Genomic DNA, 1003170 nt, shown 5'->3' with positions numbered 1-1003170 from the left:
AAGACACTCTGGAAAAGGCAAAACTGTGGCGACACTAAAAAGATGAGTGGTTGCCCAGGACTAGAGGGAAGGGAGAGGACAGGTGGAGTACAGGGGATTTTAGGGTAGTGAAGCTATTCTATATAACAATGGATACGTGTCACTATATATTTCTCTAAATCTGTATAGAACGTACAACAGCCAAGAGTGAACCTGAACGTCAACCATCGTCTTGGGGTGATAAGGACGTATTAACGTCAATGAACCTTCATTGACTGTAACAAGCATACCACTGTGGTGCCGGTTGTGGGGGAAGCTGTGCACGTGTGGGCTCAAAGGGGACATGCAACTCTGTGTACTTTCTGTTTAGTTTTGCTGTGAAACTAAAACTGCTCTAAAAAAGGAAGTCTATTTAAAAAAACAACAACAACAAAAGGCAAAAAATGTGGTGTAGATGAGCTGGTCCAAAGGAGAAATCCATGAACTGTTGCACTGAGAATTGTTACTACAAAGAGGAAGAGCTAAGGAATCAGGCCTCTTGACAACATCTGACCTTGTTAGAAAACGGGCAATGGAAAGGTTCTATTTACCCTTGCCCTGCCACCTCCTTCCTCTCCCCACATACATCTCGGTCACTTTTGAGTGACTAGCACCTCCTCTGTCCCCACAGTAGTCAGAGTCCACTTTTACAGCCTGCCTATCTTGAAAGCAAATTCAATTAGAGATTACTTATCGGCAAGGTGGTGGAGGAATACAGAGGAGCCTACGATCTCACGTGTGACCCCACCATTTCGATATCAAAGCCAAAGAGGGACAAGTTCAGCCCTGCTGAATTTTCCAGAAAGACTCCCAAGAGCTCAAATCTTGCATCTTTCCCCTATCCAAAAGCCTGAGCAGAATCAAACAGAAAAGACAAATACAAGGAAATCCCACACCCCACCATATGAGATTTCCCTGGCCAGATCTTCTCTCTCCTTTCGGGATCTTAGTTTCCTCATTCGTACGATGGTTTTAAGCTGTTCTACGGAACCTGCAGATCAATTCACACATTTTTTAGCTTATGTACATTTTGGTTCTTCTCCATTCACATGAAAAATTAAGTAGTGACTCCCTGACCCACTCCTCACTGCTCCCCACCCACAAGCACTAAAAATACAAAATAATCTTTGGGGCACGTCGGTGGCTCAGTTAAGTGCCCAGCTTCGGCTCAGGTCATGATCTCATTTTATTATTATTATTATTATTTTAAATGTTTATTTATTTTTGAGACAGAGAGAGACAGAGTATGAATGGGGGAGGGTCAGCGAGAGGGAGACACAGAATCTGAAGCAGGCTCCGGGCTCCGGGCTCCGAGCTGTCAGCACAGAGCCCGACATGGGGCTTGAACTCGCGGAGTGTGAGATCATGACCTGAGCCGAAGTCGGATGCTTAACCGACTGAGCCACCCAGGCGCCCCTCAGGTCATGATCTTATGGTTGGTAAGTTCGAGCCTTGCGTCGGGCTCTGTGCTGACAGCTCAAGAGCCTAGAGCCTGCTTCAGATTCTGTGTCTCCTTCTCTCTCTCTCTCTCTGCTCCTGCCCCTGCTTGCACTCTGTTTCTCTCTCAAAAATAAACGTTAAAAAAAATTTTTTTAAAGAATCTTTACACCACCACAGACAATTTACTCTTTATTGATTAAAAATGAAGGAAACATGCAGCAAAATACAAAGTCAAAAAAAGGGAGGGGGAAGGTCAAATATTTTACATCTTCCATAATCTAGCATACGTCATAAGGAGGAACCTCCATTTATTGATACACCATTATTCTATCCTCAGATTATTAAATAGCATCAGCTGGCTCTAGGATTTGGTTCAAAACTTAAGCGAAAAACCCAAACAAATCCATTAGTCATTTGGAATAAGACCATACATTTCACAAACAGCATTGGCACACGTTACCTTGTGCTGAATTAGTCCCTACCCCCAGGGACCAGGGGATCCTGGGGACTCAAAGACAGAGGTGCACCCCGAACCACCACTCCTGGAAAGGAGCAAGGTCTCTCAATGTGTCACGTGCTGTCCCACCTGGGAAGTTTCTGTTCACGTATTTTCTCAGCATCACTGTGTAAGTCAGCAAAGGGAGTCCACCATACATCATGCAGAAGAAGAGAGAACACTGTCCTAAGGCTTGGTGTCTGGCTCCTAGTTCCCAGCAGGGCAAAAAAATGAACCGAAAAGAAAAAGAAAGCCCCAGCCCACTGCTATTGGCATGCCGTCATTCAAACATGTGCCACTGTCATTCAAAGGTAATGGCTGGCTGGAGAAACTGAACAGGGGAGTGGGATGCTGCTGACCCCCAGCCTGGGCTCCAGACCACCTCCAAAGAAAATGCTAGAAAAGAGTGATGCCACCACCCCTTGGATTTATCAGTAAGTAGATGACGATGGCTTGCTTGAAACCAAAATATGGACTCTAAGGCAAGCCACTAGTCTTGTGCCAAAGAGGACACTGTCACCTTATTCCCACCTCCTGGCCCTTATTCTTCCCACCCGCCTAAAGAAAAAAGAGAGAGAGAGAGAGAGAGAGAGAGAGAGAGAGAGAGAGAGAGAAAGAAAAGCTAAATATTTTTCCAGCAAGCTGATCAATCTTCTCTTCCTTCACTAGGCTCAGCACGCTCCCTTTTCTTACCAATCCTGCTGGGACCCTGAACTTTGGTGTGTGATCCTCTCATGTACTTTCCTCCCAACTTGCCCATCCCAAACCCGCCCCCCCCCCTCCTTCTCCCCAACATCCACTCCTTTCCCAGTAGGTCTTTGTACCCAGGGCAGGGGAAGAAAACCCATGACTGAAACTACAAGCTCAGAATGAGAAACAAAAGCTGTGACGACTCAGTTGTGGGGGAGGTTTCCAGAGACTCTCCAAGAGAAAACGAGGCGAAGCGATCTCGTTGTTCACAGACCAACAGTGCTGGAAAGGGCCTGAGCGATTCTGTAAGAGGCAACTCTCCCCTTTCCATGGGGCCACAGCCCATCTTTGTGTGTCATTTTAAGGCCAGATCGAGTGTCCCTTTCGAATACAAAAATTGTTAGGGCTACTTGCAGTTAGACAAAGGCTGACTGTGAAGCAGTAGGAAAGAAAATCGGCCCCACCGACTACTCACATATTGCATTATGAGTGCTCGTTTCGAAACCTAAAGAATAATTTATATTACTTCTATAGAAAATCAGATGAACACTGTCTACTCATAAATCCTAAAAGTCACGGCACATGTGGTTTCACTTTCCGTCCTGGGTCGGGTTCAGCGCACAGAAGTGTGGACCCCCTCCAAAGGGTCAGTGCAGGAGAGGGGCGGAAGGCAGGCCTCGCTGGCCTGGTGAGGCTCCTTTATTGCTGTAGAGAGCTCAGCCTTTCATTTCCTCATGACGTGGAGGCCAGGCAAATTTTCACGGGAGGACTGAGGAGCAGTTTTTTCCTCAACTGAATTTTTTTAAGATTCGAAAATAAATACTTCCACAATGATACGACTTTTGCTTTTTCCTGTTCAAAACCACTGCTGGGAAAGTTCACTTTCATAGGCCATTACTCGGTGTTTTCACTACAATAGGTCCAAACTTCCACTTTGAAGGATCTGATGGCTTGAAGTTCGACTACAGATGTTTTGCACCAGCTGAAGTTAAGGCTAGCAACCCTTTCTGGAGGGAGGGATGAAGAGGGGTGCCTGAGAGCAGCTTCAGCAAAACGCTTAGAAACATGAACAAAACAAAAACACAGTTTAGGCTGCCTCCTCTGAGGCTGTGCTTTTTCCTAACAAAGGTTGCTAGAATTCACAACACATTAAAAAAAAAAAAAAAAAATCACTAAATTAAATTCTCTGGGCTCCAGCTAAACAATCGCCTTTTAGTTGCTACTTCAGTGGTAAAGAGATATCCCAAGATGCCCACATCCTGTCAGGTGTGGGGGAACAGGCAGGAGGAGGAAGCCCGACATAGCTGCGACTTTCCACCCAGCGCCATCATTGGAGTAAGGCAAGATGAGCTGACCGATCTCCCTCCTGGGCCTTGAGGCACGTGGTCCCCTTCTCAGACGGAGGAAGACAGGGGACACGTGCGGTAAGTTTACCAACGGAACTCTTTAAAGGGATGCTGGCCACTGGTGATCCGACTTTTCTCTCCCTGTGGGAAAAAGGGGGACTGATGGCAGGAAGAACATAAAGAAAGACCTCTAAAGCTCCTAGCCGGGAGGTTTGTTGCTGGGTTCTTTGGCAGTAGTGGGTTTAGGCCAACAGAAGCAACAGAGATACGCATGTGTGGAATCTCCTGAGGCCGCCTCGTCCAGGGCTGTGGTTTAGCTGATGCTGAGCTGGGCAAATCCTATTAGTTTCCCATCATCAGGAATATCCGAGCCTTCGACACCAGATGCCTAGGAATCAAACAAAATAAGAAGCTGTGGCTACTTGTAAACAAAACCGCACGTAGCAATTAAAACTGACTGACACAGGGACTGTGGGAAGGAAGACAGTGGGGGACAGGTCCCTGGGACACAAACGGGAGGCAGATCGAGTGTCTTTTCCAGAAAAGGTGGGGGCTGGGTAACAAGCTGGAGTCAGACTAGCTAATACTCTGTTGAGAGGAGTCAAGGGCGGGGGGTAGGAGGCTTCCTGGGAGGGAGAGGGGAAGAGAGGACACTCGAAAGGAGACATCAGGGGGCGCCTGGGTGCCTCAGGTTAAGCGTCCAAACTACTGGTTTCGGCTCATGTTTCATGAGTTTGAGCCCCGCATCAGGATCTGCGCCGACAGCCCAGAGCTTGCTTGGGATCTCTCTCTCCTTCTCTCTCTGCCCCTGCCCCGCTTGAGCTCTCTCTCTCTCTCTCTCTCTCAGAAAATAAACAAACATAAAAAAAAAAAAAAAAAAGAGAGACATCAGCCTAGGGCCTCAGGAAGGCTAAATGAGTACAATCCACCATATTTTAATATTCTCATCACTCAGGGAATATAGAGACTGGTTCTGCAGAGGCTGCTGCTGTGTAAAGATAGTTTAAAGAAGAAGGGATGAATACCAGTTTGAAAGTGACAGATCGATTTGACTGAGGTTCTTCCACAATTTTCTGCAAATTCGCTGCCACTGTAATCACACAAACAGAAAGTAATGAGAAGCTAAGTAATCTCTACTTTCCACCATACTTTAAAAACTTAAAACGGTAGCTCAGAATCTTCTATGTTCAACCGAGATGGAAGCAGAAAGATAAGTCACTCCCTAAACAAAAGTTATCTTTTAAATTTAACCCTAAGTAGCACAAATAAATCTTGAATCGTGGTCAGATTAACTTTCTTTAGGATACTGTATTAACTGGGACAAAACACACAGGTGAAAGAGGTAGGATTTGCCTACTCGTGGGCCAGAAAGCTCTAGACTGGGAGCTGGCCAACTCTGGCCAGCAGCCTGTTTCTAGTCTGGCTGTGGGCTGGGAATGGTTTCAAGAGGACGAAGACAGTGCATGGGCCACAAAGCCTAAACCACTTACTATCTGGTCCTTTACAGAAACACTTGCTGCTTGGCCGTCGACAACGGTCTTTTCCTTCAGTAACATGTACACTTGGGCCGACTGTGCCTTTTCTTACTTCCTCCTTCTTCGAGGAATAAACCTCTAATGACTTGCGCTTACCTCTTAGCTCTAGAAGGGTCGAGTTTCACCCTCCGAAATGGACTAGATATGGCTAAGCTTACTTTAACTCGTGACTTATGTCATCAGTCCTACTAGTGTCTCCCAGAGACCTAAAGTGCGCTTCGACTCACTGCCACCGGAAGTCACAAACGTAGACAGGAGACTTTCTGTTTTGTGAGGAACTGTCCCCCCTAGCTGTTATTTCAGCAACACCAGGACCGTCCCAAGACCCGTGCGACCTGCTCAATGAGACAGACCTGGTTTTCTAGGTCCTAGATACACAGACAGAGACACAGGGGCACAGGGCAGAGCACAAAGTAGTTACCTATTACTAAATCCCTTCCATCGACCAGGCCAGCAGAAATAAGTTCCTGAGAGACGCCCTCGGCGGTATCTGCGGGGACAAAGCAGAAGGTGCTCTTTGTCATGTCACTACTACCTCTCAGAGGAGGTGCTGGCACTGCCAGGCCCAGGCTAGCTGCTAGATCCACAGAACCAAGGAGGCGGGTGGAGTCCTCTCCCCACACGAAGGTTCCTCCCACCACTGGGGCTGACTAGAGGGCCGAATCTATAGCAGCCAGACGGCCAATATCAGCTCGATGTGAAGGTAACCTTCTACAGAATGGCGTAATTTAGATGACTACAGGTTCTGCTCAAAAGAGCCCCCGCAATGATGCCGCAGGGGAAACTCCTACTCTGAGGGTCACCGTGGCCCCGAGCCCCATCAGCGCTGAGAGGCGACCGCGAGCGTGCAACACCTCCAGGGCTAATACGACAAAATGCTTTATTTTCAAGTACACCTTGAAAGAGCAAATTGTAATCTCTTCCCTTCGGAGATCACACCCCAAGGTTCTTACTGAAGTCGCTTTCTTTTTTATTCCGGTGGGCTTTTCTTCGTATCTAGTTGTTATTTTAGGTGGCACAATCGGATTGATGGGTGTAACAGAAATGAAAAGACAAGGACCGAGCGTCCCTAAGCCGATCTCATCTCCAACTGTGACTCAGTGCTGCTGAACACTGAGCCCCCCAGAGGAACAGGAGGACCTCGGGGCGGGCACACATTTGAGCTGATGACCAGTGTGTGTGTGTTTGTTTTTTTTTAATTCTCAAGTTAGTTACCATGCCATGTAGTCTTGGCTTCAGGAGTAGAACCCAGTGATTATCAGTGATTTGAATTAGTTCCTTAGTATGTGACTCTTCCTGGTTTTAAACAGTGAAACAGATACACCTCTGCACATCTGTATCTGTTCTCTTTCGTACTTAGTTACTGATGACACCAAGATAGCGGGGAGAACAAGCACGGCACAAAGGACAAATGTGCCAGAGTCAGGCCACCTCCCCAATCTGAACCCTGAGTAACAAAGGCAAGAAAGAAACAAGCCTCATCCCAGGGAGAAGTTCAAGGCCAGAAACTATGCATGTCAGGGCTCAGCTTCAGCCTGGGGAGAGAGGAGCCTGGAAGCCTTGTTTCTTCTTCACTGTCATGGAGGAGGACAACCATGTTCAGTGACAAGAGTAAGAAATCTGCACCCTGACAAGTGTGGATATGAATTCTGGCTGCTCCTCTTTCCAGCTGTGTGAATAGCAACAAGTAACCTCCCCACTCTCTAACTTCATCATCTATGCAATGGGGACCATAATCCTTCCTTAGGGGGCTGCTCTGAGAATTTAATGAGATATAATGTTTAGCACAATGCCTGGCCTACTATAGTAGGCCGCAGATTAGAGCTACACTCGTTACTGTTGGTATTACGGTAGGTTTTATAAATGAGGTTAGTAGCGAATAAATTGTATTTGAATTGTACTCATATGCTACCCCAAACCTTTAAACCAAGAACGTTTTCATCATCTTTTAAAAGCAAAATATATCCAAAGGACAAAAACTTCATGATATATTTCATTAAATAATAAATCAGCAGTTATTTTGTTTTCAATGTTTTTGATGTCTCACCTCTCCCAGGAGTAAACTCGAATCGAATATCATTTAGTTCTTTTTTTGAATTCCTATGAAAGAAAACAGAATGTGTAAAGTCAACTGAATTCATGCATACAGATGCTGCCAACATGTACTAGGAAAGCTGTGCCTCAAGAAAGAACGTTCTTTCTATTCCCATAGATCATATGATTTGTTCTAACATGCTCACAGTGTAGGGCTCCGACCAAACAACTGAAGAGTGAGCATCTAACAGTCTTACAACCCTTTTAACTTATATTCTCCACTGCGGAATATAAAAACCTCATGCTAAGAGGAGAAGGGGATTAAGGGCACACTTATTGTGATGAGCACCGAGTAATGTATGGAATTGCTCAATCACTACAGTATACACCTGAAACTAACATGGCAATGTATGTTAATTATACTGGAAATAAATAAATGGAAGGGAAAATCCCAAGCACGAAGTAAACAAAACCAAACCAAAAAAGCCCTCATGCTTTTGAGGTGAATCTGACATGTGTACTCCCATGTTTATTCCCACTAAGATGATCATATAAAACTAAGAGGAAAATGTAAGAGCCCCAGAAGGTATAATTAAAACGATAAATGATACAGGACGGAAGGGTTAGTATCTAAAATTATATAAAGAACTTACACAACTTAACACCAAACCCCCCAAATGATCCAATTAAAAAATGAGCAGAAGATGGGGCGCCTTGGTGGCTCTGTCGCTTAAGCGTCCAACTTCGGCTCAGGTCATGATCTTGCCGTTCATGAGTTCGAGCCCTGCGTCGGGCTCTGTGCCGACAGTTCGGAGCCTGGAGCCTGCTTCGGATTCTGTCTCCCTCTCTCTCTGCCCCTCCCTCACTCGCACTCCGTCTCTCTCTCTCTCTCTCTCTCAAAAACAAACAAACATTAAAAAAAAATTTTTTTTTCTAATGCCCAAATTTGTCATCATTGTGAGAAACAGTTAAGAGAGTGTGTATGTCAGTCGCAGGACCTGTTACTAATGTCCAGTCTTCACACTGTTGCTACCACATCTGAGGGAAACCGTACACCTGCAACACACATGCCGGGGGGCACACACGACCCCATCTACTCTCAGGCACAAAATGCCAGAAAAAAGAGTTACTTGCAAAGAGGAAGAAAAGCATCTTTAGAGTATCGAGGAAACAAACAGAAGCTGTTTACTTGCCTTAATCTGAGTACTAGGCTGACTGGGATCTTGGCTTCTTGTGAGCCTGCTCCTGAAGGTGGAGCCTAAAAATTGTTGAAAGTATAAAGTCAGTGTCTGGTCTACCAAGCATGGAGGTTACTCACTCACGGTCATCAGCAGAGGAAATGTCCACGTGGCGGCAACTTCCTTCATCTCCAGGGGAGGCCAGACAGTCCCTGGGACATGTTCCCTGCTCTGGGAGGACATGCACTCCAAGGCAACAAAAAGAACTAAGTGCCAGCACGAGTCAAGCACAGTTAGAAAGATAATTGTCAACCCCACGTGAAATTCCATACATAGCCGTTTATAGTTTGCATTTTTCAGATCCTTGCTTCCTTCTACAAGGGTGAAAAACACGAAGGCTGCGTTTTTCCCTTTAAAAATTCTGCCAGTGTAGGGGCGCCTGGGTGGCATCAGTCAGTTAAGCGTCTGACTCTTGGTTTAGGCTCGGGACGTGATCTCACGGTCACGGGTCCAGGCCCCGCATGGGGCTCTGCAATGACAGTATGGAGCCTGCTTGGGATTCTCTCTCTCCCTCTCTGCCCCTCCTCTACTCATGCATGCTCTCTCTCTCAAAATAAATAAACAAACTTTAAAAAATCTGCCAGTGTATTACACAGCGATGTACAAGGTAGGATCTAAACTGGCTGTGCCTCAGGAATCCACCTAGCCTGGAGGTTCCAGATCTTCTGATGGCTAAACGAATCCTCTCTGAAAACTGTCAAGTTATTCCTTGCTTACTAGAGAAGACACATTCTATTTAAGTCGTTTATAAAGTAAATCCAATCTTTCCATCAGTTTTCATAAGATAACTGTATCTTTTCCAATATGATGGAAAGAAATGAAAAGAAAGCTTGGGTTCGATGGAAAGGTTACATAGAGTCAGCACCATGACTAACCGGAAGCTCTCACAGCAGTGGTCTCTAAAGGCAGACCATCACGGGGACACAAAAGAAAAAAAAAAAAATCAGAACTTGCATTTTTACCTCTTTCTATTGAAAATGTTAGGGGAAAAAAAAAATGAAGCCTCCAATGTCTAATAAATGAATAGACTCTGGAAAGCTTACTCTAACCATGGGGCATAAGGTCACGTGTTCTGCACGGTATTTGGAATTTCCTGAGGGAAGCGAGGGAGGGATTCACACACAGCGGGGCCCTCACTCCCTTGACTGCTTTCAGTGTATGAGTATTCATGATTTTTGTGTGTGACTGACCATGTGCATTTATGGATTACATCACTTCACTTTAATGAAATCAACCCTCACAAAGTTGACAAATATCTTAAAAAAGAGGAAAACAAGAAAATCATGGAAGGGAGACAGTATCGATAACGCAAGCATAAGCGAAAGAAAAGGAAACAGAATTGCTGACAATCCTAGTGTGAGACGAACTCCAGCGGCCGCAGAATAATAATGAGCTCATAAAAAGCTGACCGGAAACTACCTCCCAAATTTCTGATGTTTGGAATGTGGTTCATGTTATCCGTCATTAACTTATTATGCTGCTTAAAAACCTGTGGGATCCTTGAAAAACTCACTTATTTGTATAGTTAAAACTGTGAGAACAGAATCTCTAACTTGTTTCAAAATCTCCCACCACAGCAACCTTACTACATAAGGTTGTGTTCCACGTCAATCTCTGCTTTCTTCATCTACCCAGAAGGCAGACCGCTCAAGTGCACTCCTGCTTACCTGGGCTGTTTTTGCCGGCTCTGCGGGGGCTGGGGGACAGACTTGGGTTGGCTGTGCAGGCATGTGCCCGGCTGGCTGAGGTAGATGAGCAGAAATCTGTTCTGGAACTTGGAGTAAAGTACCCACGGGATCAGCTGTTGGAAATAGCTGTAACAAGAACATACACACAGTGCTGCTTCAGTTGAGTGGAAAGGGAGGGAGGTGTATTGACGGGCAGGCGGGGCCTCCCAGGGTGACACTTTCAAAGCAGTGTTTGTGTGGCGTCCTGGCACATCTCTTCATCTCTTGAATACATCTACTTCAAATGGAAGTCAAATATCTCTACCAGGCTTTTTTGTTGTAACAACTTTTGTGAGATGTGATTCATATCCCACTAAATTCACCCACTGTAAGTATACAATTCAATGATTTCTAGGAAATTTATACTTGTGCAAACATCACTACGATCTAGTTTTAGAACGTTCCCGTCAACTCAGAAAGTTCTCTTGTGCCCACTGACATTTAATTCCTCCAGCTCCCACACCCAGCCCTAGGCAACCACTGATTACTCTCTGTCCCTATGAGTTTGCCTTTTCTGGACCTTTCATGTAAGTGAAGTGCATGCTCTCCGTTGTGCCTGGCTTATTTCACTTAGCACAGTTTTCTGAGGTTCAGCCATATTACAGCCTATATATCAGTAGTTCATTTCTTTCCTTCAGAATAGCATTTCATGACATCATATTTACTTCCAGCTACATCTGTTCTACCCTCTTTGCCCAATCAAATAGCACCTCGAAGATGCAGATTTAAGTAGTGAAGGGAAATTACAGAAGCTACGTTTTTCTATGTCTTGGAACTTTCTATTATAACGAAAAACAATTAGCCAACGATTCATTAAAATATCTGAAATGCTTTTCAAGACCGAAAGCCAACACAGACATTATATATCTATTTTGCATGTTTGAAAGATTTCATAAGTTTTAGTTAGGTAACTTGGGGGGAAAAGACCGATGTTGAGTATAAAATCAAGGTAAACATATTCCAAATGATAAGTTGATGAAAAAAGTACAATGGCTAAAACTTAACAGTTGAAAGAGAAAATAACTGAAAGGTCAACAAGAGAGGTCTAAGGGCTGACAGTAGGTAAACAAAATTGAGAGGCAAAGAAGTAAGGTTTTGTATTCATTTGGCTTCATACAGAGGAATTAAAGTAACTCTGGTGCCGGGGCACCTGGGTGGTTCCGTGGGTTAGGCAACCAACCTTGGCTCAGGTCATGATCTTGCAGTTCATGAGTTTGGGCTCAGATTCTGTGTCTCCTTCTCTCTTGCCCCTCCCCTATTCACACTCTGTCTTTCTCTTTCTCTCTCAAAAAGAAAGAAACATCAAAAAAATTAAAAAAAAAAAAAAGTAATTCTGTGGTTCTGAATTTTGATAGAAAAAGAGAATGTAAGATTAGTTTGAAATTGATGGGGCACCTGGCGGGCCCAGTCGGCAGAGTTGTGTGGCTCTTGATCTTGGGATCGTGAGTTTGAGCCTCATGTTGGGTACAGAGATTACTTAAAAAAATCTTAAAAAAAAAAACACAGATTTGAAAATATTAAATAGGAGTATTAGCACTATTTTAAAAGGGCAGTTTCCAAATTGCATGCACATATATATGCTAACTTATATTAACTGAAAGGTTATACAAAACAAAGCAATGAGAGGATATAGAGACATTGGAACCTTGAGCACTGCAGATGACAATGTAAAATAGTGCAGCCACTATGGAAAACAGTAAGGTGATTCCTCAGAAAGTTAAAAAAAGAATTGTCATATGATCCAGCAATTCCCTTCTGGGTAAGCCCCAAAGAATTAAAAGTAAGAACTCGAACAGATATTTGCGTAGCCATGTTCACACTGGAATCATTCACAACAGCCTAAAGGTGAAAACAACCCAACTGTCTGTCCAGTGGAAAGGAAAAACAAATATGATCTATACCTACAATGGAATATTATTCAGCCTTAAAAAGGGAGGGAGGAAGGAAGTTCTGACACGCACTACATGGATGAACCCAGAGGGCACTATGCTAAGTGAAAAAGGCAGTCTCGAAGGACTTATGGCTTATGATCCCATTTACATGAGGTATATATAGAACGGTGGCTGCCAGGGGCTGGGGGGGAGGAAAAAATGGGGTGACTGCTAATCTGGAGTTGCACGGTTGGTGATGGTTGCACAACAGTGTGAATGTACTGAAAGCCACTGAACTGTACCCACAAAAATGGTTAAGATGGTAACTTTTATGTTATGTCGATTTCACCACAATTTCAAACATAACAACAAAGTAATGAGCCCTGAAGTATGAGTATGAGCTTGTGAGAGTCCATGTGGGAATGCCACTGAGGCAAAGGGACAAGAAGATCACACGAACAACTCTGGGTAAACTGTAAAATACCCTCTCCACTCAACTTTGGAGAAACTAAGAATTAATTAGTCTAGATTAGGTTAGAGTAAGAAATAATCTTAAATGCTCAGAAAATCATAAGAAGAAAAGTTATTTCTTTTCTTAGCAGAGGCTAAGTTTGGGATCATCCTCATTCAGGGACGCAGGCTGTGGTGGCAGGGGCAAGGGGACCCAGGGAACAACAGAATGGCTCTTCCTTCTGCTAACATTTCATTGCCCAAAAGCAACTGCCATGGCCACGAGTAACTTCAAGGGGTAAGGAGATGCAATTCTACCAGGTAGCACAAGGAGGAACCAGAAATCTTAATGAATTGCAGTGCTGATGTAAGTTCTGCCGTAACTGGCCTGTTAATATGCTGAAGTGCAGTATTCATTTTCAGTCTTAAAATATATGATACCATGTAGACAAATCCTGCACATAATTGTGTACAAAATTGTATACTATACACACAAATCAAGTGGGAAAAAAGCAACTTCTAAGAATAGGGGCAAAACCAAACTGATTTAAGGGGTCAAGACGTGTAACTGTTAAATCACTACTGAGCCTGGAATGCAGATGCTGCCCGAAGGAAAAAAGCATCCCCCAAAATGATTGTTATCTTCACGTAATGAGCGTAAGGCAGGCCAGCCCAACAGGATTCTGTTTAGTGGGATTGCCTATCATAATGAGGCAACAGCTAAAGACAACATAATGTATATGACAAGAGAAGATGATAGAGGGGTAAAACCCAAAAACGATAGGTAGCATACGACAAATTCCTGGACAGATTAATGCAAAAAGACGACTTTCCACTTTAGGCGGCCCAAGCCAAAAAAGTAATTCATAAAGTCAGGCTGGAAAGGAAGGAAGAACTTCCTGGGCCTCCAAGCCAACCTTTTTTTTTTTTTTTTTTAAATATTTATTTTTGAGAGACAGAGAGAGACAGAGCACGAGTGGGGGGAGGGGCGGAGAGAGAATGAGACACAGAATCAGAAGCAGGCTCCAGGCTCTGCACTGGCAGCACAGAGCCTGATGCGGGGCTCGAACTCACAAACTGTGAGATCGCTTAACTGACTCAGCCCCCCAGGTGCCCCCAGGCCAACTTTTAAAATGAGTGCAATGGCGCCGACTTACTGCAGAAGTCCATTCAAACTCAGAATCGGTACTTCTGATGAAATTTGGCTGCTACAAATTCTCATTCCCATTTAGGCACATATAAAAAAAAAATGTGCTTACCATTAAAAACAAAACAAAAGCACACACACTTTAATGACTCAAAACCCACAACTACTTACCTCAGAATTTGATAATGATTCTTTCACTCGGGGAGACTAAAAGAAATACAAAAAAGGCTTATTAACTCAAAACTTAGGTTACTTGTAGTTCCAAACTGCACTGAATGTTGAAATGCAAGTAAACTCCATTTCATTCTGATCCATTAAGTCACTGGTAACTCTAGTGAAAGTTTTCTGGAAAAAGAAAATATCATGATGCTATTGTATTCTTCGTCCAGGTAGCCTTTAATACATCAATGTTCTATGGTATTTTAAGAGTTCCCAACTTGAGCTTTATAACAAACATGGGACTGAGTCCTCAGGCAGCAGGGAGGTCACACTCTTCAAAGTACAATTCTTTCTACTAATCATGAACATGTTATGTACATAATATCCTAGACCAACTGCAAGCCTTCAAGCTCATTATCCAACACACCCTCAAAGCAGAGTAATTTGTATTATGGGCTTCAGCTGGAGAAAACTCTTGAGCCAAAACTGAAAATTTTGGCAAATTTATAATCTGCCACTTGAAAAATCTACGCTAAATTTATTTAGTAAACCATAACAGTTAGTAGTGATTCTGGATACAGGTAATGGAGAATACAAAAAAACAAAAAACGAAACCCTGAACATATCTTTAAACAAATGTCAGTTTCTGGTAAATTCTACCAAGCATAAATTTAGACTACTTAGAAGGTCAGCTGAGGATTTTTAAAGTTTTCATCACTATTTCATTGAAGAGAATCAAGGTTCAGGTGATAGCTAATATATCACAGCAAGTATATGGCCAACCCAACACCTTTTTTAAATTTATGTTTGGAAATAATTTCAAACTTACAGAAATTTATTAGAGTAAGAACAGTACAAAGAACACAAGTATACCTCTGACCCAGATTCACCCATCATTAACTTTTTTTCCTTATCTCTCTTTTTAAACACACACACACACACACCCCCAATCATATTGCTCTTGTACTATCTGAGAATTCGTTGCATAGACTGTAGCTGTTTACCACTGAACCATTACTGTGTATTTCTTAAGAACAGGGCTATTCTCTTCTATAACTTCATACTACTATAGTAGTAAATTTCAGTAAATTTCACAATAATGCTAATTTTCATCAGCTAGTCCGGGCATTTGCCAAGTTGTCCAGTATGCGGTAACTATTTTTCCCCTTGTAACTAATAGGCAAGCTGTGGAGAAGACACTTCAAGACCCTGAAAATATTCTGCTCATCAAAAATTTCCCCTATACTTAGCACCCACTGATGATCCTTGTCTGACCTAATTTTTATGACTGCTATCATGGCTATAAAGTGATGATTTTGCCCTCCAATACTCCTCTACATTTCCCAGTCAGCACCGGCAATTTACTGTAATGAAAAACCATCCCTCTCCCCCACTTATAATCTACCTATTCATTATTGGCACAGACTCATAGAGTCCTAGTTTTTAAATGGTTTACAAATTATTACTGCATTTAAGGATTTTGATAGTTAAATTCTAATTTGGTCAGTGGGAGCTCATTCAATCTGGGCCTTGTATTATTATGATTTTTTTTTTTTTAAATAAAACACTTTTTTTTTGACAACAGAAGATATTCCAGATTCATCTTGCATTTTCCCTGTGTAAGCCCTGGAATCAGCCATTTCTCCAAGAGGCCCTTGTTCTTTTAGTACAGAATGGCATTAAAGACCAAGATCTGGGCATAAATTGTGCTCACTGTTCTTGTTTTCCTGACTCTCTGCATACCTGGTAACCTCTGATTGGATGCCAGATACTGTGACTTTTATCTTGCTGCATGCTGACAATTTTGTATTTCTATAAATCTTCTTGAGCTTTGTTCTGGAGTACAGTCAAATTACTTGGAAACAGTTTCATCCTTTCAGATTTTGCTTTATGAGTTGTTGACTGGATCTGGAGCAGTGCTCAATCTAGGGCTATACGCTCCCCACTACGTAGACAAGCTTTCTGAGAACTCTACCCAATGTCTTGTGAATGACAGGTTTCCACACTCTGGCTGGTAGAAATGGGCACTGCTGCTGGCTCTCTGTGAGGGCTGGGTGCTGCTATCCCGTCTCAGGCGGTTTTCTCACATGTATTCCTTGAAGAGTATTCCACTGAACCCTCAAAAGGGAACCTCTGCAGACTTCTGAGCTTCTCTCTGTGTGTAGATCTCTCCTCCCTGGTACTCTACTGATTTTATCTGCTTCCGTCTCCCTGGACTCTTAGCCCTATTTCCTCAACTCAGGAAAACACTTTTCAAGCCATAATGAAGGGAACAGTCAATCAAATAAAACTGCTCCATAAATGGAAGAATGGGCAGAGGACATTAAAACGGTTATTATAACTATACTATAGTTATAATACACATTAGCTTCAAAAAGTTAAGTAGAGACATGAAAGTGTAAAAAATGAACAAGCATGAAATCAAACTTGTAAAATATTACCATGTCCGTGATATAAAATAGACTGAATGGGATTAGCAGCAATCAGGTATTGCAGAAGAAAAGATGAATGAATTTGAAGGCCCACAATAGAAACTGTGCAAAATAAGACTGAATAAAAAGAGAATTTTTAAAAAGGAAAATCAGTGAACTTGCAGACAATTTTAAGCAGACTAATATACATGTTATTGGAGCCTCCGAGGTGCATGAAGGGCAGAAAAAAATATTTGAAAATATAATGGCTGAAAATTTCCAAACTTGATAAAAATCTATACACCCACAGATACATGAAAATAAATAAACCCAGGCATATCAAAATCAAATTGCTCAAAAAAACATTCAAAAAGAAAAAAAATATTAAAGCAGCAAGAGTAAAAAGACATGTAACTTATAAAAGAACAAGACAAGGGATACCAGATTTCTCAATAGAAACAATGCAAACAAGAATATGGTGAAACAACATCTTCAAAATACTGAAAGAAAAAGCCTATCATTCTAAAATTCTGTACCTAGCAAAAGCATCTTTCAAAACAAAGATACAAACAATAGAGACATTTTTGGACAAAAAAACCTTAAGCAAATCATCACCAACAGATCCACACTACAAAAACTGTTTAGGGAAGTTCTTAGGAACGTCCAAAAAAGGAAATGATATAAAGATGGAAATTTGGATCTCCATAAGAGTCTATTTTGAATATGTGCTGAATTTTGTCAAAGCTTTTTTGGAACATATCAAAATAAGAATATGACTTGACCTCTCTTTAGGCCTATTAATATTACAAGATTTCCTAATACTGAACCATCCTTGCACCCTACTCCATGTGATCATGGCATTTACTTTCAACATAGTTCAGTTTAGTTTTAAAAGACCCTCCTTTCACAAAAGAATTCACAGCATCAAAAATGGCTAATGTGAAAACTACAAAAGTGTATAATTTTCTATGCTGTTTACATATCAGTGTATTAGGTTACAAAATACTATAAAATCCTATATGTATTTCAGAACTACAAAATTTTAAATAAATTTCTCTTACAGTTAGCTAGGGGGTAATAGTCAGACATTGAAACACTATAATTTTTCTTCCCAAATATTGTGTGTTGGTCAGAGAAAACACTGTATCATCTCTTTCATAGGAAGCTAGAACTACAAGATTCATGTACCTCTACCTTCCTCTGATCACTTTAATAGAACATTACAAAAGAATACTGATTTAAGGAGGAATCATATGAAAAAGTAAGGAGAAAGTCTCTTTTCACAGTCTCACATTTTAATAAACTCACAATTGTATGTAATCAAATGTTTATATCTGTTATCTCCTGAAGAGCTTTCCAAGGTTAGAATGTAATAAATTTTTACCAATTTTCCTTGGCAAAGTCTTTACAAACTTAGCTCTGCAAAAAGACTAGACTCAAAGACTTCAGCTAACAAGATCAACAAGTCTTCAATGTTGACCAGCAAGTCATAAGTGCTATGACGGAGCAGGTCTTATAAGCAGGCAGACATGTACCACCTACCCACCATTCATACCACAAAAAGGTTCTAGGCAGTAAAAGCCACGATGAACCTCAAACATTAGTATTTCTCATGTACATTTCTATTCTTAGGAATGAGTCCTAACAATCAACTTGAGGCATTAACTTTAGGCAAGAGTGATGGAATAAAACCAAAACAAGACCTCTGTCTATACACACACACACACACACACACACACACACACACACACACACACACGCATGCACCCACGTACATAAACACCAAAACATACACCCTCCAGGATATACCAACTGAAGAAAGGTATATTGTTCTTCTTCAGGCAGAAGGTTAGCAGACTTCAGGGAAAAAGTTTTGATTGTTAGGCTTTCAAGTTCAATAATCTCTTCTTCTGCAATGTCTCATCAGCCATTAATCCTATCAAGTGTATTCTCATCTCAGACACAGTAGTCCCCTTCTCTAGATTTTGGTCATTTCATATGCCCTAAATATCGTATCCAAACAGATGTGTCAGTCCACTTTTTCACGTAGAATTAAATGGGTTCCTATTGTTAATAACTTGCTCAAGGAAATTCTATCGCTAACACTTGTATTTTTCACACTTCAGCTGTCAAACTGAACAGAACCAAAGAATATAGCGTATCTCAGAGGCTTCAGACAAAAGATAGAGCTCTAGCTAAAGCACACAGTTTAACAAAACTTACCCTGAGTTGTGAAATTGCTGCTTTCCCTTCCTCACTTTCTTCATCAAATTCATCATCACTCCACTCCCAGCCGCCATCTTCTGTCTTATGAAGGCGGCCACTAGAACCCGGTACTCTCCGAACCTGCACATTAGGAAAAGAGATGTGGATTATGGTAGTGCTTGGTATTTACTATGTATACTATACATATCTTCTACTCCTCACTTGCTCTTTGTGCTCCACTATCGGTCTTTACTCCCACCACTGACTTTCCCTACGCTTCTATACTCTTGAGCCCAAACACCATCCAAATCCTCCTTATGTGAAGTCATAGACCAAATCTTATTAATGGTTTCATGTTCCGAGAAATTTATAAGTTTTTTCAGCCCCCCAAATAAATAAATCCAAGATAAAGAAGATTCTGCTTTTTTCATTTTAAAAACCACAATAATACCTACAGTTTCAAGAGTACTATAGCTGCACAAGTTTTGTTAAGAAAAACAGCAATTTCCTAACTTTTATCCTCTTACTCACAGGGAGCCACTTTTAACTCATTTTGGCTTATTCTTTTTAAATTAACATTCATCTCTCCAAGACTGTGTTCTTATTATTACCCCTTGAATTTTTGGTTTTAGGAATTATCTACTGGACTTCAAACTATAAAAGATAAGAATTTAATCCTATTATCAACCCCCCTCTTTTCTCAAGATACATTGTAATTTTGGTTAAATCAAAATTCAGTGTTTCCATGACATGATTGTATAAATGATACAGTTAAGTCTTATTGTGTACTACAATTACTTTTCTCTACTGTATAACTTTTTTGTTTCCCCTATAGTTAATATTTGCTTATTTTTATGTACTTGTCATATTTATCCCCAAATTCTCTGTATAAATCTCCTCTCACCATATTCATATACATTATTAGGTATTCATCACCTTCCTGAGGAAGACCCTCACCAGAGCCTCCCACCTAGACTGGTTTCACACCAGCTCTGGACTTCAGATCTCACTCTATCATCAGCTCTGTTTCCTGGACCACACGACTTCCTTGTTCTCAGTTTAAGCACTTCCTCCATTATTAGCATAGCACATTAACTGAAGCCATGCATTTCTCAACTTTTTGAGTCCGTCCCTACCCTTCACTTATAGTTTGCCTGGTAAAAAAGTCTGGGTTAGTAGAAAAACTTTCTTTCATCATGTTGCACACAACTGCTTCGTTGTGACCTGGCTTCCAGAGGAGCAGTCCGTGATCTTTCCTTTTTCTCTGGAAGCTACGGGATCTTTTTTTTTGCCTCCAGTATTCTGAGCTAGCATGGCAATGTGTCTTAGTGCTGGTCTATTTCCATTCATTGCACTAGGGCTCTTTCAATCTGGAAATTCAGGACTATCTGTTTTGGAAATTTTTCTTGAATTATTTCTTCAGTGATTTCCCTTGTTTTTCTCGGTTCTGCTTTTCTAGAACTCTTTACTCAAAGACTGAACCTTCTCAAATGATCCTCTAATGTTGTTGTCTTTTTCTCCTGTAATCTATCTCTTGGCCATCTGGGGTCTATTTTCTGGGAAATTTCCTCAGCTGTACCATACAACCTGTGTATTGAATATTTTCATTTCTTCTCTGACGTTTTCAATTTCCAAGAGCTTTTTGTTCATGGAGGTGTCACTGTCTATATGCTCCTCTTCTAAAGTAACAGCTTTAGGGGCGTCTGGGTGGTTCAGTTGGTTAGGCATCTGACTTCGGCTCAGGTCATGATCTCATGGTTGTGAGTTCGAGCCCCACGTCGGGCTGTGTGCTGACAAGTCAGACCCTGGAGCCTGCTTTGGATTCTGTGTTTCCTTCTCTCTCTCTCCCTGTACCCCACTCGTGCTCTGTCTCTTTCTCTCTCAAAAATAAATTAAACATGTAAAAAACATTTAAAGTAACAGCTTTATTGAGATATAATTCATATACCATATAATAATACCATTTAAGGCATACAATTCCATTTTTTTTTTTTAGTATATTCAGAGTTGTGAAACCATCTCTACAATTAAATCCAGATCACTTTCCTCACTTCCCCACACCGCAAAAAACACCGCAAAAAAAAATAACCATCAGCAGTCACTGCCCATTTCCGTACAATCCTCCCAGTCCTGGGCAACCTTGCATCCACTTTGTCTCCGTACGTTTGCCTATTCCGGACATTTCACATAAATAGAATCAGATAATATGTGGTCTTTTATAACCAGCTTATGATGAGCACAAGGTTTTAAAGGTTTTACTCACATTATGACATGTATCAGCACTTCATTTCTTTTTACTGATGAATAAATATTTCATCATACGGACACATGACATTTTACATATCCATTCACCAAGAGATGAAGAATCGGGTTGTTGCCACTTTTTGGTTATTATGAATAATGCTGCTGGGAACATTCCTGTACGCATCTTTGTGTGTACATGTTTTCCATTCTCCCAGGTATGCCTAGGAGCGGAACTCCTCATATGCTCATATGGCAGCTTTGTTGAGTCTTTTGAGAAACTGCCAGACTACTTTCTAACGTGGCTGCACCACCTCACATTTTCATCAGTAGCGCGAGGGTTCCAATTTCCCTACATCTTTATCAACACTTGCTACTGTCTGTCTTTTTTATTATAATCAACCTAGTGGGTCGTCACTGTTTTTGTGTAGCGTGAGGAAACGGCTCAACTCCACGCTTCACTCTGGTGGCTGCAAACAGTGATTTAACAGAGTCCAGAATTAATTCATCAATTGTGTAACATCCCTTTTCATTCTAGTAGACAGCTCACATAGGCATACTGTGGACTAATGATATTTGATGAATAAAAATATACCAAAGGATGCTAAAGAATTGAAAAAAATGAGTACTATACTATTAACAACGAATTACCTAACATATACTTTCAAAATGCAGAAGTACATTTACTCTAATCAATTTCCTAGAAAACTGGAGTTAAATCCCCATTTACCTTTTTAGCTCTTTCAGAAATAGTTGGTGCTCTCTGCAGTATTTTTTCTTGAAGAAATTCTTTATTCTGCAGAGGAAAAATACGTTTTCTTCTTAAAAGAAGCTTTTATTGAACCACAGAAATTGACACCGAATATTCAAGCACAATTAAAATACCATATAGTAACTTTTATAAAGAAGTCTGAGGAACGCTTCCATTCTTTTATTCTGAAATTGAAGCTCCTTTAGTACATTACTACCATGGTTTCACAAACTGAGACGGAGCCTTAGTGTGCTGTATGAATATTATCCATGAAAAGTTCGCTTTACCCTAGGTCCTTTAGGATCATGGTCCCACACTTCCAACTACAGTAACATCGCACTTACCCGTTAGCTTTGGGAAAGGAGAGTTTTACCAAATTCAGTAGTAAAACCTTTGAACTGAGAGTTCAGTATTTTTCACAGATTGTATTTAATAATGGCAATATTCACTGTTCTTGTTCTAAGTTTAACCTGATGTTTAAATTAATTTATATGAAAAACACATTTACCAATTCTAAAGCATGTGTCTTAATTACCAAAGGTTGTACAGATAATGCCCCCAGCAATTATTTGATCTACTTTTCCAAACATCACTTTTGGATCACTTTTCCAAACATTATCATCTAAAGATAAAACAACTTCTGAGCAGTGAATCTAATTTAGGTAACTGAGGTAGGTCACATGAACACGTAAAATCAAAAGTTAGAATTTCTTACCTTTGCTTTTTGGAAAAATTTGTGCCTTAACAGTTCTGCTGCTGTTGGTCTAAAACCAGAAAAGAACGTTTTAATAGTTAATTCAAGTGTAACTGTGGGTTTCCATCTTCAAAAATGAGAAAATGATTTCTTGAGCAGCAAGATAAAATCTCAGTGTTCTCCACTTTCCTTAACGGGCTAAAAAGCAAAAAGCAGGATAAACTCGGTACAAGACATTGAGTAGAGAAGAAAACCCAAATAGAAATGTTCTGATAATAATTATTGTAGGTTCTTTGCAAAATTCATTAGTGAAATGTTTCTTTTGGAATCATGATTTCTTAGTGGCTTCCAATATACTTGCTATTATTTTCTCAAGAATATTATTTCCCAATTATATAGACAAATATCTACTTTAACAAGTCGTAAAAATAAATTTAATCTCACACAGAGGAAATGGACCAAATCAAGCTGCTTCTTGCCATGTGGCTGCTTGCCAGCCCTTCAACTTATGTAAATACATAGTCTTAAAAATAGATCTGATGGGGCCTGGGTGGCTCGGTTGGTTAAGCATCTTGATTTCAGCTCAGTTTGTGATCTCATGATTGTGAGACTGAGCCCTGCATCAGCCTCAGCACTGGACATGGAGCCTACTTAAGATTCTCTCTCCCTCTCTCTCTGCCCCTCCCCTGCTTGCACTCTATCTCAACACACACACACACACGCACGCACGCACGCACGCAAATAGATCTCACAATTTCCTTTAAAAAACTGAAGATTCTAAAAGTAATGTATATATTCCCCAAATTGACTCTAAATTCAGTTTTTAACTGTACAGATAAAGGCATCATCACTGTCAGTTGTATAAACTTTTAAATAGTATGATTGAGAATAAAGAATAAACAATACTACACTTAAGAGACTGGACCTGATTACACCACATATCCCACTATGTAACTCTGAGCAAATCTCTTCTCTAAGGTTCTGTATTACCTACCTGGTCAAGCCCCTGAAGGCAGTGGTTCTTAAAGACGACTGTGTACTATTCTATCTGGGAGTTTCAAAAAAAATCCCAATGCCCAGGCTGTACCCCATATCAATTAAAGCAGAATCAGTGTGTGTGTGTGTGGGGGGGGGGGGGGGGGGCATCAGTAGTTTTTAAAATTTCCCAGGTGGTTTTAATGTGCATTCACACTTGAGAACCAGGGCTTCAAAGAAGATTGAGAAAACAGATTTGAATGTGCTATGCAAACTGAAAGTGGACTTTACCCTTCCTATGTTCTCGTTCATTATTGTACCAAAAAAAAATGTTTTTTAATGTTTATTTTTGAGAGGGAGAGACACAGAGTGTGAGCAGGAGAGGATCAGAGAGAGAGAGGGAGACACAGAATGCAAAGCAGGCTCCAGGCTCTGACCTATCAGCACAGAGCCCGACGCGGGGCTTGAACTCACGAACAATGAGATCAGACCTGAGCCGAGGTCAGATGCTCAACCGACTGAGCCACCCAGGCACCCCCTCTATGTTCTCATTCAATCAAGATTTCAGTATGGTCAACAGATTGCACACCACTGCTTCTTATGATTCATCCCTTTCTTCTAGGTTCATTTCCTTCTTTCTAAAGTTCTCTCTCTCTCTGTATATACATACACACACACACACACACACACACACACACGCACACACACACACACACATACACATATATATTTAATCCAAGTTAGTTACCATATAGTGCAATATTAATTTCAGGAAAAGAATTCAGTGATTCATCACTTACATAGAAGTGCTCATCCCAACAAGTGCCCTCCTTAATGTCCATCACACATTTATCCCTTCCCCCCACCCACCTCCCCTCCAGCAACCTCAGTTTGTTCTCTGTATTTAAGTCCTACGGTTTGTCTCCCTGTTTTTGTCTTAATTTTGCTTCTCTTACCCTATGTTCATCTGTTTTGTTTCTTAAATTCCACGAATGAAATTATATAATATCTGTTTTTCTCTAACTTATTTCGCACAGCATAATACAGTCTAGTTCCATCCACATTGTTGCAAATGGCAAGATTTCACTTTTTGATTGATGAATATATATGTATATATATACACATATATGTGTGTGTGTGTATATACATACATATATGTGTGTATGTACATACACACACGCACATATATATATACACACATACATACACACACACCCCACATCTACTTTATTCATTCATTAGTCGATGGACATTAAGGCTCTTTCCATACTATGGCTATTGTCGATAGTGCTGCCATAAACACTGGGGTACATGTGCCCCACAGAATCAGCATTTTTGTATCCTTTAGATAAATACATAGTAGTGCAATTGCTGAGTTGTAGGGTAGTTCTATTTTTAAATTTTTGAGGAACTTCCACACTGTTTTCCAGAGCGGCTGCACCAGTGTGCATCCCCATCAACAGTGCAAGAGGTTCCTCTCTCTCCTCATCCTCGTCAACATCTGTTGTTGCCTCAGTTGTTAATTTTAGCCATTCTTAGAGGTTTGAGGTGGTATCTCATTGTGGTTTTGATTTATATTTCCCTGATTATGAATGATAATGATAAAGTAAAATTTACAGGAGTTCTTTGATAAAATGTGATTGGAAATTTTTGTCTGAAAAAATCTCAATTTCATGCTTATTCTTGAATAAGAGTTTGACTGGATGGAGAATTCTGGGTTAACAGTAATTTTCTTTCAGCATTATTCCGATATATTCTGGCCTCAACTGATTATTATTGGGAAAGTGGCTATCAGTCTACCTGCTATTCCTCAGTAGGTAATCTGCCCCCTCAGTTTGCATTTAATAGATTCTCTTTGCCTTTGTAGTTTCATGACTCATGTACAAATGGGAAAAGGGAAATACCGCTTGGAATTTGGGGGGATGGTTCTTTAATCTGAGGATATAGGTATTTCATCAATTGTACAAAATTCTCAGCCATTATTTCTTTGAATATTGCTTCTCCCATTCTCTCTAATCTCTCCTGGAAAGTCTCTATATGTGCATGTGTATGTATGTACACGTGGATGTACATATGCATGCATACATGCACATACACACACACACACACACACACACACACACACTGAACCATCTCATTCTGTCTCCCAAATGTTCAGTCTTTTCTATTTCCGTTTAAAAAATTTTTTTTTAACATTTATATATTTTTGAGAGAGTGACACAGCATGAACGGGGGAGGGTCAGAGAGAGAGGGAGACACAGAATCTGAAGCAGGCTCCAGGCTCTGAGCTGTCGGCACAGACCCCGACGCGGGGCTCGAACTCACAGACCGCGAAATCGTGACCTGAGCTGAAGTCGGGAGCTTAACCGACTGAGCCACCAGGCGCCCCTCTATTTCCCTTTTTAAAAATCTTTCCGTGTTGCATTCTGAGCCATTTCCTCAATATAGTGTAGTGTGATTGAGTAAGAGCAGGAACTCTACAGTCAAATTGTATGGGTGGCAATTCTAGCTCCAACATTTTCTGGCTGTGTGACTTTGGGCAATGGTACTTAACCCTCTCTATGTTTCAGTTTCATTCGTAAAACAGCGAAGATAATAGTGTCATCCTCAAGGGATGATATATGTTAAGATGATGTATGCCCAGTGTTTACAACACTACCTGGTAACTTGATTAGGAGTCAATAAATAATTCTCTTTTTTGTGTGCTTTACTGGCTGTTCTATTTAACCAACCCATCTAAGTTTTTTTCTGAACTTGGAAATGTTCTCAACAAGGTATAATTTTGGCTTACAAACTGGAAATAGATGTTCTACAGCTTCTAGATATTTTTCTTTTTTAAAAAACTTTTTTATTTTGAAATGATTTTAAGCTTATAGGAAGATGCAAAGATACTACAGTGTTTCTCCATGCCTGTCACCAGCTTCCCCTACTGCTAACATTTTATATAACCATGGTATAATTATCAAGATATTAACTAAACTAAAAATATTAACATTGCTATACTATTATAGAATTTATTTTTTAAAATATTTATATTTATTTATTAAAAAAATTTTTTTTTCAACGTTTATTTTTATTTTTGGGACAGAGAGAGACAGAGCATGAACGGGGGAGGGGCAGAGAGAGAGGGAGACACAGAATCGGAAACGGGCTCCAGGCTCGGAGCCGTCAGCCCAGAGCCCGACGCGGGGCTCGAACTCCCGGACCGCGAGATCGTGACCTGAGCTGAAGTCGGACGCTTAACCGACTGCGCCACCCAGGCGCCCCTATATGTATTTATTTTTGAGAGAGAGCCCGTGCCCATAAGCAGGGAGGGGCAGAGAGAGAGAGTGGGAGATACAGAATCCTAAGCAGGCTCCAGGCTCCTGTCAGCATAGAGCCCAACGTGGTGCTCAAAGCCACAAAATGTGAGATCATGACCTGAGCTGGAGTCCGACAATTAACTAACCCAGGCGCCCCAATTACAGTCTTTAATATATTAATATTGGTATAACACTATAAACTATAGACTTTATTCAGATTTCCCCAGTTTTTGCTCTAACATCGTGTGTCTGTTCCGCGATCTAATTAAGGACACCACGTTTCATTTAGTCTTCATGTTTTTTTATCTCCTCCAATCTGGGATACTTCCTCAGTCATCCCTTTCCTTACTTGTGAAGAGTGCTGGTCAGGGAGTCTGTAGCTTATTCCTCAATTTGGATGTGTCTGATGTTTTCTCACTACAGACTGAAGTTAAAGATTTTGGGAAGGAACACTTCAGAGGTGATACGCCCTGCACCTTGTATCAGGGAGTATATAATAATCAATATGCCTTCTTACTGGTGATGTTAACCTGGATCACTTGTGACAGAGCTGTCCACCAGGTTTCTCCACTCTAAAGCTACTATATGTCCTTTTTCATACTCGATTCATCGGAAGCAAAACACTAAGTCTAGCCTACGCTCAAGGGAATCCATTAAATTTTACAGTTTTGTTACTTTATTTTTCATTTCTAAGCAGCTTTGTTTGTTTTCTTGGTCACAGTCATATTCTTTTTTATGGTTTTGATTTCTTCCATTAGGATTTTAATTATTATTATTTCTTAAATTTTTAACGTTTTTATTTATTTTTGAGACAGAGAGAGAGAGAGCACAAGCAGGGGAGGGGCAGGGAGAGAGGGAGACACAGAATGCGAAGCAGGCTCCAGGCTCTGAGTTGTCAGCACAGAGCCCGATGTGGGGCTCGAACTCATGGACTGTGAGATCATGACCTGAGCTGAAGTCGGACGCTTAACCGACTGAGCCACCCAGGCGCCCCAATTATTTTAAATATACTTATTTTATAGATTCTTCAGGTATCTCTGCATTATCCAAAGCTTCTGGAGCACTGATTCTCCTGTTCGCTGTGTCTGCAGACTCGTTTGCTGTGTACTATCTTACTGTGTGTTTTATAATTTCGGATTGTGATCTCTTCAATGGGGCATTATTTGGAGGAATCTCATGGACCTCGAGTTTGGAACAGTTCGAACAGTACAGTTTTCTAGTTGCTTCTGTCAGAAATAAAACTGGCTTGGCAATAATTCTTTTTTACTCTTTAATCTTGTGGGTTCCTGGATAATATGGGTAGTATAAATTCAGACTGTCGACCTACACAATGTCCAGGTCAGAGGATTTGATTATTCAAGACAAGTTTTCGTTGTGTCTTTGTGATGATGGACACATATTTTGTTTTCTGGTCCATCCTTTTACTCAGAAGGCTGACTTGTGGAGGTCTTAGTCTTAAGCAGCGATCTCAGTTCAGATCCCCAGTGGCTGGACCCAAGATCTCATTTCCAGTCCCACGTGGGAGTTTGAAATCTAACCGAGTAGGTTATTAAAAGGAACAGTGTCCCACTGAGGGCAGCCACAGGATTGGTTCATGATATTTCTTCCCTGATTTGTTCTTTTTTTTTAATTTGATAAATTTGTTCAGCATTTATAGGTGTTTGTGACAAATTCTGTTAATTAACTAAAGCAGAAGCAGAAGTCTCCTATCTTTTATACCAATTTGTTCAGAAACAAAGTTCTAATGGTACAAGTTTGACCTTTGCTACCTATTTTTCTTACCTTTTCTAATATTTCCAACAATAAATTCTGAAGCCCCATTAAGTATACTGATGACATGACTTCAATTGAAATCTTTTATTTTTGTTGATCTTCACAGAAATCAAAATTTAAAAATTCTTAGTGCTAAAAAACTGAGTGGAATATGTATGTGAAACAGAAAAATGAGATACAGAACAAACTGAACCCTGGTTCAGGATCAGAAGTTTTGGATTCAAGTCCCACCTCAATGACTAGGTAGCTGGTTGACCTCACAGATAAAAGGTTGTACTCAGTGACTTCCAACATATTTGATTCTGTTTAATTCATAAAGATACACACATTAGATGATCATGTTTATTCACTTACTTGGCATCCAATCTGTCTAGCGTTAACAAGTAAGGGCTATGAATTTTTGGTATGATTAGTAAAATCTTTCCAATAAGGAAATACATATATGATTACGTGGCCTTAGATATAACACTGGCTATGTGTATTTCTTTTGTTATTAAAATTGTAAACAGCATTAAGATACTTGTTTGCTCATAACTTTTAAGTACAAGCTGAAAACAAGTCCTCCCACTAACTTGGCATTTTATTAACACAGAGAGTTCACAATGTACAGATTTATAAAAACGTAACCAGGAAATAGCTGAACTATTTAGAGTATGCACCGTATACTAAAAAGAAGGGAGAAAGTAATTCATTTCCAATCTAGTGTAATAGTCTCTGTATATTTTTTCTAAAGTTTATATTTAAATAAATATATGTGAATACGCAGAAATAATTTTCTGCACATGAATGTAGGTACGTGATACTTAGACTTCCCACAATGGTTCACATATTTGATGAAGACAAACGTAACCTTTATCTCATATTTTACCTTTTTTCTGGATCCTTTTGAAGGCACAATGAAATCATTTTCCTAAATGATTTTCCATATTTTTTCAGCATTTCTTTATCTTGAACGCCAGTTTCCAGAGAAGGAGGATCATTTTGTAGTGTCAGCATTAAAACCTGGAAGAATTTTTGATACAATATAAACTTGTGAAGATTCAGTAAAGTACTGTGGCCAAGATTCTTCAATATAGACAACCTCACAATACGTGAGGCTGTATTTTCTGAAAGTTCACATCTAGACCAGTTGTTTGGAATACTGTTATTTAGACCTTTTCCACACAAACAATATCCTACAGACAGTTGGCTTCCCAGGTAACAGTAACTGTTGCAAGGGCTCAACAGTATTAGCAATGAATGTCCTTTAGTTAGAAACCTTTCTTCACAGGGCGCCTGTGTGGCTCAGTCTGTTCAGTATCTGACTCTGGCGTAGATCGTGATCTCATGGTTCCCTCTCTGTCCCTCCCCTGCTCACCCTCTCTCACTCTCAAAATAAAGAAACATTAAAAAACAAAACACAACATAACACCCCTTTCTTCAGGTCCTCTGTCCCCTTCCTTCCTTCCTTCCTTCCTTCCTTCCTTCCTTCCTCCTTTCTTTTCTTTCTTTTCTTTTCTTTCTTTCTTTCTTTCTTTCTTTCTTTCTTTCTTTCTTTCTCTCTTTCTTTCTTTCTTTCTTTCTTTCTTTCTTTCTTTCTTCCTTTCTTTCTTTGTTTCAAGAGCAAGAAGGGGAGGGGCAGAGAGAGACAGAGAGACAGAGACAGACAGAGAATCCCAAGCAGGCTCTCCACTGTCAGCACATAGCCTGATGTGGGGTTTGAACTCATGAACCACGATATAATGACCTTAGCTGAAATCAAGAGTCAGACACTTCACCAACTGAGCCACTCAGGCTCCTCCTCTGAACCCATTCTCACACTGCCAAACTACTTTAAAAAAAAATGTAAAGTCAGGGTGCCTGGGTGGCTCAGTCTGTTGAGCACCCAACCTCAGCTCAGGTCATGATCTTGCAGTTCGTGGGTTCAAGCCCGGAGTCAGGCTCGCTGCTGTCAGCCTGTCAGTGTGGAGCCCGCTTGGGATCCTCTGTCGCTCTCTCTCTGCCCCCCCTCGCTTGCACTCTCTCAAAAACGAACATTTATAAATAAATAAATAGATAAATAAATAAATAAATAAATAAAGTAGAATCCTAGCAAAATAATAAAATAAAATAAAATAACAAGTAAAACCATGGCTGATTTTACCTATTCCTGGCTCTGTTTTAACATGACCCCTTGTAATCTGGCCTTCTCTTCCCAGAATTCCTCCGGCACTTGGATCCCAGAAATCGCTGATGCTGCCTACTTAATAGAGCTACGGCCTTTTTCACTTCTCAGTCTTCCACCTTCTCTGCGGTAACTGACTATTTTGATTATTCTGTCCATCCTAAATCTCTTCCTTCTCTGACTTCCATGGCAACATACTAGCTTGACGCACTGAGGTGTAAGTAATGAAGGTCATATTTATGTGGTGGGATTGGGGGTGATTTGTGTTTTTCTAGACTGTGTGACTTTTTTTATAAAAGCATAAGCCATTTTTCTTTTGTTTTTTTTTTAAGTTTATTCATCTGTTTTTGAGACAGAGAACACAGTGGGGGAAGGGCAGAGAGAGAAAGGGAGGGAGGGAGATAGAGAATCCGAAGCAGGGTCCAGACTCCTAGCTGTCAGTGCAGAGCCTGACATGGAGCCCAAACCCCTGAACTACAAGATCATGAGCTGAGTGAAGTCGGATGCTTAGTCGACTGAGCCACCCTGGCACCCCATAAGCATAGGCCATTTTTCTAAACACAAAGTCAACACTACTTTAAAATAAAATAGGGAATAAAAAGGGGTTGTAGTTAGAATTAACACTTGCTTTTCAGATTCACTTTATATTTTACTGAAATGGAATTACTAAAAGCTGGAGGTATTTCTCATTCCGAGCAAACAGGCTAACATGTATGTGTTTGGCTACAATTCTGGAGTCACTGCCGGCAATGGATGAAAAGTAAACCTCATCTCCTCCCCCACCTCCTTTTGAGAAATAAACCATTCCTCTGTCCTCAAAATAGCTTCCCACTTCACAGTTATAAAAACTTATCCTTTTCAAATGCATTCACTCCTAGGATTAGTCTCTGAAAAGAAACTGGGACATGGGCTGGGGTAGGATGTTGACTGTGAACCTCACCTTCATTGGTGGATATTTATGATAAGGAGCTGCCCCGGTGGCAAGTTCAATTGCTGTGATCCCGAAACTCCAGATGTCCGCTTTGAAATCATAGCCTCGGACCTGTAAAGAACATAAAGATGTACATGATTACTTTTGCCACCCTAAAAGCACTTTTATTTTATTTCTCTTTTTAGTAATCTCTACACCCAGCCTGGGGCTTGAACCCACAACCCCGAGATCAAGTGTTACATGCTCTTATGACTGAGCCAGCCAGGTGCCCCTAAAAGTACTTTTAAAAGGAAGCTTCTAGGGGCACCTGGGTGGCTCAGTCGGTTAAGCGGCCAACTTCGGCTCAGGTCTTGATTTTGCAGTCCGTGAGTTCAAGCCCCGCGTCGGGCTCTGTGCTGACAGCTCAGAGCCTGGAGCCTGTTTCAGATTCTGTGTCTCCCTCTCTCTGACCCTCCCCTGTTCACGCTCTATCTCTCTCTGTCTCAAAAATAAACGTTAAAAAAAAAAAATTAAAAAAAAAATAAAAGAAGCTTCTAATATGTATCAAGAACCACAAAAGTGTTCATAAGCTTTTTTTAATTAAAAAAATTTTTTATACTTATTTATTTTTGAGAGAGAGAAACAGAGCACGAGCAGGAGAGGGGCAGAAAGAGAGGGAGACAAGAATCTGAAGCAGGTTCCAGGCTCTAAACTGTCAGCACAGAGCCCGACGTGGGACTCGAACCCACAAACCGTGAGATCAAGACCCAAGCTGAAGTTGGACGCCCAACCAACTGAGCCACCCAGGGGCCGAGTTTTAAACCATTAAAGTAATCTAGAGTAAGCAAAAGCTAACTATACTTGGTAACAGAAGAAGAAAAAGCAATCCCAATAAATGTTCCCCAGAAATGGTGAAATTGTTAAGTATGGGATACTCAGTTAAAAGAAATGTTACATAGTCAACTAAAAGCAATGTAAATGAATTCTATGTGAAAATATGGAAAACCACTTGTGATAAAGCATTTACGAAGAAAAAAGAATACACAATTCTTCACAAGTTTTCATACTATTATAAAAGTAAATCAACTATGTTTTTAAAAATGTTTTTCTTAAAAAAACATTTTTTAATGTTTATTTTTGAGAGAGACAAAGTGTGAGCGGGGGAGGGGCAGAGAGAGAGGGAGACACAGAATCTGAAGCGGGCTCTAGGTTCTGAGCCGTCAGCACAGAGCCTGATGCGGGGCTTGAACCCATGAACCGCAAGATCATAACCTGAGCCGAATCAGACACTTATCCGACTGAGCCACCAAGGGGCCCCTCTGTTTGGTTTTTTTAGAAAAAGAACTAGAACAAAATTGTTAGGCAGTAGTGGTAAGTCCTGTTTTCCAAATTTTCTATGTTACGGTATTGTTTTATCCTGTTATGGTACTATTTTAACCTGTTCCATAACTTAAAATGAAAAAAGATACAAGGGGTGTGAATATTTTCAAAGTTCTTAATGTGACCATGTTGCCAAATTTCTTTCCTTTTATACTGGCATGAGCACATTATAAAATTAAATATTTTCATTTTCCATCCTAAGCAACACAGGAGAAGAAATAGGTTGGTGGGGGTGGGGTAGGGTGGGGTGTGGTTGAGACCTGGAATTAAAGCTCCATATGATGTGCTGCCTTGGTGGGCCTCTAATGAGCCAAGTGCAAGTTCCCCTCTCCAGTCTGTTCCCAAGGGTAAAGTCCCCTAGCCCAACAACCCTGCTTATTGACTGGCCAAGCAAAGTTCCTGCTTAGCCTCGAGTAGCAGGCTTCAGCTCCCCACCAGCCCTCAGAGTGAACCATATGAGCCGATCACGCCCTCGCAAGGAAACCGAGGAGCACCTCACTCTCTCGATACTACAAAAGCCTGTTTCCCACAGCAACTGTTTATTCACTCTCTTCCTGAATACAGCCCCATGTGACATGCAGTGTCCTCCTCCCTGCAGCTATGTGTATATGCGACTAATAAACTGCTGTCGGTCTCACAGGCCCAGAACCAGGTGTTGTGTGTTCAGCATCAGCATTACCCTAGGGTGGGAATGCTTCCCTCACCAACAGGGCGAATACAGGCATCATAACGGAGTGAAAGTGAATTCGGTTCTACAATACCAACTTTGATGTATTTCTAGGACATTTAGGTAAAACATCTATAGGGAGCTGGAAACCTCCACCTAGAGGCTTAGGAAATAAGACTGGCATGATATACTTTAGAAAATATAATAGGTGAGGGCGCCTGGCTGGCTCAGTCGGTTAAGCGTCCGACTTCAGCTCAGGTCATGGTCTCACGGTCGGTGAGTTTGAGCCCCGTGTCGGGCTCTCTGCTGTCAGTGCAGAGCCTGGAGCCTGTTTCAGGTTGTGTCTCCCTCACTCTCTGCCCCTCCCCCGGTCACGCTCTGTCTCTATCAAAAACTGAATAAACGTTAAAGAAAGAAAGAAAGAAAGAAAGAAAGAAAGAAAGAAAGAAAGAAAGAAGGAAAGAAAGAAGATATAATAGGTGGGAAGTGGAGATGAGACACATTAGTGAGAGAAGAATTTGAGAACAAGGTCCTGGGACACAGAAGGAGAGACAGAAAAGAAGTCCGAGAAACGGCCTGACAGGGAGGGGAAGAATGAGGAAACTACACTAGGGAAGCTGAAGACGTAAATCAAGGGGGAAAGGTCCAAGTGCTTCAAATGACAGGACAACAAACAAGTAAAACAAGGAATAAGGAATGAGCATAATTTGAGAATAGCAGAGTATCCGTAAGGTGGCTAGATGAGTGACATCTGACTGTAGTTGTTTCAGAGCAATCGGAAATGGAGTTGTGGGCAAAACCAGTCCTTCAAAAACCGGAGCAGTGAAACTACATGTACAAAGATTAGGTCATTTAATTTGTAAAGCGGAAACTACTATTGAACCAGTCTTCATTATATTATTGCTTAGGTTGTGTGTGGTAGAAATCCTGAGTTTTATGTATCAGTTACAAAGATCTACAGGCTTTTTGCTGTTGTTGTTAACGGTGGACGGATCCTTAACCAAGGAACAGAGACACGGATCTCCCAAAGTTAGTGTAGCACATGTATCCCCTACTTTTTTTTTTTTTTTTTTAATGTTTATTTAGTTTTGAGAGAGACAGAGACGGAGTGTGAGCAGGGGAGGGGTGTGAGTAGGGGAGGGGCAGAGAGAGAGAGGGAGACACAGAATCCGAATCAGGCTCCAGGCTCTGACTGTCAGCACAGAGTCCGATGCGGGGCTTGAACTCACGGACCGCGAGATCATGACCCGAGCCCAAGTCGGACGTCCAACCGACTGAGCCACCCAAGCGCCCCTGTATCCTGTACTTTTTAAAGGTTCCCGTTAAGCCACCTGGCTTCTATGGAAGACCTACAGTAGTAATCGCTTCTCGGCCTTTTGGCCAAGATCAAGTGTGGAAGACCTACAGTAGTGCCTGTTTACTGAAAGAAATCCGGAGGATTTCTACTTGTGTGAAAAAGGCAAAAAGCGAAAACGGCATCGCGCGTTTGCTCCTATAGCCAGCCGTCACGGAGGCAGTGCGCAGAGCCGCGAGACTGGTGCCGCCCAGCTCCTTCCCCAGTGTGTGCACATCTGCTCTTTATCTCCATTTATTTTGTGCATCCAATAGCAAGATGTGTTCTCTGCTTTCAGAAAAGCCTAAAAGAGGTCATTTCTTAGGCCTGGGAACGCTAAACAATTTTTCCAGATAAATTAATGGTAATTGCTTCTTCGCTTTGCACCATTTCAGCTTATCAAAGGTTTCACAGGAACAAACTGCTTTGCCTTAGTGGGGGAACCTGTATACCAAACAGAAGCAAACATTACTCCGTTTTTTCCATTCTGTAACAAAACCCTAAGCCATTTTTAAAAGACAAAACACAAAGAGTACCTGTTCCATAACTTCAGGTGCCATCCAGCAAGGAGTTCCAACAAAGGTCTTTCTCACTTTATTTCGGGTAATATCACCCCCAGTTGCTAAAAAAGCGCTAACCCCAAAGTCTGAAATAGATATAACAGCAAGGTATTAGAAATACGGCAACTAACACAAGTAAGTAGGAAAATAATATAGCTGTAGTCCTATCCACAAACAACACATTTTCTCTTCTTTCCACTGAGGTTCTTGACTAAATTAAGACACAGTTTAACACAGACCCATCCCAACGGATTTTCGTCCTCGCTCCAATCCATTCTATTAGCGTAGTCCTTCCAGACTAAAAAAGTCTATACCCATTAACAGTAACCCCTCCTTCTCCTCCCCAGCCACGGGCAACCATCATTCTAACATTCGGCTTCTATGATTTTGAATACTCTTAAGGACCTCAAATAAATAAAAGCATACGCTATGTGTCTTTTGTAGCTGGGTTATTTTACTTAGTATGATGTCCTCAATGCCCATCCGTTTTGTAGCATATGACAAAATTTCCTTACTTTATAGGCTGAATAATATCCCACTGTGTGTATATGCCATATTTTGTGTATTCTTTCAATCGCTGAGGGACATTTGGGCTGCTTCCACATTTTGGCCATGGTGAATAATTGCTATCTGTCGATACTACAAAAGCCTGTTTCCCACAGCAACTGTTTATTCACTCTCTTCCTGAATACAGCCCCATGTGACATGCAGTGTCCTCCTCCCTGCAGCTATGTGTATATGCGACTAATAAACTGCTGTTGGTCTCACAGGCCCAGAACCAGGTGTTGTGTGTTCAGCATCAGCATTACTCACAGCATTTTAGGTGTCCTAAAATTATGTGAGTCCCTGCTCTCAGTTCTTTGGGATTCTAAACACAGAAGTGGAACTGCTGGATTACACAGTACAGTAATTTTAGGTATGTATGTATAAATGTATGTACGCAGAACAAGGAGGGGGGAAGGGCAGAGAGAGAGGGAGAGAAAGAGACAGAATCCTAATCCCAAGCAGGCTCCACGCTGAGTGTGGAGCCCGACATGCTCAATCTAAGGACTGTGAGATTATGACCTGAGCCAGAATCAAGAGCCAGACACCGAACAGACTGAGCCACCCAGGCACGCCGGTAATTTTGTTTTTCATTCTTTGAGGAACTGCCATATTATTTTCCACAGCAGCTGTACCATTTTCCATTGCCACCAACAGTGGCCAAAGGTTCCAATGTCTCCACATCATCTGCATTTTCTAGTCTTGGGTTGGGTTTTTTTTGTTTCTTTTTTTTTTTTTTTAATTATTTTGAGAGAGAGAGAGATTAAGAGAGGTAGTGCACACGAGCAGGGGAGGGGTGGAGAGAGAAGCCCAAGTAGGCTCTGTGTTGTCAGCACAGAGCCCAATGTGGGGCTCCATCTCACGACCACGAGATCATGACCTCTGGAGCCAAATTCCAGAGTTGGATGAAATCAGGAGTCCACACTTAACCAACTGAACCACCCAGGCACCCTGGGGGTTTTTTGATAGCAGCCATCCTGATGGCTGCAAGACGGGATCTCACTGTAGCTCAAATTTATATTTCCCTAATGATTAGTGATGTTGAACATCCTTATGTGCTTATCAGCAATCTGCGTATCTTCTTTGGAGAAATGTCTACTTAAGCCCATATTCTTAAAGACTCAATTTATTTAAACTAAAAACAAAAATAGTTCACCATTTTTCCTATCCTGTATTCCTGCCTCTGGCAACCACCAATCTGTTCTATCTATCTATGAGTTTGTGTCTAATATAAAAAAAAATTTTTAATGTTTATTCATTTTTGAGAGACAGAGCACGAGCAGGGGAGAGGCAAACAGAGAAGGAGACACAGAATATGAAGGAGGCTCCAGGCTCTGAGCTGTCAGCATGGAGCTGGATGCAGGGCTTGAATTCACGAACCCTGAGATCATGACCTGTGGCGAAGTCAGACCCTTAACCGACTGAGCCACCCAGGTGCCCCATTGTGTCTAATACATATATTAGGTTTCATTTCATTATTTGTCTGACTTATTACACATACGACAAAACCCTCAAGGTCTATCCATATTATCATAAATGGCAAAATTTCATTATTTTCTATGACTGAATAGTATTCCATTGTATGTATACACCACAATTTATCCATTCCAAGACCTTTATCAATGAGATTATCATCTATGTTTTCTTCTAGGAGCTTTACCATTTCAGGTCTTACATTCAAGTCTTTTTTTTTTTTTTTAACACTTATTTTTTGAGAGACGGAGACAGCGTGAGCGGGGGAGGGGTAGAGAGAGGAAGGCATAGAATCCAAAGCAGGCTCCAGGCTCTGAGCTGTCAGCACAGAGCCCGATGTGGGGCTGGAACTCACGACCCCGCGCTGGAATTCACGAATGTGAGATCGTGACCCAAGCTGAAGTCAGACGCTTAACCAACTGAGTCACCTAGGCGCCCCACATTCAAGTCTTCGATACACTTTGAGTTAATTTTTATCTACGGTGTGAGACAGTGATCCAATCCAGCTTCATTTTTTTGCATGTGGCTGTCCAATTTTCTCAATACCACTTAATTAAGATACTGTCTTTTCCCCACTGTATATTATTCGCTATTGTAAATAATGCTGTAATAAACGTATATTTTTTTTGAGTTAGTGTTTTATTTTCCTCAGATAAATACCCAGAGGTGGAATTACTAGATCATACAAGAGTTCTACCATAAATTTTCTGAGGAACCTCAATACTGTTTTCCATTGGCTGCACCAATTCACAGTCCCACCAATAGTGCATAAGGGTTCTGGTTTTTCCACATCCTTGCCAGTGCTTGTTATTTCCAGTCTTTTAGATAATAACCACTCTAACAGGTGTGAGACATCTCGATGTGTGTGAGGTTCTGATTTGCATTTCCCTAATAACTCATTTATCTGTTGGCAATTATATGTCTTCTTCGGGGAAAATGTGTGTTCAGATCTTCTACCCATTTCTTAATCAGATTGTTCATTTCCGATATTGAATTGTAGGAGTTCTTTATATATTTTGGATATTAGTCCCTTACAAGATATGACTTGTCAATATTTTCTCCCATTCAGTAGGATGCCTTTTCATTTTGATATCCTTTGCTGTATAGATTTTTTTTTTATTTAAAAAGAATCGTTTTTAACGTTTGCTTGTTTTTGAAGGAGAGAGAATGTGAGCGGGGAAAGGGCAGAGAGAGGGAGACACAGAATCTGAAGCAGGTTCCAGGCTCTGAGCTGTCAGCACAGAGCCTGACGCAGAGCTCGAACTCACAATCTGTGAGATCATGACCTGAGTGAAGTTGGTCGCCCAGTCGACTGAGCCACCCAGGCATTCCTGTACAGATTATTTAAAAAGATTTTTTTTTTAATGTTTATTTATTTTAGAGAGAGAGGGAGGGAAGGAGGGAGGGAGGGACAAAGAGGGGGAGTACAGGGGAACTGAAGCAGGGTGTGCTGACTGCAGACAGCCCGATGCAGGACTTGAACCCACGAACCATGAGATCATGACCTGAGCTGAAAGTTGGGATGCTTAACTGACTGAGCCACCCATGCGCCCTGCTGTGCACGTTTTTTGTTTGATATTCCTATCTGTTCATGTTTTGCCTTAGCTGCTTTTGCTTTTGGCATCAGACCTGTATCAAGGGGCTTGCCATCCATGCGTTCTCTTAGGTATTTTATGGTTTCATGCCTTACATTCATTCTTTAGTTCAACTGGAGTTAAGTTTTGCATATGATGTAAGATGGTGTTCTAGCTTCATTCTTTTACTGGTGGCTGTTTAATTTTCTCAAGACCATTTATTGAAGAGACTATGCTTTCCCCCTTGTACACTCTTAACTCCTTTATGATAAAATTAATTGCCTATGTCTGTATGGGTTTATTTCTGGGCTTTCTTTTCTGTACCATTAATCTATATGTCTGTTTTTATGCAAATATCATACTGTTTTAATTAATGTAGCTTCATACTATACTTTGAAATCGGGGAGCATGATGCCTCCAGCTCTGTTCTTTCTTAAGACTGCTTTGGCTATTCGAAGTCTTTTATGATTCCATACAAATTTTAGGATTGTTTGCTCTATTTCTCTGAAAAATGACATTATAATTTCGGTAGGGGTTACAGTGAATCTGTATATTATTTTGGGTAGTACATTTTAACAATATGATTTCTTCCAATTCATAGGCAGAGAATATCTATGTCTTCAGCTTCTTTCTTTAATGTCTTGTAATTCTCCATATACTGACTGGTCTTTCACCTCTTTGATTAAATTTATTACTAGATATTTTACTTATTGTGATGCAACTGTAAATAGGATTGTTTTAATTTCTCTGATAGTTCATTACTAACATACAGAAATGCAACATATTTGCATGCACTGATTTTGTATTTTGCAACTTTACTAAATTAGAATATTGTAACAGTTTTCTGATGGGAGTCTTTAGGGTTTTCTATGTTCAATATCAAGCCATCTGCAAATGGTGACATTTACTTCTTGCTTTCTAATTTGGATGATTTTAATTTCTTTATCTTGCCTAACGGCTCTGGCTAGTACTTCCAACTACATTGAATAAAAATGGTGAGAGTAGGCATCTTTTCCTTGTTTGTGATCTTATAGGAAATGCTTTCAGCTTTTTGCTACTGAGTATAACATTAGCTGTGGGCTTGTCATATATGGCCTTTATTATGTTGAGGTATGCTCCCCCCTATACTGGCTTCATTGAGAATTATAAATGGATGTTGAATTTTGCCAAATGTTTTTTCCACATGTTGACCTGATACAATTTTTATCCTACATTTGGTTAAGGTGGTATATCACATTGACTAATTTGCAGATGTTGAACGAACCTTGCACTTCTGGAATAAGACCCACTTCATCAAGGTGTATGGTCCTTTTAATAATGTGTTGCTGAACTGAGTATACTGATATTTGTTGAAGATTTTTGCATCTATGCCCACTAGAATATTAGCCTATAATTTTCTTGTGGCATTCTTGTCTGGTTTTGGTATCAGGGTAATGCTGCCTTCATAAAGTATGTTTTATGTTTCCCACCTCTTCTATGTTTTTTGAAAGAGTCTGAGAAGGATTGGTATTAGTTCTTCTTTCAAAGTCTGGTAGAATTCACTAGTGAAGCTGTCTGGTACTGGAGGGTTCGGAGGTTGTTGATTACTGATTCAACCATTTTAATAGCAATTGTTCTGTTTAGGTTTTCTACTTCATGATTCAGTCTTGGTAGGTTGTATGTTTCCCGAAACATATCCATTTCTTCTCAATTGCCCAATTTGCTAGCATATAATTGTTCATAGTAGTTTCTCATGATCCCTTCTATTTCTAACTTTTTTGTGTTCATTTCCTTGAATCCTCTTTTTCTAGGTGAATCTAGCTAAAGGTTTGTCAATGTTATCTTTTCAAAGAACTGACTCTTAGTTTCAATGATCTTTTCTATTGTTATTGTAGTCTCTATTTCATTTATTTCTGTACTAGTCTGTTATTTCCTTCCTTCTGCTAAATAGGTTTCGTTTGTTCTTCTTTTTTCTAGTTCCTTGAGGTATAAAGTTGTCTGAGACTTTTATTTCTTGGGGTAGGCATTTATCCATGATGTACTTCCCTTGTAGAGCTGCTTTTGTTTTCAGAACCAAGAGATTGGTGATTTGGGCAGGGGATGGGAATTGGGAAAAGAACTGCTTTTGTTGTATCCAATAAATTTCATATGTTACACTTCTATTTCCATTTGCCACAAGGTATTTTTTTTTTCTTCTTTGACCCAGTGGTTGTTCAGTAGCATGTTGCTGAATCTTCATATAGCCCTACATTTTCCCATTTTCTTCACATAGTTAATTTCTAGTTTCATACCACTGTGGATAGGAAAAATGCTTGATTTCATTTCAGGCCTCTTAAATTTATTAAGACTTATTCTGTGGCCTAATATATGATCTGTCTTGGAAAATGTCCCATGTGTACTTGAGGACAGCGAATATTCTGTTGCTTTGGGATGTTAAGTCTAACGTATCGTTTAAGGTTGATGTCTCCTTATTGATTTTTCTGTCTAGATGATCTACCACACTCTTATTATGTTGCTGTCTACTTCTCCCTTTAGGTTTGTTAATATGTACTTTACATAATTAGATGCTTCTATATTGGGGGCATGATTTTTACAGATGTTTTATCCTTTTTTTTCTGTTTCTGGACTGACCCCTTTGTCATCATGTAATGCCCTTCTTTACCTCTTATTACAGTCTTTATTCTGAAGTCTACTTTGTCTGATTTATCTACTTCACTTGTGACTTTTGTAATCTGAATCTTCTCTCATTGCTTCTTAGTCCACTGAGCTAAAGGTTTGTCAATTTTGGTGACCTTTTCTAAGCATCACCTCTCTACTGCTTTTCTATCCTCTATTTCCTTTATCTCTTCTCTAAATTTTATTCTTTCCTTCCTTCTACAGCTTTGGGTTTAGTTTCTTTTTCTAGTTAATTTGCTATCTTATTTTTTAAATAAAGTATCTACAGCTATAAACCTGGCCCTTAGCCAACAGTTTTGCTATGTCCCATAAGTAGTGATTTTGTTCTCATTCATCTGTATTTTTAGACTTCCCTTGAGAAGCTTTCCTTTATCCATTGGTTGTCTGAGTGTGTGTTATTTAATTGCTACAAATTTGTGACACTTTTAGTGTTCTGCTACTGATTTCTAACTTTATCCACAAGGGTCAGAGAGGGTATTTTGTATGTTATCTTTTAAAATCTACTGGGACTTAATATGTGGCCTAACATGGTCTAACCCAGAAAATAACTCGTGTGCACTTACGACGAACGTGTATGCTGATCCTGTTGTATTGTGTGTGTGTCCGTTAGCTCTAGGCGGTGTACTGTATTAAATCTTTCATTTCCTTATCTCCTGTCTCCTGTGTCCATTATTGTGGAGTACTGAAGTCTCCCACTACTAACGTGGAGCCACTTCTCCCTTCAGTTCTCTATTTCCTTCCTATATTTTGCTAGCTATGTTATTATGTATATAAATATTTATAATTGTTACATCTTTTTGCTGTATTGAACCTTTTGTTAATGGGTAATGTCCTTATTTGTTGTTGTTTTTTTTTAATTTTTTAAAATGTTTGTTTGTTTTTGAAGGAGAGACAGAGCGTGAGCGGGGGATGGGTAGATAAAGAGGGAGACACAGAATCCAAAACTGGCTCCATCAGCAAAAAGCCCGACACAGGGCTTGAACTCACAAACTGAGCTCATGACCTGACCTGAAGTCAGCTGCTTAACCAACGGAGCCACCCCGGTGCCCCTGTTTGGTAAACTTTTTTCATTTAAAGTTTATTTTCTCTGATATTAGAATAGCCACCTCTGCTCCCTTTTGGTTACTATTTGCATGGAGTATCTTTCTTCCATCCTTTCACTTTCTTTTTTTTTTTTTAATGTTATTATTATTATTATTTTTTTTTTTGAGAAAGAGGGGGAGAGAGAGAGAGAGAGAGAGAGAGACTGTGGGCAGGCAGGTGCAGAGAGAGAGGGAGATACAGTATCCGATGTAGGCTCCAGGCTCTGAGCTGTCAGCACAGAGTCTGACGTGGGGCTTAAACTTACAAACTGTGAGATCATGACTTGAGCCAAAGTTGGATGCTCAACCTGAGCCACGCAAGCACTCCATCCATCCTTTCACTTTCGACGTATTTGTGTCTGAGATCTAAAATTAGTCCCTTACAGAGAGCATATAACTGGATTAAGTATTTTGTTTAATCTGTTCTGCCAATCTGTCCTTTGATTGGAGAGTAATCAACTTACATTTGAAGCAATTACTGATAAGGAAGTACTAACTTCTGTCATTGTGTTGTTTTCCATGTCTTCTAGTTTTGTCCCTCATTTCCCACATTACTTTAGTTACTTTTTGTTGTGAAAGGCTTAATTTTTTTCTCATTTCCTTGTGTTTATATTCTATAACTGTTTTTTTTTTCTTACTACAGAGATTACATTTACCATTCTAAAGTTATAACACTTGAATTTGAATTTATACCAGTGTAGAGGTGCATGGATGGCTCAGTCAGTAGAGCATGCAACTCTTGATCAAAATCAAGTGGTAGTGAGTTCAAGGCTCATGTTGGGCATCGAGATTACTTAATTAAAAAAAAAAAAAGTGTTTTTTAAATCTTGAATTTATACCAGGCTAACTACAATAATACAAAATCTCTTCTCCTTTATAGCACTATGCCCTGTTGGTTGTTATCACAAAATTATAACTTAATACACAGTGTTCAAATATGAAATGATAATTCTTCTAAATATATTGGTCTCTTAAGCAGAAAATATGTTTTGGAATTACAAACCAGTTAACAGTAATGACTTTTAGACCACTGTTTTTAGTAATGTATTCATGTACAAAACAAAAAGTGAAGTCACCATCCACCGTTACAATAATACTAGCTCTTATAGTTGCCCGTGTATTTACCTTTATGAGATCTTTATTTCTTCATACTGCATCAAGTTACTGTCTAGTGTCCTTTCATTCCACCTTGTGGGACTCCTGTGATCATTTCTTGCCAGCAGATCTATCAGAAACAAAGTTCCTCAGCTTCTGTTTATCTGGAAATGTCTCGATTTATTCCTCACTTTTAAGGAGGATTTTACCAGATATAGAATTCTTGATTGACAATTTTTTTTTTTTTTTTTTTTTTTTTTTTTACCACTTTGAATTCACTGGCCCACTGCCTTCTGGCTTCCAAGGTTTCTGATGAGAAATCTGCTAACTGCCTTATTGAGGATCCCTTGATTATGAGGAGTCATTTCTATCTTCCTGCTTTCAAGATTCTTTGTCTTTGGCTTTTGTAAGTTTGATTATCCGGAGTCTCTGTGTAGGCCTCTTAGAGTTCATCCGACTTGGAGATCACCGAGCTTCTGGGATGTTTATATCCATGTTTTCCATCAAGTTTGGAAAGTTTTCAGCACTTATTAATTCAAATATTCTCTCTGCTCATTTCTCTCTCCTCCTTCTAGGACTTCCCACATGTGTATTGGTCTGCTTGATGATGTCCAACAGATCCTTTGAGCTCTGTTCACTTTTCTCCAATCTTTGTCCCTTCTGTTTCTCAGACTATAATTTCCATTTTCCTACCTTCAAATTCATCAATTCTTTTTTCAGCCAGCTCCAATCTGCATTTGCATTTGAATCCTTCTAGTGAGTTTTCCATTTTGTAATACAAGTTATTGTACTTTTCAGCTCCAGAATTTCCTTTTTGTTTTTAGGTTCTCTCTCCTTATTCCTAATTCCATTTTTGTTCACACGTTGTAGTCCCGAGTTTGTCCACATCTTCCTTTAGTTTTCTTTGTCTGGCAGATCTGCTGTCAGGTCTTTTTCAGAGACAGTTACTGTTATTTTATTTCCTTTGAATGAGCTACACTTTCCTGTTTTGCTGAATGCCCTGTGATTTTTTTTGTTAAAAACTGGACATTTGAATCTAATGATATGGCAATTCTGGAAATCAGATCCTCTCCCTTTCCCAAAGTTTGAGGCTTTTTTCGTCATTGTTTTTTTTTGTTTTTTTTTTTTTTTTAAAAAAAAATTTTTTTTTTTCAACGTTTATTTATTTTTGGGACAGAGAGAGACAGAGCACGAACGGGGGAGGGGCAGAGAGAGAGGGAGACACAGAATCGGAAACAGGCTCCAGGCTCTGAGCCATCAGCCCAGGGCCTGACGCGGGGCTCGAACTCCCGGACCGCGAGATGGTGACCTGGCTGAAGTCGGACGCTTAACCGACTGCGCCACCCAGGCGCCCCTTCGTCATTGTTTTTATTTTGGCTGTGATAGGCTGTCTCTGGTCAAGCATCAGCCTGAAGTATAAACAAGCTCTTCTCAGGACTTTTCTGTACCTTTTCCTGGAATGTGCAGTCATTTTCCAATTTTCCTCATAAATGTAACTGTTTTTTAATGTCTGGCTCCAAAAATGGGAAGACGAGAAAACAGAAGGCAAGGAAAAAAGATGCTGGCCCTTAAAGTCCCCTGGAAGTCACTTAGAGGGGAGAGGGTGCCACAACAATGGCTGTCTGCCTCTTTATCTGCAGCACTGTGAGCAGAAGCAGCGATCCGTGATCAGAACACAGATCCACGGTATTTAGAAGACAGGGCCCATTGTGCCCACTGTGGGTCACACAAGCTGTCTGCCAGTTGCTCCAAAAACATGTGTGCAGTTGCCTGCCAGGAGGCCGATGGGTAGGGGATAGGAATGGACTGAAATTAACCGCAAGCTACCTTCCAAGCCTTCCCCTAGAGCTTGCAAGCCTTGCAAGGAACTGCAGAATTGTAAAATACAGTAGTTACATCAGACAGATTCTGCTGGTTCAGTTTTTGCCTAGGTGTGGAGAGATTCCTGGTGTTTCCTATTCCACCACCTTCCCAGAATCCACTCTTCTTTAGTTTTTGACCACTTGGTTTTGCCTCTCTGAACAACACAGCATAACTGTGCCTGGTTTTGAACCTATATAAATGAAATCACATGCCATATATTCTATTTCAACTGTTTTCTTTCACCTTATCTTTTTATCATTAATGCTTTCAAATGCAGTTGTAATTCTATCCATATTCATCACTATACAGTATTCCAATGTACAAGTTAACCATAATTTATTTCTCCGTTCTACTAACAAAGAACTGTTATTGGGACTGTTTCAAACTTTCAATGCTCTTGAACACTGTGCCACATGTAAGCATAATCTTCTCCACGCCATACATCCAGAAGTCAAAGTTTTAGGGGCGCCTGGGTGGCTCGGTCGGCTAAACGTCTGACTTCGGCTCAGGTCATGATCTCACGGTCCGTGAGTTCGAGCCCCGCGTCGGGCTCTGTGCTGACAGCTCAGAGCCTGGAGCCTGTTTCAGATTCTGTGTCTCCCTCTCTCTCTGCCCCTCCCCTGTTCATGCTCTGTCTCTCTCTGTCTCAAAAATAAATAAACATTAAAAAAAAAAAAATTTTAGAAGCCAAAGTTTTAGGGTATGCGTATTTGAACTAATTTATTCTCCCACTATTGGAATATGAGATTTTTTTTCCTTGCTTTACACTGATACTAACCACTGTGCTGTCAGATGTTTTTGCCAGGTCATCTAGTATAACTTGGTATCCCAATACCATCTGACAGGCATACCTTATTATTTAATGCTTCTCTGTACTATGTTTCACAGATACTGTGTTTGTTAGAAATTGAAGGTCCATGGCAACCCTGCATGCAGCAAGTCTACGGGCACCATTTTTCTAACACTTGCTAACTTCTGGTCTCTGTGTCACATTTTGATAATTCTTGCAATATTTCAAAGTTTTTCATTCATCACTGCATTTGCTCTGGTGATCTGTGATTAGTGATTTTTTGATGTTACGATTACAATTGTTGGGGTGCCACAAACCAGGCCCTTAAAAGGTGGTGAGCTTAATCAATACATGTTGGGTATGTTCTGACTGCTCCATTGACCAGCCATTCCCCCATCTCTCTCCCTCTCCTCTCAGGCCTCCCTATTCCCTGAGGCACAACAATATTTCAATCAGGCCAATTAATAACCCTACAAGGGCCTCTAAGTGTTCACGTGAAAGGAAGAGTCACACAGTCTCTCACTTTAAATCACTCAAAAACTAGAAATGATGAAGCTTAGTAAGGAAGGCATGTTGAAAGCCCAAATGGGCAAAAAGCTAGGCCTCTTTGCATCAGTTAGCCAAGATGTGAGTGAAAAGGAAAAATTATGAAGGAAATTATTGCTGACATGGAGAAAGTTTTAGTGCTCTGGCTAGAAAATCAAACCAGCCACAACTTCCCTGACACCAAAGCCTTATCCGGAGCAAGGCCTTAACTCTCTTCAACTCTAGGGAGGCGATAGGGGTGAGGAAGCTGCAGAGAGAAGTCTGAAGCCAGCCGAGGTTGGCTTAAGGGAGGAAGCCGTCTCTAGGACGTACCAGTGCAAGGTGGAGCAGCAAGAGCTGATGCAGCAGCTGTAACGAGTTACCAGAAGACCTAGGCAGGCTAATTCACAAAGGCGGCTACCCTGAACAACAGATCTTCAATGCGGACCAGACAGCCTTCCTGTGGAAGAAGACGCCACCTAGGACTTTTTAGCTAGAACCAACTCAATGCCTGGCTTCAAAGTCTCAAAGGACAGGCTAACTCTCGTTAGGGGCCAATGCAGCTGGTGACTTTAAGTTGAAACCAATGTTTATTTACCAGTCCCAAATTGCTAGGGCCCTTAAGAATGATGCTAAATCTACCCTTCCTGTGCTGGAACAGTAGAATAACAAAGCGTGGATGACAGCACATCTGCTTACAACATGGCTTACTAAATATTTGAAGCCCACTGTTGAGACCTACTGCTCAGAAAACAAGATGCCATTCAAAACAGTACTGCTTACCGACAACGTACCTGGTCACCCAAGAGCTGCAATGGAGTCGTACAGCGAGATTAATACTGTTTTCGTGCCTGCTAACACAACACCCATTCTGCAGCCCGTGGATCAAGGAGTTAATTCTGACTTTAAGTCTTATTATTTAACAAACACATTGTATAAGGCTAGGGATTCCTCTACTGGGATCTGGGCAAAGTAAACTGAAAATCTTCTGGAAAGAATTCACCATTCTAGATGCCATTAAGAACATCTGTGATTCATGGGAAGGTGTGAAAATATCAACATGAACAGGAATTTGGAAGAAGTTGATTCCAACACTCATGGATGACTTCGAGGGGTTCAAGACTTCAGTGGAAGATGTACCTACAGATATGATGGAAACAGCCTGAGAACTAGACTTAAAAGTGGAGTCTGAAGATGTGATGAATTACTGCAATCTCACGATAAAACCTGAACAGTGAGGGACTGCTTCTTACAGATGAGCAAAGAAAACGGTTTCTTGAGATGGAATCTATTCCTGGTAAACGTGCCGTGAAGACTGTTGAAATGACAACAAAGGATTTAGAATATCACGTTAACTTAGTTGATGAGGCAGCAGCAAGGTCTGAGAGGACTGACTCCAACTCTGAAAGAAGTTCTTCTGTGGGTAAAGCAGCATCGCATACTACAGAGAAATCGTTTGTGAAAAGAAGAGTCAATTGTAGCAAATGTTACTGTTGCCTTATTTTTAAGACCCTGCTACAGCCACCCCCTTGATCAGTCAGCAACCATCGACATGGAGGCCAGACGCTCCGCCAGCAAAAACTTTATGACTCACTGAAAGCTCAAAGGATGGTTAGCATGTTTTAGCAATAAAGTATTTCTAATTAAGGTACGCACATTGTTTTTTCAGAAATACTGTATTGCCCACTTAATAGACTATAATACCGTGTAAACATAACTTTTATACACTCTGGGAAACCAACAAATTCATTTGACTTGCAATATTTGCTTTATTGTGGTGGTCTGGAAGTAAACCCACAGTATCTCCAAGTACGCCTGTGCTAGGCATTTACCTGATTACTAGTGAGCCTGAAACCTTTCATTACGCTTATGTTTTGATGTCTTCATTTGGGAATCTTCTGCCCATTTTCTATCCAATTTTTTTTCTTAATGAGTTCTTTCTGTATTCTAAATCTAAGCCCTCTGTCAGTTATTCATGCTGCGAATATCTTTTCTACTCTGTGGTTTGCCTTTTTGTTTATTAATGATGATAAACCATTTGTTCTTCTTTCAATAAAGAGAAGCTGGGAATTTTTAAAGGAGTCAAATTTATCAATCTTTTATGTTATGTGGCTTGGTTAAAATATTTCCTTAGGTTGGGACATGAAGGAAGATGTGCACTTAAATTATCTTTTTTTAATTTTTTTTAATGTTTTTATTTATTTTTGAGACAGAGAAAGACAGAGCATGAGCAGGGCAGGGGCAGAGAGAGGGGGAGACACGGAATCCGAAGTGGGCTCCAGGCTCTGAGCTGTCAGCACAGAGCCCGACGCGGGGCTTGAACTCACGGACGGACTGTGAGATCATGACCTGAGCTGAAGTCGGACGCTCAACCGACTGAGCCCCCCAGGTGCCCCTTAAATTATCTTCTAAGGGTGAAGAAATGATCTATGGTCTGGGTGATTATCTTTCTCCTGCCAAACACCTGACTGTCCCAGCAGTGTGGGACACCCCGATGAGCGGCTTGCTTGACGATCCCGCGGTACAGCCACTCTGGAGGGGTATTTTACCAGGATGGCAGGTCCTAGACTCCAACTCTTATCTCTTCAGCCCTGAATTTGCCCAAAGTGCACTTTCACCTCTCAGATTCCTCTTCTTTTTTTTTTTTTTTCTATGCTATTTGTCTCTGTCTATAATCAGATTCCTCTTCTTAACTGGCAAACACCCCAATCACCCCGGGACAGAAGCAGCGCTCTATCACTTCTCTATAGCACATCAGTTCACAAACAGTGAGGTCTCTTGACTACCTCTCCCTCAAAGGAAAGCACAGGATGCTGGGAGAACCCATCAAAGATGACTCTCTGCGGGTAAGGAGTGATAACTGGAAGGTAATGAATAATGGACAAAAAATGTCTAAGATCAAAACTGCAGGATGAGTGGTAGAGGGTATCTTGAGAGTAAGCAGGGATCGACAACATAGGCTGCTTGACTAGGGACAGTCCAGGAAACAGAAGAGAAAACTGGCTCTGAAAACATCCAAGATAAGTAAGGTGGTTCTACTGACCATTAAATCAAAATTAAAAGAAAAACTAATCATTACCTGCAATCTGTACTGAGCCATCTTCTCCAAGAAGAATATTTCCAGCTTTCACATCTCTTTAAGGAAAAAAAAAATTAAAAAGTTACATATTAAAAAACACCTATTCTTTGGAGTCACATAATTTAAGCAACTGTTTACTGTATTCACACAACACTGGCAGTAAATTCTCTATTTTACATTAAAGGGTGTTAAGGCCAATAGTAAACGATTTTTAAAATTTTAGTCACTTGTACCAGAATCTAAATATTATAAAGAAAGCTACAATAACAAATAACTTTTTAGGATAAAATCTAGAAGACCCAACACGATTAAATACTTGTTTGGAATAACGGTGGCCAAAGAATGCAACCCTCACCTACTGTCACCTAATTCTACTTTTTGAAATATATTGATTAAAAGAAAATTTTTTTCAGTTCATTCATTTTGAGAGAGAGCGAACACGAGCAGGGTAGGGGCAGACAGAGAGGGGGGAGAGAGAATTCCAAGCCAGCGGAAGTCACTGTCAGTGCAGAGCCCGATGCAGGGCTCAAACTCACAAAACCTGAGATAATGACCTGAGCCGAAACCAAGAGTTGGACACTTAACCACTGAGCCACCCAGGTACCCTAAAATATAATGATTTTTTTTCCACAACATAATACATGGTCAAAATTTTTATTTTTTTATGTTTTATTTTTTGAGAGAGCGAGTGCACAAGCAGGGTAGAGGGACAGAGAGAGAATCTCAAACAGGCTCCATGCTCAGCACAAGAGCTCGGTAAGGGGCTCGATCCCTAGGATCATGACCTGAGCTGAAATCAAGAGTCAAACATTTAACCGACTGAGCCATCTGAGGCACCTCTCAAAAACTGTAAATGGTATGTGGTTAAAAACAGGGACTATCCTACGCCTGAGACATAAAGATAGATATTAATCATTCAAACATCTTTATATTTTTAATCGGTAACTATTTGTAACTCAAATAGTACACATGCACACATTCTTATTATAAAAACCTAAATATCACCGAAGAGCCCAAAGTCCCTCTACCCACCATTCTCAAGTCTAGAACTTTCTTCACAGTTTTCAACTATTACCAGTCTAGTCAATACAATATGTCCCTGTGACCTACCTCGGCTTTTCTTCCAACATAAATGATACTACACTATCCATTCAAAGCTACAACTTGTTTTTCTCATACAACAATGTGTTAGCGATGTCTGGCAAAATTTAAAATCCTCAAATCCTGAGTAGTAGCAAATCCACTTCTTGATAACCCAGAGAAACCCCCACCCGTGTACAAACAAGGACGTCACTGCAGCATTGTTCGTAATAATAAACCAAAAATGATAACAACCTGGAAGGCCAACAATAGCAGAAAGGTTGAACTAATTTTGTTACGGCCATAAAATGGAATAAGGTCAATCAACATGGTTTGACTTGAAATACCCTCTAACACATACTACTAAACGAACAAATCAAATGAGAGGACAGCGCATTTTGTAGGGCATCATTAATGTTATACACACACACACACACACACACACACACACACACACTTTACATCTATTCCAAATGGAGAGTAATGAATGTTTCCTTCTGTGGAGAGGAATGGGTTTGGAATCAAGGCAAACAGTGTTGAATATCTTGTGGAAATGTGATCAGGTATTTATTTTGTAATTAAAAATAAATATACAGAGAGCCAGTCTTTGAGGCTAGACAAGAAAGAGCAAGGCTAGCTCATGGAGGAAGGCTTTGTCATGAAGAGGAGCCAGCGAAAAGCACAACACTTCATCCTTTTCCTATTCCTGTCTTATCTCTTATCTTTAGATCATAACCATTCCTCAAAAAAAAAAAAAAAAAAAAAAAATTCAAGGGGCGCCTGGGTGGCTGAGTTGGCTAAGCATCCGACTTCGGTTCAGTTCATGATCTCATGGTTCGTGGCTTCGAGCCCCGTGTCGGGCTCTGTGTGACAGCTCAGAGCCTGGAGCCTGCTTCGGATTCTGTGTCCCCCTTTCTCTCTACGCCTCCTCCACTCGTGCTGTCCCTCTCTCTCTCAAAAATAAACATTAAAAAAATTGTTTTTAATCAACAATAATTTCACAACTGTGTGTATCAGCTTCACCATACCACAACATGCAACACTTTTCCTGAATGCGTACTGACGCATGAGGCAATCACGCTGCTGAGTACTCTGCACTATTCATACATCCACGCAATTCACACGGCATTCTCCCAGAGCTGACTTAGACTCCAGCTCAGTCTACTCTATAAGCAATTTACACAGCCTTCTCCCAGAGCTGACCCAGAGTAGAGCCCAGCTAAGTCTACTCTACAAACATAAAGTCTCTGACTCCAGATACTATGAATAGGAGAAAACTGAAGACCTTCCCTTCCCTTGGTGACAAAAACCATCCAAGTCAACCACCAATTTTTAACTCCCTTTTCTGAGTTCATCTGGAATGACATCTAAAACTCAAAAAATGTATACTTTAGTCACTTCCTCCTCTGTATTTTTGCAGCAGGCTGTAACACAGCATTAGCCCAGACTACAGAAATGTGATCATAATCTTCGGGCTGCCTCTTTCAGCACGAGCTAAGATCTGGACCTGTACCTTAATAGATTTCTACATCACCTGCACTTACTTACTTACTAGCATTATGATTAGTAAACAGGAGACACCTCCCAGATATTTACCGAATATATTTAAATAACTAAGGAGACAATTTCCTTAAATACTCCTCTGGAGATAAGTGGAAGTATTAAATGAATGAATGAATAAATGAGTAAATAAATAAATCCAACTAAATACCAAAATAAAACTTGACTGTTTCCTTTTCACCGTCTCAAACCCCAATTTCCACCTCCTAACTCTGTTCCAAATGTTAGGGTTACAAAGTAATACACTGCAGTCAAACAAGACAACCTAACTATCCAACAACGGGAGACCAAATTGTGGTATATCTATGCAATGAAATACTATGAATAGCAATGAACATACGAATATGGAAACATCACCAAATATATCCTTAAGTGAAATAATACTATGTATGTATGTTTCCATTGTCTTCTTTTTTAAGAAAAAAAAAAAAGAGGGATATACATATGTTTATATTGGCATAAAATCTCTCTCAAAGGAGTCACAAGAAAATGGCAAGAAATGGTTCCATTTAGACCAGGATACCAGAGGTTCAGGGAAGGAGGAAGACTTTTGAAAAAAATACTTTATTTAAAAAAAAAAACAACTTTATTTTTTAGAACCATTTTAGATTTACAAAGAAATTGAGAAGACAGTGCAGAGGCATTCCCACATGCCTTACACTTAGTTTCCCCCATTGCTAACGTCTTACATCAGTCTGGTACTTTCAGCACATTTAACGAGACCAGTACTGATGCATGATTATTAAAGTCCACAACTTACTCAGATTTTTTAAAGTTTTTACCTAATGTCCCTTTTCGGTCCCGGGATCCCATTCAGGATTCCACATTAAATCAGTTATGTCTCCTTAGGTTCTGCTTGTCTATGACAGTTTCTTTGACTTTCCTTGTTTTTGATGACCTTGACAGCTTTGAGGAATAATGGTCAAGTATTTTGTAGGGTGCCCCTCTAATGGAATCTGCCTCATGATCAGACTGGCGTTACGAATTTTTGGAAGGAAAACCACAGAAGTGAAGTGCCATTTTTATCATATGACATCAAGGTACATAGTATCAATATGATTCAGTACAGGACTTTTTTTTTTTTTTTTTTAATCATATACCATTTTGTGCTTTTTTGAATATTTAAGACACATACATGTGTTACCTATTCAAATAATGTTTTATACAAGTTTTTGTTTTTTGGGAAGTGAAGAGACAATAATCTATTTTCAGTAGAGCCTGCACTTAGGGTGACTCCTTTTCCCGATCAGCTCCTCAGATAATCAGTTTCATGCTTCCCATTTGAAACCAAAGTGCAGTGTGCAGAACAGCTTCCAGGAGTAAAAGCAGGAGAAAATCATGAGGCTAAATGGCTCACTGGACAATCAAACATACCAGTCTGTCCTCATGGGCAACAGGGCAACTGACCTTCCAAGAAAAAGATTTGTAACTAAATACCTGGAAATCCATAAAGGCCTTAAGAAAACAACCTTTCTTACTCTGCCACAAAATCCAAGCAACCCAGCAGCCCCAGCAGTTAAATCCACCATCCATTCTTAAATAAAAAACAACAGTGAGTTTTGTTTTTCACAGCTTAAGGCCATTTCTCACATGTCACTATTGCACCAAAGTGACAAATTCCTTGTAAAATTAGAAGGAATATCATATTTTTCATAAGGAGCCCCTTTTAAAAAAAATGTTAAAAAAAATAAAGGGAATATCATAGAGAGAAATAAGAAAGAACAGTGAGTATTTTCACAGGTTAATGCCATTTCTCACATGTCACTACTGCACCAAAGTGACAAATTCCTTGTAAAATTAGAAGGAATAGCATATTTTTCATAAGGAGCCCCTTTTAAAAAAAATGTTAAAAAAAATAAAGGGAATATCATAGAGAGAAATAAGAAAGAGCAGTGAGTATTTTCACAGGTTAATGCCATTTCTCACATGTCACTACTGTACCAAAGTGACAAATTCCTTGTAAAATTAAAAGGAATATCATAGACATGCTTGACTCTTTCATTAGCAGACAGCAAAAGTTACTGCCCGAAACATGTTTATGACTCATCAACAGGCATAGTTTGTGGAAAACTCAAAAAAGGTCAAGAGAAGCAAAGAATCAAAATGAAAGCTGGAAAATACACTACATTTTAAGCATCTTTTTTTTTTAATGTTTATTTTTCAGAGAGAGAGAGACAGACAGACAGACAGACAGAGTGTGAGTGGGGGAGGGGCAAAGAGAGAGAGGGAGACACAGAATCCGAAGCAGGCTCCAGGCTCCAAGCTGTCAGCAGGGAGCCCGACGAGGGGCTCTCGAACTCAGGAACCATGAGATCATGACCTGAGGCGAAGTCAGACACTTAACCGACTAAGCCACCCAGGCGCCCTAAGCATCTTAAACTGACTAGCCAACATTTCTGCTGGGGCAAACCTCTTTAACGGGGAAAATATTGGAGCAGGTAGATACAGAGAGAAAAGTTTAAGTCTAATTTATTGACCTGTTCACCCTAGTTAAAACCTCTAAACACAGTGAAGATGGAGGAAAATTATTTGACCCGATCCACCAGTCTAAACCACAAATGTACCCAAAATAAAGATGAGAAGCGGCAAAAACTACTACATAGGTTCAGCTGTCCCCCAGGAAGGCCGCCTTCTCCCAAGCCTGCTGAAATCTCACAGTAGCTCACAGCTCAGAGTGGTTGCTGCTCAAGTTTAAGCAGTGGTTCTCAGTCTTCGCTGCACATCACAATCACCTGGGGAGCTTTTAAAGGTCCCAATGCTGGGGCACCTGTGTGGCTCAGTCGGTTAAGTGTGGACTTCGGCTCAGGTCATGATCTTGTGGTTCATGAGTCTGAGCCCCGAGTCAGGATGTCAGGATCTGCACTGACAGCTCAGAGCCGGGAGCCGGCCTTGCGGATTCTGTGTCTCCCTCTCTCTCTGCCTCTCCCCTACTCGTTCTCTCTCTCTCTGTCTCAAAAATAAATAAAACATTAAAAAATATTTTTTTTAACTCCCAATGCCAATGCCTCATCTCAGACCAACCGAATGGAATGGACTTCTTGCAATGGATCCAGGAATCAGTACTTATTAAAGTTTCCCAGGCGATTCCAGTATGTAGCCAAGGTCGAGAATCTCTGTTTCAAAGTGTGAAGATAAAGAATCCGTTCCAGCAACATGGCAAAATATGTATGGCAAACAGTCTTTCGTCACTACTGCCCGGGGGCCTTTGCTGCAAAACCCACCATTCCCCTGCTGCACAAACAAAGAAATGCTGGATACGTTAGGAAGGGAAATTGTCACACTGCTGAACATGAACTAAAATGAAATCCTCAAGTTTCAGAAATGAAAGGAACACTTGAGAGCCAGAGCAGTAAGCCTTGAGAGAGAGAAGGCAAGCTGCCCCAAATGGCTGGGAATCTCGGATTTTAAAATGGTCCTGGACCGGTTTCAGGTTGAGAGTACAACTGAGACCCTTGCATAAAACCAGGAGCCTGGAAAGAATGAGCCACAGTGAAAGAGTCCCTTAACAAAAGTAAACTAGCATAGCCATATTAAAATAAGATGTAATTGTCTTTAATACAAAAGCATTTCTAGGAATAAAGAGGGTCATTATATTATTTTTTTAAAAAGGAATAATTCACCAGAAAGATAACAATCCTGAAAGGGTCACTGGATTCCAGGGCTCCTTCTCACGAACCTCTGGCTTCCATTGTTCTGACAGGAAGTCAGCTCTCAGTCATACTGAAGCTCTCTGTCTTAGCTTGTTCTGTTCAAGCTGCTATAACAAAAATACCACAGCCTGGGTAACTTAACCAACGTTTATTTCTCACAGTTCTGGGGGCTGGGAAGTCCAAGATCAAGGCAGTGTCTGGTGAGGGTCCTCTTCCTCCTGGTTCATAGGTGTAGGAGTGCTGACAACACTGACTCCATCTTTGGCCCTCCATTTTGTCCACGCCCGCACAATGGCCTCCCTCGGGGCCACGTGTTCCAGTCCCCATGGAGGTTAATGCATGCCCTGACCAGATGCAGGAAGGCTCGTGCTGACCTTCCCTAAAGTGACACACACAGAGGTGCCACTTTAGATATCTACCCCTTGACATCACCCCCATGCCCCTCACGGTATAAAAACTGGGGTTGAAGATGTGGACTGGGAGGTGAATGGAGGCAGACAATAGCGGCCACAGCTGCTTGGATCGTCAAGTTCATGCAATCCCCCTGTCAGGAAGTTACCCCCCAGTAAAACTCTGTAAATGGTACGGAGTGACTTTCGACATTTTTCATTCTCAAAGTGACTTCTCGGTGTGGAGGTGACATTACTGACCCGCCTCCACCTTTTAACCACAGGTGATCATCTTTTCACTTTGTCTTCACGTGGCAAAAGGAGCCAGGGAGTTCTCTGGGGTCTCTTTTGTAAGGACAATAATCCCTTTCATGAGGGCACCACCCTTATGACTTAATCACATTCCCAAGGCCCCACCTCCAAACACCACCACAATGGTGATCAGTTTCAACACATGGATCCTTGAAGAATCGGAAACGTTCATCCTACAGCACTACGCCCCCTACGTGATGGGCTGTTTTCCTCTTGCTGCTGCCAAGATACTCTGTGCTTGCGTTTCAACGGTGTAATTATAACGTGTCTGCTTATAGATTTCTTTGTATTTGTCTTCACCATGGTTCACGGTTTGGAAGTTGGGGGCCATTATTTCTCCCAGTATTTTTTTCTGTCTCTTTTACTCATTTAGCTAAATGAGAGCTGATATATATGTATATACTCAGAGTAGATGTTACGGTCATACAAAACGAGCAGAGACTGAATTGGTGCCTGAACTTGATGTGAATCTATTCGTTGCTTTCTAAAAGAGACAGTGACCTTAGTGTGTATGTCAGTGTGTATTTTGGGTTAATTTCCTATTAATTAGATAAAGTCTGTATACGTAAAGTTTTAGGAAAAAGGATATACTGTGCTCTGAAGTGAAGACTTTGACTTTTCAAATAGGCACTGGATATATTAAATAAAAAGAGATAGCACATAGTATATATTTAAAGCAAATAACCTCAGTGGCAGAACTAAATTCTACGGAGTTAGTAACTAAAAAATACTAACTGACATTGAACCACTGTGTACCCAGCTTCATAGAATAGTGCGATCTTTCTTTCCCAGCAGGTTGTGGGAGCCCACTGGCCTAAATTCAAGTCCCAGCTATGTCACTAGGTGGGGGACTTTTAGCTAACTACTCACCTCTCTGCCTCGGTTTCCTCCTCAGTAAAATGGGGATGGAATTAACTACCTCGTAAAGCAACCGTGACTGTAAAGATTCAATGAGGTAATTAATGCAGATGACGCACTTAGGATACCATACAGCACACGAGCTTCCGTGAATGCACAGTATTGCTATCTACGCCCGAGGTCAACAAACATTTTCTTAAAGGCCCAGGGAGTACACGTTTTAGGCTCTGTGGGCCAGATGTTCTCTGTCACCACTACTTTGTTTTCATAGTGCTAAAGCAGCCACGGACAACCAATAAATGAATGGGCGTGGCTGTCCTGCTGTTGCTTTTACAAAAAACAGGCGTCAGGCTGTGTTTGTCAATCCCTGATGGTCTACATGGCGATAGAAGATGGGCTTTTTCCTCTCAGAGAACAGTCTATCCATAAGTGACATCAGTCCAGTAAGGTGACTCCGTAGAATCAGGGAGTCAGGCTCCTTCTATGTTATTGCTTTATCTTCCCCCTAAGTTCTTGCTACATAGCTCAGGATGGCTTACCACCACATCCACATTTCAGGGGGAGGAAGGAAAGGGGAAACAGAGGTTATGCCACTTTCTGTTAGCAGTGGTTCTCAGGACATTTGGCAATGTCTGGAGACATCCTGGGTTGTCACACTGGGTGTGGGGGATGAGGGGGGTGCTGCTGGCATGTAATGGGTAGGAGTCAGGGATGTTGCTTAATATGTCCTACAACACAGAGTTCAGCCCCTGCAACAATGCACTATCCAACCCACATGCCAATAGGGCCGGGGCGGTGGCGGGGTGGGGGTGGGGGGTGGGGGGGTGGCGGTGAGAAAACCTGCTAAGGGAACAACTTTGAAGTAGTATACATTTTTGTTCTCACCACAGTGGCTAGAAATTCATTCACAGGTGTATCTGACCTGCATGATAGCCTATGAAGTGTTGCCTTTCTTCTGGATGGTCATACGCCCAGTAAAAAATGTTACCTTTTATGCTTTTTTTCTTTGAAAAGAAGAGGAGACCCACTGGGGGCCAAGTAGCAGTTTCTGGCATTTTTTTCCCCCCTAGAAGACTGATGAACATGAAATCGGAACTGAGGTATTAACTGAATTCTGTTCATCGAGAGCATTAAGGTATATATTCATAGGGTTATCGCTATCCAGCGGTTAGGAATCCTGTTTTTCAGGCCACCTTTTCCTCTTGCCAGTGCAGGAAATACAGTCCCAAAGCTTTACTCTTTGGTCATGCCCTTTTCAGTCATCTGTTAACCCATTATTGTAACTAGGAACAAAATGACAGGATACAATTTTAAACGAAAAACCCTACTGTCTTAAGAATATACCTTCAATGCTTCCAAGATGTCTGGTTTATATATTATTCCTTTCAGTCAACTGTTCTTCATAACCATAAAAAGAGTTCATTTTTCTTTATAAGACTTAAGCTGGTTGGAAAATTTAGACAGCTAGAAAGCATTATTCATTTTTATGTAGAGTAGGATACTTTTATAAATGGCTGATTGCATTGGTAGATGTTTAAAAAAAAATTTTTTTTTTACATGTATTTATTTTTGAGAGACAGAGCGTGAGCAGGGGAGGTGCAGAGAGAGGGGGAGACCCAGAATCCGAAGCAGGCTCCAGGCTCCAAGCGGTCAGCACAGAGCCTGACGAGGGACTCTAACTCACAAACTGTGAGATCATGACCTCAGCCTAAGTCGGATGCTTAACCGACTGACCCACCCAGGCGCCCCTATATATGTTAATTTTTTTTAAATGGTGCTATTATCAGAATAACCTAATTAAAGGTCTGTATGTGTGTCCATGTGGGGGTGAGGAGATTACTTGCTTTTTTCCCTCCCTATTCTGATTCATTCCTTAAAGCCTCAGTTTTAGAACTTGATAGTTGTCTGACCTTTGATCAGTTACTTTTCTGGGCCTTTGTTTATCTATTTGCTGAGAGATTAGGGTTAAGTAGGCGAGCTTTAAAAAATTGAGGTATGGGGCACTTGGATGGCTCAGTAGGCTGAGCGTCCAACTTCACTTCAGGTCATGATCTCGCAGGTCGTGGGTTCGAGCCCCGCATCGGGCTCACTGTCAGTCTGTCAGTGCAGGTACCACTTCGGATCCTCTGTCCCCCTCTCTGTCCCCCTCCCCCGCTAGTGCTCTCCCAAAAGCAAATAAATATATTTAAAAAAATTTTAATAAAAGTTGAGATATCACTGATGAATAAAATTGTAAGATATTTAAAGTGTACAATGTGCTCGTTTGATGTATGGACACACACTGGGAAAGGCTTCTTCCCACCAAGATAATTAACATACCTGTTACCTTATATGTTTACTTTTTGGGGTGTTTTTTTTGTTTTGTTTTGTTTTTTTTTTTTGGTGAGAACACTTAAATTCTACTCTCTTAGCAAAACTTACTCATAACTGAGTTTGTATTCTTTTACCAATCTCTCCCTATTTCCCCTATCCCACCCGCACTCCCCACCCCAGCAGCCACTTTTCCACTCTCCGTTTCTAGTTCAACTTTTCTTTTCTTTAGCTTCTACATACAAGTGATACCAGGCAGTTATTTGTCTTTCTCTTTCTGGCCTAATTCACTTAGCATAGTGCCTTCCAGGTTCATCCATATTGTTGCAAACCACAGCGTTTCCTGCTTTCTTTTTTTTAATGGCTAAATAATAATCCACTGTACATATACCACATCTTTATCCATTCATCCACTGATGGACACTTAGGTTATTTCCACAGCTTGGCTCTGAGATGATGACTTCACTTTCTTTGACTATATACCCAGCACTGGAATTACAGGATCATATGGTAATTCTATTTTTAATTTTTTTGAGGAACCTCCATACTGTTTCCCATGGTGGCTGTATCAGTTTATGTTGCCACCATCAGTGTACAAAAAGGTTCCCTTTTCTCTACATCCTCATCCAGGATCTATTATCTCCTGTCTTTTTGAAAACAGATATCCTAACAGATATGCGATGATACCTTACTGTGGTTTTGACTGTATTTCCCTGAGGATTAGGGAAATAGATCGTTTTTGGGAAAATGTCTATTTGGAGCCTTTGCCCATTTGAAATTAGGTTATTTGGGAGTTTCTGTCTCTGAGTTGTACAAATTCCTTGTATATTTTGGATATTAACCCCTTATCAGAACACGTGGATTGCACATATTTTCTCCTGTTCCATGGGTTGCCTTTTTATTTTGTTGATGGTTTCCTTTGCTGTGAAGAAGCTTTTGAGTTTGGTATAGTCCCACTTGTTTAATTTTTCTTTTCCTGCCTTTGCTATTGGTGTCACATCCAAAAAAAAAATCTGTATTTCATGTATTCCCATTCTGATCTTTTAAAATTTACTTCCTTCTGCTAACTTTGGGTTTAGTTTGTTCTTAACTTTCTTTTCTAGTTCCTTAAAGGGAGGTGATTTTTAAGATTACAATCTGTGTCTCCCGCCTTTTTTCTGCCTTTATTTTAATTGAGCATTTTACATGATCCCATTTTTCTCTCCTCTCTTAGCATATCAATTCTTTTTTCATTTTTTAGTGGCTGCCCTAGAGTTTGCTATAAACATTTACAACGAACCCAAGTCCATTTTTTAAAGAGCACTATACGACTTCTCTGAGTTTTCTTTTAGTCTCACATATCCTGGACCGGGCACTAGAAAGTCTCTCAACCCAGAACTATGAACAGGCATACACGACAAACAAACGAACAAAACAAAAATTTTAAAAATCCTCCACGCCTGCTCTCTGGGGCCAAAGGAGCAGACAAGGGGCAGCCTAGCACAGACCTAGCAAAGGACCCACAGCTGGAGTCACAGGCTGGCCCACTGTGCCGGAACCAGAGGTTTTAAGCGAAGACCAAATGGGAAACCCCATCCTCTGCCCCACACCCACGGCAGCAGGTAGGCCCATACTGCCCACCCCAGTAGCACCAACAGCCCAGCCAGCATCTCTTGGCCCAGTAGCCGGCTGTAGAGAGCAACCTGGGCCCAGCACTTCCTGGCACTTCACACAGCGGCAAAGGACAACCCAGACCCAGTGTCTTCCAACTCTCTACCCAGCAGCAAAAGGTGGCCCAGGGAAATGCCTTCATCCCCACAGGCAATACTAACAGAGAACGAATGGGAGCCCCACTGGCACCACGTGGCGTGGGCCACAGGATGGGCCCCCAAAAGTGCTCACAGACCCACAGGGACAGCATCCATCTTCCACCTTCCACCTAGCAGCATCAGGCCTGGGGCATTCTACTCTGCTCTCAATGGTGGCATCAGCAGGATTGAGCAGAGAGCCCCAGCAGTGCCGGGTGAACAAAGCAAACCAGAACAGCACTGTAATGGCTCTAAAAATCAAACTGTCATTGGAACTACAGCCCACAAAAGTAGACTAGGTCTTATGTTCTAAACCTCAACAGGGCAAACACCTGCTAAGATATATATTTAAATGGGATCAAGAGTCTCCTAACATGATATGCAAGATATCCAGGGTACAATTTAAAAATCACTCATCATACCAAGGACCAGGAAGAACTTCAATAAGAGAAGACAACTGACATCAACACCGAGACGAATCAGATCTTGGAATTAATTATATGCCAAGAATTGTAAAGCAGCCATTATAAAAATGCTTCCACATGCAATTTGGGACTATCAAAACAAAGGAAAAACAGAAAATCTCAGCAAAGAAACAAAAGTGATAAAAAGAAAAAGAATCAGATTATCTAAAAGACTATAATAACTGAAATACTCAATGGGTTCTATAGTAGAATGCAGAGGACAGAATCAGAACTTGAGAACACATCAATAGAATCCACTCAGTCTTAACAGAGGAAACAAATACGATGACCAAACCTGAACTGAGCCTCAGGGCTTCTAGTACAATAACAAAACAGCTACCTTTTGTATTATCAGAGTCCCAGAAAAAGAGGCGGAAAAAAAAAATGGATTAAAACACTACCCAAAGGTATGACTGCTGAAAACTTCCCAGACTTGGTGAAAGACAACATCCTACAGATTCAAGGAGTTTGGGAACCCCAAACAGAATATACCTAAAGAAGTTCACACCAAGACGTCATAATTAAACTTCAGAAAACCAAAGAAAAAAATCTTGAAAGCAGCCAGACAAAAACAACGTCATAGAACACTAATTCAAATGACAGACTTCTGATCTGAAACCACGGAGGCCAGAATTAAGTGGTAGAGCACCTTTTTCAATTGCTGGAGGAAAAGCACAGTCAACAGCAAATTCTTTTTTTTTTTTTTTCCAACATTTATTTATTTTTGGGACAGAGAGAGAGAGACAGAGCATGAACGGGGGAGGGGCAGAGAGAGGGAGACACAGAATCGGAAACAGGCTCCAGGCTCTGAGCCATCAGCCCAGAGCCCGACGCGAACAGCAAATTCTTATATCCAGTGAAATTATCCTTGAGAATGACCACCCCCGCCCCACCGTGCCAAAAAAAAGTCTGATATGAAGGAAAACCAAATCCAGGGATTAAACAGATTTGAGTAACACAGTAAACCATCATCATTTGGATTCTTCTTATCTGTACCCAGGGAATGAATAGAGATGGCCAGGAATACTTGGACCATAAAATGATACATAGCTTTTTACATTAAAACAAAAAAAAAAGCTTTAATAAGTTATTTTACAAAGAGCTTTTAATAATTTGAGAAAACACTCATGACAAAATATTAAAAAAACACAGTAAGAAGCAACAGACAAAACTAGAAATATAATTTTAAGTATCTTGTGAGCACATAAAAGAAACTAGAAAGAAATATTACAAAACATGATCAGTGATCACAATGATTGCCTCCCGACAGGAAATTATGAATTTTTCCTGTTTTTGTATTTCCCGATTTAACTAAAATCTTTACGTTTTCAATCCTTGCTAGCTGTGTAATTAAAACCCGAACCACAATGTGCTGGCTGAAACTCGCGATTCCAAGAGCCATGACAACATTCAGAGGTTATGAATTCTGCAGAAGAATGGGGAATGGCCTCAACAAAATGAGACGGCACGACTGTCACTGCACCTTCCCCAAAAGAAGAGTGTTGTCGTTTACATACCTGTGAATCTGTCCGTTTTTATGCAGGTATTCCAACCCTTCCAGCACTTCTCTAAGTATTGTAGCAATGGTAGCTTCGTCTAGGACTCCACTTTTGTGCTCCCCCTTTGCCACAATGTGCTTAATAATATCGAGAACAGAACCTAAAAACCGAAGACAAAATTTGCCATAAACTTTTGACTCATGTCATATAATTCAAAGCCATTTTGAAATCAAACCAATGTAAACCTTTTCACAAACTTAATTGTATAGGAAAGGAAAAAAAAAAGCAAACACAAGGAAATACAGAAGTTTAAAATTAATAACTTCTTCTCCATTTTAATCTAAAACAGAAAGCAGCCTACTATCCAAATAGCAGTGTTACACCAGCATTTCCTTTAGACTTTTTAATAAGAATTTGGAAAAGGTGGTAGAGGATTTTTAACCACGTCTGAAGAATCCCTAGCTAAACCTTACCCATCTATAACACATTAGTATAAAATACCACGAACGAATTTAAGTTTCCGACACTGGATCAGACTATGCAACACTATACGATTAAACATATAAAAATACGATTGCAACACAGGTCAGATTACAGAAGAAATACTTGGAAAGTCAGGGTCACATGTGGGTTAAAATTAATTTTCAGTTTAATAAATAATAAGGCAAGGAAAAAAATGAAAGGATAAAAAACGGCAGTTCTCTCTAAATAATAGCTACGATGTATTAGCAATCCCACTCTTCCCAGGATCAGAAATAATGCCCCGACTAAAAACTGGGGGGAGGGAGGGAAAAGATACCTACATAGTAATTAAAATCATAGAATCTTGACTGCCATACATAATTATAATAAAAAGTCTGCTGAAGATTACTAAGATTTCTGGTAGTGCAATGGCCCATAAAGATCCCAGAACCAAAACGAAACAATCTTTAATATTAGAAATTGTGCCAAGAAGTAGAATATAACATAAACTGCACAGAAAAGATTAGATTTCCATTTCTTGGCACAAGACCTGAATGATCAAGGCTAAAATTGAAACACAAACTTATGTTGAAAACTTGCTCTGGTGGGTGCTTTTATTTCACACACTTAACAAGTAAAAAATGTACTTCCAAATAGACGGAAAGCAGGGTCTAGATGGGATCCTCCAAAACATGGGAGGATAGAACACACATTTACTTCAGCTCCCACTTGAAATCCATGAACTCCATACACTTGATAAAACAGGCATAAGCCCCGGATGAAAAAGAAAACAGAGAAGATAAAGAAGAGAGACAACAATCATGTTTTGGAGGAAGGAAAACAAAAAGCTAAGCAGAAGAGAGAAATCTGAAACTCCAATGCCTGTGGAGGACTATGCCAATTAGGAAACGGCGTATCCCAATAGAGCACATACACCAAGGACTACCTAAGGGGAAGTGAGAGGAGATTGAAGAAAAGGGCTGGAAACGGGAAAACTGGTTGAAAATTCGTACAATGGGGAAGAAGATGCCCAGATTCCTCCTCCTCTCTGGAAACCAGACCACTGCCACTCCCCATGTCCAGCAGGAAGACAGGCAGTTTACTTTCTGGAGACAGTGAACCAGGGAGGCTCCAGATCCCAGGTGGTGCTTTCTAATACACTATTCAGACTTTCCCCTCTTTATTGCTGGGATTCACAAGACTGTGACTCACACAGGGGGAGGCCTAAAGGAGACATTTTAAAAGTTCTGCTTAATCAATCACATATTAATCTCCAAAGCAAAGTCACTATACCACCAGGCCATATGTCTCATTTTTTTGAGAAATCCAGGCCACATAAGAACTGCTTAGTAAGAAGACATTTGTATAAACGCCAATTGAGATACACGTTTGTAATGCAAAGAATAACGAAAATAGGGAATGCAGAGGGGAAAATTCCTACTAGGAATTAAAAACTAACACAATGTATTCATTCAACAATTTGGCCATATTATATGCAAGATCTAGAACTGGGTGCCACAAAATATGTCAAGATACACATGGCACAACAGTTGACTCTGGGAATTTCCAGTCTGGTAGATCAAGAAAATGGAGCAATAAAGACCTAGGGTACATAAAAGGTTATTAGATCTGTATTTTTAAAGAGTTTGAGGGGTGCCTGGGTGGCTCAGTCGGTTAAGCATCCGACTTCGGTTCAGGTCATGATCTCGCAGTGCGTGAGTTCGAGCCCCGTGTCGGGCTCTGTGCTGACAGCTCAGAGCCTGGAGCCTGTTTCAGATTCTGTGTCTCCCTCTCTCTCTGCCCCTCCCCCATTCATGCTGTCTCTCCCCGTCTCAAAAATAAACGTTAAAAAAAAAAAAAAAAAAAAAAGAGTTTGAACCAGGAACTCCTTTTTAAAATCTTAAAAGATCGGGGCTGCTGGGTGGTTCAGTCGGTTAAGGGTCCGACTTTGGCTCAGGTCATGATCTTGCGGTTCGTGGGTTCGAGCCCCACGATGGGCTCTGTGCTGACAGCTCAGAGCCTGGAGCCTGCTTCACATTCTGTCTCTCTCTCTCTCTCTACCCCTCCCCTGCTCATGCTCTGCGTGTCTGTCTCTCTAAAATAATAAACATTAAAAAAAAAATCTTAAAAGATTTTTAATGATTTCACAACACCAATGATCAATGGGGAAATTAAAGCAGTGCACATCCCCAGTCTACGTTCATAACAGACATTTTTAACAAGCTACATAAAAAGCCCCCTCTTTCGTGGTATAAAATTTCTTCTCCAATTCAATCTCCCAACAATATAATTTTTATTGGTGGAGGGATAATCATGCCACCAAGACCTTTACCTTTAATTGATAAATTTAGTCCTAGAAAGTACCCATTTGTTCCCATATGATTTCTTCAGCATCTTGTAGCATCCAACATGATGATGGTGCTTATAATCCTCCCTCCTCAAATATCAAAATTACACAGAAGTCTTCATATCAACTAAGAAAGGTGAAGGTAAGATACGCTAAGCAAAAGAAGACTGCAGATTATCACTGGATGAATCAATTAACACCTAAAGAAAATTAAGAATAAAAAGGGAAGGTTGTAACAGCATGCACCGTCTTATATCCTTGGGCACGATCTGGAAGAAATATTTTACACAGATAATCAGATCTCAAACTTTAACACATGAAAGAATTAGTTGGCAAAGCAGTTAACAGTGCAGATTTCCAGATCTCACACACTGTCTGTCATTCAAGAGATCTAAAGTGGGCCCAGAAAGGTGTATTTTAACAACCTAGGCTCCTAGATGAACACTGTCCATTGAAACCTAAGCATTTCTCAGAGTAATAGCAAGGAGAATGGAAAACAAGAGGGAATAAGTAGAAATTTGGTAACAAAGTGAAAAGTTAAAATGTAAACACCTATTCCAAAAATCCATCTCATGTCTGCTTTCCTAGCCTATGGCACAGAACATTTAAAAAGCAATGCATGGGGCGCCTGGGTGGCGCAGTCGGTTAAGTGTCTGACTTCAGCCAGGTCACGATCTCGCGGTCCGTGAGTTCGAGCCCCGCGTCGGGCTCTGGGCTGATGGCTCAGAGCCTGGAGCCTGTTTCTGATTCTGTGTCTCCCTCCCTCTCTGCCCCTCCCCCGTTCATGCTCTGTCTCTCTCTGTCCCAAAAATAAATAAACGTTGAAAAAAAAAATTTTTTTTAAATAATAAAAAAAAAAAAAAAAGCAATGCAAAACTTTTACTGTCCAAGAATATCATTATTACATATTAAAATACTTTTGAAAAAGTAGCAAAGGAGCTTCCGGGTTAAGGCCCTTGTGAAATCTCCTAATTATATTGCTCAATCAAATTATTCAGTCAACATGTTTATTGCCTCAGTTTACTTTTATGAAACAACACTCTTTGAATCTGAAATTAGCTCATTTTAGTTATCAGAATTTCTGCCAAGAAGCTTTAACCAATATTCAGCCACTGGGTTTTGTTCGTTTTCTTCCTGAGCCATGGAAGGTTTCAAAGGGGTCAAATTTGCTTGGGCTGAATATTCCACTTCAGACAAACAGACATACCCCTCCGTTGTTGCCTGAACAACCAAAGATGGTCCCTATTATTAACACCAGATATTTCACTCGGGTCCTGCTTAGATCAAAGAAGTTCCCATACTTGGGGCACCTGGGTGGCTCAGTCGGTTAAGGTTCCAACTTCAAGCTCAGGTCATGATCTCACGGTTCACGAACTCAAGCCCCATGTCGGGCTCTCTGCTGTCAGTACAGAGTCCGCTTCGTATCTTCTATCCTCCTTTCTCTCTGTCCCTCCCCAGCTCGCTCTCTCTCAAAAATAAAAATAAAATAAACTTGAAAATGAAAAACTTCCCATACTTTTCTTTATGTCTTAGAAGATGACAAAGTTGAGAGCATCTCTAAACAACAAAATAATTCACTAAGACAGTGAATTTAAATTAGATTTCTGCATTGCTACAAGTCATCACTCTAAGCCGAACAGGTAATTCTCTCTTCTCCTTTCAGAAACTTTCTTAATTACTTTGATTTCTAAAACTCTTACATTGCAGTTTGGTGCTAATAAGCTGCAGAAATAGCTCTTTAGATCAGAACTGCTTCCAATTTCTGAAGATTAACTTCCTATACTAAAATCTCAACACTCAACATCAGAGATTAATTCACAGAAGAATATTACAGTTATAAGGAGGCATTAAGAAATGACTATAATACTGACACACGAAATTCAACTTATTTTAACCATGACGTCCACCGGGTTGATGGGTGTGAGAGTGACAGCTGCAACTCAGATTATGATTTAATTAGCTTATTAAATTCTACGTCAGTACATGTTGCTAGATGAAAAATATGCTTCTGGTTTTTTTTAGAAGTTTATCTGAGAGACAGAGAGAGAGAGAGTGCAAGCAGGGGAGGGGCAAGGAGAGAGAAGGGACAGAGGATTCAAAGTGGGCTCTGTGCTGACAGCATAGAGCCTGATGCTGGGCTTGAACTGACAAACCGTGAGATCGTGGCCTGAGCTGAAGTCAGACACCTAACCGAGCCACCCAGGCACCCCAATATGCTTTTCTTTTTATGGGGCACCTGCATGGCTCGTCAGTTGAGTGTCCGACTCTTGGCTTCAGCTCCAGTCATGATCTCAGGGTCATAGGATTGAAACTCACGTCAGGCTCAGTGCTGAGGGTAGAGCCTGCTTAAGATTGTCTTTCTTCCTCTGCCCCTCTCCCCACTCACACTTTCTCTCTAAAATAATTTTTTTTTTAAAAAGAAAGAAATTTGGGGGCACCTGGATGGCTCAGTCGGTTAAGCACCCAACTCTTGATTTCGGCTCAGGTCACGATCTCGCGGTCCGTGAGTCCGAGCCCCGCGTCAGGCTCTGTGCTCACAGTGCCACGCCTGCTGGAGATTCTCTCTCTGCCCCATCCCTCTGCACGCGTGTAGACGTGTGCTCTCTCTAAATAAATGGACTTTTTTTTTTTTAATATGCTTTTGTTTTATATATTTTGGCTAAAAAAAGTTGATGTGAAAGAAGATGGCCTAAACATATTTCTGTTAACTCTGGTTATTCACATGACTTAATTACTCAAAGGGAGCCTCTGCTTATCAATGGTCTTCTCCTCTCACTCTCTCTGCTCCTTCTGTAGGCCCCCATCAGTTTCGCAAGACATACCATACTCCTCCATCCTGCCTCCAGAACCTTCTCTGCATGGTGTTCCCTCTATCTGGATCACTTCTCCCATCCTTCCCTTGAAATCACGCCCACTTACCACATTACCTGGCTAATTATTACCTATTCCTCTGGTCTCAGCTGAACGTCACCTCCTGAGGGAAGTCTTTGTTAACCCCACCACACCCATTCTCCCTCAATAAAATACAGTCTCCTGGTACCTGATACTTCTTCCTGATACTCTACATACTTATACTTATTTAATTGTAACTTTTCCTTATTAGCTATGAGGCCCATAAGAGCAAGGAACATGATTCACCAATGCAGTGGTGATCAGTAAGTAATCTGATGAATGGAATTTTAAATGAGCAATAAATCTTGGCACAGTTTCTCTGTATTTTAAAGACAATTTTAGGGGCACCTGGGTGGCTCAGTCGGTTGAGTGTCCGGCTTTGGTTCAGGTCATGATCCCACAGTTGGTGGGTTCGAGCCCCACGTCGTGCTCTGTGCTGACAGCTCAGAGCCTGGAGCCTGCTTCAGATTCTGTGTCTCCCTCTCTTTCTGCCCCTCACCTGCTCATGCTCTGTCTCTCTCTCTCTCTCTGTCTCAGAAATAAACATTAAAATAAATAAATAAATAAATAATAAAAAAAAACATTTTGAAGCTGTGCTCAGGTCTAGCTTTTGTTTTCTAAAAGTATTTAATGTATCTCTTCAGTTTAAATGTTTATTCACTTTCTGACTAAAACAAGCAAGATTTCATTTTCCTAAAAAAAGATGCAATTCTTTAATATTTTTAAAGGCTTAGATGTAAGATTACGTTGACTCAAAAAAAAAAAAAAAAAAGGTAAGTAATTATAAAAAGAGTTAACAGCTGGAACACGTTTGAAAATTATCCCCCAGGAAACGTGCTGAGTCCTAGGCTGGAAAAATTGGGCACTGTTCCAGTAAACCTAAGACGAGGAGAGGCAGAAAGGTACATTTAATAGATGTCCCACACAGCTACATGTCCTGCCCCTTCTGAGATCAGGATATATACTCCCTGCAGAAGAAACGGGGATTTCTTAAAAAATATACATTCATTCTGCTCAGGAGTAGCAGAAAGGATGGGCTGGCATACAGGTATGGATGAAAGAATTAAGCAGACAAAGTATTGCTATTCATCAGAGGACTTTTCAGCAAAACATTAAAAACTCTGTATTACACATTTTTGTAAGTTACAAATAAAGAAAATTATGCTATAGGTGATCAATAATGAAAGATACAGTATTACCTAATATTCCCATATCTGTCCATACTGAAAGAACCATGCTTGACCACCATCTTGAAAGGTGGTTGGTGTTAGCAAGGATTCCAACCATCATATGAACAAGGCCTTTAACAAAGCAATCCAGTTTCTCCAGTGTGTCACTAATGGGATTGAAACAAAAAGATGATTCTGGCTACACTGAAAAGCATCAAATAACATGGGATTATTATTAATGACTCAATTTCTTGTGCATCTACATGTCAGCACAATTATAGATGCTTGACGTACGTCATCTCAATTACTACTCCCCAATACCTAAAATACAGAAAGGTATCCCCATTTGACAGAAAAGTTAACAGGTTCAAAGGGTTTAAATAATTTGCCCAATGACATAAACCGGCTAAGTAGGAAAGTTGGAATTTAATTCTAAAGCCTATGCTCTTTCCTTTATGGCCTCGCTAGGGAAGTCAAGTGTTCAATTCTAAAATGGAAAATCATGCTCCCACACAAAATACACATGCAAACAAAAACCAAGCAGCACAGTGATGGGAAGGTCGGGTGGCTCCATCACTCACTAGTCCTCCCAATCTCGCCACGATTCAAATCCGTGCTTTGGCAAAATGTCTAATTTACTACGTGACTTGGGCCTTCAGATAACCATAACAACAAAATGTCCAATCTAGTGACAATGGTCTGCTTCTGGCCATCAGTAATACTTACATTTTATTCTAAGGACTTAAGCAGAAATAACTGTATACATATGGCAGGATAAAGCACCATAATTAATCATAATACTGGGGACCAAAATTTTCTGTATAAGAGAAAAGAGATTCACGTATAATTTCAAAGAAGCTTCAAAAGTCTATAATGTTAAACGCGAAATGGAAATATTAATTCCAAATCATAATTTTTAATATATTTCTAAGCTCTTTCAACTAGAAGTGATGATAATGATGTAGCAATGACCAAACATCCTACTTATGCTTTCTAAATACCTTTCCCCTAACAAAAATCAGAACTCCTTGGAGTATTGGCTGATTGTGGATCTAAGAAAAGTAATATAAACGTGACCCTAGGAAATCCTGAACCAAAAAACAAGGAAGTAACCAAAGACTAACGCATTCATGTCAAAAGGACACAGGAATAAGCTTAAAGGGAGTCCTAATGACAAAATTTTGGATGACCTGAGCATCCAAAGAAGAGAGTAAAACTACATTGAAAGACACTAAATATATAAAATTCCTTGTGTCTATGATGACACTCAAAAAAAAAATGAAAGCCTTACCCAACAGGAAAAAGGAAAAAAACAAACAAACCCTATTTGCTACCACTGGAGGTGAGTATTAAATCAACTCTTTACTCTGAAAATTAGTACTGAAAAAAAAAATCAATTATTTATCTTGCATTTTTAGTAGGAACCACAATACAGATTACCCAAAGAGCTCCAGTTAACGAGGTAAAGTTCCTTTACACAGAACAATGCCAAGTTTACAGATGTAAAAGAAAGGATGCAATGAGAAAAGTCACCATTCTGCAATCCTTGACAGAATAATTAATTCAAACAAGGACTGTGAATGGATGCTAAAATCATTAAAGGAAAGAGTAAGGGGGGAGGGGCGCCTGAGTGGCTCAGTTAGTTAAGCGACTGACTCTGGGTTTCGGCTCAGGTCATGATCTCACGGTTGGTGGGACTGAGTCCCACGTAGGGCTCTGCGCTGACAGTGCAGAACCTGCTTGGGATTCTCTCTCTCTGCCCCTCCCCTGTTCATGCCCTCTCTGTCTCTCTCTCTGTCTCTCTCTCTCTCGCTGTCTCCAAAATAAACACATAAACTTTAAAAAATGGGAAAAAAAAAAAAAGGTGGGGAACTGGATACTCTCAGTGCCCAAGTATCACCTCACAGATTACTCGCTAGCTGCAAAGGGGAACAAGTTAACTTTTCCATGGTGAGGTCTGGCTATCAAAATCTCAAGCAATCGAAAGTCACATCACCATTAAAGATATAACCAGAAAGCAACGCTTCCTGGTGTGATGCACTATGAACACAGCATCACCCACAAAATACTGTCCAAAAATTTCGAACTTACATCGAATCAAGCCTTTGGGTCCAATTTTTAATTTGTAAGAAAGCAAGGGAAACAAATCGAGTTAAATATCACCAGGAAGAAATAACCAGATAAATCCAAAATGCGGGTCATTCTAAAAGAAGTTATTGCCAGACCCTTGACCAGAACCTTCAACAAGTTGCTGTCATGGCACAAAGGAAGCTGTGGGGAACCATCAGAGATGGAGTGAGGCTTCAGAGGCATGGCGACCAAATGCAACGTGTGAAACCTGTCTCGGCCCATACCCTCCCATCTTTAGCAGATACTAAGTCCTCAGCATCTCCTCAAATGCCAATGTGCCCGAAAACCAAACCAGGAAAAAACCAACCGGATATTTTCATTACCTTTCCAACCAACGGAAGTTAGCGTTTCACCATACTCTACTCACCTCCACTTAGCAGCTTCATGACTAGCCACAGCTCATCTTTTACCACAAAAGACGTGTAGTAAGACACAATATTAGGATGATGGCACTGACTCATGGCTTGGATTTCTTTCTACAAGGAAGAGAAAATATGATTAATTTATTATACGCAAGCCTGAAACAACACTACGAGTGAATTCAGATTTGTAAATCCAAGACTGGCTTAAACCTCTGTGAGATCTCCATGGCTCTGACCTCCTTGAGAAGAGTTAAACGAAAAAAAACCCTGTTTCCCTCAGTCCATTCTGACTAGTCATTCCACTCATAATCTTTGAAACTAGAAACATGCACTACTTATCACAGCCTCACACAACACCGCAAAGGCCTCCGTGGGGACACACATTGTTACTTCAAGGTGCTCTTGAAAAAGCATCTTGGGAAATCTGGCTTTACAGCCACAGAGCATAATGACTAATAAACAGAGGGTGGTTTTTGTTTTGTTTTGCTTGTTTTAAAGTGTCTTTATTCTGTTTTTAAAATGTATTTTTATTATTGAAAGATAGTTGAAATACAATATTGTATTAGTTCTAGGTATACAACACAGTGACTTGACAATTCTGTACATTACTCACTGCTCACCACGGTAAGTGTGGTCACCATACAATATTATTGTAATATTATTGACTATATTCTCCATGCTGGACTTTCCATCTCCGTGACTTAGTTATTTATAACTGGAAGTTTATATCTCTCAATCTCCTTTATCTAGCTCACCCATCACCCTGCGCCCCCACAGTGAGATTGTTCTCTGTATTTAGCAGTCTGTTTTTTGTTTGTTCTCGTTTTGGTTGTTAGATTCCACATGCAAGTGAAATCACACGGCATTTGTTTTTCTTTGTCTGACCTACTTCACTTAATATAGTACCCTCTAGGCCCATCCACGTTGCCACAAATGGCAGGACTCCATTATTTTTTATGGCTGAGTAGTATTCCACCATGTGTGTGTCTGTGTAAAAATCACGTCTTTTTTATCCATTCATCTATAGATGGACACTTGGGTTGCTTCCAAATCTTGGCTATGGTAAGTAATGCTGCAATAAACACAGGGGTGCAAGTATCTTCTCAAATTAGTATTTTCATTTTTAGGCGGTAAATACCCAGTAGTGGAATAATTACTAGCTCATATGGTAGTTCTATTTTTAATTTTTTGAGAAGCCTCCATACTGTTTTCCACAGTGGCTATATCAGTTTGAATCCCTAGTAGTAACGAGGGTTCCTTCCCTTTTCTCCACATCCTCACCAACACTTGTTATTTCTTGTCTTTTTGATTTTAAGCCATTCTGACAGGTGTGAGGTGGTTTTGATTTGCATTTCCCTGATGATGAGCGATGTTGAGCATTTTTCACGTGCCTGTTGGTCATCTGTAGGTCTTCTTTGGGAAAATGTCTATTCAGGTAGAGGTTCCTTTTTGGTTTGTGGGTTTTGTTTTATTTTGAAAATATCGTTTCATCCCATTTTTGTGAATTAATTAACAATTCTCACTCTGAAAAGAAATCTCCTGAAGCAGGACAAGGTCATAAACTAAATCCAAAGTAGAAACCTGAGCACCCTCTAAGTTTATCTACAACCTTGGGGTTATGCATTTAAATTAGGCTGGGTGAGACACAATGCCTCATATAGCCCTGAGTGATCTGGGCCCTGCCTACCTCTCCAGTCTCAATCCTACTCCCTTCACTGACCCTACCCCAAAATACCCTCTACAATCCAGCCACAGTAAACTTCAGGTGAGCACGCTTCTTCAACCATGGATATTTAACCCTATTGTTCCCTATGCCTCAAGTAGACTTCAATCATTATTTTACCCTAGCTAAAAATGCCAATTCTTCCTTCTGATCTAGCCAAAATATCATTTCCACCAGTTCCCCAAGGTTGCTTCCAAACTCCCTGTGTATCTCTTTACATCACAGCCCATATGTACTGGATAGTGCATTGGGTGCTTACTTATCTGTTCCTCCCTGGTGGACTGAGAGCTCCTGAAAGCAAGTACTTCCAAAAGTGGATCCCTAAATGCAAGCTGGTGCATATTACACACACACACACACACACACACACACACACACACACACACACACACACTGGGCTATTAGCCTAAAAAAGAATGACATCTTGTCATTTGCAATAACATGGATGGCCCTAGAGGGTATAATGGCCAAGTGAAATATGTCAGAGGAAGACAACATATGATTTCACTCATATACAGAATTTAAGAAACAAAACCAAGAAAATAAAGAGACAGACAAAAAAAACCAGACTCTTAAACACAGAGAACAAATTGGTGGTTGCCAAAGGGGAAGTGTGTGTGTGTGTGGGGGGGGTGAAATACATAAAGGGAATTAAGAGTATACTTATCGTGAGCACTGAGTATTGTACAAAATGGTTGAATCGTTATACTGTACTCCTGAAACTAATATATAACAGTGTTTGTTAATTATACTTGAATGTTTAAAAATCCACACAAAAAAGTAGATTCCCTAAACACTGCAGAACTTATCATATTATATGGTAACTGCTTATTTATTTTTCTGTATCCTTCACAAAACTTTAAGCTCAATGAAAGCTAAGACTCTGTATTCGTGGCACTTAACACTGTGCCTGGCACACAGTACACCTTCAACAAATATTTATCGAATGAATTAAATATTATTTTATACAACTTTTTACTTATTCAATTACTGTACTTGCCCTATGCCCTTGGTCTTTGTACAGTAGAACCAATTGTGTAAAAGTTGCCCATAGGCTCTGATTCAAAAGCAGTGCTCTGTGAACCTTAGTTTTTCTTATCATTTCTACTTGAAGGTAAATTCCTTTATAGCAAGGACCTTGCCGTACGCATTTTTCCAACCTCCAAAGTCACCAGCACAGTCTTCTGTACTAAAACCTAAGTAAAACTAAAGTCAGCACCTGCCTGTTGACATAGTGCTATGAAGATTAAAGGAGATGAGAAGTACATAGGAGAGGGAATATATAGGACAACATATATTGCCAGCAAGTTGTAAAGATAGCACGTTACAAGAATCCTCTGGAAAGAACAATGAAGGTAGGCAAGAAGTCCTTGCAAAGGAGGTAAGAACGAGGTTTAGTGCGGTAGGATATAGGGAAATGGCAGCAGAAGGTGAGAGGCACACACCACACAAAAGATGAAATACGCAAGACATATTTTAGGATGCAATGAGTAAACCTGTCTAAGGCAAGCAGTTCATGCTTTCAACAGACATTTACCAATGTGCCAGGCGCCAGTGCTAGGTGCTTGACTACGAGGGTGAGCCCTCAAGAAACTTATAGTCGAGTGAAGAAGTCAGACCAATACTAATTTAACAACACACAATGATAAATAGTTTGACAGGAGAAGTACTAGATGCTACGTGATTTCACTGGAGAGGCCAATTACCAAAAAATAGGAGTGATAATCAGGGATGGCTTCCTGTAAGTTTTAACAGGTTTGACTGTTGAGTTACTTGGGACCGTATCATAAAGGACAGCGTAAGTGTGTTCAAGAATTCAGGCTTCATCTTAACAGCAAAGGGAAGGCATCAGAGGTTTAACTATATATGCCATTTCATAAAAACACTCTAGCTACAATTAGAAAATAAGTGTGGGAAGGCGAGCCTAGAGGCAATGATACTGCCTAAGGCTGTTGCTATGACCTGGGTGAGGGACAATGGTGGCCTGAAAAATTATAAATAACTAGTTACTCGGTTTGGGTATTTACACTGTGGTTATGTTACTGTCAGGAGAACCTGGGTGAACAGCATACAGGAACTTTCTGTACTTCTTTTGCAACTCTTCTAGAAGTTTAAAACGATCTCAAAATATAGTTTTAGGGGCGCCTGGGTGGCTTAGTCTGTTGAGCATCCAGCTCTTGATTTTGGCTCAGATCACGATCTCCGGGTTCATGAGACTGAGGCCAGGATCAGGCTCTGGGCTGACAATGTGGAGCCTACTTGGGATTCTCTCTCTCCGCCCTCCCCCGACTTGTGCACATGTTCTCTCTCTCTCAAAATAAACATCTAAAAATAATTTTAAAAAACAGAATGCTAAAAAAAAAAAATAAGTGGCAATATGAATGGAAAGACAGGGAGGAGTCAAGAGCTATGCTGCATAAGTATAAACCATAGGACTTGGTGACTCACTGGATGAGGGAGGTAAGACAGTGTGAAAATTCATGCACAGAGTTGGGGTCAAACTGTCCAATGTCTTAAATTGAAACTAAGGGTTTTCAACTTTACTCTGGGGCGTGGCGGGGGGCGGGGTGGTAGGTGGGCAGGGACAGCTCACAAAGGGTCTTCTAACAGGAGACTATCAGAGAACCATCAAATTCAAAAACCGAAAGGGCCTTAAAGATTTCTTTCCTTCTCGTCTATTCCTTTAAGGGGTGGGAGGGAGGGTTCCTTTATCTTAACTCCCACTGAAATTATCCTTTTCCTTTTCAGTTCAAAAGGAAAAACACGTATGTAAGTGTTTTGCAAGAGTGCTATATTCCTGACTCAATTTTCCCAGTGGCTCCCTTCCACATCAAAACGAATTCCACCCCCCTACTAAAAGTGCTTTCTTGACAGTCCCGTTACCTGCTGCTGCCACAGCTTTTGTGTGGACTTCGTTCTCCACCGGAAGCTCTCAAGTATTGCTTAATGATCACTTTTCATTCCTGGAACGCATCTCCATTTGTAACATTTACTCCTGATTTTCTGATTACCCCAATGCAAGCAGTTTTCATATGTTTCACACCATTCAGTCAGGCCCCCAAGTGATGTTAAGTTATTCACTCATACAGAGTGAACACAATAAAGTCCCTGCCCTCATGGAATGCTCAATATGAAACAAACAATTCTTCCATCTATCGAATGTCTGAGCAGGGGGCACCTGGGTGACTCAGTTGGTTAAGCGTCCAGCTCTTGGTTTTGGCTCCGGTCATGATCTCGTGGTTCTTGAGTTTGAGTCCCGCATCAGGCTCTGCGCTGACAGTGTGGAGTCTGCTTGGAATTAGTTCAGATCTCTCTGACCCTCTGCTGTTCTCGCTCTCTCTCTCTCAAAATGAATAAATAAACTTTAAAAAATAAATAAAATAAAATAATAAAATGTCTAGGGAATGTGCCTTCCTTTCCATTATTACTGTCACTGCCTGAATTTAGAATCTTAATACCTCTTTGTATGGCCCAGTGTACCTCAAATTATGGGCTGCAACCCACATGGGCCAGGAAACAAACTTAAGTAGGTAATGTTAGAAACAAAAAAAGAAATAGAAAATCAGTGTGTGCCCCACATAATTAAAATTATTTTATGAAAACGTTTCAGGGATATTAATATTTATGAATATATACATAAAAAGAATTCTTTCCCAACTCTACACCCCTGCCTAGTAAGGTTTCTATCTCTGTTCAAAGTATCCCCCAGCTCTGGTGGGCCAGAACACAAACATCTCCACGGAGGTCTCCATTTTTGTAACCAGGAGGATGCCTCCTCTCTTACTTCAAAGTACTTAATACCTCTTCCAGGTGTTTGTCATGCTTGGCCTTGTATAGGACACAAGAGTCTTACATTTTTTTTTCCCCCCCAAATAGGCTTCATGCCCAGGGTGGAGCCCATCGCAGGACTTGAACTCACGACCAAGACCTGTGCTGAGATCAAGAGTCAGACACTTAACCGACTGAGCCAGCCAGGCATCCCGAGAGTTTTAACTCTTCAACCGGATTGTGAGCCTCCTAGTAGATAGAAAGACATTTTAAGTCTCTTCATGTTCCCCTCAAGTGTTTGTCCAATGAATCTAGTCCTAGTATCTACCAGAGAAGAGAAAAAGCTCAAAATACTGCATAGTGTGCCTGTGAATAATAACTCTGGAGAAAATAAATGTAGGAAAATTTGACAGCTGATTTCCCAATCACACTTAGCAAAGGCTGTCAGACAAGAAAACATTTTGACAAAAGAAAGGAGCGCTATTCTGCCTCCTCACTGATAACTGTCACACGGGATACGCACCTATAATCTGGTTCGCGTCAGCACCCTTTCTACGTTATTGTAAAGATAATTTTGAAAAAAAAAATTAAAAATCACAACACCAAAAGTTTGGTATGTTGATCTAAAAGATTTTTAAGATAAACTTAAAGGGCTTCTCGACTCTCAGAAACAGAGCCCTTCTCACTCAGATCTCAGCTCCTGACCCTACAAATACCACACATAAATCCAACATTCTTTATATTCCTGATGTTTCTTCAGGCTTTGGTGGGACCTTACTTGTTTGCGCCCCAAAAAAGCCAATTATCTTAAATGTGCTTTACTACAAGTCACTCTCCTCCTCCCTTCACTTATTTGTCAAATATATAAATACTATATTTGCAATCTAGAGCTTATTGGACTAGGTGGGCAAAATGATGGAGATCTAGCCTATTTCTTTTTTTTTTTCTTTCTCATTAAACTTTCGTTTTAGTGGGTCTCAAAATTCTGTGACAGGTTTTTGGCCAAATTGTTTCCATTAAAAAGTACTGATTTTAAAAACTAGTAACTTAAAACTGCCACACACAAAAAAAACAAATGGTCCACAAAACATTCTCCTTTCCTTCTGAAGGTTTTACGATGCATTGGTGTCATTAACCAGTCGTTTACTATTCAACTTAAATGGCCAACCGACACAAACAGTTTTGAGACCATTCTTCCACCACTGATTAAGACTGGGGTGGCAGGTATTGGGGATAATATTCATTTAGCCTTCTGAGCTTTATGGAAGAGTTGGTGACTCTGCCAGCTCCAGCTGCCTTCTTGTCCACCGCTTTGATGACACCCTCAGCAACCGTCTGTCTCATGTCACCAACAGCGAACAGCCCAGAGGAGGACAATCAGAGAAGCTCTCGACACCCATGGGCGTGCCAGGAACCATATCAACGATGGCAGCGTCACCAGATTTCAAGAACTCAGGACCATCTCCCAGCTTTTTTCCAGAACGACGGTCCATCTTCTCCTTCAGCTCAGCGAACTTGCGGGCGATGTGAGCTGTGTGACAGTCCAGCACAGGTGCATATCCGGCACTGACCTGGCCTGGATGGTTCAGGATAATCACCAGAGCTGGGAGGCCGGCTGCTTCCATTGGTGGGTCACTTTTGCTGTCACCAGCCACACTGCCACGACGAACATCTTTGACACATACGTTCTTGACACTGAGGCCCACGTTGTCCCCAGGAAGAGCCTCACTCAAAGCTTCATGGTGCATTTCAACAGACTTTAACTTCAGTTGTAACACTGACTGGAGAAAAAGTGACCATCAGGCCTGCCTTAAGGACACCGGTCTCCACTCGACCCACAGGGACAGTACCAATACCACCAACTTTGTAGACATCCTGGAGGGACAGATGCAAGGGCTTGTCAGTTGGACGAGCAGGTGGCAGAACGCAATCCAGAGCTCCAAGCAGCGTGGTTCCACTGGCATTGCCACTCGACACTTAACTTTCCATCCCTTGAACCAATGGCACGTTAGCACTTGGTTCCAGCATGCTGTCACCATTCCGACCAGAAATTGGCACCAATGCTACGGTGTCGGGGTTGTAGCCAATTTCCTCCATGCAGCCGCTGACTTCCTTAACGATTTCCTCGTATCTCTTCTGGCTGTAGGGGGGCTCAGTGGAATCCATTTTGTTACACCGACAATAAGTTGTTTTACACCCAGTGTGTAAGCCAGAAGGGCATGCTCACGGGTCTGCCCCTTCTTGGAGATACCTGCTTCAAATTCGCCTGAGAGGTGCCTGTAATCATATTTTTGATAAAGTCTCTGAGTCCCGGGGCATCAATGATGGTCATGTAGAACTTGCTGCTCTCAAACTTCCCCAGGGAGATACCAATGGTGACACCACGTTCACGTTGGGCTTTGTTTCTCCAAGACCCAGGTATACCTGAAGGAGCCCTTTCCCATCTCAGCAGCCTCCTTCTCAAATTTTTTGATAGTTCTTTTGTCAATCCCACCACATTTGTAGATCGGATGACCAGTAGCGGTTGACTTGTCCGAACCTACGTGTCCAATGACGACGATGTTGATATGAGTCTTTTCCCATTTTGGTCTAGGTTCAGTGGTGGTTTTCACGACACGTGTGTTCTGGAGGCAAACCCATGGCAAAAAAGCTAACCTATTTCTTTTACCGAGCTATGCCAAACACACATGCCTCTACAAGTAAGGCCCTAGTGTTAATAGACAAATATTTCTTTCAAGATGTCAAACATCTGAGAACAGATGTTCTACTTTTGAAGCAAGATTATAATTAGTTAGCATTATGTGAAGTAGAAAACGATAGACCTGACTCAGAAAGACCTGATTTTTAATCCGGACCCTGTCACTTATCGTAGGATTTACTTCCTTCATCTAAAATGCAGCTACTACCTGTCTCATGGGAGGCACTTAGGAGGGTAAAGTACACTTAAGTGCCTATCACTGAAAAGATGTTTGCTATTATGGTCATATGAACACAGTCAAGTTATTTAAACTTTGAACTTTCATTTCTTTAATCATAAAGTAATAAATAACAAGACTTTCATTCACCTCTAAGCTCTCCTTAAGGGTTATGTAAAGTAACTGACAAATGATACAAATTCATACTGGGCTTCTCAAATTCCGGTCTTAATTATATAGGGTAAAAATTTTGTTTCTCCTCAAGGGGCACCTGCGTGGTTCAGTCAGCTAACTGTCTGACGTTAGCTCGGGTCATGATGTCACAGTTTGTAAGTTCGAGTCCCGCATCAGGCTTTCCACTGTCAGAGCCCATTTCAGATCCTTTGTCCCTCTCTCTCTGCCCCTCACAGGTGCTATCTCTCTCTCTCTCTCTCTCTCTCTCAAAAATTAACATTAAAAAAAAAACTGTGTTTCCTCAAAAGAATTAGTTTACGATTTATAGCCTTTTTGTATGATCACTGCAGTTCAATATCCAAATGATGCCCTAAGGGGTTGCGGACATCCGTAAATCCAAGATCACTGTGTAGGATTTCCAGCAGCATCTCCCTTCAAGTGTATGTTCTCTCACCAGAGAGGCTCAAGATCATACCAGAAACTTTCCTTTTCAGCTTCTGCTCATACATTACCAACTCCTAAAGAAATGCATCTGTTTCCTCTGCTGAAAGTTCAATGTGTAATTCTATTATCCCTTTTCCTTTTATTCCAGTCTTCCCTGATACTCAGTGCAGGTTACACCAGAAATTAAATCCAGTCTGGGAGCGGAAAGACTTCTGGACTGGCAGATCACCCCAGGCCTAACTCCTGTCTTTCTATCACTAACTGCACATGATCTTAGACAAATACTTAAGAAAATAACAATATTAGTTCACATTTGCATGGCAGTTTATAGTTTTCAGGTACTGGGTCATTTGATCCTCAAGAAAGACCTCATGAAGTACACAAAACAGATACTATTATTTCCATTTTAAGCCAAAGAAACTGAGGATTTACAAAGTGAAATGATTTGAAAATCTACCTCATGTCTTATTGCTGAAACTGACTACACACCCACAGCTCTGGGTGTCAGGGCTCATAAAAGAAGTACAAAACAATCTCTGTGTGACTAGCTTTTAATGCCACCGAACATCTCTTGTAGCTACTAATCCTTGAGTCTCCCTTTCCTCTCTTTTTCCCCAGCCTTTGGAGAAGGCAATGCTGCTTGGGGGTCATTCTGCCTCTCACCTTGCATCAATGGTCAGAATGCAGACTGGTACCATGTTCCTGGGAGGCCAAAGCCTTTTCAAGCACATTCCACTCAACCCAGGTATCGTAACTGCATGATACCAGCATGATACTAGTTTAAGGAAAGAGACGAGTGAGGAAGCGAGGTTTATAACAATAAAAAAGAGAAAAAGATTGTCCAATACCAGAAATAGGTTAAATAAAATGTGGTCTACCTACGTAATGGAAAAGCACACACATACTGAAAAGCATTTTAATTCATACATATAGACACAGAAAAATTTGATTAAATTTTCAATGAAAAGAACAAGTAGATGGCTACATTATCATAAAAATACAAAGATATTTAAATGTACACAGTCTAAAAAACTATATAGCAAGTATTAATCTCAGAATGAGAGGATTACAACTAATTTTTTTGTTTCCCTGGATTTTTATAAATTTTACAATAAACAGTACTTAATTTATAATATCTTACTTATTTTACAAATTTACAAAAAACATTACTTAACCTTTTTTTCAGAAAAGCAATAAAAAAATTTCTGGTTATTTTTCACTCCAACACGAATATACATAGAAGTGTATTTCTCCAAGTAATAAATAGGAGATGTGCATACCAGGAGTTCATCCATGCTAGTCTGACATTTCTCAAGGTTTATCCGTTTGATTGCCACTTTCTCCTTTTTAGGGGCACAGTACGCTGCCTGGACCACAGCCGTTGCTCCGCTCCCTAAAGATAAATGCATAAATGAGTAAATGAATAGATGAATAGATAAGAACATGACATTTCTAATTCCCACACAATTTAACAAGAGAATAATCCTTATCTTGTTCCTACACTCAACAACAGATGACACCCTAAAAAGCAGGGTGTCAATAAAAGCAAAGGCCTTTGACCATTTCATAGAATTGCTAATAAATATTGGCAGGGAGGAAGAATCAAAAGGCTACAGGTCCAGTTCCTGAGTATGATGGCACAGGCTCACATTTCCCTGCTCCTCTCTTCTGAATACAACTGAATACCCTAGAAAGAATTCATCAGACAATCATAAGATGACCCTAAAAGTAGAAGGTGGATGAGCCAGGGGCCTTGGGATGTGAGGAAAAGCACCACTGTGAGTTCAATGGGTTTTCCTTTTATCTCCCATATATCCATGGCTGGGCACAAGAACAGCCTGAAACCCGGAACCACCAACACAGACAGACAAACAAGAAAATCTTGCTTTTTGGCCAAAGACTGTGAAGGGGGAAGCTTAGCAGAGACCTAGAGGGAAGACAGACTCCCCAGTCCTTATCCCGGACAGTGGAGGATCCCCAGTCATCACAGCATCAACATCAGCAGGGTCTCCACCCCAGCCCCAGACGGAAGCAGACCAGATTTGCCCACCTGGGGCAATGTCCAGGCAATCTGCCCCTAGCAGTAGCAGAGATGGGGACCCACACCCACCAGTCAGCGCAAGCAGCACCTGTAGAGATCAAGCAGGACTTCCTGTGATGCCAGAATAATAAAGAAGAGAACAGCAATGCAGAGCTCTGAAAACTAAATTATCATAGGAATTACCCAGCTCACAAAAGCAGGCCAGAGTGGGTATAGCTCAGTGGTAGAGCATCTGATCGCACAAAAGCAGGCCAGGACCTACACACTAAACCTAAATGGAGTTATTGCCTACTAAAACAGAAGACTTAAACAGGATCAAGAGTTGCCTCATATTAATATCTTAAATGCCCAGGATAACATTTTTTTTTTAAATCGCACACCAAGAATCAGGAAAAACACACTTGAATGAGAGAGAGCACGACACTGATGTCAACAGCAAAGTGAATCACAATTTGGAGTTATCCGACAAAAATGTTAAAGCAGTCATCATAAAAATGCTTTGATAAACAATTAAGAATTCCCCTAAATAAAAAAATAGAAAATTTTAGCAAAGAAACAGAAGTTATTTTTTTAAAACCACCAAATGGAAATTACGTGTACAACTGAAATATGCAATTTCCAAAATAAAAAAGTGCTGGATAGGCTTAATAGTACCTACTAGATACTAATTAGATACTAACAGATGATGGAGGATAAATTTGGTGAACTTGAGGACAAGATCAATAGTATACTCAATCTAAACAACAGAGAGAAAATGGACTGAAAAAAAAACAAAAAGAAAGAAAAAGAGAAAGAATAGAAGCTCAGGGAGCAGTGGACAATAACAAAAAACCCAATGTCCGTGTGGCAGGTAGAATAATGGTCCCCCACAAAGTGTCCATGTCCTAATCTTTGAAACCTGTGAATGTTACCTTATATGGCAAGAAGACTGCATGTGTTATTATGTTAAATCAAGGATGAGAAGATTACCCTGGATGATCTGGGTGGGCCCAATGTAATTATAAGGGTCTTTCTTTATAAGAGGGAGGAAGGAGAGCCAGAGTCAGAGAAGAAGAGATAACGGAAGCAGAGGTCAGAATGATGGGACCACGAGCCAAGGAGCAGGTACTGATATATGCAACATGGCTAACCTTGAAACCATTATGCTGTGTGAAATAAACCAACCACAAATTGTATGACTCCATTTATATGAAATGTCCAAATCAGGCAAATCCATACAGAAAATATATTACTAGTTGCCAGGGGCTAGGAAAAGAAGACAACGAAAGTTACTGCTTAAGAGGAACAGGATTCTTTCTGGGATAATGAAAATGTTCTGGATTTAGACAGAGGTTGCAAAATCCTGTGACTATACTAAAAAAAAAAAAACACTGAAATGCACACTTTTAAAATGGTGGGTTTTGGGGCACCTGGGTGGTTCAGTGGGTTAAGCGTCCCACTCTTGATTTCGGCTCAGGTCGTGATCTCAAGATTCATGATATCGAGCCCGAATCAGGCTCCATGTTGATAGCATGGAGCCTGCTTGAGATTCTCCCTCCCTCTCCCTCTCTCTCTCCCCACACCCTCTTTCTGCCCCTCCCCACTGGCACGAGTGTGTTCTCTCTCTCTCTCAAAATAAATAAACATTAAAAAATAAATAAAAAATAAATAAAATGGTGGATATGGTTATGTGACTTTTACCTCAAATTTTCAAAAAAGAGAATACCACAAACAACTTCAGTTCCTAATTCCACAATTTAGAAAAAAAATGGGCCAATTCTTTGAAAACAACTATCAAAACTCAGCCAAGATGAACTAGATAACCTGAATAATACTAACCCTACTAAAGAAATCAAATTTGTAATTGAACAGTTCTTAAAAAAAAATCCCCAGAACTTTACCAAACACTGACAAAAGAATTAAGTCATTTTACATGTTTTCCAGAAATGGAAGAAGTGGGAACACCTCCCAACCCATTTTATGAAATCAGTCGTTACCAATACCAAAACCAGACAAGGACATCAAAGAATTAAGAAAACTACGGACCAATGTCTCTCATGAAATTAACTGTAAAATCCTTAACAAAATATTAACACATTGAATCCAAAATAGCTAATGCACCACAACCAAGCACCATGCATTCCAGGTATGTGAGGCTGATGACACATTATGAAAGAAAAAGAAATCAATCACTGCAACACATTATATTGACAAGCCAAAGGGGGGAAAAAATCATGTATCAACTGACACAGAAAAACATCCTTAAAAAATTCAACACCATTCATAATAAAAGGCTCTCAGCAAACTAGGAAGAGGGGAGCTTCTTCAACCTCATAAAGAACACCTACAAAAAACCTTACAGCAAACAACATACTTAATGGTGAATGACTGAATACTTCTGAACTGGGAAAAAGGCAAGGCTGTCCATTCTCATCACTCTTAGGCAACACAGTACTAGTCACCCATAATTATAAAGCAAGAAAAAGAAATAAAAAGCACCCAAGTTGGAAAAGAAGAAATAAAACTGCCCTTATTTTAGATGATATGATTGTCTATAAAGAAAACCCCAAGAAATCTAGAAGCTCCTAGAAATTGTAAGACAGTTTAGCAAGGTTGCCAAAAAAAAAAAAAAAAAAAAAAAATCAATACAAGAAACCAACCCCATTTCCATATATGAACAACAAATAAGTGGAAACCTGTTCCCCCAAAATGAAATACTGTATGAATGAAATGGTATGAATCCAATAAAATATGAAGAGGATCTGTATGCTGAAAATACAACAGAACAAAGAACCATGAAATAGATTCACACAAATAAGTCCTGCTGATTTTTTTTTTTTTTTAATTCACCTCCAAATTAGTTAGCATATAGTGCAACAGTGATTTCAGGAGTAGATTCCTTAATGCCCCTTACTCACTTAGCCCATCCCCCCTCCCACAACCCCTCCAGCAGCTCTCAGTTTGTTCTCCATATTTATGAGTCTCTTTTGTTTTGTCCCCTCCCTGTTTTTATATTATTTTTGTTTCCCTTCCCTTATGTTCATCTGTTTTGTCTCTTAAAGTCCTCATATGAGTGAAGTCACATGAAGTTTGTCTTTTTTTTATTTTTTATTTTTTTAACGTTTATTTATTTTTGAGACAGAGAGAGACAGAGCATGAACGGGAGGGGCAGAGAGAGAGGGAGACACAGAATCGGAAGCAGGCTTCAGGCTCCGAGCCATCAGCCCAGAGCCCGACGCGGGGCTTGAACTCACGGATGGTGAGATCGTGACCTGAGCCGAAGTCGGACGCTTAACCGACTGAGCCACCCAGGCACCCCATGAAGTTTGTCTTTAACTGACTAATTTCACTTAGCATAATACCCTCCAGTTCCATCCACGTAGTTGCAAATGGCAAGATTTCATTCTTTCTCATTGCCAAATAGTATTCCATCGTGTATATATACCACATCTTCATTCATCCACATTTGAAGCCCCACTGATTTCTGACAAAGGTGCAAAAGCAATTCATTGGAGATGGATAACCTATCAGAATGGCTTAACAAAAATGTTTTTTAAAGTGACTAATCACTTTATTATTATTGATATTATTATCAACCATTCACTATTATTATTAATAATATTAGTAGTAGTACCAGGGTGCCTAGGTGGCTCAGTCGATTAAGTGTTTGACTCTTGATTTTGGCTCAGGTCGTGATCTCAGTTTGTGAGATCAAGCCCCACATCAGGCTCTGTGCTGACAGCATGGAGCCTGCTTGGGATTTCTTTCTCTCCATCTCTCTCTGCCCCTCCCCTGTTCGCACTCGCTCTCTCAAAATAAATAAACATTAAAAAAAAAATAAAACAAATAAAGTGATAACAGTAAATGCTGGTGAGGACGTGATGAAACTGGATCATTCCTACATTGCTAATGATTAATACAAAAAAAAAACCAAAAAACAAAACCATGGTACAGTCACTCTGGAGAATAGTTTGGCCGTTTCTTTTAAAACTGAAAGTGGACTTGTACAACTCAGCATTTTCACGCTTGGGTATTTATCTCACAGAAATAAAAACAGATGTTCACACAGAAACCTACATATAAATGTTCATAGCAGCTTTACTCATAATAGCCTCAAACTGGAAACTACCCCAATATCCTTCAACAGGTGAATGGTTAAACAAACTATGGTACACCCATAGAGAGAAATACTACTCAGCAATAAATATGAACAAGATACTAATATGCACATTACGTGGATGAACCTCAAGGGCATTACACTGAGTAAAAAAAGCCACTTTCAAAAAGTTACATATTTTATGACCCCACTTATAACAAATAAGTACAGTACACATATAACTAGGAAACTGAGTAAGTTTATTGGATTGTTAAAATATATATATATATGCCTAGGCTTATTAATAAGATAATCTTCAAACACCATTCACACAATGTCATTCATCAAATCACTAAACCACAGCAGCTACTTAATACTGTACCACTTGATAACTGAACAGGCTGTTTTTCTGTGCCCCAGATGAAATTTAATTATCCCCATCTCCATGCCTCTATAAAAGTCCTTCACTTTGCTTTCTACATATTAACACATACTTGTGCCTCCTTTCAAAGTCCAACTCACAGCCCAGCTAACTGGAAAAATTCTTAGATTCAAACTTCAGCCCCACTGCTGTCAGGAGAGTAAGTCTTCATTTCCTGACTATGTGCCTGGGACATATAGATGCCCAATAAATGTCTCTATTGTTCATTTCCTTGCCCTTTATCTTCTTGTAGGATGTTGAAACTGTTACATTACCGTGTCTCCTCAAGTATTTGGCATAGGGCAGGTTTACTATGTCTGTAAGGTACTTAAGTCTTAACCAAAACACATGAGGAAGAATGATCCCCACCAACTCCCCATCTATACCCATTCCATTAAAATAGGTTTTGGATTTACCATTTTAATCGCTGATATGACCACAGACTAAACATTCTCCTGCACAAACACTCATCCCTGAATAGAGATGAACTGTAAATACTTAAAAAAGGAAAAATGAGCAATCATTAAATTCTTCCCCCTTTCCTCTCCTTTGTCTCATCCTCTTCCCAAGTGGTGATTTTATCAAAATGTTGGCAGGAGAGACCATGGGGAAAGAAAAAGTGCTCCATGTACTACACGGTAATTATATTAAGAAAAAGCAACTCTGGGCAGAATGCTTCATGTAAAACGCAACATGCTTTCAATATCCTAGACATTCTCATGAAGAGCATGCACTTTAGAGAATGAGATATTTACTTTAATAAGATCCTATAACAGCCTGTAAAAAAAGCTAATTATCTGATCATTTAAGAGAAGTAGAAGGCAATTTAACATCTGGGGCTTTAAAACTTAAATTTCTAAGTGAAAAAAAGCAAAGAGCAAAACACCCCACAAAAGGATATATATGTATTAAAGTTTTCTGAAAGGATCCATAGAAGCTATTAAGAGTAACTAACAGAGGGGCGCCTGGGTGGTGCAGTCGGTTAAGCGTCTGACTTCAGCCCGGGTCACGATCTCGCGGTCCGTGAGTTCGAGCCCCGCGTCGGGCTCTGGGCTGATGGCTCAGAGCCTGGAGCCTGCTTCCGATTCTGTGTCTCCCTCTCTCTCTGCCCCTCTCCCGTTCATGCTCTGGGGGCGCCTGGGTGGCGCAGTCGGTTGAGCGTCCGACTTCAGCCAGGTCACGATCTCGCGGTCCGTGAGTTCGAGCCCCGCGTCGGGCTCTGGGCTGATGGCTCGGAGCCTGGAGCCTGCTTCCGATTCTGTGTCTCCCTCTCTCTCTGCCCCTCCCCCGTTCATGCTCTGTCTCTCTCTGTCTCAAAAATAAATAAACGTTAAAAAAAAAATTAAAAAAAAAAAAAAAAGAGTAGCTAACAGAGACAGAGTGAAAAGGAGAAGCTTATCATCAGCAAAAGACAAAATAATACACAGTATTCTGTTCTTGAATGTCCATTTTCCCCAATTTACGAGTCATATTATTATGTATATTACCAGAAGAAATCATGTCCATTTTTATTATCTTAAAATATTCAGATATTCCAGAAGATTTCTGGATTTCTAGGAAAGAAATTTCAGAAATTTCTTTCTAGTAAAGAAAAAAAAGCTTGGTAATTTTGCAATCACTTTCAAATTACAAGTCAACTTACATGAACATCAGAACATGGCAAAGAAAGACCATCTTAAACACGAACTGAGAGCTGCCTTTGTTTATGTGGTCGAATGCCTTTGCTTATATGGTAAAATATACAAAAAAAGTCAGGATCGGGCACCACAGTAATTTAAATTTGCTTCTTATAATTATCATTTATTTCAGTGTTAAAGTGATTTCAATTGCATTATTTATTATTCTTACATATTCCCTCCAATATTGACTTTAATAAAGACATACAATGCACAATAGATAACCCTTTCTAATACACAAAGTTTTCAATTTGAAAAATCTCTTCACAAAACCATAGTAAGATGACACTTCACACCCACTAGGATGGCTGCAATAAAAAAGACAGACTGTAAGAAGTGCTGCAAAGGATGTGGAGAACCTGGAACCCTCCGACACTGTGGGTGGGACTATACAATGACGTACCCACTTTAGAAGAGAGTCTGGTGGGGTTCCTGGGTGGCCCAGTCAGTTAAGCATCTTGATTTTGGCTCAGGTCATGATCTGGCAGTTTGTGAGTTCGAGCCCCCCATCAGGCTCTGTGCTAACAGTGCAGAGCCTGCCTGGGATTCTCTCTCTCCCTCTCTCTCTGCCCCTCCCTCAAAATAAATAAATAAACTTTAAAAAAAGTGGGGGGGGGGGGTGGGGGGGGGACGGGTGGTGCCTGAGTGGCTTGGTCGGTTAAGCATCCGACTTCGGCTCAGGTCATGATCTCATGGTCCTTGAGTTCGAGCCCCGCGTCGGGCTCTGTGCTGACAGCTGGGAGCCTGGAGCCTGCTTCAGATTCTATGTCTCCCTCTCTCTCTCTGCCCCTCCTCCGCTTGTGCTCTGTCTCTCTCTCAAAAATGAATAAATGTAATGGGGCGCCTGGGTGGCTCAGTGGATTAAGCGTCCGACTTTGGCTCAGGTCATGATCTCACTGTCCGGGAGTTCGAGCCCCGCGTCGGGCTCTGTACTGACAGCTCAGGGCCTGGAGCCCGCTTCGGGTTCTGTATCCCTCTTTCTCTGCCCCTCCCCTGCTCACACTCTGTCTGTCTCTCTCTCTCTCAAAAATAAACAAACATCAGGGGTGCCTGGGTGGCTCAGTCGGTTTGAGCGTCCGACTTCGGTTCAGGTCACGATCTCACGGTCCGTGACTTCGAGCCCCGCGTCGGGCTCTGTGCTGACCGCTCAGAGCCTGGAACCTGCTTCGGATTCTGTGTCTCCCTCTCTCTGCTCCTCCCCGGCTCACACTCTGTCTCTCTCTCAAAAATAAATAAACATTAAAAAAATAAAGTCGGGCAGTTGCTCAAAATGTTAACCATAGAGTTACTATACAATCCAGCACTTCAGCTCCGGCGTGTATACGCAAGAAAACATGTACACGTACAAACTCTCACACAGACGTTCACTGCACTATTACTCATAAGAGCCCCAAAGTGGAAATAATCCAAATGTCCATCAGAACAGAATAGGAAAATGTGGTATATCCATACAATGGAATACTGGTCAACAATAAAAAGAAACGGGAGTACTGATACCTGCTACGACATGGATGAACCTTGAAAACTTGCCAAGTAAATATGCCAGACACAAAAGGCCATATATGGTATGATCCCACTTATGCAGACTGTCCAGAATGGGCAAATCCATAGGTGCAGAGGTAGATTAGAGGATGCCAGAGACTAGAGGAAGGGGAAAATGGGGAATGCCGCTAATGGACAGGGTATTTCCGAAGCTATGAAAATGTTCTGGAATTAGACAGTGGTGATGGCTGCACAATTTTGTGAATGCACTGAATTGTTCACTTTAAATTGGCAAATTTCATAGTATATGAATTATATCTCAATAAAGCTGTTACTAAAAATATCTCTTCAAGTATGACATCAAATTTCAAATAGTATAAACGTGCTAGAGACATTAAAATTTAAAGACAATTTACATGTAATTATGTAACTCAACAAAATCTGTTACATTTAAATCCATTTGAAAGTTCCAGACCGGGGCGCCTGGGTGGCGCAGTCGGTTAAGCGTCCGACTTCAGCCAGATCACGATCTCGCGGTCTGTGAGTTTGAGCCCCGCGTCGGGCTCTGGGCTGATGGCTCGGAGCCTGGAGCCTGTTTCCGATTCTGTGTCTCCCTCTCTCTCTGCCCCTCCCTCGTTCATGCTCTGTCTCTCTCTGTCCCAAAAATAAATAAACATTAAAAAAAAAAAAAAAAATTAAAAAAAAAAAAAAAAAAAAAAGAAAGTTCCAGACCAAAGCCAGGCACATATAACCATAGTCAATATGGTCATGGATAAACCCAAATCATGATGATTAAAAAAAATTTTTTCCAAAATTTATTTTGAGAGGGGGGAGGGGCAGGGAGGGGGAGAGAGAGAGAGATAGAGAGAGGGAGGGAGGGAGACAGAAAGAGAAAGAATGAATCCTAGGCAAGCTCTGTGCTGAGAGCAGAGGCCCAAGTGGGGCTCAGTCTCAAGATCCATGAGATCATGACCTGAGCGGAAATCAGGAGGAGGGCGCTTAACCAGCTGAGTCGCCCAGGCACCCCACAACTCAGAATTATAATGAAGCAACAACTCGACACAAAGCTCACGTCATACAAAATTCAAAATAAAATCTAGTCTTTAAGAACACATTTCCCATTCAATGGCATCCAATAGTGTACCTGAATTATTTCGACAATAGTTTAAGAACACTAACTTACTGCTTGATAAAAATGATCCAATAGGCTACCATTGAAATAGCTTGCAGTGTGCAGTTCGCCCTCCGCTCTGCACAGGAGTATGGGGCAGAATGAGGCATGACGGAGGGTGGGGCAAGGTGAGGGCAAAGTACAGGCTAACAGCACCCCCCCCCCCACCGCCCTCTGCTCCAGGTGGGACATGTATATGATATTCCTTGGACACTGCAGGCTACCCCAAAAGGAGAAAGGACAAAAAACAAATGGTTAAACTGGTAAGAGTCTCCCCCGGTTTACCAGAAAAAGGCAATCCCATCATAGCCTGAAGTCCAGGAATGCCCTACTGTCTTTCGGTTTATGCTCCGCTAGAGGGAAAAACAACCTTGGCTTTGACGACACAGCTAGGCCTGCAATTAAGTCTTTAGCACGTGAAAGTCTCTCTGGAAACTCTGTCGACTTTGTCTCTGACTCCATAAAACGGTCGCCCCTCACACGTGCAGTGCAGCTCTTCCTGCCCATGGGTCCTGTCCCCATGCTTTCATAAAAATCACCTTTTTGCACCGAAGATAGCTTCAAGAATTCTTTCTCGGCCGTCGGCTCCACCCCCCACAAACCCATCACCCCAAAACTTCATGAGGCAGAACAGCAGTGTCTGCCATTAACTTTTCTCTCCCTCCCATCCTTTTCCTTTCCAAACTCATTCTTCGTGGGATCCCTAAAGAAAACTTAACTCTCTTGCCTTCAGTGAAAGGCCCCTGCCCCACTCTGGGAAGCCCCAGAGGAAGGAAGCTAATCACACAGGTCCCGTTATCCATCAGGCTAAGATGAGAGGCATTCTTAAGTCACAGAAGACACAATGCGGTCTCTACAGGGTACTTTTGGTCCTAGATAACAGATGTCTTCTAATATGTAAATGTATTCCCTAATGCTTTATCATTTTAATTTTTGCAAATGGACCACTGAATGGTATTTTTTTTAACTCTCAAACCAGTTCCTCCACCCCTGTATAATCAAACATTGATCATTTATCTTATATATACAAAATCTAAAACACTAGCTTTTTAGAAAAAAAATTTTTTTAATGTTTTTATTTATTTTTGAGACAGAGAGAGACGGAGCATGAGCAGGGGAGCGTTAGAGAGAGGGGGAGACACAGAATCCGAAGCAGGCTCCGGACTCTGAGCTGTCAGCACAGAGCCTGACACGGGGCTCGAACTCGCAGACAGTGAGATCATGTCCTGAGCCGAAGTCGGACACTTAACCGACTGAGCCACCCAGGTGCCCCTAAAACACTAGCTTTAAACATACTAATGGCATGTCCTACATAAACAAAAAACATGCTGGGGTTAAAAATACAGACACAGGAATTTGGGGAATTTAGTTGTTATTAATCCCTAGTCATTATTAACTATAGAATTTCACTAACAATAAAACACTAAACCTAGGTATTATCAATCACAATTGTCTATATACTAACGCACCTTTCTTTTACACAAAGGATCACTCATTTAATAAATCTCGCTAGAAGCAAGATATTAAATTCTGGTGTGATTTAACAAATGGCCTTAAAAGACAAGTGGCACTTGCCACATCTGATGATACAAAGAGATTCGCAGGCTCCGGTTCTTCCGTGTTAACGATCGCTTTCATTGACCTTCATATTCCCCCCCACCCCCCAAAATACCAAAACATTAATGAGCAACCAAAAAATATTTTAAAGTTCTAACATTAAGGATTATGGCTAATACAGTAAAAACTCAATACTAACACCACTATTTTAGAATAGCCAATGATGTTCTATCTTCCTTTAGGAAAACCTTTACTTCACAGAAAATAACTATTAATAATGTAAATAAGAGGGCGCCTGGGTGGCTGCGTTGGTTGAGCATCCGACTTCAGCTCAAGTCACGATTTCACAGTTTGCGGGTTCGAGCACCGCATTCGGCTCACTGCTGTCAGCACAGTCTTCTTCAAATCCTCTGTCCCCCTCTCTCTGGCCCCTCCCCTGCTCACCCTCTCTCAAGAATAAATAAAATATTTTTAAAAAATTAAAAAATAATAACGTAAATAAGAAGATAAGGAAGACTATCTTTAAAATGTCTTTATAATCATTTTAAGTATTCACCAATTCTTTGCAGGACTTTAAAAACACAGGATTAGAGATACAAATTTTAAAAATACTCGTCTCTTTAAAGCATGTCCCTTTATGAGGAATTTTTCAAAGTACACGTCAATTTACAGACTTTCAACCATCACTTTTCTTACAGTTAATCGAGTCAAATGGAAAACATCAGTATGCATTGCACATAGCAAAAGAAAATGTTATTTTGCAAAACTTTTACTTCAGTATAAACACACATGCAAATTGTAAAATGTATCTCTTAGGAGTGGTTTGGTGAAAAATGTCAAAGCTACTGCTCTAATGCCCTCTACTAAGCCCTGGACTACTACGGAGAATAATAGGATGGAAAATGTAAAACAGTTTCCAATAAAACATCCTCATTCAGACTTTCACGAGTTTACACTGCTGATCCATGCACCCTTCTCTGTGTCTCCAGCTCTTCCATCCTTCTGTCCTCTCCTAGTGAGCTCTTAAACCCCAGTGTTAATATGCAGTACATATCAGAACGGATTAATACACAAAAATATCAATGAGCTTTCTCCTGAAATTCTTCAAACTGCGTAACTTCGTCTCTTGAGACAGAAAAGGAGATGCCCAAAGGCATGGGGTTACTAAGAATTTTTTTAGTCTCTGGCCACTTTATAAGACCCAGAAGTTCAGGATAGAAAGTAAAAAATGGGTACTATTCCGGTGAGGAAAACAATAAATGAACCACATCAGCTGAAGATAACTTCCTCCAAATTTTGGGCACCCGTCATTGTAACAGGTACATATTCTAAAGATCTTAAGTGTTCTTTAGCAAGGTTTTGCCTTCACTGAAGAGCCAGCCCAGACCCTTCACTGTGAAAGATGATTAAGGCACCATCACCTAAACCAAGGAAAATATGGGAAATTACAATTTTGTAAACCCTCTTCTCTTGTCAGTGTCAGGTTGAAAATTAAAGCTCCTAAAACCGGGGGAACAGCTGTATGAATAGTCCTCATCATAAAAATCACGCTCTCCTCCCCATACGAAGATGAAAATAAAGACACACTGCCATATGCTTTGAGTAATTATTCACACAGCCTGATGGTTCTGAAATGAATCATCACTCTGTCCCCCGTTCGCTCTGGTAATCTCTCATCTCAACGGATGGTAACTCCATCCTTCCGGATGCTCCAGCCAAAAATCTTCAAATCTTTTCACGTCTAATCCAACGGCAGCTCCCTAACTCCAAAGCATGTTATTATCCAGCATCTGACGACTTCTCACCACCTCCGTCACTACCTCTCTCCACTGGATAAACTCTCTCCACCCTGTGCCCTTGCAAAACTACCCTCCACATACCAGCCTGAGTTATCCTCTGAAAAGACAGTCCCAGTGCTCCTCTGGCTCAAAACCCTGCAACAGTTTTCAACCTCCCTCAACGCAAAAGTGGGGCGCCCAGAGGACTTACGAGGCGTCACCCCATCTTACGGTCAGGACCACACAGCCCTACCACCTTACTCTCCTCATCTCTTCCCATCGGCCTCCACACCCTGTCCCTCTGCTCCAGCCGCTCCTGCCTCCTAGCCCTTAGCGCCATCAGCAGGCTTCCATTCCACTTCAGGGCCTTCACTGCCTCTGCTCCCTCTGCTTCAAACACGCTTCCCGCAGAAGATACTCACTTCTTCACCTCCTTCAGGTCTTTTCTCAAATGGCATCGTCTCGGTGAGGCTTTCCCTGACCTATTTAAAACTCACCTCTATCCCCAGGAATCTCCAACCCCTTTCTCAGCTTTACTTTTATCCTTTGTCACACTGGATTATTAACTCCATAAAAGCAGGGATTTTCTGTCTGCTTCACTGCTGTATCCCTAGCATCCGGAGCAGTACCCGGCACATAAGAGAAGTTCGAAAAACATTTGCCGAATACATTAATCAACCAGGTGGTGACACATATTTGCAAGAAAAAAAATTTACTCATTTAAGGCCGAGGAAACACTAAAATGGCCCAGTCTTCATGGACATTACCTCATTATTACCATCACGAGCGCTAACATCTACTGAATGTTTATTCTGTGTGCCAAGTACTATGTTTGCATCTCGGTTTTTCATCTAATATGTTAGGTATTATTGATCTGACAAAGCAATGTAAGAAGAGCAATGCAGGCAAAAATAAGACTGAGGTCATGCACCAGCAAGAGGCAAAGTAGGGTCTAGAAACCAGAACTACGTGATGATTCAACACCATACTCCTAACTGGTAAGCAACTGCCTCTTTAGATTAAAGCTAACATTTATTAACTGATTACTGTATGTCAGGTTAAATTATTTACTTGTAATGTCTTAATTATTTTAATTAAAAAAAAACAAAACAAAGCCAATACTTTTAGTTGCCTATCCAACAATTTTCCCTTGTTTAATAAGAGAACCTTGACCTGTTTCGTTTGAAGTAATAACGTGCCCAGCTAAAAAGCTTTATTTCACAGCCTCCCTTGCAAATGGCCAAATTACACGGTTCTGGCCAATAAACTAGGAATGGAAGTCACTGAGTAAGGCTTCCAGGAAAGAAAGCTCTTTGAAAGGGAGCCAACTCAGTTGTCATGTGCCTTTGTCCTTTTGCCATATTCCTCCAGCCTGGAACACAAGCACGAGTCTAGGAGTGGAACAACTCTCTTGCAACTATGAGAATGAGAGTCACGTGCCAAGCTCAGTGGAGTAAAACCTAATGGCACCCAGGCTGCCACTCCAGTTCCATAAGGGGCAAAAGGTACTTTATTAAGCCACTACGGTTTCCATTACATGCAGCCAGATGCAATACCTATTTGACACAGCCCTATGAGGTTGTTGGCCCAATGTTCGCCTTACTGATCATGCCACCACAGCTAAGTGTCCCCAGTCAGGGGGAGAAAATACGCCAACCATTAAGAATCACTCTACTCATAGTGCACGATGTCTTCCACATTTATGGAGGGGCTGGAGGTGGGATCCTGGAGTGTGTACTTGAAAACCACTACGTCAGACCTCAAAATGTGTGGCTAGTGAACAATTAGTGAAAATTAAAAAGGGAAAGCAGAGGGGCGCCTGGGTGGCGCAGTCGGTTAAGCGTCCGACTTCAGCCAGGTCATGATCTCGCGGTCCGTGAGTTCGAGCCCCGCGTCGGGCTCTGGGCTGATGGCTCAGAGCCTGGAGCCTGTTTCCGATTCTGTGTCTCCCTCTCTCTCTGCCCCTCCCCCGTTCATGCTCTGTCTCTCTCTGTCCCAAAAATAAATAAACGTTAAAAAAAAAAAAAATTTTTAAAAAGGGAAAGTAGAGAATAAAGCTAACGAGTTGCCTTCACCAAAGCGTCAAAGGTAGGTAAATTATACCATATTAAAAACAGATCTAAACCTAACCCAAGGTAAACAGCAAATATTTATGGAGCCTTTTCGAGCTGTATGACAATAAGAGGCACATATCACGGCCTTTGCCAGACTGTTTCCCTATGCGGTATCGTACCGTATTACTGGGAGGGCCTTATGCAGCTATACTCCTGTGTCCGCCACAAATCCTGAAATCCATCTAAACTTTAATGAAAGGCGTCTGCGTGACTGAGTGGGTTGAGGGACCGACTCTTGATTTCAGCTCAGGTCATGATCTCAGGGTCGTGGGATAGAGTCCTCCGTCAGGCTCCACGCTGAGCATGAAACCTGTTTAAGATATTCTCTCTCTCTCTCTCTCTCTCCCCAGTTCGTGCTCATGCTCGCTCTCTAAAATAAAAATAAACAAACTTTAAGGAGATCTGGAAGTAAGGGGGAAAAAGATGCAGTGATAAGCATTACAACAGATTCAAAATATTTAAGTGTCGCAAGATTTCAAGTCACATAGTATTTCACATTTCATGGTAATACCAAAAATTAGGGGACGTAGGAGAGGGAGGAACAAAGAAAGGCAGAGATAACAAAAACCATTATCTTAAGGAACACTCAATAAAAACTAAACTTTTAACAGTCTTCTCTTTCTTTTTTAACCGAGAGAAAGCACAAGAGGGGGAGGGACAGAGAGAGAGGGGAACAGAAGATCCAAAGCAGGCTCTACACTGACAGCAACCAGTCCAATGCAGGGCTTCAACTCACAAACCGTGAGATCATGACCTGAGCCGAAGTCAGCCGCTCAAGCGACTGAGCCACCCAGGCACCGCCAAACTAAACATTTTCTGCAATTACACTTAATCTACATAACAGCCCCAATGATAATATGTGCCATTATCTCCATTTTTCCCCAAAGTCTATTCATTTATTTTGAGACACACACACACACACACACACACACAACACACATGAGTGGGGGAGGGACAGAGACAGCAGGAGAGAAAGAATCCCAAGAGAATCGACTCAGGGCTTGAAATCACAAACTATGAGATAATGACCTCAGCCAAAACCAAGAGTTGGACGCTTAACCGACTGAGCCACACTGGCGTCCCCCACTATCTCCATTTTATAGACAAAAAGCCAACACTAAAACCAGTTATATAAATTGCCCAAGGTCGCATAGGTAATAACAGATAAGGCAGGATTTGATTCCAGGTCAGTACAGCCCCAAGACCATACTCTTCCAGCTATTTCAACACATGTCAACTACAGTGCAACATCTGTTCAGAAATTCAAATACAATAATAATGGCTAGTAAGGAGCTAAAAAAAAAAAAAAAAAAGATGAAAGAGTGATAGTGAAAATAATACTAACATCTTTTACAAGTAATCATACTTAAAGAACTTCAAATCTTTCCAAAGCATGCTTAAGATGATACAGTTCTTTAAAAGGAAGTCCTCTGAATTCCCAATCTGTATGCTTTTAATATGCTCCAGGAAGGGAGTTTTTCTTTTCTCTTTTTTTTTGAGAAATCTGGATTTTGCCAGAGAGAGAAAAAAAACAGAATGTGAGAAACAACCCCATAAATATTAGAGGCCAAGCAGCATAGGTAAAAAAAATTACATTTCAAATAAATGCAGGTGCTTTGATCAGAAAGGAGGCATCATTTAACCACTGCCTTAAAATACAATTCTTTGAAAACAAAACAAAAATTGAAAACAAAAAACAACGAAAAAATTCAAAGGATCCTCCAAGCTTTTTTTTTTCTGAACTCCATTTGTTTCCTGCAAATTTTAAGTGTAATCTGCAGAAATCACAAAGATTCATTTTGAAGATTATAGCTTATTACAAAATACTGTATTCCAAATATTTCAGCATTGAAGCAAGTCAGAATAAGAATCAACTGCTTTATTGAGGCTTGCTACTTGTAATAAGCTATAGTTCAAGGAAAAACATTACTTTCCCTCCCTGTTGGGAGGATGGGGTGAGAGAGGAGTAGAATGGAAGGATGTTAGCAACTTTCAGGAACTTACGAATGAGAGGGAGACATTTATTTATTTATTTATTTATTTATTTGAGAGAGAGCACGCACACGCGCGCGCACACACACGTGCGCGCGCGCGCACACACACACACACACACACACACACACACGAGGGAGGGGCAGAGGGAAAGAGAGAGAATCCCAAGCAGGCTGCACACTTGCCACAGCCTGATACGGGGCTCAACCCCATCACCCCAGGACCATGACCTGAGCCAAAATCAAGAGTCGGACACTGAACCCACTGAACCACCCAGGGGCCCTGAGAGGGAGTTATTTAAAACTTACAGAATAGGATACACAAAAGAAAAATTCTACTACATCCAGAAGGGTCACCTTCAAAATAGCTGCTATCAAATTTTTTTATTTAAAAGATATTTCCCTTAATCCTTCACTGTAAGGATATTTTCCCCAATTCATTTCGCTTAATCCCTTAGTATTTCCCTTAGTCAGACTATGACTACTATCTTATAGTTTATATCTTCCATTTTATATTCAAAAACCAATCAAATTCCCACATAGAAACAAGGATGCTGAATTAAGCAATAGGAGAACTGAACACCAGTATTGGCTATGCCACTAATTAGCTCTATGGCTTTAGACAGTCATTTCACCCTGTTAGGTTTCAATGTCTTCATCTGTAAAACAAGATAAATTGAATCAGGGGCACCTGGGTGGCTCAGTTGGTTAAGTGTCTGGCTCTTGATTTCGGCTCGGGTCATGAACTCACGGTTCGTGAGTTCGAGTCCCACGTTAGGCTCTGTGCCGAGAGTGTGGAGTCTGCATGGAGTTCTCTCTCTGGCCCTCCCCCACTTGCTCTCTTTCGCTTTTTCTCAAAATAAAGAAATAAACGTTCTTAAAAAATTAACCCAAAATGTCCTGGAGGTCTAAAAGTAAGAGCTAAAACTATAGCTAAAACGCTTAGAAGAAAACATAGGAAAAAAATCCTTGTGATGTTGGGTTTTAGTAAAGATTTCCTACAGACACCATCAAAAGCACACACGATCAATAAAAGAAAAAAAAATAATAAACTTTATCGAAATTCAAAACTTTTTGAAAGTTTTCAAAAACTCACCCCAGAACTCAATAAGAAAACAAACCATGGGCAACCCAATTGGGCAAAACATTCGGATGGACATTTCACCAGAGACAGATGAAAAGCTAATGAATAAGTACATCGTTAGTCATGAAAGAAATGCAAAACCACCTCCAAATACTACTTCATACCCACCCGGACGGCTATAATCTAAGACACCAAATGCTGACAAAAATAAAGAGAAACAGGAACTCTCACCCAGGGTTGGTGGGAATGAAAAATGATGCAGTCACTTCGAAAAGGTTTAATCAGGTTCTTAAAAAACTTAAATATAAATTTACCACATGACCCAGAAACTCCACCCAAGGAAAATGAAACATGTTCATATGAAGATCTGATAAGTGAAAGCTCATAACAGCATTATTCCAAAAGAGCCAAAAAGCAGAAATAACCCAATGGCCATCAAGAGGTGTCCAATGAGAAGGAATCGTGTAATGATACAGGCTACAACATGGAGGAACTTCAGGAAACGCCATGCCAAGTAAAAGAAACCAACACAAAGGACCACAGATTATAGGGTTATATTTACATTAAATATCCAGAAAAGGCAAATCTATAGAGACAGAGAGAGTAGATCTGTGGTTGCCCGAGGCAGGGGGTGGGAACAGGGAGTGACTGCAAACGACATGAGGCATCTTTGTGGAATGATGGAAATGTTCTAAAATTGGATTGTGGGGATGACTGAACAACTCTGAAAATTTACTTAAAAAATTACACGATTGTACACTTAATACAGGTGCATTTTATGGTATATAAATTCTAACCCAATCAAGTTGTTCTTAAAAATGAAAAAATATCACGGTGAGTGGGAGAAGCCAAACGCAAAAGACAGTATGTTATTATGATCTCATTTACACAAAATGTCCAGAAAAGGCAACCCTATAGAGACAGAAAGGTTTGTGGTTGCCTGGGGTTAGGGGTGGGAACAGAGATTAACTGTAAGCAGGCACAAGGATCCTACTGGGTAAGGAAAATATTCTAAAACTGGATTATGCTTCCTGGCATACGGCACAAGTTTCTAAAAACCACTGAATTTTGTACTTAAAAATGGGTGAATTTTATAGCATTAGATTATTTTTTAAGGTTATTTTTAAAAATAAAATGGTAAAGTTATTTTTTTAGCCGTTTATTATTTTTGAAAGAGAGAGAGAGAGTGGGAGCGAGTGAGGGGGAGTGGCAGAGCGAGGGGGTCAGAGGATCTGAAGTAGGCTCTGTACTGAGAGCAGAGAGCTGGGTGCAGGCTGAAACTCAAGAACCGTGAGATCATGACCCGACCTGGGCTGCAGCTGGATGCTTAACCAACTGAGCTACCCAGGTGGCCCAGGAAAGTTATTTTTTTTTAATTTTTTTTTTTTAATGTTTATTTATTTTTGAGACAGAGAGAGACAGAGCATGAACACGGGAGGGGCAGAGAGAGAGGGAGACACAGAATCGGAAACAGGCTGCAGGCTCTGAGCTGTCAGCACAGAGCCCGACACAGGGCTCGAACTCACGAGCTATGAGATCATGACCTGAGCCGAAGTCGGACGCTCAACCGACCGAGCCACCCAGGCGCCCCCAGTAAAGTTATTTTTAAAAATAAAATGGCCAAGGGGCACCTGGGTAGCTCTGTCGGTTGAGCGTCCGTCTGACTCTTGATTTCGGCTCAGGTCACGATCAATCAAGCCTGTGTTGGGCTCTGCACTGTGCGTGGAACTTTGCTGACAATTCTCACTTTATCTCTCTCTCTCTCTCCCTCAGCCCCTCTCCCTGCTCCCTCTCTCAAAAGAAAAAAAAAAAAAAAAAAGAAAAGAAACATAAGATGGTCAAATCACGTTGGAGCTCTTAACCTTTTACCCATGGAGTGCTTTAGAAAGGAGATGAAAACTAACCCTAACCCGGAGGACTGAGATTCCCTTTTGCCCACTCACAGACACCCTATCGGTCTGAGGACAATTCCAAATTAATAAATCTCTAAATCTCTAGAGCCCTAGGCCACCACAACAGCAAAGCCTCTGCATCCCAGAAACACGTCCGTCTTACCAGAAAGGAAAGCAAAAGTTTCCTTCTAAAACAATGACAGGGATACCCTTTCTTTACTTTTCAGGTACCGTTGTCCAATCGTCCACTTAGTCTCTTTCTTTAATAGGAAACTGGTTGAGGGGGCGCCTGGGTGGCTCAGTCCGTTACGCATCAGACCTTGGCTCAGGTTGTGATCTCACAGTTTGTGAGTTTGCGCCCCACATCGGGCTCTCTGCTGTCAGCATAGAGCCGGCTTCGGATCCTCAGTCTCCCTCCCTCTCTCTCTCTGCCCCTCTGTTCTCTCTCTCAAAAAGAAATAAAATTTAGGGGCACCTGGGTGGCGCAGTCGGTTAAGCCTCCGACTTCAGCCAGGTCACGATCTCGCGGTCCATGAGTTTGAGCCCTACGTCGGGCTCTGGGCTGATGGCTCAGAGCCTGGAGCCTGTTTCCGATTCTGTGTCTCCCTCTCTCTCTGCCCCTCCCCCGTTCATGCTCTGTCTCTCTCTGTCCCAAAAATAAATAAACGTTGAAAAAAAAAAAAAAAAAAAGGAAACTGATTCAGGAACCCAGAACCAATCAATCAAGACAGAGACCTAGCCTGCTGTCTTCAGAACCAACCAGTACATGTCAAAGACCCGGCAAGGGCACGGGGCACAGCGTGGCTTAAGGAAAAAAATGCGATTTCTTTGAGCTAAAACTCAGCCCAGATTTGTTTTGAAACAAGGCAAAAAAAAAAAAAAAAAAAAAGAAAGAAAAAAGAAAAAAAAATGACAAAGTTTCTCTAAAATACAAATTGCAATAAACACTCACACCCCCAAGGCAGCTAAGGAGTTTTCAGCCAGTCTTTGTTATAAAACTAATTTTAGGACAGGATGCTGATCTAGGCAAAGTAGACAATCTCCTTCCTCCAATACATAGGGGTCTGCTCATGTCAGTTACATTGAGCTTCTGTTTAGCTAAACCCACCCTCTTTTGATTTCTAAAGTCACTGGATTATTGTTGTCCAACAAACACTTCCCTCATCCCAAGTCCCCACCCTCCCCCAATCACTGTGCCTGAGAATTACAATCCATGTTTGTGCCAGTTTTGGTCTCTGCTAACTGGTATTCCTGGACCTCAAATCTACTGCACACACAGAAGCCAGATCCGTGGAATCGTGTCATGTCTCTGTTTGAATCCCTCCAATACACTTAAAATAAATTCCAAAATCCTTACCATGCCTGAGAAGGTCCACTTTCTATCCCTGCCAGTTTGCCTCCGGGTCCTGAAACACATCAAGCTCTTTCCCTCCTCAGGACCTTTGCACTTCCTCGTCCCTCAGCTGGGAAAAATCTGCCCTGGCATCGTAAGACTCCTTCTCCTCCTTCAGCGGCTCAACTTAAATGTCAACGCCTCAGAAAAAGACTTTTCCTTGAAATCACCCTAACTAGGTCTCCAGGTCACGCTCTATCAGAACATCTTGTTTATTTCCTTCCTAGCACTTGCCAAGCCTTGTAAATCTTTTTATTTGCCGAGTTATTCAATGTCTACCAGAAAGTCAGTCCCAAACAGTGGGAAGTTGTGTCTACGCTGCTCGGTGCGGTACCTTCAGCTTCACCTGGAGAGGATCCCCAGCTCCACCTAAGCAATGTTTGGCGCTTGGTGGGCACTCAAGGGTGCTCACCCGGCGCGGGAGTGGACTAAAACCCCTATCCCACCATCGCCAAAGTAGGTGGCTGTGCCCACAACTCGCCCATCATTTCTCGCACAGCCTCCCTAGGGCCTGTCCGTGCCTGCACTTTTCTTCCTCTCCCAGACCCATGCATCGCTCAGCTTCAAACATCTGTCACTACCCAAATCTCTCCTGAGCCCCTCAAACCCCAGCCCAGCCAACCTCCCCGCCTCGCACGCGCTGCACAAACCCAGAGCCTCACCCACACGCCCTACAAACCCCGAGCCCCATGAGCGCTCACGAGTATCTGTGAGTCCTGCGCTCCCCGAGCTCCCGCGGGTCCCCACGTTCCCGCGTGTCACCCGCCTCCCAGCGCGGCGCCTCCCCCCTCAGCGGCGCGCCAGCTCTCACCGATCACCTCCTGCAGCTCGTAATCGTCCCTGTTGATGGACCAGGGCAGGGCGCTCGAGTCCTCGGACATGACGGCGGCGCGGCTCGCGATCCTCGCTCAAACTCGCTGACCTCTCTCGTCTCCTCGCCGCGCCTCTCCCCACCCCCAACCGCCGCCGCCGCCGCGCCCCCACCAACCGCCTCTGGAACAGCCACGGGTCGGACGGCGCCTGGGCGCGGGGTCACCGCTCGACAGAGCGGCGGAGGCTCGAAGCTCCGGCGGACCTCGCCTCTTGCTCCTCCGCGTCCGGCACTCCCCACCCGCCCCAGGTCCCGGTCCCGGCCTCGGCCTCGGCTGCAGCAGCGACAGGGTTTTCGCCTGGGCCCAACCCCTCTGTCCCGCCCTCCACCCTAGCCCCACGCACGGGCCAAACTTTCCCTTCTCCCTCCACCTGCCGACACGCAGCGCGCTGACGTCACCGCGCCGGGAAGGCCCCGCCTCGGCCCCGCCTCCGGCCACCATCTCAAGCGTGGCTGCGTATACACGGAGCTAGCAAGAATCCCGAGAAGGTGGAAGTTGACAGTGGGAGGCAAGAAATGCTTAGGGGGGAGTTTAGGGAGGAGTTTAGGGAGGGTATCGGACAGTCAGAGGAGAGCCTAAAGTAGCACAAAGGCGGTAGCCACACTCATCATGGCGGCCAAAGGGCGACCGAGCGGAGGGGGCGGAGCCACTCCTGGCGGTTGGGGCACGTTGCCGTCTCCGTCGTCGCATTTATTGGTTGGTTTGAGAAGGAATAAGAAAGGTAATGGGTGGGAGTGGACGTCGGTCAAAGTTAGTCCCGCCTCTAGACTCTCAACGCGCTTCTCAGCGCCGGGACTCCTTCAAGATCGCCAGTGCCTTCCTTGCTCGGTTTGCCCTTTTCTCTGGGGTGACGTCACGGCGTAGCCGTCACACCCTCGAGACGTGCGAACGGCTCCGCAGGGTGTGGAGAAGGTGGAGGGTGCAGTTGGGTGAGGTAGCTTTGGGGTGTGGACTCCTGCCTGCTGGGCTGAAAGGCCTTGAGCTACGGGACGCAATGGAACTGGGAAGCTTACCGTTTGACGACGCTTGTTCCAAGGCGGAAGTGCTCGCTGCAGCCTCTGTCGCCGCCCTCTCTGTAACCTTGTTGGGCTGGGTGGGGAGTTCCTGCCCATTCTCAACTTTGGGTCCGGAGCTCAAATGACCACCCATCTTGGGGGCCTCGAAGAGTTGGGCCTTTTTCCCCCTGCCGCGGCTTGGGCCATTAGGCAAGTGAGATTCGGCCCATGCGGTTTGGCGTCGTTTCAAGGGCCTTGACTTTTGTGTCACCTCTCTGAATTTGAGTTTTCTCTGGTTGACCACGTAGGTCCACTGGGGAAGTTATTGAGGTGAAAACTGATCGCGTTCAGCAAAATGAAAAAAAGAGGTTCAGCATGTTTGGGGCTGGGTGCGAAACCGTTCCCTCTTGGACATATTTCAGACCCAATAGTAGTCGTTAAGGAAGAGACCTTCACCCAGGCCCTGCCAGGCCCTGGAAGCCCGTGCTGAGCTCTGCGGGAGGAGGGCCACCGACCCCGAAAGTAGTCAACTAGGGGTTGCGGAAATGGAGCTGTTAGGTTTCCGCCTGGTTGGTGGGACTGGAGGACGTTTCATGAAGGAGGTAGCTTTCTTACCGGACCTTGTAAAGGTAACGTGATTCCAACAGGTGGGAGTTGAGAACCTAGACTATTCTGGTTACAGCCGAGGGGCCATTTCCCAAGTTTGAAAGAATCCAGGCCTTGCTGTAGAAACTGGTTTCTGCCGTTACTACTGACACCTTTACTGCCGTGTGTTGCCTTTTTTTTTTTTTTTGCAGGGAGAAGAGGGATGATGATTAAATACATCAGATAAGAGCTAAACCTGATGGTAAAGATTAGAGAGATCAAGGTTTGTGTCAATAGAATGATGCATAACCATAGATTCTTAACCTAGGATTGTTGACCTGTGTGGACCATGGACGGGCTTCAGAAGTTTCTAGTTTTTTTTTGTTTTGTTTTGTTTTTTTCTGTTTTACTCTCTTGAAATTACATGCAGAATAGTATATACTCCTGGGAGAGATTTTGGCCACCTTTCTCATTCCCCGTTCCCCGATGGAAAGGAGCTACTAACCTAATAATGAAAATTCAGTATACACATTGCCCCACATTCTTGCATTCATTAATGGGTTCTCTTCTACCTTCCCCACACACACGGTTTAGTTGAGCCGGGATCTGCTGTGTAGATGTGGTCATTTTGCCTGTCTCCTGGGCTTTCCCATGTGGCCTCGTAGAGGTTAAGATTCCACGCTTTTAATGAGCAAAGAATTGGTGGCTGTTTGAGGCCAGGAGCCCAAACCTCGACCTCTTTCTCCGCTTATAGAGTACGTTCCATGTGAGAGTGCTGTCATAAACACTGGTAGACAGAGGTAAACAAAGTGACTTCCTGTTTTCGTGGAGGTATAGTCCAAAAGAAATAGTAAACAACCAAGCAAATACATAGACAATTATGTTATAAAGGACAATGCAGAAAAGGCCAGTGCAAACATCATAGCTTAGCCTGGCCTACCTTTAACGTGCTCAGCACATTTACATTCACCTACAGTTGGGCAAAATCATCTAACATAAAGCCTGTTTTGTAACGAATTATTGACTATATCATGTAATTGATTGAATACTGTACTAAAAGTAAAAAACAGAATGGCTAGGGACGACTGGGTGGCTCAGTTAAGCATTCGGCTTCAGCTCAAGTCCTGATATCACAGTTCACAAGTTCGAGCCCCGCATGGGGCTCTGTGCTAACAGCTCAGAGCCTGGAGCCTGCTTCTGATTCTGTGTGTCCCTCTCTGCCCCTCCCCTAGCTCGTGCACACGTGCGCGCGCTCTCTCTCTCTCTCTCTCTCTCTCTCTTTTAATGTTTAAAATGTTAAAAAAAAAACCCAATAGCTGTATGGGAACAGTATGGTTTAAGTATGGTTGACCCTGGTGATCACGTGGTTGACCAGGAGCTGTAGCACCTGCCACTGCCCAGCCTCATGGAAAAGGATTGTCCCGCATAGCACTAACCTGGGAAAAGAGCCAAATTCAAAATTTTAGGTACAGTTTCTACTGAATTCGTATCACTTTTGTACTATCATGAAGTCTAAAAAGTATAAATTGATCCATTATAAGTTGGGGACCATCTATATACCATGCTACAGCACCCTTAAGGAGTTTGGAGAACACCCTCTATGAGAAAACTGAGAGGAAACCAGTTATTTATTTTTAATGTTCATTTGAGAGAGAGAGAATGTGAGCAGGGGACGGGCAGAGCCAAAGGGGACAGATAATTCCAAGTGAGCTCTGCACCGACAGCACTGAGCCTGATGTGGGGCTTGAACCTACCAACCACGAGATCATGACCTGAGCTGACGTCAGACACTCAACCTATTGAGCCACCCAGGTGCCCCTCCTTTCTCTCTTTAGGATTAGTTAATGGTCCTGAACTTCTACCTAACTCAGTGCTGGGAAAAGCACGTTCCTAAAGTCAGAGAATGCACTTGAGCAACATTCACAGGCAATCTTCCTCATGTACTAGAATGCTCTGAAAGCAAACTCTGGGGTAGGCCTGAAGGATATGAGCCAGATATAGACAGCATCTACTACAGTGTGTAAACGCAAAAGTTGAGAATCACTGCCTGGACTAGAAACCTAAGGGAAAGTATATTCACACTTCCCTTTCATTCTTTGTTGCCGTTAAGCAGCTCACCAGCATTGTGCTCTGCTTTTAGCACCTGCAGGGTGGAGGAAAAAAAAGACTGATTTCAAGACTTAGTGATGCCTTGAAGTGGTAATTGCAGCTGTAATCAAGTTTTGTAGGCTCCTTTAATGAAAGAAAAATTTTGAAGTCTTGAAATTAATGTGTGCCCTACATAAGTAACCTAAATATAAAGAAAAGCACAATTTTATGTCTTTGTTATAAACCGATTTTCTAAGCAGTTCCATGTCCGTGGAATCTGCCCCCCACTTCATCTGTCCCTTATCACATGTCACAGGTAGAATAATCTCATCTCTTGTTATGAGAGGGGACAATACCCATACCTTATTTAGGTGTGCTTCCTCTCTTGTACCTGGAACAGTGCCCCCCCCTCCCCCGCACACACACACACAGGCACATATTAGGGTGTCGTGTTGAATAAATAGACGGAGCATGAGAGTACAGGAGACATGCACAAGCTAGGAGTGTGTAGCCTGGTGAGAAGCTGCTATCTTGGCAAACCAAGGAAATAAATGTCCAAAGGGACAGGCACTCAGAGCCTGTAAGAAATAAGTAGGTGCAAACGTTACTGTAGGAAAAAAAAAAAAATCGGTCTGTGCAGAAAGAATTAGCATCAAGCGGGATTCTGAGCCAGAGAGTAGCTTGAGGGTCACCCCGGCTGGCACCAAGCCAACTTGATGAGCTCAAGCTGAATTAAGCAAAAGTTGGGAAATACTTGACTGAGGTCGAGCCAGTTGCGAGGTGCCTGCTCCATTTCCAACACTACTCTTAAGGGTTTAATATGTCTAAAAGGCTACCTCATTAGGATGTTTATTGTAGCATCACTGTAGTAGGGGGAAACTGGAAACAATTTACATGTCCATTGATAGAGGATTGGCAATTGCTCGTATATATTATGTGAACATCTCAGGATACATAAGCGTGTGTTGGTGTAATTAATGCTAGCTGGAATTACAACCCCAAAAGTTGGCTGGCTGAACCCAAAAGCTTATTTCTCACGTAAAGTCCAATGCAGATGTCCCTGGTCTCTCTCCTCCAAGCAGAGAGCCAGAGATTTTAGTTTCTAATGTCTGTGGCACCGTCTTCTAGGGCCTCCTTGGACTCCTCCCCTGGACCCTCTGCATCCAGCCGGCTGGTTAGCTAAGAGAGAGAAAACCACGAAGGGTAGTGAACGCTGGAAATGGTGTCAGTTATTTCTTCCCACGTCGTGTTGGTCTGACCCAGTTGTCCGGCCCCAACCTGAGTCAAGCAAACTGGGACATGGCTTCCTATGTGCTCAGGAGGAAGAAATGGGAATGATGAGCATCTGGCCAATCTCTGCTGCAACTGCTAATTTTGGTGGCCTCCAGGCCAGAGCTACTGACTTGCTGAGGAAGAGATGTAGGAGGATTATACTCTTGTACACATTGGATTTTATAAATCCAAATATTACCTCTTCAAATAAATTAAAAAAGAGGAGACTGGTGGAATTATGGGTCATCCATACCACGAAAGAGTGAAGTACATCTGTACATACTGGAATGGAACGATCTTCAGTGAAGGTAAACAAGCAAGTTGTAGATAAATTACTGCTATTTTTTAAAAATTTTTGATGTTCATTTTTGAGAGAGAGACAGAGAGGGAGCAGGAGAGGGATACGGAATCTGAAGCAGGCTCCAGGCTCTGAGCTGTCACCACGGTGCTCCACACAGGACTCGAACCCACGAACCATGAGCTCATGGCCTGAGCTGAAGTCGGATGCTTAACCGACTGAGCCACCCAGGCACCCTGTAGATAAATTAGATTTCAACATTGACTTAGCTGGGGCTACTCTAACAAATTACCATAGGCTGCTTGTTTGAACAACAAACATCTTTTTCTCACAGTTCTGGAGTCTGGGAAGTCCAAGACCCAGGTGCTGGTGGATCTGATGCCTGGTGAGAGCCTGCTTCCTGGCTTGTAGGTGGCTGTCTTTTCATTATATGCTAGTATGGCAGAGAGCAGGAGCAGGCTCTGATCCCATTCATGAGGGCTCCACCCTTATGACCTAATTACCTTTCAAAGGTAATCCTAATAGCACATTTAGGAGTAGGATTTCAACATATGAACTTGGGGAGACACAAACGTTCAATCTGTAACATACATGTATGTGAATGTATAGCGTAAGATCTGGGAGATGTTTGGAGGTGCAAGAGACACTTGTTCTACGTGTGTTGTTAGAACTATAAGAACGGGACATTCCAATAATTGCTAGCTCTAACAATATAAATTCTTGGAAGTAATTCATTAAGGTTGGTTCCACAACAGTATTTTGGGGGCCCATAAATATAAGCCCCAGCCACGTTAGTAATCAAGAAAATGCACGTAAAAACTAAAATGAGATACCATTTCACCCTCACCAGATGGGCAACATTTAAAAGCCAGAGAATACCAAGTGCTGGCCGAAATAAAGAGCCGCCGAAACTCTCAGACCTTGCTAGGTGGAATGTCACCGGATGCAACCTCTTCGGAAAGCAGGTGGGTATTCCCTAGTAAAGCAGAAGCCGTGCTTCCCCTGTAGCCCGGCAGTGCTACTCCTTGGTACATATCGTAAATAAACTCTTGAACATACATTCCAAGTAGCACACCGAATAATACTTACGCCACCATGCTTTATAATGACGAAATAAAGGAAGTCACGCAAATGGAACGTAAAAACATCCGTAGAATGGACACTGTCCCTGGTCTCTCTCCTCCAAGCAGAGAGCCAGAGATTAGTTTCTAATGTGGCACGGTGGAAATGTACTTATTCCAGCTATATAAAAAACTCGGATGAATCTCCAAAACGACAGAAACAAAGTAACAATACATACACGGTGATTGCACTCGCAAAAAGGTCAAAAGTAGGCATAATTGAATAAGCTTTTCTGTATTTGATACTTACGAAGAGCAAGGAGGCGAACAAAAAAAATCCAGTACGGTGACTGGCTCGAGGGCTAGGGAGAGGGACACAACCAGGATGTGTGAACAAAAGGAAGACTTTCCAGGTTCAGGTCACAAGTGCTCCACAATTCGTATATGTTCATGTGCTCTTCCGAAGTGTAAAAGTTTGGTTTCTCCTGCCTCGGGCTGTTCTGATGTTTAGGGTACCCCACAATCTGCCCTTCTCTTCTCTCAAACTGAGGGGACTTCCAACACTCCCTTCAACCTGGTTTCACTCTGCCTTCCTTCACCGCTTTGCTCAGACCGGTCCTCTTTTCTCCTCTTTTCGGGAAGGCCAGTTCTCTCCTCCACCTGTCCGAAGTCCTGCTGGCTCTGCCAGCTTCAGCTGATGGGCCCCCCTCCCCGCCCTCCCCTGCTTTGAATGCTTGGAGATTATTCCAGGCCTGAGGGAAGTCATGTACGCTTTCCAGCTCCCCCAAACCATTTCTGGGCACTTAGCCTGTGCTGCTATGGACCCATAGTCTTCTCTTTCTGTGAATATTCTGCATTTCAGATTAGGTCACAGGTCACCCATTAGGAGTGAAGGCCACCCTATCACTAGAAAGGAAGTCAAGGACTTTTGCGGAGTTTTGGGTTTGGTGGGGTTTTTTTTTGCTTTTTTGCCCACTGTAAGCCCTGCCAGCATGATGACAATTTAGAAATTTGTGAAGAGCCACATTTCTCTCCTAATTGGGAAAACTTGCAATAAGACATTTGCCATTTAATTCTCAACCCCAGGTGGGGGGCGGGGGTGGGGTCGGATTCTCTGAGGGCTGGTGTAGTTTATAAAAACATTTGAAAAGACAGGTATCTCTCACTAAGCTCAGGAACCTGATACTCCTATTTATCTTCTGATAACTTGGTATCCCTCACTCTCTGAACTCAGGAACTGAAGAGATTTCAGACAGCCTGGAATTTGACTAGTTTTCTAACATAAATTCAGATAAAAAGCCCAATAACATCTTTAGAGCAACAATTAGATTTAAGTGCCAGGCAGTGTGCTAAGGGATATAAATACCTCATGGAGCCTTGTGAGGTTTTTTGTTTTCTTTTTGTTTTCTGGTTTTCTTTGAGCAGCAGGCCAAAGTTTATTAGAAAATAAGACCAGAAAGGAAGAAAATAGGAAAGATCTCTTTGCAGAAAGGGGACATTCGAAAGCGAATGCCCCTGGCCTGTGAGGTTTTCATGCCAGTTTCACCGATGAGGAAACCAACTCAGTCTGAGGAACTTGGCTCCAGAAATTCCTGGAAATGCTCAGCCCGGTGCCCGCCCTGTTGTAAGCGCCCAACAAGTGGTAGCTGTTCTTTATTAGTCGGTGGGAATTAGAGTAAGAAAGCCTTGTGTGGGTGTGGAGAGTGACCAGTGCCTGCTGCGTGGCTGACCCAGCTCTGCGTCCTCAGGACAAACAGGTCTCCACCACCGTGTGCGTGACGTCATGCGGCACCACTGCCTCCGCCTTGCTGCCCGTGGCATTTCTGCTTCATTTCTAATTGCAAACTCTGATGAAGGAAACGAAAGCTCTCTCTTTGATTCTCCGGGGATTGCGAAGGCTTGTTTGCCTCAGCACCCAAGCTGAAAAAGTGAATTCGGGCTTCAGGTCTTCCAGAATTAGAGAGGGCCCTGCCTGACTGCCTGGGCATTGAGTTGGAAAATTCAGGACACTAAGATATGGGGACAAAAGTGCCCTATCAAATGCAGTGCCCAGACGTTTATGAACGATTCTCCATATGCACAGCTGTGAGCAGTCTGCCTAAAGAGGAAGTTGTCTTTCATTATCCAAAAGGACCTGGATCCCCGAACTGGTGTTGCTTCCCTGGTGAATGGCAACAGACCATGACAGAGGGAGGGCTCCGCATGACCTTGGAGCAGAATCTAAGCTCTGAGCATCCCGTCTAGCAGACAGAGAAGGTGTTATCCTACTATTAACAGATTCTTCTGGTTCAGTCGTTGGGGGGTAACTTGATCTCTCTTAGGTAAGTGCTAATCCAGTTAGCTCCCCACCCAGTTCCCCATGCCATCCTCCCATAGAGTATCTAGTGGGACATGAAGATAATAAAACCCACCTTGACCCCTTACATATAATTACATAAACCTGTCCTTCAGTGTGCCCTGCCCAAGAATGTAATCCACCCAACTAGTAAAAGTAGCATTGTGGTAGCTGTCATAGACTAGTTGGTGCCCTCGTGAGTCCTCCCGTGCACCCGATAAGCCTTGGGGAACAGCCTGAAAGTAGGGAAACAAAGAGGAACTCCACACGTCGAAAGAACACCCATCGGTGTTGAGAAAGTAGAGCTCTATAGACTCTGTTGCAGCTAGAAAAAGACATTTCTCAGGAAGGAGTTGGGCAGTTTCACCTGTTAATGTGCATCTGGTGTTCATGTTGTGTTACTCAAATTTCAACCAGCAAGGGAGACCTTGGAAGCAAGCAAATCTGGAGTGCCAAGAGCCCCTTGGATGGTCCTGGTGAAGCAAGTGCGTGTGCTCGGTCACACACAAATGTGGTATTCTTCTAGATTAAGTAAATCAGGCTGTAGGAGACGTTCTGCCAGATGAGTGTGCCCACAGACTGCCTGGGGTAAGAGAGCAGATCTTCGTGCCATAACCCCTGGAGGTAGAAAGGATAGAAAGGACTATTTGAAAAAGAGAAGCGGGCGGACCTGAGGTCAGTAGAGTAGAACCAGCAACTAGGATGTTTGTACAAAGCACCCCAGCAGAGTGTCTTAACTTTTTTATGGTAAAATTTGAGGGATGGACCATCAATATAATTCTTTTGAGGGCCCTAGTTGTCCTGCAGCCCTTCTATCAAAAGCCATGCCTGACTCACCCAGAGCTTGGTGTTCCTTCCATCCTGTAGAGATGAAAACTCACCTACCTGTCATATCCAGGCCATGAGGGCCACTGCCCTGGAAAGAAGGAAGAGGAAATAAAAGTAGCATTTGTGTTTTCCCACCTGCAGGCATGTGGACAGAAGAAGCAGACGAGGGAAAGGAAGCAGGGCAGGCAGGCTCCAGGGTTCTCATTTCCCTGTCTATCTCCCCAATCCATCTAGATCTTGACCAGGGGAAGCTACAGAAGACAGATACAGAGAATACAAAGAACCCAAGAGCATCAGAGGCTTGTGGACCACTTCCCCAGGTATGGCATGAGGGAGGCTGCAGGCTGCTAGAAGAAACCTTGCATTTGGCTCTGTATCATGTCCGAAATACTGTAAGAACAATAAAGTAGCAATTCTGAAGGGCAGAATCTAGGCCAGAGAATACCAGGATACCTTACCCAGTCCCTCACAGCCTATACTTGTTCTGCGGGAGATCAAAAGCTTCCGTGTGCCCTATGAAGGCATGAGGAAGTGTCGTAGAGGCTTGCACAGAGAGTTGGAATGAAAAGGCTGCACAGGTAGGACTTTGTGGCAGAAGGCGAATGGTTGGGACCGTGGACTTTAGCTCTGTGCGCTGGCATCACACTCCCAAGACCAGACTAGGCCTACTGCATCTCAGCAGGTAATTCTAGGAACTCAGGAATCAGACCCAGTGTTCGTGGCAGAACCAGAGGACAGTGCAAGGACCTGCTCACAGGCATCCAAGGCAACCCTTTCCTTCTGCCACAAAGTCATGTTTGTGCTTTTCCTTTCCCACACTCCCAGATGCCACCTGAAAAAGTGGGGGGAAGGGGGGAGAGAAACAGCATTTACTTAAGAGAGACCAGGTTAAGGGTGCCTGGGTGGCTCAGTCGATTAAGTGACTGGCTTTAGCTTAGGTCATGATCTCACGGCTCAGGTCATGATCTCACAGTTCGTGGGTTCGAGCCCTGCATCCGGTTCTCTTTTGACCACCTGGAACCTGCTTCGGTTTCTGTGTCTCCGTCTCTCTCTCCCTCTCTGCCCCTCCCCCACTCGCGCTCTGTCTCTGTCTCGCTCTCTCAAAAATAAACATTAAAAAAAAAGACCAGGTTACCTCCAAAGACACTGTTTGAACCAAACTAAACTCATCTATTATCTACTGGCAAATCTAAATCTCCCCTTCCCACCTGGCAGAGCAGGGGCTTATGGGAAAGATTATAGAAAACAAAGAAGTTCCATTGTCTTTGCACCCCCAAATCAAAGGGTGAATAAACATGCATCCCTGCTTTAACTTTTCTTGTGCTTTAAACTATAGGGCAGGCATTTATTGTGTCCAGTTATAGTCAGCCCTTCAGTCAAGCCAGATACACCGTCACAGCTAGCAGTGAAGCGGGAGAAGGGGGCCTTTGTGACAGGAGCAGTAGTGATCCAAGGCAGACCGTGGGCCAAGTGTTCAACAGCAGAGTGGGCAGGGCCCACAATAGAGCAAGGGGGGGCCCATCAGCAGACATCATGGGACTGTGGTTGGATGAACACTGCAGGGGGCTTGCAACAAATCCATTTTCTCAGTTAGGAGCTCTTGGTTGCTAGTGACAGAAAGCTCAAACTACATCGGGCTATAATTACATTAGGCTATAATAATAGCCTACTGTTTTTGCTATGACAATAACCAAAATAAAAATTTGTTTCTTTCTGACATAAAAGCCTTAAGCAGTCCTACAGCGATAGGTCAACGCCATAGTGTTAAGGTCCCAGGCCCCGGCCCGTCTTGTGTCTATACCATCCTTAACATGCAGCTCTTAGCCCCCGCCGCCACACCCGCATCCCTGCAGCATGAAGTCGAGGCAAAGTAGAGGGCACACACCTTTCTATTAAGGTCATGAACCAAAAGTTGCATCAATAGCTTGCTCTTCCATCCTGATGCCCAAAACATAGTCACATGGCCACACCTAGGGTCTCAGTTAGCCGTGGCCACAAAAATGCTTTGTAACAAACAACCACAAAATATCAGTGTGAGCAGTTACTCCTTGTTCACATGTCTACAGTGGAGCTGGTGTTTGGCTGGTCTGTGTTGGATTCAGCTGGACGTGGCTCTGGGCTGCGGCTTGCCTTCTGATCTGTTCCATGTTTCTCTCGTCCTCTTGCCACCAGCAAGCTACCCAGGGCATGTGCTCCTTATGCTAATGACTTTCATGATAATGGCAGCATCCCTAGGCCTTGGTAGGTCATGTACATAGGTTAGAAGCTCCGTGGCAAAGGTTGCCGTAGAGCAAGATTGGTGACCTGGCACAGGTCTGAACCCTTTTACTTCTGTACTTGCCTGTCCAGAATCGGAATGGCAAGACGAAAGTCGAGCCCGACAACTTCACAAGCACATTTCGCACCTTTGCTTGGATCCTGTCTGCTGACATCCCAACGGCCAGCATAAGTCACATACCCGAGCTCAGCGTCAGTAGGGCAGAAAGTAGACTCTCATGAAGATAGGAGAGAAAGGAAGGAATAAATGTCTTCTGAATTATAACCTAATCTGTGATCTTCGGCACGGTGGCCGTAGTAACTCCAGTTAAAACTCTGGAGTTCTATTCCTAAGGAAAGGAAGGGAAGCTAGATTCGGAGGACAATTTCTGCTACAATGTGTAGTGTATCAGTCAGGAGGCAGTTTCTTCTGGTTTAATGGAAACATGAATGTGTTCCTCGGTGGAAGCATCCTTCTCTTTGGCACTAGGACCTCCAAACCCACTGAGCCCAAGTTTGCAGAGATGAGAAACACGAAAATTCCTTTATACAAAGTTCATTTGATGTAACAGTGAGGAGGGTCACCCCACTCCATTCAATTGACTGAACCACCCAGGTGCCCCTCTCTTAAAAAAAAAAAGAAAACATAAATCAAAGAAAGAAAAGAGTAAACTTGAACTCAAGGTGAACAGAAGAAAAGAAATGACAACCAGAGTGAAATTCAGTGAAATACTAAACAAAAAACGAGAGAGAAAAAGCCATGAAACCAAAAACTGATTCTTTGAGAAAAAAATCTATACAGTTGTTAAACTAGTAGTCAGACTAATCAGGAAAAAGTAGAGAAAACACAAATTACCAATATCAGGAATGAAAGAGATGACATCACAGTTTTTAGATATTGAAAGGGTAATTTAGGAATATTATGAACAACTTAATGCCAATATATTTAACAACTTAAATGGATGCATTTCTTGAAAGACACAAACTATCAAAACTCATTTCTGAAGGAATAGATAAGGCACATAGAGTTATATCAACATTTTTGAATTTTTAGTTAAAATACGCACCCGCCGCCCCCAAAGACAGTGTTGGCAATGGCCAGAACAGCTTGGTGAGAGCAAGTCTGTCTCCTTTCGTCACCGTGGGCCACTTTGCAAATGGATCTATTAACCAAGCACTAGAGAGTATCTGAGGAAGAGGCCATCTGATGTTCGCAGATTCTGTCATCTTGTCCTGATTATTGAGAGTCTCATCTACAACAGATGCCCTTGGGTGAGCATTTATATGGAACATGAATATACTTTGTGGATCGCAAGAAGTCCGTCTTTCTTTCGACGTCCTTGTCCCCAGCCTTCTAATCTTGTTCTTTCCAAATTCCTGACCAGTGGGCCAGGCTAACCCCCAAGTCGGGTTAGATCTGTGCATTCACTAGATGTGCAGTAGAGTTCTGCTCACTGGAGAACGTCCCTTCTCTACAGGCTTTTGGAACCACTCCGGAGCGGGCTGTGCTGCCACGCTTCTGGCTGCTCCTGTAAGAAGCCTGCACTTTCCTTTCCTCCACTAACTGACCTTTTTTGTTTCCCCTGAGGATATAGGTGGAATGTTGAAGAAGATACAGTCAAGCAGTGGCATTGGATACCAGGGAAATCAGGCAGTACACTATGCCTTTGCATCTACCCAGTATATACCATTTCCACTTTATAGTGGGAGGCCGATGTGCCTCTCCAATTGTATGGCTCACTGGACTAGATAATACACAGTTCATGATAGCTACTTCAAGGTGGTTGAATCTCCTCAGGTCTTTTTTTTTTTTTTTTTGAGAGAGAGAGAGAAAGCGAGAGCACGCAAGCTGGGGAAAGGGGCAGAGAGAGAGAGAGAGAGAGAGAGAGAGAGAGAGAGAGAGAGAATCTTAAGCAGGCCCCATGCTCAGCTTGGAGCTCGACATGGGGCTCAATCCCATGACTCTGGGATCATGACCTGAGCTGAAATCAAGAGTCGGACGCTCAACCGACTGAGCCACCCAGGCACCCCTCCTCATGTCCTTATCCTTTTCCACCTGCGCTTTATCCCAGGCCACTGCCATGATAATGTGCTTATTTGTGAGGACACTGCCTGTTATGGACTGCCAGGGTCCCATTTCGCCACAACAAGGAGGTTATCCATGCCTTCCTCATATACATGAGCAGCTCGATTCTGGAATCCTATTTTTTTTTCAACAATTCTATACATTACACACTGCTCACCACAGTAAGTAGGGTTACCATCTGTCACCATACAGTATTATTACGGTATTATTGACTGTACTCCCATGCTGTACTTTTCGTCTCCATGACTTATTTGTTTTATAACTGGAAATTTGTGCCTCTTAATACCTTTAATACCTTAATACCTTTCATCTATTTCATCCGTCCTCCCCACCCACCTCCCCTCTGGCAACCATCAGTTTGTTCTCTGCATTTATGAGCTTGTTTCTGTTTTTTGTTTTATTATTTGCTTGTTTGTATGTTTTGCTTTTTAAATTCCACACGTAAGTGAAATCTTACCATATTTGTCTTTGTCTGTCTGGCTTATCTCACTTAGCATAGTACCCTCTAGGTCCATCCATGTTGTCACAAATAGTAAGATCTCATCTCATTCTTTTTTGTAAGTCTGAGTAATAGTCCATTGTTATATACCACATGTTCTTCTTTTTTTAATGTTTATTTATTTTTTATTTTTTTAAACATTTATTTATTATTGAGAGACAGAGAGAGACAGATCGTGAGCAGGGGAGGGGCAGAGAGAGAGGGAGACACAGAATCCCAAGCAGGCTCCGGGCTCTGAGCTCGGCACAGAGCCCGACGCGGGGCTCAAACTCACACAGTGTGAGATTATGACCTGAGCCAAAGTCCGACGCTCAACCGACTGAGCCACCCAGGTGCCCTTATACCAAATGTTCTTTATCCACGGACTCATTTTTCCCCCCCATGGAATCTTATTTTAAAACCACTTCTAATACCAATGATTGTACTAGTCAGGTCCCAAAAGGAAGTAAGTGGCACACTCAAAATGGATAACTTGAGGAGAGTTTGATAAAGGAGGTTTTTGCAGAGTCATGGTCAGGGAATAGGGAATCCAAAAAGAATGTGCAGTAGTCCAGGATTGGCAACCGTGGGGAGCAAAACAGCTCTAGGCCATGAAGGAGCAAGGAGACAGGGGACTACTGGGACCAGAGAAGGTAAGTGAAGGAGAAAGCTACCTGAAAGTAGCTATAGCCTTTGATAAAAAGGAAGTTAGCCCTCAGCAAGCTCTCAAGAAGGGAGGCAAGTGAATAAATACCCCGACTTCCATCTCTTCCTACTCTCTGATCTCCTGCTGGTGCCTCCCATTGGCCAACAGAAAACCAGTGGACAAAGGGAGGCTACTGATATCATCCTTGAAGGTCAATACTCTGAGGCACAGAGCCTGGTGGAGAACAAGGGGAGGAGAAGGGGAGGAGGAGACCTATCTATCTAGCACACAACCCAAACAAGCTAAACAGGGAATTTACTGGTTCTTGCAAAGTCAAGCTGTAAGGCTTGAAGCAAGAGCTCAAATGAAGTCATCAGTGTCTGGTTTTTCCTCCATCCACAGGTTTCATATACAGGCAGGCTCTCCCATCATGCTCCAAAATGGCTCCAGAATGCACAGCCTTTTTCATTCAAACGTAGTGGAATCTATCAAAGGATTCATTGGGTCTCATTGACTCTCATTGGGTCACATGAAATGCCTGAACCAACCGCAGTGCTTAGCATCAAAGAAAAGTGCTGCTTGGCTTAGATCTCTGTCTGGAGCTAGGACTGGGTGAAATCATGGCATGGAACCTGGATGACTAGGGAAAAGTTGATATTGAATAGCCAAAATGCTACATACCCTGTATCTTCTTTTAATGGTTGAAGCAGAACTTTTCCTTTTTTTTGTATTTGTGGATCATCTGGAGATCCTGTTAAAAGTACGGAATCTGATGAAGTAGGTCTGGGGTGGGGCAAATTAATTTCATCTGTTTCTTTTTACTTTTTTAACATGGTTACCAGAGAATTAAAAAATACATGGTTTCTGTCGGATAGTGCTATCCTAGAAGGAGGTAATGAAGTGGATGAAGGTGTTGATCTTGAAACACATTCATTTTCACTTATGAATACTCAATCAGAAGAACCAAATATAGCAGAGACCACATGAGACTTACCTCATGGGTCCTTGGACTTGGTCCACCCTCAGGACCTCAGGGTTATGTGGTTGCAGGTTGAATTAATGCATGAGTGCTTAGGATAGAGGACACTGGAACGAGCCTGGTACGGTTTGATCTGAGGAAAGAGGAAATGCTGGGGATCCCAGAGTTGCTCCCCCCAACCAGCAGTCACTTCATTTCCATTTTTGTTTACGCAGTTGTCTGAATTACAGGAATTACAACTGTGCTTATCAACTTCCCTGATCTGTCCTGCACACATCCACTCAACTGATCTCTGCACTCCCTTTTAGCCCTTTCCTGCCCAGACATATGCACCCAGCTGCAGTCTGCTTTCTAGGAACTCCCTACTGAACCCAGAATGTCTTGTCCTACCAGTCCACAGGCCCCCAAATGTGTCTCTCACTTTCCCCATCTGTCTAAGTTATTCCCTTACTGCTTGAATCTCTGTCTCCACCAGCTCCACCTTTCAAAGCCCACGTCGAGGTTATCTGCCTCCAGAGAGGCCTTTTCAAGACCTGGCCCACAGAAGCCTGCCTTCAGAACTTGTAGGACATGCTGTCTTTGGCCAGCGTATCTGCTATAGAGGGCTGTGTTGTCTAACTCTTAAGTTATTAGGGTTTTCCTGCATTTGTGCCTTGATTCTTTGGGCTGTAAGTTCCTTGAGGACAGAGCCCTGTTTAGTTTATATTTGAATTCTCCTTTTGACCAGGGCCTGTATAATAAATAGATCCTCAAAAAATATAATTTGGCTCATTTTCCCAATACAAAACAAAATGCTAGTTGAAAATACATAGACTTTTATATGAAATATATGCATAAACATATATTTTCAGTGATCATTTTTGTAATGAAGAGTATTCTTTTTTAAAAACAAGATAGTAGATAAAGGCTGCGGGGATGTGGAGAAAAGGGACCCCTTGTGCACTGTTGGTGAGAGTGCAGAGTGCAAATTTCCAATAAGCCGGTTGGAAAGCAATTCTACTTCTGGGTATACATCCAAAGGAAATGAAAACACTGTGTCAAAGAGATATCCGCACCTTCATGTTCATAGCATTATTTATAATGACCAAGGCATAGAAACAACCTAGGTGCCCACTGATGTGTGAATGGATAAAGAAGTTGTGGTATCTATATACACAATGAAACATTTAGCAATACATCCTGCCATTTGAGACAACGTGGATGATCCTAGAGGGGATTATGCTAAATGAAAATAAGTAAGGCAGAGAAAGACAAATACTGCATGATCTCACTTACATATGGAATCAAAACAAAGAACCAAGCTCATAGAGATCAGATTGGTGGCAACCACAGGTGGGAGGTGGGGAGGGGGAGGGTTGAATTGGATGAAGGTGGTCAAAAGGTAGAGACTTCCAGTTATAAATAAGCACGGGGGATATAATGTATAACACAATGACTGTGGTTAACACTGCTGTATAGTATATTGAAACTTGTTAAAAAGAGTGGATTTTAAGAGCTCTCTTCATAAGTAAAAAGGTCTTTTTTTAAATCTATATGGGATGATGAATGTTAACTTACTGTGGTAATCATTTGCATTGTATGTAAGGAAAGTCATTATGCTGTATACCTTAAACTTACATAGTGTTATATGTGAATTACATTTCAGTGAGACTGGGGGAATAAGCAAGATGGAAAATTAACTTTAATCATTGCATAAACTTTTTTTTACTTCATTTTTATGTTAATTTTTTTCAATGCTTAATTTATTTTGAGAGCGAGAGAGCACACGTGCACACACGTGCACAGGGAGCAGCAGAAAGAGGGGGAGAGGGAGAATCCCAAGCAGGCTCTGTGCTGTCAGCATGGAGCCCAACTTGGGGCTCCATCTCATGAACTGTGAGATCATGACCTGAGCCAAAATCAAGAGTCAGATGCTTAACTGACTTGAGCCACCCAGGTGCCCCAATTTTTTATGTTAAATTTTTAAAAAACTGTTTTATCTTGGGATAATTATAGATTCACAGGAAGTTGTAAGAGTAGTACAGAGTGTTTTTTGGGCCTTCTCTACAATTTCCCCCAATGGATATCTCTTAGGGAATTGAGATACAATATCAAACCAAGAACTTGACATTGGTACAGCTCGTGTGTATAGTTCTTTGCCACTTTATCACATGTATAGATCTGTGTAAACACCACTGCAATCAGGATACAAAACTCTTACCTTTAAGATCTCCCTTGGCTCCCTCTTTATAGACTACCCATTCCCCTTCCGCCAGCAGCCCTAACACCGGACTAATCTAATCTATTCTCCACTGGTCATTGTAAGTAGACGTTCGTTTTGACTTATTTTTGATGTATAGAGAGTGTTTCTTTGTATAGATATTTTAGTAGGTACTCGGTATCATATTGTATGTACATAATTTATCTCAGTTCTCCTTGTGTTCACATTACCGGTTTCAGTGAGGTGTCAAAACTTTCTTCCCTTCAGGTCCCTTTACCTGCCCCTGTTTGTAATCGTCTTAAATCTTTCGTCTGCATTAACTGAGAACCATATCAGACAATGCATGAGTGTGTGGGAGAGGGAACCCTAGACTGGGCCAGGTGAGGTTTGTTCTTCTGAGGAAAGAGGAAATTGTAGGAGCCACAGAATCCCTCCTCCTGGCCAGCAGTCACTCCATTTCTCCTGTTCATTATGCAGTTGCTTGAAGGAGAAATTATCACCGTACTTATCAACTCCCCTAATTTATCTAGCACACAACCACTAAACATCAGATGCCACTCAAGAGAAGGAAAACATTTTTATTGACTTGTTTTTGCATTTTAGTTCTTTCTTCCTGATGTCCCAAGATTCTTTTCTTAATCATTTATTTTCTCTTTCAAAAACTTCCCGTAGCTATTTTTTGAGGTTAGGTCTGCTGTTGACAAATTCTCATCATTTTTCTTTGTCTGAGAACGTCTTCATTTCTACTTCCTTCCTGATTTTCACTGGACATAGGATTTTTGCGTTGACACTTCTTTTCTTTCAGCACTTGAAAATGTGGTGCCACTTTCTTCTGACCTCTGAGGCTTCCAGTGAGAAAGCTGGTGTCATTCAGATTGTTTTTCTCCTTATAGGGAAGGTGTCATTTCTCTCTGGCCACCTTCAAGATTTTGTCTTTGTCTTTAGTTTTCGGCAGTTTGAGTATGATGTATCTTGGCAAGGATATCTTTGGGTTATCCTGTTTGGGATTTGATCAGCTTCTTGAATCTATAGGTTCAGGTTTTTGCCATATTTGGAAAATATCCAGCCATATTTATTTGAATACTTTTAAAGTTCCATCTTCTTGGGCCACCTGGGTGGCTCAGTCGGTTAAACATCCAACTTTGGCTCAGGTCATGATCTCACGATTTGTGGGTTTGAGCCCTGCATCAGGCTCTGTGCTGACAGCTCAGACCCTGGAGCCTGCTTCCGATTCTGTCTCCCTCTCTCTCTGCCCCTCCCCCACTCGCACTCTGTTTCTCTCTCTCTGTCTCTCAAAAATAAATAAACATTAAAGCTCTACCTTCTTTCTCCTCTGCTTTTGGGATCCCAGTGACACAAATATTAGATGTTTTCTTAAAGTCCCACAAATTCCTGAGGTTCTATTAATTTTTTTCAATCCATTCTCTGTCGTTCATATTGGGTGATTTCTATTATTCTGTCTTCAAGTTCATTGATTCTTTCCTTCATCCTCTCCATTTTACTATAGAACTAATCCAGTGAGCTTTTTACTTCAGTTACTTTTTTTCAGTTCTAAAATTCCAGTTGGGTTCTTGTTCATTTCTTTTATTTCTTTGACAAAACTTTTTGTTTTTTGTTTGTTTGTTTGTTTGTTTGTTTGTTTGTTTATTTGAAGTGTGTTTGTAATTGATCACTGAAACATTTTTATACTGACTGCTTTAAAATCCTTGTCACGTAAGGGCCCCTGGGTGGCTCAGTTGGTTAAGCATCCGACTTTAGCTCAGGTTAGGATCTCATGGTTCGTGAGCTTGAATCCCTCATCGGGCTCTGTGCTGACAGGTCAGAGCCTGGAGACTGCTTTGGCTTCTGTGTCTCCCTCTCTCTGCCCCTCCCCTGCTTGTATGTATTCTCTCTCTCTCTCTCAAATAATAAATGAGTAAACATTATTATTAAATCCTTATTATTAAAATCCTTGTCAGGTAATTTCAACATCTGTATCATGTTGGTGTTAGTATCAGTTGGACTGTCTTTTCTTGCTCAAGTTGAGATTTTCCCGGTTCTTGTATGAGGAATGCTTTTCAGTCCCAGACATTTTGAGTATTATGAGACTCTGGACCTTATTTAAACCTCCTGCTGTAGAAGGCCTTCTCTGGGGCACCTGGCTGGCTCAGTTAGTAGAGCATGTGACTCTTGATCTCAAGGTTTGAGCTCAAGCCCCACACTGAACATGGAGCCTACTATTAAAAAAAAAAAAAAAAAAAAAAAAAAAAAGGTCTTCTCCATGCTGTCAGATGGAGGTTGAAGTTCAGGTTTCCTACTCAGCCTCTGTTGACATCCTGAGAAGTGGGAATTGGTGAGGGGTACCCAGTTACTGCTGGGCCAGGATGGGAATTCAGACTGCCCACGGAGCCTCTGCTAATACCACCCTGGCTGGAGGGGGAAGGATGCCTCCGTACTGCTCCCCTTGTGGCCTCCACACACGTGGAGGAGGTGCACATTGCTGCCGGCCGTGGTGAAAATCTGACTCTCCGCTGGCCTCTTCTGACACTGCCCTGCGTGGAAGTCTAGGGTCCCCATTTGGCTTGGCGGGGAGGGTATAGATGGTAGGGTAGCTTTTTGTGCAGTTTTTGTGGCTGGAGTAGAGTGATTATTATCTAAAAGTTTTCTTTCCTGCTACGCTGCCCCTTGCTAGTCCTTTGGCTAGAAAGAGCAAGTCCTTTTTTCTTTCCCTTTCTTTTTCTTTCTTTCTTTCTTTTCTTTCTTTCTTTCTTTCTTTCTTTCTTCCTTTTTTTTTTTTTTTTTTGTCAGTACCAATTAGTTTCTGGGTTGCTGGCTTCTCCAATACTCACTCTGAAATACATAATGCAAAGAGAAAACCCTGGGAATCACCGCCATGTCATTCTGTGGGTCCCAAGGTGCCTTAGCCCATCTGCCTTCTTTACACCTTACAAAGTCTCCTTATGTTTGTTTTATATGTTAAGTCCAAGGGTTTTTTTTTTTTAAACTGTACTTAACAGAGGGAATAGGGAGATGTGTGTTTACTCCATATTTTCCCAGAACCAGAAGTCCCCAGGGCCTTTTAGACCATTTATTCTGCATGATCTGGCATACAGCAGCCAGTGGGGACAGAGTGCCCCTGAATTGATGGTGAGTTCACCCACCCACCTACCAGCACAATGGCCCAATGTGTTTTGCTCTGTGAGTCTGAGTTCACCTTCTAGAATGTGAAATTATCCCAGCCTGGTTTGAACAGGCATTCTCCAGTTTTCCACCCCTTGCCACTTCCCAGCCCCATGACTCAGAATTTTCTGTCAACCAGAGGCCCCAAAGAGGCTGTTCCTTCATTGTTGAAGGAAAGAAGTGTGTTCATGTCTTCCTGGCTTGGCTGAAGAGCCAGGGGCCCCCCTTGCCATGAAGCAGGCTTTTGGCATGGCTACTAAGGAGCCCTGACTCTTCTCTCCTTGTTCAGGGTCAGTGGGACTGGCCCTTCTGACTCAAATGCCATGCTGTTCATGAAAGTCCTTTTTAGGGGCACCTGGGTGGCTCCGTCGGTTGAGCATCCGACTTCGGCTCAGCTCATGATCTCACGGTTCGTGGGTTTGAGCCCCGCATCGGGCTCTGTGCTGACAGCTCAGAGTGTGGAGCCTGCTTCAGATTCTGTGTCTCCTTCTTTCTCTGCCCCTCCTCTGCTTGCTTTCTCTCTGTCTCTAAAAATAATAAACATTAAAAAATAAAAATTTAAAAAAAGAAAGTCCCTTTTAAAATAAAGTTAAAGTATTTTGAGTTTAAATATTCTTGGTATACTTTTTTTTAAGCCTCAGAATGAGTAATTTAAAAAAAATTAATTGTCAGAGATGAGATTTTCGGATGTCTAAAAATAAATGATCAAACTTCCTTTCTACTTCCCCAACCAGATGAAAAAAGATTATTTTTTTGTTTCAGTCATTCCTAATTAATGATTTTAAAATACCTTCCTTAGGGAGATGCAGAGAGATCTGTCCAAGTGGAGTAGTAATACTGCTTGTACTTTTAAGCTCAACACAGTTTCTAATTATCAAAAATTTTAAACACACAAGAATAAGGAGAAAAAAATGAACTAATGTAATAACTATTGTGTGGTCACATTTATTTTATATATACTTTGCTACTTTTTTCAATTTACTTATTATTAAATAATAATTTAAATAATTATCTGAGAGAGAGAGAGAGAGAGAGAGAGAGAGAGAGAGAGAGCATGCTCATGAGTGTTTGGAAGTACAGAGAGAGAGGAACAGAGGATCCAAAGCCGGCTCTGTGCTGACAATAGAGAGCTCGGTGCGGGGCTTGAATTCATGAACCGCAAGATCATGACCTGAGCCAAAGTTGGACACTTGACCAACTGAGCCACCCAGGTGCCCCTACTTAACTAATATTTAAAAACAAATCCCAAACATCATTTATTTCATGCCAATATACTTCCGATTTGGACTCTAACAAATTTGGACATTTTCTTATGTAACCGTAATGCTATTATCACATCTTAAAAAAATAGTGATCATTTTTTGACATCATCTAATATCTAGATTTCCCCAGTTGTCCCAAGACAATGTCTTTGTTTTTAGTGGTAAAACACACATGACATAAGATGTACCACCTTAACCATTTTTATTTATTTTTTAAATGTTTATTTTGAGAGAGAGTGAGCAGGGGAGGGGCAGAGAGCAAGGGAGAGAATCCCAAGCGGGATCCTCACTGTCAGCACAGAGCCCGACGCGGGGCTAGATCTCAGGAACCGTGACATCATGACCTGAGCTGAAATCAAGAGTCATAAGCTTAAACGAACTGAGCCATCCACTTAACCATTTTTATACAGTTCAATACTGTTAAGTACATTCGCATTGTCAAACAGTCGAGCTCCAGAACATTTTTCCTTGTGCAACACTGAAACCTTGTACTCATTAAGCAACTCTCCGTTCTCTCCTCCCCTCAGCCCTGGAAACCACCATTCTATTTTCTATCTCTATAAATTTGGCCATTTACATACCTTGTATAAATGGATTATACACTATTTGTCTTTTTGCAACTGGCTTATTTCACTTAGCATAATTGCAGCATGTTAGAATTTCATTCCTTTTGAAGGATGAGTAGTATCTCCATTTTATATGTATTCTACATCCTGCTTATCCATTCATCTGTCAAGGGATATTTGAGTTGCTTACCTGTTTTGGCTATTGGGAATAACACTGCTATGACTATGGGGTCTTTTCAAGACCCTGCTTTCAATTATTTTGGCTATATACTCAGAAGTGGAGTTGCTGGATCACAGGGCATATTGGTGTTTAAGTTCTTGAGAAATTGCCATACCATTTCCCACAGCAACTGCGCCATGTTACATTCCCACCAACAGAGCACAGGGTTCCAAGTCTGCCACATCTTCGCTAACACTTGTTATTTTCTGGAATTGTCTTATTGATGGTGGCATCATAATGGGTGTGATATGGTATCTTGGTTTTGAGTTGTATTTCCCTAATGATTAGTGATGTTGAACATTTCTTCATGTATTTTATTAGTCATTTGTATATTTCCTTTGGAAAAATGTTCAAGTCCCTTGCCCATTTTTTAAATTGTGTTATATTTCTTTTTTGTTGAGTTATAGAAGTTCTGGATATTATTATTTTTTTATATTAAATATAATTTATTGTCAAATTGGTTTCCATACAACACCCAGTGCTCATCCCGACAGGTGCCCTCCTCAATGCCCATCACCCATCCTCCCCTCCCTCCCACCCCCCATCAACCCTCAGTTTGTTCTCAGTATTTAAGAGTCTCTTATGGTTTGCCTTCCTCCCTCTCTGTAACTTTTTTTCCTCCCCTTCCCCTCCCCCATGGTCTTGTGTTAAGTTTCTCAGGATCCACATATGAGTGAAAACATATGGTATCTGTCTTTCTCTGCCTGACTTATTTCATATTTCACTTAGCATAATACCCTCCAGTTCCATCCACGTTGCTGCAATTGGCAGATTTCATTCTTTCTCATTGTCAAGGAGTATTCCATTGTATATATAAACCACATCTTCTTAATCCATTCGTCAGTTGATGAACATTTAGGCTCTTTCCATCATTTGGCTATTGTTGAAAGTGCTGCCATAAACATTGGGATACAAGTGCCCCCATGCCTCAGCACTCCTGTATCCCTTGGGTAAATTCCTAGCAGTGCTATTGCTGGGTCATAGGGTAGATCTATTTTTAATTTTTGGAGGAACCTCCACACTGTTTTCCAGAGTGGCTGCACCAGTTTGCGTTCCCACCAACAGTGCAAGAGGGTTCCCATTTCTCCGACCCTCTCTAGCATCTATAGTTTCCTGACTTGTTCCTTTTAGCCACTCTGACTGGCATGAGGTGGTATCTGAGTGTGGTTTTGATTTGTATTTCCCTGATGAGGAGTGACGTTGAGCATCTTTTCATGTGTCTGTTGGCCATCTGGATGTCTTCTTTAAAAAAGTGTCTACTCATGTCTTCTGCCCATTTCTCCCCTGGATTATTTGTTTTTCAGGTGTGGAGTTTGGTGAGTTCTTTATAGATTTTGGATACTAGCCCTTTATCTGATAATGCCATTTGCAAGTATCTTTTCCCGTTCCATCGGTTGCCCTTCAGTTTTGATTGTTTCCTTTGCAGTGCAGAAGCTTTTTATCTTGATGAGGTCCCAATAGTTCACTTTTACTTTTAATTCCCTTGCCTTTGGAGATGTGTGGAGTAAGAAATTGCTGCGGCTGAGGTCAAAGAGGTTTTTTCCTGCTGGATATTAACCTCTATCAGTTTATGACCCAAGAATGTCTTGTTACACATGACCTGTTTGAACCAGGATCCAGAATAGTCACATAGTATTATATATATTTTATTGTCTAATCTGGCAGAAACCCCTCTCCCTGTTGTTTTTCCCCTGTCATTGCTTGTGGCAGAATTCAGGTTCATAGTCATGTAAACTTAGAGTTTTGTATTTTAACTTTGCTGCTGCCCTCCAGAATTTTCTGTTTTTGCCTTTCATAACATTTCAGCCGTGAATTTTCCCTGTTGAAAAATGAGCGGTGGGATGCCTGGGTGGCTCAGTCAGTTAAGTGTCTGTCTTTAGTTCAGATCATGATCTCATGGTTTGTGAGTTCAAGCCCCGTGTCGGGCTCTTTGCTGTTCAGCACAGAGCCCACTTCAGATCCTCTGTCTCCCTCTCTCTCTCTGTCTCTTCCTTGCTCTCTCTCTCAAAAATAAACATATTTATAAATAAATGTTATAAATATTTATTTTTGAGAGACAGAGCATGAGTCTGGATGAGGCAGAGAGAGAGAGAGAGAGAGAGAGGAAGACACAGAATCCGAAGCAGACTCCAGGCTCTGAGCCTGACACAGGGCTCCAACTCATGAATCTCGAGATCATGACCTAAGCCGAAGTTGGACCCTTAACTGACTGAGCCACCCAGGAGCCCCTACAAAAAATTTTTTTAAAGAAAAATGAGGAGTTCTCTATCAAAGGTTCCTAGAGGACTAAGCCCAAAATGAGAAGAGGAAGCCTTCCTGGTGTCTGGGAACCCACCGGTGGGGAACTGGGCATTGGTGGAGAGAATGTGTGAGAGGTGTGAGGATCAGGTGGGAGTGAAGTGAGCACATTCAGGTCACCAGCCTGCCTGAGAGAATGCAGACTTTTCCCATGACGTGACTGGTGTTACCCCGAGACCCCTGCAACCTCATGACCAGGAGCCGATCCAAAGGCTATTCCCCAGCCATAGGTAGCACGGGGCAGATCCTAGGGGCTCTTCCAGGACCACCCTGTGGGTCTGCCCCCTGGGGGACCCTGGAGAGGAAGGTCCCGTCTCAGGGCTGCCTTGAGTACATGGGGCCTTTCTAGGAGTCCCTGAAGGCACAGGGGCAAGGCCAGGGAGCCTCCAGTATCCGGGAGGCTCAGGAACCGGGACACGGCAACAGGGAGACCATTGAGAGAAAAGCTATGGTCACTGATAATGTCGGGGCACTCTAAAAGATCACTAGAGTTATCTCTCGGATTAGAATTATCAGTGATTTTTAAAAATAATATATTTTCCAGGGGCGCCTGGTTGGCTCAATCGGTTAAGTGTCTGACTTTGGCTCAGGTCGTGATCTCATGGTTTGTGGGTTCGAGCCTGCGTCGGACTCTGTGCTGACAGCTCAAGCCTGGAGCCTGCTTCGGATTCTGTGTCTCCCTCTCTCTCTGGCCCTCCCCTGCTTGTGCTCTTTGTCTCTAAAATAAATAAACATTAAAAAAAATTTTTTTTAAATATATTTTCCAAACTTTCTTGAGTGAACAGTAGAAAAGTGACATTCTATTTAAAAATAGATCAGAAACAGGGCATCTGGCCAGCTTAGTTGGTAGAGCATGCAACTCTCGATCGTGGTCAGGGTTGTAAGTTCAAGCCCCACATTGGGTAGAGAGGTTACTTAAAAATAAAATCTTTAAAAAAAAAATAATAAAAGTAAAAATAGATCAAAACCTTCAGGATTAACACAAATATGCTTAAGGACCATTATTGATAACTGAGTTCTCCAGAGATCTGTGGGCTGGAGTGGAAGTTCTCCAGACCCTCTTGGAGCCTAGAAGAGCCAGGCCAGGACCTAAAAGTGTGGCACAATCCAGGGAGAACGACGCTTGGTGAAGGCGAGCAGTGTCCCTGGTGTCTGGAACTGAGGCCACAGCCCCAGTGAGGCCCGGGACGTGTGAGCAGGGGCCCAGCCTTCGAGAAGCCCCTGCCAAACAAACCCACTGGAACCTACCCAGTGGGCCCATTTCTCTTGCCCAGGAGAGCTTTATCCCCGGTAAACTGCTTCCAATCTCCCAGACACAAGTGAAACCTGCTATTTTTCCAAAAGTAGAGAACTCTTTATTATAAACCCAGGATACAGAAGGGAAATGAAACACAGGCATATCTCAGCTCTCTCTGAAGTTCTCACAATGCAGACAAAACAGGTACGAAAGATACTTTTTTGAAATTGTTTAAAAAATATTCCCCAACGTCCCCAAGTGGGGATAAGTGCATGGTCAGCTAGGTGCTTCATCAAGATCATGCAGGGAGGGGCCTCCAGTCCCCTCACCAAGACCCTGAGGAAAGGTACCTTGCCCCAGCCTGGCTGGGTGCCGAGCAGAAAAGACACATTTTCTATCCGATTTAGGGTCCTGGGCTTTGCCCTGGGACAGAGACCTGAGACCAAGACATTTTCTCCCCTGAGGAGAGCTCGAAGGTAACTAGCATACAGATGCCGTAGAGAGGGAAGAACACCTATGTCTGCAGCTTACTTGCTATGCGAGTTCAAGCAGCTCGCCCTCTCTCTCTCTCTCTCTCTCTCTCTCTCTCTCGTTCTGTGCTGCCCTGCAGGCACAGATGCTGGCATATTGGGTTCTTTCCAGAGTCTGGTTTCAATGAAGGGGGTAAAAAGAGAAAAGGAACACACGTGGGCCGCACCTTTGTCCAGGGCTGGGCTCCCTCGACAGTGATTCAAACACAGCTACTACCAGTTCTCCCTACCCTACTTAGTTCTCAGGTGGAGAGACCGAGGCCTAAGACGTGTGGACAGGTCACAGCTGGCTCTGCTGGAGCTCTTCTCAGTCCCAGCTGGCCCTGGATTCCGCTGTCCTGGCTCGATAACCCAGCACGTGGACACGTTACTGGTCCCGTGCAGGACGTACAGCGTGTCTGTGGAGTTGGCATCTCCCGGAACTGAGAAGCAAGTGGGGCACAGGTCACCCCTACGGCAGGAGGAAGCAGGGGCAGAAGCACACACGCCCAGGGGCCCGGGGCAATCTTCAGGGCAGGGACAGGGCCTTGGCAAGGCGGGTCCAGAACCAGGACTTGGTGCAAGGGTTGGTGTAGTCGCAGACAGTGATGAACCGCAGGATGCTGGGGAACTCTTTCTTCATTGCCTTGTACTTGATGGGGATCAGTCGCTTCTGATGGGCACCTGCAAGCCAAGAGGTTCAGAGCTGACACCAGGCCCTCCCTCCACAGCTAGTGGGATCCGTCCCCAGCCCAGGCGTTAACAACAGGCCTCCCTGCAGTCAAGCACCCGTGGCACCCATTCACCCACACAGAGGGCACTCGTGCACACACGCTCAAGTGTGCGGAAACCTACAGGAGCTCCTTGGTGCTGCATCCGTGGCCCTTGATGAGGGACTGATGGCATTCCGAGGCCCCGTCTACCCCCTCCTCTGTGGCAAAGGCAGTGCTGAGCTTACCGGGAGAGAGGCTGAGTGCAAACTTGGTCTGGAAGTCACATTCCTTGCTTTGCAGGTAATCATCAGAGACCACCACCACCATCCGGCGGCACCTAGGGGACAGCAGGCAGGCTGCAGGCACTGTGCCAACCTGGTTCATCAGGGGATGGCCTCAGGAGGAGTCCACTATGGTCAGACTAGACAGGGTCCAACTGGGAGAATCTCAGCATCTGGATCCCTTGGGCAGGCCTTTGTGTACCCACCCACTTGACCCCACTGGCCTCTTAGCCAACCTCTTCTCAATGAGCTCACTGGCGATGGACCAGACACAGGTGCCAGGGAGGACATCGCGATCAGACACACACAACTTCAGCCGATAGTCTGTCTGTTCCAGCTGCCGGATCATCTCCTGAACAAACTGGATATCGCTGGGGCAGTAGCAGATGAAGGCATCAAAACGCTCCGGCATTTGCCCTGGGTGCAGAGCACAAGGGTGACGTTAAACCTCTGCAAAAGAGGAGCCCGCCAGGAACCCCCAGCCTAGGTGACTCGGTCCTGAGCCCTACACCAATCCCAAAATGACACTAAGAGAAAGTGCTCTTCCCAGGGGAGGAAAGGTGAGTGCCTCTCCCCTCCACCTCCCACCCTGGGCCAAGCCCTGGGTTGACCATAAGACAGACACATCACTTCATGAGAGTCTCACACCAACTCAGAGGTAAGATCATTATTCCCATTTCCTAGGTGAGGATGATCTTAACACAATGTCCTATGGTCCACCTGTCACGCCTGGCCCGGCGGAGCAGTACTGGATCCTTACCCAAGGGGTCATCAAGCGTGGTGATGCCTGCCAGCTCTGACGTCCGTGGGTCACTGCTGTCTACAGCAGCCACCTGTAAGGGCTTCTCAGACTCCTCCTGCTGCTGTTTCAGAATATACTTCTGGCAATCCTCCTCTGTGGGGAAGAGACAGGGTGTGGCAGGCTCCCTGGGTTTGTCCCATGCCTCTATCCACAGTCAGGACCCATCCCTGGCCCTACTTCCTTAGCCATGTTGTGCTCCAGGGCTTTCCCAGCCCACTGGTGCCATGCACAGTTCAACAGCTCTGAAAAATTGAGCTCCCACCTGGCTCTGACCATCCCAAAGGGATGGTGTTCTGGTCATCTGGGAAGTCATCATGGCCAGGCTTGTGTCCTTCTGTCCCTTTGTCCTGGCCCTCCTTCCTAGGACTCCTGAACCCAAGGTCTGCTTCTTCTAGGATCCACGGCTGATGTGAGCAAGGGACGGGATATGCAAGAACGGCTCAGGAGACGCAGTGGTGGGTATATAAACGAAGCCCCAGCCAGGCAAGATGCAGCCGTCTATATTATGTGGCAGCTAGTGGCAGGAAGGGATGCATTTCCCTGGGACCTGAGGTTTCCGTGACTGTCAGCTTTCAGTCCCTCACCTGTTCTGTTGCTGTACTTGAAGTAGTCCTGACTCCCCCACAGAGGACCCCGATTCTGAGTCCTGGCCCTACAGGAAAACATTTGCCTAAGATGTTTCCCTCTGTTGTCTGCCTCTCCCACCCTTCACGTCCTTTCTCCAGTTCCTGTCATCCCAGTGTTGAAGGAGGGAACTGGTCCCACACGGTGGTACCCCCTCTGCAGGCTGCTTCCAGCCCCCCTCCCCTGCCCCCCGGGCAGAAAAAGGGGGCCTCTCCAGGGGAGAATGGATGCTGAGGCTGGTGAAGATCAGCTCCCTCGTCCCCCCAGGTATGAGGCCGGGAAGCGCGTGTCCTCACCGATGCTGGGCCCCAGTTCCACCAGCACGTCATCGCGGCCCAGCTTGGTGAGCAGCTCCAGCAGACGGCCCACCGAGGCTCCCGGGCGTCCCTGCCAGTCGTCCAGGAGCTTGCCCATGGGGTCGGCATGCGCCTCCAGCTGCCGGATCTCCAAGTACTCGAAGCCCATCTCCTCAGCCAGCGCCGTCCAGTCGGCCGCCACCTGCGTCCGCACGTTCAGGAACAGCGACAGGCGGCGCCGCACTCGCACGTTGAGGGCAGCTAGAGGCAGGGAGGACGCCGAGGGGATGGGGGACGCGGACCCCGCGCGGGAGCCTCCGGCGGCCATGGCGGGCTACCCCGGAGCCTCAGCGCTGTCGAGTCGCGCAGCCGGTCCGCTCTTCCTCCTTCCTTTACCGCCACCCCCGCCCCCGGCCCCGCCCCGCGGGTTTCTGTTTCCGAGAAGCGCCGCCCTGCCCTTCAATCTGGAGCCCTAGCACTTGTGTGGAGGTGGGGGTGCCCCATCTCTGCTCGCGGGGTCTCGGGCGACAGGGGACATGGGAACCGGGGGACCTGCCTTTTGAGGTGTGGAGGCCCACAGACCTGTCCTCCAGGGTCTAGGGCGGTGGCGGGAGGGCGGGGCGCCCGGGGGCGGGAGGGGGGACACGACCTTCCTTTGGGGGTTGTAGGAAATAGGGGCCTTGCCCTTTGGGATCTGATGGAATCACATCCTTTCCTTTGGGGATCTGCGGGGTTCGTATGTTACTGCCCTCGAGGATGGCGGGGAGGGGACAGAGGAGGAGCCCTTCCCCCCAACCCTGTCCCTGGATCTCCCGGGAATGCACAATCTAGGCCTTGGGATTGTGGGGGAACCTCCAGCTGTACACCCAGAGGTGAGGTGGGAAAGGGTATGCTACCTTCTGGAGCCTGAGGCATGCCACGGTCCTGCCTTTGAAAGGTGGGAAACCGTCCGGGGTTGAGGATAACACCCTGGCCTTTGGTGTCTGGGACAAACGCAGGGCTGTTCTCTGGGGTCTAGAGAAACACATTTACCAACGGAGTCAAGGGGGCACCAGCCTTGCTCTCTAGGGTTATGGGGGGAGGGAAGTTGTAAAACACAGTCCTGACCTAAGGAACTTTGGTCTTTAATTCAATAGGTATTTATTGATCACCTGCTAAGTGTCAAGCATGTTGCAGGCATCCCGGATACAGGGTGCCTCCCTGCCTTGGTGCAGACCTCAGCCTAGTGCAGGAGGTGGGCATTAATTAAATAAACCCAAATTACTGCAAAATTGGTAAGATAGGTACTCTCTCTAGATTAAGAGCTTGTCACATCTCGGCCACTTTACACAATCTGTTCTCCTGCCGCACCAGACTCCCCAGTTCCCTCAGTGTTCTCGAAAGACTTCCCAGGAGAGCCCAAGCATATCGGGGTAGGGCTCTGGGGCGTCTCGGAATTAAGTCCCCCAGCTTCGGTACTGGGACTCAGGAGACAGTCGAGAAGACCAGGAAGGGGAAAGAATTGAGTCCCCGCCTCCTCCTTCCCAAACCGGAAGCCGTAGGCGGGGCCTTTTGGTGGTCCAGTCCTCGGTTTGGTGGCAGGCAGTGGGCAGAGTTTTAGGGGAAGCGAGCCCCGGCAGTGGCGGAGTTTGTTTCAAGGTACCGAACGGGCTCTGGGAGTCTCTCCTCGGGTTTGGCAGTAGGCGGTGCTGCGAGTAGAAAGGTTTCCGGCCCGCAATTCTGGGCGGGGTTCGGAAGTGTCCACCTCCTGGTTGGCCGCCTTAGGCCACCGCAGGCGGGGCTTTGAGTAGAAAGACTCACGGCGTAAACCGAGAGCTCCGCTTTAGCGGCTCTGGTTGGAAGCGGGGGCGGGACCTCAGGCACACAGCCCTCTGGTTGGCTGAGACAAGCGATAGGCGGGGCCTTGGGGGGCGGGGCTGTGGGCCGTGTTAAGGGGCCGGGGTAGAGTGCGGCTCTGCGCTTGCGCCGCGGGCGGGCTGTTAGCTCCTGCGCTGTACCCGCAGGTTGGAGGTCTACCCCACAGAGTTGCGCGATGCATAGGTTGCAGGTAGTGCTCGGGCACCTGATGGGCAGGCCCGGTTCGGGTTGGGAGCCGGCGCCGCAGGCCGCGCCGTGCTGGAGCGGCGCTCAGCCGGTGTCGGCCGACGACGTGGTGGTAGTGCACGGGCGGCGCACCGCCATTGGCCGAGGGGGCCGCGGCGGCTTCAAGGTGAGGCCCCTGCGCCGGGCGCCGGGTGGGAGACCGCGGGCAAGAGCGGTCTGGGGTCTGGCGCGGAGGTGGCTCTGCGCCCGAGCTGTGACCGCTGTGTCTCTCGGGTGGGATGGGGGGAGCGGGGGTCCCGGGAACCCCGGGCATCGCCGGCGGGAGACCACGGTGGCCGCGCTTCCCGCTGCAGGACACCACCCCCGACGAGCTTCTCTCTGCCGTCATGACCGCGGTTCTCCGAGACGTCAAGCTGAGCCCTGCCCAGCTGGGGGACATCTGCGTGGGTGAGCACACTGCCCAGGCCCTGGGCTCGGTCCTCCTCGCGCTCCCATCTGGCCAAAGCCCTTCTCAAACACCTCCTCACCCTCCAGGCACTTACCAGGTGCTTTCACTGAGAGAAATGACCAGGGGCTCCTTGCATTCGAATTTAATTGTTCCTTTAGGGCTACCGCCTCCAGGCACGTTCCGCCCCACCCCTACCCCAAGCAAGTTCTGCCTGTGGAGTTTGTTGGAAAGCAGCGATCTCAATGACATTCTAACACCCAAGCACTTGTCACAGGGATTTGCGGACACCGGACACCATGGGAGACCAAAGGCTAGGGTTCACTACCCATCCTGTCTGTGCCACCACAGAACACAGGGACCATCAAATACCACGTAGTTCAGCCCCTCACAGATGGAGAAACTAAGTCCTGGGAAGTTTTCAGCAGAGATTGCACCCGAATCCAGGGTCTCTTGACTTTCCCTCCACCCCTACTCCTCTAGCCTGGAAACAACAGAACACGGCCAGGCTCCCATCAAGTAGGTGCCACCCCTAAGTGGGGAATCACTGTTCCACCTCTGAAATGCCTGCAGGGCTTGGCTGAGGACACTCAGGGAGGTGGGCATTTTCAGAAATTCATTTTCCTAACTGACAAGACCAGTTCGTTTGCCCGCAAGTTTTGCCTTGCAATCTTCGCCTTGCAATCTTCTTTCCATGCCTTTCTTTAAAGGCAGGCAACCAGCCCGCCGTGCATTGATTTGGAAAAGCAGGGTGCCTGGGCAAGGGACCTTGCGACTCTCGGAGATGGGGTTTAATTGTATGGTCAGAGCAAGCTGCTATATGACTGGCTCCTTGAAATTCTAGGGCCTCAAGGGAACTGCTGAGGGCTTGTGTTGCTGAAGAAAGATCTGGAATGTCCCCTTTCTAGTAGTCACAACTGTACCTTCCTGTCTAGAACACTATCTGAATAAAGGCTTGTTGTCCACAGGAAATGTGCTTCAGCCGGGGGCCGGAGCAATCATGGCCCGAATTGCCCAGTTTCTGAGGTAAACTTTTCTAGTTCTAGCTGTGGGTTATTTTGACTCTTGAGTCGGCTCGGGCCCCAGGGAACTCAGCCTATGAGTGGAAGAGGGTCAGATTGGACACCAGGCCTGGATGCAATCTGAGTCCTTGGCACCCTGTTCTTGTGGACACTACCTTTCCCCTACTTTGGCACTTTTTTTTTTTTTTTAAGTGATGTCTACACTCAACGTGGGGCTCAAACTTACTACCCCAAGACCAAGAGTTGCATGCTCTACCTACTGAGCCAGCTAGGTGCCCCTCCCTTACTTTGAGTGAAGGGTACATTACTGGCTCTGAGCCAGGACAAACAGGGCCTTGGGGAATAGAGAAAAAGTTATCTGTGCCGTGATGATCTAGACAAAGTCAGCTTGTTGCTCTGCCTTTTTTAAGTGTGGGTTCTGTCCTGTTTTGCCAGGTAGCTAACCAGGAAGGTTACCCTTCAGCACACTGAAAAGTGACTTTGAGCTTTTTAAAGCTAGTTGAGCAGGCTGGGACCTCCCAGGGCACACAGCACATCAGAGACTTGGGGACATGGCAGAACCCTGGGGCAAGGGGTCTTCCAGGAGGGGCCCTGGTTAAATTTGCCCTTCACCACTCGCTGTCCTAAGACGGGAGAGGAGTGCTTAAATTATTTTAATGTGTGGATTTAAGAACCACTTAATTTGGGGGCACCTGGTGGCTGAGTTAGTTAAGTGTCCAACTCTTGATTTCAGCTCAGGTCATGATCTCAGTTCATGTCCCGAATTGGGCTCCGTGCTGAGAGTCTGGAGCCTACTTGGGATGCTTTCTCTCACCCTATCTCTCTCTGCCCCTCCCCCGCTCGCCCCTCCCCCCATCTCAAAATAAATATTAAAAAAAAAAAAGAACCACTTAACTTTGCACACCCAGCTACCTGGAGAAGAAATAACCCTCCCTCACATGGTGCCTTGTATGGAGTAGGTATTTAGTGAACACTTGGTGGCTGGGGGGAAGAGGTGGTGACTAGGTAGTAAGGAGTCAGGAGACCTGGGAAGGCCTAAACAGGCTGCATGGGCTTGGAGGCTACCTCTCTGAGTCAGCAGAGCCTGGCCTGGCTCAGGGGTTACCAACACTGGCTGCACACCAGCATCACCGAGCACTTTCACCCATGAGGTTCAGGGTTCATGGGTCTAAAGAGGGCCTGAGGATTTCCATAGGGCTTTGTACCCTTGGTGAGGGCAGGATACTTCAGGAGGGGCAGCCCCACCAGCTTCTAGGACTGGGACCAGTGTAGGAGCCTAGGGGAACACACCCCAATAGGGCTTATTACAACACTTGGTACCCGTCAAGCGTTCTTTGTCCAGCTGGGAACAGGCCTTCCAGAGAGAATCGGAACATAAAGGGTTAGCCATATGACTACTAGTGAGGCTGATGGTTTCTGACTTCATACTTGAGACTTTTTTTTTTTTTTTTGCTTTGGTTCTTTGTCCCAGCAATAGATCCCCTTCTCTGTTGTTTTGGAGGAAACAGATGTATAATTTTCCTTTTTTAATTTTCAAAGGGAAAGAAAGAAGGCTCCCAGTGGCCCAGCCAGCTTTCCTTGACCTTGGGCTGTTTTTCTTTTTTTTTTCTTTCTTTTTTTTTTTTTTTTGAACGTTTATTTATTTTTGGGACAGAGAGAGACAGAGCATGAACGGGGGAGGGGCAGAGAGAGAGAGGGAGACACAGAATCGGAAACAGGCTCCAGGCTCTGAGCCATCAGCCCAGAGCCTGACGCGGGGCTCGAACTCACAGACCGCGAGATCGTGACCTGGCTGAAGTCGGATGCTTAACCGACTGCGCCACCCAGGCGCCCCGACCTTGGGCTGTTTTTGACCTTGGTTGAGGAGAATCACGGGGAAAGGGCATGTACTATGGAGCCCTGGAGAGCAAGTGCCTGCAGAGATGGGGTCTGCTCAGTATGGATCTGGCCTGCAGTGGGGATAGGGCTGCTGGTTTGTTCCCCTGGTTTTTGCACCCCTTGATGGGGCAGTGCTATTGACCAGGAGCATAGACCTGCTTTCCATGAGAGCCTGGCAGAGGAGAGGGTGCTGATTGTGGTCTCACTTTCTGTTTCAGTGACATCCCAGAGACTGTGCCTTTGTCCACTGTCAATAGACAGTGTTCGTCTGGGCTCCAGGCAGTGGCCAACATAGCTGGTAAGTTGTGACAGGGTGGGTGCCCACTGCTATAGCCTGGCCTTGGTCCTGGCTCCATGGGTTTGGGTCAGCAAGGTCACTGTCTACTGGGCAAGCAATAAGGATTTCTGAGAGGGCTCTCTGTGACCACACAGTGAAGGATAACCCTTTGCCACTGCACCCAGCCTTTTCTGGATGCTTGAGTCTTCCAAATCTGAGGCTGGGGCTGAGTCCCACTTAGAGACCAGGTGGGGAAGAGGCTCCTCTGTTCCCAGAACAGATGGACTCTGATAAAGGATGTTTATGAAATGCTTTTGTTGCAGGTGGCATCAGAAATGGGTCTTATGACATTGGCATGGCTTGTGGGTAAGAATTTCTTTCTGCCAGAGCTTACTGACCAATTTCTAACAGTAAAACTAATTTGCATCTCTTGAGTTCTCAGAGGCTAGGATTACAGGATTCCCCCTACCCCTTTAAGGCAGCTGGCTGAGAGGAGGTTCCCACAAATTCAGCTTAGAAGTAGCCCCAAGCTCTGGGTGCTCGGGAATCATGCATACCTCTTAGCACTAGTGGGGAAAGGGCATTAATTGGCTTTTAAGAGCTTGCTTTCTTGGAAATCTGTCAGGCTGGAAAATGCAAGTATTTTGAAAAAACCTAGAACTTGGGTTTCCTTCTCTGGCCCCTTTCTCATTTATGATGCTGTTGAGAGAAGCATTGCAGTTTTGGTTTCCTAAAGCCAGGGACAATTGCCTGTTGTATAACTAGTCTGTTCATTTCTTTAGGCTGTCAGGCCCCTGGTCTCCCTCTTTGGTACCAAGGTGGAAACTTGCAGCTGCCTCCTGGGCTCTGAGGGCACGGTCAGGCCTGTGGCGGTTCGGTCACGGTCAGCTGTGGCTGTCTTCTTCAGCCGTGGCACATGGAGCCGCTGGAGGTGCAATAGGCAGTGCCTCCTGGAGGGGAAGGGCCCTCGGGCCCAGAGCGGGACGAGTGTCTTGTGTTGGGAGGGCAGGCTCTGGGACGCGAGCAGCCCCAGGGTTTTGACACACTCTCTGCCTTTCATTTCTTCTTTGTAGCATTTTTTTTATTTTTATTTTTTTTAATGTTTATTTATTTTTGAGAGAGAAAGAGAGAGAGAGAGAGAGAGAGAGACAGAGCGTGAGCGGGGGAGGGGCAGAGAGAGAGGGAGACACAGAATCGGAAGCAGGCTCCAGGCTCTGAGCTGTTGGCACAGAGCCCGACGCGGGGCTTGAACTCACAAGACTGTGAGATCATGACCCGAGCCAAAGTCGGATGCTCAACTGACGGAGCCACCCAGGCACCCCCTTTGTAGCGTTTCTTGATTGGAGCACTGTCAGGCCTCCTTGAGGCTGTACTGCGTGGTGCTGGGTTGCTCTGTCCTATCCACTTGTAAATAAAGCCAGAGGCCACACTGTGGGGCCTTTGGCCAGGCAAGGGCCACCGCCACTCTGCCCTTTGATTTCTCTCATGTTCCTCTATCTTACTGCAGGACGGAAAGGTGTGGGTAACTTGGCAGGAGCCCTCATGAGTTTTTTAGAGGGTGTCTGAGTCCCCAGGTGGGTTAAAGACTGTGTTTCCAGACTATTGAGAGTCTGGGTCAAGACTGTCCCCCATAGGCTGATCATGAACAGTAGCTCCTGGCATCCTGGTTGGGAGTGAGCTCTGGGGCCAGACACCTACATTTCTAAATCTGGATCTCTGCTGAGTGACTACGGACAGGTTACTCACCTCTCTGGGCCTCATCTCTAAAATGGGGATAACTACTGCAGTCCTGTTGAAGTTGATAAAATCAAGTAGAGTAATAACAGCAGCTAACACTCTGGGACGTATGTCATGGGACTGATGCTGTCAAAGTGCTCTAATATCTGAAAAGATTTTAAAGTAGCACAGGGCACATGGAAAGCATCCGGTTGTGTGCCATCCCTTGAGGCCCTGTGTTCCTGCATCTCATTGATGGGCTTTTTGACCTCTCTGAGATCTTGCCTTCCTGTGAGCAATTACCACCTCCTGGTCTATGCAGGTCAGATGCTCTTTGGTCTCTGGCTTTTTAAATATTTGTCTCTTCTGCCCTCTGAACCTTTGGTGCCTGAGGGCAGGGCCTGGACTTCTGGCCCTGGGCTCTCCCCCTACTGTGGCTAGCACTAGGCCGTTCTCCTAGGAACTGCTGATTCGGCTGGCTACAGGAGAGTCGTGTTAGGGAAGCATAGCGCTGCCTGGCAGCGTGGACTGTGCAGACTGTCCTGGGGTGGGAATGACTCAGCAGCCCTGCACCCCCAGCTCTGCCTTGCTGGCCAGTGCCCTGCCCAGGGTTCCCACACAGCCCGCTGGATTTCCCAGGGCTCCCTGGCTATTTCCCATCACTCGCCAGATGCACAGCTAACCCTGGGCGAGTCCTGAGAGTGACCACCTCCTCCGTTCCCTCCTCAGGGTAGAGTCCATGTCCCTGGCTGACAGAGGGAACCCCGGAAATATCACTTCACGCTTGGTGGAGAAGGAGAAGGCCAGAGATTGCCTGATTCCCATGGGGTGAGTGGATCCCCGCGGCTCCCTTCCTGACCTGGAGCGGGGGCACAGGGGCTTGGATCATCTTGTGGCCTCCTGCCTCTGGGCCTGTTCTGCTCCTCTGGGACATGGGGATGGGACTTGCCCCCGACTTCCCTTTCCTGGGGCCTCCAGGTCCTCCGTGCTTCTGGGTCTCCAGTCACGGCCCAGCCTGTCCTTCCCACCCTGAGGGGCCAGTCGCACGAGGGACGATGGCAGCTGTATGACAAAGCCTTGGAGGCTTAGACGCTCGTAGTGGGAAGCTTTGAGTTGGAGCACGCTGTGAGGGAGCCTGGGCCCTGTCAGATGGAGTGTTACAAGCGCCTTGCATTGGCGTGGCACCTTAGCTCTACCGCTAATGCCACCGAGCCTCTGGGCCGTCCCCTGGGTCCATAAGGGAGTCCTGGCTCCCCTGGATTTGAGGCTCGGGGAGGGCAGTACCCTGGCTTCCTCCACGTCCGGTGACCCTATTTCACGGGGAGGCCTGGAAAGCCAGAAGCCCAGGTTGGAAGGCCTAGCTGTGGCTCTGGGCTCCCAGGATGAGGGCGGGCTCTGACCACTGTGAGCAGAAAGCCTGGGCGTGGCCTTCCCGGAGGATCCCGGGAGCCTTCATCTTCCCAGATTGGAGCAGCTTTCCTCGAGGCATAGCAGATGTGCCTCCACACTCCACCCTGAGTGTTGTTCGGTGTCCGTGGCAGGACGGGCCCTCCTGCTCTCCGCTGCCTACCGCTGCAGGGGCCCAGGCCTGCAGCCACAGCCCTGCAGCCCAGCCTGGGCCCCCAGCTGCTGGGCACGACCGCATGGTGTGTTGGTTCCATTCTAGGATAACTTCAGAGAATGTAGCCGAGCGGTTTGGCATTTCACGGGAGAAGCAGGATACCTTTGCCCTGGCTTCCCAGCAAAAGTGAGTGCTCTTTGGGATGGGGCGTTTACGGGGCTGCAGAGCGAAGTTTTGAGGCCGGATTAAGTGGCCTCAGGTGGAGCTGTCCTTAGGCTACAGCTGGGCAGTGAGTGGTATCCAAGCCCAGCGCCTGCCAGGAAAGAGAGGCGGGCAGGGACCGGGGCCACTGTGCGTTGGTAGCACTTCCACGTCCTATTACTGTCTGCTCAGCCTGAGTCTCGTTTCCCTGGCTGGGCTTCAGTTGCCCCATCTAATCATCAGGAGTGTAACAAGGGCCGGGACTCTTCTCTGTCTGTGGCTTGGCGATTAGACACGGCAGCCCTGGGCTACCCTGGATAGCCTGGATTGTGGGGCCTGCACTGCTGGAGCCCCTGGCATGCCAGCTTCTGGACTACTGGAGCTCAGGTAGCATCAGAAGAACCCCAGGGGCTCGGGCCTCAGGGCAGGGGCAGGCTGAGGTTGGCAAGCCCCAGATGCCCAGAGAGAATGGCAAGAGAAGGGAGTGGGCTTCTCTGAGGCAGTGGTTCCTAGCCACTTGGGGTCAGGTAACCATTTGAAAACTTGGTGGGAAGTGTGGAACGTTCCCCAGGGGAGACCCCCAGGCACTGACATTTTGCATATGATTGCAAGGATGACCCTAAAACACCTCGTACTTTTGTACTGTTCAAATCCTAAGATTCGCTAAGTAGCTAGTAGTATGTGTCATTTTCAGCAGGTGGAAACTGGGGAGCAGATGAAATTGAGCTCCCAGGACGGGCAGACAAGGTGGCAGGGCCTGGGACAGATACTCCTGGGGCTCTGTCTCTAGTTTGGTAGAGGCAAACGGCAGGCTCAGTCCCACTTGGGTGCCGGGCTCAAAGGGGAGCCACCACATCTAAACCTCCCCTTCCCCATCAAGACTGGGATTGGCCGGGATCTGAAGGTATGAGGCTGGCAGCGAAGAAGGCCTCCCGCTCCCAGGCTGGGGTGGAGGGGCCCAAGGCAACCCCTTAGAGCTCCCCGCAACCCGAGGCCAGCACGGCCTCGCATTTAGCAGCCTGAGCTTGTGTGCCTGCCCCGATGGGCAGGGGCGGTGGAGGCAATGGGAGGGACCCTTGGAGGGAAGGGAACCCCAAGGGAGCCTGAGCCTGGCTGTCCATGGTGCTGGCAGGGCCGCCAGAGCCCAGAGCAAGGGCTGTTTCCAAGCTGAGATCGTGCCTGTGACCACCACGGTCCATGATGACAAGGGGACCGAGAGGAGCATCACCGTGGCCCAGGATGAGGGTATCCGCCCCAACACCACCATGGAGGGCCTGGCCAAACTGAAGCCTGCCTTCAAGAAGGGCGGCTCTACCACGGCTGGTGAGATCGGGCTGGGGGCGGGGACAGGAGGGGCAGCGGCCTTGCAGGGTGTTCTCTGGGTGCCTGGAGCCTCCAGGCGAGGTGTGCAGGTGGAACTCTTCCTCCCTGCCCTGAGGCGTCCTAACGCCTGTGATTTGCCTTTAGGAAACTCTAGTCAGGTGAGTGATGGGGCAGCTGCCCTCCTGCTGGCCCGGAGATCCAAGGCAGAAGAGTTGGGCCTTCCCATCCTTGGGGTCCTGAGGTCCTATGCAGTGGTTGGGGTCCCACCTGACATCATGGGCATTGGACCTGCCTGTGCCATTCCTGTAGCTTTGCAAAAAGCAGGTAAGGTGCTTCCTTCACACTCTGGATCTGGATCTGACCCCTGCCTCTCTTGCTGTTGTTGGGGGTGGGTAGGCCACGTGATTGGTGCAGAGGGAAGGTGGGGCAGGCCAGCATCCCCACCCAAGCCCCTTCCCGACCTCACAGCCGGGACCCACCTGCCCGTGTGGGGCAGACACACCAAGCTGCCTTTAGGTCTTGTATGGGATGGGGGCCTGGGGAGACGAGTCCTCCCAGGGGGACACTGGGTCAGTTCAGGTCTTTCCCCTTGCCCGCAGGGCTGACGGTGAATGACGTGGACATCTTTGAGATCAATGAGGCCTTTGCAAGCCAGGTGAGCTTTTCTTTCCCACGGCTGTCCCGGCCCTGGCTAGTGGAGCTGGGGCGAGTGGGCGCATGGTGGGGGGAGGGGAGGGAACTACAGCTGATGCTCTGCCTCCCTCCAGGCTGTCTACTGTGTGGAGAAGCTAGGACTCCCCCCCGAGAAGGTGAACCCTCTGGGGGGTGCGGTGGCCTTGGGTCACCCACTGGGCTGCACTGGAGCTCGACAGGTCATCACGCTCCTCAACGAACTAAAGCGTCGCGGGAAGAGGTGAGGCTGATCCCCATGGGGGTGTCACGTGGATGTGTAGGGTGGGGTAGCTGAGGGGGAAGCGTACAGGCCCCCACACGCTGAGGCTAGAGGGCCGTGACCCCAGTCTGCCCTGAGGGCCAGGGGGAAGGGCGCCGGGGCCTGCAGCGAGGGTCTGCCACCCTGTGTGCGGGCCTAGGTGGGCAGTCTGGGAACCCGGGAGGGCTTGGTGATGAGGCCTCTGCCCTGGTGCCTTCACCCAGCAAACACAATCCATCTTGCGTCCACAGGGCATACGGGGTGGTGTCCATGTGCATCGGGACCGGGATGGGAGCCGCTGCTGTCTTTGAATACCCTGGAAACTGAGTGAGGCCCCAGGCCAGAGGCACCGTTTAGTTCTGCTCTGGGGGTGGCCGCAGCACTGGGCAGAGCAAGACACGGGGACTAACGTGAGCGCTGGTGACGCAGCGTAGGTGTGGCCGAGGTAGAGGGCTGCTCTCTGCCAGGTTACCCAGGCCACTGTGTAAGTCCTGGGGGGTGAGCTATGCATCAGACAGTAAATATGTGTTCTCATCTTAGTGGTTGTGGTTTTTCCCGAGGGCCGGTTCTGGCCGTTGGTGGTGTTGCCTCTTGCCTAGCTGAGTACTCATTCTTCCTGCCTTTTGCGTTAGTGCTGAGGGCACGCGAGGCCTGCCCTGCAAGGGAGTCCCTTCCATCCCAGGAGCTGCTTGGAGGTCCATCAGCGTGCACGTCTGATCAGCAAATCTGTTCCCCAGCTCTGGGTCATGTTTTATTTCCGAAGCTGGGGGCTGAGGGCAGAGCCTCAGAGCTGGTGGGGTGACATGTATCTCTCATCATAAGAGCCTTGGCCCCGGAGCCGCAGGGTGCAAGCCGCCTCACCAAGCACACCTTCCACCACCAGTGTGGACTCGTACAGCTCACTGCTCCTATGGGGAGTGGGGGTGCTGAGGTTAGGAAGGGAGCCCCGACCAGGGGCTCTAGCCTGTGGGCAGGGCTGGGAGAGGCTGGTACCTGGCAGTGAAGAAAACTTGGAGGATGATGGTATTTGGGGGTGCATTGACCAGTCGCGCTTCCAGCAGCCCACTGCTTGGAGATACCCTGAAGGCCCCAGGGTCGTTGTCTGGCTCCTGCCGGCCTGCACCAAGGGAAGCATAGGCAGCTCCATGTGCCGCCCCGGGAAGGCCCCCATCAGTGCCACAGGGCAGGGCAACCCTGGGGTCACTTGGGATTTGGGAATCGGCATAGTTTCCGATGCAGGAACTCCCAGGTGGTGCCAGCCTGCAGGGGAAACTGTGGGCACGTACAACCTACCCATCAGCACGGCCCAGTAGCTCCGACAGCCACTCAGGTTCATGAGGTAGACCTCCCGGACCCGTGCCTGGTTCACAAAGCAGGTCCCGAAGTCCACCCAGCTGGTGGAGAGCTGCAGCTCGGGCACGACCACGGTGGCCTTCAGGGGCACCACCTAGGGGGACAGAGCAGAGCCTGTAACGCGGGGGCCCTCGTCCACTCCTGCCGGGCTCAGAGCCAGGGGTACAGGTGCGGAAGCTTCTGAGGAGCTCCCAGGCAGCACCGCAGCTATGCAGGGGGCGGGCCTGGCATCGAAAACCCAGGCCGGCGGGCGTGTGTGCAGGTCAAGGGCCCGGAAGGCGCCATCTGCTCTCCCCACCACCCCACTCCCCCTGCCCCCATCAAGCTCGGTGCGTCCTGCTCCCCGGTCAGGCCGCCCTCCCCGTCTTCCTCCATCCCCTGGGGGCCCCGAGGCCCAGCCCTTTGCCCCTCCTGGGCTCTGGGCCATCTCCCCTCTTCCTGGCCAGTCCCCCCACGTCACCCTCAGGCGAGGCGCTGCCGCGCTCACCTTCCCCACCCCTGGGCTCTGGCTGGAGGGCCCGCCTGGCTAGACTGATTCTTCCTCCTGGCCTTTCTCGAACCCGCCCCTCAGGCTATCCCTTCTCGGTCCTCACCTGCGTCTTGCAGCCGGGAGCCCCGTGTCCCACCCCACGGCACGGCCCCTGGTTCTGAGCTGAGATGGGGAAGGAAGGAAGACCTGTATTTCTCGGGGTGTGTCCTCGGGGAAAGGCGTCCTCCAGGGCACGCCGGGCCCTCAGGGCAAGGGCCGGGGCCGCTCCCGTTTCTGAGGGCCGCGTGGGGGTCCCACCTCCTCCGACCCACCAGGACAGTCTGGCCCGCTGCCCCCCTCGGCGCGCGCGGGGCAGGCCCGGGACTCACCTGAGCGGGCTGGTCGGCGTACTCCAGGAGCAGGTTCTGAGCGAACACCATCTCCTTCTCTCCGTTGGCATGCCGCCGAACGTCCACCCCGGGCAGCATCTGGTCCGCCGGGAGCTTCTGATAGGAGAGCAGCTCCAGGGACAGCGAGAAGGACACGTTCACCTGAGCAGACGTGAGCAAGGCCGTCGCCTCGCGCTGCCGAAGGCGGGCGGCAGCTTCCCCACCTGGCGATCGGTCCTCCTTCCTCCCACGGCCCCCGCGGCCCGGTAGGCCCCAGCTCAGCCCCTGACCACATGCGGCCTGTAGGCCGGCCCGGACGGGGCCGGCAGGGTGCCTCCCTCCACCCGGCGCCCGTGTCTGGGGTGTTTGGCCCACGGACGCTGCACCCTGCCCTGCGCCCCACACCCGTTAGTACGAGGAGCTGAGGCCCCCGAGGGGACACGGCCAGCAAACCTCCCTTTACCCCTTGGCGTGAGCAGGGCTGTGGGCGGGCCTGTTGGCCCAGCACTGCCTGTGTCCTTATCCCGAGGACACAGAGGAGCCTCTGATGGCTTGTAAGCAGGGGATGTCGGAATCAGGAGGTGGGCTGAGGGGAACGTGAGTCAAGGCCAAGGTGAATCTTAGCCCAAGGCAGGTGGATGCGTGGTTCCCCCGGTTCTTTGGGACTAGCTCCATACAGTCAACTGAGGCACTTGTTAAAAAAGTAGCTTCCTGGGCCTCAGCCTGGACCTTCTGGTCTCTGGAGGTGGGGCCTGTGAACTTCTATCTCCAGCAAGTTTTCTAAAGGCCACGGCTCTATTGCCAGACTTGGAAATCATTGTCCTAGAGCAACACATGGGTGTGGGATGACCTGGAGACTGAGGCTGGGGGTCAGAGAGGGGCTAGGAAGGAGGATGCCAGGCTCTGGGCACAGGGTGGAGGGCGGTGCTGTCTGCTGAGGTCAAATGTTTATTTTGAGAGGGAGGGAGGGAGAATCGCAGCCAGAGCCTCGCCGTCTGTGCCGATCCCTCCCCGGGGCTCCAGCTCATGAACCTTGAGACGAGGACCTGAGCCCAAACCGAGAGTTGGACGCTTAACCAACTGAGCCACCCAGGCGCCCTTCCCTGAGGCGTCTTAAAGGGACCTTTAACCACTTGGTGACAGCCGGCTCTGGTGGAACCGGACTCGGGCTGTGTTTGGGGGCTGCCCCTCAGTTTTCCTCTGGAGAAGGAAGCAAATGCTGAGTGAGGGTGCCCTTCTTCTGTAGATCTGCTCCCCTGCTCCCCTCCGTGATGAGGTCCTTGGGGTAGTCTGTCACCTAGCACAGCGTATGGCCCGCCCTCAACACACCTATGCCCAAGCGCACACCGGAGGAGAACGTGGCTGCTCCCTCCAGCTCTGGAAGCGGATGACACGAGAGCGTGCCGTGTCTGGATGCCAGTGTCTGCGCACACGTGTGTGAGGGCGTTGTGTACGCGTGCGTGCGTGAGGGGAAGGTGCCCACTGACCAGCATGTTCTCCTTCGGGCGGAGCACCAGTGGCTGGCCGGCCGTGGCTGGCTCCTCGTCACACCCCTGCACCCGGCCAGGAGCTCTGCGGCTGCGGCTGGCCCCATCTTGAGCAACAGAGAAGGGCCTGGAGACCAGGAGCCGGAAGGACTGTGGGATTTCTGTGGTGTTGGTCAGCTTCAGACGGTGGGTGGTCACCAGCTCGCTCAGCACCTGGGTGGCCACAGAGGTGGGGGACGCGAGGGAGGTCTCTCTCCCCTTCGGGAGCCCATGGCTCTGGGCTGGAGGCATTTCCAGGGGTGGGGGAGGCCTTCCAGGGATATCTGAGGTCCAGGTAGATTTGTGGGGGGCGGGGGTGGGGGGGACAGCACACTCACCCCAGAACAGGGCTGCTTGGGGATGAGGTCGCTGGCCTGGTGCCAGAACTCCGTGCCACCGCCGTAGTCCGGCTCCACGCTCAGCCTGCCGGCAGCGGGCATGGCTGGGCCCCAGGGGCCTCCGGGCTGTCCCCTCGCGGCTCCCCCGGCCAGCCTCTGCCTGGGCTCACCTGCTGGCTTCTCCCTCCCCCTCCCCATCTCCTTGCTCCCCGGAAGGGAGGCCCAGCCAACTCACTGTGCGGGCCTCACAGAGCTGCACAGGTCCAGTCTCAGGGCTCCCACGGCGAAGTCCTGCAGGCGCCGCCGCCTCCCGGGAAGCTCTCTTGCCACCTACCGAGCCCCAGACCCGTCACGGGCGGCGTGCCCCCCGCGACGGGCAGCGGCCGCGGCCCCACCCGGCCAGGAGGGCTCACCTCATCGTCCAGGCTCATGAAGCCCAGGGCATAGCCGACACACTCCACTTTGTGCCGGGTACCAGGGCCGAGCAGCACGGGCGTGAAAGACACAGAGATGCTGCTGCTGCCGCCGGCGGGGACCACCTGCACGGACCTCGGTCTCAGTGCCCCAGCCCTCCTACCAGCCCGGCCCGGGGGGCCTCTGCTGGCCGCGCCCGCCCCGCCCGCCCCGCCTGCCTCACCATCTGCTTGGGGCTGACGCGGTACAGGTGGCCACAGGGCACCCCGTCGTGCTCCCGCAGGACGACTGAGAGGATCTTCCGTGAGGCCCTGTCGCTGACCCTGGAGCAGCCCTCGGCCTGTCGTCAGAGAGTCACTGGGGCTCGCGCGGGCTCAAGGCCCGCAGGCCCCGGCTCGGCAGCCGGCCCATCCCGCCCCTCCACCTCCGCCCCTCCACCTCCGCCCCTGCTCACAGACTGGGCAGCTTCACGGCTGGAGTCTGACTCATCGGAGGAGCTTGGGGACCAGAAGGAGCTGCTGCTTGCAGGGGTCTCTGGGCACAAGAGGTCGTTTCCAGCTTGGTCCCGCAGCGGGAAGGGTGGCCCATAAAACACCAGCAGCTCCACCAGCCGGTCCTCCCTGTCTTCCGGAGTGTAGGTCTCCCAGTCCAGGCGGATATCTGGGACGGGGGGTGAGGGCTGAGGTAGGGGCGGACGCCTCTTCCCTGGACCCCCTCCCCGCAACCCCTGATGCTACCTCTTCTGCACTTAGGGGTGGGGGGGGCGGGGAGGGGAGGGCGGGCTTGCCTCCTTCCTGGTGCCACTTCACAAGAAAAGTCCACAGGCTATCCGGCTGGCTCTGCCAGCCCGACCCCCTGCGGGAGCCTGACCCGCAGGCCTTCACATCCAAATGCGCCACTCCAGGCATTTGGGGCTCTCCCCACAGCTTCCCCAGGCCCTCCAGCCCCTCTCCCCACCTTCTCCCCTCCGGCCATCGCCTCCTGCCGCACTCACTTCCATCCCCAGCCAGGCTAGCCTGGGTGCCACCATCTTGCCAGGATCCTCACCCCCTTTACCCCCATCCTTCTGCCCACCTGGCAAAGCCTGACCCTAGAGAACCGAACTGACCCTCTGGTCCCCACTATCACGCCCTCCCTGCTCCCTGACACCTGCACTGCCTCCTGGGTACCAGGCTGCCAGCCCCCGCTCACCTCCCGGAGCCCCCAAGTCCACACAGCCCCGGCACCCCATCCCAACACGCCCGTGTGCCGGCGGGCATCTGTGCTATCCTCCCTCCCCCCACCGCCACCTCGGCCCACCCCCTCTCCGGGGCCAGCCCTGCCCAGTCTCCCCTCTCCCACCTGCTTCAACCGCACGTAGGCAAGGCCGGTTCTCCCCGTCTTGGACAAGCTTCCCTCTGCCAGCCAGCCTTCCCAGTACCACCTCTGCCTGCACAGCGCGCCTGCAGGACCCCATCCACCGTCGCCCACCGTCCTCTGCCCTCAGCCACTCCCCAGCTCACGTCTGACTCGGCCCGCCCTGCAGGAGACCCGGTGAGCACGCCCAGGTGCCCGAGCTTGTGTTTCTTCAAGTTACTACCTTGGCATCTGCCTCTCACACCCACCAAGTCCCTCTCACCAAGGCCACCCAGTGACCTCCGTTCTCTGAGGTTCAGTAAAGACAGAAATGTGTGCACGATGACGAACCCCGAGGCCGGGAAGGGAGGTAGAAGAGAGATTCCAGACTAACCCAAAGGAAACAGAGCAAAGTCGCAGCGAGCACAAGAAAGAAAAAGCAAAGCGAATCTCCAAATAAGGGAGAAATGTACACATTTTTCCTGTTGAAAGAGAACGCCACGTTGGGCTTTTAAAAAGCTCAGCTCTCTGTTGTTTACAAAGAAACATCTCAAAGCGATAAAGGGCGAAAACAGGGAAGGACACAGGGGACGTTTAGTTCTCAATGCATCTGACGACGCAGCAGCGGCGAAGAAGTGAAACTGCTGGAAACGCCAGGAGGTTTTCCTTCTTTTTTTTTTTTTAAGATTTTAGTTTTAAGTAATCTCTCCACCCAACGTGGGGCTCGAGCTTCCAACCCTGTGATCGAGTCGGAGATGCCAGGAGACCTTAATAAAATAAAGCCAATTAAAGCGCAAATTCAATGTCCCTCCCCTAACTGCCCGGACCTAGTGGACACACGGAGCAGGGTCACAGGCTGCCAGCGCCCCCGCCTGCTGCACATTCCTTACAATTGCCAAGGAGCTTAACGACAGACCTGCCCTGGCCCCGCCCCTCGAGACACTGGCTCAGCCTGTGGGGTGGCCTAGCCTCACGATGCCTTAATCCCTCCACCTCCAGATTGCCACAGCTCCTCCTGTGGCCCAGACGCTCCCCGTTCTCACACGTTTCCTCAGGCCCAGCTGGCTCGTCCTCCCTCCTCGTAGCCTGGACGCCCCTCCACGGGGGAGCCTGCCCCGCACCCTATGCGATTCTCCAGCAGTCCCCTCGATGCCCTCAACCTGGGGGCAGCCCACAGTCCCGTCTGCGCCCCCATCGGCACGGGAGCCTCTCGGCGGACTCTGCCGTCTGTTCCCTCTGGATCCCCAGCAACTTGTACAGCACCCGGCTGTGGCTCAGTACTGCTGGCTAAAGGGATGAGAAAAGGTGACCCCTGCCAGTGTCTGTCCTTTTGCAAAGTGAACCTGATGAGAACAGCATCTAAGGCCCCACGCACTGAGGGACCCACGGCTGGGCAAGGGCAAGTCCTGCGCTCAAGCATGGAAGCAGCTGTCTCTGACATCCTCCGGGCTGGCTGGTCGCTCCCCTGCTGGGCCCTCCGGGGGTCTTCCTCAGTCACCACAGGCCACCCGGATTCCTGGGCCTGGTCACGGGCCATCAGCTTCCCTCGGCCCCATCATCCCTCCCAGCCTTGCCCACTGCATGGCACAGCCAGTAGATAGAGCCCCAGTTTATCTCGTGAGCCTCTTACCACAGGGGCTGGAGTTATTCAAGCGAAGGACCCGGGTGACTGTGTCTCCTCCGGAGACCTGGGTGCCGAACCTGGAGGCAGGAGAGGGGGTTCAGCGCAGCCATAACCAGCATGCACCTTGCAGGCAGGGCTGCTTCAGAGAGGAGGCTGGAACTGGGGCTCAGGCCGGGAGGAGGCCCGCAGTGGTTTATCCTGAAGTCACGAAGACCCAGGGCTGAAGTCCTTCCCCCTGCGGTGCCTGGTGAGCTGGGACCTGGGCTGTCGGATGCCCTGGTAGCACCCGCTCCACACCCCCACCCCCCATCTACCGACAGCACAGGTCCCAACTCGTGGGGTGGGGCCCCAGGCCTGGCACTGACCTCAGGCCACACGGACTACTTGCTACTTCTATCCTCCAAAGCCCTCTGCGATGTGCAGACCGCAGCCATGTCCCCGGAGGGGACATGCCTCTCTCCTCCAGGGCAGCCCTGTCCTGGGGCTTTCTTGCTGGGTGGCACCAAGTGGCCTTGGGCCAGCTGGAGAGCCACGAGTCAGCACGGGGAGCCACGTTTGGAGGCCAGGGGGTTTCAAGGGTCAGAGGATGAGGCCAGGGGCGGGGCGGAGGGTCACCTGATGACAGGCTCCTTCTGCAACTGGTCAGTGGTATAGTAAGTGGTCCTCAGGGAGCTGATGGGGCAGCCCACGACCGCCATATGCACCGGGATGACTGTTGGTGGCAGGTCGCCCACCTGCAAACACACACCAATCCTTTGTCTCTTGTCCCTTACTGCCATGGCATTCCCTGGCTCCGCATTCCCTCTGTTCACGGCCTTCCCTCCCCAAATAAGACAATGTACGTAGCTCACCCCTCCGTACTAAACTAAGAAATGCTTGTTGGGTCATCCGTTCGCAATTATCCCTGTATCCTCCAGTCCAGAGGACCACACAAGAACCATGCACAGCAGGTACCCGCGGCACCCTGAACGAGTGAGTGGAGGGCCAGTGGGAGAGTGAGTGAATGCACCAAGGGCTAGGTGACAATATGGCTTTGGGAGGCCGTTACGGCTTCTCCACACTCACTGCCCCTCCAGGCCTCATGTCCTGGCCCAAGCAGGCGGCCCATCAGATTCCTCTGCCCTCCTCAGTGGCGGCCCAGCCTCGTGGGACCCCACAGGAAAAGGTATGGAAGGTTTTGCTCACGAGGACCCCTCCTGCCCGAATCCCTGTGGTTGCCGCGGAGGTGAATGCCTATCCCAAGCTCAGTGGGCACGGTCTTACAACGTGGAGAGATTTGAGAGGCTGAGGGCCAGGGGTTGAAGGAGACAGCACTCGGGAGGTGAGGCCGGGCCCAGGCCATCTGTCCTTACCGTGCAGATGAGGTCGTCCCAGTACTCGCCCCACATGTTTGCATAGCCCGTGATGTCGATGCGCAGCTGCTGGTGGGCCCCCAGCATGCCCTGGGAAATGTGGGGAAAGAAGGCAGCTCCTTTCCCGTGAGACAACAGGCTTTCCATAAAATCTGGGCGAGAACCAGGAATGGGGATTCAGGACTCCAGGGTAGGAATGAGGTCCAAACCCTCAGGAGTTAGCGAAACACTGTACCAGAGAAGCCGCTCCACAGGCTCTCCTTGGTCTGGCTAAGCAGACCCTCCTGGGAGCCCAGAATCCAGCAGACGGCCTTCTTTACCTCTTGGGGGTCAGGCCCCAGTGGGAAACCTCCCTTCGGAGCCACCACCCGTCCCAGTCAAAACCAGGCCCTGTGCACAGGCCATCTGCCCTAGCCAGAAGATGGCCTCATTCGAAAGGGGGGCACGGAGGGCTACGGCCATCTCAGAGGTCTTGCTAGAAAAGACACTGGAATGGGGTCTGTGGCCAGGGTCCCCTCCCTGTGGCAGGCAGCCCACCCCTGAGAAGGCCCCAGGAAACGCTGCTCTGGCCCGCCCCGGGGTTCTTACTCAGCTGCTCTCGCTTGGCCAAGCGTTCTCGAATCCGCGACGTCTTCAGCAGGGCAGGGGGCACGTCGGGGCTTTTACCAGACGGGACACAGAAACAGCATCAGGCCATCAGGCCTGTTCCCCAGAGCCGAGCCACCTCTCTGGGCGACGAGCATCCCACCAGGGGCACGGGGGGAGGAAGGCGGCTCTGCCCGCTCCTCGCAGGGAAGAAGTCAGGTCTGTTCACCTCCCTCTCTGGTCTCGGGGCCTGCCACACCCCTGTCGCCCCAAGCACCCCAGCTACCGGCCACCTTCCAGCCCAGGCACTGCCTTCTAAGAAACTCAGGAGGGACCTGTTATCCCTAGGCTCTGTGCCCTGGTGATCCCAGAGACAGTCCCAGCCCAGGGTCCTCCTCTCTTGCCCGGCCTTCTGCAAAAGGCCCTCTTTCCAGTCTTTCCTGCCGACATTGGTCCAGCATCGAGTGTGCACTAACTTTCCTGGAGTGGGTGAGTTAATGGCCCATAAACCCCTAGTGGCTCCCACCACCCACGGCAGGGGTTTTTATGTTGGGCTCCCCTGACTTAGGAGGTTAAGCGGTGAGGGGTTCGCTGGGGGGGTGCAGGACCTGCCAATTTCTGTGGCCTCATTATTCCCCCCGGGGGCTGATTTCTAGTTACATCTTTGCAGAAGGCCTCACTGCCACGTCTCTGCCCTCACAGCTCCCTCCACCGCCAGTGACCTTCTCCCTTATGCACTGGCCTGCATGCTGCCTGACCTACCGGAAGCCCTCTACCTCGCCACAGCCCCCGGCCTCTCCCGGAGGCCCCCCCAGAGTCCAGGAGGTGGGCTGGTGGGAACCCCTCCTCTACGTGTCTCCGTGTCTAAACACAGGGAGAGATGCACCTTCTCTCTCCTCATACCAGCCCGCCTCTGGCCACTTAGGCCACACGTGTGCCCAACGGGGCCAACCCACCCGGCCACATCCTCCCTGGGACGTGAATCCCCACACTTACAGGCTGGGTTTCTGATTCGGGCCGTTTGGGGGGCCCCCGAAGTACTCAAACTTGAGGGTGAAGGGCGTCTGTATCGGGGAGCGGTTGGTCAGGATGAGCTGGCGGTTCACGCGGGTCCTCAGAGGCACCGCGGAGCCAAAGTCGAGGCGGAGCTCCTGCAGGTGGTCCGGCCACAGCTCTGTGCTGAGAACGCTGCCCCGTGCCCAGGGGCACCAAGTTACACGCCACCCTTGGCCCTGCCCAGTGAGCCCGCTTGGGTGGGAGCGCGAGAGCCACCTACGCGCTAGGCTTCATCCTTGGGCTGCCTCCCCGGTGAGCTGCCACCCCAAGACACGTGCCAACAGGGGCCTCGGCTCCATAAACTCTCCCTGCCCTGGGGCGACGGGCCCGTCTCCCAGTTGCTGGGCCTCGTAGCTGCCGACAGCCCCGTCCCCTGCGTCTCCTACCCGCCTGGACGTCGCGCCTCCAAGTGTGTGGGCAAAGGCCGCACAGAGGGCGGGGTTTGGGTAGGGAGACCTGTTCCCACAGAGGTCATGAGGGGCCTCAGTGACACCGTGGCCCTTTCTCGGCTGCAGGAATCAGCCGGGAGTAGGCCGGTGCCACCGTGGCACCACTGCTAGGCTAGTCCTTCGTACGGTCGCTCAGCCCTCGGGCCCCGGCCCCAGCCCTGGGCTCACCTGCCATCAGAGCCCTCCGCAGAGATGGCAATAGCCACTTGCAGTCCCTGGGGTTTCCCAGAAATGCCCAGGACCACTGGCTCCTTCATGCCCGACACGGTACAAGGGAGGGCCAGATGGCTCAGCTCGTCCTGTAAGAAAGCCCACCGGGGGGCACATCACTACAGGGAAGTCCCAGGGCGGCCTGAGACGGTCTTCCCTCGCACAGGTGGTTGTTGTGGGGCGCTCAGCACAAAGTCTTGACCTCTGTCCCGTCCCATCTCTCTGGCAGGGCTCCCCAGTCCCTCCCTCCGGTGAGCCACCGTCACCGGCCTAGCCCGCTATCCCACGCCCTGGGCCCTTCCTCAGGGCTCCTGGCTCAGTCTGCTCCAAATATCTGGCCGTGCCCACGCGGACGGGGACCCCCTCAAAGTGGGCCTCTGGAGAAGCCACACGCTCATTCCGATGAAGCTGCTACGACAGAAATCAAGCCCAGCCCGCGTCGGGTCTGCTCTGTGCCTGAGCCCATCTGCCCGTCACCCTGGAGCTCAGATGCAGCTGAGGAAGAAAGTCTACTCTGTCCACATTTGCCAGGGAGGAAATGAGACGGAGTCTCTTTCCCCACCAGAACTGCAAACAGCCGGCAGCCAGCCCCGATGGCCTTCCTGTGGGCCGAGCTGGGGAGCAGCCGTGCCCTTCCTGGGACAAGGTGGCCACCAGCGAGCCTCGGGATCATCCGGGCAAATTGGAAAGCTGGGCCCACCCGCGGCTGCAGAGGAGGGGAGGGGTAAGCTGGAGCCAAAGGCCAGACGTGGCCAGTGGGTTTTGGCACACTCAGGCCTGCTCCGGGCTTCCTGACCTCGTATCCCTAGACGGCAGGCCTAACGGGAATGGGGACCCCAGACTCTTGGGAGACAGGAGTGGGACTTGAGGCAGACCGCCCCACCAGTACGGATACGGTTGCGGGGTGCCTTCCCAGTGCCTCGGGCCCTCTCACCACCGTACTCACCTGGGTGTGAGCAGTGAACTCCAGGCTGAGCTGGCGCTCCTCACTGGGACCCAGCGTGCCACGTCTCGGGGAGACCTTGGCCGTGCAGAAGTCTGCTTGGTGCCCCAGCAGCTGGCAGACACGAGGACAGGCCTGTTGTCACCCGCGGGGTTCCCGGCACGGACCCAGGATCCACGCGGCGCTGGAGGCTGGCAGGCTGGAGGCCCGCAGCGGGACCAGGGGGGCTGCGTGCTCGCTGGTGGGAGTAATCCGCTGGTCCTTCCCCCTCCCCTGCCCGACCCTGGATGAACCTCACACCTGTCAGGAGTTGCTGGGCTGAACAAGCTGCCCCGGGAGACCTAGGGTGATGGTGACCAGAGGGCTGCTGCCTCTGATGGCAGCAACAGACTCTGGGCAACGGACAGGGCCACGGGGGAGAGGAGAGCCTCTCTTCCGGGGAGCACCTGGGGGGCAACGTCCCTCTCCGCACGGGCCTCTCGTGCTGACCGTGCAGGCTCACTCACCTTGCCCCAGTGGAAGCGGGTGGGCAGGAGGGTGCCATTGATGAGTCTAATGGTTGCCTTGGTGGGCACGCCCAGGTAGAGGTTGCTGACTTCCACGTGGCTGTTTTGCAGGTACACGTAGGGCTCCTGTACGTCGGCGTATACAGGAAGGTGGCTGGAACGCAAGGAAGAAAGAAGAAACAAAACCATCTTTATTTTCAGATGATACAATGGTCTCTGTAGAAAATCCCAAGGAATCCAGATTAAAAAATTTTTTTTTAAGTTTCTTTATTTCTGAGAGAGAGAGAATGTGCATGAGTGGGGGAGGAGCAGAGAGAGGGAGACACAGAATCCAAAGCAGGGTCCAGGCTCTGAGCTGTCAGCACAGAGCCCGATGTGGGGCTCGAACTCGCGAACTGCGAGATCATGACCTGAGCCGAGGTCGGACGCTCAACCGACTGAGCCATCCAGGCGCCCCAAGATTTTAAAAATTCCTTAAAAAACAACGACAAGAAAACAATCCCCTGCAATCGATGAGTCAGCCAAGTTACAGGGTACAAACTACAAAAACTAATCACACTTTTATATGCTAACAACAAACATGTAGATACAGAAATTAAAAATACAATACTACTGACAACTGCTCAGAAAAATTGAAATACTTAGAGGTAAATCTGATAAAACGTATACAGGATTTGTATGCTGAAAACTACAAAACCAGCTGAGAGAAATCGAAGATTTAATAAACAGAGAGACTCTATTCATGGATTCAAAGACTCAACCAGAGTAAAGATGTCAATTCTCTACAAATTGATCTATAGGTTTAACACAATTCTTACGAAACTCTCAGAAAAGATTTTTGTAAATATAGACAAGCTCATTATAAGATCTAGATGGAAAGACAAAGGACACGGAATAACTAAAACAATTTTTAGAAGAATAAATAATAAAGAAAGAAATCACTGTGCTGGCTGTTAAGACTTACTATATGGCTACAGTAATCAAGGTAGTGAACTATTGCCAGACGCATATACACACAGACCAGTGGACCGATATAGAAAAATCTAGAAATACACTCACACAAATATGTCTGGCTGACTTTTGTTTTTGCTTTTGCCTGAGGAATAGAGATAATATGTATTATGCTTTTCCCCTTTTATTTTGCGATAACTATAGATTCACATTGCAGCTAAAACAAAAATTCCACAAGAATCCCGTATGCCCTTCACCCAATTTCCCCAATGGTAACCTCTTGCATAAATACAGTACAGAATGGCCACCAGGAGATCAATATTGATGCAGTCCATGATTTCGGCTCAGGTCACGATCTCAACAGTTTGTGAGATCGAGCCCCAGGGCCAACTTGGGATTTTCTCTCTCTCCCTTTCTCTCTCTGCCCCTCCCCAATGCACACACACACTCTCTCTTTAAATAAATGAACCTAAAAAACAAAACAAAACAAAACAAAACTATTCACCCGTTGAGGAACTTCTGAGTTGTCCCAACTGATTCTTGACAAGAGGTGTGAAAACAATATAGTGTGGGAAGAACAATCTTTCGACAAACGACACTGGGAGAATTAGATATCCACAGGCAAAAATAAAATAAAGCTCTACCGAAACCTCACAACTTATACAAAAATTAACCCAAAACGTATCACAAGCCTAAATGTAAAACGTAAACCTATTAAGCTTTTAGAAAACAACAGGAGAAAATCTTTAGGACCCACAATCACAATTCATAAAAGACAAATTTGGCAAACTGGACCTCACCAGAATTTTTAAAAATGTTTGCTCCGCAAAAGGCCTTCTTTCCTTCAAAAGACAAAATTGCAGACTGGGAGAAAATATTTGTAACCCAGGTATTGGACAAGAGACTTGTATCTCGAAAAGGCAAAGAACTCTTAAAACTCAACAATAACACAACGCAATTAGAAAATGACATAAAGGGGTGCGTGGGGAGCTCAGTCAGTTAAGTGTCTGACTCTTGATTTCAGCTCAGGTCATGGTCTCGGGATCGTGGGATGGAGCCCTGTGGCTCTGCACTGAGTGTGGTGCCTGCTTGAAATTCTGTCTGTCCCTCTCCCTCTGCCCCTCTCCCCCACTCATGTGCACTCTCTAATATAAAATGAAATGAAATAAAACAAATGACATAAAAATTTCACCAAAGACCTTGGATAAGCAGATAGCAAATAAGTACATGTAATATGTTCAAAATCATTAGCCAGTTGGAAACCATAAATGAAAATCACTCCGAGAATGGGGTAATATCCCTATACACCTATCAGAATGACTCAAATAAAAAACAGTGATGACACCAAGGGCCGGGAGGGATATGGTGAAGCTAGATCACTCACAAGTCGCTGTGACAACGTAGAATGACAAAGCCACTCTGCAAAATTTTTTGGCAATTTCCCGCAAAGCTAAATGCCCACTTACCATACACCTGGCAATGTTATTCTTGAACATTTATCCTAGAGAAATGCAAACACATGTCCATACAATGACCTGTACACAAATATTCACAGCAGCTTTATTCACAATAGCTCAAACCTGGAGACAGCCCCGGTGTCCTTTCAAGGGTGCTGCTTAAACCGCACGTTCACGCCATGGAACTCTACTCCGCAGCAAAAAGGAATCGGCTGTTCACGCACGCAACCTGGAGAGCTCTCAAGGGAATTATGCTGAGTGGCGGGGGGAAAAAGTCCACGTCAAAGGTTACATAGGGTATGATTCAACATTCTTGAAAGAAACGAATTGCAGATACGGAATACAGAATTGGTTTCATAATTCCAAAACCTCTAACAGACTGAGTCTGGTTCTGATGTTTGCTTTGTCTCTTCAGACTCTGGGTTTCTGGGGCTTTTTTCTTGCCTCTTTTCATGCCTTGTAATTTTTTGCTGGAAGCTGGACATTATGTATTGGGAAATCGGAATTGATGTAAATAGAGCTTTAACACAAAGCTTTATGTTCATCCGTCTAAGAGCTGGGCCACGTTTACTATTCTCTGTAGCAGTGGGTGGCAGAGGCTTCAGTCCCCTCCAGTGTCCCTGTTTTTTCTCTCCCCTGTTGTCCTTGGGTTTACCTACAAACTCTTTTTTTCTTAAGCTCTTTTTAAAAAATGGTTTATTTATTTTTGAGAGAGAGAGAGAGAGCAAGCGTACCAGCGGGGGAGATGCAGACAGAGAGGGAGACATAGAATCCAAAGCAGGCTCCGGGCTCTGAGCTGTCTGCATAGAGCCCGATGCGGGGCTGGAACTCATGAGCCGTGAGATCATGACCTGAGCCGAAGTTGGACGGTCCACGGACTGAGCCACCCAGGCGCCCCCTCTACAAATTCTTTCTTAAATAGAGTCTGAAGTCCTGCAGTTCTTTTGGCCACAATCTTCTGTTATTAAAATTTTTTTTTTAACGTTTATTTATTTTTGAGACAGAGAGAGACACAGCATGAATGGGGGAGGGGCAGAGAGAGAGGGAGACACAGAATCGGAAGCAGGCTCCAGGCTCTGAGCCATCAGCCCAGAGCCCGACGCGGGGCTCGAACTCGCGGACCGCGAGATCGTGACCTGAGCTGAAGTTGGATGCTCAACCGACTGAGCCACCCAGGCGCCCCAATCTTCTGTTATTATACCGAGGCTTGTTGATGCCTTGGGAAGGTGTAGGGGAAAAGGAAGTGCTCTATAATCCAATGATTGTTCTCTGTCTTGTGCTAGTGAGGCTGTGTCCCTGGACCTGACCTTCACAAGTCCTTCTGTTTTTTTCCCCCTTTAGGTGAGATACGAAGACCAGAGAGGGCGGGGGTGGGTAATTTCCCTTCCCCCACGTCAGATGAAGCTCCTGTGAAGTCTTTCCCTTGCTGGGCAGGACTCGTGGAGAACACTCTGGACTTATTTCAAAGCGGTTCTCTGCCCCCCGAACCAGGCATATTTCAGAAGAGTTATTTTCCCCTCCCCCTGACCAAACTGGAGAATTTTCCTCCAATGTTCCCCACAAGAACCTGGTGAGTCTCCAGAGTTTTTACCTCTCATGTTACACCACACAACCTCCGGGAATGTTCCTACCCTGACTGGCTCCAGCAGCTTTTGCTTCAGCAAAGTGACCTGCATTCACCCATCTCTTTGGTTCTTGGGGTGGCTGCTCCATGGCCTCAATTCTCTAATGAGTCTGAGAAAAGTTACTGTTTCAGGGGCTCAGTCGGTTGAGCGTCCGACATCGGCTCAGATTGTGATCTTGCGGCTTGTGGGTTCGAGCCCCACGTCGGGCTCTGTGCCGACAGCTCAGAGCCTGGAGCCTGCTTCCGATTCCGTGTCTCCCTCTGTCTCTGCCCCACTCCGTGTCTGTCTTTCTCTCTCTCTCTCTCTCTCTCTCTCTCTCTCTCAAAAATATATAAACATTGGGGCACCTGGGTGGCTCAGTTGGTTGGGCATCCAACTTCAGCTCAAGTCATGATCTCACTGCTCATGGGTTCGAGCCCCGTGTCGGGCTCTGTGCTGACAGCTCAGAGCCTGGAGCCTGCTTCAGATTCTGTGTCTCCCTCTCCCTCTCTGCTCCTCCCCTACTTACACTCTCTCTCTCTCTCTCAAATATAAAAAATAAAACATAAAAAAATTAAAAATATGTATATATGTGAACATTTAAAAAAATTAGAAAAGTTACTGTTTCCATTTGTTCAGCTTTTTCCTTGTTACGAAAGCAGGAATGATGACTCCTGAGCTCTTTACATGTCTGGACGTCTGAAGGTATTATGTAGACGTGACCAATGTTCATCATCGGTTGAGTTTAAGTAAAGGAAATTTTCCTAGATGATTTGGACGGGCCTGATTCAATCAGTTGAAAGGCCTCAAAGCAGAACTGAGGTTACTCAGAAAAAGAAGACATTTAATGTGTGCACAGCATCTTCAGTTGGTGCCAGAGAGTTCTAGTCTGCCCTTCCTGACGGCCTGTCCTATTGATTTGGGGAGCGCGAAGCCAGCCCATATAGTCGTGTAAGCCAATTCCTTGTAATAAATACAACTACTCATTCTGTTTCTCTGGTGGAACCCTAACTGGTACAAATACATCAAGGTGAATACATAGGTAATGTAAATGACAATATAAATATATTTTTGCCTGTAACTGTTCTATCTGGTGTATTTATTTTTTATCTTTTTTTAAATGTTTGTTTATTTTTGAGAGAGAGAGACAGAGCGTGAGCAGGGGAGAGGCAGAGAAAAAGGGAGACACAGAATCCGAAGCAGGCTCCGGGCTCTGAGCTGTCACACAGATTATGACCTGAGCCAAAGTCAGACGCTTAACTGACTGAGCTACCCAGGCGGCCCCCATTCTATCTGATTTAAAAGACAACCTCCTAAGCCAATAACTATAAAACTGTGTTGATGGATCTATATTGTATAAAGATATAAGGAAGGAGAGGGAACAGAGCTATATTGCAGCAAAGCTGATTACTATTGAAATAAATTGGTATTAATCCAAACTAGATTGTTTTAAAATTAAGATATTACCTAAAATACCCAGGGCAGCCAATTGATAAAATGCTTTTTTTTTTTAAAGTTTATTTATTTATTTTGAGAGAGAGAGAGAGACAGTGCTAGCATGCATAAGCAGGAAAGGGACAGAGAGAGGGAGAGAGAGAATCTCAAGCAGGCTCTGTACTATCAGCACAGAGCCCGACGTGGGAATCGAACTCACAAACCACGAAACCATGCCCTGAGCCGAAATCCGGAGTCAGATGCTTAACCGACTGAGCCACCCAGGAAAGAAAATACTTTTTTACAAAGGTACAAGAAACACAGGAATTAAAATACAGTGCTAGAGAACATCTATCTAACACAGAAAAAGGTAGTAATGAAGAAACAACAGGTGAAAAAAAGAAGGCCTACAGGAAACAAATGGCAAAATGGGAGACAGAAGTCCTAATCGGTAATTACATTAAATGCAAATGGATTCAACAGTCCAATCAGAAGGTAGAAATTGGCAAGATGTTCCCACTATATCCTGCCTACAGGAAACATCTCAGATTCGAAGACACAAGTAGGTTGAAAGTGAAAGGATAAGAACGGTATATCGTGCAAACAGTATTCCAAAGACGGCTGTAACAACTAACTCATGAGAGACGAAGTGAACTTTAAGATAAAAAGGGGGGCGCCTGGGTGCCTCAGCGGGTTAAGCGTCCGACTTCGGCTCAGGTCACGAGCTCACGGTCCGTGGGTTCGAGCCTTACACTGGGCTCTGCGCTGACAGCTTGGAGCCTGAAGCCTGCTTTGGACTCTGCGTCCCCCTCTCTCTCTGCTCCTCCCCTGCTCACTCTCTTTCTCTCTCTCTCTCAAAAATAAACAGTAAAAAAAATTATAAGATAAAAACTGTTACTAGAGACAAAGATATTTTATAATTATAAAAAGGCCAATCCATCAAAAAGACATTACTGTTACAAACACACATGTATCTAGCAACAGAGCCCCAAAATACACGAAGTAAAAAATGACAAAATTGAAGAGACAGCCTGACAATTAAACAATAGCTGGAGAGTTCAAAACCGCATTTTAAGTAATAGAACTAAGCAGAAGATAAACATGGGAACAGAAGACTTAACACTATAAGCCAACCAGACCTAATAGCCATATATACAACACTACTCAACAGAATACACATTTTTCTAAAGTGCACACGGAACATTCTACAGACTAGACCATACGGTAGCTCAAAATAAAAGCTTCAATGAATTTAAAAGTACTGGATGGGGCGCCTGGGTGGCTCAGTCGGTTGGGCATCCGACTTCGGTTCAGGTCATGATCTCACAGTTCGTGAGTTCAAACCCCACGTTGGGCTCTGTGCTGACAGCTCAGAGCCTGGAGCCTGCTTCGGATTCTGTGTCCTCCTCTCTCTCCACCCCACCCCTGCTTGTGCTCTGTCTCTCTCTCTCTTTCAAAAATGAATAAACATTTAAAAAAATTTAAATTTAAAAGTACTGGAGTCAAAGTGTTTTCTCCAAAAACAAGAGAATCAAATGAAAAATCAACAATAGAAAGAAATCTGAGAAACAAAAATTTGTGTAAATTAAACAACACATTCCTAAATAAGCAATGGATCAAGTAAAAATCATAAGAGAAATTAGAAAATACTTTGTATCAATGAAAATGAGAACATAACCTATCAAAGTTTATGTGATGTAGCTAAAGCTGTGCTTAGAGAGAAATTTATATCTGTAAATGCCAATATTAAAAAAATAAATAAAAGATCTCAAATCAAAAACCCAAGCTTTTACCTTAAGGAACTAGAAACTAGATAAAAGGACAACAAACTAAACACAAAGCAAGCATAAGGAGAGAAATAAAGATTAGAAAGCAGATATGTTAAACAGAAAATAGAAAAAGAGAGGAAATCAACTAAACCAAAAGCTGGTTCTTTGAAAACATCAACATTAACAAAGCTCTAGCTAGACTGACCAAGAGAAAAAGAGAGAAGACTCGAATGACAGAAATTGGGAATGAAAAAGAGGACATTACTACTGACGATGCATAAATAAAAAAGGATTACAGGGAAACACAATTAACAACTGTATGTGAACAAATTATGTAATTTAGATGAAATGGACAAATTCCTAGAACACCACAAACTGGAGTCAAGAAGAAATACAAAACTCGAACAAACCCATCACAAAAGATTAAGTTATTTTTAAAGTTCTCACAGAGAAAAGCCCACCTCCACACGTCTTCGCTGGTTAATTCTACCAAACATTTAAAAAACTCACACCAATCTGTCACAAACTCTTCAATAACATAGAAGAGGAGTGAACACTTCCAAACTCATTTCTAAGATGTATTACTCTAGTAGCAAAACCAGAAAAAGACATCACAAAAAAAACCTACAGACGAGTATCTCTTATGGCTACAGATACAAATATCCTCAAGAAAATATCAGCAACCCATATCCAACAACGGATCAAAAGAATCATACACTGCGACCAAATGGGATTTTTACAAGAATGCAAGGATGGTTTTAACATCCAAAGGTCAACATAAAACACCCTGTTAACACACACAATGAAAGGACAAAAAATGACATGATCATTTCAACAGATACAGAAAAAACATTCAATGAAACTAACATTCTTTCATGATAAAAAAACAATCAGCAAACTAGGAATAGAAAGGAACTTCCTTAACCCGATAAAAGACATCTACAAAAAGCCAACAGCTAACATCATACTTAATGGTGAAAGACTGAACGCTTTCTTTTTAAGATAGGTAACAAGACAAGGATGTCTACTTTTGCCACTTTTATTCAATATTGTACTGGTGTATTAGGTGCATTGGGCAGGAAAAAGAAATAAAAAGCATCCAGATTGGACAAGACGAAGTATAATTATCTCTATATATTGATGACACACTATCTTCTATTTAGAGAACTATTAGAAGTAATAATGAATTCAGCAAGGTTGTAGGGTACAAGATCAGTATGCAAAAATATTTGTATTTCTGTATACTAGCAATGAATACTCATAAAATGAAATTAGGAAAGCCAGTTCATTTCCAAAAGCATCAAAAAAGATACCTAGGAATAACTTTAACAGAAGAAGTACAAGATTTATACAGATGACAAACACTACCAAAATGATAAACATTACCAAATGTTTGGTAATGACAAACTTACCAAATGTAATGACAAACATCACCAAAAGAAATGCCAGAAGGACCTAGATAAATGAAAAGACATTTCACGTTCACAGATAGGAAGACTTAATGTGGTTAAGGTGAATATACTCTCCAAAGCGATCTACAGATCCCATACAGTCCCAATTAAAATCCCAGCTGGCTATTTGCAGTCATTGATAAACCGACCCTAGAACTCATATGGAAATGCTAAGGACCCAGAATAGCCAAAGTGACCTTGACACAGAAAAACACAGTTGGAGAATTCATACTTCCTGATTCCGAAACTTACTACAAAGTTACAGTAATTAAGCAACTGTGGTGCTGGAACAAGAATAATTCTATAGATCAACAGAACAGAATAGACAGCCCATAAATAAACTTTCACGTGTGCAGTTGGTTTATTTTGATAAGGGTGCCAAGACAAGTCAATGGGTAAAGAACAGTGTTCTTAATAAACGGTGCTGAAACAAGTGATTATCTAAGAACTAACACGGATCCCTTTCTCACACCATACACAACAATTAACTCAAAATGGATCGGACATCTAACCCCATGAGCTGAAAAACTACAAAGCTCTTGGAAGAAGGCTGCTGTGCACATTAGATGAGGCCATGGTTATTTTTAGATGGAACCTCAAAAGCACAAGCCACAAAAAAGAAAAATAAAATGGACTTCATCAAAATTAAAAAATTTTATGCTTTGCAGTAAACCATCAAGAAAGTGAAGACAATCCTCAGAATGGGAGAAGATATTTGAAAATCATATACCTAGTAAGAGACTTGTATCTAGAAGATATAAAGAATGCTTACAACTCCATGGTAAAAAGACAACCCTATTTTTCAAAGTGGGCAAAGATCTCAATCGACAGGTCTCCAAAGAAGACCTACAAATGGCCAATAAGCACACGAAAGATGCAAAACATCATCTGCCACCACGAAAATATAAACCAAATCCTCAATGAAATATCGCTTCGCACACACCAGGATGACTACCATTAAGAGAGATCCTGAGGATGTGGATAAATAGGACAGCAGGGTAGAGAAGGAGGATGGAGAGTGGGTCAGGATCAGCCACCGTTACACCTGTATCATTACATTTTATCAAGCACCATAAAGAATAAAGAAGGGGGGCGCCCGGGGGGCTCAGTCAGTTAAGCATCTGGCTCTTGATTTTGGGTCAGGTCCTGATGTCACTGTTCATGAGTTGGAGCCCCGTGTCGGGTTCTGCACTGGCAATTTGGAGCCTCTCATTCTCTCTCTCTCTCTTCCCCTTCCCTGCTTGTAATCTCTCTCTCGAACAAATCCCGGAGGCAAAGGCCCTGCAGAGCTTCCCTAACAGAACGAGGGGCCTCATGGGGCAGGAGTGGGCCGCGGGGAAAGGGCAGAGGAGTTAACCAAAGGCTGCCCCGAGATGAACGTGGCCAGTTCAGGGCCCCAACACCTGAGCTCCCGCACACCACCCGGCGACACGGCAACGCCCGGAGGGCCAAGCGGTGACTCCCCTGCTCCGTGAAGAATGTGGGCGTGGGCTCAAAGACACAGATCCTGGGGTACCGCTGGGCTCTCGACTGCCACCGTGGGAAAACACCCCTCCAGACCCAAGTCCCTCGTTCCTATTTACAAATGATGGCGTGCGGCGATCTGCCGAGCTGGCCCTGGCCCGTGGGCTTCCTGGCCCGTTGGTCTTGGCTGCTTTCCCCATAGGTCCTTCCTCCCGGATTCGGGTAGCTGGGGGCTGAAGGTGCTCCCGTCCCCTCGGCTCCCTGGAAGAGGGGTGCTCTCCGCACCCACACCCGCTTCCTCGGGAACTTCCACCGCCGGCTCCTCGTGCAAATCTGCTTCTCCTCCCGCTCAAACCCGGGAATGGGCAGCCAAGGATTGCGTGATGCACAAGGAACCCCGAACAATGAACCAAAATGTGAGGAAATAAACACTCGTTTCCGGGGGGGGGGGGGGGGGGAATCTGAGATGCGGTTGCATCCCTACGACTATAACGGATTACTCTACAAAAGGAACAACCCAAGAACAAAAAGCTTGACATTTAAAAATCCGACGGCCAAAAGAAGGGCATCCGCCAAAGGCCAAATGAGTGGCGTACAAGGCCCGGGTCATGTCCCTGAACAAGGAGCACAAACGCTGCGCGACGGCGGATAGGAGGGAAATGGTTCGACTGGTCCCGCCGTACAGCCCCTGCGGCCTTCGTCGTCTGGCCGACTTTCCCAGCAGCTTCTTCGGGAGGCAGCCCCTCCCCCCTCCGGCAGGCATGGGGGGGGAGGGGGGAGGCACGTGACCCAGAGAGGACCAATCCGAGTCTACCTCCGGAGCGCGGTGCCGGCTCTACACGGCTCCCCTCCCTGCGGCCGATCCCAATCGATGGCGAGAGCAAGGCCAACCCAGAGGGCCGCGGATCTGAAGGCAGGGGTGAGGGGAGGGGGGCGAGAGACTGAGAGAGAAGCAGGAAGGGCAGACGGAGGAAAAGGCTGGAGCCCGTGGACGCAGCAGGGCAGGAGGGAGCCAACAGTTTCCCGAGCCGGTTACATCGGTGTTTCCACCGCCTGCCAGTGTAAACGTTCTCATTCACACGTCCTTTAAGAACGACAGAGATAGGAAAGGAAGCAGGGAGACGTAAATAAAGGCATTCTCCCAGAGGAGAAAGACTTGTCCTTCGCGTTTAAGGCCCACGAGATGCCACACAGGACCAGTGAGGAACACTGCCACTGAAACCCGGGCTAGTAATCGTGTAAAAACACATTCAAACGAGACACGGGTGGTACTCCCCTCCCCCCCGACGCCCCCCATCAGATGGTCACAGTATAAAATCTCAGATAATATCTGCCACTGTGAGAGGGCAGGGTAGTGGGCGGTCTCGTACACAGTAGGCGCAAAAACAAAACCAAACAAACCCCCAACGATTTAAAACGAGCACGTAAGTGTTTCCATAACGAAGTACTAAATACATGCAGAAATGACTATTACACACATCTACAGTTTAAATATATGTGCAGTTTAAAGAATAATAAAAAAGAACACCTGTACATCCCCCTCAACCAGCTTAAAAAGCAAAATATCGCCAGCCAGCTTAAGAAAATGAATATTATGCTTCAAAATCACTTGGGAAGGGATGGGGACAAGTGGAGGAAGGATACGAATGAAACGATATTAGTGGTGATTTGATCGTTACTGAAGGTGATGGGTACTTGGGGGCTCATAATACGGTCCTATTTTTATGTATCTAAGAAAGTTTCCACAAGAAAGAGAAAAAGGCAGGCAGGAAGGAAGAAGGGAGGGAGGAAGAAAGAAAGGCAATAGCACCAACGACCTCTGAAATCTCCAGCGCGTGCTTCCCAGAATACAGCGGTAGTTGCTCATTTAAATATGTCATGACTTCTGGTGCCCATTCTCCTGTTGACACACGTTCATGGTTTCCAGGTTTTCGCTACTGTGAACAGGCTGGCTTGAGCATCCCACGTGAGCACTCGACTCCCAGTGTGTAGGTGTGTGTCCCTCGAGGAGCACATCTCCAGGGGCTGATGCTGGGTCACGGGGAATGCACATAGTTCCCTTAACTGGGCAACGCAAAGTGCTGCTGAAAGCGATTGCACTAACTGACGCTCCTTTAGCATCCAAACTGGAAGGATACACCCGATAATATCACCAGTGAATTATCTCCGGGCAATGGATTTTCTTTCCTGTAATTTCCAAATTTTATAGAACAAACACATTTCGGTACCTTTCAATTCAGAAATGCCTGTAAATACTTAGTGCCGCGCAACATAAATGTACTGTGAGTAGACGCAGGGTGTGTGGTAACAGCCCCCCCCCCCCCCCCCACACCCTCTTACCTCCAGGCTCCGTTTACCACCTCCAGCTCCAGGACGGTCTGCAGGCGCTGGCACTGCTTGGCCTCCAAGGTGATGGTCACCCTGCACTCCCCCAGAGCAGGGATCTGGCCGCTCGAGGGCTCAATGTCGAAGGGAGACACCTGATGCGGAGGTCAGTCGAGAAGGACGAGGGGTGAGGACACTTGGAATTGCAGAACTGGTGGCTTTCCTGTCCCCACCGAGATAAGGAGCACCGGTCTGACTGAGGCCTGGCCTCCCCCCCCCCCACCACCATAGCCGCACTGCCTCGTGAGGGCGGCACTGAACCTGCAAAGTCACACCCAGGAGGGTGTTTCCCCCTTTGGTCTCTTCATTCCAGGAGACGGAGACAGTGAGTGCCAAGCACTTGCCTGCAGGGCAGCCTGCCCACCCGGTGGGGGCCTGCCTTCGCCTGCCCCCACCTCCCACCCAGCTGCCGTGCTGGCCAGGTCGGGTCCAGGGCGCTTGTCGTGGGCTCTGTGCTCTCTAGCTTCTGACGGCTCACCTCCCCGGCCCTGGTGGGAGGGAAGGGCTGGCCTAACTCTCAGTAAAAGTAGTTTGTGTGCTCAAGTATGGGGCCCAAGCTCTGCCAGTAAAGAAGAGACCTTTTGCTCAGGCATCTCCCCGGGAGTCCTGGGGGCATGCTGTAGGCCAGGACTGGGTTTCTGTGCCCCTGACCTGAGCACATCCAACAAACCCCAAATCCAACATTATTTTTGGGAGCTCAAAAGAATAGAGTACAGAGAACTGTTGAGACAGGATTCGTGCCAGCCTCCATTGGGACATAAATCCTGATATATGACGAAATTGATGGCTACTTCAATTACAAAATGTTGTCATTCTTCACGGTGGGAGAAAAACCCAGATTGGGAAGTAGAGAACTGGGATCCGATGATTCCACCACCCGCTAGCTGTGCGACCCTGGAGAAGCTGCTGTCCCTCTCTGTCTCTATCCAGTAAGGAGGTTGGCTGTGGTCTGTAAGTTTCTAAGTGTGCTCTGGGATGTCCCAGAGTGCCTAGGGCAGGGGACTAGGATGTGGGGAGAGGCAGGATGGGGCAGGGGGTGCCTAACAAGGTGGCCAGAGCGGTTACCCTTTGTGAGTGTGAGCCTGGAGGGAAAGCACTAAACTCCAAGCCTATGTAACAGGGCGCTTGCCTGCAGTGGTTCTTGGCAATGGTGTTGGTGATTTGATGCAAAGTTTCCTAACTGCTAAGGGTCGGTGCCCCGCTGGAGAAATGAGGCTGTTGCCTCAAAGGACAAGGCCAGTCAAGTGGAAAGGAAAAGTCCCCGAGAAAGGGAATACCTGCTGGCAGGTTAAGATGGATGTGTGGCCGCACCCGTCTTTCCTCAGCTTCTGAATATGGAGGACGGGGTGGGGGGCAATGTTCTGACCCGGAAGGGGGCAAGCAGGAGGGGATCTCGGCAGGAAGCGCTCAGAGGGAGGGTGCTTTCACCACACAGACCTAGTCAGAGCCTCACACTCGGACCACAAGGAGCTACGGCGGCTTCTAAGGAGCCACGGCTGCCACCTGTGTGAAGAGTGGGGGCGACCCGCCGTGATTTACGGCGAATCCCTGGCAGCTAGGGAGGGACTGGAGTTTTGTGCCACTTGCTCTGGATCTCACATTGATTTAAAGGTCCGACGGTAGGGGCGCCTGGGTGGCTCAGCCGGTTAAGCATCCGACTCTTGGTTTCGGCTCAGGTCCTGATCTCAGGGTTTGTGAGTTTGAGTCCCACGTGGGGCTCTTTGCTTGGGACTTTCAAATTAAAGGCGATGATGATAATACTTAATCACTTTTAGTACTTTCCGTTTTTGTAAGAAAAAGGAAAGGGCTTGGAGTGGAAACGAATCCTGTGTTCTTTCCCGGAGCCCTTGTTTGGGCCCCAAGTCCATGCCCAAGTGCCCCCTGGTGGCGGTACTTGAACTACAAGCACAGTCCCCGGGAGGTTTTGAACTTTTGAGGTGAGCCCCTCCCACCTGCCCCTTCCTAGAGGCCCGGGAGCTTCCTGCCCAACTCAGCTGCCCATTTTCTTCCTAACTCGGGCTGCTTTTTAAAAACGTTTATTTATTTTGAGAGAGAGAGAGAGAGCGAGCCAGCAGGGGAGGGGCAGAGAGAGAGGAAGAGAGAGAATCCCAAGCAGTCTCCGTTCTGTCAGTGCACAGCCCGATGCAGGGCTCGAACCCATGAACAGTTAGATCATGACCTGAGCTGAAACCAAGAGTCTGATGCTTAACTGATGGAGCCACCCAGAGGCCCCCAGCTTGTTTCGACAGAAGGAAAAACCCCTGTCTTATTTCCACATCGGATGGTGGAGAAAGGAACAGGAAAATCCAGTTCCGGATTAAGTTCTGCTGTAGAGGGGACCCCAAGTGCCTCACAGACGGGGAGAACTGGGGACACTGCCAGGAGGGAGTCACCAGGCAGGCTCTTCCTTGCCAGCCTCAACACTCCAAATGCACCAGGACAGGTTTCACTGTCCCTACCCCACGGGTCAATAGGCTTGTGTGTGTGTGTGTTTGGGGGGGGGGTCCATTTAGCCAGAGGTGCCTGACTTACACTCTCCTGCCTTTCTTGGAGGCACACCAGGCTCTCCTTCATGCACCACGTGGCTGGGAGCTGGCTGACATTCTGGATCTGAATGGAGTCGGTGGCTTTCTGCCCCAGGCGTAGCAAACCAAACTGAAGGGCTGAGGCTTTGATGACAAGGGCCGGCCCCTGAGACATCCAGAGGGGCCTGTCACCGGGCCGCCTGGGAGTGGGGGCTCTGTGCCCTACCCCTGCCACCCTTCTGGCCCACCCAGCTGCCCAGCCCCCCAAACAGCACCTTAAAGGCCGCCTCAATGTGTAACACCACCGGTGAGGGTGAGTTTTGGATTTCACACGGCAGGTCCTGGCTTGTTGGGCCGGGGACACCCCCGGTAAAGCTCAACTCAAAATCCTCCACCTCGTTGGGCTCTGGGAGAGAGGGCAAAGTGAGCTGGAGAAAGGGGGCGGGGCAGTTTCCGGCTGCGGCTGGGCCCAGATGTCTGGCCTTTGCTGACTTCTCGTCCACCACATGTGCCAGGCTGCGGCCGGAGCTGATCCCGGGACCCCCCGAATGCCTGCACAGGCCCCTCTTCCTCTCGGGTCTCCTTCCCCAGCCAGCCCCAGGAGGTGCCCCCGGTACCTATGGTCCCTGCGCAGGGTTCCACTTCAATGATGTGGCAGTCACTGACCTTCCCCCACAGGTATCTGATGGGGGACTTGCTGTTGTTCCACATCTGCAAGACATGCCCCAATCCAGGCTCCCCGGGCACTGCCCCTGCGCACATCTGTACCCACCGAAGGACTGCGGGGCTCCGGGCTCACAACGGGTCCTCCTGACACCCTCCCTCCCCGCTAATTCTTGGCCATCAACGCCACGCGGCAGGGTCCGTGGGCATCGTGTCCTGCCAGAGACCCAGGAGCACAGGAAGGCTTCCGCAGCCCTATCATTCAGAGGATGCTGGAGAGCTGGTAAGATGACAGACATGCCCAGTCCGGCATCGGGTTACAACCAGCAAGCTGCCATCTGCCCCTCCAGCCGTACCCCGCCCCCCCCCCCTTCCCATAGTCATGCCAAGTTCAGCCCAGGCTCGGGAGAGACCACAGCCTACCTTAAAACCTTTCTTCACGTTTATACCAATGTAGTTCTCCCCGGGGATGATGAGGGCATACGGTTCCAAGAGGACCTGGAAAGGTTCTACCGAGCCTTTCACCTCGATTTCCAGGACAATGACGTCATCCGCAGAGCATGAGCAATCCCTCAGGGTTTCCAATTCCAAGCTGAACACAAACCCGCCGGGAGCTAAGAGCCGACGCAGCCCAGGAGCATGGCCCTCCGTGCCCCTCACCTCTGTCCCTTGCCTGGGGTCTTGTGAAGAGGAAGCACTCCCCCCCCGCCCCCCCCCCCCCCAGCTCCTAAGCGCCCTCAAATCAGAGGCCCAGCCAACCAGTGATGAACTCCCATCACAGTACTGGGACGGGGCCCCTTGCCGCTGCCTCCAGGGACCACCCCGCAGAGGCATGGGCACCCAGCCCGGGGTCTCTCCAGAGGCTGACTGGAGGCCCACCCTGACAGTCAGCCCGGGGCAGAGCTGGTAGAGATGCCCCCATGGGGCACAGCCTCACCTCATTAGTCGCCACCGCCCAGGGCCCACTGTGTGGAGTCCAGCGAGCTGTCCCCCGCGGCTGAGCCCCTCCAGGCCTAGGTGCCAGGACGAGGCAAAGTGCTCCCCCGCGTCAAAGCCTGCCGGGGAGCCGGGGGCTCCTTCACCCCTTCGCGTTGCCTTCCCCAGGACCCCCAAGGAGAGGGCAGGCCCTTCCTGCTGCCCAGCCCTCGTGCAGGGCCCAGCCCCCGCTCACCTCGTGGGCTCTGGGACTTCTTCTAGCACCATCTGGAGCACACTGTGAAAATCCCTCAGCTGCAAGACAAACACAGCACCCTGAAAACAAACTGCCCTCCGTTCAGGTGGCCCCGGAGAAGCCGGGAGCCATGGCAGGAATTCCTTCTCCCCCTGGCCTAGCTGCCACAAAGGCCTTCTGGAAAACACAGTGCCGCTGCCTCCCCCCTACCCTAGGGGAAGAGGTGTGGGCCTGCCAGGACGGGAGCCGGGACTCAGGGGGGCCACCGCAGACTCCAGACTGGTGTTCCTCCCTCAGCTGCGCCCGAGCGGACAGGAAGGAAAGGCCCTCCAGACCCTGACGTTGCCCACCGGCAGAGCCCTCAACCGTGGGCGGCACCCTCCCAGAAACACCCTCCCAGAAGAGTGAGGCCGGGGTGCGGAGCTGAGAGGCAGAGGGTCCCAGGGCACCCCCTGCACACCCAGCTCTCACTCCCCTCCCGAGTCACACGCAGGGCCTCGCACTGGAGCCCCCCGTGTGAACCTTGTGCTCTGCACCTGCACCTCACACGCCGGGGGGGTGCCGGGGGCTGCCCAGGGGTGGCACTGTTGTCGACTTAGCGGACACACGGAAGACACCAGAGCTGAGGAAACGAGCCCAGGGTCTCGCGGCAGACCGGGCGTGTGCACGGTCAGGACCCGGCCAGAGAGGCTGCTTCGTCCTCCAGCCCCACTCTTAGCTACGGGCCGGCCTCAGAGGGTGCCGGGATCTCGTCAGGCTCGGCTGTGGCCTCAGTGTCACTAAAGAACATGGGCAGGGGGTGGTGGCAGTACCCTGACCCAGGCATGCGTGGCTACCACGATGGCATCATTTTAACCTCACGAGGAGAGAAGCTCAGGATGAACTCGTGGTCCGTGTGGGGGCTGAGAACCCCTCTCTCGGGCAGGACGGAGAAGGCCGTCTCCCTGTCAGGGTGGTACTTGAGGCTGTCCATGCTGTAGGTCTCTCCAGGCATTAGGGGCTGCAGGTTCGGCTTCATGATCTGCCAATGGAAGGCCAGCTCCGCGTGCCTGTGGGGGCAGGGGATCCAAGGCCGCATCCCACCTCTGCCGGGACCGGTCTTCCCACCCCCTGCCTGGCCCGGCTCTGCTCTAGGAGCAGGAAGTGGCCAGGTCAGCCCTGAGGCTCGTCCCGTGGAGGAGCCTGGGGAGCGTGTGGGTCAGAGAGTCTGCCAGAGACCTCGTAAGAGAGCTGCCCCCTCCCCACCATAGCAGTTGGGGGTTAGAGCCACGGTGACTCAGGAAAATGGTGAACACAGGGAACCAGGCTCTAACTATTAGGCTACGGACCCTAGGACATTTTTCTGCGGTGTCTCCTACCATGTGAGAGTTCCAAAGGTTTGCCCCATGAACTCCCCCCTCCACTGCCCTCCACCTCTCCAGCTGTGGCCTCCCAGGGCGGCTCTGTCCGGCACTGGCTGCCAACAGAGCAGGGACAACTGCATGGGGGTGGGGAGGCGAGACTCTGGCACACTGCTGATGGGGAGGGACAGCAGATGGTAAGGCCCGGGGTCACCCGGGAAGCCTGGCTGGCAGTGAGAACTGAACCCACTGGCCACAATCTGATCCTGGGACGTGGATGGCTTCCCCTCATGGGCATGGCAAGACCTCTCTGTAAAACCATTCTGGGGCTAAGGGTAGTCCAGGATAATCTAGAACACTGCCCACTATAACTTCCTGCAGTGAGGGAAAACGTACGTATCTGCTCTGTCCAGTGTGGCTAGCGACATGTGGCTAGTACTCAACATGTGACTGGGGCCACCGAAAAAGTGAGTTTTAGTTTAATTTTAGTTGATTTCAACTTAAATGGTCACCCGTGGCTACCATGATGGACAGGGAAAATCTGGACCCTCCTGGCCCACTGGGAGCTCCGGGCCAGGCGGGGAAGGAGAAAGGGTGCGTGTTGAAGGGTACTGCCCAGCGGTCACTCACGTCGCGTTTCTAATAATGAGCTGTTTTCTAGCTGTGGACTGAACGTTCTCCGGCTCAAAGCGTATGAAGTGCTGGGCTGTTACGTCTGTGAGCTCTCCAGGCTCCGGCTGACTTTCTTCACCAGAAATATAGATCAGATCCAAAGCAACCAGCTGCCCAATTCCTGACACAGTAAGGTGATAAAAAGGGCTGAAATCAGGACTCTGTGGCCAAAGGCTGTCACGGGATCTACGCTACCATCCACGTGCAACCGGCCTTGATCGTGACCCCAGGAGGTGGACACAAGAGGGTAACAGGGGCCTTCAGCATGCAGATCCTGTCCCCACATCTTGCCAGACCAAAAGGAGGTGATTTTGATAACCTGGTACATAGCGGGTACTCAGTTAAATGCTTGCTGGGTCAAACTGGAAGGAAGGAAGGGAGGAAGGGAGAGAGGAAGGAAGGGAGGGAGGGGGGAAGGAAGGAAGGAAGGAAGGAAGGAAGGAAGGAAGGAAGGAAGATAAGTAGGTAGGTAGGTAGGTAGGCGGGTGGGCATCTTGGGGAAATTTCAGCAGGATGCCCCAGAACCTGGGGTGGCCTGGGCACACACACAAGCCCACCTACGGTCACCAGCTCCTTTATCTGGCAGTTGTCGCACACAATGATGAAGGTCTGCTCCGCCTTTTCCAGGCTTGTCGGGAGGAACGAGACCTGGGGAGAGAAGGGTTGTCGTTCAGGAGCTTCCCCCTCTCAGACACGCACCCCTCCCCTTATTCTCCACCCTTCGTTTCTCTCTCTGCTGCTCCCCCTTCTCCCGAAAGCCAGGGCGTTCTGCCAAGGCTCCACCCCAGACTAAGGCAGGAAGCGAGTTGAAAGGCATGAAGAAAAGGTTCACAGAGACTGAGATGCAAACGGCTCTTAAACAAATGACAACACGTTTAACCTCATTCATGATAAAAGAAATGGAAAGGAAAACCACGCAGAAAACATTTTCACTCTTCATACTGGTAAAGAGCAGAAAGTTAGGAATCGTAAATGCAACAAGAAGATACCTTCATTTTCTCCAAAATCATCTGGAGGGAAAGGGGGGGTTGGCGGGAAGAGATGGAAGGGTGTAGATGCCATATGGTTGGCCAAGAGTTGATAAACGTTGACGTTGGGTACTGAGGACACAGTGATCATTAAACTATCCTCTCCGTTTTTGTATATGCTTTAACAGTCTATGATAATAGTTTTTCCTTTTTTTTTTTTAAACAGTTTTTAAGTTTGACAACACATTGTTGGCAAGAGTGTGAGAAAACAGGCACCCTCATATCTCCGCATGGTGGCGATTTTGGCAATGTGTATCGCAATTCGGACCAGCAGAGACCCCCGAGACAGCAAAACCACTTCAAGGACTGTAACCTGCTGGGAGACTTATAGTTGGACAGAGTGATGTATGCAGTCACCAAAATGGCCAGAGAACAGAAAAAACCTTCATGTCCATCAGTGGGGGACGGCTGACCTGAATCATGGTTCGTTCACACAGTGGAATACTATGCAGCTGTGAAAAATACGAGACTGCTCCTTAAGATCTAGCAGAACTGGGGCACCTGGGTGCCTCAGTCGGTTAAGCGTCCGACTTTGGCTCAGGTCACGATCTCACGGTTCATGAGTTTGAGCCCCATGTCGGGCTCTGTGCTGACAGCTCGGAGCCTGGAGCCTGCTTCGGATTCTGTGTCTACTTCTATCTCTGCCCCTCCCCCACTTGTGCTCTGTCTCTCTCTCTCTCTCAAAAATAAATAATTGTTTAAAAAATATTAAAAAAAAAAGATCTAGCAGAACTGGGACACCTGGGTGGCTCAGTGGGTTAAGCGTCTGATTTTTGGTTTTGGCTCAGCTTGCGATCTCATGGTTCGTGAGCTCGAGCCCCATGTCAAGCTCTGTGCTGATGGCACGGAGCCTGCTTGGGATTCTCTCTCTCCCTCTCTCTCTGCCCCTCCCCTCCTTGTGTGCACGTTCTCTCTCTCAAAATAAATACACATTTAGAAAACAAAGGTATAGCAGAACGGTGAGTGGGCAGCGATGTGTGGGAAGGAAAAGTGGAAACAAAGGAAAACACACATGGGGTATCTCTGAAAGGGCGTTCAGAGGACCCGGTGAGGTTGTGGATATCTGGGTGGCTGAAAAGCTGCAGTGGAAAAGGACATTTGACCGTTTATTCCCATCTCTGGATTAGAGTCATGTGAATTTGTTTCTTACTTGGAAATATGAGTACGTTTTAAAACAAAACCCCAAACAATCAAGAAAGAAAATACACAAGGAACGCCAAGGGGAGAAACCTCCTCTTGACTCCTCACTGCTCCCCACAGGGTCCTGCTGCTCCCCTCTGCCTTTCCCTGGGGATCAGAGGACGGTGGCGTGAGGGAGGTGTCCTGGCCTCGGCCAGGGGTGACTGACCCCAGTTTCTTAAAGCCACACCGCAAGGTACTGACACGGTCTGGACCAGGCAAGAGGACCCAAGCCATCCCCCAGCAGCAGGTGAGGACTGATAAAGCCCTATGATGCCCTGAATTGGCCTCATCCCAACCCCAAGAGCCAGGTTCTTACTGGGGATCAGATCTGCACAGACATGGGCATGACCGCATCACTCCGGGGCTCCAAAAGATCCCATCAGGCACTTGAAACTGGAAAGCAGCTGATACAGGGAAGCCCTCCCTTTCACCATGAAAAAGCAACTTACAGCAGTGGTCCTCAGACTTTCTGCGCACCGCAGAGCTTTAAAAATCCTATGCCTTGGGGTGCCGGGGTGGCTCAGGTGGTTAAGATTCCAACTCTTGGTTTCAGCTCTGGTCACGCTCTCACAGTTCATGGGATCAAGCTCCACGTCGGGCTCTGCGCTGACAGCATGGAGCCTGCTTAGGATCCTCTCTCTCCCTTTCTCTCTCTCTGCTCCTCCCAGGTGTGCTCTCTTTCTCTCTTTCAAATAAATAAACTTAAAAAAAAAAATCCTATGCCTCAGGCAAACCCCAGACCCATTAACTCGAAACCTCAGGACGGGGCCAAGAGAGCAATGTGTCTGCAAGGTTCTCAGGAGGCTGCGATAGGCAGCTACATTTGAAAACCCCGTGGCTCTTGGCTCTCACTGTCTGATGCCATGGCGTGGTCCAAATCCTCCTCGCCAGAAACCAGACAGCCTTCCCTCTTGAGTGTCGGTGCCTCCTCCAGCAGACTAGCGAGGAAGGCCACGTACGCTGGTGGCACAGTCGGATTCCTGGGCCAGGGAGTCAGGGAGGGCGAAGGTGTGGAACCAGAGGGGCAGGGAGACGTCACCGTTTCCCTCAGACCGTGCTGGGGACCAGTGAGAAGGTGTGATGAGCCCAAGGGACCTCTGAAAGAAGCTGGTTGGGAAAGGATAAGCCCACAGCCCGCAGATCCGACTCCGGGAGCTTTAAGCGGACGTTCAGAATAAGGCCTAAGGAAGCCAAGTCTTGCAGACTGTATAACCAAGAATTAAAGAAAAAAGAGGGCAAAGCCACTGTCAGTGCCCAGGCACCAGATCTGGCAGGGGTGGGGGCTGGTATCCAAGAGAGATCGAAGAACCAAAGGGCCATCCTGGAGGCAGCTGAGGTGGAAGGGACCGCCCTGCTAACGGTGTGGACAGGCAGCATCTGGGATCATGATGGAAATGCTGGGGCTGTCTGCCCTTGCTTTGTCAGAGGGATCATAAGGCAGGCAAATCGCCTCACCCCCACAGAATGTGAGACCATGCTCCCACACAGAAACCACCCCGGAATGGGGGTGGATATTCAGGTCATGAAAACACAGAGGCAAAATGAAATCATGCAAGCAGTTGAGGAAACAGTCACGACCAATCGTAACAAGGAGAAAATACACGTCATGTCAATTACCTACCTCCACATACACGGCCTGCCCCGGAGCCAGCTCAAACATGGAAGGCAGGATTCCAAAGGGAGGTTGCTCAACGAAGCCCAAGGTTGCGACAGCCTTAAAGAAAAGTGGAAAATTACGCAAGAGTGCGGAAGAGATTGTAAAACCCGGCAGTTAAGATTACACACTTCTCGAAACATCCATTTTGCAATCTGAAGGATATTAAGGACCATCCGGTACACAGTCGGTGAAGAAACTGAGGCCCGTCCGTGCAGCAAGCACTTGCTCCACCTTCCCTGGGCACCAGGCGCGCTTCCCAAGGCTCCCAGGACCCCTGTGAAGGGCTGACCACTGGTAGGAGGAGGAAGGAACACCACTGACAAGTGCTTCACACGGGCAGCAACAGTGTGAGAGGAGGCCTCATCCAGGAGACGGGCTCCCCCAGCGCAGTCCCTTCCCCACCACAGTGCCCGGCGGCGTGGCTGGCGCCAGCTTGCGTGTCTGCCTCCATCCCCAATCCGCCCCCAGGGCTCGAAGCTGCAGCCAGAGCCGAGGGGAGCCCCCACCTCGCTGGCAAGGCTGCAGCTCGATTGCCGACAAAGGGAGCCGCCTCAGCAGGCCGGGGACACGACCCCACACCTACGGGACCCCGGCAGGTAGCAGAAGTGAGCGAAACGTGTGTCCTCCGGATCTATCGCTTGTTTTCCAGAGACACAGTTACCAAGAAATATCCCGCCCACAAGAAAAACAACCGTGTGCACACGCGGTCGACGGTGCAGTGCCGGGCTCCAGCCAGTGGGGCCGCGGTGAGGCCTGGCCCAGCGCTGCCCGGCTGCCAGTTTTTCAGAGACTGGAAATGCAGACTTTTACATGAACTCTCCCGGCTTCTCAAGGTCGTCTCAAAAAATGTTTTTAAGCACAGTGCCAAAGAAATATGCACACAGAATTCAGTCCAACAGCTGCCACCTTGTGACCCTGTATCTCTTAAAACATTGGCAGGGCACCTGGGTGGCTCAGTCGGTTAGGCGACCGACTTCGGCTCAGGTCACGATCTCGCGGTCCGTGAGTTCGAGCCCCGCGTCGGGCTCTGTGCTATCAGCTCAGAGCCTGGAGCCTGTTTCAGATTCTGTGTCCCCCTCTCTCTCTGCTCCTCCCCTGCTTGTGCTCTGTCTCTGTCTCAAAAATAAATAAATGTTAACAACAAAAAAAAAATTTAAAAAAAAACAACAACATTGGCTACAGTGGTGACCGCCTGAAGGAATAAATGCAGCGACACGTGAGCCAGGCCTGGGAGGGCGAGGGAGGTGAGACCACCCGCCCAGGTGACACGGGTGTCAGCACCGGACTCCGTACTTCTGGATCCGCGTGTGGATCACGGCAGCCGGGGGAGAGAGGGTACGCCGTTCTTTTTCCCGTGTGTTTCCCATCACAGGTGCACTCCGGCAAGTCCCCACGGGGTGGCGGTGGGGGGTTTCCTTTGCCGGATTCGTTCCCGCTCCGGGTAGCAGTCTGCGGTCACTTACCCTGAAGCTCAGTGGCGGCCAGCTCTTTTTAGGCATGATGCAGAACTTGCCGACGCTGAAGCCCACGTTTTTGCACAGGAACCTGGTTATCTTCATTCTCCCGATGAGGCAGTAGCCACAGTCCAATACCGGTGACACTGCAGCCATAGGAAAAGACGCACATGAGAAATAACCTGTCCTCCGGAGAGGCCCAGCCAGAGCTCAGAGCAGCCGTGGCCCGGCACCCAGAGCAGGGGATGAATGGGGACACTCCCTGACCCCCACTCCCACGTGGCAGCCTCCACGCACTGAGGGCTAGGAGTCTGTGCCCACTGTGGACTCAGGGCTCGGCCAGGACCACCCAGCATGGGCCTGGGGGTTGTGGTGAGAGTCCTAGCTTCTAGTCTGTGCCCAGGCTTGTAAATGAGGGGGCCCAGCCAAAGCCGGCCTTCCGAGGAAGCTCCCCCCACCCGCCCCCCGCCAGAGCCACAGAGGCGACATCTGCCGAGGGCCCTAGGCACCTCTTCCTTGCCTCTGTGTGGCACAGGCCCTCGGGGGTGTCCACGAGCCAGAGGAGCCCATGCTGGAGCTAGCTGTCTGCTAAACTCCTCTCCTCGTGTGTGCGATTCGGAGTCAGCCTCCACTGGAAAGTAGGACAGTTGGGGTCTGACACCGTGGAAGTCTGCATGGTGTCCCTCCTTAGGACCCAGAAGCCCCTCCCCAGGAGGACCAAGTCGGGCGCTGCCACAAAGGTGCCCTGAGAGCAGACAGCCTGACTGAACCCCGGGGAGGGCAGCGCGCACACTCACATGTCAGCACTGGGGGTGGCCTCCGGGCTTGCAGGGGGATCACGAGCGTGTGGGCTGACTGGGTCTCAACTAAAATGAAATCATCAAAATCCCCGAGGCAGTCGGGAGAAAACTGGACGATATACTGGCAGGTCATCCCAGGGGCCACCATTCCGCCTTTTCCTGGGAACATCCCTGTGCATGAGAAAAGCAACCGATGAGGATCTGGGGACCAGCCGGCCACCAGGGCTTTGACTCAAGGGCTACAGACGGCAGCCAGAGGGTACAGCGAGTCCCCACCACAGCTGGGCTGCTCCATGAGTAGATGCTGTCTGGGCCAAGGCCACGGCAACGGCAGAACAAGGGCACGCGAGGGGAACAGGCTGTGAGGGCAGGGAATCCAGGTGAAGACACCAGGGCTCGGGGCAGGGAGCAGGCAGGTGGGGGTTGGGGGCGTGGGGGACATGGTCCACCTGGAATAGTTAGGTGAGGCCACGCCTGGCCTGATGGGACAGCAGAGAGCCACTCGAGCTTCTGAGCATGGTGGGGGAGGGGAATGACTCGATCAGGCTGTTCTTGGGATTTAAACCACCGTGTTCACGGAAGCTGGAAGGCCAGCTGGGAAGCCACCGCAGTGTTAAGTTTAAGTGACGAACGAGGACGGCCTGACCGGACGCAGCGGCAGAACGGAGGGTGAGCAGAGAGAGGGCAGGCCCGGGCCTGGAGGGGTGACTGGAGAAAGGGCCCGGCAGGTCTCAGAGACACGGTCAGGAGGATGGGCTGGCGGGTGGGCAGGCTACTGTCAGAGCACGAGAGCCCCAGGGACTCAGGGAAACGCAGGCCCAGGCCCATCAGAGGGCCACGCGGGCCGGTGCCAGGAGCGAGCCCAGCACACAATTCGAGGCGGTCCAGACCACGGTTGGGCTGACTCACCCAATCCCAGCGCGAAGTACGGCGTCGACGGCGGGATGACTCTTAGGCAGCGGCTGGCCGCGGTGGTGTTCTGTAGCGAGATCGCCATCTGCCCAAAGGTAAAGGGGAGCTCTTTTAGACAGCAACACACACGGACGAGCGACCCGAGGCCCGGACGGACTGCCTAGCGCGGAAAGCGGGCAGAGGTAGAGATGAAATGAGTCTAGGCTGGCCAATGGGCACGTGGGGATTCCTTTTGCCCATCGATCTACCCTCGATTGCATCTGGAAAAAATACAATACGAGGTGAACCGGAAGACGGGAATAGATCTGACCTCGGCTTTGCCCGCTTTAAAACAACAGCTGCTGTGTACTGAGTGTCCGCCGTGTGCCCTATCAACCTCACAATAACCAGGAAAAGGCGGGAGTTCTCGCTCTCTCGCACCGCAGAAGCTGAAGTTCCCAGACGTTCCTTAACCCGTAGAGTTTTGAGATGTGAGCCCAGGATATCGGGCTCCAACGTCCTGCCCACCTGGCCTCTTACTTGCCGACTTTTCCCCTACGTGTATCCCTCTGGGCCACTTCTTCCCATGGGCAGAGCGAAGAGGGCTATAGGCACCTGTATGATAAGGTTGTAATCGGGCCACCCTCCAGCACTCAACCCATCCAACCCTATCAAATCCTGCCTTCTCTTCTTCCTCTCTCAGACTAGGAGACCCCCGGGGGCAAGGCCTAGGATTCACGCACTGCTAACCCCCACCAGAAGAGGAGCTCGTACGCAAACACACCTTTTGCTTCGATTTTGTGAAATATTACACCGGGGAAAAATGGATAAAGTATAACATGACAAAAGCCAAGTTTCCATCACCCAGTTTGATAATAAATCATAAAAACACATGGGGCGCCTGGGTGGCTCAGTCAGTGAAGCATCCGACTTTGGCTCGGGTCATGATCTCACAGTTCATGGGTTCGAGCCCCGCGATGGGCTCTGTGCTGACCGCTCAGAGCCTAGAGCCTGCTTCAGATTCTGTATCTCCCTTTCTCGCTGTCCCTCCCCCACTCACTCTCTCTCTCTCTCTCAAAAATGAATAAGCATTAAAAAGTACAGAGGAGGGGCGCCTGGGTGGCGCAGTTGGTTAAGCGTCCGACTTCAGCCAGGTCATGATCTCGCGGCCCGTGAGTTCGAGCCCCGCGTCAGGCTCCGGAGCCTGGAGCCTGTTTCCCATTCTGTGTCTCCCTCTCTCTGCCCCTCCCCCGTTCATGCTCTGTCTCTCTCTGTCCCAAAAATAAATAAACGTTGAAAAATAAAAAAAGTACAGAGGAAACCTACCCTAGCCCCTTTTCCCTCCACCAGATAACACCTACATAAATTTGAAGTGTGGGTCTTCATACTTTTATTCATAGGTATGTGTTCCTAAATCAACACTTATCCATTGTTGGCCAATACATTTGCACCAGTGTATCTGTGAACCACACCCAAGTGTGCAGAGAACCATATTATGGTTTTAATCCTCATTTCTCTGTTTTTAATGATAACTAGCACTGTTTCATATGTTTATCTGCTATTTGGGGTTCCTCTTGTGTGAGTTGTCTATCCATATCCCTTTACGATTTTGCCATTGTGTACTTCGTCTTTTCCTTATTTTTAAAAAATGTTTATATCTTTATTTTTGAGAGAGAGAGAGACAGACAGACAGAGAATCCCAAGCAGGCTCTGCGCTGTCAGCACAGAGCCCAACACGGGGCTCAATCCCACGAACTGTGAGATCATGACCTGAGCCAAAATCAAGAGTCAGACGCTTTACAGGCTGAGCCACCCAGACGTCCCTGTCTTTTTCTTATAGATTTGTAGGAGTTCTTGATATATTCTGGGTACTCATTCTTTTTAAGGTACATGTTATAAACAATCTCCAAGTTCATAACTCATATTTTTTGAGGTACAGTCTCCAAACTGTTAATGTAAAATTCATCAGCCTTTTGTGGTTTGTGCTTCTATTTCATGAAATCTTTCTATATCTCCTATATTTTCTTCTTTAAAATTTATTTGAGATCTTTGCTGGAAAGTACTTCGCTTAGGGTATGGAGTGAGGTAGGGATTATATTATCTTCCGTGCAGCATGGATGCTATCTCAGTCTTGTCTCTGCAGGGGTGCACACGTGCATGGAATAGCCTGAGCAACAGCATGTGCAGTTCCCCCCATCAGGCTGCTGTTCCCTCAGAAACATGGAGCCAGCTGCCCACTGCTGAGATTACCAGTCAAGGTGTCCATGGCAGCAGCCGGTCCTCGCATCCACTGAGGCATTAAGACAGCCTTGCTCCAGGGGCGCCCGGGGTGGCTCAGTCGGTTAAGCATCTGACTTCAGCTCAGGTCACGATCTCACGGTTCATGAGTTCGAGCCCCGCCTCGGGCTCTGCGCTGACAGCTGGGAGCCTGGAGCCTGCTTCAGATTCTGTGTGCCCTCTCTCTCTCTGCCCCTCCCCCACTCGCACTCTGTCTCTCCCAAAAATAAACAAAGTTAAAAAAAAACAAAAGAAACTTTACGACAGCCTTGTTCCAGCCACACAGGGCAATCCCCTGGCCAGTGAAAGGCAGGGGCCAGCGGTTTACAAGGCTGAGGGGATGGCTTCTGAGGGGATGTGTGACAAGCACAATGAAAGCGTCAATTGCATTTAATGGCAGTCAGCTCAATGACACATTCTCAGATTGGGTCTTCCTCCTTCCCCGCACTCCCTTTCCTCACTCCTCTCTAGAGATGCAAATGACAGCACCTACTCTCCCCGCTGCAGGCTCTGCAGGCTCTGCAGGCTCTGCTGCAGGCTCTGCTGCAGGCTCTGCAGGCTCTGCAGGCTCTGCAGGCTCTGCTGCAGGCTCTGCAGGCTCTGCAGGCTCTGCTTTGTGGGGCACCCCTGCTGTCCTAAAGCAGCAGACCCTTAGGATGTAAGTCGAGAGTCGGCTCTCCCAGCAGTCAGGTGGCAATCTAGGACTCTAGCTGCCGGGCAGGAGGGTGTGGTGAGCCCCGGTACGCAGTGCACCACAATTGGCACGGTTGTCACCCACGGCCAGCTGAAATGAGGTGCAGGTGGAGGCCAGGCGCTGAAACATGGGGTAGCTACGGTGCCCGCAAGGTCTGGGGCCGCGATAATTATAAGGGCTGCAGAGTGGGCTGGCTTTCCTTGATGGCACTGGAAGGCCCAGAGGAAAAGATGACAGGCTCAGAGCGGCGAACTGCCAACTCGAGGCCCACCGTGAGGACATTCCTCGCATTCCTGGTTACACACAATTTGCTCCGGTGTCTGTGTGGGTGTGCACCGCGCACTCCTTGCTTGATTTGGTTTGCCATTTTTCACCTGGTATTTCTGCACCTATGTTCTTTTTTTTTTTTTCTTTCAGACGCCTTTTTTAAGTTAGCAAAATACTGAATGGAAACAAAAGAGCAAGTATATGAAAGCTATAACCCCCTGGCTTACAAGCTACGGCCTCTATTCCCACCACAACCCTTCAGCCTTCCGCTCACAGCCTGGGTCCCATGTGCCCTCACGTCAGGACGGAGAAGCTCTCTCGAAACTTCCGGGGGCTGGGGACTGGGAGTGTACCTATATTCCAAAGCAAATCTGGCCCATGATTTTCATTGTCATAGGTCGTCGTCTGGCTTTGGGGTCAGTGTAACATTAGGCTTAGTCTGTTCAGGCTCGTCTACAAAATGCTGTAAACCGGTTGGCTTACAAACAACAGAAATTTATTTCTCACAGTTCTGGAGGCTGACAAGTCCAAGATCAAAGTGCCAGCATGGTCACGTTTTGGTGACGGCCCTCTTCCCGCTTCATAGCTGGTGCTTTCTCACTGTGTCCTCAAAGTAGTGGAAGGGGCAAGGGATCTCTAGAACCTTTTTTACAGAAGCATTAACCCCCGGGGCACCTGGGTGGCTCAGTCGGTGGTTGAGGTCTGACTCTTGATTTCACCTCAGGTCATGATCTCATGGGTTGTGAGGTGGAACCCCACATCAGGCGCTGAGCTGACAGTGCAGAGCCTGCTTGGGATTCTCTCTCTCCCTTGCCCTTCGCCCCTCCCCCACTTGCACCCACGCACACTTAGGGTCTAGCGCACGCTCTCTCTCAACATAAAATAAACTTAAGGGAAAAAAAAGCATGAATGAGTCCCCACCCTCAGGACCTAAGCACCTCCCAAAGGTCCTACCTTCTAATACCATCCTCTTTGAGGGCTAGGGTTTCAACATATAAATTCTAGGAGCACATGAACATTCAGATCATAGCAGGCTCATCACCCAATAATGAGGGTATTCTTGTTCTGGTCTCTGAAACAGTTTATACATAATAGGGGTTAGTTTCAATGGCTGGTGATGGACACCTGTCAAGTGATCTGGGCCTAGCGTTACTTTTGCTAGAAAATGGTTTTGTGTTGTTTTAGTTATTTTCACACAAGTTGGACGGTCACATAGGTAAAGAGTCAGAGGTTTTGGAAGCAGAAATCCTGCCTTCTTCCCCTGAATCCCTCTCCAGCCATTTTCTGCAATACTTTTTCCTCCTTTGGCTGATCATTTCAGAATATGTCTCCAAAGGGCGTGCCACTTTTTCCTCATTTGTATGCACGTATTACGGATCGAGGATATGGATATTCTCTCTCTCCTCTCCCATATCCAACTCACCATACGATACGCCCTTCCCATCCCCCATCTTTCCAATGTAAGTTTTATAATATTACTCGGTTAGAACAGTCATTGATGTTTACATTATTGTCACTGTGTAAATGATATTCACAACTGAGCATGAAATTGTCCCTTATATAATTATTGTCTTTCCAGAGTTAATAATCAACTGATTATTTTAATAGGTACTTGTTAATAATTCTCTCTGCACTACTCTAAAAATCTCTAAGATGTCCAGATATATCAGGGACCCTTAATGATCCCCCCATAAGTCACCCCCATAAGTCAATCTATGCTAGAGCCTTCTAGCCTCTTCCATTCTGGGCTGCTCTCCTGCTATACCTACTGCTAACTATCACCCAGGACAACCCCTGGGTTGGCAGATTTAAGATACATCCACAAGTTCTTTGACACTCCTCCCATTGAGAGGTGAGGTCTATGCAGCTTCCCCTGGAATCTGGACTAACCTTAGTGAGTCACTTGTAACCTACAGCATGCAGAGGAAATAGGGACTTTCTCTACTTGTCTAAGGTAACCTCCAAGGTTAGGTCATACAACCTCCATCTTGCTTGCTGTGACAATCACTTAGAAGCTCGGATACTCACTCTGAGTTGCAATGTGCGGTCTGATTACACTGAGGTGGCCACTCAGTGAGGAAACCCAGGCCGTGGGGAGAACCCACGTATCGGTACTCTGGTAGACCCCTCAGCTGCCTACTGACAACCAACCACTTGCTATGCAAGTAAAAATGCCTCAGACAATTCCAGCTTCCGGCTTCCAGGTCACCCCTAGGCCCTCTTTATAGCTGAGGCCTCAAACACTGTGGAACAAGTCATCCCCACTGTGCCTTATCTAAATTTCTGATCCAAAGAATCCGTGAGCATGATAAAATGGTTGTTTTAAGTTGCCAAGCTTTGGGGAAATCTGCTTTGCAGCAACAGCAACTGGAAAATCACTTAACCATTAGGAATCCGGGGATTTCCCTCCCCTCTCTCCTATGCTGGATCTTTTGTTTTTCACACACCAGCCCTCCTCTTCCTTGGTTTACTCCCTTGTAGGACAGCATGCTCCCTAACGGTTTCCTCATGAAGGGTGCGTGGAACATACACTTGTAAAAAAAACTTTACAATTTTGAAAATGTTTTTATCTTTAAACTTTGTCGTTTAGTTGGGTAAACGACATATGGACATAGTCATATACCTAACAAATGCAAGGCTCATTTCTGAGAGATATCACTGTGGTCCCTGGGTGGTGGCTCAGCTGGTTAAGCGTCTGACTCCTGATTTCGGCTCAGGTCATGATCCCACGGTTCGTGAGTTCGAGCCCCCCTCTGGGTTATATGCTGGCAGTGCAGACCCTGCTTGGGATTCTTTCTCTTTCCCGCTCTCTCTGCCCCTCCCCAACTCTTGCTATCTCTCAATATAAATAAATAAAACTTAAAAGGTCTAAGAGATATCACTAGATATAATTCAATTTATGTAACAGACTGTGGCAAACTGTATTTCTCTTTTGGGGAGGCTTGCTCTGGGGAAACCAGCCACTGTGCTAGGAGGAAAGGGGAGGGGAGGAGATGGAAGGAACTAGCTGATGTGGAGAAGCCACAAGGGGAGGAAGTGAGATCTAAGCTGAAGGCCAGCATCAACCAGCAGACACGTGGGTGAACGGCCCTTCAGAAACTTCTAGCCTCCAGTCTTCTGGTTAGGACTCCAGACATCACAGTAGAAATAAACTGTCCTTACGATATCCTATCTGATAAGCAAGCAAATGTCTGTTTACACCACTAAGTCTTGGGGCGATTTGTTACATGGTTATACTAACTGGAATATTGAATATATTAAGATAAAATGAAAGTTGCCCTTAAAACCATGCCAGAAAGGACCATCTCAAGTACTTTTTTTTTCTATGAAGTACCCTGAACCACTTTTATTCTTAAGCTCCAGAACATAATACATCTGAGATATATGCCTTCCCCTGTATAAATGCTTAGAATCCTGCAACTGTACAGACATCCACTTACTGTGGAGAATTGACCCTGAGCCTCACTAAAAAGCCACTAGATGCAGAGGCTTCCAAGAGTAGAATTTGATTCCAAGATTCATCAGATGACTGTGGGGGAAGGGAGCCATAAGCACAGAATGGGAAGAGGCAATGTGGAATCAGACGGTAACTAGAAGCATCGGTACAAAGTCACGATTTTATTATTTTTATCTTTTAAATATTTTTTAAAATTTACATCAAAGTTAGTTAACGTATAGTGTAATAATGATTTCAGGAATAGAATTTAGTGATTCATCACCTACATATAACACCCAGTGCTCATCCCAACAAGTGTCCTCCTTAATGCCCATCCCCCATTTAACCCATCCCCCTCCCACAACCCCTCCAGCACACTGTTTTTCTCTATATTTGAGAGTCTCTTATGTTTCGTCTGCCTCCCTGTTTTTATATTATTTTTGCTTCCCTTCCTTTATGTTCATCTGTTTTGTATCTTAAATTCCATATATGAGTGAAGTTATACGATATTTTTCTTTCTCTGATGGACTTATTTCACTTAGCATAATACACACTAGTTTCATTCACGTTGTGGCAAGTGGCAAGATTTCATTCTTTTCAAGTGCCGAGTAATACTCCATTGTGTGTGCGTGTGTGTGCGTGTATGTGTGTATATAAATATATATATATATATGTGTGTGTGTGTGTATATATATATATATATATATATATATATATATGTATATACATACCACATCTTCTTTAGCCATTCATCCATCGATGGACATTTGGGCTCTTTCCATACTTTGTTTATAGTGCTGCTATAAACATTGGGGTGCATCTGTCCCTTCAAAACAGCACTCCTGTATCCTTTAAATAAATAGCTAGTAGTGCAATTGCTGGGTTGTAGGGTAGTTCCATTTTTAATTTTTTGAGGAACCTACATACTATTTTCCAGAGTGGCTGCACCAGTTTGCATTCCCACCAGCAGTGCAAAAGAGTTCCTCTTTCTCTGCATTCTCACCAACATCTCTCACTGCCTGAGTTGTTAATTTTAACCATTCTGACTGGTGTGAGGTGGTATCTCATTGTGGTTTTGATTTGTACTTCCCTGATCATGAGTGATGTTGAGCATTTTTTCATGCATCAGTTGGTCATCTAAATTTCTTCTCTGGAGAAGTGTCTGTTCATGTCTTTTGCCCATTTCTTCACTGGATTATTTGTGTTTTGGATGTTGAGTTTGATAAATTCTTTATAGATTTTGGATACTAACCCTTTATCTGATAAGTCATTTGCAAATAACTTCTCCCATTCTGTAGGTTGCTTTTTAGTTTTGCTGACTGTATCCTTTGCTGTGCAGCTTTTCATCTTGATGATGTCCCAATAGTTCACTTTTGCTTTTGTTTCCCTTGCCTCCCGAGATGTTGAGTAAGAAGTTGCTGCAGTCGAGGCCAAAGAGGTTTTTGTCTGCTTTCTTCTGGAGGATTTTGATGGCTTCCTGTCTTACGTTTAGGTCTTTCATCCATGTTGAGTTTATTTTGTGTATGGTGTAAGAAAGGGGTCCAGGTTCATTCTTCCACATGTTGCTGTCTGGTTTTCCCAACACCATTTGCTGAAGAGACTGTCTTTATTCCATTGAATGTTCTTCCCCGCTTTGTCAAAGATTAGTTGGCCATACGTTTGTGGGTCCATTTCCGGGTTCTCTATTCTGTTCCATTGATCTGAGTGTCTGTTTTTGTGCCAGTACCATACTGGTTTTTTTTTGTTTTTTTTTTTAACGTTTATTTATTTTTGAGACAGAGAGAGACCAAGCATGAACAGAGGAGGGGCAGAGAGAGAGGGAAACACAGAATCGGAAGCAGGCTCCAGGCTCTGAGCCATCAGCCCAGAGCCCGATGCGGGGCTTGAACTCACGGACTGTGAGATTGTGACCTGAGCCGAAGTCAGACGCTTAACCGACTGAGCCACCCAGGCGCCCCAGTACCATACTGTCTTGATGAGTACAGCTTTGTAATACAGCTTGAAGTGCGGGATTGTGATGCCTCCAGCTTTGGTTTTCTTTTTCAGTCTTTGTTGCTTTTGGTCTTTATTTACTTGTTTTGTTTTTTCATCTTCTCTCCCTTCAGAGAGTCCCCCTTAAAATTTTTTGCAGGGCTGGTTTAGTGGTCACAAACTCCTTTAATTTTTGTTTGTCTGGAAAATTTTTATCTCTCCTTCTATTTTGAATGACAACCTTGCTGGATAAAGAATTCTTGGCTGCATATTTTTCTGATTCAGCACATTGAATATATCCTGCCACTCCTTTCTGGCCTGCCAAGTTCCTGTGGAAAGGTCTGCTGCAAACCTGATCTGTCTTTCCTTGTAGACTAAGGACTTATTTTCCCTTTCTGTTTTCATGATTCTCTCCTTGCCTGAATATTTTGTGAATTTATGTTGACAGTCAGTTTTTGTTGAATCTAATGGGAGTTCTCTGTGCTTGGTTTCCTTTTTCAGAATTGCTTTGGGATTGAAGCAATCAATTGAGTTTGTTCCAGCTCTGTGAAGAATGCTGGTGTTTTTTTGATAGGGATTGCATTGAATATGTAGATTGCTTTGGGTAGTAATGACATTTTAACAATATTTGTTCTTCCAATCCATGAGCATGAAATGTTTTTCCATTTTTTGTGTGTGCCTTATTCAATTTATTTCATAAGTTTTCTATATTTTTCAGTGTATAGATTTTTCACCTCTTTGGTTAGGTTTATTCCTAGGTATTTTATGGTTTTTGGTGCAATTGTAAATGGGATCGGTTCCTTGATTTCTCTTTTTGCTGCTTCATTATTGGTGTATACAAATGTAACCAACTTCTGTACATTGATTTTATACCCTACGATTTTGCTGAATTCATGAATCAGTTCTAGCGGTTTTTTTATGGAATCTTTTGGGTTTTCCATATAGAGTATCATGTTATCTGTGAAGAGTGAAAGTTTGACTTCCTCCTTGCCCATTTGGATGCCTTTGTGTTGTCTGATTGCTGAGGTTAGGACTTCCAGTACTATGTTGAATAACAGTGGCAAGAATGGACATCCCTGTCATGTTCCTGACCTCAGGGTGAAGTTCTCAGTTTTTCCCCATTGAGGATGATATTAGCGGTGGGTCTTTCATATATGGCTTTTAAGATCTTGAAGTATGATCCTTCTATCCTTACTGTCTTGAGGGTTTTTATCAAGAAAGGATGCTGTATTTTGTCAAATGCTTTCTCTGCATCTATTGAGAGGATCATATGGTTCTCGTCCTTTATTTTATTGATGTGATGAATCACATTGATTGCCTTGTGGATATTGAACCAGCCCTGCATCCCAGGAATAAATCCCACTTGATCGTGATGAATAATTCTTTTAATGTATTTTTAGATCTGGTTGGCTAGTATCTTGTTGAGGATTTTTGCAGCCACGGTCATTAGAGAAATTGGTCTGTAGTCATCCTTTTTAGTGGGGTCTTTGTCTGGTTTTGGGATCAAGATCATGCTGGCATGATTTTAAATATGTATACAGCTGTATATGGACAAATGCATAGACATGTGTATACATACATATGCATATATATGGTTGAATCCACGCAATTACTCTTTTTCTCCAGCTCTGTCCATTGAAAGGACCCAGAACCAATGACACCCCAGCAGGAAACAGCAGATCTAATGCTTGGACCCTGATTCCTAAATACCAAGTTTCTGTGTTCTCCACATAAAAGAACAGGGCTTCTTAGAAACTGATTCAAGAACTGGGACAAAGTGAGTTTAAGATGAGCCTGGAGCATCTTGTAATGCCAGAATGTAAGGAAGTGCTAAAAAAGAAAGCGAAAGAACACAGAAGACCACTTGTAAGGCTCCCACTGGACAAACCTAGTATAATTACATAAACTTTAAACAAACTCATTCTAGGCTAACACAACTTTGTTATCCAGAATGATTCTAAATAGATGCGCCCTTGAATACTGGCCAAGGAAATGAACTCTATGCAATAGCTACATTTTATGGTACTACTAGGATACATGTTTTGAAAAAGATAGAATCATCAATTGGTCAAGTGGGGAAAACCCAACTACTTCACTAAAACTGACCAAACAGACCTTTAAGGTGTATTCTCTTGATCAGACCTATGCTGGCCAAAACACTGGGTACAAAATAGGTTCCAAGTGGTTCTTATAATATTTATAATTGCCCCGATGTATTTTACTCTCCTCCACTGTGGGATATTCAGGTGTTTAAATGTTGCTATTCTGCCAATATCAAACTGACATCCCAAAATGATTCTGCATCAGAGACTAAAACCCTTCTGGTTAACTCCTGTCCTTTAGGAACTTTTGACCAAAATGGGAGGAGTTGAGAAGTTTTGGAAGAGTTGAGGGCAATGGTGCAGACCTGGCCTAAGACAGAGATACTAACAGCAAATACTGGAAGATTCACTGTTCCCAGACTGCAAGTTTTTTTCCCTCTCCTCTCAGTTACAAATTTGTTTTTGCCTTTGTTCACTGACAACAGCATACCGACTACTATTCCTCAAATGGGCATGCAGATAACAAATTCCTCTGAATTATCCTTTGAAAACGTCTATCTACTAATGAGTCTTCCAATCCATGAATATAGTATATTCAGTAGTGTGCTGGTAAGTGTTTAATGACAGGTTCTTGGAGGTGGAGAGCCATGATTTGATAGTATTTGCTGGCTTTCATGGTGTATATACTTCCTCTGTGGTCGATTTCAAGATACCAGCACTGAACATGGAGTTGGGGAGAGATGTGCATGGTACATTCTTCTGAGCTACTATGACCTGGCTCCAACATACTACTGGCTATATATCTATTCATCTATTTGAGTCTCCTTTAATTTCTCTCAATTATATTGTTTAGTTTTCTGTCAAAGTCTTGTACATATTTATTTAAATTTGACTTTTTTAAATGTACTACAAACTATCATATTTTAAATTCACTTTATAATAGCTTGCTCTGGTACATAGGAATAAAATTAGTTTTATACATTGACTTTATATCTAGAGACTTTTAATAAATTCACTGATTAAATACAATAGGTTATCTGTGGATTTGGATTTTCTAGGTACACACTCATGTCATCTGTGAATAATAACAGTTTTACTTTTGTAAATACCTTTTGTCAAATTATGAAAGTTTTATTTGATTTTTAGTTTGCTTAGAGTTTTTTAAATTATGACTAGATATTAAATTTTGTCTGCGTCTATTGAAAGATAGCTATGTGAGTTCTCTCCCTTACTGTTAAATGGGGAATTCTACTTATTGCTTTTCAGATGTTAAACTAACTTTGCACTGCTAGATCGAACCACGCTGGTTATAATTTTTTTTTTAAGTTTATTTATTTTGAGAGAGCGCGCATGCACCCCTGCCTGTGCACCCAAGCAGGGGAGGGGCAGAGAGAGAGGCAGAGAGAGAATCCCAAGCAGGCCCTGCACTGCCAGCGCAGAGCCCGATGCAGGGCTTGAACTCACCAACTGTGAGATCAAGACCTGAGCTGAAACCAAGAGTCAGATGCCTAACCAACTGAGCCACCCAGGCACCCCTGTAATGCTTATCATTTTCATATAAAGCTGAATTCCGTTTGCTAATGTTTTCTTGGGAAACTCTGCAGTTCTGTTCATGACAAAGTTTAGCCTTTCTTATAATAATCCTTTTCAGATTTTGGTATCCAAGATTATGCTTTTCTCATAACACAAGTTAGGCTGTCTTCCTTTTTTTTCTATTCTCTGTATTGTTTATAAAAGGTTGTTGCATTTCTTCCTCATAGGTTAGAGAGAATTCACAGGTGAAGCCATCAGGGCCTGCACTTTTATTCGTAGGTTTGTTGTTGTTTTAGACAACTTTACTGAGATATAATCTCCATGCCACAACTCACCAACTGAAAGGGTATAATACAGTGGTGTTTAGTATTTTCATAGAGTTGTGCGACCACCACAATTTTAGAGCTTGTTAGAAATTGTGAGGTTTTAAATTACAGATTCAGTGTCATAAGATTTTTTGGGTGGCTTATTTTCTCTTGATCTGTTTTGTATATTGTATTTTCCTGCAAATGTCTCTATTTCATCTACATTTTCAAATGTCTAGATATAAAGTTGTTCATAAACCTCTTATTTTTCTAACGTCTGTAGGATCTATAATATCTTCTTTTCCTTGATATTGGTGACTTTGTACTTTCTTTTCTTTTTGATCAGCTCTGCTGGGAATTTATTAATTTTATTAATCTTTTCAAAGAACTATGGAAAGAGCCCAAGTGTCCATCAACTGATGAATGGATAAACAAGATGTGGTTGATACATATATACAATGGAATATTACTCGGTGATCAAAAAGAATGAAATCTTGCCATTGGCAACAAAGTGGATGGAACCAGAATGTATTATGCTAAGCAAAATAAGTCAGTCAGAGAAAGAAAAATATCATACGACTTCACTCATATGTGGAATTTAAGAAACAAAACAGATGAACATAGGGGAAGGGAAAGAAAAATAAGAACAGAGAGGGAGGCAAGGCCTAAGAGACTCCTAAATAGAGAAAACAAATGGAGGATTGCTGGAGGGGTGTTGGGTTGGGGATGGGCATTAAGGAGGGCACTAGTTGGGATGAGCACTGGGTGTTATATGTAAGTGATGAATCACTAAATTCTACTCCTGAAACCATTATATGCTACGTGTTAACTAACTTGGACTTAAATAAAATTTTTTAAAAAATCGTTTCAAAGAACTAACTTTTGGCTTTGTTGATCCTACTGCATATTTGCTTTATATTTCACTTAAATTTGTTCTTGTTTAGGTGGGTGGCTCAGTTGGTTAAGTATTGGACTCTTGGTTTCAGTCGAGTAATGATCTCATGGTTTTGTGAATTTGAGCCCCACACTGGGCTCTGTGCTGGCAGTGCAGAGCCTGCTTGGGATTCTCTGTCTTTATCTCTCTTTACCCCTTCCCCACTTGTGCTTTTTCTGTCTCTGTCTCTCAAAAAAACCCCCAAAAAACCCATAATATAAATTTGTTCTTTTTTTTTAATTATTTCTTTCTCATTTCTTTGGGTTTAATTTGCTATCCTAATTTTGGGAGACACCCACATAGTGGATTTTCAGACTATTTCTCTTCTAACATGTAAATATAAGTCTGTACATTTTCTTCTAAGCTTGGCTTTAGCTGCATCCTACAAGCTTTGATGTACCATTTAAAAATGATCATTCATGGGGTGCCTGGGTACTCAGTCAGTTGAGTGTCCAACTTTGGCTCAGGTCATGACCTTGAGGTTCATGAGTTTGAGTCCAGCAACAGGCTCTGTGTTGACAGCTCAGAGTCTGGAGCCTCGGATTCTGTGCGTGTCTCTCTCTCTGCCCCTACCTCCCCCCTCAAAAATAATAAATAAACATTAAAAAAATTTTTAGATATTCATTCACGGGGCACCTGGTGGCTAAGTTGGTTGAGTGTCCAGCTCTTGATTTCAGCTCAGATCATGATCCCAGAGTCATGGAATTGAGCCCCACACTGGGACTCATTGTGGAGCCTTCTTAAGGCGCTCTCTCTCTCTCTCTCTCTCTCTCTCTCCCTCTGCCCATCTCCCCTGCTTGCACCCTCTCTAAAAAAAAAAGATAATGATAAAAGATTATCATCCATATAGAGTAAATAAGGCATGGAGATGAAAACTATAGCATAGGGAATATAATCAGTAATACTGATATTGTGATAACATTGTATGGTGACAGATGGTGGTGACTTATGATGAGCACTGAGTAACATGCAAAATTGTTGAATCACTATGCTATACACCTAAAACTAATATAGCCCTGTGTATCAATTATACTTCAATTACTTTTTTAAATGATCATTATTTTCTATTTTCTCATTTCCATTATGATTTCTTTGGTTCATGAGTTTAGTAATGAACTGCTGAATTTCCAAATATTTGGGTAGTTGCTAGTTATATTTTTGTTGTTGGTTTCTATATTAAGCCCACTAGGTTCAAACTCTATATGCGTTTAGTCTTTTGAAAAAAAATTAAAGATGTATTTTTGTTTATTCATGGAGGCTGCATGCTCGAGTGGGGGAGGGGCAGGGAGAGAGGGAGAGAGAAAGAATCCCAAGCAGGCTCGGTGCTTTGCGTGGAGCCCAATATGGGACTTGACCTCACAGACCACAAGACACCACCTGAGCCAAAATCGAGACTTGGATGCTTAACCGACGGAGCCACTCAATCACCCCAGTCCTTTGAAATGTTTTGATACTTGCTTCATGATTCAGCACATGGACAATTTTGGTGTTTCATGTGCACTTTTAAAAGAAAATACATTTTGCAAGTGCTGGCTGTAGTGTTATATATAACTCAATTAGACACAGTTTGTTAATTGCTCGATTCTTCTATATCTTTACTGTTTGGGTCTAGCTGCTTTTTAAATTTTTGAGAGAAAAAAATGTTAAAATCTCCTACATGTTTGTTATTGTATCTGTTTTTCTTCTAGTCGTATAAAATTTTGTTTATGTATTTTGAGGCTAAACCATTCGTGTGTACAGATTTTAAATAGTATCTCTTGGATGGACTTTTATTTTTTATTTAAAAAAAATTTTTTTTTCAACGTTTATTTATTTTTGGGACAGAGAGAGACAGAGCATGAACGGGGGAGGGGCAGAGAGAGAGGGAGACACAGAAACGGAAACAGGCTCCAGGCTCCGAGCCATCAGCCCAGAGCCTGACGCGGGGCTCGAACTCACGGACCGCGAGATCATGACCTGGCTGAAGTCGGACTCTTAACTGACTGCGCCACCCAGGCGCCCCTTGGATGAACTTTTAAATGTTCACTATGAAATGTCCTTTTTTCCTTTCTTTCTATTAATGCTTCTCGCCTTCTCTGATACTAGTAAATCCACACCACCTTTCTTGTGCATAAAATTTAATGTATCTTTACCCATCCTTATATTGTCAATCTTTTTGTACCCTCACTTTTAAGGTTATCTCATATAAGCAGCATTTAGTTGGTTTTTGTTCTTATTCACAGTCTGAAGTTCCTTCTCTTTTAATTGGGGTACCTGGTCCATTTACATATCATGTAATTGTTGCTTTTCATTCCTTCTTGCATTTCTCTGCTTCCATATGAGTGTCATTTTCTTCTGATTAAAAATTCCTTTGGTGTAGATCTTCTGGTGATGGAATTATCATTATCTGATAGTGAATTACCAGCTTTCATCTGAGAATTTCATTTTATCTTCATTTTTTTTAAGTTTATTTATTTATTTTTAAGAGAGAGAGAGGGAGGGAGGGAGGGAGGAGAGGGCATGAGTGGGGGGTTGCAGAGAGAATCCCAAGCAGGCTCAATGTTCAGCGTACAGCCTGACACAGGGATTGATCTCACGACCGCGAGATCATGACCTGAGCCCATACCAACAGCTGAATGCTTAACGGACCGAGCCACCCAAGCATCCCAACTTATCATTGAAATTTTTGAAGAATATTTTCACTGGGTTTAGAATTCTAGATTGAAAGTTACTATCTTTCATCACTTTGAAGCTTCCAAGTATTTGCTAGCTTCAAACATTTCCATTAGAAGGTGGTGGGTCTTTTTTCTCCAGATGCTTTAAGTTTGGGTTTCCCCTACCTTTTCTTTGGTTTAGAACAGAATTTTACTATAATACGCCTGGCTATGATTTTCTTTTATTTTACTCTGCTTAGGGTTGTTAGTGTTTTACTCTATGGCTTGATGTCTTCATTACTTTTTGGTCACTGTCATCCACTGAGTTTTCCAACCCTGCTGCTGCCCCCATGCTCTCTCTCCTCCCAATTACACAATAGACCTGCTTACTAGGTCCCATATTTTTAAATGCCACTTTCTGTATTTTTTCTTCTTTTTTCCCTTTGTGTTTTAGTTTGGATCATTTCTACTGACCTCCTTGTAAGTATTATCTTCATCTGTGTCTAATTTGCTGGTAAGCCCTTCCATTGAGTAATTTCAGTTCTAGAATTTTTCATTTCTTGTAGATTCTTATTCTTCAGGTTATCTAGTTATAATACGGCCATAACTGGAAATCTGCCTAATACATGTATGTTTCTAACACTTGGTTTTGAGATACTAGACTTATAAGAGCTGTAAAAAATAATCCAGAGAATTCCCATATGGTCTTCACTCAGCTTCTCCTTATGTTAACATTTTCATAACAAGAGAACTATGATCAGATCTAAGAAATTAAGCTTGCTACAATATATTAACTAAAGAATCTATGTAAACTTTTCCAATTTGTCCACTAACTTCCTTTTTCCATTGCTGGATCAAATCCAAAACCTGAAATTCCATTAGGTTCCCATGTCTTTTTAATCTCCTAGGATCTGTGACAGTTCCTTAGTCTTTCCTTGTTGTCCATGACCTTAAGCATTTTAGAGAGCACTGGTCAGTTATTCTGTGCAATGTCCTTCTAGAATGGTCTTCAGTTGGGTTGGTCTGATGTTTACTCATGATTACATTGAGGTTATGCATTATTTACAAGAATATCATACAAGTGATGTGCCCTTCTCAGTATGTCATATTGGAAGTATATGATACGTACTAGCAGTGATGTTAAAATTAATCATTTGGTCAAAGTCCTATCTGCCATGATTTGCCATGGCACAGTTACTATTTTTCCTTTGTAATTACAAAGTATTTGGGGAGAGACTATGCAATCATCTGTTTCTGCTAAAACTTTTACCCCCAATTTTATCATCTATTGGTATATCCTGCCTGCAGATTTTATCCGTGTGATATTTAATGGTAACTTTTTTATTTCTTTCATTCTTTCTATGTATTAATTAGAATTATTCTGAGCCACTTGGCTGGCTCAGTTGGTGGAGCCTGCGACTCTCGACCTCGGGGCTGTGAGTTTAAATCTCACACTGGGTATGGAGATTACTTTAAAATTACAAAAATGTTTTAAACTAACTTAGAATCCTTCCGTAACAAAGAGTCATCCCTTCTCCTCCATTTATTTATTAAGATGTTTACTTATTCAGTATGATTCATGGACTTTATTTTATTCTTTGGGTTACAATCTGAATACCATTATCATTTACTTTGTTGTTTGAAATGTTTCAACTTTGGCCATTGAGAGCTCTGTGTCCTTTTGATATGCCCCCCCTTCCTGTCCCTCTTTTTCTTTCTCTCATCACTTCCTTACACTTTATGGCACCACAAGATGTTCTAGGGTCACATATTTCCCCTGTCTCAGCCCTGGAATTAACTAATGTACCAAGGAGCCCTAGTGCCCTTTATTGGAGAATGGTACTTAGAAACCAAGATGTGGACACTAGGTATGCTAAGTGCTGCTAGGATGCCACGATTTCTGTTCCTCTCAGTAGCTGCAACTAGGAAATACATGCAAGTGTACTAACTTATGCATTCACACACATCTATATTCATTCTTGTATGTATCCACCTGTATGTGTAATACATAAACACATTTCGAAACCACAAATCCATTATTTGTATCTCTGACTACAACTCAGCACCCAAGAGCTGATTCTAGCACTCCCTTTCCTTATTTGTAACTTCTTTCTGCAACAGTGAAAAACCTAATTCTCATCCATATATTTTCAAAATTTAAGATGTTTCATCAATATAAAGTTTATGAAAAACTTATAACCATAAATTCTTCTCTGAAATGTACTAATTATGTATGATTCTTTGTGTACCATGGGTGGCTCCTTCCAGCCACATGTACTCAATTTTACACAGTCATATTATGTTGTACTTTACTTTTTAACATTATTATACATATACATCCCCATATATTTAAACATTTTTTCATCCTTAGCAACCTTCTTTTTTAAATTCATTAATTGTGAGAAAGAGGGAGAGAGAGAGAGAAAGAAAGAGGCAGCATGAGTGGGGGATGGGCAGAGAGAAGGGGAGACAGAGAATCCCAAGCAGGCTCTGCTCTGTCAGCACAGAGCCTGACGCAGGGCTCGAACCCATGAGATCATGACCTGAGCCGAAATCAAGGGTCGGATGCTTAACCAACTAAGCCACCCAGGCACCCTGCAATGTTCTAAAGGAATAAATACCTTACTAATCCACTTGTGGGCTGTTATTCACTAACTTATCAAAACCCCTTATAAGTTATTTTCTCTCTCCCCTGCACACACACACACACACACACACACACACACACACACACTTGGCTTTTTTTTTTTTTTTTTTTTTTTTAGTAAAATATGACACCTTTCATTTGTTCTTGATTTATCAGGGGTAGGCAAGGCCAAGAGGTAGACCCATATTTGAGTATTTATGTAATTTAGTCCATACATATTTACTGAGGAACTACTATATGCTGAGCACTGAAAATAAAATAACGCAAGCCTAGAAATAATTCCTGCCCTTGTTGGGCTTACAGTCTAGTGGGAAAGATAAACATAAAATTGTGCCACCAAAGAGCAAATGGTGGGAAAAGGGCCTGCAATCAGGACATTTAATCTAGTCGGGAAAAGTCAGGGTGACTTTCCAGAGAAGTGACAACTCAGCAATAGGAAAGGGATGAGCCCTAGAGGACCAGGCAAAGGCAGGAGGGAGGACTGGTCCATGGCAGTCTGTGACCACCTCATCTACAGGCTTCCACAGATGGCACCTTCCAGTCCTGCATAAGGGTCTGTCACACGGCCCTGAGCAGCTCTTTCTCTGCCCTATTCCACCCCCCCAACTGAAATTATTTTTACCCCCTTTCTTGGAGTCTTTGCCAACTTCTGCAACTGTCCTTGAAATCTGATGACCAGACACAGAGGTCCATAGAGAATATATCACTGTTACATTTAAGGAATTAGAAAAAAATTGCTTTAACATTTAACACATAAGACTGACATGTTTGCCCGCTTTTGCCCTGGGTGCTTGAGAGCTCATAAAGAATAATGGACTGCTCTTTAAACTCTAAAGTACAATACATGTGTGTGAAAGAACTTGCCACGATTAGGCCTGGCAGTCTTTGCATCTGGTGAGCAGAGTTGGCGGCTACTAAGCTGAGTCTCCGTCTGATTCCCTAGGATGGTGGAGGTGAGAATGAAAATGAAGGAGGCTAGGGAAAAGGAATCAGGAGAGTCCCTATAACTACTCTCAGAGGGATCACTGTATACGCTGTTAAGTGAAACAAGCAAGGTGCAGAGGACAGTAAGAAGGAGAGGGGGTTCAAGTACATCCATATATTTGCTTATGATTCCAAAAAGCAACAATGGAAGAACCCAAACTAATGAAAATAGTTACTTGTCGGGTAAGGAGAGCATAAGGAAGAGGGGAAAGGAGCATGAAGTGAAAGAAAGTTTCTTTTTATTTTATTATTTTTTTAATTTTTTAATGTTTTTATTTTTGAGACAAAGAGAGGCAGAGCATGAGCAGGGGAGGGGCAGAGAGAGGGGGAGACACAGAATCTGAAGCAGGCTCCGGGCTCCGAGCTGTCAGCACAGAGCCCGACGCGGGGCTCGAACTCACGGAGTGTGAGATCATGACCTGAGCTGAAGTCGGACGCTCAACCGACTGAGCCACCCAGGTGCCCCAGAAGGTTTCTTTTTAAATAGAGAATCACAGCCAATAAATGCAGAAGGAGTAACAGAATTAGAAATCACCATTTTATAACCCTTAATTTTGTTAAAAAACAATGGATCTAGGTAATAATCATCTAAGGCTTCTAAGGCCACTACAAGAAAGGTTGATAAAAACTTCATAAATGACGGTTCAGGCTCGCAGCACCCAAAACCATTCTTTCCTGGTAATAGGAAAAGCAGATGCACGCCTCCGGATGGGATATAGTAGGAAATACATAGCGCCACCAAAGTATTATTCTTGCCAGGAAAAGAAAAAAAACTGAACGCGTATTTAATCAAATGTCTACATTGAACTCTAAGTTTATAGAAATAGGAACAAAGGAACGTGTTTCGTGTCACCACAATGATACAATCAGCCAAATCCAGGATTCACGAAACTACAGCTTCGACAAATAAAGGGCCTTCTTAAAAAGTAGGTTGAGGGGCTTCTGGTCCAAGACCACAACGTGGGAAGACCCAGAACTCACCTCTTCCACAGACGCTCTAACCCTCCACCTATTTACAGTGAAATTCCTCCTGAAGAAGGGCCAACTGAACAGCTGCTCCACGACAGGAGACAGAGAGACCACACAGAGAACGGCAAGAGAGATGGGGAACAGTCACAGCGGGAACCCCTACCCCCAATGCCGCAAACTGCAGCAGGGAGGGAGGAGATTGAAGGCACAGTTAAAAAAAAAAAAAAAAAGCAGTAGTTGAACAGGGCAACTAGAATATAAAGGATCCAGCCTTAGGACTCTGCCGGACAGCGGGAGCTGCTGAAACTCTCCGGCTGGCGAGCCCTGCGGTTAGCACTCCTCCTCCAGCCGAATTACACAGCCAAGAGCAGGGTCTGGGCACCAGAGCTGGCCTGCCACCTCCCCTAGCACATATGAGCCCCGGCTATCCCACCACCGCGGCCCCAACACAGTGCATATTGAGACACCCCTGGTCAGCGCCCACTGCAACTCCAGCCATCACAAATGCAAAGCATCCCGGAACACCCCAGGCTGCCACCACCACTGTGCCAGAGTTGCCGGGTCACCCCCGGCACAAAGCACCCTGGCACCCCCTGGCCCGTGCCCACCTCAGCTCCAGCCGCCCCACCAGGGTGTTCCTGTGCAGAGTATCCTAGGAAACTCGAGCCCATGCCATGCCTCAGCTCCAGCCACCTCGCAGGGGTGCCCCTTCCTGGACCATCCAGGGTCTCCTGGTCCGTGCCTGCTTCAGCTCCAGATGCCCCTAAGGGCACTCCCGTGCAGACGCCCTGGGACATCTCAGCCTGTACCCACTTCACCTTTAGCCGTCCTGCCAGGGTGCCCTCTGCACAGAGAGTTCCAGGACCACCCCCAGACGGCACCGACTTCAGCTCCAGCCATCTCCCCAGGACAGTTCCAGCATGGAGTACCCCGGAACCCCCTGCCCATGACAGCCACAGCTCTGACCAGCCAGCCTGTGAGAAGGTGGGGAAGGGACAGTAAAATATCTTCCAAACTGCGAAGGTGCTTTGTGACCAGAAAACAAAGCAGGTGAACCCACACAATTTATAGAGTTTTATCCAGGGTAACTTACTGACAGGGGGAATCCGGGGGCCAATGATTCAGGCAGCTGCCACATGGCTACTTTCCACAATGTCTGGACCTTAGTCCCCAGATTTTATAAAGCGAAGGGGTGTGCAAAAGGGCACTGTAGTGAGATCAAAGGGTTCACATGCACTTCAAAGGGTCTGCATATACCTAATTGATAGCTGGCCTTTAATTAGATCTCATGGTGCCACCTGTGCATCAGGACTGGGGCGCCTGGGTGGCTCGGTGGGTTGAGCACCCAACTCTTGATTTTGGCTCAGGTCAAAATCCTGAGGGTGGTGGGATTGAGCCCCACGTCGGGGTCTGCACTGAGCATAGAGCCTGCTGAAGATTCTCTCTCTCTCTCTCTCTCTCTCTCTCTCTCTTTCCCTCTGCCCCTCTCCTCCACTTGCTCTCTCTGTCTTTAAAATTAAAGGAAAGCAGAGGTGGGGGGAAGGAAGGAAAAAGACTATGTTATCTCTAACAGATCTCTAACAGAAGCAAGCTTCCCTCCATCCCAGCCTTGGTGGGCATTTCTAACGTGTATATATTAGTCTCTAGGGGGCTTGGAACACGTAGCCCCGAGAGCGGTCACCTGACGAACGTGAACACGATGGAGGGCCAAAGATGAAGCCAGCATTGCCAGCCTTCCTGCACTCGACAGTCGCCAGGCACACACCGTCTACACAGAGGACAACCATATACAAGATTATCCCTTCAAGTTTAGAAGCAGCTGTTCCACCTAAGTCACACAAACACAGAAAGTCAAGCAAAATGAGACGGGACTACGTGCCAAAGAAAGAAAAAGACAAAACCTCAGAAAAAGAACTAAATGAAACATCGATAAACAATGTATCTGATAAAAAGCTCAAAGTAATGGTCATAAAGATGCTCACCAGGCTGGAGAGGAGGGTGGAGAAACTCAGTGAAAACTTCAACCCAGAGAAAGAAAATATAAAAAGAAACCAGAATTGAAGAATACAATAACCGAAGTGAAAAATGCACTGGAGAGAACCAACAGCAGATTGGCAGATACAGAGGAATGATTAGCAATCTGGAAGACAGGGTAATGGAGAGCAACCACGCTGAACAGCAAAAAGGAAAGAAAAAGATACAGGAGAGCAGGTTAAGGGATCCCTCAGACAACATCTAGTGAACAAATACTCACATTACAGGGGTCCCAGAAAGAGAAGAGAAAAAGGGGCAGAAAATTTACTTGAAGATATAATAGCTGAAAATATCCCAGACTGGGGAAAGAAAGAGACATCCAGGTTCAGGAAGCACAGAGAGCTCCAAACAAGACGAACCCAAGGAGGTCCACACCATGACATGTAATGACTAAAATGTCTAAGATTAAAAATAAAGACTGGATTTGAAAAGCAACAAGAGAGAAGCAACCAGGCACTACAAAGGAAACCCCATAAGCCTATCAGCTGATTTTTCAGCAGAAACTTTTCAGGCCAGAAGGGAGTGGCATGACACATTCAAAATGTTGAACGTTAAAAACGTACAACAAAGACTATCCTACCCAGCAAGGTTATCACTCGGAATTGAAGGAGAGATAAAAAGCTTCCCAGAAAAACAAAAGTGAAAGGAGTCCATCACCACCAAATAGTCCTCAGAAGGAATATGAAAGGGACTTCTTTGAGCGGAGAAAAAGTCATAATTAGAAATAAAATGATGAGAGGAAAAAAATTTAGGAGTAAGAGTAAGCAAACAGTAAAAGTAGTGGAGTCATCACTTATAAAGCTTGTATGAAGTTGAAAAGACAAAAGAAGTAAAATCAATTATATCTAAAAAATTAGCTAAGGACTCACAAAATAAAAAGATGTTAAATATGGTAACATATATAAAATGTGGAGGGGAGAGCAAAAATGAAGTTCTTTTACAATGTATTCAAACTTAAGTGACCATGAACTTAATATAGACTGCTATATACTTAGGATGTTATATATGAGCCTCAGGTTAACCGCAAATCAAAAATCTTTTATGATACACAGAAAAACGAAGAGAAAGAAAGCCAAGCATAACATGAAAGAAAACAATCACAAGGAAAGATAGCAAGAGAAGAAAAGAACAGAAAAGAGCTACAAAATAACCAGAAAACAATTAACAAAATGACAGTAAGTTCAGACTTATCAATAATTACTTTAAATGTAAATGGTCTAAATGCTCCAATCAAAAGACACAGGGTGACAAATAGATTTTAAAAAAAAAAACAACACCCCTCTCTATGCTGCCTACAAGAGACTCACTTCAGATCTGAAGACACATACACACTGAAAGTTAAGGAAGGGAAAAATATATTCTGTGCAAATGGAAGCCAGAAAAAAAAAAAGCCAGGGTAGCAATACTTATATCAAGAAAAACAGACCTTAAAACAAAGACTGTAACAAGAGACAAAGAAGGGCATTACATAACGATAAAGGGATCAATATAATAAGAAGATATAACTATTGTAAATATCTATATACCCAATATTGGGGCATCTAAATATACAAAGCAAATATTAACAGAAATAAAGGGAGAAATTGACAGTAATATGATAATAGTAGAGGACGTTTTAAAAATGTTTATTTATTTTGAGAGAGAGAACACAAGCAGGGGAGCGGCAGAGAGAGAGAGGGGGACACAGAATCCGAAGCAGACTCCAGGCTCTGAGCTGTCAGCACAGAGCCCCACGCAGGGCTCGAACTCACAAGCTGTGAGATCATGACCTGAGTCAAAGTCAGATGCTTAACTTACTGAGTCACCCAGGAGCCCCAGAATACACATTCTTTTCAAATGCACATGGAACATACTCCAGGATAGAGCCCATGTTAAGCCACAAAACAACTCTCAATAAATTTGAGAAGAGTAAAGTCATATTAAGGCATCTTTTCCAACCATGACAGTACGGAACTAGAAATCAATTACAAGAAAAAAGCTAGAAAAAACGCAAACACGTGGAGGCTAAATAACATGCTAGTAAACAACCAGTGGGACGATGAAGAAATCAAAGAGGAAATAAAAGAAATAGACTGAGACAAATGAAAATGAAAACACAATGGTCCAAAATCTTTGGGATGCAGTGAAAGTGGTTCTAAGAGGGAAACATACAGCAATACAGGCTTACCTCAAGAAATAAGGAAAAGCTTACCCCAGTCTTCTCCCTAATTTTGTATATAGTTTTAAAATTCCATGAGCCACTTTAAAAAAATAAGGAAGCTGATGAAGTGGGAGCTGTAAGGGAATAAGATTTTTGTTTTAAGTAAGCTCTATGGCCAGCATGGAACCCAACACAGGGCTTTGAACTCACAACCCTGAGATCAAGACATGAGCTGAGATCAAGAGTCAGAAGCTTAACGTGCTGAGCCACCCAGGTGCCCCAAGAAATAAGATTTTTACCTCATAAACTGGCCCAACTTCATAATCTGTGAAAAATGCGATTGATGGTTTAGCAAGAAACACTGGAGTATCAGCACAACTGTGGGAGGGCAAAAGAGGGGAGAAAAGCTGTTAATTTCATCCATGTGCTTCATGTAAAATAAATACACCCAAACCGGGGCGCCTGGGTGCCTCAGTCGGTAGAGCACCCGACTTTGGCTCAGGTCATGATCTCACGGTTCTTGGGTTCAAGCCCCGCATCGGGCTCTGTGCTGACAGATCAGAGCTGGAGCCTGCTTCAGATTCTGTCTCCCTCTCTCTCTGCCCCTCCCCTGCCCATGCTCTGCCTCTCTCTCTGTCTCTCAAAACCAAATAAACGTTAAAAAAAATTGTTTTTTAAATAAATATACCCAAACCATCAGAGATATTCACAAGATGTCATTTACTGGATTTTGTTCCTGTTGTTGAAGCAGGTTACAAAATAATTTTACCCCACGATAGAATCTTTGTGAAGATACGTACAGCTGCGTGTTTCATTTTCAATATGCATAGAAGGCTTCAGCTTTGGAACTCACATAGCAACATCCTAAACTGGGTTTTTAATATGGGTGCTGGTTTTCTTTGAAAATATTAATTTTCTAATTTTTCTTAATAAAAAGATATTTGACTTATAAATCTTAAATAGTTTTAAGTCCATTAAAACTATGAACTCATAAAGCAATTCACTCCCTTCATGAGGACAATTAATGAAATAAGCCAAAGGCACTCACTGAAAGAAAATCACAATGTATGTTTGTTATTTGTCATTAATCAAATTTTAAGTATTTTTATTCTTGAGTTTCTATTCCAAGACATAGGAGTGCAACAGAAGAACATGTGGCTACGGAGATTCCTCCCATCTGACCAAGACTGTTCAGATGTGAGCAGAGGACCAACACTAACCCGATTCCTCAAACCCCCGGCAGGTCAGAAAAGCACAGTCCAGGCCTCTGGGGGATGTCCAAAGGCCAGGCCTGTGGGGAGCCCGGAAGCCCTGCTCTGCTCTGATACTGACACCCTGTCCCCCAAAAGTCTAGGATCCTCTAGGATCCAGGCCAGACCCAGGACCTTCTGGGTCCTCCAATGGGTCTGACTTTCTGATCATACAAGTCAGGGAAAGACCCACCTCTCCACTGGCTCTCCACTCTGGAGGTCTCCTGTCAGCACTGGCTTCTTCGGAGGAAAGAGGAGAGACGTGCCTCCACGTGGAGTGTTAGGAGGGAAAAACCGGGGGTTTTTAAGGAAGCGGATCCGACTGTCCATTCTGGCAAGCAGAAGTCGCTCCAGTTCTCTCTGGGGCACAGGTAGGTGGTTCATCCAATTCTTATTCTTGGGTGGACCTGTTTTCTTTGAAACACACACACACACAAAATAGAGAGTCAACAACAGGCAGGGGGACTGGGTGTGCTGGCATTTGGCCAGCCGCACGACCCACGGGTAATCAGTGCAAATCCTCCCCCCTATTTCGCTGTGGATCCACAACATCCTGTGTCACCTGGAACTCCTTCCCCAACCCCCACAACCTCCCTGTGCCCACTGCCCCCACACCCCACCGCGCCCAGGCTTCCACACCAACCTGGACAGTCTTGCGCTTGGCCTCTAAAGATGAGTCCCATGTCAGGCTGTCCACAGTGTAGTCCAGCTCCTCGTCAGACTTAGTGAGCATCTTCCTGCAGGGATCTTCAAGCTTCTTGGTCAGGTGCTTCTTTGGGACAGAACGCTTCTCACAACCGAATGTGAGTTTTGAACATCCAGGGACAGAGACGCCTGCGGCACCAAAGAACCAAACTGAAAGCTCCCACAGATGAAGTGGACATTTCTAAGATGCCTAAATAAAACCACCAAAGCCACTTTGAGACTTTTTCCTCAACTTTCACATTTATTATACTAGACATAATTGCTCTTCAGCATATAAATTATCCCTGGGACTTATTCTATGTACTCGAGACTTAGGAAGAGAATGTTACAGTATATGTTTGATTGTCAAACATGGTCAAAGAACATGAGTAGATCGCTGCCTGCCTGTCCGCCTCTAACGCAGGTACATAAACCCTGTGTGTGAACTTGCTTTTCAAACAGCTCACAGGAGAAATCAAAGTTTGTATTAGTTTTGTATACGTATAAGTTCATCCCCAAAAGGTTAAAGGAGAACGCTCATTGCTAGCAAGAATGCAATGAAACTGGCAGCGGTGCAAAACTTGGTAAATCCTCAATACATGTTAACTCTATCCTTATTCATCTGCATAACACCAAATTTCCAACTACCTTCACAATATTAAGTGGCTTGGTATCGCGTGACACTTAATTCTGCTACCTCTCTCTGGTCTGCCTTCTCTGTGCAGCTCAGGTCGTCAATGGAACTCTGTTCTCATCAGCACCCTTGATTCTCTGGATCACAACCTTCCCACCCCAAATACCCTTCTTGGCTCCAAAGCCTCAGACTGGGTGGCTGGCGAGCGCATCTTCCAAGCCTGGTACCGCTGGGCCATCCTGATATGTGGCCACGGAATCCGCAGAGCAACTTCCCCCTGTCCATACACTGACTCTCCCAAAAGTCCACCTCCCTGCTTAAACCCACAACCAAGGTCCCACCCCACTCACTCTCAAAAGATCTTGCTTCCCACATTACAGGAAACCGGCTCAACATCACATACACATTGTTCTCTGGCTCCCTACTCAGTCTTCCCACCATACTCATTAAAGGAAAAAAAAAGTTGTTATTTTCCTACATGGGGTATGGAAAAACCCCACGGTCCATGTTGTGACTCCGTCAGGAATTTGCTCCCTTACTTATCTAGGTTTTCAGACCCTCCCTCTCTTGGTTCATTCAACCACTTTTCTTTTTTGAGAGAGGGAGTGAGTGTGAGCAGGGGAAAGGTGAGGGGGGGGAGAGAGAATCCCAAGCAGGCTCCATGCTGTCAGTGCACAGTCTGACGCAGGGCTCGAACTCACAAACTACGAGACTATGACCTGAGCTGAAATCAAGAGTCAGATGTTTAACCAACTGAGCCACTCAGGTGCCTCCAGCTACTTTTCTAAACATTTTCATATCTCTCGGTGTTGAGCAGCTAAGAAGAATGTATATTCCACCCTGAGGAGTTGTGACTTTGGTCTTGCAGGTGTTAGGGAGTTAGAGAGGAAGTGGAATGCTTACAACTGACCCTCCCAATAGTCATTATCAAATTAAACGAAAGGGGAAAAAAATCCATGGGGAAATGGCAGCCAAGGTGGTCCGTGCAGTCCTGCTACAGAACACCCCTGGAATGATACCAAAGGCTCGAACAGAGTACAGAAGCATTACCTTTAGGTGCAGAGCAAAATGGTACGGTGTCACTGTAGTAATCATCCGGGCAGATCAAATGATGCTTCTGTAGCAACACACTGTCCACACACCATCTGAAGATAGACTTCACTACATAGAAGGGAATAAGGACAAGGGTGTTTCAAGCATTATATTAAAGAACCTGAACCCCAAGTTTTTCATCCTCCAAACCTAAACCAGCTCACAAAATTCTTTCTCAGAACCCCGTGCAATCTTGAGATTAAAGAAACTAATCGTCAAATGATTACCAGCCACTTAAAAGAAGGCAACCATCAGACAAGGCTGTGTTGTGGTATTATTTGAGCTAACATACTGTGTGACTCACGGAGAGGACTGTTAACAAAATATAATTAAGGAAAGTATGGTAGATCAAATAAATGGCCCCAATCCCTCACCCTTCTCTATATCCACACCCTTTGCCATGACTTTGCAGTTCCTACAAGTAGAGACAGAGTACACCTCTTCACCCTTGACTTTGGCTGTGCGATGTACTTTGGCCAATGTTGGTAGGGGTTTGCACAGCTGAGCCTACTTTCTTGAGCCTTTGTCATCATGAGAAGAGCTTCCCTGCCCCTGAGAAGAGCTCCTGCCTCTTCAACCTTGGACTCTAGCATGAATCCATGTTAAGCAGACTTGAGCCCAACTTGTAGCAAAGAGCCAAGTTCAGCTGGGCCCACAGCTTAAAGCTGGTCTAGCCAGCCAAGACTGGCTAGATCAGCCAACCCCCAACAGATCTACTGACAGACAAAAGAGTAAAATCTCATTTAATGAAGTGGGAAGTCAAGCATTAATATCCATGGTTGTTGTTGTTGTTGTTTTGCCTCTCTCATCCCTGAAATGCAGCTAGATCAACACCAAACCATCTTACACACCTAGAAAACTGATCTGAGGATTCACACAACAACCTGCACAACATGAACCACAGAACTCAGCAGGTATGTGGCGTGGAGAGGGGAACTCGGGGAGAGAGAACTTTGGATGGCAGGGAGCTGTTTTTGCTTGTGAGGAGAGGACAGAGACGGGGGGTGGGAAAGTACAGGAAAAGCACTCCTCCTGAAAATAGCTGGAGAGAAAGAGAAAGAGTGGCAACACCTATAAAGGACTGAACACGAAAGGGAGAAAGGAGAGGGTTTAAATACCATTAAGACTCTATAAACAGGGGAGCACAGAGTCTGTGACTCTGCAGCTTGATACCTGGCAGAGCTCTGGTGGGAAGGGCGAATTCCCAGGAGCACACAGCAGGGTTCGAGGGGTCTTTGGGCAACACAGGCAGAGGCGGTTCCCCTGCTGAGAGGACATTTGGTAGAGGCTCTGTGGCCTCCCCACAGGCAAAGCTTCCAGTGGACCCTGGAGAACAGCCACGTTTGTTGGTGTTGGAACAAGGATGTTAAGGGTGAAGCCTGGTGCCAGACGTGTGTTGTGATTTCCCATAATCCCTGAAACACTGCTGCTACACGATCCTGTGAACTTTCTCTGGGGCAGGCAAGTACCCAGCCACAGTCTCTGGGCATCTGCAGCAGTGCGGTCATGTGAACAAACATTCTGGGGGGTGGGCCAGCTCATGGAGACTCATCCCCAGAAGGTCTGAGCGGGTCAAAACTGCAGGACCCTCAGAAGTGAGTTTTATCTCAGCCCCATCTGAGATAAAACTCAGGAGGGAGGTGCCACCTAGCAGGACAATGGCTTGGTCGTGGACAGTGTAGAAGTGGGGAATGGACAGAAGCCTGAGACAATGGAGGAGTGCTTGATTGCCAGCTGGGGAGAGTACAGAGTTCTGATACTAGAGACTGGGTAGGTGGGTGACGCCATTTGACCCCTCCTGTGCATGCGCGTACACACATATACGTGAAACAACGATCCACCCCAGTAAACTAAGCAGCACCATCTATGGAGAATGGAGCTACTACACCAAGCCCCACCCAACTGGGCCAACTGTGCTCTAGAGGATCACCACAAATCTCTCTGCCTGCTAGTTTATGGCCTATAAAGTGCTTCATAGTTTGATTTCTAGGGGAAACTGGATGTAATTTCAATCATATTTCATTCTGTTTGCTGGCCCATCATTTCAAATTTTTTTCCTTTTCTTATTCTTCAATACAGAAAGAGGAAAAAATTTATTTTTATTTACCATTTTCATAAAAAATATTTTTCTTAATTTTTCTCTACTATATTTTTTACTTCTTTGTAAATTTTCCTAATTCTATTTTTACTTTCATCATTTCATTTTATTCTAGTTTATTGTATTCATTTTTAAAAATGTTTTTATTTATTTTGGGGAGAGAGAGAGACAGAGCATGCGCGGGGGTGGGGGAGGGGGGTAGAGAGAGGGAGATACAGAGTCCAAAGCAGGTTCCAGGCTCCAAGCTGTCAGCACAGAGCCCAACACAGGGCTCGAACCCACAAACTGTGAGATCATGACCTGAGCTGAAGTCGGATGCTCAACTGACTGAGCCACCCAGGCGCCCTTAATTGTATTCATTTTTTCAAATTTTCAAATGATTTTTTCCCTTTTTTTTCTCTTTTCTTTTCCTTTTTTGTCTATTCTATCAAGATTCTTTCAACAACCAGACCAAAACACACCTAGGATCTAGCATCCTTCATTTGATTTTTTTGTGTTGTTTTTAATTTCTTAATTTATTTATTTTATTAATTCTTTTTCTCCCTCAAAATGATGAAATGAAGGAATTCACTCCAAAAGAAAGAACAGGAAGATATGACAGCTTAATCAACAGAGATACAAGCAAGATGTCTGAACCAGAATTTAGAATCATGATAATAAGAATACTAGCTGGGGCTGAAAAAAGCATAGAATCCCTTTCTGTGGAGATAAAAGTAGTAAAATCTAGTCAGGAGGAAATTAAAAAATGTTATAACTGAGACGCACTCTCAAATGGATGCCATGACAGCAAGGATTGACGAAGCAGAGCAGTGAATCAGCGATATAGAGTATAAACTTTTGGAGAATAATGAAGCAGAAAAAAAGAGAGAAACTGAGGCAAAAGAGCATGATATAAGAATTAGAGAACTCAGTGACTCATTAAAAAGGAATAAAATCTGAATCATAGGGGTCCCAGAAGATGAAGAGAGAGAAAAACGGGTAGAAGTTTTATGTGAGCAAATCACAGTGGAAAACTTTCCTAACCTGAAGAATGACACAGACATCAAAATCCAGGAAGCACAGAGACATCCAATTAGATTCAACAAAAACCAACAATCAACAAGACATATCATAGTCAAATTCATAAAATACACAGACAAGGAAAGAATCATGAAAGCAGCAAGGGGAAAAAAGTCCTTAGTCTACAAGGAAAGACGGATCAGGTTTGCAGCAGACCTATGCACAGAAACATGGCAGGCCAGAAAGGAGTGGCAGGATATATTCAATGTGGAAAATTGGAAAAATGTGCAGCCAAGAATTCTTTATCCAGCAAGGCTGTCATTCAAAATAGAAGGAGAGATAAAAAGTTTCCCAGACAAAAACTAAAGGAGTTCATGACCACTAAATCAGCCCTGCAAGAAATTTTAGCAGGGGGACTCTCTGAGGGGAGAAAAGATGGAAAACAACAAAAACAAAAAAAAGACCAAAACCAACAAAGACTAGAAAGGACCAGAGAACACCACCAGAAACTCCAACTCTACAGGCAACATAATGGCAATAAATTCATATCTTTCAGTATTCACTCTAAATGTCAATGGACTAAATGCTCTAATCAAAAGACATAGGGTAACAGAAGGGATAAGAAAACAAGATGCATCTATATGCTGTTTACAAAAGACCCATTTTAGACCTAAAGTCACCTTCAGGTTGAAAGTAAGGGGATGGAGAACCATCTATCATGCTAATCATTGCCAAAAGAAAGCCGGAGGAGCTATACTTATGTCAGACAGTCTAGATTTTAAAATAAAGACTGTAACAAGAGATGAAGAAGGGCATTATATTATAACTAAGGGGTCTATCCACCAAGAAGATCTAACAATTATAAACATTTATGCTCCAACATGAGAGCACTCAAATATATAAGTCAATTAATCACAAACATACAGAAACCCATGGATAATAATACCATAATAGTAGGGGACTTCAACATCCCCACTTATGGCAAATGGACAGATCATCTAAACAGGAAATCAACAAGGAAACAATGGCTTTGAATGACACACTAGACTGGATGGACTTAACAGATATAGTCAGAACATTTGATTCTAAAGAAGAATACACATTCTTCTTGAGTGCACATGGAACATTCTCCAGAATAGATCACATACTTGGAACATAAATCAGTCCTCAACAAGTACAAAAAGAACAAGATTATACTGTGCATATTTTCAGACCACAAAGCTATGAAACGCAAAATCAACCACAAGAAAAAATTTGTTAAGACAACAAACACTTGGTGACTAAAGGACATCCTACTAAAGAATGAACGGTCTAACCAAGAAGTTAAAGAGGAAAGAGGAAATTAAAAAGTACACGGAAGCCAATGAAAATGATAACACCACAGCCCCAAAACTCTGTGATGCAGCAAAAGTGGTCGTAAGAGGGAAGTATATAGCAATACAGGCCTTCCTAAAGAAGGAAGAAAGATCTCAGATACACAACCTAACCTTACACCTTAAAGTGATGGAAAAAGAACAGCAAATAAAACCCTAAACCAGCAAAACAGGGGAAATAATAAAGATTAGAGCAGAAATCAATGCTATTGAATCCAAAAAACAAACAAACAAACAAACAAACAAAACAGTAGAACAGATCAATGAAACCAGGAGCTGGTTCTTTGAAAGAAATAACAAAATTGATAAACCCCTAGCCAATTTGATCAAAAAGAAAAAGGAAAGGACCCAAATAGATAAAATCATTAATGAAAGAGGAGAGATCACAACCAACACTGCAGAGATACAAACAATAATAAGAGAATATTATGAGCAATTATATGCCAATAAATTGGGCAATCTGGAAGAAATGGACAAATGCCTAGAAACATGTAAACTACCAAAACTGAAACAAAGAGAAATAGAAAATTTGAATGACCTATAACCAGTAAAGAAATCAAATTAGTAATAAAAAATCTCCAAACAAACAAACAAACAAACAAAAAAACAAGTCCAGGGCCAGATGGCTTTCCAGGGGAATTCTACCAAACATTTAAAGAACAGTTAATACCTATTCTTATGAAGCTGTTCCAAAAAATAGAAATGGAAGGAAAACTTCCAAACTCATTCTATGAAGCCAGCATTACCTTGACTCCAAAACCAGACAAAAACCCCACTAAAAAGGAGAACTACAGACCAGTTTCCCTGATGAACATGGAGGTAAAAATCCTCAATAAGATACTAGCCAACCAAATCCAACAATACATTAAAAGAATTATTCACCATGACCAAGTGGGATTTATATCTGGGATGCAGGGCTGGTTCAATATCCACACATCAATCAGTGTGATTCTTCACATCAATAAAAGGAAGGACAAGAACCACATGATCCTCTCAACAGATGCAGAGAAAGCATTTGACAAAATACAGCACCTTTCTTGATAAAAAACCCTCAAGAAAGTAAGGATAGAAGGATATTTCAAGATCTTGAAAGACCCAATGCTAATCTCATCCTCAATGAGGAAAAACTGAGAACTTCACCCTAAGTTCAGGAACGTGACAGGGATGTCCACCCTCGCCACTATTATTCAACATAGTACTGAAGTCCTAGCTTCAGAAATCAGAAAACACAAAGGAATAAAAGGCATCCAAATAGGCAAGGAGGAAGTCAAACTTTCACTCTTTGCATACAACATGATACTCTATATGGAAAACCCAAAAGATTCCACAAAAAAACTGCTAGAACTGATGCATGAGGTCAGCAAAGTCGCAGGATATAGAATCAATGTACAGAAATCGGTTGCATTTCTATACAATTGTAAAGCAATAGAAAGAGAAATCAAGGAATCAATCCCATTTACAATCGCACCAAAAACCATAAAATATCTAGGAATAAACCTAGTCAAAGAGGTGAAAAATCTATACACTGAAAACTATAGAAAGCTTGTGAAAGAAATTGAAGAAGACACACACACACACACACACACACACACACACACACACACGGAAAAATATTCCATACTCATGGATTGGAAGAACAAATATTGTTAAAATGCAGACACTACCCAAAGCAATCTACATATTCAATGCAATCCCGATCAAAGTAACACCAGCATTCTTCACAGAGCTAGAACAAACAATCCTAAAATTTGTATGGAACCAGAAAAGACCCCGAAGAGCCAAAGCAATCCTGAAAAAGAAAAGTGAAGCTGGAGGCATCACAATCCCGGATTTCAAGATGTATTACAAAGCTGTAATCATCAAGACAGGTGCAAAGCTGGCACAAAAACAGACACTCAGGTCAATGGAATAGAATACAGAACCCAGAAATGGACCCACAAATGTATGGCCAACTAACCTTTGACAAAGCAGGAAAGAACATCCAAATGGTGCTGGGAAAACCGTACAGCAAATGCATTAGAATGAACCTGGACCCCTTTCTTATACCATACCCCAAAATAAACTCAATATGGATGAAAGACCTAAACGTAAGACAGGAAGTCATCAAAATCCTAGAGGGGAAAGCAGGCAAAAACCTCTTTGACCTCAGCTGCAGCAACTTCTTTCTCAACGTGTCTCTGGAGGCATGGGAAACAAAAGCAAAAGTGATCTATTGGTATCTCATCAAGATAAAAAGCTTCTGCACAGCGAAGGAAACAATCAGCAAAACTAAAAAGCAACCTATAGAATGGGAGAAGATATTTGCAAATGACATATCAGATAAAGGGTTAGCATCCAAAATCTATAAAGAACTTATCAAACTCAACATCCAATAAACAAATAATCCAGTGAAGAAATGGGCAAAAGACATGAACAGACACTTCTCCGGAGAAGACATCCAGATGGCCAACAGAACACATGAAAAAATGCTCAACATCATTCATCATCTGGGAAATACAAACTGAAACCACAATGAGATACCACCTCACAGCAGTCAGAATGGCTAACATTAACAACTCAGGCAACAACAGATGTTCGTGAGGATGTGGAGAAAGAGGATCTCTTTTGCACTGCTGATGGGAATGCAAACTGGTGCTGCCACTCTGGAAAACAGTATTTAGGTTCCTCAAAAAAAGTTATAAATAGAACTACCCTATGACGCAGCAATTGCAGTACTAGGTATTTATCCAAGGGATACAGGTGTGCTGTTTCGAAGGGGCACTTGCACCCCAATGTTTATAGCAGCACTATCAACAATAGCCAAAGTATGGAAAGAGCCCAAATGTCTGTCGACGGTTGAGTGGATAAAGAAGATGTGGGGTGTGTGTGTGTGTGTGTGTGTGCGCGCATGCACACACACACACAATGGAGTATTACTCAGCTATCAAAAAGAATAAAATCTTGCCATTTGCAATGACGTGGATGGAGCTAGAGAGAATAATGCTAACCAAATCAAATCAGTCAGAGAAGGACAAATACCATATGATTTCACTCATGTGTGGAATTTAAGATACAAAACAGATGAACATAAGGGAAGGGAAGCAAAAATAATATAAAAAGAAGAAGGGGAACAAAACATAAGAGACTCATAAATACAGAGAACAAACTGAGGGTTGCTGGAGGGGTTGTGGGTGGGGGGGATGGGCTGAATAGGCAAGGGGCACTAAGGAAGACACTTGTTGGGATGAGCACTAGGTGTTATACATAGGGATGAATCACTGGAATCTACTCCTGAAATCATGATTGCACTATATGCTAACTTGGATGTAAATTTACAAATTAATTAATTAAAAATTAAAAAAAAATTTTTTTTTCAACGTTTATTTATTTTTGGGACAGAGAGAGACAGAGCATGAACGGAGGAGGGGCAGAGAGAGAGGGAGACACAGAATCGGAAACAGGCTCCAGGCTCCGAGCCATCAGCCCAGAGCCTGACGCGGGGCTCGAACTCACGGACCGCGAGATCGTGACCTGGCTGAAGTCGGACGCTTAACCGACTGCGCCACCCAGGCACCCCAATTAATTAAATTTTTAAAAATATCCATGGTTGATGATCCAAGGAAGAGTGGTAGAGACATGTTATTTAGATGTATCAAGAAGAATCAAAGCTGAAAATGGCCACCTTTGGCAAGTGGACTGTAGTTGGGAGAGGTGGCATGGAGGATTTTTTTTTTTTTTTAGAGCATTTTTAGGTTCTTAGCAAAACTGAGAACAAAGATGTCCCATAAACTCCCTGCCCCCACACACGCACAGCCTCCTGCATTATTAACGTCCCCACACTAGAGTGGTATGTGTGTTACAATTGACGATCCCACACTGACACATCATTTTCACATAAAGTCCTTGGTTTACATTACAATTCACTCTTGGTGGTGTGTATCTAAGGGTTTGGACAAATTTATAATGTCACACATGGGGGACGGCTTTTTATATTTCATCCAAAGCTTCTCTAAACCATTTGAGTTTTTAAAATCATGTATATGAAGAGATTGATTAAAAAATAAGGAATAAGTAAGATGAATGGAAGACTCAGAAGTCTTCAAAGTTTGTTGTTTGCTGCATTAACCAACATGGTGCCTGTAACTGGCCTTGCCCTTTGGAGTTTCCCTATAGCCCAGGATATAGGTGAGACAAGTGAAAAATATGTGTTTCTCCCATGATATCTGTTAATTTAGGAGTTTCAAGATTTTGCTTAGTTACTGTTATAATCAGGGTTCAATGACGAAAACAGAAATCACTCTCTGTAGATCATATAAAGAGCTAAATGTAGGGGATGATGGAAAGGGAGACAGAATGTCAGGGAAGCTATTGCTACCAACTTCGGCCAGCAGCACTGAGGTAGGGAGTTCTCAAGAAGTTATCTGGAAGCTGCTGTGAAATTCACAGCTGCTCAGTTATCTGCCTGCTACTGCTTCTGGAGAACAGTGACCTCCCCTTCCAAAACTCGCCCAAATCTCTCATGAGCGACCTAACCTGGAAACCTCGGGGAAAGGTGCATTCTGGGAAACGTGGTCCTTGGCCTCTCCTGTGCAATAGAGACCTCAGCAGAGGGTGGCGGGAATGCCAAGTTCTGTTCCATCCCAGTTCCCAACGACTTTGGTATTGGTCTTTCTGAAATATTAAAAGATAAAACTTCCATACAAAGGGCAGGGGGTGTGTGGGATGGAGACGTATCCTCTTCTCTTCTGATACCATTCTCTCCACGGCCCTCCCCCGGGCTGTGGGCAGTTAGGTGTTATGTCTGAAGAAGCAGGGGGCAGTTCATTTGTCAGATCTTGGGAAAGTCTCTCTCCATGTCTGGCCTGGATTATGTACCAGGTGAGCCTTGGAAAACACTGCACTGGCCTCGTGACCATCCTCTACCACCTGGGAAGAGTGGGCTGCCTACACCGACCCTATACTCTTGAGCATGGCTCTGTTCCATTCCCTGAGAGATAATGTGGGCAATTTACCAGCAAGGGAAGGGAATGGAAGCACAAGATGTTCTGATCCTCTCTCCGCCTCCCCTCTCCGACTGGAGAATTTACATGTTTTTCACCTTGTGACATTTAGCAAATAGAGAAAGGCTGCCTCTGTGCCTAAAGAAGAAAGGTTTCAGGGAAATATCATCATCATCATCAATCACCAAAGTTATAAAAAAGGTTTGGGGCACCTGGGTGGCTTAGCTGGTTGAGCGTGTATTAATTTCAGCTCAGGTCATGATTCCAGGGTCATGGGAATGAGCCCCAAGTCAGTCTCTGCATTGAGCATGGAGCCTGCACCTGCTTATGACTTCCTCTCTCTCTCTCTCTCTCTCTCTTTCCCCTGCCCCCCGCCTCTGCCCCTCTCTCCCCAACTCACACACTCTCTAAAACAAAAAAAAGTTCCCGGGCCACCTCATGCTCCTCCATTCCCCCCACCTGCCATCCAGAAGCAGGAACCAGAGGGATGTCCATGGAACTGGATTAAGATCTTTACTTCTGCTACTTTTGAAATAAAAAAAGAGAAACGTTACCAGTGGAAGACTGAGAAACCAGAGCAGATAATGTCTGATTATAACTATATTATCTTGGGTAAAAAATAAAATGAAGGTCATTGAAAAACTCCCCTGACTGAGGTTGCTCAGTTCTCAATGTTTTATTTCACTTTCACTTAAAAACAACTAAACATTTCATCCCCCTGGATCTCTAGCCAGAAGAATCCCACCAAGACAGGAAGAGCATCGGACTTCTGGGGCTCAGGGGACATCAGGCAACCGATAATACCTCCTGAGAATCTGCTACCAATAATCTCTGCCAAGTCCACGGTGGAGGGAGGGGTGCTGGAAGCTACACAACTCTGCTGTGGGGTGGGGGGCACAGGACGAGATACAGAATGTGCACCGAGTGTTCACTCTCCACTGGGCTGGGCCTCAGAGGTGGCAGGCCTGACCAAGGTTAGGGCCTCATACCCAGGGCCACGCCTTGAGGGAAGGCATCTACACCTGTGGGACACCAGGCCTGCTCTGGTCACCAATCCTTCCTCCTCCTCCTGATAGAAGCTGAGCTCTGACAGCAGACTCACTCAAGTTCAAATGTGGGCCCCAGTACTTCTGAGTTGTGGGAATTTAGGGAAGTTATTTGACCCTTTCTCTCAGTTTCGTTCCTGTAGCTATAAACTGGAGAGGAAACCTACTTCACAGGGTTGTTGGAAGGATTCAGCGGGATAACCTAGGCAATGTATCTTACACAGCATCTGGTCCCTAGGAAGACCCCATAAGTCTAATGCTTTTCTAAGCACTCTCTTCCACCTCTCCCTCCCTCTGGGCCACAGATATGCGGTCTCCCAACCCTAAAAGCACAGTCCCTTCTTCCTACTGCACCAGAAAGTGATGATTTTCAGGGATGCAGGAGGATAGATCAAAGTCTTTGGGGACAATAAAGGGAACCAGGCCTCCTCGGAGAAATGGCTGATTGCAGGTCCGGGGCAAGAAGATAAAGCCTGGAACATCTAACCATTCTAGAAAATAAGGAAGTTATCAAAGACAACTGCTATTGTATCAAAAGAGTTAGGAGGGAACTTGAAAAAGCTCCAATAGGCCCAAGATGGGACAATGTGAGCATTAATAAAGATAATAAATACAACTGTAGTTATGAAATCCACAAGTTCATAATGATACTAAAAATCAACCAACACACCTCATTAGTCACTTTTGGAAATGCTCGGGGAACCAACTCATTATTTTAAAAACCGGAAAGCATTAATCCTGCCCATCAATGATAATCATAGTAGTTGCTGAAAAGCTTCCCCATGGAGTAGAAGTAGCCCATACCATTAGCGTGTCATTATAATTTACAGCCCCTAATGAGATAATGGATCCAGGCAAAGGTTGCCAGCATCATGAAGAGAGAGACATCAGAAATCAAGTGCCTCCCGAAGGCAGCACACAGCAAGATCTATGAAGTAGTCTTGCCCTTTCGCCCACAAAATAATCGAACCTAGGCCTCATGAAGTCTCTAGAACTACTCACTCAATTGCAGGAAATACAGGAACCAGGAGACCAGGTTAAATGACACCACAATATTGAAATCAGCAAAATCAAGACGACGGACAAGTCTACAGGAAAACAACCCAATTTCTTTAACAAAGAAATTGATCAAAGAGAGTGTTGCCATCGAGGTGGCTGTCTGAGAAAAAGGTTCTCAGTGAATGCTGGCGGGTGTGGTGACGGAGCTTTGAGGAGGAAGGAGAATCGGTGAAATCTGACCGTACCTCTCCACGAATACTCATCAGCTGTAGTTTAATTTGGAGAATTTAATGGGGAAAACCACAACAGACGCCAGCTTGACCAGGTGGTCCAGGTTACCATCACCTGTGCCTTCTGACGGCCACAGTGAGAAGAGCACCGCACGCCTACTGTTGGTGTTGCCAAGAGGGAGTCTGAATCCGGCCACAAGGAAACATGAGAGCCACAGAATGAAAGGCCGGCCAAGAACGTCAGGAGAGGAATCTGAGACGGCCAGAAGCCATCTCCCCCCTTAGACAAGAGCTGCACTGGCAGAAGCAGCCTAAAATAACTGTTCTGGAACGCTGGAGTCTACAGAAGACTTGGAACTTCTGGGGAAGACTGGTAGGTAAACAGCGGCTAACTTCAACTCAGCAGAGTGGCAGCTACCCAGCCACCATCCCACCCCCATGGCAAACATCTGTGCGTGCATTCCTGGCACAACTTGCACAGTTTGCGGGAGCCTGGGTGAGCAAAGAGGGCTCCATCTTCCAAATACCAGGTATCTGTGCTCTGATTTCGCATTACTGCTTCTGACCACAAAGGTGCCTACAAAGAGGCCAGCAGCCATTGCGGTGGGCCCTCCTCCACAGCTGCAAGCCCCTCCTCCTACAGAAGTGACTTCTAGGCAATTTAAAGGGCTGGTGCCTTTTTCCTCCCATTCATCTTCCTTTTTCCCCTTTTGGGAACCAGATATTAAGGACTAGGACATTCAAGGGGCACCTGGGTGGCTTAGTTGGTTAAGTGGCCCACTTCGGCTCAGGTCATGATCTCACGGTTCATGAGTTTGAGCCCTGGGTCGGGCTCTGTGCTGACTGGTCAGAGCCTGGAGACTGCTTCAGATTCTGTGTCTCCCTCTTTCTCTGACCCTCCCCCACTTGCATTCTGTCTCTTTCTCGAAAGTTAATAAACATTTAAAAATGTTTTTAATAAAAAAAAGACTAGGACATTCAAAAACAACTGCAGATGTGGACAAAATTAGAACTTGACTGCACATGTCCGGGGAAACGCTGAGAAAAGACCTGAGAAGACCTTAAGTTTATACCTCAGGCTGACCCTTGGCACAGACAGCCTACAACAATTTTTTAAAAAGTAAGAACAATAAACAAAAATGACAAGTTCTAGAGAAGGAGGAGAGTCTGATTTCTACAGTTAGCACATTATTAGATTCAAATATCCAGTTTTCTTTAAAAAAAATTTTTTTTCAACGTTTATTTATTTTTGGGACAGAGAGAGACAGAGCATGAACGGGGGAGGGGCAGAGAGAGAGGGAGACACAGCATCGGAAACAGGCTCCAGGCTCTGAGCCATCAGCCCAGAGCCTGACGCGGGGCTCGAACTCACGGACCACGAGATCGTGACCTGGCTGAAGTCGGACGCTTAACCGACTGCGCCACCCAGGTGCCCCAAATATCCAGTTTTCAACAACAACAAATCACAAGAGGGATACCTGGGTGGCTCAGTCAGAGAGCACGTGACTCTTGATCTCATGGTAGAGTTGGGTGTAGAGTTTAGTTTAAAAGAAAAAAATCACAAGACATACAAAGAAATAAGAGAGTGTGGCCCATTCAAAGGAAATCAATCAACCAACAGAAACTGTCCCTGAAAAAGACCTGATTACAGATATACTAGACAAAGACAATAAAACAACAGTCTTAAGATGCTCACAGAACGACAGGAAGATGTGGAGAAAGTCAAGAAGGTGATGTATGAACAAAATGTAAATATCAATAAGGACAATGAAAACCTAAAAAGAAACCAGAAAGAAATGTTGAAGCTGAAAAGTACCATAACTAGAAATGAAAAATTCACTATCAAAGAGATTCAAAGTCAGATTTGAGCAGGTAGAAGAATCAATGACATTGAAATAGGACAATGGAAAGGATCAAGTCTGAGGAACAGAATGGAAAGACTGAAGAAAAGTGAACAGAGCCTGGGGGACCCACGGGACAGCATCAAGCCGACGCACACACTCATGTGGGAATCCCAGAAGAGGGGACAGAAAGGGGCAGAGAGAATATCTGAAGAAATAATGGCTGAAAACTTCCCAAATGGGATGAAATACATGAATGTAAACATCCAAGCAGCTCAGTGAACTGTAAGTAAGATGAACTCAGAGACTCACAACAAAACACACTAATCAAGCTTTTAAAGACACAAAGAGAGAATCTTCACAGCAGGAGAGCCACTCAGCACATATAAGGGCCCTCAGTAAGGTTGTCAGCAGATCTCCAAGAATTTTGGAGGCCAGAAGGCAGTGGGATGATGTGTTCAAAGTGCTAAAAGGAGAAAACTGTCAACTAAAAATCCTGTATCTGATAAAACCGTCCTTCAAAAGTAAGTAAGAAATGAAGACATTCGCAGATAAACAAAAGCTGAGGGAGTCTGTTACCGTGAGACCTGCCTGCAAGAAATGCTGACAGAGTCCTGCAAGGTGAAATGAAAGGACACTAGACAGTAACCTGAAGCTGTATGGAGAAATAAAGATCTCAAAAAAAAAAAAGGTAAATGCATGGGAAATCATGGAAGGTTTCTACATGATTTAAGAGATTATTATTTAAAGAGAAAAAAACAAGTATTAGTCTAAAAGCTGGTATTATAGTAGCTTCAGTTTATAACTTGAAGTCTTGTTTTCTATATCATTGAAAGAAACTAATGCATTTTTAAAGTTTATTTATTTTGAGAGAGAGAATGTGTGCAAAAGCAAGGGGAAGGGTGGGGCAGAGAGAGAAGGAGAGAGAGAATCCCAAGCAGGCTCCTTGCTGTCAGCACAGAGCCCAATGCAGGGCTCGATTTCATGAACATGGGATCATGACTGAGCTGAAATCAAGAGTCAGATGCTCAATGGACTGAGACACCCAGGAAACCCAAGAAACGAATGCATTTAAAAGAACTGTTAGTTTATGGTTCTGGGCACACAATGGGTAAAGATGTAATTTTGTGACTTCAGCAACCTAACAGGGTGGGGACAGAACTGTAAAGAAGCAGAACTTTTGTAGGTTATTGAAGTTAAGCTGGTATAAATTCAAATTAGAGTGTTGTAACTTTAGGTTGTTAAATGTAATCCCTATGGTAACCACAAAGAAACTAGTTGTAGAATATACACAAAAGAAATTAGAAAGGAATTTAAACATTACACACACACACACACACACACACACACACACTCACACAGACCCAACACAAAAGAAAACAGTAATGTGGCAAATAAGAGACAGAAGATCTATAAGGCATATAGAAAAAAATAACAAAATGACAGAAATCCCTCCTTATTAGTAATTACTTTAAATGTACATAGATTAAACTCCCCAATCAAAAGATAGTTTGGAAGAATGAATAAAAAGACATGATCCAACTACACGCTGTCTATAATGGACTCACTTTATTTTTTAAAATTTTTTTAACGTTTATTTATTTTTGAGAGAGAGAGAGAGAGAGCGCGCTCAGGGGAAGGGCAGAGAGAGAGAGGGAGACACACTCTGAAGCAGGCACTAGGCTGTGAGCTGTCAGCAGAGAGCCTGTCGCAGGGCTCAAACCCACGAACTGTGAGATCATGACCTGAGCCGAAGTCGGACGCTTCATCAACTGAGTATAATGCACTCACTTTAGATGCAAGACACAAATAGAATGTAAGTGAAAGGATGCAAAAAGATATTCCATGCAAATAGTAAACAAAGGTATAGCATTCCATGCAAAAGCACCTAAGGGGTAGCTATTCTAATATCAGACAAAATAGGTTTTAAATCAAAAGGTCACAAGACACAAAGAAGGACAGGGGTGCCTGAGTGGCTCAGTTGGTTAAGCATCTGACTCTTGATTTCGGCTCAGGTCAACATCTCATGGTCGTGGGTTCAAGCCCCGCATCGAGCCCCACGTCAATCTCTGCACAGAGCATGGAGCCTGCTTGGGATTCTCTCTCTCCCTCTCTCTCTGCCTCTCCCCCGCACTCTCTCCCTCTCAAAAATAAACAAACATTTTTTAAAAAGACACAAAGAAAGGCATTATATATTAATAAAAGGTTCAGTATGACAAGAAGATATAACAACTATAAACATTTACACACTTAAATACAGGCCATCAAAATAATGAAGCAAAAATTGACAGAATTGAGGGGAGAAATAGACAGTTCTACAACATTAGTTGGACACTTCAGTACCCCATTTGCAATAATAGAAAAACAAGACAGAAGATGAGTAAGGAAACAGAGGATGTGAAGAACACAACAGACCAACGAGATCTAACAGTACGCTCCCCAATGACAGCCATTTATTTACATGTTCTTCTCCAGTGCACATTAGACCTTTCCCAGACCACACGTAAAGCCACAAATTGAATTTCAATAGATTTTAAAAGATAGTTGGGGCGCCTGGGTGGCGCAGTCGGTTAAGCGTCCGACTTCAGCCAGGTCACGATCTCGCGGTCCGTGAGTTCGAGCCCCGCGTCGGGCTCTGGGCTGATGGCTCAGAGCCTGGAGCCTGTTTCCGATGCTGTGTCTCCCTCTCTCTCTGCCCCTCCCCCGTTCATGCTCTGTCTCTCTCTGTCCCAAAAATAAATAAACGTTGAAAAAAAAAAAAGATAGATATCATACAGAGTATCTTCTCTGACAACAATGGGATGAAATTAGAAATCAGGGACAGAGGAAACTGGAAAATTCACTAAACTGTGGGACTCAAACCACACATTTGTAAACAACAAATGGATCAAAGAAGAAACCACAATGGAATTAGAAAATACTTAGAGACAGACAATGAAAGTGAAAATACAACATACCCAACTTATAGGACACAGTGAAAGTGGTGCTAAGGAGAAAATTTATAGCTGTAAGCACATTTAAAAAAAAAGAAAGAAAGATCTGGGGTGCCTGGGTGGCTCAGTTGGTTAAGTGTCTCACTCTTGATTTGGCTCAGCTCATGATCCCAGAGTTGTGGGTCGAGCCCCATGTTGGGCTCCGTTCTGAGCATGGAGCCTGCTTAAGATTCTCTCTCTCTCTCTCTCTCTCTCTCTCTCTCTCTCTCTCTCTCTTTCTGCCCCTCTCCCCAACTTGCTCTTTCTCTCTAAAAATAAACAAGGAAATATGAAAAAATAAGAAAGATCTCAAGTCAACAACCTAACTTTAGAACTTAAGAAAGCAAAAAAAAATTTTTTTAAAGAACTTAAGGAACTAGAAAAACAAACTAAACCCAAAGCTAGATGAAGGAAATAACAAAGATTAGAGCATAAATAGAGAACAGAAAAACAACAGACAAAATCAACTGAACCTAAAAGTTGGTTCTTCAGAAAAATCAACAAGACTGACAAAACTCTAGCTAGATCAACTAAGAAAAAGAGAAGACTCAACTGACTCAAGTCAGACATGAAAATGGGATGTTACTACTGATTCCACGGGGGGGGGGGGGGGGGGGAAGGATTATAAGAGTACTAGGAACAATTCTATCCCCCAAAAATTGAATAACATAGATAAAGTGGACAAATTCCTAGAAACAGGAAACTTACAAGGACAAAATCCCAAGGAAATCTATTCAGGAATAGAAAATCTGAATTGACTTATAACTAGTAAGGAGATTAAATCAGCAGTCAAAAATCTCCCAACAAGGGGCACCTGGGTGGCTCAGCTGGTTAAGCATCTGACTTCGGCCCAGGTCATGATCTCACTATTCGTGAGTTTGAGCCTCATGTCAGGCTCTGTGCTGACAGCTCAGAGCCTGGAGCCTGCTTCAGATTCCATGTTTCCCTCTCTCTCTGCCCCTCTCCCACTCATACTCTGTGTCACTCTCTCTCTCAAAAATAAAGAAACATTAAAAAAAATTATTTTTAATCTCCCAACAAAAAAATGCCCTCCCTGCACCTGATGGTTTCACTGGTGAATTCTACCAAACATTTACAGAATTGAACATTAAAAAAAACCAAACATTTAAAAAAACTGAAGTTTTTTTTTAATGGAGTAGGAGGGAACACTTACTAACTCATTCAAGGAAGCCAGCATTACCCTGATACCAAAGCCAGACAAAGACACCACAAGAAAACTTCAGACCAGTATCTCTTATTAACCTCAATGTAAAAGTCTTCAGCAAAATACTAGCAAATAGAATCCAGCAGCTTAGTGAATGGATCATATACGATGACCAAGTAAGACCTATTCCTAGGATGCAAGGTGGTTCAACATATGAAAAAACTTATCAGTGTAATACACCACATTAATGGAATGAAGGGGGAAAAATCACATGATCATCTCAACTGATACAGAAATAACATTAAACAAACTCAACACACTTTCATGATAAAAACACTAAAAAAACTAGGACTAGGAGGAAACCACCTCAACATGATAAAAGCCACAGATGGAAAACCAGTAGCAAACATCATACTCAATGGTAAATGACTGAAAGCTTTTCCTCGAAGGTCAGGAACAAGGCAACGGGCAAGGATACCTGCTTTCACCATTTCTAGTCAACACAGCGCTGGTAGTTCTAACTAGAGCAATTAGGCAAGAAAAAAAAAAAGGCACCCAAATTGGAAAGGAAGAAGTAAAAGTATCTGTTTGCAGATGATCTGACCTTATATGTAGAAAACCATAAAGGCTCCACAAAAAACTGTTAGAATATATGAATTCAGCAAAGTAGCGGGACACAAAATCAACATGCAAAAATCAGTTGCATTTCTATCCACTAACAGTGAATGATCTGAAAAGGAAATTATGGAAACAATTCCATTTAAGATAGCATCAGACGGGCTCCTGGGTGGCTCAGTCGGTTAAGCAGCCAACTCCAACTTCGGCTCAGGTCATGATCTCGCAGTCCGTGGGTTCGAGCCCCACGTCCAGCTCTGTGCTGACAGCTCAGAGCTTGGAGCCTGTTTCAGATCCTGTGTCTCCCTCTCTCTGACCCTCCCCTGTTCATGCTCTGTCTCTTCCTGTCTCAAAAATAAATACAACGTTAAAAAAAATTAAAAAAAAAAGATAGCATCAGAAAGAATACCTAAAAGTTAATTGAAAAGGTGAAAGACTTGTACAATAAAAAGTACAAAACACTGCTGAAAGAAATTAAAGATGACGTAAATAGAAGGAAACACATTCCTTGCTAATGGATTAGAAGACTTAATACTAAAATGTCAATACCACCCAAAGTGATCTACAGATTCAGTGCAATCCCTACCAAAATACCAAGGATGTGTTTTGCAGAAATAGAAAAACCCATCCCAAAATTCATATGGAACCTCAAGGAACTCCCAATAGCCAAAACAACCCTGAAAAAGAATGAACAGAACTGGAAGAGTCACGCTTCCTGATTTAAAAACTTACTGCAAAGCTATAGTAATCAAAATAATATGGCACTGACATAAAGACAGACATAGAAACAAATGGAATAGAATAAAAAGTCCAGAAATAAACCCTCATATCTATGGTCAAATGATTTTTGACAAGGATGCCAATACCATTCAATGAGGAAAGAACAATCTTTTCAACAAATGATGCTGGGGAAAGTGGATATCCTTATGCAAAAGAATGAAGTTGGACTCTTATCTAACACCATATAAAACATCCTATCAAAGTTAATCAGGGGCACCTGGGTGGCTCAGTCAGTTGACCGTCTGACTCCTGGTTTTGGCTCGGGTCATGGCCTCACAGCTTGTGGGTTCGAGCCCCACTTGCTTGGGATTTTCTGTTTCTCCCCTCTCTCTGCTCCTCCCCCTGACTCATGTGTGCATGCTGACTCTTGCCCACTCAGGTGCAAACTCTCTCTCCCTCTCTCAAAATAAATCAATAAACTTCAAAAGAAAGTTAAAGACCTTTGTCTTTCTGACTTCTTCGACTTAGCATTATACCCTCTAGGTCTACCCATGTTGTTGCAAATGGCAAGATCCATACTTTTTTATGGCTGAGTAATATTCCATTGTGTGTATGTACCATATCTTCTTTATCCATTCATCTATTGATGGACACTTGGGTGCTTCCATATCTTGGCTATCATAAACAATGCTACAATAAGCATATGATTTCCCTCATATGTAGAATTTCAGAAACGAGACACATGAACAAAGAAAATAAGAGACAAATTAAAAACTCTTAAATATGAAGAACTCGTGGTTGCCAAATGGGGGGTGGGGGGATGGGTGAAATAAAGGGAGTTAAGAGTACACTTATAAGTGACAGTAAGTGTCACTGCATCTCTTGGTCTGACTTCATGCCAGAGGGAGTTAACATAATTTCACCGCTTCTAGATCAAGAACTTAATGAGGCACCTATAATGTTACCCAACAGGAAACTATCTGCCTCTTGGGATAGGTATTTTGTTGTGTGAAACGGTCTCAACACTGCAGGATGTCTTAGCATCCCTGACCTGCCAAGTACTGAAAGACAGAAACACAACCCACCCCCTTCACTGGAACATCAAAGATGCTTCCAAACTTTTCTGCATGCCCACTAGGAGAATGGCACGCCCCAAGGTTAGGACTACTGAATGTGAACACAGAACCTGCTCTAAATGCAGTTTACCCTTCCCTACCTCCGAAAACTCAAACGTCTATCTTCCCTTATTTGGCTGGAGTATCAGCCACTCCGAGAGTATAAATTCTATTTTGACTAAAAGGCCTCCACCACTTACTGGCTAGGTGACCTTGAACAAGGTAGCTAAACTTACAAAACTTAGTTTCTTTCTCTTTTTTTAAATTTTTTTTTAAATGTTTATTTAGTTTTGAGATAGAGAGAGACAGAGCGTGAGCGGGGAAGGGGCAGAGGGAGGGGGAGACAAAGAATCCGAGGCAGGCTCCAGGCTCTGAGCTGTCAGCATGGAGCCCTACACGGGGCTTGAACTCATGAACTGGGAGATCGTGACCTGAGCGAAAGTTGGACGCTTAACCCACTGAGCCACCCAGGCGCCCCTATAGAACCTCAGTTTCATCTATGAAACGGGGAGGAGGCTTACTTAAGTCAGGGGAGTTAGCTCTAGCGCGGAAGCAAGAGTTCCTTCCTGAGCTTCCCCCCACCCCCACACGAAATATAAGTCTTGGCTATTTTGGAATATCTTGTACATTAAGATCCCTTGATAGTTTATAGAAGCTAGTTCCAAGAAGCACAAAATTTTATTCAGAGCAAATAAAGCCGACTCACTTAAAAGCAAAAACAAGTATGCTTATTGTGACGAGCATGGAGTAACGTACAGAATTGCTGAATTGTCATACTGCACACCTGAAGCTAATAGAACACTGTATGTTAATTGGACTTCAATTCGAATTTTAATCAAAGGCCTAAATGTAAGACCTGAAACAGTAAGACTCTTAGAATATAGGGCAAACAGTTCACAGCACTGGATTGGACGATGGTTTCTTGGATATGACACCAAAGGCACAGGCAACAATTTAAAAAATGACAGGGGCACCTGGGTGGCTCAGGGAGTTGAGCGTCCGACTCCAGCTCAGGTCATGATCTCAAAGTCCCAATGCCTGAGTCTGAGCTCCGCATCAGACTCTCTGCTGTCAGCACAGGACCCACTTTGAATCCTCTGTCCCCAACTCTCTCTGCCCCTCCCCCCACTCGCACTCTCTCTCACACACGCACACAAATTAACATTTGAAAAACATTTTTTTAATAAAAATGATTTTAAAAATGGCTTCCATGGGCATTTCTCCAAAGAAGATATGTAAATGGCCAATCGGTACATGAAAAGAGGCTCAACATCACTAATTTGCAGGGAGATGCAGATCAAAACTATAAGATACCACCTCACACTCATTAGAATGGCTACTATCAAAAAAACCAGAAAATAACACGTGTTGGAGAGAATGTTAGAGAAATGGGAATCCGGGTGCACTGTTGGGGGGGATGTAAAAATGATATAACCGCTGTGGGAAACAGTATGGCGGTTCCTTCAAAAAATTAAAAATAGGATTAACATATGACCCAGAAATTCCACTTTTGGGTATATACCCCCAACAGAATCAAAAGCAGGGTCTCAAAGAGCTGTCTGTACGCCCTTGTTCATAGCAGCTTTATTCATGATAGCCAAAACGTGGAGGCAACCCAAGTCTCCATCAACGGACGAATGGATTAGCAAAAATGTGGTCTATACATACAATAGAATACTGTTCAGTCTTAAAAGGGAAGGAAATTCTGACATATGCTATGACACGGGTGAAGCCTGAGGACATTGTGCTAAGTGAAATAAGCCAGTCACAAAAAAGACAAATACCATATGATTTTACTTATATGAGGTACTTAGAGTAGTCTAAACTATAAAGGCAGAAAGTAGAATGGTGATTGCCAGGGGCTGGGGTAAGGGGAATGGGAAACTATTGTCTAATGGGAAACTAAATGAGATTTTTAGTTTTGGAAAATGAAAAGAGTTCAAACTTAAAAAAAAAAAAAAAACTACATATATAAACAAAGGGGCACCAGAGTGGCTCAGATAGTTAAGCATCTGACTCTTGATTTTTGACTCAGGTTATGATCTCATGGTTCATGAGTTACAGCCCCAAGTTGGGCTCTGCACTGAGAGCACGAAGCCTGCTTGGGATTCTCTCTCTCTCTTTCTGCCCCACCCCTCCCCCACTCATGCTTTCTCGCTCTCTCAAATTAAATAAATAAACTTAAAAAAAAAACTATGAAAAGAGCTCTGGGGGCATATGGGTGGCTCAGTTGGTTAAGTGTCCAACTCTTAGGCTCAGGTCATGATCTCACAGTTTGTGATCAAGCCCCACGTTGGCTCTGCACTGACAGCATGGAGTCTGCTTGGGATTCTCACTCTCCCTTACTCTCTGCCCCTCCCCTGCTTGCTCGCTCGCTCTCTCAAAATAAATAAACATTAAAAAAAGGAATTCTGGAGATGCAGGGTGGTAATGGTCGTACAACATTATGTATGTGCTTACTATCTCTGAACTGTACCCTTAGAAATAGGTAAGATGGCAAATTTTAGGTGTATTTTACTACAATAAAAAAATTGGGGGGGGGAACAGCTGTCAAGAACATGAAAGACAATTATGGAATGATAAAGTCACAGGAATAAAAGGCACAACATAAGGAATGCCGTCAATGATGCCGTAATAGCGACGTATGGGGACGGATGATAGCTACACTTCTGCTGAGCACAATGTAGACATGTCCAGTCACTAAGTCGTACATGTGAAACTGATGTAACATTGTGTGTCAATTGCACTTGGCTAAAAAAAATTTTTTTTTTTAAATTTTTTTTTCAATGTTTATTTATTTTTGGGACAGAGAGAGACAGAGCATGAACAGGGGAGGGGCAGAGAGAGAGAGGGAGACACAGAATCGGAAACAGGCTCCAGGCTCTGAGCCATCAGCCCAGAGCCTGACGTGGGGCTCGAACTCACAGACCGCAAGATCGTGACCTGGCTGAAGTCGGACACTTAACCGACTGCGCCACCCAGGCGCCCCGGCTAAAAAAAATTTTTAATGGTCATTTATTTCTGAGAGAGAGAGAGAGAGAGAGAGAGAGACACAGAGTGTGAGTGGGGGAGGGGCAGAGAGAGAGGGAGACACAGACCTTGAATCAGGCTCCAGGCTCTGAGCTGTCAGCATAGAGCAGGACGCAGGGCTCGAACCCATGAACTGTGAGATCATGACCTAAGCCGAAGTTGAACGCTTAACTGACTGAGCCACCCAGGCGCCCCACAACTAAAAAAAAAATTTTAAAGAACAGGAAAGACAAGAAAAGATCAAAGAATTCTTCTGAACCACAGACTCTAAAAGGGGGTCTGGACAATCCCATGCAACAAGACTTCCTAGGCAGAGTCCTGGACCAGAGAAGAGAAAAAGCCACCGTGGGTCAGCTGGTGAAACCTGGATGGGATCTGTGAATCGGAGGTTAATGTTGCACAAATGCTGATTTCTAGGCTTGGAGGGTGGTATGCTGGTGGTGTAGGGGACAGTCTCTGTTTGGGAGACGTGCATGCTAGAGCGTTCTGTGGTACTGAAACATCACATCTGCCATTTGCATTCCAAACATTCAGAAGAAAGCTAGAGAGCAGACAGTGGAGCAAACACGGTCATGTATTAACAACAGGGGAATCCGGTGAGGGGCATATGGGAGTTCTTTACACACACCTGGAGGGATCTTGATGAAGGTCTCCTGGGCATGCACATCGGCCTGTTGCATGATCCGTTCTTTCTCTGCAAGAGCTCGTGCACGGCCCTGAATGATATGTCTCTCCAACATTTCAATTTCATCCAGCCGCTGCTTGTAGAGCTCCCGAATCTGACAGGTAGACCATCAAACGCACAGAAATCTGGTGAGATCACAGAGCTTTACTCACCCTCCCCCCAGCATCAGGCTTCCTGGGAAACCCAGAGCAGTCACAGAACTATGGAGACCATCTGGTCCAACCCAACAGGTGTGAAAACTGAGACCCACCGAGGGAAACGTCTTAAAGGTTTCACGGTAAAGTCAGGGAAAGAGCCGAGCCTGAAAGTCCGCTTCCTGCCTTCACGGCTGCCACGCAAACGCGGAAAAGGCACACACACCACCTGGGGTAGACAGAATTGTGCCAGGCAGGTGCCCCTTCAAGGAAGGACCTGCTACCTAGCAGCAGGGAGTGTAAGGAGCAGTCAGCCTCCAGCTGTCAGCCCCTTCACAGTTGACCTCAGCTGCTGGAAAGTGCTCATCTGGGACTCCCTACAAGGGATTCCTCGGCAGCGAGGACCCAAGGCAGATGAGGAAGCAGGTGTGTTCTCATCTGTACAAGGGACTGGGCGTGCTTCCTCAAATCTGGACACGGAATGCCTAGGTTCCGACTGTGGTGTGTGACATAAACACAGGCAGCCCCAAAGGGGTGACTTTTAGCTTCACGATCTCCAGGGAACAATTATTCAGCTATCTGCCCCAGGCCTTTTATTTATACGTGCAGTATGTAACTGTGCGTGTGCATGTAGAGAAATGACGATGAAGAGGTGCTCCAGACATAGGCTGTGTGTGTGTGTGTGTGTGTGTGTGTGTGTGTGTGTGTGTGTGTTTTACGTAAATGCGCGGAAAGCGTGTCCTTCTACCACACTGTCGAACGCACCGACGCAAGGACTCTGCGCTTTCCCAGCGGCATCCCCAGGGCCTCGCCCCCGGCAGGTGCCGGCATTTGTCCAGCGGTTGAGTCCCGTGGGAACCCGCCTTTCTGGGGTTGCGCCCTGGGTCCCCCGCACTGTCCCCCGCCCCGTCCCCGGCGAGCACCGGCAGGGAGCGCGCGGGGCTCCGGGCCGCCTCACCCGCCGAAGCTCGTCCACGAATTCCTCGTGGCGCGCATCCTGGCTGCCGCGGGCCTTGATCAAGTTCGCGCTCAGGTCCTCGCCGATCACCTCGCTGGTGTACAAGCTGCGGAAGAGGCCGGTGAGCAAGTGCGAGATGTCTTGGGTGCGCAGCGAGGTGGGGCGCAGACGCAGCAGTGGCGGCTCGGGGAGCGGCCGGAGCGCGGCGGGCCCGGCGCGGCGGGCCTGGCCCCCAAAGCCGTAGTGAGAGGCTTCGGAGCAGGCGACCGAGGACAGACGGGTGGACTCGCTGGGGCTGCGGACCCGGGACTGACGCGAGGGGGGCGTCCACGGCGCGCCCCCGAACGCGCAGGACCCGGACTCTGCAGACAGCCGGTCCCCTGCTCTCCCCGTCTCCATGGCTACTGAGACGCCGCTCACGCCTTGCCGCCCTTCCGCTTCCGGCCGCGCCTCTTCCGCTTTGCCTCCCTCTTCGGCGGCGCCTTCGGTGTCGTCACCGTTGTAAATATTCGCATCTTCTCTGTCGACCCTGTTAAAGTGAGCTTCGCGTGAGGCACCTGTGGAAACCCAGTTCGCTGGCGCAGCCGGGTCGGTCTGGATGCAAAGCCTGGTTCCTAACTACCTCTCTTCGTCCGTTCATTCTCTGATTTCTTAAGCAATTATTAATTCGCTCATTTAATATTTATGGTATAAAGACTGTATTTCAAGTCTGTGCTGGGAGCTGAAAATACCAAAGGAAGTAAGATGCTACTTCTGCCCTCAGTCGTGTGTGTGTGTGTGTGTGTGTGTGTGTGTGTGTGAGAGAGAGAGAGAGAGAGAGAGAGAGAGAGAGAGAGAGAGACGTGGAGACCAGCGTGATGAGCAGGGAGGGAACTAGAAAACAGTGCTAGCTTTTAGTGGGTTAAGCCCAAGGTGGCGATAAGTGTTGGTTATCAGGGAACCACAAAGTGACAGGACCTCATCATTCTGCGGACGGAGCGTAAACAGTGGCTTTTTGGACGAAGTGAAGACCGGGCAGAGATTTTTTTAAATCACCATCATTAGTCATCAGGGAAGTGGAAATTAAAACCACAGCGTGATACCGCTAACACTTAGTACAATGTCAGGAAGTTAAATAAATGTACCAAATGAGTTCTGGTGAAGATGTGGGGAAACTCAAAATCTCGTGTTGCCATGGGAATACAAACTAGTACAGCAACTCTGGAAAACGGTGTGGCAGTTTCTTAGAATGTTACACATACAGGAGGCCCACTCCTAGGTATTTTCCGGAGGGAAATGAAAACCTAGGGGCACACAAAACCCTGTACACAAACGTTTATGGCGGCTTTGTTCACCATCTCCTGGAAAAAAAACCCCAAATGTCCTATCCACTGGCCAAAGGATAAATTGGGGTGCATCTATACAACAAACGCTCTCAGCAATAAAGAGGAAACAGACTACTGATAAAACAGCAGGGATGAATATCAAATGCATTACGCTAGGTAGAAAAACCCATCCTCAAAAGGCTGTATACCAAATGGTTTCATTTTTAGGACCTTCTGAAAAGTACAAAACAGAAAACAGATCAGTGGTTGCCAGAAGCGGGTCATGGAAAGTAGTGTTGGCTCTAAAGGAGGCTGAGGAAATTCCTTGGGGTGAGGGAACTGTTCTTTATCGCGGTGGTGGTTACACAACTGTATGGCTTTGTCAAACCTCGCAGGACTATAAAGGATAAATCTTATTGTATACAAATTACGCTCCAGTTTTTTAAAAAGTGAAGGAAAAAAAAAAAAGGAGGAGTAGGAATAAGCCAGGAGAGGAGGAAAAAAGGGGCACTCTGGGCGGAGGGAACCCATGGTACAAAAGCCAGGCAAGAGCACTGCATGTGGGGTGAAAAATGTCAGCAGTTCAGGAGTGGAAGTTAGAGTTTGAGCGGGACGAATGAAGCTGAGCGGCGAGGGCCAGATCATAAGCAGGTTTGTAGGCAACATTAGAGAATTTAAACTTCATTCTGAGCACAGAAGGGCCATCAAGGGTCTTCAGGTGGGGGTGTCATGATGAGTTCTGTGTTTACTGAGAGCGCTCCGGTTGCTGTGAAAGAACAGACTGGAGGGAGGCAAGAGGCATCAAGGTGATGGGTTAGGAAAGTAATGCAGAGGTTAGGAAGCAGGCGGATTGGGAGTTTAGGGTAGGGGAGAGGAATGGATTGGAGACATGTGAACGGGGGAATTCACAAGACCTGCCGGTGGAAAATGGGAGTACGAGAGAAGAGGGGCCCAGAATGACTCCCCAATAACCTGTGTGTGCAACCAGTGGGGGGGATCATCTCCACTGAAAGGGGGGAGAGGACCACGCTTGTCTAGGACAGCCACTTGAGATCACACAGACTGCCATCATTAGCACACGATGGCTTCTGCTCACAGCTGATACAATTCGCTGCTTTTTCCTCCTGGGGTGAGCCTGTGGGCCTTCACAGATGAAACCCGCTCCCTGAGATGAGCCCCAGGGTGCTTGCCCACGGACCTGGGCCACTTCTGCTTCTCTTGGGTGGGCCTGGCTCCCTTATCTGCCCTGTTCAGTACCTTTCCCGTCCTCAGAGGAGACCCTGCTGTGAATCTCCCCCAGCATCTTTCTCCGCAGCGTGAGGGACCAAAGAGACCTGTCCCATGCCCACCCTCCAGGTACCTGGGGCCGCAGAATTATGTGCTGAAACATCCTAAGCCCATTGACGGGGCCTCCAGTGCAGGATATATATATACATATATATATATATATATATATGTATATATATATATATATATATATAATCTCCATATATATGTATCCATACACACACACACAATTTTTTTTTTTTTAAGTAGACTTCACGCCCAGTGCAGAGCCCAGTGGCCAGGCTTGAACTCACCACCCTGAGACCAAGACCTGAGCTGAGATCAAGAGTTGGACACGTAACCAACTGAGCCACCCAGGCACCACCACAGGCTTCTTTTTCAAAGCCTTCCTCCCGTTGCTGACTGGTGTGTGCCCCGAGGAGCAGGTTTGGTGGGAAGTGGAAGTGGACCGAGCTTGGGCAAGTGGGCTGGTTCGCCCAGGTATCCACGTGCACGCGAGGCCCCCGGTGGTGCAGGAAGGCGCTGTGGGTGGGAAGAGAAGCGGAACAGTCTGGGGGGCCTCCACTGCTCTGGTGTTAGGAGCGGGCCAGCCCAAACCCCACGGTCTTGTTGGTTAGAAGCAGTTCCTGTGGAAGCTCCCTGGTCCCCTTCCCTGTCTTGGGGAAGGACAGGACAGTGGATTCTTGCCATCACTTTTGGCCTCTCGGTGCTGCCCCCAGACAGCCTCAGAGAAGCTCCCAGGGCCTCTGCCCCAGCCTGGGAGCGGTCTCCCCTTTTTCTGTGACCCCTCCCGCCCTCTGGCTTCAGCCCCTCTGCTCTGTCCAGGCTGAGGTCCCCGGCAACCTTCCGGCTCCTCCAGTGGCAGCGGCCACGCCTCCGTCTATCTTCTACCTTTCAGCAATATAGGCCACTGCCTCTTCCACTCCTGCCTTGCTTCCCCCTCCTCTGTGTTTCCCCCATATCCACCCCTGTCTCCCTCTGGGACTGGTCTCCCTCTGCCTGAGAAGCTGGATTCATCCCTGATTCTGCCTCCAGCATTCGACTTCTGTTTGCCCCCTGACTGAACCAATTAAGGAAGTGGTTCAGACCCGGCCCCGGAAGAAACAAGGGGGCCGGGGCCCTCGCTGGCACCACTCTCCGGCCTCCTCCCCTAGGCAGACCTCTTATCACAAAGAGAATCCCTTGAGCTGCCTTCTTCACTTTTTCACAATCTGTTCTGCTGACCAGAACTTTTGTTTCTTTTAAACAAATGCAGGCCCACTCACTGTATGAAACTATCTTTTTTTTCAATATATGAAGTTTATTGTCAAATTGGTTTCCATACAACACCCAGTGCTCGTCCCAAAAGGTGCCCTCCTCAATACCCATCACCCGCCCTCCCCTCCCTCCCACCCCCCATCCACCCTCAGTTTGTTCTCAGTTTTTAAGAGTCTCTTATGCTTTGGCTCTCTCCCACTCTAACCTCTTTTCTTTTTTTTCTTCCCCTTCCCCATGGGTTTCTGTTAAGTTTCTCAGGATCCACATAAGAGTGAAAACATATGGTATCTGTCTTTCTCTGTATGGCTTTGTATGAAAATATCTTAAATTATTCAATCAGGTGCCCCCTAATGAACTTCACCTTGTACAATGTTTTCGTTTTGTTTTGTTTTTGAAATATATTTATTTATTTTGAGAGAGAGAGAGCGTCCGCGCGCACACGAGCACAAGTGGGGGAGGAACAGAGAGAGATGGGGAGGGAGAAAGTCCCAAGGAGGCTCCGCACTGTCAGCACGGAGCCCGATGGAGGGCTCGATCTCATGAACCGTGAGATCACGACCTGAGCCGAAATCAAGAGTCAGATGCTCAACCGACTGAGCCACCCAGGCGCCCTTCACCTTGTACAATGTTTTTGTATGTAATATACAGATAATATCACAGAGTTAGATAATAATATAATATCACGGAACTAGAATTGCGTAGCCAAAGGGTGTGTCCTCGTTAATATTTGAGAAGCTGCCAAACTGGCCTCCAGAAAGATGATCCCAGAGCAGATCTCCACCAGCATTATGAGATGCTGGTGAGATGCCGGTGAGAGCTGATGGACGTTTTCAACATGTTTTCAACCACATTCCAGATTTTATTCCCAGCCTGCACCCGCCTCCAAAACTCCAGATTTGTACATCCATCATGTCCTTGATATGTTGCCTTGGCCATCTGAAGGTATCTCAAACTCAGTATGTCCAGAGTAGAGCCCCTCCTCCTCCTCAGTCTTCTCCATTTCGGGTTTTGGGAGCTGCCTCCTTCCCCGGCCCAGCCAGAAGCTTGGAGTCATCCTTGACTCCTCTCTTGACCATACTGGCCCCACTGGTAATTCTTGCTGGCTCTCCCATTAGACTGTATGTATCCAGAGTCCTACCGCCAAGGTCTGGACCACCATCTCCATCACCTGAATTACTGCGAGAGCCTCCTCACCCGGCTCCCTGCTTCACCCCTTGTGCCTCCATGATACTCCTCCCTGCAGCCAGAGTGATTCTTTGAAAACACGGGTGGGATCATGTCCCTCTTTGACCTGAAACCTTCCAAGTGCTCTCCATTTCTCCCAGTGTAAAAGTGGAAGCCCTTAGAAGGCCCAGCAGAACCTGGTCCCCATTACCTCTCGCCTCCTCTCATTATCTCTCTCCCTCTGCCCCAGTCACACTGGATTCCTTGCCGGTCCCCCAACACACCAGCCACACACCTGCCTCGGCCTCGACACTTCCTGTCCCCTCTGCCCAGAATCCTCTTTCCCAGATATCCCCGAAAGGCTCTCCTACATGTCTTTGCTCAAATGTCACTTGCCTTGTAAGATCCAGCCCATTTAAAATCGAACCCTCTCCCTTCCAGAATTCCCTCACCTTACACACCTTGTAATATACAACTCACTTCTTATGTGTATTATAGCGTCTCTTTTTGTCCTACTAGAAGTTAAGCTCCACGAGGACAGGGGTTTGGAGTATATTTTGTTCACTGACGATTCCCAAGCCTCTAGAACTGGGCCTGGTAGGTGCCCAATAAATGTTTGTTGAACAAATGAAATAGCAGAGCAGGGTCCTCTCCAGTTCACGGACGTAAGTGTGCTCCTCCCTCACAGGGGGGGTCTGAGGGCCAGTCTCCTGAGTATTTCCCCACGCCTGTGGGGTGGTATAGGGTTGGGGCAAGCATTGAGACCTGGTCCACAGTGAAAGAAACATCACAGTTATGTTCACAAACAAATACACAATGAAAATGTCACAAATATAATTATGGAAAAGTAACCCAGGTCGTCCCATATCATCCTGGGATGACCAATGGGCCCTGACACCCTGTGGTCCATCCCAGCATCCTGGATCCCTGCACGGTCAGTACTGTCTTCCTGGCATGATCTGAGCACCCGCACTTGCCATAGCCGCTTCCTTGGGAGAGGCCGCCTTCACCTTTCCTCCCAGTGCGTCCGGATTTGGGTCCGGGACCCTCTGGAGTGGGGCTCAGATGGGGTTTTCCAGGCCTCGCAAGCATCAGGGCACGCCCTTAGACCAAGAGCCTGAGGCTGGGCTCTGTGACCACCAGGCTCAGTAGAGGGGGCCAGGTAGGGGACAGCCGCGGGGAGAGAGGATTCCAGTCTATGTCTGTCCAGCAGGCACTTACTTGTACCAGGTAGGGGACATCTGTCATTTCAGTGGACTCCAAGGGAAACTGCAGCTCCTGACTGTGGAGCTCACAGAAATGAAGGGATTGCTCAAAGTGTCACAACAGGAAGCCACGCAGCTGATTTAAAGAGCCCCTCATCCCTGTGCCCTGGGACAGGGGCTTCAAAGACCAGGAAGGGCGGAATAAACCACCGCACCTACTCAAAGTTGCCTAGGTTTGCATTTCTGGGGAATGGGGTGGGCGGGGCCAGTCCTGAAGCACAGAGGAGCCCGACAGTCCCGAAAGTTGACATTCAGGTTTGATCCTCTCCCTCCCCAGGCCTCTAGAATGAATAGTGGTGGCACGGCCTGGGAAGTGACTGGAAGTAGGCACGACCCTAATACTAGGTCTCACTAGGTGTCCCCTGTCTGCAGTCATCCCAGAAGCCCCCTTCTCCTGCACCCCTCCCCACCCCTACACACACTGAAGACAGGATAGTCCACTGAGGTGGCAAGATGCCTGAAACGCCACCACAGGACAACATGGTTGGCCATGCACGGCCCCTCTCTGCACACTGAGCTTGCCAGAAGTCCTGTGAGTCACCAGGATCTCAGGGCATCTTGCAGAGGTAACTGAGAGCTGGGTTTCGGGGAGGGTAATTCAGGCGCCAGGGCAGGGCTGGGCCCACAGAGGGCCCTGCTTGTTTAGGGCAGAGGTTTGTGGTTGGGCACAAAGCCTCATGCTAGGCCCTCCAGGCTCCCTCCCCTCCAAAGACGAATAGATATACTCCCCGCACAGGCAGGCAGAGTGCCTCCCAGCCTGTGAGAGAGGGAGGGGCCGACAGGGGAGGTGAGGACAGTACCCCGGGAGTGTAGAGTGACCCACAGGTCAGGGCGGCATCCTGGTTGCTCTGAGCAGGGCGTCGCCCAGCCCTCTTTTCTGGCAGAACCTGGTTGCCTGCGCCAACTCTGAGTCAGCCATGCCTAATAATCTCAGGCCAGGGAGGAGGCTTCAGCTCCTCTGCTTGGGGCCAGATGCCAGACGAGGGCCTGAGTGGGGTGGGTCTGGGGTACATAAAGGAAGAGCCTGGCTGCAGCGCCCCCCCCACCCCCAGGCACCTGGGCAGAGGGAGAGGCAAAGGTCCTAAATAACGCTCTAGTTTGGAGCCTGGGGCTCAGAGCTGGGAGGTGACGTGAATCAATAGGAATGATGCTTGAGATGAAACCAAGGCAACTGCTGGTGTCAGAATTTCAGCAGGTCTCTGCCTGGAAAGAGGAACAGGGCTTGAGGAGGCCTGACTTGCTGAGTAGAGGGCATTGTGGGCCCCCTGGGAAAGTCAGTGTTCCCCAAAGGGCAGGCCTGGGGACGTGCGTTCTAGCCTAGAATTGAGAGGGAGAGACAGATGTGAGGGCAGAGAACGGACCCCCCTCATCCACCCTGCCCCCAGGCGGGGGCTCCAAAGTGAGGCCTGCCGGTGTGGACTTGCTCATCCCAGACTGGAAGGGAAACCAAGGAGGGCTCTGACAGGCCTGCCAGGGGCAGGGGCGGGCAGCGCTCCTACTGAAGGACAGAACCACTGAACTCAGTGCCAGATAAAGGACTAGACCTTCTCTATGTGCAGGAGGCCCAGGCGGGGAGGGGGCTCTCCAAAGTCTGGAAGTTCCGACCCAGTCTCAGCCGTCAGAACAGGAAGATCTGCCCTCTGGCTTACACCCCTCCCTGAGGTATTCAAGGCCACCTAGGCCCGGTTGGCTGGGAAGAGGAAGGATTGAGGTGAGCCAGGCCTCGTCCTCCTCCAAGAGGGGTCCAACGGGCTTCTGCCAGACTCTCACATCGGCTTTACCAGCCCAGGAAGCCTGGATGATTCACTGGTGGGCCCGGCACGCTTCATCCTGGGAGGCCTTCTGGAGGCTCTCCCAAAGGGTGATAGGCAGCAGGATTCCTGGACTTTCTGCGGGGGGGGGCGGGGGGGGGCGGTATCTGAGTACCCTATAAAGAGGGTGTCTGGGTTGCAAGACTTGAGGGGATACAAGGGACCATAAGGGCCTCTTGTTCAGACAGCCCCTTGGGAAGCTACCCAAAGAAAGGACCCTGGAGATGTAACCCCACCCTAGGTCCCGTCCCTCCACTCTACTGCACAGAGCGCCAGGGGGTTGGGGTGTGAGAGGCTCGAAGGTGAGCTCCCTGCATCCAATTGCTGTAAACTTTCCCTGCCTGAGTCCCAGCCCTCACCAAAGGCACTCTTGGGGTTAGAAACTTCCCATCGAGAGAAGAGGGTACCCTCCTTCGGACGAGGTTCAGGCATACCTCTCCGAGGACCTCCTAACCCGTGCCGGTGCACCCATTTTGCAGAAGGGAAAGTACAGCTGTGGGGAACCTCTGGGGGCCGCCCGGCCGCCCAGGCTCCCCTTCGCAGCAGCCCGGCTGGGCGTCGGAGGCTACGCGGTCCTTTCCCCAGAATGACGCGATTCTTTCGAGCATCACCCCAACCCTGGCGAGGCGCCTACAAGTAGGGCGTGGGGCCGGGCCGCCCGCGGTAATGACAGGGCCCGCGGCCTGTGGGTGGCGGCGGCGGAGGAAGCGGGAGGAATCTGGCTATTTCTGGCCGGGACGCGCCCACTAGCCTGGGCCAGGGTTGGGGGGGGGGGGCTGCTCGGCCCCCACCTCGGCCCTCCCCGATGCCCTGGAGGGGGCGGGGAGAGACGCGGGTTGGCGGGTCCAGGGGGCGGGGCGGTGTCCCGGGCCCACCTCCGGTCTCCTCCCACCGCAGTCCCTTCGGGTCCCTCCACCTTACTCGGCTCGGACCCGAGGCCATCGGCGCAGTCGCCGCGCACGTGTGTCGCGCGGCGCCCCCTCCCGCTGCGCCGCCCGTCGGGCATGGACTCGGGCCGGGACTTCCTGACCCTGCACGGTGAGTTCCTGGCTGGCGTGCGGGCAGACCCCGAGCGGCCCGACCCCCGCGGAAAGCCGTTCCCGGCCCTGGGCGGGGGGCCCGAGGCTCCTCCGGCTGCCCTCCGCCCCGCCCCGGGCCCGCCTCTCGGCCCTTTTGTTGCATTGGGGAAATCTCGGCCCAGGACTCTCGGGGTGGGACTGCCCCGCAAGACCTTGGGCGTCTCCAGGCTTGTCCCCTAGATCTGGCCGGAGGTGGGGTGGGGTGGGGGGGGGGGTGGTGACTCTGAAGACTTCCCTGAAGGCTACCCCCGACTCTGCCTGAAAGATTCTGCCTTTCTCTGGTCTCGGAAGGCTGGGCTCTCTGGTCGGCTGCGCACGGAGGGGCCGAGGAGGGACGGAACCAGCATCCACGAATAACCAAGTTTTCCCCGCCCCGTCCCGGCTGCCCGAGAGGCTCCCCAAATCCCCGGCGTGCCTGGACCGCGTCTGGCCGAGCGGGTGTGGCGCGGGGAGGAGGGGGAGGGAAGGAGAGGAGGAGGGGTGCAAGTGCGGGCTGGGCGGCCGTAACTGCCCCGCGCAGAAATCCTGGTCAGCGAGGCACCAGCTGGAAGGAGCAGCGCGACCCTCGCAACCGCGCACCCTCCTGGCGGGGCCGGGCCAAGTCTCACCGCGCGCTGCCCGCCGCTTCACCCTTTGTCCAGCCGAGTTCTGGCCCTCCGACCCGCCGGGGAAACAGTCTGGGCCGGCTCCTGGCCATATTGCTGTCCCTCCCGGAGAAAAGGCAGCGGTGGGCTCCCCCGCTGCAGGGCCTTGGCGGTCTTCTGGCACGGCAGGACCCTCCACCTGGTCTGGCGTTCTTTGCTCCGCGCTGGGGACTCACCCACTCTTAAGGGTATCTTGTCCTCCTGGCTCCTGAGATCGTCTGCCAATTCAGCAAACCCTGCCCTTCACGCCCATCACTGCTTAACCATAACTCCGCGTTCTCTGGCGTCCCTGGGGTTGGAGGCTTCAGTGCCCACCACTCAACCATCTAAACCATACAGGGAGATAATAGATGGGAAGGAGAAAGGCAGAGCCCTCCAGCTGACCACTAGAGACCCCCTGGATTTCAGGGGGATAGGAGATGTTCTTTTCAGCCAGCCCCCAGTCTATCTTGTGTTTCCCAGTTGGCCTGCACGTGGTCTCCATGGCCCAAAGAGACCTTTGCTCAGTGCCCAGAGCTGTTTCCCTCACACCAGTAGCCCGGGCTCCGCCAGGCAATCTCGTCCAGCTGGGTCATGGGGTTCCTGCCCCCTTTCCAGTGCTCCCTCTTCTCTCCTCAGACCAGACGTGTTCTTAGTGCTTCTGCCAGACCGGCAGAAAGGGAGGCTGGATGGTTCAGAGCACCAGAGTAGAGACCTCTGCTTTCTCTCTCATCCCTTGGTTAGTGCCCTCTACCCTGCAGACTGCCACGTCTTCCATGCCTGTCTCACCCTCAGGTCTCCTCCTCCTGCGAGCCCTCTGGTCGCCTCTGGCCCAGCTCATGTTGGAATGGGCTCCATTCTCGGGCATCTGTGCCTTTGTGGAATATCTCTTCCCTGGTGTCTTCCCCGGAGAGGAAGCTACGTGGAGGGACTGGGGCGTGGGTTTGGCCGCACTGGCCCCTTCGGTTCGAGACCTGCCTCCCAAATGCCTCACTCTGTCCAGCCCTTCCTGTGGGGCCGTCATGAACACTACAATCCTAAATCGTTTCTCTGCAGGCCCTCCTGCTTCTAGCACATCACCCAGAATTGTGTCCCTTAACTACCTTTGTCCCCCCTGCGACAAACCAAATCAGGAAGCAAGAAGCTGTCAAGGAGAATTGATGGTGGGAAGGGGCGGTCACTGTGACCTGTGCTGTTCCAGATTGTCCACGCTGCATCCCTTTCATATTTTGTGCCCCCCAGCACTGGACATGTGCTGTAGGACCACACCATCTGGTTTGGGCAGTTGGCAGTCTGCTGCAGAAAGGCCCCCTCCATTGGCCCGGGGTCGGGGGTGGGGGGGTGGGGGGAGGGCGCCACACAGCCTACCTAGATAGGAGATGTCCCTTACGTCCTCACCCCAGATGCATGCGGATGAAGTGTAGTCTATAGGCCTGCATTCTGGAGGCAGGCTATATGAGTTCAAGCCTTGACTTTTTCATCTCAGACAGATCCCTTGATTTCTTTGTGCCTCAGTTTCCTCAGCAAAGTAGGGGATAAGAATGCTACCTACCTCACAGGCTTGCTGTAAGGACTGAACGCGGTAATATGTATAAGGCAATGGAAGCAGTGCCTGGTACTCAGCAGGGGCTACGTTTCTGCAGGAGGTTCACCCCCAAGTGATCATGCCCTGTGCGTTCTTTGGGAGATGAGGGGGCACCGTAAGATAGTCCCTTGCTAGGAAAAGTGTGACCAGAACAGGACTCGAGAACCAAGGGGCTCTTTCTGGTGCCTCTGGAGCCCTCCGACTGATGCTCCAGTCCCCTGGCCTCCTTCCCCTCCTCCACTACCCCTGCTGTCTCCATTCTAGCCAGGCCTGCATCCTAGCCAGTCGCGGCCTCTCCAGCAGCTCCCCAAATGTGCCCGAAAGGATACTACCTCCCAGGCCCTCCCCTCACGGAACGCATCCACCTTTACCAGCTTTTCCTGCACCAAATCCACCCTGCCCCACTCTACAACTGGCATTTGTGAAAGTGGAAGGCAGGCTGTCTCTGGGCCCTTTCTTTTCACCCCTGGTATACAACATCCATTTGCAGGGGATGGCATAAGGACCAGGCACTTATGGGCATAGGAGCTCCAGGTGGGCAAAAAAGCCGGTGCCCTCAAGAGATAACGGTTCCAGAGCCATCATAGCAGGTGGGGGTGGCCAGCCCCCTGTTCGCCTCAGTTATGTTTCAAAGCTGCCTGTCTCCGGAGTTCCAGGCCCATACCCCACAGGCACAGCGATCCACGCTGATCCTAACATTTTGTGCCATAGGTCACTTTGGCGGTCAGATGAAGCCTGTGGACGCCTCCTCAGGGTCACGTGTTTAAGTGAATAAAAGAAAACACATGAGCATTCGAAGGAAGCACGTTACACTGAAGTGTGATTCTATCCATAGGCCCTTGGGGTGGGAGGGGTGGTCCTTGGTCCTCTGAATGAGAACCCTCGTGTGGTTTCTCTAAAACAGGCTTACCTTGCCCTCTGCCCGCTCCCCTCCAAATAAAGAACAACTTGCCTGTGCCGGTATTTCAGCTCATCTACACCAACACACGTTCTCACGATGCACTTACTCTCTGTGACGTGACCTTAGGCAAATCACTGTGCGCTTCAGTTTATTGTTAGTATTGCTTTGCTTGGCTGTGCTAATGGCTGGCTTTGAGGGTGACTCACTGCCCGCCCTGGTGACTGGAGCTGCAGTGAGGCGAATGGAGGAACTATTCAGAGGCGGAGAGTAAAAGAAGGGTGAGTCAGGCCTCTGGGTGGTGTTCTGACCTTGGCACACAGTAGGGGCTGGATGCATGAAAGAGAAGTTGTAACTTCCATGAAAGGTCCCACTGTTCCCGAGCACACTGGCGGCCCAGTTTTGTATAAAGTTGCGGTAGTTCTCGTCTGTTAATCAAAGCAAGCCTGCGTGAATGGGCTCATTTTTAAGATCAGCCTTTTTTCAAGAATTCCATTCGCATTCGCAACCGTGGAGATGACCCCACTCTGGTGGAGAAACCGAGAAAAGAAAACAGGCCCGCCTGAGGTTCACGAGCGAGGCAACAGCCGGCTGAATTACAATGAATTCGTTGAGTAATTGAGGTAAAATACTTGGCAGGCTTGGTGGTCTGCCCCAGGCTCCAGCCCGGGCTCCTCCTTAACCCGCCCCATCCCGTCTTCCGAGACTCACAGTCTCCCCTCCTCTGCTCAATCTCGCTCCAGCTTCTGGTCCTTCGCCCGCCCCCCAGCAGGTGTTTCCCCGGTGGACACCTCCTCCAAAGCCGAAATTCCTCCCTTCCCTGCGCGAACCCCGCGTTTTTAGGGCGGTTTACCCTCCCCAGGTCTGCCCTCTGGACCTCGGCTCCGCCCCTTGAGTGAGGCTCTGCCTCCAAGTTGCTTCCCAGACCTGGTTCCTTTCCTTCGCCCCCCGACCCCAGCTTCTGGGGCTGTGGCTCCGGCCCCTATCAGCTTTCTGGGCTGTGGCTTTCGCCACAGATCTGCTTCCTGGGTTACGGATTTGTCCCACTCCCGCCTCTCTGGCTCCTCCTCTCCCCGCCTGGGGCCCGCCCCCCCGGGGGCGAAGGTCCCGCCCCCCCGGGACTGGCCACGTCTCTTAGGGTCTGCCTCCGCCCCTTTCAGCCCAGATTTCTCTCACGCCCCGCCTCTAGGGCCGAGGCTCCGCCCTTCCAGGTTAGCCCCTCCTTCTGGATTCTGGCCCCGCCCCCCACGCCCGGACTCCTCCCCTGCTCCCCTCGGGGCGGTGCTTCCGCCCCCACGGCCAGGGCTTTCTAGAGGCTTTGCTGTCCCGGGCCAGGCTCGGTGGCGGCAGAGGCACCGGGGAGCGTCATGCAATGCCTAGGAATCCGCAGCCGGACCCGCTCCAGAGAGCTCTACCTGCAGGAGCAGAGCCTCAAGGTGGCAGCGCTCAATGGGCAGAGGCTGGGTAAGGGACCAGGAGGGCACCTAGCTCCGCTGGGAAGGCAGCTGGGACACGATGGAGGTAGACCGTATGTCCCTGAGCTCGGGATTCCTGCCTTCGATCCTTTGATTGGACATGTTCAGTGCTTCTGTGAGTGAGAGCCACGGTGGGGCTGTGTTTGCAGGGATGGCGTGTGAAGTGAGTATGGGGGGACTGGTTACCTCTTCTGATCTACCTGAGCCCCTCCAAAGTGCCCTCCTTGCCACCCCTAGCCCCTCCTGTTTACAGATCTTTGAGGCATTACTAGGTATGTGGCCCAGGGTAATGACTCTGTAACCCAGTGAGATGATTGTTTGAGACTACGTGATCCAGTGTGATGCTGTGCAAGTGTGAGTGACAAATGTGACATTGGGTGACCCAGTGTGTGACCTAGTGGTGATTCTGTCCCTCGTGCGGCACGTGGGGCCACTGTGCAGCAGCGATGAGATGTAACATGTGTGTGACACCGTGGCACCAGTGTGACAGCGTCTGATCCAGTGTGATGCCGTGTGGCTGCGCGTGTCCCAGGTGACCGATTCTGTTTTTCTGTGTTACAATATGTGTTACGTGGATTTTCTGACAGTGCTCTTTGTAACATTACTCATTGTGCCTGAGTAGTGACTACATAAGGCAGTGTTTCTTAGCACTAACCCTTGGGCAGGCTTCTGAGTCCTGACTCCACCGTGTAACTTCCTTGAGCCTCAGTTTCCTCATCTGTAAAATGGGCGTAATGATAGTGCCTTCTTCATAGGGTTGTTGGGGAGATTAAATACACGTGCTAAGATCAGTATCTCAGTCAAATCCTGACCATTAATGTTATGGTGGCTGCTATTATTATCGTTGTTATGACGATGTTCTGGCGATGTTGAGGACGGCAGTGTGTGATTGTGTAGCTGTGCGTTGCCGTGGGTCCCAGACCCGATTTGTCTCCATTATGCATCACCCTAGGTGCACGGGGGCACGATTCCTGGCACCCCCCTCAGCCTCTTGGCACCCGCAGCACCCTCCGTACTCACAGAGGCCACCTCGCTGCGTGTAGCCAGCCGGGGCAGGCTGCAGATCAGCCCAGGGGCCCCTGAGCTCAGAGGCCCCTTCTCAGGAGGAGAAGGTACCACAGATGAGCAGGTGGGGCTGGGCGCGGGGTGTCCCTAGACTTTCCGGGTGCTCAGGGAGGAAAAGTGGTGGGGCGGGCAGCCCGGAGGCCTCAGAGACAAAAGGGCCGCAGGTGAGGCTCAGAGGTAGGGGTGCCTGCCCAGGTTTGCTAATGGCCCAGGAGGCAGCGGCGATTATCAAGGCCCACCTTGGGGCTGAGGTCCGTGTTCCGGAAGCCACGTCGGCAGCCGGGGGACTTATCTCTGCCTGACCGCAGACGGGGCCACGGCCCGGCTCCAGGACAGGATGAACATGTCATCTCCTCACGGTGTTTTCCAGGGCCGGGGGGTGGGGCTCACCTTCGACTGTCCGACCCCGTCCCCCCATTACCATCTGTGGTGCTGGCAGCGGCTGGCCCTGATGAGTGCCCGGCTTGGGCGCGGGGGCCAGGCAGAGGGTCCGGAGAGGCCCCTGGCAGTCGTACCTCAGCCTCAGAGAGGACAGCGGAATGGATGCCCCAGCAGAGGCTGGGGGACTCCCTTCGGGCATCCGGGAACTCTCTTCCCCCTTCCTCTTGTTTCAATGCCACAGACACAGCCGACAGTTTAGGACTCCCTGCAGGAGCCCCCTTTTCCTGCACTGACCCTCCCCAGGGGCCGCAGTAGGACCGCTCACACCAAGGGTCTCCCAGCGGGGTCTCCCAGAAGTGTGGGGAGACTTGGGACAAAGGAGGGAGAAGGCACATCAGACAGACACCTCTGAGGAGGCCCACGGACGCCTCTTCCTATGCTGTTCTGACCCAGTGCTGATGGGGGAACAGAAGCCCAGAGACAGAGGGGAGCTGCCTAAAGCCATGGGGTGGGGGGGGGGGGGGTGGTTTTCAGCACTGGGTACTGTCCCCAGTGGAGGCAGGAGATCGGGGAGGGATAGGGAGGGTAAGGGTGGCTGAGGCCTGGGGAAGTGGTCCAGAAGGTTCTGTAGGAATTGTGGGGGTGTGGGGAAGGCTGGTCGGGGTGGGGGGAGTGTGAGCATGGATGAAGCTGGAGAGCCTATCAGGCGCTGTGGATCTGGGCTCAGAAAAGCAACGCTTATAGGCCTAGTCACAGGCCCCTCAGACTGGACCCACGTGGTCCCTGATGTCACCACTCTGCTGGAGCAGAAGGATAAGGACTGCTGAAGGGCCACCCAGTTTCAGTTTGGGGGACAGAGTGAGGGGAGATGGCCGATTGCCTCTGAACAGAGCTGGCTGCTGGACTGCCTCTGGCTTGGGTGACAGATACAGATCTAGACGCATTTATGTCTGTATCACGTTGATGGGTCATGAAGATGGGGAGTGGTCTCTCCCCGATCACAGTTGATACGGGGTCTGCTTGGGGATGAGGGCTCCCGGGGAGCCAGGCCTCGTGCCCCTTTGGTGCCTCCTGCTTGGAGCTGGTAGGACAAAGGGCATTATATCTTTGGGAGCCCCCGCCACGCAAGCCAGCCTGTGTGTCTGAAGACAGCTGGGCAGGAGGGGCCGTGCAGCCAGGGTTCTGGTCCTCACTTGGCGCCCTGGACCAGGTCTTGCCTCAGCTGCTGGGAAGGCTGTGCTGTGCCTCAGGGCTATATGATACGCTGAGGTTCCCCGACCCAGGACACTCAGAGATGAAGCGGGCAGGGAGAGACAGGGGCATCCCAGCAGGCCAAACATAGGCCCCAGTGGGCTCATTGGTCTCCCTGGGGGCAAGGATCAGAGACCTACTCGAGCAGGTGCAAGTTAGGGTGGGGGCAGCAGGGGTGAGGGAGGCAGGGACGGGCACAAGGCCCCTACTGCAACCATAACGTTGACACCAAGAACTACAACTGCTCTGACCTCAAGACCTTTTCTTTCCTGCCCTGCCTGATATTTTGGTCCCAGCTTCCTTCAGATCAGTCTGATCCCTAAGTATGACCAGGAGGGGCATACTTTGTCTTAAGGCCATTTTCTAGGTGTCCCAGGACACCTAAAAAACCTCAGGAACCAGATGTTCTTGAATCAGCTGCTTTCCCTTTGTCCATTCAGCTGTGGGTGGCAGGTCACGGTGTATAAAGTGTGGCGTTCAGTGGGCGGGTGTCCTGAGGTTTACATGGCCTCAGCTGGCAGTCAGAGATGACTTCCTGGAGGAGGCAGGGCTCCAGGATCAGGCTGGAGCTTGGGTGAAGGTGGGAGAAGGGAACCAAGAGCTGAGGAGGAGGCTGGTGAGAAGTGGGCTCCGAAAGGGTCCAGAGGTGGGAGTAGCTAGCATGGGTCCGGTGGCAGCAGGGACACTGGAGGCAATGGCATCTCACCAGCTCTGTCCCCTAGGCCTACAGGATGATGAGGACCTACAGGTGCTGCTGAAGGGCAGCCAGCTCCTGAAGGTGAAGTCCAACTCATGGCGGAGGGAGCGTTTCTACAAGTTGCAGGAAGACTGCAAGACCATCTGGCAGGAGTCCCGCAAGGTCATGCGGACCCCAGAGTCCCAGCTGTGTGAGTATCCCAGGGTGGGAGCAGAGTGGGGAGCCTGTGCTTGCGTGGGGAAACTGATGCTGGTTGGGGCAGGGAGTGGGGGACGGTCAATCCTGGACCGGGACCCCAAATAGGGAAGCCGAGGCCTGGCCTGGTGGGGCCCGGGTCGGTCACACAACCAGGACCGGATGTGGGGAGACTGAAAGTTGGCAAGGGTGGCGGAGAAGAGTTTGTTAAATCACCGATAGGGAAACTGAGGCCTAGTCTGGGCCAGAGAGGGTGGTCACGGAGGACCACAGATGGCGAGGCCTTTGGGGGGGTAGGGGTGTATAAACACGACCACAGATGGGAAGGTCCGGCTCAGAAGTAGGGAGGTTGTTGGAAGTGTTGTCTGAACTCACAGGGTATCCACTGAGACAGATGTGGGAGGGAGGGAAGTTGGGTGGAGTTTGACTCCAGGTGTAATGAGACCACAAGCCAGGCCCAAAGTCCGGGGGCAGATAAGGCCCTTCCCGGCGTCAGTGGCCAGGATATGAGGTGGGGCTGCGGGAGGCGGTTCCTCCCCGGGGACTGGGGCCATAGCGAAGAGGTGGGGTGGAGCAGAGAGAGCCCTTCGCTGGGCAGTTCCCTTGAGGGCGTTGGGCCTGAGGGTTTTCTGGCAGCTTCTGAAAAGGCCCAGGAACCCAAGCCTCAGGCCTGTAAACGGAGAGCGCCTCCAGCAAGCCCTCACAGAGACAGCTACCTCTTAACACAGAATGCCCTGAAGGCTCTGCAACAGAGTGTTCCCCTCCGCATCTTTACGTGGTGGGAAATTTTTAGATCAGTGCTACCCCAAAAAAACTGTCTTTGGTAACAGGAATGTTCTAGATCTGTGCTGTCCAGTAGAGGTCCACCGGCTACCTATGGCCATCAAGCACTGGCAACGTGGCTGGGGTGACTAAGGAACTGAATTCTTAATTCTACTGAATTTTAACTAATTTATATCTAAATAGCCACATGCGGCGGGTGACTGTTGTGTTGGACCGCGCAGGAACATCACTGCCGTTGGATTCCACACAACCCAGATCCCTGCCTTTGGCTGTGGCAGTGGCAGGGTGGGGGAGGGGGCACACGGAGACAGGGTCAGTCGGCTGGGAGTGAGATCAGACACGGGCGACAGGCCCGGGGTGGGAGGGGGGACAGCAGGAAGCGGAGGGCCTGCCCGCTGAGGGTGCCCAGGGAGGGTTTGCCGGCCTCGGGAAACTGAGGTAGTAAGCTGAGAAAGTATGGCCTGCTGCCCCTGTGGCCTGTAGCAGGGCCGGAGGTGAGGCGGGGCAGGAGCAGGGTCGGATGGGGAGCTGGGCTAGGGCCTTGGGGCTATGGGCCCCGGGTTTCTGAGCAGGGCAGGGTCGGCTTGGAACGGATGGAGCCTGAAGTCTCTCAAAAAACCACCCGAGTGCACATCAGCCGCACAGCATGGAAGCGGCCCAGACCTTTCCTGTCCGTGGCACCAGCCAGTCTCCTTCATAGGCCTCTGCCCTGATATGGGGCTTCCTGTTAGATGCTGGTGGGGGGGGGGGGGGGCGCGGCATGGTGGGAATGGGGCATCTTGTTCTCTGAGCCCTGGGGATTCCCGAGAGCCCGCACAGCAGCCAGTACACTCGTGTGCCCAGCACTTGGTGGCGGTGGGCGGGGGGGCGGAGACAGGGGAGGGGACCTGGGCTGCGGAGACGAGCCCCTCATCCTGGGACAGCTGTGAACACGAGGGCAGGAGGGGCGTCCCAGGCCGGAGACCAGCGTGAGCAAAGATGCAGAGGGGAGGACGAGGAAGGGGCACAAGTGCGGGGCCTGGGCAGAGGGGGCTGCAGGGGTGACAGGTGGGGGGTCAGGCACCAGGTGTGCTCAGGTGAGGAACATGGCTAGAAGAGGCTCTCTTCCGTGACAGAGACACTGAGACAGCTCTCGGGCTGAGCACTCGTGTTGGCTGCTTCCCTTCTCTGGGTGAGCAGCGAGACTGTTAGCCCCAAATGCGCTCTGTCCTCGGGGAAGCTGAGGCCAGGTGAGGGAGGAGGGGAGCAGTGCCCCCAGTTCTCTCTGCCTCTGCTTCCTGCTAAGTTTCCCCTGACCCTTCCACTACCACACTCCCCCCACTCTGGCTCCCAGAGGCAGACAAGGCATTATCAGCAGCGGAGGCATCTGGAATCTCTCTCTGGTGCGGGTGGGGGTGCTGGCCCAGCTCCACAGCTCAGGTTTCCTGTTGTCACCCCAGCCTGGGTCAGCTGCCTGCCGCTGGGGTGACCCTCGCCGGCACAGGAGGCCGTGGGCAGAGGGATTAAGCACAGGTACCCCCAGCACCCCAGATGGCCTAGGGCTCACGTATCTGGCCATCAGAGCCTGCTGCCCAGGCAGGGGCACATGTCATACACCTAGGGCTTGTAGGTAGGTGGCTGGGAGGCGTCTGGGCACTCAGGGTGCAGGCAGGCACCGGGAGGAGAGGTGAGCTTGTAGCCAGAGCTGGTCTAGGACCCGAGACAGACGGATGTGGATGGCTCAGGACGCGGGTGGGGCAGGGGCAGAGCCTGAACCTTGATGCTGGACAGCTTAGCGTGAGCCCAGCTGGTGGGACTGGCTCACGGCCAGGCCAGGGCGGACACACTGGGGGTAGTAGGGAGGCAGGGGCTTGCTGCTCCCTGAAGCTTGGAAGGCTTGAATGTGACGGGAGGCCTTTCCCCCCAGCTTCTGAGGACAGAATGGTGTACTCCCTCAGACTCCTAAGGGGCACCCCTTGGGGTCCTAGAGGGCCACGGCCTTCCTGCACCCTCCTTGCCAAGGGGTTCTCTGAGGTCAGGACACACACAGACACATGCAGGGCAAGGCCCTGTCTACACTCCAACGCAAGCACTTCTCCCTCTGCACCCACACCCCAGGGCCATGATGGCTTCTGTCTCCTGGATGGTCAGGAGAGGGGCCTGGAGGCTCTCATGGCTGTCTGAGGGGAAGACGGTACAAAGTCAAGGGCAATGAGGAGGGTTTGTGGCCTCCTGTCTGTCACAGGCTCCAAGCTGCAGAATGGTCTCCCCCATCTCTAAAAGCCCTGTCCGGCCCCAGTACTCTCCCAGGGGTCCTACACCCTCCCAGTCCAGAAAGAGCAGGGCTGGGGTCCCAGGTGCCCCTCTCCGAGGTCGGCCTCTCCCTCTGTCCCTCCCTGTGCGTTTCCGCTGCGCACCACAGTTGTGTCTCACGTTCTTCCAACACCTCAGTCTCTGGCCTCCTTCCTCCCTTCTGTGCCGCCTCGTCTGTCCTCCTGTCCCTCTCCTTGTCTCTGGATCGTAGAGCTCCAGCCCCGGCTCTAACGGCCCCTACGCTGTGCCTTGGGCCCATCGGGGGCAGGGACTGGCCTCGCAGCTCTCTCTGCCACCTGTCCCCTTTTTGCAGTCTCCATTGAGGACATTCAGGAGGTGCGGATGGGGCACCGCACGGAGGGCCTGGAGAAGTATGCCCGCGACGTGCCCGAGGACCGCTGCTTCTCCATCGTCTTCAAGGACCAGCGCAATACACTAGACCTCATCGCCCCATCGCCAGCTGACGCCCGGCACTGGGTGCAGGGTCTGCGCAAGATCATCCACCACTCGGGCTCCATGGACCAGCGGCAGAAGCTGCAGCAGTATCCTTTTGGTGGCAGTGGGTCCTGGCCCAGCCTGTGGATACTGGCTTTGGCCATCCCCAGGTCAACATGGGAACGGAAGATACCCAGATGGGGCCGTCGCACCAAAATAGCATAGCCTGGGGGCTTAAACAACAGAAGTTCACTTTCTCACAGTTCTGGAGGCTGGAGCTCCGAGGTCTGGTTGCCAGCATGGTTGGGTTCTGATGACAGCACTCTTCCTGGCTTGTGGGTGACTGCCTTGTCACTGTGTCCTCACATGGCAGAGAGAGAGAGAGAGAGTCAACACGATCCCTGGTGTGTCCTCTCATAAGGGCACGAATTCCATCATGAGGGCTCCACCTCGTGACCTTATCTAAGCCCCCCCAAGATGGATCCCCAGATGCCATCATATTGGGGGTTAGGGCTTCACCGTATTAATTTGGGGGAACACACTTCAGTCCTTAGCTGAAGGGAGGCAGAAAAGGTACCTGGAGCCCTGTTTGGTCTACACTGTGCACCCCCCAATGTCCCCTCTTCTCCCCACCAATAACCAGCACAGGTGAGGCTAACGGCAGCAGCCTGCTTCCACGAGAGGCCGTGCCTTGGGTGTTTTAAGCATGTTTCCTGGAGTTACTACATTTTTTCTCTCTGGGAATTTGGGAGGCCCTGGTACCCCCTGTGCCATTCTGGGGGGAGTGGGGCCCAAGTTTCCCGGGGCCTGGTGTGCAGGCCAGCCTGTGGGCTTAAAACAAATTCACTTCCAAGTCTGGGTGCACAACATGCTAGCCTAGGATTCAAAGTGATCGGGCTTCTGGTACATAGGGTTAGGGAGGAGCCAGCTCCAGCCCCCTCTTTTAATGACAGTTTTATTGGCATATAATTCACATACCGTGTAATTCACCTGCCTAAAGTGTACAAGTTAATGCCGTTTAGTATATTCACAGAGTCGGAAGTAATTTTACAACATTTCATCACCTTAAAAAGAAACCCCACACCCCTTAGCAGCCACTCCCCATCTCCCCATGACCCCCCAGGCCCTAGACAACCACTAATCTACATTTTGGCTTTATACGTCTGCCTTTTTCTGGGCATCTCACCTAAGTACAAGATACAGTCTTTTGTGACTGGCTTCTCTCACTGAGCATGTTTTTCAGGCGAATCCATGCTGAATGGATGAATCAGGACTTCATTCCTTCTTATGGCTGAATAACATTCCATGGCGTGGTTATTCCCCAGTTTCTTTATCCATTCAGTAGTTGATGGACATTTGGGTTTCCACTTTGGAGCTTTTATGAACCAATGCTGCTATGAACGTTTGTGTAGAAGTTTCACGTGGTATATACCTACAATTTATAAGTCTTATGGTAACCGTTTGTTTAACCTTTCGAGGAATTGCCGAGCTGTTCTCCAATGAGGAAATTTACATTCTCACCAGCAGTGTATGAGGGTTCCAACTTTTCACATCTTCGCTAAGGCTTGTTACTATCTTTTTTTACTGTACCCAGCTTTGTGGGTATAAAGCGGCATCATTGTGGTTTTGCTTTGCATTTCCTTGATAGCTAATGATGTCGGGTATCTTTACATGTGTTTATTGGTCATTTGTATATCTTCCTTGAAGAAATATCCGTTAGATCCTTTGCCCATTTTGTGTTGTTAAGCTCTTAAAAAAAAAAGATTTTATTTTTAAGTAATCTCTACACCCAACACGGGGCTCAAACTCACAACCCTGAGATCAAGAGTCGCACGCTCTACTGACTGAGCCAGCCCGGTGCCCCTATTAAGCTCTTTTTTAAATGGATCTTCGAAAAAAAATTTTTTTAATGTTTATTTATTATTGAGAGACGGAGAGACACAGAGCGTGAGCAGGGGAGGGGCAGAGAGAGGGGGAGATAGAATCCGAAGCAGGCTCCAGGCTCTGAGCCATCAGCACAGAGCCTGACGTGGGGCTCAAGCTCACAAACTGCAAGATCATGACCTGAGCTGAAGTTGGTCGCTTAACCAACTGAGCCACCCAGGCACCCCATTAAATGGATCTTTTTAAAAAAAAATTTAATTGTGGTAAAACATACGTAACATAAAATTTACCGCCTTCAACTACTGTAGTAGTGTTGAGTACATTCCCATTGTCGTGCAACCAACATTCAGAGCTTTTTTCGTCTTGTAAAACTGAAATTCTACATCCATTAAACAACTTGCCATCCTCCCACCTCCAATCCCCACTCCCCAGCCCCCAGCAACCACCGTTCTCCTTTCTGTCTCTATGAATTCGACGACCCTAGGAACCTCAGATAAGTAGAATCATACAGGATTTGTCTTTTCACAACTGGCTCATTTCACTTAGCATAACGTCCTTAAGATTTATCTATGTTGTAGCGTGCGTCACAGTTTCCATTCTTTTTAAGGTGGAATAATGATAGTCCATTGTCTGCAAAGGCCACATTTTGTTCATCCATTCATCCACTGAGGGACACCTGGTTGCTTCCACCTTTTCACTGTTGTGAGTAATGCTACTCTGGGCATACCTCTTTAGACCCTGCCTTCAGTTCTCTGGGGGTATAGACGCAGAGGGAGAGCTGCTAGATCATATGACAATTCTGCTTTCAGCTTTTTGAGGAACCACCATACTGGCTTCCACAGTGTTTGTACTGCTTTGCTTTGCCACTGACAGTGCACAAGGATTCCGATTTGCTCCAAGTCTTCAACACACTTGCTATTTTCTGGGGTTTGTGTTTTGGTTTGGTTTGGTTTCTGATAGGTATCTTATTGTGGTTTTGATTTGCATTTGATTCATGATGTGGAGTGTTTTTTTGTTTGGTTTTTTGGTTTTTTTTTTAATGTGCTTTTCTGCCATCTTCTCTGGAGAAATGTTTACTCAGATCCCTGGCCCAGTTTTTCACTGGGGCTCTTTGTCTTTTTATGATTGAGTTCTAAGAGTCATTTATATATTCTAGACACAAGTCTCAGCTCGGTTATGCTTTGCAAATAATTTCTCCTATTTTGGGGATTCTTTTCTTTTTCTCGATGGTATTTGAAGCACAAGTTTTTAGTTTTGGTGAAGCCTAAGTCAGCTACTTTTTGCTTTCGTTGATGTGATTTTTGATGTTATATCGAAGAAGGCTTTGCTTAACCCAAAGTCACAAACATTTACTCTTATGTTTTCTTCTTTTTTTTTTATTTTTTATTTTTTTATTTTTTTTTATTTATTTTTTTTAAAAACTTTTTTTTTCAACGTTTATTTATTTTTGGGACAGAGAGAGACAGAGCATGAACAGGGGAGGGGCAGAGAGAGAGGGAGACACAGAATCGGAACCAGGCTCCAGGCTCCGAGCCATCAGCCCAGAGCCTGACGCGGGGCTCGAACTCACGGACCGCGAGATCGTGACCTGGCTGAAGTCGGACGCTTCACCGACTGCGCCACCCAGGCGCCCCTCTTATGTTTTCTTCTAAAAGTTTTACAGTTTTAGCTATTACATTTAGGTGTTTGATTTTTTTTTTTTCTTTTTAATTTTAAGGATGCTCCACGCCCAGTGTGGGACTTGAACTCACAACCCTGAGACTAAGGGTCACATGCTCTATGAACAGAGACAGCCAAGCACCCCAGGTCTCTGATTCATTTTGAATTTGTTTTTGTGGCATGATGGGGGGGGGGGTCCAGCTTCATTTCTTTGCGTGTAGGTAGCTGCTCCAGCACCATTTGTTGAAAAGATTGTTCTTTCCTCATTGAACTGTATTTACAGCCTCATCAAAAATCAGTTGACCATAAATATGAGGGTTTATTTAATGATTCAGTTTTATTACATTTATCTATACATATGCATGCACCACATTTCAGTTACCATAACTTTGTACTAAGTTTTTTTGTTTTATTTATTTATTTATTTATTTATTTAAAATCCAAGTTAGTTCATGTACTAAGTTTTGAAATCAGGACGTGTGAGTCTTCCAAATTTGTTCTTTTTTTTTTTTCTTTCTTTTTTTTTTTTTTCTTTTTTTTTGGTGAGATTAGTTGGACTATCCTGGATCCCTTGATGCCCCATATAAATTTTAGGATCAGTTTCTGCAAAGTGGCCAGCATGATTCTGATAGGGGTTGTGTTGAATCTGTAGATCAATCTGGAGAGTATTCCCCATTTAACAAATCAAGTGTTGTGATCTGTAAATATGGGTATCTTTCCATTTATTTAGGTCTTCCTTAGTTTCTTTCAACATGGTGTTGTCGTTTTCAGAGTGTAAGTTACACATTTAAATTTCCTTACTCTCTGATTTTCAGCAGTTCAGAGAGTTTTAAGTGTTTTTTTCTCAAGGCTATATCTGCCTGATTTTGAGCTTTCTTAAAAGTCCAATTCTGTAGCACAGGCTTGTGCTTGGACAGGCTTCTGCCCTCTGGAGGATTCTGCTGCCCAGACCTCAAGGTCATAAATGCATTCCAGCCTACGGAACAGCAGTCGGCATGGGGACCTCATGCTTGGCTGGACCACTCTGAACGTGATTTTCTTTTTTTTTTTTTTTTTACCTAGAATTCTGCCCTAATTATTTTCTCATGTAAATATATACATAAAATATGGCTATGTTAGAATGAAATTTTAAAGGCCCCCAAAACCCATCTCCTTCAGAAACTGCTGATTTGGGTTATGCCCCCAATCTTCTCTGCATTTCAATTTGCCTCGTGATGCATTTGCCAAAAATACTGGAGATCATACATTTGTATCCACTTTCCGTGTAACATTACGTCATAATTCTTTCCCCATAAACAGCTGTAACGACTGTAATATTCCATTGAGTAGATGCCCTATAAGTTAGCGCTCCATTCTTTTAGCGGTGAACATTTATTTTTAGTCTTCCACTACTACAAGTAACATGGCAAAGAACTATGTTCATAAAACCTTTCAGTATTTAGTAGGAGTATTTCCTTACGAATAGATTCCTAGAAGTGGAATTAGTGAGTCAAATGATGTAGACGTGTAGACGTTAGCTGTAGCTCTACACCACATTCCTAAGGGTTGAACTGATTTCCTTTGTCCAAGTGCAAGATGGGAGTGTCCGTGTCACCTCACCCCCGCGTGCCTTCAAAGTAACATACTTTGAAATTGCTGATCTTACAGTTTAAGAAACCGCAGCTCATTTGCAAATCTTAGTCTCTTTGATTACCGAGAACGTCTGTGAAAGGTCAGTTTATGTCCTTCTCTCATTTAGTTATTAAGGTCATTGTACTGTTCTCTGGACTTTATTTTTTCTTTCTTTGACCCTCAGAATTGTGTAAAGTTTATATGGCATCAATTATGTTGTTTCCTTTGCGACTTTTTCTAAAAACCTGCTTTTGGTTTTTAAAAATTATGGTCGTTGTCTTTGTTCTCAAATTTCTGTGGAATGTACTGTGGGGTTCCTCTTTCTTGACTTCTCCAGGTCTAGTCTGAGGGGAGAGGGGACAGAAGGGAGAGGTGGGGCCCTAAGTGCCCCCATCGTGACAGCATGAGCCGGGCTTTGTTTTTTGCTTGTGATATCCTCACCTTCTGATCTCTGGCTTAAAGTTTTGATGTTTCCTATAAAGTAAGCTTCACGTGCTTTAGTCAAGTTGGCTAACAATGATGTATTGGAAACCAGAAGGACAAACCTTGAAATGGTAACAGTAATTATCTGTGGGTGATACAACTACGGGGGATTTGTTTACTTTCTGCATTTTTTTAAAAGTTTATTTATTTTGAGAGAGAGAGAGAGTACTAGCTGGGGAGAGGGGCAGAGAGAGAGAGAGAGAGGGAGAGAGAACCTTAAGCAGGCTCCATGCTCAGTGTGGAGCCCGATATGGGGTTTGATCCCACGTCGGTGAGATGAGGACCTGAGCTGAAATCGAGAGTCAGACACTTGACCGACTGAGCCACCCAGGCGTCCCTACTTTCTGCATTTTCTAAGTTGTCTATAAGCGAACTCTTCCACAGTGAGAAAATAAATGTCTTTAGAAATGTGAAAAGGTTCAAATCCAGCCAACAGAAAATAGACCCCTTAATAGGATGTAACATTTTCTCCGAAGAGCCCATCGGATCTTGTCCCTGGGATGCTGATGTGCAGCTGCACCTGCAGGGCGCTTTGTCTGTGGGTGGTCTCAGTCCACCTGGGCCCAGGACTTCACCCTGGGCTTGAAACATGGCTCTAGCTGGGACCGTGGGGGTATCAGGGCTCCTGGGTTCTTTCTTTCCTTACTTCTTGCCCAGCTGGATTCACTCTTGCTTGCGAAAAGCTGACAAAAACAAGGACAACAAGATGAGCTTCAAGGAGCTGCAGAACTTCCTGAAGGAGCTCAACATCCAGGTGGATGACAGCTATGCCCGGAAGATCTTCAGGGTGAGGCAGGGAGTGAGGGCTGCTTCTGTGTGGCAGGGGGCCCTAGACCCTAGTGGGGAGCGTGCTCTGAGCCCGGCCCACGTGGCCTTGCAGGAATGTGACCGCTCCCAGACAGACTCGCTGGAGGATGAGGAGATTGAGGCCTTCTACAAGATGCTGACCCAGCGGGAGGAGATTGACCGCACCTTTGCGGAGGCCGCAGGCTCCAGGGAGACGCTGTCGGTGGATCAGTTAGTGACGTTCCTGCAGCACCAGCAGCGGGAGGAGGCGGCGGGGCCTGCGCTGGCCCTCTCTCTCATTGAGCGCTATGAACCCAGCGAGACGGGTGAGGGCCTGGCTGGGGCCTTCAGCCTGCACTCCCTGGGTCTATCTACACTGGCTGGGAGACGCCTGGGGAGTGTCAGGAGCTGGAAGGAAGGGGGGCGCCTCAGCCTGCCCCATGAAGGCAAGCAGATGGGAGACAGGACTCCAGCATCACTACCCCTCTCTCGGGTCCTTCTCCAGAGGGGTTTGAGGGTCCTCCAGGAAACAGGAGAGGAGGCTGGAAAAACAAACCCTTTTCCTGCTTCCTTCTTTGTGCCCATTCTGGGCCCCTCCCTGTGCTTCAGTCTAGAGGCCCAGAGGAGGAGGAGGAGGCAGACTGAGGAGGGGGCCTCGGTGTGGGGGACCGAGAAGGTGGTGGGAGGTGGAGGGAGAGACAGAGCCCCGCTCTGGGGTAATGACAGCCTGATGATTTACCAGACTTACCTCTTCCGAGAGACGTCCGGGGCGAGCTCGGGACGGGGAGGCGGGGACAGCAGGGGGCTCCTCGGGAAGGCCTCCGGGAGGCGGCTGGCCTCCAGAGCTCTGACTGGTGCCGGCCTCCTCCCTCGCAGCCAAGGCGCAGCGGCAGATGACCAAGGACGGCTTCCTCATGTACCTGCTGTCCGCCGACGGCAGCGCCTTCAGCCTGGCGCATCGGCGGGTCTACCAGGACATGGGCCAGCCGCTCAGCCACTACCTGATGTCCTCCTCGCACAACACCTACCTGCTGGAAGACCAGCTCACCGGGCCCAGCAGCACCGAAGCCTACATCCGGTGGGGCCCGGGGGCGGGGCGGGGCGGGGCGGGGCGGGGCGGGGCGGGGCCGGGGCAGCCTTGGGGCGGGGCGGGCCCGGGCCGGGGCGGGGTCGGAGGGCCTAGCCGCCACGCCTACCCGCAGGGCGCTGTGCAAGGGCTGCCGCTGCCTGGAGCTCGACTGCTGGGACGGCCCCAACCTGGAGCCGATCATCTACCACGGCTACACGTTCACCTCCAAGATCCTCCTCTGCGACGTGCTCAGGGCTATCAGGGACTACGCCTTCAAGGTGGGCGCGCTCCTGGCGGGTGAGGAGGGCCGTAGTAAGGGCGGCACCCCCCTCCTAACCTGCCCTGGGGCCTCCAGGCGTCCCCCTACCCCGTCATCCTGTCCCTGGAGAACCATTGCAGCCTGGAGCAACAGCGTGTGATGGCGCGACACCTGCGCACCATCCTGGGCCCCATGCTCTTGGACCGGCCGCTGGACGGGGCCACTACCAGCCTGCCTTCCCCTGAGGTTCGCGGTGGGCACGGGGGTACCCATATGAGAGGGCAGGGGGGACTGGCCGGGAGGCCCGTTGGCTTGGTCTTGACCAGCTGCTTCTCCACTCTTAGCAACTGAAGGGGAAGATCTTGCTGAAGGGGAAGAAGCTTGGGGGGCTCCTGCCCCCTGGCGGGGAGGGTGGCCCTGAAGCCACTGTCGTGTCTGATGAGGATGAGGCTGCTGAGATGGAGGACGAGGCAGTGAGGAGCCGAGTGCAGCACAAGCCCAGGGTTCGAGGGGGAGTTGTGGGGGAGGGGTCAGCCCCGGGGACCTCCCCCATCATGGGATGTTTGCCTGGTCTCAGTTCTCTGTGGCTGCCACTCAGACCCTCTGCCCCCCTCTCTCTGTCTGTCTCCCTCTGTCTCCGTGTCTGGGTTTCTGGCTCTCTCAGTGCCCACCTGCCCCAACCTCTGAATCTAACCGGGGCCTCCCCATGGCCCCCAGGAGGACAAGCTCAGGCTAGTGAAGGAGCTCTCCGATATGGTCATTTACTGCAAGAGTGTCCACTTTGGGGGCTTCTCCGGCCCCGGCACCCCAGGGCAGGCTTTCTATGAGATGGTGTCCTTCTCTGAGAACCGCGCCCTCCGACTGCTCCAAGAATCAGGTGAGCCCCGGCCCTGCACCCTCAGGGTGCTGTCCATCTGTCTGACCGTTTGGACCGGTCAGGCCTGGCTCCCCCTGCTCGGGGCCTGGCAGAGTCAGCACCAGATAGAGCTGGTGGGGGGGTGGGGGGGGGCCTGGGCTCCCCGGGGGGGTTGTGCACTTCTGACCACCTACACCTTCTCAGGAAACAGCTTTGTTCGCCACAATGTGACTCACCTGAGCAGGATCTACCCTGCTGGGTGGAGAACGGACTCCTCCAACTACAGCCCCGTGGAGATGTGGAACGGGGGCTGCCAGATCGGTATGGGCCGGCGGGGGCCGGCGGGGCCTGGGAGGAGGCCTGGGTGAGGGTTTCGGTCCAGAGGACCAGGGGCCAGACACAGTGCGTTGTGGGTTCGGTTTGAAAATAATCCCCCCGCCAGCAAGTCACAGTGTGTGAAACCTCATGGTGAGCACACTAGGGCTTTGCATCCTGGCACCAGCAATAAAACGTGAGGCTGGTGTGGTGGGTCAGGGAAGGTGACAGGGGGGCAGCAGGCACGGGAGTGGCGCTGGGCCCTGCTTCTGCCTCCCCATGGGCCTCTAAGGCCTCAGTCTACCCTGAGCAGGCCGGGCTCTGGGGCCCCGGAGACCAGCCCACAGCCTGTGACTGCTCTGTCTCGCCTCCAGTGGCCCTCAATTTCCAGACACCTGGCCCAGAGATGGATGTGTACCAGGGCCGCTTCCAGGACAACGGGGCCTGCGGGTACGTGCTGAAGCCTGCCTTCCTGCGAGACCCGAACTCGACCTTTAACTCGCGTGCTCTGGCTCAGGGGCCCTGGTGGACCCGGAAGCGGCTCAGTGTCAGGGTACGGCCGGCCACGGGAGGGACAGGAGCCTGTGGGCCTCCCTCCTCCCTCACCACCATTCCCGACCCCTCACTGGTCCCCTGCCTTTCCTCAGGTCATCTCCGGGCAGCAGCTGCCAAAAGTCAACAAGAATAAGAATTCAATCGTGGACCCCAAGGTGACGGTGGAGATCCACGGCGTGGGCCGGGACACGGCGAGCCGCCAGACGGCTGTGGTCACCAATAACGGTACCTGCGGGGCCTGGGCGGGGCCCCCCCGCCGGAGCTGGCGTCCACGCTGCTGACGCGGTGCTTGCACCCCTAGGTTTCAACCCGTGGTGGGACACAGAGTTTGAGTTCGAGGTGGTTGTGCCTGAGCTCGCCCTCGTGCGCTTCTTGGTGGAGGATTATGACGCCTCCTCTAAGAACGACTTCATTGGCCAGAGCACCATCCCCTTGGGCAGCCTCAAGCAGGGTGAGTGTGTGTCGAGGGGGGGAGACAGCGAGGTCGGGGAGGCAGGGCCTGCGGTCTCTTGCGCTGGGGCCCTTGTCCCTTGAAGCATCCTCATCCAGTGACCGGAACTCTCCGTGTGCTCTTTCCTGCCCATCCACCTGCCAGGATACCGCCACGTCCACCTCTTGTCAAAGAACGGAGACCAGCACCCTTCTGCCACCCTCTTTGTGAAGGTGTCTCTCCAGGACTAGGTTTGGGGATTCTGGAGGCAGCTGCCCCAAGCTGGCCGGGCCCTCTGTCCACAGGTAGGGACAGGGCTGGTGTGGCTGCTCCCAGCCTCTCGCTTGGAGCTAGAGGCCCCGCACTGCCTTCAGCTCTAACATACTGTCAAAGCTGCTGCCTCTCTGGGCTTCCAGGAGCTGGCCCAGTCCCTGGAGCTCTCTTCGATTCCGTTAGGAAAAACACTGCAGCCCTCCGCCCTCTGGCCAGCCCCAGGTTGAGGGTTTTTATAAAAATTATAAGACTGAGTCCTGTGGTCTCTTTCCCTGAATGCCGGAAGGATCCCTACAGAGGGCGCATGTGTGTGTGTGTGCACGTGTGTACCCGTGCGTGTGTGGGACCACTGGAGCCCCAGCACCTCTCTCTCTCCGCCTCCCCCACACTCACACTGCGAGTTATGAGGCTTGTCTGTCCCTTTGGGCGGGAAGGACCAGCAACAAACAAAGCCCTCCATGGAAGACAGAGAGAGCTCCGTCCTCTGGAATATTCCCCCTCCAGCCCCAGGGGCCCCTCCCCCTCCAGAGGTGGACCCACCAAGTGATGCAGACTCGAAAGCCCTTACAACACACCTTGTGAGGGCCACGGACTTTTATTGACGGGGGAATGCCAGCGGGGTGTCCCCGGGGGCTCAGGGGCGTGCTGGGAAGGCACCCCTGGGGGTCTTGGCTACGTTAGTGGCACCGACACGGGCAGGGCCTGGGTTCAGAAGAAGCCAAGCTGCTTCTTCTCCTGCTGCTGCCTCCACTTGGCCATGCTATAGAATTCTTCCTTGGACTTCCCAAAGATCTCTTGGAAGTCAGAGTCTGAGAGATAGAACTGGCGGGGGGAGGGTACAGGGCCAGCGTGTCAACTGAGCCCAGAACCCTGGCCCATCCACCCAGGGGTGTCATCGCAGGGCTCAAGGCTCTCCTCTCCCACATCTCTCTGCCCATCCTCCCCTCTGAAACACACGTCTTCCCGGGCAACCTGCCCACCGCCCACCATCAGTGGGTCATGCCCCGGGTTCCTCCAGCTCAGTTTTAGATGCATCGGTTCCGGGGGCAGTGAGTGGCAGGGGGGCCTCGGGCACCCACCTCCTTGCGGGCCGGGTCCACACCCTCTGGCAGGTCCTCAACAGCCTGATGCATTAGCCGTTCGCGGGGCAGGCTCCCATTGATGGTGGGTCTGGGGCTGCTGTGGTGGCTGTTGGTGCTGGCGTCACCTGCCTTGGGTCCTGGCTGCAGCTCATTCCCTGAGCCGTCCTGGGAGCCCTTGAGGGTCTGCAGGGTCAAAGGGTCTGCCCCGCCATTGCTTGGCCCTCTAGACAGCTGGAAGTCGTTGAGTTCCTGCTCAGAGAGGGGACTCAGGCTGGGCATATGGAGGAGAGGCTCCCATGCGGAGGCCACACTGAGCCCACTGGGCCTCTTGCCCCCACTGCAAACCCTGCCGTCCACCAGGGCCTGGCTCCTTTCTTGTCCGTTCTGCCCATCTGGATCATGCCGACCAAGCCGAGACCCTGGTGGGAGCCGGGAGGGGGAGGGGCGGGGCGGGAGAACCCAGTACTCACGGCTGTTATCTCACATATGGCTGGCATTGCTCCCAGGCTGCCATCCACCACCTCCTTGTAGGACTGGTCGTTCTGGGGGCAAGAATCAGGGTGGGGGCAGGATGGAGGGCACCCCTGGCACCCAGGAGGCGACCTGACGGCAAGACCAGTTCTCCGCCACCCACATGGGAGGTCCCCGGGCAAGGCGATGCCTCCTCCCAGTCTGCTCAGGGCATACTCTCCCTGGAGTAGGGTGGGGCTGGGAGTTCAGGCCTCACTCACAGTCCACTTGTAGGGGTCCCAAGCGAGGAACCATCCAGTGAAGGTGGGGGGCTCATGGCCCTGCTTGATCACCACGATAGGCGTGGCGGGGCTCCTCCCTGCCGGGTGGGTCTTCAGGTACTCCTGGCCCCAGTCCACCGCCTCCTTCTTCCACTTGCTGGCAGCTTCCCCGAGCCACAGGAAGATCTGGGTCACAGAGGGGGCCTGGCCTTGGGCGAGTGGAGGGGCTGCCCAGAGCTGACCACTCCCTTCCCACTTCTGTCCATTAACTGGTCTCACAGCCCCTCCACACACCCCAGCCAACCAGGCACAGCCAGGCAGGCTGGCCGCCATACCCATACACCCATCAACATGCTAGAGGATCACAGGCGTGCACATATACATTCAAGTCACAGATATTTATTGAGTACCTATGGTGTGCCAGGCACTGTTCTAGGCACTGGGGGTTCAATAACGGGGGGAAAAGCAGGCAAACATCCCTGCTCCTACAGAGCTTTCATTTTACTGGGGAGACAGAAAAATAAGTAAAATATGTACTACATCAGATGGAGAAAAACAAGGCAGGGAAAGAAGACACCAAGTGTGGGGGCGGGGAGGCAGAAATACTGCTATTGTTTCTTTTAACGTTTACGACAGAGAGAGACCGAATATGAGCAGGGGAGGGAGAGAGAGAGAGACACAGAATCCACAGAATCCGAAGCAGGCTCCAGGCTCTGAGCCTGTCAGCACACAGCCCGATGCGGGGCTCGAACCCACGAACCGTGAGATCATGACCTGAGCTGAAGTCGTCAAGACGCTTAACTGACTGAGCCACCCGGGCGCCCCAATACCGTCATTTTAAATTAGACTCAGGGAGAGCCTTCCCGAGAAGGTGACGTTTGAGGAACGAGCTGGGGGAAGCGTGGGGAGCAAGTCGAGTGTTCTAACCGGAAGAAACAACCAGTGCAAAGGCCCTGAGCGTGTTAGGGGAGTGGCAGGGAGGCCACTGTGGCTGAGGCAGAGCCAGTGGAGGGAGACAGTGGGAGCACATGGGCCCCGAGAGGGCCGTTGGGTCTTGTGGGCTGTAGGAAGGGTTTTGCTGAGTGAGATGAGAACACGCAAGCCTCGTGGCTGCATCCACACAGTGTCACAGACCCCGTGACGCAGACACCCACATGATCGCAGCTACGGACACACGATCCCCTACAGTCACACGTGGCCACACGTAAACACGATCGCGCCCCATCACACAGTCGCACGCACTCTGGAAGACGCAGTTAGCCCTAAACCGCTGCTGCACGTAGCCTCCCAGAAACATAGTGACCCGGCCACACAAACAGTCACTCAGTCACTCACTGCGGTCACCCAGTCTCTTAGTTTCCCCAGTTACAGCCAGGGCTCGACCACAGCCAATACAGTCACACACAGGAAGCACACACGCGCGCACACGGTCAGTCATTCGCTTTGCAAACGCTCACGCTGACACGTTAGCCACAGGCACCCGGTCACCCGGAATCACACGTACCGTCACAAGGCACACGGTGGCGCCCAACCACAAAACTGGTCACAATCGCACACAAGTCCCAGACGTAGCCAGAGTCTCCTGCAGCCTCCTGGTGACACGGAGTTGCCCGTGGTCACACAATGCATGCACAGTCACTCATGTGACACTCACGTGTCTCACTCACGTGTTACAGCGTCACACACCACCACACAGACTCCCCTACAGCCTTACACGGCCAGAAACACACAGCCACGCACACTCAAGCCGGTTGCACAGACATGGAGACCCCCCCCCCCCGCCCCACTCACACCCCAGCCGGACAGGGGAGGCCACCTCACCTCCTGCCAGGTGTCCAGTAACATGATGTCATACTTGTCCAGGTCCTCTTGACTAAAGAACACCATTTCCGTGAGGACCAGGTGGCCCATGTGGCTGGAGCACTCAAACAGTCGGGGCTGGAAGCCGGAGACGTCCTCGGGGAGCCTGGCCAGCGTGGGCAGCCAAGCTGTGAGGGGCGCACACAGAACTACGCCTCTCGGCAGCCTGGACCGAGCCAGCCCTCGGCACAGGGCCCCCGCCCCAGGGGAGGGGGACAGCTTCTCCCGGAGCGGACGCACGGACCCTCCTCTGGGCTCCCCCCATCCCATAATTCACTCCAGAGACGCCTTGCTGCTCTCTGGGCCCCAGCCTCAGCGTCCCCATCTGTCAGCGGGAAAGCACATTACGTGACCTGTCTCGCCACGGCCAGCTGTGACACAAGCCGCCCCAGGAAGCTGCCCAGCAGTGGCCCCTGGGAAGGGGACGGCTGGCTTAGCGGGGCAGGGGGGAGGGGTGTTGGGTTGGGGCCCTGCCCTCCCCTGGTCCGGGCTGGGAGCCGGCCTCAGGCCCGAGGTGGGGGAAGGGAAGCTAGGCTGAGAGAGGGGGACGGTCATACTGGGGAGCTCAGGGGGTTTGGGGTGAGTACAGTGCCTACACCAGACCCGCAGACACACACAGCAGCCTTGACTCAGCCTCCTCCCTCGAAGGCCTCACCTGGCCTCAACCTCTGACACACACCCTTGTCCATTACACACTCCACACACGCTGTTTATCCACATGTCACACCCACACCCACACCCCCCCCACACACCTGGTACCATGACCCCTGCGGACTGCGGGTTGGGAATGGGGCTTTGCTCCCTTGCCCTCTGTCACTGGTCAGGTCTGGGACTGGGACAATGCAGGGAGCCTGTTCGGCCAGCAGAGGGCGCCACTAGCCAACTCTCCCGGGCATCTTCCAGATCCCAGTTACCCAGGGGCCAGGGAGTGAAGGGTAGGCTGCGCCCCCGCGAACTCCTGGAGTGGGAGACCAAGAGGCCTCCGTGCTGGGGGGGGCCTCTCCAGCTCTCTGTGTGACCCTTAAGTGGTCACCCACCCTCTCTGGGTCTCAGTTTCCTCCTCTGTATAAGAACACCCTCCGCCCAGCCCCTGTCACCTCTTGTTGCCGGGGTAGGGAGCCGGGCCTCCCAGGGCCTCCCAGAAGCCGGGAGGCTCCTGACCCTCCAGCACCGTTTCCTTGTTCTCCCCAGAGACGGCAGAGACCGCCGTCTGCGCCATCTCTCGCTGGTCACCGCTGCAGCCCTGGCCCACAGAGAGCTGGGTCAGGCCCTGAAGGGGGAGGGGTCTTCACCTCCAGCCCCACCTCCCCCACTCACAGGGGACTCTGGGGAGCTGGGCCCGAGTCACAGGAGGCCAAGGCTGATGTCAGGGCACGCATGAGCAAGGGATCCCGCCTTCCCCCCTCCCAGGACTGGGACCCTCTCCTGGTCCAGAGAATGGGATGGGGACCCCAGGCTGGGGGGTCATTTGTGGTTTATGAGCATTGGAGGAAACTCTGGCAAACTGGACTAGGCCTCCTTTTCCTCCCCCTGAGAGACTTGGGAAGAGGGGCATGCTCCTCGCTTGAGGCAGGAAGGAGGGAAGGCAGTCTCGGCCTGGCCTGCCTCTGACCAGCAGACTCCCAGATCTACTAGTCACTTTCAACCTCCCCCCAGGTTCCAGAGGGACCCCACTCCTGGCCTAGCTGAGGCTGGACACGAAGTCTGCATCTCCTGGGAAGGAGACCCGTCCCTTGCCTGGCACACCACCCGAGGGATAAGTCGAGAGGTCAGTGATCTAAGTACCTTTCCAAACCAGAGGTAGCAGATGCTAGCTGTGACCAGCAAGAAGATGTCATGGGAGTTGAGGGCTGAGGCGCGGGCTGGTACCTCCACGGTCCTGGTGTTGCAGCTGTCGGTGCCTTGCACGTGGAAGAGCCTTGTGGCAGGTGCTGGCTGCTCCTTCCCATCATGCCCCGTGTGCCCCTGTAAGAGGGCTGGGCCTCAGGATGAGGCAAGGGCTCCTGGGAGCCGCCTCCCTGTCCCGGTGATGGACAAACTGCCCTGGGGCCCACCAGACCCTCGCTTGAAGCCACCACTATTTTCTAGACCCTCTGGGTGTAGAGCGTGAGGGTCCCGTCAGCCTATGACAGGGAACCAGGCCCTTTCTAAATGGATCGCTCCCCCATCTCCAAGGAGTCAGGGCACGGTTTCCCCCAGGCCTTATAGACAGAAAATGGGGACCCCAGGCAAGGCCCTGGGTCCCTTTCAATTCAGCTTCTTCTCTTGTGCTTCTGCTTGGCGGCTGGCTCTGGGGACCAGGGGAAGAAACTGAAGCCGGGGTCACTCTTGGAGCTCCTGGGTATCTAACGGCACCAGGAAACCTGGGGTGGTAAACGGGCCCCCGGGCTGAAGAGAAGCTTAGTACGTGCATGTAAGGGCTGTGGGCACACGGAAGAGCCGGCGAGGCTGCGGGAACAGCAGCAAAGTGGGCCCTACCTGGAAGACCACCAGCTGGCCCTGGAAGATGGCGAGGAAGTGAGGGGGCTCGCTGCCCATGGTCACGTGCTCCTGCACCAGGGCTCCCCGGTACATGAGGTCCAGCTCCTCGGCATTGCAGTTCAGGGCTTTGACATCACGTGTGGTGGCGCGGTGGCCCTGCAGGTGGGGATGGCAGGGGCCTGGAGCGGCTCTTAGATCCCGTTCTCAGAGCCTCAGCTCTGGGGCCTGAAGGTGCCCACCACCCCTCTCGGGCCAGCGTACCCGCCACAGGTACAGGATATACTGGATGTGGCCCATCCTCTGGTAGGTGTAGAGGACGAGGTAGCAGTTGCCTGCACACAGCTGTGCATGACGCTTGGGGTCCACGGGCTGTCTGCCTAAGTCCTGGATGCACCACACCTAGAGAACAGAGGCCCAATGGGCGCGGCCGGCTCCTCCTCTCGAACCAGCCCGGCCAGTCTGTGCCCAGCCCGAAAGCTCCCCGTGGCCTCCGGGCCTGCCTCATCTCTGCCAGGCCTGCACAAGGATCTGCAGGTGACCCTTTCCGCCATGGGCCCCCGGGACCCGCCACACTTGCGCTGGCCCGCGGTCGGCCGGGACGCAGTTGGCGTGCGGTGCCTGGGACGGACAAGCAGTGAGAGCTCCAGAGGCTGCTGGGATGGACCTGAGCCCTGCCACACACCGCCCTCACCCTGCCCCCGCCAGCCACAGCAGGTTAGGGGCAGGCAGCTCCTGGCACAGCCGCTCGCGGCTCAGGCCAAGGCTGCAGAAGCTGGGCAGACGCGAGCCCTTGAGCTCCGGGAAAAATTCTTTTCTCAAGTGTCACTTAAGAAGACAAAGCCTATTCAGAGACTGAAAGGAAAATACTTCCTTGTACTGAAGAGCGCGATTTCCTGTTCCTATGGGTAGCGAGCATGGGTTCTGGAGCCTCAAACCCCAGGCAGGCCGTGGGGGCAGTGAGACCCTTCTGAGCTTCAGCCTTTCCCACCTGGAAAGTGGGCATAGCCACGCCCACCTTGACAATGGCAGGAAACAAAGTCTGGACATCATGTGCCCACACAGGGCCTGGTAGCTGTCTCTGGGGAAGGTGTCCTCCAGACCAGAGCAACCAGTCTCTTGCAGAAGAGACTGACTGGGACCACACGCGCTACCCAGGAGCAGCACTTCCCTGGCAGCTAGGCCTCCTGGATCAGGGGCTCCCCTGGCCTGCCTGCCTGCCTGCTGGAAGGGATCCCCTCCCGGCCTCTGTGCTTGGAGCCCGAGTGGCAAGACCTCCTTCCTTCCCACCTTTGCCCTCCCCTCTGTGTTGTCCCCCTCTGTGTACCCCATCTCTCTTGCTCTTCATCCCATCCCAACTCTGTCTCCTCCCTCCTCTGTCTTTCTCAGTCTCTTCTGTCTCTCCCTGTCCTCCTTCCCTCTCTTCCCTTCTCCCTGCTCCCCCACACCTTGCCACGTCTCCTCCTGTCTTGGTCTCTTCTAACAGCCTCTGTCCATCCATATTAGGACAAATACAGAAGGGAACCTTGGAGAAATGGCATTTTCTCTGACCTCGACCTACCTTGAGAACTAGGAGCCCTTCACATGGGCCCAGAAGTCCTGTTCCCAGAATTTTACAGCATCCCCACACCAGCCATGGGCCAGATGGAACCAGAGTTTTTGCCTCCACTTTATTGGTAAAAAAAACTGAGGCCCAGAGGAATGAAGGGCTCTACGAGGGATCAGATGAGATGTCAAGATGCAATCCCTACGTCTCCCAGAACACTGATCTGAGCCCAGGCGGCTGACAGTATGTGCCTGTGTGGGCGGCGACAGATTACATGTGACGCTGTACCCTGTCGGTGTGTTCCTGTGGGTTGAGCATTCTGTGTGTCTATGATCACGCGTGATGCAGAATTTGTACAATTACATGTTTGCAGTTGGTTAACTTGGCTGATTGGGTGCAGTTAGGCGTGTGCGTCTGTGTCTGTGGCATATGTACGGTTGTGTCATATATTCGACCGAAGGGCACAATCAAGTATCTTGAAGCGTTACCGTGCCGTGTGCCAAGTGTTACCTGAGCAAGTGGCCACAGCTGCACAGATTGATCAGGCGTCACGCGTACGAGCCAGCAGGAGGGAGGGCGTGTGTATATGTACACACGCCCTTGGGTGTCCCTGCGTAGATGCGCAACTTGGGGCACTTTAGCAGCCATACCATTCAGCTGAAGACAAAGCCTGCCCCTGTGTGCCTATCTTCTCCCAGCCGAGCTAATGCCCCCTTACCTCCACCTTCCCGGAAGCGTCGTCCACCATCCTGAGCTGGGCAGCTAGCTCAGGCTGACTCTGCAGCTTGCCCACATCCGGCCTTACCTGAATCGATTTACCTGACGGGAGGACACGGGGTGTCACGGGCGTCCTTCGCCTTCGCCAACCGCGTCCGCCCATCACTCAAAAGAAAGCCCACTCTGGCTACGCTCCCCCACCCGGTGGCGCTTTCTGGGGGCTGCCCCCTGGCGGCCCCACTCTGTCCCCCGCAGACCCCGCTCCGCGTGGGCCGCGCCCCGCCCCAACTATCTCCCGCACCTGGTCCCGCTTACTCTTCCGTCCAACACGAGGTCCAGGGTGCCGTCCCGCGCCGGCCTCGCCCCGCCCATTCTCCCATCCCGCCCAGGTTCTGGGTGCGGCCCCACGCCGGCCCCGCCCCCCAAGGCCCCGCCCCCGACCTTGTCCCGCCCGCTCTTCCATTCCGGCCGAAGTCCCCGCCCCACCTCTCGGGCCCCGCCCCGCAGGCCCCGCCCCGCGCGCTCACTTAGCCTGGCGAAGTTCTTGTTCCCGCGCTGCTTGGTAGACCAAGACTGGAAGAGCTGTTTAAACGAGGCCGACTCGGCGCCGTCGTTCACCACCTCCACGTTGGTGTAGGTCGGGTAGCCTTTGGCCTGGATGAAGCCCTGGGGCGGGGGCTCTGTCAGGCGTGCGGCCCGAGGGCCCAATTCTCCGCTCCACCCTCGGGGACCTGACGCTCAGCTGAGCGCAGAGCAGTATTAATTAACCGCGCTCATGACCCGCTTAAGAAGTTGGCTCCTTTACTACCGACTTCTCTGAGGTCCCTGAGGACAAGCAAGGTCCCTTTCGTCTGGGCCTCGGGAAGGGCGGCCCATGACAACCGCCGCCCCCTCCAGGCGCCAGGCAGAGCCCTGTCTCCCCTCCTCGACAAGCAGGGGGTGCCCAGTGCGGCTTGCTTCTCAGACCTCAAGGCAGGTCCACGTTTTACACGAGGACCCTTTTACACATGGTTTCTTGGGTGCTCGCTCCCCCAACCCCTGTCAGGGCTCCCAGGGCAGGCTGCATGCCCCTGGTACCAGAGAGGGACCCTCGGACCACTGGGCAGAACTGTGTCCCCGTCATCAGATTGGGTGCTTTGTCTCCAGGCTTAGACCCCAGGGCAAAGCCATGTCCTCCTCTATCAGACAGGCTCCTAGGGCAGGATGGATCCATCTCCTGGCCCAAGGATAGGACTACCTTCCCTTAAAGGCCCCCAGGAATGGATGTGTCCCAGCTTAGATTTCAGAGTACTGCCATTTCTTCCCTCAGACCCCAGGGCAGCTCGATGTCCCCTTGAGACAGGGCCCAACAGCTTTACCAGAGCCCGGCTGAAGGCAGCCTTTTTCTCTTGGAGGCTGGACAGGCGTCCCTGCCACACGTAGATCTTGAAACCACCCTGGTCCAGGATATAGTAGTCCTGGGAGCAAGACAGGGACTGGTTGGTAGGTGGCCCAGACTGGGCTGGGGTCGTGGGTGGGCGGGGATGCATGACGAGCCGGGGACCAGGCCTGTCTCACCTCTTCCCGCAGTAGGTCTTGGGTTAGTGGGCAGGTCGCCAACTCCTGGATCACCAAGTCCTCATCCTTTTCACAGACACTGGGGGACAGGCATCCAGAGGTGGGCAGCTCAGCCCCTCCGTGGGCTCCACTCCAGCCCCCTTTAGTCCTCGCAGAGGCAGAAGGCATGGGGTCTGGGGCCCCAGGTTGAAGTCTTAACTTCACCACAGCCTTGCCGTGGAGCCTTAGGCTACTCTCTGGCCCTCCAGTGCCTCAGTTGCCCTATCTGTACAATGGATTTCTCAAAAGAGCAGTCATGCAAGAGTACAGGCTGGACCCAGAGCCCCACATGGCTTGCTCCAGAAACCCACGGGCCTTTTCTGGAGGCCTTTCTAGAGACACTGTGTTACGGCTGGAACGACAGACGTGCAGACCCAGGCATGCAGACTCTGCCCACTCCCAAGATCTGCTCACTGGTAGAGACGGACGCTGGCTTTCTGCAGCTGGTTAACACTCTTGTCGGGCCTGGTGGCAGGCAGGTTACCCACTCTGCAGCCCAGCACGGCTTCCATGATCTGCATGAGATCAGTGGCTTCAACTTCATCATCCACCACGCCAATCTGTGCGCGACCACTGCGCTCCCTGTCCCGGAGGCTGCAGGTCAGGGCCAGGCCCTGCAGGAGAGGACCTGGCAGTCAGGGCTTCCCTAGCATGGCCCCCGCTCACCGCTGACAGTCTATCCCAGATCCTTCCCATCGCAGCTCGGCTCCCAGAGGCTGGGGTCAGGGGCAGGGTCTGGACTCAGCTTGCACATAGCAGGTGCTTCTAAGGTTGTAGTGGCACAACCAAGCCCACCTCCTGAGGGGTCTGGAGGATGGACACCCTTCTCCCTGAGCCCTGCATCCCTTAGTTCCCAGGGTAGACACTGACCCGTGCCTTCTCAGGAATGCTGGTCTCAGGCCCATTCCACTGGATCATCACCTTGCCCAGGTCCAGCAGGAAGATGTCCCCCTTATTAAAGCTGCTCCAAGAGAGCTCCACCTGCCAGAGCCAGGAGGGGCAGGGCAGGAAACAGGGTGCCATACCACCAGCACGCAGGTGGAGGGGTGCCACAGCCCATCTCCACCTACATGAGCACAGCTCACTCGTGTGCACGAGGCTGTGTGCAACCTGGTGTATGTGTGACCACTGCACCAGTATTGTGGTGTGTAAGCACGCATCTGTGTCACCGTATGAGACCTTGAAGGTCACCCTGTGGGTGTAGCTGTGTGCCTCTCTAGGCACTACCGGAGGTAATGCTGCATTTCACGGGATCTACAGGATTATGACACTCTTCACTCCGTGCATGTCTGCAGCTGCACATCTGTACATGTAATGTGTACACAAGCGGAGCGTATCTGTTTACCCATGGGTGTAGATGTGTGTGTACACGCTCATGTGTACGTATACGGGGGCACATCAAATGGGAACCAGTGCGTGAGCTCGTGGGTGACAACGTACGTGTCTCCGCATGGGGGACAACGTGCTATCCGTGGAAAAGGATAGTTATCATCCAAACAGAGACACTCTGGGGAGTAAAAGGACGGATGCTGAATAATTGTGCCAATGCGATGGGCAAAACCTGGGCTGCGCATTGTCCCTGCACGACCAGGGATGTATGGTCACTGAATCTGTGGGAGACAGCATGTGCGCCCGTGGGTGGTGAGGACGATGCGCCCGAAGAGTGTGGGGCTGTGCACCCCCCACCCCACAGCATGCTACTGCCCACGGTGCTTACACGGACCATCCGGGTGCACCGTCTGGTCCGCCTGGCCTCCCCAAGTTCTTAGTGTGCCCACGGGATGGGTGAGAAAACAGGATCAGAGGAGCCACGGAGGGGTGGGGCTGGCAGCCTGGCTCTGCCTTCCCCCTCCTCCTTCAAGATGGGCCACCTGGGAATGCCGACAGCGCACGGTGCCCCCACCGTCGCCTCCACCCTCCGCCTCCACCCTCCGCGCTTCCCTGCACTTCAGCACACAGTCCGACCTGAGCCCGAAGATCAAGTGGCACCCGGGGCGGTCCTCACCTCGGTGGCCGACACGTGCTTCCTCCCCTGGACGTGCAGCAGTCGCTGGATGTTGTACAGGTTGGTCTCCACGTGCGTGAGGGCAGAGGCCAGGCCCCCTCTCCTGTAGCTGGGGCGGGGGCGGGGGAGGGGCATCGCAGTTAAGACCCTCCACAGCTCCGTGCAGGAGCGAGTGCAGGTGTGAGCACACACGTGTGCAAGCGGATATGAAAAGTGTGCACAAACACATGAGCACACACATGGGGCGGGAGTGTGCGTGTAGATAGGCGGACACGTGCGTGTACCTGTACGTGTATGTGTGCAGGGCATAGTATGTTTATCCATGTATAGATGTAAATACAGGCATGTTGTGCACATGCGCATGTACCTGTATTCCATGTTTGTATACTTGTATACCACGTATACAAGGAGGGGCATAAGGGCATCTGTTTATCCACGTAAGTATAGATGTGAGTGCATGCAATTTGGCAGCAGCACGTTTGTGTGCACACAGACACGCACATTGGCGTACATGTGTAGACGAGCCCTCCTATAGGCCCATCGTATGGGCATGGTGTGTTCTCTGCGGGTGCGTGCACAAATGTGTTCCCGTAGGGGGTTTAAGTGTACGAATCAGAAACGACCCAATACTGGCATTTTCCTACGGTTTAACTGAATATGTTGCAGTTATTAATTTAATACGTTGTGAAGCAATTTACAGCAAAAGACATATTTCTAGCGGGCACAGTAACGGAAAGGCAAACTCAAAACACCCTTGGCATCCACGCTGGGGTATACACCCAAGGGAAATGAAAAACACGTCCACACAAAAAACTTGTAGAGGAGGCGGACGTCAACCAAGTGCAGTGTGGTGATCACTTCACGCTGCTTCTAAGCCACACCATCAAGCTAGTGATGCACGTCAATTATATCTCGATAAGACTGGGGGAACCCGTGCGTACAAATGTTAACAACAGCATTACCCATCACAGGTCAACGTGGAAGCAATCCAAACATCCCCTAAGTGATAAATACATAAATAAAATGTGTTCTATCCCCACACCATGTGTCGTACGGTTCCATTTATAAACATGTCCGGAATAGGCACATTTTTGCAGACTGGATGAAGAAAATGTGGGGGTGGGGGGCGGGGGGCGGGAAGGGAGAGTGTTGGGAAGGGTACGGGGCTACTTTTTGGGGTGACAAAGGTGTTCCGCAACTGTGGGCACGGTTGCCCAAGTCGGTGAACGTACTAAAAAAACATCACCGATCGTATACTTTACACGGGTCGGTTGTGTACAAGTGGGGGCATAAGCGTATCTGGGAATTGGGGCGACATGGTAGGGTATGAGAGTTGCACCCCAGAGAGGACGTCTCCCCCTCGCCCGACACCCCCACACCAGGGAGGAGAGGGTCACCCCAGGCCACCCAGCCACCCGCCGCCCCGGGGCCCCGCCCGCACTCACATGATTCCCGAGCGGAAGTAGCTGCGGAAACAGTCGGACTCGTGGCCCTGCGCCTCCCGGTGCTGCACGGTGGCGCCACCCAGCGTCTCCTGCAGCTGCTGCACGAAGGCTTCGGCCGCGTCCTGCGCCTCGGCGCCCGCCTCCTTCCCCGTCCAGTAGTGCAGGTCGCTGCACGCCCCCTGCGTGGCCTTGAGGCTCTGGGGAACCTAGGGCCCAGGTGTTTGGGGGCGGGGGGTGCAGAGGCCCCAGGGGTGGGGTGGAGACTGAGACCCCAGGATGCACTGAGGGCCTTGAGGGGACTGGGCAGGCGCCTCCCCGGGGCTGGAGGTCCAAGGGGGGCAAAGAGGCCTCAAAGGCAGGAGCCCCCTTGTAGGGTGGATGCTCTGGCTGCCGGCCTCCCTCTTCCTGGGGTGGAGCTTGGTCTGCATCAGCAGACTCCCCAGCCGGGGAGTTCCCACCCCTCAGACAGACTCCCCAAATGCTCACATGGAGGACGATGTAGCAGTGCTCCTCGAAGAAGTTCCCATAAGCCTTCTCGGGGACTGGCGCCATCCTCAGGTCCTGGGAGAGGAGGGTGCCTAGTGACAGCTCAGCAGGACCGTCCCCCAGCCACCTTCCCTCCATGACCCTCTGGGGTGGGGGACAGGAGGGAGCTCCGAGTTGGTGGGGGGAGGGAGAAGCCTAGTCTCAGAGACTGCGTGCTCTCTGTGTCCCCAGCTCTGCTGTCTGGCTGTGCCCCTCACCTCGATGATCCATACGTGGAGGTCCCTGCGGCTGTCAGTGGCTGGGAGGCTCTTGTTGACGTCCATCCTAGGCCAGGTGGAAAGAGGGAAGAAACAAGAGCCAGAGTCCTCAGGCCCCGGCCACCTGTGCTCTGGGCTCCAAGCAAGAACTCTCCCCACCTGCAGCTCTCCAAAGCGCTGTCATCATAGAACAGGCCTTTCATTCGGGGGGCTCTCAAGTCACAAATGGCAGCAAAGCAGGACAGACCCCGGCACGGAGGCTTTGCAAACAGGGAACAGGTTTGTCATCTGTGGTTGTGCTCCTGACACAGGGCCAAGCTCTGTGGGCAGGGATGGGTCTTGAACATAGGGACCTCTGCAAGCAAGCAGTGAGAAACAGGCTGTGCAGACAGACGAGATCTGCAGTCAGAGGCAGTCACTGGAGACAGAGGCAGGTTATGCAGACAGGCAAAGGTTGTGCTGGGAACAGAACAGATTCTGCAGCCAGGGGTAGACCCTGCACACAGACTTCTGGTATTCGACTGAATCCTACAGACAAAGACAGGCTCTGCGTTGAGGGACAGAGCTGCCAATAGGCCTGGGTCTTCCAGGCAGGCAGGGAAAGGCTATGCAAAGAGACATGGCACCCTCGGAGAGTGATAGGCTATGCGGATAGAAAAAGGCTCTGCATACAAGCATAGGCTCTGCAAACAGGGACAACTTCCTCAGACTGAAGAAAGGGATACAACAAGCACAGGGTCTCTTGGCAAAAATGAGTTCTGTAGTCAGGGACCAACTGTCTGTGTAAGGACAGACAGCGAAAGTCAGAGAAACAAGCAGCCGGGCAAGCAAGCGAAGGTCGTGAACACAAAAAAGACTCTACGAACAGCTCCCGATTCCGCAGGTGTGGAGGAACTTTGCAGGTGGGGAAAGACTTTGTAAATGTGGGTGGGGACAAACCCTTAAGGTAGGTATCCTTTATATAAGGGACAGACGGCAGAAACGGACAGGTACAGATACGCAAGGCTCTGCAAACAGCACAGCATCTGCCCAGACAGAGGCAGTCTCTTGAAGTAAGCAAAACATCTCTAGGCATGGTCCGACTCTGCAAGCAGGAGCAGCCTTGCAAAACAGACCCAAATCCTGCATACAGGGAGATGGGAACAGGCTGGGCAAACCATCATGAATGCTGCAAAGAGATCCAGACTCTGACAAAAGACACAGGCTCTGCAGACGGAGGCTCTACACACAGAGACTTGGCAGATCGGGAGAGGTTTTGTAAGCCGACAGTGCTCTGCAAACAGACGGGTTCTGTTAACAGCGACAGCTTTTCAGAGAGGCAGGGTTTGCTGAAATGAGCGGGCAGGGAAATCAGCTTTGCGTTCAAGCACGGGTGTCCCAGACTTGGGCAAGATCTTGAAACAGGGCTGGGGTGTGTAGGGAGCCCAGGTTCTGCAAACAGGGACAGACCTCATAGAAAAAGATGAATTCTGGCAACAGATAAAGGCTCTGTGAGTAGGGGCACGTTCTGCTAACAGTTACACGTAGAATTAGGAACAGAGTGTGCAGACAGGATAGGCTCTGCAAATGGGAAGGTGCTCCCAGATAGACACGGTGACCTCTGACAGCGATAACTCTTCACAGGAATAGCTCTTACAAGCAGGTACAGTTTTTATCCAGGGAAATTCAGATGGGGCGTGCAAACGGCTAGAGGCCCCCCCAAAATGTCAGAGGTTGCACAAATAGGGCTCAGGTTTCGCAGACAGAACCGGACTCTGAAATAAGAAAAGCCTCTGCAAACAGGGGCATAGTCTAGAGACAGACTGCGGAGGAAACAAGGTCTGCTGACAGGGACGGGCACTGCAAACAAAGCTCTGCACACAGGAACAATGTCTTCAGGCACAAAGAGGCATCCCAGACGAGGACCCCAGGCAAACTCCGCAGACAGGGAGAGGTTCTACGCGCAGGGCAGCGTCTGCCGTGACAGCAAATCTTGGACCCAGGGAAGTAGGGACAGACCCTCTAGAAAGCCAGGTTCTGAAAAAAGACTCTGGAAAGAGCCTCAAGACACAGGCTCAGGAGGCACGCCGAGAAGACGAGGTTTCTGCAAACTCGGGACAGGCGGCACACAAGGATGGCCTCCGACGACTGTGGTAGCGAGCAACAGGCTTAGCTCGCGAGAGAGGGTGGGGGGGGGAGTCAAGCATGGGCCCTCTGAAATCCCCGAAACAGAGCTGAACTCTCGACAGACCCTGCGGACGGCCACAGGCTCTGCAAACAGTGGCTGAGCTCCCGCCGTGCCCTGTGGTTCTGAGCGGGCCTAGGAGAGCCGCCCGGAACGAGAGGCATCTGGGGAGGCCGGAGGGGGGCTCTGGGTTTTGTTGCGTCTTCGCAGGATGACTCTCGGCCCCCCCCCCCCCCCCAAGGCTGCCCTGTAGCGTTCCTCCAGGAACCTGTGTGTGAGGTCCGGTCGTCCCTTCATCCGTTGGAGTTCTTTCTTCCATCTAACCTAAATCCGGCCGGCTGCAGCTCTGCTTGTCGCTGCGGCTTTGCCCCACAAGTCACTTCCGTCTGAAGTCCTCCTTCCTAGGGACCCCCAGCGAGCGTTCGCTCCTCTCTTCTCCCCGCAGGAACCCTTGTGGCTCTGCTGACCCTGCACGGCCCCCGGGGCGGACTCGGTGGGAGAGTCCGAGAGAGGCAGAGGCCTCTGTGACTCATGCCGAACAGCCTGCATTCCTTCCACCTTTGTCCAGGACGCTGAGGGCTGGGCTCCCGGCCCCGGTGAGCTCACCGCTGACTGGGGGAAACTCCCAACCCTCTCGCGGCCTCTGGAAGCGCGGGGTGGGGGAGGGGGCCGCCCAGGGTTAGAGCTGCCCTCGAAGGCTCCGGGGCCGCCGAGGCCGTGGCCACGCCCTCCCTCGCTGGCGCGGAGGGCTGCCAGGGCCGGGGGCTTGTGCTCTCGCTGACCCGCCAGCAACCAGCCGCCCGCCCGCCACCCAGCAGGTTCTCGGTGAACAGCCGTGGAGCGGACGGAGCCTGTTGCGCACCGAGTGCAGGGGGACGGGGAGCGGGGTCACCCTGTGCTCTGACGGCACCCGCGACTGCTCTTGCAGTACGTGCCTTTGGGTGTGGCGGAGACGTGCGTGACAAGCGGGCCCGGTGGTCGCGTAAAGGTGGTCCCAAGCACCAGAAAACGTGCGATGCCGCTGAGGGACAGGCGGCATGGTGACATTCGGCGGTGATGGGTAGCGACGGCGACCGGGGCACAGGTGGGCGGTGACCAGAGGTACAGAGGTACAAACTACGGGCTGTAGAGCATGTGACAGCGTGAAAGCGCGACAGGGTGACAGGAAGCGTGGCTGGCCACCAGGGGCCCGTGGGGGACAGGAGAGTCCAACTGGAGGCCAGAAGGTTGGGCCCGGGGTTACTTTCACCAGGCAGGGTCAGCAGCACCCACAGGGGCTGGGTTCCAGCCTGGGGAGCCAAATTCTCAGGCGCCCAGGGCCTGAGGCCCTCATCCCCATGTAACCTGGGTGGCGGGGGCAGGGATGCTCACGGGGAGGGGGGCCGCTCTCTCCAGCACCCCCTCTCTCCTCCAGGCAGTCTCCTTCTCCCTCAGGGGGGCCCTTCCCTTCCCGGAGCACCTCCTCTAAACTGCCAAGCCCTCCCACCCTAGATGTCCCCTCTTCCCCTGGGTAACTCCCTTCTATCACCTACCCTGCGGCGGGCCCCCCACTGTGTCCTCTCCCCCCCTTCTGAAAGCCCCCTTCTTTTCCTTGGGGGCTTGCCCACTCCAGCCCGGGGCCCCCTTCTCTCCCAGATGCCTGGTTCCTCTTCTGACAAACCCATCTCCCCCCTTCCCTGTTCCCCCTCCGTTCCTGGGCGCCCCTCTGTCCGCACTGGGCAGCCCCCCACCCCCCAACCTCCTTCCCCAGCCCCCTTCTTTCTGCCTTCCCTGCTCCCAGTGCTCCCTTCTCTCTCCCAGACCCCCCACCCCCTTTTCCTGCTACACCCCTTTTCTCCCCCAATGCCCCTTTCTCCCCCCGGCCTCTCCTCCTCTCCCCTGCGTTCTTCTCACCGCCAGGCGCCCCTTTCCTTTTCCAGACGCCCCCTCCTTTCCCAGCCCCCCTCCTCTGGCGCCCAGTGGCCACTTCCTCCTCCTGAGGTACCTGTGAAAGGGCGCACCCTGAGGTCACTTTGCCTGCTGGAGTCTGAGGAGGGAGGGCCGGGCCTGGGCCTCCAGGTATGCGGAGTCTGGGCGACAGAGGCCCCACCTGTACAGAATCTGCCACTTTCTCCCCGTCAGGCTCCCGGCCAGGGCCTCCCTGTCCCCATCAGTGTTGCTCGCTGCCCCCCAGGTTCCGGTGGCCCCCTGGCAACCCTGAGCCCCACGACCCCTTTTTAGACACCCCTGACTCAGAGCGGCCCCTCCCAGCCGATTCTGGAGCCCCCTCCTTGCCAGGCCTACCTGCTGGAAAGTGCTCTCTTTCCCGGCCAGTGGGCAGTGCTGGGTCTGTCCCCCAACCTGTTCCTGCATGAAACTCAATCCCTGCTCTTGCCCAGGAGGACACACCCCACTGCCTGAGGGCTGGGCTTCCAATGTAGTCAGTCAGTCAGTCAACAAATATTGACCCAGCTCTCTGAGAACCACCCCGTCCCGGGCTCGTGGCTGGTCTGCCAGGCCTCCCCTCCTGGGTACTGGTGGCCAAGAGACAGCAGGGCACGGAGGCCTGGGCTGGGCCAAGATGTGGGCTGTGGAGTATACTGTGACTTTCCTTCTCTGAGAGCCTGATGAGCCTCTCTGATCCTTGCCCACCCCCCACCCCCACCCCCACCCCCAGAAGGCCAGGTCACTCCAACAAACTTTAGAAGGAAGGAGGACCGAGCCTATTGAAGGTGGGGGTGGCAGTCTGGCTCTGTGAGACCCAGGTCATTTCAGGGCCTGGAGGTGGCCAGGGCTCCCTCTAGCATCGCTGCTGTCCTCCCTGCTCCCAATTTGGGTTTGCTCACAGCACAGCCCTCCCCGGGGAGCCCTGATGCCCTTCGTGGGAGAGGCCAGTCCAGCCCTTGCAAGGAAGACACCTTTCCCACACCTCGGGCTGCTCCCTGCTTTCCTTCCTGATTGTAGGGCAGGGGAGGTGCTGAACATAGAGCGTTCCAGAACTCTAGGAACAGGGCCACCCTTCCTTTAGGCCACAGGCCTCGGTCCCAGCCACGGCCCAGCCCGTGGGACGCCTCTGCTGGACACACTGCTGAAACCTGCCCAGTGGCCCCCATGTCCGGCCCTCGCCCCCACTGCTCCCTGCCACAGAGAGGGGGCGGCTCCAGGAGATCCGGGTCGGCCTGTGCCCAGTAGGACCTACTGCCCGTGTGCGACTCTGTCGTTGGTGTTTTCTTTTGTAAGTCCCACTTTTAAAACAGTTTATTTAAATTCTAGCTCGTTAACGTGACTGTGTTTAACCGACGGAGTGAATGGGTCCCTGCGTGTGAAGGGATGCCTGTGTCCCAGGGCAGTTGGTTAGTCCCTGTGTGTGTCTGACCTTGTGTGTGAGAGAATGGCCGCTAACCCCCCTGCTCCCTTCTATGACGGTGTGTGTTTGGCTCCACGTGTGCACGCCTGTTGCCCTCCTTCTTCTGTCCCCATGCTCAGCGAAATCCCGTGTCCTCAGCCCTCGCTTCCTGGCCTCAGACTGTCCCCTCCGTGCACTCTGCGTGGCCTTTGTTCCGGAAGCCCCTGGAAATTTCTCTTTCCAGTGCCTGCTCTTGTCACAGCCGGTGGTTGGTTCATCGCATCCTCCTACTGCCCAGGGACCCCGCGGACCACCCCTTCCTCTGGAAACAGCACACAGACTCAGTGTTCTGCCCCCCTCACTGGCCACTCTGCCTTCTCCGTTGGGACCTTCAAATGTCAGCAGGCACACAACTCGGGCCTTAGCTCCCGTGTCTTTTCTATTTTCTTCCAAGTTCCAGTTCCCAGGCTGTAAGTACCAGGGAAACGTTAGTGTCTCTTCCGACACCGACTCCCGCTCCTCCCGTCCCCCACCTGTCTTGTCACACGTCTCCTGGCAGGTCGGACCTCACACGTGACATCCATCCTCTGCTTCAAACCTTCCAGTGGCTTCCCTAAACAAAGCCCCAAGTTGCCTGTCCCTCTGGCTACCTCTCCATTCACTCGCCCCATTGCTCACTGTGTTGAAGCTACACATTTCTCATTGTCCCTTAAGACACCAACCTCATTCTCGTCTCTGGGCTTTTGTACTTGGTGTTACCTCTGCCGGAAGCCTCTCCCCTAACTCTTCCCTCGGCTCCTTTTCTGCCTTCTGGCCTCAACCAAAAATGACACTTCCCCAGAGGGGCCTTCCCTGACCATGTTAGCTAAAGCAGGGCTCTTCTCAGCCGCCTGCCACATTCCTCATCTTCCTAGCGCTTCCAGAAGCGGATCACCTTACTGACTGGGCTCTTGTTCAGCGTCGCGGTCCCCAGTTGCAGTGGGAGGTCCAGGGGGGCAGCGCTTTGCCCGCTCCCGTGGCCGGCATTTAGAATGGTGCCAGGCACACCCTAGCTGCTTAATAAATCTTTGTTGACGTCCTCCTGAGTCTCTGCCCTGATCACCTGGATCCTTTGCTGGGCCCCTTCCTGGAGCAGAGGCCTGGAGTTGAACTTTCCCCGGAAGTCGGGTTCCACTCCCAGCCCAAGGGCCCATGGGCTGCGGGATTCTGGACCCACTCCTCAGGCTTTTTCTGAGCTGACATGTCCTCCTGTGAGAAGGCATCTCTCTCTCTCTCTCTCTCTCTCTCTCTCTCTCTCTGTCTCTCTCTTCTGGGATTATCTCCAAAGGCCAGGCGGAAGGCTAAGCCAGCTCAGCTATAATACTGACAAAGGGGTAGGTGTGGCCCGCGGTGGGCGGGGCAGACGCGGGAAGCCGGCCACGCCCCTTCCGGCCTCGCCCCCAGGATCGGGCGCTCTGGTTGTCCAGTGGCTGTCCCAGGTCTCATCAGAGTTCCCTCCCAGACAGATGCTCCTCGTGGAGACCAGGTCCTGCAGGCGGTGCGCCCCTCCGGAGTTCAGACGAGGCGTGGGGGGGCGCCCCCACGGGGGAGCAGACGGGGCGTGGGGTGGGTGGGACTGCCTGGGGTCTGGGTCCCACTACCTGAAAACATCCGGACCCCACGCCTTTCAGGAGAGCAGCCCACGTAGGCCCCTACATCTGGTTACAGGTCACGGAGGAGCAGTGACACCGTCACCAGGGCCCAAGAGCGACTCTTCGGAGGGCCCCGTGGTGGGAACCGCTAGGGACCAAGGAAGGGGGGGGGGGGGTCTGTCGCTATGCCCTCAGGGCCACCATTCTGATGGGCCTAATGGAGCCCGAGGATAGCCCCCAAAAGAGCCCTGGGTCCCTGCATTCAAGGATGTGTCGCTGCTTTGCGTTCCCGCGGCTCCGGCTGTGTGACCCTGCCCAGCCATGCACCCACCGCATCAAGGCACCGCTAGGACCAGGATAGGGCGCTGGGAGGTGGCAAGGCCCAGTTAGGTTGGTGGGCATATTCACTCTGCTCCCCACCTCAGTGTAAAAGCAGGGAGCTGCGGGCCATGTGTGGCTCTTAGGAGCCCCTTCCCACCCCTGCCTTGGGAAAGGCTCCCAGTGCCCCTGTGGGGTTTTCTTTGTAATTTTCTGGGTCTCCTGACCTTTTAGCAATGACCGTGTATGGCTGATCCTTCCGGCAAAGCAATACGTGCCATTTCCTCTAAGCCCTGTCCGTAACTCCTTTGCTGTATCTGGGTGTCAGGCCTGAGACAGCGTGGGGGACTTTTCTTTCCTTAGGCCTTGCTGAAACTTTGAGTCTTCTGGGGCACTTGAAGATACGATGCCCACTCTCAGGGGGTTGGGCCTCAGGTGATCGTAATGGGGAGCCAGAGCCGAGAATCACTGGGCTGAGAGATGGGGCTGTAATGGAAGTCTGGGACGGAAAACCCTGGAGCCCACATATCCTCCTCCTGAGTGCTGGAGGGTCCGGTATGTTCTCCTTGAGATCAGGCTGGTGGCCATGCCAACTGGTGTCTCTGGGCCTTGAGCAGCCTGTTGGCCCCCGGGGAAGCCCCAGCACAGGAGATCCGCCGTGTATGCGTCCCAGTCATTCCGAGGACTCTGCCCCAAGCCCCCGGTGCATCCCCCATCCATCAGCTCAACAGGCCGTCTTCCTAGGCTGGCTTTTCCCGGCTACTCCTCCCCTCCCCTCCTAGCCTTCCTGCCCATTCTTTGGTCCTAGAATATGTGCTCAAACAAGAAAACATCAGGAGGAAAATCTCAGCCCGCCCACGTCCCAAATAAGTGACCCTTGATGACGTATGATTCCTTCCCCCCATCCAGAGGATCTACGGACATTCGCGGGGGCACCTCAGCTTCAGGGGCTGCCATAACTCTCAGCTATTTGTGTGTTTGGCCGTACACGGAGGTGGGAAGCAGTTGTGGGTACGGGGGCGATGCCAGAGAGGGCAAGAGAAGGGAAAGCTGGGGTGACTTCTCTGGCCGTACAGTTTCCCCACTGGACAGGGCGGGGGGGGGGGGGGGGCGGGGCATGGCACAGACTGGCTGTGGGGGATTCAGGGGTTTTGTCTTTGGTAAATACGTTTCCTGGGCCGACCCACACGCTGTGTACGATGTGGTTTGGGATGAGTGTATGTGCCGGTGGAAGCCTGTGACCGAACGACTGCGCAGCAGTTGCCCTGGCCTCCGTTTTCTCATCCGCCGAAATGGGTGAGACCCAATGAGACTGTTGCCACCGGTGTCCTTTGCTATCTGAATCAGGGAGCTCTATGAAGAAACAGTCCTGAGAGTGGTGTGGCCGTGCCCTGGCTCTGCCACGACTCCCGGGCAGAGGGGTACTGGCTGCCCCTCTCACCTTCGTGCACAGAGGGGCTGAGGGCAGGGCCTGGAGGGTGTCCCACTGGGGGAACGCGGTCTTGAATATCCTTACTTTCTATCCCTTGCTGTGCTCCAGCTGGCAATCCCAGCATCTCAGGCAGCGCGCCCAAGGGCTCTGGGTTTAGGGTACCTTACTCCACACACAATGCTGGTGTTGCAGACAGGGCGCCCGGGGGGGGGGGGGGGGGGGCAGGGGGGAGGCTGTGGTTCTCTCTGCGTGTGGAAGCCGGGAGCCACAGGGGGAGCCACACTGCTTCCGACTGGGGAGACGCCACCAGGGGGCTTAACACTGGGCGGGACGGTTTTCCAGCCTCCCCTGGGGTCATGGTGCACGGCCCCTGGGGCTGCTGCAGCCCGCCGCCCCCCCCCCCCCTCCCGGCTCTGCCCAAGCTGGGGCCCCAGGAGCCCCGAGGCGCTGGCTTGAGGCCGCGCAGGGGGAGGGAACAGAGAGGGGGAAGAGACGCCGGCGCCGGAGAAGCAGTCCATCCACAAGAGGGCGCAGTTTCACGTGTTTATTTTTGGCAGGAAGGAAATCATTGCAAACCTCTCGACCGACAAGGCTCGCCCCTGGAAACGTGCACATTCCACATGTAGTATTTCCCAAGTAACGCTGGCTTGTTTATCACATTCAAATGTCCAACAGAAATCCACGACTACCCAGGCACCAGAATCTCCACTACGGGTGGGGGGAGGGGGGTGTTAGTCTGCAGAGAAGCTCCCTGGAGAACGAACAGGAACAGACCCCATCAAATTTACAGCGAGAGAGGAGCAGAGGCAGCCAGTGGCTTTTGCTCGGGTAACTGCAAGCACGTCAAGCCATCCACTCGCTTCTCGAACCCTGGCATGCCAACTGCCCATCACAGCACCTTTAAAAGCAGAGGCACAAACGTCACGAGTGTTTGACCCTATAGGGCTGTGTGGTTCTAGATTTTATCAGAGGGCCGTCTTTAAAATAGAGGGTCTTCGATGTTGCCAGGTTATATAGACTTACAGATTTCTTTTTCCAGACCAGCAGTTCAAATGCTGCAACCATGACCAGTCAGTGTCATCAGGGCCTCACGTCTCCAAAGTCACCTCATCAAAACTGCACTGTGTCAAAGGAGCTTCCCCACCAACCATGGGTTGTGACAAGTGGTGTTCCTCCTTGGGACACAGATACGTGGTTTACAAACAGCTAATGTGTGAAACCGCAGACCAACACGGGAGGATTCCCGAACAACGGAAGACAGAGCAGTGACAACCTCGGATGCCTGGGCACCTCCACTCAAGGCCCGGCCAGAGACGGCATAACATCACCGGGGCGGAGTCCACAACCCAACATATCTCGTCCCAGATCTTAATGTAAAAAATACTTGTCCAGGAGACTATATATTAACCTGGTACCAAAAGGGGCGTGGAGACTCAGGAGGTCGGGTTTCTCTTTTGGTTGAAGAGTTGGGGGGGGGGGGGGTGGGTATTTTGGTAACATGGGAAGCAATATGGCACAGAGAAATAGCTAATAGGGTTCATTAGGTTTTAAAGCCCACAATTTAATAAAAGGTAATAATTAAAAACAATACCCGTATTTACCTTAAAAAACATAAACCCCAAACATTCATCTCATTTCTTGGCCTTATGTTAGAATTCTATTGCTTCATTTACATGTAGATGATTAAAAATATAGAGAGAGATCTAGATATTCTGGTTATGTACACAAAGCAGAATCGAGGGTTAAAACAAAAATGGAATTTTGGAGTGTGGTCAAATAAGGTGCACAGAATCCAGAACCCTCGGGGGGGGGGGTCTGCTGGCCCCCCCCTCCCCGAGACACTCTGTGTCCTGTGATGGCAGGAACCGGGCTCCATTCCCCCACAATCGTGCAATGGTGCTCACGGTTTCAAGAACCACTAGGTGCAGTGTTTGGCTCAAGCTTGCCAGTGTCTTCACTCCGTCTCTGAGAAGTGGGACACTGTTCCTAGGTCCGATTCCCCTGAAATACTCTAGAACTTCGTCCTCTCTGCCCCCTGTTCCAGAGAAGACCTCATGGTGCCAGCAGAGAAGAGGGCATGGCTGAGGGTCTGGGGCTCTCACCAGGACCGATTTCTGTGTGGATTGCAACACACGACAGACACTGGACTGCAACATTCGAGACATTTAAGGCAGCGGGTTGACTTAATGACTAGTTTTCCAGATCAAGGGTTATGGCGTGTGCAGATCCGCCGTGGAACTGCCGTGGTCTGTGCTGATGCGAGCAAGGGGCTGTTTCTACTTTAACTGGCATGTGGGTTACTGGATTCTGCACACTCAGAAAGCTGGGGGACCCGGTTACCCCCGAATACTTATTTCTCTTCTGAATGCACGGCAGTCCGCGGCCCAAAGTGCTGTTGGGAGGACACGATTGGCAGCTGGCTTTGTTATCTTGTGAACGAAAGCGAGAACAAAATTTTACTTCGACCCCCATTTCCACACTTGCTAGCGCCAGTCGCTTCCACCAGAACTCTGGCAGAGGCCCAACCCACAGAGGACTAAGGCAATGGTGCCGACACGAAAGGGTTCTTCTAAATTACTTTTAAGAGCAATACTTTATATAGACTGTCTTGTCACTGGGAAAGGCTGCAGAGGAAGCCCCGGCCCGGGGAGGGCACCCTTCCTCTCCCTGGCTCGGGGCGAGGGGTTCCACCTCTGGACAGGTTTCCCCAACCCCAGGCTGTGCTTCAAAAGAGAAGACCAAGAGGGGACTTGGGCCACGTCAGCGGGGTGGCTGGGGGAGGCCACGGGTTCTCGAGAGAGAACGGTCGGCTCATCACGGTCTCTGATGTCGACTGCAGTCGGAAACCAACACCACGCCCGTGTGGCGCGCCGGCCCCTTTGTCTTTGTTCCCTTCTGAACTCCCGTGGCCAGAGCCGGGCAAGGGGGACTCCTGGTGCAGTCCTGCGGTGGGGCGGGACACCTACGTTTCTGACCCTGTCCGAGTCTGCAGCTTAGCAGTGAGCAGATTCTGAGCATAGGCACAGTGGCAAAGAACAGTGTAACAGCCGCTGGTCAATTCCATTTGGTGGCAGCGCAATAGCAGCAAAGAAAATTCCCAAACAGCTCCGTGTGTATCCAGCTTTTGGAAAGGAAAACATTTTAAAAAAAATCAATAAACAGGTTGTTTGTTTGTTTGTTTTTTTTAAATATCCAAGGGTTTCAGAGTTTCTGGTAACTGCTCTACCCAGAACGACGACGACGACACAACAGAAAACACACAGGAGTACGGCAGTCGTGTGGGAGCAGAAGTGACGATGCCACTTTTCAAGGGGGGGGAGACTGGGACCTCAAGACAAACGTGTCCCCATCAGAAACAATAGCAATAACATAAAAGAAGCTGTCGTTCCCTAAAGGGCCGAGCCGCACAACTGCAGATACATTCCAAACTGGGTCAGTAACGAATGGAGGCACCAGCGTGGTCGCCGCGACTCCTCTGTCTGTCGGGAGCCCGGCCCTGCCCTACAACATGCCACAGGGCGTCTGAGCGGTCACACCTGTTGGGAGACAGGCTTCTATGACTCACCTCCAGCCCTAGCCGCCCCGCCCCCCCAGGTTCTAGAAAATTGTCGTAGTTGTCTTCTTAGAGAATCTAAGACAATAAAAGACTAAAAGATGTCTGGAAATATGTCGTGTAGAAAAATTAACTCTCAGCTTAAAATAACATTCAAAAAGGCACTTCATCCTGTAGGAAAGAGATTCTGAGTTGGGTCAGCTGCTCCGAGCTGGGATAGAAAGGGACCGGTTGTCTGCTTGGAAGGGGGGATGGGCAGTTGAAAGGAAGTCCGATAGATATCAAGCTTTTTCTTTTTTTTTTTTTTTTTTTTCCATTTTTTTCTTTTTGGTATGTTTTAAGAAAAGCAAATACCGTAAAATGCATGTCCCTTTATGAAATCTGTTAAAAGAGTTCATCTTAAAATAGTGTTTCTGTTCTTAAAAAATAAAACAGGTAGGTATGGCCACTTTGACCTCGCGGCCTGGAGCACGGAGTGTCCTCGCTCCAGGCAGGTCCCCGAGGCCGAGGTCCCGGAGCGCACGGGCGGGGCGGGCGGAGGCCGGCGCTACCTGTCACAGAGTCTGTGCAGCATGCTGTACACGTCGTCTTCCCGGCTCAAGCCCTCGAAGAAGGGGATGAGGTCCAGCAGCTCTGTGTCCGTCATGTCATCGAACCAGGACTGCACGGGCACCTGGAAGACAGGGTGTGGAGGGGGCAGCTGAACCGTGCCCGGCACCGGGGGCAGCTCCTAGCCCGACTGGTGCCCGCACGTTTGGCATTTTCTTTGGTAAGGAGGACGGGTGTCTAAAAAGCATCATCGTCACCATCTTGTTTGTTCTCTCCCGTCCCAACTAAGGTGGATCCAGAGCTACCTGGTTCAGGAAGAAGGCAGAGTTCAGTGTGTTTGCTTTTTAAGTGAAGTGTAAATGTCAGTGTGTGTGCGTCTGCTTGTTTTGCTCTCCTGCCACAGAAAAGGTGGCCACGGTGTGGAGTGTATGAGAGCTGGCCTTGCCACCTGCCAGTTTCAAAAGCTCTTTCCACTGCGTCCAACAGCTCCTTACCCCTCAGAGCACTTGGGGCCACAGCTACCTGCCGGCCACCGACACCACGGAGCCCACAAACCGGGCACGGCGAGGCTTCCGATTGTGCCGCGCAGCCAAAAGCAGAGAATTTCCTCCCATCCTTAGCAGCGATCGGTTAAAAGGAGAAGTATAAAATTTCAGGACAGTCTGAGCTCTGGGCACAGACAGGATTTTCCCTTAGTTTTAGACGTGGGGGGTGATGGTGGTAATGGGTAGCAGCCAGCGGTGCAAAAGAAGAGATGCAAAAAGGAATTTGGGGAAAGCGAAGGAGTTCACAAAAGTAATATTTTGGGCCCTTTGAAGGACTGCTCAGAAACGAAACGATTCGTTGTATAATTAAAAAATAGGCAGGGGCGCCTGGGTGGCGCAGTCGGTGAAGCGTCCGACTTCAGCCAGGTCACGATCTCGAGGTCCGTGAGTTCGAGCCCGTGTCAGGCTCTGGGCTGATGGCTCAGAGCCTGGAGCCTGTTTCCGATTCTGTGTCTCCCTCTCTCTCTGCCCCTCCCCCGTTCATGCTCTGTCTCTCTCTGTCCCAAAAATAAATAAACGTTGAAAAAAAAAATTAAAAAAAAAATAGGGGTGCCTGGGTGGCTCAGTCGGATAAGCATCCAACTTGGTTCCAGCTCAGGTCATGATCTCACGGTTCGTGGGACTGAGCCCCACATTGGGCTCTGTGCTGACAGCATGGAGCTTGCTTGGGGTTCTTTCTTTCTCTTTATGCCCCTCCCCCACTTGTGTTTTCTCTCTCTCTCTCTCTCTCTCTCTCTCTCTCAAAATAAAAACAAATATATAAACAAGGCAAGGATTAACAAAAAAACGACTACTCCTAGGGGAAGGGCAGGAAAGAGGGAGAAGGCAGACATGGACACAAGACTTCTCCAAGTTTATCTCTGTTGGTAGCTTTGATGTTGGAATCATGGAAATGTGTTACATAATTGAAATAAAATTAAACCATTAAGAAAAGAAAGCAATGAAAAATGAACCCAAGGTGCATATAAACTTGGTGACATAACCACACCGAGAATTATTTCAAGTGATTTTAAAACGTAGTGTTCTGTCCGTACATTTCTCAAAGACACCCTAAGTGCGTGCAATTGTCTTAGTAGTAGTAATAATATTAGTACTCTATTTGGAAACTATTAAACATATACTATAGAATAAGTCAAATATGTAATGAAGTGTTAATATATTTAGGAACCCAGAATTTCAGCACAAGAGCAGGAGATACAAATACAAAAATAAAACCAAAGAAACTAAATAAAAACTGTTATAACACTGAACTGGAAAAACAATATGAATTTATGATTTAATTTTAATTCTAAAAATATATATATGTTAGCTCTGTCTAGTATAAAAGGCCAGAAGCAGAGGACATCTCAGCAACAATGAGAGTCCATCCAAACTGTGGTCTCTCAATACCATTCCCACTAATAGGAACAAGGCTCTATAGAAAAGTGGTTGATTCCAGGGTGGAGGTAAGAAACGGACAAGACGAGCCTGGAATATCTTGTTGCACCAGAAGCAGGAAGCTTTCAAAGACTATTGTTATTTGAAGGGATGTCCGCTGTCCAAAGGTGAACGAACATTTGAGCATACAAAAGAATAATAAATGTATTAAGTTATAACAATGAAAAATGCTTGAGTTCATCATAATGCCCCCCTCCCCCCAAATTCACTGGCTACTTTTGGAAGCTGCTAGACCATCGACTCATTACTCTGAAGATTAAAGAATTAAAGAAAAAGAGCCAAGACATTACCCTGACTTCCCGATTCAAATATTCAAACTGAATTTAGGGTAATCAAGTAGTCGACGAGGGCAAATTCGATTTAAACAAAAAGAGTGGGGGGGGGAGTTCTGGCCAACACATGTGGAAAGAATGATAGAATTTAGAAATCGCCATTTCGCAATTCTTAATGAAATAGTTGATGTAGGCAATGATCATCAACGACCGCTCAATTTCTAGGTCAAAGGTTGATGGGAAATTTAAAAACAGTAGGATCAGGCTAACAACACCTGACTCCAAAGATCAATTTGAAGTCTTTAAAAGTGGGACAGCCCGAACATGATATGCCTCCTGATGTGACAGCATACTAAGTACACAATACCACCTGAGATGTGTTCTTGAAAAAACAAAACTGAACCTGCACTGAATCAGGCAGTAGTGCTCTAAGTACCTGTTCAAGGGAAACATGGGAAAACAGCACGAGGCTGCAACTAGACAAATCCAGAAGAGAGGACATTTCTGTAAGACAAATAACCAGACTTTCTTCAACCAGTAAACAGGACGGAAGAAAAAGGGAGAGGGGAGGGAGAATTGTTAAGATTATACGCATTATTAACCAAAGCAGTGCATGGACCTTGCTTGGTTCTGATTCAAACAGTCCAAATGCAGGGCATTTCGAGATGATAAGGAAAATATGAACACAGTCTGGATATTAGAGAGTATTAAGAAACTGTTAGCTCTGTCAGATGGGATAATGGAATTGTGATTGTATTAAGAAGTAATCCTTATCTGTTAAGAGACACATGACAAAATGCATTACGATGAATTTGATTAACTCACTATAATGAATGCATGTAAATATAATAAATTTGGAACGTTTACTCAAATAATCATTACTCACTAACTGAATCTAGCTTGAACTCAGTTCTTTGCTATATGGGGAGCCACAGAGCTCTGGATTCAAGGAAAGGACGCTGGGGGGCCTTTTGTTTAGTGTGAGAAGACCAGGCTGGGGGGGAAGCCTGCTCTCCGGGAAAGGCTGCCTGAGCTCAGGGCCAGTGTGGCGGTCCTGCTGATGGCTGGCAGTCACCAGCGGGGTTGGCTGACCTCCCTTTCCCTGGAAACGTAGGACGGGAGGTGGGAGAGCATGTCTCTCTTGCTTGGACAGTCATGCTGCACCCAGTGAGCAGGCACTGGGGACTGTCACACTCCAGGGAGTTTTAGGTAGATGTCCCCACTGTATACTTTTCAGACTTCATTGTGAGGTGGGAAAGCTTGGCAGGCTTGTCTGAAGGCCTTTATCGAGGTGTTTCATTCATTCTTGTTTAAGAACGTCTTCTGCTGAAGAGGTAGCCAGGCCTTTTGAGTCTACGGGAGCCATGAGCCAGCTCCAGGAGGTTCGCGACGGAACCCTTCTCAGGAACAACATTAACAACGCTAAGATGCAGCCCCACTGAGCACTCACCCATCACAGGCACTGTTCCAAGTGCTTTCCACGCTCTGCCACGCTCGATCCTCCAACCCTCCTATGGGTCAGCACCCCCAGAATTCCCATTTGGTGGACGAGGCAACTAAGGCTCAGTGAGGTGAACGAACTGGGTCAGTGTCATGTAACTGCTAAGTGGCAGAGCTGGGTTTTCACCAAGGCCAGGCCAAGAGAGCTGGTGCAGATGCTTGAGAGCACGAAGGCGAAGCTGGACGGCCCCCCCCCCCCCCCCCCCCCCCGTGCTCTCCCCTGGGGCTACTTACTGCGTTCTCAGGATGGAAGATGTAGGAGGCCGGAGAATTGTCCACGATGATCACTTTGCTCAGCTCCCGGCCCAGGCGACTCAGGTCTTTCACGTAGTTGCCACGATGGAAGACGCACGATTCTCTGAAGAGCCGGGCCCGGAACACGCCCCAGCGGTCCAGCAGGTCGGCCACGGGGTCTGCGTACTGGAAAGCAGGAGTCGTGGTGAAGGCCGGGCGCCTGGAAGAGCCCAGAGACCTGCCCTACTGCAGCAAGATCCACATTACTTTTCCAGACAGGGGTTCACATAATTGGACATGTTTTAGGATCCTGCTTGCTTTCCTCTCCACGTGTGTAAGACAGCCTGGCCGCTTCAATTTCTTTCACTTCTCATATCCAGTCCGTCAGAAGTTCTTGGCGGTTCCGCCACCAAGAGTATCTTGAATCCACCTGCATCTGTGTATACCGCCCGGCTCCCGGTGTGTGTAACCTCTGCCTGGGCCAGCTGCGTGAGTCTCTCAAAGGGCCTGCCCGCTCCCCCTTGCGTCTCCTTTGCAGCCCACGCAGCTGCTCCTCTCATGTCCCATCACCCCTGCTTACGACACCCCGCCGCGGACCCACTGGCCCTGGAGTAAGGCCCGCGCTCCTCAGGGCCTGCCCTGTCCCGCACGGCCACGGCTACGTGGTGTGTGCCCCCGCTCAGCTCCAGCTCGTCACCTGAGCCGCACTGGCCTTGAACGTGGTCAGAACCCCTGCACCAGTGCTCCCTCCGCACGCAACATTCCCTCCTCAGGTCTCTGCACAAACTTCTCCTTCCGTCCCTTCGCCTTTCGGGTCTTGGCTTTCCTTACCACCCACGTAGAGCCACCTATACCTCCCTTTCTGGCTACCGGGGTCTCACGGTGGCTTCCTTCACAGAGCTCACCACCCCCGGGGATTACCGGATTTTCTCTTCTCTGGCCAGAGCGCAGGCCTTGTCTGGCGTGTTCACCAGGATGTCCCGGGCACCTTGCACCGTGCCCACCTCATGGTGGGGGCTCAGTAAACACTAGTTTTGTCACCGAACGAACGAGCAGACTCTGCATTTGGCTTGCATGGCATGAGGCCGCACTGCCTCCTACACGTGCTCTCTGAGGAGCTGGGCCAGACCAGCACCAGCACGGGGATGGTGCCCAGACACCCACTTCTGTTTACTTGAAGCCCAGGAGGTTTTTTCCAACTTTGTTTTGCTTTTTCAGTGAGAGAGAGAGCGAGAGAGAGAGAAAGAGAGAGAGAGAGAGAGAGAGGGAGAAGGGGAAAGAGAGAATCCCAAGCAGGCTCTATGCTCAGTATAGAGCCTGATGCGGGGCTCAGTTCCACCATCCCGGGATCACGGCCTGAGCCGAAATCAAGAGTCAGAAACTCAACTGACTGAGTCACACAGGTGCCCCGCAGAGCCCACGAGTTTTATGGGAGGGAGTGTGGGGCTCACCGTATTTGGCCTTCTCTCATGGCCTGGGGGATTTTCCCAAAGCAAGCTGAACCAGATAAAAAAATAAAGAGGTCATCCCTGAGGGAAAATCTTCATAAATGAAGATGTCGAAAAGACGGGGTTCCCATTGAGTGGCTGGGGCTGGAAGTGAAAGAGAGGTGACAGCACAAAGACCAGCAACTCTGCCAGGAGGCAGGAAATACCCGGAATGCACAGCAGCCCCCGGGGTGCAGAGAAATGCCAGCACGCTGCAGGATGTGGGGCTACGGGCAGCAGCTCTAACTCTGTGGCAATGTCCTCCTTTCCCCAGACACATCCCGAGGGGGCAGAGTCCAGGAGCAGGCCATTTCCTGCTGACCAGGCAGGCACTGCAGTTTTCCGCTGGAAAGGGCAGTACCCACCGGTACTAGGAGGCTGACTCTAGGTGGAAATAGTGATTAATTTCTGCATAATTGTGAACACTGGCGGTGGCATACATCCTTCAAGAGAACGTCTGAGTCTGGGGGCTCCAGGCCTTAGAGGTAAATGTGGAGAACGTAAGCTTCATGAGGGCAGGGGCTTTGCCTCCTTTGTTCTCTGCCGTATCCCCAGTACCCAGTACAGAGCCCGACACACAGGAAGTTCTAAGCAAGTATCTGTTGGGTGAACGAATCCAAAAGGAAACTTAGATGAGGAAACAGACATAGAAGGGCTCTGACATCAGCTCAGGGCTCCTGTGGGTTTCTGGGCTGTGGGCCAGGAGGTCCACGGCACCAATGGTGCTGGCTGGGAGCTGAGCCCAGAGCCAAGAACCGGGGAGCGCCCACCTGTCTGCAGAGCTTGTGCATCAGGGAGGAAAGGGCCGGAAGGCTGCATGCACTTGGGAGCCGACTCAGCTGAGCCAGGCTGGAGTAGCAGTGAGGGAAGGGCTGGAGAGACAGGTGGAGGCGCAGGAGGGAGACGTCCAGGAAGAGACTGAACAAGGATGTTTAAGCGCTGGCGACTACTGCCGAGAAAGAGGGTTTCAATTTTGCCAGCTTCCCCCGCAAACGCCCTCCTAACCCCCACCCCCCAATTCTTAATCTACCACACCGGTGCCATCTTCCTGTTTGTTATTTCTGCAGTTGTCACTTCAGGCTCCTCGGTGCCCCAGAGCCCCGCCAGGAGACCCGTCCACGCTACGGTCCGTCTTGGTGCCATTCATGGGAAAGAGCGCCCACTGGGGAAGATTATGTCTTCCCCGAGGCCATGCTCTTTTTAGTATGCCAAAGTGAGGCCTAGGTTTGGGATTCCCTTTCCACCGAGCTCATGCCCTAAGGCCTGCCAATGAGTCTGGCAGAACGTTGTGCAGGTGGGGCTCCCTCTCATCTCAGCCGTGACTGAGACATGATTCAGACCAGGAATGCCCCGTCTGGCAAAGCGGTATGTCTGGGCACCTGGGGTCAGAGTCCCCGGCACGCAGAGGAGAAGGGAGCCACCCCGAGCCAGGACATGGTAGGGGGTGGGGAAGGGGAGAGTCCTTGCAGCAGGTCTGGAGATGAGCAGATGGCTAACCTGCGCCCCACAAAGCTCATCTCTGCGGCCACTTCAGAGTCCCCAAGGTGCCCACGGGGACGCTGGTGGTGCCACCAACAAATGATGGCGCTGGCCCCATCAGAGTCAGGATTTGAGGGGTGGTCATGGCAAGGATCTCCTCCGAGGACTGGGGCCCACCCTCTCCACCCGAGGCACAGCACCTCAGCACACCTGTGAAAGGGCAGACATAACCATACGGGGGTGGGGTGGGGGTCGTCCTATGCACCTGCTACTTCCTTTAAACAGTGGGGAAGGGCAAAGAAACCACTCTCTTTGGTTAGAGCCAGTGTAGACGCTGGGTCAAAGATTCATACCAAGCTATAAGGCCAAAACATGTGAATTATTTTGTCATCATTAATAATTATGATAATTAAACCCTGAGCACCAGGAGACTTACCACGTGACAGTGCCCGCAGGGCATATGGAGCACAACAGGTGCTCCAGGAACGTTTGCTGAATGAGTCAAGCACGACGCTCTGCCCTTTACAAGTATTATTTCATTTGATCCACCCCATGTGGTAGACGAAATCATCCCCAATTTCTAGAAGAAATGGAGTCAAGACAAGTGAAGTCACTTGTCCGAGATCACATGGCTCACTAGGGCAGTCAGAACCCTCCTGTGGCCCGTGCACGTGGCTAAGTCTTGGACACTTATCCTTCCCCAAACCTGTGTAAGCCAATGGAGGACGCAAAGGCTTGAGCCCCTAGCAGGGGTCTGCCAGTCAACAGCCGAGGGGCAGATGCCCTTTCCCAGTTACACGGGACACACTGATTTCCTGGTCTGTGGACATCCAGCTTGAGGCGGCTGCAGGCAGCAACTTCACGGAGCATTTGTTCCAAAGGCTCCCTGTCACCATGGTAATAACCCAGAAGCCTTTCAGGCTGGCGCTGTGCACGTGGCCTGCATCCATCCCATCTGGGGTGGGAAACTGTCACCATGGAAACAGCTTCCCACACCTTAACAGAGGGCTGCCTGGCAGACAGGGGGTCAGGGTGGAGGGGCTGGGGGAGCCCAGCTGGGAGCAGGACGTACCTTGGCCAAGCTGGCAGTAAAGAGCACACACTCAAAGAGCTGGCCCATCCTCTGGAGGAACTCATCCACGTGGGGCCGCTTCAGCACATACACCTGCAACGGCAGCAAACAGCAGGCTGGTCAGTCATGGCAGCTGCTGGGGTGGCCTGGGCCCAACACCCACGCAGGAAGAATTCCTTAAAAGGGAACTGCTTGCTGTCCCCAGCTCTATGGGTGGGGGGGACACCCCAACTGTATGAGGGCTACACAGTCAGATGCGGCACGTTCGGCCGCACACACACTCCTCAGACCGGGCTCCCGGTCTGAGTCTGGTGCACCCTCCTCTGAAGAGGGAAAGGGAAGCTGACCGCGGTACTGGGGGTCTTAGGGCTTTTCAGAACCAGTAAGTAGAGGGGTTGGGCCGTGTTTGTGCGAAACGGCTCCCTCTCTCACCCGTGTTTCTCGGTACGTGTTGTGGGTCAGGCCCTATGTGGACACAGGCTACGGCCCAGGGGCCGTCCATTCGGACGTCCAGGCCCGACCCAGTGTCTGGCAGCTCTGGGACAAGCGGCCACCTCGTACCCTCGACTGGAACACCTCTCTCGCCAGGAAGGCCTGGGGTGGGAGCGCAGGCCCAGCAAAGAGGCGAGAGGTGCCTTCCCTGTCAGTGTGGGAAGCCATCCACTTGACGCCACAAAGGTGACTCTACTTGAGCTCGGTACAGAAATAGACTTTGGGGGACGTGACGCCAGCCTACTCCCAGGGCCCCCATCAGGAGGGGCCTCCAGGCAGAGGGGGGCAAAGAAGAGGCTTTCCTGGAGTGGCTGGGTGGCTCTGTGCTCCTGACTGGGGAACCTGAACAAATCTGAGGAGACCAGGGAAATGGGAGACAAGGCGAAGCTGGTGAGAGAAGATAGGGAAGGTGGGAGGAGGGAAGAACTAATTAAAACTTGAATAAATTCCATGTGAAATTAGCCACTTCCCTAAAATAAATCAAACTTATTAAAATTCAATTCAGCTCATATTCACGGAGCCCCAGCTCTGTGCTCAGCCTGAAGAAGTTACAAAAATGAACAAAACACAGGCCTTGCCCTTGAAGAGCTCACAGTCTAGAGCAGATACAAATAAGAACAAATCAAAATGAGCACGCATATCCAAGTTGCAGTAGAGAGATAAATGAAGGACAATGAACTCCCCTCTCAAGGGGAAGGAATCACAGAAGGTAACATCTGGCCTGGGCCTTGCAGGATGAACGAGAGTTCACCAGGCGGGTAAGGATGAGAAGCAAGCTTCCAGGCAGAGGAAGCAGTAGGAACATGAGACCTGGCCTGAAAGTACCTGGGTGTGAGAGCAAGGCCAGAGCCCTTCGTGACCAGCCCTTTAGAGACGGGGGATAGACGAAGGGGCTAAAGAGGAAGTGTGAAAGGCAGGTCAGGGGGAGCACAGGTGAGGCCGTGAATGGCAGATGTCGCCAGCCGTCTATCCCACGGAGTCACAGAGGGGGGACGGGGCTCTGTACCACACAGGGGATGCGTGCATGGCAGAAGAATTCTGCACAGAGCCAGGACTCGGTGGGAAACTTGTGGCCCACTGAAAGACTGGGGTAAGCACGGTCTGTGGCCGCGGGTGGAGTGAAGGGCCAGAGGCCTGGCGGGGGTGCCAGCAGGGCTGTGAGGAGCTGGGAGGCTGGGCTGGGGCTGGGGCAGGGCTTGTGGCTGCAATAGCTCCAGGCCCCTACTCTGTCCATGAGGCTCCTCGGTGCCAGGGAATGGGTGCGGCCTGTGGTCCTCAGTCCCCTTGGGAATGCTGCTTGGAAAGCAAGCTTTGCTACATGCAGAGGGCAGGAGACTGATTTGGGAACTCTGGTGTTGGTGCCTCTGGCAGAGAGGAAGGTCCTGGGCCCGGATGCCGGCGTCCAGGCCCGCGTCCGCGTGCAAGTAACCAAGAATAGGCCCATCGGGACCTGCACAGCCTATCCTGGATTACTTGAACGAGGCCACGGCCTTCGCCAGGGCCTTGGTCCTCCTCTTGGCGCCTGTGGCTTCATTCCCTCAGGAGAGAGGGTTTCTGATCCCACCCCTGGGACCCTGGAGTATCTATCGCCATATGAATCACAGTACAGTCTGGAGGGAGGCTGGGGGAGCCGGGGTGGCTCCTTTGAGAGTGGGCTGGCCGTCGCAGGTCAGGCCCTGAGGGTCATGCTCACAGTTGCAAGGTAAGAAGGAAGGATTAATTTCTCTCCTAATTCCTGCCATGCCAGTGGGCAGCCTCTCCTTTGTCTCCTTATTTTGTAGCAGAAGCCAAGGTAATAAATGAAGCCTTAACTGCTTCTCAGATGCTGAGTTAATTCAGTTGGTGCTTTTGCAAATGTTAAATGCCCAAGCGCCTGTCTTTTGGCTCCCTGCTGGCTTTTAAAAGCATGACATGTGGAGACACTAGAAATAAAGCTGCCTTTCCAAGGGCCAGCTTCCTGGCAAGACCTCCTGCCTGGGAAGGGAAGGGACCAGGGTATCAGGAAAAGAGCCATGGGCCAGGAGGCAAAAGACTGGAAGTCTCATTTGAATTCTTTCCATGATGTGACCTTGAATCAACCCTTTCTCTGGCCGAGCCTCAGTTTCTCCATCTGGACAACGACACGGTCAGACCAGCTGATTTCCAAGACATCAACTCTGACACCCTGTCCTCAAGGGCCAAGGAAACTACTGGTGTTGTTAAGGAAAGACATCCTGTTATGGCTCAAGCACCAAGAGAGATTTTCCTTCCTGGGATATAAACACAATCAGGCCAGAGACTCTCCCTTTAAGACCCTGGGTCGACAAGAAGTGGGTCACACCATCCCCGTGGAAAACCTTACAAATCGCCCCTACTCCTCCTCAACTTCCAAGGCTAGGAGTTTTCCCACAGTGTTCCAGTATGTTCATAAATGAAGCTATTCCTGGAGAAGCTTCATGCAGATAAGGGGAAAAAAACCCATCAGAACAAAGATGCGTGCCAATTAACTAGGGCATCTTTATTCAAAGTTGTCTCCTGATCCAAAAACACACATCCTTTTGGTTGGGATTTTACTAAAGATCCACTGGAGAACATGATGTAGGAGTGACAAGATCAGTCTGGAGTGGCAGGTATTGGAAATTGACATCTCTTCCCAACATCCCACCATAAGTGGGTACTTGTGGCATTTTCCTTTTGCCTGCTAGGAGAGTAGCCGAAAGCCATTACATGAGGAAGTTAATTAGACCATCAAGATAGGCCAGTGGGGGATATGGAAACTTCTAAAAGTCTGAATCAAATCAAAGAACTATTCCAACTTGCAACCACATCTACTATCTACAAATGGATTATAGTTTCCCTTATACACTCAATATAAAGTAAATGCATCAGTGAAAAAAAGAAAGCAGGAAATCACTGTATTTATTTTACAAAGCTTGCTCCCTTTTGATTCAGTAATAAAAGTGTTGATGAAATGGGAATTTAGAATTAAGTTCATAGGAAACGTAATTACCAAAAAATGCTAATTGCAGCTCAGATTTAGCTTTGATTTCTTACCTGATGTATAGTTCCATCGATTTCAACCGGAACAATAAAATCAGCATTACTAATGGGCTAGAGAGAAAAGAAATTATAATTAATATATCCGAAAGAACAAAATAAAATTGGAAACTTTAGAAAGAATAAGGTTTGCCTGGACCAATGTTTTTATTATTGGAAAAAACAGCTAAACATGTTTTTTTTAATGTTTATTTATTTTTGAGAGAGGCAGAGAGAGAGAGAGCAAGCAAGCAGGCACGAGTGGGGGAGGAGCAGAGAGAGAGGGAGACACAGAATCCAAAGCAGGCTCCAGGCTCTGAGCTGTCAGCACAGAGCCCAACGTGGGGCTTGAACCCATGACCCGTGAGATCATGACCTGAACCGAAGTTGGACACTTAACCGACAGCCACCCGGCTGTCCCTGGAAAAAAGTTTTAGGTGAAGGATGTTGAAGTATGCTTTGATTCCTTAAAATAAGCACAAGCAGGAAAGCACATTTTTTTCTGTTCTGAATATCGTTAAACTTTCAGCATCTCGGTCCAACCTCTCTATCATCTCCCTGGCCTAAACAACAAAGGTAAGGCAGCCTGGCCAGAGAATGGGGCTCCTTAGAAACTCCAGTTCTCGCCTAGAGCCCTGCCACGTGGTGTGGAACCAGTACTGGCCACCAGGGGGAGGAGGTGAGAGCCCAGTGGTCCCAGAGGACTTGCGACTTGGGGGGAAACTGATTTGTATTGGACCCACGGATGTAAGCTGCCCCGTGATGGGCTGCTGGGCAGGAGATGCTGAGCACAGGACACAAAGCAGGGCCACAGACGTGAGGTGAAATCCGAGGCCACAGGCCACGGCCTCGGCTCCTTTCCCTCTGGACCTTTGTTTCTCCTCTCTTCCACAGCTGCGGTAATGGGTCTGATGTGTGTGCCCATGGCTCCATCTGGTCCTGAGCAGCAGTGATTTCCTCCTTGCCTGGCACCGTCTCCTGCCCTGGGCAGTGGGGAGAGCCGGCCCACCCTGGATTGCTCTGTTCTAAGTAACACAATACCCAGCACAGCCACAAACTTAAGCCTATTTGAAATAAGTCTTTGACAATACTAATGATACTTAAAATGCAAACATGATTATTTCGGCAGTCCTCGTGTGAATCAATACCAGGTTTAACATGAAGTTCTAAATGGAAGTCCGCAAATGAGGTAGCAACTACTCCAATGAACAGGCCCAAGAGACTCAGAACACAAACCCCTGGGACAAATAGGAGAGAGACAGAGGGAAGACAGCACGTGTGCGGTGGCTATTGGGCAGGGATGCGGACAGGGGTGTGCAGGGCAGAGTCTCTGGTCAGAATCTGAACTGGGGTCTGCTTTTATTAAGCCCATCATCATACATACATGCATTGTTCTTTGCTAAGTAAACAGAAAATACTAGATCACAGAACCATTGCTAAGCACTCAATAGAGTACCTGAAGCTTAAGATTACAGTTTATTCACTCTTGTGGTTGGAAGGCCACGGATGAGTTCAGTATTTTATAATTCCACAACCAAAATACAAAATCATGAAGGAAGAAACTCTAACAAGGCATTATTAGATTGCAAAATCATATTCCATAGAGTATATTAAAAGAGAACAACCATTCCCCAGCTCAAATCAAGCCTCAGCCTCGGTTTCTTCTTACATGCTATGTAAAGGACGCCATGCCAAGCCACGGTTCTTAACCTGGGTCTAAGAGGCTCTGTGTGAAACAGTTGTATGTTTACAGTTGTATGATCTCAAGAGAGGTCACAGCTTTCAGATTCTCCAAGGCCTCTGAAATGCCCCAGAACATTAAAAACTGTACAATAAAGGCAGTTGCCAGAGGGAAGGTGGGTGGAAGGATGGGTGAAATAGATAAAGGAGATTCAGAGCACACATACCTGGCCTTTGGCTCCCTGAGCAGCGCCATGGCAGTGGGCAAGAATAAGCACCTTGTGAAAGGTGGCAAAAAGGCAGCCACGAAGAAAGTGGTCGAACCATTTTCTAAGAAAGATTGGTAGGATGTGAAAGCACCAGCTACATTTAATATAAGAAATCCTGGAAAAACAGTAGTCACGAGGACTCAAGGAACCGAAATTGCATCTGATGGCCTCCAGGGTCGTGTTTTTGAAGTGAGCCCTGCTCATCTGCGGAATGATGAAGTTGCATTTAGAAAATTCAACCTAATTACTGAGGACGTTCAGGGCAAAAACTGCCAAACATCCATATGCCATGGATCTTTCCTGTGACAAAGTGTGCTCCATGGTCAAAAAATGGCAGACTATGATTGAAACTCATATTGATGTCAAGACTACTGATGGTTACTTGCTTTGTCTGTTTTGTGTTGGTTTTGCTATTAAAAAAAAAAAAAAACAATCAGATTCAGAAGATCTCTTACACTCAGCACCAACAGGTCCGCCGAGTTCAGAAAGAGATGGTGGAAATCATGACCCGAGAGGTGCAAATGACTTGAAAGAACTGGTCAATAAATTGATTCCGGACAGCATTGGAAAAGACACAGAAAAGGCTTGTCAGTCTATCTATCCACCCCATGATGTCTTCATTAGAAAACTAAAAATGCTGGGGCACCTGGGTGGCTCAGTCGGTTAAATGTCTGACTTTAGCTCGGGTCATGATCTCAGGTTTGTGAGTTCGGGCCCCGCATCGGGCTCTGTCCTGACAGCTCGGAGCCCGGAGACTGCTTCCGATTCTGTGTCTCCCTCTCTCTGCAACCCCTCCCTTGTTCGCACTCTCTCTCTCTCTCTCAAAACTAAATATTAAAAAAATTAAAAAAAAAAAAAAGAAAAGAAAAGTAAAAATGCCGAAGAAGCCCACGTTTGAATTGGAAAAGCTCATGAAGCTTCATGGTTTGAAGGTGGTAGTTCTGGAGAAGTTACTGGGGATGAGACCGGTGCTAACGTTGAATGAGCTGATGGGTAAGAGCCTGTAAGAATCTGTTTAAAATTCAGACATTTAATGGTGACAAATAAAAAATCTCCTTTGTGATGAAAAAGAAAGAGTACATGTATCTTGATGAGCACTGAGAAATGTATAGAATTGTTGAATCACTGTGTCGTGTACCTGAAACTAATATAACCCTGTATGTTAAGTATATTTGAATAGCGCCCCCCCACCCCCCGCCCCTACAATAAAGGATATTCTGCTTGCAAATACAGGCAAGCCAGGGAGGGAAGAAATGAAGAGACGCTGTTCACATCAGCTTCTGTATAATGCTCTTTGAGCAGGCCTTGGAGACATCAGGGGCTGTTAAGGTCCTGCCTTTGGAGTCAGGAACCCTCCATAGCCTCGGGCAGTCTGGTCAGCATTGCCCACACTCCCAGAGCCTGGGAGGAAGCTGTCCAGGCTGAAATGGCAAAGAACCCCTGCTCCAAAGGGCTTTCCTCCAGAGGCCTTTGAAAAGTCCTGAGCAGCTTGCCCACAGGGGAGAAAAAGCTTCCAATGCTGTTGAGAGCTGAGCTGGGACATAAGGTCATGGCAACCAGGGGACCAATCCTGGAAGGGCCCTCAGGGTGCTGGGGAATGAGGTGGTACCTCCAGGCCCCAGTGGCCTGTCTCACTGCTACAGTACGTGTGTTACCTCCTCTACTCTCCCAAAGGACTCACAGACAACCGCCTGGCCTTGTCCTATCAAGGAAGGCTTCTGTTTAGTGAGAAGCAGGCATAAGGAAGGATGTTTCTGACAGAAAGTTCTTCAGGTAAATTTGATGGCTCTTCCAACGTCCCCTGCAATGGCCAGGGAATGACTGGTTCACGTGAGACACCCCCCACGCCCCCCAACCATGGAGGGTGCCTTCTTCATATCTCTCCGCAAAGTAAGGGGTGTCACGGGTTGGGGTACAAGGAGGAATGGGATCAAACTGGCCAGTGATAGTGGAGCAGCTCATCTCCAGAAGCACCCCAAGAAAAATAGGACCAGGACCCTACTTCTTCCTTCCAACACACAGATACCCTATTTTTAAGCTTTTTCATCATTTGCCTCTATCTATCCATCTTCCTTCCTTCCTTCCTTCCTTCCTTCCTTCCTTCCTTCCTTCTCTCTCTCCCTCCCTCCCTTCTCTCCCTCCCTTCCTCCCTCCCTCCTTTCTTTCTTTTTCTTTTCTTTCTTTCTTTCTTTTCTTTCTTTCTTTCTTTCTTTCTTTCCTTTCTTTCTCTCTCTCTCTTTTCTTCTCTTTTCTCTTTTCTTTTCTTTTCTTTTCTCTTCTTTTCTTTTCTTTCAGTAGGCTTTACACTGGGCCTGAACTCACAACCCTGAAATCAAGACACGAGCTGAGACCAAGAGTTGTATGCTTAACTGACTGAGCCACCCAGGCACCCCTCATCATTTGCCTCCTTAAAAAAAAATTTTTTTTTGATGTTTATTTATTTTTGAGAGAGAGAGAGAGTGACAGAGGACAAGCAGGGAAGGGGCAGACAGAGGGAGACACAGAATCGGAAGCAGGCTCTAGGCTCTGAGCTCTCAGCACAGAGCCTGACGTGGGGCTCGAACTCACAAACCGGGAGATCGTGACCTGAGCTGAAGTCAGACGCTTAGCCTACTGAGCTATCCAGGTGCCATGTCATCTGCCTCTTTAAAAAATTTTTTAAAATTTATTATTAAGAGACAGAGAGACACAGAGTGTGAGCAGGGGAGGGGCAGAGAGAGGGGGAGACACAGAATCCGAAGCAGGCCCCAGGCCCCGAGCTGTCAGCATAGAGCCCGACGCGGGGTTCGAACCCACAAACCGCGAGATCATGACCCAAGCCGAAGTCGGTCGCCTGACCGACTGAGCCACCCAGGTGTCCCTCATTTGCATCTTTTAAAAAACCTGTCTCATTTCAAAAAACGGAGAGATGGTTCATGAAGTCATTTCTGAATGGCGTAGCCACAGCCATTTCCCCACGGAGGCCCTTTGGTAATTTGTAACTTGTGCTGGCATTCTGGCAGGGAGGGGATGGAGAGAGGAACGAGGTAGACACGAGACCGAGACCGTCCGATGCTCCCTGTGACATCGCTGCAGCCCCGCCCCCTTCAGGAGGGAAGTCATACGGTGGACGGATCCTCATTCAGCTATGAAGCTTGTAAAAAAAAAAAAAAAAAAAGCCCAGCTACCTCCTGTCATGAAAAAGCTCACAACAAATGGCTGAACCTGCTCGGAGGCCGTAACTCTGGAAGTCTTCTTCAGGGTTGGACATCTTTCAAAAATTGGTCTGGGGAAACTTCCAAGACAGCAGGTTGCTTGACAGTTTTAACAGTGCCTCCCCTGCCCCTTCCAATAAGACACACAGCACTCTAGCTACCTTCACAAACACACCGTGGTGTCCTGGGGCACTGGCACATTGATCGCCTTTTGCCATCTGAGAAGTATTTCTGCAGGGGTTGGAGGGTTGGAAAACTCAAACCTCACAGGTAAGAATGGGGTCTCGGTGACACCAGCAGCCCAGCATTTCCCACCAAACTAAGTAGCTAGTATTTAACTACTCGAGTTAATGTTCACCGGAGGTGATAAGCAACTATTACTGGGATTTCTTCATGAACAGTGATGTCATCCTTTCTATTTTTCCTTTTCCAACACACTGTGGCCAAAATCACAAAGGTTATGGATTGCTTTTTATGTTGATTTACCTTAAATGAACTGTGCACCAATGTTTCATCTAAATCAATGACCACACATTTCTTTCCATAGTCAAGCACCGTCGCCTCTGGAAGGAGGTATTTAGCTGGTGGCTAAAGTGAAAAAAAAAAATCAGTATTATTACCTTTATGTAGAAGACATACCAACCAATCAATCCCCTTATCGCCGTATCATGTTGTCAGCGAGGTTACAAATGAGATCAGACATGTAAATGCCTGATTAAGCACATCATGGGAGGTTATTAAAAACAGTAGGACTACGTAGTTTACAACTGAAGTTTTAATAAATGATGTGCCGTTATCTGAATGGCTATTGGAGGGCCTCAGTTTTGGAACCAGACAAGTCAGGGTGTGAGTATCAGATCTGTCTCTTCTTGGCTGTGAATTGGGATAGTACTACCTGCCATGGAAGGCTGTTGCTCTCAGCTGTAACTGGTAAAATGCCCGGTGTTCTGCCTGGTATATACATGTGGCTACTGTTATTATTAAAATGGGCTACACAAAACAAATACTCAATTATATTAGCTATTCTAACTACACAGGCCCATTTCCTGGGGATCGTTTTTGTCTGAAGTTCCCTGTGGTATAGAAGTACATTTTACAGCTATACTGGAACCGTAGTGGTTTTTTGCTGGTTTGTTTTAACGACCACAATTTTCAGAAACTTGAAGAGGACCTATGGTCCACCAGCAAAGCGCAATCCAAAAGGACTTCCAATAATAGAAAACAGAAATAAAAGTGGTCCAGGTACAGGGCCCTGACTTGTGTCCACCCCACTGCAGTACTGAGTGAAGGTAGCACTTACCCCTTGGATCCTTAGTCTCTGGAGGTTATACTTTAATCCACATGGTGTTTGTGGATCAGAAAACCTATTTATGTCTTTGTAGTAGCTGACTCTAATCTTGTGGTAAAGAGGTTGTAAAGAGTTAATAAGCTGCTGGATATCGGCAGCCAAAGTCATTCGTGATTTAGAGTTTTATTTCTTTGGGTTTTGCCTCATTCTAGAAGTGATTCCAAGTACTTTAGTTTACTTTGTGGCATATTCCGTACCCAATGTTAACCAGCTAATTTTCTCTCCTGGAAGAAGGTCAAACTCTGTTCAATATTTAATGCAAAACAAAACACACACAAAAAAACTGTGTCCCTAGCCACTGAAGAACAGAAAATTTAGCTTATCAAAACAAACCCCAAAACAAAACAAGAAAACAATGAAATCAAGAAGTATTCCCTTTTGAATGGATTATCTCCTTTTTTGGAGGAGGGGAGACGGGAGGTTACAGTGAATATTAGTCAAGATCCAGGGTTAATTTTGGACTTTAGCTGGTTCACTAGTGAACGGAACACAGGAAGTCAACCGGGTAGGTCAATTTGCAAGCGTGACGATCAACTGGTCTAGGGCTGAGTGGTGATTCTAATTCGATAGGGGCTCTCTCCAGTGGGCGTTTCCTCCTGTCCAACATCATCTAGAAGAAAAAGCCTTCACGTCCTCCCAACTCCCTTGGCTCTAATTAAAGTTCACCAAGCAGTAGCACCGGGAGGAGATGCACCTTGGACATGGGACACGGGATTCAGGGTCCTAAAAAGGATTCTGTCTTTCACTATATATCAGCAAGCAAGCAGGGTGCTAGAAACATTACAATAAACTCGCAACAAGAAGTTTTATATTCAGTGTTTCAAAAAGGCAGAATATGGTGAGCTCTGTAAGTGAACATAATAAAGAGGGTTTGAGCTATTTCTGTTGTTTGGGCCATAGCAGAAAGCATGCTTGTGACCAGAATAAAATTTAATTTCTTATCACACGATTATGTAATAAAAACACATTCTCATTGTAAAGAATACAGACACGTAAGAGACAACTATTTCCTTTTCCCTGCTCCCCATTCCTCTCCCGGGTGCCTCTCTTTTCAGTTCGGTGCATGTCTGTCCAGTCTCTATGCATTTATATACTAAAACAACATTTAAACTTTATGTAATTGCTCGCCTGGGAAATAAGGCTCTAGGGATGGAAATGATTCCATCCCTAGCAGATCTGAAAACGTCAAAGATCTGCCAAAAGCGGCTCAGTTATTTTCCGGACCTGAGAATAAAAATTACTTTCTGAGCATATTTAACCCACACTTTGCAAGCACTCTCTGAGTTAACAGGACAGAAAAGACCTCAGGTACTACTGGAAGAGAGAGAAGAGGGAGAAGAGAGAGAAGAGGGAGGAGGGTGAGACTCCTCATAAGTAAGCTACTGATTTAGCATTTGTGCTGCAGAGAACAAGGCGGGGCTGGGGACAATGGGTAAGGAGGGTTCCATTAACCCTCAGCCCCGCTTCCTAAACACACACAGCTTCTCTGAGAGCTTGGCTTTAGATTAATGCAAATTCCTCAGACCACTGGTAAAAATTCTTCTGGACAGCTGTGTCCTTGGAACACGCAAGGACACTATATAGTTGCAATAGTGCTTTGGTACTTCAATTGATCTGTTCAGGTGATGCTTGAATTATTAACTAAAAACGTCCTGGGGCAAATTTTCTCCCAGGCCATCAAAAAACTGGAGAACAAGAGAGACACCAGTTACATCAAGAAGAGCCTTTTCATACAAACCTCTTGCTCCAAAGTACACGGAGGACACTGCCAGGGGGATGGAGAGGGTGAGGGTAGGGAGCAAAAATGTGGGGGGGGGGGGGCGGGGGGGGGAAGGAACCTTGGTTTGCCCTCTAAGATCTAGGAAGGGCATTCATTCCAGTTCTCTTCCTGGGAGAAGATCTGGAATTTTCCAACCTCGGTAGTGAACTGGCAGCCATGAATAGTTAACTCTCAGGTTCCCGGGGCACCCATCCCACTAACCCTCACAGGTCTTAGAGGCGGAAACGTTCTTGGCACACTAGATTGGGGTTTCTGCACATAAGAGTCCCAGGCTCACAGTCTGCACACTGTGCTCCCCAAGCCTCAGAGCTGAGGGCAGAGATCTCAGGGCTTCTGCGGGAGGAGGCGAAGGAAACTCTAGACCATTTTTAATCATAATCGTTCTGCCGATAGGTTCTCCATAAGGTTTGGTGGGAAAAAAGTACACTGCTGTTTACTAACAGGCTTAGGCACACAGAGCAGAAATGTAATTGCTAGAAAACTCATTTCTCCTCTTATTCTCCTCTCGCACCGTCGTGACTCAGCTACACTGTCAACCTTGCACCGTGAGCACCGTGAGCATCGAGAGTGAGATTCCTCCAAGAGCAGCAATGGGAGGAATCGGGTCACAGCCCCAGTCACATTCCGCATTCCTTGCTGGGGCCAAAGCATTTGAACTCTCACCTTCGGCCAAGGCCACCCAAACTTCAGGGGATTCTAAAGCTGGCCCTCTGCTTCTTTTCCTTATCCTTTACTACCTGACTTTTATTATTGGATAGCCCACGAGGCTTCCAATAAGATGTGTGGAGGGCCCCAAATCCCAGCTGACGGCTGGGCAACAAACGTTACTAAGCGGAATGTTGTAACATCAAGTCCAGATAAAAATGTCATTTTCAACAGGTGTACAAAAAGATGGATTAATCAATAAATAGTGTCGAGACATGTGACTTGCCACTCGGAAAAGGCAATAAAGCCGGATCACTACTTAACGCCTTACCCCAACGTGAATTCCAGATGGATCGCAGATTTAAGTGTAGAGATAAAACCATTAAAACGCTAGGAGAAAATATGGGTCACAGTCATAGAGTGGGGAGATCTTTCTAAGTGTGACATAAAAAACCAGGAGCCAGAAGGGATAAGATTAAACATCTGCCTGTATAAAATTAAACTTCTTTGTGGCCAAAATGATTATAAACAAGGCCAAGAGATATACCATAAATTGGGGGGAAAGCCCTAATTTCCTTGAAATTAAAAAGATAACAGTATAAACTCTAAAAGAAATGAATACGGAGGCAGGAAGACATATGGACAATAAACTTGTGAAAAGATGTTCATACTCATTCATAAAGAAATGCAAATCAAAGCAATGAATTGATACACTATTCTTTACTCGCAGATCAGCAAAAACTAAATATTTGATTATTGTCATTTCTGATCAGGGAATGGGCAATCCCACACACTCCTGGTGGGAATGTAAATTAGGCTTTCAGAGGACAACTTGGCTTTAATCCACCCAAGATGTAAGTTATATCCTTTGATCTAGCATTTCTACAATTAGGAACTGATCACAACAGATACTGTAACTCAAGTCCATAAGCATACGTGCACAGGAATATTCCTAAGAGAAGTATTAGCAATAGTTGAGAAGTAGAAACAAAGTCAATGCCATCAAGGACGAGTAAAACAATGAGGCAGATCACTGTGCACTGATATTTGGAAAGACGTTCAAAGTATATTGTTTAAAGCAAAAAAATACCTTGCAAAACTCTCATTTGTGTGAATACGGTTGTGTTTATTTAGAAAATTTCTGGAAGGATACATAACAAATATTAAAAGTGATTATTTCAGGGATTAGGCCCATGTTGGGAGATTTTTTCTTCTTTCTACTTTATTCTTACAGTATTTTTAAAACTATGAGCTTGAATTATTGCTTAGTAAAAAATCAAAAGACCAAAGCTGCACACATTAAGAGAGCAGCATGACAATGAAATAAGAGGGGCATGGTGGGAAGCAGAGATGCGGGGGTGGGGGTGGGGGGGGGGAGTGGGCTCCAGCCAGAACTACACTGGGCACCCACAGGCTCAGGGGTACCTTTCACCTTCAGGGCCTGGAAACAGCTTTCAAGAGGCTGTAGGCCCTGGTTTGGGATTAGCACAAGCCTGGATTTCTGGCCCTACAGTACGGCACCCCAAGCTCACAGGGGCTCCCAGCACCCACCAGGTCCCCTGCGATCCAGAAAGGGCACGGCTATTTCATTTATGTGACTTGTGGCCTTGCCATGTGCGTACAGATTCTGCAGGGGATCCCAAGTCTCGAATCCTGGGGCTGAACTGGACTCCAGATGGACCTGGGCTCAGTCGTGCATGCCCATCGGTAGACTGCTTTTCTGGAAGCTCTCACTCAATGATGCAAGTTACTTTAGCTAGGCTTTGTTTTTCTGCAAGGTATTTCAGAGATTCACGAGGCCTGACCTAGACTCTTATTTGTAGGAAGGAGCCAGCAGTGTATTGATCTCACACCGCACTAAATTATATAAGGGATCTTTTTCCCCTTGGCTGTTTCATTCTGGGATTCTAGAATGTGTTGAGATTTGTGGGGAAAGGGTCATTTTCCGCGGCAGAGTTTTACCCTGACAAATGCTTGGTTTGGCACTTAATGAACTTTGAGAGAAACCAGGGCTATGGGAGTATCACAGGTAGGGGGAGAGGTGGCACCTGTCACGCATTTGATGTAGGTATCTTGTAGGAAGAAATGTATGAAATTACTTTGCATAACGGTTAAAAGGAGACCTCTGGTAACAATCCCACTGGGTATCCTACTCAAACACCCGATAAGAAGCCCGGCTGCCTGATCAATCTTTTTGAATCAAGTCGGTCTTCCTGACAAAGCCTGACTTCCAGGCATGCTGGTGAAGTCAGAACTACTCCACAAACCCTTGACACTTGTTAATCAATGGAGAGTTAAAGTCCTGAGAAAAATGGAATCATCAAAAAATTAGGGGGCAATTTATTAGTTTATAAGTGACACTCATTACCAAATCTGAATCAGAGACTCTTTAGGGATTAAAGTATCAATTTATGGACATCTTTTAAAATCTAAATCCTTCCATAAGGACACAGGACTGTTTAAAAGGTCTTGTTGGATACGGACATCTCTGGCGCAAGTCTCTTTGGAGAGTCGGTCACTGGTCTGTTTCTTGCCGGCTTAGCCTCAGGCTAAATGGCTCTTGCTGTCAGAGCAGGAGGAAGAGCAGGGACAGTGGGGACAGTGGATGTCTGAGGGGTGGCCCGTGCTGACGTTGACCACTGGTGGGGCTCCTCTCCCAGATTCCGAGGCTGGAGAGAGAAATGGTGGCCCATAGGAGTGCCCAGCTGGAACAGCTTCAAGTTCAGGGAATACAATTGGGGCAATTTTTTTCTGATCTTAGAGCCAAGGCCAAGCTACTGACCCTGCTGAGTAAATCATAAACGGTCTGCTCACCCAGGACATGGGCTGGAGGAGCCCCCTGGGACACAGCCTGCTGCAGAATCCTACGTCTGGGCAAAAGTTTGTTCTCCCAGTCTATGGAGCTGGGGCTGAGGTGCTGGGGGTGGGGAAGGGCAGCAGGCCGCCTTAGCTTGGAGGCCCTTCGCAGAAAAAAAGGAAAGGTGAGAATTTGGTGACTAGATGCTGGCTGTCCTGCTGTTCCTGAGAAACCTACTCACAGTTTAAAATGTAGCTTCATTTTTCAACAGAACAGAGCTGTTTGTACCATGTGCTAAAACTCAATGTATGCAAGAACATTTAAATAACCATTTATATTAGTAGGCCCAAAGCTACAAGATTCTACACGTGTTTAAATAAAATTTGATAAATATACATACACTTGGTATGGGAATGACCTGCCTCTGGTCACCCTAAGGAAAAAGAAAAAAGAAATCATTGTCAGGTTTGAAGAGAAGTAAGCAGATCATATACTCAAAAGAAACTTCAAAGCACTCTTGAGTACGGCAGCCCTATGATTTCCTGTTCTCTGCACCCTGGTGGTGTTCAGTGAACAGGAGGCACCCAACGATTTTCCAATTAGGGCACTGGGCTCCACTCTGCCTCCCAGACACCCCCACCCCTGACAAACCAGGCTGGGTTCCTGAGGCTCATTAATCTCGCGTGTTTAAATGTTTTTCTTAATGTTTCTTATTTATTTTTGAGAGCGAGAGAGCACAAGCAAGGCAGAGGCAGAGAGAAACTGGGAGATACAGAATGTGAGGCAGGCTCCAGGCTGACAGCACAGAGCCCGAGGCGGGGCTCGAACCCACGAAGGGTGAGATCGTGACCTGAACCGAAGTCAGACGTTCACCCGACTGAGCCACCCAGGTGCCCCTAATCTTGCTTATTTAAATGGTGCCTCCCTTACTCCCAGGAATTTAATCCTTAACTGAAAAATAAAAACAAAAGCCCATATACTACTTTGATCCATTAATCCCTCTAGTAACTGCCTTATTTCTTGTTTTTAAGTTAGTTATTCCCTAAAAAGACTAAGCCTTAAGTCAATACAATATGTAGAGGAAGGAAGACTAGTTTATCAGATTATAAGGAATCCCCTGGTCACTCCAGGTTTTCTTCTAGAGGAGGACTGGACAGAGGGGACAAGGCAAGGCACAAGAAATTCCCTCTGAGGCCATAGCGGTGGAGACAGAGTCCCCTTTAAGGGGAACAGAACCTGTATTTGCAGGGAGTGTTAAGAAAATTCAGGCCTCAAAGTGGGGCCTCACCCATTCTGCAGCCCTGGAATGCCAGCCATTCCAAACCCGGTTGAGGGAAACATTTCATTTTTATTTTTTTAAGCTTATTTATTTATTTTGAGAGAGAGCGAGCACATGCACAGGAGGGGCAGAGAGAGAGGGAGACAGAATCCTTAGCAGGCTCCACACTGTCAGTGCAATGCAGGGCTTGAACTCACAAACCGTGAGATCATGACCTGAGCAGAAATCAAGAATCAGACGCTTAACCGACCGAGCCATCCAGGCACTCCAAAACATTTTATTTTAGCATCATTAATAAATGCTAACAAAATAACACTTCTTCTCCATTATCTCCACTGAGCAGTTCCAGTTTCTGTTTCTTCTTTTTTAGATGGAAGGATGGGAGGCAATAAATACCAGCATCACAGTTCCCGATGAGGAGATATGAGACTGTTTCCTGGTCTCCCACATGGAACTATTGTGAAAAGTGTATCCATCTTTACTGAGGGCGTGGCTTGTGACCAGGGTCTCATGGGAAGGGGTCAAACCAGATTGCTGACAGTGGCAGGTGGCTGGCACCTCTTTGGGCTCTGCTCTGACTCTAAACACCAGTTAGCAACTTCTTGATTATCTGCAGCCCTAGTTACCACCTCTGCCGAGTAACAGCAACTCCTGTTTCCTCTCGAGATCCTCTTGATGGCTCTTTCCTTTTTCAGGACACCTGGGGCTTGCCATAAGGATCCTAAACTGCCTTCTGCCATTATTCAAGGCAGAGCTGTGCTGCTCTCCAACACAAAGGTGCAATCAAATCGAATCCATTTTTAAGAACTTCTGCAGAGAAGTTCACTTCAGAAGCTCTTCAGTAATATTACTCCCAACATCTGGATCTAGGAGGTGGCTGCTCTTGGTGGGGAGACTTTAAGCAGAAGCTCACAAGCCTGCTGGGTCACGACAGAGGAGAGTTTCTCAACCCTGGAGCTACTGACATTCTGGGCCTGGTAACTCTTTGCTGCGAGGGCTGTCCTGAGCATTGTAAGATGTTCCACAGCATCCCTGGCCTCTACCCACCGGATGCCAGTAGGACTCCTGGAGCGACAATCGAAAATGTCTCTAGATGTTGTCAGATGTTCTCTAGGGGGCAAAATCATCTCTAAGTGAGGACCACTGCACTAGTGGGAGGCTACAAACAGCCCAACACACAGGTGTACCTTCAGACAAGATGAGCACATCAGTGAAGGAAGAGAGAACAACAGCAAATACCTGAAGGGCTTGGCAAAACACAGGCTAGGACCGAGGGTGCTATTCTGGACAGATGTTTGGGCTGGAAAATCACCCCGGAAGCTTGCGCGCGTGCATGGGGTATGCACGTGTTAGGGAGTGTTCAGCAATCCCTCTCCTCTGTCCTCTCCCTGATTAGTCCTCCGTGGTCTGGGCCCTTGGAGTCTCCTGGGTGCTGACTTCTTGCCTCTCGTCAGGGGCTGCACACCCTTTTATTTTGGGCAACTGGCGTGCAGGTCCAGGTTGTCACTGTGATGGAGGCAATGGTTGCCACTCTAGGCCACTGCTGCTGAAGCATTTCTCCAGGACAAAGCGAATACGTAATGTGGGTAGAACCCTAGATGCCACCTGTTGCACTCTGTCCACAGCCTTCTCTCTGCTTCTGGCATGCTGAGTTCCAAGAGGCAGGGAGAGCTGGGGGCCAGCGGTAGAGATGGGCCTAGAACCAGCTTCCACGTCTAATGTGCCTGGGCTGTGTTCCAGTTGTCCTGACCAAGCTGAGTGAGACGGAGGGCAGAGGGTCCTCTAGGCAGTAGCTGCCCCACTTTGACAGGTTCTTTCTGTGGGGTCTGGTCTTACAGACCGAATAGTAAGTGCAATGCAAATGATGCATTACTTAGAGTTAATTCTTTAAAAAGCAATTGTGACAAACGTAAGTGAAGAAGTCCAGGAATGAATACTGGGTCCAGGTAAGCCTAGCTCTGCCAGAAAACTGCCCTGAAAGGCCTTTATTCTCTCATATATACAGCCAGCTACTCCAAGAAACCTGCCAGAGGTACGCCACCGTTTTCCCATGCCATTTCACCTAGGCAAATACTATTTTTAAATTAAAACTTTTACCAAGACAGTCTTGAATCCTTCAAACTCTTTGTTTGAATCCTTCACAGGCCTAGGGTACCAACGATGGTCCTTTTGCTAATGGCGATTCTCTAAAGCAATGATTTAAATTGGGGGAGGGAGAGTACGAGGAAAGCTCACCGAGGGAACATGTTAGAATTTGGGGCCGCAACAGGGTTTACAGTGGAATCTCATCATATAAATTCCACGAATAGGTTTTTCCACACCAATGTAGAGTAAGGTTAAGGGAAGTCATCTTTTCATGATTTTTTCCCAAAATGTTCTCAGCTGTTCTTCGACATTATTTCTTCTATGTAAAGTTTAAGTCTTATCTAGCAACCTAACACATTTCTCCATAACTAAGAGCTACCAGAGCAAAACCTTTTAATGATTCCATTTTTTTTTGAAGTATTTTGGGGTTTCTATGTAAGTAATCATGTCATATGCAAATAAAGCTAAACTCCAATGTTTTTCATATTTATATCAATTGTTTCATTTTCTTATCTTCTTACATTAGCCAGAAACTGCCAGAGGTTTTCCTATGTGGCTTGCTGTATTTATTTATTAAATATTTTATTTTATTAAAAAAATACTATTTATTTTTTTTTTTTTTTTTTTTTTTTTAAATTTTTTTTTTTTTTTCAACGTTTATTTATTTTTGGGACAGAGAGAGAAAGAGCATGAACGGGGGAGGGGCAGAGAGAGAGAGGGAGACACAGAATCGGAAACAGGCTCCAGGCTCTGAGCCATCAGCCCAGAGCCTGACGCGGGGCTCGAACTCCCGGACCGCGAGATCGTGACCTGGCTGAAGTCGGACGCTTAACCGACTGCGCCACCCAGGCGCCCCAAAAAATACTATTTATTTAAGTAATCTCTATACCCAGTGTGGGGCTTGAACCCACAACCCCGACAGCAAGAGTCACAAATTCTTGTGACTGAGCCAGCCAGACGCCCCAAAGATTTTATTTTTAAGTAATCTCTACAGCCAACACGGGGCTCAAAGCTACAACTCTTGAGATCAAGAGTCGCCCACTACACTAACTAGGCCGGCCAGGCACCCTGTATTTCTAGAAGACAGTTTTTTATCGTATTTAAGTGGTTTTCTTCTACATATTTGTCTATATTGTTGATTAGTATACAAAGGTTATGGCTATTACACACTTGATGTATCAGACCTATTATCATTAGAAAACGTCCCTCTTTCTCTTGTTTGTTTTTGCCCTCGAATTTTGTCTGATACCGATTTTGTCACCTTTGCTTTCTGGTCATCTGATCTGCCTTTTCCATTTTGCCCATCTATTTTCCATCTTTTAAAAACCACCGTATATTAGACGTTGGGTCAGAAACTACTAGTCACCTACTGTAATAGTAATTCCAGTTTCCTTTCTGGGCACACCGTAGGACTGCACTTCCATGCTCCTTGAAGGTAAGCATAGTTATGTGAATTGCTTTGGCCAAGAAGATGTAAGTTAAAATGAGGCATGTGACTTCTTTTTTTTTTTTTTTTTAAGTAGGCTTCATGCCCAGCATGGAGCCCAATGTGGGGCTCGAACCCTGAGAGCATGATCTGAGCTGAGATCAAGAGTCAGATGCTCAACCGACTGAGCCAGCTGGGCACCCCAAGGCATGTTACTTCTGAGTGAAGACTTTAAGAGCCAGTGTGATTCACCACACTCCCTTTTCCTGCTATGGCAACGACGAAAGCAAAAAGATGGGGCCTTTCTCAGTCTAAGTCCATGAATGAGGATGAGCTGCATTACGCAATCTGATAGCGGTAGCTATGAGTCACATGTGGCTACTGACCCTGTGAAAAGGTGGTTAGAGCTAAGTTAAGATGCGCTATAGGTATAAAATACATATCAGATTTTGAAGAATTAGAAAGATAACAAGAGTATAAATTTTACCTCATTGATAGTTTTTTTCTATTGATTACATGTTGAAATGATATTTTGGAGGTCTTTGGTTAAATCGAATGTATTATTAAGAGCAATTTCAACTTTTAAGAAATATTTTTAAGAATGAGGCTACTAGAAAAATTTAAACAACACAGGTGGCTCACATTATAGATCTACTGGACAAGTGCCACAGCTAATCCACGATCAACGTGTAGCGTGAGTGAAAAACAGACTTTTACCGTTTGAAGCCTCTGAGGTCTGGGGGTTGTGCCTACGGCCTAACCGAGCCCACACCGACTAGCACGTTGACTCAGCAGTCATTTCTCCTTTCCCCTTTGTGAGAGAGCTCTGATTCTGCGGAGGGCAGGAATATGCCAGTCTAAAGTCTTCCCCCTTTGGGCCTCCCTTCCCTTGCTGCCAGAGGGTAGCCGTGTGACAAAGTTCTGGCCACGAAGACAGAAGGAGACGTGCCCTCGGGTTTTCTGTGAGGGCACTGACTTCCCATACAAGCGGCCTAGGTGGGGGTACTCCTCCCCCCCTTCTTCCCTCGGATGTGGACATGCTGTCTGAAGCCTGTGACTCTGGGATAATAAACAAGCATGGGGATGAGAGCAACCGTGCCAAGGAAGGTGGAGCGGAAAAATGGAAAGACGGAAGAACAGAGAGAACCCGGGTCCCTGATGGCATCATCGGGCACCTAAACTGACCCCGGCAACCGCCAGACTCAGGCTTTTTATGTGAGAAAATCATCCCCTCTTTGTTTAAGCTATTATTTCTCAGTTTTCTTTTCCTTGCTGCCAAAATCGTTCCTATCTGATGCAGGTCTATTCTTGGAAACAGCATACAGATGAATTTGTCAAGCCAATCTGATACGGTCGTGGTCTTTTGTGAGGGGAATCTGGTTCACCGAACTTGGGTTTTATGCCTCCTCTTTATGTTAGGTTTACTATTGGTGTTTGTTCTTTTCCCCCTTTCTCTACTTTGACGGCCTACTCACGTTGCTGCCCATTTCTCCTTTCACTCCTCGTGAATTTTCAGGATCTATTTCCTAACTGCGCTGCTTGTACGGTTCTATTCCTAACAGGTGGTACTTATTCTTACGTCTTCTATAATTGTATCATAACGGAGTATCAATCTCGCCCAGGCTTCTTTCGGTCCCCTCTCTGAATCATGACATGTCTGAAAATGCACTCCCTTTGCTTCAACAGATAAATGCTATCCTGGTCACATACAGAATTTTTGGTCTGGAATTCTTTTCTCTCAATAGCCTGTAAAATTTTTTTTCATAGTCTTCTGGCTTTCGGTATCGTTGATGAGAAGTCTGGTACTGCTGTTAAGTCTCTTTCTTTTGAAGGTATCTCGTTCTGGTAGCTTGCCAGATTGTCTCTTCACACTTAAATTTCAGAATTTTTTTTTAAAGCGTATTTATTTTTTGAGAGGGAGAGAGTGGGGTGGCGGGGAGCAGGGAAAGGGCAGACAGAGGGAGGGAGAGAGAATCCAAAGCAGGCTCCACACAGTCAGTGCAGAGCTCAGGGCGGGGCTCGAACCTACGAACAGTGAGATCAGGACGTGAGTTGAAGTCGGACACTCAGCTGACCAGCCCCCCCGGGTGCCCCTAAATTTCAGAATTTCAACAGCACACATCCAGGCATGTGCTCCCCTAACCTGCCCCACTAGCCTCACTGTATACTTACTTGGCGAAAGCCCTCACAATCTACATATTCATACTTTTTTTCAGCTCCTATTTGCATGTTAGCTCTCCTCGATGCCTCTTCCTACCCTTCCCCCCTCCTCCCACAACGATCATCTCTGTGTCTCTGGTCTGAACTGAAAGATATTTTCCCCACTTGCTCTAGAACATTAATTCCGGCCTCAGCAGTGACCATCCTCATTCTCCTTTTTCTCAGTTTGTTTACTAAGTTTTTATATTTAGAAATCATGGGACTTCTTTTTTTAAGTTCTGGAAGTTACTTTTGTCCTCGAAATTCGTTTCTTGACGTACCCTTTCCTGCGTTGCCTACTAAAGTTCTCTTCCGTCTCTTCTGTTGCTTTTACCTCAGTGGGAGCCCCGTCGTGTACTTTTTCGACTTGGACCTTCTCCACAGTGGCAAACGAGGGGGCACCGCCAGGTCCGGCAAGGAGCAACGTTTCTGCGGTCCAGCAGAGCCCAAACTGACAAACCACAAGGACAGGAAGAAAGTCTCTGCACCTAGTGGGCTGCTTTAGGGCACAAGAAGCGAAAGCAATTCAGCTCATCAGTACAGCCCCTCCAAGGACCACACACATCAAGCGGGTAGTGCGGGCCCTTTCCGAGGGGATCCAGAGCTCTTGCCGGCCGGTGGACCTCATGGGACCATCCATGTCCAGTCTCTGTCCTAGGACTCCAAGAGAGGCAAGCATTTTCCTCTGTTGGTGGCTTCCTGCTTCTCACCGAGGCTCAGAGAGGATGCATCCTGCGCCTGCTCCTTCCCCTGGAGATGTCAGGAAAACCAGAAGCGTTACTGCGCTTTCCGGATTCCACCAGCAGGCTCACCGGGTTTATCCAGAGACAGAATTTCAACGGTCAGAGCCATGTGCTCAGGCTGTCATCTTCCCAGAACCCTGCTCCTTCCATTCATATGTACTTTAAAAATAATTTACTTTCTAGTCCCCAAAGTAATTTCAGCTTATTTTGTGAAAATTGGGAAAAGCTACAAGAAAAAAGAGAGAAAGAAATGAAGCACAGGAGAGGGGAGAACATCCTATACATAATCCCACCAGTACGAGATAGTCTCTTCATGTTTCGGCATATATCATTCTAGTCTTACGAATGCCTGTGTGTGCATGTAGGACTATGTATATATACTTATAAATACACTCACCTGCTACATTGAAGTCTTTTATCCCCTATTTGTTTATTTATTTTAGAGACAGAGAGAGAGAAAGCATGAGTGGGGGGGAGGGGCAGAGGGAGAGAGAGAATCATAAGCAGGCTCCACACTCAGGGCAGAGCCTGACGCTGGGCTCGATCCCATGACCCTGGGATCATGACCTGAGCCAAAATCAAAAGTTGGATGCTTAACCCACTGAGCCACCCACCCAGGCGCCCCTACGAGAGGTAATTTTTAATAGCTGCATACTATTTGAATATAGGCTTATTCTATGGGTTTTCTATTTTCTATTGTTGATCATCAGGTTGCTTACAATTTTGCAACATTACGATCTGTGCTGGACAGTGTGTTGTAGTTCAATAATCCATAATTATGCCAATAAATAATTTCTAGGGCTTTAAGATTATATTGCTAAATTTCCTTCCAGAAAGTTGTAACCAATTAACATGGCTACAAATAACTGATTTATATCGTCTAACTCCTTTGTCACTACCCTCCTCCGAATCCAAATATTTTTACAAATGTCCTCAATAATTTGGTAAGTGGAAAGGGCTATCTCAACACTTCGGTTTGCTTTTCTTTGATTAACAGCCATACTGGACATTTTTTCGTGTTTACTGGCCTATGTTTCCTATTTTGTGACATGCCTGCTCATGTCCCTCGCTCACATTATTTGGAACATGAAGTTTTACGGGTTTTGCGTCCTCAAAATCTCAACTGTCTTCACAGTGAATAATCCCTCTTGGCCTCTTGCAGTGATTCTTACCCGAAAGTCTAATTCGACGGAGATTAATGTTGTAATCCCTGCTCTCTTTTTGCTTCTACTTGCCTGGTATCTTTCTACTCACCCCTGTAACTGTTCTGAGTCGCTTTGTTTAGGATAGATACGTCCACTAGGCAGCATGTGGGCGGAGTTTAGTTTTTCTTTACGTATTGTGAAAAATCTGACTTAGGATTTTTCATCTGCTGCATATAAAAGAATGTGTAATAAATACGTGTGTTATTAAACAAGGTAGTTGAATCCATTTATACTTAGTATTGGCTCTTTCCCATGCCTCTGTTTCTTCATTTGTCTTCCCATTTCTCTCTCTGCTACTGGTTCTTTAACTCTCCATCTCACGCAGCCGACTTCCCAAGACAGAATGTTTTAAAAATGTGAAGTGATTCTTCCAACTCTCATCAAATATGTTCTTCCGTTTGCTAAATGGGAACGACCGACCCATCCTCTGACCAAACACATGATCTTTTGTGGAAATTTCAGGGCTATACAGTGAGTGGCTGGACACATGCCATCCCAGACTCTTATTCAGGATATTCACCGGGGAGGGGACAGATCTGCAGCTCCTGGGGCTCTGCTGAGTGCACAGGTCCCCTCCAGCACTGACCTTCTGAAGCCCACCGTTCTCCTCCACCAGCGGCGGAAGCACACTGGGGCCGCTGGCTGGTGGGGCCTCCACATTATAATCACGGAAGCAGCAGAAGAAGGAGCTGAGGATGCCACGGTGCCTCTGTTTCTTCAAGCTGACGTTGCACTGGGATGCTGGAAAGAGAGAAGCACACTGCGGCCAACTGCAGCACGTACTCGTGGCCGTAATGCAACGCGAAAACTCGAACGTGCAGTTTCCCCCCAGAGCCCCCATACCAGGAGACCTACTCGGGAAAGAAGATGAGGGGCCCCAGGAAGTCACGCTCAAGGATTGTTATTCAACATGTGAATCCTCGAGGGCCAGCTGGTCCATGGAGTCCAAGCCTGCTGGCCGACAGAACTCCTCTGACCTCAGCCCGGCGGGGGTTGCTGGCTCATTAACTGACCCAGCCTCAGGGTCAGGCCCCATCTGCATTCCTGAACCCAGCAGACAGTCTCCCGACCCAGGACTAAGCACTACTCCAAAACAAAGATCCTTTCAGGCACAAGTCAGACTTGACACTCTCCAAGCAGCGTTACTCTGTGCAGGGTGCCAAGAAAGAGTCACTTTGAAGCTAGGTCCTTGGACACTCCTAACTCCAACCCTGACCTCATGAAGAAATAAGATGTGTGAGGGCATGAAGACCCTTTCTTAAACTCTGCCGTCTGTCAAGTAACTGATGGGAGGACTGAAGTCTTCCATTGCACTTAAAACACAAACAGCAGATGTGGGACAGAGAACACGTGCTCGGCTGGGGCAGGGCTGGCCAGGGCAAAGTCCCTCTTCCTGAAGCCCAGGGCGACCCTGTGCCATGGACTCGCCCCCCGGCCTGTCCTGTCCCTCCGGAGGGAGTGAGGTTATCTTTTCTGTTATCTGGGCCTCAAGACAAGCTGCCGAAAGTCAGAAATAAAAGGCAAAAATGAGAATAAAACGAAAAACACACCTCAGGGGAGGAGACTGACAACCTGGAGGGGCAGGAGCAGTGCCTGGGAATGCATCCAGGGCTGTGCCACCACAAACCACCTCTGGGTGGGTCAACGTACTCTGGGCAGAGGCCACAAAGGGCCCGTGCTTAGGGTTAATGGGGAAAGTACCAGCGTAGGAAATCACTGAGTCCGCGTGGTAACTGTTGGGAGTTTATCTATCCCGAAAAGCTTGGCACGATCCCCTTTTTGTGTACTTAAGTGATTTGTGCACCACCTTCCCCGTCGTGAGATCACAAAACTCCTGCTAAAAGTCTTGGGGTACTCTTCTGCCAGCGGCAAAACCAAACGCATTCACGTGGAGATTCTGAGAAAAGACTGAAAAACTGTCTTTGCCGGCAACTCGACAGGCATGGACAGGCGTGGGCGAGTGGCCAAGTAAGTGTGAGTTTAAGGTCCTGATTTGCTAACAATGAGCTTTAGAACCATAACCGCCTGGAAATGATGGCTGTTTCATCTTCCTTGAGAACGGCTGGGTGCATGTCATAGGGCACCCCCGTCTTCTTACTTGGGGCCCCCCACGGTAGGCCAGGCCCGGCCACGGGGACCTCCAGGCACAGAGGCCTTCCAAGCAGCAGTGTGGGGAAGTGACAGTGACCACTGTTTGCTGAGGGCCAGCCCTCTGAATTCCAGTACCTCTCAGTTCTCATCTCAGGTAACCCGCACGGCTACCCAAGGAGATGGACACTTCGGTTTCCATCTCACCGCGGCGGAAATACAACTAGTAACCGCGTGTGCCAGGATCTGAACCCAAGGGGGCCTGTTTCCAAAGTCCGTGTGCCATGCTGAAGACAGTCTTGACCGATCAGGTCAGATCCAGGAGGGAACATGCCAAATGGGGGAGAAAAGACTGCAATAAACTCACGGTGTTTGTTTTTATGCCACACTCAAATAATTTAGTCAGGGGAAGAAAAAGAAAAGCGGTCTCTTCCCTGGCCAATGGCACATTTCTCTGCAAGTAAACACGCTATCTGTTTATGTCCCAGAGACACTGAGCAGCTGATGCCCAAGCAGGGCAGTACATAGCTTTGCAGAAAAAGCACCCGCAGCCCCCAGATCCCATTTTCATCGTCAGGTCATATACGTCTTCCTCACAACCAACTGACAAACAAATTAACAGACTAAAAAAATCCTAAATCTGGAGACGGCAAGCTACTTATAATTTCTACCCTTAGATGGTTTACCACGTAGAAGCCACAAACAGAGCTGCAGGAGTGAGTCCCCGGGGAGGCCAGCACCCTGAAAGGAAAGTGGCAGCCCGCTCAGGATTTCCCTTCTCTGCACCAGGAGGTGAAGCAGCCCAAAGCGGCCTCGCTTCCACACTGAGGGAGGAGCCGGGCCTCTTCCCACTAAGCAAGGTTTGTTCTAGGGCCTACAGGAAGCTTTGGGAGGCTGGGGGCTGTCTAATTTCCTGAACACTCTTGGACTCGTCTGGTGCTCTCAAAACCAGGCCAGCGGGGGAAATGAATGGAGCTGCTCAGCCTCACCCCTCCTTGGCACTTACTCGGTTCTGAAAGGGCTCAGGATGCTGACTGGCCGGGTCTAAAAATCCTACGGCCTTCCCCCGCCCCAAGCTGCTTTCCATCCATTACCAAGGCCCGGCCAATTCGAGCCACGTGATTGACTGGCATCTGACCCAACCTGGGCCAAGGAGAGTCTGCCCCAGGATTCACACTACAGCCACTGGAAAGGATATTCTCTTTTTGCTGGCTTGCCAAATGGGTAGGACGTAAACCTGGAGCCTTTGGTGGCTCTGGCCACGTGAGAAGCACCTACCCGAGGACGAGCCAAAACGGAGGAAAAAGTGGCTGAGACATGGAGAGGGACGAATCTCCGACAATACCATCTGGGGACGTGGTTTCATTAAAACCAGATCCTTCCCGGGATTCTGAGTTACGTAAGAGAATAAATTACCTGTTTTTCTGGGTTTATGTTATTTGCGATGGAAAAGATTATCCCTGGAAACGTCAGCTCCCTGTCGAGGTGGGGTGCAAACACTGGTGAACCACACAGGCACTGTCCCCACCTCACGTGGCTCACGTCTAGCACGAGAGACACCGAACAAGAGATTCTGGTACAGTTTGCGTCTTGCTATGACGGGCAGCACAGGGCGCACAGTCCCAACTGGAGGGTGGGTAGGAGTGATTTCTTAGAAGAAATGCTTTCTGAGCTGGGCTGACGGTTTCACAAAATTGCTGGAGGGGGCAGGAAAGTGGGGGACATAGCCATTGGTAAAGGGCCTGATGTGAGAGACAGCACGAGGGATCTGAGAAATCAGAGCAGTGGCGAGGGGGAGCGGACGTGGTGGACGACAGCCTTGTAAACCATGCGACGAGTCTGCATTTGGCTCTATGGAAATGGGGAGCGGCACGAGCAGATCTGGACCGCAAATGTCACGGTTTGACCTTGCGACTGGAACCACCGAGCTTAAATTTTAAATGGACTGATACAGGCTATCAATCCATATCAAGGATTTCCAGGATACCGTATCTGCAAATCAGAGATGTGAACCGTTTTGGGTAAAGAGCCTAGAATGGAAATTTCTTACTTAAAAATTGACTTTTAGTTTTGAGAAAAAGAGAGAGAGAGAGAGAGAGAGAGAGAGAGAGAGAGAGAGAGAGAGAGCGCATGAGCAGGGGAGGGGCAGAGAGAGGGAGACACAGAATCCGAAGCAGGCTCCAGGCTCTGAGCGGTCAGCACAGAGCCCCACATGGGGCTTGAACCCACGAACCGTGAGATCTTGACCTGAGCCGAAGCCGATGCGTCACCGAGCCCCCCAGGTGCCCCCAAAATTGACTTTAAATACAAGCTACATGGAAATAAAAAAAAAAAATTAAAATTAAAAAAAAAATAAATTACACGGAGAGAAAATGGGCTGTGGAGTGATTCTTGGGGTTTGAGTCCCTCCCTGCCACGTGTTAGCCAGTGTGACTTCATCTACCTAAGCTACACCACTTCGTACCTACGTCTGCAGGGCTGTTGTGTGGATGCAGCAAAAACACGCGTGTTTGTAAAGCACGTATGGTGCTCAAGAGAGAAGATCTACCGGCAGCTTAAGACACAAGCAAGAAGAGATTGATTGATTTAGGTACTGAGCAATGTCTCCCTGTGAACATTCAGAAGTTAGCGTGTCTCCAGACAACAGTCCTTACAAAAACAGCCTGGCTGTATGAGAAAACATGTAGGCAGAACCATTTTGGTTTTGGTTATGTGAATTCTAAACTTAGAACTTGACGTGGCTCCTTAAAACTTTACTTCCTTCCTTCCTATCCAATACTTTCTTTGTATAATAATAATAATAATAATAATAATCACAGAAACTAAACAAATAAAAAGCAGCTCCCCATGTGAAGCTTAAAATAAAGGCCTAGGACTCAGGCCTTTTCTAGGAACTCTTATATGAAATCCGGTTAGCAAGAAAGTGTTATAATTAAACACATGAAATGTCTGGGCAAAGTCCACCGAGGCAGACGGTGCGGTTCGGTCCTCTGGTGGGATGAAGGGGACGGGTCCGAGGAGCTATCAAACGGTGTTTATGCCAACGCACGGAGGGTGCAAGTGAATCCACAGCGAGTTGGTATGTACGGGCCAAGACGGGCATTTCTAGCCCTCCGCTGATACTTCCTGACCTAACCGGTTCCCTCCTGCGTCCAGAAACTGAGCTGTTGCCCCTCAAGCAGCCAGTGTTTCTCCATCAGTGTGGGAGCAGCCCATGCCACATAACCCGGGCCCTTAAACCGTTCTTGCGTTCTGACCTGGTTTGGGTTACAGCCGTGAGGAGGCCCTGGCTCTTTCCTGAACCCCTGGTCTCAGGACCAAAACCTCCTGGGTCTACACCAACTCCGAGCTTCACGTAACTTGTCTTTGTCAACACCCCACCCACCTGTCCTTATCTCACATCTGACCTGAAACTCCCACTGCCCCAAACACACCCCTACACAGTCAAAAGAGTAGCTCGGGATGAAGCTCAGAGAAGCTGGAACGTCGGTTGGTCGAAGTGATTGCTACTTACCATCAATCCATCCCGAGTCATTCGGGTTTCTCCCCAAGCCAAGGAACTGCATCTTGGCAGCTACAGACAACAAAGGTTTGCCTTTAACTCTCACAGTGCCAAGCCGGCCTCCGTGCCAAAGACCCAGCACCGCAGAGTTTCTAGGAGAAAACGGACTTGATACACCACATCTACTGCTAATGTGTCAAAGCACCAACACCTGCCCTCCATGCTAGCTTCTTTCTTGTTGCAAGAGCAGAATCAAGAAAGGATTCCACAGCAGGTTTTTAGCGTCCAAGTATTCACAGCAGAACATTAGAAACATGTCCAAGCATCAGCATGGACACCGGTGCTGTTAAGGGTGCAAAACTGCCCACCAGAGTCTCCCAAGGAAAAAATGCTTCTTCACGTGTGGGGATGTCAGAGCACACCCTGAAGAGCCCACGCAGCTGGATTCACAACTATATTACTAGGGAACAAGCTAGACACCTTTTTTTGAGTTGGGAGCGGGGGGGGGGGGGGGGTTCCTCTCGCCGGTCGCCGGCGTTTAAATGAATGCACCCTTTCTTCTCTTGTAGGACTGGGCTGCAAATCTCTGGAATGCAGCCCAGGGCCGTGGTTTGGAGTGGGTGTCTAACAGGAAATTCTGGGCAGTCTATGCATACATTACATTCCTTTCCCACCCCGAAAGAGTGGTCAACAAACACAACTTTCCTCTGTTTGAATAATAGGAGGGTAAGGGGGGGACTGTTGGGGTGGGGAGAGGCCAGGGCACAGACCGTACAGAGTTCAAAAGCAGATGTGGCTGCTGAGCATCCAAACATCCTTTTCTCCTAGAAAAAGGACTTAGTCACCAAAAGGGTCACCTGCTGAGATACCCAGTCAGTCCCTCTCCAATTTCCAAGTGATAAACTTCCCCTGGGAACTGCACCCGGCCCTCTGGAAGAAACGTGCCTTTGATCGCTCTTTTCCCACTACAGCCCACGACGGGCAGGGGCGGCACTACCCGTGAGGAATCCAGGGGAAGAGCAGGGGCTGGTGACTAAAGGCCAGGCAGGAGGAGTCCCCATGTCATCCTTCCATGATGGTAGGATGTCTCCCTTGTTCCCTGTTGGCTCCTAACAGCCCTCATCAGCTGCTGCCTTTGCAGGGGGCCCTTGACATAAATCGTGGCTGGCCTTCCCAGCGTGCGGTGCAGAGATGACACCCGGTTTTCCGACAAGGAAGCCGAGACTCGGAGTACTTACAACTGTGCAGTGAGGGTGCTGGGGTTCAAAGCCAGAGCAGCCCGACTACAGAGCTTCCAGCCCTCCCACTAGCCCTCCCTGCCTCGCTCCTCTGTACTCTTCTGGGTTTGGGTTTTACTTCCAGGGAGAAAAAGCTGATATGAGGCCTTGTGCTGCCTGTCATCACGCCAAAGGCCACACTTGAGAAAATTCCACAGTGAGCCAAGGATACTTGTGGTGGCCCTATGAGATCACTCCAGACACAGTGGGTCCACTGTGCCCCGAACGCACCCAGGCAGTCAAACTCTCTGTGACTTAGCTTCCAGGGAGTGCCCCTGTGCTGGGAATGCCCTCCTCGCCTCAGCACCTCCCAGACCCCTGGCCCAAGGCCACACGGCTCCTAAGTAACAGGGCTGGAGAGAAACCAGGTCTGGGGGAGTCCAGAATCTGAGCTCTCAGCCGTCACTGTACGGAGTCCGCTTTTCACAGCAAGGGCCAAAAGAAGTAACAGAACAAAGGACTCAAACAGAAAATGCACTTAAGAGGAAGTAAAGGTTAAAATTTAACAGTAATTAAATAAATGAACGCTGAAACGATGAAGCTCCGTTTTGTGCCTGTTAATTAAATGAACAGAAATGACGAAAACAACAACACAGCCAATGGTGGTAAGGTTTTGATGGCAGAGGCACCTTCGTCCACACGTTGCTGGTCACGCTGGAGACTGGAACGATCCGTTTGGAAAGCAGGCGAGGGATGTGTTGGAGACCATGAGTCTTCCGCGAACCATCCGAACGCCCAGCAGAGTGGGAAAGGTTAATTAAACTAATGCGTGCCAGCTGGAGAGAAAACCTTGCAGCCACAAGAAATGCCACTAGGAAGAGCCGTGGAAAAGTGCTCATGGTCACCGGCAGGTGAGACCTCTTGGTGCTGTACATTCCTTATGTCTTCAGCCTTGTCAGGTGTCTCTGGACAAGATCCGGAACACAGGCTCCAGGCGCACAAGCTTGGGACACATCTTGTTCGTGCCCAAGTCCCTCGGACATAGAAACGTGCCGGTACAGAACGGGCCCGTGGTGACACATGTTTACTGAATGAGTGTACGTATGAGACAAAACAGAGAACAATGAGCATTTCTGGGAGACTACCAAAGGAACAGCGCCTGTGATTCTTCAGAAAGAGGTCAGCTCAAGTAATACTGCTTCCTGGGAAGCCCTCTTGTCCACAGCAAGCCTCCTCCTCCAAGCCGGCTTCACCTATGCCACCCACGTCTCGCCAACCTATCTGAGGAATCCAACTCTCAGCTCCCAGATGTTTTTAATCAAAGTGGCAACCTCTGTTTCCTATGAAATAATTGGTGCAAATTTTCAGAGAGAGATTAAATAAAATTCACCAATACGTTCGGTAAGCATGGCAATTTCTGGATCATAGGGCTGGGTCAATTATTATTTTATTAACTTTATACTTTTCTATTGTTTTCCAGTTTCTATAATCTACTTCATGTTAATAATGGAAAACAATTGAACAAATATTAAAAATGTTTGTTTCTACTTAAAAAATATATGTGAGGGGCGCCTGGGTGGCGCAGTCGGTTGAGCGTCCGACTTCAGCCAGGTCACGATCTCGCGGTCCGTGAGTTCGAGCCCCGCGTCGGGCTCTGGGCTGATGGCTCAGAGCCTGGAGCCTGTTTCCCATTCTGTGTCTCCCTCTCTCTCTGCCCCTCCCCCGTTCATGCTCTGTCTCTCTCTGTCCCAAAAAATAAATAAACGTTGAAAAAAAAATTTTTTAAAAAATTAAAAAAAAAATATATGTGAACATTTTTGCATATGTGGGACCCTTCTACGACCTTACTTTGATGGGCTATATTGCATACGTGTGCCTATATACTGTGCCATAATTAAACTAACTTTGGACACTTATGCTGTTTCCTTTAAAAAAGTATCATAACAAGGGTGCCTGGGTGGCTCAGTCCGTTAAGCGTCCGACTTCGGCTCAGGTCATGATCTCGCGGTTGGTGAGTTCGAGCCCCGCGTCGGGCTCTGGGCTGACAGTTCGGAGCCTGGAGCTTGCTTCGGATTCTGTGCCTCCCTCGCTCTCTGCCCCTCCCCCGCTTGTGCTCTGTCTCCGTCTCTCAAAAAATGAATAAGCTTTAAAAAAATTTTTTAAAGTGTCACAACAAATGCTACAATTTGTTTGCAACAGCAATGTTAGGAAATATCTAGTTGTTCACTAATATGGGACAAAGTGGAATAGATCCCTGGTGTGGAGTATTATACAGCTGTTTAAAGGCTGCAGCTCTACACACACCGATGGTAGCAAACACTTACGTAAGATGTGCTAACTGCTATTCCTGCACTTTATATAGTGACTCACCGAATCACTTCAGTAATCTTATGTGTAAGAGCTAATACTATACTCCTTTTATAGATGAGGAAACTAAGGCCCCCAGAAGCTAAGAAACTTGTCCAAGATGACCTACATCGTAAACAGTAGTGTTTGTTCCAACCCAACTAACGCGTGCTTTTTAACTTCTGTACTATATTGCCTACTACTAATGGAACACATTCTGAGATCTATTAAATGAGAAAAGCAACGTACATATGGTACAGATAGTGTGCTACCGCAGACCTTCAAATACAAAGTTAAACAAATTAACAAACGAAAGAGCACAATCACGTGCACATTCTTACCTGCGCAAAAAGTACCTCTGGAAGGATTTATAAGCAACTGGTTGCTCCATGGGAGAGAAATGGAGGACAGAACTGGGAGGGAGGGAGAATGCTTTTTCACTCCATTTCCTTTCAGTATCCTTTGAATTTTGTACCACCCATTAAAGTGGAAATTCTATGTAATGTACCATGCATTATAATGAGTAAGAAGCATAAAAAATGATACTACAGCGAGGACGTGTACATAACTGTATGTGTCTGATTATCCTATTAGAAGAAATTCCTAGAAGTGCAATCGCTGGGACCAAAGTCTTTGAAGAAATGCTGAGCCTCGGGGCGCCTGGGTGGCACAGTCGGTTAAGTGTCCGACTTCAGCCAGGTCACGATCTCGCGGTCCGGGAGTTTGAGCCCCGCGTCAGGCTCTGGGCTGATGGCTCGGAGCCTGGAGCCTGTTTCCGATTCTGTGTCTCCCTCTCTCTCTGCCCCTCCCCTGTTCATGCTCTGTCTCTCTCTGTCCCAAAAATAAATATAAAACGTTGAAAAAAAAAAAAAAAAAAAAAAAAGAAATGCTGAGCCTCTAGATCCTGCGGACCATCTGCTGCCTAGAGAGGCGGTGTCGCAGTGCACCCCCAACCCGTGGGGTGTCCCCCAGAGGCTGTGCCAACACAGAGACTTTAAACAGCCTTTGCCCGTCTGCAAGGTAGAAATGGCAACAATGTCGCTTTCATGCGCATTTCCGCAATCGCCCTCCGACCTCTGACCTCCGAGTTCTGTGACCTCTCCTACGCCTCTGACCATTTCTACTGCTTCTGAGAACTGGGCTTATATATTTTTTGCCTATTTTTCCACTTTTTTCTTTGATTGTTAAGAGTTCCTTTGTCCAAACTGGAGACATAATCCTTGGACCGTTCTGTACGTTGGAAATAGTCTGTTTGTTTTAGGCCTTTTGTTTTTTACGGTGGTTGTAGATGTGCAGAAGTTTTAAGTTGTTAGGGAGTCAAATCAAATGATTTTTTTTTTTTTAATTTTTTTTTTTTTCCAACGTTTATTTATTTTTGGGACAGAGAGAGACAGAGCATGAACGGGGGAGGGGCAGAGAGAGAGGGAGTCACAGAATCGGAAACAGGCTCCAGGCTCTGAGCCATCAGCCCAGAGCCCGACGCGGGGCTCGAACTCACGGACCGCGAGATCGTGACCTGGCTGAAGTCGGACGCTTAACCGACTGCGCCACCCAGGCGCCCCCAAATGATTTTTTTTTAATGTTTGTTTATTTTTGAGAGAGAGACCGAGCATGAGTGGGGAGGTGCAGACAGAGAGGGAGACACAGAACTCAAAGCAGGCTCCAGGCTCCGAGCTGTCAGCACAGAGCCCAATGCGGGGCTCGAACCCACGGACTCAGGGACTGTGAAATCATGACCTGAGCAGAAGTCGGTCACCCAAATGAGCCAACCAGGTGTCCCATCAAATGATTTTTTAACTGATTTCTTCCCACCCTAATATGATATACTAGTCACTTACATTTTCTTTTAGTTTTTTTTAATTAAGTTTATTTATTTTGAGAGAGAGAGAGTACACGAGCAAGGTAGGGGCAGAGAGAGAGACAGACAGAGAGAGAGAGAGAGAGAGAGAGAATGAATATCTCAAGCAGGCTCCATGCTGTCAGCACAAAGTCCAATGCGGGGCTCAAACTCACAAACCGTGCGATCATGACCTGAGCCGAAATCAAGAGTCAGACACTTAACCGAATGAGCCATCTAGGCATGCCACCGCCCCACCCCGGCCCCGGCCCCGGCCCGCCAACCTTCTAGTTCTTTTTTCAGTTTCAAGTATCTTTAAAGTAAAAATTTTATCTGTTTGGAGTTTATTCTGTACATAGTAGGATATATGAAATCTACCTAGTTTGCCCCCAAAGGTTAAATATCCTAATAATATTTATTAAACAATTCATCTTCATACACTGAGTGGGGCATTCTCTTCATCCCTCTCTGCTCCCCTCCAGTCCTCTGCTTGTGCCCGTAACACAAAGCTTTGCTACTGCAGATACACTATTTTATAGTTAACAGTACTGGTCCCCGTTTATTATATTTTTTTCGAAAACTTCTTGGATAGTCTAACCCTTTATGCTTCCAGATGAATGTCAGAATCACTTTATCAAGTTCTAAAAAAAAAAATACCATTGGGATTCGGTTGCATTAGGCTCATGAAATATACATCCACTAACTCTAGTTAATTCCATCAAAGTATAAAGGAAGGTTAAAACGAGAAAGTTTAAACAATCCATTTGTTGTACCTTATTCCTTAAAATTGTGCCAAGATTAAAAGTGGCCTTGGTTATCAGCTTGGAATAGACTGTTGTAACTATAAGATACTTTATACAACTCCCATGGTAACAATAAGGAAAATACCTATAGAAGAGACACAAAAGAAAATGAGAAAGGATTAAAAACATGTCACCACAAAAAAGTCACTGACACACAAGACAGCTAAAAAGAAAAACGAGAGACCACAAGTTACAAGACAGAAAACGAAATGCAATAGTAAGACCTTCCCTATCAGTACATGTTAATAGATTAAAGTCCCCAACCAAAAGACATACAGTGGCTGAATGGACAAAAAAATAAGATCCAACCACCTGCTGTCTATAAGGGACTCACTTTAGATTTAAGAACACACATAGGCTGAAAGTGACAGGGTGGAAAAAGATATTCCATGCGAATGGTAGCAAAAAGAGAGGAGAGTGGCTATACTTAGAGACAAAGAAGAACATTACTGGTAAAAGGGTCAATTCACTGGAAATACAACAATTATAAATATATATGTACCTAACACCAGAGCACACAAATATACGAAGCAAGCATGGGCAGAAATGAAGGGCAAAGCAGACAGCGACACATTAATAGAAAATTTCAATAATGGAAAGAACATCTAGAGAGAAGACAAACAGAAGACCTGAATAACACAAGAGACCAAATGGACCTAACAGCCATGTACAAAACACCGCACCCAGCAGCAGCCCCATACATATTCTTCTCAAGTACTCAAAGAACATTCTCCAAGACAGATCACACATTAGGTCACAAAACAAGTTTTAACAAATTTAAGAAGACTGAAATCGTACCAAATAACTTGTCTGACCACAATGGAATTAAGCAAGAAATCAACAGAAGGAAATTTGGAAAATTCACAAATATGTGGAAATTAAACAACACACACTTGAATAACCACTGGGTCAAAAAAGAAATCACAGATATCTGAGACAAATACAAATGAAAACACAACATACCAAAACTTACAGGATGCAGAAAAAGCAGTATGAAGTTTAGAGTGGCAAATGCCTACATTAAACAAGAAGAATTATGGGGCCCTTGGGTGGCTCAGTTGGTTAACTGTCCAACTCTTGATTTTGGCTCAGGTCCTATCTCCCGGTTCATGAGTTCAAGCTCCATGTCAGGCTCTGGCTGACAGCCCAGAGCATGCTTGGGATCCTCTCTCTCTCCCCACCCCCCTCTCTGCCCTGCCATCCCCCCTCAAAATAAATAAATAAACTTGAAAAACAAAAGAAGAATGTTATCAAATAAACACCCTAACTTTATACCTCAAGGAATTGGAAAAACAAGAGTAAACCAAGCCCAAAGTTAGCAGAAGAAAGGAAATAAAAAATAGTTACAACAGAAATAAACAAAATAAAGACTAGAAAAACAAAAGAAAAAAATCAATGAAACTAAGAGTTGGGTTTTTGAATAGATCAACAAAACTGATAAACCTTCAGGTAAACTAATTAAAAAAAAAGAGAAAACTCAAATAAAATAAAAAATGAAAGAGGAGGCATTAACAACTGATATCACAGAAATAAAAAAAGATTATGAGACTACTATGAAACATTATATGCCAACAAACTGGATAACCTAGAAGAAATGGATAAATTTCTAGAAACATATAATCTACCAAGACTGAATCATGAAGAAACAGAAAACCTGAACAGTTCAATAATGAATAAGGAAACTGAATCAATAATCAAAATCTCCCAACACAGAAAAGCCCAGGGTCAGATGGCTTCACTGGAGAATCCGATCAAACAGTTAAAGAAGAATTAATACCAATTCCCCTCAAACTCATCCCAATAATTAAAGAGGTCAGAACATTTCACTCATTTTACGAGGGCATCTTCATCCTGATACCAAAGCCGAAGACCTACAAGAAAAGCAAAGCACAGGCCAATATCCCTGATGGATAAAGATGTAAAAATCCTTAACAAAATACTAGCAAACCAAATTTAACAGCATAGTAAAAGGATCATGTCCCATGACCAGGTGGGATTTATCCCCGGGATGCAAGGATGGTTCAACACACACAAATCCATCAACGTGATACACTCCATTAACAGAGTGAAACACAGATCACATCCACAGACGCAAAAAAAGGCATTTGACAAAATTCAACACCATCTCATAATAAAATACTAAAAAAATAGAACTTAAAGGAAAATAATCTCAATATAATAAAGGGTATATACTAAAAGCCCATAGTTTTGCTGTTGTTATTACGCTACAGTTAAACATATCTTTCCTATGATTTCCTATGGTTTCTTCCCCTCCCCCTCCCCCCGCCCCCGCCCAAAGCCCAGAGTTAACGTCCTACTCAAAGTGAAAAACTGAAAGCTCTTCCTCTAGGCTCAGCAACAAGGCAGGGTGCCCACTTGCCACTTTGATTCAACAAGGTAGTGAAAATCCAAGCAATTAGACAAGGAAAAGAGATAAAAGGCATCTAAGTTGTTAAGAAAGAAGCAAAACCATCTCAGTTCACAGATGACATGATCTTATATACAGAAAACTCTAAAGATCCCATAAAAAACTACTAGAACGAATAAATGAATTCTGCAAAGTTGCTGGAGACAAAATCAATGTGCCCAAATCGGTTGCGTTTCCACCTGCTTACAACAAACAATCCAACAATGAAAAGGAAATTAAGAAAACAATTGCACTTTCGATAGCATCAAAAAAGTTTTTTCATTTTTTTGGTTAAACTTAATCAAGGGGACGAGAGCCTTGTACACTGAAAACTACAACTGGTGGAAGAAATTGTACAAGACACTAACATGGGGCGCCTGTCTGGCTCAGGCAGTAGAGCGTGTGACTCTTGATCTCAGGGTCATGATGAGTTCACGCCCCACGTTGGGTGTGAAACCTACTTAAAAAATGTGAAGAAACTATAGAAGACACAAACAAATGCTAAGACACCAGGTGTTCATGGATTGAAGACTTAATGTTATTAAAATGTTCACACTACCCAAAGCAATCTACAGATTCAGTGTAATCTCTTAAAATCCCAATGGCCTTTTTTTTTTTTTCTGGCAGAAATAGAATTAAAGAATCCTAAAATTCATATGGAACCTCAAATAGCTAAAACAGTCTTAAGAAAGAAGAACAAAGCTGGAGGGCTCACATTTCCTGACTTGAAAATATATCACAAAGCTATCCAACAGTATGGTGCTGGCATTAAGACAGAGACACAGACTCATGGAACAAAACAGAGAGCCCAGAAATAAACTCACACATACGTAGTCAAAGGGGCTTCAACAATGGAGTCAAGTCTACACATTGAGGAAAGTATAGTCCCTTCAACAAATGGTATTTCTGAAAACTGTATACCCACAGGCAAAATAATATAACTGGACCCTTATATTACACCATGTACAAAATCAACTCAAAAGTACATTAAAGATTTAAGTTTAAGACCTAAAATTATAAAACTCATCGAAGAGAACAGGGAAAAATGTTGGTCTTAGCAATGATTTTTTTAGATAGGACACCAAAAGTATAGGCAACAAAAGCAAAAATCAGACAAGCAGGACTATATCAAACTAGAAAGCTTCTGCACAGCAAAGGAAACCATCAACAGGCCTACAAAACGGGAGAAAATATTTGCAAACCATGTATCTGGTAAGGGGTTAATACCCAAAATATGTAAGGAACTCCTATGACTCAACAGCAAAACAAACAAAACAAATAATCTGAATTTAAAAATGGGCAGAAGACTTGAATAGACATTTCTCTTAAAAAAGACATACAATGGGGGCGCCTGGGTGGCTCTCAGTTAAGCGTCCAACTTCAGCTCAGGTCACAATCTCTCAGTTCAAGGGTTCACGCCCTGCATTGGGCTCTGTGCTGACAGCCCAGAGCCTGGAGCCTGCTTCGGATTCTGTGTCTCCCTCTCTCTCTGCCCCTCCCCTACTTGTGCTCTGTCTCACTCTCAAAAATAAATAAACAACAACCAAAAAAAGACATACCATGGCCAAATGAAAGGATGCTCAACATCACTAATCATCAAGGAAATGCAAATCAAAAGCACATGAAATATTATCTTATACCTGTAAGGATGACCATCATTTAAACACACACACACACACACACACACACACACACACACACACACACACAAAAGACCAAGTGTTGGTGAGTATGTGGAGAAGCTGGAACACCTGTGCACTGTTGCTGGAAATGTAAAATGGTGCAGTTGCTGTGGAAAACAATATGGAAGTTTCCCCCCAAATTAGAAATCCCATATTTAAAAAAAATTTTTTTTAACATTCATTTATTTTTGAGAGAGAGAGTGCAAGCGAGCAGGGGAGGGGCAGAAAGGGAGACACAGAATCTGAAGCAGGCTCCAGGCTCTGAGCAGTCAGCACAGATCCTGACGTGGGGCTCGAACTCACAAACCGTGAGATCATGACCTGAGCCAAAGTCGGAAGCTCAACCAACTGAGCCACCCAGGCGCGCAACCCTCCCCCCCCCCCAAAGTCCCGTATTTTTAATATTAGAAAGATCACTACATATGATCCAGCAATCCCACTTCTGGGTACTTATCCAAATGAATTGAAAACAGGGTCTCAAAGAGATATCTGCTCTCCCACGTTCACTGCAGCACTATTAACAACTGCCAAGAGGCAGAAGCGACTGGAATGTCCAACAATGGATGAAGAAAGAAAATGTGGTATATACATACAATCAAATATTATTCAACCATAAAAAAAATAAACACTGTCATGTGCTACAAATGGGTGAACCTTGAGGACACTATGCTAACTGAAATAAGCTAGACATAAAAAAAAATACGGTATACGATTCCACTTCATATAGTCAACAATGCTGTCCCACACCTAAAACTCATTTAGAGGGTAGATTTCATGTTGTATGTGTTGTTTTGCTTTTTTATCACATTAAAACAAAAGAGTGGCTTCGGAAGGAAGCCACAACCACCACTGATGGAACGTCACCTGCCCTGTGCCAGCAGCTCCCACAACTGATCGTGCACCATCCCCACCTCGCGCGGGCATCATCACCCTCATTCCAGCAGTCCAGGAAGTGGGGCACCTGGACTTTGCTCAAGTAGGCACAACCACCATGTGGCTGAACTGCAGTTTGTATTCAGGCCGCCAGACTGCACAGTCTATGTGCGCTTTTCTACCCGCCATCATTACGACTAACGCACCATGGGGTATCTGCCTCACCCGCTCTGGCCTACGGGTGACCCAAGCGGCTGGTGGGGCTCGTTCACTCCGGCTCACCACCCCTCTCGCCGGGCAGTAGCATTGCAAGCGTCCTCGACACAATGACTGCATTTGCTTGTGGAATGCTCGTGGTTGTGGGTAAAAGTCACAATTCATCGGTAAAATTCCACTGAAAACTGCTATCGTTGGATCAAACTTCTCCCAGTGTACTTAATTAGAATCACTAGCCAAAGCAGCAAGCCAGCTCACCCGGAAGAGTCTTCTACGTTGGTTCGGCAATTAAGGTGTAACCATACCTATACCTTGCTCTCCATCCAATCATACCAAATACCGGTTCAAAACTGGGGGGAAAAAAATCACCTTAAATAATTATGTCTCTATTCACCAATGAGAACAAAAATTAATTCCCTAATAGCTTATCTGGTGGCATTGACATGGGGTCCGTGACGGGGGCAGAAATAAGAAAATACTGGTGTTTCTTGCGCAGGCTGGACACCTGTGAGCTCATCCACCACGGCCGTTCCTCTCAGGTCCCAGGCGCGGCTTCAGAGAAGCTCTCTTCCTCGCTCTGCTGCTCTGCTGAATTTGGCTCGTCGAGTTTTATCCCTACTTACCTTGTGTTACTGTCTAATTTCCTTCCGTCAGCCAGCCTGCTGTCTCCTCTGTGACCCTGCTCTGGCCTCACAGACCTCCCCTCGGTGGCATCCTTCTGGTCTCAAGTTAACAGTATTGTCAGCCCCCCAGAGGGCAGTGAATTCACCAGCACATGCTTAGTTAGCGTCTCCTGTCCTTCGGGTAGTGTTCTACGTGGACAAAACTCACAAACATCCCTGCCTTCACTGAGCTTACTTATGTTGCAGTGGGAAGAGACAGACAATAATTACGTGTAAAGTATAGAGTACGTCAGAGGGTGGTAAGTGTTGTGGACCAAAGCAAAGCAGGAAAGAGGTGAAAGAGGGACTTAAAAGAAAGACCTTAAATAAACCTATTTAGAGTCAAGGGCAGGTCCTGTGAAGTCACCACCCATGGCTTTGGAGAAGTGTCACCCCTACAAGGAAGGCCCCTCACAACTGATGTATCTCTTTCACTTCTCTTTCTCCCATTCTGTCACCCACCCTTCACTGGCCTCCGCACATACCCCACCCAGCATTCCTTCTAGAATGTCTCCATAACCTTATGTTATCTGCCAGCATCTGCCCTACTCCCAGGACCAGATACTTACTTTGCAGGACCCAGTGCAAAATGAAAATGCAGGGCCCGTTGTTAAAAAAGTAAGAATTTCAAGACAGTAACTGCAGAGCATTAAACCAAGCGTGGGGCACTCTGTGAAGCACAGGAGGCATGCCCACGAGGCTGGCCGTGCTTACTCCTACTCTACCCCAGAAGGCAGATGAAGGCAAGGCCCTGTGAATGAGGCCTTCCTCCCACCCCAAACACAGCCCCAGTTAGAGGTGCAGAATAACAGCAGCCCTTACTACATCCTCCAAAGCGCTGAACGAGTCTGGGTGGAGGAGAAAGACGAGCCGAGGAACCAGCAGTGGGAGGGCGGCTTTTATAGGACAGCTTCCTGAGGGGGGGAACCTGACACCCAAAGAGAGGGCTACACAGAAATGCCTCCTGAGTACCTCCTGGGCTTGAGGGAACACGACAACGTCGGAGGATGCAGCCACAGTGGTTGGCTAAGGTTTCCCTTGGACAGAACAATTTCCTGGGGGGAAGGGGGCTGCTGCTGGGCCCAGAAAGATGGACAGAGGGGATATGGAGGGACGTTTATATGGGGGAAATGGAAAGTTACAAGGGCAAGCAAGTAGCCAGTGTGTTTGAGGGGCAACGAGGAGGCCAATTCGGCTGGTGGCAGAGGATGTCCCACACCAGATAGCACCACAGTGGGGAGGGCCTTTAGCCTGAAGGCAGCGTGGGTGTTTGAGGGGGGAGGTGAATGCTCTGAGGAGGGACAGTGACAGGAGGAAAGCTGTGCTCTTGGAAGGCCTGTCTGGCAATGTATGAAGGACAGACGGCAGGCTCAGATCCTCCTCTAAGCAGGGGTGAGGACAGGAGGGAGGGAGCCTACCCAAATTAGCTGGGAAGAGCCTTCCTACCGTCGGCGGTGGGTCTGCACAGATGGACAGACATGAGAGGAGGTTTGGAAGCACATTTCCAAGCAAGCAACAACAAATAAGAGAACTGTACATCCCTGAGACAAAGTTCTCTGGCAGGATGCCCCAAACCACGTGCATCCCGCAGAATTCCTAATTTTAGAAACCAGACTGGAACTCGTCTGACCAAAATAAACCTGGTCCCAAATATTTACTTTTGTCGTTATTTTGCAGTTGTGGAGGCAGGAAGATCAACACGAGCCCAGAAGATTTTACGCGTTACCCACCGGGATAATTCCTCACGGTGCCCTTTTGTAGACCGTTGCTGGAAAGGCCGGTAACTACGATACAGGGGAATCTCCAAGTAAAAAGTAAAAGTTGTTGGCACGGGGCCATCCATCCTTTGCAGTCTCTCAAATATCAACTCTGGACTTCATAACCCCTTCGAATTCCCTTTTCGCATGGATAAACAAGCCTCCCGATCGTGGGACAGCAACCACAAGGTTCAAAAGAGCAAATGGCCGGCCCGGAGAAATTTATTTTCATCACATAAACAGGACACACAGCGCTCCTTCTCTCTCCTCAGGCCAAATAATGGAAACAGCTTCAGCACGAATCGCGATGAACTCTCAATTCCTACCGTTAAGAATGTCCAGACGAGGAAAATTTCACCTTGGGCCAGTTTGAAGCATATGGCAAGAGACCAGCTGTCCTTGTTCCCAGTTTTCAAACACAGAAACTCCCCCATTTCGTTTTAACAAGGGAAAGGTAAACACGAGAGGCTGTGCTTGTGACAGTCTGAAGAAAACAGGCATCAGCTCTCATGCATATGGACAGACGTTTTCAGATTAATTTTGAAATTTCATCAAATCATATGTTTGTGTTGCTGCCTTCCTACGGTGGTAGTTTTCCTGACAGCCTAAATAAGTGACTTAATATTGTCTGGATTTCCTATTGCTTTGTAAGTGTGTCGTTTCATTTAAAAAAAAGAGAGAGAGAAGCAAGGAATACCTGGAAGGCTTGTTCGCATCAACTAGCTAAGCGTTTAATAATTCAGATGGAAATATGCACATTAAATGTCACTGTCGACAGTCTACGGTTGTTAACTGTACATTTTTAATTTCCATAAGAGCGTGACTTCACAAGAAATCTTTTTGGCTACTTGTTCCTTAACCAGGAATCTTCTAGGGTATATAACCTTTATAAATGGGAAAAAATGTTAACAAACGACCCCAAGAAACCTCTCAAGAGAAAAAATGCTTAAACCACGTATTTCAAAATCAACCCCACACTTCGGGGACTGAACACGGAATACGAAGTACCATGTGATTCTTCCTACACCGAGTTCCATTCTGCCAAGAGCAGATATTTTAAGAACACGCTTGAACTACCCGTTGGGATGCAGTCCCCTGGAATTCTTCACAGCATTCAGGGTGCCCCAGAAGAAGAGCTCAGGGTTCCTTCTTCCAGTTGCCTACTTCACTATCACTTCAAGAACACCAGCAACACAGACAGTGAGCTCAGCTTCTCCATCCGCATCCCCCACGGTCGCCCGCTGCCAGGCCCAGGCTCCTCTCCCGGCTGCTCAGCTGTCATCGTGGCCCACGCCACCACTCCTCCCTCCCCGGGACCTGTGCCACATCCTGACTGGTGACAGGTCTCTCTGCACCGCCCCCCCCCCCCCCCCCCTTCAGAGCAGTCTCTTCTGAGATGCAGATGTGGTTAGGCCCTTTGCTGCTTACAGCCCCCCGGGGGGGGGGTGCCCCCTTGCCTCAGACTGGGTTGCGGTAATGTTACAGGAGAGAAGGTAAGTGGTAAGGATGCTTCATGAACTCACCCCTTACTGTCTGTGATGGAAATGCGGCCCTAGCTCATCAGATGGCCGGAGGCCGGGAGAGTCCTGCAGGCCTGCGGGCTCTGAGCCTGGGCTGGACTACAGCCTTGGAGGTGGTCCTTCCGCAGAGATGCTTCAGCGCCCGAAGCCGGGAGGTGGCCAGGGCCCGGTCGGAGAGCAGGCTGTGGTCACCAGCCTCGCTTGTCTGGGATCTGGAACGCTACTTCCCATAAACACTGCGTGACAAAGAGGGATAAGGTGCCCATAAAAGCTGATTTAACCCATGACTCAACAGAGCTGCCTTTAGGAGGAAAAAGAGTAGCAACCTATTCAGTAAAGACTTATCTGGCACCAGATACAAGGATGCCTGCTCGCTCCCTTAGTAAGGTAACACCCTGATCCTCTAGCCTGGGCAGAGGCGGGAGAATCTCTCCACGGGACGGAGCAATGGGGAGTTCTCAGTCCAGTTCCTGTCCTGAGAGCTGACTTCACTCTGGGAAACCGGCTGGCCCTTGCTGCTGCCTCAGGTACCTCGGGGCACTCCTCTCAGGCCGCTCAGGCTGAGTCTGGGGACAGAGCCTGGCCTTTACGCTCCACAGCACTGCAGGTCTGAGCACAGGGCAGAGTAACCTGCAGCGGCTGCTGGATGTGGCTGCCCTCACTCCCCTCCACGGCACTGTCCCTGGATACCTCTCCTCCCCCAAGCAGAGGTCTTCATTCCCCATGGCCTGGGAAGAAGTCCTCAAGCACACGTGAACTCCACAGAGGCAAGGCCCACGACAACAGGGCACAAAGAGAAGAAACGCACCGTCCCAGGACCATCAGGAGTTGTAACGACCGCTGCCTTATGGGGGGCACGTTCGCTTACCACAGAGGTGAGGCCTCACAGGCCTCAGAAAGTCGTAACAGTTGCGTATCAACATAAAAGTTGCACGCACTGTGTACATGCGGCGGTGGTGGTCATTGTAGGGGTCGGGACTGCTTTCTCACACCAGCTACGTGCCAGACGCGGCCTAGGCACCGAGAGCTTAAAAGCAGTTAAATGAAGAAATGACTCTGTCCCTGGGAAACACCCATACTAGCTAGTGGGAGGCGACAGGCACACAGACACCCAACTACCTATAACACGGCCTCTAAGCGTGGGTGTGTCGACTACGGCACGGGTCAGACGTGTCCAGCAGCCAGGCGCTGGTCCCGCACACTCTCTGGGCCTCTGTCCCGCCTGGAAAAGACGGTGCCACGGGGCACGTGCTTTGCCAGTCAGTCAAGCGCAGAAGGAGGAGCCACTCCTCAGATGTGAGCAGTGCAGAGAATCCCAGACAGCATCAGTCCCCAACATCCTTTTCCGCAGGCAAGGGAAACTCTGTTACCTGGGAAATAAAGGCCCTGTGCTGGTCACCTCCAGAGGATGTGAGAGAGAAAATCACGGGCGAGAAAGTTTTAGGAGGTCTCTCTCGGCTCCCCTGCTCTCCTGCTCCTGTCATGAGGGTGCTGGTTCACCGAGGCTGGCAGAGACCGAGGGTCAGGGATGCAAATCCATGGCTGGTGGAGCTGGGCCCACGGGGCTAAGAAATGCAGAGGGCAGCAGGGCTCGTGGAAGTTGGGGCGGGGAAGAGACTAGACCTGGGCAGAACCATTAGGTCCTCTTACACCTGAGTGAGCTAATCAGGCCAAAATACTTGCCCCTGTCCATATGGCAAGTGGGAGGCATCCACATTAAATCCCGAGTGACTGAAAGCACCGGGGGGCAGGGTTGAAAGGGACCGGCGGTCATGAACCAGGTGCTGGTCTTCTCTCACAAAAGGTCGCTCGCTGAAAATACCGCTCTTTTTTTTTTTTTTTTTTTAACATTTATTTATTTTTGAGAGACAGAGTGAGACAAAGTGAGAGTGGGGGAGGGTCAGAGAGAGAGGGAGACACAGAATCTGAAGCAGGCTCCAGGCTCTGAGCCATCAGCACAGAGCCCGATGCGGGGCTTGAACTCACAGACTGCGAGATCATGACCTGAGCCAAAGTCGGCTGCTCAACCGACTGAGCCACCCAGGCGCCCCAGAAAATACCACTCCTTATGAGGATGTTTCCAAGTTGAAAATGCCCTGTGCCTGGCCCTCGACCATCCACAGACCCAAGTGAGGAAAAGCCTGGGCCTCCCACACATCTCCTGCCAGGGCGCCCAGCTGGGCCTCTCTCGCCCTCCGCTCCGATGTTGAACCTCCAGGGCAGATGTTCCCAGCCTGCGGAAGCACAGCTGATCTGAGGGGGAGCAAAGCTACACAACAGCCCAGCCTGCCAATCAGAAGGAAGAGAAGACTGCTTCCTTCCTGAGCAGTGCTAGCAGCTCACACCCCTGCTTCCAGGAGCAGACGAGGCAGCTCTGGAGAGAGCTGCCCCCGCGGTGCTCAGTCTCACCGAGACCTGGCACAGGCCGGGCGGCGTTCCGTCTGCTGGGGGGAAGGTCTGAGGAGCTCAGCTCTGGCGGCCCGGCCAGTTCAGCCCCCAAGACGGGGTGCCGCGCCGCACCCTCAAAGACCTCAAAGCGGAGAGAGGAATTCCTGTCTTTCATCCAGAAACGGTTCCTCACGATTTAGCTAAATCCCTTCTGTCTTACAGTAGGTTGAATGATACTCCCCGCCGGATACTGATCTCTGGAACCTCTCTGGCAAAGGAAACTAGCATAGTCGATCCCATTAGGGATCTAGAGATGGGGAGATTACCCTGGTTATTCAAATGGACCCTATATATAATCCTAAGGATGCCGAGAAGGTCACCATAGGAAGTAGGAGACGCGAAAAAGTAACAAAAGGCTGAAGTAAAGTAAGGGTGGGGTCTTGAGCTAAAGAACGCAGGTGCCCCAGAAGCCAGAAAAGGTCAGGAAACAGACTCTCTCGTCCCCAGCTTTACTAACACTCTGACTCTCATCCAGCGAAATGGATTTGATTTCGCACCTCCAGAACTAGGGGAGAATATATGAGTGTTATTTAAGCCTCTAGCAGAGCCCGAAAGAAGGAATCACCCTCAGGGCTTCAAGAACTCTCCACCCTCTTAAATGAGCTCTCTGGCTCCTGCCTGCATTGGCCGGCTCCCTTCTCCAACCACCCTGTGGGCACCTTCACCGGGCTTGCTCACTGAGGGGAATGCCCAGCAAAGGGCTCGCTCACTGAGGGGAATGCCCTGTGAACCGGTTTGAACTTCGTTCTGTCTCTCCTGAGGCCCTGCCAAGCACGTTCTGTCTTCCCTGAGGCCCTCCAGGAGCTGGAGGGCAGAGGCTGATGGCCAGCCCATTACCCTGAAGAAGGGGAGCCCTGGTCCCCCTCCCATTTGGTCTCTGATGACCCTCCCTCGGCTGCAGGCTCCCAGCTGCTAACTGATTCCCCAACTCCTGAAACTGCAGCCTCCCACCAATCCCTCAAGCTTCTCTGGGACCTGCTTTGGGATTAGCAAATACCTACTGTCATCAAATCTCCCTGGAAACTGTCCTCCACACCTGCCCCACCTACTCCTATTCCGGTCTCTACCTCACACTTCACTTTTAAAATACAGATGGAGGTGAAAACATATTCAGAGACTCTGTTCTATCACGTTGTGTTAATTATGAACTTGAGGCAAAATTCCACTACTGTTTCTCCAGGGAAGGGAAAAGCTTTAAATTCTACATTGAGGAAACTGTTTGGAATGTTCTCAGGTGAGGGGGTCCCTTCTTGGAGCAGACTCCTGGAAATAGCAAGGGTCCTCTGATCGTGAGACCCCTAAGTACAGTTTCCGAAGGGTCCAGAATCCATGGTGGAGTGTCCTCTTCTATAGAAAAGGACAGTTTCCCAACTTTAAAGCATCAAATAATGCTTTAATGCATCAAATGGATATCACACATTATCTATTTTTATATTATGTATACTCTTTTAAGCAACAAATATTCCCATGGACACAAATCCTATTACAATAAAAGGTGCTCCTGCCACTCCCGCAATGTCCCTTAGGGTTCTCTCCACTTGTTCTACAGGCCTTGTTTCCCCTTCGGGAGCTTGGAGGGAAGGAACAGTACTTTCTTCACCATTCTGACGGGCTAACAGCAGAGGGCCCAATCACTGATAATTACTCCTGTTTGTTGGGTGAATGACTGAAACTGTTTCCAAGCTCCAGGCACTGTCCTTTAGTTAAGATCCTAGCTGGTGCAAAAAGACAAACAAAAAACAACTCTACCGTAATTGAAGAATACAATGTCTAGTCACCATAAAGCAATACAAGTATTAGTCTATCTGTCTGTGATCTTATTCAGGCAAGGGAACATGGGATGGAGAACTAGTAAGAGAACTGGTTGATATGAACACAGAATGTGATTGGAAGGACAGAATAAAGTTAGAATCCTCTAGAAATGGGAGCCCAGATGATATTCCTAGGGAGAGGCAAACCACATTTATAGGCTGGTTGGGGGAGGGGGGTATGCTCCAAGAAATACACTAAGTGCAAGAAGACTTGGGAAATATTCCACAAATGTCCCTAAAGGGAATGAGCCAATCTGGAAGCAGGGGCGTGGCACTGAGAACAGGTACAGGGCCCACAGGGACCCCAGCCAGCCCCAGCAGACATTGAGACTTCCAGAGCTGGCAAAGCCTTGGCTTGATGAAGCAAGCAATGAAGGCAGGTTGCGCAGGGGACAAAGGGGCTCTGCCAGGTTAGCAATGTCCTGATACCAGGCAGATTTTCATTTCCTTACTAAAGGTACAGAGAAATGAAGTGACCTGCACAAAGTCAGAGCTGGTTAGGGGCGGACAGAGACTGTAACTTCGAGCTCCAGGCCTGAGGTCTGTTCTCTTACTGAACGGAGCAAAAATGCATGTTAAACTGAGTATACTGAGCATATGTCCTTTCTGGAGCACCTTCTGTATGCTTCGGGTTTCCTCCCTGCCCCTGCCTCTGCCTCTGCTCCCCACCTCTCCTCGCTTCGTACACCTGCCAGGCCTTCCTCCAGCCCCTAACCTGTTCTCACATAAGGCCCAGCTCCGTGAAACTTTCCGACATTCTTCCCCCCCAAATCCAACCCACATTTCTCTTCCTTAATTCCTACCATGCCTTTGGGCATTTGGCTCATCCAGCTCTTTTCTCAAATTTTTGCTGTCAAATGCAACAGCGCTGAATTTTACGCTTTGCTTATTTGCGTCTTATTCAACACCATATCCCCACTGCCTGGACACTCAAATTAAGGTTGAACGAATCAAAGAATGAAGGTTTCATCACTTACAGTTTGTCTCTGGCTGAGGACAAGAACTGCCTGACACTTCCTTTAACGTTCCTTTGAAAATTATAAATAAACATATGATGACTAACACTGTGTGCTAAACAGAAACATTTAATAGTAAAACTGTATCTAGTACACTGCAGTCTGGCATTGGCTGGAAGGCTACATTTTCAACTAGATGACATCAATCCAATAATATCTAAATTTATTAATCTATATTGGGCTGTAATTTAGGACAATTTATCGGCAGATAATTTTCTAAATAATTAGAATGAGAGTTTCTAACACTTTAGGGCAAAAGACATGCCATAAATATTAAACTGGATATACAAATGCTTTCTTACATTTCATTTGTACATCAACCAGAGTGGAAAACTCACTATGAGTAAAATCGTTCATGCTCTGTTAAGTTCCATCTTAAAAGCTATAATGACTTAGTTGTCAAGATGTATCTTCTCTGCCATTGGACTGTGAGCTCTTCAGGAAAGAAACTGAGTTCTCGTTCTCTCCTTCCTGTATTTGTCCTTCCCTGTACTATGCCCGACCTCAGCCAGGCATAGGACCTTAGTGCTCAGTAAGTGTCTGCTGAACAAATGAATGAACAAAAAATGAATGCGTGGACTGCCCAGTCAGGTAAATGTTCTATTCTTTTCAACTACAAAGCAATGAGCATCAGCACAGGGTCGCTGGTCTCTCTTGACCTAGGACACTAGAGAGATGTGATGAAACTGAACAAAAATGATGGCATTTTGGTGGGTAGAAAGAAGCGGGACACCTACATACATCCTAACTCATGCACCTAGCCTGTGACTTGTGCACCTAGAATGTGCCGCCTAGATGCTTCCTCTCTGGGCCTCAGTTTCTCAAACTCATCTCATGTAGCACCACCCACCTGCCCACCTTATGTCGGGATAGTTGTGCAGAACAAACAGTATGGTTTCTGGGAAAGTCCTGTGTGCAGCACACAGCAATGTATTAGTTTTTTAGGGTTTCCATATCAAAGGCACTTAAGCTGGGGGGCTTAGAATGACAGAAATTTACCGTTTCACAGCTCTGAAGGCCAGAAGTCTGAAATCCAGGTATTGGCAGAACCATATGCCCTCCTGAACTTGCAGGGAGAATCCTTGGCTTCTTCTGGCATCTGGTGTTTGCTGGCAATCCTTGGCACCCCTTGGTCTATAGATGGACCACTCCAACATCTGCCTCCACCATCATGTGGACTTCTCCCTGTGCGCCTCTATCTCTGTGTCTCTGCTCCTCTTCTTATAAGGACACAAGTCCATTGGATTAAGGGCTTACTCTGCTCCACTAGGACCTCATCTTAACGAATTAAATCTGCAATGACCCTTTTTCCAGATAAGGTCACATTCCGAGGTACTGGGGGTTAGGACTTCTCCCCATGTCTTTTTGTAGAATACAATTTAATCCACAGCAAGCACCATGTGAATAAAAGTACCATATTTAAAAACCAGTGAAATAGTGTCAGACGAGGTGATTCAGACTAACCTTCTTGCTGTGAACAACAAGAACAACAAAAAAGCGGGAAAAATATTTTTTAAAATGCTGCTTAAGTTACGTTGGATTATGAGGCAGTAAAGAACAATGAAGCCAAGATTCAGAATAGAGAAAAACCAGAAAGGCAAGCCTGGCATTTGGGGACACTTCTTCTAAGAGGAGTGCCTGCTTCTTCTGGAAGAACTGGCTAAGAGCCGGAAAGGCTGAACAGTGATTTGGACAGCCTGTAGAACCAGGGATCTAAAGTTCGAGTTCTATTCCCCAAGTGCTACACGCTGAGTGAGAAGACGAAGCACAAACAGGCTGTCCTCACAGGTACAAAGGCCATCTCAGTCCCTGAAACTGGACGGCAGTGATAACAGATCGCTGTGCTCCAGGGCCTGACAGAGCAAATCTAAATTCTCTTGAAAGTAAGATAACATCACTGAAGGCCTCAAGTTATTTCTGTGAGTTTTCATCTGTAACAGCTGGCACTCAATCAAAAATAACTGGCTGTATGAAGATACAGGACAATACGAATGGACTCTGAGTAAAACAACAGGCAATAGAAACAGACTGGCAGGGGCTAAAAATAAAGGTGCTATCAGACACAGCATTTTTTTTCAACTATGATTAATATGTTCAAAGATAAAATTGAAAAGTTTCTCAGAGAACTAGAAACGAAATAAAACAAACAAACAAACAAAAACCCCACAGAAACCATGGAACTTAAAAATAAAATAACTCACATTAAGAATTCAATAGGTAATGGGGCGCCTGGGTGGCTCAGTCGGTTAAGCATCCGACTTCGGCTCAGGTCATGATCTCAGGGTTCGTGAGTTCAAGCCCCGCGTCGGGTTCTGGGCTGACAGCTCGGAGCCTGCTTCGGTTTCTGTGTGTCTCTCTCTCTCAGCCCCTCCCCTGCTCGTGCTCTCTCTCTCTCTCTCTCTCTCTCTCTCAAAAATAAACATTAAAAAACAATTTTTTAATAAAAATTAAAAAAGAATTCAATAGATGGGTTTAAAAGGAGCTTAAATACAGTGAACTAAACGATAGGTCCAAAGAAAATATCTAGTTTGAAATTCAGAGAGACAAAAGGATAGAAAATAAAGACGAAAAAATAAGAGATACAGGGAAAAATGGAATGAATAACAGACATTCAATTACAGTCACAGGAGGGGAAAGAAAGAACTGGACAAAAGAAAAAGTAGCCAAAAAATGTTTAAACTGCAAAAAGACATCAAGCACCGATCTAACATCCCAAATGGATAAACTCCACGCAGGATGAATAAAAACAAAACTAAACCTAAGCACCTCACAGTAAACCGCTGTGCACCAAAGACAAAGTGAAAAAGTGAAACACTTTTAATACTACTGCCAGAGGGTAAACAGATTATCAAGGGAGAAAGATAAGGTGTACAGTTGATTTCTTAATGAAAATACTGAAAGGCAAAAGACACTGGAATATTGTCAAAGTACTAAAAGAAAATATCCAAACATTTAAAGAACAAATAACACCAATTTTATATAAACTCTTTTTTTTTAAAGTAAGTCTTCATGCCCAGCACGCATGGCTTGAACTCATGACTCTGAGATCAAGATCTGAGCTGAGATCAAGAATCAGATGCTTAACTGACTGAGCCACACAGGCACCCCTTAAATAAACTCTTAAGGAAGGAATAACACCAATCTTACACGACTTCTTCCAGAGAACAGTAGGGATGGCACCTCTCAATACATTTTATGAGACTAACCAAACCATAGCAAAGACATTACCAAAGGGTAAAAATTCTAGGTAATCCTCGTCAGGAGCACAGATGTAAAAAATTCTGAAAATACCAGGAAAACAAATCCAGCAACATATAAAAATGATAATATATCACAAGCAAATGGGTTTAATGGAGGAATGCAATTCATCACATTAACAGGATAAAGGAGAAAAATACCAATAGAGTCAGAAAATAATTTGATGAGATTCAGTATCTATTTATGATAAAATTCCTTGCAAACTAGGGCTAGATAAGAACTTCCTGAATCTGATAAATGGTATTTATAAATAACTGTGGCCCTTATCATGCCTGACGGTGAAATGCTGAATGCTTCCTGCCTGTATCACTACCTCTGTCCAAATCATACTGGAAAAAACGAGGTATTAAGAAAGGGGCAAAAATCTCATTCACAGATTTTTTGATTGTGTGTGCAGAAAATCTAAAAGAATCTTCAGACAAATTTCTAGAGTGAACAATTACTTGGGAGATATAAGGTCAGTCTGGAAATATCTTTTGTATTTCTAAGCACCAATAATAAATATCCAGAAAAGGAAAAAGATTTTAAGGTTATAATTTATACTAACATCCAAATATAAAATAGCTAGGAATAAACTATGATATGCAAGACCTGTATGCAGAAAATTCTAAAATGTTATCTGGAGAAATTTGTAAAATCTATAAAAAAATGGAGGGGGGGGGCACCTGAATGGCTCAGTCAGTCAAGTGTCTGACTCTTGGTCTCACCTCAGGTCATGATTTTGTGGTTTGTGAGTTCGAGCCCCACACTGGGCTCCATGCTGACAGTGTAAAGCCTTCTTGGGATTCTCTCTCTCCGTCTCTCTCTGTCCCTCCCTTGCTCTCTCTCTCTCTCTCTCTCTCTCCCTCTCTCTCTCTCAAATAAATAAACTTAAAAAAATTTTTTTAAGTGGAAGGATATACCATGTTCATGGTTTTGAAGATTTAACATTATAAAGATGTCAATTCTCCCCAAATTGGTCTATAGGTCCCATGCAATCTCAAAGAAAACCATGGCAGCTTTTTGTTTGTTTTGTTTTATGGAAACTGGAAACAGATAAGCTGATTCTAAGATTTAAGTGGAAATGCAGAGAGCTAGTAATAGACTTGATCCACTGGGTACCGAAATATCACATATTACCAATATAATAGAACAGAAACCCTGAAACAGTCGCCGGCAGATACAGGTACACATACAGAGGGGGCAGTATTGCTAGGTTCCTGAGGCAACATCCTTCCTCCCTGTGTAATCCTGGGCAAGTCTCGTCCCTTGTGTAGACGTTAGTTTCTTCATCTCTAACATCTGTAACCTGGTCTGTGTCACAAAATTCTGATTTGAAATAAAGACAGATTAGTAAGCATTTCCAGTTTGCAGTGTGTCTCATTTCCATCCGAAAGCAAGATAATCTTCCAGGAAACCATTTTCCCTCTGCTTTCCAGAAAAAAAGGAAAAGCAGGGATTAATTATGCCCTCTGTTCTGCCACTTCTAGATTTTAGTCCAAAATATTCCAGGCTGTCCAGGCTGAATATAAAGGGTACAGCCTGCTGAGGCTTGTACTGTTTGCTCATTTAGGAGGCATTACCGGCAGTGGATAAATCAAGTAGACCTTGGTTTTAAAATACTACTTTTCATTTACACGCCTATCAAGTTTCTAATCAAACCATTTAAGCTCTTTGAGTGTCAGTTATCCTGATCTGTGAAAGGATAGTTATTGTGAAGGTTAAAGTGAATAATGCTTGTAAAGCATTTAGGACAGTGTCAGCACATAGTAAGCATTTAAAAAGTAGAAGCCAACGTGAAATAAGCCAGACAGAGAAAGACAAACACCCTGTGATTTCACTTATGTGTGGGATCTAAAAAATAAAACAAATGAACAGACACACAAAACAGACTCATAAATACAGAGAAGAGACGGAAAGTTGCCAGAGAGGGAGGGGATGAAGAAAGGGCTGGGAGAAATAGGTGAAAGGGATTAAGAGGTACAAACTTCCAGTTATAAAATACACAAGTCATGGAGATGAAAAGTACAGCAGGGGCACCTGAGTGGCTCAGTCGGTTGAGTGTCCGAGTTCAGCTTAGGTCATGATGTCGCAGTTCGCGAGTTCGAGCCCCACATCGGGCTCACTGCTGTCCGCCTGTCAGCGCAGAACCTGCTTCGGATCCTCTGTCCCTCTCTTTCTCTACCCCTCCCCCTGCTTACTCTCTCTCTCTCAAAAAATAAACTAAAAAACATTTTTAAAAAGTTTGAAAAGTAAGGAAGATACAGCATAGGGAATATAACGTTGTAATAACTGCGTGGTGACAAGCATTGATTCCACTTAGCGTGGTGAGCCCCAAGTGATACACAGGGTTGTCAAATCACTGTGCTGTGCAGCTGCAGCGAATATGGCGACTGCATTTCAGTTAACAGCAAAATAAATAAGTAAAATAAAATGTGGAAGCTATTGCTGAAGATATACCAGGGCTGGATGTTGGGGCTATGGTGATGATGAAGACAGAGTAACAGAAATAACAAAGTAGACTCGTGAGAGTTTATCACTGGTGCCTAATGTGTGGTTAATGTTTATAAAACATTTGTGGAATGGGGAGGTTACTAATTTACCAGGCTCTCCCAAATCCTACCAGTGGTTCAGGCCCCTTGTTTATAGTGTCAGACTACCTTGGAAATGATGACTGGATTCCTAATACATTTCTGCCTCCCATTTTACTGAAGCCTGGGCTGGTTCTCGCGACCCCAACACCACACACACACACACACACACACACACACACACACACACAGCTGAAGACCTGACCTCAGCTAACATCTTTTCCCTTCTTCCCATCCTGAACACATGGCAACCCTTCTGCCTCTTGTGGTAAACTTGTGCCTGGGTAGCCTGTGGCCTGGCTGACACCTAATCGATTGACTGAGGGTCCGCCTTACCCAGAGACTCCTGATACAAGACCACTCAGAAAGGAAACCATTTCCAAACCAGGAAGAGGCTAGGTGCTACAAAGCCCTATTCCAGAACTTACACCTGAGGCCCGAAGACGCCTGCCTGGCAAGAAGGAGCGGCTAGGGCTGACTGCAGAAGGGCTGCCTTCTCTCCTCCAGGGGGAGCCACAGCGCTCTCCATGCTTCCCTACTGGCACAGTCATTTCCCTTGCGGACCCCCACCCCACCCCACCCCACCCAAGACACCATAAATCGAGGTGCTTTAAAGCTACAAATGAATTTGCTAAACTGTAATGAACTGAAGAGGTTTTCCTAATGACAGTTTTTGACTTGTAAGCATATCAGAATCCTGCTCCTCCCTCTTTCACCGGTCACCCCGCTGTTTGGACACCTTCCCGATTCTTGCTGTCACCTCCCCTCCTGCCCTTACCACAAAGAGAACCTGAAATCCACTACAGTGTTTAAGAAATTTCTTCTCCTGCAAAGAAATCCCTATCGTTTGCCGAAGGTCCTTCTCATTGGAGGTTCAGGGGAACAAGAAGCAGGTAGTCTGTACCCCAGGTCAAGAAGACTGTTAGTCCTTCATCCCTTACCCCTCTCTGCTCCAGCTACACAGTTCTTCTTCCCTCTCACATCTTGCTGGCCCTTCTCTGAATTCTCTCCCAGTTCTTGCTGCGTAACAAAAAGGAAGTCATTACGGTGCAGCCTCACCTCAGTTCTGAATGCCCTGCAAACTGTTACCAAAAGGGATCTCCCCTAGTCTGTGGAACCCAAGGAGCACTACACTCTGATTGAGTATTCAGTCACCTCGGCAAACCGCACCGCGGAAAAGCGAATGCGGTAGCCGCCGTAACCACATCTAGGGCTCACCCCCTGCTTCGATTTCAGGAGTATGGCAAGAAACTAAGTCAGCCCCTGAGACACCGTTTTGAAAGAAGCAAGGGAAGTAAGTGATTTCAACTGCCCACATGCTCACTGTAGCCTCTGCATCTGTCCGAGCACCCATGAAAGGTGCCGGACGACATCATCACCTAACGAAACCCTATTTACGGTCATGAAGTTGGGCAGAGGCCAGGATTTTGCACGCGGAGCAGGGGCCTCGACCTTGGAACTAGTGGAGCTTGAGAAGAGCTATAACCCACCGTCTCACTTCCCCCAGACAGCAGGGCTCACATTCACATGTGGTGAGCTCACACATCTCACATGGGCCCCCGGCCCCCACCCTGAGAGGCAGTAATTCAGCCTCTGTGTATTTGTCTGGGACAAAGGGACATCTGTTTCAGCAGCAAGCAAACTTCTTCCATAGGAATATAGCCCTGAATTTAAAAAAAATTTAAAAAATCAAAGCCAATAAAAATAAGTTACTTATTATGTTCTACAACTAATTTTTTAGGAAGAGATCTGCTATATTCCTGATGCACATCCTTCACAAATACTATCTACTTCTAATGACTGAGAAATTTCACCAAATTGCCTTTGAATTGAATTTCCAGATCTCTGAACAGAAGAATGCAGTCCAACCTCTGAGAACCATAGACTGAAGCGGAATTTAGCAGGTAACATCTTAGGACCTTATGCAAACTACCGTGTGGTTACTCTATGTGGCCTAGAATTCTGCTAATACTTTATTCACACTACCTCACAACACCCCTACCAGGTAGTTAATGTTACCCTCCTATTTTACAGATAAGGACACTGAAGCATAGAGAGGTTAAGTCACTTGCTCAAAGTCACATAGCTAGTAAGTGGGGCTGGGATATGAATCTTGTTCATGACTTCACCACTGTTCCCAGAATAGGAAGAGAATTAGAACATGTGATACATTCACTTTGTGGGAAATGAAAGTTTCATGTTTAATTAGCATACGTCTGAGACCCATTAGCATTAGTTCCTGGGCACCGCTGTCCCGAATTCCAAGCAATGGTGACTTTCTGTCCCCTCCTTCATTCCCTCCCCACACATGGGACTCAGTGTCAAGGTCCTGCTCCCGGTCACGCAGCCCCGTGATGGTGATCACAGAGCCCCTGCTGCAGGAGGAGTTAGAGAACTGAAGTTCCCCATCCAGGACTACTTTCCCTCCTGCTGCTGACTGAGAGAACATTGCTACACCAGGAAAAACAGGAAGCTGGTAACCAGATATGCCAGAACAACAACCCCACTGTTCAGAGCCACTGGTGAGAAGCACAGCCACTGCCTCCGGCCTGGAAGGAAACAGCCAGCCCCAGGGCAGGGCTGGGCAGGCCGCGGGCAGTCCTGGGCGAGCAGGCAGCCCGTTCCTCGGAACCAGCCACTCAGCCCCAGGAACCAGCCCGCTCAGCCCGCTCAGCCCCAGGATCTGGAAGGCGAGGAGCAGGAAGAAAATCCCTGTGTATTGGGCACCCACCGTGCCAGCATCTGTTGATGACCCCAGTCCCACATGTGGAAGGTGGGTCATAATTTCCATGGCATACATGAAGACAGTGAGGCTCAGACAGCTCGAGTGATGTGCTCAGCCAGGACATCAGAGGCGGGGATTGGAACCTGGTTTTGTCTGCCCACAAAGCCCTCAATTCAGTGCATTTTTCATTATGCCATACTGTAAAAGTTCTCAAGTTTAACAAACAGTTCTCATCATGATTTTTATTTTGCTAACAAAATAAAACAGAAAACACCAACGGGCCAGTATCAGTTTCTTTAAAGAAAAACAGTTTATATAAACATTTTAAAAAATCTTCAAGGGAAAATCGTAGAATTTGACGAAAGCTAAACACTGGGTAAAGGCCGCATACAAATTGAAAAGAAAAGCCCAGAAACACTAATCTCGAACTTGGAAAATTGTCAACGTCGTTATTAATCAAAGAAGTGCAAAAATGAAAGCAATGCATGTTAGCTGTTAAATTAAGACCTTTTTTAAAATTTTTAAAAAATGTTTATTTTTGAGAGACAGAGCACAAGTAGGGGAGAGGCAGACACGGAATCCAAAGCAGGATCCAGGCTCTGAGCTGTCAGCACAGAGCCCGATGTGGGGCTCGAACTCACAAACCGCGAGACCATGACCTGAGCGGAAGTCAGATAGATGCTCAACCGACTGAGCCACCCAGGCGCCTGAGCCACCCAGGCGCCGTGGCAATTAAGAACTTTTAAACACAATGTTGCTACAAGAACGTATTACTGTTTTAAGTGCAAAGTGCTACCATCCTTTTGGAAAGCAATTTAGCAATTTGTACCAAGAGTATAGACGCTTTTGTACGCCAGTTTATCCAGTAATTCCATTTCCTGAGACTATCCTAAGGGATTAATTTAAAATATGAAAGGTTATATGCAGCATTTTCTGCATTACTTGTAAACCAGGGATAAGTTGAAAGTAGCTTAAATGTCATTCTAACAAATGTTGGTATATTTGGTCAATAAAGTGCTACACAGCCATTAAAAATGATGGTGGCAGAGTCTATGTAGCAAAATGGAAAAATACTATTAAATGCAACATTAAGGGAAGAATAACTGAGATAAGGATGTAAAATGTAATTAATGTAAAATGGGATTACATAGACGTGTGATATCATTTCTGCAAAAAATTACCCATAAGACACGAAAAAGAAATTCACCAAAAAAAAAAAAAAAAAGGTATGTTGCTCAAAATATTTTACACAGGCTCTTCTGATAAGTTTACACACATCTGCCATATCTTCCACTTTCCCTTAAGCATTTTTTTTTTTTTAAACAAAAGAGAACCATATTTGGAATAGTCTTGCCTGCTGCATCAACACTGGCCCACTTGGTGGGCACTACCGGGTCGGGTCGTGAGTTTCCAGAAGTGAGCCTGAGGTGTGGTTCACGGCATCCTTTCCTTCCAGTGGTTTCTACATGGCTTTTATGCTGTGCTCGCGTTCTCACCCGACAGATGTTACTTTTGTGCCATTAACCATTGTGGTTCAGGGGCTGCTCTGAGGGCTCTGGCGGAAGAGCATTCAAACCTAACAGTAAAACCCTTTTTAGGTTTCTTTTAAAACCTAAAAGAAAGGGGCGCCTGGGTGGCTCAGTCAGTTAAGCGTCCGACTTCGGCTCAGGTCATGATCTCACGGTTCGTGGGTTTGAGCCCCGCGTCGGGCTCTGGGCTGACGGCTCAGAGCCTGGAGCCTGTTTCGGATTCTGTGTCTCCCTCTCTCTCTGCCCCTCCCCCACTCACGCTCTTTCTCTCTGTCTCAAAAATAAATAAACATTAAAAAAAGAAAAAAAAAATTTTTAAAAACCTAAAAGGAAAAGGAAAACTGAGGACTTTGCTCGTTGTGTACCTCAAAAACAGAGCTTGTGTTTACCATACACAACAGTTCTGATTAACGCCCTCTAGGCAAAAGCCCTGTATTTATGTACATATGCATTTTTTTCCTTTTATGCCTCGAGCCCATTTCCGTTCCCTTCACCCCACACCGAAATCTTCTAATGTGCCTGAGGTGTATCCTTATGTCTGCAACAGCACTTACAAAATGTGCAATGGGTGCTTCGGTGCACCTCTTTTTAACTTACAGAAATACCAGTTTGCGCATCTCATTCTTATTTTGTCCACTAAGTACTATGCTCTTGACGTTCACTCTCGTTGCTCTGTGCACAGTACTGAACTGCTGGGTAAGAAATACAGTGAGGTATGTATCCCACTAGGACATGTAATGCTGTGGACTCCCAGCCTGTCACTTCTTCACCTGTTTTCTCCTTCCTCAACTCTTCCACTCGTCTGCACGGGTGCTGCATGTGGACTGTATGTGCATGGCCTAACATACTCTCAACGGTACCAAGGCACTATGACTAAAATTCTTTAAGTCCCTTGATTATTTTTTAAAGAAAAAATTGCACTTGACGTATGTCGTTTACAAGCACGTGTTTTTCTTGTATGCCAAGAAGTCTCTCTGTGGTAATTTGATAATTAAAAATGAACAAATAAAGCATACTCCATTCCCTTATCCTCTCCTGGAACTATTCTGAAGCAGCTGCTTTTAGAAGGGCCGTCAATGGCCACCTAAGACCCTCAAGGTCAGGATCTGAATTCCAGAAATGTCAGAGAGCTGCTGCTGCTGTCTGATGACATGACTCTGTAATCTGGTATCTCTGAGGTCACACTTTGATCCTGAAACTGACTCTCTGGGAGCCACATATGTCTCGGCAAGCGCACATAGCAGGGAAGAGAGAGAACGGAGGTGGGTTTGCAGCTAGGTCAGGAGCAGGGGTAATGTCCCCACTGGGCTCTCTGCCCTGTCTGTGACCCCTTCCACAGTAAAAGCTGTTTATGACCACAATTCTCTTTCGTCCTGTACTTGATGTTCATCAAAGCGGGTTTCCCACAGGCTCCTTCCTTTGCACCTCCTAACAATCCGTGTCGGCCAGGGTAGGTGTTACCAACTCTGGGTTAGGAGGGAAAAGGTGCTGAGGCTCGGAGGGTGAAGTCACTCGCCCACAGTCACAGAGGCGGCAAGGGGGAGGAGGGACAGCCCAGGCTCGGGCGGGGTGATCCATCTCGCTCTTACCCCTCCACCACAGTGGGAGAGCACACCTGCGTACTCTTTGGAAACCAGGGTTCGAACAGCCTGTGCCTACCAAGGCACGGGTGATTCTCGTCCTCGTGACTTCTGTGCTTTAGAGATCGTATTTCTACCGGTCCGCCCCTCCCCTGATCCTGGTGAACCACGAAGGGAGGCACGAGTGAAAAATGGGAGCCCCAAAGGGCCAGCTCCTCCCCTGCTTGCCGGCATCTTTTTTCGGAGGTGGAAAAGATCTTAGGAACCGTATCCATCAGGATTCTGGCAGGAAACAGATGGCACTTTCAAATTGGGTAATTTGAGGAGAGTTTAATAAAGGGGCCATTTATAAGGGATGGGCAGGGAGTAGGGGAACCACAGTGCAGTGTTCTGGGGCCAGTAACACTGCCACAGTTACATCCCTAGGACCAAATGGGTGAGGGCGGAGAGGCAACTGGAAGCTTGAGACAGCACACCCCGTGAAAAGGGCTGCCTGCCAGGAGCCCAGACTCAGGGAGGAGCCAGGAGAATCAATACTTGGGCCCCACTCCTCCTCTACTCCCCTCTCAATCTCCTGTCGGTTTTCCTTATAGGGTAAGGAACTCAACAGGGGGCCAGGAAGCAAGGGGACCCATTGGTTTAGTCCCGTCCCTACCGGTCAGCTTCCAGGGCACAGGACAGGGTGGAGAAGGCTGGAGACAGGATCTGGAGGGGCAAGGAGAAAATGCCTAGCACAAGAACAAACTGACCCAACCCCCAAACTTGAAAGGTACTGCAACTTCCAGAGAAAGTCCTGGCCCAGAAAATCAACAGATGAACTGCAGAGCTGGGCTGGGAACTCAATCCCTGGGTGCCAGTCCACACACCTCCACTCTCCATCTGACCAGAGCATTTCTTTTCCTATAAGCATGGCTCAAACCTTGAAAAAGAACAGGGCTTCAAATCAGCTGGAAACTTTATTTCTCATTTAGGGACTGTGCACTGCAAAGCTACCCCTACATGGTTCAGTCTACACTACTCCACAAATGACTACTCTGTTCACACCTGTGTGTTATACCTTTGACACAGGAGTCGGGGTCCCCACAATTTAAAGGGACCAGCTCAGAAGAAAATACCTTGCGGCACGCGAGAACATGTCTGCAGTGCTGTAGTGAAGCCCAGCTGCGGCACAAGAGGGAAGAAGGAAGTTCCTCCATCCAACTTCCCAGTTCAGACAGTCAGGCCCCTGACCTTCAGTGAACTGTCAGGGCACCCTCCCCACTCTACTTGCATACAGAAATAGCTGTGCATTGACCCATGAGTTGCCCAGGCCTGGAAAAGACCTCCAGGATATTTTAAAAATCACATGTTCTTCTAAGCCTTTTAAAATTTGACTGGAGAAGTGGCTGGCTAAAAAAAAAAAAAAGGGGGGGGGGGAATTATTGAGATCCTTTTTGGAGGCATCATCTGAGCTACCAATTCAAAATCAAAGATCAAAATGTTATCTGACTCTGAATTTCCTTATCTGTTCTATAAACCTTGCTCTCTTTATAAAATAAGACAGGCTTCTCCATTCTTTGGATAATAGACTCATCTCAAGAAAACCATGAAAAGACTATCATCAGTAATTAATCTCATGCATATATTAGCATGGTACCTCTATATGAAACTAAAAACACCAGAGAACTCTTGTTTGGCTTCCTAATTTTTCTAATCACTCCTTCCATCTCTAATTGCTTCCCGAGCGTCTGTGTTTGGAGCTGTGGGCAGAACAAAGTGGAGTAAGGAAGACTCAGAGTAGCAAGTGAGGACCAAATCCCAAAGGGATGTTCTCCCATCTTCTGTCCCTTGTAGGCAGTGAGGAGGACTGACAGCTTCCCAGCAGAAGGGTGATTAGACTACATCATGCTTTGGCAAGTTCTGCTGGACATATGTACAGGCTGCTGCTGCTGCTGAGACCCAGAGGCAGGCAGCCTCATTAGGAGGCTGTTGTGATATTGCAGTCAAGATGCAAGGATGGGCAGAAAAACCACTTTTCCAGATCGGAGAACGTGGAGAAGGAAGGAGCAGAGATGTGGACAAGGTCTGCATGACGCAGCAGGGAGATGTGTCCCGGGATGTGGGAAGGAAGGGGACCCATGGCCAGACATGTTTTCTCCACGGCGAGGGGGTTGAGCAGAGAGCTGTGGGCTGAGCGCCCAGACAAGGGAGAGCCGAGGCATTCCCAGTGCCTTGTCTCAGAACGTGGAGAGGAGTCCTGCCCTGGCCAGGGACTGGAAGGGGACCTGTCACCCCTGATGGGCGCCCCCTGATCCCACCTCTGTTCCAGTGTGTCTGCACTCGGGCGAGTCAGTTCTCCCTCCACACAGCTCTTAACACCATCAAGCTCTTTCTCAGCGTGGGTGGGACAAGAACCCTGGGTCTCCCACCTGCTGGGGTGGGTCTTGTCCCCTGAAGCTTGATAGAGTGCACCTCTCCCTCTTCTCCTGGGTGTCTAAAAAGGGGCCGAGTGAGGACCCTCCCCCAAAGGGAATTAGTGCGAAACAGGAGAAAAAAGAGCCATGACCACCTTGGCTCTGCTCAGCAACCTGGCTTTCCTCTCTGATTCAAGTGAAAATGTCACATAATCAAGTTCAGAGTTCCAGTAAAGGGCCACTCTGTTGGCGGTGTGACAGGCAGCCAGCCCGTGGAGCCAACTTTATTCCACAGGCTTGTTCACGCTCGGGAGATTTACTGTACAGCTCTTCGCTCTGGACAGGCTGCAGGCAAAGTCCAGGAGCCCGCGAGGGTGGGGTAGGGGTCGGGGGAGGAAGGCAGCGCCACCCAGTTACTTTCTGCTTACGCTGTCACAGCTCACGCATGTGCAGCTTCTACGAACCAGTCACCCAGCGGCTGGCTGGCTGCGGGAAGCTGGCTGGGGGACCTGGCACCAGCCGGAAGCAACTGCATGGACTTGGCAAACACTGCCCAGCAGTGGTGGGGCTCTGGCCCATTGCAGCGTCTCAGCGGCATAGGATGGATGCAGGGTGGACGGCAGAGCTTTTGTCTCAAGAGACTGTGAGCTCGTGCCTGATTCTCAAGGCCCACAATGACAGGATCTGGTGGCGGTCTGACACACCCTTTGCCGACCGCTCGCCTGGATCGCCTTGTGACGACAAGGGCATCCTTGCCTTGCGTTTGACCCTCAGGGCCCAGATCCGCTCTCCATCTGCGCCAGGAATCGCACAAATACCCGACAGCCACTACTGAGGAGACAGACGAGCCTCATTCGTCCATCTTCCGGGCCCCTTCCCCGCCCACTGACCACAGGCTCTCGGTTCCGGGCTGCCAGGCAATTCTCCCCTGCTCCCTGCCCCTACCTCCAGGCAGCCTCACACCTCAGGGTTCAAAGCTGTTTTGCAGCAGCAGCAGCTGAAATAACAGCAAGAAGGAGGCCTCTGGAATGAGTCACCCTTTCCAAGTATGTGAACACACATTCCCTTATTTTATTTGTCCTGATAACTGCCCCTCACCTCTGGGCAGCCGGGGACGAAGGGTGCAGCTGACAGCGGCTTCCTTCTCAAACAACGTCCTCCTCAGGAATGCCAGCAATCTGACCAGCTGCCTTTTCCGGAGACTTCTCCCCCCTTCACAGAACCCGCCCTGGAGTCAGCACCAGGCTAGCCGGGTAACGGGACACCCCCTTCCCCACCATCTCCCCCACCTTCCCTCACCGCACCCCGGCCTCAAGGTCTTAAACCACAGGGGAGGCCGACTTGGGGCTTGCACCTCCCTGGTGCTCAACTTCAGGGGACCGGGGTTTCCTGGAACGCGACTCTTGTGGGTGTCAACGTGCATGGGGCCCCTATAGTTGTGCACAGCTATATGTCTGAGACTCTGACATAATGTACTGAAGAGGACCTGGGGTCCTTAACACCTGCCACATCCACAGGTCTCTGTCGAGGAAAGAAGCCCCAGTGTGTCCTGTGGCTAAAGGGCGACTGGGGTACTGGGGTGGGCGGGCGTAAGACCCTGCCTGACTGTGATGTTCCTCGTGAGTGGTGACGGACCCAAGACATCACCTCTTTGGGGGGGTTGACTATGAGATGCAGTGGCAGCAGAGACAGCAGTTGGGGTGAGACAGTAGAGAGAGAAGAAGCAGCAAGAGGAACAAGTAACAACGAGCTCAGCTTTGCCCGCCTAGAAGAACCCCAAGGGTAAGCAGTCATGGATGCCCAGGTCTAAGGTGGTGGCGTGACAGTGGGTGCTTAGAGCTCCCGGTACATCCTGAAGGGTGAGGTGTTAATGGGCCTGCTGGGAAGTAAAGAGACCCTTGGTGAATGGGGTGTGTGTGGCTAGGACCCACGCCTGAGTTTCTCCTTGCCCCTGGGGATGTTCCCGAGGAACTGCCAAACCCTGAGGCAAACTGGGCACGCCTGGTGGAAGCTGAGAAAGCCTGACCAGAATAGGAAAGAATTATTAACGGAGGAACAACTGAACTCCCAAGACATTAAGTGACTTGCTGACGCAGCCACTGATGGCTGCTGACCCATCAGACATTCCCTTGCCTCCCTTTTCAGCAGAACCCTTATCTCTTTAGGGATGACAACACAGGCAGCTGACACTTCTCCACAGAGTCCCTTATACCTAGGTGACCAAATGACAGAGTTCTGGCCAATTAGACATAAGCTGAGCATTCAGGGAAAAGCTTCTGATTCCTGATCCAGGGATCGTCCCGGCTTTCTACTCTTCTTCTTCCTGCCTCTGATGCAGCAGCCATCGGCCACCAGGAGGAGGAAAGCCACCTGCCAGGGACAGTATAGGTAGGAAGGTAAGAGGCTGAGTCCCTGATGACATCGTGTGAACCCTGGATTGGCTCCGTCCGGAATTCTCATGATAACGACTTACTTGTTTAAGCCACTCTTGGCTTAGTTTTCTGAGTTTTGCAGCTGAATGCATTCCTGACTGATTCACCTGCCTAAGTCATAGGGCTGCTGGTAAACGGTGGGGCTGGGCTCCAAGCAAGGTCCGTACAACTCCAGAGCCACCTTGCTTGTTCTCTTCTGGGCACACTACCTCTGGCTTTCAGAACAAGGGGTCTGCGAGTTAAGTAAGATGCTGTCTGTAAAGCCCCTGACATATCCTAGCAGACGCCTAGTAAATATCAGCCACTGTTATTACTATTATTACGAGGCCGAGTAGGCTCCACACGGCTCCAAGCTCCTGTTTTAGTACCTATGACCACAGTCAAGTAGGAACCCAGAAAGAGTTGTCTTTCTTTCTGGAAGACAGAGTGAGGAAGCGCCAGGTCCTTGGGCCTAGGGGGGCTACTGGGAGCAGAGGGACACGGACTCCCATTCCTAGAGCCTGCTTGTCCCCTGGGAAGGGCAGTACAGATACAGTGATCCCTGCCACCATTAGCTGATCAGAAGACTCGCTCCCTGTTCCTGCAGTCTGGACCCAGCACATAGAGAAAGCCAGACAAAGGCCCTGACAAGGCTCAGTAAGGGGCAGCAGGCACCCTGGCAAACTTCTGCATTTCTCTTCTTCCCCAGACACAGAAGCGTGTCTCCTGAAACCAAAGATAGTGTTGCTTTCACAACAGAACATTGGAAACAATGCGAAAGCCTAATAGTGAGGTATTATTTTCAAAAGCGATGCTACGTCCACAAAAGGGAATGAATATTCTGTAGTCATTAAATATGATATTCTCTAAGGGTTTTTATAATTTGGGAAAAATTCTCCTGTTATGTGAAAACCAGGTGGCATATTAAGCTATCTATGTGCTGTATTTCCCATGATTCCCTTATGACATTTAGGCATATACATATGTAAGAGAAATTTAAAATGCAAGAAAAAACAATGACGAATATCTTTAAGTTGTGGTATTGATGCATAACTTTTTGTCTATACGCTTTTGGATATTTTCTATGATTTCTATAGTTTCTTTTATAACCACAAGGAAACTCCTTACAAATTAGCTGAAGAAAGGGGAAAGGGTGTTAATAACAGAAGTTATGACACTGTTACTAGTATTTGGGCAGGATATCTGGCCGCAAAACATGCTGTTTGCTACAGCCAGGAAGCATACATTTCAGTGAAATGTTTTTAAAGTCGAAGACGGTCTCTGATACGGCTCTCCTCTTTTCCCAGCAAAAGGCGGCCCAGGCCTAGAGGCACATCCCTCCCCTCTTTGAAGCAGCTCTGATCCGAGACCCCTCTCACCGGGGTTCCCTGAGAGAAGACCCTCCTCGTACAAGACTACCTTTGTCAAGTTCACAGAGCACAAACACACGAGACACACGGAGAGGTGTGGCTTGGTGTTTTGAGGAGACTGGAACATGGTTTCTCTCCCTAATAAGATGAAAAGTGACCAAATGTTAAGAGACACGTTTTCTCTGCAGCACAGCTCCCTATAGAACGAGCATTCCATAACGATCAAGCTGCAGTCTTTGGAACTAGGTCCAAGCCACAGCCATGGCTGACTGACTATGGAGGTGCTCTGGGCCACCTTTCTTTCTGTCCTTCCTCCCGAAGAGTTTGTGTTCCTGTACCACACAAGTTTCTCAGCCTATCACTTCTTTCCTCACATTGAACACTTGAACCCAGTGGTCTGGAAGTGACAATATTTCCACTGTCTCCCCTTCACTCTTGACACAGCAGGTGTCCACCCGGGCCTGGATGCTTAGAGATGAAAAGTCAATTTTTCGTCACACACTCAACGGTTCAAAATATTGTTTGGGACCAAAGATCAGAACACATCAGAGATAATAATAAAACCATCGTTGGGACGCCTGGGTGGCTCAGTCGGTTAAGCATCCGACTTCAGCTCGGGTCATGATTTCACGGTTCGTGGGTTCGAGCCCCGCATCGGGCTCTGGGCTGACAGCTCAGGGCCCGGAGCCTGCTTCGGATTCTGTGTCTCCCTCTCTTTCTCTGCCCCTCCCCCGCTCGTGTTCTGTCTCTCTCAAAAATAAAAAATGTTAAAAATTTTTTAAAAAATCCATTATTAAAAACTCACGTGGTAAAAGATACTCTCTTCATCCAAAGAAACTGTGTTGTCCTACACAATTCTATTTCCTTGCACTCAGGAATGACCAGAACGCTATAAGCATTCTGTGAAGAATCTCCTTTCAAGTTTGGGTTAGGCAGACAGATGCAGCACTCCCAGCTCCCACAAAGTGTTGTAAGGTTTCCCCTCTAACCCCCATCTGGCTTAACATCACAGTCTTTTTTTCTCGTAATGTGAAAGTTCAACAGCTTGAAATGTTACAGCTCTGTAAAAAGCAGCATTACCACCCAGCAACAGCTCAGAGCTCTGACATTCTGAATATGGAATTTGTAATATATCTCACAGTACAATCCAGACTTGATGAAGAAAGGGTTGGCTAATACAGTACACTAATATTGCAAGAGGAAATATTTGCTCTGTTTGAGCAACAACTTTTTCAAGCGGCCACAAGATCACAGAATGCTGAACTGGAAGGGCCCTGGAGATCCTCTAATTCCTTCAAATCCAAGCTGGGGGCCTGGGCACCCCTGCAAGGGAGCTTGATAGTGAGGGGGGGCGGTCAGGGCCCCCATCTGGGTTTCCTGCCTTTCTAGGTCCACTAAGTAACATTTACGTTAAAGCATCTGTCTCCCCACCTTGCTCTCTCTCACCTGTCTACTGAATAAAACCCAGACCTGGTTTTCAAGGCCCTAGTCCCACTTTTCTACCTTTAGTTCACACTATCCAAACACCTGCGCCTGGGATACCGTCTCCTCTGCTGAAGCCCTCTGTCCACTGGTATTCGATACATCCCATCCTCCACGCAGCCTCCATGGCTCCTCCAACCTGATAGGCTCTCGTTCTCCGGAACGATCACACCGGATCGTCCCTATGTCTACTAGAGAATGTATCCTATTCTGCACTCTATTTTTAGTATGCTGTTTCATATCCTTCATCAGACTGCAAGTTTCTAGAGCACAGAGAAAATGCTTGATCCATATTAATCACTTTGTTAATTATTCCACAGTCCTTTGTTTATTAGCAGTGCTCAAGAAACTCAGAACAAATGTGTTCATAACACATTCTTCTTGTCTATAAAGGCAGATCCAATGAAGGATCAATTCACTGCATTGTAATTCTGCGTACAGAGAATTAGAAGCAAACTTTTCCCTCACTTTTTCTCCCATATTGTTTTGAAGATTTTCACATACACAACAAAGTATGTTTAAGGTCACCTAGATTCTACCATTAACATTTTACCGTACTTGCTTTATCATATCACGTACCTATACACATATCCATTCATTAATCCAGCTAATCTTGTCAATGTCTTTCAAAGTAAACTTCAGGTATCATTCTACTTCCTCTAAATAATTCATCATGTGTATCATTAACTACAGTTCAATGTTCATTTTTTCTCTCTTGAGGTAAAATTTATATTCAATGAAGTGTTCAAATCTTAAGCGTATATACATCATTATACATATGTGGTATACATAGATATATACACTTGAGTTAAAAAAATCCTTACTCCTGGAGCACCTGGGTGGCTCAGTTGGTTAAGCCTCTAACTTTGGCTCTGGTTATGATCTCATGGTTCATGAATTCAAGCCTTGTGATGGGCTCTGTGCTGACAGCTCGGAGCCTGGAGCCTGCTTCAGATTCTGTCTCCCTCTCTCTCTGCCCCTTCCCTGCTCACACTCTCTTTCTCTCTCAAAAATAAATAAACATTTAAAAAGTTATATAAAAAAAATCCTTACTCCCCCATAAGGAACAACTGTTTTGATTTTTTCCCCACCATAGACTAGTTTTGCCTATTCTAGAATTTCATGTAAATGGAATAAAATAATATATACTCTTTTTGGTGGAAGGCTTCTTTCACTTAGGTTTTTTTTTTTTTGTTTCACACATGTTGCATGTATCAGTAATTTTCTCCTTGATATATATTGCTGAATAGCATTCCATTGTATGAATATACCCCTATTTGTATATCCATTTTCCTATTGATGGGGACACCTAGGCTTCATATGTGTTTGTCAACAAATATTTCAATTTCTCTTGTATAAATATTTATGACTGGAATTGCTGAGTCAAACAAGGATACATTTAGTTTTATAAGAAATGCTCGAGGGGCACCTGAATGGCTCAGTTAAGCATCTGAATTCCCTCAGGTCAGGATCTCATAGTTTGTGAGTTCGAGCTCCATATTGGGTTCTGTGCTGACAGCTCAGAGTCTGGAGGCTGCATTGGATTCTGTGTCTCCCTCTCTCTCTCTCTGCCCCTCTTCCATTTGTTCTCTCTCTCTCTCTCTCTCTCAAATAATAAACGAATAAACCTTAAAAACACTACAAAAAAAAAAAGAAATACTAGACTTTTTCCAAAGCGGTTATACCATTTTACATTCCTACCATCATTATCTGAGAGTGCCAAATAGCTTGTGAGAAGGTTTTTGATGCTGAAGTAGCATTTTAAAAACATATTTATTTATTTTGAGAGAGAGAGAGAGAGAGAGAGAGAGAGAGAGAGAGAGAGAGAAAGCATGTGCAAGTGGGGGAGGAGCAGAGAGAGAGGCAAAGAATCACAAGCAGTCTCTGAGCTGTCAGCACAGAGCCTGACGTGGGGCTTCATCTCATGAAATGAGCTGTGAGATCATCACCTGAGCTGAAATCAAGAGTTGGCACTTAATGGACTGAGCCACCCAGAAGCCCCTGAAGTAGATTTTCTTAAATTGATGTAGAGCTATTCAGATTTTCGGTTTCATCTGGTGTCAGTTTCTTTTTTCAAGTTTACTTATTTATTTTGAAAGAGAGAAAAATACAATCAGGGCAGGGGCAGAGAAAGAGGGAGAGAGAAAAAAATCCCAAGCAGGCTTTGTGCTGACAGCACAGAGCCCACAGTGGGGCTTGAACCCACAAACTGTAAGATCATGACCTGAGCCAGAACCAAGAGTTGGATGCTTAACTGACTGAACCCCTCAGGCGCCCTCTATCCAGTGCCAGTTTTATGAATTGTATATTTCAAAGAATTTGTAGACTTCATCTAGTTGCTGAACCTTTTCTGGCATAAGTTTGTTCATGATATTCCTCTATTAGTGTTTTATTTATTATTTTTTTATTTAAAAATTTTTTTTCTTTAACATTTATTTATTATTGAGAGACAGAGAGACACAGAGTGTGAGCAGGGGAGGGGTAGAGAGAGTGGGAGACACAGAATTTGAGGTAGGCTCCAGGCTCTGAGCTGTCAGCACAGAGCCCGACGCAGGGCTCAAACTCACAAACTGTGAGATCATGACTTGAGCCGAAGTCGGTTGCTTAACCAACTGAGCCACCCAGGCACCCCCCCTCTATTAATGTTTTAATGTCTATAGGATTGATAGCCCCTCTTTTACTCTGGATATTGGTAATGAATTCTCTCTATATATTTAATCACTTTTATTGATCTCTTATAAGACCAAACATTTGGATTTATGGTTTTTCTATATATATATTTTTTTATTTTTTTTAACGTTTATTTATTTTTGAGACAGAGACAGAGCATGAACGGGGGAGGGGCAGAGAGACAGGGAGACACAGAATCCGAAGCAGGCTCCAGGCTCTGAGCCTTCAGCCCAGAGCCGGTGGCGGGGCTCGAACTCACGGACCACAAGATCGTGACCTGAGTCGAAGTCGGACGCTTAACCGACTGAGCCACCCAGGCGCCCCAATATATTTTTAAATCTACTTTCCAGTTTATTGATTTATGCTCTTACCTTTTTCATGCTCTTCTTACCACTTATTTTGGATATTTTTCTTTTTTTTTTTTTGAGACAGAGAGAGACAGAGCATGAACAGGGCAGGGGCAGAAAGAGAGGGAGACACAGAATCTGAAGCAGGCTCCAGGCTCTGAGCTGTCAGCACAGAGCCCGATGCAAGGCTCGAACTCACTGACTGTGAGATCGTGACCTGAGCTGAAGTCGGACGCTTAACCGACAGCCACCCAGACGCCCCTGGATATTTTTCTTAAGAGAAAACATTTAGTCACTGAGTTTTAGACCTGTCTTGTCCAATATGGTAGCCAAGAACCGTATGTGGGTATCTAAATTTAAATTAATTTAAAGTGAATTAATTACAAATTCAATTTCTTATTCATACTAGCCACATTTCAAGAACTCAAAAGCCACACGTGACTAGTGGCTACCAGATTGTATAACACAGACATAGAACATTTCCATTGTCACAGAAAGTTCTATTGTACAGCACATTTAAGACCTTTTTTTATATTTTTATTTTAACATTTTATTTTATTTTTTGAGAGACAGAGAGTAACAGAGTGTGAGCAGGCGAGGGGCAGAGAGAGAAGGTGACACAGAATCCAAAGCAGGCTCCAGGCTCTGAGCTGTCAGCACAGAGCCTGATGTGGGGCTCAAATCCACAAATGTGAGATCATAACTTGAGCTGAAGTCAGGCGCTAACTAACTGAGCCACCCAGGAGTCCCCAGACCTTTCTTTTTATAATACAAACATTTAAAGCTATAAAATTTCCTCTAAGTACTGCTTTAGCAGCACTCTATACATTTTAATATGCTGTATTTTCATTATCATTTAGTTACAAATATTTCTGAATACCCTTGTGATTTCTTCTTTGAACCACTGATTGTTCATAAGTGTGTTGCTGAATTTCCAAATATTTGGGGTTTCCCAAGACATTATTGCTTTTTTTTTATTTTAGAGAGAGAGCGAGAGAGCACACGTGAATGGGGGAGAGGGGCAAGGGAGATGAGTGGGGGGCAGGGAGAGAAAAAGAGAGAGAGGCTGGGCTCGATGCAGGGCTTGATCCCCACAACCCTGGGATCATGACCTGAGCTCAAATCAAAAGTTGGAGTTTAACCAACTGAGCCACCCACACGCTTCTGTTATTAATTTCTAATTTAATTCCAATGTAGTAAGGGGTCATATTACATTCTCTACATATTGCAAATCTTTAAACTTTATTGAGACTTGTTTTATGGTCCAGCATTTGACCAACTTGGTAAACATGCCATGAGCAATTGACAACAATGTGTATCCTCTTGTTGAATGTTGTATTCTACAAGCATCAATATGGCTTATATCTTCATCTATGCCTTTACTGATTTTTTTTTTTTTTTTTGTATAACTGATCTATCAGTTGCTGACAGTGGGGAAATCTCCAACTCTGATTGAGGTATATTTTGTTTCTCCCTTTAATTCTATGAATTGGTATGTGAGTTGCTGCATGACAAATTTTACTTAGCTAATATGAAATAGAAACTTTGACTAAAAGATTTAGCAAAGAAACTTTTGGTATCTCATTAATATGTTGAAGTATACAATGAATGATGTTGCTTGTTCAGTTGTTAATAATAGTGTTGTTTACTAAGACCCTAAAAATAACTATTTCCTCTAGTAATTTTCAAGTCCCATGCCATTATCTACATATAGATCTATTTTTCAAATTTGCTAATCTGAATATTTTTACTGTTTATTTATTTTTGAGAGAGAGACAGAGCATGAGCAGGTGAAGGGCAGAGAGAGAGGGAGACACAGAATCTGAAGCAGGTTCCAGGTTCTAAGCTGTCAGCACAGAGCCTGAATCGGCGCTTGAACTCAAGGACCGTGAGATCATGACCTGAGCCAAAGTCAGAGGCCAAACCGGCTGAGCCACCTAAGTGCCCCTCAAATTTGCTACACTAATTAAAGGAAGGAGCAGTTGGCACTTTAAATGTTCTTTAAAAAGTGTGCTTTTGGTTCCACTTCTGGTATGGCCAAGTAAGGTTCTACTAGACCAATTCTCCCAGAGAAAGCTATACACTCCGGCCAAAACATAAAAACAATTGCATGAAGGCACTGTAGAAAGACAAAAAAATAAGATTCTGTAGGAGGGCTGAGATGCGGAAGAAGGGAAAAGATGTAGATAGATGTGTTTCTCAATTTTATGGCTTTTAGCCTAGTGTGGCAGGCTGCAGTCAGTGCCACGCTGTGTGGCTAAAATACCAACAGAGAGCAGGCAGAATTTTGGAGACAGGTTTTGGGACCACCACAGCCACTGTAAAGTAAGTGAAGAGGGAATCCTAGAAAGAATAGAGCCAGAAAGAGAAAGCCTATGTAAAAAACTCTTCCTGAGTCTCCTGAGACATGCATGCATGGGGCAGACTGTAAGCAATCTAGCCAAGGATAAAATAACGGGTTAAGAATTAAGGTGCTGCCCAAGAGACAGAGTTTGTGGTGTTAGTTCAATCAAGGTAACCGCTAGCTAAGACAAAAATCAAAATAAACAATAACCACCTCCCCCCAGTGATAAACCTCATCAGAAGAGTGTAAGAGAATCCAGGGTCTTCATAATGTCCTAGTACAATGTTCAAAATACAATTCAAAATTATTAAACATACAAAGAAATAGGAAAATGCAGCCCATGCTCAAGAAAAGGAGACAGTAGTAATCCCAAGGTAACCCAGATGTTACAATTAGTAGATAAGGATTTGAAAGCAGCTATTATACTTATGCTCAATGGCATAAAAGAATTTATGAAATATATAGAAAACCTTGGCAGAGAAATAGAGGCTATAAAAAAGAACCAACTGGAAGTTCCATAATTAAAAAATACAATATATAAAATTTTCAAAGAATCAGTGGATGAGCTTAATAAAATGGAAGTGATATTGGAAAGAGTCACTGATCTTGAAGATAGGCCAACAGAAATGACCCAATCTGAAGAACAGAGAGAAATAAAAGATTGAAAAGAAAAAAACAGAACATCAAATATGTAGGACAATATCAAAAAGTCCATCATAGTGGCCAACAGACACATGAAAAGATGCTCAACATCACTCATCATCAGGGAAATACAAATCAAAACTACAATGAGATATCACCTCCTACTGGTCAGAATGGCTAAAATCAAAATCACAAGAAACAAAAGTGTTGGTGAGAATGCAGAGAAAAAGGAGCCCTCTTGCACTGTTGGTGACAATGCAAGCTGATGCAGCCGCTGTGGAAAACAGTATGGAGGTTCCTCAAGAGGTTAAAAATAGAACTACCCTACGATCTAGTAATGATACTACTAGGTGTCTACCTCCAAAATACACACACACACACACACACACACACACACACACACACACCTAATTCAAAGGAATAAATGCACCCTTATGTTTACAGCAGCATTATCAACAATAGCCAAATTAACGAAAAAGCCCAAATGCCCATCGACTGATGAATGGATAAAGAAGATATGGTATATATGCACAATGGAATATTATTCAGCCATAAAAAATGAAATCTTGCCATTTGCAATGACATGGATGGAGCTAGACAGTATAATGCTAAGCGAAGTACGTCAGTCAGAGAAAGACAAATACTATATGATTTCACTCATCTGTGGAATTAAAAACAAAACAAAACAAATGAGCAAAGGAAAAAAGAGAGAGAGAAAGACAAACCAAGAACCAGACTCTTAATACAGAGAACAAACTGATGGTTACCAGAGGAGAGGTGGGTGGGGAAAAGGGTTAAATAGGTGACAGGCATTAAAGAGCACACTTGTCATGATGAGCACCAGCGGATACATAGATTTATTGAGTCACTATATTGTATACCTGAAGCTAAGCTAACGCTGTATGTTCACTACACTGGAATTAAGATAATAAGCAAACAAACAAGTCTGTCTATCATTGGTATAACCATAGTCTCAGAAGGAGAAGAGAGAGACAATGGGGTAGAGAAATATTTGAAGAAATAATGGTTGAAAATTCTTCAAATTTGGTACAAAACCTAAATTTACAGATTCAAGAAACTTAATGAACTGTAAGCAGGATAAATAAAACCAAAGGTACAGACAAAAAAAAAATCTTGAAAGCAGCCAGAGAAAAGGGACAAATTACCTAAAGGTAACAACGATTCCACTGACCTCTGACTTCCCATCAGAAACCAAGGAAGCCAGAAGATGGTGTAACAGCATCTGGGAAAAAAATCCTCAACCCAGAATTCTATAGCCAGTGAAAATATCCTTCAGGAATGAAGGTGAAGTAAATATACATTATATTTGTCATACCTTTTAGTCGAAGCTTTCTACTTTACACTAAAAGCTGGGCAGCGGTACAACAGCTCGCACACCAATTCACAGAGACTTTGCAACGCATGGTTAAAAATGAACGATAATTTTTAAAAAATCATGTGAACTGGGTGGAGGTGGCAATCAACAAAACAAAAAAACATTCAAGTTTTTTCTTTAATGGTGCAGAGTGGGTAAGAAGTTATTTCTATGGAATCTGATCTGAGTCTGGGAATCATTTACATTCTGCCAAGATTTCCTGGTCTCCACAGACCGTTTCTTCTCCTCCCTCCTTTCCCACAAGCATGCACTGGGAAAGTGAGGAATAGTTAAATTTATGCCTCCTAACATTATCAGACCTAGAGACGGAATGCAGAACTGACTATTAAAAGCTCACCTACTAATAGTTCAAAATGAAGGTGGGCAAAGTATGGGGCAGGAGGAAAGAAAACAGACCGAGGTAGCCTGACAGGACACATTCAAGTTGGGACAATTAACTGCAAAAGGTTGAGATCGAGTCAATATTTGCCTTAGAAATCTCAACCTGAATTAACACGTTTGTTGGACTTGTTAGTCCAGAAATAGTTCCCAAGAGAGCTCTGGAAGTGTGACCTTCTCCTGCACATCTGCTCTGACTTTTATGAGTTCTCTTAACGTTTTTTAAAGCTGCTAAGTGCTAATTTTTGTTCAAAGAAGGATTACCGAACAACCTGTTCGCAACACAAAGAGTCCCTTCATACTCGCCTTCCTTAAACCTAGAAGCAGACTGTTTTCCAAACTGTTAACATCCCAAGCTGACTGCCAAACACAGTTATTAACTAGCCTCTGACATCTAAACAACAGCTGTGGTCTGTCCTGCTAAAGGACAGCCTCGCCCGGACAGTGACTCTCCAAAGGTCAGCTGTGTCCTGCAGCAGGAAGTCCATGCCACGGCTGGTGGCACACGCCAGCACAACGGAGCAGTCTATGTTTGTCCCAATTCCCTTTCCTCCCTTTTGGCTAATCTTCACTGGTCATGAACGTTCAGTGTGCCCTGCACAGGAAGCGGGGCCTTAAGCTTCATCCTGCTCGCTCATCGCAGCTCTTGCTCTGACACAAGCTCTTTCCACTGATGATCATCTTAGAGTTGCCACTGAAAACGGTGCTGATGACAAAGGACCAGAAGACAACGTGAAAACACTGGTCTCAGAAGCAAGCACATTTAAAAAATATTAAGTGTCAGGTGCTGTTCCAGTGCTTTCTTACGAGAGCCCCGCCCCCACTCCCATAAGGATCATTCTTCCTGGTTTATAGGTAGGGAAGCTGCAGTATTTAAATGAACTGCCCACGGTCACAAGTCTTTGGAGGGACACCATGACACTATCCAGGTTTCTCTGACTCAAGTCCAAGGGTCTTTCTACTCTGGCAACCTTCAAGGGTACAGACACCCTTCAAAATTCCAACTAGATTAAAAAAAAAAAAACACTTGTCATATTGATGGGAGGTAGGTGGAAAGTTGATTTAAAAATCTACCTGGAGGAGTAGATGCAAAGGAATAGCTAATGTCATTTTAATAATATTAATGTAAGACTTTTCTTTGGAGATATTAAAAAATTTGCTGTAAGGCTAATGCATGAAACTGTGGTATTTGTTTAACCACACAGAGCCTGGCTGATTAGCAAGTACTCAGTAAATGTTAGCTATCACTATTATAATATGCTAAATGTATCATATGCTATCTTACTTAGCTCTTTTTTCATGGGGACACTTTGCTTCCCATATTATATATCAGGAAACTGAGGCATAGAGAGTTTAAATAACTTGCTACAGTTCACAAAGTAAATGGACTACCTGGAATCTGAATTAAAGCTGTCTGATTTCAGAGTTAAGGATGTTATTGCATCAAGAAAATTAATAACAAAAGTCTAGAAGAGTCTACATGTTCATCAGTTCATCAGATAAATTAAGGTACTATATATCCATATAAAGAATATTTCTGAGAATGAGGTAAATCTGTATGATATGAAAAGATGTCTATAATATATGTCAGCAGAAAAAACAATGTGGATTGCATAGGTGAGATCTCATTTTTGTTGAACAATAACTGTATACATTGAGTCACGGTTGTGAAGATATGTGTGTATATACATATGTTGTATATATGTAGGTATATATACATCTATGTTATATAAAGTTGTATATACACACACATATACCATCCTTTTTCCCTATGGATGGGATTAGGATGGAGGGAAATTTCTAACATACTTCTGTTTCAATCTATTAGAAGCATGTTTCAATCTATAATAAACCAAAAGGATTTTTGTTTTAGTTGTTTGGTTTTTACGTTTTTTTTGTTTTTGTTTTTTGTTTTTTTAGTTTTAAGAGAGATAGAGAGTGTGTGAGCAGGGGAGAGGGGCAGAGGGAGAGAGAGAATCTTAAGCAGGCTCCACCCTCAGCACAGAGCCTGACTCAGGGCTCGATCCCACAACCCTGGGATCATGATCTGAGCTGAAATCAAGAGTTGGATGCTTAAGGGGTGCCTAGGTGACTTAGTCGGTTAAATATCTGACTTCGGCTCAGGTCATGATCTCATGGTTTGTGGGTTCGAGCCCCTCATCGGGCTCTGTGCTGACAGCTCAGAGCCTGGAGCCTGCCTCACATTCTGCGTCTCCTCTCTCTGCCCCTCCCCCGCTCATGCTCCGTCTCTCTCTGTCTCTCAAAAATAAATAAATGTTAACAAAAATTAAAAAAAAAAAGAGTTGCATGCTTAACCGACTGAGCCACCTGGGCACCCCAACCAACAAGATTTGTAAAAAATGGCTCACTACCTAAAAAAAGATGTTTTTTCCAAAGGAAAACACTTCCATAAACAGGTTAATCCCGACTAACTGAAAGTGCAAGGGGTCCCTTGGTACAGTCGTTTTCACTGGAAAATGGTGAAATGCACTCCAAGCCTGCAGTGGAGGACAGTTTAAGCTTTACAGCAGACCCATGTACACAAACAGCTGTGTCCTAGCTTGTGGCTGGCCTGGGGCCCTGCACACCTGTGTGTAGGAGTAGAAAGGCTCTTTCCTGTGCAGTCACTTGTTTTAGACGGTGCTGGTCATCAGGAGTAGGGTATAGAGAACTGAATGGCTGCTTAAATATTACCATGGTCTGGGTAGTCCAATTTTTTTTTAAATGATTTTCTTAAAAAAAAAACCAAACCCTTTCATTTATTTTAAATGCTTATTTATTGAGAGAGAGAGAGAGAGAGAGAGAGAGAGAAAGAGAGAGAGAGAGAGAATGGGCAGGGGGAGGTGTGGAGAGAAAGGGGGAAAGAGAGACTCCCAAGCAGGCCCTGCGCTGTCAGTGCAGGGCCCAATGTAGGGCTTGATCTCACGAACCGTGAGATCATGACCTAAGCTGAAATCCAGAGTCAGATGCTTAACCTGCTGAGCCATCCAGAAGCTCTAGGGTAGTCTAATTCTAAGGAGACTCAGTGATCCCAGACATGGATTAATCTGGACTGGACAGATCCCAGACTTATGATAAGGCATCTCCAGTGAGCAGTGGTAATACTGAAGAGAAGTGATACTGTTGATACTGGGACCCCTAGGAAGGAAATCTGGTCCAGCCTGTGTTTGTTCTCTAGCGTGCTTGGGTTGGCCATCACTAGGTTGGGCCAGCCTGGAATCCTCAGGACCACACCCCAACTCCAACCTGGGCAGTGGTGGCATGGGATGGCCTGGTGTGCCCACCGGTTAGCTTTACTCCCTAGGGCTGGCCTTGAGACACGCAGACAAGCTTCACGCAGTCAAAAAGTGGAATCATCATGAGATGCCACATCCAGCTGGATGTATTTTGGATAGAATTTCCCTGAAGCTGTCTCAATAGCAAAGTGGCAAATTGTTTTCTAAATTCATCTCTGAAGGGGATTTTCCCCTCCCTCCTTTCCTTCCTCCCTTCCTTCCTCCCTCCCGCCCTCCCTACCTCCGTCCCTCCCTCCCCACCTCCCCACCTTCCTGTTAAGAGGCACACACCCCTGTTCAGTCTTATAACCTCACCTGAAACTTGGTATGACTCTGGCAGGAGACAGCCCATAACCTGCCAGTGGACAGGAAGGATATCCTGTGACAAGGACTCTAGAGACAGAGTCAAAATCCAACTGGGACTTTGTGTGCCGTCACCCACCATGTGTGTGATGCCTGTGGTGGCTAAAGCTTATTGAACAATGCAGGCTGGAACTTCCCACCGATGGCCAGACTTTGGAGCTTTTTCTTACAAATAATTTTTATTTTTATGAGAGCAGATAAAATCACATGGTTTAAAGCAAATTGCTCAAAAATACTGAAATAAAAAAACACAACCCTGAGGCAAACACTTTCAATGTTTTTAGTTTTTTTAAAAGACCAAATTATGTTAATATTGCCGTTTCTTGGTTTCTCTATTTAGCCTTCAACTATTAATTTTGTTTTAACAGTTTAGGTTTTAGCTCTTTACATAATCTACCACATTCCCCCTTCCCTTACACTACTATGATAAAGAACTTTTCACTGAAAAGCCAAGGAGTTTACTCTGATTTGTTTTTCCTAAGTACCATTTTCTTCCTTGGAGTCAACACTTCCTTTTTAATTTCATTTGTTTAATTTTCTATTCACTTTCATTCAAATTTTTCCAAATACCCTGCCTGAATTATCAATAAGTATTATTTTCCAAATGGCCAAGTATGTCAGATAATCTGTGAATTCCAAAACAGCTAAGCCCATTGTATACACGTCAGTCTTCTCTGCGTTGTTTTCCTGTGTTGGTTCCCTGCCTTCTGGATTCTGTTTCTCTCTCCTTTTTTATTTATTTCTTCATTTTGCTTAAGTATTTATTTTGGTTGTCTCACAGAAAAGGATCCCCAGGAAGCAAAATTTTGAGTCCTTGCAGATTTAAAAATGTCTTTGCTGTATCTTCACATTTGATTGAAAGTTCAGCTGAGTATAAAATTCTAGAACTTTTGTTGACTTTTATTTCATTGTCTTCTAGCTTCCAGTACTGACGTTAAGAACTCTGATACATTCTGATTTTCATTCATTTGTGACAGGTTTTCCCCTTCCAAAAGCTTTTATAATTCACTGTTTCTGGAGTTTTGAATGCTAATGATACTATGTATAGGTATGGGTAATTTCTTTTTCATTTGGTGTACTTTTTTAAGCTTTTATTTTTTTAAAGTCATCTCTACATCCAATATGGGGCTCAAACTTACAACTCTGAGATCAAGAGTCGCATGTTCTGTTTACCGAGAGAGCCAGCCAGGTGGCCCTCATTCCCTGCACATTTTAATCTAGAGCGCCTCGACTTGACCTTCAGTTCTGAAATTTCTCTTGTATTATTTCTTTGATAATTTCCTTCTCTCTCTGTGTTCTTTCTCCTTGAGATTCCTATTAGTCAAATATTAAAGCTCTTGGATGTGCCATTAAAATTTTTTATGTACTGGAGTGCCTGAGTGGCTCAGTCGCTTGGGCATCTGACTTTGTCTCAGGTCATGATCTCAGTGCCCGTAGGTTCAAGCCCCGTGTTGAGCTCTCTGCTGTCAGCACAGAGCCTGCTTTGCATCCTCTATCTTCCTCGCTCTCTGCCCCTCCCCCACTAGGGTGCGCTTGCTCTCTCTCTCTCTAAACATAAACAAACATTACAGTTTTGATTATTTTCCCCCTATTTTCTCTCTATATCTTTTCTTTTTTTTTTTTAATTTTTTTTAACGTTTTATTTATTTTTGAGACAGAGAGAGAGAGAGAGAGCATGAACGGGGGAAGGTCAGAGAGAGAGGGAGACACAGAATCCGAAACAGGCTCCAGGCTCTGAGCTGTCGGCACAGAGCCCGACGCGGGGCTCAAACTCACGGACCTCGAGATCATGACCTGAGCCGAAGTCGGCCACTTAACTGACTGAGCCACCCAGGCGCCCCTCTCTGTATCTTTTCATTTTACCTTCTGGAAACTCCCTGATTTTGTTTTCCAGTCCTTCTGTCATCCTTAAGTGTTTAAGTTAGTTATGTTTCTATGTTTCAACATCTTCTTCTCAAATATGCTCATTCAAATATGCTAATTCAATAAAAATTTTATTATGAGGGGCGCCTGGGTGGCTCAGTTGGTTGGGTGATGGACTTCGGCTCGTGTCATGATCTCACGGTTTGCGAGTTCGAGCCCCGCGTCGGGCTCTGTGCTGACGGCTCAGAGCCTGGAGCCTGCTTCGGATTCTGTGTCTCCCTCTCTCTCTGCCCCTCCCCCACTTGTGCTCTGTCTCTGTCTCTCAAAAATGAATAAATGTAAAAAAATTTTTTAATTTTATTCTGAAAAATTTCAAACTGATTGGCATTCAAAATAACGCCTTACATACATGTACATGATGCTCAGTGAGACTGTACATTCATCGCCCTTCCTCTACGGCATAGTGTGGTCCCTGTCTTGCGTGGGGGGTATCACGTGAATAAGTAAAAGTTACAGCTAGCTAAGGCCTCCTGGCTACTGCCTGCCACCCGTCCATCAAGCTAGCTTTCTGATCCCCCATGCTGCTTGGACAGGCTGCAATAAAAAAAAGAATATATTCATCTCAAATTCTGTTCTCATTCATAAATATTAAAAAATTATTTATCTTAAAAGACCCTGAGGCAAGATTGTGTATTTCAGTCCAACAAGGTTTTCCAGGACCTCATCCATTTCAGGGGCTCCTTCCATGGCAGCTTCCTGCTAAGGCAAATGGCAGGCTACCAAGTGCAGAGGCCGAGTGGAGGCTTTCAGCCTGACTTGGCTCACAGCGGCCCCTTCTAGCAATCTCCCCATCCGTGGATCTAAAGACCCCAGGTTTGAGCATCATCTCCAAAAGGTAAGGGCAACAGATGAGCTATGCTGGCTCCTCCCAGGAGACGAGAACGATGCTTGGCCTAAAGATGGTTCCAGAAACAAACTGGCTTTCTGGTCTCTAGATGTTTGAGCCTTGTGTTGTGACAAACACCAAGCAATCTATTTAAATCAGTCAGTCCTTTTTTCAAGAATATGACACAACTCAAACAGGGCAGTCCAAGAAGCATTTTGGTAGCACATGAGATCACTTGGTAGGTGCTCATAGACTAGCATCTCCCATCCCCAGAAAGAAATAAGCCATGGGAACCCGCTTTTTAGCACCCTTGTAGGGCTCTCCTATACTTGGAATCTGAAGTATGGCACCACTGCATCTGAAGCACCAAGAAAGGTCAACTTGGCTCTATGACCACAGCGAGGTGATGCTCTGGCAACCCCGTCAGTTGAGCTTTTAACAGAAAAGTTTGAAGAACATATGATTTCAGAGAGTAATTCAGCTTTGTATTACTTCAGAGACTGAGGCAATCCTACTTTTAGCTTAAAAACATTACCAAGGAGTGAGAAAACACTGGCAATATGGCTCATGAGAGAAAAAATTTCATACCTCCCATTGGTGTTAGCCTGATAGTAAATGTCGAGAGATGTCTTTCCTGCTGTCGAGCCAACGTGTGCCATAATGGGCATGCGTGGATCTCCCGGACCCAAACTTCGTGAAGGTTTAGCTGCCGCCACGTCTGTCGGCTATCGCACCCCTCACTCCAGCACTAACACCTCTTTTAGAAGCACCCTCTCCCCCACCTCTGGCTCTGCTCATCTGCGTGGTTACAGGCTGTTATGTAACTGCCACTTATCAAGCACCAAAATGCGAAACCGCTGTGTATTTCTTAAATTATGCAAGGCTTGCCCTTACTGCTAGGAAATACCTGGCATATTTGAATTGTCTTCAGAGGTCCGGGCAGCATTTTGAAGAGCTATTACCACGTTATTAGTCATTTCTCTGATGTGCGCTCAGGCAACAAGGAGGGCATTGATAACTCCTAGACTGATAACTGTGGAGAGCAGTGAGTCATGCCTTTAGAGCCTCATTATTCCAACACAGATTCCGGAGCCTTGTCCTAATCGCTACACAAAGTGCCTTTCCTCCTTGTCATACTGGCCCAGGGCTGCATGTGCTGGGATTTGGCGAGCTCTAGGTGCCTGTTTGGGTTTGGTTTACTTGGGTGTCCTGTGGCAGAGACAGCTGGCAGGCTGCAGAGGCCGGGCATCCACACTTCAGAAGGTGCTCAGAAACACCTTGGCAAGTGAGGTGTTTCCAACAAGAATTCCACTACGATCAATATTTTGCCAAGGTATGCCTAAAAGTATTTTGAAAAGTAATTTGGCTCCTGGGGCCAAATGGCCAAGCATATTAAGGGAGGGCAGCAGCCGGGCCCCAGGCCAGTTTGAGCCTGAGAATTTACACAGGTTACAGCACAGAGCTGGTGGCTTGTGCGTTCTGGATGGTAACATGGTTGTGGCTTAACTCAAACCTGCTCCTGACATGGGAGGCGTCAGGAAAGCTTAACAATGTTTACAGGGGCAATGTTAGGGAGCTCCAAAGAGAAAGACACAAACTGTTTTGCGAAGGGTGATCCAAGGATCATCTTTACCAGGATCATCTGGAGAGCTGTTTTCATTTGTTTGGTTGGTTGGTTTTGTTTTGTTTTGTTTTGGTTTGGTTTGGTTTTAAGCAGATACTCAGGTCCTACTCCACACCAACTGAATCAGTTTCCCCCCACTGGGCTTAGAAGTCTGGATTTTTAGAAATCTCCCCAGCTAATTCTAACATATTGTAAAAATTGATAACCATTGCTTTGGGTCTCTGGGGCTCCACACCCAGGTATCAAAGAAAAGCTGTATTTTAAGAGCAAATTTCAATTCAACATGTAGTATTTAGGGCTGAGAATCAGGGTTCTGGGATCCGCTTTATTAACATCTTGCGGGTTGACTATGGGGATGTCTTTTGGCCTCTCTGAATCTTAGGCTCCTCATCAGTAATATCAGGGGACTAGGTTCCTCCCGGCTCTAAATCCTGTGCTCTCACCTTGGTGTACCGAAAGTATACTCAACACACCTAAGTGTTTACTGAAATGCAACTGATAAGGTCCTAAAAGGGGTGGTCACATGAGTACCTGGAAGGCCAAACATCAGTCATGATGGGCTGGAGTAAGGCACCAGGCCTTCACATGGTGGTGGGGGTTGGGGGGAGTGGCATAGTATGGAAAGATGTGGTCACCCTTAACAGGCCAGGCATCATAGTGAGGGGACAGAGACCCAGATGTGAGGATGTGGGAAAGTGAGCTGGGAGGGAAATAAAGCATGTCTAAGAAAAGAGAAATATTTGGAAATGAGTGTGGGGAAATAAGATGGTTCCGAGTTAGAGACGCCCTTGAAAACCAGGGAGGGATGTAGTATATGATGGAACTTGCAAAGAGAAGCAACAATGGAAAGTGGTATTTGGGGAAGATGGCTGTGTTGGTTTATACATGGGAAGGGGGGGAGAGAGGCTGGAGAAGGCCCAGGGGCTCAGCCAGGGAGAGAGATTTATGACCCAGAGGACAAGCTTATTGTAGAGATGATGTGGCCTTGACCTGGATTTACGGCAGTAGGAACAGGAGGGAACAACATGTCAATGGGAAAAGCTCCAAGACCCTGGGATTTGGGTAGTTCTTACGGCTCTCTGTTTACTTGTTTTTGCTTTTTGCTTATCTGTAGTTGCTGTTCTCTCTGTAGTGAGCAGGTACCGCTCTGCGCTAAGAAACGTACAGTTCAGCATTTCCTCTGGGAATCCAGCAGCCAAAGCTCCACCCCTTTGCAGCTCAGACCTTCCTCCTGTCAGCTCACTTCTCTTTAGAAGCCCCTCTCTCATACTGTTTGCCCACTCATCTGTACCCCTTTGTCCCTGCCCCTGATCCCTTTGCGAAGAGGCTTCTTCTACAGAGCGTTTCTTCTCCTTTTCTGGCCCGTTCCTCTTGTCAGCCTCCTTCCTGCACTGCAAACCTGGCTTCTCCCATCAGCCTTGAAGGTCTTCTGCCTTGAGACTTCTCCTGGCGCCGAGGGTCCTGAGCTTTAGGAGGGCAAGTCAGTAAACTCCCTGCTCTCCTGCAGTGGCTCCCGACCAGGGCTTTCCCGCCTCTCTTCATTAAGCCTTCTCTGAGGAGTCGGCCTTCTTTCTATCCTTGAAACCAGAATTCCTGTCACCACCCTGAGAAAATGCTCCATCCATGAGGAAGACCACCGAAACTCCCAACATCACAACCCTGACCTTCCCAACTTCCACAACCATTCCTGATACTCCATGACCACCTAGCTGACCTTGTGTCCCCTGGAACATGTCATACTCTGAAACCCCACCATGACCAGGAACACCTGTCCTCTGGCTTTTGGGATCTCCATATTCCAACTCAATATCCAGTCCTTCCTTAGCACTCTTTCTAATTCATGTTCCTCCCAAGCGTCCTAGATTCCAAAGCAATTATTTAAATTGCCCTCGTCGCTACCCTGAATTCTGTCATCCTCCAAAGCTCTGCTAAGCGTGCTGTGCTGCCCTATAACCTGGCACCAATTGTGCCTCCTGCTAGAGGAAACCTGCCCAGCCATACCTCTGGGCCCTTTCAAAAGTTTCATCAGGCCCCCCGTCTGCTCTGCTGCCCACACCCCACACCCCCCTCCTCTTGTCTCAAGACCTCATTCTATTCTCATTCCCCACTCTTGGCAAACGGCCTTACCTCCAACTTCACCAAGAAGTCGGCAGCCGTGAGTTGTGAGTGTTCGTATCTCCCTTCTTTTTGGCTCTGAACTTCTCTGTATCTCCAATCATCTTTCCCTCCCTTTTGGGAAGAAATGCTGTCCTGCTCCTTTAAGGCTAACTTCTGGGTCTGAGTCCAGGCCCTCCTGTCTTTCTAAGGGATTTACTCAATTGACTGTCCCCTCTTTCTTATAGTTTCAAGCTTTCCTTCCTTCCTGGCTATTCTCCATCAGGCAAGAAAAATGCTTTGACACTCCCCTCCCCAACCACCCTCTCATCTTGTGACTGCCAAGCTTGTCAGAAAGTTTTGCTATTTCTGTAGAAATGATGCATGTTCATGCAAACATTTTAAACAATACAGAAAAGCAAAAAGAAATTTGGTGACTATACTTCCAAATTATTTTCTTTGGATACATTCACATAGAGAAGTATGTATTTAACACAGAAGAGCCTACACTCTACATGCTCTTCTGTGATTTGCTTTTTGTAACCAACAGTATGTCTCTGGTACTTTTCCATGTCAATATCCTAACTTTTGTAACTGGCAAAAATGATTCTAGTGAATGTAATTAACATAATTACTTCCCTGTCCCCTATTGATTGGTTTCCAGGTGTTTTTTGTTTGCTTGTTTGTTTTTTGCTGTTATGGATAACACTGTGGTGAATATATTTGCATTTGCCAAATTATTTATGGCAAATTCCTCTTAATTAATCTATTTAAAAAAAATTTTTAATGCTTATTTATTATTGAGACACAGAGCGTGAGCAGGGGAGGGGCAGAGAGAGGGGGAGATAGAATCCAAAGCAGGCTCCAGGCTCTGAGCCATCAGCACAGAGCCTGACGCGGGGCTCGAACTCACAAACTGCAAGATCATGACCTGAGCCGAAGTCGGACGCTTAACCGACTGAGCCACCCATGCGTCCCTATTAAAAATTTTTTTAATGTTTATTTATTTTTGAGAGAGAGACAGAACATGAGTGGGGGAGGGGCAGACAGAGAGGGAGACACAGAATCTGAAGCAGGCTCCAGGCTCCAAGCTGTCAACACAGAGGCCAACACGGGGCTCGAACTCATGAACCATGAGATCATGACCTGAGCGAAAATTGGACACCTTAACCGACTGAGCCACCCAGGCAACCCGGCAAATTCCTTTTTAAAAGGGTTGTTACATAGGGGCACCTGGGCAGCTCAGTTAAGCGATGGACTCTTGATTTTGGCTAGAGTCATGATCTCATGGTTCATAGGATTGAGCCCTGTGTTGGGCTCTGAGCTGACAGTGTGGAGCCTGGGCGGGATTCTCTCTCTTTCTCTCTCTGCCTCTCCCCCACTCATACTCATATGTGCACACTCTCTCTCTCTCTCAAAAATAAACAAACAGTAAACAAACAAATAAATAAATGGTTTGTTGGATAAAATATACTCACATTTCGTTTGATATACACTGCAAAACAGTCTTCCAGAAAGATGGTACTAATTTCAATTCCCATCAATAGCTGTCATTTCCCTAAACCCTTCTGAACTCTGGGTTTTGTTCATTTTTAAAAGTTTTACCTAATATCAAGAATGAAAAAGAGTACAGCATTACAGATTCTACAGACATTAAAAAGAGAACCGTTTGGGGGCACCTGGGTAGTTCAGGTGGTTAAGCATCTTGCTCTTAATTTCAGCTCAGGTCATGATCTCACAGCCCACACTGGGTTCTGCGCTGGGCAGGGAGCCTGCTTAAGGTTCTCTCTCTCCCTCTCCTTCTGCCCCTCCTCTGCTCTTTCTCTTGCTTTCTCTCTCTAAAAACGACAACAACAACAACATCAACAAAAAGAGGGCAGTTTGAACAACTTTCACAACTTTTATTATTTTGAAAATGTAGATAAATGGACATATCCCTAGGAAAAAGAAACTTGCTCCAACTTATATGAGAATAAATAGGATATATGAAGAGCCCTGTACCTTTTAAGTAAATTAAATCTACATTAAAAAACCTTTCCACAAAGGAACTCCAGGCCTCAAATGGCTTCACCAAGGTATTCTACTAAATATTTAAAGAAGAAATAAAACTAACCTTACACAAATTCTCCCAGAGAATAAAATTCTCCAATCTGCTTTTTAAGGCCAGCATGACCTTGATACCAAAACCTCACAAGGACATTTAAAGAAAAGAAAACCACAGGTCAATCTCTCTCGGACATGATGATAAAGTTACAGGCACTATTAACACTACAGTGGTTTATCGCCAGTTATCTTCATAACTGAGAAGAATGCTAAATTTTAGTTAGGGGTCATTGAAAATTAACAAGTAATATCTTCCGCTAACCAAGTTGATGGGACTCCCTGAACTCTACTCATGGACCACTTGGGAGTGGACTCCAGGTGAAAAACCCTTGCACTGAAAAACCAGGGCTGGCGGCAGCCCGGACGACTAGGGCACAAGAGCTCCAGTCCAAATGCTGATGCATCAGTTCAAAGCCTTAGTGAGGGCCTCTGTGCGAGGAGGGATGCCACAGGTCTTCAAACGCTTTTTCAGTTGATTTCTTTTAAGATGACTCCTTTTGATTTTGCATTTCACACATCTCTTTGTTCTCCTTCCAATATGATTTTCCTTCGCTTAATATAAAGGACCTGACTAAACATTTCAGTTCCTTTATTCCTAAAATAAATTCCCACGATAATGGGGTAGAATTGGCAAATCAAGCAAATCCTCCCTTTGATGATACCAAGACTATTTGACTACACGTTTGTAAATAGGACGGTTTAAACCAACATAGACTTCTGTGGCCAGCACTCCACACAAAGCCAACCTGACTCCAGACCAAGTACTCACGACACCCCTTGAAAGGTCACCTGAGAGAAACAAAATAGGACTGGGGTATGACCTGGCTCCAATCTGCGTATCTGGCACAGCCTGAGTTAGCAATGAGATCACTTGAACCCCTTCTGGAAAGCTCAATGACCAAGTTTTTTGGGTATCTTCCTGAACACTCTCCTATTGGGAAAAGAACCAACTAAGTTCAGTAACTGCCTTTTTACCACTTCCTTTGAATTTATCTCTACGTAAAGGAGGCAGTACTTTTCAAAATTTATGTTAATACTCAAAGTCCAGGATTAACATTATTAACTACGAAATATTTAAACAGAAGTGCAAGGAATAAAGATAACAGACAACTATATATTAGGCTACCCAACTACCCAGCTCTAGCACATCTTAAAATCTTGCTTAAAATCTTGTCTCAAGAAAATAATTCATAAAAACAAACAAACAAAAACAAAAAATGTTCAATATGCACCCGGAATTAATTATACAGCCATCCCTGATTCCACCCCCTTTTCTCCCTGTTGGGAAATAACCACTACTGAGGCACCTGGGTGGCTGTCGTAAGCGTCAGACTTCAGCTCAGGTCATGATCTCACAGTTCGTGACTTCCGGCCCCACATCAGACTCTCTGCTGTCAGCTCAGAGCCTGGAAACTGCTTCAGATGCTCTGTCCCCCTCTTTCTCTGCCCCTCCCCGCCTCAAAAATAAACATTAAAAAAAAGGAAATAACCACTGTTACGAATTTGTCATTCATCATTCCTACGGATGTTTCTGTAGTTTTATTATATATGCATATATCCACACCCTATTCAAAAACTGTTTTTGCCTGTTTTCACATTTATTTATGGCATCACACTGTAGCTGTTATTAGGGGGTTTGCTTTTTCATTCAATGTTACATTTTAAAGTTTAGCCATGTTAATAGGTGTGGCTCTAGTTTATTCCCTTTAATTGCCTTATATGATTTCATTGTTTGAGCATGCTTCCATTTATTTATCTAAGATTTTGTTCCTATAAGATCTCTTCTAACTAGATCTCAGCCCAGCTCCTCAAAAGCATCCACCTAAAAAGAATCAAGCAGGCCTGTAAGAATTTGCTTCCTGGAACAAAGGAAGCCACCTGGCTGGCTAGGTCAGTAAAGCATGCAACTCTTGATCTTGGCGTTGTGAGTTCAAGCCTCATGGTGGCCACAGAGCTTACTTTAAAAAGCAAAAAACAATTAGCTTCGTTTTGTTTCTTACAGTTTCTAGAAAATGAACACCAAGTTTAAGGGAGAACAAGTACTGTTCTGGTGATGCTGCTAAGCTGAATCATCAGCAGGTGAGGGCAGCAGTATATTATTTTACTAGAATAACTCTACGGTGTAATTAAGCATTCTTCCCTAGCTGTGAAACAGCCAACTCTAATTCTTTGGCCAAATCAGAGGGCCTACAAGTCACTAAAACCTTTTGACAAACTCCTTTCTGTCTCAAACAGTTCACATGGTTTCTGTGGTTTGCTGCTAAGAACTCTGATCAATACCATGGGATTGAGGCATCTTTAAGAGCCTTCTTAGCACTCTTTCCTTCCAAAAGCACCTCAAAACTCCACTTTTATTTAATCACACACCTAGAAAGAGTGTAAGTGATAAGAGTGAAACCTATCACTTTCAGAATTTTAGAGATGAAAGCTGTTGGACTCTGGGCCCTTACCTTCTCTCACTTCTAACTGTTCACAGTATACAAGTGAATATGCAGCGGGTGAAGAGTTAACAGTAAGACTCAAGGACACAGAATTTGTTATATAAATAACAGAGCACGAATTGTAAGAAAATGTGGCCTGTCAACTTGGGTGAGCCCTAGAATTTATCCTGTTAAATATGCCACCTCTGGCAGAAGCAAAAAGAAGCATCTTTTGGAAAAATATGGTTGCTGTCTTTCAAGATGTAAATCTTTTGAGCTTACCATATTCTCCAAAGATTTCCTACATTTCCTTTTAATGGAGTCAGACGGACTACATTTAACTCCTGGCTCTACTATTTGGTAGGTCTATACCTACATCATACAGGCAAGTTACTTAACCTCTCTGAGACTCTGTTTCCACGGACATAAAATAGGGATTATGGGGGCACCTGGGGGGGGGGGTGGCTCAGTCAGTCAAGTGTCCGACTTTTGATTCAGACTCAGGTCAGGATCTCATGGTTGCGAGATTGAGCTCCCTGTGCTGAGCTTGAAGACTGCTTGGGATTCTTTCTCTCCCTTTCTCTCTGCCCCTCCCCCGCTGCCTCACTCTCTACCTCTCTCAAAATAAATACATAAACATCTTTTTAAAATAAAATAGGGATTATTATACCTCCATCTAAAGGTTGTTCGAGGATGAAGTAAGATACGCATGCAAAGTACTTGGCATACAGTAGGCATAAAATAAATAGTAGCTTCCATGGCACTTTGCATAGCCTCTTTTTAGAACATTATGTTTGAGCACCTCAAATATATGGGCAGGTCTCACCCATCTGTGCGTTCCAAGTACCAGGTATGGGTGAATACCACAGAAGGTGCTAAATAAGTGCTTCTGAATAAATGAATTAGAAATAATATAAATAAGAAAAAGAAATGTTTATTACATATTTATGTACTTTGATATGCAATACATATATGGGTATATACATACATTATACTGTTTAATCCTCACAATAATCCTAGGAAGTGTTAACTACTATGGAATCAAGGCTCAGAGAGGTTAATTAAGTTGTCAAAGTTCACACAACTCATAAGTGATGGAGCTAGAATTCAAACACAAGCCTATGCCTTTAAAAAAATTTTTTTTAACGTTTATTTATTTTTGAGACAGAGAGAGAGAGAGCATGAACGGGGGAAGGTCAGAGAGAGAGGGAGACACAGAATCCGAAACAGGCTCCAGGCTCTGAGCTGTCAGCACAGAGCCCGACGCGGGGCTCCAACTCACGGACCGCGAGATCGTGACCTGGCTGAAGTCGGACGCTTAACCGACTGAGCCACCCAGGCGCCCCAAGCCCATGCCTTTAAATATTACACTCTATTTACTGCATCCTGCTCAGGCAGTACAAGAAGGTGTCAAGAGAAAGTAACACGTGAGCTGGATCTTAGAGGACGACTAAGAATCCATCAAGCACATAAGGAAAAAATCATCTCAGTAAGGTGAACCAGGACATACACAATGGAGCGAAAAAGAAAAGCATGTGAGTTCATGACGGTGTAGAAGAGAAGTCCCTGGACGGGAGACTGTAAAGGTGGTCTAGGGTCAGTCCATGAAGGGCTTACGGGTTATACAACATCATGTTCTTCTCTTGGGGCCAATGGGGAATCACTGAGAAATAGCTTTAAGCAGGCAGCAGCATGATCAGAGCTGTGCTTCAGAAATTCACCTCCGGCAGCCTCACAGAGGAAGAACTGGAATGAGAGCCCAGATAGGGGGTAGGAAGATAGCAAAGGAGATTAGCCATTTGCCCAGGCTTTCCCATCTCTGAGGCTCTGGTCATCGCTATACTATTTTCTAAGTGACATCTTAACATTAGCGGCCAGCACAATTGTGATCTCTATCCAAACTGGGTCACACTTCCTGGATGAGGGTTTCTTTCTCAGGAAAGTTTCACCTGTTTACTTACCTGGGGGCAACAGAAATGAAGCTACCCGGCTAATGAGCTGGCTTTGCCCTTTTGTTTCAAACAGTGTCAGCACTTCCTTCCCCCGCCCTGCCGACACACGGGGACAGCCTGAAAGGTATCCCTCACACCCTCCAGAGCCCAGGCCCTCTCTGCAGAGCTGGGGTTTCAGCACATTTCTGTCTCCTGGTGCTTTTCTATTCCTTTGTTCTCTTAGACTCCATCAAGATAGTCACTATTTTTATACTATTGTATAACGATGGGAGGCTGTCTTTTAAACTCAAATGCTTGTTTATCTCCTCTCGTACTTTTGTATTAGGTCTCTCCATAAGGATGCTCAAGATGAAAAGAAATTCTCAGCGCCGATTTTAAATCTGCAAAAAAGATATACCGTACAAAATCTGTTTGGGTAAGTTCCTAAAAAAAGAGTGGAGGAAGTCAAAGGTTTTGTCTTTTAGAGCCCCCCACCTCCTCACTGCAAAATGCAGAGTAAATCTTTCCTGCCAGATTGTAAAATGTCTTGGTCTTCTCTTCCGCTTAAATCATGACCAAAAATTTACTTCTGAGGGAGGACTGGTACTATATTAAGCTTAGCACCACTTCACATTACGGAAGCGATCAAAATTTAAGGAGTACAGTATCCAGAAATAGACCCACATATATACAGTCAATTGGTTTTTACTAAAGGTTCAGCAATACAATCGAGAAAGAATGCTCTGTTCAATAAATGAGGCGGAAACAATTGCCACATCCATATGCAAACAAACTTCAATTTCTGCTCTTCAGAAGACATCAACATCTCATACCCATTAGGGTAGCAGCTATCAAAAAGACAGAGAATAACGAGTATTGGCAAGGATGTGGAAAACCTGGAATCCTCTTTTTTTTTAATTAAAAAAATCTTTTTCAATGTTTATTTATTTTTGAGAGAGAGACAGACAGAACATGAGCAGGGGAGGGGTAGAGGGAGAGGGAGGCACAGAATCTGAGAATCAGAGGCACAGAATCAGAGCAGGCTCCAGGCTCTGAGCTGTCAGCACAGAGCCCAATGCAGGGCTCAAACCCACGAACCATGAGATCATGACCCGAGTCGAAGTCGGACCTTAACCAGCTGAGCCACCCAGGCACCCCAATTTGGAATCCTTATATACCTGATGGGAATGTAAAATGGTGTAGCTGCTATGGAATACAGTATGGTTGGTCCTCAAAAAATTAAATATACAATTACTATATGAGGGGCCCCTGGGTGGCTCAGCCGATTAAGCATCCAACTCTTGATCTGGGCTCAGGTCATGATCTCACGGTTCATTAGATCGAGCCCCGCATCGAGCTCTGCGCTGATGGTACAGGGCCTGCTTGGGATTCTCTCTCCTTCTCTCTCTCTCTCTCTCTCTCTCTCTCTCTCTCTGGCCCTCCCCTGCTTATACCCTTTCCCTGTCTCTTTCAAAAATAAATAAATAAATATTTAAAAAAAGAGAACCATCGTGTGATGCAGCAGTTCCACTCCTGGGTATATACCCATTCGCAATGGCTAAAACACGAAAGCAACCTAGTGTCCACTGACGAATAAATGAGCAAAACGCGGGATATTTTATATACGGCATATACATAAGTGTATACAGTACATATGATATGTATACACTATATATATATAATATATATACAATACAGTCAACCCCTGAAAAACATAGGTTTGAACTGTATGGGCCCACTTATATGTGGATTTTTTACAGTATAGTACTGTATGTGCACTTTCTCTTATGATTTTCTCGAAAATATTTTCTTTTTGGGGCACCTGGGTGGCTCAGCGGGTTGAGCACCCGACTTCGGCTCGGGTCATGATCTCACAGATCGCGAGTCTGAGCCCCATGTCGGGCTCTGTGCTGAGAGCTCAGAGCCTGGAGCCTGCTTCGGATTCTGTGTCTCCCTCTCTCTTTGCCTGCTCATGCTGTCTCTCTCTCTCAAAAATAAATAAACATTAAAAAAAATTTTTTTTAAGAGAACTGCTAAGATTAAAAAAAATTTTCTTTTCTCTAGCTTACTTTTTTGTAAGAATAGAGTACATAATATATAACATACAAAATATGTGTTAACTGAAGGTTCATGTTATGAGTAAGCCTTGCTGCCAACAGCAGGCTATTAGCAGTTTCAGCTGTTGTGAAGGCAAAAGTTACACATGGGTTTCCAAAAGCGTCAGGGGATCAGTGCCCCTAACCTCGGAGTTATTCAAGGGTCAACTGTATATATGATGGAATATTATTCAGCCTTGAAAAGGAAGGAAATTCTAACAGATGCTACGACACGGATCAACCTTGAGGACTTAAACTAAGTGAAATAGACCAGTCATTAAAAGACAGATACCTCTGGATTCCACTTCTATGAGGTAGCTAGGATAGTCAGAATCAGAAACAGAAAGCAGAATGGTAACTGCAGGGGCTAGGGAGAGGGGGAAAGGAGAGTTATTGCTTAAAGGGGACAGAGTGTCCGTTTTACCAGATGAAAAGAGTTCTGGAAATGGATGGTGGTGATAGTTACATAACAGTGTGAACGTACTTAATGCCACTGAATTGTACACTTCAAAATGGTTAAGATGGTAAAATTTATGTTGTCTGTATTTCGCTACAATTTAAAAAGTTGGAAAATAAAAGAAGTTGCTAAGAGAATGAAAGGACAAGCCAAAGACTGAGAAGAAATACTTGCAAAACATATCCAACAAGAAAAGTGTATCCGGAATATACAAAGAACCTTCTCCTTCAATAAGAAGAAATCAAACAGTCCGATTTTTAAAAAATGGGCAAGAATTTGAACAGACAACTAACCACAGACTTCATCTAAATGGCAAGCAAGCACATAAAAGGAATCTCAGCACTCACAGTTGTTAGGGAAATACAAATTAAAACCATGACAATAGATAGATATACCTGCTACAATGGCTAAAAGAAAACTGATGGTACCAAGGACCGACAGGGATGCAGAGCGCTTGGAACTGTCACCCACTGCTGATGGAAATGCAAGATAGTACCGCCACGTTGGAAAGTAGTTTGGCAGGTTTTTTTTTTTTTTTTTTTTTAATTTTTTTTGTCAACGTTTATTTATTTTTGGGACAGAGAGAGACAGAGCATGAACGGGGGAGGGGCAGAGAGAGAGGGAGACACAGAATCGGAAACAGGCTCCAGGCTCTGAGCCATCAGCCCAGAGCCTGACGCGGGGCTCAAACTCACGGACCGCGAGATCGTGACCTGGCTGAAGTCGGACGCCTAACCGACTGCGCCACCCAGGCGCCCCTGGCAGGTTTTTTTTTTTTAAGCAAAACATATACTTTTAAATTGCGACGTTTCCATACAACTGAACGCTACCCAGCAATAAATGTGAGCGAACCACTAACACATGCAGCCATCTGGAGGAGTTTCAAAGGCATCAGGTTAAGTGAAAGAAGCCAAACTCAAAAAGCTACATATTGCAGGATTCCATTTAGTATATGACGTTCCAGAAGAGGCAAAAAACAATAGAGAAGAGAACAGATTATTGTCGGAGGCTGAGTGTAGAGGGAGAACAGCTGCAATGGGGCACAGGGAGTATTTTGACACCAATGTTAATATCCTCCATCTTGGCTGTGGGGCTGATTATATAGCTGCCTGAGTTTGTCAACACAGAAATTGGGAACCTTGGCTTAGGCCAAAAAGAGTGATTCTTATTGTCTGCAAATTTATCTCGATATAAAATCAAACTCAAAAAAATTCAAAAGGAGAAGTCAGGCCTTCGGCAATGATACAGGGTGTGCTATGGAGTAGAAACATTAATGCTCACCAATAACTGTTTAAATATCTGACAGAGTTAAAAATAAATAAATAAATAAATAAATAAATAAATAAATATCTGACAGAGTTATTAATAAGCTACTCAAACTGCACACTGTTTGATGACTGCTATGAAATGTATCTTTTCTAACCAAAACCCAAATGAACGTGTTGAGCTGTTTCTTCAAAAAGGGGAAAGAAAATATGGCTCTGACCGAAGTCTATGGAATTAAGGTCAATGGTTTCTGACTTGAACATAAGTGAGCCAAATACTTAGAACAAATTTAATGACATGCTAAGCATGAAAGCTTAATCTTGATCAGAATGCAGAAGGAGGTATTAGGTACAATGTAAAGTACAGTATAAATTCTTATTGGGATACTGACTTCTGGTACTGAAAGGCTATGTTTCATTCAAGCCATGTTGACAAGGTGGTACAGTTTGTTCTTGAAGATACCCTAAAAACATTTAAAGCCTGGGTTAAATACTAACTATGAAAAGTACGAACGCTATTGGGCATCAGGTGCTAAGCCACTTCTCTTCAGTTTTTCAAGCACTTTTAAGTACCAAGATTTTAAAACATTCTGGCAAATAGCCTTACTACAAATCATAATTACAAAGAAACCTTTCAGTTTTTAAATTGAAGCAGCTACTCAGAATCAAAATGAGCTATTACTTAGGTGATTACATAATCCTTAGCATCCATAAAGACCAGTGTTTATTATTCCCTGCTTTCAGAGAACTATGCCACCAGTGTTTTCAGTCCTGATCCCCAATACAAAAATGTCCACATCCTGACCCAGTGCTCCATTATGCAGAGCCATAAAAGCAAATATTTGCTTAATTTTATTTTAAATATAGCACTGAATATGCATCCTCACTTTGTGAAGATAGGAGGATATATGTTAAAAGATTAAAGGAAAGAAAACTATTTAAAGAAAGTAGACTTTAAACAGAAAGATAAGTCATTAAAAATACTAAACTCTAAATGTCTGATAAATCAAGATCTAGAAAATAAATTTGAAGGTATACATTATGCCTTTAATATTACCCAAGAGACTCCTTACATTCCCTGACCTTGGCATCATACGTTACTGACAAAGCAAGTGAAAAAAACATACATTAAAACTATATACGTACATTTAAATCTAGAATCATTGGTCGCCAGAGCGTGTCCTGACTTCTGCCGGTTCCTGGCTGAAAAGACCCAGTGAACCTACTTGCATCATGTATCCTACTTCCCCTAACCTCCACATCAGTAAAAGAGACCAAGGCCTTTTCCTCACTTTCGGGGTATACATCCAAAGGAAACAAAATCACTATCTCAAAGAGACACCTGCCCTCCCTACCCCCATGTTCACTGCGGCATTATTCACTTAGAAACAATCTAAGTGTCCATCAATAGAGGAATGGATAAAGACCAGGTGTATGCCTATACAATGGAATGTTACGCGGCCATAAGAAAGAAGGAAATCCTGCCCTTTGTAACAACAGGGATGGATCTGGAGGGCATTATACCAAGTGAAATAAGTCAGACAGACAAAAATAATAAATACTGTGTGATCTCACTTATACGTGAAATCTAAAAAAACCAAATTCATAGAAAAAGCGATCAGATTTGTGGTTGCCAGAGGCAGGGAGTGGGGGAGGGGGACTGGGTGAAGTGACCCTAAAGTACAAACTTGTAAACTTCCAGCTGTAAGATAAACAAGCATCAGAGATGTAACATACAACATGACGACTACAGTCAACGCTGCTGTAGGGTATATTTCAAAGTTGCTACGAGAGTAAATCCCAAAAGTTCCTATCATAAGAACAAAAAAGGTGGTTTTTCTGTTTTGTAACTATACGAGGTGAAGGATGCACCCTAAACTTACTGTAGTAATCATTTCACAACATGTACGTACGTCAAATCATCACGCTGTACAACTTAAGTTTAAATAGTGCTGTATGTCAATCATCTTAATAAAACTGGAAGACAGATAAGTAGGTAAGTAAACACATACGAACATACACCTATGTCGGAATTAAACTCGAAGCTCTGTGGTCCCTCCTGAAAACCCAGTCCGTTCCAAATGGGGTTCCTCTCCAACCTGGACGTGCCAGTCAAGTACGGTCTGGGACAAGTTCCTGAAGCTCTAAAACCTCCTTCTAGAGCAGTCAGGCTGGAAGCAGACTTTTCCAGTCACTGGCCAGCAAGCCATGTGTGGTGGTCATGAGTGCTAAATCCAGAGATGAGTTCCTTTGTGTTTATCCTATGAAGACATTTCTATTGACTTAAATTGATGCTTTCTTGCTTGAGAAATAAAATGAAAGACAGACGTTTAAACATGCTTGCCAACCAAATGGAATATGAGATCAAAAATATATTTAAATCAGGATACTATGAACTCTGATAAAAAATTCTGGTGTTAAGACCAAAGCTTATGGAAGCATTTTTTTAAGGTTGTTTAAACAACAATTGTCACTGAAGCCCTACTGATCTAGCCTTGATTTTCCACTGAATTAATTATCATTCTCTTTTTAGGGGGCAATCAAGATTCTCAGAGCACTAAGTCACTTTGACTTTTACATTGATCATAAGCACAATGTTGAAATAAACCTTGAAAATGACAACTTTCCAACTCCAGTCTTCCTTAAAACACTTAATTTGGAGCGGTCTAAAAGTCAATCAGGGGACTTCTGCTTTCAGGAACATGGAGTAGACATACTTCTGGTTCTTTCCATTAAGTATAAGTAAAAACCCTGGGCACTGTTTATAAAGTAAACATAAGAAGATTCTGAAAGGTGGAAGAAGACAGACCAGCTAGGGGCTCTGAAACTTAAAATGACATTGCAGTGATCTCTGGGGTTTCTTTTTCTAACAGCCCAGACTTAGCTGAAGAAGGTGGTAAGGCGAACACCAACAATTGCAGACGGGAGTTCCCTCCAAAGACTACTCTTTATAACTAAGGGACCAGGAAAGGGATAGTCTGGCAACACACAAAACTTTCAGACAATAACTGCTCTACAGCAGCCAATCACCACACACACACACACACACACACACACACACACACACACCTCCTCACCCGTGCCAGCAAAACTGGCTGAGTACCTAGAATTCCACCCTCATCAGGGTGTTAGGAGGCCAGGGTAGTGTCAGAGAAGGCCAAGTAGGGAGCAGGAACTTCCAAACCTGACAACTGGTAAAGAGTTCCCCTGTCTCCCAGAGGTGTCAGTGGAGACCATGTGGCCAGCCTGGACTTCCATCCCTACCTAGAAGTAAGGAAGCCCTCCTCCCACTGGAGCGGTGCCAGAGGAGGCACAGGAGGAGGCAGGGGTTTCCCAGCACCCCGTGGCATGAGACCACTCCCAATGCAGTTCAGTAGAGACCATGTGGGAGCTGAAAACTCCCTCCCTGCACAGCAGCGTGTCAAAAGAGGCCAAGTAGAGATCCTGGACTTCTACATCTATCTGGCATAATGAGACAGCGCCCTCCCCTCCGTTCTCTGCTGGAGCAGTTTCAGAGAAAACCAAACAAAGCAGAGGGTTTAAATAAGATCCAGAGACTCATAACATAGTATGAACATGTCAAGATTTCAATTGTAATTCACTTACATCAAGAACCAGAAATTCTCAAATTGAACGAAAAACGACAATCAATAGATGCCAACACCAAGATGACAGAGATGTCATACTTCTCTGACAAAGATTTTAAAGCAGCTATGAGGGGTACCTGGGTGGCACAGTTGCTTAAGCATCTGACTTGATTTGGGCTGGAAATCAAGAGCCTGCTTGGGATTCTCTCTCCCTCTTTCTCTCTCTCTGCTCCTCCCCTGCTTGAGTTCTCTCTCTCTCTCCCCCTCTCTCTCTCTCTCTCTCTCAAAATAAATTAAAAAAAAAAAGAAAAAAATAAAGCAGCTATGATAAAAACAATTAGGAGCACTTTAAAACAAATGAGGAAAATAAAAAGCCTCAGCAAAGAAATAGAAAGTCTCAGGAGAGAAATACAAAATAGAAAGAAAAACTAAATGGAAGATTTAGAACTAAAAAATACAAAAATTGAAATAAAAAGCTCAGTGGATGGGAGATACACAGCAGCATGGAGGGAACTAGGAACAAATAAAAAAACTTGAAGACAGGACAACAGAAATTATCCAATCTGAACCAACAGAGAGAAACGAAAAAAGAATAGTCAGCATTGATAAACCCATGGACTATAGCAAAGGATTTAATATTTGTGTCATTAGAGTCCCAGAAGGAGAAGAGACATGGCAGTGTTGAAAAAGCATTTCAGGAAATAATAGCTGAAAACGTCCCAAATTTGGCAAGAGACACACTCTACAAATTCAAGAAGCTGAGCAAATTCCAAACAGGATAAACCCAAAGAAACCCACACCAAGACATATCATAACTAAACTTCTGAAAACTAAAGATGATACAGCCGCTTTGGAAGGCAGTTTGGCAGTTTCTTACGTAACTAAAAATATTCCTACCACACTAGACGGCAATGGTGCTCCTTGCTATTTACCCAAATGAGTTGAACACTTGTGTCTACAGGAAAACCTGTCCCCAGATGATTATAGCAGCTTTATTCACAACTGCTGAAACGTGGAAGCAACTGAGAGGTTCTTTAGTAGGTGAATGGACACACTACAGTGCATGCATACAATGGAATACTATTCAGTACTAGAAAAAAATGAGCCAGGAAGAAACAGAGGAAGTTTAAATGCACATTACTGAGTGAAAGAAGCCAATCTGAAAAGGCTACATACTGCATGACTTCCAACTATGTAATATTCTGGAAAAGGCAAAACTAGGGAGACAGTAAAAAGATCAGTGGTTGCCAGGGGCTGCAGGAAGGGAGGAATGCATAAATAGAACAGGGAGGATTTTAAGGGCAGGGAAACGATTCTGTATGACATTACAATGGTAGATACATGTCCCTACACACTTGTCAAAACCCACAGAATGTAAAACACCAAGAGTGTGCCATAATGTGAACTGTGGGCTTCAGGTGATAATAATGTGTCAATGCAGGGGAGGTTGTGCATGTGTGGGGTCAGTGTCACATGGGAACTCTAACTTCTGTTCACTTTTGCCATGAACCTGAAACTGCTCTAAAAAAATAAAGTCTATTTTTAAAAAATACATTGAACTGAGTGAAAATGAAAATGTAGCATCAGAATTTGTGGGACATTGCAAAAGTAGTGTTAAGAGAAAAATTTGTAGCACTAAATGCATACATTAGAAAAGAAGAGGGGCGCCTGGGTGGCTCAGTCGGTTAAATGTCTGACTTCAGCTCAGGTCACGATCTCGCGGTCCGCGAGTTCGAGCCCCGCGTCAGGCTCTGGGCTGATGGCTCAGAGCCTGGGGCCTGCTTCCGATTCTGTGTCTCCCTCTCTCTCTGCCCCTCCCCCGTTCATGCTCTGTCTCTCTCTGTCCCCAAAATAAATAAACATTAAAAAAAAAATTTAAAAAAAAAAAGAAAAGAAGAAAAGTCTCAAATCAATCTAAGCTCCCTTTCGGGAACCAAGAAAAAAGAGCAAAATAAACTCACATCGAGCAAAAGGAAGGAAATAATAAAAGAACAGAAATCATTGAAGTTGAAGACATAAAAGCATAGAGAAAATTAATGAATCAAAGACCCGATTCTTTGTAAAGATCAAGAGAACGGAGAAATCTATAGCAAGAACGACAAAAATTACCAATATCAGGAATGAAAGAGTATATCACCTCAAACCCTGCAGGAACCAAACAGATAATATGAGAATAATATTATGAACAACTCTACACATAAGTTTGACAACTTATATGAGATAGTCAAATCTTGAAAAAAAAAAGCACCTATAACTTAGCCAACGTGAAAGAGACTATTTGAATAGCTCTATAACTGTTAAGGAAATTAAATTTGTAATTAAAAACTCTCCCCCAAAGAAATCTCCAGACGCAGATGATTTCACTGGAGACTTAACACCTATTCTGCATAATCTCTTCCAGAAAAAAGAAGAGAGGACACTTCCCAATTTATTTTGTGAAGTTGACACCAAAACAGATAAAGACAATGCAAAAAAAAGGAACTATAGACAAATATCACTCATGAATACAGATGTAAAAACTCTACACAATATCCATCAATGTAATCTACCACGTTAGCAGACTAAAGACAAAACTCACAGGACGATATCAGTTGATGCAAAAAAATTACACAACAAAATAACATCCTTTAAAAAAATTTTTTAAAAAGTTTCTTTATTTTGAAAGAGTGCATGGGAGGGCTCTGCACTGTCACTGAGGAGCCCGATGTAGGGCTCAAATTCACGAATGAACCAGGAGATCATGACCTGATCCAAACGAAATCAAGTGTCAGACATTTAACAGACTGAGCTACCCAGGTACTACCCAAAAATAATAACATCCATTCTTGCTAAAAGCTTTCAGAAAAATAGGAATGCAGGGAAACTTCCTCAACCTGATAAAGACATCAAAAAAAAAAAAAAAAAAACAACAAACCCCTACAGCTGACATTACATTTAATGGTAAAGGACTGAATGGTTTCCCACTGGGAAGGTTGTCCAATCTCCCCACTATTATTCAACATACTTTGGAAGTTCTAGTGAGTGCGATAAAGCAAGAAAAAGAAATAAAAAGCATACAAATCAGAAATGAAGAAATATAAATGTTCTTATTTGATATGTTTGTGAAAAAAACTGCAAGAAATCTGCAAAGCCTCTTACAACTAATAAGTGAGCTCAGCAAGGTCATAGGATATGAGACAAACATACAAAAATCGATTCTACTTCTATATAGCAATGAACACTTGGACCAAAATTAAAAGTACAATATGATCACTTAAAACAAGCTAGAGAAACATTTAAATGTTAATCTAACAAAACATCAACAGGACTTGTATGCTGAAAACTATACAACTCTGATGAAAGAATCAAAGAATGTCTAAATAAGGAGAGAAACATAACGTGTTCATGGATTAAAGACTCAACATAGTAAAGATGTCAGTTCTCCCCAAATTTATATACAAGTTAAATTCAATTCCTATCAAAATCTCAGCAAGATCTTTTGTAGATACAGACCAGGTTATTGTAAAATGCATATAGAAAAACAACAGAACTAGAACAGCTAAAATAATTTTTTTTTAAATAATTTTTTTTAACGTTTATTTATTTTTGGGACAGAGAGAGACAGAGCATGAACGGGGGAGGGGCAGAGAGAGAGGGAGACACAGAATCGGAAACAGGCTCCAGGCTCTGAGCCATCAGCCCAGAGCCTGACGCGGGGCTCGAACTCGCGGACCGCGAGATCGTGACCTGGCTGAAGTCAGACGCTTAACCGACTGCGCCACCCAGGTGCCCCATAGAACAGCTAAAATAATTTTTGAAAAAGAACAAAAAATTGGAGAAATCAGTGCATCCTATTTCAAGACTTACTACATAGCTATGGTAGATCAGTGAACAAGAGACCCTACACAGGGGGGACTGGGTGGCTCAGTCAGTTGAGTGTCTGACTTTGGCTCCGGTCCTGATCTCACAGTTCGTGGGTTTGAGCCCCACGTCCGGCTTTGTGCTAACAGCTCAGAGTCTGGAGCCTGCTTCAGATTCTGTCTCCCTCTCTCTCTGCCCCTCCCCTGCTTGCGTTCTGTGTCTCATCTCAAAAATAAATAAAAATTTAAAAATTTTTTAAAAAAAAGAGATCTACACTAATATGCTGAACTGATTTTTGACAGAGATACAAAGGAAATGCAAAAGAGGAAGGATAGCCTTTCCAACAATTTATGTCTAATTGCTTCAACAGCAAAAAACTGAACCTAAATTTCTCATCTTATAAAACAGTGAACTCAGAATGGATTTTTTGCTACTGCGAGCAATGTACCCATCAGTGAAAATTCCTGTACGTGTTTCTTTGATCACATATGAGGGCACTTCTCCAGGAGAAACACCCAGAAGTAGAACTACAAGTTTGAAGATACGGCCAACATCGCTGATTGGCTGAACCAACACTTTGTTCCCACCTATTTCTAATCATCTCCTGCCTCCCATAACAAAGGCTGGAAAAGCTGGAAACTCATTCTGCTTGCAGCTAGGGGTGGCGGTGTGACCCAGTTCTTGCTAAATAAACATCGGCAAAAGTTTGCTGACCAGTCCTCAAACGTTTTTGCTTTCCAGGTAAAAGGGACAGACATGACTGTCGCTGTTTTCTGCCCTGAAGGGGGCTGTGGTGTTTGGAGGGGTGGCAGCTATGTTACAACAAGAACAGAAGCCAAGAGAATCATGGTGATGTCAGGCCTGGTACCAAGGAGTTGCTGAACCACAGCCAGCAGGAGCTTACCTCCAGACTGTTAGCTGTGTGGGAATAAAATCCATTGGTTTACGCCATAGGATAAGCCCAGTTGTCTGTTACTTGCAGCCAGATAGGTTCCTAAACAATTCACTGCTAAATTATCCTCTAAAAAGTCTGTATTGATTGCATTCTCCAACAAAAGTCTGTAAGAGTATCCATTTCCCAAAACTTTTATTTACTCTGAATGTTGTCATTTAAGTGCTTAACCAAACTGATGCATGCAACTATGTCACATGAAGTAGAGCATCACTTCATACATTTATGGGACAGATTGGCTCTTCTATGCTAGGACTTCCTTGTTCATGAACTTGTCCACTTTTCCACCGTACTAACCTTTCTTATTGATTTGTAAGAGTAAATGTCTAGACAGCAAAGCAGGCTGAGTGGAACTAACAGGGAAATCTGTCTCTGCATCTTTATACTGTCAACCAAATCAAACACAGCTAAGAAATAAATCTTCCCTGACAGGCCAGGCTGTTGGTGGCAATCGTGACAGTCGTCTCCAAGGAGTGCACCACCACGTGGCAATGTGTCAAGGAGTAATTCAGTTCGTGCAAAACGCCAGAGCCAACGTTTAGTATTTATGTGTTATTATTCTTCGTTTTACAAATCCATACCTAAAGAAAGGTTTAACATACATCATCTCATTTAACCCTCCTATCAAACACAAAAGCACTCATTACTATTCCTGTTTTACAGAATAAATGATAAAGTAAACTTTTTTAAAACCCACAGTGTGTCTCTTTCCTCCCACAAAATCTTACAACATTCCAGGCCCCACAAATAAAAACAAAATGGTTAAGTGTTTACCTAAAATTAAAATTATGTAAAATATATTGTGCCCATCTAAACAGATCAACATGCTTAAGCTAGAAACATCGCCGAACCAATTTAGAGATGTACGAATATGAAGAAGCTGTTCCAAATTTTGGCTCTGAAGTTTATTGCCATGTTGTAACTGACCAATTTTTTTCCATTTTTTAAAAGTGAAAAACTGAGGGGCGCCTGGGTGGCGCAGTCGGTTAAGCGTCGGACTTCAGCCAGGTCACGATCTCGCAGTCTGTGAGTTCGAGCCCCGCGTCAGGCTCTGGGCTGATGGCTCAGAGCCTGGAGCCTGCTTCCGATTCTGTGTCTCCCTCTCTCTCTGCCCCTCCCCCGTTCATGCTCTCTCTCTCTCTCTCTCTCTCTCTCTCTCTGTCCCAAAAATAAATAAAAGTTGAAAAAAAAATTTAAAAAAAAAAAAAAAAAAAAAAAAGTGAAAAACTGAATCAAGTATTATTTAATGTTTCGGCAAGAAGAATCTACTGGCTAGCCACCCCACCCCCAGCAGCAAGTATTGGCCTAATCAGATAACAATCAGCCAGCCAGACACTAGAAAACAAACAAAATAAGCTGTTAAAGATAATGAAAGATCGCCATGAAAAGTAATGTAAACAGGTTGAATAGAATAAGCACCATCCTTGACAATTTGTGCGTGGCTTGGATTTTGGATAGATTGACTCTAAAAAGCCTAGCAGCTAGAGGAAGAGAGAGTGTTGGGGAGGACCCCACTCCTAGACTCAGGTTGGGGGCAGCAGGAGGGCCAAGGTCCTGCTTTATTTCTCTGCTTTATGCCACACCTCTCTTCATAACAGCTGTGGATTCTCCCTCTGGCAAAGCATCACGCAAAGCACTCGATCCAGAGTGGGTGAGAAGCAGAGGCACCAAACCACCTTTGTGCCTCCCACTAAACCTTCGATGAGAGGACACACCCGGCCCAGAGCCCACAGGTCAGGGCTCCAACTGACAGTCCTGATGGCAGAAAGGTCAGAACAAGTGTTGCCCACTTGGGCCCAAAGAGACATACAGATGGACCTGAAGCGCCCTCTTCGCTTAGTTTTGTAGCTAGTTTGTTAGGCACAGAAAAATGCCTGGGGGAGTTTGATTTCTAATTCCGCACGAAAGAAAACGCGTCTGCAGACACATAATGTTCCTGGTTTAGGAAAGTGCAAATGGGTTGACAAATCCCCAATCTGGGGGTCCCTCTGGCGGTTTCTTGCCTTTTCTGATGGGCCTGCCCAGCGGTCCCTGCTTGGAAAGAGACAGGGGCTTGTCTCCTCCCACCTTCACCCCACTTCGTCAGATGGGCTGCACCCCTTACCCCACTGGCACAGCAAGGGTCATAACACATGGAAAGAAATCTGACTCTTTCCCAGAGTTGGCCGTAGCCAGGCTAGGCTGGGTGGGGGGAGGGTGTCCTGGTGGGCTGCTCCTGACATCAGTCCAGGTGTTTGGGGGGCGCACAGCAGGAAGAGAGGGAGGCAGGCTTTAGTCACCAAAAGAGACCAAGCCAGATTCCTTGGCCCTTCAAAGACCTCAGGACAACTCACTAGAGGGACAATAAGCAGGGCACATAAGAAAGGGGGACATCAAGTCTCAGAGGGGGGCAGAGACACAAAGAAAAAGAACCAGGAGGAGACAAAAGTGGGTGATGGGGTCAAATGTGCTAAAATCAAACCAGGCATTGCAGCACAGAGAGAAGGGACACACCCGGCACCCGAAGGGCTCCCTGAGTCTGTGTTAGAGGTGGGCCCTAAAAGGGCCCAGGGAGCATCAGACCAAGCAGACACTCCCAACAGGCTGTTGTCACTGAGACCAGAAGTCGAAAAAGGGGGAATGGCTTAGGCAATGCCTCTCCCCCGTCCCCACACAGCCCGCCTCCCCAGCACTTGCACAACCAACTAAAACACCCAGGCACACGGCCTCACTGGTGCACACATATGGCACAGACAGGCCACAGCCTTTGCGTGAGTGCACACACACAAGCTTCCAGTCCACGGACACAGGGTATTCAACCTGCCAGCTGGTGGTGTAGGCACACCATGCACACACACAAACTCCCGTCAGTAGGGAACACACACACAACCTCTCTGCAGGCTCACACTCATGCACACACACACATACTCCACAACCTCTTGGCTACATACAAACCTGCACATAAGGTACATACAGAACCTCATGGCCTGGCAAGAGAACATGCACTCACAACCTCTGCAAGAGGTGCACACACACACACACACACACACACCCCTACAATCTCAGTTGGCGTGTCCGCACACACACGTTTAAGTGCACACACACGCACTCACAACTGTCAGGTGCACAGCATCCTCCGCACCTCTCTGGTAGACGCACACACCCTGAACAACCTCTCTGTCTCCTGCACACACAAAACCCAAAGGGCACAAGCACGCACAACCTGCCAGCAACACACACACACACACACACGCACACACACACACGCTCACAACTTCTCCGTTGGTGGAGCGCAAACCTAAACTCGCAGCGCGTCAGGGTCACCGCCACCTGGTCACAGCCTCGCCTGCGGGCTCACCCCCACACCCACGCACCCTCCTGCGCGGGCGCACCCCTCCCCCAGGCCCGTGCGGGCGCGCGGCAGCCAACTCTTGCGGCGCGGGGAGTGCGCCCGCCCCCGGCCCGCGCCCGCCCACCCGCGCCCCTGCTCACCTTTCTCGCCCGCGCCCCGCGCGCGGCCCTCGTCCTCCTTGGGGTTGGTCACCTGGGTGATGATGGCCGGGCCGTCCATGGGTGCGCGGCGCGGCGTCCGCCCGCCGGCCCGGCCCCCCGCAAGCCAGGCGCGCGGGGGCGCGGCGCGGGGGGCGCGCGGGGCCGCGGGCCGGGGGGGCGCTCGCCGCCGCCGCCTGGGCGCGCCCGCCGCCCGGCCCCGCGCTCAGGGAGAGGCGGCCCGGGCCCGCGCCCCAGCTCCCGCCGCCGCCGCCGCCGCCGCCGCCGCTGGGCTCAAGCGGCCGCCGCCTCGTCACCATGAACCCCGGAGCCGCGCCCGGGAGAGCCGCGCACGGGGAGGCGGAGCGGGAGGCCCGGCGCCGCGGGAAGCGGGAGCGGCCGAGGGGGAAGGAGCGAGCGCCGAGCGAGGGCGGGAGGGCGGGCGGGAAGGAGGGAGGGAGCGAGGGAAAGAAGGAGGGCGGGCGGGTGGGTGTGTCCCGGCCCGGGGACCGGCCTCCGCCACCGCCCCCGGCGCTGCCCGCCGGGCCCGAGGGGAGAGGGGTGCGGGGTGAGACGGAGGGGTGAGTGGAGGGCGGGAGGGGCGTGCGCGCCGGTGTGTGTGTGTGTGTGTGTGTGTGTGTGTGTGTGTGTGCGCGCGCGCGTGTGCGTGAGGGGGTCTCGGGCGGAGGACTGGGGCGCAGGGCTCGCGGTGCGGGAGATTCGGCGGGGTTCTGGCGGTGGATGCCAGGGGCCCGGGGCTGGGGGAAGAGGTGCGGGGAGCCTGGCAGGCGCTGGGAGCTAAGCGGGGGCCTGCGGGCGTGCGGGTGGGGTTCAGAGGGGGTGTGCACTGTGGGACCCGGGGGCCTAGGGGGGCTCGCACGGCTGCGGGAGCGAGTTTGGGCCCTGAGGAGGGATGTTTACCGCGAGGAGGCCGGAGGAGGAATATGGGGGTGGGGGGGGAGGGTGTTCCGTGGGGGTGTCTGGGGGGAGATGCTGGGTGAGGGGCGTCCCGGTGCGGGGACCGAGGAGTCAGGGATCAGGGCGCGGAGAGCAGCGGTGTGCGGAGGTAGAGGCTGCTAAGGAGTGGGCCTTCATACGCCGAGGAGGTCCGTTGAGGGGTCCCGGACGCTCGTGTGAGGAAAAACCCGGGGGCGCCTGGGGCAGCAGAGGGGTCCCAGAGTGCGGAGAATCCTGGGGAGCCAGGAGTGAGCGGGGAGTCAGGAGGGGCGTCCGCGGTCGGGGCTGGGGGATCCAGGTGTGAGGTGCCGGCGGAACCCGCATCCGCATCGGGCCCGAGAGCCTGGGAGTCGGGCGAGCCTGGGAGTCGGGCGGCGGGTCCTCGAGGACCAGTCTCCTGGTACGTGTGGGTATCGGCGTCGAGGGGGCCTGGGCAATGGGCATTTCCGGGTGCTCTGCAATAAGGGGGGTGGGGGAGCCGGTCGTGGGCTATGGAGAAGAAGGGGCCGGTCGCGGGCCTAGCGGAGCAGGCACTGTGCTTCTGAAGAGCAGCCACCTACTGTCAGGCCTGGAGCGACGGCGTGCATGACGGCTAAGTGGCCCCTCGGCCTCGGAGGGTCCGAGCTTTTTCGCGCCCGCGCCTTCGCGGTCCAACTTGGAAGCCACACGGCCAGCCTTGTAAACTAGGGGGCGGGGCAGTGCCGCAGGAGGGCGGGTCCGGGGGCGGAGCGGTAGCGCTCGCGCGCGCTCTCCACCAATCAGGAGGATTCGGGAGGGCCTGCGGAGCGTGACGTGATCGGCAAGGCCGAGGGGGCGACCTGCGGCCTACAGAGCCTCGCCTGCCCGCGCGGGGTTGCGCGCGCACTCCGGGCCTCGTAGGCACGTTCAACCCCGTCGTGACTTAAAAGACGTGACGCTAGTAGGTCCTTTCTCGCTCCCCCGAACCTCCCGGAGCTGGTGAGAACCAGGTGGCGTGCGCACCGAGGGAACCAGCGAGCCTCTCCAAAGTTTTCAAGTACACTCCCGGAAGCCCTCTGGCCGGGGGGCAACCGGCCCACCTCACCAGTTTCTGCGCCAGGTGGAGCGCAGTGAGGGTCTCGGTGTGGGAGACGTCCCCGGGACAGGGCTCTTGTGGCCAGGCAGGTGGGAAGGCACTTCAGGAGAGCTGCTATAAGACGTAGTCGGGGCCGCCTGTGGTTGTGCTGTGCCCCCAAATCCAAGACCTCCAGTGACATCCTGGCGCTCTGTGCGTGTGGATGGGTCCTGTGCCGGTTGCCTTGGTATGTGTTGATGCTTGTGTACCTGTTCGTCTAAGAGCACCTTTGGGACCCAGTGGATTGCCGGGGGTAGCTGAGATATGAAGGTTGAAGTGAAGTGCCCTGTCGGTTAGGAACGTAAGCCCTGGAGTATATACAGCCCAGGCTCCAGGACATGCCCTGCCTACCCCTCCCGGGTGCGGACCAGATTGGGGCCCCATGGCACCCAGGACTAAACGTGTTCCTACTCGTGATGCTCTTTACATTTGTCACGAGGGTAGGGCTGGCCCAGGGCCTGGTGAATTCAGATGTTCTCTGAATTCAGTTTCTAAAAAACTGCAGAATTCTCAGGGGTCAGAGGAGTCTTGCAGCCAGATACCTTTCTACAGTTCTTAGTGTGTGACCACAGAGATCTGTGTCCCCCCTGCCTGGTCGAGGCAGCGTCCCTTTAGCCAGGGCAAGGGGATGGGAGCATTTGGACTCACTGATCCACACGCTTGAGGCCTTGATTCCTCTTGCATGGGGGACTTCCAGAAGGTCTACTCACTTAGCTGAGGCAGGGAAGGAGCTCAGCGCTCAAGGGTACAGGGCCAAAGGACATGATTTTCACACGCAGAGCTCCTCGGGTCTGGCCTTTCCTGAAACAATGACCCCCCCCCCCCCCCCCGGACCCTCCAGTTTCTCTTACCTGTATCCCTCATTGTCCTCAGCTTACTTCTGAGATCACCTCCAAAAAAAGGAAAAAAACCAAAAAGCTACCTCACCGAAGCTTTTGTCTCAAGCTCAATCAAGAAAACAGCTTGCTATCTTTTCAAAGTTCTTCTTACACTCCATATTATGTTCATTTAAAGTTTCAGGGCTTTTTTAATTTCGTAAATATTCACAGAAATCAAAGAGAAAAATCACCCACAGCCCTATCAGCATCCTTAAATCTATTTTTTCTCCACTTCTCCCTGTCCTTGCCAATATGTTGACATGATTTTATGTAGCTATAAAAATATCATGGTTAAAATTATAAGGTGAGCATTTTTCCATGCGGTGCATAATCATTTATAACTACCATAATAAATGATTGCATGATGCCTCACTGAATGAACCTTAGATAAGATAGTATCTTGGTTTGATAGATGAAGGAAAGATTCAAGAATTGCTGTTGGTTCACCTGATTAGTCATGAGAAGAAAATACATTTATCTCAGTCCTTAACAGCATATCCAGAAGGATCAAATAATTAAATATAAAAAATTCATAGGGGCGTCTGGGTGGCTCAGGCGGTTGAGTGTCTGATCTTGATTTTGGCTTAGGTCATGATCTCAGGGTCCTGAGATGGAGCCCCACGTTGGGCTCCATGCTGAGTGTGGAGCCTGCTTAAGATTCTCTCTCTCTTTCTCTCCCCCTGTCTCTCTCCCCTGCTTGCACACACACGCTCTCTTTCTAAAATACAAAAATAAAATTTTAAAAAATTAATTCATAAATAAATAAAACAAATATAGGTAAATGCTTTTTGATGTCAGATGGGAAAAGCTAAGAGTGACACAAATTACAACGAAATACAGAAATTACAGAGGATAAGATTAATAAATGTGGCTACATTTGTTCTTTCAACAAACATTTATTGAATGCCCACTATGTGTTAGGTTCTGTTCTAGGCAGGCTCTCAGAGTTGTCTGAAATGAGGGTTAGGGAAATGGGCTGTCATATTCCCACATGTCCAGTTAAAGCTATGGGCTGTCCCTGGGATTCAGGGGGCTTAAAGCCCCCAGACACTTTGGGCTCTTGGGGAATGGAATCAAAACAGACGTAGTGACCTGAGGACAGGTACCAGCCATTGGAGGCCAAAGCACAAGTCCAAGAGAGAGATGCCCAGAAACAGTAAAAGGGATCTCAGGGGTCTGAACAGAGCACTGAAATGTTATCTGAGTCTCATTCCCCAAACTATTATAATGCAGTGTCCTTGTACCATATGCCCGATTTAATGTTTTTCTTTAAATTAACTTAATTTTTATCTAAATAGAAAATTAGTGGATAAGATTTAGAAAAAAAAAAAAAAGGCAAATGGAAGACGTAGGAAGAACCATGACTCAAAAGGGAGTGCTGCACAGAGTGCGGGGGCAGAGATTAGGGTACCAAGGGCAGTGGGACATGGCCCTAGAACTGGCAAGCCTGGCCCCATGAGGCCAAGGACAGGAGCAGGTAGGAAGATAGAGGGTGAGGTCAGCCTGGCCTGCAGACTCTGGTAGAGCTCTGGGGTGGAGCTCCAGTGTGGGGGAGGACAGTTGGGCCAGAAGCTGGCGGCTGGGGGCAAGAATGCTGGTGGGGGGTAGAAAGAGGCTGCCCTTGACAAAGGAACACTGAGTATGAAATGGGTGACTGGGAGGAGGCAGGGGAGGATGAGTGTCCCAGCTAGAGGGAACAGTAGCTCGATTTCAGGCTGAGCGGCCAGGGAGAGCATACCTGGGGGAAAGTTCACAGTGGTTGGAGTTGAAGGCTCTGGTGATGTATAGGGCTCATGTCAAGCAGAGCCTTGTAACTCAGGAGAGGTATCGGGGATTTCTTTACTCTGAGGGCTGTGGGAATGACATATTCAGATATGTCTTTAGAAGGTTCCTACTGGGGCACCTGGGTGGCTCAGTCGGTTAAGCGTCTGACTTCAGCTCAGGTCATGATCTCGCAGTTCATGAGTTCGAGCCCCGCATCCAGCTCTGTGCTGACAGATCAGAGCCTGGAGCCTGCTTCCAATTTTGTGTCTCCCTCTCTCTCTGCCCCTCCCCCACTTGTACTCTGTCTCTCTTTTTCAAAAAGAAATAAAACATTTAAAAAATTAAAAAAAAAATCCTACTAACAGATTGGGTCAGAGGCAGTGCAAGAGGCAGGGAAAACCCACAGAAGATGTCGCGTTAATCAAGAGAGGAGATGATGGGATGCTCTCTGGACTTGCCATTCCCAGCCTGGCTGGCCCTACTCTTTGTCTTTGAATCTCTGCTGTCTAGGCTCTGTGCTTTGTCAGCTTTCTGTCTTCTCTGTGGGCATCTCAATCTTGAGTTTTGTGTCTGTTACTTAGTTTCTATCTCAGTGTCAGCTTTTCTGGTCTTTCTTGGATTCTAGCTGCACGTGCTGTTGGCTTTTCTGGTCTTTCTTGGATTCTAGCTGCACGTGCTGCTGGCTCAGGGCAGCAAGTCTCCTGCTGGGAAAGCAGTAGAAGAAGTGGGATCTGGGCAGAGGTTCCTGGCGGTCAGTTAAGTGGATACAAACCTGAGTCTGCTCACAAGTGTCTCTGCCTAGATGTGGTTCCTTGGGACCTAGGACCTTGGGACCTAGATGTGGGTGGCAGTTCTCCCCTACAGTGGACCAGCCCAGAGTCTGATCGGCTCCAAAAAAGGCGTATTCTAGCTATGCAGGACAGGCTGCACTCACAGAGGTCGTTTATTTATTCTTCAGGTATGTTTTTGGATGCCTTCAGTGTGCCAGGCTTGGGCCAAAGGCAGTAGACATAGTGCCCTCAAGAGACTCGTGGCCTGATGGAAGACGCAGAGGAAAATCAGGATGGCACAGAGTAGAACTGATTTATTCTCCTGGTAGTCCAGGAGTCCCCACAGAGGATATGATGCTGGCAAAAGCATCTTCGAGCCCACAGTGTCCCGGTTAAGAGGACTTTTCCAACCACGGCGTCCACAGAGAAAGCTCCATCTGAGGAATAGTGGGACGTCATGACGGAGGAAGAGATTGGGGTTTTGAGAGCCAGGTTGAGTTTGGACTTCAACTTGTGGGTAATCTGGCGCTATTGATACTTCTTGAGCAAGGAACAGGTAGCATTTAAGAAACTTCTTCAGATCTGTGAGTTGAAGTGGAAAACAATTCAAACCAGGCTAAGCAACAACGGGGACTATATTGGCTTGTGTAACCAAACAAGGGTTACATGCCTGGGCTGCAGTGGTCTGGGAACAGCACCTCTGACTCAAGGATGTGGAGGCCCCAGGGGGAACTTACGAACTTCCTATGAGCTGGAGGATCCAGGTATAGTTAGGGAAGCCAGAGGGCTTCTTTATGCCCAAGACGCCCTGTCTTGTCTTTCCCATGCAGGTCGCCCAGGACATCATTCCTGAGGGCTCCCCAAAAGCTCATCTTTTTGTCCTTAACATCCATGCTGCTCCCACAACATCCTGATTCTTCCTTTCCAAGACTCCTCCCTCATCACACATAGATTCCTCCAACCAAATGCCTATGTCCACTGACACCTGGCATCCTGGCTATCTTTGTCCTCTGCTGTCATCCCCAGGATGCTTTCCATCTGTCCCCGTGTGGGACTTGTGCAAAGCATCCTTGCCACCTATAGGCACTTTACTGCCAAGAATAAGGCCCCCAGATGAGCCAGTGGTCCAGCAGGTGCAGCCTGCCCCCTGGTGGCCCCCATGTTGTGAGGTCCTTTTCATGTGCCAATTGGATATGGAAGTTGGACTCACTGCCTGCCTGTTCCCTGATGAATAATGTAGGGCCCAAGGGCGGGCTGCTCCAGAATGTGCCACTTTGGCATATTGATTAATTAATTAATTAATTTATTTATTTTAGAGAGAGCAAGAGAGTGTGTGAGATGGTGAGAGGGGCAGAGGGAGAGAGAGAGAATCTTAAGCAGTCTCCTCAGGTACCCAAGGCTTGATCCCATGACCCTGGGATCATGACCTGAGCTGAAATCAAGAGTTGGACACTCCACTTACTGAGCCCTCCAGGCACCCCTGGCATAGTTATTATTTTAAATAAAAGTTACCTGAAAGCCAGCCTGTGCAAGAAGGACACTCAGACCCTCTGTCCCCCTGAAATCAGGAAAGAAATCTCCTGGGTGAAAGGTACCCTACCTGTACCAGGAGGTAAAGAGACATCCTTATCACCAGAGATGGGAATTTTAGAGCTCAGAACAAGCCTTGTTACTTTTACTAAGTTACTACTCCAACCCAAAGTTTTTTCTTCATCTTGTCAATTCCTCACAAATTTATTATCTCTTTGTCTAAAAAAGTATAAAGACCCTGCTTTGGTCATTTCTTTGGGTCTCCATTTCATTATTGGGCCTTCATCTACACATAAGAAAACCTTGGGGTTTTTTTTTTCCACCCGTTAATCTGTCTCATGTCAATTTAATTTTTCGTGCAGCTGGAAGAACCTTGGGCCAAGGGAAATCTCTCCCTTGTCTTCAGTACCATAGCCAGAGCGGACTCGCTCCTGTCCCCTGCCTCACCGAGCTGTCGTGGGCTGCACTCTTGTTCAGTTTCCCCCAGGGTATTAACAGAAAAGAGCTCAGGAACGTGAGGGCCCATGTACTTGTCTAGGGCATAGAGGGCAGGGGAAACGAGCATTGGGCCCCACTTGGCAGCCAGTCTTCTTGGTTAGAAGATGAAGTGGCATTGGTGATGCTGGCCACAGGCGATAAAGAACAGGCCAGTGAGCTGGGGTCCTGAACACTGAGAAGAGGACCCTAGGCAAAAAGTAGGTGGTTAGGAAGTGTTTGGGGAATTTGAAAACAAGACACGTCCTGGCCTGAGACAGACTCTCGGGCCTGTGAGGCTGAGTTGGTGCATCTTCAGGGCACCCAGAAATCCGAGAAGCCTTTGCGGAGGAGGACATCCTAGCCACTTTCCTTCTTCCCAAATCCCAGACCTGCCCTGCCCAGAGAACTGGGGTAGGATAAGGGGAAACGGCCCTGTGCTCACATCCTCCCTGGGAGTCCTGGGGGGAGGGAGGGCATGGTCCTACCCTGAAACTCGGTTACCAAGGAATAGCTATTAGAACAGGGTGGGTAAGGCAGCCCTGTGTCCCCTCAGCCCACTGGTGGGAGTGGCTTTGGTTCCTGAAGGGCCAGAGAGTCCCAGAGTCCCAGGTTGATTTGGTGACTCTGGAGCCAATGAGCTCCTTGAAGTGGGACCCCACACTTTTAGCACCCCATGGATTGCCCCCTCATTGCTTCCCCTATGTCCCGAGGCACCAGGCATCACCTGCCCAGGCAAGCAGAGCCTGCTCTCGCCTAGCTGATGGCATCTGGTTTCTCTTATCCAGGCTGCCCAGGCCCCGGGCTTTGGCCCAGCCACCGGTCCCCCCTTTATTCCCTGACTTGTGTTTGCAGTGGCTGAGTTGGAGCTGAACTAGACAAACCCAGACATGCCCAAAGTCTGTGGCATGAGATATTTCACAGGCAGGTCTGGTCACAGACACACATTTGGCACACACAGGTACAAACTCATTTGTACACAGGCTCATATACGTGCTGGGACAGAGGGCGCACACATGACAAGGTTGTCTCTGCCCAGGCTGGTTTCTTCCACCTTGGCATGCCTGTTTTTCTCTCTCTCTCTCCCTTGCCTCTGGTCCTCAAAGTCCAGCCCTGCCAAGCCTTACCCTGCCTCTTCAGTTCCCCTTGAACCGTTTAGTTCCCCTCCTGCCTTCCTGGTCGTTTTGGCCCGTCCCTCCCGTACACGATCACAAGTAAAAGCAAGGAAACGTCTGCTAGCAATTTCTATTTTTCACACAAACTTCCCCAGAGGCCCGGGTGGAGAGAGGGCTGGGCTTTCTGCTTTGGAACTGGGGGAGAGAATACAGCATGAAAAAAGGATGTCAGTACATTAGCCTGTCCTCTGACACAGACAGCCCCACCCCGAGCCACACACCTCTTCGTCCCCCCAGCACACTCTCAGGTGCACCTGCTCCGCCTTGCCCGTCTACACAGCCGTCCCACGTGCACCGCTGAAGCCCATTCCCAGGTGGGGCTCTTGACCCCAGTGAACCACCGGTCCTGCTTTGCTGCCGAGCCATGGGAGGCACTCCCTGTGCTCCACCCCTGAGTGCTAGGCTGGGGACCCTGTCTCCACTGAAGGAGGCCGCAGGCCAGGTTCCTCTCTCTGGGCCTTGCTTTTCAGGTAGATGATGGCCTGTTGGCCCAGAAAGAAAGAGTGCAGACCAGAAGGGGACGCCTATCCTGGTCTGAGCTTGGAGATGAGACTGAGGAAGTAAAATTTCCAGACATTTTGGAACCATTACAATGATGTTTTAGATGTTCAAAGCAAATTTTTGAGAAATGAAGATACGAGTCACCTAGATTTGGCCAGACCTAGAGAATCCAGAGTTCCTTAACATTGTCTCTGTCTCTAAGTCCCTGGCGGCTCTTGGTGGGAGAGAAGGTGGGTGGGTGTCACCCATCCTGACTGTTTACCTTATGCCAAGCTCTGACTGGGTACCGTGTGTCCCCGAGGGGGAGAGGCTCCTTTGGCTGCAAAGAATGGAGACACTCGTAGGGAAGGACAGGGGTGAGGGTTCCAGAGCAGGGGTCTCTGCCCCATCTAAAGCCTCATGGGAACCTAGCTTAGACTCTGGAGAAACCTACTGCCCGACGGCCCTCGGGGCTGACTGGGTCCCACTGCTGACCTCAGGAAACTGGGTCATTCAGGATCAGAAGCACTCCAGACCAGCCCTCTTGTCATTTGTCATGACTGTGACTCAGCCAAATCTTCCATCCCTGCTTCTCTTTGGGTCTAATCACCTGTCTTCCTGTTAGCAACTTACTAATGCTCTCAAGTCCCATTTTCAATTCTGGGGAGAGAGAGAGAGAGAGAGAGAGAGTCTGTTTAGTTCAGCTCATTACCATTGTTCAAGTTAGGTTGTGTAAAATTTTACTACCAAGCTTAGTGACTTAAAAAAAATTTATATTGCGTATGATCTGCAATTTGGGCAGGGCTTGATAGAGATAGCTCACCTCTGCCTTACATGGTGCCATCTGGACAGCTTGAAGGCTGAGGCTGGGGCCGTCAGAAGGCTCACTTTCTCACGTCACAGTTGACACTGGCTGAGACTTTTAGGCTACTGGAAAATCTAATGGTTGTATTACTCATGCCTTTCACTTGCTGTACTCTGACGTTTTGACATCTTGGGATCTTGCTGACTCTGGATGGACTGCGCCTCCCAGGGCTAGCTCATTCCTAGAGATGGCGAGTAACTCACCTGTGTGCAGATCTTTCCCATGCAAACCAACCAATCCAGAGTTCATCTCCCCGCCCCAACCACTCCCTTATGAAGCTGTTACACTCCAGGCCAGTTTTCCCTTTCCCTAATCACCTCAGGGCCAAGTGCATCCCAGAGCCCACGGACACTATTCAAACTAGCCAATCCTTAACCGGCCGAGGCTGTCTCACTTGTACCTTTCCATGGAAACCACAATAAAGTCTCTTGTCACAGCTTTCCTTTCTCTTAGTCTGCTTCCTGACCAACCCTGGCTCTTCCTTTTGAGCCCCCACCCCATGGCATGGTATACCCCCTTCTCTTGGGAGCTATGAGTGTAACGAATTGTCTTTTCAATGGCAGTCACCCTCTGATCCGTTGGCCTCACCATATGTGAATGATAACAAAACCCATATTTTAAACCAATGGTCTCTCAGGTGGTGTGGGCTTCCTCACATCCTGGTAGCCGACCTGCCAGAGTGAGTGCCCTCTGAGAGAGAGCCCAGTTGGGTAGCCATATCACATTTCATGACCTAGTCTCAGAAGATACCCGGTATGGCTTCTGTTGCTTTCTGCTCACCAAGGAAGCCGCAAAGTCCCGTCTAGGTTCAGGGGGAGGAGAAATAGACCCCACCTCTTGGCGGGGCATGGCAAGGTGACAGACGAACATGTGAACAGAAATGTGGCGGCAAGTGTTGGCAAGTACAGTCTGCCAAATCATCCTCTCTGGGCAGAAGTCTTCGCGCCAGGCCACCTCTTAGGTCACCGGCCAGTCACTGGTTAGGCTGCTCATAGGTCAGATGCCCAGCCCCATTTCAGTATTGTCCTACCTGAGCAAGAGGAGCCCTCGCCCTGGGCCTGGCACTGTGGAGTGCACTATCTATGCCCTCGCCCCAGGATTCCCCTTCTTCAGGGGAGGAGGAATTTGCAGGACCACAGGGCATGTGACTACCTACAATCTGTGTACCCACCAGCCCTGTTTTAGAACATACTCAGAGCACCCACAACCCTGGAATTTCCTACCCAAACAGCTCTCAACCCACCGCTAAGATCAGTAGGCATGTCTTCCCTGGATCTGTTTCTTGAGGGCTGACCTCACCATTGGTGAGGAATGGCCAAAGGGTGGCTGTTTGCAAACATGGGGGGGGGGTGCGGGTAAGAGTACAGCTGGAATAGACAGAGGAGAGTCCCCATGCACGGCCATGGTGCCTCACGTGTCGGGGGGAGGAGGAAGGCAGGCTGTGGACCAGGGGCTTGGGGGCTTGGGGATGCCCCCATGCAGAACGTCAAGGAATCTGATCACTTAAAAACTTAACTTGGTCTTCCAGCCTTGTGTTCCTTTGCAGTTCCCTGGAATGGATTGGACGGAGTGAAGCATGCGGAATCTGTGTTCTCTTTCCCCACAAATGTCAGAATTGGGTCTTCCCTTGTCCAGCTGGCTCTAGGGGAGTGGTGGCATTTCCTGGGGTGTAGAAGATTGCCTGGGGGAGAGCCCAAGGTGGCTGTAGGTGTGTCAAGCACAAGGGACTCTGTCTTCACCAATGCCCACAACCTCTCTGTGAGATGTAGAAATTAATAATGGCTTGTTACAGGCAGGACACGGGATCAGAGAGGCCAAGAGGCTCGCCCAGTCACACAGCCAGAGAGGAGTTGAGATGGCAATGGTTTCCCTCATGTCTGGGCTTCCTTCGGTCCAAGAAGCAGCTGCTTGAGATTACAGGGCAAGGCATTGCCAGAAGAGTTTGCAGATCTGGATCCCGTGCCTAAAATAGTATGGCTCAGAAGGTGAGTGCACTTGATTTATTTGAGGAAGAAATGGCATCGACAGAAATCTAGGAAAGGGTTCAGGGATAAACATAATAGTTAATAAAGCCTCCTCAATCTGGAGACACATTCATCTGGGACAAGTAGCACGTGATCAGGGACTGAAATGGGCACTTTTTCCTACATTCTGATTAACGAGGCCTGAGACCCAGAACCTGCTAGATGGGCGTTCGCTAGGTAATGGAGACATGTCCTCAGCTCACAACTGCAGACTGCCTATCTGTGGAATATTCCAAGAGAAATATGAGGAGATGGAGGTAAGCGGCAGGAGAGTATGACACAGCCCTAAAGTTATGTCCTATCTATTGTGTCTCTCCTTTGCATATGCTATTCCCTCTGCCAAGAATGTTGTTCCTGCTCTGCTCCTTGAGTAACACTTCCCTGCCTCCCAAGGCCCAGATATCAGGGGACCTCCTTTTCTGAGTTTAGTATTCCTGCTATGTGCTCCCTTGGCCTTTGGACTGATTAATCTGGAAACAGCAATTGCAGGGTGAGAAGGGAGAGGTGGCACAAACGTCCCCGAATCGGTCTGCAAACTGATTTAACACATCCTGGCTCTAGCAGATTCGGCTGCACCCTCAGATGAGACCGTCCCATATGCTGCATGGGGCCCCTGCTTCTCACCTGGTTTCTCCTTCCTACCCAGAAAAGCTTGATATGCCAAGACCATTTCCCTTTCCAGTACTGAAACACATTTTTCTTCTTTCCTAACTTCATTCAACTTTAAAGTCTCTTTTTGCCTTTTGGTTATATATATTTTCTTTTTTTAGTGTTTGTTTTATTTTTGAAAGAGAGACAGAGTGTGAGCGGGGGTCGGGGAGGGGCAGAGAGAGAGAGGGAGACACAGAATCCAAAGCAGGCTCCAGGCTCCGAGCTCTGAGCTCCAAGCTGTCAGCACAGAGCCCGACAGGGGGCTCGAATTCACGAACCGTGAGATGGTGACCTGAGCTGAAGTCGGACGCTTAACCGACTGACCCACCCAGGCGCCCCTACAAACATATTTTCTTCAACGGTGAGGTCCTGATAGATCATGAGGCACCGCTCTAGTGGCTAAGACCAGAAACCAGGAGGCAAGGTTGCTTGCACCTCTCCAAAGGCAGTGCAGGCCTTCCACAGGGCAAGACTGTCTGAACCTCAACCACTTTTCCTCGTTTCTGAGAACAGAGGCTGATTCAGATTTACATTGCTTTATGACTTATTGTTATATACGAGCCACCTCTGCAGCCTTCTTGTTGGTGCTAAGTCGGTTTAAAAGTTCCAGATGCAGGAACTAGCACTGGCTAGCACTAGCACTGGCTGTTGTCAGCAGGACCTCACTCAAAATCATGTAAATATCCAAGCCAGAGAATGCACACTGGCAGCGCAGGCGTCCATGCTGGAGGCAAACCTGGTTGGTTGTTGTTTCCACTGTTGTTTGGTTTTGCTTGTACAGGGAAGACTCTCACAATGGGCTAAAAAGAATAATAATTATAGGCTTAAAGAAACGTTGCAAAAATAAAGAATTCCTGTTATACCCTTCAACTAGATTCCCCAAATGTTTGCTTTTTATCCCCCCATATTATTATCATTTGAACCACGTGAGAATTAGTTGCAGACTTACCCCTAAACACTTCAGTGGATATTTCCTAAAAAAACAAGCACAGTCTCTTACATAACCATGCACCATTCCCAAAGCAGAAAATCAACATTGACACAGTATTATTATCTGATCTGTAGGCCTTCCTCACTTTTTACCAGTTGACCTGTTCCACCATTTATAGCAAAAGAGAAAATTTATTTTTTCTGGTCCAGGAGCCACTCTAGGATCATGTTGTCATGTTTCTATTATTTCCTTTAATCTGGAACAGTTCCCTGGTCTTTCTTTGTCTTTCATGATTTTGTCAGTTTTGTGGAGTACAGGCCAGTTATCTTGTGGAAAATCCCTTACTAGGGGTTTGCCTGTTGTTTCCTGATGATCAGATGTGGGCTATGCATTTTTGGCAGGAATACTCCAGAAGTATCGTTTCCTTACCGGTGTGTCATGTGAAGGGGCCCACCATGTTGCTTTGTGGCATTGGTATCATTCACTTCGATCTCTCGGTTAGGACAGCATCCCTAGGGGTTTGTCCGCTGCAAATTTTGTCCCTTTGTATTTTCCCCTTTCTAAATAAAAAGCATTTTGTGGGGAGGTACTTTGAGATCATGTAAATATCCACATTCCCGCCAAATATTCACCCTCTGTTTCTATCATCTGTTGATTCTTGCCTGAATCAGTTACTGCCATCCAATTTTCCTGGTTTGGAAAAAGTGGGAATTAGTTTAAGTTGTCTTTTGTGTGTGTTTGACATCTTCCCATTATTCTTTGGGCCCTTCTTTAATTTCTTTTCTGTCTTTTTTTTTTTTAATGTTTATTTTTCAGAGACAGAGAAAGACAGAGCACGAGTGGGGGAGGGGCAGAGAGAGAGGGAGGCACAGAACCCAAAGCAGGCTCCAGGCTCCGAGCTGTCAGCACAGAGCCCGATGTGGGGCTCGAACCAACGAACCATGAGATCATGACCTGAGCTGAAGTCAAATGCTTAACCCACTGAGCCACCCAGGCACCCCTCATTTATACCTTTATTTTCGACTTGATGTAGAGGCAAATAACTCCATTTCAGTTTACAGAGATCTTCCTCGTATCTTTCTTTTTTTAGCTGCACTGCATAGGAGTATCTTAAGGATACATTCCTGAATAACTGTGTAAAAGGGTAAACACACATATAGTTTTGTTAGGAATTGCCAATTTCCTCCCAGGAAGGTTGTCTCAATTTGCATTTCCACCAGCAATGTATGAAAGTGCCTCTTTCCCCACAGCCACAACAATAGAATGTGTTGTCATATTTCAAATTTTTGCCAGTCTGCTGGGAGAGAAATGGTATCGCAGCATAGTTTAAATTTGTATTTCTCTTATAATGTGAGCTGAACATATTTTCATATGTTTAAGGCCCATTTAAATATCTCTATATATTTTAGTGAACTGTCTATTCATGTCTTTTGCCCATTTTTTTCCCTATATATTTTGTTAAATCTCACCTCCTCCATGTTTTAGAGCTCTTTCTATATTAAGGATATTGGCCCTTATCTGCAACATAGATTGCAAATATTTTCTCCCGTTTTATCATTTGACTTTGCTTACGGTGTTTTTTTGCCAAGAGGAAATTTTTTAGTTTTATGTGGTCAAATTTATCAATCTGTTCTTTATTGCCACCAGATTTTGAGGCGTAGTTAGAAAGCCTTTCCCTACACCTAGATTATGCAAGAATCCATCCACATTTTCTTCTAGTACTTGTATGGTTTCATCTTTTACAGTTAGATCTCTGATCCATTTGGAGTTTATTCTCCTGTGGGGTGTGAGATAAAGATGTAGTTTTTCCTTTGTTCCATGGCTACCCTGTGGTCCCAATGCCATCTGTTAAAAGGTCGATCTTTGCCCTAGTGACTTGAAATCTCAGCTTTATTGTATAAAAATTTTCCATATGTATTCAGGTTGATTTTTTAGGCTGTTAATTCTGTTCTGCCGGACACTCTATTCATGCACCAATATCACACTGTTTTAATTACAAGGCTCTAAAGGATGTTATAATGTCCAGTAGGGCTAGTCCCTGAGCCCTTATTAAAGTTTTTTTTTTTCCTGAAGTATTTTTCTAGACATTTATTCTTCCATATAAATTTTAGTATCGGCTTGTGTAGCACCACTAAAAAATGATTTGTCCCCAAAATGTTCCTAAATTTTGAATTAGTTCCCAGTGTTTAAAATGGGGGAAAATATATGGACTTCTGGTTTCTCTCGAAAACTGGGATGGTTTATCAGCATGGCCTTCTCTTTGCCCGCCACCTAATGGTGTAGAGCAGAGCCATAGCTGCGGCCTTCACAGAGGCCTGCGGTCCCCGGGGCTACACAGGGCCCACCCCTCCCTCTGACCTCTCACCTATGACCTTCACACATAGAAGTTCCTTGTGTGGCCTGTGAGTTGGTGACACAGGCTTTAAATGACCACGAATGTTATATTCCATGACTGCCTTTGTCATCTGTTTCTCTGTGTGACGATTTTTTTGTTCACTGCTGTATTTCCAGGGCCTAAGAAGAGAGCTTGGGGCATTGCTGGCACTTGGTAAATATTTGTTCAATGAATGGATTTTTATAGATGGGAAACAAGAAATGACCAAAATGTGTTCTCTCTTCAGGAGACCACTGAAAACCAGCACATATGGGTGGGTAAGTTGGTACAACCCTTACTGAAATTTGGCAATATTTCTCAAAATTACAAATGTCCAGATCAGTAGTGCTCACACTTTTACTTATTTCATTTTATTTTATTTTATTTATTTAATTTTAGAGAGAGAGCACGAGTAGGGAAGGAGCAGAGGGAGAGAGAGAATCTTAAGCAGGCTCCATGCCCAGCACGGAGTTCGACATGGGGCTCAGTCTCACAATGGAGAGTTCATGACCTGAGACGAAATCAAGGGCTGGACCCTTAACTGACTGAGCCACCCAGGCACCCTTCACGGTTTTACTTCTGACATTTGCCTCGCATGTGTTTGCACATACGCAACATGATGACATAAAGGGTTATTTATTGCAGTAATAATGAAGACGGGAAAGAAATTACATTTTCTTCAAAGGGGGCTGATTACATAAATTATGGCTTATCTATACATTAAAACAATGAAACACCATACAGGTAATGAAAAGAATAAGAATACTTTCTACAAGGGGTGCCTGAGTGGCTCAGTCGGTTGAGCGTACGACTTCGGCTCGGGTCATGATCTCACTGTTCGTGAGTTCGAGCCCCGCGTCGGACTCTGTGCTGACAGCTCAGAGCCTAGAGCCTGCTTCGGATTCTGTGTCTCCCTCTCTCTCTGCCCCTCCCCTGCTCATGCTCTGTCTCTCTCTGTCTCAAAAATAAATAAAGACATTTTAACAAAATTAAAAAAAAAAAAAGAATACTTTCTACTGAGAGGGGAGAATAGGTAGAGCAGGCTGCCTTTTGTTTATAAAGGGAAAAAGCAAAGGTCCATATTTATACCTGCTTGTAAGTATGTAAGGAAAACGTGAATGCACTCAGAAGGAATAAATAATATGGTTGGTCAGGGGGTGGAGGAAGTATGGTAAAGAAAAGGAGCAAATGGGGGTTGGGTGGGAGGGAAACTCCTCTCTCCTTCCATGACCCTGAGGAGTAGGTTTTAAACCAAGTACTTCTATATGCATACATAATGTATGCACACACACACACACACACACACACACACACACGTGTGTGAAAACAGCTATTAAACTAAAAACATAGCAGAGGAAGCCATCAGACCCCTGGAGACCACAACTATTCCGTCAGGACTCTCTGTAGGGACAGCCATGCGATAGGGCCACTCACCGGAATTTCATCCACTCTTGCTAAAAGATGATATATTGCACATGTTAATTCAATTTGGACAGAAAAGGCAATGAGATATGTTTCCGGTCCTACTATCATGCATCCAGAAACTCCCAGAGAGCACTTTACAAATTGACAGTCAATAAACCATTTCACCCAGTGGAGAAACAGAGCAAAACCCAAGATGGAATGCTGATATTCATGCCACAGAGGACGCTCCTCCCCCAAATACTCCATGATAAAAGAGTGAAATATTATAGCTAGTGAACTTAGGAATTTAGCAAAGAAAGAATTTATGGAGTAACTATAGTTCTAGAATGATCGAAGTCTGTATCTTCTAAAATATTAAAATGCAAATTCAGGAAATCTGCAGAGAATAACACAGACCTTATATATTATATAGGGTTTGGCACATGGCATATGATCAATGTGAAGTGAATAAAAAAAAAAAAAGGAAATGTATTAAGCTGAGTGCTATTACTCAAACAAATTAAATTAAATAGATGAATCTGTATCTCTCATAGCATTTATCAAAATATTTTAAATTGGGGAGCCCAGAGAATAATTAGAACTAATACTGTGGCAGATAATATTTTTGATGTATGTATGTCTCAATAACTTGCCTTTTGCCCCTTTTTGATTTATAGTTAAATTTTTTTTCTGGGAGTGCCAGCTTCTTTGGAGTTATTAGCTTCTTTTAAAAATAATTCTCAAATAGCAAGCTATTCTGTCTCCCATCCTTGTAGGCATCAAACAACAAGCAAATTTTAACATTCTCGGTGGGCAAAATACTGGTGTTTTGAATCAGTGTGCTACAGCTCAAGGTCATGTATTCAAAGTAGAAGAATATTAACTTTCAAAAAACTTTAGCACAAACCACCTGGGAATAATGATACTTGTGTGCAATGAAAAGAAGTTTTAGCACATGCGCACAGACCCGGAAAAGAATCTCCATGAAACAATGTAAGGTGTTTAGAATCAGATTATGCCTCTGTTACTTTTCTGAGACAGGTTTCCAATGATTTTCCTAGTAACTGAGATGACATTATAGAGAAAATGTTGCCAAGAGCCACCCGTTGACTTGGTTGTGGCATTTCCTCCATTGTTACAAAGGTGAAGAGTGAATCTCCACCATGCTATAGCTTTGCAGGAGGAGTGGGGGAAATGTGTTACAAAACCGCACAGAGAATGGCCCCACTTCAGTAAGGATCGAGTTCCCCGCGTCATCCTAATTTTCCCTTTCTCTACTGTCCGGCAACTTGAAATGAATGCCTATGTTAAAAATTGCCTTTATATTAACATTAACAACTCAGGCAACAACAGAGGTTGGCGAGGATGCGGAGAAAGAGGATGTCTTTTGCACTGCTGGTGGGAATGCAAACTCGTGCAGACACTCTGGAAAACAGTACGGAGGTTCCTCAAAAAACTAAAAATAGAACTACCCTAAGACCCAGCAGTTGCACTACTAGGTATTTATCCAAGGGATCCAGGTGTGCTGTTTCGAAGGGACACATGCACCCCAGTGTTTATAGCAGCACTATCCACAATAGCCAAAGTGTGGAAAGAGCCCAAATGTCCATCGATGGATGAACGGATAAAGAAGATGTGGTATATATATACAATAGAGCATTACTCAGCGATCAGAATGAAATCTTGCCATTTGCAACTATGTGGATGGAACTGGAGGGTATTATATGCTAAGTGAAATTAGTCAGAGGAAGACAAATATCATGACTTCACTCAAATGAGGACTTTCGGAGACAAAACAGATGAACATAAGGGAGGGGAAGCAAAAATAATATAAAAACGGAGGGGGACAAAACCTAAGAGACTCTTAAATACAGAGAACAAACAGAGGGTTGCTGGGGAGTTGTGGAGGGGGAGGGGCTAAATGGGCATCAAGGAATCTACTCCTGAAATCATTGTTGCGCTATATGCTAACTAACTTGGATGTAAATTAAAAAAAATAAAATTAATATGCAAAAAAATTGCCTTTATAAGTTTACGGTTGAAGGGGTTTTTTTTTGTTCTTTTAAAAGCTGCTTGATTTCTTTTCCCATTATTCCCACTAATTGCATAACTTAATTTCTTTTTTCATGTTGCCCCTCAGCACTACTTTACTGACGTTTTAGGAAGTTAAATGTTCTGCTACCATAAATACCAAAAATATCCGTAAGTCTCTGAAGCAGTCGTGAGAAAGGCAGTCCTGACTTGTCCTGACCAGCAGGGGGCCAGCCGGGAGCCAGATTATTTGATTTTCACCCAGTTAATTCAGACTTTTGAGGGTGAGCTGTGCCTCAAAAAAGCTTCCCTGGAAGCTTCCAAATAGGCAGAAGCTTCCTTCCAGCCACCTGCTAGCAGTGTGCCTTCTTCCCGTGCCTCACTACAAACCTGTATCTCTTGGCTCCTCCTGTCTGGACACTGGGCTCTGCACAGGTTCCTGAATAATCTAAGTTTGCACCTGCCACTGGACCTTTGCACATGCCGTTCCCTCTGCCTGGAATGCTTTCCCCTCCTTTTCCACCTGGTTATTTCTCCTTCTCAATCATTTCTTCCTTAGGGAAGACTTCTCTGCTACCAGAACAGGAAAACCCTTTTGTTTTATGTTATGAGTAACACCCTTTTTTGATATGATTATCTGTATGATCATCTATATGGTTATTGTGAGTAACCATAGTTATACAGCCTTCTCGTAGTTTGCCAAGGGGTGGGGTGTTAGCCTGGGAGACCCCGGGCTATTTCTATACCCAAACTCACAAGAAACTTCTAGGCTGATACTGTATGTTTTACAGTGGGAGCTGTGACAATCGGTAGTTTCTTCAGCGACCATGAAAGTGGGGAGCAGGGGTTGAGGCTAGATGCATCTGTTTCCCTTTTCTGTTCAACTTTCGTTTTCCCTGAAGTTAAGAATCGTCTCTCTTTATTTTCCCTTTTACTTAGTTTTCTCTGTACTGCTCACGAATTCATCCCCGAACTTTGCTCAGCCTGTTTATATCTCCCTTCCTGATGACCAAACACGTTAGGTGTCCTTCAGCACTGATTTCTTGAGGAAGCCACATCTCCAGAGCCTCCTGACTTGTTCAGCGTGGCTGGCCTCACTCTGTCGTCCACTGCTGGTGGGAATGCGGAACGGTGCAGACACTTGGGAAGAGTTCAGCAGTTCCCTACAAAATTGTACACACCCTTACCATACGATCCTGCAATTGCGCTCCGGGGCATTTCCTCAAATGAGCTGAAAACTTAAGTCCACGCAAACACCTGCACCCAGATATCTGAGCAACTCTATTCAAAACGGCTACAACTCGCGAGCAACCGAGATGTCTTTCGGTAGATGAATGCATATATAAACTGTGCTGCATCCAGAACAATGAAATATTATTCAGTGCTAAAAGCAAATGAGCTACCGAGCCATGAAAAGACGCGGAGGAAACATCAATGCTTTTCACCAAGTGAGAGAAGCCAGCCTGAAAAGACCACATCCTGTATGCTTCCAGCCATGTGACATTCTGGAAAAGGCAAAGCTCGAAAACTTTCAGGAAAAAAAAAAAAAAAGCAGAAGGAAATATCCACAACCTCAGGTGAGGTGAAGAGTCCTTAGACTATGACACCAAAAACATGATCCATAAAGGAAATAATAAATGGATAAATTACAGACTGGGAGAAAATATTTCCAAACCACATATGTAACAAAGGACTACTATCTAAAATGTATAAAGAACTGCCCAAACTCTGCAGCAACATGTGACACAGTCCAATTCAAAAATGGGCAAAAGAGGGGCGCCTGGGTGATTCAGTCGGGTGGGTGCCTGACTTCGACTCAGGTCACGATCTCATGGTTCGTGAGTTCGAGCCCCGCGTCGGGCTCCGTGCTGACAGCTCAGAGCCTGGAGCCTGCTTCGGATTCTGGGTCTCCCTCGCTCTCTGCCCGCTCCCCGCCCCCCCCCCCCCCGCCACCAAAAGTAAAGAAACATCAAAAATTATTTAAAAATGGGCAAAAGACATGGAGAGAGGTTTCACCAAAGAGGATATATGGGGCGCCTGGCATCACTACCTGTTAGGGAAATGCAAATAAAAGCCACAGTGAGATACTGCACCTGTTAGCCAGCTAACATAAACAATGGTGGTAATACCAAATACTGGAGAGAATGTAGAGAAACTGCATCTTTCCTACGCGGCTATGGGAATGTACGAGGAAACAACTGCTGGAAGCTAATTTGGCAGTTTCTTATAAAACTACATATACTCTTAGCATCCAATTGAGTAATTACACTTTTAGGCATTTATCACAGAGAAATGAAAACTTACGTGCCACAAAACCCCAAATACAAATGTCGCGCTACATCATTATTTGTCATAGTCCCAAACTGGAAACAACCCGCGTGCTCTTTAGCGGGTGAAGGGTCAAATAAGCCACGGTATGCCCATACCACCCACAATTACTGAAATAAAGAGCTACAAACTACTGATATATGTAAACAACTTGGATGGATCTCAAGGGAATGACCCTAAATGAAAAATAGCTAATCTTGAGGGTTAGGTTATCTTTTTTATTTTTTTAAACAAAATTAAAAGACGTTCAGGGGCACCTGGGTGGCTCAGTCAGTTAAGCATCTGACTTCAGCTCAGGTCATGATCTCACGGTCTGTGGGTTCGAGCCCCGCGTCGGGCTCTGTGCTGACAGCTCAGAGCCTGGAGCCCGCTTCGGATTCTGTGACTCCCTCTCTCTCTGCCCCTCCCCTACTCACTCTCTCTCTCTCTCTCTCTCTCTCTCTCAACATACATCAAAAATTTTTTTTTAAATGAGGGAAGCGGGGCGCCTGGGTGGCTCAGTCGGTTAAGTGTCCGACTTCGGCTCGGGTCATGATCTCACGGTCCGTGAGCTCAAGCCCTGTGTCAGGCTCTGTGCTGACAGCTCAGAGCCTGGAGCCCGCTTCGGATTCTGTGACTCCCTCTCTCTCTGCCCCTCCTCTGCTCATGCTCATGCTCTCTCAAAAATGAATAAACGTTAAAAAATTAAAAAAAAAAAAAGAAGTTCAAACATTTTTGTTTCTCTGATCCTGGTCAGCTAAGTCATCCCCAATCTGCACAATGTTTGCCAAAGTCAAATTTGTCTACACGGTGTCAACAGAATATTTGCAAACACCTGCCAACAGACTGTTTTCCACTTCAGCCTTTGGAAACTATTCCAGTTTTTGGAATATCTCAGTTTTCTCTGAGATATGGGTAGAGCTTGGTCCAGTTAAATAAATAAGTAAATAAGTAAATAAATAAAATAAAAGCCTACTGAAACCATATAATGTGTCCATAGGCTAGTACCAGAAAACAAGTGTCTCCACTGTGGAAAGTAACTGCCAAATGTGAAATTGGGAATCTCCCTTTTCCCACTCTCCCCACATGGCTGAAGAAGGTTTTCCACACATGGACATTTGTATGGGAGACACATATGTGAAGTGAGTGTTTCTTCAGAGGAAAGAAAAAGGAACAGTTTCTGTGAATAGAAACAAATCTGCCTAGAATGTACAAGTGGAAAGAAAGAAGAAGGCTATGCACGCTGTGATTCCATTGAGAAAACATCTTCTAGAAGATGTGGAGACAGATTAATGGTTGTCAGGGGTAAGGGACGGCTGGGGAGGGGTAGCATGAAGGAGTCCTTTTGTGGTGATTAATCTTCGCAAAACATTTTTAATTGAGTTAAAATTGACATATAACATTATATCAGTTTCAGGCGTACAAAATAATGTGGTGATTAATCTTGATTGTGGTAGTGGTTATGTGTGTCTCTATGGCTGATCAAATTGCTGAAACCTACAGATCTCTCTCTCTCACACACACACACACACACACACACACACACACGTGCATGTAGATAAAAAGGGATGAAATCCGAATATGATCTGTAGATCGTATCAGCATACATTTCTCTTTTTTGATATTGTATGTATTATAGTTATGCTAGATGTTACCACTGGGGAAAGCTGGGTGAAGGGTACACAGGACTTCTTTGTACTATTTTTCAACTGCCTGAGTCTATCATTATTTCCCCCAAAAGTTAAAAAAAAAAACAACAACCCCAATGACTCGACAAAATAATTGAAGCAAACACGACACCATGGTGGTAGATGTCCAGGCATTTGTTGTAATCATGTTTGCACTTTCCTGAAATATTTCCCAGAATTAAGACAAATGGCATAGGGAAGATATTTCTTTTTTTCTTTTGTAGCAGTGGATTAAAAAATACCAACGAGTTGCCCACAACCTTCTTATGAGTCAACAGGATGGCAATGCTGCAAATTAAACGTGGAAAAATTCTAGTTACTGAATTTAGTTCTATACTGGCAACTCAGAGCAAGGAGGGAAAGTTGAGGGGTGGCTTCATTACAGGGTGGCAGTTTCTTCTATGTCAGAGATGGTGCAGGATGTGGAAATTGTCATAAAAATAGTCTTAGGAACTGGAGATTTCTTTGTGCAGGAAAGAGAAATTTTGTAGGTTATACAGCAGCTCTTTTCATATGCTTTGAGTGCTGTCATGGAGACAAAATAGAACTTTTTTTTTTTTTTTAAGGGAGGCTTAGGACAGATGGTGGGGAGGGTTGGGGAGGCAGTGGGAAGAACAGAAAAATAGACCAATGGGATAGAATAGAGACCCGGGAATGAACTCTCACACATATGATCAAATGATTTGTGACGAGGATGCCAAGACAATTCAATGGAGGGGAAAGACAGTCTTTTCAACAAATGGGCCTGGGACAACTGGATATCCACAGGCAAAGAATGAAGGTGGACCCATACCTCACAGCACATACCCAAATTAATTCAAAATGGAGGAAGGACCTAAAGCAATGAAACTCTTAGAAGAGGCGCACCTGGGTGGCTCAGTCGGTTAAGCGTCTGACTTCAGTTCAGGTAATGATCTCATGGTTCTTGAGTTCAAGTCCCACGTCAGGATCTGTGCTGACAGCTCAGAGCCTGGAGCCTGCTTTGGATTCTGTGTCACCCTCTCTCTCTGCCCTTCCCCTGCTTGCACTCTGTCTCTCTCCCTCAAAAATAAGTAAACATTAAAAAAAAACTCTTAAAAGAAAACACAGGACAAAAGTGTCTCAACATTGCATTTGGCAATGATTTCTTGAACACAACACTAAAGGGACAGGTAACAAAAGAAAAAATAGACAATTTGGACTCTATTAACATTGGACTCTACAAAAACTTAAACATTTTGTGCTTCAAAAGACATTGTCCACAGAGTAAAAAGGAAAGCCACAGAACGGAAAAAAATATTTGCAAATCACATATCTGATAAGCAGTTTATACCCGGAATAAATAGAGAACTCAGCAACAACAACAACAACAACAACAAACAACCCAATTCAAAAATGGGCAAAGAGTTTGAGTGGGCATTATTCCACAGAAGATATACAAATGGCCAACAAGCACATGAAAAGGCGTTCCACGTTACAAATTGTTAGGGAAACGTTAAGTCAAACCTACAATGAGATACTGCCATATACGCATTAGGATGGCTACTGTGAAAAAACAAACGAACAACAAAACCCAGAAAACAAGTGTTGGTGAGGATGTGGACAAATTGGAACCCCCGTGCATGTTTGGGAGCATAAATGGTGCGGCGGTATGGAAAACAATATGGTGGTTCCTCAAATACTTAAAAATAGAATTAACCATATCATCTAGCAATCCCATTTCTGAGTATACACCCACAAGAATTGAGGGCAGGGTCTTGAAGAGGTATTTGTGCACCCATGTTCACAGCAGCATTCCTCACAGTAGTCAAAAGGTGGAAGCAACCTAAGTGCTCTGTTGGCCAGTGAATGGATGAGCCAAATGTGGGATGTATATACAATGGAATATTATTCAGCTTTAAGAAGAAAGAAAACTCTGCAATATGCTACCACATAGATGGGCCTTGACGACATTATGCTAAGTGAAATACGCCAGTCACCAAAAGACAAACGCTGTAGGATTCTACTTACATGAGGTACTTAGAAGAGTCAAAATCATAGAAACAGGAAATAGAAGGGTGGTTGGCAGGGGTTGGGGAGAGGGGAGAATGGGACTTGCTTAATAGGTAGAGAGTTTCACTTTAACAAAATGAAAAGAGTTATGGGGATGAATGGTGGTGGTGCCTGTACAACAACATGAATGTGCTTAATACCATTAAAAATGGTTAAGATGGGGGGCGCCTGGTGGGGCGCAGTCGGTTGAGCATCCGACTTCAGCCAGGTCACGATCTCGCGGTCCATGAGTTCGAGCCCCGCATCAGGCTCTGGGCTGATGGCTCAGAGCCTGGAGCCTGTTTCCGATTCTGTGTCTCCTTCTCTCTCTGCCCCTCCCCCGTTCATGCTCTGTCTCTCTCTGTCCCAAAAATAAATAAACGTTGAAAAAAAAATTAAAAATGGTTAAGATGGTAAAATATATATTATGTGTATTTCATGATTATTTTTTTTAAAGCAAAAAAAAGGAGGCTTGGGATAGATGGCTGTGAGGGCTGGGGAAAAAGAGGGAGCTCGCAAGGTTCAGGGAGCGCTGACCAGTTGGGTGGGGAAATCACGCGAACGTTCCATCAAATGGAGTGTTTAACAGAAGCTGGAAGAATGTAATTTCAGGACTGCTGAGGAGAAAACTTCCATAATGAGTGATGTCCAGAATAGGTAACAGTTTGAAGATTCAAATTCTAGAGGTAACTGATATGGGCCAGAGCTTGCTGCTAATGAGTGGGTAGACAAAGCCATAATGACACCATATGCAAGTATCTATAATTCAGCCAGAATCATTCAACCAGATGTTCCTGAATCCCCTCTTTGGGGACGGTCATGAGTATATGCAGCTGCATTATTCCCTGTGTCCATCTGCCCTGGGGGTCCTAGGTGAACTTATTTTCTTTCTAAGTTCCCTTAGGCAAGGTTCTGGGACGTGGTGGGGTAGTGGTAGTTTGGCGGGCAGGGGCGGGGTACTGCCCCACCAATAACCAGGGCTCTCTTCTGCAAGTCCCCTGTCTCTCAGGGCCCCGGTGGGTATGGTCCTCTGCTCCTTTTCTCTCCTGCTGGGTGTTGGCCCATGATCTGCTTAAATCAATAGCTCATCTTCTCAAACACATCCCTACACTGTACATTCCACACGTCATCTGTCAACAGTTTTGGACATGGCAATGAGAGCATCTTAGATATTTGATATTACAAATATCCTGGGGAAGTCTTACATGGAGAGTCCATGGATGGTCATCATTCCTCAGAAGAGCCTGGGCAATAGTCTGTCTTTCTGTTGTGTAAGGAGTCACTAAATGTTATAATGATGAATGTATAGCATCTTAGAGCTATCTCTTGTCCTGAAAATACAGGATCCCTCAAGAAAGCTATTCACTACTATTCACTGTCGTTGGAGTTTGCAGTTTCTGTTGTTATTCTCATGTTGCAAGCCCCCAGGCTAAGGAGCTAACCTTGCAGGGACTAGGGAGGGAACAGTGGGATCTGAGTTTTTCGTCATTGAGTACGAACCCTCATGCACCATTGGTGAGGATGCAAATTGGTACAACCACTGTGGAAAGCAGTATGGAGGTTCCTCAGTAAATTAAAAATAAGATTACCCTGTGAACCAGTACTTTCACCACTGGGTATTTACCCAGAGAAAACGAAAACACTAACTGGAAAAGCTACACGCATGCCTATGCTCATTGCAGCGTTATTTACAATAGCAAATACAGGGAAACAATCCAAGCATTCATCCATGATGAGTTACCAAGAAGAGGTGATATATACAGATATAGATATAATGGAATATCACTCAGCCATAAAAAAGAATGAGATTCTGCCATTTGCAACAACATGGATGGACCTAGAGAGTATGATGCTGGTGATACCAATCAGACAGAGAAAGACATATACTTTATGATTTCACTTACCTGTAGAATCTAAAAACAAAACAAATCGACAAACAACAGACTCTTAAATACAGAGAACAAACTGGCGGTTGCCAGAGGGGAAGTAGATGGGGGAAGTGGTGCTGAAACAGACAAAAGGGATTAAGAGGTACAAACTTCTAGTTACAAACTAAAGAAATCAGGGAAATGAGGGGCACCTGGATGGCTCAGTCAGTTAAGTATCTGGCTCTTGATTTGGGGTCGGGTCTTAATTATGAGAACCATAATCTAATGGTTCTTGAGATTGGGCCCCATGTTGGGCTCTGTGCGGAGCCTCTGGGATTTTTCTCTCTGCCCCTTCCCCGCCCCCATGTGCGTGCGCTCTCTAAAAATAAATAAATAGTGTGGAGGTTCCTCAAAAAATTAAAAATAGACCTACCCTATGACCCAGCAGTAGCACTGCTAGGAATTTACCCAAGGGATACGGGAGTGCTGAGGCACGGGGGCACTTGTACCCCAATGTTTATAGCAGCACTTTCAACAATAGCCAAATGATGGAAAGGGCCTAAATGTCCACCAACTGATGAATGGGCAAAGAAGTTGTGGTTTATATATACAATGGAATACTACTTGGCAATGAGAAAGAATGAAATCCAGACATTTGTAGCAACGTGGATGGAACTGGAGAGTGTTATGCTAAGTGAAATAAGTCAGGCAGAGAAAGACAGATACCATATGCTTTCGCACATATGTGGATCCTGGGAAACTTAACAGAAGACTATGGGGGAGGGGAAGAAAAAAATGGTTAGAGAGGGAGGGAGCCAAAACATAAGAGACTCCTAAAAACTGAGAACAAACTGAGGGTTTATGGGGGGTGGGAGGGAGGGGTGGGTGGGTGATGGGTATTGAGGAGGGCACCTGTTGGGATGAGCACTGGGTGTTGTATGGAAACCAATTTGACAATAAATTTCATAATGAAAAAAAAATATAAAAATAAATAAACTTAAAAAAATAATACTATGTACATTTCCAAGGACATGTACTCCATTCACTAGACTTGGTGCCTCGGGAAGAGGGGGAAACGTAAGTGGGGACGGAGCCGGGTGGATAAAGGAGAAAAATGACACAGAACGAGAAAAGGCTTTGCGTGGACGTGAATTTGATTAACCAACTCTGTGTACCTGAGATTCCCACCCTGACCCCAAATAAAGCCTTTCCCTTTGCTTACATCCAGCCCTACACACTTAGGGTTTAGGACACTTACATTCTGAGTATCTTGCACGTGGTGGGTGTGGCGACGTAGTTACCGTCAACATGCGCACTCCTCTTAGACCTCAACAATCCACTCCCCATCCTCCTTTGCGGGCCGGTGGATTTTTATGACAAGTTTCTGGTTAGTGTTGTATGGCACTTCTGGCAAGGCTAGTGAGAAGGGAGGAGGCACGTGGCATTTTATCCTCCACGCCCACTGTCGGCCTGGAATATTGTCATGGTGGTTGGTTCCTTGGTAGCCATCTGGAAGCGGGAAACAACTTTAAGGATGTAAACCACATGCCTCGAAAGATAGGAGCTGATGTGCTGATGATCCACGAAGCCGCTATATGAGATCTTGATGACTCATACCTCGTCTTCTCTTAAGTGAGAGAGGAACACACTTCTATCGTGCTTAAAACGTTGTCACTTGGGATTTTTTCTATTCTATGGAGCCAGAGAGTCTCCTAACTGATAAGGTGGGTTCTGAATAGATGTCGATTTGGAGATAATTTCACTTATCTTAATCTGTCATTTCTTAGAAGAAAGGTTTCCTGGAAATACTTTCAAAACGCCCCCTGCTTTTTCATCTGTTTGGCGAGTAGTTGTACCTTTGATGAGATTTGTTTTAATTTTTAGGATCTTTTTCAATTATGGAAGAGTCACATCAAATAAAGTATAAAATGATCTGGGTCCGACTTTGAGGCAAAGCAGGGCTTTGGTAGCAAGCCCAGGGCTTTGGTAGCAAGCCCAGATGGCACAGCTTCAGATTTCAGTACGGAGTCAGAGATACCTTGTTAAACACACTTCAGTTGGACGTGTACGTAGAATGAATGGACGTGATCTCAGGGTCAGGCGCCTTTGCTGATGGATAGCTGCCAACTGGTTTCATAGCGTAGGCGGAGCTCTAAGTAAGTACTTACATTAATTCGATTACCAAGCACAGTAACCTGATGAGCAGACAGTCTATAAGGACCAGACGTAATCTGGCAGACTGAAAAACTCCTGATCGAAGGGGGCCTGACATTGCTAACTGGTGATTTTCTTCCCCTTAGTGTTGTGTCTTTTGATTCCTTTGAGTTTGTCCAGACCTCTTCCTGGCTTAAGGAAACAGGTTGGGTAACCTTAGAGAAATGTATTTAATTAGTCTTAGTGATGGCGGGAGTTCTTGTTAAGCCAGGAAGTATCTGGAATTAGAAAGCTTGAAATTACTCACTGGACCATTGTCCTCAGAGTCAGACTCATCAGTGCTCTTTGCTGCAAACAAAGCTCTTCCTTTCTGGACTTGCAATTTGAGATCTCTTTTGGCTTAGCAATTCATATTCTCCCAGATGTGATTTTATTTAAAAAATAATTTGCATATGCCTCATTGTTGCAAAAGAAATACATGCTAAAAAATGCCTGGAACTACACTAAACCTCAGGCAAGGAAAAACAAAACAAAAAACAAAGCTAAAACACTGACATTCCCATCTACCTAAAGGTAACCATTTTTAATCCCTTGGCGTGTATCTTCTCATACCCTTCTTCTATACTGTGTGGTGTGTTTGTGCATGAATTTTAACTACGGGGCACTGTAATAACTTTTAATAAGTATAAAGCCAGTAATGAATGAGATAGAAAACAAAACCCAGTAGGTTTGATTGGTATGGCCAAAGGCTTATTCTTGAAAGCACTGGCAAAATAGATCTTTGTTGGTCTCATCCAGGGAAAAAAGAGAAACACACAGAAGTGAACAGCATTTGAGATAAGAACAGGGATGTAACTAGACAGATGGAGATTACAAATGTAAGAGAACACGATGTTTGTAAACGTGTAAGGATGCTACCAGAAAGCTTCTGGGGAAATGCTTGGTGACTAGTGGAAGCAGTCTACTAACAACAAGGAATTCACTCCATTTAATTTGGGCACGTTTGTCTTCAGATCAAAGTCCCAGGTGTGGCCCTGGGCAGGTGGGTGACGCACAGAGAAAGTGGTGACTACGGAATGGAGGCCAAGGGTCGGGGACAGTTCGGCCACATGGAGGGGGTTGTTCATGCACGATTAGATAGACCTGCACGTGCTCTTTAACGCTCGTGACGTATTACATTCAAACCGCATCTTCAACACCCTAAAAAGGTTCAAGTTCTTCACCAGCAAAGAAATTACAGACCAAACTCCTGAATCATTTGCAGCCATTTTTTATTCCAAACATGTATTTTTGTAAACCTGCATTCCCCTAACAGTGCAAGTGAATTAGAAGTGACTGCATAAACTTTAATACACTTTTAATGACTTTGGGAGGAGGAACACCCCTCCCACCAAAATTCCTCAACGTAAATGTACATGGATGCATCAGTCAAGTTCTGGAAGTGAAGTTAGCGTGGGTGTCTGCCATGCAATTAATCACTCTTAAAGCTTTTAAACTCACTCTGCCCGTCACGCCGTGCACATTAGGAAAAACAACAACAACAACAACAACAAAGTCTGAAATCTAGACCATTGTGCTATAAAGCATTGCACCATGTGGGAAATTTGCTCATTATCCCAATGTGCTGAAAATCGGAAGACATTCTAGTAGGCTCATCTTGGCCCTGGTGGCATCCGTATCTTCCCTTCAGCCATTCTTTGTTTCAGAAAATATTATCCGCTGTGTGTACCACTGCTCCACATAGCAGAACGACACATTGCTTAGACCCCTGTACGTCGGAGCACTTCTGAAATGACACTCACTTTCTGCCTTTTGTCTGCTGAAGGGCCATTTCCCCGACATAACAATCCTTTGCAGTGCCTCTACATTCCCGGAAGTCTGGGTCAGGTGCATGTGGGTTTCACCAGATGCACATTTCATATGTAACCTATGTGTAACTGCATTCCCTGGCCATACTGTCTTTTCCAAGAATAAAAGTAGCGGAACAGCCTTTAAAAAAAGGACTCTGCTAGGGTTTTAACAGGTAGCCCACAGCACATGTATCACTTGGGGGATCTACTATACTTTTGCATTGAAAACAGGTCCCAGATATTCCTGGGAGGCCTGCTGGTTTTCTGTTTGTTCTTAACTCCCTTGCCTTTGGCTCAAAGATGGTAGGCTATGCGTGACTTGGTGAAAGACGACTTTCTAGTGGATTTTCTACAACATTCACCAGACGTGAGAATACTCCTGGTGATGCTGATGCTGGTACCAGCTGACTGAGAGGGCGGATTCCTGACGTGTGCCTGTCAGTCAGCGTCAAGCCAATGGACCCGCTCCCTTCTTCTAGTATCTCCTTATTCCTAAACCTTGTGGTCTTTTCTTGGGAACAGGTCTAGGACTCACTCTGGGGATGTCCCCAACTCATGAGTCCCATATCAACGGAGCATAAGTCAACCATTCTTGAAAAGCAGGCATTATTTTCAATTTTTCCAAAGGTCCTTTTTCATATTTAAAAAGTGTCTCAATCTTCCCGTCAGTTAAAACCATACTGAATACATAACTAAAAGCCGAAGCAGATTGAACTAATGCTGTGTAAGAGGATATCTGATAGGACTCCACAGTGAACCCACAGAAGCAGGAGGGTTCGAAACCGGAATGCACTGTGGACTTTCAAAAGAATATTCTGGAGAAGTTGTACAGATGCCATTCACCCTGCCTGCTTCCCCTGAGAGCCTATTGAGAGGGCTCACGGTGGGCTGGGCTTCTTTATCACCGTGTCAAGCAGCTAACTTCCTGCTGTCGCCCCACCTGCTACTCAGCACCATCAGACGTGCAGAGGCACCGTCCTTCTCCAGACAGATTCCTGGAGTGGCTGCCTTATGAAGTCTCAGTGATCTCCTGAGCGTATGACTGCCCATGTGGGTCTGCCGTTCAGAATCGACCAGGGGCAAACAGATCCTGGCTCCGAGACCGTCCACAGGAACAGGAGGAGTCATCCTCTACGTGGCCACCAGTGCGTCTGCACCCCTCGTAAGGGAGCTGGTTACAGGCTGTAAATGCGTTTGTCCAAAGCCGCTGAGGGAGCTGACCCAGGCCTACCGCCTAACAATCTTCAGTGGCTTATTAAAGGACGGCATGATACTACGAGCAAAAGTCCACTGAGGGAAAGCCGCACGTGGGGTCTCATAGAGGAGACTCTCCGTCCGCCTCTGGCGGGAGGGTTTGGCTCTCCGGGCAGAATGTGCTGCGGAGTTCTCTGGGGAAGCCCCAGCACTTAACGCAGCTCCTGATGCACAGCTTAAAAGTGTCCTTTAAGCGAGTGACCAAGACCCCCTCAAAACTGCCCTCACTACTTTTGATACAACTCACAGGGGAACTCTGACAACTGGTGTCTTTGACTGCATCTGCCCGGTAGCTACCTCTGCCTCCGTCCCTGTCAGAAGCAACATCTCCGCCTTCATTCTAAGATCAGCCTAGTTCATGCCATTGACCCTCTGGCCTTGTCATCTATTCCCAGATTCACCAGGAAGGGACACATGATACGTTCATTGTCTTTCTGCATCAGAGTCAAATGCATAATAAGAAACGAAAAGACGCTTCTGTTCCACGCCAGGTTCACAACTGTCCGGCATCCTCATGATTTTGCCTAAACTTTGCTATCTTTCCAAGTATTAGCCAAGTATGTGCGTGGAAAAGCCTGTCTCCTCTGGAGTTCTGCGTCTTTGCAACGATGTTCACAGACCCCCCAACATGTTAGCTTCCAGTAGACAAGGCCCTACAAGAAAGATCCCCCGTCTTGTTTCTTCTTTCGGTCCCACTTGCTAACATCTTTTATGCTCCTGGGGCTCCAGCGGGCTGTAATAAGCCATTAAGGACTCTTTGTCAGACCCTGTTCTCAGCCGCGTGTTTTTTCTCTCATCAGAAGGTTTGTGGCGACCGCGCCCAGGGCTGCGGCCAGTTACTGAGTGTACCCTGTGGTCCAGGCGCTGTGCTGGGCACACTACACGCGTCATCTCATTGCCCTTCTAGAAAATCACATTGCACTCAAAACCAGGCGGCACAGCGCGGCTGATGATAAACACCAACCGGCAAACAGGGAGACTGGAACCGAGGGCAGCAACTCGGCATTCCGGCGCGCAGTGGGCAGGGAAGTGCCAGCGCTGCGCCCAGGTCCCAATGCATTCTTTTTCACATCATCTCTGGATGCCTCCCCGGGCTGGGGGTGCATTTGCAGCTCGCGTGCAGAGGACTGCCTCTGGGCTGTCGGAGCCGTTCTGCCAGCCGGAACTGAGAGTGGGAAATTTATAGCTCCCCTGCACCCAAGAATCTGAAAGATCAGCTCCCTTGCCCCGGGTTGGGGCGACTCTGGGACACAACTTACCCTCCAGAGCTCCCTGCAGGATCAGGCTGAAGCTACCCTCCTCGGGATGTCCTCTGAAATGGCACCCTTGCCTGGCTTCCTCCCCTTCCCTGTCCTGCTTCCCTCACCCCCTTACTGCCGTCTCCTACGGGCAGAACACCACCTTATTCGGTTACTTGCAGGCAAATCTTTGTACTGGAGTCTGCTTTCGGGGAACCTCCCTTAAGACGCTGTTTTAAAAACTAAGGACAGGTTGAATGGTCATCTCTGGGAAGGAATCTGCAACGGCCATCAGCTGGGGCAGCAAGAGTGGGAGGGGAAGTGGAGACCTCTGACCTCAAATTACCACGAAAAGGCAACACATCACAGCATTCTGACACAAGTCTTTGCTTGGTGGGCACTGATTTAGTCCTCGTGGCGAGCGGACTCGGATGCATGACATCCAGGATGAGATGCCTTGCTGAGGTTTGCCAGGTGACCCAATGGTCTTGCTCCAAGCTCTCGTCCATTAATCCAAGTGCAAGGACAGTGTGATGTCCGTATAGGTGATGCCGAGCAGACTTGTGGTAGGGGCAGGTTTTTCCATCCAAAGTCCTGTTGGAAGCCTTCCGATGGAACATATGTGTGAAACCGCTTAGAGTCCTTTAGCACATTATTTCAAACGACTCCAGGCAACAAAGATTCGAATTGTCTTAGGGGTCTGACCTCAGCCAGTATACGTGTGGTGCCGCCTGCTTCGTGGCTCACACGAGGTCTCCTCAGATTATGTTATGTGCACGTCTCTTTTTAACAGCAAGTCCCAAAGTACGATCAGATTTGTATGAATGCACACGTACTTCCAAGATTTCAGCCCGGAGATCAGTGCTTGAGTGAATTATATAACTATTTAATAGAAATAATAAAACATCGATACAAATATAAAGACATAATCAGTATATAAAAGGCTTATATTTATAAAAATACTTTTAGGTAACAGTTTTCCCCTGAGGGTTGACCACGCACGTTGCATCCATAAATATCGTTCACCTCTGTAGCTTGCTTTCCCAAGTTTGGAGTTCACCTTTAAGAAGAAACAGGTGGGGCTCCAGTCATGTGACCTGGCCAGAGCGGCTGCCTCAGGGTGGCTCCTGGGCTTGACAAAAAAACGAGGAAGAGAACAGCATCAGTGGGGCCTCCGAAAAATCTGGAGAAGATTCTTTCTTCCAAATATGGAAGATACAAAGATCAAGGACGACAGGCGGCCGATTGGGTCACGTGACTGGTGTGGCAGGTCACTGGTTTTTCTGGACCCAGTCCCAACTGTCTTCGTTCTCTTTCCGGTTTTTCTCGGCTTCAATAATTTCTTTGTACCTTCGGCGAAAGAAGCCCATCTAAAAGGCAGAGAGGAGAAGCCGGGTTAGAATGCTGGAGAATCAGCCCTTTTGGTCCCAAGGCAGCCTGGGGGAGGAGGAGAAAAAGTCCTGTACTCACAGACCTGGGAAGGCTTGGAAAGCCCCTCAGATTAGACCGATTTAGGAAGAGCATTATTGTGGAGCCACTTTTCAAAATGCACGGACTTTCTGCAGGTTCTCTCATGACTGTTCCTTATAAAGTGCTTTTGGTGAAGTGTTTTCCCAACGGTGTGCTGGCGAACGCTAGTTACCGAGAGTTATTCAAAGGCGTTTGGGAGTAAAATAGTGATTTGCGAATAAAATTCACAGTCAAATGAGTTTGGGAGATGCTGCCTTCTTTCTTCCTTAAAAAAAAAATTTTTTTTTTAATATATATTTTTGAGAGACAGAGCGAGACAGAGCACGAGCAGGAGAGGGGAAAAGAGAGAGGGGGGACAGAGAATCCCAAGTGGGCTCCAGGCTCTGAGCGGGCAGCACAGAGCCTGACGTGGGGCTCGAACTCATGGATGGCGAGACCATCACCCGAGCCGCAGCTGGACGCTTAGCCGACTGAGCCATCCAGGCCGCCCCTCTTCCTTTAAGATGTATGGAATGCACAGTAGAAAGTCAAGGATGTAATAACCCTTAGTAAAGGATCTAAGAAACTCAGGGACTTGACATTTCCTGAGCTCATCTGGCTTTTGATAAACCTATTGTTATCCGGGGAGACATCAGCCATCGTGGGGGAATTGCTAAATACTGCTCTCACAGAACAGGCTTTGAAAAGCGTCCGTCAGTCTGCATTCTACCTTGCTGTTCCTCTAGATCTTTCTCTCAAACCTACAAAACATGCAGTACCTGCCCCACACCCAGCAGTGTGAACTCCCCGAAAACTGGCATCTCACCGGATCCGGGATGGCAGTTTCCTTCAGCTCAGTTCTGGAAAGACCTTCCCCTCTGACGTCACATCCGGCAAGACGAGCTTCTGGGTTTTCTCGCACAGGCATCACAGACATTAAGCAGGGGAGCTGACCTTCTCCCATGCTCGGAGAGACCCGGCACGTCTTGTCCTCTGTCGCCAGCATTCGTGGCCGCTGTTTCTGACGTCAGACATCCCTCCCTGCCTCTGCCCTTAAACGTGGCCAGCCGGAGTGGGGTACTCCAACACCCCCTCTTCTTGGCTGTGACAACCCTCAGGTGCACGACCTACCAGAGTTCCCCGGTGGAACTTGCCCGAAGCGGTAACCAGCCTTACTTACCACGTCTTGGTGGGCCTCCTTCTCTTTTGCTCTCTTGCTTTCCTGCTCTGATCAGGGTTTCCTGCCGTCACCTTGCAAATCAATGACCCGCCCTCAAATGCCCGGTTCAATCCCCTCGAATGAAGGAATTCAAACGGCCTCACGCGTTCAGTCTGCTGTCGGTGAGCCTGCTGTCCTGCAGGCTTGTGGTTCCACACCGTCATGAGCTTGTGACTCTCGTGGCCACGTTCGAAAGCGCTCACGACCAGGAACTTCTGCAGTGTGCCGCCAGGAGCGAATCTGAAACCTGCACCGAGCGAGTCATCAGGCCAGCCCAGCTCTCACGGGCATGCCCACTTCTCTGTCCATTCGTCCTCATAGTCCTTCCCTGTGAGTTGAGCGTCCTCAGTCATCCGACGGTCGGAATTCCTCGCCCCAGAGAAGGGGCTGATTGGCCTCTCCGGGTTGCCAGGGGAATCCTGGGAGCGCACTTGGAGTGCAGTCAGTGAAGGGGCTGATGCAGGTTGAATGACGGGGAAGAAGCTTTCTTAAAACAACTGCCAAGGGTTTGCGGCTCTGAGTGTCAATCCGCACGGCCAGTGTTGTGGACACTGAGTTCCTAGTGTTTTCGGCCCTGGAAGTTTCTTCCCGGCATAAGACTACATCTGCCAGGACCCCACTTTCTGGCACTCCCCTCCACCCCCCTGCCCACACACACTTTCCTCTCCTTAAGTCCCTATCACCTTCTCCCCTCTGCAAGGAATGTGGAATCAGGGCTTGGTCTGGATGTTCCGGAAAAAGGCCGTTGTCAAGGCCCTCAAAGCACGCCTGCAGAAGGTCAGGAGAGCAACCCAAGACTTACTGGAAATGTCTCAGGAGTTACTGCTTGAAATACCGTTAAGATAAAGATGTGGTTGACTGGGCAAATATGTCATGAGCACCTTCTGTGCTAAGGAGGACATAATCACGAGAGTAAGGCTGGATGTAAGATGGAAATAAGGTTCCTTAGCACAGAACTCTGCCTGCTGATGGTGCAAGGCTTCACTAGTCCCAGATTACTCGCTTTCAATCCCAGATAAGTAGCTCATCTCTAGTCAGGCGGAATTTCAACGGCTCCCTCATTATCCTTCACGTTTGTCTTAAGTCTGAGGACTCCTTGAAGGCAGGGTTTGTGCATTTTGTCCCCGGAGCTTAGCATATCACCTGTACTTGGCAGTAACTGCAGAAACACCCACAATCCTGCGTCCCCCCGCGTCCAGGCCCCTTACCACGTGACTCTGTGGGCGTTCCCATCATGAGGAGGGCGCTGGCTCCCACCCCTTGACTCTGCACTGTGACTTGTTCTGAAAACCGGATGCAGTGGAGGCGAAGCCGTGTCGGTACCCCGCTTGGGCCTCAAGAGGCCTCTCGCACTTCCCAGAACCCTGCCCAGCCTCCACGAGTTTGGTCTAGATGCGAGTGCGCTCAGTGAGGCCCCCGAAGACCGGCCAACCCCCAACTGCCTGCAGGCGCAGACACGAGTCTACCCGAGACCAGAGAACCCCTCTGTTAAGCTCAGCCCGACCCACAGACTTGTGAGCTAGACAGACGTTTGCTGCTTTTAAGCCATTAAACTTCGGAATGGTTTGTCACGCAGCATGAGTCAAGCCATACAGCACCCCGTGTTTTCTGTCTGACTTACTGGAAGTCTCCCTCGCAGGAAGAGAGGCAGGGGCAGCTGGTAGGGTTCTAGACCGAAGGAGCAGCGCCCTGCCTTGTCCTGCTGAACAGACTTTTCTTGCTCATCTCCAAGCGGCACAAAAGTCGGCTCACTTTCTCATAGCTGTGCTAGCCTAAGGATTTAAAATAGAGTGTGCGAGCAATCTAGCAAGGGTCTAGAGCAGACAGATGCACGGTCACATGGAGCTCCCTTGTGCCCATGTTTAAGTGTCATACTTGTTACCAACGAGGTGACAGCACCATCATCTCCTGCAGGCATCCAGAAGCAAGCTCTTTTCTCTCAAGTGGAGTGGTGTCAGCTTTAGTCCTAAGAATCCCTCCCCACCCCCGGGATGGCTGTCATGCCGCTCTCAGAAACAAAAGAGCCTTGCAAACTCTATGCCCCACTGCAACACCACGGGGGTCTCAAGAGCTCTGTGTCCGACACAACCCGGGCGTGGCCTCTTAGACGGAAGGCTGGAGCTGGCCACTGGCGTTTGCCCTTCTTCGATGCAGCCCAAAGACCATTTCTTAAAACTCAGTCCACTCTCACGGCTAGGGGGTTGGGTACAGTGGTGCAGGCTGTGCACTATATGAAGGGGGCAGTGCCCCTCACGGCATGGATATCATGGACATGTCCATTTATTACAACTATCTTCCAGCAGATGGCAGTAGAGTGTCTTTTCCCCCCTCAACAAAATCCGCAGGTTTCCTGAATTTTCTAAAGGATGGGAGTACAGTTTCTGGACGAAGGGGCTCTGTTTGCTAGTTTGCACAAAGGTGAGTGGTGGCTCTCTGTCGAGCTAATATTGTTTCTTACACAACTAAGCTAACTCCGTTTCAGAAAAAGAGAATATCAGCTTTGGGCCGTTTAGAGCCTCGCTGTGGCTTTTGATACAGAACCCAAAGCCCAGGCTCTGAGTTTACCGAGCAGTGGTTCCCCAACACCTGTGTCACACCAGGTCTGCCCATTGCCATAGGACCTTCTCGGAAGACGTGTACGGAAAATTCTTAGAACGAAGATAAATTGAGACTTCAAAGACATTTCTCTGGCAGCAGGCCCTCCTTAGGCACCTCCTCTGGCTCTGGTTACTCTGGGGGAGACGTCTGAGAAGTGCTGGGCAAACCTGCTTTGGCTGCCAGCTGCGCCCCCTGGGGGATGATTCATAATGAGTTGAAGCTGGACCCTCAGCAGCCCCACAGTCCATTCCCATCCAGGGGAGTCAATGTTGTCCTGCACTTTTTTTTTTTTCCGGAACCTTCCAAGGGCTTGCATTGCCACTAGAAGGGCAGAAGGCCGTGTTTAAAACAGTTCTGTCTGCAGCGGAGGAAACGTTCACGGAAACCCTCGAGGAGGACTCAAGCCAAGCCTTGCTCAGCTGCAGACAGAGGCGTCAGCTTGCTTTCTGGCTTTTGTCCGCACCGGCCCTGATTGATGGCAGCCCGCAGCCCCAAAGCGCATCGCCCTGAGCCCTCCTGACAGACTCTCACAATTTTCCGATATAACCTTCTATCAAAAACCTACCCGAAAACAACTAGGGAAACGGCAGATTTCCTCAGGATAGCCCTCATCAGGGAGGTGTTGTGGGAGGCTCGAGGCCTAGGAAGACAGAAGGCCCGACCGAGGTTTGGGGTCTGCACCAGCCTCTTCCTTCCCAGCCCGATTTGGGGTGAGTGAGGGACTGGACTGCACAACTCCACAGCATCTGTGCTCTTGTGAGATCCGCACCCCCTCCTCCCCCGGCCTGTGGGTTACCTCCCGGGAAGCCGTTCCAAGGGCCTCGGACACACTCCTTCTTTGGACTAGCTCGGGGCCTCATGTTTACGGTCTCTCCGGTTACCCGACTATTTACACAGCACGTCTCTGTCTGGAGATGTCGGCAGGGCAACATCAGCCCAATATTTACTTCCAAGCATAAATAAGTCCCCACTGAGTGTCCCTGGCACATGGTTTTGATTGAGGCAGCGTGAAGGGTGTTGGTGGCTGTGTGTGTTCGCACACGTGCGCGTGGATCCGCGCGTTCCTTCTCCGGAGGCGAGGCAAGGATGGGCCTGGTTGGAGGGAAGGCGATAAGGCCAACGACCCCCGGAGGGGCCGCCAAACCTTGCGCGTTCTCTGAGCCCTTTCACAGATTTCTTCTTCTCAGGGATTCTGCTTGAGGTCAGAAGTAACGCTCTCAAATAAAAACCACGAACCCAACGCCAGCTCGAAAGCGGCAGGCTCTTGGAGCGGGCCCAGCTGAGGGCGGGGAGCAGCCCGCCTGCCCGGTGCTTGGGAGAGGGGAGGGCCGGGGGTCCCGGCCATCGTGGGAAGGGGCTGGCCACAGGGCTGGCCGGGGAGCGCCACTTCCCTCGCTGCTGGTCATCTCGCCTGGCAAAAGGGGCAAGGAGGAGGGAGGGGACGGTTCCTTGAACACGGGAGAGGAGGAGGCAGAGGGTTTCTCCTCCACCGAGGGGCGGCCTGTGGGTTCTGGCCAACTGCCCAGGGGAGGGGGTGGGAGGGAGAGAGAAGCGGGGGGCCCTAGACGCGGCTTCTTCTCCTAGAGGAAGAGCCCCCTGGCGGCCTCACTCGCTTGCCACCTGACTCAGAGGCTGGCTTAAGGAGCTGAAGGCGCTTCTTAACGTGCCCGAGTCCCACACCAAGCGGTCTCCCTACCGTAGCTCTGAGCAACCACGCTTTCTTCCGTAAACAGGCCTTTGTGAGTGTCTTGGAGAGGCACGAGGCCCGGGCAGGAGCTAAGGGAGAGGGGAGGGAACTCATTTGGATTTTTCTCCCTTAAAAAGAGTCTCACGTTTCAAAGTTTTCTTCCCGCATGGTGGTTTGGCAGGCTACCGTAATCCTGACACGCACAGTTTAAATTATGGCCCTCGGCGTCTGCTAACATCCCAGCTTTGGCAAAGCTGATGAGGATCCATTTCAGTATCTGAAGAAGGGGCTGGTTAGCTCAGGGCCCTCGCTGTGGATTTGGTACTGGAGTCAGGGCCTGGGGCTGCCAAGCAGGAGAGCGCCTGAGGTGCAGTGGGGGGGGGGGGGGGGACCTTCGGGAAGGCCCCGGGTCTGCCCAGAGGAGGCGGACAGTGGTGGGGGTGGGGGGCGGAGGGGGGTCTGGAGCCCCGCTCCGGAACAGGCCATCTGCTGAGCTGTAAGGGGTTTCTTTTAGATAAACACGTAGAGCAACAGTGGATGATGGGCACGTCAGCGGCCCCACAGGGACATGCGGGAGGGCCCAGGAGCTGGTGGCACAAGCTTGGCCCGGCCAAGTCCTGCTCGGGTGTGTGTACGCGGCTCAGCCACCATCTCTGGTCACTTACTTAACCGCATTTCCCAGAGGTCTTCCAGACTGACTAAGGCCTCTTCTGTCTACCGCTGTCCTTTTGCCCAGAGTCTGTCGCCTGGTAGGGACCCAACACTGTCTGCTGAGTGAAGGGACTAGCCATCTTTCAAGTGTGAAGCGTGCTGACCCACAGGCCCGTGTGGCACAATGAATACATCAGCACAGCCACCTGCTTTGTTCCGTCTCCCGACCACGCTACGATTTGTGTTTACGTGGCACATTGTGGGGAACGGCCATTTTTGGCACATCGGCTCGAGGCAACGGCCAACGACCGCAGGGAGCCATGTCAGGAGCCACTCGAAAGGGAACTTCAAGAGATGTGGCTCCTCAAGGCAGAGGACCTGAACGCCGCCTGTCTTCAAAGGCCCCAGGGAGGCACCTCCTGGTCAGCAGTAGCGACTGGGGACCACTCAGTGGCTTTCCCCTTGACAGAAACAGAGAGGAATATATACAAACTGTGGCAATAAGCCCAAACCATTAAGACCTCCCATGGAAGTTACATATTAGGCTGGCTTTTAGTCCGACTAATCAACAGACTTCTAGGCACTGGACTGTCCATATGATATCAGATCTCAATTCACTGTATGTAAGGCATCATTCTGAGGTTATAGACATAGGAATCACAGTTGACAAGAGGTCTGTAGGTGAAGTTTTAGGAGTCTATAGGTCATCACAATAATCCTACATTTTGTTTGCCATTTTCAACCTCCTAGAAAGTCATCACATTTAGTTAGCTGTTTAAGAAAGAAGATATTGGGGCACCTGGGTGGCTCAGTCAGCTGAGTGTCTGGTTCTTGATTTCGGTTCAGGTCATGATCCCAGGGTTGTGGGATCGAGCCCTGTGGGATCCTCGCTCAGCATGGAGCCTGCTTAAGACTCTCTCTCCGAAGAATGAAATCTTGCCATTTGCAGTGATGTGGATGGAACTGGAGGGTATTATGCTAAGTGAAATAAGTCAGGCAGAGAAAGATACCATATGTTTTCACTCAAATGTGGATCTTGAGAAACTTAACAGAAGACCATGAGGGAGGGGAAGGGGGGTGGGGACAAGTTACAGAGAGGGAAGGAGGCAAACCGTAAGAGACTCTTAAATACTGAGAACAAACTGAGGGTTGATGGGGGGTGGGGGAGAGGGGAAAGTGCGTGATGGGCATTGAGGAGGGCACTTGTTGGGATGAGCACTGGGCATTGTATGGGAGCCAATCTGACAATAAATTATATTAAAAAAAGAAGATTCTCTGTCTCCCTCTGCCCCTCCCCCACTCATGCACATGCACACGCACGTGTTCTCTCTAAAAGGAAAAAAGAAAAAAAAGAAAAACGATATTGTCCTTAAACTTCCTCTGTCAACCTCCTTCCTGCATTGTAGCTTTGCCTGAAGAGATTACCCACTCTGAATGCCGAGTGCATTCATGAATGTTGCACCAAGATTTACTTTTACTCCCTTTTCCCCAAAGGAGCTCAATCATGATTTTCCCCGACACCATGGAAGAGAGGCGAGGTCTCATCTACTTGAAAACAATCGTGACTTTTGAAGAAATTATTGAACGTTTGCCCCTAGTTCTGAACATCATGAACGTGCAGATGAAAGGCGGCCCCCCCTCCCATGAAGATTTCCCTTCCCTTGAATCTGGGCTGCCAGGTGACTGCTTTGGCCAACCGAGTATGGTGGAATGATACTACGCCAGTTCTGGGCCAGCCTTTAAGAGAACGAGCAGCTTCCACCATGCTCTCTTGGGGCCTCAGCCACCACGTAAGAAGTCAGACCCCACCCCGGGGAGGCTCTAAGTCTACATGGAGAGAAAGAGGGGCTCAGCTGAGTCCGGCCCCCCAGGCATCCTCACCAAGGTGCCAGCAATGTGACTAAGCTGTCTTAGACTCCTCAGACCAGCCTGGCCGCCAGGGAAATGCCACTGAGTGACCCCACTCAATGTCACGGGGAGCAGAAGAATCACCCAGGCAAACCCTTCCTGGATTCCCGCCCCACACATTTATAAGATACAATGCGCCTCAATTTGGGGGCAGTGTGTTACACAGCAGCGGCTAAAAGGTACGATATAAAAGCCCACAGCTTGAGCAACGGCCCCTCAGGAAACCATGAAACCCTAAAGGGGCGAATGCCTGTCTAACCTCCTTCTTTTATGAGAGTCACCCCAACCCCCACCCCGCCTCCCAAAGTGCCATCTTGAATCTCCTTCCCGAGTCTTAGCTGCTGGGATCAGTGGGGCACATGGGACCCAAGCTGAGCCAAATTCCCTCCCTGCCAGCTCCCTGCCTCCACCCACAGCGGTGGACATTCTCTCCCCTGGACTTGCAGAGCTGGGCGTCAGAGGTGGCCGATCAGTCTGTGTCTGGGGCTAGAAGTCACTGAGATGTACCCCTCAGGAGCAGCGGGGGGCACCCGTTTTTCCCCGTGTGCAGAGAAGTGTGGAGAGGCAGGTCAGCTCGGGGAGAACAGGATGCAGGAGTGTAGAGGGGTTGCGGGGGACAAAGGGAGGGAGAGAGGGGGTTATCTGGCTTGGTTTCTGGCCACTTTCTGGGTCTGGATGCACACATCTCCTTTGGGGCCTATGTGTACTCTTGCGTCCTTACAATTCTTGCTGAAGTGGCTGTGAATGGATTTCTGGGATTTTTTTTTTTTTGGCAACTGACAAGAAGGGCCTTGGTGATGCCTGAGGTAGGAAACGGAAGGGAAAGCGGGCCGGGCCGGTGAGGTGACAGGGATGTCCTTCTGTAGACCTTCCGCCTGCTGGGTGAGGGGGCCTGGGAGTGATTCACGCCCAGTCTAGTCTCCTGTAGGCCCGGCACACTCAGAATGCCTCACCCCGAGCTGCCTCTCTTCCGGAATGAATTCAAATCGCACCTTCCTTACTCTCACCAAGGGAAACCGTCCACTGTCTAGTGAAAACAGTGAGGGACTGTCTTCCTTCCTGACCTCCCCAGTCCAACCGGCCGCCAAAGCCCGCTCTAATTGGCTCTCCTCTCCTCCATCTGTGGCCACTGCCCTAGCCCCCGTACTGGCCCCAGATCTCTCCCCCGAGACAGCTCTGGCCATGCCACTGCTCTGTCCACAGACCCACCCCTCCCCCCTTTCCCCTTTCCCCTGGGTGATGGGCGCTTTCAGAGAGTCGGGGTCGGCCATCTTACTGCGGGCCACTGCTTGCCCGTGACATACCTCCCACGCGGCTCCCATTCTCACCTCCTCTTCCTTCTTAGGGAATATCCACCTGCCCTTCCCTGCCTGGAGAACTCAAACCACGTCCAAGGTCAGGCTTGGATGACACCTCCTTTGCGAAATGTCCTCTGACTTCTCTCGGGTGCTTCCGTGCGTTCAGCTCGGTGCTAAGCATTTTGCCTGCATCCTCCCTATACCTCAAGTTAGAGGTTGTGGTCTCCGTTTTACTGAGGGAACGGGGGGTCACAGAGGGTGACCGTCCCCAGCCACACAGCTGGCAAACGTGAGAGCCAGGTTTCAACGGTACCTTCTTCTCAGTTTCCAGAGAAGTTTGCACACGCTTATCACCCCCTATTCCATTTGTAGGTCTGTGTGCTAGATGGCGAAGCATTCAGGGGCAGGGAGGAGTCCCAATTATCGTCGTATCCAGGTGCAAACGTTCAATAAATTGAGCTGAAATGAAATATTGCTCTTGGAGGATGAGCAAAGTGGCTTTCCGCTTTGGTGTCATTTAACTGCTTCCTTAAAGGTGCTGTTAGACCCTGCGCTTCCCCCTCGTTAGTGATGGCAAGACCTCGTCTGGGGTAACGCCACCGCTTGACTGCCACCACTCTGCCCCCTCGCCCAGTCCGTGGTAGAGGGTGGGGTCCGCCTCCTCGGGTCCTGGCCCTTTGGATCACACGGCAGCTGGGGGACATCAGGGTCCTGACTACCCACGGCAGCTATCTCCTGCAACCTCGTTCTTTAAACAAACACAGCGGAAGCAAAGCTAGGCAGATGGCAGGTGGAAGAAGACACGAGTGTGTACACAGAGTTGGGACACAGCCCTGAATGGCAGGGCCAAGGGGGGTGGCCAGAAGGAGGGCATTCCCTCATGAGCAGGTATGGGGCATGGCCACCACACTGTCCACTCTCTGTCCCTGTCTGGTCTCACGTACCCAGCCTTGGAGGCCTTCCTGCCATCTGAGGAGCCCAAAGGCAGAAGGAAGGAGTGTACACACACACACACACACACACACACACACACACACACACACACCCCAACCAAAGCTCTTGCTGTCTTTTCAGATCAAACACCGAGCTGGCTTTGTTCTCTGCCTGCAGACCTGAGGCCGACCCGGCCGGAAGGAGTCGGAAGACACAAGGGAGCCTTGAGGACCTATCTGGCCACGCAGATTAAACAAACGACAAATTGGCAGATTACTTTTTGTTTCTTTTTGAACAGGTAATATCCACTCCTGGCAAATATATAGGGAAATGGACACTTTTGATAGAGTGCTTGGGGGAGGGGGAATGGGTATAACCTTTCTAGAGGTGATTTGCAGGATGTAATAAAAGGCTTAAAGTGTGCATTTCCTCTGACTCAGTAATTCCATTTCTAGGGTTTCATCTTAAGTACATAATGAAGGATTTGTGCAAATATTTGGCTCTAAGGATATTCACTGTGGCACCGTTTAAAGGGGGTGTGAATCCAGGAGCCACCTGGCTCCCAGCATCGGGGGACAGGATGGGTGCGTGCAGACATGGGGCCGCCTGGAGGTGGGTTTTTAACAACATGGAAAGATGTTTGCAGTATTGTGTTCGGGGTGGGGCGGGGGAGGCTGAAAAGAGTACACGGAATGTCTGAGAAGCATGGGAACGTAAGAGAAACTTCTCTTCAAGGAATGTGTTCCAGGTAGTTTTCTCTAAACCTCCAGAACTTTTTCAGGTGACGTAGCCCTCCACTTACAGCAATCAGCCCAATTGTCAGTCTGAAGAATGTGTAGTGAAAACACGGTGTTTCCTGTGTCTCGACTTCTGGGATACAAGTATGTGTATTACGCTTTTATTTCAGATGAACAATTGGACCCACTGCTTTAACGTTAGAGGCATTGTACCTCTAAACATGTCGTGTGTATTACTGGGAAGTTCAACATCCTTCTCAAAAATAAATAGGTGCTATGAGAATGCTTGGTCTACATCTCTACAGAGAAGGTCAAGAAGAGACAATACTGTTCATTGTGGTTATTCTGAGATGCGGACTCCTGAGTGTTTTTGTACTTTTTTTCTTTTAGAGACTTAAAATTTTTTTAAGTCTTTGTTTATTTGTTTATTTATTTAGAGAGACAGAGACAGAGACAGAGCAAGCAGAGGAGGGGCAAAGAGAGAGGCAGAGAGAGAGAATTCCAAGCAGGCTCCACGCTGCCAGCATGGAACCTGATGTGGGGCTCGAACCCACGAACCGTGAGATCACGACCTGAGCTGAAATCAGGAGTCGGACACTTAACCCATGGAGCCACCCAGACGCCCCTATACCTTTTTTTAAAATATTTATTTATTTCTGAGAGAGAGAGAGAGAGAGACAGAGCACGAGTGGGGGAGGAGCAGAGAGAGAGGGAGACAGAATCCGAAGCAGGCTCCAGGCTCTAAGCTGCCAGCACAGAGCCAGACGCGGGGCTCGAACCCACAAGCCGGGAGATCAAGACCTGAGCCAAAGTCAGACGCTCAACCGACTGAGCCACCCAGGCGCCCCATATACCTTTTTTTTCTTATTGACAGGTTACAACGTCTGATCGATGAATACAAATTATTTTGTGACCCCCAAGAAAGTAATGATTTGAATTTAAAGCATCCGTCCATAATGATATAAGAGGCTGCTTCCCACCTGCATCTGAAACCCGGAACACTAGCAAAGCAGGGCTTTGGTGGCAACAAGTCCCAGCTCTGTCCCCTGGTGCTATTCTAGGACCTGGAGACGTAAGGACCAACCGGGGATCCACTTACCTGGGACATGAGCGCTCAGAAGGAGGGGCACACCTTCGCTAGATAATGACTCTGAGGTTGCTACTGACGAGCACAGAGGCTCTGAGGGGAAGGGACTCCAGACCTCTGAGAGTGTGAGGCAAAGAAGCCAGCTCAGACTTGGGGTGTGGACACCCCTTTCCCCTTGAGAAAGTGACAAGAGTCAAGAAGGAGGGGCCGGTGTTCCCCGGTGAAGGACGCAGGGCAAGTGTATCCCCAGGCTCACCTACAAGTGAACCACCCGGGGTTGGGAGAATGGACCACGCAGCTCCCCAGGCGGAACTCTGGACTATATCTCATCTTAGTTGCCCGAGTCCTCGGGGCAAAAGTCCTTTTCCTGTTCCACATGGGAAGAAAACACAGAGTCGCTCGGCTTTTGCTTTGCTTGTGTTTTCTCCGAGCAAACGGTGAACCACCCCAGGCCCTGCTGTTCCTCCCAGGCTTCTGTCGTGGAGTTGGGCTCCCACCTTTCTGTTGGGACCAGTGAGAAGGTAAGAACAGGGCGGGGCTGAGACGTCTGCTCTCGCTCTAAAGGTCCAGGCCTCGGCTGTAATGGCCTCAAGTGGAGCCAAGAGTCCATTCGAACCTGAGGGGGACGCTGACCTTGCTTCACTGTACCTGCACCGTGAAGGAAGTTCTAAAAGGAAGCTCCTTTCAAGAGGATCCTCGCGAGGCAGGAGGGCTGGGCATCCATGGGTGGGGGCTCCACAGGGCCCTGCAATCACCAGACTCACCTTCCAGAGCAGAACAGCCAGCAGCAGGAAGATGAGTATTCCCACCAGCAGACTTATGGCAATGATCCAGCCCACGACATAGCCACGGGGCTCCAGATTGTGCAAGGCTTCGAAGACCACCTAGGAGGCAGAGCAGAAGGGGGAATGATTTTCAAATGGAAGTGCCCATAGTGTGACAGAGCCTGGCCTGGGCTTGACGTTCGGAGCGAACTACAGAGGAGTCCAGTCTGTTGTTACTGAAGACTGGACTCTGTTCAGTTCTCTCCTGGTTGTAGACCGATGGATTTTTCACCCCCTGATGGGTGAAATTTCACCCTCAGGGGGTGAAAAATCCACGCCCCAGGTCTTGAGAGGGTTGTAACAACAACAAGCCTGACTTCCATATCATGAAGTGAACCCAAGTGTGGTGAAAGTCTCAGAAGACGCACTCTTCTGCATTCGGGCAACAGCAGCCTCCCGTGCATTACGGTTTTGCGATGGAGGACGTGGGCGTGCCGGCTTCTTTCCAAGTGTTCAGCTCAACGTGTCGCTCAGCGCAAGCATTTGACGGATGCCACTTTCCTGACAGACTGTCACTCCCCAAGGGCCGGGACACCATCCGTCTCCGGTCTCATGGCAATGCCTAGCACACTGGAGACCCTCACTCCTGAAGCTCCGGCCTCTGGTTTTCGGTGGGAACCGTGTGCAATCCCAGCCCGTGCCTCCGTGAGGCAAGTTTCCCCAAGTTTTATGGGAAGTCAGTGGTGTGCTGGAACTGGCCATCGGCCGGCAAGGGCCAGCTGTGTGCTCCTCTTCCTGGCTGCATCGACGTGTGGGCATTTACACTGCAGAAATTGGGAGACAAGTCAGGGCCCCCCACCCGCCTGCCGGAGAACGGATTGCTTAACATGTATTGGCTCAACACTAATTGGACCCTTTGGCTCTGCTCCAGCCCCACTGGGCACGGTGGGGTTTGGTTTTGTAGAATTCCAAGCATCCATTGTGTCCTTGCCGCATAGTAACTTTGCCCTGACGATCACTGCCCACTCAAGCTCGCTGCAAAAGAGACAAAAGTCCCAGCTCTGGGCAGTCATTGTTTCCCTCGGCTGCCCAGCTGGCCCATCCCCGGGTCTTTGTCCACGCTGGGCCATCCCCTCCTTGGGGAGAGCCTGTCTGAACCTAGCTGGATGCTGGAGGCCAGCTGTGGCTTCCACCTTGCCTGGAAGCTTCACTTATCGTGGGAGCCCAGGGATTCCCCACTCAAGCTGCGTGGGGTGATGGGGCACAGTACCTTACAGTGACCAGCACTGCTTATGGCCCCTTTCAGGGCCTGGCTCCCAGCTAACTCTTCCCAAATGCTCCTCTGTGTCTTGTAATCTCCTGTCCACGTTGTACAACTACCCGGTGAGGGATTCAATGACCATTTTGCAGAGGGGGACCAGGGAGGCCCAGAGAGGACAAGCCTTTTTCTCTGGGCCAAGTAGCTGAAGTACAGACTCAGGATTTGAACTCAGGTCCAGCCAACCCCAACCCCCCAGATCTGAGCTTGTCAACATTGCACCACGGAGCGCCTAGATGACGGTGGCTCTTCTTAAAGACTACCTGTTGGTTAAATAGGCCATTTGTTGACGGTGCCCTGGTGATAAGAAAAGCAAAGGTGTACATCTCGATCTCATTGCGTCCATTCCCACAGCCCGAGTAGGAGGGGAGGGGTGTGTGCTGGGGGGAGGGGCTGGATGGCCAGTCATGAGGCAGACAAGCTGCCATAGTTGCACCCATGGACGCTGAATCCAGAACCTCATCTCAAAGAAAATCAGGCAGAGCAGAGACCATCCCTTCCTACATGGGGGCAAATGAAAGAAAACTGCCTACACACATAGTCATTCTGGGAACGGAAAGGAGGCCTCTTTGCTGTATTGTGCTCACTGGCTACGTGACCTTGGGCAAGGTACTTAACCTCTCTGAGCCCCCTTTCTCTTATCTGCAACATAGGGGTAAAACAGCACCTCTGCAGAGAATTCAAGGGGCTAAGACACACAGAGCCCCAAGCATGGCACCGGGCAGAACCCAGCTCTGACAAACAGAAGGTGATTTCTCCATCACTGCCGGCAGGGAGGTATTTTTGAGGTTGGGCATGGTTGGCTACTTTTCCATTTTTAAAAACTATTTACGGATGTCTAATATACACAGAGAAAAGTAAACACAACCCAAGCGCACAGCTCACTGAATTCTTATGCCACGCATGCTAAATGCACAGGTGCAACCAGTACCCAGAATAAGAAACAGAATGGGACCAGAACCCCCGGAAGTCCCCTTTGCACGCCTTTCCAGCTAACCACCTCCCCGTCACGGGTCACCGTGACCCTGACTTCTAAGGGCCTGGATTAGCTGCACCTGCTTCTGTCCTCAGTACACCTGGAATGGCACAGCGTCAACTCTGAAGTCTGCCATCACGCACCCATCCGTTCAGACTAGAGATTCAGGTCTTTAAAGAAAGATTCACGCCCTTGGGTTCTTGCCCCTGAAAGGCTGTGGATTGAGTCACCCCCCACATTCAGAATCTCTCATGGCGTCTTGTACAGATGAGCCTTGAGGCACTATGGCCAACAGGTACGGTCTTAGACAGCCAAGATACCGCCCTCCGTTTCCTCCTCTGTGAAACGGGGGTCTGAGAGGTAAAATCAGATAGCGTTGTGAAAATTCCCAGCACAGGGTCACGTAACATAAGTCTGCCGAACCTTCTCGTCGACAGAGAGTTGCTGAGACAGGCTGTGAGCTCAGTGTGGGTCAGCTGTGGTCGAGCCCCTTGGATCACCCCGATGGCTTCTCAGGGACGCTGCCTGCCCTCCGCATCAGAAATCTGCGTCCTGGCAAAGCCATGCTGGAGATCTGGTTTTGTGGATACAGACACAGCTAAGAGTATCCACAGCAGTTTAGTCTAGCAAATTCCACAAGAATGCCCTGTCACTTCGCCGGAATGTGTGTTTAATCCTTTCTTATTTTTAGTGATGCTGTCCGTCTTCTTGGATGCATGTCTCGTGCTTTGGCAGAGCGGGTTCCCGTGCGTCAAGACTCTAATGAGCTCACGGGGGGGGGGGGGGGGGGAGAAAATCAGAGCGTCCTGCAGCTTTAAGAAGTCACATCTCAGATAAAACCCCAAAGGAAGGCACAGCAGCCGGACTACAGCGGGGAGTCAACAAGCAGGGACCATGAAGCCTCGACTATACCACTAAAGAGCTGGTGATCCTGGTCACGCCCCTGGACCTCTCCACGTATCTTTTCTCTGTATTCTCTTGTTCCCATCCCCAGTCACTATTCCAGGTCAGGCCTGGTCTGATCTCATAGCACCCTTTCAGGGTCCCTGGAGAGGCCATCAGGGGTTGTCTTTTTTTTTTTTTTTTCCAAATATTTATTTTAGGAGAAAGAGAGAGAGGGAGGGAAGGAGGGAGTGAGGGAGAGGGAGAGAGAATGTGAGCAGGGGAGGGGCAGAGAGACACACACACAGAATCTGAAGCAGGCTCCAGGCTCTGAGCTGTCAGCACAGAGCCTGATGCGGGGCTTGAACTCAGGAGCTGTGAGATCATGACCTGAGCCAGAGTCAGCCACCCAGGTGCCCCAGGAGTTGTCTTCTTAAAACGCAGGTCTTATGTTACTTCTCTGCTTACGCTCTTGGTGACTTCTCTTTACGCTGAATACATATTCCAGGGCCCCAAGTTCTTTACAGTCTGGTCTCCTTCGTAGCTTGCCAGCCCCTTGCCGGGCCATCATCCCCATCCTTGTTGGTTTGCATCATCTCGCCAGCCAGAACTGTGCTCTCCGGCCTCTGCAGGCTGCTTTGGCCGCCTGCAATGCCTTTCTGTTCTTGTCCATTTGACGAAATCCAATATTGCTCATCTTAAAAGTATTCAGGGGTGCCTGGGTGGCTCACTTGGTTAAGCTTCTGACTTTGGCTCAGGTCATGATCTCACGGTTCATGGCTTGGAGCCCCACTTTGGGCTCCGTGCTGACAGGGTAGAACCTGCTTGAGATTCTCTCTCTCTCCCTCTCTCTCTCCGTCTCTCTCTGCCCCTCCCCCACTCACGTGCATATGTGCTCTCTCTCTCTCTCCTTGGTGACGCCAATGCCATTGGTCCATACTTGGAGCAGAAAGGGGCCAGGGAACGTTCCAGTCTACCATCGGAAGGACATGCAATCATCTTTTTGCCTGATTTCCAAGTTTTAAATACTTTTGAAAATAGGATAATATCATGGGGAAATGACAAATGTTACAACATTAAGTGCAAAAAAAAATCAAGATAGCAATTTAATATCTAGAAGACGTCAGCTTTGCAGAAACATGGCTGGAAGTTTTAAAAGTACACAGGTGCTTTTTTGAGATTATGGGGCTTTTTTTTCCTTTTTTTCTGTTTTTCGCTCTTAAAACTTCTTTTTAACTCAGTGTTTTAAAGCCAAGTTGAAAAAAAAAATGGAAAAAGAGAGACTCTGCTCCTACATCTGCTGTTCCAAGAAACCTGACTTTTTGGCAGAATTAGTCATTCTTTGAGCTTTTGGAAACATTGCCATTTTCAGCCTCTGTTAGCAGAGAAGCCCTATTGTGGCATCTCAATGTACAAAACGGAAGAAAACGGAGGTTCTCTGGTTGTAGAGAAGGTAGGCAGCCCGAGCCCAGCCCGCTCAGCACCCCCTTCCTACGCCGTCCCTCCCTACCCCAGCCGCAGCAGGCCCTGAACCGGATCAAGGGACCCCCATGGCTCCACAGGACTTATTAAAACCCTAGCCAAGCAGTGCTGTCTCTTAGTCCTTATCACTCTGTAAGGTAATGATGCATCTTCCTGTTGACGGGCTCCAGCACCCTGTGAATTCCTACAGAACAAGGCTTCAAATGCACGTTCTCCAGCCACCTAAACCAGGATTGTGATTCATGGTGTGGTTCATGAATGCAATGTCCTCTCGGCTCTAACATCAGGTGGAGCATGGGTATAATTCAGTCTACAACAGAAGATGCTGGGGTTTGAAGCCGGAGTCTCTGAGTGTTCTCTTCTCTACCTCAAAAATATATTTGCAAATGTTATTTCTCAGCGGGGAGTTCTGGCCATCCGTGCATCCATCTGTCCACCTACCCACACGCCCATCTGTCCATCCATTCATCTGTCTGTCCACCCCATCCATCCATCCATCCATCTGTTTGTCTATGTAGCAGCTGCTACGTGCCGGGCACTTGTAGGGGGTCCTTGATGAATCAAGCAGATAGTGTTGTCCTCACGAAGCTTCTGGCTTTCAGAGAATACTGATCAATTAGACACAAAGATGTGAAATTATAATTTTGGCCAGTGCCCCAAGGCAGAGGTTCATGGTCATAAAAGACTCTGAGACAGGCGTGGCAGTCAGAAAAAGTTCCTGGAGGAGCTGCTGGAGCTGAGAGCGATGAGTCAAAGAGAGGGGAGGGAACAGCATTCCAAAGAGAAGGAACAGCATATGCAAAACCCCTGTGGCCGCAGTAAGCTTGGCAGGGGTGAGACAGGGCCAGCAGACAGCGGGGTCGGAGCAGGCAGAATGAACAAGGCGCCAAAGGAAGATGTTCAAGGTGAAGCTGGAGAGCTAGGAAGGGCTGGAGGCTGGGTTAAGAATCATACGTTTTATCTTAAGAGAAACGGGAACCTGACGCAGGGTTTGGACCCGGGGAGGGATATGGTTCACAGTTTGCCGGGAGCACTTAGCTGAAAAACGACGGTAGATGAGAAGGGAGAACTTCGCACGGGGGCGGGGGGGGGGGGGGGGGTTGGTGTTCAAGGAACAAACAGCCCTGGTAGCAGGGTTGCAGGGAAAGTGGTGCAGGGGAGATGTTGTGTTTCCAGCACGAAAGGAGGTGAGGAAAAAGGGGAAAAGATCTGTGGACGGTGGGGGGTCCGGTGGTGGAGGCCGGGAGACCCGAGGTGGCAGTTCTGCCCGGCGAGGGGGTGGCTGATGGCACAGCCGTGGATGAAAGCCGGGAGGCTCGCGTGCCGGACGTGAACTAATAATACGTAAGAGAAGGAGGGGCTTGCGGATTTGTCTCCACAGAGGCTGTGAGGAGGACGGACGTCAGGCCGGGGCAAGCGCGGGCCCACATCCTGGGTGTCCTGCCGGCTGCTGGGGAGTTTCACGCACCTGAGGTGGGCGAGCCGGTGTCTGGGAACCTCCGGAAGCCAACTTCCGGTCTGAGGCAGCCGGCAAACCCGAATCCCAGTGCTGGACTCGTTTCTGTGTTTCTGGAAACTTTCAAATTCCCACCACCGCCAGTAGGCCTCGTGTCACAGCTGGCAACGCTCAGGTCTCTGTGAGGCCTGAGGACATGACCACAACGGGGGGCGCCTGGCCCAGGCCCCTGCGGGACAAGGGTTTCCGGGGCTGAGAGGACGGTGCAGTCAGCACTACCCAAAGGGAGGTTCAACCTCAGACCCAGGTCGGCTGAAGGTCAATTATGACGGCAAGACGCTCTCTGCAGTCGACCTCACACACACCTCACAGAGCAGGAATTCGAGTAAGAGAAAAAGTGGAGGGGACGGAACATCTGGGACGATGAGATGACATTTCCACCTGCTTCTGATTACATCTAACAGCCAGCGAGGGGGTAGGCGAGGGGGGAGGAAATGTTCTCAGCAGAACCACGTCTTCAACTGCCCTCAGAACACAGCCCTCGGAAAGCACACCCGCTCAGGGGAGCAGGGAGACTCCTGGAGACCACATCAATGAACAGAAAATAAACGGCGCGTTTGGCGAGATCAGCATCATACGTCTGTGCCGTGACAAACAGAGACGTCACCCGTGCCCGTGGCTGCCAGGTGCCGGGTGTCGGAGATGGCCTGCTCTGTTAGAGTTTGCAGAGGCGAGAGCTGGGCTGGTGCCATGATCCCTTTGTGGTTAATCATGGGCCGCGTCTGTTGGGAACGGGCTGAGCTCTCGACGCCGCGTTGAGAGGTTTTATAGCCACCACTGCTGATAATCCTCACGGCTGCTCTTTAGAGGACAGCTCATCCACCTCAGGCTATCTGGGCGAGGAGCTATGCATCTGGTGAGGGACCAGGCCTCACCAGGAAGAGCGCCAGAGTCAACAGACCCCGGAGTCGGCACGTGATGTGCTGGTCAGGCCACCAGAGCCGAGGGTCGCTCCTGAAACAAAGGGCCAGCTGCTTACCACCCAGGACTGTGATCCCTACCACCTGCTCAGAATGGCCTTCCCACTGTGCGTGTGGGCGCGAGGCAACGGGCCAGCACAGGGCAGAGGAGCACAGGGGTAAGGAAGGCTCGGGGCCTGCAAATAGCCAGCCCCAGCAGCCCGTCCTGGCTCTTCAACCGACAAGCCGTGGCGCCCCAGGGTGGAAGGTCTTTTCACCTCCTGGAGCCTCAGTTTCCCTTCCTGGGCTCACAGGGAGCACTTCCTTAATAAACTGGTTGCACACACACGCTCATCTCACGTTTGCTCCTCGAGAATCTAGCTTAGGACACCACACGGCTTCCTGTGGCATGCCTGTCCTTCGCCCGTCCCTTAGAAGACTCCTTCGGCGCCTGCTCAGGGGTCGCTGTTTCTTCCCACGCAGCCCGCCCTAACCTCTTGAGCCGGGCATTCGCGGTACATAACCACACCGGGCTGCGAGCACGTCTGCGTGCCCTGTGTGTGCTGTGAAAGTCTTGAGGGTATAGAGTGATGCTGGTTCATACTTACTGGGGGTTCAACTCGTGTCTAGTGAGAGAAGTTGATGGACCGGACGGCAGTCTTGTCCTAAAATACCACCTTTAGTAGCAGAACTCTCTAGAGTCCAGGGGTTCGGCGTGGGGTACAGCGTCCACCAAGGGACACGGAGAAGGGGGAAATGCCAGGCTCCCCACCCCTGAGGCAACCGAAGCGTATTTCAACCTAGGAGTGGGTTCTGTTGTTTACAAAAATAACAACGATGATAGTGATCGCGATGATAACCAGAAATCATCGGTTTAGGATAAACTGACCAAGACTCTTGAGGATTTGGGGGAGGAAGAGGCTTATTCTTCATGTGGTTCAGCCTGTCCTTGGCCATCTCTTTATGCAGTAAGAGCCACTATTTTTTTTTTTTTTATTAAAGAGCAAAAAAAAATTTTTTTTTAAATGTTTACTCATTTTTGAGAGACAGAGAGAGACAGAGCACAAGCAGGGATGGGGCAGAGAGAGAGGGAGACACAGAATCCGAAGCGGGCTCCAGGCTCCGAGCGGTCAGCACAGAGCCCGACGCGGGGCTCGAACTCACAGACCGTGAGATCATGACCTGAGCTGAGGTTGGACGCTCAACCGACTGAGCCCCCCAGGCGCCCCAGTGAGAGCCACTATTAACTGAATGTCCATGTGGACAAACCAGGCAAGGGGCTTTGCATCAAGGAATCCTTTGATTCCTCCCAACCCTTTTGGACGGGCATCCCCTACACGTGACCACACAAATTGCCACATCTTTACTGATGTAAATCTACCTGTCTGCTTTCATTGCCTCTGCCACCATCACCTCTTGCCAGGTAATAGTCACAACCTTCTAACTAGCCTTCTTATTTCCACCTTTCCTTCCTCCAGTCCACTACCCATACAGTAGCCTGTGGCTTGCTGTTGTTGTTGTTGTTTTTAATGTTTATTTATTTTTGAGAGAGACAGAGACAGAATGAGAGTGCGTTAGGGGCAGAGAGAGAGGGAGACACACAATCCGAAGCAGGCTCCGGGCTCTGAGAGGTCAGCACAGAGCTCGACGTGGGGCTTGAACCCAAGAGCTGTGAGATCACGACCTGAGCCGAAGTTGGACGCTCAACCGACTGAGCCACCCAGACGCCCCGGAGCCTGTGGTTTTTAAAGAATACACAGCTGACCCTTGAACGACACAGGTTGAACTGCAGAGGTCCACTTACATGTGGAGTTTTAAAAATAAATGCAGTGCAGTGCTGTGAATGTATTTTCTTTTCCTTATGATTTTCTTAATAACATTTTTTCTCTAGCTTACTTTATACATAGTAAGGGCACAGATATATAATACAGATTATTACATATCCGTATATAGGTATATAATACAGAGGACATAGTATATAATGCGGGTAACATACAAGTTACATGTTAATTGACTGCTTACGTTATCAGTAAGGCTTCTGGTCAATAGCAGGCTGTTAATAGTTAAGTTTTGGGAGAGTCCAAAGTTCTATGTGGATTTCTGACAGCAACAGGGGTTGGTGCCCCTAACCCCTGTGTTGTTCAAAGGTCGACTGTGTATTAGATCATGCCATTCCCCTCTTCAGACAGAAGCTTTCATTGGCCTCCCTTCGCCACTGCCCCCTCTGGTGTTTCACGGTGCAGACCTGCCCGTGTGTTTCCCCACAGATGCGTTCACGCTTCCGCGGGCTCCTGCCACACTGGTCTTCGAGTTGTGAGCACAGCGGGCCGCTTGGGTGTTTAAGCAGCTCTCCCCCTGAGCTGGGGCGCTTCTCCCCATCCTTGGCAAGCCAATTCCTTCTCATTTTCTAGGTCTCACCTTCCGTGGAGAAAGACTCCCTGACTCCTTCAAGAGAAAGCATGTTGCTCCCAGGGGGCCCCTGGGAGACTCGGTCAGGTCAGCGTCTGACTCTTGATTTTGCTCAGGTCATAATCTTGCAGTTTGTGAGATCAAGCCCCACATTGGGCTCTGCTGACAGCACTGAACCTGCTTGGGATTCTCTCTCTCCCTCTCTCTCCGCCCCTCCCCACTCATTCTCTCTCTCTCTCTCTCTCTCTCTCTCTCTCAAAATAAATAAATAAATAAACATTAAAAAAAAAAAAGAAAAGAAAGCAGGTTGCTCCCATAGAACTAACCTCAATTTGTTGTTGTTTTTTTAAAAAAAATGCTTTTAGGCTTATTTATTTTGAGAGAGAGAGAGCATGTGTGCACAAGCAGGGGAGGGGCAGAGAGAAAGGGAGAGAGAGAATCCCAAGCGGGCTCCACACTGTCAACACAGAGCCCGACTCAGAGCGGCCTCAGTCTCGCGAGCAGTGAGATCGTGACCTGAGCCGAAATCAAGAGTCGGAAGCTGAACCAACTGAGCCACCCAGGCGCCCCAGAACTAACCTTAATTTGAAATGAAATCCTTCTTTGCTTCCCTGTTTACCATCCTCTGTCCCCTCAATCAGCCCTGGGAGGGCCGGGGCCACGTTCATTTTGTTCCCCATCGCATCCCTTGTGCCTGCCTAGTACGGTACCTGGCTCTTAGCAAGGCCCCTGTAAATATTCATCAAATAAATAAGCAAATGTGACTATTAGGAAACAGGACTCATATTTTGGCAAACTTTGCTGGAATACTTCTCAATTTCTTATGGTTATAACTTAATTCTCACTTGTGGGGCTGGTGGGTGAGGCGTAGGACCGGTGGTGACCTTCCAATGACCCTCTTCTGCAACCTACATCTCAATGTAACTTGAGGTTCGAGGGGGAAAAACTCTCTTGCCTCGTGGAACCTAATTTTAAGTGTAACTGGGCACATAACTGGTAAAGTACAGGTCACAATCTACTTGGTGACTGTAAAAATTGTAAAGCTGGCATCAAGAAGCGGCACAACAAAAGGACCATAAGTGGCATCTTTGAGAATAGTCTCTGTTTACCAGGTTAGGTGACGCCCGTCTGCTTGAGATGCCCCGGCTTGTGTCTTTGGCTGGGGGGCACTGGTAGTTTGCAGAGCAAGGGAGGAGATCTCTAGGACGGAGAAAGCAGCTTTCCCGTGTTATGGGTGAGGAAACTGAGGCTCACACAGCCTACCTGATCCCCAAAGTCACAGGGAGGGAGAAGGGCTGGAACCCGGGCTTTTCTGACTCCCGAGGGGAGATGCGGTCCTCTGCATTCACAGAGGACTAGCTTCTCGCAAGGGCTGAGCTTGGGAATTGAATGGAAATGGCTTCAGAGAAAATGAACTCTGCACTTGCTGCCCTGCTCAGTTAGTGCTTGGCTGGGCAGGTGACTTTAGAAGCCAAAGTGTGGCTGCAATGCTGAGGCTTCATTCTGGGGTCTGATTAGAACGAGAAGGGAAGGCCCCCTCTGGGGTGAGGACAGCCAGGTCCAGCCTGAAGGAGCTGGCTGGGCTCCCAGGCCGCCTGGGCGGTTTTAACAGAGATACTTTAAAACAAGTCAACGATTTCCTTTCCATGCTGGAGACTTTGCTTTTGTCCAGGCCCTTTCACCCACAAAGGCTCAGTGACTTCCTGGGGGACTGGCTGGCTGAGGCAGGGAGGGGGAAGGAGCCTCAGGCCGGGACGCGGTGTTCTTGCCTCAGTCACTGTGAGATGCCGGGCAAGTCATTTCTTCTTCCCAAGTGTCAGAGGTCCTTTGTTCACTAGAGGCAGAGGCTTAGCGGTTCTAACGGGGTGGGGGGGGGGGGCGGCACAAGGAAATCTCCAGGCACTTGTTAAAATTCTGACCCATCTGAAGGGGTGCTGAGGGCAGTGGGCTGCGTGAGGGAGGTGAACGCCCCAGTGTGGACAGATGGTTCCCATGCACCATGGCAGAAGGTGACGGGCCCCAAACGCCTGCCCTGTCAAATACGCAAGGAAGTATCACTCCTTCAAACATACTATTTCTTAAAAAAAGAAAGAAAGAAAAAAAGGCAAAAAAGCCCAAACACTCCTCAACCATCTTTGGACAAAGATTTTCACATTCTCTCATTAAGGCTGCAGATGGCCCAGGAAGTTACTACCAACAGAGTGGTCTAAATGACTGAACAAAGCGTGGCTCAGATGGGCGCCCCAAGAAGAGCCAGGGGTTAGCTGGCCTGATGCTGATCCTCAGGATAAGAGAAGCCCATGAGAGGGGACAACTGTCACTTCTTAGCAGCCCTGTATTGACCCCCTCCCTCCCTTCTAGTCCTGGGGAATCCTCCTCTGTGTAAGTCTCAGGGCAATGGTGTCACAGAGATGCTAGGGGTTTGCTTTCCCTGGGGTGTGGTCTCCCGGCAACAGGGACCTAACCTCGGCCAGTGAGAGGCTCCCCACTGACTCTAGAGCAAGAGGCTGAGAGAAGCCAGGGATAGCTGTGTCCAAAGCACCACGTGCACTCTTCCCATGGCCTGAGCCCGTGGTCCTGTCTCCTCAGGTTTCTGGACTCCTCTCCTGCCCTCAGCCTGGTTCTCCAGACTTCCTGGCAATGCTGAGAGCTGCCATATATCCTTCGCACCCATTCTGACTCCGCCAAAAAGAGAATCAGTCCTTCCCGCTTGCTCCCAAGATCTTAGCCCAGTATACACTCCACATGGCAATGACTTCTTCACCTGTGGATTTATGTCTGTATCCTATTTTCTTCAGCTGGAAAATATCAAGAAAATCGGTGTGCTATGTAATTCATACAAGCTTCTCATCCAGCCTGAGAAGGGGGTTGGGGATGGTGGCTCGCAGTAGTAACGCTGATTCTCCAGATTCTTGGTTTGTCCTGGGGGAGTTTCTAGCCTCAGTTGTTGGCAAATCTCCCTGAAAAGTGAGAAGGGCCAGGTCGGGGCGCCTGGGTGGCTCAGTTGGTTAAGCAGCTGATTTCGGCTCAGGTCATGATCTCACAGTTTGTGAGTTTGAGCCTGGGATCGGGCTCTGTGCTGAAAGGGTGGAGCCTGCTTGTGATTCCGTCTCCCTCACTCTGTGCCCCTCCCCTGCTTGCTCTCTCTCTCAAAAATAAATAAAAATAAACTTAAAAAAAAAAGGGCTGGGTTGAACAGAATAGGAAATTCAGCATACTACTGGCACTTGGAAACCAGTACAGAATATAACACGACAGATCTCACCTGGAGCTCTCAGGTTTGGGTCTGTACAGGTGAGCTTGATGGGGCTGGTCATAGACACCCCCCCCAAAGTACCCTCCAGATCTATTTATTAATAAACATTCAAAAATCGATCACATATTTCTAGTTATTCACTCAAATGCTTTGTAAAGCACTCAGACCACAGCATAAAAAGAAAAGATCCAAAGAGTCCCAGGAAAATCACTTGATTTCCCGATTGGGGAAATTTACCACGGTATACACATTATGTGGTTACAAATCAGATTATTTCCCCTTCTCACCCACACCCTGCTCCTACCAGCTGAAAGGACACTTCCTGTTCATTCCAAGGCCATCAGAATTTGGTATCTAATCTAAAATCTTGTGTAACTTTGCCCGGTTTAAATTTGGTGGCTAGCCTCCATGGAAATTTCCCCTCAAATAGATAGCTGACAGAGAGCCAGGCCTTCAGAAGACTCATGCAGGGAAGAACGTGTTTGTTCTAAAAAAGTAAACCTTCCTACTCAGAAAAGACTTTTTTTTTTCCTGCCAGGAAAGTTGAGAACAGACTGTAGGACTTCATCTAGCTCATGGGTTGAAAGGCAAAGTCCTGGAAAGGAGGGAGAAGGCGACATTGTAGGATTCTGATGGGTCAGTGCTAAAGAAAAATCATTGGAAGTGAGAGCTTCTTTCACAGAGCTCTTGATAATGAAAATATCACCATAGTGCTCAAAATGGAACAGTAGTTAATGGAAGTGGCATTTTGGGGGCATACAGATGACTCAGAAGGCCAACAATGGGATGTTAAGCAACGTCCTCCCGGATCCCACAGCTCAGTGTTCTCACTGAGGGCGATGTGCCCAGTCAATTGGTTTTTCATCTACACGAGGGATTCCACCTGTAGGAAACCTGCTAAATCACATGCCTTAGCTCTCAAGCGGGAACACCGTGGTCTACTCAAACATTCCAAACCTCGCATGTTGGGCATGTCTTTCATTCTATAAAACTTTTTAACCAGACCTATGACAATGAGCGATGAACCAGTCTCCTTCACTTCTCAGGCGAGGGTCTGAATTAGCAGTGAAATGGCCAAAAGGCGGTGAGGAGAAGGCAAAAGCCAGCTCCGAACACCTGATCCGCTGGAAAAACTCGCCCTAGAAGGTGAGAGACGCCAGTGCCATTCCAAGTCACCCTTTTTGGTTCCTGTTATTAAAATTAGTGCCTGGACAATTTCTCAGAGTGAACAGAGGAGTCCAGCTCTGCAACCGGCCGCCCTTGCCCACACTGAGCATGGGATGCCCAAGCCCTGGTGCAGCGCTAATAACCCTCCCCCATTCCCAGATTCACCTTCGTTCCGCACTAGCTGGTGCTCTTGGCTCTTGCTCACCACACACAGGAGCGGGACTGAGGTTTCGTTGCAGTCCCCAGAGACTTATTTTTTTTTCAGGGTCTTACACGAATGGGCTTTGGGCCGATTCATATCCTAACACTGAGACACGTGGTGCTCCTATTGTTGTTGCAAAATAAGTTAACAGCCTTCTCTTTGCAGGTACACAACCTCTATGACTTTATCACATTTGTAAATTTGTCACGGCAACACCGACCCCTCCAAGAGTCCCTTGAGAGGAGGTGAATTCCAGGGAAGTAGATGCAAAAAGGTAGGGTCACTGCCTAGCTCGGTGGCAAAACCCGATCGCGGGCTGCTGTCTCGACCCTTTCTATCTGCCCAGGATCTGAGAGTGAGTGTCAAGAATGCACCTCCCCTCCCGACCCCTGAAAACCCATAAAAGGCAGCACAATCCCAAGGCCACACTTCCCCTCCAGCCTCCCCCACACCCCCACATCCACGCCTCCCGCTGCCGCACCCTCCCGTGTCTCTGAAGCTTGCATGCCCCGCACTTTAGGCAGGACAAGGGGGCAGAGAGTGAAAGAAGGTTGGAGGGCTTAGAAATTTGGATGTGACTCCTTTAAAGTTATTCAAACCACTTGTTTTTAAGACGCCTAGTGTTTATCCATGGAGCAATATGATTGGGGAGGCAGATGAGGTTTCAGGGAAAGGTCTGAGAAAGATAAAAATAGTCTTGGCTTTCAGCGTGGAAATCCAAGCCCTGTCAAGGGTACTTCCAGACTATTTTTCCTTGAGCTGGTCATAGCAGAGAGCTTTCACATAATGATGGCACAGTAAAGAACAATGCTATCACAAGAGCAGACCGCAGCAGTTCTCCGTGGGGGCCTGGGAGCCAAGGCAGGCATGGTCTTGGGTCTACCGCAAAGCCAGCATCTTGGCTCAGAGACTGTCTTTACCCTCAAGTTCTAGCACCAAGCCACCCAGATTCCCTCACCCTCCCAAGAGGGCTGTTCTAAGGCTGGCTGACTCACCGTCATCTCTTCTGGGTTCCCATTGGCTATCTCCACCACCCTCAGGGCAGCATCCACCTTGACCTTGGCACGGGTCATGAACTGGATGACAGATGAACTGTCCTGTGGAGGAAACAACACAACTCAGTGACACATTTTTCAGTGACAACGGCTGGGCCTCAAAGTAGCAGGAAGAACTGAATTCCAAGATTCCATGTGGGCCGGACGAAAATTTTATCCCTGAACTAGGTGCCTCCCCGTTCCAGGCACCCACGTAAACAGAGGTTTCCAGTCTGCCTCTCGAGAATTCTTTCATACTATGGCGGATGCTGAAAAGCTGAAGTTTTGCCAGTCATCAATACACGCAAGCTTGTGCACTATGGTTTCCAAGCGGTAAGAGCCAGATATTCGGACATTGATATTGACATACTCACAAAGAGTAGAAAATAAATAAAGCTGCTTAACTGTGTACAACAAATCCAGGCCTGGCATTCCATGGAAGGCATCTGATTTATATTTCTCAAGCATCTTCCTGCTCTGACCACAACCCTCAAACCCTTCACATGAGTTACTTTTAACTCTTTCTTTACCCTTCAATGAGGCTGTCTGGGGGTCAAAACCACTTAACATGGAGACAGGAGGCTGGATGGGGTGATGAGAGAGGGACACATCTAGCTTATAAATCAGGCCATGGCTTGAGGAGTAAGGAGACTGGAGGGGGGGCGTGGGCACATCTCAGACTCAGGAAGAGCCCACCAGCAGTGGCCTTGGTGTGGGCTCAGATCCACAGAATGAGAAAATGGCCACCAGGCAGGGATGGGGTTGGGATCTGGAAAGAGGGCAAAACTGCGGCTCAGGGAAGGGTCAGCAGCTTGAGCCAGTGGTACAGACAGTGCTGCCTTGACTGTGGGTGGAGGACCAGCCTGGCTTCCGGTGAGGCAGCAGGACAGGCGGGCAACTGGAACATTCGGCAGCCCACCTGTGGGGGTGGCTGGGGCTCTGCCAGCGAGGTGACTTGCAGTAGACCCACCCACACTTCCTCAGTCTGCCTGCCACACAAGGAGGTACGTATCAGATGCCAGCTCTGACCCACTTCTGGTAAAACCTCCCCCCCCCCCCCCCCCCCCCCCGCCAAAAGTGAAAGCAGAGGACCCTCTCAGAGAAAACAGTTCCCTCTGCTCATCTCTGTCAAAGAAACCACAAAGACCCTCCCGGGGGGGGCACACAGGGAGGCCACTTTGCCTGCTTCACCTGGGAGGTATGCGCTAATTATTGTCCCTTTTTTTTTTTAAATTTTTTTTTAACATTTATTTATTTTTGGGACAGAGAGAGACAGAGCATGAATGGGGGAGGGGCAGAGAGAGAGGGAGACACAGAATCGGAAACAGGCTCCAGGCTCCGAGCCATCAGCCCAGAGCCCGACGTGGGGCTCGAACTCACGGACCGCGAGATCGTGACCTGAGCTGAAGTTGGATGCTCAACCGACTGAGCCACCCAGGCGCCCCTACTGTCCCTTTTTTTTAAATGGCGCTGAAACCGATTTTCAATGCTTCCGGGAAGCTTGTCACGCAAATGAACTGCTCGCTCCCTTCAGCTCTCCTCCAGCAGTAAATACTTCTGTGTGCGAATAATCTTTTACCAATTTAACAGTTTCGTAAATGTGTGGTTTATTCGCAATCTTGACTAATCGTCACTGTGGATCCTCATAATCACAAGGATAATAACAAATGATGGTGGTAATTGTCAGAGTTAAAGGCGGGGCAGATGAACAGCCCGCCCCAGGACAGGCCTCCCTGTGGCTGGAGATGGGCACTTTCAGAGCAATCTGAATCCTCTGATAATTTAAAAAGTCAGACCCTGCATTTCAAATGAAACCTAGTTAAGATCAAAACAATAAAACCTCAAATTCCCTTGTCTGGGGCTGGACCTTGAGGTCAAAGGAAAATAAACACAACTGGAGGCCCAGGCCAACCTCAAGGCTGGAGCGGCTCCATACCCTTAGGGAGGCCAGAGGGCTCTGGGGCGTCTCGTCTGGTGCTCACTCCCCAAGGGAGGTCATGGCTGGCTTCAGGGGACTGACATTCTGCATTTCAAGCTCTAGGAGCAGCTGGGGACCCATCTGGTTCCAGGGCAGCCTCATTTTAGGCTCTCCTCTGCACCTGAAATTTCTGGCTTCTGCAGAAAGGGCACTTGCAGGGAGACTGATCGTCCAGCACCTACACACGACACCCCACGGCTGTCTCTCAGGGCACAGACTGGACTTGGATGGTCCTTGGGAACGGCGGTCAGTGGGACGTGATCCTTGGCAAAGGGTTACCACTGGCCACTGACAGGGAGAGTCACGCAGAAGGCCAGGCCACTGAGCCGTGTACACAAGAAAGGCCTGAGGCCTTGCAATTCAATTAAGGACAAATGACGGAGTGCAAGCGGCAAAGATCTGGGTTGAGGGTGCAGGAGGAATCAGAATGGCTTCCCCCCTGCCGTCCGTGCCCGGATCAGGGCTTCGTCGACAGTGACGAGTGTGGCGTGGGGAATAAAACTGTCACCGGGGCCATTTGTCAAGAAGATGAACGGGACAGGTAAGTATACGGAAGCCTAATCTTTCAGCCTGACTCAGGAGGCCCACGTTGGGAAGGCACTTCCTGCGATGCGGGGCTTCCAGACACGCTTCCGGAATCACAGGACGGCCACTGGGACTCTAGCTTTTGCCTGGTCCTCTCCCAACGCTGTCCCTTTTCTTTTCTTTTTTTTTGTAATTTGTTGATTTTTGAGAGAGTGAGTGGGGGAGGGGCAGAGATGGAGGGGGAGAGAGAGGGAGGGAGGGAGGAAGGGGAGGGGGAGAGAGAGAGAGAGAGAGAGAGAGAGAGGGAGAGAGAGAGAGAGAGAGAAAATTAATGAATCCCAAGCAGGCTGCCCATTGACAAGCGCAGAGTCTGAGGCGGGGCTTGAACTCACAAACCATGAGATCAGGACCTGAGCCAAAACCAAGAGTCAGATGCTTAACCGACTGAGCCACCCGGGTGCTGCCCCCCACCCCCCAACGCTGTCCTTTTTTAAGGGAGAGGAGCAACAGGGAAACACTGCCGGGAGAGCCCAACTTGCCCCAAACTAGTTTCCCTGCAAAGGAAACCAAGGAAAAGAGAATTGTGCGCAGCTCTCCCTGGGCGTGTGGGGGCCGCACCAGTCACAGATGGAAAAGTGGGCGAAACATCTTGAATCTCTCGTGCCTGTGACTTCTCAGGTCAGCATGCTACTGCCATGCCTAATTTAAAACTAACATTGGGATGACTTTTCTAAAGATATTCATTCAGGTTTATACCGACTAACACACACAGTTTTTCCAGAGGAAAATAAATAGAATCTCTGTAGCTAACATGCATATTTTATTTTATCTTCCCAAGTGATTCTTTTTAAAGCAGCTGGTTGGCTGTGGCCTTTCATACTCCGCAGCTCTTATGTTAAAATAAATCACAGGGAATTTGTATGATATTTTTAGAGAACCGCTAATTCATTGACTGAGGTATTTTTAAATGAGCCACTTTTGATAAACTCATAATAGCAAAGTGACCTGAAGATCAAAAGTTGGACTTCCCTGAAATAAAGTGTCATCTAAACAAAGGACTGGCAAACTACCACCCATGGGTCAAATCTGGCCCTTTGCCTGTTCTTGTAAATAAAGTTTTATTGGAACCCAGCCATGCCCATTCATCTGAGTATTGTCTATGGCTGCTTTCACAAGACAATGGCCAAGTTGAGCTGTGACAAAAGACTGTGTGGCCTGAAAAGCCAGAAATATTTACAACTGGCCCATCATAGAAAAGGTGTGCTGACCCCTGATCTAGCATGGGAGCTTGTCAGAACGACAGAATCTCAGACTCAGCCCCCAGGAGTCTGCATTTTAACAAGGTCTCCAGGGGATTCTGATGCAAGCTGAAGTCGGGAGAAACTTAAATGTGCAAAACAAAACACCCGGGGAGCTTATTAAACTGAAGGATGCTGGTTCAGGAAGTCTGGGACGGAGCGTTTTAAAGGGGGCAGGCAGCGTTTCATGAGAAAACCTACTCCAAGCCTTTTCTTTTTAAAATCTCTTTTTTTTCATTGCTAAATAAAACGGTTTTATTTTATTTTTTTAAATATAATTTATTGTCAAGTTAGCTAGCATCCAGCGTATTCATACTGGGTATCACTATACCTAATAATAATACCAATGTTTAAAAGAATTTTTTTTAATGTTTTACTTAAAAAATTTTTTGTTACATTTATTTATTTTTGAGAGACAGGGAGAGACAGAGTGTGAGCAGGGGAGGGGCAGAGAGAGAGGGAGACACAGAAACCGAAACAGGCTCCAGGCTCCGAGCTGTCGGCACAGAGCCCGACGCGGGGCTCGAACTCATGGACCGTGAGATCATGACCTGAGCCAAAGTTGGACACTTAACCCACTGAGCCACCCAGGCGCCCCTATAATACCAATGCTTTTAAATGAACCGAAGGGCATTACCTTCTTCAATATTTCTGTGTTCAGCAGCATGTAAATGTCTATAGTACGACTTTCTTCTTTAGCAAGCGCGCTAAGGTTACAGTGCATTGTTAGGCAAGAGATTCCTGGTTTTTCACAGTCCTGAGAAGAGAAATCAGAGAACTTTCTTTCAAACGGTATTAAGAACAAAGACAAATGCGCAGCAGTTTATGGAGCAGAAGGCTCCATGAGCTTCTATTCTGGCGACTAAAACAATCCTAGGCAGAGAATTCCAAAGGAAGATCGTGATCATTCCTTCTTGCCGCCAGAGGGCAGTGGAGGGATTTCCTGCCCCTGCAGGCACCAGAACACGGCTTCAGGTCAAGCAAATGGGAAAAAGCCACTCACTGGTTTACACTACCCGAAAACTGGATTTCACAGGGACAGATGACTGTTTTCAAAAAGACACACATCTACGTATTCCAAAAGAAGTTTTCTTCTGAGTTTTGAACACAGGATGTTATTTCCTGCATTATGTGATCTCTGCCTGTGCAGTTGGCAAACACACTTTCGTGCTCCTTTTCCGGGCAGAGCAAATTAGAGGGCTCAGAAGTCATATCATGACTCAAGAAAACACAGGAGGAAAGAAAAGCACGTTTGACCAAGAAAACACGCGAACCACCAACAGACACCCAAATTCCAAATATAAGTTACAAAAGAGGAACTCTTCTCTTTCGTATGGTAGAATCCAAAACGCACACACCTTCCGGCATGATGTTTCGTGGCTGGGGAAAAACTGGCAGCCGCACACAGAGTTGTGTCTGTCAAACAACGAGCTATCACTATACCTAATCATGCTAAGGGCTTTTAAAAATAGTTGTATCATCAGCACTAGGTAAGTTAAAAACAAAACAAAACACAAGCCAAAAGAACCCATAGTGCAAGAGGCAAACAGTCCTCCTTTTTTTTTTTTTTTTTTTAGGAAAAAAGAGAAAAAAAGAAAAGTGAGATGTGCCCATCCTGAAATAATAAGCTAAAGAGATACAACCACATATATGGGGAAAGGAAGCTTGGGGAAAGCATATAACTATCTTCAATACCTTCACTTTTTAAAAAAAGGGAGGTATAACTTACACAGAGTAGATGGAATAAATCTTAAGGGTCCCCCTTGATATATTTTTCATGTTTATACCCAGATCAAGGTGTGGAATAATTCTGGTACTGAAGCAGGTTCCCTCATGCCCTCTCCTGTTGACATTCCTTCAAATGGAACCACTATCCTGAACTTCATTACTATTGCTAGCCTTGGTTTTTCTGAACTTCCTAGAAGTGAAATATTATACTATGTGTGCTTTGGCTCCAGCTTCTTTCAGGCATTATTGTGTCTGAAATTCGTTCCTGTTGTAGCGTGGGGTAGTGTTTTTCATTGCTCTGTAATATTCCCGCACGTGGGGCTACACCACAACTGTTTACCCATTCTCCTGTTGATGGGGATCTGGACTGTTCCCAGCTTTGAGCTCTAAGAAGATTGCTGTCAACCTTCTTATCCATGTCTTTTAGGGCACATAAGTACACATTTCTCTTGGGGGTATACCTCAGAGTGGAACTGCTGGGTCGCGGGATATGGAGATGTTTAGTTTTAGCGGAGACTGCCCAGGAGTTTTCCCAAGTGGTTGTAGAACCATCAGTCTTGATTAGACTCATACTCGTTGGAGAAATGTTTTACTTTGTGCTTGGTGGGTTGCAAGGGTTTTCCCTTTGCCAGGCAATGGAATTTGGAATGTAAATTTAACACTTTGATTGAAACCTCAGGCTGAAAAATAGGACTTGACCACAGTCCTTGTGACTTTAGACGTCAATTGATTAAAACCAGATTTGGAAACTAATAAATGCCAAATAGAAGACTAGTCTCTCTATCTCCTACTCGCCTTCCTCGTGAGGACCACCCATGTTAACCCAACCAGTGAGCAAATTCTTACCAAGACTTTTCTTCCAGACTTTGTGAAAAAGGCAAATATCGTATGGAAGATATTTTCTTGCTCTTGAGGGATGATGCAGGGGGTTGGGTTTTTTTGGAAAGAACAGTTTCCCTTCTCTTGGCCCACCTGAAAGGGAAAAGAAATCTGTCACAGTGGTCCATCCCAAGAATGAATTATGAACCTGGAATCCCTTACTGAAAAGTCATCCCTTCCCCCTTGACCATCCTCCAGCGGACAATATCGCTGCAAAGCTGAAGGGTGAAAGTAGTACCATCAACGAGACCAGATAATCCGAGGTCCCTAAATAATTGAGATGAGATGGCACGCAACATGCGAATGAAATGTCACTAGGAGACGGTAAGACTTAAGGAACAAAATAAACCCTATACTTCATGGTTTCCAAAGCACATTTATAAGCATCTCGGTAGCTACTCCTGGAGATGAGCTTTCACGCTCCTTGTCTGGAGGAGGAAAATGAGACTCAAGTTAAGTCCTTGCCAGCAATCACAGAGTCTAGAACCCAGGTTTTTAACCCAGGTCTTCCAAGACCAAGCGTTCTTGCATGGTCCACTACCAGAGGTTTTCAAACTGTGTTCCACAGAATACCTAGGGTGCTATCAACCCCCCTTAGTCATCTCCCTAGAGAGGAGAAGAGGCATCCAGCAGGACTTCTCTGGGCCCCTTTCTCTGCTCCAACTAGAGAATGACCTATAACGTCATTTAAAATCAGAGTTCTGCGGGGCTCCTGGGCGGTTCAGTCGGTTGAGCGTCCGACTTTGGCTCAGGTCATGATCTCACAGTTCGTGAGTTCGAGCCCCACGTCGGGCTCTGTGCTGACAGCTCGGAGCCTGGAGCCTGCTTCAGATTCTGTGTCTCCCTCTCCCTCTCCCTCTGCCCCTCCCCTGCTCTTGCCCTGTCTCTCTCTCTCTCTCAAAACTCAACATTAAAAAAATTTTAAAAACAAAACAAAAAACAAACCGAAACAACAGTGTGAGCCTTCCATGGTGGTTTCTTTAAGAATAACACTATTTTTGGGGTGCCTGGGTGGCGCAGTCGGTTAAGCGTCCGACTTCAGCCAGGTCACGATCTCACGGTCCGTGAGTTCGAGCCCCGCGTCGGGCTCTGGGCTGATGGCTCAGAGCCTGGAGCCTGTTTCCGATTCTGTGTCTCCCTCTCTCTCTGCCCTTCCCCCGTTCATGCTCTGTCTCTCTCTGTCCCAAAAATAAATACGTTGAAAAAAAAATTTTTTTAAAAAGAATAACACTATTTTTGATGCCTAAATTGAGGATATGGTGAAAAAAACAGACTTCTTTACATACATCATTACATAACCCTGCTTATCGCTGAAGACCGGACATAACTTAAGGTCAAGTTGTGAAATTTGTAATTAGTGATTCATAATTTAGGACTGAGTTTATAATCCCTTTTCTAACCAGAATCATCTGTTTAAATTAAACTCTCTCATTTTTAAAGCTCTTAAGGAAAATATAGTGTGTCTGAATTTATTCAAGAATGTTTCAGGGGTGCCTGGGTGGCTCAGTCGTTTGAACATCTGACTCTTGGTTTCAGCTCAGGTCACGATCTCATGGTTCGTGGGTTTAAGCCCCACATCCAGCTCTTTGCTGACAGTGCTGAGGCTGCTTGAGATTCTCTCTCTCTCCCTCTGTCTCTGCCCCTCCCCCCCAAATAAACATTAAAAAAGAAAAAAGAATGTTTCAACTTCCCATTCACAGTAGGGAGCAAAACTTAACATTTTTACAGCAAGAAACTTCTAACTTAAGCCAACAGTGCTCATCTTTTAATAACAAACTATAGAATCAGATCCCCAAATTTGCTGCATTAATCTCGATTTTATCTTTGGCCTAAACACATATGCCAGGATTTACTATAATATATCTGAAAACAAATAAGATGGTCTAGTCCTCCAGTTCATTATTACAAAAGAGTGTGCTGCCTTTACAAATCTCTCCTAGTTTAGGACTTCTTATTCTTTAAGAATATCTCATAATTTGGTACGGTCTCAATTACTTTGTTTGAACCACAGAATCTGGGAAGATACATCAGCCTGATTCAGTCTCAATCAGCCCTGGTTTTGGCTGCTTTTAGAGGTCACCAGAGGGAATTAATGGGAAGAAAGCAATGGGATTTAACACAGATTTGGGAATTATTCTTTGGAGCGAGTATGGCAAACTGCGATAACTATTTGAAAGTCCCTTTTAGAAAGCAAAACACAGGTCCCTGATGTAGTGAGGATCACGAATAATCACGAGACAAATGAGAAAAAACGTTGCAATGTTATGGAAATGGGCATTCATGGTTTGCAAAAAAAATTTCAATAAGAAGCTTGGATTGAAAATGTACTGCATTTCCCGCGGCACCCGGCTGGCTCAGTCAGTAGAGCATGCAGCTCTTGATCTCGGGTTCGCCAGTTTGAGCCCCATGTTGGGTGTAGAGATTACTTAAAAATAAAGTCTTTGAGGGACGCCTGGGTGGCTTAGTTGGTTAAGCATTAGACTCGGTTTGGGCTCAGGTCATGATCTCATGGTTCATGAGTTTGAGACCTGCATGGGGATTCTCTCTTCCTCTTTCTCTGCCCCGCCTGTGCTCAAACGCACACGTGTGTGTGCGCGCGCGCGCTCTCTCTCTCTCTCTCTCAGAAATAAACATTTAAAAAATTTTTGAAAAGTGGCTTTGTCATGATATATGCTGATGTCAAAGGATGTACGTGTGCATAAAACCATTTTGTGAGATGTGCGAATGGGAAGAATAATATAAGTTGACATATTATTCTTAACGTAATTTTAAGAATGCAACTGCGTAGTTAGGTTAAATATTGTGAGTCGAAGTTATTTAATTCGCGTTTCTAACTTCTTTTATTGAGGTAAAATTTATATTCACTAACACGCACAGATCTTCAGAGTGTAGTTTGATGAATTCTGACAAATGAAGTCACCCACATCACCACCGCCCCAGTGAAGGTACAATCTGTCTCTCATTCCAGAAAGTTCCCTCCTGCCTCTTTCCAGTCCAGTCCCATCCCCCACCTCCAAGGCAACCCCATTTCTGATTCCTATTAAGCTGGCCCAAAGAAGTGTTGAATGCACCTCATTAGGGAAGCGGGGTATTGTGTTATCTGGGGGTTGCCCTCTATTTAGGCACAGAGGGCACACGGTGGGTGGATGGAACGCATTTCGTTCACTGAGCATTTGAGAATTTGCACGTGTTGTGCTCATGTTCCTAATTCCACTCGTTTCTCATTCTGAAGCATCCTCCACTTAACCTGTTAGTCTTCTGCAGCGGACATTCTCGGAAAGGTCACTTCCGGAAAGGTCCTGCTGCAGCCCCGGGGCGCCTTCATGCCTCTGCTGAGAGGGCGGGGCCTGGTCACACAAACACTTTGGTCTGGGTTTAGAGACACAGAATCTCTGAGTCTTGTGGGATGCATTTGGTGTGGAGGCAGAGTTCCTCCTGGCTCTGCGAACTGGTACTTTGGGTCTCTAGCTTGGGAGAGGAAGGGCGGGAACAGAGCCCCAGACCAGCCAAGTTGGCTACCCTTGGGTGCAAGGAGCCCGGCACTGTGAATACCCCCAAACAGGAGGAAGCTGGGAGGCAGGGCGAGGGGGTGAGCACCAGCCGAAGCCTCAGCGCTCAGCCTTGGGCGGCCTGCGAACAGGGTGCCGACAGCGATGTGACGTGACCCCGTGTGACGTCTGATCTGCCCCAGGGGAGTGCGGAGAAGGGAAGTGGAGATTGAGTCTGTGGTGAATGAAAATCTCAGCCAGTTGTGCTCCCGACTGTGGTTACACGGGAATCACTTCAATTGGGGAAAATGACATTTTTCGGGGAGGTTCAGGGTGGTCCTCGTTCAAAGGGAGATCGAAGGTTGCTTGGTGCTCTAATGGGTCTGATTCCGATCGCCTAATCCTGTTGCCGATGTGCAGATGTTCCCGCAGCTAGAACTGAGCAACCCAGTCCCTGTCCGGGTCGTGGAAGGGCAGGATTTTTCTATGTTGGGTAGGTTTGTATGCAACAGCCACGACACTACCTAACACGTGTGCAGGCTCTGAGTGCTTTAGACACATTAGCGCGTGCAGTCCTTGCCCTGGGAGGTGAGGGCCATTACCATCTCCGTTTTACAGATGGAGAAACTGAGAGGCCAGGGGAGGCCGGAGGTCCGCCCGAGGTCTCTCAGCTGGCAGGCCATCCAGCTCCAGAGCCGGTACTTATAACATGTCCCTGCCTCTCAGGTACAGAGGAGGCTGGGGCTGGGGTGGCAGTCACGCACAGGCACAGGTGGGGGGAAAACCAGACCTTCCTGTTCCTCCCTTGATCGAGAAGAAAGCACTAGCTCAAAGTCTGGGAGGCCCAGAACCCTTCATCCTGACCCATTTCTGCCACTGGGGCCAAAGACTGACTCCTGGCCAGAGTGTGGGAGATAAAAGCGCCTGTTGGCTGAGAGGCCAGGCTTCTCCATACTGTCTCGGCCTGGAAGGGGAACAGAGCATCCTGGAATGTGGTTTCTGGGAGGCAGCTTGGAGATCACGCCGTCCCTTGGCCTCAGCTGACAGATAAGGAACCACAGGCCCTGAGTTCCAGGACTCGTCCAGGTCATGTGACTGGCTGCTGGCGGCAAGAAGCACCCAGTGAAGGCCCAGAGGGCCTTGGGGGGCACTCGACAGTCCCGGGCGTCGGCCCGAGCTCTGCCTGCTAACAGCTGCCCGTTCGAGTCCCCGGGGTCTCAGTGTCCTTGTGTTCAATTAGGGTGGTCGCCTAGGTGGTCACTAAGGTTGTCTTCACCTGCTTATTCCATACTTTGAGGACCACCCGTGCCTTTTGTAAGAGCAGGGGGCCACCTGATCTCACGTCATGTAGGTAAGCAATTGCCGACATCCCTTATTCCCAGCTTGGTTGTAAACACCTTCTTTGCATACTTTTTTTAAAATGTATTTTGAGAGGTGGGGGGAGGGACAGAGAGAGAGAGAGGGAGGGAGGGAGAGAGAAAACCCCAAGCAGGCTCAGCGCTGTCAGCCCAGAGCCTGACACAGGGCTCGAACTCATGACCATGAGACTGTGACCTGAGCTGAGATCAAGAATCGGACGTTTACCAACTGAGCCACCCAGGTGCTCCCTCGCCACTTCTTTGCTTAAAATCAAAGGGAAATGCTGTTTTCTTCCTGCGTTGCAGACAATCCAAACACCACGGCGTTCGTGTCCAACAGATTCATTTCTGTGGCTGGCCAAGGACTCTGTGGCCATTGCCCTCTGCTCGTCCCTGCCCACTCAATTCTCATCTATTTTCCAGACCAGCCGAGTCCAAATGCTTCCCATGACACGGCTGCTTATCTTCCAGGACCTCTGGGAGCTGGATGAGACCCACGTCTACTGGAATGTGAATAACAGGTCTTCACCAAACACACACAACAAGGACAAGAGGATGTGGGCCACAGTGTCAAGGCTGGATTCGGTCAAGGCAGCTAATGAGGGTTTTCTGCTGGCATTTGGTCTCCTTTACTCCCCTTGTCCGGACCCCAAAGAAAACATTGTGTAAGTCAAAACCAGGAGATGGTGGTGATTTTGGGAAACTGTCAGGAGCCCAAGGACAATGTGGACATCACTTGGTGGCAGAGTCTGAGTTAGCCTTGGTCAGGAGCCTCTGTGGTCAGAAGCCTCCGAGGTCCCAGGCCCATCTGAAGACGAAGTGCTTGGTACACTTGGCGTGGTCTAGCCAAACCTCCCTGCATAAACTACGGGGTTCAAAGTATGAATCGGGACGATTCCAAAGGCATGATGCCGCAAAAGAGAGTCCGTTACCATTCAGAGGAACGTCTAGAGCTTTTACTAAAGACTCTCCAGGCCGTGGTGGTCTGATAAAGGGGTTGGAGAAAACAAAGCACTCCCATGTTGTGGCCTCAAGAGAGGGGCCTGCCTATGGTACCTCTGAGTTGTTTGCTGACCTAGAGGTAGAGAGAGGACATAGGTCTCTCCTGGGGTCCCAGAACAGAGCCACCCTAATGCAGTTCTTGTCCCCGGGCCTCAAGACAGGAGGGACAGAGCAGTCCTCCAATCTGTTTTCGGAGTCTCATCCCCCAAGCGTATCACCCTCGAAATCAATCCCAGCTGCTTACGGCCCCATCCCTGTGCGGAGTTCAGATATAAACAGGCATTACGCCAGCTAACGTGGGTACTATTCTAAAAGTTATGGGGGTGCCTGGGTGGCTCGGTTGGTTAACGTCCAACTCTTGACTTTGGCTCAAGTCATGATGTCGTAGTCATGAGATCAAGCCCTGAGTCGGGCTCTGCAATGAGCATGGAGCCTGCTTGGGATTCTCTCTCTTCCTCTCTCTGGGCCCCGCCCCTGCTCATGCTTTCTTTTTTGAAATAAATAAACTTAAAAAAAAAAACCAAAAACCATTAACAGCTACGGCACATACTGAATCCTCAGTACCCATGCATAGAAGGTGCTATCAGTGGGGTGATCATATAATTTATTGTCCAAACGAGGATATTTTCGAGAGGGAAGTGGGAGACTTAATCAGATGGACGAGCAAGACAGAGACACATATCAGGGATGCGCCAGGCAAACTGGGCCATCTGGTCTCCTTAACTGTCACTCCTATTTTACAAATGAGAAGACGGAAGCCCAGAGGGCTTAAGCAGCCTGTCACACACCTAGATGCTTTGATTATGGAAGGAGTGCCATCTCCAGAGCTTCCCCCAGGATGCCCCCTTCCTGTTCCTCCTTCCTTGGGCCCAGGCTGCAGAGCCTCTGTCCCCCACACGCCCGGACCCTAATCTCATCGTCCGCTCTCTCACAAGCCCTCAGAAATATTTCCCTCTACCGGCAGTCGGCCTGTCATGACCTGCATTCTTGACTCAGAGGAGGTAGTGCTTCATGTGGATCTTGGAAGATAAAGAGAACTCCTAGAGAGCAGAGTGAGAAGGGGAAGGCAGTTCCAGGCAGGGACGAATAGCATGTGCAAGGGCACAGAGGTGCCAACAGCAGACTTGAACTAGAGAGCACCTATGAGTTCAACATGGCTCACGCACTGGACGAATGTTGGGTTGCGGTGAGCAGAAAGGAGGCAGTAGAGGTGGGCCTTGACACAGAGGAGGATCCTGCAGACAAATCTCAGCTGGAGGTGGGACAGCCACCTAGAAGGCGATGAACAAGTCTCAAAGTGAAGGAACCACTTTTCACCCGGGGCGTGTGATATTACTGCAGATTTTTAACAGGCTAAGGCATAGACGTCCCCTTTCTACCAGAATCAGCCCCATTTCTTGACCATCCTCCAGCTGGCTGGGGTCCAGGGATGGGAAAGTTCACCGAAGTGTCCCTGGCTTGATGTACAAAGTGAACTGCCTTGAACACAGTACACAGCCAATAAAAGAGAAACGGGGGACCAGATCAGCAGGGGAGCAAACTCAATGACATTAGTGCTCCCTATGAAAGATGCTCAGAGTCTTTGCCAACGTGGGTCTTAGATGAAGTTTGATTCGAAAACTATGTTTGTTGAACTGACTCGGATTAAAGAGGGCACAGGTTCATTTTTGAATAACACGTGTTTCACGTTAACTCACATTCATCTGTTAATCAGTGACTCTGTGTTCTCTGTTACATCTTGGGGCCACTTTTCCGTATCATGTCCCACCAATCACAGCGGATGGCAACTGGGTAAACATGACCCGTCCCCTGACTTGCCACCTGCTCCTCTGGATTCACACACCCCTGGAGTTTGAAAACCCAGAGAATGTTTTGAATGCCTACTTTGCTAATTCAATTACCTACTGCCCAATCTCGGAACCAAGTATCAAAAGATAATAGGCCCCTTCTGCCACAGGAGGCAGAACCTTCACCACAGTGGCTTTGGTGAACTAATTTTAGGACTTCAAGATTTGAAATAAAAATAGTACTCAGAAAATGTTTGAGAAATGGTACCCACTGGCTAATCAGGCTGACCTAAGAGGTTTACTAACAGGAAGATACACTGAAACTATACCTTTTCCAGTCAGCAAAATATAAACTGATAGACCATCTTTCCTCTTATAGAGCTCTTTATGTTATGCCTTGTGTTAAATCACGTTGCTCTGATTCACTCTTATTTCTTGGTGTTGACCAAAGAACGGTACAAGAGGCTAACATTTTACGAACAAATCCTAAAACAAACATTTTCACGTATTACCAGTCATTTCAAGTCTTTGCACGAATATAGACCCAGAATAACGCAGAAGAGGCTGGCTGCCCAAAGGCTCCGTTCATTTACCTTGATTTTTCGACTGCAAGGACACTATTTAACATGAGCAGAGAAACCGCTAACAATCCTGGGTAGTTCCTCCTGACAGATAGACCTAGCTTTATGTAATGAGTGTCTTTGAAAGGTTGGAAACAATTTTTGTGTGCACGCATCATTTCATGCGAAGGAAGGGGTTCTCAAAGGTGTCCTTTGGTAGACCCTCCCGGAGCACGGATTCTTCTGCTTTGCGAAAAGGGCCCTCTTGCTTATCAGTTCAGCAAGTTCTGACTTTCCGATATTTACCTCTGCGTGGAGCTAGACACTTTCTGTGTTCATACGGACACACAGAAAGGACAGACACTCTGATGAGCTCAACAACAGGAGGTACGTTAACATGAAGTGCTGACTTTGGCCAGTCCCTCCCCGCCTGCATCCCCAAATGAAGCGAATACCCTGGGTCTGAACCGAAACAGCTAAATGAGGGCCTGGCAGCCTTCCATAAAACAAGAGCCCGCCTCCAGACTGGCAGTGTTGGGGATGGAGCAGGAAGACGAGGGGGGTTAAGAATGATCTGGTGTCGTTTAATTTTCCAGACAGGCAAAGACGGTTACTTTTAAAGAGACTGAATGGGCGAGGGGCACTAAGGAATCTACTCCTGGAATCATTGTTGCCCTATATGCTAACTAATTGAATGTAAATTTTAAAAAATAAAAAAAAAACAAAATTAAAAAAAATAACCAATGGAAAAAAAAAGAAAAGAAAAAAAAGAAAAAGACTGAAAAGATCATTAATGGTCACTCTAGATGTCTCCTCTCTTTCTAATTAAAAATTATCCTCTAGGGGCGCCTGGGTGGCGCCGTCGGTTGAGCGTCCGACTTCAGCCAGGTCACGATCTCGCGGTCCGTGAGTTCGAGCCCCGCGTCGGGCTCTGGGCTGATGGCTCAGAGCCTGGAGCCTGTTTTCGATTCTGTGTCTCCCTCTCTCTCTGCCCCTGCCCCGTTCATGCTCTGTCTCTCTCTGTCCCCCCCCCCCAAAAAAATTATCCTCTAAATAAAATGCTATCTTCTTGGGGCGCCTGGGTGGCTCAGTTGGTTAAGCGTCCAACTTCAGCTCAGGTCACGATCTTGCTGTTTGAGAGTTCAAGCCCCAGGTCGGGCTCTGTGCTGACAGCTCGGAGCCTGGAGCCTGCTTCAGATTCGGTGTCTCCCTCTCTCTGCCCTTCCCCTGCTTGTGCTCTGTCTCTCTCTCTCTCTCTCTCTCTCTCAAAAGTAAACATTAAAAAAATAAAAAAAAGCTTTCTTCTTCTCACTCTCCATGTCACCCGGCCTCAGCTCCCATCCCTCAAGGCCGCCACCACCACTGTGAAATGTCAGGGTGTTACAGAGAACAAAACTGAAACAGGAAATCAAGGGGCAAAGCTTCAGAACCAATCTTCCAAAGGAAAAGGAGAGCATAATCCATTGTACAATGTGACCTCTGTGTGAGTCCGCCATTATTTCATACAATATTTCACTTCTTACGATAAAAGCCAACGACTGTTTCCCCCTCGCCAGCGCTAGGGTTTGGCGAAAACAATGGCATGCCCTCCCCGCTCCCCCACACCCTTTTCCTCTGGGTGTGCTGGCCAACAGGCTGGAAAGTCCGTAGTTCAGGCACCACCAGGCCGCCCAGTAGAACAGAATTCATTTACATTTAATCGGAGAAAGCCAAATCTCCCAGAGGAGGCCCATTTCGCGAGCACCGGGATGGTCTTTTACTGGAGTTAAAGGGATACAGATGGGAAACAGTTTCAGAGAAGCGGTGACAACAGAAGAATTTCCAGATGTGGTCAGATTCTCTTCAGTGAAAAAAGTGAGACATAAATATGTTATCTGAGCACTTTGACGTGCATGCCAAAAATGTTTTCCTTCCACAGATAATGAAACATTTTGGAAACAGAACAATCTGTTGATGTGGATAATTAATGAGTCAGTAGCCCTCATGTGGGACACAACACAGCCCTTGGATTTGGACCGGTTTATTCAGATTCCGGGTCTAGCTCTTAGACCCATCTTATGGTAAAGAACAAAGGCCGTCCCCATCTTCCATGAAAAGATAAAGTAACAAACACACTGTTGATTCACTGAGTTATCGCTGCATTTATTAGATGTATCCCTTTACAATTATCCCTTTCTCAAAAAGTAAAGAACGATCATTTTCTGATTATCTCCCATGGAGCCATCTGTCTAACCTCCCTTCCAACTTTCTGAGAGTATATTCGTCAGAGCGGTGAAAAGAGAATCCTTAAGTCTAAAGTTTCAAGACTGTGAGACACCTAAAATGTGCTTTCGGTCCTCATGAAGGACGAGTGAAGCTGGTTCCCGGACAGCCGGGGAGAGAATCACTTCTCAGCGTCTAACAATGTTGAGAAAGTTCCCTTCGGTCAGAAGAAACTTGGTGTGTATATCAGAGAGGAGTCTTCCTGTTTTGGTGCTTCTGAGGCATCCACAGAGAGTCCTGGGCAGGCTCAATGAGAACCACGTGTTTCTAGGCAATGACCGACAGCTCTGTTTATCCTCAGGGAGATTTCCTGTTAGCAACTCCAGGAACCACCCCTCACCCGGCAATGACAGGGCTCTGTGTCATGATGCTCTTAAGGAATGAAGGAGAGTAAATGGTAGAATCACTCACTTCTAACCTTTATCCATGTCAGGGACCAGAACAATCCTGTCCCAAAGTGTGGGCATTCCAACCGGCCCACACACCAGCTACGGAGCATTAATGCTTCCAGATGTCACAGCGGCCGTGAGTACAGGACCCTGGGCTCCTTGATCAGCTGGCGCCCTCAGTCAGCAGGGAGAGGTCACTGACTTGATTCATTGGCTCCGCCCACACGGGTTAAAGGGCAGCCTCTGGACCACACTGTGCAGGGACAGCCCCGGCTGAAGCTTATCGCCACCTTCCAGAGGCTGCGTGCCGAACGTAAGCTGTGCAAAGAAACACACACTTCCTCCCTCTAGCCAAAACTAAAATTGACCCAAGAGCCCAGGAACGTAACTCTCTCTCCAGAATTCAATCCGCCGTCTCCCCGTTTTTAAGTGTCTGGCTTCTGTTAGAAAGAAAAAAAAATTGAAGCCAACAGAATCCTGACTCGTTTTAGGAACTGGACTATTCAGCTCACATTCAGACATATGCAGAACCAAGGGAAAAAGAAAGAAGAAAAAATGGTTGGAGGCCACTGCTGAGATCAGCGGACTTGACTGTGTGTGTGTGTGTGTGTGTCTGTGAGGGAAAAGGAGCATGTTTTCACGATGTCAGAGAAAGTGGAGTTCAAGTTTGTTCTGAGAGGCCTTCATTTCTGTTAAGTGATTTGGCCCCTTATTTCAAAGTTTTACCTTATTACTTATTCCACTTTACAATTAAGGCAGCCTCTGCTGTGAGTTAAGGGAAGATGCCAAAACATCTTGGGATTTCAACTCAACGCAAATTTCCTGAGTTCCGAGGACATATGAGGTGCTCATTAGATGTGTTGCAGGGTATGCAGGGGTCTAAGGACACCACCCTGTCCTACGGCAGAAAGAAATACTTAATGTCGATTCTATTCTTTCATTTATCTGAGCACATACTATAGCTGGGCCACCAAATGCTGGACACAAGGCAGCCATGACTTTCTTGTCATAGTGTTTTCAATCTTGTGGAAGAGGACAATTGAAAAATAGGCATTTCAGGCGGTGACAAGTACTGTGAAGAGAGTAACACAGAGAAATGGGATAGAGTTGATGGAGATTTGCAACATTAGCTAAGGTGACCAGGGAAGACCTCGGTGAAAAGGTGAACTTGGGGCTCAGGCTCACACTATGAGAAGGAGCCAGCCATGCAAAGAACTGGGGGTAGAGTGCTCTCACAGCAGAGGCAGGTGCAAAGGCCCTGGGCAGGACTACCCAGGAAGGTATCTGGGAAGGCTTGATGGGAGAGAGGATGTGTGAGAACTAGGTCTCGAGGAATGAGTGGGCCTTCCGTAGCCTGAGGGAAGGAAGGAACCATTAGGAAGGCCAGGAGGCCCAGCGACGTGCGTGGTGGGTGAATCAGCAGCCCTCATGGTCCAGAGTGGCTGGAAGACAAGGTCGGGGGCAGAGGATATTGGAGGACATGGCCTGGAAAGGTGAATGGGAGGTCACGCAGGGTTTTAGACCACGTGGTTTTGACCATTCAGATCTCCTTGTTAATCTTTTTACAGAGAACCCCAGGGGTGTCCCTGAGAGTTACACAGATAAGTTAATACAAGTCCTCAAATGGCAAACCAGGTCCTCAAGGAGAAGAAGAACATCCCCCTGGACTCCGCATCCTGGGGTTTCTAGGCCTTGAATTCTTGTTAGTAGGAAAGCCCCTCCCCGGATGAACGCTGGTTTGGTATAGGATAAGCCCTCGCATTTCAACAGAAAAGCTGAGAGTGGAGAAGGGGGAATAAAAGAAGCATGGGTCCACTATGGAGGAGAGTAGTAGACCCTGAAAAAAAAAGTGAGTGGTTCAATGTTGGGTTATCTGCTGGGTTGGTTTGGAGCACCAGACCTGGCTGGTGCACAAGTTAAGTTCTGGCCTCCAGCAAGCCTGCCACAGGGGAGACTTCTTGCAATTATCCTCCGTGTGTAACTAAGTCACGGAGCCCAGGCCTTTGCTCCTGCAAAATGTGCCTTAACAACCGGCCGCCTTCAGAAACCGGTGTTACTGTCCAACTGCTGTTGCCCGAGAACTAAGTGATTTCCCTTGCGGCAGAAAGCTCCCCCCGGGTAAGGGCTAGCAAGCACACACGGAGGCTCCTGGATGTCCAGTCTGGACACCGCAAAGGGCACATGGGGCCTGGGGCTTCACCGGAGAGAAACCACAGAGGGCTAAAAGCAAGGAGAGAGAATTCTCAGGAAACACAGACTCGCCAAGCCAAACCTTCACACGCAAAGATCACGTTACAACCTCCCGAGACAGCTCGGGGCCTCCACCCTGAATGAAGGTCTCCGCGAGACCTCCCCAACCACAATTCTAACTTCCAGGTAATGCTAACGTCCAAAGAGATGTCACAAGGCCTTGCACGTGGCTGTACGGTCTGGTTGTTAAGAGTGAATACTGACTTTGAGCATCCGACCTCAGCTCAGGTCATGAGCTCACAGTGTGTGGATTCGAGCCCCACATCGGGCTCACTGCCGTCGGCACAGAGCCTGCTTCGGATCCTCTGTCCCCGCTCTCGCTGCACCTCCTCGCCCCTCTCAAAAATAAACATTAAAAAAAAAAAGTGAACGCTAACTTAGCCACTTATCAGCTCTGTGACCTAGGCACATCCCTGTGCCTCTGCTTCCTTGGTAATTTCTAATGAATATTAAGTTAATTTGTCCAGATAAAGTACTTGGTATATTGCCACATCCGTAACAAGTTCTTAACAAAAAGTTATTGTTATTACTACTTTTTTAAAGCCTGAATCTAACAGCTCCCTCTCAGAATCCTTGTGGAATATTATTTGCTACTTCACCAAAATAGAAAGAGTTTACTTTCATGCTGAGAACAATGACATCCATATCTACCATCAAACAGAAGTTTCTGCTGGATATATTTATGTGAGAATTTTGAGACAGGTTCCTAAAAAGTGGAATTGCTGGTAATCACATTTTACATTCTGATGGTTACTGTCAAATTGCTTTTTAAAAGTCGATTTACTTACATTGAGAGAGAGTGGGGGAGGGACAGAGAGAGACGGAGAGACAGAGAATCCCAAGCAGGTGCCTCGCTGTCAGTGCAGAGCCCAGTGCATGGCTCAAACCCATGAACCATGAAACCGTGACCCAAGGCAAAACCAAGAGTTGGACGCTCAACTGAGCCACCCGTGCACCCCTATCAGATTGCCTTTTATACCAATGGTATTTAGGAGTGTCCATTTTCCCTCATCTTAACCAACTATGGATATTAACAATCTTTTAGATTTTTTCCAGTTTAATTGGGGAGGGATCTTGTTTTCATTTGAGTTTACACTGCTCTGATTACTGGTGAGGCTAATGTTTATTGCTTATTTGCATTTGTTTTTTTAATGTTTATTTGCCATGAAAACTTCTGTGAATTGCCTGTTCATATCCCTTCACCCATTTTTATAATTTTTGGCCTTTTCCTTATTGATCTGAAGAAGACATTTACATATTTGTCTGTCAACCATGTTGCAAATATATTCTCCTAAATAATCTTTTAGTTTGTTTGGGATGTTTTATGATCACACAAAAGTTTAACATTTTTATAGATTTAAATCTGTCAATCTTTCCTTTAATGGTTCTGGATTTTATGATTTGATTAGGAAGAAGAGCTTTCCCATCCAAATATTATAAAAATATTCAGTACTTTCTGCTAATATTCCTTTTTTACCTATAACTTTCTAATCTGCCTGTTTTTTCTCTCCAGTGAGGTCGAGGTTTTCTGTAACTTCTTTCCAAATGGAGAGTCAGTTGCCTCCATATCTTTTATTGTGAAGGAGTCTAAACATGTCTACTATTTGGGGCAATTGTTTCATTGGATATTTTTTCTGCCTCTTTCTATCCTCTCCTTCTGGAACTCCAATTATGAGTATTTCTATGTGTATACTTTATGATGTCTAACAGGTCTCTGAGGCTTCCCTCATTTGTTGTATTTTTTTTCCTTTTCTGTTCTTCAGATGGGATATTTCTACTGATCTTCAAGTTTGCTGATTCCCTGTCAGTTCAAATTTGCTACTGAGCCCCTCTAATGAATTTTTCATTTCAGGTATTTTCCTTTCAACTCCAGAAAAGTATTTTTTTGGAATTTTTGGAACAGAATTTCTGTTTGGCTCTTTTTATAATTTCCATCTTTTACTGACATTCTTTGTCCAACGAGTCATTGTTATTATACTTTCCTTTAATTCTTTAAACATGGTTTCTTTTAGTTCTCTGAACATATTTATAATGGCTGCTTTGAAGTCATTGATTACTAAATCTAACATCTGGGCTTCTCAAAGGCAGCTTCGATTGATTCCTTTTCTCCCCCTGCACCCTATTTACCCTGTTCCTTCTTCTTTGCATGTTCCACATATGTATTTTTCTAAACTGAAAGTTTTAGATAAATATTGTGGCAACTCTGAGTTCTTACCCTCCTTTGGGAAGAGGTGGTCGTTACTTTTTTTGTTTTGCTTATTTGTTTAGTGCCTTGATTGGACTAATTCTGTGGCATCTGTGTCTTCCGCAATGTGTAATCTCTGATGTCTCTGCTATTTTTTTGTTGTTGTTGTTGTTGTTTACATTTGTTTTACTTTTAAGCCTGGTTTCCTAGGGGTTGTCCTGGATCAGCATAGCCTAGTGATCAGCCAATGACTGGCCAGAGGCTGTACATAACCACCTGGGTCTCGTAAGGCTTTTCCACCCTTAGCCAGTGGACCGGTGTGTGACTTGAGGAATGCAAGGTCAGGCAGTTTATAAGCGTGCCCCAAGCTTTTACTTTCCGCATGCACAAGGCCTCACATCCAGTCAGTTGATTACCTTATATTTCCTGGGGGTGAGCAACATTGTTTGCCATAGAGATACATCTGTTTCTTTCCTTACAATAAAGGTTATTCATTTCTTTTTAAATGTTTTTAGTGTTTATTATTTTGAGAGAGAGAGAGAGCCAGCGAGCAAGCAGGGGAGGGGGAGAGAGAGAGGGAGACAGAATCTGAAGCAGGCTCCACGCTCTAGGCTGTCAGCACAGCCTAACCGACTGAGCTACCCAGGCAGCCCAACCTTATGGGTCATTTTAAAGGTGTGCCTCTTGTAAGTAACTTACGCTTGGATTAAAAAAAAATCTAACCTAGGGCGACTGGGTGGCTCAGTCAGTTGAGCGTCCGACTTTAGCTCAGGTCCTCAGGTCACGATCTCACAGCTGTGAGTTCAAGCCCCGTGTCGGGCTCTGTGCTGACAGCTCGGAGCCTGGATCCTGCTTCGGATTCTGTGTCTCCCTCTCTCTTGGCCCCTAACCCACTCGTATTCTGTCTCTGTCTCTCTCAAAAATAAATAAACATTAAAAAAAGAAAAAGAAAAACAAACAAAAAAAACCCCTAACCTGACAGGCTCTGTCATTTACTAGGGCATTTATTTCATTCACAGTTATTTTGATTATTGATATGTTTGGATTTATTCTTGCCATCGTATTATATATAAACATGTGTATGTATTTATTAGTGAGTTTTTTTAAATTTTTTATTTTTAAAGAAAGTGTGCATGAGAGGGGGTAGGGACAGAGGAGAGAGAGGAAGAGAATCTTGAGCAGGCTCCACACTCTGCACAGAGCCAGATGAGGGGCTCAATCTCGCGACCATGAGATCGTGACCTGAGCCAAAATCAAGAGTCAGACGCTTAACTGACTGAGCCACCCAGGCACCTCCATGAGTTCTTTTAAAATGCTTCTTTGGTGGTTTGGATGTCTTTGCTTTCATTCTTTTAAGGCATCACTAAAATTTTCATGTATTTAGACTTTTTATTTTATCAAAGCCTTGAGCTAATTGGTACAGAAACTCTTCCCCCAAACAAGACAAGAATCTTGACTTGCTTTCATTTCCATTTTTCCTGCCTTCTAATTCTCATCTTGAGATCATCTGGATCTCCCTTTCAGGTTGTTATAAAATAACGGAATAAGTTTAACTGGCATTTTGGGGGTCATTTAGTGCTACATTATTGGAAAACCCCTCCAGTTTCCAACCCGATGCTTTGTTCTCTTACATCCATTCTACGACACAGCTCATAGGCTGAGGTTTTTGTTTGAGGGATCAAAATTTTAAATGTACGAAATGCGAGCTTCTCTATTTCACGGAAACACTGTCTTCTTGCTTCTCTCTGAAGATATCAATCTCGCTCATTCTACCATCTTCTGTCTGCATCATGATTACACCGTCTGGGATGAGGTTTTCTTTTCACAGCAGTTGGTGCCTCTCTGTCCTGGGGCTGACATGCTGCAATTCAGTGAGTGTTTCCTGGTGGTCTGTTCATCATCTGTCTGTTCTACTGATTGAGTCTGCCTCTGGTGGCTGAGCAATGCTCTGAGGAGGGGTGTGAAATACACTGGACTAGGAAACACATGAGCTTTGGAGCCAGACAGACCCGATTACGGACCCTTCTCTCTGACTTACTAGCTGTGTAACGCTGGGCCAGTCTTTGAGACTGGTTCCTCTACCTGGGGTAAGGACCACCCTCCCCACCCCACCGCCACCCCCGCCCCTTGTAGAGGTGCTATGTGGATTAAATTTGACAGCTCATGAACACAGGCCACGGAAGCCTCAGGACAGTAGGAAATGGTATGTTATCTTGTCAGGTATTTAGGAGAAAGCTCTTCATTCTTTAGTCATTGATTAAATGTGATCGAGTTAATGGTGCCAACACCACCGTCTTTAAGAAGCTTCTCCAGGGGTGCCCGGGTGGCTCAGTTGGTTAAGCGTCTGACTTCAGCTCAGGTCATGATCTCGCCGTCTGGGGGTCTGAGCCCCATGTCAGGCTCTGTGCTGACAGCTCGGAGCTTGGAGCCTGCTTCTGCTTCCGTGTCTCCCTCTCTCTCTCCCCCTCCCCTGCTCACACTCTGTCTCTCCCAAAAATAAATAAACATTAAAACAAAAAAAGAAGCTTTTCCAGATCATTCTAGGGGAAAGCAATTCAGTCCTCCATTTCTAAGTTTAAGCTTCTGTGTGGTCACTGATGTGTCAGGTACATCTTTCCTTTATAGGGATATAGACTCATCACAAGTCAGGTGAACCTCCCATATCAACTGACTCATTCTGGCAGAAATTAGATCATGGGTAGTCCCGTCTGATGTGTCTGCAGGGACAGGGTGGGAGGGGGTTTATAATTTACTTCGATCTATTTTAATGGATACTAGTTATTAATATCATATTGATGTCAGCATCCTAACGATACCCTATGGCAAAGTTATTGATGTGTCTCCTCAGAAAATCATCCCTTATTTCCACATTCTTTTACCTCCTGAAAATCAGGTCAGTTCTTCAGAATCGCTGTCCCAAAGCAAGGACAGAGCTGGCCAGAGAGGTAAACCTTTTCAGATGGTTTTGTGGGAGGAACAAAGAATGGAATGCATACTCAGTGTCTCTAGATTAACACTAGAGTTCTTTGAAAGACCCAGGCTTTCACCTAGCATACGGTTCCAGCCCTTTATTCTCTGTAAACTGTCATGTCTGACTTTCTTCCATCTTGCACTTTTACAAGAGCCAAACCCCAAAGCCCCCACTTCCGGCATCAGAAAGCTGCACACACACAGGTTTTCAGTGTCAGCAAATAAAACTTGAATCCTGAGACAAACCTCCCATCCCTGTCCTTGAACTTCATACATTGTGAGTAAAACTTAACTCTGGAGTGGGACCACCACCCAAGTTCAAATGGTCGCCCCTTCATAAGCCATAATGCTTGTAACCTACGTGCTAACTTAGCTTCTCTGAGGCCCGTGCCCAGGGGCTCTGCTAAAAGGCTTGTCTGTGTAGACAGACTACACCAAAGTGAAAGCCGTTACATTTTCCAGGCCAATTCCCATCAAGCTGTATGAGAGGTTATGTCCTCACTTCCAATAGGAACTTTCTCTAAGGAGCAAACGCTTGCCTCACAAGGGCTGTCTGGCCCACAGAAGCCACTGTCCACAGGTCATTTCTTGGCAACATCCATGACGTGTGGTTTGACAGCCTCTGGTGGCAAGTGGCTTGGCCTTTCCCATTCCTAGGTCAGGAGAGATGGAGTGATCCACAAGTACACAGAAATGAGGCACCCCAGAAGGAATGATTAACTTACCAACTGTCACAGGAAATGACTTCCTATCACACTGCCCAGGTATCTGTCTGCAGTGTGCTCTGGAGAAGGTGTAGAAAACAGCTACCTTTGCCAATTTTGTATAAGACTAGGCACAGAGAACAGAGAATCCGATACTGCCTCCATTGTACACACACAACTGGTGACCTTTCCCTGTCTGGAAAGTTCTCCCCTTCGCGTGTTCTCCTGGTGAACAACCACACATCCTCTCAGCCCTGACTCAAAGAGTCTGCGTTTCCTTTGCCCTTCCCAAGGTGGGATTTGCACCTTTCTACCACGTGCCTGGGTCTGGGCATGCCTCCATGCATCTGGCACATGGTCTTGCAGTGACATTTCCTAGGTCAGTCTCCGGCAAGTCTGAATTTCCGGAAGTGCTGAGTGACTTATTCCTCTTGGCAGAGCCTGGCACACAATAGGTGCTTTTTCCGCCAGTGTCTGCAGAGGAAACCCAGAATGATTTATTGTTTGCCATGGTATAGATGTATGTATGTATGTATGTATTTATGAAAGAGAGAGGGAGTGTGCACATGTGTGAGTGGGGGGGAGAGGAGAGAGAGAGAGAGAGAGAGAGAGACAGATGCTCAACCAACTACCCAGGCATCCCTGCAATGATTTTATTTTAGATGGTCCAGAGAAGTCTGGTGTTCTTTCCCTCTCACTCTCTATCATGGTTATTGCAACTTGGCTTCCTGATGGATACCATGCTCACCGCGGCTTACGCATATTTTTGCTGTGCTGTGAGAAGTCAGTGTGTCCCCACAGGGCACCGCACAACGCTGATGGGTGGGAGGCAGTGGAAATTAAGTCTTTCCTCGGACCACCACTGTGGCTCTATTTCTAAACAGAACACAAGCAGAGTGGAGGGGCTTAGAACATTTGCTACAAGGAAAGATCATGAACCACAGCTGGGAGTATGAAGGGGTCACCCTTCCTTAGGCTCCCTAGAAAAATCTCTCCCACATGAGCAAAGCCACACTCCACTCACAGCAGCTGGACCTTAAGAAACCCTCCGGGAAAACACAGAGTCTTTGGTGAAACCTAGAGGCAGGTCTGTCCTGCCCAGGGATCATAGCTCTAGCCCCAGACGGGCCTGAACGAATTACTATTTTTTAAGCCATTTTTTCGTGTTTATTTAGTTTTGAAAGAGAGAGCAGGGAGAGGCAGAGAGAGAGAGAGGGAGAGAGAGAGAATCCCAAACAGTGTCTGCACTGTCAGTGTGGAGCCTGATGTTGGGGTTTGATCTCACAAACTGTGAGATCGTGACCTGAGTTGAAATCAAGAGTCGGATTCTTAACCTATTGAGTCACCCAGATGCCCCTGAATCATTATTATTTTTTTATGTTTCTTTCTTTATTTTGAGAGATCGAGGAGGGGAGGGGCAGAGAGAAAGGGAAAGAGAATCTTAAGCAGGCTCCACGCCCAGCACACAGCCCATAAGTGGGGCTCAAACTCACGACTGTGAGATCGTGACCTGAGCCGAAATCAAGAGTCAGATGCTTAACTGACTGAGCCGCCCAGACGCTCCTGAATGAATTCTGAGCCAACAGCTGGAATCCTGTGCCACAGGCTCAGGGCCAGAGGTGGGGTGATGGCCCAGTGCCCATGGGGACGGCACGCCCACCCTTAGCATTCTACGTGGATGGCGACCACAGGCAAAACAGATAGTGAGGGCGATGTTGGAAACAATCTGAGGGTCCCACGGGGTGTGGGGAGGGATGACGGAGGGCCCTCCCCCAAGAGGGCGCTTCGGTTGGCTTAACCGTAGCTGGCGGCTGGCCGCTCAGCCGTCCCAGGCTGGGAAATGGAGGTGGCCTGGGGAGGGGATGCCACCAGGCCGGAGAGTCACCTCCTGCGCGGTACAGGAAACGAGGGCCGGTTTCTCCCCAAACGGGTGAGTTCCACTTGCACCACGCCACCCAAATCTCCCAAACGAAAGCCCTACTCCACTCGCAGTCCCCGAGGGCCAGCGTGGAGAACGCCATGAGCTTTAGGGGCCACACCTGTCCCAGGGAGCACTCTCGGGCTCTGCTGAGGAAGGGAGGGGCTGAAGCTGGGGACACGCTGAGCTTGCCTCAGAACAGGACGCCCTTGCTCTCAGCCCCGAGGGCTTCAGGGCAGAGGATGTCCTGCCCATCGGCCTCTGAAACAGGTACCCGGGGACCCTCGCCTCATCACTGCATCGCCTTTACATTACCAGGGTCGTCGTAATCCAGCCCTGACTGTTCACGGGAACGAGGTGCTCCACTACCTGCTTAGCGAGGCCTGCCACTGAGTTGGGTTTTCCGTACCACGAAAAGGCCGTAAGCCTCTGACCACGGGTTGGCGTGTCCAACGGGAGGCTTGGCCATCCTTGCGGATTCTGTCACGGACATCGTGAAAATTCTAAATACGGCCTTGAACATCCAACGGGTTTGCTTCTGAGGACTCCGACAGTGGAATGAGGCCAGCTGATACCACGTGGGCTTTTGAGCGTCCACTCAGCTACACTAACAGCCATGCAGCTCTGCAGACCTTCAGGAAGACCACGTCTCACGCCTCCCAGGCGAGCCAGCTATTCATAAATGTGTTCCAAAGTCCGTCCCAGTGGCCCCTCCTCGGTCCGACGATCAGTCAAGAGAAAGAGGGGTGTAGTTGGTTCTGAGATCCCCTCAGAATCTGAGTGCCTTAAATTTCCTGTTTCGGTCAATAAATAATTCTGTCTATGAAGAAAAAAGTTCTCTCTGCCACCCTACAGACGTTTCTGCCGACAACTCTCAGGGCACGCTGAAGAGGAAAACGTTCCTGGGCCCGGGGGAATAGGTGGAGTGGTGGGTATGACTGATAATATTTAAGGGGGTAGACAAGAGCAGGCGTGACCTTACGCCGGGTTCAAGCCACGGCACACCGCTGGGAAGGAACGTGGGCTCTTTTCTTCTGTGTCAGCAGAGCTCACAGACGTGGGCCCTTCACGGAACAGGAATGGAATATCGTGAGGGAAGGAAATGACCGAGCAGGCGACTCGGGACGGGGCGACCTGTTCTACGTTCGACGCTTCACACGGTCCGGGTTTTCAGGCCACAAGACCCAAGCGGACCGAGATGCCAGGTACTGCTGTCACCATCACATGACGCTTTCCACACCTGTGGGCAGCGTCTGCTTCAACTGTCGGCTCAGATGTGTGACCTGTGGTGGGCCTTGCTACCCCAGTTTTCAAGCTCTCGGTGGAGAGACCGTCCCTTCGTCTGGCTAGAGCTATGTCCCTCGCGTGCCCGCGTGAAGAGCAATGATTCCGTGACTCTCTCAATGTGACGGCATGCCTTGACTCACTTGAGCATCCTGCCCCAGTCCTTCCCAGGAAGGGTCCCCCCTCACACCCAGCCACTTCAGACTGAATCAGCCTGAGGCAGTTTTGAACAGTATGGCTCTCTTCCCGAATTCATGCGGACAGAGTGGACAACTCTGTTTCAGACTGTAGATTTTTCTTTCAGCCCACAGATATTCATTGAGCATGTATTACATGCCAAGCATCGTACTAGGGTCTGGAGATATCGCAGTGAGCAGAGAGAAACCCTCGTCCTTATACTGTAGGGGGCCAGGAGGAGGCAGATAAACTGGTCAAACATGAAAACACATGGAATGTCAGCTGGTGACGAAGGTGACAGTGGAGTATGAGCAGGAAAAGGGCATGAGGAGTGCTGGGACCAAGGCTGGCCAGGGAGGGTGTCACTGGGCAGGTGGTATTTGAGCACACAGCTGAAGGAGGTAAGCTGGAGGTCATGTGGCTCCCTGGGGGAAGGGTATCTGGGTAGAGGGAAGGTCAAGGGCAAGTTCTGGAGGTAGGAAAGTGTCTGGTGTGCTCTAGGACCAGCAAGGGACAGTGTGGCAGGAGGGGAGAGAGTGGTCAAGGAGGGGGAACCGAGGTCACAGAGCGACAGGAGACAGACTGTGGGCCAGCTGGGGTGCCGGAAGATTTGGGGGTGGGTAAGCCATTGGATTAAGATGACCTGACCCACATTTTGGGAGGCTCGCTCTGCTGCTGGGCCAGGAACAGACTGCAGGGGGGCCCAGAAGGAAGCAGGGACACAAGTGAGGGGCTACTGTGATAACTGAAGACAGATGATGGTGCCTGCGAGTGGGGTGCTGGCAGTGGAGGTGTAACACGTGGTAACATTGTGTGAAGGTGGAGACATGAGAGTTGCTGGCGGATCAGAAGCGAAGGATGGGAAGAGAGGCGTCGAGGATGATCCAAGGTCTTTGATCTGAATAACTGGAGAGACTGAGCAGCCATTTGCTAAGATGGGGAAGGCTGTGGGAGCAGCAGATTTGGAAGGGGACCACTGAGAAGACCACAGTTTTGGAGAAGATTGAGATTCCTGTCAGGCATCTAGATAGAGATGGCCTGAAGGCAGTTAAGCGTTAAAGTCTGGATTTCATGGGAGAAGGCTGGGCTGGATGTCATCAGCACACATTGAATACAAAGCCACGAGTCTGGGTGAGGTCTCTGAGATTGACCCCGAGCCCTATAGATGTTGGGGGGATGAGGAGAAAAGCCAGTGAGAAGGGAGGAACCAAGGAGACTGTTTCAAGGAGGTGGGAGGGATGATCACATACTAGCTGTCAAACTTCCCCTTGAGATAAAATCGACAGTTGACATAGAATCAAGTAGAACTACACATTCTGTATATAAATGTCAGTTTCAATCTACACCTCTGTCTTAGGAACTAAGCCTTCATCCCCCAGGCCTCGGTGACCCCTTGAGAATCTTCATGAATGCTGTGGATCTTCCCCTCAGAAAAATGTAGCCTTAGCCACACCTCAGGTTGCCAGGAGTTTCCAGAACCAGAAAAGTCTATGCCAGAAGTCATGTTCATAATCGACCCTTCCCCATCCCCAGAGAGGTCTTATGGCATTAACCAAACTGTCCCAATGCAGACATTCAGGTGTCGAGGGTCCCCGGCTTCTCCAGGTATGTTTCTAAAGGTTGGAATGAGCTAAACTTTCTGGGTCCTCGGGGTGGAAGGCAAAATGTGAATGGGCTATTTCGAATCTGAAGGCAACAGTGACAATAAGCGAGAACTCACCATCATCTCCTGGACATGAAACATTTCTGCACCTCCAGATGACAGTCGATTGGGGAAAGTGATACTGACAGATGACCCAGGAAGGGTGCTTGGCCCAGTATTATAGACCTGTGGGTGTGAGACACACACAGTGAGTTTTAATAGAAATACAGATCTTCGTTTCATGGCATGCAGTAGATACTCCCACAGAGACTGCAGGGTTTGGGATCTAAAAGGTCATGACTTCAAGTGATCTGAGATATTGAATAATGGCAGGTTTTAATGAAACAGAAATCCTCCTAATACACATTTTAAACCCCCCAAACTTCCAAATTACCTTATTCCCTTTCAGCACGTCTTTGTCTTCTTCCTGCTAAACATTTTATTTCTTTTTACATACCTAGTAATTACACATCGGCTATTACACTTGGTGGGAATATAAACATAGTCTAGTCCCATGGTTCTCAAACTTTAATGTACATCAGAATAATCAGATGGGCTTGTTAAAACATATACCGGGGGAGAGTCGTGCCCAGAGTTTCTGCAGTAGATCTGCTGGGGGGGGGGTGGTGTTGTTGTGAGGGGGTTTACGGACTTCTAGTAAGTTCCCAGAAGATGCTGACGCTACTGGCCCAGGAACTGTAGTTTCAGAAGCACTGATCTGGTCCAAGTCCTGCTTTTACAGTTTGAGGTAACAGAGAAGACGAAGTGAATTTTCCCCCAACCAAATGATGTAACTTACAGAAAGGGCTGTTCTTACTACACCACCCAGCTGATCAGGTTTCTCCATAACTTACAGCTGATCTCTTGCTAATCCTGTTTGAGGACATCTGTGTACCTCTTTTCTGCCCCAGCATTTGGTCCTGCAAAACTTTATCCTCCCACCCCGCCCCCCCCCCCCCCCCCGAATAGTCCTGTTTTCTGTCTCCAGAAGGGCATCATGTCCTAAGAAATGAGAGGAAAGACGGTGGCCGCAAAGAGACAGATAAAGGAAAGGGGATGGAGGAAAGGTCAAGAATGGAACTCAAGGCAAAAATGGAGTATGAAGGAGAATAAAAAAGATGTATAGAGGTGTAGAGACAGAAGGTAGATTAGTGGTTGCCTGGGGCCGGGATACGGGAAATGCGGCAGGCAGAAGAATGGCCTCCCGAGACGTCCCTGTCCCCAAATCCAAGGAACCAAATCGTGAACACGCTACATGGCAAGGGGGAATCTAAGGTTGCTAATCAGTGTCCCTTGAAATGAAGAGAGTACGTTGGACTATCCAGGTGGGTGTAATGTAACCACAAGGGTCCTTATACAGGGAAGAGGGAGACGGTCAGAATCAGGGAGGTGAACTTTGAGAAAGACGCAGCTGGCCATTGCCGGCTTTGAAGATGAAGGGGACCATGAGTCAAAGAATGCAGCAGCCCGTAGAAGCCGGAAAAAGTAAGACAGATTTTCCCCTCGTGGCTTCAGAAAGGAACAGAGCCCTGCTGGCACCTTGATTTTTGCCCGACGAGACCCATTTTGAACTTCTGACCCTCTGGAACTGTACGGTAATACATTTATATTGTTCTCAGCCACCGAGTTTGTGGTCATTTCTTACAGCGGCAATAGAAAGGCCAACACGGGGAGTGACTGCTCAAGACTGTGGAGCTCCTTTTCGGGGGGTGACGAAAACGGTCTAAAATTAGGTGACGATGATGGTTGCACGACTCTGTAAACAAGCCAAAAATCCATAAACTGCACACTTTAAACGGGTGAACTTCACGGGAGAAAAACGGTAGCTCGATAAAGATGTTATTGCTTTAAAAAAAGCAAAACATGGGTAGAATCAAGAGACAGAAGCAGCTAAAGGCTGCTCTGGGGCCTGGGGACTAGAGACAGAACTCGGGGGTTCAAGGCGTCTCTGAAGTTGGGGTCAGAAGGGCAGAGCCGGGAGGGGAAGGGAAATCTGGCCAGGTCTGCAGACACCGACAGGACGTTTCAGGATCGAGCTCCAGCCCGCTCGTCCCTAGAAAACCGCGTGCTCATGGTTTCTGCAGTAGTTGGTTCTGCTTCAAAGCGCAGGGACATGACGGAGGGGAGGAGCAGTCCTTGCCAGCTCTTGATTCCAAAAGAACAAAATCCACCAAAGACAACCGCCCCAAGACGGTTCCCCAAGAAAAGAAAGGAGTATCTAACCACAACTGAAGGAACGAATTGGAAGTGAAACATGAGCGCGCAGAATTGGAAAGACAATTATTGACTTGTCTGACGGAATCCCGACGAAAAGCATGAGGCAGGGGGGTGGGGGGGGGGGGGAGAAAGAAGAAAGTGGTTCTGCTCTGCGCTAGTTCACTCACTACCGCAGGACGGGTGAGAGGGCCCCGTGTTACCACGGTTATTTTTTAACGAACGCCTTAAGCTTGGATTCTCCGCCAATGTTCTCGTGCGGCAGATGTGTTCTTTTCCACTGTTATTTTTCGGGCGAGAAAAATGATGAACGCTCGATGAAAAAAAGACAGCCTATCAGGGCTCAACAGACGATTGTGTTCCTGTTGAGAAAAGTTTGATGGAAGGCAGAAGGCAGGCCCAAGGCTAGTATTTCTGCCTTTCACCTGTCCGCGTCTGCAGTGAAGTCTTTAAACAATTAGTAGCTCATTGAATAATAGCTTTGGAAAAGACAGAAAGACCGCGCTATACGGAAAGTCTTATGCCCTTCCTCAGGAGCGATGCTGCCAGAATTAGGAAATACGGAACAGATTTATCCACATTCCTGATCTTACCCTCCCCCCCTAGCTCCGTTCCTTGGTCATTAGGACCATCAGCCTGGTCGGTGGCCTTCCTACATTTCAGTCATAGTAGTGACGATCAGATCAGAAAGATGAGTCACCAGAGCACCCTCAAGGAAACTGTCAGCTTTGCTGACACAAGAGGATCGCCTTCTAATCGACGACACACGCTATCCATGTTTGGGACTCAGTCAGCTCCCCTAATCCTGAATGGAATGCCGTGTACTTCCTCAGGCAACAGCTAATCAAGAGATTTATCTAAGGGGCATGGCCGGGCCACTCATTCCTGGCCCCCTTCTCCAGCCTGTATCCTATGTCGGGTCAGATGTGAAGAAAGCTTTTTGCTTGAATACCAGACTTTAAGCTCCCTGCAAAAATGCCTTCAGAGAAACACGACTTAACCGCATGCCCTCAGATGCGTTGATCTTTCTCTCCTTCTTTCATTTTGGAGGGTGATAAGAACATTTTTGGATCTTCAGTATAACTCCGACTCTTGTCTTCTCTCTTAACACCTATACCCTCTTCATTAATGGTGTGTGTCACGTGAACCCTTCTGAGTCATTTTCTGGACTGTATCTTTTGTTGGAAGACACCTCCAAAACTTACCGCTAAGAGTGGGTAATTAAAGTGATTTAAGTGAACGAAATCACTCCATCTGGTCTTTATCTGTTTTCTATCCAATTACAAAAAACAATGGAGAAAAATAAACTAATTCTGAGAAGCAATTCAGAAACACAGAGGTCCTACTCACAGCAATCACTGTGAGGCTTCGAAAGCAGGTCTAACCCCATCTTCCCCTTTTCCCTGGAAACTAAGCACAGGGTGTGACAGTTAGGGCTTAGCTGGTCAGGAAGCACCTCCTCTCTGAGTTGGGAACATGCGTCCCTCATCACAGTTTTAGAGGTCTCTTGCCTGGAACAACACTTTAGAGAGAGGAAGACCATTGTTTGGGAGATCCCACAAATGTTTCACCGCCTCGTTCTCTGGATCCACACCCCATGATTATTCTCATCCCTTCAGTCCACCTAGGAGTGGCCACGGGGAAAGAAAATAGTAATTATTGGTCATGGCAGTCGATGCCAGACCGGAAAACCATCTTCTCCATGGGGATGAATGGGTAGAGGCCGGGGGCAGCTCTAGGAGCTGGAATGGAGAGATGTGGGGTGTAGGTTCCAGCGCACCATGGGTCAGCCAGGTTCATCTCCCTTCACTTCATCCACAGCTCCTGGCAGGGGGCTTGGCCACACAGGGTTGTCCCGTCAGAGCCTGACCAGTGTTCGCCAACTGAGGAGAATGGACTGGATGAGGCCGAGGTCCCTCTAGCTTAACACACAAAGATGTTCATGTTGAACAGTGCTGGCCTGAGAATTTATACTTCACAATGAGGGTCGGCAAACTGTCCTGTAGGCCAAATCTGGCCTGCCACCTGTTTTTGGCATGGGCTGCAAGCTAAGAATGGTTTTACACTTTCAAATAGTTGGGGAAAAAAAATAGATAGATAGATAGATAGATAGATAGATAGATAGATAGATACTGTGTGGCCCACAAAGCCTAAAATCCTTACCTGCTGGCCCCTGGCAGAAGATGTTTGCCCACCCTGGTCTAGAGAAGGAATGGTGGTCCTTATGATGTCCAGGGTCCACACCAGGTGGACCTGCTGAAAATGGTGCTTCTATGACCAGGGAGAGCCAGCCACGGCTCCGTGAGGGAGCAGCACGCTGCTTCCCGTGGGGAGCTTACGCATTCTCCCACCACTTTGCTATTGGAAGACCGCACTTGTGAATGGCTGTCCCTGTCCCTTCAGGCCGAGTCAGCATGAAGAACCCCAGGAAAAAGGGGACAAAGCAAATTCACGAGGCTGCCCTCCCCATAAGCTGAATAATGATGGAGAACTCAAAGGGATCCTTTGGGGCCAGTTGGGTTGGGATGCTGGCCAGAGGCCTTCTTGGGGAAGGCTGGGGTTTATCACACAGTTCTCCTTCCAAGTGTTGAAAAGCAGAGGGGTCTATACAGCAGACAGGGAAGGGATTAATTCTGCGTGGTTACGGGAAACACCCCCCCCCCCTCCCCCAGCCACACACACACTACACTCTAGCCAAGCAGGCTGGGACAATTTCTCCTGGAAAGAGCCTAGTTCTTTAGCTGTTTTTCAGTAGAAGATCCATCTCATGGGCCCTTCCATGGGCCCTCAGTGACAGAGACCGTCTCCAGGGGTGGGTACCTGAAGGGTGATGTTGAGGGGCTGAAAGTGACACTCCGTGTCATCCAGCTGAATGAAGTTGGATGCATCCACAGACTCGCCGTACACAAAGGAGGTTGGAGACATGATTCTGAAAGAGGAAAGCATTTAATCCGTCACCCTAAACCTCGGTCAAGCAACCCATGGTCACAGTTGTCCTGAGAACCCAAACCTCTGTCTCTATTTAATCTAGAACCTTGCTCCCTCCAGTGTCTTCACCAAACCCTTCCCTTCTGGAATTGTTACTTCTTTTTCCTATAAAAGGACACAGCCAGATTTATGTTTTCCTAAACAGAAGCTTCCAGGAATGTCTTGTTTTATATTAAATCAATAAACTACACATACAAATATGTACTGAGATTACATTTCTAAAAGGAAGACGACGACAATAGTAGCTTTGAGTTCAGCTGTTTGTTGTTGTTTTTTTTTTTTAAACTGGATCACAAAATTATACGTGTTCTGTTTTATCATTTGAAAAACATTTTGGGGATTGAGGAATAACACAACAAGCTTTTAAGAAATAAATATAAATGAATTATGTATCTGGTGTCCTACACTCCACTCCGACAGATTCATTAAAACAACTTAAATGTCAGACTACCAAAACCACGAGAAATTAGGTATTAAAAGCTGAGTCTGTTCAATGATAGCATTTTTCTCCAGACTTCAAACAGTGGCTATTTAAGATGTGGTTAAGAATTCGAGCTCAGTTTGTAGCGATGCTTTCCACATTGCCCATGTGAACAAAACTGAGACGACACCAAGCTCGGACTCACTTGAATTCCGAGACAAATCACGGATTCTAGATGACATTCTAGAAGCCACTCGCTTGCCCAGACACGGTAACGTAAGATTTCTGGTACCAAACCTGAACGGACAGCAATTCATCTACTTCCAACGTACATGTATTATTTTAGAAATGTAGTGAGTTTCTGGAGTTACCAAATGGCAAGAACTGATTCCTTTAAACTAGCCTTGTTTTACGTTCCTGGAAAGGTCAGAGGTTGACTCGTGTGTGTGTGTGTGTGTGTGTGTGTGTGTGTGTGTGTAACTGATGGCTTCAGTGGGGGCTGTTAACGCCTGCACAATGAGGCCTCCTAGGGCCTGACAACAGGATCCAGTGTTTTCTCTTTCCTCCCCAAGGGCAGGGCTTGGTTCAGGCCGTGTTCTCCCCGTGCCTCTGATGAGGCAAGTAAATAAACCGCATGTGGTGAAAAATAGAACAGAGGCAAATCTATGCTAACTTGCAAATATATTCCTCTGATGCCCCCCGTCTCAAAGACTTGACGAAAGCCCAGGGTGCAAGCATGCCCAGAGGCTGGTTGCAGGCACCCAGCGGCATGTGAACTCTTGCAGAATGGCCCTTCTGCAATGCGTTAACGTTTCCCCTTCTAGCCAAGGCCGGGACCCAGAAGCACTTGAGAAGTGAAAAATGAGAAACTCTGAACCTCTAGAAAGTTCAGCTTGCATCGGGGCAGGGGTTCAGTGGGTCCTCATTTGATCTACACTTAACTGTGCAAATCCTTTTTCCACTATCAAAGAGGTATGTGCTCTATTTTCTGAAGCCAGAAACAGGAACTGAGTTCTCATTTTTCCAGGCCTGGGCTTTGGCTGAAAACCACCCGGGTTGCTTTGCGTCCCTGCAGCCTGCGGCCTGCAGCCCTGCCTTCCAACGCCAGCAACGCTGAGTGGCCGTGGACTTCCCCCTGGGCAGACGCCGTGCCCGTTGGATTTGTTCCCTGCCCATTCCGGACCACCACAGACGTCGGGCAGAGCCACCGCAGGCTCTGCAGAAGGGGTTAACAGAAACATGCAAAGCCAGCGCTGACTGTGAAGCTGATCGGAAAGGTGGACCTTTCTGCAAGCCAGCCAGGGTCGTTGGGACACATCTGGCTGTAACCTCTGGCCCAGCAGCGTTCGGCTGAGATTTGAATCCCAGACATCATGACCCTCTGGAGGGGTGGGTGCCGGGAAAACACGCACATTAAGGTGTACAGAACGCTCAAAGAAATTATGGGGCTTCACCTTGCTGTCCAACTTCTTGTGTTACCCAGCAGGTGGGTGGGTAGCTGGGAAAGAGGAGGAAACAAGGAGGGAGGAGGGCACGGGCCAGTAGCTCTAGCTTTTGCCCTGCATTTCAAAGCTGGGAAGAAGTGGGACCGGCAGGGCCCCGGACTCCCGGCTACTCATGCAAATACAAGCAAGGCCCGGTGTGCCACCGCGGGGTCCCCCTGTGTTTTGGCCGGCCTGGCTACTCACCCAGTGATGGACGTGTCCACCTCGTGCATCAGCGGCACCGTCAGCGTGAGGGTGTTGTCATGCAGGGACTCGGAGCGCTCCACGTTGCCACTGCGCGGGAGGGAGAGGGGTGAGTGCCGGTCAGTGCTAGCTACCCGGCAGCAGTTAGACCTCAGTCTGTCACCCTCCGAGGGCTGACTGTGCACCTTACGTGTCCTCAGTTCTGTTTCCGGTCCCTGTACAGAGTCACGGTGGGCACTGTGTTGTCCCGGTTGCGATCCCCTTCCCAAGACGTGAGTACAGGTAGTGTGTCGGGGAGGTGACCCCCGGAGACACCAGTTGGGAGTGGAGGAGGGAGACAGGGAAGGGAAGGAAGATGAAGAAGGCACATGGTGCAGGCGGTCGGTTCTGTACTGGGGTTGGTCTGGCTACGGGCATCTGGGAGGCAGCGTGGAACACACAGCTCGTCTTCCCAGGGAGGTGGGTCTTTGTCCACGGACTCCTGAGACCCGCCACTCGGGGGACAGGGAGCATGCATTTCCTGGCACCTGCCCCACACACCCAAGTGGGTGGGCTCTGGCCAGAGAAAGCCTCGGCAGAGGGGCAGGTGCTGGGAGCTGAAAGCTGGCCGGTGGGTGCAGGGGCAAGGGGAGTGCTGAACGCTTATGGCCGGACACCGCCAGCGCATGCGACTTCTGTAAGTGCTTGTTCCGCGAGCGGCGGGCCGGCAAGGTGCGGGCACTGCCGCTGGGAAAGGGTCTGCTGGACTTGAGCAGCTGCTGCCCAGCTGGGGGCCTCACCCACCAGCCATGGAGCCGAGCAGCCGAGCCCGGGAGAGAGGCCCTGGCCAATCCTGTCATGAGAAAGATCACGGGGGCTCCCTCTGGAGACTTCTGGCTGCGGCATGTCCACATACAGGTGTCCCCTTTGGAGTGAGAGAGGGGAGTGTTGTGAGGTCTTTCTGGAAAGGGGAGGGCAAGGAGGCTGATGCTGTTGGGTGGCCGTTTTGTGCCAGGCATATTGCACAGCATGATCTCACTGGGTCCTAAGAGGAACCCCGGAAGGGATTACCCACCTCTGACAGGTAAGGAGCAGCTCAGACAGATTAGGGAGCTTGCCCAAAGGGACCCAGAGCAAACCAGGTCAGTCTGACTCCCAAACAAGGGCTTTTCCATTGTGATTCCTCCTCCAAATCTGATAGGAGATTTGGGAGGTTGTGGAGAGGGAGGAAGAAGACGGGACTTGCTTTTACTATTTTGTTACATTTCCCAGATGATGGGTTCCACCACATGGCCTGAGTGTGGGACCCCGGCTGGAAGCCAAGCTCATCTTCCAGGGGTGGAATGCAGTAGCCCGGAGCCCTGCTGAGGTTTGGGCACGGCTCACTGGATGGCTCCCCACCACCCCCATTCCCTGAGGCAGGCAGAGTTCCTGCCTGCTCCCTGCCCTCCCTCCGCCCCCAGTGCCTTCCTCTCCCACCAGCAAGTGCTAAAGGCAACAATACTTAAATAGCAGCCCACATCCCTACTCCCTCTTTCTCCTATTGTTCTGAAACAATGGTGCTCTGTGACTCTGACCCCTGGCTCTTCATCCGTCTTCCGCATATGGGGTGACATCCATCACTCAGAGGGCAGCCAGTCTGATGAAGCCGGATTGTCAGGTGTCCACCTGGCCTCTCCATCCCCGGCGGGGGCGGGGGGGGGCAATAAAAGCCTTAGAATCACTGCTAGAGGCCCACCAGGCTGCAGAATGGATGGGACAGTCACGCCCTGGCCTGCCCCCTCCCCACACCCGGCATCCTGCCAGGTCTGAGTAATGGGTTCCTGAAGGAAGCCCCACCCCTTGCCCTACCAATTGTGCAGCCACCTGTGGCTGCTGGCCGCTCGGGCCCAACGGGTCTCATCTGTCATCGAGTGACTGCTCCAGACCGACTGAAGTTGAAAAGTTGAGATACAGAGGCCAGACATCAAAAGGCTTCCGGTCACTCTGCAAGCTCGTGACTTGGGATGCTTTCCCAGGGTCTGCAGAGCCAGGCTGCTGAGAGAGCTCCGGAGGACTGTTTAGCCTCAACTTTATGTCCTCCTAAATCCACAAGTAGGCAGGAGATCTTCAAAGGGTGGCGACGGGGAGGACTGAACGATTGATATTTTAACTGTGGCTTTCAAGATAAGGGGCTTTAGGGGTCTTTCAGTCAAAGCAGGGAGTCAAGAGCTGAGGCCGCCCTCTGGGGCAGTGAGACCAGTTTTCCCACCATCTGCTAATATTCCGCTGCATGTTTAACATATAATACAGCTTCCTTAACGTTTGTGATTTAAATGCTAGAAGATTCTATTTCAGTTACGTAAGCTGCCACTACTACGTGTCCCCTGATGCGATGTAGCAGTATTAATGCACAAAAGGGGGTGTTCTTGATTTTAGCAAGTTATTAGCATGATTTCTTATGTGCCCAGCACTGCATTGAGACGTAGTACCCGCTTAATAGGTGTTTGCTGAGTGGAAATGTGCCCAGTCTAGAGGCAGGGACCCCGGATAGTGGTTCTCAGCCTTGGCTGCTTCTTAGAATCACCTGATGAGACTATTTCAAGCTGCCGAAGCTCAGATCTCATGCAGACCAATAGACCCGAATTTCTGGTCCGCATGTAGCTTTGAAAGCCCCCTGGGGTGATTCCAATGGGCACAGCTGGAGTCTACGGACATGTGATTCTAACAGATGGAGTTTTCACCGGGATGCCCGGGGCTCTCCTTCTCTGACCACTGATTAGCTCTGGGTGGGGTTGGAAGGCAGGTGGAGTTTGCTCTTTTTAACCAGGGAAGTCGCTTCCAATGTCATTTATTTCCTGCCCAGGAATATCGACTGTCCCAGGTGGAGAGGGACGGAGAGTGCACCCTGATGGGTCTGCCCGACCACAGGGTTTTCTGTGGATCCAAGACTCAGCAGGAGAATGAGAATTTCCAGGTTTGATCGGCCATTTGCCTCCTTTTATTAAATTCAACGATCTCGTGCTCTGTGGGCAAACTGTGGCACGCGTCACTGCCCGCTTCAAACACTTTCTGCCTTTGGGATGGAGGGCGGACTTCCTGAGCTACGTGGGCCTTCCGTGGCCCAGCCGGATCTCCTCCGTCAGTCGTCTTCCCCAGCCTTCCCCAGAGATGGCTCACGAACCCCCCTGTTCCCTGCAATGCCCACCACCCGCGTGGGTCTTAGGCTCTCCTGTGTGAGCTCTCGACGCCGTGCCTCCGCGTCCTCAGCCTGAAAACACACTCTTCTGGTAAATGCCATCCCCCGGGGAAGCCATTCTGGGTTCTAGCGATGGGAACAGAGTCCACCTTCTCTATGCCTTGTATTCAGTTCTGTTAGGTCGCAGTCATGTTTTAGGTGGCCGGGAACCGTGTGATCTTCAAACAGTACGCATGGGGAACAACCAAGTCTCACACAAGCCCGAAGCTCGCAAGCCCCGCCAATGGTCATTGGCGTCGAAACGCTAGTAGCCTGTGGCGCAGTCCCCCCTTGCCAGGCTAGAAGGTTCTGCAGCATTTCCGGGCTTGCTGGGCTGGCTGTGAACAATCACGGCTGTTGGTATCGACGTCTACTTTTTACATGCGCTTAGTGTTTGTTCACCACGTCCGACTAGTGCTGAACCGAAGGCCAGAGAGTCATTGCCTCTGGAGCGGATGTCGGACACGACAACGTGAGGGAAAGAGAGCCAAATAAACACTGTGACATGCGGTGCTCTTGGTTTTAGGAGAGAGAACATTCTCCGAAATGTTAGTGATAATGCTTTAAAAAAAAAAAAAGAAAGAAAGAAAAGAAAGAAAGAAAATACAGAAAGCGGCACCGAAGCCAAAAGAGGCGACCGTGGTGGTGGACGGAGGGGCTCTGAAAATGTATGCTTCCGGCATCCAGTCGTTCCCAAGGGAAAGTGAATCTGAATGCTGCGAGCTTTATTTTTATTTTTATTTTTTTTTAATTTTTTTTTCAACGTTTATTTATTTTTGGGACAGAGAGAGACAGAGCATGAACGGGGGAGGGGCAGAGAGAGAGGGAGACACAGAATCGGAAACAGGCTCCAGGCTCTGAGCCATCAGCCCAGAGCCCGACGCGGGGCTCGAACTCACGGACCGCGAGATCGTGACCTGGCTGAAGTCGGACGCTTAACTGACTGCGCCACCCAGGCGCCCCTGAATGCTGCGAGCTTTAAATAACACGGAGACTGAGGAAGGCCTCAAAGGAAAACAAAAGCGAAGGGCAGTGGGAGATACAATCAGGGCCTCTTTGTGTCTGCATCTCACCGGATGTGCCTGCTGGTCTGTGCTCGTTGGGGACCGACCTGAGCTTCCCAAACCAGCGGCTGGAGATGGAGATGGGATACCTGAGGGCAAAGCCATTGGTGAGGGGCCCGGCATGGACTGCAGAGAACGGAAAGACTCAGGGCTTGGGAAGGATCTCAGTCCGAGACTCTGGGGAATTGGTGCGTCTGTGAAAATTCAACAATCCCTGGGGGGGTGGGGGGTGGGTGATAGTGTGTTGGCTCCGATGCATGGTTTGGCTGGGGTATAAAAGATGCCAAGATTCAGAGGAAAGCACCAGACCAGGATTTCCTACGGTCGGGGGCAAAAAATCCAAGCTTAAATGTCAAGGATGTACTAGCAGAGAAAGGAGGATTTCTGGAGAAACAGCTTTTAGAGAGAAGTGCTCGTGAGGGCAGGGTGTCTGCCCTTTCAGGCTTCAGGGCACCTTGATCAGCACAGGGTGCTGTGGGGTGGGGGGTGGGGTGCATCCCCAGAGAATGTAGGGGAAGGCGTCTGGCTTTCCCTCTCCTGGCCCAGTGAAGAGAGAGGGGCATGAAGAATCCAGAGACCAGCAGGGCTGAGGCTACTGAGTAAGGACTCTGTGTGAGAGCCCGTGTGAGGTCCCCTTTGGTCCCGTCCCTGAGGGTAGCCTCAGCTGAACGGGTCTCTAGCTGTGGACAGGCTGAGGTTGGAGGATATGAGGAGGGAGAGCAGCTGAGAACCCGGAGCAGGGGGCTGGCTGTGCAAAGGCAAGAGTTAGCTTGCAAACACCCCTGCGGCCGGGGGAGTGCAGACCCCAGCACCTGTTAAGGGACGGGCACTTTTCCTGCTTCACACACACCTCCCACAAGCCCTGCTGCGAGCCTGAGGGGCTCAGGAACTCTCCCAGGGAAAGAGGGGGCAGGAGCAGCATCCCTGGAGGAAAGCAAGACCATTCCCGAGAGAGACAGAGACAGAGACAGAGACAGAGAGAGAGAGAGAGAGAGAGAGAGAGAGGCAGGTAGGTTTTCCTTCTGCTGCTTGCCAACCCTAAGGGGCGAGAGCCTTCACTTTAAATCAAATTTTGATTATTTCAAGGGACACCTTAATCACAGGTTTGTGAATCTGCTGTGAGGCTTGAAGTGACTGAGACCTCAGAATGCACAGGACTGTCCTGGACCCCCTCCTAGGACAGCCAAAGAACCAACCCCCCCCCCACCCCCACCCCCGAGTGGGCTTAAAGAGAGTACAGGACAAAAAGAAGATGCTTTAGGACTGCCGACGAATGCGTCCCGTTTGCTGGATGAATCCCGCTGTCTCCTGGTCTCTCACTGACATTATGCAGTCATTTGCTCATTACCTGTCCCCCCGCTACCAGCCCACTGGTTCCCCAAGAGGAGGGGCTGTGCCAGTGTCTTACGCAGCACACTGGCTTGTGGGAAGTGCTCGGACATTTGCAGACTGAAGGGGCGAAGCGTGCCTGCCCTCGCTAGTTCCTCTCTCCTCCCCTGTAGGAAGCTGCGTGTCTGCCTCCAATCTGGAGCCTTCTTGAGACGGTTTGGGATGCAAGACTCCCCCTCACTCATCCAGGATCCCTCTCAGCCCCAGTTTGGTCCTTTGCCCATGACAGCCACTTGGCGATCGTGCACGGGGGATGGGCAGATGGTCCCAAGCATGACTCTTGCTGTATCTGGGAGCTGGAGACGTGGCTGAGCCGGTGCCTGTTATCCCATGCGGCACCTCGCCCCTAAGCTGGCCCCAACGGGGCTCATTTGAAGAGTCCAGGACATGTCACTCTCTAGAATTGTCATTCTCAGCTCCTGAGGGCATTCTCCTCATAGGAAGGCTTGGGTTAGTTTCATGAAGCTGAGCTCGCTGTCTCCCTCTGCACCCCAGATCCTGTGGATTTTCAGGTCTGAACCCTGTGCCAATAACCTTGTGACTCCACAGAGCATCTTTCCCTGGTTGACTTTCGGTCCTTGACCGCTCACTCGGTGTCTGGCCTTCCGACTTCCTGGCCTCTATTAATCATGCAGGTTCTTCGTTTTGTTTTCTCACCTTTTTCAGTGGTCCTTGCCTGACCTTGGTCTTCAGGGCATTTGGTTCAGATCTCCAGACAACCTCCAGAATGGACTTAGGACTCGTGGCATGAAAGTTTGTTTGGAGGTTAAGGCAACTATAGATAAGACATGATAACTGAATGCAATGCGTGATCCTTGACCGGACTGTGGACCAGTGAAAAGTGACTGAAGAGTCACTGGGACGACTGGGACAACTGGAACACAGACTGTAGATAACAGCATTGTATCAGCAGTCAAATTTCCTGAATTTGCTAACTCTATGTGGTTATTTAAGGGAATGGCTTCCTTCGGAGGACGTGCACCCTGAGGTACTTACGGGAGGGAGGCATGACTTCTGCAACTTACTTCCAGATGATTAAGAAACACACACACACACACACACACACACACACACACACACACACACACACACAGAATGAGAAAGCAAATGGAGCAAAGTGTGGCCGCCGGGTGATGCCGGGCAAAGGCTATGTGGGAGTTCCTTGAATTACACTTGGCAACATTTCCGGTGAGTTTAAAAAATCATTTCCAGAAAAAGAAAATTCAAATCACAAAGGAATAGGCTTGGGTGTCCACCTTACAGCTCAATCGAAGCTTTTTTTTTTTTTTCCCTATTCACCCACCTAAATACCTCTCCGTCCATCCCAGCTGTCAGCCGACCGCTACCCCGATGGCGCTTCAAGGTGCGCGTGGGTCCTGGCTTGTGGAAGCAGCTGACAACCCCCAAGGCCCTTGGGGCTCGAGGATACATTGCAGAGAGAGGGGCGGGAGCACCCTGCGGAGGGCAGGAGCCGCCCTGCATCGTCCCCCGCCCTCACTATCGGCCCACAGGTTTTCCAGGACAAGCTCTCTCTTGCGGAGTAGGTCTCGGGGCCTCTGACCACAGGCTCGGCCAGGCCCTCCGACTGCAGGGCCCTCTCCCCACGTCAGGGAATGCAACGGTGTGCTCGTGAGAAAGAGCTGACTCCGTCCGACAACCCACGGGGGAAGTTTGTGAATGAATCCGCCACGTGAGCTTGGCTCAGAATCCTCACCTCTCCCGGTCTGTCTCTCCTTGGCTGTAAAAATCATCAGCTCCGACTGGATGATCCCCAGACACTCCGAGCTCCGTCTGGCCTGGTAGCCGCATAAGCAGAGCTAGACAAGCGCCACCCCTGAGAGACGCGGTTCCACCCCGCGGCCTGGGGCTTCATTGCTCAACTGTTTCTTCCTCCTCAGCGTCCTGAGCCTCATCAAAGCATGACCTGGCCATGTCCTCTCCCATGTGCACAACTCTGTTATCTTCGAAAAAAAAATGAAATCCCCCTTACCTCTGAGCGGTAACGATGAAGCTAAGAACTTCCTCTTCCCCAGACACGTGGCTGGTGTCAAAGATCACGCTGAATTCATACTAGGGGGAAAAGAAAGTGACACCTGGCGTTAGCAGGCATTCTGAACCTAACCGCTACAGGCTTCTGCAGTTTATGACCTCTGGAAGCCCACTTGCATGACAAGCTTTATTTTTCACATGTATCTTTCTGGTTGCCAGGCCAGAGATACAGCTTTAGCAGTAAATCCAAGCCCGGAGGGTGCTCTGGTGAGGGGCACGCTGTCCTTTTCAGCAGCTGGGGTTCCCTAGGAAGTGATAGGCTTGTCCTTTAAACCAGGCACCTTTCTAAATATCACTCACACACCATCTTCCTAAAGTCTGCAACATCTGCATATCGTATCACCTGTGTCATCTACTTTGTACTTTCCCTGCCTTACTCTTTTTGTTTAAAGACTTTTTTTTAAGTTTATTTATTTTGAGAGAGAGAGAGTAGGGGGGGACAGAGAGAGACAGAGAGAGAGACCCAAGCAGGCTTCGTGTTGTTAGCAAGGAGTCCGATGCAGGGGTTGATCTTATGACCTGAGCTGAAATCGAGAGTCGGATGCTTAACCGACTGAGCCACCTAGGGGTCCCTAAAGACAGGAAAATTTCTATTCCCGATCACAGATGGGAACCAGGGTCCCTTACCATTAAGAGAGGACTGTCATAAAAATAAATGAAAACAAAGAATTCTGTTGCCTGCTGAAGGCCCTGAGCCGGAAGGTCCCCTCTATTTTGGTGAGAGGGAGATTAGCAAGTGACAGGGAGGTGTGAAACACATGCCAACACTATCAGAGACCTTCTCCTGCATACGATTAGGGAGAAAGGGTGTTGAACAGGTAATGCCTGTCTCACTGAGAGTCAATGTCCTTGAGTGCAGTGTCCCTGTTCTGCCTAAAATAATCTCGGGACCTACAATCGTCTCAGGTACTCCCAGGGGTGAGCATCCTGTGACTGGGGGCAGACTGCCCTGAACAAATGGTTTTCACCAGGTACATATTGGGCATTTGTGGGAATGTGGGAGAGGCCTCTGGGTAAGGGTTATAAAACCAGGCTCCTCCACAAACTATGTGATCTTAGCCAAGACATTCAACCTCTTTGCATTTCAACAAAAAGAAGAGGTTGGACAAAGCGATTTTTTTTTAATGTTTATTTTTGAGAGGGAGGGAGGGAGGGAGGGAGGGAGGGAGGGAAAGACAGAGTGCAAGCAGGGGAGGGGCAGGGCGGTGGGGGGAGACACAGAATCTGAAGCAGGCCCCAGGCTCTGAGCTGTCAGCACAGAGCCCAACGCAGGGCTCGAACTCATGGACTGAGAGATCATGACCCGAGCCAAAGTCGGATGTTTAACCAACTGAGCCACCCAGGTGCCCCTGGACAAAATGATTCTTAAATTCCACCAAGCTCTGAGAGTCTCTGATTATTTAATATGTAAATATTTGGGTTCCTTTATGACTAATGCTAGGCACTGGTCTAACTTTGCAACACTGGACTCAACTGCCCTGAATGCTACCTGAAGGTAATGGACGTTGGACCATCAAATACAATGTATACTGGACATCCCTCTCTGGACGGAAATTTCTGCTGCAGCAGGGGTTGTTAGTTTCCAGGGAGGGTGGGGCATGGAGACGGGATGGGAAGCAGAGCTGGAGGACACAAAGGAAGGGAAAGTCAAGGGTCTTGTCCCAGCACAGGGTCAGAACTGGCAGGAGATCGGAATTAAACACACTAAAGACCCAGGTGAGGTCAGAAGCCAAAACCAGAGACGGGGGCCTGGGAGAACGGAAGGCCGGAGACTGGGCGGGCTGGTCATGACCGACGGAAACGCGTGGCCTACAAAGCAAGCTGACAGTGCTATCACGAGGCTCTGCAGGTGGTCTGCAGCCTGATGAGCCACAGGGTCTCAGGCACAGGGGAGGGCAAGGTGGGCACGGAGAGAGGCAGTTCCTGTCCCCGCTGTGTCATTTCTTGGGCCTTCTCCAGGGACTCACCCCTAGACCTCCTGTCTCCAGGTTTAGGGTCGCTATAGTTTCAGCCTCTGTATGTGGGAGGAAGGTAGCGGCATTACCAAGCTGGGAAAAAATCCAACTTTCCAACGTTCATACTTCTGTTGGTTCCCATGACTATTTTGAGAGTTAATGAATTTTGACAAAATTGAATGCTTCCGAATTCAACGTGGCTTTGTTTTCACTATATTCATTTTTATGACTACATACCCTCTCTTTATGGTAAGCGATCCTGGATCCGTACATGGAAGTGACAAAATTTTCCTAACGTAATCTTTAAACTAAAATTAGCCAGACACACCTTAGGTTTGATTTGGGATACAGGCTGGATTTTACAATGAAATGGCAACTGCTACTGTTTTTCAATTAAGTCTATTTTCTGTTGCTGAAAAGATTTCAATTAAATTTGTGTGTGGAGGTGCCATGTATGTTTCCACAGGGCAATCATGTCCAGGGTTCAGGGTGTTCCTCCTTCTCCTCACCCTACCTGGAGTCTAAGGGGATGTGGCCAGGGTCTGGCCAGCTATTTGTCACTCGTTTTCTTTCTTCTTTTTTTTTTTTAATGTTTATTTATTTTCGAGACAGAGAGAGAGCATGAGCAGAGGAGGGTAGAGAGAGAGAGGGACATACAGAATCCGAAGCAGGCTCCAGGCTCTGAGCTGTCAGCACAGCGCCCAACTCGGGGCTTGAACTCACGAGCTATGAGACCATGACCTGAGCTGAAGTTGGACGCCCAACTGACTGAGCCACCCAGGTGCCCCTGTAACTCGTTTTCTAGGGGAAGCTACCTCATCCCTTCTCCTGGGATGATTGTGGACAGAATGAGCAACAGAGCAGGAGAGGGGTTAGAAATCACAGATGTAAGAGCCACTGTAGTTTGGAGCAGACATATTCAATGAGACTGAAGGGTCTGAGCGATTTGCTGGGAAATAAGCAAACCTTCTTCTCACTAGAATATTCTCACAAATGGTTTGCAAAACAGCTACCAGGTACTGGGACCAAAATGCCTTGGAGATTAAAACAATTTGATTCTATGACAAGGGGGAGGGGAGGGGAGGATTAAATTTTCATTTTTTGGGGTGGGGGGGGATGTTCGGCAAAGGAATGTGAAATTTCCTTCAAATCGTAGCAGGAAAAAAATAGCTTCCATTTCAAAAGGCAGACCTGATCTTTTAGATCCTAGTTTTGCTTCCAAAAATCACATCTTCTACATATCTTTGCATATTCTTATAAGGCTGGCATATACCAGAATGTTCCATGAATGTTTGAATATACTGGACCATGACCACATTATTTAAGCTCAGAAAATTTGGGTTCTTGCAAATGCCAAAGTGACTCTAATTTCTTTCACTTTAAAAAAACAAAATGAGGGGCGCCTGGGTGGCGCAGTCGGTTAAGCGTCCGACTTCAGCCAGGTCACGATCTCGCGGTCCGTGAGTTCGAGCCCCGCGTCGGGCTCTGGGCTGATGGCTCAGAGCCTGGAGCCTGTTTCCGATTCTGTGTCTCCCTCTCTCTCTGCCCCTCCCCCGTTCATGCTCTGTCTCTCTCTGTCTCAAAAATAAATAAACGTTGAAAAAAAAAATTTAGGGGCGCCTGGGTGGCGCAGTCGGTTAAGCGTCCGACTTCAGCCAGGTCACGATCTCGCGGTCCGTGAGTTCGAGCCCCGCGTCGGGCTCTGGGCTGATGGCTCGGAGCCTGGAGCATGTTTCCGATTCTGTGTCTCCCTCTCTCTCTGCCCCTCCCCCGTTCATGCTCTGTCTCTCTCTGTCCCAAAAATAAATAAACGTTGAAAAAAAAAGTTAAAAAAAAACAAAACAAAACAAAAAAAAAAAATTTAAAAAACAAAACAAAACAAAACAAAAAACCAAAATGCAATACCAGTATTTATGTTTTAAGAATTTTATGAGGTCTCTTCAGAAAATTTTGAGTACCCAGGGGAGTGACAGTCAGAACGGTAGGTCACTAGCCCAGACCACGTTTCTCCTATGTTGTCTCTCTCACAGTGGCATGGAATGTCCCAGAGAAAGATCTTCAAGAAGGCCAACCAGACGGGGCTTGCCCAAGTCCCAAGGCCATGGTATGTCTCTCACATTCAGGGTACGTCACGTGGATCAAAGGGGAACATGTGTCCAGGGCCCCTGGGGCGCCACTGCCCAGGGCAGAGTTGTGGAGGAAGACTGAGGGTGGGGGTGCAGCTGACCGGGCAGGTGGCTGATGGGAAGGGCTGGGGGCCTCTGCGAAGGAAGTGCCCTGTATCTGCCCCTTACCTTTGACTTGGACCTCATGAAAGGAAATCCCACGCTGCATTTGAGGAAGTCTGATTCCAGCAGTTCACAGGAAATGCCCATTTCCTCCTGAAAGACAAAAGCACCAACGGATGGGCTGGCTGTGTGGACAGATATGTGTAAGTGGCCTCCGAGAGGCAGATCGAGACTTTAGCAAACACGGTCCTTCTTTGGGGCAGTTCCCAGACAACAGTCACTGCTGGCTCCGGTGGGAGGGGAACCTGGGACCAGGCCCAGTCCCCTAGCCCTCCTCTGGTGGCCCACCCTACCTATGGTCCCCCTGGGAAGGGAAGCAGGTGCCCAGGACATTCTTAACTAATGTTTCGGCTCTGAACCCCGGTGCTCTCCTGGTAAACTGAACCAGCCGCACGTGAGCTGGATGTCTCCAAAGGTTTGGCTTAAAGACAACAGGACGCTTTCTGGACGCTTTCTCCTAAGCCCACACTCGACTCCTGCCTTTCAAGGTCTTGCTAGTTTTGGAAAGACAGACTCTAAGGAAAATACACACCAAGGAGGTGTGTGAGGGCTGAGCAGGGCCCCTGCAAGCCTGCCCAGGTACAAGGGCAAGGAGAAGTTTCCTTGTGTAGCCCCCCAGGGCTGGACCCTACACACGGTGGCCCGAGAAAGCCAGGAGAGGGGTCGTGGCGAGCTGCTGTCTTTCCACCTGTGTCTACAACACAGGGAAGCCAGGAGGCTCTTCAGAACCCACAGGATCCAAGTTACTGAAGCCAAATCAAGACTTCCAAGGGGAGACGGTATGTTGCAGATTCTGGAGAAGGCAAAGGCACAGAACCAGCACTTGCTGTGTGTCTAGAGGCCAGGACACCAAAGTTCAATGAGGTCATGTGCCTTCTTGGTGCACTCTAAAGCCTGTCTCCTTCTCCATTCCACAGCTCTGATTTTCCAGAGGGAATAAGCATACACATTACTATTCTACGAACACCCTTTACTATTCTACACCTCTCTTTAAGTTGTCCCCACTATCAGGAACACTCTTTCTCAGTCCTGCTTCCAAGGCTTACTTCGTGCATCTTGGCACCAAATACTCACGGGTGCTAAGTTCACACCCAGAGTATGGAAATGGCACAGGATTCAGAACAGACCCTGAGCATCTGTTGGGTTAGCCGAGTCAGCCTATCACCTACCATGATCAGTGTGAAGGGCACAGGTCTGAAAGATGTCAGTCCTGTCCTTGAAGAGCTCATAGCTTAGAAAGAAGAGACCTCCCAGCAGAGAAACCGACATTTACACGTCAGAGTGAGGGGCTGCTCTTGGAGCCTGGGGGTATGTGTTGGCAATTTCGATAAGGAAACCAGAGAATAGTTTCTCAAATGCTGTCTCGAGACCTGCATATGCCAAAGATTGGTCCTAATGATTCACTGTGGTGGCTTTGTCACCATCCCCTTCCTCATACTCCTCCCTGCAGAAGCAGAGTCCACATTGGCCCAAGGAGAAGCTCCTTGAAATCCTAGCTAATCAGCCTGTGGGCATCAGAGGCAGCGAGCCCAAGCCTAGGTGACGCTGACTGTCAGTTACCCTGGCACAGTTCCCGTTCATACCTGTCATGGGTATAATTACTCTCAAGAGCATCCCAGCATGTATATAAATTACACGATTATTCAACCTAGTTCCAAACTCCCTTTGTGAAGTTCAATACCCCACTAGAAATCCCTTTCAAAGAAGGAAAGAGGTCTTCCTTCCTTCTTTCCTTCCTTCCTTCCTTCCTTCCTTCCTTCCTTCCTTCCTTCCTTCCTCCCTTCCCCTTCTTTCTCCCTCCCTCACTTCCTTCAACTTAAGAGGGTGAGAGAAAGTAAGAGAGAGCACACACACGTGGGCAGGAGAGCATACGAGTATGTGTAGCAGGGGCAGAGAGCGAGAGAATCCCAAGTAGGCTCTGCAATATCAGCACAGAGCCTGACGTGGTGTTCAATCCCACGAACCATGAGATCATGACCTGAGCCGAGATCAAGAGCTGGATGCTTAACCAACTGAGCCACCCAGACGCCTCCAGGAGAGAGGTTTTCAATTCAAGTCAAAGGTCTATCTGTTCTTGAAATAAAGATTTATTGCCCCAAAGACCTTTTTAGTTTTTGCGTGAGTGTGCAGGAATGACCGTGGCTTCAAAAACTTGCTCTGGTACTTGAGAAGCCCTTGGTTTTCTTGGCCTTGGCCTAAGATTCCTTTTGATTGATTATTCAAGAGCTGCTGAATTTATTTCTTTTTGTTAATTCCAAAATGCTAGAAAATAACATTGAAGCCAGCATTTCTTGCATCAGTCTAACTCTTTCCGTCACTCTACTCAGTCTACTAGAGATTATAAAATTCTGGTTGGATCTTGGTGGGGCTAAGCAGAAAGAGCAAACACCACAGACCTCTCTGGGATTCAGAGCGCTCAGTGTACGATTCGTGACTCATGAGCTCCTGGTGGTGCTACAGGAAGGGATATCATGCATCACCCTTCTGCTGCCTGTCAGCACCAATACGGCCCTGCTGGGGTCATTTATTTCCATACCCCGCTCTCCTACGACAGTTGTGAAGTACACAAACACCGTGACTCCTTGTATGGATGGTGTGGGTGCTTGCCCGAGGACCCCTTTACTACGTGGGTTCAATCAGCTCCCGGCTGAATGGGAGCCGCTTCCCCCCGGGGGCTTACAACGCCCTTCCCCGCAAGGATTCTGCAGCCTGTGATTGGCATGGGTGCAAAAGGCCATCCCTCTGCCTCCAGGTGAGACCAGCTCTGCTGTGCAACTCGGGTTCCAGTGGGATTAGGTTTCCTGACAGCACATCCGTTTGGTTCCTTCCTCTGTCCCGTTCCGCTCCATTCATTCCGCTTCTTTCCAGAGCATTTCCCTGATAAATCGCTTGCACGGAAACGCCCAGCTCGGGTTCTGCTTCTGGTGAACCTGACCTCACACAATAGAGCTGAGGCTCCCGGCACTGGGAGTCACTGGGAAGTACGGGGCATTTGGTCTCAGGTGAGGAAAGGGAATGCAAGGGGAACCTACAATGCTAATTGGTCACGTTTAAATCCACACTCACCAAGAAAGAGCTTTCTTATCTGCAGTGAATAAAATCTGTGTAGCCCCGCCCAGCCAGGGGAACAATTTACCCCAAAGCAGCATCGCGTCCTCTTTGTTCTGGCTTCACGTTATGCCCAGCGCAGAACTGAAAAACAGGCTTACTATGGAGCCGTTCGCCCCCTTGGCAGGGGCAGGCACCTTGTAGACACAGAGAGACCCAGTGAAGTTTCAAAATAGTGATCTACTGGGGGTTGCTCATCACTTCTGCCCGGCTCTTGGTACTGTACCGCCAGGAGGTAGGTGGACCAGGTGTCTCCTTAGCTCCTCTGTTCCCCATGTCCCAATCGTTGCTTACCCTGACTTTAGGTTAGAAAACACAACTTTGTCACTGTCGCAAGACTTATGATGACCAGCTCTCAGCTGACTGGGAACACGGACCAGTGAACAAACTATCTCCCTTTGTCCCTGATTGCCAGACAGTGTAGACATCTGATGACCCAATTCAAATACGGTACAAATTTACTGTGGAGGGAAATGAAGCCCTTGCTGCAAAAAAAAAAAAAAAGGCAGGCTTTCATGAAATCAATGAAAGTGATGTTGGAAAACTGCTCAAACCACCGAAAGCCACTGATAAATCTCGATCTGGCTGAGTTTAGGTTGGTTAACTGATAATTATCCCTGGATGACAACACTTTAAGATGCTTCCAAAGATATGGATTTAAATAAAAAAGATCAAGAGAAGTGCTTGGAAAAAATACACCCTTGTAAAATGACCCTTTTGTGATTGTCCTAAAAAAAAAAAAGGCAAAATCTGAAACAAAGAATATTACCTTATGATATAATAGGAATATTCACACCCAAAACCTGCCTATCTAGCACTCAATTTCTTCGTCTCCAAAATTAACATGTTATTTTATTAAAAAAAAATTTTTTTTCAACTTTTATTTATTTTTGGGACAGAGAGAGACAGAGCATGAACGGGGGAGGGGCAGAGAGAGAGGGAGACACAGAATCGGAAGCAGGCTCCAGGCTCTGAGCCATCAGCCCAGAGCCCGACGCGGGGCTCGAACTCACGGACCGCGAGATCGTGACCTGGCTGAAGTTGGACGCTTAACCGACTGCGCCACCCAGGCGCCCCTAACATGTTATTTTAAAGATGCTAATAAAGCAAATAAGCTTTTGCCCTGGGTCTAAGATATCCTTGACATTATAATTCCAGTGTGACAAGGGCTGTTAAATGTAGGATAATATAAACTTATTTCCATAATTTTTAGTTTTCTTCTTCTTTTAACAAAATATTTTAAAATGTTTTATTTATTTTTGAGAGAGAGACAGAGCACCAGTGGGAGAAGGCAGAGAGAGACAGAGAGAGAGAGACAGACAGACAGACGGACAGAATCCAAAGCAGGCTCCAGGCTCCAAGCTGTCAGCACAGAGCCCCACATGGGTCTTGAACTCACAAACCGTGAGATCATGACCTGAGTGGAAGTCAGACGCTTAACCAACTGAGCCACCCAGGCACCCCTAGTTTACTTTTCAAGTAAACACCCAATCAAGTCTGAAAAAAGTTTTTTACTCTGAAATTTTGGATCTTATTCTAAGAAGATTCACATAACTGGCCTTTTTCCCAGTCCCACTTTTCCTTGGCTAACAAGAATATCCAATACCATAAAATGCTATCGGGGCTTCTCCCTGGAGATTAAGTGATTCAATTTAAATTAATTTTTTTTTTTGTAACCGACACGCATTACTCTCAGGATCAGGAAAACATCAATGAACATTTTCTAGAACACGTGATGAAAAGCATACTTGGTTTATGCACATTTGCCTCTGTATCCTCGATGCCTGGCACCGTGCCTGGCACTTAGGGGCTCCTGAGTTTGCATTTATTAAATGAATGGGCCTTGGATGGTCGAGGATTTGGATGGAGGGACTGCAAGAAGAAGTTCATTCGCTGGCCTGCCTGGCAGGGGCGATGCTTGCCTTGGCAAAGCCCCCCTTTCTTCCAGACATACCTCAGCTGTCCCAGGCCCGGGAGCTTGGCCGGTGGAGTCAAGCCCCAGTCCTGTTTGTGACGTGCAGCGGTTGGCAAGAAGAATCAGACAATGAGGTTAGGGAGCCTCCTGGGACTCCTTCCTCCCAATCACACGCCATCTCATTTCATTCTGGAGTGTGCTTTATTTGACTACCAACACAGTGCTCTTTGCGAGCAGCGTATCTGCAAGGTCCGGGCAAGGGCTAGGCACCCGCAAAAGTTTGAAATTTGACTTCTCATTTTCTAGCTTCCTCATGTGTCTGTCAAACTGAAGGTGACACTCATGTCCCCATGTCTGGCTGCCAGTCTAGCAATTTAGCGTTCATCTAAGTTCTCCTCCTCCCATGTTTTTTTTTTTAAGTAGGCTTCATGCCCAGTGGGGACTCCAACGCAGGGCTTGAACAGACAACCCTGAGATCAAGACATGAGATGCAGTCAGACACTGAACCGACTGAGCTACCCAGGCACCCCCTCCCCATTCCTTCTAGGCACTTGAGGTGTGATCCTTGTGAGCTGGTGAGAGAGACCTCCATGTTAACTCAGCTAACACAGAATTCGGGTAAATTTCAGAAGCACTTTATCCCCAATTCCCTAACCAACCGAGGGCTCAGAGGTGAGCGGGGGTTCCCAATAAGTTGGCCAACTGCGTTAACATAAAGAGAGTTTATTCCCAGGAAATACTTTATTGGCCCCATTTGACCATGAGTCAGCCTGAGCCTCACCAGAAAAAACAGTCCTATTCCCAGAAGGGAATCCTTTGGGACGGGGCCCATGAAATTCCTACCCAAGAAGAAAACCACATGGGCTTTCAGCATAGAAAGTGCACAAGTTAGCGTCCCGACTTTAATTACTGGCTCAGGTCGGCAACAGCTATGTGTCCTCAGGGAAATTAACCATCCTTTCCTTAAGCTTCTGTTTCCTCACCTGTCAAAGGAAGGCAAAACACCTGCCTTATAGGACTCTGCTGGTGCTGATGGCCGTAAGCATGGAATCCACAGATGGCCCCTACTCAGTAATGGCTTACTACGCGCCAAGTGGCTCCTCTGTGTGGTAGCTTCCCCTCTGATGCCATTTTACAAGGAGGAAACTGGAATGCCAAGCAGTGACATCGCCTGCCCAGGCGTTCCTAGCTGGTACCGTAAGAATGGATCCGAAGGGGCCTGGGTGGGGAATGCCAAACGAGGAACGGACAACGCCCCCCTTTCCCCCTCCCCCGAAGAATCCATGGAAACCAAGCCTAAAGGCAGGGAGCACAACCCGGCGAACCTGGCACATATGTTACGATGCCAAATATGGCTGATGGCCTGGCAAGGCCGGGTCCGTGGTTACAGACCTCCTGCCAGGCGGGAGCCGGCAGCTGAGCAGCCCAGGGCACCAGAGATGATCACCCACACACACGGGGCGTTGGGAGGAACGGGGTAAAGAAAGCGCTACAAAACAAGTGCCTTTCTCAAATTTTGTCAAAACCCCGTTGGGCAGCCAAGGCGCAGGCCATGCTGGGTTTGTTCTTTTCACGCTTAAAAAAGTGAAGCAAGCAGGAACTACTGTCGGGACAAATGTTTGAGACGGACGAACCGTGTAGCTGTTAATGCAAAATTCCCCTCTGACGTGAAGTCCTCGAATTTGGTGAGGAATTTGGTGAGTGCACTTTAAGCAACTCTGAGCCAGTCACAAGCAGGGGGACGTCAGTGGCAGGTAGGTCGGTTGGTCACGGTCACGGTCACGGGAGGGAGGAGCAATTATCTGATCCAAGTGGAGCCAGGCGTCTTCTTCCCAACAGTCCTCTTGGCCCTTAGAAAATAGTGCTTTGAAAGCTTTAAAATGAGTAAAAATATTACATTTTAAAAGCCAATATGAATTAGAAATGAGTTGAATAAGCTTATTCCTGTAACATGTCCCCCTTTGGTGCATTACATCAACCCCATATAGAGCTAATCGTTACATTTTCACAAAGTGCACACAAATAAAAACACCTCCCTCAGTGCTGGGGGTTGCTCCCTTTGGAACCACAGGGATATGAACTTGAGAATACAAACAAATCAAAAGAAATCAGCCAGCTCTAACTGAAAAGCCCAAAGTGCAAAGAAAGGTGAGTAAGCCATGCCTTTTAAGGCTTAAGACATCATGATTTGATTTTCATCTAGGAACTTTGTCCTTCTGTTAAACAGAGGCAATGTCTTGTCTTAGATTAAAAAAAAAAATTTAATGTTTTTCATTTTTGAGAGACAGAGAGAGACAGAGCATGAGGAGGGGAAGGGCAGAGAGAGGGGGAGACACAGAATCGGAAGCAGGTTCCAGGCTCTGAGCCATCAGCACAGAGCCTGACGCAGGGCCCCAACCCAGGGCCCGTGAGATCATGACCTGAGCTGAAGCCAGACGCTCAACCGACTGAGCCACCCAGACGCCCGCAAAGAAATATCAGTAAGCCATGCCTTTTAAGCCTTAAGATGTAATGACTTGACTTTCATCTAGGAACTTTGTCCACCTGTGAAACAGAAGCAACGTCTTGTCTTAGATTTTTAAAAACACGCTTTCTATTCTTAGATTAAAAAAAAAAAATAGTTCCCAGATTTTGCAAATTCTTCATCAACCAACTAAGAATTCAAAGTTGAATTCTATCTCACAAATCAAATTATTTCGATTTTCTTTCACTCTTTTTTCCTCTTCCCTACAGGTTGGCTGGACAATCAATAAGGTGAGGGCCTCTCCGGAACCTGCAGGAAAGAATTTAACATCGGGGCATAGAAACAATGTATGAATGGTGTTTGCATGAGAAAGGAATTAAGTGTTTGTAGGAATTCAGTGTTTGAGGGGTACTTATTAAAATCCTGGCCAGGGATCTTGGTGTTAGAGATGTACTAACAGTGAAGAGTTTTACCCCACCTACAAACCCGCCTACACTCCTGCCCACTCGAAACCCATTTTCAAAGGGCTGTGCCAGGAAGGGCCTTGCTACTCAAAGTGTGGTCCTTGTACCCGCAGCACCACCGACACTTGGGAAACGTGTTAGAAATGCAGATTCTCAGGTCGGACCCCAGACCTGCTGAATTAGAGTCTGTATGCTAACACGATCTCCAGGTAGCCTCTGTGATCGTGACCATGTGAGAAGCACTGCTCTACGTCACTGAGCCCACCCGCTCGGGAAACAAGAGTGGAGACCACCTTCCTCATGCTCCCCGCCCTCCAGAAAAACATGCACACGGCTGATGTTCTTTGAGGGCTACTGCGTGTGTGAGGACACACTCTTCTGGAGCTGGAGATCTGCCCATTCCCATGTCCCTTATCTAGGTCCCCCCCACAGCAGACGCCGGGACAAGGATTGGGCTGCGAGTCCTCTATTTGGGAGGCGACCCCAGGGCAGGAATGCCACGGACGGGTGAGAAATCCGGGGCGTCTACCCTTCATCATCCGACTCTCCTTGTCTGAGTTGTCCCAGGAACGCTGACCGTCCTGCACTCCCAGCCCCTCGGTGCTTGAGCATAGCACACGCCGGTCGCCGAGAAAGCCGCGGGCAGAGGGACACAGGCCGAGACTCAGCTTACAGAGGAGCTGGCAAAGGTGGTCTCCAGGATGGGTGGAGGGGATATGAAAGGACTTGGCCATTACCTCTCCCGTCCTCCCCCCTCTCCACAAGCAGTTGGTGCGGTAAGCTGTGCACCTAGAACACAGACAGCTGCTGATGCACTCCCCTTGGCCACAGATGAGGAGGCGGGGCCTCAGAGAGGACCTCTCCCCGCCTACTGTTCTCCACAGGGCATGCTATGGGCCGGCGAAGGCCCGTCCCTGGGGCCAGCCGCTGACTCGGTTCTTCCATCTGGTTGGTGTGTCCACTTAGCTGCTTTTGGGCACACCTCAGGACTCTCCTTAAAGAACTGGCATCTTCTTTTAGAATGATCCCTCCCTCCTTTTTCTTTCTTTGCTGCCATTACACATCAGCTCTAACGTCCCCCCATGCAGACCAGCACAAGCCCCCTCTTAGTGGATGCCCTGCTCTCGGCTATTCCCCAATCTGTTCCACAAGCTACTCCGGGTGAATCCTTTGTTTGCTTTTAACCTTTTAACCTTCAAAGGTTATTACCAACCAACACCCCTCACTGGTTTCTGACGGGAGGATGCACTGGAACCAGCTGGAGCCAGGGATATCATGCGCAGTTGTGTAGGCTGTTTACCGCACAAGAGAACTAGCTGAGGGGGAGAAGGGCTGAAAAGCAGCTCACGGCTGCTCTCGAATCCTGCTCCTGGCCAAGAGGCCGTGGGCCACCAGAGGGGGCACTTCTCTCCAATTTGTATGACAAGTGCTAGAAAGGCCATGTCTAACGTGGAAAGCTTCCTAAAAAGGACTCAGGTGGAGCCCTGATGCAGACCCACGGAATCACGGCACACAGCCCGGGCAAGCATTTGCTGAACAAGCTCCCCGGGGGGTTCCAACGTGCTCTCGAGTTACACACCCTCAAAGGTTAGGTTACATTATAATCATTGTTCAAGATGCAGATGGAAGGCCCCACCCTCCAGAGTGGGGTTCCTTAGAGCAGAAGCAGGGTCAGAACACGTGGATTTGGAATCATCTGAAGCACATGTATTATGCCAGCTTTTGAAACAGACCCCAAGGGCTAGGATAGTCACTGCCTTTTTGGAGGTTAAGAGATTGAGACCCAGACTGAAGGGGGATAAAAAAAAAAAGTGCTTTCCTTGGGTTCCAACTCGTGAGGACAGAACACCTGTCAATAGGTCCCACACTGCCTCAAACGGGAGCCTCACACACTGGAGCCCCCATGCCCTCCAGGAAGTGGCAAAGAGAGGCGAACTCCAGAGACCAAGGCCAGCGCCAACATGGGTGCCCGCCTTCTGCTGCCCCCGAGGAAGCCCATCCATTCATTCAACAAGTGTTTCTTATTTTGTCTGAAATGGGAAACAGCTCCTGCAGAATAATTCTTGTGTACGAGAGACGCGTGTTTTCTGGTACGTCTCACATTCTTTTGTTCGTCCTCTCATTTAATACTTGTCTGCTGAGCAGCCCTGCTGTCCTTCGCTGCTCTTATAAGCAGGCCCCTGTTGCCTCCCAGGAGGTGCTCCCAGCCTGCGGGGAGGGAGAAGGACCCAGCTGCTGGAGGAAAGACCCCTGTATACTCACTCCTGTATGATGGCTGCCCGGGAGTGGTGCACTCGATGGGCAGAAATTGAGCTCCCTGTACAAATCCAGAACACGGAGGTCAAAAACTATTACAAATGACGAGCAACTCAAATTAAAAAATACTCTTCATAGGGGCGCCTGGGTGGCTCAGTCGGTTGGGCGTCCGACTTCGGCTCAGGTCATGATCTCGCAGCTTGTGAGTTCGAGCCCCGCGTCGGGCGCTGTGCGGACAGCTCAGAGCCTGGAGCCTGCTTCGGATTCCGTGTCTCCCTCTCTGCCCCTAACCCACTCGCATTCTGTCTCTGTCTCTTTCAAAAATAAATAAACATTAAAAAAAATTTCAAAAACTACTCTTCCTAAAATGGCAAGATCTAGCTGAGGGCCCTCTTATTCAGAACTGTGTCTAGCAGACTAAATAAGGCCAACAGGTCCCTGCGGGACTTACGCTCCGTTATTAACTTACTCACCAGGCATTAGTGGACTAATCTCGGGTGCCAAGCACAGAGGTACTAAGCAAGCCTTCCTGTTAAATCCCAGACGTAGAGCGACGGCCTTGGTGGCTGATCTAACAGAGCAACATACACCGGTTGAGGACTCGAGGTGTAGGGAATGCCCACGGGAAGGTCAGAGAGGAGAGCACAGGCTGTCTCTCAGGATGTTCCGATTGCTCACATGCCAAGGAAAAAGCCTGGTACCAAGAACCTTGAGTATCAATACCAAGATTAGGACAAGAACAAGTTGGGACACCCGGGTGGCTCGGTCGGTTAAGCGCCCGCGACTCTTGGTTTCGGCTCAGGTCATGATCTCACGGTTCGTGGGTTCGAGCCCTGCATTGGGGTCCATGCTGACAGCGCAGAGCCTGCTTGGGATTCTCTCTCTCCCTCTCTCTCTGCCTCTCCCCTGCTCGCTCACTCTCTCTCTCTTTCTCAATAAATAAACTCAAGTTAAAAAAAAATTAAAAAATTAAAAAAAGGAACAAGAAGAAGCCCGTTTTACAGCACTGAACTGAGAAGGGCCCTCTACTGTAACTAAATGCTAATGTCATGTGTCTTTTTTGATTTTCAAGAACACTATGGGGAGTGTCTTGGTTTTCTAGGATTATGGTTGGCTTTCTCTATATTTGGTTTCAACATTTTCAGTTAATTGGCCAATTATTTAAAATGACTCACACACACAAAGAGTAAGGTTGCTTTTGGTTGTTTTAATGACTAGGTTTTAAGTTTAATCTTGCTGGAGTTGTTTGTAAAAGATCTGAATTTTCCTGGTTCTCTTAAAAAAAAAAAAAAAGGTGAGCCGCAGGTTCATAACACTTTCTCGGGGCCCGTGTGTTCTGAACTTGTTGTTCTGACACTCGTGATGTCAGAAGCTGGCTTTGGTGGCAGGGGACCGACGCATGGACTGCCTTCTTTATTACCTCCCAAGCCCTGACGCTGCAAAAGTAATCAGCTGATCCGCACTTTCTGTGCCTCCGTCTGTCATCTCCTGGGTGTCTCCCCCACAGACAGTTTTTGCTCGTCCTTTATTCTCCCTTGGACAACGTTTTCATTTGTCTTGCTTTCCACACTGGGTTTTAGTTCCACCTCGGCGGGCTAGACTGACCACACAATGCCCCGCTCACAGCAGGGCAGAGGAAGGGTCCGCAGCGCTGGAAGGGCCCCCTCCCCCTCCCCATGCACCTCTACACACACACACACACACACACACACACACACACACACACACACGGCCGTGCACACACAGCAACTCTTTGTGAACGGGGAGAGAGAGATGGCCATGCTTGGGAATTCCCATCCCCTCGGGGGAACTCTTACCCTGATGGGGATGCGCTGAGATGTGACTTGTAACTCTAGGCCGAAGTTACCCACCTTCTTTCTCCTCCACCGCCTCCCCCTCCCTGAGAACTTCAATATACCTTGCTTGGCCTCCTTCTCCACTTCCCTACTGGTTTCTCCTGGGAACACTTCCTAGTATGCTACTTTTGCAGGATGCCTTATCTCAGGATTTCAATCCAGGGAACTCAGAGACCATCAGAGAAACACCCAGGTTCCCTCCTCTGTCTGTACTCCAGGTAGGGGGAAGGCGCCAGTGCGAACACTTCAGGATGTGAGCACAAGGCCTCCCGGGCCTTAGAAAAGCCCTCATTCTCTCTAACGCACGATGCAGCGCTGAGCTGCTTTGCTGGGAACGTCCGTTCCAACCGAGCAGACCGGGATCTTTTAAAACAAAGAATTCCACCCGCCCAGCGTTAAGGGTGCAAGCTAAGACGGCGGGTGCAGACTTATGTGACTCATATATTGATTTCAATCCACTTAAGTGCCTCTTAAACGTAGACTCATTTAATTAACGTTCCTAAGCATTTTCTCTTTGTCCACTTTGGGAAGGAGGCCTCCCACGCTGCCTGCACCAGGCTCCGGGAAGGGGCCCTGAACGCCGGGCGGCGGGCGGGTTAAAGCCACTCTCCTCTTTACAGAGCTTTCCAGGGGGAGGGCCCCGGGGCCCCGTGAGCTTCTCGACCTGTGATTGCACAATGAGTTTTTTCACACTGACTCGGGTTCAGTCACTTGTCCAGTGGTGCCTTAAGAACCTCCCTGTAAAAACACAGAGAGGAATTCCTACCCCACCAGCTTGCTGTAAGGACTTAGCCAATCACTTTGGTGCTGCCACCGAGGTGCAGGTGGTGGCTACTCAGCTCCACGGTGGGGGGGGGGGGGCTTTTCAAGTGCTTCCTTCGCTCTGAGCCGCTACATTTGGGGGCAAATCCTTAGGCCTGTTTAAAGCCTCTCCCAGAGCTCGACCCTCAACCTGGCTGGGCTGCCTGAAAACTAAGTGACAGAATCAACGTGCACTGAACTCTGACCACATGGCAGGCTCCGCCCTAGGCGCTTTGTCAGGAGGGACAGGTTTAAGCTTCTCAACAACCCTGCGAGGTAAGTATTAGATCATCCATTTTGCAGAGGAGCACCCGGAGGCCCAGGGAGGGTGAAGGAACCGGCCCGAGACCCCCCCAGCAGCTGCGTGGTAGCACCAGAACTCGACTGGGGCCGACCGACCCCAGAGCCGATAGCTCCTCACCGGGACCAGTCTGCAAGGGGGCCTTCGGGGCACCGGGGGCGCAGGTTTTCCTTCCTCTGCTCTGCAATCACGCGCCTACAGCGCAGAGGTTCTCCAAGTTTCTTGTGCATCGGACGGACCCTGCTGGGACTCGCCCGCAGGACTTCGGATTCAACGGTCCGTGAATGCACTTTCCTCATCGGGTCCCAGGTGATGCGGACGCTGGTGTCCCGCTGGTGTCAGGAGGCCATGCTCGGAGTAGCGCCAAGCTGGATTCTCAGAGCCACTGGCCCGGGGCACGACCCACAGTGGAGGACGGCCTCCTGAGAAGGAGTAGGACTTGGGGCGAGTGGGTGGCTCAGTCGGTTAAGCATGGGACTCTGGATTTCGGCTCAAGTCATGGTCCCGCAGGATTTGAGCCCTGCGTGTGGGCTGTGGGCTGACGGCACGGAGCCCGCTTTGGATTCTGTCTCCCTCGCTCTCTGCCCCTCCCCCCACTTGTTCGTGTTCTTTCTCTCTCTCTCAAAATAAATAAACTTAAAACAAACAAAAAAAAGAGGGAGTAGGACTCAGTCTGCTCAGCCAGTGAACACGGGACACGGCCCCTTCCAGGGAGGCTAGGAAGTCTGTGGGGCCCCTGCTGCTGGCGTACAGGAGCCCTGCACGGGCCAACCACCGTCACCGGGATACCCCCACGTCACCTTTCTCTACACTGCCCCTCACCCCCCTCAAGCCCCAAAGTGCAGCCAGAAGATTAACATGACAGTACCGTGGTGAAGAAATGCTGAAGAGAACAGAAGGGCAGGAGGGAATAAACATTTACCGAATGTCTTCTCCTTTTGGACCTTGAAGTGCCAAGTTATCTGAGCCTGCCACTGTGAGGTAGGGCTCATAACCCCCACTTTACAGATGAGGAACATGAGGCCCCAGGAAGTTGGACAACTTGCCATAATGTGGGCAGCTACATCGCGATTCCAACCCTGGTCAGTTTGGCCGCTCGGCACCTAAGCTTCCTCCACCCCGGGTCGCACCCCTGTGACCGTCTGGATGGCAGGCATCCTGTCTCAGACATAACCGGACCCCAGCAGGCTGCAGAGAGAGGCCTGGGGCCCCGTGTGGTATTTCTGCCGGAGAAGGAAACATTGCACACACAGCGTCTCAAGCCATGAAACGGACTCTGGTCTATGCAGGGTTTCCCGGCCAGAAATAAAAGGGCCAGATGGTGTCTCACCTGCCTGGGGGATCCACGGCTTACCCTCAGCCCAAATAGAAACAGCAGTGTGACTGCATGGAGGGTGGCCCCAGGCCTTCAGAAATGGCCAGCAGATGCCTGTGCTGGCAGGCAACGTGCCCGTCCGTGAGCCTCGACCAGCAGCCCCCTCGTGAAGAGAGCACGGCAGGCTTTTTACAAAGAGCACAGAGAGTTTTCTTTGGCACAAGATTCACGTTTCCTGCCCTGTTCCAATGACCTCACGAGGGAAGCGCCCTTGGACCCCTCCCCAGTGCCAACAATCTCGGTTTCACAGCTCAGGCTTTCTGCTTATTTGGGGAGAGAGCTTGTTTCTTGTCTTCTCGAGGCCCTCCTCCCTCCTCCATCTGTGGCTCAGTCCTGCCCTCCTCTGTGCTTGGAGACGACAGGCTGTCCTTTCAGCTGGAACCTTCCGGATGAAGGGATACAGAGGAGGGAGGCCCCTCTGTTGCGAGCACCAACTCTGCACCTCCTCAGAGCCCTCCTGAGAAACGACACGCGGGGGAAGAATTCTGTGTTTGAATCTTACAATTGGCACTAAAAAGTGACGGGAAAAGTCACGTGAACCTTGAGACAACAAAAGCTCCCACTTGGGTTGTCCAGGCCCGAGTTCTTTCAAGCGTTTCAGAGAAGAACCAGAAATTCTGGCTCCTCCCCTGGGTGGATATCATCCAACGTCACGATCCCACCATTGGCATTTTAACCCACTCATTTCTAGAGCCATTGGTCATGTCCTAGAGTTACAAGTGGACACTTAAGATGGCCACAGAGCACTCAGGAGTCAAGGCTGGGGTAGGGAGAACGTCTTCCTTCATCAACATGAGCAGGGGAAGTAGGAATCCTCAACTACTGTGTCTATGGCTAAGTTACTCACCTGGGCTGAGCCCGGTTTCTTGTCCTGGCACGTGAGGATAACAACGCTTGTCATCCAGCTTTGTGAGAACCTACCACAAATTCCCTCTGGGGAGCCAGGAACTGTGGGTGGCACTCCCCCTCCACAACTCCCACTCCCCTGAGGGGTGGGGCATGTGACCTAGGCTAGGACTTTTATGACATGAGATTGCTCATTCACTGCAGCTTGGCGGCCATTTTGCCACCCTGAGGGGACAGCCTGTCTGAGCAATGGACCAAAATGAGAAAGAGAAGCTGACAGATGGAGAGACACTGTAACAACTTTCTGAGGCCCAAACAACAGACTGTGGCTCAGCCCAACCCTAGGTTTTTTTTGTTTTTTTCCAGTTTGCAAAATAATAAATTGTTTTTTCACCCAAGCCAGTTTTTACCACTTGCCACAAAAAGCATTAAAACATGTATAAGTACCTATCTCAGTGTTCTGGGAAGCAAATTAAGTAAAAGCCCTTGAAAGGGACTAGCAGAGGGTGGTGTGGAGAAGGGTCCCCAAAGTAGGGCCATGTGCTACAGCTCTGGGGCCCAGCTCCCTGGAGAGGTGGGGAGACTCAGCCATGATGGCTCCAGGCACCAGAGGGGGGCCGGAGGGGTTCGCATCAGAGGGTTTTAGGGGGACATGTGTTAGATTCCACACTGAGATGGAGTCTTCTATCTGGATCCCACAGAGGAATGGCCTATATCTGAAGCAGCCTCAGAGCTGACCCAATATCATCAGCCCTTTAGTTGTAAAGGTGACTCTCGTGTCTGGCAGGCATGCCTAGGCTTGCCGGACCTTGAACCCTGTCCTTGTCCATCGCCATTTGGGAATGCTGCTTCTGGACCTTGGAGGGCCAAGAGAATCTTTGTTTTTAACGAGTGCCAGGAACTGTTGCAGGCACTCTACAGACAGTACTAACTTATAAGTCTGGAACATCCATCCTGAATAGGGACAGTGATCTCCAAGTGTGTCTATAAATTATTTGCTCCTCCTCCCCTCAAACTGTGGAGTCTCAGTCCCCAGCCTCTGAACGTGGGCCAGACTTACTGACTCACTTCCAAATAACATCATGTGGCACCAGTGATGCATTCTGTGTGACCTTCTGAGAGAAGGTCGTGAGCAGGTGAGCTGCCTGGTTCGCTCTGGGGAAAGTCAGCCGCCATGTTGTAAGGACACTCAGACAACCTGCTGGAGGCGCCCTGGTGCGGAAAATGTGAGGCCTCTCGCCGACCGCCACCACCAACCTGCCAGCCACGTGGGGAGCTACCTCAGAAGCAAATCCTCCAGCCCCACTGCCCAGCCAAGGCTTAGACAGCTGTAGCCCTAATCAGATCCTGATGGAGCTCTCGTGAGAGACCCTGAGCTAGAAGCATCCCAAACTCCTGACCCGCTGTGAACGATAACGACCGTTGTTTGCAGCCACTAGGTTTTGAAGTGATTTGCTGCACAGCAATAGATGCGTAGGCATCGTTAGGGCTGCGGTACAGAGACCCAGACTCAGACAGTTGGGGAAGGGGGTAGACTAAGGCCCACCTCATCTGGCTCCAAGGCCAGAGTCTTCTCCTTGTGTCCACTCCAGGGAGGGTGCTGAGTCACCAAGCCTTCCTTGTATTTTGGTCATAGGTAGGGTGACCATGGATCCCAGTTGCCTGGGACAGTCCCAAGTTATGCCTGTTTTCCTGGGGCTAATTATTAATGATGCTCCCAGTAAGTCCCTGAAGTGTCCCAGTTTGATAGACTCTATGGTCACCCCAGAAATAAGGAACCCTCTTGGAGGACACTCTGAAGCCAGAATGACTCTGTTCAGTGTCCAAGTGACAGTCTTGCTCACCTTCCTCCCACCTGACCCACGCCTGTGAGCTCATCCTCTGTTTTGGATATTTCCAAAGATAGGAAAGATATTTCCAAGATCCTATCTTATCTCATTCTCTATTTTGGACAGGGGACGGCAGCAGGTAGGATGACAATATATACTTCCTGGCAGTTTCCTGATGTCAAGGATTAGGCCCTGTCCTTAACTGTGAGGCAGGATGGCAACAGAAAAGCTTTGTCATCAGACAGATGGGGGGTGTAGTCCCACGCTGCCACTTGGTAGCTTGGTGACTTGGAGAAAACCACCATCGTCCTGAGCTGAGTCTTCCCCTCTGCGAAACAGAGATGATCATTGCATCTCCTCAGGATCAGCAGGGGTGCTTCCTGACACAATGTCTGTGACTGTGCCCAACAGAGTCCCTGTCACACCCTGGGTGTGCTCCTCTCCCTAGCATGGCTCTGCTGAGTCTTTGTGAAAATCAAGCCAGAGCCGGAAGCCAACCCGTACTCGGTTTTCTCTATCACAAGAAAGAGTTGGATGGGGTCCTTTCCTCCTCCTGGTGTCATTTTCACCCAGACAGAGAGACAGAGAGGGCACAAGCAGGGGAGGGACAGAAAGAGGGAGGGAGGGAGAGAGAATCCCAAGCAGGCTCTGCACTCTCAGCGCACAGTCCGACTCGGGGCTCGAATTCACGAAACTGTGAGATCGTGACCTGTTCACAACTGACGGAGCCACCCAGGTGCACCCAGGGAGTATCCTTTAGAAACACCGGATTCTCGAGCTCTGCTCCCGACTTTCCAAAACCTCCCAAAGCTGTGCTCTGCCTCCTCCCTGTAGGATCCTTGACTTAAGGTTGAGAAGTAAAGACAATGACACCCCCCTCCATCCCTCCTCACGTCCGCACCTCCTGGCAGCTGCCCCCAGCAGGAAGTAGACTTCATTTTTCCACCTCGGGTCCGGGTGGAACGCGTGACTTAGTCTGACCAACAGAATGCAGCAGAAGCGATGCTCTGCCTGTGGCAGGCTTCATCTCCGGAGCGCTTGGAACTTCCGCTGGCTCTCCTGGAGCCCACGTGAGCCTGGGCTGGCCTGCTGGAGGACGAGACCACAGAGCTGTCGCTCCCATGGCCCCAGACAACTGCCCGCGGGCCTGCCGGCTCCCCACAGATGCTCCCGCAAAGTCAGAAGATGGGTCTGGTGTTGTGGGACCACCGCCAGGGTCATGAGCAATGTCAGATTACTGTTACTGTATTAGGCCACTACAGCTGGGGGTGGTCTGTGTCAGTTATGGGTACAGAGTTGTTGTGAAGGGTACATGAGGGCCCCTGTGAGTTAGTGACATCCCATCCGGCCAGCAGGAACCACTGAGGAAGGGGTGGCCATGATGACGTGGTTGGCCACCCATCTGTCTCGCCAAGCCCATGCTGCCAGCCCAGGAAAGCCCTGGCCTGTCCCTACTCTTCTTGCTATGAAGTTACAGTCAGTTCTTCTTTGGTTATCCCCCATGGAGAGGCAGAACGGATGTCCACAGAGGAAAGCAGAGAAAGAGGAGAGAGACAGAATATAAGAACACAACTGCAGACTGGCAGTACATCTTTCGCTAGGCTCTGAGGGGTGGGGTCCCCACTGGGCCCACTGACTCAAACTAAGGGAAACGGGGCCCTGGAGACATGGGACGTGCACAAGAAACCCGGGCATCAACGCATTCCACTGTACTTGTGTCCCTGGGGACCGAGGAGTGAACTCCTGAACACAGGAGAACATACCAACTCAAGATGGATGACAAAAATGGCCATCAGTTTTATTTACTGTCCCCAAACCTTCAAAGTGCTTGAGGGTACCTCAAGTAGAAAGAAACGGGACAAAAACACAAATAGAACAAAAACAAGGGAGGTGTTTCATAAACTTCTTCAAAGAGATGGTTTTCCTCAGTCCCACTTAAACAGAAGATAACTCACCGGTAAGACTGTTCTTTACCTCAGTATTTGTTAAGTTATTGAAGCACATTTAACTTTTTATTTGCGCTGCACTGACCTCTGTTAAGATTAAAATTTCTTCAGCATTGATATTCTTGTAAACAGAAGGAGTTTGTGGTTGAAGTAATCAATTCCTTATTTACCTTTCCTAAAGCCTGGGTTTTATTTGTTTAGCTCAAAATAAGGTCTCTTGCACAGTGTGGTTTAAATGTCATAACTTTTCAGGCATTTTCCCATTTACATTGCTTCCTAATTTATGTCTAGCGTCAAGCACAGTGATCAGGAGGAGTCAAGGTCTAGATTCAAACTCCACCCATCTCCATCCAAAACACAAAGTCCTATCTGTTTACCTCTACTTAGAATGCAGACTGTCTTCCCTTCGGGCTCACGGAAAATCTCAGGAAGGGATTACGGCCAGGAGGAGAGTCAACCAATGCTTTTGTTCAAATGGCAAAAGGCAGTTATGGGTTATGGAATATTTTATGCACATCATACCAGGAACTCTAATCCTTTGCCAATGACATTTGTCCCCAATTTGTCCTATGGGTGAACGGGTCAGAAACCGGTTTAGCATATGCCTCAGATGCCCTGCGTCATTTGCTCCTGGCCCAACTCTGATTTCAGCTCTGGCACGGCAGACGGTCCCGTGGGCATTCACACTCAACTGCGCCCTTGCCAAGGTAGGACCATCTCATCCTTCAGAGGGAGCCCTCAAACGACTGGGAGCAGGAGCTGGTAAATGAATGCCCAGTCTCCTGTCCTCTAACCGAGATTTCTGGTGACTTTCTGCACACCTCTAGAAGGTACAGGCATCACCAGCAGTGACCTATACTCATATGGGCTTTTCTTCCCTCCTTCCTGTTCCCTGGGACCCTGCTCCAATAAACCGCCTGCACCCACATCCTCATTTCAGGCTTGGCAAAGGGCAGACATCATTTGCCTGGGTGGGGGAGGGTAGTAGATCTTAGGAAAAGGAATGGTCTGGAAAACATCACTTTGGGGAAAAGTTGAATCAAAAAGCCCAACAGTCCCACCGAGGCTGAGAGGGAGACGTCCAGAGGGAGCTCACGGGGAAGAGCCATCCCGACAGCTTAAAGGGCTCACGGGCAAGATACGCAAGGACAAACGGCTCTTCTGGACAAACGGCCAGTGTGTGTGCAGGGGGAAGCAGAGCAAGAATGTAAGGAATTAACCCGCTCGGGTTCCTGTTCTGCAAAACCAAACTTCCTCTGGCCTTCCTTTCATCCTTCATATCCATTTTGCCCCAGATGTCAAGCACAGCCCATGGAAACTGCTAGACTCTAGGTCAACCGTTTCATTTTCTGCTGCCTCCACTCCAAAGTCCCCTTTAGAGCACTGGTAGAGCACACTCTTTCCTTGCCAAAAAGCAAGACGGGTTCTAGAAAGCTGGGTGGACTGTGGGTTTAAGAAAAAACCCAGATGCCCAGTATGCATACCCTTTCTCCTCATTGCCCAATTAACTCATGGGGCGCAAGCAAAATAAAATGGTCGCTGTTATACTTCCAGCCAAGTGAAAGAGACCTTATTTCCCAAAGCCAAAACTAATATTGCATACTGGAACTGGCTGGAAGCCGATGCAGAGCACAGGTAGAGCATTTCAGGGAACACACATCGTAACCCTGAGCCTGGAAACCAGAGCGGGGAGCCTCGGGGTTCTCCCGCACCAAGCTACGCTTTCAGAGGGGCTGAAGAAAGAGGGAACTGTTATGCGAAACCTAGCTATGGTTTTCTGAAAGGAGGATCAAAAAATCGGTACGCGTGTGCCTTTGTGATGTTCGATGCACCATTTCCTTTTCCAGGGGCTTGTCCCCCTGGTAAAACGTTAACGTTTTAGGTCTTTTAGAATCTGAGCTTCCCTCCCCCATGACACGGTTCAGATTTAAAGCTTGGATCCGTCAGCTGGCTAATGACCATCAGCACCAACCAAATGTATAAACGGTTCTTCTATGATGACAATTCTGGTCTCAATTAAAAAGCTTCTATTTTCATTAAGGACAGCTTTTTTTTTTTTTTTTTTTTTTTTTTTTTTGCGCGGGGGGGCAGTGCTGATTTTCTAAATTAAGGAAAAATAACAAAAGTAGGCCCTTTCTTCCTTGGATATAACCGCGGGACTAGAGCTTTATAATAAATAAGTACATAAACATTTTTATGGTATTTTGTAAACCTATTTGGAGGTCCCAATAATAAGGAAAAGCAGAAGTTGAAATACACACACAGCCTCCCTCCCTGCGGCTCACGCGGGGACATCTGGCCGTGGGTCTGAAGTCGGCCGGTGCCATCCGGCCCCACTAGTCCCTCGCTTCATCCTGGTCTCTCCCCAGCTCACTCGCTCACCCATCTTAGGCACGCCGAGCTTCCCTGCAGGGTCTGTGTTCCTCCCAGTCCCAGCGTCTCTACTGGAAACCTCCCACAGCGCCTCAGGAACATCTTCTATGGCAGCCAAGTAAGTTCCAGTCACCAAGGTCACAATCCACCCCATGCAGGATTGTTTCCTTGATGGACTGTAAGCAGATCGAGGGGAGGGCTTACGTCTGTTTCACTCATATGTCTCCTATGCTTGATCCACGTTAAACACACGACTGAGGTTTGCTTGAGTGAATGGATGGCACGGTGATCCCAGTCGTGACCCAGGTAGCTGCCATTTCTGCCATTCTAAACACCCACCTGGCCATTTGTGAGTTCCGTACTTGCAGAACTGATTACTATAGACCTTAGGATCTAGATTAATGGTTACCTCCCAAGCCTTGTCCTAAACGATGCCAATGAGGGTTCTATGTGATTCATTCAGCTTCTTGTTGGTACAACTAGCCTTTGGCTTATTGAGAGTAAAGCAAAACAAAAATAAAGGCTTTTATCTCATGAAAATCACAGCTGGGTCTACAACCCAGTATCACTCCATGGTACACAGTACGGCAGGAAGTTAGAACGTGTCACGGGATTCCGGCCGTTGCATGATACAATCATTCAATAGCCCACTGGTCTCCTTGTTAGACTCGCTGGCCAATAGCTCAAAGCACCAGCAGCTCCTCTCCCACCTGTCAAAGGCTCAACTGGTAAATGTAAAAACTGGAGGATGGTGCTATTTCCACCTTTCCAATCCCACTGAAGGCAAAGCCTTCCTGGGTGATCTTCCTCTTATGTTGGGTTCACTTGGGGACAAAGTCATTTCCTCCCGTTCCTTGGGAGGAAAACCCAAGGGTGAGGCTCCTGCCAGTCTTCCAGGATCCAGCGTGGAGACACGCAGGCACCGAAGGAAAGCTAACTCCAGGAGGAACTGGTAGGGAGCTGGGTCTCCGTGCCAGTATCCTTGGGAGACTGAAGACAGCCTTGCTCAAACTGCAGCCGTCTCTGCAAATTCATCAATGCTTCCTTGCCCCTTACCTCCCGCACAAAACACTGGTAATGATGTGTAATGAAAAAGACCTGCTTTCCAAAGCGCCTGGCCCTCCACAGGGTGATGGCCCCTGGCACCATATCACGCTGCGTGGGATATGTAAATAAGCCTCTTTATGCAAATAAGATGCACTTGAGCTCACTGGGGTTGGCCCGTCTGGGCCTGAATTCCCACTCCGCTACTTACGAGCTCCGGCTCTTCCTTAACCTCCTGGAGCCTCGGTTTCCTCATCGGGAAAACGAAGCTTGTGGTTGGACACACCTCGCCGGGTTGGTGTGAGGGTGCCGCATGTTAATAAAAGTTCAGTCCCGGGCAGAGGCGCATAATAGTGCTGCGGTAAGGGTCAGCGCCGGCGGCCTGCTGCTGCGCCCATGCATGTATGTTTCTAGAGTACAGAGAAAGAATGTAAACTTCCTGCTTCTTTTTGTGAACACTGGCCAAAGCCTGACACCGATCTGACAGAGGCCACACAAGAAAGACAACTCCAGACATATCTTGTTTATGAAACCAGGAACAACAATACTAAACAAAATGTTCGCAAAATGAGTCCGGCAACAAAGTGAGAGCATGATACACAATGACCAAGTAGAGGCTGGAGCTTCTATTTAAAAAAAAAAAAAATTTTTTTTTTAATGTTTATTTTTGAGAGAGACAAGAGCTCGAGTGGGTGAGGGGCAGAGAAAGAGAGAGAGACATGGGTTCGGAAGCAGGCTCCGGGCTCTGAGCTGTCAGCACAGAGCCCAACGCGGGGCTTGAACCCACGAACTGTGAGAACATGACCTGAGCCAAAGTCAGCACTTAACCGACTGAGCCACCCAGGTGCTCCATAGGTTGGAGATTTTAAAATACATTTGATCTTATTAAAAGGTCAAAAAAGGGAAGCAATATGAATAGTTTCATAGGCCAATATTTGAAGAATAGTAATGAAAAGAAGTAATTTCAGTGACCCAAATCGGTCAAAAACTTTAGATTTAACTGAATTGCACTGGGCCTCATTCAGAACAGAAAATCACTCAAAACAAATACTTATAAAGAGGATTTCTATTAGGTTGTGTTATAACGATAAGATATTCCAAACAGGTCATTTGAGGAAAAAGGCTGTGGTAACAGAGAAACAAAACAAAACACAACTGATTGGTCAGATCTGTAATTTGGGATGTTTCTGCTATAATAAGCAAAGCCTATTTATAGAAAAGGGAGCCCGTCTGCTCTAGGTCTGGGTACCGAGAAGCAGACCCTGAGATGAGGGTTCTTGTTCAAAAGATGCATTAAAAAATGTGTTCCAGGGAACCGGCAAAAAAGTGGGGGAAGCAGGAAAAGGGATCTGGGGAATGGAGCAATCAGGCAAGGATGTAAGTTCAGGCTGAGTCCCACAGAAGGTGGCCTCACCTGATCCCACAGGGGAGCTCTGGAGTGAGGCACCTCATAGCTGTCCTGATCTGGGGTGCTGGGCATTAATAACATCTGTACCACAGTCACGGTCAAAGACCGTCCAGGTCAAAGCACTTGTGGTTCTTCATAACTACAGGTAAAGTGGCTTCTGGAACCTGAGGTCAGTCCTCAATAAAAGAGTCACAGCTCCTGGGTGTTAAAAGAAAACCAAAGTGGGGCGTGTGTGTATGGAGGAACAAAGATGGCAGGAAGGGCCTGGAGGGGACCAGGCGGAACACAAACACTGTTAGCTACGCTGGCCAACTGGATAACGGACCAGAGTAGTATCCTCACGTCCCTGGGTCCGAATCTCCCACCACCAATGCTTCAGGCTTGAGCAGGTAGCCCTCACTCTTCTAGGAACATTCGTACACGTGCAACGCCAGGGAGAAATCAGAACCAAAGTCAGAATTAGAACCAGGCTAGAGAGAATAAATTTAGATTTCTGAAAGCAGCACTTATGTTGTTGGTTTGCAGTGTTAGCCCATTGATCGGTGAATCATGAGTTTGCTTTTTAAAGTATTGAAGGCATTTAAGAGAGTCTACGAACTGTGAAAAAGTTCAAGCGATTCAAAGCTGAATGGGAAAATCTATTAGACTGAACCACTTCGCATTGCCAATATTTGAGCTACCCCAAATCAGTTTCATAGGGTTCAATGTAAACCCCTGAAATTCACGTTTTTACCTTACAAGTTATGTAAGTACTGTGTGAATATTTGTAAAGTGGTAGCTGTTTGAAAATAAGTGGACTGGTGGGGTGCCCGGGTGGCTCAGTCGGTTAAGCGCCTGATTCAGCTCAGGTCACGATCTCGCCGTTCGTGAGTTCGAGCCCCGTGTCGGGCTCTGTGCTGACAGCTCAGAGCCTGGAGCCTGCTTCGGATTCTGTGTCTCCTTCTCTCTCCTGCCCCCTCCCCCGCTTGTACGCATGCGCTGTCTCTCGCTCTAATAAACTTAAAAAAAAGAAAGAAAGAAAGTGGATTGGACATGAGATATAACAGTAATAGAAGTGACCATTCTTTTTCATGCATAAAAAGTCTTCAGATATGCAAGGATCTTACACATAGACTGAAAGTATATCTGACAATATGTCAACGCTTATCCATGTTAATGCACTTCCTTAATGTGACTAATAAAATATAGAACTCAGGTCTCTCACCGCCAGCATGACCCATTCAAGTTGACAACGAGAAGGATGCTCACTGTGTCCACTGTTGTCCAACCTTGCCTTGAAGTGAGGGGCAAGGTGTTCCTCTGGGAGCAGGAGTGAGGTTTTAAGGTTAAAAAGGAGTGTTAAATCGTGACTTGCATAGGATATGATTTCTACCTAAAAAGGGTTGAGATGAAGGACACTGATAAACTAAGATGCATGTCAGTAAAGTCACCTGGTGAACTTACACCAAACTTGAAAGTTTTTTCCCCCATATATATGTAAGAGCCAGTTAAAAAATATAATGGATCTTCCAAAAATTGTAACAAAAGGACCCCATCTACAACGGCAAATATCCAAGAATGACAAGAAGATGGGGGACTTCACGGGGGACCTGACGATATTCTTTTGAGGGATGGAAAGGAAGAGTAAATGAACAGAGTAGATTCTTGGATGAGAAACCTGAAAACTGAAAAATGTACATGTTCTTCCAACATTAAAATTAAAGTACATATTTACAATGATTCCAGTCACATTGCGATGGAATTTTTCTGAACTTAAAAGAATGATCTCAATAAACATGTGACATTAGACAGAACGAGTTGACAACGTGGAGTGCTAAGGGAGACATTGCTTCTTCCAGATGTTCAACTGTCATACAAAGCTTCCGCAATTAAAGCTGCATTTGGTGACCCTGACATTGAGAGATCAGAGGACAGAACAGAGAAATCCAGAAATGGATCCAAATGTAAACGAGAATCCAGAACAAAGATGGTGGCTTCAAGTCAGCGGTGGTGTGGGTGGGTAAGGGGGTGTTTAACAGATCTTTTGGAGACACCTATTTGGAAAAAATAAAGTTGGATCTGTACGTTTTTCTCCTTACACCAAAGTAAATTCCACCAAAAATGTACATGTAAGAAAAATAAAACTAGGCAGTTCAGATACATATTGGGTAGATATCTGGAGACTGGAGGATTTCTAAGCCAACACCAAAGTCAGAAACTATGCATAAAGGGCCACCTGCGTGGCTGAGTTGGTTAAGCATCTGACTCCGGCTCAGGTCATGATCTCACTGTTTGTGAATTTGAGCCCTACATGGGGCTCTGTGCTGTCAACACAGAGCCTGCTTCAGATCCTCTGTCCCCCACCCGCCCCGCCCCCACTCAAGTGTATGCACGCATGTTTTCTCTCTCTTAAAAATAAACAAACTTAAAAAACAACAACAAAAAAAGAAACTATGCATAAAGAAAAAGACAAATAGGGGTGCCTGGCTGGCTGAGTCAGTACAGTATGTGACTCCTGATCTCGGGGTCGTGAGTTTGAGCCCCATGCTGAGCATAGAGATCACTTAAAAAAAGTTCTTTATAAAAAAAAAAAAAAAAGAAAAAGATGAATGACTTTGACCACATACGAGTTAAAGGCTTCTGTTGGGCAAATTGTCACAAAAAAAGTTAAAAAACAAAGGACAAATTGGGGACAAATGTCATTGGCAAAGGATTAGAGTTCCTGGTATGATGTGCATAAAATATTCCACATGTCCTCTCATATGATATATATTCAAGTACATAAAAATAGAAGAAACTTGAGACCTATGCCAACAATTCCCAGTGGTCATTGTGGTGCTGTGGGGTCGCAGCAGATCTCTCTGCTAAGCAGAACCGATGCCCCTTCCAGGCTCGAGTGGCAACAGGACCTCTTGCTACCCTTCTTCCCAGGCACAGAGCTGACACCTGCTTCATCTTTGGGTCCTCGGCCTCTCCAGATACCACCGAGGTGTTCAGTGGAGGTCTATGGAAGTCTCGCGCCTCTGCTTAGAGGAGCTAGGCCGCTTTCAGGAAGGCCGAGCTTTCGTTAGGCAGATGCTTGGCCAAGGGGGCACCCCACCACGTGTGGTTTTCCCAACTGTGGCTTTCAGGAACGTGGCACCCTTAGGAGGCGCACTGGCCACTCCTCTCCCTCGGCTGACCTCACTGCAGGGTGTTCTGGGACAGCTCCCACCCTCCCCAGTACAGCCCCACCTTTCCTGCCAGGACCATTCTCTGCTCAGCCCCAGAAGCCAGCAGCCCCAGGTTTCTTTGTTGCCCTCTGGCCAAGCCTTGGGGGAACTGCACCCACCTGCTGAGGTGGGCCAGCCAGGGCAAAGGGAACAGAGCCCTGCAGCCAAAGGCTGGGGGCTCTGAGAGGTCCTTCTTTCATCTTCTCGAGGTGGGGGGGGGAACCAAAACTTTGGTGGACACCTCTCAATGCACAGCTCTAACCACCTTGCAACCCGAGGGACCCCCAAGGGGCTGTCGCTGTCACACACATCCACCGGGGTGAAGGGAAACCTTGACCTGGGAGCAGCATGAGCACAGTGGACAAAGCCCAGCCTTGGCCTCCAGGCAGACTGGGCTCACATCCCAGCTATGCTGCTTCCTGGAACTGCCTGATTTCTTTAGGAGCCTCAGATTCCTCTTTTTATTTTTAAATTTTTCTTTAACATTTATTCATTGTTGAGAGACGGAGAGAGACAGAGCACGAGTATGGGAGGGGCAGAGAGAGGAGGAGACACAGAATCCGAAGCAGGCTCCAGGCCCGGAGCTGTCCGACGCGGGGCTCGAACCCACAAGCAGTGAGATCATGGCCTGAGCCGAAGTCAAAGCCCTAACTGACCGAGCCACCCAGGTGCCCCAGATTCCTCTTTTTAAAATGGGTTGCTGAGAGGCGACAGTGGGTGATTAGAACGAGTCTTCATATCCCTCCTTATCACAGATAGGTCTGCATACCCACCGCGTAAGCCCTGTTAGCGGCTCACGTGTGTTGGTAGTCTTGGCTACAATTAGGCTGCTCACGCACCAAATAACTTGCTCTTCGGCCTGCCAAACACCCGCCTTGGGTCCTGCGCCACACTTCTGGTGGGTCACGTGCATGTGAGGCCATGTGACCTGTCCCGCAGAGTCTGGGGACTCCCTGAAGGCAGAGGTGGCCTGCCTCGTGTCTGTCAACCTGAGGCCGATGTTTCTAGATAGCTCAGTATGAGGCCTGCATTTACTCCAGTTTCCTTCAGTCCTACAGCCCCTGGACCCCTCTTGCAGATGCTTCACTCTGTCTCAGTGACCAGCAGAAAGAAGCAAGTGAGAAAGAAAGATATGTGGCCAGTGATTGAAGAGTCAGAGGTCAGCCTCGGCTGCGCGATTTCTTTTTGGGGTGACGGCAGTCACTGCAGACGCTGTTGGCCCATATCCCTGCCCCCCTCTCTCCAGCTGTGGCACCCGCGGTTTTGCATCGGCGGGCTTTCTCTAGGGACAAAGCCGCTGCGGCCTCCATGCAAGGAAAGCTGGAAGTGATCAGCAGTGTAACGCCCTCGGGAGCGGCCCTCGTCCACTGACTGTGGGGAGGTGTGGATAAGGCCCTCACCCGCCTTGGGCAGCCTAGCTCTCAGCTGTCTGATCTCTGGGCGCAGAGCTCCCCAGTGGGAGCGGACCCAGTCGCCCAGAGTATACCTGCCTTGATAACCTATCCTTTTCCTGCTGCTTTCTTTCCTCTCTCTCTCCCCTCATCACCCCCTGCCTTTACCTCTGCAACAAATACCCTGCATTTGAATTCCCGTCTCAGGGTTTACTTTCGGGGAAACCTAATGAAGACATGTATGTTACTTTTTGTTCTTTGCAAGAACCCACAGCATAGATGGCTTTCAAGCCCGTGGGACCGTCGCTCACATGCCCGGGCCTATCACGGGCCTACAAACCTAGGGCAGAAACCCATGGACAGAGGACCGCTCTGGCAGGGAAAAGCTGGTGGCCTCAAATGAGGGAGCGCAGGGGGACCCGCATGGTCTGTCACCCCCACAAGGCACAGACAACATCCCTCAGCACCAGTGGTGGCTTTCAGCACCAAAGGACCGAATTCGCTCTTCGGGTCAGGCCTGAGTCTCCACAGCAAGGCTCTCTCACCAGGTGGGGGTAGCATTTCTCCGTTTCTCTGATTCTTTGTGGTTTGCCTTTCCGGGGAGATAAGAGATCAGCATAACTCTCCAAACCACCAAGTTGTTCAAAAAGAGCATTTAGCACTTAAAAAGTACTAGGGCAATATAAAATTTAATGACGACTCACATAGTGACCATAAAGTATCCAGAAAGAAATAGCTCTACATATAGGTATATCTATCTATATACCCATTTGCCAGCCATCCCTTTATTCAGGCAACAATATTGAGATGTGACTATACCCCAGGCATGGCTACAGGCGGTAGGGATGAACTGATGAATAAAAAGTTATTCCAGGGGCGCCTGTGTGGCTGAGTCGGTTAAGCGTCCGACTTCAGCCCAGGTCAAGGTCATGATCTCACGGTTGGCGAGTTCGAGCCCCACATCGGGCTCTGTGCCGACAGCTCGGAGCCTGGAGCCTGCTTCGGATTCTGTGTCTCCCTCTCTCTCCGCCCTTCCCTAGCTCACGCTGACTCTCTGTGTCAAAAATAAACTTAAAAAAAAAGTTATTCCATACTATATGGAGCTTAGTCCAGTGGTGGGGGGGGCGGCTAAGACAATCAGCGAAAGGTAATAAGGTCTATGGAAAAAATCAGGGTATGGGAATGTGATAGGGGTGTTTGAGACAGTAGGGTATTTCTAATCGGGTGACATTTAAGCCAAAATGGAAAGGAATTGAGGGATTGGGCCATGTGCATATCTGACAGAAGAGCCCGTGCAAAGGCCCAGAGATAGGAACAAGCTTGGTGTGTCGCAAGGAACAGCAAGGAAGCCACTGTGGCTACAGTGGAGAGGGCAAGGGGGAGAATTGTAGGAAATGTGTTGAGAGAGACAGCAACTGGGCCAGATCTTATAGTCTTCTAGGTATTGCAAAGAATGAAGTTTACAGTGAGATAGGAAGCCATTGGAGGGTTCTGGACAAAGGAATGTAAGGGGGCAAGAGGGGAAGCAGGGAGACCAATTATGAAGGAAGCTACTGCAGTCAATAACCAGGCAAAATAAGGTGGGGACTCGGGCCAGGATATAAGCAGTGGTGATGGTGCAAAGGGTCGGATTATGGATATATTCTGCAGGTCCAGCCAACAGGCCATTTGTGCAACAGATGCAGACGTGAGAGGAAGAGGGGTGGGGCAAGAAGACGGGAGTTGCTATTTCCTGCAGATGGAGGGTTTGGTGGAGTTAGGATCCCATTTCAGACATCTTCCTGTGCCACTAGGAATGTTCTCATTCTTTTTTTTTTTCTTAATGTTTACTTATTTTTAAGAGAGAGAGAGAGGGATAGGAGCAGAGAGAGAGGGAGGCAGAGGATCAGAAGCAGACTCCGCGCTGACAGAAAAGAGCCTGACGTGGGGCTCGAACTCACAAACCGCGAGATCATGACCTGAGCTGAACTCGGACGCTCAACTGACTGAGCCACCCGAGCGCCCCTGTTCTCATTCTTTTTTTTCTACGTTTATTTTTTTATTTTTGGGACAGAGAGAGACAGAGCATGAACGGGGGAGGGGCAGAGAGAGAGGGAGACACAGAATCGGAAACAGGCTCCGGGCTCTGAGCCATCAGCCCAGAGCCCGACGCGGGGCTCGAACTCCCGGACCGCGAGATCGTGACCTGGCTGAAGTCGGATGCTTAACCGACTGCGCCACCCAGGCGCCCCCCAGTTCTCATTCTTGATGTGGGTGGTAGCTAGATGGGTATAGACACCTACAAAAATTATGGATCTGCATGCGTAAGACGTGTGCATTTTACACTACATAAATTATATCTCAATTAAGACATGCTATTACAGGGGCGCCTGGGTGACTCAGTCGGTTGAACATCTGACCAGCTCAGGTCATGACCTCATGGTCTGTGAGTTCAAGCCCCGCATCAGGGTCTGTGCTGACAGCTCAGAGCCTGGAGCCTGCTTCAGATTCTGTGTCTTCCTCTCTCTCTACCCCTTACCCACTCATGCTCTCTCTCTCTCTCTCTCTGTCAAAAATAAACATTAAAAAAAATTTAAAAAAAAAGGACATGCTATTAAAGACTAAAACCAAAAGCAGACGAAAAAGGGAGGTAATTAACTGTGCTACCCGTTGTGCTGGGCTCAGAAAGAAGACTGGATTTAGCCAGGTGGAGTCCTACTTGTCTTGGTAGTAACACAGCTGATCTCCAGCATAGCCCCCTCCTTGGCCCAGTTTCACCTTTTCTTTTTCTCAATCTTAGTCCACGGCAGCTGGGCTCATGGTTGTGCGTGACTTTCTCACCCTGAACAAGGGCCCCTTCCCCTGACCGTTCTAAGCTGTCTTGAGGCTCTCCTCTGGATCCCTCAAGACCTCTCCTTGGTTTTGGGCTTCTCTCTCTGCTCCAGCGTATGTACCAGCTAGCTTCTTTTCCTTTAGGGAAGAGCCCACCTCATTGCTTCCTACGTGGGCAGCCATTTTCACGCTGGGGAGAAACAGGAGTAGAGGCAGAGACCGATTTCCCGGGTTAGCCAACCACATTGTTGGCAAAGCCTCTGAGAGATTTCCTGGCGGATGAGACAATGAAATCTGGGCCAGACGGTGACGTTAGCATCAGCTCAGCCACTCTCTGCTGTGACCTCAGTCTTGTTAACCTTTCTGAGTCTTGAGCATAAAATGATCGTGTTCCTTTAGTCTTGTGAGTTTCTCTTCCTTCATCTATACATTGGGAATAAAAGCACCCATCACACAGGGCCATGGTGAGGTTTTAATGAGATAAAGCACCCAGTATAGTGCCTGAAGGATGTCCCATAGACATCTACTCCTTCTCTCCCAGTCCACTCGGCAAGCGTCCTCTGGGTCATCACACCTGGAGCCCACCAGGCCCCTTCCTCCAAGTGCATTTAAGGGTTCTCGTCAACGTCTTGCTAAGTTACCAGGTCAGATGACGTAAAGTCAGGAGCTACGACCAACCGCAAATTTTGCTGTGTATAAATACTCAGAGATTGTGTTAAAATGCGGACCCTGATGCAGCAGGTTGGGGATGGTCAGGTCTGAGAGTCTGCGTTTCTAACAAGCTCCTGAGTGATGCCATGCTGCTGGTCCATGACCATATTTTGAGTCACAAAGCTATAAATAACACAACTAGATTTCCAAATAGCATAAAAAGACTAGAAGAAAAATAGAGAGTAAATGCATCACAAATAAATATAATTGTGCTGTGGCTGCCACATTAACAGAAATACCATGTTTAGAAGTGGGGCAATCATAAATCTATGCTGGGCTCACTGGACGGCAGTTCAGGCCTGGGATCCACATTTTAAGAAGGAAGAGGCCAAACCAGACACAGCACAAAAACAGAAATAGAACAGCGATGAAGGGACTGGAAATATATACAGCAAACAGTCAGAAGGCCAGGGGTACTGGATGCTGGCCTCTCTTGTTGGCTGGACAGAGAGCTGTGGCAGCATTGGAATGGCTTCCTCTTGTGAAAATAAGAAATGTATACGTCAATGAAGATAGATAAGGTAGACAGTGTAAAGATCATCTTACACTTATCAGGGTCTCACATCAGCTGGAGTAGATTCATTGGGTGCTGCCTGATAAGACAGAACTGAGTCATATCACCTGCTGGTTCATACCAGGTGCTCTGTTACTCTCCCCAACAGGTATCCTTGACGATGACTTTAAAATATCCAAAGGGGTGCCTGGGTGGCTCAGTCGGTTAACGGCCAACTTCAGCTCAGGTCATGATTTCACAGTCCGTGAGTTCAAGCCTCACATCGGGCTCTCTGCTGTCAGCACAGAGACCGCTTTGGATCCTCTGTCTGCCTCTCTCTCTGCCCCTTCCCTGTTTGCTCGCTCTCTCTCAAAAATAAAGAAACACTAAAATACATATATTTATGGGGCACCTGGGTGGCTCACTTAGTTAAGCATCCAACTTCGGCTCAAGTCGTGACCTCATGGTTTGTGGGTTTGAGCCCTGCATCGAGCTCTGTGCTGACAGCTCAGAGCCTGGAGCCTGCTTTGGACTCTGTCTACTTCTTTACCTGTGTCATTCCCCCCACTCATGTGCGCTCTCTCTCTCTCAAAACTAAATAAACATTAAAAAAATTTAAAAATATATATATTTAAAATATCCTAAATGCAGTAATGGAGAGTCTGAAAGAAATTTAGCAAATGGAAAATAAGATGGTGATCATGGGGGTCATTTGTCTGTTTGTGATTCATTCTCTCTCCTTCCCCCTTTCTGCTATGTTTCTCAGAGACACATCCTTGCAAACAACCTCTCTCAGGTTTCTGCTATGGCTGACTCCATCAATGCCTCTCAACAGCCACTCTTCCCTTCCTCTCATAGACAAAACAACCTGTGTTTGGGGGCAGCGATGTGCCGAGCTAAGAAAACTTTCTCTCAGCCCTCATTGTGGCTAGGGTCGGACATGTGACAGGGTTCTGGCCAACGAGAGGCACATGGAAAATGCCAAGTGGAGCTTCAGGAAAGCTATTTAAAAGGGGGCAGGCTTGGGGCGCCTGGGTGGCTCAATCGGTTGAGCGTCCGACTTTGGCTCAGGTCATGATCTCGTGGTTTGTGAGTTCAAGCCCCGCATCAGGCTCTGTGCACAGAGCCTGGAGCCCGCTTTGGATCCTGTGTCTCCCCCTCTTTCTGCCCCTCCCATGCTCATGTTCTGTCTCTCAATAATAAATAAACGTTAAAAAATTAAAAAAGAAAAAGGGGGGCAGGCCTAACTGGACAGCTACACGCAAAAGCATGAAATTGGACTACTTTTTTACACCATAAAAAATGCATCACAAACAAAAAAATTAATTACACCATCAAAAATTAAAGTGGATTAAAGACCTAAATGTGGGACCTGAAACTATCAGAATCCTTGAAGAGAGCACAAGCAATAATTTCTTTGACATTGGCCAAAGCAACATTTTTAAAAATATGTCTCCTGAGGCCAGGGAAACAAAAGCAAAAATAAACTGTTGGGACTACTTCAAAATAAAAAGCTTCTGCACAGTAAAGGAAACAACCTGTAAAACGAAATGACAGTCTATTGAATGGGAGAAGATATTTGCAAATGACATATCTAACAAAGGGTTAGTATCTAAAATATATAAAGAACCTATACAACTCAACACCAAAAAACCCCAAATAATCCATTTAAAAAATGAACACGAACAGACGTTTCTCCAAAGAAGACATACAGATGACCAACAGACACATGAAAAGATGTCCATCATCACAAATCATCACGGAAATGCAAATCAAAACCACCCCACATCTGTCAGAATGGCTAAAATAAAAAACTCAAGAAGCAACAAGTGTTGGCAAGGATGTGGAGAGAAAGGAACCCTCGTGCACTGTTGGTGGGAATGCAAACTGGTGCAGCCACTGTGGAGAACAATATGGAGGTTTCTCCGAAAAATTAAAAACAGAACTACCATATGATCTAGTAATCCCACTACTGGGTATTTGCCAAAAGAATACAAAAACATTAATTCGCAAAGATACACACACCCCTATGTTTGTAGCAGCATTATTTACAACAGCCAAATTGTGAAAGGAACCCAAGTGTCCACTGATAGATGAATGGGTAGAGATTATAAATATTTTTACATAATAAAATATTACCTGGCCATAAAAAAGGATGATATCTTGCATTTGCAACAACATGGATAGATCTAGGGAATATAATGCCAAGCAAAATAAGTGAATCAGAGAAAGACAAATACCATAGGATTTCACTCATATGTGGAATTTAAGAAGCAAAACAAACGAACAAATTAAAAAAGAGAAAGAGACCAAAAAAACCCCCAGACTCATAAATATAAAGAACAAACTGGTGGTCACCAGATGTGAGGGGGGGTCGGGAGATAGGTAAAAGGGGGGATTAAGAGTCTTTATCACGATGAGCACTGAGTAATTTATAGAAGTGTGGAATCACCATATTGCACACCTGAAACCAACATAGCACTGTATGTTAGCTATTGAAAAGAAAATAAAAAATAAATAAAAGGGGGCAGGGCTGTTCTCTTTCCTCGTCTTACTGCAGCTGCGGTGTTGGAAGTGGAAACCAGGAAACAACATGCATGAAGGAAGGCTGTGCGGAAAGACCAAAGGAACTAGGTTTCCTGATGGCATCACACGGTTGCTTCCCAATCCTGGACGGACCACTTCCGGATTTATCTTTACAAAAGAAAAGTCCCATTAGGATCGGCTGCTAAAAGTTGGCCTTTCTGTTACATGCAGCCAAACACATTCCTAACTATTTTCAAAATCAGTGGTTTAATCCATCTGCCTAGGGTAGAGGACAGGCTGGCCAGTTACACTCAGGTGCCTGGGTAAGTGGCCATCAGGAAGCAGCGAGGCTACTGGGAAGTCTGGCCTCAAAGGGATGAAATGACAGTTCTGGCAAGTTGGATCTTAACAGGACGTAGCTATGTATTCACGTTCTCTGTGAAATTCCAAGGGCATATATATTTGTTCCCAAATTCAGATGCTCGCAGAAATATCCTGTGTGCCACTGACATTATCACATGAGAATATCACACACACACACACACACACACACACACACACACACACACACACGTCAAGAGCTGGATCTTTGTCAATATGCTTATAACACAGCCTTCAGGACGCAAAGAACACCAGTCAGTGGCAATCCTACTATAGCAAACACTTTCAGGGTTCCACCAGATCCCCTAGGACCCCGTCTAGGTGTCCACCTTCTGGCTCCAGTACGTGTCTTCTTCCAAGAGCCAGCATCTGTGGGTCTTCCTTGGAGGCTTGCCCTCAGGCTACTGGACCACTATGTCCACACCTCACCCACAGAGGGCGAAAGTGCTGGGACTTTGATCCCTCAGTAGGGGCCCTTAACCAATGACTGGTGCCATGGGGGAACAAAAGCCCAGCTTCCTGACCTCGACAAGGACTTCGCTGAGGTGGGACTCACACTTCCCAGCTCCCCTGCAGGATCAGGCAGAGGCCACCCTCTGCAGCCCTGAGCCTGAGATCACCCCTGCCCTGTCCCGCTTCCCCACTCCCTCTGCGTCTGCTTCAGGGAAACCCAGCCTGAGGCACCCTTGTTCTCCTTAATCTTTTTCGTTTTCTTTTGTTTGCCTTGGCTTAGCAGTCCATTTTCATGGCTTTCCTTTTAAGAGGTGTTGCACTGCTTTATGAAAAAGATTTAAAATCCAAGACTCTCCTTCCCCTTAGAAGAGGAAATTATTAAATTGCTGTTTTTCAATTCATTAGAAAAAAAATCCAGAGGTTTAACACATGTTTTCTAAAATAACCCCTCCCCCCATAGATCTACCCAAGTCCTGCAGCTCTGGGAAACGTCCTTCTTAATTGATCCTTGTTGTAGCTAAGGCTCTGTTGACATTTCTAAAGCAAAACGTAGCCTTCCTCCCAAACACAGTGAATACACAAATGAAGCTTTTCATATATGTGAAAAACGAGCCCCACCGTGGAACACCGAGGCCACGTTGTGATGGGAAATGGACATCTGGGTTTTTCTATCACCTCTCACTGCCGACTGGGGCAGGAAGGGCCCAGGCTGGCTCTCAGGCACAATTTCTCCAGGGGTTAGAATCTCTGACCTGGCCGCAAGGCCAAGTAATCCAGGTGAGGAACTAGGAACCTGGCCTCAGGGTACCTGCTCCCTACCACCCACTCTTGTCCTCTCCAGGAGGTAGGGCAGCAACCAGCAGAAAGAGCTCAGAAACGGGAAAGGCACTAGGGAACTTGGGATTTACCCTCGGCAAGCGGGATGGGGAAGACCGACAAGGGAAGAAAGAGGAAAAGAACTCGCTGCTGTGTCAGAGCCACAGATAGGCTTGGAACCCGGTGAGTTTTTTCTGCCTGGCATTATGCAGGAAGTTCAAGGTAAAGTCACCGAGGGGCTTGGGGCACTGGATTAAAAACAGAAAAGGGGCGGAAAAGACTTATTATTTTCTGAGTATCGATATCCACCCTCAGGCCTCCCTTACAAGGGCAAGAAGCAAGTTCATTCATCATCTTAATGGCCGGGCCAAGATGACTATAAACATCTAAGGGTTGCATTTTACTCGGGGCGACTATTAACTTGACAAGAGACGGGAGAAAGCAGAACACAATGAAAATCAGTTCCTGCCGTGAAGGAGAGCAGCCGCAGAGGGAAGGCAGGCTCTTTGAAATGTGCTCACACCAACGGCCACGCCACTCACGCTCCTGCCTGGAAACCCTTCCTGACGCGATGCTGGCCTTCCCAGCTCCACAGAAGACATCTCGTCGTGTTCCTTGGTGCAGGTGCAGTTCCTGTGTGCAAACTTCTATCTGAGAACAGGCCAGGGCACTCCCACAAATATAAAGGCATACAAACATGTAAGTCCCTAATCTTTCCCACTCTTCTTTGGGTTAGAAAAGGGATCATTTTTATCGCCTGGCGCCATCTTGAGTGGTTTGCCTTGAAAGGGAGAAGAGAGAAGCCCCTGAGAGAAGGCCTTTCTGTGGTAAAGGTGGAAACAAACTGGAAGAATCACTTTACAAGAAAAACAAACTTATGAGCCCTCTCTGCCTTTGTCATAAAGAACGAGCCATTGAATGCCACAAAAGCTGACCTGGTGCTTTCAACTCAGAGGCCAAGTTTAATTTGGAATGCAAAGCACTCCTCAGAAAGAGCAAAACTAAGCTTTCCTTCACACCACTTCTAATGGACATCATCAGGCTTCCCACGCTGGGCCCTGTCGTGGGAGGAGACAGAAGGGCCCAGTGCCCACTTCTCTACCTCAGTCTCTCAGGGAGGTTAGAAAGTGAGACCAGTGTGTCAGTGGATTCAGTGACTTACAAACAACCGGGGCCGGGCACTAACTATGTTTCTTATGAACTTGAAAGGGCAGAAAGCTCTAAAAGGCATTGTAAGTGGTAGGTCTCCATTTTCCCAGTGGGATTCAGGACTCTACTGTTTCCTTACTGGTCTCTTTCCTTCCGGCAATCCCAAGACTGAGTCTCACCGGTCTTCCCTGGTCTGTTTGCTCTTTCTTGGTTCTTCCTCCAGCATGTCACAAACTTCTGTCCTCTCTTCTGTTTCCTTAGTCCATATAAAAATGCTGGAGTCCCCCCACCAGGCTTCACTGGGCCTGCAGACCTTTGGGTCGGTCCTCTCTGATGAGGGACCATGATGCAGGCTAAGGGGCAAGCACAAGCTAGCACCGCCCCCCTCCCTAGGTGGGACATGTGTGATATTCCTTGGACACCCCCGGCTACCCAAAACAGGAAAGGACAAAACAAAACAAAAAGCAAATGGTTAAGAAAAAGGCAATCCTATCCACAGCCTCAAGTCCAGGAACTCCCTACAATCTTACGGTTAATGCTTTGCTAGAGAGAAAAACAACCTTAGATTGACAACAGCTAGGCCTCCAGTAAGTCTTTAGCACATGAACGTCTCTCTGGAAACTCCCTCTTTACTTTGTCTCTGACTCCATGAAACGGTCACCCCCCCGCCCCGCCCCCCACACTTTCAGTGCAGCTCTTCCTGCCTCCAGGTCCTGTCCCTACGCTTTCATAAAATCACCTTTTTGCACCAAAGACATCTTCAAGAATTCTTTCTTGCTCGTTGGCTCCAGACCCCACGAACCCCCCATCACCCTCCAAATTTATCACTCTCGCTGCCTAAAGACTCCGGGCCTAGCCCTACATTGTTTCGGGAGTCCAGTATTTTCCTCATTCTCTAAACTCTGATAGTCATCACACATATATCACACATTTGAACCGTTATAGATCTTGGATTTTAAAAAGTCGACATCCCCAAACCAAAAATTCTAACACTTCGGCAAATAGTAATGAAGAAAAAAATCAATAGGCATTATTAAAAAAATTTTTTTTAATGTTTATTTATTTTTGAGAGAGACAGAGACAGAATGCGAGTGGGTTAGGGGCAGAGAGAGAGGGAGACACAGAAGCAGAAGCAGGCTCCAGGCCCCGAGCGGTCAGCACAGAGCCCGACACGGGGCTCGAACTCACGAGCTCTGAGATCATGACCTGAGCTGAAGTCGGATGCTCAACCGTCTGAGCCACCCAGGCGCCCCAATCAATAGGCATTATTAAAAGCAAACAAATGGGGGGGCGCCTGGGTGGCGCAGTCGGTTAAGCGTCCGACTTCAGCCAGGTCACGATCTCGTGGTCCGGGAGTTCGAGCCCCGCGTCAGGCTCTGGGCTGATGGCTCAGAGCCTGGAGCCTGTTTTCGATTCTGTGTCTCCCTCTCTCTCTGCCCCTCCCCCGTTCATGCTCTGTCTCTCTCCCCAAAAAAAGAAATAAAATAAAAAACGTTGAAAAAAAAAATTAAAAACAAAAAAGCAAACAAATGGGGACTACAAAAGTTAGCCCACTTAACTGATATATATATTTACACATATACACGTGTAAATATATATTTACACATATACATATACATATATATTTACACATATACATATATGTATATTTACACACACACACATATACACCAAATTTTCCATTATTTTCATGTAATTTCAATTTTTTAAATAAAGGTAACTAATTAAATATAAAAATATGTTCAGTTTAACACTAGCTATATTTTTTGATGTTATGAAGGCACACGCCCATGCACACACACTCCTGCAATCCCTTTGTTAAGACCACAGGTCTTGATTTTCAGTTTATTTATTTATTTATTTATTTTAAATTTTTTTTTTTCAACGTTTATTTATTTTTGGGACAGGGAGAGACAGAGCATGAACGGGGGAGGGACAGAGAGAGAGGGAGACACAGAATCGGAAACAGGCTCCAGGCTCTGAGCCTTCAGCCCAGAGCCCGACGCGGGGCTCGAACTCCCGGACCGCGAGATCGTGACCTGGCTGAAGTCGGACGCTTCACCGACTGCGCCACCCAGGCGCCCCTTGATTTTCAGTTTAAAAGGAAGAGTCTGGGCGCCTGGCTGGGTCAGTGGGTTAAGCGTCCAATTCTTGATTTTGGCTCAGGTCGTGATCTCATGGTTCAAGGGTTCAAGCCGTGTTGGGCTCTGTGCTGACAGCACGGAGCCTGCTTGGGTTTCTCTCTAACCTCCCTCTCTGCCCCTTCCCCGCTCATACTCCTCTCTCTCTCTCTCAAAATAAAATAAACATTAAAAAAAAAAAAAAAGGAAGAGTCAACACCTTCTGACTGACAGCGCACCGTCTAGTATTCTCGCTTTTTTCCCCTCCTCCCCCTCAGCATGTAATCTTGGTCTGGAGTAGGCGACCAATGCATACCTTCTGAGTAAATGAATGAATTATAGACTTGGTGCTTGTGGGTGGCGGGGGCCGCCATGGTAGCCGCGCATCATGTACGAGTAGTCTGCATAGACGTCATCTGACCCTCAGCACGTCTCATTTCACAGAGAAGGAAACTGAGTCACAGAGAGAAGACCCCTGGCTCAAGGTCCCGCTGAGCGCAAGAAACAGAGCTGAGTTTCTGCATCTGCGTGGGATGGGAGCGAGAGCCTCGCCTTCCCTCTCCCCCACCTTGGCGGCTTGCTGTGTTACTTCTAAGAATTTCTGAAGCACAACCCCCGGCTTGGCTGCCTCTTGCAATCGCGCAAGGGTTTTGAGAACATCATTGGCTTTAAAGTGCTATGGATACTACCTGTAAGTTGACCCTCCCTCCCCCCCAAGCAGACACTCACACTTGAACCCCCAAACTCCAATCTCTTTGGCTAGCTAACCTGCCACCCAGGGACAGGTGAGAAATGCAGTCACGCCTGCACACACACCAGGGTCTACCCCAGATACAGATCCATGTGACAACAGGCAGGCGGGAGAACTGCCTACAGCATATGGAAAACAGCTAAGCCAGAGGTCACGAGTTGGTGGCCTACAGACTGGATGCAGTCAGTTGGATATGTTTTGTTTGGCCCATTCAATGTTCAGAAAACATTTTAATTAGCTGCCAAAGTCATGAGATTTCACATAAAAATGTGGACTTCTGGCTTTTCTTGAAAAGTAGGAAATCTGGCTGCATCGGCCCTCACTCCCACCTGGGAACCGTGGCCTGCTCTCTCTGGATGAGGCCCCGTTTTTCCACAGTCTTCCCTGCCTCCTACTGTCCCACACCCGGGCCCCTTGTCCCACTTACAATACTAGCCTTGCGCCACTCCCGTAAGACCGTGAGGTGTGCATCGCTAGTTCTCGAGCTAGAACCCGGGCAAAGTTCCATTACGCTAACTTGTGACTTCTGGAAGTCTAGAAAGTGAGGTGTTTAGGTTGCAAATGCTTCCAACCCTGTGGGCATCTCTACAGGTGCTGGGGAACCTCACACAGACGTGTTACGCCTTTCAGGGTGCCCCGCCCCACTTCCAGTTGCCAGCGGCTGCAACCCTGTGCTTGAATGGAACTTTCCAGAATGAGGTTGGTTGTTCTGGCCACGCACAGCACAGGATAGAGGTCTGGGGGATGCGTGCTCCTAGAAAGCTTCAACCACTGACTCCCCCAGCTGCCTCAGCCCCCAAGTTTGGGTTTTACACTGCTTCCCAGGGTTGTCCTGGGATGAAGTCCCACTGCCCACTGTGGCAGCTGGTTGAACAGCACCCCCTGCATTAGCTGCCTCCACCTGTCTGTCGCTGCTCCATTTCCCTCCCAGTGTTTCTTGCATCTCTCAAACAAACAAACTGCCCTCAATTCCTTGCTTCAAGGTCAGCGTCCGGGAGATCCAAACCAAGAGAGCACTCACGCTACAGAGGGTGCTAGGTCAGGGACCCCCTCCTCGTTCTTTCTCACCAAGCACGACCTCTTCTGTAACTCTGTGGCAAGCCACCACACCCCCTTGGGACCCAAAGGTCACCTGGGAGTACCCTTGCACTATCTTAAAGCTTACAACTGTCCATGTCCCTGTCTGTTCCCATGCGGGCCCTAACAGGCACTGACTGCCATGAAGATACGTGACCACGCATCCGGCCTCTTCTTTGAGCTTATCTGTCTGGCCACATGAAGCATTCCTGAGCGCCAGAGACCCAACCGACAAGCAACTTCAGCATAGGACAGCAGGCATCTGCATTCCTAAAACGTCCAGAGGCCACGCTGCCACTCGGAGCGTCACTGGCCCTTAGACCCACACGGGAAAGCCTTTTTCCACCTTGCTGGATCGCTCCTGTCCCTCTTCCTCTGCCCCCTCACGGGGCTCCAGCCAGCTCTCCCCTTCACCGAATAAACTCACTCATCCATCCCAGCTCTGTGGCGGCAGCACCAGCTGATGTCAACTCTTCAGAGGAGGCCCGTCCTCTTTCCCCAGCACTTATCTGGGAGCTTCAGGCAACCCGAGACTAGCTGGTGTAGGTCATCGCGTGCTTCAGAGCCATGTCATGTCCCAGTGCTCTGGACAGCAGTTGGCCTCCGGTGCTGTTTGCTGACATGCCTCGCACCCCACTAGGCCAGGAGTTCTTCGCAAGCAGGGACCGGCCCTTACTCGTCTTTGGGTCCCCCAGCCGTTGGTACGGCCCCTGGCACTTAGCAGGTACCTAACGACTGCTGTCTGAACAAATGCGTTCCTGTTCCACGGAGGCAAGAAGAGCCGCTGTGTGCCGAGCGGCATCGCGGCGAGAAATTAAAACTCAACTTTCCCTTGACCCCACAGCCACATGGCTGTACAACTCCGGAGGGGGGGCACCATCCACGTAGCCTGTGGGGTGGTGTTCCGGGGGTGCCGCTCACGCAGAATCTAACCTGAACGTGACCCTGGGGCTGTGCGGTGCAGATGTGCTCCAAGCGCATCGTCTCCGTTGTTCTTTACTCTCCTTTTCCACTGTGCCCCTCCCCCATCCCTATGAGACCCGGCACACGGCTTCACAGACGGCCACCACACGACCGCCGTGGGCTGCGCCCCGGCCAACCCGCACGTGCCAGCCAATGAGCGGCCACCGGCACACGAAGCCCCGTTTTACGGAGTGTTTTCACGTTAGCTTGATGGAGGCGAGAGAAAAGCCAGCAGATGGTTATCCAGTGTGCATCCCACATTTTTGTAACCAGTCTTCCCTTACAGGAAAGAACCAGCGTGAATCTTTGGAAGCAGTTCTGCGTTACAGAGGACAGAAGAGTCCGTGTTAGGGGAGACGTTTTGTCCAGTCTCAGAAACGAATACATCACCAACTGGGTGATGACAGAGAAGACCGGAGACCTTGGAGGCCTATGCCCCGAGCCGCCTTGTGGCTTTGGACAGAGGGAGAGCCACCCACCCACCCACATCACCCATGCAGCCAGGGGAGGCATCGGAGCGGAGATCTGAGGGCAGGGCAGTTCACTGAAGAAAATGGGGGCGGAGGGAATTCTAGGATAAAGGCAGCTTTGGGACTGAATTATAACTGGATTCAAGTGCGTATGTGGGGCATGGCGAACACCGAGGCTGGGGAAGAGGGGAGGCAGGAAGCGGCGGCTCAGAATGGCCTCTCACCAACAGCTGAGGAGTCCAAACTCCCTTCTGAAGAATGTGAAGCAGCAACAGTGATGAGATTATGTTTCTTCCCAAATTTGTACGGTACAACTGATATTACAGTCTTAGTTTTTAAGTTAATTGTTTCAATTATGTCTTTACTGGGGCAATAAATCTTTTTTTTTTTTTTTAACATTTGCTTCCTATTTTAAACGTTTGCAAAATTTGTTTTTTCTTACTTCTACATTTCTTTGGCCCTAACACTTTATTTGACGACTCTATTCTTGAGTGCTTTATCTGTAAGTATCCTATTTCTCAGGAATAGTTTCGTGCTTATTAAAGTTTCAACAGTTATTGAAGCAGATGCTGCCTTGCTCACATTCCCTAGAACTAACCAAAGGGTTGGTCACCTGAAGCCAGTGCCCTCTGGGCCAGAGGCTTCCAACTCCTCACTGCTGGAATTGTTCACTCACCCCAGGGAGTGTGGCTCATAGCCAGAGAAGGCTGGAAGTTCCAGGGTGTTAAAGCCCTTGGAGTGATTTTCTGTGGATGAGTGGTGAGAGTTGGTGGAGAAATCTGGGGCACCTGAGTGGCTCAGTCACTATTGATTTTGGCTCAGGTCATGATCCTGGGGTTGTGGGATGGAGCCTTATGTCAGGCTCCACACAGAGCATGGAACCTTCTTAAGATTCTCTCACTCTCTTTCTCTTTCTTTCCCTCTCTGTCCCTCTCCCCTGCTTGCATGTTTTTTTTTTTTTAAGTTTATTTTTTTGAAGGGGGGCAGAGAGAGAGAGAGACAGAAAGACACAGAAGCCAAAGCAGGCTCCAGGCTCTGCGCTGTCAGCACAGAGCCTGATGCGGGGCTCAAACTCAGGAACTGTGAGATCATGACTTGAGTCAAAGTCAGAGGCTTAATGGACTCAGTCACCCAGGTGCCCCTTGTGTACTCTCTTTCTCTTTCTCTCTCTCTCAAAAAAAAAAAAAAAGTTGGTGGAGAAATCCTCTAGCAGCTTCCTTACCCCTGGGAGTAACTCTGAGAGCGTGTTCCACAGAGACTGTCTGAGAAGGTCTGCAGCAGGACACGGCCCAAGTTCCCCATGGCTCATCAGCACACACTTTCCTAGCTTTCATCCCTTCCCCATCTAAACGCACCGCTCCCACAACGTGCCTCCTGAGATCACTCCCCAAATAAACCACCTGTACCTACGTCATAGTGTCAGAGTCTGCTTTTGGGGAAATCTAAACTAGGAGAGTTAACAGACTTTATGAATTCTCACATATTCAGGGATGTCTTCATTTTGCCTTCACGAGGGAGTGCAACTTGGCTGGGTATAGAATTCTTAATTGACAAGAACCTACTCTGACTTTTTAATACTGTTAAAGAAGTCTATGGAACATTGGTTTCTTTGTTTTCTGTTAGGTATCAGTAGCATCACTTTCACATTTTGAAAATTAAAAATCTCGTGAAGCTGTGTATTTTTGCCTGGTATTTGCAGAGACCATTCAAGAGAATGGAGATCCTTCTTTGGTATCTACTCATGTCTTCTGTTCCAAGTATTCTGGACCCACTTATCTATGCTGATTCTCCAGTCTCCACCTTCTACATGTATAGTTTTCACCCTCATCCTTCTTCACTGACTTTTTTTTTTCCTCCGAATCCTCAGAGACCATCTCAAATATGTCCTGTACAGCAATGAATCAGATTTCCATACTACTAATTCTGCTCTTTCCTAATTACAGCACGTTTTAATTCTGCCATTGCTTTCTTGGTTTCATTATATTTCCTTATCCTATCTACAACCTTTATTTTTTTGGCCTCTCAGTTCATTCCTTTTTCATCCCAGTTTATCATTCTATTCTCTGATCTTTTGTGATGCTCATACTTTTCTTGAATTTCATCAAGAACAAAAGTGGGTGCTCTGTAAAATTTACTTTTGTTTTCTATTAATAATCTTTCTAAAGGGTATGCTTTTCTTCTGTGTCCTGAGTTACACTCGTCTTAGTTTATGTGGTAGAACCTTTTTGTAGGGTCCATGTTGGTTCTGTTAGGCCTACGTGGGGTGGGTGGGCTCTCTCGGTTCCTTTGTACCACCCATCTGGGTGCTATTAGAATCTTGCTCTGGGCTGAGTGATGCCATCTACATTTCCACGTGCAGTTGTGGTCATGGGAGAGGAATTTTTGTTTCTTTACCTTCTCCTATCACATTGAGGGTCACCTTCCCTGTTTTTCTAGACAGTCCTGCCCCCACGGCAGCTACGTGCTGTCTCTGTACCCTGCCACCTTTTCACGCTAATGCGTCCCACATCCAGAAGGGCCCCCGAAACCTTGTCAACTCTCTGCCAATTTGAAACCAGGGCTCCCTGTGCCAAAGCTCATTGGGATTCGATGGAGAAGAGATAAAAATGATCGGCTATAGGAGCTAATGACATACCTGTGGCCTTCCCAGGTACACTGTCCTCACCTGACTAGAGCCCCTCATCAAGAATGCCCGGGGGGTTACTTACTACTCCTCAAGGTAGTCAGTATGATACAAGGGTGGGAATGGTGCTCTCCTGCCACTTCAAGAGGGGACGATTCTGCTGAGTGATTCTGCTGAGGAATGCTCTTGGGCATTCCTCCACGTCTTTCCACCCTATCATTCAGACTAAGGCTACATTTTACAACAGCATCCCCTTACTCAGCCCTTTCCCTGCCTCATCCTGCTTCCCTCACTTCTCTCCTGCAGCATTCCTCCAATATGGCAGATGTGCCCAGATCCTACGCAGTAAGGAGGGAATGGGAAGATGCGTGTGAAACCCCTGGTATATAGTGGGTGGTTAATCACTGCTGTGGCCCATCCCCCAGATAGTTACAAGACTAAAGATAAAATCACTTGTTCAGGGCAATCTCTGTGAGAGACAGTCATCACAGTATTGTTTTTCAATTTTTTTTTAAATTTTTTTTTCAACTTTTTAAAATTTATTTTTGGGACAAAGAGAGACAGAGCATGAACGGGGGAGGGCAGAGAGAGAGGGAGACACAGAATCGGAAACAGGCTCCAGGCTCCGAGCCATCAGCCCAGAGCCTGACGCGGGGCTCGAACTCACGGACCGCGAGATAGCGACCTGGCTGAAGTCGGATGCTTAACCGACTGCGCCACCCAGGCGCCCCTGTTTTTCAATTTTTTAAAAAAATATTTATTTTAAGAGAGAAAGCACACAGGCACGCACACGAGCAGGGTTGGGGCAGAGAGAGAGGGAGACAGGGAGAGGGAGAGAGGGAATCCCAAGCAGGGTCCATGCTCAGCACAGAGCCTGACATGAGGCTCAATCTCACAAACTGTGAGATCGTGACCTGAGCCGAAATCAAGAGCCAGAGGCTTAACAGACTGAGCCACCTAGGTGCCCCTCATCACAGCATTAAAGAGAATAAAACTAGAATGAAATATCTACATAACAGGAATTTAAGGGTAATCCCATAGAATACTTTATGACAGAATATTATGTAGCCTCCATGCTAAAAAGAAACCTATGATGAAGGAAGTAAAGTGAGATATAGGCAGTTATACAGTTTATGAAATAATACTACCAAATCCTATATACCGAAAGAGCGGGGCCAACTCTCAACTTTGTAGCAGACAACAGACAGAACAAAGCTTTGTCACAAGGATGACTGTGTCTATAGGCAAAAATAAGCCAAGGTACTTGGGGAGACACAGCTCTTCCTAATTCTGAGGCCGGAAAGAAATTTCTCCGGTGGGTCCTAAGTGAGAGGAACCTGCAACATAATGACCCACGTCACCAACCACATCCTTTCAGTTACCCAGAGAGGAGTTTTACAGATCTGTCCTTGAGTCTGCCCCTTCCCCAAATCCACCCCCTACAAGACGATGGCACAGCACAGGAAATCCTATAAAAGACATTCTGTATGGAGCCAGAGATACTAGAACCCTAGAGATACTTGGTTCTCTCTTGACTGGGCTTACCCCAGGACAATTCTAGCTTACAGAGAATGGGAAGTGTGCCCTTCTCATAGTCCTTCTTGATCGCTTTTGTGACCTTCCCAACCCTGGTGTTCCTAAAAGCTATGAAGCAGCAGAGATTTGTGATAACCTCTTGTAAAGTTCTTGGAGCCCCATCACTACGGATCTCTCTATAGCCTTCAGGTGCCCCCTAAGCTGGGCAAGGTTGGTGTAATCCTGTCAAAACTGGTGAGCTTGCCAGGATCTGTGTCTGAACAGACGTTTTCCCATGGGCTTGAAGGCACGCTCAGTGCTCCTCTGTGGGCAGGGCACGACTGTTCCTCAGAAAGTGATTTTGGTTCTGTTTAACACAGATGTCAAGGTACTGCAGTTCCATGTTGTAAACACGTTGAAAAGTGACAAGATTTGCCTTCAAAACTGCTGTCAAGAGTTAGAGCAACCACCAGGAAGGGCGAGGTCTGTCTGAGCCCACTCATTCCTGTTGCCTCCTGGTGACTTGTTCTTCTTTCTTCCCATAGGTGGTTCACTGAGTTGGATTACAGGACAGGAGAGAATACCAACTGCTTTTTCCTTTCTGAGTCACTCTACTTAAACTTCAATTCATTCCAGTACATTAGTTCATGCTGAAAACTTTACTCATTTCATGAAAGTAATTTAATTTCCTCAATTCACTCAAATATATCGTAAATAAACATGCCAAAGCTTAGGCTGACATACGTGACCCTTTCATGGAAACAGTCAAGTGCACCAGTGGTGATAACAGGCAGCGATTTGTCCTCATTTCTTATCTCGTTCCTTGCAACTACCGATGTACAACTGGAATTCTCTAGAACATGCCAGTGTTTGGGGAAGTGGTGAGACAAAACAGGAGGGGGAGGGTTCCACGAGACAAAATGGATGGGGGGCAGTGTTAGATATGGATATCGCTCCAGCACCCTGTAGGTATCTACGGTTTCTTCTTTGGCTGCACCAACGCACCTTCTAAGTCCAGGAGGAGGAAAAATCCCCAGAGTTCCAAATAATGCCCCACATAATGAAACAGGCTTTGCAGAACCACTGCACGTTCCAAGCTGTGATGAAAGTCAGAGAACGCACCAGACGGAACAAAGGCTCCCTTTCGGGGGTGCCTTCCTTACCTTCTGCCACATGTTGATAAAGAAGAGCTCACGGGAAACATTGAAGGACACGTTGGCATCGTAGGCGTCATCCCCAAGGTTTGAGATCGAGATGTTTAGGGAGATATTCTTCACAGCTCCCAAAGCTAGGTATGGGGTTTTCTCATCCACACTGCAATGAGCAATAAACAGCAATGAATGCCCTGAAGCTTTCATAACATCATATGAGGCATCAGAGGGTAGCTGAGGGTTGGGGGCAGAAACTCCACTAGGGTCAGAAGTACAAGTCCCAGGAAACTCATTCACTGGCCATGCATTCGTGGGTAAGCAGTTAGCTCCCATGGACCTTGGTTTCCTCATCTAACAGCCTAACTTGCTAGGCTTTTCTGGGGCTCACATCAAACTCAGAAAATCATAAGACATTTAATACCCTGGACATGGAATTCGGTCATGTATTCATTCAAGTATTTTTTTTTTAATTTTTTTTTCCAACGTTTATTTATTTTTGGGACAGAGAGAGACAGAGCATGAACGGGGGAGGGGCAGAGAGAGAGGGAGACACAGAATCGGAAACAGGCCCCAGGCTCTGAGCCATCAGCCCAGAGCCCGACGCGGGGCTCGAACTCCCGGACCGCGAGATCGTGACCTGGCTGAAGTCGGATGCTTAACCGACTGCGCCACCCAGGCACCCCTCATTCAAGTATTTTTGAGCACCTAAATGCCAATCACTACTACTGTATGTGCTAGAAGAAAGAACAGTGGACAGAGGTCTTGCCTTTGTGTGGCTTTAGGGAAACAGAAAACATACACAATGCAGCAAACGTACAGCATGGTCAGAACGTGGAGAAAATTCACAGAGAGTATGAAGGGTGGAGAATGTCAGATTGGAAGGGAGAGTGGGTTGTGATTTCAAATAGGGTAGTTGGGGAAGGCTCACTGGTGAGGTGACCTCTGAGTAGAAACCTGAAGGCATAAAAGGAGCAAGATACATAGACATCTGGGAACTAGCAAGGGAAAGTCGGGCCTGGCATGTTCAAGACATGCCAAGGAGGCCAGAGTGGCTAAGAGGAGTGAGCAAAGGGGTGTGGGGAAGGAAACGGGCTCAGAGAGATGAAGGGAGTGGGGGCAGGCAGAGCATATGGGGCACTGTGGGACCTTCACAAGGACCTTGGTTTGACTCTGAGAGGAAGCTCCTGCAGGGCTCTGAGCAGAGGAGTGGTGTGACCCGACTTCCATATTTGAAGGCTCACACTGGCTGTGATGTGAACGGTCCATGGAGTATGTGGTCAGGGGTGAGCAGGGAGCCTGGTTAGGAAGCTCTCGCAATAAACCAGGTGGCAGCTCAGACCACAGTGGTAGAAGCTGAGGTTGTGAGAAGAGGTCGTGTCCTGGATGTGTTTCCATGGTTATGGCCAACAGACTATGCTCCAGATTGATTGGATGAGGGGTATTAGGGAAAGAGAGGCGTCGAGGATGGCTGCAAGGATTTTAGGTTCAACACGTGGAAGGGAAGAATTGTCATTCATTGACATGGGAAAGGCCATAGTGTAGAAGGTTCGGCAGAAAAAACCCAAAATGACCGTTGGATCTTTAAGAAGAGGTGTTGGACAGCTGGATGCATACGTCTTGAAGGAGGGTCTAGGCCGGGGATACACATTTGGGATGGACTGGATACGATCACTGGGGAATGAGTGTAGACAGAGAAGAGGTCTCACACGTGGGAACTGCAGATGGCGAGGAGCCACCAAGGTGAAGAAAAAGCATGACAAGGGAGGTAGGAGGAAAAGCAAGAGAGATGGTCTCTCTGTGGCCACAGAAGACATGTTTCGCCTGTTTTGTCAAATGTTGGCAGATAGGCCAAAATAACATGAAGAAGTAGGATTGGCCACTGGAGTTAGCCACCTGAAGCTCACTGGTGATCTCAGTAAGAGCTGCTTGAGTGGAGTGATAGGGATGGAAGCCTGGAATTGGTTTAAGTGTCGGAATAGCCAAACAGATGGAAACAGTGAGAATACTCAGCCATTTGGAGTTGGTTTCCTGTAATGGGGAGCAGAGCAATGGGATGAGGGCTGGGGGTGGGGAGTGGGCGCAAGGGAATCGTCATCTTTTTCAAGATTGAAACTATGGTCGCACATTTGCACGATAAAGGGAAGGGACGCACCACAGAGGGGACAGTTGCTGGATGGCCTGGTGAACAAATGGAGGGGCTGGGACCAGATGGGACCAGGTGAGAAATGAGCCCATGGCACAGATGCGTTAGTAGATGGGTGTTAGAAACAAAGTGGAGGCTCCTTTGTGATTACGTCCATTTTGCAGGGAAACAGAAGTAGAGTCAAAGACTGGGAAGGGAGAGGAGGAGGAGGGAATGTTTGAGGGGCGAAGAGGAGGAGGGAAATGGCAGCCCTGGCAAGTGGGGGAGCGAGTGGGCTGTCAGTGGGATGACAAGGGGACGAGGACAATGGGGACAAAGATACATATGAGGTGGCGGACTATCATGTGACACGCACTGTGGACAAAGTAAATTCACCCCGGTAGCCAATCTCTGGCCAACCACTTAAGGGATGACGTGATTAAGCTCATGCGGGTTCGTGTAATGGACAGTTGGTATTTTGGGCTGCTCAGCAAAATAATAATAACAATAATAAATAATAATATGAATGTATGACTTAATAATACAAAATACAATATAAAATAATAATAATTAAATGACACCTTCCTGTTTGGGAGGAATCTCAAGATAGATGGGAAGGGCACATCAGAAGAAAAGGGGCAGTCCCTCCGATTCTCCCCCTCTTGATAGCTGAAGTGTGGGCACCTGACTGTATGCAGTCATGTGGCCTCAGTATGCGCAGATGCTCCCAGCCAGGGCCAGGAATTTTGAGGGGTTCTCAAAGACAGCCACCAGGGCCCTCTGAGATCATCTGAGGTGGCTCCTGAGATGTTGAGGTGACATCCTGAGCTAAGCCTTATCTCCCCTGTTTCCTGTCCCCATTGGTTCTGCAGGCTTCCTGCCTATGCTCCAAACTGGCCCATAGCCTTCCAATAAATTCCTTTTCTGCATAACCAGCACATGTTTATTGTTGTTTGTAAGCATTAATATGGTGAATATAGCATGAAGGAGAAGAGAAAGATCCAAAATCTCAGTAGGCTATAATACTTTGAAGTACAGACTTTTGTGGAGAGCAATCCTCATTACCCAGCCATGAGGACAAGGCCTCACTTTCCTGCATCAGCAAGAATTAACATGTGCACCGAGAGATCTGATGGCCTTGCTTTTGGAAGCACGAGCTTTAAGGATCCAAACAAGATGTGGAAAATTAACTCAGAAAAAAAGCTTCAAATTCTTGAGTGGCCTCCAATAAATTAAGACCCTGACCCGACGCTATTGCGGCAATGATTTATTATTGTTGGCCATTTTAATTTTTAACGACTGATGGGTTATTTCTGTCCTCCTGTTTGCTTTTGTGAGATTACAGAAGTAATCCTCAGGCCTTGAGGAGTTATGAGGGACTGATAAGCTTGCTTTCTCTCAAGAAGGAATTGCATACGCACTCACAGGTAGCCCAGTCGCCTCAGAAAGTAGCCAGTTTCCAAATGGAACACAGAGAAACAATATAGAAGAGCACAGGACCGTGGGGGCAGGGAGCTGCCTCCTCGTTCCCATTTTGTTGTTTGTGATCAGCCTCCTTTCCTCACGTGTCAATGGCAAGAGATCAGGCCTGGGATGTCTCACCTTCTCCAGCCCCTGGAGCCTGGGCCTCTGTCACTTAATCAGGCGAGCGAGGTCGTCCCTGGGCTTCCAGTCAAGTGATTCTAACATGGCTCCATGATGAAGGGAAGCCAGGCGCCTTCCAGGGTGGAATGTGAACTCAGACTTCTTTAAAAAGGGGAGCCTGAAAGCTGGTTTTGCTCTTTCTCCACAGCTGAAAACCTATGTATAAAATAGTACGTCTCTGCTTCCAAAACTATTCTTTTTTTTTTTTTTTTTATTTTTTTTAAATTTTTTTTTTTTTTTCAACGTTTATTCATTTTTGGGACAGAGAGAGACAGAGCATGAACGGGGGAGGGGCAGAGAGAGAGGGAGACACAGAATCGGAAACAGGCTCCAGGCTCTGAGCCATCAGCCCAGAGCCCGACGCGGGGCTCGAACTCACGGACCGCGAGATCGTGACCTGGCTGAAGTCGGACGCTTAACCGACTGCGCCACCCAGGCGCCCCCAAAACTATTCTTAGAAATGAAATGAAATGAAATGTAATTTGCCTGGTGTTGGGTGCTTTGAAACATGTCAACTTTCTGAAACCTTACAACGCTGCGAGCGAGCGGGTCCTGACGTTAGTCCCATTTTTAGAAGTGAGGAAATCGAGAAGCAGAGATAGAGGCTGGCCGAGGAGCTGTGCTGGGCTTTGAACACAGCACCTCCTAGGCCTTCAAAGCCCGCCCCCCCTTCCACTGCAAGCCCCTTCTGATCTCTCTCCTGGGGGAGAATAAATCTCCCTATTATAAACCCCTCCAGCCCATGTGCTCTGTCAGTCCTTCACAGCACTTACCAAGGTTGGGATGACACATTTATTTGTGTGGCTATTTGATTAAGAAATCTCTCTTCCCAATTAAAATCTAAGCCCCAGAAGGCAAGGACCCTGGTCTGGTTTTGGTCATCAGTGAAGTCCTCGAGACTCAAGACTTGTGCCTGGCACATAGCAGGTGTCCAGTGAACCTTATGGAATTGATGAATGAATGGAAATGCCCAACGTTCCCACAAGAGCTCAACAGCTCAATCTTTGTATTTTACAGTTGAAGATGAGCCTCCCTACCCCAAAGGGGAACCCACTTCGGTCAAGGTCACAGAGCCATGCAGTGGCTGAGCTAGCATTAATGCCCAGCTCCCTTTGACATGAAGGTTGTCTGAGCCACAGCTCTTACATAAACTCCATCTCAGTCGGGAAGGGCTTTGGCAAGAAATGGCTTTTGATGGCGTCTAACAAGGAACAGAACTCCATGAAGACCAATCCCTTTGACAGGACTGAAGGAGTAAGACAATCGAGCACAGGGGTTTTTGCCAAACATCCCATGGGTGCTTAGTTATTAAAGAACCACCCTTCTTATTTTCAGGAAATCTTATTCCCTGAGAAATTTTCCCATGAATTCTAATTTGCTTCTGCAGTCTTTTACATGAGTCATATCACTTTGTACACCAATCACTGGTGTATTCTTATGTGGAAAGTGTTACTAATAACAGTCAACATATGACACAAATCGTACAGTTTCTATAAAGCTTATCTTACAGCACACATACAGCCCGATGGAAATATACTGCTCATCTCTTATAAAAAATAACATATGTAACTGCTCTAATACATCTTGCAGCACCTTGGGCTTATATTTAAGTTTAGCATTGATTTGATGTTACTGCTGCCATCTCGGTAGCTGTGTGGTGCCCAAGAGTCACTGTAGAACCTCTTCTCTGACCTCACTCGTCACCATACGGTAAGAGTGAGTGCCACACGACGCTTAATCTCAGGATCTTGAGTTTGAGTCCCATGTTGGGCATGGAGCCTACTTCAAAAAAAAATAAGAGTGCATCCCATTCCGAATTCCTTATTGGGTAAATGCAATACATTTCCATATCAGTCATCATATACTGAATGACTAAGGCCACTGAGGTAAATGCTTTTCCCTCTACCATCAAGCAAACAATTTTATGCAAGTAATTTTTGAGAAGGTGCTAAGGGAAGAAACCAAAGTAGCTTAAGCGTGCTTAATTATTAATTATCCACTGGATCATTTTAGATTTTCCTTAAGTCTTAAAGATAAAAGCTGTGACCTTATTTAAATATTTGTGGTTATAATCTACCTTCCATAAAATGTCTTACATAAAATGTAGCACTTTCATTTTCTTTTACTGCTAGCTTCAATCTAGCCTGAGTAAAGGATGTTAATGTGGGAGTTAATCAAGTGCATTCTAGTCAACGGCACTTAAGTTTTAAAAACCTGTTACATCATTATCCTTACTGATCATGTACTTGCCACCCACAGCTATACTTAATAATGACAACCAGGATAATAGTATAGGACAGCCAAGTCCATCCATTTTTAATTCCTGCCTTCACTCTTTCATCCACTTCCCTCCCTCCCTTTCTTCTAACCATCCATCCATCCATCCATCCGTCCATCCATCCATCCACCCACAATTTTTTTTAAAACTATATTCTCAACATAGGCATCAGGGTACAGGTCCCAGACCCCAAGGAGTTCTCACTCTAATAGAGGGGACAAACACATAAGACATGAGTTAACATCAACACGTGTGAAGTGCTGACCCAAAAACCTTCCTAGGGGTTCCCCTATGCGATGAGAGTACAAAGAAGGGATTCTTCAGGTCAGGGAGGGGAGGGGAGGGGAGGGTGGGGGTATTTGGCAAAGTATTACTGAGGAGGCAAACGAACCATGAGTCCTACAGCAATGGCAAGACAGCTCTTCCAACAAAACTGTTGCTAAGCTTGATTATACAGACACACACACACGTGTGCGCACACACACACACGGAATCCTTAGTTTTCCACTCATGGAAATCATATTAAGAAGGGCATTGTGAAGCAGATCATATTCTCCCATATGTCAAAACTGGGGGCAGCATTCCTGAGTAAGGATTCAGCATCCAACAAATCACAGATATCCTCAACAATGTGTCATAAAAGCACGGATATAAATTATAGCCACTGCAAATTATAATCACAGACAATGCTTCCTATTCTTACAAATGGGTAGACATCATAAAATCAGAAATGGAATTTGACAGCTGGATGGGGACTCGCTTGAGTCATCATTTTGCAGAGAGGCCAGAGAGTGAACCGCGTCCCTGCGGCCACTCAGCAGACAGCGGTGAAGCCAGGCAGCCCTCCCCACTCCCGTGGGAGGTCTGGTGTTCCTCCCTGTGTTATCAGTGCTCCTAAAGTAGAGTAAAATGTGATTAAACAGACTAAGATTCACATGAAGCTTCTTTGGCTATGATAAGATGAGCAATGAAATTGTGTTTGCCTTGTTGGCATCTAGAATATTTAGACTCTCGGGAGGTATCATCTCTTTACAAAAGCTCTCCGAGGTGCTTAGTTTCCTCTAGACAGCGTCCTTGAAATTGGAAATGATTGTGGATGCCTTTAGCAGCTCCTGTGGGCAACCTCCTCCTTGGCACTTTGTTGACAACTATCAAGAGGTTTTCAACTATAAGTGCTTAACATCACAAACGTGAAAAAACCATAAAGCCGCTGGTGTGGGTTTTTTTGCTCATCTGAAGTCTTCCTAGAAGGGATATGTGCAAAAGTACCAGACAAATTGATTACGACGTGAAGGACATATACCACAAAGCTGAGAAGATGAGTCATGCCAAAGAAACAGGTGCAGAATAAGGTGCAAAAAAAAAAAAAAATTCCAAGTAAAGGAATCACTGTAGGACTGTAGTTACCATAAGACATTCCTGAGAGAGGTAGGAATTGAGCCACGTCTTAAAGGATGAGGAGCACATGGGTGGAAACAGGAAGTAGATTTCAGACACAGAAGGAAATAAATAACAGATAAAAGGATGGACGTGACTCTGAAATAATATGGAAAGGAGCAAGAAAAGGCATCCTTAACAGTAAGGTAAGTGAGAAGCACGTAGGATATAGACGAGGCATCCAGAGTCCCATGAATCTCGAATGTCACAGTTTGGGGTTGATCTTCTAGGCCAGTGAACCTAATCATGTAATCTTGAGTCACCAGTGTCAGGTAGTGCTGTAAGTAATTAATTAACAAATAATAAGGCACCGAGGTGAAAGTATTGTAGCCTATTGGCTATGGGTGGTTCTCCCCTTGTCCCTGGGGTCTCACCACTGTGGCCTGCACAGACTGCAATTCCATCTGCCAGCCTCCCCATCTTTTGCTGGAGGACTTTCCTCTGCAGGCTGGCAGAGTGCCAAAGAATAGAGTCCCTAAAGGCCCATAGCAGCTCTCGACCAATGACTGATGGCGGCCGGTGTGCAATGACCTCAGCCCCCTTGCCTACTGGGTGTGACAACTCCGAAGTACGTGTTCCAAACCTGTGCTGTCCCCCGTGGTAGCCACTGGTCACATGTGGCTTCTGAGCACTTGAAATGCAGCAGCTCTGAATCAGGTGTAAAACTCACATCAGATTTCTAAGACTTAGCACAATAAAATAAAGAAAAGGATGTAAAGAACCTCACCGGTCATTTTCATATTAATGACAAGCTTAAATGATTTTTTAAATATGTTAAATAACATTTTTTTCCATGCATTTGTTTCACTTGAATTTTTCAGTGTGGCTGCCAGCAAATTCTACATTGCATAGGTGGCCTGCATTCTGTCTCTACTGGTCAGGACTGTTCCAGACTTTCAGTACATTCTATGTATTTTACTTTCAACCGTATGGTTGGTTTATGATTTATCTTCGGTGGTACATATTTGTTCATGTTACTTGTCAAGTAGAGGTTTGGGGAAAATAAAGTACACGGGTAAAAATAAAATTCTTAAAAAAATAAAATTGATGATATTTAGCTTCTAAAATTCACTTGCTTATAAAATGCTGTTAATAAATATTATGAAATGTCAAAAAAGAAAAAGCGTTCCACCACGTGTGCTTTTTTTACCCCACAGACTAATTTTGTGGGCTGCCCACCGTTGTCCACTGTGCAGGTAAGCCTTCCTGGTTACGCGTCACTTGGTGGGAGAAAAGGAAGCCAGCACGTGGACCTCAGCAATCAGGAATGTCTTAGCCTGACTCTGTCAGAAGCAGACCCTGACGCAAGTCTGAGAACGAGTCACTTATTCCTGAGGTGGTCCCCGAAAACACCGGTAGGGACAAGATGGACTGAGACGTGCAGGGACAGGCAACCAAAAATGGGCGTGACATCAAGTCCGTCACCTCTGTGGGCACCGGCAGCTTCATCTTGCCGGGGCTTCCGGGGACTTACAGAATGTGCGCCTCAGAAGATCCCAACTGCGAGGGGAGGGAGGTATTTGCATGTGACTCCGGTCAGCCACTGGTCAGAGGCTGCTGCTGGGGGGGACGGTCCGTCCCCAGCGCCTCGGCCTGCTATCTGGCGGGCAGAGCAGGCCAACACGCGGTTGCAAGAGCTGTTACGCAGGGCCTGCTGGGCGGGTCTTCTCCAGCTTTAGGGGTGGAAGCGTGACCCAGCGATCTGTCGCTGGCAGATCGGCTCAGTTGATCCTCTCTGCCCTGCAAGTCTGGAAGGGACACAAGGCCTGGAGAAACCCCAGCCCACCCCTTCCAATACCTCCTGCTCACTTCCCTTCTGGAGCAACTGTTACGAGGGTCCATCTCAGGTGCCTGAGTCTCCACTGTGGCTCCAGCCCACTCAGGCCTCAGTCCTGCCCAATGTGGTATGGGTGAATGAACACACCCGTTCCCCGGGCTGGCCGCCGGTGGGTTAGAGCAAGGGCACCGTAGTAGTCATCCGTGACTGGCAACTGCTCTTAAGGGTAAACACGCTGATTCTCTAAAGGTTGTTAACTGTTCTGAATACTGCCCCTGCCCTAAACCAGTGCACATTAAAGTAAGACAAAAGGACACCACCCTTGCTAAATCTGAGGGGTATATATTCCGGAGCTAACCTAGTGCAATCACTTTGGAAAGAATGACCCGCGATCAATCCGAGAAGGTCTAGACGACAACAAACGTAAGTTTCTGAGCCCATTTCTGCAGGCGTGTGCTCTGTAAGGGACCTCCCTCAGCTTCCCAGCCTGGGGAGCCAGACGCTGATTCTGCCAAGGCCCAATACTGGTGGTCACGGCATTTTGCCCCAGAATGTCATTACGGTGTTCATGCCTCAGCCTCTGTTCACCTTTAGGGGCTGAGACCTGTCACAGCCAAGCCTACTGCTGCTTCTGAGGGTGATTCCGAAGCCCCCCTGAATTCGTTAACACAAGCGTTTGCATTCAAAGAGCCAGACCTGAGGCCTCTCCTCTGTGATACGGGCAACTCCTCTATATAGAAAATTAGCCATCTGACCAAACAGCATTCGCAACACCCCAACATTTCTATGGCTCCAAAGAAGAAAGCTGCTAAGCCCAGCCTTTACAGGTAAGATGCCAGGATAAATGCCCTCATCAGATTCTGTTCACGCTGAGTGTTAGACTCCATGTTTTCAGACTCTTGATCCCTCTCTCTCAGCCTGTAGTAAGTTGGAGAAGCCATTCTTTCCCCGAGATGGTCATTCTCATGTGACAGCACTCCGGATAAGGAAATCCGGAAGTACAGCAAGGGACTACAAAGGACTCAATCCTCATGCCATGTTCCAGCATCAGCTCTGAAATTCCTCTTTCCTACAGGGATAGGAAATCATTTTGTCTTGCTGGCTTACTTTAGTCAGTGACTGCCTATTACTTAGTTTTCCTGTAGATCTCATTGATAAGTTATTTAGAATTCAAATACCAATTTTCACTGCCGTGAAAAATCACTACAGTTTCCGGATTTATAAGGTTCTAGCTATGAAGGCAAATATTCAGGAATTTATTTTACCTAACCAAGAGCACCAAAAAAAAAAAAAAAAAAAAAAAAAAAGCTGCTTCTCTGGGTAAAAATATTTTTTGCAAAAAAATAAAAAAACAAAAAATCACCAAGAACTATCCAAAAAGTATATTGTATCCAAAAGGCACAATTCTAAATATGGCTAATAAATCAAATCTAACCTTGCATTACATTTTCATATACTCTAGAATGCTAGGAGTTGTTACCTCTGCCTGATTATTAGTCTTATCCTGTGGTGACCCCAGAGCTGGCCCCACAGAAACCCAGGCCTCCAGCCACCTCCTGTGGTTTACGGCCTCGTACCTGAACCACCTGCTCCAACCCGTTTGATGCTCCTCATGCCGGCTTGCTCAAGACCCTCTCATTTCACAGCCTATGACGCATTTTGCTTTAAAACTCAGCGCCACATCTGGGAGCAGCCTGCTGCTCAGATGTCCGTGCCCTACCCCTGCCACCACTCAGCCCCTCCTCCAGCTGTCCTGCCTTTGGTCCCCCTGGACACACACCACAGGCTCCAGCTGACTCCCTTGGCTGATGTGCTCACACGGCTTGTCCCAGACCCCTACCAGGGCCTGTCTGGACACATGTCTGCTTCCATACACACTTCAAAAATATATAAACGGCAACCGTCTACCTTCATTTCTCCTTTTGTTTTAAATCCGTAACTTTAAGTAGCTTTAACAGTCATATTGTTTATACTCTCAAGTGCTGCCTCAACCCGATAATGCTATCCTTAAAAAGAATGCACTGGATGGTTGGATGTAGGTTTTAAACTTCTCCAAAAATGGGTTATCACGCCATATAGTTTGAGACGTGCCTCACATCTCACCAGGCTTTATAAATCCCTTCTAATCATGCAAAACAGATCCATATGGTTATTAGCTCCAGAGAGAGATCATGAGGCACCTCGGGAAGGCACGTCAATTAAAGTTCACAGGGGGTCACCAAAATGATTCGTGGGACTGAGTTTCTGGTTTGAAAACCACTTATATGAAGCCAGAAACACCTCTGTCTCCCTCAAATGTACCCACCCGGGCCAGTTTTATGCTCATAAAGTGAGAAAAAAGCATATACTAACGTGATGTGAACCAAAATAGTGGTTTCCCTAGCAGCATTCAGATAATGAACATAAATACGCAGTATTTAAAACAAAAAAAATAGCATGCCTATATCCTCACTGACTTTGCTAGCATCAATGTGGCCCCAGATCTGGCTCATTTAAGAACTCAGGTAGCGGTAGAATCAGCGTTTGCTTTAATGGTCGTTCTTGCTCCAAGAAGGCAAACATGAGAAGCCAGAGGGTCCGCCCTCCCCGGCCCCATCTGTCTAACTGTGAAAAGAACTGCTAGTTCTCAGCTCACAGAGGAATTCAAATCCTCATCAGCCTTTACTTTAGTAGTTTCTGGAATCACTAAATCTTAGGACATCTGGAACAAATCAGGTCGACTCACTGTAACAACTGGATTAAGGACAAAGAATACTCGGGTGGGTGGGGGGAGGGCGCAAAGGAATTCCCCAAATCTGCAGGCTGCTCAGAGGTCTGATGTCATAAGACAGGATGGCGGGCAGCGAAGTGGGACCCGACCGGGCAATGGCACGGTGCCACCCTCTACCTCACATACGCCATTTCTTCAACCTGACCGCCACATACTCAGAATGTAAGAAGCTAATGCATATTTCACGGAAGCTGGCAGGCCAGATAACTCAAGAGAACCCAAGTCAGCAGGGCCACTGTGGTCCCTTGACAAGTAAGTCTGTCGTGGCTGTAATTTCTCCTTGCTTCGAGCCCAAGAAGCAAATGGGAGACATAAATGGTCACAGACAATAAAACGTGTTGACATTACAAGCCTCCCTGGATTCGGAACCGTTCTTCCTGTGAGGTGAGCAGCCATAGGAACAAGGAGAAAACATCTCTGCCCACCTGGGTCCTCTGCATCTCCCTGAAGCTAGAAACAAGAATACACATAGCAGATTCAGCACGTCCAACAACCACGAATGTGCCCCTCTGTCCACAATGTAGCTGCCACGTTCACCCCAAGCTCAGTTTCTCTGCTGTGGGCCTGAGGCACCAGTTTCCTTGAGCTCATCAAAGGTCTGACGGGACGTTACCTGTGCCTTTAATAACCCAAGAACAAGGAATGGATGTTTACGACAATAGCTTTCTGATGAAGTCCCCGTTGTGGGTATTACACTAAAAATCTCTCTACTCCAGTGGGCAAGGCAAAAATATTTGCTTCTCTAGTATGTATCTTTTCCTGTAATCAGGAAAAACTTCTGAACAGGGGTTTTTATGGCACCAGATGCTCTTGGTGGTCTACTGAAATGAATGGTCCCCTTATCAAAGTAATGTTTTAAAAATGCATAAAATGAAAAATCAGATTACAAAGAAACCAATCATACAAAAATATGATAATTATATTTTAAGATGTGTGGTTTAGCAATATGTGTTTTGTTTTGTTTTGTTTTAACAACATTAAGTAATAAGATTTGGCGGTGGGTCTAGTAACCACCGTAACTTTGAAGCAGGGGTGACGGTAAGTGATATTTTGAAATATCTTCGACATTGTAAGTTGATAGGAAAACATCAGTGATTTCTATGTGTGACAGTCACAGGTCCTGCTAGTATTCCTATGCTTTGGGGTCTATGTTCATAATCGAATAAAATGCTGCATTTCAGCTTGGAGCTAGTGAAAATAAAGATCTGATTGTTTTCCTCTTCAAGTTCACAGACCCCACGGACTCTATGCACAGGTCACTAAGGGGATGTGAACCCAGGCTAGAGCCTCTGTCCTGTGGGCAGGTGAGGGCGGGGAGGCTGGTTTAATGATGGGAAGGAGAGGCCACAATGATGGGGGAGTGAGGAGAGACAAGAACGACATTTTTGAAGGACGGACAATAAGATATTTGCAACTGCTGTGGATTTCTTTCACCTCAATTCCACTGTCCCTGGACTAACAATGAACCTGGGGAGGCTGGCGGGGAGGTCCACAAGTGAGAACCTTCTCCCTGGCTTAGAAGCTTAAATTGTTTGTGTTTTTCCACACTGGGCGGGGACAAAAGGAAACACTTTAAAAATTGTCTTTCAGTTTTCTTCTTGAAGAAACACAACTGTTTCCAGAAGTAATGGCATTCACGTCTTGTTCAAATTTCATTATCACAGGAAACATTCTAAAAAAGAGCCCAGTGCTCCCGGCAAGGAAGGCTGATTTATTCCATCTGAGTATCATGTGTTCCCTCATGTACTGAGGACTCTAACTGCTTTCCGTTTCTACCACTCAGGACATTTTGCAGTGAAAGCCATTTCTCACAGGGGTACCCCTCTCCTGTTATCGCTTGTGTCTGCACAGTCCTCCTTCTTTAAAAATTATTTTTTAAATGTTTATTTACTTTTGAGAGACACACACAGAGTGTGAGTGGAGGAGAGGCAGAGAGAGAGAGAGAGAGATACAGAATTTAAAGCAGGCTCCAGGCTCTGAGCCATCAGCACAGAGCCCGATGCGGGGCTTTGAACTCACACACTGCGAGATCATGACCTGAGCCAAAGTCGGACGATCAACTGACTGCGCCACCCAGGCGCCCCTGCATAACCCTCTTTAAAAAAAAAAAAAAACAGGGGCGCCTGGGTGGCGCAGTCGGTTAAGCGTCCGACTTCAGCCAGGTCACGATCTCGCGGTCCGTGAGTTCGAGCCCCGCGTCGGGCTCTGGGCTGATGGCTCAGAGCCTGGAGCCTGTTTCTGATTCTGTGTCTCCCTCTCTCTCTGCCCCTCCCCCGTTCATGCTCTGTCTCTCTCTGTCCCAAAAAATAAATAAACGTTGAAAAAAAAAATAAATAAAAATAAATAAAAATAAAAATAAAAAAAATAAACAAGTCCCAGGGACAAAGCAACCAGAAGTAATCCTAAAGACACAGAATCCCACTCACCCCCTGAAGTGACCTCCTACACGTCACTCCACAGGCCTGGTTTTTAAAAATCCCTAAAGCCTCTCCAATTCTGAGAGGGCAGGTGAAAAGTCCATTGGCAACTATTTCCCCCACTGATACCTGACAAATACATTAGATTTAGTTTCCTCCTGAAACTCACAGTCTTAAAGAAAGAGATCTAAGAATGGACAAATAAAACCTGAGGTCTGAGTGCTACAGCCTGTCAGGTGGGTTTCTCTGGAAGCAGTCTCTCCCGGGGATTCAGGCGGTTCTATCAAGGGATGCCCTGAGGGCCAAGGGGCCATGGAAGGAGGACAGACGGGGAAGGAGCTGAGCAGGACTATGGTCTTGGGCCGGGTCTACTAGCCTTGGCCTGGTTCACATGGGGCACAAGGTACAGCAGGGAATTAGCTGCACTTGCGATGGGGAGGCTGGCTGTTTTTACCCCAAATGAGCCCATCACTGGCTGAGAGCTGCCCCGGGGTGGGTATAACCTCCCAGGCAGGGCGACTGCTGTGAGAAAGGGCCATTCTCCAGACCAGAGGCGGGGCAGCTGGGAGCTCTTAGCAGCCAGCACTTATGGCAGCTGCACAGTAAAAGGGACCCGGGGGTGGCCCCAACAGCAGCCAGCCAGCCTCATCACGTTTGGGTCAAGATCACCCAGCATGGAGTCAGAGGAGCAGGATCACGGAATCCAGAAGTCCTTGACACAGCATCTCCCTTCGCAGGGCAAACGCAAGGATCCGCGACTTCCGGGCAGGACATGCGACGCCCAAGCTTGTCACCTTTGGCTCTGGGGGAGGAGCCAGTAGCCGCAGGGGACAAAGCAAAAGGATGGTCCCTCCTCAGCTGCAGTTGTCTGTGGTTCTTCCTCTGTGGAGAGCAGCAAGGCCAATTTCTGATTTGCCAGGGGCCACATCAGATGGCTCAGAACAAACTGGGGAAAGATGCTACCAAGGGTGTGTGTACCAAGGCAACAAGAAAAGTATGTGCGGGGGGCGGGGGGGGACATTTACCTGTGGCAAGAGACCACAGACCCAGTCGCAGGACACACTGCAAAAGTCCTAGCACAGAAATAGCAGGTGGCTCCCTGTCTGCTCTTGGCTTGAGAAGCAAAGGATCTAGCTGCCACCTTCTCTTCGCTGCTCCTTTTCGTGGCTTAAATATCCACGGAGAAGGAAAGTAACAGCCATATCACTTGGACCCTGTGGGAAAGATGCTTCCACATAAAACCTCCGACGGTTGGCTGTATTTGAAAGCCAAGGAAAATGCTACCAAATAAAATTTTATTAGGTACACCTGTGACGTAGACCCAGCCTCCCCAGGTCGCTCAGGAGGGAGGTGGGCTATGTGCAAGCCCTTTCCCAGCAGCGTCTGTGGTTGCCATGGTCACCCACAAGCCTGCCTTCAGCAGGATCCGTAAGCTCCTTTCTGGATTCCCCAACCTCTCAGCATCCAGATGGAAAATCCCCATGTGTGCTCAGCTGGGGGAGGGCTGTCCCTGAAATCTAGTGTTTGTTGGGATAGATTTCTGCTGCTCTTGGGCTGGGGGGGGGGGGGGGAGGGGAGTAGGTTGTGCTGAACACGAAGTGACCTCCCCTCCATGTTTTCAATCTGCCTAACAAGGGAACATGGTCAGTTCCTCAGGCGGTGACCCTGAGTTCACCTTCTCAAAGAATCAGTGACCCACTGTCCGCAACCTCACGCTGAGGCCGGCAGGCCGTTTAGGAAACTACAAATCAGGTCCTCCCTGAGATAGGAAGGAAGTTCCTCAAGTCATTTCCACTTGGTTAGCGTTTGTGACACAGTGGGCGTGAAAGCGAGGCTGCCACTGCCATTTAACTTTCTTTTTGACCTCAGGTAAGTGACTCAAATTCCTACCGGCTTCCTGTTCTACACCCGAAACCCTATGGTTCCAAGTACGTCCATGAAAGCCACCAACCACGAAGGACCTGTGAGCTGGGCTTGTTTCTGCCCTGCCTGAGTCACTTTAATGGGGAGGGCATCTCAGAGCCACAGGGTGATCCTCTGTGCTCATCCCCAGACTGGGCTGGAGTCAGGGCTCCAAAGAAACACTTAGTCCAGTTCCACTCAGGTCCCTCCCAGGATGATGGAGGGGCCAGAGGTCTTATCCTCTGCCACTCGGATGTGCCATGGACACACCCTTACCTGTCTTTCCTGTTGTCCTCAGGAAAATGGGAACATAGCTCCTATCCTTGTGCCTGGCTCTTGGGTTTGCTCTAAAACCAAATGCTCTTCAACATATGGGCAATACTTGCTTCTGTTTGCAAGAGAAGAGACAAAGGAATAGAATACAGACAAACGCAATAGGAAAGAAAGTTACCATAGTAATGGAGAAATGTTGGGCATTTGGCAAAACATGGAAAGAAAGCATTCTCAGGAAGTTGAAGGGAAGGAGCCTGGGGGGTCAAAGGTGGTATAACACATCCTGCTAGAAATTCCAGAATAAACTCATTAACTGAGATTCTTTGAGAAAGTGGGTGTAGCAGACATAAGCCACGCACCTACCGCCCCCCTCAGACTGTTCCAAATGCCCTTGCTGCCTTCCAGCTGCCAGTGTTTGCATCTTTGTATCCAAGGGTCTTTTTCTAGAGCCGGACAAGGCTGCTGCCTGCCACAGGTTGGGAGTGCCGGGGAATTAACTGTCCCTACCCTCCCAACCCGAGAGCAGCCCTCAACCAATGACTGTGAGTCAAACACCCCAGTCCCTTCACTCCTCTGCTGCAATGACTGTGGGGTGAGCGTTCTCCACCTTTCCTCCGCATGTCCTTGCAGGATGAAGCTACTATCCACAGTGGTAGCCGGGTATGACGAACTGACTGATGGCCTCTATTCATATCCTTTGTCATGTGACATTGCAGCCCCTCCCATCAGGAAGTCAAGTTTATGTCCCCATCCCTCAAATCCCGTTGGCCCTTTGGCTTCGCTTTGGCCTACAGAATGTGGCCACGAAACTAGACCTCACGAGTCTTTGTGCGTCGCTGTTCTAGATTTCAGACCCCGCCACGCAGTAAGAATAAGCCTGGGCTAGCCTGCTAGAGGATGAGAAACCTTGTGGAGGCCAATGGCGGAACCCCAGTCAACAATAAGCCAACTGCAAGCAGAGGCAACTAGCCAATCTAACCTTGGCTGCAGATCCATGAGGGAGCCCAGGAGACCCCCAGGCCCAAACGGCTGAGCCCAGCCTAAAGAGCCGACCCACAGAATCAGGAGATAAATAAATGGCAGTTGTTCCAAGGCATGAAGTTTTGGCACTGTTTGTTACACAGCAGTAAGTAACTGGTACATTGGTGTTGCACTGTGATACGGTGAATCTTCCCTATTTGTTTCCACCAAGCCCGGCATATCCACAGCGAGGGCTCTATTATTATTTGTCACATGAATGAATATACTAGCACTGTGTCACCTCCTGTCAGGTGAGTAGAAGCTATCTACCCTGGATCGATACTGCACCTTTCAGTCTCCCTTCCAGTGTGCGAATGTCTCTTTGCTTGCCTGACTCTGCTGATTACCTTCCCAGGGGCCTAAATCCTACCCTCTGCTTAGGTAACTCCCACCAAAGGACCACCCACATGTCCATTCAGCCTTGCTGTGTTCCTGAAATGTGGGAGACACGCCTGCTGCCCTCCATTAGGGAACCCGCATCAGAGCAAAAGCAAACTCATTCTGAGAGAGGGCAGTAAAGATGAGCAGTCCTTTGACTCATTCAGAAACTCCTCTTCATTGGAGCATTTCATTTTTCTTTCAAGAATACACCCTTGAAAAAAAAAAACCATCCCTGTTTCCAGAGACTCCAGCAACAGCCATTGCAAAAGCCAGCTGCTCCCAATTAACAAACTTCTTTTGCATCCCCCCACCTCCCCCAGATCTGGGACAGACGGCGAAGAGAAAAGAAACAGTAAATCACATGGTTGACATTCGGGCAAAGGGCACACGTTTTCCGTGTTTCTGACCAGCCTCCAAGCATCTTCTTTCATAAAATAACAACAACAACAACGATGATGATGTTATGATGATAATGACTGAGGAAACTGCTCACGTGACAGCCACAAGCTCATGGTCAAATCCGAGGCCTGCCAAGGAGAGGAAAATCCAACCTATGTGGATTAAGGATGGGTGACTCAATGCAGAGACCACCACTGACCCAGCAGGACGGGCAGTGGACCTCTCCAGGGAGAAGAGCTGTTGAACGGAGCTCCACATGTCCGACAGCACATGAGGAAGCATGAGCGGGGAACAGATGGAAGCCATCTTGAAAATGGCTTCTTTAACCCCTCCACCTCCTTTCTGAATGGAACTTCTCCCACAGATGACTCTCTCCCCAAGGTCCCCAGCCATGGTACTTCTGGTCCAGAGCCAGTGGTATCAGACCCAAACAGCAAACGGTAGACATTCCCAGCCTCAATGACTTGAGCCAGTAACCTAGCTTTCCTGAGCATCTGTATCCTCCCCACTAAAAAAGAGTGTAATAGTATTTATTTACTTCTCAGTGTCATGGAGAGGACTAAATGAAACAATAATGCTAACTCTCATTTACTCAGTGCTTATTATATGCCACGCACTTCTGGAAGTACTTAAATATGTTTTAAGTCATTAAACACTTAAAATCACTTGCTAAGGCATTGCTATTATTTCTCCCATTTCATAGATGAGGGCACAGGTGCAGAGACGTTAAGCAACTTGCTCAAGGCTGCACAGCTGGTAAGACACTACGGTGTGCTTAATGTATACCAAATACTCTCTAGAGGATCTGGTGCACGGCAGGTGTTCCAGAAACAGGGGTCTCTTCCCCTTTATCAAACAAGACTTTACTTCTATTACCTGCCGTGCCATGGATGATTCTGGCCACTTTGCTACTTTTGAGAAGAATAATTTGTTTCAAGTTCTAAACAGCTCTCTGCCTGCAGCGATCCTCCTCTTGAAGCCTGATTTTTCATGGATGCAGTGGTCTCCCCGCCAAGGATTCTGGGAAATGCTCCTGACCCCCCCACCCCCACTGTGGTAATAGCATTGCTAAGGCTACAAACATTGGACCATTAAATGTGGCCACTAGATGGTTCTTCTAACTTCGTAAATATTTTACTGTGTCTCTTCAGTTCCCTTAAGAGTTCTTTCACTATTCCAGTTGGCAAGCCAGAAGGCACTGAAATGTTCCACTGGTCTCCTATGGGATGCATCTAGATAGACAGATAGATCAACTGCCATAGTCTATATTTCTTTTTCTTTATCTTAATCACACGTGATATAGTCTTAGGTACTGTAAGTATTCAGACAGACAAAACAAAACAGTTGCATCATTTTACAAACGGAGTTTTCAGTTCTGTTTAATAGAAACAATCTAAACAGCTTCATCCCTATTCCAGGACATTTTGGAAATGGCATGTTTTGGAAATAGGCTCAAGACCATTAAAGACTGTGAACTCTAATTAAAGAGTTTGACTGCTTTAAGAGACAACAGGCCTGCCAGGATTCATGCTCTCCGGAGAGAAAAATAAAAACATCATGAGTCCCCGTCACAGATAGCATTTCCTGGCTTGATCCCCGGCCACTCTGGGGGACCCAATCATTCCCAGATGTCTTTCCCTCCATCCTCTCCAGACAAAGCCTCCTCAGTCTGGTGGGTACTTGGCTGCTTCCAGCCACAACACCTTGTCTGCACCCTCCGCCCAGTCATTGGAAGGATCTTTCTCGGTTACCACTTGGCTTCAACTTCTCAGTACAGTGGGTCACAGCGAACACGAGAGCCAGGCTCTAGAGACGCTATGAAATGCAAAAATCATGTCCAAGTTGCCCTTTTGAAATAGTTGGGGAGACACCATGGTCTGTGCCAGGGACTAAGAACTGAGATGGATGGCTGACTCAAAACCCAAGCTTTTGCTGAGTGGAAGAGAGGACAAAATGACCCATCCCACGTCAGTCTCTCTCAGTCTTGCCTCATCTCTCACTGTGTTCTCCCGACCCCCTCCTTCACTCCAGACACCTGCAGATCTCATGGGAATCAGCCCTCCACACTGCCATGCCTCTGCTCACATTTTCCCTCTGCCCAGGATGCCCGCATCTTCCTCCTCACTCCCTTCGTTCCTCCCCTTGGAAGCTGTTCTCTGGTCCTACAATGACCCACCTGCCTCTCTTCGAGCACTGACCAGGTGGTGCCACCATCACCCAGCTGTCCTCTCCAACCCACACTGTGCAAGTCAGGAGAGCAGGGCACACACACTGTTCATTTCTGCAGCTTGGAGCCCAGTTCTTGACTTGAACAATGAAGGGGTGTGCAACCCACCTGGGGCAGAAATGATAACCAGAGCAGCTGGTTTCTGATTCTGGCAACTAAGCCTTTGTCAACCAAATTCAGACCTTGGCTTCCACCATCAGTTTATGGACTGTGCCTTCTCTCACTTTGTGCCTGGCTCTACATGGAGGTCCAGGGAAATGCAATGTAATTGGAACTACCATTTGGTTTTGTATCTTTCCCTATCCAATTACCAATTAATGTTTCTCTGATGACTCTTTTGGGGACAGCTATGGGCCCAAGATACAATGAAGGTTTAATGGGGGATCCAGACAAAAGGCTATTTTGAGAGACCAGGGGGCCTCCCGGGAAACAACTCATCCTAAGGAGAGGCTTAGACCTTTCATCCAAGGACACTGCTTCTGAGATTCAGAAAATCTCCCCACCCAGTCTAGGTCACACATCTGAGTTGAGGATGACAGAATTATAAGAAAGAGACTCAGAATCTGAAGCAGGCTCCAGGCCCTGAGCTGTCAGCACAGACCCTGATGCGGGGCTCAAAGCCACAAGCCTCAAGATCACGACTTAAGCTGAAGTCGGACGCTTAACCGACTGAGCCACCCAGGAGAGCTGCCTTCTTCTTTATGTGGTGGTACAGCAGATTGTCTCATGGGTCCCAATTTACCCCTCCCTATACTTATGCCCTTTGCTGTGTGACTTTGCAGTTCCTCTCACTAAAGGGGCACAGAATATGTTCCTTTCCCCTGACTTTGGGGTTGACCATATGACTTGTTGTGACCAACAGAATAAGGCTAAAGTGAGAGTACACCAGGTCTGAGCCTAGGCCTTAGGGTTACTGCATGTTTCTGCTTGCCCTCTGAAGTGTCACCTTGCCACGAGAAGAATATGCCCAGGGTGGCCGACTGGCTCCAGCAGGACAATGAAAGACACATGGAGTGGATCTAAAGTGGATCACCCGAGCCTAGCAGAGATCAACCTGCCCTCTGTTCACCCCCACATGCACGGGCGAGTCAGTCAAGATCCAGCTGAATCTGACCCTCCACCTACCTGAAGATCCATGAGAATAAATGATTGCTGTTTTAAGCCCTTGAGTTTGGAGACACTTGGTTACGCAGCATTCTCCTGTGGCTGTAGCTAGCTGATACACAGGGGGGCTGGGTCCTGGCCATCATACCCGTCATTCTCAAATGATCAATTAATGGGCTCACAGAGCAGAACTCATTCTGATCAACACCCCTGAGGGGCCAGGGAGGGGCAGTGGAGGCAGTTTTAAGCACAAGGTGTCTTATTGACCCTAAGCTTTGGGTTTTTATCTTAATACATGAAAAGTATAATTGAACAGAGATAGACTTGCCCATATCCATTAATGGGCAGCGAGAACATCAGGACTTCTGTAACCTAATATTTAACCTTGGAGCAAGTGAGATTTTCCCACCGCTCAGGGTTTTCTGATCCAAAACAAATTTCCAACATTTACAGTCTGCCTCAAGACAAAACAAATTCATAGATTTTTGTTTCATGATACTTTTTCCCTAAAACACTTTTTGGAAGACCTATTTAAACTAAGAGTAATGGCCTGATAATTTATGAACTTGCTGTAGAACTGGTTTCTCTTTCCAGAAAATTCTTCTTAATGTTAAAAAATTCCAGTATCCATTTCATTCATTTGAAGTAATCTTCTAAGCTTGGCAAAACACATGCCATTTTAATGCACTATTCTTATCCTAAGTAAAAGTAATGTGAATTAACATTTAAGTGGTTTAGGGGAGTATTGTTGGGGGAGGGGAGGGTGTTACATCATCTTCTGCCCAATAAATGCAAACAAAAGAATCTTACTGTTACTTTCCTTTGATGACTAATAGATTATTTATCAACATAAGTAAGCATTCCATTGCCGTCACTGATAGACGAGGCACTGTTGGACTGAGGTTCAAGAGGGGATATTTCTTACATTTCACCCAAACGTAACTTTCATGGTTACAAATACGGGACAGAGGCACCTGGGTGGCTCAGTTAGTTAAGCGACTTCTGATTTTGGCTCAGGTCATGATCTCAGCCTGGTGAGATCAAGCCCCACGTTGGGCTGCACACTGGGTATGGAATCTGCTTGGGATTCTCTCTCTCCCTTTCTCTCTCTGTCCCTCCCTCACTCTTTCTTTCTCTGTCAAAAACAAAAACAAAACCCAGGGACACCTGGGTGGCTTGGTCGGTTGAGCATCTGACATTGGCTCAGGTCATGATCTCATGGTTCGTGGATTTGGGCCCCACCTTGGGCTCTGTGCTGACAGCTCAGAGCCTGGAGCCTGCTTCAGATTCTCTGTCTCCTCTCTCTGCAACTCTCCTGCTTGTGCTGTCTCTCTCTCTTTCTCTCTCTCTCTTTCTCTCTCAAAACTGAATAAACATTAAAGAAAATTAAAACAAAACCAAACCCAAAAAACAAAAAAACAAGGGATATAGTATGACATTTTAGAGAATAACTATCACAAGTGATGACTCTTTGTGAGAAATGGTAACAGACACCTGGAGAGACTTTCTGGCCCCCAGGCTAAAACAATCTTTCAGAAGAAACTGTCCCAAAAAGACACCATTCTCTGAAATGTGGCCAGATGACTCAGGACCAGCACCTTTGTTGTACAAGAAATCTAAAATAAAAGGTTGGCAAAGAGGAAACAGAAGGCCTCTGTGTGGTCTACCCTTGCCTGGGGACCCACATATGGTGGGAAGAAAGCCTGAAACAATACGGACTGTTTACTTGAGTCAGGACAGCCTGCCCCTCTCCTTCACCCCCTTCCTCCATAGAACCTTTACCTGTTGTTAAAGCAAATGCCACTGTTAAGTGCCAGGTGGCGGGAGTGGGGGGGGGAGTTTTTTTTTTTTTTAAAGAATCTTTATGTAACAGTAAGTTGAATTACAGGAACTGTCCCAATTAAATACTGGCAGTTTCTTCTGGTTCAACCTCACACAACGAGTCAACAAAAAATAGCTCCTCCTTGGGGCGCCTGGGTGGCTCAGTCGGTTAAGCGTCCGACTTCGGCTCAGGTCGTGATCTCGCGGTTCATGAGTTCAAGCCCCGCTTCGGGCTTTGTGCTGACCGCTCAGAGCCTGGAGCCTGTTTCAGATTCTGTGTCTCCCTCTGTCTCTCTCTGCCCCTCCCCCGTTCATGCTCTGTCTCTCTCTGTCTCAAAAATAAATCAACGTTAAAAAAAAATTTTTTTAATAAAAATAAAAAAATAAAAAAATAGCTCCTCCCTTCCCCCCATGTCACACAGATCCAGGAATGAGAAACATGGGCTACATTGGGAGGTATGTGGAATTGTAAAGAAAACAAAAAGCGAATCATCCCATCCGTATGACAGCTATTGTGAAAATGCTCGCAGAACATACACTCTTTTAAGCTGTAAGACGCCCTTGTCACCCACCAACTCTAGTGACCCTCTTTGGTGGGGAAATGGGCACATTCCGGCTTTGGGCCTGGAGGCAAGACGCTCTGGAAGCTCTCAGAGTGAGGTCGTGGGAGGAGCCCCAAGTTACCTGGAGAGCAACAGCTGACCCCGAAGCTGCAGGTCTGTGGCACAGTCCTCTGAACGGCAGTTCCTTTCAAAGACGGTCTGGGGGGAGATAGAACAGGAAGGACAGGATTTAACGGCAAAGGAGTACACACCAGCCAACCACGTCCTGCTAGATGGGCGGGAACTCTTCCCGGGGAACCGGCACCCACGCCCTCCCCCTCCCTGCCCACGAAGCCAGGCTCCAAGAAAGCCCAGTGGGCGGTGGCCTTGACTGGGGAGCGCGTTCCTTATCTGATTCACTTCTCAGTGTGCTGAGATGCTTCTTCGGGTGGTTGCCTCAACACGGGTACATGGCAGGTGTCCTTTCCACCTGTGAGAAGATCTTTAAACGCTCTCAGATGTGAGTTTGTAAGAGTCCGGTCGTGTAAAGAATTCTTCGACGACAGCGGGGTCATTGTCTTCTGTCCGCTGTCTTGGGGAGTGGGGAGGCAGAAAATCTCTACTTGACGTGGGTTCCGCCTGAGCGATGGGATTTTATCATCTTAGTTTCAAAGAGAAAAGTCAAAGGCAATGATGCCATTAGGCTGAGGGCAGCACACCGGGGCGGAAGGGACCCTTTCCCGTGTCTCGGGGGTGGGGAGGCAGCCTCTAACCCACAGTGGGCCTCCACGGCCAAAGCCCCACCCAGTGCTGGGGCCTAACGCTCGGTGTGTCCAGAGGGCCTGCGCTGTGTTCGGGGCCGGGCCTACCCGTGGGGGTTGGCAGGGGAATCGGGAGCGGCACTTCAGGAGGAGTTACGGCTTTCCCCTACGGCCCACAAGCAGGCTTGCCGATGTCTCCCTCAGACTGCTCTCCAGCTCTGGTACGTGTCTCATCTACGGACAGCAGGTTCCCTGTGTTCCGGACTGACAGACGCTGCTCACTATTGTTAAGCGGCTTTGATCACTGTTGGATTTTGGAGAGAAGAGCCTGTTGTCATTTTTTAGTTGTAAATCGTTCACTGTTAAACCTCTCCTCTGTCACTGCTCGTGTCTGGGTTTTTCCCCACCACAGAAAACGGTTCCCGGTGATTTGCTCCCCTCCCACAGGGTACGTCCAGGCGGCTCTCGGAACGCCAGTGCGCACTCCGGTGAACTTGCTGGCCAGCGGAAAGTCTAGACCTACCAGACAGAGTAATTCTGCCCTATGGAAATTCATACTCCTGTGTCAAACTTCCAGAAGAATAAAGCGCCCCAGCCAACATTCCCTGCCTTGATTGTGGCGGGGGAGAAACTCACGGAAGGCTTGGGCAAAAAAGGAAATTCCCGTGTTCTTTTGGACACTACTGGGGGCAGGGAGAGAGCCAGACTTCCAGGAGACTTCAATAGAAGACTGTTGAACAGAAGCGCTTTGTTTCCCATCTCAAGCAAGGAGAGAACAGGACGAAGAGGATGTGGGCCACGTGGATGTCTCAGGCGAGAGAAGCGGGCTCTCCAAGGGCAGGAATGAGGGAAAAGCACCAAACAAACGTGGCTTTACCATCAAGCTAACGAAACCGAAGCCTCAGGGTCTCTCGCTGTCAAGCCCGGACAGAGGCCTTTTACCTAACGTTTTCTTTCATAACTTCACATTTTTCTTCAAGAGGACTTTCCTCCCAATTGAATAAGCTTCAGGCCAGCTCTGCCCCTGCTGACAGGCTCCTCCTCTGCACGAGTCCGTCCAGTGTCACGGGGTCCCCAGTTCCTCCACCTGGTTCACCCGCCGTGTGTCCTCCCATCCCGCCAGGAGCAAGTCAATACCACGTCTCTGAGCCCCTTCCCCAGGAGCTCAGGCTCCCGCCGTCAGCTCTGGCAACGCTGGGCACTTTCTCCTGCTACTGGTCATCTCAGTCGTAACTCGTTGATTGGAACACTACATGTTTCCTGTTTATCTCCCCTGCTAAAATTATGCTCCATGAAGACGGGGACTCTATTGGTCTTGTTCACCTCTGTGCCAGTCCCTAGAGCCTGGCAGATTGAAGTCGCTTCGTGCCACACGGAGGACCACACGGTGCTCTGAGAGATGGGGTGACCCCTGAAATGGGGAGCCTAAAGGTGGATGCCCCGATCTGGGTCAATGCTATTATACTTTCTGCTCTCTATTTCCTGTCACTGAAACTGGCTGGAGTCTTCCAGTGCTGCTAAATTTCCATCCAATAAAGACAAGAACTGAGTCTTCCATAAATAGATAGATATGCATACACACGCAGGGGTATGTATACTTACATACACACATACACGTATACACACACGTTATGCAATCGCTTACACTCACCCGCTAAAATTAAGGACAACCTATACTGAGAAGATAAAGTACCAGCTTAGACATTAGCCAGGACTCAATTTCCACAGTCATAAAAGGAAAATAAGCCAAGGCTTTAGGCAAAGACCCTCCCAAGCTGGGGATGCACTTGTCTTAGAGGTAGAGCAGTAAAGACCGAGGGATCAAACACCTGCCTCACGCAGCAGGGAGGCTGAAGTGGAATCTCAGATTCAACTCTGGACCTGGATTTGTCTCTCTGGGCAAACAACCATTTTGTTTCCTGAGGAACTGAAAAGCATGTCCCGGGACAGAACAGGGGCAGACTGAAGCCTTAGAATGCCAACTGGCAACACTGAGTTTCCAGAAGCAAGTAAAAACTACTTCTCCTTTACTAAGTACAAAGCGTACAGGTTCCCTGTGAAGCCAATGGGCCAAACTCCCAATTTCCCTCTCAGGAACGACCCCAGCGCCAACCAGGGCCTCCGAAGAAATTCCTCTGCCCACTTTTCCCCCCATCTCCCTAGTCTTCCGGGCAAACACAAGCTTGCTGTTCGAATCGGACAAATCCCCCGCCGGCTTGGATGCAGTCTCTCCCGCCTCCCTCCAGCCTCCACCTACAGGTTGGCAAAGCTGGGCCAATGTCTCTACCTGGAAGAACCTTTCTGGAAAATACAATCAGATCTGAGGAGCCATCGTCTCTCATTTCTCTCGGGTTAAAGGAGGCAAATCCTTTCTCTCAGGAGAAAGCTGTTTCCTGCCTCAGACTCTGGTGACTTGTAGACTAGACATCCAGTGGCCTCTTCAGCCCCAAGGACTAGATTTCCTTGTTGGCTCCTTCCTCACCCTGGTCTCTCAGGAGAACAGTTTTCTTTTTCAAATCCTTTATCCAGCTTCTCCCCAAATCCTTACTCTGCTTCGTTTCGAACAGGGTTGGCAGACTTTTTCTGTAAAGGCCATCTAGTAACTACTTTTGGCCTTGTGAGCCACCTGGTCTCTGTCGCACCTAGTGGCATGAAAGCAGCCATATGCAATATGTAAAGAAACAGGCGTGGCCGTGTCTCAATAAAACTTTATTTATAAAAGCAGGCAGCAGACCAGAGTTGGCCTGCAGGCTATAGTTCGTGGCCTCCTATTCTAGAATATTTATTTGGCTATTGGTTTCCTCATTCCCTTCGGGCCAGAAAAAAAAAAAAAATACAATGAACCCGGCTGAAGTTACATTTCTCTCTGAGCCAGAGTACAGAGGCTGGAGCTGGGAGTGCTTTCTTCCCAATGCCGTGGCCACCGAGGCCAAGGCAGCCCTGGATGTGTGACTCGGGGCTGGCAGCTCAACGGCTGTCCTGGCCAAGGCCGACTTCAGACAGGACATTGGTCTAGATGCTCCAGCCTTGGGGTGCCCATTTCTCCTACTCAAATCTGCACTGGAAAAAAATCTTCCCTTCTGATGTAATAGGAAGCAGGATTCTTTGCCTGTTCCAGCTGTCGTGTTCACAGGAGAGTCAATTTCTTGGACTTGGGTGATATTTGCTTTAAGATATATAAATATAATCATTGACACAGATACATACTGTTTACAGGGTTGCTGTGGCAACCACATCCATGCTGAGGCCTGAGAAAACTGGGACAACTGGACTGGGTGGGAATACATGCTTGTGAGATCCCACCCCAAGGGGACCAAACAAGAAGACCATTTTTAAGCTAATGTGAGCGAGGCATTTCCTGATGGGCAACGTGGCTTTGCAAAGGGTCTCTGCCTGGATGATAGGAGGAACATTTCGGAACTTCTCTTCCTCCCACAGTTTTACAGAAGCTCCCGGAGGCCCTGGCCACATGTGAATCATGTCTGCAACCCGCGGCACCTGGTACCGTGTTAAAAAACCGGGAGTGCAAAAGGTTTCTCTTCCCGATTCCGTTTCAGCGGGCTCTTTTTCCAGAATCCAGCACTGTCTTTAATGTGACACACTGTAAGGGCTCTGGGTAGTCCCAGAGATTTCTCTGTTCAGCCCTGTGCCCGGATGAAGAAGGGAGATGTCTCACTGCCTGGTATTTACAATCAGGTCACACAGACAGAGTTGCTTTCTAAAAAGATAGCACGTCCAAAGGACCAAGTGAACGACAAAGACGTCATAAAATTAAAGTGGAGGAACTCCTTCTAGCTCAGGGTCTGTACTGACTGTCCTTTTAGATTTTAAAATCGCAGGACAACAAATACTCTATTGGTTTTCCTCGAAACACAGACACAGACACAGAGCGAGTTTTGCTTTACGCAAAACCTGGAGGTGGCTGAGTTCTGTCTGAGGGCATCCTTTGGTTTGCTCCATGGCCCCGTACCTCGCAGAACAGTCCCCTCTGCCTCAAGACAGCCTTTCCACGATCCAGGTCAACCCCTGTGAACAACGGAGTGGAGAGCTGAGCTGGCCCACCTGGGACTGCAAATGGGATCTGGACTCACCTGGATTCCAGGACTGCCTGGGGCTGGGTGGTCTTTTACAGGCCACATTTCACATCCCCTTACAACCTCCGACTTTTTTTTTTTTTTTTAACATGAGTCACTAAAGGCTGTCCTTGACCAAATTCAGGGTTGTTTTTTTTTTTAATTTTTATTTATTTCCCGGGGGGGGGGTGGCGGACGGAGAACAAGGGGACAGAGGATCCGAACAGGCTCTGAGTTGACAGCAGCAAGCCCGACTCGGGGCTCGAACTCATGAACCGTGAGAGTACGACTCAAGCCGAAATCAAGAGTCGGACGCTCAACCGACTGAGCCACCCAGGCGCCCCAACCTCTGACTTTTAGTATCAGCCATAAACTTGCTTCTAGGGACCTTCTGCCTCCCAGGACCAGAAATGCTCTCACCCTTGATGTTTACCCAGGAATCTTTTGTGTTCTAGGCTTCACTTATTATTTTTTAAAACGGTTCCTACTAATCAGTCACCAGAGGCAGAAAACAGAGCCGGCAATAAAGGTGCTCGTGCCGTCAGAGCAAAGGAAGGCTATGCTAGCCGTTATTTCTCAAAGCTGCGGAGCCAGACGCAGGCAGGCAGCGGGGGGTGCGAAGGATACCCTCAAACTAGACAGGCTGCTAGTAAGACCGATCCCCACGCGCTCACGAGAGCCTCACCTCGGTGGGGCCCCAGGTGGGACTCTGAGCAAATGCCTGGCCTCTGACTTCCTCAAACACCGTAGGAGAGAACAAGGGAGGGGTGGACGTTTCCTCCTCTGCCAGAGACCGTCCACTGGACACGCGCCCTCGTTCGTTTATATACACTCCGCAGGCTTGCGGGCGAGGCTTTACGTTAGGCAGAATGGAAGAAAGAAAACCCGACAGGCCTGAAGATTTGGGGAAAAAAAACCCCACTGTTTTCCCCTACAAAGAGTTTGGGAGGGTCAGGAGAGGCTCCTTCCATGAGTTGCAAAGAGGAAGTGCCAAGGAAGAAATTTTGCAGATGGAACAGGTCACTCCTGGGGACAACCCAGCCTTTGAGAGACGGGAGTCCCCTCTCCTCTGCTTTCGGGGTTGACCCTGGAGGAGAAGCCAGAGACACAGGGAGGTAGCCAGGCTTCCGCGGTCGGTGGGGGCTGAACTACCTGTCTGCCTCACACACACTTGAAGTAGATGGCTTTCACACGTGTTTCACTACGGTGCCCTTTCTGAAAAGATTGCCCAGAAGCTGTGCCAAGCAGCTGATGCTTGCAAAAGCGGGGCTGATCTGGTTGGAAGAGGGATGGGGTGGAAACTTCTTCCTTTAACCGCCCCCCCTTCTCCTCCTCCGCTGGGCCAAACTGCTCCCCTGAATCCAGGTGCCTAATCTGCCCCCCGAGATTGGATGGTCCCTGACACCTGTCTGGCTCCGATGTCTGCGGTGACATGCCCTCTCTCTTCCACCCTCCGAACCACCCAGCTTTCCACCGTTCTGCAGAGACTTCATACATGATAACGAAAATAAACCTCAGAGCTGGCATTTCGACGCGTCTGGGCACCTCACCTGGGAAAGTATTACCTCACGTCCAGGCTGAACAAACAGTGAGTTCTCACAGGCATGGGCTCTGTTTCCACACACACAGGCGCTGAGGGGTCTAGGGTGAGGGGTGGGGGGACAGATGGTGACGATTTCCAGTACAATGGAGGCCCAAAGTCTACGGCTTCAGCAGAATTAAAAATTAACGTGGGAGTAAAGCAGCTCACTTTTCACTTGAAAGGTGACAAAGTGAGTTATTCTCAACACAGGCGATGCCTCTTCTTTTACTGGGTGTATTTCCTCCATCTTGTTTCTTGGGAAGGACATCCACACGTGCACGAACGTACTATGGTTGTTAGGTGAATCTCCCTACAGCACACGCCATGTTCTCCTGCCTGACCGGAATCCCCAGAGAGGTCAGAAAGCGCGTTTTCCAAAGTGACACAGCTTTGCTCCACGTGTCAGTGAAGAAACTCTGATAGGATGTCCAACCTCCGCGGGATGACCCGGCCTTGCGTTCTTTCAGAGGCTGTCCACCGAGATACGTTTGCTGAGCGCCCACTGATCCAGGCCCTGTGCTAGGTACTAGGGATCAGCAGACGATGAGGTAAAATAGACCCCTGCCCTCTTGAGCCTCCACTCAAGTGAGGGAGACAGAAAAGCAATTAGACAAAGTAGTAATAAATTGGGACAGGTTTCATAGAGGAATCAAATAGTTAGGTCAGGGCATACAGGTAGTTGGAGAACGGTTCTCTGAGGAGGTGACAGGTAAGCGGAGACCTGAAGCGTGAAGAACGGGCTGTGAGAAAGACATAGTAAGAGCTTTCTAGAAGTGGTATCGGCATGTGCAAAGGGCCTGAAGCAGCAAAGGGGTTGGAGAGTCTGGGGGTGGTTGGCGTGTGATGTGGAGCTAGCATTGCATGACACTGGAGAGGCCAGGGCCCCACTGTGCAGGGTCTGTGGACCTTAATATGGGTCCGGATGACGTTCTTCTTCTTCCTTTTAATGTTCATTTATTCTTGAGAAAGAGAGAGAATGAGAACAAGCGTAAGTGGGGGAGGGGCAGAGAGACAAGGAGACGCAGAATCCGAAGCGGGCTCCAGGCTCCGAGCTGTCCGCACAGGGCCCGACGCGGGGCTCGACCTCACGGACCGCGAGATCGTGACCTGGGCTGAAGTTGGATGCTTAACTGACCGAGCCACCCAGGTGCCCCTGAGTCTTCTAAGGGCAGAGGAGAGTTGGAGGGCAGGGAGTGGTAGGCCTTATGCAGAGAATGACCTGGTCCAGGTGAGAAATGGTGGTGGCCTGGACTAGATTAGTGGCAGCAGAGTTGGAGGACAGAGGCTCGTGCTGGGAGAGCCAGCTCTCAGGTTCCGGCTGGATAGGTCATCCCCATACCATCCCCTCTAAGGCAAGGGCATCTCTGGGCCTGACAGCCAAGGACCAGTCATGAAGACCACAAGAGGTCCACGTGAAGAAGCAGCCAGAGCCCTTAGACGGTGCCACTGCGTCTCACCCAGGGAAACTACTCACAGACTAGCTGCAACTGGACACAGCCCAAGCAGAGAGGAAGGGGAGGGGAGGGGAGGGGAGGGGAGGGAGCAGAGTCTGATAATGCCTTACCATTTCAATGCTTCTCGCCTGTGATTACACAGAACCCCACAGGGAGGCAGAGCAGATGACACCCCAAGTGACAGGTGCTAAACAGGGCTCTCAGGAGGTAAGTGACTTGCCCTGGGAGAATACTCTGCTTGGGCCTGGGCCCCTGATCTCACTCCAGAGACTGCGCCCCTTCCCCAGGGAAGCCAGGGGAAGAAAGAAGGCCTGGGGTTCTCTGGGGTGTAGGACACGTTCATTCTCCACCGCTGCAGATATGAATTAGCTCAACTTAAAACAAGACAGACTTCGTATCTCACAGCTCTGTAGGGCTCGGCCGGTTTCTCCGCTGTGGGTTTCACGGGGCCAAAATCCAGGTGTCGCCTGGCTGGGCCCTTATCTGGAGGTTCTGGGGGACAAGCTGCTCCCGGGCTTCCTCGGGTCGTTGGCAGAATTCAGTTCCCTGGGGCCGTAAGACTGAGGTCCTGCTTTCCTTGCTGACCCTAACCGGGGGCCTCTCGTGGCCCCTGCAGGTTCCCCACATTCCTTTTCAAACCGCCCCTCCATCTTCAAAACCAACCGTGGCCTGTCACGTCCTTCTCATGCTTCACATCTGACTCCTTCTCTTCCATCTCCCTGACCTCCTTCCTCTGCCTCCAGCTGGAGAAAGATGGGGCCCCGCTGGATAACCCAGGAGCGCCCACAACCTTAATTACACCTGCAAAGTCCCCTCTGCCGTGTAGTTTATCGTAGTCACAGGTTCCAGGAATAAGGGTGTAGACATCTCCGGGGCCATTCTGTCTACACAGTGGGCAACCTGGAAGTCCAGCCGCAGCCAGGTCTTTGGGGGCCTCCTGAGGAAGCATGAGTGCCATCATAGTTTTTAAAGCTTTACTCTGTGCAGAGGGTTTGAAGACAGGGTCTCTGTCATAGCCACTGGTATAGCCACCTGAAGGGGAAAGATACCCAGCACACAGGCCAACTAGGGCCTTGCAGGATCCTTTCATTTAGTGCCATACTGTTTCAGCAGGTGAGACCAACTGGGAGCCATTAGTGAGAAAACTCTCTGGGTCTATCACACCGAACTTCCGACAACCCACCTGCAAAGCCTTCCCGGGGCTACCGTGAGAGCTCCCAGGTGCTCCCCCGAACCCAGGCCAACCAGTCTCCCCGAGGCACGCCTCTGATCTCCCTGCACTCAGAAAGATGTAATGGTCTCCTGTCCCCTGCAGAATCAAGTCCAGCTCCACGGCCAGTGAACAAGGAGCCCCCGTCTTCACAGCTCGTCCTCCGTCCCTGACACTAGACGTTCAACCATGTGGAAGACCGTCAGCATCCATCAGTCCCTCCTTCTCGGTTAGTCTGTCAAACCCCTCCAGCTCTGAGTGTCCAAATCCTACTTCTTCCTTAAGGCTCCAGCCAATTCTCCTTTTCCCCACAGAACACGGTCTCCTCAGCTGGAAATAGTCTCTGGAATGAAACACTCACGCACACTCATCTGAATCTCATTGTCTGCTCTGTACAAGTTATTCCTGTCCTGTAAGTCCACTGAAGGTAGCAATGTCTTATCATTTTTTAAGTTTTGTTTTATTTATTTTGAGAGAGACAGAGGGGGGTGGGGGGGAGGGAGAGAGAGAGAGAGAGAGGGAGAGAGAATGAGTGGGGGAGGGACAGAGAGAATTCCAAGCAGGCTTCATGCTGTCAGTGCAGAGCCCAATGTGGGGCTCGATCCCATGAACATGAGATCATGACCTGATCCAAAATCCAGTTAGATGCTTAACTAACTGAGCCACCCAGGCACCCCAGCAATCTTCTATCTTTTTATCAAGGTCTTACATGAAATAGACATTCAAATGACTGAATTGCTCTTGGATTTATAGTCCTTTTAAATATGCTTCTGGTTAAGGGATAAAACAAGTTGTTTTTTTAAATTTTGTTTTAAATGTTTATTTATTTTTGAGAGAGAGAGAGAGAGAGAGAGACAGAGCATGAGCGAGGGAGGGGCAGAGAGAGAGGGAGACACAGAATGGGAAGCAGGCTCCAGGCCCCGAGCTGTCAGCACAGAGCCCGACGTGGGGCTCGAACTCACAGACCTTGAGATCGTGACCTGAGCCAAAGTTGGATGCTCAACCGACTGAGCCACCCAGGCGCCCCAAGTTGTGTTTTGGTATTCTTGTTGCTTGCTTTTGTATTGAGTATCCCCTGACGAGAAGTAGGTCTCTGCTTTCCTTAAATGTTTAAGGAAAGTGTATGCTCAACAGGCTGAATGTCCTACCGAGGCCTGCAGAGGTCCCAGAATCCCAGTCAGTTCTTGGCACTGGTGGCAACTTCACTCGTCACCCCACAGCCTGGCCCTTATCCCACAGCCCAGACTCTTCCAACACTGTTCTTCACCCAGCAGAGGGGAGGCTCTGTCCCACTCACTGCAAAACACTGCAGATCCATCAGAAAGCCTGAACTGCACATGCTTCATCACTGTCTCCAGGTTCTACACGTCTGTGCGGTTACCACCTGAATGAGACCGTCCGTGAGGGCAGGCCCTGACTCCAAAGAATCACTAGGGTTCAGTTCACGCTGCTGCACAATCCTGTGTACCTACATGGGCTCGGTGCCTTTTAGTTAAAGAGACTGCAGTATTTAAGCCCTAATGTTCTCTGGCAACATGACTTAAAGAGCTCCCATGAGATTATTCCTCCCTATGGAGAGGCCAGATGCTCTTTGTGGAACTGTCATATACGCATACGTGGGCTGAAACACAGCTCTGTCCGCTGGAGCGGGCCTAGCTCTCAGAATCTCCGCCACCGCCACCCCCCCCCCCCCCCCGCAAACCGAGCCAACATCTGGAAGACACATGGAGGATGATCATTCAATTAGTCCCCCTCCCACCTAATCAGGGAAAGGAGAAAAAGCAAGGATCACTCTCCCAGAATATTTCTCAGACTCCTGCACAATCTCTCCAAGCTAAGAACAATATTTTTCTTTCATTTTCATTTCAATCGAAGAATCACATGGTTCAGAAAAAATAATGATCCCCCTGCCACACACCTCCCTGGACCAAGTCCTGCTGTCCAGGGGCAACCACATGTTGCCACACGACCACGTGTTTCTTTTGATGATTAGTCAGATTTAGACATTTTCTTACTGAATTCTCGCCATGATGGACAGGAACTTATCTCACACGATTGCCCCCTCTCCTCTGCCTTCCTAATTTTCACAGGCAGACAGGCAAATCATTACTCTTAGCTCCTCTGTTGCATGGCTTCTCAGACCCCAGCTGCCTTAGAATCACCTGGTCAGCTTGTCAAAGCACGGATTGTTGGGGCCTCCCCCATGAGTTTCTGATTCAGTGGGTCTGGGGTGGGGCCCAAGAATTTTCGTTTCTCACGAGATCCCCAAAGAGGCTGACATGGCTGGTTCAGCAACCACAGTTTAAGAGGTAGTACTCCGCTATGACCTCTGTAATTTTAAGTCGTAAATAGCTAGCTCTCACTTTGTCAAGTTTTGCACCACCTCTCGACTCTCTGATTTAAAAGATTAAGATGTTAAGAGAACTTCGATCATCATTCTGTTTTGACCTCTGGGCAGTCAAATTTAATGACATTTACATTTTATACTGTAACCGAAAATCAATAAATAATCCTAATTTTATGGCTACATGATTGTTCACATTAGAACCGAGACAAGTGTCATGATTACATACACTTTTCTATGGGTGCAAAGCTCAACTCTGCAACAGGCTCAACAGGTGCAAATGCTCAACTTCCACTTCGGGGAGAATATTTCTAGTATCAAAGTCCTTCTCTTCCTTATACTCTTCTACTTGTTCAAAGTCCCATGACATTTTATGTTTCAACCATGACACATTGACCAAATTTCTGTTTTTCTGAGAGTTTTCGATTGCCTTTATTTTTCTTATTTGAGAAGCAATTTATTTAATCTATACTGTATCTTAAGTTTTGCTACGTTCTGTTATTCTGTCTATTGCCGGCTTCATTCTCCCTGAAGTTCACTGATCCCCTGTTCTAATTTGGTCAATTAGTTTTTAAATTTGCTGTTACCCTTTTGTTTTGTTGGAGTGCATCTAGAGTTATTTCCTTGGAAGGGTTCCTAGGGAGATAAACTATCTGGTTCTTGCTTATCTGAAAAATTACTGTATTCCAACCTCATACTTTATTGTTAGGCTAAGTATAAAATTCCAGTCTCAAATCACTTTCTCTCAGCACTCTGAAGCCTTATTTCACCATATTCTGGCTTGTAATCTTGCCAATCAGGAGTCTGATGGTCTGTTTAGTATGTATGATTCCAATAATGTTGTAAGTGGACATATATCCACTCCCCCCCCCCCCAATCCTGAACTCTCTAGCCTGGAAGCATTTAGAAGTTTCCTTAAATCTTAGTAGCAGTGACATTGCAAATATCTTAGAAATTATATCTAGAATATTTTTGGTTTATCCTGCTTGTAAGTTGGGGAGACCTTTGAATTAAAAAAAAATGTTTCCCTTTAACTCTGGGAAATTTTATTCTTTTGTCTCTCTTATAACTTTTAAATTTTTCTCTGTTTACCTTTTCTGGTATTCCTATTATTTGAATCTAGGACCTTTTAAATTGATAATTTAGCTCTCTCTTCTATTTGTCTTTTAGCTCTGCTTACTGGGGGATTTCTTTCCATTATCTTCTAATCCTACAAAATTTTTGCCTCTGCAACCATATAGTTAATTTTTAGGAAACTTTTCTTTTTTCTGTTTCTTCCCTTTAAAGAAAAAATTCCAACCATTTCCTAACGGACAGAATATATTCTGAAATCTCCTTGCGTTAATTACATACATTTTAAGGTGGTTTTTAAGGTTATATAATCTCTTCTATTCCCCGAACAACCTATTTCCTTCTAAGTCAGCTATTCTGTTGTTCATTTTGGTCTTTTTCTTCTTCTCAATGTGCCACATCGCCCCCTCCAATCTTCATTGGTGGTCCATTTGTATTTAGGAATAAGGCCAAAGGGCTGATTAGACAATCTGGGGACGAATGGTAGGAGGCTTACATCGGAGCCTCTAAATGCCAGAAGAAGCAAGGCTTTCCTGTGGGGAGCTAGCCACACTATCTCAAGCAATTTGTTAAATTCTTTAGAGAAGAAAATGCCTGGTTGCATGCTACTCTGAATGTCTCAAGTACATGGGGACAAGGACAGGGGTCAACTCTTCCACTTACTAAACTTCACTTAATACCTCCCTTCCCTGTTCAGTCCCACCTGTCACTCTGGTACCCTTCTGTAAACCACTGCCCTGGCCATGGCTGCAGCGTTCTGGATCCCTGGGTAGACGGGCACCCAGCCTCTCTATGTATGGTTCAAGGTTCACCCACCAACACTCTTTCATCTTCTTCCCTCACTGCAGAAAATTAACAGACCCTCTCATTGGCTGCTGCCCCTTCCCCCACAGTGTTTTCCTCCCTGTCCCTATTTACTCGTATTTAATCACTGTATTGGGGTCTCAGGAACCATGAACATACATACTTGGTCAGCCATCTTGAACCAGAAGTGACCAAGAACAGCACTTTAATAAGCTGTCCCTGCATCACTGGCTTTGATCGGGCCAATTTACCGAGTCCCCAGCCTGCTCCAAGTGTTAATAACCAGCCACCTTCCAGGGTCCTTGTGTTTTGAAAGAAGTTCGTGTTTGAAATCAAAAGGAGAACCTGAAAAGTCAGAGTTGCCAGCAGGTTGTATGCATATGTGTTGCGGGCGCTGGGCGCCCTGCTCACATCCCTGTACAACTGCTACCTGTCCCTCTGCTGACGGCAGTGTAGGCAGCTAACGGCTCACCCCCCCATTCTTCCACAGAGAACTGTCCAAAGCTGAAGAGAATCTCCTTCAAGAAGACCTACGCTCCGCTTCTACACCAGCCAGCCAGCCGATGGTTGACTAACAAGGGGTACAAAAGGCCAGCCCCTCCTGCCCTGAGAAGACAACCTGTTGGTGTAATTTGTGCTCCCGAGTTCCCCAGCTGAGGCTAGACTAGCTGAGGCCAGATCCTTGCTCCGTCCCTTCCACTTCCATCCCTTCCTTCAGCTTCTCCTAAGAACACAGCCTCATCAGACCATGTGCCCCCAAATGCCTGCCTCAGGCTCTGCTTCTAGGGAACCTGACCCAAGATCACGTGGGAGGTACTTTGGTAGAGAATTGGGATGCCTTGCTAAAAACCTCACCACTGAACTGAACATCTGGATGGACATCTCAAGCCTGACACTTCTCTGTGGCTCTGTTCACAGCTCTAGTCTGCAAGGCATGGCTCACTGACGTGCTAGTTTTCCCCTGAGCTCAGAGCGGTTGGCGGGGGAGGGGGGCAGCGTGCGGTTCCACAGCTTTGCTCCCACCTGCACAGGAGTCTGGTTTCACCAAGAAGCAGTTTTGCCTGACCTTCTCCCCACCAACGTCCTGGATCTGTGGTGATCTTGGATGTTGAGGGAAGATTTAAAACAGATTTGGGACCAGATTCCTTGCATATTTCCTGTGTAGTAGACAGCGATGCTCATCTCACGGATGGCTCAGGGCAGACGGGCCGCGCTGCAGTACAGAATCAGTTCACAGGCTCGCTCCTGCTTGTAGGGTCCGCACCCGACATTGCTCTGAAGCTCTGTTCCACACAGCAGAATCTGATGAGTACCCGACGGGATGGGTGGCCCACCCGCACTTGCAGTGCTTGGGCCATCCAGCGATGCTTGGGTTGAAAATTTCTAACTCAACCGCTGGTTCTACAAGATGATGTTTTCTTGTTGTTTTTTTTTTAATTCTTTAAAATTATTTTTTTTTTTTTTTTTTTTTTTTTTTTTTTTTAATTTTTTTTTCAACGTTTATTTATTTTTGGGACAGAGAGAGACAGAGCATGAACGGGGGAGGGGCAGAGAGAGAGGGAGACACAGAATCGGAAACAGGCTCCAGGCTCTGAGCCATCAGCCCAGAGCCTGACGCGGGGCTCGAACTCCCGGACCGCGAGATCGTGACCTGGCTGAAGTCGGACGCTTAACCGACTGCGCCACCCAGGCGCCCCTTAAAATTATTTTTGAGAGAGAGAGCATGCACATGCGAGCAGGGGTAGGGGCAGAGAGAGAGAGCGACATAGAATCTGAAGCAGGCTCCAGGCTCTGAGCTGTCAGCACAGAGCCCGACACGGCGTTCGAACTCATGAACCGTGAGATCGTGACCCGAGCCGAAGTCGGACGCTCAACCCACTGAGCCTCCGGCACCCCGACAAGATGATGCTCTTGCTTCTTCACGTCACTCATGCCCTCACCAACAAAACATTTAGCGAGCACCTACTGTGTGATCTGGGCTCTGGAAACAGTCTAGGAACAAGTGTCAGGTTCAGGGGCCAAGGAACCAGTTCATGGCCTCGAAGGGATTATGAGGAATACTCCCTCAATGCGTTTAAATCATGTGGCTGTTAGAAGGACCCCCACAAAACATGTGTTCTACCATTTTGCAGATCAGGAAAGAGAGGCGCAGAGAGGGGGTGTGCCCTTGCCACAGTCCGCCAGGGCCACAACTTCCACCACAGGCACCTGCCACCCCGGGCCCCGGTCCAGAGCTTCAAGGTTCTGACCTGATTCTTCTGGGCAATCTTCTGTCCCTTTTTCCAGCGGAGCACTGGTGTCAGAGGCGGCAGCTCCCTCTCCTCGTCTCCGGTCACGTGCTCACCCAGGCTGTAGGCAGCTTCAAACACGATGGGACTGATGACGTCCTGAACTCTCCGCTGAAACAATAAACAAGCACGCGCGTTAACCGCTAATACTGGCCGACACGTGCGGAGCATTTCACAGTTTACGGAGGCCTTCCACATGGATGGCCTCACATGGTCCTCACAGCCACCCTTGCGAGGGAAGATTTTACTGCTCGCACCTTTTAGATGAGGTAACTGGGACCAAAAGCAGGGAATGTCTCATCCAAGGTCACCTTGTGACCCAGTGGGGCCGTCCCCACTCTACCGTGCACAGTGCTAAATCGTCTTTCTCTTTAGCATATGGAATGCATTACCTCACTCGTCTTCCAAATATTCTTAGAAGCCAGCTGACGGGCGGGAGAGCGTCTGTGCGCCACTGCAGGCTAACCCTTTGCATCCGTGGCGTTTTGGTGACCAAAGGCCTTTTGTATTGACATAAATATGGCTCTTGTGCCGGGGCAGGAAATCCAATGATACTGGGGGGCCTAGGGTCTTCCCAGGGTTGGTTGTCAGTGGAGTCAGGATTGAAAGTCTTAACTTCTGGCCTTTGAAATCGAAGGGCTTGAAGACCCAAAGGAAGGACAGTTTGGTGGTCACAACAGGGAAGGGAAGGGAAGGGGAGGGGAGGGGAGGGGAGGGGAGGGGAGGGGAGGGGAGGGGAGGGAAGCGAAGGGAAGGGGAGGGAAGGGAAGGGAAGGGAAGGGAAGGGAAGAAGGGAAGGGAAGGGAAGGGAAGCGAAGGGAAGGGAAGGGAAGGGAAGGGAAGGGAAGGGAAGGGAAGGGAAGAAGGAAAGGAAGGAAGGAAGGAAGGAAGGAAGGAAGGAAAGGAAGGAAGGAAAGGAAGCAAATATAAATGAACACCTACAAGATGCCTGGCACTGTGGCAAGTGTTCTAGACAGATGAGCAACAGGCCCAAGCCCTGTGAACTAGGCCCTCTCATCCTCCATCATACGGAAAAAAGGAAAAGGAAGATACAAGGATAAGTCCCCCAGACCACAAGGCTGACAAGGATTTTTGAGTCACATCTGTTCAAGCCCGCAGTTCTTGGCCTTTTGGCACAAGGCGTCACCATCTCCGGGGGTCTCTGGGTTCCCGGAGAGGTAGGTAGTCCCCCGTGAGGGCCAGCATGCGGGGAGCCAGCAGAGGAGAAGAGTGGCCCTGCCAGGGACTGAGAGAAGCTGGGCAAGTGGGCAGAAGCCAACCACGGGGCCGTCAGCAGAGCCAAGGATTCCCACACACCACTGTCTGTGCGAAGTTTGGTGGAATTTCAAACAGATCGGAGCTGTGTTCGAAACAGCAGAAAGTTCTAAAGCTCCCAAGAAGTGCACAGCGAGGAGCCTGCTCCCACCCCTCCCTGATACCCAGAAGCCCTCTCCAGAGGCAGATACGCCAGTCAGTTTTTGCATATTCGTCCAGTCTAGGCGTACGCAGGCAAATCGGACCCTGGTGGCATCCTGCGGTTTGTTTTCTGTGCTTCGCATGGGTCCTGGAGACGGTCCAGTCAGGATGGAGGGCCGTGGTGCCTGTTTTCTCATAGCACAGGGCGTGTTCTATGGATGCCCTTACTGACCAACATGTGTCCTCAAATCTGCTTTAACAAGCGAATGGGCGACGGCCCATCCTTCTCCAAGATGGGGTCTACTAACCTCAGTCCCCTAGGAGGGGAAAAGATAAAAGCGTCTGTGACCAAACAAGTTGGAGGAGGGGAGGGGGAGATACCAGGTTAAGGAAAGTCAAAGAGGGTTTTTATTCTGCTTTGTTTCCTCCTGTCTTTGTTGTGACTGCCTCTGAAAAAGGGTAAGGTCGTCTGTGGAGCGGACACTCAGGGACACTGGAGGGCAGAGGAGAAACCTTACGCACACCCAGGAAAGGGGGTGGTACCCAAGCCAGGGCGGTGTGGGGCAGGGAGCCAGATGTGGCCACACCTGTGGCTGCTCACTGTGGAGCATGGGGACAGGACAGAGGGGCACAGATGAATGACTCTGTGGGTGGGGGACCTGCAGACAATTTCTATTTGCGTTCAGAAAACACAGCCGGGAACAGATTCAATCGTTCAGCATACACAAAATATAGGACCTCTCCAGGAGCGTGATGGGGAAGACTTTTGGATAAACTGCTTCCAGCAAATTCCGTCCGACTTCAGATTTTACGAACAGATCTTTAATACATGTCCCTTCCGGGAGCAAAACACACACCTGGGAACCAGATCTCTTCTGCCTTTGCGGACTCTGTTAAGCAGAATTTAAGGACTGTTGGAGGTGGGAGAATAACAGATGAGTGCCAACTGAATGGTTTTACAAATAAATGCTTTAGTGGTGTTTTTAAAGGTTGACTATCTTCAGGGTTTGGACTTAAATTCTTCATGTTGAGGGGCGCCTGGGTGGCGCAGTCGGTTAAGCGTCCGACTTCAGCCAGGTCACGATCTCGCGGTCCGTGAGTTTGAGCCCCGCGTCAGGCTCTGGGCTGATGGCTCGGGGCCTGGAGCCTGTTTCTGATTCTGTGTCTCCCTCTCTCTCTGCCCCTCCCCCGTTCATGCTCTGTCTCTCTCTGTCCCAAAAATAAATAAACGTTGAAAAAAAATTTTTTTTTTAAATTCTTCATGTTGAAATAAGTTGGTTCCTATGCTTTTATTCTTGGGGGAAAGGTTGAATCCGGGGGTGGGGGAGACAGACATCACTCATCATTTCCTGGCTACCAAATGCATGTATTCCAGAGACTGGCCAAGATGTTATTTTACTTAACCTGCGTAACACCTGATCTTGGTAGATGATTGCTCCCATTTTATAGATGAGGCAACAGAGGCTCAGGAGCTCAAATAAACTGCGCTCCACCCCAAAGCTAGCAATTAGTGCTAGAGCCAGACTCCTTCTTAGAACCAGAAGCAAAACTGCTTTCCCTGAAGTTTCTAAAATACTATTTAAAAGTTATCCCGGGGCGCCTGGGTGGCTCAGTCGGTTAAGCAGCCAACTTCGGCTCAGGTCATGATCTCACGGTCCGAGGGTTCGAGCCCTGCGTCGGGCTCTGTGCTGACAGCTCGGAGCCTGGAGCCTGCTTCTGATTCTGTGTCTCCCCCGCTCTCTGCCCCTCCCCCACTGGCACTCTCTCTCTCTCTCGAAAATAAATAAAGATTAAAAAAAAAAAGTTATCCCAACTGCTTTAGGTTCGGACATCACCCTAAGAAGTCATCCGTTAAGAGCACACAGGGCAGGGGTGGGGGATGTTTCTCACACCAGGATGAGTGTGAACAAGCGGCAAGTAGGAAACGGGGGGTCTGCAAGCGAGTGCCGCTGCTCCTCGCCGCGCGTGGCCCTTGAGCCTGGCTCACCGTGGGGGGAAACCTTACTCATGGTGTGGCTTATTCGGGGTGAGTAACGAACTCCAACATCCAGATGCTCTGGCACTGATTGCACGAACCTGTTTTAACTAAGACATTTGGAAAGCGGCTCTTTTTACATGTCCCGGTAGCTCTGGGCCGAAGGGAACAAAACCACACGGAGCCGTGGGTGGAGGCAGAGGAGGGTCCTGCATTTTGAATGGAGCCAACACCCCCCCCCCCCCCCAGAGGACCCCGGCCCTCCCACGCTGTGTTTGTTTTATCTGAGCTGCAAAGGAAAAGGAGCAGTAACACTTGGTGGTTTCCTTTTCATTTCTGGAAGCTTCCCGCAGATCAGCACTGCAATTAGCGGAAGAATTCCTTAGCATAGAGGAGGCTTAGCTTTCTGGCACGGACTGTAATCGCTGACATTTTGCTGCTTAAAAAAAAAAAACCAAACCAAACAAAAAAACCACCACTACGAACTGAAGCTTCTAAAGTTGAACTTATCTGACAGGCCAAAAGGCCTAAGAATCTACCTTTTCACGCTAAAATTCTACAGGGGCCCCTGAAGCTTGAAGAGCTGAAGGAGCTGCGTGGAGACCACACCCGGACTCGCGGCAGAATCTGCGGTGGCTTTCGTTTTGCAGGGGACTTACCATACGCTCAATTTGAAATCTATTGGGTGCTTACGAGATGCCAGGCAACGTTCTGGGCCCAAGGGAGACCGACGTAAAAGACCTTTGGGGAAACAGGCAAGCGATGATGACAAGCTAGTGTAACATGCACAAAACAGAAGACGCTGTGGGGACACAAATGGGGGACATCTCATTCGGCCGGTGGGTTGGAAGGCTGCCCAGAGGAGATACCCTTGGCTCAGCTCTAAGACAGAACCACATCATCCCAGAGAGCAGGCAGGAAGCATGGGCGGTCCGGCAGGGTGGAGGGGACACGGGTGTCCAATGGATCGCAACTGACTCCCAAAGGTGGGAAAGTCAGGCTTGTGGGCAGGAGTAGGGAGAGAAGAGGCTGAAGCAGAGACTGGCTCTCAGGGGGCCTCACAGGTTGTGCTGACTTCATCCTGAGAGCTGGGAAGGACTGGGAAGAGGGTAAGATGAGGCTAGCGGCCGTGTTAGAGAAGAACCCCTCTGGTGTCTTGCATTGATAGGTGGGAGGCAGGGAGGCCAGGAAGGAGGCTGGAGGAAGCTGTGTTCTATAAAGATCCCTCCAGCTGTAGCACGGAAGAAGACCGATGGGGGTAGGCCTGGGTGTAAGCAGGGTAGGAGGAGGCTGCCATTGGGCTTCGGAGGAGAGATCACGAAGGCCTGTGCCAGGACACAGCAGTGGTGACAGAACAAAGGGGAGGGACGGGAAGGTGACTTGGGAGGAAGAGGAGATGGGACTGGGGACTGGCTATGGGGACGACGTCTCTTCCATCAAGAGTTATGGACGCCCTAGCGTTCAGCTTGCACCAGTGCACAGACACGTATCAGTCAGCATCACGGTACCAGCGGGACAAGGGTGCGTTGAGCTTGGGTGTAGACATACTGGGCTTTGCTACGGCACAGAAATCCCCTTCCTGTCTCCAGACTCGAACTCCACGAGGAATCTCCCCAACTATACTGATTTGGGCCAAAACATGGTACCTCCTTTTTCCTCCCCCAAAACTGTCCCCCTGCCCCAGTGTCCAGGGTCAGCCTTCCCTGGACAGACCCACACAGGCCCTTTGCCTATAAGATAGCCCACCCACCCATCTTTCCAGGGACGGGTTCTACTCTCCTTTGGACTAGGTCCTCTTCCTTCCTCAGCTCGCCTCACTTGTCAATACATTCTCCTGGGGCCCCTGGAGAGGGCCAAGGGGCCTCGCAAGGTCTGCGGACAAGAGGGAGTGAGGGCCTCAGAGCGAGATGCCTTCCTATGGACTCCCGTTCCTTCCTGGAGACTCCCTCAGGCTTCTCCTTCTAACCCGTTACCTTGCTTGAAAATGAAATACAAGTAACTCAGGTGGGAAATCCAGCAGGGGAAGCCCATGATGGGCAGGTGCCACCCACCCCCGGGGTTTCTACAGGAGAGGCGGTGCCCTGCCCTGTTACCCTGGGGCACAGAGGCAGCTGTCAGAGACCTCAAAGTCTCTGTCTCTTTTATTTGTAGAATCCTAGACTTTTCACGGGGGAGTGTAATTAGTATCAAGTCACAAGACCCCACCGACCTGCCCAAAAGAGGACACGCACTACTGTCTGGGGGAACCCCCCCCCCCAGCTGCAGGGGTCAGCTAAATGAAAACAGGAAGGGCTGGCCTCACTTTAAATGGGCAAATAACACAGAAGGTCAGCAACTAAGCCACTAGCATTAAGCCAGATAATTGGTTTCGGAAAAACCCTCTAAGTGTTTTTTAAAGAGGCCTTGGTATTTTTTTTTTCCAAACATGTGATTTTTTTTTTTTTGGTCCCTTTCCTGTATCCTTTCTCCCTATTTCTGCCTATGCTCAGCTCTACTTCTGCCCGTGACAGCCTCGCAGGCAGGTCCAGGAATGAGAAAGCCCCAAAGTGGAATACTTTTTATGTCCTTGATCATAATGATTAAAATGGCAGTCAAATGTTATAACAGTTTAAAATTCTCATTAGCTTGAAGATTCTTTCCTATTAATTTTTTAAAAATTTTTTAGTTTATGTATTTATTTTGAGAGAGAGAGAACACAAGCGGGGAGGGGCAGAGAGAGGGACAGAGAGAATCCCAAGCAGGCTCACCACTCCATCTCACGACCATGAGATCATGATCTGAGCTGAAAACCAAGAGTCAGATGCTTAACCGACTGAGCCACCCAGGTGCCTGCTTGAAGATTCTTTTAAAAGCAAGGTGAGGATTTCACATTTCTCATAATAATAGAGTAACACTGCAGATCTACCCTCAATACAGGTAACAACTAGAAAAGCTGGATCGCTCACACACACACACAAACACACACACACACACACACACACACACACACACACACACACACCTGTTTAAAGGTACTAGGGAACTATGAAGAGAGGCAGGACCTCAGAGTCTAGGGTCCCAACAAGAAGGCAAGGACAGTGAGGGGACCCCTTACACTGTGTACGGATCTGGAGGCGGCGGCAGATGGGAAGCAAAGAAAGCGAATGTGAAGTAGTGGCCAAGAGGCCGAGTTTCTGAGCTGAGTTGTATGAGTCTGTGAAGATAAAACCTGAAAGCCAAGCACTACTAAGGCCGCCTGGACTTGAGGGCCAAGACCCCAAAGAGAAGGGAAGCACACCAAGGCTGATATTGGACACCATATTTACTCCCAAGGCACTGGCTGAGCCCACAGCTCTACGGGACTATGAGAGGCGGAATCCAAGCAGAAGACAGTGGTGAAGGCAAGAGAGGGTATACTCAACTGTGCACTAGACAAAGCGGAAGACCAGGGATCCAGACTATAAGTCAACAGAAAATATCCAAACTGAAGCATGGAGAGGAAAACGGATAGAATATTCAGAAAGGTAAGAGGCCACAATGAAAGGAATAACATTTATAATGATACACGAATTTCTACAATTATATAAAAACCTAACACAATCCCTAGCACACTGTAGTTGAGCAGTAAGTGCTTTTTTATTTTAATTTGAGAGAGAGAGAGAGAGAGAGAGAGAGAGAGAGAGAGAGAGAACACGAGCAGAGGGGGGCAGAGGGAGAGAGAGAATCTTAAGCAAGCTCCATCCTTAGTGTGGAGCCCGACATAGGGCTCAATCCTCCAACCCTGAGATTGTGACCTGAGCTGAAATCAAGAGTCAGATGCTCAACCAACTGAGCCACCTCCTGGGAGGTGGAGCATCCCCTTTATTTGTGGCTACTATTTTTTTTAATGTTTTATCTATTTTTGAGAGAGAGCTTGCAAGCAGGGGAGGGGCAGAGAGAGAGGGGGGACAGCGGATCAGAAGCAGGCTCCGCGCTGACACTGATGAGCCCCACACGGGGCTCAAACTCATGAACTGGGAGATCATGACCTGAGTCAAAGTTGGATGCTCAACCAACTGAGTCACCCCGGCATGCCTGTGGCTACTATTTTTATCATGATTTTTAAGTGGCAACTTCAAAAAAAGAGTTTAAAAAACCCACTCTGTTACAAAATGAATTCTTATTATAAACTCCACATGTAGCCAGAACCGATTTCCCATTTTATGAGAGAATAAACTGAGGCCAAGTGTTTCACTTAGAGTCCTATAAATTTAAAAACAAACAAACAAAAATTTAAATTAAAGCTGAAGGAAAAAGTTCCAGAGAAAAATTTTAAACAAAACTTTATGAAAAGCACAAGCGACTACAAGAATCTCATGAGACGAGATTCACCCTGAGAAGAGACAAAGCTGTATCTTTGGGCGAGTACAGTTTATAAACACAGACTAGACGGAGCTCTGAAAAACAGCTGAATTCAACGAACTCCAATAATGCTGTCACAAGAGAAGGAAATAAGTGGTGAGCAAATCAGTACGTCTTATTTCTGAAAGTTTCTCAATGAGATTAGAGATTTTAATTATGACCACATATTAGTTTATATATAATATCTTATGGAAACAATGTTATTAGTCTGGGACGTAGGATTCTCTGAAGCATCTGTGCTCAGGAAGCCATCAATGACTCTGCAATGGACATATCTGCATACATTATCTATGAAAAGCACATAACCTGCTGATGCTTTTTCCTTGTCAAAGATAAAACAACGTCTAGCTGGATATCTGGAAATGGTTTGCTCTTGTGTTTGAGAGTTTCTGTATGGGTGTGGGGGGGGGAGGGTGCTGCTTATCTAGCTGATTTGTATGTTCTGTGATTTTCATTTCTTCTCTGCATCCATTCCAAAATATGCTAGTGGGGGATTAGACCGTTAGACAATTTGGAAATAATCTTTTAAGAGCGTGTCACATCCTTGTGTAACATTCTTTGCAAAGAGACATGTTAACTACATCATAGATAATTACACACATCATTTGGCGGCTAAATGAAAACAGAGGAAATTGGCCCAACATAGAGATTATCCAGCCTATGTGTCCTCCAGGGGCAACCAAATTTTGGCCTCTAATCTACTGCCCTGCCCTTCCTCTCTTAATTCTCTCTTCCCATCTCCTATCCCCAAGCTCCCATAGTGGCTTGTAAAGGTATTTGTAGGTGACTAAGAAACACAAAAGAAAATGCTAAAAATGTAAACCATGAAAGAAAAACAAGCATAGCTGACCCAGGCAGGTTTTTTTTTTCTTGAGGGGGGGTGCAAGTGAACAAGGGGCAGAGAGAGAGAGAGAGAGAGAGAGAGAGAGAGAGAGAGAGAGAGAAAGAGAGAGAAGTGGGATTCACCTGAAGCAGGGCTCCAGCTCACCCAGGGTGGGGCTTGAACTCACAAACCATGAGATCATGACCTGAGCCAAAGTCAGATGCTTAACGACTGAGCCACCCAGGCACCCAAGGTTTTCCTGCTCCACGACCCTTCTCCCACATCATCTCAGCCATCAGTCCTGTAGCCCCTTGGTGTGTCGGCCTCAGTCATCATATCAGGAAAGACGCTCTGGGGTCACCAGAGTGAAAAGTGGCCTTTGCGCTGCCACTCGGTGGTCTCTTCCTGTTAGGTGAAGGACGTGGGGACGTGGTTCCCACGTCTGCACTGCCCTTTTCCCCACCGAACAGGATTCCATCCTTCGAGGCCCAGCTCAAGGCTGCTCCTTCTGTGAGACTTCCCTTGACGATGTCAGCCCTCTGGCCACGGCCCCCCAGAACCCCAGTGTCCTCATGACCCAGTCTGGCACTTGATTATTTTCTGTCTTCTCCTGCTGTCTTTCCTTGACTTTAAGGACTCTCCCTCACCTCCAATTTAAAGTTTCTGAAGCTGGGATGCGTCTTAGCATTGAACAACACATTTTAATCATAAGAACGTTTCCCCTCTTCAACTCCTGCCTGAACAGCTGTCATTACGTTGCTAGCAATGTTGGGAGGAAATAGGGGTGCTAATAGTTCTGGGGTGAGCTAACTCACGGTTGGTAAGCATGGGTGTGGGAACTGGACGTCAGCTCTGCCTCGAGTTTGCAGTGTCTCTTGGACAGCACCGAGCATGCTCTTGTCTGACAAGGTAGCAGGTGGCAGCCACGGCCAGGACATGGCACTCAGGGATCCTCCAGGGCCAGGGATGACAGGTGTGTATGGCAGAGGGGCGGAAGGGTGCGTGGACATTGTGGTTGACCCTCCTGAGGCACGTCAGCCGTTTGCCTTCGGCCAACACTTGGTTGCCGTGGGCCTGTGCCAGGCACCTTTTTAGGCGTAGGGAAGCAGAGAGGAGGCAGGCAGGAGGGTGTGAGCAAGCGGCCGTGATGCAGAGGGGAAGGTGCCCGCTCAGGAACTGTGGGAATCTGATGAAAAGGAATTGCTTTGGGCCCAGAGTCGGGCGTGAGTGGGGGTACCAAGAGTTCTTGGAGACGAGGTGACTCTGGAAGAAAAACTAGAAGTTGAGCAGGCCGATGGAGGAATGGGAAAGAGGTCTTTCATGGCAGCTGGGGGAGATGGTTTGGAGGTCTCATAGACCACCGCATGCCTGGGAACGGAGGCATCAGACGAGGTGGAGATCAAGGACACTGACATAAGATGTCCCAGGTCTGAGGGAGTCCCAGCTCCATCTCCTACAGACTGTGCGACATTGGTTACTCCGTCTCTCCGAACCTGCTTTTTACGGAATGTAGAATGGGGTGACACAGTCCACCTGGCAGGACTGTTGCGAAGACTGGAGACCATACATGTTGAGCACCATGGAGAGCTCCTGGCACTCAGGAAAAGCCGGTGGCACCTGCATTACCATCATCACCATCATCTCACTGCTACCACCACGGGCACCACCTGAGAAGGGGCAAGAACACAGGGTGAGGGGCAGGGAGGGGCTGCAGACAGGGAGGGGAAAGCGGGCTAGAACCAGGCGGCAGGACCTGAGAACCAGGTGAAGGCCTTTCATTCAATTCTGTAGGCAATGGGGACTGTCACGAATTTTTTAAGTCAGCCTTAGGATAAGAACTGCGGAGGTGACACAAACGGCTGACCGTGGATGGAAAGGGAGGACAGGACCTTTGCGGGGCTGGAGCACCCATCCCCAAGCTGCATAAGCTCGCAGCTACTTCTTACAGAGAAATGTCCTTGGTTGGATGGGAGCCACGTCATAAAATGGGCTTTATGCCCTCCACTCCTCCTCACTGGCAATGAGGGACTGCCACGGGGGTAGAAAAGGGGATGCTCCCTTGATTAAAGGTGAGACAATTCTGTGTGCACCTGATGCCCCAGAGCTCCTCTGCGGGATCAGGCTGAGGCTGGCCTCCAGCTGGGATGCTGGAACCAAGCCTTGCTTAGCTCCCTCCCCTGTCCCCTCCTGCTCTCCTCCTTGTCCTTTCCTGAGAGCCCCTGAATAAATCCTGTGCAAGTGAATTGCTATCTCAAGCTCTGCCTGCTGGGAAGCTGATCTCACATAGCAACCCAGTGTTACAAAAAGTTGAGGCAGCAGACATCTGTATGTACACACACGGGACACAAAATACGGACTTAGACATAGGGAGACAGAGTCCCTGCTTGCCCACCACCCTACCCTCACCCCCTTGGCATACCCAAGGGGAATCCCCATGCCCCCTGGGAAACCTTCATGAAAGAGATGAAAAGCCAAGAGGCGAAGAGACTCAGCGAGATCACAGGACCAGCACCCCTCCTTCCTCCGCACCCCTAGATTCTGTGAAGGAGTGAATGCAGCAGGGTCTGGGGGGTCGGTTTGCTCTGGCCAGGGAAGCCTTTGAACGCGGTGAGGAGGAACGCCTCCGCAGCTCCGTGGATCCTGTGGCTCCCAGCCTCTGACCGGGAGGGAAACGCAGCAGACAAGGCAGCATCCTAAGAGCTGCGAATGGTCTCAAAAGTGACCCAGTCGAGCCCTCCAAGCTCCCAGAAGGTGCTGCTCCACAGGTGGCAAATTCCCCCCCATTCGGACTCCAGTCACTGGCCTCATGCCCGTCTTGCCTGCCGAATGGGCAGATTGAAATAGCACAAGGGGCAGAAATCAGACTCCCAGGGCAGCTCATCCCACATCAGCTTCGACCTCTATTTCAATGATTATAGTGACTCCAGGCTGCAGCAGGCTCTGGCTCCTAGCAGCTCACATCCACAACGTTCTTCAGAGCATGGCCTCTGGCTGATGGGAGCCATCTCCTCCAGAGATGCCTACCAGGTGACGCTCTGTGACAGGCAGAGTTCCAAGGTGACCCCCGATGACTCATGCTCTTGTATAACCCTCCCTCCACCCCTTGAGTCCAGGAAGGACTGTAAATATGACACACGTCACTCCCGCGATGTTACATTATATGGCACTGGGCAAAAGGATTTTGCAGATGTAAGTAAGGTCTCAAATCCGTTGAATTTGAGTTGATCAACAGGGACATTATCTGGGTGGGCCTACTCAGGCGAATCCTTTATAGGTGGGCTTAGGCGTTCTCTGAGCTAAGAGACTGGACTCAGGAGACACTCTTCCTGCCAATCTTGAAGAAGCAAGCCACCATGGTTCTAAGCTGCAAAGAAACGACAAAGCCTACCACCAACCACGTGCGCCTGGAAAAAGACACCAAGCCTCAGACAAGACCTAAGACCTGGCTGACAACCTGAATTACAGCTTTGAGGTCCTGTGGAAGGGGACCCAGGTCGGCCGTGCCCGGGCTCCTGACCCACGGAAACTATGAGATGGTAAATGTGGGTTGTTTCAAGCTTCTGGATCTGTAAGTTTTCATGTATCCTAGAAAACTAAACTGTGCCCCATTCCCCCGGCTGGCCTGCTGGCCTCTGCGTGGATGAGCTCTGTGCTGTGATTCATTCTCCCGGGCTCCCTCGCAGAACTACGCTGAGGCTCAACTTCTCCAGAGGCCACATCCTCAACCCAACTTTTCCCTACCCCGTTCTGTCTCCCTCACTTCTGAGAGCCCTCCCCGAGTCAATCTGGCAGAAGCCCTCACCCCAGATTCTGCTCCTGGGGAAGCGGATGTGAGATCCCACACAGTGAGTACCACACCGAATTGGTTGGTTGAAATATCCTTAAAAGAGAAGAGAGGAGCCAGGGAGGGTAACCCAGAGCTCACGGCTGACTAAAACACAAGCAGATCCAGAACAGTGCCAGGAGTGGGGGGTTCCACATGGGCTACAGTGTTGACCACTACATGCGCCACAACTTTCACCTCGGAGTTGTACTGTGCCCTTCTTTCATTTATTCTCAAAGACAACAGAACACTCCATGAAGGAGTCTTGGGGCTCAGGGGGTGGGTGAAAGATACAGCCCCAGGCCTCCTCAAGGCAAACCTTTTCTTTCCTTTCTTTCTTAGAGCTGCTCACAAAGCACCTTGGTCTTTAGTGCACATGACACCGAGTTTTACAAAGCGCAGAGTGGCAAGAAAGGGACAAAATTAATAAAAGAACTGGGGCTTGGAGTAGCTATAAAATTAACCCTGAAGAGGTAGGATGCACATCATGTAACCTGTAGAACCGTTTGCCTTCCTACTTGTGACCAAAATTGCATCTTAACCCAGAGGTTCTCAACCTAGATGAGAATTTAGGGGTCTGTGAACTTGGATGGAAAGGAAAAAATTACATCTTCATTTTTATTAACTTCTCGCTGAAATTTAGCATTTTCTTCCATTGTAAATGTAGGCAGCAAACCACTGAAGTATTAGAAAGACTTATGACTCTGTCATCGATAGAAATCTGAGATATTTTCATGTTAAACTGCAGTTACAGAGTCCTTGAAATATTGTTTATACTCACTAATACTTCAAATAATGTCAGACTGCATTCTTTACTGCATTAAAAAAAAGGCAGGTATACGACTATATCATAAATTAGGGTTTCCTTTTTAACACTTTGATAGCTGAATTTCAGTCTAAATCTATAGTGTTTAAAAAGTTCTATGTATTTGGGGCACCTAAGTGGCTCAGTTGGTTAGGCATCCAACTCCTGATTTCAGCTCAGGTCATGATCTCATGGTTTGTGAGTTTGAGCCTCACGTCGGGCTCCGTACTGACAGTGTGGAGTGTGCTTGGGATTCTCCCTCCCTCTATTTCTCTCCCTTCCCTGCTCTCTTCCTCTCTCAAAATAAATAAAATGTAAAAAACTTTTTAAGTTCTACGTATTTGATTATATGCATTTAAAAACATTATTCTTTATAACATCTTCTCCCAACTGCCAAAGGGGTCCGGGTACAAAAACGGTCAAGAACTTTGGTCTTTATGGTAAATGATGCAACGAGAGGGACCATCTTGTGGTTTCTGAAATGCTTCCAAATATGCTTCAAAAACGGCAGAAAGAAGCGTGACGTTGTTCCAGTCTTCACAGGTTATATGAACTCCCTGGTTTCAGCAGTTAAAAAATATACTGTCCATTACATTTTATGACAGGTTCAAGGCCTGGGCTCAAAATCATACCAGGGCCCTTGGGGTTTTAAGAATTTGGTCCTGGACAGATATTTCGCACCAGAGTAGAGCAAATGTGCTTCGATGCTGAGAATTATATGAAAGCATCTGTTTCTCTGTGTGAGCCCGTAGGAGGGGAAGGAGAGAGAGAGTAGGTTCTCTGGGCTACATGTAGTGTTCACTGCTTTTACAAAAGGAATCCTGACCTTCCCGGGGCAGGCCTGCTGCTTCATGATCCCTGAGAGGGTATCTAGAAAGCTGAGAAGCTTGCCCTGGACCATGGTGGTGTGTGAAAATCCTGAACCGTGACTAAAAGGAAGGAGAGACTCAACATACCGACCCCACAAGATTCCTAAGTCACTCAAACCACAGTGGGCCTATCTACTCAGCTTGAGGGCACAATTTCTTTGAATGATTTGCAGCTTAGCAAGTGAAGAAAGTAGCTCCCCTCAAACCTGTAATAAAACAAGGTCATCAAAATTCCAGTGAATTTCATCAGAACTTATTCACTCTTGGGGCTATTCCATTCTCCCTTTTGCCACCAACAGCTGCCATGTTGCTAGATCCAATGGGCAGCCCCTCTCTGTTCTCATCTTTCTTGATCCCCACAGGTACTCTTTGTAGTGGGGTCTCTTCTGCCTGAAGCTCATCCTTCCCTGACTCACCCAGGGGAGGGCCCACTTCTCCTGTCTCCACTATTCCTTGTCCTCCTGAGATGATATCCAAAGCAACACTTGGCATCTACTGGGTAACATATTCCCCACCTCCCACATGAGACTAAAACTCTTTGGGAGCGGGGGCCATGTCCCATTCATCTCGACACGTCCCAGTGCATGGGATACAGCAGACACTCAATAAACATTTGCTGCGGTGTATAAGAAACGGACATTGATACAAAAAAGAAGGCAGGGCTGAATTTGAGATCACCCTTCCCAAGAAAGGCCGCTTTTCTCGATAGACCAATCCTACACCTACAGTTAATGTGCACGAGTGTACATTATTAGCTTTATTTCTTTGCTCTGCCATCACTTCCTTTCCGTGTTTATATACCTCACACCTCTTTCTTTTCAAACTTCCTTTTCAAACTTCCCTCCTTCTTAACCTTGGCTAGTCTCAACATCTTTAAGTTCAAAAGAAGCATGTCACACTTATCCACAAAAACCTTATTAAACCACTTAATAAATGCCATTTATTACACCTCTTAGCTAGCACTGTTGAGTTTACTGGATACTGTGGGATCCTAATCCAGTAATAAAGAAAACAGACTGGTTTCTTACTCGTGGGGGAGGGGCTGGAACCACTGGTAAAGGGACACTCTGAGTGAGGACTCCTTTAGTTTTGGTCCCTTCAGCATTGGCGCCTATCACATTTGAGTTCAACTACATTGATCAATCACCAATACCCAAGACTGAGCCACATGTTCAGTTACCTGCTTACCTGGTATAACCTCTCCACAGGGATTACTTTTCCTCAAATAGTGAAACTCAGGCTTAGACAAATTAAGTCTGTATATGTATCATTTCAGAGTTTACTGATATGATCCCAAGAAACCGTCAAAGTTCTCAGGAATCACAGCAGAAGACTCCGAATTATCGCTGTATTTCTGGATATCGTTTTCATGTGTCCTCCTCATCTCTCCCCCTTCTATTTGGATAAGCTTCATTTCCTTTCCCACCTGACTCTTGGACAGAAACTTTGTACAAATTTAAGATGACATGAGTTTTAATTAGACAATTTAGAGAATGAAAAAAATCTCAACTTCCTGGATAAATATTTAATATCCCTGCCCTCCAAAAGTTAAAAGCTTTCTGTAAAAGACATAAAGAAAACAAAATAATGCAATTATTTTTTTGCAATAATACTAAAAATAATACTTGGGAATAAATTTAATCAAGGAAGTGAAAGATTCATAAGACACCACTGAAAGAAATCGAAGATAACACAAATACATGGAAAGATAGCTTGTGTTCATGGATCAGAGGAATTAATATTGTTAAACTGACCATACTATCCGAAGCAATCTACAGATTCAATGCAATCACTATCAAAATTGCAATGGCATTTTTTCATTGAAAGATAAAGAATGATCCTAAAATTTGTCTGGAATCACAGAAGACCCCAAATACCCAAAGCAATCCTGAGAAAGAACAAAAATGGAGGTATCACACTTCCTGACCTCAAAGTATACTACAATACTACGGCAACCACAACAGTCTGGTACTGGCACAAAAGTATACATGCTGGCCAATGGAATAAAACTGAGAGCCCAGAAATAAACCCACGAATAGATGGTCAATACCCGTCAAGGAAACCAAAAAGACTTAATGGGGAAAAAAAGTCTCTTCAATAAATGGTGCTGGGAAAGAAGGATATCCACATGCAAGGGAATGAAATGGATCCTATCTTATATCACTCAAAAAATTAGCTCAAAGTAGGTTAAAGGCTTAAATGTAAGACCTGCACTATGAAATTCTGAAACACTCCTTGACATTGGTCTTGGAAATTATTATTATTATTTTTTGGATATGGTACCAAAAGTGCAAGCAATAAAAGCCAAAATAACCCAGTGGAACTAAATCAAACTAGAAGTTTCTGCACAGTAAAAGAATGATAGACAAAATAAAAAGGCAGCCTACAGAATGGGAGAAAATATTCGCAAACCAGATATCTGATAAGAAGTTAATATCCAATATAAGGAATTCATACAACAGCAAAAACAAAAACAAAAAAACCCCAAAGTTTAAGAAATCCCCAATGATCCAATAAAAAAATGGTCAAAGGAACTGAACATTTTCCCAAAGAAGATATACAAAGGGCCAATGGGTACATGAAAAGGTACTCAAAATCATTAATCAGGGAAATTTAAATCAAAACCACAAGATATCACCTCACAGCTGTTACAATAGTTATTACCAAAAGGACAAGAGATAATGAGTGTTGGGCAAGGATACGGAGAAAGCAGAACCCTTGGGCACTGTTAGTGGGGATGTAACTTGGTACAGTTACTATGGTTTCCCATGCCTCCCATGGAGGCGCCTCAGGTTAAAAACAGAATTACCTTATGATCCAAGCAATCCCACTTCTGGGTATATGTCCAAAGGGAAGGAAATGCCCATCTCAAAGACATATCTGCTCCCCATGGTCATCGCAACATTATTTACAAGAGCCAAGACGTGGAAACAACCTAAGTGTTCAATTGATGAATGGAGAAAGATGTAAGATACACAGACACGAATGTTATTCAGCCATAAAAAGAAGAAGAAGAAGAAGGAGGAGGAGGAGGAGGAGGAGGAGGAGGAGGAGGGGGAGGAGGAGGAAATCCTGCCATCTGCAACAACACGAATGAACCCTGAGGGCATTATTCTAAGTGAAATAAGTCAGACAGAGAAAGACAAATACAGCGTGATCTCACTTACATGTGGAAAGTAGAGCGCTAGTTGCTGGAGGTGGGGGTTGTGAGTGGCAGGGGTGGGGAGGAGGGAAGTAATCAAAGGATACAAACTTCTAGTTATAAGATGAACAAGTTCTAGGGATCTAATGCACAATATAGTGACCATAGCTACCAATACTGTACATATACTTGAATCTTGCCAAGATAATAGATCTGAAATGTCTCGTCACACACAGAAAAAGAGATTGGAACTCTGGAGTGAGGTGATAGATGTTAACTAACCTTACTCTGGTAATCACACCGCAAGAAATACAGGTCACACAATCGTCACAGCGCACACGTTAAACTTACACAATGTTACATGTCAATTATATCTCAGTAAAGCTGGAAAAAATGTGAAATCGAGTTTAGAAGACGTAACAGGCCCTTCAACTCAGCTAGCCAGTCTAGGCCTGTATCTCTTTTCCCACTACACAAGACTCCTCATCCCTACTTAAAGAACCTTACTGTGGACCCCTTGCTCTTCCTCTTCCAGAGTTCAAGGTCAATTCCAAGATCTCATTCTCCAGGACATTTTCCCCAAGGGCCTCTCTGTCATCTAGTAATAATTACCATTGGTGCCGCCCATGTGGGCATTTACTTACCGCTGCAGATTGTATTTTCCAAAGGTGGCTGCAAAATATCTGCCACCCCACATGTTCTTCTACAACGTGACCTTGATACTCCCCGCCCTCCCATGAAAACGTAGGGTGCGATTCTCCTCCTTTTGAATCTGGATGGGCTGCAGGACTCACTTGTAGCCAACAGGACACAATGCAAGTGGTGTTATATGACTTCCAGCCTGGGTCAGAAAAAGCCACGTGGCTTCCAACTAATGCTCTTGGGATGCTTGCTCTGGAAGACGCCGGTGGCCGTGTAAGAAGCACATTCCCTCTAAGCCCCCAGATTATATGGCTGGAGGTGCCACGCCCAGCTGCGCCCAGGCTTCCAGCCAGCCCTGAGCCGAGGTGCCAGATGCGTGAATGAAGAAGGCTGGTCGGAGCCCTCAACCGTTAACGTCTCTCCCGGCTGAGGCGCCAGCATCGTGGAGCGACTCTAGTTGCCCTGCCCAAAGTCCTTGCCTGGAGAACCTAGGGGCACAACAAAATCGCTGCTGTTCCGCACCATTAAGCTCATGGTGGTTTGTTACACAGCAAATAATTGAAAGACCCATATTTTGTGATGCATAGTTGTTCACAGGTGCCGTGGGTGGAGACCATGTCATTCTTTGACAAACCTTCCACTGTACCTGGCACGACAAGGTGCACGTAAGTGTTGAAGAACTCACTTGGTTGTTCAGCAAACACTTGTTTAGAACGCCCTCTGTAAGGTTGACAAAGATGCATAAGATACCATCTTCCTTGTAGGGAGCTCGCAAATTTTCTTTGCATGGGAGATAAGACCTGCTTACGAATAGCTCTAACACAAACGTAGAGACACAGAGTGCTTTGGGAATTCATGCAAAGAACACCTTCCTATCAAATTGAATGAGAGGTGCAATATTTTACAGGAGGATGCCAGCAGGTGGGAGATGAGAATAGGGGGGAGTGACAGGTGCTACTCCTGTGAGCATCTGGGATGGACAGAGCTGGAAAAGCACAGAGCATGTCCCGCCTCTCAGGAAGGGCACGGAAGGGACTGAGCCTGGGGCTTTAGGCAAGAATTTCTTGCTCAGTGGATGAAGAGAAAGGGTAAAACATCACTTACTTTGGGGGAGTCACAAATTCAGGAAATATTGACCTACATCTTAGGACAGCATGACATGGAGGGCACAGCCCCTTCCAAGCAGGACGCCAGCCCCTGGTCCCAGGTACCCAGATCTCTGGGTTCCATCCCTGCCCAGCTCCCTCTGCCTCCCCGTGCAACAGATAACACCAGGACTTACAGTCTCTGCTTTAAGGACTACGCCAATCTGGAGTTTAAAAGAAAACCTCAAAGAAACAAGGAAAAAAATCCTCTAGACCTGTAAAACACACCATAAAAGAGTGGGTCCCTCTCACCACATAAACAATATTTATGTCCTTCAGCTCCATGCCACTGAAAAGCCCAGTAAAAGCTTTTCGTCGGGATGGGGAAGAGTCTCCAGGAACTCTAAGTGCAGCCCTATTTGTACCAAGGACAAGCTCGTCCGGAACGATTCATGAGTGCCGGTGGACAATCTGGGGCCACAAGGACAAACCTGATTCACGTGAACCAGCATCCTTGACATAACCAGAGCCAAAGAAGATGAAAACGTTTTTGTTATGTAAGTCTCAGCTGAATGGCCCATTTTCCACTAAATACAAGCCTATTTGTACTGATACTCCATATGGTGGCTTAGGGTGGGAAAAACAAGGAGAGAAAAGAAAAAGCACTTAACACTTTTGGGGGTTTACCTTCAAAGACCTTGTCCCAAACGCTTTCTGTTACTTAAAATAGCTGAAGTTTCTGGGGCGCCTGGGTGGCGCAGTCGGTTAAGCGTCCGACTTCAGCCAGGGTCACGATCTCGCGGTCCGGGAGTTCGAGCCCCGCGTCAGGCTCTGGGCTGATGGCTCGGAGCCTGGAGCCTGTTTCCGATGCTGTGTCTCCCTCTCTCTCTGCCCCTCCCCCGTTCATGCTCTGTCTCTCTCTGTCCCCAAAATAAATAAACGTTGAAAAAAAAAAAAATTTAAAAAATAGCTGAAGTTTCTGATCTTGAAGTAGCATTCATGCTATATTTTAAGATTTCTTTTATCTTAATTTTTTCAGCGGGTAAATTAAGAACACTCTGTATCCTGGGAAGGGAAACATAAATGACTGAGGCTTTTATGATAAGTCACTACCCTCCCCAATTGATGTAAATCTGATCACAGTATTTGAAAGCATATTCTGGAAATACAGAGCCCACAGATAATCTCCACACACACCCAAACCACCTGTCTATAAGCAGATGCGCTCAAACCGAGGGTCTCAATGAAGATGTACCAAGTAGAAAACGCCGTGGCTGCCTCTGGATAATTTGGATAATTACCTGTGATTGAAAAACCCTGCTTGGTTGTCCCAGCAGGAAGAAAAATAGCTTTGAGAAACGACCACCAACGGTGAGACAGGGCTACCCCCAAATTAAAGTTGGCTCCCATTCAACTTACTTACTTACTTACTTATTTATTTGACATTTATTTATTTTGAGAGAGAGAGAGAATGAATCCTAAGCAGGCTCTGCCCTAGCAGCACAGAGCCCAACATGGGGCTTGAGCCCGTGAAACTGTGAGATCATGACCTGAGCAGAAATCAAGAATTGGACACTTAACCAACTGAGCCACTGAGGTGCCCCTCGACTTGAATTTTTTTTTTAAACATTTATTTATTTTTGAGACAGAGAGAGACAGGGCATGAACAGGGGAGGGTCAGAGAAAGAGGGAGACACAGAATCTGAAACAGGCTCCAGGCTCTGAGCTGTCAGCACGGAGCCTGATGCAGGGCTCGAACCCACGGACCGCGAGATCATGACCTGAGCCGAAGTCGGACGCTTAACCGACTGAGCTACCCGGGCGCCCCATCGACTTGAATTTTTTTTAAAAAAAGACCCAGCAGCCACGTCTACAGGGTCCCGGCCTCCCTGCTCTGAGCTGTTGCTGGGCAGTCATGTTGTTTCCACCAGATGTGATGGACTCTGAGCATCTCTTTCCTGTAACAAACAGCACCAGGCATTTTAACCCCTTTCTTCCCTAGAAAAGTTATATTCTAAATCCAGGGCAAGCTGCTCTCCGTCAAACATTCATCTGTTATCTTTCAAGTGTCTTTTGCCGCATAGGATATAAGTGACTCCACCATACACTGAATGCTGATACGTTCATATGAGGGGCAGGACCCACACAGACCTCGAACTCCAGGATGGGAGAGAATTAGACGCCATTCACAACTAACACTCATTCAACCATCGAGTGTGGGTGCATCGCCAACCCTTTCTTTCCCCACCTAGAGACTGGAGAGAACAAGGCTGAGCCCAAGTTTTTGTCCTTACACTGCTTCTCACCTGCACTGGTGTCCCCTTCAACTTCTCCCTCTGTGGACACGCGAGCCACCTGATTTCTGACCTTGAATCCGGGAGTCTCCGGTTCTGGAAAGCACTGCTAGCTAGTCCACCTGCCTGCCTGCCATTCAGCAAGGGCCTCCTGGAAACACTCCCGTCCCCAAGGAAGTGAGCACATCCTTGCCCACTTGGCTTTGCTGTTCATTTGGCTTTGCTGTTGATATGGCCCCTGCACTGTGCTCACTGTTCTCCAGAACTCTCTAGCACAGCCCATGAAGCGGGCACATGCCAAGGAGCCACTGACTTTCAAGTGTCTGTGCTAGTGGGAACAATTTAAAATGCTGAGTGGCAAGCGCCCTCCCTGGGACTTGCTGTCCTGCACAGCCACGGCCAGGCACCCAGAGATCCAACAGGAGAAGGCCAGAGCTCAGAGCAGCGCTCCGTGCCAGAGACACGCGTCCCTCCGTGGACAGCCTTCTCCATACCGCTTAAATCTCACGGCACGGACAGCGGTGCAGGCCAAGGTGGCAAAGCGACACCCCGTATCCGCCCAACAACGAGTCTGCATCACAGAGCCCCCCAGACACGAGAGACACAAACCCCGGTGAGGTTTCTCCGTGGGCATCAGAACGGTCTGTGAGCTCCTGGATTCACACAGCCCCTGGGGCACGGAGGAGGGGTCTTCCATGAGGAAAAAGAAAATTCCTCTAGAACCACACTGTCCAATACAGTAGCTATTAGCCACACGGGGCCACTGAAATTGAAACTAAGTGAAAGGCCACCCAACGTCGCTACTAGTTGCACTGGCCACATTCTGAGTGCTCCCCACCACACGTGGCCAGTGGCTACCGTACCAAACAAGGCTTACAGGGAACGTGCCTACCACCGCAGCATGTCCCCAGCCAACATTTTTAAATCGGTCTCTGGAGACCCTCTTGGATGTCAGGGCAGCAAATCTCAGCATCTGTTCAGGGCCCTAACAGAGAACTGCATTTGAAACAGGATATTTCCTTGTAACATAAGGATTCCGAAAGGCCCAAACTCGTGACAAAAGATAGACATGCTTTGTTCAAAGTCGAAGTAAGTGCTATTCACCCTAAGAATATCAGGGTGCTTGGGGGTTGAGAACCCAGCACTCCACTGGACCGGGGCAGTGATGGTCCACAGGTACGCGTGGGCCACGAAAAGCATGCCGTCTCTTGTCAGAAGGGGAGTGACTGCGGGGAGGTTTAATGGGCCTCCATCAGGCATTCCATCACACCTACACGCTTTATCACATGCATGTGTCCCCCACAGATGGTGACCAGAGACATGAAGCTAATGGGGGGTGGGGAGGCTCACCATTCCAAGTTATTACCCTAGTAAATGACTACATATAAATGACCACACCATGGGATTTTTCACCAGTCGCCCTCCCCGAGAGAGACATTGATGGCAGTGAGAAACAAAAGCATCTTTTCAGCTCCAGGCTGCAATAAGATGTCGCTCACACAGGGGCAGCTGAGTGATTTTTCCAACATTGCAGGAGTGCACCTCCTCTCAATATGAATCATATTATAGCTCAGATCAGCATATGGTCCAAGTTTATAGAGGACTTTATGAATGCTTATTGCTTCCAGAGACCACATGGGAAAATACTTGTCCTTACTTTACGAGGGGTGAACAGTTGAATGCCAGAGATGTGAGGTGACCTACCCAAAGCTGTAACGGAGAGGCAGGGGCAGAATTAGAGTCCTCTCCGGGTCACTGGGATGCACAGCAATTTCTTGCCCGACCTACCACATGAATCTCCTCTCTGCCTCCCTGCCTGCTCCCTGCTCCTTTCTTATCCACTGTCCATGCAGAAGCCAGAGTAATCTTAAGATACAAGGAAAGGGGCACCTGAGTGGCTCAGTGGGTTGAGCGTCCGACTTCGGCTCGGGTCATGATCTCGCGGTTCGTGAGTTCAAGCCCCACGTCGGGCTCTGTGCTGACAGCTCAGAGCCTGGAGCCTGCTTCCGATTCTGCATCTCCCTCTCTCTCTGACCCTCCCCCGTTCATGCTCTGTCTCTCTCTGTCTCAAAAATAAATAAACATTAAAAAAAAAAGATACAAGGAAAACCCACATACTCCTCCTGGAAACCCTTCCATAACTTCCCATGGCTCACCTAATTAGACCCATTCGCTGAGCATGGCCACCAGGCCCCGTGGCTCTGCAGACTTCTCTGCCATCCCCTCCCTCCTCTGCTCAATCGTCCACCACACTGGCCTTCCTGCTGCCCCTCTGAACACTCGTTCCTGCCTCCGGGGCACCACACTGGCTGTTCCCCCTGCCTCAATGCTTTTCCCCCAACACTGAGCATGACTGACTCCTTCTCAAACGTTTCACCCTGGTCGTCTTCCTCACACCAGCTGTAATGATCAATTTCTACTTCTTCGGTTATTACATGTTTATATCTAGCATTCGTATTAGATGCTAAGCTTGGCAAAGAGGAATCACGTCTATTTGATCGGCCTCAACACCCCGCCCAGAAAAAGACTCAGTAAATGAGCTGAATAAATTGATGCACTGGATGCATGACTGCTTTTTCAGGCCTGGCCAACAGGCCTCGGTGCTTTCGTGGTCCGGAGGAGGAGAACCTCTGTGTGGTTTCCCTCAACGTTCTGAAACCAACTCTCCTTTCAGGTCATAAACGGGTGGGGTGAGAAACACTGCACGCTCTCCCAAGGACATCGGCCAAAAACGACATCTTTCGGGTTTCTGTTCCATAGCGAGTACCGAAGAGAGAGGACATTGAGGAAAGGCGAATCATAATTAAAGGCTGCACACAGCTAGAGCCACACGTGACTTCTACACCGTTCCCAAAAGCCACACAAAGCCCTCAGTGTGGAAACCCTCTGGCTAAACATTTGCTTCTATAAGCAAGCTTTTCCTCAATGTTCAGCTTGAGCTCCGGATTCTCACAAGGAGCCCGTTTTCTGCTTACGCTCCAGGCATACGCAGTAGGGAAATGATACAGATTTCCGTGAATTATTTCCAAAACACCCCAAAAAGGCAAGCGTCTAGCAAATCTGCTTCTAGAATTCTGCTGCCAGTGGGAATTTCTACCTCTGTAACCAAGTGGTGGCAAGTGGAGAAAACTAGTGCCTCACGACACGGGAGCTTTGACTTCTCCGTATCTTGTTAGCACCTCTCTGAGCCTATTATCCACATCCAGCTTTCAGTCTCTCCCTATTCCTCGTCCATTGAAATCTCAGACTCTTCAGGGGCTGAGATGCTGCAGAAAATAAGAACCACGGACGTCTACCATCGCTGAGAGGGGGTGTGATCTGGGAGAGGGGGGCAGGGGAGGAACCCGAAAATTTCTTAAAACTGAATTCGTTTCCATTCTGATAGAAATGTTTGCCTGCCTGTGTCCTTTGTCTACTTCCTGGTTGAATAGGTAGCCCGCTGTGCAGTTCTAGGGCTAGACATGAGGGAACTCGAGCACTAAGGACATAGTGCGGACACGTTTCAAATCGGGCACGCGACTGATTCCTTCACTTAGCACTGGGCTTCCTCGTTGCCTTCGCCATTCCAACAAGGTAAAAATAACGGCAGCATGGTGTGGTGGGAAGAGCAGGGCCCTGGGGTCAGAAACTTCGGGTTTGAACCCTTTCATCTGTGATCCCTTGTGTAAGGAATTTAGGCTGAGTTTCTGTTCCCTCCTCTCACAGAGGAAGACATGTGAGTGAGTATGCATCTCAGGGCGTCTGGTGCACTGGGGGAAAAGGAACCATCGCAACACGTTCGAAGAAGCCAAAGCCCCTGTCACGCGGCCCCTTGTCAGTTACCTCCACGATGGAAACACACATGCTCCATTCAAAGCTTCACAGCATTCCTGAATTCTCAGGAAGCATCATGCATCAAGGACCTCTTGTGATCTCGTGACTGGGACTTAGCCTTAGGTGTGGGGAATACTGGGCAACACAAACCCCGCTTGGCGTGGCCCTCAGGACGTCAAAGATTCTTGAGTGGCTGGAATAAATGGTTCGCGTGAAGTCGTGAAGGAGTTGAAGAGCTGGGTCAAGGGGAAGAGTGCGTTGGCCACTCTATGTGCATCCAGAGCGTCATGTCCTGGGTCCAGACACACCATCGTGAAAAAGTGGCCATTCCTCAGAGAAATTCTGGGATGGGTGTTTCACCCTCGTGAGAGAACATTACAGAATAATGGCTGACATCTCCACCTCTGAAATAAAATGGACCTTTGCCCCAGCTTTGTCAAAGGGTGGGTGTGTGGCCTCCGATAACCTGTCTGTCCTCTCTAACCCTCAGTTCTCTCTTTGGCAAAGTCATAGTCATGGTGGCAGCCAAGGCAGAGATGCTGGTTTCGATCAAATGAGATGCTGCACACAAAACACGTGACATCAAACAAGGTCTCAGTGACTACAAAATGCCATTGTTAAAAGAGAAACTTATTTATAATGACAGCTTGAATCCACTAACTCTGTGGTTGACCTCGCTTGCAAAAGGGCAAGAAATGTAGAAAACTGGAAGAGAATGCCTGATTTAATAATAAAAGAAAAGATACAAATACGAAAGAGAGAAGAATCTAGATCTTAATACAAAACTCATCATCTAATGAAGGAAGATATTATTTCACAAGATATACTTTGATTTTAAAAAGATGATGGATGGATATATGTGTGATAAAGCAAATACAGCAAAATGCTAATTGTCAAATCAGAGTGATGATTTTATATAGATGTTCACGGTGAGCATCTTTAAACTCTTCGGATTGTTCAAAATCTTTCATAATAAAATGCTGGGATAAAGGAAGTGGGGATCCTCGTTTAGAACTCCAGACTACCCCAAACGTTTCTAAAGTTTATAATCCGTGAAAGAATTCCAGTTTATCCTTCGGGACAGTCTTCAAATCTCATCACTTCTCTGAACTCCCTTCAGATCACTCTCATAGCACTTAAGGGGTGTGTATGAACTACTCAAGAAATACATGAACATATTCCTACCAGGTAAGATCAACTCCCTTCCTTGTCCATCTTAGTCCTCTTTCCGTACACAGTCACTGTTATCAGTCTTCCAGAACTTAAAAAAAATTTTTTTTAATGTTTATTTATTTTTGAAGGAGAGAGAGACAGAGTGTGATCAGGGGCGGGGGGCAGAGAGAGAGGGAGACACAGAATCCCAAGCAGGTTCCAGGCTCTGAGCTGTCAGCACAGAGCCCGACGCGGGGCTCGGACTCACAAACCGTGAGATCATGACCTGAACCGAAGTCATATGCTTAACCGACTGAGCCACCAGGCACCCCAGTCTTCCAGAACTTTAAAATGTACTTTATACATATAAAAAGGAATATATAGCGGTGTGGGAATTGTTTTCATGTAAGTGGTACCAATAGGTCTATGGTTCTGCCACTTTAATGTCACAGGCTGGGTTCTGGGGAGTCAACTCTGACATGGCGATTAGTTGCATTATCCCCCCTAATGAGGATTATTAAGGAGTGCCCTTGGAATCAAAACTGGTGGAGAAGTTATAGAAGCAGACTGGGCAGATGGAAGTTGAACTGTGATGCGGTCTCAATGGACTTAGCCAAACCTATTAATTACTCAAGAAATAATAAATAATATGTATCATATATTATATATATATATTATTATTATTAGTTCTAATGATGGAATGACCTTTCAAGGTTGTTCCAAGTTGGGCCAAGAGCCCCAGGCCTTTATTCCTCTGTGAGGCTCAGCCACTGAATACAGGTTGCTCCAGGAACGGGGTGTGACCTTGGACAAGGTCCACTGAAGGTGGTGTCCAAAGGGAGAAGACAGCTGAGGGCCTCAGCTGGAGGAAGAAGTCCATCATTCTCGGAGGCAGACCTGAGCCATGAGTCATGCATTATAGCACCCACCATATCGCTTTCTTCATTTCTCATTTTTCTTTTTTCCAGGTATGATCTCTGAGAGCTTTCTATTGCCACTACAAATACATCTGCCTCACTCACCGTACCTGCCGAATACTAGATTCCATACTACTGCTCCATTACAGTCCGTTTATCCATCTCCCTATTTGTGGATACCTAGGTGGTTTTAACTGTTCTGCCATGAAAAACAACACTGTAATAAACATCCTTGCTTTAAGCCTGTGTGCAAATATTTCTATAAAGAGGTCAAAAAATGGAGTCATTAGGTTGAAGGATACAAACAATTAAAACATTTGCTAGAAGTCAAATACACATGCAACACTGGTAAATCCAAGTAACTATTTCCCTATTTTCACCAACCTTGGATCGAGTTAATCTTTTAAAAATTTAAAAATTTTGAAAATGGTAAAAAATGGGATCTCATTGTTCTGTGCTACCTTAATTACAAGTAAGCATAAATAAGTATATTTTTGCTTGCTTGTTGGGCTCTTGTATTTCCTAGACTATTAACTGCCTCTTCATAGCTTTTATGAGTGGTAAATGGTTTTCTTTATTGTTTTTCTTAAGTTCTTTATAACCTTCTGCACAGTGAAGGAAACAATCAACAAAACTAAAAGGCAACCTACTGAATGGCAGAAGATACTTGCAAATGACATATCCAATAAAGGTTTAGTATGCAAAATATATAAAGAACTGATAAGGGGTGCCTGGGTGGCTCAGTCGGTTAAGTGGCCAACTTGGGCTCAGGTCATGGTCTCATGGTTAGTGAGTTCGAGCCCCGTGTCAGGCTCTGTGTTGACAGCTCAGAGCCAGGAGCCTGCTTCTGATTCTGTGTCTCCGTCTCTCTCCCCTTTCCTGCTCACACTCTGTCTCTCTCAAAAATAAATAAACATAAAAAAGGAAGAACTGATACAATGCAACACCCAAAAAACAAATAACCCAATTAAAAATTGGGCAGAAGACATGAACAGACTTTTCTCCAAAGAAGACATTCAGATAGCCAAAAGACAGGTGAAAATTTTGACGCTCAATATCACTCATCATCAGGGAAATACAAATCAAAACCACAGTGAGGGGTGCCTGGATGGCTCAGCTGGTGAAGCATCTGACTTTGGCTCAGGTCGTGATCTCATGGTTTGTGGGTTCGAGCCCCGTGTCAGGCTCTGTGCTAACAGGTCAGAGCCTGGAGCCTGCTTTAGACTGTGTGTCTCCCTCTCTGTACCTCCCCCACTCACACTTTCTCTCTCTCTCTCTCCCTCCCTCTCTCAAAAATAAACATTAAAAAAAAAACACAGTGAGATATCACCTCCCATGTGTCAGAATGGCTAAAATAAAATCACAATAAACAAGTGTTGGTGAGGATGTGGAGAAAAAGGAACGCTCTTGCACTGTTGGTGGGAATGAAAACTGTTGCAGCCACTGTGGAAAACAATATGGAAGTTCCTCAGAAAGTTAAAAATAGAACCACCCTATAAGCTGGTAATCATACTCCTGGGTATTTACCCCCTCAACATTAAAGAAGAACACTAATTCAAAGGGATATATGCCCCTATGTTCATAGCAGTATTATTTACAATAGCCAAATACGGAAGCAGCCCGAGTGTCCATCCATAGGTGAATGGATAAAGAAGAGGTAGTAAATATACGGACAGTGGAATATCATTCAGCCACACACAAAAAATGAATAAGTCTTACCATTTGCAGTGGCATGGATGGGGTTAGACAGTATAATGCTAAGTGAAATAAATCAGAGAAAGACAAATACCGTATGATCTCACTCATACGTGGAATTTAAGAAACAAAACAAATGAGCAAAGGAAAAAAAGGGAGCTAGAGGGATACACCAAGAAACAGACCCCTAAGAATAGAGAACAAACTTATGGTTACCCTAGGGGAGGCAGGTAGGGGGATGGATGAAAAGGGTGACGGGGATTAAGAGTACACTTATCTTGATGAGCGCTACGTAATGTATAGAATTGTTGAATCATTATATTGTGCACATGAAACTAATAAAACACTGTGTTAACTATACTGGGGAATTAAAATAAAAACTTTTTAAAAAGTTCTTTATATATTCTGATTAGAAATCCTTTGCCTGGTATATATATTCTCTACTAGTCATTTTGCTTTGTTGAAGGTATCAATTGTTATAAAAGGGGTTTTCATACAATAAAATGTATCACTTATTTTTTATGGTATTGACATCTCATATCTTGTTTGAGCAGCTCCCGCTCACTCCAAGTTCCTAAATATGGTCTTTTTTTCTGCCTATGTTTCCTATAATCCTGCTTTTTACACTTAACTCCTCAATCCATGTGGAAATTATTTTTGTGAATGGCATGCAGTAGGGATGTAACTATTTTTTTTCAAATGGATAGTTATTTCTGCTAATATTTAATAAATAATTCAGCCCTTTCCCCAAGACTTGAAACATAATCTCTATCATCTATTAAAATCTTATATATACATGTGTTTCTGAACTCTATATTTGACTGATCTATTTGCCTATTTTTGTAGCAATTCTATACGGTTTTAATACTACTTTATGTTTTCATATCTGGCTGAGCAATTTCCTTCTGCCAGTATTTTTTTTCCTTTTAAAAAGGGTTTGATTCTTTTTGCCCATTTTATTTTATATATGAATTATAGATCGGCCTGTCAAGTTCCATGTAAGAAAAATCTTACTGTAATAGTGTTTGAGGATAATTGATAGATTTGTATGCTATATCTCTTTATTTGGTCAAACCTTTTAAGTCCTTTTAAAAAATTTAAAAGTTTCCCTATATGGGTCTTACACAATTCTTAGGTTCATTCTTAGATACTCTGTATTTGCTGCTATCATGAATTGTGATTTTTTAAAAATATTATCTAAGCACTGGTATACAGGAAAGCTATTGGGTTTTTTGCATATGGATTCAGATAAATTGCTGAAATCTATTACTCTAACAGTTCAATTATTCTGTACATTTTCTAGGTAGATAGTATTATCTGTCAGCAATGACAGTATTATCTTTCACTTTCCACTATTTACAACTATTTTTCTTGCCTTATTACACTGGCAAGAAGCTTCAAGTAGCAATGACAGCATGCATTCTTGCCTATGGTTGCTATTACAATGAAAATTATTTCTATATTCCACCAATAAGAGACTTGTGAGTTTCTGGTTGAGAGATTTTATTAAATTAAGGAAATTTACTTTAGACCCTAGAGTTTGCTACTTGTATTTTAGCTCTATTTTATTACAGTACAATGGGCAGGGATCTCCCTGTTTCACTCAGTTTTGTAACTCCAACTCCTAAAACATCATTTGTTCACAAGAGGTTCACAATTATTGTTATTTGAGCAAATTGATGGGATAAAAGAACAAAGATGGGAATTTTTTTTTTTTTAGAATAGTACTTTGCGATATTTTTTTCATCTTTTAGAAAAACAAAGCCATCGGGGCGTCTGGGTGGTGCAGTCGGTTAAGCGTCCGACTTCAGCCAGGTCACGATCTCGCGGTCTGTGAGTTCGAGCCTCGCGTCGGGCTCTGGGCTGATGGCTCAGAGCCTGGAGCCTGTTTCCGATTCTGTGTCTCCCTCTCTCTCTGCCCCTCCCCCGTTCATGCTCTGTCTCTCTCTGTCCCAAAAATAAATAAACGTTGAAAAAAAAATTTTTTTTAAAAAGAAAAAAAAAAGAAAAACAAAGCCATCAATTTTGCCTTTAAGAATCTGATGAAAGGAAGAAATGCAAGTTCTGATATGTATATGAGAATTTCATTAAAGTCTGTGTGTACAGAGTTCAAGTCTCAATAATATCTGAGAAGAAAGCCTAAGACTGTTCATCTTGGTGATTAGCAGAAGTGATGATCTGGAAATTTTCAGTATTTTATCTGGAGTCCTTGGAAAAATTCCTTACTGTACATGGCTTCTGAAAATCTTGTGAAGCTACCTCAGGATTATGCTGCTTCTGAAAAATACCCAACAGTAGACTCATGCCAATGAGGTGTTAAAAGGTGAATTGATAAGATGCTGATACCTCTCCATTTTATTTACTGCTTTCTGAAAGCGACACCAACTGGGTTATGCCACTCATTGTCTGTACTCCTCCCGACTGCCATGTTCCTGCCCGCTAAGGGAGCTCTCTCTTCTGTTTCTGGCGCATTTACCCTCCCTCCCCTATCCCCCCCACCCTGACCTCCATGGAGCAGTTATGGTTTGGTTAAGAGCCGTTGCACTCAGCAAAAGTGCCACAGAGGGGAAGTCTCCAAGGGAAGATGGAGACATGACAGAAAAGAAAGAAGAAAGAAAGAAAGAAAGAAAGAAAGAAAGAAAGAAAGAAAGAAAAGAAAGAGAGAAGGAAGGAAGGAAGGAAGGAAGGAAGGAAAGAAAGAAAGAGAAAGAAAGAAAGAAAGAAAGAAAGAAAGAAAGAAAGAAAGAAAGAAAAGAAAGAAAGGAAAGAAGGAAGGAAGGAAAGGAAGAAAGAGAAAGAAAGAAAGAAAGAGAGAAAGAGAAAGGAAAGAGAGAAGGAAGGAAGGAAGGAAGGAAAGGAAGAAAGAAAGAAAGAAAGAAAGAAAGGGAAAGAGAAAGAAAGAAAGAAAGAAAGAAAGAAAGAAAGAAAGAAAAGAAAGGAAAGAAAGAAAGGAAGGAAGGAAGGAAGGAAGGAAGGAAGGAAAGAAAGAAAGAAAGGGAAAGAGAAAGAAAGAAAGAAAGAAAGAAAGAAAGAAAGAAAGAAAGAAAAGGAAGGAAAGGAAAAGAAAGAAAAGAAAGAAACCACTATTCCCCTTTTCCCTCCAATAAGGCTAGGAGGTATGTGGGAAGAGAGTCTGAAGTCTTACAGAGTTGCTGGTGGGTCTCAGAAGGGCTGGTGATGGGGAAGAGAGGGATTCCCGAGCTTATCTTGGGTCCAGGGGGGAGGTACAAAGTCTCCCCTCCAAGGGCACAGGACTGGTGTCCTCGGATAGCTTCAAGTTTTGATGTCATTTATTAAACTAGTGTTTGTATTGTGCTATATCCCACCCAAGATTTGCAGGTTAAGGGAAAAGAGGATGGGGCAGGCTCCACAGCCTCCCGTGCCTTCAGACATCCCGTAAAAAGTATGGGTGCGTGGATGCGGGTGGGGGGTTTCTGTCATTGCCTGTGGCACTCCTAGGAAGGGGTTTCACACACTTCGGGCCTAAGAGCAGGTGCTCTGCTTGTGGAGGAGGGGCCAAACCCCACGCAGCAGCAGCATGCCTCAGGGCTGGTACTCCTCCTGGCCAACCAGCCTCTCTGATTTCACTGGGGGCCAAGGTCTCCCTGCCCACCCCCGACCTGACTCTCTCACAAGACTGAGTCATCACTGCTGTGTCCCTTGCACCTAAAAGAACATGCTGCACATAGTGCCAAAGAGACACTATTAGAAGGAAGTAAATCATTCGCTTCCATGCATCCGGATTGCATCCGGAATCTCCCATGGCTCCCCCGGCCAGCAAAATAAGATTAGGACTCCCTGGCACCACTCCCCTGGAGCCAAACGTCCCACACACTCTCTCACCTCTTCACTCCAGAGCCTCTGTACTACCTTACGTCCATGCCTGTGTAGATGCTACTTCTCCGGCTTAGCGCTGCCTCTCCTCCCTTTGTCTCTTTTCCATCTTGGAAGAGTCTGCCTTTTCTCATCTATACTTGTGCCATAGGCAGAATTATTTACCCCCTTGGGATGACAGGAGATATTCCTGCTGTTATCCAACCCTCGTGTCCAGGTAAGATCGAGTTTCTTAGCCCCGTTGTACAGATGAAGACATTAAGGCACAAACGTAAAACAACTGGCTGAAGGTCACACGACCAGTGAGTGTTGCAGATGACATTGAAGCCTACGTCAGTCTGCAGTAGATGACTCCGTCGATGGCCCCTTCCGTCGCCATGAAGACATGCCAGGGCTGGCCTTTTGTGATGAGGTACCTGTGAAACAGAGCTGAGCTGCCAGAGTCGCCTCAGCCAAGGCCGGTTAAGATAGCCGGGAGCCAGCTGACCCCTAGTCACGTGCACAAGGCCGACCAGATTTGTGAACGTGCTCAACATTATACGCCGACTGAGGCGTTGCGTTTGTTTGTTACGCGTTATTGTTGTAACAGATCATTAAAACAAACTCTAATGCTCGTTTTTCTTACTACGCCTTATTTAAGAAGTATCCATCGGTCAGTTACTGAATACCCTGGATGGGTAGGTGCATATCATAGATCCTGGGGGGGACGGGGGTTGCTAAATCAGAATTCTCTTCATACAATAGAGTCCACGGTAGAGACAAAAAAAAAGACCACAGGAGTCATACATCACTGTGTGTTGCCTTCTCTGCAGCCTGCCTTCCCTCTTCACCTCCACCACAGACCACTGCCAACTTTCTCCCTATTCTCCTCAAATCCTCATTCACCCCCTAATGCCTCTTCCCGAACCTGCAGCCAGCACGAGCGTCCTGAAATGTGACACTGATTGTGCCCTCCTGCACCTCCCAAACGCTTAGCTATCTAGGATCTGTCCCTTTCTCCCTGCTGCCCTAGGTGAAACCGTAGGCAGTTCCTGTTCTCTCTCGGATCACTCTTACATCACAAAAAGTCTTGCAGCCACTCCAGAATAACCCCATCCTGTATTAAAATGGCCAGGCCTACCTAACAGTATGAAATTCCAAATTTCGTTTGAATTTAACCTTTGCTGTGTCCCATTTCAGGTTTGAAGGCTGCTAGGAGGTGGGGGCGGAAGATGGTCACTTTCTTCCTTATCCTGCCTTTCCCAGCAACTGCCTAGGACACCTTTGGGGGCAAGGCGGTGGGAAGGAGGGGAAGTCACACTTGGCTGGAACACGTATCATCAGGTATTGATGGCCACTGCGGACGTTCAGAGCTGACTCTCTCTCTTTCTCTCTCTGGACACTTCCGTGGGGTGGCAGGATTGCACGCTGACTTCTCTTGGCTTGGTGGGTGTTCCCGGTTAAATTTCTAGGCACGTTTCAAGGCTCCCTGGAGCTTCTTTAGCATTGGGACCCTTCCCTGAGGCTCCTGAGAAGATCACTGCTCTCCAGTCCCTCTTAGATGGGGCAGGGTGACACAGTGGGTCAAGTCTCCCCGTGATGCTCTCACACATCCTTCTGCGGGAACAGGGCTCTGCTGCCTCCTCTCGGACATCCACCTTTGTGCCCTGAGACCCTGGAAGACACCTGGGCAAGCACTCTGGTCTTCTTTCTCTTGGCTTTAGGGGACACACACTCTCCTCTCCCCTAACAAGCTCAGGTGGGAAGCCACCACACCACACCATCAGCCTTCTCCAAAAACACCCCTCTCCCAAGTCAAACTTCCTGGGCTTCTCTAATGGCAATCCCTTTGCATCCTGGGCATCCAGAAGGGGCTAGTCCAAAACTGAGAGGTGGCCTTTCTCTTTTCAAGTCCTCACAGGTAGCGACGCATCCCGACCGAGGACGTGGCAAGAGCGGTGACCGCGCGGGGCTCACTGGAGACTGACGACTGTGTGCCACACGGAAACACTGGGCTACGCTTTAATGGCAACGTGTGTTTCTTCACAGCAGGTCCCACAGCTGGAAGGAGACGCTGACTCACGGGATTATTTTATTCCCACTGGAACCTTCTGTCGGACAAGGACCAGGTCTGGTTTTCCTCATCACGGCATCTGCAGCACCTTGCCCAGCGCCGGTCCACGGAAGGTGCTCGATAAATGTTTGCTGACTGACCGAATGCATCGAGGAATGGACGGAAGAAAAAGAAACCATCTGCAACTGGGAAGCGTGGTTCAACCCTCCCGCCACAGTGGGACAAGTGAAGTGGATGGTGCTTTTCATCGCCTCTCAGGCCTGGGCACAGAGGCAGACTGACTCCCAAAGCCCTGGCTGCGGGGGCCAGACGGTCTCTTGCTGCTGCCACACACAGGGACGGAGAAAATGCTCTTAAAAACCGGGTGGCAGGAAACCACCCCGCGGCTTTCGTCACGCAAACACTGCCATCACGCTGACGACCCAAACGCCAAGCCAGGAAAGGCAGGAGAGGCAGGCTTAGCAACTTGTTCCGACAGCGAGGAAAAGCCAGGCGAGGCCAAGGGGCTCTGCGTCAGACTCTGCTCTTACCAGCGTTCCCGGTGCCGCCTCTGATCACTAAAATAAGGAGATTAAGTAGCCGACTTGGGTTTGCAGTGTTCATGCTTTTTCTCCGTTGTCTGAACTGTGCACTCGGGATGAGGGGAACAAGCTTCTCGACTCAGAGTCCGTTTGCTTTCAATTGTGGTTGTTTTTTCTGTGCAGCTTTCGGACTCCAACCTGGTCACACGCCATCAGAATTCCCTGACATCTGCACTTCTTGTTTCAAAGGCTTTTGCTCACTGTTTTCTTCTTTTCCCCAGCCTGGCCCTTGGGTTGCCAAGGGTACGGTCTGGCCTCACGGTGGGGCTGGCCACAGGAGGGCAGCTGACCCTGCTCCGGGGTGGACAGGCCTGTCCCGTTCTGTGGCCTGGGCCCCCTGGGGTCCGCTGGTCCTTTACCTCCCAAAGCCCAGGCGTCTGAGGCTCCCAGCTCCTACCAGCCTCCCAGACATGGCTGGGCTCCCGGATGCCTCCCTCTTCTAGCCTGGACTTCCAGCAACGTCAAAAACCTTCTGAATCTGAATAAGGCAAAGACATTACAGGTGCCTTGTCAGGACACTCTAGGAGAGGATACCTTTGTTAGATTTACCATTTAGTCCTGAACAGGGCCCCAACTATTGACAGTTAAGTGTCCACCTGTGGAATACTGATAATCTGGAATGGTTTCTGTTTACTGGAAAGATATCCCCCCAAAGTTTCCACTTTATTAGCTGGAGGACACTAACCCAGTTTTAAACCAAACTTGGCAATCTTACTATCTTATTCCAGCATCCTTTCCCCCCTGACTATATAGGGCTGGCTCTCACCCGTTCCTCTTTCCCCTCTGTGAGCTCAAAGGGCCTCTCCTCCTCCCTCCCCTTCCTGAAACCTTGCTCAGCCATCAGGGCAAGGCTGCAGGGCATGTTCCATCAGGGGAAGCTTCCGCATGCCTGTGGGCCCCAGAGCGCTCTCCCCAGCAGCACTGGCAGGAAGGAACCTGGAACCTCACACTGAGTCACACTGCATTCTAGGCCATTCCTCAACACGCTCACATCTCTTGTGTCTCAATCACTGCCTAATCTGTAGCTGTTTTGTGTCTTCCCACAGTTCTCAACACTGAGCAGATGCTCAATAAACACTGTGATCCATCATGTGAGGTTGAGTATAAGGATAACGCTTAACCAAATGGCAAGTGAAGCTCACAACACTTGCAGAGAGGAGAAGCAGGCACTGTGGAGAGATCAGGCTCCTCCGACAGACAGAGGTGTTGAGTCCTGGACTTGGGGCCAACTGCCAGACTCACTCTCAGGCTCAGCTGGCTCATCTGTAAAATGCACACAGCATCCCCAACCCTCAGGACGGGGGTACTGTTATCACCGTTTTACGTGTGGGGAAACTGAGGCACTGAGCAGTCAGTGACTCATCCAAGGACGTAAGCGGCAGAATTTAGATTCAAACCTGGGCTGTCTGGCTCCCTAATCTGTGCCCTTAACCTCTGCTACGCAGCCTTACAAACACTTTGGGCTTCACTTAGGAATTAAACAAACAGGGGCGCCCGGGGGGTTCAGTCAGCTAAGCGCCCAACTTCGGCTCAGGTCATGGTCTCACGGTTTGTGAGTTCGAGCCCCGCGTCGGGCTCTGTGCTGACCGCTCGGAGCCTGGACCCGGCTTCCGATTCTGGGTCTCCCTCTCCCTCTGCCCCTCCCCTGCTTGTGCTTCTCTCTCTCTCTCTCTCTCAAAAATAAATTTAAAAAAATTTAAACAAACAAAATTTCCCTAACAGTGACCTCCTTACTCCAAAAACTCCCGTGTGCTCCTCACGGTGGAAGCTTCTCTGTAGGCTTTAACAGAAGTAAGGGAGAAGGGGTGCAGGGATTTGCTGAGAGCAAGGGGAGAGGTGAGAGAGGAATTTGGCCGTCAACTCTCCCCTCCCTCATCCAGGCTTGCCCTCCAGGGAGGGGTGTGAGTCCCTATGCTCCCCAGTCCCGGGCCAGTCAGGCGGTGCCCCCTCCGGCTGCCCGTGTAGAGGCATAACAGAAGGTGGCCAGTTTGACGGGAGTGGGGCCAACCCCACCCCACCCCCCAACCCTCCCCTGCGAAGCTTCTCTAAATCCCTGCCCCCATGACCTGCCGCTGACTCAGAGCTCAGGTGGCCCAGTCTGCCTGGCACCTAGGGTCAGCCCAGTGACCAAGTGGACTGTGGCTGCAGCCCAGGACCTGGCCCACAGCTGGCTCCCCCTTTCTTTCTGATGAGGGGAGGAGGGGGCAGCCTGTGGCCTCCGGTCAGACGCCTGGGGAGTCAGCTCCCAGGCCTTCTTAGAGCCCGTCATGGAGCAATGAGACCGAGGCCAAGGAGGGCAGAGGGAGCTGCGCCAGTATGAGGCGGGCGGGCCCTCCTCACCTGAGTCAGGTGGGCCAGGATACACATCTGGATGGTTCTTACCTCTCCCCCTGGCTCAGAGAAACGAGAACCCGGTGCTGAAGAGGGCTCGATGCCTGGGCTGGTGCCCTCTTCTGAGCTACTGATGATGCCTTTTTCCTCTCAATTATTCTTATTATCAGCTTTGCACTTGCACGCTGATGGTCCGAGCCCACCGGGTGCTGTGGTTTCCGGCTGTGAGTACGGCTACCAAACGTCTGTTCCCAACTGGACCTCCATGGGGTGCGCAGAAGGGCCTCAAGTTCACCCACTCCTGTTTCTACTCATTCCCAAATCACACAACATCCCTGTAGCGCCCAGCCAAGGCTGGGCACGGGACAGACAGCAGCCTCCCCTCTCGACCCCGCCCCTCTTCCTGCTGACTTCACATCCTTGGGTGGCAGCACTGTCTAACCTCTCCCCCAAACCAGAAACCTGGACGGGCCTCGGACTCCTGACCTCTCTTTGCTGCCCCCACCACCCGCCAAGTCCTCTGACATCGCCACCTCTCCGGGGCACCTCCTCTCTCCATCTCCTTCCGCTGACGCCATGTGGCGTGATCGCCGTGGTAGCTCCTAACCTAGGACCGCCTTCCTCGGAGGCCAGTGGCCGTGTGGCTGGGTCTCACCGATAGGAAGGGGTGCAGGTCGTGTCCAGGCCGGAGTGTTTAAGGAGTGGACGTGCCTCCTTCACTGGCTCTTTCTCCTCCTGCTCCCAAGAAAGCAGACCACCTTGAGGCCCTGAGGGATGACAGAGCCAGCCATGGAAGGAATCCGGGTCCCAGAATCACCATGGGGAGGAAGTTGCCTCCTCGGAGGAAGAGCCTTATTTGATGGATACATGACCAGTGATCATACTTCTGGTGGGTTAAATAAGTCACTGAAAATTGAGGCTCTATTAGCTACAGCGGTTAGCATTATGGGAACGGACACACACACATATGGTCGACAAGCATATTTAAGCAGAGAAATCACGCGATGGGAGACAGCGCAAGCCAGACCGGGGTGGGGAGAGTGAAGAATGGGTTTCTTACCACCTGCCTGGATGGGGGTGCATCCCCTTGTCCCCCCACCCCATCCACCCCAACCAGGCCTCTTTGTGACTAAGCTAAGTCCAGGGTTCCTAAAACCACTTTTTGTCTTTGTCTCCTGTTGAACTCTAGAAGTCGGTTTAAACCTCCAGCTCCTTATAACCCAGGACAACACCCTGTCCCCTGTCAAAGTAATTCCCTGTAGACCTAGGTTTTAGAGTAGAAATCAGGGGGTCTGGGGCCGGAACGTAGGGGCAGAAGTGGCCTTCAGTCAGGGTTCTGCCGGGGATCCAGAGGAGCATGGAGACAAGTTCCACAAGCCAGCCAGGAAGGACGGTGCCAGAAACAGCTCACACGTCCTTCAAGGCTCAGACAGTGATGCTCGGGCTTTTTGCGAAGGTCCAGAGGCAGGCTGGAGGAAGGGTCTGAGCTTTGTACGTGAGGAGGGTCTAGGACCGAGGAGCAGGCAGCAGACCCAGAGAAGATATAAGAACTCAGCCCCCAAAGAAATTGCCCTCCTGACTCCATTCTGCCAAGTGCTTCTCTGCCAACCGCCCCCGCTCCCCGGCTCCCTCCCTCCGGCAACTCCCAGAGGCAACTTGAGTGTTCAGGATGCCCACCCTCACAGGAATGGCGAGGGTGGGGTGCGCTGGGGGGGGGGGTCCCCGGATGCCAGTGGGATTCATTCCATCCCAGGTTACATAACCTCTTGGCTGTGGCTGAGGTCTGAACTGAATATGAAAACGGAAAATGCTCCAGCAAATAAATTCCAGGGGCATTAGGCAAATGGCCCTTTTAAATAAACAATAGCTTTCATTTTCACACAGACATGAGGGAAGGGAGGTGGGAGGAAAATGAAGACAAATCGAGCCTGCCCTGATCACAGAGCTTACCCTCAGCAGAGCCCAGGGCCCTGGCGTCAAGGGCAGGAGGGGCAGCCGCACTGCCTGGCGTGAGCCGGACTCTCCCATGGGCAGGGCTCCCCTCTGTAGGGCAGGGTGGGGCAGAGCAGCACAGGGCGGCAGGGGAGGACTTCTCTAATCTGAGCAACCCTGATAACCCATGGGGCTCCACTAAGGGAGGCGGTGTTTCCACTGGCAGAGTTCTTCCTGAAACAGAGCCATGGGGGGTCTTGGCATTTACTTAGGGTAGTGGTGGGAGGGAGGAGTCTATCAGCCGGAGCTCTGACTCAAAGGGAAACCCTCTGTCCCTGAGCCACCCCTCACCTCTGCTGCTGTGAACAGTGGGTGACGCCAGCCTTGCCTATCCCCATCCCATCCCCCCCACCCCCAGGGCCCACCCATAGAGCTGCAAAGGGGGACGTCAGCACCTTGGCATAGGATCCCAGAGAGCCTTCCAGCCCCGGCAAGGCGGTCCAGGCCGATGCCGGGGGCAAGGCAGCTATCTCTCAGAGGGTGTCTGGACTGGTGCCTGTGTCACAGTCCGTGCTGAGCCGAGCAAGGGCTAGTATGGCCACAACTAAAGGTCTGGACTGTGCCATCCACAGGAACAATGCGTCTCCAGACTGAGCCCCGAAATCCCCCTGGGAGAGCCTTACAGAGAACAAAACCCAGCCCTGCTTCCTGTTGGCTCCCTCACACACACACACCCTCACCCTGCTGCCCTCCACCCAGCCTGGGATATCTGCTTCCTGCCTTCCTGTCCCTCCACACTGTGCACAGGACAAAGGCAGCCGGGAGCCCAGGGGCCCAAGGTGGCCTGGGCCCCGGCACTGGGCTCCATGCGAAGCGAGGAGAGCCCAGCCAAACCCAGGCTCGCAGAAGGGTGGTCATCAGCAGCTCTGTCAGAGACGAGGTGGGTGCCCACAACTTGCCCAGGTCTGCATTCCCACCGGCAACGTCACTACAGAACACGACGCCTCGGATCGCTGGCTGTAGACAGACATCTGGGACTTGAGGGAATGGGACCCAGGGCATAGGTGGAGAAGGCCGTGCAACACGGAAGGGGGCAGCGAGCCCGCAACAGGAACAGGAAGCGGGTGAGGTCTGGGGGCTTGCACAGATGATACAGAGGCAGCCTGAGGGCCCTAGCCGCGGGGAGGTGTGGAGGACCAGTCACCTCCTTGTTAATGCCCCGCAACGGCCCCTCTCACTCGGAGCAACAGGCCAACCCCTACTGAGGTCGATGAGGCCCTCCCTGAACTGGCCCATCGCTTCTCCAACCTCATCTGCAATCCGTATGCATGTATACACACACACACACACACACACACACACACACACACACGCACACACGCTCATTCTGCTCCAGTAACACCGGCCTCTTGGTTGTTCCTGGAGTAACAGACGCTTCAGGGCCTTAGCACTGTCTGTTCCCTCTGCGTGGGATGCTCTTCCCCCATATCTTTCTGCATGGCTCCTTCCCCTACTTCCTTCAAGTCTTTGCTCAGACGTCCTCTTTCATAGGGCCTGTCCCGACCACCCTACTGAAAACTACAGCCCACCTTGGTATGGCCAAACCTTCTTCCCCTCTCAACTTTTTTTTCCCCCCTCCATAGCTTATCGGCTTCTACGCAACATCCATAATTCCTGTGCTTCTGATTTATCTCTGCTTTTGCCACCAGGAGGTCCGCTCTGTTACGGCAAGGCATTTTGCTTCTCTTGTTCACCGGTGAAGACCAAGCTCCCAGAACAGTGCCTGGCACATGGTAAGTGCTCTGTAAATACGCGTTGGATGGATGAATGGACAGACGGACAGACGGATGACAACCGCTTGGAGAACAGCAACAGGTCTCATCTCAACTGCTGCCCTTCACTGAGCACTCGCTGCGGGCAAAGCCACATGCTGGGTTTCCACACACTTCACTTTCCGCCTGTGCAACTCCACCCACAGATTCCATTTTATCCTCAGTTTCCAGACGAGGGAAGTGGAAATCACTAAGCGCGTCAGTGTTGCTACTGAGGCATGCCCCTCAGACACCTGTCCCTGAAGCTCCAGTTTCTGCCTAAACTGTAGTCACCCACGGCAGGCCTGGCCTCGGGCGCTCACACCTCGGAGTGCCGCCAGGCATTTCACTAGGCGTTTCGAGAAGCTCAGCCTTCTGAAACCTGCGTGCAGGTGGCACGCTTACAGTGTAATATGAGAACAGGGCACCGGCTGAGGGGCTGGAAACCGGGCTCCAGACTCCGCTCTGAGATTTACAAGCTCGGCTCTTTGTTGTATAAAATGCAGCCCCCTCTATCCAATGACTTGGCAGGTCTGGCATCACGTAGGACCCACGCAAAGGGGCCCTTGCCTTGAACCCCACCCTCAGGGAAACCCTTTAGTTATACTTATCCACCGGTGGGGGGGGGGGCAAGGAGCTGGTAAAGCCAAGGAAAGAGTCCGTGTTCTCCCCACCTCAGGCAGCTGCAGGTGCCCAGGATCCCCGAATATTCTAGAGCCTACTTTCAGGGTCCATGTTGGGCTCTTCTCCAGGCCCATTCCCTCAACTGCAAACTGTTCCACTACCGAGCGCCCCCCTGGGCCCCGGGGCAGCCTTCTGCGGGGAATGGGTAGGTGGAGCCCGGGTGGGCGTGCACACACATGCATGCCTACTCCGGTTGCTTGCGTACCGACACGCACTGCAACGTGGGATGGGGCCAGATGGAAGGCAACGTAGGAGCTGGGCTGGGGACCCGCTGTCCTCAAGCTGTAAATTTCTACACTCGACTCTGAGGAGCCTGAAAAATGTACATTCCATCCTGGCCTTGCACGTGGTCATAAAGGTCTATTTGCCAAGATAGGAGGACAGAACGGAGTGTTCCAAACAGCTATCTTCCTTTGTGTCTTTTTAACATTTAGACACTCGCTAAGTGGATCCCCATTTGTCCTCTTGCACAGGTGCCACCCTCCGGTGACAGGGGGAGTCTGGCCAGAACCTCAAGCTTCCAAGAGATTGCCAAGGTAAAGCAGGGGAATGAGAGCTGACGCGCCTCCCCGTGGTTCCGTCCTACGCGCGCCCCTCGCCCTGTTTGACTGATGGCGGGAAGACAGCCCTGACGAGCCAGTTCTGGCCCTGCCACAGAATGCTCACTCTCCCCTCCGGTGTGGGCCTGGGTCCAGGCAAACAGCAGAGCCCAGGCAACATAGAAGAAGGCAAGGCTGCTCCCATCCCACATGCCCCAAGGATGCGTCCGGCCTGCTCCGCCCTGACTGGCTGAGCCATCCGGGTAAGGAACGTTAGCTTCTGTTCTCTCATGGAGGGGAGTGGGGGGTAATAATTCTTACCTCACAAAGGTGCTTGGAACATTGGAGACTGTCTGAAATAGCAGGCTGTGATACGTGATGCAACACTATGCTTTTCCATTGTAATCCCAGCATGTAAACACAGTGTCAGGTACCTTGTAGGAATTAGTAAATGCTGATATGGATGGACGGACGGACGGACAGTAGACCAGTGAGTAGATTCTTGGTTGGATTCTTTAAAGGACATTACAAATTTTGTAGCACTCGCAAAACTCCCTATCCAACACTGCCCTTGAACTGAACCTCAAATACCAGGGCATAAAACTCCCTTTGTCTTTCAGGAAGAAAAACGATAACAACAAGCTTGGAATTTATCACTGGAATTAGGACTTGGACTTAAGCGTATCCTCCTAAAACATGTGCTATAAGGTCATGTGCAACAGTCGTAAGCAAGGGTCATAAGCTCAGTTCTAGGAGATGCATTTTGCAAGGTTCACGGCCTCAAGGGTCGCCAAGTCCACCACGGCTTAATCTCTGCCTGCGGACATGGAAACCTTTATTAATATCACAATTACTGGCTCAACTAATTGAGGCCCCAATCTCGGTCAATGCTGGGCAGAATGAGAAAACAGGTATCACACCCTTCCCAGACATGCGATGAAGTGTGTGCTCTACCAGGGAAGCCGGAAAATCAGCTTCGCTCCAAGGTCTTAACCAAGGATGAGGGAAAGGCGCCAGCACTGAAAGGCACGGACATCATGGCTCTGCGCTCCACCAAGCCCCCCAGGCTTATATTACTCGTTCAGTACTGTCAGAGATTCTGCAAAAGGCCGAAGAAAGCGTGTGGACCAAGGGAGGGAGGCAAGAATGTGAGACAACCAAATGCTACAAACAGCACGCACAGGGGAAAGAGAAAAATGGAGCAGTCAGCACCCGGAGAGGACGCTGCTTCGCCGGCAAGGCATTTCTTTCCTCGGTGGGACATAGAAACAATAACCAGCTGAGCTAGAAGTCAGCAGGCAGCCCAGGATCTCTTATGAAAATAAATAACATGAAGGTTCCCCAAATGTATTAATTAATAAAGTCTGAACACCCGCCCCCCCGCCCCGAATCCCAGAGCACGCTCACAGCACGTTTGATGGCGAAGGCTGCAGAGTCATCTGCTGTGAGAGTAATTCACAGATTTCTAGGCCTGGCTTTCTGCAGGACTGCTACAGAAACCTGGGATGGCGTTCCTGAAGGCAGGCCTCCCAACCTGCAGGCAAGAGACAACCCTGCACGCCCTTTGTAGGAGGGAACATCTGTGCTCCTCTCCGGGAGAACAGCGAATGGGACACGCCCTGGCCTGAAGATGCCTCTGGGAAAACCCTCTGCAGAGCTTTCTAGAAACTCCTCTTGCAAGATCCAGGCATGGGATGAGGCTGAAAGAATCCTATCCAGAGGTCGTGCGGGGGTTCTCAAAGGGTGGGCTAAAGGCTGCTGGCTCTGGAGTGTGGCATATGCGTAACGTGAGAGCTGCCCCACCCTCACTTGTGGCATCAATTAGGACGCTTAACAAAAACCTGATGGTACCGTTCCTCCCATTCAATTCTGGTCAAAGAATGTTGGCACAGGCAATACCAGACAAGAACAAGTCCTCAAGGGGTCAGTGTGTAATGAGACAACATATGCAAAATCTTGGCAAGCTAGGGGCCCCTGGGTGGCTCAGACGGTTAAGCATTGGACTCTTGATTTTGGCTCAGGTCACGATCTCACGGTTCGGGAGTTCAAGCCCTGTGTCAGACTCTGCACTGACGGTACGGAGCCTGCTTGGGGTTTTCTCTCTCTCCCTCTCTCTTCCCCTCCCTCCCTCATTCTCTCTCTCCCCAAAATAAAGAAATTAAAAAAAAATCTCAGCGGGGTGCCTGGGTGGCTCGGTTGATTGAGCGTCTGACTTCAGCTCAGGTCATGACCTCACAGTTCATGGGTTTGAGCCCCACATAGGGCTCTGTGGTCACAGCTCGGAGTCTGGGGCCTGCTTCAGATTCTGTCTCCCTCTCTTTCTGCCCCTTCCCCACTCGTGCTCTCTTGTCTCTTAAAAATAAATAAACGTTAAAAAAAAATCTTTGCAAACTATAGAGTGCTTTCTAAATGTTACATATTCTTGTATATGATCATCATCACCACTGGATTTCTCCTTAGTCAACAGACCAAAACCTGTGAGAATCATTAGCCATGCCCAGTGTATCCCACACTTGATTAACATGACTCACCCAAGATCCACGTTGAAAGCAGGTTTCTGAGGCTCCACCCCAGGACCAGTGATCCTGAATCACTAGGAATCTGAATTTTTAGCAAAACATTATCTTGACTGGGGAAGCTTGGGAACTACTCCAGTGGTTCCCAAACTCACTTGGGAAATTGAAATTTGGGGCCCTTTTTTTAAAAAAAAATTTTTTTTAACGTTTATTTATTTTTGAGACAGAGCATGAATGGGGGAGGGTCAGAGAGAGGGAGACACAGAATCTGAAACAGGCTCCAGGCTCTGAGCTGTCAGCACAGAGCCCAACGCGGGGCTCGAACTCACGGACCGCGAGATCGTGACCTGAGCCGAAGTCGTTCGCTCAACTGGCTGAGCCACCCCTTTCCTACTCAAACAGGCAAACAAACAAAAAACAAATGCATTGACCTGCTTTTTCAGGTACAGTGGTGTTAATTACCCCCTTCAGAAACTAACTAAGGAATTTATTATTGGAAGGATCTACATATCGCTTCCCTATGTTGAGAGTTCTTTAGCCACAGACATTGCCTACATTCCCTTCTTGGAACATAATATGGCATAAATCACACCTCAGAAATAACCCCCCCACAATTTATGAAGAAAACGTTGCACTTGAAAGAATCCCCAATTATCCCAAAGGGCATGCCAAAAAAATCTCAGGTTAAAAAACATAACCCTATCTATGCAAAGTCCCTCTGATGAACATGCTGGGCCAGGTTCCTATAAGAGGGGATGATGGCAGACAGGTAACGGCAGAAATCCCATTGGGTTTTCAAGTAGAAGTGACCAGTCACTTCTGAAAAAGTGGTGTAAAAACCAGAGGGCAGGAAAAACAAGGAGCCCGGATACTCACTCAACCGTTCACTTACTGAGCACCTAATGTATCCACGAGGGTCCCTGCCAGGAACAGGTGGCTCTTGCAAAGAGGGAGAGAGAGAAGAGCCCCGGGAAGGGATTATTTAGGAGAGAGGGGCAGGTTTTAACAGGGAGACCCTGTGGTAAGGCACCCCAAGCCGGCAACAGCAGGGAGTCTTGCCGCCCCTAGGGCCAAGGTTATAAGGACTAGCCACCTGGTCTAGCTATGGCCTTCTGCAGAGGATCACACACCAACCTGTGGGCGGGCACACTTCCACCCTCTTTTTCCAGGGTTCCCCTCTGACTGAACCAGGCTGAAAGCCAGAGGGAAGGTCAGCCTCCCAGGGCCGAGGCAGGGAGAACCATTATATAGCATGGATCTGGAGAGGGAAATGGAGACTATCCAACATACTTCCCAAGGGCCAGGTACTGCTGTCTGCCCACCCTGGGGCTCTTCTGCAACTGAATCTATTGCGTGTGGTAAACTGCTTCCCCTGCCCACCCACCCGCCCCAACCCCCGGCCAGCTGGTGTTCATGCCTTTTTGTCACGGACCCTGAAGTCCCTCTCACTAGAGGCAAACTCCGTTTCCCTGCTCCCCTGAGGTTGGATTTGGCCACATGACTTGCTCTGGCCAAGGAAACGTGGGAGAGACGATGGTGCCAGTTCTGAGCCTGCCCCTTGCGTGTTTCTGTTCACCCCTCCTGCACTTCTGCCCTCACCGTGAGAAGAGTCTGCCCCAGCAGCACGTGGGTTCTAGACGCGCAGGAGACAAGGAGAAAGAGCTTCCTTCCCCTGCCAGCCTGTGGACCTGTGGCTTGAACCACAACTGTCCAGGCGTCCCTCAGACATGTGAGAATGAGGTTGTGTGCATTTTGGGGTGCATTTGGGGCACCGAGTTTTGGAACGGTTTGTTACACAGAAATGGCCGACTGATACATCAGTCCAGCCAGGTAAATAAGCCATCCCAATTCAGGAACAGAAGCTATGGGGCCAAAGATGAAAAGAAACGCGACAGCACACCTGATACAGCCCAGTCCAACGCGGGTGTTAAAGTGGTGCCCAGTAGTGAGAGAGACCAAGGCTGAGTCATGGGGCCTCAACAAATGTGGGAGCCTGTCTGCAGTGATAACATAAATTGTCCCTCAGAGGAACAGATGCTCTGCTTATTGATTTTTATTGTTTTTTAATTTTTTTAATGTTTATTTATTTTGAGAGAGAGACAGAGACAGACACAGAGCATGAGCTGGGGAGGGGAAGAGAGAGAGACAGGGAGACGCAGAACCCGAAGCAGGCTCCAGGCTCTGAGCTGTCAGCACAGAGCCTGACACGAAGCTTGAACTCATGAACTGTGAGATCGTGACCTGAGCCAAAGTCAGACGCTTAACCGACCGAGCCACCCAGGGGCCCCTATTATTGATTTTTAATTTACACCTAGCCTTGTTCCAAACGGAATTGAAGTATGCTTTTAAAAATGCCCACAATAGAATAAGCAAGTAAGAACAGCAGAGATAGAATGATGGGATATGAAACCAAGGGCTCGATAAACCAAGTGCCCGCCGTGAAGCCATGTCGTCTGGCTAGATGTGAGCCACAAAGTTGCCTCTGAGCTTCCCAGCAGCTAAGACAAAGACAGAAACCAGATTCAGGGCATGAGTAAGGCACGGATGAGCTAGTAACTCAGAAGGACAATTATCTCGTGGAACGGAGCTCTGATAGACATGTCTTCTCTGGGGGCCCCGTAAGACCCTGCGTAGTGAATACTGGTTCTGTCTTCAACAGAACGCTCACAGAAACACTCAATGCCATGATGATGAGGACAGCAACAGCTAATGCCTACAGAGTGCTCGCCACGCGTGTGCAGGTGTTTTCTGGGTGCTTAACATACAACCTGTTTCATTCTTTTCCTACCATCCTCTTAGAACTAGCAGTGGCTGCTTCACATCATGACCCACCGGACGGCTGCCCTTGGGAGGACAGGCATCTATGCACTACGGTCTGGGGACTCCCCGATCAGAAGAAGAAGTAGAAACCAAGCATATCTCAGACCCCTCCTGAGAATCCGGAAATCAAGATCTGCAAACAAAATGTTCCACTTTTCCATCCTGGTGACGGTACAGGGCAACACCAAACAGGACCAACAAAACGTGACTGAGTAAGATCTGGCCTGCAGGCTATCAGTTCTCAACCTCTGGCTGAGACACAGATGGGCAGCATTACCCTCGGGCCCTCCACCATAAATAGAATTAATTCCAGCCAACGTTCTAATAAATGTCGAAGAGGAGGAGGTTTGAAGCCCTCCTGATTGACAACTTTCGGGATGCTGACATTAGATAATGTTGTTAAGTATACAGGCCTGAGGCCTGCCTAGGCCAGGGGTGGGAAAGACCCTTCTTTTGTGGGTTGTGGAGGACAGAGTCAGCCTCCCTGCCCGGAAATGGAACAAGGAAGGCCCAGGAAATCAGCCGATCGGTCTGGGAGAACGAACACCGTTACTTCGCCAACTGTGGGTTTATTTCTTCAACTTGGTGGATGTGTGCGGAGCCCACGAAGACCCAACAGTGAGTCCACCGCCATCACCCCTGCTCAGAGCACCATCATCAAACCTGCCATCAACAGGCAACATCACAGACCCCATTTGAAGTTCTGCCCCTCCCCCGCCAGCCCCCACCCCCACCAGCCCCCGCCTACTCTGCTGAGAAAACCTAACCTTTCTTTTTCTTAAGGGGAAGGGTGGGGTGACCCAGGAGGTAGGAAGAGGGAGAGAAGAAAAGGAGAAATTCCGTACGCACCCAGCCATCTTCCTCCCCTTCAAAAGCAGTCCCTATTTGGAAATGTTTGCTGCCCCTTCTTAAACAAGACAAGCGACCTCAGGGCTGGAGAAATAAAATCCCCTTCCTGTCTCCGCTCAACAGGTTCCCCGACAAGCGGCACTTCGGCCGCTATTTTTAGACCCAATAAATTCTGTTCTCTCTTTCTGTCTCGGAAATGTTCTTTACAGATTTGCCAAAGACTTTTATCTGGGCTCTGACTCCGTGACAATAACTTCGTGAATACAGAGTCCTCGCTGTGCCTTTGTTTGATGCTCTTGTCATTTTAGGGACATGCTCATAAAGCACGTCGAGCGTTTCTTCTTCCTCGGAGAGGAAGCTGCCTGCCCCTCATTGCTCCCAGAGTCTGAACTATGAACAGGAAGAGGAAATACTACCACCAAACGGATTGTTAAAAAGAGGAGTAAATAGGGGCGCCCGCCTGGGTGGCGCAGTCGGTTAAGCGTCCGACTTCAGCCAGGTCACGATCTCGCGGTCCGTGAGTTCGAGCCCCGCGTCAGGCTCTGGGCTGATGGCTCAGAGCCTGGAGCCTGTTTCCGATTCTGTGTCTCTCTCTCTCTCTCTGCCCCTCCCCCGTTCATGCTCTGTCTCTCTCTCTGTCCCAAAAGTAAATAAAAAACATTGAAAAAAAAATTAAAAAAAAAAAAAAGAGGAGTAAATAAATAAAAGTGGGAGGGAAAGAACCAGGCAGGAGTCGCCTGGAACCCCTCCTCCAGGACAGTGTTTCTCCAAGTGGTTCAAAACCCTGATTTCCAGGTGACCATCCCTCCCCAGTCCCCTGAGATCTACCTACGTGGAATCCCCATGGGTGGGGGCATGACCCCACCTGTAACTGTCGCACCATCACAGCACCCAGATTTGAGGACGTTGCCAAAGTCTGTCCCTAATCCAACGCGGGGTTAGCTTTCACTTTGTTCCGACTCTGTTAGAGCGGGCAGCGGCACTGGCTGTACCAGGGTCACCTGAGATGGTGTCAGGGTGAAGATCAGAGGCCCCTCAAGCTTTCGAGAGACTGTGTCACTTTCCAGGCCCAACTTGCTTCTAAAAGCTGCCATCTGAGCGGGTGGATGGCCAGAACATGATGATTCCAAGCAAGAGCAGAAGCGGACGGTGGCCTGTCCCACTGTTTGTCATCCAACATGGCCCAAGCACAGGCAGCCCTTCTTTGCCCCAGGTACGCATGATGTTGGCCCCCCAGCTACCACTCTGCAGCTGTCATCCACGTGCAGTCCTTTGCTAGGTTCCATGACAGGCACCACAGCACCACGACCCCCGAAGCCAGGATTTCCGCTTGACCCTTCCCCTTCCTTCCCTCCCTGTCCACATCGAAGACCTCAGATGCTTTCCCTGCCATCAAAAGGTCTCCGGGTCGGTCTGCTTCCCCCTGACCCAGCCATCTGGTATACTGCCCTCGCCTTCTAGCTGGCCTTCTCGAAAACACCTATCACGTCACATCACATCACTGCCCTGCTTCCCAAAGCACTCAAATAAAGTGCAAACTCCCAGCATGCTTTATGCAGCCCAACACAGTCTGCTCTTTGTCTACTTCTCTGGGCTTTTCTGCTACATTATCTCATTCGGTTCTCCTAGCAAACCTCTCAGGGAGACATTAACCAAAGTTTATAGATGAGATCCGGGAGGTTTGGCAAAGGGAAGTAATCTGCCCCGAGTTACACGGCCAACGATGCTGGAGCTGGAGTGGACACCTGCGTCTTTCAGACCCGAAGCCTGTGTTCTTTCCACCTGCCCTCCTAGCTCACATTAACCAGATTCAGAAACAGAAAGATGGCAGGAAACCCCCACAGCACCTTGCTCATGCATTTCCAAAGGTCACACCTGAGCTAATTCAGGGAGAGCAGAATTGTCGCACAGAGGACCACAGCCGGGGGTGGGGGAGAGGAAGAGCCAGAAAGAGGAGGGAAGAAGAGAAAATGAGGACAAGGAAACAAGAGATGCTGCAAGTGACATTTAAAACAGAATTACAAAACATAGCTGCAAAACTCCATCTGCTTTTGGCCAGAGCTCTGTTAAGTTCCTAACGCCAGAGGGCTGGGCTAACAATGAGCTTCCCCCTCCCCTAGAAGCTGCAGTCCCTGGTTACATCACCTCTCCAGGGACCTAGCAGACAGTGAATCAGCCGGTCACATGGGGAGGGCTCAGCAAAGACACTTTCCAACTGACATGTCCTGCACAAAGTTTCCTTCCCTCCCAGAGCAAAAGGGAAAGCCCTTCCCTCCAACCATGCTGATTTTTTTCCATCCGCTTAATTTTTTTTTTTTTTTTTATGCGGTGGAACATAAATTTACGTAACTAGATTTTCAGAAGGATTCCCTGCCTTTCACAAACACCAAGTACGGACACACGTTTTGTTAGCGAAATCCCACCCTCCCACATTGCTCAAACTCACACAGAAGAGCCAAACTTTTTCATACATATTTTTCATGAAAGTTTCCAGCATTCTGCTCATACTGACTAGTGGTATGCTCCAACATTATTGGCTATGCAACTCGGGGCAGATTACTTCCCTTTGCCAAATCTCCCGAATCAGATATTAGAGGAGCAAATTCGTATCTCTTGATCCTCTAACATCTGGATAGTACACCTACATTTGAAGTAAATAGTATGACTATGTATTTACTAATACCACCAATTTCCATGGCCTGCATTTTTCTCATTTTATTGACAATTATTAGCACCTTTACTATTATTCCGTGTAAGCTGAGAATTATGTAAAAGCCCTCCGGGGAGAATTTACTTTTTTAAAAAAATGTTTGTAAGTGACTTCTTATCAACTGTAGATCCATTGAGGGAGGGAAGGGCGAGGGTGAATCCGATTCAAATCTAAAAGAGGGCTGAGAACCCACCATGTATGCCCCTGGGTTAGGAGCTACAGATATGGAGGAAGGGGATATGATCAGGGCTTCCAAATAGCTCAGGGTCTGAGAAGAGGGTTAGACGTTCTCTAAATGGCTAAAACGCTAGGTGGAATGCATCATGGTTCACACAGAAGGTAGACACTGCTATTTACCTAGCCAACACCATTCTCCCCTTCTCCCCTTTTACTGAACTTCAGTTTTATTCCAGCCTGCAAGGACGAGCTCAAGGGCGCCATTTCCCAATCGCCCCTGGGGGAAGAGGTGGTCAACAGGACGTAAGCAGAAACCATCATGTGAGGCTTCTACTAAGGGAGACAACTTTGCTGAGACATGTCCTCTCTTCTCTTCCTCTTGTTTCTTATCTGGAATTTGGAGGCGATAATTAGAGCCGTAATGGCCACACGGGGTGATGAAGCAGCGTGGAGGCTGGAAGCCACGGTCTGAAGATGGCGGAACAGAAAAAGAGAAGAGTCCTGGCACCTTGACGGCCGCGAAGTACCATTCCAATCTCGAACGTCTTTCGCGTGAGAGCAATAAACCTGCATCTTATAAACTTCTTACTGGGATTTTCTGCTACCTGCGACTGGCCTGGCCGAAAAGAGTAGCCACCCGGAGAGGAATCAAGAGGAGGGTGGGTAGTGAGAGTGTTTCCCTGGGGCTGCAGGCCCTGCTGACCGGCCACTGCTCAGAGACCAGAGGACAGGTTCTCAGAACTTCTCTTGGCAAGGACAGGAGAGTACATGATGAGGGAGGGGACAATGAGGCAGGGGCAAGCAGCTTGCTCTTATCAGGATCGAACTTCCACTCACCAGTTACAAAGCCCCCAAGACAGCCTTCCTTCTCCCCTCTCTTTCTGCTTGTTCCCCCTTCACGGCTCTAGGTGACTTCACATGGCCACAGACGACTGAGCCTCGAGAGCAATGGGGAGGAAATCTTGGGACTTCCTTCTTACCTTCCTTTCTCCCTCCCACCTCCATGAGGCTTTTCCTGCAGCTCTCTCAGGGACCTGGGCATGGAAATAAGTGGGGACATGCCAGGAAGAAATATTCTTGTGATTATGGATTATGGGAGGTAGGTTTCTCTCATCTCTCAAAGGACAAAAGGAGGCTCGACAAAATCCCTGATTCCACGTGAATCCAAATCAGAGTGGTGGACTACTGCCTAGGAAGTTGGTCTCTGTTGTCCACATTGGCGGATGCACTAAACAAGGCTGAGAAGTCAAGGGCCACACAAAAGGGAGGCACTTCCCAAGGGCACTCCAACACAAGACTGAAGAGGGGACAGCTGCAATCTTCTTTGAAAATTCATCCAAGAGTAGACCAGCCTTGGGACGTCTGGGCAGCTCAGTCGGTTGAGGATCTGACTCTTGATCTCGGCTCAGGTCATGATCCCAGGGCTGTGGGACTGGGCCCCGTGTCGCGCTCCATGGTGAGTGTGGAGCCTGCTTGAGATTCTCTGTGTCTCCCTCTGCCCCTCCCCGACTCTCTCAAATAAGTAAGAAAGTAAGTAGACCAGCCTTTACATTTCCCACCAAAAAGCAGCAGGTCGTGCCACGTCCCTCTGAGGATGCAGGAGGTAAGCTTTCCCACACCCTAATGCCAACTTGTAAGACACATAAATGTTTATGAAATGAGCTCACTTCCCAGCAATGAATTAAAATTTAGCAACACCAAGCAAGACACTTAAAAGTTCCACAATCTAACTTTATTGTTTCCCCAAATGCAAGTTTTTATTTTTATTTATTTATTTTGCAAGAGAGGAAGTGCACAGGAGAGGGGCAGAGAGAGAGAGAGAGACAGAGAGAGAGAATCCCAAGCAGGCTCTGCACTGTCAGCACAGAGCCCAACACGGAGCTTGAACTCACGAACCGCAAGATCATGACCTGAGTCGAAATCAAGAGCCAGACACTTAATTGACTGAGCTACCCAGGCGCCCCCCCCCCACCACCGAATGCAAGTTTTGAAAGAACAAAAGGAAAAGGAGACAAAATATCTCCCCACACTGAGCATTTCTTCCACCTTTTAGATGCATCCCATCCCCCCAAAAGAATTCTTTTCAGAACTAAAAATACCACACTTCCATCTCTCCCTCACTAGGAGCCATGTTTGGGCTTGAGATTAAATAGCAAGAATTCTTTAAAACTACATTATTTTTAAAAACGTAAATAATGACCAAGGGGAAAAGAATCTCACGTTTTTCCGATACAACAAAAAGATGACAGCTCAAGATAATTCTGAAGGCCTCCAGGAGGAAAGACCAATATGAGAATCATTTCGGGCCCTATTTATACCCCGTGCGACACTCACTGCTGAATAAAAATGTGTTTATGTTTCCACAAGTCTACTTAGATTTCACATGTTGTGCTCACTTAGCCATCGCCACACAGGAAGAAGTTACAAAGCTTCACAGCGGATGTAGAAATAGAAAGCTTTATTAATCGCCCCTCTTGTACTATAATCTCACTTAAAACAGAACTAAAACAGGAGAATTAAGAGAATCTTCTAGTGTACAAGAATTGGGGGGCGGGGTAGCTGATTACTCCAAAATTAGGCCACTGAAAACGGTTTTTAACCTTTCTAGCCACATCTGTGCCATTTTTCAGGCCTTTTATAAGGGCACGTTAAATACGAAATGGCAGACAGGGCTGGAAAAAGCCGTTTGGATGATACACTCAAGGCAGAGAGAGCTGGTTTCACTGCTGGTCCGGGGGCTCAGTGCGGCCACATTTTATGGGTCTCCAGGGAGCCCCAAGTCCACCCTGCAGTCAACTAAAAGGACTCTCTGACTTGCCTCTGAAGGACACGTGAAAGTCCGCCGTCCCCACAGCCGTCGGCCACGAGGGCGTGAACAGCACCCTTGGCACAGATGAGGCCGAAGTCATCGTTTGGTTTTTATGATTAGAGTCACTCCATGTCCAGCCAGATGTTTTGTACTCAAGAAAACCAAAACAATGAATTGAGGCTCAAGGCATTCCCACCCAGGAAGGGATGGGCAGTGAGGCTCGGCCTGTGCAACTCGAGACACGGGGGAGCCCCACCCACGGGGCCCCGTGACAGGCGACACCACGGCAAGTCAACGGCCTCCCTGGACGTGGCCCTCACCGGCCTGCTCTTCCCAAGTCTGTGGCCAGCTTCCACGGCTCAGAGAACCGAGCTCGGGGACCGCGCTGCCCCAGGATGCGGTCCTGAGACTCGGGGGCCAGCCTCGGGCAGCCCGGATCTCAAGGCACCCCAGCAGTGCCTGGCTTCTGAGCTCCAGCCCTCCAACTTGACTCTCTAGTTCCTGCTTCGTGATCTTGAAACGAGAGCTGTGGCCAGGGATGCCTGCTTGGCGAGCCGGGAAGTCTTTCGCTATTTTTTCGCACCTGGACTTCTCCAGCAGGACAGGGAGACGATCCTCACGGGAACTTCTCTTGAGCCCCCTCACGCTGGACCGAAATTTCTCGTAACCACATGGAGATCTCAACACTTAGGTGTGATTTTTATCGAAAGCTTGCTTTCTCTTATTAAAAGGAAAAACTCAAGAGTTCCTATTCACAGGAAGTGCACTGCAGGAAGGTTATGAGTGTTTCTATTAAAAGACATTAAGAGGTTGCATCAGGGCGCCTGGATGGCTCAGTCGGTTAAGCATCTGACTTTGGCTCAGGTCACGATCTTGCAGTTCATGAACATGAGCCCCGCTTCTCCTTCTCTCTCTCTGCCCCTTGCGGGATTCTCTCCCCTCCCCTCCCCCCCCCCCCCCCGTTCTCTCTCTGTCGCTCACCCACTTGCCCCCACCCCCACCAAAAAAAAAAAAAAAGACATTAAGAGGTTGCCCCAGGCCACGGCCAATTTCACACTTTTCTCCCCTCTGCTTCCCCAGCCCTGTGTGCCCACCAGAGAAGGGCTCCATCACACCATCATACGTCGTCCCCTAGGAGGATGAGGTCCTTGAGGACAAGGACGTGGCTGGTCAGAGACCAGCAGGAGCCTCAATAGTATGCAGGGCAGGTGCTCCACAAACAGCAGCAGAATTAAAGCCACGGGAGGGCCTGCTGGCTCTGGGCAGTGGGCCTCCCCCAGGGTCGCGGCTAACCCTTTCGCCACTTCTGAGACACCTTTGTTCCCAAAGAGTCCTTTTCCTTGACTTCAGGCTTTGTTTCTTGAGATTTTCGAATGGTCTACAATTAGCCACCCCCCAACTCAGTTATGAAAACCTTGACATTTTATGAAGTGAAACAATCCCTTGGCTTTAATGACTTGCTCCACAGTGTTCCACGCACCTTCCAGATAGCCCCGCTTCCGGTGAGCAGATACCCAAGGGGCACGATTATCCGCACAGCTGTGCTTTGTCAGCCGGGTCACAGAGCCCACGCTCTACCAGGATGGCCCGGACGCTCCATGAAACAGCCCGGCCCCAGCGTCCAGGCTCTGGGGTCAAATAAACTGGGCTTGGGGCCCGTCTCATTGCTTTCTGCTTCTAAGAGCACGGGCTGAATCACTCGCCTCCGTTTCCTCGTGAGTACAGCGGGGATGATGACAGCACGTACTTCATGGGACTGAGGTAAAGATTAGCAGACAGCTGGGTGTAGCGAGCATTCAATAAACAGCAGCCATCAACGCCGAGGTTGTTGTTATGACACTCGCTACATTTTACTCTTAAATAGGAGACAGCAGATCCTGCCAAATAAAGTAACAGCCTGAACAAAACACTAGCAGGTGTGAGGCTGGTGGCTTATGTTGTGTAACACCTGCTAAAGGCCCACCGGTCCCGTGGGGAGCCCCTCCTCCCCAGAGTGCTCTGAGCCACCCCTACGTGGGCAGACGGGATAATCCGGAATCTGTCACTGAAAACCAGGAACACATGAGGGTGAGCCACAACAGAGGCACGGGGCATGGGTGTTCCGGGTGACAGCAGTCTGTGGCTGCCCGAGCTGCCTCACCAGCAAGACCCTCACCGGCGGGTGTCATCCTTTTAGCCCCAAATGTCACACGTGCAGTCGCCACCCACCCCCCACCTCACTCAGGGGTCCCTTCAGGGAAGCGCCTTCCAAGGAAACAGACTCTGTATACAGGTCAAAAAGACGATTCCAAGGCAAAGTTCTGGGAAAATTCCAGAAGGAGCTCTGTAAATCTGGACCAGGTGCCGACGTGGACCGTTCTGCCATGTGACCTCAGAGCTGCCCCACCAGGAAGGAGGGAACGGCCCCGCCCAGGGAGAACTCTCCTCTGCAGGGGAGAAACGCAGCTGAAAAGCCTGGGACCTCAGGAGCTTTGCACAGCTAAGAGTCCCCCTCTGATGAGAAATGGCACTGAAACATCAGGGACCCTCCCAAAGGCGCAATAAGAAAGAAAGCAACTCTGGGGCTAAGAGACAAATCAGGAAGTTTAGGAAAAGGTAACCATATCCCAGTGGGAGTTCAACGGCTTTCTAGCTTATTGGGTAAAGCCTGGAGTTTTAATTTTAGGTTGGATCTTGATGTAACAATCCTTGGCCGCAAGAGCTGGAGGAATATGGAATAACAGGAAAGAATAATAGGAAAAAATCAGCAAAGGTGACTCTTGGGACTGATACTTTATTACACCACACTTGATCCTAACCCAAAGGTCAAGATGCAACAGCAGTTTACTCTCTACTTAACCTGGAGCGTCTCCAACCATTATTTAAAGCGAGACCTTCTAAGGATACGAAGATGTTCTTTTGGCGGGGAGTGGCAAATGAAAAGGAAATACACTATTAACAGTCTTAAAAGAGAGACCTACCCTACGAAGAATACCAGGACCAAAAATAAACCTCACACAAATGTTAAATAAACTTCGACAAGCACTCTGGTCCTGGTCACGATTTTTTTTTTCTTCCCATCTGACTTAAATATAAGTGAGACAGGATGCTGACGGAGATGAACTTTTCGCTTTTTTCACATAGTAAATGGAACTCTGCAGGTCCTGTGCTGGATATAAATAAATCTTAAAATGGTCTCCAAGAAGGTCAAATTTTCAACAGGATGAGTCTATTCTACAGAGCCCAGGGTCTCCTTTGAGAAGTGATTATTTGGAAGCCCTGCTCACTCTGCTTGGCTCCAAGATAATCTGAACAAACATGTGTGGGGTGAATGCCTCCCTTTCTTCCTCTACTCCCCACCTCACTATGTCCAAACTGACCTGAGCCTGACCTTGCACTCCGGATCCTCATCAAGGGCTCCCTAGGCCTAGAACCTATCTGCTCATATTCTCTGCTGTCAATGTTAAAAAAAAAAAAAAAAAAGGATTTACTTCCTTCAATCATCTGCTTTTCTATCATGTGACCTTGACACTCCTCCCACTGAGTGACAAGGTCAAGGTCTACATGCCTCCCCGTTGAGCTTGGGCAGATGACAAACATCCCGTGCATTTGCCCTCTGCTGTCCTGTGGCTCCAGCTAGGAATACCCCCCCCCCCCATGTGGCGAGGAAACCCAGATCAGCACACACACAGAGAGGACACGTTGAGAGGCCACGTGTAGGTGTTCTGGCCAACAGCCCATCTGAGGTCCCCGCCCCAGCCGAGCAGCTGCCACGCACGTGAGGGAAGATGCCCCAGATGATACCAGCCCCAACACAGGCATCTCCCCCACGGAGGCCCCAAATATCATGGAACTCTGAGAGCCACCCCACTGTGCCCAATCTGAATGACCCACACAGGATCCATGAGCGAAATAAAATGGTTGTTTCACACCCTCAGGTTTGTTATAGAGCGAGAATCACCTGGATATCATCCCTCCATGAACAGAATCGCAAATGTGCACGAGAGCCCAAAGTAACACAGGAGCCAGGGGTTACACACGCTGGGAAGAGAGTGATCCCAGAGGCACGAGACGAGGCTGAGAGTCTAGCTGTCGCCATCCACCTGTGGGGCCTGAGCCAGCCACTTCTCTGAGGTCGTTATCGGACAAACTATATAACGGGACTGACACAGCCTAGTAAGACCACCGTAAGAATTAAATGAAACACCGCATACAAAGACCCTCTGAAGGGAGTCAAGTGGGAGGCATTATTATCACCGCCACATGCGAGGTCTTACGATCTCATATACATCTTCATTTTAGACTTCGTTTTAAGAATTTCATGGCTCCGTAACACTGGTCAAAGCTTACTGGAAAGGTCAAACGAGAGACAGTGATGAAGGGAGCAGCAGTAAAAGCTTAGGTGAGGCAGAAAGGCTTTTATAACTGTACCCTTTCCCTCCCTCCAGCTGACGTTCTCTACAATGCCCACTGACTGCTTCTATAAAACATAGTTTTGGCTAGGTAGGAAAACGGAGAATTCCATTCCTAAAAATATACATACACAAACGGCATACTTTACAGGCCTTTGGGCGGCTTAAGTCTTACAAGAATAATAACGAAAGCACGTTGACTCTTCTAAAAGTGCCGTTCTAACGGCACGGCATTACTTTATATAGCGTTTACAGCAATACTATCAGCCTCCAGTATTGTCTCAATTTATAGGTGAGGAAACTGAGGCACAGGGAGGTCACACCAAACAGGGTTAAGTGGCAAAGCCGGAATTCAAACATGAGGCAGTCTGAATGAAGCAAGGCCAGGCTTTCACCCACTGCGCTGTCAGGATTCCCTACAGCCATTTTCCTGAGGGCCAGATGTGAACCTCACATTAGGTTCATCTCTTCCCCAGTTACTGGCAACTTAAAAAGTGCTGTTAATGGTGTTCCACCACTGCAGCTCCCCTGAAGAGGGAATGACAGAAAGTACTTTTATCGGAACACAGCGAAGAAAGGTTGTTTGCTCCGTCTCCAATGGACTCAGGGCCTGAATCACATGTTCACATCCTCAGAGCCCGTGGACGTGACTACAAAGCGGGACCCAGCAGGTCCCAGCTGAATATCAGGGGGCCACATCACGTGGCAGGGACCCTGGAGAAATCCAGACGCAGAACTGAATGGGCGACCGAAATAATCTACAAAACCCCAGGACCCACGTGGCAGGTTGTTCAGCTCTCTCCTCGAACTAAAAATGCAGTTTCACAAGCCGCCCTTCAGAATTTCTGAGACTGAAGGACGGAACGAAACAAAGACTGGCGGGTCTTCAGATGGTGAGCCAGGACTATGACGGGAAGCTCCCCTGTCACCTCCCAGCACCAGATATCTACTTGGCTTCCTAGAGTCTAGAAGTAGAAAGCAGGTCCCCTCCCCAGGATCCAGACCTCTTCTGTCATCTACATCAGTGGTCCCGGACCAGGGCATCAACATCTCCAGGAAGTGGTTAGAAATGCATGTTCCCGGCTCCCCCTGAATCCGAAACCTGAGGGTGGGGCCCAGCAACCTGTGTTTTAACAAGTCCTCCAGGTGATCCTGATACCTGCTAAAATTTGAGAACCACTCGTCCCACCTGAGAGCCGCGGACCTGAGCTATGGGACCACAAGACGACTCTAATCCCGTCTCGTCCGAGCCCCGGCCCCACCCCTGGCCGGCGTCTAGGTAGTGCTCCTAGCTCCTGAATCACCTCACACCAGGGCCCTTCCTGAGTCTGCTAGGCAGCCCGGTGGGACAAGCGCAGCCTTCTAATCCAATGGTCTTGATCTTGATCAATTCCCATCTCAGTCATTGAACCCAAACCACGGGCGACCTGGATGCAGTACTGAGACCCCTGAGCACAGCTCAGACCACGCGTGCTTCCCCAAGCTCTTAAACAACTCATGTGCCTGATACACTGCCTCCAGCCGACCCCTGCCCTGGGCTGATCCTTGGCCAGGAAACAGCCGCCCCGGGCACTCGGGATTGCTGTGCATCCCCTCTGCCCTTAGCCAATGCCTTTGAGGACATGATTCCCAGCAGCCAACTTGCCCAGGCTCTGTGCATGAGGCTTGATGTGCAGCCACTACTTTACCACCTGGAACCTACAATCTGTCACACCAAGGTTTCTTGACATCTCCCATGCATATACAAAGGCCATGCCACAGGACCTTTGCATGTGCTGTGTCATCTCCCTGGGATGTCTTCACTTCCCTCGATTCTACCCTCAATTCCTCATCAACCCAGCAAACTCCAACCCATCTTCTGTGGTCTAGCTCTTCTCTCAAACTTGCACCCTCCCAGCCTCGTAGATAATTGTAGAACTACTTCCCTGAGTCTGTCAGTACCTCACACCCACCTGTATCGGGGCACTTAGTTACATTCGAGTTGTGTATCCATTTTCCCCACTGTATGCTGCCCAGACTCACAATGTGTTCATCTCTGTACCTCAAGGTCTAGACACTGCCTGCTAAGTAGTGTGTCAGGATTTAACTCACACGAACTAAGTAGACCACAGCCCAGGAAGTTAATCACTTTGGCAACTATATCGACGTGCAGTGAAACTTGATTCATAGTCTAATCAATGTTAGTTGCAAACTCTGCCAAAGCAATTGGGAGAATGACAGGATTTTCAAGGGGTAATAAGACACTCGAGGAGCATCTGGTCCAAGCCCCCTCTCAGTGCTGGGGACGGGGATCCTAAAGCTCATGCTTGAGCATCTCTTCTGATGAGAAACTCACTACCTCATAAGGCAGTCAATCCCAAAGAATAAGCTGGATCAGCCACAAGCCACAGGTGATCAACACAGGGAACCTATCTGGTCCAGATCCCGTTTCTCTGAGGCCAAGCTTTGCTGAGGACTGACTAGCCCACCCCAGGATCCCAGGCACTTATGTCACCATAGCAGGGACAAAGTAGGCAGCTCAAATATTGGGCTGCAAATACATTCCTAGTCTTGAGCTGGGTACTCTTCCCAAAATAAAAAAAATTGTGGTATTATACTAATGCCAATGTCCTAGTTTGATAATGTGCTACAGATAGGTAAGATGTCATCAGTGCACAAAGGGTACACGAGAACTTTTGATATGCCATTTGTGTAATTTGTTATGAGTCCAACTATTTCAAAATTTAAAACAGATTAAAAATACATTTTAAGAAGCTATTAAATTAGAAATAAATTTTATACACACACACACACACATGCACACACACACAGAAATATGAGAGGCAGGGTCACTGCCTTGAGGGTATGTGCCCGTAATGGAATGCTCTGTGAATGGACTGCTTTCTTTGAGGTCCTTACCATCTGTAAGGTAAGGCACATTCCATGATCTCCATGGCCTTGTCCTCTCACCCACCGCTTTATAGGCATCTGAGACCAGAGAAGTCCCATCAGTTTATCTGCCAGTCCCCCTAACGCCACCCCACCCCAGGACTATCCACAATACGAGGCACATCCCTATTTCCATTAGCCGACCCGGCCTTTACCCAGGATTCCCCAGTCCCGGGAATACCCAGGTCTCCAGGAGGCCCCAGAAGGGAAAGTAAATGAACCATAAGGAGCACCAGCTATGAGCTAAGCAACCCCCTGGGGTGCTCTGCACACGTTACCTCCGTTAATCCCCACTATAATCCCATGTTGTGTCCGTTCCATAGAGAAGGAAACTGGGGGCCCAGGGGGTGGGAAATGTGCCTGAGGTCACCAGGCCAGGGAGTGCAGAGGAGGAAGTCACACAACAGTTTGGTCCTCACTCACCGATAACTCACTGAAGGACGACCGCTGACCCATTGGGCAGGTTGACACAAGCCCAAGACCCAGCCCGTTTTGTTCAAACCCTTGACCTTCGCTCGTGCCTTGAATCCCAATACCCATTTCCACTCCTCTGCAGGGTTGGTCTTTTGGAATGTCCGTTAATCCTGTGGGCTTCTTTTAGCCACTTTCTCCTCATTAAGTCTGGGTGGGGACAGGTGGGGCTGAAGCTCTGGCCCTTCAGCCAAAGCCCGAGGGCCCCCGGCCAGCATGATGTTTGCACTCAAAGGCATTCAACAGATGCCTGTTGGAGTAAAGGGACAAATATATGTCCATCTGGGTGATGTGTCACAAGTTTTAAAAAGACACCCACTCATCCAGTGGCTGCTTCCTTTGGTCATAAATCAGTAAAAATCTAATGATGGGGAGGAGGAAAAAGGATCACATTTTCTTCCATTAAGACCAGCAATCAATCAAGCCTGCTGAAAGCCCAGCTAAATTTAGCATGAGATATGGGCTTTCAGAAAATCTTCCACAGTGTAGGAGGCCACTAAAAATATAGCAAAACAATGAAGTCACCACAGGATTGATGGACATGTATAAAGGGTGAGGGCCCGAGAGATTGGTACAAGGGCCTGCCATACCTTGAAACGGGTCTTATCGATGAGAAGGACCTGGAAAAGAATCTCTAGATGTGAAATATCACTAAGTTCTTCTATTATTAAAACGTGTGGGTAGGAAGGGTAACCGTGTGGATAGGAAGAAAGGGAATAGGAAGGTGCAAAGCCAAATTACTTAGAGAAAACAAATCTACAACGTAGCAAAGTCTTCTAAAGTTCAGGAGAGAAAAGCACTCTGCGGTCAAGTGGTCAGGTACGTTGGGGAAATGCTGAAGACTGCATCCCTCTTGTTGAGCTTCCAAAGCTCCAGGAGATCCGGGACTAAACAAACCTGTCCAATGTTAAATGCGGTATTTTCCAATATTTATCTGAATACAAAACTTTACTTTTGTTATTGACATAAACCCTGCTACCATCCCATGCGGAGGAAAAAACCCCAGCTCTGGGAAACGCTGGTATCAAAGATAATATTCTTTAAGCTGTCGATGTGACTTAAACAGGGATCTGGGGTGTCGCCAAAGACTCTTCCATAAAAATGATCAGCCTCCACTTTGCTGCTGACCCACAGGATGGCAAAAACACAGGGGTGGTCCGACAAGGTGTGAGAAACCAAGCCAAGCCCAGCATCTTCTACATGCAAGGCAGGACTTCCAGATGGATGGGCAGAGGAAGAGGACAGCAGCTCTAGTGACCAAAGCCAACATAGGTGGGATGGTAAGTGGCTGGAGCCGGCAAAGCCACGGATAAGAATTTATTCTCCAGGAAGAACAAGCAGGCGCCCAAAGACACGCACTGCGGCCTCACAGTAACGGGGCAAATGAGGAGGAAGCGAAACCTTTAACAGCAGTAGATGGGACAACCAGAACGGGGAGGCGGGCTTCTCCATCCACTGACGCCCCAGCTCCGGGCTAAGCAGTGTCAGCTGAGCACTGCCCACACCAGCACCCCGAGAAAGGCTGACTGAAGATTCAGTGCTTCCGCCCAAGACGCAGCCATGACAACCCCTGATTTGGCAGGGGGAGGTGGAGAACTACTGGCCCCCCACTCGGAAGCCATACTTGAAATGGAGGACCTCTCAGGTAACTGTTTTTCAAGCTTTCAGGCCCCATGGTCTGACAGGTATTCATTGACTTACAATTGCAATCGAACGGAATATTTTTATTCACACCTGTTTTACAATATCCTGGACGACACGCAGAAATGAACTCGAAACAGATCGCTGACTTAAACTGTAAACGCTACCACTATAAACTTCTAGCAGCCTCTCTTGGGCATATGTTCATCTTGGACATAGCCCGGCTTCTAACATTCGGTGAACATTTACTGAATGATTAGTCGATGCCAACGACTCTGCTTAGCGCTGGATACACGGTGAGAACGAGACAGTCCCTGATGCCAAATGTCTTATCTTTTAGGAGCTTGTTATGGCTTTGTCGTTAATAAAACGATCCCCAGCTTCTTGGAATCCGTGTCTATTCCTTGCCAGCACTACCTTGGTCCTAACCTAGCTTTATGGAACTTTTGGGCTCATTAACTGACGAGGTATCTCATCTGCTACATGCTGACATTTTCTTACCAAGAGGATGGGAAGAAGGACATCCAGCCTGGGGAAGTCTAGGGTGAATGAGGAAAAACTGTCAGGCTCCCGAGAGCCTAACAGATGAGCGTCACCGTTAAATCCAACCATCCCAGACTCCAATGTGCTCGAAGAGTCGAGCCAGCCAGGACACCAGGTGAGAGGACGTCAACCAGCTGGAGGGAGCTGGCTAACAGGAAGGAACTGGCCCATCCATTTAACCCCCTTTTTACAGCATCTTCCCCATACTCTTGTGGACACACAGAAATAGGGCTGCTTTGAATTTCTTCTCCTTCACTTCTTTCCCTGGTAGCGGGGTGGGGAGCACAGATTGGCTGAAGGTTGGATACGAAGGAATTAAAAAATAAAAACGAAGGCTGGGTATCTCACCAGTGGAATATCAAACTGGATACCCAAAGGAACAGGGGACACTGAGCTCCTGAGGGGAGGAGGAAGTGGGGGACTGGGGAGACAGACAAATGCCTGTGACTGCTCAGGCACAGAACTAGGAGAAGGGGCGAGATCACACGGAGGTAGCCTCTGGTCCGGTGCAAGGAAGGACTTGCGGGTGATCCGCACCACCCAGCTCTGGATGGGCTGCCGAACCCACCAGAATCCTCCCACAACCAGGGTGGCCGCCCCCCCACCCCCACCCCACGCTCTATTCATGGCTCTCTGCTCTGGGAACAGGGGAAACCCCCCAGCACGGCAGCTGGAGGCCGAGGAGAAGGCCGGCCAGAGCTGCGTTTCCCAGGCATTCCACACGGGTGGAGAGCATTATTTGTGGCACACAGGAAACACTTACGCCCTGACTTCAACACCGGAAGCACTTCTAATGAGTCATAGTGTTGGCTCACTTCATCCACCGTTCATACCCTCCAGGCCTCTGAGCATTAACAGGGCTGACAGATGAGTCCCTCCCTGGGAGGTCTGTCTTTGCGCCACGGGTGAGAGCACGGTCACCGGAAACGTGGGCCTCTCCAGCCCCAAGGGCTTCTTGACCCATGGCCTCCGGTGTGACCCCAGGAAGCCTGACCTGATGTCGGTAAAAGCTAAGCGGCCCGGGGTCACCTGCAAGCTAGGTGACCACCCCAGCAGACAGCGATGATGCTGACACTGTCACAGCCGGATGGCAATCAGGGGGCCTCCCACAGGCTTTCTGAAACGCTGGGAAGATTTCACAGCCCCTCTATGGCCCCTTGGGCTGCAGAAACTCCAGCTCCGGAAACTGAGAAGCCTGCTCCCTATCCGAAGCATAAGGGCAACCTTTAGAGCACTAAAGTGCTCCTCGGAACCTCAGGTGATAGAAGCTGTACTCTGTTGGTTGGTTAAGGAAACGAGCATTTCAAAAACCTAAACAAAAAAACGAATGTTTCATTAATAACGTTTCTACTGATTACATGCTGAAATGATAATATTTTGGATTTAAATCTTATTAAGAGGAATGCGAACTGTTTAACTTTTTCAACACGGCAACTAAGAAAATTTACAATTACACGTGTGGCCTCCATTACATTTCTGTTGGGCAGCACCGTTCTAGAGTTTCCACTGTGGGGACTACAGCCCTTCCCGGACCGAAGTAAAAAAGCCACCACTGCCTTGCAGTCCCGCCTGCACGACTCCCGATCACCTAAATCAACTTCTTGTCACTAGGCAACCCAGCAAGCCATGGAAATGACTTTCTCCCCAGGGCGATAGCTCGGTATGGTTTTCTTAAAGACGGCATAGCCTTGGACCATTTCCTGAATTGGGTCCCTCCCTCATTCCTTCTGAGCCGGGTTAGGTAATCTGGGAAGGGATGTAGGGTAGCGTTCACATGTGATTCCACAATCACCATCCGGTGGGCCTTTGGTATTACACAAATACAAAGCAAAATTACCAAGGGCTAAAAAGAGGCAATGAGGGTACCTGCCTGGAAATTCCGGCTCAATAGATTCACAGAAGACTCCTATGAATGCATGTGCGCGTTTCTCGTGTGCTGAGTTTAGCTCACTGCAAGCAAGGTCTCACTTTATCTTTACAGGGACACTATGGGGTTAATACCTGGGCCCTGGATTTTCCCGGTATTACATTTATAGCCAAGAAGAGAGATTATCCAGAAAGAAACTCGTTACTTTTAAATACATGACCCCAGAATGGTAATGTCGTATGTGGATGTGTTCATGCGGTTTCATCTGGCAAATTCTTTCCAGGATCAGAGAAGTTTGATCCATTACATCAGGGGGAAAAAAAAATAAACGTCTCCTTCGAACTTCAGTCCATGAACCCTACTCATCCTTTGAAACGGACAGTAAGGAAGAAATGATACTGGAACTTATTCATTTGACAAGCGTTTTGGGGGTCCTACTGGATATTAGGCATGGCTCAGAGTGACCATGCCCAGTGTCGTAAGTTCCCTGCCCTTAAAAAGCTGACACTCTGATAAAGGAGACAAATGAACAGTAAGTACCAACGTGTTACAGGCAAAAGTGTGTCCTTCCCAAACCCCTATGCTGAAGCCCCAGCCTTCGGTGCCTCAAAACGTGGTCCTATCTGGAGACAGGGTAATTAGTGGTAATTGAGGTCTTTAGCATTGGCCCTGACCCAGCATGACTGCTGTCCTTATAAGAAGAGGTGATGAGGACACAGACAAGCACGGAGGGAGAAGCAAAGGAGGACACAAGGAGGAGGTGGCATCTGTGAGCCAAGGAGAAGGGCTTCGGAAGAAACCAGCCCTGCCCAAACCTTGATCTCGGACCTCCGGCCTCCAGAACTGCGGCTATAAATTCCTGCTGTTGAAGCCGCCCAGTCCGTGGGATTTTGATAGGACGGGGCCCGAGCAGGCCAGGACGCCAAATAACAAGCGGGAAGAAGGCCCAGCCCACCTGAGGGGTGGGGGTGTGGAGAGGAATCAAGGTGGTGGGCAGTTATTCTGGAGAGGGAGCCTCGCGGCTAGATCAGGAAAGGGATGGTTTGTGCAGGTGGGGGTGGTGGGAGGACAGCGACAAGGGTGAGCGTGAGGAGTGCGGGAGGCCCGGGTGGCCTGACGTACGGAGCCTCACTTCCAGAACAGATGTCCCCGCAGAGCAAGGGTTGTTTTGGAGGCCGGGGCCGTGTTCGACGGGGCTCCATCTGCGCGGGGCTCCACGGCGTCTGGCAGGTGCTCAACAAACGGAGTGGCTGGTGCACGTGATTGGCCACAACAGGCCCACCTGGATGTAGGTCACCACACCGGTGATGCGCGTCGAAGCGAACTCAAAACGCAGCGTGGGGGGAGAAGGGCAAAGCCGTCAGGTGGCCGAATAAGGCCACGATCCGAATGCAGATGTGAGCATCCGAGCTTCTCAAGGGCGGGCCCCAGGGCTTTTCCGTCCCTGTTGCGCCCCGCTCAGCCGCGCCTGGCACCCAAGACATACGTGTTGGTGGGCCGAATGCGTGAACCAGACTTCAAGGTCTTCAAAATATTCATTGACGTTTGTTTTTTATTTTTATTTATTTTTTTAGAGAGAGTGAGAGAGCATGCAAGCAGGGGAGAGGGACAGAGGGAGAGAGAGAGAATCTTAAGCAGGCTCCACACTCAGCACAGAGCCCGACATGGGGCTCCATCCCACGACCCTGGGATCATGACCTGAGCCGAAACCAAGAGTTAGACGCTCAACTAACTGAGCCACCCAGGTGCCCCCTGACATGCATGTTTTAAATGGCTGAGGCCAAAAACAGATTGGGAAGTCCAAAGAGAGGGCGAGAACCTCCATTTCCCCAGGCCTCTCCCTTGCTCTGGGCTCACCAACCCACCCCGAGCCATTCTCCTATCCTGGACAGACCACGTCAGATGCGGACACGCATGTGCAGCCCTGAGTCAAGTTCTACGGCCAACATGGGAACCCAAGCACCGATGTGCCTGGAGACAGGCCTCCCAGAGCCAGGACCCTCTCTTCCTCAGACCGATCTGATGTCATCAGACAGCAATCGACACTTCTTATGGGCCCTGGTGCTATGATTACGTAATTGGTCCAAGGTCACAGAACTACTGAGCTGCCACATGGGATTCAAACCCAAGACCTGGCTGGTGAGCAGTTGCGAGGTCCTGAGTAAATCAAACACTCAAGTGTCAGATTCGTCAACTCTAAAATGGGATTTTATTTTGTCTATGTATATAGAATGACAATACAGGTAATTTTATGTATAATTTATCGCATGTCATTAGGTTCTCATAAGGACTAAATGTACATGTAAAACACTTTGCGCAAATAGTCAACATTCAATAAAAATAGTTACTGTCACTGTTATCGTTGACTTTTTTTTTTTTCGTGTTGCACAGCCCCAGTGCAGCATTGAAAAAGAAGCGATTTCCTGTCACACAAAATTTGTGGGATGCGTCGATAGACTTTACTTTGGGGTCCCCACTGTTCCAAGCATAATGACGCAGGTCTACATCGGTCTTGTGAGAAGACCCCAAAAGCCAGGGGTCGGGTTTTCAGGGAGGGGGCTTCCCTGGCTGGCTGCGATGTGGGAGCACCCTTTCTACCACCCACATTCATTACATCCTCAAACACAGGGGTCACCAGGAGCCTGGTGTCCCACTGTGACCTGCAAGGGAGGAGAACGTGTATGACCACCATCTCTGTCAAATGCAGGAAGAACCCACACAATCTAAGTCGTCTCTCATTCTCTTTGCTCCGAGAGAGCCGACCCCAGGAAAACAGGAAGAAAGAAAAAAAATCTTAAATTATTTTGCTTAATAAGAGCTTGTCCTTCAAGAAGTTCCTAGTCTCTGGGGAAGAGAAGTGGATTTCTGACATGGCTGTACCCAAAACACTCCAGTGACGTCAAACAGAACTGCCAAAAAAGTTATGCTCCGTAAGCTGACTGCTGACAATTCTGTCTTTCAAGCGACAGGCAGTGAGCGGACAGGGGACCCCGGCTGCACAATGGTCACAAGGTCACAATGAAGCCAGAGTGTTGCCAGCAGAACTACATTCCCTCCTCACTGATGGGGGGCTCTCCCACCAGCAGTGCGAGGGGAGAAGCTTCTGGCCCCTCTGAAGCCTTGTGATGCCCGGGAAACGGCCCAGTGATGGTCTTCATCCTACTCGACTTGTAACTCTTGGTACCTATTTGTTTCAGCTCCTTTCCTCGTAGAGTGCGGTCTGTGGACCAGCAGCACGGGGGTGACGGGGAAGCTTGGCAGAAATTCACCTCAGACCTGCTGCATCAGGCTCTGCACGTGACACTTCGCACGGTCCCCAGGTGACCGGTGTGCACACTGCACAGGGGCCCTGGGAAGCCGGCTCACGAAGATAACTCCGTCTTTCTAACTTGCTCCGTTCCAGATGAAGGAAGGTGCCAGTTATGCGACCATCTGCCCTCCTCTCTTCCCACATAGATTTCTCGTTTGGGCCACACTTTCTATTTCCTTCTCACCATCTCCTGCTAATCAGTAAAATCAAAAAATCCCCCGAACACCTAGGAAATGAGTCTTGATCCATTCCACACAGGGAGGCAGCAAGGCAGAGTCATAGATGTATGGGCTAGAAAAGGAAAGAGGGGCTCAGTGCTAACTGGACCCCTACTATGGAGTCGATATTCTCCCGCCCATTTTCAGCCAAGGAAACTGAGGCTGAGCAATAAAGGTGAAGCAGGTTGCCCATGACCACATGACCGATGAGACAGAGCTGCCCATCCTGGCTTGTGCCATGCGGGAAAGTGCTTCAGCTCCTGTGCTCACAAATGCTGAGTTCAGAAGGAATCACTCTACCCCATATCATCAGGACAGGCGACCTTTATAAACCACAAGGCAGTTTTGCAATCTGTCTCCAACTTTAAAATGCTCTTGCTTTGAACCCAGCAATTGTGTCTCTCTCCTCTATACTGCCACCGTTTATACAGTTTCAGGCCACAGAGAAGAAAACAGAGGACATCAGATGCAAGATTGTGACACTCCTTCAGGAACATCCGATTTTCTCAGTTCTAATGCTCTTCCCCGCCCCTCGCGGTATATGGCCTATAGACACCGTGTGGATACAGGCACGTGTGTGTGCATGTGTATGTGTTTATGTGCGTGACTGCGTACACGCTCCAAAAGGACCCTGGAAAGACAGACTGGAAGCTCAGGTTTTAATCAACATGTGTAAATACAAAGTGAAGCAGCCCAATGTAACTTCCAACCCAGTGATTTAAATTTCCATTTAGCTTACAAGGCTTGACTTGTAGGACCAACGTGTCCTGTGATGACTCCATGCCCTCTTGTCACAGAATCTACAAGTTGCCCACCCAGGGTCTATCCCTCCTCCTCCCGTCATAACCAAATTTCAATACTGGCACTGGCCAATATGGTAGTTACTAGCCACATGTGATCACTTGAGTTTAAACTTGGAGTGAAAATTCAATTCCTCAGTGATACTAGCTACATTTCAAGTTCTCAGTAGTCGTATGTGGTTAGTGGCCACCATAAGGGACAGAACAGATAACAGCACATTTCCGTCTCAGAAAGTTCTACAGGACAGCAGAGCTCTCCACTGTTAGAGTGTGTAGGACGTCCAGCCACAACTGTCACCTCCTGACCTCCCTTAAGATACGGTCAGTGAGTTGTTAGAAGTCACTGGAGACTCTTCCAAGGGGCCTCAGCTCAGATGGAAAGAGCCCTTTGCCCTTCTCCCTTCATGGAAAGCAGACACAGTAGCTAGAACTCAGCAGCCTTCCTGGTACCATGAGCAAAAGGTGCTCCTAATGTTTGAGGAGTGTCTTTGCTTCTTCTCTCTCCCCCTCACCTTGGTGACCTCTTCAAATCTCACGGCTTTGGGTACAATCTATCTGCTAATGACTCCCAAGTTTATACCTCCAACCCAGACCACCACTCAATCTGCAGGTTCATATACACACGTAGCCACTTCACCATCTAATGCGCCCTTCTAACTCAATGTGTCTGAATTGGAACTCCAGATCTTTCCTTTACAACCTGGTCCACCTGCAACCTTTCCAATACCAGTTGAAGACACCACCATTGACAACTCCATGCTTCCAGTTACTCAGGCTGAAAATTTTGGAGTCAACTATGACATCTCATCCCCTGATACCTGACTATCAAAGCCTCAGGATCCACCTTCAACAGGAACGAGAATGCAACCACTTCTCCCCAGCTCCACTGCTATCACTCCAGGGGAGCCACCAAGCTTTCTTCCTGGATGCTTGAATAGTCCCCTAAACGTATCCCTGCTCCTATCTCACCTCCTATGGCCCATTTCAACATGGCAGCCAAAAGGGTCCTTTCAAAGTAAGAGCCCTTACTTCAAAGTGGAAGGTAAGACCGCATCGCCGCTCTGCTCCCATGTATTCAGGGTAAACGCAAGTCCTCCCCATGGCCCATGGGGCCCTCCGTGGTCTGCCCCATGCCCACCACTGCCACCCAGACTCCTCTCCTCCAATCCCACTCTCACACCAGCCCTCTGCCCCTCCTCAAACACGTCTCACACCCCAGGACCCTCTCTGAATGGTTCCTGCAGGAATCCATCTTGCCAGCTGCCTGCCTCCTCCCAGTCTCTGCCCAGATCCCACCTTCTCGGTGAGGTTGCCTTGACCTCCAGAACCCCAACCCCGCACTCCCAACCTGCTTCACCTTGCTCTATTTCTTTTCTTTTTCCATCGCCCTCACCACCTAACACGATTTAAATTACTCCTTTATTATACTTATTGTCTGTCTCTCTCCACTGGACACGTAAGCCCCCAGAGGGCATGGATTTCTGTCTGCTCCCAGACCTGAGAACCCCCACAGTCCAGGACATAGTAGGCACTCAGTAAATACTTCCTAAGTGAAAGGTCATGAGAATCGCATCCTTGAGCCACTGAAATAACACCAGAAACTTCTCTCCTGTAAGAAGTCTTATAATGTGGGGAAAGGTCAACTGATGTGCTTAAGCCCCTGTAGCCAGGTCTCCATTCCTGGTGGCTGGATGGATTCCTGTGAAAGCCAAGGGTATCATGCTGTATCCACAGAGTGCAAGGAGAATGGGGAGCTCCTTGCTGAGGTAATGATACGGGAAGGCCTACTAATGACCCAATCAGTATATCACCTCCCAGGGGCTGGAACTTACCTCTGCTCCAGGGAGCAGAGGAGACGTGGTGAAGCAAGTTATCCTGTTATTATGGCCATCTCCTTCAAGTCCTTAGCTGACTTGGAATTCTTCCTCAGAAGCCTTCCCTGGACAGACCCCCCCCTCCCCCACAACTGCCACCCTTACCAGATACAGTCATCACCCTCTGACGGATGTCTTTATCCACATCCTATCTCAACTTGCAGTGCAGCACAAAGGGAGCTCTCTTCCCCCACTTCCCCTTCTTGCAGCTCCCAGCCAAACACATGACTCTCGTTTTCAGTCTGGGCTTGAGCCCCCTAGCCAGCCTCGGAGATAGCACTGGATGACCGATGAGCTGGCTGCAGGGTCTGCTGCCTTTGTAGGAAGACACTGGGCCCGTCCACGTTCGTCCAGAAGCCACTGTGGGCCCTCCCACATGGAGTTGGACGTGTCTCAGACACAAATGCTCTACCTGGGAGGAGACAGCAAGGGCTCTGTGGCCTGGTGGAGGCAGCCCTGGGGTAGACGGAGGGGCCAGCTACTCCACAAAGGGTGGTTTCCAGGCCTGGTACTTCTTAATTCATGTGGAGCTCCCTTATTAGGTCAAAGAACTCTCAGCTGGCTTTGGGAACGGGTGCCTCAGAGGGAGTAAAGACAACAAAGAAAAGCATAATAGTACACTTTGGGCCACCTTGATATGCTGCTTCTGATTAGAGTAATTGGCAAGAAAAAGGCAGGACCAGCCCTAAGGTTCTACTCGATCAGATCACCACGCAAGAAAACCGAGGGGCTGAAGAAAGCGGCCAACCCAACCCACGCTAATCAGGACTGGGCCGAACTCAAGTCTCCAGAGGTGATGGGATTCCCAGGGTTTAAACTGGCCTAAGGGAGATCATCTCCCCTGTCCCAGGCCCTTCCCCTCCTCCAAGACAACTCCACAGTCAGCCCATGATTCTTTGGTGTGTAAAGGGTTGCTGAACAGAACCCCAACATGCATACATGGGGTAGGGAGTGAGGAGAGGCTACCTCGATAAACTTAAATAAAATCTTTTTCATTATTTTGAATGGAAACTAGGAAACTACCTAACAGTTTCCATCAAAACACAGAGTGTCTCTGAACCCAATGTACAAATAGAAGAGCCGTGGTCTGGTAGTTAAACTAACCCCACAGATTGACTTTCTGATTATTTGTCCATCTCAAAAACCACAGGAAACAACAATGAAAAGACGCCGATAACCAAACATCTGTGTGTAAGGCAGGACTTGAGTGATGTGACCAGCTTAGAGACAAACACAGCAGACACAGTGGTCACAGCCAGCGGAACGTTCTGTAGCGGGCTTGCAAGAGCCAATTGTTCAATTTTCAGAAAGCGCATGAGCAGTGGTTAAAACAGCCATTCTTAACTTGCATAAGCTTACCATCAAATGAATTAAGTTAAAGAAGGATAATAAATACTCAAGACTCACCACTTCCTAATTATTTTATTATGCTTTACTATTATCTATGGTCTTAAGGTTATCAGATCTGGCATGTTCCCTCATGTGTGGTAGAAATACTATACAATAACACACTACGGTACATCTCTTCCTAGCGCAATGATGTCACATTGATACAATGACATCAGCCACGGTGGGAGTATTTATACCAGGGAAACAGGCAGAACGCTCTAAGTCAGGTCCTCTCCCCCGAGCGCTGGTTGTTACACATTACGAGCACACCACAGCTCCACGATGTGGTCATCGAAAGCTGTTACCCGTGGTGGCCATGTGCTCCTCCCAATAAACGGAGAGCTTTGCAATCTTGGGCAAATTACACAGCCTCTTTGTCCACGCCAAGCCAAGAGGGCGTGGCATAAAAGTCCTGGGTTGGCTGTGGCTTACACTTACGAGAGGTGCTACAGTGTGGTAATGAAGGGCCCAGCCTTGGGAACCCCACTTGCTGGGTTCAAATCGCACCTCTGCTCCTAGTCAGCTGTAAGGTACGAGCAAGTTCCTTGACTCCTTTATGCCTTGTCTTTTAACTGCCCCAAATAAGGATACCAGCAATCACTACCTCTCACATTAGTGTGAGAAGAAAACGAAGATTAAAAGCAGTCAGACAGTGACTGTGTTTGCAGCTTCCGTTATCTTTACTCCGAATGTCCAATCTCGTGGCAATTCTCTTAGTGAGAACCACTTTCAAAGGGGGTGTACTTACCAAATTCTTTACTACTAATTTCGGTATTATCACATCCCACTCTTTGACAAATAGACTATTATCTACTGGAGAGGATCACAGAGAAATCCTGCTGCTTTCAAAATTCAAGTTCACTCTGGGGCATCTGAGTGGCTCAGCCAGTTGAGCCTCCAACTTTGATTTCAGCTCAGGACACGACCTCGTGGTTCATGAGACCTAGCCCGTGTCGGGCTCTGTGCAGACCGCATAGAGCCTGCTTGAGATTCTCTCTCTCCCTCTCTCTCTGCTCCTCTCCCACGTGCACACTCTCTCTGCCCCCCACTCTCAAAATAAATAAACTTAAAAAAAATTTTAAGTCAACTCCAAAAGTTTACCACAATTAAAAGTGAATATTTAAAAACAGAATTACCGTATGATCTACTAATTCCAATTCTGGGTATTCACCCAGAAAAAACAAAAACACTAATTTGAAAAGATATCTGCACCCCTATATTCACTGCAGCATTATTTACAACAGCCAAGACATGGAAGCAATTTAAGTGTCCAGGGATGAGTGACCGGATCAAGACGAGGTAGTATGTCTACACACACACACACACACACACACACACACAAATAAGAATTTACTCCTCAGCCATAAAAAAAAAAAAAAAGATGGAAATCCTACCATTTGCAGCCACACAGATGGACCTTGAGAGCATTATGCTGAGTGAAATAATACAGAATAAGACGAATGCCTTGTGATCTCACGTATATGTGAAATCTAAAACAAAATTCACAGAGAACAGACTGGTGATTACTCGAGATGGGGGTGGGTAGGTAAAATGGGCAAAGGAGGTCAAAAGGCATAAATTTCCAGTTTTAAAATAAATAAGCCCTGGGGATATAATGCACAGCATATGCTATAGGCAATAATACTGTACTGTATTTTTGAAAGTTGCTAAGAGACTAAATCTTAAATAAATGTGTAACTAAATGTGGTGACAGATGTTAACTGTACTTACTGTAGTGAGCATTTTGCAATGTATACATATGGCAAATCATTAAGTACACCTAAAACTAATATAATGTGCTATGTCAATTATATCTTAATTTTTAAAAAAAAGGGAATAAATAAGCCATGGAGGAAATTCCAAAACATGAACTACTAAGAGACGATCACTTTGAAAGAAATCACTTTTACAATAAACACGTAAGGTTTAGGTTTGAGGGGGTAAAGAAAATCCTTGTAACCCTTGAAAATCGTATCTCAAATAGAGGGACAAAACCAGGAAGACAAAACACATCATCAAGTGTGACTTCAAAAGAATAGTAGTGCTCTAAGGGCATCGACAACATACAGGTAAATCCAGAGTAAATAACAACGAACAGAAAGTTGTCTCCTCAAATGAGGACTTCAGCCGCAATTGATATAAGGCTTGTCTCATACAACATACCAAAAAAAAAAAAAAAAAAAAAAAGCCTACGATAAAACCATCAGCGTCGACGCCATGCCTCTGTATTTATATCGGCCTTGTTTCCAGGAAAAAAAAAAAATTGAGGTGGGCAAAGCCGTTGTATGAGAATTATTGTACCTTCAGAGCTTCCGTCACTGATCCCAAGGTCTCCGGTGACACTGTCCAAACGCAGAAGACCAAGGACCCTTCAGTCCACCCAGCAAAGAAATCAATGGCCAAATGGTACTCACAGAGGATAGCAACACCCCTGTGGAACGTCCACCACACCCCTTCAATTCTTGATCACTCCCCGGTGTGCCCCCCAGCTCTCCACAACACTCTCCTGGAGGAGGTCGCCAGAGGAACCACACTCCGGGGGTTGAATTCAAGCACGGGCTCCAAAGCCCAGCCACCAGTTCCTTGTGACATCTGCGTGACCAGAGTGCATCACATGAGCCACTTTGCAACGGGGCTGAACAGTGATGGCAGCTTCCTTCCCACCTATCAATTCCAGCCACCTCAGCCTCCCCGCGTCCCCTGCCCCACGTTATAGCATGTCTTCAACAAACACTCAGGCTACCTGTGCCACCTACAGCCAACGAGAACCTGACAAAGGCAGAAAGCTCGCTGCAGGCATGAAGAAAGATACCCTCAGTTTTCCTCGGGCATGCCACAGTTGAAAGGCTCACCCTTCTCAGGCAGGACATGTGTCCAAGGCCACCTCAGAGACCACCAGGGCCCCTCCATCTGTCCTCTTCAGGGGTCCTAGCAAGCCCTCAACCGGGACACTATAGACTCAAAGTGGGGAAGAAGAAATGACTGCAGCTGGAGGGGACGTTTCTTGCATGTTTAAGGGCTATCCCGCCTCCCCAGGCAGGCTGAGGGTCTTCTGAAAAGGGACCGTGCGCCACATCAAGAGAAGCAAAGTGAGCTTACTAACCTACAAACTCCAGGTGAAGTGAGCTTGGAGTTGGCTTATTTATTTATTTAACAGTTTATTTATTTTTGAGAGAGACAGAGCGTGAGCAGGGGAAGAGCAGAGAGAGAGAGGGAGACACAGAATCCGAAGCAGCCTCCAGGCTCTGAGCGGTCAGCACAGAGCCAGACGCGGGGCTCGAACTCACAAACTACGAGATCAGGACCTGAGCTGAAGTCGGACGCTCAACCGATTGAGCCACCCAGGCACCCCTGGAGCTGGCATTTAGAAAATCCTCTGGGCAGGTTAAATAAAAGAAGGGATAGTCTTTCAACAGAACACCAGGCAGCCATGGAAAAGAACAGGGAAATTTCGTGCACCAATATGGAACAACCCTCAAGATGCCTTAAAAAAAAAAAAAAAAAAAGTTTGGTTGAAATAAAATCTATATACAGTAACATTTACCAAGTTTAACTATACACTGTGATGAGCTGTAATAAATGTAGTTGATCATATAACCGTCACCACAGTCATGATCCAGAATATTTTCATCCCCCCAGAAAGGTCCCTCTTGCCTCTATGCAGTTAATTATCCCCATCTCCTCCCCATCCCTGGCCCCCGGAAACTACTGATCTGCTTTCTGTCTCTGTAGTTGGCCTTTTCTACAATGTCGTATGAATGGAACCACAGTACAAGTAGTGTTTTATGTCCGGCTTCTTTCACTTAGCGTAATGCTTTGGGGTTTGGTCGTGTTATTGCATCAATGCACACACACGTTATTGCACGTTATACACGCATACACGTGTTGTCACACGCATCAGTAGTTCTTTGCTACTGCTGAGTAGTATTCCATTGTACACATTTACCAAAATCTGCTTCTCCGTGTAACTGGAAATTCTAAAAGGAAAATGCAAGCCGCTCAGCAGTCTGCCACTGCATGCTTCCAGGGACGTGAAAAGGGGACGTAGGCACACAACTTTGTGCATTTGTTGACAAGCTCTTGAAACACACACAGGAAACCGGAACCACGGCTGCCTCTTGAAGAGAAACAGAATGGCTGAGATACGTCCCTTCTCCGTGTACCTTTTGGTACAGTTAAAAATTTTTTTAAGTATGGACAGCGACTAGGAATTCAAATAAGCCTTAAGATGACTTCCTCCATCTATCGATCTATATCTCTTTTCTCCAAATCCTACAACTTTTTTTTTTTAGCTATTTCTTTCACTCACCCAGATGACCAAAAAGATTCAGCGTGCTACTTTCCAGATAAAGAAGGAAATGTTGCCGTTTTCCTTTCTCCTCTTCCTCATGGAGTTCTTACACATCCAGCTGAAATTTCCCTTAACTATGTGCTTCATAGGAAAGGAAATAAAGCCCTCTAACATCTGACCGCTGCACCCAGGAGCTCCAAAGGCCCTGCCAAAGCACAGCCCGTCGTGTGACCGGAGCTCGGTCAGAGGCATCTTGTTGGATGTGAGAACGGAAACAGACTGGACCACCTGGGCAGAGCCCGAGGCGTGACCTCTGAGGAGACCCGGTGGCCAGAGACGCCCTGCCCTTTGCCAGACCAGGCCGACCATCTGGCCCTACCAACGACAAAGGGGCTACGGTATCTTAGGGTTTGAACTCTGCTGAAAAAACCCTCCCACGACACGAAAGCACAGCCGCGTGGACATCTGCAGCTCCCCAGGAAAGCCCGTGCGCATTCATACTCCCTTGTCTGGTGCGGGGTCGGGGGTTTTCCCCTCGTCCCATTAATCCTAGTTCTTGGCTCTCCTGACAGTGTCTGACACACGGCTTTGCTCACTGAAGGTTTTCCGAAGGCCTCTAGAGGGGTCGCCGGTCCTCACGGTTGGGAATGACGTAACTGACCCTGTACCCCGGCCTCCCCCGACCTCCCTGGAGAGTTCCGGCCGCTGCCCTGCTCTCTGACTCCTGAGGAGGCTCTCACCTGCCCGGCACTCACACGCATCCAGAGTCCAAGGCCTGGCTTCTCCAGACACTGTGCGGGACTTGAGGGCGGAGCCCAGGTGCCACCCCGGGGAACACACGCGCGCCGGGAAACAAGGGGGGAGTGACGGGCCATGCTTGCTCGGTCTTCAGCTGGGGCCACTGGCCTGCAACTCTTCCCTGCTGCGTCATGCCACCAGCTCCCAGCAGCAGGTTCCCGGGGAGGCGGGCAGTCCCCACTCCGACCGGATGCCCCCTGGGACCGTCGGGCTCCAGCCGACCAATCAGTCACTTCAACGAGGCTCGGCGGGACCAGCATTTGTTCTGTGCCTTTCGTCCCCAAAGCAGGAATCAGGACAAGCTCCCGGGACACAGGCGGCTGATGGCGGCATCCCCAGGGCCCACGGCAGCGGCCGGCCGTGGCCCGACGGAGCCTTGAACAGACAACCCTCAGCAGGCAAGGGGTGGGGGAGGTGGATCCAAGCAAAGCAGAGCACGGCCAGGCCTTCCCAGACAGGGCCCAAGACACGGCTTTCCACAGGGCTATCTCGGGACCCACACGTTTGGCAAGTCATCCCCCAGGGAGTACCCCTCCGGTCAGTTCGGTGTGGTGTCCACTACGTCCTTGACACGTCCCTAGCACTCCAAAATTTCCCCTCCTCGTACATAGGAAGAGTGGGCCACTTCTCCCCAGACTTTGGCAAAGGATGAAATCCAGTTAGAATCTGAGGACGCTGTTGTGTCTTCAACGTATTTATTTTTACAGTTACTTTCTGTTTGGTACGCAATCGTGCGTTTTCTGCATACACGAGGGTCCAAAGTTTCCGTTTCAAGTTATTCTACTGGAGGCAAAAAGCCAGCTGATTTAAATAAAAAAATATGAAATAAAATACCACGGGAGGCATGTGTTTGAGATAAAAAAAAAAAAAAAAAAAAAGCAACAACCATGTAGGTGGTTATATCCATGGATATGATCACCGAGGTGCCAGAAATGCTGGGGTGAACATGAGAACCGAGATGTGGAGGCTTGAGAGGCACGTTCCAGAAGAAAAGGAGTCAGTTCACCTTGACAGGAGCTCAGAGCACACATGACGTGATGCAGACGATGCGTCTAGAAGTGCGAGCCGAGGGCAGGTTGTGGGGAGCACCGAGGCTGAATGGCTTTCCTCCAGTGACAGGAAAGACCCCTGAGAGGCTTGGAGCCATCCCCCAAACTGGGCTGCTCTGGGGGAGGAGGGGAGTTAAATCGGGGCATGTGGACTCTGAGGCAGAGAGGCCAGGGAAGCAGCCAGAACCGCCTCTGCTCTGCGGGCCACAGCGAGGTCTTGAGAACAGACCCCGAGGAGGATGGGACTTATCACCAAATCCCGTCCCTGCTGGAGGCCCCACCAGGGCCGAGAAGGGAACAAAGCGTGGGACAACACAGCTAGCCTGGGGGGGGGGGGGGGGGCAGGTGTTAGCTCAAACAGTCTTCTACAATAGAGATATTTATCGCCATATATGGAAGGAAAACTTCTAGGGAAAAGAAGGAAAAAAAAAAAAAAGATTGGAATAGGCTTAAAGCAAAAAAGAAAAAAATACCTAAAGATAGCCTAAACAAAACACGCCCAGCCCTTAGCGCCTGCCTCACTGTCTGCTGGCCATATGGTGTGCGATAAGCCAGAGCGCTTTTATTTACCTTCCGTCAATGTCTGCAAAGCTGAGAGCCAGCCCATCGAGGAGGTTCCACTTGCGGCAGAGGCTACACCAAGCCCTCGTCCCCGGACGGCCAGCACCCCCCCTCCAGCCCCTGCTTCAGGAGGCTGCCCCCTGCCTCTCCCTCCCCATCCTGTCGCCTGCCTCAACTCCCACAAGAGCCACGGCTCCCCCAGCTGTTTTCCCATGATGGACAAACCAGGGCCAGGCCTTCTGCCTCCTCGGCCGGCTGGGCCACTGGGCCACACCATGGACAGCCAGCCAGCTCCCCAGGGCTCGCCCTCACTGGCTCACTCTGCCATTCACCAGGGTCCTCTGCTATGGCCCAGACAACAAGAGATCAATACATTTTCTCAGTGGATATAAATCATCAGCCACCTGAGCGCCATTTAACAGGGATGCTGCTTCTTGAACCATAAAGGCCACAGAGGCACGAGCCTTCCTCAAGCATCCCACCAGCCCCATGTCCTCACGTGAGAAGACGGTCAAGTATTAATCATGTCCTAATTTCTCTAGGTCCAATGTACTAGACTGTTCTCTCGCTCCTCCCGAAGACGACCCAAATCATCACATACAGGTATGTGCTCGCACTGCCCTCCCGGGCTGCCCTCACCCTCCCCAATCTTCTGACCGCCCCCTTAGTCTCTCTTCTTGACGGCCATGGTTCTTTTGTGTTTTTAGATTTTCTTTGTCTTTTAATTCTTTTTGGGTTCTATACGCGGACACAGAAGTAAAAGAAAATGACACTTAAATATGAAAGAACTCTTTGCAATTAATCCACAACTATGTATGTTTAGCTCCAGAGGCAGGCTCCCAAGTCCACATTCCCACCCTTCCAACAGGATGCCCGGTTAAATCTGAATTTCAGATAAACAAATAATTTTTAGTACGTATATCCCATGCACTATTTGGGCTACGCTTCCACTAATATATACATATATACACATATACACATATATACACACATACGTACACACACACACATATATATGTGTGTATATATATATTTTTATTTTTTATTTTTATTTATTTTTTTCAATATATGAAATTTATTGTCAAATTGGTTTCCATACAATACCCAGTGCTCATCCCAACAGGTGTCCTCCTCGATACCCACCCTCCCCTCCCTCCCACCCCCTATCAACCCTCAGTTTGTTCTCAGTTTTTAAGAGTCTCTCTCCCACTCTAACCTCTTTTTTTTTCCTCCTCCCCCTCCCCCATGGGTTTCTGTTAAGTTTCTCAGGATCCACATAAGAGTGAAAACATATGGTATCTTTCTCTGTATGGCTTATTTCACTTAGCATCACACTCTCCAGTTCCGTCCACGTTGCTACAAAAGGCCATATTTCATTCTTTCTCATTGCCACGTAGTACTCCATTGTGTATATAAACCACAATTTCTTTATCCATTCGTCAGTTGATGGACATTTAGGCTCTTTCCATAATTTGGCGTTTGTTGAAAGTGCTGCTATAAACATTGGGGTACAAGTGCCCCTATGCATCAGCACTCCTCTATCCCTTGGGTCAATTCCTAGCAGTGCTACTGCTGGGTCATGTATATATAAATATGCTGTTTATTAGTGAATTTAACTAGGAAGGCTTTATGTTTATTTGCTAAACTCTGGCAACCTCGGCTATCAGGAAGCAGCCGGACCAACAGCCTTGGGCAGCCCTGCTCTGCCCCCCTCGTTACCCCCAGAGGCCACCACGGAAACAGCCCTGCCCCCAGCTGACACCTCATCACCTCATCATTGCTGTTCCCTGAGTGCACTTTGCAAAGGCCTGCAGGCTCTTTGTGGCCCCATCTTGAGGCCTGACATGAAGGGCAACCCTTCAACCAAAGCGAGAGGTCGCAAAGAGCCCTGAAGGAAAGCATTTGTGGAAGAGACCCAGCACGAGGAAGCCGAGGGCAGATGTCCCATCTCTGGGAAGTATGGACACACCAAGCATAGGCACTTAAAGGTGTCGCAGCCTGTCCTGGGCAGCCCCCCACCCCCAAGGGCACCCACGAACTAATGTAACCTAAGACCTAGAGGCATGAGGGGCTGGCTGGCTCAACACTTTATAAATGGCCTTCACCCGGGCCATAGGGCTGCTGGTCTGGGCAGGCCCCGGCACGAGTCCTGGCAAGAGACATAGCCCAACCCCACTGAAAAGCATCTCAGGGGCACGGACGCATGGGCTCTGGGCCAGACCGAGTGCCATGGGCGTGTGGGGCATTTCTCTACATACGATCCAGAAGCATCAAGAAGCAGCTGTTACCCTCCTGCTCCGGCACCAACAACTCAATAATGGAATGAGACTCTACTCTGCGGACTATTTTTACTCTCGTCCAGAAAGCCACGGGCTAATATTAGGTTGAACTACATGAAAATACCAGTTTTGTAAGTCAAGAATGTCAGAATATTGGCAGCTACATATGGCCCAAACAAATAATAATGCCAAGTGCCTGCTGGGAGTCAGACTCCGCCCAAGGCCCTTCAGGTATACGTGCCCACTTTAGAGACGCAGAAACTAAGACACACGGAGGTCAAAGCACCACCCAGCAGGACGCACACCAGGTCTGTGGGACTCCAAAACCCACATCCATTTTGCACCCATGTGGCCGGTTCACATGGGTCGTTCTATCTCCCGTGCTCTCTGCCAGTGGGTTGGCACCTAGCCACGGCTGCAGGATTGGGCACCACTGGGACCCCCACCCTGCCGGCACCTGTCTACACAGAGGCCGCCCTGTAGCTAATCAAAGCCTGGCATCCGGAATTAGCAGCAAAGTGTATTTAACAAACACTCTCAAGAGGAAAAAAATACTTGAAAGTTTATTTAGAGTACGAGGGAAAAGGGGCCAAAAAAAGCACTCCTAAAATAAACAGAAAGTAATCAAGGGATAAAACCTAGCCCAACTAGTTTTAAAATACCTTAGCCATGACTATGCACTAACATGCAGTGGACCACTGAGGAAGCCATCAGGCGAGGTGTGATCCAGGACCACTGCAGAGCCAGACACACGTGCTTCCACAGCTCTCCTCTGACAAGACTGCCAAGCTTCGAAGAGGGAAGAGGACGAGAAGCCTCCCAAAAGGACAAGTCAAGGTCTGAGAGTGTCACTGGTCTCCTGGCCCACCATGACCCCCCGCCCCTGCCTCCGAGGCTAAGACCAGCACAGTAAGATAAATAAAAGGGCTGTCGGGCTCCAAGTTGAAAAAAAAAATGAATGTTCTCCTTTTTGTGAAATAAAGTGTCAGGAGTCAGAGAGTTCATAACACCCAACAAAAGTAGTTCCCACGAGCGTGCAACGAATACCCACAGGGATTAAGGCTTGAGAATAAAAAAGAGGACTGACCTTCACGTGGGCCACGTAGTGGTGACACATCTCCTCCATGTGGACCAGCTGCAGCTTCTCTGTGACCTGACCCACGGGCTCGCCCAGCAACACAAAGTAGACCCTGGGCAACTGGCCCTTTGCCTTTTTGGCCACATCAGCCGTCAGAACGTAATTGAGGCCTGCCAATAAATAAGGTCAAGATGTCAGCACTCACAGAAGGCCACCTCGGTGCCCCCTCACAGGCTCACGAGCACATTTCACACACCACCTAGCCCTCCACAGCACAGAGGACGGCCGCCCCAAGTCAACACCTTCGTGGAGAGAAGCATGCAGCCAGGGCCCTCACAGAATCAACACGCACCCAGGCTGCCCCCCGCCTCCCTGGTGATGCTCTGTGTGCCACACTCCCTGGCTCTCCCTCGCTTACACCCCATGAGCTACCAACTGAGTCACCGATATACGCATCAACAATTAGCTGTACTCAACACAGCATCCTGAAAAGGGGATACCATGGTGAACCTGTAGCCTATTACTAAAATCTGCAGAAATGATCATGGCTGCACGTTATCCTGATTCCTATAAAGCAATGGGGCATATGCCCTACACAGGGAGCAATCACCCAGTAATTCACAGATGCTGAGTCGTGCTCTCCAAATTTTTTTTTTAATATTCATTTATTTTTAAAAATTTTTTTTAACGTTTTGTTTCTTTTGTTTTTTTTGAGACAGAGAGAGACAGAGCATGAACGGGGGAGGGTCAGAGAGAGGGAGACACAGAATCTGAAGCAGGCTCCAGGCTCTGAGCTGTCAGCACAGAGCCGGACACGGGGCTCAAACTCACGAACCGCGAGATCACGACCTGAGCCGAGGTCAGACGCTTAACCAACTGAGCCACCCAGGCGCCCCAATATTCATTTATTTTTGAGAGAGAGAGAGAGAGACAGAGTATAAGCTGGGGAAGGGGTAGAGAGAGGGAGACACAGAATCCGAAGCAGGCTCTAGGCTCTGAGCTGTCAGCACAGAGCCCGATGCAGGGCATGAACCCTTGAACTGAGAGACTATGACCTGAGCCGAAGTCAGACGCTTAACCAACTGAGCCACCCAGGCGCCCCTAGTCGTGCTCTCTAACTGCTACATCTCTTGGACCATGTGACATCAGGTCCACCCGGCACTGACTACGTGCCAGGCACTATTAAAGGCATGTGACATGGGACATGAACCATGCAGGCAAAGCCCTGCCCTCATGGTGCTTACGCTCACAGAAACTCAGACATAGCCTAAAGCTGACTTCATTCCCAAGTAGGTGAGGATACCGATCACGTATGTATATTACAGTGCCCATCGTTCCAACAAAACCATGACCACTGTGGGGCCTGAACTCAGGGATACTGCAATGCACTCTTGAAGACAAAAACTCCACCTATACCTGAATGTGTGATGGCAGATGGCAAAAGCAAGGGTGACACGGTCTGGAACTTAAAAAAAAAAAAAGTTGGTTACAATATAGGGCCACCTGGGTGGCTCAGTCAGTTAAGCAACCTACTCCGGCTCAGGTCATAATCTCACAGTTCAGATGTTCGAGCCCCGTACGGGGCTCTCTGCTGTCAGCACGGAGCCTGGAGCCTGCTTCGGATCCTCTGTCCCTCTCACTCTCTTCCCTTCCCCCACTTGCGTGTGCTCTCTTTCTCTTTCAAAAATAAATAAACATCCAAAAAAAAAAAAAAAGATGGTCACAACATAGAATGCACGTTGGACAAACCCAAAAGGCTTTACTTCCATTAGTTCAGAGTCAGTAACCCTACAACAATGTGTTTCATTCGGCAAATAGGGCTGTGGGGTCAATGGACCCAGCTCGCTGCTTTTCTGCACCACAGAACCCTGCGTCAGAGATCAGTCCTCTGTGATACTTTTTATTTTTTAACTGCTTTGGGGATTCCGGGGGATGTGGCGTTTTTCAAGTGAGAGAGAGGGAACGTTCTGTCCCCAAAATTACCAGATGAGGCCATGGGAAACCGTGCCCAGGCCCTGTCTCCACAAACCAGCCCCTTAGAACCTGGGGCTCTTGCACCGGTAATAAGCACTCACATCTGCCCACATTTAAGTCTGTGAAGCAGGGCAGCAGGGATGACTCTGGCTTTTAATAGCATCAAAGGGATCAGCCACCAGGATACGTACAAGCAAGGAAGGAGGAAAGTGACCGGGACAGGCATTCTGCAGCTGCCACAGGGCGTATTTTTAACGCGTGTAATGGTTTTCCTGGGCCTCTGCCATCTCGGGGATCTTCCCATGCCCCCTGGCAGATTCCTGGTCAGCAAGGGCCGGTCTGCCCCAACTTGTTTATTTCGGCAAACGGCCGATTGCCAAGGCCAGGCAGGGTCACCAGGGGGGCCTGAGACCTGGATACTCGCAGGCAATATTATGAAGGAAAGAATGCATTGTGGGAAAGGAATGTGACAGAGCAAACATGGAGCCCACATGAGAGTTACACACCGACTCCCTCGGTGACAGCAGGTAGCGAGGTGCACACACAGAATGCCGAAGCTTTGGGGCAATCTAGGGACCGTCCAGCTCAAAACCTTCATTTTTCAGATGTACAACTGAGTCCCCAAAAAGGGAGCCAGACTTGCTCCTGGCCAGAGGGCCATCCACCACAGAGCCGAATCTAGAACTCTCCTAACCTCCAGGGTAGGGCTATTCCAACCACACTGGTGCTTGGGGTATTTTTTACATTTTCTGACCAAAAAAAAAAAAAAAAAAAAGGCAAAACAAAAAGTCACATTTTTTTGCATGCACACACAGCAGAACCAAACAGACACAATGATCCAGAACTGAACTCTGGCCCACTTGTTTTCTACTGATTGCAATTTCCCTGGGCAACAGCCAAACAGTAGGAAAGGACACGTATAAATGGACTGAATTTGCACCTTCTGTTCTGCAAGTCCAGGGCTAGAGATGGGCACTGCTGGAAGACAAGCCAGGCCATGGCCAGGCAAACCAACATGGCGGTGGGAAGCTGCTGAGTGGGCCTCGTCCCAGGCAGCGCCCTCCCTGGCCTTCCTCCCGGGTGGGAGAGCTGCCCTCTCTTAGGAAGGGTGGGCATGGGGAGAAGACAGCGTGTGAACCCTCTTGCCAGCGATGAGCTAGCTGAGCTCAGAGAAAGTCTGGGTAGAAACGATCACAGGAAGATGGAGAAGACAGTATCAGCGCCCCACCCACATCCTCTTGGCTCGTCCCATTCCTCTGCTGCCAGCCCAGCTTGCACCCTCACCCCCTTTCCTGAGAGCTTTCTCTGGTGGCTCCGCCCACACGCATGGCAGACCAGAAGTGCCAGAGAACCCGGGTCCCCGCCACAGTCCCTCATCCCTTGGCTGGGGTAACTCTGAGGGTGCTCCACACTGACTCCCAGGGTTCCGCAGCAGGACTCAGCTCCAGCTGCCTGAAGTGATAACTTGTTCAACAACACACCTTCTGTGCGGCTGCTGTGATGGTTTGTTTGTTTTCAACCTTTTTTGAGAGACAGAGAGGCAGAGCGTGAGCGGGGGAGAGACAGAGAGAGAGGGAGACACAGAACCCGAAGCAGGCTCCAGGCTCCGAGCTGTCAGCACAGAGCCCGACGCGGGGCTCGAACTCAAACTGTGAGATCATGACCTGAGCCAAAGGTGGACGTTTAACCGACTGGGCCACCTAGGCGCCCCTGTGATGGTTTATTTTATGTGTCAACTTGACTAGGCTTCACTACCCGATCTAGATGTCATTGCACACGTATTTTTAAATGAGATTACATTTAGTTCAGTAGACTCTGAATAAAGATTGCCCTCCACAATGCGGGTGGGCCTCATCGGATCAAAGACCTTATGAGAAAAAGACGAAAGTCACCCCAAAAGAAGGAACTCTACTTTCAGACTGCCTCCACACTCCAGTGTTACTACACACACGTTCTGTTGGTTCTGTTTCTCTGCAGAACCCTGATGGGCATCGCTGCCTTCCTTTCTTGTCTCACTGTCACACTTTCCTACCCGTCCTTGCTGGGACTGATCGTCACCCGGGTCGACCACATGCGCTCGAATCCTTGACTCACGGGTCTGCTTCTGGGAGAATCCGAATTAAGATGGGGCAGCTCAGGAAAGGGGATTGGATTCAACCTTCAGTGTGGGCCAAGCACGGTGCTGGATGCTTTTCAAACACCTGCGAAACCCCATCTCGCCGTAGACTCTCCGACCCGACAGATCCCTCTTACGACTCAAGGCGGGGACAGAGACAACCCACAGTTACTAGAAACTGAGGTGAGGACCACGACCGCTGCTCCGCTCCAGGCAAAGCGCGGGCATGCCAACACGTTCACCTATCAGATTTTTTCTAAACTCTTAAAATACACAGTCACAGACAGACCGAATTATCCAATTCGCCAAGCGCGATCATTCTGGAAGCTTTTCATCTTTAGACCCGCCTGCTTTATGTTTCTCCTTGATTTAAAATTTACTTTGACATTTTAAATCACACAAAAAGAAGTCGGCTCCATATCAAACTCTCTCTTCTAGAAGAAAGCCACCACAAGACTCACCATGGGAAGCCCAGCCCAAGGGAGGAGGGTCGACCCTAGCCACCAGCGTGGCAGGAAGTAGTGATCATTCTGGAGCCCCGAGTTCGACTGGCAGTCCTAAACAGTACCAACCCCAAGAGTATCTGAAAGGGAGTCCCTGAGAAGTGGATGAGATCCCAGAGAAGCAGCCAATCAGCTGGCGTGGTTCAGCCCGTGGGAGGGTGGCCGCCCCTAATGCAAGCCAGGCCAGACAGCCCCCATCCCGGAGAGGGTTCTGGTTCTGATTAGCGCCTGCTCCCACCACACGGTCCACATCTTCAGGTTTTCCTTCTGGCAGCTTGTGTCCATGCCATGTCGAATGATGTCATGTTGATGGAAAAGCTGACCAGCCCCAAGTCATGTTTCAGCCTCCTCCTTTCCCTGCCCCCCGCTGGCTCCTAAGGGCCCCCCATGCTGGCCCGGGCCAGGAGGGAGCCAGATGTCTCACATCAACTCAGCTCTGCTGGGTCCCAGCAAGTTTTTGATTCATTCCCATTCTCCATCACAACATGGTTTCAGCTGTGAAATTCTACTAATAAATCCTCCTTCCAGACTTACAGAGCTTCCCTCAGAGTCTCCCAAGGAAGGGGAAAAAAAGGATATTTCCCCCTTTACTAGCTTTCATAAGCTTTCTCTCCATCCCATAAAGGAATGAGGTGGTAATTATTAGACGAGGTGACCCCATTCCTCATATAACATGGATTTGCCTCATTATCCCATCTCTGTGCTTCTCAAGAGACCACAAGGAGCTCAGAGAATGTTCTCTGTGTGCAAATACTCTCTGGAGGGGACACACCCCCTAAAGCCACAGGAAGGGTCTGGGGACAACCCTACTTCTGCTACTGGCTTGGATGACCTGGTGCCATCTCTCAGGACCTGGAGGGAGGGCAGGCACCCCTGCTTGCTCACAGCTCTGCTGAGAGCCACGGAAACCAGGGGCACCAGATCAGAGCACAAAACACAACCACTTAGGGCTCATCCTCTCCTGGTTTTCATTTAGCACGCTGGTGAGAGTCCAGAATTGTCGGCTGGATCCTCAGCCTCCAGAGACCGACAAGCACATTTAGGCATTAGCCCTGTCAGGCGGTAGGTAGAGGCTCAGCCCGTGGGTAAGGGCAGGACCCTTCAGGCACAGCACTCACCACCCTTACTTACAGCAGCCAGGAGGCTCCGAGGAGTGAAAATCTGCTCCCCAGGCCAGGAATGAAGTCAGCAATAAGACCTGGGATGGGCAGAACTCTTGTTTTCAACCGCTTGGTGAAGTAAGTTATAAATCTGTTCTCTGAACCTCTGCCGTTGGATGTGCGCCTGCACCCTAGCACTGAACTTGGGGCCTACCGCACAGAGGGACCCAGACACATGGGTCTGGGAGCGAGGGAGCAGGGGCGGTTTTTGTCTGCCTCCTTCCCTGCAGACAGAGTGCAAGCTCAGTGAGGGCCAGGGCTCGACCTGGCCTCTGCCTTGCTGCCAGGGAATGCACAGTGTGGCACTCCTAGGAACTTAGTATCTGTTGAACGGCCCAGCAGGTGCCTCGGTAATTCCATGTGACTGGCCATCTGCTGCCCCAGTTTCCAAAGCTGTTGTCTCTCAGCTCCAGACCCCCCTGCTCTGCGATGCTGGGTCTGGGGCTCTCCAAACCTCATTTCTGCTTTGCCAGCAGTTCTGTGGGCGGCTCTACCCGGATGGACAGCTCGAGGGAGGCTGCAAGGCTGGTGGACGGAGAAGGGACTGTATCATCTCCCTGCCTGCTTCCTACTCCTATCAGCTTCACCCAGCGACAGTTTTCCCCAGCAGCTGGTTCCAACAGCACTTAATACCAATCTCAGTTCCCCCCCCTGCACCCCTCGGAGTCACTGCCAGCACCAGCTAGGGCCCTTCTCCGAGGTTTAGGTCCCCAGGTCTGCAGGGTCCCTTCTCTGAGCTTCTACGTTTTTTAAATTAAAAAAAAAAAATTTTTTTTAATTTTTTTTTAATGTTTATTTATTTTTGAGAGAGAGAGAGAGAGAGGGAGAGAGAGAGAGAGAGAGCAGGGGAGGGGCAGAGAGAGAGGGAGACACAGAATCTGAAGCAGGCTCCAGGCTCCGAGCTGTCAGCACAGAGCCTGATGTGGGGCTTGAACTCACAAACTGAGATCATGACCTGAGCCGAAGTCAGACACTTAACCGACTGAGCCACCCAGGCGCCCCCCAAAATTTTTTTTTTTGAGAGAGAAAAGGAGAACAAGTGGGGGAAGGACACAGAGAGAGGGAGACACAGAATCCGAAGCAGGCTCCAGACTCCGAGCTATCAGCACAGAGCCTGACGCGGGGCTCGAACTCACGGACCGGGAGACCACGGCCTAAGCTGAAGTCGGACACCCAGGCGCCCCCTGAGCTTCTCGGTTTTGACAACCCCAAGGAAGCATTTCACCCCAAGTGTGACCGTTTCCCTTTGTCTGCCTGACCAGTGGTTCTCAGGTCTAAGCCACGTGGAGGCTTGCTAAATTCCAGGGGCCGGGCCCCGCCCTCAGTGTTGGATTCAGTCGGAACGTAGATCCCACGGGCTACAACTGGACTGGGGACCACAATGTGCACCCACCTGGTGCCGACCCAGAAGTGGGGGGCTGCTTCCTACAGTTACCAGCAGGCCCTTCATGACCTGCTTTGCCAGTTCCCAGTGTTAAATTCTGTTGCAGTAACTGGTTGCTGCTTTCCTAACTGGATCCTGCCATGACAGGGGCCACAGCAGTGCCACCCCTACCGAGAGCCTGTGTCGTCCCCACAGTACTGCCAGGGGCCACCCCTGCCCCTCCAGGGGCTCGGCAAATCAGCTGGCCCCGAATACTCCTGAGAGCAAGTGGGAGCTGTGGTTTTCCATTGCTAACGCAGAAAACAAAGGGGAGAATGGTGTCCCTTCTCTATGCACATGCTTGAGCCCCATCGGGTCCTCAAGGAGGGAAGAAACCAGAGGCAAGACTGTTAAAGTAAGACGAAGTTCCTATAGCTCCCAAAACCACCCCGAGGGAGGCCCTGTGGCAAAGCTGCCAGCAGCTGGATTATGCCCTCACAGCCATTCAGAAGTCCCGAGCACACCACGGGTGCCTCTTTATCGCACCGCGCCAGCCGCACGGCCCCAACGCGGCCGTTCTAGGGACAAGACACAGCCCCAGATATGCAGACCTTGAGAGGTGCCTGGAAGGTGGGCCCGAGGAAGACTTCATTTGCCAGGCAGCCCGGGGCCAGAACCACCACCAGCAAGGCTCCTCCACAGCTTCCGGCTCTGGGCTCCCAAGGCGCGGGCCAGGCCGTGACCGTGACACTGAGCCGGTCAGCTGGGCTGCTGAGCCTGGAAAGCTGGAGGATGACGGTGCCCCCACCCCTCCACCACCTGGAGACCAGGGACCCGATCTTCCTGACCACGCAGGGCCAAGGCGCTGTCTTCCGTGCTGGGCTCGGGGACACCCCGGGGCAGTGCGACCCACACAAGCTACCTCCCACCTCCCTGATTTCTATCACATTTCCATAGCGGCTGCTCATTTCTCCTTCCTCAAGTCTCTCCATATTCCACTGCTGGCTCGTCTTTTACCAGATTTCAGCAAAGACGGAGACACAGCACATTTCCCTGAACGCCGGGGGAGGACAAAGAAAAACAGAATGTGGTAATTTTCTGCACTGCCCTGCCAGTACCAAAATTCTCCAGTTGTCATGATCATGAAGCCCCAGCCTTAAACAGGCGTGAGGGAAGGCCCGCTTAGATTGTAAAGGGATGTCTGGGTTCATCAATGAGCCCATGTGGCTGACGGAGGTCAAGGAAGCAAGCGGCTACTTGACGTCCAGCACCTGCTTCCGCTGCCCGCTGGGGGCACTGCCGTGTGCCCCCCAACTGCCCGTTTCGCTCTTTATTCCCTGACACTTCAAGGGTCACGGTTGAAGCCTAGACTTCATTAAAATTCTCCCTCGAGGTCAATGAAAAGGGGCCCCAGTGACCGGAGCCCAGAAAGGCCCACTGGTGGGGAGCAGCACGAGAAGACAGCCACATCTCCTCCTGGCTCAGTCATGAACTTCAAATCAGGGTTTTCTCTACTACCTTCCTTGTGCTCTGAAATCCCTCTTGCTCAGAACTTACATCTTGGGCTTCTTCTCCTCTCTTCCTGCTCTGCCAAGTTACCTTCCGTTTCACCCTAACAGCGAGGTCATTAAAGAGCCTGGGAATTGTGTATGCTGCTTCAGGATCGAGAGATAGAAACTCTGCGATTCCCATTAGAAGCTCCACGAGGATATGCTTGGCACATGTCGGCCCACAATAAACATTTGTCGAATGAACACACACAAGAACTATTAATCACTTGCTTATTTTAGAGTTCTAGAAGAGTTCTGCTTATTTTTATGCACACCAACATTAACCTTCAACTCAACAATTCTTTTATAACATTCTTTAATAGAGTCCAACTACATCAGGAGTTGGTAGTTGATAGAACACACACCATCTAATTAGGCAGAGGACACAGGAGTCCCAGGACCAATAGAAAAAAAATTTTCTTCCCTAGAGACTGAGGTTTTAAACAATTAGGTTTTGGAAAGCAAAACCAGGTGTCATCAGGCCAGGATTCAATTCCTGGCTTCACCGATAGCTATGTGATCCTGACAGAGCAATTTTCTCATTGAGCATGATCTTTTCCTCCCTGGGCTACACATAAAACGTTTCTTATTCCTCTGTCACTAACCAAGTCTCAAGTTCATGGTATGCTTACATCCAATTTTGAAATTTCTAAGTACTTCTAAAAAATATTTATACGAAAAAGTTCAAGGTTTGATTGCAGAACTTACTCAATCCACCTGAAGATCAAGATAAAGTACCAATGAGACCCTTAGCCTAGAAGGATTAGCCCACTGTCGAATAAGGCAGAGCATTCAAGGTGCAGTTGGGAAATGGACCAGCACATGGAAGCGTATTTCTGCACGTCTGGGTTTGTGTTGGCACGTGCACGCACACACACACACACACACACACACTCCAGCAGCACTTCTCGAACATAAATGTGCACACGGGTCTTGTGGGATCTTATGAAAATGCAGATTCTGATTCTGAGGTCTAGCGCAAATCCTGAGATTCTGCATTTATAACAAGCTCCCAGAGAGGCTGGTACTGCTGGGTCCAGGGACCAGTGTGAGTAGGGAAGGAAGATAACTTGATCCTAAAAATGTCTAAGAAGGGGCGCCTGGGTGGCTCAGTCGGTTAAGCGTCCGACTTCAGCTCAGGTCATGATCTCGCGGTTTGTGAGTTCAAGCCCTACATCAGGCTCTGTGCTGACAGCTCTGAGCCTGGAACCTGCTTCACATTCTATGTCTCCCTCTCTCTCTACTCCTTTTCCACTCACATTCTGTCTCTGTCTCTCTGTCTCTGTCTCTCTCTCTCTCAAAAATAAACATTAAAAAAATTTGGGGGGGGGGGGCGCCTGGGTGGCTCAGTCGGTTAGGCGTCCGACTTCAGCTTGGGTCATGATCTCATGGTTCGTGGGCTGGAGCCCCGCATAGGGCTCTGTGCTGACAGCTCAGAGCCTGGAGGCTGCTTCGGATTCTGTGTCTCCCCCTCTCTCTGCCCCTCCCCTGCTCGCGCTCTTTCTCAAAAAATGAATAAAATTAAAAAAAAAACATTTTGGGGTGCCTGGATGGTTTAGCCGGTTGAGCATCTGACTTCAGCTCAGGTCATGATCTCATGGTCTGTGAGTTGGAGCCCCGCATCAGGCTCTGTGCTGACAGCCCAGAGCCCGGAGCCTGCTTCGGATTCTGTGTGTCTCTCTCTCTCTCTGCCCCTCCCCACTCGTGCTCTGTCTCTCTCAAAAATAAATAAATGTTTAAAAAAATTTTTTAAATGTCTAAGAAAGGCAGTAAGTCCAGGCCCTTATTGTGTTGTGGGTTATTTTTTTTCTAGAACTGTTTTCTATTATTAAATCAGCCTTTCAAATAAAAACAAAGCACCTATTGATCTGCACAACTAACTGCTCCAGATTCGTGTCCTTCAGGTGATCACACACTGAGCTCTCCTCCACACGGAGCCCATCCTGTTCGAGGGCTTGGTGCCGTCTCTGGAGCTGGGCTAGCAAGCTGGCCTTCCCCAGCCAGAGACACACGGCAGGGCTGGGGGTCTCTGTCCAATCATCTGAAGCCGACAAAGCAGCTCCCCCTCTTTTGCAGGCCTAAGCCTCCATAAACCTCAGCATCCCAATCTTACCATCGACCCGTGGTCTCAGATTCCTCAGGCTTAAGGCCCTGACATCTGGTGGTGCCACAGGCTCAGGGGAAGTCTCCAAATACCCACCACTCCTTCTTTCTAACTGAATGGAATGTTCTGTAAGGGCCAGGCTCCAGTCACTACCTTTCCACAAGTCCCACTGGCCTGTGACGCCTGTGGCCCAGTGAGGTTTCAGTCTGGTCACACGTGTGGGGAAAGGACGCTTGGGGTCAAATGTTATTCGCTCTAGAGCCGGACGTTATGCTAAACAGGGGGAACTATGGGAAGCAGAAAAAAGCAAGAACCCCAGAGGGAAAGGGTATCCGGCCTGCGTGCCTGCTGCCTGCAAAACCAGTCGGAATGCACAGGGAGGGCAAAGAATCCAGAAGAACCCATCAGCAGCCACAATCCCACAAGCCCACGCCAGCCAAGGTGGCCTCCTGAGCCCTCGCTCAGTGGCTCATTACCAATTTCTCCTGGAACATGCTTGCCGTGGAAGCTAAAGCAGGCGGTGACATTCAGGCAGTTCACAGGCTGCAGCCCATCGTGACACTGAGGCGCCGTGATGTTGATGGAGGCCGGGAGGAAGATGGAGACATCCACCGTGATGACGGGTCTCGCCCTGCATGTCGAGAGGTGGAGGTGACTTAGTCATGCTCTCTCGGAACCAAACAAGAACTAACCGGGCGAAAGAAATCCTAGGCCTTCAGCCCAGCATTTAATTAAAGCATGAAATTACCCATGAGGGAAGGGCCAGTGTGCCCCGTAAATACTTTTTCCTGGTTTTAGAAGTGGTTTATTTCCTAATAAATTAATGGTTAGCTTCCCAGTAATAAAGGCAAGTCAGTTGTTAATAAAACACATCTGGTTGAAGCCATAAGTGAACTGCCAGATGTTGGGTGATTATTTAAAATTTCACCAATTAAGTTCCGATTTCCATTTTATTAGAAAGATAGTAATATATTTAAGAGGAGTTCCTACAGCGGATGCCAGGGCTGGAGACAGAGATGCACCTTGGGGAATCCCCCAAAGCATGTACTGTCTCGGGAACAAGAACTACAGAGTTCCAGTCCCATCCGCGGGGTCAAACCGCCCCCTCCATTTACTCCCCTCAATTCATCAAGTATTTTTCTAAAAGCACCTGATTCATGGAGTCCCAGCTGGTAACAGCAAAGCACTTCGGAGCTGAAGAAATCAACCGCTGGCCTCAGGAGCCAGTGAAACCCCATAAACCTCCGCACTCTTATCGCCAACACGGACCACCCTCAACCCCCCACCCTGTGCTTACTGGATGCACAGCATCCCTGCTGTGCCCCCCGTGGATCCCCAGGGTCGCCCAGGGAAAGCCGAGGGACTCCCACCATTCCATTCTCCTTGTAAACACCTGCTCAGGCACGGTTCACCTAAGCGGGTGGCTTAACCTTCTTCCCTCCAGGGCTCACAAAGAGATCCTCTTACCTCTAGGGAGCCCCGGCCTTCATGCCACTGGGGTGACATAACAAGATTAAGGGGCTTTAGTGGCTTGTGAACAATGACCTCCCTTGTGCGCAAAGATCCTGCGGAGCGCCCGCGGTGACAAGACAGATGGGAAAGAGGAACACAACTCTCAGAGACACAAGTATTAAGGAAGACCTCGGAGAAAGAGGGAAGGAGGGAGACACGAGGCCCGGGGTGGGGGGGAGGGGTTTTCACTGCTGCCACCACTGCCATGGATGTGGGCCAAGATCAGGACAGCTGTGGCAAGTACAAGGGAACTGTGGGTCTCCCAGAGCAAATCCAGCTGAGAGGCCGGCAGAAGTCAGACACCAGCGGTGCCTGAAAGAAATCCAATGTGCTGGGACCTTCCAACTTTCTTCTGGGTTCATCCTGAGAAGATGCTATAAATAACTTAGAAAACAAATGGCCTGCTCTTGGTCAGTGTGTTTGTACAAATGCCAGAGACACTCTCTAAAGCCCCAGGGGTCCTTCTACAGCCAGCTTGCCTTCCCCCTCCCAGGAGGCCTTCCCGAAGACCCCTGGTAGTTGGGTCCCCTCCCCCACGGCCCCAGCACTATAGTCACACCTCCCCTCACTTATTAATTAAGTTCCTTATCTATTTCCAAACCTGCCCCACCAGCCTGCAGGCCCCTTAAGGGCCAGGATCCCAGCAAATTCGTCCTGACATCCTCAGGATAGGTGTTCAAATTCCCTAGGTGTTAATAGGCCAAGGTGCTGAAAACCACAGGGGGCCTCAAGTTTCATACAACTGACACAGGCACCAGGGAGAGCTGGTCTCCACCCCATGAAAGCCTCCACCCTGCCCAGGGCGCATCCTGCCTGGTCACCACATGGAAGAAAGGCCTTTCTGCCTCCCACCATCCCAGGGGCCACCGTGTCGGGGAGGCCGCCTGGTCCTTCCTCACAGCAGAGCCCCGCAGATGATGGCAGGGGGAGCCATCTGGCAAACTGACAGGGACACGGACAGAGGCTATCAACGCAGAATCCTCTTAACGTGAGGACAAGGACCTTCAGAAGCACATGTCCCACCAACATCAGATCGGGCCCTCGGACCTGTTTCAATTCCAAGAATCGTCTTTGGACCACAGAAAGCCCCAAAATCTCTCCTGAACTCTCTCACCATTTCCTTTGAACTTAAGTGGCACAGAAAGAGTAGCCTATCACCCTGACACATGCCCTGCCCTCCCAAGCTAATCTGAGAAGGCAAACTCACGCAGGGCAGAGCTGGGCCAGCCTCGGAGAAAAAAGCAAAGGGGCACCCAAGGACAGCACTGCAAAGGCTTCCAAGACTTTAAAGTTTATTTATTTTGAGAGAGAGAGAGAGAGAGAGAGAGAATGCCCCCACATACACACAATGAGGGAGAGGCAGAGAGAGAATCTCAAGCAGGCTCTGCACGGTCAGCGTGAAGCCCGATGCAGGGCTCGAACCCACGAACTGTGAGATCATGACCTGAGCTGAAATCAGATGCTTAACCAGCTGAGCCACCCAGGCGCCCCAAGACTTTATTTCCAAAAAGCTGGTGGCTGGAATACTTCTTTCTGATGACTCTGACAGTTCAGATCCTGATACAGATGGTCCCTGACTTATGACGGTTCAACTTAACGATTTTTCTACTTGATGAAGGGACGAAAGCCATGTGCATTTAATACAAACTGAACTTTGAATTGTGAATTTGGGTCTTTTTGCATGCTGGTGCTATGTGGGATGATCGTGTGGGGACCAGGGGGTGCAGCTCCTAGGGTCAGCAACCAGTCACGAGAGAGCCAGATCTTCTGTACCCACATGGCCATTCTGATGGTCGCTCTCCGTAGAGCTCAATAATTTGCATGAGATAATCAACACTGTGTTATCAAATAGGCCTTGTGTTGGATCATTCTGCCCAACCTTCAGCAAATGTAAGTGCTCTGAGCACAGTCAATGTAGGCTAGGCTAAGCTGTGATGTTCAGGAGGTTTCAGGCAGTAAATGCATTTCCACTCATGATATTTTCAATTTACGATGGGTTTATCATAACATTAACTCCTTCCTAAGTCAAGGTAGATCTGTATTTCACCTGTATGTACTTCCAAGCAAACAGTAAAACCAGTTAGGATGTCCTCTGATGTGGTATCGGCTCCCATCACCCCAGCTTCCAACGGGGGCAGGTGCCGCTTATGGGACAGACACAGGGGAACAGACAAAGAGCCTACACCCCTGGTGGAGATGCCAGGCTACCAAACAGCCCTGGAGCCGCCTCGTCCAGGAAGCTAACGAAGGTCTAGGTACTTGAAACCAATCTCAGTAAGGTTTTTCTCTTAACGGCAGCCCAGAGGATTTCAAGCCCATACACATGTGGAGTCTCTTCCTTAGAGGCCTAAGAACGGGCGTGCTGTGTCTTGTACATACGCATACACATGCTTGGCTTCCCTTTTGGGTCCCACCCAAACTCTGAAGTGACTCAAAGTCCACCTAAGTTGCCAGCCAGCTAGGCCCTGCCGGAGATGCCCACCTAGCTCAGCCAGCTGACGTCTCCAGACCTTCTTGCCCGCGGTTGTTCAGCCACGTCCAGCAGCTCATCAGCAGATGTCACCACAGATGACCAGCCTTCCTGGCCGCTCAGACATCCTCAGCAGTCCCTCCGCCTGCCTGCTCCTCCCTGTCCCCTCTCTAACGGGCCCCAGCTAAAGCCTTCCCTGCACTCTGAGTACCTGAAGCTCCCAGAAGAGACCCGAGGAGCTCCTCCTCGCCCACGTCCCCTGCTGAACCTTGCCCGGGGCCTGTTCCGATCTTGGAGCCCAGCTCCAAGAGGAGGTCCCTGCCACTCACAGCCTACACACATCCCACCTCCCTCCTCCCCCTTTCTTGCTTCTCCTTCTCTCTCTCACCCACAGCGATCTGACTTCGGCCCCTCGCTTCTGCAGACCTGCCAGAGACAAGGGCACCGCTGACCCCACACCACCACCTCTAACAGGACTCAGTCTACATGGCCTTCCCTGCTGGACTCAATGCGGGCAGGTGCCCTCAACCACATAACCCTGCTCTATCATCTTCCCGGCACTGACCACAACCTACGATGATCTTCTTTTTTAAAACTAATAAAACTTCAGTGCCACTTGGTTTCCTCATCCGTAAAATGAGAATAAAAATATCTATATCATGGAGCTGTTACAGAAACTAAGAATTAGGCGTCCCTGGGTGGCTCAGTCGGTTAAGCGTCTGACTCTTGGTTTCGGCTCAGGTCATGATCTCACAGTTCATGAGTTCAAGCCCCACACTAGTTCAAACTCCACACTGACAGCACGGAGCCTGCCTGGGATTCTTGCTCTCCCTCTCTCTCTGCCCACCCCTGCACCCCCCACGCGCTCTCTCGCTCTCTCTCAAAACAAATAAGCTTTAAAAATTTAAAAAAAAAACCCTAAGAATTAAAATATGTTCTATCGACAAGAGAACCAATGAACAGACTACAGTATATTCAGTCAACAGACAGCTACTCAGTAAGGGGGAAAAAAGAACTGAACAACACACAAAGCATAGATGAGTCTCTATTGAGGGAAAGAAGCCAGAACCAAAAGGGTGTATACTATATAATTCCACTCATGTGAAATTTTAGAACAGGAAGAACTGCTCTATCAGGAGGGGGCATAACTGGGAAGAGGCAGGAAGAAACTTTCTGAACTGATGGAAATGTTCTTCATCTATTTTTTTTTAAGTTTATTTATTTATTTTGAGAGACAGAGCACATGAGCGGGGGGGGGGGGGCAGAGAGAGAGGGAGAAAGAATCCCCAGTAGGCTCTGCACGGTCAGTGTGGAGCCTGATGTGGGGCTCGAACCCGTGAACTGTGGGATCACGACCTGAGCCGAAGTCACGAGTTGGACACTTAACTGACTGAGCCACCCAGGCTCCCAGCTATGTTATTTATCTTCATGGGGTGGCAGTTACACGGGCACCTACACTGGTCAAAACTCATCAAAGCAGTATGCTTCCATGGGCGGGCTCTGCTGTATGCAAATTTACCTCAGTACAAAAAACAAAAAAACAAGAACCACCAAAAAGAGTTAAGGCACGTGAGTGCCTAAACAGTGCCTGGCACGTGGTAGGTGGGCACTTACCAAACACTAGTTGTAGCATTTACTTGTTTATTGTTCTGCAAGGTGCACCCAGAATCAGACGCAGCTGCACCACAACAGGTCAATGATATCAGCCGAACAAAGGAGGGCCTTCTGCTGACCACCTCGGCCGGGCAGTGCCCCGCATTCCCTCTCCTAAAGCCTCTTCTCTTGATACGCCGTCCCCGGCATTCCCCCGGAAGGACCCTGCCTTCGTCCCCGGAAGGTCTCTCCTCACCAGATTCACCCCCCACCCCCACCCCAGGCTGGGGGGTCTGGGGCCCCCGTCGCCGTGTAACTGCCTCACTTGACGTTGACATCCATGTGTGGGCAAAACTCCAGGAGGAGGCCGTGCGTTGCCATGAAAGAGAGGGAGAGAAAACCCCCTCTGGGCCGAAGCTCACGGCTGGAAGTTTATAAAATACAAGAATGACGAAAAGGAAAATTTCCAGGATCTACCTTAAGTCAGCCGCTCCCGGTTTTGAGAGGGCCCGTTTTCAACTGCGAGAGCTGGGGATCGTGTTTTGTTCAAGAGGAGTTGCGACAAACCAGAGCAGGCTGCTCGGGGTGACGAAGAGGGGGAGGACAGCACAGAGGCACAGGGGTGGTGGGCGAACTCAGCTTCTGAAGTGTGACTTCAGTCATCTATCTGTACATAAGCTGGCTTATCTCAGAGGAAACGGCCAACCCACAGGAAGGGTTGGTTGATGAAGAAAGCGGAGACCTAATCACACGGCAATAATGAAAACAACAGGGAGGCGTCATCTTAGTGAAGTCACCGCTTGGGAGACACACATGCCACCGTCAAGTACGGAAGGGCTGTTACGTGCGAGATACAGGATCAAGAGGCAGAATTTAGCCCAGTTTATCTAACTGCTAACACGTATCGACCACCGGACCGTTCTTATGCATTTTGCTTGAACTACTAACTCGTACTAACTCAATGGAGTTCTACCAACCCAGTGAGCTAAGTACTGCCGTTATCCTTTTTAACGGGTGAGAATACTGAGAGAGGTTACCTGACCTACCCAGGAACCCCCCTCCTGCCAAACAGAGGAGGGGTTCAAATCCAGGCCATCCGCCCCCCCCCCCAGTTGACCCTCCTAACCTAAGGCTATCCTGCCTCCTTAACAATTTAACATTCCGAATTGCCTGGGGGTTAACTGGTTCCCTCAGAAGTTACTAAGCTCCCACCCCGGGGCACCTCGTTCAAAAGGAGGCCCTGTGCCTTGCTTGCAGCCGCTGGAGACTCAGAGGAAGGCACTCAGAGGAAGGCACTGCTGAATGAGAAGAATCTGGGGTGTGCAACTACATGGCCTCTGGGATCCCTTCCAGCTCTAAGATCCTACTGGCCCGTTTTAGAAAGTTCTGCCATCAGGTTATTAACAAAACCTAAGAGCTGGCTCCCACTCCAAAGGGTAATTCTGCCTCCTCTGACTCACACAGACAGAAATCCTTGGAGATGGTTCACAGCGGGACGGCAGCCCACAGCCTCTGTAGGAGAGAGCCAGGCCACAGGGGCTCTAGGAACCCTGGGCCCGAGCTCACGAGCTCACGTCCCTCACCTTGGCCTCCGCAGGCAGTGGTGTCCTGTCCTAAGGGCAAGAGGCTCCCGGCCCCCAGGTGTCTAGGGAGTAAGAGGTCGGGACTAAGAGATGGGACAGGGCAGTGCTTCAGAGCCCCCTTGAGTGTCCTGCACCCATAGGAAACGATCATATCGTGCACACATGTTAATGAAGCAGTTGTTCAAGGCAAGAGGCAAAATCCCTAGGGCTTAAGCCACCCCAGGCTCTGTCTAGAAGCTCCAGGGATGCTACCACCTCATAGCTGCAGGCCATTCAAGGTCCACCAGCTGGAACTCTGGGATAGGAGATAAGAAGAACGAGAAAAGAAAGGCAACATCCTCACTTTCCAAGCACCCCTCGCCTCCAGGAAGAGGACAGACGGAATTACGGACTAACGGGGAATAACTCCCCTTACCACCCTACCGCCAAACTCCAGCCCCCACCACGAAGAATGGAATTCGAGAAGCATCTCACCTTAGAAGAACTACACTGTCGGACATGAAGGCTCCAACAGTCACATCTGAAAATGAGAAGTTCACAGCATTCAAAAATGTGTTGAAGCCCATCCCACCCGCCCCCCGCCTAGGTCCACAGCCACGGGGGCCCAGCAATGAGGTCAGAGGCCCCTGACAGCCTTCCTCTGGGCCCTACAAGAATCTCATAAAAGTGAGAGCCACACTGTCCTGCATGGTTGCCCATCAGCAGGTGTGGCTTGTCGAGACCTTGAAACGTGGTCAGTCTGAACTGAGATGTGTAGGAAATGTAAAATACAGACCAATTTCAAAGACCTGGCGCAAAGAACATGAACTAGCTCAAGATTTTTTACATTGATTATCGGAATTAATTTCACCTATTTCTTTTCATCTTTTTTTTTTATATAATTCCCAGAATATTTTAAATATATATGTGGCTCATGTTATGTATCTTTTGGACACCAGTGAACTAGAGAGATGGGTATTTGGAACTAGAGGACCTGCAAAAAGCTCTAGGTTCTGTAGAACATGTGAATCATCTCTGCTCCACCCCTCACTCTGTGACCTCAGAGGTTCTCAGGGTGTCCTTGTCTGTAGTATGGACATAATTATCCCCAGTGTCTTCTTCAAAATCTGATGAGAGTTCATAACGTTTAAATCAGAAGACCTCTGTTAAATATTTATTAAACACAAAATTAGTTGTTAAATATGATAATTTTAAAATATTTAAGTACATGTTAAATATGTTAAATCATATAGTTACATCTGAAAATTCATGAAATACTTAGTGCACTACAAACCAACCTGCAAGTGTTAGCTGGTAATGTTTATTCTTGGATAACTTTAATTTAGGAAATATATACTCATCCAAGAACTCTCTGCCTTTCTTCCCCTCGAATACAGACTCCTTAGTCCTGGGATTCCCATTACCGTCTTACAGAGCCAAGCATCTGAATCCGAGAGAGCCTGAATCCCCACGTCTATACAATACTCTCATCAAGGAAAAAGAAACAGCAAACCCATGAATTGTTGTGCTGCTAAAATTTCTGTACTTGGGTGTGCTTGTTAATTTTGCTGTTTCCAATAGTCTTTTTGAGTTGACTAGATATTTGAAAATAAAAGAACCAGGGCAATTTGTCATTTCTTTTACAAAAAAGGCAAGAAATTCACACGGGTCACCAAGTGTGAACACACCTACTCACAGTGCGTGTGCAGAGCTGAAGGTATGTCCCCTCCCACCACGATGTGGTCTCTGGCCAGTCCCCTAAGTTCTCTGTGGCTCAGCATCCTTGTCAAGTGGAGGACACCCTGTCTCTACCTACCTGCTGCACTAACCATAAGATGTATATTACATGTGGGAGCATTTTGCGTATATTGAACTGCTAAACCAATGTAAGGTATTATTTTGAGGCGGCCACAAATTACCCCAAATGAGAACAACTGCCTTCTCCCACTTACAAAGACCCGTGAGTGTCCACAGGAACAAAAACTTCGACAATGACCCTTTCCTATTCCTTCCTCCTAGCTCAGGAAAGTCACAAGAAATGATCAAAACTGCTGCCCATAAGAAACTACAAGAGTCCGGTGGTGCCCTTGTACAGGATCGCACTGGATGTCAGAGATCCTTTGGAGGCGTTTTAAGTGGAAAGAAATACTTCCTGCAGATAGCAAGATGATCTATGGTTTCATGGAAATGTTTTCTGGATTCCATGATGGTTTTGGATTCTTTCAAATTTCCTTCCTTCCTTCCTTTCTTCCTTCCTTCCTTCCCTCCCTCTCTTCTTCCTTTCTTCCTCCCTCCCTCCCTCTCTCTCCTTCTTTCTTTTCTTTTCTTTTCTTTCTTTCTTTCTTTCTTTCTTTCTTTCTTTCTTTCTTTCTTTCCTTCTTTCTTTCTTTTTTCTTTCAGTAGGCTTCATGTTAGCATGGAGCCCAATACAGAGCCCAACACAGGGCTCAACTTCACGATCCTGAGGATCATGACCTGGGCTGAGCTCAACAGTGAGTCAGACGCTTAACCAACTGAGCCACCCAGGTGCCCCCTGGATTTTTTCTAATTCTTATCTCATTTCCTCACCTAACCACACTGCATCCCCTTCAAACACCAGAAGAACCATCATCCCACTGCCCAGTCAATTTTACCTAACTGGACCACATTTGGGATTGAGGTTGGAAATCATGCATTTTTATTCAATTAGCCTCAACCACCACAAGGCATTCATTAACCCTGAAGCCAAGGCAGGCAGCCTTGAAGGGTGAAGGTCTGTTCTGTCCATCAGGGAGAGGGCATGGTTTTCTTTTCTGCTTCAAATTTTTTTAATTTTCTTGCAGGGGCTGGGAGGTGGGGAAGGGATTGCTCAGCTCCTTTTTCCCTCTCAAGAGTAAGAAGCCTCTTACTACGGGTAATTATTGAGCAAAACATGAGTTTTTGCTAACATTTTTAAAGTGGACAGTGCTTTTAGAAAGAGCTGCTGCCACAGAAATCGCTGTTTTTTGTTCTCGTTTTTCTTTTGTTGTTTCCTTCGAAATCACTGTTGCAATCCACCCTTGTGGTGCTTAAACTCTTCAGCACAGATCATTCTAAAACCCCAAAATAAACGTCAACACCTTCAAATCAAACACTAGGCAAAGCATCCCATTCTACTGTGGGAATTTTCCTGATTCTAAATAGATGTGGCCACTGCTTACCAGACTGCAAATGACTCTACCTCAAGCATTTATGCTCGTTTATCTCATTTGCCTTTAAAGAAAAACAGCTTACCAGGATAGCCATTTCCATCCATATCAATGCCTCCTGATATGGACTGACCAAACATCCCCAGAACCGGACTTATCTTCTGCCCCGACAGTTTCTGAAACAGATAATAGGGAAATTGAGTCGCCGGACAGGAGCACAGTCATAAATAAGAACCCAGGACTGTTCTGTGCAGCTTCTGTAGGACACTTGGTCCTCAAACTGTGGAAACGGAAAACTGTAGTCCTAATTTGATCACAGAGTTCTTAGCGTGCAGTTGAAGACCACACACTCCTGTATTATTACTTGCCTTCGTCACATGTCATTGTTTAAAAATGTTTCCAAGCTCGGTGTTAATGAAAACTCCACCTAGACTGGTGTGTCATGTTTTCACCTGCCAAATGAAGTTCGAAACGGATGTTTACTTCCATTTCCAACAGAGGTTCTGTTTTGTTTCCACACAGGTAGAGCTGGCTGAAGTTTTTTTTTTTTCTTTAAATATTTATTTATTTTTGAGAGAGAGGCAGAGCACAAGCGGGGGAGGGACAGAGAGAGAGGGAGACACAGAGACGGAAGTAGGCCCCAGGCTCCAAGCTGTCAGCACAGAGCCCGACGTGGGGCTCAGACTCACAAACCATGAGATCGTGACCTGAGCCAAAGCCGGATGCTTAACCAAATGAGCCAGCCAGGCGCCCCAAGCTGGCTGGAGTTCTAAGAACGTGTTTTCCTTAGATCTCTCTACCCAAATATGTACCAAACATGGAACACCCCTCTGCTCATGTTAGTCTTTCCCTAAGTGGACAGGCCACTGGTGCATCTAGCTGGAAAAGATGGCCACAGGGAAACCGCCACTCAGTCAAGTTAACCAGAAGATCTACAGGCTCCTGAGCCTCACAGACAGGATGAAACAGTTCTAGCTAGTAAATCTGGAGCTCCATGGCCCTGAACCTTCCTACCACAAACGGTGGGAAATCCAAAACAGCAGAGGAAGCCACCCTCCTCCCTAAAAGGCGGCCCTGTGGAGTTCACAGCTCTACCGCCAAGGGGCATCTGTACTGTTACTCAGCTTAATGATGAGTAAACTTAAGTTAACTCAACTTATGTTCAACTTATGTTCACACAGGACTGCACTGGTTCAGGACCCTTTACGACACAACCAAACCCCTTCATTCGTTTGGGCGGCACAGTTCCTCAAAAGATATCACACTTCCTGAATCAGAAAAGTCCCATCCCCTGGGATCTGGTGTGTTCCTTCTTCCCTTTGTTTATACGGTCTCTTTTGGGAGGCTAACCTCCCAGGGCCCTCATTGTGGATGATAAGAAAAATGCTTTGTTTTCATGCCATACAGCAAAATCCCTATCAGAACCAGGTTTACAGATATCCAGGGGCTCTCTAAGGACTCTCTTTCCATATCCTTTTTCCTTATTGAGTCATCCTGCGGAGAAGTCATGAGAGTGGGGAGAGGGAGTTTCCATAGGATCCACAGACGGAGATGCCAGGGACCTTCCCCGACCCCTCCTGGGAGCCCATCGCTGCAAATAACCCTCCACTTGCCATCTTCAGTTAAGCCATCCAACAGAAAATACGTGAGCATCAATGTACAAATCACAACAGCATAGCACACACTGAAGAAATGTTTCTTGCTAACAGGCAGAGTTCCTCATCCCACACGACTCTGTCTAAACAAACATGTATGTGTGTCTCTTTCTCCAAAGCCACTTTTTGAAGGCCACCGTCTCAGCTCCGCAGCCCAAGCAGGCTAACAGCGGCTGGTCCCGGGTCTCCCCTTCTAAGCTATGTTGTGGCTGGGACGAGGGGGAAGAGTGAAGGGGTGGTCCATCTGGGGGTGGCGATGCAGGCTTAAGCTATCCCACAGACATCTGCAGGCCATTATGCCATAAAGCCAGGAAGATAAGTCTGCTCAGTGCTAATAACCCTAAATGAAAACCAGGAGCCTTGGAAAACCTCCGCTTGACCAGGTTTACGTGCAGTGTCCTTACTAGCAGGAGAAAGATCACACGGGCCGCCATGACATGCCCAGGGGACTCTCAAATTGAGAAAGGCACACAAGGATCTTAAAATCAACACTTTTCATGGTGAACTCAAGAAAGAGGAACAAGTTAAAGAGTAACGCGGACAAACTGCAGCCCTGATCTCACAATTTACCCGGCAGAAATAATACCAGTCTGGGCCAAAGAAAAGCAACTCCTTTGCCCAGAGCTGTTTCTGATTTCTTCCTCCGGTTCACCAGCACAATGCCTGCTCTGTCTGGACCCCAGCCCTGAAGAATATGTCGTTAAAGGATTTTTTTTTTCCTTTTAAATCAGTGACCTTATCATATACATATTAGCGGCTTAGAAAAGCATAAGCAGAGTTGTATCTTTCCTTTTTTTTTTTTTTTTAAAGTGCCCCAAACTACTTCTCTTTGTCAAAGCTAATGAGCCTGCCAGCCTGCTGACAAAGGCAGGATGGGTCCAGCTGCTTGCTGATCCCTGCTTCCGACTGAAGGCACTCCACGCTAACCACAAAATCTGTACTTCAGTTCTCTGTAGGGATTCCACCCAGCAACAAAACAAAACACTGGAGGAGGGAAGCAGGGGTCTCTGACAGGTTGCCTCTCCCTATGATTTGCTTCCAAGGTCCAGGAACAAGCTTCCAGGAGGATGCGTGGAAAGTGACCCCGGCAACTGCCCGAGGACACGGTTCCCTGGATGACTTTCTGCTCGTCACATCGGGAAGAAGGTCCCTACCTCAGACTACAGCAGCCCGCACCACACAGACGTGGCCGCCAACCCGTGCCCAAAGCTCTCTTCCTCCTGCCACATTGGCTGAGTCACCTATGAGCTTATTGCCACCATTGATTGCCATCATTTCTAGTGAAAAGATGGTGGTCCGGGTAAACCCATGCCCCTTGGAGTATGCATGCCTCACAAGCAAAATAAGTTTCCTTACTTCTAAGTTTTCCAAGTGAGCTTCCCTGACTGTTCCTTCCTCCAGTGTGGAGTTGAGGGCGTGGTTACAATAAAAGGTTTGGGAGTCAGACTGGCAAAGTCTCAGTGGCCACACTGCCATTTACTAGCCGGAGACCCTAGACAAGCAAAGTCACCTCCCTGGGCTGGACCCCTCATAAAGAAAAAGTGGAAAATAAAGATACCATCTCACGGGACTACGACAAGGACTAAAGAAAAGAATAGGGCAGAGTGGTCCCTCCTCTCTGCGCTCCGTGTCTGCTGCTATGGGAGCCACCGAGCTGGGCCGGCCCCAGCAGAGAGGGTGCTGGAAGCTGGTGACGAATCAACCCTCAGCCCTTAATCAGCTCACTTGTATCTCCTGCAAGAAGAGCAATCATGAGTGCATGGACTGAACTTACACTTGGGCACTGCCTCTTAAAATCAACTTGTAAAGTCTCTTTCTTACCTTCATGTACTTTAGTGCATGAACAGGCTTTGACGCTTTACTAACACCTCACTTGTAGAACATTTTAAGAGAACGTGACTCCGTTAAAAGTTCTGTTTCCTTAGCGATAATCAAGATACGAGGCAAGCTTCTTCATGATGGGAAATAGAAGCAGGAGTAGGAAGCGGTGAGCACATAAAAAGCGCTCAATAGATCAATATTTGCTGATGGGAAATTTCTCGACTTGTGCTCAGTCCCTTTCTGTCACTGACCCACTCCCTGAGAGAATAACACAGGCCTGTGCCAACTCTAGACACAGACATCCACAAATACCCTGACGATGCTTCTGTCCAAAGAGTGACTTCCTTTTTTCCCATGTGCTGGGCTTAACACCATCAGCAAGATTGAACACCCAGCTGATATGGCAAAAAACCAGAACTCAAACCACTTCCACATTCCCAAGTCTGGCGCCCAAGGCCAGAGCTTTGACCAGCTCATTTCAGTGCCGTTACAACCATCAGCCCCGTGAAAGCTTTCAAGCCTCCTCTTCTGTGGACCACTGTCTCTCTACATTATATTTTACAATTCAGGGTGCCTGGGTGGCTCAGGCGGTTAAGCGTCCAACTTCGGCTCAGGTCATGATCTCATGGTTCATGGGTTCGAGCCCCGCGTCAGGCTCTGCTGACAGCTCGGAACCTGGAGCCTGCCTCAGATTCTGTGTCTCCCTCTCTCTGCCCCTCCCCCACTCACCCTCTGTCTCTGTCTCTCTCTCTCTCAAAAATAAATAAACATTAAAAAAATTTCTGTTTTGGGGATGCCTGGGTGGCTCAGTCAGTTAAGTGTCTGACTCTTGGTTTCATTCGGTTCAGGTCATGATCTCGCGATTTTGTGAGTTTGAGCTCCAAATCAGGCTCTGAGCTGATGGTGTGGAGCCTGCTTGGGATTCTCTCTCTCTCTCTCTCTCTCTCTCTGTCTCTCTCTCTGTCTCTCTCTCTGCCCCTACCCCGATCATGCTGTCTCTGTCTCTCTCAATAAATAAACTTTTAAAAAGTTTATATTTGGGGCGCCTGGGTGGCGCAGTCGGTTAAGCGTTCGACTTCAACCAGGTCACGATCTCGCGGTCCGTGAGTTCGAGCCCTGTGTCGGGCTCTGGGCTGATGGCTCGGAGCCTGGAGCCTGTTTCCGATTCTGTGTCTCCCTCTCTCTCTGCCCCTCGCCCGTTCATGCTCTGTATCTCTCTGTCCCAAAAATAAATAAACGTTGAAAAAAAAATTAAAAAAAAAAGTTTATATTTTATATCGTATTCCTTTGGCTTGCACCGATAAAGGAGCCACGAAAAAAAAGCGAGCCTCTTCCTCATCTTCAATAAATAACTCCAACTGGGGGTAAGAATTTGGATGTAATCTTTCACACAGGCAGAATGCATCCCCGAATGTGAGCAAACTCGGGAGTCTCTGAAGAGGTTTTTGAGTTTTAATAAGCAATACCAATTGTTTCTCTCTTTCACTGGAGGGTGAGAAGGTTGAAGGTAGGAACCGTGTTGCGTTTTCCTCCATACCCCGGGGTGTGGTATGGACTACAGGTTCCCTATGTGTTTGTCAGATGAAGGTATGAACAGTTAGCATGTTATTCTCACAGCAATTACCATTGAGTACTGAGGGACGATCCCACTAGCATCGCCGTGATAGATGTAGACGGCCCCCGAGAAGTCATCCTCCTTGGGTGCACCAATGGCCACATCTGAGGGGAGAAAAACAGCCATGGGTTAGAAAGCCACGTGGAGTACTGTAAGGACAGTTCTCCTCATTCCTGCCCTCACGTGGGTCCCTCTGTACCAGAAATTTCTTGGTTGTTGGTTGCTCAGACATTAAAGTAGACCCACAGTTGCTTAGCAGGAAAAAACACAAAAAAAAGTAGGAAGAAAATCATCAAAACTGAGAAGGGTTTAGTTCCAGAAAAGTTCCGACCTCATCCTTTCATAAAAAAAAATCACGGACCCATCCAATAAAAAAAAAAAATGCAAATATAAACCACCCACCCAAATTTCTGTCAGACAGGGGACTTCCATAGACTATGGTTATTGCATAACTGAGACAGTCAACTGTTCCTGGAGAAGGGACTTGCACAAAATGGCATTCACTTCCCCCCCAAAAAAAGAAAAAGAAAGAAAAAAAAAATCAACGCTACCCTCACAAACTGACAACCCCTGGAACAAAGCCTAGATCTTCCTGACTTTCTTCCGTTTGCTTCTAACAAAAGTCATGTGTTTGCAGAAGCGAGGTCAAGGGTGAGGGGCACGCGCCCACAGGACCTCAAGCCGAGGTCCTCTCTGGCCGGGGCATGAGGGGTATCAAAGGAGCCTGGTTGTCTGGCCTGAGGCAAGAGCTGCCCCCCCACTTCCGCCTCAGCGTCTGCCTAGCGAGGCGGCTCCCCCACGTCCCGACGTCTGCCTACTGCATACACAGTAAGCAGAGGCACCGGACAGACCAGAGAGAGAAGCCACGAGACCGTGAAGGAATCCGCAGTCCAGACAGAGAGGACATCAGTACACACAGCCCGACCCTCCCGGCACGGACGCATTCAAATCCGTCCCCTCGCTGTCGCTCTCGGGGCTGAGAAGGTCTAACTCCCTCCTCGCTCAGCAACATGGCAGAGCCTCGGACACAAGAAAGGTTGGTGGCAGGAGGGCGCGCGTTCAAACTTGTCTGCGACAAGCCAAAGCACGGTGGGCTCAGAGCCCAGCCCCGAGTGTCCGCGCGGAGACCATCTTCTCCAAAGGGCACCCCCTCCCCACAGGGGCCTCCCAAGAGGGGCAGGTGGGCCCAGGAGCACGCCTTGCCGGGGCGAAGCCAGAGGGCAGGTGTGAGCTCACTGACCCGGGAAGCCATCGTCATCAAGGTCGCCCAGGCTGGCGATGCTCTCCCCAAAGTGTGCGTTGTAGGTGCCATCGCCGCTGAGGGCCAGCTGCTCCTCGAGGGCTCCCTGGGAAACAGAACGGAGGACAAAATGGAAAACACAAACAAAAACAGAACCAAAACAAAGAAAAAACACAACAAGACCAGAGCTTCAAACGCCACCCCCAAAGCACTCCCATCGGCGGGAAACACCCGGGGTATAATCACGGGCACCCGAACTTCTCTCTCCTCGTGGCAAAAGGAGTCCCTTTCACCTGTGCAGCCAGAGGGTCTCCCACAGCCTGATGCCTTTTAGAGGGAAGGGGACGGTCATGTTGGCCGATGACTCCACCTCCCCCTTGTCCTGACACTCTATAAAGCTGCCTGCCTACCTACACACCTGTCCCTACGGCATCCTCTAGCTGCCCTTACCTTTCCTCCCCAAAGTTGTTCGACACGGGCAAGCGCATCTCTACTTTTTGTCTCCTGCGCCTTTCGGTGCAAGTTTACAGAGCTGCTTTGCAAGGTGCGTGTGTTAGTCATCTTGACCGTCATGATTCAGAAAATCCAACACCCAGTAGGGCTTGGTCAGGGGGTGGGGGGTGCACACAGCCGGGCCCATCAGCACGTGTGGCTCAGATTTGGATTTCCTGAGCGAACACCCACCGCCAGAGGGAGGGAGTCAACGGTGCCCGGTGGCGACAAAAGCCACCTGAGGACACACGCTCTGCCTCCAAATCACTGACGTGTCAGTATCAGAGTACTAACACGCAATCTGATATCTTGAGGCGGAAGAACTTCGAAACCTGCCCCAGGGCAGAGGTACTCTGGACCCACTGCACACCCTCAAGCCAGCCCAGGGAGTATCTGGCTTCACATCACACCTTCTGACTCTCCCCACTTTACCGATGAGGAAACTGAGCCACCCGTTTTAAGGTCCTTTTCCACATCGCACAGGCTAGTAAGGGGAAAAGCCCAGATCCAGGTTCCATCGGACTCCAAAGCCATCGTGTTTTCCACTCCTCTGTGCTGCTTCGTAATCGCTCGTCAAACAGGGAGAGGCCCAACAGGTCGAAGAATATCTCGGTGCTCAGCGCAACCACCGGGCATTTAGGATACACTGGTTGGGGGGGGTGGAACGTATGGGTGCCGCGTGTCGGGGGGCATTCTCCTGCCCCAAGATTCCTCGTGTAGACACTCTCCAGCTGACTGCTGCGCTGCTCACCTTACTGCCTGACAAGTTAATACCTACACAAATGTTCCATCCTCTTGCAAACGTGGCTGGGCAGCCGCTAAATAAATGCGGATGGTCTCACCTGTATCATGACCACCTCACCTCTCCCCACACGTGCCTGTCCCTCTCCCTTAGAACGTCAATGGGGACGCAGGTGCCAAGCCTCACAGCCACAGGTGCCAGGAAGTTATCTTGGCTCCCAGGTTTTCGATTCGCTTTCTCAAAGGGTCTGCAAGCATCCAAGACAGCCCAAGGCTCTAACGCTCGCTGGCTCCTGTTCAAAAGGCTGTCCTTTCTTTCCGACATCTGCCCGCCTACAGTTCAATACCACAGCCCCCTCCGACTGGATTAGTTATCCGATTGGGATAACGAGCATCTGGGTCCCTGCTCAAAAGTACATTTTTACCGATTATTATTTTTTTTTTTTACTATGAAAGTATTACATTCTTGCTCCTTGGATAAAATGAAAGCTAGAAATCTACCCAAGCCCCACCACCTACAAAGATCTGTTGTTAACGTCCTGTATGTATTTTGCGTACTTTTAACATTTTGGGGGGGGGGTTGTTTTTTGTTTTTTGAGAGAGAAAGAGAGCGTGCGTGTATACAAGTGAGGGAGGGGCAGAGACAGAGGGAGACAGAGGATCCCAAGCAGGCTCAGCACTGTGAGCACAGAGCCCAGTGTGGGGCTTGAATCCACGAACCATGAGATCATGACCTGAGCCGCAATCAAGAGTGGGCTGCTTACCCGATGGAGCCACCCAGGCGCCCCTGCGTATTTTTCAAGGTTGTTTGTACAGGCAGTCTTTATGGCTCTTTTCACTCATTAGCCCATAAGCATTTTCTCACGTTTGCTCAAAGGCTGCTGGTCACAAAATTGATGCATTTCACTCTCTCGTTGAACATTCTTAATTCTAGATGCTGAAGAGACTCTGCTCTCTCATTGGTCTCCTGCCTCCACGGGTGCACTGCTCCCCCTCCTCCCCATCCCTGTCCCCCCAACCCTCCACTCAGCGGCAGAGGGGCGGAGGCACCTTTCTGACACCTTCACACCCCTTTCAAGGATCTGCGGAATCAGGGACTTAGGGATCACAGCCCTTGGCCACCGCACTGGCCCCCACCCGACCCCCGACACTGCACTAAGGGGGCCTGCCGCCCCACGCCTCAACCTGCTTGCCGAGCTCCAGCCCACCCCTGCCTGTGTGCCTGACTGCTTCCCCTTCTTTAAGAGTCTGCCCAGCCACTGTGTCCTCCAGGAGGCCTCTCTGCCCCCCTGGGCACGTGTCTATATACTGCCAGGGAGCCAGCTGGCCCAGGTGCAAGTCCCAGCCCGCCGCTTCTAGTCGTGTGATGGGGGGCAGTGGACTTGACTTCTCTGGGCCACGGCTGCTTCACCTGAAAAATGGGGACCCCTGACACCATGTGTACGTTACACTGAAATCATTTCTAGAAAATAGGAGGAACGGTTTCAGGTACGGGATCAACACTCAAAATCAAATAACAGGGGTGCCTGGGTGGCTCGGCTGGTTAAGCAGCCCACTCGTGATTTCGGCTCAGGTCATGACTTCGGTTTGTGAAATTGTGAGACTGCTTGGGATTCTCTCTCTCCCTCTCTCTGCCCCTCCCCCGCTCACGCGCACAAATGCACTCTCTCTCTCTCTCAAAATAAATAAACATTAAAAAGAAAAATCAAACAACAGACATCAGACCTTACCGTTTTTCTCAATCCCCGCGCGTCTGCAGTAATCATGCTGCGTATAGCTTTCCATTAATGGAACGCTGGGTTCTCTGACGGCAGGAGGCAGGTCTTTTCTCCTCCCCTGGGTAACGGGGCCCAGTGCCCAGCCCAGCGGGCTGTTCAGTCACTCCTCGCTGGACACGTGTCCCTCTCCCACACCCGTCCACCTGGCACCCAGCACTGTACTCACATTTCCTCTGTTGATGTAGACAGTGACCTGCCCCTCGTCCCTGATCTCAGAGAACATGGGGGCCCCCACCAGCAGGTCAGAGAGGCCGTCCGCGTTCAGGTCAACTGCACATAAGGAGGAGCCGAAGTAAGAGCCCATCTGCAACCAAGTTGAGTCGCAACAAAGCGTTCAGTGTCTGCCCGCACACAGGAGGCCCTCGCTTTCCTCCAGCCCGCTGCTTTAGAAACACTTGCTCCCAAGCGCCTCACAGGCCGTGACGGCCGTGCTGCCCACAGGCCAGAGGGCCCCGGGGAAGTGGGGAAGCGCCTGACCTCCCCGGCTGCCGGTGGCAGGGCCGGGCCCCCGTCCGCGTGACCACGAAGCTAACCGGCTCGGAGTCCCCCCTCCGCGGGGAGCCCTACCAAGCGGAAAACAAGCCGACCGGTGCGGGGAGAACAAGGTATGGGTCTTAAAAGTGCAAGCTGAGGTTGCGAAACGGGTTACAACCATGGTAAGAGCACCTCGTATAACAGACACGTGACAGGGCCAACCGAGCGGGAATATGAAATTTCATAACACAAGGCAAGCGTGAAAATAAATGCTGCACGGGGAACTAGGTTCCCCTCTCCCAGGCTGGCACGGAGCTAAAGCTAACCAGGAAGGCGTGAACTCCAGTGGCAGAAAAAGGTACGACTCACAAAACTACTTAATGGATAAGGGAACACGGGTTACACTGGCCAGTCTTGGATCGTAGCTGAATTCAATACCTATTCCTGTAAATCAGGGGCCTCAAACCCAAATGCCAATGGAATCCAGGAAGGTGTCGTAACAGGTGTAAGAACAAGTAACACTGCAAGTAGGCTGACGGTGACAAGGGACACCTGGCTTGGAACCAGCGAAGGAGGCCACTCCCACCCAGCCGAAGTCCACTGCCCCCACGAGGGAGGCTGACCCCGAGAAGGCCGACCTTCGCGTTTTTCAAGAGAAGCCAAAGGTCTACAATGTCATTTGAAGTGCCTACTTTTAGAACGCGGGCAACGAGTTCACAATAAAAAAAGAACAAACAAACACACCGGCAGGCCCAACAAAAGAATTTATGGGCTGCATTCTTTCCAAAGGCTGCCGGTTTGCAACCTCTGTTGGAAAGGAAAAAAAAAAAAAAGCCATTCTTTTAAAATAAATGTTTTCAAATAAAAGGGCTCCAGCTCTGCTGATGGGAACAAGCATTCTCTTTCAGTGTTGGGGTGTGCTGCAGCCGCCCCTGGGAGTGTGAGCAGCGGAAGGCACCCCGGTCTACTTCCTGCAGTGAACTCTGGGACAGGGGCCCTTCCCCAGTCACACGCTGAGGCCCACCCCACCCTGCGACCAGCCATTCCCCAAGGAGAAGGGTGTGGGGAGAACTCAGAGTCAGGCAGAGACCAAGCGGCCGGCTCCAATTCCGTGGCTTTGCCAATCACTCTATCTGGACTTTAGTAAAACAAACAAACAAACAAACAAGCTGGAAAGGCCCGGAGGACCTGGCTGTTCGCCCTGGTTGAGCCCCAGGGGAACAGTTAGTCTCATTCCAATGGGCTATTTAACTTGGCATCTTCGTCAATGTTCAATCAGAAATCCCTGTACGTGAATTTTCCTAAGTTTTGACATACAAACACTTTAGATACCCCGTTAACTCAGTAAAACTCCTATATGGCAGTGGTATGCTTTGGGGTAGGTGTTCCTTGATCAGAGCTCTCCCAGCAGTCCGGAAATGCGCAAACATGTGTCTAAATTAACACCTGGATTGAGCACATATTGGTGATTTCTTAGGAGCACAATACGAAGGATATCAACCAATAAAAACCGGAATTTGGGGTTTTTTTTTTTCTTACGATGAGGTCAAGAGATAGGGTTGCCTGACCGAATTCTGGACGAACAAAAGCAGAAGTGGACCAGTGGTGGACTGAGTCGGAACCCTCCCCCTATGTTTGTGACTCTGGACGCAGGGGTAAAGAGCTACAGACATCCCTTGAAAGCCTGTGGTCATGTCCTTTCCCTCTGAAATAACGGAGAAGTCAGACTAGAATTCCTGGTTTCTTCTGGCAAAAAAGCAGAATAGAACATATAAAGAGAGTAATGGCCTTTTTCAAAATCAGGAAGTGGACAGTGGGGATCAAGGTAGAAACCAGAGAAGTGGGAAGGAGAGGGAGAGGCAGAAAGGGAAGGCCCTAAAGCCAGAGTGGTGAAAGTGAGGGCAAGAAGAGCCCTCACGAAAATGACAGGTGACACGGCCACGGAGCCCTTCAGTCCCCTCCCAGGGAGCCCCAACACATCATCAGGACATCCAAGCAGACACGAAGGCCAGTCTCTCCTGGGACCCCACGTCATAAAGTCCTCGGGATGTGTGCACAAGGGGCTTCTCAAATGTTTACCTCTCTCACCGCCCACTCTGAAATCTGTGGCCACAAACCTGACCGTGACCAGTCACAGATGGGTGACCAGGTAAGTTGTCATCTGCACCGGGAGGTTTTTGAGAAGGAGGGGGGCACAGTTATAGGCTGTTAATGATGCCAGGATGACCGGCATTAACTGGGCCTGCCCTGGGCACAGGCAGCAGGCGGTGGTTGGGAGTGGGGGTCGGAGGCAGCAGGTGCAGAGGCACAGGTGGATCCTGAAAACTGGGTGACAGATGTGTTCAGCTCCACATGCCACTTCAGAGTCAACTGCGTCTGAGCTCTCTGGGGTGTGGAGCGTGTAGGCATAGAAGAGACAGGCGGATGAAGGGGCAGAGAGGTAGAAAAAGGCAGAGACAGAGCGAGCAGTAGTTCTGATGCCTGTCTAGACTATGAAAACCCTTTTAAAACTCTGTGACGTAACTTGGTCGTGTGCAAACTCACCTTGCTACCTGTCTCCTGCAACAAGCACGAATTCCACAATCTGCAGGTTACACACGGTGCCGAGGTCATAAAGGCAATTGCACGTGGAGCCACCATACTGACTTAGGGCGTGGATAGGGCCTTCCACCACTTTTCTAGAAGGTGAACTGATTTCCCACATGATGACATCTCACAAGCAAAAAGACGACACTAGTACCAAGAGCCTCACCTTTTTACCTGATGCCTGAAAAATCTTAATCAAGGTGCCCGATCTTTGATCAGCTCTAAAAATATAAACCTAAGGAATGAAAAAAAAAATTGGTTAAGATGGAAACGATGACCAAAGGTACTTATCAGCACCCTCCTGAGAGTCCTACTTAAATGGCCAACCAGGCACAAGGCATCACAAGCTTCAGTTGGCTGATAACGAGGAAGTCAGCGGGCCTTGCGTTTTACCAACTCTGCGAAAAGAGTGTCCTTCAATCCTGGGCAGAATTCACCTCCTCTGCTCCTGGACCACATCGTTTACGGAAGCCGTGCACAGTAAGTCCCGAGGACCTTGCGAATTACTAGTCAACAATTCACCTCTTACATAAAGTGATTTTCTTCCTTGAAATATTTCTTTCCTTCCTAGGAGTTAGAGCTGTCACAGGTACAGCATTGAAAGACAGAGGGGTGGAAGGGAGAATTTTAGACAAAGCAGTTTTCCAAAGTGATTCCATAGAACACCAGAGCCGGGAGATCTGCTCGGGAAAATAGGAATTAAACATTAGGGGCGCCTGGGTGGCTCAGTTGGGTTCGAGCCCCACATCAGGCTCTGTGCTGACAGCTCAGAGCCTGGAGCCTGCTTCGGATTCTGTGTCTCCCTCTCTCTGCCCCTCCTCACCCATGGTCTGTCTGTTTCTCAAAAATAAATAGACATTAAAAAAAATTTTCTTATAAAAAAGGAATTAAACATTAAATCAATGCCTCTGCTGCAGGACTTTGAGAGCCTTTAGTGTGCACATTAATACCATGCATCTCCACCACAAAGAGGATCACTGATATGGAACTTCCCGGTGACAGGACTATGGAAGTTCTTTCTCAAGGTGCATCTTACGGGAGCAGTGTCCCTTGAGAACTAGGGTCAGGGACCCTCCTGTGGCGTAAGTAGCCACCGCCTCAGTGAGAATGTGCTTGTGCCCTTGACCCCAGAAATGATCAACCACCAAAATCCTGCAGACCAGAGGTCTGTTCTAGTGTCCCTGGGAATGGGACAGTCAGCAACTTTATCAACTACGCCCAATTTCCCCAGCAACTCTCACATGATCCAACTGAAAGAAGCATTTTCAGGTTCTTTTTTTGTTAACAGAATACAAGATTCTCTCTGTCTGGCTCTATCAGTTACAAATACAGTTCTCGTCCTAAGACTTGACTATCTTAAGGCTATCACAAGCCTGAAATGCGATTAGATAAAAGTCCTTGTAACTGTAGAGAAAAGGATACACTGAGGCATCCGCATGGCTGCGAACCAGGAGGTAAGCATTTTTGCCAACATTACAGACATGCCTGGTCACACGCACACAGCTTCTTTCCTGAAGGACATTAGCAGCGTGGGGACAGTTCTTGGTGCTTCTTCACTCTACCACGTAGAAGAATCATGTGATCTTAAAGGATCTGCTTCCTTCTTGCACGACTCCCCCTGCTCAGTGCCCTAACATTTTATCTGGTTTCATTTTCAAAGATCCTTTCTCCCCGGCATCACTGTTAGTAGGGAGGGAGGGACACTTCCAGAAATGAGGGCTGAGGCTCCTAACTCCTGCCCAGGAGCATGCAGGGAAATGACCCTCATGCATCAGTGAAGCCCAGTCAGCTGACCACACTGACCTGCTGGCTCAAGACTCCAATTAACAGTGGTTCTGGCCCATCTGGGCCTCTCTAGAACCCAGACCCCACTTCTCTGAGCCCCGGACATATGGCCAGACTCTATTCTAGGTCCACCCCATGGGCTCAGGTCCAAAGATCATTCCTTTGTTCAGACTTTTCTATCAGAGAACCCAATGTAGTTTGTTAAAAACGCAGGTTCCAGACTCATATAGACCTACTGGACGTAGATTTCCCATACCCTAGAGCTAAAGAATCAGCAAGCATGGTTGTTCGTATTCTCAGCTCCCCTGAGGCCATGCTTCCCAAAGCGACTCAGACAGCCCTGGATCCAGTCTAGGTCTTTCCTATACTCCGGGCAAATCCTTTAGGAAAAGTGACCCACATATTCCCGGTCCAGCCTTTGGGCTGAACCAGTCTTGGCTCTAGAACACTAGGGAAACAGGCCGCCTCGGTGGCTGTCGGTTGAGTGTTGACTTCAGTTCAGGTCACTATCTCGTGGTTCGTGGGTTCGAGCCCTGCGCTGGGCTCTGTGCTGACAGCTCGGAGCCCGGAGCCTGCTTCGGATTCTGGGTCTCCCTCTCTCTCTGGCCCTCCCCCGTTCACTTGCACTCCTTCTCTCTCTCTCAAAAATAAACATTAAAAACAAAACAAAACAAAAAAAAACACCGGGGAAATAAATACGCAACCCTAGGCCCCAAGATAAGTAAAGTCCCAAAGATACCCAGGACTAGACTTGGCTCTATTAAGTCAAAGCCAAGATTGGAAAGAGCTTGGCAGAGTGGACAGTTTGAAGCTGGAGGGCGCTGGACGCCATTCACTTGGAGGATGCCACGGTGCCAACGGTTGGTCTCAATAATGTCACACACGTAGTCAGCTGCAGAACGCAGCCGAGATGAGAAGGGGCCGGGAAGGGCGAGGTCTGGGAGCAGCGGTCACTCTCCGATTCAGCTTTCAAGGCACACTCGCAAAAGCGGTTGGAAGGAGGCCGACAGGAGACTCACGATGTCACCCTTTACCTGCCAGCCATCCAGCAGGGCATTCGGACCGAGTAAGCGACAAACCTCTACGACAGGGGCAGCACGCTTCCCCCTCAGGTCTGGCCCCACGCTCTCGCGCAGACTTTTCTCCTCACCTTCCCGACGCCTTCGTCCTGGGGGGCACCTCCCACCACGTCGGTGGTGGACGGGCGAGAGAAGGAGCCGGCAGTCACTGCGTAGCCTGCAAAGGGCGGACATTAACCCAGGAGAGGATGAGACAGGGCAGAGGAGAAAAAGAGCCACCAGAGAAAAAAGGGTCTCAAGCATCCCTTAAATCTGGACAGTTACGACCCAGCTATTTTTGGAACATAAGCCACCAGGGAACAAACAGCTGTCAGTCTTCTCACATTGAAATGGCTCATCTCACAAAAAGTCATGTTCCCCAAGACATCAGGGGCAGGAAAGAGTGTTTTCTGAGGGTCCTCTTTAAAGCAGGTACTGTGCTAAAAACTTTATACCTGCTTTTCTCTTTCTTTTAAAAATGTTTGTATGTATTTTTGAGAGAGAGAGAGAGAGAAAGCACAAGCCAGGAAGGGGCAGAGAGAGAGGGAGAAAGAAATCCCAAGTAGGCTCCACACTGCCAGTGCAGAGCCCAACGTGGGGCTCGAGCTCATGAACTGTGAGATCATGATCTTAGCTGAAACCAAGAGTTGGATGCTTAACCAACAGAGCCACCCAGGCACCCCTGTTTTTTCCTTTTTGAGATAGGAGTTTCATACAGTGAAGCACATACAACTGAAGTGGAGAACTCATTGAAAGTGGCCCCATGTACACAGCCATGTGACCACCACCCGGAGTGAACAGAAGCATAGAACTCTAACCAGAAGGTTCCCTCCTACCCTCTCAAGTCAATGCCCTCCCTCAGGCAGACACCATTTGGATTCCTATCACTATATATTAGGTTTACGTGTTCTAGAAGCTCACTTAACATCACACCTGTGACATTCATCCATACTGAGTGTAAGAGTCGTTTCTTTTTATTGTCGAGCAATGGTCCACCGTATGAATAGGTCGTAACACCTTTATTCTCCCGCTGCTGGGCACCTGGGCTGTTTCCAGTTGTTCCCGCTTTACTCCAAATAAAGCTGCTGTGAACATTCCTATGCATGTCTTTGGATGCCAGCATCTTTTAATGACACAGTTCTATGAGGAAGGTATGATCATTTCTTCCCTTTTACAGAGGTAGGCACTGAGACTAAATGTGGTTCAGTAACATGCCCAAGATAACATGGCAAGATTCAAATCCAATCTGTGCATCTCGAAAGCCCTTGCCGGTAACCACTATGCCACCCTCCCTCCTAAGAGAAGGCAGAAAGAAGCTGACAGTGGGTGGGTGGGTGGATGGATGAGGGAAGAGTTTGGATGCAAAAGGAGCCTAGAAACAAAGGCAAAATTTGTCTGAGCTTAGTCTAAATGTCTCCTGCTTCACAAGCAGGCTGAAAATTCTCTAGCTAGCATATATTCCCAAACCTTGTCCTCACATTTATACCCTAATGCTGTGATCACAGGCCATGTGGATTTTGTGATGATACCCTATTGTGACCAATCCTTATTGACCATGTGGCCTGACCACATTACCTAAGAGTATTATGCGTGATCGCAAAGCCTCAAGTGACCCTTGAAAGCCTTTCAGCAACAAGGGTCTCTGGTACACAGGGAGAAGCCATGGGCCCTCAAGTTCAAAGGACCTATCCCAGACCCTAAAGACAAACCCAAACCAAGCTCTCTGCTGCCTTCTCTCCACTCTCCAATCTACCAAACATACGCTGGGACTCCCTGCTGTGTACCAAGCACTCTATCAAGTCCTGGAAACGTCAGACCAACTCCCTACATCCAAGGTGCTCCCAGCCGAGTGAGGGGTCCATACCAGTGGTCAGTGCTATCTCCACAGCCCAGGAGGCAGTTCTGCATTGGGACTCTGGGCTCTAAAACCACAGGTTTAAGCCCCCCACTCCACTCTTTACAAGCCACGTGATCTTAGCAAGTTGCATACTTTTCTGTACCTCGGTTTCTCTGCCTACAAAACGTGGGTAATAATAGCTGCCTCGTATGGTTGTCTCAGGAATTCAAAGAAATAGTATCCAGGAATACCTGGATGGCTCAGTCAGTTAAGCATCCAGCTCTTGATTTCATCTCAGGTCATGATCTCTTGCTTCATGAGACTGAGCTCCGTGTTGGGCTCTGTGCTGACAGCATAGAGCCTGCTTGGGATTCTCTCTCTCTCTCTATGCCCCTCCCCTGCTTGCACTCTCTCTAAATAAATATTTTTTTTAAAAAAAAGAGAAAATAATATCCAGAATGATAGCATTCAGGGCATGAACTAAGGAAAAGAGCCACATAAAATCTTTGCACCCACAAAGACAGCCTATCTCTTGGTTGTATCTGTCTTCTTTCTAGAAGGTTAAAAGAGCTGAGAACAGAAGAGAAATCTTCTGAGCCTGTGGTTCACCTTCGGCATTACCCTGCCATCCATCATGTTAATTATTGCTTCTTATCATTTCTATTTGCAACTGCTGTTGAGACCGGGAGGCGGAGGCTGCACCCAAAGGAACGCCGTGGAAAACCAGGATTCTATTGTACTCATGTTGTATCTGAACTTGAGGAACGGCTCAAACAAGAAAATAAAATGTCTGCCTCCAGCTCTGCAACATGATCACGGTTTCAATCCAGAGCCCTCCTTTGTTCTCTCCCTGCTGGGTGTGAGGCTCCACGTGAGGTGTCCGGAGGGAAAGTGGACCGAATTGGAACAATACCCGTAAAAGCCAATAAACCCTTCTTTCCCTCCGTAAAGCAACAGTGTGTGAGCTTGGCGAGAATCGCTCCCGTTTCCCCTTCTCACCTGTCCACGACCCTGAGCTACTCACCCAGGTACGTGTACCGCCTGTTCATGATCGCTTCGTCGTTCAGCTTGAAATAGGTGTTGTCCGTAAGGTTCAGCACCTTGACCGTCCCGGCCCAATAAAATGACCCCGGGGCACCCATCACCACCAGCTCCTGCCGAAGAGAGACCCAGAGGTGAACGCGGAAGGAAGCGGAAGAGGGAGTGCAGGTGAGAGCAGGGAGAACCACAGCCGCAGCGAAGAACTTCCGCACCCCGGACTTTCTTCCGCTGAGCAATAAAAATGACTTCAGCGGGTCCCCTGGCATGACGGGATCCACCAAACACCCAGGGTCGGCAGGGATACAGACGGGGAGAACGCAGCGAGGTGACGACAGAGTGACTCACGTACCAGGTCCCTAGCCCACCCACGGGTGGGCTCACGCACATCCCCTCACCTTTACGCCTGCATCAAACGAGGAGATGGCATCAGTGCACATCCTTATAAATCACAGAATTCCAGGAAACAGAGCTCGTGAAAAGACAGCACCCCCCTCAGCATCCTGGCCTCCGACCCCACCTCCCCCACGCAGAGCGAGGAGAAAACAAGTGACCAGAAGCATCTCTGTGCACACCGTGGAGATCCCCACGTCCTCGCTCAGGACGCTCTTCCCAGGAAGGGCTCTGAAGCTCGCATTTGTGGCTGCTGTGACCCACTGCGAACTCACGACAGAAGTACGAGGGCAGAGAGGTTAAGGGAAGGACGGGGACTCGAGACAGCAGGAGACAGCACTGCTATTAAAAACAGACCCAGGGGGCACCTCGGCGGTTAGGCGTCTGACTCTTGGTTTCGTCTCAGGTCGCGATCTCACGGTTTGTGAGTTCAAGCCCTGCGTCGGGCTCTGTGCTGACAGTGTGGAGCCTGCTTGGGATTCTCGCTCTCTCTCTCTCTCTCTCTCTCTCTCTCTCTCTCTCTCTCTGTCCCTCCCCTGCTCATGCTCTATCTCTCATTCTCTCAAAATAAACTTAAAAAAAAAAAAACAAAACAGACCCAGAAACACAGAGACACAGCCGTCCCCAGCGTTTGGAGTGGGGGCAAATGGCCCTGCGCCCTCAACGGGGCCGAGAGCAGGTTTGTGCTACAAAACCACCCAATGAGCAATGCTGATGAGCATTCCAAGTGCTCCCAAGTGATGTACCTACCTAGGGTGGTCAGCGTGGACAAAGCATGGTTTTACCCACAAGAACAGGCATCATCACTGTGCTAAAGAAAGTTGGACATGACCTACATGTCGAACAGCGGGGATTCTAAATCATGGCACATCCAATTCAACAGAATCCTGCAGCTATAAAAATACTGCAGATCTGATAGCACTGAGACAGAATCACAAAGTGCTAAGTTAATAAGGACAGGCCACACAATATACAGTCAATGATCATGTTTTATAAAAGGAAAAAAGATGCATACAGGAGCAAGACAGACAAAACAAAGACAAGCAGCATAAGTCCCAAACGTTTATGGTTTTTTCCACTGGGTGATAAGGATTACAGGAATCCCTCCCTTCTTCTGGCACTTTTTTTTTTAAGTTTATTTATTTATTTTGAGAGAGAGAAAGAGCACGCAAGTAGGGAAGGGGCAGAGAGAGAGAGGATCTGAAGCCGGCCCCACCCCTGTCCGTACAGAGCCCGACGTGGGGCTTAAACTCAGTGAACTATGAGATCATCACCTGAGTTGAAGCCAGACGCTTAACCAAGTGAGCCCCCCAGGCGCCCCATCTCTCTCTTTACATCTCTCTCTCATCCCTAAAATTTATTTTGTTTTTCAAAATTCTAGAACAATGACTGGACACTGACAAGGAAGTCCCCTCCCCAAACGCCCACTGTGTTCCAAATGGAGCACACAGTGTGGCCGCTGTAGGCAGGGTGGTGCCCACTACAGCCTTGTGTCCACTGGATGACCCTGGCTGAGGCCTGCCTTCCTCCCTCCCTCCCTTCCCCCCTCCCTCCCTCCCTTCCTTCCTTCCCCCCTCCCTCCCTTCCTTCCCCCCTCCCTCCCTCCCTCCCTTCCTTCCCCCCTCCCTCCCTTCCTTCCTCTCTCCCTTCCTTCCTCCCTTCCTCCTTTCCTCCCTTCCCCCCTCCCTCCCTCCCTCCCTCCCTTTCTTCCTTCCTTCCTTCCCCCCTTCCTTTCTTCCCCCCTCCCTCCCTTCCTTCCTCTCTTCCTCCCTTCCTCCCTTCCTCCCTTCCCCAACGGGGAACGCCGTCTCTTGATTATATTTTCCAAAGTAGCTACACTGCACTAAGAATCAATAAAAGTTATTTTCCTAACAAAATCATGAGTTTTTCCTCCAACAATATGAAGCACCTGCGATTACATATGGAAGCTTCTGCTAGAGACACAGACCAACTAAGTCCCTTTGTATGGCCTTCCCTGGGGAAGGTGACACGGAAACGGACAAAATACTTTAGACAAAAAAATTCCATCCCAAAGGGTTCGAAGACAACTTTAACGGAAACCCCTCAGCTGCACAAAAACACCAAAGGAGAGGGCCACGCAGACACTGGAGACCACACACTCCAATGTCATCAAGGCCTCTTGCTCCCAAAACACGGCCACCCCTCCTTTGGCCCTTAGGGTCCCCCACATGCTGTCCTATTTCAGAAACGTCCTTCCAGGTTGACTCCCCTCTGCAGAGCTGGCCTCCACACTGTGGGCGCCTGGGTGGCTTAGTCAGCTGAGTGTCTGCCTTTGGCTCGGGTCATGATCTCTCAGTCTGAGGGGTCGAGCCCCACGTCCGCTGTGTGCTGACAGCTCGGAGCCTGGAGCCTGCTTCCGATTCTGTGCCTCCCTCTCTCTCTGCCCCTCCCCTGCTCATGCTCTCTCTCTCAAAAAGAAACGTTAAAAAATTTAAAAAAAAAAAAAAGCATATCACTTTCCACACTCAGAACGCATCACTGAAAACACACAGGTGGTGGTGCTTTTGTTAAGTCCCACCCCCTGTACTCATCTGTGCCGTGCGGGGACTGTGCTAGTTCTAAAAGGAGTGTTAGACAAATGATCAGTTCATCAGAGGGGAGAGCCTTTTTCCTTGGGCTTGAACTCGGAAAGGAAATTGGAATCGGTGTCCCAACACACGGGCCACGGAAGAACATAAGGACCAGTATCCCTGGTGCCAATCGCACACACCATATAACAGCTTTCTCTACCTGCAGCCCCTCCCAAGCCAAAGCCTTGAGCATCACCAGAGACCCCCGTGGGGCTCTTTAGGACACCAGGTGGTAGACACGTTGCTTTCTGATGATTTAAAATCAATCCAGCATCGGGGCCCCTGGGTGGCTCAGTTAAACATCCGACTCTTGGGGCGCCTGGGTGGCGCAGTCGGTTGAGCGGCCGACTTCAGCCAGGTCACGATCTCGAGGTCCGTGAGTTCGAGCCCCGCGTCAGGCTCTGGGCTGATGGCTCAGAGCCTGGAGCCTGTTTCCGATTCTGTGTCTCCCTGTCTCTCTGCCCCTCCCCCGTTCATGCTCTGTCTCTCTCTGTCCCCAAAAAAATAAAAACGTTGAAAAAAAAAATTTTAAAAAAAAAACAAAAAAAAAAACATCCGACTCTTGATTTTGGAATCAGGGGCCCAGGTCACGATCTCACAGTTCGTAGGATCGAGCTCCACACCGGGCTCTGCGCTGACAGCACAGAGCCTGCTTGGGATTCTCTCTTCCCCTCTCTCTCTCAAAATAAACATTTAAAAATATACATTTAAAACATAAAATAAAATAAATCCAGCTTAAAGACTCAGAACTATATGTCTAATATATCCCTGCACCTACCCTCTCACAAACGTCACAAAGAGTCTAAGAAGGCAATCCCTCTCCTCAAAATCCTTTATTTTTTGTTAATGTTGTATTCATTTTTGAGAGAGAGAGAGAGAGAAGGCACGAGAAGGGGAGGGGAAGAGAGAGAGGGATACACAAAGCAGGCTCCAGGCTCCGAGCTGCCAGCACAGAGCCCGACGCGGGGCTCGAACCCATGAGCCATGAGATCATAACCTGAGCCAAAGTCAGACGCTTAACCGACTGAGCCACCCAGGCACCCCATCTCCTCAAAAACCTTTAAAACCAACAGCTCTTATCTATCTTGCCTCTCCTCTGTGTGTTCATGCCTCCTTCTCCCTTGGTTCAAACTAGATAACCTGAAGCTGAGCCTGAGACCCACGGGGAGAGGCAGGATACTGTCCTCCTGAAACTCCCTGGATTCGGTTCTCCCGGTCACCAGGGATGGCCTGCGCCCTTGTGGCACTGTTCACAAGCGCCAGGAAAACGGCCTCAACGCTTAGCCCCCCACCACCCAGAAACAGCCCATGCAAATGGCGCACAGAAACGCAAGTTTCTCTGCAAGGCAAAGGCCACCCGGCCTGACTTACATGTAGAATCCCTTCCGTAAACAGTGAGGGCCTTTTCCCTAGGTACACATGTTAGCAGAACCTCCAGAGGTACAGGGGCATGGGGTGTGCCACGGGCTTTTCTCTGTGAGCTGTAAGTTGGCCTGAGCGGAGGTGGGGGCAGGGCAGATGGGCACTCAGGCTCTGCAACAGAAGTCTGTGTCCCAGACTTCACCCAGATGTCTCCAGGCTCCCGCGGTAGTGCTCCTGCACGGGTGGGCCGGTCCACGTCTCCTCTAGCTACTCACAAGGATCTGTCTCTCTCCTCCGGAGCTACAACAATAAAGGTCCCAGGAAGCTCTCCCTTATCCTCAGTAACAGGCTAAAACTCACGTGGTATCCGTAACGGAGACAGCTTTGGCAACCCCTGGGTCACAGACCTTCAGGCCAAGCAGGCGCCTCGGGCCAGCGTCCTTGGGGGCAACGTGGCCACATCCGGAAGGCCACAGAAGCAGTTGCCAGCCCTGTGCAGGAACAGCCGAGCCCACAGCAAGAGCAAGCCCAAGTGACGAGGTCAGCGGGAGGGCGGGCGAGGGGACAAGTCCTGCCTGACCCTTTCAACCACATTTCCTGCACGGCCTCCGACAGCTGAAGTTCCAGAAACAAGAGAGGCCGTGAGTTCAAAGACCTCGTGTTTAGGGAGGCAAAGCCCAGGGCAGCCAGGAGACGGTGGCCGGGTCAGAGGGCTGAGCCTCCCACTCCCTGGCCCCACAACCCCACATCACATGCCCTCCAGCCCCACTGCTGTTTGCCCAGCCGGCACACGCTGAGACTCCGTGGCTCCCAGAGCCTCGAGTTCCCATAGGTGCTCCCGTTCCTCTGGTCACCAGCAGCCGGCACAGGCACCTGGGTTCCCATCCGGCCCTGCCCTTCCCGCTCCTCCTACCAAGACCTCCTTCTGCCTGGCACCGATGCCCTGCCTTCCCTGACCTTCTGGCTGGTGAGACCATAAGGACACCCCCTCCCTGGGAACTCCTTCTCTCCCTTAGTTCTCCACCAACGGCTCTGATGAGCCCTCATTTCTGTAATGAGTCTACTTTTTCTCCCCCGCTGGCTAAAGGAGGCATCCTTCCCCCCACCCCATCCCCAGTTCCAGGCTGAGCATACCCAGCCCCCTTGCAGAGGTACTAGCAATGGCCAGATCCGAGTTTCCAACTCGGGTGGGATTGTGGTCTCTGCATCCAAGCACCTTCCAAAAACACCTCTGAGTGCCCCATCCATCACCTCACACCCATCCCTTTACCTCCTCCGGTGATTCATCTCTAGACAGCCTTCTTCCCACTGGGGCACTACTGTTCTCCAGAACCCTGGCTCAACACATACTTCATCTATACCACAGTTCCCTGGCCATCCAGCCCACTGATACGGCCTTGATATTCTCCAATTGCTCCGCTCGCTTCTTATTCCCGCCCTGTTGTTTTGTGGCTGGACCCCATCACAGACCCCCACCCCCGCCCCAGCCTCCCTCCAGGCCCTCCCACTTTTAAAGTCCTGGCCACACCAGCCCACCCAGCCTTTCTCTCTCAGCACTGCCATCCATGGTGTCCGTGACCTGCTCGTGGGCTGACAGTGGTTCCCTGTTGCCTACTGAGCTGAGTCATACTTTACTAGACCTTCCTGGAGGAGCGACAGCCCCAGAAGTTACCCCATCTAAATGTGCAACAGAGATGGAGGAAGCGTATGAGCCTGGCATATGGCAGGATAGGATTTCAAGCCAGTGGGGTGAGAAAACCTGGTCAGCAGACCAATATGACAACAGGCAACTACACGTTTAGGAAAACAACGGAGTTTGTTTCCAGCATATAATGTCTGCGAAAACAAATGCGAGAGATAAATCTTTTTTTTTCCTTAAATTTTTTTAATGTTTATTTATTTTTGAGAGAGACAGAGACAGAATGCGAGCGGGTTAGGGGCCGAGAGAGAGGGAGACACAGAATCCAAAGCAGGCTCCAGGCTCCGAGCTGTCAGCACAGAGCCCGACGCGGGGCTCGAACTCACAAACCGTGAGATCATGACCCGAGCCGAAGTCGGACGCTCAACCAACTGAACCACCCAGGTGCCCCTGACAGGGCTCGATTTTGAAAGATTCCTCAGGCTGCTGTGCAGAAAACACAGGGTGGGAGTTGAGAACAGATGCAGACTGAGGTGATGGAAATGTTCTCAAGCTAGAGAGGCCATGGTTACACAACACTGTGAATGCAGTAAATACCACTGGATTGTTTGCTTCAATATGGTCAATATAGGGTCACCCGGGGGGCTCAATCAGTTAAACACTGACTCTTGATTTTGGCTCAGGTCATGACTTCACTGTTTATTTAGTGGGACTGAGCCCACGTTGGGCTGTGCACGGACAGCACAGAGCCTGCTTGGGATTCTCTCTCTCCCCTTCTCTCTGCCCCTCCTCCCACTCAGGCTCTCTCTCTCTCTCTCTCTCTCAATATAAACTTTTTAAAAATGGTCAAAATGGTCAATTTCATGTTATGTATATTTTACTACAAAAAAAAAAAAAAAAGCAGATGCAGGGAGCTCAAACCAGAGCATCTCAGGGGCGCCTGGGGGGCTCAGTCGGTTGAGCGTCCAACTTCGGCTCAAGTCATGATCTCACAGTTCGTGAGTTCGAGCCCCGCATCAGGCTATGTGCTGACAGCTCAGAGCCTGGAGCCTGCTTCGGATTCTGTGTCTCCCTCTCTCTCTGCCCCTCCCCTGCTCACACTCTGTCTCTCTCTCTCTCAAAAATAAACAAACATCAGGGGTGCCTGGGTGGCTCAGTCGGTTGAGCATCCAACTTTGGCTCAGATCATGCATAATCTCATGGTTTGTGAGTTCGAGCCCCGCATCAGGCTCTGTGCTGACAGCTCAGAGCCTGGAGCCTGCTTTGGTTTCTCTGTCTCCTTCTCTCTCTGTTCCTCCCCTGCTCACGCTCTGTCTCTCCCAAAAATAAATAAAGATTTAAAAAAAATTTTTTTTAATAAATAAGCATTAAACCAGCACATCTCCAGGTGACGACCGTGGCTTTTCCAGAGGGTGATGATGGTGGGGAATTGAAACGGTCACATTTGGGATATGTTTTGGAGGTTCAAATAACAGGAGTGCAGATGAATTCTAAATGAAAAGTACTCTTTCGTTTGGGCCTGGACAACCACCTGGATGACTGGGCCACTTACAGGACCTGACACGGAACTTCGCACACGGCACATAATCAAAATGATGCCTGAGAAACGAGGGGCAGATGCGAAGGGGACACTCAAAGTAGGTAAGACTCACTTAAGAACAGTCCCTCAAGATGTACCAGCAGCCAAAGATCATGGTACCACTACACAGGCACATGAGTATTCAAGTGCACGGTCCTTTGCAATTTGGGAAAGGGGCTGGCTGAGTTGCATACAAAATCCTACGATCTCTCCACCTAGGACACAGGAATGATAGGAGGTGACGCTTAATACATCCTCCTCACTGCCAGCAACAAGACACACACTTGACTGCGCATCATCCCACCTGCACTCCCGTGAATCAATTCCTTCCATGGGTCTCCGAGTCAAGAGGACTCCTTAGAGAAACTGTCCAAATAGCTGTATCCTCCAGATGAGCCCGCCCACCCTCCCCCGGTGCCTTCTGGCCAGCAGGCACCCCCGCCGGTTTCCATAAGCTTCCCTGGATGCGACTGGAGGCATCATCTCAAGAAGCTCCCAAGACCACCATCAGCCAGGAAATGAACACCACCAGCAGGAGGGCAGAGATGCCCAGCAGCCGACACCCACCTCGGTGAAGAAGCCTGCTATCCCAGCCTGGCAGGAGCCGTGTTCCTCTCCGTACTTCTTCTTATACTCTAGAGGGGAGGAAGGAAAGAAGCAAACCACAGCCTCGTCAGTCTGTACCGGTCGTGTGTGGAGCGGCTGAGCGTGCTGGCCACTTCCCCGTGCACCGCTGTGGGCCGGGCCCAGGGACGCCTTCCAGGCCGGGGTGTGGAAGGAAAGTCTCAGGAATCCACCAGACCTCAAAACTCCAGGCTCTGGTGCCATCGGGCCGTGAGGCTCCCAAGCGCCCCAGCGGACTTCCTGCACGCATGTAGGGGCGAGAGGAGCGGCAGCCGTGGTAATTAAGTGGGAGGCGGGTGACGATTATTTCATTTACTCCAGACAGGATGGAGCGCCCTGGGAGGAAAAGGAGCTGAACACATGAGCCAGAAATGGAATGATGTGGCCATCCCTGTGTGGAGTCCCCTGGAAGACAACCCCTCCTCAGAGCTGGAGGCAATATGATTCCTGCCATCCAGCCAGAAACCAGCCATCGGAGCCTGGGGCTGCAGGAAGAGGGGACCCCACCAGATCTGCCCCGCACTCGGTTACACTATCACTGATGGGGTATGGTGACGCTATACATTGACCCCTGTATCTTCCATAAAAGGGGAAGCTCTCTCCAGGTCAAAATTAACACAAGCGGTTAAGTTCTTTTTCCTCTACCGTTCCCTCGCCGTTCCCAACACTCTGACCCGACAAAGGGGGCATTCTGCTGCTGATGTTCTACTCTTCAGTTGGAAGGAAGATGTTTTCGCACGTTCTAGGCACTGTTAGCTGCGTCCACACACGCCATGGCCTTGGTCTCTTATCCCTGGGAGCCCATACTGTCATCGGTTAAATAGGTAAAACTCCTGAGGCTCAGAGAGGTTAGGTGAATTGTTCAAGGCCACACAGCTAGTAAATGGCAAAGCCAAGATTCCCATTTGTTCACCTCTGTGGCCTATCAAAGGCTCTGTGGAGTGAGTGATTACTCAAAACCCATACAGTGACCAGCCGGCTGAAATAATTACATGGGTAAAGACACGGAGAGAGAGAGACATTCTGCTCAGGTGACTCTGATTAATTACACGTGAAACCAACACTGTCGGATACAGGTTCATGACTGCCTGCCCCTGGGCACCTGCAGGCCTGGGCTACCCAACGGAATAACCCAGTGATCCCCATGTCACCCCGGGGCTCTTGGCACATCTCTGCTACCATTAAAGGCAATATACTTAATTTTGAAACAAAATAAATAATCCAGAGGAACAATGAAGCTATGATTGCAACAAAAAGCCACTTCCTGCAGCTCGAGTGTGCACTAGAGGAGAAGGGGGAAAAGGACCCTGGGGAAATATACAGAGTAGTTCAGTTTCTAACAACACTCACCGCAGAGCCTGGTAACATTTTCCAGTAAGTGGCCATTAACCGACTGCTAAATTACAACGGAATGTCAATTGAGTTACTCCTCTTCCTTGAGAGGGCTAAATCAGTTCCTCTAGCTTGCTCTGTTATTACAAGGAGAACTCACAGGCCTGTCAGCAAGCAACCCAGGGACAATGGACCCCGCCTGTTCTCTGCAAAAATCTTGCACCAGGGCTGGAAGTGGGGCTTATGCAAAGTCATAAAGACATCACGCATCAAACTGTCTGATGGCAAGAAATAATAAAAATTAATACCAAATCCTACATCAAATAGCATAATGGCAAGAAGGATCAAAATGTCCCAACCCGAACAAACAGTTATATTACATCTGGAAGGTCCGGCAAAAAGCGTATCCTCCCCCACTGCCTCCGGGGGTTAAACAGCCAAATGTAACTCTCATGCAAATAAACCGAAGAAAATTCAGACCCCACCAGCTGAACGAAGGGACAGAGCAGGACACATCGGTTCAGCTTCGTCAATGTATGACATGAGTAAGGACTGCACAGGAATCTTTGACATTTCAAAGAAAATAGTCTCAAGGTCTCCTTTGTAACAGGGACTCCAAAAATAGCAGATATGAAAATGTGTCTTTCTCCATCTCAGCCCCAAACTGTGCTGGTCAGCTCTACGCCAGGAGCAGGACGCAGGGCGCCTGAGGGAGCCACGGCCACTCCGGGAGCTAGCAGTGCTCCCACTCCCGGCCCCAAAAAAAGTCCTGAGCCAGCATCGAGGTACCGTTAGAGGCCAGCCCCAGGCTCCCCAAGCTGGGACGGCCTCATCAGAGGTCTGAGGGCCAGGGACACACAGAAAACAGGCACGATCCCACCGGCTTTGACTTTCTGAGACCCAAGGGTCTACACCTGCCTTCTTGGGATGGTCTAGAGCAAGGGATCAAACCACGTGGGGCTCCTGACTAGTACCCAGAGCGCTGACCTCCCAGAAACTTCTGTAATGCCGATTCACCCCTTCAACTTGGAACAGGATCCAGTCCTAAGGCTTCCACCCCCACCCCATCCCACCACACATAGTCTGCGGGGAGGAGAGGCAGTCACGGCAGTTCAAGTCTAGGAAGGATCAGCTGGTGTGACCGGATCAGACACTTGCATATTCTGAGCTGTCCACAGCCTTCCAGAACTCCTGCTCAGAACAGCTTCTCTGTCCAGGTGAGCCTGGAGGTGTATGTAAATCATACCCCCTCCCCATCACAGCATGCGTTTGTTTATCACGGCTGATTCGACACCAAGATGAATTGGTTCATCTCACTGTCCCCAACACCAGCCTTGTGCCAGTTAGGAGCAAGAGCCAGCGCTGGTATGCTAAGGGAACACGCAGGCAAGTGGCTCTGTGCACAGCCCCAAGGCCCAGGCGGAGACAGAAGAGGGGCAAGCACGTTCCTCCAGCCACGAAGCACCGGAACTCTCCAACCTACATGCTTTGGACCTTTGTCCCCACTGCTCTGCCAGCCCTGACCTCTGCCTTCCAATAGGTCAGGCTCCCTGACCACCAGCCCCAGCCTCGTTTCAAAAGGAGTTGTGTTCTGGGCACCAGGAATCCTGAGCCCCCCGCCCGGGCCACCACTAACCCCAGAGGCCTAAGGATTGTGGTGGTGGTGGCTGGGATTGGAGCAGGGCAGGGACCCACAGGATCGATGTTTCTGGGCTTTCTAAACCTAGATTGGCTAATTCTACCTCGGGCAATTCCTTTCCCTTTGGGGCCTCAGGAGGAAAGGGACAGAATGCTCAGATCCAGTTCCCGAGACGGCAGGAAAGCCTGTATACCACAGAGCTTTGAAAAGGGCGGTAGGCGTGGAGACAAGAGGCTGCCCCATCCCAGCGTCCCCAAGAAACCCCCCGCCCAGGTCACAATCCCTTCCTCCACTGAGAAGTCCAGGCAGTGCAGGCTGGAAGGATGGGGTCGGACCTCCAGACGCCTGTGTCCCCAGAAGAACTTCTCCTGCACAAACACAGGCTGTGGGCCCCACATTGGCGACTCCTGGCCATGTCCACACAATCTCCACCTGCCCCAAGGATGTGGCCGGGCAGAGAGCTACAAGCCCGTACCCTCCCCTGCTGCCGTGGAACAAAACATTTATCCACCTTGAAGCAGCAGAGGGGAATCAGGCTTGGCATGACAGCAGCCCACGGATGCAACAACAAACCTAACACCGTTTAATCCAGTGGGACTGAATCCGAGAAGCCAAAGATGTGGCTGAACAAGGGGACCCGGAAATCACACGGCGGAGGTGGGAACAGATTGCTGTGGGTGGGTTTGAATTTCTTGGCCTGCGGCACATGCTGATCCATTAACTTGTGTGGCTCCTCCGTTCTAAAAACGGTAGTATTTTCCTTGGGTGAGCTGCTGCGTTTACTAAGCCCTGTCTAAACAGAAGGCAATTCAGAGAGGAAAAAAATAGTGGTTTCCAAGTGTTCACAACCCACGACTCAATACATGGACCTTACGCTAATGAATTTTAATTCGATCAAGAATTTAATTGGGTGGGGTCACCTCCTGCACCTCTTCCCCAATTGCTGGTGGGATAAAACCAGCCCATGGAAAGATCAAGATTTACATGCAGTGTAACATATAATTCCTTCTGATCTCTCTTCCTATTTCAGAAAGGTTCGGCTCTCAAAGATAGTCTTTGCAATGAGTCGATTTTAAAATTATTTTTCCCGTAGCTCCTGAACTTAGCCATGAAACAGAGACAAAAATAGCCTTCTGGTCTTAAGTCATTTCTGAATTTTTGCTCAATTTCTGAGTGAATACCAAGCAACTAGTCATTCAGCTATAATTTAGAGGACAATGAATTCGGGAAGACAGATCTCTGCTAGTAAGAAGGGCAGCTCAACATGTAAAACTGAAAAGACAAAACTATCCTCAGTTGCAAGGGATGACAGTCTAAGTGGAAAAAAAAAAAAAAGTAAATAACCTAAATAGCTAGGTTAGAGAAGAAAGGAAACCATTTTATCAAAATAATTAACAATTAGGGGCGCCTGGGTGGCTCAGTCGGTCAAGCATCCGACTTCAGCTCAGGTCAGCCTCATCAATGTATGACATGAGTAAGGACTGTGATCTTGCGGTTTGTGAGTTCGAGCCCCGCGTCGGGCTCTGCACTGACAGCTCAGAGCCTGGAGCCTGCTTCACGTTCTGCGTCTCCCTCTCTCTCTGCCCCTCCCCCACTCGTATCTGTCTCTCTCTCTCTCTGTCTCTCTCTCAAAAATAAATAAACATTAAAAAATTTGTGTTTAAATATTTAATAATTAAGCAATGGTGGGCATTATAAGGCAAACTACAGAAAGCCAGAAACTTACAATAGAGAGAAGCTTTAAGAGGGGAAGAGATCTTTAGAGCATGTCTATAATTCGAATCCTATCCGTTTATTTTACAGATGGAGTCACTATTGCTCAGAGAGGGCAAGGAGTCTGTTGCAAGGCACACAGCAAATTAGGCTGAGTCAGGGTGAAAGGGCAGGGCTCCTGAACGCCCACACCATCATGCTTCACAGAGCACATCTGCAGTGATAAAATTCTTATCCTTTAAAAAAAAAAAAAAGTTTTCCATCGATGGATGAATGGATACACGAACTGGCATTCATTCAGTGGAATATGAAGTCTTAGGGAAGGAAACTCTAATGCGTGCTACAATACAGATGCCCCTGAGGACATCACGTTAAGTGAAATAAGCCAGTCGCAAAAGGACAAATACTGTATGATTGCACTTCCATGAGGCGTCTGAAGTGGTGAAACTCACGGAGACAGGAAGGAGAATGGCAGTTGTCAGGGCCCGCAGGGGCGGCGGTGGGGGGCGAGGGGGTGCGGTGGAGCAATGGAGCGTTGTCTCGTGGGGACAGAGTTCCAGTCTGGGACGCTGACAAAGTTCTCAAGATGGACAGCGGTGTTTGCACGACAACGCACGTATGCGATACCCCGACGGCACACTTAGAAACGGTTACGATGGTAAATGTCACGTTTTGTACTTTTTGCAAAAATTCTGAAAAGGTTTTAATGTTTTGTAGCCCTGAAATAGTTCCTTCCACACCCAGAATCCACTACCAATCTTGCCAACTTCAGAAGCAGAAGCGAGCAACTGTACAGGCACAAAATCATATACCTGCACTCAACGTACTGTGTGCCGTAGACGACGTGTTCGTGTCACCCTAGAATTCATATCTTGAAACCCTAATCCCTGATGCAACGGTATCAGGTGATGGGGCCTCGGCAGGTGACCAGCATTAGGTGAGGTCATGAGGGTAGAGCCCCCATAAATGGGCGTGGTGCCCTCTTGTGAGTCCCGAAAGTCCTAAGGGAGTTTGTCTCTCTGCTCTCCACCACGTGAGGACACAGAAGAGTGTCCTCACCAGATGCCCAATCAGCCAGGGCCTTGATCTTGGGCTTCCCAGCCTCCAGAACAGTGAGATATAGGTGCCTGTTGTTTGCAGCTGCCGCGTCTATGGTACTTTCCTTACGGCAGCCCAAAATGACCAACAACGCACGCCGTGTTAGCTTTCGTCCCTCCAAAAAAAAGTGACCCCGAACACGGGACAGTCACATCTCAGTGAGAGTCCCAGCTCCGAACAGAATAGAATTCACATGATGACCGAAGCTAACAGACTCAGGGAGTGACTACCCCTGACGCATGGACAAACCACTGTTCAGACGTGATACCAAATGCTTACAGTAAGGAAAGATCTAGGACGCAGAGCAGATGGGCCTCCCAGTACATGTTATCAGGCTGAGGGGCCCCATCTGCCCCCTGCACCTGCTGGAACTTGTCTATAGTTTGCGTCTACAGTTACAACTGCAACGTAGCTTGAGAAGTCTCTAGCGTAGTGTCCTAAAAATTCAGGATAAAATTATGACGTAACAGGAGATTTTGCTGAGCGATGGGCCACAGCACCCCAGTAGTCACAAAGAAAACCAACACCCCAACAGAACAGGTGGTGCAAAGAAACCTTCTCTAAACTTAAAAGCCAACAATCATTTCTCTGCTTAATGAGCCTGTGACCTTCACCATCCTCCCCAAGCCTGTTTTCTCATCTGTGTAATGGGGATAAGAACACTTACCCCCAGAATGATGTCACTACTCAGGAGGATCATAAGTGTTAATTACCTAACACAATACCTGGCAGCCGGTAGGTAACTCTGAAACTGTTAGTTTCTGTGAGAGGAATAAAACCCAGGATACCCATCATACAGATTTGCAATTTTAGGAGAGGAGATTCCTAACATTTGGACCTCCAGAAGGAAATGTTAGACGATGCGGTCTGAGCAGTCAAGGATTCCACACGATGCATGGAAACATGTTTGGAACACAGAATATATTTGTGCCCGTGGTAACATTTCTTGGCACAAAACGGAAATCTTGATGGGGTTCCCTGAGCCCCAAGAGCCACTGCCACAGAGCTGGTCTCTTCTTCTGGCCCTGGCGTTTCCCTCTGGCCACCCTCCCTCTCTCTCTCCTCCTCAGGGTCCCTCTCCGCCTTGACTGGCTATAACACAGAACTACATCTGTTTTTAAATTTGCTGTATTTACTTAAATGAGATAATGTTTATGAAAGCTCTTTAGAAACCATAAAATCCTATGTAAATGTAGAGTTCTTTATTTAATAAAAGTGTATGGGGCTTGTTCTTGAATTTTTAAATGGATCAACTTAGCCTTTTAGGGATCTCTCCAAAACAAAACAAAAACACAACCGAACAAGACAAAACCTCAAACCCTTTTCATTTGTAAATGGACCTTGATTGATTTTTATCCCCTGTAGAGCCACAGCATTCAACATTAGACAGGGGGGGATAAAAACTTCACATCTGAATGGGTGATCTATTTCCTCCTCTAGAAATAAGCACCGTCCTGAGAGATACAAATCAGCTGGGAATAAAAGGCCAGTCACACCCAGATAAGAAAGAAGGAAAGTGGCACAGAAATCTTGGGAATCAATGGGACAATTTTAAAGCACAGTAAAATTTGATAAATTCAGACCCTAACAATTCCCAACATGAGAAGGTTTAAACAGGGCATGAATTAAATTTGAGAGCATCTACAAAAACAAAAAGAAAAAAAAGGGGGGGGGGGGGAGGGAGGGGAGAGATCTCACCAAGCAAATAAATCGTGCCAACAGGATGTTTAAAGATATTTAAGAAATTATAATCTTTCCATAGAGCCTTCAAATCATTTTTGTAATATCCGACTTTCTACAGCCTTCATTATCTAGTCATTAAAGCAGGATCGGCTAGAAACCTTCTCGGAAGGTTTAAGGATACTGTAACAGCACTTAATTAGAAAAATCATACTTACTGAGGGTTCACCCTGAGCTCCGAACTATGTTAGGCACCTGATATATCTCAAATACCTCTTCAGGAGGGATTAATCTCCCCATTTTTACAGATGAGGGTCCCGAGGCTCAAAGTCACCCAAAGTAGGAGCTGTGGGTGCAACCACAGGGACAAGCGATTCTGAAACCGGGTCTAATATCCAATGTTGCTCTGCCTGCTCCTGTTCATCAGTGTTTTACCTGGACCACTTTTTGTTAATTTAGCAGAGCTGCTCCCTGGTTTTTCCATATTCGTGAGGCTTTTTCTGTCGCGGTAAAAAGAGGACTTGTTCAGACCCCACTGCTGCCGAGCTCTGGCTTCTTGCCTCGGTGGGCTCAAGGGCAAACGATGAAAGACATCTCTGTGCCTCATAGTCTCCATGCACTGACTTAACTTCTGGGAGCCCCCAAGTAGGACTTGGTGCACAGTCCCAGGCTTCACAGAGCTTTCTCTTCAGTTTACAACTGGCTTCCCCCCTCACCGTCCCACTGAACCTCTCGTTTTCCCACACGTTCTGATAAAACCAAACAACATATGGTAGCAATGATGCTGTTCTTGTATCAAACATAAACTAAACGGCTGACTTAACGGCATGCTCCACTGGTTTACTTTGTGTCCTAAGTTCATTTTTGTTTCCCATTCCCTTTACATTTCCTGGTTCCAAACAGGATATTCTGATAGCATTTCCCACCCACCCAGAAACAGGAAGCACCTGAAAAGTCATGAGAAAAATGTCTTTGTGCCAAAGACCGATTTTTTAAGAATTCAAAAGTTTTGAGACAGTTTGGACAGGGGCCCACATACTTCGAGGCTTTCCTCTATTAAACCAAACTTGCAACATTCTGAAGAGAGCACAGGTGACCCTCAGCGAGACCCATAAAAAGGCCACAACGAGAGAACAATGTGTAGTCTTTCTCAGCACTTCTGAAATTTCTCATGAGCCCCTGACAATAACCTTCCGAAGTAATGCCAGGGAGGCATCACGGCATGTATTCCCACGGAGGGCCCAGCCACAGGCGTGAGGCCACAGAGGCACAGAAGAGCAGGCCCCAGCCCAGCTTCCTACGCTCTTCAGTGGTCCTCCAGCTATCCCACAAAATGCACACCCAGAAGCAGCCGGGTCCCCTCCTCCCCTCCCAGCACCCACCGCCACGACCGACACTGGATTCCCACCGTTCCTTTCTTCCATGAGCCCCAGTCGGGTGCAGACTCTAAGGGGGTATCCATTCCTCCAGGAGTTGCAAATTGAAATAAGCTGTCTTAAGGTCACTTAGACCCGGGATGCGGCTTGGGCCCTTGGGGAGAGGTGCCCTGTAGTATTTACGCTGGCATGAGATTCTCTCCCCCGCACGGCTCTCCCACTTGTGAAACATCATGTTTCCACTGTTTTCCCCTGTGGATGGGGAACTTGACAGCTGGCACTGGGTCACTTGGGTTTGATTTATCAGGCACTTAAGATTGTGTGGATTTTATTCCTAGCAGACAAATCAGGAACCCCACAGTGATTGACAAACACTTGCCTAGCAAGCATATAGTACATTAGCACGGAATACAGACTACAAGCACATATATGCTTAGTGCGCACGCTCACGTGGACACGCACACAGGGCACTGTTCTAAGAACTTACAAGTTTTAACTCACTTCGTCCTCTTCACAGACCCCTGAGGCAGCTTAGGCACAGCTCAGCACATTAACAATGTGGCAGAGCTAGGACTCGAACCCTGGCAGTCTGGGTCCGGAGTCTGTGCTCTTAGCCACCAGGCTACTTGGCCTCTCCATTGCATGGCACATGAATAACGGGAGGGAACGAAAAACTTGGCCCGGAGCAAGCCACACCGCATCTCTAGACCTCAATAAAGATAGGCTGGTCGAGATGATATCCAAAAGGTCCTGTCAAATTGTGAAATATTTTAGTTGTACCGTACTTAGCTGTAACGTGATCCCCCACTTGGACCAGAGAGCCTGAGTCACCGAGTTTTTCCACATTAAGAGAAAATGTGGTTACTTTAAGACCAAAAGTAGTCCACAGAACTGGGAGGTGGACATCCCCAAAGTCAACAGAGCCCAGGCCAGGGTTCTCTGTGGCCGGCATCCCCCATCCTGCCAAGCCAGTCTTCTAGAGAAATCTGAGCACTTACCACTCTTGCCTCCACAGGACCAAGCACCACAGAAACATTCTCTTCAGGGTCCCATTGTTCTAGGGGCTGCTCTTATACCCCAACACTCCTGGGGGAGTGTTGAGTTAGGACACGGAAGTGTGTGTGTGCCCATGGGAAAGAAGGATTAGGCAGAGGGACAGGGTGAAGAGGGACCACCATTTTGCTTATTTTTTGGCTGGCTCCATTTGGCCACCATTAAGCCAAGGAACAGTGGAAGAGTAATCCTGGAAGCCTGAGCTGATCCCACATCCACTGTCGTGTGAGGAATCTGGGATCACGAGATGAGCCCCGTGTCAGCTTAAACTGCATAATAACCACAAAACCTGTGACAGATAACAGGCATTCGTTTCTCACTCCCACTCCTACAGATCAGCTGGGGTTTGGCCATCTAGTTGGGCTCTGGCTGTAGGTTCAGTTCATGTCTGTTCCACACGTAGCTCATCTGGGACCAGTGAGCCACAGGGGCCACGTCCTATGGTGAGGATCCCAAGCACCCAGGGGGGTGGGGTGGGGTGGGGGACACAGACAACACCTCCGAAGGCCCAGAGCTCACACACACTTGTGAATGAGGAACACTTGTGGAACAGTCACCTGGCCTCACTGGGGCCCTCCTTGGCTCACGTGGGTTTCCATCTTCCTGCTAAGCATCACACCAGAGCCACCAGCAACGGGGAAGGCAGGCAGGGCCTGCTCTTGAGAGCACCGACACCCAAAACGTTCACGTCTGGGTAGTTCAGTCGCCCTCTCTTGTTCTGTGAGGGTTGTTGACTGGCTCTTATTAAAGTCTCATTTAAGTTGGAAATTTCAAAACACACACAGAAATCACCACTAACCAAGAGGGCACAAAATGACTTGCTGAGGTCAGACAGACGAGAAATCCAAATCCCAGCTCTAACATTTACTGTAGGAGTGACCTCCGGCAACTTATTTCAATGGAGTCTCAGCTTCCTCATCTGTCACAGGAGAAGGCCAACCTCCCAGCCCACCTTTGGGGGCCCCACCCATTTTCCCTCAGCCCTTACCATTTCCGTGAAGCAGCCTGGCCTCCAGCACCTACATCTCTCCGCCAGGGGCCTTGCCCTGCCCCCACACACGGCAGGACAGAATGGTGGAAAGACTCCAGCCCCCACACTCTTCAGGTGGGTAATTCCAAGGTGTGCTCCATGCTGGCCCCCAAGCTCCCGAGACTTGCCCACGACGGTAGCCTGTTAGGCAGCATCCCTTAGGGGCTGCGATTCCTTCCCTTTCTCGTTTCCCACGCCCCCACTGGCGTCTTCTAGAACAACCTCCAGAAAACTACCCCTCTTCAAACCCAAGCAAAGAATAGCTACGTTCTAAGGGATTAAGTGAGAGAATGTGTGAAGTCCCCAAACCAACACCGGCCTAGTGCTGATCTCACGTCTGAGGACAACAGACGTGCCAGAAGCGTGAGCCATGGTGGCTGGTGGTGCACATAACATTGGGCTCCAGCGACCGCGTCAGAGGTCTGTCCTTTTGCGTTCTGATTCTTACAGGGGTACACAGAGGAATCGCTGGGGACGGCAACGTGTCCATATTTCACAACACGTCTCCTGGGAAAACCAACATGCTGGTCGTATTGCGTAACTAGTTTGGATTCCATCGTCACTGCCTCTAGTACCTCTGTCGATTTCCTCACCTCTCCCTGGGCCAACGAGCTACCCAAAAAGTTGTTCCAGGGGCTTTGCCTTTTCTTCCTGGGGGGACAAAGTGAGGAATAGGCTGGGGCAGTCAGGACACCGCCTTGACCCCTTATTCGTGTCTTCATACTATCTATCCCTCCCTCTTGACGGACTACATCACACCTATTTTTCAGATGAAGTTTTTCTTCTGACCGGGACAATGCAGAGACAAAGGGGGCCAGAGTTCAATTTCCCCACATGGCCCGGCGACAGCTGACCAAATGCTGACACAGGAAAAGAACAAGGCTCACCCTCACGGAAGGATGGGGTTCGTGTGTCCTGCAGGGACCCTGCCAGTTCTTCTGCGGGGACATTGCACGGAACACCTGCTCGGGACACTTGAGTCCCCTTCAGGGCCCTGGAGGGTCCTCCATGAGGCAGAAAAATGGATGTGCCCAGGCAGCATTTCTCAGAATCATTTTTGGTGGCCACAGATTTGAAACCTGGGAAACCCCAGGGAGACCCAGAGGAAACGTGAACAGAGGCTGGTGGAGACTTGGGTCCAAACAAATAAATTAGGGGGAATATAACCAGCACAGCACTTAAAGAGGAAACGAGTTCTATCTCACTCGGAACCAAGCAAAGAAAACCTGATATACAAGCTATAAAACTGATGAAAAGGAGAGTGTTTCCTGAACCCTTCAAGCTCAAGTTCAACTGAGCTAAATAACGATCAGCTCAAAAAGAATTGTTTTAAGAAATGATAATAACAACAGTGATGATGATGATCAGCTCATGGTCCAGTACCCAGGTGTTTGGAGGTTTTAAGCAGGGAGCCTGAGAAATACATTTCCTTCCAAGACCCCAGGTGCTCCTTAGCAAGGTCTGAAAACTGCCATGAGGTGCGCAGACCAGATGGGAAGGAAGGTCAGCCGTGGGATGTCACGGAATGACTGAATCCTGAGTCTCCCCTTCCCCCTGCCTCAGGACGTTTGTCCGTGGAGCTGTCTCCGGAGCATTAGGATCCTTTGGGAGCTGGGACTGTGGAGACTCTCTGGGCCAACCTCTGAATTTTCAGGCGAGGACACTGAGGTCCAGAGAGAGAAAGTACATTTCCCAAGGCTGCACAGCATGTGGCAGTGCCTCTGCCTGATGGCTTGGCTGAGGCTCAGTGAATCTCGGTCTGAGACTTCACATAGCTCTGTAAGCACCGTGGACCCTGGGGCAGAGATGGGCCGGGCTGGGCAGGGCCTGGAACCACGGCCCCCTTGTCACCCCATTCCCTGGGTGGGGCCGTGGGTGCCAAGAGGCCAATCAGGGACCCAGTGCTGCCTCTGGTCAGAATTTGGGAAGCTGAGGGGAACGGAGATGATGCGCGTGGCTTTGGGTACCTTGGGGGTGGAGATCTGGCATGGGGATGGGGGTGAGAATCAGCAGCTCTCACCTTCATAGCAGGGGATCAGCGTCCTGCCTTTGGCCTGGAGGTTGGACGGGATGATGTAACAGAAGCCATGGGGCAGGATGTGGTCTGTTTCATAGTAGATGTTCTTCCAGCGGTGGGCACAGGCCTAAAGGACAGAGAGGGGGGTCAGAGCAGGAAAGTCAGCCCCAGCAGGTCCCAAAGCAGAACCCAGGGAACACCTGGTGGTTGTGTGGGAGGAGAGGGGCAGAGGGGCCAGAAAGCCACCCTCCCTCCTGTCCCGCCAGAGCCTGGCACCAGCTGTTTGGGGCATCGGCAACCTACATGAGCGAACCCCAGGAGGCTACTAGGAAGAGACAGGAAACAAATACGTAAACTAACGAGGACTATACCTAGTGCTGGGCACCGGGAAGGAAAGACCGGAGTTATGGGACAGAGACTCTGGAGGTGGGAAGGATGGAGGTCAGGGAGACAGGAGAGCAAACCAGCCACGCTGAGGGTGCAGGACAGTGTTCCAGGAGAGGGGTCACTGGGTGCAGAGGAAGCCCCCGCGAAAGGCTTGAAGGTTCGAGGGAAAGGAAGGTGGGCGGGTCTGGACTGTGGTGGGAGGGAAGAGGTCAGAGAGGGGACGGGGCCAGCCCACGGGGGTCTTGCAGAGCGTGGGGACTATTACCTTCGTGGACATGCAAGGGAAGCCGACAGTCTCACACAGGTGAGTGGCATGACCTGGTTTACAGTTTAGAGAGAGAACGTAGCCACGGTGTGGAGCCCGCAGGCGGGCAAGAGTGGAAGTGAACGTCCAACGGATGCTGGGCTGGGGGGAACAGCAGGATCGCGGGAGGGGCGCGTCCTTCCCCACCCGCCACAGAAGTCCCCCACTCGGACACACCTGCCCGCTCCAGTTACATGTGTGCAGGTGACCTCACACATCCCAGCACCCACAAGTTTGGTTAGGGGCCGACCCGCTTCCTGCAAGGGTGGGCACCCTGCCCAGCCTGTTTCTCATGGACACACACTCACTTCTGCCCCCGGTCCACTCTGGCCTACAAATGTATTTTCCTAAAATATTGCATTCTAAAATAATCAGAGCTTTTGCTTGTTTGTTTAAAGTTTATTTATTTTGAGTGTGAGAGAGACTAGGGGAGGAACAGAGAGAGAGAGAGAGAATATCCCGAGCAGGCTCTGAACTGCCAGTGTGGAGCCCAAGGTGGGGTTCAATCTCACAACCATGAGATTACGACCTGAGCCAAGATCAAGAGTCGGACGCTCAACTGACTGAGCCGTCAAATATTTTGGCATCCCAGAATAATCAGACCTTTTAATTTCTTGGTCTCTTTCCTTCGAATGCACAACAGGTCACAATGTTCAGCATCTACAGGGCCCACATTTTCTTTCTTCTGCAATGCTAGAGGGAGGCCAGAGGCGTCTTTGGAATTCCTATTTTCCACACGGGAAGCCCAAGTGTCAGCGTGGCTCCCTTAAGTCTCAGAGCCAGCAAGTGCTGCCTACCTTGGAGGAACCCACCGCTTCAGGGTCCTCCTTGTCTCACTAGAAAACCTTGTCCATTTTCCATTTGAAAGTTCCCATTCCGGCCATCCCTATCAAGATAACACCAGCATTCTTCACAGAGCTAGAACACACAATCCTACAATTTGTATGGAACCACAAAAGACCCCGAATAGCCAAAGCGATCTTGAAAAAGAAAGCCAAAGCTGGAGGCATCACAATCCCCGACTTCAAGCTGTATTACAAAGCTGCAATCACCAAGGCACTATGGTACTGGCACAAAAACAGACATCTGGGTCAGTGGAACAGAACAGAGAACCGGAAATGGACCCACAAACGTATGGCCAACTAATCTTTGACAAAGCAGGAAAGAATAACCAATGTAAAAAAGACAGTCTCTTCAGCAAGTGGTGCTGGGAAAACTGGACAGCGACATGCAGAAGAATGAACCTGGACCACTTTCTTACACCAGACACAAAAATCAACTCAAAATGGATGAAAGACCTAAATGTAAGATAAGAAGCCATCAAAATCCTAGAGGAGAAAGCAGGCAAAAACCTCTTTGACCTCAGCCCCAGCAACTTCTTATTTAACATGTCTCCGGAAGCAAGGGAAACAAAAGCAAAAATGAACTATTGGGACCTCATCAACATAAAAATCTTCTGCACGATGAAGGAAACAATCAGCAAAACTAAAACACAACCTACAGAATGGGAGAAGATATTTGCAAATGACAGATCAGATAAAGGGTTAGCATCCAAAATCTATAAAGAACCTATCAAACTCAACACCCAAAAAACAAATAATCCAGTGAAGAAATGGGCAAAAGACACGAATAGACACTTCTCCAAAGAAGACATCCAGATGGCAAACAGACACATGAAAAAATGCTCAACATCACTCATCATCAGGGAAATGCAAATCAAAACCAAATGAGATACCACCTCATACCTGTCAGAATGGCTCACATTAACAACTCAGGCAACAACAGGTGTTGGTGAGGATACAGAGAAAGGAGAACGCTTTTGCACTGCTGGTGGGAATGCAAACTGGTGCAGCCACTCTGGAAAACAGTATGGAGGTTCCTCAAAAAATTAAAAATAGAACTACCTACGACCCAGCAATTGCAGTACTAGGTATTTATCCAAGGGATACAGGTGTGCGGTTTTTCAAAGGGGTACGCGCACCCCAGTGTTTATAGCAGCATTATTGACAATAGCCAAAGTATGGAAAGAGCCCAAATGTCCATCGACAGATGAATGGATAAAGAACATGTGGTATATGTATACAATGGAGTATTACTTGCCAATAAGAAAGAAAGAAATCTCGCCATTTGCAACTACGTGGATGGAACTAGAGGGTATTATTCTAAGTGAATTTAGTCAGTCAGAGAAAGACAAATATCACATGACTTCACTCATATGAGGAATTTAAGAGACAAACAGATGAACATAAGGGAAGGGAAGCAAAAATAATATAAAAACAGGAAGGGGCACAACACATAAGAGACTCTTAAATATGGAGAACAAACTGAGGGTTGCTGAAGGGGTGGTGGGAGGGGGGGATGGGCTAAATGGGTAAGGGGTGTTAAGGAATCTACTCCTGAAATCATTGTTGCACTATATGCTAATGTGGATGTAAATTAAAAACTAAATAATTTTTTTTAAAGTTCCCATTCCTGCCTGAGGAGCAGTCAAACCCACCCCGAGGGAGATCTAGTAGCTGTTGTTACTGGCCTACCCAGAGGTCCCAACACCCCTGAGATAACCATTCTGGGGTCGAATGAAATACCCAGGTCACCAAAGAAGAGAGGGGCCTCTTTGGGGCTTGTTCATCCCTCAGATCATCTTCTGATGAAAATCACTGCCTGCCAGCCTCTTTGCTCTTCGTTCCTTCAAATCCACCGCCCACATGACCCTTGAAGACAAGGCCACTCACCGCCCAAGGGCAAAACTACCGGAAATGTGAATCTGCCCACACATTGGTGCTTGCCCTGTGAGATTAAACTACACAGGAAAACCTCTTGTTGTTCCTTATACTGCAAACCACCTTCATTCCTCCCCACTTGATACAGTTTTGTGCCGACAGCATAGTTTCTCAAGGACCTGTGCAAGTCTATCGCAAAGCACATAATCACTCCATTTCACCAAACAGTTGATTTCTTAAATTTTTAGCTCTGACTCAGTTCTGATGGCTTGCAAACTTGAATCACTTATCTAGTTGGCTGGTAAATTACTTCCAGTTTAGCTTATAGATTCAGCAAAGCCCTTGGCTTCCAGGGCTTACCATGTTTTATTGTACTTCTGGGCTGGAGGGACCGTACAAAGGGGCGGGTATTTATCATGGGGCATGCTGACTCTTCTAAGGAAGGACATTCTGCATTTAATGTCTAGTTTACTGTCTCCTCATTTGTTTTTGTTTTGTTTTTTTTAAGTGCCATAAATTGTTTAAGGAGTGATCTTGGAGAATTCCTAGAAAATCCAAATATTGCATTTCACAGTAAACTAAACTAAAATTCAGGCATACTGTGAGGTCAGAGATCAAAGTGTCAAAGGCAGTATGCATGTAGGGAAACAAAGAAGACTGTTTCTGAATATAAATTACAGAAAGAAGAGACTGTTTAGCCTTGATTATCATTATATATACACACACATGTCAATCTGACCCCTACATTAAAAAAAATTCCTAGGGACTGTCTCCAAAGGATTACTAACCCCATCCATCTCTCCAAATGAGTTCTGCCATGAGGGAGGAAGGGGGCAGAGCAGGGAAGAACAGGAAAAGAAGCGCATTCTCTAGAAACAACAAGACTAATCAAACTCAGATTCCAAATGATCTAAAAAGGGGAAGATGGTCTCACATTACCCCAAACCTTAGAATTTGACATCTTTCAAGTTATGAGGATTGTTTTTTACTACCCCCCCCAAAAAAAAAAATAAATAAAAAGGAGAAAATGAGCAATTTATTACAAAGGTCTTTTTTGTTGTATGGAAACAGCACGTCCTTCTGGGGGAGGGGGTGGGAGGATCCTGGGCCTCTCCCGATGGCTCAGCCACAAAGACACGTAGGTCCCCACCCCACCCTCTTACACAGATGGCCAGAGCTGTTACCACGCCTCAGGTCCACCCTGCACAGCCAGGGCCAGGCCCCAGGCCACCGAGAACACCCCACCCGGCAAGGAAGTCCCCCCCACCCCCCAGCCCTGCTCCAAGGGCTCCAAGGGAGGAGGGAGTAGCCTGGGAGGCCCAGGGAAGGGGCTCCTGGAATGCTGGGAAAGTCCTTCTGAGACTGCCGACCCAATGACAATTCATCGAAGTGAACACAAATCATCTGTGTACTTTCCTCCGTATGTGTTATAGCACATTAGACGTTCTCTAGCCATCACCACCAGGAAACACGGCAATGGAAGTAAACGCAACACCGTATGCCGCGGCTTTGAAAGAAGTGGACAGATGAGAAGTCGTGAGCAGACAGGGGCCTCCCTGATGTTTAGGAAGGACGAGGCATAGAGCCCAGAACGCCGCTGCCACGAGGAATAATCTGGATGCTTCAATTATTTGTTGTCTGAGCCTTGGAGACTAATGACAAGCAGAAGACATCAGACTTGAACATCCTGAGGTGCCCTCCCAAATCCAAGAAAAGGGCCCGTGCCTATGCGGAGTTGCCTGGGTGGCCATGGCGACAAAGACTGCTTCTTCTCTATTTCTTAAACGGTCGTCTGCACACGGGGGAGCAGGCAGACAGCGTGGGAAGGGCCTTGCCCCTAATCCCGATGCTGTGTTTGCATCTGGTATCATCTGGATGGAAAACAGGAAGACTGGAGGAAAACAGGAAGGCACCACGACACCTATGAGCCCAGACTGCAGACACTAAGCCAAAGTCAGCCCACCAGAGCTGGTTGCCGGGTTCAGGGCTCAGAAAACGTCATTTGTCGATGAGACGCTTGACACCCTGTCGCGGCTTTCAAATTCTCCATCTGTTCTATACTTGGAAGTCAGCACCTGGTGCCATTTTCAAAAAAAACTCACCCCACCTCCCCCTCTTCAAAGCCACCATGGAATCCAATATTACGTTCCATGGGGACACAGGTCCCACGCTCACACCCCAGGTACCTCCTGAGTGCTCAAAGTGTGTTCGAATAACACCCATCTTCCTGTGTTTAATTTTGAAACAAATGCCTGCCTAGCAGAAAGCCTTGACAGGTAGATTTGACACCTTAAAGAAAAAGCAAATGGATACGAGGCCTCCAAAATGTAAATATGGATGAAGTCACCACAACTTGTACCTTGTCACCTATCATTTCTAGGGCTGTTTTATAGCATTTTGCCTCATGCTTCCATCAACCACTCAGCCACCAAGAAGAGATGGCAACTGATTTGCTTTCTAATTGTTTTAATAGTGACGCTCTGCCCTTCCATTATTCAAACATACTTTTCGATACCCCTCCTTAGAGAGACCATCTCTAGGCACTGATAACTGACAGCGAAAAGGGTGAAAAAAATGCGGTCTCTCCCCAGGCAGCTTCCATAAAAAAGGAGACATACATGCAAGATAAACTACACTTACAAAGGTCACAACATAATGCCGAGTTCCGAACGACACACAAGATGCTAGGCTTATTCCAGAAAGCGCAGTCACCAATGACAGGCCTCAAGGAGGAAGCAGAGTCTCAACTGGGAGGACGGAGGGGGCTGGGAACAGAGGAGACTCAGGACAAGCCTTTCCTAGCAAGACGCCACAGGTGCAAAAAGCCACCGGGACAACTCAACAACAACAAACAATCCAACTTAAAGATGGGCAAAGGAGTCAAACAGACATTTCTCCAAAGAGGACATACAAATAGCCAGGAAGCACGTGAAAAGATGCTCGGTATCACCAATTCCTAGGGAAATTCAAATCAAACCCACCATGAGATACCATCTTGCACCCATCAGGATGGCCACTCTTAAAGAAAAGAAGAAAAAAACCTGTCGGCAACGATGTGGAGAAAGTGGAACCCTTCTCTTGTGCACTGTTGGTGAGAATGCAAAATGGCGCGGCCGCTGTGGGAAAACAGGGTGGCGGTGCCTCCGAAAAAATTAAAAATAGAATTTCCATAGGGTTTGGTGATGCCACGTCTGGACAGCTATACAAAAACACTGAAAACAGGATCTTGAAGAGATCATCGCACACCTGTGGTCATAGCAACATTGTTCGCAACAACCAGGCCACCCAAACATCCATCAGTGGATAGAATAGTATTCGGCCCTAGAAAAAAGAAATACTGTCACACGCTACAACACAGATGAAACTTGAGGACATCGTGCCAAGCGAAATAAGCCGACGGCAAGATAAATACTGCATGATTCCACTCACGTTGTTATCGAAAGCAGTTCAACTCTTGGAAACAGAAGGATGGTGGTTGCCAGAGACTGGGGGGGAGAGGGATGGGGGTGAGCGTTCAATGCAGAGTTTGTTTTACAAGGTGAAGAAGTTGAGAGGTCTGTAGCCCAACAACGTGCACACCGGTAACACTACTGTGCTGCTCGCTCGTTTAAAAACGGGTAAGATGGTAAATTTTAGGTTGTGTCTTTGACCACAGTGAAAAAAACAAAGCCACGAGGAAAACGGATGCTGTTGGGTGCCCTCTTTCCCCAGCACCCACAGGCTGGCTTATCGAATGAAGCCGGGCTCGTGTAAGACGTGAGGAAAACAGCTCTGCGTGCGATGAACGAGAACTGGGTTACCACGGCAGACTACCCTGTCGCGGCACCATCACCCTGAGCCCCAGCTCCGCCTTCTCAGCTTCCTTTGCTAACTCATCCCCACGATCCTCACTGCCGTTCATGTCCCCAGAGGTGGCCCCCTCCTCTGATTGGCAGTGACACAGAACTCTCTGGAAATAAGCTCTTGGCTGCACAGAGCTCATCTTTCTGTGGGAGGAAGAAACGTTTTCACAGGAGCAACATCTGGCTCTAGGCTCCACGCGCCCTGCAGCATCGTGCGGGGTGCCTCCTCCAGACCGCCACCGCCTCGGTGCTGAGTCTTGACCTCAGGCCACCCTGGTTTATAGATGGATCAGCTTCTTCCCTCCTTTCTAGAGGATGGCGGACAACATTCCACCCGTCCTGGGGCCGAGTTGTCCGGTCAGGGTCAGGGCACTACGTCTGGAGGCCTGGAGATGGTCCAGGGCAGCCCGCAAACTGGACACAGAGACAAACAGAGGGGCTGGGGGCCCTGCGCAGACCGACAGTGGTTCCAGTAGGAAGGTCCCTCCACACTGGTGACAGCATCCAGCTGCTTCTTCCCTCCCCCAAGGGGCCTGACCAGGGGCAGATGCTAACTTTGTGGTGAGAAGGCAGGCCGAATTCACACAAGTAGCCTCTTCCTTGGAGAAGTTTAACACAAAAGCGGGCTCCTCAGGCAGGGAAGGAAACGTTTTGCCTAGATCCTGAAGGAAAACCTGTTTCTCCTGGGATAAAATATAAATATATAAAACCCTCAACCTTACAGCACGTGGCCCGGAGGAAGCCCTCAATGAATGGCAGCTGGTAGCGTTTTCCCTCCTTGATGGTCTGCTTTTATGAGAAAACGCTTCACACAGCTTCCAAGAAAAGCCAATGAAAAGAAAAGGCCTATGAAGTCAGAATGCTGGTTCTCTCAGTGGAGAGGGGCGTAGGGAACACTCTGGCCTTAGCTACGGGGAAGCAGGAGCATGTGTATGAAAAGGCCACCAAGCCGTCCCCATCAAGTTGCGTGCGTCGGTATGTAGGGTGATACCTCCACAGGAAAGAGTAAAAGAAAAAGGAAGAAGTGGACAAAACTTCGGAGGCAGTTACAAACGCCTGTCTCGTGGAGTCCAGTAAAAGTCTCTGTGGCGACGGAAGGGTTTCCTCTGTGCGCTGTCCAACACAGTAGCCAGTAGCCACATGCTGTTACTTATCACTTGAAATGTGGCTAGTACAGAGGACTGAATTTTTGATTAGATTGGCTTAAAATGCACGGACTCCACGTGGCTGGCAGCTACCTCACTGGACGGCGTAGCTCTCGAAAAGCCTCCAGGACAAAGACTTTTCTTTGCATCTCCTCAACGCACCTAACGGACCTGAGAAGGCCACATGCACTTTGGAAGCCAAATATAGTTGACCCTTGAATGACAGTGGGGGTTAGGGGCACCGACCCTCTCATGCAGTTGAAAATCTGCATATAACTTTTGACTCCCCAACAACTTCACAAATAGTTGACCTATTCGTTGACCTAACAGTTGACCAAGAACATCAAAGGAGGTTAACACAGATTTTGTGTCTTATATGTACTACTCTCTTCTTACAATAAACTAAAGGGAAGAAAACATTAAGAAAATCACACGGAACAGAAAATACACTTAGAGTGCTGTAAACCATCCACGAATAAGTGGACCCATGCAGTCCCAACCCGTGTTGTTCAAAGGTCAACTGTAGAGCGCCAAAAATAACATGGGTTTCCTAACGTGTAATACTATATAGGAATAAATAGGAATAAACTGCTGATATACAGAAGTTAATCTCAGAAGTATTGAGTGAAGGAAGTCTTACACAAAAGAGCACACAGGTAGCTTTCCATTTATACGAAGTTCTAGAAAAATCAAAAGGAATCCATGGTAGTACTGATCATAAGAGTGGTTGCCTTGGGGTGGGAGGAACTGACTCGTAAGGAACATAAGAGAACTTTCTGGGATGACAGAGATAGTCCATAAGTCGATGGGGGTCAGGGCGTCACACAGGAGTGTACCTTTGTCAAAAATAAAACTACAATCTTAAGTTCTGTGCATTTTATGCTCACTATACCTCAACTTAAAAGACATACATTCATAAAAATACTTATGCAACAAACACGATCACGTTTCAACAGCCATATCTCCGCACCCCAGGACGGGCACTGAACATCTGACAGATGAAAAAAAATAAAAAGATCAGTCATCTGTTCAAGCAGTAGTCCAGAACGGGCAACAACCTCAAGGCCGTGCCCCTGTCACCGTGCCGCCCAGCCTTCCTAAGGCATCCAGAAGTCATTCACCCTCAGAGTGCCGCCCCCTCCCCACGGCACTTACCAGCACACGGCCATCAGCCTTGGGCTGCCGGGCCAGGCTCACCCCCATCCACTCGTCATCCCTGTCTTCCCGGCAGGTCTTTCCACACGACATGCCCCGATTCTTCCCTGGATGAAAAAGAGAAAAGCCAGACTTGCTTAGAGAAATGATGTTCCGTTGGCTGCTTTTCAAAGGGTGGTCTACAGTCCAAGTGCTGGTCACCTGCCAGCGAGGAAATAAGGAACTTGGAACAAAATGGAAATCAACTCCAGCGCGATGCATGCCGTTTGATTCAGCCAATACTTTTTTCATCGCAAGACTTCCTCGAGGAGGGAAGTGGTGCAGTGATTTACGTTCTGAAGCTAGCTCCTTCATCTGTTACGTACCAGTAATAAGCAGTTTGCAAACCGGACATTTTGAGCGGCACTAAAGAACACAATGGCACGATGGACAGCTCTCCTTTTCAGCTAACGAATATCGTGACAATTCTTCATTAAAAAAAAAAAAAAAATTAGAAGCTCTAGATGGGAAAGAACTTTGGAGAAAGTGAGGACACGAAGGGATTATAATGAAATAGCTCTCACTATGTACAGATCTATGTGTCACCTCTATTATCTCATTTGTCCTTCTCAAGGTAGTCAGGTAAGGTAGGTATCTTAGTCCTGACTTTACAGGCAAGGAAACTGAGGCCAAAGAGGCTGCAGGACTTTCGCAGTAAGTCCCAACTAGTAACTAGCAGAGCTAGGCTCTGAACCCAGGCAGAGTCACCTGATTCCAAAGATGATGGACCATGTATTTTCCACTGGACTACAAGGTGAGCTTTGAAGTCTATCACATCTTTCCTTACTTAAAATATAAGACCTGCGATAAATTTTAATGGCCTCCCCCTTCATGCACAGCATGAAATCTTAACACTTTACTCCAGCCTACAGCCTACTGGGCCCTGTGTGAGCCAGCCCCAGCCCACCCTGCCAACCCCCTCCACTTCCGCTCCCGCCCACCACTCCAGCTGCACTGCCCTCACTCGGAGCTTTAAAATGGCACGTGCTTCCCTCTGCTTGGATGTTCTGCCTCCCATACCTGCCCGGCTAACTACCGTGAATCCTTCCAATCAGGTGTAGATCAACTACCCACCTCCCCTCTGGTATTCTTGCACTCAACTACTCATTTTAATGTCTCTTGGCCCACTAATTTGTAAGGTCGAGGATGGCAAGATCTTTGTTTTGTTCACCAGTATGTCTCAGTGATTAATGAGTAACAGGTACCTAGCATATGATGGATGGATGGATGGATGGATGGATGGATGGAAGGATGGAAGGGAGGGGAGGGAGGAAGAGCGGGAGGGAAGGAGGGAGGGAGGAATGAAGGAGGGAGGGAGGGAGGAAGGAAGGAAGAGAGGAAGACAGGAAGGGAGGGAGGAAGAAGGGAGGGAGGGAGGAAGGAGGAAGGGAGGGAAGGAGAGAGGGAGGGAAGGAGAGAGGGAGGGAGGGAGGGAGGAAGAAGGGAGGAAGAAAGGAAGGAAGGGAGGAGGAAGGAAGGGAGAGGGGACGAATGATCAGGCCACCCTGAGAAGAAAAAGAGGAAGTGGGAGGGCACGGAACCCATTTCCACCTTGGCAGTGATATCCACCCACCTCGAGCCATGTCTAATTCGGTGCATCTCCGGTCAGGGTTGGTGTGGACGCGGCACTTAAACACAGCCCCGGGGGACTTCACTGAAGTGCTGTACTTGGACTCTGCCTTTGGTGCGCCCACAAGGACCCTGCACATCAAGAAGAAAGGACATTCTGTCACAACCCAGTACCGGCAAAGAGGAGGCCAATGCTTAAATCCTCACCCAGTGGTGGGTGGGCTGCCTGGATGCTCTAGGGGGCCCGAGGGGGAGGGCCTCCAACAGTGAGCCTGTTAGATTTTCTCCAGGCACATTACTTTTAAATGTTTATTTATTTTGAGAGAGAGAGAAAGAGAGAGAGAGAGAGAGAGAAAACAAGCATGAGTGGGGGAGGGGCAGAGGGAGAGAGAGAATCCCAAGTAGGCTCCACACTGACAGCACAGAGCCCGACACAGGCCTCGATCTCATGAACTGTGAGATCGTGGCCTGAGCCAAAATCAAGAGTCAGAGGCTTAACCAACCGAGCCACCCAAGCACCCCTCTCCAGGCACATTTAAAGCTTAAGACTGGCTGGGAACACATCCAAGCAAAGAGTTCCTATCCACAATCTATGAAGAACTCCTATAAATCAGAAAAAAAAAAAAAATACAGACCAATAGAATAGTGGGCCAGATACTTGACGAAAGGAGATAACCAAATGGCGAATGAACATAGACAAGATCCTCAACTGCATTAGTTGTCAGAGAAACCCAAGTGAGAGGCCACTTCACACCTACTAGAAGGCGAAACCAAAAGGGCCGAAAATGCCAAGTGCTGGCCAACCACAGCTCCGCAGGTAAATCTCACAAATACAACACCGGGCAAAAGACAGGAGGGCCAACGGGTACTCACTGAGTCCACTTATCTGAAGTTCGGAGCAGGTGAAATTTAACTGGTGCTAGAGGTCATGCTATGGGTTACTTCTGGAGAGGAGCAAGGGGGCTGGTGTAGCTAGGGAGAGGGGGCTTTCCAGGGGTGCTTATCATGTTCTATTTCCAACCTGAGTAGTGTCTACTCAGATTTATGATAATTCATTGAATTGCATATATATGACATGGGTACTTTCCTGGATGTGTGGGACGCTTTAGTTAAAAAAAAAAAAAATAAAAAGCAGGAAATTTAGAGATGCCATTTCTCTTCTGTGCCCCCCTCTTCCCCTCCCCCCCCGACAAAACATACGTACTTAGGGGGCAATAGGAAAGGAACAGCAGGAGTGTCGAATTATAAACCACATCCTCTGTCCCAAGGCAAACCAGAGATAGAATAGTTCACATGTGAATAAGGGCAAGAAGGAAGCTCTACATCCTTTATCTTGAACCGGAAACTGCCGGGGTCAGCGGGGTGGGGGAGGATGGCCCCTGCAAGGCCCCTCCCCACTGGAGGAAAAGAGCAAGCCATGCTAAGAAGACAGACGAGACATATTCAGGGCTGTGTGGACGTAGGACATCGGGGCGCGGGGGGGGGGGGGGGGCAGGCCTAGCAACAAGCTCCCTACAGATGTCACAGAAACGATTCTGCCCTGCATTTGTATGCACTGTTTCCAGAGTGATCAAGAGCAGTGTTTATTTATTTATTTTTATTTAAAAAAATTTTTTTAATGTTTATTTTTTTTATTTTTGAGACAGAGACAGAGCATGAACGGGGGAGGGGCAGAGAGAGAGGGAGACACAGAATCGGAAGCAGGCTCCAGGCTCCGAGCCATCAGCCCAGAGCCCGATGCAGGGCTCGAACTCACGGACCTGAGCTGAAGTCAGACGCTTAACCGACTGAGCCACCCAGGCGCCCCAAGAGCAGTGTTTAGAATACTAAGCGGCACCAATCAGGCAGGGTGTGCTGAGCCACAAGCCATTTGGAAGAGGACTTGTAAGGTGAGACCCTGAACAAGACCTACACCGATGTCCAAAGAGCAGAAAATTCCAAGCCACTGCTCAATGAGAATATGACCTGCTCCTTACATCTAGCAGCCTAGAAAGGAGATGCCGTTCACCTGGAAAGGTTCCAGGCACATCGTGAAGTGTGCTGTGCCCCCTACCCTGCGACAGAAAGCGTTATCCCTCATGTGTCTGTGGAAACGCAGCCTAGCAGAGGTTGGAATGACCCCAGAGAGCCTCCCTGGAGACGTGGCCCAGGCTCCCTTCACTTTGTCCTGGAAGCCACCTTCACCTTGGGGTCATGATATCCACCCCTACCCTGGCAGCAGAGTGACGGTGTTCCCTCCCCAGCACCCCAGCTGAAAGGAGTGGAGGTCTATACATCAGATAACAAAAGTCTGGGACCTTCAGATGGACCCTCAGCAAAGGCTGGACACCCATACTAATCTGGCCCAGAGACACAGTATCAGGTTTACGGGAAGGGGCGTGGGTCCTGTCTTTGTAGGCTCCACACTCAACGTGGGGCTCGAACTCACGACCCTGAGATCTAGAGTCGCACGCTCTACTGACTGAGCCGGCAAGAATGTGGGTCCTGTCTTAATTCCCGGCGCCCTGAGCCCAATCCCTCAACGCCCACACAGTGACGACACAAAGGGTCACCAAGGATCTCTGGGGACACGCGGAGCCAAGGAAGACCCACCCTCACCGGAGCATTTCCTGCCAGGTGGTCTTGAGAGTTGGTACTCGATTCCGGGCGGGGGGCGGGGGGTGAGAGGAACAGATCCCCGAGCTTCCCCAGGGCCCCTCAGCAGCACCCCGGGAAGCTCGCCGGCTGCTCCCTGCTCCTGCAGCCTCCCCACGGGGGGCCCCAGCTGCAGAATCCCCAGGCGGAAGCAGGGCTGCACCCCCAGCCTCCAGAAATCTCAGCGAGCACTTTCCCTCGCAGGGCGGGCGGCTGGGCCGGCTCCTGGCGGCTCCAGCTCAAACGCAGGATGACACGCAAAACGCAACCCCGGCGAGAAGAAAGCCACATTAAGGGACCGGCTTCCCCCCTGGCTTCTGGGGCTGAGCCTCAGAGCCCCCGGGGCCAGCAGAGGGTTGCTCGCGATAAGACCCGTTATGTTTTCACAGGTGAGAAGAATTAGCAGTTGGACGGGTCTAAACTGCCGAACCGTCCTCCGCCTTTCCACGTGTCAGGTCGTAGAAGCCTGGGAACATAAACCGCCTCCTGCGCTCGAAAACCCCAGCGGGACAGGGCTGGGCCCACAAGTTCCCACAAACTCCAAATTTACATTAGCTCGGCGAATAAATGCCACTCGCAATTCATTTTATTAAAAACCACGGAAATTAGACAAAGGGGAGAAGTATTCACACAGCGAGGGAGGGAAACGGCTGCAAGGAGCAAGCTGTTTCTCCACCGCATCCCCCGAAACGGCCCTGGGACCCCGGTCCTGCCAGAGAGTGCCACTGGGCCGAAGTCACAGACCCGGGGTCACGGGTTATCCTGGGAAGGAAGGGACCCCGGAGAGCCGAAATCCCAGGCGCTGGTGCTTCCAGCCCAGAGCGGAGACTGAGAGGGACAAAGTTCGTATCCGAGTCTAAGGTGGAGGGAGAAAGGATCCGCTGGATGAGCTTTTTCCCCTTCCAAACCCACGGTACTCAGCGGTTCTAGCGATGGCTGATCGAGCACTGATAACGACCCTTTGGTTCCAAGTCCCCGTCAGCCGGTCGGACGAGAAGGTTTTTCCAAGTCCTTTGCAATGGGAAACGAAGCAGGAGATAAGGGGGCGTGTGCACACACACATGCGCTCCCGGGGGCGGCGCGGTGGAGCCCCGGCTTGTATCTCTGTGTTTACAGAACGCTGTGGCTTCCTCCCCAGCCTGGCGTTGCTCTGGGGCAGCTCTGGGGCTGCTTGCCCAGCAGCAAGACCGCTGCCGTAGGCCAGCCCATGAGCCGGTCTCTTCTGAAGTCAGTTCAGCTGGCTGCCTGCCAGGCCAATCCCAAGAGACAGAGCGTGCGACCGCCCAGAGTTCACGACAAGCCACCGCACAGACGCCATCCGCCTCTTCTCGTCTGTTATTCTCTGCGCTACAAAGAGACAGCCCGTCACTTCCCAGAGCCCCCACAATCTCCCCTGGTACCTTCGACACGACACTGAGATGGCTCCTTCCTTTGTACGGTTGCCACAGGAAAGGGCCCAGGTGTCCCCGCCAACAGGCTCCCATCAACAAGCCATCAGGCCAATTCTCACCCTTGCTTGCTACTTCACGTGTGGTCCTCAGACCAGCAGCAGGGAAAGCAGGGGAAATGCCCGGGAGCTTGATGGAAAAGCAGGACCTCAGGCCTCAGCCCCCCAAATCAGAACGCGCGTCTTAACCGGCCCTCCCGGCGATGCGGAGGCTAACACGTTATACAACCCCCTACGTGGACGACAAATAATCGTACTCCATCTGCAGCCAGTACGAACGGATGACTCTTGAGAAAGGAACCCTGCTCCTATCCCACCCCTAAAGATGCACTCAAACTTCAAGGACATTTTAGACTCCTCTCCTTAACTCGTTACTTTAGATTTCAAATGACGAGGACAATCAGGGTGTATCAGGCACTTGGAGGGCACAGGATCTGGGCTAGCGGGGTACAGCGCGCACCCCGGCGGTTGAGCGCACTGCCCACCCCCCTATTCTGCCCACCCCACGTCAGCCAGAAAGGAGGAAAAGGGACCCAGAAAGCGCAGGGCGACCAGTCTGCAGCCAGCCACCACAGTGTGATCTTGCCCAAGAAAAGCCCTCACGAGGCTCTTCGGGTGGTTCCCGGGTTAACACTTTGATTTGGAGCTTCTGTCATGCCAAAGAACAGGGGTTTAAAATAGAAAGAAGCCCTTTCTCCTCCCCACCAGGCTGAACGTCAATCACGTCCTTGCTTTTCTAAAACGCATATGTGGCTGGCACAGTGATGCCCAGAGGTTTGCTTTTTTTTTTTTTTTTTAAGAAGAAATCATCAACACCTATCTTTTTTTTTTTTTATTTTAGAGAGGGAGAGAGCATGAGAGGGGGCGGGGCAGAGAGAGAGAGGGAGAGAGGAAGAATCCCAGGCAGGCTCCACCCCCAACGCAGAGCCTGACACGGGGCTCAATCCCACGACCCTGGGGTCATAACCTGAGCCGAAATCAAGAGTCGGACACTCAGCTGAGTGAGCCACGCGGGCACCCCCAGATTTGCCCCTCTTAATGAGTAGTTCACACACTTGTCTGGAAATGTGGGCCCATCTGTCCACCTGCCAACACGGGTTATGCTCACGGGTTATCTGATTTCTTGCTCAAGGCAACCCTGTCGGGCAGCTTCCCGTGTGCGCTTTACTCAGAGACGGAGGTTACGCTGCTGGTAAGCAGCACGGCTGGGATTTAAACCCGGGGCATCCGTGGCCAGTCCTCCAAACTCCGCCTCTCCAACACAGCCACCCCCCTGGCTCTGAGGCCCTCCCTCGCATCACTGGAGCAGACGGCAGGTAAACTCTCTGGCCAGCGGGCAACAGAAGAGGACTGAGCTGCCTCCCTGGGGAAGGCTCCCTCGTTACCCACAAAGACCTCAGCAGTGATTCCCCAGGGCGAAATCACAGCCGGGAGGACAACAACTGGGAATGGAAAACCTTAAATGCATTAGGTTTGCGCTCACGCATTTGAAGCCAAAGCCAACGCTTCCCCAGAGACACGTGTCAGTGACAGGCGTGGAATTCATTCATTGCATGTCCCACAGGACCACCCGAGGAATCCCTCCCCGTCCCTTACTGGGCAAAAAACAGCTGAGATCTGAACACACAGGGGGCTGTTTGGGGCCAGGGAGCCACCTCTGACCGCACGGAACCCTTCCCCCCCCCCCCCCCCCCAGAGAGAGGAGACTCTGGGGCCAGTGCTTGCCAACTGGAGCTGGGGACCCGAAAGGCTTCATAAGCTCCTCTTTTTATGTTTGGGGAAACTGAGGCTCCAGCTCAAAACACTGGATACTAACTGCTTTTCAGGGGGTTGAAACTAATAGTTCCACTAGAATTCTAGGCTTTGAGGGCAAATTATTCAGGGTGGTAATTTGGCAAGAAGCACAGGGTTCAAGTTCTGCCGCAACCACTGATAAGCTATGTGACCTCAGTCAAGTTTCTTAACTACTCCGGGCCTCGGTCTTCTTCCTCCGTAAAATGGGAAAAAATAAAAATATACCTAGTAAGGGTGCTTGCGAGGTGGAAGACAATGTTTATAAAGTACCTGGCACAAAAGGGGTGCCTGGGTGGCTCAGCCGGTTAAGCGTCCGACTTCGGCTCAGGCCATAATCTCGTGGTCTGTGTGTTCGAGCCCCATGTCGGGCTCTGTGCTGACCGCTTGGAGCCTGGAGCCTGCTTCACATTCTGTGTCTCCCTCTCTCTCTGCCCCTCCCCCACTCGCGCTCTGTCTCAAAAATAAACAAACTTTTAAAAAAATATATGTTTTAATAAAAAATGTACCTAGCACCGCGCTTGGTACAAAGTAGGTGTTCAGTGAAACATAAGAATGTTCGACATAGGCCAAACACCGTCGCACCGAACTCACCCCCGCTCCCCCTCTTGGCAGAACTCCCAGGAGCTCCTCAGAACCTGGAATTCATTTGGACCCTTAGCTGAGGTCACAGAAATCCAGGAATGGCTGGGACACTTTCGCCACTAGCAGTGGACTGCAAAAGTAGTCACAATTCGCCATCCCTCCCGTATCCACGCCTTTCCTCCTGGTACCTCGCAGCTTCTCCCATCAGGAGGTGGAGTCTGTCTCCCCGTCTTGAATGCGGGCAGGCCCTGGAACTTGCCTCGGCCAGCACCATGTGACCGAGGGGGTGGTTTCACTTCCCAGCTCGGGCTTCAAGAGACCGTGCGTGCCTCTGATTCCTCCCTCGGCACCTTGCCCAGCACATGTACAAGCCCAGGCTGCGGGAGCACAAAAGACACATGGAGATGGGCCGTCTCACCTGAAGCCATCCCAGACCAGCCGGCCCGCCTGCCTGCCCAGAAGCTGAGAGCAGACGCGTGAGGGAGCCCAGCGAGAGAAGAACCATCCCGCTGAACCCCACCGAAACCGCCAACTACAGACTCAGTGGTTTAAACCACTGAGTTTGAGGGTGATTTGCGACGCAGCAACACTGTGGAAGCAGAAAAGAGATACAGCATCAAGGCAGGACACGCTACTTCTGAAGGGACCTTATGGCCACCCAGGGCCACACACTTTCACTGAGGGCCCTGATATGGGAAAGGCAGGGTGGGGTGGCAGATTCGGCCCCGAAGAATGTGGCGTCTCCTCTCCAGCTCTGTGACCTCGGGCAAAGCCCCCTGGCCACCCCGGCCCTCCCTCATCTTTAAAAGATAGTACAGGGGCTCCGGGGTGGCTCAGTTGGTTGAGCAACCGACTCTTGGTTTCAGCTCAGGTCATGATCTTATGGTTCAGGGGCTTAAGCCCCATGCTGGGCTCTGCACTGCCAGTGTGGAAACTTCTTTAGATTCTCTCTCTCTCTCTCTCTCTCTCTCTCCCTCCCTCCCTCCCTCTCTTTTGCCCATCACCTGCTTGTGCTCGTCCTCTCTCTTTCTCAAAACAAATAAATACACATTTAAAATTTTTTAATTAAAAAGAACAAAAATAAAAGGTAATAAAAACACACAGTCCCCTTCCCAGTGCAGCAGGGAGGCACTGTGTTGGGGGTGGGGTGCATCCAGGATGGCCTGACTTTTGAGAATGGGTTAGGAGTTTTCATCTGCCAAGGCCAAGAGCAGACAGAAATGCTCCCAGAAAAAGCATCAGGGCACTTTTTCTTCCTCCTTTGGAAATGGATACCTTGGACAGGGACTCGGTGAGGGAGGGGACAGCAGCAAGCCTGACCCTGGGAACAGCCAGACAAGCATTGAGTCAGGCCCACCTGGGTTCAAATCACAAGCCTGCCATCGACTTGCTGGATAACCTCGGATCTGGCTTCTGCACCTCAGCCGCAGCTCCCACTGCAACAGAGTAACCATGAGCACAGCACCCTTGGCACATAGAGAGTACTCATAAAAGGCTGGCAAGAATCCAGCTCAGAAAATGCTAAGTCTGAGAATGAAACAGGTGAGTTCATGCCCAACTGGGGAAGAGCAGAAACACAGGCAGGGTCCCCCCCCCACCGCTTGGAGAGGCATCAGCCTGCTGGTCGCCCTGGCAGGGAGTGAAGGGCCCTCAGAGCCTGCCGCCCTGCCCTGGCCGGGGCCTCGGGTCTTGGCAGATGCACTGAGAAGCAGCAGCTGGAGAAGGAAGCATGGTGAAAGGGCCAATGTCTTCCTTCCCCACCTAAGAGCGTCAAGGACACATTAAAATCCAAGAGAGGAAAGCTACAGACATCACGGAGATGAGTAAAAGCCGTGCGTGAGGTCTTCCTGGTAGTTTCTTGTGATGATTTTCTTCTCCAAGAACAATACTTTTATTTTTTGCTAAAATTCTCACCACCCCCTCCCAGACTTATGTGGAGCCCAGGATGGGGGCCAGAGCTCCCCATACCAGGGGTGGCCTCCCACCTGCTGAGAGAAGAAAGTAGCCTGCAGAGCCCTGGGATGGACAATCCCACGGGTCTCCAAGAAAAGGAGCCATCTCAGGGCCTTTCTGGAAGCAGACAGCATGTAAATGAATACACAGAAATGCAGATTTACGTAGAGCATGACCACAATTTTAGAGACCACACATAATGAGGGGTGCGTCTTAACACAAGACTATCTCATTCATTTCTGTATTGAGTATTGACACTCAGATCATGATAAATGAATAGAGGATTCAACAAATGTACCAAAAGCAAACTCTTTTAGCATCGAAAGTCAGGATAAAGATGACCGTTAGTTCCACAAGTCAAGTCAAAGTAACAAAAAGGGTAACTACCAGTGTTGATCGAGGGTGTCCTACAAAGTAACAATGGGATAAGTACTAGTATTTACCCAGGGTTTCCTTTGTGCTGGAGGCTGTGTTCCAGGCTCTGCAGCGATCATCTCATTTAATGCACTCAACAATGTGGTGAGAGAAACGCTTTATTATTACTCTTTTCCAAAGAGCTGAACAAGGACTCGAACACCTGAAGGGACTGACGGTCCTACAAACGTCTCCGAGGCGAAAATAGCCAACTGGGGGCAGGGCTGACCTTGAAGCCCACCCTCGTGGCCACCAGGCACTTGGGCATCTCAGAAGCCCCCCTTTCATGGCCTGGAAACCATGGGTTTGGCTGTTGCTGGGGAATCAGAGGCCACAATGAAGGCAGAGCCAGGAAGAACCCCGCTCCCTGTGCCTGGGACATTCGCTCTGGAGGCGCCATCCTGGTGGGTAAGAGGTGCAGTCCCGCCTTTAGAAGACCCTGCACCATGCCAGTTTCGCTCCAGGGGGTGTGCACCCCGCAGCACTGGAACACCACACATCCAGGACAGGGTAGGAGAGGCCACCTGGGCTTCAACGTACCAAGGGATGTGCGGAAATGGAGAAGGTTGGCTTTGTGCTTGTTATCTTCAGGTTCTGGGGGACACAAGTCATCCTGTCTCGCGTGTTGGCCACTCGTGCAGAAAGTCAGTGTGGGTTTCTTCAATAAAGTTACAAATCCAGGGGTGAGTCCTAACCGCTGGCTGCCATGGCTACCTTCCCTAGCTCCTCTCCAAACTAAGCTGCTTAAATGGAGATAGAAGGTAACAAACTCAGCCCAGGGAGATTAGGATGAATACATGGAATAGTCCAGAATGTGCCATCTTTCCTAGGACACTTCTTACCTTCACACAGACTTGGGGTGAGAGCAGGCCTACAAATGTCCCTGGCAGAATCACTGGGTCCCTGTTTACCCAGTGATCAAGCATCTCTGGAAAACAGAACCCCCAGAATCCCTCCACCTGTGCCCAGTGGATCATGAATAAGTACCCCAAAGGATGTCACAGGGAAGTTACCACTGCTATAATTCCAAAACTTTTCCAGAAAAGCCAGGAAGGAAAGAACCTTACGAGACAGATGCTTGGATGCCTTGAAGCCCCAAACTTAGACTCCTGACTCTGTGAGAGGCATAAGCACACTCCCACGTCTACCACTTTGGCCAGGTGACCTGGGCAAGCAACACCTCTGTGTTTGTTTTCTCCTTCGTGATTGGGGCTAGAATGACAACCAGCCGACACTTGGGAACATTCAATGAGCTAGAGCACATAAAGCACATAGAACAGCACTCAATACCTGCTAAGGACTCAGTAAGTGCATAGCTGCAGCCACCATGTTGTTTCTACTGGGAACTGAAACTCACAGCATGAGTCCCTTCTAACGTTCCCCCACAAAGCACAAACTGGGGACCCAGTGAGGCTGTAGTTTCAAAGACTCCAGATCTTTCCCAATCTTGGATTCACTTCCCAAGGTTCTGTCAAAAAGGAAGGTCCTGATAAAACACTTTCTTCTGCTTTAGTTGGTCACCAACCCACTTGGCTTAATGGTTTGTGGTTTGTGAAGTCCCAGGAAGGAAGTGCTGCTGCTCCCTCTGGTCGGGAGCTCATCAGCTGCCCGATGGCTCAAGGTAATGGGGGGGGCGGTGTCTCTCTCTCTCCTCCGTCCCTCACCTGTGACTTCTCTGAAGTCAGGAAGAGGCACCCTGCGTGAAAGTTGGCAGCTAGAATGCTCTGGAGTCTGCTTCAGGCCAGATTTCTAATGTCCCCCGTGCTGACCCGGTGCAATAAGGCACAGATAATCCCCAGCCACAACTGCCGGCCAAGGAGCACATCTCCTGCCTTCCTAACACAGCAATCCACAAATGATGGGTTCCGTGGCCACCATGGAGCCGTGCATCCCCTGTGCCACCTCGTGCCATTCAGCTGCAAGTCAGCCGGCAGTCCCCACCGGCAGCCCCTTCAGGAAGGCCACAGCAATCAAGCCGAGGCCACCCTCCGCCCAGGGGGCAGCAGCCAATGACCGATTATGACGATCACGGTTGCGGGGCGGGGGGGGGGGGGGGGGGCGTCCTGTTAAGCTGGTGGACATCTTAATCAGGTCAACAGCACAGTCTGAGGCTCTCTCTGCCCGGTCTTGCCCCCTCCCCCTTGCTCCTCCCCAGGCCTTGTCCCCCCACCTAACACGTCCCTTGAACTCCTACCTCTGCCTTTGCATCTGCTCCCAGAGGACGCACACTGACAATGTGCGTTGATCCCCGAGGCTGGGGCAGGCTTCGGACAAGGCGTGGAACTCTAAGCTCCAGTTCTCTGACTGGCACACTGGAAACCACCGGCCAGGCGGTCCCAAAGATTCAAGTAAAGACTATCATGCCTATGAGAGCGTTTGATCTCTTGGAGATAGATGCCCAGCAGATAATATCTGATCGAATTGCTGATTTTTACTTCTTAAAGTTACAGGCTGCTCCCTTGATTTCTGAGGGCGACACGGAGACTGCTTTCTAATACACATGAAAACATGTTCCCTAGACAAATCACAGTAAAAGCTATCAGAGAAAGACCATTTCCGGACGTCAGCGGGGGAATCAGAGCTGGCTGGGGCCCAGTTCTTCACACCCTCACACCCAGAGCTGTGAGTGACTAGCTGGGAAAAGTCATCTTCTTGTCTGTGAAGTTTCTCCCCCGGGCAAGACAGCTGCCTCAGACCGGCGGCCAGCAATCAGCACTAGCTCTGCAAACAGCACCCTTGCCAGCTTCCCCAGATCTCCAGGGAAACGCCCCGGAAACCCCATGAGACACTTTCTGGGTCCCCTTAGAACTTGGGCCTCACACACGCACCGTGGCTTCCTGAGAGCATGAGAAGCGGGCTCTTCGGGGCAGTAAGACCCAGGAATAAGGCCTGAAAATGCTACATTGAGGAAAGCCGGATGGGGAAGTGGACCCACACTCCCAGCTGAGGGCCTGGCATGGGACAGCAAAGACCTCCATCACACGGGGTTCGAGAAGGCCCGGCTGCCACTGCCATTTCTGGGTGTCTCCTCACAAAGATGGGGTGCAGCAGGGCCCGTGATCCCACGGCCCCCCTTCTCAAGGTTCTACCTTCACAAGGGTCTCCCCTCTGCCCGTCGGAACAACTGTGTCTGCCCAAGGACAAGCCTCTCTCCCATCAGAGCCCGTAGCCTACATTTTGCCTGGGATGCTAGAACTGCATGATGTCCTCACCCATCAGACAGTGCGTGGAGTTTTCGTTCTTGAATCCCTCCCCCTTAGCGCTCCAGTGTTTGACCAGGGAAGGACAAAGAAGTCAGCCTCCCTGGCTGTCCGTTCCTAATTCTGAGTTAGATTTAAGCACCCACACTTGTTTTGACACACAAACCCTCCAAGGGCTGATTTTTTCCTTTTTCTCATGTTGCCTGTCGATCTTTGTCTAGCCCTTTAAGACTTAATTTGTTGCTCTAAACCAGCACTATCCTGAACTTTCTGCCACGGGGCGCCTGGGTGGCTCAGTCTATTCAGCCTCCGGCTCTTGATTTTGGCTCCAGTCAATATCTCACGGTTCCTGTGATTGGGCCCCAAGTTGGGCTCTACGCCGACATTGTGAAGCCAGCTTGGGATTCTCTCTCTCTCTCTCTCTCTCTCTCTCTCTGCCCCTCCCCTGCTTGTTCTCTCTCTCTCTCTCAAAATAAACTTAAAAAACAAAAACAACAACCTTTCTGCTCTAAGTGTTCCGTGTACTGCCCAGTCCCACAGCCACCAGCCACATGCGGATACTGAGCACTTGAAACGTGGCCAGTGTACCTGAGAAAGGGAATTCTTAATTTTGTTTGGTTGTAATTAATTTTAATTTAAATAGCAATACACCTGGCCAATGTAACGGCATTGGCAATGCAGCCGAACTGTCTCGCTTGTTCTTTTCATTCTCAACCTTAGTGCACACTGAGAATGCTGTGTTCTCCTTGGCTCTGAATTACCTCCTATTCCTCACTGAATGCTCTTCTGACAACCTTAACAAAGCAGAAAGCCGGCGTGTCTTCCATTTCCGAGCACTTGCTCTGTGCCTGAGCACAGCCGTCTTGATGTGTCCCGGGAGATGGGGCAGGAAGCGCGTCGCCAGAAAGGAAGCCAATGCACCCAACCACCTCGGACTCCAGGGCGTCTGGGGCACAGAGGAAGGAGGGCAGGGGAGGGGTGTGAAAGAAACCCACTCTGGGGGCTGGACGCCAGCCGGGGCTGCATTTATTTATATCACAGGGTGTTACAGTCGTCTGCCCTGCAGCTGAAGAACCGGTACATGTCTAAGGGAAGGGGACAGAAATCGGCTTTGTCCATGTTCCCTGGCAGCTACTACTGTGGCTCAAAGGGTGCAAGGAGACCCCGGGCACGGGGGCGGGGGGACAGGAGGGGAAGCTGGCTCTGGCAAGCAGACACCCTCAGAGTGTTGCTGGAAAGGAGGAAACTGAGTCATTTGCATGTTTGCATCCAAACAGATACAAATGACATCTGCAGCGCTCTCCAGGATATCCTGGTCCACCTGGCCAGGGGGACAACCGTCACTGCCTAGAGCACGGCCACGGAGGGACCGTTCAAGCCAAACACTTGGAGAGGTGCTGGGTCTGGGGCTCTGCTCTCAATGCAATATGACTGCAGAAGCCGTGTTCAAGCCTCCAGGCTTAGAAAAGCAAGGTTATGACCCCCGTCTGTTACAGAAATCGTGACAATTTTGGCTTAAAAAGAAAAGGACTGACAGGTATGCTGGGTTATGGGGTTCGGGAACAAATGCGAGCTCTGCTGGCAGGAGCATACGAGAGCACTGTGACCCGCGCCCCGGTCCGCCAACACCAAAGACCCTCAGCTCTGCCACTTGCAGAGCCCACGCTGGCTCCGGTGGCCGGGCTGTCCCCCCGTGTTCTCCAGCACATTCTTCCTGCTCCTCTGCCCTACTCCCAACAAATCCGTCTACCTGTACAAAGGTGTTTAATTAGCATGAAGCCGACTTATTAAACCACTGATACCGAATTCGGAGGCTAAGGAGTAATTTCTTAAGAAAGGCACCAGATACAGAGAAAGTTTAATTAACATTTTCCCTCCTTTCAAAGTTGCAAGCGATTACTTTTCCTTCTCATATCTCTTACCTCCTTCATCCATTCTATTCGTGACCTTTTGAAGTTCCCCTCTTGCAGACAGCTAAGCTCCTCTAAAGCAATGGATCCGGCCCGTTAGCATATTACTCCAAAACTCCAGTGCCTGAGAAAGTTAATGCATTTTCTAAAGCACACGCTTTAACTTCACTGGCACTTGGAAAACGCATAGAAAATGCCTCACAACCTCCCTCCTCTCAGACCCAGCCATTCTACGCCCAGGAATTTATTCAAAGGAAATAATTAAGGATGTCCGCAAGGCTTTAGTCACAAGGATGTTTACCCCTGCTGTTGTTTATAATCGTGAAGAATTGGAAACAACCTACACGTCCCTCAGGCAAGGCTAAAAGATCCAGGGTCCTGGGACTGCCTGGTAGGAAGAGACGAACAACCAGTCGCTAAGTCAATCAACCAACCACAGAGCTACAAGTTCAGATAGAGATGTAGGGTAGATCCAGATTCCACAGGGCCCGAATCATGTAAATTTAGGGTGACCACCTTTAAGAAAATACAAAACAGGGGCGCCTGGGTGGCGCCGTCGGTTAAGCGTCCGACTTCAGCCAGGTCACGATCTCGCGGTCCGTGAGTTCGAGCCCCGCGTCGGGCTCTGGGCCGATGGCTCGGAGCCTGGAGCCTGTTTCCGATTCTGTGTCTCCCTCTCTCTCTGCCCCTCCCCCGTTCGTGCTCTGTCTCTCTCTGTCCCAAAAATAAATAAACGTTGAAAAAAAAAAAGAAAATACCAAACAAAATTAGGTACAGGGGCTCGATGGGGGCCCATGTGAGTGAGGGGTCTTTGGTGGAAGTTTCATTAGCCTCACGGCAAGTCTAGTCTCTAGGGAAAAGGAGAAAGGAGGCAATGCTGGAAGTCTGTTGCTTCAAGAGCTGCAGCTTACAAAGTCTGGGCAGCATAATCAGCTGAGAATAATGTTCAAGGCCTAAGACAAAGAATACTGGGAGGAAAGCAGAAGAGAGAAAAGGATAAGGAGGAAAGTCGTTGGAAAAGGCAGCAAGAGGACAGCTATCAAGGACATAGCCAAACGAAGATACAATTAAGACAATGTGAGGCAAAAACGGAAAAAGAAATTTTGCTTGAAAGAGATTTCCGTAGAGTTTAGTTGCTACCTGAGAAACTACAGGAACAAGCCCTCCAATGGAAAGAACAGCATGCTCCTGTCAGAAGCAGACAGCGCACTTTTGAGAGCAGGAGCCTGGCTGTGGATGGGTTCCTTAGGACCCCAGGCATATCCGCCCCACGGCCATACACCAGCATTACCTTCCAGTTTCACACCCCCCGTGTCTGCCCCGTACTCCGGGTGCCAAGTGGAAAGCCAGCCCGTCATTTCCTGCAATTGCCCTATCCCAGTCCCACAGCTCTTCCTCATGCCCTTTTTGAAACAAAGCAGGTCAAACCTGCTCTGGCCTCCCCTGCCCCCAGCTGTTCCCCAGCCAGGGCAGCTTTGACCTGCGGCCCCTCCAAAGCCAGGTGATTGAGTCCTGGCACGTCTCCCTTGAGCTGAGCCATTAAAGAGCCCAGAGGAGAACAAGCCTGTGCAGCTACAGATCCAGCTACAGATCCGACACAGTGCACAGCTCTCCTGCCTGCCTTTCCTCAGGAGCCCCCCACCCACAGTCACCCTTCGATTCCTGACAGCGCTCCCCACATACTTCGTGCCAAGGTCACACGGTCCAGGAGCCCAGCCTGGGATTCTGGGATGCGTTCTCCCACTGCTCCTGCCGCATTCTCTACCAAATCCAAAGCCCACAGTGGACTCTGAGCGTGCAGGACATGGAAAAGGTGTGCAGCCCGCTTAACTCGAAGAAAAGGACTTGGCGGGGCACCCAGGGGGCTCGGTCGGTTAAGCGTCCCACTCTTGATTTCGGCTCAGGTTATGACCTCACAGTCTGTGAGCTCGAGCCCTGCATCAGGCTTCGCACACTGACAGTGCAGAGGCTGCTTGGGATTCTCTCTCTCTCTCTCTCTCTCTCTCTGCCCCTCCCCTGCTTGCTTGCCCACTCTCCCTCAAAATAAAAATAAAAATATTTAAAAGGCGTATTTGGCAAGTGCAGGAAAAGATAGTCTGGCCTTAAATTCAGCAACTGGGGTAAACGGTGGGGAAGGAGACGTAGAACTGGACAGGGGCTACGCGGGACTTTAAAACCTGGGTCTCCGGGAGGCAGTTCTCCTAAACAACATGACTTTTAATGGGCTGGCTGGTCACGGAGTCCTCCCTTTTCCAGGAATGCTTGAGGACTCAGATCTACAAATCCACCCTCTCGGGTCAGCCTCTGTCCAATTCGCAGCAGGAAGTCTCCCACAGAGCTGCGTGCTGGGAGCACACATTACTGACGGCGCCTTCCTAACCTGCAACCCCGAAGGACACTCGCACTGGTGACCACACAATAAAACCAACCCCACGCTAGCTGTCCCAGGGCCCCCACTGGGACATGACCTTGAACAGGGGAACTGTCCACCGCCTAGCTCTCCCATGAAGAGGTAATGACCCTTGTGTGCCGTTGGAGTCCCCGCCAGGAAAAGGTCAAGGAAGGACCAACCTCGCCTCCGCGCTTCTCGGGGGGGCTGGGCGCTCAAGCTCTGCGCCCCTTAGCTGATGGCACTTAACGCGGAGAGCTCTCAGGGGGCAGCTGGACTCCTTGACCTCTGCAGAACCACATCCTTTCTCCCAAGACTTAAGGTGCTTGTCTCCAGGTCAGATGACCCGGGTGAAATGAGACCCAGGCTGCCCCAGAAATCACCCACCAGCATCCCGGAGCCTCTCAGCTCGCGTCCTCGGAGAGCCTCGCAAGGAAGGACGCGGCCCCTCGGGCTCCCTCTCACGTCCCGGGTTACCGCGCTTCCTCGGCGCCGCGCACCGGAGCGGCTCGAAGCCGGGGAGCGGTGGGTGGGGTGTCACCAAGAGCTCCCTGAAACCGAGGGGTCTGCGTCTCGAGTGCCCGGTGTCCCGGGGCGTTCGCCTGGAGGCTGGGGGGGGGGGGGGGGGGGCTCGGGGACAGAGGGGACGAGTTACTTCGCGAGCGGGCGTTCCCGCTCCGCCGGCTAGGAGGCCGAGGAGGGACCGCCCGCGCGGCTGTCCCCGCGCACGCCGGGCTGGGACCGCGGGCAGCGCCGGCCCGGCCGCCTCCGGCCCCGGGCGCCCACCGCGACGGCGGCGGGACCGGAGCCCGGCGTCCGGCCCTCCCGCCGTCCGCCGCCGGGCTGCGCGCCGCCGAGCCGTTTCTCTCGGGCCCCGGGGAGCGCGGCGCGGGGGCGGCCGGGCCGGGCCGGGCCGGGGTCGCGGGGCGCAACTCACCAGCGCGTGTTGTCGTGGAAGTGCTCCAGCACCGCGTAGCCGAAGAAGGAACCGGCGGGGCCCTGGAAGCGCACGGGGCGCTGCGGGTCCAGGTTGTAGGCGCCCGCGGGGGTCCCCGCGGCCAGCAGCGCCAGGAGCAGCGCGCGGAGCCCCCCGGCGCCCCTCCGCGCCGCCGGGCCGCCCATCCCCGGCCGGCCGCCGCCCTCCGCTGTGCCCCGCTAGCCGGGCGCCGAGCGCGCGGGCGCCGGGGCCGCGGGCTCCGCCGACGGCCGGGGGCTCTGCGCCGGGACGCGGCGCGGGCCCGAGGGCGGGAGGCCGAGCGGGCGCCGCAGGCGAGCGCAGGGGCGGCCCGGAGCGGGCGGCGTCCTCAGGTCCGGCCGAAAGGTCTGCGCGCTCGGCGCGAGCGGTCCCGGGCCGGGCGGCGCTGGGCTGCGGAGAGGCGCGCCCGCGGGGTGGGCGGCCCGGAGGCCGGCGGCGGGACGGCGCACCGGCGCCCTCTGCCGGCCTCCAGCCGCGCGCCCCCCCCCCCCCACCGCCCCAGCCCCTGCCCCGGGCGCCCCGGCCGGAGAGGGCCCGACACCCGCCCGGGCACCGCGGCTGCGGCGCCTCCCACCACGCCCTGGGGCCGGACAGCTGCCCCGACGCGGCCCCGCGGCTGCGCGCTCAGCCCCTTCTGCGGGGTCGTGGGGTCGCGGGGTCGCGGGGTCAGCGGCTCCCTCCGGGTCTCACACCCGCAGCGAGGACCAAAGGAAGCCGGGTGACGGTCGGGCTTCTGCTCCGTCTGCTGTCCCTCGCCGGGGCTGTGAGTCCACCTGAGGAACAGAGGCGCTCCACCGGCGCCAGCTGTGCTTTTGGGGGACAACTAGAGCCACGTGGGGGTGAGCGGAGGGCCTGCCCTTCCGACTACCCTCACCTGGCCCCCTGCACCGGCGATCCCTTGGTGTGGTCTCGGCCCCAGCAACAGCCATGTCCCCCGGGAACCTGCCAGAAATGCGCCTCCGCGGTCCCACTCCAGGGTAGGGGCCCAGCTGGGGGCGGGCAGGGGTAATGGTGATAAAATGCACAGGGTATAAAACCTACTGTCTTAAGCATCTTGAGTGTAAGTTTCGTGGCGTTGAGAACATTGACACCGTGGTGCAGCCGCCGCCGCCAGTCTCTACGACTTTTCCGTCTGGCAAAACTGAGACTCTACATGCATGAAAGAAACCCTAACTCCCCACCCCCCTCCCCCCCGAGCCCTTGGCAATCACCATTCTCCTCTCCGTCCGTGAGTTTCACGGCTGGCGGTACCTCATGTGAGTGGAATCATATGTGGCTGCCTTACTCGCTCCACGTAGCATGATGCCCTCAAGGTTCATCCGTGTTGTAGCAGGTATCAGTATTTGCTTCCTTTTTAAGGCTGAATAATGTTGTATGTAACATGTGTTCCTTATCTGTTGATCCCTTGATGGGCCCTTGGGTTGGTTCCACCTTTTGGCTATTGTGAATATGCGACTGACACAGCTGTGCATGTAAGGGCACGGTTATCTTTTCGGGGTAACTGCCTTCGGGTCTTTAGGGGGTATGCCCAGAACAAGATTGCTGCATCATATGGTAGTTCTGTTTTTAATTTTTTGAGGAACAACCATGTTTTCCGCAAGAGCCACACCATTTTACATCCCACAGACAGGGCACAGAATTCCAGTTTCTCTACATGTTCTTAATGAACACTTTTATTTTCGGGGGGGGGGGGTGGAGTTTTTGATTTTTATATGTAGGAACCTAATGGGTGTGAGGTGGTATCTCCCTCTGGCTTTGATTTTCGTTTCCCCAAGGATTAGTGATGTTGAGCGTCTTTTCGTGGGCTTATTGGCCATTTGTATATCTTATGAACAAATGTCTGTTCAAAAGGACTGTGTTTAACAGTCTGTGGTTCTGATACATGCTCAAGTTTGAGAATCGATACCACATCAATATTGACACACTTCCCTTTCCCTCGAGCCACTATGCCCTGCGAGTCAGTAGAAAGCCGAACTCCCCGCCTACTCGTTGCATGAACCCATGTTCCCAAACCAGCCCTAAGTTCCAACACAGGCTCCCCAAGGGGAAAAAAAAAATGAGAACTCTGCCTCCTTGACCACCTGCTCCCAGCTGCTTGCACACATACCAGAAGAGACCCATGGTCCCAGAAGCCCCGATGACCGTAGGAAAGAGTGAGAGGAAAGAAAGGAACAGCACCCTTTACTGAGCACTTCCGACCTGCCAAGTACTTTACACATCGTATTTTATTCAATTCTCGCAACATCCCTTTGAAATAAGTACTGTTGGGGCGCCTGGGTGGCTCGGTCAGTTGAGTGTCTGACTCTTGATTTCAGCTCAGGTCATGATGTCCCCTTTGCCAGCTGTAGGTAGATGCTTGAACATTGTTGAAAGAAGGAAGTCCTTGAAGGAAAGCAAGCTGAGTTAAAAGATAAAAACCCTTTGGAAGAGACTCTGAAGGAGAGTTTTCACTTTCTCTGAGTTCTGGTTGTGAGGGTGGAAAATGGTCCATTCTACTCTTAGGAAACAAAGCCCAAGTTTCCGTTGACTGCTAGTACCTTCCCAATATCTATACTTCCCATTTTCCTAAGTAAAGAGGTTGGAATTCTTGGAGCATAAATGTATCTATCTTAAAAAATAAGTAAATGAAACTATGTTGCTCAGTCTCTCTAGCAGATGGGGAGGCCACGGTGTCCGTGTCTGGCCAATGAGATACAAATGTACATTGTGGGGGGTGGGGCTTCTGGAAAGGATTTTTAAAGGGGAGCCCACTCGGCTGAGCTGTGACTCTCCCCCTGTGTCCTTCCCTCTCTTGCCCACACCACAGACAGAGGTCATGCCCGGAGATTGCAGCAGCCATCATGAAGGCTACCTCAAAGTAATTGCAGGGACCCCAGTTCCAGCATCCTGCCGCGGCCACACTTGGCCTGGGCTGCCTTCCTTGGGATTTCTTATCACATAAGGAAAAATAAACACCAGTTCATAGGACCCACTGCTTTTGAGGAGTCGGTTATTTGTAGCTAAGCAGACTTATGTGCTGACTCAACACTAGAATGAACAGTTTCTTAGAACAGATGCTCCTAATCTAGGGTTCACACAGTTCTATAGGTAGCTTCAGAGGTTCTGAGACCCCTGCGGTTGGCGGAATAATGCCCTCCCACACGAAGATGTCCACCTCTTTACCCCTGGAAGCTGTGAATAGGTTACCTCACCTGGCAAAGGGGACTTTGCCAATGTGCTTACAGTTAAAGACTTGAGAGCAAGATTTTCCCAGATTATCTGCACGGACCTCGTGTATTCATTTGAACCCTTACATGTAGAGAGAACCTTTCTTGGTCGTCAGATAAAAAGATGTGAACGTGAAGGGAGGGGCAGGGTCATGCTTTACAGATGGAGGTAGGGGGTCCATGAACCAAGAGATACAGGCTGGAAGCTGACAAGTTTTGGTGAAAATGGATTGTTCCCCAGAACATCCAGAAAGAAATGCAGCCCACTAGCACCTCAAAGATAGTCTGGTCAGATTTCTGACCTCAGAACTCTAAGATAATAATAATTGTGTTGTTTTAAGCTGCTGAGTTTGTGGTAATATGTTATAGCAGCAACAGATACTAATACACCCCCTAAAAAGGGTAGGTGCGGGTATGTGTGTTTCTTAGGGAAAGATCCATAGATTTCAACAAAAATCTTAAAAGGGAAGGTAGTTTATTTTTTTTAATGTTTATTTATTTTTGAGAGAAGGAGACAGAGCGTGAGGGGGAGAGGGACAGAGAGAGAGGGGGAGACACAGAATCCGAAGCAGGTGCCAGGCTCCGAGCTGTCAGCACAGAGCCCGACGTGGGGCTCGAACTCACAAACCGTGAGATCGTGACCTGAGCTGAAGTCGGACTCTCAACCAACTGAGCCACCCAGGCGCCCCAAAGTTTAAACATCCAATTATAAAATACGTCCTGGCTGGGGTTGTAAAATACAGCATTGTGACTGTAGTTCATAATACTGTATCGTATATTTGAAAGCTGCTACGAGAGGGTAAATCTTCAAAATTCTCATCACAGCAAAAAACAATCTGTAACCCTATGTGGATGTTAACTAGACTTATTGTGATGATCGCGTCACAATATAAACAAATATCGAATCATTATGTTATGCGCCGAAACTAATATCGTATGTCAATTAGACCTCAATTTAAAAGAAAGGCAAGTAGTTTTTAGAAGGTTAGAAACTACAGATCTAAATCCCACTGTTTTCAACCCCTATAAACCAAACTCTGAAAGTGATATCAGGTGCAGGGCGCCTGGGTGGCTCAGTCGCTTAAGTGTCTGACTCTTGATTTCGGCTCGGGTCATGATCTCACGGTGTGTGAGCTGGAGCCCTGCTTCAGGCTTTGCGCTGACAGCGTGCAGCCTGCTTGGGATTCTCTCCACCCCCCCCCCTACTCTGTCCCTCCCCTGCTCACACTACAAATAAATAAATAAGATACCGGGTGAAAACTGTAGCATCCCTCCTCGATGAACCAATGCGGCCCAAACTTGGCTGTATACCAGACCCCCAAGGAACCGCTGAAAAATACAGATTTACAACCACCGCTGAGTCAGGTCTGGAGGTGAGGCCCAGGAAGATGTATTTCAAGTCCCTCTCGGAAAACTTACCACGTAGCCAGGTTGAGGAAGCAAGGTCCTACGGGAGATTCAGAATCCTGCATTGCTTTCTTGAACACGTGACACCATGATATGGTAGGAAAAAACAGAATTTGGCCTCAGATGGAGAGGATTTAAATCTCAGGTCTGACCAGCTGTGTAATCCCCAGTAAGTCAACGAAATAGGGAAACAAATAAACATACCTACGGATGGGCTTCTTGGGACATTATTTTCTAACCGTAAAACTCTAAAAACATTTGTCATCCATACAACCTCACATCAAGAGTGAGCTCAATTTCCTGGTTGCCAGAATGAGCTTTCCTATAGAGACTTGAACTGAAGTATGAGTCTGTAGCATGACTATTGGGGGAGAGAATGTTCCAAACCTGGCCATGTAGAATGCAGATTTGCTTCAAGCCCATGTGCCTTTTGGAAAACAGAACCTCTTGTCCCATTTTCTAAGGGAAGTGACAACCAACTTTTTTTCCTCCTTTTTCAGTCTCTCGCTTCAAGGACTGACCTGGGAAGGTTTTCTGTTAACTCTGGTGGTTGCAAACGGAACAACCTGCACTGTCAGCTTACCTATCATTAGCCTTTTCCAGAATCTGCCATCAGTATATCTAAGGCAAGCTTGACTTCCTCCCAGAGGGGCAGAAAACCGTGGAGAGCATCCTTTTCATAACAATGCAAAAGAAGCGATTGTTTGCACTCACTCCCTTCCTGCCACACAGCACAGAGGAATAATGTATTGAAATGATTAACTGTCCCAACGGAAACTTTGGTTTCTCCTAACCTTTGAAAAAGTCTGAAGATTTATTGGTCTATTCTCCCCCTTCCTTTCTCTACCAACTTTTTTTTTCTTATAAATTCAATATTTCCCAACTGCTTAAATACCAGGTCAAAAGTTAAGTACATTTCTAAGGCTTCATGCAAGATGATTGGCTCAATAATCTCTAGGTTCAGAATATGATTTTTTTCATCCCCAAAACCTTCGATTATGACAGAAAATACACATAGTTCTTCCAGTTGAAAAGAAAAGTCAAGTGAGTATTTTCAAGCCCTATCTTGATCCCCAACTTTGCCTGGGATCTCTTTTCCTGAACTGTAGCCCCCTGGTCTCTGATGGGAAATACTGATTCCTTCCTGATGGAATGACCCCAACACGACTCTCTAACATCTTCCTCAGCCCCGCCTGGTGAGTGTTCATCTTTCTGGGCACTGAGTGTATATGCCAGCCGGGTGCCGCGGGGAGGTGCAGCCCGCAGTGGTGACTATCGGCGCTGTTTTGCAAAGATGGGAGTCTAGACAACGAGCAGACCAGGCGCTGCTGTGAGCGAGCCATGCAGCCAACCGCAAAGCAGGTGAATTTAGCACGCATCTCACGCTGCAGCAGGCATTTCCCTGACCACGTTGTCTCACTTAAACCACACGGTGATCTGATGAGGAAGATACAGGTGAGCACTTGGTCTCAGTTACCAAAGGGCTGTGCAAACTGAGGACTGTCGGTATTACAAGTTCACAATCCTTGTCCAAAACTCTTGGGGCCAGGTATGTTTCGGAATTCAGATTTTTTTTTTCCCCAGAATTTAGAAGACAACACAGCATAATGACCTCTGAAGATTGGCATCTTTCCTCAGTGCTAGAAAGGTCTCAGTTATTGCTTACTCTTTGAATCTGTATTGTCTCCTTCTGGAACTCTAATGTGCCGTATTTTAAGCCTTCTTGCTCTATCATGCATGGGTATAAGGCCTCATATTTGCCATCTTTTGGCCTCATTAAGCTGCATTCTGAGTAATTTACTTCCTTGTGTTTTCTGGGTCACTGTCTCTTCAGTATAATCCATTGTTTTACCAGTCCTTTGAATTTGTAATTTTCATTATTACATTTTTTTTAACCTAAAATGTTCTAAAAAGAGGGACAAATAAAATCAGGGACCCCCCGGGTGGCTCAGTTGGTCACGTATCTGACTTCGGCTCAGGTCATGATCTCACGGTTCGCGGGTTCAAGCCCCCAGTCGGGCTCTACGCTGACAGCTCAGAGCCTGGAGCCTGGTTTGGATCCTGTGTCTCCCTCTCTCTCTGCCCCTCCCCCACTCGCACTCTGTCTCTCTCAAAAATGAGTAAACATTAAAAAAAATTTTTTTGATTTGTGTAAAATAAATAAATAAATAAATAAATAAAAGCAATTGATTAAATTAAAAGTTCCATGTGGTCCTTGTTTGAAAACCCGCCTTGCCAACCAGATGGTGTGTGCCTTGCTCCTTAATTGTACTTCGGACATCTTTCTTCATTTCCTTAAAGTTAAACTTGTTTATTTTATATTCTGTTTCTGATGATTCTAATACCTTCATTCTGTACCTTTGCTTCTGCAGTCTGCTTATTGTCTCTTACGGTGGCTTGTTTCCTTGTGCCTTATGTAACCTTTGCTTGTGAGCTCCTGTCCCACGGGTGTTTATCTTTGTTTAGAATACGTTCCTCCATGAGCGATTCGTGTTTGCGGCTGCCAGTGGGCTGGGGTAGTGGTGCTTCAGCACTTTAACCTAAATTTCTACTGGGATTTTCTTCTGCTACATGTATGTGGCTCAGCGTGCTCAGAGCACACGTCTTCCTTTTCTTTTTTTGATTCCACCAAGCACCAAGGAGGCCATGACACAAAAGACTTCTTTCAGTCCCTCTCCATGGGCAGGTGTTACCCTAGTTCGCCCACTAAATGTGAACTAAGCTTCATTTGGGGTCTCCAATCCGACTCCACCCAGGCTTTGGTTGCTGTCCCCTGTCTGTGTGGGAGCCATTTAAATCCAGATATCCCCAGGGTGAATGCTGACATCAGCACTCCCTTTTTCCCCTAGATTAGAATTTTTTTTTCACTATTTCTGGCCTCTGAACATGTATTTCTTGCCAGCTTAGCAAACCATGATTCATTTTTATATGCTGTTCAGCAATTTTAGGTGTTTTTGTACCAGGAAAGATTCCCACATGTCCACCACGTATTCCACCATTGCCAAAAAGGAAGCCTCACTAATTTTTAAGTCACTGAACAATAATTTAATAATAAGTCAGGAAGAATAATGACCTAATCATGTATTGGAAGCCTTTGAAGTTCTACTAGGAGTCTTCGTGTTATTTCAAATCCTTAAAGAAGGAGCCAGGATAAAAGTGGGGCCCTAGAACTGGAAGGTCAGTGTGGTGTAAACACAAGACCTTCGCCCCCCCCCCCCCCCCCCAGGCGAGAGGCCGTGGAATGAGATGACTTTCGTGGCATCGTGGCTCTTTAGTCCCTCAGGATCTGCTGTAGCAGGACATTTACAAGAGGACAGAAGAGGGTGACAGGTAAAGCCTTTGATGTGTGTGGTTGTTTCCTTATTTATTTGCTCAAATGTATTTGAATCCCTCATCCCTTAGGTTCAACTTTTTCCAACAGTCGAAAGAGTTCCTGCAAGGCCGCAGTTCCTAGAGGCAACCACGGCGGCCAGTTTCTCAGCCTGCTTCTGGAAATATTCCGCGCCTACTCAAGTCGAAGGCTTTTTCATACGCACTTAGCACACGCATCGTGTCGTGCCTTGTCTTTTTAAAACTTAGCAATATGTAAGAAATGTTCCATATCGATACGACTTACTTTTCTAACGGCTGCATGGATGGTCATCGTATGGCTGAACCGTAATTCATTTAAACAACCTCCCCCCTCCCATCTGGGAGACATTGGTGACTGTCAGACGCACGGAAGTGCGTCGATCCTGTGACCGCAGGCAAGTATTTCTGTAGAACAAACTCCTAAAGGCAGAATTCCTTCATCAAGGGGAGTGTACATTTCAATTATTGTGGATATCATCAAACTGCCCTCCAAACAAGCTGAGCCAGTTTGCAGGCCCAACAGCATCACAAGAGAATACTTGCTTCTGAGAGCTCTTTTATAATCTACTTCAATCAATATGTTCTTACTCTCTTAATATGTTAACAGCTTGCCCAGCTAATTGAATTCATCCAGAAAGCCTCTCTATGAATGCACGTCATATGCCGTGCCTAGTATTATTGTGTACGATGCCTGTTATTGAATATAGGAATAGCTCTCAAAATTGCATTTAACTTAATAGGTGAAAGTAACAGTGTTCCATTTCTAAATTCCTTTCTGATTTTAACTACCCTACTGATTGCTAGTCAATTGGAAATGGATCCTTAGACACTCAAGCTAAGTTTATACACGTCCTCTTCCCCACTCCACCTCTGCACAAACTGAACCTCAGATATTAACAATCAGATAATATTGTAAAGTCCTATCCTCCCTAGCAGTCACTTCTTAGGAATTTATCATAAGAAAACAATTGAATATAAGACTTTTTAATGTTTGCATAAAGGTTTTCATGGCAGCTTTGCAACGGTGAAAATCAGAAAGCACTAAATGACTAAATTCTATCAGGAAAACATTGGCTTAGGGCGCCTGGGTGGCTCAGTCGGTTGAGCGTCCGACTTCGGCTCAGGTCACGATCTCATGGTTCGTGGGTTCGAGCCCCGCGTCGGGCTCTGTGCTGACAGCTCAGAGCCTGGAGCCTGCTTCGAAGTCTGTGCCTCCCTCTCTGTCTCTCCCCCCTCCCCCACTCATGCTCTGTCTCTAAAAAATGAATAAACCTTAAAAAAATTTAAAGAAAGATATTGGCTTTTTGGACAGCCATACATAGAATATAAAACTACGCAGCTGTCATGAAAAGTGAAAAGGGTCTGTTTCATCTCAGCATGCCTACGTGCATAAAATGTCTTTACATTTTCTCCTCATCTCTACCAGCATAGCCCCCCACACAGCAGCCTCTCTTGGTAATATCCCAGTACAAATCCATAACCCTTCCATTTGTCCACAGTCTCCTCTCAACAGGAGGACGTTGTCTTGTTCATTTAAAACTTCAAATTCGGGGCGCCTGGGTGGCTCAGTCGGTTGAGCATCCGACTTCAGCTCAGGTCACGATCTCACGGTTTGTGAGTTCGAGCCCTGCGTCGGGCTCTGGGCTGACGGCTCAGAGCCTGGAGCCTGCTTCCGATTCTGTGTCTCCCTCTCTCTCTGCCCCTCCCCCGTTCATGCTCTGTCTCTCTCTGTCTCAAAAATAAATAAACATTAAAAAAAAAAAATTAAAAAAAAAAAAACTTCAAATTCATTTGTTTCAAAGCTGTCCTCTTAATCCCAGCGCAACGGCCATGGGGACTTGGAGGCTGAGTGTGTGCGCATGCGTGTCCCAGGTGCTGGGGGACGCCCACTCTCTCACACACTCCTCTGGCCCTGTGCCTACCCCTCTGGTGTTGGAGTGCAGTGTTGGAGGTGAGGGAGCGCGAGGAGTCTCCTGACTCGACTGCCTGGGAGAGTCTCTGTGGGTCGCAGCACCCACGCAGCGTGTCCACGGCCACTGCAGACTGCACGGGTGGGTGGGTCCCGGCAAACCTTGCCGCTGAGGGACTTGAGCCCAAGCGGGCCCACGGGCACCGGTCATTCCTCGGGAGACGTGGCCATACCCTCTGTCATCACCCAGCCGGTGGCTTCGCTCCATATTCTCCGATGCGAGCGCCTCCCGTGTCCATGTCGTGATGGTCTCAGATGAGTCCCCACCGCACATTCCAGCTGCCACCCAGCCTGGATCCGGCGAGGAGACAGAGATACCCATAACTCTCAGGGAACGGAACCTCAAAGGGGCAGTCGTTGTCCCTCTCCGGTGGCCACTCCCCTTTTCCATTGCCTTCCCTTCCTTCCCTACATTGTCCTCAGCTCTAAGCTGGTAGCTTAGCATGAACAGGGGACAAGACACCAGCTTCCCCTTCTTACAGTCACCTACAAATTGTATGACCGGTTATACTGAGGGCCTCCTCCATAGATTCGAGGGAGAAAAATCTGGTAAGCATCCCTCCATCTGTCCTCCACCCACGGGACAGTAAGAGAAGAAAGACTATCTCCGAGGACACTGCATTCCCCACCCACCCACCTCCCGACACACACACAAGTGACCGGTGTAGTTCCAGTGCCCCCGTAAGTGTAAACAGCCCACACAGTTTACCCTCTCTAGCTCTTGGGAAACGTGGCATCTCATGCCAACAAGTAGGCCTTCTTCAGAGTTAGCCCTAAAGAATTTAACTTGGTTCTTAATAGGGCACGATCTAGGCTCTACTCTTACCATTATCTGGTTGAATCTGCACTCACTCAAGCCTGTTATGAAAGGATAGTGGACAACTGTCTATACTGAGAAGGAGAGACGTCCAGGGTACGTGAAGGGGGAGACTCAGGCTCCTTGACACATGCCCAGGGTGATCCGAAATACATAGATTTTCATGCATCTAAATATGTACATGCATGTAAAAAGAGATCTGGAAGTTTGTCTCAAGTGGTAGTAATGGTTATGGTGGAGATTATGGGCTGTTCTTGCCGATCTATCTACCTGTCCTTTAGTACCATATGAATTGCCTAAGAGAGCCAGCATAGATATAGAAGATGCCAGATCCATAAGGCCAAAGTCACTAATCAAAGAGAAAGCCTGTTAGGGACATAAAAGTGGATAGGATATCAAACTCAACACCCAAAACACAAATAATCCAGTGAAGAAATGGGCAAAAGACATGAATAGACACTTCTCCAAAGAAGACATCCAGATGGCTAACAGACACAAGAAAAAATGCTCAACCACACTCATCATCAGGGAAATACAAATCAAAACCAAATGAGATACCACCCCACACCTGTCAGAATGGCTCACACCAACAACTCAGGAAACAACAGATGTTGGCGAGGATGCAGAGGAAGAGGATGTCTTTTGCATTGTTGGTGGCAATGCAAGCGGGTGCGGCCACTCTGGGAAACAGTATGGAGGTTCCTCAAAAAACTAAAAATAGAACTACCCTACAACCTAGGAATTGCACTACTAGGCATTTGTCCAAGGGATCCAGGTGTGCTGTTTCAAAGGGACACATGCACCCCCATGTTGATAGCAGCACTATCCACAGTAGCCACAGTATGGCGAGAGCCCAAATGTCCATCGATGGATGAATGGATAAAGAAGATGTGGTATATATATGCAATGGAGTATTACTCGGCAGTCAAAAAGAATGAAATCTTGCCATTTGCAACTACGTGGATGGAACTGGAGGGTATTATGCTAAGTGAAATTAGTCAGAGGAAGACAAATATCATGACTTCACTCAAATGAGGACTTTCAGAGACAAAACAGATGAACATAAGGGAAGGGAAACAAAAATAATACAAAAACAGGAAAGAGACTCTTAAATACAGAGAACAGAGGGTTTCTGGAGGGGCTGTGGGAGGGGGGATGGGCTAAACGGGTAAGGGGCATTAGGGAGGGTACTTGTTGGGATGGAGCACTGGGTGTTATACACAGGGGATAAATCACTGGAATCTACTCCTGAAATCATTATCGCACTATATACTAACTTGGGTGTAAATTAAAAATAAATAAGAATAAAAACAAAACAAAAAATAAAAGAAGAATCATTAGTGTTTGTGGTGTTCTACTGTTTGATTAATAAGTGTTGCCATTCCTTGGAAAAAAGAAGAAAGGTGGGTCAGGAGCTACGCACACGAAACTGCCACTCATCCAAATAAGAAGGAAACTTGACCTCCACGTAACAGGGGAAGAAAGGGGGCTAGAGTCAGCCCTCACGACCCAACTGTTGACGAAGTCCTGTTGCGTACAGTGCAGACCCGTGGAGGGGCTGGCATCCGCTTCCCGTGAAGGGGCTTTGCCAGCAGAGGTAAGGAGGAGACCAGCCAGCATGTGGAAGAAAGTGGTCAAAGCCAGATGTCTCTTTAAGGCATTTTCAAAGGAGGGAGAGAAAAATAAGAAGGGCCTCGATCGTTCACACACCAGATAATCATTCTCTAAATGACTGATACTTAGCTAAATGCACGTCTTAAAGTCAGTTCTTCAAAACTGGCCTGGCCTTAGTTTTTATACAAGACAAACTGCATTTCCACATGGTTTTCAGATTCAGAAAGTTCAGGGGAAGGGTAATTACTATCGCAAACCTTCAACTCTCATAGCAGGCGGAGATTTAAGCAAATACTTTCCCACTGAAGTAGTTCACAAGCCAAAAGTCCAACTGTTATTATTGGGTGCAACATTTCCAACCTGCTTCCATGCTCAAAAAAAAAAAAAGATTTTTCCAGAGATCTAAATTTAGTGAAACTGCAGCCATCAATGTTAGAATACATCTGAATAGAATAGAATAATGCCAAGTTTTTAAAATATTTCTCACCCCCGTTCAAATATTAAAACTAACATGACACTTGTCAAAACATAAAAAGGTTTAAAAAAAATACAAATGTTTCAGTGATGATATTTCTAGAAGGCAGTGCAGGGGCCTGGAGCAAAGGCTCTGGGGTTTGTAATCCCATGTAGTTTTGTCTCGTCAGGGGTCTTAGTCAGCTGGGGTTGCCATGACAACATACGACCGACTGGGCGGCTGAAACAACAGCAGTGTGTTTCCTCACAGTTCTGGAGACGGCGGGTCCAATATCAAGGTGCCAGCAAGGCTGACGTCTGGTGAGAGCTCCCCCCTCAGCCTTTCTCCCTGTGCACTCACACCACCTGTGCCCCGTGCTCACGTGTGAGGAGTGAGCTCACAGGCATCGCTTTTTGTAAGGACACTAATCGGTTCAGGCCCGACTCTTACGACCGCACTTCACCTTCATCACTTCCTTACTCCACATACTGCCCCGTGGGGGGCTAGGACTTCAACGCATGAATTTGGGGGGACATACGTATTCAGTTCATAACATCAGATATGTGACTGAGAAGTCATTTAACCCCTCTAAGCCTCGATGTTTCCATTGGTAAAAAGGAGATCATACCCAGAATTTTGTTGTGAATATTAATTAGGTAAGCCGTGCAAAGCGCATTACATTAACATTCACAACAAAATTCTGGGTATGATCTTTTTACCAATGGAAACATTGAGGCTTAGAGGGGTTAAATAACTTCTGGGAAGAAACTGATAAATGTGAAGCAATCTAATGCCACTATTACTGTGCTATTTATTTTACTTTTTTTTTTTAAGTGCTTATTTATTTTTGAGAGAGAGAGAGAATGTGGGGGAGGGGCGGAGAGAGAGGGAGACAGAGGGTCTGATGCAGGCTCTGTGCTGATGGCAGAGAGCCCGATGCAGGGCTCGAACTCACAAGCCACCAGATCGTGACCTGAGCCAAAGTCAGTGATTAATCAAATGAGCCACCAGGCACCCCTTTATTTTACTCTTTAAAAAAACAGGTGTTGGGGCACTGGGGTGGCTCAGTTGTTTAAGCACCGACTTCGGCTCAGGTCATGATCTCATGGTTTCGTGAGTTTGAGCCCCACATCGGGCCCTGTGCTGCTAAGGATTCTCTCTCTCTCTCTCTCTCTCTCTCTCTCTCTCCCCCCCCCTCCCCCCAACTCACACTGTCTCTGTCTCTCTCAAAATAAATTTAAAAAAAATTTTAAAACTAGGTGTTTTTGTTTGGAGGAAAGGGGACAAAACGCAAAACACTATTCTTCAGGTGGCTTCATGTTTAAGTGGGTTACTTGGAGCCTTCTTTGGCTTAGAAGTTCAAGACCTCAGGCTCCCACGTGCTTCGGGTGCACCTCGTGAAGAGCTGGGAAGTAAATGACCACGGCCACGACCTCAAGCTCACATCAGTGGCCCACACCAGCCGGGCTCCTTCCTCAGGGCTCTCTCGACAGTCACTTTGGTGAATTGTCACGTCTGCGTCTCACCGGCTTTCCAGATGTGAACCATCAGCGGAAACTCCTGAAATGCCTTCCTTGGCCATTTCCTCAAGTTCCCACCCACTATTTTCCCAGTTTAAATGCAGTGGGGTTTGGAGATATGGTTGTGTGCGTGTGTGTGTGTGTGTGTGTGTGTGGGTGTGCTTGTGAGACAGGGGTTGGGGGAGGTTTCTGATGGGACATCCATAAACTAAGTTTCCAGAATTGAGTGTGTCCGAGGTTAGCTGCCCTAGTGGAGCACACAGGAATGGAGACTTGGGAGCGAGGAAGGGGGTCGGGGGTGACGCTCCTGGAGATACGGAAGCGCAGCCCCAGCCCCTCTGTGTCCTCTCTCAGGCGGCCCCGGCTTACCGCAAACTCGAGGTGGACAGGCTTGTCTTCAGGGAAGGGCAGGATTCCTTCGGACAAGGATTCCAGTCCTCGTTTCAGAGCCTGGGACTTCGTGCTGGAAGTGCTTCAGGCTGCAAAACAGACACGATCTACTCTAAATGCACACGTCTTTCCAGCAACGTGATGGGGGAATTCGGTAGTATGTAGTGAGGCTCGGATGGCCCTGAGCCGAACCCAGCGACAGGGACCTGTCATAAAAGCAAGGTGACCAGCCCATCCATGCACAGCGTCGGGCTGAGGAGGGAACAGTGATTCTGAGCCCATGAGGTGAGACAGCCTTCCCTCCCGGAAGCAGGCTTACTCCCCGGACGAGGGCTGAGGGAACGTGACTGCGTTGGTGACACCACAGGCGGGGCTGCACCTGCTGAGGGGCAGAGGGGGGCAGGACACAGGTCCCCAACCCCAGGGACCACGGTGGCTGTGTAGGGTCTGTGCCAGCGGCCGTGGGAAGAGCCGGAGTGGTACCCGAAGCCCCGGTCACATTACCTGGGACACCAATGAGGCGGTGCTCACACAGGCATATGGCGGTCATCCTTGGGCCTCGAGGTGGGGGTTCTGACTCCGGTTCCCCTCACAAACCCAGGGGTGGAAACTTGGTACCTACCCCAGGCACTCTGACTAAAGGTGGGACAGCAGATGAGGCTCCAGAAAAAAACCTCCAGAAAAAATTGCTTTGCTCTCGCCCCGTACTGAGTAACCCAAACTCAATGCACGTGAAGCCCTGTGTACGCGTTTAGTCAACGAACACTTAAGGTGCTGAACACCCGTCACACAGGACCTGTGCCGTGCACCGGAGGTGCTGCCATAAAGAACGCACAGTCCCCCAGGCAGCTGGTGGAGGGCCGGGGGCGCCATAGGTTAACAAGGTCATCAGTGGGAAGAATATCAGGTCAGAGGACAGAAGGCCAAGGACAAATGAAGGTCACCTTCTGCACCTTCCGCCACCCATCCAACCACGACGATCTTCAGAGAGCACCGGCCGCCGCTTCCCTTTTGCCTTCCACGTCTGGTGCCGATTGCCCTTTCGACCAACTCCAGCTCGAGAGCACACCGGGCAGGGGGCTCTGGGAAACGTACGCCCCGCTTAGCCACCCCAGGCCTCAACAGAACCTCTCCGTCAGCCCCAGTCACACTAGCTGATGTTCGGGGGGGAAATAAGGCTTCTCAACCCAGCATCTGACAAACGCCTACGTTAGTGTTCCATACGAACTCGCGACACGGTTTGGGGGGTCACTTCGCCCTAAATACCGTGATTGAGCTTAGACAGCCACAAAACATTTGCTCACAACCGCCTGTAAGTCACTCACAACCGCCTGTAAGTTAGAACCTATAGACATAAAAAGCAAGGAAAACAGTTAGGGGCACCTGGGTGGCTCAGTGGGTTAAGCATCTGACTTCGGCTCAGCTCATGATCTCACGGTTTGTGGGTTCGAGCCCCGCGTCGGGCTCTGCGCTGACAGCTCAGAGCCTGGAGGCTGTTTCAGATTCTGTGTCTCCCTCTCTCTCTGCCCCTCCCCTGCTCGCACTCTCTCTCTCTCTCTCTCTCTGTCTCTCAAAAATAAGTAAACGTTAAAAAAAAATTAAAGTCTTCCCCAAAAGGGCCTCACTGACCCAGGAGTCAGCTTCCTGAATTTGAATCTCAGCTCCCACATTTACCTATCAGTAGTAAAAACAAAACAAAACGAAACAAAATACTGAAGCTACTTAATCTTTCCGAGATTCGGTGTCCTCAAAAATACAATGTAAAACGGTAACAGTACCCGCTCAGGGAACTTTTGGCAAGATTTGCATAACGTGATTAGAATAATTCCTGGCATATCGGAAGCCCCCGCCATGTTGGTGGCAGGAGGCCTCAGACATCAGTGCCTCTACACCCAAGACTACAAGTGCAGAAGCACAGCCATGAACCCGGCATGCCTCTCCAGAGAGCAGTGTGGTGAGAGACGCTAGTGACTAATCACTTGCTTACAACATGAAAATGCCAGCAATGGGAGGAGATGGTTGGCAGAGAGTGCTTAGGAGTACAGAGCAAAGGTCCTTGTGGGGGGCGCTCATGGCTCCCCTCAAGAGGCATCCTCAGTTGAGACCTGAAGGGCTAAGAGTGGGCCAGTTAAACGGGTGTTGTGGTGCAGGTGGGACAAGGGGGTGATGAGACGGTCGTTGGAGGAATACAGGAGGTCAAGGGAGGGTTTTTTTTAATTGCGGGGGTGGGCACCTGGGTGGCTCAGTTGGCTAAGCCTCTGACTTCGGCTCAGGTCACGATCTCACGGTCCGTGTGTTGGAGCCCCGCGTCGGGCTCTGTGCTGACAGCTCAGAGCCCGGAGCTGCTCCGGATTCTGTGTCTCCCTCTCTCTCTGACCCTCCCCCGCTCACGCTCTGTCTCTCTCTGTCTCAAAAATAAATAAACATTAAAAAATTTTTCAAAAAGACTGAGATCTTGCCCTTTGCGACAATATGGATGAAGTGAGAGACTATAAGAAGTGAAATAAGTCAGTCAAAGACAAAGGCATTTGTGGAATTTAAGAAACAAAACGAACGAGCAAAGGCAAACAAAAGAGAGAAAGAGAGAGACAGAGAGGCAAACCAAGAAACAGAGCCTTAACTATAGAGAACCAACTGGTGGTTACCAGAAGGGAGGGCGTGGGATGGGGGAAACAGGCGATGGGGGCGAAAGAGTGCCCTTACTGTGATGAGCACTGAGTAACGTACAGAGGTGTTGAGTCACTATGTTGTGCACCTGAAACTAACATGACACGGTGTGCTAACCACACGGGAGCTAAAATTTAAGAACTTATACAAAATAAAGCAAAATGTGAGTAAACAACCGGCTGGACAAGTGCTGCTGAGGAAGAAGTGGGGTCCTCGTACGCTGCTAGTGGGAATGTGAGACGCAGCCACTTTGGAAAACAGTTAAACATACGGGGCACCCGGGTGTTCAGTCGATTAAGCGTCCAACTCTTGATTTTTGCTCAGGGCGTGATCTTGTGGCTGTGAGGTCGAGCCCCACGTGAGGACAGTGCAAAGCCTGCTTGGGATTCTCTCTCTCTCTCTCTCTCTCTCTCAAAATAAATAAATAAATATTTTTTAAAAGGTTAAACATATACGTACCCTATCACCTAGCCACTCCACTCTTAGGTAGCTATCCAAGAGAAAAGAAAGCTCAAGTCCTGCAAAGACTGAACCACGAATGTGCCCAGCAGCTTTATTTGTAAGAGCCCCAAACTGGAAACAACAACGTAAACGTCCATCTACAGATGAATAGACAAACTGTGGCATAGTCAAACAATGAAACAAACACGTAACAATGTGAGTGAATCTCAAAATAGTCACACAGAGCGAAAGAAGACAGGCAAAAAGGAGACTATACATTGTGTGATTCCGTTTACAGAAAACTCTAGAAAATGCAGCTAATCTATAGTGATGGAAAGAAGATAAGCAGTTGTCTGAGATTAAGGGTGGGTGGGACGGGAGGAAGGAATTACAAAGGAGCATAAGGAAACTTTTGAGAGTAATGGATGTGTTCATTATCTTGATTGTGGTGATGATTTCACAGGTTACACACATGTCAAAACATATCAGGTTGTGTGGTTTAAATATGTATAATTTATTATAAGGCAATTATGCCTCAATTAGACTGTTACTATATAAATATACATATTATACATATATAGCATATATACATATATGTATAATCTGTCTCTCTCTATATATGTATGTATATGTATATGTATATGTATATGTGTATGTATATGTAAAATATATCATTCCTCCCTCGTGTTGCCAGCCCCCTAGGATTCTGTCCTGGATCTCTGTCTAATCTCTCTCTCTCTCTCACTGATATATATATATATATATATATATATATATATATACACATATACATATACACATATATGTGTATATATATAGGGGAAATGGTATATACATATGTCAGTGTTTTTCAAATTGATTTGACTATGATCCTTTTTCTCTGCTCACCTGTTACCCTAGTTTGCAGGAAAATGGCATATGCAGAGACAGACCTAGGACCGATCCTGGCTTCACTCTCTTGTTGGCTGTATGCCTTTCGGTAAGTGAAGCCTCAGTTTCCTTGTCTGTAAAATGGAGCTGTGGTCCAGATTTAAGTAGTGAATTTCAAATGCCTGCCACATCGTAGGTTCTTAAAACCACCCCAGAAATCAAGCCCGCCATATTTACAGGTTTCCCCAGTTGCATTAGCTTTATTTCCAACTAAAGAAACCAGCATTCAGTCATCTTGAGTCCAAAAGTCCAAGGGGAAAGATGTTGAGATGCTTAGCATTTGCGGGCCCATCTGCTCTGCATTAACTGGTCTTCCTCTGTTTATTATTCCTGGTGTTAAGTCTCCTCCAATTCTTGTGTGAAAAGTTCGGACACACAATAACCTCTTTATCACATTTTCAAAATCTGGGCTTGTTCTGGAAAGCTTGCACCTTTTTCTTGTTGCCATTGTTTTCATGGGGATTCAGATTTCCGAAAGAGACATTTGGAGCACTCGCCTGGAAGCATTTATGTGTAAGCTGGATACAGACAAATATCATCAAAGAACGAAAATGGGATGTCGGAGGAATCAGAGCCACCCTACATGGGCTCTGTGCTGTTCGTTGAGGCTCAGGCTGGTGGTCGGGATCCAGGGCTGCTTAGCCCCTCCCTCGGCCCCTCTCCTTTGGGGGTAGAAATTGAACGGTGACAAAAAGATAAACAGAAACATGGCAATGTTAGGGTACAGAATAAAAAGTGCACATAACTATAAAGATAAACATATCATAACAACGATATTGGTTGCCATTCATTGGCTATTAATTGTGGTCCATGCTTTACTAAATGCTATTTTTTTTAAGTAATCTCTACACCGATTCGGGACTCAAACTCATGACCCCAAGATCAGGAGTCACGTGCTCTACACACTGAGCCAGCCGGGCACACCTAAATGCTATTTTATGTAAACCTCAAAACAAGCCTGTGAGTTAAGTAGGGAACCAAGGAGGACTCGTTCAGTCACAAGTGACAGAAAATTCACCTTAAAGTGACTCATAATATAAAGGAGTTTTTTTTATTGGGTATGTCAGTTAAAAACCTAGATTTAATCTTGGCTTCAAGTGAGATTGGATCCAGGAGCTCCAGATGTCTCCAAAGGCTCATATTCTCTCCCTCCCCTCCCTCCTTCTTCTTGGCTTTCTCTCTGGGCTTCACGAAGTCAGTCCCGAAGTGCCAAGCTTTCTCATGGTGGCAAAATGGCTGCGGTTGTTCCAGACCTCACACCTTTACACCACATCACTCAGAGAAAGAGAGAGCAAGCCCTAGAATTTACTCTCTCACGCTGGTCCCACACAAGTCGTGTGTCTGTCCCCGAACAGATCACTGTGGTGGCAGAGACCAAAAGAAGAGGTGAGTGACAGCAGGTGGCTGGATTAACACCTTGAGGGTCATGGAGGGGCCCATGCCCAGGAACGAGGGGTGGGGACGGTCCCAACCAAAGCCCCAGGCTGAGAAATTGGAAGAAGTGGTTTTTCAAAGGAAAATGGAAATGAAATTGATACGAACAGGGAAAATGAATGGTGGGGACACACTTACAAGTGTCTATTCTAGTTTCAAAAATTTAGGGGGAAAAAAATCCCTATGATAGATGGTGTGGATGCTCGCCCCGCCCCTGCATGCCCCTGACCCGCCTACCACTGTGACGGACCATTCCCGTTCCTGGGGACCGGGTGTACCTCCCTGCTTCTCCCCCTGAAGGCTTTTCCCAGCACTGGAAGCTTGGGCGGCCCACGCGCAACAGAGGTTTAATGCAAACTGAAGCCGACAAGGGACAGGAGCTGGGGACAAACGCCCCAGGTTTTTGCTTTTAATGTCTGGGTGGAAAATCTCTGGGGCTGGTTTGGCAGGGCTTCTCAGAGGGTCTCAGAAGGGTTGAGCCCCCAGGTCAGAGCAGCAATGAGCTGATGAATGCATCCCTCACTGCTTTTGCCCCCTTCCTTGTCTGTCTTCCCCCAACCCTCCCCCTTGTGCGCCTTGGGGTCACCTCCCAATGAAGAACTGGCACCAAAGTCCTTGTCTCACCGTCTGCTTTCAGTGGAACCCAAACTCACACTCTCCCTGCCTTCATGAACTCACATTCTGATGGCAGAGGGAGACAGATAATAACACATTTAAAAAAAATTTTTTTTAACGTTTATTTACTTTTGAGACGGGGAGAGACAGAGCATGAACGGGCGAGGGTCAGAGAGAGAGGGAGACACAGAATCCGAAGCAGGCTCCAGGCTCCCAGCTGTCAGCACAGAGCCTGACAACGGGGCTCGAACTCACGGACCGCGAGATCATGACCTGAGCCGAAGTTGGATGCTCAATCGACTGGGCCACCCAGGCGCCCCTAACACATTTTTTTAAATTGTTAAAGTGTTTATTTTATTTTTATTAACAACTCAGGCAACAACAGATGTTGGCGAGGATGCGAAGAAAGAGGATGTCTTTTGCATTGTTGGTGGCAATGCAAGCCGGTGCGGCCACTCTGGGAAACAGTATGGAGGTTCCTCAAAAAACTAAAAATAGAACCACCCTACGACCCAGCAATTAAAGTACTAGGCATTTATCCAAGGGATACAGATGTGCTGTTTCAAAGGGACACATGCACCCCCATGTTGATAGCAGCACTATCCACAATAGCCAAAAAGTGTGGAAAGAGCCCAAATGTCCATCGATGGATGAATGGATAAAGAAGATGTGGTCTGTATATACAATGGAGTATTCCTCGGCAACCAAAAAGAATGAAATCTTGCCATTTGCAACTATGTGGATGGAACTGGAGGGTATTATGAAAAAGAAATTAGAAAGAGAAAGACAAAAATCATATGACTTCACTCATATGAGGACTTTAAAAGACAAAACACATGAATATAAGGGAAGGGAAACAAAAATAATATAAAAACAGGGAGGGGGACAAAACAGAAGAGACTCTTAAATATGGAGAACAGAGGGTTACTGGAGGCGTTGTGGGAGGGGGGGTGGGCTCAATGGGTAAGGGGCATTAAGGAATCTACTTCTGAAATCATTGTTGCACTATATGCTAACTAATTTGGATGTAAATTTTAATTTTTTTTAACGTTTATTTATTTTTGAGACAGGGAGAGACAGAGCATGAACAGGGGAAGGTCAGAGAGAGAGGGAGACACAGAATCGGAAACAGGCTCCAGGCTCTGAGCTGTCAGCACAGACCCCGACGTGGGGCTCGAACTCACGGACCGCAAGATCATGTCCTGAGCCGAAGTTGGACGCTGAACCGACCGAGCCACCCAGGCGCCCCTGGATGTAAATTTTAAAAAATAAAAAATAAAATTTAAAAAATACATTAAAAAAAAACATCTACAAATCCTTAAATAAATAAATAAATAAAATGTTTATTTTATTTTTGAGAGAGAGAGACAGAATATAAGACGGGGAGGGGAACTGATGAATGGATAAAGAAATTGTGGTTTATATACACAATGGAATATTACATGGCAATGAGAAAAAATGAAATATGGCCTTTTGTAGCAACGTGGACGGAACTGGAGAGTGTGATGCTAAGTGAAATAAGCCATACAGAGAAAGACAGATACCATATGGTCTCACTCTTATGTGGATCCTGAGAAACTTAACAGGAACCCATGGGGGAGGGGAAGGAAAAAAAAAAAAAAGAGGTTAGAAAGGGAGAGAGCCAAAGCATAAGAGACTGTTAAAAACTGAGAACAAACTGAGGGTTGATGGGGGGTGGGAGGGAGGAGAGGGTGGGTGATGGGTATTGAGGAGGGCACCTTTTGGGATGAGCACTGGGTGTTGTATGGAAACCAATTTGTCAATAAATTTCAGAAAAAAAAAAAAAAAAAGACGGGGAGGGGGCAGAGAGAGACAGAGACACAGAATCCAAAGCAGGCTCCAGGCTCTGAGCTGTCAGCACGGAGCTGGACGCGGGGCTCGAACTCATGAGCCCTGAGATCATTAGCTGGGCGGATGATGCTCTGGTGCCCCGGAGGGAGAGAGATAACAGAATAACTGAGCAAACTCTATAATGTTCAATGGAGATGGTCTTTGTGGAGAAATACAAAGTGGGGAAGAGGGTAAGGGATTCCAGGGATGTGGAGCTATTTTATACGGGGCCCAGGAAGGCTTGGATCAGGGGTGCCTGGGGGGCTCAGTCAGTTAAGCATCCGACTCTTGATTTCGGCTCAGGTCATGATCTGAGGGTTCGTGAGATTGAGCCCCACACGGGGCTCCATGCTGACAGCACAGAGCCTGCTTGGGATTCTCTCTCTCTCTCTCTCTCTCTCTCTCTCTCTCTCTCTCTCTCCCCCCCCCGCCCCTCCCCCCACAAAATAAACAAATAAACCTTTTAAAAAAGGAAGGCCTAGAGGAAAAGGTGACATGTGAGTCAAGACCTAAAGAAGCCTATCAGGTCAAGCTGCCTTATCTGAGTTAAAAAGCGACCTCCAGGGGCGCCTGGGTGGCGCAGTCGGTTAAGCGTCTGACTTCAGCCAGGTCACGATCTCGCGGTCTGTGAGTTCGAGCCCCGCGTCGGGCTCTGGGCTGATGGCTCAGAGCCTGGAGCCTGTTTCCTATTCTGTGTCTCCCTCTCTCTCTGCCCCTCCCCGTTCATGCTCTGTCTCTCTCTGGCCCCAAAATAAATAAACGTTGAAAAAAAAATTAAAAAAAAAAAAAAAAAAGCGACCTCCAGATCGTAGCGGCTTAGAGGTCCATTGCCCTCATGTGCCTGCTGTAGACCAGCAAGAACTTTGCTCCACACGCTTTCACTTAGTAGCCGGCTGAGAAGACATTGCTGGTCTCTATCCCCATATATGTATATTTTTGCCAAGTGTCTGGGTGGTAGAGAGCTAAAAATGGTTGGAGGACAAACCTAATAACACATTGTCCATCTTTCTGATTGTCAAATAGTCAGGCAGAATATACTCACCCTCTCCCCGGGGGGTGGGGGGAGGGGGAATGTCAATCATAGCATCAAACTCAAAGTCCATCTAGGGGTAACTTCTCTGCATCAAGTGTATTATGGTTCCTCTTGACCCAGAGACCTATGAACCAAAAAGACACGTTGCCTGAACCCACCAGGCCATACATGTCTAGCTTTCGACATGAATTATAAAGCATAGTAAAAAGGCAAATTACACAATTTGAAGACACAGGGTGACCATCAGAACTAGAGTCAGATATGGCAGCGATATTGCAATGATCAGACCCGGAGTTTAAGTAACTCTGATTATTATGCTAAGGGCTCTAATGGAAAAAGTAGGCGGCAAGTGAGTACAGATGGGGAATGTAAGCACAGAGATGGAAATCTAAGAGATAACTTTTTTAAATGCTAGACACCCAAAATACTGTCGCAGGAATGAAGAATATGCCTCTGTGGGGCTCATTCAGTGGACAGGACGCGGCTGAGGAGAGACTCTGTGACCTTGAGGCTACGTCAATGAAAATCTCCAAAACTGGAAAGCAAAGAGAACCGAGATGGGGAAAACATGGACGGCGTCCCCAGGAACCGTGGCACAGCTACGACATGTGTAACATATGCATACTGGGAACACCAGAAGAAGAGAGAAAGGGACACAAGAAATAGTTGAAGCAGTAATGACTGAGATGTACCCCCCCCCCCAAATTTACATCAGATACCAAACCACGGATCCAGGAAGCTCAGAGAACGCGAGGCAGGATAAATGCTCCAACCTCTACACCCAGGCATATCATATTCAAACTGCAGACAATCAAAATAAAGAAATTAATGCATCCACTATTGTGGATGGAGACCTCAACACCCCCTTATCGGAAACGGACAGATCCTGCAGGCAGGAAATTGGTAAGGACACATGGGACTGCACAGCACCAAGAGGCCAACTCCGAAAGGGAACAACAGAAGAAACAGGGCAGGCCCTGCTCGGCAACAATTCTGAGATCTCAGGACCTCAGGTTCGGCCAAGGCCAGGGCGTCCCACCCCGGAGGCAGGGAGTGCTCCCTGAGCGGGTCCCGTTCTGCTCCCTGGCATATTGGGGTTTTTTATCCCCCAGCTCCCTGCTCTGGGACACTCTTCTTTCTCCATTATCCTCCTTGGCCGCGTCTGAATTGGGCATTGGCGAATACGTCCTCCGTGGGGGCTGCACCAGGACACAGATCCCGCACAATTTCCCAGATTCTGTCGGTGGCTTCCTCCCACCGCCCAAAAAATCTACCCCGAAGATACCCTTCCAAAGCACGAAACAACATACACACACACACACACACAGTCATTAATGACAGCCATGTTTGTAATAACAAAAGGCTGGGAACAACTCAAATGCTCATCAGTAGGGGTCTGGTGGGATAAATTACATCCACACAGTGAAACTGGTGCAGCTGGAGAAAGAATGAGGAAGTTCTGGGAGCTGGAGTGAACTCGAGGAGACACTGTCAGATGAGAAAAGGTACAGAACAATGCGTCTAGTATGCCAACCTCTGTTTGGGAAAGGGGGGAAACCAATGCTTCGGCTTATTTTTGCCAGAAGAAACACTGACAGTGGGGTAAAGAAGAGAGGGAGGGCGGCGGGGCCCCTGCAAGGGCGCCTGCTTAATATTGTTTTGACACTGAACCGTGAAGTGCGTTACATATTCAGCAAGACAGTTGAAACAGAGAGGGAAACACGAAAACCCCCAGATCGATGCTAGTAATATGAGGGCTCAGGGACCATGAGATGTGGTGTGCACAAAACAGAGGAATGCACATGCGGAAGTGGAAAGACGACACTACGTTTTGCTGACATGGGGGCGGCAGTTGGGGGCGGGGGGTGCAGGTTTGGAAGGACAGTCAGGACCCAGTCTTGGATGCGCTAACTTTGAGATGCTCTCTAAGCATCCAGGCGGAGACACTGAACAGACGCTTTGTGTGAGTCTGGGGACCGGGGAAGGCGGTCGAGCTGCAGATATGAATATGAGCGTCACGGGCTTGGAGCTAGTGCTTCAAGCCACGAGACAGGATGAGATCACCGAGGGGATGTAGATAAGAAAGAGGAAAGGCCTGGGGCCTGAACCTTAGGGCCCTAAGTCGTCGGGGTCGGGGGGGGGGGGGGGGGGGAATGAGGATGTGCCAGCCAGTGGGGAGGGAAGCAGGAGCCGGGCGCTCAGGAAACCAAGCGAGGGGAGGGTTTCTCAGAGGAGAAAGGGGCCCCCCTGGAGGTTCAGATGGAGACCTCCGGAGATCACTGGTCGGAGCAGCTGAGCTGGCAGAGAGCAGCTTCCGAGGAGGGTGAGGGGCCCTGACCAGTACGGTTAACATACAGTTCTGTGTTAGTTTCGGGTGCACAGTGATCTCTTTCTGAGGCGTCGTCTAAAGAGGAGTCGAGAAATGGGGTAACAGGTGGGGGGGGGGGGTGCGGTGTGGAGCCTGGACAGCAGTGCGTTTTAAGATAAGAGCCATAAGGCCCATCTGTCCGCGATGGTAATGATCCAGTGGAGAGAGAGAAACATGACGGCAAGAGAGAGGCATGATTATACAATTTATAAGGCAAAGGAAATGACACTTTGGGACGCGGCTCCTGGAGGCTGGGACAGTGACTTGCCGGGGTCACCCAGCAGGATGTGCCCCCCACCTCCAAGCCCACCGTGCTCCCCAGTGAGCCCCTCGGGGCTCTGGCTCTGCCCATAAATGGCCACAGACCCGGGAGCAGCCTCTGCCCCGGCCGCCGGGAGACAGCGAAGGCGAAACCACCTCCATTAATCAGTGCGCGGGATTAGATAGGAGCGTCTGAAGCCCTGCCAACAAGTCCGGCTGACAGCTGACCGGGCAAGTCAGGAGGCTCTTGAGCACAAGCATGCCTCTGAGAGCTTCCACGAAGCCTATCAGAGACAGGTCACGTGGCTCACATACACGGCCACGGGGCCCAAGGTCACAGGAGACACGACCCCCACAGAACCCGCCACCCGCTGCGATCGGAGCCGCGCACCAAGGACCCGTGAAAACCAGAAAACGCACTGGCCTGTGGATGCAGAGGCCTCTCTCCCCTTTCTCGCTCACACCTGTGGGATCCGTCCACTGTTCCCCCGTGGTACATTATAAAAATGGCCACAGTTTGCCCCCCACCGCCTCTACCCACACCCCTCCTTTTAATGGCTGTGGGTTGCAGAGACGGAACACCCAGAGATTGAATACCCAAGTCCTGGAAGCTCATTTTCAGACAAGTTCTGGGTTCTGAAGATACCCCAGCGAAGAAAACAGACTAAGTCCCCATCCTCATGGAGCCACAATCTGGTGAGGAGAGGGGACAATAAATGAATTCCCAATTCCCAAGAAAAAAATCTAGACAGAAACAGAGTCATGTGGAGTTGACTGCTGTGGGAAAACACAGAGCAGAGTGAGGGAGATAGAATCTTAGCAGGAGGGGAACCCTATTTGTTGCAAGGTACTCAAAGAAGACCTCTCTGAAAATTCAAGTTTGAGCAGATGCCAGACAAAGACGAGGAAAACATACTGTATAATGTCCAGTGTTAAGAACATTTCAACTGGAAGGAACAGCAAATGCAAGGGCCCCGAGGTAGAAACAGGTCTCAAGGAAAAGCAAGGAAGGCAGTGTGACTGAGGCAGAGAGAGCAAGCAGCAGAAAGCTAAGAGGTTACGGTGGTGATCACGTAGGGCTTGCTGGCCACTGAAAGGACACTTTCCCTAGAGTGCTCTGGGGTCTACCAGGGGAAGGGAGTTAGGCAGAGAGTGAAATGGTCGGACTTCTATTTTAGGAGAATTGTTCTGGCTGCCATGTTGAAAAGGATATTGGAGGCCAAAGGCACAGACCGGATGCCATGTAGGAGGCCGTTGTCATAATTCAGTTTAAAAATGATGACGGCTCTGATCAGAGTAATGACAACGGGGGTAGGGAAAACGTAATTTAGAATCCAGACACATTGTGAAAGTTGAGACAACAGGATTTGCTGATGAACTGAAATGTGAGCAAGAGAGGGAGGTCGAGGGTCTGGTAAGGTTTGGGCCTGAGCGATTAGAAGGACTGAGTTTCCGTTCACCAAAAAGGCAAAGGCTGCCAATGGGAACAGGTTTCGGAGGGAAGGTTAAGAGCTTCGTGACGGATACGTTAGGTCTGAGATGCCCACTACACCCTTGTTACGGACTGAATTGTGTCCTTCCAAATACATGTGTTGAAGCCCTACCCCTCCATGTGACTGTGGAGATAGGACCTGTGAGGACATAACTGGGGTTAAATTAGGTCAGAAGGACAGGGCCCTGATCTGATGGGACTGGTGTGCTTATAAGAAGAGGAAGAGATACCAGAGTTCTCTCCCTCCCCACACATGCGCGGAGGAAAGGCCATGTGAGGACACGGTGAGAAGGCGGCCGTCTGCAAGCCAGGGAGAGAGGCATCAGGAGAAGCCCCCTCTGCCCCCAGAACTTCAAGAAAATCATTTCTGTTGTTTAAGCCTCCTGGTCTGTGGTATTTTGCTCTGACGGCCCAACACAACATCTGAGCGGAGAGGGGGAGTGAGCAGGTATATCTGTAGGTCTGGAGTTAGCGCAAGCGCTGGGCTGGAGAAGTGTGTTCGGGAGTTGTCGAGCACTTGAACGACGTTTGGAGTCAGGAGACCAAATGAGGCCAGCCAGGGAAGGAGCACATACGGATGGAGAAGGAAGGTGGTTGTAGGAGTGATCCTGAGGGTGCTTGAAAGAGGCTGGGGAATGAGACTGAGGGAGAGGTGGCCAGCGGGGTGAGGCCAGAAACAAGAAAGGAATGTCCCAGAAGCCGAGAGGAGAGAATGGCCAACAACGTCACATGCTGTTGACAGTTTGAGCAAGATTAGCACTGAGGATCAACCATCGGACAGGACTCTTTGGAGGTCACTCGTGACCTTGGAAAGAATCATCTTAGTGCAATTATGGGGGCGAATCCCTGATTTCAGTGGGTCAGACAGAAAGAAGGTGAGAGACGCCTGAGTGGCTCAGTCGGTTAAGTGTCCGATTCTTGATTTCAGCTCGGGTCATGATCTCACGGCTCGTGTGTTTGAGCCCCACATCTGGCTATCTGCTCAGGGCAGAGGCTGCTTCAGACCCTCTGTCTCCTTCTCTCTCTCTGACCCTCCCCTGCTCGCCCTCTCTCTCTCTCTCTCTCTCAAAAATAAGTAAACATTTTATTTGTTTAATGTTTATTTTTTGAGAGAGAGAGAGACACAGAGCATGAGCGGGAAAGAGGCAGAGAGAGAGGGAGACAGAATCCAAAGCAGGCTCCGGGCTCTGAGCTGTCAGCACAGAGCTGGACCCACCACTGGAACTCACCAACCGCGAGATCATGACCTGAGCAGAAGTCGGACACTGAACCGACTGAGCCACCCAGGCACCCCAAGGTAAATCAGCATTTTTAAAAATAAATATGATAAAAACTTAAAACAGTTTTTGTTGTCGTTGCTAAAGAAAACCACCCATGCACAGTGCCTGGCATAAAGGGACCATCAGCCAGGGCCAACCCGCTTCCGCCCTGGCTCCGAAGTTTCTACCCCAGCTTCTGAAGATCACACGTGGTTCAGTGGCTGTCTTACCAGCTGTTTTCAACAAGAGCCCTTCCCTCTCCTGACTGCTCTCTCTCTCCCCCTTCCCCTCCCATCCCCGCCCCACACCATCCCTGCTCAAGCGGTGCTAACAGATCTCATTCCCCCCTAGCAAAGAATCCAAGCGTGGAGTGTCACCAGGCCACAAGGCACCTGATGTTTTTCTGAGCCTTGAGCACTTCCCTGTTTAAGCTTCGATTCCTGTCACCGCTCGGTAAAGCCCACTTTCAACTTTTGAAACAGCTATAAGATACGGCGCGAAGCACACCCTGATTGGTAAGTTGGTGACAACCGTGCCAACATCCCCAGGAGGGCGAACGTGGGCCAGTGGGCCTGAGTCCCTCAGGCGGTGCCCAGAAAGAGAAGACGGGGCCTAAGAGCTCAGCGCCTCCTCCTTCTCAGTCTTCCTTCTTAGAAGAGAGCAGCGCCCTCTGTGGGTGCCCTGAGGTGAAGCTAGTGTTCACAGGCGTAAAGGAGAAGGTGCAAATACTCTTGGAAGGGCAGAGAGAGGGAGAGAGAGGCAGCGACAGAGACAGAGACAGAGACAGAGGATCAAAGGGAAACTTGTTCCAGCCATGACAGGAACCTACCTTGGCCTCCACTGGCCAACCAAGGGCTGCCAGACGTCAGGGAATACCAGTCACATAAAGAAAAAATTAACAGGGGCGCCTGGGTGGTGCAGTCGGTTAAGCATCCGACTTCAGCTCAGGTCACAATCTCGCGGTCCGTGGGTTCGAGCCCCGCGTCGGGCTCTGGGCTGATGGCTCGGAGCCTGGAGCCTGTTTCCCATTCTGTGTCTCCCTCTCTCTCTGCCCCTCCCCCGTTCATGCTCTGTTTCTCTCTGTCCCAAAAATAAATAAACGTTGAAAAAAAAATTAAAAAATAAATAAATAAAAATAAAAAAAGAAAAAAAAAAAAAGAAAAAATTAACAAACAGAACAACTCGCCCCAGAAAAAGAAGCTATAGGATAAAGAAGGAATCGGGGCGCCTGGGTGACGCAGTCGGTTAAGCGTCCGACTTCAGCCAGGTCACGATCTCGCGGTCCGCGAGTTCGAGCCCCGCGTCGGGCTCTGGGCTGATGGCTCAGAGCCTGGAGCCTGCTTCCGATTCTGTGTCTCCCTCTCTCTCTCTGCCCCTCCCCCGTTCATGCTCTGTCTCTCGCTGTCCCAAAAATAAATAAACGTTGAAAAAAAAAAAAAGAAGGAAAAAAAATTAATTCTAATTAGTATCTTCAGAGAGATTTCAGAGGAAGTTTCATTGGAAGACTCCTTTAGTTAAAAAAAATGTTAGTGGTAAGGGACGCCTGGATGGCTCAGACGGTTCAGCGTCAGACTCTTGATTTCAGCTCAGGTCGTGATCTCACGGTTCATGGGTTCGAGCGCTAACAGCACGGAGCCTGCTTGGGATTCTCTCTCTCCCTCTCTCCCTGTCCCTCCCCTGCTCATCTCTGTCTCTCAAACCAAATAAACCTAAAATAAATTTAGTATTGAATTAACATCACAAAAGTAGAACTTTTTAGAATTTAAGTTTAGCTTATAGTTCTCATTCTAACTATTTATTTGGAGGGGGAGAGAGAGAGAGTACGTGAGCAGGGGAGGGGCAGAGAGAGAGGGAGAGAGAGAGAGAATCCCAAGCAGACTCTGTACTGTCAGCACAGAGCCTGACATGAGATTATGACCTGATGGGAAATCAAGAGTCAGACGCTTTACAGGCTGAGCCACCCAGGCGTCCCGAATGCCAAATTATCTTAAAAATACGAATAACCTCGGGGCACCTGGGTGGCTCAGCCCGTAAAGTATCTGACTTTTGATTTCGGGTCAGGTCATGATCTCACTGTCCTGATCTCTCCATGCTGAGCCTGCTTGGGATTCTCTCTCTCCCTCTCTCTCTCTCTGCCCCTCCCCCATACATGTGTACACACAAACACTCTCTCTCTCTCTCTCTCAACATAAATAACTAAACTGTAAAAATACAAATAACCTCAAAAGACCAGGACTATGATTTGTTCTACTTCAACATTTATATTTGATTCTAAATTCAAACTCATCCTAGAGAATGATCATGTTCTTCTGAACAATTTTTGGCCAAGCCTGCATATCGAATTAACCTCCGGGAGCCTGAGTTTCCCCACCTAAATTTAGGGGTACCCAAGGATGAAAGAGTTGGGTGTGGAGCCCCGTGTGAGCCGGGGTTCAGGACGCTGCAGGGGACCTGGCGGGCTGTGGCTCTTTCTCAGCCCGGAGCCTGCTTCCCTGAGAGCCCCAGGGTGTTTTGGCTCCTGGCCCAGCCTCAGCCCCAGATCAGGCCTCCCCCTGGGCCGCCCTCTGGGGAATACACCTGGATTTGCAACCCCACAGACCTGGAGGGTCCTGGCACCTCTACCCTCTCCTTTGCTGAGGGTCTGTCTGCCCTTCTCCGGCTGGGCACGGCCTCCTCTGGCCCCACGAGCAGCCCCCTCCTCGCAGTCAGTTCGGACCTATGAAGCATTGAGAGTGTAAGACAAAAGAACGATCAGAGCCCAAGTACGCATATGTCAGAAGCAGAGGACAAGTCCAGGCCAGAGGAAGACAGCAGAAACAATGAAGCCACCAGGGACAGCCCGGCGGTTCAGACTGAAACAGAATCTGTGCAGTTGCAGCCTCGGAATCTGTATTTTAAAAGCACCTTGGGCCAGTCTGGTTTTAAAAGCTCTGTAAACCTGTGACCTAAGTTTGGCATCATGCTTCCAGGTGGCCAAGGTGAAAAGGGAGATATGTTACGTGACACATAAAATAGTTCTAAGAGAGAAAATACACTGAAACTTCCCCTGGTACTTGGCCATGAAATAAATATCTTATAGACAGGGGACTCTCATAAAATAGTTTTAAAGAACATGCAATCATTGATTCCCTGGTTTTTCTTCCCCTAATGGCCTTTGAGGAGAGCCTAGGGCACAGCAAAGAAAGACTTTGGTTCTTCAGGGACCAAAGAAATCTGTGCTAAGCACGTTCCTCCTGCTGGTCTGAATACATCCAAGGAGAGGACACGTTTTAAAGTCATTTGACGGCAGAATCTTTTTTCAAATAAAATCTCATGTCAAACCCCAGTATCTAAACCAAATAAAAGTGCGGCAGCTCTGAGTGGGGAGGAGGCCCAGAGCCCTGCCTTTTTGTCCTCTCCCTGCCCCTGCAGACTTCCCTGAAGCACCCCCTTTGGAACCAAAAGGCTCCACGAAACCCAGCTTGAAGGCTGCACATTCACGGTTGTGAGGGCAAACAGGTTTGAGGCCAGGTGTGAACACAACTGATGGGCAGTGGCTGGGGAGTGCTGAGTTGAGAAGTGTTTTGATAACCTGCTCGCCTTAAGGGCCCCAATCTTCAGCCCCTTACTGTATTCAGTACACATCCTTACGATGTGACTTTTTTTTTAATTTGGGAGAGAGAGAGCAAGCAGGGGAGGGGCAGAGAGAGAGAGAGAGAGAGAGAGAGAGAGAGAGAATCCCAAGCAGACTCTGTGGTGTCGGCACAGAGCTGGACACGGGGCTCAAACCCACGAACCAGGAGATCGTGACTTGAGCAAAGAACGAAAGCCAAACGCTCCACCGACTGAGCCGCCCAGGCACCCCTACAACGTGCCGTTCCTCCTTGGATCCTCCTTGGAGGATCCTTGATAGGAATCCTCCTGTCAAGAGATGTTGTTTCCGTCCCCCTTGATCCCGAGTTGGGCCCAGGTCATGACACAAGCGGAAGGGTCAAAGGCTGGCAGGTTGCCACCTCTGCTCTCGCGTCTGGGCCCTGACGTGAGAACGTGCCCGGCCAGCCTGCTTGCAAGGATGGCAGCCAGGGAGTGGAGCCAAGTGTCCCCAGCCGAGCCGCTACCAGATGGCCCGCCAACCCCCCAGATCACGGAGGGGGCCCAGCCTGAGCCACTGACCTGCAGGTGTCCTTGAGCTAAATAGATGCTTATTTTAAGCCACTGGATCCCGTGCGGTTTGCTCTATAGGATGATCGTGGCAACAGGGAGTGAGGCGCGTGTGGGCAGTTATGTCTGGCACAGGGCGGGAAGGGGCTCCGAACCATTACCCGCACCCCACCGTCCCCGGGCTCCCCGCACATTACACGCCACGGGCACATGCCCTTCGTCGGACACTCACCTGCGATCACCCAGCTGGCGGCAGAGCCTGGGGGCGGGTCCAGTCCTGGCCGCCCGGTGACACGCCGGGGAAGCCAGGGGTGCAGGTGAGGCTGGGCCAGGCACCTGCTTCTCGGCAATGGCTCCACAGTCCAGAACTGGGGAGCGAGGGCGGGGGGAGGAATCTGCTCTTGAAAGGCACACACAACTCCCTCCCTCCCTTTAGATCATCCTCCAGTCATTGGGTTGGCTTGCTTTTAGTCATTCACACCTTCAGCTGGACGCGGAACGGGCTCGCCGTCTCCAGGGTGGGATCCGCTTGCGCCAGCTTGAGCAGTGGGCCAAGGGGCCTGGAGGCTGGTCTAAAGCTTTGCCTGTGAAGCCGCTCGGTCTGGGGGCCTCGGTGACAAAGGCCAGCTGGCTGTAGCCTCATTCTCCTGGGCCCAGAGACGAGCAACGCGGTGCGCACAGCACCAATAAACAAACTCGACTTCAAACAGCTCCTTCCCCGCCGGCCACCCCCTGCCCGGATCAGTCTGTGCGCTGCGTTCGGCTTGAGCAACGGAACACCCCATGTGCCTTCCAGTTTTTAGAGCCCACACTGGTGAAAGCTGCTTTTGCAAGATTCCTGGCAGCAAAACTGGCCTTGAACTTTCAAGGAAGAAGATAAACGGCTTTGAGCTGAGAACATCAAAAGTGTTGTGCAGTTCTCTCGTTACTGCTTGCGATGAAGTCTAAGAACTGAGCAAGGACTCGGTGGCCTTCGTCACCGCCCCGCCCGCCCCACACCCGAGGCCGGCAGCTCCCCCTTGCCGTGGGGTCACGACCACACCCCACACCTGCCGTCCCTCACCTCTGCTCCTGCCTTGGAGGCCTCCCCGCCCTTGCCGGCTTGCTCCTGCTCCCCCGGGGACTCAGGTCCCATGTCACCCTGGCAAAGCTCAGTGAGGGGTGTTCTCACCCTGCCCCCACTCAGGGATCTGTTCCTTCTGGCGATTCTCCGTGGGAGCTCCAGCAGCCTGGGACATGCAGGCTTCCGGAACGCGGTGGCTTCTGGCTCGCTAATGCTGGGGTTCCAGGGGCTCCAGAGCTGTGTTTCTGTGCCTTTCCTTGCTCAGGGTCTTGGCATGACTCTGTTCTGGCACCGCCTGGGTGGTGGGAATCTGACCGCCGCACACTCACTGACTCACGCACACCCCTCAGTGGCTAGGGCTGCAAACCTGGTCACGGTGGACACAGGTGGAAACAGGGTGAATAAAGGCGTTAAGTTTCCTGGGCAGCTGGTCCCCTTGAAGACCTAAGGCAGAGCCGCACGAGCCCCGATTGGCCCCGGAAGGTGGTCCCCTGCAGGACAAACAGAACCTTATGGTGAGACTGGTTTGCAGGGCCAGGAAATCCTGAGCCTTCAACAGACACGGAGCCAAGGTTGAAGGAGGGCATCTCTCCTGAGCCCCCCTCTGAGCCAGCACCCAGGGAAGTCCCGGCCTCTCCAGGTGGCAAAGATCCTCAAGGGTCCCTGCAGAATGAGGGCACAGAGGGTGCGGTGTAGACCCAACCCACCCCGGGGGGGTACCTCTGAGAATCGAGAGGAAAAGGAAAGGAAACCCTGCTCTTGAGGCTGGGAAGCATGTGGAGAGGAGAGTGGGCACTGGTGACCCCTCCCACATGGGTGACACCCCTCCCCACAGTCTTTGCTGTGACTCCCGTTGGCCCACTTCCAGGCAGGATTTGGGCCCTTGCTCTGATCGAGGCTATTCTCTTGAGGTCTTCCTGACATAGGCAGGGGTTGGTGCTAGCCAATGTTTCTCTAGATCTTACCATGTTTTAGATACCATTCCAAGCATTTTATAAACACTGATTCAATCTAAGATGTAGATGCTATTATTATTATTATTATTATTATTATGCCCATTTTACAGATGAACTGAGGTTTACAGGTTAGGACCCTTGCCTAGTGAATAAATGGCCAATCCAGGCCTTGAACCCCGGCCATCTGGCCCCAGAGCCTACACTTCTAGCCAGCCTCCCCAAGAGATCAGGAAAATTTAATCTGGACAGATTCTTTCCCTGGGCCCAAACTAATCTTCACATCCAATGTGGCTCAGTCTTGAAAGAAAAACATCTAGGAAATGAGGAATGAAAACAAATGGGGAAGGGATTCTTTCCAGCGGTGCTCATTTCCACTGGTGCGTCCCGAGGTGCGTTTCCAGGACTTGGTTCCTTAAAATGTCAGTCTTTGTAATTTATAAAACAAGTTAAAACAAAGTCCAGGTTTTGCCATGAGTATGGTCCTCTTGCCGCCCTGCACTCCCATGTGCCTTCTCAATGCAGAGAGAAAGAGGCCTTTAAACATTTTTCCAGTCTCCGGGCGCCTGGATGGCTCAGTCAGTTTAGCATCTGCCTGACTCCTGATTTCGGCTCAGGTCACGATCACACAGTTTGTGAGTTCAAGCCCCGAGTCTGGCTCTGAGCTGACAGCGTGGAGCCTACTTGGGACTCTCTGTCTCCCTCTCTCTCTCTCTGCCCCTCTCCCTCATTCTCTCTCTCTCAAAATAAATAAATATTTTTTAAAATTAAAAAAAAATTTCCAGTCTTTAAAAACATTTTTGTTTCTCATTACAAAGAAAGTACTGGTATACTTTTTCTTCTTTCTTAAGTCACTTGTTCATTCATTCATTCATTCATTCAGTGCTCACCACATGTTCTAGGTCGTGGACAATATAGTCGTGGACAAGACAGATACTGTGCTTGACCTCTTAGATCTTTCATTCTAGTTCAAGGAAAAAGACCATTTTTACTGAGCACAGGCAATGCTGGATGCCCATGAAGAAAGCTAGAGAAGGTGAGGAAGCGGAGGTAGGGCAGACGTGATCCGGGAAAACTGGTTTTAACCACTGTTGTGAATTAACTGTATGTTCTTCTGGTTTACATATTCATACAGTTATTAAAAGTACGTGCATCTGTAACAATATGTAGAATTCTCTGAATCGAATAAATAATACATAATAAATGCATAAATAAAATCACACTGTGTAGGAGACTTCCCCTTCAAGGAACATGGATAGACATACTTCTCCCTGTTCCTCCCACCAAGTACAACTAAAACCCCAGGACAGGGGCGCCTGGGTGGCTCAGTCGGTTGGGCGTCCGACTTCGACTCAGGTCACCATCTCACAGTTCGTGAGTTCGAGCCCCGCGTCGGGCTCTGTGCTGCCAGCTCGGAGCCTGGAGCCTGCTTCGGATTCTGTGTCTCCCTCGCTCTCTGCCCCTCCCATGCTCTGTCTCTGTCTCTCAATAATAAATAAATCTTTAAAAAAAAAAAAAAAAAACCCAGGACGTGATCCAGAAGACAAATGTGAGAAGATTCCGAAAGGTGGAGGGAAGATGGCGGGCCAGCTGGGGGCCTTGGGGCCTGAGGAATGGCCTGCTGTGAATTCCCCAGGGCTCCCTGCCTCATACACACAGGCAGACCCGGGGCTGAAGGGGCCGGCTGCCTGCAAACGCTCGATGCCCTCCCTGGCCGGAGGGCTGGGAAAGGAGCCGCCTGGCAAGACGGAGGGCTTTCAGATGACAACTGCCGTGGTCCTCTGCCCAAACACGGCAGAAAACCCCACGGCCCTACCCCCACCCTGCCAGCAAAGGCCCAGTGGGGAGCCTAGACCCCTAACAGAACCAGGCTGGAGGGAGGGGCCCTCAACTCCAGTCAGGGTGATGGTAGAGAAGTTACAACAGGTAGTAGGACTTGCATCCTGGCAGGTAGCCGTGGGCCTTCCCCATCCCACCTCATTCCCATGTTGGCGGGGGAGCCTGGACTCCCATCCCTGCTGGCGCCAAACAGCTTTCCTCCCCGTCTCTGCTGGGGGTGTATGAGGAGGCCCAGTGGAGAGTCGAGGACTTTGACTACTACCCGAAGGTAGAGAGGTCACCCTTTCCATCACTCCTCCCGGGTGTGAGTGGAGGCCACATGGGGAAGAGTAAAGGGGCACCTCCTATCCTTCCCAGCCCACGTGGCATTGGCAGGGATCTCTAATTCTATACCGCCACCTGGCAGTAATGAGGGGACCCTCCCCGCCTTGGGTGTCAGTAGAGGCCAAGCAGAGACTTCTATCCCCGACTGGCACAGCCCCGCCCTTTCCCCTGCCAGAGCAGTCCCAGAGGAGGCCAGCTAAAACAGGTTTCACTAAATTCCAGAGTCTCATAACATAATATCCAGCATTTCTAGGTTTCCACTGAAAGTCATTAGACCAAGAACCAGGAAAATCTCAACTGGAGTGAAAGAAGATAATAAATGTCAGCATCACAGTAACAGAGATGTTAGAATTACCTGACAAAGATTTTAAAGCAGCTGTCGTCATAAATATATTGCTTTCAACAGCAATTACAACCTGCTTGAAACAAACAAGAAAACAAAATCTCGGCAAGGAAACAGAAAATCTCAGGAAAGAAACAGAAGAGGTCAAGACCCAAGTGGGAATCTTAGAACTGAAAAATACAATAGCTGAAATGAAAAACTCCATGGATGCGGGTTCAACAGCAGAATGGAGAGACAGAGGAAGGAGTCAATGAACCTGAGACAGAACAACAGAAATTGCTCAGTCTGAATAAGAGAGAGGAAACAGGCTGAAAAAAGGAATGAACAGAGCCTCAGGGACTTGGGGGACGGTAACAAAAGATCTAACATTGTGTCACTGGAGTTCCAGAAGGAGAGGACGGAGCGGAGAAAGAGGGTAGGGCTGAAAAGATACTCAAAGAAACAATGGCTGAAAACATCCCAAATTTGGCAAAAGACAAACCCGTAGACTCAAGAAGCTGGGAAAACCCCAGACAGGATAAATCTGAGGAAATCTACACCAAGACGTAGAGCCAAACTCTAAAATCTAAACACATGATCTTGTAACCTGTTTTGCTTCTTTTTCTTCATGATGTAGTAATCCGCTTTCGCTAGGTTAGGCCACAGTAACAAATGATCCCCACATGTCGGGGGCTTACGACAATAAATGTTTATTTCTCACTCGTGTCACATGTCTAGCCGATGTGCCTTCACGATTCCAGGGCCCAAGCCGAAGGGGCAACTGCATCTCAGTCCCGTGGCGGAGGTCAAGAGCAGTGGCTGACCTGAGCAAGGGTTCTTAAGACCGCTGCTCAGACACGGCGTTTATCATGTTCACTCAAAACCCCTGGATGACGGTCACATGGCCATGCTCAGTGTTGGTGGAGAAATGCGTTCTGCCCACTCTGACAGGAAGTACTACTAAGTCGGGTGGCAAAGTGTGTGAAGACTTGGAAACAAGACTCCAATCCACCACAATCTGCTCACAGCATCATAAATATTCATCTCCTTCCCGGCTGCCCAAACAATGCACTCGGCCTCCTCCCAAAGGCATCCCCAAAGTCTCAGCCAATCACTGCACCAGACATTATGGCCAGGACCTCAGGATCCACCCCAGATCGTGTCAGCTTCTCCTGGAGACCATGAATGAAAAAGACAAATTATCCGTCCCACCCACTTCAACAGACAGCAATGGGAGAGAGAAGAGGGACAGACAGGGAAATACGAAATACTCCCCATTTAAAAGGGAAAGGCAGCCTGCTCTAGGTGTGGGGTAACCAAGAGGCAGTCTTCCTGCAGCGGGGGAATGAGCTGGGAAAGTGAAAGAGACGTTCCCATGGCTGCATTTTAGGCTGATTTAGGGGAAAATACTTGGAGCAGAGTTAAAAAAATTTTTTTAATGTTTATTTATTTTGAGAGAGAGAGAGAGAGAGAGCAGGAGAGAGGGAGGGAGACACAGAATCCGAGGCAGGCTCCAGACTCCAGGCTTTGTGCTGCCAGCACGGAGCCCGACACAGGGCTTGAACTCACGAACCACGAGATCACGACCTGAGCCGAAGTCAGACGCTTAACCGACTGAGCCACCGAGATGCCCCTGAATCAGAGTTTTAAATGGCTGTATTGTTTACAGTGTCATTGAGGACAAGTTCATCTATGTTTGGTGTTTGAATGCTTCTAGAGAACATCCCAACAACAAAACCTAAAGAGGATCCCAAACTGAAGTCTGAGGAAATTGTTGTTACTACAGAAACCCATGGCTCGAGGACGTAAGGAATGTCCCTTGCTGCCTTGTCTGAACCTTCACCTGCACCCACCCACCCACCCTGCTGTGGAAAGTATGCTTTAGGCATTGCTATTTCATCCTGGGCACGTCAAATTTGGGTGAAGCCCAGTTCTGAAATGTAGTGTTCTAAGTGTACTGACTCAGAATGTTCCCGCATGCATCACATCTTTGGAATGTTAGGGGAAAAGATGCCAGACAAACGTGGCACGTAGTAAAGTAAAACGTGTCCACTTGTTTGGAAACCAAAGGCTGTTGAGGGAAACGCAGGTTGGTCCCGGATTGTTTTGTTTTTGGCTTTTTTCAAGGATGCTTACAATACGGACAGTGAGATCATCATGGAGAACTAAATGAGAGTGACTAATTATACATAACCTAAATGTTCAAGAGCAGAAAAGGGGACTAAACAAGAATATATCCACTGGATGAAATGTGGGGCAATTACAAATAGTTTCAAAGAAGTTTTAATGGTCCCCAAGGTAAACAGACATATGATTGTAGGCATGTCTGCACACACACACACACACACACACACACACACACACAGCACATTCACACATTAGAAACATACTCCATGGTTAAAGGCACCAAAGGAAGAAAGAAAGAACAAGAAAAAGAAAGGCACCAAAGTAGTAATAGTGCTGATTTCTTGGTGGGGGATTCTAGAAGATTATTTTCTCTTTTTAAAATGTATTCTCCAAATTGTCTACAATGAACCTAAATTTCTTTCAGAATCAGAAAGAAAATCAAATCAAAAAGTCTTTTTTGCTTTTTCAAAGAAACATCGTATTTTATCCCATGGCCTTCAGACCCTTGTCTGCTGTGCCTGGAAAGATGGCTGTGCCTGGGCCACCCCCGTCTTCTGGGCCCCGCGGCCAGAGAAAGGCATGAGTGTCCTTCTAGCATCTGTGTCCTACTTCCTCTACAAGCACTTTTTGTGGTCAGTGAATTTTGGTAAGAAGAAAAGTAAACACACTTCAGAAAACCATAAATGATGTTCCAGTCCTTTGTTTAGAAATGCCTAACTCGGGGCGCCTGGGTGGCGCAGTCGGTTAAACGTCCGACTTCAGCCAGGTCACGATCTCGCGGTCCGTGAGTTCGAGCCCCGCGTCGGGCTCTGGGCTGATGGCTCAGAGCCTGGAGCCTGCTTCCGATTCTGTGTCTCCCTCTCTCTCTGCCCCTCCCCCGTTCATGCTCTGTCTCTCTCTGTCCCAAAAATAAATAAACGTTGAAAAAAAAATTAAAAAAAAAAAGAAATGCCTAACTCAAAAACTCCCAAGTTGCTATAGATTGAATGTTTGAATCCCCCCCCCCCCCCAAGATTCATGTTAAAGCCTAGCCCCCAACGTGAGGCACCTGGGTGGCTCAGACAGTTAAGCGTCTGACTTCGGCTCGGGTCATGATCTCGCGGTTTGTGAGTTCAAGTCGGCATCCAGCTCTGTGCTGACAGCTCAGAGCGTGGAGCCTGCCTTGGATTCTGTGTCTCCCCCTCTCACTGCCCCTCCCCATGTTCATGCTCTGTCTCTGTCTCTCAATAATAAAAAAAAATTTTTTTACTTTTTTTAAGCAAAACAAAAATAAACCTGTCCCCCAATGTGACGGTATTAGGAAGTGGGGCCCCTGGGCAGGGATCAGATCATGAAGGTGGAACCTTCATGAACGGGATAAATGCCCTTTAAAAAGAGGCCAGAGAAAGAAAACTCCTGCCTTTCTGCCACGGGAGGGTATCCTGAAAAGGCATCTATGCACCAGGAAGTGGCCCCTCCCCAGACACCAGGTCTGCCAGTGCCATGACTGTGGACTTCTCAGTCCGTGGACCTGTGAGAAATAAATGTTCCATGTTTATAAGCCACCCAATTTTGTTACAGCAGCGTGAAGAGACTAAGACACAAGTCAACAAGGAGATGGTTCTCTACCAAAACTCACACGCACCTGCCCTGAACAAAGTGACTATACAATTAATTCCTGTTAGGTGCAAGTGATTTTCACCAACCACTTGCTAATGTAATGTCTTACCAGCATCTAACACCTTTCGAGGTGAACTGCTGGTTTCCTGGCAGTAAATGTACTGCACCAACCTTTTCGTGTGCTGCTGTCACGAGGTCTTGGAGACGGCCTTGGGTTCAGAGCCCCAGCGCCAGGATCTCTGTGCTGGGATCACAGCTCTCTCTGTGGCAAGTCACGGTCAGAGTGGAAGGCCAAGTCCTCAGCAGTCTGAAATCTACGATGCAAACATGTCCTGTTAAGTACTGGTGGAAAAACTGTCCTTTCTCGGGCATCAAGGGGGGACACACGTACAGGGGAGGGTCTTCAAGAAAAGGTCCCAGACGGGTCTGAGACCCTGACACTGACCACAGTGAAAGATGAAAGGCTTTGTCCATCTTGCTGGAACAAGTCATTGAGAAAATGTCACCGTCATTCTTGATCAAGGTGAACTGAGTGTGCTGTGCCTTTTTCTGAAAGAAGAGGCCGCCTGCCTGCACTGGGGGAAAATGAGCAAGTCCTAGGATTAAGGGATTATCACTCCTCCCCCAACTCCACGATGAAAATCCAGCTTGTTCACTTTCTCAGGGGTTGGCAAACCACAGCCTGCAAGCCAAATCCAGCCTCCCACCTGCTTTTGCAAATGAAGCTTTACTGGAACACAGCTCTGCTCATTAACTTACGTATTACGTACGATTGTACTTACATGACAGTGACGGAGGGCGGTTGTGGCAGAGACTGGATGGCCTATAAAGCAGAAAATACTTACTATTTGACCCTTTCTAGAAAAGGCGTGCTGACCCCCTACATACTTTCTGATATGCTTATCTCCATAAAGGAGTTAGTAGGAAGTCATATGCAAATGTTACTAAGAGTCCACAATTTCTACCTTAGGACAAGCTATGTAAAAAAGGTAAGAAGTCATGTCTGTTGTCAGAAACCCTTTGGTGGCACAAAATTTTGCCCCTTAAGTAAATCCTGATTTTAAAAAAAGCGGGGGTGGTGGTTAAGAAGACCCTCTTCCCTTGCTGGAACAGGTATCCTCAGAGGAGTCAGCTGTGGGTTATGTAGGAAGACCCCCCCCCCCCCGGTCATCTACCCACCCCCTCCCCGAGCTCCCCACTTTTTATCACAAAATAAGATACACCAGGAGCACTAAGGTGCACACTGTCTGTACTGAGGTTCCACCTCGAGGCAGAGGTTAGGGAATACTTGGATACTGAATACTGTGTTTGCTAGAACATAGAGTGTATGAAACCCTCTGAACAGTTCCCATCTCTTGCTGTCCAGAAGACGCTCTCTCATTAAGTGTAAAAAAAAAACATCAGAGTATGGTCTACTCCAGAGAGAAGAGGCATCTCCAAGTTGGCAGACTCCTGAAACATACACCATGAAGTATTCTTTTGTTTCCATACTTCTTCTAACTTGGTCATGCTGATTTTGAAAAAAGAAAAAAAAAATCTTTCCAAATGGTTAGCATTTAGCTATCTTGACAAATAGTTCCTCATGATATTCACCCGGATAGAACATCATTTCCTAACTATTTTGAAATACAGTTCAACTTAGGAAACAGCACTATAAGCAAATTTTATACAGTAAATAAACTTTATTTATTCTTCCAAGATGACATTGCCAACAGTCACAGGTCTGCATACAATACAGTATTGACTATTTACAATTTACAGTAGTATTTTTTTCCTCTGAAAAATATAAGTACAAAAGCTAAGTAAACAATGAGGTACTGCTATTTGGATTTATCATATGTATAGCTTAAAGAACTTTAGCAAATATTCAACAAATCTGGATAAAATATTCAATTAAATGCTCTAATTTATCAGAAAAAAATCCACTACATTTCACCTCAAAATGTATTGCACAAGTCTTTAAAAAAAAAAAAAATCACCCTAAAAATAAATAGGAAGGGCAAGCAGTTCTTTAAAAAGAGGGACAAAAAGAATGGAAGAGAGGAACATTAAATGAGCCCATAAGTCAGCTTGAGTTATTCAAAAAAATCTCTTAAACGACATAAAACTCTTCCCAAGAAAAAAACTGAAGAAAAAAGAAAAAACTATCACCATTTCTCCACTGATATAATCAATCTGAAAGGCAGTCTGCAGTATTAGCTGTGGGCCAATGTCAGATTTTTCTTGGTCTTTGGCTCCATAAGGGGCCCTGAATAACAGCTTGCTTCTCCAAGAGGCAGATGCAGACAGTCCTCCACGCTTGCCCAACATCACCACCCCATTTCCTCAAGACGATGATCGGAGCCATGACTGGAAAAGAAGAAAGGAAAAAGGGTAATGTTAAAATAGAATTATATTCTACGGTCTAGGGAACGAAGTAGAAATATTCTAAATGGTAAACCCTAAAAAAAAATCTTCTAAAACTTAATGTTCTTGGAATGATCTGACCTATGTAGTCCGTGGTCCTGGAAAACAGGATGCTTCCACGAAAACTGTAACTGCCACCTTCCACCAGGTTGTACCTGGAGAAGCCAGGAGGAGGCGTGCTGACTTGGGAGACCCTCACAAGGCCCCAGCTGCTCACACTGCAAGAGGACACACAGCTCTTCCCTCTGCTCTTTGTGCCGATCTTTCTACGTATCGCAATTCTCCCGGGATGACATGCATGGCAGCAAAGGATGGGAAATGAACAAACTCAACCTTAAAGACTAAAAATGCTGAGAGAAACAATGGTGATGAGTGATTCCTAATAAGGTTTCTCTGATTAAAACACTAAAGCCAGTAGCCCGGGTAAGTCAGAATGCCACAAAAATAAATTACCAAATAAGATTAATGGAGATGAACTTTTTATACATATTTAGCAGAAAGTTTTAAAGTCTTCTCCATTTGTAAATGAAAAATATAATCCACTGACCCTCGTGATGTACTCCCCATGGTGTATTATGTATAAAACCTGCTCAATAATCATGTTGGTCCTAGAAGCCTAGAGAAGATGAAAGATCTTCTGTCATATTTAAGTTCCTGTGTCAGTTAGTATTTTGAAACTTGGCTTGTGCTGTTTGTGGAAAAAGAAATTCACGCACAATTCAATAATGCTGCACAGTGTCAAAGTCATGTAAGACCAAAAAAAAAAAAAAAAGCTGGGAGAACATTTCTAGTTTAAAAGAGACTAGAGAAATTGGGGCGCCTGGGTGGCTCAGTCGGTTGAGCGTCCGACTTCGGCTCAGGTCATGATCTCGCGTGATCTCGCGTGATCTCGCGTGAGTTCGGGCCCCGCGTCGGGCTCTGTGCTGACAGCTCAGAGCCTGGGGCCTGTTTCGGATTCTGTGTCTCCTCCTCTCTCTGCCCCTCCCATGTTCATGCTCTGTCTCTCTCTGTCTCTCAATAATAAATAAACATTAAGAAAAAAAATTTAAAAAAAAAGAGACTAGAGAAACATGACAATGACATGTGATGTGCAATCTCGGAGTAGATCATGGAATTTAAAAGTCTGTGAAAGACATTATTTGAAAAACTGGAAAAATGTGAATATTTACTATATACCAGATAACAGTATTATGTTAAATTTCCTGAGAGTGATAAATGTATTGTTGAGTTTGTAGGAAAATGTCCTTTTCTTAAAGATATTTGCTGAAGTATGTAGTTTTCTTTGCAAGTAACTGTCAAATGTGTGCGGGCACAAGTGTTTGCAAGCAACGGTCACGCCATTACAGACGGGAGGATATATATGCAGAGAGAGAGCAAGTGAGAAAATTTTGCAAAAGGTTAGGAATTGGTGAATATCGGTGAAGGGCATACAGGTATTCACTGCACTAGTTTTACTAATCCTATGTTTGAAATGTTTTAAAATAAAAGTTGACATAGTCAATTGATCAATCAACAGAAATGCTGGAAGTGTGGTCACTTCCAGTGATAAAGGACGGTACTGAAATGCAAGAATACAATGACAAGCATGATGCAGTGTTTACAACATAAAAAAAAAAAAAAAAAGGGAAATGTTAAGGGATTTATGAGACTAAAGATAGTTCTAGACAATCACTAAGGCAGGTTAACTGATACACAGTAAAATTGAAATGAGACTCGAATGTGGGCATAAATGATTTTTAAAGCTAAGAGGTTGAAAAAGAAAAGCTGTCTACTGGCATTTTAAACCTTAATACCATTAGCTGAATACTAGTTGAATTAACAATCACAATTAACAATCGAATTATTTCAATTATAATTAAGCTCTATTAATTGCCATCGAGCTTGTTTGTGATTTGTAAAAATTCCAGCCAAGTCTGAGGCAAAGATGTACAAAGATGTACCCTAAATTTTAGGGGGTGCCAAGTCTAGCTAATAGCATGACTACTACACGGAGGCCACGGCAGAGGGGTTTAAACGGTGAAGACCCATGACTGTGTGGAAACAATCTAGATGCCCCCAGCTCAGTTAACAATATGTTAATTACTAACAGCCACACTCAATTGAAGCAGGCTGCCCAAGGGTCTCCTGGGGACAGATGTTTTCTTGTTATACTGTACCATCCCCGGAAGTAATAAAATGATACTTCTTTTAAATCAACTTTACTAGCCTTCACGATTTCAGGCTATAGCCTTGATAAGTGGACCTTATGATGTTTGGAAATCTGGTTTCGTGAAGTATATCACTTCACTTCTATCTAGAAAATGATTCTTCATTTCTCTCTCACAATTTTTATTGATTTCCAAGACTATGCTTGGGAAATAAAAACAAAAAAGATTATAAAATATATAATTTCTTTGAGTTGATAAAATGTCCAAGAGCAATTTTAAAACTTTCAATTACTATTTAAAGAAGTAAAACTTCCTAAAATTGTATAACTCTTCCGGTGGTGGTGATTATTAATCTATTTATTAATCTATAAAACAAAATTAACAGAAAACACTTATATTAACACATAGCATAATCATGTATTCATTAAACAAAAGAGCACAAGAATTCCAGCGAAATGGTTAGTATCATGCAACACGTTTGATTTTTGCACAAAAGACACAAGACATTATTCTTCACTCACCACATGCTAACTAAGCACAGACTGATGGTTTACTCAGAAGATACCACTGCGAGGTGAAGAATACTATAAGCCAGGAAGAAAAAAAGCTTATTGGGTTAGTTTTAAGACTTAATATAACATAGAGATTATATGTGTATATGAACTTCAAAGGACTAAACAGAATGTACTTAAAATTTTCTCAAATCTCCCCCAAGTCAAGGGAAGCTAGGCAAAGTATAAGGAACCTGTAATAAGTCCCACCCATCCTAAGAAAATATAGTAATTTGTAGCTGAGATTTCATTTGCAACTTTAATTTAAAAATGTGAGCAACTTAATTAAAGATGCTTTCACACTTTAAGTAAATATTTATATAACATTAACTGGGTATGATTATTTGCCTTATAGAAATATTTTTCATAATTCCATTAAAGTACACATGAAATTTGATTTATATAATATCTACCAATTTACCATCAAAAATTGGGGGGAAATGGTGATGAATGTGAATACAGTAGGTCTATATGTTGAATTATCATTCCTAATATATGTCAGTTTTATCACTGAGTAATTTGCTTATAATTCAACAGTATATCATCAGGAATGGTTCCAGCAAGGATAACCCAAATTGAAATTTCCATTCAAAGGGACCCAATCTCAAACATAGTTTTTACTGTAGCAACCTTCTTAAATTAATTCTTTGTCCTATCTAAAATGGTCATAATCTAAGATTACTGATTAGCTTTCTGGTTTGTTAAAAGAGCATCAGTAAAAAAAAGGGGATTATTTATAAAATGAGTCTATTCTTAGCGTGACCAACCTCAGAAGCATCATTCCCTTTACCTTATTTAAGGGTACAGTTAGTAAGAAGCAACGAAATCAAAAGACAAACTAGAAAATAATATTTGCAACACAGCACACAACACAATAAGGTCAATACCCTCTTGAAAAACTTGCAGAAGTATGCAAAATACATATATATGCATGCTCCCTGTGTCTGTGCTTGTACGTCCCGAACAACTGCAAACAACCTAAGTGTCCATGAATAGGAAACTGGTGAACTACACTGTAGGACACCCATGTAATCATACAATCGGCCATTGAAAAGAATAAAGTACATCAATTTGTAATGAGGTGAGATAAAATAAAAATATGTTAAGTGAAAAAAGCAAGCCGTTGCATTCTGCCATTTTTATAAAATAATTAAGTGATTAAAAACATAACTATAAGTATATATTTATAAAGCTTAGAAACCCTGGGGATATTCACCAACTATTTACAAAGATGATTGTGGCATGGTGGGAAGTGTTGGGAGGCTGAGAACACGAAGGTCTCCCTCTCTATGTAACATGATTCCGAATCATTTGCAATGTTTTCTTTTGCAATGATCACGTATTATGTAATTCTAACAGAATCGAGAGTCTAACCACTTTTGAGACAACAAATGTGTACTTTATCTGTACAGTTTTTTTGTTTTGTTTTGTTTTCACTTCACAGCAGTTCTATTTGCACCTGTTTCCTGATCCACCTTCCAGGTATCCACTGAGCCCGCGCAAAGGTAAGCCTCTTCTGGGATGGAAAAGTTCTCCAGCTAACAGTGCTGAAAAGTTTGGATGAATTTGTTAACTCAGAAGAGACCTTTAGAATTCCAACCAAAGGGAGAAAAGTGCGAAACATGAAGTACAGACGGGTCAAGGGCAAGGATGGATGGAGAACTGGACACAACACAAAGGATCAATGCGAAAGAAAAGTAAAAAACAAAGGCAACAGAAAATCAATTTTTAAAAATGACTAGAACGGATGGGATGAAAATAAGCCAAAACTTCTCCATCAGAAGAGAAAAATTTTCTTTCAGTGAGGTCATCAGGAAAATAGCTGTCTAGGTGAAACAACGTCGCTTTGCTAGCACCCTGAAAAGGAAAATGCATTTCTAGAAACATTTTTCAGAAGAGATGTCTATATAACAAAAGAACCTCTCAATTTCAAGAGATGATTTAGCACCTGATTGAAACAAACTTTCTTAATAAAATGACCCTAAATAATAACACTCTCCTTTAATAAAAAAATCTGATGGCGTACTTTTAGGGCAGTTTTCTTCAGCACAAAATAGACGAGCCCAAGACTTTTGTATTCACTCTTGCTCCTACCCTGTTACTCAAATATCCAGTCTGCTCTGCCCGTCCAAACTGCCTAAACCATCACAAAATGAGGCACAATAAGCTAAGAGCTGAGAGGAGGTAAAAGGCTGTTCTCACAAAGATGAAAGTGTGTGCATTTGGTACGTGCGTTTTCTTTTGAACTTCTGCCTATTGTATAGAAGGCAATTTTTTCCCAGTTGAGACAAACCCAAAACTTTAAAATCTACAAAGAATTGAGAACTTTAGAAGGAAAGAAGCCTTAGGAATAGAACAATCCACCGTGCTCATTTTCCGAGCAAGGGCCAGAAACATGGAAAGGGCCTGCTCCAAGTCTGCCAGGGTCGGGCTGGTGAGATCCACACTCACCACAGCAGTGCCACTCGCTCTGACGGGGACAATTTCTGAGATGACGTCATTCCTGCGAAATGACCTGCCTGTCCTACTGACGTCTTTAATGACCGATCTCACACACATTAGTATTAACTCACCAACCTAAGTCTCCTTTTCTAGGAAAGACTAATTCTACACCCACATGTTGCTCTCTGGTGGCTAAGAGATCGTCACCACCACCCCTGCCACCATCTCAAAAACCCAGGGCAGGCACTATAGTCTGGCCTTCCAATAATGCTAACAAAATGATGTTCGTTTTGTGAACAACCTGAGGCTCTGAGACTTGTCAATGAAGGACGTAGGATAGGCCTTCTCTACACATCACAGCCTTCAGATAAACCAGAATTTAATTATGCTCTACAATTTAATCTTACTTGACAGATAACGACTTCTCACCTATGACATGTAATCTTGAAATTAGGTTAAACTCTGAAACCACTTATTAAGTAATAACTGTTGTGATCTGGAATGGGGTGTTTCGAATACAGACTGTAAAACTCCCTGAGGGGAGGGGAAGCAAAATAAAAAGGGGATAGACTGAGAGAGATCTTACCAGCAGTCACAGAAATGTCTGGCCGATGCCAAAAAGCTAACGCGTAATCACCAGAGTCATGAAGCCAGTCTTTAGACGGTCTCCTCCTACAATACCCAGTAAATACTGCAAGCACTGATGTGGCTGCACGCTGTCAGCTCTCAGCGCAGTTCACACTCTCTCTCCAGCATCCCAAATATTAACGGATGGGGAGGGCAGCTCTGAAACGTGTTCGGGGTTGTTTTGGTTTACTTTTCTCAGCCTTTCAGCCTTCACAGCTAAAAATAACAAAGCACTCAAGGTTGCTGATTTTAAATACGAGGGAAAACACAGCTCCACATTTATAACAAATCACAGAAAAGATCCATTTGGAACATACGTTTAAAGCTAACACGACTAAGTAGTTTTTAAATGTTCACTTAATAAACTGCTAAAAAGGCTGGTTTTCTATGCATTTGTATATCTTTCTATTGGAAAGATAGTTTCTATATTTACATTGAAAGAATATAAATATCTTTCTATTGGATATCTTATCTTTCTCGTAGAAGAAGATACGTCACTCTTTTTTGCAGTGTTTTTTCCTAATCAGCTACGGACACTGGACAGGAGTAAGAAATAGGCTGTAATTCCAAGAGACCTGTTCAAAGATAATGATTCTTATTGCTCATTTTATGAATGACACCGGTCTTAAAGGCAAATGCGTCTCTTGGTTCAACCTTCTCAATCAACAACAATCTTAATCTTCCATCAAATATAAAAACACAATCATGAATCACTATCAAGTACCAAGAATCTCAAACCAATGAAGAGTGACTCAAATTGATTTACAGGCCATCAGTGGGCCTCACTTCATGCTCATTATACGTTACTTCCTATTTCCTAAGCATCTCCTTTTATTATCTGAATTACATGACTTAGACATTTCATGCATGATAAATGGGTACTACCTCCTCCCCCGAAAATTAAAGGCTCCACAAGTCAGCAGCCATTATCTTCCACGTCTTCGATGCTCCTATACCGGCCACAACAAGCAGGAGAGTATGTGTGTGCTGACTGCACTCATTCATTAAGCAAAAGATAATGATGGATAAGACTCTGCTTAAAGTAGCAGTGGAAAGAGTGGTACTTTCTTCCTGGGCAAATCAGCCTCGGAGACAAGGGAGGATTATTTCAGGAAGGAATAAACAGTCACCATTTCATTCCTATCCAGAATGAATACCACTTTATTCAGGAATAAAGAATGTAATGGTTTTCAAAGATTTCTTTTTAGTGAAACTAAAAAAAAAAAAAAAAAAAATTCCATCTCCTTTAAAAGGTTTTTTTTTTTTTTAACATGGTTCACTATGTACATGTATCAATTCAATTAATTTCCTTCAAGGCGAACCAGTCTAAGACTGCATGTGTGTATGGGGTGAAGGGGGATGTTTCCCACCTTATCTGCCGTGGCCATGACTTAGGATGAATCTAAACTCTAACTCAAATCCGGATAAAATGTAGCCCAACAATGAGAGTTTGCCATACCCCAAAATCAAGATGATAAAGAGGCCATGGCAGAATGAACAAAGGTGCATTAGATCATTTAAAAATATTTTCTTAAACAGGCCATAATGACAGAATCATGTTGACAGGTTCCAATTGCACTGGAGAGTTTTATTTACACAAAGGCAAATTCAGTGAGGAGAAAAACTACTCTGAGCAGCTGCATTTTAGAACTGTTTGCTATAATTTAAAACAACATTCTATTGGTGAAGGGCATACATTATAGTGACATACTTCTTATAAAAAATATGTATAACCAGAGGGGCTCAGCTGGCTCGGCTGATTAAGCATCCAACTCTTGTTTCGGCTCAGGTCATGATCTCAGGTTCATGAGATCGAGCCCCATCTATACTGCACTGACATTATAGAGCCTGCTTGAGATTCTCTCTCTCTCTGCCCCTCCCCTACCTCTCAAAATAAATAAATAAACATCAAAAAAAAATGTATAACCAGAAATAACTACAGAGGTATAACAATGTTTTTCAGACCACTAGATACCAGGGAAGAATACTTTCCAAAAAACACTTAATGTTAGTCAAAATAATTGTAACTGTCTCCGAAAAATATACAATAGGTATATGACAAAATATGCAATAAAGTACTAGGACAAAGGTCAGGGATGCAGGGATGACCTTGGAGAAAGCAATGCATCAGAAGAGAGAAGCCATACCTGGCTGGCTCAGTCAGTAGGGATGCAATTTTTTTTAATTTTAAGCAGACTCCACGCCAAATGTAGGGCTAGAATTTATGACCCTGGGATTAAGAGTTGCACGCTCTACCCACTGAGCCAACCAGGAGGAGCCCTGGGATGCAGCTCCAGGTATCTGGCCTGGAGAAGAAAAGCCTTCCATTCAGGCCATTGACAGATTTTTTGGTTGAGTTCCATAGGTAAAAACCAGAAGAAACTGGTGACCACTACTAGGAAGGAAGATTGGGGCTCAAGATAAGCAAGAACTTTTGTTAAGAGACGTAGTCTGTTGAATTAAGATAGGATGCTTTAGGAGGTAATGACTTAGTCCTTACTGGAGATAGTCAGACACAGGCTAACCCATCACTAAGGAGAAGACCTTTGCTTGCTTCAGTGAGGAGAGAGAAGAGAACAGCGGTGCTGAAATCTTAAAACAGGTAGAGAAATGGGGGAGGACGTGGAGGGTGATGCAGGCTACCAGCAAGACAAGAAAAGGAAGGAGAAAGAGAAAGCTGAGGCAAGACCCGAGACTTCCCAACAAATTTCACACTGTGCTTAGAATGGATCTTTTCTTACTGCATTACTGGCCCAGAGCAAAAAGAAGTCAGGCAAGAGGATTTTGCATCATTTACGAAGTGTGTATTTATTTCATTTCAATCACATCTGACTTCACACAAAGGTTTCTAATAATTCCGTTACCTACATCTCCCTTGCTGGGTATCTCAAAAGCTCAAAAATGCTTACATTCTTTCAGTCAGAATTACTGTATTTGAAAACCACTACGGAGGATAAGGAAATGTAATACAGAACATCCAACATCATGGTGTAATCTGATTAAAAATTATTACTGGATATACCAGGACAAATGCCTTTTCTGTCCTTTCCATAAACAGCCCGGGTTCTGGAAATCCCAGATAGCACGTGTAGGTGTTAACCTCATAAAAGCTATTGAAAAAGACTGTTCTTTCCTTGAAGACACCAATTCCTATTTGCCCTCGGTTAAACTTTCTTAATGTAGATTCGCTCTCAGTTTTTACGCTACGGTACAATAAAAACGAAACATTTAAAATGTCTTTGACCACCTCAGAGTCTTTGTAAATGAAACAGAGCATGCGATAAAGTCAGAGATTGCGATAAAGTCGTCTTCTATCCGTAGCCTACTTTTAAAGCTTACCATTAGCCGAGCATCTTCTCTTTCCAATATTTTCTGAGTCTGATCATCAGGGAACTTCAGGACAGTGGTTATAACCTTCGCCATGGTCTACAAGAAAAACAAGAGATGATCACAGACAGTTGAGCAGATGACGTTTCACCCATTCTGACATGTTCTGCTGGTGGGATTCTTTAGTGCTCTCAATGGAAGCCACGACCAAAGAAGTATGATGTGAAGATATTAGTCAAGGAAATAACAGCCAACGCTAGAATTTCAATTTAAAAGGACTCTCCACAATGCCTGGGTTGGTATTATTTCAAGAAGATGCAATTACAATAGCATGAAGCTATATAAAGTTCTAATGCTCTTGGCCCTTTATCGTATTAAAATGGAACTTTATTACTCATTCATTTTATAAGGCTTTTCACTTATAGAAATCTATCTAGAAAGTAATGTATTGCCAAGCTCTAAATCATCAGAAGTTCAGCTTTAACTAAATCACATCATATATCTCATAAACATGGGCTACTGCATGAACATGAACATGCTTAGTAGGTATTTTTTACAACATGCAGCACATCAGCCTAATAGAAATACAAATTACATTTTAAATAAACACGAGATGTTTTGTTGGGTAGAAAACATGATGAATCAAAACATTACACATGGTGGCTTGCAAAACAAGATCATAAATTGTGCAGATCTAAATGCATATACCGTAAGTCAGACTGTCACCCATAAGCTCGTGGAAAATTCTCCTCAAAGGTTGAAATTCCCTATTTTGTATCAAGATGAGATGTTTTGAGGGAGACAGAGAGGAAAGAAGATACCTGATGAAATAAGATACACTCACGAAATAAGTAGGATAACAAGTTCAGTGCTTACATACAAATTCAGGTGCTAGTGCTCTCCCCCAAGGATGCCCACAGAGGACGGCAGGGGCACCTAGGGAACTCACTGTAACGTTCTTTGTTCACGGTTACACACACTGTGTGTGTGCGTGTGTGTGTGCAGGGGGCGGGGCTGGGGGCCAGAGAAGGTCACTGAGGAAAAGATGACACAATAATAAAATATTTTACATTTCTCGGGGTGCCTGGGTGGCTCAGTCGGTTAAGCTTCCGACTTCGGCTCAGGTCATGATCTCATGGCTCGTGAGTTCGAGCCCCGCGTCGGGCTCTGTGCTGACAGCTCAGAGCCTGGCGCCTGCTTCAGATTCTGCGTCTCCCTCTCTCTGCCCCTCCCCCATTCACGTTCTGTCTCTCTCTGTCTCTCAAAAATAAATAAACATTAAAAAACTTTTAATTTTACATTACTCACATCATTAGAAAAAAAGGTAGAATTATCACCAGGAAGGAAAGAAACTAACATTTTTTAAATTCCTATTATGTGCTAAGCCCAGGCCAGGCACTTGACATACTTCTAATATTTGTTTCCACTAACAGATCAACTAATACTATTCTTTAATCACAAACCCCATACGTGGCAAGGTTTCAGCACCCTTCCCTCCCTTTACCTTTGCCTCTGCCATTCTGAGAATCAAAAAAAAAAAAAAAAACAAAACCATTTAAACTCTTGGAGAATTCCAAAGGCATTTTACAAAAACCCTCATCCTTTAAATTGTGTTGCCTAGACAGAACAGAGTCTTCACGTTAAAGCGAAATCGAGAAACTAAGCACATATGTGGCCTTAAATGGCGAGAGAAAATAAGAAGTGGTTAAGTCTTTCCGTATTCTTTTTATTAACACTCTGAAGCAATTTTAAATGGTTTGGGTATACTGTCTACGAAGACTGTTTTTAGGAAGCCACGAACACCTAAAATTTAGGGACTCATGATTATAGGAACATTTCTTTACTGTCAATAGCTTGTAAGGTTCAAAGCACCCAAGAGTCCGTTTATATTCACTATGAACCACACACGCACATGCAAGTATGTCTGTCAAAAGACCCCAGAACTGTCGCTAGGTGTTTCTTCACGTTTCTAAACGTTAATGAGGAACCCACCTCTAAATTCACCAGTGATCCTGAATCTGCAGCAGATTACCCAGCAAAGACTTAAAGCTGTTCCCTGGCTTACCAAAACGCACTTACATGAAGAAACCCAGGCTCTCTCTGCCTGTCAGACTGTCTACTCTACGTACAGTATCCTCGGGCCCTGGGAAGTAAGTAAGGAAAAGTTCAAATGAGCCAGCTGGTGGAGAGGCTGTGTCTCCTGCCAGGTCTTCTTTAAGGAGAGGCTTTACTAAAAGGTTACAGTGAGAAACACTTTCTACTGAAAAGGAGAACAGACTGAATTTTAGTGTCCGTAACAGCACGGGAGGACCACAACCCGAGAGAAGGAAAGTGAAGAAGACAGAGGAAGCTTCATGCCGTAAGAATGTGTGTCCTGCATGTGGTCTTCTTACATAAGTCATCTGCCTCATCAAGTAAGGAACACTGTGTGCAGAAGCAGAGGAAGGAACACAGGGGGGATGACACACATATCGCGCTGGACGAGGGTCAGAGCACAAAGGCCACGACACACACTGGCTCATTCTAAGGCCGCAACCCGGTTTCCATTTCAAACTCTGTGACTGTGTAGAAATTAAGGAAATCGGTGAAAGATGTGTCTAAAACCAGCTCTGATCTTGTCAACCTCAGCTCAAGGGCTAGCCACCCCCCGAATGCCTACAGGCAACACTCGGAAGTCATCCCGGGCCCTCCACACTCTGTGCAGCCCTGGAAGGAGTCACTTCCAGCACACAGATCCAGTGTTTCAGTCGGACCAGACGACTTGTCATTCCAAAACCCAATGTCCTGCCTTGGACCTTCTGTCTAGACTTTCCCTCCCGTCTGAGCACCTCTATTAAAGTCAAACCACACCTGCATACACCTCATCCCGCTTTAAAGCCCAGCAATACACCTGCTTCTCCACGATGCCCGCCTTGACCTTCTCACAAGCAAACAGGAGAACTCTGTGCCTCTCTTAACAGCCCCGGCTACGTTCTGCATCACGTCAAGCTTAACTACAAACAGCTCCACTTTGCTACTATAGAGTAAACTCCTTAGAATTAGGGACAGTGTCACATTTCATCTTCTTATCCATCGGGGTGATAAACAGAAGGCCACATGGAGCAAGCGCTCAATAAACACGCAGTAAAAATTAAGCAGAGCGTCTGCTACCGATGTTCTAGATTGACCTGTACACTGTGATGGCACAGTGACAGCCTCACCATTTGTAGTAACCAGGTGCACTGAGTGTTGAAGACAAAGGACCAGGGAGAGCCCTCGGCAGCATGGCTTCCCAGTCAGGTGTCAGACGGGGCGTGGGGACATCCCTTCCAGCTGTCTCCTCAGGCACAGCCTCAAACTAACCGCACGGCCCTGACGGCGCGAGCTGGCGCCCGGCACATCTCACGTTTGTGCCGGGTCTTCCTTCAGGAGGACTCAAGCTCTGTAGGGCTCCTACCCCGCACAGTTCACAACCTCCAGAAGACACGGTCTGAGGCACGTAAGTAATTTATTTAGCGACACTGGGATCACAGCTTTACATTCACAAATGAACCAATCAATACGGCTAAACTGCTGAGAGGCTTTTTTTTTTTTTAAGATATAGCCTTCTCCCTTCCCTACAATAACAAGGTAACATTAAATTATTTACCCCACCTCAAATACGGGCTGCTATCCAATACAAGACTTAATAAGAGGAAGCTATATGTCCTTAGCTTTATTTATTTTATTATTTTTTCATGAGCTTTACTTTTAAAAAGATAAGGAGAAAATTAGTTTTAGCTGTTCTCTGAATTTTAAAAAAAAGCTCTTTAAGAAAAAAAATACTGAATCACTGTGAATTAATATATCCCTCTGTATTACATGTTCAGGATCACACTAGATATTACTTTAATTTGAAACTATTTGATATAATGAAATGAGATTTCTACAGATATTATGGATTAAAATGACTTCCATTTCTATAACTCCTAGTGTTTAGCAGAATCTATAATCTATAAGTTCATAATATTCTTTTAAGAGATTTCTTATGTCCTTACTTTTTAGGCTTTTAATATACCTGCCAAATTAATCCCTGAACTGGCTTAGCACTCCTTGACTTAGTAACCCCCCAAGGGACCCCTAAGTTAAAAACACTGATTGCTTCTAAAAATGGAAAACTCATGATCCCATCCTCAGCCAAGGTATATGGACAATGTAAAAGTTTATGAAGGTAAAAAGTTGAAGCAGTGTCGGAAAAGAAATTGCTTTAAATGAAAATTTGTTTGAGGAAAGGTTCATGAATTTCCCTAAATACATGGTTCAATTCAATTCAAGATATATTTACCAAAAGTCCAATATAAGGCTCTTTTAAAAACACTGTGGGGGATACAAACAAGAAAAAGACCAGACTATACACTCAAGAACCTTACAATAATTTAATATTCCAGAAAACAAATTTAGCCAAGCATTATTACCTATATGATGTGGTAATTTTAATGACTGATATTCCATATGTTTTGAAATGATTTTCTCACTGTAACTAAAGTAAAATATTTAGAAATACCCCTAAGTAGTCATTCTTAATTATGACCATTTCCAATACTTCCACATTATCCTGAAGTTTCCATGAAAATGAAATCAAATTTTGACTTGACTCTAAAATTTCAAGTCAAAAGTAAAAATACCCATGTTTTACAAAATATTAAGTCAATGAAATTTCTATTTTTAGTATTTAGCATCATCCAACAGTATTTTTTAAATTAATATTTTATAACTGAAACAAATATAAGCAAGATCTACAAATCATTTGTGTAAACAACGAACTATAACACAATTAATTACCTATCACCTTTTAGCATGTGTGGTCTGCTAACAGTAAAATATGGCATCAATATGTGTATTAAAGTATTAGAAGCGGGCACATTTCCTTTTAAATTAAGCCACACGCCAAGTCACCAGAAATTATTTATACCTTAGTCTCACGACCCATCATATACTCAAAAAGCACTTTTCGCAAATACTCAAACTCGGTAGGTTCTCCAAAGAGCGAGACATCAGTATGATACAAATTGCCACCTGTCAAAAAAAAAAAAAAAAAAAAAAAAAAGATCAAATCTTAAAGAAAATCCAGATCAACTACTTATTACTTAGACACCAGACAAAGCAAGGCATAACTCTTATATTAATTACATTGTACTGTGTAGTACTGTACATACATACATAAAGTATTTCAATGGTATTTCTCCCTTGGAAAAGAAAATTAGAATTATTATAACAATTTTATTTCTCAAATCTTTTCCTCCTCTTCCTCCTCCTCCTCCTTTTGGCATGGCAATTTTAAAAGACTATACTTAGGAAATACAAAGATTCCTTAAAACTGGTATTTCTCTCCTCAATATTCTGTGGTTGACTGCAGATAGTCCACAATGAGTGAAATTAACAATAATGTTTATTTTATTAAGAATTCATTATATCAGTATAGTATTCTAGTTTTTCTAGTATTCCAAACCTAAAAGCACTTAGGTTTAAATCAAATTTTCAAAACTGTTTGAAACACAGTAGATAAAATAACTAGAAAACACATGAAATATTAATGCCATTATAGTGGTTTTCAAATATTTTGATTTGACATCTTAAAGCCTGTCATAAGAAGTCACAGTTCATCTGTCAATCAGGCCCCATTTCAGCCTAAAAGTAAACAATAATTACAGTTCAGGTATATGAAATCACACTGAATATTACTTACGTATATATTTATGCCTTGATAACCCCGAAGTTTTTAAAAACCTGAATCAATAACAGGAGATCACACTGTGCTGTAGGATAATATAATAAAGCTTCCACTATGAGAGCTATGAACAATAAGTGAGCCTCTAAATGCCAAAGCTGAAGGCAGCCTTTTATTGTAACTTTATATTCCTTTTGGCTTAGAATTTAAGTCACCATTTTTTCAGCGAAAAGAAACAAACAAATGAAAGCTCCTGAAGTACTATTCACACGTATGAGATTGGCAAAGTCCCGAAAGTCGGATAACATCTGAGACTGGCAAAGTCCCGAAAGTCGGACAATTCCAAGCACTGGTCAGTACACAGAACAACGGAGATGCCTGTGCATGTGTGGAGTGAGCTGATACAAGCACTCTAAACAACTTCACATTACTTTGCAGAACTTCCTAAAGTGGAAGGATGAGCATGTTCTATAACGCAGTAATTTAATTCCTACCAGTACATCCTAGAGAAATGCTTCACATGTACACCAGAAGTCAATGTTCAGTTACACTGTTTATAAAAGCAAAATTAAGACAATTCAAAGGTCCACCAATAGGAGAATAAAGTATGGTATAAAGATACAATATATTGTGAAAATCAGCATTCAAAATGGTTAAACTATAGCTTCACACACATTAAATTAAAATTAACAACTCAGGAAACTGATGTTGGCAAGGATGCAGAGAAAGGGGGAAACGTCTGGACCATTGGTGGGCATGCAAACTGGTGCAGCCGCTCTGGAAAACAGCATGGAGGGTCCTCAAAAAACTAAAACGAGAACTACCCTACGACCCAGCAATAGCACTACTAGGTATTTACCCAAAGGATACAAAAATGCTGATTCGAAGGGGCACACGCACCCCAACGTTTATAGCAGCACTACTGACAACAGCCAAAGTATGGAAAGAGCCCAATGTCCATCCACTGAGGAATGGATAAAGATGTGGTATACGTATACAATGGAATACTGCTTGGCAGTGAAAAATAGTGAAATCTTGTCATTTACAACAAAGTGTATGCAACTAGAGTATATTATGCTAAGTGAAATAAGTCAGAGAGAGACAAGTATCATAGGATTTCACTCATATGTGGAATTTAAAAAACAAAACAGATGAACATAGGAGAAAGGAAGGAAAAAAATTAGGTAAAAAGACGAGGAAGGGAAAACATAAGAGACTCTTAAATACAGAGAACAAACTGAGGGCGGCTGGAGGGGAGGTGGGTGGGGGAATGGGCTAAATGGGGGATGGGTATTAAGGAGGACCCTTGTTGGGATGAGCACTGGGTGCTGTATGTAAGTGACGAATCCCTAAACTCTACTCCTGAAATCAATACTACACTGTGTGTTAACTATTGTGAATTTAAATTAAAAAAAAAAAAAAAAAGGGGCGCCTGGGTGGCGCAGTTGGTTAAGCGTCCGACTTCAGCCAGGTCACGATCTCACAGTCCGTGAGTTCGAGCCCCGCGTCGGGCTCTGGGCTGATGGCTCAGAGCCTGGAGCCTGTTTCCGATCCTGTGTCTCCCTCTCTCTCTGCCCCTCCCCCGTTCATGCTCTGTCTCTCTCTGTCCCAAAAATAAATAAACGTTGAAAAAAAAAAAAAAAAAAAAAATTAATAAAAAAAAAAAAAAAAAAAAAAAAAAAAAAAAAAAAAGGTTGAACTATAGCTTCACACCTAATGGAATGAAATCCAAAATCATAATGCTGGGTGAAATAAAGGCAAGAATATGCAGAACACATATAAGCTGATATCATTTCTATACAGCCCAAACATTAAAGTCAATTGTTTTAGGGAACAGTATGTATACACGTTAACAGTGGTTACCTTCAGGAGAGAACAGAGAGATACGAGACTAAAGAGCAGTGCGAGGAGCACTGACGATGTTCTAGATGGTGAATTCACAGGTGTTAACCGTCTTCATACTTGATATTTACACCCTGTGTGTTTGTACGTTTGGAATATTTCACTTTTAAAAAGCATACACTTTTTAAAGACCCAATTCACTCAAACCACACTTAGCAAATACAGAGCACCCAGAACTAAATAATGACAATGTACTATTTCCTCTTCAAAAACCATCTCTCTATATATCACACTTAAGTGTTTCATTCCTCTAGATTGACGCAAAGAGCTTACAATGTACACTTTTCAGAAAAATAATTGATTTTATTATTATAAACATGTAGATCACTTACATATAGCCATTTTCCTGGACAACTAATTAATACTGTTTTCCAATGCATGTACCCTTTCCTGTCTTCTCCCTAACAGTGGCATATAAAAGAAATTTCTTCCTCTTTTTATAATTCTTACTTTGGGTTTTAAGCAATGAGAGTGGAAATCAGTTATCATTCAAATAAAGATGCTTGCCAAATTGTCTACCCATTGCTTCTTGTGAGTCTTTCCAAATAACTTTGTGGGAATATTGCTCAGCATTTTTAATACAATCCTTTACCTGGGCCCAATTCCAAAATGTACAACTGGAAAATCCATTTAACTACACTTAACACAACCTTAATCAACTAAGCGTATTACAGATAATTTTAGTTAAAAGGAGACACGCTCAGATATCCTTCAAAAATGCACAAGAATGTCTCCTGAAAATGCATTTACTTAGGTGGAAAATAAAAACGAGAAACAAATTTTACATTTACAATCACACCTAAGAATAAATGTAAGAAGAGAGATACAAGAGGTACTCAGAACAATAAACATTATTGACTGAAATTACAGAAGGCCTAAGTAAATATTGAAAGAGCATGATTATGGGTTGGAGACTCACCCATATAGGTGCCAATTCTCCTCAATTTTTCTATAAATTCAATGCAATCCTAATCAAAATCTTCCCAGGTTTGGGTGTGTGTTATGAATGCAATTTTACAATCTGATTCTAAAACTTAAATTGACAAAGAGTTAAGAATAGCTAAGACATTCTTGAAAAACAGAAAGTAGGAGGGCTTCCCCTACTAAACAGCAAGATCTATTATAAAGTCATCATAATTGAGCGAGGTGTTAGAGCAGGCAAAGACAAATTCACGTAGGAGCTATACCCCAGATAGATAACAGGGCACATTTCTGCTTACAGAAGAATGCCAGTTAATATCTGCACAACAAATGGTAGAATCTGAATGATCACCGTTACACAATGACTGGTGAAACAACCGATGTTGGCCAACGATCACCACTGGGTGCTAACGTCTAAGGCGAAAGGTGAGGAATCAGATTGACGGCACCTGGAACCGTGTGAAAGATACTGCAAAGATAACGTGTGTCTTTCGCTGGGAGGCAACATATAGTACGGCTCCCTTGAGGAGGCACCACTGTCAATAACACAGTCTCCATCTGATCAAGCCCCTCGTTCTAACTACTAGGGGCTGGAATACCAAGAGTTCAGAACATGTGAAACTTGAGCACAAGTAATTTGGTCTCTTCAAAAAATAAAGAGGAAAAGAAGAGAGAAAGAGAGAGGGAGACAAAGAGAGACAAGGAAGGCAGACTTTTAAAAGAGATTTAAGCAATTTCTCAATCAAATGCAAGGTACAGATACTACTTGGCTACTGATTCAAATAAACCAACTGTTTACCACCATCACCACAAGAAAACATTTGTGAAGCTACAGGTAAGTTTCACTGTGACTAGTTATTTGAACATACTAAGGAATTGCTGTGAAATTTTTTGGTGTGATACTAGTACTATGGTTATTGGTTTCATTTTATCTTATTTTTTAATGTTTATTTATTTTTGAGAGAGAGAGAGAGAGAGAGAGAGAGAGAGCATGAGCAGGGGAGGGACAGACAAGAGAGGGAGACACAGAATCGAAAACAGGCTCCAGGCCCTGAGCTGTCAGCACAGAGCCCGATGCGGGGCTCGAACTCACAAACCGTGATATCATGACCTGAGCCAAAGTCAGATGCTTATCCAACTAAGCCACCCAGGTGCCCCTAGTACTACAGTTATTGTTAAGGAATCCTTTGTATAAATGTATACTGAAATTATTTATATCAAATAAGATATGATATTTAGGACTGACTTTAAAATAATCCAATAGAGCAAGGTTAGGAAAGGTTGGGAGTACAGATGAATCAAGATTAGATATGTCTTGATATTTGTTGAGGGTGACGTGTACGTGTGTGTTCATTATAGACCACACTTACTACTTTTCTATACATCTAAAAAATAAAAAAAATTAAGACAATAAAGACACCAGCTAGTAAATATCTTTACAATACATATATACATACACACACACACATACATATATGTATACATGTATATGTAGTATATAAAACAAGGATTAATATTCAGAATTGTTTTAAAACTGCAAATCAAAGGAAAAGGGGAGATAACCTAATCTTAGAAAACAAAAAAGAAACGGCTGGGACTTCGCAAAAGAAGAAATACACACAGCTAAAATGAACGAATAAAAAAATGAACAATCATATAAGATGTTCAACATGAGTACTAGTAAGAGAGAGGTAATTAAAATCACAAGTCATAGCTCAGCATTAAGGGCCACAGCCAAGCATTAAGGGCCTTTAATAAATTTAGCGCCGCTGAATTAATTTAGCACCAGCATTAAGGGGCTGGAGTGACAAGACCTCACACGCACTGCTGGTGGGAATGAAAACTAGTACAAAAAACATAGAAAACAACCTCCTATATTATCTTCAAATTGCATCTAGTTTGCCAATCTGGGATAGGATGTGCGTGAAAGCATTCACATCCTATGACTCAGCGAGCCCGGTCGTAGTTGTACAGAGAAAGTCTCTCATGTGAGTACGAAGAAGACGTGTACAAGAACGTACAAAACTGATAAATCGAATTGAGCGAACAAGAGCCACACACAACACAGACGAATCTCAAAACTTGTATTATGCAAAAGAAACAAATACAACCTTACAGTATGATTCTATTACATAAAGTTTCAAAACGAGCAAAATCTAAACAAAATATTGTCTAGAAATACATACACAATGAAGAAGAACAATGGCTAACACAGAGTCGGGCAAAAGTCGGGGTGAGGGGAGGAATAAAGATATTATTGCAGAGGCTTACATAAAGGTTTCTGAAGCACCGGTCAGTAATCTTTTATTTCTTCCTGTATGATGGGTGCTTATTCTGTTGTTACTCTTTAGAAAGACTCAGCATGGTCACCTGGGGGGCTCAGTCAGTTAAGCGTCTGACTTCAGCTCAAGTCACCATCTCACGGTCTGTCGGTTCGAGCCCACAGCGTCAGGCTCTATGCTGACCGCTCGGAGCCTGGAGCCTGCTTCCGATTCTGTGTCTCCCTCGCTCTCTGCCCCTCCCCTGCTCATGTTCTCTCTCTCTCTCTCTCTCTCTCTCTCTCTCCCTCTCTCTCTCTTTCTCTCTCTCTCTCTCTCAAAAATAAATAAACATTAAAAAAAAAACCAGAAAGGCAGCATGGTGAGGAGATGAATGTGCATATTCAACCAGACTGACTGGGTTGGTGAGAGGATTAAACGAGCTGAGATACGAAACAGCGCGTCACACTTAGCGTCACTCAGGCGTTCCCCGCCTTTCGGAAATTCACATCACGCCGCTTCTCTTTCACAAAAGGCCTGCCTCAGTACGTGCCTCTGCTAACCGCAAGATATCTAAAGAGGCTTTTTGCTTTTATGAAAAAAGGTGAAGTGAAAAGCGTGCTCGGCATCCATTCTGCAGGAGGCCATCCGAGATGCGGCACAGGCCGCGGCAGCCAGCGCAGCCCCACCTCACCCCTTCCCCAGCAACCACACTCAGTATCCGGCCGCCGTCGCTTTGCACCGTGCCTGTGAGCACCTGTGTTTCATCTCGATTGATTTTGTGCGTCTGTTAGCAAGACATGTCTAAGGTATCAGACAGGCCCAAGAGAGGAGATTTTTCGGGTCTGGGGATGCTAAAAATGTTTCCACATAAATTAACGGTAATTGCTTCTTTGTTTTACACCATGTCAGCTAATGAAAGGTATGACAGGAACGCTCTGCTCTCGGAGGAGGGAAGGGACGCGTACAGGTGTTAGTTATTAAATAAACTGGACATGTGTGTTCATTTGACAATTTAAAACTGAGAACAAAAGAAAATGATAAAAATCTGAAGGTGAAACTAACAAAAAGCATCAACAGGATTCTCTCCATGCGCTGCTGAGCACTGATGCAGCAGTTACACTGACGATCGCATCTGCTGACTTAGACGTGGCAAACGATCCTTGTAGCAGGAGTCCTCTCTGCAACGAGCCACGGGCCACTTCCAAGGCGGTTTTCTCTTGTTTTTGAAGAGCATTTTGGAAAGAATCCAAAGCGAGGCCTTGCTTAATTTAATTAAAAATCGTGTAATATCTGGTCATTTCATTGCATTAAGAGCTTTCAAAAACACAAAGGAAAGGTTTAGATTTAGGCCCCAGTGCTTCCCCGAAGAAGCAGAAAGCTTTACAAAACATTTAGCAAAATAAAACTATTCTTTTTTTTTTTAATTTTTTTTTTCAACGTTTATTTATTTTTGGGACAGAGAGAGACAGAGCATGAACGGGGGAGGGGCAGAGAGAGAGGGAGACCCAGAATCGGAAACAGGCTCCAGGCTCCGAGCCATCAGCCCAGAGCCTGACGCGGGGCTCGAACTCACGGACCGCGAGATCGGACCTGGCTGAAGTCGGACGCTTAACCGACTGCACCACCCAGGTGCCCCTAAAACTATTCTTAATGAAGTGAGGTGTAAAACTGAGAATGGAAAATTGTAATGAGATTATTCAAGGACCATGATTATTACCTCACGATCATGAGTTTACATAGTTGTATATAACCATGTAAACACTCAAGTTCATTTTTAAAACCCTTTGCAAGTAGTGTATTTATTTCAATCAAGACAATATTTCCAAATCATCCTTTCCTACCTTGAATATAAGAATTTTTATGAAATTATTTTCTCCCTAAATCCAAGCTTGAAGTTAATAATTGTGGCATTATTATAGTAAAAACCGGAAGCATCTAAAAGATATAACTGTGTCTGTATGAGTACATACAGTAGATTACACAAATGTTTGCATACATACAGAAGAATCTGGAAGAATATACATAAATTGCCACTAGGTCGGTTCCATCCGGATAGTGTGGAACAATGTGCAGTCCCACTTACACACTGCAGCAGTTTGATTTTTTTTTTTACAATGAATACGCATTATTTTGTTTTAGGTTACTAGCATGCTTTCCTTAAAACTAGCTGTTATCGGTGAATTACAAAGGTAAAATATATTCATGGTAAAGAACGGACGCGCAAACAAAAACAAAAATCATCCCTAAGTGCACCAATAGGAGATAACCATGGATCACATAAGAGACCATTCATACCTTTGTAAGGTGTCCCCACAGTTGTTGCATATACACTCTTTTCATAGTTCTTCAAACGGTCTTCTAAATTGTGAATCTAAAAGTAACAAATACTCAAATTGTATCATAAGATTCACACAGAAACCATATGTAAAAACAAGGGCTTCTGTAGGCACTAGGTTCTTTTATACTTAAGACAGAATACAGGCAAATACAATTAATACGAATGGTTTCGTAGATATGGCACCAAAAGCCATATCTACAACAAACAAAAGAGAAACATATCTACAACATATCTACAACACACGACATAGAGAAACATATCTACAACAACAAAAGGGAAAATATACAAAATGACCTTTATCAAAAGTAAAACTTTTGTGCCTCAAAGGATATTATCAAGAAACTCAAAAGAGAACCCACAAAATGGAGAAAATACTTGCAAATCACATACCCGATAAGGGACTTGTATCTAGCATGCAAGTGTGAAGCGTACAACTAAACACGAAACCAAATAACCCAACTAAAAAATGAGCAAAGGACTTGAACAGACATTGTTCCAGATAAGACATGCAAATGGCCAACAAGCAGATAATAGGATGCTCGACATCATCAGTCATTAGGAAAATGCAAATGAAAACCATAATGAGAAACCACCTCATACCAACTACCATGGCTATATCCAAAACACTTGTTGGTGAGGATGTGGAAAAACTGGAATCCTTATAACTTTGTTGGTGTGAACATAAAATGGTGCCACCACGTAAAATAGTTTGGCGGTTCATCAAAAAGCGAAACATATAATTACCACATGATCTAGCAATTCCACTCCTGGGTATACATACCCCAAAAAACTGGAAATAGGTACTCAAACCAAAACTTGTACATAATGTTCCTGGTGGCACTATTCGTAATAGCCAAAAGGTAGAAACACCCCAAACATTCATAAACTGATGAATGGATAAGCAAAGTACGGTATATCCATATAATGAAATAGTATTCAGCCATAAAAAAGTATCAAGTACTGATACATGCCACAATGATGAATCTTAGAAACATCATGCTAAGCAGAAGAAGCCACATAAGAAAGCTAGGTTTTGGGGCGCCTGGGTGGCTCGGTCGGTTAAGCGTCCGAGTTTGGCTCAGGTCATGATCTCACGGTCCGTGAGTTCGAGCCCCGCGTCGGGCTCTGTGCTGACAGCTCAGAGCCTGGAGCCTGTTTCAGATGCTGTGTCTCACTCTCTCTCTGCCCCTCCCCTGTTCATGCTCTGTCTCTCTCTGTCTCAAAAATAAATAAATGTTAAGAAAAAAAATTAAAAAAAAAAAAAGAAAGCTAGGTTTTATATGCTTATATTTACAAAAGATACTCATAACAGGCAAATTCACAGACACAGGAGTAGATCAGCGGTTGTCAAAAGGTAACAAGGAATGACTGCTTAATGGGTTAGGAGGTTTTCTGATGGGGTGATGAAGAATTCTGGAACTAGATAATGGTAATTGTTTCACAACACTGTGAATGAACTAAATGTCAATGAACTATGCACTTTGGTTAAGATGGTCAATGTTACGTTATGTGTATTCTGCAACCATAAAAATAACTAATACAAAAATTGCCATGCTGGCAGTTGGAAAATTTGAGGATGCTAAAAGAAGGGAATTTTAAGGCAGCAATCTTGAGAATAGATGAGAAAAGATAAACCACTGGGAAGTAGGAAAAAATTAAGGAGCATTGGGACTCAGCATCCATAATTTTTTTTAAAAATATTGTGAAAATTTTCTATCATACTCAGCCACAGAGAATATAGTACAATTAATGCCCATATGCCCATCCATTACCTAAGTTCAACGATTACCAAGATTTTTGTATGTATGACTTTTTAAGAAAACTGGAAAATCCCCAGAGATGTAGCCTTCAAACAGCCTGCTGACTTGTGTCATTCTCTCTCCGGAGTTTGGAAAAAAAGACTACTAAAGATGATGCACCACAGACACACATACACTGGGACTTTTATGCTTGTGCATCCTTTTAGGCACATACACATAATCCTTTTTAAATCTAATAATTGGACAATATATGGACAAAACTTATTCAAGTAAGACAATTTAGCCACTAGGAAAAAGTAGTAAAAATTGATGTCAAATATATTTTTCCCTCTGATAAAAACAAGAAAATTCCCTTTCTAATTTTTTTTAATGTTGATTTATTTTTGAGACAGAGAGAGAGAGAGAGAGAGAGAGAGAGAGAGAGCGAGGGAGGGGCACACAGAGAAAGAGGGAGACACGGAATGCAAAGAGGCTCCAGGCTCTGAGCTGTCAGCACAGAGCCTGATGCGGGGCTTGAACTCACAAACTGTGAGATCATGACCTGAAGCGAAGTCAGATGTTTAACCGACTGGGCCACCCAGGTGCCCCAGAAAATTGCTTTTTTAAAAAACTTAAGTTATTACAAATTAAACAAAAATTCTTATCCAAGATGTTAAGCACTGGAAAGAGTAAGACGCAAATGTTCTTGTTTAAATACATGCGATCGATCACAAATTTAAGAGATATCCTCTAGCACATTCGGATTTGGGAATAAAATTTCCTGTGTAAGACAAAATGGCAAAGCCAACTATTAAATCAGTATGCTATCAGGTCTTTTTTAAAACTTAGCTAAATGAGATCCAAGTACATACTAATGTAAATTGTAAGGCAGTCAGTTTCAAACAGAAGGCACCGATTAAACCCGTACCTGTTCTCTGAACTCTTGCTCTTTCAACTTTGAATCACTGATTAGAGTAGTCTTCTGTGCTAGTTGTGTCTGAAAGAACAAAAGTCAGATCTGAAGCGCGTATGAATTTCATCACCGCCTGAATATACTACTATATTGCTTCGTAAAATTTTCCTTGCTAAAACAGTTACCTTTATGTTTCAACTCAAAACACAAAATACTCCTGAATACAAGACACAATACAATACAATATACAATATACTGCCTTCAGTCAAATTCAATGAAGAACTAGTCTTACCTGTAACTCCATAATTGTTACCTGAAAATGGAAAAGAAAAAAAATGAGTGGCTACTACACTAAAATCTGTAACAAACAATAAAATAGAATAAAGGAAATAACTAGAAATTAAAAACTTAGTCTTTTGGAAGTGATAAGATTTGAGATGAGACAACTTTAAATATTTGCTTTTAACCTGGTCTATTTTGTTACACAAACTATTGTAGTGTGGATGCATACCAACATAGGTAAACACAAAGAAAAAGTACTGGAAATTCACTCACCAAACTCCTAACAACGATTACTACTTGGCAAGGACAGGTGCCCACCAGAGCAGGCTCATTCTATATACTTAAGTATTATCTCTTTTATAACAAGAATATATTCATTTATTATTTCTATGATTCAAAAAAATTAAACATATTAACATCTATTTAAAGCATATCGGCCCCTTAGGGAAACTTCTAGAGGACAATTTCTGGGAATCCACTCGAAGCTATAATCACAAACTATTCTTCATTGAACTCAACACTGATACATAACTCACTGTCTCCCAGAAGCATCAAAGATGCTCAAGAAAGGATAAAAACTCATGAAGAATAAAAACATTTTTTAGCGTAGAAATAATAATTAAGGATTTTTTTAATGTTTATGTAATTTTGAGAGAGAGAACAGGGGAGAGGAAGAGAGAGAGAGAGAGAGAGAGAAAGAGAGAGGGAGAGACTGAGGATCTGAAGTGGGTCCGCTCTGTCAGCAGAGAGTCTGACGCGGGACTCGAACTCACAAACCGCGAGATCACGACCTGAGCCAAAGTCAGATGCTTAACCAACTGAGCCACCCAGCCGCCCCCATTTCTCTCCCCTTTCTTTTGACACAAGGTAAAGGACTCAGGAGACCTTCTGAATATTAATTTCATGTTTCAATACTGGAAGGCATCCCAACACAGGTCAAAGTAACACTACACGCAACGAGGCTTATTCTGATAGTAAGGAAAAGAACACGTAGTGAAGTACATGTACTCTCCTCAGAGAACTAATGTTTAACAGCACCGGGTCTATTCAAATCGTGACCAGATGGCAAAAACCAACAACAGGAAAACTAACTTGCAACTATTAAAGAAATAGAGAAAGAGTCCAGTAAACCTGCTGGGTGCTAACTGCTAAGATATATGCACAAGTAGCGCAGCTCAGCAGAGCCCCTTATAAAGGCTTCTCCTCTCCATCTGGAAGAAGTGATCCAGGCAACGGCTTGTCTAGAAAATTGCTCCCTGGTAACTGACATTCTATAATGAATCCTCTACAGCTCTCGACGAGGAGGTCACGAACCTCATGGCCTCAGGCCGGTACCCTGTCCGGCGTCTCGAACTGGGGCCCACAAGCCCTATCAGCGTGCGTTTGCTGGGGTGCAGACCGGGAAAGGTAGCCACACGGCAAACATGGCCTATCTTCATAGCAGCGATTATACGGCTGGAATTCTAAACATGCCTAGTTATGTACTGCCAGGTAGCCCTGAATCCAGTCCCATTTTCCAAAATAATCCCACTACATTTGCCTCTAGTCCATTAACCAAGGAGAAAAACAGAAATTGTTTTTCTTACTCATAAATAACCAAAAACAATTTATGTGACTATAAATAAGGATGTATTATAGGAGAGAATATAAGGTCTATATGAATATTTAGCACAGAATATAAAAATTTAAAATTATCATATTTTCAGTGTGCCTGGATGACTCAGCCAGTTGGGCGTCCGACTTCGGCTCAGGTCATGGCCTCATGCTCATGAGAGTCCCCGTGTCGGACTCTGTGCTGACACCTCGGAGCCTGGAGCCTGCTTCGGATTCTGTGTCTCTAGCTCCCTCTGTCCCTCCCCCACTCATGCTCTGTCTCTCAAAAATAAATAAAAACATTACAAACTTTTTTTTAATTATCCAATTTTCTATGGACGCTTTTTGCCTAAGCCCCTGGGCAATGAGGTTCACTTTCCGCTGTATTCTTTCTTTCTAAGGAAAAGACTAAGAAGCATTGCTGTAACAGAAATGTCCAGGGGTGCCTGGGTGGCTCAGTCGGTTAAGCATCCGACTTCAGCTCAGGTCGTAATCTCGTGGTTCGTGAGTTCAAGCCCCACATCGGGCTCCGTGCTGACAGCTGGGAGCCTGGATCCTGCTTCGGATTCTGTGTCTCCCTCTCTCTCTGCCCCTTTCCTGCTCACACTCAATCTCTCTCTCTCTCTCTCTCAAAATAAATAAATAAATATTTTTTTTAAAAATTAGAAAAAAAAAATGTCCAGGCTCAGAATGCCTGGGTGGCTCAGTTGGTCGAGCGTCTGACTCTTTTTGGCTCAGGTCATGATCTCACAGTTCAGGAGATCGAGCCCTGTGTTAGGCTCTGCACTGACAGTGCAGAGATTCTCTCTCTGTCTCTCTCTCTCTCTGCCCCTCTCCCACTCATGTGCACACACACACTCTCTAAATAAATAAATAAACATTAAAAAAAAAAAAAAAAAAGAAATGTCTAGGCTTTGAAGTCTGGCAGATGAGGTTTAAATTCCCAACATAACATTTATAGTGTGAGCTTGGACACTTTATTTAACCTCTATGAACCTCGGTTTCACTGCCTATAAAACAGAGGCAAAAACCTCTCTCCTCAAGGTTTTGGATAGGATTAAATGAGGTAGGTATGCATGTTAGCAGGCAAGTCAAATGACAGAAATGACAGTGTCTTTAAGAAACAGCAGCAAAGGGGCGCCTGGGTGGCGCAGTCAGTTAAGCGTCCGACTTCAGCCAGGTCACGATCTCGCGGTCCGTGAGTTCGAGCCCCGCGTCAGGCTCTGGGCTGATGGCTCAGAGCCTGGAGCCTGTTTCCGATTCTGTGTCTCCCTCTCTCTCTGCCCCTCCCCCGTTCATGCTCTGTCTCTCTCTGTCCCAAAAATAAATAAACGTTGGAAAAAAAAATTAAAAAAAGAAACAGCAGCAAAGACCAGTTCCCCTCACTTTATCATTGCTAGGATTCTCCTCCTGATGCAGCCTTTGCTGGTATTTATTCTGTAGCTCCTCGAGTTGAGTCTGGAGGTCCATTACTTTAGCAGTCATTTCCTCTTCACGAGCCTTTAGGATAAAGACAAACAAACAAGTGTTAATTAACGTATCAAAAAGAACATCATGGAGAGGCAACGCAGTATACGGAAAACCACCTCTGAGGGAGAAACAAATACCTAAACAGTTTGGAGGCACAAACCACTGTTTCTGTGATCGGTCATGACTATGCTCTGCACACCTTCTTTCATATCCCACTTTAAACACTATGCTCGCCATTCCTACGATATCACTGTTCCCTCTCACTCCCTCTGTCCCCACCCCATAAAGCCCATTGAGCAGTGTCTTTCCCCTGAAGCTAGGACTCTCAGGTTTGAACAACCAGCAGGTGTTCGCCAGGTGGTGACAGAACTCGGACACAGAGCCTGTGTGTTAGGACTCTGCCCTTTTCCACATTAGGATTTGATTTCCAGAAAATACCCGTTCACATAAACGAGTAGGGGGCGCCTCAGTGGCACAGGCGGTTAAGCGTCCAACTCTTCTCTTGGCTCAGGTCACGATCTCATGGTTTTGGAGTTCGAGTCGCGAGCTGGGCTCTGTGCTGACAGTGGGGAGCCTGCTTGGGATTCTCTCACTCTCTGCCCTGCCCCTCCCCTGCTCATGCTGTCTCCCTTTCTCTCTCTCAAAATAAATAAATAAACTTATTTATGATGGCGTGGAGCCTGCTTCAGATTCTGTCTCTCCTCCTCTCTGCCCTCCACTTGTGCTTGCTCTCTCTCTCTCAAATAAATAAACTTAAAAAAAATTATAAACTAGTACTTTTAGGCACAGCAGTGCTCAACCAGCTAGTAACATACTGATCACAAGAAGTTGTGCAGGCCTTCCCCAACCCTTTGGAAAAGCCGTGAAAATCAAGAAATGATTCTTTGTCCTGGTTCAGTACACCTGCACATCTATACATGTGCCTCCCAACACCACCAGTGGTTCTCTGGGCTAAAATGTTCAACTAAAGTCTAGGTAAAAAAAAAAAAAAAAAAAAAAAAAGATAAGTTATTGTCCAGTGTATTAGTAGCCATGTAATGTCTCCATTTGCCCCAAACTTAACAAAAAAACAAAAACAAAAACAAACAAACAACAACAACAAAAAAACAAAGCTGAAAAAGTATATGTGACTTATCGGTCCAAAACTCCTACTTAGAAAACTTGGTATTCAAATCATTCTCTCTTCTGCTTTGATTACCTTGTAAAGGCTATTGCCCATTCTAGATTTCTTCATTTGTCTTGATAACTGCCCTGACTTATCATACAGAGCAGTCCAGACCTCTTCTTGCTCTTATAAATCTTGCAATAACCTTTGTGCTGAAAGAACATTTGGAATTGGAATATTGATCAGATTTGAGTAATGAAGACAGGACAAGTGTTTGCTGAGTAAGAAGCTAAACAGGAAAAGCAGCAACCAACGGGTATGTGATGTAACAGATGCTGACTGGACAGGATCATCATCCCCAAAAACAAACAAAAAGAAACAGGCCCCTGGCACAAAACAAGGCAACAAACCACGGGGACACTTGGAAAATGTACTTTTAAATGCCACTTGTCACGAAACAGACCAACTGAGAAAGACTGAACCCCTTCCGGCAACATAAGCAGGGCCATCTGGTAACCAGCCTCCTCAGACATCTCCCCACTGAGGCTCGCTTGAACCTAGCCTCCACCCCTAAAACACCAGCAACCACAAACTCTTGTCAATGTTATTGCCCACGGTCTTGGTTTACTGTTTTTATTCTACCACGGCATATCCTGTGTGGACGTCTATGTCAATGTGGTTTAGGCACCTTTGAAAGGATCACCTCTACAGCTACTTATTCAGTTGGGCTCAGGTTTTAATACGACAATCAGCGATGTCTGACATTTCCTGTGACAGTTGTGGGACACCAATCTACAGTAAACCCTCTAAGAATTAGGAGAAAAATCCCTTCTGTATTATTTTGTACTTTAAGAAACAATTTTGTAACTTCCTTTATAAAAGTATTCTAGTCTCTTGGAGGAGGAAAAAAAAGTACTGTTTACTTCAAAGTAAAAACAATAAAGAAAACTCATTAAATTCAATGTTAACGCACACCATGGAAATTATGTTTGAGCGTCTAGTTATTACACCAAAGCCAAATCACTAAAATGCAGCCCATGTCAAAAGGAAACCAGTTTTGTATCATGTAGCCATGATACAAAACTTCCTCCCAGTGGGATTGCTTGGAGTTGGGACCAGGCTATTACTTAAGCTCACTTAGGTGAGCACTCCGTTCTTCCTTGAAGATGTCACCAGTCCCTCTTCCCAAACGAATTCTTGCCTGCTGTACCACGTGCCTCCTCTTTCGCATTCACCAAGTATCTGGTCTGTGCCAAGTACATAGCTAGGTCCTCAAGACTAGAGATGATAAACAAAACCCCTCCCCACAAAATGCCTGTAATCTAGGAGAAAGGACAGATAACATTAATATTTTCCTACACGCGTTATTATGTATGAAAAAAGTTACATGTTATAAGTGAAGTGATGAGTACAGGTGAGTATCAAAAGAACACAGATGCAATTAATTCTATTTAAGGAGTTCAAAAAAAAACTGTAAGGGAAAACAGTATGATGCAAAAAAAAAAAATTCGAAAAGCAAACTTTCGGTAGAAAAGGGAAAAAATAAGAACATATTTCATTTTTGTTTCTGTTTACATAAGACAACACTGGAATATTATTACAGAAACTAATCATTGACTTCTGGTTCAACATGGCGACATAGGAAGGTCCTGAACTCACCTCCTCCCACAGACACACTGTGTCTCCAACTACATATGAAACAATTTCCTCTTCAAAAAAACAAAACAAGAAACAAAAGCCTGGCTGAGTGATGACCACACATCAGGCAAAGAGGGGGAAAAAACACACTGAAGAGGGCAGGAGAGGCTAAGATACAACCTTGCTAAACCCCATCCCCAGTGTTACAACCAACAACTGGGAGGAAACTCAAAACCCAGAACTTCTCCCTGAGGACTGAAGGGTTTGAAACCCACACTGGGCATCCCAACTTTTAAGACATATACTTCAGAGACAAGCCCCCAATACATCTAACTTTGAAAACCAACAGGGCTCCCATCCTGAGACCCACAAACTGTAGTGATCTGAGTAACCATTCTTAACGTTTATTTATTTTTGGGACAGAGAGAGACAGAGCATGAATGGGGGAGGGGCAGAGAGAGAGGGAGACACAGAATCAGAAACAGGCTCCAGGCTCCGAGCCATCAGCCCAGAGCCTGACGCGGGGCTCGAACTCACGGACCGCGAGATCGTGACCTGGCTGAAGACGGACGCTTAACCGACTGCGCCACCCAGGCGCCCCTGAGTAACCATTCTTAAAGGGCTCACCAAGGTGCCTGGACTCACCCACCCCGGGGCCCAGCTCACAGGTGGCCAACTGCACCCAGACCTCAAGTGAAGGGGACGCACTTGCTTACATTAAAGCGTCTGCCTGAAGGGCAGACATCTGATTTAACACACACATCTAGGAGGCCACAGAACGCTCTCCAGGGACACAGACTGGCGGGTGCTATTTTTGCATGCTCCCTTTGACACGTTCCAGAGCACCAGTATCTCCCAGAAGGCAGAAGGTGCCTGGATTTTTGCAGCTGCCAAGGTAGGTAGGGGACACCTCCTGATCACATTGCTCTGGAGGTCCGGGGAGCTTGTGTGCCTAGTCTCATGAGACTGTCATAATCAATGTCACCCAGAAAGGAACCCCATCTGGGGTCCCAATTTTTACAGCTGCTGCCAGGGAACACTGCTACATTTCCTGGCTCTAGTGGACATTGGTCATGGATCCTGCATAAATGTACAGGAGAAAGGTCTTAAACAGCTACCACCCCAAGGGCAAAGCAAGAGGCAACAGACGCAGGAGTTCAGAGTTTCTGTGAAGGAGGCCTATTGGCTCATCACCATGACGGCGGCCTAAGGAGAAGGCTTCTGCGGAAACCAGCACGTGAGGGCAGAATGTAATCCTTTCCTTGGGCCATCTTCGAGCGCGCCCTCTGCCACCCTCCAGAGCACCTGTCTCCTGGATGAGACGCGTCTGGTCCCCTGGTTTTTGCCACTACTGCTCACGGGACACCCTTGATCACCAGGCCCTGGTGGCTGGGACGGCTTGCGTTTCTGGACCCCATGGGACTATGGCAACTGGAGAGCCGGTTCTTCGCAGACTGCCACCCCCGGGGCGCTGCGCAGAGAGCGGACTGAAGTACACCCGGAAATCTTACTGTGAAGGAGGCCTCTTTGCTTGTCCCGGAGCCTTGGCCCGAAGGGCAGGCTTCAGGTTTGGCTCACATTTTGTGGCCAGTGGAGCTGCTCTCAAGGAACACAGGCTGTGCATGTCATTAGGGGGCTCTCCCCGCCTCTGCCGTGCTCCAGCTTACCAGTATCACCCAGAAAAGAGCTTATAAATTCATTTGGAGCCCTGAGTTTTGGGACTGCCACCCAGGGTACCCACCCAGATTGCCTACCTCTGGTGGCCAGCAGGACTCACACTTGCTTACAGTCCCACAGGACTGTGTATGTTTGCCTACGGTTAAAAGCTGATACCTGAGGGTCGGGCTTCCAGTCAGCATGAATCTAGGCGCTGAGATCCTCCCTTCTGAAATACTGACAGGTGGCCGCACTTCCTCAACTACTGGGAACCATTAAAAAATATAACAGGCTGCTCGGACAAGCACAAAGGATTAAGAGAAAAGCAACAACTGAGGCAGGGCTGAATAGTACGATTCATCTCCTACATGAGGCCACTCCTTCAAGACTGAGAGGGGTGGTTGTTTCATCTACTGTATAATCACTTATAAAGCTAGTTTACAGTTAAAAGACAAAAATAGTAAAAATAATTATGGTTATAATAATGAATAAAGATAAAAAGAAGACATAAAACGAGGGGCACCTGGATGGCTCAGTTGGTTAAGCATCTGACTTCAGCTCAGGTCATGATCTCATGGTTTGTGAGTTCAAGTCCCACATGGGGCTTGCTGCTCTCAGTGCAGAGCCTGCTTCAGATCCCCTGTCTCTCTCTCTCTCTCTCTCTGCTCCTCCCCTGCTGTGCTCTCTCTCTCTCAAAAGTAAATAAACATTATTAAAAAAATGTAGAATGTAACATCGAAAACAAAAATGTCACAGAGTGATTATAATGCTGGGCTTTACAATAGAATCAAGCTTACGTTATCGACTTAAAATACTGTTATAAGTTGTTTTATGTAAGCCTCATGTTAATCACGAAGCAAAAACTATCGTAAATACACAAAAGAGAAATATAAACATACGGCCAAAGAAAGTCATCAAACCATAAACAAAGAGAACAGGAAAATCAGCATGGAACAGAGAGGAACTACAAAAACAGCCAGAAAACAATGAACAAAATGGCAATAAGCATACACTTATCAAGAATTACTTTAAATGTAAATGGACTAAATTTTCCAATCAGAAGACTCAGGATGCCTAAATACATTAAAATCAAGACCCATCCGGGGCATCTGGGTGGCTCAGTCGGTTAAGTGACCAACTTCAGCTCAGGTCATGATCTCACGGTTTGTGAGTTCGAGGCCCACAACAGGCTCTGTGCTGACAGCTCAGAGTCTGGAGCCTGCTTCGGATTCTGTGTCTCCCTCTCTCTCTCTGTCCCTCCCCTGCTCATGCTGTCTCTCAAAAATAAATAAACATTAAAAAAATTTTTTTAAAACAAGACCCATCTATATGCTGCCCACAAGAGACTCGCTTTATTTTTTTTAGTTAATTTATTTTTGAGAGAGAGAGACCAAGTGGGATGGGGGAAGAGAGAGAGAGAGAGAGAGAGAGAGAGAGAGAGAGAGGGAGAATCTCAAGCAGACTCTGCACTGTCAGCACAGAGCCCAACTCGGGGCTTGAACCCACTAACTATGAGATCGTGACCTGAGCTGAAATCCAGTCAGACGCTTAACCAGTTGAGCTACCCAGGCACCCCTAGAGATTCACTTTAGATGTAAGGATACACACACCAAAAGTAAAAGGATGAGAAAAGGTATTCCATGCAAATGTAAACAACAACAACAAAAAGCCAGGGAGAATATCAGACAAAATAAGACTTTAAAACAAAGACTGTAAAATCAGAGACAAAGAAGGATATCACATAGTGAGTGATAAAGGGGTCAGCTCAACAAAAAAGACAAAACTTTTACAAATATTTATGCACCCAACATATGCAGACCTAAATATATAAAGCAAATGCTAACAGACCTAAAGGGAGTAATAGACAGTAATACAATAATAGTGGGGGACTGTAAACCCCACTTACATCAATGGATAGATCATCCAGGCATACATAGATAATCAATAAGGAAATAATGGCCTTAAGTGACATATTACACCAAATGAACTTAACAGAAATATACAGAATACTCCATCCAAAAACAAGAGAATACACATTCTTCTCAAGTGCACATGGAACATTTTCCAAGATAGATCATATGTTAGGCCACAAAACAAGTCTTAATAAAGTTAGAGGATTGAACTCTATCAAGCATCTTTTCCAACCACAACAGTATGAAACTAGAAATTAATTACACAAAGAAAACTAGAAGGCATAGCCCAGGGAATATAGTCCATAATACTGAAATAGCATTGTATGTTGATAGATGGTAGTTATACTTATGGTGAGTGTAGCGTAACATATAGAGAAGCTGAATCTCTATGTTGTACACCTGAAACTAATGTAACGTTATGTGTCAACTGTCCCAAATAGAATTTTTTTAAAAAACACACACAAAGAAAACTGGAAAATTCACAAGTATGTAGAGAATAACCACATGCTACTAAACAACCAATGGGTCAAAGTAGAAATCAAAAGAAAAAAAATCTTGAGACAACAATGGAAATAGAACACACTAAAATCTATAGGATGGCAGCAAAAGCAGTTCTGAGGGAAGTCCATAGTGATAAATACCTACTTCAAGACGCACGAAAATTCTCAAATAAACAACCTAACTTTACGTACACCTCAAGGAACTAGAAAAAGACTGAATGAAGCCCAGAGTTAGCAGAAGAAAGGAAATAACACATTGGAGCAGAAATAAATGATCTAAAGACTAAAAACACAATAGAAAATTGATCAATAAAACTAAGAGCTGGTTTCTCTAAAAAGATACACAAAATTGACGAAACTTTAGACTCTCCAGGGAAAAAAAAAGAAAGAAAAATCAAATAAATGAAATCAGAAATCAAAGAGAAGTGACAACTGATATCACAGAAATACAAGAATCATAAAACACTACAATGAAAAATTCCAAGTTAACAAATTGGACAGCCTAGCAGAAACGGATAAATTCCTAGAAACATATAACCTACCAACACTAAGTCATGATGAAGTAGAAAAATCTGAACAGACCAATTACTGGTAATGAGATTGAATCAGTCATCAAAAACCTCCCAATAAACAAAAGTCCAGGACCAGAAGACTTCACAGGTGAAATGTACTGAACATCCAAAGAAGAATTAATACTAATTATTATTTCTTAAACCTCTTCCAGAAAAACAGAAGAAGGAACTTTTCCAAACTCATTTTAAGAGGCCAGCATTACCCTGATACCAAAGCCAGACAAAGACACCATACACTTACACAAAAATTATAGGCCAGTACCCGAATGAGCATAAATGGAAAAATCCTCAACAAAATATTATTAGCAAACCAAATTCAACAATACATTTAAAGGATCATATACCACGATCAAGTGGGATTTATTCCAGGGATGCAAGGATGCCTCAACATCTGCAAATCAATCAATGTGATACACATGAACAAAATGAAGGATAGAAATCATATGGTTATCTCAAGAGATGACAAAAAAGCATTCGACAAAATTCAACATCCATTTGTAATAAAAACTCTCAACAAAGTGGGTACAGAAGGAATGTACCTCAACATAATAAAGGCCAAACATGGCAAGTCCATAGCTAACATCATACTTAATGGTAAAATGCCGAAAGCTTTTCCTCTAAGATCAGGAACAAGACAGGGATGCCCACTCTCACTACTTTTATTCAACACAGTATTGAAAGTCCTAACCAGGGAAATTAGGCAAGAAAAATAAGTAAAAGGCACCCAAACTGGAAAGGAGGAAAGGAAGACGTAAAACTGTCACCATTTGCAGGTTACGTATTACACACAGAAGATCCTAAATCCCCACCAAAAACCTGTTAGAACCAAAAAATGAATTAGGTTGTGGGGCACAAAATCAATACACGAAAATCTGTTGCATTTCTAGACACTGATAAGTAAACTATCAGAAAGAAAATTAATAACACAATCCCACTTACAATTGCATCAAAAAGAATAAAACATGTAGGCACAAATTTAACCAAGGAAGTAGAAGACCTGTGCTCTGAAAACTAAGAGACACTGACGAAAGACACTGAAACATACATAAACAAAGGTAAAGAAATTCTGTGTTTACGGGCTGGAAGAATTAATATTGTTAAATGTCCACACTACTCAAAGCAATCTACAAATTCAAGGTTATCTCTATTAAAATCCCTATGGCATTTTTCACAGAACTAGAACAAATAAATTTAAAATTTGTATGGAACCATAAAAGACCCCAAATAGCCAAAGCAATTGTGGGAAAGAAGAACGAAGCAGGCAGCATCTCGTCCCCTCATTTCAAACTATATTCTAAAGCCATAGTAATTAAAACAGTATAGTACTGGCATAAAAACAGACACGGAGCTCAATGGACGAGGACAGAGCCAAGAAATAAACCTATGCATAGATGGTCAATTAATTTACAACAAAGGAGCCAAAAACATACAACAGAGGAAAGGCTGGTCTCTTCAATAAGTTGGGTCAGGAAAACTGGACAGCCACGTGCAAAAGCCTGAAACTGGACTGCCATCTTATACCATACAAAAAATTAACTCAAAATGGATTAAAAAACTTGAATGTAAGACCTAAAAACATAAAACTCCTAGAAGAGAACATAGGCAGTAAGGTCTTGGTGACAATTTTTGAATCTGACGCCAAAAGCAAAACAACAATCACAAAAGTAAACAGGTGGCACTACATCAAACTAAAAGGATTCTGGACAGCGAAGGAAACTGTCAAGAAAATGGAAAGGCAACCTACTAAATGAGAGAAAATATTTGATCTGATATGTCGATAAGGGCTAATATCTGATAAGGGGCTACTATACAAAATATATAAGGAATTCGTATAACTCAACAGCAAAAAGAAAAAAATCCAATTAAAAAATGGGCAGAATACTCATTTTTTCCCAAAGATATGCAGATGGCCAATAGGTCCATGAGAAGATGCTTTCCATCATTAATCATCAGAAAAATGCACATCAAAACCAAAATGAAATATCCACTAACAGATGTTAGAATGACTATTATCTTAAAAACAAAAACACTAGAAATAACAAACGTCGGTGAGGATGTGGAGAAAAGGGAACCCATGTGCACTGCTGGTGGGAATGTAAACTGGTGCAGCCACTATTGAAAATAACGTGGAGGCTCCTTGAAACATTACAAATAGAACCACCATACAATCCAGCAATTCCACTTCTGGGTATTTATCCAAAGAAAGCAAAAACATAAGCTCAAAAAGATGTAAGTACCCCCATGTTCACTGCAGCATTATTTACAATAGCCAAGATATGGAAATAACGTAAGTGTCCATAAAAACCTGAATGGATAAAGAAATTGTAATACACAAACACACACACACACGAATATCATTCAGCCATAAAAAAAGAATGAAAACTTGCTATCTGTGACAACATGCATGGACTTGAGGACATTATGCCAAGTGAAAGAAGTCAGAGAAAGACAAATACCATAATGATCTTGCTCGTATGTGAAATCTAAAAATAAGTAAGTAAAAATTTAAAACCAAACTCGTAGATACAGAGAACAGATTGGTGGCTGCCAGAGGTAGGGTGGGGCGGGGCGGGGGAGGAGGGGGAGGGTGGTGGTGATGACTGAGAAAAACGGATGAACTGTTTTTGTTTGGGTTTTTTTACTTAACTGAATTTAAAAAAGAAAAGAAAAGAAAAGAACAGTGAGGTGTCTGGGTGGCTCGGTCAGTTAAGCATCCCACTCGTATTCAGTTCAGGTCATGATCTCACGGTCCGTGGGTTCCAGCCCCACGTCGGTCTCTGCACTGTTAGCGTAGAGCCCGCTTGGGATTCTCTCTCTCTGCCCTTCCTCCAGTTGCTCGCTCTCCCTCTCAAACATAAATTCAAAAAGTAAACTTAAAAAAATAAAGAAAAGAATGGTGACCTGTGGAGAGAGAAGGGGGCCAGATATACATGGAATACAGAGAACAGGCATACGCTTTCATTACAGACCATGTTCTCACTACACTTTTTTATGTTACTTGATCCTTAAACTGTGTGCAAAGATGGACTCGGATTTTTTTCCTAAGTAAAAGTTAGATTCAAAGCTTATTTTTTTAAAGCCAAAATCTGACAGATGGCAACAGCTGCACCGATTCGCAAAGCGTGAGAAAGTGGTCTTCAGGCACACAGAAAAGCTTGCCCAAAGGTAAAATATGGGCAAGAACAAGCCTACGTCGGGCTCGTCTACGACACAGGCAGAACTGGAGGAGGTATCGCTGGGACAACGGGAAGCCATCGGAGGTACTTAGGAGGAGAAGTGATATGATCACATCCCCATTCCAAAATAGAAAAGAACTCTGACAAGAAGAGATGAGTAGCTCAGAAAAAAGACCAGCAGCAAAGACATCAGTTGGGAAGTTAACCCGAAAGACCAGACCACATGAAAGACGGCGGCCAGACTGTGGCAACAGCAGCGGGGTTAGAAACATGCGGCACAGCTCAGTGGGAAGCCATGTCCTGAGAGTCCTACATGTCAGGTACTGTGCTGCTAGTACACATTTAAAGGGAGACACGGGATTTCTCTGCCTAGTAACTCAGGGAACATAAGTCGATCACATGCCCTAAAACGTGTGGTGATGCATACGTGTGAGGGGCTGAGAAGGACAGAGGTGTGAATCAAGGATGACAAAAGTTCCCAGCATCTTCAAACGCAGCAAAGAATAGTAAGAATGTTACCTAAGACAGCAAAGTCAGGAAAATGAAAATGTCTCTGTGCTCTACTTTTTGTGTGACTATCGACAAGTCACAAAACTGTTTTGATGGATGACAAAAATACAGCATTCTACAAGGTCATCATTCGGACACATCAGCAATCTGATTAATAGTTTTTCAGAGGGTGAAAACACACCACTATGTAAGATACACAAATCCCAGGTAAAATTCTGGAAATTTTAAAATGGGAGAATGGTAGAGACTATGACTCAGAATTAAAGGAATATGGTATTTGGTAAGAATTGCCAGGATCTCCCTTAGTAGTATCTGTAACTTTTGAAAAGAAATTCTTCGAGACAGTGTGTGTATTTGGAGTGTTCGGATGGGGACCGCCTATTTATCGCAAAGCAGCCGTGGACCTGGCAGTTGGAAAGTCTGAGGCTACACTGCAGAATGCAGTAGCCACAAGCCGCCCCACTGTGGCCATGAGCACTGGAAATGCAGCCTATCCAAACTGATACGGGCTGCAATATGTTTTTATATTTGCAGCCCGCATCAGTTTGGATTGGCTGCATTTCCAGTGCTCATGGCCACAGTTCTGGGGTGGCTTATATATGATAAATATAAATATAAATATAAATATAAATATAAATATAAATATAAATATAAATATAAATATAAATATAAATATAAATGTCTTTATAATTGACCACATATTGAAATAATAATATTTTGGATATAATGGGGTTAACATTTTACTATTAAAATTAAATTCACCTAGGAGCGCCTGGGTGGCTCAGGTGGTTAAGTGTCCAACTTCAGCTCAGGTCAAGATCTCGTGGTTCGTGAGCTCGAGCCCTGCATCAGGCTCTGTGCTGACAGCTCAGAGCCTGGAGCGTGCTTCGGATTCTGTGTCTCCCTCTCTCTCTCTCTGCCCCTCTCCCGTGCCCACTTTATGTCTCTCTCAAAAATAAACAGTAAAAAAAAATTTTTTTTTAATTAAATTCACCTAATAAGTCAGAAGAAAGACAAATACTATATGATTTCACTCATCTGTGGAATTAAAGGAACAAAACAAATGAGCAAAGGGGGAAAAAGAGAGAGAGAGAGAGAGAGAGAGAGAGACAAACCAAGAAACAGACTCTTAACTACAGAGAACTGATGGTCCCCAGAGGGGAGGGAGTGGGGAATGGGGGAAATAGGTGATGGGGGTTAAGGAGGGCACTTGTGATGAGCACAGGGTGTTGGATGGAAGTGATGAATCACTATGTTGTACACCTGAAACTAATATTACACTGTATGTTAACTCACTGGAATTAAAATAAAAACTTAAAAAAAAATTAAGCTCACCTGTTTCTTTTTCCTAATGTGGATTCTAGAAAATATTCAAACACATGTATGGCTCACATTTGTGGCCTGCGTTGTATTTCTAATGGACAGTGCCAGTGTGAGGCCCAGGAAGGGGTTTTGGAGAAGAGTCCAACTCCTTCGCTCACCCTCCACTTCCTGCCTCCAAGCCTCCAAGCCTCCAAACCTAGAGGGCCACTGTTTTAATTTCCCTAATAAACAGCAGATTTTCAAGGAGGGACTTACTGTTACCTGCCTCCTGTTTCCTCACCCCTCTACCTACAGAGGTCTGTCGTGACCCTAGAAAGTCTTTCGTCTGCTACCCCATACATCCAGAGACAGAGAAGTGGTTCACAAGAGGGAACATTCTAGCTATGACACCGTTCGTCCCCTGCAAATGAAGCTCACTGACTTACTTATCCATGATAAATAACTACTGCCCTCCCCCAAATTCCTTTCTTAGAGAGAAGTCTTCACAAATACATGAAGCTAATGAGGGGTCAGTGCTCTCCCACTCATTCTGAAGCTTTAGGGAAATCATTTAACTGTGCTGAACTTGCTTTCCCTTCTGCAAAGAAAGGAAGAAAGAAAGAAAGAAAGAAAGAAAGAAAGAAAGAAAGAAAGAGGAAACAAAAGAAAAGAAAAAAATAAAAAGAAACTAAACTAGCTGTAATGTATCTTCCAATTCCAACATTCTCTAAGCATTCAAGAAACAATAGTGTCTTTTAAAGCTTTTCACATTTATACTCTATGGAAGTGTAAGAAAACGTGAAATTATTCAAACCTCTTCATCATGAGATCTAAATTCAAAAATTACACAAAGGTGGCATTTCTATGCATGTGCCTTTCCTGGAATTTCAGCCTTTTCAATTGCATTTAACATAATTATTATTACACTCTGTTCCTGGCTCAGACTTCCCTTGCTGCCATAGTCAGTGAGGCATGATTCTCTGATTTATGGATTCTTAAACACCAAACGGTTCCTGGCATATAGTGAAATAAGGCTTGGAGTAACTAAGGAACCTACATCCCAACAGAGCATGATTTACATTGTGTTACACTTGAAAAATTTCTGGAGTCCAAAATACTCACTGGCATTCACGGCTTATTTTGACACATAAAAATGGCCATGCCAATCCACCACAGGCAGAATAAGTACACTCCACCAACCTTCCACTAAATATAAAAGATTTAGCTGAGGTGTTCCATTCTTCCCCCATCTTTTTTCTCCCTTGAGAGCAATAAAAACTATGCAAATTGGTTGGGGATGGCCCTCCTGGAAAGATCCCAGCTGGGTGGCCACGCTCACGCACACGCTAACTGTCCCATTACCGAGACTCGGCCCAAGCACAAGCTCTCGGTTCTTAGCCTGGTTCTCTTACAACTCAGTCCGACTCCGAGAGAAAGAGGAGAAGAGAGCCCATCTCTCCCGTGGTAACTCACTGTTGCTTCCACACCTGCCAAGTGGACTGAGCTGCCGGGTTAGCGGAATCTGATCAGGGCACTACGATGCCGGCAGAAATCAGTCAGACTCCTCATAAAGCTGCATAGAGTGCCAATATCAAATCTGGGTCATACTGAGCCTCGACACTAGACCAACAGGACATCTGACGGCCCAATCTTTAGCGCCACCATGAAATCTATTATAGCTGAATTTCAAAAAAGAGAAAGAAAATCAAGTACATCAAGGATTTCTTCATATCTTTTGGCTGTTCTTTGTAAATCATCTTCCTTCTCTGCAATTTTTTTATATAACTGACTTGTCTCTTCTTGATGACTTTCCAAAAGTTCGGCTTCCACTTCCTGGGCTTTATCTAAGATACAAAAAATGGGCACACAAACAAGAAAACACATTAAGGAAGAATTAATATCTATCTCCCAATTTCAGTTCCCAATCAAATTTGCTGAAAACCAGTTGGTCACGTGTCCCCTCTCCCAGAGCAGAAACGTGTTTAGGAGGCAACTAAGTAGCTAATGTTTCAGGTCCTTTCGCCGGCTCCTCCTCTCCTAAAGGCGAGCCGCTGCCAGGCGGCTCACGTTCCCGTTAGAGAACTTTCTTGGGTAGGAATCACTTTTTTTCTCCAGTTTAATTACTTCAGGCACTTAGCACAGTGTGAAAACAGTAAGTTTAAATTATAAATCGTCTCTGCTGATTCCGACTTGTTCTTTACTGACTCTAAAATAGGACTTACCAATGGTTTCTTTTATGGTCATTTCCAGCTCCTGCTCCTTTTGGGCCAGCTGCGTGTGGAACTCCCTCATCAGCTGTTTTAGCGTAGAACTGTGCTTCAGCTCGAGATCTTCCTGCTCCTGTCTGCGTAACAAAAATATAAAGAGCTAACAGCTGTCAAACACAAAACAAGCTGTAAAGAGTCACCTAATCTTCAGGATGGTGCACATAACAAGATCTCACTAGTATAAAAACAGGTTTAAGGGCGCACATGCGTGTGTGTGTGTGTGTGTGTGTGTGTGTGTGCACGCACGTCCAGAAACAGAAAACTCCTGGGAGGATACGTAAACTAGGATTATCTCTAGACAATGCCCTGGGGATTTAAGAATTTTTCTTTTCCACTTAAAACTTTCATCATGCACTGGGGCGCCTGGGTGGCTTAGCCGGGTAAGGGTAAGCGTCCGACTTCGGCTCAGGTCATGATCTCGCGGTTGATGGGTTCGAGCCCCGCCTCGGGCTCTGTGCTGACAGCTCAGAGCCTGGAGCCTGCCTCAGATTCCGTGTCTCCCTCTCTCTCTTCCCCTCCCTGGCTCGCGCTCTGTCTCTCTTTCTCAAAAATAAACAAACATTAAAAATATTAAAAACAAAATTTTCGTCATACACATCTATGTTATATAATAATGTGAATACTAAAAATAAAATGAGAAGAGTATTTACTGGGATATATACCTAATAAGCATAATCTTCCAGGCAAAAAATGGTTCTCCCCCTTTAAACGGACATGAAATAACACCGCCTCTTGCCTTAAATTGTTTTTATTTCTCCTCAGCATTTAACTTACTCGATTTATGTTTCATAGTTTGCGTTGGTGAAATTTAAGTGTATTTGGCACGATAAAAGGGAGCGAGTTAAGGGGGACTGTCTTATAAACATTCATGCCGAAACACTCACTTGATTTTCTCTTCCATTTCTTGCTCATATTCTCTCTTCACGATATCCAATTCTTGCTGATGCTCCTTCCGCAACGTTCGAAGATCTTTCTGCAACCTGACGATCTCCTTGCCCAGCTTCTCCTTCTCCTGCTCTGCCCCTGCTAACTGCAATTCCAGGTCATTGTGCTGGGCCTCCATGTCAGCAGGCGACGTGGGTTGCACGACACACGACCCGGACTTTTCTGCAGCACTTCCTCCCCAAGCTTCTGTGGGTTTAGCTTCTCCCTCCATCTGCTGTTGTAAAGCCTGCAATTTTTCAAGTTTTGAGGTCAAGTCTTCCATTTCCAGCCTATGCCCTTCCCTCTCTCTTGCTAAGCAGGAATCCAGCTCTGTTATCTTTTGCTCCAAGATCTGACAGGTCAGTTCCTTCTCCTGGAGAACCTTCTGGACGTCATCAACCACGTTTTCCCAGTGTTGCTTCGCCCCTATGTTATTTTTACCCCCGTCTTCCTCCACGTGCTGGGATGCTATCAAGGAACATCTCTTGCTTTTCTCTTCAAGTTCTTCTTGAAGACGACTTATCACAACCTGGTCCTCACGCTGCTTTGCGTCGGCGTGTTCTAGCTTGATTAGGAGCTCCCGGTAGCTGCACTGCATTTCAGAAGGAGAAGAACCCGTCTCTTCTTTTTCCTGCTCTGGCCTCTGCAACAGCTCTTCTCTTTCCATTAGACTTCTTTGCAAAGCGCTGATCTTCTCTTCACGTCTCTCCTGCAGACAGCCTCGGAGATCTGCTCCTTCGTGCTCCGTCCAGGCTGCGGCGGTTTTTGCTGACCTGGGTACAACCGGTGCTTCTGACCGTGGTGAACCTTCCACCGATTGAAGTTTTGCTTCCAAGGCCTGAATTTCTCGCTCTCTCTCCTGAAGCTTTGCGTTTAGCTCCCCCAGACGGCCTTCTGCATCTTTCTTATATTGCTGCTCTTTCTCCTCCATTTGAGACAACAACTGCTTCTTGATGGCAGCAATTTTTTGCTCGGCTTTTTTCTTCAGTTCTGCCAGTTTCGCGGCACCCTCCAGCTCAAGCCTGTCTTCCAGGGCCCTCAGCTCCTCTTCTCTGCCCTTGACGCGTGCATTTGCGTGTTCCAATTCTTTCTCCTTGGTTTCAAGTGCGGATGTCATAGAAGACACTTGCCTTTCGAGGCGCAAGACTTTTTCTTCAGCTTCTTGGACCCTGCTGTCCTTTTCTTCTCCTAACTCTTGAATGTGCCGAAGCTCACGAAGCATCTCTTCCCGTTCGGCGTCCTTTTGCCGATTGTGTTTGTTAAGAGCTTCATTCAGGGACTCGGTTTCAGCTGTCTTCTGAGCCAGATGCTCCTCTAACTCCGCAACTCTCGCCTTCTGGGTTTCTAACTCGCTCTCTAAACTACGCTCCTCTTGCTCCAGCTTGCTCTTACCTTCCATTTCGCCCTTGGAACATCCAAACCTTCCGTTCTGCTGATCAAGGTCCGCCTTCGATAAGTTTACCTGCTCAGCCACGTCGCTGGCTTCCTTCGCTTTTGACTCAAGCTGCATCTGCAGTTCTTTGATGGTATTTTGATACTGTATGAATTTTGACTGTGCTCTCTTCTTCCACTCGGACAGTTTGCCGGACAAGTGATCTACCTGTGCGAGAGCAGAGGTTTTCTCCTTACTCAGAGTTTCAGCGTTCAAGGATAAGTTTTGCACCTGGTCCAGCAAGTCACGTTGCTGTTCATCGTATTGCTTCCTCAGTGACGCCACGGCCGCTTCTTTTTCCGTGGCGCTGATGCTGTTCTGAAGCTGAGTGTTCAGATCAATCAGCTGTTTGCTAAGACTGCCGATCTCAGATTTCTTTTCCCTGAGCTCTTCTCTCATCAGGGTGACAGCATTGATGTTTTCAGATAACTCTTTCTTCAGCTGCGTGATACAAGACTCCTTTTCAGAGGCAGCCTGCCGCTGACTGCCTCCTTCCTTCTGCAAGGCTTCTTTTTCCATCACAAGACCTTCAATGTCAGCCTTCATGCTCTTAATTTGACTTTCTTTTTCCTCTAATTGATGGGTAGCTTGTTGAAAAGAACTGTTCAGTGCATTCTGCTCTTCTGTTAGCTGTCTAAGCTGCGCTTCTAACTCAGAAGCCTTGCAAGTTTTAATCAGTAGTGCCTCCTTCACTTTTGTGGTGTGGTGTTGACAGTGGGAAATTCGAGAGAGAATGGCATTCATTTTACTGCTACTATGGTTGATCAGCTCATCTGTTTTAGCTTGTAACAAGGCTTCGGTTTTCCTAGAGTAAATATCCAGCTGAACTGCTACTTCCTGAGACAGTTTCTTGAATTCCAAGCTCTTGTCTTCTAGGCTTTTCTCACTTCTTTCATGCAAAGACTTCAGACTCTGGAATTCCTCATCCGTGGCTCTCAACTTGTCAGTCAACTCAGAAACCTTCCGCTTCTCTTTCTCTGCCAGTTTCTCCAGCTCAACTATACGCTCTTGAAGAGAAGTATTTTCCTTCAGAGAACGAGTCAAGTCAACCTCCAGCTTTTCAAGTTGCGCCCTTAGCTTAGCTTCATTTTGTGAGAGAGCATCCATGTGAGCAGACTTCCGGTGCAGCTGTTCCTGTAGTTCCTTTAACACCGTGTCCTGCCTAGCGCCTTCTTCCTTCAGCCACACCAGTTCCTTGCTCGCCTCTTCTTTTTCACACCCGGATCGGAGGACCCTTTGCCTCAGTTCTGCTACCTCTTGTTCTTTTTCCTGTAATTGGACTTCATGTTTTTCCTGAAGTTCTTCCGCTTGCTGGTTAAGTTTCTTTTCCCAGACGGATACCACATCACTGAGTTCTCGTCTATGTACCTCGGTGAGACTTTCTATTTGCTCCTTTTGGTTTGCTTCCAGTCTCGACACTGCATCGCTGATTCCAGCGGAGTTTGCCTGTGCCATTTCCAAAATTTTGGCATTGAACTGTTTTTCTTTCTGACTCAGCTCTAGAACGGTATTTTCAAGCTCTTTTTTAAGTTTGGCTTCCTGATCCAGCAATTTCTTCTTTAACGTTTCTTGCATCTCCTTTGCTTTCTGCTTAATTTTTTCCATCTTCTTTTCTTGATTTTTAAACTTGGTTTCATATTCCTCATGTAAAATACTAATATCGTCCTCCTTGGCTGATAATTTCTGTTTGAGAGTTTCGATTTCTTGGCTCTGCCCTTCTCTCATTTGTAAAATTACATTTTCCTTTTCTATCAAGATTTGCTTTGTCTGAGCCTGTTCTGTGTTAGTATCTCTAAGCTGGGCCTCATACAGTTGGGTTAAAGATTGCACTTTTTCCTCCATTTCACTTTTCTGCTTTTCAAGTTGCCGCGTTAAGTCCCGCACCTGGACTCTGTGAGCGTCTAACTCGGAGCAAACATCATTCTTCTGCGCTTCAACTTCGGCCAGCTGTTTAGCGAGGAGAGTTCTTTCCGTTTCCAAGGCCAACAACTCCTCCCGCAGCTGAGCCAAGCGCGCCTCGGACGCCGCAGCCTGCTCGTGCGTGGTACTCTGCTGTGACTGAAGAAGAGCCAGCTTAGCCGATGCCTGCTGGAGTTCCTCTTCGGACCTCTTACTATCTGCCTCCAAGTTCTCCACACGAGCCTGATGCTCGTTCAGATGCCTGTCCTTTTCCTTCAGAAGAAGCCCCAGCTGATTAATTTCATCTTTTAATGCCTTCTCGGTTCTCTGGATAGACCTCTCTTGTTCTTTAATGATGCTGTTGACTTGCTGCTCGTGATGACTTTTCTGTTCATCCAGCTTGGCCTCTAGTTCCTGCTTTATTCTATCTGCTTGATCCTTTAGTACAGAAAGCTCCTCTTCCAGCTTGTCACGGGCTTTTAATACTTCCGCCAGTTCAGAAGACAGTGATTCCAGTTCTGTTTGCTTCACATCAAGCTTTTCTAAAGTCTTTTCGTTCATCTCTTCTATGTGGGCCTGGAAGAGACTCTCTTTGTCTTTCAACAATGTTTCTTTCTCTTGTTCATGCTTTTCTCTGACTTTTTCCATTTCGGCCTGATGCTGTTGCTTTAAGACTTGGAGTTTTTCAGTCCAAAGAGTATCCTGCTGATGCCGTAGGCTCTCCAATTCTGTCTTGTGTTTTTCAACCATGATTGTCATTTCTTTATTGTGCTTATTTTTTTCAGCTTCCAAATGGATAGCTAAATCTTCTGATTGATTTTTGCTTTCTTGCAAGCTTTTTTCCAAAGAACTTTCCAATTCAAGAATTCTCTGTTAATGAAAACAGATGTATTTTTATTAAAGTACAGACTTATTTATTAGCAATTATACACATGACATAATGTCTACACCTGTTTAAAGATTAAAACTTAGAAAAATAACTCTACATATCATGCCAAACACTAGAAAGCACAAATAATCTGTGCCCAATTCCTAAAGGAATCATGTAGCAAAGAAAAGATTTTCCATTTTATTACAACTTAAGGTTCCAAATTCTTTCTACCTCCCTGGGTAATTACTTCAACCACCTATATTTTCAAGAATATTCTGAATGGATAGTCAAAAAGGAATAAATCATAAAGAAGATAACAGTGACTTTTGGTAGGAAATTTTTTTCCGTGTGTTTTCTTAAGGCCTACATCAGTATTCTATTACTTTCATAATTTAATTTTGGAAAATAAATAATGTATCTGGTTTTTCCACCTCAAAAATGATTATTTAGAAGATGTTTTGCAAAAAGAAGGAACTTATACAAATTTTACTGAAGATAACTCTTAGCTCATGAGAATATCAATCTTGATTCTAAAGGAAAAAGAGCTAAGACAGAGCCATGCAATGTCACAGCTGGAAAGGTCCTAAGGAATTACCACATCCAAGTCTCCATGTGACAGGTGAAGATATTAAGGTATAATTAATTTACAAAGCTAGCAAGTGGAAAAATCTAGGCCTCCTGAGTATCAATTCCCTTCTACCATGCCACCTTACATCAATGTTGGAAACGGGAAATTAAAGCACAGTTTAGAACTATGGGAAAAAAGTGTGACTCTTTCACTGTCTAAACCAAAGCAAAAAATCTAAATAACGTGTCAGTTTATTTAAAACAGGTCATACAGGGGCGCCTGGGAGGCGCAGTCGGTTAAGCATCCGACTTCAGCCAGGTCACGATCTCGCGGTCTGCGAGTTCGAGCCCCGCGTCAGGCTCTGGGCTGATGGCTCAGAGCCTGGAGCCTGTTTCCGATTCTGTGTCTCCCTCTCTCTGCCCCTCCCCCGTTCGTGCTCTGTCTCTCTCTGTCCCAAAAATAAATAAACGTTGAAAAAAAAACATTAAAAAATAAATAAATAAATAAAACAGGTCATACATTTTATATACTACCGTGGGAAGAGCCAGAGGGCCTTAAAAATGTGCATCCGGGGACATATCTATAAATTTATTGACTATAGGACTATGTTTAACATGGGAAAACCAGGGAAAACTTAAATGTTTTATAAATAAATATTCCACAGTCCAACCATCCAGGCATGGACTATGATTGTTTGGTTTTTTTAATTTTTTTAATGTTTATTTATTTTTGAGAGAGAGAAAGAGCGTGCGTGAGCTGGGGAAGGGGCAGAGACCGGGAGACACAGAACCTGAAGCAGGCTCCAGGCTCTGAGCTGTCAGCACAGAGCCTGATGCGGGGCTCGAACCCACGAACCTCGCGACATCAGGACCTGAGCGGAAGTCGGACGCATAACCGACTGAGCCACCCAGGCGCCCCAAATGTTTGTTTATTTTGAGACACAGGGAGCAAGCAGAGGAGGGGTGGGACAGGTGGAGGGAATCCCAAGCAAGCTCCGTGCTGTCAGTGCAGAGCCCGAAGCAGGGCTCAAACCCACGAACTGCACGATCACGACCTGAGCAAAGTGGGACACTTAACCAACTGAGCCACCCAGGCACCCCCAGAACTTAAATGTTTTAAAAGCAGGGCACTGGGGTGCCTATACTGTGATATAAACAGAGAATGAATTAGGTCCAGGACATAGCAGGAGATGGACACAGCACGGCAGGAAGGTGCCAAAGCAAGTGCTGCCTGCAAAGTGAGGCGACTTCCTAAAGGTCAAGGGCAAGTAAGCAACGGAACAGAGATGCCACAGAGCCTGAGTGCAGAGAATCAGAGTGAGTGGCTGACAGAAACACGGCCAGACGCAGCCAGTTAAAGGCAGAGGCAGCAGCAGCATGCAGTGAACACTAAAACCACTCCCAGGAAAAGCTCTGATTACCTAAAAATGAGGTGCACGTACATGTGAATCTCACCCAGTAAAACAAAAGCTCTCGACAACTCCATATTGATTGGAGGGATAACAACAGTTTCCCCCTGCAGATAATTCCACAACTCTGGAACCGGAACATTACTCAGACTTACAGTTCTATAAGTCTCTGCTTCTTGTTGAAGGTCCCGAAGTTTATTTTCACTCTCCGTGAGGATTGCTTTCTTCTGCAGTTCTAACTCTTCCAGGGCCAAAGATTCTTGCTGTTCTTTTTCTTGGGTGATCTTCAGATATTCTGATTGACTTTTTTCCTGTGCCAAAAACAATACCACCTTAGACCCACATAAATCTTCAGCATTCCCAAGGCACTTCCACAGGAACCACGTGTTTCATTTGATCTGCACACCAGCCCCGTGAGGTAGGCAATATCATCACCTCTCTCTTCCCGTGCCCTAGTCTGCAGAAACAAAGCACTGTGGCTTTTCCAGTGTGGTCTGGCCCACATTTGCCACAATTACTATTGATAGGAAAAATTTTGTTCCAGTAACCCCACTACGTCTGCTATTTTTCCACTACTTAAAAGGTTTTGCAAAACACGGCTCGATGTGAAGGGTCACGAAAGTGTCACTACCTCTTCTCTGTACTCCAGAGTTTGGTTATTTCAACTCCAGGCCGAGGAACTAGGTTGTGGGCTTATATAATTTGTGAGAAACACCTCATTAGGGAACCCTAGGTAGAAAACCGAATCAAAATCAGAAGATGACATGTGAATAATGGATTAGATCAAGGAAGCACCTGTAAGAGCCTACCTGAGCTGTTCTACCCACCCCATCAATCCTGAAAAGCTTCTTCTTTGTCCTTATTACATATCAACATTTCTATTAAAAAAGTGTTTACTGTTTGGAAAAGAGAAGCTCTGGACAGCACTTTCAACATTTAGTGGCTTTGGATTCCACTGAAGAATACTTTATCCATACCTACTGCATAGGGATCATGTTGCCAGCAGCAATATTTTCAGTTCACTACACTCTGGTGAAACATTGCTTTAAGGAAAGATGCTGTGCCATATTACAAGCAGACTGATAAGAAACTATTAGTTTCTAATCAATTTCAAAACATCACTTAAGGGGTGCCCGGGTGGCTCAGTAGTAAGTGTCTGACTCTGGATTTCGGCTCAGGTCATGATCTCATGGTTTGTGAGTTCAATCCCCACATCAGGCTCTGCAGAGCCAACCTGGGATTCTCTCTCCCTCTCCCTCTGTCCCTCCCCTGCTCATATCCTCTCTCTCCCTCTCTCTCTCCCTCTCTCAAAATAAATACATAAACTTTTAAAAAATCTATAAAGTTTTTTTTAACATTTTAAACATACTATACTGTCTAATGTAAACTACATTTTAATAATTTTTTTTTTCAACGTTTATTTATTTTTGGGACAGAGAGAGACAGAGCATGAACGGGGAAGGAGCAGAGAGAGAGGGAGACACAGAATCGGAAACAGGCTCCAGGCTCTGAGCCATCAGCCCAGAGCCCAACGCGGGGCTCGAACTCACGGACCGCGAGATCGTGACCTGGCTGAAGTCGGACGCTTAACCGACTGCGCCACCCAGGCGCCCCTGTAAACTACATTTTAAATGCATCTCTCTATGCCCATAAAAATAAGAGGAGGGCGCCTGGGTAGCTCGGTCAGTTGAGCATCCGACTCTCGGTTTCGGCTCAGGTCATCATCTCCGGGTGAATGAGTTTGAACCCCCCTGTCCTCCTCTGCATGGACAGCACGGAGCCTGCTTGAGATTCTCTCTCTCTCCTTCTCTCTCTGCCCCTCCCTGACTTGTTCTCTCTTTCTCTCTCAAAATAAATAAATAAACTTCACAAAAAAATAATAGTAAGAGAACATTTTAGTAGCCTGTTGAACTTTGGCTAGCAACACAAAGCTAACTTCTTTGAAGAACTAGGTAGAAAGGGGAGTGGAAGGCAGGAAACGCACCCGCGTGTGTGTGTGCATGCGCACGTGTGTGCTTCACATGTATCTGCATCCTGCTCTCTCTACTCAGACTATATCTGAGTATATCAGTTCTGGAACACAGTTTTGGTTTTTTTTAATTTTTTTTTTTTTAACATTTATTTATTTTTGAGACAGAGAGAGACAGAGCATGAACGGGGGAGGGTCAGAGTGAGGGAGACACAGAATCCGAAACAGGCTCCAGGCTCTGAGCCATCAGCCCAGAGCCTGACGCGGGGCTCAAACTCACGGACCGCGAGATCGTGACCTGAGCCGAAGTCGGCTGCTTAACCGACTGAGCCACCCAGGCGCCCCTGGAACGCAGTTTTTAACAAGGCCAATGTTCAAGTCTCAGCGTCTCCAAAGGCCAATTACTCCAGCATGAAAACACACAGATCTTTATGACAAGAATTTTTAGAACAATTCCTGGCTTCATTTATGCCCACTTTGTTCTTAATTTTCATGCCCCTATTTTAAATTTATGCTGTCCTATTATAGTCTAAGCATTCTTGTAAACTACCTTAAATCCTTTCTGGACTAAGAGCATCTGGCTGGCTCAGTCAGTAGAGCATGCGACTCTTGATCTTGGGGTCATGAGTTCGAGCCCCACATTGGGGACAGAGTGTACTTAACAACAACAACAGCAGCAATAATATAATTAATTAAATAGATAGATTGGTTGATCCTCTCTGGACCAAGAAAGAATACAAGTATGTGCCCATTACGTGTTCTTTTCATGAATGTAGAGCAAACCCCTAACCTCAGCCAACAAAACTGTAAATCCATGTGCCTGTTTGCCCCAGAGATCAGAGAACTCCCTGACTCAGTTCAAAAATAACTGCTGTTGGAAATTCTCAGAGCCCCAGATCCAAATGAGAGTGAAAAAACACAAATGTGTGAAAGCAAGAAGACTAAAATTACAAATATTATTTCTCTTCCTTCTGCACTGAAAGTGTTTTTAGGGGCGCCTGGGTGGCTCAGTCGGTTGAGCGTCCGACTTCGGCTCAGGTCATGATCTCGCGGTCTGAGAGTTCGAGCCCCGCGTCGGGCTCTGTGCTGACAGCTCAGAGCCTGGAGCCTGTTTCGGATTCCGTGTCTCCCTCTCTCTGACCCTCCCCTGTTCATGCTCTGTCTCTCCCTGTCTCAAAAATAAAATAAACATTAAAAAAAAATTTTTTTTTAATAAATAAAAGTATTTTTAAATTATACACACTGTCTAATGGATACTAATTTCATATAAAGACAATCAAGTACATTTTTGGCATTAATACTTCTTATGGTAACTTATATAAAAGGCTTTTCACAATTTGAAAAAAAAAATTGTTATAAACCTTCAAATTATACTATTCCCAAAAACCTTATCTTTGTTTTTCTGGATATTATTTTGGTTAGTTCGGTCAGTGGTTTCTTATTTTATTTTTTTAATAAAAATCATATGTATTGAAAATTACTACTGAAACCATTCTACTTAAAATGAAAACTACTTGGGTCATTTTCATTTTTTCTCCTTTAAAATGCATTTCATGGGGCACTTGGGTAGCTCAGTTGGTTAAGCATCAGACTCCTGATCTCAGCTCAGGTCACGATCTCACAGTTTATGAGACAAGCCCCGCTAACAGTGCGGAGTCTGCTTGGAATTCTCTCTCTCCCTCCCTCTGTCCTTCCCGTGCATGCGCATGCACAGTGCGCTCTCTCTCAAGATAAATAAATAAACTTAAAATAAAATAAAAATAGAATGCATTTCAGACAAAACTTTCTGAGCTTTGAACTCTGGTACACTCAATCTGGTGAGTCTTTAGACATTCTTCCTAAGTTACACAGTCCCTGGTTCACAGCTTCAATTAGCCGACCGTCCCCTTTACTTCTCCACCATCACAGCCTACCCTACCGCCAGGGTAAGAGGGATGATACACAAACAAACTGGCTAATGAAAGCTTGTTGGTTAATACAATTTTCACACAATGCCAAGTTAACAAGCTGTGACAGCCTCTTTCCTGCCTACATCCTATCCTCTCTTCGCACTCAAAGGTCAAGGCCGCCAGTAGTCTGACTTCAAGCTGGAAGTTGGGGTGAGGAGAGAACTCTATAAAGCTACAAAGTTTACCTATAACAAAAACAAAACGGGTACTTACGAGAGCTATTTTCATTTGCTCCTGAAATTGCCTTTCTTGGGTCTGAAACTTCTTGGTCAGTTCCTGCTCTTTTCTGGCCAACTCCTTTTCATGAAGCTTCTGCAGTTTAGCAATTTGTTCTGAGTGTTTCTGAAGGTCAGCCAAATAGTTAAAGTGAAACTCCCAAAATATGTATTCTACAACTAAGTAACCCTTTATTACAATTTAATCAGCAAGACAACAGTGTAAGAGGAAAAATCAAAGCGTATTTCCCACAGAAATCAAAAGTGACCAAAGTCTCAATAGTTAAAAAGAAAAGCCTACAGAGTGTATCACTCATTTGAGACAAGGACAGTTGTTGCTGCAGGAGTCATTCTTACAGGGTTGAAGCGCCATTTCCACATCTTGCAGGGATATTCCCCACCAATCGCGATGGGGAAGTGCAGGAGAGGGGAGTGAAGATGCTCTCAGAGAGGGCACTCCACTGAGGTCAAGTTGCCCTGGCTGCACCAATCTAGCTTTCCGGTAAATACGCTATTTATTAGAAAGTACTGGCCTTGTTCTTTCTGGGAGAGGAAGACTTAATCTTACAAAAAGGTCAAACCTCCCTGAATAAATCTAAAAATTTAATGTAACTGAACAAAACTACCAACAGAATGGGGGTGGAGGGGTCCGGTGGACAAAATAAACACGCAAGAATAGCCAGCACTCTTCTGAAAAATAAGCATAATAAGGGGAGGCTACCAAATAATAGAACATATTATAAAACCAGAGGAATTAGAACAGTGTAACACTGGCATATAGTCAGGAAAAGCAATGGAATAGCACAGAGAATTCAGGAAAGAGACCAATATGTAGCACAACAATTTAGGATGAAATAAAGTAGTACGTCATGTCAAAAGGGAAAACATGGATTGTAGTCGCCTGGAAACAAATTAAAGTTGGATCCCTACCTCACTCCTTACACCAAATAAATTCCAATTTGATCGAAGATTTAACAATAAAAAATGAAAGCATATACGTGCCATAAAAAAAGTAGAATTTTTAAATGATGTCAGTGAGAATGTATTTTTAAAAGCAGAACAAAAATCCAAATAGAAAAATCTCTACATGGCCAACAAAACAACAAAAGACCAATCCCAAAGCAAAAATAAGTGATAAACAAAGTCAATTAAAATGAGAGAGAGAAAAAAAAAATTATTTGGATAAATGCACTGTATAGTCAAAGAACTAATTCCTACTATACGTAAAAAACTTACACAAATCAGTAAGACCAACTGTCCAAAAGGAAAATGAGTTAAATAGTTGACCAAGCAACTCAAAGAGAAAAAACTACCAATTCCTTTTAAATATATAAAAACATGTTTATCAGGGGTGCCTGGGTGGCTCAGTTAGTTGAGCACAGAGCCTCCAGGCTCTGTGCTGAAGCATCTGACTCTTGATTTCGACTCAGGTCATGATCTCACAATTCATGAGTTCGAGCCCTGCATCAGGCTCCACACTGACAGTGAGAAGCCTGCTTGGGATTCTCTCTCCCTCTCTTTCTGACCCTCCACCACTTGCACACGTGTGCATGCCTGCTTTCTCAAAATAAAAAATGTTTACCATGCTGATAAAAAGATAAGCACATTAAAACTACAATGTCATTTTCTCTTAACTCCTCATCTTGGAAAGATAAAAAAAAAAAAAAAAAAAAAAAAGTAACACCATCCTTGTGAGGTAATGCATCACTTGCAAGAGTATAAAGTGTCCTCTATAGAGCTTGTAGCAATTATGCAATAATTGAAAGTACACATAATCTCTGCCTATATTCCACTTCTAGGAAACTATCCTAAAGAAACATACATGTGAGCAAATACGATAAGGATATTCACCAATTGCAACAGCAGAAAATGAAAAAAAACAGAAAATGAAAAAATCAGAAGACGGATTAAATTATGAAACATTCATATGGCGAAATCCTGAGCAGTCTTTAAAACAAATGCAGCATAACAAAAACCAAAATCTCAAATGTGGCATCATTACCAACTGTCAACGATATGGAACACATTAAGCGGTGTGTATATGTATGTGTATGTATATATATATATATATATATATATATATACACATACACACACATATATATATATATATACATACACATATATATACACACACATACACACAGAACAGTATATATAACATACTATCTTTTGTGTTAAAAAATTTAAGAGAGATTATAAAACAGCAAAGAGAAATTATATGCAGAGACTACCTCTGGAAAGTATATCTACAATGATATAAATTCTTTTCTCTATCAAAGTGGTTTTTTTCCTATATCCTGAACTCATTAAATGGTCAAGGTCTAAAACATAAATTAATTCTTCTTTACAGTCAAAAATGGTAGGAAAAGCATAAGACTTTAAGTTTCAAAACTGCTGTAGCCTGTTTCAATCTAGAATGATTCTTACTTTCATCACATCAACAACCTCCTGCTTCACCCGACTCAATTCGTTCTGTAGAATGGTGCGGTCCTCCTCCCTCGCTTTTTCAATAGCTTTTATTTGTTCATCCATTTCCGTCTTCATTTTTCTCCGTGCTTCTTCTGTTTTTTGGGCTGTACTCAAGGCTTTTTCAAGTTCCTCAAAAGCTATAAGGAAAACAGCAGAAAACAAGTATCTCAAGAAATACTATCATTGAGCTAAAGTGTTTCATGTCCAATTTATGGGAACTATGAGCAGCAGTAGCAAGACAGGTTAAAATACTCATTTTTGTTTTAAGCCAAGAGATATTTCTGAGCCGTTCCACAAAGCCGCAAGAAGTGTCCAGTTACTGAAGTCAGCTTGTCACTGAATTCTGGATTCAGATCTTAAGACTACTTACATGAACTTAAACTCAGGAGTTTGCTAAAAAATTAAATTGCTAATGGTTCCCCACACTTTCTGCCTACAAGTGTCCTTACGGATAGCAAATGAAAAGAAATGAAGACTTACTCCTCCTTCTGTATGATGTAATTTCAACTGCTTTCTTGTTTGCTATGGAGTTCTTACCTATTGTCCATAATTAGGTAATATTCTTATATACTCACAAGGACATTTTTAAGAATGGAAAAATTATTCTTTGACTGATCCTATTTTTACAAACCTCTTAACCATATAATAAAAGAGCAGAGTTTTTTGGGTTTTGTTTCACCATTTACCAGCTGAATCACATATTTAAACAATGTATAATGACATGAAACGTACCCTTTGTATAAGCTTGAAACTAGGGCCACTGACTAGAAAGAAACCTTTACTGATTCAACTGTATATAGAAAGGCACTGCTAGGGGCACCTGGGTGGCTCAGTGGGGTTAAGCTTCCAACTCTTGATTTCGGCTCAGGTCATGATCTCACGGTTCATGAGGCTGAGCCCTGCGTCAGGCTCTGTGCTGACAGCATGGAGCCTGCTTGGGATTCTTTCTCTCCCCCTCTCTCTGCTCCTCCCTCACTTATGCGCTCCTCCTCTCGCTCTCAAAATAAATAAACTTAAACAACCCCCCCCCCCCCCCCCCCGGCTCTACCAGCAGGGTGTCCTTGTGTGAGAGAAGAATTCAGGCCCTGCAAAAACAATCATCTAGGATACAGCAGTATTATCTTTAAGGAGGCCAATAGCTCACCCGGCTTCCAACAAAACCAGATAGGGTGGGTACAACAACTGGGTAACTCGGCACTGAAAATGTGTGTGTGTGCTTGTGTGTAGATGTATCTGTGCACAAGTATGTGTGTGCATGTGTGCACTGTGTGTGTTTCTCTTTCCCTCTACCGGCATAGTGATATGCTATCAAAATAGCAGTGGGAACTACTATTATCATCCTAGATTATTTTCTTTAGTCCTCACAGAAGACACCAGGCTCCCTTTACCACAGAGATGGACTATAAATAAAACACAAATTTTCAGGATGGGTTTTTAATGCTATCAAGAAACCTATGTCCAGAGGAGAGGCAGTTCATTAATATTTATAGTATTTTTACCCTCAGTGGTATAAGAAATGTGCAACTTTAACCTATGGTATCTCAAAAACAAAAAGCCCATTTACTAACCACAACTTGGCTTCACCTTAACAGACAGTGGTTTGGGCACAGGAATTTCATACCTGAAGACAAAATAGCTGTTCTACAGCATTTTCTTAATGGTAAGTTGCATTAGTACAAAAAAAAAAAAGGCATGAGAAAGGCTGTACTCTAGTAACAACTGGGAAACACAATTTACTTCACTCAACATTTAAAAAAATAACTTCTCTAGCAACCATATATCTTGATATTTTTTTTAAAAAACCTGTTCAGGGGTGCCTGGGTGGCTCAGTCAGTTAAGCGTCCAGTTCTTGACCTCGGCTCAAGTCATGATCTCACCATTTGTGAGTTCAAGTCAGGCTCTGCATTGACAGTGCAGAACCTACTTGGAATTCTCTCTCTGTCCCTACCCCACTCACGCCCACTCTCTTTTTTCTCAAAATAAATAAATAAACTTAAAAATTTTTTTAATTAAAAAAATGTTTTAAACCTGTCCAATTTGTTCATTTTATATGCTCAATGTAAAAAACTGATGCTTTAAATTTCAAAAGGTTATTAATTAGCTGACATCCTTTTTTAAAGATTCCTGCTCATGGGGGTGCCTGGGTGGCTCCGTCGGTTGAGCGTCTGACTTCGGCTCAGGTCATGATCTCACGGTCCGTGAGTTCAAGCCCCATGTCGGGCTCTGTGCTGACAGCTCAGAGCCTGGAGCCTGCTTCAGATTCTGTGTCTCCCTCTCTCTCTGCCCCTCCCCTGCTCTTGCTCAGTCTCATTCTCTCTCTCTTTCTCAAAAATAAATAAAAACATTTAAAAAAAAATTTTTAAAGATTCCTGCTCTAACTTTACCGGTATTTGCCTGCAAACACCAAGATTCTCAGATATAAATATGTTGGAAAACAAAATATTCAAAGGAAAATGTTGTTTTTGTTTTCTTTAGATGTTCTTTTACTACAGTAAATGTTAGCATCAAGCATCAAGAAATATCTCTTGTTACTAACACGAAATTCGCTTCCTAATTTCTTAAGAACCAGTTTCCTAAAGTCAAGTGATCAATTATGGGAAAGAAATTCTATAATAAAGTGCTTACTGCTCAGTTTGTGCTGATGGTTTAAATCTGGGAAAGAAAAAAAACGGAAAAAGAATTTTTTTAATGCTTGGATGTCACCAGCATCGTTTCATTAGTACTATTATTCAGCATGTCAAATAGTATCCTGGCATTTCTAAGCACTTTACAGAAATCTCTGAAATCAGGCTCTGGAAAACCTGAAGGTAGTTTTGATATTCATCCAACAAATCAAGTTTTAAATGAAAAACTTGTCCTGATTAAGCAAAATAAAACTGTATATAGGCAATACCAAGTGAATTTTCCTCATTTTCATTCTTAAAATTCCAGAATCCAGCACAGTACAAAAATAGATGTAGTGCTCTCACCTTTGGAAACAACAAAAAATGTATGTCACAGAGTTCCTATTCAGAAATAATTTTCCAGTAATTCAGTTTTCTAACCACACTCAGTAAAATTTAGAATATTCTCTTCTATTACATTCTAATTTTAGTGTTTCATCCACTGAAATCATTTTCCTAAGTCACTCAATGATTAAAATAGGATAGATCTCGGGACGCCTGGGTGGCTCAGTCGGTTGAGCGTCCGACTTCGGCTCAGGTCACGATCTCACGGTCCGTGGGTTCGAGCCCCGTGTCGGGCTCTGGGCTGACGGCTCAGAGCCTGGAGCCTGCTTCCGATTCTGTGTCTCCCTCTCTCTCTGCCCCTCCCCCACTTACGCTCTGTCTCTCTCTGTCTCAAAAATAAATAAACATTAAAAAAAATTTTTTTAATAAAGAAATAAATGATAGGACAGATCCGGTTCCAGAGTTCTTTTCATCTCCCACTTTCTGCTACCATGTCAGAGAACCACATAATTTTATACCTAGAAAGAAATCTTCGAAAATTTTTAATTCAACATTCTTATTCAAATGCAAAAACTAAGGCATCCAACTTTCCCCTCAGATGATAAATCAACTTGAATATATAAAGCTTGGTGCCAGAACTTTCAAATTTTATTTAAGGAATAATCCTCACCTTGCATTATTTTTAAAAACTCTAAGACTGCTGACACTGATCCAGCTCAGTTGGACAATAATGCATCTTACTAAACCAGAATTTCTGAATCGGTCAATTACCGATGGCTTCTAACTCTCAACAAAACACAGTTATGTTATACTTCTGAGAGACACACAAAAACTCAACCGTGTTCCACCTCCACTCTGCTCTATGGAAATGTTAGTAAGTATCCAGAAAAAGGGGGGGGGGGGGTTGTCATACTGCAAATCCATCCGGATTCTACCCCGTACCACCAATGAAGCCGCTTCCTGGCAGGAAGTGTGCCTCCAACAAGGAGTCCCATCATCTCAACGTTGAAGGACACTATACTGAGAGTTTGCTTACTAACCAGAAATGTCTCACCTTCTGATCTTATTACCATCGGATGCAGAAAAGTGGTGTCCACAGCTGGTAACACTCTAAAGATGAATTTCCCACTCTTCCCAAAATGAAACTATGCTAGGATTTTAACGTGAGTACTGAAGAAGTATGTTCTGAACGTCTACATAATTTACCTTCTAGTCGCCAACAAAGGATAAGTGAGCGGGGAGAAAGAAAGCGTGCATCAGCCACCGCCGACAAGTCCTCCGCCAACATGCAAGAGTGCGCAGGAAAACCACGGTCACAGCACACGACAACGGGAAGGCGAAGCACAGGCTGCTGCCACATGTTGCAAGAACACACGGTGTTCTTCCAAAGCAAAATTCAATGTATCTCAGGCACTTTGTATTCAATTTAAAAAAAAAACCAAAACTTTGAAAATGTTTCTAGGCAAAAATTTAATAAACCTTAAGAAGGGTCCTCTGTCAAAAGTAAAATGCCAGGGGAGGCCATAACTTTATCACCAGGTTCCTCGCCTTCCACTTCCGACGAGTTTCACTGACATCCACGGGGATTCCAAGAACAGACAAATGCTCGCCGGCAGTTAAATTTAAGTGAGAAAGGCTGGTCACCTACAGCTAACCAATCATCCAACCATTCACTCATCGAACATTTACTGGCTAGTAGCTAGTAGGCACTGGGTGTCAAAAAGACCCTTTTTGACGAAAAGGCGGCTGAAGGAGTAAAGGGACTGGGGAACAAACCTTGGGCGAAGCGAGGAGGAATGTAACATTTGGCACTTCACCACCTCTGCCTGTCCTCATCCTCAAACTCCTGACCAGTCGCAATAACAATTGCCAGAACGCCGAGATCGAGCTAGTGCTCCTGTTCGTGGTTCTATCCCAGAGGACGCTCTACCGAAGGGTAAGAAGGCCCATCTCTACTCCCTCTGCAGGGAGTAAGCACAGATGCACAGGTGGGCAAAGGCCGCCAAGCTGCAGATTAACTATTGACCCTAAGAAGCTGATTGATACCATCAAGAGCGAATAAGTAAGCCAGCGCCTGCGTCTCTCTCCCAGCAAAAGAACTGCTGAAATTCAGGCTACTGAACAAAAAACAAAAACAGAAACAGAAACCAAAAAAAACCAGGCAATACTACAAAATGAATGAAATGCAAGTTAACAGAAAGCAATAAAGAGAATTTTGCCAGAATTCCAACCCACCGTCAAGGCTCTTTTGCGAACAAAAGCAAAAGTGTAGAGGAGCAGTTTTCAAGGTGTGGTACAAAGATCCAAGGGTCCCGAGACCCTTCCAGAGGTCGTCTGTTTTCCAAATACATATCTGCATAGCTGTATAACGGCAGATTTTCCTCATATATTTCAACCAAAATAACATATCACAACAGATTGAATATAGAAATAGGCAGGAAAATCCGCTTATTGTAAGCCAAACAATGAGATAAGAAAAAATGTAAAACAAGACCACTCTTCACACTAAATTTTGTTTTAAAAAATAGTAGTAAGTTTTATAAAAGCATTTAGGCCAATATGTAACAGGTTTATAATTGGTATTTTTAAATGAACTAAGGAATGTTTTCATTTCCTAGTCTGAATTTCTAATACAGCAAATATCGTTACACGTGACCCACATAAACAAAAGCTCTTTGGCATCCTCAGTAAGTTTTAACAGTGTAAAGAGGTTCCCGAGATGAAGAAAGTTTGAAAACCACTTGTCTAGAGCTTATGTAGAAGAGAATAATACTACCACCCAGTGGTATGAACCAGACAGTACAACACACATACAACCTGGGGCCTTCAGAAATGTCAGATCACCTTTGCAATGGAAATTTACTCTTTAAGCCACTTTCCAAAATACATAACAAGGTTCGCTCTACAGACGGACCGTGCCCTGACTTTGAAAAATTTTTTTAATTTTACAGATCCATCCAAATGTTCATGCAATCCTTACATCAACCATGCAACTTATCTATACCTTGAAAACACCAGGCTAATCTTGAAAAATGTAACTAAAGGCAAGTAAAATTAATTAAATAAAAAATATGATTGACGGTCAGGGGTACTGTAACAGCACTGTGTGAGAACATATGGGGAGCTACACTTGTGAGCACAGCATAACATATAGTTTTGTCCAATCATTAGGTCATACATCTGAAACTGATGTAATATTGTGCGTCAACCACACTCAGATAGAAAAGAAGGAATGAAACTATGATTCTGTAGCAAAGAAATGTGTTCCCGATGCTTTCCAGTAACCATGACATTGCCAGGGACGTACATGCAAGATGACAAGACTACGGAAATATGAGGATGCACAGCTACTGCTGTAGAAATACATCAAGTACCATGAATATACGGCTATTAAATAAACCACCTATAATGAATGAAAATCTAATTCCATTTAAAATAATAAATTTTTCCGTCAGGTATACATTTAGTGCCAAAATAGGTACACATTACTTATCGAACATGACAGATTTAAACTCTACTTTGATTCATACTTTTTTGCCTGAGAAACATGGAATTTTCTTGATAAAGCTTTTTCTAAGTACCCATGATAAGAAAAAAAAATCAGCCCTTACCCCAGTCCTGTTCATACAAGGCTTGGGAAAGGCACCATGATTCACTTATTGGCATGTGTGGATGCACAAAAATAAGATGTTTTGTGAGACTTAAGACTCCAAGAAAACTGTGTTACATAAATTATCAGCAACTAACAAAGCACTTAAATACACATGTGATTTTCGTTTATTACATAAATATGAATAAATCTTACATATTATTGAACTACATGAACTCTATTAAGAGGGTCCTTCGAATGTCAAATAAATATATTCCACTGAATATCTGACATTAGGCCTATACCACACAAATGAATAAAAAACTTATTTCCTGCACAAACACAACATGGCAATAAAAAAGCAAAGAATGTTATGAGTTCATCTAAGTATTTAAATGCAGCCAATCATATAAAACACATGACTTAGGCAAAGACAGGGTAAATGAAAGGGAAACAAGGTTTACAAAAGATATTCTGGAAAGCACTCTGGAAACTTTCCTAATCCAAACAGAGTATTTTATTCATTTTACGTAACTATAGGCAAGAACATTTTAAGGGGGAGGGGGAGGGGGAGGGGGAGGGGGAGGGGGCCAGTTAACACTGTGGTGTGGATATTTTGTAGGGGCTATATTTAAATACATAAAGGTAACTTACAAAAAAGACTAGAAGTCTATGGGTAAGAATTTATCCTGAGAAAAAATTCAAAGATGGAATAAGCTGTATCACAGAGTTGTTACAGTATTATTCATAACAGCAAAAATATAAAATAACTTAGATGTTGATCAAGAGAGAAATGGTTAAGTAAATGACGTACATGCATTCTGACACAGCCATTAAAATATGTTAGTATTTTAGCAACATGTAAGAGTACTCCTAATATAATGCTAAATGGAAAAAAGGGAGCATATAAAATTATATGTATAATATGATTACAATAATATAAAAATAAGAATTGGAGAAAAGACTAAATGGAAGGGTATTGAAACAACAGCGACGTGCTTACATTTTCTCTATTTCCCAATGTTTTTGTAACACACTGTATTAATAACTAGCCAGCTACCTCCCCCCCCACCCGCCCACACTTAAGACATACACATGCACACATACAGAACAGCCAAAACCTAGTGTGAACTTAAGCAGCAGTAACATTCTGCACGGGGGTTGCGCTGAATCGATAATATTCTAGACAATTAGTGATAATACCTAGCATCTAAAATACGGCATTATGCAACTAAAGCTCAACCACCAGACTTCTCTAAGTTGAAAACCTGGTTACTTGAAGATACAGCCATCTGTTCTTAAGTTACAGCTAGAAAGGAACACTATCAACAATTGTAGCAAAACGCCTCTAACAAATAGATTTGGCTTTGGTTTTCTTTATCCACTAAAATAAATAATTTTAACAAAACAAGAGTGCTATAGTACCATACGTCAAAAACCACGCCCAGCTTCCTCTCCCCTAGGGAGGACAGTAAGTAACACAGGTTGATACAGCATGTACTGCAAAGGAGACAGATCACCACATTCACATAGTTTCAGCCTTTTAGGATAGAACTGTTCTTTTTAAAATCAAAGCCATGCCGATTTCCTTGTCCTCTAACATATGGGAGGCATCACAGCTCATTTAGAAAAACTATTAGAACTAGTGCAATAGACTGTTTTCCAAGAAAAGTAGTGGGAAATGCACTTGACCTGGTTTTTAACTCCAAAATACGTGAGCCAAAAAAATAAACTATTGTTTACTGATGGCCACATGCCAAGAATTACTAAATAGAGTTAAATTTTTTACGGTTAAAAATGCATTAGGAGAGTTTATATTCTCTTATAATTGTTTTATGTAGACAAATTTACTTCTAAAAATCTTTAACAGCTACAAGCTTTAACGATGTTAATTAATGCTGTTAATGCTTCTTTCCCATGGCCAGCTTTTATGTGTTTAGCCTTTGAATTTTAAATTCAAGAAAGAGAAAGACAAATATTTCACGGAGGAAGAGACTTCTCCAAGTGCCAGATAATGTTCACAGACCATATGGAACCTCTACTTCCTTTACAAACACCTTTTCCTACTCTCAGCACTAAGTTGGAATTCTTCTGGCATAGGCATTTTCTATTTGAACTAAACACTGTTTTACATTTCAACAGTTCTGTTCAGACTCAAGATCAGTGCAAAACCAGTTTTCATTATAGATTGAAAAGGCAGTATCTCCAATGCAGAATGAGTCTGTTACAACTTTCTGTCACGGTCCAATAATTGGGACTACAAATATAATTTCTAAAATATCTATAAAAACACTTACAACAAAGTGATCCAAAGACTTTCCAAAGTTAATGTCTCTATTAAATAACTTTAAATCGTAATTCCCTCTTTAAGCACTTACTAAGTTTTGATATTTTTACAGTAACGGAAACAGAAAAGTTTCTCAACCTGTAAGCTATGAAATATTTACACAAAATACAGTTTTATGAAAATGCCATTTAAAGACAAAATACAACCATGTTCTGAAGAAGCAAGAAAAGGAAGGCTATGCTAACTGATGAACTGACTGGAATAGGAGCCTGTGAAATGCTAGCCCTACATGTGAATTAACTACATATTTTGTCTACCTTTCTGTCACTCACCTCTTTCAACTTGATACTGGGTCATGGGTTTCTACCTCCTCCCAAGATACACTCCAATTTTAAAAAAAAATTTAACCCCCTAAACAGTATTATTTTCTCTCGACTGGTTACATTAGTCAACAAAAGCAGTCCTGAAAATGGTAAGGCTTGCTATGAGAAACTGAGACCGTACACTAGGTTTTTTATTCACTGAAAGCAAACCTGTTTAACAATGTCTCACAACCCTCAAACTGCTTCCGGTAATTTTTCAGAGATTATATTCTGACAGTTGCTGTCAATTAATGCTCTCTGAAGGGATATTTTCTTGGGTTTACTGGGAACAAATTCATTAACTATATTCCCCAGATACTTACCAATAAAACACTTCAAAGAGATATTTATGAGCACATCTGGTGTCAACCAAATAGCTCTCTCATCCAATTCCTTTCCCTCCTTAAATTTTATAATCTGGTTTCTGAAATCATTTTTGAAACTGCATCCTGGAAGTCAAATCCTCACCAAAGTTGCAGACCTTTCTTAAAATCTTCAACCCGCCTCTCTCGCACTTCTGCAAACGGTTTTTGTATTCCCCCGAAAGCACAACTATCCACGATTCCTGTGGCTTCCTGTGTAACTTTTTCCCTCTCGTTCGTCTCTCTCTGCCAGACTCTAGATCTCTACGCTTCAGAGCACAGACTCTGGACTCAAAACGAGTGGATTCAAAACCTTCTACACACTCACTCTCTCGGGCCTGAATGTAGGCAAACTACTTAACTTCCGCGATCGTGGCTTTTCCTATTTGTAATAACAGTACCTATTTCAAAGAAACTGAGGGGATTGCACGCATGCGCACACCCGAGAAAATGCAAGCAAAGCATTTACAAGAGCCTTGCCTAAGAAAGACTAAATGTTGGCCGACAGTCGTAGCAGCAGCCGCGGCTGTGCTAACACACAGCAACCCAGTGCTCGTACCGCAGCAAAACTCAACCCCTCGGAGGGATCAGCCGCTCTCTCCCACAGACTTCACACAGGCTTCAACCTGAGGCCACGGACTCCTGAAAAATGCCCTGGTGTCTTTTTCCAAATTCCTGTAGGTCACTTTCATTTGGAAGGCTCATGGCTGAGAAAACTCAAAGCATCCGAGCAAACCCCTCCTTCTCCTCTATTCCTCAAATTCCCCGGTTAGATTTCCTATTCTGACTTCTCACTTTTCATTCAGTCTCCCCAGCTTCAAACCTTGGAGTCACCTTAGATTTCTGCTGTTTTTCTGCCCCTGAAAGTTGATCACACACCAAATGTGGCAGGTTCTACTCTTCCTCTCTTTTCCAGACCCATCCCAGCCAAGGTGGCCCAAGTTCTCAGTCCTTCACGCCCAGATACCTGCCTTTGCTTTTTTAAGTCTGACTTCCCACTTCATTTCTTTTCAATATAAAGCACTAGCTTCCATCACAGTATGCTTTCCTACGACTGGTCTCTTGTTGCCTTGTACACCAAAGTCTAAGCTGAGCTAGTCACCTTTCAACATTTTAACAGTCCGTTCTTTCACAATCCAACTTCGTTTCCCACTCGAGCAAGAACTGTTTGCCGCCGATTCACACACCCGCTCGACTCACCGTGCCTGCCGCTGACCTTGTAGTAACTGAAATGTGTGCTGCCCCCACCTCTCCGCCTAGGCCCCTTCTATTCATTCCTGGAGGCCCAACTCAACAGTCACACCCTCACGAACCCGAAGTGCTCATTCACTCTGCTCTCTCCTCTCTTTCTTCACGTTACTCAGTATCGCACCTTGTGGAATACTATGCTGTTCTCTACACTTTCACGGCCTCCATTTGTTGTGACAAAACTAACTCTGCTATGTGTAAAGGCTTATCTTAGACTTTTTTCTATACTCTATCTTAAGCTCTTTGTTTACCCTAGAGCATCTGTAGGGCAGCAATTGTTTGCTGTGTACTGCTGTGCCTACTTGGGGAGTTCCAAAATTGTCAACCTGAAGTTTGATACTCCGAGGCAGTAGTCAGCAAACGTTTCTATAAAAGGGCCAAACGATAACCGTTTTAGGCTTGGCGGGCCACGCGTGGTGTCTGTCACATATTCTTCTTTTTTCTAACTATAGAAAAATGTAAAAAGCATTCTAAGCTTGAGAGTCCTACAAATGGGCCATCCGTGGGCTGGAGTCCACCCACAGGCTGCAGTCCACCAGCCCCTCCCTCCTCTAAGGAACAGTTCGGTATCTTATACAGAATCTCTGTATCAATATCAAAAGTTAACTAGTTTCTCTCAATGTTGTTTGGTCGATCACTTTACATGACTTTTGAGTTCTAACGTAAAACAAATAACCCCTGAGTTCTTACCAGCTCTTTCGGACTTTTCTTTCTGTTCCCGTAACTCCTCTCCCTGGGTAGTCATCTGTTTGATGCGACTACGAAGTTGAGCAATTTCTTCTTCTTTCATTTCCAGGGTTTCGTGCATCTGACGTTTCGTCTCTGCTATTACCATTCCCTAAACAGAAGTGCAGACACTGAAGTGTTTACATAACAAAGCTGCATCATCAATAGCACATATCAAACTCACTTAAAAGGCAGAAAACCTAGTATTTCGTACCAAGTAGAGCATAAGAATTATTTTAGTATTTCACAAACTGAAGTGTGTGCTCTGTGCTCTATACTACACTATATACTATAACAACTCTGGTTACCTGGCAGATCAGGGTATTTGTTAATATGAAAAATTATTTTAATAGTAAGTTCAAAATTATGAGTGTTAAAAACACATTTTAGTTAAATGATTTATAATCTTCCTATAAGTGTTTGCTCCAATGTTCCCTATCTCAGTAACTAGTTTATAATGAACACAACACAGTCTTTTGTACTTGGCTCAGGGCTACCATGAACTAAGGTTATCGATCTGTGCTGGAACATGGGGAGAGCCTCAGAGGCCACTGAAGGCGGAAGGTTACTGCTGCCACAATGATGGGCCAAGACTGTGGTAGTCTGCCTGCTTTTTCTCTTTTCTCTTGTGCCAGTCTCTGGTGCCACCCCAACTCCTCCGATTTGCTAACTGCTACTGTCCTCCCACTCTCTGGATGATCTACACATGAAATGAAAGTCACTAAGGGGAAAAGGGATATTATGTATTATACATTATATATTATACACTGAATCAGTCATTTGCGACTAACAAAAAACAGGGTGGCTCAACTTATCTCCTGAAAAATAAGACCTGGGGACAGCTATTTCATGATCTTAAGATTATGACTTTACTTGTGGGGTCTGTCAAACCTCGGTTTACGCTGTGACTCTTCCGGATGGCTGATATTAATGGACAGATACAAACCAAGTAAATGGGGCTTATACAAAATCTCAAAACAAGATCGTCAACCTTCAGTTTCTTCAAAAACCAAATCACAATGGAGAAAAAGAGACACGGGGTGGGAGGGATGGGCAATGGAACCTACTGATTAAAAGAAGTCTTAAGAGTCACATGTCAACCAACTGCAATGAAAGAAACTTACTTAGATCTTGACTCACAGAGAAGGGGGAAAACGTATGAGACAAAAGGCAAAATCTGAAACTAGATAGGTGGTGGTATTAAGGAATTATTACGTTTTTAGATGGTGAACATGAAAATGTAGTTATATTTTTATAGAAATAAAAAGAGTCTTTTGTTTTAAAAATACATGAAAATACTTAGGGAAGAAATTATGAGACTTCTTGGATTTGCTCTACAACAAAGTAAATTCTGGGTTGAGGATAATAAGGGCTAGACATGTGCAGGCAAAACAAGATGAGCCCAGAGATGTCAACTGTTGAAGCTGGGTGGTGGGTTCGCTTTTTTTAAGGTGGGCCTTCATGAAGTGGATAGAGTTGGATCTAGCAAAATGACATCGGAGAATGAAAAGATTGCTAACACGTTTCAAAAGTAAACAGCTCTGACATGTTCTTAATTGCCTGGTCACCTTAAATACTACAGCTATAATGTAGCATATTAAAGAAAACGGTGGACAACGGGAACCAACTGGGAGCTGCTTTAGAGAAAGAAACCAAGAACTTGGGGCTGAAAGACCTGGGTGGAAAGGATTCACCCATGAATTTTCAGTTGTCTTTGCTGCCATGGCCACAGCTGCTACTCCCTCTGTAAACTGCCAATCTCACCTGTACATCCTAAAATCTGTTGGCACAAACTTCCGTTTATACTAATACACACACTACCACTTCTTTACTTAAGGCAATTTATCTGAGAGATTAATCTGTTTCCGTTATATTTGAAGACAATACTTAACATCATTCACTTTTAGTAATGTCTCACCTATAAAAAAAATTCAACGTTTCTCTGAAAAGTACTTAGGTGCTATAACTAGATTTATTTTGCAATAGTTACGCTAATCTATAAATCAAAACGCTTACTGGAATCAAAAAATGACAGAGAATCGGCTTCACGTGATATACAACTAATGCTAACAGTTATTTAAATTTCAAAATTACAACAAAAAGATGTTTCAGGGAAGCAGCTGTAATAACTTTGGAAAGCATATGCCTGAATGCTTCTACCTGCTTCCAAAGTGAATTCTGGGGCCCCCTGAAAACTTTTAGTATCATAAGGTTTATTGGTTTACCTTATCTTGTTCAAGCTGTTCAATTAAGTTCTTTGCATCACGCAACTGAGTGATAAGTTTAGTCTTCTCAGCCATATGAAGCTCCTAAAAAAATTTTAAAAATTCATTTCCATCTCTAAGAAAGCTTCTCCTCACATGAGAACTCTACACATTTTATCTAATTTGGATACTTCTCAGTCCAGGAAGAGCAACGGCGCACAGGACGTCTGAAAAGGACGGTCAATGCTACAAATCCCAGGGCAACTGGGAGTCCTCTCCATACTGTGCACGGAAGAAGGGAAGGGCTTTGCAGGAGACGGGGATGCAGGCCACGCTGGGGCCGGTGGATCTAGCTTTACAGGGTTACATTAAGCCAAACTCATTTGAGCTTTTACCTTCATCTTTTCTAGTTCTTGAAGCCTTTCATCTAGCTGTTCTTGCAGAGCTTCCTTCTCACTGGTTAGCAGCGCGCATTGTTCCTTATGCGACTGAATTGTTGCCTTACAACGCTGCAGGAGATTCTCTTGCCGCTTAACTCTCTGCTGAAGTACTTGCAGTGTTTTAGCAGAAGCTCCATCTACGGTGATCAATAAAGCAGCACGGGCAGGGGCAGTCAGTAAGGAACAGAAGGGCTCTCTGGGAACAGTTCCTCTGTTAGTACACAGGGGTGCACTCTCACCCTACGCTCTGCTGTCCTCCGGGCCGGACGGAGAAGAGAGGCCTACCCTTCCCAGCCTCTGCTCAGGCACTATTTGTATGGCCTGTATCTGAAGAAGCAGGGCAGTGCATTCACCTGACCTATGGCACAACCCCACCCCAAAGGGCACAAAACACCCAGTAGTTAACTAACTCACCAGAGTCCACCCTCCTCGAAAGACAGTTGGATGACCATCTTTTGTTATTCAAAAGTGCCCTCTGTGTCCTGGCTCCCATCCAAAGAGGATTAATAAGAAATTTTTCTAATGTATTCTCATCTGTTCCTGAGAGGAGTTCTGGTAAGTACAGCTTTCTACATTCTCCATACGTTTATGAGTAAAGTTTTCATATTCATAGGGGAATTTCAGGACCCTTTACAGGCTGGTTGCTCACACAGATGGCTATTCAGCACCTAACTCTGGCCCTGCCTGGACTAACGATGTGTCATAAGCATCTTTGAGAGAAAGACCTACTAAATAAAAAGTGGGGATCTTGCTGACTATGTACCTTAAAGCCTCAAAGAGTATGGAGGGCAACAATTGGATTGTGAGACAAAATTTACTATTCTTTCTTTTCTTTTTTTTAATGTTTATTTATTTTTGGGAAAGAGAGAGAAAGACACAGAATGAGCGGGGAAGGGGCAGAGAGAAGAGGAGACACGGGCAGGCCCCAGGCTATGAGCCGTCAGCACAGAGCCTGACACGGGGCTCAAACTCAAGGACTGTGAGATCATGACCTGAGCTGAAGTTGGACGCTTAACTGCCTGAGCCACCCAGTGCCCCTATGCCTTCTTTCCTAATTAGAAAGCAAATACAGATATCTTTGAATGCAGAAATATTTAAGCAGTGTTACTTAAAAAATGAGGGGCGCCTGGGTGGCGCAGTCGGTTAAGCGTCCGACTTCAGCCAGGTCACGATCTCGCGGTCCGGGAGTTCAAGCCCCGTGTCGGGCTCTGGGCTGATGGCTGTGTCTCCCTCTCTCTCTGCCCCTCCCCCGTTCATGCTCTATCTCTCTCTGTCCCAAAAATAAATAAACGTTGAAAAAAAAAAATTTAAAAAAAAATGAAATCGACAGTGCCAAGAACAAATTCACTTATCTTAAACAGGATGGATCTGTTTTTACGAAATCTAGCTACCACTATCAATAAAACAGTGTAACATCATGAATTTCAGCGTATGTGCTGCTGAAGTGAGCGCCAGAGTGAATTTTAATTACAACGAAAACGTGGTGCTACTCACAGGCTTTCAAGTCTTAAAACAATGACTTAGCTCCGTTCTCCTGAATAACCACAACAAAGAAAGAACCAAAGTAACAAACACTCGTGCATCTTTCTAGAAATCGTAGGAGGACACTTTTCTACCTCAGTCCACATCATGCCCCGGAAACTCTCAACATCCTCCTCTAGCTTCTAAACTAACTTTTTGACAAGATGAAGCTTACCTACTGGCTCTATATCACTATCTGTGTTCTCTTTAGTGGCACCTTCGGCCTGTGGTTCCATCTGAGGACATGGTTTCGGTAAATCAACATTCATGGGGCCATTTCGTAACCGCTGTTTCAGCAGAGAAACCTAAAAAAGAATGTGCATTAGAAAATAAGATGATAAACTACGGCGGTTTCTTTATTTTTTTTTTTAAGTTTATTTATTTTTGAGACAGAGAGAGACAGAGCATGAATGGGGGAGGGTCAGAGAGAGAGGGAGACACAGAATCGGAAGCAGGCTCCAGGCTCTGAGCCATCAGCCCAGAGCCCGACGCGGGGCTCGAACTCACAGACCTGAGATCGTGACCTGAGCCGAAGTCGGACGCTCAACTGACTGAGCCACCCAGGCGCCCCTACGGCGGTTTCTTTAAAAGAGAGAAGCGACAGAGTAAAGGATATTCTTTTTCACTATGATGGGGGGGGGGGGGGGAATCAAAATAAAATGTTTACTCTTAAATGCCGTTGATTTTTTTATTTGCTATTTTCAATGATATGATAGTTAGCCAAATGACACAATAAATTTAAAAATTATACTGAAAAAAAAAAAAACTAAGGAAAAGCAAGAGTTCTAAAAATAGGCCAGGGGCGCCTGGGTGGCTCAGTCGGTTAAGCATCCAACTTCAGCTCAGGTCATGAGTTCGAGACCCACATGGGGTCAGTGCTGTCCATGCAGAGCCCACTTTGGATTCTGTGTCTCCCTCTCTCTGTGCCCTCCCTCGCTCACTCTCAAAAATTGAAAAAATTGAAAAAAAAAAAAAAAAAAACAGGCCATATTGGGGCACCTGGTGGCTGAGCTCAGGTCATGATCTCATGGTCCTGGGATCGACCCCATGTCAGGCTCTATGCTGAGCATGGAGCCTGCTTGGGATTCTCTCCCCCATTGCCCCTCTCTGGCTCACGCATGTGCCCCCCCCCCCATACACACACACACACACACTCTCTCTCTCTCTCTCTCAAAAAAAAAAAAAAAGGCCACTTTGTAACATCTAGAGCCTCAAAACTCCCTTCATTTTTCTCTATCCAAACACCACACACTTTTTCTTGTAATCTTTTACCTGAGTCTGGAGAACACTGATGTGCTGATCTTTTTCCTCTAAAGATGCATCAAACTCCTCTTGCAGACGTTTTTTCGCTTGTTGATCCATCTGCAGCTCCTAGAACACAATGAGCTTTAAAGTAGTTTTCGGTAAAAAACAAAAAAATACAAACCTGAGGTTTTCAAAGCTCAAAAACATAATCAATCCAGATTTGCGCTTCTCTGAAGGTAAGGTATCAGCAACAATAATTGGAGAAGAATCAGCGCATAAAACGTTAGCATTTCGCCCAGCAGATAATTTTGTTTCTTCAAAACCACGAAGGTCCAAGAAGAAGGTGTATTTGTAGGGCTGCAATGACTGCTCTATGATGTTAATAGTGTGGAGAGGACAAATAATTATTCAAGCTAAAAAATCATTATCCGACTTTAAGACATCTTACTCCTTGTGCTCTCTTGATGCACGTGACCTAAAACTACATTGTTTTCTACCAAACAGAGAGCCGATACAACCTTCCGCCTCCCAATACCCAGAAGCAAGAGACAGCCAAAGTCAGAAGCTTCCTCATCTGTGAAACGAAAAGGCTGAACTAGCCAATCACCAAACTGAAAAATTTCAAGTTCCTGAAATTACTTAAAATGCTCCTTTCTTTGGGTCATTAGGGAGCCTTCCCAACGAAATCCAATGATCTTTACCTGTTTATTATAGCAGTCACCAATAATTCCCTTCTCAGATGAGGCACCTGCTCTCTGGGGCTTTAGGCTCCTGTCTACACTCCTGTCTCTTATTTTGCCCCACCCGCTTCACAGATTCTATTGGCATCTATCCCCCTTCAGTCCTGTGCCTTCGGTGCTTCTGACACTTATTCCGTTAGAATGCTAGAGATTACAGTCTGGAACGTATGAAATATCCCATCAAAACCCATCTATTTTTCTAGGATTCCTCCTTTTCTAGTTCCCCGAGCTCAAAATGTTCACCGTCACATTGTACCTACCTTTGCCAATCCCTGCGTATGATCAGATTCTTTTACTGCTTCTACAATATTTGGGTGCTCTCGTTTTCCACACCCATAACTACAGTCCAGATCTTTATCATTTCAATGACTAATTTCCTTCAGTAGCCTTCTAGAGAGAATTCTCACCTCAAGTCTTCCTCTGGTTTAATCCATCCCTTGCACACACATTTGCTAGAAAATTTTCCCCAGACATTATTTTCAAGGACCTACCAAGCAACGCCCTCCTTCTGCGATGTTTCAAATTTCCTAGCTCTCAGAACACTGAAGCACTAACTGTTCTCTATTCTCCCCCACACCTACACTGCCCCAAGATCCCCCTGGCACTGCTCCTCTCGCTGAAACTCCTGGCTTGACTCCTCCCACAGAACGAGTCTCCAAATGCCAGTCTTTGAGTCAGGACAGGTCCACAATGAAGTCTTGACGGATCCGTGGTGAAATAACAAACACAAAGCCGGTGTAGACAGTTTTTCCTTCATTTAAACAACTGTCCTTTACTCTGAGAATATGTCTTTCCTACTCTTTTTTGTTATTAAAAAAAAAAAAACACCTTTCAGGGCACCTGGCTGGCTCAGTTGGAAGAGCAGGCAACAGTCGATCCCAGGGTTGTGACATGGGTATAGAAATTACTTAAAAATTAAAAAAAAAAAAAATCTTTCAAAAAATAATGACAATAAAAGAATCTGGTTCCTTATTCAATGTCCTACTTGAAAAAATAAAAGTTTGCAGCTCCCTGACAATTCTCCTTTCCCCTATATCTGGAAGGAACTAGAAGGTAATTTTTCAGTCCATGAAAGCCAAACAGTCTGGAAAGCACTGCCGTCCATGACTCCGCACAGGCCAATTCTTTATGATCCTTTACTCTCCTTAAAATTCATTTCTTCCAAATAATTTTCTACATCCTACCATACTAGACTCTGTTATATGCCATCTCTAACAGCCAACAAAAATTCCTCAGTTTTTTTTTGAGAGAGAGCACGTGCACGCACACACACACACACACACGCGCACACACACGTGCATGGGGGAGGGGAAAAGGGGGAGAGGGAGAAAGAATCTTAAGCAGGTTTCATGGTCAGTGCAGAATCTGACACAGGGCTCGATCCCATGACCATGAGATCATGACCTGAGCTGAAATCAAGAGTCAGATGTTTAACCAACCTAGCCACCTAGGTATCCCCAAATTCCTCAATATATATGATGATTTTCAGGTTTTTAATGTTTTAACCTCTCCGTGTAGACAAGAAATCCTTGGATACAACAGCAGCATCTTTTAACCATACACTCCACTCCCTCCACTTGTCACTTTACCCTATCCTACTAAGTACTCCATAAACAATACAGACTACAGTTAAGTTAAAAAGGAACTTAAGAACTGTCTACTTATATCCTGACGACAGCCCACAGGCTGGCTAGCCAATTGTCCAATATTTCCTTGATAGGGATCTCACTACCTCTAGAACTGGACCCTACTATCTGGGGTCATTTCTTACTTTAAAAATTTCTTCTGGAGCACCTGGGTGGCTCAGTTGGTTAAGTGTCTGACTTCGGCTCAGGTCATGATCTCATGGCTGGTGAATTCGAGCCCCACATCAGGCTGTGTCCTGCCAGCTCAGAGTCTCCATCTCTCTCTCTGCCCCTCCCCCATTCATGCTCTGTCTCTCTTCGCTCTCTCAAAAATTAAATAAAACATTAAAAAAAATTTCTTTTGGGGGCGCCTGGGTGGCGCAGTCGGTTAAGCGTCCGACTTCAGCCAGGTCACGATCTCGCGGTCCGTGAGTTCGAGCCCCGCGTCAGGCTCTGGGCTGATGGCTCAGAGCCTGGAGCCTGCTTCGGATTCTGTGTCTCCCTCTCTCTCTCTGCCCCTCCCCCACTCGTGCTCTGCCTCTCTCACTCTCTCAAAAGTAAGTAAACATTAAAAAAAATTTTTTTAATTTATTTTTGATTAAACGTTCAGGGTATATCTAATACTATTTGAACTTTTTAGCCAAATAATAATAAATGGCTCTATAATACTACTAAATATAACAAACTAATTCAATAATGTTCCTATTTTTGGCCATTCAGACTGTTTACAAATTTTGGCAAATCTTGAAATTAACATTTTTATGCATATGATTTGAAAGGTCTTTCTGATTATACCCTTAGAGAGAAATCCTGATGAGTAGAATGTATCAAATACATTAACTATTTCACTATTTTTTACCTTTGCCCTATGCTACCCATTATGTTCAGATGTGATTTCAAGCTGCAAAAAATGAACCCTCCTCCCTAAAGTTAGCTTTGAGAACAGCAATTGCTTATAATAAATTGCATCCAGGTGAGCCTAGAAAAAGTACACGCCATGCATGGACAGAAGGACAGAGAAAGGAGGAAATATCTAGGATAGTGTCTTCATTTACTCCCCATTTACCTGGCCTTAAAAGGGAATCAGAACCCTATCTACTTGGATGAGCTCATGATATTCATAGTTCTATTAACTTTCTCATAATATGATATTCCTATTTAATATCTGTGGATGTTATAAGACTCAAGATCAGGCAAAGAAAATTACATGCTATCTGTTGGAAATGGTTTTGCTTACCTTTTTACTTATCTGATTCATTAACAAATGCCTAATATGCTAGAAATCAGCATAAGAATAAAATATACATACATATATGTATATGTATATACAGGACTGCTGTTTTGTTTTGTCATCCATCCAAAAAATATTAGGAGAGATCTTCATGGATTCTACTCACGTGTATATGCATGAGGAAGAAATAAAATACTAAGCAAGCAATGTTTTCTGAATATCTTTTTTTATTACAGTTATTTGTTAGCTGCTTGTTTATCAAGAGAAACTATGCCATAACCGAGTATTCATGTTCCATAATTGAGGAACACAGATCAGTGACAAAATTCCATGGGACTCAACCCAAAGAAATTCTTTACATTCCAAAATCCTTTTAGCCCCTGAAAGATACCAGCCTTCCTCATCTCTTCAAAATCTTTCATGGAATCTTAATTTCCACAGAAATCTGCATATGCCTTCTTTCTTGGTTCAGCCACAGCAAACTTACAGAAAGCTGCAACCCCCCAGGGATACAGTGAATATGCCAACAATAAGAAACCGCAGACGCTTAGCCAGAAGGCCTTGCATCTGAGGTTTCATCAAAGCACTGGAAGTCATGGTAGTCCTCGATGCTAGCCTCAAACCCGACATCCTTCCTGATACCCTGAATATCTTCGTATAACAAAATAAAGAAAATTATACTCTTGCCTGGTCTGAATCAATAAAGTACTAATGAACCTGCGTGTAACTTCTCTTCAGACTTTAATTCCAAAGAAACGAAATACTTTATGACTTACAGCACTTTGAATGTTTAATTAAATACTAATCATGATTTTATGGATTATACTATTTAGCTGAAGGAAATTTTTTGTTCTTTGTGAACAAAATTTAAAATATCCAGACCCTCACTTATCCATTTAGTATCTACATATAAATTACGGAATAAATCTCTCTTCATGTAACTGGAACCAGAGTTACAGTTCAGAAATAGATCTTAGCTACTAAAAAAATAGTGTAGAACTGTACCAAACAATAATTTATTCTATGGCCTCTAGACTCCTTGTTCCTCCTCTCTTCCCTTGGCCCAGCTGTCCCCTGGCCATTCCATTGGTTACAGTCTTGACTAAAGACAGTGTGGTAGACAGAATATGGCCCCACAGATCCCAAGTCCTAATTCCTGAACCTGGAATATATCAGGAGAAGGTGCAGATGTGAATAAGTCAAGAGCCCCGAAATAGGAGATTATCCTGAATTATCTGGGTGGGCCCAATCTAATTTCATGGGTTCTTAAAACCAGAACCTTTCCCAATTGAGTTCAAAGAGAAGGGGAGAAGTGATTATGGTCGAATGGGCAGAGATGCAACATAGACAGTTTTGAAGATGAAAGAAAAAGGCTTTGCCACGTCCAAGGACCAGAGGACGTGGCAGCCTCAACAGCTGGAAATGGCAAAGAAACAGACTGTCCCCTAGAACCTTCATTAAGGAACAGTCCAACCGACACCTTGATTTCAGCTGGGTAAGACTTGTGTCAAATTTCTGAGATTTGTGTTGTCTTAAGCCACTAAGGTTGTGGTATTTGTTGCAGCAGCAACAAAAAACTAACACAGGTAGGCAGATACTAAAAATAACTAAAACTTGTCAATCTGTGTCTCTGACAAGTATTTCCTAACAGGGTTTTCATTTTCACAAGGGTTAAAAGGAAAAGAATACATATGTAATGGCTTATGACCTAACAGTATACATATGGAAAAAGATCTTTAAATGGTGGGAAAACTGGAATAGTATATAAAAATTTATTTAACTAATTTCATGAATCATAATTGATGGTGGTAGTATTAGAATTGTTATTCTAAGACGTGTTGTGTTTATAATGCTGGAATAAGGCCAATAAGTGATTCTGGGTCTTTTATCATCAGGTTCTTCCACACATGAACTGTAAGGAAAAGAAAGGGATCCAGGGGGATGTGTAGGTTCAAGGAGACTTTTCAAGATATACCAAAACAATTTTTACACAGGCAAGACTATTAGTCTAGAGGTACACACTTAGGTGATAAAACCTTAGGGGTACCTGGGTGGCTCAATCAGTTAAGCGTTGGACTCTTCATCTGGGCTCAGGTCATGATCTCACGGCTCATGGGTTCGAGCCCTGTCTCAGACTCCATGCTGCCAGTGTGGAGCCTGCTTGGAATTTTCTCTCTCTCTCTCTCTCTCTCTCTCAAAATAAAGAAACTTAAAAAAAACAAAAAAGCTCAAAGAGACACAAGGAAGCACAACACAAGTCAGTAGTTATTTTTGGAGAAAGGGACGGGACTATGACTTGGTTGGGAAACACACAGGGGCTCTTGGGATGACAAGGAACATTCTATTTCTTGACCGTGGTGGTGGTTATGATGTGTTCACCATACACATATAAGCCATATATTTTTGTGCATGATTTTCCATATTTGTTATACTTTACAGTTAAAATATTTTCACAATCAAGATATTTTTAAAATTTTACCATAAGCGATACAGGAGCGATATAGAATCCTATCCTCTAACCAATACAAGTCAATAATATCTGTTCTTCTCAAGACAGGACAGGAGCAGAAATGAGCAAAGTACGATTCCAAATGATAAATATCTGCCTGGATTCTAATACCTCATTGTAAAAGTTATCCCCCAAAATTATAATGAACATAGTTTTTATCCAATTTTACCAAGATTATTGGTTAGGAAAAACAAAAAACAAGCCTGAAATACCTAATAGAGGAGACAGGTTAGCCTTGGAAGTTGCCACTGACTGTTCAAGCTGGCAAATGATATTCTACTGCTAACCATGATATTCTTTTTCCCTTAGGTTTATTTATTCATTTTGAGAGAGAGGGTGTGTGTGTGTCTGTGTGCACAGGGGAGACACAGAGAGAGAGGGAGGGGGAAAATCCCAGGCAGGCTCCTCACATCAGCACAGAGCGGGACTCGTTAGAGCAGGGCTCCAACCCATGAACTGTGAGATCACGACCTAAGCCCAAACCAAGAGTTGGACGCTTAACCAACTGAGCCACCTAGGTGCCCCTAAATAAGATACTTTTATGTCATTAATTCCACCTACAGTACATACCTTAGGAAAACGACACAAATAAAAACTGCAAAAACTGATCGCTGATCTTATAAGCTGGGCTGTTTAGTTTTTACTCTAACTACCCAAGTGTAGGTGAAACTCTCCCAACAAGTACAAGAGTTCTGATAAATGTAAGAGATTTAATTACTATTCTCAAAGTACTAATCACAACTTACCTCTCTTAACTCTCCAATTCTCCGAAGTGCTTTATCCTGACTCTGACTTAATATACCCTTCAATTTAAAAAGAAAAAAAAAGTTGGTTCAAACAACTGCATGACATACTAATGAAAAGCCAGTAGAAAAAGAGCACAAATCATTGAACTTTATCTTTAACATCCTTTACACTGGGACTATGCAACCACAGTTCTCTACCGCCACTTAGTGGTAGAATTACATACATCTAGAAATAAAAATCCATAGACAATTCAAAGATACACAAGCAAGGTACCCACAGACTGTAGGAATAAGATGAACTTTTGAATATGAATTTATGAGATATTAATAATACAATGCATTAAAACAGAGCTACCCCTCATGTCAAAAGACCCCCATGTTCAAGAAAACATTAACAAACTAAAAACTCTATTTGTAATATCCTGATTTCCACATTTGTTATGGACAATGAGAACACTGAATCAGCAATAAATAATTGGTATGATCATTCTGAACTGATTATACTCCAGATCAAAGCCAGAAAATTTAATGTGGTACTTAATGGAGATTATTATCTATAGCAGATTAAATATTTTACAATAATGCACATGGGGAAATTAATTAGTGTCTTTAGATGGGACAAAATGCTAAACTGTTAATAAAATAACTTTTACTGTAAAAAATAAGACTATATTTTTGGTGCATGACTTTCTATATCGGTTATATTTTACCATTAAAAGACATTAAAATGTTTATCGTGATACAGCAGAGATAAAAAATGCTATCCCCTAACAAAAATAAGCCTATATTCTCCATCCTTCTCAAGACAGGACAGAAACAGAAATTAATACAGCATGATTCCAAATGATAAATATTTATACATCTTATCACAGCAAACTGATGGTACCGTTTGAAGTGGAATGGATACTTCCCCTTAGCTCTGACCTGTGAATTATCACCTGGGATACCTGGTGGGAAATGTCTAGCCACAGAACAGAGTGACACAGTGGGGCTGAGGTGCGCCACCCAGAAAAGCTTCCTCTCTCCACATACTTAACCAAGAGCTTTACAAGCAGCAGCCTCAGGAAAAAACAGAGAAGATGCTTGCGTTTGGACCTTGATATAATGATAAGGAACAGAGATGTCTGCAGATATTTCAAAAATAGAAGGGAAAGCTTAGAAGGCTGTATGTCTCTACCACTAAAAACCAAGATGCGACTTGCAAATTGAGACACCAGAAAGCATGTTTGAAAGAGGCAAACACGCCTTAAATCCGAACCTCTTACACACCGCAGGGGATCCACAATTCAAAAAAGCCCATCCCGACCAGAGGTAAAAATCTCTGGAATTTCTCATTCACTCCCTTTATTAAAACAACGGGGTGCCTGGGTGGCTCAGCTGGTTAAGCGTGACTCTTGGTTTCAGCTCAGGTCATGATCTCAGGTCAGTTAGCGAGTTCGAACCCTGGAGAGTGATTCTCTCTCCCTCTCTCTCTGCCCCTCTTGTGCTCTTTCTCTTTCAAAATAAATAAATAAACTTAAAAAAAAATACTTGGGTCACATGGAGAATTATTAAAAGTGAGGGTCAGAACTATCTTACTGTAAGACTCTAATTTTTAAATAATGTATGAATCAATATCACAGCCAAGATATCACTTACTTGGAGCTTCTTCTTCTCTCTCTGAAGAGTCTGATAAGCTATAACAAACTAAAATAAAGAAAAAGTCACCAATAATATCAGTCATTCCTAAATAAACGAGTTATTTTATTTTATTTTTTTTTATTCTTTTATTTTTTTATTTTTTAATAAATGAGTTATTTTAAATACTGCTAACGCATCTCTTTATGAAAGTCAAACATACACAAATCAGGAGAATCCTTTTATAGATAATTCAACCTAATTAAGATGCATATAGTGTACAGTCAAAATTAACAAATGAAATGTATTTCTAAAAAATAAAATATAACTTGACTGTATAAAGATATTAAATCTGTACTCGATTCCACCTCAGGCACATACATCTTTAAATCTCAGTACCCAATCATGATCAGAGCCAACTTGCCTGAAGGCACGAGGCTACTCAAACTGTAGCCACAAACCAGTACCATCAGCAACAGCATCCCCTGGGAGCTTGCTTAGGAGGAGAAATTCTTGGGTCCCACGCCAAACTAACTGAATGAGGCTGGAGTTGGGGGTGAGGGGAGGGATATGTTTATTTAGCAAGCTCACCGGGTGGTTTTTTTGCTTTGGGCTATTATAGACCATGTAATTCATCTCTAAAAGACTCTGATTATAGGAACTGTGACGAGGGCTGGGTAAAAATCTGAAGAAAGGAACTCGTAACCAATAGATGAAAACGGGTAATTTAGGTTCTGAAAAGATGTTTAACCATTTAACCTAATTAAACAGGATATTTAAACATTCTACACAACCTGATGAAATTATACGCTAACAAATCTCTTAAACCTAGAGATTACATAGCCCTATTCATCTGAAAAATAAGCACGTGGCTCCAATGGATTATTTGGACCCTACTTCAGAAGTACAAGAGGGCTCCGAAGAGACAGGCTGCAGCTTGAGGAGGAAGCACTCCCCTACTCTGCGCCCTGCCATTCTCCTTGGAAGGCTGCTGTGTGCCCCTCAACGCATCTACTGATGCCTTGAGTTAAGAGGCCGGCAGTCACGGAAGGGGAGTCCATGCAATAAAGAATTAAAAAAAAAAAAAAATCTGCCTGAGACCACGATCATCCTCCTCTTACTACCTTAAAATAGGTATTCTTATTCCCGGATAGGAAAACGGTGCTCAACAAGCGGGGAGTAGGAGAGGTGGGAAGAGGAAGCCAACAATGAGATGTCACTTACAGAGCGATCTTATCCTGGTCACCTACAATGGCAAGGAAAGACAGACATGAAGACGATGTGCTCTTTTCATCCCTAAGAAGCTGCATGACTCTACCTGAGGTGGCACAGAAGGGTGGAAACAACCAGAAAGACCCAAGGTCTGTCAGCTGCTACCTGTGTGACTGTAAGTGCATTTTCTTAATCTCTGTGATTAAGTCTCCACGAGCCTCTCAACCCCATTCTACTAAATGAAGCTAATTAATATCTACTTCACAGAGAAGGTGCAAAATTCAACGGCACCGTAAACTTAAAATGCATAGTGTCTTGCATACGTTCATACTAACTACACTGCTGCCCCAGCTTCAAACTCAGAAGCAACAGGCAAGTTAGTAAAAATAACATAAGTCTAAACAACAAATAATTCGGGACGATTATTAACTTGGACAGAAATGAATAACAATAAATTTACGGGAAAAAGCAGCCTGATTCCACAAGTACCTCATGAGACAGATGCCTTTAATGCTATTTACATGTCTAGCTTCCAGCAAGCTGAGAGAGTTTAGCCTAATAATTCCTTCCTATTTTGTCAGCACTTTGTAGTTTTAAAAAGATGTTTTACATATTTCGTCTAGGGGTTTCTGTTTTTATGTTTGGCTGCAAGGGTAAAACTAAGCATACTACAGCCATGATCGAAAATGGCAGTTATGGCTAACATTATATACGGACCTTGAACCTTATTATTCATCAATTAAAGTTAACTATAATGCTGAGTTAACTGGTAAGGCAATAAAACATTATGCGCTGTCTAAAGAAAAAAATTCCATGGGCAACTCGCCCCAGAAAGGCTTTCCTAAGGAAGAAGAGTTTTCACTGCACAGGACAGGGAGGGAAACTAATACAACCCAGCCCAAAGGGAAGAGCGGAAAAAAGATGGAATGGGACTGCTTCCTTCCTCTCTTAGACCACACAGACAGTGCCATCCTCAAGGGATTTAGCAATTAAAGATTCATCTGAGGTGAAGTTTAAATGCAGGTATAATGAGAGTGAACCAAATGTGTCAGAAAATCGGACCACCTAAAACATAATTAGGGTAAGCAGCGATGGAAGTCTGGTCGGCAGAAGAGGTCACTTCGGAAGCACAGCAGTTAGAAGATGAACAAGAAAAGGGGATGTGAGGAGGAAAGATGATGTGCTCTGCACTGGGTGGGGGGGGAGGGGTGCAAGCAATGTTGGGGAGAGGGGCTGGGGGAGAAGAGGGGCACGGAAGGTGCAAACCGGAAATGATCTTCTCCAAAATTTGACTAACGGTCTTGCCAAAGGGGTTCTGTACACCTGAAAATCTTTAGATAATGCCAGAGACTAGCCATGATAATCAGCGGATATGGGGAATCGATGGTTTAGCCAACCACAAGAGTAAAAGCCATACAGTAATATGAACTAGACAGAGAACAAGAGGGAAATTTTTCGTATTGGCAAAAAAAAAAAAAAAAAAAAAAAATCATGCTCCTACCTCGGAACATTTTCCTTTGTAGCTATTCAACCTTCGTTCCATTTTTCGCAAGCACTGAATCAACTGTTCTTTGTTGAGACTGTCTAAGTTAGGGAGTGAGTCTTCTGGTTCACTCTCCATATCACAGGATGGATCAAAGGTGGCCGCAGAAGAGTCCAGGTCAAATCGATTCAGGGACTCTCTGGAAGACGTTCGTACCAAGGACTCTTTAGAAGAAGATCTGAACAGAGACTCCTTTAGTGGACTTCGAAACAAAGACTCCACTGAAGGTACCCGGAGCTGGAGCTTCTGTGCAAAAGACTGCGTGTCACCTGACTGCAACCAAAACCCGACAAAATATGTGGTTAAAATGCACATTTAGACTTCTAGTATTCCCTATCACCAGCAACACCAGTAACCTGTTAAAAGCTCTAACAAATGCAATTTACATTCCTGACCTGTTGCATAACACACTGTTTTCTGGAAAACAAGAGACACCCGGTTATTTCTGAAAAAGCACTGGACCGGGAGCCAGAGGGCTGGGATACAGGTCCCAGGTCCGTCACCAAGCAGTGGAACGACCTTCACTCAGTCACTTCCCTTCAGTTTGCACATCTGTAAAAAGGAGGACGCCATGCTTTCCCAGCCGACCTCCCCGGTGTGCCGGGAACGTCTGTCCACTCAACTAGAAGATCCTCGGAAGCAGTGATGTCTGTATCACCAGTATACACACCCAGTGCCTAAAAGGGGGGCATATATGTTGTGAAGCGTGTGGCTAGAATCAAGTGGGCTTTACCTTGAGTCTCCATGAGGTGCTGATTCCTGACTGCCCTCTTTAACAAAGAGGGGACTGGGGGAAGGGGGAGGGGAATGCTTAGTGAGCCCACTCTGTTCACTAAGAGAATGCCAGGCAGGGTTGACTAGTGACATCCAGCTCGGTGTAATTACCGTTCTGTCTACTGAGAATAAAAATGAGCACTAAAAAGTCACGGAGGACGACTCAAAAGTCTGAGCTAGAATCCCTCCGCACAAATCAGTAAGTCTGATGTTAGAAACAGTAATAAGCAAGAGCTGTTCTCTTAATTTGAATGATGTGTTAATTTGAATAGTAACAACGAAAAATAACATAACATAATTCAACAAAATGCTCCAAACTGCATTGTTCTGTTCAGGGGACAGCAGTATTTAACAGGTGTTTCCTAGGACCTCATTCTCATCAGTGTGCCACAGGGTCACCTGCTAGATCTCAGCAATGCCAGGAATGAATGCCCACGAAAGACAGAGGCCATGTGCGGGCAAAAATTACAGGAAAATAAAAATATTCTCTTTAGTATACAATTTAAAAAAGCAAACCAGGAAAACTTTACTCATGGATGCCAGAGACTTAGTATCAGGCAAGGCGGGAGTGAGGGGAGATAACATGCCCCTCCCCCTTCACATGCACAGAGATTTCTCACAGGTGATTTATAATAGTAAAAACCGGAAACCCAAATGTACACCCGCTACAGGATACATCATGTACATTACAGTATACGAAAAGAGGTTCAAGACATACTATTAAATGGAAAAACACCAAGTTAGAAAAGAATACGCACACTGTGAACTCATTTTGATTTAAAGCAATTACAGGTACTTTTCCATATGCAGTATATGTATTTACACAAACATCCTTCTATCATAATGTGCAAGTTTACCTTTATGGGGGGTGGAGGGATGGAGAAAGTCTTAAGGGAGAGGAGGGACCCTCATGCTCAAAACCTTTTAAGAACTGCTTTACTGATACTCCACGACCAGCCACTTCTGACCTATGCAAAAAGTGCTTTTCACTTCACACAGACGGTGAGTTGCCCTAGGACAGACAAGTGAAGCAAGTTCGAATTACACTAGAAACAGTTGTTGTCTTAGGGTCAGCCAGCAGCTGAAGAACAGTGTCAAAGACACGTCTTCGCAGAAGCTGATAAACCTGGTAACAGCCACCCTGGTACATTTGCAAGTGACACGTCTGAATGTAGTGATTCGGCCTGTGGACTATCGAATGAGGGTGCCTAAGTTCAAATCCTGGTTCCCCCAGTATGTTCGACATGACCTTGACCAAATTACTTAACTTCACTAGTCTTCTTTCTTCCTCTTTAAAATGGGGATGATAAAAGTAATTCTATGACGATGATGATACTACTACCCACCTCAGACGGATCCCACAAGCACTGAGTTAATACAGGCAAAGTGCTTACAATGCAGCAAATACTCAGTATACATTAATAATCATTACTATCATTAGAGAAAGGAGACTAAAATAAAAGACAAACTTACAAATGAGAATGTCATACACAAGCTTCTGTGGCAGACCCTTTCATATGATGCAGTAGCTAAGAGCATAGGCTATGAAACCAGACCTCTTGGGCCCAAGTCTTAGCTCTGCCATTACTGGCACTATGACCTTGGGCAAGTTACTGACCTTTGGTGCTTCTGCTTCCTCGTATGTAAAATGCACTCATCGCACAGGGTAGTTGTGAAGGGCAAAAAGTCAATGCATGCACAGTACTTCAAGGTAAGACTGGCTTAAGGTAAACAACAAATACTGGCTACCACCTGGTATCTAATCTTCCTGTTTTTCTTTTTACCAGGACCCAGTTTTGTTCAAAGTAATACTCACCTTCCCAAACACAAATTAAAGCCACATGAGACACCACCACCCAGCCACCAGAATGGCTAAAATTAAAACTATGGAAAACACCAAGTATTGGTAAGGATATGGAGTAGTCCACTTTGGAAAACTACTTGTCGGTATTTACTAAAACCAAATACAAGTACACAACCTGAATCACCAATTTCATTGCTAAGTATGGACTCAGCGGAAATGTGTATGTATGTTCAGCAAAAGATAAACTAGGAAGTTTACAGCAATCTTATTCAAAATAGCCCCAGGGGCACCTGGGTGACTCAGTCGGTTAAGCATCCGACTTCGGCTCAGGTCATGATCTCAGGGTTTGTGGATTCGAGCCCCGCATCGGGCTCTGTGCTGACAGCTCGGAGCCTGGAGCCTGCTTCGGATTCCGTGTCTCCTTCTATCTCTGCCCCTCCCCAACTTGTGCTCTGTCTCTGTCTCTCAGAAATAAATAAATGTAAAAAAAAAAAAAAAAAAAAATAGTCCCAAACCTGAAGCTACTGTTGATGCCTATCAATAACCGAATGGATAAATTGCAGTCTGTTCACCAACGGAATACTAGACAGCAGTGAGAATGACTTACAGCCACAACAATATAGACGAATCTCATAAAGCATTGAGCAAAAGAAGACAGACAAAAGGATACTCATTTTTATTCCATTTACATAAAGTTCAAAAACAGAAAATTAATCTAGACGTCAGGATAGTCGTTATCCTTGGGAGTCAGAGCAGGGAATGGAAGCGACACTGGTAATTTCTGTGTCTTGATTTGGAGCATTGGCTACAAAGGTGTGCTTGATGTGTAAGCATTCAGAAAGCTGTATAAGGTGTATATCATACTTTTCTGTATACATTATATTGTGATATATTTCAATTAAATGGGTTTTTCTAATTAGCTTTGCCCAGACCCTGTTTCATCTAGGAGGGGGCCAGGAGACCAAGTTCAGCCAATAAGGCACGATACATGGAAATCTATACAATGGAACCTTCTAGGAGACAGATTATTTTCTTCATAAAAAGGAATATGCCTTTCGTCTTTGCCTTGAGTCTTTCCTTCTGTCTAGAATGAAGATGCAACTCTTGGAGGGCAACTTGTAGTTGTGAGGGTGAAAGGCAGTGGTAAAGGATGTGGGGGGACAAGAAGCTAACTGGAGAAGGGCCCTTAAAGTGTGTTTACCCTCAAGCTTTCTGATATGTGAAAAAATACACTCCCACTGGTGCCAAATGTTGTCAGGTTTCTGATATCAAAGACATTCACGGATTTAGAATTCATTTTTGAAAAAACTGATGGGGGGATAGGGAAGGAGAAATGTATACGCCAAAATAAGTGAAGATATCAAGAGTTACTTTTAATTCCTTTCTGTCTCCCCCATTTGACCCCGTTTTCAATCCCCCCTTTTTATTCCCCCAACACTATTCTTATGCAGAACCTTATCCTCTATAAGCTGGATACCAGCAGCAGTCTTCCGTTCCCCTGCCTCTAATCTCTTACCCTAATTTGCCCTGTCACACTGTCACCAGAATTGTCTTCCTAAAACATCATTTAGATCATTTCGTTCCAATTCTTAAACTGGATTCCCATTTAATATAAGGTTCAAGATCCTGAGCTTATATTCAAGGTTCCCATCTCCCAAGACCCATTTCTCTATAAACTCACCCCTCCATGTACCAAAAACCTGAGTCACAACAGGCAACTTCCCGCCCCCTTAACACATGCATCAGTGTGTGTGCCTCTGTACCACTGCCCATAATTTCCCTGCATATGAAAATCCAGACATCCTTCAAAACTCAGCTCAAATGTCTGCTTTTCCAGGAAACCTCAGATCTCACTCATCAGAAACAACCTTTCTTTATGGCCTAAGCTTTTACCAGAACCATTCCTGGAGCACTGACTGCATTCTGACTCACCATTAGTTACTCACATACTGGTGTAACAACCAGCTGAGTTGTTTATGCCCCAAAATAACTACGGTCACTTACAGCACAGTGACTAAGAACACAGACTCTGAACCGAATTCCCTGATTTGAATCCCAGTTTCACCACTTACTAGTTTTAAGACCTCTATGTTTCAATTTTCTCATGTGTAAAATGGAAATAACAACAGTTCTGCCCAGTAGGATTGTTATGAGAATTAAATAAATGAAAACATTTCAAATAGTGTGCTATATGCAGTAAGCACTAAGTAAGTTTTCCTGCCATTATATCTGCTACACACGTACCCTCACCTCTAAATATGCTCATTTTTTAAAAAATCTTTTTTCTACATTTATTTATTTTTGAGAGACAGAGAGAGACAGCATGAGCAGGGGAGGGGCGGAGAGAGACAGAGACACAGAATCAGAAGCAGGCTCCAGGCTCCGAGCTGGCAGCACAGAGCCCGACGTGGGGCTCAAACCCACGAACCGTGAGATCGTGACCTGAGCCGAAGTCAGACGCTTAACCGACTGAGCCACCCAGGCGCCCCTAAACATGCTCATTTAGAAAAGAATCCATATTCTGCATCTCTGTCTCCTTGCCACAATGCTTTCCATAAAGTAGGTACTTAGTACACATTTGTTCAGTTAGGCCTTAATCTGGCAATATGATAATGATGATCCAATAAGAGATATTTAAACATTCCATGCTTGGTCAAAAGGATATATAACAAATACATCATTTTATATATACAGTATATGTTATTCCAGAAATTATCAAAACATATTAGTACACAATCAATAACAGTCAAAAAGAAAAAGAAAGAAAAACATACATCCACAAAAAGATTTCTACAATAATGCTCGTAGTAGTTCTATTCATAATAGTTGAAAACTGGAAACGGCCCAGGTGTCCATTAACAGGTAATAAACTGTTCAAAGGGATTCTACACAGCAATAAAAAGGGACAAACTACTGATAACCACAACAACATGGATGAAATTCCAAAAACACTGCAGTGAGTGAAAGAAGCATTCTACAAAAGAGTACGTACTACATACATGAGGCCACTATATAAAGTCCTAAAACAAGCAAAACTAGTCCCCCGCGGTATGGTGGGAAAAAATTTTAAGAGATTGCGTTTAGGAGGAAGAAGAACCATAAAGGAACTTTCTGGGGTCTTGATAATGTTCTGTAATCTCTGTATGGGATTAACACATGGCTTCAGCATACACATTTGTTAAAACTCGGGTCGATGCACACTTGAGGTCTGTACATTTCACTTTATGTAAAATTTACCTCAAAAAAGAAAACACAACTCCTAGAAGAAAAAGGCAGTAAGCTCTTTGATATCAGTCTTAGCAGTATGTTTTTTGGACCAGTCTCATTAGGCAAGGATAACAAAAGCTACAATAAACAAATGGGAGGGGCGCCTGGGTGGCGCAGTCGGTTAAGCGTCCGACTTCAGCCAGGTCACGATCTTGCGGTCCGGGAGTTCGAGCCCCGCGTCGGGCTCTGGGCTGATGGCTCAGAGCCTGGAGCCTGTTTCTGATTCTGTGTCTCCCTCTCTCTCTGCCCCTCCCCCGTTCATGCTCTGTCTCTCTCTGTCCCAAAAATAAATTTAAAAAACGTTGAAAAAAAAATTAAAAAAAAAAAACAAAACAAATGGGATTGCATCGAACTAAAAGGCTTTTTGCACAATGAAGGAAACCATCAACAAAATGAAAAGGCAACCTACTGAATGGGAAAAGGTATCTGCAAATCATACATTTGATAAGGCACTAACATCCAAAACATATAAAGAACTTACACAATATAAAAAAAATTTTTTTAACGGGCATAGGACTTGAATAGACATTTTTCTAAAGGAGACAAGCAGATGGCCAATGGGCCTGGGAAAAGAACATCACTAACCATCAAGGAATTGCAAACCAAAACCACAATGAGATAGCACCTCACAGTGGTCAGATCGGCTATTATCAAAAAGACAAAGAACAGCAAGTGTTGGTGAGGATGTAGGGAAAGGGAACCCTTGTACACTGCTGGTGGGAATGTAAACTGGTGTAGCCACGATGGAAAACAGTATGGAGGTCATCAAAAAATTAAAAATAGAACTACCATACGATCCAGCAATTCCCCTTCTGGCGACTGATGTGCAAAAAAGAATGGAAACACAAACTCCGGGAGAAGTATGCATCCTCACGTTCACTGCATTATCTACACAAGCCAAGATATGGAAGCAACCCAAGTGTCCTTCAACAGCTGAATGGATAAAGAAAATGTGATATATAGACAGAACAGACACAGACACAGAAATAGAGATAGAGATTATAAGAATATTATAGGAACATATATATAAAAATATTACTTGGGGCACCTGGGTGGCTCAGTCAGCGAAGCGTCAGACTCTTGATTTCCGCTCAGGTCACGATCTCAAGATTCGTGAGATAGAGCCCCACATTGGGCTCTGCACCATCAGTGCAGAGCCCGCTTGGGATTCTCTCTCTTCCTCTCTCTCTCTGTCCCTCCCCACTGGCATGCACAAGCATGTGTGCTCACTCTCTCTCTCAAAATAGATACATTTTTTTAAAAAAGAGTATTACTTAGCCATGTAAAAAGAGTGAAATCTTGCCATTTGTGACATGGATGGACCCAGAGGGTACTATTCTAAGTGAGATAAGTCAAAGAAAGTCAAATGCCATATGATTTCACTGATATATAAAATTAAAAAAAATAAAACAAACCAATACAGTTTCATAGATACAGGAAACAAACTATTGGTTACATGAAGAGGGAGGGGTTTGGGGAAGAAGGAAAAATAGGTGAAGAGAATTAATAAGTACAAACTTCCAGTTGTAAAAGAAAGAAGTCAGAGGGATGTAATGTACAGCATAGGGAACCCAGTCATTAATACTGTAATAATTCTGCATGGCGACAGATTCTGGTAACTAGACTAATCGTGGGGATCATTTCCTAATGTACAAAAATATCAAATCACTATGACGTATACCTGAAACTAAGGAGGTATCATATGTCAATTATACTTCAATCTAAAAAAAAAAAAAAATCTAGGGAGATAACTACCTTTTAACCAGACAAATTAACTAAAAAATTAGTAAAGTAAATTTTCATCATGATTCATTACTACAGAACCTCTAGGCTGTGTGTCCTTAGTAGCTATATATGTAATTATACCACTAATTAAACCTCTGAAACTAGTCAGTTTCATAGTAAGGTCCTTTAAAATTTGATTTAACTTGTATTTTTAAGAATTAATTCTTACATGTGGTATTTCCATTCCTCTCTCCTCAAAGTAATTAAAGTATTAATACTTAAAAAAAATACAAGTAATGAACTCTGGTTAATGATACACATGCTAAAACGATAAAGGGAAGGATATCATGACCCACAACTTACTCTGAAATGCCATTAAGAAAGTAAAATTGGAGGGGTGCCTGAGTGGCTCAGTTGGCTGAGCGTCCCACTTTGGCTCAGGTCACGATCTCATGGCTCACGAGTTCGAGCCCCGCGTCGGGCTCTGTGCTGACAGCTCAGAGCCTGGAGCCTGCTTCAGATTCTGTGTCTCCCTCTCCCTCTGCCCCTCCCCTGCCTGCGCTTCTCTCTCTCTCTCTCTCTCTCTCTCTCTCTCAAAAAATAAATAAACGTTTAAAAAATTAAAAAATAAATAAGTAATCTTTAAAAGTAAAAATGGATTGAGGGGCAGACAGAAGAATGTATACACAGACAGACTGGTGATAAAGCAAACACAGTAAAGTACCAATGACAGAATCTAGGTGGTAGGTATACAGATGCTCACTTGAAAGTTCTATTTCTCTGTATGTTTGAAGTTTTTCACAATATACTGTGTGGAAAAGAAAAAAGGAGCAAATGCTTATTAAATCATTATACTGGGTGCCAAAACCAACTGAAATACGTAGGATGTTCAGCGCAGTTAACAAGGGCGGGGGGGGGGGGGGGGGGGTCACCGGTAGCTGTATGAACTCTCGGGCTTGCTTTGTGCCGTCTCTTCTCCCTTGGCGTCCTCTCTCTGATCTCCTGCTGCTGTCAAGATGCCCAATCACAGGAAGCATTCCACCCCCTTGGAGGATATGCATCATTCCCAATTTGCTAACAACAGCCAACAACCAACTAATCAGAAACGTGTTTAAAAATAAAGACTTCTGAGTAAGGGCATCTGCTTGTGATTAAGAATTCAATGAGATCATATATATAAAATGTTTAACGATGTCTGACACATAGTTAAACACTCAATAACTACTACTTTATTATTTTTGAGAAAAATATTTGTATTTTTTTAAGAAAGTTCCAAGCCTTTGGTGGGCTTACTTCCTGAGTATCACCCATGTTCATTCCTCACCTTCATTAAAACTTAAATTTCTCCTGAATGTGTTAGAAAGCTGGTTCTCATTCATTCTAGTTTTTGCATTTATAACAGTATTTAGCCTTTTTGAACTATTCTGTAAGAGAGGAAAATACGCGTTCTAAATAATAGTTTTAAATAATATTCACTAAAGACCACTGGATCTGTCCAGAACCATTTAGACCAGTGCCTCCAAATATTTTACCCCTACTTCATGGCATTTCTAGATAATGATGTATTTGTAGAGGATTGGAATAGTTTAACTAGGGAGGCTGAGCAAAGCCAGAGCCAGAAGCCCAGGGACTTGGACTATGCCCAGAACCTGACCAGCTCCCCCAAAAAGGAACAAAGTTCTCAGCTCATAGAATCTGTTCACGGAGTTTGCGAAGCTATAATCTGTATCTGCGCTAGACAATACTTTAGAATGTTTAGTCTACACAATTTAGTTCATAAATCATCTAGCTCCTAAATTGTCTACATATATGCTCTAGGTTCACAGATTAGAAATGTTTCTGCCCTACATTAGAGACTGCTAAGAATAGCCAGGTTAATGATAACATCATCACTAGAGCCAAAGTAAACGAATGTTCATGTCAGACATTGCTGTCATAATGACGTTTTTAATGAATTTTTTTTCTTTCGTTTTCGGAAAGAATCAAAAGAATGTCACTTGTGCTGCACCCCCCAAGTAACTTTTTTAAATCAAAGATAACACAAGCGCTCTAGTAGTAAAACACTCTGCATCAGAGCAAACTTTAAAAGAAATCCCGTTTCGTCCATATCCCCCCCCTTCCAAATTATGTAATTCAATATGTCTTTCAATATAAACTATCCATCATATTTTACAAGCATAAAGTCATATTCCTTTTTTTCAAAAAGTTTTCTCTTTACTGCCACTAATTTTTTAAATGAGTAACAACGTCGTATTACATGACTGGTGTATATACATGCATGATTTTTATTTAAAACTGTTTCCAAGAAAGCATCAACACACCTGGATTTACCATACATATACATATTATATCAAATGTTTGGACATCACCCTTTCAATAGGAAGTCAAATGCTAATAATATAGATTGACCAACACTCTGAAATGACTTGCTATTTTTTAAAAATAACAGTAGTAACAGACCTGAGGAGTGGTTGGTTCACTTCCATTAATACTGTCAGGAGATTTCGTGGCTTGGATAGATGCATTCTAAGAAAAACAAAGAAGTATCATAAAGAAAAGGAACAGAAAAAACTGTTAAGAACAAACGCCAAGCACCAAGACCCATTAGATACATTTATCAAACACAATTAGTTCATTTATTAGAATGTTTTCATGCAAGGCAAAACTAGTACGGTGAGTATTTAGAAAATTTATTTTGCTATAATATATGTAACTAAATAGCAAAGATTAGTATGTTGAAAATTTCATTTTAAGCTAATCACATACCTCTCCCCATTATAAGGTCCCTAGCTTTTTCCCCCATGACAAAATTAACATCAGGGATTCAATTAGCAAAACTCATTCAAATAGACAACTATCCAGAAAAAGCAATGTCAAGTGTTCCCTATGATAAAATAATACTCAAAGTCATTTGGTCTAAGGCCTGAAAAACATCTTTGCTACAAGAGATGGAAATGCCTCATTCATCTGAAGCCAGCAGTCTAAATGAAATTGTTATGGCAATTTTCAGAAAAACCTGTCATTAAAAATATCTTCTTCCACATATGAAAGCTTTTTGTTTTGTTCTGTTGCTATGACAAATGCTCCAAATTAAGCGACATTCTCCTGATTACATCAGCCTGGCATAGGTTCCATGATAATGAAGTATATTCTCTGAGATTCAAAATTCTATACTGCATTTGTAATACACTGACCAAAATTAGAGCCTTAAAAGCAGCTCATGATAAAATAACTTCTAAGTTTTAAACAAAGCGTTAGAGCAAATCCTAGCCACTATGTTTCAGTAACTTGGTAGGTTTTTAAATAAGACATTTTCTGTACATTTCTACAGCTGACCAAGGAAAGGTCAAATAATGAATATTATTTTTTTTAATGTTTATTTATTTTTGAGGGTGGGTGCAGAGAGAGAGGAAGAGAGAGAATCCCCCTGATGCAGGGCTCGATCCGAGCCATGAGATCATGACCTGAGCCGAGATCAAGAGTCAGACGCCCAACCAACAGAGCCACCCACGGACCCCTGAGTATTCTTGAATATCAGTGGAGATGGCACTCAGCTTCGCAGGTGTTCTCAATTTTCTGAACTGTACTCCCATTAGGTATTTGATACTAAGAAACTACTAATTTTTAGGTGTGATAAATGTACTGTGTTATATATTTTTAGTCATTATCTTTCAGAAATATACACCAAAACATTTAGATGGAACAAGGTTTCTGAAATTTGCTTCAAACAACCCAACAGGGATGGGGACAGGGGAAGGGAGGTGTGCATGTGTGGGAGGGTGGTTAGACAAGTGGGGGGGTATGATAATAAAATAAGAGAGCCACGAGCCATTAACTGATGCTACTGGGTACTGGGCATGCGGGGTGGGATTCTTTTGCCACCGTTACTACTATTTCCACTTTTCTAATACGTTTGGATTTTCCCCAAGAACAACTGATACACCTTCTCCCTCTAATATAAAAAGAGTTATCAAATTTTATCAGTCCAAGACATCTCCCTTAGGGTTATATTAGGGAGAAAAGTTGGGGGAACGTAACTCTTATCTTCCTGTTCTCTACCATTTCAAAGAATTACAAGCTGTATATATGGCTATATTTGTGTAGCGTGACCATTAATGCTTTCTGGCCCTAAAAATATGCTACATTACACACTATAAAATGAAAAACATACTTAATAGAGTTCAAGAAGTCTCTCAATCCCTATATTGAAAATTAAGATCGTTAAATTGCAGAGAAAGGAAATGAAATGGTTCCATAAAACATTTAAGTCAGGATGAAGAGTGGCCAGAGAGTCTATATTCTATTTTAAGTAAATTACTTGACACATGATTGTGGTCCATACAAAAAGCTATTCTATAACTGACCTATCACACTATCGGACAAACATTACCTAACGTTTAAAAACTTTCCCTCTCTGCAAATATATTTCAATACGTGTATTACATCACATATTTAAATAGACACAGCTAAGGAAAGCATTGCCATGTTACCCTGTAAATTTAAATTAGGAATCTGTAGAAGCAAAATTAAAGATTTGTCACTACTTGTAACACCTTCACTTTTGCCCAGCAAACTCTCATTTACTTTCCAACTTTCAAATGCAGCTTCTTTTATGAAGTTTCATATGGCTTTGCCTGAGCGCTAACACATTTCCCATCCCTGTTATTTTCTTCTAGGAAGGCTTGATTCCTTTGTATTCTAAGTGTTTGTCTCTAGACTAAACTATAAACGCTCGGAGGGCAGGAGCCCTGCGTGTCCATCTTGGTGCCCAGGACTAGTGGTAGAGGCTTAGTATATGCTTGTGCCTGACTGGTGGTAGAGGCTTAGTATGTACTTGTCAGATCCTTATGCAGTTACTTCCTTCAGTACAAAAAGGCTTCGAAGTCCTTCTCCCAGAGAGACGCCAAAAGAACCAGCTCAATGTATGTCAATACTCAGCTGTCACCAGGACTTCCTCCCGGAGGCAATTCTTAGATAACAGAAAAATGCTTCTAATCTAAAGCGCATTTAATTTAAAAGCACACACGGTTCCCTGCCAGATTTGTCTTCAATTATGGTTTGTTCTCTCTTTCGACAACTATTTTTTTGACTGCTGAGCACTAAGGATACAGTAATTTTTAGAATTTGGGGTCATTTTCAAAAATCTGAATGAAGGAAAAATCAACAGCTGGTGAACTCATAAGTAGACCCTCACTAAATTTGTGTTCCATTTGTACTTTGTTATAGGTTATGCCGTGATTTCCCTTTGTTGCGTGGAGAGAAGTTTTTATCTGGACAAAATTTAAATAAGATAAATGAAGACTTTTAGTCTACTTAAGGTATTTTTAAATAATTACAACTTTATTTTATAAACATATAAAACACATATATTTCTTTTTTTAAATTTTTTTTTTTCAACGTTTATTTATTTTTGGGACAGAGAGAGACAGAGCATGAACGGGGGAGGGGCAGAGAGAGAGGGAGGCACAGAATCGGAAACAGGCTCCAGGCTCCGAGCCATCAGCCCAGAGCCCGACGCGGGGCTCGAACTCACGGACCGCGAGATCGTGACCTGGCTGAAGTCGGACGCTTAACCGACTGCGCCACCCAGGCGCCCCAAAACACCTATATTTCAAAGGGATCAGCATTTTTTACAATAGAATAGGTACTTAAATTGCTTTTATGTATATGGAAGTAGGCCTAGTAGGGGATCTTCTTTTTTTTAAATCTCTGTTACTATTACATAAAATATAAAGTAATATCATTTTATGTTTTTAAAGTAAATTAGTGGGGTGTCTGTTAAGTGTCTGACTCTTAGATCTCAGCTCAGGTCTTGATCTCAGCATCATGAGTTTGAGCCTCGCATGGAGTCTACTTAAAAAAAAAAATTTTTTTTTAATACAATAAATTGGTAGGTTAGCTTAGATTCCTGTCTGCCTCTCAAACCAGTTTTGAAAATAGTGAGGTATTACTTGTAGCCAGAACCAAGGAGAGACCCTTTGCCCTGAGATCCAAGCTAGGGCATCACTAGAACTCTCAGCTGCTTTCTTTTCTAAAACCAAGTTCAGAATGTGATTTAGCATTGCTACTGACCATATGCACACCAAGTCCTTCCTGGCTGCATGGATTAAGTACAGAGATGTTCTAGTTTCATCACCAGCTACTTAATAAATTAAACCAATTCTCCTCGTTTAAAAAAAAACCTCAATCCCTTAGGGCACCTGGGTGGCTCAGTCGGTAAAGCATCCGACTTTGATTTCAGCTCAGGTCATGATCTCATGGTTCGTGAGTTGGAGCCCCGCATCGGGCTCTGTGCTGACCAGTGTGGAGTCTGCTTGGGATTCTCTGTCTCTGTCTCTGTCTCTCTCTCTCTACCGCTCCCCTGTTTGCTGGCTCTCTCTCTCTCAAAAATAAACACTGAAAAAAAAAAAAAAAAAAAGGAAAACCTCAATCCCAGTTAGTGTCCAATGCAACACAAAAAGCTTTCCTTACTGGGCAATCAAAGATCTCTAAGTCTTAATTTCCTAACTTAAGAACTTAAGATACATATGAAAACAGTCCACTTTCTCAAAGTGAAGTTATATGCAGGATTCAAAATTATATGAATTCAGTCAATTGAAATATAATGAGATTAATTACTTCCTTTCAGATGTTTTATAGAAAACTGGTACTCTCCCCAAATAAGATGCAATTATTTGTTACAGTAGAATCCACCCACCTACTCAATGTTGTTCAATTACAGATTTATGAACAATGCATTGTTTTTCTCAGTGAGTCATAGCTCAAAATATTCTTGGCCTCCTGCCAAAAGTAGAACAGAGATTTCCAGCAATACATACCATTTTTAGTTAATGAGCAAACATTCCCCAGAGAGAAAACTTAGAGTTTAGACCAAGTTCGCCACATTAATGAAAACAGTGTTATTTTGCTGCTGTTAAAAAGCTGCCAGAAAACACACCAGCCGTCAGAATTCAGCAGTTTACTCTGATTTTTTAGAGCAGGGTTAGCAACAGGGCACGGAAGATGCTTGGAGGGACAGTGAGCGACAAGCAGCAGGAGATGTGCTTCTAGAATTACCAAATTCCTTTGCTTCCCCACAGGGGGAATGCAGAAAGCAGTGGAAGGACTCACCACACTGTCAGTCTGTGTTTTAGGCTGCTTGGAGGAATCCAAAGCAAAGATAGTATACTCAGAGAGAAAAGCAGGCTCTGCTATCATCCCGGCTAGCAGCTGTCTCATTCAGTGTAATAAGCAGAGGCACAAAAACAAAACACATCATGAAAAACGAATCATGAGGGCATGTCGCAAAGTGTCCTCGCCACGCCGCACGTGCACCACCACCACGGCTACCATGTCCCCACCCGCAGAAATAGCAAGTTGCCAGAAAGCTCAGCAATGGAGGGGACTTGAGCTCCCTGGAATCTCAACTGGCTTCCTGGCGCACAAATGACATGGGCGACAGCCACCACAGCGCACAGCGTGTCCGCCAACTCGGTGTAAGAGTCCACACCGATAAGAACCATACACGGTAAAGAACACAAAGCCTTCATCGAACAAATGTTGACCGTGGTCACACATTCAACAAGAGAGCACTGAGATTGGGGGCAGGACAAAACACAGAAAATGTTAAATAATCGTTTATTTTGTGCTTAGAAACGAAAATATGTACAGAAGAAACTTTTGAAACTGACATTTATATAATGAGTCTTCAGGACAAATCCTATTATACTAATTCTTTTAGTATACTAAGATCTACTTGAGCTTAGCCAAAAGGCTGAGAAGCGATCATCATACGAATTCTTTTAATATGTATTCTCTTCTGTCCTTCAGTTTCTGTCACAAGCTGTACACTATACACCAAAATAGTAATAATCATGAATTAGATTAGAAGAAAGTATAATTAAAATGAACTTTTATGTAAAACTGGTGAACTCTGAATAATCTCTGTGGAGGTCACAGTTTACCAATGGCAATTCCCTCATTTTGCTGGTGTACCATAGTTATACAAGATGTTATCTTTGGGAGAAAATGGGTAAAGGGTACAAGAGGGCCTCCCTAAAAAAAATTTTGTAACCTCCTGTGAATCTATGTTTATCTCAAAAACTAAATAAATTTTTAAAAACCCAAATCTTTTGCAACATCAACTCAGCAGTTAATGTATATTATTATTATATATTATATATAATAAAGGAATTAACAGAAAATAAATGTCTGCACAGGCTGAAGAACTTAGACTTTTCATCTCAGTACTACAGCGTTATAGACACTGAGTAGAGCCTCCACTAACTCTTCATCTGGTCCTAAAAATTGAGTATTAGTGGTGTACTAAAATATACTAGATGCCTGTTTGGCTCTGGGTACTCATCTTATTCAAGTTTCTACTCTTGCTGAAAATCTGAATTCTCCTGGGATCTCAGAAAGGTCACCCTTGGAATGGATGTGACTTTAAGTTAAAGGCTATACAAATTCACTCTTCTTAGGCTCCCAAGATTAATGTTTGAAACGAAGTCACTCTGGCCCACACAACAAAATAACTTACAATTTCAGGGGCGCCTGGTGGCTCAGTCGGTTAAGCGTCCGACTTCAGCTCAGGTCATGATCTCTCGGTCTGTGAGTTCAAGCCCCACATCGGGCTCTGCGCTGACAGCTCAGAGTCTGGAGCCTGCTTGGGACCCTACGTCTCCCTCTCTCTCTGCCCCACCCCTGCTCATGCTCTGTCTCTCTTCCTCTTTCAAAATTGAATAAATGTTAAAAAAATTTTTTTTTTAATTCTTTTTTCACAGTTAAGCAAGCCCTATCAAAATAACAACAGCATTCTTCACAGAACTAGGACAAACAATCCTAAAATATGTATGGAACCAGAAAAGACCCCGAATAGCCAAAGTAATCCTGAAAAAGAAAACCAAAGCTGGAGACATCACAGTCATGGACTTCCAGACTCATTACAAAGCTGTAATCATCAAGACAGTATGGTACTGGCACAAAAACAGACACTCAGATCAATGGAACAGAATAGAGAACCCGGAAATGGACCCACAAACGTATGGCCAACTAATCTTTGACAAAGCAGGAAAGAATAGCCAATGGAATAAAGACAGTCTCGTCAGCAAGTGGTGCTGGGAAAACTGGACAGCGACATGCAGAAGAATGAACCTGGACCACTTTCTGACACCATACGTAAAAATAAACTCAAAATGGATAAAAGACCTAAACGTAAGACAGGAAGCCATCAAAATCCTAGAGGAGAAAGCAAGCAAAAACCTCTTTGACCCTGGCCACAGCAAGTTATTCAACACATCTCTGGAGGAAAGAGAAACAAAAGTAAAACTGAACTACTGGGGCCTCATCAAGATAAAAAGCTTCTGCACAATGAAGGAAACAATCAGCAAAACTAAAAGGCAACTGACAGAATAGAAGATACTTGCAAATGACATATCAGATAAAAGGTTAGTATTCAAAATCTATAAAGAACTTATCAAACTCAACACCCAAAAAACAAATAATCCAGTGAAGAAATGGGCAAAAGACATGAACAGACACTTCTCCAAAGAAGACATCCAGATGGCAAACAGACACATGAAAAAATGCTCAACATCACTCATCATCAGGGAAATACAAATTAAAACACAATGAGATACCACCTCATACCAGTCAGAATGGTTAAAGTTAACAACTCAGGCAACGAGACATGTTGGCGAGGATGCAGAGAAAGAGGAACTCTTTTGCACTGCTGGTGGGACTGCAAACTGGTGCAGCCACTCTGGAAAACAGTATGGAGGTTCCTCAAAAAATTAAAAATAGAATTACCCTATGACCCAGCAATTGCACTACTAGGTATCTATCCAAAGGATACAGGTGTGCTGTTTTGAAGGGGCACATGCACCCCCATGTTTACAGCAGCACTTTCAATAATAGCCAAAGTATGGAAAGAGCCCAAATGGCCATCGATGGATGAATGGTAAATACATACAATGGAGTATTACTCAGCAATCAAAGAGAATGAAATCTTGCCATTTGCAACTACCTGGATGGAACGAGAGGGTATTATGCTAAGCGAAATTAGTCAGTCAGAGAAAGACAAATATCACATGACTTCACTCATATGAGAAATTTAAGAGACAAAACAGATGAACATAAGGGAAGGGAAGCAAAAATCATGTAAAAACAGGGAGAGGGACAAAACAGAAGAGACTCTTAAATACAGAAAACAAACAGAGGGTTGCTGGAGGGGTGCTGGGAGAGGAATGGGCTACATGGGGAAGGGGCACTAAGGAATCTACTCCTGAAATCACTGTTGCACCATATGCTAACTTGGATGTAAATGAAACATTTAATTGATTAATTTAAAAAATAATTAATACATTTTTACAGTTAAGAGTGTATTTGAAATTCTAAGAGAAAAACACAAAAGCTGATGCTCAGTATGGAAGATCTTGTTGAGCAAACGTCTCAAAGGAAGGTCCTGTCAAGCAACAATCTATACCCCTGCCTGTTGCCCAAGGAGAAGCTAGGTGTGGCACGCATCCGACCCTGAATTTCAGCTCAGGTCATGATCCCAAGGCTGTAGGATCAAGACCCACATCAGGCTCTACGCTGAGCATGGAGCCTGCCTGAGATTCTTTCTCTCGCTCTCCCTCTCTCTCCCTCCCCCCTTCTCTCCTGCTCCTATACACTCTAAAAATAAAATAAGTCTTAAAGAAAACAAACGTTCCCACTGACACGACCTCAAAACCCAAAGGGCTTTTCCCCCCCACTTGCTGTCCTTGTCATTTCCTTCTTGTGCCTATGAAAATCTTCTACACATCAGTTCTCAAATATTCTCAATCAAATTCTGTCTCAATTCCGTGTCTCTCAAACTCTGTTCAAATTCTAATCCAAATCTGTTAAGAACTTAACTCACTTCTTGTGCAGTCCTTAGGTGAAGCCATCAGCTGCACTAACACTGATTGAAGTTGTGTCTAAACATTCACGAAGATACAGAAAACTCCAATTAGATATCTGTTGAAGGCGTTTATCTATCTTCCGTATCTTTTACGCTCATATACATATTTCTTTATCTCTGTACGTTTTTGATAGAATTACTCAGTATTCTTTCGGAATACCCTAATTTCCCCATGAACTGGGACTTCTGTTTTATTCTGACTTATGTTTTTATATCAATTTTTTTTTTCACTTCAAGGATTCCTAATCGGTTCTTTTTCAGACCTACCTAATCTACTTTTGTTTTTTCCCTGCAATTTTATCTTCTTTTTCAGAAAAGTATTACTTCAGGTATCTTATTAAAGATACTTCTTTTAAAGTCTTTTTTAATTTCATCTAGGATAAATTCATATTCCAATTCCTGTTTTGTTTGCCTGCCTTTGTAGCATTTGTTTCAGAATTTTCATTTACAGGTTCATTTTGAGGAAGGTATTGTCTTTCTCTTTCCTTCTGTACTCATCTTTCCTTATCCAATCAATCTGATTCCCTGGGCCCCAGTTTGAGTTTCCTGCCTTATGGCAACACAGGGGACATCATGGACTCAGTCGCAATAAGCCAACGTGAGGTTTGCTTCAGTTCTTGGTCATGAGGTCTCCCTAGAGATGGCCGCTTCTCGTAATGGGCCACAGAGCGCTCTAGGCAGCAGTTTGCAAAAGCTTTCCTCAATCTCTTTCTGCCAATGCTGGGAGCTCCACTTTAGCTCCTGGCACCAAATCTAACTTTGGCAGTTAGATCTAACCCTCCCAGTCCTTCTGAACCAGAGTTCGAAGAGAAAATTAAGTCCTAATGCCTGCCCTAAGGCATCCAGTAGCACCTGCTGTATGTAACAAATAAGCTTATCTCCTATGAATTAATGTATCTCCTGTTAGAGGGAGGTCACTAAAAAGTTTAGTATCTTAGGGAGTGTGTGTAAGTCTCTCTGTTTTGAAGACAGAAGTCCTGTTTCTACCTTCCTAGACACTATTATATACAGATGTCAGTTGCAATATTCACTATTAGGGTACATTAAACTCATTCTGTTTTTATTTCCAACAATGTGTATTTTAAGAAGTACTTGTGATAATATATCCTACTAAAGATATAAGATGCTAAGTCCCAGCGCACCTGAGACTTAAGAAAAATAAGTCATCAAAGATCAGCTCACCACTCTAATTCTGAAAATGCTCAGCACGCTCAACAAGAAAGTGGAACTGAAAGTTGGTTCTTCAAAAAGATACAAACAAATATTTAGCTTGACTGACAAAGAAAAATAGAAGACTCATATTACTAATATAAGGAATGAAAGGGGAAATTACTACAGCATTTATAGAAATAAAAAGGATTATAAGATAATGCTATGAACAACTGTATGCCAACAAATGAGACAACTTGGATGATAAAGACAAATTTCTAGAAGGATACAAATTACCGAAACTGACTCAGGAAGAAAGAGAAAACCTCAATGGAGCTACAAACAGTAAAAAGATGGAATTTGTAATCAAACACTTCCCACAAAGAAAAGCCCATGATCAGATGGCTTCACTGATGAATTATACCAAACATTTGAAGAATTAATACTAATCTTCACAAATTCTTCCCAAAATATACAAACAGAGGGAATGTTTCCCAACTCATTTGATGAGGCTAATATTATCCTGATACCAAATCCAGACATCACAAAAAAGAAAACCACAAGCCAACATCTTTTAGGAATAGAAACATAAAAATCCTCAACAATATACTAGCAAATCAAACCCAGCAATAAAAGATATACACCATGAACAAATGGGATATATTCAGGAATGCAAGGTTAGTTTAACATCCAAAAACCAATTACCATACCTCACCATGTCAAGAGAATAAAGGACAAAACCATATGCCCATCTCAATAAACACTAAGAAAGCATCTGACAACATTCAACACACCTTCATAAGAACACTCAACAAATTATGAAAGTAAAGGAACTTTCTCAGCATTATAAAGGCAATCTCCTAACACCAACAGATAACATCATACTTAATGACAAACGACTAAATGCTTTCCCCCTAAGATCAGGAATGATCTGTCTACTTTCACATCTGTTCAAATTGCACTGAAGCTCCTAGCCATAGCAATTAGGAAGAAAATGTTATAAAAGGCAGCCAGATTAAAAGAAGATATAAAACAACTTCCTTTTGCAGATGACATGATCTTGTACAATCCACTAAATAACTATTAGAATCTAATAAACAAGTTCAGCAAGGTTGCAGGATACAAGATCAATTGACAAAAATCAATTTTATCTCTATAAAGTAGCAATGAGAACACAAAAAAAATGAAATTAGGAAAACAATTAAATTTATAGTAGCATCCAAAGAATAAAATACTCGTGAATAAATTCAACAAAAATAGTATAAACCTTATATTCTGAAAAGTGTAAACTTTTTTGAAAAAAAACAAGATCTAAATAAATGGAGAAGGGAAAAAGGAAGGAGAGAAAAGAAAAGATAGGAAGCTTCCCAACTAATTAAAATTGATAAAGATAACACAAACAGAAAAGTACAAACCACTCCCTTACAAATACAATTGGGAGAAATGTAAATAAAGAAACCACCAAAGTGAATGCAGCAGGATATTAATAATGCACTCTGACATTAGTAGAGTTGATTTACGGAATGAAAGATTGGCTGCATAGCAGGAAGCCTATTCATATAACTCATTTCCTATCATTAGATCAAAAGAAAAAAATATGAGAACTGAGTAGATACCAAGGCAATTTGACAGGGATATTTTTTACTTTCATTAACTGACAGAGGGTAGGGGCAGGTAGCTTCTAATCTAATGTCTAACAGTAAAATCTTTGAAAGTCAATCTATTAGGGGCAAAATTAATTCCAAACTTAGGAAACATTTCTTGGGGCGCATCCAACTCTTGGTTTCGGCTCGGGTCACGATCTCACAATTCGTGTGTTCGAGCCCCATATCGGGCTCTGTGCTGACAGTCGGGAGCCTGCATGCAATTCTCTGTCTCCCTCTCTCTCTGCCCCTCAGTCCCACCTCTCAAAATAAATAAACATTTAAAAAAAGAAGAAGAACATTTCTGACCCATGACTTTCAAGACACTGCTCAGTAATTCCTAAAGAACAATGCCTATAGCCCTGAAACAGAATAAATTTCTAAAAATGTGGTTAAGAATTATCAAAAGCTGAGGGGCACCTGACTGACTCAGTCGGTTAAGTGACCGACCTTCGGCTCAGGTCATGATCTCGCGGTCTGTGAGTTTGAGCCCCGTGGCAGGCTCTGTGCTGACAGCTCAGAGCCTGCAGCCTGCTTCTAATTCTATGTCTCCCTCTCTGTCCACCCCTCCTCCCTCCCCTGGTCTCAAAAATAAATAAACATTAAAAAAATTTTTTAATTGAATTCCCAAAAGCTGAGAACGTCAAGAATCTCTGTTACAGATGATTTCACAGAACAGTGCAAACTGACTCAGAATGACAAAGACAACTAGAGAGGCAGTATTTCATTTCTGAAAGATATCTCAAATTAAGAAGAATACAAAAGAGGGGCGCTGGCTGACTCAGTTGGTGGGGCATGCAACTCTTGATCTCGAGGTTGTAAGTTCAAGCCCTATGGTGGGTGTAGGGATTGCTTGAAAATGAAATCTTCCTGGGTGGCGCAGTCGGTTAAGCGTCCGACTTCAGCCAGGTCACGATCTCGCGGTCCGTGAGTTCGAGCCCTGCATCGGGCTCTGGGCTGATGGCTCAGAGCCTGGAGCCTGTTTCCCTCTCTCTCTGCCCCTCTCTCTCTGCCCCTCCCCCGTTCATGCTCTGTCTCTCTCTGTCCCAAAAATAAATAAACGTTGAAAATGAAATCTTGGGGGAAAAAAAGGAAGAAAAATAAGTAAGAAAAGCAAAAAGTGACAAAAAAAAAGACAAGAAAAAGTGACATTTTTCTTGAAGTTTGGGAAAGCATTCCAATCCAAAGCAGCCTAATGCTTCATTATTTTTCACTTGCAATGTCGCGATTAACAAAAAATTTGCTATGTGCTATGCCATCCAAGAACTGACAGGCACAGCAAAAGCCTTTTTGTTTCCATATAATAATAATCTTTGGTATGTGATACACAAATTATGAGTATTTTCATACTTCTGAATTCGTTTGCTCATCACAAGGACCCTAAGAAGGGGATATGCATTTCACCACAATTTTAAGGCTCTCAGAAGTTAAAGGCAGTTTTGCCCAAAGCCACATGGCAGGTAAGGGATGAAATCCTGTGATCCCTCCACTATTCCAGGCTGTCTCTATGGGGAAGTGTGCCTGAAAAACAGCAAGTTAATGAGCAGGGTAAGTGAAGGTATGAATCCTTCCTTAAAAGCTCAACAAGTAAAAAGACAGATAACATCCAGGACCAAAGTCCACATAATGGTCTGTCTGTTTCCCTCCCTCCATGTAGGGACCTAAGCAGAACAAGCACGTCAGGCCTTCCCATCTTCCGTGGCTGCCCCCAGTAACAACTTCACGAGCACCTACTATGTGCAAAGCATCATGAGAGGAGATTTACATGCCGTGTTACTGGTAATGCCCACAGCTCCATGAGGCAAGTACTATTATTTCCATTTTACAAAGAGAAAACCTGAGTCACTGAAAAGTTAACTTCCAAAGGTCCTTCAGCCAGCAAGAGGCAAAGCTAGGATAGAAATCCAGGCTGATCCAGAAGACTCCAAAAACCATCCTCTTCTCACTAGTCTATACCAGGTCTTACTCCAAACTATATAAATAGATTATCATGCTCTTAGAAAAATCATTAGATTCAGCCATAAAAAAGGAATGAAGTAACGAAACCTGTTACAACATAGATGAACCTTGAAAACATGCTAACTGAAAACAGCCCAGACACAAAGGGTCACAAATTGTGTGGTTCCGTTTATACAACATTTCCTGAATCAGCACATCCACAGAGACAGCAAGCAGATTAGTGGTCACCAGGGACTGGGGGAGAGGGAGCGCAGGGAGTAGGTGCGTGATGAGCATGGGGTTTCTTTTTGGATTAATGAAAATGTCATGGAACTAGAGAGATACGATGAATACACGGTATCACTAAGGTACCATATGCCACTTTAAAATGGTAAATGTTATGTTACAGGAATTTAATCTCAATTAAAAAAAAAATCATCAGAGTGGAACAGAGGGCAGGAGGCTGTGGTCGCTTTATCTGGCCTAGTTAGCCTTTCACATGCTCTTACACTCTCAGCTGTTCTAAAGCACCCAGCCCTAGAGAGGCAAAAAAGATTCATCTCCAGCAACAAAAACGGAAGGAAGCTCTACGCTGATGTTAAAGCAAGACTATGCCCAGGATCACAAGGGGAAAGCATCTGGTCAACTGAACAGATCTGCCATTTACACAGGGTGAGAGAGAGAGTGTCAGAAATCTACAGACTTCAGAGTCAGTGCAAATTCAGTCTGCTCTCCTTTGCCTTCAACGCCTACAATCATACAGATGATTTTTTATATCCTTATAAGGATGCCTGCAACCAAAGACCAACTTATTTAGATTTACATATAGTATTTAGTGACACAAGAAAGTAGACATATTAGGATTTTCTGCAATAGCTGAAAAAAAGGTAAAACCTTTAATTGACCAAGAAATTAACTTAATGAAACCATCTACTTCCCAAGCATTCTGGATCACAAAGACTTTACTGTATCTACTGGAGAGGTGAACAGATATTTACATCGAGTTAAACTTCCACATTTTGCTAAAAGAAACCTTGTAACATTGAAAACAATAAGTCAGGGTCCTAACCCATGCGGAATATCTGCCATCTCAGAGGTTTAACAAAACCCAAACTCCAGGGAGTGGGAGGGCAAAGAAGATACACCCTTTTAATCAATAACTTAATTATGAAATGAGAAAGTACTTCCTGTAAAATAAACTGAACTGGGGTTTAGTCTACATTGTACTTTGTGGTCAAAAACACCTTTTAGAATTGTCAGAAAATGCTTTAAAAGCAAAGAGATGAAGGGTAATGCTACTCTTTCAATCAGAAATGACTTCTGAAGTTAAACCTCTGAAGCACAGGATCTTTAGGATTGAAATTTGGGAGTTTGGGAAGAAATAAAAAGATAACCTTTACCTTACTTAGCCTATTGTAAAAGAATGTTCAAATCATCCCTTTCAAAAAGGATTGTTTTGGGGAAAAAAATATTATTTCGTAAAGAAATATTCAATTAAAATTTTTTTTAAATTTTTGTTTATGTTTATTTTTGAGAGAGACAGAGACAGAGCACGAGCAGGGGAGGGGCAGAGAGAAGGGGAGACACAGAATCTGAAGCAGGCTCCAGGCTCCTAGCTTGTCAGCACAGAGCCTGACGTGGGGTTTGAACCCACAAACCACGAGATCATGACCTGAGCCAAAGTCGGATGCTTAATCAACTGAGCCACCCAGGAGTTCCCCCCCCCCAAAAAAAATCTTTTTAATGTTTATTTATTTTTGAGAAGGAGATACAGAGCGTGAGCAGGGGAGGGGCAGAGAGAGAGGGAGACACAGAATCCAAAGCAGGCTCCAGGCTATGAGCTATCAGCACAGAGCCCCACGCAGGGCTGGAACTTAGGCAGGGCTCGAACTCAGGAGCTGTGAGACCATGACCTGAGCCAAAGTCGGAGGCTTAACCAACTGACCCACACGGGTGTCCCTCAATTAAAATGTTTTAAGCATCCTGGATAAAATAAGCCTTTTTAAAAAGCAGTAGTAGCAATCAACTACTAAAAACAAGTTATTTTCAGGGTTTCAACTGTATTGTATAGAAACCAATATACTAGAATTATCAACCAATGTACTGAGTATAGTCATGATGCTATCAACACTGACTATTACTCGGTACTGCAGATTTCAATCAAATTGGTTACATGTATAAACTAAGTTCAACAGCATTAAACTCGAAATCACAAAGTGAAAGAAATGCAATACTGCAAGAAAATAAGATCCCAAAGAAAGTACGCATGTGCTTCATATGCTTATACAACTTGCAAGATCATTTAAATGTATTCACCAAGGACACCGTATAATATGCCATTAACTTTGAATGCAATAATTGTACTATAAAGTGTTTATTTTGCTACCAACATCTACTATAAAAAGTCAAAAATTTTTTTGTTTTAATGTAACTTTCATCAAACCAACATCTATAAAAGCTAAAAAAAATTTTGTTTTAATGTAACTTTCATCAAATCGACATCTATAAAAAGTTAAAAATTTTTGTTATAATGTAACTTTCATCAAAATGTTTAAATTTGCATCTACCCTAGAACCCAGCAGTCCCATTCCTAGGATTCTATCCTACAGAAAAAGAGCGTTATAAGTGTTTATGTACATGCTCAGTACAGTACTGCTTGTAATACTGAAAAGATTATAACATTTGACTTATAATACTGAGACTTTCTCCAACCTAATCTATAGAATCGATACAGTCCCAATCAAAATCTCTATAGGTTTGTTTTGTTGTTGTCATTGTTGGTGTTTTATTTTGTTGTGAGTTTGTTTTTGTGAGACTTGAAAATCTGATTCTAAAATTTATATGGAATTTATATGGAAAGGAATAAGAATAACAAGACATTCTAGAACAAGGTGGGAGTGCTGTCGTGTGTCCCCCAAAATTCACACGTTGAAGCCCCAGCCCTCAAAATGTGATATTATTTGGAGACAGAGCCTTTGGGAGGTAATTAGCTAGATAAGGTCAAGACGACAGGCCTTCATGATGGGATTAGTGCCCTTGTAAAAAGAGAAAGAGACAGGAGAGCTGTCTTTCCCCACTACTCCCACCCATCCCTCTCTACCTAGGTGCATGTAGTAAGGAAGGCCCACGCTAAGACATAATGAGAACACAGCTATCGGCAAACCAGGAAGAGAGCCCTCACCAGACAGCCAATCCGCTAGCCCCTTGATCTTAGATCGCCCGGCCTCTGGAAACATGAGAAACAAGTGTTTGTTGTTTAAGCCCTAGTCTAGGAAATGTTGTTAAAGCACCCAAATTGACCAAGACAGGAAAGACCTGCTGTACGGAGGGTAAGATTTAAAATAAAACATTAATTAAAGATTTAGTATAAAATATTAAGACAGTGTGGTATTGGATCACAGACAGACAAAGCAAACAGGGGTACAGAATAGGGAGCACAGAAACAAATCCACTCAATATAGGCACTCAGTTTCTGAAAAAAGGTAGCACAGTAGAGCAATGTGGAAAGAATGGGACAACTGGATAGCATTATGGGGGGGGGGGAGGGGAGGAAGTCCCAGGCTTGATCCCTACCTCACACCATATTGAAAAAAAAAAAATCATTTCCCAAAGGAATGTAGATCCAAATGTGAAAAGTAAAACAGGAGGGGAATATTTGCAAAATGGGTGAAGGAGAGCAAGAGGTACAAGCTTCTAGTTATGGGATGATTAAGTCACAAGAATAAAAAGGACAGCATAAAGAATATAATCAATGATATTGTAATACCATTGTACGGCGACAGATGGCAGCCACACTTTGGGTGAGCCCAGCAGAACTTACAGACTTGTCAAATCACTATGTTGCACACCTGAAACTAATGTAACACTGTATGTCAAACATACTTCAATAAAAAAAAAAAAGTATTTTTTAAAAGTAAAACAGGAAAATACCCTCAGGGTAAGAAAAGAATTCTTTAATAAGAAACAAAAACACTAGCCAGAAAATATGCATACACCAGAGCACATTAAATCTAAGAATTTCAATTCCTCAAAGGACACCATTAAGAGGGTAAAAGGGAAGCCACGGGGCAGAAGATACCTGCAAGGCATAAAGCCAATAAAAAATCCTATCCACACTATATAAAAAAGAACTACAAATCAACAAAAGACAAACCAACAGAAAAATGAGCACATCAACAAGCACTTCACAAAAAAAGATATCGAATGGCCAATACACAGATGAAAAATGCTCAATGTTAATAGTCATCAATTAAAACTACAATAAGAGAACACTATACACCCACCAGAATGGCTGAGATTTTAAAGACTAGCAAGGACGTAGAGCAACACTAACTTTCAGAAGCTCCTGGTGGAAAGGTAAAGTTCTACAACTATTTTGAAAAACAACAGGCATTATCTTCTAGAGTGTCAAAACTATATATGCCTTTTGACCCAGTGTTCTACTCCTAGGTACACAGCAAATGACATGCTGTGTCATTTGGTACACAGGTATGTGTGTACCAGAAGAAAGGTACAACGATGTTCACAGCAGCATAATTTATGATAACCAAAAACTGTTAACAACCTAAATGTTTATAATATTTACAACAGAAAGCATACTTAAGTGGTACTATGAAGAAAAGGACAGAAACAAACACCAAAAGATCAGGATGAGGGCAATCTTTTCGGGGGGAGAAAACAGTGCTATGACGCTGACAATGTGCCTTTTCTTGACTTCAGTGGTGGTTACATGGGGTTTACTTCATAATAATTGATTGACTTGTGCATTTCTGTTTTACTCTCTTCTGTATCTGTATCACAGTTCACAGAAAGACAAAAAGTTGAAAAAATCTAATCTGAACTATGTTGCTGGCTGCAAGTCACATAGAATCAGTTGTTACTACATAGTTTCCAATCAATAGCTTGAAAAAATAGAACTTTGCCCTGTATGTTGCTATGTTGAACAAATTATTATCAAATTATTATAAATCTCAAATATTAAAGGCAGAGTATATTATCCTCTCAAATTAAGATTCTCAAAGAAAACATACTTTACAACAGCATAATTACTATTTACCAAAAAAGAGTAATTGCTACCAATAAAAATAATACCTAGCAATTAAATAATTGACCTGTCAGAGTAATGTAGAAGCCTACATTTTAGATTAATAAGCTTCTTGTAAGACGTTTATTTTAGAAGAAATTCCAAACTTACCTCTCTGTTGGGTGTACCTTCATCAAGTTGCTCTGTAAATGAAGATGCCCTGTTCCTGGTTCCTGTTGGTGTTGAAGAATTGGAGGGAGCCTAGATTAAAAGATTATTGCAGGAATTAGAAAGACTTCATTGACTAGTGGGCTATGCACTGTGTAGTCCTTCTCTCAGTCCCCGCCCAAAGAACCCCAGGAAAGAAAGGAAAAAAACAAACACATGAAAAACAGAAAAAGATACCTAAAACATAATTAACTAGAAGGCCTAGGCTGCCTACTCAGTCCTCGGTAGGACTCTGCCACCCACCAGAGCTATGATCTTAGCTATATTAACTTTTGGAGGGCTATGTGTCCTCACATATAAAATAAGGTTGTGAAGTTAACATAAGATGATAACATTAGGTGAAATTGAAACCAGTTGAGGAGTATATGAAACACTCTGTACTATTCAGGCAATTATCCTGTAAACCAAAATTATTCCAAACCTGAAAGTTCATTAAAAGCAATAAAGTTGCCCATTTAATCTTTAAAGTGATTTCCAGTTCTAATATTCAATACTGTCTAATGCACAGGAAAACATTTCTTTTTTTTAATGTTTCTTTCTTTGAGAGAGAGGGAGTGTGCATAAGCAGGGGAGGGGCACAGTGATGGGGAGAGAATCCTAAAGAGGCTCCCTGCTCAGCACACAGTCCAACACAGGGCTCGATCCCGCGACCCTGGGATCTTGACCTGAGCCGAAATCAAGAGTTGGACGTTTAACCAAAAGAGCCACCCAGGCGCCCCACAGGTAAACACTTATCTAGTCAAGGGCCTTGTTTTAAGTCTATCTTGCACACCACAGCTAGATCCTGAGATGCCAGTCCATTTAATTCTATAAAGGACAGCCTGGCTCCTATAATTCTCAGTACAAAACCCTTCAGGAGAAAGGGTCCAACCTTAAACTAGAAGGTTGAGGTCTATTCCAAGGTGAACTCAAAAGAGTCCTAAAAGTATAAAGCCGAAACCTTAAGACCCTCCCTTACCCATAATAAATAGATCTGAACTCATCTAACATAGAACATCTAACACAGAAATCAGTCTTGATGTCTTACCCTTTTGTAGTCTGCATATGCATAGCTTTCCATAAATAAAAGGCATTTAATAAATATCTGTTAAATAAATGAGTGAATGAATGAACAAATGGAACCCTGATCTATCCTATAGGCACATACCGTTACGGCTAGGCTGGAACAGAGAGGTCATTAGGGACAATGTTCACGCATACACATGCACGTACTTAGTTTGCGATAAGTGTAACATTTCAAATTAAGATAGATGTTCCATAAACGGTATTGAGACAAATGGCCATGCAGATGAGAGCAGAGACACCAATCAGATGTTTCCTTCATACTTACCTATATTGAAGGTATTTTTTCAGTTTTTATTTAAATTCCAGTTAGTTACATACAGTGTAATATTAGTTTCAGGTGTACAAAATAGTGATTCAGCACCTTCCATATAACACCCTGTGCTCATCACAAGTGTACTCCTTAATCCCCATCACCTATCTAACCCATAATTTTTTAAAAACTGCAATATAAAAGAAGAGAGGAGAGTCTATTTCTGTAATCACTGAATGGGAAACAGATTTTTTATGTCAAAAGCAGAAATCAAAAGGATAATTTTAATTGGGACCAGGGCAGGGGGGATGTCAACAAAATAATGACAAAAATCTAATAACCTTTTTTTATTTCTAAACAGCTCTTGTAAGTTCATAAATTAGAACTCAGAAAGCTTACTAACCCAGGCTCCCTTTCACCTCGGGCAGGTGACCTGAGCTCCACCAATGAATACACCCATATGAAACTCTGAGTCATAAGTGAGGGATGTGAGGAAACAGGCATACAAATTTAAAGTTTCCGTCTGGTGAACGATGGAAACAAAGCTTCCTGCAGTTGTGCACAGGAGTGATTAATGCAGCTTTCCAGATGCCTGGCAAGGGCTCCCGCAGACAGTAACCATCCAATCACTTGAAAAGTACACCCCCGCACAGTAAAGGTTTACAATTGTCATTACGTCTTTATGCTTTGGCTTCATGTGAGCCTAATCAGTAACTGACAGCTGCATCAGCTCCGGATTAACTGGCAAAATCAAATGTTGAATTTACAAAGTTGAAGAACAGGTCATAAAACACACCGTCTTCAGAAAAGTTAGTACCACTTGGCAGGCTTGGCCTGATGGCTGGTAGGTCTTCCCCTGGAGTTGCAAGAGTAAGGATCGCAGACATCACATTCGACTGTAAAATATAAAACATGCATAAAAACTAACTGTACTTCCTGGATCTTTAATGGGATATCCTCACTTCAAAATGTAAATGGGTTCAGGGATATCTGGGTGGCTCAGTCGGTTGAGTGCCTGACTCTTGACTTCGGCTCAGGTCACGATCTCACAGTTAACGAGTTTGAGACCCGCTTCAGGCTCTGCACTGACACTGCGGAGCCTGCTTGGGATTCTCTCTCACTCCCTCTCCCTTTCTACCCCTCCCCTGCTCGCTCACTCGCTCGCTCTCAAAATAAATAAATAAACCAGAAAAAAAAAAAAATCAAAATATCAATGGATTTAGATTCCTTCAAACTAAACTTGGTCTAATTAGTTCTCATAGCCATGAGAAATCTAGATAGGTTTCTAAGCTACTTGTCACAATTAATATCTTTATTGCCCACCAATGGATTATTAACTAACCATAGGCCTCAATTTCAGTAAGAAAAATCTTTCGGTCACTGTGGTAAGCAGAATTCTAAGATGACTCCAAACGACCCTCACCCTGTGAGTATGATGAGATCACTCCCCTGATTATCTCACATTACATAGTAAAAGGAACTTCTACAGGCATGTTTAAGGCTACTAATCAGTAGTTTTTGAGTCAATCAAAAGATTAGCTGCATGGTCTAGCCTCATCACAAAAGCCCTTCAAAGAAGAGTCTAGAAGGCAGAGGCAGAAGGCACAGAGATACACTCCTGCTATCCTAAAAGAAAGCAAGTGCCTATGAGGGCCAAGTGACACGGAGCTCCAGGTAGCCTCTAGGGGCTGAGCGGCCCCCTTCAATAGCCGGGAAGAAATAAGGACCTCAGTGCTACAACCACGGACGACTAAATTCTACTACAGGCACGTGAGCATGGAAGAATACTCCATGCTCCAGATGAGAACCCAGTCGGGTTAACACCCTGTGAGACTCTTAGTAGAGAAGCCAGTCACCCATACCAGACTTCTGACCTACAGACTGTGAAGTAACAACTGGGTTATTAGACACTAAGATTGCAGTAATTTGTTATGCAACATTAGAAACAGACACAATCACTTGTATAAGCCTTGGGAATAATAAGCCTTAACTGGCTTGTCCCTATGCCACGACTTTTCACTACCCATCAAGACTCTGCTCAGATGTCACCCTCTCTCCACAAATGCCTTCCTATAGACACTACCACTCTACTAGGAGTACATGCCTCTCTACCTTATGGCACAGAGACTACATCTACCCTTCAAGGCAAATGCAACACTTGGCATAGCACCTAGAAGGCACTGTTAAATAAGTAAGTGCTCTGTAATTGTAACTCCTTTTTATTAAGGTAGGTCCCATGCCCAACGTGGGGCTTGAACTCACAACCCTCAGATCAAGAGTCACATGCTCTACCAACTGACTCAACCAGGCACCCCAACAAATGCTTTTAAATACTGTTTCAGATTCTGTGTCTGTGTCTGTGCCTGTTTCGGATTCTGTGTCTCCCTCTCTCTCAGCCCCTCCCCCACTCGTACTCCGTCTCTCTCTCTCTCTCTCAAAAGTAAATAAAACCTTAACAAAAATTTTTTAATAAAAACAAATCTGCTCAATCCACTGATTCCACAACCCTCTTCAACTGTTTTTACCATACCATGCCACACTTTGTAAGAAGAATGTATATAAACACAGCCACTAACTCTTAAATCTAGAGTACATCAAATATACTTACGTATTTTAGTTGTCTTGAAAAATAAAAATTAAAAAGCATTAACTCTAGGTTAAACAATATAATCTAAACACAACAAAAACACAAATTTTGGATATTCATATTACTGAAAAGTTCTACATATTTTTTTAATTCTATTTATTTATTTTGAGAGACAGTGCGTACACGTGCACAAGAGAAAGAATCCCAAGCAGGCTCCCAGCTGCCGGTGCAGAGCCCAATGTGGGGCTTGAACTCACGAAACCGTGAGATCATGACCTGAGCCAAAGTCAAGACTCAGAGGCTTAACTGATTGAACCACCCAGGTGCCCCTGAAAAGTTCTACAGATAGTCAAAACTACGATAACCAAAGTTTACTCACTGGGGGCTCTATTATCTGGGAGTTTTCATGGAAAGAATTGAGACAGCTGAAATGTTAGATTTAGAAAAATACAGATATAAATATAAGTATAGGTATAGATATCTATATAGAGTTATAGATCCAAAACAGTTAAACCTCATTGGTATCTGAAAGGCTCTGGAGATACAATGAGGTTCAACCGTTTTGAATGTATAACTTTTTGAAATCAATTAACAAACTGTAGCTTTTAAAGACAAAAAGAAACTGAACATAATTTAACATTTTCCAGGTCAGTTGTCACTCACACAACTTGTATAAGTCTTCTCTACTCATTTTAGCCTACTACTGGTTTAGAAACTGGATAATTACACTTATTGGAATTCTAGACAAAATAAGCATGAGGAGGGGGCACCTGGGTGGCTCAGTCGGATGAGCATCCAACTTCGGCTTGGGTCCTGATCTCGCGGTTCGTGAATTCAAGCCCCACATCGAGCTGTCTGCTGACAGCACGGAGCCTGCTTTGGATCCTCTGTCTCCCCCTCCCCACCCTTCCCTGGCTCCCATTCTCTCTCTTGAAAATAAACATTAAAAAAAATAAGGATAAGGAAGCTTTAAATGAAGGTTTTTTTAAAGCTTCCTTAGGAATAACTCAGATTAGCTATGGAATATGAGGTTGGTGACATTAAAATTTTGGCTGCCTTTTGACTTATTTCATGGTTTAAGTTATGCCCCAAAGAGATGAGATGTTATTCCTACACAGCATAACAAAATCTGGCTTCCCTGCTCCCTCCCGCACCCATGGATAATCAATATGGCAAGGGCACCACCACAGAATCCTTCTTACCACAGCCCTGGTGAAAGTCTCTTCCTAATCTATTTGACGCTCCAACTCTATTGGAATGGTCAAAGTAACTTGGGAGTTAATTCTTCATATAAACCTTTATATCCTACTTACCAAAATTATCAGGGCTTTCACGTGTCCTTAATAAAGCACCTTCTGTATCCCAACATCTAAAACAGTAGTGCCGTAAATGAATACTGCTGTTCATGTTATAAATGCTTACCTCTCAAAACAAGTCCTTTAATATAGTGAAACCCACTCACCCAAAAGTAATTTCAGGAAACTTGCAGTCAAACAGATGGCAGATGGACTATATGCTCATTCTTTCTCTATCTCTTTCTACTTTCTACCTCTACCTACTTTCTCTACCTTGAAATTAAAAATTTTCAACCAAGTTTCAGACGACTGGTATGAATGAAAGAACAGTAAAATAGTTAACACAGATGAGGACACTATAACCCCAAGGACCTACACAGATGGGAAAGTGATGAGAAGCACGCCTGTTTTCATCCTCATGACCACGAAAAGACTTAGCACTTAAAACAAAAAGTATAAATGCCAAGACGGAAAGTGAAGAGAGAGAATCAAAAACAAAGATTGGTTGAAAGATCCTCGGGTCCCCGTCCTACCTTACAGATCCTCTAAAGAACCTGAGGTTTATTTTCAGGAGCTAATGAGGCTCCAAACTGGGTGAACCCAAGCATAGTAAGATAGGAGTGAAGGGCAAAGTATATGACTAACTTTGGAGGGATTAAGTGATACTATCCACAGTGAATTAGCCCTACTTCAGAAAGTTGGCAGCTTGGCTTAAAACCCCTCACCCTTTCTCTAAAACACACCATGCTTCTCTGGAAAAACCAAATGACCTCTTTAGAAAGAACTCTGGTTACCAGCATGAAGGTATTTCCCCCAACAGTAACTCAGCAGTGAGCCCCAGTGTGTCTATGCCATCACATGCCATTTCCAAAGAGTATCAGACTTTTAGTGCCTCACCCTTGATAGCCCAGAGCACTTAATAAAGTTTCCAAAGTAAAAAAGGGAGCCAAAAAAAAAAAAAAAAAACTAGAAAAACCAAACAATAGAGATTAAAAGAAAACTTCAAAACAAAAAAATCACCATTATTCTCAGAGATATTAAAAATATTATATCTACATAACAAGAATAATGCTATGAAAAAGCAAAAGACAGTAAGAAACAGCCCTTAGAAATTTTAAAATAGCCAAGTTAGTTAAAAATCCAATTGAGTTTGAAAGTTGAAGCAATCTCTCAAAAGTAGAGCAAAACAGGGGCGCCTGGGCGCCTGGGTGGCGCAGTCGGTTAAGCGTCCGACTTCAGCCAGGTCACGATCTCGCGGTCCGTGAGTTCGAGCCCCGCGTCGGGCTCTGGGCTGATGGCTCAGAGCCTGGAGCCTGTTTCCGATTCTGTGTCTCCCTCTCTCTCTGCCCCTCCCCCGTTCATGCTCTGTCTCTCTCTGTCCCAAAAATAAATAAATGTTGAAAAAAAAAAAAGTAGAGCAAAACAAAACAAAAATCCAAACACACACACAACAACAACAACAACAAAACCAAAAACGGAAAATAAAGGGTAAAAAAGTGAAAGAATCTATCCTGAAGGCACAAAAGCTACCAAACTGCAGCTCAAGAGAAAAGACAAAAAACAAAGGAGAGGGAATTATCAAAGAAATTACATCTAAAAGTTTCCAAGAAGGTAAGCGCAGGAGTCACAAACAATGCCCACCGAGTGTCCAGAACAAAGCATATAGAAATCCATTCAAAGGCATATTTACCATGAAACTTGAGACAAGATATAAAAGGAAGATCCTAGAGTCTCCAGAAAGAAAAAAAACAGCACAATGACAATGGACTTCTCAATAGCAACACTGCAAACAGAAAACAATGGGTCAATGCTCCCAAAATCATCGACCTTGGCGGGAAATCAGTAAATACGGTTTATAATGTACAAATCAACAAACCAGCAAAGCAACAAAATCTTTTTATTAGAAATATGAAGTTAAATATCTGGGCAAACAGAAAATATTGAGAACATGGAGAACAGGACTGCAGGGTTGGAGCAGACAATGGTTCTTTTTTGCATAATACCCTTTTAGTAGTACTTGACCTTTTAAAACCATACATTATTTTTGATAAAAATAAAAGCAAATCTTTACTTTAAAATTTAAATTAAATATCATAAGCAATACAAAATACCCAACAAAATTTAAAAGCATGACTAAGAGATGGTCTATTTCTCATCTTAAATCTCATCCAATAGTTGATAAGAAATAATAAGTGGACTGATATTCTCAACCCTTCAGACACTAGCTACTGTTAACAGCATATCTGAAGGCCAGTCACATGGTACATGCTAACTTAACCCCAGTGATTCTATAAAATAAGACAGAAAAATCAGTAATACCTTTACAATCTAAGGAATATACACTTGTTGAGAATTTATAATTTAAAGTCAAATATTTCAGAATTCGAATTTATGTTTAAGTACATCATGGTGATTAGGTTTCTAGTATAAGAATGTAGACTGAATGCCATTGTTTACCTCCTCTCCCTCCCCAAAACTTATTGAAACAAAGGCTTAAAAAAAAAAAGTAGAAAAACAGATTAATGAAAACTCACGAACAAGACAGAGAACAGCAGCGAAAAGATAAAACAAAATTCTTAAGACTCGAAGGCAAAAGGATTCAGATTGGTTGAGAAATCAGGGCAAAGGTGGCTACAGCTCCAAATTGGCACAGAAGGCTAAAGAAGAGGCAGCAGCAACTTTTGCCAATAGGAAAAAAAAAAAAAAATCATGGGCTTAAAGTACTAGAACGGGAAATTATTGTTCTCATTATTGCTCTCAGGGATTAATGAAGGGTTTGTGTAACAAACAGGTACTTGAGGTCAGCCTCCTCCAACCCAAACATTTACAGACCAAAGTAACTGCAAAATATAATAAGCAACCTACCTTGTAGGAGTTAGATCTTCAACAGTGGGGGCTGGTACCACAAAGCAGCAGGGTAACAACATACCCACATTTGCCCAATGCAATCCCAGGCCCACCCAGTTCATGCCAGTTTCTGTTCCAAGATCATTATTAGTAGTGTCCCCTTTCACTCTCAAGAATGTTAGCGTAATAAATTATACGGTCACCTTTCAAAGTAGGTAGACCCTCTTCGTTTAGGCTGGCAGAGGAGGCACTGTCTTACTTGCACAAGCACTCTCCACACAGCACAGAAGCACGTAAGAGCAGAGAAAACCCATGTCATCTATCAAAATAAATCACCCTCCAGGACTTCGTAAGTATAAATGAACAAACAATAATCACAAGACCTCTGTCTTTAAAAAAAAAAAAAAAAGCAAAATGAGATGATCAGTACAAATATAACAAGTGACCCAGAAAAATTAGATAAATCAAGAAACAGAACTTAGGGGTGCCTGGGTGGCTCAGTCAGTTGAGCATCCAACTCTTAAATTTCAGCTCAGGTCTTGATCCCAGAGTCGCGAGTTCAAGCCCCGTGCTGGGCTCCGCGCTGGGTGTGGAACCTACTTAACCAAAAATAAATTAATTTTTTAAAAATATAAATTTTTAACTTCATGTTTAATTGGTGATTAGGCTTCAAGTCATCATCAGAGTTGATTAAGTATTTACTTAAAATAATATCTGCAAGGAAGGATGCAAATACTCTTAGTACCAACCAAACAGAAGCAACTGGGGAATATTAGAAGGCTATCCTGCTTTTATTAAATGTTTTCAAACTCTTAAGGGACCCTATACCATATCACTATTACTACTGCTGAAAAATTTTACAAATATTGTAAAGAAAATGGTTCACCTATCCCACAATTACCTACGCCTACTAGCTCAATCTACTGGAAACCTGCCTATCAGGCCACCTCACCTACGAAAAGCAAGCTGAGAACCAGGAAGTATGCACACAAAGGCCTCCAAAAACCTCAAAACAAATGTCTCAAAATTTGTGTTAATACACTAACGAACCCCTCAGGTACTTGCCCTTATTTAACGCAAAATTTTAGAAGCTTATGTGTCTTGATTCAAGCTGGAGACACTTGAAAAGCAGAAAGAAGAAAGACACAAGGCAGACAGCAAGGAAGGTAACAAAATTACAAAAGGCAGACCAAGAGCAAACAAACCTCTTTTTTTTTTTATTTCTTTTTAATTTTTTTAAATTTATTTTTGAGACAGAGAGAGACAGAGCATGAGCAGGGGAGGGGCAGAGAGAGAGGGAGACACAGAATCCGAAGCAGGCTCCGGACTCTGAGCTTGTCAGCACAGAGCCTGACGCGGGGCTCGAACTCACGGAGCGTGAGATCATGACCTGAGCGGAAGTGGGAAGCTTACCCGATTGAGACACCCAGGCGCCCCAAGAGCAAACAAAACCTCTTGAGTGAATAAAAGGGAAATGCCTTTCACACCTGTTAAATTCTTAAGGGCACAGTGCCTTCAACACAAAATAATTTATACTCAAAAATGAAGAGGACGCCTGAGTGGCTCAGTTGGTTAAGCGTCAGACTTCAGCTGGGTCATGATCTCATGGTTCATTGGTTCAAGCCCCCACGTCGGGCTCTGTGCTAAAAGCTCAGAACCTGGAGTCTGCTTTGGATTCTGTGTGTCTCTCTCTCTGTGTCCCTCCCCTCCCTGCTCTCTGTCTCTCAAAAGTAAATTAAAATGTTAAATTAAAAAAAGAATTTTTTAATGAAAAAATGATAATATACAAATTCAAGATCCTTTGCTTAAGCAAACAAGTATACGTATAATCTACTGCAAAATGATTGTCATCAAAAAAGTTTTTTGTTTTTAATTTACCCTTTAAAAAAGAAACATTAGATCTGAAAACAATAATCTAGAACTTCTCATCCTTAAAGGGTTCTTAACAGCTGAAGATCTGAGACCAGAACAGAATCAAGTTTCTATCAGTAGATGATCACTAACAGCTTAACTCTTTCGTTCCTGGAAAAATACACATATTATCAAAGAGGATTTTTAAAAATCTTGCATACCCAAAGTGATTTTATTTGATCCGGATGTACTGTCTCACTTAATATGTTAGCTTGTACCTAACTTTTTTACTATTCTAAAAACGATCTCTCTCAGTTAATGCACACAAGCAATTCATTTTCATGAAGAAAAACTAAACATTATTTATAAGAAAAATAATCTGGGGTACCCGGGTGGCTCAGTCGGTTGAGCATCTGACTCTCGGTTTCCACTCTGATCATGATCCAAGGTTGTGGGATTGAGCCCTGCATCAGGCTCTGCATCCAGCTCTGTGGACAGGCTCTGCAATGACTGTGGAGCCTGCTTAAGATTCTCTCTCTCCCTCTGCCCCTGCCCCCCCTCACACTCTTGCTCTCCCTCTCTAAAATAAAAATAACCATACAATATCTCATGAGCACTTCCCTCTTAAACCATTTTCACTGCCTGCACATAAATATACTTTATATACATATTTTCCCCCACAAAACTGGGATCACACTTTACATGCTGCTTCTTAATCTGTCCTTTAACACAAATGCCTTTGCGCGTTAACTATTACTTTTCTGTGGGCTCTAACAATAGCTGTGTGACGTCAGGCAAGTTAGCCTCTCTGAACCTGACTCCTTCATCTATAAGGCTACCTACCTCTTTGGTTTACATAAGAATGAAATAAAAGAATCCACACAAAATACAAAGCAAAATGCCTCTCACGTAGTAAGAACCCAGTGAATATTGGCTTTTGTTAAGGCTGCGTAATAGCCGACTACCGAACACAGCCTATTAACCAATTTTCTATTTTTAGCCAGTTTTTACCTATTAAAACAGCACTGCAATAAAAATCCATGAGGCCAAATCTTTTAACACATCCTAAACTTTCTCAGGATAAACTCCCAGCGATGCAATCTTGGATCAATGATATTTTACGCATTCCCAAACGTAAGTGCTTTACATCCACTAACCTGGTGCTTCCCCACATTCCTCCTCTCTACCTCACTTTTAAGTCTTTTGTTTCTTAAGAACCCTGTTTTGTAAAGTTAGAAAAGCTTGCAGTAAATGGCATGAACAGTAAGATACTTACTATTTGAATGTTATCACTATTTACATTTTATTCAGGAGAATGACCAAGCCTTCAGCGTCATGTTGCAATGTATTTCAGTTTTACTCTACGTGAGCTTTAGCTTTTGAGAGGACAGCTTCGACTGACAGTTTCAGAATAAGCCCCATGCAATAATCGATTTAATAATTGTTAACCGGTTGCTTCGCGGTTGTTAAAAAGCCGTGCAAGATAAATGCTGTATTTTTAAGACGTATTTTTAAATGTCTCCAAATGAATCAAAACTCAGCCTTTCTTACAGAAACTCTAAAATAGAGAGAGAGAGAAGGGCTCAGTCTGTTGAGACTGAGAAAAGCCGGGAAGCAATGCAGAAGAAGCCCTCATCTTTGCTCAAGAGACCGACTGCCGCAGGCACCAACACACACGTCCTCATCGGAGTCTAGGAGACTGTTTCTTTAACTTAACAAGGCTAACACGCCCCCTTTTTCCTAGAAACTGTCACTTCCTGAAGCCACGGCATTCAAGAAAAAGGAACGGAGCACGGCTCTCTCTCGGAGAAGCAGAACGCCCGGCTGGGGACAGGCACAGCCCTGGCCTGGCCTCGGGACGTCTGCCCCTCCGCCCGCCCGGGATCAACCAAGTTATGCGAAGTGACTAACTCGTGACAGCCTCGGGCTTTGGACGCGGGCCACACCGCCACCTCTTTCGGGTCCAACGCTCCAGCGAGCAGCCTGGCCCGGAACGGCCGGACCCTCAGCCCTCCCCTCCCCACGGTTTGGCACTGCACTCGCGTAACAGGTCAGGAGTCTTGCGGGACCCTGGCCCTGGCACCCTCAATCCCCGGGCGGTGACGGGACACGGAACTTGGGTGGGGAAGTCATCAGATACGACAAGGAACCCAAGTTTTCCCATCCTGCTCTCACGCCTGAGCTGGGGTCTCGGACGCGTGGGGGAACCTTCGGTACGAGTCAAAGGTCATGCAAGATCGGAGCCCTCGTCGCGTATTCTCAGGCGAGGGTAGTTGCGTTAGGGGAAAACCAGAGGTCAGACGTCCCGAAGGATCCAGCCACCACCCCCCCCGCCACTCTCCTGAACGGAGTTTGAGGATGGGGGGGAAGGGGGGAAGGGGGGGGTGGGTCCCCGACACAGAAGACCCGGGCCGTCCCGGGCTCATTCCCAGTCCGGAGTTTGGGGGAGATACTCAAGTTCCAGGTCAAGGGTCACGAAAGAACCCTCCCTTGCCCTGGCCCCCGAGCCAGTATCCAGGGGGGTCGGGAACTAGAGAGCGGCGCCATAGTACCTGAGTCGAGGCCAGCGCCTGCTGGAGCTGCTCCTCCTCGATGATCTTCTGCTTCAGCTTCCTGAACATGGCGCAGCGCGGGGTCCCGAGTGTGCGACCGGAGGGGCGAGCGTCCACGGAGACCCGGCCGCGGCGGGGACGGCGGCTTCTCTACACCAGGGACCGCGGGGGCCGGGCCTCGCCGCCTCCTCCTTGGGCTCGCAGGCGGATCGGGACACTCGGCCTGCGGGTGTCGGCGTCGCCGCCGCCGCGTCTCTTTCTTCTGGGTGCCACTGGTTGGCCTATGCCCCCCATCCAGCCCCGGCGGCGGCGGCGGCGGCGACGGCGGCGACAACGGCAGCAGGTGAACCGGGGGCCAAAGACGCCTGCGCGGCCTACGTGGAGCTCGCCGAGGGAGCTCTACGGAGCGCCGGAGGGGCCAAGCGCCAGGTCGCGCCGGCACATGCGCGCTCTGGGCGTCGCGCTCGAGCGCGGCGGCGGGGGACCGGACGCCGCGCTCTGCCGTGCCGAGATTCGCGTCGTGCAGAGGTGCCCTCGGGGCTGAGTCTGAGTGCTGCACTGACGCGCTCCGGGGCTCCGCCACTGCAGAGCACAGCGGGGAGGGTGCCGCTTCGGTGGAGGACGGCGGGCCGCACGGGCCCGCCGCGAAGAGCCGCGGGGGCGAGCGTCTGGGGTGGGAGAAAGGGGGTCGCCAGGGAACCCGCCTTGTGCTCTGAAGGACGGTGCTTTTGCTTAGTATTTGTGGTTAAGCATCTGCACCCTCAGTGCCTGGGACCCCTGCTGCTCCGCAGAAGGGCCCTCTTTCCTTCCCTGGACTCGCCCCGCGGTCAAGAAGCACCTGACCCGAGCCTCCCAGGGTCCAAACGTCTCAGGCCGATACTGGAAAATCTCAGTCGTTTGGACATCTGCCCTGATTTTTTTTTTATTTAACCGAAATTGTATACATTCACGTGTTCGTTCAAAAATCTTTATCATTCTAAGTGCCAGGATCTTCGGGGGTGTTAAAAGAACTCACATGGGGCGCCTGGGTGGCTCAGTCGGTTAAGCTTCCGACCTCAGCTCAGGTCGTGATCTCCCCGTTCGTGAGTTCGAGCCCCGTGTGGAGCTCTGTGCTGACAGCTCCGAGCCTGGAGCTGCCTCGGATTCTGTGTCTCCCTCTCTCTCTGCCCCTCCCCTGCTCACACACACTCTCTCTCTCTCTCTCAAAAATAAAGAATAAACATTTAAAAAAAATTTTTTTTTTTAAAGAATTCACAGCCGGTAGAATGCACAAATTTTTAAAGGGTCCAAGTTCACCCCTAGTATCTGCAATCATCCTAAAAGAGTTTAATGTGTATGTGCCTAATTCTTCCAACACCCGGAACTTAGACCGGCTGTGAACTCTCAAATACATCTCGGCAGCATGCTATACCAGATTGCTTCAGAACCTGGGAGGATATACGCCGATATTCACATTTTAGCTCATTTTATTTACTAACAAGTTCTTCCGTGAGATCCCATAGCACGATCCCTAAATGTGGGAGGGCCAGAGCACGGTCTAGTGTGAGCACTGCATTGACAGCTGGGCTAAGTCCTCTCTTATCCCATAGTGAACACCTATATATTTACCAAGAAAGTTGTATCACCGTGACCTTTGGACGCATAGTACAAGGTCAGACTCCTGAAGGGAGCAGAAAGGTCACGAGTGACACCCATGTGGTATATAAGACAACGGAGAATGAGGGAAAGTAACAAACTAGATAGCGCAAGCCCATCCAGAGGCAATTTTAAATCCCTGCAGCACAACAGCTCTTAGAATAAAATTCAGCCCAAAGGCCAGATTGTGACCTCTGAGTCTCAACTCCCTGCCCCTCATTTTCCTCATCTGTAACCTTTTAACATTTCATGGGTATGTTGTCAAGCTTGAAGTGCATAGAGTATAGCTCATAGTAAACGATACTTAGAAGTTCTAGGAGTTTCATTCTCTTTTTACTTCTAATACTCTGCCTCTGTATGTCGAGAGCTCTAGTCCAGACCTCTCCCGTGAGCCCCAGATTATAGCATCTTCATCAGGCTGTCAGGTTTGGAAAGGCAAAAACCGTGGCTGTCATACAACTCAGCTTGTGCCTGGTCCAGGGCCTGCCACTACATTTCTACAGAATTATGTAGAATACACCCAGCTGCCTATGGGACAACTTTTCTTAACGGCGCGCGGTCACCTCGATTCAACACGTCTGAAATTGGAACCATCCGCTGTTGCACCCCTCCCGTCACCATCAGACTTGCCCCTCTGTGTTTCCTCTCACCCTCCTGCATTTTCTCCTTCTCACAAGCTTGTTTTGCCGTCTGTATTTTATGCCTTGGCGGGTGTCACCGCCATCTGCCCAGTTCCCCAAGTGAAAAGCGCGGAAGTGAGTCAAAACGTGCCTCTCGTTCTCCACCCAGATCTGGAGAACCCCCAAGCCCTGTGTCTTTTACTCTGAAACACTTCTCAAATCCGTTCTCTTTCCTATTCACCCTGCCACTAGTTAGTTTCGGTTTCCGTTGCATTCCACCACTTAAATGATCTCCCAGTTTCCAGATTGGCTGCTCTCCGATATATCTTCTACGTAGCTGAAGTTACTCTCCTGCCGAAACCCCATCAGTGGTGTTCCAGTCCCGCAAAACACTATTCAAATTCTCAGGCAGTACGAGAAACCCTTGGCGGCTTGGGTCCTGCTTTCCCTCCAGCTGCACCCTCTCCATACTTCACACTTAAAACCTCTAGGAATTTCAAATTAACTTGGGGTTCTCTTGCACATCTGGCTTTTTAAACAAGAAAAAAAAATTTTTTTTTGAGGTGGGGAGGGACAGAGAGACTCTTAAGCAGGCTCCAAACTGTCAGCACAGAACCCGACCTGGGGCTTGAGCCCACAAACCATGAGATCATGACCTGAGACGACATCAGGAGTGAGAGACTTAACCAACAGAGTCACCGAGGCACCCCCACATCAGCTTCTGTACTTCCTTGCCTTTCTTTTTTTAGTCCCCAAGCTGTACGTAGTAGCTATACATACATTAAGAAAATCTTAATGAATTCCGTATGCTTATTTCCTCCACGACTTTGTACTTTTCTTCTTTTCCACCTTTCTCGTCTATCCGTGATAATCCTGCCTACATGTTCTCATCCCTTTCAAGTATTTCCTAACACCGCCACTAAACCCCTTACCTACACACACATCGATGGGGTTAATCATCCTACCGTCTGAACAACCTCAGTCTTACATGCTGTTAACACATGTAACACATGTGTTAACACATGTGTGTTACACATGTAACAAAAACAAAAGTACGGTTGAGCGACACAGATTTGAACTGAACAGGTCTAGTTATACATGGATTTTTTTTCAATAACTACAGTAGAGCAGTGTAAACGTATTTTCCTTACAATTTTCTTAATAACACCTTCTTTTCTCTAGCTTGCTTTATTATAAGAATGCAGGATATAATACATATAATATACAAAATATGTGTTCGTTGACTGTGTTATCGATAAGGCTTTTGGTCAACAGTATTTGTCGTCATCATAAGGCTTTTGTCATAAGCGCTCACATTTTGGAAGAGACAAAAGTTACAGATTTTTCGACAGTGCATGAGGTTGGTACCCCTGACCCCTGCATTGTTCAAGCATCAATTTGTATAATCTTATCCCCCAAATAACTCCTATTCATAATTTAGTTTGTACTCCTTCCGTTTTGTTTCTGTATTTGTGAAAACATGTATTTATGTGTACATGTAATTATCTGTATATATTTGTAGTTTTACAGAAACAGATCATACATATTCTACATCATGCCTTTCTCAATTAACATGCTACGAATATCATTTCTAATCAGTGCCTGTATTTCAGTTTCCTTAATATCTACATAGTATTTTATACAATGGATGAAGTATAATTTATGATTAATGTATTGATGCCCATGTATTAATGAACATTTTGCTTCTCTCCACTTTTTGCTATTAAAAAGACGATATTAAAGTGAACAATTTTACAAATATGTGCACTTGTGTGTATGTTTTTGTGGAAAATAGTGGATTTTTGGAAATGTAATTGAAGTATCCATTCATTATGTACGGTTAATGCCAACTTGATCTCCACAGTGAATCCTAATTTATGTTTCTACCAACATTTTTTTTAATGTTTTATTTCTTTTTGAGACAGAGAGAGCCAGAGCATGAGCAGGGGAGGGGCAGAGAGAGAGGGAGACACAGAATCCGAAGCAGGCTCCAGGCTCCGAGCTGTCCGCACAGAGCTCGACGCAGGGCTCGAACTCACAAACCGTGAGATTACGACCTGAGCCGAAGTCAGATGCTTAACCGACTGAGCCACCCAGGCTCCCCTCTACCAACGTATTTTTTTTAAATGTTTTGACAATAAAAAGATGACAAATGGTACTTTACTGTTAATTTCCATTTATTTAATTGTAAGCAAAGTTAAAATTCAGTCACAAGTATACATGTTATTATAGATCTTTCAGATTATATTATAAAATTCGTGTAACCCAGGTATTAGCGTTTCCTTTTCCCCTGAGGGACAACTCCCTCTAAGTAAATTTAGGGACATGGAGTGTTCCTTGATCTTCCAAGGTATGTGTTCTTCCTAAAGTCTCTACTAAATCCCATTCCACCTTGGGGAATGGTGGAACCAACTCTTCATTGGTTATTGTTCTCAGTCTGGAACTCGTGACCGTCGTCTCCCTGGGTACCTTGATGCTGTACCTCTAAGGGACTTTGCAGGATGAGAATCGGCAGGAAGTAGAAAAGCAAGTTGCATTTGGGGGCTATACCGAATGACCTAGTGGACCCACTCTCATTTCCTTCCGTTACAGCCCTGCTCAAGACATGCGGACTCATCAAATTTATTAGCAGACTGGAAAACACTAAAGGAATTATGCCATATTAAAGGAAGAAATTAAAACTATATGTTAAATCAGGGTTGGGGAGTTGGGCAAAATAAACAAGGGAAGTGGGAGATACAGGCATTCCCAGGAATGAGTAAGTCATGGGAATAAAAGGCACAGCATAAGGAATCCAATGTACTGTAACAACAATGTAATGGAACGGATGGCAACTAGTGCTGAACCTAACAAAATGTATAAATCTGTCAAATCACTAAGTGGTCCACCTAAGATTAATGTAACATTGTGTCAACTATATTAAAAAGCAATTATATGCTAAATACAACTTTTCCCATAATTGAAGGAAAAAACTCATCAGAAGTTATATCTTTGGAGTGCCTGGTTGGCTCAGTTGGAAGAGTATGTGACTCTGATCTCAGGGTCGTGAATTCCAGCCCCATGTTGAGTGTGGAGATTACTTAAAAAGAAAGAAAGGAAAGAAAGAAAGAAAGAAAGGTTTAAAAAAAGTTATGCCCTTAATATGATATATGTTACATATATTATATATTACAAGATTCTTAATCCTATTAAGGATATAACTTAAAATTTTTTTATGTTTATTTATTTTTGAGAGAGAGAGAGAGAGCACAAGTAGGGGAGGGGTCGAGATACAGGGAGACACAGAATCTGAAGCAGGCTCCAGGCTCTGAGCTGTCAGTGCAGGACCTGACGTGGGGCTCGAACCCATGAACCGAACTATGAGATCATGAACCGAACTGTGAGATCATGACCGAGGTCGACAGCTCAACTGACTGAGCCACCCAGGCGCCCTGAGGATATACCTTTAAATTATCCATTCCCAGACCTTCATCTTATTCCCTGTCTCTATCCATAAGCGCCCCTCAGCAGGTGCATTCTCTTCTAGCTTCTACCAACCTTTACGAAAACTCTTACCTTTAACCACAGGAGTTTGCCCATGCTCCTTCTCCATCCAGGCAGTCTTGGAGACTCAGTATTTCTTTTTTTTATTACTATTAAAATTTTGTTAACGTTTATTTATTATTGAGAGACAGAGAGACACAGAGCATGAGCGGGGAAGGGGCCGAGAGACGGAGAGACACAGAATCCGAAGAAGGTTCCAGGCTCCGAGCTGTCAGCACAGAGCCCGACTCCAGGCTTGAACTCACAGACCGCGAGATCAGTCGGACACTTAACCGACGGAGCCAGCCAGGCGCCCCGGAGACTCAGTATTTCTTAATTTTACATTTATCATACTCTGAGCTATTCAGGCTACAGTAACGCCACATGGGAAGGAAACTGAGTTCCCAGGAGTAGATTCCATGGTAGACTGTGGCCCTCCACACCTGTCCTCCTCAAAGTCTCCCTTGAGAATTGAAAGTATGCTACTTTGCTCTTCCCCACAGCACGGAAGATCTTAAAAAGCAGCCAAAGAAAAAAAGACATGTTATATACAGAAAAACAAAAGTGATGACTGCACGGAACAGCATCTTTAAAATGCTGAAACAAACCAAAAAATGCTGAGAAGTATTCATCTATAGTGAAAGCCAAACAAAGACATTTTCAGAAAAAGGAAAGCTGAGATAATTTTTTACCAGCAAATTTGTACTATAAGAGGTGCTCAAGGGGCGCCTGGGTGGCTCAGTCGGTTGAGCATCCAACTTCGCTCAGGTCATGATCTCGCAGTTCGTGGGTTCGAGCCCCGCGTCGGGCTCTGTGCGGACAGCTCAGAGCCTGGAGCCTGTTTCGGATTCTGTGTCTTCCTCTCTCTCTGACCCTCCCCCGCTCGTGCTCTGTCTCTCTCCATCTCTGAAAAATGAATAAATGTTTTAAAAAAATTAAAAAGAAGTGCTCAAGAAATGATACCAGATGGATATATAAGAGGGAAGGGAGAGCTCCGAAAATAATAAATATGTAGAAAAATATGAAAGACTAGTTTTTATCCTTTCTTAATTTCTTTAAAGTCAAATTGTTTAAAACAAAAATAATGACCCTATATTCTGGGGTTTTCAACATACAAAGAAGTAAAATCTATGAAAACAGCACAAAGGACAACACATAGTTAAATGGAAGCATACTGTCATAAGGTTCTTACATTATATGTGAAGTGGTATAACATTTAAAAAAATTTCTTTAATGTTTATTTTTGAGAAAAAGAGACAGAGACAGAGTGTAAGCCAGGGAGGGGCAGAGAGAGAGGGAGACACAGAATCCGAAGCGGGCTCCAGGCTCCGAGCTGTCAGCACAGAGCCGGACATGGGGCTTGAACCCACAAACTGTGTGATCATGACCTGAGCTGAAGTCCGGTGCTTAACTGACTGAGCCACCCAGGCGCCCCTCTTTTAAGTTTTTTTAAAATGTATTTAAGCGATCTCCACCCCCCAAATGGGATTTGAACTCATGACACTGTGATCAAGAGTCACACACTCTTCTCACTGAGCCAGCCAGTAGCCCCCTAAAATGCAATCCTAAAAACCCATGTAATCAAAAAGAAGGAAGCAGGGGTGCCTGGGTGGCTCAGTCCATTAAGTGTCCGACTTCAGCTCAGGTCATGATCTCATGGTTCATGAGTTTGAGCCCCCCATCAGGCTCTGCGTTGACAGCTGGGAGCCTGGAGCCTGCTTTGGATTCTGTGTCTCCCTCTCTCTGTGCCCCTCCCCCACTCATGCTCTCTCTCTCTCTCTCTCTCTCTCTCTCTCTCTGTCTCAAAAAAATAAACATTAAAAATTTTTTTTAAAAAAGAAAGGAAGCGGGGCACCTGGGTGGCTCAGTTGGTTGGGCGTCCAACTGCGGCTCAGGTCATGATCTCGCGGTTTGTGAGTTCAAGCCCCACGTCGGGCTCTGTGCTGACAGCTCAGAGCCTGGAGCCTGCTTCGGATTCTGTGCCTCCCTCACCCTTTGCTCCTACCCTGCTTACGCTCTCTCTCTTTCAATAATAAATGAACATTAAAAAAAAATTAAAAATAATAATAAAATAAAGTAAAAAGAAAGGAATCAATGAAAAGAAAAGGGAACAAAGATCTAATGTGACAAATACAGGGGCGCCTGGGTGGCGCAGTCGGTTAAGCGTCCGACTTCAGCCAGGTCACGATCTCGAGGTCCGTGAGTTCGAGCCCCGCGTCAGGCTCTGGGCTGATGGCTCGGAGCCTGGAGCCTGTTTCCGATTCTGTGTCTCCCTCTCACTCTGCCCCTCCCCCGTTCACGCTCTGTCTCTCTCTGTCCCAAAAATAAATAAATGTTAAAAAAAAAAAATTTAATGTGACAAATACAAAACAAGGAGCAAGACGACAGACTTAAACCCAATCATATCAAAATTACATTAAACATAAATCGATTAAACACCTTGATGAAAAGGCAGAGATGGTCACGATGAATAGAAAAGCAAGATCCGACTCTATGCTGTTTTTAAGAGATGCAATTTCAAGATACAGACACGGGTAAGCTAATAATAAAAACATGGAAAAGAATATACTATATACAAAGTTCCCCTTGTAACAGACTCTGAGATTTATTTACAAGAGATTTGTTAGAAGTTGTTAGAGGGGAAAGAGAAGGACAATTCAGACAGGTGTGAGCCACCTGTAGCCACACTATTAGCTGCTGGGGAAATAAATGCCTCAGTTCCGACAGCACATCTGAACAACGCACTAGGGAATCCAGGATACTGTGCAAACCTGAACTGGAGGAAAACTGGTATGACTATATTAATACCAGATAAAGTAGACTTCAGGACAAGGAGTATTACCAAAAAAAAAAAAAAAAGCATTTCAAAATAACAAAAAGGTCAACTCATCAAGAAGACATAATCCTAAATGTGCATCTACACAGTAACATAGTTTTAAAATCATGAAGCTGGAGGGACACCTGGGTGGCTCAGATGGTTAAGTGTCTGACTCTCGGTTTTGGCTCAGGTCATGATCTCACGGGTTCATGAGATCAAGCCCCACATTGGGCTCTGCACTGACAGAATGAAGCCCGGTTATGATTCTCTCTCCCTCTCTCTCTCTCTCTCTCTCTCTCTCTCTCTCTCTTTCTCTCTGCCCCTCCCCTGCTCGCACATATGCTCTCTCTCAAAATAAAGAAACATTTTTTAAAAATGAAGCAAAAACGGGGCGCCTGGGTGGCGCAGTCGGTTAAGCGTCCGACTTCAGCCAGGTCACGATCTCGCGGTCCGTGAGTTCGAGCCCCGCGTCAGGCTCTGGGCTGGAGTCTGGAGCCTGTTTCTGATTCTGTGTCTCCCTCTCTCTCTGCCCCTCCCCCGTTCATGCTCTGTCTCTCTCTGTCCCAAAAATAAATAAACGTTGAAAAAAAAAAATTTTAAAAATGAAGCAAAAACTAACTGAAATGAAAGGACGAATTTTTTTAAATTTATTTTTGAGAGAGAGAGAGAGAAAGAGAAAGAACACACACACACACACACACACACACACACACACACCCCAAGTGGGGGAGGGGCAGAGAAAGGGAGACAGAGGACCTGAAGCCGGCTCTGTGCTGACACCAGAAAACCCGAGGCAGGTCTCAAACTCACCAACCATGAGATCATGACCTAAGCTGAAACCAAGAGTTGGACACTCAACCAACCGAGCCATCCAGGCACCCTTGAAGGGACAAACTTTTAAATCTCCAACTATAGTTAGAGATTTTAAGATACCTCTCTTAGTCCTTGATAAAACAAGTAGACAAAAAAAGTAGGTAAGGATACAGAGGATTTGGGTCAGCTAATTTTGCCTAATTGATCTTTTTGGAAAACGACAACCAACAGCTGTACTCTTTTCGAGTACACGTGGAACGGCACGTTCACCAAGATAGACCATATGCTAATTCATAATACAAGTCTCGATAAATTTCAAAGGATGACTATCACATAGCATACTCCCCAACCACAAAGGAGTTAAATTAGAAATCAATAACAAAAACAAATCTAGAAAATCCCCCAAATGTTTTGAAATTAGGCAGCTGACTTCCAAATGAGTGATGGGTCAAAGAACAAAGCACAAGGAACATCAGAAAATGTTTCAAACGAACGGAAACAAAAATAGAACATATCTAAATTTGTGAGGTGCAGCTAAAACAGTGCTTAAAAGGAAACTTATAGTATCGCATGTCTATATTAGAAAGAAAAACGTTGGGACGCCTGGGTGGCTCCGTCAGGTAAGCATCCGACTCTTGACTTTGGCTCAGGTCATGATCTCACACTTGTGGGGCTGAGCCCCACGGTGGGGTCTGCACTGACCGAATGAGGCCCGCTTAGGATTCTCTCTCTCCCTCTCTCTCTGCCCCTCCCCTGCACGCTCTCTTTCTCTCAAAATAAATAGACAAACATTAAAAAAAGAAAAGAAAACCCTTGAAAATCAATCATCTAAGACTTTGCCTTAAGAAGTTAGAAAAAAGACGAGAAAACTAAGGCCAAAGTAAGTAGAAGGCATCACACAATAAAGATAAGAGAGAAGAAAAATCAGTGAAATAGAAAACAGAGAACAGAGAGAAGCCAACAAAGCTAAAATTTAGTTCCTAGAGAAGATGAATAAAAGTGATGAGCCCCTAGTAAGGTTCATTCAGAGAAGGAAAAACACTAGTTATCAATATCAGGAATTAAATTCTACAGATTGTATGAGGGAATATCACAGACAAGCTTAGGCCAACAAATTCAACAATGTAGAAAAAATGGACATATTCCTCGAAGACACAAATTATCAAAACCCAGATGCTTCTCAGCCAGTGAATGGGTAAACAAATTGTGGCACACCCATACCATGGAATAGTACCCTGACATATAAAAAAACCAATTATTGGTACCCACAACGACCTGAATGGACCTCAGGTAAGTTTTGCTAAGTGGAAGAAGTCAGACTCCAAAGATGCCATACGTATATATGATTCCGTTTATATGACATTCTGGAAAAACAAAACTATAGGGAAAGAGAACAGATCGGTATTTGCTCGGAGTTGAGAAGGGGGAGGGGTGGTAGTGGGGAAAGGGAGGCGTTAAAAGGGCATCATGAGGGGCGCCTGGGTGGCTCAGTCGGTTGGGCGGCCGACTTCGGCTCAGGTCATGATCTCGCGGTCCGTGAGTTCGAGCCCTGCGTCGGGCTTTGTGCTGACAGCTCGGAGCCTGGAACCTGTTTCCGATTCTGTGTCTCCCTCTCTCTGACCCTCCCCCGTTCATGCTCTGTCTCTCTCTGTCTCAAAAATAAATAAACGTTAAAAAAAAAAAAAATTAAAAAAAATAAAAGGGCATCATGAGGGAATCTATGGAATGATGAAAGAGTCCTTATCGTAACTATGGCAGTCGATACACAGCTTTGCACGCTCCTCAAAGACCCCAAAAACCTATATACTCCAAACGCTGAACTTCGCTACATGAAACCTTTAAAATAAAAATTAAGGGCAGCTGGGCGGCTCAGTCAGTTGAGTGTCTGACTCTTGGTTTCAGCTCAGGTCATGATCCTGGGATCATGGGATCCAGTCCCATGGAGCCTGCTTAAGAATCTCTCCCTCTGCCACTCTCCCCTGCTTGCTCTCTCTCTCTCAAAATAATAATTAAAAAAATTTTTTAAATAAAAAACCTAAGGCTCAGAGAGGTCAAGAATCTCACCCAAAGTAACACAGCCCGGACACAGTAGAGGCAGCATTTGAACCCAGAGCTCTCATGGCTCTAAAGCTCACTAAAATAAATTTTCTCAGTTGTAAGAAACGAAATATTTTATTTTATTATTTTTTAAAACCTTATTTATTCATTTTGAGAGTTGGGGGGAGAGGGGCAGAGAGAGGGGGATGTCAGGGCTCAGTCCCATGAGCCATGAGATCATGACTTAAGCAGAAATCAAGAGTCAGACACTTAACCGACCGAGCACCTAGGCGCCCCAAGAAATATTTTATTTGGTACATTCAGAGCACTATCCTCAAACGTGAAAGTGATGTTGTTCTCCACATACCAGATCTGTATGGAGCAGGGGATACATATGTATAAGTATATGTGTACGTACATTCACACCGTTTGGCTGTGGCCAGAAACAGATCTGAGCAGATTGCAATATTTCCTTACACTGTCTTTTGTTTGTTTGTTTTAAATGTTTCTTTACTTCTTGAGAGAGAGTGAGAACAAGGAGGGGAGGGGCAGAGAGAGAGGAAGAGAGAGAAAATCCCAAGCAGGGGCTTGGTCCCATGGCCCTGGGATCATGACCTGAGCTGAAATCAAGAGTCAGCCACCTAACCCACGGAGCCACCCAGGCGCCCCCTCATTACACTGTTGTAATACGCTTCTTGAGAACACTTGGAAACACGTTTCGTTTTTACTATTTACATCTGCAAAAGAACATTGTATATCTATGTAAATTACAGTTACAAAACACTTGGAAAGCCTCCCAGGAAAGAAAGGTCTCCATAGCTTTGTCTGAACTTGGACTAGGACTCTCCCAGGACTTTAGCCTACTTTTCCACCTCTGGTCTTTTTTTCAAATAACTTTTTTTTTGAGGGGGGGTACCCTTGTTTTTAATTTAATTCCTATATAGACAGAAAGGAAGTAAACTGGGGAAAAGTGAAGGGTTACACTGTCACACAAAGAGACACAAAGACACAAAGAAAAGCACAAGTTACTCTCCTAAAGTCATATGATCTCGGTGACAGAACTGGAAAGTGACCTCAGGCCTCCTTGCCCTTTGTCCTGGTCTCCCGCCCGTCCTATGTTTAACACTTCCTTCTCTTCTCTGAGACACACCCTGCTCAATTTTTCAAAGCAGTTCAATTTAATCTTCAACAGTTTTACGACCTTTTGGGCGACATGTCCTAGAACAGTTTACACAGCTGATGGCAACAATGTAAGGAGAAGCATCTTTTGAAGGGAAAACCCAACACCGGGCTGAGAAAAAAAATTCAATTTGAAGAATGAGGCCTCTTGGTAACAAAGAGAAGGGTGGAGGGAATAAAGGTGAGAAGTGTCAAATTCTTTGCTCCTAAGTAGCTGCTTGATAATCAGGCTCTTGAGTAAACAAAGTCACTCTTGAAAACATTTGCAGGCTGTGTTTGTGTTACAGTGAAAAGAGGGAGAGCCCTTGCCCCAGAGTCAAGATACTGTGTTGGTAGGTTCCTCCCACGTGGGAAGGCTGAGTAGATTAATGGGTGAGCACACCGACATTAAACTCAACTGACTGGGTTCAAATCCCGGTTCTGCCACTTATTATTCTGTGATGGGAGCAAGTTACTTCACTTCTCTGTTTTAGTTTTTGCATCTGCAAAATGAAGACGTGTACGTATAGCCACCATAAATTTCCTATGAGGATTAAAGAAGCATTTTGTCGGTGTCTTTTTTTAGGTTTATTTATTTTGAGACACACACACACACACGCAGAATTCAAGGGAGGGACAGAGAAAGAGGGAGAGAGAGAATCCCTAGCAGGCTCTGCACCATCAGCACTGAGCCAGACGTGGGTCTCGATCTCACAAACCATGAGACCATGACCTGAAGCTGAAATCGAGAATCAGATGCTTAACCCACTGAGCCACTCAGTCGCCCCCAATAAGTCAGCACCTGAAGCAAAAAAAAAAAGTTGGCCTCATTCCTCAAACCTGAAAAATGAAATTATTAAAGCACAAGAAGAAAATGTGGGAGGGTTTATTTTGTAATCTTGGAGTGGTAAAGGCCTTTCTAAGTATAATACAAACCCAGAAACCATTGCAATAAACAACGTTGAATTTATCAATCTACGTAAAAATTTTTCCTTAATACTGCATGGCAAAAAATGCTATAATATAATGAAATATTGTGCAGTACATTGCTCGGGAGTCATCACATGAATCTTATGTAATGTTGAGTAAAAGAAGACTTGTCTTGGGTGTGGGAAAGACATTGCAACAAGGAGAGGAAGTTTGAGTGGAGATCCTAGGGTACCTTCAGGTAGTACTGTGTCTTTGCTGTTGGCAGTAATTACATGGATATGCTTGAAATACTTGTTTTCTGATGGAGTCTGTGTGCGAAGTGCAAAATCAAAATGCACTACAGTGTATACAGCCTGCTGCCTTTAGTGTGATTAAAAATTGTATTCATAGGGGCACCTGGGCGGCTCAGTCGGTTAAGGGTTCTACTCTTGGTTTCGGCTCAGGTCATGATCTCACGGTGTGTGAGTTCGAGCCTCGCGTCGGGTTCTGTGTCCCCCTCTGCCCCTCCCCTGCTCATGCTCTCTCTCTCTCTCTCTCTCTCTCTCTCTCTCTCAAAAATGTTTAACCCCCAAAATGGTAATCTCCTCTGGTTCAACATGATGTGCATATATATTTGTAAATACATAGGTATTCCAAAATACTCCTCAGAAGACACATAAAAAAAATACAAAAAACCCGCAAACCAATGACAGTGATTATGACCCACGAAGGCAACTAAACAGCTGCAAGTTTCGAGGCCTCTAGTCTCAGCCAAAAGCTCTGCCCACCCCCACCTTCGGGCCACGCTGTGTCTTTAGCTTCCAAAAGTAAAGAGGCATTTCTTCCCACAGAGTGCTCTCACCCCAGACCACGCACCTGTTCAGCGGCTCCCCCAAGGAGTGTGCCCAAAGACTGGCATGGCAGTTCGGGGGCGGCTGGTGGCTCAGTCAGTTAAGCTTCCGACTTCAGCATAGCCCATATCGGGTGTGGGAAACTAGTTATATAAGTGTTGAAAAAAATCAAAAAGCCAGAGAACAGACAGGCAGCAGAGAGATCAGCAAGGACAGGAGGCGGTGTTACGAGAGTCCAGGAGCGGGACCGGAACCCCAAAAGTGGTGTCACCTCGATGGAGACACTCCTCCCCTCCCACCCTCAATCTGCCACCACTGCCCACCAGCGTGGGAACTATCATTCCAGGGTCAGCCCTTTGCAATATCAAGAGTGCAGAGCAGCGCTGAGAACAAACTGGAGAAGGACTGGTACGCTCCGAGAATGCCATTTCTGGGGCACCTGGGTGGCTCAGTTGGTTAAGCACCCGACTCTTGATGTCAGGTCAAGTGGTGATCTCCTGGTTCGTGAGAGCAAGCCCCAGGTTGGGCTCTATGCTGACAGCATAGAACCTGCTTGGGTTCTCTCACATAGTGCACATTCACAGGGCAAGGGAGTCAGGTGCTGTCACAAAGGCGGGACCAATGACCGCCCGGTGTTCACCAGAGAGGGTCTTTGGCAAACACATTTTAGGAAACCGGCAGTTGTGGAAGGGAAGGAGAGTAGGAGAGAAGAGAGTCCAGGAGCAGGGTGTTTTGGGTGGAGATTAGATAAGATGGGATTCGCATTTTTACCAGAGAAACTTGGTTGTGGTTTAGAGCATGCTGATGTGCACACAGATCTCTTGGGGATTTTGCTAAACTGCAGATAATCAGCAGGCTGGGGTGGAGCTTGAGATTCCGAGTTTGTAGCAGACTCCTAGGTGATGTTGACCACATGGGAAAAAAGCAAGGATCTAGGCTCTTGAGTTTGTGTAAATGCTGATGGCAAGGATCCAGGAGGGAGAAGGTGTCGATCCAGAAAGAGATAAAGGGATAGAAAAGGTAGTACAACCTGGGGGTCCCCCAGATCTCTCTCTTGCTTCAAGTCTTTGGATGGGACCCAGGGACACGCCTTCTTCCAACCTCCAAGCACCCTCCAACCTCTCTTCCGGCTGTGCCGTTGTCTCAGCCACACTTTAACTCCAGGATCAGCAGACACCGTTGTGTGCGTGTGTGTGCCCGTGCACGCACACGCATAGACTTATTGCCAATCAACCATCAACCCCCGGATTTGCCAGAATTATTCCACCAAGTTGGAGGCCACTGTCAACTGTCCAGTCAACACGCATCTGTGGCCTCCCCCGTATTTACCTCTCTCTCTCTGAGCTTCTATTTTGACCCAACGATGTGGTTTTGGAACGCATGGGCAGCTTATTCCTGGAGTCGGCCACCACGAGGCACAAGTGCAGGGGCTCTGCCCTCTTCCAGGATATGTGGAAGCTGTCCCAGGATGAGGAGGGGTAAAACCTTCATTGCCAGGGAAGCCACCATGATCCTGGAGGAGAAACTGAATCAGGCCCTTTTGGATCTGCATGCCCTGGGTTCTGCCCTTGCAGACCCCCATCTCTGTGACTTCCCAGAGAACGACTTCCTAGATGAAGAGGTGAAACTCATCAAGAAGATGGTCAACCACTTAACTCACCTCCACAGGGTGGCCAGCCCCCGGGCTGGGCTGGGCGAATGTCTCTTCTATAAGGCTCACTTGCAAACACAACTAGGAGCTTAGAGGGCTCAATGGCCCTTAAAGGGCCCCTTTGGCATTCTCCCTGGTGTCAGGACTTCTGCCTGAGCCTCTCTCTGCAGCTACAGAGAAGATTTTTAACCACCCTGGAGCCCTCTCCCAAGCCCTGGACCAAATGGAAACAATAGAGGTTTTCTTGCAGCAAAAAAAATAAGATTCCTGAGATTGGGGGGGGGGGGGGATAAGATGCTAGGCATAGATGAAGGGATAGGTTTTATGTGGTAAGAGATCATTTGTGAAAACAGAACAGAGCAAGAGAAAATGGATGCAGAAGTAGGAGGTTTAGCATCCAATAATTTTGCAATATCCTTTTGATCAATGTTAAAAAGATCTCAGTTCATATAGGTTTCTTGAGTGTGGTTTCTTTCAGAACCTTTCGTGTACTATATCGATATGCTAATGTAAACATGCATTGTCAATCAATCAGAGGTTTCCTAATCATAATCGACTACAAACCCCCTTTTCCTGGATATTCCAGGGACTCACATTCTGGAAAAGAAATCTTGGAAAACACTGACCTACCCAATATATGCCTGGACTTTTCTAGTTATGGAATGGAGACTATAGATCTTATGTGACAATGACTTCATAATGATATTGTGAAGGTAAGTTTGAAAACTATACGCTGTATTTCACAGTTAAGTCCTCAACGTAGAAGTTCAATCAGGGACAGGCATAAATTCCATCAATGGCAGCGTCCAGAGAGGTTCAATCAGGGACAGGCATAAATTCCATCAACAGCAGCGTCCAGGTCGTTATTTGAGAATGTAGCGCAGGTTGTTGTCCCAGAGACCTCCCGGGGTGACATTTACTTACCTTGCTGAATTTAGCAAAACTCTCAGTCCTGCAGGCTCTGAGACTGTTTCCTCAACACATCCAGAGCAGACATCGTTTAGAAGCAAGTGCATGCACATAGCACCGGTATCTCAAGATAGAGACATAAACTAAAATGTATTAGTTTATAACAACGGGGCTATATCTGCCACATGGGCCATTATAACCTTGTTCATTCACTCAAGAATATTTATTGATTGCCTATTATATGCCGGGCTATGAAATGTTTGGCTGCAGAATGGATCAGTACCAGCCTGTTGCCTGAATTGTCATTTCTCCTCTGAGCTGCAGCCCAGCCTCCCGCCCCCACGCCCAATCATAGCCTGATAGAGGAGGCATCTGACTCGTTTTGGCCCCATAAGTTAGGCATCAAGACGGATGATGTCACTCACTCTGGATGCAGGGATACAGTTCTGATAAGTGAGCTCTGGTCTCAGTAGGATCACATCCCCAGCACCCCCAAGCGTTCTGATTGTTTGGCATTTGCCTCGTCCCTGGTCCTCAATTCTGATTCCGGTATGCCGCCTACTACCTCATTCTGCCTCCTCCTCTGCGGACTGTCGATTTGCTCCTCCCCTCAGGCCGGTGGCCAGCATCCAGCCACCCTCTGACCCGTCTACCTGGATTTTGCTCATCCTGGCTTGCTATCTTTCTACCGGGTTTATTGCAACACTTTCGGGAGACTCGATCAATAAACCTCCTACTCTCCTTTCAAGTTCTGAGCCAACTGAGAGATCAACAACAGGACTTGGGGAACAAAGTATCAGCCATATAATTGATAAGAGTAAGAGGGAGCCAGTGGCACATTGTATGCCTCATACACTTGTTAATAACCTTCGCTGCCGAATTAAACTATTCGGCAGAGCTGGAGGCAAGGCATTCTACTCCAGCCTCCGAGCCCTGATGATGGTCCTAGGGCTCGGGTCGGGCAGCCGTCCCCAGTGACAACCGGGAGGGTGGACTGTACCTAGGATCTTCATGCCCTCCCCCACCCACAGAAGCAGATGCTGAGACCACGACTCAAGTGCAAGTAGTTCATTTGGAACCTAAAAAAACACCAGTAAGAGAGGAAGTGAGACAGTATTGGAAAGACAGCCAAAGGGGAGCTTGGACATTATCAAGTCACCTACCATGAGGACAACTGGAGCTCAATCACGATGGGGCACCAGGAGCCATGGTAGACCCGTGCTCGGCTATCCCACCCAAGGGATGAGGAGCTTTGGTATTTACACACTAACTTCCACTAATCATTGGTTGAAGGCCGGTGGGGGGTGGGGGTGGGGTGAGGGGAGGGATAGTAATTCCTGGACACCCAGAGCCTACTCAGGTGAGCCAAATGGGCTTCGGTGGCCAGAGAACAGCCCTCAGACAGAGTTGCAGTGCCCACAGTTGGAAGTTGGGCTGGTGTGCACTGAGGGGCCATACGAAGAACACCGCCAGGATCTTCTAGCCTTGGGATTCTGTCTTTGACCCAAGGAGAAGAATCTGAATGAGAAGCTCCTTAGTCTCCTGCTCAGGGGTGACTATGACTTAGGCTCACACCACTTCCTCCTGCACCAACGCCCACCACGGCCACTCTGCCCTGGGGACCAAACCAGTGATGGAACAGGTCCTCGGGGCCGTGGAGACCTGACCTGAGCTAGACCAGCCACTTTGGCAGCAGCTGTCGGGAAGTCAAGGAGAGTGAAATCACATGCTTGTGTTATCTGAGGACTTTCTCCCCAGACGAGAATTAACCCCTGATCAAGGAACTGAGGAGGAAGGTAGAGATGTGTCACTTTCCATCACAAACTGTGGGGATAAAAGAAATGTTTCTAAAGCAGCAGTAATAATGTATGAAAAAAACCAAAATATTTTGATACACCATGCAAGAGGAGACTGAATCATATTCTAGTCTCTTTCTGGAGGGCGGCATTGCAAAGTTGGCGGCATAGGAAGAGGCAGCCAAACAGTAGATGGACGTAAAACACAGGAAAGCGTGTTATAGGAGCATAATGACCCCTTGACGAGAATTTACACCCTCACTTTCTTTCTACTTGGGCACAGAGGCCACATGAGACAGTCCTGGCACAGCTCCAAGTTCTGTGCAGAGTCACCAGGCCTCTTGGACATTCGGGCACTTTATCTAGGCCTTACTCACTGAGCTGTGTGCCTTTCTCCCTCAGGGGCTGCTGTCTGAGCCTTCATTGTCTCCCCCGCCCCCGACCCGTGAAACTGAACATCTCCGGAGTTGGTACACAGCCGAGCCGGGGATGGGTAGGGACCAAAGGTGTTCCCTAGCAGCAATCCCAGAAGACCGTGAATTCCCAGACTCTGGATCAGCAGGGGGAGGGGTGGGGCCTAATGACTGTGCCAAAAACATTGCTTCCCAGCTCATGCCTGCTTGCCACCAGGGTAGTAGTCACTGTAGGCAGTTCAGTTAGGCTCCTTTATTTAGTGGCCAGTCTGGAGCTGCTGTGGGTGCTGGGACTTTCCGTGCTCTGTCCTGGGAAATTGCCCTCGGCCGATAGGAGCCACCTCCCTGGATCTCCCTGGGAGGATTTTGTCGCCACTCCCCGTAGGCCGGCGATGATCGACCAACGCTGCAGAGGAAAACATCAAGGCAGGGCAACTGTGTGTGTTATAACTTACTCTTCACAGAGCCATCCAGCGGAATTTTCTGTGATGATGGAAATGCCTCTCTCTGCTCTGTTAATACGGGAGGCACTAGCTCCCACGTGGTTACTGAGCACTTGGCATGAGACAAAGGAACTTAATTTCTTTTTTTTTCTAATATTTTATTTTATTTTATTTTTTAATTTTTTTTTAACGTTTATTTACTTTTGAGACAGAGAGAGACAGAGCATGAACGGGGGAGGGTCAGAGAGAGGGAGACACAGAATCTGAAACAGGCTCCAGGCTCTGAGCTGTCAGCACAGAGCCCGACGTGGGGCTCAAACTCACAGACCGTGAGATCATGACCTGAGCCGAAGTCGGCTGCTTAACCTACTGAGCCACCCAGGTGCCCCTCTAATATTTTATTTTTAAGTAATCTCTACACTCAACATGGGACTCGAACTTACAACCCTGAGATCGAGTCCCATGTGCCACCTGACTGAGCCAGCCAAGTACCCCAAGACTAAGGAACTTAAGTTTAAATTTTAATCCCTTTTAATTAACTTAAATGTAAATGGCTGCACAGAGGTGGTAGTTACCTTATAAGATTATGCAGATCTAGGGCCTCTCATGGATCAGGCCAAGACTTTACCCGAGACCACATCCTTCCTTGCCTCTTCCCTTTTCCTATCCAATCTCACTCCCTCCTTTACTGGCTTGTCCTGAGATCACAACCTCAATAAATCACGTACCCTTGAACTCCTATCTCAGAATCTGCTTCTAGGGAACCCACTGAGGCCTTATGTTACAATTACCCAAGAGTAGATCACAGAAAGCTTAAACCCTGCGTCAAAAGCGCACATACGGGGCGCCTGGGTGGCTCGGTCGGTTAAGCGTCCGACTTCGGCTCAGGTCACGATCTCACGGTCCGTGAGTTCGAGCCCTGCGTCGGGCTCTGTGCAGACAGCTCAGAGCCGGGAGCCTGTTTCAGATTCTATGTCTCCCTCTCTCTCTGCCCCTCCCCTGTTCATGCTCTGTCTCTCTCTGTCTCAAAAATAAATAAACGTTAAAAAAAAATTAAAAAAAAAAGCGCACATGTGAAGTCAGTACCAGTCAGAACGTTTTTAGCAGAAAATAGAGAAGAATCTCTAACTCATCTGGCTAAACAGCAAGGAGACACCTGGGAAGTCCAAGGATAAGACATCTCCGGACAATTCTGTGACCAAATGGCATCTAGCTGCACTGTCACCCTGGTGGGCAGCCTTCACCTTTGGACTAGCCTCCCTCTCGTTGTCACAAGGTGGCTATCCCACTGCCGGCCTCCACATCCGGACACAGCCACATCCAGAAAACAAAATACCATCTTCCCCAGTGTGTCTTTTTTTTTTATGTTTATTTATTTTTGAGAGAGAGAGAGGGGGATAGAGAGAGAGAGAGAGAGAGAGAGAGAGAGAAACCGACCACGAGTGGGGGAGGGGCCGAGAGAGACGGAGACACGGAATCCAAAGCAGGCTCCAGGCTCTGAGCTGTCAGCACAGAGCCCGAAGGGGGGCTCGAACCCACGAGCCATGAGATCATGACCTGAACTGAAGTCGGAGGCTTAATCCACGGAGCCACCAAGGGCCCCTCCAGCACATCTCTTATTAGGAGCAAGACATTCTTTCCCACAAACCTCCTGCAGCTTTCTCCTTAATTTTTATGGGTCGGAACTGTATCACACGGCCATGTCTAAACCAATCCCTGAGAAGGGGAATGGGAAACCCGTGATTGCTAGACCAGTCAGGACCAGCCTGTGGGTCTGTGGCCAGCCTCTCCTGAAGCACATGGCTGAGCAGAGAAGGGTGGGCACCAAACACAAGATAGCATCTGTGTGTACGGGCTGGGGACTGGTTAAAATGGATGTTAGCGAGACAACCACAGTATCGGTTACAGGTTTCTTTAGGCCAACTTCTCCTACAATGTGTTCTGTGAACCACCTAGGTGGAGATCATTTAGAGGGCTTGGTAATATGCAGATTCCCAGGCCTAAGGTATTGTGTGATCCACCAGGAGGGAAGGGAGGGTGAGACAGAGACCTACTGAGTTACGGTCACCCTCAGATGGCTTTCCTGCTCATTGATGCCGAAGAACCACTCACTTAAGCCGAAAACCAAAGATCCGCCTCTTGTCCCTTTGTTACCAGTCTCCCCAGAAGGGCTGTCGCGCATGACCAGGCATGGATGCCTCTTCGGTCTAACACTCTGAGTGACGTTCAGATGACAAGAGTGCCTATCAGTTGTACTTAACATGCATTATTAATATGACTTTCAGCTTCACTTGCTGAGTCCACGATTCCTGTTACGACACTTCATGAAAAATGAATGTGATAATGGCTTCCCCTTTGTGGGCTAATATATTGAAACACATCTAAGAAGACATAAGTATGAAGTTTATGGAAAGCAGCATCTGGGACCGGTTTTTTAATGCAGTGAAAAGTCTCAGGGGTGATTCTGATGTCGGAGAACAGCTGCCACCGAACGCAAAGGCTAGCTGTTTAAGTTCTGGATACCGCTAAACGGTGTCTGATATAATGTTCAGTCTCCAGTTAACTGACATCAGTCACCAGGGGAAGAAAGCCTGGGCAGTGACCGGCCTTACATCAGAGGCAGGACTTGTTGCCTGAGCCGCTAGACGGGGATCCGCTCCGGCTTACCGATTGCGAATAATTTGCCTCTTTTCGCCAGGTGCCTGCTTGAATTTTTCACTGGGTGTCTAAAAATCACTTCGGACTCAATATATCCAAAATCAAACTCTTGATTACACCTGCACTGTGGATGTTCTTATCTTGGTTCTCCTCCCTTCCTGTTTGCCTCTGCTCCTTCCCTCTGCTGCAACCCATCACCTCCCTAATTCAGTGCTTTGCCTAAGTCCTGGCTTCAGTCTCTGCTACTGAGGAAACCCCAGCTAAGACGGGTGACAGGAAAGGAACAAAGATGTCTTAGGATATTGCTAGAACATTATTTCAAAGAATTATGAACATAGGATGTAGACAGCACAATTAATACATACTTAAAAGGAAAGCCATGATTAAAGACGCCCAGGAAACTGGCAACAACATTTACGTCTGGAAAAAGGAAGGGAACCAAGGGAAGGATTGAGAAGAGAACTTAGTCTTCACTGTGGCCTTTTCTAATTTGAATGCTTTGTCTGGTTAAAAATATAATTACCTGTTGTATGTATGTATGTATTTTAGAGAGAAAGCATGCATGAGCAGGGGTGGGGGTAGAGGGAGAGGGAGAGAAAGAGAGAGAGAGAGAGAGAGAGAATCTCAGGAAGGCTCCATGCCCAGCCCAGCATGGAGCCAGTCGTGGGGCTCGATCCCATGACTGCGAGATCATGACCCGAACCGAAAACAAGAGTTGGGCACTTAACTGACTGGGCCACCCAGGCGCCCCAATAATTACCTATTTATTTTAATGTTTATTTATTTTTGAGCAAGACAGAGACAGAGACAGAGTATGAGCGGGGGAGGGGCAGAGAGAGAGGAAGACACAGAATCCGACGCGGGCTCCAGGCTCTGAGCTGTCAGCACAGAGCCCGACATGGGGCTCAAACTCACGGACCGTGAGATCATGACCTGAGCTGAAGTCAGACGCTCAACCGAGCCACACAAGCGTCCCTTTTTTATTTTTCATTTCATTTTTTAAATAATTACCTATTTAAAATTTTTTTTCAACGTTTATTTTTGGGACAGAGAGAGACAGAGCATGAACAGGGGAGGGGCAGAGAGAGAGGGAGACACAGAATCGGAAACAGGCTCCAGACTCTGAGCCATCAGCCCAGAGCCCGACGCGGGGCTCGAACTCACGGACCGTGAGATCGTGACCTGGCTGAAGCTGGACGCTTAACCGACTGCGCCACCCTGGCGCCCCAATAATTACCTATTTTAAATGTAGATAGACATAGTGACTCTGAGATCAAACACCTGGATTGGACCATCCCACTATGGGATTTGCCTTATATCTGCATTTGGGGGAGTGTATTCCTCATTCCTAGAATCTCCGCTTGACGTGATAGACACAATTGGTTTAAGTTGCTTTGTAAAGAGAGCCCAAGTATGTACATACTTACTGGATTTGGTGAACAGAGCAGCAAATAAGAGAGGATTTATCATAGGTAAAGCTCCATGGCTCCAAGGGGAAAAAAGGGGGTATTTCACAACCCAAAGGTAATGAATACCATGTTTCTACTGTGGATTTCACTGTGCAGTCTTATCATTCCTAAGGGCTTTAGGTCTTTGATGTGGAAGTGATGGAGGGCTTGGAGGATGGAATTACCAAGGAATAATTAGACCATTCTCCACAATGTATGCTGCAAGTTACTGTTTCCCAAAGGGTGGATAGGACACACAAGTCTCTAGGGTACAGGAGGTGATTTTAGGTGGCCCCTCACCTTTCCTAACTGGTCTGCCTTTCATGATGACTCATTTCATACGTGCCCTTTGGGGGAAAGGATTTTCTAGTTCTGGACAAGGCTAGCAGAGACAAATATGGCAGCAGGACTACTGACAGTGATTGTTCCTTCTGCTGATACAGGCCTGGGGAGAGGAGGCTGTGACCCACACCTCAGTCAGGGTCAGAGATGAGCGTGACCTCCCCATCCCAGCTCATGGATAGATGGGGGTCGGGGCGGGCAGGGGAGAAACCAGCATGCTGCCTACATTCTCTGGGTGTGTCGCTTAGTTGGATACACAGAAAACATTGTCCTAGATGATGAAGGAGGCCAGTTATCAAGGATAATTCTCTATATGTTATAAGACTCAAGGCAATCATATACCACTCCACAACGCATTTAAGTAAGTTTAGTATTAGCTGAATATTGGGGAGCCCAGTGGCTCAGCCAGTTGAGCATCTGACTCTTGATCGTGGCCCAGGTCATGATCTCGAGGATCATGGGATTGAGCTCCATGTTGGGCTCTGTGTGGACAGCATGGAGCCTGCTTGGGATTCTCTCTCGCCCTCTCTCTCTCTTTCTCTGCCCCTCACCCCCCTCTCTCATTCTCTCTCTGAATAAATAAATGCACTTTAAAAAATATCTTAGCTGAACACATTCCCTAAAATTATCCTCAGGCACCTCCCCACCTCCTGTCAAGCTACCCAAAAGGCCCAGGGCTGCTGTGCTGGTTTCCCGTATTCCAGTGTTAGTCAGTCAGTGTGGCCTCCATACTAGCTGGGTTTCTGGCTGTTGCGTATCTCCAACTGAGGTTTCTGTTCAACCTTGGCGGACTCTCTTGGGCCCTGGCCTCAGGCCTGCTCCTGTCCATTTTTAGCCAAAGTTAAGCAGGGATGGTGAATGGGCTGCAGCAACAGAACAGGAAAGGTGAGGCAGGGGCAACGAGCGAGGCCTCGGAAGAGCCAGATATTAAGAGGTGACCAGCCATTGGGTGACAAGAACAGCAAGATGGTTGAAAGTAACCAAACAGACCTGATGTATTTATCAAGTCTGCAGGTAACAGCAGGTGGTGCTGGGTTAGGCCACAAAGCCTAGACTCCAAAAGAAGTCAGTTGGCTAGAACGTGAACTTAAAACATCAACATCCTGTTTTAAAGTCATCAAAGTGCTTTTGGTTTTGGTACCCCCACGCCATGAGCACTGATGGAAACCCCTTGGCTTGGGAACAATTCTAAGTGAAAAACATCTTAGGGGTTAGATTATCACAGCCCCAGGGTGAGCCTAGACTATGGATCCTGGGCTAAGGAGATGGGATGTAATGGTCCCCTCAAATTCTACAGGTCAGACCGCATCTGGAATATGTGGGTTCTGGTCTGGGTCTTACAACTAAGACAGGATCATAGCAGAAGGGAGACAGATCCCCTTTTCCTGGGTACCCATTCCCCACATGCTGTGACTGCTGGCTGCCACCAGCTCCCGGCTGTACCCTGCTCCTGAGAACCGCTTCACTCAGGAATGTCGCTCCTGGCTCTCTACACCCCTGGAGCCAAAAGTCTGAACCACTCATGTCGTGGTGAGATCTCTGTGGTCCAGCTACTGATGCCCCAGAGCTACCCGGGGTATCAACCTGAGCCTCGTCGCCAGCTGAGACCACATACTTGCTCAGCGCCGTCCCCTGCCCCATCCCATACCCCTCATGTCCCTACAGGTGTACCCTGAGGAAACACCTCGGGTAAATCACTTGGACCAGAATCCCTGCCTCAGACTCTGCTCCTAGAGCACCTGATCTGAGAGAGAAGCACAGGACGGTGAGGGTTCTGCAAACCATAACATGAGGAGGGATGAAGGAGGCGAAATAGTTAGCCCAGGAACAAAGAGGGTGGAAATATGATAAGCAACTGTCTTCAAACATGAAAAAAAAAATGAGACAATAGCAAAAGGACAGATTGCACGGAAATTAGACCAAGGCACAATTTGGCTCAGTATCACAAAGAACTTTCTAATACTCAAATATGTACAACATAGGTATAGGCTGCCTTGCAAATCAGTAACCTGCGTAGAAAACGCTCACTCAGAATCCAGAGGACCGTTGGGTGGGGTGTAAGAGGAGGAACTCTGGGCATTGTCTGATGGGTGATCCCTAAGACCAAAGGCCAACAGTCTAGTTGTTATTATTTGAAGTGGCCACAAGATGGCAGCAGCAGAGAGTTCCCCAAAAGACGGTTAAATAAGAAATTGTTTCCGCAAATTTGATTCAGATCTTCAGACATTACAGGAGGTGTCGTATATGCCGTCATAAGCCCTTAGAGATTTATGACACACAAAATTGCAAAGGAAAAACGTTTTCCCCAAACTGCATATTTTACTATTGGAAAAAACAAAATCTCAGAGGTCTAAAGAGGTAAACCCTAATCATCAAGGTCACAGTGAATCAGGATAAGCACACGTCTTACATTCTGATAATGATGTTACTTCTATCTTGTCACACGGGTTTCTAGGTCTAGTTATAGTGTATCTTCCAGGGGAGGAGTCTGTGTTTGAAATAGGCTCAACAACGGGGTATATGGCAGGCCTCAGCCTGTCTTAGCCCACGGTCCTCACAGAAAGAATTCTCTACATTGCCAGGCCTCTTCTTGCGTCCACCTCAGAGTCTCCTGGGGGCCTGACACAACTCGATCAGGGAACCCAAGTAAACCTGTGATTCCACGTGAGCGAAGTTATATCAGAGTTTGTTTGCAACCCTGAGGCCAATTAACCTCACCAGGCCCCACAACCCTCCATGTCTGGTCTCCATCTGTGGCAGCTGGCCTCTACGATGACCATCTTTCCTCTTGGTTTCCTCGCTCTTGTATTGTTCCCATCCATGCTGCACGGTAGCTGGTCTGTGTAACCAATAGGAGACCATAGACGTGATGATATATGTCTTCTGAGGCTAGAAGGTGAAAGATGTTGCATCTTCCACCATACTCTTTTTGGGTCACCCACTCTGGAGGACACAGGCTGACATATTGTTAGGACATTCAAGCAGCCCAATGGAGAGTTCCTAGTGGGGAAGAACTGAGGCCTCCTGCCAACAGCCAGCACTGACTTGCCATCCACACGAGTAAGCCATCTTGGAAACAGGTCCTCTAGACCTAGATAAGCCTTCAGGTGACCACAGCCCCGGCCGACATCATAACTGCAAACTCACGAGAGGCTCTCGGTCTGAATTACCCAGCTATACTGCTTCCTGACCCACAGAAGCTTTGAGACTGTGTTTATTGTTGTTTCAAGCTAAGTTTTATAGTACTTTATTATGTAACAATAGACACCTAATACAACACTCTAAACGCCAGCTTCCCTGCCTATATACACTCTCTTTTCAAACATTTTCCTCTCTTTTCTCTGGCTGCTGTCCTCACCATTTTAGTTAAGTGTAACGAACTTTGAAATGCAACAGATGTTTTCCAACCCTTATGTTACGGAATCTCTTTGCTCCCAATGGGGAATCTTCTGGAGAATTCCTACTCTCTGGCTTCCATGACCCTAAACCACCCTGGCTCTACTGATTTCTCTCTTTCAAGTCTTCCTACCTCCTTCTCCTTCCCGCCTTTTCTGTCACATGCCGTATGAATGTGGATGCTGCCTCGGAGTCTATCCTTGTTCTCTTCTTTTGACCCTGAGCCAGCTCTGTGGGTCACTTTGCTGCTCCTTTGAACATCACTCTGCAGACGACCACCCAATCCATCGGTCCAGCCCACATCCCACTTGTGAGAATGGCACCCTCACATCCACCCGCCTATAGGTAGCCTTATGCTGGAGCCCACTTACGGCAGCTCCTGAGAGCCAACGGCACACTTCTCTTCCCGATCCCACGTTTAGCATTGTCACACTGGTAGCTTGAAATCGGCCACGGTGGGAGTATTTACACCATGGTTTTCAACAAATGCTACTAATCAGGGCTTTATCAAGAACCAGTGGGTAAACATTATCAGCACATCACTGTTCAACTAGATGCTTCTGCCTTCTGTGTCCCACAAACACCTCAATTCAACATGTCTCCAATGGAGTTTTATTTTTCCATTCACTTATTCAAAACTATTTTTTATTCAAAATATTGCTTGCAGTTTCCTCAGGTTCTGGTGAAGAAGAAACATTCTGTGGCTTCCGTAAACTTGCTCTCTGTTGGCGTAGACAGAAGGGTAAATGGGCAGTCTCACTGCCGTGGTAAATGCTCCAGCTCCAGTAAGCACAGGGGGCTCAGGGGGCACAGAGCGGGGAAGACTTTAAAGAGGCTGTCTCGGGGCGCCTGGGTGGCTCAGTCTGTTAAGCGTCTGACTTCGGCTCAGGTCACGATCCCACAGTTTGTGAGTTCAAGCCTGGCGTCGGGCTCTGTGCTGACAGCTCAGACCCTGGAGCCTGCTTTGGATTCTGTGTCTCCCTCTCTCTCTGGCCCTCCCTGCTCATGCTCTCTCTCTCTCTCTTTCAAAGCTAATAAACATTAAAAATTAAAAAAAAAAAAATCAGTGTGAAGGCACAGCACCCCGTTTAGACAACAGCAAATGCTTCAGATAGGGATGGGCCCGGCATGAGGCAAGTAGGGGTCGGCCCATGAAAGCCTTTATAAGCCTGATAGTTGCCTTGGACTTCTCCTGAAGGCAGTGGGAAGTCGTTTAAGGGCTTCAAGCCTAATGCTGTGACTTGATTTGCTTTTTGGAACGTTCATTGCCATTACAGTCTTGGAAAGGGGCTAAATGGGACCTATTATCTCCTTTGAAAGTCTTTCTTCTCTTGGCTTCTAGGAAAACAGAGACTCTCCAGTCTTTTGCTGATTTCTTGTCTTGTCCTTGACCTGTTGGTGAACCCAGAGGCTTCTCCCTGCCCTGTTCCCTGTGATCTACCCCGAATACAGCAGCCAGAGTTATTCTTTTAAAACATGAGTCGGGTCACGTCATTCTCTTGCTTAGGACCCTCCAATGACTTTGTATTTCACACAAAGTAAAAGTCAAATCTCTTATGGGGGCCCATGAGGCCCGACACGGTCTGCCTTGCTCATCTCTCAAACCCCGTGTTTATTCTGCTACAGCCACTCTGTCCTGCACGCCCTAGAAATGCTTCTGCCTCAGGGCCTTTGCAGGGGCTCTGCCATTTACCTGGAGTCCTCTGTGCCCATAGATCCCATAGTTCCGTCCGTGACCTTCTTCAAGTCTTTTCTCACAGGTCACCTTCTCAGTGACACCCTCCCTAACTACTCCGGGGTGGCTCAGTTGGCGAAGTGTCCGACTTCAGCTCGGGTCATGATCTCGCCGTTTGTGGGTTCAAGCCCCGGGAGGGACCCTGTGCTGACAGCTCGGGGCCTGGAGCCTGCTTCGGATTCCGGGTCTCCCTCTCTCTCTCTCTCGGCGCCTCCCCCGTGTGTGCTTTGTCTCTCTCTGTCTTTCAAAAATGAATAAATGTTTAAAAATATAAAAATAAATAAATAAAAGTGCAACACTTCCTCCCATCCTGTCGCCCGTTCCCCACTCCGGGAGGGGGATGAGGGTGCTCCACACAGAGTGGGCCACAGTCACAAGTGCACAAAGGTGTGAGGAGCAGTGTGTGTGCCGTGGCCTGGGACTACTTTTTTTTTTAATTAAAAACATTTTTTTTAACGTTTTATTTATTTTTGAGAAGGAGAGAGAGACCAAGAGCGAGTGGGGGAGGGGCAGAGAGAGAGGGAGACAGAATCCGAAGCAGGCTCCAGGCTCCGAGCTGTCGGCACAGGGCCCGATGTGGGGCTCGAACTTACTGACATCACGCCCTGAGCGGAAGTCGGATGCTTAACCATCTGAGCCACCCAGGCGCCCCTCCCCCCACCCCGCCTTCTTTTTCTTTATTTCTTTTTCTTTTTTTCATGGTATGGGAACTAATATGGGAAAGTCAGGCTTTAAGAGGATAAATCCGGGGCGCCTGGGTGGCGCAGTCGGTTAGGCGTCCGACTTCAGCCAGGTCACGATCTCGCGGTCCGTGAGTTCGAGCCCCACGTCGGGCTCTGGGCTGACGGCTCAGAGCCTGGAGCCTGTTTCCCATTCTGTGACTCCCTCTCTCTCTGCCCCTCCCCCGTTCATGCTCTGTCTCTCTCTGTCCCCAAAATAAATAAACGTTGAAAAAAAAAAAAAAAATTAAAAAAAAAAAAAAAAAATAAGAGGATAAATCCTCTCAGATACAATAAGTCCTAACAGACTCTGTGGAATCCAGAACTTCTAACTCCCAGACCAGCATCTTCCCCATCATTCCCATCTTCCAGAACAGTGATACATAAGATTATTTTGTTTTATTTTATTTCTTAATTTCTTGAGAGAGAGAGAGAGAGAGAGAGAGAGAGAGAGAGGGAACATATTGGGGAATCATACAATTACATTTTCAAGTCTAGTTCCTTAGGCTCACTGGGTACTTCCTGGACCAACATTCTCCTGTTGAAGCAGTATGGGCCGTATCTGTTTCTAGTTTCCAAGGATCTTATTAGAAAGGGAAGTATTTTATGTCATTGTCCAAACTCTGCCAGTCACCTGGGTCCCTGCCTATTGCATAATGCTGTGTCTCAGACCACCATTTCCCTTTTAACACGATAGTAGAATTCTCTGCCTCTTGGATCTTTTCTTTCATGACATCTCATTGGCTTCGTCTCGGGTGAAATGTCTCTGGTGATGTCAGGCTGGGCCTCAGGGGCATTTCTGAAATGTAACTGTGTTTTGGGTGTGGGTGGCTGTGCATTTAGGGACGATCTGTGGCTTTGAATCTGAAGTTTAATTTGTGATAATAATTGATAATCAACAATTTGGATTCATAGAATCCAATTTTATTGACAATAATAATAATGATAACCATCACTTACTGAGGGCTTGTTATTGGCCAGCCACTACGAAGTAGGGACTGCGTAAGGAATTCACTCCCACGAAGTCAGTGATGGAGGCAGGATTCAGACCCAGGCAGACTGACCCAGGAGTCCCTTCTATTCTTTGACAATCATCACCTCTTCATATCCTCACCTCCTCCATAGTTCTTGTTTCCCTCCATCGAGGCTCCCAACTTTTTTGCTGCCTCAACTCACTAGACGGGTGATATTGCCCAGCAAGACCCACTCCCCTGGCCCATTCCCAATTTCACCCCCGGCCCAACTGTGCCGGCTGGCTCTCCCTCCATGTGCAGCTCTCACGGATCATGGCCCAGCAGTGGATGCAACAGCATTGTGGGAACAGAAGAAAGATGAGTAGGAAAGGGCTTTCCCACGCCAGCCCCACCTCACGTCTCCCACTTGATTTCTCACGCTCCCTCCCCTGACGTCTGCCTTGAACCAGGCCAAACAGAGTTCTTGAGAGGCTTTGCTGATACTGTCCTCCTCACCTGGAGTCTGTCTCACATCCTTTGCGGCGGTACGCTGGGTCAGCTCACACCCCACATTTTCCAGGAAACTTTCTGTACAAGGCAGGGTTCTTGGGTTGCCAGCAACAGAAACTGACCCTAAAAGGCCTTACTGGAATGATATGGGAAAGCTCACAGAATTTACAGAATCTGAGCTGGCAGAATTTACAGAATCTGAGCTGGCTTTCCTTCTCTTGAAAGAAGAGGAATTTGGGTACCTACGGAGTCCGGTAGCAGGAGTTAACTGATGGTCCTTTCAGGGAACTTCCCTCAGGCTAGATTTCCTACCCTTATGTTTCTGTGCTCAAGATTCAAATTCCTGGAAGAAAGAGGATGAATGGCCTGGTGGGTCACTTGGTCACACATACCCCTTGGCCACAGCACTTTAATGGACAATCCCACCAAGACTGTAAGCAATGGGTTGGGGCAGTTTTGTTTTTTTTGGGGGGGTGGTGGTAAATCGAAGTGCCACAACCAGAAGAAGTGGGGAGGGAGGCTGAGCAGATCAGACATGAGGCCCACAACCTTTTCTTCATTCTCTCAAGCCTCAGACCCACATTGCTGTCTTCCCTCCCTCATGATGGCCTCTCGCCCACCTGTCTTACCTTTGGTCGTCATTTAAATTATGTGCAGCAAAATCACTATCAAGGCCATCATCGGTCTTGTTTCAGAAGCATTGTTATGTTGTCTTCCTCCAAAGTCTGGAAACAAGCCAAGAGCTGAGGCTCCTAATTCCATATGTTTGCTCAGAGCCTCACCATCAGTCAGGTAACGGCTGGGTGACCTGGTGCATGTTGGAAGAACAGGGCACCGAGGAGCTGAGGGGCTCTGGGTAAGTAGGAAGCTTTCCCTGGGGAGCCCTTTAACCCCAATGCACCTATCCCAAGGTAAGAGCAACCAGTTCAAGAAGCTCTGGGGGAATTTCTGCAAACCATGTGCAGCTCAAGGCAGCCTCCGTGAGGTCAGGCTCCTCTTGACACATGGTCATGTGCGCTTCTGAAAGTGTCCCCGTCAATGAATCTTCCTTTATGCTTCTTTTTCTCAACTTAGTTTTTTTGTTTAAAGCCTTATGAAAACAACTGACTTTCCCTTTGCTAACCTACAGTTTGGGAACGAGCCTGGACAGAAATTCAGGACACGTGCATCAGGGGCCAGCTCCACCCCTAACTGTTTAGTTTGGTGTTCATTCATTCATTCACTCAAGAAATAGGTATTTAGAACCTACTGTGTACCGGGCGATGCCGGGGACGTAGCAGTGACCAGAGAGACTAAGATCCTACCTGCTGGAGCTTATATCCCCCATCTGGGTCTCCATGTCCTGGAGGTGGGAGGCCTTCATCAGCCCTCGTGGCTTTTTTGGACCTATCATTCTAGAAGTATGTGAAGGGAAGACAATTTTCTATAACTTGCTCAAGGCAAAGGGGTATTCAAGTTATCCCAAGGGGTGAAGCGTGGTGGTGGTATTTGGAAACAGTTCAGAATCTTGATGAAAAGATGGAGAGAGACAGACAGACAGACTGACAGAAACAGAGACAGAGAGAGACCACATTAAAAAAAAGCTCCACAGGGGTGCCTGGGTGGCTCAGTCGGTTAAGTGTCTGACTTTGGAATCATTTCTCAGCCTTTTGGTTAAGATCAAGTGTAGCGTCTGACTCCGGCTCAGGTCATAATCTCACAGTTTATGAGTTCGAGCCCCACGTCAGGCTCTGTGCTGACAGCTCAAAGCCTGAAGCCCCCTTTGGAGTCTGTGTCTCCCTCTCTCTCTGCCCCTCCCCTGCTCACACTCTGCCTCTCTCTCTCTTTCTCAAAAATAAATAAACAATAAAAGAAATTAAAAAAGAAAAAAGCTCCACAAAAGTTTGGTCAACGCCTTAACCCCAGCCCCTAGAACAATGCCTGACACATAATGGATGTTTAATAAATATCTCTTCAGTGGATGAATCACATGGGAAAAACCAAATGGGTGGTTGGGAGAGACAATTTCCTACCATGACCTCAGGTCTTTATGTACACCTTTTCCCTGTCTTAGGCACACCGTTCCTCCAAAGTAGCCTTTTCTGTAACTTCCCCACCTCCTCAGACATTTGGACTCAAGCAGGGTGCCGAAGTGAATTGTGGAATCTGCTTCTTCTCACTCTCCATGGTGCTAAGAGACTCTGGCTCATTTTGCCTAGAACCCGGGGCCTTCCCTCTTCTGACAGGAAGCCTCCTTCTCCTAATCTTCCTGCTCCTTCCTCAGAGAGGAGAAGGTTTGCTTCCTGGGCACTGAACACGATCTTCCCTAATGCGTTTAGGCCTAGGGTCACAGATTCCAGTGCCCACACAAATAAGCCAGGCAGGCAATGTCGACGGTGATAGACAATAGGGAGAGTTGGGAGCTGTGACAAACTGTGGAGCTGGGAGCCCTGTGTGGCCCAAATCACCTTTGCGAAGGTACTGTGTGGACCAAAAACACCTTCCCTGTAGACACTCCGAGACCAGGGCACCATTGGTTTATGGCATCTACTGGTCACTGGGAGCAAGCTAGAAAGACTTACCAACTTTTCACTCGACCCTCTGCAGGGTCTCACCTGGGACCACAGGAATGTCTGCTGGCATGGAGGGAGCGGAGAGGACGACACGCCCGCTGGAAAACAGAATGTACGTTGGTATCTTAAAATACCATCCTACCAGACCCACGCTTGGCCCGGGGAGCAATTCGTCTTGGGCTAAACTACATAGAATTGCCGTAGACGCACAATTACTGGCTCCCACAAGCCTTTGACCGTTAAGAGGGGAGAGTCGGAGTCTGGGGCAGAAGGATCCATTTTCTGATGAATCAGTGAACAATTCTGAGCGGAACTAATCAGGCTTGTATCGTGTCACCCTTTCTTTACAACCCATAGTTCAGTGATTTGAACTCTTACTGCCGGCCTGTGACTCCCCCCCCCCCCCCCCCCCCCGCCTTCCTAACATGTACGCAAAGGAACCGCATAGGCACACACACGTGTACGTGCAGAGAGCAGGGGGGTGTAGGAGAGTTCGGTTTAGGGATACGAAGTCTCAGAGAGATGCTCGAGCCTCCTGGACAGCACTGGAAACAAAGAGAAATGCGAGAGGATGATGTCCAGTGGAAGGAATTTAGTTTCTCTTGCCTCCAGGGAATCCAGAAGGTCTCAGGGAAGCAGAGTCTTGGGTAACTATTAGCTCCTTAGCAAGGCAAATTCCTGGGAGGATTAAAAGATGGGGAGCGTGCCCAGCAGTACTTGTAGTTACTGATGCCAAGGGAATGGGAAGGCTAATCAATTCATTTTTTTTCCCTCAGGATTCCAACTGATGTTATCCCACAAAGCATTGGGTCATATTTCCAAAGCCATGTTAGGTCAGGCCTGCCTTACCCATCACATTAGTTAAGGTTATACTGGTTTCAGGGCAGAGAAATGGACTTTGGCTGACTTAAACAAAAAGGGGGATAATCGGAAAGCTCCTGGGGGCTTTTGTGAAATGGGAGGAAAACTGAATAACCACAGCTCGGCAAGGGAAGGACCGGAGCTCCGGGAGTTTGTGGTTGTGTTGCCATCGATACAATGCTTTCGGCCTGCCCGGGGCCCTCTGGCTTTTTGGGGAGAGAAGATCTCACGCGTCCCGTGTGTTAGCTCAGGCTCCCCACAAGCAGAGCGATCCTGGTGCAGGTGATTTTTGTGGGGAGTGCCCTCAGCAGAACCGTGCAAGGCAGTGAGGGGGGCGGGATGAAGCAGGAGCTAGTCGAGCCTCAGCGGGATCCTGCGGTGGAATCTGGAGAGTGGCAGTTCCGAGTCAGCCCCCCTTGAAGCAATGGCGCTTGCCTTTTGTACACCCCCCGTCCATCAGTTATTGGCTGTGAGCACAGTTTCTCAAGCATTTTGGGGCAACACTATTATTTTTTTTTTAATTTTTTTTCCACATTTTTATTTATTTTTGGGACAGAGAGAGACAGAGCATGAACAGGGGAGGGGCAGAGAGAGAGGGAGACACAGAATCGGAAACAGGCTCCAGGCTCCGAGCCGTCAGCCCAGAGCCTGACGCGGGGCTCGAACTCACAGACCGCGAGATCGTGACCTGGCTGAAGTCGGATGCTTAACCGACTGCGCCACCCAGGCGCCCCGGGGCAACACTGTTTAAGTAGAAGGGGGTAGCTGTGAGCTGCTAGCAGCCAATATTCACTGCGGACGGTGCACTGCCCTCGCAAAGAGATCTGGGCAGATCACCGACTAGATCCAAGCACGGCTTGGCAAGGTGTCCACCCAAGAGCAATGAGCCATTGAGAGAGAAAGGTCGAAACCTGAGGTCTAGACATGGCGGCAGGGGCTGTTTGCAGAGGTAAGTGAACGGAAGAGAGAAGGGCAGCTATGCCAGATAGCGTCCGGCGTATGTCCTTGTAGCACGTCCACTGATTATGCCCTTCTGGACAGTGTGCAGAGCTGTGGCCAGATGGGTTTCTTCTTCAGTGAGGAGGGTGCCTGCTTCCCAGGCACTAATCATAATCTTCCTTAATGGCTTTAGGCTTGGGATCACAAATTCAAATGCAAAAGGAGATGGGCCAGCCAAGTAGCGTCATTTGTGATAGACAGTAGGGAGTGCAGACGGTTTGCCACAGTCCCTGACACCCTGTATTGTCTACCACAATCGATATTATTGCCTGACCTCTCTCTGTATGCATTTGAATGTGTGACTCCAAGCCTAAACTCATTAAGGAGGGTTTATGTTCCGTATGCGTGTACCTAGAAGTGGAATCTGTAAGTGGTAGGGTATACAGATGTTGAGCTTTAGTAGACATGGCCAAAGAGTTTCCCAAAGTGGTTGTACCACTGGATACTGCTTTTGATAAGGTATGAAAGTTCTAATTGCCCCCCATCCTTACCAGCACTTGGTACTGTCTGTATTATCCCTTAGTGATTTTAATTTGCATCTCTCTGATGACGAATAAAATTAAGCACCATTTCATGTCTTTTTCTTATTGATTTATGGGAATGCTTTATATATTCTGTATATGAGGCTTTTGTCAGATATATATCTAACAAACAATATATAGATAGGTGTAGATATAGATACCTATATACAGAGTTGGAGAAGATACACGTAATTTATACGTAAAAATTATATATATAATATATATAATTATATATAAACATAAATATACAAGCATTATTATATTATAAATTAAAGCATTATTATATTATATGATAATATATAAAACATTATTATATTATAATTAAAGCATTATTAATTATAAATATATAAAATATATATTTATTATGTATTGTATAGAACTTTGTATTTAAAAATAAATATTAGCATATTTATATTATTTGTTTGAAATACATATTGAATAAAATATTCAATACAAATATATAGTTATAATATATAATTACATATATACGTGTATATATATAAAGTCACTATATATACATATATACATACATATATACATACATATATACATACATATATTACGTATATACACACACATATATATAAAATCACTGTTCCTAATTTGCTTTTTAAAATTTTCTTAAATAATTCTTTTAAGTTTATTTATTTATTTTGAGAGAGAGATAGAGAGAGAGCAAGCAGGGGAGGGGCAGAGAGAGAGGGAGAGACAGAATCCCAAGCAGACTCTGCACTCAGCGCAAAGCCTGACTTGGGACACAAACTCACAAATCATGAGATTAAGACCTGAGCCGAGATCAAGACTTGGATGCTTAACAGATTGAGCACCCCAGGTGCCCCTTCTTAAATAATTTTTTTTTATGAAAACAAGTATTTGGGGCACCTGTATGGCTCAGTTGGTAGAGCATGTGACCCTTGATCTCTGGGTTGTAAGTTTGAGCCTCACGTAGGGTATAGAGATAACTTAAAAATAAAATCTTTAACAAAACACAAAACAAGTATTTAAATTTAATTTAGTCCAATTTAGCAATTTTTGTCTTAATGTTTAGCATTTTATGTTTTCTATTTAGGAAATCTTTGTCCATGTCATGGTCATATAGATAACCTCTTATTTTTTTTTCCTAAAAGCTTTACTACTCCACTTTTCACATGTTGAAATACAATTTATCTGAAATTTATTTGTCGTATTATGAGTTAGGAGTGGAGTTTCCACCCGCCCCTCCCCCCACCATATTGTTCATATTGATACCCAATTAGCACCATTTATGGAAAAGATCATCCTTTCCCAACTACTGTTGTGCCATCTTTATCATAGTAAGATGATAAAACTCATATAGATGAGTCTATTGATGAGTCTAAAACACAGATGAGTCTATTTCTGGTCTCTCTGTTCTCTTTCATTGGTTTGTTTGTTTATACTCTTGCCAGTATCACACTATCTTAATAATCCTAGTGCTATACTATGTCTTAGAGTGACTGATTGTCCTCATTGTCCCAGTACATTCTGCACACACCCCCTTTTCCATCTGAGATATGATTGACATACAATTCTGTATCAGTTTAAGGTATACAACATAATGCTTTGACATATGCAAATTTCTGTGTTTTAAAACAGAAAGTATTGCATCTCAGAAAACCCCTCAGTCCCAGGCAAACTAGGACAGTTGGTTATCCTACTAGGTTGTGGTATCAGGTGGCATAGATCCTCCTTTGTTTTTCTTCTTCAAAATTGCTTCAGCTACTGTTCACCCTTCGCATTTCTTTAAAATTTTTAGAATCTGTTTGCCAATTTCAGCCACAAAAAAAAGGGGGTGGTCGGGGCGCCTGGGTGGCGCAGTCGGTTAGGCGTCCGACTTCAGCCAGGTCACGATCTCACGGTCCGTGAGTTCGAGCCCCGCGTCAGGCTCTGGGCTGATGGCTCAGAGCCTGGAGCCTGTTTCCGATTCTGTGTCTCCCTCTCTCTCTGCCCCTCCCCCGTTCATGCTCTGTCTCTCTCTGTCCCAAAAATAAATAAACGTTGAAAAAAAAAAAACTTTAAAAAAAAAAAGGGGGTGGTCTTCTGGGATTTTCACTTGGACTGCACTAACCTATAGATAATTTGAGGAAATTGGCTGCACATCTTTCATTACATTTATTCCTACATATTTAATGCTTTTTTGATGCTATTATAAATAGTACCATTTTATTTTTGTTGTTGCTATGTTCTGGTATAGAAGTAAAATCAAATTTTGTAAATTGACCCTCATCCAGTGACTTAAGTGAATTCACTTATTATCGTAACACATATTCTTTTGAATATTACATGTATACAACCACTTTCTGCAAAAAAATGTTCTTTTTTTCTTCCTTTACAGTTGTATATTTATTATTTCACTTTCTTGTCTTATTGCACCGGCTGAAAACTCGAGTGCAATGTTGAATAAAAGTGGTGATGGGGTCACACAATTATCTTTTTATTTGATCCTTTGGAAGATATTGTTCATTAACTTAAAAACTATTGTTCCCAGGGTAATAATTTTATGTTCTGTGGCCAATGAATTGTTTTATGGCAGGTAGTCTAATTGTATCCCTTCTTTTGTGCTGACATATAATGGAAGTACCCCTAAGTGAAGACCAGTAAGATGACTTATTCTCACATTCACCCATTTGGTTCTAAAGTTGGCATGAAAGCCCATGTTTCCTGACAAGTTTTATGTGAGCACACCTGTTGGTTTTTGTCTGCCTGGAATCCCTTCTCCTTTTTGACTTCCTCTTTATTTCTCCATTCCAACCATGTGATTCCAGAAAGACTCCCAATCATGTTACTCTGTGGGCCTTACATGAGGCCCATTGGTATATTTCTCCCCAAAACTCAAATGGAAGTCTCCTCAAGTCTTATGGAAATGCCCTGAAAGCAGGGTCTTTTCCTGCTGAGGATGTGGAGCTCTCCAGACTCCTGTCCTTCCAAACGTTATGATCTCTAGCTCTCCCATCAGTTCTGGGATTGTTCGATAATTCTCTTTCCAACGAACTCCCTTTTCCCCTTAGCCAGAGTCAGTTTCTATTGCGTATTAATCAGAGAATAGATGTCCTCCTTATTCTCTTTACTTTGCCACCAACAATGAGCAAAATGGGAACATATTTTTAAGAACTTAATTGTATTCTATTTCTATTTTATTAAATATATTTTTAAGTTCTTCCTAATTGACTCAAAAACAATCATTGCATATTGAAATCATAACTTTGAGTTTCTCTTATTGCATGTGCGTAATTTAAATCCACACATCCCAGGTCTATTTATCCCAGGGGGAAGCTAGCAAATTAGGAATTTTATTTTTAGATTCATTTAACATTTTTTTTTTTTTTTAATTTTGGGGCACCTGGGTGGCTCATTTGTTAAGCATCTGACTTTGGCTCAGGTCATGATCTCACGGTTGGTGGGTTCGAGTCCCACGTTGGGCTCTGTGCTGACAGCCAGAGCCTGGAGCCTGCTTCGGATTCTGTGTCTCCCTCTCTCTCTGCCCCTCCCCCACTCACACTCTGTATTTCTCTTTCTCTCTCTCTAAAAAATAAATACTGAAAAAATAAAAAATTAAAAAAAAAATTTTTAATTTTGAGAGAGAGAATGTGAGCTGGGGGGGGGGGGGGGGGAGGGAGGGGCAGAGAGAGAGGGGAGAGAAAATCCCAAGCAGGTTCCATGCTGTTAGCACAGAGCCTGGGGGGAGGCTTGAACTCAACAACTGTCAGATCATGACCTGAGCTGAAAACAAGAGTTGGACGCTTCACGCGCTGAGTCACCTAGGTGCCCCAGAAATTTTATTTTTAAATTTATGTCCTTTTGAATCTGTTTCTATAAAGGGCCAGATAGTAAATACTTTAGGCTTTGTGAACCATACGGTCTCACTCACAACTAGTCAACTGCCGTTGCAGCCGTGGACAGTACATAACTGAATGAATGTGGCTGTGTTCTGATAAATACACACTAAAATGAATTTCATATCCTTCTTTTGATTAAAAAAAATTCAAGGGGCTTGGCGCGGAGCCTGTTTGAGACTCTCTCTCTCTCTCACTCTGCCCCTCTCCGCTGCTCATGTGCTCTCTCTCTCAAAGAAAATAGAAAATAAAAATATTCCAAAATGTCAAAACAATTCTTAGTTTGCAGGCCATACAAAATAGTGGTAGCCAGATTTGTTTTACAGGCTACAGTTTGTCAACTTCTGCTCTAGTCCCCCAGTTTTTAAAATATTATTGGACAAAAGAAATATTGACTTATGAAATTGAGATTGTGAAGTAATAAGCATTATTGAGACATAGAGCAATTTGTCTCCTAAATTAATGAGCATGCATTCAAGGATATAATTAGGGAAAAAATGTATATATATAAAGGATATAACTGGATAAGATCTTCCTATTTCTAGGAATTCCTATGTAACATAGAAGAAAGTAGAAAGATCATACTCTATGCTAAACTTCTCTGTAGTTGTTTCTTGACTATCCAATTTTATAATGTACTAATTAAACATTAATTGTTAACACAGAATCAAAGAAAATAAGGGGCTTTAAGATATGGATCACCTAGTCACTTACAGTAGTAATGACGCCCTATATTTGTATAGCATTTGATAGCTTACAAAAACGATAGTTCCACATATTATGTCTTCAGATCCTCAACACAACCCGGGAGGTAGAGAGGCAAGGTATTATTATCCAAATTTCCAGAAGAACGACCTGCCCAAGATTACACAAGGGACAAGGGAGTGGGAGGAATTTTCTAGTCACACCTCTGAGTCATAGTCAGACTTATTGCCATTAAATATAATGATACAATCATGCAATTCAAGAGCAGGGCAATGAATAAATCCTGCCCCACCAGTTGATGAACACTCAGTGATTCAACATAGGGATGCCTCTGGTGTGTCATTGTAGGCCTCACATGTCTAGATCAGTGGGAAATCCAGAACTCTTGTCTTTTTTTAATTTTTTAAATGTTTATTTCTGAGACAGAGAGAGACAGAGCGTGAGGGGGGCGGGGCAGAGAGAGAGGGAGACCCAGAATCTGAAGCAGGCTCCAGGCTCCGAGCTGTCAGCACAGGGCCTAATGCGGGGGCTTGAACTCACAAACCGTGAGATCATGACCTGAGCTGAAGTCGGTCACTCAACCGACTGAGCTACCCAGGCGCTCCAAGAACTCTTGTCTTCTTGTCCCACGCATCGCCCTTTCCCCTGTCCGTCTAGGAATGACAGCAGTCACAAGCATGGCTGATTGCTCTGGAAGGGGTTACCCTAACTGCTGTAGTAGCTGGGAGCCCAGTGTCATCGCTGACTCCAGAGCGTTCCAAGGCTATTACCTTGGAAAGCAATGCCCTTGTCAACCTCTGCAGTTGCCCGCAGTTTTTGAGAGCAGTGTCCTTATACCGAATGAAGCACCGGCCTGAAATAATTACACCCTAACTCAGACCCAAGCTCCAGTGTCACCATGGACTTTAGACGCCACTACGTTGATTGCCTATGGACACAAAAGCCATCGGAAGAAAGGGACTTGGATTGTGCTTCCTGTCCTCATTGTGGCCATCACTGGGACACTTCCCCTCGGTGGTTCCAGAAGAAAGAAAAGGAGATGCTCCTTTCCTCAGGATGACGCATTTAGAGGGTGCACCCACACCAACTGGCTCAGGGATCCTAGTATTACAGTTCTTTGTATTCATTCACTCAGTCACTTCCCCAGGGAATAAGTTGGGTGTAGAAACAAAATGCTCTAAAGCCTTTATGTACATTTGTGTGTTAAGTATGTATGTATTGGCCGATTTAAATCTAACTTCGAGTTACGGAAAATTTAAAACATACACACGAAATAGAGAATGCGGTATTAAACCCCAGTTCTCACCTCACGGACCCATCACTCTGCTTTAACACTTAACAATCCTCACCTAATCTTGTTTTCATTTCTTCTGCCACTTCTTCCCTTCCCCCTGGAGTATTTTGAAGGAAATCCTGGAGATCATCGAAATTTCATCCTTATTCCGTATACGACTCTAGCAGACTGCTTTCGAAAGCATCGTTATGACAAAGACAAAATTATATACTACCACCTAATATCCAGCCTCTAGTCAAGTTTCCCAACTGTTTCAAAAATGTCTGTTTATAACTGGTTTGTCAAATCAGGATCCACATGCTGTACTTGGTTATTAGGTCTCTTAAATCTCTCTCTTTAAAAAAATTTTTTTTCAACGTTTATTTTTGGGACAGAGAGAGACAGAGCATGAACGGGGGAGGGGCAGAGAGAGAGGGAGACACAGAATCAGAAACAGGCTCCAGGCTCTGAGCCATCAGCCCAGAGCCCGACGCGGGGCTCGAACTCACGGACCGCGAGATCGTGACCTGAGCTGAAGTCGGACGCTTAACTGACTGCGCCACCCAGGCGCCCCTCTCTTTTTTAAAAGTTATTTATTTCTGAGAGAGAGGGCGAGAGAGAGCATGAGTGGGGGAGGGGCAGAGAGAAGGAGAGAGAATTCCAAGCAGGCTCCACGCCGTCAGCACAGAGTCCCAAGCAGGGCTCGAACTCACGAACCGTAAGATCATGACCTGAGCTGAAATCAGGAGTCGGATGCTCAACTGACTGAGCCACCAGGCACGCCTTTGATCTCTTTAATTTATTAAGATAACTTACTTGTTGAAGAAATCCTGTCATTTGTGCTGTAGAACTTTCCACACTCTGGGTTTAGTTGATCGCATCTTCTCTGGTGTTGTTTTACACTTTCCTATATTGTTCATTCTCCCTTCTCATAAACTGTTACATTTAGAGGCTTTATTGGATTTAAACTCAAAATATTTGGGAAGTGGCAAAAATACTGCATAGGTGATTCAGCATATTTTGATCACACCACATCAGGAAGCATATGATGTATGGTCATTCGACTCTGAGTGATGTTAAAATTGATCAGTGGGTTCAGGTGTTGTCTATTATTTTATTAGGAGATTGAAAAATGGTCTTTTGTCATTTCTCTTACCTTTATCAGTTGGAAATACTGTATACAAAAGGGCTTGCCCTTTACAACTCTGGTTACCCTAAAATGCAATTTGTATAAGAGAAGCAGAATGCTTGATTCTTTTCTTTTATTTACCAATCGTCGTTACCATATAATGTAGCAACTTACTATCGCAACTTCTAGGTGACTTATATGTATATTTTCTTTTCTCAGTGTCATTATGAACTTGTGGATTTTAACACCACTCATGTGATAGATGACTTAAAATATATTCTGTAGGCAATGGTGAGCCACCACAGGCCATTTCCAACTTTCAAACATAAAGCATAACTGACCACGGATCTAAAAATCAGGGATGCCTGGGTGGCTCAGTCGGTTAAGCTTCCCACTTTGGCTCAGGTCATGATCTCATGGTTCGTGAATTTAAACCCCACGTTGGGCTCTGTTCTGACGCTCAGAGCCTGGAGCCTGCTTCAAATTTAGTGTTTCCCTCTCTCTCTGCCTCTCCCCCACTCGTGCTCTCTCTCTCTCTCAATGATAAATAAACATTAAAAAACTTTAAAAATCAAACAGTAAGCTTATTGTTTTAGGGGGAATCCTTTCTTAACAGAACTAAAAAATTAAGATCAAAATCTCTGAACATACCGAAACTTTAGCCACAAAATTTAACGATGATTATTTCCGGGATCTTATACTTGTTCTCTGAGTTTCTTCTTTAGTTTCACTCAGTTTACTGGACTTCATTTCATGAATGTCTGAGTATCTGACTGAGGCTAGATTCAGTTCCGGGCACACAATGATTTCCGTCTTTATATCATTCAAATTACATTTATAAGACCTACATGCCCTATGACTAGTATTTGCAATTACATTTTTCTAAAATAAGAGCAAATTAATACCCAAATAACTGACTAGTTCTCTAGTAATTGAACATGAGTTTGTGGACAATGGAGACGTGGCTCAAGCTGAAGCAATGGCCGACAGTGAGTGCCAGCGTGCGAGTTCAATGTGTTTGTGAGCTGACATGCCAAAGCCGGAATTTGACGTGTAAAAAGGAGGGTTAGGTGTTTTAATGGAGTAGGCATGAAACTGTGTTTTTGACTGTGACATGCTAGATTGTTTCTGTCGGCTTGTTCTATCTTCCCCAGACAACTAGTTAGTTCCAAGAGGGCAGAAGCCACACCTGTATCGTTCATTTACTCCTAGCATCTAGCACATGAATTTTTAAAGTGAAAGAAAAAAAAAAAACGATGCA

At 47.0% G+C, this 1003170-nt stretch overlaps 9 protein-coding genes and 1 pseudogene across 34 annotated transcripts; 3 read left to right on the top strand and 7 right to left on the bottom strand.

The window, feature by feature from the left end:
- Nucleotides 1–1634: 1634 nt before the first annotated feature.
- On the bottom strand, nt 1635–106283 carry OXSR1 (oxidative stress responsive kinase 1). Of its 2 annotated transcripts, XM_047874963.1 has the most exons (18): nt 105957–106283; nt 83751–83863; nt 73452–73560; nt 64103–64244; nt 50176–50231; nt 35473–35582; nt 31587–31688; nt 29372–29505; nt 22475–22523; nt 21739–21804; nt 18786–18908; nt 14164–14199; nt 10465–10611; nt 8753–8817; nt 7573–7625; nt 5947–6015; nt 5016–5080; nt 1635–4378 (listed from the first exon to the last, which is right to left on the bottom strand). In XM_047874963.1, exons 1-18 carry the CDS (start codon nt 106024–106026, stop codon nt 4304–4306), a joined length of 1584 nt encoding a protein of 527 aa, XP_047730919.1. In that variant the 5' UTR covers nt 106027–106283; the 3' UTR covers nt 1635–4303. The 2 variants fall into 2 exon arrangements, with proteins under 2 accessions (XP_047730919.1, XP_047730920.1); XM_047874964.1 differs by lacking the exons at nt 83751–83863; nt 105957–106283 and adding an exon at nt 70985–71121.
- A 26678-nt stretch (nt 106284–132961) lies between these two features.
- MYD88 (MYD88 innate immune signal transduction adaptor) lies at nt 132962–136492 on the bottom strand. Its single transcript, XM_047874627.1, has 5 exons — nt 136092–136492; nt 135130–135264; nt 134606–134786; nt 134334–134425; nt 132962–134059 (listed from the first exon to the last, which is right to left on the bottom strand). Exons 1-5 carry the CDS (start codon nt 136417–136419, stop codon nt 133905–133907), a joined length of 891 nt encoding a protein of 296 aa, XP_047730583.1. The 5' UTR covers nt 136420–136492; the 3' UTR covers nt 132962–133904.
- A 281-nt stretch (nt 136493–136773) lies between these two features.
- ACAA1 (acetyl-CoA acyltransferase 1) lies at nt 136774–148027 on the top strand. Of its 3 annotated transcripts, XM_047874624.1 has the most exons (13): nt 136774–137729; nt 138095–138300; nt 138488–138581; nt 139548–139605; nt 141698–141777; nt 142080–142122; nt 144202–144300; nt 145139–145219; nt 146367–146557; nt 146702–146881; nt 147157–147212; nt 147325–147470; nt 147740–148027. In XM_047874624.1, the coding sequence occupies exons 2-13, from the start codon at nt 138124–138126 to the stop codon at nt 147813–147815; spliced, it is 1281 nt and encodes a 426-aa protein (XP_047730580.1). In that variant the 5' UTR covers nt 136774–137729; nt 138095–138123; the 3' UTR covers nt 147816–148027. The 3 variants fall into 3 exon arrangements, with proteins under 3 accessions (XP_047730580.1, XP_047730582.1, XP_047730579.1); XM_047874626.1 differs by lacking the exon at nt 138095–138300 and having other exon boundaries at nt 136775–137729; XM_047874623.1 differs by lacking the exon at nt 136774–137729 and having other exon boundaries at nt 138033–138300.
- Nucleotides 148028–148213: 186 nt separating this feature from the next.
- Nucleotides 148214–239820, bottom strand: DLEC1 (DLEC1 cilia and flagella associated protein). Of its 3 annotated transcripts, none has more exons than XM_047874620.1 (37): nt 239421–239820; nt 238272–238422; nt 214420–214530; nt 212695–212885; nt 212245–212465; nt 211101–211179; nt 185954–186041; nt 185042–185215; nt 184254–184390; nt 182755–182847; nt 179481–179571; nt 178882–179044; nt 177768–177960; nt 176912–176970; nt 176164–176332; nt 175695–175788; nt 175353–175483; nt 175085–175243; nt 172508–172647; nt 160038–160191; nt 159535–159645; nt 158547–158677; nt 157870–158061; nt 156877–156947; nt 156289–156440; nt 155552–155670; nt 154943–155013; nt 152432–152637; nt 152201–152317; nt 151977–152102; nt 151799–151893; nt 151564–151648; nt 151187–151399; nt 149700–149861; nt 148782–148935; nt 148482–148605; nt 148214–148396 (listed from the first exon to the last, which is right to left on the bottom strand). In XM_047874620.1, exons 1-37 carry the CDS (start codon nt 239817–239819, stop codon nt 148273–148275), a joined length of 5250 nt encoding a protein of 1749 aa, XP_047730576.1. In that variant the 5' UTR covers nt 239820; the 3' UTR covers nt 148214–148272. The 3 variants fall into 3 exon arrangements, with proteins under 3 accessions (XP_047730576.1, XP_047730577.1, XP_047730578.1); XM_047874621.1 differs by having other exon boundaries at nt 157870–158052; XM_047874622.1 differs by lacking the exons at nt 148214–148396; nt 148482–148605; nt 148782–148935; nt 239421–239820 and adding an exon at nt 238579–239053 and having other exon boundaries at nt 149799–151399.
- Nucleotides 239821–248410: 8590 nt separating this feature from the next.
- Nucleotides 248411–270702, top strand: PLCD1 (phospholipase C delta 1). Of its 3 annotated transcripts, none has more exons than XM_047874616.1 (15): nt 248411–248546; nt 256596–256752; nt 260146–260374; nt 266562–266691; nt 266785–267016; nt 267567–267768; nt 267893–268037; nt 268115–268264; nt 268363–268521; nt 268736–268895; nt 269079–269195; nt 269564–269742; nt 269837–269969; nt 270046–270195; nt 270340–270702. In XM_047874616.1, the coding sequence occupies exons 2-15, from the start codon at nt 256728–256730 to the stop codon at nt 270423–270425; spliced, it is 2097 nt and encodes a 698-aa protein (XP_047730572.1). In that variant the 5' UTR covers nt 248411–248546; nt 256596–256727; the 3' UTR covers nt 270426–270702. The 3 variants fall into 3 exon arrangements, with proteins under 3 accessions (XP_047730572.1, XP_047730570.1, XP_047730571.1); XM_047874614.1 differs by having other exon boundaries at nt 248498–248546; nt 256588–256752; XM_047874615.1 differs by lacking the exon at nt 248411–248546 and adding an exon at nt 252968–253157 and having other exon boundaries at nt 256588–256752.
- Nucleotides 270703–271026: 324 nt separating this feature from the next.
- VILL (villin like) lies at nt 271027–289218 on the bottom strand. 10 transcript variants are annotated; one of them, XM_047874607.1, is made up of 21 exons: nt 289098–289163; nt 288799–288914; nt 284651–284717; nt 284394–284537; nt 283908–284113; nt 282463–282571; nt 281328–281438; nt 280872–281071; nt 280419–280497; nt 280220–280318; nt 279389–279527; nt 278863–278963; nt 276863–277000; nt 276599–276757; nt 275906–276085; nt 275218–275363; nt 274082–274226; nt 272261–272446; nt 272000–272071; nt 271527–271778; nt 271027–271269 (listed from the first exon to the last, which is right to left on the bottom strand). In XM_047874607.1, the coding sequence occupies exons 3-21, from the start codon at nt 284714–284716 to the stop codon at nt 271156–271158; spliced, it is 2646 nt and encodes an 881-aa protein (XP_047730563.1). In that variant the 5' UTR covers nt 284717; nt 288799–288914; nt 289098–289163; the 3' UTR covers nt 271027–271155. The 10 variants fall into 10 exon arrangements, 9 of the variants coding, with proteins under 9 accessions (XP_047730563.1, XP_047730567.1, XP_047730562.1 ...); XM_047874611.1 differs by having other exon boundaries at nt 284394–284468; nt 289098–289161; XM_047874606.1 differs by lacking the exon at nt 288799–288914 and having other exon boundaries at nt 289098–289218.
- A 4832-nt stretch (nt 289219–294050) lies between these two features.
- Nucleotides 294051–415455, bottom strand: CTDSPL (CTD small phosphatase like). 3 transcript variants are annotated; one of them, XM_047874589.1, is made up of 8 exons: nt 415313–415455; nt 330392–330546; nt 321269–321301; nt 314785–314886; nt 309174–309230; nt 305649–305741; nt 301611–301796; nt 294051–297746 (listed from the first exon to the last, which is right to left on the bottom strand). In XM_047874589.1, exons 1-8 carry the CDS (start codon nt 415389–415391, stop codon nt 297621–297623), a joined length of 831 nt encoding a protein of 276 aa, XP_047730545.1. In that variant the 5' UTR covers nt 415392–415455; the 3' UTR covers nt 294051–297620. The 3 variants fall into 3 exon arrangements, with proteins under 3 accessions (XP_047730545.1, XP_047730546.1, XP_047730547.1); XM_047874591.1 differs by lacking the exon at nt 294051–297746 and adding an exon at nt 297753–297927; XM_047874590.1 differs by lacking the exon at nt 321269–321301.
- On the top strand, nt 311090–312846 carry LOC125175042 (40S ribosomal protein S3a-like; annotated as a pseudogene).
- Nucleotides 415456–421224: 5769 nt separating the features above from the next.
- On the bottom strand, nt 421225–789357 carry ITGA9 (integrin subunit alpha 9). 5 transcript variants are annotated; one of them, XR_007155622.1, is made up of 29 exons: nt 789173–789357; nt 771917–772044; nt 770305–770411; nt 760755–760878; nt 747757–747824; nt 739612–739741; nt 736843–736928; nt 734074–734142; nt 731014–731151; nt 727837–727942; nt 726606–726700; nt 721591–721681; nt 718834–718879; nt 711678–711832; nt 700441–700601; nt 616428–616577; nt 601022–601098; nt 576778–576928; nt 528194–528280; nt 523886–523965; nt 516247–516336; nt 513970–514078; nt 509014–509121; nt 484927–485052; nt 482990–483109; nt 478513–478614; nt 463411–463530; nt 450554–450814; nt 445992–450449 (listed from the first exon to the last, which is right to left on the bottom strand). XR_007155622.1 is itself a non-coding variant. In XM_047875114.1 (28 exons), the coding sequence occupies exons 1-28, from the start codon at nt 789355–789357 to the stop codon at nt 421348–421350; spliced, it is 3015 nt and encodes a 1004-aa protein (XP_047731070.1). In that variant the 3' UTR covers nt 421225–421347. The 5 variants fall into 5 exon arrangements, 3 of the variants coding, with proteins under 3 accessions (XP_047731070.1, XP_047731068.1, XP_047731069.1); XR_007155623.1 differs by having other exon boundaries at nt 450362–450449; nt 450550–450814; XM_047875114.1 differs by lacking the exons at nt 445992–450449; nt 450554–450814 and adding an exon at nt 421225–421353.
- Nucleotides 789358–832324: 42967 nt separating this feature from the next.
- On the bottom strand, nt 832325–959063 carry GOLGA4 (golgin A4). 4 transcript variants are annotated; one of them, XM_047875107.1, is made up of 25 exons: nt 958683–959063; nt 946179–946268; nt 927794–927859; nt 917722–918036; nt 915030–915077; nt 913392–913448; nt 906568–906666; nt 905471–905600; nt 903730–903911; nt 903356–903439; nt 901095–901242; nt 889567–889745; nt 887135–887263; nt 883159–883314; nt 876786–881026; nt 875857–875978; nt 875348–875478; nt 861179–861292; nt 858210–858230; nt 857933–858001; nt 855223–855298; nt 847088–847191; nt 842170–842256; nt 835732–835794; nt 832325–833006 (listed from the first exon to the last, which is right to left on the bottom strand). In XM_047875107.1, exons 1-24 carry the CDS (start codon nt 958749–958751, stop codon nt 835765–835767), a joined length of 6747 nt encoding a protein of 2248 aa, XP_047731063.1. In that variant the 5' UTR covers nt 958752–959063; the 3' UTR covers nt 832325–833006; nt 835732–835764. The 4 variants fall into 4 exon arrangements, with proteins under 4 accessions (XP_047731063.1, XP_047731067.1, XP_047731066.1 ...); XM_047875111.1 differs by lacking the exon at nt 903356–903439; XM_047875110.1 differs by lacking the exon at nt 927794–927859.
- Between the last annotated feature and the right edge of the window lie 44107 nt (nt 959064–1003170).

The sequence above is a fragment of the Prionailurus viverrinus genome, chromosome C2 (genome assembly GCF_022837055.1).
Source record: "Prionailurus viverrinus isolate Anna chromosome C2, UM_Priviv_1.0, whole genome shotgun sequence".
NCBI lineage: Eukaryota > Metazoa > Chordata > Mammalia > Carnivora > Felidae > Prionailurus > Prionailurus viverrinus.
This window is presented reverse-complemented; position numbering and strand designations above follow the sequence as displayed.

What these genes read in the sequence shown, in the direction of transcription:
- OXSR1 (XM_047874963.1), bottom strand. Translation starts at nt 106,026, where the DNA reads ATGTCCGAGGACTCGAGCGCCCTGCCCTGGTCCATCAACAGGGACGAT. An exon ending in CGAGCTGCAGGAGGTGATCG is followed by an intron (nt 83,864 to 105,956) that starts GTGAGAGCTGGC and finishes ATTTATCTTTAG; the next exon opens with GGAGCGGAGCAACGGCTGTG. An exon ending in TTTCTGAAAGAGCTAAAAAG is followed by an intron (nt 18,909 to 21,738) that starts GTAAATGGGGAT and finishes CCTAATGTGCAG; the next exon opens with GTTCGGAGAGTACCGGGTTC.
- MYD88 (XM_047874627.1), bottom strand. Translation starts at nt 136,419, where the DNA reads ATGGCCGCCGGAGGCTCCCGCGCGGGGTCCGCGTCCCCCATCCCCTCG. An exon ending in CACGCTTGATGACCCCTTGG is followed by an intron (nt 134,787 to 135,129) that starts GTAAGGATCCAG and finishes CTCTGCACCCAG; the next exon opens with GGCAAATGCCGGAGCGTTTT. An exon ending in TGCACTCAGCCTCTCTCCCG is followed by an intron (nt 134,060 to 134,333) that starts GTAAGCTCAGCA and finishes CTTGGCTTGCAG; the next exon opens with GTGCCCATCAGAAGCGACTG.
- ACAA1 (XM_047874624.1), top strand. Translation starts at nt 138,124, where the DNA reads ATGCATAGGTTGCAGGTAGTGCTCGGGCACCTGATGGGCAGGCCCGGT. An exon ending in GCTGGGGGACATCTGCGTGG is followed by an intron (nt 138,582 to 139,547) that starts GTGAGCACACTG and finishes TGTTGTCCACAG; the next exon opens with GAAATGTGCTTCAGCCGGGG. An exon ending in GACATTGGCATGGCTTGTGG is followed by an intron (nt 142,123 to 144,201) that starts GTAAGAATTTCT and finishes TTCCCTCCTCAG; the next exon opens with GGTAGAGTCCATGTCCCTGG.
- DLEC1 (XM_047874620.1), bottom strand. Translation starts at nt 239,819, where the DNA reads ATGGAGACGGGGAGAGCAGGGGACCGGCTGTCTGCAGAGTCCGGGTCC. An exon ending in TGAGCTTCTCTCCTCGTGAG is followed by an intron (nt 176,971 to 177,767) that starts GTTAAAATGATG and finishes TTTGTCTTGCAG; the next exon opens with CTGAGGGATTTTCACAGTGT. An exon ending in AGTTCACTGCTCACACCCAG is followed by an intron (nt 158,678 to 159,534) that starts GTGAGTACGGTG and finishes GCTTTCTTACAG; the next exon opens with GACGAGCTGAGCCATCTGGC.
- PLCD1 (XM_047874615.1), top strand. Translation starts at nt 253,061, where the DNA reads ATGCAATGCCTAGGAATCCGCAGCCGGACCCGCTCCAGAGAGCTCTAC. An exon ending in GAGTGCAGCACAAGCCCAGG is followed by an intron (nt 268,522 to 268,735) that starts GTTCGAGGGGGA and finishes CATGGCCCCCAG; the next exon opens with GAGGACAAGCTCAGGCTAGT. An exon ending in GAACGGGGGCTGCCAGATCG is followed by an intron (nt 269,196 to 269,563) that starts GTATGGGCCGGC and finishes TCTCGCCTCCAG; the next exon opens with TGGCCCTCAATTTCCAGACA.
- VILL (XM_047874604.1), bottom strand. Translation starts at nt 287,111, where the DNA reads ATGAAGGGACGACCGGACCTCACACACAG. An exon ending in GCTACCTCTGGTTTGGAAAG is followed by an intron (nt 275,364 to 275,905) that starts GTACTTAGATCA and finishes TCTGTGGGCCAG; the next exon opens with GGCTGCAGCGGTGACCAGCG. An exon ending in TACTGGACACCTGGCAGGAG is followed by an intron (nt 272,447 to 274,081) that starts GTGAGGTGGCCT and finishes TCTGTGACCCAG; the next exon opens with ATCTTCCTGTGGCTCGGGGA.
- CTDSPL (XM_047874589.1), bottom strand. Translation starts at nt 415,391, where the DNA reads ATGGACGGCCCGGCCATCATCACCCAGGTGACCAACCCCAAGGAGGAC. An exon ending in AGGTCATTCCCATACCAAGT is followed by an intron (nt 314,887 to 321,268) that starts GTATGTATATTT and finishes TTTTCACTTTAG; the next exon opens with CCACCAGCTAAATACCTCCT. An exon ending in TTACTGCCAGCTTGGCCAAG is followed by an intron (nt 301,797 to 305,648) that starts GTACGTCCTGCT and finishes CCTGCTTTCCAG; the next exon opens with TACGCAGACCCCGTGGCCGA.
- ITGA9 (XM_047875112.1), bottom strand. Translation starts at nt 789,357, where the DNA reads ATGGGCGGCCCGGCGGCGCGGAGGGGCGCCGGGGGGCTCCGCGCGCTG. An exon ending in TGATGACGATGGCTTCCCGG is followed by an intron (nt 726,701 to 727,836) that starts GTCAGTGAGCTC and finishes TTCTCCCCTCAG; the next exon opens with ATGTGGCCATTGGTGCACCC. An exon ending in ACACAGAAATATTGAAGAAG is followed by an intron (nt 478,615 to 482,989) that starts GTAATGCCCTTC and finishes TTTCCTCCACAG; the next exon opens with GACAGTTCATCTGTCATCCA.
- GOLGA4 (XM_047875107.1), bottom strand. Translation starts at nt 958,751, where the DNA reads ATGTTCAGGAAGCTGAAGCAGAAGATCATCGAGGAGGAGCAGCTCCAG. An exon ending in GAGAGAAGAAGAAGCTCCAA is followed by an intron (nt 913,449 to 915,029) that starts GTAAGTGATATC and finishes TTTAAATTGAAG; the next exon opens with GGTATATTAAGTCAGAGTCA. An exon ending in AAGAACTAGAAAAGATGAAG is followed by an intron (nt 903,440 to 903,729) that starts GTAAAAGCTCAA and finishes AAATTTTTTTAG; the next exon opens with GAGCTTCATATGGCTGAGAA.